Source organism: Bos grunniens, chromosome 16, assembly GCF_055505025.1.
Source record: "Bos grunniens cultivar Pamir isolate PY7600 chromosome 16, Bosgru_T2T1.0, whole genome shotgun sequence".
Taxonomy (NCBI): Eukaryota; Metazoa; Chordata; class Mammalia; order Artiodactyla; family Bovidae; genus Bos; species Bos grunniens.
In genome coordinates, this window is record NC_141180.1 from 66,991,506 (window position 1) to 67,821,919 (window position 830,414).

At 37.3% G+C, this 830,414-nt stretch overlaps 2 long non-coding RNA genes and 1 pseudogene across 6 annotated transcripts; all 3 read right to left on the reverse strand.

Moving 5' to 3' along the window:
- Nucleotides 1-21,955: 21,955 nt before the first annotated feature.
- Nucleotides 21,956-807,296, reverse strand: LOC147356952 (uncharacterized). 5 transcript variants are annotated; one of them, XR_015143672.1, is made up of 6 exons: nt 806,806-807,296; nt 612,282-612,355; nt 319,311-319,472; nt 297,558-297,655; nt 87,119-87,201; nt 21,956-23,110 (listed from the first exon to the last, which is right to left on the reverse strand). It is a non-coding gene; the product is annotated as an uncharacterized LOC147356952 (long non-coding RNA). The 5 variants fall into 5 exon arrangements; XR_015143671.1 differs by lacking the exon at nt 21,956-23,110 and adding an exon at nt 35,685-36,548; XR_015143673.1 differs by lacking the exons at nt 21,956-23,110; nt 612,282-612,355 and adding an exon at nt 35,685-36,548.
- On the reverse strand, nt 393,167-394,688 carry LOC147356953 (uncharacterized). Its single transcript, XR_015143848.1, has 2 exons — nt 394,533-394,688; nt 393,167-393,725 (listed from the first exon to the last, which is right to left on the reverse strand). It is a non-coding gene; the product is annotated as an uncharacterized LOC147356953 (long non-coding RNA).
- On the reverse strand, nt 437,995-438,204 carry LOC147356954 (small nucleolar RNA SNORA70; annotated as a pseudogene).
- Nucleotides 807,297-830,414: the final 23,118 nt, after the last annotated feature.

The window sequence follows — 830,414 nt, forward strand, 5'->3', positions numbered from 1 at the left end:
GGCAAAGTAAATGCAAACATAACATAAAGTCTCAGGCTAGCTCCATTTACATTCATTGAAAATATGGCAAAATTGACTTTTGCAATTTGTTTTGATTTCTTAACTTCTGACATCCGTGTGATCTTAGAGGAATCTGTGTATTTATTGTGATAACAAAGATGCATAAATATGAGCAAAAGCAACATATTAAGGTGGAAAAATCATAATCAGAGTAAGAGCAAGAATGGGACAGAGAACTTGGGTTATCTGGGACCCAAAGTAATTCCAGTTGTGTGGTACCCAAAGGATTGAATAAATTATTAATTACTCATCTTCAAATTTACACTTATATTCTATGATAAAATGATTTATTTGTTTAAAGTGATTTATAATTTAATAGTCATAATTACGAATAGGTTTAAAAAGTGTGACATGGGGGAGGAGCTAAGATGGCGGAGGAGTAGAACGGGGAGAACACTTTCTCCCCCACAAATTCATCAAAAGAACATTTAAACGCCAAGTAAATTCCACAAAACAACTTCTGAATGCCAGCAGAGGACATCAGGCACCCAGAGAAGCAACCCAAGTCTTCGAGAGGAGGTAGGAAAAAATATAAAAGACAAAACAAGAGACAAAAGAGGGAGGGACGGAGCTCCGTCCCGGCAAGGGAGTCTTAAAAAGAGAGAAGTTTCCAAACACCAGGAAACCTTCTTACTGCTGAATCTGTGCTGAGCCTTGGAAGCACAGAGGGCAACATAACAGGGAGGAAAAATAAATAAACAATTAAAACCCTCAGATTGTTAGCCCTTCGGTAACTCCCCCAGCGGAGAAGCAGCGCAGACACCTGCACACGCCACTAGCAAGCGGGGGCTGGGCAGGGAGGCGCAGCACGGGCTGCATCGCTTAGAGTAAGGATCTGGCCTGAATACCCTGAGCGCTATCTGAGCAAAATAATTTGGACTAGCAAACCAGACTGTGGGATATCTACCATGCGAAAAGCCAGCCCTAACCTAAGACACCGCCAGGCCTGTGCACAGAATAAAGGACTGAAAAGAGATAGCCGGCTGCAGTCCATCCCCCTCCGGTGACAGGCAGCCAGAGCCAGAAGGGGACAATCGCAGCCCCAGAGAGACATTATCTATAAAACTGTAAGCAGGCTTCTTTGCTAACTAAAACTTCTTGGGGGTCTGGACAGTCAACATCTTCCTGAGAAGGTGTGCCAGTTGTACACCTAGATAACCGAACGGCGGGGAGGCCATAAGTCACAGTAATCGCGCTCGCCAAACACCTCATCACGTGAGCTGCTAGGACCTGGGAAGGGCACAAAACTCAGGCCCAACCGAGTCTGCGCCTCTGAGGACTACCCAAGTGCCTGAACCTGAGCGGCTTGGACCTGGGAGGTGCAAGCAGCCCAGGGCCAGCCACGGATGGTTCCAGGCAGAGCAACCTAGAGCCTGAGCAGTGTGGGCAGGGAGGCTACATGTGCCATGAGCGGGGGCAGACCCAGTGTGGCTGAGGCACTGTGAGCACACTCCAGTGTTATTTGTTTGCAGTGTCCCTCCCTCCCCACAGCGCGACTGAACAAGTGAGCCAAAAAAAAAAAAAAGTGTCCACCACCGTCCTCTTCATGTCAGGGCGGAAACCAGACACTGAAGAGACCAGCAAACAGAAGAAGCTATAACAGAGGGAACCACCTTGGAAGCTACAGGCAATAGATTAAAACCCTGTGGCTAGTACCGAATACATAGGAAGGGGCCTATAGATCTTGAGAAATAAAAGTCGCACCAAGGAACTAGCCAAAAATGAACTGACCCCACAACACCCACAACAAAACTAGAGAAAGTCCTAGATATATTTTTACTATTTTTACAATCATTCTTTCTTTCTTTCTTTTTTTTTAATCTAAAAAAAAAAAAATTTTAAGTCCTCTATTATTCCTTTAATTTTCACTTTTATAACCTACTATTACTTTGCAAAAAAAAAAAAGACCCTATTTTTTTTATAAAGCAAACTTCACATATATATTTTTTCTAATTTTTGTGACCTTGTTTTTTTTTCTTTTCTTCTTTTCTTTAACATTGTATTTTTGAAATTCCAATCTCTACTCTAGATTTATAATTTCAGTTTTTTGGTATTTGTTATCAATTTTGTACCTATATATTTTTTTATAATTTTTGTGACTTTTTTTTTCTCTCTCTTTCTTTCTCTTTTTCTTTTATATAACACTGAATATCTGAAATTCCAAACTCTACTCTAGATTTCTAATTTATGCTTTTGGATATTTGTTATCAATTTTGTACCTATATTTTCTTTATAATTTTTGCGACCTTGTTTTTGTTTGTTTGTGTTTTCTCTCTTTCTTTTTCTTCTTCTTTTTTTTTAATATTGTATTTTTGAAATTCCAAACTCTACTCTAGATTTTTAACTTTTACTTTTTGGTATTTGTTATCAATTTTGTACCTATATTTTCTTTATAATTTTTGTGACTTTGTTTTTGTTTGTTTGTTTGTTTTTTCTCTCTTTCTTTTCCTTCTTCTTTTCTTTAACATTGTATTTTTGAAAATCCAAACTCTACTCTAGATTTTTAATTTTTGCTTTTATGTATTTGTTACCAATTTTGTACCTTTAAGAACCCAATCTTCAGTACCCATTTTTCACTAGGGAGCGAGATTACTGGCTTGACTGCTCTCTCTCCCTTTGGACTCTCCTTTTTCTCCACCATATTGCCTGTGTCTCCTTCCTAACCCCTCTCTACTCTACCCAACTCTGTGAGTTTCTATGTGATTCAGACGGTGGAGAACACTTAGGGAACTGATTACTGGCTGAATCTGAATCCCTCCTTTTCATTCCCCCCTTTTATCCTCCTGGCCACCTCTGTCTCCTTCCTCCTTCTTCTCTTCTCTGTATAACTCCGTGAACATCTCTGAGCAGTCCAGTTGTGGAGTGCACATAAGGAAGTGATTACTGACTAGCCCACTCTCTCCTCTATTGATTCCACCTCATCTCATTCAGGTCACCTCTAACTCCCTCCTCCCTCTTCTCTTCTCCATGTAATGCTGTGAACCTCTCTGGGTGACCCTCATGGTGGAGAAACTTTTCATCTTTAACGTAGATGTTTTATCAGTGGTGCTGTATAGAATGAGAAGTTTTGAAACTACTGTAAAAATAAGACTGATAACTGGAAGCAGGAGGCTTAAGGCCAAACCCTGACTCCAGGGAACTCCTGACTCCAGGGAACATTAATTGACAGGAGCTCATCAAATGCCTCCATACCTACACTTAAACCAAGCACCACACAAGGGCCAACAAGTTCCGGGGCAAGACATACTAAGCAGATTCTCCAGCAACACAGGAACACAGCCCTGAGCTCCAAGATACAGGCTGCCCAAGTCACCCCAAAACCATAGACATCTCATAACTCATTACTGGACACTTCATTGCACTCCAGAGAGAAGAAATACAGCTCCACCCACCAGAACACCGACACAAGTTTCCCTAACCAAGAAACCTTGACAAGCCACCTGTACAAACCCATACACAGCGAGGAAATGCCACGATAAAGAGAACTACACAAACTGCCAGAATACAGAAAGGACACCCCAAACTCAGCAATTTTAACAAGATGAAGAGACAGAGGAATACCCAGAAAATAAGGGAACAGAATAAATGCCCACCAAACCGAACAAAAGAGGAAGAGATAGGGAATCTACCTGATAAAGAATTTTGAATAATAATAGTGAAATTGATCCAAAATCAAAATGGAATCACAGATAAATAGCCTGGAGACAAGGATTGAGAAGATGCAAGAAAGGCTTAACAAGGACCTAGAAGAAATAAAAAAGAGTCAATATATAGTGAATAATGCAATAAATGAAATCAAAAACACTCTGGAGGCAACAAATAGTAGAATAACAGAGGCAGAAGATAGGATTAGTGAATTAGAAGATAGAATGGTAGAAATAAATGAATCAGAGAGGAAAAAAGAAAAACGAATTAAATGAGGACAATCTCAGAGACCTCCAGGACGATATTAAATGCTACAACATTCGAATCATAGGGGTCCCAGAAGAAGAAGACAAAAAGAAAGACCATGAGTAAATACTTGAGGAGATAATAGTTGAAAACTTCCCTAAAATGGGGAAGGAAATAATCACCCAAGTCCAAGAAACCCAGAGAGTCCCAAACAGGATAAACCCAAGGCAAGACACCCCAAGACACATATTAATCAAATTAACAAAGATCAAACACAAAGAACAAATATTAAAAGCAGCAAGGGAAAAACAACAAGTAACACACAGGGAATTCCCATAGGATAACAACTGATCTTTCAATAGAAACTCTTCAAGCCAGGAGGGAATGGCAAGACATACTTAAAGTGATGAAAGAAAATAACCTACAGCCCAGATTATTGTACCCAGCAAGGATCTCATTCAAATATGAAGGAGAAATCAAAAGCTTTACAGACAAGCAAAAGCTGAGAGAATTCAGCACCACCAAACCAGCTCTCCAACAAATACCAAAGGATATTCTCTAGACAGGAAACACAAAAACAGTGTATAAATTCGAACCCAAAACAATAAAGTAAATGGCAACGGGATCATACTTATCAATAATTACCCTAACGTAAATGGGTTGAATGCCCCAACCAAAAGACAAAGACTGGCTGAATGGATACAAAAACAAGACCCCTACATATGCTGTCTAAAAGAGACCCACCTCAAAACAGGGGACACATACAGACTGAAAGTGAAGGGCTGGAGAAAGATTTTCCATGCAAATAGGGACCAAAAGAAAGCAGGAGTAGCAATACTCATATCAGGTAAAATAGACTTTAAAACAAAGGCTGTGAAAAGAGACAAAGACGGTCACTACATAATGATCAAAGGATCAATCCAAGAAGATATAACAATTATAAATATATATGCACCCAAAATGGGAGCACAACAATATGTAAGACAAATGCTAACAAGTATGAAAGGAGAAATTAACAATAACACAATAATAGTGGGAGACTTTAATACCCTACTCACACCTATGGATAGATCAACTAAACAGAAAATTAACAAGGAAACACAAACTTTAAATGATACAATAGACCAGTTAGACCTAACTGATATCTATAGGACATTTCATCTCAAAACAATGAGTTTCACCTTTTCCTCAAGTGCACATGGAACCTTCTCCAGGATAGATCACATCCTGGGCCATAAATCTAGCCTTGGTAAATTAAAAAAAAAAATTGAAATCATTCCAAGCATCTTTTCTGACCACAATGCAGTAAAAGTAGATCTCAATTACAGGAGAAAAACTATTAAAAATTCCAACATATGGAGGCTGAACAACACGCTGCTGAATAACCAACAAATCACAGAAGAAATCAAAAAAGAAATCAAAATTTGCATAGAAATGAATGAAAATGAAAACACAACAACCCAAAACCTGTGGGACACTTTAAAAGCAGTCTTAAGGGGAAAGTTCATAGCAATACAGGCATACCTCAAGAAACAAGAAAAAAGTCAAATAAATAACCTAACTCTACACCTAAAGCAACTAGAAAAGCAAGAAATGAAGAACCCCAGGGTTAGTAGAAGAAAAGAAATCTTAAAAATTAGGGCAGAAATAAATGCAAAAGAAACAACAGAGACCATAGCAAAAATCAACAAAGCCAAAAGCTGGTTCTTTGAAAGGATAAATAAAATTGACAAACCATTAGCCAGACTCACCAAGAAACAAAGGGAGAAAAATCAAATCAATAAAATTAGAAATGAAAATGGAGAGATCACAATAGACAACATAGAAATACAAAGGATCATAAGAGACTACTATCAGCAATTATATGCCAATAAAATGGACAACGTGGAAGAAATGGACAAATTCTTAGAAAAGTACAACTTCCGAAAACTGGACCAGGAAGAAATAGAAAATCTTAACAGACCCATCACAAGCACGGAAATTGAACTGTAATCAGAAATCTTCCAGCAAACAAAAGCCCAGGTCCAGATGGCTTCACAGCTGAATTCTACCAAAAATTTAGAGAAGAGCTAACACCTATCCTACTCAAACTCTTCCAGAAAATTGCAGAGGAAGGTAAACTTCCAAACTCATTCTATGAGGCCACCATCACCCTAATACCAAAACCTGACAAAGATTCCATAAAAAAAGAAAACTACAGGCCAATATCACGGATGAACATAGATGCAAAAATCCTTAACAAAATTCTAGCAATCAGAACCCAACAACATATTAAAAAGATCATACACCATGACCAAGTGGGCTTTATCCCAGGGATGCAAGGAATCTTCAATATCCGCAAATCAATCAATTTAATACACCACATTAACAAATTGAAAAATAGAAACCATATGATTATCTCAATAGATGCAGAGAAAGCCTTTGACAAAATTCAACAGCCATTTATGATAAAAACTCTCCAGAAAGCAGGAATAGAAGGAACATACCTCAACATAATAAAAGCTATATATGACAAACCCACAGCAATCATTATCCTCAATGGTGAAAAATTGAAAGCATTTCCTCTAACGTCAGGAACAAGACAAGGGTGCCCACTTTCACCATTACTATTCAACATAGTTTTGGAAGTTTTGGCCACAGAAATCAGAGCAGAAAAAGAAATAAAAGGAATCCAAATTGGAAAAGAAGAAGTAAAACTCTCACTGTTTGCACATGACATGATCCTCTACATAGAAAACCCTAAAGACTCCACCAGAAAATTACTAGAACTAATCAATGATTATAGTAAAATTGCAGGATATAAAATCAACACACAGAAATCCCTTGCATTCCTATACATTAATAATGAGAAAACAGAAAAAGAAATTAAGGAAACAATTCCATTCACCATTGCAATGGAAATAATAAAATACTTAGGAATATATCTACCTAAAGAAACTAAAGACCTATATATAGAAAACTATAAAACACTGGTGAAAGAAATCAAAGAGGACACTAATAGATGGAGAAATTTACCATGTTCATGGATTGGAAGAATCAATATAGTGAAAATGAACATACTACCCAAAGCAATTTATAGATTCAATGCAATCCCTATCAAGCTACCAACGGTATTCTTCACAGAGCTAGAACAAATAATTTCACAATTTGTATGGAAATACAAAAAACCTCAAATAGCCAAAGCTATCTTGAGAAAGAAGAATGGAACTGGAGGAATCAACCTACCTGACTTCAGGCTCTACTACAAAGCCACAGTCATCAAGACAGTATGGTACTGGCACAAAGACAGAAATATAGATCAATGAAACAAAATAGAAAACCCAGAGATAAATCCATGCATATATGGACACCTTATCTTTGACAAAGGAGTCAAGAATATACAATGGATTAAAAACAATCTCTTTAACAAGTGGTGCTGGGAAAACTGGTCAACCACTTGTAAAAGAATGAAACTAGAACACTTTCTAACACCATACACAAAAATAAACTCAAAATGGATTAAAGATCTAAACGTAAGACCAGAAACTATAAAACTCCTAGAGGAGAACATAGGCAAAACACTCTCCAGTATACATCACAGCAGGATCCTCTATGACCCACCTCCCAGAATATTGGAAATAAAAGCAAAAATAAACAAATGGGACCTAATTAAACTTAAAAGCTTCTGCACAGCAAAGGAAACTATAAGCAAGGTGAAAAGACAGCCTTCAGAATGGGAGAAAATAATAGCTAATGAAGCAACTGACAAACAACTAATCTCAAAAATATACAAGCAACTCCTACAGCTCAAGTCCAGAACAATAAATGACCCAATCAAAAAATGGGCCAAAGAACTAAATAGACATTTCTCCAAAGAAGACATACAGATGGCTAACAAACACATGAAAAGATGCTCAACATCACTCATTATCAGAGAAATACAAATCAAAACCACTATGAGGTACCATTTCACGCCAGTCAGAATGGCTGCAATCCAAAAGTCTACAAGCACTAAATGCTGGAGAGGGTGTGGAGAAAAGGGAACCCTCTTACACTGTTGGTGGGAATGCAAACTATTACAGCCACTGTGGAGAACAGTGTGGAGATTCCTTAAAATACTGGAAATAGAACTGCCTTATGATCCAGCAATCCCACTGCTGGGCATACACACTGAGGAAACCAGAAGGGAAAGAGACACGTGTACCCCAATGTTCATCACAACACTATTTATAATAGCCAGGACATGGAAGCAACCTAGATACCCATCAGCAGATGAATGGATAAGAAAGCAGTGGTACATATACACAATGGAGTATTACTCAGCCATTAAAAAGAATACATTTGAATCAGTTATAGTCAGGTGGATGAAACTGGAGCCTATTATACAGAGTGAAGTAAGCCAGAAAGAAAAACACCAATACAGTATACTAACACATATATATGGAATTTAGAAAGATGGTAACAATAACCCTGTGTACGAGACAGCAAAAGAGACACTGATGTATAGAACAGTCTTTTGGACTCTGTGGGAGAGGGAGAGGGTGGGATGATTTGGAAGAATGGCATTGAAATATGTATAATATCATATATGAAATGAGTTGCCAGTCCAGGTTCGATGCACAATACTGGATGCTTGGGGCTGGTGCACTGGGACGACCCAGAGGGATGGTATGGGGAGGGAGGAGGGAGGAGGGTTCAGGATGGGGAACACATGTATACCTGTGGCAGATTCATTTCATTATTTGGCAAAACCAGTACAATATTGTAAAGTTTAAAAATAAAATAAAATTTATTAATAGGGAAAAAAATAAATAAAAATAAAAGTGTGACATGATCACAAGTTCAGCAGATTGTGTGAAATAAACAGCTAGTGAAATATCTCATGCTCCTTACATTTTATGATTGATTTTAAAACCAACCAGCTGTTTTCATGAAGAAAAGCAGACACTATCAGATGATATTCAAGACTGTAAACAATAGAACCCATTGCAGTTAATCCAAGTAGAAAAATAATTTACTGGAGAGTGTTAGGAAACCCCAAGAATCTTCATGCAGGCCACATAGTGAACACTGTAAATGTTTACTTGATGACAGTGGCACTGAGCTAGTACAATTTACACCACTGATGCTGATACTCCAAGCTAAATGTCACCATCACCTCTTTCTCACAAAACAGACTCTGCCTGACATCTGCTCTCTCACATTGCTCATTTCTCAGGTGAAGCTTCACAAGTGTGTATCTGATGCAGAGACTTAGGTCACACACCTGCATCCTATTTTCTAAAGAGAAAGGAAAGCAAATTGCCATTCTATCCAAGGGAAGCAGCTGCTGCTACTGCTGCTAAGTCGCTTCAGTCGTGTCCAACTCTGTACGACCCCATAGACGGCAGCCTACCAGGCTCCCCCATCCCTGGGATTCTCCAGGCAAGAATATTGGAGTGGGTTGCCATTTCCTTCTCCAATGCATGAAAGTGAAAATGAAAGTGAAGTCGCTCAGTCATGTTCGACTCTTAGCTACCCCATGGACTGCAGCCTTCCAGGCTCCTCCATCCATGGGATTCTCCAGGCAAGAGTACTGGAGTGGGGTGCCATTGCCTTCTTCGAAGGGAAGCAGATTTCTAGTAAAATGGGAAAATTCCCCAAATAAGTGTATTCAAAAGATGTACAGAGAAAAAAAAAAAAAAAAAGATATATGATCGATCACTACTGTCTAGTCAGTGACTACTCAATTTCGTGCACACTGCTTTTACACACTTAATCTCCCTCCTCCCAAATAGCAAAACAATAAAGCCAACAGTGAAATTCTCACACCCTACAAAACACAATGCTTTAAGTAGTTTGGTATAGCTCCTGAAAACATGGAGTAGAAAATGAGATTGTCTTTAAAATATAAGAGATGTGTCTGAATAAATTGCTAACCTGCTGTACATCAGTTTCCTCACTGTGAAATTAAGTGTTAACAATGACCCCTTGTGTGGGTCTCATGATAGTTAAGTGGACCATTCTGTGTGGACATCACTTAGAACACATTGCAAAAGTGCTCCATGTACTCTAGGTCTTAGTATCATCTTCCATCCACATACAGATATAGCCTCAACTCATGACTGCAGAGAACACCTTTTTCAAGTGTCGTTAGACATAATGGTGCAAGGTCCCACTCTCAATTTCATATCCTATGTTAACAGTAATTGAAAGCTATGCCAACCACCTGGTCCCCAGACATATATATTCTCATCATAGGAAAAAGAGCGTTTTATATGGCTGATAATTCACCCCAACTTCACAAGGTTTTTAGCACAGCTAGTTTGGTTTCACCAACTTGATGGACATGAGTTTGAGTAAGCTCTGGGAGATGGTGATGGACAGGGAAGCCTGGTGTGCTACAGTCCATGGGGTCTCAAAGAGTCAGACACGACTGAGCGACTGAACTGAACTGAACAGAGTTTAATAAATCATTTAATGATTTTCAAATAACAGTTGCCTTTAGACAAAAGGGTATATGGTACCATCAGTTTATTTCATCAGCCCCCTAAAGTTGCCTTATGTCTGCTTATAAAAAAATGAAGGCAATAATTAGAAGCAAAATGTTGAGTGATATTGATAATATATGAACTAAATACTAAAAAGATATTAATGACAGAGGTATGACAGAAATGGAAAGCAAATTAAGACAATGTGATCTATGGTAATTTTTAAAAAGATCCTCCTCACTCCTATGTCTTGGGGATGTGTGTGTGTGTGTGTCTGTGTGTGTGCTCAGTCATGTCTGACTTTTTGCAATAAAAACTCTGTGTCAAATAGTTTCCAATTCTCTTCTAGTTCAAATGTTTGATACTGAACAGAATTTGTTAGAAATATAACTAAGGCTATCTATCTTTTTAGAGCAAAGGTGATGTGATACCAAAGAGTTGACTGCTGGGGATGGGGAGAAGGGTGGCGGAGTCCCTACCGTTTTTCCTTCTGACCTTCTGAGCCACTTATGGATCTATTGCAAAAGTCCTCTTGTGCCTGACATCAGAATTTTGTGCCAGTCTACCTGTATTTTTGACTTTTTCCTTCCAGGTGTTCTGGTCCTAGGGGAAATACTTGAAGCACCAGTGTGTGTGTTTGTGTGTATGTATATTATTTTGTCCCACATATATTTATATATTTTCTTTCTCTATGTGCTGAGAGTTAGAGTTAACAACTCTCTAGTAGCACTGAGTACATTAAGTCCCAAGATATTAGGATTTATATATTCTTGTAGTTTGGTATAGCGGCTAAACGCATGGGGTTTATCATGGGATTGTTTTAAAAATATAACAGCATTTGTTTAAGGAGGAATGTCAGTGGGGCAGGAGGTGGTACATTGACCATGTGGGCTGCTGACAAGCATTGAATATTTCTGGCTACTCTAGAATTATAACTTGATAAATTAATATCAATCTGTGACAGGTACTTTAGCTCACTTGGCCAATTAGTTTTCTACATTTGGGTTTATATTTTCATCAAGGGTATAGGAGCAAGCCAAGATCTATTCCTGAAGTGAAAAAGTTAATTTCTGAAAGAGAAAGTGCTCCAAAACCTTGGAACCATCAGATCTGATTCTCCTATAGAGGATTTCCACAATCACTATATATTCTGCTGATATCATAGCAGAGATTTTTTTTTTTTTTTGCACTGCTAGATAAAAGTCATAAGAGCCATCAGGAATATCCTCTTCCACCTTATCCCATACCAGCCAGGGGCTCCTCCTGTCCATCACATATAATATGCTTTAGTGATAAGAGTACAAGGTAGAGCAAACTTGGTTTATGCTTTGGAGAAGACAGCTGAAATAGCCCAAACCACGGCAACTTCAGAAAATCTTCTCTGTTATTAGAACCCTGAAATTGCATTGGTATTATTATTTTTTCTTATTTAGGAAGTGAGAGTGGCCGTTACTTTTCACTCCCTAGGTCCTAGCAGGATACTTCATCAGTATAGCAGATCAGTATACTGGAATTATAGGTTTTCCTGGTGGCTTAGATGTTAAAGAATCTTCCTGCAGTGCAGGAGACCCGGGCTTGATCCTTGGGTCAGGAAGATCTCCTGGAGAAGGGGATGGCAACCCACTCCAGTATTCCTGCCTGGAGAATTCCATGGACAGAGAAACCTGTTGGGCTATAGTCCACAGGGTCACAAAGAGTCAGACGTCACTGAGCGACTAACATTTTCATAGTGGAGCTCGGTAATGGTGATATGACCAAAGACCTTCTGGTAGCACAGACCTGCTGCTGCTGAAGCCGCTAAGTCGCTTCAGTCATGTCCGACTCTGTGCGACCCCATAGAGGGCAGCCCACCAGGCTCCCCGGTCCCTGGGATTCTCCAGGCAAGAACACTGGAGTGGGTTGCCATTTCCTTCTCCAATGCATGAAAGTGAAAAGTGAAAGTGAAGTCACTCAATCGTGTCTGACTCTTAGCGACCCCATGGACTATAGCCCGTCAGGCTCCTCTATCCATGGGATTTTCCAGGCAAGAGTACTGGAGTGGGGTGCCATTGCCTTCTCCGAGCACAGACCTAGGTTTCTACTAATATTTTATTGCAAGAATGCTCAGATGAGTTGCTCTCCCTGCTGTATAAATGTCACTTATTTTTGACAGAAGAAAAGCAAAATTCAGATCAATGACTGTCTACGGGTCTATGATACTGACTTCAATAAAGGGACCAAACACAGGGAGAGCAACTAAAGTCTCCACATGTAAAGGTTACAATAATGCACTAGCATTCTCCAAAGCATGTGTGTGCTCTCACAAGACAGGTAAGTAGCAAAGTAAACATGTCATTGATGGTCAATGAGATAATTCCGATTCACTCCGAAAAATGCAGCCATACCTCACTTTGCACTGTAGATAATTATTATTACTATTATTTTTTAATTGAAGGTCTGTGGCAACCCTGAGTGGAGCAAGTCTATTGGCACTCACGTTTCCAATGACGTTTGCTCATTTGTGTCTCTGTGTCACTTTTTGGTAAGCCTTATAATATTTTAAAGTTTTTCACTATTAGTATATTTGCTATGGTGATCTGTGATCAGTAATCTTTGATGTTACTACTGCTGCTCACTGAAGGCTCACCTGATAGCATTTCTTAGTAATACAATATTTTAATTATAAAGTATACAGTTTTTGAGATGCAATACTATTGCACACTTAATAGACTATGGTATAATGTAAACATAACTTTTATGCACACTAAGAAACCAAAGAATTTGGGCGACTCAATTTACTGTGATATTTGTGGTCTGGAATTGGACCTATAATATCTCCTATGTATTCCTCTAGTGGAATTTTTTAATATGGTGAAGAATAAAACACTACTAGTTTCCAATGGCTTTTACTACCATAATAAAATAACCTCTACAAGTGAAAATGCTAGCAAAAGTACTGTGAAAGTGGCTCATTAAATCTATTACAACTCTAGATTCCAAAGCTGGCAAATAACTTGCAGGATAGATTCACAGACCCCTTGGGCCTGTTGATTGACCCCCATGAAAACAAGCAAATTTAAGATTGTGGTTCAGTTTTATTGCTATTATCTAAGTGAGTTTTATATACATATTATAAAAAGGAAGTTATTTCCCCTTATCTCTTATTTTGAAAAACCCATCATTTTGCTATTAGCTTCACTGAATTAACTTAAGGCAATGTACCATTCCAGAATTGTCTATCCAATGACAATCAGAGTTTTCACATTGAATGACTTGAAGTTATCCTGTTTTCTCTGTTGTTTGATTCCCCACCTGACAAATGACAAGGAAACTGAACACTAGGAACTTTAATCAATATAATCAGGGTTAATGGGTGATATGTGAAAAGTTTTCAAAATTAAAGATATATTTTTCTTTCACATATATTATACTACACATATTAGCTTCCATTACCTACAATCAGTTCAAATGTCATTCCTAGAATATCTGGAAATAACTGTTTGCTATCTTGTCATTTCCTGTGACTTTCTTATATTTCATGGCTCTTTATATTAATGGCTCTTATATTTCAATATTGTTCCTCGAACTCCAGTAATTACAACTAGAATGCAGCCTTGAGAAAATAAGGAATTCTTGAATAACAATGGATTGATTCCATTTGAGGTGTCCCAGAAGTCACTGTATTTCTCCTTGTACCATCTAGAACTTAATTAGCTAGCTAAAAGGAATTTGTTCTCAGCTAAAAGTTTGCATTCTTTGGGATATAGATAGTGGTTTCTGCCATCTATTGTACTTAATTGGGTTACTTCTTTTCTAGTTTTCACCATTTTTGCATTTTTCCTTTCTAGGAGATTTTTTCCATTTCACTTTCCAACATTGCTATTGTTACTTTAATTCTATGCTTATATCTTTTCCCCTAAGCATTCTTTGTGATTTTTTTCCTGAATTTTAAATCTTTATAAAAAAATATTCTTCTTGTTTAATGGATGCAGTATTCTCCTATTCAGAATCATTGTATAAATCTAAGAAAGATTTCTTCTAATCACTTTGTTGTTGTTGTTGTTGTTTTTTTTTTTGCTATTTTTTTCTAAGTACTGTTTGTTTATTCTTATTTTTTGACTTTTCAGGTGGAAAGAAAAAAGTTTTATTTAAATGTCCACAAGATTTAAGTGGAAGAAATATGAAAGTAGAATAAAATTACATTTTCACAGGTGGGCCTTATTGACAAGTGAGCTAAACCTCAGAGAATCACTGGAAACGCTACCTTGGTTGGTAGGGGAGAGGGGCAGGTGGTCATTAACTGATAGTGTGAGATTATTTCTTTTTTCTGTTATTCCAAGGAGAAACCTTGGAATTCAATCAATTTTTGTTCAGGGTGGCCAAGTAGGAGTAGGAAGCTGGAATTGCATTGTTTAATTGTGTATATTTTTACTTAATATTTCAATAATAACTATAATATCATATCCTTCAGGTATCTTCCTACCGCTGTAAATTTGCAAAGTGATATCTTGAATTTCCTATCCGAGTAAAAGTAAGGAAGTCATATGGCCTTTGTGAAGCCAAAAAAAATTATCCTGAGGTCTCAAGTTTCCCTTTACATTCATTTAAATAATCTTTACTTAGTCCCAACTATATTCAGTTTCAGGGTACTGAGAGCCTCCAATACCCAACACTGTTCTGGATAACAGAGCTCAAATGGACCACTTGAAAAAATACTGTGAAAAAGAACATGGGCTTCAAAGAGAGAGGGCTTGAGCTTTCATGATGTTACACTTGCTCAGTCTTTCTTGTTTCTTATGAAATTGACAGTATTATGGAATATCTGCCAGATATCCTGCAGAGTATTGTTCAAACAAGAGTTGTCTAACACTGTTCTCAAAATTTTAATTTGATTTATCACTTTTTATAAATGTACCCAAGTATATTAAACTTAAGTTGGTATTGATAACCTTATTTATAAAAGTAAAGGTTTATTGCATTCTCTGTTTCTTCCTTTACTGAAATTTGTTTTCATTCCTCTTGAGATGTATAATCCCAAACTATAAAACTTAAAAAAGAACTTGAATTTATTCTATTATTATTCTACATTGTATACAATAATATTGAGGAAATAGGCACACTCCTGTTTATTAATTCAGTAAATGCTCATAACCAATCTATTAAAAGTTATAGAGTAGCAAAAATATTAAAATAATGGTGTTCTCTAATCTTATCATCCATCACTACACATATGTGCAAAAAAACACATATGTATGTATGTAGCATAGATATACCCATATTCACATACATGTGTGAGTGTATGCCTGTGTACTTATATTTAGAATATATGTATATAATAATACACAAATATACTCACTTAAAATTGGATTTACAAAACAGTATAAATAAAAGGTTTTATATGAATGTGTCTATTTCTACAAAGGATTAAAGCCTAAAAATAATTATAAAGGTCATAAAAAAGTTTTTTTCAAAGTAATACAAAAATAGGAACAACAAAATAAACAAATTTCTGTCCTAGGTCATGTTCTAAGTTCTTTATAAATGAAATTACATTCACTAATCCTTAATATTATATGTGATAAATATTACATTAAAGCAAAACATCAACTACTTAACAGAGTGAATTATATTGAAAGAATATATATGCATATAAGCATTTTAAAAATACCAAAACATCTAAGTTAGCAATTAGTAAATCTGAATATAGTTCTCAATAGAGAAAGATGAAAAAAGGAAACAGTTATAATGGATAACTGAGAGTATGCTTCAATTGAGCTCAGTTCAGTTGTTCAGTCATGTCCAACTCTTTGCGAGTCCATGGACTTCAGCACGCCAGGCCTCCCTGTCCATCACAAACTCCCAGAGTTTACTCAAACTCATTTCCACTGAGTCGCTAATGCCATCCAACCATTTCATCCTGTTTTTTCCTCTTCTCCTCCTGCCTTCAGTCATTCCCAGCAGCAGGGGCTTTGCAAATGAGCCAGTTTTTTTGCATCAGATGGCCAAACATTGGAGTTCCAGCTTCAGCATCAGTCTTTCCATTGAGTATTCAGGACTGTTTTCCTATAGGATGGACCACTTGGATCTCCTTACAGTCCAAGGGACTCTCAAGAGTCTTCCACACTACAGTCCAAAAGTGCTCAGCTTTCTTTATATTCCAGTTCTCACATCCATACATGACTATTGGAAAAACCACAGCTTTGATTAGACAGACCTTTGTCGACAGAGTAATGTTTCTGCTTTCTGATATGCTGTCTAGGTTGGTCATAGCTTGTCCTCCCAGGAGTAAACATATTTTATTTTCATGGCTGCAGTCACCATCTGCAGTGATTTTGGACCCCAAAAAGATAAACTCTGTCTCTGTTTCCATTGTTTCCCCATCTATTTCCCATGAAGTGATTGGGCCACTTGCAATGATCCTAGTTTTCTGAATGGTGAGTTTTGAGCCAACTTTTTCACTTTCCTCTTTCATATTTATCCAGAGGCTCTTTAGTTCTTCTTCGCTTTTTGCCATAAGGGTGGTGTCATCTGTATGTCTGAGGATATTGATATTTCTCCTGGAAATCTTGATTCCAGCTTGTGCTTCATCCAGCCCAGCATTTCTCATGATGTACTCGGCATATAAGTTAAATAAGCAGAATGACAATACACAGCCTAGACGTACTCCTTTCCCTATTTGGAACCAGTCTGTTGTTCCATGTCCAGTTCTAACTGTTGTTTCCTGACCTGCATACAGACTTCTCAAGAGCCAGGTCAGGTGGTCTGGCATTCCCATCTCTTTAAGAAGTTTCCACCAATTATTGTGATCCACACAGTCAAAGGCTTTGGCATAGTCAATAAAGCAGAAGTAGATAATTTTCTGGAACTCTTTTGCTTTTTCAAAAGAGATCCAAATGATGTTGGCAAATTGATCTCCAATTCCTCTGCCTTTTCTAAATCCAGCTTGAACATTTGGAAGTTAGTGGTTCATGTACTGGTGAAGCCTGGCTTGAAGAATTTTGAGCATTACTTTACTAACGTGTGAGATGACTGCAACTGTGCAATAGTTTGAGCATTCTTTGTCATTGCCTTTCTTTGGGATTGGAATAAAAACTGAACTTTTCCAGGCCTGAGGCCACTGCTGAGTTTTCCAAATTTGCTGCCATATTGTCTGCAGCACTTTCACAGCATCATCTTTTAGGATTTGAAATAGCTCAACTGGAATTTCATCACCTACTAGCTTTATTCACAGTGATACTTCCTAAGGCCCACTTGACTTCACATTCAGGATGTCTGGCTCTAGATAAGTGATCACACCATGTTCGTTATCTGGGTCATGAGATATTTTTTGTATAGCTATTTTGTGTATTCTTGCCACCTCTTCTTAATGTCTTTTGCTTCTGTTAGGTCCATACCATTTGTGTTATTTATTGTGCCCATATTTACATGAAATATTCCCTTGGTATCTCTAATTTTCTTTAAGAGATCTGTAGTCTTTCCCATTCTATTGCTTTCCTTTATTTCTTTACATTGATCATTGAGGAAAGCTTTCTTATCTCTCCTTGCTATTCTTTAGAACTCTGCATTTAAATGGGTATATCTTTCCTTTTCTCCTTTGCTTTTCACTCCCCTTCTTTTCACAGCTATTTATAAGGCCTCCTCAGACAACTATTTTGCCTTTTTGCATATCTTTTTCATTGGAATGATCTTGATCCCTGCCTCCTGTACAATGTCATGAACCTCCATCTTTAGTTCTTCAGGCACTCTACCAGATCTAGCCCCTTGAATCTATTTCTCACTTCCACTGTATAATTGTAAGGGATCTGATATAGGTCATAGTGGTTTTCCCTACTTTCTTCAATTTAAGTCTGAATTTGGCAATAAGGAGCTCATGATCTGAACCATAGTCACTTCATAGCCTTGTTATTCTGACTGTATAGAGCTTCTCCATCTTTGGCTGGCAAAGACTATAATCAATCTGATTTTGGTATTGACCATCTGGTGATGTCCACATGTAGAGTCTTCTCTTGTGTTGTTGTAAGAGGTTGTTTGCTATGACCAGTGCATTCTCTTGGCAAAACTCTATTAACCTTTGCCCTGTTTCATTCTGTACTCCAAGGCCAAATTTGCCTGTTACTCCAGGTGTTTCTTGACTTCCTACTTTTGCATTCCAGTCCCCTTTAATGAAAAGGACATCTTTTTTGGGTGTTCATTCTAAAAGGTCTTGTAGGTCTTCATAGAATTGTTCAACTTCAGCTTCTTCAGTATTACTGGTTGGGGCATAGACTTGGATTACTGTGATATTGAATGGTATGTCTCACAAATGAACAGAGATCATTCTGTCATTTTTGAGATTATGTCCAAGTACTGCATTTCAGACTCTTTTTTGACTATGAGGGCTACTCCATTTCTTCTAAGGGATTCTTTCCCACAGTAGTAGATACAATGGTCATCTGAGTTAATTTCACCTATTCCAGTCCATTTTAGTTTGCTGATTCCAAAAATGGAGATGTTCACTCTTGCTATCCCCTGTTTGATTATTTCATGTTTGCCTTGATTCATGGACTTGACATTCCAGGTTCCTATGCAATACTGCTCTTTACAGGATCAGACTTTACTTCTATTATCAGTCACATCCATAACTGGCTGTTATTTCTGCTTTGGCTCCATCTATTCATTCTTTCTGGAGTTATTTCTCCACTGATCTCCAGTAGCATATTGGGAATCTATCAACCTGGGGTGTCCATCTTTCAGTGTCCTAACTTTTTGCCTTTTCATGGTGTTTTCAAGGCAAGAATACTGAAGTGTCTTGGGTGACCCTAATGGCATGGCTCATAGTTTCACTGAGTTAGACAAGGCTGTGGTCCATGTGATCAGATTGTTTAGTTTTCTGTGATTGTGGTTTTCAATCTGTCTGCCCTCTGACGGATGTGGATAAGAGGCTTATGGAAGCTTCCTGATGGGAGAGACTGACTGAGGGTAAAACTGGGTCTTGTTCTGATGGGCAGGGCCATGCTAAGTAAATCTTTAACCCAATTTTCTGTTGATGGGTGGAGCTGTGTTCCCTCCCTGTTATTTACCTGGGGCCAAACAATGGTGGAGGTAATGAAGAGAATGTGCTTAGGGATATAAAATTAATACTAAAAATGATTCAGTGGGTAAAGAATCCACCTGCCAATGTAGGAGAAACATGAGAGGGAGGTTTGAATCCTGGGTCAGGAAGATCCCTTGGAGAAGGAAACGGCAGTCCACTCCAGTATTCTTGCCCAGAGAATCCCCATGCACAGAAGATTCTGGCATGATACAATCCATAGAGATCCAAAGAGCTGGACATGCCTGAAGCAGCTGAGCATGCAGCACACACATGATTCTTAATGCAGAAAGGATATTCTTTAAAAATTTACATTGTCATTAACTTCTGTTGTGAATAAAGAAAATAATAAATTTAGAGAGGTGATTATTATACTGAATCAAGAAATAAAAATTCTCAAGTGTTTTATTTAGTATGGAAGTTGAAGATCAGGTAAAAAACAGCAGTTGGTGATAATACAACATCTGGTTTTCACACATTAATAGAGAAATTCATGTTTCATTTTGAAAAGAGCAAAAGGGAAATTAATTTTAAAAATGAAACTGAACTCCCATACTAATAAAGGAATAATGTGAATAAATAGCAACCTGATGAAATTAGAAAAAAATATTGAGTAGTAGACTTAGAAAAGAAGAAACAGAGGAAAACAGTAGAATGGGAAATACCAGAGATCTCTTCAAGAAAATTAGAAATACCATGGGACCATTTCATGCAAAGATAGGCATAAAAAAGGATAGAAATGGTATGGACCTAAGAGAAGCAGAAGTTATTAAGAAGAGGTGGCAAGAATACACAGAACTATATAAAAAAGATTTTCAAGACCCAAATAGTCAAGATGGTGTGATCACTGACCTAGAGCCAGACATCCTGAATGTGAAGTCAAGTGGGCCTTAGAAAGCATCACTATGAACAAAGCTAGTGGAGGTGATGGAATTCCAGTTGAGCTATTTCAAATCCTGAAAGATGATACTGTGAAAGTGCTGCACTCAATATGTCAGCAAATTTGGAAAACTCAGCAGTGGCCACAGGACTGGAAAAGATCAGTTTTCATTCCAATCCCAAAGAAAGGCAATGCCAGAGAATGTTCCAAATACCGCACAATTGCACTCATCTCACATGCTAGTAAATTAATGCTCACAATTCTTCAAGCCAAGCTTCAACAGTGTGCAAATTGCGAACTTCCAGATGTTCAAACTGGATTTATAAAAGGCAGAGGAACCAGAGATCAATTTGCCAACATCCATTGGATCATAGGAAAAGAAAAGGAATTGCATAAAATTTTCTACTTCTGCTTTATCGACTATGCTAAAGCCTTTGACTGTGTAAATCACAACAAACTGTGGAAAATTCTTCAAGAGTCAGGAATAGCAGCCCACCTTACATGCCTCCTGAGAAACCTGTGTGAAGGTCAATATGCAAAGTTAGAACTGGACATGGAACAACAGACTGGTTCCAAATTGGGAAAGGAGCATGTCAAGGCTGTATATTGTCACCCTGCTTATTTAACTTATATGCAGAGTACATCATGAGAAACGCTGGGCTGTATGAAGCACAAGCTGGAATCAAGATTGCCAGGAGAAATATCAATAACCTCAGATACACAGATGACACCACCTTTATGGCAGAAAGTGAAGAGGAACTAAAGAGCCTTTTGATGAAAGTGAAAGAGGAGAGTGAAAAAGATGGCTTAAAACTCAACATTCAAAAAACTAAGATATGGCATCCGGTCTCATCACTTCATGGCAAATATATGGGGAACAAGTGGAAACAGTGACAGACTTTATATTCTTGGGCTCAAAAATCACTGCCAATTGTAAGTACAGCCATGAAATTTAAAGACACTTACTTGCTCCTTGAAAGAAAAGCTATGAAAAACTTAGGTAGCATACTAAAAAGCAGAGACATTACTTTGCCAACAAATATCTGTTTAGTCAAAGCTATGGTTTTTCCAGTAGTCATGTATGGATGTGAGAGGCTGGGCGGTGAACAATTTATGTTTTTGAACTTTGGTGTTGGAAAAGACTCTTGAGAGTCCCTTGTACGACAAGGAGATCAAACCAGTCAACCCTAAAGGAGATCAATGCTGAATATTCATTGAATGGACTGCTGCTGAAGCTGAAGCTTCAATACTTTGGCCACATAATGTGAAGAGCTGACTCATTTGAAAAGACCCTTATGCTGGGGAAGATTGAAGGAAGGAGGAGAAGGGGATGAGAGAATATGAGATGGTTTGATGGCATCACCAACTCGATGGACATGAGTTTGAGAGAGCTCCAGGAGTTGATTATGGACATGAAATTCTGGTGCTGCAGTCCATGGGGTTAAAAAGAGTAAACACGACTCAGCAACTGAACTGAACTTAAGACTTAGAAAGATAAGTCTCAATGTGAAACGAACAGTAAACACAAGTAAGATTTTAAAGAAATTTTATCCACTTTTATATTAAATGCAGTGAATTAAATACAGGTACACATTTGAATACTCCTCAGCCAAATAAAAGAATGAAATAACACCATTTTCAGCAGCATGGATGGACCTAGAGATTACCATACTAAGTGAAGTATGTCAGATGAAGACAAATATCATATATTACTTTTATGTAGAATCAAAAATATGATACAAATAAACCTATTTACAAAACGGAAACAGATTCACAAAGAGAAAACAAATTTATAGTTACCAAAGTGGAAAGAGATTGGGGGAGGGATAAAATAGGGGTTTGAGATTAGCAGATACAAATTCTTTTATGCATAATAACAAAATACAAGTTCCTATTGTAGAGCACAAGGGACTATATTCAAATGCTTAATAAATCATAATAGAATAGAATATGAAAATAAAACATATGAAAACACAAAACATTATTATGTGTATATAACTGAATCACTTTGCTCTATACCAGAAAGTAACACAATTTTTAAAATCAAATACAGTTCAATTTCTTTTAATAATCTATAATCATTAAGGTAAAAATAATAAACTCAAGAGGTATGTGGTCCTAAAAAATAAAAAGAATTTATTCTGGCACAAGTATCATCAAAGAAATATCATCAAAGATAATTAAAACCTGTTAACTGTCAGCATCAAAACAGACACACAAAGACTGAATCCATTCCTGATCTACTAAGGGAGAGATACAGTGGCCAAGGATAGTCTCTCTGAGATGGTAAGTCTGCTCATCTCACCTAAGGTATTTGTGAACTACTGAATTTAGAAATTGGTGGACATACAGAAGTGTAAATGGACTGATACCATCTATAGAAAAGTGACTACTCCTATGAGACCATCATTGATTAAGTGGCAGACAGAGGTGTGCTTTTGGAGTGAGTCTGTCTGTCCTCAATTGGTTGGCTTTTAGAAGCGAGAGAATGACATTAATCACTTGCAAAACTGAGTTCACTAAGGTGACTTTATCAATTGAACAAGTTTATAGCTTGATCTGGTGATTAATAGTTGTATTACCACACAACGAGTCCTTTGAATATCTTTGAATCTTTTTTGTACTTATTAATCAACAACATAGCAATGAACATCAAGGTTTATCCCAATCTTTACTACTGTAATTCAATTACTACTGTAATTCACTGAAAATAAGCTTTCATCTGAGGAGATGGAGTGTCCTGTTTTGCATATTGATCAGCATGGCTTCATCCTAAATCACCTATTGGAGACATAACCATGTTACAGCATTTGTGACTCTGGATAACAGAAATCAAATAATACCAAACCAAATTAGAATTACAAAATGGCTATATAATAAACTTACAAAATGGATAAAAACACTTTGAAACAAAGGTCCAAGTTTTCCCAGTTATAAACAATGAAACAAGTCCTATCACTTCCTGATTCTACTCGCTATATAGATGGATATTTCACTTACAGTATCAATCTAGGTGTGGCATGCACTCTTTACAATAGCAGAGATTCCTCCAAGGTTAACCAAAATAAAGTCCAAGCCTATTTCAGTTCAGTTCAGTCGCTCAGTCATGTCCGACTCTTTGCGACCCCATGAATCGCAGCATGCCAGGCCTCCCTGTCTATCACCAACTCCCGAAGTTCACTCAAACTCATGTCCATCTAGTCATTGATGCCATCCAGCCATCTCATCCTCTGCTGTCCCCTTCTCCTCCTGCCCCCAATCCCTCCCAGCATCAGAGTCTTTTCCAATGAGTCAACTCTTCTCATGAGGTGGCCAAAGTACTGGAGTTTCAGCTTTAGCATCAGTCCTTCCAATGAACACCCAGGACTAATCTCCTTTAGGATGGACTGGTTGGATCTCCTTGCAGTCCAAGGGACTCTCAAGAGTCTTCTCCAATACCACAGTTCAAGAGCATCAATTCTTCGGTGCTCAGCTTTCTTCACAGTCCAACTCTCACATCCATACATGACCACTGGAAAAACCATAGCCTTGACTAGATGGACCTTTGTTGTCAAAGTAATGTCTCTACTTTTGAATATGCTATCTAGGTTGGTCATAACTTTCCTTCCAAGGAGTAAGCGTCTTTTAATTTCATGGTTGCAATCACCATTTGCGGTGATTTTGGAGCCCCCCAAAATAAAGTCTGATACTGTTTCCACTGTTTCCCCATCTATTTCCCATGAAGTGTGGGACCAGATGCCATGATCTTAGTTTTCTGAATGTTGAACTTTATGCCAACCCTATTTAGTTTTCTCTAATTTAGGAGATAAAGAATATGCGAGCATTTTCCTTTTCTTTTTCTTCCAGTGCTTAATCTATACCACATCAGCCTGAAGGAATACACTGGTTGATAACCACCTCAAGTTGTTTAGTTTGGGTGAATTTGACCCTGTTGGACTCTAAGAAAAGAGCTTTGGTTAGTTGTCCCTTTGGAATAATCTCATGGAACAATTAATTAGGGCTAAGTCGAAGAGCCTGGTCTCCACAAAGGGAAAATATATAAAAATGTACAAAAGATCAATAAACCTTGGAGGAGCTGTAGATGTATGTCATAGTTAATGTTGTTTTATTTAATTTTAAAAATATTTTCTTCATTTATGTATTATATATAAAAGCATTATTTTTGATAAAGTTAGCGCACCATATCTTGATGAAACATTTTCAAATTAGCTATACTCATAAACTTGGGAGTACTGAATTACTGGGTTATATTGGGATCTCCACCCAGTAATTGCAGCCTTGTTGTTCAGTTGCTCAATTGTGTCCAACTCTGCAACCCCAAGGACTGCAGCACACCAGGTTTCCCTGTCCTTGACTGTCTCTTGGAGTTTGCTCAGACTCATGTCCACTGAGTCAATAATGCTATCTAATCATCTTATCTGCTGCCGCACTTTTCTTCTACCTAAACTTACACACACAAAAATGGTAAGTACTAAAGAGAATATGTAGAATAAGTCAGAGTACATAACCTTAAATTAGTGGAGAAAAAAATGTATGAATAAACAAGAGTGTATAAAAGATAGTTAACCACATTAGCTAATCTCCTAAGTTTTGGGAAGATTTCAATTTTGTGTAGTCATCTGTTTATTCTGAGGCTCTTAGGATAGCAATAAATTGCTATGGACCCTCTGCCTCTGTAGTTTCTCTAGAAAATCTCCATTTAAGAGAAATGCTCCAATTTTATTAAAATGCCTTTCATTATCCAGAGGATTGTAAATGATAAGACATGACTGAAGCAACATGACCAAAGTGACTGAGCAGGTAAGGACTCTATTTGGAGCAGCCAGTTTAGCATAACATAATAAAATAATTTTAAACTATTTTTATAATACTGTAGAGTAATTTCTATAATTTTACTATGGAGATCACTTTTTCTAGCAACCATTAGGGAATTCACATATGTTAGTTATATTTAAAATTATTAAGCAATCAATCTTTGCTTTTATAGTGATTGGAATAGATGAATTATTCATAAAGATGACATATGTATACAAATGTATTTTATATATTTATTTCTATAATATAGATACCATATACATTATATATTTTTCTTTTACATTTTGTTTTAGTAATTTTTCAATTTAGTATCATTCCCTAGAGAGTCATAGCCCAGTTATTTTAATAATTTGGATTTTTTTTTAAAGAAATTGAATATTTTAAAGAAAATATGTGCTACTTATTAAATATAATTCCTAACACTTTAAAATTATTATTTTTTTCTAATATGAAGTCCACCTATAATATTATGTTAACATTTAATATAAAGAGTTTTCTAAACAATTCAGAACAAAACAAGAACTCAATTTTGTTCAAGTGAATGAGCAAAAGCAAATTCAAAGCAAGCAGTTTATGGGAAAGACTGAAAGCAGGAGGAGAAGAGGATGACCGAGGGCGAGATAGTTGGATGGCATCACTGACTTGACACACTTGAGTTTGAGCAAGCTCTGGCAGGTGGTGAAGGACAGGGAAGCCTGGCATTCTGTAGTCCATGGGGTCACAAAGAATTGGCCACGACAGAGGAAAAACAATGGAAAACAAATTTAAAGACTTTATGAAGACTAACACTGGAAACTAAGAATACTCTAGGTTTTATTATCTTATATAAATCCCTATGTATAATGTCTTTAAAAGCTCAAAGAAAAATAATCTATTTGGTTACAAATTTGAGGATTAAGAAAGTAAATTCAGCAATCAGAATCAATCAAATTTTGATTGAGAGGTATGCTGGTCAGGCATAGTCTTTTCAAACAGAACAAACTGTAAATCTTTTAAACTATGGTGTCCAAAATGATAGCCACTAACAAATGTGGATGTGATAATTCAAATAAAAATCAGAATTAAATACAATTTAAAATGGCTATGCTACCCAAAGCAATCTACAGATTCAATGCAGTCCCTGTCAAATTACCAATAGTATTTTTCACAGAACTAGAACAACAACAAAAAATTTAATAGTCATATGAAAACACACAAGACCTGAAATAGCCAAAGCAATCCTGAGAAAGAAAAAAAATGGGCAGGAAAGAATCAGTCTCTGTGACTTTAGTCTATACTACAAAACTAAAGTAATCAAAAGAGTATGGTACTGGCACAAGAATAGAAATATAAATCAATGGAACAGGATCAGACCCAGAGATAAACCCACACACCTAAGAACAATTAATTAATCTTCAGTAAGTGGTGCTTGGAAAACTGGACAGTTTCATATAAAAGAATGAAATTAGAACATTCTCTAACATCATACACAAATATAAACTCAAAATGGATTAAACTTAAAGGCAAGGCCAGATACTATAAAACTTTGAGAGGAAAACATAGGCAGAACACTGTTTGACATAAATTGCAGCAATATCTTTTATGATCCACCTCTTAAAGTAATGAAAATTTTTTTTAAAAATGGGGCCTAATTAAAATTAAAAGCTTTTGCACAGCAAAGCTGTGCAAGGAGACTATAAACAAAATGAAAAGCCAACCCACAGAATGGGAGAAAATATTTGCAAATGAAGTGACTAATGAAGGATTAATCTCAAAAATATACAAGAAGCTCATGCTGCTCTATGTCAAAAAAAAAAAACAAACAATCCAATAAAAAATGGGCAGAAGACTCAAACAGACAGTTCTTCAAATAATACCAATAGACAAGTAACAAGAACATGAAAAATTTTCAGCATCACTGTTAGTAGAGCAATACAAATCAAAACTACAGTGAGATATCACTTCATACATGTCAGAATGGCCATCATTAAAAAGTCTACAAAGAAAAAATGCTGGAGAGGGTGTGGGGAAAAAGGAATTCTGTTATTCTGCTGATAGGAATGTGAATTGGTACAACTGATGTGGAGAACACTAGGAAGGTTCCTTAAAAAAAAAAAAAAAGAAAGAAACTAAAAATAGAATTAACATATCATCCAGGAATCCCACTCTGGGCATATATATGGAGAAAGCCATAATTCAAAAAGTTAAAGGCACCTCAATGTTAATGCAGACTTTTCTCAATAGCCAAGACCTGAAATCATTTAAATGCCCATCAACAGTTCAGTTGAGTTCAGTTGCTCAGTCGTGTCTGACTCTTTGCGACCCCATGAATCACAGCACGCCAGGCCTCCCTGTCCATTACCAACTCCCGGAGTTCACTCAGACTCACGGCCATAGAGTCAGTGATGCCATCCAGCCATCTCATCCTCTGTCGTCCTCTTCTCCTCCTGCCCCCAATCCCTCCCAGCATCAGAATCATGAGACAATTCTTCGCACGAGGTGGCCAAAGTACTGGAGTTTAAGCCTTAGCATTATTCCTTCCAAAGAAATCCCAGGGCTGATCTCCTTCAGAATGGACTGGTTGGATCTCCTTGCAGTCCAAGGACTCACAAGAGTCTTCTCCAACAACACAGTTCAAAAGCATCAATTCTTTAGCGTTCAGCTTTCTTCACAGTCCAGCTCTCACATCCATACATGACCACTGGAAAAACAATAGCCTTGACTAGACCAACCTTCGTTGGCAAAGTAATATCTCTGCTTTTGAATATGCTATCTAGGTTGGTCATAACTTTCCTTCCAAGGAGTAAGCGTCTTTTAATTTCATGGCTGCAATCACCATCTGCAGTGATTTTGGAGCTCAGAAAAATAAAGTCTGACACTGTTTCCACTGTTTCCCCATCTATTTACCATGAAGTGGTGGGACCAGATGCCATGATCTTTGTTTTCTGAATGTTGAGCTTTAAGCCAACTTTTTCACTCTCCTTTTTCACTTTCATCAAAAGGAATTTTAATTCCTCTTCAATTTCTTCCATAAGGGTGGTGTCATCTGCATATCTGAGGTTATTGATATTTCTCCTGGAAATCTTGATTCTAGCTTGTGTTTCTTCCAGCCCAGCATTTCTCATGATGTACTCTGCATATAAGTTAAATATGCAGGGTGACAATATACAGCCTTGACGTACTCTTTTTCCTATTTGGAACCAGTCTGTTGTTCCATGTTCAGTTCTAACTGTTGCTTCCTGACCTGCATACAGATTTCTCAAGAGGCAGGTCAGGTGGTCTGGTATTCCCATCTCTTTCAGAATTTTCCACAGTTTATTGTGAGGTACACAGTCAAAGGCTTTGGCATAGTCAATAAAGCAGAAATAGATGTTTTCTGGAACTCTCTTGCTTTTTCTATGATCCAGCAAATGTTGGCAAATTGATCTCTGGTTCCTCTGCCTTTTCTAAAACCAGCTTGGACATCTGGAAGTTCACAGTTCACGTATTGCTGAAGCCTGATTTGGAGAATTTTGAGCATTACTTCACTAGAGTGTGAGATGAGTGCAATTTTGCAGTATTTTGAGTATTCTTTGGCATTGTCTTTCTTTGAGATTTGAATGAAAACTGACCTTTTCCAGTCCTGCGGCCACTGCTTAGTTTCCTAAATTTGCTGGCATATTGACTGCAGCACTTGCACAGCATCATTCAGGATTTTAAATAGCCCAACTGGAAGTCCATCACCTCCACTAGCTTTGTTCGTAGTGATGCTTTCTAAGGCCCACTTCGCTTCACATTCCAGGATGTTTGGCTCTAGGTGAGTGATCACACCATCATGATTATCTGGGTCATGAAGATCTTTTTTTGTACTGTTCTTCTTTGTATTCTTACCACCTCTTCTTAATTTCTTCTGCTTATGTCAGGTCCATACCATTTCTGTCCTTTATTGAGCCCATCTTTGCATGAAATGTTTTTCTTGGTATCTCTAATTCTCCTGAAGAGATCTCTAGTCTTTCCCATTCTGTTGTTTTCCTCTATTTCTTTGCATTGATTGCTGAGTAAGGCTTTCTTATCTCTTCTTGCTATTCTTTGGAACTCCTCATTCAGATGCTTATCTCTTTCCTTTCCTCTTTTGTTTTCGCTTGTATACCCACATCAAAATGAGATGGGAAGAAAGCCCAATGGAAATCAGCCTTGAATATTCATTAGGACAGATGCTGAAGCTAAAGCTCCAATAAATTTGGCCACCTGATCTGAAGAGCTGACTCATTGGAAAAGACCCTGATACGGTGAAAGACTGAAGGCAGGAAGAGAAGGAGGTGATAGAGGATGAGACTGTTGGATGGGACCATCAACACAATGGACATAGGTTTGAGCAAACTCTGTGAGATAGTGAAGGACAGGCAAGTCTGATGTGCTGCAGTTCATAGGGTCACAAAAAGTCAGACATAATTTAGCATCTGAACATCAGCAACAAGTCAAGAACCATAAAGTACTATAAAAATGACTAAACACAAAAATTGTTATGGAAAATATACCTGGATTAGAAAAACCTGAATAAATATTTACAGTGCAGTTCCAAGAAGATGTTTGAGCACCCTTGAAAGACAAGTATGCCTAATCTCATTGAGAAAGTAGGAGGCAGCAATGCAGGCCAAGAGACTAAGGACTAAAGTGCAAATACTGAAAACCATGATATAATCCAGTGACCACACTCAATGTGACACTGTATATACATCATGGCTACAGTGAAGGGTGAGTTTGTAGGAATATTGAAATATGATATTGGAATGGGAATTCAGTTAATATAATGGTGATGAGAAAAATATACTATTATTCACGAGCGTACTACTTTTCATGAGCCGTCCTGCTTGTTACATAAGACTGGCTAAATATGGCATTGATAAGTCAGCTTATCACTAGGAACCAACTTGACAGAATATCTCAATTTCTCCTTCATGGTGTCTTTCAATAAATATATTACTGTAAACTCCTAAGAAAAAAAAAATTAGTTCTTAATTCACACTTAATTTTTAAAATATACGGTAAGCTATTCTAGGAAAAACAGTCTTCTTAATATGAAGTATCAGCAGCGTTGCTTTGTAAATGATGGCTCAGAAATAATATATAACCACATTCATTTTGAGTTTGTTGTTATTGTTCTTAATGTGCATTAATTAAGTCATAATTTGATTTTCTGAAAACTAATCTTTTGATGAAAAATGCCATTAGCAGAGGCTAATGATGAATTCACATATGAAGTGAACCATTGCATAGCTCATTAAAAATAAATAGTATGGAGTTATATGAATTGATGAAGAAAATTAATGAACATAAAGTAAGTTTTAATTCTCAAGTTATAGTTTTTAATTTTTAAGTTCCTCTTTTAAAAATTATGTTATTTAGAGTTTTTTAAGTTTTGAAATATTTGACAAACTTTTCAATTTCTCCATGGTGTACAGACATTTTTGAACAATTTATTTTGACTATTCTTACTGAAAGAGAAATAGTTACTCTTTCGTACTTTCTAACTTTTCCGATTTTTTCAGTGGTGCTTAATACTAATCAGCGAGTCAAAAAATATCTATCAAGCCTCTTCTATGATTTCTACTTGTTCAACTCCTGTTACATTTAACTGTTTCATCTATTTAAATTAAATGCTAGATAAAAGTCAAAGGTTCTATTATCACATAAGAGGTGGAAATCAAATATTTGAAACCAAGTTCAACAGTTTCTACCACTGAGTTTTCACAAACTGCCATTTTGCCCTCAAATTAACAACACATACCAGGTTTAGTGTGCCTGCCGAAAGTTAAGAAAACCCCAAAGACCACTGTGCAATCCTTTTTCAGTGTCTATTGTCTTACATCTTTCAAGCTGCTATAACAAAATACCACTGACTAACCCTTTATGATGCAGTGGTCCCCAACATTTTTGGCACCAGGGACTGGTTTTATGGAAGACAGATTTTCCATGGACCAGGGTGGGGTGGCAGGGAATTGTTTCAGAATGATCAAGTGCATTACATTTATCATGCACTTACTTCTATTGTTATTACATCATCTCTACCTCAGATCATCAAGCATTAGATCCTGGAGCCTGGGGACCAATGCTTTATAGGGTATCTTATTAAAACAAAACAAAACAAAACTTTCCTGGTGACTCAGACAGTAAAGAATCCACCTGCAATGCAGGAGACCTGGGTTCAATCCCTGGGTTGGGAAGATCCCCTAGAGGACAGCATGGCAATCCACTCCAGTATTCTTGCCAGGAGAATCCCCATGGACAGACGAGCATGGTGGGCTACAGTCCATGGGGTTGCAAAAAGTTGGACATGACTGAGTGACTAAGCACAGCACATAAACAATAGAAACCTATTTTTCACACTTCTGAAGCCTAGACAACTGAGCTCAGGGTGCTTGCACGGTCTAGGTAGGGGCTTCCTCTGGGTTGCAGACTTCTTCCTGTGTCCTCACAAGGCAGAAGGCACTAGGGAGCTCTCTGGGGCTTTATCCATGAAGAAACTAATTTTGGTCATGAGGGTGGAGCCCTGTGACCTAATCACTTCCTAAGGCCCCATCTCCTAATACCATCACCTTGAGAGGTAGGATTTCAACATATGAGTCCAGGGAACACAAACATGCAATCCATGGCATGTATATCTTCTCATTGTTTATCTATCAAAGAATGGAAATGAATTACTACAAAGGTTTTGTTTTTAAAAGCTCAAAATTGCAGAAGTATAATTTTTTAATAATTCAGGTTATATATAAACAACTAAAATGATCACATTTGACTCCTAATTCTAATGAAGAAAAGTCACATACTTTGTATTTAGTAGTTGTTATTCTCACTATTTACAAATGTTTAATGCCAACTGAAAAATCATACTTTTTAACATTGCTGTCTTTAAAACACAGAAGTAAAGATGGTTGTAAGTCTTTTCCTTATTGTTTATAAAATCGAGTCCTTTCATTATGAAACATTTCTCTATTGACCACCTAAATTTTTCTTTGCCTCATTATCATATATATTTATTTATTGCTTGTCACTTTCTCTCCTCAACTTCTGCTTCACAAAATGATCACTAAGGCTTAAGCAGGGGTCTTAAATGTCAAGGAAGCAATAATCAATAAGTGAAGGCCAAACTTGTTTGATTGGTCAGTTGTTTAATGAATTACCCAATAAATTTTCTATTCATCAAACATTTATTAAGTTCTTCCTTTGATCCAGATGCTCTTGGAGATTCTTGGGATATATCAATAAACAAAACAAAGGTCTTTACTCCATAGTTTCCACATTCACAGGGAAAGACAATAATAGATGTAATGAATAATTGCAAGTTTAGAAGGTGAAATTATCTACCTGAAGGATGACAGGAGCCGCATAAAAAGTGCCAGAACTGAGCTTTTACTTCTGGCATTTCAACTGATTGATATCCTAGTAAGTGGGAGGCTAGTTTCTGTTTTTTAAAGCAGCTACAAAAGATGATTTTGATGTGAAATCTCCCTTTTTATACTCAACATTTAATAGCCTGGTTACACACTGTTCAGATCATATAAAACATATTCATGTGTCTCATTTGGCCCACAAGGCTAGGTCTAGAAACCTGGCGCCAACTACATTATTTCACATGAAGATTCAACATTATTGGGATTTTTACACTTAAATCTTCTTGTCAAGAACTATCCCATCACTTGGTTCAATTTCTGTGTTTCTTACATCACATCTTCATTCTGGCTGAAAAAACTATTAAGGGTATTTCTGATCATTTCAATGGTTTCTCAGATAAATTGCATAATATTGGTCTGTATTTGCATTAAAAAGCATGCTTCCACACCTTTTTTTTAATATTGAAAGTTATGAGTCTATTTTTTAGTAAGTCTATGAAAATTTTAGAAAGCACCAATCAATCAGATGTTATTTCTATGAATATGAAAACTGCTTTGACTTAAGGAGACGACTAAGTGTTAGTATAAGGTAGACTCTGCCAACATATACATCATGTGAAAACCTAGGTTTATAGTTTATGCCACTTTTGTATTTAGTTATAGCTAAAAAATCCCAAGGATATTGTCTAATAATTTTAAGTGCTGAATAAAAATCCACCAAAAATAAGGATTATGAATTCACTACACACTTGTAAACTCCCTTAATCAATGTTGAATAAGCTCTATTTTTTTCATGGCACAAGGTTATGTGATCTTTATTTTGCTAAAGTTACCTTAGGAAATATACTTTCTTGTGTATAAAGCAATTACTGGAATCATTTATTTTCATCGCCAAATTCCCACTGTGAAGCAATTGTCCATGTAAATAGTTTTCTCTTTACAGATTGCTATATTTCAGCAGAAATCTACGTTATTTTGGAATGGTCCTGCTGAAAACAATTTAGTGAAATTTTTGCTTTTTATTTATGTCCTGAAACTTTACCACAAGATTTGATTCATTGATATGTAACAGACTGATGAGTTTTGATCATGTTTTTTACTTAAAAGCATTTTCCAGCATCAGTTCAATACAAAGGACAAGGAATTGAAACAATTATCATATGTAAATTAAGAGAAAAAATATCCCACCAAAAAGGCTTATGGAGTTATTTAAAATACAGTTGGCTGCCCCTGAAAATTGTTTATTTTGATGTACTCAAAACTGTCAAGTTATTTCAACTTTAAACCACCCCCCCCCCCCCCGCCACACACACTTACACACACAAAGGGAACATCTGATTTGCTGGCAATACTACCCCTTATCAGTGCATGAAGGGTATAAAATATCTTCCAAGATAATTTGTAGACCTTACTGCTCACAACAAATACTTAGCATTTGGGTCATGTATGTCTAGGATTAGGAATATTCTTGATGCTATGTAAACTTTTCTAGGAAGTAGAAAAATTAGGTAAATCATTTTGTAGATGTGAGAACGTAAACATATTGGTCACACCAGCGATAGAATTTTGTGACTGGGTATTCTGAAGAACTCCGGGTTTGTGTTGTTTAAAAAATGGTATGGCTCTGGGGTAAAGAATCCACCTACCACTTCAGGAGATATGGGAGAGGTGGGTTTGACCTAAGGGTAGGAAGTTCCCCTGGAGAAGGAAATAGCAACTTGCTCCAGTATTCTTTCTTGCGAAATCTCATGGACAGAGGAGCCTGGCAGGCTACAGTTCGTGGGGTCGCAAAGAGTCGGACTAAGCACAGCATAGCGCAGTACAGAGATATTTAAGAAGGTCCCACTTCACTGACTAGTGTTTTCTCTCTTACTCATCTCATGGTCTCTAACCCAATGCTTTTCTCAAGTGCATTCTCAGATAAGTATGTGGGTAAAATATTCTTTGAAGATATATACGTATATCTATTATACAGCCATAAGAAATAAGGAAACCCTGCTATTTGCAACGACATGGATAGACCTTGAGGATATTATGCTAAGTGAGATAAGTCACGCAGAGAAACACAAATACTATATGACATGACATATGTAGAATCTTACAAGGTAAACTCACAAAACAGAGAGCAAATGGTTACTAGAGGGTGGGTACAGAGACTGGAGAGGGTACAAACTAAGTAAGCCCTAGAGGTCTAACACACAGTACAGTGTGTATAGACAAAGTGTATATACACAGTAAAGTGTATATAGACAACAATATTATAATCATCAAGTTTGTTAAGAGTATAGATCTTAACTATTCCAGGCACAAAAAAAGAAATGATACACTATACAGGATGTGATAGATGTGCCATCTCTACACCTCTCTCCTCCCACGTCCCAGCCCTGCTACCACCCTCTTCCCTTGAAACCTCTGAAAGGCTGTCTTGTGTTCCATTCCCATGCCCCCTAACTGCGTGATCCAGACTGCTGTGATTCTAGCTCTGACTTGGATTCCTGCAAAAATAATCCCTCCTCTTACAGAAAGTCTTTACACAGTCTGATGTATTTTCATGAGTATTAGGAGTAATGGAAGCTGGGTGTGTGGATGTCACCAATTAAGAAAGGAATCAATAAATTTGGTTAAAAATGTTGAGTTTAATTATGTGGTACAACTTAGGTTATAGTGGATTAGTTTGTAAGAAAAAAAAATTTTATGATTTATGCTTAAAACATCCTTGACCTAGTATAGTTTTTTCCTTAAAGGTCTGTACACATCAGTCGGTGACTAATGCATTAATTGTTACCCAACTAGCTCCCCTAATTCCCAGACATAATTACACTGACACCTGCAAAAGTTTGCATCTCTGGTGGCAGAAAAAATCCTGATCCCTCATCCCTTAAATCTACACATTACTCTTAACCACCTGCCAACATGAGAAGAGCAATATTTTAATTAAAAATTTGACAAAATCTCTCTCATCAAAAGCATACACCCTCAATACCACTGGTATTGAATACACTGATGTTCAAATCCCACAAGATATGAAAACCTTAATAGGTTAAAAAAATGTTAAAGCTTAAGTTTCTGTTTCTATGAATGTATCTATAAAATAAAAAATGTAGGACAGTTAAATTGATGTGGTAAGGAATAAACCACCACTATTAAGTTTGTGAAGAAGAATAATAAAATAAAATTATTAAGCTCAATCATCTTTATTATGAATTTGACAAGTGCTAAGGGGTCTAAAATGTAGGCACAATGAGCCAAGAAAAAGTTAATTCCAATAATAAAACAAATTCAAACAGATATTTTTAAAAAACAAAGAATACAATGATGAATTGCATTATAAATATTGCTTGAAAAGACACGCTTTTCCCAGAATAAAAAGCATCAGGTATGGATAAGTACATTGTACATATGATAAATACAAAAGAAAATTCTAGAAACATTGGAGAAATAATTGAACAAATAAAGCTAAAAAATCCAAGTCATTCAGATAAAATAGACAGTCTCTCTGTTACTCACCATCCCTGTTATCAGAGTATTGGAATGTCTTGCACTTGGAAAAAATCCAAACTTAACACTTATAGCCAGCCTTAGAGGGGCACATAGAGTACTTTATTCATTTATTTTATATTTTCCTAGAGAATAGTATGGTAAAGTATTGATCATAAGTGTTTAGTTATATAACATTAATATGGCTGATACTCATGTGAAATCACACTTAATCCTGCTGGTGACCAGAAAAATAAAACTGAGACTAAAAATAGGTACCAATTTGTATCCATTAAATGGGAAAATTTTAAAGTCTAGTTATAACAACTTCTGCTAAAAAAAGTGAATCCTTAGTGTCTATAAACATATCAATAAAAACTGTTAAACATATCTTGGGAAACATTTTGGTGTTTTCTTATTAAACTGAATATACTCCTTCCATACAATGTAGTGATTTCTCTTGCAGCTATAAACTAAAAAGAAACGCATACATGCACACCAGGAAACATGCACAGAAATGTACACACAGCAGCACTCTCGTTCTTTACGTTAGCAAAAGCCTGAACGAACCCAAGTATCTGTGAACAGAAAAGTGCATTAAATGATATTAAACAATGGAATACTATACAAAATTAATAATGAATAAGTTACAGCAGCATGTGATCATATGAATGAATTTTAGCATTATAATAGCAAGGAGAAAAATAAGTCGTAAATCTTACATACATCATCACATTATAAGTCTTCAAGGGAATTTAACTGGAATCATTGCATCTTAATTGTTATTTTTTCTTTCACTCTGTGAAAATGGCTAGGGTGACTTAAATAGCTATGAAGGAGGCACCTACATTGCCCATAGTTTTGTGTCTTTAAGTTCTGAGTACTAGCTAAAGGGGGATAATAAGAAAAAGTTCCAGCTAGCTGCTTTTAGCCAACCACACACAATAACTGCCACTTGAACACGTATTTTCTACCATTTAAACACTGTAAAATCCCAGTTAAGCACAGGGACCTGCCCAACTTAAAATGATAAATGAGCATCAAAACCACAAAGGAAACTGGAACAAGCCACCATCCCTGGACATTGAACTTCAGAATCACTCTTATATATACTTTAAGAGCAGTTAAAGCTCTTCAAAGATTACTAGATGGATGTGATGGTAGGTGGGAAGGAAGTACAAGAAGGAGGGGATAGATACACCTGATTCACTTCTGTACAGCAGAAGCTACCACAGCGTCGTAAAGCAACTATACCCCAACGGGGAATAAAAGAAAACAACCACAATCTACTCTTTCTGTAGTCTTTAAGTAAATGTGATTTTCGGGGGAAGAATATAATCAAAAAAGAAAAGTGAAAATTGACTAATATACTTTCTTCATGAATTAATCAGCTCATTCATTATTGTAAAACCTAGATACCAATTTTTCATACTCATTCAAAAAATTTCCCATTAATATATGACATAATTATTATATGATGTACATTTTAAACTAGCTTTTGTTATGGGAATTTCAATAATAAAACAACAGAGAAGTACTTATTACCTTTAGTGAAGTGAATGAAAGTCGATCAGTTGTGTCTGACTCTTTGCAACCCCATGGACTTAGTCCATGGAATTCTCCAGGCCAGAATACTGGAGTGCGTAGCCTTATTACCTTTAGGGACTCTTCAAAACCAACAATTCTTACAGAGATAACTCTATTATCTCTGGGTAGATTTTACTTTTTTTTTGGTTGCCTAAAGTCTACTAGGTTAATTTTTGCCCTTTTTTTGGTATTTAAACACTAACCACTTTATATTTTATAATAAAAATTTTTATAAAACAGAATTTGAAGAGGAAATTTTATACTTTTATTCTTTTTAAAACTGCTAAGCAATACAATGTCTTATGAGGCAGCCTAAGATTTTTCAGGTAATTTTTTGTGACAGATGAAATGAATTTGTCTCTCTTGGTCACCACTGAGACATTAGTTTGCCAGCTCTCCTCACATCATCACTTTTAATATTTGTCAATCCCCTGTAACTTAAGTCTCAACCCAGATTGATGCTCAAAGTTGTACAGGGATAATTTATGTGAAAGAGATGTCTACAAACAATGCATATTCTCAGGAGAACCACAAAGCTCAATCTCCCTTAAGGTTTTCAATTTTTACTCTAATACAGTTCATAAGATTTCCATTACAAAAGATTTCTTAAAAAAAAAAAAAAAGAACAAAATCTTGTATGAATGTATTGATTGGGAAAAGACGATCTAAAAGAATCTGAACTTTCTCAGAAAACTAAATTTAAAAAATTCACAAGTGTTCTGTAGTACATGTTTATATTCCTGCAATTAGTTTTTCAACTGAAGTTATCAGTAAAATGACATCCTTTTTGCAAAGCAGATGCTAGGTTCATCATAAAGCAATTAACACAACCCATTTAAAGGCTGAACATTGTTAAAAAAAAAAAATCTGTTCCATATTGATGTAATGTCCTGTCAAATCTATATCATCAGAGACAAAGAATTGCTCATTATTAATAAATAGAATGGCAGAATAAAAGGTAATAACAATAAATTCCACAATGTATATTTAATATCTAGGACAGTTGGCTTTGGGGCAGTGGATGAAGAGTCAATATAAAAGAGTAACTGAAATAAAAGTGCCACATTTTGTAATAAAATACAAAGTGATTCATGCCATTGGCTAAGATTTTATTTTCAAATGTAGCAAAATGGCTAAAACTTTATAATCATTAGGTACAATTTCTGATATTTTTCTAGGTCTCTAACAGCAATCTGAATATTTTCATATCATGTTTATTTCGACATTACAGAAGAGGGTAACAGAGATGAGACGATAGGGTGGCATCACCGACTCAATGGACACGAGTTCGAGAAAACTCCAGGAGATGGTGAAGGACAGGGAAAGCTGGGGTGCTGCAGTCCATGGGGTCACAAAGAGTCAGACACAGCAAATGAACGACAACAACAGAAAATTCTGACTAATTGATAATAAGAAAAAAGATCAGGGGATCTCTTGGTCGGGTGAAAAGTAGAATCTGAAAGGATGAAAGGAAACTTCTGGTGTGAAGAATATATTCACTGTTTCAGAGTATGTATGTGTGTGTGTACGTAAACTTATCAAAATGTAGCCTTCAACAATGTGCAGATTATGATTCATGCAGTCTATTTTGTGTCACTACAACTGTTAAATTAAGGAAACAGAAACATAAGAAAAAGTAATCTTCAAAAAAAAGTATAATGCTTAATATATTTATTGTAAGGGTCTGTGCATTAATAAGCTTTTAAATATATTTAGGACTATCATATATAATATAGAAAAAAGAAAGATAGCGCTAAGTTGTGTCTGACTCTTGCAATCCCATGAACTGTAGCCTGCCAGGTTCCTATGTCCATGGGATTCTCCAGGCAAGAATTCTGGAGTGATTTGCCATTTCATTCTCCAGGATATTTTTTATTAAATATGTCTGTATATTTTCCAAGTTACTATTTGATAATAGTGCTTTTCCAAGATGTCAAACTGCTGGGTTTTTAATTAAATCTATTCTAAGTCAAGTCTTAACTAACAGTGTGCAACACAGACTTAATATGTTTTTAGCACTTAGAATCCAATCTATGTAAGACTAGACAATAGATCAATATACTGCATTGTTAAAGATAAATAAGTTAGTGGTGAACAAAAGAAATCCATTCACCCAATTAACATTCCATCAGAAAGGATGATAGGAATTATCACCAAAACAGAGTAATATGACAACAAGGATTCAACCATGAAATTTTGTGGAATTTGTTTTGTGGTTTGTTACTTCTACAGGATTTCATTCTTGGTCCTGTTGCAAATAGCTCAAAATGTGTTATGTGAGATTTAAATGCAAGCCAGGAAAGTACATACAGTTTGATATTTTTTCTTGCAAATACCTATGCACTTGAATGAAGTGAAAATGTGAAATTTCTTTGATCACAAATCAATTTCACATGGTCTTTCTACCACAAATGTTTGACTTATAATAACTGAAGAGCCCCCACTTACATATTGAGCAGTCAGATAAAAATAGCAACCTCTCACTGAATAACTGATACTAATGAGAGAGGCCAATAGGTAAGCAAAAGTTGGCAATATAATGTAGTGAGCACACTATAAGGGGTATGGAAAAAATGCATTGGAATGGCAAAAAATATATATAATGGAAAAAATAATTAGACATGGAAATAAAATCTAGATTTTAATCATGTCTCTGTAACAAAATTATAATAATATGCAAAAAATATAATTTCCCTTAACTTTCGTTTCCCTACTTGTAAGTTAGGGAAAATGGTTTATTTCAAATAACTATAAGCCCTAAATTAGACAACCCACTCCAGTACTCTTGCCTGGAAAATCCCATGGATGGAGGAGCCTGGTAGGCTGCAGTCCATAGGGTCGCTAAGACTGGGACACGACTGAGTGACTTCACTTTCACTTTTCACTTTCATGCATTGGAGAAGGAAATGACAACCCACTCCAGTGTTCTTGCCTGGAGAATCCCAGGGACGGCAGGGCCTGGTGGGCTGCTGTCTATGGGGTCGCACAGAGTCGGACACGACTGAAGCGACTTAGCAGCAGCAGCAGCTATACCTGGCACAAAAGCAGACACAATTCAAGTGTAAACACTAACCACAAAGTTGATTTTGAACTTGAATCTAAATAGCAATACAACAAAAAAATGTTGGACTATAAAGAAAGCTGAGTGCTGAAGAATTGATCCTTTTGAACTGTGATGTTGAGAAGACTCTTGAGAGTCTCTTGGACTGCAAGGAGATCTAACCAGTCCATCCTAGAAGAAATCAGTTCTGAATGTTCATTGGAAGGACTGATGGCTGAGGCTGAAACTCCAATACTTTGGCTTCCTGATAGGAAGAGCTGACTCACTTGAAAAAACCCTGATGCTGGGAAAGATTTAAGGCAGGAGGAGAAGGCGATGACAGAGGATGAGATGGTTGGATGGTATCAACGACTGAATAGACATAAGTTTGAGTAAACTCCAGGAGTTAGTAATGGACAGGGAGGGCTGGCATGCTTCAGTCCATGGGATTGCAAAGAGTCAGACACAACAGAGTGACTGAACTGATGCAAAAGTAGGAAGTCAAGAGATACCTGGAGTAACAGGCAAGTTTGGCACTGGAGTAAAATTGAAAAAGGCCAAAGGCTAAGAGAATTTGCCAAGAGAATGCACTAGTCATGGAAAACAGCCTCTTCCAAAAACACAAAAGGCCGCTCTACACAGATATCACCAAATGTTCAATACTGAAATCAGACTGAATACTTTCTTTGATCTGAAGATGAAGAAGCTCTTTATAGTCAGCAAAAACAAGACCTGGAGCTGACTGTGGCTCAGATCATCAGCTCCTTATGCAAAATTCAGACTTAAATGGAAGGAAGTAGGGAAAACAACTAGGTCATTCAGGTATGACCTAACTCAAATTGCTTTATTATATAGTGGAAGTGACAAACAGATTCAAGGGATTAGATCTGATAGACACAGTCCCAGAACTATGGATGGAGATTTGTAACATTGTACAGGAGGCAGTGACCAAAAATGTTGAAAAGAAAAAGAAATGTAAGAAGGAAAATTGTTCTCTGAGGAGGCCTTACAAATAGCTGAGAAAAAAAGAGAAGAAAAACTCAAGGGGAAAAGTAAAGATAAACCCATCTGAACGCAGTGTTCCAAAGAACATCAATGAGAGATTAGAAAGACTTCCTAAAGGATCTATGCAAAGAAATAGAGGAAAACAGTAGAATGGCAAGGACTGAGATCTCTACAAGAAAATTAGAGATACCTAGGGAACATTTCACATAAAGATGGACACAATAAAGGACAGAAATGGCAAGGACCTAACAGAACCAGAAGATATTAAGAACTTAAAAACCTTAATGATCTGGACAATCATGAGGTGGGGTCACTCACCTTGAGCCAGACATCATGGAATGCAAAGTCAAGTAGGCCTTAGGAAGCATCACTATGGACAAAGCTAGTGGAGGTGATGCAATTCCAGTTGAGCTATTTCAAACCCTAAACAATGATGCTGTGAGAGTGCTGCACTCAATATGCCAGCAAATTTGGAAAACTCAGCAGGGGCCACCAGACTGGAAAAGGTCAGTTTTCATTCCAATCCCAAAGAAAGGCAATGCCAAAGAATGCTCAAACTACCACACAATTGCACTCATCTCACAGGCAAATTTGGCTATGGAATACAGAACGAAGCAGGGCAAAGGCTAATAGAATTCTGCCAAGGGAACACACTGGTCATAGCAAACACCTTCTTCCAACAACACAAGAGAAGACTATACACATGGACATCACCAGATGGTCAACACCGAAATCAGATTGATTATATTCTTTGCAGCCAAAGATGAAGAAGCTCTATACAGTCAGCATAAATAAGACTGGGAGCTGACTGTGTCTCAGATCATGAACTCTTTATTGCCAAATTCAGACTTAAATTGAAGAAAGTGGGGAAAACCACTAGACAATTCTGGTTTGACCTAAATCAAATTCCTTATGACTATGTAGTGGAAGTGAGAAATAGATTTAAGGGACTAAATCTGGTAGACAGAGTGTCTGATGAACTATGCACAGAGATTTGTGACATTGTACAGGAGACAAGAATCAAGATCATCCCCAAGAAAAAGAAATGTAAAAAAAGCAAAATGGCTATTTGAGGAGTCCTTACAAATAGTTGTAAAAAGAAGAGAAGTAGAAAGCAAAGGAGAAAAGGAAAGATATTCCCATTTGAATGCAGAGTTCCAGAGAATAGCAAGGAGAGATAAGAAAGCCTTCCTCAGTGATCAATGCAAAGAAATAGAGGAAAACAATAGAAGGAAAGACTAGAGATCTCTTCAAGAAAATTAGAGATACCAAGGGAACATTCCATGCAAAGATGGACTCAATAAAGGACACAAATGGTATGGACCTAACAGAAGAGGAAGATATCAAGAAGAGGTGGCAAGATTACACAGAAGAACTGTACAGAAAAGATATTCAAGACCCAGATAATCACAATGGTGTGATCACTCACCTAGAGCCAGACATCCTGGAATGTGAAGCCAAGTGGACCACAGGAAGCATCACTATGAACAAAGCTAGTGGAGGTGATGGAATTCCAGTTGAGCTATTTCAAATCTGAAAGATGATGTTGTGAAAGTGCTGCACACAATATACCAGCAAATTTGGAAAACTCAGGAGTGGCCACAGGACTGGAAAAGGTCAGTTTTCATTTCAATCCCAAAGAAAGGCAATCCCAAAGAATGCTCAAACTACCACACAATTGCCCTCATCTCACATGCTAGTAAAGTAATGCTCAAAATAGCCAGGCTTCAGGAGTACATGAACTGCAAACTTCCAGATGTTCAAGCTGGTTTTAGAAAAGACAGAGGAACCAAAGATAAAATTACCAATATCCGCTGGATCATGGAAAAAGCAAGAGAGTTCCAGAAAAAACATCTATTTCTGTTTTATTGACTATGACAAAGCGTTTGACTGTGTGGATCACAATAAATGGTGGAAAATTCTTTAAAAGATGGGAATACCAGACCACCTGACCTGCCTCTTGAGAAATCTGTATGCATATCAGGAAAAAACAGTTAGAACTGGACATGGAACAACAGACTGGTTCCAAATAGGTAAAGGAGTACCTCAAGGCTGTATATTGTTACCCTGCTTATTTAACTTATATGCAGAATACATCATAAGAAATGCTGGTCTGGAGGAAGCACAAGCTTGAATCAAGATTGCTGGGAGAAATATCAATAACCTTAGATATGCAGATGACACCACCCTTATGGCAGAATGTGAAGAAGTAAAGAGCCTCTTGATGAAAGTGAAAGAGGGGAGTGAAAATGTTGGCTTAAAGCTCAAGACTCAAAAAACTAAGATCATGGCATCTGGTCCCATCACTTCATGGGAAATTGATGGGGAAACAGTAGAAACAGTGGCTGCCTTTATTTTTATGGGCTCCAAAATCACTGCAGGTGGTGATTGCAGCCATGACATTAAAAGATGCTTACTCTTTGGAAGGAAAGTTATGACCAACCTAAACAGCATATTAGAAAGCAGAGACATTACTTTGCCAACAAAGGTCTGTCTAGTCAAGGCTATGATTTTTCCTGTGGTCACATATGGATGTGAGAGTTGGACTATAAAGAAAGCTGAGTGCTGAAGAATTGATACTTTTCAACTGTGGTGTTGGAGAAGACTCTTGAGAGTCCCTTGGACTGCAAGGAGATCCAACCAGTACATCCAAAGAGTTGTTCATTGGAAGGACTGATGTTGAAGTTGAAACTCCAATACTTTGGCTACTTGATGCAAAAAGCTGACTCATTGGAAAAGACCCTCATGCTGGGAATATGAGGGCAGGAGGAGAAAGGGATTACAGAGGATGAGATGGTTGGATGGCATCACAGACTCAATGGACATGAGTTTGTGGGAACCCTGGGAATTGATAATGGACAAGGAGGTCTGTCATGCTGCGGTTCATGGGTTTGCAGATTTGGACATGCCTGAGCGACTGAACTGAACTGAACAATATATACAACTTGTAAAAAGTTTCTCTTCTTTGGAACCACCACTTAGAATATGCAAAGACATTTCAAAGACTGTGAGTAACTGTTCACAGAACATATACCACACAAAAGGCTTGCAAACAGAATTTATAATAAACTCCTAGAAATAAATGATAATAAAACAAACAATCCAGACAAAAGATTTGAACAAACATTGTATAAATATGTGAATGCCCAGTAAACATACAGAAATCTCTGTATCATTACTCTGCTGCTGCTAAGTCACTTCAGTCGTGTCCAACTCTGTGCGACCCCATAGACTGCAGCCTACCAGGCTCCTCTGTCCCTGAGATTCTCCAGGCAAGAACACTGGAGTGGGTTTCCATTGCCTTCTCCAATGCATGAAAGTGAAAAGTGAGAGTGAAGTGGCTCAGTCGTGTTCAACTCTTAGCGACTCCATGGACTGCAACCCACCAGGCTCCTCCATCCATGGGATTTTCCAGGCAAGAGTACTGGAGTGGGGTGCCATTGCCTTCTCCATATCATTACTCAGGGAACTGGAAATTAACACTGCAGTATTAAGACACATATGCAAAAATGATAGCATTAAAAACACTAATAATATCAGGTTTTGTGAGGACAAAAAGTTACTAGAACACATATGGACTGCTTGTCTAGGTGCAAAATAATAAAATTGTTTTGAAAAAATCTTATGAATTTATAATTGATCTATGAATTTCATTCCTGGTTATTTACACACAAAAAAATAAAAACCTGTGAACACATTAGAACTTACACACAAAAGTTTTTATAATAGTTTTAATAACAGTAGCCCAAGTCTGGAAACAATCCAAATGTGCATTAACCAGTGAATGGCTAAACAATTTATGGTTTATCTATTCAAGGGAAGGCTTTTCTGGTGGCTCAGTGTTAAAGAACCTGCCTGCAATGTAGGAGACATAGGTTCAATCCCTGGGTCTGGAAGATCCCCTGGAGAAGGAAATGGCAAACCATTTATTATTCTTGCCATAGACAGAGGAGCCTGGCAGGCTACAGTCCATGGGGTCACAAAAGAGTCAGACAGGACTTAATGACTAAACAACTATTCCAAGAATACTATGTAGCAATTGAAAGCAAAGAACTACTGATCAATTAAACAACAGTAAGGAAACAAGTTACACTAAGTACAGATATCCTTTGTATACATTGTTCTATTTTTGTACAGCTGTAGAAAATGAACAATGTGTCTGTGGTCACAGAATGGCATTGGTGGTGATTTAGTCTCTAGGTTGAGTCTGACCCTGTGACCCTGTGGACTGTAGCCTGCCAGGCTCCTCTGTCCATGGGATTTCCCAGGCAAGAATACTGGACTGGGTTGCCATTTCCTTCTTAGGGTAGTTTCCTGACCCAGGGATGGAACCCAGGTCTCCTATATTGCAGGCAGATTCTTTACCACTGAGCCAACAGGGACTTTCCTATAGAAAACATGAAAGTAAGAATGGTATTCGTTCACTCATGTCTGACTCTGTGACTCCATGGACTGTAGCCCACCCAGCTCCTCTGTCCATGGGATTCTCCAGGCAAGAATCCTGGAGTGGGTATCCATTTGCTTCTCTAGGGTATCTTTCCAAATCAGGGATCAAAACCAGATCTCCTGCATTGCAGGCAGATTCTTAAACATCTGAGTCACCGGGGAAGCTACAGAATGCATATTAATTGCCTAAAGTCATATGTGGAGATGGTGTGAACAGAATTTGACTACAACATGACAAGTAGGAACTTTCTGTATTCATCCATGACAAGTTCTTCCCACCACATTCTGTTTCATTCTGCTAGTTACACAATGGTGAGCTTGCATATGTGACAACCCTGCAACTATTTACAGAATGAAATGGTTTTCCTTTTCAAAGACATTCTCAATCTCCACTAATAATGTATTATTTTAGAATCCTTCCCACTTGTTTAAGCACATCCACCCCCTTTTTCTCTCACATGAGGTAAAGATGTAACTTTTCACTATGAGAACTTTAAAACCTAGAAATCAAATAAATACCTCTTCTAGTTTCCTAGTTTTTCTTTCTTTCTTTCTTTTTTTAACATTAACTGGAAATATATGGCAATGGTAACTAGATAAGTTCTGTTACTTGCAAGAAAAGTCTGGTAAAGTTATAATGGCTTACTGGTATTAATTTTCAGATGATACTATTCATCTTATTTTCTTTTTTGAGAATTTCAGTTGTCTTTCGTAGCAGTGGGGAGAATCTCTTTCAAACACTGCTATATTACTTGATTTTTGTTCCTGTATTTGTTCTTAACCTTTAAAATTTAAATATTATAGAAAAAGCTCATACGCAAAGTTCAAATAGATAAGAATTTTGCAAAAGGCAAAAATATTTGACTTTTAATTTTCAAAAACATTTTTACTGGAAGTAGGATGTCTAACAGTGACTACTATTAATAAAATTATTCTGATCACTTTGCTGTACACCTCAACCAAACACAACATTGTAAATCGACTGTGCTTCAATATAAAGTAAAAATTAAAGTTTAAAACTGCAAAAAATCATATTGGTAAATGATATAAAAGCATCAAGTGATTATTTAAAGTGTATTGCTTGCAGCAATTCTTAAAAAGTAATTTTACAGAGTTTGCTGAGAATCTTAAAGCACACAGAAACTCTAATATGTATAGTTTTTTTTTTTTTTTTTTACATATAAAGTCAATAGATTTACCCATCTCCTGAAATCCTTTGAATCATGGATACCTGATAAAAGCTTTGACCTAAAAACTATGCCTGAATCAAAACTAAAACACAAACATAGTAAATAACTTCAAACCACAAAACATTGGGAATAGTCCTATACTGTACCCTTCCTTGAAGGTCATTATTATATAAGGATTATTCCTCTTACATTATAAGATTTTCATATTTTAACCTTCTTTCTAGCTTCTATATTCAATTCATAGAAATTAGATTATAAAACAAGATACAAGCATAGTTGAAGTTTCAGTTATGAGTACCATGTAAATTTAAGTAATTCTTCAAAGAATACTACTTGATAAATCACATTTATTTTTATTATTTCTGAAATCCTATAATACATAATTTTAATTGGGCCAATCTTTTGTCCAAGTGGACAAACAAAATATGCAGCAATTCATGTTTTTGAAAATTTGGAGGTGAATCTTAGTTTTTTCTCTAAGTTTTAAACATATATAAAAATTCATTCCTTGTTACTGAGGAAAAAATAAATTGATGGTACCGGAATTTAGATCTGTGAAAACTTCATGAGCTTTTAAGTGTACATTTGAGTCACAATATTTATGAGGCTTTCCAGAAAATTTCAAACATCAATACATTAGGCTCTCTTGACATGTTATCATCCTATTATAAAAATGTTATACACTTATGTCACACACAGAAATAATTTGGTTAGAAAATATATAGGATATTATGATTTCAATCCAAAAATGAGATACTATATTAGAAAGTATTTATGTGAACTGACACAAGGGCTTTATTATAGATGATCTAAAGCAAGGAAAGTAAACATCAGCTATGTATGTCTTTCCTGTAATCACCTAAATTCCAGAGAAAACGGTTTGTGTTTTATGTTAACTCATTAAGTTGTGCATGTCAGGAAAGGAGCCCATCCATGAATGCAGCCCCCATTACTAGATGCTTCATCAAACCTAATAGAGTACTTACATCTCCAGTAAGATGAGGAAGGAAGGAGAAAAGGAGACTTACATTTATCAAACATCTTTTAATGTCAGTTTCTGCACTTAATGCTTTTATGTAGGAGTAAATAGAATGAACTCAGTGACCTTGTGTAATTGAGAAGTCCTTGTGTAAAAATCCTGTGGTCAACATAAATAGTAAATCAATTCTCTACTGAAACACATAAAATGGTAGCAAAAAGAATGGGATAAAGTATAAAAATACAGAATCAAAATGAAGGAAAAGTGGACAACTATAAAGAGTGTTAGTAAAAAACGTTTGGAAGACAGGAAAGTAAATTAGCTGTAAGTGATTTCGCTGAGTGACTAAAATCAATGGGCATGCAATGGAGGGAAACAAAACGTAAGAAGCAAACTTATTAGTGCCAGAGTAATGGTTAGAAACATCTAAAACTCCATATTACAGAGCTAGTAGTTTAAACAAACAGAAGAGAGTTAAAAGTGATTGTGTGTCTAAAATAAGGTTTGAAACTGGGAAGAGTTGGGGCAAGTAAGTGCATGTACTTTGAGGTATTATTTACATCTAATTCACATGCATGTATAAAAATGTAAAAACCCCGAAGAGAGAAAAGGAGGCTTCTTTCTTAGTTAAAAGTGTATAGTTTAAGTTAATAGTGGCCAGCTCAAAGTAACACTGGTAACTTCTGCTGGAAACAGAGACCTGAGGAATGTGTTTGTTCGAATGTCACACAGTAATAGATAGATGTCAGTTACAACCCCCAGCTAGCTTCACTTTATGGTGAGTGTTTTGCTGCTTGCAACATACTAACTATTGTTCATTGAGAAACAAAGGAAATATAAAGAGGTATAAGGCCTTCTCTCATAGCTCAGTCAATAAAGAGTCTGCCTGGGTTTGATACCTGCGTCAGGAAGATCCCCTGAAAAAGGAAATGGCAACTCACTCTAGTATTGCCTGGAGAATTCCATGGACAGAGGAGCCTGGCAGGCTACAGTCTATGGAGTTGCAAGAGTCAGACACAACTGAGCAACTAAGCACACACCACACACAAATAGGCATAAAGACAGAACAGGTATCTGTCTTTCCCCCCCAAAAGAACAAAATATTTGTCATTGAAAAATTACTTTGAATTGATGACCACAAATCAGATTCTATATGACAAAATAAAAAAGCAGTATCTAAATTGTACAACTCTCTGCAACCCCATGGACTGTAGCATATCAGGCCTCCGTGTCCATCACAAACTCCTGGAGTTTACTCAAACTTGTGTCCATTGAGTCAGTGATGCCATCCAACCATCTCATTCTCTGTCATCCCCTTCTCCTCCCACCTTCAGTCTTTCCCAGCATCAGGGTTTTTTCAAATCAGTCAGTTCTTCAAATCAGGTGGCCAAAGTATTGGAGTTTCAGCTTCAACATCAGTCTTTCCAATGAATATTCAGGACTGTTTTCCTTTAGGATGGACTGGTTGGATCTCCTGGCAGTCCAAGGGAATATCAAGAGTCTTCCCATACACCACAGTTCAAAAGCATCAATTCTTCGGTGCTCAGCTTTCCTTATAGTCCAACTCTAACATCCATACATGACTACTGGAAAAACCATAGCCTTGACTAGATGGACCTTTGTTGACAAAGTAATGTCTCTGCTTTTTAATATGTTGTCTAGGTTGGCCATAACTTTCCTTCCAAGGAGTAAGCATCTTTTAATTTCATGGCTGCGGTCACCATCTGCAGTGATTTTGGAGCCCCCCAAAATAAAGTCAGCCACTATTTCCCCATCTATTTGCCATGAAGTGACGGAACCAGTTGCCATGATCTTTGTTTTCTGAATGTTGAGCTTTAAGCCAACTTTTTCACTCTCCTCTTTCACTTTCATCAAGAGGCTCTTTAGTTCTTCTTCACTTTCTGCCATAAGGGTGGTATCATCTGCATATCAGAGGTTATTGATATTTCTTCTGGCAATCTTGATTCCAGCTTGTGCTTCATCCAACCCAGCATTTCTCATGATGTACTCTGCATATAAGTTAAATAAGCAGGGTGACGATGTGCACAGGTATAACACAGTAATGAAACAAGAGGGAAGGGGGTAGGGCACACCTTTAAAATAATGACATAACCTGAGACATGGCATAAACTGATTGGAATCAAGTATAGTAGATCCAAGATGGGACAAGTTGACTTCCACCAGACCTTGAGCCTCAGTATACATTCATTGCAACATATTAGCAAGCTAAACGACACACCCACAGTGCCATGAAAATTCCAAGGCCAACCATAAAGGTCAAAAAATGGATGGTGGGTGGCCCAATTCCTGGAAATACCAACTTCCCCAAAATAGCTAGAATACTCCTCCCACTCATTAGCCTATGAAATCACCCACCCATTTAAAAACTGACAACTCCATATCCTGGAGTCTCTCTTGCCTTCAAAGATGGCCCACACTCATTCTGTGGAGTGTTTCTCTATAAATTAATCCACTTCTTACCTATCACTTTGTCTCTCACTGAATTCCTTCAGTGATGAGATATCAAGAACCTGAGCCAAGTGTGTGATCACACCAAGTTTGTGATCTCAGTTAAAAGACCGTGGGTTTAAGTCCCAATCTGAATTACACAATCTCAGCCTCATTAAATGATTAAACCATTCAAATGATTCATGGCAAATAGATGGGGACAAAATGGAAACAGTGACAGACTTTATTTTTGTGGACTCCAAAATCACTGCAGATGGCAACTGCAGCCATGAGATTAAAAGATGCTTGCTCTTTGGAAGAAAAACTGACAAACCTAGACAGCACGTTAAAAAGCAGAGACATTACTTTGCCAACAAAGGTCCATTTAGTCAAAGCTATGGCAGTTCCGATAGTCATGTATGGATGTAAGAGTTGTACCATAAAGAAGGCTGAGGGTCGAAGAATTGATGCTTTGACTGTGTTGTTGGAGAAGACTCTGAAGAGTCCCTTGAACTATATGGAGATCAAATCAGTAAATCCTAAAGGAAATCTATCCTGAATATTCATTGGAAGGACTGACGCTGAAGATGAAGCTCCAATATTTTGGCCACCTGATGTGAAGAGCCAACTCCTTAGAAAAGACCCTGACGCTGGGAAAGATTGAAGGCAGGAGGAGAAGGTGATAACAGAGGATGAGATGGTTGGATGGCATCACTGACTTAATGGACATGAGCTTGAGCCAGCTCTGGGAGTTAGTGATGGACAGGGAAGCCTGGAGTGCTGCAGTTCATGGAGTCTCAAAGAGTTGGATATGACTGAGAAATTGAACAACAACAAATTCAAGTAATTACATTGAAAGGATTATTTACCACCAATAAAGTTGCCCAGGATTGCAATCCTCAAACTGGGACACACACATGTTCCAGATACCTGAAGATTTTGTAAGGGTAAATAAGTAAGGCTGTTCAAAAAGATTTATTTTTCATATCTCAAATTTTATAAATACTAAATATGTCCTGCCTAGAAAAAAGTCTTTTGTTGAGGTACTGTGTCAAGTCTTCTATTTTGCCTTCCTTGTTTAAATTATCCTTCTCCAACATTCAAAAATCATGGCATATTTCTCATTTAATTCATTTTCACAACTGAGTATTTCTCCAATGGCCAAGACAAATTATGATATTAAGGAGATGGAAACTTATAAAAGATAAGGAGCCTGCTTTAAGGAAACACATAATTATAAATATAAAGTTAGGCATGGAAGTAAATATTTATTTACAATAAGAAAGGAGGTCATAAATAATTACTGGAACATTGGAGTTCAAGGTCCATTTCTTGTGAAATTGCTTTAGGCAGTTTACCAGAACTGCTTACATAGAAACGCTTCTTGCTTGCAATCTGTCTTCATTTCCTCTCCTAGAAGAGTCTACAACTAACAGTAACTCCAAGCAATCATAGGAATTTCAAGGGAGGGGCTCTGAAACTTGAAGTTCATTATTTCAAGGCCTCCTGCTCCTGCTTTCAGGACTTTAGACAAATATAAAAATTGAAATGTGAATAGCAGTGAAGCCTTTCTTAAACAATTAAGTCACCATAAACCCATCAGAGAAGCATGGTGCTTCATTTGCCTTAGATATGTTTGTGTTGAGAATAAATTGTATAGATAGAAATATTTTGGCCCACATTTTGAATTCAGAGTAGGACAGAAAGAATGATAACTATATGAATTTAAAAACCATGTCATTATCTCTAAACTTTCTCCTCTGGTCATAAAGAATAAAGATATAAGATGAGTCCTTCCACTCTAAAAATTAATAAATCTGAACAATACACATAGCAACTGTTTTGGTGCAGTGGACAAAAGCAACACAAGACTGCAATCAAAAACATTTATAAAATGAAATTTTAAAGTTACCATTTACAATAGAATTTTAAAAACACTAAGCACCGTATTAAACAAGTGAAAGGACAATCCACAGAAGGAAACTAATATTTGCAAATTATATGCCAGATGGGGATTATTATCTTCTTTTAAAAGAATTCACACAACTTAGCAAAAACAATAAAAATGACAACTTGATTAAAACATGAACAAAGGATATGAACAAACATTTCTGCAAATAGGATATTCAAAGGGTCAATAAGCAAATAGAAGAAGAGCAACATCACAAATAATTAGGGAAATGCAAATCACAACCACAATAAGACACCACATCATGATTTTGTTAAGTTGCTTTGGTTGTGTCTGATTCTTGCGACCCCATGGACTGTAGCCTGTCAGACTTCCCTGTCCATGGGATTTCCCAGGCAAGAAAACTGGAGTGAGTCCAGGGGATCTTCTTAACCCAGGGATCAAACCCAAGTCTCTTGTATTGCAGGCAGATTCTTTACCAGCTAAGCCAACAGGGAAGTATTTAGGATAGCTATTACCAAATAAATAAATAATACAAATGTTGGTTAGAATGTAAAGAAATTGGAATCATTGTACACTGATGGTGGGGATGGGAAATGATACAACTGCTGTGGAAAACAACAGAGCAGTTCCACAAAATATTATACACTTACTTATGATACTCGCTATATACACAAAAGAACTGAAAACAGGAATAGATTAGATACATCTACACCAATGATCACAACATTATTGGCAATAGCCAAAAGGTCGAAACAACTCAAATGTTCATTGACAAATGAATAAAGGTGATGTATACATGCAATAGGATATTATTCAGCTTTAAATAAAAAGAAATTCTCATATACACTACAATAAGGTTGAAACTTGAAGGCATTTTATAAGTGAAAGTATTGACATAAAGAAGGACAAATATTGAAATATTATATGATACCACTTACATGAGTTACCTGGAATAGAAGAGTCATGTTGATGGATAGGAGAAAAGTGATTCTCAGGGGGTAAGGACAAGATGAAATAGAGAATTATTGTTAGTGGATGCAGTTTCATCTTGGGTTGATGAAATGTGTTAGAAATGGATAATAAGGATGGTTGAACAATGCAAATGTATTAAATGATACTAAATTGTATATTTGAAGATGGTTAAAGATGTTCACTGGATGGCATCACTGACTCGATGGACGTGAGTCTGAGTGAACTCCGGGAGTTGGTGATGGACAGGGAGGCCTGGCATGCTGCGATTCATGGGGTCGCAAAGAGTCGGACACGACTGAGTGACTGATCTGATCTGATCTGATCTGAAAGATGTTCAAGCTGGTTTTAGAAAAGGCTAAGGAACAGAGATCAAATTGCCAACATCTGCTGTATCATGGAGAAAGCAAGAGAGTTCCAGAAAAACATCTATTTCTGCTTTATTGACTATGCCAAAGCCTTTGACTGTGTGGATAACAATAAACTGTGGAAAATTCTGAAAGAGCTGGGAATACCAGACCACCTGACCTGCCTCTTGAGACACCTGTATGTAGGTCAGGAAGCAACAGTTAGAACTGGACATGGAACAACAGACTGGCTCCAAATAGGAAAAGGAGTACGTCAAGGCTGTATATTGTTACCCTGCTTGTTTAACTTCTATGCAGAGTACATCATGAGAAACGCTGGGCTGGAAGAAGCACAAGCTGGAATCAAGATTGCTGGGAGAAATATCAATAATCTCAGATATGCAGATGACACCACCCTTATGGCAGAAAGTGAAGAGGAACTCAAAAGCCTCTTGATGAAAGTGAAAGTGGAGAGTGAAAATTTTACTTAAAGCTCAACATTCAGAAACTAAGATCATGGCATCTGGTCCCACCACTTCATGGGAAGTAGATGGGGAAACAGTGGAAACAGTGTCAGACTTTATTTTTGGGGGCTCCAAAATCACTACAGATGGTGATTGCAGCCATGAAATTAAAGGACGCTTACTCCTTGGAAGGAAAGTTATGACCAACCTAGATAGCATATTCAAAATCAGAGACATTACTTTACCAACAAAGGTCCGTCTAGTCAAGGCTATGGTTTTCCCAGTGGTCATGTATGGATGTGAGAGTTGGACTGTGAAGAAGGCTGAGCACTGAAGAATTGATGCTTTTGAACTGTGGTGTTGGAGAAGACTCTTGAGAGTCCCTTGGACTGCAAGGAGATCCAACCAGTCCATTCTGAAGGAGATCAACCCTAGGATTTCTTTGGAAGGCATGATGCTAAAGCTGAAACTCCAGTACTTTGGCCACCTCGTGCAAAGAGTTGACTCATTGGAAAAGACTCTGATGCTGGGAGGGATTGGAGGCAGGAGGAGATGGGGACGACAGAGGATGAGATGGCTTGGTGGCATCAGCAACTCAATGGACATGAGTTCGGGTGAACTCTGGGAGTTGGTGATGAACAGGGAGGCCTGTCGTTCTGCATTTCATGGAGTCGCAATGAGTCAGACACGACTGAGCGACTGAACTGAAAGAAAAAGTTGAGAACAACTTATAAATAGAAAAATAGTGCATTAACTATTTTTCAAGATATATACTCTGATGTTTATCAAAACTAGTAAAATAAATGAGAAAAGAGTTTATAAAAATAAAGATACAATATGTTATTGACTGGAAGAGTCAAGATTATAGAGAAGTTCATTGTTCCTAAACTGATTTATAGATTTTAGGAATTCTAATAAAAATACCCATGGGTGATTTTAGATTGTTTTCTTTTGTTTTTGCAAAAATTGAGAGATCAGCTCTACAATTTATATGGAAATGTAGAGGACTCAGAGTAGCCAAAACAATTTATTTAAAAATGAAAACAAAGTTCAAGAATATATACTACTTGATTTTATAAGTTAATATAAAAACCACAGTAAATAATATAATTTGGGTAGTATGAATTATTGGCATTGAAATTAATAAAATAAAAGAGAGTCCAATATTTGACCTATACATACATCATTATTTGATTTTGAAAAAAAATCCACCACAATAATTCAAGATGAAATGATAGTGTTTCAACAATTGATTCTAAGACAATTATATATTTGAGTGGAAAAAATATTAAACCAATTCCTAAGTGATAATGATATTTAATTTATACTTTGTAGATCTAATTGTAAAAGCTGAAATGAAAAACTTCTAGGAGTAAACATTTAGAGAGGGAAAGATGTTTGTAGAGGGAGTAAACCGAGGTGAAATAAAATAATGATACCATGTCTTCAAACTGATAAAACCACTCCAAAGAAGTTCTCAAGAAAAAAAAAAAAAAAAAAACTGTGAGAAAATGTTTCCAACATACAAATGACTTGTATTCAAGATTGTATAAAGAACTCTTACACAGGATAATAAGACAAAAATGACCAATATTGCATTGACAAGAGATTGCAAAAACAAAAATCAGAATAAAAGATATATGGATGGCAAACAAGCACATGAAAAATTGTTCAGTATGATTAGTCAATGAGGTACCACCTCACAAGCACTACCAAATCTAAAATTCAAATCAAGGCAACACCAGTGTTAATGAACATATGGACCGACTACTAATAGAAACATTATACACTTCTGGTTATAATGATGTCTCTTTGGAAAACATGTTCTAAGTCTTAAAATGTTAATTACACAGTTATCATATGATTCAGAAATCCCAGTCCTATATATTCACCAAAGGACAATGAAAATGCATGTTTATATGAAGATTTGTACATCAATGCTCATAGCAGTTATTGAAAAAAATCCTATCTAAGAACAAAAACAACACAAGGCTAGATCAGCAGGTGAAATGAGCAAGTCACGGCATATGGACACAAAGGCATACGGACACAGTGTATCCCACTGATACAATGGAACAGCGCTCAACAATACAGATAACACTACAGATTCATTCAGTCTACCAAGAAATTGGTCCTAAAAATAATAGAGCACAACAGAATGTTGGGAATCAATTCCTCATGGGTTTCTTGGTTTCTTGCTGTGAAGAGATACACTTTTGTTCAGAACTATTCGTTAAGAATGTTTATAGAGCAAATAATCTTGAAAGTTAGTCTTCCTTTCAGACAGGAAGGTAGATTTGTTTTCTGATCGAAATAATGAAGAAGCATCTCCCTCTAAGTCAAAGTTTGGGAAGATTTACCATTGGCCCCATGTTAGATTCAAAGTTTCCCAGGCTCTGGGTTCCTGGGCTGTGACACCACCTACAGAGCACTCAGCATGGTCCTCTGTCGCTCTGCACTTTTCATGGCGGGTTCAGCAGGGTACTTAGCTTGTTCTTTGGCTTTGTCTCAGTGACTACTCCACCCTCTACTTCAAATCGTCCCATTTCAACTGAATCTCAGAAAGGGCCTTTTTTTTTTTTTTTAATTGAAGGATAATTGCTTTACAGGATTGTGTTTTTTTCTGCCATTAACATGAATCAGCCGTAAGTATACATATGTCTCCTCCCTCTTGAGCCTCCCTCCCATTTCCCTCCCCATGCTACCCCTCTGGGTTGTTTCAGAGCCCCAGGTTGAGTTCCCTGAGTCATACAGCAAATTCCCATCGGCTATCTATTTTCCATATGATAATGTACATTTCCATGTTATTCTCTCCATATATCCCACTTTCCACTTTCCCCCACCCCACCCCATGTCCATATGTCTGTTCCAGAGAGGCCTATTGCTACAGGCTTGCATGTGCTCAGTTGTGTCTGACTCTTTGCGACCTCATGGACTATAGCCAGCCAGGTTCCTCTGTTCATGAAATTTTCCAGGAAGAATATTGGAGTGGGTTGCCATTTCCTCCTCAGGGATTCTTCCCAACCCAGAGATCTAACCCGTATCTTGTGCCTCCTATATTGGCCAGCAGGTTCTTTACCACCGAGCCAACTGGGAAACCTGTAGAGAGATGCTCTTATTTGTTGCCTGTGACTTGACCATTATTGGTCTTTTGGTTTAAGGTCAGCAGATGGTTGGATTGTTCTCTGCTGTTTGCTGTTCTATTGATCCTCTTAGGCACTGTGTCCCTGAATATGTGACCAATGAGGATTTAGCAATGCTGCCTCCTCCAGGGGCCAGGGACATATTTTTGCCCCTCTCCTGCAGATGTAAAGATTTCTCCACATCTCCCTCCCCATCTCCACACAGAGCAGGAATGTAACTTTACCTGAACCCAAGGTAACAGGCTACAGGTCATGCTGTATGCTGCCTTTCTCTGAATGCCCTAAGGCTGTTGTTTCTTGGGGAAATATGGGGGTGGGAAGGATACATAGGGGTGGAACTGTGTACCATTCTCTCAGCAGCCTCTGCTCCGTACCCCAGGAAGACTTTCTCAGGACTTTTGTCCCAAGCCAAACTTTACTCCAAATGACTCAGTGAGATCAGTGGAAAAAAGACTTGACTTTTAGCAATTGATACTTTCAACTAAAGTCTTTGTACAATCTCCATGACATTTGTCTTCTTCCTTGGTGAATAGCACTGCTTCTCATCTCTCTTGGCCACTGTCATTCCTCAGATTTTGGATAATTTGGTTGCCCTGCAACATCAGCTCTGATGGGCCCAAGAGAAGTTATAATTTTGCAATTCATTTGTCTCTTTGTATTCTTGTAAGGCTGGAAAAGAATTTCTTTCCAGCTTTCAACACCCTAAGTGGAAGCTGGAAGCCTAAGTCATGTCATTCAACATGTTAAAAGGATCTAGAAAATGAAAACAGGTCTCAATACCTGATTTATTCCACATGCAATCTGTGCAGCTGTCACTATCTTAAATGGCATTGTTTCCAATAATATGGTGAGATTTTTCTTCTAGTTTCATCAAATTTTAACTCATTAAACAAAGTGAAATGAAATTATTACAGGAATAACTACATCATTTGATGTCATGATAAATAGGTGGTTTCCGATTCATTGTTTTCAAAGAAGTTAAAAAGAAATGTACAGTTTGACAGCAGACCAATTACTAAATTTAATTTTTATTTTATAAAAATGCTTGATCTTGACATATAACAAGAAAAGATCAAAATACTGATGACATTGTTATAATAAAACTTGCTTTATTCCTACCTGTTTATATAAAAAAATACTTCTCAATATAAAGGAAGATAAGAAATGCTGAAAATTCTCTTTGGTAATATGTAATTTTTATTTATGAATTCCTGAAATATTTGGAAATATAAACCTCATCTATGGTATTAAGAAATAAATTTCCAATAAATTGGCTAATATGTTCTCCTAAAACTTTTCATGCTCTCTCAATGCAAGAACAAAAAAAAAAAAAGAAAGAAAGAAAAACAGAATCCTCAGGGGAAAAAAAGGGTCCACAGAAAAATTTTTTAAATGATAAATTTAGATTATCTGTTGTTCCCTCTAGGAAGCATAAGATAAGTAAATTTTCATCATGTAAATATATTACATGAGGATAAAATATTGGGACTTAAGGAAAGATAAAAAAATATAAATTCAAGATAAAAAATAATCAAAATTTTAATAATATGTAAATTTTTTAATTAATGAATTTTTGTCAAAATGAATTTCATATATGTTCCATTGGGTCCATTAAGAAGTATATCATAGCAAATTTATTTTTAAATGTCAAATATTTACAATATATTGGGAATCCATACTTTGCAAACATTTAAAAATACTTTAACAGTTTCCAATGACAAACTAAAATTGTAATAAAGGCACAGAGATTATAAGTTATTTTAGAAATATATTTATATGACTAAAACTTTTAAAGAGCCTTAAGGTAAGACATGACATCCTTCCTATCATCATTCCCCTTGCTATCTTAAGAAAAGGAAATAGGAGGGATACACTTCAGATTTTTTTGTTGATTGATGTATTATTAGCCCTAAGCAGAAGCCCCAAAACAATTAGAAAGGAGGGAGGGCTTTAACTGTGAATAAACAAATTATTTTTGCCTGCTGACTGAGAGTTTATCCATACCTTTTATTTTACTAAACTACTGCTGCTGTTTCTTGTAAGTGCAGTCAGGAACACTGTTATCTGGCTTTCTCTGAGCAATTCCCTGAAAGGACTGGCTCAAGGATTAGAAACCATGGAATTCATCCTCCTCCTCTTTGCTAACTCAGTAGATATCATTCAGATATCAGCTACCTGCCTTTTAAATACAAGTATGTCTTTGGAATCATGAGAGATATAACTTAAAATTTAGAAAATGCTGGAGGAAATCTAGTAATTGACTACTTTAGAATCGCCAATAATGCATTGCACTCATTCGTCCAGAGTACCCCATTATTTTACCGAGGAATGTAGTTTATCAAGAGTTCTCAACATCTGGACTCAGGATACCATGTGCCTTCTCCTAGATTTATTCAGTTCAGTTCAGTTCAGTTCAGTTGCTCAGTCGTGTCCGACTCTTTGCGACCCCATGAATCGCAGCACGCCAGGCCTCCCTGTCCATCACCATCTCTGGGAGTTCACTGAGACTCACTTCCATCGAGTCAGTGATGCCATCCAGCCATCTCATCCTCTGTCGTCCCCTTCTCCTCCTGCCCCCAATCCCTCCCAGCATCAGAGTCTTTTCCAATGAGTCAACTCTTCGCATGAGGTGGCCAAAGTACTGGAGTTTCAGTTTGAGCATCATTCCTTCCAAAGAAATCCCAGGGCTGATCTCCTTCAGAATGGACTGGTTGGATCTCCTTGCAGTCCAAGGGACTCTCAAGAGTCTTCTCCAACACCACAGTTCAAAAGCATCAATTCTTCAGTGCTCAGCCTTCTTGATAGTCCAACTCTCACATCCATACATGACCACAGGAAAAACCATAGCCTTGACTAGATGGACATTTGTTGGCAAAGTAATGTCTCTGCTTTTGAATAAGCTATCTAGGTTGGTCATAACTTTCCTTCCAAGGAGTAAGCGTCTTTTAATTTCATGGCTGCAGTCACCATCTGCAGTGATTTTGGAGCCCCCAAAAATAAAGTCTGACACTGTTTCCACTGTTTCCCCATCTATTTTCCATGAAGTGATGGCACCGGATGCCATGATCTTCGTTTTCTGAATGTTGAGCTTTAAGCCAACTTTTTCACTTTCCACTTTCACTTTCATCAAGAGGCTTTTGAGTTCCTCTTCACTTTTTGCCATAAGGGTGGTGTCATCTGCATATGTGAGGTTATTGATATTTCTCCTGGCAATCTTGATTCCAGCTTGTGTTTCTTCCAGTCCAGCATTTCTCATGATGTACTCCGCATATAAGTTAAATAAGCAGGGTGACAATATACAGCCTTGACATACTCCTTTTCCTATTTGGAGCCAGTCTGTTGTTCCATGTCCAGTACTAACTGTTGCTTCCTGACCTGCATACAGATTTCTCAAGAGGCAGGTCAGGTGGTCTGGTATTCCCATCTCTTTCAGAATTTTCCACAGTTTATTGTGATCCGCACAGTTAAAGGCTTTGGCATAGTCAATAAAGCAGAAATAGATGCTTTTCTGGAACTCTCTTGCTTTTTCCATGATCCAGCAGATGTTGGCAATTTGATCTCTGGTTCCTCTGCCTTTTCTAAAACCAGCTTGAACATCAGGAATTTCATGGTTCACATATTTCTTAAGCCTGGCTTGGAGAATTTTGAGCATTACTTTACTAGCATCTGAGATGAGTGCAGCTGTGTGGTAGTTTGAGCATTCTTTGGCATTGCCTTTCTTTGGGATTGGAATGAAAACTGACCTTTTCCAGTCCTGTGGCCACTGCTGAGTTTTCCAAATTTGCTGGCATATTGAGTGCAGCACTTTCACAGCATCATCTTTCAGGATTTGAAATAGCTCAACTGGAATTCCATCACCTCCACTAGCTTTGTTCATTCGTAGTGATGCTTTCTAAGGCCCACTTCATTTCACATTCCAGGATATCTGGTTCTAGGTCAGTGATCACACCATTGTGATTATCTGGGTCGTGAAGATCTTTTTTGTGCAGTTCTTCTGTGTATGCTTACTATCTCTTTTTGATATCTTCTGCTTCTGTTAGGTCCATACCATTTCTGTCCTTATCGAGGCCATTTTTGCATTTAATGTTCCCTTGGTATCTCTAATTTTCTTGAAGATATCTCTAGTCTTTCCCATTCTGTTGTTTTCCTCTATTTCTTTGCATTGATCACTAAAGAAAGCTTTCTTATCTCTTCTTGCTATTCTTTGGAACTCTGCATTCAGATGCTTATATTTTTCCTTTTCTCCTTTGCTTTTCACTTCTCTTCTTTTCACAGCTATTTGTAAGGCCTCCCCAGACAGCCATTTTGCTTTTTTGCATTTCTTTTCCATGGGGATGGTCTTAATCCCTGTCTCCTGTACGATATCATGAACCTCATTCATCAGTTCATCAGGCACTCTATCTATCAGATCTAGGTCCTTAAATCTATTTCTCACTTCCACTGTATAATCATAAGGGATTTGATTTAGGTCGTACCTGAATGGTCTAGTGGTTTTCCCTACTTTCTTCAATTTCAGTCTGAATTTGGCAATAAGGAGTTCATGATCTGAGCCACAGTCAGCTCCTGGTCTTCTTTTTGTTAACGTATAGAGCTTCTCCATCTTTGGCTGCAAAGAATATAATCAATCTGATTTCTTATTTCACAATAAAAGATGAATGTATCATTTAACACTTGACTAATGATTCACTCGTTGATTTTATTGTTGTTGAATGTAGCATCATTCTTTCCATTATGTGTGGGTTTCCCTGGTGGCTCAGATGGTAAAGAATCTGCCTGCAATGCAGGAGAATCAGGTTCAGTCCCTGGGTCAGGCAGATCCCCTGGAGAAGGAAATGGCAACCCACCTCAGTATTCTTGCCTGGAGAATCCCGTGGATGGAGGAACCTGGCAGGCTACAGTTCATGGGGTCACAAAGACTAACATTCCCCATTGTGTTTATTACTGGTGGGCTGAATTCCACTTTCTCCTGTTACAGGAAAGGAAACTCCCTCTTCATCCAAACCTTGGTAGCCAGAATGCAGGCATGCAACCTACAGTTATTCAATCTGATGCTCCATCGGGGACATATTTGCTTGAGCATGTGACATAAGAAGCAGAGACACTTAGAATACTGGACATCATGGAGATATGGATAATAGTGGCATTGAGAGTAGAAGTGGAAGGGTCCTAGCTAGACCATTCCTGCTGAACTATGTTCATGACTCTTGTTCTTGCTAATGAGAGCTTTGGACATCTGCACAGGTCTTTTCTTTCCAAGCCTGATATCTAACCCTCTAACTAAGCCTATGTACAGCTCAGCTACCTAAACTGATTCAAATAAGACAGCAACATCCAGTGCTTCACAGCTAAGTATAGGTTTCCAAAGACATAAGCATATTATTTCCACAGCCTGGCCTGTGATTTGTTAGTAATTATTTAAAGGGTATATCCTGGTACAAAATTGACTATCACAATCACTCTTAAATGCTTATAAATAATCTTATTAGAAATCAATATCTTATCTTAATAAATGTAATCCCATATACTATCCCCCATTGTTGTTTTGATTCAGCTTCAGATAAAGTTTATGTCTAGAACATGTATTATATGAAAAATCTCTATGTCTAAACATGATAGAAATGCTCAATAAAAGACACGTTCATACAAGGGGCACACAACAACTGATTTCTTCATGAAACAATAAACTCTCAACCCCCATGTCATTTTCACCCTCTCTGTGAATGGTGAGCAAATGTATCCTATTTAGTTGTTTTGCTTTCTCACTCTGCTACTAAATTTGCCCTTGACCTGTCTCTTCTTGTGTAAAGCATGATCTTCTTATGATTAAGAAATGCAATTTGTACGAACTGCAATAAGCAGGGAGAAAAGAAGCTCTGTACAAGTGTACTGGAGAGCTCAAAGTCATAATATATTTCCTAAAATAAGCTATTTCATGCATATTTTTTGATTATTCACATCTGGAACTTCTGTTCAATTAGTCATATGGCATTTCAAGCTTCTTTCCAATCCTTGTTCTTGTCATTTGATACTATCTGTGCAAGTTCATCACCATACAGTTTCATTTTGCACTTGGTTAATTTGATCTCTCCTCTAATAGATTATTCTGTTTTATACGGTTTCTCAGAATCTTTGGTACATGGCTTAGCAATTTCTTAATTATTAATACCCATCTTCTTACAATTTCTACTCTTAGTCCAGATTCTGTGCAGTAGTCAAAATAAGTGTATTTTCTTTTTCATTTGGGATACCATCACATATTTGAACATAACTTAAGGATACAAATTTCCCCATTTCAGAGTTAAATTGCTTAACATCCTTCAGAGAATATTGTTGCACATTATTCATTACTTTGTGTATTATTCACTTTGTTAAAATTCTCATAATTGCTTTTCTTTTCCCAGAAAAGAAAATGGTGTCTAATTACAGATGGAAAAACTTACCATAGATTGTGTTCTGAACAGTATGATTGCCATGATTTACTTCTTAGTACAACAATCATGTTATTTTAAAATCTTCTCCCCTCAAATGCTCACTTAGTAACACGTTATAGCCTATAGGTCCTCAAGGAATAATCAAGAATTGTTGATGTTATGCCCTGATTTTACCTCTTTTCCTTGTTTGAATTTTAATATAAATTGTGGATTCACATTTATTTCTGTGAAAGTTAATCCTAGTGGGTTCAAGTTTTAGTCTTATCTTACTGACAGACCATAGACAAATGTATTAATCACCTGGGCCTTCACTCTTTCACTAATATATGATGATCTTGCCTCAGTCCCTTCATTTGAAATGTAAATTATGTACTTCAAATCCTTCTGCCATGAATCAATGAAATTATGATAATCAGTGCTTGTGATGTTGTTTCATATATATTTGTTATTGTATAAAAAACACATTAAAAATCTGTTCAAATTTTTAATTAGACAAAATTTTTTCCAGACAGTGCTCTACTTTTCCATGTCTGCATTTTGCCATGTAAAATTTGGCTTCCTGTACTCTGTTAGTTTCCTGTGGTTGTTGTAATAAATTACTACCAAGTATGGCTTCCCGAGGTGGCACTAGTGGTAAGAACTCTGCTTGCCAATGCAGGAGCTATAAGAGACTTGGTTCAATCTCTGGGTTGGGAAGATCCCTGGAGTAGAAAAAGGCAACCTGCTCCTGCATTCTTGCCTGGGAAACCCAATGGACAGAGGAACCTGGCAGGCAACAATCCATAGGAGCATAAAGAGTCGGACATGACCGAGTGCACATGTGCACACACACACACATGTTAAAACAGTAGAAATGTGTTCTCTTGCAATTCTAAGGACAGAAATTTCAAAACAAAATGTTGGCAGGGCTGCACTTCCTCTGGGGGCACTAGAGTAAAACTTTTCCTTTGCCTCTTCAAGCTCTGGAAGGATACTGGCTTTCTATGACTTGTGACCTCATCACTCCTATCTCCACTTCTATGGTCACATTGTCTCTGATTTTGTGAAATCTCCCTTTGCCTCACACTTGTTATTGGATTTAGTGGCCTCACGGACAAGACAGAAGAAATGTCTCCTCTCAAAATCTTTAACATGATCACATTGTTGGCCATGTAAGGTATTATTTATGCTTTACCAATCATTTTATATATAAATAATCAGAGTTCCTCAGATTAAAATTTGTAATACATCATTAGGTTACTCTTATTAAGTCTATTGTGCACATCAATGACACCACTATTCAAATCACAGACACAAAAACATTTATCAGAAGGGAGTCTAGGAAAGACTATGGAAATCTATAATCTGGAGGAAATCTTGGCCAATATACATGTGATTGCAAGCACAATGAAGTTAATACTACCTAGTATCTGGTATAGAAGAAGGCAATGGCACCCCACTCCAGTACTCTTGCCTGGAAAATCCCATGGACCGAGGAGCCTGCTGGGCTTCAGTCTATGGGGTCACTCAGAGTTGGACATGACTGAGCAACTTCACTTTCACTTTTCACTTGCATGCATTGGGGAAGGAAATGGCAACCCACTCCAGTGTTCTTGCCTGGAGAATCCCAGGGATGGCGGAGCCTGGTGGGCTGCCGTCTATGGGGTCACACAGAGTTGGACACAACTGATGTGACTTAGCAGTAGCAGTATCTGGTATACCATGTGGGATAATGGGGAGCTTACTGAGGTTTTTAGTTACCACATGAAGTTGGGCAAGTGACTTCAACTCCCTGAATCTTCAGTTTTATATTAGGGACTTTTCCTTGATCATTCTTAAATTTTTAGCAATAATTTCATATTTGCATAATTTATTAAGAAAGATATATAAAAATTACCTCATATTTTTCTTCCCAAGATATAAATTAAATTTCAAAATCTAATAGATACTTTTGTGAACATATATATGCCACCATCTGGTGGCACAGATGGTAAAGAATCTGCCTGCAATGTGGGAGACCTGGGTTTGATCCCTGGGTTGGGAAGATCCCTGGAGAAGGGGATGGCTACCCACTCCAGTACTCATGCCTGGAGAATTCCATGGACAGAGGCTACAGTCCATGGTGTTGCAAAGAGTCAACCATGACTGAGAGACTAACACTTTCACTTTTTTTTCCCCCATGAGTAAAATAAAAACTATATGGGATTTGTAATAATCAGTAATTGCCTTAAAAATTCCAGAAATTTATTGACCATTTTTAATTCAGGTGATCAGAGAAGGCTTCACAGAGATTGTCTAGGAGGAATCAGGCAGAGACAAAGTGAGACAGAAGAAAGGAGACAGGGATAGATTTGCCAAAGTGCTGCTAATCAAAAAACTCCCCCCACCCTGTTCTCACACACTAGATGGGCATTTATTAAGTACCTTTGGGAACTACGTACTGTGCTGTTAAAATGATTAATTGGACTTTGACAAACTTTGAAGAAAAAAGCTAAAGTTTATATATTATTGCTAAAAACGGATGTATTGTAAAGCCAATGGATGTGCTATAAATTTCAAAAATTTAATGAAATTGAAAGTGCTACTTTATCTTTCTGTATAGTAACACTGCATAGTCATGAGAATTAATTCTGTATTAAGCCATGAGACATAAATTCTATATATGGATTAATCAAGGTATAAAATACAGAACTTTCATATATTTATTTCCATTTGTCACATCTTATATATGATATACAATCCAATCCAAATATATATTCATTGTCTATTATAACCTCATCACTAAGTAAGTTCTACAAAACATTTTATATCTTCAAGAAGCCTACAGTTAGGTAAATATAATGTATCATGTTACCAAAAAATAGATTGATATGGAAATATTTTTGAATGCATAAATATATCAGATAGTAGAACAGATATTTGGGACTAGAAGATAACTTTACTATACAGACTATTTTGGTTGCCATGAGATTCTTTATCTAGACGATTTTATGTAAGTGTATATGTAGCTAAGTCATTTATTTTCCCTTTGTTTGGAACATTCAATCAAAGCCATTGGGAGAATTAGAGTGATGCTAACCAAGTTAAGAATGTTTTAAAATGAGATGACTTCTGAACTGTACAACCTTATTTATAGAAGTATCTTACTTTTTCATTCTACATCAAGTTACACACACTTACTAAGCAATGGTCACTATTAACTGTTATGGCAGAAATACCTTTCCTAAGTAAGATTTTTTTTTCCCTTGTCACAAATAACCCTTGAATACAATGTATAAATTCCCACTCTTATTTTGCATCTTAAGTTTAGAAAATGTATGCCCCAGTGACAGAGGCACATGAGAGAAGTATGAAATACCTAAGAATAAACTCTTAGTTTTATTTTCTTACCCTTCTGTCTATGCAAATTTCACCTCAATGAGCTGTCACTATAATTATCTGTGTGGGATGCTTTTCCTACAAATGCAGCAGGAGCAGAGTCATCATTGCATGTATAGGAGGCTGGGGACATTGTTTTCACAAATACTGAGGGAAAGAAAAGACAAAAAACAAGTCTCCTGTTGTAGCTACATATTCCGGGAGACAAACTCACTCAGAAGAACAATGCAGATAATGGAGTGCAGTTTATTACACCAGTGGGCCCAGTGTAGAGGCTCCTCTTAGCCAAGGACCCTGACCAGTTTTTGTGAAAACCTTATATACCCTAAGTATATGTGCCCAAATCCACCTCCCCAAATACCCTGAAACTTGTCTGAACAAAGGAAAAGAAAGATACAATCAAAGTTAACTTGTGATTCATATGCCTTAAGCCTAGGTAGTTAACAGTGGACAATTATCAATAGGCCTTTTTTGTGTTTATTTTTGTGTACGGTGTTAGAAAGTGCTCTAGTTTCATTCTTTTACAAGTGGTTGACCAGTTTTCCCAGCACCACTTGTTAAAGAGATTGTCTTTAATCCATTGTATATTCTTGCCTCCTTTGTCAAAGATAAGGTGTCCATATGTGTGTGGATTTATCTCTGGGCTTTCTATTTTGTTCCATTGATCTATATTTCTGTCTTTGTGCCAGTACCATACTGTCTTGATGACTGTGGCTTTGTAGTAGAGCCTGAGGTCAGGTAGGTTGATTCCTCCAGTACCATTCTTCTTTCTCAAGATCGCTTTGGCTATTCGAGGTTTTTTGTATTTCCATACAAATTGTGAAATTATTTGTTCTAGCTCTGTGAAGAATACTGTTGGTAGCTTGATAGGGATTGCATTGAATCTATAAATTGCTTTGGGTAGTATACTCATTTTCACTATATTGATTCTTCCAATCCATGAACATGGTATATTTCTCCATCTATTAGTGTCCTCTTTGATTTCTTTCACCAGTGTTTTATAGTTTTCTATATATAGGTCTTTAGTTTCTTTAGGTAGATATATTCCTAAGTATTTTATTCTTTCCATTGCAATGGTGACACCGTATACAAAAATAAACTCAAAATGGATTAAAGATCTAAATGTAAGACCAGAAACTATAAAACTCCTAGAGGAGAACATAGGCAAAACACTCTCCGACATACATCACAGCAGGATCCTCTATGACCCACCTCCCAGAATATTGGAAACAAAAGCAAAAATAAACAAATGGGACCTAATTAAACTTAAAAGCTTCTGCACAACAAAGGAAACTATAAGCAAGGTGAAAAGGCAGCCTTCAGAATGGGAGAAAATAATAGCAAATGAAGCAACTGACAAACAACTAATCTCAAAAATATATAAGCAACTCCTACAGCTCAACTCCAGAAAAATAAATGACCCAATCAAAAAATGGGCCAAAGAACTAAACAGACATTTCTCCAAAGAAGACATACAGATGGCTAACAAACACATGAAAAGATGCTCAACATCACTCATTATCAGAGAAATGCAAATCAAAACCACTATGAGGTACCATTTCACACCAGTCAGAATGGCTGTGATCCAAAAGTCTACAAGCACTAAACGCTGGAGAGGGTGTGGAGAAAAGGGAACCCTCTTACACTGTTGGTGGGAATGCAAACTAGTACAGCCACTATGGAGAACAGTGTGGAGATTCCTTAAAAAACTGGAAATAGAACTGCCTTATGACCCAGCAATCCTACTGCTGGGCATACATACTGAGAAAACCAGAATTGAAAGAGACACGTGTACCCCAATGTTCATCGCAGCACTGTTTATAATAGCCAGGACATGGAAGCAACCTAGATGTCCATCAACAGATGAATGGATAAGAAAGCTGTGGTACATATACACAATGGAGTATTACTCAGCCATTAAAAAGAATACATTTGAATCAGTTCTAATGAGGTGGATGAAACTGGAGCCTATTATACAGAGTGAAGTCAGCCAGAAAGAAAAACACCAATACAGTATACTAACACATATATATGGAATTTAAAAAGATGATAACAATAACCCTGTGTACAAGACAGCAAAAGAGACACTGATGTATAGAACAGTCTTTTGGACTCTGTGGGGGAGGGAGAGGGTGGGATGATTTGGGAGAATGGCATTGAAATACGTATAATATCATATATGGAACGAGTCGCCAGTCCAGGTTTGATGAATGATACTGGATGCTTGGGGCTGGTGCACTGGGACGACCCAGAGGGATGGTATGGGGAGGGAGGAGGGAGGAGGGTTCAGAATGGGGAACACATGTATACCTGTAGCGGATTTATTTCGATATTTGGCAAAACCAATACAATATTGTAAAGTTTAAAAATAAAATAAAATTAAAAAAAAAGAAATTTCAACAACAACAACAAAAAAAGAAATTTATTACTTAAAAAAAAAAATTATCAATAGGCCTGTGGTCATACCCCAATAAGCATAATAGAATTTATGATTCTATTCAGTTACACAGATAATTAGGGTATTCTTTTAGGTGAAGGAGGGTCTAGGTACGAGCCCTGAGAATCTTCCTTCTGGGGGGTCTGGTTTTCCAGTTGGTATGTCATTTCCATAGATACTGGGCATATAGCTCAAAGTTCATGGTCCAGCCCAAGATGGATCCCTGCTTTCAAGGTGGAGCCTGTTTTGTCTGTTTCCTCCTTCACTATCTCTCCAAAATCTGGTGAGCTCCCATTTGAAACCTCCTCTAAGAAAGCAAGTCAATGATTTCCCTTTATTTCTCAATAGAGTGAGCAACAGGAAATCAAATGTCTTCCTTGTCATTCTGCATTGATAATGTAATAGTTTCTGTGGATGTGTTAAGAAAAGGAAATATTTTAGCTCCTTAAAAACTAGAGAGAGAGAGAGAGAGAATAATGAAATGTACACTATAACATACAAGGAAGAAATTATCTTCCAAGAGAAAACAGTGCAAAGATACAATTACACCTGGCAGCATAAGACATGACAATGCCTTGTTTCTCAGCTGGCAGGTAATTAAAAAAAAAAAAAAAAACTGATTGTAAGAATGAAAGGAAAAAGAACAGAAAATTACAGATTCACCAAATAAGCACAAATAATATAGGACTACTAAACTGCTTGGTTTTTTTTTTTTTTTTTTTGGCTAGTAATGTTGAGGAAGGTATATCTTTTCTAATATTAAGCACAGTAAAACATTTAAGTGTATAAATATTTCTCAGATCATAAAACCAAATCATTTACAGTGAGATTAGCTGGGGGTGGGTGGGGGGACACCCTTTCCCAGAGGATCCAACTAAAGAGAGTGCCGTTGAATTTATAGAAAGCAGCTAGGGACTCAAATAGTTCAGTAGGAAAAAAAAAAAAAAATACATACACATCCTGCAGTCAGCTACACTGAGGGCTAGAGAGGATATTATCTGATTTTGAGTATATTTTATATGTAAAATGGAACAAAAGTGTTAAGTGCATACATTAAAATTATGAAACTATACCTAATACATGTGCATTATTTCCTTAGTGTATTATTCTTTCTCAAAATTTGTAGAAATATTGGTTAGTTTAATTTACCTCCATTTACAAAGTATCAACAGAACAGAAATTCCAAGGAAAAACATTGAATCTAATGGTTGTAACCTCAAGACAGATTTATATAGTAATAAACTATTTTTCAGACTCCAAAGTTAGCTACAAATTGTTGTTTGGATAAAATTAAATGAAATTGCACTAACTTTCTACACATATTTATCAGTGTAATTGGGCATATGTAGAAGTTTCTGACTGTTGTTTTTCTGTTTGTGAAGGACTGTGCTGATGATGCATTTATACAAACAACTGGAGCATTGATGCATAATTACCTGCCACATAATTTTAATTGCTCTTCAAAAGCTGTAAACTATGTGTTCAAATGTAACTAGTTGGTGATACCATATAGAGAAATTATACTTTCAGCTACTGCAAGAGAATATGAATGAATAACATTACTGACTATCCATCTTTAATAAGCAAAAGAGTGTCAATTTGTTTATGAATAAAATGACATTTAGATAAGACTAGAAATGCATCAAAAATTGGATTTTTGCCTACATAGTACCAAAATATAATTTCCTTACAAGTGATCTATTGTTGTAGAATATTAAGAAATTTTGATGATGCCATACACCTTAGAATGATGGGTCGGATCTGTGACCCAGTTCAAAGGTGAAAATTGAAATTCTCATTGCCCAAGCCAAGGTTATTCTGTGAAATTTGGTGGTTCTCTCTTATTAATGCCATCAATGTGGCATGATTAGCTTTACTAAAACTGAGACTTTTGTGCCTGTGGGCCAGCTTCCTTATTTTCATCATACAGTTATGCCCCCTGGCATTTTTATTTCTTCTTAATGGTGCAGCAGAAGAGGCTGGCTTTCATTATCAGTCTAGATGACCTTTGTTGCTTTCCTAGTTTCCTAGAATCTCTCCTTCTCCTCCAATCATTCCTCACTTTCTCTTCACCAGTTACCAAAGTCATACCAATGTGTGAATGCTTTTAACAATAATGTAAAAATCCAATTTTAAAAGTCATCTTCCATTTCTTCACTACAAAGATCCTGAGGCAAGGCAATCTGAAGCAGAACAAAGTATTTAGGTGCCAGAGATATGATATTAAGATTTCTGGCATGAAAGTAAATGACACACATTTGTATCTCAATAAAATGTGAGGCTAGCTGAAGGAATTTTGTGAAAGGCATCCTGCTTGCTCTCAAAAACAAATAACAGAAAGTTTGCATTTCTGCTTCTGGACACAATGGTATCTGGTTATCATCCCTGGGAATGCTATGGCTATCTTGCTATCTCCTTCAAAATAGAGACATGTGTAAAGAATGGCTCCAATTTACAGAGAACCAGGGCCCAAATACAGGTCAAGCAGCAACAGTTATAACTGGACATGGAAAAATGGACTGGTTCAAAATTGGGAAAGGAGTATATCAAAGTTGTATATTGTCACCCTGCTTATTTAAATTAAATGCAGAGTACATCATGCAAAATTCCAGAATGGATGAAACACAAGCTGGAATCAAGACTGCCAGGAGAAATATCAATGACCTCATATATGCAGATGACACCACCCTTAGGGCAGAAAGCGAAAAAAAACTAAAGAGCCTTTTGAAGAAGGTGAAAGAGGAGAAAGAAAGCTGGCTTAAAACTCAGCATTCAAAAAACTAACATCTTGGCATCCAGTCACATCACTTCATGGCAAATAGATGGGGAAACAGTGGCAGACTTTATTTTGGGGGGCTCTAAAATCACTGCAGATGGTGACTGTAGCCATGAAATTAAAAGACACTTTCTCCTTGGAAGTAAAGCTATGACCAACCTAGACAACATATTAAACAGCAGAGACATCACTTTGCCAAAAAAGGTCCATATAGTCAAAGCTATGTCTCTTCCAGTAGTCATGTACTGATGCAAGAGTTGGATGATAAAGGATACTGAGCTCCCAAAACTGATTGCTTTTGAACTATGGTGTTGGAGAAGACTCTTGAGAGTCTTTCGGACTGCAAGAAGATCAAACCAGTCAATCTGAAAGGAAATCAATCCTGAATATTCATTGAAAGGACTGATGCTGAGGCTGAAGCTCCAGTACTTTGGCCACCTGATGTGAATAACTGACTCACTGGAAAAGACCCTGATGCTGGGAAAGATTGAAGGCAGGAGGAGAAGGGAACAACAGAGGATGAGATGGTTGGATGGCATCACGAACTCAATGGACATGAGTTTGAGCAAATTCTGACAGAACAACAATGCCCCAAATACATTGTTGCTAGGAGCTTTTAATTCATGGGCAGTTTTATTATGCGAAGCAATACTACTCTCTGTATTTCAGCAAACTAAGTGTTTTGTTTAACATATGAAATTATTTTAATTGATCATTTGATGACAAGAATTGAGAAAAAAGTTTTACTTTAAAAACTTTAAAGGTTTCATGAGGAATCACAGCATTATAGCAAATGTTCACTTAGCTAAAAAATTAGTTTCAGTTCAGTTCAGTTCAGTCGCTCAGTCGTGTCCGACTCTTTGCAACCCCATGAATCGCAGCATGCCAGGCCTCCCTGTCCATCACCAACTCCAGGAGTTCACTCAAACTCACGTCCATCGAGTTGGTGATGCCATCCAGCCATCTCAAAAAAAAATTAGTTTAGCAAACTCCATTCCAACTTTTTCCACATTCTTTTGAAAAATGTTTACTACTTTTCCTATCTAAATGAAAAGTCACAATTGGAGGATAAAAATGCTATGCTTGTTGATATGCCAGATGTGCTTAATCACTCAGTCACATCTGACTCTTTGTGTCTTCATGGACTGTAGCTAAACAGTCTCCTATGTCCATGGAAATCTCCAAGCAAGAATACTGTAGTGGGTTGCCATTCCCTTCTCCAGGGGATCTTTCCAATTCACCATTTGAACCTCGATTTCCCTCACTGGAGGCAGATTTTTTACCCTCTGAGCCACCAGGAAAGCCATATTTTTTGGACTATTTAAACTTTTGTCATAAATTGGCCAAAAAGGAAAAAAGTACACTTGAGGACCATAGGTCCACACGCCCAGGAGGCACCCATACCAGACCCACTATAGTTGGTGAACAGAGTGTCAGAACTGGAGGAGCAGGAGGAGCATCACAGTCACAAAATTAACCCCACAACTTGGCAACCATGCTACAGGGCTCGATGGGGACATTTGAGGAAAAAATCAAGTCAAGCCAAATACCAACGAATATCTGTTCCAAGATCTGAGCAATCACTGTGTGAGTGGCATCAGTGTCCTGGATGTTGAGCTTGCTTTTGAGAAATTGTAAGTAAGCTCCTGTTTTTTTATCCTCAATGTATGTTGAGTTTTGGAGAGAGATTTTTATAAACTATTTCTGCCATTGCAGACACATCTCACCTCCACACTTAACCACACTTAACCACTGATGACCACTGTCGGAGGCTACAGTCACACCTGTCTGTGCTTTTCAGGGTAATTTTGGCATTTTCTGTTCCGCTCTGCTTCCAGGAATGGTGGCAGAGGTTTGATGGAGCTTCAATACAGAGCAGCCTATACGAGGTTTAGGTTGTGTGGCTTGCAATGACCATTCATCCCCCAGCCACATTCCTCTGTGACTCCACAGTGTCTGAGATTCTAGTGAGTTCATATTTTTACTTTTAGTTTCCTGAGTTCTTCCTTTTGTGTCCTTATGAACCCACTCTGGTTCAGTTTTCTCAAAACCATTCACTTGCACAAGAACTTTTGGGAAGCACTTCATAACTCAACAAGCCAGTCCTCTGATCAAACAGAGGATATTTATTTTTTTATGGCTATAAAGGAAGTCTGGACCTCAGATACAATGGCCTGGATATTTTCTAGGTAGGGGAGAAAATAATTCATTCCTTCCTTTTTATAGTTATGAAATACTAACCACAAACTAATTTCTCAGGAGACTTTCTGGTTGTATTTCAAATAAATTACCCTCTTATACTTCTATTGTCTTTATACTTTTGCATGATATCCATAACATTACCAGTATGACTTTTTGTATTATATGCAGGTAAGATTAAATATTAATATAAAGATTACATTTTCCCATGTAACATATTGATTAATTTTATTTTAACAAGTTTTTGGTTACTTGTTAACACTTCTCTCTTGATCTGGGTCTGCTCTGGTATGGTAAATCAAGAATCGATTGTACGTGTTTTAACACAAGTAAACTGAATTGCACTGCATCCCAGAGAGCTTTCTCTCTGATCTTACATCATGAAGGGATAGAGCCACACATACAGAAGCGATGATATAAATCTATGAGCATAGCAAACGTAATGTGTTTGGACATGCTAAAGCAAAGATTATTAATTTGCTCTACCTTTGTTTTCCCAACACTATATTAACTAGACTTTTCAGTATACAAAGATGCTAACACTGAGGCTAAGCTACCCGTGTGGGTATTTTCATATTTATTTTATTTTCAGAATAAAATGGGAAATTAGGAAAATAGATTTATAGCATACTTGAAACATAATTTTTAAACACATAACAACACTCATGTAAAACCATCAGTTTTAACAAAATATTAGATGTACATTGGGAGAGACAGTCAGCCTTGCACAACTTCATAAGAGTAAGCTTTGGATCAAGAACATTTTCCTACCTGGGGATAAAGAGTCTTCACAGCCTGTGCTGGGCAGGTCAGCTTCTTTGAGAACACCTTTCCCTATCTAGACCTGAAGTGTTCTTCCTCATTCTGCTCAATCCTTCTACATTATATGGTACAAACCTACAAGTTCATCTGTTTGAGTAGGGTGGGAACCGGGTCCTTCTCTTGCAGCATAGAAGGTGCTGGTCACTCCCTGCATCAGCTTCCAGCAAGACCCCATGGTTCAGGGCTGACTTTGCCCTGTCTTCCCTATGTGAGTAAAATATTGTACCATCCAGTGGCTGTGGGGACCGTGTCTTTCTTGTTGATCCCCCTTACCTACAAACCACCCAGTGGGGCAACTTCCTGGGACTGCGGCTTCTGATGGCTGACATTGTCTTGTTTTTAGCTGTAGAGAAATGGAATATTTCCTGTCATATTAGTATACAATGATGTCATAGTTATCAGTGATTTTAGTCCTCAAATGTGAGTTCCTGAGTCCTTAGGGCACTCCGGAAGGAGAAGAATACCTGTGATCTAACAGTCATCAGACAGTAGTCACTCCATGTGGTGAGCCCAAGGGAGCTCTGGATGTGAAAACACAGGATACTGGCCCCAGAATAGCTGAGATGCGTATGAAAAGAATAATTTCAGTGATCCCAGACTCTCATATCATCCCATACTTTGAAAAGCACTAAATTCCTTAACTTTGGATATCTTTTATTTTTAATTAACAATAATCTTTGGATGTTCAGACTATCTATCTTTTGTTGTAAAACTTCTGTATAATCTGGCTCCTCCCTTTGCCTCCTGGGAATAGTTCTCTCAGGGTTATTTGAGATGCTGTCTCAAAGTCCTAAAAATTCCCACCAAATGAAACATAATTCTCAACTTCTAGGTTGAGACTATTTTTAAGTCAACACTATCTATCCTCCATGCATGGGACTCTTTCATTGGAGGTTTGAATGGTGTCACTGCTTGACAATGGATATTTTCAATCTATTATAAATCATTAGGAAAAATCATTTGCACATCATTAAAAGATTGCATTCAAATATACTACATTATTTAGGAAATTTGAGAGTGCAATCATATTATCTGATCTGTAAAGTGTGCAGCATTGAAAAAAATTAAGAAAAATTCCTGTAGTAACACATATTTATCATGGTCCTGAAAATAACACATAGCCTATGATGTTCTTCCTAACGACAAAGCCTATGATGCTCTTTCTAAGCAACTCTGACAGTTGTGTTGGTTAACAGCTGACATAATCTGGCTCAATACAAATTTTCTCCTTAAAAAAGAAAAATCCAATGAGGGTATAGGGTTAAAAGCAGTAGACTAAATTGGTAGAGATGACTGGAGAACTAGAACTTGAAAATTTAAGGAATGAGATCTTTCTTTTGAGGCATCCATGATGGCAAAATGTGGAGATAAATAGAGATAAGAGCCAGAAAAAAGATATTATGATACAAGTAGAGATTGTGTGGCATCAGAGAAGCAAAGGATAATGACTTCTAACAGCTTTGTTCTAACAGCATTCCAGTAACTATTTTCAACTATGGCAGGCCAACCTGCATTTTCTGACCCTGTGCCCCATGTGATAGCTTGTTACTGCTTCCCTGGTGGCTCAGATGGTAAAGAATCTGCCTGCATTGTGAGAGACCTGGGTTCAATCCCTGGGTCAGGAAGATCCCCCCGGAGAAGGAAATGGCTACCCAGTCCAGTATTCTTGCCTAGAGAATCCCATGGACAGAGGAGCCTGGGGGCTACTGTCCATGTGATGGCAAAGAATCAGACATGACTGAGCAACTAACTCTATTCCCAGTAGTAGTAATAATAAAATTATTTGGGGAAAATTTTAATAAGTATCCAGGAAAATCTTCCCAGGGCTTTCTGGTATTCACCTAAGTTTGAAAATCATCCACATAGAAATGCTTTAGGTTCTAAAATGATTTAGAAATTAAATCATTCCTCAATACAAACTTCTTATAGGAAAGCAGATTTTTATATTAGAAAACTTTCTTTGAAAAGACAAGGTGTTAGTTATCCACATTTCATAGTATTACAGTAGGCTTCCAGAGGGCTGACATAAGCTTTCTATAATCCCACTCATGTTTGGAGCACTTCTGGGACCAGTCAACCAGAGTTTAAGTTTTTACCGTTTCTGAAGACCTGTAACAGGACAGAAGACACACTACAGGAAGAGAGAGGAGACATGAACAGTCTAGAGCTAGAAGTAGTTGGTCAGTCACAGAGTAAAAGGATTATTTTAAATACAGGAAGATAAAAAGGCTGCTAATTTCCTTCTCTAATACCTCTCCATAAGACAGAGGTATTAAAAATTAACAACCAAAACTGTTACAACAGACTAGGAGCACCAAACAGCACTTTAGTTTTTTCTACACATGGGAAACAATACAAATAGATGTGAAAAGTTAGAGACTTTATTTGCACATTGGAAGATCCAATGGAGAGATGATAAAAGTAGATATTTCAAAGTTTCACAGTGTTATGCAAGAGGAATGGTAGAGATGGTACCAAAAAGCCCTAGAAAGGACAGGAAGGCAATTATCCATTCCATTGGTAGTCAAGCAGTTAGGAGCACACATGAAACACTTTTAGATAATCTACGTATTGATCATGAGTAATTATAAAGGAAATAGATTATTTAAAATCCCTTCTTGTTCATGGAGCCAGATGGAATGTCTCTCACTGCTTACCACAAACATGAACTACTTGAGAGAATTTGCTTTAAAGTTCATTAACAGAGTTGTACTTTCAGCTTCATAATACCTACATGAAATCAGAGGCACTGATGGAATGATGGCTTTTGATGGTTTTACAAAGGACATGTAAAATTATTATAGCACATAGAGTACTCTAAGGAGGGTGAGAAATGTGAGTCTCAGGAGAGAATTCAGTGGACGCCTATGGGTTAGTGAGTGTAAGAGGAAACTGGGAGAGGAGTAGGTTGAGAGTTCCTGTCCTCTGAAATTTCTATCAAAACTAGTCAGTTTCTTATATTTTCAGTCAGTCCCACATTTGGTTTCATCTGAAGTGGATCTTCCCCTCTTTACAGAAAACACATAAACACACACATATATATATATGTGTGTTTAAGTGTCTGTGTTCAGTCACTTGGTCATGTCTGACTGTTTGCAATCCCATTGACTGTAACCCTCCAAGCTCCTCTGTCTGTGGGATTTTTCAGGCAAGAATACTGGAGTGCATTGCCATTTCCTGTCCCAGGGGATCTTTCTGACCCAGGGATCAAATATGCATCATCTGTGTCTCCTGCACTGCAGATGGATTCTTTACACAAATGCATATATTTAAAAACCAGTATTTTCATAGATACATATAATTTTCATATATTAGTAATGAAGTAGTTCATGTTTCCTCAACATTTGCTTAGATCTTAATTTAAATAAAATTATATATCAAGGTACTCCTCACAATAAATGTTGATGAGTTTTATGTTTATTCATATTTAAAAGATTCTACAATGTATAGATATATATTATTGCTAAAGGAAGATTAAGAAATATCCAAGTTACTCTGTATTATTTAATACAATTTTATTTAAACAGACCATCAGAGGATGGATACAAATAAATATTAGTTATTTACAAAGCTATCACAATCTAAATTCTTTTACACAAAATTAGAAGAAGAAAAAAAAAGAGCATTGCACTCTGAACAAACTTCTCTCTTAAAAAATAAATCTTTTTGTCTAACTGGTAGTTCGAAAAGCACATTACAAATAGAACAGCTACTTAGTTTCTCATGAAAGTAAGCCATGAGTATAATTTCAATTATACTCGGAATTAAGTTAGATAGCTTTTAAATGTTGCAGGGGAAGCTATAAAGCAGTATAAAAATACTTCTGTAATTTAAGTTCAGCAGTAGCTCAAAGTATTGTAGAATGAAAAATGAATTTTTGATATCATCCAATCTTCAAATTCTACTTTATTTTACCCAAACAAAACAAAACATTTAAGCTTCATAGCACTAATGCTACTCAACTGAATCAATATGAGCGCTCTATCCGACTCCAGAAAGCCAGGAGTGCTGTTAAGTCCAAGTCCAAAGTCTGAGAAGCAGGGTAGCTGACGTTCTAAGGCCCAGCCCTGGAACAGAAGACTGATCCCAGCTCTACAGTCAGCCAGAGAGGATTCGTTTTCCCTTCCCCTGCCTTGTTGTTCTATTTGGATATTTAATTGATTGGATGATGCTTCTCTAGTCTGTGGAGAAACATCTGTTTCACTCTGTCCAGTTCATTGATTCAAATATTAATCTCTTTCCCTTATACCTCAAAGATACACCCAGAAATAATGCTTAACCAGCAAACTGGACATCCTGTAGCTCAATCAAGTTGACACATAAAATTAACCATCAGAGCCATGGTAACATCTCCCCCAAACATTCTTCCTATTGTTTAACTTTTCCCATGCCTAGGAAATTGTACACACAAATTGTTTTTATTACAACTTAAGCCACTGCTTTCTCTTGTTAAATTGTTACTGAATTGAGGAGCACCAACTTTCCATCTTGTGTGTAAGTAATCTTCATATATTCACAGACCAGCATGTCTCTTGGAATCTTTCTTGTTATGTATCAGAAGAGAGTTTGGGAAAGATGTTACTTGTAGTAATGTGAAAAATAAGAAACAAAAATAAGGAACTCAATACTCTAGCTAAAAATATTTCCCTAGAGAAAATGAAAAAGCAAAAAACAACATCTGGCCTCTTCTTAATGAGAAGAATCTGAGAAGAGAGAAAATCTGAAGATAAATCTGAGAGGAGAAAAATAGCTAAAGAACAAACTATTAAATATAATGGGGTGGATTTTGGTGTGATAAATTTAAAATAAAATTGTTTCTCAACTGATGGCTACTGTCAATTGTTAGACATACAAAGATAGACTTCAAAGATATTGTTGATTCAGACCCAGAGCATCACAATAAAGTGAATATTGCATTAAAGAGTGCATTAAAGTGAATCACATTTTTTTTTGGTTTTCCAGTGCATATAAAAGTTATTCTTATGCTATACTATAATCTTTTAAGTGTGCAAGAGGATTATTCTTTAAATATAATGTATATACCTTAAATAAAAATACTTCATTGCTAAAACTACTAACCTTCATCAGAACCTTTAGCGAATATTTTTTTTTTATATTAGTAACAGCAAAGATCACTGGCCACAGATCACCATAAAAAACATAATAATAATTAAAAAGTTTGAAGTATCATGAGAATTACCAAAACATGACACAGAAAAGCAAAGTGAACAAATGCTGTTAGATAAATGCCACCAATAGAGTAGCTTAATGTGGAGTTACTACAAATCTCAATTTGTAAAAAATGTAGTACCTGCAAAGTGCAATAAAGTGAAGTGAAATAGAGGTGTACCTGTAATTAAAGACAGATTCAGAAGATTTTGCTCCAGCATCAAATTTTTCAGAGATGTCCTCAAATGTTGTGGAACTTAGAAAAGGTATTTTTCCTGTCCTTTTTGTAATTGCTATCCTAAAAAATCTAAATTATGGGATACAATTTTAATAACAATGTTTTAAAGAAAAAATTTAATGTTTTAATGAAAACATCAGTGCTTCTCAAAATTATATATAGATTTCCTGTTGATCTCATTAAAATACAGATTCTGATTTAGAACATGTGGGCCAGGTCCTAAGATTCTGATTTATTATCATCGTCTGACGATACACATGTTGCTGGTTCCACCCTGATACACATTGTGTAAGAGAGTTACAAATTTCTCACTAAGATTTATACAATAGAATTAGACCCTTGAAAAGAGAGTAAATGTGACTCTCCTCAATTCTCCCAAAGAAATTTAGCATCATCATCCTAGAAGCAAGGGAGACATAATTCAATTTACATGTATCTTATGAAGAAACAGAAGATGATAAAATTGATTATGCTCCATGTGGTCAGATTAAATAAAAGCTGGAGTTGAAATGCTATGTTCACTCTGGAGTAGTCAACTGAAAAGTGAAAGTAAAAGTCATTTAGTCGTGTCTAACTCTGCCATCCCATGGACTATACAGTCCATGGAATTCTCCAGGCCAGAATACTGGAGTGGGTAGCTGCTTCCTTCTCCAGGCGATCTTCCCAACCCAGGGATCAAAACCAGGTCTCCCTCATTGCAGGCAGATTCTTTACCAGCTGAGCCACCAGGGAAGCCCAAGAATATTGGAGCCTATTCCTTCTCCAGGGGATCTTCCCAATCCAGGTATTGAATTGGTATCTCCTGCACTGCAGGCAGATTCTTACCAACTAGGCTATCAGGGAAGCCCAGGAGCAGTCAACTACTTAACTAAAATAATACATTCCTGTGAATATATTCTAGAGTGTCAGTCACCTTCATATGGTATAAGTGTCTCTCTTAAAGAAAAAAATTAAATATCTTCTATTTTAATAGCATATAGAAGCTAAATCAGATCCTCCAAAAATGAAATAGTCCTTCCAGTGGCTCAGTGGTAAAGAAGCTGCCTGCAATGCAGGAGATGCAGGAGAATGCAGGCTTGATCCCTGGTTTGGGAAGATCCTCAGAGGAGGAAATGGCAACTAACTCTAGTATTCTTGCCTGGGAAATCCCATGGACCGAGGAGCCTGTGGGTCACAGAGTTGGACATGACTGGGTGACTGAGCACACACGCCTGCAAGTTGTACTTAAAGTGCTGTTTAGAAAACATGGAATTTGAAGTTAAAAATGAAGTATCTAAACAAGATTTCTGGATAACAAAAGAAACAAAAAGGAGCTAGTCAACACTTAGGCAGACGCAGGGTTACAAGATTTTTCAGTTACCTCTGGCAATGATTTTAAAAGCAGGCAACCAGCAGTGCTGATTAACTTAATTTGGCTATAATGTAAGGACATTTTCTTTAAAGAGCTACCCTGATGAAACATCTTACACTTCTTTTCGCTGCCTTGCTTTTCCTAAAGATTTGACTATAGAGGTGAAGAAAAGTACATAAAACATAAATGGGTTCTCACAGTCACATCTGCTATTTTTTAAAATATGCAAAATAAATATACAATAGATCTAAAGAGCTTAGTGTGCTTTTTCATTTCATCACACTGTGACACCACAGAGTAAGGAAAAGTTCCATTGGTGTTATCCTGGCAATGCATATTTTTCAATCTGATAAACTCTATGGATCAAATGGAAAATAATATTTTACATAGCTAATGCTCAAAGAAGCCAGTGAAAAAGTTTACGCACCTTGAAATTTCAATTAACAGACACACTATGGCTTCCCCATTAAAATAGTATTGCAATTCACTTATTTCATTTTATAACAATTGGATTTAAATAGAATCTTTGAGAGGGAAGGGTAGAGGAGAATGATCAAGTCAACTGTGTACTATCACTAATCAAACACTGCAGGAAACTTGTCTTCCTTTTAGTATAAATCTTTAGTCAACCTAAGGGCTTCCATTGTGGCTCAGATGATAAACTATCCACCTGCAGTGCAGGAGACACAGATTCAATCCCTGAATTGGGAAGATCCCCTGCAGAAGAGAATGGCAACCCATTCCAGTATTCTTGCCTGGAGAATACCATGGACAGAGGAGCCTGGCAGTCTACAGTCCATGGGGTCGTAAAGAGTCAGACATGTTTGAGTGACTAACACACTTAGTCAACCTAAAAATTCAAGCGATCTAATTTTACTTTCCATCTTTGAAACAAATAAGTGGGTATTTCAAGCTGTTTGGAAAGAAAATAGAAAGATGAATTATGTAATACCTCATGAATCAATAAATACATATAAATATCCTCATGAAATGCACTATATTTTTCTATTTAACATATTGATTTTTATTCATTAATATATGTACTCATGGGACAAATATTTCTTGGGAAGCTATTATTTGTCAACCACTTCACATGCCTATTTTTACCAAGGAACAAACTACATATGATGCATGTCTTTATGGAATAAAATAAACAAAATACAAATACATAATAAATAGTAACTAGAGCTATAATGAAAAAAAACTGAGATCAACTGGGAAAAAATCATCTTATTTTGGTTAATGAGGGAAAATCTTTCTTAATAGGTCGTATTATCACGGAGACCTAAATGATGAGAAGGACTCAGTCATCAGGAGGAGATATTTAAGCAGAAATAATTATACAAAAAAGAGCTAAAGAACTGTGTGTTTGTGAAAAAGTAACCAAAGATCAAACTATATTGTGTAGCAAAGACCAAACTATACCAGGTCTTTGTCTATTACAGAGCATAGAATTTCATTCTGGTGAAGTTTGGACTCTGCTAAGCAGAGGAGTGCAAAAATCTGACATATATATTTTTTTATATGGTTCAACCTTCTTTGCTGAGAGTGCTCTGAAGTTGGCATGTAAAAGGCAGAGACCAGGGAGAGATGAATCTAGTAGCCACTTTAAGACTACAGGGTTTTTTAGACAGGATCCTAACAATGGGGGAAAAATGCAGATGAACATATTTTTGTTTGGACAAATTTTAATCTAGGTATTTATTATAAAAGTTGGGACACATCACTTATGCTAAATGAAAATGTTGTTAGAATGCAAGAGAATGAGAGAAATTTGTTTCAAGCTTGGTTGACTATTTCCTTTCTGCATCCAAAGACAAGAAACCACAGTGAGATGGTAGGAGGGTCACATCATGATAAAGTCCATACCAGCTGGGTGGGTGACTCACAGACTGCAGAACAATAATACCAAGAAGTTCTTGTACCATTGTGAAGGTACTGAACTGCAGGTCAGGCTTCCCAGCCTGGGGATCCAACAATGGGCCTGGGAATACCCAGGCAATCTGACCTTGAGGGCCAGTGGGATTTGATTACAGGCCTTTCAGAGGACTGGGGGAAACAGAGGCTCCAGTCTTAAGAAGGCACAAACAAAATTTTGCATGCACCAAGACCCAGAGGAAAGGAGTAACAACCCCACAGGAGACTGAACCAAAACTACCCGCTAGTGTTGCAGGGCCCCCTGTGGAGGCATGGGCTGGCAGGGACTTACCACTGGAGCACTGGAAGGTCCCCCTTGGCATAAACTCTCTTGGAGTTCACCCTACCATTAATGACCCCATGGCTGGGTTGCCTCAGGCCAACTACCAGAGAGGGAGTACAACTCCACCCATCAGCATGTAGCTGGATTAAAGCTTTACTGAACAAGGTCCTACCCACCAGAGCAAGACCCAGTTTTTCCCATGCCTCCCATCAAGAAGCTCACACAGGTCTCTTAGCCTTATTCATCAGAGGGCAGACAGAAGAGGTAATAAGCACAGTTTCACAGTGGCTAAAACAAATGTCAGTTTATAGAAACTTAATCATGATGAAAAGCAGAAAGTTATGCTCCAGATGAAGGGACAAGATAAAATACCATAAAAGCAACTAAATGAATTGGAGACAGGTACTCTTCCAGAAAAAGAATTCAGAATAATGATAGTGAAGATGATCCAGGATCTCAGGAAAAGAATGGAGGCAAAGATTGAGAAGATGCAAGAAATGCTTACCAAAGACTAACAAGAGCCAAAGGACAAACAAATAAAGATGAATAATACACTAGTAGGAATCAATAGCAGAATAACTGAGGCAGAAGAATGGATAAATTACCTAGAGGACAGAATGGTGGAAACCACTGCTGCAGAACAGAATATAGAAAAAAAGAATGAAAAGAAAAGAAGACAGCCTAAGAGATCTCTAGGACAACATTAAATGCACCAATACTCTCATAATAGGGGTCCCATAAGGAGAAGAGAGAGAGAAAGGACCTGAGAAAATATTTAAAGAGATAATAGATGAAAACTTCCCAAATATGGGAAAGGAAGTAGTCAACTAAGTCCAGGAAGCACAGAGAGTCCCAGGAAGGATAAATCCGAGGAATACACTAAGCCACATGGTAATCAAACTGACAAAAATTAAAGACAAAGATAAAATATTAAAAGCAACAAGGGAAAAATAACAAATAGCATACAAGGGAACTCCCATCAGGCTATCAGTTGATTTCTCAGCAGAAACTCTACAAGACAGAAGGGAATGGCATGATATGTTTAAAGTGATGAAAGGGAAGAAACTACAACCTAGAATACTCTACCCAGCAAGACTCTCCTTCAGAATTGATGGAGAAATCAAAAGTTCAGACTAGCAAAAGTTAAAAGAATTCAGCACCACCAAACCAGCTTTACAACAAATGCTAAAGGAACTTCTTTTGTCAGGAAACACAAGACAAGGAAAATTCCTACAGAAAATAAACCAAAATAATTAGCAAAATGGTGATTGGATCATACATAATTACTTTAAATGTAAATGGATTAAATGTAAATAGACTGGGTGGATGGATGAAAACATGTGCATGTAGGCACTACCACTTACCATATCACTTTGCTTATCACACCCAAATTGCATGTAATTATTTTATATTGTTCAGAGAAGGTGATGGCACCCCACTCCAGTACTCTTGCCTGGAAAATCCCATGGACGGAGGCGCCTGGTTGGCTGCCATCTATGGGGTCACACAGAGTCGGACAGGACTGAAGTGATTTAGCAGACTTAGCAGATTTTATGTTGTTAAGTAAATCATGTTCCCATTATGGTTTGCAACTGTAATTATCTTTTATTTTTAGTCTGGTTATTGATACTTTGAACTGATAAACATCTTTTACTATTATGATTATATAACTATTACTCACTTAATACCATTGTATCATGATGAGTCAACAGAAAAATAATAGAACTCTATATCACCAAAACTAGGATTTAATAGAAAAACGTGTAATCATTTTTTAAAATCCAGGTGCATATCAGAACAATCTTGAAATTTTTTGAAAAATAAAAATGCTCAGGTATTGGTTTTGCCTCCAGAGCTCCAGATATATTTCTAATGAACAGTCATGTTTGAAAAGGACTGGACTATATGATTACTTTTTACTTTGACCTAGGTTGTTTCACTTTTTATATTTTATATTCAGTGCTCCCATTTCATTTAGTTTATGTTCTCCAATTTCTCCATCTTTTCTCTTTTTTTTTAATGTTCTTTCTCAAGCCTTTATCAAATGTAGTAGAAAAGCTTTTGTATATGTATATATAAATATGTGCAATATATATATTTTAGAAAACTTATGAATTTTTGCCTAACTAAAGAAATTATGACAGTTTTATTCCACTTGTTTGACTTAGTATGAATAGAATTCTAGATTTCTAATTAAAAAATATATATGTGACAAGCAACAAATGTTTACTGTATAGAATAGGAAACTATAGTCAATATCTTGTAATATGGAAAATATTGGATGGAAAATAATTTCAAAAATAAAATATGTGTATTTATAACTGAATGACCTTGCTGTGCATCTGAAACATTGTAGGTCAACTATACTTCAATAAAATATACATATTTTAAAAAAAAATAGACAATATTAAACTCAAAGCTAAAAAGTACATTATTTTTATTTAAAATTCATAGGAATAACCCAAAAAGCTTCCCCAAATGTAGATTCCCAGCTCCCTACTGGGAATTTTATATATTTCCTGCCCTGTTAGTTTAGAGCCCTAGTAGGAACAGCACTTCATGAGCAAAGGCATACATATTCTGTGCAGATCTTTTCTTTTTTTTTTTAAGCATTATCTAATAAAAAGAAACAGGGTACCTTGGAGAAGATGATTCTAGGACTGAGCAGGAAACTTCTAAGATGAGCATGGAACATCTTTTAGTGAAGGAAATTAAGGGAATCTGAAAATACAAACAGATAAGAAACACAAGTAAATAATAAAAGAAACCATAATTATGGGGTATATCAAAGGATATATCTAATGAAAGAGTTCCCAATAGCAAAAGCTGGAACAATTTGAGCAACAAAATAAATAAAACAGTCCTGGATTATAAATGTATGTATATATATACATATATATGTATGTATGTGTATATATATATATATATATATATATATATATATATATCCAAGTGTCCACACTGGTGCAAATAAATCATTAAATAAATAAATGAACAAAGGGGAGAAGACAAAACTTCTGGGGGGAATTCCAGATAGTTTATATACATATTCTTCCATCGAAGTCAAACATGTTAAATCACCATCGTTTGGAAAGTCTTATTAAATGTACTAACCCTAGATTAGTACATTTGTACAAGTTACATTTGAACAACCTTGTGCACACCAGGACCCAGGGACCCCACAGAGACTGAAACAGAACTGTGTTTGAATGTCTCCTGAGGAGGTATGGGTCAGCAGTGGACTGGCACAGGGACAGGAGCTCTGGGTGCAGCAGACCTGGTTATGGCACAAGCCCTCTCAGAGGAGGTCGCCACTAATCCCACCTTAGAGCTTGCCAGAATTTACACAGGACTGGGGAAATAGACTCTTAGAGGGCACAAACAGAAACTGGTGTGCACCAGGACCCAGGAGAAAGGAGCAGTGACCCCAAAAGAGACTGACCCAGACTTTCTCGGGAGTGTCCAGGAGTCTCCAGCAGATGCATGGGTCACTGGTGGCCTGCTGCAGGGTTAGGGCAGTGAGTGTAGCAGTACATGCATGGGATCTTTTGAAGGAGGTAGCCATTATCTTCATTACCTCCACCATAGTTTAGCCCCAGGTAAATAGCAGGGGTTATTGTCACCCTGCTTATGAGAAATGCTGGACTGAATGAAGCAGAGGCTAGAATCAAGATTGTCTGGAGAAATATCATTAACCTCAGATACGCAGATGACACCACTCTTACGTCAGAAAGCGAAGAAGAACTAAAGAGCCTCTTGATGAAAGTGAAAGAAGAGAGTGAAAAAGTTGGCTTAAAGCTCAACATTCAGAAAACTAAGATCATGGCATCTAGTCCCATCACTTCATGGCAAATAGATGGGGAAACAGTGACAGACTTTACTTTTGGGGGCTCCAAAATCACTGCAGATGGTGGCTGCAGCCATGAAATTAAAAGACGCTTACTCTTTGGAAGAAAAGTTATGACCAACCTAGACAGCATATTAAAAAGCAGAGAGAGACATTACTTTGTCAACAAAGATCTCTCTAGTCAAGGCAATGGTTTTTCCAGTAGTCATGTGAAAATTAGATTATAAAGAAAGGTCAGTGCCAAAGAATCTATGCTTTTGAACTGTGGTGTTGGAGAAGACTCTTGAGAGTCCCTTGGACTGCAAGGAGATCCACCCAGTCCATCCTAAGGGAAATCAGTCCTGAATATTCATTGGAAGGACTGATGCTGAAGCTGAAACTCCAATATTTTGACCACCTGATGCAAAGAGCTGACACATTTGAAAAGACCCTGATGCTGGGAAAGATTGAAGGTGGGAGGAGAAGGGGATGACAGAGGATGAGATGGTTGGATAGCATCACTGACTCAATGGACATGAGTTTGAGTAAACGCCAGGAGTTGTTGATGGACAGGGAGGTCTGGCTTGCTGCAGTCCTTGTGGTCTCAAAGAGTCGGACACGACTGAGTGACTGAACTGAACTGAACCTTAGGTTTCTAAGCTCTATTAGTGTTTTTGAGTCACCTGACCTTAGGGTAATCAATGATGTTACTGTGCCCTTCCTCTCACATTAATGCTGCAAAACATTTATAATTTTTACTACTTCCCATTCATCATCAACATTCTTTAAAACTGAAAAACCAGTATTTGATTTGTTCACTAAATATTTAGCTCTGTTTCATTATTTTAACATGATTTATTACAAAATGAAAAAGCAAATTATCAAGCAATAACATAAAAAATAAATTTTTTCAGCTGTTAAAAAGAATGCATTTGAATCAGTTCTAATGATGTAGATAAAGCTGGAGCCTATTATACAGAGTGAAGTAAGTCAGAAAGAAAAACACTAATACAGTATATTAATGCATATAATATATGGAATTTAGAAAGATGGTAACGATGACCCTATATGTGAGACAGCAAAAGAGACACAGAGATAAAGAACAGACTTTTGGACTCTGTGGGAGAAGGCGAGGGTGGGATGATTTGAGAGAACAGCATTGAAACACGTATATTACCATATGTGAAATAGATCGCCAGTCCAGGTTCAATCCATGAGACAGGGTGCTCAGGGCCAGTGCACTGGGATGACCCTGAGGGATGGGATGGGGAGGGAGGTGGGAGGGAGTTCAGGATGGGGGAAACGGCTGATTCATGTCAATGTATGACAAAAATCACTACAATATTGTAAAGTAATTAGCCTACAATTAAAATAATTAATTTAAAAAATTTTAAATGTGCAGTGTACAATAAATGGTACTGCCCCTGACAAGAGAGTTCCTGTTATGTGCAATACATTCAGTGGCTGGGTGCTTATTTTCTATTTCAAGCATATGTCATTTCACACAGATATAACCAACTGAGTACAATCTGCTGTTTCATCAAAAGGCTATCAGACACAATATTATCAAATACACCTATCAGAAAACAGAATAAATTGTCTCCCTGATCACTCACATCCCAATAACTTTTCAATATTTTAGTGAATGCCCTGCTTTTATTGAATGGAAAATGTAATTGCATTGAGTATGGAAAGGATAAGTGAAGACAAATATGTGTCTAACATATTTAGTCAAATATGATTCTTAGTATACACCAGTCACTGCAAATGCATTTCGTTTACAATTGGAATTGACAATAGAAAAAGAAAAAAGCACAAAATGATAGTCTCCCCAAGTTATCCTGGGTTTTTTAGTACAACAATTAATTAGAAGATAAATGAGAGTCCACTAAGAATAAACTTTCAAGGACAAACAATAAAACAGGAAGCATGCCAGAAGAGGTAAATCATTACAATTCTTGGAAAAAGAAAATGTAATTTTCATCATATATATATGCTTTCTTTATTATTATTTTGTTTCTGTTTTTCTAGATAAATTAATATAACATTATATTTTACCTGTTTTAAAATATATGTAGAATGCATTTTATTTGTGTGATTTTATTTTTAAGTATATCGTTTTTTTAAATTTTATTTTATTTTTAAACTTTACAATATTGTATTAGTTTTGCCAAATATCGAAATGAATCTGCCACAGGTATACCCGTGTTCCCCATCCTGAACCCTCCTCCCTCCTCCCCCCTACCCTCCCTCTGGGTCGTCCCAGTGCACCAGCCCCAAGCATCCAATACCGTGCATCGAACCTGGACTGGCGACTCGTTTCATACATGATATTATACATGTTTCAATGCTATTCTCCCAAATCTCCCCACCCTCTCCCTCTCCCACAGAGTCCGTAAGACTGTTCTATACATCAGTGTCTCTTTTGCTGTCTCATACACAGGGTTATTGTTAGCATCTTTCTAAATTCCATAAGTATATCGTTTTAAATACTGAAATTACCAGATTATCCTTACCAAATTTTTATTAAAATACATTGGATTTTATTTCCATAAATATAAATTCACTTTATTTATGAATATCCTAGGATCATAATTTTAAAGTTTTTCAAAAATAGTCAAACACGATTTTATGAGGAATATGCATATCTACATAAAAAATAGATTAAACAAATAATGTTGAGACAGTTTTAAATCCAAATTGAAAAAGTATATTAAACATTACCCCAAAGGATATGCGACAGTTCAATCTAGAGTAATCATTTATCCTAAAATCCATCTTGTCTCTTTAGTTAACTGTTTAAAATACTCACAACCCTTCTCCCAGTAAATAATATAAATTGTTCAATTTTCTGAGCGCTATTGCAAAAAATGAAGAATTAAAAATCATCAACTGTTAAAATTACTTGCTTCATTGGGAGCAGTTCTGTAAAAGAAGGTCTTCTTCTCTGTCACATCTGAGTTCCTGTTACTTGCCAGATTTATTGAAATGTTCTATAGTCAATTAAGCTGACGGTGTTTTTCAGTGACATACAATTGAACTTAGGTTCCAACTATATAATTAACACTGAGAGGACTCACTCTCATCAGAAAAGGGTAACAGAAAATAAGTCCTTTTTTTTTCCTTCCCTTCTTATGTTTTTTAAGAAACCAGGAAGAATTGGTGATAAGCAGTTTATTGCCTGTCACTAGATGTGAATGAATATTTGACGGATTCCTTCAGTTACTTTAAATTCTAGAGCTGCTAGAATAGAAAGTAAATTATAAAATTTCAAGACAGCAGTGAAAGAAATTGGTGATTGGTCTTAAAATGAGAAAAGCAGAAATGAGTTCATTGATACCTATTACTTACTGCAAGTCAAAAAACTGAAGTAGAAGGAAAATACTACTTACATGTACAGAATAAAAAGTTTGATAACTAGATAAGGAAAAGAACCATGCACGGGCAATTTTAAATAAATATAATACTGTTGAAGTAAATTATTGAGATTATAAAAATATTAATTTTAAAAGATGATTTTATAATGTGACAAATTGATGTAATTTTTTATATCATCCTAATGAAAAACACTGCATGCTTGCTTTATGCTTCCTGAACTACCTTTCTCTCTTTATAAAATGTTCCCTTAGTGGTCTATGTGGATTTTGGATACTGGCAATTTAGGGTGGAAAGAAGGACTCTGTCACTCAGTAGCTGAAAATGCCTAGCCAAGTTATTTCCCCATTCTAAGCCTAGTTTTATATGTGAATAAGAAAATAGCATTTGCCACATAGAACTTATGCATTGATGGCATGGAATTTTATATGAAAATGTTTAAAATATTAAAATTGTGGATAGAGTTAGAAAAGATGTGATGTGATAGAAATAGTAGTAGCACATTGTTTTCTTATCAGATTAAAAAAAAATAGCCAAGTGTAAAATGACTTGCCTTTTAGTTTGTGTGACTGCCTTCTATGGGCTGATCTGTGTTTTCACAAGACTTATATGTAAAGTGCTCATGCCCAATACTTACCACAGGGCAGGATCTTATCTGGGACTGGGGTTGTTGTAGCTCTCTTTAGTTAAGATTTCATTATACTGAAGTAGGGTAGCCCCTAATCTGACATGACTGATGGCCTAGTAAAGAGGGGGAATGAGGACACAGACACACACACGGGAAGAACAGTATGTGCAGGTGAAGGCAGAGACCTGCGAGGTTTCTACAAGCCAGTAAACTTCCAGAACCTAGGAGACAGGCATCAAAAAGATTCTCCCTAAGAGCCCTCACAATGAACTAACCTTGCTGACTAACCTCAAAATGACACTTTATTCTTAAACTTCTAGCCTCCAGAACTGAGAAGCGAAGTCTGTGCTAGTTTGCGGTACTTTGTTCTGACCCTTCTAAAGACCTGATACAGGTTCTATTTAGAGTGCAAGGTTTGCTAGAGTTGGGCTATCCTTATTTTCTATATACTGCTAAAGCTTACCTAATCCATCCTGTAACAATTTAATTTATCACTGACTCACTTATTTTCTCAAACTTTTTTTTTATACTTTATGTCTAAAATATTTGGGTATCAATAAAACTCTATTACTCCTACTACAAAGTTATCTTTCTTATAACTTAATTATTAGGATAAAGCTCATCTTTAGAACATTATTCACTGGCATGTAATTTCTTTTTCAAAGATCCTCTTCAATCATCCACTCTTTTGGGATATATATAAATATATATATATATATATATATATAAACAAATTCCATTAATTTTACCATTTTAAGTAACAATCTTTTGCAGCTACAACCATTCTTTTAAAACCATTTTTCCAAGAGGTCCTTTTTTGAAAACCATACTTAGACTCTCAGTCACACAATGATCTATCAGGCTTTATTTCTTCCACACATAGGATTATTTCATGTTTAGATGATCCATTTTTTAATCTCATTCCACTAAAATAAAGCTGTAAGAGGAAAAAGACAAGGATTTTTGTTTGTTCAGTTGGATCAACAGCATCTACAGAAATGATCATGTGTGTTTTCCTTCAACATTACATCCTTCGCCCACATGCATCTGTAACCACAAAAGTGTTTAGTAAAATAGCAAATAATAAGTGCCTGAACAATTGAAAATATTCATTGAATACTAGGCATCATGCAAATGCAATGCATATGTCAAGGAAAGAAACATGGTCTCGATTTGTGGGAGCCTATAATTTCAAAATAAATACATGAAATTGTAATTCATAATAATGCCACACAAGAGATTTAAATGTTTATGTGAGAGGTTAAAATTGGTGATTTGATCTCATCAGAGAGGTTAGGAAAGGCTTTTCTGAGGAAAAGAATTTTAGGCTGAATTGTATCCGGGCCATTTAAATAAAAGAAAAGAGGTAATTATGCTTCAAGATACAGGAAAATCATATGCAATCACCCATGATAGAGGACTGGAAAAGGTCAGAATGGCTAAAATAGAAAGATTAAAAGTATCTAGCAATATGAAATGAACATTCTTATGAGAAATTTATAAGACCTGTTGTGGAAAATTCATTTTTATCCTAAGAACAATGAGACTCTTCTGAGATAGTTAAAGTTTTAGAAGACTTTATACCTTATACATCCACCAGATATATGGTGGAGGGGATAAAAACAAGACCCCTGTATCTGCAATGTCAAGAGCAGATGGCAGAATGAAACACTTGGAAAGATATTATAAAAGTCCCAATGGGAGGTGTTGTGAGTTTGAAATGTTGACAGAGAGGGAGAAGAGTGGATTGGAACTTAGAAATGTTGAGGATGAAAAAATGATATATTAACTACAGTGAGTGAGGCAACTGGGCATACGTTTGATTGCTAGTTCTGTGACCTGCGAAAAATCGATTGAGCCTCATCCCTTACTGAAATAAATAAAATTTAAAAGATCTACCATTTATGGCTTTAAGAAAGGGGAATGATTGACATTCCTTTCACATATGTACAATTTCAATTAGGATACTAGGTAAATGGTTAGCATTCAATGGGAAAATTACAAGTTAAAGTTATTATATACACTACTGACATACTTCAATAGAAGTATAATTTCATTTTTGTGAATGGATACAATTATTCAGAGAAAAACTGTAGCTTAAGAAGGGCTTCTCTGTGGCTTAGGGGTAAAGACCCTGTCTGCCAGTGCAGGAAATGCAGGTTCAATCCCTGGGTTGAGAAAGCAATAGCAACCCACTCCAGCATTTTTGCCTGGGAAAATACTGAACAGGCTACAGTTCATGGAGTCACAAAAGAGCTGGACACAACTTAGTTACTAAACAACAAAAACATAGTTTAAGAAACAACTAAATAGACAGCCACTAAAAGTAGCATGGAAATAAATATGAGTGTGTCTTTTTCAATAAGATTCTTGGCAGGCTTATGGTTGCTACAAGTTTAAATAAATTATGTACTACCGATGTCTGCTTAATTTTTCCCATGAAGGAAAATAGTGATATTAACTGTGTGTGTGTGTGTGTGTGTGTGAAGTTTAGGGAATTGCTAATTTAAAAAATAATTATATGAACCAGATATAACTCAAGCACTCTATCTGATCTCCATATGGTATCTATAAATCTCTCATTTTGTATTCATTTCTCTTACAAATTAAAGGTTAAACTCTATGATAAACATTATTTTCTGGAAAAAAATAGCATCTTGTTTTAGTTTTCTAATCATGCATGCTTTATCTACATTATGAATTCTAAGGGGAAATAATGATATTTGTGTTTTAAATAAGACAATTCCTATAGAAAACATTGTATATGTTTCTATGTGTACTTAAAGTATCCACTAAACAGAAATTTTGGAACAGAAGCATCTGTGTAGTAGCTATGGTTTAATCAAAAATATATAGTTTCAAATACAAAGACTCTGTTAATTATTTAGGATTCCTTCTTATTTCTTCAATCATTACTTTTAAAAAAATATATCATTAGAATCCAAGCTATATAATTCCTTATTTTTTCCACAGTTAAGAATTATGGAGAAATGACTTATTCTAACTTTACAGTAGCATTTTTTCCTAATGTTTTAATAAAAATTATCAGATTGTTTTTTTGGTGGTGTTCTTTTGAGAAATTCACTTTTAGTCTTCTTTCTAAAATCTATACTTTTTTCTTAATATTATAATGATTCATGAAGTAGTAGATTCAAAGAAGTAGTTGTGAGTATTCAATTATGTACTTCGTGTAGTTAAGATTTAACAAATACATTGTTAGTGTATTAGATTCTTGGGACTGCCCTAACAAAGTATTGCAAACTGGGTGAATTAAAACAGCAGGAGTGTATTTTCTTACAGGTCTGGAAGCTAAAACTCTAAAATCAAACTATCAGCAAAACAAACTCCAAACAAAACCTGCAGAGGAACACTTCTTACATCTTACTAGCTTCTGGGATTTTGATGGCCATCTTAGGCAGTCCCTGACTTGCAGCTGCATAACCCACTCTCTCATTCAAGGTCATATGGTGCTCTCTTCATGGTGTTCTTTGGCTTCATATGACTTCCTTCTTATAAGAACATAAGTCATATTAGAGTCGGGCTTCACTCTACCCCGGTATGACTTCATCTTAACTATTTACATCTTCCTTGACTCTCTGTCCAAATCAGGTCACACATTCTAATGTATAGAGAGTTAGGACTTCAATGTAAATTTTTGCAAAACAAAGTTCAATTCATAAAAGGCAGGCACCCATATAAAACCACCAGTAGTATAAGATTATCTTTGTCTTCAATCCAGGAGAGATTATTTTTGTCACTTCATGACACAAAATAAATGACTACCCATGGATATTGATGGCACTCAGTTTAATATTTAGCAAGGCCATATGGTAGACACATAAATACAGTAGCTAAGAATGCGTGTTCTGCACCTACATTCCTAGGTCTAAATCCAAGATCCTGAGTTCTAGTTCTAGGATGCTGGAAATATTATTTTGCTTCTGACTCAGTTTCCTTATTCTTAAAAGAACTATAATAATAGTATTGAAGAAACTGTGCCATTTACAGAGACAAGGATGGACCCAGAGACTGTCATATAGAATGAAGTCAGAAAGAGAAAAACAAATACTGTATATTAATGCATTGATGTGGAATCTAGAAAAAATGGTACAGATGAACCTATTTGCAAAGTAGAAACAGAGACGCAGACACAGAGAGCAAACATATGGACACAAGTGGGGAAAGAAGGGATATCATGAAATGGGAGGTTGGGATTGACATATATACTACTATATATATAATAGATAACTATACTATTTATAAATATATATAGTATAATATATATAAATAATATATAAAATAGATAACTGTTGAGAACATGTTGTACAGCACAAGGAACTCTACCCAATGCTCTGAGGTGACAAAGAGGGGGTATAAGTATACATGTGGCTGATTCACTTTGTTATACAGCAGAAACTAACATAACTTTGTAAAAAAACTAAACTCCAATAAAAGAAAAAAAAAAAAAAAAGGCCCCGTCTTTATAAAGGTAAAATGAATTTATCTTTAAAGAGTTTGTAAGAGGGTTTGACATAGGAAAAGAATCCTGTATCAGCTGCTATTATAATACATATGAAAGATACTCAAAATACAATTACAAAAGAAAAATACTGAAAAGCTACCAAGGACTTTTGGTGCTGCCCACAATAGAAATCAGTTCAGTTCAGTTCAGTCACTCAGTTGTGTCTGACTCTTTGTGACCCCATGAATCGCAGCACGCCAGGCCTCCCTGTCCACCACCAACTCCCGGAGTTCACTCAGACTCACGTCCATCGAGTCAGTGATGCCATCCGGCTATCTCATAGAAATAACTTGTAGCAAATAATCCTCTTTCTAGAAAGGCTTAGAGTGCTGTCATTTCAGTCAGCACTTGGGGCTCCATTTCCCTACAGAATGGAGGAAAATATGAAATAATTATTATGTTCAACAGGCTTGTATGTTCCCCCAAAAGTTAATTTCTAATATTCAGTTATATAAATGGCTCTTCAGCAGGGAAGGGAATAAACTTTGAGTTTAAAATCCTGCTAAGCTAGAAGACCTTTGATCAATTCATTTCAGAGTCCAGAAAAAATGAGATTAAGGTATATACTCAAGGCATCAGGGTACACACAAGGATTAAGAACTATGTCCTAGGAGTGAGGACAAAACAGAAATAAAGAAGACCTAAACAAATAAAAATACAACCTTTCAGAAAAGTAAGCTGTGCATATTCCAAAAGGAAATGCGAACTGAAAGATATGACTTACCTACATGATATTTCCCAACAAACACTGATATATTATTCTCAAATGTGCATGGACTTTTCCATAATAGGTTACAACCAGAGTCATAAAGCAAGTCCTGATATTTCAAATGAAAAAAAGTTAGTAAATTCTGAAAACAAGGAAATATAAAACTATATAAAATACTTTAAGATAATCCATAGGCATGAAACATAAATTGGAAAATATTTTTAAGAAAGCAAAAATGCAACATATCAATTTTGTGATGCAACTAAACCAGGAATTGAAATAAAATTATACCTTGGAATGAGTATATTAGAGAAGACAGATTAAAGATCACTAATCAATTTCTAAGTCCAGAAGTTAGAAAAATAAGTGAAATGAAAATAGCTCAGTCTGACTCTTTGTGACCCCATGGACTGTAGCCCACTAGAGTTCTCTGTCCATGGAATTCTCCAGGCAAGAATATTGGAGTGGGTAGCCATTCCCTTTTCAAGAGGATTTTAGTGACCCAGCAATTGAACCTGGGTTTCCTGCATTGTAGGCAGATTCTTTACCATTTGAGAAGTTAGAAAAATAATGACAAAAAAAAAAAAAAAGGAAAAAAAAAAGTAATGACAAATAAAAATATTCTCAACGGTGAGATAAATTTCTAGACAGCAGAGCATAAAGACAAATTGAAAAAAATATAAATATGAGGTAGGAACAGAGACATTTACTATGGTATTATCATTATCTAAGCCATGCAGGAATTTCAAAATTAATTTTACAGATTAATTATAAAATAAATTCAAACTGTCCATATATAGCTGCATCAATCATAAAAAGAATCCTAAAAAGAATAGAATCCTTTTCTCACGAGGAAACAAAAGCTACTGGCAAACACACAATCTGACATCAGATTGACATAAGCAATATAGGAAGGTATATTCACAAAATTATAATGTGGCAATTCCCTCAAAATGAGAAACTATTCTGAATCTAGAACTTATATATGGCAGTATTCTCAATGCGTATCTGAGAGCAGATTAAGTACTTACGAAAAAAATCAAGAATTCAAAACTTATATACCTCTTATACCCTTCTAAAGAAAACAATACTAAGAATATTGTTAAGGGATCAATACTTTAGCTTCACCTAAAGGACTACAAGAAAGACAGAAAATGGACTGTAATGAACTGAGATCTACATAATGCCAACATAAGGAATATTAGAATATAGGAATTCTGGAAAACCAGAGAAAAATGTCCCAAAGCAAAACACTTTCATCAACAGTATAAAGAATCCGGAAACTTTATTGATATAGTCAAAGCATATATGCTTCTCAGTGTACAAGGTAAAAAGGAATCTTCAGAAGGGAGATTCTAGCAGCAGAGCTATTCAGATATCCACTCTGACCCTCTGACCAAAAATTGAACCAAATGAACTACCAAAAATATCCTCAAAAATATCAAAGTTCTTGACAGACAGTAGGAAAATATCAAGTTAAAATTTCAATGAAAGAGTAACACAGAGAAGCAGATATTATTTTGATGATATTTACCAAGTCTTATAAAAACTGAACTTTAGCTTTCTTGGGTTTGTCTAAAATGAGAGACTTAGATATAAGTCCTGTACCATGACAAGGTGGATGACCCCTCCAAATAAAGGAGACACATCAAAAGGAAACACTTTTGATGCTTGATGAAACATATTTTCTTGAGCCCCTACTCAAAGAGAACTGATATTAAAGTTAGCATAGTAGTCAACAAAGTTAGAAGGCAAAATGAGCATCTGAGAAGTTAAAGTAAAAAACTCATCTTCACCTGCACTTGCAGATCAAATTTACACAACCCAGGTGTTAAAAATACAAATTCTGAGTTAAGTATAAATTACTTGAAAGGTAATACTCCCTGGTGTCTGGCATATCAAAGAGTAATCCTTTATGGTGGAAATTATCTTAAAACTAAAACCCGAAGACTCTTCAAAATAATTTCCCAGGAGAGTGTGCACAGCTTAAAATTAAAAAAAAAAAAATTACAAGGCAACAAAATAACACATGCAATTATCTACAGAGAAACAGACATATGAATATTTATAAACTGGAATAATCAGACATAGGAGGAAAACAAAATCTATGTTTACTATACTTAGACACACACACACACGCATGCACCTTACAATAAAGTTTAAAAGGATTTTCATGGAAGTTACTGGTTTTGCACACAGCTTGGAAGTTATTCCTCTTTCCTAACTTCAAATAAAAAGATGACCAGCCTGATAAATCAACTGTACTTGGACCTGTTTATAATCGAGGACTCAAAGGAAACCACAGCCTCCTAGACTGTAGAGACAAACAGTTGACAGCTTACAGGAGCAGACACTCATGAAGAGAGACTGCCATGGGAACCAGTGCCAAGAAAGGAAAAACTGAATCATATGTGATGAATTCCTGGAGGATCAGTGTGTATAGACTGAGTTACAAATTATATTTGTTGCTGTTTAGTCCCTGAGTCATGTCCGACTCTTTGCAACCACATGGACTGCAGTCCACCAGGCTCCTTTGTCCATGGGATTCTCCAGGCAAGAATACTGGAGTGGGTTGCCATTTCCCTCTCCAGGAGATCTACCTGACTCAGGGATTGAACCTGGTTCTCCTACATAGACAGGTGGATTCTTTACCACTGAGTCACCAAATTATACAGGGACCTAATAATCAGTGGTCCCCATAAATTTGTGAGTTTTGCCTCCAGAAGCTTGACAATGTTCTCACAATAACTTTGGAGAACCTTGTCAGAGAAATTGGAGAAAAGTCCCCTCATACTTCACATCATGGGAAGGGAAAAGGTACCATTTTGAAATACATCAGAGCATTCTGTTCTCAACAAGGTCTCCATCAAGAAATACTCTAACCAGAACACAACAAGGGATTTTATCAGTCTAATTGGCTTGGGTGCCAGTGCCAGCTTCCTGCATAGAAGGGAAATCCGTAACTCCAAACCACTCTAACCCCTCTGTCCCTCCTAAGGGGAATGGAATTGGAAAGAAACAGGGAAGCATGTGCTCAATTCACAGAGCAGAGGCATAGGAGCACAAAAAGACCAATCTAAAGACTAGAGATTCACGTCCACCATCACAATATTAAAGGCCTGTTTACAGCAGTATCTTTTTCTTCTATCAAGAAAATATTAGTAGGCATACTGAAACCCAAATAACAACTTGACGAGACAGAGCAAGTATCAAAACTAGACTTGGCATCGTCAGACTGGGAGTTTAAACATCAATGATTACTATTCTAAGGGCCTTAATGGATAAAGCAGACATATAAGAACAGTGGCACAATGTAATCAGGAAGATAGAAATCCTAAAAACCAAGGAGAAATGCTAGAGATCAAAAACACTGAAACAGAAATGAATGTCTTTGATGGGATTATTAGCAGACTGGAAACAGTTGGAGGAGGCATCTATGAGCTTGATGGTACATCAAAAGAAACCTTCGAAGCAGAAAAGCAGAGGGAAAAAATAAAACATGGAAAAACAGAACAGAATGTCCAAGGAGTATGGAGCAACTACAAAAATTGTAAGATGCACATAATGGCAATAACAGGAGAAGAAAGAGAAAAGTACAGAAGAAATATTTGAAACAACAGTAATTGAGAATTCCCCCCAATTAATCTCAAACAACAAATCATAGCTTCAATAAGCATAGATAATGCCAAGCAGGATAAATGCAAAGAAAAAAAATCATTTTATCTATAAAGGAACAATAATAATACTGATTTCTCTGCAGAAATCATGTAGGCAAGAAAAAATATTCTGAAATATTTAAAGTACTGAGAGGAAGAAACTCCAACATCTTATTCTATGGCCTGTAAAATTATCCTTCAAAAATGAAGAAGAAATAAAGACTTTTTCAGACAAACAAAAAAATGAGTAAATTTGTTTCCAGAAGACCTGCCTTGCAAAAAAATGTTACATGAAGCTCTTTAGTGAGAAGGAAAATACAGATCCTATAGACACTATAAAGATAATAAAAGGATATTATGAATAAGTCTATGCCCCCAATTTTGGTAGACTCGATGAACTGGACCAATTACTTGAAAGATACAATCTGTCAAAATTCACACAAGAAAAAGCAACCCATGTGAATGGCCCTTTACCTTTTAAAGAAATTAAATCAATAATTAATTACCTTCCAAAACAGAAAGCATCAGATCCAGGTGAGTTCACTGGCAAATTCTACCAAATATTTAAGGAAGAAATTATTTAAATCCTCTACAATCTCTTTCAGAGGACAAGAGGGAATACTTCCTAATTCTATGAGGTTAACATTAACCTAATATCAAAGCCAGAAAAAAACAAATCACAAGAAAAGGAAAATACAGACTAGTATCTGTCATGAACATAGATGCAAAAGTCCTTTAAAAAGTATTAGCAATGCAATCTAATATATAATGTATAAAAAGAATTATACATAAAGATCAAGTGGGTTTTACACAGAAGTATGTTAAACATATCCAGCAATTTCACTTCTAGGTATTTGTACTCCAGTGAAATGAAAATATATACTTTTTCAAAGACTTGTACATGGGTGTTTATAGATATTTTGTTTGTAAATGCCCACATTCAAATATCCTTTACTGAGGTAATTAATAAAACTGATGTACATCCACACAAGAAAATAATACCTAGCAATTTAAAAGAATGATTTATTGCTAAACATGAATCACAGATAAATAATACTAAGTGAAGATGGTCAGAATGAAAAACCCATGTACCTTATGATTCCATTTATGTGTCACCAAGAAAAGGAAAATTCATACAGACAGAAAATAAATCTACACTTGGGACTGTGGAGGAGATAGTTGAATAAACCTGAGATGGGCAGTTTTTTTCCTTTTATGGTGTTGGAGCTCTGCCATAATCTTGATTGTGATAATGTTCACATGATTGTATAACTTTGTCAAAACTCTCAGAAATATAAACTACAAAAGGAGAATTTTACTAAACGTAAATAATCTTAATTCATAAAAACGAAAACAAAATACCAGTAATTTTTTTTCCTTCCCGGTTAACCTGAATATTCATATATGATTGAAATTCTGTATTAAAAATGCCAAAATCCTGCACTATTTCATTTACATGATATTTTAACTAATTTGAAAAAAGACTTTGAAAACAAAAGCTGTCTTACAGGAACAATGTACAATAAGGCATGAGTTTGTATTACTGATTACAGAGAACAAATCAACTTGACACACTTTTTAACTCATGTTAATGTGTGGCAGGGGCCACCACAGTATTGTGAAATGATTGCTCTCCAATAAATAAACAAACTTTAAAAAAGTATTCTTTGACCAAGGCTTCCAGTCTAGTCAAACTACAGCAGAATTTCAATATTCACAGATTCATCTGCTGCCTTAAAGTTGTTCAGTTCAGTTCAGTTCAGTTGCTCAGTCGTGTCCAACTCTTTGCGATCCCATGAATCGCAGCACGCCAGGCCTCCTTGTCCATCACCAACTCCCGGAGTTCATCCAAACTCATGTCCATCAAGTCGGTGATGCCATCCAGCCATCTCATCCTCTGTCGTCCCCTTCTCCTTCTGCCACCAATCCCTCCCATCATCAGAGTTTTTTGCAGTGAGTCAACTCTTCGCATTAGGTGGCCAAAGTATTGGAGTTTCAGCTTCAGCATCAATCCTTCCAAAGAACATCCAGGACTGATCTCCTTTAGAATGGACTGGTTGGATCTCCTTGCAGTCCAAAGGACTTTCAAGGGTCTTCTCCAACACCACAGTTCAAAAGCATCAATTCTTCAGTGCTCAGCTTTCTTCAGTACAACTCTCACATCTATACATGACCACTGGAAAAACCATAGCCTGGACTAGACGGACCTTTGTTGGCAAAGTAATGTCTCTGCTTTTTAATATGCTATCTAGGTTGGTCATAACTTTCCTTCCAAGGAGTAAGTGTCCTTTAATTTCATGGCTGCAATCAACATCTGCAGTGATTTTGGAGCCCCAAAAAATAAAGTCTGACACTGTTTCCACTGTTTCCCCATCTATTTCCCATGAAGTGATGGGACCGGATGCCATGATCTTCGTTTTCTGAATGTTGAGCTTTAAGCCAACTTTTCCACTCTCCTCTTTCACTTTCATCAAGAGGCTTTTGAGTTCCTCTTCACTTTCTTCCATAAGGGCGGTGTCATCTGCATATCTGAGGTTATTGATATTTCTCCCGTCCATCTTGACTCCAGCTTGTGCTTCTTCCAGCCCAGCGTTTCTCATGATGTACTCTGCATAGAAGTTAAATAAGCAGAGTGACAATATACAGCCTTGACATACTCCTTTTCCTATTTGGAACCAGTCTGTTGTTCCATGTCCAGTTGTAAGTGTTGCTTCCTGACCTGCATATAGTTAAGTCAAGACAATTACTGCCAGGCTTTTGTGGTCATTTGCAGACATATGCAGAGTAGCAAAATATGTGAGTTGTGATCCACAGCTTCACAGCTGAAGTCCAACAAAGCAACACTATGCCTGATCATTTCCATTTCATATTGTAAAGAAGTGTCCTATTTTCAGTCTATTTACTGATGTTTCACACACGTTTGTGGGGCTTCTTAGATGATTTCTATGTTTAAAATAGTCCCCAAATATAGTAATGAAGTGTTCTCTAGTGTTGCAAAGAGCAGGATGGCTTAGGAGGAAAAGAAAATGTGAGTTAGATAAGTTTCTTTCAAGTATACTGTTGACTGTGAGTTCAATGTTAATGAATCAAAAATACTACACTTTCAGATAAAAGAGTAGGAAATTTGCTCTTAAGTACATGAGGCAACTCTGTATGATACTAAGTAACATCTAAAGTATTTGATAAACTATGGAAAAGCGGCAGTATTATTTGTTACGTGAAATGGTGACTAATTCAAAGCATAATAGACAGCATTGTTGTGAAGTGGAAAGTCAAAGAAATTTATTTTTACATTACTCAAGATGAGGAAAATGTTAAGTCCTTCCTAGCTAGTACTGACACGTTCCAAAATGTGATCACCTTTTCTTTTCCTTTCTTTGTGTCACAATTAATTATGCTGTATAACATCCTTACATACGTACCAACATAGCTGACCATAGAATAAATCAAGAGTTTGAGTGAACTTTGTAAGTTCAGACTAAATTGAAAAACAATAGCCAAATGATAAAAAATTACATTGGATGTTATAACTTGAAGAAAAAAACAATTCCCTGTCAATAAACTTATCATCTCCCAACATTTGATTATGTCAGATACCAGGCATAGTTAGAGGAAAAATAAATAAGATAGACTCAACCATCATTATCATCAGTAGGGAAAAATTTCTAAAATTTTATCATGATCATTAAAGGTAAACAATAATAACAATAATCATAATGAATAAACATCTAAATGTGGAAGGGCTTGATACACTGTGAATCATTATCATTTATTTTAGTCATCATATAATGATGCTGCTACTGCTGCTGCTAAGTCGCTTCAGTCGTGTCCGACTCTGTGCAACCCCATAGAGGGCAGCCCACCAGGCTCCCCCATCCCTGGAATTCTCCAGGCAAGAGCACTGGAGAGGGTTGCGGTTTCCTTCTCCAATGCATGAAAGGAAAAGTGAAAGTGAAGTCGCTTAGTCATGTCTGAACTCTTAGCGACCCCATGGACTGCAGCCTACCAGGCTCCTTCAGCCATGGGATTTTCCAGGTGAGAGTACTCGCGTGGATACTATAGTATAAATACACTTAATGCTCTTGACTGATTCATATGTTTCTCCTGTCATAAAGAGCAATGTAAATGAATCTAGAACATTTAAACTGCATAGATAGTCTAAAGAAATTAAACCTGTACACTGGTTTTAGGTTATTGGGGACATTAACAATTATTCCTTCCTCAATAAATTTACTAAAACCTAGTATATATGTTATCTTAATATAAAATAATTGTCTATATTGATGCCTCTGCCAGATCATTGTCTTTAAATCTGGACATCTTTTTGTGTTTATGCTTTCAGATCAGATCAGATCAGTCGCTCAGTCGTGTCCGACTCTTTGCAACCCCATGAATCACAGCACGCCAGGCCTCCCTGTCCATCACCAATTCCTGGAGTTCACTCAGACTCACATCCATTGAGTCAGTGATGCCATCCAACCATCTCATCCTCTGTTGTCCCCTTCTCCTCTTGCCCCCAATCCCTCCCAGCATCAGAGTCTTTTCCAATGAGTCAACTCTTCGCATGAGGTAGCCAAATTACTGGAGTTTCAGCTTTAGCATCATTCCTTCCAAATAAATCCCAGGGCTGATCTCCTTCAGAATGGATTGGTTGGATCTTCTTGCGGTCCAAGGGACTCTCAAGAGTGTTCTCCAATCAAATCAATAAAATTAGAAATGAAACTGGAGAGATCACAACAGACAACACAGAAATACAAAGGATCATAAGAGACTACTATCAACAATTAAAGCCAATAAAATGGACAACGTGGAAGAAATGGACAAATTCTTAGAAAAGTACAACTTTCCAAAACTGGACCAGGAAGAAATAGAAAATCTTAACAGACCCATCACAAGCATGGAAATTGAAACTGTAATCAAAAATCTTCCAGCAAACAAAAGCCCAGGTCCAGACGGCTTCACAGCTGAATTCTACCAAAAATTTAGAGAGGAGCCAACACCTATCCTACTCAAACTCTTCCAGAAAATTGCAGAGGAAGGTAAACTTCCAAATTCATTCTATGAGGCCACCATCACCCTAATACCAAAACCTGACATGATCCCACAAAAAAAGAAAACTACAGGCCAATATCACTGATGAACACAGATGCTAAAATCCTTAACAAAATTCTAGCAATCAGAATCCAACAACACATTAAAAAGATCATACACCATGACCAAGTGGGCTTTATCCCAGGGATGCAAGGATTCTTCAATATCCGCAAATCAATCAATGTAATACACCACATTAACAAATTGAAAAATAAAAACCATATGATTATCTCAATAGAAGCAGAGAAAGCCTTTGACAAAATTCAACATCCATTTATGATAAGAACTCTCCAGAAAGCAGAAATAGAAGGAACATACCTCAAGATAATAAAAGCTATATATGACAAACCCACAGCAATCATTATCCTCAATGGTGAAAAATTGAAAGCATTCCCTCTAAAGTCAGGAACAAGACAAGGGTGCCCACTTTCACCATTACTATTCAACATAGTTTTGGAAGTTTTGGCCACAGCAATCAGAGCAGAAAAAGAAATAAAAGGAATCCAAATTGGAAAAGAAGAAGTAAAACTCTCACTGTTTGCACATGACATGATCCTCTACATAGAAAACCCTAAAGACTCCACCAGAAAATTACTAGAACTAATCAATGATTATAGTAAAGTTGCAGGATATAAAATCAACACACAGAAATCCCTTGCATTCCTATACACTAATAATGAGAAAACTGAAAGAGAAATTAAGGAAACAATTCCATTCACCATTGCAACAGAAAGAATAAAATACTTAGGAATATATCTACCTAAAGAAACTAAAGACCTATACATAGAAAACTATAAAACACTGGTGAAAGAAATCAAAGAGGACACTAATAGATGGAGAAATATACCATGTTCATGGATTGGAAGAATCAATATAATGAAAATGAGTATACTACCCAAAGCAATTTATAGATTCAATGCAATCCCTATCAAGCTACCAATGGTATTCTTCACAGAGCTAGAACAAATAATTTCACAATTTGTATGGAAATACAAAAAACCTTGAATAGCCAAAGCGATCTTGAGAAAGAAAAATGGAACTGGAGGAATCACCTACCTGACTTCAGGCTCTACTGCAAAGCCACAGTTATCAAGACAGTATGGTACTGGCACAAAGACAGAAATATAGATCAATGGAACAAAATAGAAAGCCCAGAGATAAATCCACGCACATTTGGAAACCTTATCTTTGACAAAGGAGGCAAGAATATACAATGGATTAAAGACAATCTCTTTAACAAGTGGTGTGGGGAAATCTGGTCAACCACTTGTAAAAGAATGAAACTAGAACACTTTCTAACACCATACACAAAAATAAACTCAAAATGGATTAAAGATCTAAACGTAAGACCAGAAACTATAAAACTCCTAGAGGAGAACATAGGCAAAACACTCTCCGACATACATCACAGCAGGATCCTCTATGACCCACCTCCCAGAATATTGGAAATAAAAGCAAAAATAAACAAATGGGACCTAATTAAACTTAAAAGCTTCTGCACATCAAAGGAAACTATTAGCAAGGTGAAAAGGCAGCCTTCAGAATGGGAGAAAATAATAGCAAATGAAGCAACTGACAAACAACTAATCTCAAAAATGTACAAGCAACTCCTACAGCTCAACTCCAGAAAAATAAATGACCCAATCAAAAAATGGGCCAAAGAACTAAATAGACATTTCTCCAAAGAAGACATACAGATGGCTAACAAACACATGAAAAGATGCTCAACATCACTCATTATCAGAGAAATGCAAATCAAAACCACTATGAGGTAATATTTCAGACCAGTCAGAATGGCTGCGATCCAAAAGTCTACAAGCAATAAATGCTGGAGAGGGTGGAGAAAAGGGAACCCTCTTACATTGTTGGTGGGAATGCAAACTAGTACAGCCACTATGGAAAAGAGTGTGCCCAGAAAAATAAAGTCTGACACTGTTTCTACTGTTTCCCTGTCTATTTCCCATGAAGTGATGGGACAGGATGCCATGATCTTCGTTTTCTGACTGTTGAGCTTTAAGCCAACTTTTTCAGTCTCCACTTTCACTTTCATCAAGAGGCTTTTTAGTTCCTCTTCACTTTCTGCCATAAGGGTGGTGTTATCTGCATATCTGAGGTTAGTTGCTTTTAACTTTTTCCTATGTTAATTTGACGCCATGCTTTAAATTTTCCTGGGCTTCCCTTGTGGCTCAGCTGGTAAGGAATCCGCTTGCATGTGAGAGACCTGAGTTCAATCCCTGGGTTGGGAAGAACCCTGGAGAAGGGAAAGTCTACCCACTTCAGTGTTCCGGCCTGGAGAATTTCATGGATTGATAGTCCATGGTGTCCCAAACAGTCAGACACAACTGAGTGACTTTCACTTTAATTGCTCCTACATGTATGTACAGATATATATATATATAATAACCTTGATTATGATTTGCATTTAAAGCAGTCATTTAAAACTTTGAATTAGGAAATTAAATTTTTTCAACAAAAGAAAGCAGAAAAATGTTAAAAATAAACAGTGCTTTAAAAAATGTTTAATTGCAATTCTGTACATTTTTTTAAACTTTTATTTTATTTTTAAACTTTACAATATTGTATTAGTTTTGTACATTTTCTTAGTATGCTTTTGTTTTTCTTTTGTTTAAGAATTCTACTAGGTCATAGTAAACCACTTCTGCATTGGAAGTGAGTTTTGAGAGGATGTTTGCCCTTAAAAACAAGTGCACAATAGCATAATACAGATAAACATTTAAATACTGAGATCAGACTAGGTGAGGTAGAGAAAATGATTGTAAGGAGTGAGGGCTAGAGAGGAATAGAAAATGTACAAAGACATTGCTATCCTTACTGTAATAAGTTCATTTCTCTATTTTTAGTCAGAAAATCTTTGCCACATTATTCTGACTAAATTATCATATTATCATCTTTACCAAGAAATTGCTTAACACTCTGTGGCACAATTCTTTTCTCCAAATGTTTCATATATATATATATATATGGATGAGCTTGAAAATCTTTATCATTTTATAATCATTGTATAATCATTATATTGCATGATCATTGTATGATCATTGTATATTCATTGTACAATTATCATTGTATAATCATTTTAACTTTGCAATTAATAAAGCTAAATGTCACAGAATTCTCCATACCGGTTTTTTTCTGAGAATTAAAAAAAAAAATGTGATATCAGCTAAATTCAATTAACGAGATTTTTATTTAGTGAAATAAATTTGATAAATTTGAAATCTCTTTGGAAAACATTTATAAGGAAATCCTAAATTCTCACTCTGTTAATAGTGTAACAGTTATCTGAGCAAAGCATCTTCTTTCCAAGTAATCTGCTCATTTCCTCAACCATTGTATTTCTATGAAGTATAAATGTTCTACTGCATTTGATTACTCAGGCAATTTGCAAAATGCAATCTTCAGACTTCTTTTGCAGGGTCCCTTATTTTGTTTTTGACATCAGTTAATGCTCTGGTTTTTCTGAATACCTGTCATTAGTAAACCAATGTGTTTTATTTATGCTGCTGCCTCTGCTGCTAAGTCGCTTCAGTCGTATCCGACTCTGTGCGACCCCATAGACGGAAGCACTCCAAGTTAATTTCATGGATAGAAAAACACCAAGGTTAGTTAAGAATCCATAATGTTCAGCTTCTTTCTCATTGTATCTGTGTGAAATTTTTCATTATTTCCAATAAATAGTAACCACTATGTTACCCACCAGTGGTTTCCATCTATTGAATCCTATTTATTGAAGAAAAATGTCTACTTTGTTTTATTTATTTAAGTAAGAAGGACAAACAATACATTGTCAAAAGGCTAGGGAACAGCGATGCTGACCATGTTTCACACTCACTAATGGGGACACGGTGGGATGCATCAGGGATTGAAAGCCAAGGGTAAGAATGAAGCTTGCAGGTGAGCTGGCTCCTCTGTTGCTCTATTTTCTGGAGTGACTATCACTCAATATTCCCAGTCTCAGGCTTAAGCAGAAATAAACATTTCACAATTGTAGTATATGTTGGGTATAAGCCTGTTAATACTCTTGCTCTTTTCTCACTATTTCCAGAAGACAGGGAGGGCAACCTGAGGTTATCAGGCGCTCATCAAGAAAAAGTCCTTAATGTGATAGACCAGGGCCAGAAAAGAGCAGTACTCAAATCCCATGACATCATATGTAATGAGCTTAGTCTACAAGCGGATGTTAAGCAAGAGTTTTTAAAGTATCATGTTTCATCAGGGTTTCAAAGAGTAATTAAAAGACAGTTAATGTATTGCCATTTTTCCTTTTTCAGGAGATACACAGAGAAATCTAAAAACTGAGTTGTAAAAGATTTTTTTTCTTAGTTAAGTTTAAACTACATAAGTCAAAGACTGAATGTGCAATTCCTAAGCTTTCTCACTAGCACATGATGGCGGCACTAGCACTCGAAAATATTATATGTTACTAATTTCCTAAAGAGTCACAATTTATTTAATTCTGACTTTGGACCAAAATGATTATAATAGTGCAGCAAATAGTCAAAGTATCATTTATTAACTTAACATAGCATGAGAAAAACATATGGACAAAAAAAATTATCCTTCGAGTCTTTCTCTTCTACCTGTTAAAAAAATAAAAAAAAGAAAGTTGCATATGATCAGAATTATATCTTAACAAGGACAAAAATTCTCAGGTCTGCTAGGAATGTTCTCAACTGGAAGAACAGAATAACCGTGTCATAGAGGATTTTGCTACCTAATCTCAAAGTAATGCTCACAAAAATGACATCACTTCCTCCTCCTCACCAGAGAATAAATCCACTACCTAAGAACCCATGTGTTCTTCAAGAGCACAATCAGCACAAAATTGGTCCTCTGGTGTCAAGTGTATTCTGAGTGCACAATTAATATTGTTTTATTTCAATTTCTGGTTTGCCATTTGACTCACAGTTTAGATAAAAGCCCTGTTAATTATTTACTCCCTTCAACTCATAGACACTAATCAACTATTATTATTCCTTGTGTTGACATGAGGAAATCCCAGTTTTACATTTCAGTGGGAACTTCAGTTTTAGAGGGTTTCTGTCATATGATGAATATTAAGCATCTCTACTGAAGGGAAAATACATGACTTGTGACTCACTATTGTGAAGCAGAATCAAAGCCTGTCTCTTAGTTCAATTTCTTTCAGTGATATGCTTACAGTAACATGAAATTAATTTCAGAAAACATTTTATAAAACTTTAGCAAAACAGTTCTTCTATTTAAAAGGTATAATATTTAAAGTATTGAAAATAGAATTGATGCTTTTGAACTGTGGTAATGGAGAAGACTCTTGAGAATCCCTTGGACTGCAAGGAGATCCAACCAGTCCATTCTAAAGGAGATCAGTGCTGGGTGTGCATTGGAAGGACTGATGCTGAAGCTGAAACTCCAATATTCTGGCCACCTGATGCAAAGCGCTGGCTCATTGGAAAAGACCTGGATGCTGGGAAAGACTAAACGTGGGAGGAGAAGGGGACAACAGAGGATGAGATGGTTGGATGGCATCACCGACTCGATGGACATAAGTTTGAGTAAGCTCCAGGAGTTGGTGACAGACAGCTAAGCCTGGCATGCTGCAGTCCATGGGGTTGCAAAGAGTTGGACACAGCTGAGTGACTGAAGTGAACTGATGATAAATATAAATGTCACTGAGCATAAGCAAAAAGAGAATAGATACAGTGATTTTGAAAAACAGTTAACTTGCTTATCTGTTTTCATATAGTCAGACAATCTCTTGATTGAAAGAAATGTTAAAGAGTATCTAATTTTCTATTTGAGTATCTCATCAAATATTTGAATCTCCTCTTAAAATTCTTTCTGAAATTACTTCAGATTCTGCTTAAACAACTTTAATGGCAGAACAGTAATTACATTTTTAGAGAAACTTTTCAGTATCTTCTTCATTATTATAATCCCAAACCCCTGTTCTGCCTGGCAGATCTTCAAATACTTATCTCTTATTTAGGCAAAAATCCACATTTCCTCTAAAATTCTGTACATAATATGAATTATTTTCTAGCTTTCTCTTCATCCAAATGAAACTCCTATGTAGACAGTATTAATCAACCATGGATTTCTTAAAGTAAGTATTATATAATTAAGGACAATTATTTTGGTGTTTCTAATCAATGCACAATTGCACTCATCTCACACCCTAGTAAAATAATGCTCCAAATTCTCCAAGCCAGGTTTCAGCAATACGTGAGCCATGAACTTTCAGATATTCAAGCTGGTTTTAGAAAAGGCAAAAGAAGCAGAGACCAAATTGCCAACATCTGTTGGATCATCGAAAAATCAAGAGAGTTCCAGAAAAACATCTATTTCTGCTTTATTGACTATGCCAAAGCCTTTTACTGTGTGGATCACAATAAACTGTAGAAAATTCTGAAAGAGACGGCAATACCAGACCACCTGACCTGCCTCTTGAGACACCTATATGCAGGTCAGGAAGCAACAGTTAGAACTGGACATGGAACAACAGAGTGGTTCCAAACATGAAAAGGAGTACATCAAGGCTGTATATTGTCACCCTGCTTATTTAACTTCTATGCAGAATACATCATGAGAAACGCTGGGCTGGAAGAAGTACAAGCTGGAATCAAGATGTCTGGGAGAAATGTCAATAACCTCAGATATTGATGAGGTTATAAAATGCAGATGACACCACCCTTATGGCAGAAAGTGAAGAGGAACTCAAAAGCCTCTTGATGAAAATGAAAGAGGAAAGTGAAAAGGTTGGCTTCAAGCCTAACATTCAGAAAAATAAGATCATGGCATCTGGTCCCATCACTTCATGGGAAATAGATGGAGAAACAGTGGAAACAGTGTCAGACTTTATTTTTGGGGGCTCCAAAATCACTGCAGATGGTGACTGCAGCCATGAAAATAAAATATGCTTACTCCTTGGAAGAAAAGTTATGACCAACCTAGATAGCATATTCAAAAGCAGAGACATTACTTTGCCAACAAAGGTCCATCTAGTCAAGGCTATGGTTTTTCCAGTAGTCATGTATGGATGTGAGAGTTGGACTGTGAAGAAAGCTGAGCACCGAAGAATTGATGCTTTTGAACTGTGGTGTTGGAGAAGACTCTTGAGAGTCCCTTGGACTGCATGGAGATCCAACCAGTCCATTCTGAAGGAGATCAGCCCTGGGATTTCTTTGGAAGGAATGATGCTAAAGCTGAAATTCCAGTACTTTGGCCACCTCATGCGAAAAGTTGACTCACTGGAAAAATCTCTGATGCTGGGAGGGATTGTGGGCAGGAGGAGAAGGGGATTACAGGGGATGAGATGGCTGGCTGGCATCACTGACTCAACGGACGTGAGTCTAAGTGAACTCCAGGAGTTGGTGATGGACAGGGAGGTCTGGCGTGCTGTGATTCATGGGGTTACAAAGAGTCAGACAGGACTGAGCAACTGAACTGAATGAAGACAAATTAACACACAATTGAGGAAATGAAACCTAATTCAGGATAAAAAAAATCCAGAATGAGAAGATAAGTAAAAAGGTGGAAAATTAGAAGGAAGCAAAATTAATAAAGGACAACTTGCTGAAATCAAAGAAAATCAAACAATGGAAGAGAAGCAACATTTTAATATATAAGAGCTAAAATGTATTCAGAAGTTATGAAAGTTCTTCCTACAGATGCAAAAATCACCATGAACACCAAGCAGAAAAAATAAAGATGAAATATGTTTTCTTGAGCTCAAAATCACAGCAGATGGTGACTACAGCCATGAAATTAAAAGATGCTTGCTCCTTGGAAAGAAAGCAATGACAAACCCAGACAGCTTATTAAAAATCAGAGATATTACATTGCAGACAAAGGTACCTGTAATCAAAGCTGTTTTTTCCAGGAGTCATGTATGGATAAAGAAGACTGAGCGATGAGGAAATGATGCTTTTGAACAGTGGTGCTGGAGAAGACTCTTGAGAGTCCCGTGGACAGCAGGGAGATTAAACCAGTCAATCCTAAAGGAAATCAACACTGAATATTCATTGGAAGGACCGATGCTGAAGCTGAAGCTCCAGTATTTTGGCCACTTATGCAAACAGCCAACTCATTAGAAAAAGACCCTGTTGCTGGTAAAGACTGAAGGCAAAGGAGAAGAGGGCTGCAGAGGATAAGATGGTTAGATAGCATTACCAACCCAATGGACATTAATTGGAGCAAACTCTAGGAGATAGTGAACACTAAATTTATGTTACATTAAGAACATTTTATATTTTCATAACTATATTTCTAGCTATTTAATTCATTCAGCTAACTTTTCTTAACTAACCAATCTAGTCATATGAACAACAGCCTTGTCTAACTCAATGAAACTATGAGCCATGCCATGTTAGGGCCACCCAAAATGGATGGATCATAGAGGATAGTTCTGACAAAATGTGGCCCGCTGGAGAAGGGCAAGGCAAGTCACTTCTGTATTCTTGTGTTGAGAACCCCATTAACAGTACGAAAAGGCAAAAAGATAGGAAACTGAAAGATGAACTCCCCAGGTTGGTCAGTGCCCAATATGCTACTGGAGATCAGTGGAGAATGAAGAGATGGAGCCAAAGTAAAAACAACAGTTGTGGATGTGACTGGTGATGGAAGCAAGGTCCAATGTTGTAAAGAGCAACATTACATAGGAATCTGGAATGTTAGGTCTATGAATCAAAGCAAATGGGAAGTGGTCAAACAGGAGATGGCAAGAGTGAACATCTACATTTTAGGAATCAGTGAACTAAAATGGAACGGAATGGGTGAATTTAACTCAGATGACCATTACATCTACTACTCTGGGCAAGAATCCCTTAGAAGAAATGGAATAACCATCATAGTCAACAGAAGAATTGGAAATGCAGTACTTGGATGCAATCTCAAAAATGACAGAATGATCTCTGTTCGTTTCAAGGCATACCATTCAGTATCACAGTAATACAAGTTTCTGCCCCGACCAGTAATACTGAAGAAGCTGAAGTGGAACAGTTCTATGAAGACCTACCAGACCTTCTAGAACTAACACCCAGAAAAGATGTCCTTTTCATTATAGGGGACTGGAATGCAAAATTAGGAAGTCAAGAAACACCTGGAGTATCAGACACATTTGGCCTTGGAGTACAGAATGAAGCAGGGCAGAGGCTAATAGAGTTCTTCAAGACAATGCATTGGTCATAGCAAACACCCTCTTCCAACAATACAGGAGAAGACTCTACACATGGACATCACCAGATGGTCAATATTGAAATCAGATTGATTTTATTCTTTGAAGCCAAAGAAGGAGAAACTCTATATAGTCAGCAAAACCAAGACAGGGAGCTGACTGTGTCTCAGATCATGAACTCCTGATTGCCACATTCAGACTGAAATTGAAGAAGAAGGGGAAACGAATAGACCATTTAGGTATGACCTAAACCAAATCCCTTACGATTATACAGTGGAAGTGAGAAATAGTTTTAAGGGATTAGATCTGATAGACAGACTGCCTGAAGAACTATGGACAGAGGTCTGTAACATTGGACAAAAGACACGAATTAAGACGATACCCCCAAAAAAAGAAATGAAAAAAATCAAAACGGCTGTCTGAGGAAGCCTTACAAATAGCTGTGAAAAGAAGAGAAGTGAAAAGCAAAGGAGAAAAGGAAAGATATACCCATTTGAATGCAGAGTCCCAAAGAATAGCAAGGAGAGATAAAAAACCTTCCTCAGTGATCAGTGCAAAGAAATAGAGGAAAACAATACAATGGGAAAGTCTACAGATACCAAGGGAATACTTTATGCAAAGATGGGCTAAATAAAGGACAGAAATGGTATGGACCTAACAGAAGCAGAAGATATTAAGAAGAGGTGGCAAGAATGCACAGAAGAGCTATACAAAAAAGATCTTCATGTACCAGATAAACACAATGGTTGATCACTCACCTAGAGCCAGACATCCTGGAATGTAAAGTCAAGTGGGGCTTAGGAAGCATCACTACAAACAAAGCTAATGGAGATGATGGAATTCCACATGAGCTATTTTAAATCCTAAAAGATGATGCTGTGAAAGTGCTGCACTCAATATGCCAGCAAATTTGGAAAACTCAGCAGTGGCCACAGGACTGGAAAAGGTCAGTTTTCCTTCCAATCCCAAAGAAAGGTAATGCCAAAGAATGCTCAAACTACCACACAATTGCACTCATCTCACACCCTAGTAAAGTAACACTTAAAATTCTCCAAACCAGGCTTCAGCAATATGTGAACCCTGAACTTCCAGATGTTCAAGCTGATTTAAGAAAAGGCAAAAGAAGCAGAGATCAAATTGCCAACATCTGCTGGATCATTGAAAAAGCAAGAGAGTTCCAGAAAAACATCTATTTCTGCTTTATTCACTATGCCAAAGCCTTTGACTATATGGACCACAATAAACTGTGGAAAATTCTGAAAGAGATGGGAAACCAGACCACCTGACTTGCCTCTTGAGAAACCTATATGCATGTCAGGAAGCTACAACTAGAACTTGGCATGGAACAACAGACTGGCTCCAAATAGGAAAAGGAGTATGTCAAGGTTGTATATTGTCACCCTGCTTAACTTATATGCAAAGTATATCATGAGAAACGGTGGGTTGGATGAAGCATAAGCTGGAATCAAGATTTCCGGGAGAAATATCAATAACCTCAGATACGCAGATGACACCATCCTTATGGCAGAAAGTGAAGAAGAACTAAAGAGCCTCTTGATGAAACTGAACGAAGGGAGTGAAAAAGTTGGCTTAAAGCTCAACATTCAGAAAAATAAGATCATGACATCTAGTCCCATCACTTCATGGCAGATAGATGGGGAAACAGTCTAAACAGTGGCAAACTTTATTTTGGGGGGGCTCCAAAATTACTGAAGATGGTGATTGTAGCCATGAAATTAAAAGATGCTTAATCTTTGAAAGGACATTTATGACCAACGTAGACAGCATATTAAAAAGCAGACATTACTTTGTCAACAAAGGTCCATCTAGTCAAGGCTATGGTTTTTCCAGTGGTCATGTATGGATTTGAGAGTTGGACTATATGGAAAACTGAGCACCAAAGAACTGATGCTTTTGAACTATGGTGTAGGAGCAGGCTATTGATATTCCCTTGGACTTCCACGAGATCCAACCAGTGCATCCTAAAGGAGTACAATCCTGAGTGTTCATTGGGAGGACTGATGTTTAATCTGAACTTCCAATACTTTGGTCACCTGAGGGGAAGACCTTTTGAAAAGACCCTGATGCAGGGAAAGATTGAAGGCAGGCGGAGAAGGGCACAACATAGGATTAATTGGTTGGATGGCATCACCAACTCAATGGACATGAGTTTGGGTAAACTCTGGGAGTTGGTGATCGATAGGGTGCTGCAGTCCCTGAGATCACAAAGAGTAGGACACTGAGTGACTGAACTGAACTGAACTGATGAATAAGTGAGGGCTTCCCTGGTGGCTTAGATGGTAAAAAATCTGCCTGCAGTACTGGAGACCTATGTTCAACCCCTGGGTCTGCAATGAATGAAAAGGTAAATCTGTAAATTAGACAGTAATCAAAACAGATGATTCAAACAGAAACACTCAATTGAGAACTGACTTCAAAAAAAAATTGGAAATAGAACGGAACTTTCAATATCAAGAACAAATACAATTCCTTAATAGAGATTCCAATGGCATCCAAAGATAATAATGTTACCATTTTGCACAACTATGCCAAAGTATTTGAAAACAGATAAAATTGGAAAATATCAAAAAAGACAAAAATTACCAAAGTTTATACAAAAAGAAATAGAAAACTCTTATCAGTCTTATGTCTACTGCCAAAATTCTTATCATAATGTGAAGCCATTATGCAGAAATGTACAAAAAGGGTCTTAATGACCTGCATTAAGGTCATTAACCACTTGAATGACCACTATGGTGTGATCACTCACCTACAGCCAGACATCCTGGAGTGTGAAGTCAAGTGAGCCTTAGGAAGCATTACTATGAACAAAGCTAGTGGAAGTGATAGAATTCCAGCTGAATTATTTCAAATCCTAAAAGATGATGCCTTTAAAGTGTTGCACTCAATATGCCAGCAAATTTGGAAAACTCAGCAGTGGCCATAATACTGGAAAAAGTCAGCTTTCATTCCAATTCCATAGAAATTCAATGCCAAAGAATCTTCAAACTATGCACAGTTGCACTCATTTCACATGCTACCAAGTGAAGTGAAGTGAAAATCATTCAGTTGTGTCTGACTCTTTGTGACCCCATGGACTCACCTAGAACCAGACATCCTGGAGTGTGAAGTCAAGTGGGTCTTAGGAAGAATTACTATGAACAAAGTTAGTGAAGGTGATGCAATTCCAGCTGAGTTATATTCAAATCCATGGAATTCTCCAGGCCAGAATACTGGAGTGGGTAGCCTTTCCCTTCTCCAGGGGATCTTTGCAACCCAGGGGTCAAACCAGGTCGAACCATAGAAGCAGATTCTTTACCAGCTGAGCCACAAGGGAAGCCCAAAAATACTGGAATGGGTAGCCTATCCCTTCTCCAGAGGAGCTTTCTGACCCAGGAATGGAACTGGGGTCTCCTGCATTGCAGGCTGATTCTTTACCAACTGAGCTATCAGGGAAGCCCTCACATGCTACCAAGGTATTGCTCAAAATCCTTCAAGCCAGGCTTCAAATGAATGTGAACTGAGAACTTCCAGATGTACAAGCTGGATTTAGGAAAAGCAGAGGAAACAGAGATCAAATTGCCAACATCCATTGAATCATAGAAAAAGCAAGAGACTTCCAGAAAAGCATCTACTTCTGCTTCATTGACTACACTAAAGCCTTTTACTGTGTGGATCACAACAAACTGTGGAAAACTGTTAAAGAGACGGGATTGCCAAAGCACCCTACCTACCTCCTGAGAAACCTGTATGCAGTTCATGAAGCAACAGTTAGAATCAGATATGGAACAATGGACTGGTTCAAATATGGGAAAGGAGTATGTCAAGGCTGTATATTTAATAGATGCATAAATGGCATTTGGAAATTCACCATCTGTTTATGATAAAAAAAAAAAAACTCTCAGAAAATAGTTGGTAAAAGGGAACTTCTTAAACAATAAAGGCATAAAAAAAAAAAAAAAAAAAACCCTACAGGTATCACCAAACATGAAAACCAATTTCCTCCCAATCAAATATGTGGCTCAAGACAAGAATGGCCAATATTCCCACTTTATATGACATTGTAAAGGAGGTGTTAGTCATTTCAATAATTCTAAAAGCACATAAAATTCACTTTTATTAGGAAAAATGTTAAAACTGTCATTATTTGAACAGTCAGATTTTTTAGTAGACTATTTTAAGAAATCTTTGAAAAAGCTTTCTAAAACATGCATTCAAAGTTTTAAAACACAGTTTTATTTTTATATAGTTAAACAATTGAAATATAAAACAATAATTCAGTTTCCAATGATGGAATAATAATTCCATTTACAAAATATGTGTAAGATGTCTACACTGAAAACTTTAGAGCATCACAGAGAAATTAAGACCCAAATAAATACTCAAATATACCGTGTTTGTGTGTTGAAAGATATACAGTGTTGTAGCATGCTAATTTTCTTTGAATTTATTGAAAACAACAGAATAACATTCAAAATTTCATTAGGTTGTTGGCAGATTTTGATAAGCTGAGTCTAAAATTTAAATGCAAATGCCAGGAACAGAATAGTCAAAGTAGCAGCAAAAAATTATAAGATTTACCCTACCACTTCCAAAAGTTAAAACAGAGACTGGAGTCCTGGATTCCCCTTGTCTCAAGAGGCTTTTAGACTTTGTGTAAAATTGTTAATTTTCTTCCACAGAGATCAGATACAAATAATAGTAAAGTTTTACTGATCACTTACTATACACAGATCTTGTTTGAAGCCTGTCCCATGGATTATCTTGTTTGTAAAAGAAACCCTTAAGTTATGGGTTGAATTATCCTGTTTCACCAAACCACAGTAAGGTTAAATAACTTTCCCAAGGCCCCATGGCACATATTCAACCATACACAAACTTTACTTCTACAAAAAAAAAAAAATCCATCCTTAAACCACAAAAGCGGGTTTTTCTTATACCTTTTTCCCAAGAGAAAGTTTGCTTCTTGTGGAGACAGTTCCACCTTTTCAGTGTCCATACCCATTTACTCTGCTCTTACAGCTCCTCCCCTCAAAAGTCATAGAATACCTTCAGGACCCTTGGGTCCATTTGTCTGTGTGACATGATTGGCCAATACAATGCTAGCAGGTGTGAAATGAGCGGAGATGTGAAAACGCATCTGTGCTGTGTTGTATACCCTTTTGCATTCCAGCCGCTGCTACAAGGACTAACTCATGCTGGCCAGCTGGTCCCAGAGAAGGTTGAGACATGATGAGAACACAGCTTTCCTGGCAAAGAAGTGCCAGTCAAGCAGAGCCCCAGGCCTTGCGTGTGAAAGCCACTCTGAAAGCTGCTATCCTTAGCCTGGGGAAGCTGCCCAGAGCACCCGGCTGCCCACCCAGCTGCCCACAGAGTCATGAGACATGGGGAGCGGTTGATGACTTAATCTACTCCATTACAGAGCCAAGGATAACTGATGAACTTTTTTTTTTCCCTAATGGAACTTGGAAAGGCCATTCCATAGATTTTTTAAAAAAGTGATTAGCCTCTAATTAAATAAATTTAAATTAAAAAATAAAAAATAAATAAAAAGGGAAAAAAACATGAAGTGAAAATAAAGTGTTGTTTGCTCAAAAAAAAAAAAAAAAATCCACATTCCTGTGTGTACCTAGATTCTGATAGCAAGCTATTAGCAAATACAGATTGGTATTTTTTCTCATTAAAATTTTATATAACCCAGTTTATGCTTGGGCTATATAAAATTATTGTCAAAATTAGCATATTTAAAATGATTAATGCTATTATAATATATAACATAATAAATTTTAAAGGTTGTATTTTACTCCCTACTAGATATGCCAAGAGGTTACGTATGTTATCCATTATTTACCTCTCAAATTCCCATAAGAAAACTTTAAGGTAAGCTTTATCATCCCTGATATAAAAGTGAGGAATTGAGACATTGAAGGGTTATGTTTCAAGTTCACAGTCAATAACTAGTCAGTGATAAAACCAGGATTTAAGCTAGGACAGCTGGAATCAAAGATTAGATTATATTACTATTTAAAGAAAGCAAGAGGTTTTTAATTCACAGGATCTGGGTTTGGAATTCTAGATCCTGGACTTTCGTAGGTGATAAAGCTATTTTCCCTCTTGAAATCCCATTTGCTTCTGTGTAGCATGGCTGTGTTAAAGATGAGATGATAAGATAGGGAGATGTTTTGCAAGTCTCTATTTCTAAGAATTGGAAAGAGGTCCTGACAATTATTGAGAGAGCTTTCAGCTATATTTTCCTAACTTCTTAAGACTTTTATATGAGCAGGCATGCTTTTATTTTCTACACCAGTTAGCTACTCTGATGGAGTTGCATTAATTTCTATGTCATCCTATATTTTCCAGAGAATAATCAAAATTAAAATTCACTTCTTGTTGATCATGGATAGTGCTGATTCAGGGACAGAGCCTCAGCACGGAGATACCTGTTCAAACCCCGCCTCCTCACATGGTCCTATTATATTCTCCATTATTTTCTTTAAGACAGTTAATTATGTCTGGACCTTGTCTATTCATGGATAATTCCCTTTGTTAGGATAAAAGTTCCTTGAGACCATAAGTTATACTAGGGTTCATATGCTAAGGTTCACATTGTTTCTAGCTTAGAGAAGACACTGATTAAACATTTACTGATTAACTGATGACAACTTTTGCAAGGAATACACACGCACACGTATAAATACATATACACACACACACTTTATTATTGTTATTGTTATCATCACAGGTGAATTCTCTACTGCTGAGTCTCCAAGCCAATACACACACACACACATATATATGTGTGTGTGTGTATATATATATATATATATATATATATGTGTGTGTATATATATATACATATGCAATATATTCATTTATATGCATATTTATTTAAACACACAAATTTTCCTTTCTCCTGCTCTTTCTTTTTTCCTCTAATTCATCCTTGTATAATATGAGCAAAGAACATGAGATGCAACTGGGGGAAATTTATTTCCCCTTTGGAGTTTGAAGAACACTTTGTTTTGCATGTATAGAGCCAAGATGTGTAGAAATTGTTACTAATTATGAGCAAAGTGTATTAGATTTCACAGAGACATGCTAGCTCACTGTTTGATCTCCTCGACCACGAGAGTAAGGCTCTTCTATCACTGCAATAATGGAAACTGCTAGAAGATTGACAGAACAATCCCTATGTGAGTCTCAGAACACCTTCAGCATGGAACCAAACAATAAAGTCATATTACCCAAGTTTCTGAGATTATGTCCATTATCCCTGGCATCTCATCAACACCAAAGTTAATATTGCTCAGTGCATACTATCAATTTCCTGCTTTTATTTCTCTATTCATGTTGCTTGAGGTTAAATTGGCACGTTGCGATAAGCATTTCAGATTTCAGCTGCCTTTTTGACTGAAGACTCCTGACACTTCTGCATAATAAACTTAATTGGTCACAGTTCTTTGAATAAAAGCAACAAAATTAGTTAATTAAAGCATAGAAATATATTAATGGATTGGTGTCATTACATAAATATTCACTTTTATCTAACAAAACTGAAACTATGTTGTTATAATTTAGGCCATTTTTGCAACAATCACTAAACCAAATCAGAACATAATAATAGAATGCTAAGAAAGCCAGATTGAGAAAAAAATGAAACCACAAAAAAAGTTTTTTATAAAAGCCTTTGCTAAATTCAATCTGCTCTGAAATTGTGTTTAACATTATATTTCTTGCACCAGTAAGAAGAGGCATGATATCTAGGTCTATGCTTTGTAAGCAACTCCTTTACCCCTTTTCTGTTTGTCCCTCCCTGTTTTCTTTAACCTTAATTATAAAAATGAGATCATCAAGCAACCTTTACCTTAGCTCCTAATTTCTGGTTTTCTGAATATACACAACACCTTATCTAACATGCTGATTCCTTTCCTAGATTAGAAGCAATGAAGAATTAAACAGTTAAGGAATGACTGACTGTCTACCCCTAGCTTCTCCTTAGTAAACGTACAGGTGTACCCACGGGTGCAGGTGAACTATGGTGGTGAGAGAACATGCAACTGTAGGCAGACCACACAAGCAAGCCAGGGTCCCAGAGAAGATCTAGAGGAGGCAACAGGCCTGCAGACACAATGGAAAAGTGACAAAGAATCTGACCTGCATGAGTGATGAGTAGCAGAACCTACATTCAGTCATGTTTTAACTAGTAACTTAAGATGTTTTGAATTGCAATATAAAAATGTGAAATTATAGATATGAGAGTTATCATTCTGATAGTGTTAACTGTATGAAGACTTTATGTTAGAAGTATTCAAATTATAGTCACATTTTAAATGCTAAATTCTGTGTAGAAGAGACTGGCCATATTCTCTTCTCATTTTGTGGACAGCTGGACTTCATTTTCCAACCTTACCACAGTTAGCTGTGGCTAAATCACCAAGCCCTTGAGAATAGGGATTAAGTAGTTGTAAATGTGAACTGAAACCAGATCTGTCAAGAAATATCACCACCACCCAATACAGACTCTTGACCATATCTTTTTCCTCTCTTATTGACTAATGGGGTCAGTAAGATTCCATCTCTGTTTTTTCTGGCTCCATAAGATGATAAGACCAAGGATCTACGAATCACTGCATTCCCTACCCATTAGGAACACCTATATTTTTACTTTATGTGAGTCAGAATTAAGCTACTTATGTATAGACGTGTTACACAATTTGTATTTTCCTTGAATGCTAAACTTGACTCCTTAATTTGTACATTAGCTATCATTAAACTATATGTCTTTAAAACTGTATTTTCTTTAAAACTTTCATAGAGAAATATGAAGTAGAACAAATTAAAATAAATTTGCCTTTACTGCTTATTTTAACACTCAATTTTAATATTGATTCCCTTCCCACATCTAGGAGCTGCAGATTAAAATCAGTTCTAGTTCTTCCAATGTCTCCATTGTGATAGGGAGAGGGTGAGGGGACTGCTAGGGTTTTGTAGACATAGGTAATAAAATAACTTAGTAACTGTCACGTGAAGCTTTCTATGTAAAATAGTTCAAGGATGTTAACTTTGTAAACTCAGTCATTTTGTATTGTTACAAATACAATCCTTTTTTGCTGGTGAAAATAAAGATTATAGTAAATGTCCTTTCCTGCTTTCTAAAGAAACATACCAAAAACTAAAACTAAGATTGGTGCTTCAGAAAAGAGAATGCATAGGGCAGCGCATGAACTTGGTATTTCTTTCACAGACTAATGGTGATTTTCTCTCTCTTTCAAAGCTTTAGACAAAACTCAAAATACTAGCTTCGAAATAAATATCTCTTATAACAGAGGCACAGATAAGTGACTACCCAAGATGATGACTTGGGAAATAAATAAAAGCACAGATCCACTGATGACAGGGAAATACCATCTTATATTATAAAAATATTAAGTATAAGGCATTCCAGTGAGTACATAATACCACATATTACTTTACTATTGACATTTACTATTTTTGCTATTTATAAAATAGCATACTTTTCTGCTATCACCTTTAGAAATATTTTGTGGCAAATATTTATTTGATTTTTAAATTGAAGTAAAGGTTTGATCAGCTGAAATTATAATCTCAAAACACAGTTAAGTTTTTTTCTTCTCCTTTATTTTTCTTTGCCATTATTCTGTTTGGACTGATCCACAAATTGCTCAACCAACGACCTGTATGCATTCTGTAAATGTTTGTGCATTTTGAATCAGAAAATGTTAGTAGTTTATATACCCTTGAAAGAGAACTTTAGCCTACAGAGCTTGGGAAAAATAACTTTGTAGGGAAAAATAACTTTGTAAGGTAAAAAAATAAGGATATAAATCCATTCCTATATCATTTGCTTGGTTTGTTAAGCATTCATTGTAACATTCAGTTCAGTTCAGCTCACTCACTCAGTCGTGTCTGACTCTTTGCGACCCCATGAATTGCAGCACGCCAGGCCTCCCTGTCCGTCACCAGCTCCCAGAGTTCACTCAAACTCACATCCATCGAGTTGGTGATGCCAACTAACCATCTCATCCTCTGTCATCCCCTTCTCCTTCTGCCCTCAATCCCTCCCAGCATCAGTCTTTTCCAAGGAGTCAACTCTTCGCATCAGGTGGCCAAAATATTGGAATTTCAGCTTTAGTATCAGTCCTTCAAAAGAACACCCAGGACTGATCTCCTTTAGAATGGACTGGTTGGATCTCCTTGCAGTCCAAGGGACCCTCAAGAGTCTTCTCCAACACGACAGTTCAAAAGCATCAATTATTCAGCGCTTAGCTTTAAAGGAGTAAGCGTCTTTTAATTTCATGGCTGCAATCACCATCTGCAGTGATTTTGGAGCCCCCAAAAATAACATCTGACACTGTTTTCACTGTTTCCCCATCTATTTCCCATAAAGTGAAGGGACCAGATGCCATGATCTTAGTTTTCTGAATGTTGAGCTTTAAGCCAACTTTTTCACTCTCCTCTTTCACTTTCATCAAGCGGCTCTTTAGTTCTTCTTCACTTTCTGCCATAAGGGTGGTGTCATCTGCATATCTGAGGTTATTGATATTTCTCTTGGCAATCTTGATTCCAGCTCTTGCTTCTTCCAGCCCAGCATTTCTCATGATGGACTCTGCGTAGAAGTTAAATAAGCAGGGCGATAATATACAGCCTTGACATACTCCTTTTCCTATTTGGAACAAGTCTGTCTTTCCATGTCCAGTTCTAAATGTTGCTTCCTGACCCGCATATAAGTTTCTCAAGAGGCAGGTCTGGTATTCCCATCTCTTTCAGAATTTTCCAGTTTATTGTGAGCCACACAGTCAAAGGCTTTGGCATAGTGAATAAAGCAGAAATAGATGTTTTTCTGGAAGTCTCTTCCTTTTTCCATGATCCAGCGGATTATGGCAATTTGATCTCTGGGTCCTCTGCCTTTTCTAAAACCAGCTTGAACATCTTGAAGTTTACAGTTCACGTATTGCTGAAGCCTGGCTTGGAGACAGGGATCAAGACCATCCCCATTTTAACATTACATTCCACACACGTCAATCTAAAATGACATATTTTAATAACATATCAATTCTTATTTGAAATTATTAATGATTTATTTCAACAGATATAAAAGAGAAACTCATTTAATATATAGTAACCAGAGCCTCGATAGGCTATTTATTCCAGTATTTAACATTAAATTTAAGTAAAAATAAAAGTATTTGATCTTATTTTGAAATAAATAAGTTTTATAAAACTGATGAGAAAACAAAAAATTCCCAGTAACATCAAGAACTAAAGCCATTGAATTACTATTGTGTATATATATATATAAAGGAAAAATAAAACCTGTAACATCGCAAACTGAAATAATTTTTCTTAGCATTTGGTGAACATCACTTCAGGCATATACAGACACAGCTTGTTTTACTTCACTTCCCAGATATTTTGCTTGTTTTTTAACAAATTGAAGTTTTGCGCCAACCTTGTATCCACCAAGTATACTGGCACTGCTTCCCAACAGTATTTGTTCACCTTGTATCTCTGCCACATTTTGTTAATTGTCACAATATTTTAAACTTTTTCATTATTATACTTGCCATGATGATCTGTGATCAATGATTTTTGAGCTTTTACTATTGCAAAAAAATTATAGTTTGCTAAAGTCCCAGATGATGGTTGACATTTTTTTTAACAATGTGTTTTTAAAATTAATTTTCATTGCTCTTTTAGACATAATGCTATTGTACCCTTGATAGACTACATATAGTATACATATAACTTTTAAATATACTGAGAAATCAAAAATTCATGTGACTTGCTTTACTACAATACTCAATGTATTGCAGTGATCTGAACTGAAATTGCAATTATCTGAGGCATGCCTGTAATCATTACATATACTATTGGTCTCTATGTATAAATTTCAAATATAAAGACATTTTTAATTGAAATGGAGGCTTAGGACTTCCCTGCTAGGCCAGTGGCTAGGACTCCCACTCCCAATGCAGGGGGCCAGGGTTCAATCCCTGGTCAGGGAACTAGATCCCACATGCCACAACTAAGACCCGGCACAGCCAAATAAATGAATAATGTTTTAATAAAAAGAAAAAAAAAGAGAAATGGAGGCTTAGATTTCCCTTCAGCTTAGTAAAATCACCCACTGTTATAGCTTGTAGGATTTTTTGCTACCTAGTTTGCTTTATGCTCTACTTCAAAGATCAGAAAAGTATGGTTCATGGACTAAAGCCTGCTAACCACTTACTTATATAAATTAAGTATAATTGGAACAAAGTCACATGTACTCATTTATCTGTTGGTGTTTTCTCACTGCAAGGGAAAACTTCAGTATTTGTGACCAGAGACCATTTGTTCAACAGAACATAATATATTTCCCAACCAGCCCTTAATGGAAAAACTGCTGATGCTTCTCTACTCCATACTGTACCAAAAATATTACTTATTTTCATCTTTCTAATTGCTTTTCTTTTATCTTATATGCTAATAATGTAGCAAACTGCATAGGGAAGTTAATGTGATTTTTATACATTTACTTGAAAAATATGTTATATACGTGTGTGTAGGTGTGTGTGTGTATTTGTTGTTGTTCAGTCACTAAGCCATGCCTGACTCTCTGCAACCCCATGAACTGCAGCACACCAGGCTTCCCTGTCCTTCACTGTCTCTCAGAGTTTGCTCAGATTCAAGTCCATTGAGCCAGTGATGCTATCTAATCATCTCATCCTCTGCCGCCTTCTTCTCCTGCTGCCTTCCATTTTTCCCAGCATCAGGGTCTTTTCCATTGAGTTGGTTCTTTGCATCAGGTGGCCAAATTATTGGAGGTTCAGCTCCAGCATCAGTCCTTCCAAAGGGTATTCAAGATTGATTTACTTTAACCTTGACTGGTTTGATCTCCTTGCTTTCAAAGGGACTTTCAAGAGTCTTCTCCAGCACTACAGTTCAAAAGCATCAATTCTTTGGCACTCTGCCTTCTTTATTATCCAGCTCTCACATCAGTACATGACTCCTGGAAAGACCATATCCTTGACTATATGGACCCCTGTCAGCAAAGTAGTGTCTGCTTTTTAACACACTGTCTAGGTTTGTCATTGATTTCCTGCTAAGAAGAAATTGTCTTCTAATTTCATGGCTGCAGTCATCATCTGCAGTGATTTTAGAGCCCAAGACGAGGAAATTTGTCACTGCTTCCACATAGTCATCTTCTACTTGCCATAAAGTGATGAGACTGGATGCCATGATGTTAGTTTATTTTTTAATATTGAGTTTTAAGCTAGCATTTTCACTCTCATCTTTCACCCCATCAAGAGGTTCTTTAGTTCCTCTTTGCTTTCTGCCATTACAGTGGTATCATCTGTATATCTGAGGTTGTTGATATTTCTCCCAGCAATCTTGATTCCAGCTTGTAATTCATCCAGCCTGACATTTTGCATGGTGTGCTCACCATATGGGTTAAATAAATAGGATGTCAATAAACAGTCTTGTTGAACTCCTTCTCAAACCTGAACCAGTCAGTTATTTCATAGAGAGTTCCAACTATTGCTTCTTGACCAGCATACAGGTTTCCTAGGAGACAGGTAAGATGGTCTGGTATTCCCCTCTCTTTAAGAGCTTTCCACAGTTTGTTATGATCCACACAGTGAAAGGCTTTAGCTTCGACAATGAAACAGAGGTAGATTTTTTTTTTTTTTTCCTGAAATTTGCTTGCTTTCTCTATGATCCAGAGAATGTTGGAAATTTGGTCTCTGGTTCCTGTCTTTTATAAACCTAGTTTGGAAGTCTGGAAGTTCTCAGTTCATGTAATTCTGTAATCTAGCTTGGAGGATTTTGAGCATAACCTTAGTAGCATGGGAGATGAGTGCAACTGTCCGGTGGTTTGAACATTCTTTAGTACTGTCCTTCTCAGGAACTGGGATGAGGACTGGTTTTCTCTTAAGAGGACCAGAAACTAACACATCTACCTGTTCTTCCTTATCTGGCAACTTCAATCATTCCACAGAAGGTGGCCTAGGAGTCTTCCTATCCCATGAACATTCATACCATTTCTTTCATGCTTTACCTCAAGCTATGAATTCCTTATTAAATGAATTGAATTTGTCCTTACTCTTTATGTGATTTTGCTTAATTTCTACACATTCTTCTGATATTTTAGAATAGTTCATTAATTTGTTCTGTATTCTTGGACTTACCATAGAAGAGAGACTCAAGGCCATGGACAGCCTTGGAATCTTAATTTAGAATCTGAAGTTAAGTAATGAGATGTTTTGACATATATCAATGTGTAATATTTGGTGTTTTTTCTCCCTTTTAATCTCAATAAATATAGACCTTTAATCACTTCTGGTTCTTCCAGATAGGTTATTTCTTGGTTGGTATAATTTCAGAGAAAATATTATTCTTGCATTTTTTCTATAAATAATTCAATACTATCTTTCCTACATACAGTCTAGGGCTTTAACTACAAATAATTCACTTTTTAACTTCCATATGTTAGAATTAATATGTGCCATATGTTTTAACCTGTTCTGCCTAAAGTTCTTATTTTACCTGCAAATACTGGATCTATTTTTAGTGAACATGTTTTAATTTATTTTTAAGTAAACAGTAAAATTGCAGTTTACTCTAAATATTCACTGCAACTTTTGGCTTACCTGAGTGTATAAAAACTTAAAAGGTTGTTTACACAAAGTATTGTAAACCAGATAAGTTTGTAAATAAAGTACTTCCAGAAAATGCAAAAAAAAAATTAGTAAAACATTAAAGGACCAAGGCATTTATTCAGAGAAGTTGAGTAATGATATGAACTAACCATTATTATTATAGTTTCTCGGCAAACACTGACTAGTTAGAATGAACTATATGCCTTCTGTAAAACAAAATTTCATTCATGTAACTTTCCAGGATTTTTTTGAAAAAGTTAATATGAAAAATATAATGTTCTTATCTTTTGAAAGTCCTTTTTAAAGTTTAGCATAGAAATCTTTTTTGTTCTCTGCACTTTAATGAAAGTTAAAAGAATTGTAATTATAACATAATAGACCTAGAAATAAAGAACACTATCATTAATTTTCCATGCAGTTTACAGTCCTTATGTGTGATATACATTCTCTATACTGTTAAATTATAGTGTTTGAGGTCTAGATAAGAAAATAATTATAAATCCTATGATTTAAATAGCTAAATAACACTCACTATAATTGATTTATTACTTCCATTTTTCAATGATTTCTTCACATAATAATACATACTTTCAAAAAATGCTTCTGCTGTAAAAATACATTTACCACTCTTATTCAAATTTGAAATAGAGTGCCAGATTCTTGTTAATGTCCAACTTTGATATGTCAGCATTCTTTTCCTCTGCTTCCAATATATTTGCTCTATTTTTATTGAATAGCTATTCTTATTCTTTTATCTCCAAATTCTACAAGATTAACTGTGTTCTATGAGAGCAAGTTATTAAATAAAATCCTATGACAAAAATCTAGTTTTATTAAAATATAGAAATCAAGACACAGGTATTACAAAATGAACTAAGAAAGCTGTCAGCCCTCTAAAAATATTTTAAAAGGACATCCACACATTTGAAAATCAATGTGTGAGAGCACCTTGGCTCTCAAATGACCCTTTTCATGAAGCTCTGTTCCAAAGAAATTCGATGTTAAAGACATCTATGCTTGTACATTCCTCAAAATTCATTCTTCATTTTCTTACAAATAAAAATAAAGAGACTTCAAGTTCTGACCAAGATATCCTATTAAACTTTCCCTCCCAAATCAAAATAAACAAAAACAAAAAAATCTAAGAAAGCTGGAAATGTTTAAAAACACAAAAACATCTGATAACATGCAACAGCAAGTACAACAGGCAGGACTTGCATGGTTACCATCTATGAAATACTAAAATATTGTAGTATACGCACTTTCTTCACCATTGGCTATGCTAGAGGATTTTGACAAACTCTTTGCACACAGTCCAAAGAGAATTGACATTCACATGGGCTGAGGAGGCAGAATTTATATTTAGGGGTGACATAGCATATGGTACTGGAGGACAAAATTCCAGGAATGAGGAAGCCTCAGTCAGTGAGCATATTCTGTGAACAGTTTTACCTTGAGGCTGTAAAGGTCTACAGGTTTAAAAAAGTGTCTTTCATGCTACCAAAAAATTTTAAATGGTATTAAATAGAAGTAAATTCCCAAAGACAGCAATAAAACATAAAATGCAAAGAGAGCCATAGGGATGGACTGTAAAACTATTAGCATTAATGTATATCAGAAAATATTGGAAAAGACAGAAATTTTCCTCCCAAAAGAAGCAGATACAAAAGAATCAAATGCATCTAAAATGCATTTTAGAGCTAAAAATATTTTTTTAAGCAACAGTTAACTCTTGAAAAATACAGGTTTGAATTGCATGGGTCCAATTATTTGCAGATTTTCTTCAATAATTTACTGAAAATATTTTTTGAGATTTATGACAATTTGAAAAGACTTGCAAGCAGGTAAACCATATAACTTAAATTTAAATGTTTAAGGAAAAGTTACGTGTCTCATGAATATATAAAATGAGTGTGTGTGTGTGTGTGTGTGTGTGTGTGTGTGTGTGTGTGTATCATACAAAATATCTGTTAGTGACCAGTATATGTTATAAGTAAGGCCTCTGGCCAAAAAGAGGCTACTAGTAGTTCAGTTTGGTGGGAGTCAAAATTATACACAACTTTTGCAAGGAGAGATATGAAAGCCATCCTCAGTGATCAATGCAAAGAAATAGAGGAAAACAATAGAATGGGAAAGACGAGATCTCTCAAGAATTTAGAGATACCAAGGGAACATTTCACGCAAAGATGGGCACAATAAAGGACAGAAATAGTATGGACCTAACAGAAGCAGAAGATATTAAGAAGAGGTGGCAAGAATAACAGAGGAACTGTACAAAAAAGATCTTCATGACCCAGATAATCAAGAAGGTGTGATCACTCACACTCACCTAAAGCCGGACATCCTGGAATGGGAAGTCAGGTGGGCCTTAGGAAGCATGACTACGAATAATGCTAGTGGAGGTGATGGAATTCCAGTTGAGCTATTTCAAATCCTGAAAGATGATGCTGTGAAAGTGCTATACATAATATACCAGAAAATTTGGAAAACTCAGCAGTGGCCACAGGACTGGAAAAGGTCAGTTTTCATTCCAATCCCAAAGAAAGGCAATGTCAAAGAATGCTCAAACTACCACACAATTGCACTAATCTCACACACTAGTAAAGTAATGCTCAAAATTATTGAAGCCAGACTTCAAAAATATGTGAACTGTGAACTTCCAGATGTTCAAGCTGGTTTTAGAAAAGGCATAAGAACCAGAAATCAAATTGCCAACATCCGCTGGGTCATGGAAAAAGCAAAAGAGTTCCAGAAAAACATCTATTTCTGCTTTATTGACTATGCCAAAGCCTTTGACTGTGTGGATCACAATAAACTGTGGAAAATTCTGAAAGAGATGGGCATACCAGACTACCTGACCTGACTCTTGAGAAACCCGTATACAAGTCAGGAAGCAACAGTTAGAACTGGACATGGAACAACAGACTGGTTCCAAATAGGAAAAGGAGTACGTTAAGGCTGTATATTGTCACCCTGGTTATTTAACTTATATGCAGAGTACATCATGAGAAATGACAAGCTGGAAACAAGATTGTTGGGAAAAATATCAATAATCTCAGATATGCAGATGACACCACCCTTATGGCAGAAAGTGAAGAAGATCTAAAGAGCCTCTTGATGAAAGTGAAAGAGGAGAGTGAAAAAGTTGGCTTAAAGCTCAACATTCAGAAAACTAAGATTATGGCATCTGGTCCCATCACTTCATGGCAAATAAATAGGGAAACAGTGGAAACAGTGGCTGACTACTTTTATTGGCTCCAAAATCACTGCAGATGGTGATTGCAGCAATGACATTAAAAGATGCTTGCTCCTTGGAAGGAAAGTTATGACCAACTTAGAGAGCATATTCAAAAGCAGAGACATTAGTTTGCCAACAAAGGTCCTTCTAGTCAAGGCTATGATTTTTCCAGGAGTCATGTATGGATGTGAGAGTTGGACTATAAGGAAAGCTGAGCGCCAAAGAATTGATGCTTTTGAACTGTGGTGTTGGAGAAGACTCTTGAGAGTCCCTTGGACTGCAAGGAGATCCAACCAGTCCATCCTAAAGGAGAAGCTGAAACTCCAATACTTTGGCCACCTAATGCGAAGAGCTGACTCATTTGAATAGACCCCAGTGCTGGGAAAGATTGAGGGCAGGAGGAGAAGGGGACGACAGTAGATGAGATGGTTGGAAGTCATCACCAACTCAATGGAGATGAGTTTGGGTAAACTCTGGGACTCGGTGAAGGACAGGGAGGCCTGGCGTGCTGTGATTCATGGGGTCACAAAAAGTTGGACAGGACTGCGTGATTGAACTGAACTGAACTTTGGAGCAAATGAGGAGGCAATGTCCTAATCCCCACACTTTTCAAGGGTCATCTGTATAAGTTAAATATGAACTTAAGTACAGAAGAACCAACTAGCAAATTGAGACTGGGATACATAAAATTACACAGATTGAAATGCAGCACTGTTTATAGTAGCCAGGACATGGAAGCAACCTAGATGCCCATCAGCAGATGAATGGATAAGAAAGCTGTGGTACATATACACAATGGAATATTACTCAGCCATTAAAAAGAATACATTTGAATCAGTTCTAATGAGATGGATGAAACTGGAACCTATTATACAGAGTGAAGTAAGCCAGAAAGAAAAACACCAATACAGTATACTAATGCATATATATGGAATTTAGAAAGATGGTAACAATAACCCGGTGTACGAGACAGCAAGAGAGACACTGATGTATAGATCAGTCTTATGGACTCTGTGGGAGAGGAAGAGGGTGGGGAGATTTGGGAGAATGGCATTGAAACATGTATAATATCATGTATGAAACGAGTCGTCAGTCCAGGTTCGATGCACGATACTGGATGCTTGGGGCTGGTGCACTGGGATGACCCAGAGAGGGGGTATGGGGAGGGTGGAGGGAGGAGGGTTCAGAATGGGGAACACAGGCGTACCTGTGGCGGATTCATTTCGATATTTGGCAAAACTAATACAATATTGTAAAGTTTAAAAATAAAATAAAAATTTTAAAAAATAAAAAAAAGAAACACAAAGAGAAAGAATGAGAAAATATAAACAGAGTATGAAGGATATATGGGATGCTATGACATTGTAAAAAGCTCTAACATGTATGTAATTGGTCTCCCAAAAAGGACATGAGGAAGTAGAACTATTTGAAGGAATTAAATAACTAATACTTTTCTAAAACTAATGAGAGACATCAAAATACACATTTAAGAACGATCCAAAATTCTATGGCGATGCAGCAAACCCTATTCTAGCAGGGACATTTATAGCAACATAAGCATACTTTAGGAAACAACACTTTTAACAAAACTGAATTTAAAAAATAGAAAAAAAATCAATTTAACTAAGAGCTGGTTCTTTGAAAAAATAAACAAGGTTGATAAAACTGTAGCCAGGCTCATCAAGAAACAAAGACAGAGAGCGCAAATAAATAAAATCAGAAATGAAACTGGAAAAGTTAGAAACAATACCACAGAAATACAAAGTATCATAACAAATGACTATGAATGATTATAACCTAATAAAAAGGACCACCAAGAAAAAATGGACAAATTCATAGAAATGTAGATACAGCAAGATTGAATCAGGAAGAGACAGAAAATATGAACAAACCGTTTACAAGGAATTAAATTGAATCAGCAATTTATAAACTTTCAACAAACAAAAGTTCAGGAGCAGATAGTTTCACAGGTGAATTCTACCAAATATTTAAAAAGCAGTTGGTACTTAATTACTCAAACTATTCTACAAAACTTAAGAGAATGGAAAGCTCCTGAATTCATTCACTGAAATACTAAAACCAGACACTACAAAACTAAAATTACAGGCCAATTTCACTGATAAAAATAGATAAAATAAGGTTCAACAAAAATACCACATTTGAGTATTTTTTAAAAGAAAGCTGTGGTACATATACACAATGGAGTATTACTCAGCCATTAAAAAGAATACATTTGAATCAGTTCTAATGAGATGGATGAAACTGGAGCCAATTATACAGAGTGAAGTAAGCCAGAAAGAAAAACACCAATACAGTATACTAACGCATACATATGAAATTTAGAAAGATGGTAACAATAACCCGGTATACGAGACAGCAAAAGAGACACTGATATATAGAACAGTCTTTTGGACTCTGTGGGAGAGGGAGAGGGTGGGATGACCTGGGAGAATGGCATTGAAACATGTATAATATCATATATGAAACGAGTCACCAGTCCAGGTTCGATGAATGATACTGGATGCTTGGGGCTGGTGCACTGGGACGACCCAGAGAGATGGTATGGGGAGGGAGGAGGGAGGGGAGTTCAGGATGGGGAACACGTGTATACCTGTGGCAGATTCATGTTGATATATGGCAAAACCAATACAATATTGTAAAGTTAAAAAATAAAATAAAATTTAAAAAATAAAATAAATAAATAAAAGAAAGCAAAAGCACTAATTCAAATTCAAAAAGATATATTCACCCCTTTGTTCATTGCAGCACTGTTTACGATAGCCAAATTGTGGAAGCAACCTCAGTGTCCCCCGATATGTGAGTGGATAAAGAATATGTGGAGGATATGCACACACCCACAAAACACAGGTATATTACTCAGGAATAAGAAAGAATGAAATCTTGCCATTTGTGACAAAATAGGAGGATCTAGAGGATATTATGCTAAGTGAAGTAAGTCTCACAAAAAAGACAAATACTGTATGACTTCATTTATATGTGAAATTAAAAAAAAAAATCACATAGACACAGAGAACAGACTGGTAGTTGCTGGGGTGGAGGGAGTCAGAGGATGAGTGAGAGAGGTAGGGGAGATTAAGAGTTACAAACATACAGTTACAAAATAAATGAGTCATTTGGATGAAATACACAGCATAGAAAATATGGCCAATTATACTGTATTATCTGTGGTATGGTGGCAGATGGTAACTGGACATATGGTGATCATTTTGTAATGAATAGAGAAATATTGAATCACTATGTTGTGTACCTGAAACTAACATAGTGTTGTAGGTCAATTATACTTCCATTTTTTTTTAAATGTACGCAGTGCGAGGAAATGCATCAAAGTATTAATAGAGTGGAAAAGCTATTGGTTTCTGGGGATATGAGTAAAATACAAACATTTTTGAAGATTCTGTAGGGAGGAGGTTTTAATTAATTACCAAAGCTTGTGATTTACTTTAAAGCTTTAATTTATAATGGACAAGTAAAATGTTTCTATCTTCCTAGGATAGTATATTACAATAATACTTTAGGAATTAAAATTTTTTTAATTCATTATGTTAGGAACTATAGAAATAAAATGTCAAAATAATATGTTTATGTAAATGGAAATTTTGTTGTGTTAGCCAAATTTTTTATATATATTAAATTATTATAATGCTAGGAAATTAGAGTTAGGCACATTGCACAGCATTCAAAATTTGGAAATATGTAATTTGGAGCAATATGCTTTTAGAGTTTTTGCATAGTGGAAGATGCTGATTTTCTCTTTTTTATATATGACTGAAATGGTGATTGACTTTTTCCAACTATGAAACGCAAAATAAAATATCTAACGAAAGAGTCCAGTCTCCTTTCTAAACAGTGACCATCTCTTTGGAGCACAGAAAATGCAGTAGACTCAAGCTTTGTGTATGGTTATTGTGAACTGACCGACTTAGATAGAGGAGATGCAGGCAAATTGCTGGGTTTGTATCCTGACTACTACTAAGTGGTAAAGAAAATGACCTGAAATATGTTTTATGTACCATTTGCTGTACTTTCTGAAAATAATACTATAAATAATTCTTTCAGTTCGGTCGCTCAGTCATGTCCAACTCTTTGTGACTCCATGAACCATAGCATGCCAGGCCTACCTGTCCATCACTGACTCCCAGAGTTCACCCAAACCCATGTCCATCAAGTCAGTGATACCATCCACCATTTCATCCTCTGTTGTCCCCTTCTCCTCCTGCCCTCAATCTTTCTCAGCATCAGGGTCCTTTAAAATGAGTCAGATCTTCGTATCAGGTGGCCAAAGTATTGGAGTTTCAGCTTCAATGTCATTCCTTCCAATGGACACCCAGGACTGATCTCCTTTAGGAGAGACTGGATGGATCTCCTTACAGTCCAAGGGAGTCTGAAAAGTCTTCAACACCACAGTTCAAAAGCATCAATTCTTTGGCGCTCAGCTTTCTTCACAGTCCAACTCTCACATCCATACATGACCACTAGAAAAACCATAGCCTTGACTAGACAGACCTTTGTTGTCAAAGTAATGTCTCTGCTTTTGAATATGCTATCTAGGTTAGTTATAACTTTTCTTTCAAAGAGTAAGCGTCTTTTAACTTCATGGCTACAATCACCATCTGCAGTGATTTTGGAGCCCAAAAATAAAGTCTGACACTGTTTCCACTGTTTCCCCATCTATTTGCCATGAAGTGATGGAACGAAATGCCATGACCTTAGTTTTCTGAATGTTGAGCTTGAAGCCAACTATTTGGAGCCAGTCTGTTATTCCATGTTCAGTTCTATCTGTTGCTTCCTGACTTGCACACAGGTTTCTCAAGAGGCAGGTCAAGTGGTCTGGTATGCCCATCTCTTTCATAATTTTTCACAGTTTATTGGGATCCACACACTCAAAGGCTTTGGCATAGTTGATTAGGCAGAAATAGATGTTTTTCTGGAACTCTCTTACTTTTTTGATGATCCAGCGGATGTTGGCAATTCGATTTCTGGTTCCTCTGCCTTTTCTAAAATCAGCTTGAACATCTGGAAGTTCACAGTTCACGTATTGCTGAAGCCTGGTTTGGAGAATTTTGAGCATTACTTTATAGTATGTGAGATGTGCAATTGTGTGGTAGTCTGAGCATTCTTTGGCATTGCCTCTCTTTGGGATTGGGATGAAAACTGACATTTTCCAGTCCTGTGGCCACTGCTGAGGTTTCCAAATTTGTTGACATATTGAATGTAGCACTTTCACAGTGTCATCTTTCAGAATTTGAAATAGCTCAACTGGAATTACAATCACTTCCACTAGCTTTGTTTGTAGTGTTGCTTCCTAAGTCCCACTTGACTTCACATTACAGGATGTCTGCCTCTAGCTGAGTGATCACACCTTCTTGATTATCTGGGTCATGAAGATCTTTTTTGTACAGTTCTTCTGTGTATTCTTGCCACCTCTTCTTAATATCCTGTGCTTCTGTTAGGTCCATACCATTTCTGTCCTTTCAGAGGTGTTTCCAAATCATGAATATTATAGGATGTTCCAGTTCTGTGAATTGCTTATGGGAATTTTTTTTAACATAATTTAACTTATTTTTATTTATATTGGTTCAGAGTATTACTTTAAACATTCTGTTTGTTCTCTATCACTCTCAAAATTTAGGATTTTCCCTCTAAGGTGTATGTTGAAAGTTAAGTTGCTCAGTTGTGTCCAACTCTTTGCAACCCCGTGGACTGTAGCCCACCAGGCTCCTCCGTCCATGGGATTCTCCAGGCAAGAATACTGGGGTGGGTTGTCATTTCTTTCTCCAGAGGATCTTCCTGACCCAGGGATTGAACCCAGGTCTCCCTCATTAGAGGCAGACGCTTTAACCTCTGAGCCACCAGGGAAGCCTTCCAAGGTGTATAATTATTTGTAAATACAGTTTTTACAAAATTCTGTCTTGACCCAGTATTGTAGACTCTGGCTAGAGATCTGTCCCAGGCTTTCCTGGTGGCACAGTGGTAAAAGAATCCACCTACCAAAGCAGGAAATGCAGGAGACACAGGATAAATCCCTGGGTCGAGAAGATCCCCTGGAGAAAGAAATGGCAACCCACTCCAGTATTCTTGCCTGAAAAATTCCACTGACAGAGGAGCCTGATGGGCTGTAGTCTGTGGGGTCACAGAGTGGGACACTACTGGGTGACTGAGCATGCGTGTGAGAGACCTGTTAGTTTTCCTTTTTGAGCAACAGATTAAGTCCACAATCCAACCTCTTCCCTTGTAGAGCTCTCACTCTCCAGGCCACTGTGCACCCACCCTAATAACCTCAGGGGAAGGAAACAGACAACTAGGGACAGCCCCTTGTCCTAGAACCTGTGAAATTTCTCAAATTAGCCAATCCACAGGGAGCAAAATCTAGCTACCCTCCCATACTTGAATACCATGCACAGGCGGCCCTGCTAGACTTGTGAGGCAGTCTCCAGGTGCAACCCCTCCTGTGGCTATGCTAACAGTCTTCCCTCCCTTAGAAGGATAAGTAACAAAGGATTCTGCCTTTCCTTTACCCAACTCTCAGTGTGCTGTATGTCCTATGATCAAAGAACCATTAAATCTTGTAAAACATTATTCCATAAATATATAACAGTATAGGCCAGAATCATAAGAGGCAAAGATTACTGACTTTCTGAAGCATACATCATTTTGTCTATCACCTATCTATATTTCTATCATCCATTATCAATCATCTAACATACATATAAACCATTACATATAAAACATTAATTTTTAAATAAAATTCATGTTTTTTTGGTATCTTACTTAAGAAACATTTGCCTACCTCAAAGTTGTAAAATATTTCTTCTCTATTTTTCTAGGTATATCAAAGTTTCATGGTTTATATTTCAGTCTGTGACTCATTTAAAGTGAACTTTTGTATATAAAGATGGATCATGTTTATTTTTATCCTTATTTATCTTATTTATATACAGTTGTTCTTCTACCATTTGTCAAAAAGTCTTTCATTTCTCTCACTAAACTGCCATCTTAACTTTTTTAAAAATCAATTTACTATACATACTTGAGCCTGTTTGTGTACTTTCAACTTTGTTCAGTGATCTTTATGTCTGTCCTTTCATGGATACCGAACTGACTTGATGAACACTGGCTTAAATTAGGCCATCTATAGTGTGAGCCTTCATTTTTTTCTTTTCCATTAAAAAAATAAAAACAAGAAGGAAAAAAAAAACCTCCTTTCGGTATTCTAGGTTGCTAGCTTTTCTATATAAATTATAGAATTATTCATTATTAAATAAATGTAAATCTAAATCACAATGAAGTATCACCTCACCAGTCAGAATAGCCATTATCAAAAAATCTACAAACAATGAATGGTGGAGAGGGTGTGAAGGAAAGGGGAACCCTCCTACACTGTTGGTGGGAATGTAAACTGGTACAGCCACTGTGGAGAACATTTGAAGAGTCTTCAAAAAACTAAAAATAGAGCTACCACATGATCCAACAACCCCACTACTGGGCATTAATCCCAGATAAAACCACAATTCGAAAGACATGCACTCTGATACTCATTGCAATACTGTTTACAATAGCCAGGAACGGAAGCAACCTAAATGTTCATCAACAGAGGACTAGATAAATAAGATGTGGTAAATATATAATACAATGGAATATTACTCAGCTATAAAAAGAAATAGTGTCATTTTCAGAGACATGGATGGACCTAGAGATTGTCAGAGAGAGTGAAATAAGTCAAAAGAGAAGAAAAAATATTGCATAATCTTGCTTGTATGGGGAATCTAGTAAAAAAGGTACAGAGGAATTTATTGGAAAAGCATAAACAGAGTCACAGATGTAGAGAATAAACTTATGGTTACCAAATGGGGAAGGGAGGGAGGGAAAAATTGGGAGACTAGATAGAATTGACATATATACACTGCTATGTATAAAATAGATAATTAATAAAAGCCTACTGTTCAGCATGGGGAACCCTATTCAATGACCTGTGGTGACCTTTATGAGAAGGAAATCTTAAAAAAAGAATGTGTCCAGGTTCGATGCATGATACTGGATGCTTGGGGCTGGTGCAATGGGACGACCCAGAGCGATGGTACAGGGAGGGAGGAGGGAGGAGGGTTCAGGATGGGGAACACATGTATACCTGTGGCGGATTCATTTTGATATATGGCAAAACCAATACAATATTGTAAAGTTAAATAAAATTAAATTAAAAAAACAGAATGTGTGTATATATACATATACATGGATATTGAGCTGACTTGATGAACACTGGCTTAAATTAGGTCTTAGCATCTACTGTGTGATCCTTCATTTTTTTCTCTTCTATTAAAAAACAAAAAGAAGAAAAAAAACTCATTTGGGTATTCTAGGTTGCTAGCTTTTCTATACAAATTATAGAATTATTCATTATTAAAGAAATGTGAACCTGGGATGTTAGGTCCATGAATCAAGGTAAATTGGGTGGTTAAACAGGAGATGGGAAGAGTGAACACTGACACTGGAGAAATCAGTGAACTAAAATAGACGGGAATAGGCGAATTTAATTCAATGACCATTTTATTTACTACTGTAGGAAAAAATCCTTTAGAGAAATGGAGTAGCTTTATTGTCAACAAGAGTCCAAAATGCAGTACTTGTGTGTAATGTCAAAAATGACAGCATGATCTTGATTCCTTTCTAAATTAAACAATCCAACATCACAGTCTATGCCCCAACCACTAATACTGGAAAAGCTGGAGTCAGTCTCCGAAGACCTACAAGACCTTCCGGAGCTAACAGAAAAAAGATATCCTTTTCATCACAGGGATTGGGATGCAAAAGTAGGAAGTCAAGAGATAACTGGAGTAACAGGCAACTTTGGCCTTGGAGTACAAAATGTAGAAGGACAAAGGCTAACAACATTTTGCCAAGAGAATGCACTGGTCATAGCAAACACCCTCTTCCAACAACACAAGAGGAGACTATACACATGGACATCACCAAATGGTCAATACCCAAATCAGATTGATTATATTCTTTGCAATTGAAGATGGAGAAGCTCTACAGAGTCAGCAAAACTAGACTTGCAGCTGACCGTGGCTCAGATCATGAGCTCCTTATTACACAATTAAGATTTAAACCAACAAAAGTAGAGAAAACCACTAGGCCATTCATGTGTGCTAGCTAAATCAAATCTCTTATGATTATACAGTGGAAGTGACAAACAGATTCAAGGGATTAGATCTGACAGAGTGGAAGAACTGTGGGTGGAGGTTTGTAACACTGTACAGGAGGCAGTGACCAAAACCATCCAAAGAAAAAGAACCCCAAGAAGGCAAAATGGCTGTCTGAGGAGACCTTACAAATAGCTGAGGAAAGAAGAGAAACCAAAGGCAAAGGAGAAAGGGAAAGATACACCCAACTGAATGTACACTGAGTCAGAGAAGGCAATGGCACCCCACTCCAGTACTCTTGCTTGGAAAATCCCATAGACGGAGGAGCCTGTTAGGCTGCAGTCCATGGGGTTGCTAAGAGTCAGACACGACTGAGCGACTTCTCTTTCACTTTTCACTTTCATGCATTGGAGAAGGAAATGGCAGCCCACTCCAGTGTTCTTGCCTGGAGAATCCCAGGGACGGGGGAGCCTGGTGGGCTGCCGTCTATGGGGTCGCACAGAGTCGGACACGACTGAAGTGACTTAGCATAGCAAAGAATAGTTAGGAGAAACAAAGAGGTCTTCCTCAATGAACAATTCAAAGAAATAGAGGGAAACAATAGAATGGGAAATACTAGAAATCTTTTCAAGAAAATTGGAGATACCAAGGAAATATTTCATGCATATATGGGAATAATAAAGGACAGAAAATGCAAGGACCTAACCAAAGCTGAAGAGATTAAGAAGAGGTGGCAAGAATACACAGAAGAATTGTGCACAAAAGGTCTTAATAACCTGGATAACCACAATGGTGGTTCACTCACTAGAGCCAGATATCCTGGAATGTGAAGTAAAGTGAGTCCTGAGAGCATTCTTACAGACAAAGCTGGTGGAGGTAATGTGATTCTAGTTGAGCTATTTCAAATTCTAAAAGATGATTCTGCTTAAGTGCTGCACTCATTATGCCAGCAAATTTGGAAAATTCAGGAGTAGCCACAGGACTGGAAAAGGTCCATTTTCATTTCAATCCCAAAGAAGGGCAATGCCAAAGAATGTTCATGCTATCATACAATTGTGCTCCTTTCACATGCTAGCAAGGTAATGATCAAAAACCTTCAAGCATGGCTTCAACAGTAGATGAACCAAGCACTTGCAGATGTACAAGCTGTATTTAGAAAAGGCAGAGAAACCAGAGATCACATGGCCAACATCCTCTGGATCACAGAAAAAGCAAAAGAATTCCAGAAAAATATCTACTTATGTTTCATTGACTACACTAAGGATTTTGACTGTGTGGATCACAACAAACTGTGGAAAATTGTTAGGGAGATGGGAATACCAGACCACTTTACCTGTCTCCTGAGAAAACCTGTATGCAAGTCAAGAAACAACAATTAGAACAAGACATGAAACAAAGAACTGGTTCAAAAGTGGGAAAGGAGTACATCAAGGTTGTATATTGTCACCCTGCTTATTTAACTTGCATGCAGAACACATCATGCACAGTGTTGATCTGCATTAATCAGAAGCTGGAATCAAGACTGCCAGGAGAAACATAACAGCCTCAGATATGCAGATAATACCAACATAATGGCAGAGAGCAAAGAGGAACTAAAGAGCGTCTTGATGAGGGAGAAAGAGCTGTGTGAAAAACTGGCTTAAAACTCAGCATTCAAAAATGAAGATTATGGCGTCCAATGCCATCACTTCATGGCAAATAGATGGGGAAACAATGGAAACAGTGACAAACTTTATTTTCTTGGGCTCCAAATCAAGGCAGACAGTAGCTGCAGTAAGCAGCAGACTCATGCTGCTTAGAAGAAAAGCTATGAGAAACAGACAGCAAAAGAGAGATATTACTTTGCCAACAAAGGTTTATATAGTCAAAGTTATGGTTTGTCCACTAGTCATATATGGAAGTGAATTTTGGACCATAAAGAAGCCTGAGCAACAAAGAATTGGATGCGTCCAAACTGTAGTGATGGAGAAGACTCTTGAGAGTCCCTTGCAAGGGAATGAAACCAGTCCATCCTAAAGGAAATCAACCCTGAATGTTCATTGGAAGGACTGATGCTGAAACTGAAGCTCCAATATTTTGGCCACCTTCTGTGAAGAGCCGACTCATTTGAAAAGACCCTGATGCTGGTAAAAATTGAAGGCAGGAAGAGAGGGGATGACAGAGGATGAGAAGGTTGGATGGCATCAGGTCCTCAATGGACATGATTTTGAGCAAACTCTAGGAGATGGTGAAGGACAGGGAAGTCTGGCGTTCTTCAGTCCATGTGGTCACAAAGAAGTCAGACACGAATTAGCAACTGAAGTAAACCGATGATCATTGATGCCGAGGACTTTTCCATATACATTTCTATGATTATTTGTATGCCTTTTTTTGGAGGATGTCTATTCAATTCCTTTATGATTTCTTAGTCATATTTTAGTCTTTTTTATTAAGTTTACAAGTTCTTTATACATTTTGGTCTTTAAATACGTATCAGATATATTATTTGAAAAATCTTACTCCATTCCATAGATTCAGTCAGTTCAGTTCAGTTGCTCAGTCATGTCCAAATTTTTGCGACCCTATGAACCGCAGTACGCCAGGCTTCCCTGTCAATCAATAACTCCCAGAGCTTGTTCAAACTCATGTCCATTAAGTTGATGATGCCATCCAACCATCCCATCCTCTGTCGTACCCTTCTCCTCCTGCCTTCAATCTTTACCAGCATCAGGGTCTTTTCAAATGAGTCAGCTCTTTGCATCAGGTGGCCAAATTATTGGAGCTTCAGGTTCAGCATCAGTCCTTCCAATGAATATTCAGGACTGATTTCCTTTAGGATTGACTGGTTTCATTTCCTTGCAGTCCAAGGGACTCTCAAGAGACTTCTCCAACACCACAGTTCAAAAGCATCAATTCTTCAGCACTCAGTTTTCTTTATGGTCCAACTGTCATATCCATACATGCCTACTGGAAAAACTTTTCTTCCAAGAAGGAAGCATCTTTTAATTTCATGGCTGCAATCACCATCTGCAGTGATTTTGGAGCCCATTAAAATAAAGTGTGTCATTGTTTGTATTGTTTCCCCATCTATTTGCCATGAAGTGATGGGACTGGATGCCATGATGTTCATTTTTTGAATGTTAAGTTTTAAGCCTGCTTTTTCACTCTCCTCTTTTAATTTCAACAAGAGGCTCTTTAGTTCCTCTTTGCTTTCTGCTATAAGGGTGGTGTCATCTGCATATCTGAGGTTATTGACCTTTCTCCCAGGAATCTGATTCCAGCTTGTGCTTCATCCAGCGCAGCATTTTGCATGATGTACTGTGCATATAAGTTAAATAAGCAGGGTGACAATGTACAGCCTTGATGTACTCCTTTCCCAATTTGGAAACAGTCCTTTGTTCCATGACCGGTTGTTAACTGTTGTTTATAGACCTGCATATAGATTTTTCAGGAAGCAGGTAAGGTGGTCTCGTATTCCCATCTCTTTAAGAATTTTCCATAGATTACCTTTTCCATAGAATATTCCATAGATTATTCCAAAGGTAATTCATACAATATTCCATATATTACCTTTCATTTTGTTGACAGTTTCTTTTAAATGGAACTCTTTTTAGTCTGATATATTCTCACACATTTATTTTGGTTTTTGTTCCATTGGCATCAAATTCAATAAATCATTGTCAAGATTACCGATATTTTTTTCTTCTAAGAATTGTGTGGCTTTGGGGCTTCTGTTCAAGTCTTCAATCCATTTTGATTTTTGTGAATTTTCTAAGATTGGTTCCAGTTGTTCATTCACTGATACCACATTTTCATTTTAAGTTTTATACAAATGTATAATAGCTACTTTAAAATATTTGCTGAATTTACCATCTCTGCCCACTTGGACTTTTCTTTATTTTAAACTAGGCCACAATTTCCTATATTTGTGGATCTTTCTCATTTTCTTCCTTTTTTTTTTTTTTTTTGCATGTCTGCTTATTTTTGTTTGAAAATTGGGCACTGCTGAGATTAGATTGCAGCTGTTCTATATTCTGTTGTATTCCTTTCAAAATACTTTCTTGCTGATGTTGTTGCAGTTGCAGTAAGCAATCAACTTGCCTAGAGGCAAACTGCACATATTGTGTGCCTTCTGATATGCAGCTGCTGTTCTCTCTCCTCTATTACTATGATTTCCTTCTGCTGTCTTTCAATCAGGCCCCCAGTGACTCTCCATTGATTATACATAATTTGGCTTTCAGCCCAAGATTTTTTGAGAGAAGTGGCTCTCTCTCTCTCTCTCTCTGGTTTTCTTGAATGCATAGATTCTGCACTTATTTATAGCTGCTTTCCTGGCCTCATATATTCTTTCCTCTGATGCATCAATCCAAGAAAGTGTTAACTTTAACCACTTGTACTTCTCACGCTAAGGAACAGACTCAGCTGAAAATATAAATAATGGCAATAGCAAAAAAAAAAAAAAGGCAAGGAAACACATCTAGCCTTACTGAGATCTAAGTTTCAAAAGCATATCCTCTCTTGCCTCTGCTTGCATTAACATGGGTCCTCTTACACATATATCAATATCTTGTGTCTGTGTGTTTGCTTAAATTTGTATTACAATAAAATATGAAAAATTTATTTTCTCTTGATTTTCATATTTAAATGAACACATATTTCAAATATTTATCCCTATTTATCTACATGCCATAGGAATTTTTAAAAATACATAAATATGGGAAAGATGGATGTTTAGCTAGAAGGGTGATGGTGATGTCAGCTCTTCAGATGAGGACACTTGGTAGCAAGAACAGGTTCCAACACTGTATTTTAAGATATCTACAGTGAATCAGAGAGGCAATATCACCTAAGCTGTTAAGTACATAGTCTTGGAGCTCAGGGGTGAGATTTGTGTTAGAAAATAAGTCTGTAACTGATGCAGGCTATAGACAGCTCACCCATGCCTGGGCAACCTCATTGGCTATTCATCTGCTGTCTGCTCTGCTTGGCAGTATCCAAAACATTAGACTTGTTTCTGCAAAGGTGTGAGAGAGCAGAGGTTTCCTTTTCTCTTTCACTATATCTCTTTCTCTTTCCCTCTCTTACCCTCTCCTCTCACATCCCTCATCCCAAAATCTGCTTCATTTCACTTTGAGCAGTCCTCCAAGCCCCTCTTCCTCACTTTTTCTGTATCTTCTTTTCTCTCCTTTTTACTTTCTTTTTTTCTTAATTCTATGGTAAGCCAGCATTTTCTACTTCTTTCTATTGATTTTGCTTAAGATTTTATGTCCAGCTGTCATATTCTTTTATCTGTCACATACTTCTTTTTTTTCTCCCCTTTCTCCTACAAGCATCTATTTTTTACTTCCTTTTTCCACAGCAGACTGTGTCTATTCTTTTCTCTCTCAAAAAACAAACAAACAAAAAAAATCTTTAACTTTCTTCAGTCTTAAATATACTATATTTTACTTTTCTAATCCTAATTTTTAAAAGCAGATGAGTTGAATGTTTACAGTTCCTCCAAGGAAAAGTTAACACCATTCTGCCTTGGGAGTTTTCCTGTGGTCTATGAATGATGATTAAAGTCATCAGGAAGAAACCTTCAACTGGTATCCTTGGGTGTTAATTTCACCATTGCTTATTTTATTCCAGTCTGTTGTCCCACACATTTTCCCATTGGTTATGTTACTTGTCTCCTTTTTACCTCCTTTGGAGGTTTTCAGATTACATGCAAAGGCAGGTCTAAAGCATTTCACAGTGCTGCTTTGATTAAAATGTGAAAACCCTACAGAGAAAAAATAATTGACTGCTAAGTTCCTGAGTCACTGACACAGTTGATGGTTACTTCCTTAAATTAAATCTTCTCGGTTCTGTAATAACAAATGTAAATACCTATCTTCTGTCTTATAATTTTTTTTTTTTTAACTAAATGACAGGCACTTTCCACTTAGTGGACATATAGCAAATGAATGTGATGTGCAAGACAACCAGTATGTTGCTACTACAAAGATAAATAGATCATGGTCCTGTCCTTAAAATGCACCTAGTCTTTGAAGATGGAGAAGGAAATGGCAACCCACTCCAGTGTTCTTGCCTGGAGAATCCCAGGGACGGGTAGCCTGGTGGGCTGCCATCTATGGGGTCGCACAGAGTCGGACACGACTGAAGCGAATTAGCAGCAGCAGCAGCAGCAGCAGCAGTCTTTGAAGAATCTTGTAATAGGAGTATAGACATGACTTATATAGTCAACAAACAACAACTGCAATACATCCTATCTTAAATAAAGTCTTGGTTACATTTCAGGAAATATGAGCAGTATTTTAGAGCTCAGGGGAATAAACTTGGTTACCATCTCTACACAAACAATGTCATACATACCCTTATCCACAGAATCATTTATAGATCATTCAGTTAAACAATACCATTAAGAGTTGGGATATAATCATTATTTACTTGACAGTTAACATATATTATTTTATACAACATCTATTATTTTATACAACATCTACTATTTTATACATCTAAATTTATGCCAAACAAAGGACAGACTATTTCTCAAAGAAATCTATGAGTATAAAATAAAGAGCAAAAAAATGCCTGAGCATTTGGGAGATTAATTCTTGTACATATTTTTGTTTGTGTTGTTATTTTGTAAAGAGTGCTTCTAGAGGCCATGATGTCTTACAATAATTACTACATCATTTATGTTGAATAAAAATAATTCTAGAAAACTGATTTGGAGTTTACATATACTTTTATTTTTTTATTATTTTTTTGTATTCTTTTTTTTAAACTTTACAATATTGTATTGATTTTGCCATATATCAAAATGAATCCACCACAGGTATACATGTGTTCCTTATCCTGAACCCCCGCTCCCTCCTCCCTCCCCGTACCATCCCTCTGGGTCGTCCCAGTGCACCAGCCCCAAGCATCCAGTATCGTGCATCGAACCTGGACTGGCAACTCGTTTCATATATGATATTATACTTTGTTTCAATGCCATTCTCCCAAATCTCCCCACCCTCTCCCTCTCCCACAGAGTCCAAAAGACTGTTCTATACATCAGTGTCTCTTTTGCTGTCTCGTATACAGACAAACAACTAATCTCAAAAATATACAAGTAACTCCTACAGCTCAATTCTAGAAAAATAAATGACCCAATCAAAAAATGGGCCAAAAAACTAAACAGACATTTCTCCAAAGAAGACATACAGATGGCTAACAAACACATGAAAAGATGCTCAACATCACTCATTATCAGAGAAATGCAAATCAAAACCACTATGAGGTACCATTTCATACCAGTCAGAATGGCTGCGATCCAAAAGTCTACAAGCAATAAATGCTGGAGAGGGTATGGAGAAAAGGGAACCCTCTTACGCTGTTGGTGGGAATGCAAACTGGTACAGCCACTATGGAGAACAGTGTGGAGATTCCTTAAAAAACTGGAAAATAGAACTGCCTTATGATCCAGCAATCCCACTGCTGGGCATACACACTGAGGAAACCAGAATTGAAAGAGATATGTGTACCCCAATGTTCATTGCAGCACTGTTTATAATAGCCAGGACATGGAAGCAACCTAGATATCCATCAGCAGAGGAATGGATAAGAAAGCTGCGGTACATATACACAATGGAGTATTACTTAGCCATTAAAAAGAATACATTTGAATCAGTTCTAATGAGGTGGATGAAACTGGAGCTGATTATACAGAGTGAAGTAAGCCAGAAAGAAAAACACCAATACAGTATACTAACACATATATATGGAATTTAGAAATATGATAACAATAACCCTGTATACATATACTTTTAAAATGAATGACGTACCCTGTCTTCTAAGACAAAAACAAACCAAACAAAAATCTCAAAATACACACAAAATGCTGTTAGATTTGTAATTAAAGGTTTTTTTCCTCACTGTTATGTGGGCAGTTTCATTCAAGAGGGAAGAAAAAAAAAAAGATCCATATTTTTTTTCCCCATATACTTCCATTCTGTTTCTCCTTTTGTTTGTTTGTACCTCCCAGGATGCTTACTGATGCAATTGTTTGCCTAAAGGTCTTACTTGTATCCAAGATTGAGTTAGGGCCTGAAATAAACACTGCATCAATTTTAGTGCTAGGAAACACATATTTTGTTGGAGGCGATGGATTCAATGTTTTATAAAATAGTATGTGACATGGCACATGGTTGCAAGGGATTTTGGTTTGTCAGTGTTGCTCAGTGGCATCCACTCTCTGTAACCCCATGGACAATAGCCTACCTGGCTTCTCTGGCCATGGGGTTCTCCAGGCAAAAATACTGCAGTAGGTAGCCATTTCCTTCTCCAGGGTATCTCCTGACCCAGGGATTGAACCTGGATCTCCTGCATTGCAGGTGGGTTTTTTTGTTTTTTTTGTTAACCATCTGAGCCACCAGGGAAGCCCAGGATTTTAAAATGCTATAACTCATTTACCTTTAAGACAACCCAAAGAATTAAGTTCAGAATAATCAGAGAATGCCTAGATTTGTTTTGCTTTTATTTCAAGTATTCTAACTTTATGGACTCTTTATACTGAAAATTAAAACCCATGTCTGTGTTGTTAATATTTTGAGCTTGTTTGGATATGACTTCAGCATGCATATACAGATATCTTTATCAACAAAAGAATAGTTGGAAGCTAGCAGAGCTCTTTAAGATTAGTCAATAGACATGTTAAACATGGAAGATAAGAATAAGTAGCAAGATTTCAATAGTTTAAGTCATTAAGACATTAAATAAAATAGTATTGTACTTACTTTAAAACTCTCTAAATAGCAGCATTAACTATATACCCATAAAATAATTCAGTAAATTACCACAAAGGCAAAACTCTGAGATTCTTGAGCTGACACATACGTATAGAAAATAGAAAAATCAAAGAGAACAAGAAATTGAATTTTAAAAATCCAGGTAAAACAATGTTTCCAAAACATAGTTGGGAGTAGTCTAAAAATAATCAATTCCAGAGGGGAGAGGCATCAGGTGAATGGGAGATTATTTAGAAAGCTGTATTCCAGTAGGACTAAGGAGGAAAATAAAATAAATGGAAAAGGAAGTCATCAAGTCTCTAATAGCTGGGAAAACTAATAACCCAGGATGCCCCTGTGACTCATTAGAGTAACTAGAGGAAATGAAAACCTGTGTAGAGATAGTCCAGTCAACATTTTTAATCCATGGAAATTAAAGCTGGAGAGAATATTGCTAAATAAATTCACTGAAAATCCTGACTTACCACTTTAGATTTTAATATCTTCAATTTTATTACACCTGTTTCCCCATTATCTAACACTTACATAAAGAAGGAAAGCAAGAAAAAACTATGAAACTAACATTTATAGACCAAATAATCTTACAATGTATATTTTGCTGGAAGCCTTAAGTTTTTTCAACACTTCTAGTCATTTTATATATTCATCTAATGGCCACTATTCCTAAATCAAAGCTATTTCAAGTCACCATGTATCATCAGACCTGTTGTGATTGTGTTAATGACAAAAACCTTCAGTGAAATATCCTTAGTTTTAAATAAATAATTGGTATCTCATTTTTTCCCCATTTCTAAAATCAATTATTTATACATTTCTTTCAATTTCTTCAAAATATGTAAGATACCTATCATCCTCTGGTCTATTTTTTTTTTTTCCTTTGCCCTTAGCCTAACTATCCTATGTTTTGATTTTAATTTGCATGAGTTCCAAGTACATTTTGATATATCAAGAGTGCCAAAAGTATGTTTGATTTAATGGTGTATGAACTGGATTATAAGCCACATAATAGTTAATTTCATATGAATAAAAATCTTACTCTGATATATCTCCATAATGCTTAGCCTTGTTTATCTTTTATAATCATTTAAAATTGAATGAATTAATACGGAAAATGTGATTTTACTGACTAAATACATGTATTGCATATATTTAAATGTACTCAGTTTCAAGAGTTTGCATATTTACAGATGTATGTCTGTATAGGATAAATACATTTAGAAAAACATTAAAAAAAAAAAAGAAGAGCCACCAAGAAAGCAAATGCATCACAGAACTTTTAAAATTAGTCTAAAGCTTGAACAAATTCATTTTACTGAAATTACTAGGTTAGGCCAACACTTTCCAACCCAAACCCCCACGCCCAACCTCTTATTTCCAATTGCTTCCTCTGCCTGAGTCAAGAGCTTTGATTCTTACTCATCTCTTGATAATTTCATTTGGATTTCTTACAACTGACCTAGTTTGTTTTCTTCTATTCTACCTCCTTCACAGCTCCTATATATCATACTTTCCCCTATAATTCCATTACTAATTTGAAAGTATTTTTGAATATTTATTAGACTTCGCACTACTGTGAGAAAAATAATATCAAAAACAAATTAAAACTTCAAAACTATGTTGAATAGTAATGGTGAAAGTGGGCACCCTTGTCTTGTTCCTGACTTTAGAGGAAACGCTTTCAATTTTTCACCATTTAGGATAATGTTTGCTGTGGGTTTGTCATATATAGCTTTTATTATCTTGAGGTATGTTCCTTCTACTTCTGCTTTCTGGAGAGTTTTTATCATAAATGGATGCTGAATTTTGTCAAAGGCTTTCTCTGCATCTATTGAGATAATCATATGGTTTTTATTTTTCAATTTGTTAATGTGGTGTATTACATTGATTGATTTGTGGATATTGAAGAATCCTTGCATCCCTGGGATAAAGCCCACTTGGTCATGGTGTATGATCTTTTTAATGTGTTGTTGGATTCTGATTGCTAGAATTTTGTTAAGGATTTTTGCATCTATGTTCATCAGTAATATTGGCCTGTAGTTTTCTTTTTTTGTGGGATCTTTGTCAGGTTTTGGTATTAGGGTGATGGTGGCCTCATAGAATGAGTTTGGAAGTTTACCTTCCTCTGCAATTTTCTGGAAGAGTTTGAGTAGGATAGGTGTTAGCTCTTCTCTAAATTTTTGGTAGAATTCAGCTGTGAAGCCGTCTGGACCTGGGCTTTTGTTTGCTGGAAGATTTTTGATTACAGTTTCAATTTCCGTGCTTGTGATGGGTCTGTTAAGATTTTCTATTTCTTCCTGGTCCAGTTTTGGAAAGTTGTACTTTTCTAAGAATTTGTCCATTTCTTCCACGTTGTCCATTTCATTGGCATATAATTGTTGATAGTAGTCTCTTAGCCAGGACATGGAAGCAACCTAGATGTCCATCAGCAGATGAATGGATAAGAAAGCTGTGGTACATATACACAATGGAGTATTACTCAGCCATTAAAAAGAATACATTTGAATCAGTTCTAATGAGGTGGATGAAACTGGAGCCTATTATACAGAGTGAAGTAAGCCAGAAAGAAAAACACCAATACAGTATACTAACACATATATATGGAATTTAGAAAGATGGTAACAATAACCCTGTATACGAGACAGCAAAAGAGACACTGATGTATAGAACAGTCTTATGAACTCTGTGGGAGAGGGAGAGGGTAGGAAGATTTGGGAGAATGGCATTGAAACATGTATAATATCATGTATGAAATGAGTCGCCAGTCCAGGTTCAATTCACGATACTGGATGCTTGGGGCTGGAGCACTGGGATGACCCAGAGGGATGGTATGGGGAGGGAGGAGGGAGGAGGGTTCAGGATAGGGACCACATGTATACCTGTGGCAGATTCATTTCGATATTTGGCAAAACCAATACAATATTGTAAAGTTTAAAAGTAAAATAAAATTTTAAAAAAAAGAAAATACAATGCAAAAAAAAAAACAAATTAAATGACAAATAGCTTGGAAATGTGTAAACAAATGTATTTACAGTGAAATAAATTATATAATTGTGAATATAGTTTCCCACAGAAACACATCAGTAGATGGGAGCAATTAACATGTGTTTCATCACCAACACAGCCAGCTTTCTGCAGTGATAGCAAAAGCTTCTCTTTGACTCTGTTACTGGACTTGTTAGACAATAGAAAATGGTACCACAGATGGGATTTCTTTTCCCTCACAGGATATGTGATTTTGATGAGACTTGAAAATTGTCAACTTTTTAGGTGAATGTAATTATAATTTTTCTTATTTATTCACTTATATTCAACTCTGATTCAGATAATTTCTCTTGTCCTTCTGATACTTTTCTTGATGATACATTATGGTCATACTATATATTTAAAACATTTCTTAACCTGTATTCTTGTTTTCTTTTCCTAAAACATTTAAATAAATATATTATAATAAGATTTTGAACCATTATGATATTAAGCAATTTGCTGAAATATAATCTTATATTTAGTAAGTTATGAACAACACTCAGATGTTCCCATTTTTTGATTTGGGACCTTTAATATAATGCATTGTTTTTCTCATTAAAACATTTCAGATTGCTCTTCTATTGATTTTTGTGAAGATCTCCTGGAGGAGGGCATGGAAACAAACTCCAGTATTCTTGCCTAGAGAATCCCATGGGCAGAGGAGCCTGGCATCTACAGTCATGGGGTCACAAAGAGTCAGACAGGACCGAGGGACTAACACTTTCACTTTTCACTATATTGATTACTGCAACTTAAATATTGGCTTGTTCCTCATTTTGTTTCCTTTACTGAATTACAGCTGGGTTCTTCATATAATGTTTTTTGTTCAATAATTATGGCTGGGCCTAAAAGAGAGAGAAATTAATGTATACCAGAAGAGCAAATGTGATCTTGTTGCCTTGGTAGGCTAACATGAAATAGAATGTTTTAAATAACAGGATTATATAATTTATTAATTTGAGATTTTCATACTTTGCATGCAGAATGCATTACTCTGTCATCTTGGCATTCATGTATATTTTGTGCTTTTCTGTTTCTTTTCTTTCTAGAGGAGTTCCTGGCACATAGCTGGAACACAATAAATATTTGCTGTACACCCATGGCTGATTCATGTGAATGTATGGCAAAAAAAAACACAACAATATTGTAAAGTAATTAGCCTCCAAGTAAAAGAAATAAATAAATGAATAAACATATGATAAAAACAGAAATCTGCTTCTATTTCTCTTGCAATGGAACTTAAAAATAAATTAATATTTCTAAAGCCATCTGATTTAAAAATTCTTAGATTCTTGGTTTGTTTTTATGAGTTCTATTTCTAATCAGAAATGAGCAGCAAGATGATATTTATAAACATCCTATGAATTCAGTTAGGAATCCAGCTGATATTCCTCTGATACCTACTTTGAAAAGAAAAGTGGAAGATTATCAATAGCCTATTAAACTGGCTCAAACAAATGTTCCTTTTCAATGGATTTATACGAACAAAACACTTTTGTTCAAAATCATAATATTACAACCCAGTAATCAATATTTCATTCTCTGTATTGGAACTCAAAAAGAATACACTCCTTTGGAATATATTTTTTAAAAAGTAACAAACTATTTTGTAAGGAAATATACACCATTCACCACTAACAGAAAAATGTTCATTCTCAGGGTTCACATTGCTTCACAAGGATAAAGGAAAGAAGGTAAAAAATGGTATTAATAAGTCGCTTGAAATATATTTTATAGGCAACTTTATTTCCTAATTTACATAACATTCAGAGACTTTGTAAATGGTAACATTTCAGAAAAATATAACATATAGAAAAGATAATATTTTCCTCTATAAAAATATTGATTACAGAGAAAATAAACATTTTGCAGAAAGGTAGGTATGTAATTCTTGAAATCATTTGGTGGGGGAGAGAGTTTCTTCAAATCACCAGATATGAGATTGATAACTCTATGGGTATCATTTTGGCTCAACCATGTTGAATTTTGGTAAATCACAATGAATTGGTTAAGAAGATCATTGTATTATGCTTAGTACAATTTCAATAATGTTAAATTAAAAATGGTCTCCTGAATAAAATACCATCTTAATGGTACATATTTTAGAGACTTCAGATATACAGATGACACCATCCTTATGGCAGAAAGCGAAGAGGAACTAAAGAGCCTCTTGACGAAAGAGAAAGAGAGTGAAAAATCTGGCTTAAAACTCAACATTCAAAAAACACAGATCAAGGTATTCTGTACCCATCACTTCATGGCAAATAGATGGGGAAACAATGGAAACGGTAACAGATTTTATTTGCTTGGGCTTCAAAATCAGTGCAGATTGACTAATTGGCTGCAGGTGACTGCAGCCATGAAATTAAAAGACACTTGCTCCTTGGATGAAAAGCTATGATAAAGAAGACAGACTATTTAAAAAGCAGAGACATTACTTTGCTGAAAAAGATCCAGCTAGTCACAGCTATGGTTTGTCTAGTAGTCGTGTATATGGATGTGAGAGTAGGACCATAAAGAAAGCTGAGCACGGAAGAACTGATGCTTTTGAACTGTGGTGTTGGAGAAGACTCTTGAGAGTCCCTTGGACTGCAGGGAGATCCAACCAGTCCATCCTAAAGGAAATCAGTCCTGAATATTCATTGAAAGGACTGATGCTGAAGCTGAAGCTCCAATACTTTGTCCACCTGATGTGAACTGACTCCTTAGAAAAGACCCTGATGCTGGGAAAGATTGAGGGCAGGAGGAGAAGGGGATGACAGAGGATGAGATGTTTGGGTGGTATCACTGATTTGATGGACATGAGTTTGAGCAAACTCCGGGAGATGGTGATGCACAGGAAAGCTTGGCATGCTGCAGTCCATGGGGTCACAAAGAGTTGGATGCAACTGAACAACTGAATTGAACTGATTCTAGAGACCATAATGTTTGGAGAGAATATTTATAACTCTCTGAGGACAGAGACTCTATCTTTTTACCTGTGAATTCTCATTACCTACAAGAGTACTTGACAAATATAATTATATTAAACTCTCAAAAATATAAAATGAAGGGTTTTTAAATGAGCTTCCTATCAGAAGGCAACACTCAATAGCAAATAATTATTTGGAAAGTTAACTGAATTGAATGTGCTTTGCTCTGCTTAGTCACTCAGTCACATCTGACTGCAACCCCATGGACTGTAGCCTATGAGGCTCTTCTGTCCATAGGATTTTCCAGGCAAGAGTACTGGAGTGGGTTGTCATTTCCTTCTCCAGGGCATCTTCCCGACCCAGGGATTGAACCCGGGTCTCCAGAATTACAGACAGACACTTTACTGTCAGAGTCACCAGGGAAACATTTATTATAAAATATTCATATAAAAAATGTATAAAATAATTATGACTTTTTTAATAATGTGAATACTCAAAACTCTCATTTTAATAAAGATATAAAGCATTAAGACAAAATGACTCTTCATATGGTTCTCAGCAAAAGCCTTCTCACTAAAGCTACTATGATTTTGATTTATTGATACACTGACTGTGTTTTGCATTTTCATTTTAGAGCTTAGTCATTTCAGTATATATCATTAATTACTAGAGTTTAGTTTGGTCTGTCTGAACTTAGTGTGAATGTACTTATATTGTATCAGATAAGATCAGTCACTCAGACGTGTCTGATTCTCTGCGACCCCATGAATCGCAGCAGGCCAGGCCTCCCTGTCCATCACCAACCCCCAGACTTCACTCAGACTCACGTCCAGTGATGCCATCCAGCCATCTCATCCTCTGTCGCACTCTTCTCCTCTTGCCCCCAATCCCTCCCAGCATCAGAGTCTTTTACAATGAGTCCACTCTTCGCATGAGGTGGCCAAAGTACTGGAGTTTCAGCTTTAGCATCATTCCTTCCAAAAAATTCCAGGGCTGATCTCCTTCAGAATGGACTGCTTGGATCTCCTTGCAGTCCAAGGGACTCTCAAGAGTCTTCTCCAACACCACAGTTCAAAAGCATCAATTATTCGGCACTCAGCCTTCTTCACAGTCCATCTCTCACATCCATACATGACCACAGGAAAAACCATAGCCTTGACTAGACGAAACTTTGTTGGCAAAGTAATGTCTCTGCTTTTGAATATGCTGTCTAGGTTGGTCATAACTTTCCTTCCAAGGAGTAAGCATCTTTTCATTTCAGGGCTGCAGTCACCATCTGCAGTGATTTTGGAGCCCCCAAAAATAAAGTCTGACACTGTCTCCACTGTTTCACCATCTATTTCTAATGAAGTGATGGGAAAAAATGCCATGATCTTCGTTTTCTGAATGTTGAGCTTTAAGCCAACTTTTTCACTCTCCACTTTCACTTTCATCAAGTGGCTTTTGAGTTCCTCTTCACTTTCTGCCATAAGGGTGGTGTCATCTGCATATCTGAGGTTATTGATATATCTCCCTGCAATCTTGATTCCAGCTTGTGTTTCTTCCAGTCCAGCATTTCTCATGATGTACTCTGCATATAAGGTAAATAAACAGGGTGACAATATACAGCCTTGACGAACTCCTTTTCCTATTTGGAATCAGTCTGTTGTTCCATGTCCAGTTCTAACTGTTGCTTCCTGACCTGCATACAAATTTCTCAAGAGGCAGATCAGGTGGTCTGGTATTCCCATCTCTTTCAGAATTTTCCACAGTTTATTGTGATCCATACAGTCAAAGGCTTTGGCATAGTCAATAAAGCAGAAATGGATGCTTTTCTGGAACTCTCTTGCTTTTTCCATGATCCAGCAGATGTTGGCAATTTGATCTCTGGTTCCTCTGCCTTTTCTAAAACCAGCTTGAACATCAGGAAGTTCACGGTTGACATATTGCTGAAGCCTGGCTTGGAGAATTTTGAGCATTACTTTAGTAGCATGTGAGATGAGTGCAATTGTGCCGTAGTTTGAGCATTCTTTGCCATTGCCTTTCTTTGGGATTGGAATGAAAACTGACCTTTTCCAGTCCTGTGGCACTGCTGAGTTTTCCAAATTTGCGGGCATATTGAGTGCAGCACTTTCACAGCATCATCTTTCAGGATTTGGAATAGCTCAACTGGAATTCCATCACCTCAACTAGCTTTGTTTGTAGTTATGCTTTCTAAGGCCCACTTGACTTCACATTACAGGATGTCTGGCTCTAGGTCAATCATCGTGATTATCTGGGTTGTGAAGATCTTTTTTGTACAGTTCTTCTGTGTATTCTTGCCACCTCTTCTTAAGATCTTCTGCTTCTGTTAGGTCCATATCATTTCTGTCCTTTATCAAGCCCATCTTTGCATGAAATGTTTCTTTGGTAGCTCTGATTTTCCTGAAGAGATCCCTAGTCTTTCTCATTCTGTTGTTTTCCTCTATTTCTTTGCATTGATTGCTGAAGAAGGCTTTCTTATCTCTTCTTGCTATTCTTTGGAATCTTTCCTTTTCTCCTTTGCTTTTTGCTTCTCTTCTTTTCACAGCTATTTGTAAGGCTTCCCCAGACAGCCATTTTGCTTTTTTGCATTTCTTTTCCATGGGGATGGTCTTGATCCTTGTCTCCTGTACAATGTCATGAACTTCATTCCATAGTTCATCAGGCACTCTATCAGATCTAGGCCCTTAAATCTATTTCTCACTTCCACTGTATAATCATAAGGGATTTGATTTAGGTCATACCTGAATGGTCTAGTGGTTTTCCCTACTTTCTTCAATTTAAGTCTGAATTTGGCAATAAGGAGTTCATGGTCTGAGCCACAGTCAGCTCCTGGTCTTGTTTTTGCTGACTGTATAGAGCTTCTCCATCTTTGGCTGCAAAGAATATAATCAGTCTGATTTTGGTGTTGACCATCTGGTGATGTCCATGTATAGAGCCTTCTCTTGTGTTGTTGAAAGAGGGTGTTTGTTATGACCAGTGCATTTTCTTGGCAAAACTCTATTAGTCTTTGCCCTGCTTCATTCCATATTCCTAGGCCAAATTTGCCTGTTACTCCAGGTGTTTCTTGACTTCCTACTTTTGCATTCCAGTCCACTATAATGAAAAGGACATCTTTTTTGGGTGTTAGTTCTAAAAGGTCTTGTAGGTCTTCATAGAACCGTTCAACTTCAGCTTCTTCAGCATTACTGGTTGGGGCATAGACTTGGATTACTGTGATATTGAATGGTTTGCCTTGGAAATGAGCAGAGATCATTCTGTCATTTTTGAGATTGCATCCAAGTACTGCATTTCAGACTCTTTTGTTGACCATGATGGCTACTCCATTTCTTCTGAGGGATTCCTGCCCGCAGTAGTAGATATAATGTTCATCTGAGTTAAATTCACTCATTCCAGTCCATTTCAGTTCGCTGATTCCTAGAATGTCAACATTCACTCTTGCCATCTCTTGTTTGACCACTTCCAATTTGCCTTGATTCATGGACCTGACATTCCAGGTTCCTATGCAATATTGCTCTTTACAGCATTGGACCTTGCTTCTATCACCAGTCACATCCACAGCTGGGTATTCTTTTTGCTTTGGCTCCATCCCTTCATTCTTTCTGGAGTTACTTCTCCACTGATCTCCAGTAGCTTATTGGGCACATACTGACCTGGGGAGTTCCTCTTTCAGTATCCTATCATTTTGCTTTTTCATACTGTTCATGGGGTTCTCAGGGCAAGAATATGAAAGTGGTTTGCCAGTCCCTTCTCCAGTAGACCACATTCTGTCAGATCTCGCCACCATGACCCACCCATCTTGGGTTGCCCCATGGGCATGGCTTAGTTTCATTGAGTTAGACAAGGCTGTGGTCCTAGTGTGATTACATTGACTAGTTTTCTGTGAGTATGGTTTCAGTGTGTTTGCCCTCTGATGCCCTCTTGCAACACCTTCCATCTTACTTGGGTTTCTTTTACCTTGGGCGTGGGGTATCTCTTCACGGCTGCTCCAGCAAAGCGCAGCCATTGCTCCTTACCTTGGACGAGGTGTATCTCCTCACCGCTGCCCTTCCTTACCTTTAATGTGGGATAGCTCCTCTAGGCCGTCCTGTGCCCGTGCAGCCTATTGTATAGCTATCATATTGCATTTCTATCTTTGTATTAAGATTGTGCCTCATCCAGGTTATTGTATTTAGCTACATAATTCATTGATTTTCTAGGATATATTGTATGTCACTATACAAATTAATACAATTTATTTCTCTGTTGTTATACCTTGTTCTTACCAGTTTGCAGCTCTTTTTAATAATGCATACTCTTGGCACTATCTTCTGTATATGTGCATTCAGTTCAGTTCAGTTGCTCAGTCGTGTCCAACTATTTGTGACCCCATGAATCTCAGCACACCAGGACTCCCTGTCCATCACCAGCTCCCAGAGTTTACCCAAACTCATGTCCATCAAGTCGGTGATGCCATCCAGCCATCTTATCCTCTGTCGTCCCCTTCTCCTCCTGCCCCCAATCCCTCCCAGCATCAGGGTCTTTTCAAATGAGTCAACCCTTAACATGAGTGGGACAAAGTTTTGGGAGTTTCAGCTTCAACATCAGTCCTTCCAATGAACATCCAGGACTGATGTCCTTTAGAATGGACTGGTTGGATCTCCTTGCAGTGCAAGGGACTCTCAAGAGTCTTCTCCAACACCACACCTCAAAAGCATCAGTTCTTTGGTGCTCAGCTTTCTTCACAGTCCAACTTTCACATCCATACATGACCCCTGGAAAAACCATAGCCTTGAGTCGACAGACCTTTGTTGGCAAAGTAATGTCTCTGCTTTTGAATATGCTGTCTAGGTTCGTCTTAACTTTCCAAGGAGTAAGTGTCTTTTAATTTCATGGCTGCAATCACCATCTGCAGTGATTTTGGAGCCCCAAAAATAAAGTCCGACACTGTTTCCACTGTTTCCCCATCTATTTCCCATGAAGGGATGGGACCGGATGCCATGATCTTAGTTTTCTGAATGTTGAGCTTTAAGCCAACTTTTTCACTCTCCTCTTTCACTTTCTTCAAGAGGCTCTTCAGTTCCTCTTCACTTTCTGCCATAAGGGTGGTGTCATCTGCATTTCTGAGGTTATTGATATTCTTCCCGGCAATCTTAATTCCAGCTTGTGCTTCTTCCAGCCCAGTGTTTCTCATGATGTATTCTGCATAGAAGTTAAATAAGCAGGGTGACAATATATAGCCTTGACATACTCCTTTTCCTGTTTGGAACCAGTCTGTTGTTCCATGTCCATTTCTAACTGTTGCTTCCTAACCTGCATATAGGTTTCTCAAGAGGCAGGTCAGGTGGTCTGGTATTCCCATCTCTCTCAGAATTTTTCCCAGTTTATTGTGATCCACACAGTCAAAGGCTTTGGCATAGTGAATAAAGCAGAAATAGATGTTTTTCTGGAACTCTCTGGCTTTTTTAATGATCCAGCAGATGTTGGCAATTAGGTATATTAGCTTGCTTTTATTTAAAATGTTTGTAAAATGTAAAATATTTTCAGTGTAGTTTCTCAAATTTTGACAAATGCTTTCTTGTTGAAAATAGCTTGAGGCAGCTTCTATTTCATTTTTGCTTTAAGAAGTCTCCTTTTCATATGATTTATTTAATTAAAATTATATGAAACAGATGCAGTATACTGCACAAGAAGATATTGTTTTAAGCATTTGTTTATTAAAATAAATGTCTTAATATTAGCAAAACAAGCTACCATTGTATGAGAGTTTGGAAACCATTCAAACATTACCTAATAAATCATTAAAAAAACAGATATAGTGTCACATTAGCATTCTGTATACCAGTCAATATTAAGTCTATGTTTTAAACAGTATTTTGAGAAAAAGACATTTTTGAAGTTTTTTTTGTGACATTGTTAATATTCCATTGCAATCCTTGTATTGTTTAATTTATTAACAAATGTCACTATGTGATTTTTCAAATCCTCATCTACTGAGATGCAAATTAATAAAAATTGGTAATTCATTTATTTCAAAGTAGTAATAATCCTAATGGATTTGATTGAATAGTATTTTAATTCTAAATAAAATATATATCTTGGCTTCTAATGATCAGATTCAAAGTTGCCTTTTACATCATAAATTGATTATATATATTATTTGTGGGTATGTGAGGTTTAAATTCATATAGCTTAACTTAGTTTGATATGTTAATATTGTCTCTTGAATTTCAATTGCATTCTTGACTCATTCTTTGATATCAATAAATGGGAATAGGTTATATAAAGCATTTGATAAAGCATCCAGAGAACAATTTATTTAAATATTAGTTTTGTAATATAAACATTTCTACTTTCATTAACAAAATAGCAGTGAATATAGATTTTGCCAATACTTTCAGGTAGTGTTTTATTACAAATTAGAACTCATTAAATATTTTTTATCAATATTTTTAGAAATGAGTTTGTTTATTTAGATTTATGGCAAAAGACCCAAAATACAGAAATTAACATGTATTTGCAAATATTATCTGCAATTTGTATTTGATCTATAAATAAGGTAACTTTTATCTGCTCATATATGTACATAAAACTTTTTTTCCTCTTCTTTTTTACTTTAATATTATCCCAAAGGAAATAAATGAGAAAAATGAGAACTATGTTTATTGAACTATTTACAAGGGCTTCTGCTAGACACAGAAGTAAGTTAATTTGCCTAAGTTCACAAAAGTAGCAAGTAACATAATTAATCAGATTCACAAGGGTATGAACTAAGTTCTGTTTCACTGTAATAATTATTATTATTATTTTTTTTTGGTGATTTCAAGTGATTTTTTTTTTTTTTTTTTTTGGTTTCATTCACTTCAAGTGATTTTTAACTTTACTATCTGCTGCTGCTGCTAAGTCACTTCAGTCATGTCCAAACTCCAGAGTGCGACCCCAGAGATGGCAGCCCAACAGGCTCCCCCATCCCTCGGATTCTCCAGGCAAGAACACTGGAGTGGGTTGCCATTTCCTTCTCCAATGCATGAAAGTGGAAAGTGAAGTCGCTTAGTCATGTCCAACTCTTAGCGACCCCATGGACTGCAGCCTACCAGGCTCCTCCATCCATGGGATTTTCCAGGCAAGAGTACTGGAGTGGGGTGCCATTGCCTTCTCCGAACTTTACTATCTAGACTCTAGTATTTGAAGACCCTTTTGAAAATAATCACAGCCTGATCCAAGTTCATACCTTATAATTCATGTATAGCTCAGTAATCTTCTAAAACTATTCTAATCCCAGTTTTATAAATCTTCTAAAAATGCTAATTTGTTGCTTATCCTGTCACCAATGCAGGAGACTCTGGTTGGATCTCTGGGTCAGGAAGATCCACTAGAGAAGGGAATTTAAAAACACTCCAGTATTCTTGCCTGCAGAATTCCATAGACAGAGGAGCCTGGCAGTCCATGGGGTTGCAGAGTCAGACACCACTGAGCAACTAATACTTTCACTCATTTTTTCACAAGTTTCTGGCACTTTAGACTATTTGTTACTACTTTCCACCCAAATATAACCCTCTTCAAGTTCATGTTTAGTATAAAATATTTATAATCATTTTTCCTTAAGTATATCCATATTGATTTCATATTATGAACTTCAATTGGTATTTTGAATGTTGCTTTAATATTTATATTTAGTACTGGCTATATTAGGTTAATAGGTTTTATAAATTTTCTCTGGTTCATTTTCTAGTATCTACCAGTAAACAATAAGATTACATAAAAAGAACAAGTATATGTTGTCATGTGTATAAATAATTTTAAGGTAATTTGTGTTTAGATGAAACATTTATAGATTAGTTTGTGTGTTCTTGGTGGTGTTTAGTTGCAAAGTTGTGTCCATCTCTTTGCAACCCCATGGACTGTAACCCACCAGACTCCTCTCTCCATGGGATTAGCCAGACAAGAATACTTCAATGAGTTGTCATTTCCTTCTCCAAAGGATCTGCTCAACCCAGGAACTGAACCCATGGCTCCTATATTGCAGCAAGATATTTTACCACTGAGCCACTAGGGGAGCTCATTTTGTATGTTGCTGCTAAGTCACTTCAGTCGTGTCCGACTCTGTGCGACCCCATAGATGGCAGCCCACCAGGCTCCCATGTCCCTGGGATTCTCCAGGCAAGAACAATGGAGTAGGTTGCCATTTCCTTCCCCAATGCATGAAAGTGAAAAGTGAAAGTGAAGTCACTCGGTCGTGTCTGACTCAGCGACCCCATGGACTGCAGCCTACCAGGCTCCTCTGTCCATGGGGTTTTCCAGGCAAGAGTACTGGAGTGAGGTGCCATTGCCTTCTCTATTTTTTATGTTAGTGCATTTTAAATAATTTTAAAAGTTAAAAATGACATATTTGAGGTAAAGAACCTACCTGCAAATGCAAGAGACATAGGATATGTGGTTTCGATCTTTGGGTTGGGAAGATCCTCCAGAAGGAGGGCATGACAACCCACTCCAGTATTCTTGCCTGGAGAATCCCATGGACAGAGGAGCCTGATGGCTGCAGTCCAATGGATTGCAAAGAGTAGGACACAACTGAAGCAACTGAACATGCCCTTATGTACAATCTTCTGAATTTATTGGTATGTAACTGAACTACTGCCAAGAGAAATAAAAATAGTAAGTCCTCTCCTCTGGTTAGAAGTATTGTATGTAAAAATATTGAATACGACATGAATAAGATATTATATGCATCTGTTAAATATTATATTATTGGCTTATAAGGATTAAATATCAGTTAGACAATTACATGCTTTATTTTGCTGAATGGAAATGATTTTCATATAAAAAATAATTCAAATATTATAATAATTACAATAGTAATGACTGGTAAGCTGTACAGAGAAATTAAAATGAGAAAAATGCATGAGAGAAATGAGTATACATTTGCAATAAATCTCAGCCAGACACTTCAAACAGAGATAGAGTCTTATTTTAGAGGGTGCAGCCAGTGCATAGAACTTTTGCCAATATGCAAGATAGATCAAGTCAACCTTCATAATTCATTTTTTTGATGAACCCCTCATAAATATGTTATGCTTTGCAGGTACAGATAAAATTTTAGTGAGGTCATTATTTGAGCTAACTATGAAGAGTAGATTTTTTTCTTTTTTATCTGAAAACATAAAATATTTTCTGCAGGTTTCGCTGAAATAAAGCAAGTTGTTATTTATAGTAAGACTTAAATGTCTCATTTTAGAAAGCCTGCCCACAGCAACTAAGACCCAGCACAGCCAAAAATAAAATAAAAAAAAATCTTAGAAGAAGTCTCATTTTATTTTATATATATATATGTATATATATATATATATATATATATATATATTCCTATATGTATATACATAGATAAACATCAATTTATTATCAAACCCTTTATTTCTTTAAGATGTTCGGATTTGGAAGACCAGTCTTGTTTTATATTTTAGGAATTCCTGTGGTGTTTTTAATATGTAAGATAATCTACATTCAAGTTTTTAATTTTATGTTCTTTCTAAACAGGGCAATTAATATTAAACTACTCTTGCTTTTTTGGAAATATATTCGCTATAATATAGTATGAGCCTAGAGCAACAATATTGTTCAGTGAATACAAAAAAAAAAAAAAGAAAATGTGGAGACTATTAAAGTAATTTAACTGGAGTTAGAATTAGTTTAGGCCATTTATATTTTTAAAGATTATTGCACTGTGTTAAATTTTCTTATTCAATTCTACCTTGAAATAAGTTCTTCCATACTAAGAACTTGAAATGGTCTTAAATTATCCAGAATTGAATACAGAATCTGGGACAGAGAAAACACTTAATAACTTTTTGATTGAATGAATTAATGATCCGCTTTTTCCAAAGTAAATTGCCAAAGTACGTTGGATCATAGAAAAAGCAAGACAGAGGATGAGATGGTTGGATGACATCAGTGAGTCAGTGGACTTGAGTTTGAGCAAACTCCGAGATGGTGACGGTGAAGTCCTGGCATGCTGCAGTCCATGGGTTTGCAAAGAGTCAGACAGGACTTTGCAACTGAACAGCACCACCTGGATTTCTAGGCCAAGGCTGGCTGTCACTGAGTAGGGAATTTGATCAAGAGTGACCTGTTCAACCACTGTAAGCTCAGATGACAGCAATTGGCTCAGAGGTGGGCAGTTATGGAGACCCAGAAAATAACCTTGCAAAATACATATTCTCTGCAATCATGACAATTATCTTTTAAATCCAATTATAATTTAAAATGAAAATCATCCTGTAATTGACACCTACAGAAATTATCATTCTAAATGCAGTTTGTTCTTTGAAATGAATAAGTAATACGAAGCTGAATGTTGATATTAGAAAAAGACCAAGAGAGTTATCTGTAAAAGTTTCAAATATAATGGCATTTAACTGTTAGTCTGGGAGCTTCCCTGGTGACTCTCAGTGCTAAAGAATCCTCCTGCCATTGCAGGAGATATCAGTTCGATCCCTGGTCTTGGGAAGATCCCACATGCTATGGGGCAGCTAAACCCATGCACCACAGCTCCTGAGCCTATGCTCTAGAGCCCATGAGCCACAAATACTGAGCCCACGTGCCGCAACTGTTAAAGCCTGAAGAGAAGCCACTACAGTGAGAAGCCTGCACAGTGCAACCAAGAGTAGCCCCCACTCATGCAACTAGAAGAAAGTCGGTGCAGCAATGAGGTTCCAGCACTGCCAATAAATAAATAAATGAAATTATTAATTTAAAAAATGCCTGCAAACCTATGATAATCTGATTTATCTACATAAATTGTGGAAATGACACAATTTAAAAAAAGAAAAAAGAGAAAACCTAAACCTTGTCAATCACCTGGAAACATTTAAAATTGACTTTGGGATGTTTTATTTAGTACACAAATTGCATATATTCCATCCATTGTATCAGTTAGTGTTTAATCAGAGAAACTGAACTAGTAAGATAACATATTGAAGGGTGTTTCACAGGGAGTTGGCTTACATAGGGGTGGAGACCATTAAACAAATCCAGATTCTGAAAAGCAGGCCATTAGGAAGGAAAAATCACAAGCAAATTGGAGCCTCACAGGATGGCTGAAGCTGTTGCTACAGTAGTCAAGATGGGAAGATCTGGAACCAGCAGGAATTCAACAAACAAGGGGCAGAGCTGTCATCCACAGGCTGAATTCTTCAGCTTTGTTTAAAACCTTCTAACTAATTAAGTTAGGCACACAGAAGCATATCACTAAAATTCCACTAATGGGGGAATCTCATTTCATCTGTAACACCCCTTCATAGGATCACTAGATTAGTGATATTGAGCAACAGGGGACAAAAATCTAGCCAAAATGACATATCAAAAAGCCATCACATCTATCCATTACTTATATTGAATGCTCAGTTGCTCCATCATGTCTGACTCTTTGTGGCCATGACTATAGCCCACTAGGCTCCTCTGTCCTTGGAAATTTTCCAGCAATAATACTTGAGTGGGTTGCCATTTCCTACTTATAATTATTATTCATATTGTTTTTATTGTCCTATGCCCAATAGTGTCCAACTCTTTGTGACCCCATGGTCTGCAGCACGCCAGGCCTCCCTGTCCCTCACCATCTCTTGAAAGTTTGCCCTAGTTCATGTCCATTGCAGTGGTGATCCCATCCAGACATTTCATTCTCTGATGTCCTCTGCCCTCAATATTTCCCAGCATCAGGAATTTTCTCAATGAGTTGGCTGTTTTCATCGGTGGCAAAAATACTGGAGTTTCAGCTTCAGCATCAGTCCTTCCAATGAATATTCAGGGATGATTTACCTTAAGATTGACTGGTTTTATCTCTTTGCTGTCCAAGGGACTCTCAGGAACCTTTTCTAGCACCACAGTTCGAAGGTATCAATTCTTTGGCTCTCTGCCTTCTTTGCGGTCCAACTTTCACAACCACAAGTGACCACTGGGAAGATCATAGCCTTAACTATATGAACCTTTGTTGGCAGAGTAACATCTCTGCTTTTCAACACACTGTCTAGGTTTGTCATAGCTTTCCTGCCAAGAAGCAATCATCTTCTGATTCCATTGCTGCGGTCAGCATCTGCAGTGAGTTTAGAACCCAAGAAGTGGAAATCTGTCATTACTTCCACATTTTCCCCTTCTATTTGCCATGAAATAAAGGGGCCAGACACCATGATCTTAATTTTTTTAATATTCAGTTTTAAGCTGGCTCTCTCACTCAACTCCTTTACCCTCATCAAGAGACTCTTTAGTTCCTCTTTGCTTTCTGCCATTAGAGTCATATCATTCACATGTCTGAGGTTGTTGATGTTTCTCCCACCTACCTTGATTCCAACTTGTAACTCATCCAGCTGGGCATTTCTCATGATAATGCTCAGCATATAGGTGCCCCTTTCTCAATCCTGAGCCAATCAGTTGTTCCATACAGGGTTCTAACAGAAGCTTCTTGACTCACATATAGACTTCTCAGGAGACAGGTAAGCTGGTCTGGTATTCCATTTCTTTAAGAGCTTTCCACAGTTTATTATGATCCACACAGCCAAAGGCTTTAGCATAGTTAATGAAACAGAGGTAGATGTTTTTCTGTTGCTTGCTTTCTCTATGATCCAGCAAATAGTTAGCAGTTTGACCTCTGGTTCCTCTGCCTTTTCTCAACCCAGTTTGTATGTCTGGAAGTTCTTGGTTCACATAATGTTGAAGCCTAGCATGCAAGATTTGCACAGGACCTTACTAGCATGGGAGATGAGTACAATTGTCCGATGATTTGAACATTCTTTAGTACTACCCTTCCTGAGAATTGAAATAAGGAATTATCTTTCCACTCCTGTGGCTGCTGCTGGGTCTTCCAACTTTGCTGACATATTGAGTGCAACACTTTGATAACATCATCCTTTAGGGTTTTGAATAGCTGTACTGGAACTCCAATGCCTCCACTAGCTTTATTGACAGCAGTGCTTTCTAAGGTCCACTTGACTTCACATTCCAGAATGTAGATATCTGTTGCAGTTATCTGGTTCATTAAGACCTTTTTTTGTATAGTTCTTCAATATATTTTTTCCATCTCATTTTGATCTCTTCTGCATCTCCTAGGTCTCTACTGTTTTCTGTCCTTTATTGTGCCTGTCTTTGGACAAAATGTTCCCTTACTTATATTTTTGCAATCCTAAAAAATATAAAATCCTATCCTGATTTTAGATGGCTTATTCATGGCAACATTTTTCAACATAAAATTATTTATAATGTCTCAAGAATACCAATGGATATACTGTTACTTTACTAACAATTTTCTTCATACTGAGCATAAGTAGCTTTTAACTTTTCCTTATCATAAGCAATACCATTCTGAATATAACTGCATGAAAACCTTATCAACTTTCTCATTCTCCAATAAAATAGGAAAGTGTTACTGGTGCAGAGATTATGGTCACTAGAGTTTAACCTTCAGTATTGTTTTAATTAATTATAAATTACATATTACATAGTCTGTGAACATACAGACTTTCTCTTCTCTACATCTCCCTCTCTGTACTTAATCAAGCAAGTCCCACATTAAAGTTCATAGTTAAGTGCTCTTTGGGCTTATGGTATTAATGAGTATAATTTTCATTCAGTTCAGTTCAGTTCAGTCGCTCAGTCGTGTCCGACTCTTTTTTTGGGAAAGTCTAAATGGATACAAATTATTTATTATATATACTATTAGTGAATGTGTTCCTCTCCTGTGATCTCTGTTTGAAGTGCTCGTGTAGCTTTATATTTCTCTTTTTCCTCCTGAAACTACATGCAACCAAGTCAACTACTGTAGAAAGTTATGTGTAGGCATCTGATAGGAGAATGTCTGAGCCCTTGGAAAGCTCCTTTTTTGGTCATTGTTATTATTTTCATTTTTTCTATGTTTTAAAATTTTTATTGCAGTATAGTTGCTTCACAATGCTGTGTTATCTTCTGTCGTACAAAGTGAATCAGCTGCATGTATACATATATCCCTTCTTTTTGGGATTTCCTTCCCATTTAGGTCATCACAGAGCATTGAGTGGAGTTCCTTGTGCTATACAGTAGGTTCTCATTAGTTATTTTTTATACAGAGTAGCAATAGTGCATATATGTCAATCCCAATCTCCCAATTCATCCCACCCCACTATCCCCCTAGCATCCATATGTTTGTTCTCTGTCTATCTATTTCCGTTTTATAAATAAGATCATCTATACCAATGTTTTCAGGTTCTACATATATGCAGTATTATACAATATTTGTTTTTCTCTTTATGACTTAACTTCACTCTGTAGGACAGTCTCTAGGTCCATTCACATCTCTCCAAATGATCCAATTTCATTCCTTTATATGGCTGAATAATATCCCATTGTATATATGTACCACATCTTCTTGAAAGTTGCTTAGAATGCCAAGAGGGATCAGTTTGATTTCTAAGAAGTGGTCCTTAAGGTTAAAATAGTCCTACTTTTGCTCTTATAAGGAACTACTTTGTCCTGGGCAAGATTTACATATTTTCTTCTAACATTAGAATGTAAAGAATTCAAGAGCCAAGATTTAATCTAGGTTTTTAAATCAAAGTGAAAAAGAGAGCCATTAAGGTAAGAGAACTAGTCCCCATGGCTCATAAAGACCCAAACATCTTTCAAGTAATGAGTTTACATAATAACGAGAACTAAAAAATTGGATGAAATAAAGAACCTGTATAACTACAGCATGGTGGTCATACATCTGACAGGATTCTAAATGTTCATGGCTGTTAAATGCCTGAATACTTAGGAATCTAGGAGCCTGATTGACACATGAAAAATCTTACTCTAGTTTGGATTACTGACAGTTTTATGCACTGGAGTCCATAGAGGATCACTCAAATCTTTAAATTAAAGGCAATGATAAATGTCTTAAATAAAAATCTCCTATAAAGGGTTATGTGCATCAGAAGTGAGGTCCAGCCAAAATATATGTTTTTCTTGCAAACTTCAAATGTGTGTATCTTACTCAGATTTCAACTGGGACACTTGTAATAATCAAGTAAAAACTATAATTAAAAAATTATATTCCCCTATATGGAGATGCCATGTTGGACATGTGTGTGGATGGATTTTTTGATGGTTAATAGGTGGATGTAAAGATAAATATAGTCATCTAGCTTACATACTATTATATGTATTATATTATATTATATCATTCTATAATATATTTTCTATGGGCTTCCATGGTGGCTCAGGGAAGAATTCGACTGCAATGAGGGAGACCTGAGTTCTATCTCTGAGTTGGGAAAATTTCCTGGAGGAGGGCATGGCAACCCACTCCTGTATTCTTGCCTGGAGAATCCCCATGCACAGAGGAGCCTGGCAGGCTACAGTCCATGGGGTCACAAAGAATCTGACACGACTGAGCAACTAAGCACACACGCAAAATATTAAACATACATGTCTATAATCCAGTGATTTCATTCTTAATTTACTGAAACCCATGCATATATATCACTCACCTAGAGCCAGACATCCTGGAATGTGAAGTCAAGCGGGCCTTAGGAAGTATTACTATGAAGAAAGCTAGTGGAGGTGATGGAACTCCAGTTGAGCTATTTCAAATCCTGAAAGATGATGCTATGAAAGTGCTGCACTCAATATGCCAGCAATTTTGGAAAACTCAGCAGTGGCCACAGGACTGGAAAAGGTCAGTATCCATTCCAATCCCAAAGAAAGGCAATGCCAAAGAATGCTCAAACTACCGCACAGTTGCACTAATCTCACACACTAGTAAAGTAATGCTCAAAATTATCCAAGCCAGACTTAAACAATATGTGAACTATGAACTTCCAGATGTTCAAGCTGGTTTTAGAAAAGGCAGAAGAACCAGAGATTAAATTGCTAACATCCACTGGATCATGGAAAAAGCAAGAGAGTTCCAGAAAAACATCTACTTCTGCTTTATTGACTATGCCAAAGCCTTTGACTGTGTGGATCACAATAAACTGTGGAAAATTCTGAAAGAGATGGGCATACCAGACCATCTGACCTGCCTCTTCAGAAACCTATATGCAGGTCAGGAAACAACAGTCAGACCTAGACATGGAGCAACAGACGGGTTCCAAATAGGAAAAGGAGTGCGTCAAGGCTGTATATTGTCACCCTGCTTATTTAACTTCTATGCAGAGTACTTCATGAGAAACGCTGGGCTGGAAGAAGCACAAGCTGGAATCAAAATTGCCATGAGAAATATCAATAACCTCAGATATTCAGAAGACACCAACTTTATAGCAGAAAGTGAAGAGGAACTGAAGAGCCTCTTGATGAAAGTGAAAGAGGAGAGTGAAAAATTTATATTAAAAAAAAAAAAAGTTGGCTTAAAGCTCAACACTCAGAAAACTAAGATCATGGCATGCGGTCCCATCAGAAATGGGAAATGGATGTCCCATGGGAAATGGATGGGGAAACAGTGGAAACAGTGTCAGACTTTATTTTTCTGGGCTCCAAAATCACTGCAAATGGTGATTGCACCCATGAAATTAAAAGATGCTTGCTCCTTGGAAGGAAAGTTATGACCAACCTAGATAGCATATTAAAAAGCAGAGACATTACTTTGACAACAAAGGTCCGTCTAGGCAAAGCTATGATTTTTCCAGTGGTCATGTATGCATGTGAGAGTTGGACTATAAAGAAAACTCAGTGCTGAAGAATTGATGCTTTTGAGCTGTGGTGTTGGAGAAGACTCTTGAGAGTCCCTTGGACTGCAAGGAGATTCAACCAGTCCATTCTAAAGGAGATCAGTCCTGGGTGTTCATTGGAAGGACTGATGCTGAAGCTGAAACTCCAATACTTTGGCCACCTCATGCAAAAACTTGACTCATTGGAAAAGACCCTGATGCTGGGCGGGATTGGGGGCAGGAGGAGAAGGGGACGACAGAGGATGAGATGGCTGGATGGCATCACCAAATTGATGGATATGAGTTTGAGTATTTGGGAGTGATGTTAAACAGGGAGGCCTGGCATGCTGCGACTCATGGGGTCTTGTAAGTTGGACATGACTGAGCGACTCAACTGAACTGAACTGAATATACCTAAACAACTTTGCTAATTTTTTTAATGTGAAATCTACAGTTTTTAATATCAATGTTTGCTCATCTATTGCTATGATTGAATAAATCTATATTTTTAAAATTGCTCTTCTAATAACTATTCATCTACAAATATGTTATTTTATTAATAAATATCCATCTTCTGTTAATGCATTTCTAACAGAGAAAGAATAACATACATGTGGCAGGAATCAATTCTTACAAAATAGATTGTTGCAGATCCTGTTATTCATTCATTCACTGAAAACACAGCTATTAATACTAAGCATGTACTAAGTGCATTTCTTGGTGCCAATTAAAGATTGATTAGTAAAAGTGGAAAGAAAACAAAAACTATCCCAGTGTACATTCTAGGTTTGTCTTAGATGAAGAAATCCTCTCTCGTTCTACTTTTTTTTTTTTTTTTTTTAACCAAGAGACTGACAGTTCCATTCAGGATTCAATGAGGCTTTCCCTGGGGAGTGAATCATGCTTGACCTAATGATCTCTCCTTTCATGCTCATTTCCCAGCCTCCCCTGCAATGAACAGTTGTGTTCAATGGGACTTGAAGGGGAGCCAAGTAGGGAACTTCTGGCAAAATCTTTCCTTGCTGATAAAGAAAGCTCTATTATTCTTTCCTGCTGCTGGTTCTCTTATTTGAAATATATTGGAGCTTCAACAGCTAAATTTAAACCATAAGAAGAAAGACAAGAAAATGTCATTGAGTTCAGCTAAGACCTTCACTGATTGAGGGACTGAACTAACTATAGAGCCACATATTGAAATATTTGTTTATATAAGTAAAACAATCTGTTCACTGTTAAGTAACTATTAGCCTAGTATTCTATTGTATCCAATCAAATAAATTCTTATTGCTGCAGTGGTAAAATACTAGATTTATCATTAATTTGTTTTAGCTTTTGGATAAAGCAATGTAGTAAAATGCAGATTTAAAATAGGTGAATCTATCATAAAAATGTCATTATTTTCAAAATAATTTGTTGTACTAGTGTATTATAAAATAACTACTAGTTATTTTATACTTAATGATGGATGTTATACAGAAAAATCTACAGATTTGTTGAGGCTCTGTGCATGTGTTTTCTCTAGAAGAATTCTAACTTGTTTCTGAAAGGCAATGAGCCTGGATATATAAATGCTCAGATTAGATTTGATCTGAGTTTTAGCCCTTATGAGAGTTGAACTTTATTCTGTTAACCAGTGGCATATCATTTTCAAGTTTCATACCAAAGGCTTGCCAAGCTATCAAACTTGTACCTAACTTTCAGAGTGGTCTTAAATTATAATTTTTCCTCCTCTGATCCATGATTCAGGTGAGTTTTGTCCTGCAGCTCAGCTGTGCCCTCAAATCATCAAATCTACAGTGAGGAAAAGAAATCTGAAATTTTGGGCCAACTTCTCTCAGCTTCTTTCTTTTCCTATTCTATTTGCACAATTTATCACTGACTTGTCAAATGTCAGCTTAATTTTAATATTTGTTCAGGTTTATTAGTCATGGAGAAGGAAATGGCAACCCACTCCAGCGTTCTTGCCTGGAGAATCCCAGGGACGGGAAGCCTGGTTGGCTGCCATCTATGGGGTCACGCAGAGTCGGACACGACTGAAGCGACTTAGCAGCAGCAGCAGCAGCAGCAGAAGATAATTATTCTAAAACACCAATTTATTATGCCAAAGAAAAGCTACCCTGAATTAACATTAAATAATGTGGCAGAGGGAAATATATGTAGAAATTTGACCTAAGCACGTAGATTTGAACTAAAAAAATTGAAAAGCTGAAAAGAAACCTTGTGGTATTCTTCATGCAGAATTTCCCTTATTCCTTATCTAAACTTTGATTACTTTTCTAAGCATAGTACATTAAATAGATAATTTGTAATCATATTTCTATCCAAGTGTATAATAATTACATATCTTGAAACAAAACTTTGCTTAGAATCAAGTTTTCATGCTTGTTATTTCAATAAAATGGATTTGGGCCAAATAACTCCTGTAGATCAATAAGATGTTTTTAGGTCTTATATTTTAGGTCTATTTTTAGATCAACAGCATCATTTTAATATCCCATATCAGCATTATGTATTCACACACAGAGTCTTTATATTACTTCAAGTTTTAATTCATAGGGTAAAAAATATTTTCTCCTTTTATATAAACAGCATAGTATTCTGGAAAGATTCAATTTAAATTACTCTATTTTAGTGTCAGGACCATTCAATAGAGACTGTGTAACTTGTAAAAATCATCATAACCATTTTGCATTTTAAAAAGAAAGCTTATATTTTGCTATCCTCATAGTTTGCTATTAAAATGACACATTGTTTGTGCACAATAAAACATTAATTATAGTAAGTATTAGAAAATAAGATTGATAGTAATAATTATAATGATACTCAACTTTTGTTTATTTTTAAACTTATTTATTTTGGCCACACCACATGGCTTGTGAAATCTTAGTTCCCCAACCAGGCCCTCAGCAATGAGAGGGTGGAGTCCAAACTCCTAGACCTCCAGGGAATTCCCATCACTTTGTATATTTTAAAACAAATAATGTTCAAGTATGTGTCCATAGTATGAAACTAGACTATACATATGGATGTGTATATATGTGTATATACACATATATATTATGGATATTTCTTTAAACTTACTACTATCAATAGAGATCACAGTTTGGGGGTGAGGAGGGAAGGTGGGCTCAATAATGACCCCTAAGAATATTCAGATCTCAATCCTGGACCTATGAATGTGACCATACATGGCAAAATTCAGAATCTAGAGATGGGGAGATTATTCTAAGCATCTGGATGCATTCCAAATATAATCACAGGTATCTTTATGAGAGGGAGACAGAGAGAAAAGGAGAAAGCAACTTGAGGACAAAGGCAGAGATAGGAGTTAGGGGTCACAACTGAGAGAGGCATGGAATGAATTCTTCTCTGGAGCCTCCAAAGAAACAGCCCTCTGACACTCTGACTGTAGCTTCCTAAGTCTTGTTTCACACTTCCGGCTTCTAGAATTTTAAGACAAAATTTTTCTTGTGTTCTGACCTACAATGTTTGCTGTAATTTTTCACAATGGCAATAGAAAACTGATACAGGTGGTGTCTTCGTGCAAGAACAATTTAACTTTTGAGTTAGGCTCCAGAGGACAGGTAAGATAATCAAATTCAGATAACAGAGTATAACACATGATAGACTGGAATATATAACTAATAGCATTAAAACTTGTGTATTAGTCAGGGTTAGTCAGAGAAACAGAAACAATATGATGTGTACATAGAAAGTGAAAGTCACTCAGTCCTGTCCAACTCTTTGCAACCCCATGGACTATACAGTCCATGGAATTCTCCAGGTCAGAATACTGGAGTGGGTAGCCTTTCCCTTCTCCAGGGGATCTTCCTAACCCAGAGATTGAACCCAGATCTCCCATTTCAGGCAGATTATTTACCAGCTGAGCCACAAGGGAAGCCCAAGAATACTGGAGTGGGTAGCCTATCCCTTCTCCAGTGGATCTTCCTGACCCAATCAAACCGGGGTCTCCTGCATTGTAGGTGGATTCATTACCAACTGAGTGATCAGGGAAACCTTACATACATAGAAAGGGATCTATTTTAAGGAATTGGCCCATGCAATTATGGAAGCTGGCAAGTCTACTATCCACAGGGTGGACCAGCAGGCTGGAGGCCTATAGAAGAGCTAATGTTGTAGTTCTTGACCAAAAACCATCTGTTGGAAAATTCCCTTCTGTTCTGGATAAGTAAGTCTTTTGTGCTATTTAAACCTTCAACTGATTGTGTGAGGCCCACCTACACCATGGGAAGCAATTTGCTTTACTCAAAGTCTACCTATTTTAATTTAATCTTGTTCAAAAATGTCATCAGAGAAACATCCAGAATAATGTTTAGCTCAAGATCTGGAAACTGTGGCCCAGGCAAAACTCAGGCACTTATATTTTCTTTGTACTACAGAGATAGAACTTGACAAGTTTCACATACAATTATTGCTCTACATCTTAGCCTTAGCCTCTGAGATGTGACTCCATTAATAGCAAAAAATCATATTTCTTGGCATCCCCTGTGGAACTTGGTCTGTTAACTCAAATAGTATATACGCATGCAAATAATATCTTCATTATGACCCTTAAATTCATCACTTATCAAGTATATGACCCTTGTTAATCCATGTAGATTACCTGAAATTCAGTATCATATTCTAATAAGAGGATAATAGCCACCTGAATTAGTTACAGATTTTTAGCTTGTAACAGAGCACATCTGGCCTATAAGGGGTAGAAAAGTGTTGGAAGATTTGTTGGACAGTTTCATGTATTCAGGACTCAAGAAACATACTGAACAATTAAGCTTCATAAAAGGTCATGTAGTACAGATTAAACAGGAAAAATTAATGGTCATCCCCTGTAAAATGCCTACAATAAAATGCTTAAATAATTTTCAATTTAGGAGTACAAAGTATCTTCCTCAAGATGATGAAGAGCATCTACATAAAAACCTACAGCTTGTGAAAGATAGCATGTCACTGGAATGTGCTTGGCACTTCCTTTTGGTCACTAGTTTCTATATTTTTTACTGCATTTAATTTACATAAAAATAATGAGCATTATTGAAACCATTGGTTACATGTGAAAATGTAATTTTAACATGTTCACAATAAACAAAATGAAACGAAAACCTGTCTTCCACAGGAGCAAGGAAAAGACATGAAAAGATAAATGCTCTGTGAGTTCTCAAGACCACTCTGAGATACAATTAAATTCCTAGAAGGACTCAGAATTCAGAAAACATGTCAACCTGTGCTTAAAGTCAACTATTGTGAAAGGACTAAAATCAAGAATAAGAAAGAATACAGGGGTCAAGATCCAAAAGCAATGAGGCACAAGAGCTCAATTGTCTTTTAATTCTCCTAGCAGTAAAGTGTGACAACATGATGGAGCGCTGCCAACCAAGGGAAGCTCATGGGAGTCTTGGTGTCCAGGAATAAGTTGGGGGTCAGTTACCCTGACATAGCTACCCAGTCATGTGGCTTTCCATCTCCAGCTTCTTCCAAGGTCAAATTGGACCCAAGGTCCCAACCCCAGATCATACTGCTAAGCATAATTTATCCAGTATGACCCAAGAATCCCCTCCATAAATCATATTCTTAGCTTAAAATATCTGGTGTGGTCCATGGCCTCAGGTAAACAAAGACACTATTAATTGGAAATAATCAAAGGCTTAAAGGTTATATCTCAGGATATGAAAAAATAACAAAACTTTTTTTGGAATGTGCAGAGTTAGGGAAACTCAAACCTGCTGAGATAACTCTTTGTTGCACAAGAGAAAACCCCAAATAGCATGAACTATTTATAGTATCCAGGAGGTCTAACACAGTCTAATAGCTAAAAAAAAGAAAAACAAATATTAGTGATAATTCCCTTCTCCTTTTCTGGGAAATAAGCTTATTTATAAATTAAACTACTCTGTTGAGCCAAACAATGGCAGTTTGACCTTGGTTGCCACACTAATGGCCATGAGATATCTTGAGACTCATTAGCATTATCTTACCTTTCCAGACCATCTGGCATTTGATAGAACAAGGTTCAAAAAGAACAACCAAAATGATTTTTCTGTACTATGAGGTCACTCTGGCATGAAAGTCTACTCTATTTTCATGTTTCTGCACACATACTAAATACAGATATCTATGACAAAATTTATTCTTATAATGATGAGAAATAAGTTGCTCACTGATACAGTAAGACCAGGAGGTGTAGGGAAAGTCTTTAGGGTGGCAGTGAAAATTCATCAAACTGTCAATCATCAGTGATGTTACACTTTTTGTTTAACAAAAATGTTAAAGGGTAAAAAGTTAACAAAGGTCACCTTGAAAAACTATTTAATGTTTCAAAAATCATACATGATGTCTTTTCTTTCTCCAATTTACATATAGGAAAGCATACACATTAATATATTAGAAAAATACATTCAACAGCTATTTGTGAAATTTTAGAATAAACCAGCTAGTTGTCAAGAAGCTCTAGAGGCTAGTATTACTATGAGAAATGCTGTGTTTTTCCATTATATTTGAGTGTCCTGAAATGTAATTTCATCAAGGGAGAGCATGTTTTCCAATTTTACTGAGACACTAATTTATACAAATTACAGTACATTGGTATTCCCATCCAGAGAGTCTGTTTTCCTTTCAGGATAACCAGTGTTTTCATGGGTACTTTGTACTTAAAGCTCTGACTGGCTAAATAGAGATTCTGGTTTACAGTCATTCTGACACTGGGAAAGATTGAAGGCAGGAGGAGAAGGGGACGATAGAGGATGAGATGGTTGGATGGATGGCATTGCTGATTCGATGGACATGGGTTTGGGTGGACTCCAGGAGTTAGTGTTGGACAGGGAGGCCTGGTTTGCTGCGGTTCATGGGGTCGCAAAGAGTCAGACATGACTGAGCGATGAACTGAACTGAACTGAAATATTTAGAGTCACTGGTAGCAGGAACTCATTATGGGCATTAATATGAAACACAAGGGTCCATAGACCCCTAGCCCCATAAGCCCATTGATTCACATTTCTCTCAAATACCTGTGTTCCATTACTTTCAGTGTTGCTCATTCCACATTTCTGACAACTATTCAAGACACTTTTCACTACTCAATAGTCCCCATACATCCCTACCTCTTACTACCTCTCCATATCCACAAGCGCATTATTTAGAGTGTACTGCTTTTAGCTCTGCTACTAAAAATACTTTTCTTCATAATTGTCTTTCAGGGTCATGTGAAAGTGGAGATATATCAGATAAAATGTATTCACAGTCTATTTTCGTCTCTGCTAACAGTCTGTCTGGAAAATTGACCCAAATACCTTCCTTTCTTTTAGTTATTCATAGAAAAACCCCTACCATTCATATGATTAGGAGGAGATTTACTACTCTATATAGGAAGTAGATGGAATTGGAGCCTTGGTCATTATGTAATTTACTTGATCTTCTGGACTGGGGTTCCATCCCTGGCTTGGGAAGATCCCCTGGAGAAGGGAATGGCTATCCACTCCAGTATTCTTGCCTGGAGAATTCCATGGATAGAAGAGCCTGGTGGGCTGCAGTCCATGGGGTTGCTAAGAGTTATATGCAATTGAGTGACTAACACTTTCTCTGGCTTCTCTTGTGTCTCAGATGGTAAAGAAACTGCGTTCAGTGCAGGAGACCCAGGTTTGATCCCTGAGTTGGAAAGATCCCTTGGAGAAGGAAACGGCAACCCACTCCAGTACTCCTGCCTGGAGAATTCCACAGACAGAAAGTGAAAATGAAAGTGAAAGTTGCTCAGTCATGTCCAGTGCTTTACTACCCCCTTGGACTATATAGTCCATGGAATTCTCCAGGCCAGAATACTGGAGTGCGGAGCCATTCCCTTCTCCAGGAGATCTTCCCAACCCAGGAATCAAACCCAGGTCTCCCGCATTGCAGGCAGATTCTTTACCAATTGAGCCACCAGGGAAGTCCTCCATAGACAGAGGAGCCTATCACTCACTCACACTCTAGATGTTACTAAATTTTATCCTGGAACAACTTTGTCATAATTGTATTAATAAGTTACTGTTTAATCACAAATTCCTTACATAAATTTATGACTTAAGAGAACAATCATTTATTTTACTCATGCACCTGTGAGTAGTTGAAGGTCTGATGGGGTTTAGCTTTGAGTTCAAGTTCCAGATTGGGTCTATGTGTCCTCTGTCCTCCTTGAATCAGTGAACTAGCTGTAGCAGGTCATTATGGGGCTGCGTGTATTTGGCACTTTTCAATTGATAGGTGTAGTCTGTGTTTACTTCCCTTAAACCTTGGCTGGTCTGTGACTACTTGGATTATTAAAACACAGAGGTGCCCCTGGGCCTTACTCAAGCCTACTCTTTCAAACAACTAGCAGATTTTAACTTAGGCTCTTAGAGAGCTGAGCCACTTTGTAAAAGATTCAACCACCTTCCATGAGAGACTATATGAAAAGACTCTGAGATCAGGTGGAGAGAGAAAGAGGCTTGGGTGACAGCAACCTATAGTTCTCTGCATAACAGCATCATGCATGTGAATCAAGCCTTCTTTTTCTTCTCAAACCAGACCTGCACAGCACAGATGCCAGGTGAATCTCACCAGGTAACCCTAGTCATGGCACACTGAGCAGAAGACCCTCCCATCCAAGTCCTCCCCAAATTTCTGAACCACAAAGTATGAGATATAATGAAATGGTTATTGTTTTAAGTTACTCTGAGAGGGTAAGGGAGAGAGGTAGGTAGTTTTAGGAGTTCTATTCCACAGGTCAGAGAACCAAGACTTGTGCCAATCGCTAAGTATTTTTTCTCCTAGTTACATACTTGATGACTGGACAATTATCCCCAGGGCCCACTATGAATTATGCTTTAGACCAAAGCTCCAATTATAATCTAACTTCCCTAGGCACAACTATAGAAGACTTCTTGAATTTTGTATTAGAGTCAACTTAGTAACATTGTCTAAATTTCTTCAAAATGTTAGTGTATTCCTCTCTCTCCAGTGTACTGTGACAAGATAAAATTGTTTATAAGGCTTTTTGAGAAAAATCAAAATTATATCTGTTGTCTATTTTCACAATAGCATTTCAAGCTCCTTCCTCTAGAGAAAGATCCTCCTCTGAAATCAGTAGCTCTGGGAATTTTGTGTTTTACAGTCAGAAAGGTGGTAGTAATTAGCATTACCATTCTGCTCACCATTTCTTATGGTTATTTTTGTGATGACATCAAAGTCAGCAACATTCTGGTGTCTGTCCCACTTTGTAACTCCTAAAATTTTATGATATGTTAGATACTGTAGCAGACCCCTATAGGTCTAGGCATCCTGAATTTCAGTCTCCCATTGCTGCACAATATGGTGATTTTTCTGCTTCCTATCTCTGATGTATATAATTGATGCCACCAGGCTTCCACTGAACTGGAATCACATTATCCTCAACCATACTAAAGAGCCTGGTTCCATGGAAGCATTTTTACATCATTAAATGTAGTTGTGGTGCTGGTTAAAACTCTTGAGAGTCCCTTGGACTCAAGGAGATCAAATCAGTCAATACTAACAAATGAACCCTGAATATTCATTGAAAAGACTGATGCTGAAGCTGAATACTCTAATGATACTCAGACTGATGCTGAAGCTCTAATACTTTGGCCACCTGATGCAAGAGCCAACTCACTGTATGTAATAAAGAATCCTGATGCTGGCAAGATTGAGGGCAGGAGAAGAAGATGGTGGCATAGGAAGAGGTGGTTGGATGGCATCACAGACTCAATGGACAAACTCCAGGAGATAGTGAAGGACAGGGAAGCCTGGCATGCTGTAGTCCATGGGGTCACAAAGAGTCAGACATGACTTAGTGAGTGAACAACAACAACAGCCCTCACTGAGCCACGAAGATGCCTGAGTGGCCTTCATCAGGGCAGTAATGACTGACTAGATGAAGGAACATAGTCAAGTGGTGGATATTTAAATCTTGCAAACTAAATTAAATTTAACATCTCTGTTTCCTTGAGCTTTTTGATCTTTTCTCAATATTACAATAGAATGTTCCATCATTACTACCTCATATACTAAGGCTATTATCCTGTTCAACCTTTAATGAATTATCTCAGCAAACTCTTGGGACTGAGACCCAGAATCCCAAGCTGAGACTGAGTTCACCCATATCAATCAATTATTTTCCTACAGCCTCATACTTCTGGCACTCCCAGCCTAAGATCCTTAAGATATACACATGTATCTGGAATCAGATTACCTATGTGTTTGCAAAATGGCTTCAATCTCTACCATTTATGTGGATTTCAGTAACTCGATTAGCATGTGCCCCATTTTAGTGACATGTAAAAGCATAATTATGAAGAAGTTCATAACACATAGTGATAGAAATAAGAAAATTAACTAAGAAAAGAAAGCACAAGTAAAGGGCTTAAAACATGGCTTTCAAACAGTGAACAACTGTTGGGTTGAATTGTGATACCCAAAAAGATATATTGAAGTCCTAACCCCTATAACTGGGAATGGGGCCTTATTTGGGAATAAGAAGCCTCTGTAGATGTAATCGGGTCAGGTCCTAAAACAGTGACTAGTGTCCTTATTAGAAGAAGAATCTGGATAGAGAAGCAGAGATGCACTGAGAAGAGAATATTATGTAAAGACACAGAGGAGGTAGCCATGAGACAATGGAGGCAGAATGATACATCAACAAGCCTGGGAGTACCAAGTACTCTTGGCAACCATCAGGAGCCAAGTGAGGACCACTCTCAAAACTTCAGAGAGAGCATGGAAGTGTCAACCCCTTGACTGCAGACTTCTGGCTTCCAAGTCTGGGAAAGAATAAATTTTTGTTGTTTTAAGGTACCTCGTTTGTTTTACTTTGTTATGGCAACCCTCAGAAACTAAGATAATATCCAAAGGTTAATCACTAAATTTTTGTGAATAAAGAAAGCATATTTAAGGATTTGGGGTAAATTATTTGTCCTTATCAAGCCATTATATATTGCAATACAATTAGTCTATAATAATATCCTTAAGGGATTTTTTTTTCATATTGCTAAACCTAAACCCCAAATATGTGCTATGTAATAACAACATATTAAACTATAGTTGACTTTCATTAAATGGTATTCCATGCTCTGTACTATACTGAGTAGTCTACATATATTACATGACTGTTTCTTACAACTCATAAAGATGTCCCTGATTTAAAAATGAGAAAACTTTGGGTCAAAGAGGATATTCAGATTATCACATTATGGAAGTAACAGAAATGTTTCCTGGAATTCTGCCTCACTCTTTTAGCCAAAACTTTCTATAATAGCAAGGAAATCTCCTGAAGTATCAAGGAAGATACAAAACTTAATAATGGTGTATTACATGCCAGGCACTGAAGATATGCTTCTCAAAAGTATCATTGCAATTTATACCCATTACTCACCCCTTGCAAAAACAAAAACAAACAAGAAAAAGCTTGAGAAAGGTTAGAAAACTAGTATCACTTCAAATATACAGATTAGAAAATGAAGTTAATTGGATGTTAATTTCAAGAAAATGTGATTAATAGGTGATTCAGCAAAATAGATATTTAAAAAGAAAATGAGATAAGAAGTACAGGAAATGGTACAGCTTTCCTTATGAGATCCTTTGTATTGGTCCCATGATATTAATTACTATTTTCCTAATGTTCATTGTATGAGCTTTCCTGGTGGCTCACTGATGAAGAATCCACCTGCTAATATAGGAGACACAGCTTTGATCCCTGGGTCAGAAAGGTCTTCTGGAAAAGGAAACAGCAACTCACTCCAATATTCCTTCCTGGAAAATCCCATGGACTGAGGAGCCTGATGGGCTACAGTCCACTGGGTCACAAAAGAGTTGGACATGATTTAGAGAGTAAACAGCAACAAAAGTGCCCATTATACTTCAACATGTTTGTGCAATTTAAATGGAACATTCCATGAAGGTAAATAACACATCTCTGTGGTCCAGCAGCGCATCTGTGCCTCTACCCTGCTCTGATACTGACACTCAAAACAAGTTGCTTCATTCAAATATGCTGAATGTTTTAGGAATTTGACTCAACTGAAATATATGGCAATTAGGATTTTATAATAAAAGTAATATTAAATGTATTTGTCTACAAAGAGCAAACAAAGTCTTTGTCGTTATTGTTTTAGTTTGTAATTTTTTAATTAATTAATTTATTTTACTTTACAATATTGTATTGGTTTTGCCATACCATACATTGACTAGGATTCACCATGAGTGTACACGTGTTCCCCAACCTGAACCCCCCTCCCACCCCCCTCCCCATACCATCCCTCTGGGTCATCCCAGTGCACCAGCCCCGAGCACCCTGTATCATGCATCAAACCTGGACTAGCGATCCATTTCACATATGATAATATACATGTTTCAATGCCATTCTTCCATATCATCCCACCCTCGCCCTCTCCCACAGCATCCAAAAGACTGTTCTATAATCTATGTCTGTTTTGCTGTCTCACATACAGGGTTACCATTACCTTCTTTCTAAATGCCATATATATGCATTAGTATACTGTATTGGTGTTTTTCTTTCTGGTTTACTTGACTCTGTATAATAGACTCCAGTTTCATCTACCTCATTAGAACTGATTCAGATGTATTCTTTTTAATGGCTGAGTAATACTCCATTATGTATATGTACCACAGCTTTCTTATCCATTCATCTGCTGATGGACATCTAGGTTGCTTCCATGTCCTGGCTATTATAAACAGTGCTGCGATGAACATTGGGGTACACGTGTCTCTTTCAATTCTGGTTTCCTCAGTGTGTATGCCCAGCAGTGGGATTGCTGGATCATAAGGCAGTTCTATTTCCAGTTTTTTAAGGAATCTCCACACTGTTCTCCATAGTGGCTGTACTAGTTTGCATTCCCACCAACAGTGTAAGAGGGTTCCCTTTTCTCCACACCCTCTCCAGCATTTATTGCTTGTAAACTTTTGGATCGCAGCCATTCTGACTGGTGTGAAATAATACCTCATTATGGTTTTGATTTGCATTTCTCTGATAATGAGTGATGTGGAGCATCTTTTCATGTGTTTGTTAGCCATCTGTATGTCTTCTTTGGAGAAATGTCTGTTTAGTTCTTTGGCCCACTTTTTGATTGCATCTTTTATTTTTCTGGAATTGAGCTGCAGGAGTTGCTTGTATATTTTTGAGATTAATTCTTTGTCATTTGCTTTATTTGCTATTATTTTCTCTCATTCTGAAGGCTGTCTTTTCACCTTGATTATAGTTTCCTTTGTTGTGCAGAAGCTTTTAATTTTAATTAGGTCCCATTTGTTTATTTTTGCTTTTATTTCCAATATTCTGGGAGGTGGGTTATAGAGGATCCTGCTGTGATTTATGTTGGAGAGTGTTCTGCCAATGTTTTCCTCTAAGAGTTTTATAGTTTCTGGTCTTACATTTAGATCTTTAATCCATTTTGAGTTTCTTTTTGTGTATGGTGTTAGAAAGTGTTCTAGTTTCATTCTTCTACAAGTGGTTGACCAGTTTTCCTAGCACCACTTGTTAAAGAGATTGTCTTTTCTCCATTGTATATTCTTGCCACCACCACCACCAATTGGTTGGAATATCATTGTTTGACATTTGACACTGCCTCACACAATACAGATTTTCCACTTTTCTGGCATTCATCTTCTACTTTTCAGTAGTAATACTCAGTTGTTAACAATCAGAAACACCCCCACCAATTTCCAAATATCATTCAAGGAGGCAGTATCATCCCTAGCTGAAAATCACTGAGACAGAATATGAAAAAATAGGTTGATGATGGATTATGAAGTTGTATGTAGCTAAATGCTACAGTCAACATTGTAGCATGGATACCCAGGGCCAACCGTGAGTCCTCAGTAACCACTACTTTCTTGATTAAAGAGAATGCACAAAAAAAAAAAAAAAAAGAGGAAAAAAAATATAGGAAAATGGACAGCCAAACAAATGAAATTTCCTTTCAGCTAAGGGCAAGCATGTGACCCAAATCTGCCAATAAAGGTACATGCAGATGTCCCTGAAGCATTCTTCCCTTCAAGAAACAAAAAAACTAAACCCTCATAAGGAAAAGGATACTTTCAACTTCTTGCTATGATAGTACAAAGATCAAGGTACAGCAGATATCTGATGTGATTATAATCATGAAGTTGACCTGCTAAATATGCAGAAACATAGACACAAGAAATCTGGCTTTCTGATAACATCAAACTCATTTACTACTCTTTCAGTTTCTTCTGGTTAAAGTCATTTGAATAGAGTTTTCTTACAATCAGAGCTATATGATTTTATCAGATATATAGTTAAATAACCTATATATAGTTTTTATGATCTATGTGAAGTTATGTCACAAATAGGAGACACTGTAATCAATAACATAGATGGTTAAGCTATATATTAGAATGTAGAAAACATATCATTTCCATTTGAGAATAGGGAAACAGAGATAATAATTAGTAGGCTGACTAAGAGAAGTAAAGAAGTAATTTATTGGAGCTTATGGAATGATTTCTGTAAGAGATAGGTTGAATTGAATTTTTAGAATAAGGTGCAAAGGTAGAAGGAATTGGGCTGTGAATAAAAAGAGGGTGATTAGTATAGAAATATTTTTAGGGGAAAATAAAACCTCTTAGCTACTGATGAAGAAGGGTAGTTTTAGTTGGGGTTAGTATATTTAACATGTAGACAGAGAGAAATAGGTGATCAATGAGATATTTCTTAAATGAAATTTTAGAGATATTAAATATGGGAGAATTTGAATGATTAAGAATTTATTTGATTTTATAAATAATTGTAACAAATTTGTGCATAAAGATATACATGTTTAAGACCCTCATCTTATGATTAAATTATAAACTTTTCAGTTTTTCTTCTGCTGCAGTGAGTAATTAGTATAACAACTTTAAAATCTCTATATTATATATTTAAAATATTTTTATCTCAACATGGCAAATCAGTAGCACTGATTTTAGATAAAAATTAAAAATACAAAAAAATTTTATTTTCTAAGGAAATGTGGAAGGATGGAAGTGAGTAGGAGCCAAATACAAACCCAAGAAAGCAGACAGGTTCCCATGAGCATAAGGTACCCCATTATCAATTTGCTATTGTCAAAATGCACTTTTATTGCATCTCATTTTCATCTTTACACTTACTTTAAATTGTCAATAAGAATGAGAAATTTGACCTTAAAGAGAAAAATAAAGCATCACTAGTATAAAAGGAGACAGGAAAAACAAACGTGACTCTACAGTGTTCTTTAAAATTGGTAGTTTTTCTGCAAATATTTCATATAGTTAGTGTATCTCATGGAAAATCCTGTGATTATTTTTTTAAAAGTCTTCCAAGCTAATCTAATAGAAATTGTTAAACTAATAATATCAATTTAATTTAATAATATCAATTTAATTCATTTAAATAACTTTAATTTGTAAAATAATAAATCTAGGAGAGAAAATTCTGTGTCAAATTTATGAGATTTTGACTGTGTTACTTACAATGCATTAGATCCCTGAGTTTTACATATGCAACTTTAACTATTCTATACTTCTTGGGAATGTACTGATGAAGTGGAAGAAGATTTATTCAAAATAAAAGAATAAATTAAATATATTTTCAGAAAAAATAGAAGATATCTGTAAATTATAACATCTATAGACAGCTATGTTTGCAACATCCCTTTCACCATGCCATGATATTTACTAACCATGCTTCTGCTATTTGTTCTTATTACAAACCCAGGTGGCCCAGGTTGATCTTTAATCTTCTAGGCTCAAAATAAAATATTTTCCTCTCCAGAGATTAACAAAGGTTGCCCAACTTTATGGCTTAAGACACTCCAAATAAATCTGTTTCACACTGCAATTTAGCCAAAGGCTGGATATAAAGATTAGAATTTTCTCCTGGGTCTTCCAAGCTGCTCAGATTTAAATACCCACATTCTTGGACCACCCTCTTTTACTTTCTATAGGGTCTTCTAGCTTGAGCCACTAAGGTAATACATGTATATTTATCTCTCTGCTTAATATTTTCTTGTAGGATAGTCATATCCCTGATGGAGTGCTTTTAATGGGACTGTGGACTGCATACACATTCTGGAATAATAATAATAATAATAATAATGCTTCCTCTTTTTTCCTTCCACAGTACTGATTCACCTAATGCACTGCTTCCACTTGGTTTCTATTTCTATTTGCTTCTACTGCATTTAAATGTGATTCTAGATTCAATTTTAAAAATAGTGTCTGGTAGAGGCTTAACAGCCATATGGTAAACTACAATCTTGGTTCCAACTATTTGGTGCTATATAACAAATTTTCTTTGAAATAACAAAATTCAGATCAATTCAGTCACACAGTTGTGTCCGACTTTTTACAAACCCATGGACTGCAGCATGACAGGGTTCCTTGCACAAAATCATGTCCATCAAGTTGGTGATGCTCTCCAACCATTTCATCCTCTGTTATCCCCTTCTCCCCCTGCTTTCAATCTTTCACAGTATCAGGTTCTTTTCCAATGAATCAGTTCTTTGGATCAAGTGGCCAAAAGATTGGAGCTTCAGCATCAGTTGTTCCAATGAATATTTAGGACTGATTTCCTTTATGATGGACTAGTTTGATCTCCATGTTGTCAAAAGGACTCTCAAGAGTCTTCTCCAACACCACAGTTCAAAAACATCAATTTTTTGGTGCTCAGCTTTCTTTATGATTCAACTCTCATATCCATACATGACTACTGGAAAAACCATAGCTTTGACTAAATGGACCTTTGTTGGGAAGGTAGTGTCTCTACTGTTTAATATGCTGTCTAGATTTGTCATATCTTTCTTTATAAAGAGTAAGTTTCTTTTAATTTCATGGCTGTACTCATCATCTGCAGTGATTTTGGAGCCCAAGAAAATAAAGTCTCTCACAGTCTCCATTGTTACCCCATCTATTTGCGATGAAGGACTAGATGTCATGATCTTTGTTTTTTGAATGTTGAGTATTAAGGCAGATTTTTTTCACTTTCATCAAGAAACTCTTTAATTCCTCTTTGCTTTATGCCATAAGGGGGGTGTCAAGTGCAATCGGAGGTTATTGATATTTCTCCCAGCAATCTTGATTCCAGCTTGTACTTCATCCAGCCCAGCATTTTGCATGATGTACGCTGCATAGAAATGAAATAAGCAGGGTAACAAAATATAGCCTTGATATACTCCTTTCCCAGTTTGGAACCAGTCCATTATTCCATGTCTGGTTCTAACTGTTACTTCTTAATCTGCATCAGGTTTCACAGGAGGCAGGTAAGGTGGTCTGATACTCCCATCTCTTTAAGAATTTTCCACAGTTGTGATCGACACAGTCAAAGGTCTTGGAGTAGTCAACAGGCAGAAGTATATGCTTTTCTGGAACTCCCTTGCTTTCTCTATGATCCAACAGATGTTGGCAATTTGATCTCTAGTTTATCTGCCTTTTCTAAATCCAGGTTGAACATCTGGAAGTTCTTGGGTCATGTACTATTGAAGCCTGGCTTGGAGAATTTTGAGCATTACTTTACTAGCTTGTGAGATGAGTACAATTGTGCAGTAGTTTGAGCATTCTTTGGCATTGCCTTTCTTTGGGATTGGAATGAAAACTGACCTTTTCCAGTCCTGTAACAACTGCTGAGTTTTCCAACTTTGCTGGCATACTGAGTGCAGCACTTTAACAGCATCATCTTTTAGGATTTGAAATAGCTCAACTGGAATTCTATCACCTCCACTACCTTTGTTCATAGTGATGCTTTCTAAGGCCCACTTGACTTCACATTCCAGGATGTCTGGCTCTAGGTGAGTGATCACACCATCGTAGTTATCTGGGTCATTAAGATTTTTTAAAAAATAGTTCTTCTGTGTATTCCTGCCACCTCTTCTTAGTATTTTCTGCCTCTGCTAGGTTCATACCATTCCTGTCCTTTATTGAGCCCATCCTTTCATGAAATGTTCGCTTGGTATCTCTAATTTTCTTGAAGAGATCTCTAGTCTTTCCCATTCCATTGTTTCTCTATTTCTTTGCATTGATCACTGAGGAAGGCTTCCTTATGTCTCCTTGCTATTCTTTGGTACTCTGCATTCAGATGGGTATATCATTCCTTTTCTGCTTTGCGTTTAGATTCTCTGCTTTTCTCAACTATATGTAAAACCTCCTCAGGGCTTCCTTGGTAGCTCAAGACCTCCTCAGACAACCATTTTGCATTTGTGCATTTCTTTTTCTTGGGAATGGTCTTGATCACCGCTTCCTGTACAATGTCTTGAACCTCCATCCATAGTTCTTCAGGCACTCTATCAGATCTAATCCCTTGAATCTATTTGTCACTTCCACTGTATAATCATAAGGGATTTGCTTTAGGTCATACCTAAATGGTCTAGTAGTTTCCCTACTTTCTTCAATTTAAATCTGAATTTTGCAAAAAGGAGTTCATGATCTGAGCCACAGTCAAATCCCAGTCTTGTTTTTGCTCACTGTATAGAATTTCTCCATCTTTGGCTGCAAAGAATATAATCAGTCTGATTTCAGTATTGATGACCTGGTCGTGTCCATATATAGCGTCGTCTCTTGCATTGTTGGAAGAAGGTGTTTGCTATGACCAGTGCATTCTCTTGGCATAACTCTGTTAGCCTTCACCCTGCTTCATCTTATACTCCAAGGCCAAACTTACCTGTTATTCCAGGCATCTCTTGACTTCCTACATTTGCATTCCAGTCCCCTATGATGAAAAGGACATCTTTTTATTAGTGTTAGTACTAGAAGGTCTTGGAGGTCATCATAGAACCTTTCAACTTCAGCATCTTCGGCATTACCGATTGAGGCATAGACTTGGATTACTGTGATACTGAATTGGTTCCCTTGGAAACAAACATAGATCATTCTGTCATTTTTGAGATCGCACCCAAGTGCTGCATTTTGGACTCTTTGTTGACTATGATGGCTGCTCCATTACTTCTAAGGGATTCTTGCCCACAGTAGTAAATATAATGGTTATCTGAATTAAATTCACTCATTCTAGTCCATTTTAGTTCACTGATTCTTAAAATGGACATTCACTCTTGTCATTTCCTGTTTGAACACTTCCAATTTACCTTGATTCATGGACCTAACATTCCTGGTCCTTTGCAATATTGTTCTTTACAGCATTGGACTTCCATTACCAGTCCCATCCACAACTGGGTGTTGTTTTTGCTTTGGATCCATCTATTCATTCTTTAGGAGAAGGCAATGGCACCCCACTCCAGTACTCTTGCTTGGAAAATCCCATGGACGGAGGGGTCTGTTAGGCTGCTATCCATGGGGTTGCTAAGAGTTGGACACGACTGAGTGACTTCACTTTCACTTTTCACTTTTGTGCATTGGAGAAGGAAATGGCAATCCACTCCAGTGTTCTTGCCTGGAGAATCCCAGGGATGGTGGAGCCTGGTGGGCTGCCGTCTATGGGGTCGCACAGAGTCAGACACGACTGAAGTGACTTAGCATAGCATTCATTCTTCCTGGAGTTATTTCTCCACTGATCTCCAGTAGCATATTGGGCACCTATCAACCTGAGGAGTTCATCTTCCGGTGTCATATATTTTTGCCTTTTCATACTGTTCATGGGCTTCTCAAGGCAAGACTAATGAAGTGGTTTGCCATTCCCTTCTTCAGTGGACCACATTTTGTCAGAACTCTCCACCATGGCCCATCTTTCTTGGGTGGCCCTACATGGCATGGCTTATAGTTTCACTGAGTTAGACAATGCTGTGAGCCACATGATCAGTTTGGTTATCAAATAACAGACTTATTTTATGAATAATTTTTTTAATTTTATTTAATTTTTAAACTTTACATAATTGTATTAGTTTTGCCAAATATCAAAATGAATCCACCACAGGTATACATGTGTTCCTCATCCTGAACCCTCCTCCCTCCTCCCTCCCCATACCATCCCACTGGGTCGTCCCAGTGCACCAGCCCCAAGCATCCAGTATCGTGCATCAAACCTGGACTGGCATCTCATTTCATACATGATATTTTACATGTTTCAATGCCATTCTCTCAAATCTTCCCACCCTCTCCCTCTCCCACAGAGTCCATAAGACTCTTCTATACATAATTTTAAAAATATTAAGCAAATAGAATTCCTGATTTATAGATAGCTCTGTTGTTTGGGGTATTATTTTAGTAATGTTCTGAACTGTACTTAATTGTACATGTGTGATGGCATTACACTGATTTATTCAAAAAATTTTGTTAAAGTTTTGTCATGTTTAGGTGCCATGTGAAATATGAAGAACAAACAATGAGCAATGCTGAAATATTCAAATGAAAATAACAATATCAATATATATTACTTAATAAATAGGCTGGTAAGAGAATAAATGGCCAGCTGAATTCAAAATTATTGTACAAATGAATAAAACAAAACAGAGGACCAGGGGATTGAGAAAAGTCACACAGAGAACAGAGAATAACTCATATTGTTGATATCCAAAATTACTTTTTCCTTTTTACTTAAGCAAATGAACCTATGCTTTTTGATGATATATTATTTCAAGTTTTATCTAATTCATATTCAGCATGGAGAAATTCCTTGAAGAAAATTTTTATTCCTTTAATATTTCTTTCAGTGTGAACAAGCCATTTTAATTAGCTATTAATGGACAAATGTATGCAAAGAACTCTTGGGACTAGAGAAAAATTAGCAGCTGAGGAAATAATGTGCATGAAAAACCTAATGTCAGACAAAGAGTAAGTTCACAGTAGAAGTTTACAGGAATTGTCTTCCTTCTCTAGAGCTCCTACTTCCCACATCACTGCTTTTACCATTAAAATGATAACATAGTCTGCTGTAGTTTCTAACTCCATATATTTTGCTTATAAATTTGTAATTTCCATTAGGATTAATGTTATCTATTTAGTATAATGCATTCATACTTTTTTTCAGAGGTTGATTTTTATAAGCCTATCACTTATGACCAATAATTGCATATACTTTGCACTGCACTCACAATAGAGACAAAATGCCTATCTAACTCAACAAACTCATCACTTTGTCTATACCATGCAGTTGTAAACAAGAAAATTAAGAACATAAGAAAACTGGGGGGGGGGGGGGGGGGGACAAAAGATTACAAGAAATTTTAAACTTTCTAATAAATATCTCTATTGGAAATTGACTTGCATTTACGGATTTGTTCATAATGGTTTTTTATGAGAAAGTACAACAATAGCTGTCATGCCCACCAGGACTACAACAAAAGCTCTTCCACATACATGTGCCATAGTGTATCATGCTGACAAGTTTTATATGGTGTGACCTATCAAAAATATGGTTTATAACTGATGATGCTAAATTTTATACATTATAAAATTTTTATTTTTACATGCTAAAATATGTAAAAACCAAAAGATATTTATCAAAAGGTAGTATGAAAAAAAAATTTTTTTAACTAATAAAAGTTTTAAGGGAAAGCAGAAGGTGAGATTAAAAGTAAAAATTGAGATACAAATAAGGAAGTAAGAGTGACAATCAGCTTTTGCCTCAGTATTTAACCAAAATTTAGCCTTCAGTTTCTTTTTCAAATTTAACCTTGGACACTGAAAGAATAAACAGCTAAACAAAGTCTGTTGCTGTTGTGACGCTAAGTCATGCCTGACTCTTTGCAACCCCATGTATTGCAGCATACCAGGCTCCCCTATCCTTCACTATCTCCCAGAGTTTGCTCTGATTCATATTCATTTAGTTGATAAAGTATCTAACCATTTCATCCTTTGCCCCCCTCTTCTTTTGCCCTCAATCTTTCCCAACATCAGGGTCTTTTCTAGAGCCGATGCATTGCTCAGGTGTTCTAAATATTGGAGCTTCAGCTTCAGCATCAGTCCTTGCAATGAGTATTCCTTGCGAGGAAATCTTGATTTCCTTCAAGATTGACTGGTTTGATCTCCTTTCAGCCCAAGGGACTCTCAAGAGTCTTCTCCAGTGCCACAGTTCTAAAGCATCAATTCTTCGGTGCTCATTCTTCTTTATGGTTCAACTCTCACATTCATACATGACTATTGGAAAAATCACAGCTTGGACTGTATGGAACTGTGTTGGAAAAGTGATGTCATCAAATTCCACTTTGATATTATTTTTTGTAATCTCAAATATTTGCATAATCAAGTAATTTATCATAAAATTGTCATATGGCAGTAGTACAAGCAAGATATTTTATCTGGATGTATTTAAAATATGTGAATAATCACTTTCAAATATTCTTGAGCATTCAAGATGTGCTTAGAGCTACATGATGAAATAGCCAACAATGACATTTTACAGGATGCAAAAAAATACCATTTCATTGTATTTTTCAAATACCAATACCAATATATGAGCATTTACTAATGGTTGATTGCAGAGAAAAGAGTTCCTCTGTTGGCTGCTGAATAAGGGATCACACTAATGTTCCATGAGGCTGTAAGGATTTCTTTAATGATGCTGTTACTAAATACATATAACAATGCTAAATATATACTTACTTAGTATTTTGTTTGTGATTTATAGGACCTGGAGGAGCCACTGAACATTCGAGAAAGCTAAAAATCATTGCTTTTGAATTACAATGCAAATTCTGGGAAGCTGAGAATTAAACTATATAACAATACAAGTGTAATAAAAGTAATTCTGAAATTTAAGAATCAAATTTGGTTTGATTTACTTTTATATTATAGTTTACTTTACACTGTATTTGATTTTAGCCCTGACTTTATTTCAGATTGCATCCACTTGCCCTAGAAAACAGTAGAGTAAGAGAGCCAGATAGTTCAGAAGAGCAGAAGCTGTGAAAGAAGATATAAGAAGAAACAGAGTAAATCTAATATATACTGACAGGGATGATGAAAGATCCAAGTTAAAAAGTTGCACTGAATTCTGAAACATCTGGATTATTGTCCCATCCCCATGACGCATAACTACAGATGTGATGCTGGGTTTGACTGCACAAGCTTTGCCCTCTGAACTCCATAGATTCCCTTTTAGAGACACAACAAAATCAATGTCGGATTGTTTTTTGCTAAGAGACACTTACTTTTCTACTGTTTTGGTGTCAAAAAAAGGCCACTTATAAAATTTGTTGGAGAGTATAACTCCTAGGATATTGTATGTATTTCACAAGATATTTTCCACTACTTCAAGTTCAGACTGCATTTCAGTCTTTCTTAATCCAAGCTCAAATTTCCTTTACACATAAAAATCCTTCCAACTATTAGAAAGTGTTTGACCTGTTTTCTCTTATTTAGTTTCATTGGTCACTGACTATAGTCAAAGTTCTTTAGTAAACATAAATCTCATAAATCCTTAATTTTTTGCTTCCCACATCCATATAATATTCTGCCCCTCAAATTAATGGCAGCCCCACAAAAGGCAATTGAAACTAAGAAGTGTCAATGGCTTTGTCGCATAAAGCACTTTTACACTCTTAAGTTCTGAAACCAGTTCTAAATTCTGCAATGTCCCTTTTCACTTCTGCTTCTAAACTAGACTTCTCCTATCCTTACCCCAGGTCATCTCTTTGTTGTTCTACAAATTAATATACTGAATCTTCCCAAACAACTCCAAGAAGTTATAGGTTCTTACTTGCCACATATGATAATATTGCCAAATGTTTGTCAGTGGATAACACTGATTTCTATCTTTCCAATATCCATTGTCTATTTTTTCATCACCAATCTACAAAGTCACTGAGGTATGTTTTTGTCAAAAACTCATCTCTATGTTCACATTTTTACAGCATTTAGCATATCTAAAATAAGAAGTTATCAAGATATTTACAGGCTTTTCTCAACATGATAATAATTTCCTTCTCTTGCAGCAACACTGGGCAGGTGAAAAGGTTGGGGGAGCATCCTTGTATGTTTAATCATTCAGGGATACAGGCTGACCAGGGCTCTGCCACTGCCCTCAACACACAGCTTCAAGTCTTTGCTAGAATAATGTGCATTACAGTTACCCAGAAGAAGAAATAACATAATGGAACATATGTGGGACTTGTTAGGAGGTGGACTGGAAAGAATTCACATGACATCAGTGTACATGCCCCATTGGCTAGAACTCAGCACCATGGCTATTCTTAATTACACAACAGACTGGGAAATGCTAGTTCTAGGCAGAAAGAAGAAGAGAAATTAGGTTGTGGGAAAATTTTAACACTGAAGAACATTAAGAAAACTTTTTTACTGTAAGAGGTAGATGCTACACAGATTTCAGAAAAGCATTACAAAGTTTTGCCATTTTCATAACGAGCAAACATCTTTAGACTCCTGGAAATGATGCAATGCACTTTTAAAAACTTTTGAGAAGAATAACAAAAGGTTAATAGACTGTCTAGTCAAGGCTATGGTTTTTCCAGTAGTCATGCATGGATGTGAGAGTTGGACTGTGAAGAAATTTGAGTACCAAATAATTGATGCTTTTGAACTGTGGTGTTGGAGAAGACTCTTGAGAGTCCCTTGGACTGCAAGGAGATCCAACCAGTCCATCCTAAAGAAGATCAGTCCTGGGTGTTCTTTGGAAGGACTGATGCTAAAGCTTAAACTCTAGTACTTTGGCCACCTCATTCGAAGAGTTGACTTGTTGGAAAAGACTCTGATGCTGGGAGGGATTGGGGGCAGGAGGAGAAGGGGACGACAGAGGATGAGATGGTTGGATGGCATCACTGACTCAATGTACGTGAGTTTGAGTGAACTCCGGGAGTTGGTGATGGACAGGGAGGCCTGGTGTGCTGCAATTCATGGGGTCACAAAGAGTCGGACATGACTAAGTGACTCAACTGAACTGAACTGAATATTAAACAATAGGAATAAGATAAAATGTAGGCAAATGACACACTCAGATAGCCTCCAAATTTAAATGTTCATTCATAGTCATTCAAATGCTGACAAATACAGGCTTTGTCATCCTCAACTTGATACAATGTGGTTTCATTTAGTTGATGAAATTGTAAAGAATTTTGATGAATTCCTGTCTTGATAGACACAAATCTTCCTTTGCTTCTTAAAGCATGTCATGCAATATCTAATTCTGGGTACTACTATATATCCATTTTGAGATGAGCATTTTCTGTCATGAAAATAAATCATACAAATTGAGTAAAGACCCAGATTATATGCAAATTGCTAAAGCAGATATCTCTTCAAATTTCAAGCTATTACTAAAACTAATCTTAGTTTTGCTGTTAAAAATTACTTTTTAGTAAATTTAAGGCATCTTTTAGAAATTCTATTTGTGACCTTTATATGTATTGCATGTTTTTCAGAAATAGTTATTGATTTTTGCATATAAATATAATGAAAGACACTGCATATTTATTTTATAGTCATTCTCTGTGAAATATAAATTCCAAGACAATAAAGTAAACCAAAATATTTGGCACATGTTAAAAATATTTTTTTCCTTTTTTCTGGAGAGAACATTGTACCTTTCAGTATATTTTCAAAAGTATTCAAGAAGCCAAAATAGCTAAATAACACTGATTAATATGTTTGACAGGATTTGGTTTTTTAGTTCAGTTCACTGGGTCAGTAATGTACTACTCTTTGTGATCCGATGGACTGCAGCACGCCTGACTTCCCTGTCCATCACCAACTCCTGGAGCTTGCTCAAACTCATATCCATTGAGTCAGTGATACCATCCAACTATCTCATCCTCTGTCATCCCCTTCTCCTGCCTTCAATTGTTCCCAGCATCAGGGTCTTTTTCAATGAGTTAGCTCTTCACATCCAATACTCTTCACAAAGTTTTGGAGCTTCATCTTCAGCACCAGTCCTTCCAATTAATATTCAGGGCTGATTTCTTTTAGGATTGAGTGGTTTGATCTCCTTGCAGTTCAAGGGACTCTCAAGAATCTTCTCCAATAACATAGTTCAAAAGCATCAATTCTTTGGTGTTCAGCTTTCTTTATGTTCAACTCGCACATTTATACATGACTACTAGAAAAACCATAGCTTTGACTACACAGACATTTGTTGGCAAAGTAATGTCTCTGCTTTTTAATATGCTGTCTAGGCTGGACATAGCTTTTCTTCCAAGGAGCAAGAGTCTTTTAATTTCATGGCTGCAGTCACCATCTGCAGTGATTTTGAAGCCCAAGAAAATAAAGCCTCTCACTGTTTCCATTGTTTCCCATCTATTTGTCATGAAATTATGGGACCAGATGCCATGATCTTTGTCTTTTGAATGTTGAGTTTTAAGCCAGCTTTTTCGCTCTCCTCTTTCACTTTCATCAAGAGTTATTTAGTTCCTCTTTGCTTTCTGCCATAAGTGTGGTGTCATCTGCATATCTGAGGTTTTTGATATTTCTCCTGGCAATCTAGATTCCAGCTTGTGTTTCATCCAGTCTGAAATTTCACATGATGTACTCTACATATAAGTTAAATAAACAAAATGACAATATACAGCCTTGATGTACTCCTTTCTCAATTTTGTTTTTAACTAAATTTTATTTAAAAAATTATTTTCAAGGAAAAATTTACCTATGCACAACTGTATCATTTTCTATACATATAAAGCAGATGGATTGAATTTAAGATGGCAAATATTATATATATTTAATTTCTATGAATTTCAGTGCTTTGTCTTCCTAGATCATATCCTGTTATCACAGATAGCCCAAATTTTAACTCAGGTAAGTTTTCTTGATCTCATGTCTACTTCTGCATCCTTCTATCCTCTCTTATCATTTTGCATTTTCTCAGGGTTTGACAATTGCAGGATCTTTTGACCTTTAATAACCCCTCTTAAAAAATTCCTCCCATTCTTAGTCATGTTCCTGCATTCCTTCTTATAAGTGCCATTCTCTTCTATGTGTCAGGGCACATTCTTTTTTCTGCTCTGCAATTTGCTTTCAATGGGTGTCTTGTCAAGTCCTCTAAGGTTTCTTACCAAAAGCCCTTTATACCGTGTGTTCTTCCCGAGTGGCTGTCCAATCCCCTTCTGCTCCTTCTTTGCATTCCTGCTGTCCCCTCACTTTCTAGAGCTGCCCTATTTCTCCTTCTGAGATTTTTAGGATCTTCACTAGAAGGTGCACCCTGATATCTGATCTGGCACTGGATCCCTTCTCCTAATACTTGGAAAGTATATCTCAGAATCTATGCCTTTGAGGAGAAAGACGATATTCCTAGAAAACACATAAAATGTAGAACCAAAGGTAAAAACATTGGCTTTCAGATCAGATCAGTCACTCAGTCGTGTCCGACTCTTTGCGACCCCATGAATCGCAGCACACCAGGCCTCCCTGTCCATCACCAACTCCCAGAGTTCACCCAGACCCACGTCCATCGAGTCAGTGCTGCCATCCAGCCATCTCATCCTCTGTCGTCCCCTTCTCCTCCTGCCCCCAATCCCTCCCAGCATCAGAGTCTTTTCCAATGAGTCAACTCTTGGCAAGAGGTGGCCAAAGTACTGGAGTTTCAGCTTCAGCATCATTCCTTCCAAAGAAATCCCAGGGGTGATCTCCTTCAGAATGGACTGGTTGGATCTCCTTGCAATCCAAGGGACTCTCAAGAGTCTTCTCCAACACCACAGTTCAAAAGCATCAATTCTTCGCTGCTCAGCCTTCACAGTTCAACTCTCACATCCATACATGACCACTGGAAAAACCATAGCCTGGACTAGATGAACCTTTGTTGGCAAAGTAATGTCTCTGCTTTTGAATATGCTATCTAGGTTGGTCATAACTTTCCTTCCAAGGAGTAAGCGTCTTCTAATTTCATGGCTGCAGTCACCATCTGTAGTGATTTTGGAGCCCAGAAAAATAAAGTCTGACACTGTTTCCACTGTTTCCCCATCTATTTCCCATGAAGTGATGGGACTGGATGCCATGATCTTCGTTTTCTGAATGTTGAGCTTTAAGCCAACTTTTTCACTCTCCACTTTCACTTTCATCAAGAGGCTTTTGAGTTTCTCTTCACTTTCTGCCATAAGGGTGGTGTCATCTGCATATCGGAAGTTATTGATATTTCTCCTGGCAATCTTGATTCCAGTTTGTGTTTCTTCCAGTCCAGCATTTCTCATGATGTACTCTGCATATAAGTTAAATAAGCAGGGTGACAATATAAAGCCTTGATGAACTCCTTTTCCTATTTGGAACCAGTCTGTTGTTCCATGTCCAGTTCTAACTGTTGCTTCCTGACCTGCATACAAATTTCTCAAGAGGCAGATCAGGTGGTCTGGTATTCCCATCTCTTTCAGAATTTTCCACAGTTTATTGTGATCCACACAGTCAAAGGCTTTGGCATAGTCAATAAAGCAGAAATAGATGTTTTTCTGGAACTCTCTTGCTTTTTCTATGATCCAGCGGATGTTGGCAATTTGATCTCTGGTTCCTCTGCCTTTTCTAAAACCAGCTTGAACATCAGGAAGTTCACAGTTCACATATTGCTGAAGCCTGGCTTGGAGAATTTTGAGCATTACTTTACTAGTGTGTGAGATGAGTGCAATTATGTAGTAGTTTGAGCATTCTTTGGCATTGCCTTTCTTTGGGATTGGAATGAAAACTGACCTTTTCCAGTGCTGTGGCCACTGCTGAGTTTTCCAAATTTGCTGGCATATTGAGTGCAGCACTTTCACAGCATCATCTTTCAGGATTTGGAATAGCTCAACTGGAATTCCATCACCTCCACTAGCTTTGTTCATAGTGATGCTTTCTAAGGCCTGCTTGACTTCACATTCCAAAACATTGGCTTTAATAAACTGTAATTGATATCTTCCTAAGTTAAAAACAACATTGTCCTTAATACACTTAAATATCACTGCAAACATGTTCTTTGAAGGTATGGAGTTAAAATTAGAAAAGAGCTCTGGGCTTTCATTAATTTCCCACTCATTGTGTTGAGAAGGGAATGGCTACCTACTTCAGTATTCTGACCTGGAGAATAATTAAATATAAGTAGTTTCTGAGATCCTGCTACTAAAACAAATAAGAATTTAAGATATTTTCACATATTTTTTAATTTGAAAGCTATTGAATCATGTACATATTCATTGATTACCAGGACAAACATACTCGAACACTATAAATTTCTGTAATTTTTAAACTTAAAATTCAAGGAATAATAAGATATGATAAAAATAAACAGTATTTATGTGGAGTGAAAATAACATTAATAGATATTACTGTTCATATACTTAATAAATGTTTACTGGATTATTATGAAGAATTTAGCAACTGACAGCATTAGTTAAATGGACTATTTATATTCAAATATATTGTTATATAACTATAGTAATAATATAAAACTTAAAAATCTTTATTTTAATAATAATATGTTATTTTTCCATACTATTTTTCAAATACACAAGTGATTCTTTCTTATAGCACTGTGCTATAACTATCTTAAGGTAATATCATTTAAGGTCATTTTTCAAAAACATTGATTTTATATTATGGCATGTAAATATTTCTGCATAGTAATTTTGCAATTATTTTTAGAATTTTCCATTGCAAAGAGGTCATAATATTTCTGATATGATAGCATAGAAGTGGCGGCTTCCCTGGTGGCTCAGATAGTAAAGAATCTGCCTGTAAGGCAGGAGACTTGTGTTCGATCCTTGGGTAGGGAAGATCCCCTGGAGAAGGGATCTTCCACTTCCATCCACTCTAGTATTCTTGCCTGGAAAATCCCATGGACAGAGGAGCCCGGGTGGCTACATAGATGGGGTTGCAAAGAGTTGGACCTGACTGAGCAATTAACACAACAACTCAACTCATAAAAGTAGTTGGTAGCAACTTTGTAAAACTTTTATTAGGGCTATGGTATATATTTAATGACTATAAGCTATTTAACTTCTAAATCTTAATTGTGTATTTATGCACATTGTCAGTATGAATATATAGTTAAAAACCCCAAATTCCTTTTTTTTCTTTATATATAAGCAATATGTATTCATTATGGGCTATTACAAAATTTAAGCATAAAGGGAAAAATAATTCATGTTATTGCCAACCCTTAATAATCACTATTTATTATTGTGGTAGACTGAATTGTGTCATCAAAAAAAATAGGCCAAAATCTAAACACCTGGACCCTTTGAATGTGACCTCATTTGGAATAAGGGTTTTTGAAGATACAATTTAGAAATGTCATGATTAAATCATGCTGGAGAAAGGTGACCAGTAAATTTATCACCAGTATCCTTATAAGAAACAGAAGAGTACAAAGACACAGACACACACAGAAAAAGAAGCCATGTGAAGATGGAGGAAGAGGTCTGAATTATGTTGATACAAACCTCGGAACACCAGGAGCCACCAGAGGGTGGAGCAAGGAAGGATTCTCCCCTAGGGCCTCCAGAAGGAATCTGGCCTCACCAACACTGTGCTTTTGAATATTGGTCTTTAGAACTGCAAGAAAATTTGTCTTGTTTTAAACAGCCTGTTTATGCCATACACTATGGGGGCTTCAGAGTACCAGTACATTCAGTATTTTAGAATATCACATATTTGAATTATAGTATATCGTTCAAATTTTGTAGAGCTAGGACCTTGTTGGTGTCTTTGAATTTGAAATGTCATTTCCATTCTAGAAACATTCTTGTGTATGCTTTTATTTAATTATTTTCTCCATTTTTTTCTTTCCTTTTTCTCTATGTAGTTGATACAAAAATAATTTCTTGGACCTTATCATTCTTTTCAGATTTTAGCATCTAACATGCAAATGTATCTTATAATCAACATTCTGTGATAATTCACCTGCTAACATTTTAAATGTTTTCTTAATACAACAGTGCGTTTTCCAACCAGTGGAGTCTTAGATTAAATGTATTATGGCATATAGATTAGCAACCTTTAGATTTGACTAAGTTTTTAAAAAATTATTTTAATTTTCCATAATATTTTCCTTACTCTCTGAAGAATTCAAATTTCTTCTTTCTATTTATGCTTTAAATTTTACCTATGTTTACTTTCTGCTCTTTTGCCTTCTGAATTTTTTATTTGTTCTTTTAATGGTGGTCTGCTCTTATAATGCATGTTATATATTTTCTGTTTCTTTGTTTGTTTTTAAATATTTATTTTGTAATCTTACATTAGAAGTTGGAGAAAGATCTCATCTTCAGTATGAAACATTTAGCTTGGCTGTAAATTGATATTAACCTCAAATGGAATTTCTGTGTACTTCACTGAAACTTACCACAAGAAGATTCTCGAGTAAGGAGAGGGAGGTGATGGCTGATTTTATGTATTTTCTCTTTGTCTGATTAAATAACCCCCAGAGAATCTTTTTCCCCCTGACCTAGAGGTTTAAGAGGCATCCCAGGCGGTGCTAGTAAAGTATTTGTGTGCCAGTACAGGAGACATAAAACATGCAGGTTCAATCCCTGGGTCATAAAGATTCCCTGGAGGAGGGCATGGCAACTCACTCCAGTATTCTTGCCTGGAAAATTCCATGGACAGAGGAGCCTGGCATGCTACATTCTATAGCATCACACAGAGTCGAATACGACTGAAGTGACTTAGCATGCATGAACGCAGGGATTTAAAGCTGTTTGCCAGGATTTTGGCAACTGAGCCAGCAACGTACTAGCTTTCACTACTTCTTATTTATTGCTTACAACTCCTTTTCAGAAAAGTCTTCATTCTTTCCTGCAGATGTGATCAGTAGCCCTAAATCCAATAATACTGTCGTTTTACCTTTCTGATTAATAAACCTCTAATCGTCTAAGTGAAATGTTATTATGAAGACTTGTTATCTGTTGGGGTTTAATGATTTCTTACTCACTGACTTATTTTGTTTTCAAGATTTCCTTACCATACAAATGAATTCAACCATATATTGTACCAGAGATTGGTAATGTTCTTCTGGTACATTTCAGCAGACTTGCTTTTAATTTATGACCCCCCTTGCTTTCAGTTTCCTAGAACTACTTTGTAATTCATCATTTGTTTATTTATTTTCTTGTACTGTCATGGGTGCTTATGTGCTGTACTTACATCTCAAACTTTAGTCTGGATTCATACTCAGTTGCTCAGTCATGTCAGACTCTCTGTGACCCCATGGAGGGGTCAGGCTGACAGGCTCCTCTGTTCATGGGATTCTCCAGGCAAGAATACTGGAGTGGGTTGCTATTTCCTTCTCCAGGGAATCTTTCTGATCAAGGGATCGAATCTGCATCTCCTATATCACAAGTGGATTTTTTTTTTTTTTTACCACTGAGCCATTGAGATAATTTTTAATCAAGTTGTAGAAAGATTACATTTTCTATTCTGAACAAAAACAATATGAATGCAGAGTGAAGCAGAGATTATTGTAAAGTAAAATGTCAACATGAAGTAGATATAAATGATTTTTTATACGTAGAAGGCCAATTTTCTTACCATTCCATTATCAAGTATATAATTTTACTTAATATCAAAAAAGTTGATAATTTACCCATTAGGAGAACCTTTTGCCCATCAAATAAATGTGTGCATCTGTGTGTGTTTGGACCGATAAGGCTAGTAGAGTTAGTAGTATTAAATTACAAAGTATTCTAAAAACATTAACTAAATGGTTTCTGTTCTGGATAATTTAAAATGTTTAAAGTAAAAACATATATAATATTAAAACATTGGTTATATTTTATTTTCTTTATATTTTTTACTAAAAACTCCAGTGTAAGGAATCTGGGATAGAATTATTAAGGAATATATTTTTGAATGGCTTTAAAAGGAGTAGATGGCTCTTATTTCACTTGTATTTTTAAACCATTATAATACAAACATTTTAACAAACTTTTATATTTAAAATTCATATTTTCAATGTCACATTTTTCCAAAAATTTGAACAAGTTTTGAACAAATTTGTATGAACAAATGAAGTCAATAACTGTAATGCTCTGTGTTATAATATTCTGCAGCAATGCTTCATAAAAAACTAAAATAATATATGCATAATATAAGAAGATGTTAATAATAGGGAACAAAATTTCAGAGCACTTTTTGTAAGTGCATTTTTTTCTTTCCTTTTTCTTAATGTAATCAATATAAAAATGTTTTCTTGGGCCTTATTCTTCTGCACAACAAAATATCAAATCAGGAGCAATTTAACAAAATGTTTGAGAATAATATTGCTAATAATAATGGAAAATGGAGGGAAATACATTACCAAAAAATGTTAATTATTTCTGTAATTCCAAATAACTTCTTGCTTTGTTTTTGTTTTTAGAGGGAGAAGGAGTATTTTTTTTTCAGTGACATGTTGCTTTTTCCCCACTATATATGAAAAGAAGTAAACCTGCCTTATTTGAGTATCAAATCATAGAGGAAGGACTTTTAAATGAAAAGGACTCATATATATGATACCTTTATATATAAAGTACATACACACATACACATTTCAGCAATATGCAGTGCACCCTGTGTGTGTGTGTGTGTGTGTGTGTGTGTGTGTGTGTGTGCAAGTGAAAGTATTAGTCTCTCAGTAGTGGACTGCAGCTCACCAGGCTCCTCTGTCCATGGAACTGTCCAGGCAAGAACAGTGGAGTGGGTAGCCATTCCCTTCTCCAGGGGATCTTCCCAACCTCGAATCCAAGTCTCCTGCATTGCAGGCAGATTCTTTATCATCTGAACCACCAGGGAAGCCCATATATATATACACACACACATACAGAAAGAAACACCAAGAAACAGAGACAAAGAGCCTATAGTATCATGCATTTTAATCGTCCCTTTGGTTTTTTCTGATTATTAATCCCACTGTTTTTAAGTGTAGTGGATTTGGAGTATGATTGTGCTTAAATCTTAGACCTACAAATTACTAACTATATGAATATAAGTAACTTTATTAACTTTATTTGTGCTTCCGTATCTATGTACAAAACAAAATAATTACACCTGTTCATGGTTTGTTGTGACAAATAAAAAGACGATTATTTAAGGCACTTAGAATGTGTCTGTCGCAATATATACTCCATAGCTCATAGCTATTAATAAATCCTAACTCTTTGGCTGTTGATTATAATTTAAACACAATAGGATTTATTCGTAGAAAACTTTGCCACTCCCATTGTTGACATTCTAATCAGTTTTGAACCTACATGAATTGCCTTGCCAGTTTACTCAATACTCCTTAGCCAGGTTATGAGGCTATAAAAATTACTAAAATTAAGTGTTTACATTCCATATGTCTTAAAGGCTTTGAAAAAGCTAAGTTTGGTTTCTGTGTTAGTACAAGAGTACAAGGAGGAGATTAATTTAAGTATTAAAAAGTAATATTTGTATTTAAACAAAAACAAATTATGAGGAGTAAAGTATGTAACAATAATATTCTGGTTGCCTTAATTTGTTTTGTTCAATGTATAACAGTTTGAGAAATGATTAAATTATATTTAATGTAACTTATAGAGGATAGTAACAGTGAAACTACAGCTGACTACTTTTGGTTACATTTTTTCTTTTGAACAATCTGCTCAGTCTACTCTTTTTAAAGTAAACTATATTCTTGAGTAAGACATGAATAAGGATATTCTTCACCATTGGAAAGTGTGCTAGTTTACTTAAGGCAACTCATTCACAGTCATGGAAAGATAAAAGAGTAAAGATGGAATGAATTTGCCTAGAGATGAAAAAAATGTATATAATACTTTTATTTTGTGCCAAAATTTGTAGTCAGTGCTCAGCATATGTTGCCTACTTTCTGACCATTTAAAATGTAAAACTTGATATATTTCACACATATTAAACAAATTATGTGATTTGTTTATGGTTCACAAATATTTTGTGAATTCACATATTTTGTGAATATGGTTCACAGATGTTTATGGTTCAGAAACTATGGTTCACAAATATTTCATCATATTTGCATAAAGGCCATGATAATTCCTTTTCTACTTGGCCAATTGTAGAATACATGTTGCCAAAGAAAACAATTAGGTATTTTTAAATGTTTTTTCAACATAACATTATATCAATAAATATTTAATACCATTAAATATTATTTAAAGATGATTATTAATAATTTCTGTTTCTTTTGTATTAATTTACCCTTCATTTACCATTTTTTTATCCAACCTGTTGAGAATATTTTCTTAATTCCTTGTAAACTAAATCTGCAATTTACTAATTTTGTTTGTTTAAAGAATATGAAAAGCAGCTAATGTGAGAAATAGATGATACAGTAAATCTCATGGTGAGACAATCTGTCAATATTTCAAAAGAAATGTAAAGCCTAGTTATTTTCAAAAGAACTGCATATTATTTCCTCATATCCTTCTATTAAGGGAAAAAGTCTATAAGATATGTAGAGCTAGGTTATGACTGTTTTCTTATCTTTTCTGGCTAAAACATTAACAACGATGATAATACATGAAAATTACCTTCCATTTCTAAAGCTTCATAGACTCATGGTAATTACTTTGAGTTATTCAAACCAGCCAACCAACCAATGCCCCTTCTATGTTATGTGACATAACACTAGAAGAAAAAAAAATAACTCTAGAGAATCAGTAGTATAGTCTCAAGTTCTAGTCAAAACTTTGGCTTCTTTAGTTTTAAAGATTTGGGGGTTGTCAGCATGTACTATATTTAAGTCCGAGGGATTAGATGAAATTGATTCATAGCCCTGTTTATCTAGATAGAGCACAGGCCTAACTGGCCTTGAGACTGTAATATAGAGGGATGAGAAAGGAAACCAGGAAGGGGGTCAGAGAAGTGGGAGAGAAAGTAGGAGATCAGCTGTAACAGAAGCCAAGAGAAGAGTCCTTCAAGACAATGGTCAATTTCTTTGAATGTTACTTACATGCCAAATAGAATAAAACACAAAAGTAACCATCCTTAATTTGAACAACATTAAAATCACTGGTGTTCCTGATATATTATTTAATTACTATTTTAATGTTATTAATTACAATAAGTGTTTCAGCATGGTGGATACAGTCTTCATTTGTTGCTGCGGAGTTGATGGATAGCAATAATGGGCCTGGCCTTCCAACTTGCTAAGCATTTAATGATGCTATTCTGGTGGTATTGTCTTTTACTGTGTCTCATAAAAGTTATTAATATTATTAAAACATCCAGATGAATACAACCAAGAACTACTCCTAAAAGCCTTCATGTGGTTGCTGGCTTAACAGACCTTCCAATTTTTATCAGAGGCAGGTGGGAGTGGAATCTGGCTGTGTGATGTAATTGCTTTAGAGGACAAGCTTGAAAGTATTTCCAGAAGCATTCTAAAGTCCAGTTTAATCCTCTCCCTTACCATCCATTACTCTCCCTTCTGTTCCCTTACATTCAGTTGCCTTCTTTTCTCTTCTATTCCTCTCCCATTTTCCCTCTGCTTTCTGCCTTCTTGGGGCTCCCCTATCCTGTTCTTCTCTCATTACCTCTGTACACTATGCAGCCCCCTTTGTTAAGCAGAATAAAATGTTAAAGAGTCACTCTCTCCCTTAAGCTTAAAATATCCCTGTGTTCTTCTTATTGGCTACTTCTGTCTTCCCAACTAACAGAAGGAGAAGATATTAAGAAGATGTGGAAAGAATACACAGAAGAATTGTACAAAAAAGATCTTCATGACCAAAATAATCATGATGGTGTGATCACTCACCCAGAGCCAGACATCCTGGAATGTGAAGTCAAGTGAGCCTTAGGAAGCATCACTACAAAAAAGCTAGTGGAGGTGATAGAATTCCAATTGAGCTATTTTAAATACTAAAAGATGATGCTGTGAAAGTGCTGCACTCAATATGCCAGCAAATTTGGAAAACTCAGCAGTGGCCACAGGACTGGTAAAGGCCAGTTTTCATTCCAATCCCAAAGAAAGATTCAAATGTATTCTTTTTAATGGCTGAGTAATACGCCATATGAGGTGGATGAAACTGGAGCCCATTATACAGAGTGAAGTAAGCCAGAAAGAAAAACACCAATACAGTATACTAACGCATATATATGGAATTTAGAAAGATGGTAACAATAACCCTGTGTACAAGACAGCAAGAGAGACACTGATGTATAGAACAGTCTTATGGACTCTGTTGGAGAGGGAGAGGGTGGGAAGATTTGGGAGAATGGCATTGAAACATGTAAAATATCATGTATGAAACGAGTTGCCAGTCCAGGTTCGATGCACGATACTGGATGCTTAGGGCTGGTGCACTGGGACGACCCAGAGGGATGGTATGGGGAGGGAGGAGGGAGGAGGGTTCAGGATGGGGAACACATATATACCTGTGGTGGATTCATTTCGATATTTGGCAAAACTAATACAATATCGTAAAGTTTAAAATTAAAATAAAATTTAAAAAATAAAAATAAATAAAAAAATAAAACAAATTAATTTATGTTAAAATAAATAAATAAATAAAATAAAAGGCCAAAGAAAGGCAATGCCAAAGAATGCTCAAACTACTTCACAATTGCACTCATTTCACACACTAGTAAAGTAATGCTCAAAATTCTCCAAGCCAGGCTTCAGCAATATGTGAACCGTGAATTTCCAGTTGTTCAAGGTGGTTTTAGAAAAGGCATAGGAACCAGAGATCAAGTTGCCAACATCTTCTGAATCACCAAAAAAGCAAGAGAGTTTCAAAAAAAAATCTATTTCTGCTTTATTGACTATGCCAAAGCCTTTGACTGTGTGGATCACAATAAACTGTGGGAAATTCTTAAAGGGATTGAAATACCAGACCACCTGACCTGCCTCTTGAGAAATCTGTATGCAGGTCAGGAAGCAACAGTTAGAACTAGACATGGAACAACAGACTGTTTCCAAACAGGAAAAGGAATATGTCAAGTCTGTATATTGTCACCCTGCTTATTTAACTTATATACAGAGTACATCATAAGAAACGCTGGGCTGCAGGAAGCACAAGCTGGAATCAAGACTGCAGGAGAAATATCAATAACCTCAGATATGCAGATGACACCACCCCTATGGCATAAAGCAAAGAAGAACGAAAGAGCCTCTTGATGAAAGTGAGAGGAGAGTGAAAAGGTTGGCCTAAAGCTCAACATTCAGAAAATGAAGATCATGGCATCCAGTCCCATCACTTCATGGCAAATAGATGGGGAAAGAGTGGAAACAGTGGCAGACTTTAGTTTTTGGGGCTCCAAAATCACTGCAGATGATGACTGCAACCATGAAATTAAAAGATATTTACTCCTTGGAAGGGAAGTTATGACCAACCTAGATAGCATATTCAAAAGCAGAGACATCACTTTGCCAACAAAGGTCCATCTAGTCAAGGCTATGATTTTTCCAGTAGTCATGTATGGATGTGAGATTTGGGCTATAAAGGAAGCTGAGTGCCTAAGAATCTATGCTTTTGAACTGTAGTGTTGGAAAAGACTCTTGAGAGTCCCTTGGATGGCAAGGAGATCCAACCAGTCCATCCTAAAGGAGATCAGTCCTGAATATGCATTTGAAGGACAGATGTTGAAATTAAAACTCCAATACTTTGACTACCTGATGCGAAGAGCTGATTCATTTGAAAAGACCCTGATGCTGGGAAAGATTGAGGGCTGAGGAGAAGGGGATGACAGAGGATGAGATTGTTGGATGGCATTACCAACTTAATGCACTTGAGTTTGAGTAAACTCCAGGCGTTTGTGATGGACAGGGAGGCCAGCATGCTGCGGTCCATGGGATTGCAATGAATCAAACTGAATTAAACTGTCCTTCTTACAGTTTGTCTAAGCATGTGCACAAATGAATATGATCTAAATTTCCCCAATATATTCCTGATGATGAAGCTGAAGCTCTGATACTTTGGCCACCTGATGTGAAGAGCTGACTCACTGGAAAAGACCCTGAAGCTGGGAAACACTGAGGGCAAGAAGAGAAGCAGGTGACAGGGTGAGTTGGTTGGATGGCATCATTGACACAATAGACATGCTTTTGAGCAGACTCTGGGAGATAGTGAAGAAAAAGGAAGCCTGGGGTGCTGTAGTCCATATCGTCACAAACAGTTGGACACAACTTAGTGACTGAACAACAACAAAGATTGTCAAGGACATTTTGTTTCCATGGAACAAAGGAAAATATTTATTTTCCTTCCTTCTACCATGAACACTTTGCACAAATACACTGGGGACTTCCAAGATCAGAAGTTTAAAGGCACAGGGTGAGTCAGGAGATTAGAGTAGCTTCTCCACAGCAAATGTAAGAATAATGCCATTTCTCTTTAGGTACCAGAAGGCTCCTTCCTTCTATACCTCCAGCTGAGCACCTGTACACCCTTGCACACACACAGAGAGACACACATACACACACAACTATTCCTTCCTGGAAATGAGAGTTGAAGTAATAAAAAAAATGAAAATAATTTTTATTTTGTAATACACAGTGCTTTAATAAACCTGAAGGACTTTCCACTATTAGAGTTAAGTCTTTGCTAGCCTTCATGTGTTGTAAATGGCTTGTGTTAGTATATTTCAGTACTACTGAAATAAGGTAAAGAAGAGAAGGTCTGAAAGTGGAAAGGAAATGAGTTGTATTTATCCTTGAGATAACCTAGACTTCAATTTCATTTTCTATTTATAGTATAATTATGAAAATGTAAGATTATATAAGTAGTTATAAACACAAAAGTAGCCACAAGGATTAGTATAAGGATCTACTTATGGGTGATTCTACAACATTTGAATTTTGGTCTTCCACCTGAGATTCAACGAGTTGATTTCACATTTGCATGGGGAAATATAATGCAGATTCTTAGATCTCTGAATTCTAGAACTTCAGCAGGTATGTTGTGCCAACAATATAGTCTATTAATGAAAGTTACAGTTGCTTACTCCTTCTTGATACCACTATTTGAGTCACACATAGAAGTAACTGCTTCATATCCCAGTGTGCATAACTTTAACATGGAAAATCAGAGTTGGACTAAAAATGTTGAACAAGATTCTGAGTCACTTTACCTGTCAAACTTTAGAATTATATTTTCAAGGGTAAAAAAACCAGCCAGCATCCATGGGATCATAGAGAAAGCAAAGGAATTCCAGAAAAACACATACTTCGGCTATGCAAAGGGCTTTAACTGGGTGCATGACAATAAACTGGAAAATTCTTAAAGATATGGGAATACCAGACCACCTTACCTATATCCTGCAAAACCTGTATGTGGGTCAAGAAGCTACTCTTAAAACCTTTCATGGAATAACTGACTGGTTCAAAATGGGGTAAGGATTATGACAAGTTTGTATTTTGTCATCCTGTTTATTTAATTTATATGCAAAGTATATCATGCAAAATGCTGGGCTGGATGACTCACAAGATGGAATCAGGAATACCAGAAGAAATATCAACAACCACAGATATGTGGATGATACCATATGTTGATGATGCCATTAGGACAGAAAGTGAAGAGAAATTAAAGAGCCTCTTGATAAGGATGAAAAAGGAGAGTGAAAAAGCTGGCTTAAATCTCAACACTCAAAAAACTAAGATCATGGCAACCAGTCCCATCACTTTATGACAAATAGAAGGGGAAAAAGTGGAAGCACTGACAGATTTTACTTTCTTGGGCTCCAAAATCACTGTGGGCAGTGACTGCAGCCAGGAAATTAAAAGATGCTTCCTCCTTGGAAGGAAAGCTATGACCAACCTAGACAGTGTATTAAAAAGCAAAGATATCACTTTGCCAACAAAGGTCCATCTAGTCAAAGCTATGGTTTTTCTAGTAGTTGTACAGATGTGAGAGATGGACCATTAAGAAGGCTGAGAACTGAAGAAATGATGCTTTTGAACTGTGGTGCTGGAGAAGACTCTTGAGAGTTCCTTGGACAGCAAGCAAATCAAACCAATCAATCCTAAAGGAAATCAACCCTGAATATTCATTGGAAGGACTGATGTTGAAGCTGAAGCTCTAATACTTTGGCCACCCGATGTGTAGAACCAACTCACCAGAAAAGACCCTGATACTGGGAAAGATTGAGGGCAGGAGGAGAAGGGGACAACAGAGGATGAGATGGTTGTACAGCATCACCGAATCACTGGACATGAGTGTAACTAATCTCTCAGAGAGAGTGAAGGAAGCCTGGTATTCTACAGTCCATGGGGATGCAAGGATTTGGACACAACTTAGTGACTGCATACATACACAATCACTGCTAAACTCAAAGACATAATAACAGATACAATTTTGTATCTATAACTCTATAACATTGTGCAATAACTCTTGCAAAGATGGGACAGGCCAGGAAATGGCTATCTCATTTTTTTTTAAATGAACATAATACTAAATTTTATATAGGAATTTATTTCTAGGAATATGAATGTACTTTTTGAATAAAATATTTTTCATATTTTGAAAAAATTCCTAGACTTAAAGTAGAGTAACATTTTTAATCTGTATTTTTATATTAATATAACCATCTAAATACATGTCTTCTTTCAAGTTTTCTTACAACCTATTATGAGACGATCTAATGGATATGAGATGTTAATTATAATAAAGATGTTAGTGGTTCACATGATGGCATTTATGTTCAATTTTTTATCATGATTTAGAGACAATTCAAAGGGGAACCAATGGACAAGATCAATTAGAAATCTTTTTTGATCGCAATCTTTCTGAACACATAAAAACAAGTAGAATAATGTACATTTATTCATTCCTTCAGCAGTTGTTCTTGAGGACATCCTATACATGAGTCAATTCTCAAGGGCCATATATAAGATTTACCACTCAACAGAAAAAACACCAGTTCTCATAAAATTTACATTCTAGATGGAGGAAATAAAGATGTAAGAACAATATCACAAGTGACTATAATTCTAAAGGAAACTGAAGTGATGAGATGACAAAAGTTTACGGTGGGTAAATATTGAGTGTTGCTGAAGATGACGAGCAATAGAATCCCCTCTCAGTGCTGATGGGAGTGCAAATTAGTAAAACTGTTCAGCATTCTCTACAGAATCTGAGCATGTGCAAATCCTATGACCCAGAATATTCCATTCTTATGTTTTCCAAACAGAAATGTGTTTATATATTTACCAAAAGCTACAGTAAAATCTTCACTGCATGTATTAGACTTTTAAAGGGAACTATCAAATGCCATCAACAGTATAACAGATAAACTGTAGTTATTTACATCATTGAATATTATACAGTGATAAGAATGAATAACCAGCAATTACATGAGCAAATAAAAACATAATGGAAGATTTTATTTATGTAAGGACTAAAGCAGATTGTAGTCATCCGTGTTGTTGAATGACAGGACCAGATAATATAACTTTATAGGTGGTGAATGCTTGAAGGAGTGTGCTACAAGTAGTGGAGTGTTGGACTGAGGATAATGATTAGTTTCTTCATTTGGATGCTGGTTTCCTGATTGGGTGATTTATGGCTCAGATGATGACATCGTCTAAAGTTGATATTCTGCATCCCTCCACGCTAGATCTGTCAATATTTCCCTTTCTCTAGTAGTGTAGTAGTACACAATGAAATGTCTCTTCTTTATAAAATATTCGGAGGTGAATTAGTCTCATTAATTCATACAACGGGGATTATGTAGAAAGTGCTATTTAATAAAACTGAGCTGACATTCAATGAGATTACAGCCTTAAAACATGACCTGGTAACATAAACAAACAAACAAACAAAAAAAATCTTGCCTTGTTGCTACTGAATACCACCCCATGATTTTTAAAATCTTCTGATTTATGAAAGAGTATTCACCTACTATTGACATTCAGTTCAGTTCAGTTCAGTCGTTCAGTCATGTCCAACTCTTTGCAACCCCATGAATTGCAGCACACCAGGCTTCCCTGTCCATCACCAACTTCCGGAGTTGATGCAAACTCACATCCATCGAGTCAGTGATGCCATCCAGCCATCTCATCCTCTGTCGTCCCCTTCTCCTCCTGCCCCCAATCCCTCCCAGCATCAGAGTCTTTTCCAATGAGTCAAGTCTTTGCATGAGGTGGCCAAAGTACTGGAGTTTCAGCTTGAGCATCATTCCTTCCAAAGAAATCCCAGGGCTGATCTCCTTCAGAATGGATTGGTTGGATCTCCTTGCAGTCCAAGGGACTCTCAAGAAGAGACTTAGTGACCCTCAACACTTTACTCTGAATCTAACAAGTTATATTTGAAAAATAAATCTTTTCTAAATATAATAATTTAAATATCAATAAATCTACTGTATTTAGACTGAGATCAAAACTAGCTACTAAAAGCTATTAGAACAAGTATCTTTGAATCTTACCAACCAAAATTACACCTGACTTTTTTTTTCATATTTATCATCTTTTATTTTGTGTTAAAAATATATATGCCAAGATAAGTTTCTGCTTGATTAAAAGATTTATTTTTAAATTAAAAATAAAAAACTTTTTAATTAAAAAATTAATTCTTACAACTAAAAATATTTGATATTATGAAATCTTAGTGAAATAAAATAAATGTGAAGGTATCAAAGATTGGAGAAAATACCAAAATTAAAATAAATTATAATTCTGCAAAATAATTGAATTCATGCCAGCCCTTATAAAGGCTAATTAAAAGCCATTTATATATAATGTTGAGATCAAATTATACATGAAGGGCATTTCTACAAGTATGAAAAAAAACTAAACTAATCTTAAATATGTTTATCATGATAATTTAGTAGTCAATACTATGTAGGCAGGGTTCGATGCTGTAAACAACAATATTGCATAGGAACCTGGGATGTTAGGTCCATGAATCAAGGCAAATTGGAAGTGGTCAAACAGGAGATGACAAGAGTGAACATTGGCAGTCTAGGAATCAGTGAACTAAGATGGACTGGAATGGTTGAATTTAACTCAGATGATCATTATATTTACTACTGTGGGCAGGGATCCCTTAGAAGAAATGGAGTATCCATTATAGCCAACAAAAGAGTCTGAAATGCAGTACTTGGATGCAATCTCAACAACAACAGAATTATCTCTGTTCATTTCCAAGGCAAAACATTCAACATCATGGTAATCCAAGACTATACCCTGACCAGTAATGCTGAAGAAGCCAAAGTTGAACAGTTCTATGAAGACTTACAAGACCTTCTAGAACTAACACCCAAAAAAGATGTCCTTTTCATTATAGGGGACTGGAATACAAAACTAGGAGTCAAGAAACACCTGTACTAACAGGCATATTTGGCTTTGGAGTACAGAATGAAACAGGGGAAAAGCTAATAGAGTTCTGCCACGAAAATGCACTGGTAATAGTAAACACCCTCTTCCAACAACACAAGAGAAGACTCTACACATGGACATTACCAGATGGTTAACACCGAAATCAGACTGATTATATTATTTGCAGCCAAACATGGAGAAGCTCTCTACAGTTAGCAAAAACAAGACCAGGAGATGACTGTGGCTCAGATCAAGAACACCTTATTGCCAAATTCAGACGGAAAATGAAGAAAGTGGAGAAAACCACTAGACCATTCAGGTATGACCTAAATCAAATCCCTTATGACTATACAGTGGAAGTGAGAAATAGATTTAAGGGACTAGATCTGACTGACAGAGTGCCTGATGAACTATGGATGGAGGTTCGTGATATTGTACAGGAGACAGGAATCAAGATCATCCCCATGGAAAAGAAATGAAAAAATGCAAAATGGCTGTCTGAGGAGTCTTTACAAATAGCTCTGAAAAGAAGACAAGAGAAAAGCAAAGGAGAAAAGGAAAGATATAAACATCTGAATGCAGAGTTCCAAAGAATAGCAAGGAGAGATAAGAAAGCCTTCTTCAGTGATCAATGCAAAGAAATAGAGGAAAACAACAGAATGGGAAAGACTAGAGATATATTCAAGAAAATTAGAGATACCAGGGAAATATTTCATGTAAAGATGGGCTTAATAAAGGACAGAAATGGTATGGACCTAACAGAAGCAGAAGATCTTAAGAAAAGGTGGCAAGAATACACAGAAGAATTGTACAAAAAAGATCTTCACGACCCAGATAATCACGATGGTGTGATCACTGACCTAGAGCCAGATATCCCGGAATGTGAAGTCAAGTGGGCCTTAGAAAGCATCACTACAAACAAAGCTAGTGGAGGTGATGGAATTCCAGTTGAGCTATTCCAAATCCTGAAAGATGATGCTGTGAAAGTGCTGCACTCAATACGCCAGCCAATTTGGAAAACTCAGCAGTGGCCACAGACTGGAAAAGGTCAGTTTTCATTCCAATCCCAAAGAAAGGCAATGCCAAAGAATGCTGAAACTACCACATAATTGCACTCATCTCACACGCTAGTAAAGTAATGCTCAAAATTCTCCAAGCCAGGCTTCAGCAATATGTGAACCATGAAATTCCTGATGTTCAAGCTGGTTTTAGAAAAGGCAGAGGAGCCAGAGATCAAATTGCCAACATCTGCTGGATCATGGAAAAAGCAAGAGAGTTCCAGAAAAACATCTATTTCTGCTTTATTGACTATGCCAAAGCCTTTGACTGTGTGGATCACAATAAACTGTGGAAAATTCTGAAAGAGATGGGAATACCTGACCACCTGACCTGCCTCTTGAGAAATTTGTATGCAGGTCAGGAAGCAACAGTTAGATCTGGACATGGAACAACAGACTGGTTCCAAATAGGAAAAGGAGTACGTCAAGGTGTATATTGTCACCCTGGTTATTTAACTTATATGCAGAGTACATCATGAGAAACACTAGGCTGCAGGAAGCACAAGCTAGAATCAAGATTTCCAGGAGGAATATCAATAACCTCAGATATGCAGATGACACCATCCTTATGGAAGAAAGTGAAGAAGTAAGGAGCCTCTTGATGAAAGTGAAAGAGGAGAGTGAAAAAGTTGGCTTAAAGCTCAACATTCAGAAAACGAAGATCATGGCATCTGTCCCATCACTTCATGGGACTCTCAAGAGTCTTCCCCAACACCACAGTTCAAAAGCATCAATTCTTCCGCGCTCAGCCTTCTTCACGGTCCAACTCTCACATCCATACATGACCACTGGAAAAACCACAGCCTTGACTAGATGGACCCTTGTTGGCAAAGTAATGTCTCTGCTTTTGAATATGCTATCTAGGTTGGTCATAACTTTCCTTCCAAGGAGTAAGCATCTTTTAATTTCATGGCTGCAGTCACCATCTGTACTGATTTTGGAGCCCAAAAAAATAAAGTCTGACACTGTTTCCACTGTTTCCCCAACTATTTCCCATGAAGTGATGGGACCAGATGCCATGATCTTCGTTTTCTGAATATTGAGCTTTAAGCCAACTGTTTTACTCTCCACTTTCACTTTCATCAAGAAGTTTTATAGTTCCTCTTCACTTTCTTCCATAAGGGTGGTGTCATCGGCATATCTGAGGTTATTGATATTTCTCCCGGTGCCGAAGAATTAATGCTTTTGAACTGTGGTGTTGGAAAAGACTCTTGAAAGTCCCTTGAACTGCAAGGAGATCCAACCAGTCCATCCTAAAGGTGATCAGTCCTGGGTGTTCATTGGAAGAACTGATGTTAAAGTTGAAACTCCAACACTTTGGCCTCCTGAAGCAAAGAGCTGACTCATTTGAAAAGACCCTGATTCTGGGAAAAATTGAGGGCAGGAGGTGAAGGGGACGACAGAGGATGAGATGGTTGGATGGCATCACCAACTCGATGGACATGGGTTTGGGTGAACTCTGGGAGTTGGTGATGGACAGGGAGGCCTGGCGTGCTGAGGTTCATGGGATCACAAGGAGTCGGACACAACTGAGCACCTGTACTGACTGACTGACTGGCTTTGTAGGTTCCTTAATATTTCTAAACACATGGAAAATACTACTTTTATAAGTATTTAAGTAATGATTTATCATAATATGTCATAACCAATTTTTTGTATGAAACGTATATTTTAAATTTTGTATTTTAGTAGCCCTTTAACTTTGTGCAGTGTAGAATTATTGAGAAAGTATCAAGTAGTATTGCTATTAACTATACACATATCTGGATTTTCAGGTGGCTCAGTGGGTAAAAAATCTGCTTGCAATGCTGGAGACACAGGAGATATTGGTTCAGCTTCTGGTTCCAGATGATCTCTTGGAGGATGGCATGGCAAACCACTCCAGTACTCTGGCCTTGAGAATCTTATGGCTAGCCACAGTCTATGTGGTCACAAAAGAGTTGAACATAACTGAAGCAACTGAACACAAGTATGCATGCACATTTCTAACCCCTAAGTTATGAGCACTGTGACAGTCAGTCCTACATTTAATTTAGTTCATTTCTATAAGACCTATAACACTTTATAACCACAATGTGTAATTAACTAATATTTGGTGAATAAATATCAAATAAATGCATGCCTTTGAATGAGTAAACATGCACACGTACAATAGGATGATTCTGAATGAAGATTTGTATCAAGTTAACTGGCCCCTCTATGATTTTGCAAATAGTGGGATGTTGCATGATATCACAAGGATGTGATATGCCTTGCCATCATTGTCCTAAAAAACCACAAACCAGAGAATCAGACCCTCCTCCCATTACATCATAAACCATAATAATTTTCCAGCTGGATTAAATATTTAAAGATGCAAAAGTATACCAAACAAAATATATATTATGGATAACTACCTGATTTAGAACTGAGAGAGAATTAAAACTAAAATAATGAATAACAAGGAAATGGCAACCCACTCCAGTACTCTTGCTCGTAGAATCCCATGGACGGAGGAGCCTGGTAGGCTACAGTCCATGGGGTCACAGAGAGTCGGACATGACTGAGTGACTTCACTCATCATTAATCATCCACAGAAATAGGTTGATTATCTTAATTACATTTACGTGAAAGGAACCTTACATTTTTCCACACTGTCAAATTTTATAAATGAATTAGCAAATATCACTAGGAACATAGAGAGTAAGTATTACTGTCCTTAGGAAATACTATTACAAATTAACATGTGAAAAACTTGCCATTATTGGAAGGATTGGTGAGGGGCATGCATTAATAGGATGAAAAATTATGTAAATAATAAGATCAAATCTCTCTAAATTGAAAAGGCAACTTATGTATGTATATATTCCTGTCTGTACATCTTTTTTCCCATGTGCCTATATTAAGCATATGTGTTAATCACAAATTTTTGCTATATTGTATCTTTAGTTGACTATTTGTAAAATTTTAATGTTTGGGGGATATACTGAAAAACAGTAATTCATTGTTACTATAAATGTTTGGCTAACTGTGGTGGCAAGCCTGACAAGAACTGTTGGAAGAAGACAATTGTGAGGAAGAGAATTAATGGAAAGTTTTAGAGCACAGACATCATCTTCTGTGAGAATCCTGAAAGGATCCTTTAGGAATATTGGAGGATAAATATTAGGCTTCTTTGTCTCAGGTGTGTTTTGCAAAGGGGTTGGTATCAACCACAAGCAAGTAGAAACTGGTCTGTAGGTGGTGAAAAAATCTTAGGCATTGCAGTGGTTTGTGGTCCTCCATAGGATCACATGCTTTTGAACTATGGCGTTGAAGACTCTTGAGAGTCTCTTGAACTGCAAGGAGATACAACCAGTCCATTCTGAAGGAGATCAGCCCTGGGATTTCTTTGGAGGGAATGATGCTGAAGCTGAAACTCCTGTACTTCGGTCACCTCATGTGAAGAGTTGACTCATTGGAAAAGACTCTGATGCTCGGACGGATTGGGGACAGGAGGAGAAGGGGACGACAGAGGATGAGACGGATGGATGGCATCACTCACTCGATGAACGTGAGTCTGAGTGAACTCCGGGAGTTGGTGATGGACAGGGAGGCCTGGCATGCTACAATTCATGGGGTCACAGAGTCAGACACGACTGAGCGACTGGACTGAACTGAACTGAACAGAACTGATAGGATCACAGCTTATAAACAGCATGCACAAGCAGGGCTGGGGGTATGATGAGAAAAAGTATCTTAAGATACTGCTTCATAGAGTGATAATGAAAAAAGATTGAGAGACACAGCATCGAAAAATGGTACGTATCTTTTAAAAGAAAGTTGAATCAAATTAAAATTTAACTTCTTACTACCTTAAAAACTTTATTCTATTTTGCACACTACAATATACTGCAATGAACTTAAATTCTAAAAACAACAAAATGTTATATTGAAAAATCAAAGAAATAATGAAAAATTTAAGATAAATTGTATAATATAGAGAAACAACAGCAATATTTAATCATTTATACAGATAAATATATGTACACATGCAAAATTGTAAGAGCAATCATCAACTAGATAAATCTGCAAAATCTACTGCATAAATTTATGTAACACAAATGAGTAAATGTTACTGCCTCTTCAAGAGTGACAAGATAGTTTTAGAATCTATTTGAATCCCTAACATTTTGGAAATCATCAACTTTACTCAGTGTAAAGCAGCAGATAAAACAATAGTCAGTGCAAAGAAACAAACAGATCTGAGAAAAGGGAACTATTGCCTTAGCACGTCACAAAGAACTACATTTCCAGAGGGAAATCTAAAGTGGTCTATTTACAGTAGTCTATTTACTTGTGTGTTTGAGGTAACATTGTCAAAAAGGAAACAAATGTAGGCTTGACAGTTTTGTGACTTTTCCTATGAGACTAGAAAATGCATTTAGATGGATTGTTACACAGCATCTGGCGTATCAAAAACATTCTCTGGAAGGAAACTGTAGCTGTGAATATGGTTACAAACATCTAGCAACTGACGGCCAGCGATTATCACAGATACTGCAAACACAGTAGTTAGGCATCTGCACTGTAACATACGAAAATCAAATTTCTGGTACCATTTCGTGAAACAAATTACAATAAAGCAAAGTTTTAACAAGTAAAACAAGGCAGAAAACTCAAGTGTAGAAAATATTATAGCAACTATAGTTAAACATATGAAATATGTGACAGGTGATAAACCTAACACATTTACAAAAAGTAACAATTAGAAAAAAAAGCAAATAATATTTAAGTGAAAAATATTATCAACTGAATTATCTCAACAATGCATTTATATTTTTCTTTGCTGTACTATCAGAAACAGCATAATTTCCCTGTCTTTTAATATTTCTGCAAGAATTTAAAAAATCAGATTAAGCATACAGTCCATGGTTATGTCTTTACAATAATCAATTATTAATGCTTCTTAAGCTAATATATTCATCAATAAATATTAAGTGCTACAGTATAGCTAGTATTCATAAAATATGATTTCATATATAGGGTTGACATTCAAGTGGATTTATTTACTTTAAAATAGAACACTTTGGGATTGCTCTGGCAGTCCAGTGGTTAGGACTCTGTACTCTTATTGCTGATTGCCCGGGTTCAGTCCCTGGTTTGGGACCTAAGATCCCACAAGCCACATGGCACAGCATGCATAAATGAATGGGTGAGTGAATGAATGAATGAATAAAATAGAACACTTTGGTTATGATGCTGGCCTGGAAAGAAATTCCTGATTTAAAAAAGAAAAAAACTTATTCAACACTTGCATATTGTACCACCAGTAAAATTAGATGGGCTACTGGTGGGAGAACAAAAGACATTTGAGGTTGTGAGCTTTACAGAAAAGAGATTTCACAGAGAAATCCGTGCGCTTTTAATGATGTTGAGGAGAATCCATTTGGAGAGAAAAAGACTGTCTTGCTGGAAGAAGCTAGGAGAAGACCACTCACTCCACAGCTGCCTGCACGCACAAGTCGCTGTCTTTAGTATTCCAAGGAGAAAAATTCCCCTGTCCTTAACTGCTTGACCACAAATACCTCCTGAGAAAGTGGCAACCACAACAGATTCCCTACAGAATGGGTTGAGGCCACGCTGACTGGTGTAAGAGCACTTTTTCTATACCTGTCAGTGTGTGCCTGCATGCTAGTCGTGATTAGTCATGCTAATCACCAGTTGCCGCTGATTCTTAGCGACCATCCAGGCTGTAACCTGCCAGGCTCTTCTATCCATGGGATTTTCCAGGCAGAAATACAGAGTAGGTTACCATCCCCTCCACAGCCCTGTCCACCACTTACTAAAAATTAAAAGCAACAAAAGTACTTGGCAAGTAAGTTTCATCAAATAAGGAATTTGTTCACTATCTCGCCATGGAAATGTAGGATTTTACTATATTGTCTACCTATGGGGTTGCACAGAGTCGGACACGACTGAAGCGACTTAGCAGCAGCAACAGCAGCTACCTCTTTCCAGTTAAGAATTCCAGACACCTCCTAATAGAATGGCACATTTAAGGACACAGGGAAACAGCAAATAAAGAGGTATGTGACATGAGTGCCCTAAGAAGACAAACATATTAAATGAATAGAATAATGTAATGTAAGGATAATACACAGCTGAATCAATAGTACAGGTTGTCCACATTAAAGTGAAACAAATGGAGATGAGAAAAGAAACTAATGAGAACTCCCCAAAAAATAAAACATAAATAAGATTTTCCTTCAATAAAAATATTGTTAAATTCAATGGAAGAACATAAAATCTCATCATCTCTGCTGAGAACAAAATTAGTGTTCAGAAAGATGAAATGAAAGGCATTGCTCAAAATTCAGGACAAAACCACAAAGGAAACAACATAATAATAAAGTAAGATATATTTCTGAATAACAGGGATTCTAGAAAATAAAACAAAATAAAAAGACATTTGTTAGGGAAAGAATAATATAAAAATCATTAAAATAAAACACTGAAGAATTTCTTACTAGGTTTTATCTATTTTTCTCCGATTTTTAAACTGTCCCGGCCTTCTGATTTACTTTGGCATGTGAGAGAGTAGCAAACATGACATAGAAAGAAAGTTCAAAAGTCCCTCTTTCCTGACTCATTAAACTTCTGCCATCACGTGAATCAGTCAATCCTAAAGGAAATCAACCCTGAATATTCATTGGAAGCACTGATGTTGAAGCTGAAGCTCCAAAACTTTGACCACCTGATGCAAAGAGCTGCATCACTGGAAGAGAATGATGCTGGAAAAGATTGAAGTTAGGAAAATAAAGGGGCGACAGAAGATGAGATAGTTGGATAGTATGACCAAATCAATAGACATGAGTCTGAGCAAACTCTGGGAGAAAATGAAGGACAGGGGAGCCTGACATGCAGCAGTCCATGGGGTCTCAAAGAGTTGGACACGACTTAATGACTGAACAATGACAATCATTGTGACCAACTCCAGGTTATCAGGCTAGAAATGAGAGAACACACCAGGCAGAAAACACCAAGCTGGGACCCATGCAGATTAAGCTTGTTTTCAAATGAACTGGAATCTGATTGTAACTACAAGAATAAACTGATCTAAAAGCAGCAGCAGAACTGCCCAACTGAAAACAAATAAAACTGTTGAGCTAAGTCAAAAGAAAGAAAAAAACTGCTCATTTGAGTTACTAAATTTCTGCAAAGTCTAACTGATATGTCTCTTCATTTATTATATAACATGCTTTCTTCTCTTTTAACCTAATAAAAGTAGATCATGTATAGTCTGTCTCTGCAAAGTTCAGAGTGTCTTATCTAAATTCTTTTTCATTAGAATCCATTGTTCTGTTTTGTTTTTCTGGCTGGTTCTCACTTAGGATACTGTGATCAGTTTGTGTTTCATTGTCTCTATCTTTCTGTGAAATTCTATGTTTTCTTCTTAACTGTGAGCCCATGTTTCTTGGGTTTTATTTATGAATGCTATGAACCCTGCATTGAAAAGCCATTGCTTTTAAGAGGATTTGTGTCTCTTCTTCCAGTTGAAAAACATCTGGAACAGATAATTTAAATGAAATTTGAATTTTTTAAGAATCACAAGATAGTGCAAGAATCACATGTATCCTCTGAGGAGATATGACTTTTGTTTTTATCTTTGCTTCTTCTCCCAGCATTAAAATTAAGATAGCCACTATTCCATTGCAAATTGTATTCACTTCTCTGTCACAATTGCACTGATCATGTCATATTTGAGGAAATCATATTTATGTGGGGGATCTACTATTAGATTTCTCACTTTGAGCAGGCCCAGGCTTTATCTCTTATCATCTATAAATTCATTCAATCATGGAAACAGGATTTCATTGTTTCCGGGTGCTAGGGACTGAATGTTTGTATTCCCAAAAATTCATTTGTTAAAACCTAAAACACACTGCAGTTGTATTTGGAGGCAGGGCCTTGGAGAGGTAATAAAGGTCATGAGATTGGAGCCGCCATGAATGGAATTAGTGTCCATATAAGAACAGACAAGACTGATGCTCTTTCTCTTGGCCTTGTGAGAATACAGCAAGTTGGCAGCAGTCTATACGTCTGAACATAGGCCCTCTCTAGATACTGGTCTGCTGGCATCTTAATCTTGAACTTTTCAGCCTCTAAAATTATGAGAAAGAAATATCATTTAAGCTTCTCAGGCTATAGTGTTTTTGGTACAGCATCCCAAATTGTTTAAGACACCAAGTTAGTAGAAAATCTCTGGTTAAAAAAATAATTATAATAAAAATCTTGGTGCTTGATTATATCCCATAGTGCCAACTTTTGCCTTCAAAAATTCCTTCTTATGAAAATAGTAAACTGATTTCAATTTTCTCACAGAAGGGTTGTTCATGCTTTATTTTCCATCATATTGCCAGAGATCTCTCTCATATAATCTACTTGGCTTCTTCATGTATGATGGAAACCATTGATTTCTTCCATCACATTTGCTTTCTCACACATTTATATGTGGATCAGGTTTTGTCTTGACTCAGATTGTTAGCATACTTAGTTCACTTAGGTTATTAATATGCAGTCCATGGAAGTCTCTAAGCCAGAATACTGAAGTGGCTAGCCTTTCCCTCCTCCAGGGGATCTTCCTAACCCAGGGATTGAACCTAGGTCTCCTGCTTTGCAGGCGGATTCTTTGCCAGCTGAGCCACAAAGGAAGCCCAGGTTATCATATATCTGTGGCCAAACATCAAAACATCAGACAGCAGTCTTATGGAAGGTTCAGCTGTCACAAATTCTCAGGCTGTTAACTTGCAATGATGCTCAAAAAGCCAACACTTCTAATCAATCATTTAATGACATTTATGTGAGATTCTTCCTAAATATGAGCGAAGAGCAATGAACAGGGAGAAACTGGAGACACACATTAATTTGCTTAACTATTTTGCCTAGGGCTGGCCCTACATATAACAGTGTATATTTTTCATTAAATAGAATAATAAAAAATCAAATGCAATTAACTGAACTAATATGAAGGGACAAGATAAATGCTATATCCTAATAGAATTCCAATGCTAACAACTTCAAGCCATAGCTGCCTTATTTGTGGACTAGAGCAAATAACATTAAGCTAAAGAACCAACTAATGGATGATTAATGTTCCTTATTAAATTAGATGAAGGAAAATAACAATGTTAGTTGTTAGCAAGTCACCAGAGTGGGGAGAAAAAAAAAGAAACTTTGACAAGGATAATTTTTCTGAAGTTTTATTTTATAAAGATGGTGAATATAATTACATAGAGAAATGGGAATTTTGTTCTGTTATTGACTGTAAATTTTCTTTCTAATTTTATCTGAAAATAAACTTTATGATTTATGGTTGCTTTTTCAAGTGGATAGCAGGCTGCACCTAGGCTATGACTTGTGTGTACATAGTTTATGTCATATTTATGATATTTTTTCATGATCTCATAGGAAAGCCTTCATAGGTAACTTTGATTAAACACAGATTTGTGGAATAATCATACCCGAAGATTATTTTTCATTCTATTTAATGTTACCTTTCATATTATTTTTATATAATTCTATTTTTTTGATGTCACACATGGAAAATCAAATTTTCCTTAATACTGCATCTGAGAATCCACATTTGTGCATTAATTATATGATTAAGCAAAGCATCAAGAGACTGTCCCAGAAGGAGGCTAAAAATTCCTTCATGCCAGAATAATCTCCAGGTTTACAGTACATAAAAGACTGTACAATCTACATTAAATAAAATTAAATGCTATGTGGGCAAGAACTTGGATGTACTCCTGTATTTTATTCTTCCTCACCAGTCTACTAATAAACTGAAGATTATTAGAAAATGGTACATGGGAAAGGGGATTATCTTTTCTCTATTTAATAAGAATGTTTATTGACTGAAACCTTTTTATATTAATATACATGTATGCATATATATACTGAACTTATGTGTGTATATATATACATATACACACACATATATATATCCCAACTCTTCAACACCAACCATAAACTGAGTGCTGAAGAATTGATGTTTGTGAACTGTGGTGCTGGAGAAGATTCTTGAGAGTCACTTCAACAGCAAGGAGAGCAAACTAGTCAATCCTAAAGGAAATCAACCCTGAATACTCATTGGATGTACCAATACCGAAGCTGAAGCTTCAATACTTCGGCCTTGTGATGTGAAGAGCCAACTCACTGGAAAAGCCCTGATACTGGGAAAGACTGAGAGTAAGAAAAGAAGAAGGCAATAGAGGATGAAATGTTTGGATGGCGTGATTGACTCAATGGACATGAGTTTGAGCAAACTCTAGGAGACACTGAAAGACAGGAAAGCCTGGTGTGCTGCAGTCCATGGGGTGGCAAAGAGTTGAACATGACTTAGCAACTGAACAAAACAAAATAAATATATATACAAGTATATGCCAAAGCATAATTACCTTTATTAGCTTAAACAGTTTTAAGAGCAATTTAAAGATATACTTTTATATTCCAGATATATACATATATAGAGAGAAATGTATGTGTATGTATACATATATGCATGCACACATGCAAACATACATAATCTTCAAAGCTTCATTTATTCCATTCCAAATGTTCTTCATTTCTTAGTGTAGGCCCATGTTTCTAATATTACAAAAATCCATTTTGGAATTCCAATTACACATATGTTATACAATTTTACAGTGTCCCACATCCCTAAGATGATATATTCTTTTCTTACTTTTACTCTCCCTATCCCTTTTCAAATAGCTGTGAAAAGAAGAGAAGCAAAAAGCAAAGGAGAAAAGGAAAGATATACCCATTTGAATGTAGAGTTCCAAAGAATAACAAGGACAGATAAGAAAGCCTTCCTCAGTGATCAGTGCAAAGAAATCAAGGAAAACAATAGAATGGGAAAGACTAAAGATCTCTTCAAGAAAATTAGAGATACCAAGGGAACATTTCATGCAAAGATGGACTTGATAAAGGACAGAAATGGTACGGACCTAATAGAAGCAGAAGATATTAAGAGGTGGCAAGAATACACAGAAGAACTATACAAAAAAGATCTTCATGACCCAGATAATCATGATGGTGTGATCACTCACCTAGAGCTGGGAATGTTAAGTCAAGTGGGCCTTAGGAAGCATCACTATGAACAAAGCTAGTGGAGGTAGAATTCCAGTTGAGCTATTTCGAATCCTGAAAGATGATGCTGTGAAAGTGCTGCACTCAATATGTCAGCAAATTTGGAAAACTCAGCAGTGGTCACAGGACTGAAAAAGGTCAGTTTTCATTCCAATCCCAAAGACAGGCAATGCCAAAGAATGCTCAAACTACTGCACAATTGCACTCATGTCACAGGCTAGTAAATAAATCAATGCTCAAAATTCTGTTTATTCTTTCATATAGTTCCCATCTATTTGCTAAAATTTTATCTATTTGATCTCACATGCTGTCTACCTTTACAATTAGTCTTTAACACATTAAGTTTAGTTATTTAAAATTTTCAGTCTTATCATTTAAGATCTGTATGATAACCAAATCTGGTTGTAATAGCTTTGTCTTTTCAGACTCAGACTCAGTGTGAGTTTTATTTAACCTTGCCTTTTCATGTGTTGTAAATATTTGTTGAAAGTCTTCCATGATGTATAAGACAATAATAGTGAGGTAAGTAAAATATCAAGCAGAAACTCTAAAGTAAAAGATGAAATTAAGAACAAAATATATGGTAACTTTGAGTAAATCCTATGGCTATTGACTACATGAAAAGCAAAGATAATTTATTTTTGAGTAAAAAAGTAAAATTTTTACTTACTGAATAAAATTCTATAAGATTAGTAAAAAAGAGTAAAGTATTCTAAAGGATTGGTGTTTGGGGGAGGACATGAAGAGATATTTATCCATTTAAGACCTTGGTCGGAGAAGGCAATGGCATCCCACTCCAGTACTCTTGCCTGGAAAACCCCATGGATGCAGGAGCCCCATCCATGGGGTCATGAAGAGTCGGACACGACTAAGCAACTTCACTTTCACTTTTCACTTTCATGCATTGGAGAAGGAAATGGAAACCCACTCCAGTGTTCTTGCCTGGAGAATCCCAGGGACGGGGGAGCCTCATGGGCTGCCGTCTATGTGGTCGCACAGAGTTGGACACGACTGAAGCGACTTAGCAGCAGCAGCAAGGCCTTGGTATCTGGAGAAGGAAATAGAATTCCATAGACAGAGGAGCCTGGTGGGCTACAGTCCATGGGGTTGCAAGAGTTGGACACGACTGAGTGACTAACACACACACACGTTAAGTAAGCATGCTGTAATTTCAGTTGTAACCTCTAGAAAAGGTACTGATAATGACAATTCCAAACTGATAAATGAAAAAAACAAGAAGGGAAAAAAGACTATCTGATCTCAAAAAGAGGCAAGAAAACTGAGTTATAAATATAGAACATGTGAGACACATGAAAAGTCAAAAACAATTTGGTAGATATGAGTACCAAATATTTGTGTGTTGGAGGAGTGGGGTGCTCAGTCCCTCAGTCATGTCTGACTCTCTGTGGTTCCATGGACTGTAACCTGTCAGGCTTTTGTGCCTATGGAATTTTCCAGGCAAGAGTACTGGAGTGGATTGCCTTTTCCTACCCCAGGGAATCTTCTTGACCCAGGGATCAAACTCAATTCTCCTGTGTTTCCTGCATTGGCAGGTGGATTCTTTACCACTAGCGCCACCTGGGAAGCCTCATCAAATATCTACTTACATTAAATATAGGTATACTAAAACTCCAGTTTTAGTGAAGTTTATTTTAAAATGTTAATCCAACTAAATTCTTTATATAAAGCACCTCTAATTCTTAAGGAGAGAGAAAAGTTGAGAGTAAAAGTGAAATATGACATAATATGAAAGCATTAACTGAAAGAAAATTGGCATAACTCTATTAATAGCAAATAAATCAAATTTTATACAAAAAGTACTAGTTAAAGCAAGAATTTATTTCACAAACTAATTATTCCAAATGGATAATAAATACATGCAAAAAACCCACATTAAAATATATGAGTAATCAGAAAAAGGAAAACTGCAACTAGAAACCATTTCCTGCTAATTTAGTAGCAAAATTATATATTCTGAAAATGTCAGTAAGGGTGTAAAGAAATGGGAAATCTCTTATCCTGCTGGTAGGAGTGTAAACTGATACAACCTTGTCAGAAAATAATTTTTCTATCTTGAAAAGTTGAAGGGTAATTTTATTACAACTGTATGATCTAGCAATTCATGCCTAGTATATATTGGAGAAAACTGCTTGAAATATACCACTAAAGTTGAATTATTTATATGAACAGAAATTAAAAACAAGCCAAATATACACCCATGGTGGAATAGACAGAAAATTGGTAATTTACACTTCTAATAAAATACTATAGAGAAATAAAAATGGACAAGTAATGACTATACTCTAAAAATGACACTTCTCAATTTCTGGTCTTCCAACCTCTGAGGGTTCTTGAGATCCTTTTAGGGTGTCCACAAGAAAGAAGAAAATTAGTCTTTTTAGTAATACTAAGAATAATTTAGCCTTTTCCCACTCTTGTCTTCTGGTGAGTATACAGTAGACTTTTTAAAATATGACACATGGTTATATCATTTATTTGAGATCTAATAGTATGTGTGCTTGTTCATTTATGTGTTCTCAGTTTTTATTTTCAATATGATAAGCTGTCAAGGAAAAAAATACTGATACCTAAGAATTTTATATCTAAATTATGTTCATTCCACTGACTACCAAGGAACCTCTGAATGATGTGTGCACTGCTTGCGACATAAAGATTCCCTCTTAAAATGAGAAAAGTCAAATCAGCAAAATGTAACACTTTATATATCAAGTTGATCATTAGCTTAGCTCAACCAAACTACTCAAATACAAAGAACTGGGAAGAATAAGTTAAATCAATTTTCTCTAAAAGTGTTTCTTTCCAGTGACTAAAACATTGTTAACTTACAGAACCCAAGAAGAATCAAATTTTTCAAATAACATGAATACGGCTGAGTTCATCAAAAGGTACGTTTCATGAATGTGTTCTCAATGTCTGTGTCTCCACTGCTGCTCTGCAAATAGGTTCATCGGTAGCATCTTTCTAGGTTCCATATATATTCATTGTGCTGTGATTTGTTGCCCAGTCGCATCCGAATCTTTGCGACCTCATGGATTGTAGCCCACCAGACCACATCCCCCCACCATGGGGATTCTTCAGGCAAGAATACTAGAGTGAGTTGCCATGCCCTCCTCCAGGAGATCTTCCCAACCCCAGGGATAGAACTCAAGTTTCCAGCATTGCAGGTAGATTCTTTATCATCTGAACCATAGTACGTGATAATAGTTTTTCTTACTTTACTCTGTATAGTAGGCTCTAGGTTCACCACCTCATTAGGACTGACTCACATGCATTTCTTTTTATGACTAAGTATCACAATAAACTGGAAAATTCTGAAAGAGATGGGAACACCAGACCACCTGATCTGCCTCTTGAGAAATTTGTATGCAGGTCAGGAAGCAACAGTTAGAGCTGGACATAGAACAAAAGACTGGTTCCAAATAGGAAAAGGAGTTCATCAAGGCTGTATATTGTCACCCTGTTTATTGAACTTCTATGCAGAGTACATCATGAGAAACGCTGGACTGGAAGAAACACAAGCTGGAATCAAGATTTCTAGGAGAAATATCAATAACCTCAGATATGCAGATGACACTACCCTTATGGCAGAAAGTGAAGAGGAACTACAAAACCTCTTGATGAAAGTGAAAGTAGAAAGGGAAAAAGTTGGCTCAAAGCTCAACAGAAAACGAAGATCATGGCATCCGGTCCCACCACTTTATGGGAAATAGATGGGGAAACAGTGGAAACAGTGGCAGACTTTATTTTTCTGGGCTCCAAAATCACTACAGATGGTGACTGCAGCCATGAAATTAAAAGACACTTACTCCTTGGAAGGAAAGTTATGACCAACCTAGATAGCATATTCAAAAGCAGAGACATTACTTGGCCAACAAAGGTCTGTCTAGTCAAGGCTATGGTTTTTCCTGTGGTCATGTATGGACGTGAGAGTTGGACTGTGAAGAAGGCTGAGCGCCGAAGAATTGATGCTTTTGAGCTGTGGTGTTGGAGAAGACTCTTGAGAGTCCCTTGGATTGCAAGAAGATCCAACCAGTCCATTCTGAAGGAGATCAGCCCTGGGATTCCTTTGGAAGGAATGATGCTAAAGCTGAAACTCCAGTACTTTGGCTACCTCATGTGAAGAATTGACTCATTGGAAAAGACTCTGATGCTGGGAGGGTTTGGGGGCAAGAGGAGAAGGGGATGACAGAGGATGAGATGGCTGGATGGCATCACTGACTCAATGGACTTGAGTCTCAGTGAACTCTGGGAGTTGGTGATGGACAGGGAGGCCTGGCGTGCTGCAATTCATGGGGTCGCAAAGAGTCGGACACGACTGAGCGACTGATCTGATCTGACCTGATATTAACTAAAGCTTCTTTATCCAGTCATCTGTTTATGGATATCTAGATTGCTGGGCTTCCCTGGTGGCTCAGAGGTTAAAGCGTCTGCCTGCAATGAGGGAGACCTGGGTTTGATCCCTGGATCAGGAAAATCCCCTGGAGAAGGAAATGGCAACCCACTCCAGTATTAGTGCCTGGAGAATCCCATGGGAGGAGGAGACTGGTGGGCTACAGTCCACGGGTGGCAAAGAGTCGGACATGGCTGAGTGACTTCACTTTCATTTTCTTCCAGGTTGCTTCCTAGCACCCTTCCTGGGATGGAAGAAGCACAAGCTGGAATCAAGATTGCCTCGAGAGATATCAATAACCCCAGATGAGCAGATGACACCACCCTTACGGCAGAAAGTGAAGAGGAACTAAAGAGCCTCTTGATGAAAGTGAAAGAGGAGAGTGAAAAAGTTGGCTTAAAGCTCAACATTCAGAAAACGAAGATCATGGCATCTGGTCCCATCACTTCATGGGAAAAAGATGGGGAAACAGTGGAAACAGTGTCAGACTTTATTTTTGGGGGCTCCAAAATCACTGCAGATGGTGACTGCATCCATGAAATTAAAAGATGCTTACTCTTTGGAAGGAAAGTTGTGACTAACCTAGATAGTATATTCAAAAGCAGAGACATTAATTGCCAACAAAGGTCCATCTAGTCAAGGCTATGGTTTTTCCAGTGGTCATGTATGGATGTGAGAGTTGGACTGTGAAGAGAGCTGAGTGACGAAGAATTGATGCTTTTGAATTGTGGTGTTGGAGAAGACTCTTGAGAGTCCCTTGGACTGCAAGGAGATCCAACCAGTCCATTGTAAAGGAGATCAGTCCTGGGTGTTCATTAGAAGGACTGATGCTGAAGCTGAAACTCCAATACTTTGGTCACCTCAGGTGAAGAGTTGACTCATTGGAAAAGACTCTGATGCTGGGAGGGATTAGGGGCAGGAGAAGAAGGGGATGACAGAGGATGAGATGGCTAGATGGCATCACCGACTCGATGGACATGAGTTTGGGTAAACTCCGGGAGTTGGTGATGGACAGGGAGGCTTGGCACGCTGCAGTTCATGGGGTCACAAAGAGTCGGACACAACTGAGCGACTGAACTGACTGAGGTTGCTTCTATTGTAAATAGAGCTGCAGTGAACACTGGGTTATATGTGTCTTTTTAAGTTTTGGTTACCTTGGGGTGTATGCCTAGTAGTGGGATTGCTGGGTCATATGGTGATTTTATTCCTACTTTTCTAAGGAATATTCTTACTATTGTCCATAGTGGCTGTATCAATTTGCATTCCCACCAATAGTGCAAGAAGTTCCCTTTCTCCACACCTTCTCCAGCACTGACTGGTTGTAGATTTTTTGATGATGGCCATTCTGGCTAGTGTGAGGTGATATCTCATTATAATTTTGATTTGCATTTCTCTGATAATGAGCAATGTTGAACACCTTTTCATGTGTTTATTAGCCATCTGTATGTCCTCTTTGGAGAAATGTCTGTTTAGGTCTTTTGCCCATTTTTTGATTGGGCTGTTTGTTTTTCTGGTATTGACTTGCATGATCTGCTCATATATTTTTGAAATTAATCCTTTGTTAGTTGTTTCATGTGCTATTATTTTTTCCCCATTCTAAGAGTGGTTTTCTCATGTTGTTTATAGTTTCCTTTTCTGTGCAAAAGCTTTAAGTTTAATTAGGTCCCACTATTTATTTTTGTTTTTATTTTCATTACTCTAGGCAGTGTGTCATAGAGGATCTTGCTGTGATTTATGTCACAGAGTGTTCTGCCTATGTTTTCCTCTAAGAGTGTTATAGCTTCTTGTCTTACATTTAGGTGTTTAATCCATTCTGAGTTGTTTATCTTTGTGTATGGTGTTAGGAAGTGTTTTATTCAAATTGCATTCTTTCTATGGACAAGGCAGTGGTGGGAGGAGAATGACGGTGGGAGGTATAGACAGAATAGCATGAAAACATGAATTACCATATGTAAAATAGATAGCCAATGGGAATTTCCTGTATGATTCAGGGAACTCAAACCAGGGCTCATTAACAACCTAGAGGGTTGGGACAGGGAGGGAGGTGGGAGAGATATTCAAGTGGGAGGGGACATGGGTAAACCAATGGCTGATTCATGTTGATGTTTGGTAGAACCCAATTGAATGCAATAGGTAAAGTAATTATCCTTCAGTTAAAAATAAATTTTTTAAAAGGGTATGTTTCAGTCTGTGATTATTGTTAGGGCCCCAACTTAATAATACATTCAAGTTAAATTTCAGTGAACTCTACAAGTTTGAAAATTAACAAATTCGTTTTTTCATATACTTGCTCACTCTTCCCTCTTCTGGTGGTTCAGTCTATGAGCCCATGATATTTCTTAGTTAAAATATTTCTGGAAAATTCTTATAGAGTTTTGGTTTTATTCTAGATAGAAAAAGAGAAAGAAACCTCTGGTGTGTTGCTCAGTTGAAGGCTGCTACACACCAGAGGTTTCTTTCTCCCTTTTTATCTAGAATAAAACCAAAACTCCATAAGCATGCCAGAAATATTTTAACTAAGAAATGTCATGGGCTCATAGACTGAACAGATAGATATGGCTTCCCTGGTGGTGCTAGTGGTAAAGAAACCTGCTTGCCAATGCAGGAGACACAGGAGATGCAGGTTCAATTCCTAGGGTGGGAAGATCCCCTGGAGGAGGGTATGGCAACCCACTCCAGTATTCTTGCCTGGAGAATCCCATGGGCATGGAGCTTGGCGGGCTATAATCTATAGGGTCACAAAGAGTCAGATGCAACTGAAGTGACTTACCATGCATGCACAGATATATCAATAATACATTTTTAAAATGTAGACATTTCTTATACCTCATTATAAATGGTCAATTAATATACAATATGTTGTTAGTGCTGAAGGACTATTGTCATTCTTTATATTTATGACTAAACAAATATTTATTAATCAGAATATCTAAAGTCCTGAAGAAAATCAATAAAAAAAAGTGAAAGAGAAATAACTTAAAAAAATATTTCATTTTACTTTAACTCTTTACCCATTTTATTCTACTTTAACTTTGGTATGGTGGCTAAATTTTAATTATGTATAAATAAAACCTTATGATAAAAAGTGATATTTAATTTTCCTGTGTACTTAGAATTTCATTAACTTGCTTTTTATTATTTCAATATACTTCTTTAACCTTCTCTGTATTTTATTTTTTGTAATGTGCTTTTTGGTACTTACCTATCACAACAGCATTGGGGGTGTTTTAATCCCAATTAGTGTGATTCTATCTGTTATTTTCCACAGGGCATAACACTGTATTCTCCTGAGACAAATTCTCCGAGTATATCTTTTATCTCTTACACCTGTGGGGACTTTGTGGGAGGTTGTTTAAATCTGTCATTCCCATAAAATCACAGGGCTTCCATCCCTTAGGTTAAATATCAAGTAAATCATTAAAAGGATAAAGACAAAGAGCTCAGGCTTGCTAGAGCCAATGCATAAATAAACATGAAGAACTTAAATGAAAAACCCCTCAGGTACTTGGGATATTAGGAAGTATTTAACAGTTAAAACCTATTAGCAACATAGAAAAGTTCTTTAGAACAGCAGGATGGCCAATTTTAGTCACTCAACTAAAAATTGTTCTCTACCAGCCAAAGCCAAAGTAATCTACAAAAACTTCCCACAACCAGTTCGGTACTTTAGGAAATAAGAGAGGAGGCAGAGAAAGGAATGATTATTCTTAAAGCATTGCAACAGATATTTTACAAGTTATGGCTTGGAAATGTCAACATTTATGTGAATTTGTGCACTAGTAGTAGACACAGAAATAAATATAGTAATGCTGCCGCTGCTGCTGTGTCGCTTCAGTCGTGTCCGACTCTGTGCGACCCCATAGACAGCAGCCAACCAGGCTTCCCGTCCCTGGGATTCTCCAGGCAAGAACACTGGAGTGGGGTGCCATTGCCTTCTCCAATGCATGAAAGCGAAAAGTGAAAGTGAAAGTGAAGTCGGACACGATGATGGACAGGAAGGCCTGGCGTGCTGTGATTCATGGGGTCGCTGAGGGTCGGACACGACTGAGCGACTTCACTTTCATTTTTCACTTTCATGAAGCGTTAAGTCCCATTCCTTAGGTCACACAGTGAGAAGTAGAAGAAAGATATTTAGAATGTCCACATATTAAAAAATGATGTAGATTCTGGACAAAGTATATTTTAAGTATGATGCCATAGTAACATATTTTGGATCACAATGTAACAAGAAAGAATTAATTAAAAATAACTCAAATAGCCATTTAAAAATCCAGCAAAGAATCCATTCAACAATAACAACCTAATAAAATGAGGAGAAACTAGAGCTGGTAGCAATGTGAAATAAGGAGACATTAAAAGCAGAATTTCCACTAAAACAAAAGCCGGTATCAAATATCCTCAAAACGTTTCTTTTAAAAATTTATACTTTCAGAAATATATTACTTATAAGTGGAAGTTCACAAATCATCAACATTTCAAGGTATGGAAAAGATGTACTAGGTAAATAACATTCAAACAAATCTGTGGAGCAACATTAATCAGAATCAACCCTGTAATACTGCATCTTTAAGGTGATGGCATCACTGACTCAATGGACGTGAGTCTGAGTGAACTCCGGGAGTTGGTGATGGACAGGGAGGCCTGGCGTGCTGCAATTCATGGGGTCACAAAGAGTCGGACACGACTGAGCGACTGAACTGAACTGAACTGAATGAAGGTACATATTACTTTAATATACAGTATTATGTATTATAAAATATATTGCTTTAATATGAATAACAAAGGTTCAAAATTATATATCCTAATTTAAGATAAGATGAAATGATGCAGTGAAATGCTGACTTTTTCTGAGATTTTTTTTTCAGATTTTTTTTTTTTTCAGGCTGTGTCCTCCATTCGTTTTAATAATATCATAGCAGGCAATCAATGTGTTGTCTCCATGTTACTGGACATAAAACTTGTCCCACTTCTAGAATGCATGCATAACGCTTTATGACCTGGAATTTATTGAGAAAATTGCAGTAAAATATTGATGTTCCCATTGGTTTGGGTCTAAGTCTATAATTAATAGCTTGTTTCCTTTCACTTCAATGGAGACAATCAAATTCTAAGCTTATTAAGTAGATTTATGCCACAAATTACTCTTCAACAAGAGAAAGTCTGTTTTTGAAACAAAAAGCATTCAGAAGTTTTGAAAAGAAAATATATTCACAATATCTGATTTGATATTTGGAGATGTTTCTCTCAAAATGTGAAATACACTGTTTACTTTCTGAAACTAACTTATACACTAGAAACCATAGTTCATCTTCAGTCAAATCAGACATTCATTAGCTGACACATTCTTTAGCTTATCAAAACCAGTAGCTTTGAAGGTATTTTCACTACAGATAATTGAAACTAAAACATGGCTGAGAAAACCTATTGTTTTGTTATAAAGTCATGTCTACTGTGATGATAATCGATAAGAGGCTTGATAATGATACATAATTTTCACTGCTTTATTTAGTTTGCTGTCTTGTTTTTATATTTCTACCTAAACTTATAAAAATAATTTATTTTAATTAATAAAAACATTAACAATTAAACTACCTGTATTATTCCAGCTTTTAAATGCTCTAGAGCCTCAATTTGTTTCATTTTAAAGTAGCAGCTTCCATTTCCCCCCAACAAAACAAAGGTGAGTGATTATACCACCCTAACACACAAAAGGTAGTTTGGCTATAACAGTCCACTTAAATAAATAAAAATATTTGAGGCAATGTGTATCAAGTGCTACTTAATATCCACCACCCACAATCTAGGCTGACCTTAACTCTACCAGCAAGATTTATTCCTTTAAAGAATAATAAATAAAAATCAGGAAGTTGTACAAATCTTTATAAAACACATACTTTCTTGAAAGTTCTTGCTTGTTATTGTCAGAGATCTTAAACTATTGATTGTACACACACACACACACACACACACACACATATATCCTACATACTACAAGTGTCTTAGGAGCAATCCATTTTCCAGATGAGTTCTTGTTAGCACCATCTTTCACTATGGAACTTGTGCCAGGACAGATAGTAAAGTATCTGTTATTAGCTTGAGTCTATGCACGTCACTACGAACAAAGCTAGTGGAGGTGATGGAATTCCAGTTGAGCTATTTCAAATCCTGAAAGATGATGCTGTGAAAGTGCTGCACTCAATATGCCAGCAAATTTGGAAAACTCAGCAGTGGCCACAGGACTGGAAAATGTCAGTTTTCATTCCAATCCCAAAGAAAGCCAATGCCAAAGAATGCTCAAACTACCACACAATTGCACTCATTTCACATGCTAGTAAAGTAATGCTCAAAATTCTCCAAGCCAAGCTTCAGCAATACGTGAACCGTGAACTTCCAGATGTTCAAGCTGGTTTTAGAAAAGGCAGAGGAACCAGAGATCAAATTGCCAACACACACTGGATCATCGAAAAAGCAAGAGAATCCCAGAAAAAACATCTATTTCTGCTTTATTGACTATGCCAAAGCCTTTGACTGTGTGGATCACAATAAACTGTGGAAAATTCTGAAAGAGATGGGAATACCAGACCACCCGACCTGCCTCTTGAGAAATTCGTATGCAGGTCAGGAAGCAACAGTTAGAACTGGACATGGAACAACAGACTGGTTCCAAATAGGAAAAAAGTACATCAAGGCTGTATATTGTCACCCTGCTTATTTAACTTATATGCAGAGTACATCATGAGAAACGCTGGGCTGGAAGAAGCACAAGCTGGAATCAAGATTGCTAGGAGCAATATCAATAACCTCAGATATGCAGATGACATCACCCTTATGGCAGAAAGTGAAGAGGAACTACAAAACCTCTTGATAAAAGTGAAAGTGGAGAGTGAAAAAGTTGGCTTAAAGCTCAACATTCAGAAAACGAATACCATGGCATCCGGTCCCATCACTTCATGGGAAATAGATGGGGAGACAGTGGAAACAGTGTCAGACTTTATTTTTGGGGGCTCCAAAATCACTGCAGATGGTGACTGCAGCCATGAAATTAAAAGATGCTTGCTCCTTGGAAGAAAAGTTATGACCAACCTAGATAGCATATTCAAAAGCAGAGACATAACTTTGCCAACAAAGGTCCATCTAGTCAAGGCTATGGTTTTTCCTGTGGTCATGTATGGATGTGAGAGTTGGACTGTGAAGAAGGCTGAGCGCTGAAGAACTGATCCTTTTGAACTGTGGTATTGAAGAAGACTCTTGAGAGTCCCTTGGACTGCAAGGAGATCCAACCAGTCCATTCTGAAAGAGATCAGCCCTGGGACTTCTTTGGAAGGAATGATGCTAAAGCTGAAACTCCAGTACTTTGGCCACCTCATGTGAAGAGTTGACTCATTGCAAAAGACTCTGATGCTGGGAGGGATTGGGGGCAGGAGGAGAAGGGGACAACAGAGGATGAGATGGCTGGATGGCATCACCGACTCGAAGGACATGAGTCTAAGTGAACTCTGGGAGTTGGTGATGGACAGGGAGGCCTGGCATGCTGTAGTCCATGGGGTGGCAAAGAGTCAGACACGACTGAGTGACTGAACTGAACTGATGCACAACTTCAGGTTTCTGTCTACCTCTTCTGTTTTGAAAGTCCTGGAGGATGAAGCAAAATTGGCAAACGCTATCTCACAGAAAACTATCTTACCGTCACCTATGCTTTTCTTTCCTTGAGTTGTCATTCTCTGTGTTGCCCTTGACCATTTTGCTCTATTGTCTCTAGAGATGCATGTTATCTCACCTGTACCCAGGAACACACTCCTAAGTCTAGATCAGCAGACCATATGGGCTTGCAGATCATCATGATCCTGATGTTTGTAGGTTTATCCTCCTAATACATCTTCTACCACAGGCCCTTAGATCACTGCTCTACTCAAGAATCATGTGGACCTAATTTACCTGCTTTCAGATTATCAGGGTTCAACTTCTTTCTATTCTTAAGAAAACATCTCTTCTATGCTTTGGGTTTTTGTAGTGGGTCCCAATGCAATTCTAGCACTAATTGCTAATCTGGTTGCTCTCTGGATTTTATAAAGGAAACCATCAGAGATTATAAAGATGTTCACAGAAGGCTCAGTTCAAGCACAGGTTAATGTCACTTCCTGAGTTATTGCTTCTTGTCAGCATACAAACTCAGTTGATGAGTCTTCTTGTAGGTCCAAACTACTTTCTTTATAGTAATTTTAAAGTTTTAAACAGAGCCCTTTTAGTTTATCCTGAATTGTATATTTCTTTGATATCATTTTAAGTTTAGTAGAAAATCATATGTGCAAAGTTTGTATTTATTATTCTCTTTTATGAGATTATTGGCCCCAATGATATTTAAGAAGGTAAGATGAATGTTTCAAGTAACATCGAAAGTGTGCTACATTGATTTGTTTGTGTTTATTCTATATTGTTATTCTAGTTTCTCAACTTAGTCCATAAGAAAAAAAGAAAAAGAACAGGACTATAAGTACCTGTCTGGCATCTGCTGAATGTATCTATGATTATTTAAATACACATAGCTTCAAACACAGGTCACACCCAAGTACTGGATTTAAGACGCCTTTATGGTTATGAGGTCTACTCCATTTCTTCTATGGGATTCTTGCCCACAGTAGTAGATGTAATGGTTATCTGAATTAAATTCACCAATCCCCATCCATTTTAGCTCACTGATTCTTAAGATGTTGATATTTACTCTTGCCATATCCTGCTTTTTTAGAAGAAAGTGAAAGTAGCTCAGTTGTGTCTGACTCTTTTTAGACTATACAAGACTCATGGACTATACAGCCCATAGAATTCTCTAGGCCAGAATACTGGAGTGGGTAGCCTTTCCCTTCTCCAGGGAACCTTCCCAATCCAGGGATTGAACCCAGGTCTCACACATTGCAGGCAGATTCTTTACCAGCTGAGCCGCAAAGGAAGACCTGCTTGACCACATCCAAATTATCTTGATTCATGGACCTAAAATTCCATTCAACATCTATGCCCCAACCACTGATCCCAAAGAAACTGAAGCTGGTCAGTTCTATGAAGACCTAGAAGACCTCTTAGAACTAACACCAAAAAGGATGTCCTTTTCATCATAGGGAATTGGAAGTGATGAGATTCCTGGAGTAACAGGCAAGCTTGACCTTGAGAGTACAACATGAAGCAGGGCAAAGGCTAACTGAGTTTTGCCAAGAGAACGCACTGGTCATAGCAAACACCCTTTTTCAACAAAACAAGAGATGACTTTACACATAGACATCAACAAATGGTCAATACTGAAATCAGATTGATTATATTCTTTCTAGCCAAAGATGGAGAAGCCCTATACAATCAGAAAAAAACAGGACCTGGAGCTGACTGTGGCTCAGATCATCAGCTTCTCATAGCAAAATTCAGGTTCAAACTAAAGAAAGTGGGGAAAACCACTAGGCCAGCCAGGTACAACTTAAATCAAATCCCCTGTGAATATATAGTAGAGGTGATGAATAGAGTCGAAGAATTATATCTAGTAAACAAAGTTCCTGAAGAACTATGGACAGAGGTCTGTGATACTGTAGAGGAGATCCCAAAGAAAAAGAAAAACAAGAAGGCAAAGTGGATGTTTGTGGAGGCTTTACAAATAGCTGAAGAAAGAGAAGTGAAAAGCAAGGGAGAAAGGGAAAGACACACCCAACTAAATGCAGTGTTCCAGAGAATATCAAGGAGAGACAAGAAGGCCTTCTTGTATGAATAATGCAAAGAAATAGAGGAAAACAACAGAAGAAGAAAGACTAGAGATCTCTTCAAGAGAACTGGGAACAGCAAAGGAACATTTCATCCAAAGATGGGCACAATAAAGGACAGGAATGATAAAGACCTAATAGAAGCAGAGTGATCAAGAAGAGATGGAAAGAATACACAGAAGAACTGTGCAAAAAAAGGTCTCAGTGACCCAAATAACCACAATGGTGTGGTCACTCACCCAGAGCCAGGCATTTTGGAGTGTAACATCAAGTGGACCTTGGGAAACACTGTTGTCAAGAAAGCTAGTGGAGTTGATGGAATTCCACCAGAACTATTTAAAATCCTAAAAGATGATACACTCAATATGTCAGTAAATCTGAAAAACCCAGCAGTGGCCACAGGACTGAAAAATGTCAGTCTTCATCCCAGTTCCTAAGAAGGGCAATACTAAAGAGTGTTCAAACCATTGCACAATTTCACTCATCTCCCAAGCTAGTACAGTAATGCTCAAAATCCTGCATGCTAGGTTTCAGCATTATGTGAACTAAGAACTTCTAGATGACCAAGCTGGGTTTAGAAAAGGCAAAGGAACCAGAGATGAAATTGCCAACATTAGCTGGATCATAGAGAAAGCAAGGGGATTCCAGAAAAGCATCTACCTCTGTTTCATTGACTATGCTAAAGCCTTTGATTGTGAGCATCTAATAAACTGTGGAAAACTCTTAGAGAGATGAGAATACCAAACCATCTTACCTGCCTCCTGAGAAACCCACATGCCAGTCAAGAAACAACAGCTAGAACCTAGTATGGAACAACTGACTGGATCAGAATTGAGAAAAGAAAACAACAAGGCTGTTTATTGTCACCCTGTTTATTTAACTTATATGCAGAGCCCATCATGAGCAATTCTGGGCTGGAAGAGGTACAAGCTGGAATCAAGATTGCTGGGAGAAATATCAACAACCTCAGATATGAGGATGATACCACTCTAATGGCAGAAAGAAGAAAAACTAAAGAATCACCTGATGAGGGTGATGGAGGAAAGTGGAAAAGCCAGCTTAAAAGCCAATATTACAAAACTAAGATCATGACATCTGATCCCATCACTTCATAGCAAGTAGAAAGTGAAAAGGTGGAAGTAGATTTCCACCCCTTGGGCTCTCAAATCATCATGGATGATGACTGCAGCCACAGAAGACAATTAGTTCTTGGCAAAAAGCCTATGACAAACTAAGACAGTGTGTTAAAAACAAGGACATCACAAAGATCCATACAGTCAAGTATATAGTCTTTCCAGTAGTCATGTGTGGTTGTGAGAGCTGAACCATAAAGAAGGCAGAGCACTGTAAAATTGATGCTTTCAAACTGTGGTGCAGGAGAAGACTCTTGAGAGTCCCTTGGATAGCAAGCAGATCAAACCAGTCAATCCTAAAGGAAATCAACCCTGAACACTCATTGTAAGGATTGATGCTAAAGCTCCAATACTTTGGATGCCTGATGCAAAGAGCTGACTCATTGGAGAAAGACCTGATGCTGGTAAAGATTAAAGGCAGAAGGAGAAGAGGGTGACAGAGGATGAGATGTTTGGATGGCATCACTGATGCAATGCGCACGAACTTGGGCAAACTCCAGGAGATGATGAGGCACAGGGAAGCCTGGAGTGCTGCAGTCCATGGGGTCAAGAAGAGTCAGACTTGATTTGGAAACTGATCAAGAACACCTTCAAATACACACAGAGACACCATAATCATGCTTTCTATTGACTAAGCCTGAAGGTTGTGCTAGAGATATAGAGTTCTTCTGAACGTCTCAACAGTATAACTATGCCATTTTTGGAATATCTACCTAGCAAATGTAAATACAGGCACTGCCATAAGTAGCCTGATTTCACTTGTCAACATTATAATAATCATATAGGTTAGTGAGAGATGAAGCAATAAAGTTAGGGAGTTTGAATTTGGACTTTACTTGGGGCTATGACCAACCTATACAGCATACTAAAAAGCAAAGACATTACTTTGCCAACAAAGGTATGTCTAGTCAAAGCTATGGTTTTTCCAGTAGTCATGTATGGATGTGAGAGTTGGACTATAAAGAAAGCTGAGTGCCGATGAATTGATGCTTTTGAACTATGGTGTTGGAGAAGACTCTTGAGAGTCCCTTGGACTGCAAGGAGATCCAACCAGTCCATCCTAAAAGAAATCAGTCCTGAATATTCATTGGAAGGACTGATGCTGAAGCTGAAACTCCAATACTTTGGCCACCTGATGCTAAGGACCAACTACTTGGAAAGTACCTGGATCCTGGGAAAGATTGAAAGCAGGAAGAGAAGGGGTTGACAGAGGACGAGAGGGTTAAATGGCATCACTGACTCAGTGGAGATGATATTGACTAAACTCCGGGAGTTGCTAATGGACAGGGAAGGCTGGCATGCTTCAGTCCATGGGGAAGCAAAGAGTTGGACATGACTGAGTGGCTGAACTATACCAAGGCATTAAACATCCACAAAATTGTATATTTGATGTGATCTGGTTATAAATTTGTTACATTAACCAACAGAATTTATTTGCATGCTAGTTTGACTGAGTAGGTATACTTTCCTCCTTTGCTTCACTACATAGTTACTATTTAATATAAAAGCTCCATTTTTATCTCAATTTGCAATATTTTCCATTTAAAGAATATGTCTTTGCTGAAGTTATCCCCCTCACAAACACACAAACACTCTCACACACACAGACACACTTATATATTTGTTGTTTTTCAGATGGCCAGCCTGATTTTATATATTATACTAATCTTAATAAATTACAGAAGCATAAATTAAATTCTGAACTCTAATTTTTCCTTGTTATGTAGTTAGAAATACTTTGTTAATTTGAAGGGAAAATGATATGATAGGAAAGAGGCTGAGAATTAAATCAAGGTCTTAGACTACATGGCTTGTACTTTTAAACTGGATGCTTTACATAAATTTACCATTGTCTTATGGAATGCCATTCATTTTACTTTTCCAATCCATGCAATTTTAAAAATTGTTTTAATTTTTCTTAAAATAGGAAATATTTATTTTCATAGACAAGTCCATGGTTAGAATCACGTTGAGTTTCTGAACTGTCATTTTAAACAACTAAGAAAAATTTTATTCATCTGATACTCTGTAAGCCATTTTAAAATATACTTAAACTACTTCTGATCATTTTCTGCCATACTGGTTGTTAACCATAATCGTCTGTATGCTGCTGCTACTGCTAAGTCACTTCAGTGGTGTCTGACTCTGTGCGAACCCATAGACGGCAGCCCACCAGGCTCCCCCATCCCTGGGATTCTCCAGGCAAGAACACTGGAGTGGGTTGCCATTTCCTTCTCCAACGCCGGAAAGTGAAAAGGGAAAGTGAAGTCGCTCAGTCGTGTCTGACTCTTCGCGACCCCATGGACTGCAGCCTAACAGGCTCCTGTGCCCATGGGATTTTCCAGGCAAGAGTACTGGAGTGGGGTACCATTGCCTTCTCCAATCGTCTGTATAGATATTGCCAATTGCCTGAACCTAATGGAGCAGGCAATCCTACCCAAGGTTTTGTTGCTGTCATTTATATTTTTGTTCTCTATACAAAGCTTTCATGTTACTTTTTTATGTTATCTGAGTAAACAAACTACATATTTTTTTTCAATGACCTTAAACTTAGTGACAAACCACAACTTTAGAACACTTACCCTCAACATGAAAATTCCTAGGCAATAGTCAATTGGTTTTCATTAGATTTAAAATGTGTAAGATTTTCTCCAATTTACTTTTCTGTCCCCTTGAGAACTAGAATGGAACTTTCTTAAAAAGATATCCTGGAGCTGAGACATGATTTTCAGACCTCTCTGTACAAACCAAAAAGTCCTTCATAGACAAATGTCATTCTTTTTATTGTTTTTCCATTTTGGGCATATAGCAAATTAAATATGTGTCCAAAAATGACTACTGCCCTTTGCTTTCCTACTGCTTTTGATGCGGTGGTTTTCTCTTTGGCTCTCTTTCTATCTGGACATGCTTTTCTAACTTACTCAACCTGTCAGCATGTGAGCTTTTATCTCTAAGTGGTTACAATATAGACCAAGTGTTACAAAGTAAAATAACTATAGGTCCCAGATATTAACAAAATATGTAATATAAAGTGGGCATATATAGGAAAAGTTTACTGTTAAAAAGAGAATGCAATTTTATTATTTTTATTAAACTTTATTATAACATTTAATATAATAAAATCTTAGATCAGTTCAGCTCATTTCTGATTCTTTGTGACCCCATGGACTGCAGCATGCCAGGCTTCCCTGTTTAGCACCAACTCCTGGAGCTTGCTCAAACTTATGTCCATCAAGTCAGTGATACCATCCAACCATTTCATCCGCTGTTGTCCTCTTCTCCTGCCTTCAATCTTCTCCAGCATCAGGGTCTTTTCTAAGGAGTTGGCTCTTTGCATCAGGTGGCCAAAGTATTGGAGCTTCAGCTTCAGTACCAGTCTTTCCAATGAATATTCAGGATTGATTTCATTTAGGATTGACTGGTTTCATCTCCTTGCAATCTAAAGGACTCTGAAGAGTCTTCTCCAACACCACAGTTTAAAAGCATCAATTCTTCAGTGCTAAACCTTCTTTATGGTCCAACTCTCACATCTCACATCACATGACTACTGGAAAAACCATAGCTTTGACTAGACGGACCTTTGTCTGTAAAGTAGCTTTTTAATATGCTGTCTAGGTTTTTCTAGATTTTCCAAGGAGCAAATATCTTTTAATTTCATGGCTGTAGTCACCATCTGCAGTGATTTTGGAGCCCAAGAAAATAAAGTCTGTCACTGTTTCCATTGTTTCCCCATCTATTTGTCATATGTGATACTGGATAAAAATAGCTATTTGTAAATTTCTAATTTTAATATATTTTTTTTCTTTTTGTATACATTTTTGGTAAAATTCTCACATTTATGAGAATATATTAAGATGTTCAACTTCTTTTTGTCCTTATATGTATCATTTATTTTATATGTCTGTTTTATTCTAAATGGAATGTATTAATATTTACTCTCTTGCTATAACTGTATTTATAAATATGCACTTGCTAAGTTGCTTCAGCTGTGTCTGACTCTGTGACCCTATGGACTGTAGCCTGCCTGTCCATGGGCTTCTCCAGGCAAGAATACTGGAGTGGGTTGCCGTGCCCTCCTCCAGGAGACCTTCCCCACCCAAGGATCAAACCCATATCTCTTATGTCTCCTGCATTGGCAGGCAAATTCTTTACTACTAGTACAACCTGAGATTTATTTGCATTTCTAGAATAAATAAGTGCATAGAGATTCATAGAGGTCCATGTCCATTTTTTAAAATACCACTTATAATAGCATTAAAATATGAAATATTTAAGGAAAATTTGACAAAAGATGCACAAATTTTGCATACTAAACTGCAAAACATGACTGATAGAAATAAAAGAATACCTAAACAAAAAGTTAAGTATATTTCGCTTATGCATTGGAACACTATTTTTAATTCATCATTTTCCAAACAATCACAATATAGATTAATCATTGTATTAATCTTAAAAAAGAATAATGTCATAAGATTTGAAATATATGATTTCAAGGTAATCAAGACAGAGTGATATTATTGTCAAGGCAGATAAATCAATCAGTGGAACAGAGAAGAGAGTGCATAAGTAGATCCCCATTAAAATGGTCAATTCATTCTTATCTTTTCATCAAATAGTGCTGGGAAAGTAGACAGAAAAATGCAAAATGAGTTTTATTTATTTAATTTATATATTTATAAATAAAACTCAGTACTTAGCACATGCTATACAGAAAAATTCACACAAAATGGTCACAGACCTACGGGTTTTACCTATGTATAGCTAAAACAATAAAATATCTGGATGGAAAATAGGAAAAGAAAATCTTAGTGTTCTTTGATTTGACAAAGAGTTATTAATACTAAACAAAATTTTTAAAAGTAAAAAAAATCATAAATTGAACTTCCTCAAAAAAAAAGTGTTCATCAAAAAGCAGTGTTGAATAGAAAGGTGATCCACAAGTTATATATAGATATAAATATATTTTTAGTAAATGTGTGTGTGCTCTGTCACTCAGTTGTGTCCAACTCTTTAAGACCCTGTATCTAGTAGTCCATCAGGCTCCTCAGTCCATGGAATTTTCCAGGCAAGAATACTGGAGTGGGTTGCCATTTCCTATCCCAGGGGATTCAAACCCTGGCCCAGGATTCAAACCCACGTCTCTTGTCTCCTGCATTGACAGGTGGATTCTTTATTACTGCACCATATGGGAAGCTTTTTAATAAACATATATAAAATACACAAAATTTTGTAAACATATATATGTATTTGCATTTATGTTTACATAGATGGCATTCCTTAAAGGGGGGGGGGGACTTTAAAAATTGGAAATCATTTGAACAAAACCAAAGGAAACATTTGGATAGCAAAATATCACAAGAACAGGTTCTCAATTTCAGCTATTTAGAAAACAGAAAATGCAAATTAAGACCATAGTGAAATTTCATGATGAAACAATTAGAGAAGCTAAAATTAAAATCATACTGTTGGCAGGGAGTGGAGCAACTGTAGCATCCATAAACTGTAAGGCACTGTAAAATGATACAACTACTTTTGAGAAAAAGAGTTTGGCAATTTGTTTGAAAAATTAAAGATATATCAATGTAGGATCCAGACACACTCCTACTATGTATTTATAAAAGATAAATAAAATATACACCTATGCAAAAACTTGTACACAAGCTTTAATACCAGTAGTGTTTGTAACAACCAAAACCTGGAAACAATCCCAATGTTCAACAGTAGGTGAAAGCATACAAAAATTGTGGTAGATTCTTATAATGAATTTTTTTTTTTTTAGAAAAACAGAATGTACTGCTGATATATACAACATAGATTGAGCTAAAAAGAATTATGTTGAGTGAATAAAGCCAGACTTCCATCTCATCTTACAAAAAAAAAAAGCCAACTACATAGTACATTATATAAAGTACATATTCATTACATAAAGTCTGTTAAAAAATCTAGTCTATAGTGATAGAAATTTGATGTTTTGCCTGGGACAGGGAGAGTCAGGAGGGAGAAGTTACAAAAGATCAGGAAGAAACTCTGGGTGATGACGGCACTCACTTCCTTGATGAAGTTATGGTCTTGGGACTATACAAGTATGTCAGAACTTATCAAATAGTGTACTTTAATTATATACAGTATAATTAATGTCAGTTATACTTGAAAGGTATAAAAATATATATTTACAGTTCAATATTAGCAGTTATGTCTTTGCCCTACTTTGATATTTCTGGATTTTATTAATTTTTTAAAGAAAACTATCTAATATTAGATGGTTTTCCTTAAAAATTAGTGTTTCTATTAATTAATAAACATATTGTTAGTCTTGGTACCTCTATATTTTATCCTAGATAACACATATTTGATGAAAAGAAAAACTTTTAATAAATTTAAATATTTTTAGGAGTTTTTTATAATAGTTATAGTAAGGTAATAAGAGAATTCTAATTAGACTTCTTTATTTATTTATTAAAAATGTATACAATGGAACTAATATAAACATTATTATGTAAAAACCTATCTGTAACTAAAGCATAATTTAATTTTTCTGAAAGCACAACAATGAAAAGATAAATTTTAAAGTCAAGCATGTTTTTCTCAAATGATTTGGGCAAAATCTTTGATTTACCAAAGAAAAATATTTAGGAATGCCAACCAAATATCACATTATCAAAATATTTTAAGATGCTATGTTAATAATCTTCAAGTTTCAGAAATTAGTTTTTCAAAGAAAAGTAGACCTAAATTAACGAGATGTCACTCGTTCCTACCAAACAGTTTATCAGTTCCACTGGCAGTAGACAGTTTTATTTGAAGACTCTAGCTTTGAAATCAAGCAAATATTTATATTCTAGTAAGTTAGTTAATCATCTTGATTTTTTTCCTTCAATAATAAAGGGAATTTATCGTGATGATGTTAGTGAATATTAAACTGAAGTGTCTATCAAGTGCATAAAATTCAAAGAGCCAGCTAATAATATTAAAACATTTTAAATACATATTTTAAAAATACTAAATGGTCTGTTAGTAAAAAATTTGTGAAAAGGCAAAGTTTGTCTTTAGTGTTTCTTAAAACTACCATTTGTTTTAATTTCATTACCCTGATTATTGATCTTTTCATATCGTTATGGCCCATCTCATGTGAATCAAACACAACTTTCTTAAACTCTTCAAAGTGTATTAACTCAGTGTCTCAATTTTATGGTCAGAGTATGTATATATTTCTGTTTGCAAGTTAACCTTCAAAGGTAGAACATATGCTTTTTATTACCTATTTGCTGTAAAATGATGACTTATGCTTAAGGGGTGGTTTTGTCAGAAAAGATAAGGAATTTAGGCCAAAAATTGTGATAGGTATTTTTAAACAAATTAATCTCTTGCATATCTTACATTATATGGTGTATAAACAAATCCATCAGATAAAAAAATCCAGTCTCTGCAGAAAACAGATATATCTAAGGAGTGGTACATGCCACAAAAGTAAAATAAAAAACAAAACTATGAATATATAATATTCACATTACAAATGCAATTTTATTTCTGAAATGCCTTCTTGGTAAATTTTATTATATAATTCTAGATTGAAATTAAGACTCTCAAAGAACATAAAAGCAACAGAAACAACAAAGTAACCGCATCCTAAATTGCTAGATTATGTAGGTATACTAACTGGGAAACTGAGATATAGGAACACAGGGAAATAAGAGGAAAAGCAAGATCTGCATTTGAATGGGGAAGATACCATTTGTGTAATTTAATCCAATATATCACTTTGCTGTATATTAAAATGAATAAACACATACTGTAAAACTAGAGCTTCCCTTGTGGCTCAGTGGTAAAGTATCTGCAGGGGATTCAAGAGACCCAGGTTCGATCCCTGGGTCAGGAAAATCCCCTGGTGAAGGAAATGCCAACCCACTCCAGTATTCTTGCCTAGGAAATCCCATGAGAGAGCAGCCTGGCAGACTACAGTCCATGGGGTCACAAAAGAGTCAGACATGATTTAAAAATCTAGGTAAATATAACATTTTTTTTTAATGGCTGACTTTAGCTTATGGAAATAAATGTACTTCTCACTGTTATGAGGCATATATGGAAGTACTAATTTAGAATTCTACTATTCACAATATAGCTTATTATATATTATGCTCAGTTAACCATAAATTTTAATTTTACTGACATATGGAACTCATGCATTGAATAGAAGGTATTTTTATTATAATTTAATCATCTTTCTTTAATCAAAGAAAAGTCACAGTGTCCAGATTGTTGTCTTCTTCATCTACAAAAGCTTAAACTGCATATTTAGAGCTCTGATACTACAATGATTTCCTATTAAGATTTTGTTAAGAGTTTAAAAATTATTTATTAGAAAACTTGTAACTCTTCAAAAAATTCCACTATACTCTGAAGCAGTCATTATTAACAATTCATCTTGTTCATATAAATACACACCAAACCTATACACATATATTTTTTTAATTAAAAATATGGCATGTCTATTTTCCAGACCATTTATTTCATTAGATTCAATAACCTCAACAGTATTAGTATATAATTTATTTAAGGATATGATCTTGTGTCCAGAGTTTTGCCATCACCTACATTACGTTGCCAACAAAGGTCGGCCTAGTCAAGGCTATGGTTTTTCCTGTGGTCATGTATGGATGTGAGAGTTGGACTGTGAAGAAGGCTGAGCACCGAAGAATTGATGCTTTTGAACTGTGGTGTTGGAGAAGACTTTTTTTTTTTAAACTTTACATAATTGTATTAGTTTTGCCAAATATCAAAATGAATCCGCCACAGGTATACATGTGTTCCCCATCCTGAACCCTCTTCCCTCCTCCCTCCCCATACCATCCCTCTGGGTCATCCCAGTGCTCTAGCCCCAAGCATCCAGTATCGTGCATCGAACCTAGACTGGCATCTCGTTTCATACATGATATTTTACATGTTTCAATGCCATTCTCCCAAATCTTCCCACCCTGTCCCTCTCCCACAGAGTCCATAAGACTGTTCTATACATCAGTGTCTCTTTTGCTGTCTCGAACACAGGGTTATTGTTACCATCTTTCTAAATTCCATATATATGCGTTAGTATACTGTATTGGCGTTTTTCCTTCTGGCTTACTTCACTCTGTATAATAGGCTCCAGTTTCATCCACCTCATTAGAACTGATTCAAATGTATTCTTTTTAATGGCTAAGTAATACTCCATTGTGTATATGTACCACAGCTTTCTTATCCATTCATCTGCTGATGGGCATCTAGGTTGCTTCCATGTCCTGGCTATTATAAACAGTGCTGAGATGAACATTGGGGTACACATGTCTCTTTCCCTTCTGGTTTCCTCAGTGTGTATGCCCAGCAATGGGATTGCTGAATCATAAGGCAGTTCTATTCCCAGTTTTTTAAGGAATCTCCACACTGTTCTCCATAGTGGCTGTACTAGTTTGCATTCCCACCAACAGTGTAAGAGGGTTCCCTTTTCTCCACACCCTCTCCAGCATTTATTATTTGTAGACTTTTGGATCGCAGCCATTCTGACTGGTGTGAAATGGTACCTCATAGTGGTTTTGATTTGCATTTCTCTGATAATGAGTGATGTTGAGCATCTTTTCATGTGTTTGTTAGCCATCTGTATGTCTTCTCTGGAGAAATATCTATTTAGGTCTTTGGCCCATTTTTTGATTGGGTCATTTTTTTTTCTGGAGTTGAGCTGTAGGAGTTGCTTGTATATTTTTGAGATTAGTTGTCTGTCAGTTGCTTCATTTGCTATTATTTTCTCCCATTCTGAAGGCTGTCTTTTCACCTTGCTAATAGTTTCCTTTGATGTGCAGAAACTTTTACAGTTAATTAGGTCCCATTTGTTTATTTTTGCTTTCATTTCCAATATTCTGGGAGGTGGGTCATAAAGGATCCTGCTGTGATGTATGTCAGAGAGTGTTTTGCCCATGTTCTCCTCTAGGAGTTTTATAGTTTCTGGTCTTACGTTGAGATCTTTAATCCATTTTGAGTTTATTTTTGTGTATGGTGTTAGAAAGTGGTCTAGTTTCATTCTTTTACAAGTGGTTGACCAGATTTCCCAGCACCACTTGTTAAAGAGATTGTCTTTAATCCATTGTATATTCTTGCCTCCTTTGTCAAAGATAAGGTGTCCATATGCGCGTGGATTTATCTCTGGGCTTTCTATTTTGTTCCATTGATCTATATTTCTGTCTTTGTGCCAGTACCATACTGTCTTGATAACTGTGGCTTTGTAGTAGAGCCTGAAGTCAGGTAGGTTGATTCCTCCAGTTCCATTCTTCTTTCTCAAGATCGCTTTGGCTATTCAAGGTTTTTTGTATTTCCATACAAATTGTGAAATTATTTGTTCTAGCTCTGTGAAGAATATGGTTGGTAGCTTGATAGGGATTGCATTGAATCTATAAATTGCTTTGGGTAGTATACTCATTTTCTGGAGAAGACTCTTGAGAGTCTCTTGGACTGCAAGGAGATCCAACCAGTCCATTTTGAAGGAGATCCGCCCTGGGATTTCTTTGGAAGGAATGATGCTAAAGCTGAAACTCCAGTACTTTGGCCACCTCATGCGAAGAGTTGACTCATTGGAAAAGACTCTGATGCTGGGAGGGATTGGGGGCAGGAGGAGAAGGGGACGACAGAGGATGAGATGGCTGGATGGCATCACTGACTCAATGGACATGAGTCTGAGTGAACTCTGGGAGTTGGTGATGGACAGAGAGGCCTGGCGTGCTGCAATTCATGGGGTCGCAAAGAGTCGGACACGATTGAGCGACTGAACTGAACTGAACAATATTGATTATCACATTCTTTTGGACACATGTTTACATATTTGTTTTGTTTGCTCCTTTTTGTTTGTTTGTTTTCTAAGACCAATTGGTTAGGGTAGAGCTCTAATAAGTTGCTATAATAAAAGCGCTATGGTATATTAGTGGCTTAAACCAAATTTTAATTTCTCACTCATCCAATGGTAATGGGTTGGTGAACAAAACAGAGACCAACCTCCACCCTCAGAGACCCAGGATGACTAAGTCATTTTCTACATATGTATTCCAGCTGCCCTGAAAATATCCTCTATTACAAGCCAGCTATAGGGATGTGGCTGTATGGGCGTAGGAGGGCCTAGAGGAGCTCTCCCATGTTGAAGGTCAGGAAGGGCGGCAGTGAGGAGATACCCCTCGTCCAAGGTAAGGAGCAGCGGCTGTGCTTTGCTGGAGCAGCCATGAAGAGATATCCCACGCCCAAGGTAAGAGAAACCCAAGTAGGATGGTAGGTATTGCAAGAGGGTATCAGAGGGCAGACAGACTGAAACCATGCTCACAGAAAACTAGTCAATCTAATCACACTAGGACCACAGCCTTGTCTAACTCAATGAAATTAAGCCATGCCTGTGGGGCAACCCAAGACGGGTGGGTCATGGTGGAGAGATCTGACAGAATGTGATCCACTGGAGAAGGGAATAGCAAACCACTTCAGTATTCTTGCCTTGAGAACCCCATGAACAGTATGAAAAGGCAAAATGATAGGATACTGAAAGAGGAACTCCCCAGGTCAGTAGGTGCCCAATATGCTACTGGAGATCAGTGGAGAAATAACTCCAGAAAGAATGAAGGGATGGAGCCAAAGCAAAAAGAATACCCAGCTGTGGATGTGACTGGTGATAGAAGCAAGGTCCGATGCTGTCAGGAGCAATATTGCATAGGAACCTGGAATGTCAGGTCCATGAATCAAGGCAAATTGGAAGTGGTTAAACAAGAGATGGCAAGAGTTAATGTTGACATTCTAGGAATCAGCGAACTGAAATGGACTGGAATGAGTGAATTTAACTCAGATGACCATTATATCTACTACTGCAGACAGGAATCCCTCAGAAGAAATGGAGTAGCCATCATGGTCAACAAAAGAGTCCAAAATGCAGTTCCTGGATGGAATCTCAAAAACGACAGAATGATCTCTGTTCGTTTCCAAGGCAAACCATTCAATATCACAGTAATCCAAGTCTATGCCCCAACTAGTAACGCTGAAGAAGCTGAAGTTGAATGGTTCTATGAAGACCTACAAGACCTTTTAGAACCAACACCCAAAAAAGATGTCCTTTTCATTATAGTGGACTGGAATGCAAAAGTAGGAAGTCAAGAAACACTTGGAGTAACAGGCAAATTTGGCTCTGGAATGCAGAATTAAGCAGGGCAAAGACTAATAGAGTTTGGCCAAGAAAACGCACTGGTCAAAACAAATACCCTCTTCCAACAACACAAGAGAAGACTCTATTCATGGACATCACCAGATGGTCAACACCGAAAATAGATTGATTATATTCTTTGCAGCCATAGATGGAGAAGCTCTATACAGTCAGTAAACACAAGACTGAGACCTGATTGTGGCTCAGATCATGAACTCCTTATTGCCAAATTCAGACTTAAATTGAAGAAAGTAGGGAAAACCACTAGACCATTCAGGTATGACATAAATCAAATCCCTTATGATTATACAGTGGAAGTGAGAAATAGATTTAAGGGCCTAGATCTGATAGATAGAGTGCCTGATAAACTATTGACTGAGGTTCGTGACATTATACAAGAGACAGGGATCAAGACCATCCCCATGGAAAAGAAATGCAAAAAAGCAAAATGGCTGTCTGAGGAGGCCTTACAAGTAGCTGTGAAAAGAAGAGAAGTGAAAAGCAAAGGAGAATAGGAAAGACATTAAGCATCTGAATGCAGAGTTCCAAAGAATAGCAAGAAGAGATAAGAAAGCCTTCTTCAGCGATCAATGCAAAGAAATAGAGGAAAACAACAGAATGGGAAAGACTAGAGACCTCTTCAAGAAAATTAGAGATACCAAGGGAACATTTCATGCAAAGATGGGCTCGATAAAGGACAGAAATGGTATGGACTTAACAGAAGCAGAAGATTTTAAAAAGAGATGGCAAGAATACACAGAAGAACTGTACAAAAAAGATATTCACGACCCAGATCATCACGATGGTGTGATCACTGACCTAGAGCCAGACATCCTGGAATGTGAAGTCAAGTGGGCCTTAGAAAGCATCACTATGAACAAAGCTAGTGGAGGCGATGGAATGCCAGTTGAGCCATTCCAAATCCTGAAAGATGATGCTGTGAAAGTGTTGCACTCAATATGCCAGCAAATTTGCAAAACTCAGCAGTGGCCACAGGACTGGAAAAGGTCAGTTTTCATTCCAATCCCAAAGAAAGGCAATGCCAAAGAATGCTTAAACTACCGCACAATTGCACTCATTTCACATGCTGCTGCTACTGCTGCTGCTAAGTCGCTTCAGTTGTGTCCGACTCTGTGCCACCCCATAGATGGCAGCCCACCAGGCTCCCCTGTCCCTGGGATTCTCCAGGCAAGAACATTGGAGTGGGTTGCCATTTCCTTCTCCAATGCAAGAAAGTGAAAGTTAAAGTGAAATCGCTCAGTCGTGTCCGACTCTTAGTGACCCCAGGGACTGCAGCCTACCAGGGTCCTCTATCAATGGGATTCTCCAGGCAAGAGTACTGGAGTGGGGTGCCATTGCCTTCTCCTCTCACACGCTAGTAAAGTAATACTCAAAATTCTCCAAGCCAGGCTTCAGCAATATGTGAACCGCGAACTTCCTGATGTTCAAGCTGGTTTTAGAAAAGTCAGAGGAACCAGAGATCAAATTGCCAACATCCACTGGATCATGGAAAAAGCAAGAGAGTTCCAGAAAAACATCTATTTCTGCTTTATTGACTATGCCAAAGCCTTTGACTGTGTGGATCACAATAAACTGTGGGAAATTCTTAGAGATGGAAATACCAGACCACCTGATCTGCCTCTTGAGAAACCTGTATGCAGGTCAGGAAGCAGCAGTTAGAACTGGACATGGAACAACAGACTGGTTCCAAATAGGAAAAGGAGTACATCAAGACTGTATATTGTCACTTTGTTTATTTAGCTTATATGTAGAGTACATCATGAGAAATGCTGGACTGGAAGAAGCACAAGCTGGAATCATCAATAAACTTAGATATGCAGACAACACAATCCTTATGGCAGAAATTGAAGAGGAACTAAGAAGCCTCTTGATGAAAGTGAAGGAGGAGAGTGAAAAAGTTGGCTTAAAGCTCAACATTCAGAAAATGAAGATCATGGCATCCGGTCCGGTCCCATCACTTCATGGGAAATAGATGGGGAAACAGTGGAAACAGTGTCAGACTTTAATTTTGGGGGGCTCCAAAATCACTGCAGATGGTGACTGCAGCGATTTAATTAAAAGACACTTACTCCTTGGAAGGAAGTTATGACCAACCTAGATAGCATATTCAAAAGCAGAGACATTACTTTGCCAACAAAGTTTCGTCTAGTCAAGGCTATGGTTTTTCCTGTGGTCATGTATGGATGTGAGAGTTGGACTGTGAAGAAGGCTGAGCACTGAAGAATTGATGCTTTTGAACTGTGGTGTTGGAGAAGACTCTTGAGAGTCCCTTGGACTGCAAGGAGATCCAACCAGTCCATTCTGAAGGAGATCAGCCTTGGGATTTCTTTGGAAGGAATGATGCTAAAGCTGAAACTCCAGTACTTTGGCTACCTCATGCGAAGAGTTGACTCATTGGAAAAGCCTCTGATGCTGGTAGGGATTGGGGGCAGGAGGAGAAGGGGACGGCAGAGGATGAGATGGCTGGATGGCATCACTGACTCAATGGACGTGAGTTTCAGTGAATTCTGGGAGTTGGTGATGGACAGGGAGGCCTGGTGTGCTGGGATTCATGGGGTCGCAAAAAGTCGGACAAGACTGAGTGACTGAACTGAACTGAATAATGTAAAAAGGAATAAGGGATCCCTATAGGAGATACATATTTACAATTTTGACCTGAACTAACACACACAGTGGTTCAGAACAGGCTTCCTAAAAATGTATCACTTTTACATGAGGATTATTTGAGCTAAAGGCAATCAATACTGCAGATTCAAGTGATACTACTGCCCTTCCCTTAACTACCTAGAAGATTTTTAACTGGGACTTTTCCCAGAAAAGAGTTATTGCCAGAGATAAATTTTATCTAATTAGCCCCATCTATCTGGCAGGCATGTGTGCTCAGTCACTTCAGTCATGTCCGATTGTTTTGCAACCCCTGGATTGCAGCCCACCAGGCTCCTCTGTCCATGAGATTCTCCAGGCAAGAATCCTGGAGTGGGTTGCCATGCCCTTCTCCAGGGAATCTTTCTGACTCAGGAATTGAACCCACGTCTCCTGCATCTCCTGGCATTGCAGGTGAATTCTCTACTGCTGAGCCACTGGGGAAGCCCTCCTACCTGGCAGGGCACATACCTAATTCCTGAACATCTGCTCTTCTTAATGTCTTGTGAACGACTCTCTTGTCCTTGAAAGGCATAGCGGCCTATCCTATTCCTTAGGTCAGGTGGTAAAATGGCATTCATTTTACCATTCTGTCTTTGAATTCCCATATATTTGGAGTATCTGACCCTCTCGTGTAAGTGGGATTTAAAATTAAACTTGATTTTTCTTTATTAATTTGTCTCATGTCAATTTAATTCTCAGGCCAGTCAGAAGAACCTAGAAGGGTTAAAGAAAGTCTTCTTCCCCCTCAACACACACATCCTTCTATATCTAGAAGGAATACCTCTGAAACAGAGCAGGACCCTATCATCCTGCCCTGCCATATCCTACACCTGCCTTTTGTCTGTAGAAAATATTTAGCTAAAGAATAAATTTGATCAGAGAAGTTAGAAAATACAGAAACAAAGGAAAACCACAAAACAGGACAAAAAATAATAGTTTAGTCAATAAACAAAATCAAGGACATTTAGTTCCTTCTCAAGGGCTACAAACAATATTATGAGCCATAGTCTGTGAACTGTCTTATAGATACTGAAATCATGACCAGGTGGAAGAATGTTAACTACATGATGACCATGACATAAGCTACCACAGTTCTGAGAATTGGACTCAAGGAAATGGGAACAAACTGATTCTGGAACTGAAGATTAACTCTTCTTAAAACAATCAAGATAACACTGATCAGACCACAGCATAACTAATTTCATGATGATGGTCAGAGCTAACTCTGCTGTTTCTGCACATAGCCCCCTTCCTCCATCTATAAAAGCTATTGAACAGTTTTTTGGACTCTGTGGAGAGGATGAGGGTGGGATAATATGGGAGAATGTCTTGAAACATGTAAAATATCATATGTGAAATGAATCACCAGTCCAGGTTTGATGCATGATACAGGGTGCTCGGGCTGGTGCACTGGGATGACCCAGAGGGATCTGATGGGGAGGGAGGTGGGAGGGGGGTTCAGGATGGGGAACACATGTACATTCATGGTGGATTCAATTCAATGTATGGCAAAACCAATACAATATTGTAAAGTAAAATAAATAAATTAATTAAATTAAAAGAATAAAAATAGAGCTGCAAATAAATAAATAAATAAAAACAATTTTTAAAAAAAGCTCTTGTCCATTGAATGTCTGGGGATGGAGAGTGGGGAGAAGGACTCTTTCAGACAGGAGTCCACCCTCTACTAGCAAGGAGACAGGGGCACAGTCTTTGTCAGCAACTCTGAACAAGTTTAAAATATGGAACAAAAAATATAAATTTTTGTGGACTATTTTATACAAAATTTAACAGATAATCAGAGTAGGAAATGGCAACCCACTCCAAAATTCTGGCTGGAAAATTCCATGGACAGAACCTGGCTGGTTACAGTCCATGGGGTCGCAAAGAGTTGGACATGACTGAGCACATATGCCTTAATTGATAATAGTCAATATAGTTTGAAATATATCCCATTCCACCAGATAAAAGTGCCTTTCTGCTTATGTTTTCATTAATACTGATACTGTCAACAGTTTAAATTTTCATCAAGAACCTTACTTGGGTAAAGGTGTTATATTTTTGTTTTATTTTACATTTTTGGTGTTCTAGTAAGTTTGTGTGTATCTCATTTTTAAAGGACATTTATACTGCTTACTCTAAAATTCATTTTCATACTCTTTGCCTAATTTTCTAATCTTTATATTTGTATTTTTTTCTCAATTTTGTGCTTGAAAAAAGTTACAAATTGGGAACACTCATCCATTTCCAGTCACATAGGATACAAATACTTGAAGTGTATTGTTGACATTACTTCATTTCATTTTAGAGATTCCATATTTCTGAAATAGTAATAAAATAAATTTATCAAGTTGAAAATAATCATTGAAAATGCAATGCCAATTGAATTATTAATTCACTGCACTAACATGTCCTCCTGGTAGGAACTTCTGTCAGGAGATGTTTGTTCCTCCAAGTTCAGGGCTTTTTGAGCAAAGAGCTCTGATACAAAGATGATTAAATGGTAGCTTGCCTGTGAAGTTAGAGATAGTGAATTTCCCCAGAGCCATATGCTCCCATTCAAATCGTGATCAAGTTTAGACACATTTTTCTAATCTCCCCGGTGGCAATTGCTTACATTTCAGGGTAGAGAACTTCCTCTCCTTCCCCAAGAGAGTGTTCACAGTCCAGAATGAAAAAGAAAGCGAGATTTCTCTATCTTCAGAGGAGAGGATGGGTATCTATGCTATCTGTCTCTCTAAGAATGCTGAGTTTCAAAATCTGAGAGCCCCTCTTCTCTGGTATAGACCACCTGTGTCTGCAGAGGTCATTGGGTGCTCAACATTCTCAGAGCAATCTCTGTGGGGACACAGATTTGGGGACAGATGTGGGAAGAGAGGTTTGGGGACTGCCTCGGGCTTCTCTGTAAATAAGAGGTCTTCTCTCTGATCTAGACATGTGTGTGTGTGTGTGTGTGTGTGTGTGTGCGCGCGCGCGCGCGTGCGCGCACTCACTTTGTTGCTCAGTCGTGTCTGACTTTCTGCGACCCTTTGGACTGTAGCTCACCAGACTCATCTGTCGGGTGGATTCTTTACCTGCTGAGCCACCAGGGAAGACCAATCTCATATGTGATAGCCCTTTATGTTTATACTTCTAGGAGTGTATATACTATATATACTACACACTATACAAATTAGAGTATACTGTATATACTATTTATACTATGTACACCCAAAGAATTTTAAAAATTTTTATATAAATATAAAATAAAATTATATATATATATATATAATTTTAACTATAACTTAAAAGAAAAATATTAAATATAACTTAAAAATAGAAGATTTTTATCTGGAAAAGGGCATGATAAGTTGGAAAAAATGAACATGGATACAAGAGCTTAAGGATTCTCATGACTTTGGACTTCAGTAAAACTTTTTTTTTTTTTTTTTTTGCTGTTTCCACTTTCTTTGAAAGACATCTTTTGCACTTCTAAGAGGTTAATATTATGTTTTATATACAAAACAAATCCATTTGCAATTTTCTTCTTGTATTGCCTTTAAAAATATTATTTCATTGTATATTCAGAAACTGACTCATAACTATGGTTAAATCTGCACCTGTAACACCTGTACAAAAACATAGTATGTAGACTTTGGACCAAAACAAGGTATTTATATCTCCAACGAAAACTTTAAAGACCAAACTAGTCTGGCTATCTAAACTAGGCTTCATTCCTTTGCAAACAACAAGAAATCATCAAATACTTCCAGGGTCTTTAAAATGAGGTCAAATAGGTCTAAGCAATCAATTGAGTATCTATTAAAGAACTTTCTTTGAACAGACTTAATTGTCATATGGTATCATATTCCTGCTGATAGCTAGGTTGTGTGTGTTTATATTTAAACTGTATCTCTTCAGAGAACTCATCAAAATAACCAAGAATAGTATGATGAGCTTTAGATCTTAGTTGGTGCATCCCTCAGTCTATTTGTGACCCCATGAACTGTAGCTCGCCAGGCTCCTCTGGCCATGGGATTTCCCAGGCAAGAATACTGAAATGGGTTGACATTTTCTCCTCCAAGGGATCTTCTTGACCAAGGGATCGAATCCAGGTCTCCATGTCTCCTGCATTGGCAGGCAAATTCTTTATCACTGAGCCACCTGGGAAGTCATTAGATCCCAGAGTACAACAGAAAGACACATTGTTTTGAGTAGCAAAGAGATAAAAGTGACATTGCTCCTAATCAAACCTGTGAAACCCTTAGACATAGCAAAGTGTCTCTACCACATACTTCAGACTCAGTCCCAGGGTGTGGAATATCACTGGAACACTCATTTTTCAACAGGTCAGGTCAGTTCAGTTCAGTCACTCAGTCATGTCCGACTCTTTGCGAACCCATGAATCGCAGTATGCCAGGCCTCCCTGTCCATCACCAACTCCCAGAGTTCACCCAGACCCACATCCATCAAGTCAGTGATGCCATCCAGCCATCTCATCCTCTGTCGTCCCCTTCTCCTCCTGCCCCCAATCCCTCCCAGCATCAGAGTCTTTCCCAATGAGTCAACTCTTCGCATGAGGTAGCCAAAGTACTGGAGTTTCAGCTTCAGCATCATTCCCTCCAAAGAAATCCCAAGGTTGATCTCCTTCAGAATGGACTGGTTGGATCTCCTTGCAATCCAAGGGACTCTCAAGAGTCTTCTCCAACACCACAGTTCAAAAGCATCAGTTCTTTGGCACTCAGACTTCTTCACAGTCCAACTCTCACATCCATACATGACCACTGGAAAAACCATAGCCTTGACTAGACGAACCTTTGTTGGCAAAGTAATGTCTCTGCTTTTGAATATGCTATCTAGGTTGGTCATAACTTCCTTCCAAGGAGTAAGCGTCTTCTAATTTCATGGCTGCAGTCACCATCTACAGTGATTTTGGAGGTCAAACAGGGCCAAAACTGCCTTGTTGTACATATTTCCACTATATGTTGGTTAGAGAAGTTACATACAGTACTGTGTATTTTGTATCTCATAATGCTTAAGTCTTAATTACATAGTTTAAAAGAACACACTGAAACCAGGGCCAGTTTCACAATTAAAATCACGACTTCAGGTTATTCTATTTAAGTTAATGTGCCTATGTTTGCCTTGGAAGGTATTTTTAAAGTGGTAAGAAGTAATTTTCTATGCTATATTTGTGTTTGTATGTGTATATTTACCAGCTTAGAAATGCTTTTTGTTTGCTTGTGTGTGTGTGTGTGTTTAAGTTGAATGTCTCCAATACCCAACGTTTCTACTGGTAAATGAACAGTAACTAAATATGTATGCTTTTTCTCAATCACCAAAAAATGTATCTCACTTGCCATTCTCTATCTTCCATTCTCCCAAGCATTCAAATGTCAAAGTTCAGCTAGATAGATTGAAGGTATTTGTATAACATAAGTTCTTAGCATGCTAGAAACATGGACTACAAAGTATACTGCCAGTGTTCTTTTCCCCCCTCAAGGAATGTGTGTTTCAAAACTCTGATGAATAATTTATCTTTAATAGAAACTTTGCATCAATGATACAATGATTTCCTTTTCTATGATCACTGAGATTTTAGGTCCATATGACATATGTAATGTGTGATTGTTTTCATGCATAATGTTTTCTACCAGATACACAGAGGGTTTTTTAGGATTTTAAGGCAGGAATGATGAAAGAAAGCAAATGTTTTTTGGACATTTGCTATGTGCTAAACACTATGCAAAGGGTGTGACATAGAACATGGTAACACTTCTTTGTATTATTATACACCATCTTTTTAAAAAAGTGATTTATTTTTAATTGAAGGATAACTGCTTTACAGTATTGTGTTGGTTTCTACTAAACATCAACATGAATCAGCCATAGGTTTAACTATGCCCCCTCCCACTTGAACATCTCTCCCACGTCCCTCCCATCTCACCCCTCTAGGTTGTTAAGGAGCCCTGGTTTGAGTTCCCTGAGTCATATAACAAATTTCCATTGACTATCTATTTTATATATGGTAATGTACGTTTCCATGTTACTGTGTCCATACATCCCAGCCTCTTCTTTCTCCCCTACCAGACGATACACCATCTTTTTAGATGAGGAAAAGGAGGATTAAAATTGTCACTTATCCAAGGATATATTATTAAGAAATGGTCAAGTTGGAATAAAACTTTGGAAGCTTGACTCCAAAAGCTCTTTCTGTCATCCTTTCATAATTTATACAGAATCAGTATAAATTCTGAGTTTATGGACATTTCTAGTGATAATTTCATAGTATTTTCACCATGCTATATACTGACTTTCTTACCTTAGCATATTGAAATATTTAGGAAATATAAGGCTATTTTTTCCTTGTTCAACATGTAATAGATTAAGACAATTTCTAGACTATTGATAAAATTACTTCAAGCCTAAATTCTTAGCAATTGATTATTATGACATAAATGTTCTCTTGTACTTAGAATAAATTTGAATGATGAGCTGGTAGAATTATAAGTGAAACAACTGAGCACAGCTGATGACGAGTGACAAGGATCATAGCTATAGTTATCTTATAAAAAGTCAAAATACTACCACTTTTCTCTGTATATCTGAAGCCCACAGAAGAAGAGGGTGGCATGGCTTTTCTGGAACAGACACTGAGGCAAGCCATGTTGTTTTATGGAACAGACACAGGCAAAGAGAGTGGCATGGTACTTTCTAGAACAGACACTAAGCCAAGCTTCTACTGTTCTCTCTATGAGACAGTGAGGCTGAGGCTCCCTCCAAGTAGGAAACATTGACCCTCCCTGCTTCACCTTGGACTAACACAGTATGCCCATCTTGGTAGGAGCAATACAATCACCTGAAAATGTACTCATAATACATTTCTTGTTTTAAAAAAATGAAAAAAAGTCATAAACAGATCACTTTCAGGTCTATTATTAGAAAGGGCATTCATAGGAAACACAGATGTATTGCCATCAAGCTTTTATCATGTTTAGGTGTTCCTTAAGACTTATTATTCATTTGGAGAATGAGAAGTATTTTAACCCCTTGTTTTGACATCATGGCTTTTGGAAAAATTGTTATGTTTGAGGGACATCTTACCAAGTGTGACTTATAAATAGCTATTTTGTGATTTGATTTGGTGCACTAGGTTCTAGGAAACGTTTGAGTCCTTTTGACCAGCTTATCAGAGGGCAATTAAAAATGTAAGTGATGGGTAGTAGGAGATGCTATTACATTTGATAAAACCGTGTTGCATAAAATAATTGCTGGACCGAGGATGCTATTGTACCTCAGAGTTTAAATCAATAATATCTAAGCATCTTGAAGTTATGTGCTGTCACCTGTATAATAAATTATACAGCAAAAAGATTATGAAATGTTAAAGTATTATAAGAATTTACTCTACTTATTGTTAATAAAGTCCATGATATTTGATTTAGATGATAAGTTATTGCTTTCACGGTATCTGAGTTAGGTGCTATAAATATTTAGGAGATAATAGGCCTTCTGTCAAAACTCATCAGATATTCTTTGAACCTATGAATTTCCAATTCATATCACCTCCTCCTGGGCTGATTAATTGAAAAGCATTGAGCCGAAATATTGTTGCTTTTTCTCACTGCACCACTGTTTTATACACATGATTTGATCTGCATAAGAGAAAAAAAATCTACCATAGATACTACTTCAAAAGTGGAGCATATAAATAAAATAAGCCCATATAGTGAAGATCTAATTAATCAACTAACTAATCCTAAGTAGACTTAGTAAACAAATAAAAGAGATTTTCCTGTGTTTCTTTTTATTTATTTTTTTCCTGTGTTTCTTTTTAATATTCTCTCAAGATTTATATTTATGCATTGTCTGATCTAATGGCTTCTAGAATGCATTGAACTTCTGCAGATCAATACAACAATTTACACATCTGTCTCACTATATGAAAGGAAAATCATTTAAATGACTGCAATCACTTTTATAGGAAGCACTTTCAAATATAAATAATAGATTCCTATCAAAAGAAAGTTTTGTTAAATGAATTTTCTAAACATTTAATGACCATTTCTTATGAATTATGGCACAAAGTAGAAAGCTCATTCATTTAATGAAAGCAATATTTACATAAAAGTATTTCAGGTTTAATTAATGTTATATATTTGATGCACTTTTAAGGTTTCTAGAGCTCTTTCATATAAAAGCCAACAAGGATATCTAAACCCCATTTTATAAATAATTAATACAAGTTTCTGAGGGTTATAATAACTTGCCCAAATTCACAGGATCATACATAAGCCAGATTAAACCCTGATATTCAGGGTTTCTCATTCTATGTTCAATGATCTTTTGTCATACCATATTAAATACTTCTACCACATTATACCTCAGCTACATTAAACACAGTGGGTGCTGGTCATCTTGAATACTTGAACATGAAATTGATGTACCCTCAAAAGGAATGCAAAACCATAACATGTAGAATTCACAAAATAAGTAGGAGAGCAATGTCTAGTAAGTGTGGCTGAGTAAAAACAATAGAAGAAATAGTAACAGGGAAACTCCAGAAAATAAAGAAAAGTGAATAAAAGAAAGAAATCTAAGGGAATCCAGTAGGTTATAGTCATTTGTTATTCTAGTTATTCACTTTGCACAATATCTAAGAAGTCCAACATTTTATACTTGGTATAATTGCTCTGAATACACAAGTCTATAATTACTATCTTTGTACAACAATATTAAACGTATAGATATAAATTTTATTGCTAAGCTTTTTCTAGAATAAATTGCCTTATTTTCAAAGATAAAAAGCCATCTGAATTTATTTCTTTTTAAATTGTATTTGTAATTGGAGGATAATTGCTTTACAATGTTGTGTTGGTTTCTGCTGTGAATCAGCCATAATTTTATATATATAATTATATATATATACACATAATACATATATATACACATAATTATATATATATATATATAAAGAGGCTCCCTCTTGAGCCTCCCTCCCCTCTCCCATCCCACTCCTCTAAGTCATCTCAGTCATCACAGAATGCCAGGCTGGGCTCCCTGTGTTATATAGCAGCTTCCCAGTAGATATTTATTTTACACATGATAGTGTATAAATGTTAATGCTCTTTTCTCAAGTGGTCATTCCCTCTCCTTCTCTGGCTGTGTCTACAAGCCCTTTTCACTCCCAAGAATCTGCCCAGGTGTAACTAATGGAGCGAAACCAAGAGTAGGTGCAGGGAGTGAGCAAGGGTGGGGTAGGGGAGCAGAGAAGCTGAGAAGACAGAAAAAGGAAGAGGAGAGGGAGAGGGGGAGGGTGGAAAGAGCAATCAAATCTTCAATTCAGTTAGTTCAGTTGCTCATTCGTGTCCGATTCTTTGCGACCCCATGGACGGCAGCACGCCAGACTTCCCTGTCCAATCAAAACTTGGAGAACTCAATAATACATTAACATTTTCCACCTCTACCTGAGGAAGATTTTAGAAGATAGGTGGTTGATGAAAAAGAACAGATGAATCTCTACAATACTATGAAGACACTACATTAGGGAGAACTTGAACCATCAGCAAAATTCCTGAGACTCAAGACTCACAAGCACTAGGTAATGGGGAGTAGAGAAAGATGCAGGTTTGTAAAAAACAAAAAAAGTTTTCAGTGAAAGTACAGAAATAGATTTATATATCAAACCCTTCAAACTATCCACATCAGCCATGCATTACCAACAAAAGTGTTAGAAAGAAGAGAGTAGTCATCTTAAAAGAAAGAAGGGATGACTAGGAAAGGGAAAATGCAAGATGAATTCATGCTGCAACAGTCATTAGATTTTAAAAGTGATCACCAAGAACAGAGGGCAAAATTTTTGTAAAATATATCTACACATTTTCAAACACTGAAATTTCCTAACACCAATGATGTTAAATATCTAAAAAATTCCAGATGCCTCTAAAAATTTCAGAGAATAAAATACATTACCTGCACAAGACCAAGACTGCATGAGAGTTCTCATCAGCAAAACGAGACAACTGAACAATGCCTTCACATGTCTCAATGTGAGTGACTAACATTATACAACATGTGCACACACACACACACACACCATTCCACACATGAGGAAATGTAATCTTTGGCTGTGGGCACTATTAACATAAAGGGATTTATATTTGAGCTATAGACCAGGAGTTCTTAACCCCTCTTCAAAGCAGTTAAGTTAGACTGCCTGGTATTAGGGATAGGCATGAACCTGTTTGCAAAAGGGCTTCATATTTGTTGATAATGTAGTTAAGGAACACTCAAAATAAAATCTAAAATACAAATAAAACACATATATCAACCTTATAATTTCAGAAGAGCTCAAATTAATTTTTTAAATGATACAGAGAAAAATGGAAATGATGGAGGCTGGGAATTCAAAAGTGAGGGGCTGTGAAAAGGGTAAGTGTAGAAGAGAGGGCCACCATGGGGCTGCTCACTGCCTGGGTCTCTCCTGACTGGACAGGAGTTCAGAGTCCATTCTAATTAGCTTCTCTCCAGTAAAAGTTTTAAATATTTTGAATACTAATCTTTGAGCATTAATATCCTCCCCTGACAAAATAATGGATTAAAATATTCAATTTAAGGTTGATGAAACAAAACAAAATGAACAGATGAAAGAACTAAAATTAGTAATAACAACATTGGAAATATGTGGAAAGAGTAAGAAAGGAGAAGTTTAAGCAGATGAATAGACACAGTCTAAAACAATTAAATAAACCATTCTAGTAATGAAAGTATTACTGACTTAGATTTTAGAACTAGTTAGGGTTTAAAAACACTTGCCTTTAAAAAGGAATCAGGGGTTGCAATGTGGGCTGTTGCCTTTCATCATATGTCTGCACTGTTATATTTTTAATTACGTACACATATTAATTGGGCTTCCCTTGTGGCTCAGCTGGTAAAGAACCTGCCAGCAATGTGGGAGACCTGGGTTCGATCCCTGGGTTGGGAAGATCCGCTGGAGAAGGAAAAGGCTACCTACTCTAGTATTCTGGCCTCAAGAATTCCATGGACTGTATAGTCCGTGGGGTCGCAAAGAGTCAGACACGACTGACCGACTTTCAATTCACTTCACACATATTAATTAGATGAAACATAAATTAAATATAGGTTAAATAATATGTTGAACTCAATTTGAAGATTAAAAATTATGAAATAATTTAAATGTAGTTACCTATTGGATAAGGAGTCTGAATGTGAATTTCATGCAGCAAGGTTGCAGCAGATGTGGGAAGAAGCAGATAGAAGCAGTTCTGATCCACATAGCATGTGCAAAAACTCATCATTCTCCCTGAGCGCACAGCCATTTTTTGTGAGTGATTTCTCTGCATGGCCATTACTAGCACATGATAAAATATGCTTCCTCTGCTGGGAGAATTCAACTCCAAGAATTACAAAAGGTTTATGGTTTCTTTGTGTTACTGGTATCCTTCAGCATCCTGGTTTGTTCACCAAGGAGAAATATTTCGTGAAAAGCAAAAGATCTCTTCTACAGGGCTGTGTAATGATCTCTCTCATTTTCTTCTCAGTTGTGATTTCCATTAAACCCAAGATGAATAAGACTGGATTGTTTCTTTTCTGCTGATGGTTGCTTTGGTACAGACATCGCTAATGTCTTGGTTACTTGAAAAAATATTATGACTTCTAATATACTATAATTACTTTTACGGGTAACAAGACTGAAATGCAGAAAGGCTATTAAATAAGGACAGAGGCTTGGAAGACTAGATTTTCAAAAGTTAGCTAAATGAAAAATACACCCAGTTCTACTAAGAAGTAAATTTCTGGCCAAATAATGTAAGTTCATGTACCAAAAAAAAAAAAAAAAAGAAAAAAAAGGATGAAATAAGCTTGCTATCATCAGAAGAGAAATTGAAGTCCCACTGAGGCCAATACTTGTAAGAACGGGAAAGAAATTCCTGTTCTCATACTGTTTTCTCTTGCCAAGGAAAACACACATTCAACTGATTCAACTTATATTCTCAGATTTGGGGGACAATTCAGTCTTTTTTTTTTTTTTACCTCTTCCTAATTCTCTTTTTGATGATGGCAACACTGATGCCTGTGTTCCATACTTTCTTTTTGTTATCACACACTGGTTTCCCCCTAGTGAACTAATCCAGAATTCCATTGAATATTGCTGACTCTCAAGAGCATTTCTCAGAATTCCCTTAAAAGTTCTAGGCTCATATATCCTTCAGTTTGCATGTCTTATAGGTACATCAAATTTCTTATCTAAAAATTAAATTCTTTACAGTCTGTAATCAACAAAACCAAGTTTTATTGATTACATCTACTATTTCACAATTCTATTTCCTTCTTTGCATTTACTATTGCCACTAACTTGCTCCAGCCATTTTTACCTTTCATCTGAACCAAAGTAAGAACTTTCTGCATGGTCTTTTTGAAGACATTCTTGTGGAGGACTTGCCCAGTCATCCCCCATTTTCAGTCAAAATACAACTATGACTTCATGCATATTCATATATATATATATATATATCTACATTGTTAAAATTTATATATTATACACATAAAATCTTCTTTTCCAGTATAATATCAGAACACACACAATCTCCCTTTACAATGCAAGAATGCAATGGAACAGAGTGGAGAATTTTTTTCACCAAAGAGAAAATAATAATTCTGTCTTCCACCAAAGCAAAGACAAAAATAAACCAGTGGAGAGAACAAGGTGGTGGAGGAGTAGGTGGACATGGATCCATATATCTCTCCATGGATTCATCAGGAATATACCTTCAGACACAGAAGTGCATACAGAATACCAGCTGAGAGTAGACAGGTGTACCTGACCAGCAGAAAAAAAAAATATAGAACCACACAAAACTCAGTAGATTGAGGGAACTAGGGGGGAAACAGGAGCGTTTGTAGGACTGGACCTGCCCTCAGTGGGTGAGGGAACTGAAGCAGCTGTTCGATCCCCACATTGGGGCAACTGTCTGAGTCAGATGAGAAACATTTAAGGCAGGTAGTGACATAGCTGATCTGTGGCTGCCTAAATGGAATGAGAATCAGACAGTCCTTGCTGCAACCATAAATACCCCAGACAGGGACACAGGTTCCCTAGAAGGTGCAGTGGATGGGAGCCAGAGTTTAGGGATCATGGAGCAATTTCAGAGTGATGGTTGCTGTTGACTGAGGAAAGCCATATTTAGGGGATGTGATTGTGGTGGGAAATACCTGTGGAGGAAATTCGGGCAGCCATAGAAACAAGGCGATACTGCTGAATCATGTGAGCGGGTGGGGCCGTCACCACAGCCTCTCTCTGCCCACACACCAGCATTGGCAGCTGAACAATAGAGGGGTTGGCCCATTAAAGGCCTGACACACTGAACTACAGAGTAAGACTACACCCAGGGTGTTCCTCTAAGCGATTGATGCCCCAATCTACAGTAGGACCCCAGCCAGGGGGTCCCCTCTGTGTGCCTGATATGTGGAACAACAGAGAAGGACCCCAGACAAGGGAATCCTCTAAATGCCTGAATGGGCGGAGCTACAGAGAAAGACTGGCCAAGAGGCCTTCTGATTGCCAGCTACAAGAGGCTTGAAAAAAGACTCTGATAGGGCCATAACTCCTGGGTGGAGGCAGTCTGTGTCCATGCACACTTTGTACTGCCAAGGTCCCCGCAAACCAAGCTGCTGCATCACCTTCACACTCAACTCTCACTGCTGTCACGCACAAAAAAAAAAAAAGAAAGAAAGAAAAAGAAAAAATCTTGCATCTATGCATGCAGGGTCGCTTTGGTCGTGTCCAATTCTTTGCAGCCCTGTAGACTGTGGCCTGCCAGGCCTGTCTGTCAGGGGGTTCTCCAAACAAGAATACTGGAGCGTATTGCTCAATACTGGTTGCCATACCCTTCTAGAGCACTATATTTCCTGCTGCCCTAGCCACCAACTCTCCTGAGCACCTGGTGCTGCCAGAACCCCTGTGACCCAAGCAGCTGCACCACCTCCACATCTGGCCCTCACAGGGGCAAACCCAAGCCCTCCAGGGCAGCCTCAGGACCAAATGCCAGCGGATGACCCACATGCAGAGGTGGAAATAAAGCCACAGTTGAAACCCAGGGGCAGTGTGGCTAAGGAAGAAGACCCTAAACCTTCCCACCAGCTGTATAAGTTGCAGATTAAATCCACACAATTAACTAGGCAGACTCTGCGTCTAGGGAATATATAAAAGGACATTGAAAGGTCCCACAAAAGAAAATGCACCAGCTCTGATAGCTATGGACATTAGAGGCAAGAACACACAGAAGTAGGACCAGATTAGAATCTGAGCTGCCACCACAGCAGGTCCAGAGATCAGCAGTGTTGGAGGGCATCCTAGGGAGGTGAGGTGGACTTTGACTCCCAGGGAGGGGAAGGATTCTGACAGCAGTGACTCAAGAAAAATATTTATTATTCTATGTTTTGACTTGTTCTGTAGATTATTGTGGATTTGTTTTTCTCCGCCCCCCACCCCGTAATAGTTGTCAATTTTATTGGCACTATGAAATCTAATTAAGCTTTTGAGCTTTTTTTCCCCTCAGTCACATTTTTTTATTGTTGTTATAAACCTCTGATTCTGTGCTGGGCTTTTGCATTTCTGTGGAGTTTTCCTTTTTTCCTTTCTTTTCTCTTTTTTAATTTTAATTTTCTAAATTTATTATTTTTTCTACATTTATTTATTTGTTGGTTTTTCCTACTGTTCTTTCCCCCTTGAAATTAAACTTTAATGCATATAAATCTTCTTCATCTACCTCTATTTAACTTTGCATATCTATTCTTTCTTTCCCTCTCTCTCAACATATTTGTTAGTTTTATTTTCATTGCACTATTCCCCAGTTGGCACCCTGCTTTAGTTTTTCCTTTTTTTTTTTTTGGTGTGTTTTTTTACAGTTTGTGTTTTAGTTAGTTTTGTTCCTAACTGATAGATACAATTTTTGGTTTCCTTTCTTTACTGGGTCAATCTATTGTACTTTATTATTCTTGGACTGTTTTGATTTTGCTTATGGGTATATATGTATATTCAGTCACAATTTTTATTGTTGTTAGAAACCTCTGCTTCTATGTTGGGCTTTTGCAGTTCTGTGGAGTTTTCCTTTCTTTATTCCTGCTTCCATTTATTTTTCTCTTCTCTTTTTTATAATTTTAATTTTTTAACTCAGAAGGCTGAGCACCGAAGAACTGATCCTTTTGAAGGATTTAACATTTAACATATCTAACAAATTTTTTAACATTTAATTTTTTAACATAATTATACTTTTTCTACATTTATTCCTTTGTTTGCCTTTCCTACTGTTCTTTTCCTCTTGCAGTTAAGCTCCAGTGTATATAATTCTTCTTCATCTACTTATATGTAACTTTGCATATCTATTCTTTCTTTCTTCTCTTTCTTTCCTTCCCTCTCAACATATGTTAGTTATGTTTTCATTGTTTTATTCTCCACTTAGCATCTTGCTTTAGTTTGTTTTCCAGTTTGTTCTTTAGTTAGTTTTGTTCTTAACAGGTAAATATAATTTTTGATTTCCTTTGTCCACTGGGTCAATCTACTATACTACTCCAATTTCTGTTGGACTGTTTTGACTTTGCAAAAAACATCTATTTCTGCTTTATTGACTATGCCAAAGCCTTTGACTGTGTGGATGACAATAAACTGTGGAAAATTCTGAAAGAGATGGGAATACCAGACCACCTGATCTGCCTCTTGAGAAATTTGTATGCAGGTCAGGAAGCAACAGTTAGAACTGGACATGGAACAACAGACTGGTTCCAAATAGGAAAAGGGGTTTGTCAAGGCTTTATATTGTCATCCTGTTTATTTAACTTATATGCAGAGTATATCATGAGAAATGCTGGACTGGAAGAAACACAAGCTGGAATCAAGATTGCTGGGAGAAATATCAATAACCTCAGATATGCAGATGATACCACCCTTATGGCAGAAAGTGAAGAGGAACTCAAAAGCCTCTTGATGAAAGTGAAAGTGGAGAGTGAAAAAGTTAGCTTAAAGCTCAACATTCAGAAAACGAATACCATGGCATCCGGTCCCATCACTTCATGGGAAATAGATAGGGAAACAGTGGAAACAGTGTCAGACTTTATTTTTCTGGGCTCCAAAATCACTGCAGATAGTGACTGCAGCCATGAAATTAAAAGACGCTTACTCCTTGGAAGGAAATTTATGATCAACCTAGATAGCATATTCAAAAGCAGAGACATTACTTTGCCGAAAAGGTTCGTCTAGTCAAGGCTATGGTTTTTCCTGTGGTCATGTATGGATGTGAGAGTTGGACTGTGAAGAAGGCTGAGCGCCAAAGAACTGATGCTTTTGAAGTGTGGTATTGGAGAAGACTCTTGAGAGTCCCTTGGACTGCAAGGAGATCCAACCAGTCCATTCTGAAAAAGAAGAATTAAAAAAAATTACTAGAAGAAAAGAAATCATAAATATATGAGCAGAAATAAATGAAAAATAAATGAAAGAAATAATAGTAAAGATTAATAAAACTAAAAGCTGGTTCTTTGAGAAGATAAAATTGACAAACCTTTGGCCAGACTCACCAAGGAAGAAAGAGAGAAATCAAATTAACAAAATTAGAAATGAAAAAGAAGAGGTTACAACAGACAATGAAGAAATACAAAGGATTATGAGAATATTATGAACAACTATATGGCAATAAAATGGATAACCTGGAAGAAATGAACAGATTCTTAGAAAAGTTCAATCTTCCATGACTGAACCAGGGAGAAATAGAAATTATGAACAACCCAATTACAAGCACTGAAACTGAAACAGTGATCAAAAATCTCCCAAAAAACAAAAGCCCAGGACCAGATAACTTCACAGGGTAATTCTATCAAACATTTATAGAAGAGCTAATGCCTACCCTTCTAAAACTCTTTCAAAAAATTGCAGAGGAAGGAACACTACAAACTCATTCTACAAGGCCACCATCAACCTGATATCAAAACCAGACAAAGATAACACAAAAAAAGAATATTATAGGCCAATATCACTGATGAAGATAGATGCAAAAATCCTCAACAAAATTTTAGCAAACAGAATCAGCAACACATCAAAAAGCTCATATGCCATGATCAAGTTGGATTTATTCCAGGAATGCAAGGATTCTTCAATATATGCAAATCAATCAGTGTGATATACCATATTAACAAATTGAAAGATAAAAACCATATGATAATCTCAATAGATGTAGAAAAAGCCTTGACAAAATTCAGCACCCATTTATGATTAAAACTCTTCAAAAAATGGGCAGAGAAGCAACCTATCTTGACATAGTAAAGGCTGTATATGATAAGCCTACAGCAGAAATTATTTTCAATGGTGAAAAATTGAAAGCATTCCCCTAAGATCAGGAACAAGAGAAGCGTGTCCACTTTCCCCACTATTATTCAACATAGTTCTGGAAGTCCTAGCCACAGCAATCAGAGAAGAAAAGGAAATAGAAGGAATCCAGAACAGAAAAGAAGAAGTAAAGCTTTCACTGTTAACAGATGACATGATACTATATATAGAAAACCTTAAAAATAGTATCAGAAAATTACTAGAGTTAATCAGTGAATTTAGCAAAGTTGTAGGATACAAAATCCATACTCAGAAATCACTTGCATTTCTCTATACTAACAATGAAAAATAAGAAAGAGAAATTAAGGAATCAATCCCATTCACACTGCAACCAAAAGAATTAAATATCTAGGAATAAAAGTACCTAAGGAGACAAAAGAACTGTACACAGAAAATTATAAGACACTAATGAAAGAAATCAAAGACAACCTAAACAAATGGAGAGATATTCTTTGTTCTTAGTGGGGAAGAAACAATATTGTGAAAATGACTATATTATCAAATGCAATTTACAGACTCAATGTGATCCCTATCAAATTACCAATGACATTTTTCTGGAACAAAAAATTTCACAATTCACATGGAAACAAAAAAGACCCTGAATAGTCAAAGCCATCTTGAGAAAGAATGGAGTTGGAGGAATCAACCTTCCTGACTTCACATTGTACTACAAAGCTATAGTCATCAAGACAGTATGGTACTGGCACAAAAACAGAAATATAGACCAATGGAACAAGATAGAAAGCCCAGAAATAAGCCTATCCATCTATGGGTACCTTATTTTTGACAAAGCAAGCAAGAATATACAATGGGGCAAAGACAGCCTCTTCAATAAATAGTACTGGGAAAACCAGACAGTTACATGTAAAAGAATGAAATTAGAACATTTCCTAACCCCATACACAAAGATAAAAAAATGGATTAAAGACCTAAATGTAAGACCAGAAACCATTAAAAAAAAAAAAAAATCTCTTAGAGGAAAACATAGGCACAACACTCAAAGACATAAATCAAAGCAAGATCCTCTATGACCCACTTCCTAGAGTAATGGAAATAAAAACAAAAGTAAACAAGTGGGACCTGATTAAACTTAAAAGTTTTTCCACAGCAAACAAAAATATAAGCAAGGTGAAAAGTCAACCCTCAGAATTGGAGAAAATGATACCAAATGAAACAACTGACAAAAGATTGATTTCCAAAATATACAAGCAGCTCATACAATACAATACCAGAAAAACAAACAACCCAATCAAAAATTAGGAAAAAGACCTAAACAGACTTTTCTCCAAAGACATACAGATGGCTAACAAATGAAAAGATGTTCAACATTACTAATTATTCAGTTCAGTTCAGTTCAGTTGCTCAGTCATGTCCGACTCTTTGGGACACCATGAATCGCAGCACTCCAGGCCTCCCTGACCATCACCAACTCCCAGAGTTCACTCAGACTCACGTCCATCAAGTCAGTGATGCCATCCAGCCATCTCATCCTCTGTCGTCCCCTTCTCCTCCTGCCCCCAATCCCTTCCAGCATCAGAGTCTTTTCCAATGAGTCAACTCTTCACATGAGGTAGCCAAAGTACTGGAGTTTCAGCTTGAGCATCATTCCTTCCAAAGAAATCCCAGGGCTGATCTCCTTCAGAATGGACTGGTTGGATCTCCTTAAAGTCCAAGGGACTCTCAAGAGTCTTCTCCAACACCACAGTTCAAAAGCATCAATTCTTTGGCACTCAGCCTTCTTCACAATCCAACTCTCACATCCATACATGACCACAGGAAAAACCATAGCCTTGACTAGATGGAACTTTGTTGGCAAAGTAATGTCTCTGCTTTTGAATATGCTATCTAGGTTGGTCATAACTTTCCTTCCAAGGAGTAAGCATCTTTTAATTTCATGGCTGCAGTCACCATCTGCAGTGATTTTGGAGCCCAAACAAATAAAGTCTGACACTGTTTCCACTTTTTCCCCATCTATTTCCCATGAAGTGATGGGACCAGATGCCATGATCTTCGTTTTCTGAATGTTGAGCTTTAAGCCAACTTTTTCACTCTCCACTTTCACTTTCATCAAGAGGCTTTTTAGTTCCTCTTCACTTTCTGCCATAGAGAAATGCAAATCAAAACTATCATGAGATATCATTTCCCACCAGTCAGAATGGCCATCTTTAAGAAGTCTACAAACAATAAATGCTGGAGAGGGTGTGGAGAGAAGGGAATGCTCTTGCACTGTTGGTGGGAATGTAAATTGATACAGCCACTATGGAAGATGGTATGGAAACTCCTTAAAAAACTAGGAAGAAAACCACCACATGACCCAGAAATCCCACTCCTAGGCATATACCCTGAGGAAACCAAAACTGAAAAAGACACATGTATCCCATTGTTCATTGCAGCAGTATTTACAATAGTTAGAACATGAAAGCAATCTAGATGTCCATTGACAGATGACTGGATATAGAAGTCATGGTACATACACACAATGGAATATTACTCAGCCATAAAAAGGAACACATTTGAGTCAGTTCTGATGAGGTGGATGAACCTAGAACCTATTATACAGAGTGAAGTAAGTCAGAAAGAGAAAGATAAATATCATATTCTAATGCATATATACAGAATCTAGAAAAATGGTACTGAAGCATTTACTTACAGGGCGGCAATGGAGAAACAGGCATAGAGCATAGACTTATGGACATGGGGAGAGGGGAGGAGAGGGTGAGATGTATGGAAAGAATAACATGGAAACTTACATTACCATATGTAGAGTAGATAGCCAATGGGAATTTGCTCTATAGCTCAGGAAACTCAAACAGGGGCTCTGTATCAACCTAGAGGGGTGGGATGGGGTGGGAGATGAGAGGGAGGTTCAAAAGGAAGGGGAAATATGTATACCTATGGCTGATTCATGTTGAAGTTTGACAGAAAACAACAAAATTATGTAAAGCAGGTATCCTTCAATTAAAAAAAAAAAAAAAACACCAGTGGAGGTAAAGTAAAAGAAGGAAGATCAATAAACAGAATATTGAAATCATTAGGTTGGAATTAGCAATAGTTTCAGTCTAGACAAGAAGAGAGAAGTAGGAGACATTTTGATTCATAAATGAAAAATTGATGACATAAAACTTGGCTGCTTGAGGAGAAATAGTTGAATATAACAAAAATTTATCACTAGAAAGATCATGTCTATTGCATTCTTGTGCTCAGTAACAGACTGAAAGCATGGATAGGTATAATTATGTTGTCTTCAACCACGTTTATTTGAGCCATCTCTGATAAATATAAATATATATATATATCTCATGTGCAGTATGAAATTTGAGTTTGAAACAGAGAATAATTAGGTCTAAAATTATACATTTGACAGCTAGTATAATTTTGGCAATAGGTAAAGTCATGAGAATTTCCTCCAGTAGGAGCATGTGACAAGGGAAAACTGAAATTACAATCTTGAGGAATACCAATCAAATAAAGAGTAGGTGGAAGAAACGTGTAAAAAGAGGAGCCTGAGAACTGAGAAAATAAGGGGGGAAATGGCAACCCACTTCAGTATTCTTGCCTGAAAGTCCCATGGACAGAAAAGCCTGGCGGGCTAGAGTCCCTAGGTTCACACAGAGTCGGACATGAAGTAGTGACTGAGCATGAGCAAAACAGTATTAGAAAAATAATGCCATCTTCTTCTATGAGTTTAATGAAAGTGAAACAAATTCATTTTTCTTTCATTTTTTAATTTTACACTTTTTTTTTTAGCATACTAGGTAGAAAATTCAGCTTATTTGGGAGAGGATAAGAATTTAAAATGCAGGGTATACCCTCTGAGTTTAATGATGACAAAGAGCAACTGACTTAGTAAGTGGCTGCATATAGTTTTTCTTTCCCTGAAAGTTGATTGCAGGTTCTCATGATTAGAGTCCCACAGCTGGCTACCTGTTGGATATGCTCCATTTTTGACACCCACCCACAGTCAGACCTACACTTGCTCATCTAGAGAATTTTTCTATTTTCATGGCTTTTGCAGAAAATCAGCAATCAGGATTTGATACCAAATCACTTTTGAGAAATATAAAACGTGCTGTTTCTAATGTGATAGCTTAAATTAAAAATCCTGAATTTTGGAACACTTGATCCTACTTGCCCTATGATCCACTTCACTGAATTAGGGCTTTAATCGTACACTTTGTTAACTAAATCAGTTTCAAATGGTGTTTGTTTTCTAACATTTCCATCAGTGAAAGAAAGAATTCTAGTAAATACATTTTGTGCCATTTTTTTCCTTCACAAGAGTTAGAGATTTCTATGAGAAAATACATTAGGCTGAATTCAAATTTCCAAAGATAAAGCTGCATTTAATTCTCATTGCTTTATCTATTTTTGAGAATACAACCCAATGTTATCTTTAACAACAGAACAACATGAATACTTTGTTAGATCCTACAGTTTCTATCCTTCTCTATTCCAAAAAGTCAGAAATTTAAGAAAATACAATGTGTTAAAATATTTCAGCAGTGGACAATGGACAAAAAATAAACATTATTTCATTTTAAAAAATCCTTAAAAACAAGCAATATGAAATATTGATAGCACAGAGATTACAGGAAATAACCTAGTTGCCATGTCATATTGTCTGGTGCCAAAACAATATGTCAAATCCTATTCTATTACTTAACTTACTGGATTTTTCACAGTTTGTTGTGATCCATACAGTCAAAGGCTTTAGTGTAATCAATGAAGCAGAAGTAGATGTTTTTCCTGGAACTCTCTTGCTTTCTCCATGATCCAGTGAATGTTGACAATTTGATCTCTGCTTCCTCTGCCTTTTCTAAATGCAGCTTGTACATCTGGAATTTCTCAGTTCACATACTGCTGAAGCCTAACTTGACGGATTTTTATCATTACCTTGCTAGCATGTGAAATGAGCACAACTGTAAGGTAGTTTGAACATTCTTTGGCATCGCCCTTCTTTGGGATTGGAAGGAAAACTGACCTTGTGCAGTAAGCCACTGCAGAAGCTGATTAAAAGAACAAACAACGGGAAAGTAAAATGGGCTTCAGTCTGATCAAGTGGTTGCTTGAGGCGATGGATAATAGGAAATTTAAATGTGAAAAAAAAAAAAACAAGTTTACAAAGCATGTGTCTTAGCAAAGCTCTGGAAGTTTTTAAAAGAGTGTTTTGGAAGGTATTTGATCATATGTATCCTAATGATATTGAAAAAAGAAACTGTCATCCCACCGTTGGTCTTTTTTTCCTCATCTTTTCAAGCATAGTTTAAGAAACAACTGAAGAAGAGCCTGCTGCTCTTGGGAGTAACTGCTGCTGCTGCTAAGTTGCTTCAGTCGTGTCCGACTCTGTGTGGCCCCATAGACGGCAGCCCACCAGGCTCCTCCATCCCTGGGATTCTCCAGGCAAGAATACTGGAGTGGGTTACCATTTCCATCTCCAATGCGTGAAAGTGAAAAGTGAAAGTGAAGCCATTAAGTCGTGTCCGAGTCCTCGCGACCCCATGGACTGCAGCCTACCAGGCTCTGCCATCCACGGGATTTTGTCAAGAGTACTGGAGTCAAGTGGCATTGCCTTCTCCAGTGGGAGTAACTGCTGTCATCTAAATCTTTCTCAAGGGGAAATTGGATGTAGATGCTTAAAAAATTCCTCCCTTCTCCCTATGTGGGAAAGAAACCATCCTCCTCAACAGTATTTAAGGGAAAGAAGGAGATAAGTGAGCACATCGTCATGAATGCCACAATCTCAGTTCTCCTTTCAAAGGACCACCAACAGGATGAGGTCTGCTGTCTCGTCCAGAAAGCCATTCATACAGAGATGCTGAAATGAGACATCGTGTCCTACTGTTAGAATTATTCATATTGACTGTGGTTAAAGCAGTAGTAGAAAGACAAGTATATGCAGGAACGAGAGTTCTTTACACTTTCAGGCTAGGTGTGACACAGGTACACAAAACCAGACATGCTGCCTCTGTTCTGTTAAACCCACCCAGGATCCCTTCTCATCAACGTCCTAACAAAGGTCTTAGAGGGATGTTGCTCTTCTGTTCCAGATGAGATCTGTTCTTAGTTACTCTTCTTTCTATTGTCATGTTGCTATAACATGGGGCAAGTCTAGGACAACTTCTTTTGACTAATGTGGAGTCTTTCTTCTAAAACAATGGTATCATACGTGCTTTACATGATCACAAGAGCCTCATGTTCTCTTTTTTAATATAACATCTCTTGCTTTAAGCTGATCTCTTTCTCTATTTTTATTCACTCCCAGTCCTTTTACTCTTAGTTCTTAGTTTGGAAAGAGCATTTTTAAACTTAATCTTTGCTTATTTACAGAAACTTCTAAATTAATATTAATCCTATATTGTTTTACTCCTCATCTGCCAGTAATATTTTTTTAAGACCTCTGATATTATTTTGTGGTGTTTATTCTTTTTTTTTAACTGGAAGATAATTACTCTACACTGTTGTGGTGGTCTCTGACCTCAATGCGAATCAGTGATAATTATATATCTATCTATGAGTCAGTGAGTGAATGAAGTCGCTCAGTCATGTCGGACTCTTTGCGACCCCATGGACTGTAGCTCACCAGGCTCCTCTGTCCGTGGGATTTTCCAGGCAAGAGTACTGGAGTGGGTTGCCATTTCCTTCTTCAGGGGATCTTCACAACCCAGGGATCGAAACCAGGTCTCCTGCATTGCAGGCAGATGCTTTACCATCTGAGCCACCAGGGAAGAGCAATTATATATCTATACCTTACCTATATACCTAAAATATCTGCCAGTATTTTAATGACACTCAATAGCATCCCAAGCACATATTCCCTAAAAATACCTTGGTAACCTGAACAGCTGCTTCTACAGAGCTGCAACAGAGTTTAAACTAGCTTTGCTTCCCTTCTTATCTAAATTTTTAAATCAATATCATTTATAATAGAGATATCAGTATTACTGTATTTTGCAAAGAAGGAAGTCATTCAAATTTCTGTATTTTAGTTTGTTTTTTAGTTCAGTTGCTTTACAATGCTGTGTTAGATTCTGCTATATACATCAAAGTGAATCAGCTCTATGTACATATATATATTGTCTCTTTGTCACCAAAGAGCATTGAGTAGAGTTCCTTGGGCTATATAGTAGGTACTCACTAGTCATCTACTTTAGACATAGTAGTGTTTAAAAGCATTTTTTTCAAATATCTTGATATTCTTGTGCATTTCCCCTACTTTAGTTCCGACTGTGAAACAACTTTAAGGTGACCTCATCTGTGTTCTTCTGTGAACTATGCCTTTAATATTACAGATATATGTGAGCACTGGTGGTACTCTTGACATCAGATCTTTGGGGTTCAAATTCTGGCTAGTAATGCGTATCAATAAATTGGTAAATTACTTAATTTCTTTAGGTATCAGTTTTTGAGAGACTAATATCATTTGTCTTATGAAGTTTAGAAATATTTGATAATTCACAAAATTTGCTTAACATCTGGCAAATAATAAAACTCTTAATGTAGTCTTTGTTTTGTATTATTTATTATAATGTTAATGACTTTGTTTTAAAACGTATCACTTTGTGTTGAAAGAATATGTCTGTGTCACTGGATTTTAATCTCCTAGAAGGTGGGGACCTGGTAGATCTTTGTACTATCAGTATCAGAATAGGCACCTGTGTTTGATGTATGTGCTCTTATTTCCTGGTATAAAGCTCAGAAAATGTATCTAATATTTAAGAAGTGACTGAATGCTCTATAAATGAAGTTTTTTTCTAACTAAGTAAAATTGGAAAGTGTTTCTTGTACCTCGGATTGTTTTGTATCCATTTAGAAACTGACTACTTAGAAGAATCAGTATAGCATTCATACACATACACATTTTTTAAAATAAACATTAACATGTGCAAAAACTTTAATGTGATAATACAGTATATAATTTCCTTAAGTTTCCACTTAGTTGAAATGAACATTGTAAAAAAAAATCTAAATAATAACTATATATCTTTGAAAACCACAACATTTGTCATAGAAAATCTCATGAGCATTTAATATGTATTCATGGACAATGACTTGACAGATATGAAAAATAATTTTTATAAGATGGTTTATTACAACCCTTTTAAATATGTGGCTTCTTAAGGAAAATGGTTTTCCATAATGGTGATAATTTATGTAATTAGTTGTTTTCTTATACCAGGTCATGAAATTAATTTTCATCTTAATTAGTGCCCACAGCAATGATTACATTAATAATCCATTTAGCTAATCACATTTTGTTAAGTTAGTTGTGTTGCATTTGAGACATTGCTAATATGCCAAGGTCAACACATCTCCTCATCAGTATCCAATAACCAATGTAAAGTAATAACAAATAATATAGCTTATATTTGCAAGTTGTAGATTATTTGCATATACAGATTTCCTTTGGTGGCATATATCTTTGTCCTTAAAGGTCTTAGAGTCAGTTACCTTAATTTCAAGTCTTCTTTTTCCATGATTAAAATGTTTATTAACAATCTACCATAGGCTTACCAAATTCACAGAACACTGATTTGTTAAACAGAATGTCAATATATTCATTTACCATGGGAATTATAATTACCAAGATAACCTTCCTCTTGTTTTCTATCAATGTATTCCTTTCCCATTAGAAGAAACCTATTTACAAAGCCAAGTTAAGGTCATGGAATTATCTTGAAGAACATAAAGTCAAAATGAATGTGATGGGAGAGAGTTAAGTCAGCTTCACAGAACTATAATTCTTGAAGAGCCATAAATAGATTAGGTCCCATTTTCCTCTTTAGAAAAAACTATATAATACATACAAATCTTTTAAAAGATCACAATCTCTATTCTCCTTGAATATTTGTAGGAATCAAAGCACTGTCCTTTAATCTACTATACTGTTTCATTGCTTTGTAATCTCAGGTCCAAGTTACAAATGCTCACTTTCAAACAAAAGAATTAAAATCTTTTCATCTTTCCCCACAATCTATACTGCTCATCTCTTTAATTATTTTGGTCAATTCTCTTCACAATCTAGTAAATATGTCTTTCTACCATATTTTTTGTACACAGGGTCAAAGAAGTGTCCAGCACACAGTGGGCTTTGGTCTGACATGCTTGCAGAGGGATTCCTGAACCTGTGCACTTCCAAACTGTGCAGGTGACTGCTTACATTGTCTTTAATGCCAATGATTGTCAAATTTGCACTTTATTACAGTTTCTAGGAGTAGAAAAAGATGGGAATGGGATATCTGTGGATGATTCATGTCGATGCATGGCAAAAACCACCACAATATTGTAAAGTAATTATCCTCTAATTAAAATAAATTAATTAATTTTAAAAAAAGATGAAACAGGATGGTTGATTCAGAGGAATTAAAAGAAAGACAAGTTATTTTAAAGTGTAGGAGAAGAGTTGGCAAAAATGATGTGATATTTTCCAAGAAAATGGCAAATTCATATTTTTGTGGGAGTGGAGGGACTTTATATTTTCTTAAATCTTGTTTACCTGAAGAATATATATTAGTTATTTATTTTGTAGGGATACAGAAAAATTATTTTAAAAATTAAGACATGATTTTTAGACTTCAAGTTTCTGCTTGGAAACCATCACTCCCAACCTTAAATTGAGAAAAAACTTAACAAACTGAATATCAAAATGTGTCCTAAATCATCAGAGAACTAAGGTCACAGGCAAAGTGTTACCTCAAAACTACAACCCAAACCAGGGAGAAAGTACATCCAGAGAGTCACAGCTAAGATCTGCTTACCCAGAGCAGAAGCGAATGGAGCCATAAACTGCTAGGAACACATAAATGGTGATTTTGATTAATTGCTGGAGGTTGCATGTACACTGATATAAGATCAAGAATTGCTTTAAAGCTGTAGTACTAGAGAGACCCACGCTTGAGTGCTTTACTTTCAGGAACCCAGTCAGATAGTATAATGTGAGAAACAAACTTCTTGTTGATAGCAAGGGAAGGGTAAGAGTAGTCACTGTGAAATTCTCCTAGAGATGTTTTCATAACAAAAGGCTACTCTCCATGGGTGAGCTTCCTGGTGGTTCAGATGGTAAAGCGTATGCCTACAATGCAGGAGACTGAGACTGGGGTTTGGGGTTTGATCCCTGGGTCAGGAAGATTTTCCCTGGAGAAGAAAATAGCAACCCACTCCAGTACTCTTGCCTGGAAAATCCCATGGACGGAAGAGCCTGGTAGGTTGCAGTCCGTGGGGTTGCAAAAAGTCAGACGTGACTGAGAAACTTCACTTTCTTTCTTTCTTTCTTTCACTCTCCATGGAGAAAGACTTCCTTCTCAGGAGCAAAGCCTTATCTCAGCTGGTAAAAGGACACTGCTCCCTTTCCAGCTCCCTTAGTCCTCTGGCCCCAATTAAAGGGGAGAAAAATGCATAGGTATCAAGGAAATAGACTTGATGCAGCCAGGGAAGGGAGTAAGAAACTGGAAGTGAGGGAAGATGGGTGTTTTCACAGCAGAAACACTTGTGAAAGTCCCAGCCTAATTGGTTGACTGAAAGATGAGGCTTATTATAAGATTAAAGAATGTCCTGCTTTGTCTTCAAAACTCAACACCACACTAGCAGGTCTCTAGTATCGTAGCAATGGGTTACAACTGAAAGCTGTAACGTGCAGCATCCTTCTAAGAAAGAGTACTTAGGAAAGCACAAAGTTAATATGAAGACAAAAACAAGGACACTAAATGCTTGTGATATCTCTGGCACCTGTAGCTACAGGCAAATATTAAACACAACTCAGTTCCTAGCTGGCTTAACATATATCTTCACACTGAAATCCTATTTTACACATTTTCCATTACCTGCTATGCCAGGGTCCAGCCCCGGCTGATCCAGGGAGTTCGAAGTGGGGACGGCGTCGGCGAGGATCAGGATACAATAGCTTCAATTAGATATTAATTAGAGATATAAAGAGTAATAGAATGAGGATAGCTCAGTAGGAAAGTTCAGTGGAGAAAAGAGGCTGAGTAGCTTGGTTTATGTGGGAGACCAATAAAACTTCAAGACAAGAAGTTTGCACCACTTACGTAGGCCGCAGGCATCCTTCCGTTCTCCCGAAGGAGAGGAGACACTGAGGCCTCCCCGGTCGGATCTTAGAAGCCCAGGCATAATTAGTAAGCATGGTGGGTTCTGCACTCCAGATGGAGACTCAGCCAGAGTTTGAGAGAGAGAGACACATGGGGAGACCAGTCTTTCGAGGAACTGATCCCAATTCTTTATTTTCCAGAGTCTGTTTTTATACACTGAGATGTTATACAAAAGTCACGTGGGGACAGCAGTCCTGACTTTTATTAAAGTCAGGTGCTTCACACAAATGTATACAGAGGTCTTAGGGGTGTTACATCATCTTCTGGCCAGGGGGGCCTGCTGACAATTTATGACCCTCTCCTTGTGACAGCGGTCAGTCAACACTTATTTCTCCAGGGGTGATTATTCTTAAAACAGACGCCACCCAAATAAAGTTACATTCCTATACGGTGAGGGTGTAGTGGGTTTTAGTTAAGGAAAGAATTTACTTGGCCTAAGGTCTAACGTGATTTATATCAAAAGTTAATACTTATTTCTTCTATATATTCATTAATGTGTATAAGGACAGGGGATGTGGAGACTTAGCAGTAAACATTGGCTCAACAAATGAAAAACCCTTCACCAATACAATTTCTAATCAGCCCACTATACTTATACTAATAATTTTCTAACTTCTCTTAAGAACCTCTTTTTAGAAGGTTTAAAGCATCTCATGCCTTAAGGTTTAAAGCATCTCACAGCCTCACGGTTGGGAGGCTGTGAGCAATCACATGTGGCTGGACGAGCCTGTCAGGCAGGCTAGAGAACCTTCAGAGGAGTTTGTAGGTTGAAATACTCCTGTCATGCCCAGGAATTATTATTAACTGGAGCTCTAAGTTAACTCCTTCTCCAAAAGAGGTGGTAGGGGACAGCCCCCTGTAAAGTCAGAGGTGTAGGTGAGAGGACAAAGTAGTAAAGTAGGCAGGCTCTGGTTATGGGGGTAGATGCTCGAGGATTTCCAGGGGGACTCCTGAGGCTCAATCTCGCCTTTGCGTATGTTGGGCCTCCTTCCTCATGACCTTTGCCATGGGTGGAGTGCCTCCCACCAGCTCCCCGCACTGCTACATGCCTGACTTTCATCAAAAATAACAAGGCAAGTGAAAAGAAAAAGAAAGTCCTTTGAAGAAGCAAAGTAACCATCAGAATCAGATTCATATATGAGAAAGATGTTGGAATAATAATGGAAAATTTAACTGGGCATAATTAATATGCTAAGAGCTCTAAGATAAAAAAATAAACTTACAAGAACAGATAAGTAATGTCAGCAGAAAGATGAAAACTTAAGAATCTAAAGGCAATGTTATAAATCAAAACAGCATAACAGAAATAAAGATTAACAAGATCACCAGTAGACTTGATATGAACCAGGAATCATAAGCTTGAATACAATTCAACAGGAACATCCAAAATTGATGTTCTAAGAAGAAAATTCATGATAAAACACAGACATGGAGAACAGAACACCAAATAATTGTAGGAGAGTTTTAAAGAATATTATAAAATCATAATTGGAAAACAGAATGATGAGAAAAAAATTGAATATTTGAAGTAGTAATGTGAGAACTGCTTACAAATAATGACACCATAGGACATATCCAGAAAACTAAGACAACAACAAGCAGGGCTGAAAAACAAACAAACAACAAATAAGAAACTATCCTACCTGGGGGATATTACATTAAAACTCCAGGAAATCACAGGCAAAGAAATAATTCCTGAAATTAAAAAAAGTAAAAAAGTATGAAGGTACAAGGATAAGTATTACAGCAGACTTCTCATTGGAGACCATGCAAGAAAAAAAGGGAATGAGGTAAGATATCTAAAATAGACAATTGAGAGTCCACATGACTTTGGGTCAGGTAACTTCACATTATTGGGAATTATCCTTTGGTGTCCTTACACTGGTTCCCAAAGCCCCATGGCACTGCAAGACTCCATGTGCCTATGAAGGATCAACTGTCAGTCCTCCTGTCCACATCATCTGCATGGTAACCATGCTGTGATCAGTAGGGAAATGTGTATCTTTCTTTTCAAAAATCTCTTATGTTGCAACTTCTCAGTCCCTAAATGTGCTGTGCCAGGAAAGGAAGTGAGCTGTGGCTCTGATATTTTTTACAGTGTTTCTTATACTCAGAAGTGTTTCTGCCCAGAGTCCCTGCCCCTCATCTTATTTTACATTCAAGGCCAAATCCTAAGTGGACGTGGGATGTTGTAACCAAAATTTCTTTAATAGTAGAAGAAGACACATGCCTCTTGGGGTAGAGACAAAGGGGTTTATTACTCACAGAATAACAAGTGGTATGAACTTCATTTTCACACTGACTCCCCTGCTGCCCTAAGTCTCCTGGAGGCAGTGCCCAGGGATCAGGGAGAATGCCAAAGTTTAGGAAACCCCAGTCTTGTATACTGGTTGGAAAGCTAACCATCCTAATTTTGCCCCAGCTGAAGACATTATCTTTATTGTACTGGACAGTAAGCCAACTGCTATAAAAAATCCTAAGAATTGTAGTCCAGGACAAAGGCCATCAGGGCTTCTGATTAAAAAACACCAGGAACTCCAGAGACCCATGGCACACCATTATGGCAAAGGACATGTGTTTAAATTGAGGAAGATTGTTAATCTGAGTTGCTGAGCTTACAACGAATGCAGTCAGGTTGCTCTTCGAGTAAGAATGTACTATTGACTGCAGACCGCTTAACTCAGCAATTGCTGACAGAACTAAGCCAGAGTTTATAACATCCCATAAATATCCCCTAGTACAATGGCAGTCATAGTGTCAGCCTCTCTCAGATTACCTTGACATGCCTGACAACAGGCTATACTATTGCAGAATTTGGGAGGGGGGGTGTTTATAACAAACATTTAGAATGCCCCACTGGCAGGGTTCCTTTAGCTTTTCTAAGGGTGGTAGGAAGTGGCACGTCTTACAAGATTATGAGCAAGAAAACTCATATTGTGTTAAACGTATTCTCAGATTGTGTGATAAACAACCACCATCGTTCATATTAAAAATTAAGCCTCCTGTCATGTTATCTATTATCCTAAAATAGGTAGTTTCTCAGTTTTTGCCATCTGGTTTCTCACTGCTATTGCATCAAAAATAAAATACACCAAAACCACACAGGAAAGTTTCTATAAGCCTAGATGGGACGACTTTTATCCTGAAAATCCTAATTAAATGAGCACTGCAGTATTTCAACCAACTGCTCCCTATTTTTATGAGAGCGCTTTCTCAGTGTATTATGGCCACTCTATCTATGAATATTAGGAGATATTTTTTAAGATAGGAGTCTCATTGCTCAATAACAACAATTTTCTCAAGTGATTCTAATATGTGGGGTCTCTTGGTGAGGGTCACAAGCTGGGATGGTATGTGGGTCTCTTGCTCATTTTAAAAGGATTATTGGTGGGAGGTTGGTGTGTAACAGAAAATGAGACAAAAAGCAGAGGAGAAAAGACAAAAGAAATGAGATTGAAAACTCATCCATAAGTCCAACTAGTGTCTGCTTCCACATATTACACTTAGGTTGAACTGTATAAAATCTATTTCTGCATGTCTCCTGTGACTTTCTAAATTATTATAAATCTGAAGTTTCATCTCAGTAAGAATATGTTGAGTTATGCTAACTGATGCTGCAATTTCAGATCCAGATCTCTAAGTGCCTTGAATGCTGACTACTCCTTAAAGAAGAGGCAGTTTGCTTTAAGGCAGCAGTCCCCAAGCTTTTTGGCACCAAGGACCAGTGGAGGACAGTTTTTCCACTGACTGAGGGCAGGGGTTGTTCAGGCAGCAATGTGAGTGATGGGGAGCAGTAATGAACCCTTGCCCCCTTGCCCACTGATCACCTCCTGCTAGGAGGCCCCGTTGCTAACAGGCCACAGACTGGTCTGCAGCCTAGGGGTTGGGGAGCTCTGCTTTAAGAGACTCTTTAGAGAAGTACAACACCAAGGATGATTTACATGGAATAGTGTGAACTAGAAGGGAGACAGGTTGAAATTCAGGAGGTAGATTCTGGACCTGGATTAGAGATGTTGCTTGAATCACGAGGAGAATTAGACTACTCAGAATTTGAGTGGTTTATGTTCCTGGCATTTACAATATCTCACTCCAGATTTCCCTAGTAGGATTTAGAGTGGCATGTTAGAAATACAAATGAATGTTAATATCAATAAACAGACAAAAATGAGGCCAACTGTATATGTCAAGATTCTGAAAAAGGACAAATACAAAGACTGGAGCAATTCAAAGTTAAATGTGATAGTACTCAAGATGTGAGGTTAAAAAGCATGGGGTTAAAAAAAGGTGTGAAACCTCTGGGAAACTAAGACAAGCATATAAGCTTGGATAAAGACTGAAAAAAATCTCAAAAGTAAATGACACAAATTTTAGGACAGTGAAAATATTTTTCATGATACTATCAAGGCAGTTATCTGTCATTATAGATTTGTCCAAACCTATATAATATCACAACTACAAGAATGAACTCTAATCTAAACTATGGACTTTGGGTGATAATGATGTTTCCAGTGTAGGATCATCAATTGTATTAATAACAAATGTACTATTCTTGTTGGGGATGTTAATAATAGGGGAGGCTATTCTTGCCCTTTGCAAGAAAAGTTATGACAAACCTAGACAGCATATTAAAAAGCACATACATCTCTTTGTCAACAAAGGTCTATATAGTCAAAGCTATGGTTTTTCCAGTAGTCATGTACGGATGTGAGAGTTGGACCCTAAAGAAAGTTGAACTCCAAAGAATTGAAGCTTTTGAACTGTGGTATTGGAGAAGACTCTTGAGAGTCTCTTGGACAGCAAGGAAATCAAACCAGTCAATCCTAAACAAAATCAGTCCTAAATATTCATTGGAAGGACTGATGCTGAAGCTGAAACTCCAATACTTTCGCCACCTGATGTGAAGAGCAGATTCACTGGAAAAGACCCTGATGCTGGGAAAGACTTGAAGGCAGGAGGAGAAGGCGGTGGCACAGGATGAGATGGCTGGATGGCATCACTGATTCAATGGACATGAGTTTGTGCAAACTCTGGAAGATGGTGAAAGACAGGGAAGCCTCCCACGTTGCAGTCCATGGAGTCACAAAGAGTCAGACACAGCTGAGCGACTAAACAACAACAGTGCATGGTGGGAGCAGGTGGTATATGGGAAATCTCTATACCTTCTTCGCAATTTTGCTATGAATCTAAATCTGTTCTGAAAAAATAAAGCATATATCAGATCAGATCAGATCAGTCGCTCAGTCGTGTCCGACTCTTTGCGACCCCATGAATCGCAGCATGCCAGGTTTCCCTGTCCATCACTAACTCCCGGAGTTCACTCAGACTCACGTCCATCGAGTCAGTGATGCCATCCAGCCATCTCATCCTCTGTCATCCCCTTCTCCTCCTGCCCCCAATCCCAGGGTTTTAGAAGTTGTAAAGCCATGATTTTTCCTAGAGAGATAACCTGCTCTTAACCAAAAAAAAAAAAAAAAAAAAAACCTCCATTTTTATGGATCTGAAACCAGCAGAGTATCACTTCTGCATATTCTAATGGTCACAGGTCACAGCTTCAGGGGATAGACATATATCTCGCCTCTCAGTGGCAGGGGTGAAAAAGAACTTGTGGCCTTAGTAAAACTGCCACAGGATTGATAATATTTTTGTTTTCTGTTGGATCATTTTCTACATCCTAGTTTAGAAATTGGGCTTCCCTGGTGGCCAGAGGTAAAGAGTCTCCCTGCCAATGCAGGAGATGCAAGAGACATGGGTTAGATCCCTATGCTGGGAAGAACCCCAGAAGAAGGAAATGGGACTCCACTCTAGTATTCTTGCCTGAGAAATCCTATGGACAGAAGAGCCTGGTGGTCTAGAGTCCATGGGGTCACAAAGAGACAGATGTAACTGAACACACACACACACACACACATTTTTTAAATCAGATAAAGAGGACACAGAGAAGGAGATTCAGTTAGAACACAGGAAAATATTTATGAATGTATTATTATAGTCCATGACAATGGGGATGAAGAGAAATTGGAAATCTCATGGATAATCAGGAGGTGCAGCCAGAGAATTCAGTAACTTACTTATTTTACAATGAGGGGTGGGGGGAGTAGTTATTGAGAGATTAATAGACAGGCTATGCGGGATGAGGTACCACTTGGGGGGAGTGAAAAGCTGGATAACAAAGCAGAATAAATTGTTTGGTTTGAAGTAGCTTTGGTAAATCTAGATAAAGATGCATAATGGAAAATTGGAAAAAATAAATGTAGAACTCAATAATTAAGTATTTACATTTCATCATCAGGGTTTAGATTTTAGAGGAACTCATGCATATAAGATTTCTCATGATGAGGATATATTATGGGGAAAAATAATAAGACTGTGACTAGGAGACTGGAAGCACCACTATTTAAAAGTGTGACACGAAAAAAGAAATCACTGATGGAGACTGAGAAGAAATGAAGCAAAAAAGGAAATGAATGTCCTAACAGCCAGACTTAGAAGAAGAGACAACTGGCTATTTGTAATCAATCTGTTAATTTGGAGAGGGTAAGGAATTTGGCTAGCACCCTTAAGACTTTCATACCATGCTCCTTAAAGTTGTAAGGAGTAAATAATAAGAAATATAAGAAATGGATCTTAGCATTCCTTTCTTATTCTGTAAGGCACCTTTCTTGCTACTATTTAAACTGGATTAAGAGAGCGTTTCCTCCCTGTAAGTAATATACTCCAAGTACACAAATAGGGTACTTTTCTTGATGCATTCCAGCACAGTTGAGATTTTCTAAACATTACTAAAGTTTGTGGATCAGGAAAAGGTAAATAAGCACAGCCAACAATAAGCAACTCCTTAACGTGACTTTTAGTTTGTGACCTACAACATGGAGACCTCCCTGTCTAAATCTCTATCTGCTTCTGTTTGGCAGAAAACATATTTACCCCCAAATAAAAACAATCTCATGTGTATTCTTATTCTCAGAGCAACAGAGGTCTTTTACTCCTGTCTAAGGTTCGTCTTCCAGACAAGAGTTCCTAAATGGGGAGTCCCCTACTGATTGACAGGGATGATCTTTCCTTTAGAGGATCTCCAGTAACAATACTGCTCAAAATAGCATTATCTTAACCTATAGCCTTGGCACTCAGCTTCAACAAAATCTCTTATAATAACAAGTACTCCATACAACTCTATGCATTCATAAAATTGTATTAAAGATGGTATGACTTACACAACCACCATTAAAATTAATATAATCATATAAATACTATTATGAAATCAAAAAGTATTTTATAATAAAATAATACATATTTCACTAAATAAATGCTTAAGGTGGATTAATCAGAATATATAATAAAGTAGCCAGTTGTTTGCACCTCAATGTAGAATCACCATACGTGTGACAAGTACAAATTCAGATTGGTTTGAATGGGTTCTCCTAATAACTTTTCCAAACATGTTTCATCAGTGACAGGTCTGATAATAATTCCATAAGTAACATGGAGATGACTGGAAAAAAAAAATTACAAATAGTTCCTTAGGAAATGCAAAAGCTGAGTACAGAGTCAATCATGATATAAAGTAATTAGTAGATGTAGAGTCAATATTCATTCTTTCTTTCTGTCAAATGGTATATCCATTTCTTACTGCTTTATACTCACCCCAGGACCACCATGGGCCTGAAAACACTGCATTCTGTCCTGCCTCCTGTCTTTGCACACAGGGTTCCATCAGGCCTTCCTCCCTTCCTACCTGAAACCATCAGGTCTCAGCCAAAGGCTAACCTCCACTGCCTTCATCCGGCCTTCTGACACGTCTACCACGACTGCCTTCATCCGGCCTTCTGACACGTCTACCATGACTTGACCCTCCCCTCTGCAATCCCTGCAGGGATCCCACAGTTCTCTGTGTGTATGCCATCCTAGCACTTCCCCTTGTTTGTCTCCCATACTTGACAATGAGCACCTTGAGGACAGGGACAATTTTTGATTCCTAATTATATCCTCAGTAAAAGTTGAACTAAACAACTATTAGGGGGAAAAAAAAAAAAAGCCCCTAACACAACAAATCTCAATCCTAGACATTCCCTCAAGGTAGGAGACTGAAAGCACCCCCTTCCACCCCAAAGGTAGAAAAAGCCTGAGCTGCTTCCCCAGAGGCAGAATTAGTATAATCTTTGGAAATTCAGTGTATCCTGAAACATTATTTGTGCTTATGTGGTAAAAGAGTGAGCTTCTAGGTTCATGATTTGAAGAGGGTTTTGTTTGTTTTTCACAAATCCCTGCACATGAATGTCCAGTAGGGTATTTAAACTTAGTTTATAACAACTGAAAGAAGTGAAGCATTATCCTGTGCTCTACAATGCCCTGGGCACCCTTCCACTCCTGGCCAACGGTACTCCCCAAGCACTGTAATGACAATAATACCTTCTAAATTACCAAAGTGCTCTTTAGAGAGTTGTACAATACCACGGAAAATCTATGCCTTCGAGCTTCAACCTGTCAGAAACACAACGTCTATTAAAACGAGAAACTCATCCTTAATTCACAGCCTCTGTATAACAGCTGCGTCATAATACAGCCAAGTGAGTCTAAGATTTATTCGAGAGATGAACAAATACAGTATATGATAAAAAGGTTTCTTTATTGAGGGCACAAATGATGTTAGCAAGAGTACTTTCAACAGAATGGAGGGAGTAAAAGACAGCAGCTGGTGAAGTCACTTTTCAAGAGACTGAGTAATTTAAGCTAGTAAGAGTGTATTCAACTCATGCATATTGGTTAGTTGCTAAGGAAAGAGAAAGTCAAAATAATAATGTAAAAATATCTAGGAAAATGTGTATTCAACACAATTTTGAACTTCATTTTTAAAACTTTTTTTTGGAAAAAGAAAAAAAATGTTAACTCACATTTTTCCTCTTCTACCTATCTTTGTCTTTCATTCCATTCTTTCGTGCTTTTGTCTGGCTAATATTCCCGTAATATATGTTCATTCTGCTTTCTGGTCCTAAAATAAATAAATAAATGAAGTCAGCATGAATGTATTATTTATTTAAGCTTTTGGAAAAGAATACTCATTTACAATTTTTCAAATTCATTTAAAATCACACTTCGCACTTTCAGAGTCATTAACAACCTTGCCTAATTTAGTATCATCTGCAAAACTGATGAGCAGATTTTCAATTGCTTGGCTAAGGTTATTAATAAGTATAAAACTCCAAGAATAGATTAATCATCAGGATTTATTCTTCTGTAATTTGAGTCACTAAGGATAAAACTTTCACAACTCTTTTGAGTTCACCCTCACTTCAGTTGTTCATCTTCGTAAGTTGAAAAGAGAAAGTCAGATTCATTAGGTAAATAACGTCATATAATTATGATGAAAGGGCAAGCAGTCCATTCACTCTGTTGGGTCTACTTTAATAGAGTTGCCTTAAAATCTGAAAAAAAAAAAAAAAAAACTGACCTCGTGTATATTCATTGCTTATCTAGTATTATAGGGATATTATTTAACTTGAATTATCTCATTTATTCTCTGTAACAACCCTATAAGCTAGGTGCCTCTATTACCTCTTAAGTAAGATTTGAAACTAGAACTCAAAAAAAGTGAATTCTGAATCCAAATTACTGCAAATTATGCTTTAACTCTTCCTTGGTAGCTCAGTGGTAAGGAGCCCTCCTGCAATGCAGGAGACACGGGTTTGATCCCTAGGTTGGAAAATCCCCTGCGGGAAGGCAGGGAAACCCACTTCAGTATTCCTGCCTGGGAAATCTTATGGGCAGAGGAGTTTGGGCAGGCTATAGTCCATGAGATGGCAAACCGTTGGACATAACTAAAGTAACTGAACATGAGTATGTATGAATATGCTTTAGATACCACTTAAAATTCTTTTAGGTTCTTCAAATCTCATCTTTTTCATGTTCCGAAGTTTTATAAATTTGAAAAGTTAAAGAAATAGAGCAAAAAGGAAAGAAGCTAAAATTAGTAAGTACCTAAGTTGTTCCAAGTATTTTAAATAGCTGTTCATTCATTTTTAGTTCCCTCATTCTTTTCTGGGAAACATGTCTTAAATGATTGTTTTATGTTCAATTTGTGCTTTACTCTAGCTCTTTATTATTGAGCAACAACAGTCTTTCCAAGGTGTTTAGCGTCTAATGAAATGTTGACAAATGAGTTCTTAAATTTGCTGTTAGAAATATTATGACAGAATAAGAATGTCTCATATAATATGGAAGCATAGAAGAGAGGGCCTTGCCAGATCTAAGGGCCAAGAGACAAGCCCTGGAGGAAAGAGTGTTTAGACACTGACTTGATGCATGGACTGGAGTCAATCAAGATGTGAAGTACTGTGCTATTTGGTTGACTAAGCAAACTTTCTCTATGTGTCATCCAATGGCCATCTCCATGAACAGGTTAGCTATTTACCAGCCCCCACCCCTGAAGTTAGGAGTGCCCACGAGATCCTGTTCTGGTCAAAGAGCTATTAGATCAAGTTGGGGGAGGGTTGCTTTTGGAAAATATTTCTCTTCACTTTTAAAAACAAACTTCACAGAAAAATTATTTTCCATACTTTTTTTTTTCCCAGTGAATAATAAATGTATTTTTCTTTCTGTTTATTTGAAAAGTCTTCTGAAAGTGTTTTAATCTACCGTTTTTTTTTTTTCCTTTACATGGAAATGAGTCTCTAAAGAGATATCAGATCAGATCAGTCACTCAGTCGTGTCCGACTCTTTGTGACCCCATGAATTGCAGCATGCCAGGCCTCCCTGTCCATCACCAACTCCCAGAGTTCACTCAGACTCACGTCCATCGAGTCAGTGATGCCATCCAGCCATCTCATCCTCTGTCGTCCCCTTCTCCTCCTGCCCCCAATCCCTCCCAGCATCAGAGTCTTTTCCAATGAGTCAACTCTTCGCATGAGGTGGCCAAAGTACTGGAGTTTTAGCTTTAGCATCATTCCTTCCAAAGAAATCCCAGGGCTGATCTCCTTCAGAATGGACTGGTTGGATCTCCTTGCAGTCCAAGGGACTCTCAAGAGTCTTTTCCAACACCACAGTTCAAAAGCATCAATTCTTCGGCACTCAGCCTTCTTCACAGTCCAACTCTCACATCCATACATGACCACGGGAAAAACCATAGCCTTGACTAGACGAACCTTTGTTGGCAAAGTAATGTCTCTGCTTTTGAACATGCTATCAAGGTTGGTCATAACTTTCCTTCCAAGGAGTAAGCGTCTTTTAATTTCATGGCTGCAGTCACCATCTAAAGAGATATAGAATAAGACAATTTGCCCAATAACGGAACTGGAAATTAAGAGAATGATTTCCCTAATCATATTTTCCTTTCATTGTATATTATACAATTGGTGGGGGTATGATGAAGCTGTGTACAGTATAGGGATATACTGCAAATCCTAGCACCTCTCTTTCTGTAAAATAGAGAACAATAGAAGGTGGGTGTCTATACATTGCAAATTTCTCTTACGAACATAGTAATTCTTGAGTAGAAGATTATAAATTCAAATAAACTCTGTTTTAGTAATAACTCCCAAGCATCATGCCGCAATAAGAAGAGAGAAGCAGTGAGATTAAACACATTAGATAAATGAAAAATGCAGGAAGTATTTTATCCCATCTTCTGTGGAAATGGGATAAAAAGTAAATAAAAAGGCATCTGTTATTTGCAAGTTGCTTAAAATGCATCTATTTGTTTATATCCTAACATTATTTTTACATTCTTACATATGAACATGTGAATTATTTTAAAAACTTAATAATGTTACCTTCAGTAACATATCAGTTCAGTTCAGTCGCTCAGTTGTGTCTGACTCTTTGCGACCCCATGAACTGCAGCATGCCAGGCCTCCCTGTCCATCACCAACTCCTGGAGTCCAACCAAAACCATGTCCATTATGTCCACAAAAATATTAATCACTGTACAGACTTTTTACAATACTTCTTTGTATCTCATTTAAGATTAGAGGATACATTGTAGTATATGATAGTCCTTTATTTTGTTTCATGAGTTCTGAAAATTTGCTTACCACAAAAAGAATCTGAATTGAATGTTAACACACCTCCATTTTTAAAGCTTATATAACTGTCTAAGCTCAATATTGCTGAAAATATCACAGAATATTAGAAATTGTTAACATCGTTCTAGAATCTATCTAAAGTATTTTGAACTAGATGCATGAAAAAGGGTCTAGACATAAGGCTGAATAATGTATCATCAGATCAGATCAGTCGCTCAGTCGTGTCCGACTCTTTGCGACCCCATGAATTGCAGCACGCCAGGCCTCCCTGTCCATCACCAACTCCCGGAGTTCACTCAGACTCACGTCCATCGAGTCAGTGATGCCATCCAGCCATCTCATCCTCTGTCATCCCCTTTTTTTCCTGCCTTCAATCTTTCCCTAATTTCAATCATTCCCAGCATCAGGGAAAGATTTGCTAAGGAGTCAGTTCCCTTTCATCAGGTGACCAAAGTATTAGAGCTTCAGCTTTAGCATCAGTCTTTCCAATATTCATTGGAAATATTCAGGACTGATTTCTTTTACAATTGACTGGTTTGATTTCCTTGTTGTCCAAGGGACTCTCAAGAGACTTCTCCAACACCACAGTTCAAAAGCTTCAATTTTTCGGTGCTCAGCCTTCTTCACAGTCCAACTCTCACATCCATACATGACCACAGGAAAAACCATAGCCTGGACTAGACGAACCTTTGTTGGCAAAGTAATGTCTCTGCTTTTGAATATGCTATCTAGGTTGGTCATAACTTTCCTTCCAAGGAGCAAGCATCTTTTCATTTCATGGCTGCAGTCACCATCTGTAGTGATTTTGGAGCCCAGAAAAATAAACTCTGACACTGTTTCCACTGTTTTCCCATCTATTTCCCATGAAGTGATGGGACCAGATGCCATGATCTTCATTTTCTGAATGTTGAGCTTTAAGCCAACTTTTTCACTCTCCACTTTCACTTTCATCAAGAGGCTTTTTAGTTCCTCTTCACTTTCTGCCATAAGGGTGGTGTCATCTGCATATCTGAGGTTATTGATATTTCTCCCGGCAATCTTGATTCCAGCTTGTGTTTCTTCCAGTCCAGCATTTCTCATGATGTACTCTGCATAGAAGTTAAATAAGCAGGGTGACAATATACAGCCTTGACGTACTCCTTTTCCTATTTGGAACCAGCCTGTTGTTCCATTTCCAGTTCTAACTGTTGCTTCCTGACCTGCATACAGATTTCTCAAGAGGCAGGTCAGGTGGTCTGGTATTCCCATCTCTTTCAGAATTTTCCACAGTTTATTGTGATCCACACAGTCAAAGGCTTTGGCATAGTCAATAAAGCAGAAATAGATATTTTTCTGGAACTCTCTTGCTTTTTCCATGATCCAGCAGATGTTGGCGATTTGATCTCTGGTTCCTCTGCCTTTTCTAAAACCATCTTGAATATCAGGAAGTTCACGGTTCACATATTGCTGAAGCCTGGCTTGGAAAATTTTGAGCATTACTTTACTAGCATGTGAGATGAGTGCAATTGTGTGGTAGTTTGAGCATTCTTTGGCATTGCCTTTCTTTGGCATTGGAATGAAAACTGACCTTTTCCAGTCCTGTGGCCACTGCTGAGTTTTCCAAATTTGCTGGCATGTTGAGTGCAGCACTTTCATAGCATCATCTTTCAGGATCTGGAATAGCTAACTGGAATTCAATCACCTCCTCTAGCTTTGTTCATAGTGATGCTTTTTAAGGCCCACTTGACTTCACATTCCAGGATGTCTGGCTCTAGGTCAGTGATCACACCATCATGATTATCTGGGTCATGAAGATCTTTTTTGTACAGTTCTTCTATGTATTCTTGCCATCTCTTTTTAATATCTTCTGCTTCTGTTAGCTCCATACCATTTCTGTCCTTTATTGAGCCCATTTTTGCATGAAATGTTCCTTTGATATCTCTGATTTTTCTTGAAGAGATCTCTAGTCTTTCCCATTCTGTTGTTTTCCTCTATTTCTTTGCATTGATCGATGAAGAAGGCTTTCTTATCTCTTCTTGCTATTCTTTGGAACTCTGCATTCAGATGCATATATCTTTCCTTTTCTCCTTTGCTTTTCGCCTCTCTTCTTTTCACAGATATGTTCAGTTTATGTTTTGTTTCTGAAAGTTCTTTGTACACATAATAAACACATTTTAGATACAAAAAACTCATTTTGATAGCTAACGTAGAAAAAGCATTAATTATTTTTGGTTCGCTATATGATTTAGTGAGCCATTTCTCAATTCATTTAGTCATAAAAGTTCACCAATGAACTAACTGCAATATGTTGAACTATACATACAATTACTTTAAAAGTGATTCCATTTGAGATGTAAGTTTTAACTAAACTTATGGTAATCATTTTCAATTTATACATATACTAAATTTATACATATACATATACTGTATACCTTAAGGTCATATATATTACATGACAGTAATATCTCAAAGAAAAAAAATAATTAAAAATAAATTTTGGTCCTGGGCCACATTTATGCATAATTGTAACAATTTATAGCAATGTTACTGAATTTCAAATATCCTTTCAAACAATAATTACAGTATATTTTATCTCACCACTAAATATAGTACTTTTACATGATTTTAATAGAGCTATCTACTCCAACTTTAAAATAAATATAATATTTATATTACATTCAAGCATATGTCTCTGAACGTTTACAGGTACACATTCTATTCATTCATTCAACATTTCCTTAATAGATATGTGGAATATCCATCTTAAAATATACTTACTTTGGAAATACTGTTTAGCCTATGAACAGACCAAGTACACATTCTATGTGTGCTGTCATATTTAATATGATATAGCATTATGTACATTAATATTTGAACTCAGTGTCTCAGGACTCTAATAAAATCATACTTTAGGATAGTAAATTTACTTGATGTATAATCAACAAATCTGCATTTTCCATTAAAATTCATTTCATTTTACTGACAATACTGACTTACACACTAAATATGTTTGCTAACACATAGACTGAAGTTGCAGGCGCTAATATTCTGAACATTTACTTTACCTAAGAGTAGCCTCAGATTTTGGAGAAGGCAATGGCATCCCACTCCGGTACTCTTGCCTGGAAAATCCCATGGATGGAGGAGCCTGGTAGGCTGCAGTCCATGGGGTTGCTAAGAGTCGGACACAACTGAGTGACTTCACTTTCACTTTCATGCATTGGAGAAGGAAATGGCAACCCACCCCAGTGTTCTTGGCTGGAGAATCCCGGGGATGGGGGAGCCTGGTGGGAGGCCATCTATGGGGTTGCACAGAGTCGGACATGACTGAAGCTACTTAGCAGCAGCAGCAGCAGCCTCAGATTTTAATAGTATAATTAACTGAAGTCATGTATATGATCATTGGTTGCTCCATATGTGAAGATGTATTTTTCTCTAAATGATACATTTTTATAAAGGATTTAACACAATTTTACAGTCTTTTTAGTAAAAATGGGGTTTTATTCTTTTTCAAAAATCTAATTTCTATCACTTAAATCTCTGCTTTTCTTGAGGTCATAGTTAATTATTTTAGTACAAGTGGTGTAAAACCAGCTCAAAGGCTACATGGCAGCTCTTTATAAAAGACCTTTGGCTTTATTCTGCAACTCTATTTAGGGAAAAAGGAAAAACTAACGAGCTTGTAGAAGGAAGAAGTAGCTCGTAAAGAATTAGTGCCATGTAACTAACCTACATGTAATGATTTCCTACAAAGAAAAACACTTGCATGAAAGAGATTCATGACAAGATTTAAGATGACAAATGTTTATGAATAACATTCTAAATGGCTGAAGTCAACTGTGCTATAAACCATCTGGCAGATTTAAGTCCTAACTGAAATGCATATGAATTATTGTCATTTAATGGACTATTTAATGGACCTATGAAAAAATTATTTGGCAAAACAACAGGTTTTCAGTTAAAAGAATCAATCTTCTTGAGGGCCAAACCTAGGGAATATTTCCCCATCCAAATATGAATAATATACAGGATCAAATGACATATTCTTTGAATTTCAGAAAATAAGACATATTTATAATGTGTAAATAAAAGATAAACATGCCAGTGTCAAAGATAACATTTAGCAGTGTGACAGAGAGACATCCAAATCCACAGTCATCGATCACCAAGATGAATAGTCTTTCTGAAGAAAAGTAAAATTATACCTGCATAAAATTTTAGAAACAGCAGATACTGAAGCATGAATTTTCAATGTATATAGGTTAACTTGTTCAATTTTATCAATCATCTTACTCAATGATAACATTTGATGAATATTTCAATCAAATTTCAACATTTCAATATAATTCAAAGGTAATCAGAAATAAATTCAAAACTGTTGTTTTCTGGAGTTTTCAATTACTATGTTTTCTGCATTATTTTTATATACTCAAGCAGAAGATAGAAATTATGTTACAGCAGCTTTGTGTTTCTTGAGTCGCTGGTATAGCATTGTTATTTAATGAGGTGAAATAATTTCCCCAATTATTTCATAGTGTTCTGTGACATTATTAGGTTTATTTCTTTTTTAAACATGAAGCCGTGTAGAGGGAGACAAACAAATTAATACACAGTAATTACTATGTAAAGAAAAAATTGTGTAGGCTGAGGGTATGGCATGCTGTTGATATTCTAGTTCTTATTCTATTGAAGCTGTGATTTTAAACCATAATCTATACATAATTTTAAATAATTCTTCTAAACTATAATATTTGCAATAAAATATATTTTAAAACTTCCCTGGTAGCTAGGATAAGAGCATATGGAAGAGAAATAAGGACAAATGTAGGTTGTTTAATTGTTGTTTAGAGAAGATTAACTTATTAAGTGTTTTACTTATGAAAACAAGTATCATATTCCTTTTGATTCACCAATGTAGTTCATAAAACAAGCCACCTAAACCTAAAATACTGTATATATTTGGCTACTTGATATAGAGCAAAAGAAAAATGGGACAAAATTTGACTCATCACATACACATTTATCACAGCTACTGGCACATCTGAAGATGATCCCATACTCATGGCTTATACACAAATATTAGGGCCTTATTTCTATATGCTACAATAGAGTTTGGTGAACTATAGCCTGCTGTCTGTTTTTGTACAAGTTTTATTGGAATACAAACATGTTACAATGGTAATTTTGAATAGTTGTAACATAATCCACAGAGCTCTCAAAGTCCCAGATATATATTATTTATTTTGTTCTTCACAGGAAAAATTTCCCAAACTATGGGAACACATCTAACTTTATTATGGGTCCACTTCTCTTTTTAGCAACTAAATTGAAAATCCACTCCTTTATGCAACAAGTATGCACTGGTCACTACCATTAAGTCAAGTTCTTAGGCATCTAAATACCAGTAATACTAAGAAAAGAAAGACAAGCAAGGTTCTGATGGCATGTGCCCTACCTTCTCATATGGGGAAGTAACAATAATAGAAAAGAGACATCATTTAAACAACATGTATTTCAGGCTGCGATCTGTAGGATGAAGACATTTGCAAAAGGACCAATTGAAAGAATGTTTATGGGTAAGACTGGAGAGATTCCATTAAACTGAATCACCAAGGAAAACTTTGGGGGAGAGGTTCTGTTTGAGCTGCAACCTGAACAGTCCCTATCCTCACAGACACTGGGGAAAGAGCGTCTGGAGAGAGAGAGCAGTATGGGCAAAGGTCCTCAGGAAGCAATTCGCTTGGGTATTTTTTTTTTTAGAAAAGCAGTGCTGCTGAAGAATAAAAAGTGAGAGAGTAGAGGTATTTAAAGAGACGTAGGTGAGATGTATCAGGCGTTTCCTCACTAGGTTATTTCAAGCATTCAATGAAAATCAATTACAGAGTATGAAGTAATATTACAACATTAGCAAGAGAAAACCATTTCATGCCCGGATATCTCACTTTCTAAGCTTCAGGAAATGATAATACGATCATCTCTGTCTTTCTTTGGATCCTTTAAACCAGGCCAGGGTTACTATCTTGGGGGAAGACATCAAGAAAGGGAAAGGAGAGGCAGGAATGGATTCTCCAAAGGCGACTGTATGTATTTGAGGTCCTGTCTTTCCCTAAGCCGTCCTCAGCTCTACACTTCTCATGGAGAATGTCAAAGCCAGTACTGACCTTCACCCCCAAAGTGTTCAACTCAGTATCACATAAGATGAACTCCACCCTATGGAGTGTTCCTGCCCATGTGGTGAAGGTCTTTTGTGTCTGCTCTGTGTGTTCTCTTTAAAGTGTTCCTCATTAACTCAGATTTATGTTTACAAAGGCACGCTATTAATTTCCAAAAGGAATTATCAGATATCCTAAACGAAATATATTTAAAAGCAATAAGGTCTTTATCTAAAGACCCTCCATGCGTGCATGCTCACTCAGTCACTCAGTCGTGTCTGACTTTTTGTGACCGAAACACTGTAGCCCGCCAGGCTCCTCCTCTGTCCATGGGATTCCACAGGCAAGAATACTGGAGTAGGTTTCCATTTCCTCCTCCAGGGGCTCTTCTTGACTCAGGGATTGAACTCACATCTCCTGTGTCTCCTGCAATGCAGGGAGATTACCCACGGAGCCACCTGGGAAGCCCAGGAAACTCTGTCTCCTCTATATTTTCTGTAAGCTTTGTATCCCAGCTTTAAGATGTCTTCTTTGGTAAAAACAGAGCTAGAAATTAGAGAGAACTGGTGATGAAATCATTCATATTTACATAATAATTTACACCTAATAAAGTGTCATTTTTCAATACTATCAATATTATGGCAGAATCTAAGAGGGACCAGCCCTGTAAATTAGGAGGATCTGACTTTGGGGATTTTTCTGCTGACTCACCTTGTCAATTTGGATAAGGACTTAATGTTTCCAAGACTCATTTATATATAATAAAAATAATATTTACTTTGCAGGGTGTTACTGGAGGTTAGAATTAATGATAGTAAAATGTCTAATGAGGTACTTAGTAAATCATACAGATAAAAACAATAGCCACTACCATTTATTAATTGTCTGCATTCTGTAAGCAGTTCAATTAATACTTTATATACATTGTATATTATGGGCTTCCCAGGTGGCACCAGTGGTAAAGAACCCACCAGCCAATGCAGGAGACATGAGATGTGGATTCGATCCCTGGGTTGGGAAGAACCCCTGGAGAAAGGAATGGCTTCTTTTCTGGAGAATCCCATGGACAGAGGAGCCTGGAGGGCTACAGTCCATATAGTGGCAAAGAGTTGGACAAGACTGAAGAGACTTAGTGTGAATGCATACATGATTTAATTATTAAAGCAGTAGTCTAAAATAGGTATCAGGCGGTAAAGTGTCTGTCTACAATGCAGGAGACCTGGGTTCAATCCCTGGGTCGGGAAGATCCCCTGGAGAAGGAAATGGCAATCTACTCCAGTACTCTTGCCTGGAAAATCCCATGGACAGAGGAGCCTGGTAGGCTACAGTCCATGGGGTCGCAGAGTCGGACACGACTGAGCAACTTCACTTCACTTCACTTCAAAATAGGTATTATTGAATTCAAATTACTGTGAGGATCCTAAATTTTAGAAACATTTAAAAGAAGCTGATAAGCCCTTGGTTAAGCTTATATCCATGACTTTTATCAGTTTGTAATAACAGAGTTCCATTAGCTGTTTTCATGATTAGCATTACTCCTTTGCTTCATTCCTCTGATCTGGGACAGATATTTCTTTTACATAATGTAGACTGATTTCTAAATTGAAAGTTCCAAGAAGATAAGACCCCAAGTGCAGTTATTTATTAAGCCTGGCTTAAGCCAGTCTTAACACTGGCTCATCTCCACTCAGGAAGGATTTGACCTTTGAGGAAGATTTGACCTCTCTTCCCCACAAACACAGCATCTGCAAGCTTGGCTCCTACCTGATATAGCCCATGGGTACTTGATATGATGCATCTGGATATTCTTTAATGGAAATGTCATGTATCTCACATTGTCTTCCATTATCAAACGTTGATGTGTCTTTCTCTTATATGACACAGAAGCTGGGCATCTCCAACATTTTCAAAACTAGACTGATCTTCCTTGTCACTTTCAGTTTATTCCACATAATCTCTTTTTTATTCAGACAAAGTTTCTCACACTTCCCCAAACATGAAAAACAATCATGTTACCACATTGTTTCCCATCACTTTCCTGCACTATCCTGATATTATTCCTTCTATACTCACAAAAAGCTAGCTCTTCCTCAAGACACAGAAAAAGAAAGAAAATATTTCCATCACCCCAAACCCTAGATTGAGACTGTGACTCCATTTTCAGATTTCTCCAAACACTTCTGCTTCTATTACAGCACTTCTCGGAAAGTACCTGTCTCATTTGTGGCACTGCAAAGTACTTGAACACATGAATTTAACCTTTTTTCTTTTCATATCCCATGTAAATCAGAGTTATTGGCACTCATAAAAAGTTGCAGTATAAAGACATCATGTCATTTAAACATTTTTTTTTTTCAACTCCCACATCAATGATCCACAGTGAATAATGCCCTCCATCTACAGTCCTTCCTGCACTGCTTCTGGGCTTGGTTGCACAATTTTCTTTGACCAAGGTTATTGTCAGATATGGTGTTAACAGAGGCTTAATAGACACTTGCACTTTGGGTCTTATCTTCTTGGAATGTTCCATTTAGAAAGCAGTCTACATTATGTAATAAACACAAGTTAGACTACCAAAGTGTGAGAGACCATGGAGGACAAGATGCCACTGTGTACATTCCAGCTTCAGCTGAGCTCAGAGTTGATAAAACCACATGAGCAACTTTAACTCTACTATGTGGAGCAAAAGAACTGCCCAGGTGACCAGTCAACTCACAGAATCATGACAAATAAAAATTACTGTTTTAAGCTACCACCTGTAAGATAATTTGCTGCATAAGTAGAGATATCTGAAGTCAAGAACTGAAGTGAAGTTGCTCAGCCATGTCTGACTCTGGGACCCCATGGACTGTAGCCCAACAGGCTCTTCTATCCATGGGATTTCCCAGGCAAGAATAGTGGAGTGGGTAGCCATTTCCTTCTCCAATGATAACTGAAACAGTCCTGAAAATCCTGTGTGATAAATATAAAATTTCTTATATATTTTTGATTCTGTCTTTGCTTTTGAAATTTAGTTAGGGAGCACACATATTTCCACAACTTGGGGACTTTCCTACCACACTGAACAGAATAAGCATCTAATGTGGCCCCAGTCCCAGCTATTTCAGTCCAACGTGTTCCAGAAAGTATCTTCCACTTAAAGGGAAGAAAAGAACTCAAATGAAACAAATGATTTCATCAGCAACAACAGTCACAATAAAACTGAAGAAGCAAGATTTTCTGGGGTTCACTCTATACATCTGCATTTTCCCCAAGAAAACATAATTGTTTCTGACATGTCTTTCTCTTCTCTGTTTCTTAAATGTATCTCCTCTATTCCTTGTCATTATTTCTAACCATGCTGGATATTTCACACTTGCCCTTTAGTCTAGACCCAAATTTCCACTTTTCTTTATCCTGCTCTATGATCAATACAGATTGGGACACTGATCAATACAGACTATGCAAATAAGCCTTCCTGCTCTCTCTCAGGAAGGAGAACATAGCAGGAAATTGGAGTAAAGCATAGAATGAGGCTGGTGATTTACATCCCTGTACTCATTTTCCTCCTTCAAGCTTTGTATGAGCATCACTTGAAAAGGAGTCACAGTGCTTCTCAAGGAGCCCTCTCTCCATGCTTTGGTAATGGTTTCCACAACTTGCTCCTTTGAACTAAAGGTACTAACGGTGCATTACTATTACAAGCCCCCCAAAATAGCACAATCCCTTAGGTTTCACTAGAGTCTGTTCACATTTTGTCTTACTAAATGCCTCCCAACTTGCCCAAATTTCAATATGCATTGTTTTCTTCCAGGATTCTCATTTACTGCTTAAATAGATTTTCCTGAAGGACATTTATACAAATGACTCAGCTCACTTAAAATCGAGCCATTCCTAAGCAGACAAGACCACTGAGGTTCCAAGTAATACTCAACTAGTGGTACCATGGTTTCTCTCTTCCCTGAATCAACACTATGAATGCCACTGATATCCTGTTAGTATGGAGATCTTCATCCTTTTACATATAATCTGGATTTATAAATTCACGTCCACTCATGAAAAGAACAGAAAATAACAGGAATGTTGCAAAGGTGATTAAAAGAATAATAAAAGAAACTGTTCAAAATAAAAGTGTCGTTTTCTTTCTTAGGCTTTCTTTCTCTGTTCCTGTATTTTCTTCTCTTTCTTATTTGGAGAAAAGTACAGGACAGTTGACTCAGATGTCTCTGAAATCATTTTTATGTCTTTGAGAGCTTTTTTAGAAGGCTTTTTGAATCTGCCAGAATGCCTTTAAATGAACAATGCTTTATGCAGTCATAGCTACTGCCTATTTGACACGCTTTTCTTTCCTTTTGACTGTTTGTCTTTGAAAGGATTTCTTATCAGATGAAGTTTATATTCCTTCACACTTATAAAAAAATTGTGTTGTGTAGAATGAGGACTCTACAATGAATCTATAACCTATGTATGTCTTATCAAGGGCATAAGAGGAGCCAGTCAAAATCAAAGCTTCAGAGAATCTGAAAGTTTTAAGGGAGTACACAGAGGCTTCTAGAATTGTCATTATGAGGTGCCTCCGAACTCTTGTCTGTTCATTATTCCAATGCTATGTTACTGCATAAACATTTAAGAATACATTACTAAATCTAAAACAGTAACTTTATATTTCTTCTCTTCTCTACAGCTCTAGGCAATTAGGTCGTGTCTATGAATCAGATCAGATCAGTCGCTCAGTCACGTCCGACTCTTTGCAACCCCATGAATCGCAGCACGCCAGGCTTCCCTATCCATCACCAACTTCCAGAGTTCACTCAGACTCACGTCCATTGAGTCAGTGATGCCATCCAGCCATCTCATCCTCTGTTGTCCCCTTCTCCTCCTGCTCCCAATCCCTCCCAGCATCAGAGTCTTTTCCAATGAGTCAGCGCTTCACATGAGGTGGCCAAAGTACTGGAGTTTCAGATTCAGCATCATTCCTTCCAAAGAAATCCCAGGGCTGATCTCCTTCAGAATGGACTGGTTGGATCTCCTTGCAGTCCAAGGGACTCTCAAGAGTCTTCTCCAACACCACAGTTCAAAAGCATCAATTCTTCTGCGCTCAGCTTTCTTCACAGTCCAACTCTCACATCCATACATGACCACAGGAAAAACCATAGCCTTGACTAGCCGGACCTTTATTGGCAAAGTAATGTCTATGCTTTTGAATATGCTATCTAGGTTGGTCATAACTTTCCTCCCAAGGAGTAAGCGTCTTTTAATTTCATGGCTGCAGTCACCATCTGTAGTGATTTTGGAGCCCAGAAAAATAAACTCTGACACTGTTTCCACTGTTTCCCCATCTATTTCCCATGAAGTGATGGGACCGGATGCCATGATCTTTGTTTTCTGAATGTTGAGCTTCAAGCTAACTTTTTCACTCTCCACTTTCACTTTCATCAAGAGGCTTTTTAGTTCCTCTTCACTTTCTGCCATAAGGGTGGTGTCATCTGCATATCTGAGGTTATTGATATTTCTCCCGGCAATCTTGATTCCAGCTTGTGTTTCTTCCAGTCCAGCATTTCTCATGATGTACTCTGCATATAAGTTAAATAAACAGGGTGACAATATTCAGCCTTGACGAACTCCTTTTCCCATTTGGAACCAGTCTGTTGTTCCATGTCTATGTGTCTATGTCCACATCCATGTGTCTATGAATAGGAACTTTGAAAAAAAAATACAGTAGTATATGCCACTATTTAGTAATATTTAGTGAAAATTCTCTGTGATTTTACGAAGCCACTATCAGTTAAGTCCCTATAAGAGAAATAAAAATAAAAGTCAATGTTGAATTTCCCTGAGATTTTTATTTCTTTATAAAATTTTTATTTGGTTTAATTTTTATTACATAGTGTGTGTGTGTGCATGTGTGTAGTTATAGGAAAAGTAAGGTTTAGTTTAAAGTGTTTTTTGCCATTTTTGAGTTAAATTCATATGAAATATCTCTATTATAGTAATCTATTCGATTTGTTAATCTAAGCCCACATTTTGACTCTCTTGAGTGATGCACATATAAATTTGAAAATAAAAATCTCGGGGAAATTCTACATTGGCTTTTGTTTTTATTTCTCTTGTGTGTGCTTAGTTGCTCAGTCACGTTCAGCTCTTTGTGACACCATGGACTGTAGCTCATTAGGCTCCTGTGTCCATGGGGATTCTCCAGGCAAGAATACTGGAGTGGGTCACCATGCCCTACTCTAAGGGATCTTCCCAATCCATGGATCAAACCTGGGTCACCTGCATTGCAAGCACATTCTTTACCATCTGAGCCACCAGGGAACCCCTATATTTCTCTTATAGGAACCTAATTGATATATATATATATATATATATATATATATATATATTTAGGCTTCTGTAGTGGCTCAGATGGTAAAAAATTGGCTTGCAATATGGGAGACCTGGGTTCTATCCCTGGCTTGGGAGAACCCCCTGGAGGAGGGCATAGCAACCCACTCCAGTATTCTTGCCTAGAGAATCCCCATGGTCAGAGGAGCCAGGCAGGCTATAGTCCATGGGGTCACAAAGAGTGGGACATGACTGAGCAACTAAGAGCATATAAATATATATAGTTTTTATTTTTTTAGAATGTTATTGATTAAAGTTATTGAATAATGACTTTGTGTGTGCATTTTCCATTGTAAAAGCCAACGTTAATCAAAAGAAAATACTCTCCATGTTTATTTATATAAGTCATTAACACTGAAAGAAATTTGAAAAATTATGCTAATTGGATTGCATTCTATGCCCTTGATGTTGATGTTTATGTTTATGCAGCCATTAAGTAATTTCTGTTAAGAAATTCTAACCCATAACTGACAGTGAGTTGGTCCTCCATGTAAACAGATCAAATGTATTGAAAAACCTGAAGAATTCAAATTCCCTACAGCTTTTTACAACTCAGGATTAAGGGGAAGCATTTTGACAAATCCTCCACAGAGTATTAAGAAAACTCAGTAAAGCTATTTGTTGTTTTTAGCCTTTAATATAGTTGGTATACTTCCTTAAATACCAAGGATAATTATATTTGGTTCTCTTGGGTAACAAATTTGCCCTTAACATCATTTCTATGATGCTTTCTGGCTCTAGGTTGACAAACAAAAGAAATCAAACAATGTATTATCTGGGTTAGACATTTAATATATTGAATCATTTCAAAACACTTCACTGTGCGTGTGCGTATTTCTTAACAATTTTCCAAAATCACATAGGTTTGGAATCTTAAGTTATAGAAACTCAGCTGAGTATACCCTATGAATAAATCCTGTCTGGGGTACCAGGAATCATTAAGAAAGGATGAAAAAAAAATGAGCCTTTCCTGAAAGAGGTCATGGTAGGCAAAGTGCAAAAACATTGGTGAGGAAAACTTATAATCAGGGACTTAATACATGATGTGATTGCTTTGATTATTCTCTAGCCTGCCTTAGTAACCTCTTGGGGAGAGAAAGAAAATAAAGTAGTGAAAAATAAAGCAGTTTTGCCAAAATCTCTTTAAGACACTGAGATCCCAAGGCAGCCCTTATGGATAGCCTAACATGCAGAGAACCCCAAGGCCCAGTGTGTTAGTCTGAGTGCGGTCAAGAGAGAGGAATGCCATGGTGATGTGAACAAGGAAAGCTTTATTTTAAAGACACAACAGAAGCCAGGTACAAACATTATTTCATAAACTATGAGGACAAGCAGATAACAAATACAGATTACCTTTGGCCTGACTCACACCCTAGCCAGACTGTGGTAATAAGTGCTTAATACGTTACATTCAGGTTTGGCTGTAGGAGTCTATGAAGACTCACACTAGGATTGCAACTGATTCTCAGAGAATCCTTCATTTTCACATCTCCACATCTTCTAGATTATCTTTCAAAGCAAAAATCAACATTGACACCAGGCTGCTCAAAAGCCAGCACTTCATCTTATTCAGCATGCAAACTGCAGTAACTGTAGGAGCTCAGAAATCAAATGCTCCAGATCCAGCCACAACCACCATTTGACCCTGTGGCTCCCTTCAACCATGGAAGACTCTGCTCCCTACAGTTACACATGCTTTTTTTTTTCGCCCCAAATATTCCCAAGAATGCTCTCAAATTAGGAATTTTGAGATTTCTCTTCCGATACCACTATTTCCCAATACGTCTTAAGTCCTATTCAATGTCATTATAATAAAAGAGACTTTCCTGACAAAGTTACATGAAGTGACAACCGCCAGTGCTCTTGTTTTAAGGCACCCAACATTATTATGGTCCCCAGTGCTTCAACAGGAAGACTTTGGTTTATTTACTCCTACATCTGCCTATGCCTTATAACAGAGAAGGCACTTGATAGGCTATTCTTACGAGTACATCACAGAATCAACAGACATGAGTTTGAGCCAACTCCAGGAAATAGTGAAGGACAGGGAAGCCTGCCATGCTGCAGTCCGTAGTCACAAATTGTTGGTCACAACTTAGTACTTAACAACAAGAAGCAGTAAAAGCTGGAATGTCCTAGGGCTTGGTCTAGAAGAACCTTTTTCTCCTAATACATAGCACCTAGCCCATTACATGCTCTCAATAAATATCTGAAATAGCACTGTTGTTGAATAAATGAATGAAAGAGTTAAAGTGGCATCCATTGCTCCCTTGTAATGAATCAGGATTTTTGTTGCTGCTGATACAAAATAGAAGCATAGCCCCACCCTTCATGAAAACGAGGTTTATTTGTTTGAGCCAACCACCATGAAAAAAGGGTAGTTGAAACAACATGCCTGATGTGGAAGAAAATACAACTGAAGAATGTGTTGTATTCTGGAGGACTTTATGAAGCCTTCCTGGAAGAACGGACTTAGTTCTGAATAAACAGAATTATCAAGGGAAAATGGAGTGCTAAAATAACCCAGCCAGAGAGAAGAGCACAACTATGATAATGAAACATTGAAATATGTTTTGGGAGAATGGGCGAAACTAGGATATATTTTATATTCTGTAGATCATGGAAGAATGCCAACTTTTCTTTCACTTTATAACTCTCTTCAGAAAGAAAAGTGAACACTTATAGATACAGATCAGTTCACACATTCAGGTTATTTTAGGCACTAGTAGAAAGTATCATAGTTGACCTTATTATCAAGCTTAATTAAGTTCTCCTATTCTTGTTTATTACATTTCTTACTTCTTTATCTTGACACTAAAATACAAAAATCCTTTGCTGGGTTTCTAATCCTTTATTTCTCAGTCTCTCAGCTTTATGATGCCTCATGTCTGAAGTCTTGAATTGACTAGAATGACAATAAAAAGAAGATTAAACAAAATGGAAGTTCTCTTCCTTTTTGGCTGAATTCTTATATTTGGAAATATCATTTTCATGCACTGTGGTGGTGGTGGTTTAGTCACTAAATCAAGTCTGACTCTTGCAACCCCATGGACTGTAGCCTGCCAGACTCCTCCATCCATGGGATTCTCCAGGCAAGAATACTATAGTGGGTTGCCATTTCCTTCTCCAAGGGATCTTCCCAACCCAGGGATTGAACCCAGGTCTCCTTCATTGCAGGCAGATTCTTTACCAACTGAGCTACAAGGTATGGTGAGCAGGTATCAAAACAGCAATATTCCTTTACTGTTTAATACACATTGCCAAAAGTATAGAGAATTCTGGAATGAAGATAAATATATTGGAGACATCTTCTTAAAGGAATACTTGCATTATTAAGCTCACAAGTTTTTGAGGAAAATGAATTTAATATACATTCCAAGATTTAGCATATATTATTAGCACTAGTCATATGTGCCTAATTAAGGATAAGATGATGTGGAGACGGGGAGATACAAAGTACCGGGAAATCAAAGTGATCACAAGATGAGAGAAGTAAAGTTTGAATTTTTAACACCCTTGTGCAACAATACCAGAAACCAGATTACTTTTCATGATCAAAAATTAATGCCTTTTAAGCAGCTGACTCATGTTATAAATCAAAAAAATAGTTCTTTCATTACATTACATACTTTCCTTAGATCAGATTGGAAAACTGTGTATTGCCTAGAATTTATGTAGGTTGATTTAGAGAAGCTTTCAAATAGGAGATGATCAATATTTAATTATTTATCTTCAAATTTATAATTGAGATTTTTTCAAATATGTTTATCTTTAATTTTCAGTAAGACCTTAGCAAACATATGAATATCATTAATCTATCAGAATATTTAAAATGCATCATAAATACAACCACAACTCTACATGTTCTTGATACTCCATGTAATTTTTTTATTTTCTTTTTTTACAATTTTCCAGTTAATTTATTATCAAGTTTCTGAGAACTGTGAAATGTACTTGTATCCTTGGAATTCAGTGTACTATAGCTATAGAATGCTCTCTTACTGCCAACTGAATATGAGTAGAGTGTAATTACACTTCAGATGTGAATTGAATAATATTTTGTCCTTATTTGCTGATCCTGGCCCCCTTATTTTCTATTTTAAAGGCATCATAACATGGAGTTCTTTCTCACTTATTTAATATTTATTTGGAGGCTTAATGGGTCCTACTTACACTGAGTTGTGCATATAATTTGTAAAATGTAGAAAGTTGTTCTATTGTATTTTCTGACTACATTCTCTACTTTGACCATAATATTGACAGTACTAATTTTCTTCTGATTCATGAGTACCTCTATTTAGAACTACAGGCCTCATTCAGATTGGACATCCATTCAGCCATCTCATTTTCATGTTCATCTTTTTGAAAAATAGTAAAATCTGTTAAATTATGATATTCTTTGTAGTGGATAAAAGAATTATATAAGATTAATGAAAATACAATGACATTTTTTTGAAAAAAATCCTTAATTTTGGATTTTAAATATGTGATACTAAAAAAATTAAAAAAAAAAAAAATCTTAGTAAGAAGTGATGCTTTAATTGATGTCTCTCATCCGAGGTCTGGGGCAGCGGCTGAGAGGAGCTACCCATCTATTGTTTTCCTCTATATCTTTGCATTGATCGCTGAGGAAGGCTTTCGTATCTCTCCTTGCTATTCTTTGGAACTCTGCATTCAAATGTGTATATCTTTCCTTCTCCCTTTGCTTTTTGCTTCCCTTTGTTTCACAGCTATTTGAAAGGCCTCCTCAGACAGCCATCTTGCTTTTTTGCATTTCTTTTTCTTGGAGGTGGTCTTGGTTCCTGACTCCTTGTACAATGTCATGAACCTCTGTCCATAGTTCATCAGGCACTCTATCAGTTCTCGTCCCTTAAATCTATTTCTCATTTCCACTGTATAATCATAAGGGATTTGATTTATGTCATACCTGAATGGTCTAGTGGTTTTCTCCACTTTCTTCAATTTCAGTCTGAATTTGGCAATAAGGAGTTCATGATCTGAGCCACAGTCAGCTACTGGTCTTTTTTATGCTGACTGTAAAGAGCTTCTCCATCTTTGGCTGCAAAGAATAGAATCAATCTGATTTCGGTGTTGACCATCTGGTGATGTCCATGTGTAGAGTCTTCTCTTGTGTTGTTGGAAGAGGGTGTTTGCCATGACCATTCTGTTCTCTTGGCAAAACTGTTAGCCTTTGCCCTGCTTCTTTCTATACTCCAAGGCCAAATGTGCCTGCTACTCTTGACTCCAGGCGTTTCTTGACTTCCTACTTTTGCATTTCCATCCCCTATAATGAAAAGGACATCTTTTTTGGGTGTTAGTTCTAGAAAGTCTTGTAGGTCTTCATAGAACTGCTCAACTTCAGTGTTTTTGGTCAGGGCATAGACTTGGATTACTGTGATATTGAATGGTTTGCCTTGGAAACGAACAGAGATCAGTCTGAAGTTTTTGAGATTGCATACAAGTACTGCATTTTGGACTCTTTTGTTGACTAAGATGGCTACTCCATTTCTTCTAAGGGATTCCTGCCCACAGTAGTAGACATAATGGTCATCTGAATTAAATTCACCCATCCCAGTCCATTTTAGTTCACTGATTCCTAGAATGTCAATGTTCACTCTTGCCATCTCCTGTTTGACCACTTCCAATTTGCCTTGATTCATGGACCTAACATTCCAGGTCCTATGCAATATTGCTCTTTATAGCATCAGATCTTGCTTCTATCACCAGTCCCATCCACAACTGGGCATTGTTTTTGCTTTGGCTCCGTCCCTTCATTCTTTCTGGAGTTATTCTCCACTGATCTCCAGTAGCATATTGGGCACCTGCTGACCTGTGGAGTTCATCTTTCAGTGTCCTACCTTTTTGCCTTTTCATACTGTTCATGGGGTTCTCAAGGCAAGAATACTGAAGTGGTTTGCTATTCCCTTCTCCAGTGAACCACATTCTGTCAGACCTCTCCACCATGACCCGTCCGTCTTGGGTGGCCCCACATGGCATGGTTTAGTTCCATTGAGTTAGACAAGGCTGTGGTCCATGTGATCAGATTGGCTAGTTGTCTGTGATTGTGGTTTCAGTCTGTCTGCCCTCTGATGCCCTCTCACAGTGCCTACTGTCTTACTTGGTTTTCTCTTACCTTGGATGTGGGGTATCTCTTCATGGCTGCTCCAGCAAAGTGCAGCTGCTGTTCTTTACCTTGGATGTGGGGTAGCTCCTCCCAGTCTCAGCCCCTGACCTCAGGCATGGGGTAGCTCCTCCAGGCCTCCGCCTCTTACCTCCAGCGTGTGGTAGCTCCTCCCTGTGATGTGATTATAAACATTTAAATATGTGTGTTTGTATATATTTTCGTGGGTAAATTTTTAATTTTATATTTAAATGGTTTCCATGGAAGCAGAGATACATTGACCTAGGGTGACGGTGATGTACAAAGACTGACTACAAAAAAAAATAAGAGTAGATTAGTATCTCAGCCTTTTTGAGTGTAGACTAATTCTTTAACTTATAAATTAACCTAAAAACAAAGAGAGCCTTTCTAGGGACCATGAATTTTTAGATAGCTGAAAGTTTTAGGATTTGTGTATTTTTCATTTTTTCCAATACATAACTGGCATTTGGGCAGGAATAAGTTGCCAGATTCATCAAAAATATGAAATACAAAGTTAAATTTGAATCTAAGATAATGAATGATATGTAGTGGCTCAGACAGTACAGAATCTGCCTGCAACACAGGAGACCTAGATTTGATCCCTGGGTCAGGAAGATTCCCAGGCCAAGGGAATGGCTACCCATTGCAGTATTCTTGCCTGGAGAATCCCATGGACAGAGGAGGGTGGCGGGCTACAGTTCATGGGGTCACAAAGAGTCAGACACTACTGAGCTGTTAACACTTTCACTTTTACTTATATGCCCCAGATCATATTGTTGATCTGAAATCAAAATTAACTGAGTGACCTATATTTTAGTTGACAACTGTATACTCTTGTTTTATGAACTTCTTAAAATAAATTTATTCATTTATCTATCCTGGGTCTTAATTGCAGCAAGTAGGATCATGGATCTTCCTTGAAGCACACAAACTCTTAGTTGCAGCACATGGGATCTAGTTCCCTGACCAGGGATCGAACCATGGCCCCCTGCATTGAGAAAGTGTAGTCATAGCCACTGGCACTAGGGAAGTCCCTGAAATTCTTAATCTGTGCATTTCACTTTCTAAATGCATGTATGCTACACCATGAACTCCCAGTAAAATATCTGCTACATATGTACTTCCTTTCCTTGCCCCAAAACTGTAGTCTTGCTCCTTGCTTTAGTTCTGAGAGCTGGTTTTAGCCCCAGGGATTGACAGCCCTCACCTTGGACCCAGGCAGTTTTCAGTCAAGGTTAATCAACTTTTCAAAATTATTATCACTAATTACAGAAACTGTTTAAACATAATTAAGTTTACTAATCATTCTCCCAACTTCCACAACCTTTTGACACTGCACTTTTACTATATACCTATCTACCATGACCTTTTGCTGCTAAGTCACTTCAGTCGTGTCTGACTCTGTGCGACCCCAGAGATGGCAGCCCACCAGGCTCCCCCGTCCCTGGGATTCTCCAGGCAAGAACACTGGAGTGGGTTGCCATTTCCTTCTCCAATTCATGAAAGTGAAAAGTGAAAGTGAAGTCGCTCAATCATGTCTGACTCTGTGCAACCCCATGGACTGCAGCCCACCAGGCTCCTCCATCCATGGGATTTTCCAGGCAAAAGTACTGGAGTGGGGTGCCATTGCCTTTTCCAACCATGACCTTTTGGAAGACCACACACTTTGTAATATATAAGATATGTTTGTCAACCTCAAACCAATTATGACTCCCTTGGGGCAATACTTGCCCCATTAAGAATGGATGCATTAATCCCTAAAAATCACTATGTTCTATTAGGTGATCTGTCTCAACATCAAATATTTCATATTTCTATTCCAGAAAAAAAAATCATATATCACTCTATTGCATAAAAAGGCATAATATTGTACTTTAAATTTCTGGAGCAAATTTCTATACATGCTAAACACTCAGGTCCTTCATAAGAGGTCATTTTTGAAGGAGGCAAAGACCCATCAAAGGAAGATGACCTACTGATAACATGATTCAAAATATGTTTATCTGACTATCCTAATATTTTAAATTACACACTTCTTTGGAAATCTTTTAAAATTCAAGTTTTTTTTTTTAATTTATTGAAGAATAAATTTGGAAAGAGACACTTGAATTTCTAAGATAAACGGTTTACATGGATAATATTTTTGCACAGTTCATTATTACTAGTGACACTTGTATTAATCAGTGTGCCATATGTTGGCACAGCTGTGGTGGATTTGTCCAAATCTCTACAGATTTTTCTTTTTCTGCTCAGAGATATTTTTCAACATGGGGGCAGAGTGCCTTTGTGTTCTATGTTAGGACTTATTGTAAAGTCAGCATATGTTCTCCAATACTTCTTGGCAAGACTGACAGCACTTATTTATTTATGAGTTTTCTCCCCAAATAATTGTCCTTTTTTGGATGGAAGGGAGGTTGTGGTAGGTTTAATTGGCCTTTCAAAAACAAACAAGGCAAATATTTCATTTATTTCTTTTTTATTTTTTACATTTGGGGATCAAATTTAAAAGCATGATTTTTCCTTCTTGCAGACACATATGATATTCTTCTTGCTGACCTCTTGCCTACTTACAATCAATTCTTTATTTCAACTAAGGCTTTTATTTTTATTTACTTACTTTTGATAGTCAAAAAACCTGTACATATTTAATGAACACAATTTTGTGAATTTGGACAAATATATTTGGACAAATATATATACCTATGAAACATTCTCAACAATCAAGGTAACAGACCAATTACCTCCTAAAGTCTCCTTGTGTCCTTTCTGTGTGTGTGTGTGTGTGTGTGTGTGTGTTCTAGGAACACTTAACAAGGGATCTACTCTCCTAACAACTTTTGAGTGGATAGTATAGTATTACTATATACAGAATACTCAATGTACCAGCAAATTTGGAAAACTCATCGGTGGCCACAGGACTGGAAAAGGTCAGTTTTCATTCCAATCCCAAAGAAAGCCAATGCCAAAGAATGCTCAAACTACCACACAATTGCACTCATCTCACACGCTAGTAAAGTAATGCTCAAAATTCTCCAAGCCAGGCTTCAGCAATACGTGAACCATGAACTTCCAGATGTTCAAGCTGGTTTTAGAGAAGGCAGAGGAACCAGAGATCAAATTGCCAACATCCGCTGGATCATGGAAAAAGCAAGAGAGTTCCAGAAAAACATCTATTTCTGCTTTATTGACTATGCCAAAGCCTTTGACTGTGTGGATCACAATAAACTGTGGAAAATTCTGAAAGAAATGGGAATACCAGACCACTTGATCTGCCTCTCGAGGAACTTATATGCAGAACAGGAAGCAACAGTTAGAACTGGACATGGAACAACAGACTGGTTCCAAATAGGAAAAGGAGTACATCAAGGCTGTATATTGTCACCCTGCTATTTAACTTCTATGCAGAGTACATCATGAGAAATGCTGGGCTGGAAGAGGCACAAGCTGGAATCAAGATTGCCAGGAGAAATATCAATAACCTCAGATATGCAGATGACACCACCCTTGTGGCAGAAAGTGAAGAGGAACTACAAAGCCTCTTGATGAAAGTGAAAGTGGAGAGTGAAAAAGTTGGCTTAAAGCTCAACTTTCAGAAAACTAAGATCATGGCATCCGGTCCCATCACTTCATGGGAAATAGATGGGGAAACAGTGGAAACAATGTCAGACTTTATTTTTGTGGGTTTCCAAAATCACTGCAGATGGTGACTGCAGCCATGAAATTAAAAGATGCTTACTTCTTGGAAGGAAAGTTATGACCAACCTAGATAGCATATTCAAAAGCAGAGACATTACTTTGCCAACAAAGGTCCGTCTAGTCAAGGCTATGGTTTTTCCTGTGGTCATGTATGGATGTGAGAGTTGAACTGTGAAGAAAGCTGAGTGCCAAAGAATTGATGCTTTTGAACTGTGGTGTTGGAGAAGACTCTTGAGAGTCCCTTGACTGCAAGGAGATTCAACTAGTCCATTCTGAAGGAGATCAGCCCTGGATATTCTTTGGAAGGAATGATGCTAAAGCTGAAATTCCAGTACTTTGGCCACCTCATGAGATGAGTGGACTCATTGAAAAGATTCTGATGCTGGGAGGGATTGGGGGCAGGAGGAAAAGTGGACAACAGAGGATAAGATGGCTGGATGGCATCACTGACTCGATGGACTTGAGTTTGAGTGAACTTCAGGAGATGGTGATGGACAGAGAGGCCTGGTGTACTGTGATTCATGGGGTTGCAAAGAGTCAGACACGACTGAGCGACTGAACTGACCTGATAGGCACTATGCTACACAGCAGATCTGTAAAGGAAACTCATCCTGCATAATCGAAACATTATACACCTTGAGTAATAACTTCATGTTGTTACTTTCCATTTTCTCTGGTAACCAACATTCTATTCACTGCTTCTGTGAATTTGACTGTCATCAGTTCAGGCCACCATCAGAGGTGGCCAAAGTACTGGAGTTTCAGATTCAGCATCATTCCCTCCAAAGAAATCCCAGGGCTGATCTCCTTCAGAATGGACTGGTTGGATCTCCTTGCAGTCCAAGGGACTCTCAAGAGTCTTCTCCAACACCACAGTTCAAAAGCATCAAGCATCAATTCTTCAGCGCTCAGCCTTCTTCACAGTCCAACTCTCACATCCATACATGACCACAGGAAAAACCATAGCCTTAACTAGACGAAACTTTGTTGGCAAAGTAATGTCTCTGCTTTTGAATATCCTATCTAGGTTGATCATAGCTTTCCTTCCAAGGAGTAAGCGTCTTTATATTTCACGGCTGCAATCACCATCTGCAGTGAATTTGGAGCCCCAAAAAATAAAGTCCGACACTGTTTCCACTGTTTCCCCATCTATTTCCCATGAAGTGATGGGACCAGATGCCATGATCTTAGTTTTCTGAATGTTGAGCTTTAAGCCAACTTTTTCACTCTCCTATTTCACTTTCATCAAGAGGCTTTGTAGTTCCTCTTCACTTTCTGCCACAAGGGTGGATTCGTCTGCATTATCTGAGGTTATTTATATTTCTCCTGGCAATCTTGATTCCAGCTTGTGCCTCTCCAGCCCAGCATTTCTCATGATGTACTCTGCATAGAAGTTAAATAGCAGGGTGACAATATACAGCCTTGATGTACTCCTTTTCCTATTTGGAACCAGTCTGTTGTTCCATGTTTAGTTCTAACTGTTGCTTCCTGACCTGCATACAAATTTCTCAAGAGGTAGATCAGGTGGTCTGGTATTCCCGTCTCTTTCAGAATTTTCCACCGTTTATTGTCATCCACACAGTCGAAGGCTTTGGCATAGTCAATAAAGCAGAAATAGATGTTTTTCTGGAACTCTCTTGCTTTTTCCATGATCCAGTGGATGTTGGCAATTTGATCTCTGGTTCCTCTGCCTTTTCTAAAACCAGCTTGAACATCAGAAGTTCATGGTTCACGTATTGCTGAAGCCTGGCTTGGAGAATTTTGAGCATTACTTTACTAGTGTGTGAGATGAGTGCAATTGTGTGGTAGTTTGAGCATTCTTTGGCATTGCCTTTCTTTGGGATTGGAACGAAAACTGACCTTTTCCAGTCCTGTGGCCACTGCTGAGTTTTCCAAATTTGCTGGCATATTGAGTGCAGCACTTTCACAGCATCATCTTTCAGGATTTGGAATAGCTCAACTGGAATTCCATCACCTCCACTAGCTTTGTTCGTAGTGATGTTTTCTAAGGCCCACTTGACTTCACATTCCAGGATGTCTGGCTCTAGGTCATAGGTTCCTCATTTAAATGCAATCATAGCATTTGTTCCTCTGCAACTGGCTTTTTCATTTGGCATAATGCCATTAAGGTTCATCCAAATTGTTTGCAAACAGCCTGATTTCTTTAAGGCTGAATAATTAATAACACTCCATTATATGCATATACCCCATTTTATTAACCCATTCATTTGTTCAGGAACATTTCAGTTGTTTTCATGACTCAGCTGTTATGAATAATGCCATCATGAAAACGAGAGTACAGATTGTCTTTCAGATCTCGATTTCAATTCTTTTGGGTATATACCCAGAAATGGTATTGTTGGTAGTTTATTTTTAATTTTTTGAAGAATTTACTTACTATTTTCCATTGCAGCTGCAGCATTTTACATTGCCAGCAGTGAAGAAAAGTTCCAATTTACTCACATACTCACCAATCCTAGCTTTTTTGCTTATTTTTGTAGTAGCCACCCTAACTAATATGAGATATTACCTCACTGTAGTTTTACTTTTCCTTTCCCTGATGATTAACGATGTTGAGTGTCTTTCAATATGTTCTTCAGTCGCTAAGTCACATCCGACACTTTGTGACCCCATGGACTGCAGCACACTGTGCTTCCCGGTCCTCCACTATCTCCCGAAGTTTGCTAAAGTCCACTGAGTTGGGAATGCTATGCAACCATCTCATACTCTGCCACTCTTTTCCTTTTGCCTTCAATCTTTCCCAGCATCAGAGTCTTTTCCAATGAGTCAGCTCTTGCATCAGGTGTCCAGAGTATTAGAGCTTCTGCTTTAGCATCAGTCCTTTCAGTAAATATTCAGGGTTGTTTTCCTTTAGGATTGATTAGTTTGATCTCCTTGCTATCCAAAGGACTCTCAAGAGTCTTCTCCAGCACCAAAGTTTGAAAGCATCATTTATTCAGCACTCAGCCATTTTTAATAGTAAAACGACATAAGGGGAAAGACTAGAGATTTCTTCAGGAAAATTGGAAACATCAAGGGAGTATTCTGCCCAAAGACAGACACAATAAAGGGTAAAAATGGTAGCGACCTAGTAGACCGAAGAAAACAACATGAGATGGAAAGAATACATGGAAGAGCTATATTAAAAAGGTCTTAATGAACTGGATTACTACAGGGGTGTGGTTAGTCACCCAGAGCAGACATTCTGGAGTGTGAAGTCAAGTGGGCCTTGAGCAGCACTGCTGTTAATAAAGCTAGTGAATGTGATGAAATTCCAGCAGAAGTATTCAAATCCCTAAAGGATGATGCCGTCAAGATTTTGCATTCATTATGCCAGCAAATGGAAGACCCAGCAGTGCTCACAGGACTGGTAAAAGTCAATCTTCATCCTAGTTCCCAAGAAAGATAGTACCAAAGAATGTACTAATCATTGGACAACTGCACTCATCTCCCATGCTAGTAAGGTCAAGGTTAAAGCCTTGCAGGCTAGGCTTCAGCATTATGCAAACCAAGAAATTCCAGATATCCAAGCAAGGTTTAGAAAAGGAAAAGGAACTAGAGATCAAATGCCAATATTTGCAGGATTATAGAGAAAGCAAGGGAATTTCAGAAAAACATCTATCTCTGTTTCACTGACTATGCTAAAACCTTTGACTGTGTGGATCATGACAAACTTTGGAAAGTTCTTAGAGAGATGGGGATATCAGGCCATATTACCTGTCTCCTGAGAAACTCTATATGGGTGAAGAAGCAACAGTTTGAATGCTGTATCAAAGAGATGATTGGTTCAAGATCCAGAAAGAAGTACCACAGGGCTGTCTGCTGCCACCTTGTTGGTTTAACCTACACTCTGAGCACATCATGAGAAATGCTGGACTGAGCAAGTTACAAGCTGGAATCAAGAAAGGTGGGAGAAACATCAACAACCTCAGATGTGTGGACGATACCACTCTAATGGCAGAAAGCAAAGAGGAACTAAAGGGCCTCTTGATGAGGGTGAAGGAGAAGAGTGAAAGAGCCAGATTAAGAATAAATATTAAAAAAAAAAAAAAAACCTAATATGGCATCTGGCCCCATTACTACATGGAAAATATAAGGGGAAAACATGAAAGTAGTCACGTATTTCCTCTTCTTGGGCTCCAAAATCGCTGCAGATGGTGACTGCAGCCACAGTATCAGAAGATGCTTGCTTCTTGGCAGGAAAGTGATGACAAACCTAGACCATGTGTTGAAAAACAGAGACATTATTCGGCCAACAAAGGTCTGTATAGTCAAGGCTATGTATGGTCTTCCCAGTGGGCATGTATGGTTGCGACAGCTGGACCGTGAAGAAGGCAGAACACCAAAGAATTGATGCCTTAGAACTGTGGTGCTGGAGAAGACTCGTGAAACTCCCTTGGGCAGCAAGGGGATCAAACCAGTCAATCTTAAAGGAGATAAACCCTGAATATGCACTGGAAGGACTGATCCTGAAGCTGAAGCTCCAGTATTTTGGTCATCTGATGTGAACAGATGACTCATTGAAAAAAGTCCCTGATGCTGGGAAAGATTGAGGGCACACAGAGAAGAGGGCCTCTTAGGATGAGATGGCTGGACAGTATCACTGATGCAATAAACATGAACTTGGGCAAACTCCAGGAGATGTGTGGGTCAGGGAGGCCTGGACTGCTACAGTCCTTGGGGTCTCAAATAGTCAAACACGAATGGGTGACTGAACAACAACGGCAACAACTCACATCCATACATGAAAATTTGTGTGTCTTCTTTTGGAGATATTTGAAGACTTTTGCCTACTTTTTGTTTGACTTATTGATTTATTTATCTGCTATTGAAGCATAGGAGTTCTTACACATTTTGGACTTTGGATCAGGTCCTTACCAGATACGTGGTCTGGAAATATTTTTCATTCAAAATGTTTTACAAGGTACATTAATTAAAACAGTATTACACTAGCATAAAGACAGACTTATATACCAGTGGAAAAAATAGACAGCCTAGAATTAAACCCACACATTTACAGTAAACTGATCTTCAACACATGCCAAGAATACACAATGTGAAATAGTCTCTTCAACAGATGGCATTGGGAAACTTGATATCCAATCCAAAAGAATGAAATTTGAACCAAAATCTTATGTCATACATGAAATAAACTCAAAACAGAGTAAAGACTTAACTATAAGATCTGAAGATGTAAACCTCCTAGAAAACACAACAAAAAGCTTCTTGACATTAGCCTTGGCAATGAGTTCTTGGCTATGACACCAAGGGGAGCAAAAGCAAATACACAAGTTGGACTACATGAAACTGAAAAGCTTACGATCACTTCTTTACTATTTCCTTTATCCCGAAACTGAAATCCTTTCACCCTGTCTCCTGTGTGCTTACTTCAACTTGACATAATCTATAAGAAATTTGCCAGTTCTCCAGCTTCAGTCAGATGGGTAGTGTCAGGAATTACTTGATCATATAACTGGAAACAGCAGGGAATGAGAACAAGTCAAGTAACTCTGGGGCAATAACAAAGGTGCCAGCTTGGTCTCCCTTTTGTAGACCCTGATGGCTGTTCTGCAGAAGAGCAAAGGTGAGCTGGTGAAGACTCAGCAGGGTGGCAAAAAGTGTGTCTTGGCTGCTAAACTGCTTTTCAATGAAAAATAAAGATCAAACCATTGGGAGAAAACCTGCATTTTCTTTTTCAGTGTTCATTGTAACATTGTGCTTTTTCTTGTGTTAACACTGGGACAAACTAGAAAGGATTTTTTTTTTTTAAGTTTTATTTTAAATTTTTCTTCTTTTGGATTGGATGGTAAATGATTAATCACTCTAAGATATGTCTGAAAATAGCAACAGAACAGACTCTTAGAAAAACATAAAAGGCCATGAGGAAGAAGAGGAGGCAAGTAGGCAGGTATGCAATGATATACTGAACATAGAGAACAGCCAGGATCCCATTCACACCATATTAGAGAGGACCAACTTCAAGTATTAAATCAGATTAAATTTATTAACAGATTTCAGACCTCTTTGAGCTTCCCTTCTGACTTAGTGGCAAGGAATCTGCCTGCAATGCAGGAGGCACAGGAGACACAGGTTAAATCCCTAGGTTGGGAAGATTTGCTGGAGAAGGAAATGGCAACCCACTTCAGTATTCTTGCCTAGGAAATCCCATGGACAGAGCAACCTGGTGGACTACAGTCCATGGAGTCACAAAGAGTCGGACACGACTCAGTGACTAAATCACCACCAGACCTCTTAATGTTTGATTTAGGAATCCATTTATTGAGAACTGGTTGCCAGAAGGCTTGCAAGACTTAGACTAGAACTTAGAGCATCTAATTTGGAGCAATTCATTCATTAATTTATTAATTCAGCAAATATTTTTGAATGGTATTATGTGCCAGGAGCTGGGTTAGTTGTTTTGGACATGAATTTGTTTATGACTGATCTTGACTGCATGGAACTTACAAGAAAGAGTCTTCAGAGAAGTGTAGAATCTGAGAAATAAAAGATCTAGTTATTTAAATGCTGACAGTGAAAGGAAGCATAACTTTTGCTAAATCATTTAAATACAATTTGGAGTTCACAAGGTTGCTGCTTTTACAAAGAACTTGACTCTTCCGATTATGGAGAAGGGTATTAATTATTTCCCATCTTCACAGCCCCATATAAAAATAAGGAACTGGCCAAATGCTGACAGTTGTATACTACTGATGGACTGTTAAAACAAAATATATCAAAACCAGATTTACAGGCTTTGCAAATATTGGTTTAACTATTTCTACCACAGTCTCTTTTAAAATAGCAATGCTGCTGGAGAAAGTCCTGAAATAATAGGAGTCAGTTCTCAGAAATCTATACAACCATGTTCCAGCACATTACTGAACACTGACCTCTTAACATCTGCCTGCTTTCTCTGCTATTAAAAGAATTTCCCAAATCTTTAGAATTAACACTTGGAAAAATATGTATTAAAATCTTAATTTTCTGTGGATATTTCTTATTATTCTAGCTGTCTATTTCTAGAGAAAAGAAAGAGGGAGAAACATCTTTGCATTTATCTTATTTACTTTCTTTAAACCTGTTAGCCTTGCTTTAGGTTTTATCCTAGAGTTGGAGTTGGGGTTTCACAATCAAACAGAAAGAAGAAAAATACTTGGGGCACATGCTCAGACATGTCCAAATTTAGTGCCACCTGTAAAAAGATAAGTTTATCTATACATAATGAAAGTGTCTAGAATTGACATGATCATACCTCTGAATACTTAATTAGTCCATATTATTCTATATCACAAATGTAGAGTGGACTCATTGGAATATGACCTTTAATATTTCATATTTCCATGTCTTTGGTGGGATACAGAAATTTCATGTAAGGTTTTACAAATTCACATACTGTTTAACAAATATAAGAGGTAGACAAACTTACGCTTGTCATAGATTTTAGCTTACTTTATTATTTATTCAAAATAGAAGGTGAAAGAATGTGGAGGGCAGCTTAAGGTTGCAAGTGGAGAAACAAAACTACTGGTTTTCAAAAATATGGGGAAAATAGATTTTGTTTATGTCTACTACTCATGTCCCTATTACAATGTATAATCAAGAGTTGACTACATTGTAATTAGAACTGAAGTTGAAGAACCCATCAAACAATTCACAATTTATATTATAATATAGCTCATCAACCCACTAAATGTATATTAATAGGGCATTCAAAACCATGCATTTGGCATTTCAAAGACATCTTCCCACATCTGGAGTGATTTGGGATAAATTATTTAGTGCCCTCTCTGTCTTTCAACTATTTTTGGTGAGTTCCATTTTGCATAATATTGCAATCAGCCTTTGAGTAGAAAATGCTAATGTAGTGGAGGGGGGTAATCTTTATCTCTGGACAATTCCAAAGAAAATAATACAATCAAGAAAAGAGGAGAGACACCAATTTTGAGGTAATTAGTCAGAAGAATAAATGAATGTTGATAAATGTTGAGATTATTCAAAAATTATAGGTTTTAAAATAACATTTGATTTTTGAAATTTTTACTTTTAAAAAGTCGAATTTCACTGAATTTATTTCATAAAATTTTATTTGGTTTTAAAATACTTCTCTCATAGTATTACAATAACAATACATCAATATAATAGTAAATATTTTAATCTGTATGTTTTTTGATACTGAAAAATATTCTGATTCATCTGAATTTGGGAGTAATATTAATCATCTTATAGAAACTTGAGACTATGTCTATGTGTCCCAATTTTATAAAGCAGTAAATGAGGTAAACCTGTATGCTTGATACTAAATTTCAGCAACATATGTAAATGTATTATTAGATTTGAAGGCACTTAGAAGGAAAGACACAGTTAAAAGTTACTGTTAAAAATACTGTTGCTTTTGATCAGTTGCTGAGTCATCTCTGACTCTGTGACCCCATGGATTGCAGTGGGCCAGCCCTTCCTTTCCTTCATTCTCTCCCTGAGTTTGCTCCAACTCATGTTCATTGAGTCAATGATGCCATCCAATCATGTCATTCTCTGTCAACCTCTTCTCCTGCCCTCAATCTTTCCCGGCGTCAAGGTCTTTTCCAATGAGTTGGTTCTCCACATCAGGTGGCCAAAGTATTGTAGCTTCAGGTGCAGCATCAGTCCTTCCAATGAATACTCAGGGATTGATTTCCTTTAGAATTGACTGGTTTGATCTCCTTGCTGTCCTAGGGACTCTCAAGAATCTCCTCCAGCAACACAGTTTGAAAGCATCAGTTCTTCAGTGTTCAGCCTTCTTTATGGTCCAACTCTGACATCGATACATGACTATTGGAAAAACCATAGCTTTGACTATATGAATCTTTGTTAGCAAAGTGCTGTTTCTGGTTTTTAATATGCTATCTAGGCTTGCCATAGCTTTTTTTCTAAGGAGAAACTGTCTGTAGTCATTGTCCACAGTGGTTTCGGAGCCTAAGAGAATAAAATCTGTCACTGCTTCTGCTTTTTCCAATGTTTGCCAAGAAGTGATGGGACTGTGATCTTAGTTTTTTTAAGGTTGATTTTCAAGCCAGCTTTTTCACTTTCCTCTTTCACTCTCATCAAAAGACTAACCTGTGACTCTTACACTGGCAGAAAGATTCTTTACCACTGAGTCATCATGGAAGCCCTAAGAACTATTAGCTAATGACTATTAGCTAATTAAATAATTAGCTAATTAATAACTATTAGCTAATTAAATAATGAAAAACTTAATTTCTTGTTATGCTGCTAGAATAATCAAATGAATTTGATAATTAAATAATGACAGATGATAGCTAAATAATCTAAATTGACAGATTATTCAATGTTAAAAATCTGGATTTTTACTTTCTATGTTACCCCAAATATTTTTTATAAATATTACTGAAAGAAATGTGAACTCAACTGCAGTTTTAATCAGAGAAGCTAACATTTATGAATCTCATATTCTGTGCCAAGGATTGTTTTGGTTCTCTTAATACCACTTAATCCAAACAGCATCCCTAGGATGTAGAGTGTTGTAATTTATTCTCATTTTAAAGATAGGAATCTTAATTTTAGAACTAGAAAGTAACCCAGGAAAAGCCAATTAGGTGTCAAATGAAGAAACTTGGTTTAACACCCAACAGGTCTGATGCCAGAAGCTGTACAGTTGCCTGGAAGGCTTTTTATTCTGGTCATAGAAAGACTAAACTGAGAACAGCCACTTACACGTCTTTGAAAGGCTAGCTAAAAGAAGTGGAGAAAAGATCACACATTTTTTACTTCAGAAATCACACCAAAAAAAGAATATGCAAAAATAGCAAGCACATAAAGCAAATTTGTCTAAAGTATGAAGTATTTTTTTCCCCTGTTAGAAATATCCAACAATGAAATGAGTTGCCTCAAAAAGTACTGAACTCCTTGTCCTTGGAATTATTCAGAAGGACACTGTTGACTGTAAGAAAGATTGTGGAAAACATTCTGCCTTGGGAGGAACACTCATTTTTTTTCTTTGGAAAAAAAAAATTATTCATGTGAGGACCTAAATTTTTTAAAACTACTGATGATAAGACAATGAAAATTATTTTCATTTTTCCCAAGAGCCTACAACAGTAATCAAACCCAAAAGTGAAGACATCTCTACCTATAAAGCAGATAATGACAGGTTTACTAATAAGTACTTGAATTGCAGAATTCTTGGACTGCAAGGAGATCCAACCTGTCCATCCTAAAGGAGATCAGTCCTGGTTGTTCATTGGAAGGACTGATGCTGAGGCTGAAACTCCAGTACTTTGGCCACCTCATGCGAAGAGTTGACTCATTGGAAAAGACTCTGATGCTGGGAGGGATTGGGGGCAGGAGGAGAAGGGGACGACAGAGGATGAGATGGCTGGATGGCATCACCAACTTGATGCACATGAGTTTGGGTGGACTCCAGGAGTTGGTGATGGACAGGGAGGCCTGGTGTGCTGCAATTCATGGGGTCGCAGAGAGTCAGACATAACTGAGTGACTGAACTGAACTGAAGTGAGAGATAGCAACCAATTTTTCTTTCCTGCAGCATGTTTTAGTCTTAAAAACAGCAATAGTTACTTATTCTACTGAGGTTATTGGTTTTTGAATCATTTCATTTATCACTGAATCTATATATACATCACAATTTATCTCTATTTCATGATAAACTATGGATAGATGGGTGAATGATGTAATCCAGAAGATAAAAAGGATGCAGAGTGTGTAAATTACTACAAAACATCATAAAAGGTATTTTGAATCATTTTGCTTTCACTTAGGGTAATCTCTGTTTCAAAGATTCGTATGTAAATCTCTAGCCACTTAAACATGTCTCTATGAATATAGTATCATTTGATAAACTGGGATGGTTTTATTTCTTAATCTCACTAGAGAATTCTACTATTGATATGATTTTATCTGTCACTATACTTACATGTTATTATATCTCACTGTTTACAAAAGTTAACAATTCAAAGTGTATGTTTCTCTATGTTTGATTCCTAAATATTTTAAATTTATAGACTTTTTTATTTCTGTTTCCCATAAGGATTTTTTAAAGTTCTATCATAATTTTTCAAGAGAATAATTCTGAGTCTTATTTTAAGTAAGAGACTAGCTATCAAGTGTGTTCTACTAAGAGTACATAGGCCGTGAAGCTCTCTCTGTAGGTATTGATGCTATAAACAAATAAAACAACAATAATGAGAGCAAACAAGATAATGTGTTATGCAAAAATGAAAGTGGGAAGCATTGGAAATGACAGATTCCAGTGACCTATAAAAGCATATTCTTATAACTTATAATTAAATATATCTAATGCTAAATACAATTAGAAATACAAGCATACATATGTCATTTGCTAATATTTTTACCTTTTGCTCTAGCAAAGCCATACCTTTTTCTCATAAATATACCAAGCTCCTGTATGTTTCCTGGCAACAGTAAGCTACAGCCACCGGGATTAATCTTATAAACATGAAAAAGTTTCTTTTAATTTACTTTTTTTTATGTTTATTTTTAATTTTTCTTGTTATTTCCCCTAGAGACTTTACTTTTCAGATCAGTAAAAGACCTGTAGCTGTATTTATCTTTTAGGAAATTTCAAATCATTTGTAATTTTTGAAAGCATGTCTCACACTAATTGTAACATAGTCATTCTGGATGCTGGTCAAAAAAACATAGATTTAGTTTATGTATCTATTTAATCTCTGTTGGGGCACCACAGAAAATAGTTTCATCAAGCATAAAAGTAATCTTTCTACATTATAAAATTCTGAACTCAGAATTCAAAGTTTTTAACAACTCATTCCAGTCTTACACACACATACTCCATGAAACTCTAATTCTAATTAAGCTTTCATCTCATTAACTGTCACTTTTTGCAAAATGTATATATTTCAAAATGTGTATATTTTGTACCTTGGAGACAGGTGTAACTATAAGCAGCTACAATGATCATTAGCTATCCTGGCTTCTCCTGTGAAAATTACTGTGCTTAGCCTGACTTTCAGTGTAATTTCTAAAATATTTTCTGCTGAGAAGGTATAAAAATCTCCTTAAGAAGGTTGGCATTTTTAAATATAGAAAACAGAAAAACAATTCCTGTTTATTAAAATTATTTGTTAATACCTGTCATTTATTTATATACCATGGAACATAATTGAATATAATTTTATATTAATACAAAAAAAGTAATATTTAAAAAACTAACTAAAAATGGCCACTGTATTTTACTGGATATCTCAGAAATGTACCTCAGAAAATACCAAAAATCCCCTTTCCTTTTTGTTCACCATTAGAAATGCATACTATATACTTGTTTAAATTGGCAATAATAAAAAATGTATTTTGTAAATTATAAGCCAGATATAATATATTGATTATGTCATGACTTTTCTATAGCCAATGTGTATTGCATTTATATAGTGGAGAAAGAAATATATATTAATATATACATGCACAGGTATGTACACATATTTCACATACATAGATATGTAAGTATGTATGAGTGTTTGTATATATATATTATAATACATGTAATATATAATAGGAAGAGAGAAGCATATAGAAACATATATAGTCATTTTCATTGTAATTAATATTGATAAGAATATATGAAAGGTATTATTTTAACAACAGAAAAAGGTTTTGCAAATTCACAAAATAAATGGAATTATAAGAGTCTGTTTCATAGTCCAAAGCATGAGTCAATCTCTTTATGATTATTTTTTGTGTGTGTAATTTCTTATTACATTTATTGGTAAGGTATTTTACTTCAGTTGCTTGCCCACTTTCTTATCCTTTTCTCATTCCATTAAAAGAAATGCCTGGAATGCATTTCAGTTGAAAAGTATGCATCTTAATCAGCATGAGTGGTTTATAAAATATACACACACAAGTTATGGAAAAAATATCGGCCTTTTAAAGTGGGTCATCCCAGAGGATTTAGAAACCATTTGTTTTTCCTTTCCAGCTCCATGTTTCCTCATGCCTCTCTTCTTATCTTCCTTACCCCTTCCACTTAATTTTTGCTATATGATAAAAATATTTGACCACTGTCTCTGATTCTCAGTAGGAAAACTCTAAATCCTAAGACCTTTCTAAGTATTATAATTGCTTTTGTTATTTATTAGCCTTTTGGACCACAGTGAGTGGGTGTGTGCGTACTCAGTCACTTCACTTATGTCTGACTCTATACAACCCCATGAACTATATAGCCCACCAGACTCCTCTGTCCACGGGACTCTCCAGGCAAGAATACTAGAGTGGGTTACCACACCAGGGGATCTTCCTGACCCAGGGACTGAACCCAGATCTCCTTCCTTGCAGGTGGTCTCTTTACCACTGAGAGACCAGGGAAGCCCTTGGATCACAGTGAGTTTAATCAGATGCCACAGGATGGTCGCTGGTCACCAGGGAGACCAAGCCCATGACTAGAGTTTTGGCACTCTAAACCAGTCCAGCCTCCAGTGACAGAGGGATGGAGATTAAGTTTAACCACATGGCCAATATTCCAATCAAGCCAGCCAATACAATAAGACTTCAATAAAAAGTCTGGATATTAGAACTCACTGGAGCCTCCTGGTTAGTGAACACGGAAAACCATAAGAGTTCTGTGTACTGATTCCATAGAAAGAGGTATAAGAACTCTGCATTTGAACCTCTCTCAAGTCTCTCTTTATTTAACTGGTCCTTATTTGTATCCTTTATAATAAAACTATAATCATAAATGCAGTGCTCTACGGAGCTCTGTGAGTCTTTCCAGAAAAGTTATAGAAACTAGAATTCATAGCCAGTTGATCAAAAGTGCAGGTGGCTTAAGGATTCCCAAAGTACAAGTGGCCCAAAGACTCCTAAAGTGCATCTTTGAAATTTGAAGTGAAGTCAGTCTCATTGAGGACTATGTGTTTAATAATGTGGGATCTGCACTAATTCATAATGGTAGTGTCAGAATTGTGTTCTAATCACTAGCCAGTGTCAGAATCAAGTTCTCTGGTTATCCTCTGTCTCTTAAAGGGAACACAACTTCATAGCCAGACGCCACTGCTCCCAGGTCTCTAAACAGATACACTTACAAATGCTTACTGATAAGAGACTGCAGAGAATGAGATTTGGATATAAGAATCATGGCCAGCTCAACAAAATTTGAAGCAGGAAGTAGAGAAAAATGATTTGACTTTACAAAAAGGAAAAAGTTTATTGCCTAATACAGGTTTGTTGTTGTGGCCTAGTTGGTAAGTTGTGTCTGACTCTTTGCAATCCCATGGACTGCAACATACCAGGCTTCTCTGTCCTTCACTATCTCCTGCTGCTGCTGCTGCTAAGTCGCTTCAGTCGTGTCCAACTCTGTGCGACCCCATAGACAGTAGCCCACCAGGCTCCCCCGTCCCTGGGATTCTCCAGGCAAGAACACTGGCGTGGGTTGCCATTTCCTTCTCCAACGAATGAAAGTGAAAAGTGAAAGTGAAGTCGCTCAGTCCTAGGGTTTGCTAAAACTCATGTCCATTGAATTGGTGATGTCATCCAACCATCCCAGCCTCTGTCACCCCCTTCTCCTCCTGCCTTTAATCTTTCCCAGTATCAGGATCTGTTCCAATGAGTTAGCTCTTCACATCAGATGGCCAAAGTATAGGAGCTTCAGCTTCAGCATCAGTGCTTCTAATGAATATTTACGGTTGATTTCCTTTAGGATTGACTGGTTTGATCTTCTTTCTGTCCAAGGGACTCTCAAGAGTCTTCTCCAGTACCACAATTTGAAATACAGGTTTAGATAGGAAACAAATGCAAAAAGAATGCAAATCAAGATTATTACTGCTCTCTTACCCATGACATCACATCGTGGCATCTGCAGATGAAGAGCAAAACGCCCTTTGGACATGTAATCTGTAAGGAATGAGCCAAGTATATACCCCACATGTCATTTTGTTGGAAAAAAAATTACACTATAAACAGGTGGAGGAAAGAAAATATTCAAGTCATTGTCAATTGGATCAACACATATACTGCTAGAGAAAAGAAATACTGCAAAAATCATACCCACTGTGTACAACTTGACTTTATTTAATAAAATGTGCTATGGTCTGGTCTCCCTAATTTTTCAAGCCTACCTATTAATGCATATAATCAACTATAGAATTGCCATTCTCAAAATTAAAAGCATATTTAATGCTTTTTTTAATGCTGGTATAATTTTTTAGTATGTTGAGACATTTGTACACTGCTAAACATACTTTTGACAGTCCCTTGGACTGCAAGGAGATCCAACCAGTCCATTCTAAAGGAGATCAGCTCTGGGTGTTCTTTGGAAGGAATAATGCTAAAGCTGAAACTCCAGTACTTTGGCCACCTCATGCTAAGAGTTGACTCATTAGAAAAGACTGATGCTGGGAGGGATTGGGGGCAGGAGGAGAAGGGGACGACAGAGGATGAGATGGCTGGGTAGCATCACCGACTTGATGGATGTGAGTTTGAGTGAACTCCGGGAGATGGTGATGGACAGGGAGGCCTGGCGTGCTGCAATTCATGGGGTCACAAAGAATCAGACACGACTGAGCAACTGAACTGAACTGAACTGAACCATAAAAATATTCATGCTTACTAACATATGCATAGCCTCTAAAAGTGTACTGGTACAACAAAATTAAAACTGAAATTGTTAATTTACTGCAAAGAAACCTTAACCCATTTCAACATATGGGAGAGAAAATTTTATATATATATATATATATATATATATATACACATACACACACATATACATATTTTATATGAATTTTATATGTGTATGTATATATCAGTACATTCACGTAACAACAATATAACAATGCTGCATTTTCTCTTTAAAAATCACAGTATAACTTATGGCTTGAGCTACCCCGTGTGGGAAAACAGCTGTGGTTATTGCTCTCGGCTACTTCCAAAGAGTTTTATTCTTCTTTACCCAACTGTCAACCCACTAGTGTATTTTCCGTGTGGAATACTAGTGTATCTACCATCTCAAGACCTGAAAGCTTTATGCCTAAAAGAATCGTAACTACATGTCTGCTGTTGAACTACTTGAGGGCAGTGAGCTATTCTCTCTTGATAAGGTGAAACCTTTAGCAAAATCTTGTCTTTTTGTCCATATTAGAAAATGAAAGGTTCAAAAATCTTCTTGTAACACCACTAATAGCAATGGCTTCTGAAAAAGCAATCTGAGCATTGAAATTGGTTATTTTAAAAACATTCCAGCCAGAGATGGATACAGGATCAAGATTTAACCAAATGTGCTATTAATTATGATTGTAAGAAAATTGTGCTTTTCAGCTTGTCTCTTTAAAGTCTTTATTCCTACCTGATTTTAATTATTGCTTATCACTTTGTACAAGTGTTCTTTCTCCCTTAGATGACAAGCTCCACCAGAGAGCATCTTATATGAATTAGTAACCACCCTTGTACACAGTAACTTTTTCACTCAAAATACTTTAAAAATTCCCAACTATTAATTAAGGAGAAAAACTTTTCCCCATGAACCCTCACCTCATCCTTCTCCACACATTTCCTCTTTCTGGCTGCTAAATGCTAAGCATTCCAAGGGTTTCTCTTATCATCATCTCCCCAGCCTACTGGCTCTGAATAACATTTATACTCAAGTGAGTTTTCTGGTCCAGCTCTGACTTCACTTAAGTTCAATCTTATGAAGCCAGCTGTTTACCTGACATCTTTTCTAGGATATTCAATTAGAGTCTCCAACTAAAATCTATTTTCTTTTTACAAAGAATGAGGGAAAAATAGAACTTCTAAAATCTATATTACTTATTTAAGCATTTTAATAGCCTTACTTTTCTTTTCTTGTAACTAACCACATATATTTGTACCAATTAATATTAAATACAAGTTCAGGTAGAAAAAAGAATCAACTTTATTGTGAGCCAAATTACAGTTCATGAAGGGTAGACTTGAATTTTTCTTTGAAAACACACAGAAATATATCAACTGGAATAACACACTTAACCATTGTGCCATATTCTGCATAGATTAGGAATTATAACAATAATTTTGATCAGAATAATTCCAGTATGTGTTTCTAGAATTTCACATTTAATTTTAATTAAATTTTTAAAATTCATTATCAAATTATGAACATTGTTAAATGCAATTTAATTGTTCTTAAAATTTATGAATAAATTATAATTATGTTAAATATCAGATTTTGGAAATTTAACAAATATTAACATATATATTAAATTGTTATATTAGAACATTTATGTGGAAATCTCTACATAATAATTATACTACAAATATGGTATATGTCTTGTCCACTCAACAAAAAGCTTTGACACCAAAATGAAATCTCTCTTTAACACAGCCCAAGATAAATCTCAACCGTGCCACTTATTGGTTATGAGGTACTGAACAAGCAACATAGCTTCCCTTACTTTTCTCTTTTTTAAAATGAGAATAATCATAGTATTAACTTCCTCAGGATGCTATAAGAATGGAAAAAATATTTTAAAAATAAAGTTCTCACAGGCATTCCTAAACATCAAATGAAAATGTAGAAAAAGGAAGGTTAGTTCAGGAGAATATTATAATAACCCAGCCAAAAAATTAAAACGTAGTGGTTTTGATGAGGGCAGGTACAGTGGTACTATCGAGAAATGTGAAGATTGTGAAAATATTATGATACATTTTTTCTGATGCACATTCAGTCAAATGGATGAGAGGTGTGAGATACAGAAGAGTCAAAAGTGATATCAAGACTTTTGGACTGATCAGCTAGATTACTTGCTATTAAATGAGATGATAAATGGTTTTGGAGTTAAATTTTGAACATATTAGTTAAACATGAGATATATTGATTTTTAAATAATTAAAACATCTAAATAGAATATAAGGGAGACAACTGGGCTATAGATAAAAATTAGGAGTCATCAGTACGTGCTGTTGTTTAGTTGCTAAATCGTGTATACTTTGCCGTAGCCAGCCAGGCTCCTCTGTCCATGGGATTTCCCATGGAGTAGATCTGTGTCTCCTGCATTGTCAAGAGGGTTCCCTACCACTGAGCCACCGGGGAAAGGTGATATTTAAAGCCCTTGGAGTTGGATAAGGTCACAAAGAGAGAATAATATGCAAGTAAGATTCGCAAAGAGAGAATAACATGCAGTTTAAAGACTAAGCTTTAACATTCTAACATCAACATATTAGCAATTGGAGAGATAACAAAATAAAGAAAAGAAGATGGAAAAGCCAGTGAAGTAAGCCAAGTGAAGGAAGTATTTCCAGGAGGAGAGTGTGGTCAAGTCTGTCAAGGAGGATAAGGACTGATCACTGACCCTTAGATCAACATGTCCTACTTAATCAGTAATAACACCTTTGTATCCAAATAGTCTAATATGACCGAATTTAGCAACCACTGATTGCGTTAATTGTTTGCACTCCACTTCTTTCCTAGATCCACAGTCTTTTTGTGGAAAAGAAAAAGCAATAATCACTGTTTCAACTTTACATCAGTAATTTATTATAATACAAGGCTGTGCTTTGTACTGCAGCCTAAGTAGGTATGTGAAAATGGGAGTTTAACTTTCTAATTATGTATCATTTCAATTAAATACATCAATTTTTTTATTTTATTAATTGCATACTAGTATTCCATGCTCAAAGAAAAATGTGTTATGTTTCATTCCTTCTATTATATCCCAAAGTTTCCAAAATATTATAAATATATTTGGCTCTAAGCCTCAAGTTACTTGGCCTAACGATGCAATTTGTCACTTTTCCGTGAAACTTCTAAATGATTTCAATGTGTTTTATTCATGTAGAAAGTGCAGTACATGTCCCCAAAGACTGTGAGAACAATTTTTGAATTACATGACAAAATTTTATTCCTGAAATACTGACTTATCTACTTAAGAAACAATATTGAATTCTCTGTGGATATGATACATAAAATGAATATCTGAGGCTCGCTGAATTAGAGCTAACTGCTTTATCCACAGGAGGCAATCAGAAGAGTGATCTGGATTCTTTGTTTCCATATAATACTTATTACATGCCGAGTGCTTTTGTACAATAATGTAAGCAGTTTAAATTATTCCCTTAATCAATAAATCCTTGATCAATCACCAAGTCAATGAAGAACTTTTTATGAAGCATATGCTGTTTATATTTAGATATATGCTATAGATGATATGAAAGAAAATTTTATTTTATTCCCTTTTCTTAAGACACCTTAATTGCAAAGCATGGCTAAGGCATGCAAAAAAAAAAAAAAAAAGAGAGAGAGAGAGAGAGAAAACATAACAGTTTTTAAGTTCTAAATTCCAAGCATATCCTTACAAACAAGAATTCTAGCAGAGGGAAAAATCAGTGTTATTCAGGGTATTTAAGAAAGAAATAAAGAAAAAAAATGTCCTTGAGCTTTCACTTTTTCTTCTTCATGGACATGGAAAATCCAGTTTAGAAGAAAGATGATCAATACTTCATTTTTACACTCCATGTCTTAACCTAACAGTCTTTAATTGTGAAGCTTGTATAAAAATTAATTATCTCACAGTTGTGTGGCAAGGGGTGACCTTTGCAACTTAAGAGCATATTATACAATTTCTTTGCTATCAGTTCAGTTTGTCACTCAGTCATGCAACCCTATGAACCACAGCACAACAGGTCCTCCTGTCCACCACCAACTCCCGGAGTCTACCCAAACCATGTCCATTGAGCTGGTGATGCCATCCAACCATCTCATCCTGTGTTGTCCCCTTCTCCTCTTGCCCTCAATCTTTCCCAGCATCAGGGTCTTTTCAAATGAGTCAGCTCTTCGCATCAAGTGGCCAAAGTATTGGAGTTTCAGCTTCAACCTCAGTCCTTCCAGTGAACACCCAGGCCTGATCTGCTTTAGGATGGACTAGTTGGATCTCCTTGCAGTCCAAGGTACTCTGAAGAGTCTTCTCCAACACCGCAGTTCAAAAGCATCAATTCTTCTATGCTCAGCTTTCTTTATAGTCCAACTCACATCCATACATGACCACTAGAGAAACCATAGCCTTGACTAGATGGACCCTTGTTGATCTCTGATAATGTCTCTAATCTTTAATATGCTGTCTAGGTTGGTCATAACTTTCCTTCCAAGGAGTAAGCGTCTTTTAATTTCATGGCTACAATCACCATCTGCAGTGATCTTGGAGCCCAGAAAAATAAAGTCAACCACTGTTTCCACTGTTACCTGTCTACTTGCCATGAAGTGATGAGACTGGATGCCATGATCTTAGTTTTCTAAATGTTGAGCTTTAAGCCAACTTTTTCACTCTCCTTTTCACTTTCATCAAGAGGCTCTTTAGTTCTTCACTTTCTGCCATAAGGGTGGTGTCATCTGCTTATCTGAGGTTATTGATATTTCTCCCGGCAATCTTGATTCCAGCTTGTGCTTCCTCCAGCCCAGCATTACTCATGACGTACTCTGCATAGAAGTTAAATAAGCAGAGTGACAATATACAGCCTTGACATACTCCTTTTCCTATTTGGAACCAGTCTGTTGTTCCATGTCCAGTTCTAACTGTTGTTTCCTGACCTGCATGCATACAGGTTTCTCAAGAGGCAGGTCAGGTGGTCTGGTATTCCCATCTCTTTCAGAATTTTCCACAGTTGATTGTGATCCACAGTCAAAGGCTTTGGCATAGTCAATAAAGCAGAAATAGATGTTTTTCTGGAACTCTCTTGCTTTTTCCATGATCCAGTGGATGTTAGCAATTTGGTCTCTGGTTCCTCCTCCTTTTCTAAAACCAGCTTGAACATCTGGAAGTTCACAGTTCACATATTGCTGAAGCCTGGCTTGGAGAATTTTGAGCATTACTTTACTAGCGTGTGAGATGAGTGCAACTGTGTAGTAGTTTGAGCATTCTTTGGCATTGACTTTCTTTGGGATTGGAATGAAAACTAACCTTTCCATTCCTGTGGCCACTGCTGAATTTTCCTAATTTGCCGGCATACTGAGTGCAGCACTTTCACAGCATCATCTTTCAGGATTTGAAATAGCTCAACTGGAATTCCATCACCTCCACTAGCTTTGTTGATAGTGATGATTCCTAAGGCCCACCTGACTTCACATTCCAGGATGTGAAGCTTTGCTATAGCTTAATGCAGGCTGGTGAACCATGTCTATATGAGTATCATTTGTCTTTCCAGAAATATATAGAATGCCTACCACATAAGGCATGATAATAATTTTCTGGTTGCCTAAATGAGGAATAAAACAATGATTAAATAAAGGTCCTGATCTTTGAGACTAAGTTAGTTGACATTATTCCAAATTCCACCAGGTGATGGGGCTCCTTCTAGTCTAGTTCTGGATCCAAGCAATGAAGCTGCACTAAATTTTTCACACACTCACCAAAATCTAAGTTCCAAACAGACAGTAAGTACTTGTTCTTTCTTGCTTTAGGTGGCTTTCGTAACAGAGACTGTGTCAAAATGACAAAGTTTTGCTGGGGAAAGATAAGACTGTAAAACAATATGTCCTTTCACGATTTGCTTCCAAAAATTCCTAAATATCAATTTACTAAAGACAAGAAACTTCTCTACAGACCAACCATCACTTCTCAAGTACAGTTACATATTTTAACACTGTCCTCTCCTTGTGTCCCAATGAATTTAGCTAAACCCTAGTCATTTGCCCACCTTGAATGATCCACCCTGAAAGACTTGAGGTCAAACTTTTAACAGTCTCTTCTGAAACCATTCTCCCTTTAGAATTACTTCTAAGACTCATTTATTCTACACTTAGCTCATATGCATTTATCTTTGTAAATGATAAATGAATTATATGCATATTTTAAAACTATATTGTCTATCAGTGGTCTGATAATTCAACACCTTTTTTAAACATGCATTTCAACTCTTTAGTCTTGCCTGAATTGCGAGTTCTTATTCCTTGCCATCATGTTTGTTATGTTACTATTCATAACAAGAGAGGAGGTACTGGTGTCAGTATAATTGCCTTTAAACTCAGAATTGTACAGCACAAACTACTGAACAAACTGCTGTGATTAGAGATAACGTCATCCAAGAGGCCTCTCAAACAAGAAAAATTACACATTAATATACAGGACTGTAAAGTATATGTGGATTTTAATGTGGAAAAGATCAAATTCTAAATGATGTACGACATGCATATTAAACAGAGAGAAGCCAAGCAACTAAACTATTATTAGTTATCATAAATAATTCACCAACTAAAGCATCATCAACAGCAGCAAGAACTAAACATGTGATTTTAATTAATGTTTAACAAATGAGAACTCTTCAGCCTTATAGAACATGATAAATGACTATGATAAAAACTTAAATACTATTATTACAAATCAAGTTCTTAAAGAGCTTTTAGAAACTTCTTATTCAACGCATTATTTGCAAAATTCAGATAAGCAAAGTAAATTCTAGCATTTTCTTAAACTCTACTACTCAAATATCATTTTTGGAACATCATATATTTCATAGCATCCATCTTTAATTCAATACAGTATGAAAATTAAGTGTAGCATAATAGTCCCCATACTATTAAATAAGTTGCAAAGTTAAAGTTTGTTATATAATTTTTTAAAATGAGAAGAGTGCTCAACTAGTTTATGCCCTCTCACCGATATGTCATTTTCTAAAGTAGGAATTAAATTTCAAGTCAAGTTTGACCTATGAAAATTGAAATCATCTTCAGCCAGAGACACACTCTCTACAGTAACATGACTTTGCCAGCCCAAGAAACAAATGGCTGGCAAGGAAGTGAGAATGCACTTAGCATTATTGTTTACTTTAGAAACTTTCTGAAAATATATTTGTTGTAAAATAGACTACTGAGCTTGTTGTTATCAGGGGAAAATTCCTTCCCAGAGCAAAGAGCTCACTCACCTAGATTCACCTAACTGTTGCCAACTTTGTAATCATCTGCTTTACACACTTTGCCTGGCTATATCCACCAAACCTAACCAATTCTGCATAAGCCTGATCACCACCTCTGGTGTTAAAAAACCACCTTAAACTGAATGCTGAAACCACACAAATACTCTGCTGGTGAGCTCTCCTTTCATGGACATCAAAAGTGCAGTGGCCTTCCTTTCTACAGTCATAAATTTGCTCTCATTCAACAGATCATACCGGTAGTTCTTTGGTAAGCAAACACTTGATACCTGACATATGATAAAATCCAGAATTCATCAAATAGGAGAGGGTCAGGAAGTTAGTTTTAGTATTAAACCATATTCTAAATAAGCAGAGATATCACTTTGCCAACAAAGTCCATAGAGCCAAAGGAGAGTGGAGGACAGAGGAGCTTGGAGTGCTACAGTTCATGGGGTTGCAAAGAGTTGGACGTGACTTAGTGACTGAACAACAGCAACAACAGCCTATTCTACAGATGTAGACATTTGAATCAGGAATATGGTCTACAATAACAAACAATGTGAAATATGCCACTGACTCTGGATTGCACAATGGAGAGCAAGAAGACCGTTTTGGAGGCTGGAGCAATGTCAATCCATGTAATACTTGGTGAAATATCGTAAAATACTACAAATAATAAGTCAGGCTCTATATAATCAACCTACTGGGTTTCTCACTTTTGAAAAGAAGAATAATGAATGTTAGTAGCATGAGTTGATTACTTATTGGTAACATTTGAAAAGTTACTCTACAGTTCCATTAGAAGCACAGAAAAGTACTAAGCAGTTTGCAAGTAAGAAATAAAGGGAATAAGGAGATTGAAGAAATTTGAGAACCCTCACAATGGAAGGTTTGACAGATCCTCATTGTGAACATCATGGTGATAAAAGTAAGATCTTTAAATGGCAAGCACTAATTAGAGCTCAGCTTCTGTTAAGGATCATCATTAAACCTCTTCTTAAAAAACTACCAAATAAAATCAAGGTGGCACCCAATACATCCTAGCAGTTGACCAAAACTGCTCAGAAAGAAGAGACCAAGGGTGAGTTTTTAACAAAGATGGTTGAAAAGTTTTATCAAGAGTAAAGAGAGGAAATTGTGTCTTGAAACAGATTAAAATTATTAATGATAATTTTGTCAGCCTATTGGCAAAGGATAAGTCTGGAAAGAGCTAAACATGAAACCAATTAAATTTTGAGTCATATTATCAAAAGATTCACCAACTTAAAGAAAAAATAAAAAGAGTAACTTGGAATGTTTGAACTCAAAACAACCCTTTTGATGTCAAGCTCCTATGAATAGGAGAGCAGTTCATTTGTTTTTTCATATATAAAAGTGACCACAGATACTTTGACACTTTCCTTATTATGAAGTGGAGTCCATTTTCTTACTACTTGACTCTTAGTCAATCTTTTGACTTGCTTTTACCAACAGAATTTAGTGTAAATGTAGCTGACTTCCAAATGAGGAAAACAGCTTTTTCTCTTGTCTTCTTAAAGTTCTGTGATTACTACATAAAGATGTCCAGTTGTTATTTTAAGCCATTCGGTCTTGCAGTAGTTATAGAGAAATAGATAATAATACAAAAAAGTAACCAAGATATGGAAACAACTTAAGGGTCCTTTACAACAACATGTATGAAATTTGAGGGCATTATGCTATGTTAAATGTCAGAGGGAGAAAAGCAAGTCCAGCATGGTACCACTTACATGTGGAATCTAACAAAACTGAATTCAAAGAAATAGAAAGTAGATCATGACTGCCGGGATCTGGGGAATGGGAGGAAAGGGAGACATTAGTCAAAGGGTACAAACTTCCAGTTACAAAATGAATAATTTCTGAAGGTCTAGTATACAAGATATGACTCTAGTTAACAATACTGTATTATATTCTGGAATGTTTCTTAGAGAGTAGATTTTAAATGTTCTCATCACAAATAAGAAATGGTAATTATGTAGGTGATATAACTACTATGGCAATTTTTTTTTCAATATGTGTGTGTACCTAGTCATCATGCTGTACACATTAAACTTACACATGTTATATGTCAATTATATCTAAATAAAGATGGAAAATATTTTTAAGTATAGGAGTATTTTATATTTCCATCCCCTAGGCAAGGTTATATGACTTGATATAAGCAAGAAAATTTGAAGGAAGTGACTGTTGATCCCACGCAGACACTGTAAGAGAAGGCATATGGTTCACAGCAAATTCGTTATTTGATTTTTCTTTTATGACGGCTTATGTCAAGGTGGAGATTCCATCAGCTAGTATATTTCAGTGAATTTGATGAGCATGTATCCCTTGATAATCTGTATAGGAGTCTAGCATAAGTGAAAAATTAAACATTTATATTTTATGCTGGTATAGTTTCAGGATTGTTTGCCACTACAACCTCACATATTTAAGCTGAGCATACAAAAAAGAAAAACAATCTTGAAAAATCTTTTTTTTTCCTAAATTGAAATGGACTATATTTGTTATCATGTACACTCAATCACTCTAAAAATCACTTGTTTTCAATGGTAAACTAATTTTTTCCAGAAAGCAAAATAATTGAGTGAACAATACTAATATGAAGAAAATTTTTTATGTAATTCAACTGATTATCTTTGGAATCATTTTGCAGAATTCTGTTATAACCCAGATTACTTATTTCTTCACTTAATTAGTATACCCTACCTCTCTTTATTGGCAGTTATTTTTCTAAGTATTATAATTAAAAACAGTCTGAAAAATTGCTCAACATCAGTGAACCTAAAGTTTAACAATTCAAAATAGCAATTAACTGGGAAGCATTGCTACAGTAATTAAATTTTCCATATGGACATTTCCGTGACTAAGCAGTAAAGGGTTAACTCAGCAGGACCGGGTTGCTCTGATTCTAAGCAAGTGTGTTCCTAAGTGTGTTCCTAAGAAAGGACTGCCTTTTGCCTGCTGCTGCTGCTGCTAGGTCGCTTCAGTAGTGTCCTACTCTGTGTGACCGCATAGACAGCAGCCCACCAGGCTCCCTTGTCCCTGGGATTCTCCAGGCAAGAATACTGGAGTGGGTTGCCATTTCCTTCTCCAATGCAGGAAAGTGAAAAGTGAAAGTGAAGTCACTCAGTCATGTCCGACTCCTAGCGACCCCATGGACTGCAGCCCACCAGGCCCCTCCGTCAATGGGATTTTCCATTTGCCTAGCTCCTGAAAGAATACTTCTGAGTCACTAGAATGTTATTCTAAGAAATTCATTTCTGTATGCCTGAGACCCTAAGCTACATTGTATCAGTTTGACTAGATTGTGTGGGCTAACAGGGTACTGTGAAGTGAAGTTGCTCAATCACGTCCTATTTGCGACCCCATGGACTGTAGCCCATCATACTTCTCCGTCCAAGGGATTCTCCAGGCAAGAGTACTGGAGTGAGTTGCCATTTCCTTCTCCAGGTAATCTTCCCGACTCAGGGATCGAACCCCGGTCTCCCTCATTGCAAGCCGACGCTTAACCCTCTGAGCCACCAGGAAAGCCCGCTAACAGGGTAACTTACAGGCTAAACAACCTTTTTTTTTTTTTTTTTTTTAATGTCTGAGGTCCTGGGCCATGCTGTATTAGTTTGACCTCTGGGGTTTAGAGACTAAGTAGTTAAGGTATTCATGTGCTACATGCTAACAGGATGGGCCCCCAATGAAACATCTTGACACCAAGACTTGGATGAGCTCCTCTGGCTGGCAGTCGTCTGTGTCTGTTGATACTTCTTGCTGGAAGAATTAAGCTCATCTCTGTCATTCCACTGGGAGGCAATACCTAGAACCTTCTATGTGTTTCCTCCAGAACATCACCTCAGGCATTTTTTCTCTTTATTGACTGTAATACGTATCCTTTTACTAAAGTAAACTATAATCATGAATATAACAGCTTTGGTGAGTTGTGTGTTTGCTTCCAGCAAATTATGTGGTGGACGTAAGGATTTCTGGATACAGTAACAAAAACAGGAATATCTTAATATATTCAATATTACTGCAATCACTAAATATGTTTATAAAAATTAAAAGTGATGACACTAAAAGCAAAGAAAACAAAAACAAAAAACAAGCAAGTGAAACTCTATCAAACTCAAAAGCTATGCATAGTGAAGGAAACAACAGAATGAAAATGCAACTTCCAAAAAGGAGAAAATATTTGCAAATCATATATCTTATAAGCAATTAATATCTAAAATATAAAAATAACTTACATAACTCAATGTCAAAAAAAAAAAAAAAACTGACTAAAAAATGGACAGAGGATCTGAATAGACATTTTTTTCCAAAGAAGACATATAGATGGCCAACAGGTACATGAAAAGCTGCTGAACATCACCATCATCAGGGAGATACAAATCAAACTTCAAGAAGGTATCACATCTGTTAGAATGGCTATTGTCACAAAGACAGAGGTAAACATTGATAAGGATGTGGAGAAAAGAGAACTCTATTGTACTATTGGTAGAGATGAAAACCGATGCAGGCAAATTATACAGAGGTGCCATATGACCCAGCAATCATCCAAATGAAATGAAAATACTAATTTAAAAGGATTATCTGTACCCTCATCATCATTGTAGCATTATTTAAAATAGCCAAAACATAGAAGCCACGTAAGTGTTCATCCATGTATGTATGGACAAAGAAAATGTAGTATCCATATCTACCTATCTATATATGATCTATATAGATGGATCACAACGAATTGTGGAATATTCTTAAAGAGATGGGAACACCAGGCCACCTTACCTGCCTCCTGAGAAATCTGTGTGCAAGTTACAGAGGCAACAGTTAGAAGTGAAATGAAACAACATGGTTCAAAATTGGGAAAGGAGTATGTCAAGGCTGTATATGTATATGCAGGATTTATCATGCAAAACTGCTGGATTAGATGAATCATAAGCTGGAATCAAGATTGCAGGGAGAAATAGTAGTAACCTCAGATATGCAGAGGATACCACCCTAGTGGCAAAAAGCAGAGAGGGACAAAAGAGACTCTTGATGAAGGTGAAAGAGGAGACTGAAAAAGCTGGCTTAAAATTCAACATTCAAAAAACTAAGATCATGGTGTCTAGTCCAATCAGTTCAATTAAGTTCAGTTGCTCTGTCATGTCCGACGCTTTGTGACCCCATGAACTGCAGCACACCAGGCCTCCTGGTGTGTCACCAGCTCCCGGGCATGACCCAAACCCATGTCCATTGAGTCAGTGATGCCATCCAACCATCTCATTCTCTGTCGTCCCCTTCTCCTCTTGCCCTCAAACTTTCCCAGCATAAGGGTCTTTTCAAATAAGTCAGCTCTTCACATCAGGTGGCCAAAATATTGGAATTTCAGCTTCAACATCAGTTCTTCCAATGAACACCCAGGACTAATCTCCTTTAGAATGGACTGGTTGGATCTCCTTACAGTCAAAGGGACTCTAAAGAGTCTTCTCCAACACCACAGTTCAAAAGCATCAAATCTTTGGTGCTCAGCTTTCTTTATAGTCCAACTCTCACATCCATACATAATCACCGGAAAAACAATAGCCTTGACAAGACAGAACTTTGTTGACAAAGTAATGTCTCTGCTTTGTAATATGCTGTCTATGTTGCTCATAACTTTCCTTCCAAGGAGTCTCTTTTCATTTCATGGCTGCATTCACCATCTTCAGTGATTTTGAAGCCCCCAAAAATAAAGTCTGACACTGTTTCCACTGTTTCCCCATCTATTTCCCATGAAGTGATGGGACCGGAAGCCATGATCTTAGTTTCTGAATGTTGAGCTTTAAGTAAAATTTTCCCTCTCCACTTTCACTTTCATCAAGAGGCTTTTGAGTTCCTCTTCACTTTCTGCCATAAGGGTGGTGTCATCTGCATATCTGAGGTTATTGATATTTCTCCCGGCAATCTTGATTCCAGCTTGTGTTTCTTCCAGCCCAGTGTTTCTCATGAGGTACTCTGCATATAAGTTTAAAAAGGAGGGTGACAATATACAGCCTTGACATACTCCTTTTCCTGTTGGGAACCAGTCTGCTGTTCCATGTCCAGTTCTAACTGTTGCTTCCTGACCTGCCTACAGATTTCTCAAGAGGCAGGTCAGGTGGTCTGGTATTCCCATCTCTTTCAGAATTTTCCACAATTTATTATGATCCACACAATCAAAGGCTTTGACATAGTCAATAAACCAGAAATAGATATTTTTCTGGAACTCTCTTCCTTTTTCCATGATCCAACATATGTTGGCAATATGATCTCTGGTTCCTCTGCCTTTTCCAAAACCAGCTTGAACATCTGGAAGTTCACAATTTATGTACTGCTGAAGCCTGGCTTGGAGAATTTTGAGTATTACTTTACTAGCGTGTGAGATGAGTGCAATTGTGTGGTAATTTGAGCACTCTTTGGCATTACCTTTCCTTGGGATTGGAATGAAAACTGACATTTTCCACCCATGTGGACATTGCTGAGTTTTCTAAATTTGCTGGCATATTGAGTACAGCACTTCCACAGCATCATCTTTTAGGATTTGAAATAGCTCAGTTGGAATTCCATCACCTCCACTAACTTTATTCATAGTGATGCCTCCTAAGGCCCACTTGACTTCACATTCCAGGATGTCTGGCTCCAGGTGAGTGATCACACTATCGTGATTATCTGGGTCATGAAGATCTTTTTTGTACAGTTCTTTTGTATATTCTTACCACCTCTTCTTAGTATCTTCTGCTTCTGTTAGGTCCATATCATTTCCGTCCTTTATTGAGCCCATCTTTGCATGAAATGTTCCCTTGGTATCTCTAATTTTCTTGAAGAGATCTCTAGTCTTTCCCATTCTATTGTTTTCCTCTATTTCTTTGCATTGATCGCTGAGGAAGGCTTTCTTATCTCTCCTTGCTATTCTTTGGAACTCTGCATTCAAATGGGTGTATCTTTCCTTTTCTCTTTGGCTTTTCTCTTCTCTTCTCACAGCTATTTGTAAGGCCTCCTCAGACAGCGATTTTGTTTTTTGCATTTCTTTTTCTTGGGAATGGTCCTGATTCCTGTCTCCTGTACAATGTCACGAACTTCCATTTAAAGTACATCAGGCACTCTGTCTATAAGATCTAGGCCCTTAAATCTATTTCTCACTTCCACTGTATAATCATGAGATTTGATTTAGGTCATACCTGAATGATCTAGTGGTTTTCCCTACTTTCTTCAATTTAAGGCTGAATTTGGCAATAAGAAGTTCATGATCTGAGCCACAGTCAGCTCCTGGTCTTGTTTTTGCTGACTGTGTAGAGCTTCTCCATCTTTGGCTGCAAAGAATATAATCAATCTGATTTTGGTGTTGACCATCTGGTGATGTCCATGTGAAGAGTCTTCTCTTGTGTTGTTGGAAGAGGGTGTTTGCTATGACCAGTGCATTCTCTGTGCAAAACTCTATTATTAGCTTTTGCCCTGTTTCATTCCGTATTCCAAGGCCAAATTTGTCTGCTACCCCAGGTGTTTCCTGACTACCTACTTTTGCATTCCAGTCCCCTATAATGACAAGGACATCTTTTTGGGGTGTTAGTTCTAAAAGGTCTTGTAGGTCTTCATAGAACTGTTCAAATTAATCTTCTTCAGCATTACTGGTTGGGGCATAGGCTTGGATCACTGTGGTATTGAGTGGTTTGCCTTGGAAACGAACAGAGATCATTCTGTCGTTTTTGAGATTGCATCCAAGTACTGCATTTTGGACTCTTTTGTTAACTATGATGGCCACTTCATTTCTTCTAAGGGATTCCTGCCCACAGTAGTAGATATAATGGTCATCTGAGTTAAATTCACCCATTCCAGTCCATCTTAGTTTGCTGATTCCTAGAATGTCGATTATCACTCTTGTCATCTCCTGTTTGACCATTTCCAATTTGCCTTGATTCATGGACCTAACATTCCAGGTTCCTATGCAATATTGCTCTTTACAGCATCGGACTTTGCTTCTATTACCAGTCACATTCACAACTGGGCATTGTTTTTGCTTTGGCTCTATCCCTTCATTCTTTCTGGAGTTATTTCTCCCATCACTTCATGGCAAATAGATAGGGAAAAAGTAGCAACAGTGATAGGCTTTATTTTCTCATGCTCCAAAATTACTGTGGATGGTGACTGCAGCCATGAAATTCAAAGATGCTTGTTTCTTGGAAGAAAGGCTATTACAAACCTAGATAGCACATTAAAAAGCAGAGACATCACTCAGTTGAAAAAAGTCCATATAGTCAAAGGTTTGTTTTTTCCAGTAGTTATCTACAGGTATAAGATCTGAACTGTAAAGAAGGCTGAGCACTGAAGAATTGACACTTTTGAACTGTGGTGTTGGGGAAGACTCTTGAGAGTCCCTTGGACAGCAAGGAGATCAAACCAGTCAATCCTAAGGAAAATCAACTCTGAATATTCATTGGAAGGACTGATACTGAAGCTCAAATACTTTGACCACCTGATGCAAAGAGCTGACTCATTGGAAAAGACCCTGATGCTGGGAAAATTTGACGGCAGGAGGAGAAGGGTGCAACAGAGGATGAGATAGTTGGATACTATCATCAACTCAATGAACATGAGTTTGAGGAAAATCTAGGAGATATTGAAGGACAGGAAAGGCTGGCATGCTTCTGTCCATGGGGTTGCAAAGAGTTAGATACAACTGAGCAACTGAACAACATACATATGTGATGGAATATTATTCAGCCATAAAGATGAAGGAAATTTTGCCATGCTTGACAACATGGATGGAATTTCATTGCATCATGCTAAGTGAAATAAGTCAGTGGAGAAAATACCATATGATCCTACTTATATGTTGAATATAGGAAAAAAAAATAAAATCAAATAGACAACATACTGATAGCTGCTAGAGGTTAAAGGGTGGGCAAAAGGGGTGAAGGGATTCAAAAGGTATAATCTTTCAGTAATAAATAAGTCCTGGGGAGGTAATATACAGCAAGAATGACTACATTTCAGCAGAGAAAGAGAACTGCTTTATCTAAGTAATCAACAAATCAGTTTACTTATAACTTTCTCAAAGTATGCTCCCAAATTTAAGGAGGATGTGTAGACTCCTCTACAAGCAGGATCAAATTTGTAAAATTTGAAACACCTTGTGATTATGAAAAATATTTTATTTATATTTTCATATAACCTGTGTCTTGATCAAAGTCTGACATTTTCGAAATGCTTATAATATAGTAACAGTAATTGATGAAAAAATAAACGATGCTTAACAAAGGTCCGTCTAGTCAAGGCTATGGTTTTTCCAGTGGTCATGTATGGATGTGAAAATTGGACTGTGAAGAAGGCTGAGTGCCAAAGAATTGATGCTTTTGAACTGTGGTGTTGGAGAAGACTCCAACCAGTCCATTCTAAAGGAGATCAGTCCTGGGTGTTCTTTGGAAGGACTGATGCTAAAGCTGAAACTCCAATACTTTGGCCACCTCATGCAAAGTATTGACTCGTTGGAAAAGACCCTGATGCTGGGAGGGATCGGGGACAGGAGGAGAAGGGGACGACAGAGGATGAGACAGCTGGATGGCATCACCAACTCAACGGACATGGGTTTGGGTGAACTCCAGGAGTTGGTGATGGACAGGGAGGCCTGGCGTGCTGCAATTCATGGGGTCGCAAAGAGTCAGACACGACTGAGCGATTGAACTGAACTGAATATCAATATTTCTTAAATTCACCTGATATTATCTGAAGTATGTTCATCGTATAACAGGAAGATTGTTTAAAAGTTATTATTATCAATATATAAGAATTTCTAATAGCATTTAACTTTAAAATACTTTATACTTTTAAAGCACATGGATATGGATAATTAATATAGGAAAGCATAAAAGCACACACCAGAAATGCATCATAGAAATGATTTCAGATATAGTACATTCACTTATTTTCAAAGTCATTAGAAAAAAATCTGTAAACTTGTGTTCTGGTCCCTTTGAATAACTTGCCTGCATTTTAGTCTTTGGTATTGATTTAGTTTTTCCCTGCTTTAGTAAAGGCTTCTGTAAGATTTGGACAAATAAATGCTTGTGTAAACAATTTGGTAACTATAAAATCTATACAAATGAAAAGTATTATTACTGCTATCAAGAAAGAGTTAATCATTCTTGGTTAACTCATCTAACCATTAAGTTTGGTTTTGTGCTTTCTGTAAATTATATTATTCTTGCTGTTTAGTAACATAGAAATTCAAGTCTATTAAAAGTAAATGAAAACATTCTGACTTGAATTCAAGAAAAACCTAACAAAACTGATATTCTTATTCAAATAACAAGGGTTTGTACCAACTACAATTCTGTAAATCGAACAAAACTCTAAGATATTTCAAACTAAAGTTGTTTTTTTTTTAATATAATTTAAATAAAAGAATCACTATATCATGTTACTCAGGCACTTCTGTAAAAATTTTTTTAAAAATATTTAAACTCTGCATTACTTCTCTTATTTACATTTCACATAATGTTGATTTTATATTCTAATTACAAAAAAAAAGGCTATTTGTTGTTAAAATAAGTCAAAAATCAGAAGTACATAAAATAGCAAGTATCCATGCAATTTTAATCCCAAGGACAATGACAAACACTTTCAATTAATATTTTCCCACTTTTTTCTTTGTGTATATATAAGCTAATATGGAGTACATTCATGCTAATAGCATTTTTTGCTTGTTTGTAAAACTCTTCCCCAAATCCAGGTTATACTAACAAACAATTTTTAATTTTACTATGTATTTGCATAACCCTTCCATTTCTGCATATTAAAAGTTATGACATTATTTAAGAAGTGCACAGTACTGTAGTCCGATGGATCTTTGTGTTATTTCTAACATGTGCTATTAAATGCAAAGAAGATGGTGACTGCATTTATGAAATTAAAATATGCTTGCTCCTTGGAAGAAAAACTAGGACTCACCTAGACAGCATATTAGAAAGCAGAGACATTACTTTACCAACAAAGGTCTGTCTAGTCAAGGCTATGGTTTTTCTAGTAGTCAGGTATACATGTGAGAGAGTTGGACTATAAAGAGAGCTGAGTGCTAAAGAACTGATGCTTTTGAATTGTGATGTTGGAGAAGACTCTTGAGAGTCCCTTGGACTGCAAGGAGATCAAACCAGTCAATCCTAATGGAAATCAACCCTGAATATTCACTGGAAGGACTGATGCTGATGCTGAAGCTCCAATACTTTGGCCACCTGATGCAAAGAACTGACCCCTTGGAAAAGACCCTGTTGCTGGGAAAGATTGAAGACAGGAGGAGAAGGGGACGACAGAGGATGAGATGGTTGAATGGCATCACCAACTCGAGGGAGTCACTTCGGGAGTTGGTGATGGACAGGGAAGTCTGGTGTGCTACAGCCCATGGGGGTCACAAAGAGTCAGACACGACTGAGCAACTGAACTGAACTGAACTCATGCTCCTTATTCTTGTGTATATAATTCTGAACACCCAGGTTCAATCCCTATGTCAGGAAGATCTCCTGGAGAAGGAAATGGAACCCACTTCATTATTCTTGCCTGGAAAATCCCATGGACAGAGGAACCTGGTAGGCTACAGTTCATGGGGTTGCAAAGAGTCAGATACAACTGAGCAACTTTAGATTCACTTTCTTTCACTTTAATGTGTTCTAGGATAATTACTAAAGATCATTAATGAACATCATATCTTTTATATTTAGTAAAATACATAATCATCATGCCTCTAAAATTTCAAATAATTAGTAAGTTTTAGAGAGGTTAGGGAACACGAAAAATGGTTTAGCTCCATTTAAATCATTTGTACTATTGACAGTCAGTTGCTGATAAACGAGGCAACTCAATGTTTAGATATCTACATAGGTTACAGAGTGACTTTCTTTTTTAATTTAGTGAAAACCAAGTTATTCTAATTTACAGTTTCCAGCGCATAGTCACAGAGAAAACAATAGTGCTTCAGCCTGAGGTCAAGATGTTTGCAAATTGTTTTCAATTGTTTTAAACTTGCATAACTCTGAGCTTGGCCTTCCCTGGTGGCTCAGACGGTAAAGCGTCTGCCTACAATGCAGGAGACCCTGGTTCGATCCCTGGGTTGGGAAGATCCCCTGGAGAAGGAAATGGCAACCCGCTCCAGTATTCTTGCCTGGAAAATCCCATGGATGGAGGAGCTTGGTTGGCTACTGTCCGTGGGGTTGCAAAGAGTCAGACACGACTGAGCAACTTCACTACCATTATCACTAACTCTGAGCTTGACACCTAACATTGTTCAACATTAATTATGGGTGATGATCTCAATTTTGGTATAAAAAATATGGATTTCACATTTTGCCAACACAACTGAAAATAATTCACCAAAGAAATGCAGAGGTGGTTCTTATTGTTTAAAATGGGCCAAAATGAGAAGGCTTGAGTCAAGAAACTCTAAACTTGATATATATTTGAATTTTTATGGTTGTGCTTATCCCCCCAAAATTATGGAGGTATAACTGACAAATTAAAATTATGTTAAGTTCAGTTCAGTCCCTCAGTTCTGTCTGACTCTTTGTGATCCCATGGACTACAGCAAGATGGGCTTCCCTGTCCATCACCAACTCCAGGAGGCTTACTCAAACTCATATCCATTGAGTTAGTGATGCCACCCAACCATCTCATCCTCTGCAGTCCCTTTCTCTTTCTGCCTTCAATCATTCCCAGCATCAGGGTTTTTTCCCCAAGGAGTCAATACTTCGTATCATGTGGCCAAAGTATTGCAGCTGCAGCTTTAGCATCAGTCCTTTCAATGTATATTCAGGACCAATTTCCTTTAGGATGGACTGGTTTGATCTCCTTGCAGTCCAAGGGACCCTCAAGAGTCTTCTCCAATACTACAGTTCAAAAACATCAATTCTATGGCATTCAGCTTTCTTCACAGTCCAACTCTCACATCCATACATGACTACTGGAAAAACCATAGCTTTGATTAGATGGACCTTTGTTGGCAAAGTGTCTGTTTTTTTAATATGCTGTCTAATTTGGTCACAGCTTTTATTCTGAGGAGCAAACATCTTTTAATTTCATGGCTGCAGTCACCATCTGCAGTGGTTTTGAAGCCCAAAAAATAGCCTCTCACTGTTTCCATTGTTTCCCCATATATTTGGCATGAAATGATGGGACCAGATGCCATGATCTTTGTTTTTTGAATGTTGAGTTTTAAGTCAAATTTTTAACTCTTCTCTTTCACTTGCATCAAGAGGCTTTTTAGTTCTATTTTGCTTTCTTCCATAAGGGTGGTTTCATCTGCATATCTGAGTTTATTGATATTTCTCCCAGCAATCTTGATTCCAGCTTGTGTTTCATTCAGCCTGGCATTTCGCATGATGTACTGTGCATGTAAATTAAATAATATTACTTACATAGCTATAATGTATACATCCCCCCTTCCAAAAGTGGTAATTGTGTGAGGTGATGGATGTGTCAGCTTAACTGTGGTCACCATTTCACATAATTACCACTTTCAGGAAGCAGGGTGAGAACACTCAAGATGTACTCCCTAAGCAAAGACCAGACTATTATGGCATCTATCAAAACTATTTTTCAAAAAAACAGTGTGTGTGTGTGTGTGTGTATACAGAGAAAGAGAGAGAGAGAGAGAAATTTTCCAAGCACAGATATATTAAGTAATGAGACTTTAAATCAAATTATCTTCTTTACTGGGAATTCTTGCTTATTCTCAAAACCCAAGCATTTCACTTTTTCTATAGTATCGCTGAAGGAATTAATCAACTCATCTCTCAAAGCATTCTCTAACATGGTGGTCTTCTATGAGGGTAAGCAATTGCTACTCCATGTAACCTCATTTCATTTAATTTTACTTCAACAGTAATCAATGGTAGTAATAAAAAGGTAAATACATATGGATCTCTGCTTTAAGGATCTGGTATTTTAGGTATTATATCCATATAATTGGAAACCAGAATTATATTTTGCTTAAGACATTAAATGAAGCATCTTGTATCTATGTAAAAAATAAAAGAGGGTACAAGTAGCAATATCTATTGTGCCATATTCAGTATCAGTTCAGTCGCTCAGTCATGTCCAACTCTTTAAGACGTCATGAACTGCAGCACACCAGGCTTCCCTACCCAGCACCAACTGCCGGAGTATACCCAAACCCATGTCCGTTGAGTCGGTGATGCCATAAAACCATCTCATCCTCTGTTGTCCCCTTCTCCTCCTGCTCTCAATCTTTCCCAGAATCAAGGTCTTTTCAAATGAGTTAGCTCTTCGCATCAGGTGGCCAAAGTATTGAAATTTCAGCTTCAACATCAGTCCTTCCAATGAAAACCCAGGACTGATCTCCTTTAGGATGGACTGGTTGGATCTCCTTGCAGTCCAAGGGACTCTCAAGAGTCTTCTCCAACACCACAGTTCAAAAGCATCAGTTCTTTGGCACTCAGCTTTCTTCACAGTCCAACTCTCACATCCATACATGACTACTGGAAAAACCATAGCCTTTACTAGATGGACCTTTGTTGACAAAGTAATGTCTCTTCTTTGTAATATTCTGTCTAGGTTGCTCATAACTTTCCTTCCAAGGAGTAAGCGTCTTTTCATTTCATGGCTGCAATCACCATCTGCAGTGATCTTGGAGCCCCCAGAAAATAAAGTCAGCCACTGTTTCCCCATCTATTTCCTGTGAAGTGATGGGACTAGATGCCATGATCTTAGTTTTCTAAATGTTGAGCTTTAAGCCAACTTTTTCACTCTCCTCTTTCACATTCATCAAGAGGCTCAGTAGTTCTTCACTTTCTGCCATAACGGGGGTGGTGTCATCTGCATATCTGAGGTTACTGATATTTCTCCTGGCAATCTTGATTCCAGCTTGTGCTTCTGCCAGCCCAGCATTTCTTATGATGTACCCTACATATAATTTAAATAATCAGGGTGACAATATATAGCCTTGACTAACTCCTTTTCCTATTTGGAACCAGTCTGTTGTGCCATGTCCAGTTCTAACTGTTGCTTCCTGACCTGCATACAAATTTCTCAAGAGGCCGGTCAGGTGGTCTAGTATTCCCTTCTCTTTCAGAACTTTCCACAGTTTACTGTGAACCACACAGTCAAAGACATTGGCATAGTCAATAAAGCAGAAATAGATGTTTTTCCTGAACTCTCTTGCTTTTTTGATGATCCAGCAGATGTTGGCAATTTGATCTCTGGTTCCTCTGCCTTTTCTAAAACCAGCCTGAACATCTGGAAGTTCACGATTCACATATTGTTGAATCCTGGCTTGGAGAATTTTGAGCATTACTTTCCTAGCATGTGAGATGAGTGCAGTTGTGCTATATTAGAAGCTCTACGATAATAAAACCTATTTTTTTTATTGTTGAGAATTCACTATTTTCAGAAAAGACATAAATTCCTACTATTATTATCACTACTACAAAATAATGTCTCTGTCATATCTGATAACCTCCAATATTGTAAAAGAGGAAACTGAAAATCAGAGATTTTAACTTTCCCTAAGACATAGTTCCATAGCTCTCATTAGAGCTATAGTGATTTAGTATGTACATGATATGGGGCACTGACTCGATGGATGTGAGTCTCAGTGAACTCCAGGAGTTGGTGATGGACAGGGAGGCCTGGCATGCTGCGATTCATGGGGTCACAAAGAGTCAGATACGACTGAGCGACTGATCTGATCTGATCTGATCTGATAGGCCCAGAAAAAGTTGATTTACTGCCACGATAATGAGGTCCTTGGGTTAGTGCAATCCATATGCCTATCAGCAGAAACTAGACAGTGGCATTGCTATTTAAAGGTATTATGAATTAAAATGAGTTTAGAATGATTGGGTAACAGTTTGAAAGCCATATGGCATTGATTGATCAGCTATATCTGCAATGGAAGCTAGAAAGATTTCCAAAGAAAAAAGAAAGGCACTCAGTTTTCTGGGCTCCAGGTCTACAGAATTGTGGAACCACTGGGTTTTTCTACACATAGTATTATGACTTGGACAGTTTCACAAACACAGCTTTTCTGATTAAGAAAAATGTTGTCTAAACTAGACACAATATGGGTTTTAAATGTTAGCAAAGGACTTTGAAATGGTTATTGTTAGCTATCTTGTTTATTTTAGTTCATTTAACGTATACAATGCCATGGATTAAAATAGGGTGGTGGCTCAGTTGTAAAGAATCTGCTGCAATGCAGGAGATCTGGCTTTGATCCCTGGGTGGGGAAGAGCCCCTGGACAAGGAAATGGCAACACACTCCAGTATTCTCTCCTGGGAAATCCCATGAACAGAGGAGCCTGGCAGGCTGCTGTCCACAGGGTCACAAGAGTCAGACATGACTTAACAACTAAACAGACGACAATGATAAGCCAGAGTAGTGTTTTTCCTTCAACAGAAAACCAGAACCTGTTATTTTTCCATGAATTTGGTTTGTTTTTTAACTAACACCGTATACATTTGGGATTAGCAGAGACAAACTATTTTACATATAGGATGGATGATCAATAAGGTCCTACTGTGTAACACAGGGAACCATTGATATATTCAATATTCTGTGACAAACCATAATGGAAAAGAACATGAAAAAGAATATGTATATACATATAACTGAGTCACTTTGCTGTATAGAAGAAATTAACACAGCATTGCAAATAAACTCTACTTCAATAAAGTTAAAAGCAAATAAAGAATATAAAATAATCTTATACAAAATGATCTAAATTGCTTTTGGAATAAATTCTCATTTGTATTGATTACATTTTTATTTAAAATGTCTCTAAAGAGCAAATTATAATTGACTCCTCTTTCAAGATTCAGGAATAATATTTTGGTTCTCATCCAGGAATCAACATGCGCCATTTTCTTTCCATAAATTTGTGAACCTCTCATAGAAAGACACTCTAAAGAAGAGCTTCAGCTTTTAATCAGGCAAGGTATCCTTGAATCAATCACATGAATCCTGAGCAGCTTCACCAATTATGCCATCACACAGATTAAAGCTAATGTGGTGCTATGGAGGACTGTCAGATTTCTAATGTATTTAATAATTTTTGTGCACAATTGTTAGTCTTCATTTTTGAATCTATGAAATATGAATTTGGGATTTATAAATCAATTTTAATAGAGTAGTGAAATTTTAGAGTGGTGTTGTTTTTTCTTAAATAACACTGTGGTTTTGTTTTGCAACAAATTTCTTTTAAAAAATGAGTAATAAAAATACCCAGAGTGATCTCTATATATTCATTTTATATGAGTACCATGTGGAGAGTACCCTGTAGGGGGGTGAAGAGAAAGAATAATGAGGAATGGTTAATTTTAGGTATATTTTAAGTATCAGATCAGATCGGATCAGTCGCACAGTCGTGTCCAACTCTTTGCGACCCCATATATCGCAGCACGCCAGGCCTGCCTGTGCATCACCAACTCCCAGAGTTCACTCAGACTCACGTCCATCGAGTCAGTGATGCCATCTAGCCATCTCATCCTCTGTCTTCCCCTTTTCCTTTTGCCCCCAATCCCTCCCAGCATCAGAGTCTTTTCCAATGAGTCAACTCTTTGCATGAGGTGGCCAAAGTACTGGAGTTTCAGCTTTAGCATCATTCCTTCCAAAGAAATCCCAGGGCTGATCTCCTTCAGAATGGACTGGTTGGATCTCCTTGCAGTCCACGGGACTCTCAAGAGTATTCTCCAACACCACAGTTCAAAAGCATCAATTCTTCGGTGCCCAGCCTTCTTCACAGTCCAACTCTCACATCCATACATGACCACAGGAAAAACCATAGCCTTGACTAGACGAACCTTTGTTGGCAAAGTAATGTCTCTACTTTTCAATATGCTATCTAGGTTGGTCATAACTTTCCTTCCAAGGAATAAGCGTCTTTTAATTCCATGGCTGCAGTCACCATCTGCAGTGATTTTGGAGCCAAAAAAATAAAGTCTGACACTGTTTCCATTGTTTTCCCATCTATTTCCCATGAAGTGATGGGACCAGATGCCATGATCTTCGTTTTCTGAATGTTGAGCTTTAAGCCAACTTTTTCACTCTCCACTTTCATTTTCATCAAGAGGCTTTTGAGTTCCTCTTCACTTTCTGCCAAAAGGGTGGTGTCATCTGCATATCTGAGGTTATTCATATTTCTCCCAGCAATCTTGATTCCAACTTGTGTTTCTTCCAGTCCAGCGTTTCTCATGATGTACTCTGCATAGAAGTTAAATAAGCAGGGTGACAATATACAGCCTTGACGTACTCCTTTTCCTATTTGGAACCAGTCTGTTGTTCCATGTCCAGTTCTAACTGTTGCTTCCTGACCTGCATACAAATTTCTCAAAAGGCAGATCAGGTGGTCTGGTATTCCCATCTCTTTCAGAATTTTCCAGTTGATTGTGATCCACACAGTCAAAGGCTTTGGGATTGTCAATAAAGCAGAAGTAGATGTTTTTCTGGAACTCTCTTGCTTTTTCCATGATCCAGCAGATGTTGGCAATTTGATCTCTGGTTCCTCTGCCTTTTCTAAAACCAGCTTGAATATCAGGAAGTTCACGGTTCACATATTGCTGAAGCCTGGCTTGGAGAATTTTGAGCATTACTTTCCTAGCATGTGAGATGAGTGCAATTGTGTGGTAGTTTGAGCATTCTTTGGCATTGGCTTTCTTTGGGATTGGAATGAAAACTGACCTTTTCCAGTCCTGTGGCCACTGCTGAGTTTTCCAAATTTGCTGGCATATTGAGTGCAGCACTTTCACAACATCGTCTTTCAGGATTTGGAATAGCTCAACTGGAATTCCATCACCTCCACTAGCTTTGTTCGTAGTGATGTTTTCTAAGGCCCACTTGACTTCACATTCCATGATGTCTGGCTCTAGGTCAGTGGTCACATCATCGTGATTATCTGGGTCGTGAAGATCTTTTTTGTACAGTTCTTCTGTGTATTATTGCCATCTCTTCTTAACATTTTCTACTTCTGTTAGGTCCATACCATTTCTGTCCTTTATCGAGCCCATCTTTGCATGAAATTTTCCTTTAGTATCTCTGATTTTCTTGAAGAGATCCCTAGTCTTTCCCATTCTATTGTTTTCCTCTATTTCTTTGCATTGATTGCTGAAGGAGGCTTTCTTATCTCTTCTTGCTATTCTTTGGAACTCTGCATTCAGATGTTTATATCTTTCCTTTTCTCCTTTGCTTTTCACTTCTTTTCTTTTCACAGCTATTTGTAAGACCTCCCCAAATAGGCATTTTGCTTTTTTTGCATTTCTTTTCCATGGGGATGGTCTTGATCCCTGTCTCCTGTACAATGTCACAAACCTCATTCCATAGTTCATCAGGCACTCTATCTATCAGATCTAGGCCCTTAAATCTATTTCTCAGTTTCACTGTATAATCATAAGGGATTTGATTTAGGTCATACCTGAATGGTCTAGTGGTTTTCCCTACTTTCTTCAATTTAAGTCTGAATTTGGCAATAAGGAGTTCATGGTCTGAGCCGCAGTCAGCTCCTGGTCTTGTTTTTGCTGACTGTATAGAGCTTCTCCATCTTTGGCTGCAAAGAATATAATCAATCTGATTTCAGTGTTGACCACCTGGTGATATCCATGTATAGAGTTTTCTCTTGTGTTGTTGGAAGAGGGTGTTTGTTATGACCAGTGCATTTTCTTGGCAAAACTCTATTAGTCTTTGCCCTGCTTGGCATCAAAAAGACAGGCTAATGGCCTGGATAGAGGATGTGATTACATAAGAATCCAGAATGCACTGTGTTTCAGTATACATTAACTCACTCTTTCTGTCATGATAATTAAAATTGATATTTTTTTCAAAAAATATTAATGAAAGAAATCTGTGCCATGTGAGATTGCAATAAACACACACACAAACACTCACCCACAAATGTTACTGCAATTTTACCTTAATAAAGACTAGAAATTGATTTAATTGTTTTGCATGTATTATCATATTTAAACTTCAGGTCATCCTATGAGGTAGAAAACTTTATTATCTCAACTGCAGATGAAGAAAATGAAACACAGGTCAGTTAATCAGCTTTCACAAGGTTGGTCATACAGCTGTTAATATTAAATGGCAGAGTTAGAAATTAATCCATGATACCTTTTCTACATCCAGGCACGTACCTACTGTTGTATAAGCTTCCCAAGTACGTCTTATTTATACAGGTATTTATCAGTTAAAGAGAAGAGGCATCATAAATTTCATCTTAAAAATAGCACACCTAGAGCCATATAAAAAAATAAATTAAACAAATTGAATTAACTAAGAATATAATTAAAGTTAAGGGATATTTTATGATTCATTTAAAACTCAGTGATTTTCTGATAGTCATAGGTTATTATTTAAAAAAATAGAAAATGTTGACATCTGTTCCTTAATTTTTACTTTGAGCTTATATTCAGTTTTGATGAAATCCATTGCTCTTTTAGTAGACATTTTTCCCCATGTATCATAAATTTCTCTATATACCTCTTATTCTGCTCTTACATTCATTTAAAAAAAATTCAAATTCATAGTAATAATTTATTTTCATCTATCTTAAAAACTTATTCTGCTCTTTTCTCTCCCACTCTGCTCTTTTTCCATTTTTTTTTCCTATGTGGAATAAAATGTTGTACCTGTAATTTAGATGTGAAGTATGAGAGGGTGATTTATAGGTGATACCAAGAAGACTCCACAAAAATACTTGGAATGGCATCCCACATTCAGGGACATGCCTAATACAGTGAGGCAAATTGGTAGTAAAATGTTTACCATTATTTTAAGTATGATTTGAATGGCCCCAAAAAACTGGTGTGGCTTTGGAAATCTTGACTTACACTCACATCTACTTTTAAACAAGATGATAGCCTTTCAATTTTAGTGTTACTATATTTCATCTTCTTCACATGTTCACATCTTAAGTGGTACAAATTAGATTTAAATTATCTACATTCAATTCAAATCACACATGAATAATCAATACTTGCATCATGCTCACTTTTTTACTTTCAGTTATCTCATCTACTAGACTCAGAAAAAGAAAAACAGGACCAACCTCAGAAGGTCATGAGGTTTAAGTGAGATGTTACTGTTCAGTCGCTCAGTCATGTCCGACCCTTTGTGACCCTATAAATGGCAGCACACAGCCTTCCCTGTCCTTCACCATCTACCGGAGCTTGGTCAGACTCATGTCCATTGAATCGATGATGGCATCCAACCGTCTCATCCTCTGTCGTCCCCTTCTCCTCCCACCTTCAATCTTTCCCAGCATCAGGGTCTTTTCAAATGAGTCAGTTCTTCACATCAAGTTGTCAAAGTATTGGAGTTTCAGCTTCAGTGCCAGTCCTTCCAATGAATATTTGGGGTTGGTTTCCTTTAGGATTGACTGGTTTGATCCCCTTGCAGTCCAAGGGACTCTCAGGAGTCTTCTCCAACACCACAGTTCAAAAACATCAGCTGTTCAGCACTCAGCTTTCTTTATGGTCCAACCCTCACATCTGTATATGACTACTGGAAAAACCATAGCTTTCACTAGATGAACCATCTTTGGCAAAGTAATGTCTCTGCTTTTAAATACATTGTCTAGGTTTGTCATAGCTTTTCTTCCAAGGAGCAAGGGAGATAGCAGTTATTCTACAAATTCATTCATCCACACCATAATGATTGTGTTGCTTCTTTTACTATGTATCTGTTAATATTATGGCTTGTTTGTTGCTATTTGTGTAGTCTAATTAAATAGACTATTACTTCCAGACCAATTATAATAATACATAATAATAATAGTAGTATATCTCTGTATTGTTCTTAACTTTAACAGTAATTTTTTATTGCTTCATCATAGTGTATTATTACACTTATTATATGATATAAATTATATTGTGTTGATTATACTATGTTAATTGTATCAATAATATTATATTAATTTCAGGAGAAGACTTATGAAATTCCCTTGGATAGCAAGGAGATCAAACCAGTCAATCTTAAGGGAGATGAAACCCGAATATTCACTGGAAGGACTGATGCTGAAACTGAAGCTCCAGTATTTTGGTCATCTGATGCCAACAGATGACTAGTTGGAAAAATTCCTGTTGCTAGGAAAGATCGAGGGCAGAAAGAGAAGAGGGCATCAGAGGATGAGATGGCTGGATGGCATCTCTGATGCAATGAACATGAACTTGGGCAAACTCTGGGAGATAGTGAGGGACAGGGAAACCTGGTATGTTGCAACCCATGAGGTCGCAAAGAGTTGGACATGACTGTCGACTGAATAACAATATCACATTATGTTATACAATGCTACAGGACTGTCCAATTATTTATATTTAATACAATTTAACTTTAAATGAAGGCTACATTTGGTCAAAGACTATGTTTATATGTAGAGTATCATGTTTTTAATCTCTGAACTAATATGAGTGAACTATAGTAATATATTACTTTTCTAAAGTTGGAATACGTTTCTACGGATGGTATCTGTTTGCACTATGCTTTTTTGAAGGGTTGCTGATTTTGATTTGGTAAAAGAGTGAGAAAAGGAAGTAGAGAGTGGTTGCAGATGAAGATACAGAGATAGACTGAGGCTGTATCAAATAGTAACTTGATTTTGGAATTTAAAATAAATTCAGAAGGGATTCAGCATGGACTTTATATTCTATTTTAAGTGCATATCATTTTACACCTTCTTTATTCTCTGATACATTATTCTTTCTCCTCTTTCTCAGATGATGAACTTGCTGGTTTGACTGAGAAATAAGAAGAAATCTGACGATGACTTCTTTATGATCCCCCTCTGAATCTACAAATTCTCTATATCTGTGTTCTAGTTTCTCTTACCTAAAAGTCTCTCTGCTCCTAAGGCAGCTAGAACACTCAAGAGAATATTTGTTGACCTATTTATTCAAGGAATCTATCACAATTCATTTCTTTATCTCTTACATCATCATTTTTTTTCTTTTTCAAAATTCTAGTTGAAAATTTCTATCAAGCTACGAATATACTGAAAGGTCTCCCATCTGAAGAAATACCAGCACCAGCAATAACAACAACAAAGCACAGAGTTGTGATTCAATTTTCCTTTCCAATACTACCCTATTCCTCTCCTTCCCTTTATAGCAAAACTTTTCCAAAAGTTGCTTATATTTACTATCTGCAATTCCTGATGCTCTAGTCTCTCCTAAACCCATCCCATTCACCTTATATTTCACCAATAGTACCCAAAATAAACCATTCCTTAAATCACCATTCCCCTGATATTGCCAGACCTGAAATTTTTAATTATCGTTTCCCGAAATCTCAGGAGCATTCAAAAGAATTGATTTTATTTTTATTTCTTGAACAATTTCTTCACTTGAATTCCAGGAAACCACATGCTCTTCTGCCTGCATCTACCATTATGTTCTCACTTTACCCTCATTTGACCTCTAAAAGTTGTAGTGCTCCTGAGTTCAACCTTGAGATGTCCTTTCTTCTTGAATTATACTCACTGCCTTCTTAGAGTTTTAAGCACAACCCAGTCATCAATGCCAGTTCATCAGTTCAACTGCCACCGTGGCATGTCCACTTGAATGTGAAGTATGGATTATAAATTCAACATACCCAATCCACTGCCTTGCCCCAGAAAACTAGCTCCTAACTTGGTCCATGCATCTCAATGAAGAGCAACAATTATCATTTAATTGTACTAGTCTAAAAGCTAAAGGGAATTTTTTTTTATTTCTCTCACTTTTCATGACCCATATTGAGTCCAATAGCCATTCTGTTGTTATCACTTATAGTTACAATATATCTAATCACTTCTCACTAGCACCAGGGCCACCATCCTGAAAGCCACCTCATCTGCTTCCTAAAACACTGCCACAAACTTTAAAGTGGAGCCCTTATTTCTATTTTTCATACGACCAGATATAGGATGCTCTCCACATAGTACTCATATAGCTTAAAACTTCATGTTAGTTTATTTTACTCCCCTGTTTCTCCCAATGGCTTCTAATCACTTTAAGAATAAAATTAAAAGTTCCTATTAACCTTGGACATGTGTTACATATTCTGATTCCTGGATACCTGAAAAGGTTCAGTTCAGTTCAGTCACTCAGTCGTGTCTGACTCTGCAACCCCATGATGCCAGGCCTCCCTGTCCATCACCAACTCCCGGAGTTCACTCAAACTCATGTCCATCGAGTTGGTGATGCCATCCAGCCATCTCATCCTCTGCCCCCAATCCCTCCCAGCATCAGGGTCTTTTCCAATGAGTCAACTCTTCACATGAGGTGGCCAAAGTATTGGAGTTTCAGCCTCAGCATCAGTCTTTCCAATGAACACCCAGGACTGATCTCCTTTAGGATGAACTGGTTGGATCTCCTTGCAGTCCAAGGGACTCTCAAGAGTCTTCTCTAACACCACAGTTCAAAAGCATCAATTCTTCAGTGCTCAGCTTTCTTTATAGCCCAACTCTCACATCCATACATGGAGAAAACATAGCCTTGACTAGATGGATCTTTGTTGACAAAGTAATGTCTCTGCTTTTAATACATTACCTAGGTTGGTCATAACTTTCCTTCCAAGGAGTAAGCGTCTTTTAATTTCATGGCTGTAGTCACCATCTGCAGTGATTTTGGAGCCCCCAGAAAATAAAGTCAGCCACTGTTTCCACTGTTTCCCCATCTATTTCCCATGAAGTGATGGGACCAGATGCCATGATCTTAGTTTTCTGAATGTTGAGCTTTAAGCCAACTTTTTCACTCTCCTCTTTCACTTTCATCAACAGGTTTTTCAGTTCTTCTTCACTTTCTGACTTAAGCATGGTATCATCTGCATATCTGAGGTTATTGATATTTCTCCTGGCAATCTTGATTCCAGCTTTTGCTTCCTCCAGCCCAGAATTACTCATGATGTACTCTGCACATAAGGTAAATAAGCAGGGTGACAATATACAGCCTTGACGTACTCCTTTTCCTATTTGGAACCAGTCTGTTGTTCCATTTCCAGTTCTAACTATTGCTTCCTGACCTGCATATAGGTTTCTCAAGAGGCAGGTCAGATGGTCTGGTATTCCCATCTCTTTCAGAATTTTCCACAGTTTCTTGTGATCCACACAGTCAAAGGCTTTGGCATAGTCAATAAAGCAGAAATAGATGTTTTTCTGGAACTCTCTTGCTTTTTCCATGATCCAGCGGATGTTGGCAATTTGATCTCTGGTTCCTCTGCCTTTTCTAAAACCAGCTTGAACATCTGAAAGTTCATGATTCACGTATTGCTGAAGCCTGGCTTGGAGAATTTTGAGCATTACTTTCCTAGCATGTGAGATGAGTGCAGTTGTGAAGTAGTTTGAGCATTCTTTGGGATTGGAATGAAAACTAACCTTTTCCAATCCTGTAGCCACTGTTGTCTTCAAAATTTGCTGGTATATTGAGTGCAGCACTTTCACAGCATCATCTTTCAGGATTTGAAATAGCTTAACTGGAATTCCATCACCTCCACTACTTTGTTCGTAGTGATGCTTTCTAAGGCCCACTTGACTTCACATTCCAGGATGTTTGTCTCTAGGTGAGTGATCACACTATCGTGATTATATGGGTCGTGAAGCTCTTTTTTGCACAGTTCTCCTGTGTATTCTTGCTACCTCTTCTTAATACCTTCTGCTCCTGTTAGGTCCATACTATTTCTGTCCTTTATCACACCCATACCTTTTAGAAATTTCCATTTCTAGCCACATTCACATTTTCTTTGTTAACTGAAGTATAGTTGATTTACAATGTTGTGTTAGTTTCTGCTATGTAGCAAAGTGTGACAGTTATATATACATATATATACCCACTTTTTAAAGATTCTATTCCCATATAGGTCATTGCTGCTGCTAAGTCACTTCAGTCACGTCCAACTCTGCGACCCCATAGACGGCAGCCCGCCAGGCTCTCCTGTCCCTGGGATTCTCAAGGCAAGAACACTGGAGTGGGTTGCCATTTTCTTCTGCAATATTAAATAGGGTTACCTATGCTGTTTACCAGGAGCACAGTAGTTTGCATATGTCAGTCCCAATTTCCCAGCTTATCCCCACCACTCCCCTTTTCTACATCTTTGTACCTATATATACAATGGAAAATTACTCAGCCACAAAAAGGAAGACATAGCGCCATTTGTAGTGACGTGAATGGACCTAGAAATTGCCATACTGAGTGAAGGAAGTCAGATAGTAAAGACGAGTATCATATGATATTGATTATACATGGAGTTTAAACAAATGTTATAAATGAACCTACAGAAGTTGAGTCACAGAAGTAGCTACAATCACACTTGATCAAGCTGTTAAGGCTGTAATCACCTCCTGTATATGCCTCAATACCCACACATTCTCTTATCTCAGGACCTTTCTACTTAGACCTCTGTTCTGTAGAAAATCTTCCTCGCTCTGAATGTTACACGATACTCTCTCTTTTCCTTAAAATATCTACAATATATCAGCAACAGAGAAGCCTTTCTTCACACTCTGTAAACTCTTCCCTACTTCATTTAAAAAAAAAAAAAAAACTCAATTCCTAGAATATGTGCTATTTCAAAAAGAAATAGTTTTGAAGGAATTAATACATATTTGAGACAAGACAGAATATACAAGGGCCAGTTTGGGAGGTTACTTAAATGTCTAGAGGCAGAATAATAAAGGAATGGAGAGAAATTAAAAGTGGTTTAAAAAAAAAATCCTTCTCTTAGAAACAAAGAATAGATAAGTATATTTCCATATCTGTACAAAGTATAAAAAATAACTTGGTCTGCTTAGTATTTTTGAGATCAAGTAATTCATGTGGTACACTTGAAAAATACTAAAGTACTATGCATAAATAAAAATTCACTTTACACAAAATTCAGTAAATCCTATTATGAAAATGAAATTTTTCCAAATTTAACAAAAATTCTAAGTAAATAGACAAGGAGTTGTTGACAAAACATGATCTAACTACTTAACTATGTTTTCAGAAAGTATAATTTTTACAGGAGGGAAAGTGCTGCATTTTCACAGTCCCCTAAAAAACTGGAAACTTGACTCACAGCATTTATTTGCACAGTGTTCAGCAAGAAAACATTGGTCTTTCCCCTTTAAAGATTTCATTTATTACTTGTCAAATAGGACAGAGTGCAATGCACAATTGTTTTCCCTCTGGAGCAGTTCCTTGGCTGAGAGAAGTAAGGATGTCAGGCAGAGCTGGACAGTTAAAGAATTAAAATGTCCTAAATAGCACAACAGCAGAAGATTGATATATGGCTCCTAGAGAATTTAAAGAGTATAAAAACCGACAGGCATTATTATTTTTAAAAATATTTAGCTGGTTTAGAGTAGGGATGACAGTGGGAGTATAATGGACACTGCTACAGGGAGGAAATAATTGGTGAATTCTCCCTTGAAGTTAAGGAGAGCTTAAGACATGGAAAGTTTGGAAAGCTGTGTGCCCAATTAGCTGTGTAAGTGTTAAGTCAGCTGGAGGAGGGACAGGGTGCTAGCAGTCAGGGGACGAACAAACATTTCTGTGACAAGCTCTGACAGGCTTCAAAAACCAGCTGCGTCAGCAAGGATCTTTGGAAACCTGAGGGAACCCCCTTTAATTATCTCAAATTCTTGTATGAAATTCCAGAGAAACATTATTAAGAAGCATAAGAAATGGAAAAACAAACAATAATCTTCTTTCTACAGTCTGCAAAATACTGACTGAACAAGGGGTTTGTTGTTTGTTTAGCCAGCTAAGCCATGAGAGGCAGTTGTAAGACTATGCCAGAATTTTGTCTCAGTAGCATTTGAGAAAGCGCTACACTGAAATTGACACTTGCACCGACTAACTTTAAATCCCCAAATTATTTCCCCTTTACTCAATATTAATAAAAATCGGTCTGATTGATTAATGGTAGGATTAACAACATCTTAATTATTTACTGAAGGACAGAGAAGCCTGGCATGCTTGCACTCCATGGGGTTGCAGAGAATCATACATGACTTATCGACTGAAAAGGACAACAGTCATTTACCTCATGTTTAGGAAGAAGGAAAATGATGAATCAATGTATGTCACTGATCTTTTGGATAGACCAAAAAGTTTATTAGGGTTTTTCTGTAAGATGTATGGCAAAACCAATACAATATTGTAAAGTAATTAGCCTCCAATTAAAATAAATAAATTTATAAAAAAATAAATAAAATAGTACCCAATATTAAAAAAAAAAAAAAGATACTATAGAAAAATCTAAACAAATTTTTTTGGCCAACCCAGTATTTTTTTTGCAGGAGGACATAGGTTAAATTTTTTATGCTTCTTACTATAACACTTTAAAGTAAAACTTTTTATGGATTATTAATAAACTTCTAACAATAGGAATGCTACAGAATATTCTTGGCATGGAAACAACAAATGTGATTACTTTATTTGTACAGAATCTGGGATTACTTTCTTCATTTGTTGATAATTTCTTGACCATAACCACATGGAAAATCTTTCCAAGTCCCTGAGCAGTCAGTTTCATTCTTCCTCATCTACAAAAATCCCCTGAGTGTAAACTCAGTCATCTGTTTCCATGGTCATGCCATAATTTCATCATCCCCAGCAGATGACTTATCAATAATATTGGCTTCACACATCTGTCTATCTAATACCATATTTAACAATTTACTTCTCTTCTTCAATTCCACTTCCTCATTTACATTATCTAATATCCTGACTCCAAAAATAAGACTCCCTCGTTAGCATAACCTCCTATCTGTTGGCACTACCATTCTTTACTCTCAATTATCCTCCTCACTTAGCATTTCTACCTACGCTAGATAACAAAGCTTATACTATTCTATTGATTTTCCTAATGTAGAATTTAGAGCTCAGAGGAGTTAAATATCTTTCACAAAACTTGGAATGTTTTTTTTCAACCATAAAATCTTGATTCTTTCTTTTTAACCATTCCAACACAGTTCAAGAATGACAAATACTACTGGGTGGGCCAAGATTCCATTCAGGTTTTCCATAACCTCTTACAGAAAAAAACCAAATAAACTTTTTGGCCAACCCAATATGTCCATGGTTGTCAAAGCAGGATGCATATTGAAATTACCCAGGGATTTTTAAAGTATGCCTTGCCTTATCCCTTTCCTCCTCCAGCTCACCTCTCTTCTAATCCCAACTTTAAATTTTTTTTTCTTTAATTTCTTTAAGTTTGCTGTTGTTTTCAGATCTCTTAGAAAATCAGATAAAGTCCCTAAGCCTTCTCAACAAAAGCTCACAGACACAAAGGGTCACCTACAACTTCAAAGGACTCCTAAGTCATCTGAAACCTATACACAAAACACAAGAACTCATGATTATTTCCAGGGAATAATCTAGGTCTTGTGAGCTCTCATGGAGCCCATATGAAGAAAGACATGCAGAATTAGAAGCCCTTCTTAATAAAAATGATTAAAAATGGCAAGCGTACAATTAATATCAATGCTTTGGAAGAGGACAGTATGAGAGACCCTTCAGAATAAGCTTTGTTAACTTCAATAGTTATTCCCCTTCTGATTGTACCATGTTACCTCCCAAGTCTGACCTTTAAAAAAAAAAAACCCTCAATGATTTGAGTAAACTAAACAATGAACTTGAGTCAATTAGCTAGGAAGGCACTATGACTCAGAATTTCTGGCAAGCTAAATTTGGGGAAAACTTCTAATTCTTATTCACATTGTAATTGGATTACCCAATGTCATATTTCTTTATGTACTAAAGATCTTTTAATTTTCTCTCTAAATAGTTCCAAGCAAAGGTAAACATATAATGGATAAATATACATAGTATTAATAGTAACATGACTAAAAACATGCCTAAATAGAGAAACATCTTTTTAGTATTTTCTTTCATGGAAGATGATTCAGGAATTACTGCCCATAAAGTGCTACCATCCTTGGCCCCCAGTGATCATGAGTGCAGTGTCAATTGCTAAATCCTATCAATGATGCAGCCATATATTTTGCACCTACCCCTCACAATTTATGTCAATACTGTTAATACTACTCTAGCTGTGGGAAACAAGCAATAACCCTATCACTACTCTCTCTGGCTCATTTTTTCTCTCAGTATTCTATTTTTCATCATTAAATGACTTATTCAAAACCTGCTTTCTTAGTTCAGAAGTACAGTTTTGATCTTACCATTAACCGTTTAGCAACTCCTTATTGTATTGTTAAAAAAAAAAAAAAAAAACTTGTCTATAATATGTATTAAATCTTTAGCATATACTTGATACTTGTATGCATTTTTCATTATTCATATCAAAATCAATTAGGAAATTACTTATTACCGTTATTTTACAGATGTGAAAACTGAATCTTAGAAGCAGTTTGATCACAACTTTGTGGCAGAAGTGAAATAGCCAGGAATTAAACAAGGACAGTCTGTTTTCCTTTCAAGACCTGTGCTTAACCATCATGTTACACATTGAAAACAGAATACCAAATACTTGCCTTCACTTTACTTTCCCAAATTTATTCCCACTGTACAACATCATAGTGCTTCCAGTGATGCCAAATTGAACTATTCTATGTTCACCATCCTTAACCTATTCTTCTCCATCTTTAGAACTTCATCCATCTTTGTCCTGGGATTTTTTTTTTTATTACCGTATTCAAACACTACATGAGAACCTACAACAAATTCCAGGTACTACATTTCCTATTTTACTTCTGAAAGTAAAGCCTCCTTCCTCTGAACTGCCTTAGTCTTTTTATCTAGTCTACATGCACAATCAATATCTATTTTTATCTGACACCTTAAAGTTGTCCTTGATTGTATATTACACTTCATTTGTCAATATCCTACGTGAGCTCCTAGAAGGCAGAATGTTCATCTGATTTATCTCTGTGTGCCTCAAAGCACACAGTATCTTCTCCCTAGTGAATGTTTAATAAATATTGTTGAAAGAATGGGCGCAGTATAGACAAATGTTTATTTTACTCTCTAAATCTTGTAATATTAACTCCCACTGGCAAAGATCCAAGATGTGTTCCATGTCTTCATGGGTTCTTACATCCAAATGCTATAATCAGCTAACTAGAGAGGTCATTATTCATAGTTCCACAGAACAATAACCATATTTCCTGTCTTTTACGAAAATTCTGGGGTACATCCTACTACCTGCTTTCATTGTCACTCACTTACCACTGAGGTACAAGATCAGAAAGCCAGGACTCAATGCAATATAGGTAATAATACTGGCATTTAGAGATTGTCTTCAGGTTATTATTCAACATTATAGGAAACTGTAGCCCTCCAGGGCTACAGTCCATGGGGTTGCAAAGTATCAGACACGACTGAGCAACTAACATAGGAAACAGAGGGGACACTGAGTATTTCAAGAACTGAGCTTAGATTCTCACTGGATTAGAGGAAGCAATTCAACACAATAAAAATAAAACAAAATAATAATGTGCAAAGACCTGTTACTGATAGGCAGGTGTATGACAATCCTGCTTTTTCTCCTGACTTCTGGCATTTGAACCTAAAACCATGAAATTTAATTTATGTATTTGGTGAGGAATGGGAGGTAAAATCCTTATTCTAATTGTATTTCAGCAATTACAATGGATTTTGAGTGGATTCTGAGTCACGTATGTGTTCTGAAAATTAGCAATGTGTTTCATTAGCTCTGGATCTAGTGTGATTTCCAAAGTTTCTATTATTTAGCCTTAATTTCTTATCTCAGAGCAGATTTTAGAGCTTGCCAGTTTAAAACAAAATTTTGCATGGGCATTTGAAAACTTCTTCATATGTTTTGTGCTTTAAATAATTATAAACTTCTAAAACTGCTCCAAAATCACAGTAGAAATTAAGTGCTTCATAAACCAAAGTTCTAACTAGGTTTTCAAGTCAATCCAGTGAACTCCATTGGAGGTTCTAAATGTAATTCGAACCAACCTGCATTCTGAGTTCACCGACTGACACAGAACATTCTCTTGTTTATCATTTATATATTATCATATAAACACTATAATTTGTAACATATTTTTCAAAATTATGTTAAGTCACAAAGCAAAATTGAATGCCATATGTAGTCTTAAATACTCATGATAATAGTTGTTATGCTGGTGCTAAGTCGCTTCAGTCATGTCCGACTCTGTGCGACCCCAAAGATGGCAGCCAACCAGGCTCCCCCATCCCTGGGATTCTCCAGGCAAGAACACTGGAGTGGGTTGCCATTTCCTTCTCCAAGTTGTTATAGTTACAACTATATAAATTGGTTAATATTAATGATTTCATTCTCTGATTATAAAACAAACATTTTCAAAATGTCATATTGTAGAACAAGAACAAGATGGTGGAGGAGTAGGTGGACGTGGAGTACATCTCTCTCCACGGATGCATCAGGAATATACCTTCAGACACAGAAGTGCATGCAGAACACCAGCTGAGAATGGACAAGAGTACCTGACCAGAGGAAAAGAATATATAGACCCACACAAAACTCAGTAGAGTGGAGGAACTAGGGGGGAAAACAGGAGTGTTAGTAGGATTGGCCCTGCCCTCAGAGGGTGGGGGAATTGAAGCAGAGGTCTGATCCCCACTTTGGGGCAACTGTCTGAGTCAGAGGAGAAACATTTAAGGCTGAGAGTGAAATAGCTGATCTGTGGCAGCCTAAATGGAATGAGAATCAGACAGTCCTTGCCATAGCCACACATGCCACAGACAGAGACGCAGGTCCCATGGAAGCCACAGAGGCTGGGAGCTGGAGTTTGGGGATTGTGGAGTGATCCCAGGGCGAGGACTGCAGGTGACTGCGGAGAGACCAATCAAGGGGATGTGAGGGAGGAGATTGTGGTGGGAAATGCCTGTGGAGGAAAGCCAGGCAGCTATGGAAGCAAGGTGATGCTGCTGAGTCACGTGTAGGGGGTGGAGCCATCACCATAGCCTCTCTCCTCCCACACACCAGCATCAGCAGCTGAACAATACAGAGGTCAGCCCATCAAATGCCTGATGCACTGAACTATAGAGTAGGACCACAACCCAGTGTGCCCCTTTAAGTGACTGATGGGCCTACCTACAGAATAGGACCCCACACAGGGTGCCCCTTTAAGTGCCTGATGTGCTGATCCACAGAGTAGGACCCCAGTCAGAGGGCCCTTCTATGTGCCAGAGGTGCCAAACAACAGAGAAGGACCCCAGGCAAGGGAGCACTCTAAGTGCCCGAATGGGCAGAGCTACGGAGAAAGACTTGTTAAAGATGCCTTCTGATTGCCAGCCACAAAAGGCTCAAAAAAAAAACTCTGATAGGGCCATAATTCCTGTGGTGGAGGTAGTCCATGTCCCAGCACACTTGGCACATCAGGGTCCTCACAGGTCAAGCAGTTACACCAACTTCACGCTCAACTCTCACTGGGGCAGAGCTGCCACAGGGAGAAAAAGTCTTGCATCTATGTGTGCAGGGTTACTTCGTTAGTGTCTGACTCTGCAACACTATAGACTGGCCCTGCCAGGCTTCTGTGTCAGGGAGGGGGATTCTCCAGGCAAGAACACCGGAGTGTATTGGCCAATACTGGTTGCCATACCCTTCTAGAGCACTATATTTCCTACTGCCGTAGCCGCCAACTCCCCTGAGTACCTTGTGCTGCCAGAACCCCTGTGACCCAAGCAGCTGCACCACGTCCATACCTGGCCCTCACTGGCGCAAACCCAAGCCCTCCAGGGCACACTCAGGAGCAAACCCAAGTGGACGACCCACATGCAGAGGTGGAAATAAAACCACAATTGAAAGCCAGGGGCAGTGTGGTTAAGGAAGAAGACCCAAAACCTTCCCACCAGCTGTACAAGTTGCAGATTAAATCCACACAATTAATTGGCAGACTTTGTCTAAGGAGTATATAAAAGGTCATTGAGAGCTCCCACAAAAGAATACACTCTAGTTCTGATAGCTGTCGACATTGGAGACAAGAACACACACGAGTAGGACCAGGTAAGAATCTGAGCTGCCTTCACAGCAGGTCCAGAGATCAGCACAGTGTTGGAGGGCGTCCTAGGGAGGTGAGGTGGACCGTGACTGCCAGTGAGGGAAAGGACTCTCACAGCAGTGACTCAAGAAAAACATCTATTATTCTTATGTTTTGACTTGCTCTGTAGATTATTTTGGATTTTTTTCTTCCCCACCCCGCCCCCTCAGTTGTAGTTGTTGACTTTAATGGCATTATGAAATCCAATTAAGCTTTTGAACTTTCTTTTTTTTCTCAGTCATTTTTTTTGTGTGTGTGTGTATAAACCTCTGTCTCTATATTAGGTTTTTGCATTTCTGTGGAGTTTTCCTTTTCTTTTCTTTTTTTCTCCTTTTTAATTTTTTAAACCTATTATTATTTTTTCTACATTTATTGCTTTGCTTGCTTTTCCTACAGTTGTTTTCCCCTTGCAGTTAATCATTAATGGATATAAATCTTCTTTATCTACCTTTATTTAAATTTGCATATCTAGTCTTTCTTCCTTTCTTTCCTTTCCTTTCAACACATTTGTTAGTTTTATTTTCATTGCTTTATTCCCCAATTGGCACCTTGCTTTAGTTTTGTTTTCCTGTTCATGCTTTAGTTAGTTTTATTCAGGTAGACATAAAATTTTATTTCCTTTGTTCCCCATCTCATTCTCTGTTGCCCCCTTCTCCTGCCCTCAATCTTTCCCAGCATCAGGGTCTTTTCAAATAAATCAGCTCTTCACATCAGGTGGCCAAAGCATTGGAGTTTCAGCTTCAACATCAGTCCTTCCAATGAACATTTTGGACTGATTTCCTTTAGGCTGGACTGGTTTGATCTCCTTACAGTCCAAGGGACTCTCAAGAGTCTTCTCCAACACCACAGTTCAAAAGCATCAATTCTTCAGTGCTCAGCTTTCTTTATAGTTCAATTCTCACATCGATACATGACTACTGGAAAAACCACGGCCTTGACTAGATGGACCTTTGTTGGCAAAGTAATGCCTCTGCTTTTTAACATGTTGTCTAGGTTGGTCATAACTTTTCCTCCAAGGAGTAAGTGTCTTTTAATTTCATTGCTGCAGTCACCATCTGCAGTGATTTTGGAAACCCCCCCCCCAAAAAAAAATAAATAAATAAATAAATAAATAAATAAATAAAGTCTGCCATTGTTTCCACTGTTTCCCCATCTATTTGCCATGAAGTGATGGGACCAGTGAGAAGTAAGAAATAGATTTAAGATACTAGATCTGATAACAGAGTGCCTAATGAACTATGGATGCAGATTCGTGACATTGTACTGGAGACAGGGGGTGAGATCATTCCCAAGAAAAAGAAATGTAAAAAAGCAAAATGGCTGTCTGAGGAGCCCTTACAAACAGCTGTGAAAAGAAAAGAAGCCAAAAGCAAAGGAGAAAAGGAAAAAAATACCCAACTGAATACAGAGTTCCAAAGAATAGCAAGGAGAGATAAGAAAGCCTTCCTCAGTGATCAGTGCAAAGAAATAGAGAAAAATAATAGAATGGGAAAGTCTAGAGATCTCTTCAAAAAAATTAGAGATACCAAGGGAACATTTCATGCAAAGATGGGCTCAATAAAGGACAGAAATTGTATGGAGCTAATAGAAGCAGAAGATATTAAGAAGAGGTGGCAAGAATACACAGAAGAACTATACAAAAAAGATCTTCATGACCCAGATAATCACGATGGTGTAACCACTCACCTAGAGCCAGACATCCTGGAATGTGTAGTCAAGTGGGCCTTAGGAAGCATCACTACGAATAAAGCTAGTGGAGTTGATGGAATTCCAGTTGAGCTATTTCAAATCCTGGAAGGATTCTTCAATATGTGCATATCAATCAATTTGATACACTATATTAACAAATTGAAAGATAAAAGTCATATGATAATTTCAATAGATGCAGAAAAAGCCCTTGACAAAATTCAGCACCCATTTATAATTAAAACTATTCAAAAAATGGGCACAGAAGGAATGTACCTCAACATAATAAAGGCCATATATGATAAGCCTAAAGCAGACATTATTCTCAATGGTGAAAAACTGAAAGCATTCACCTAAGATCAGGAACAAGACAAGGGTGTCCACTCGACCCTCTATTATTCAACATATTTCTGGAAGTCCTAGCTACAGCAATCAGAGAAGAAAAAGAAATAAAAGGAATCCAGATGAGAGAGGAAGAATTAAATCCCTCACTGTTTGCAGATGATATGATACTATACATAGAAAACCCTAAAGGTAATATTAGAAAATTACTACAGCTAATCAGTGAATTTAGCAAAGTTGCAGGATACAAAATCAATACACAGAAATCACTTACATTTCTATATACTAACAATGAAAAATCAGAAAGAGAAATTAAGGAATCAATCCCATTCACCACTACAACAAAAAGAATTAAATATCTAGTAATAAACTTACCTAAGGAGACAAAAGATCTGTACACAGAAAATTATAAGACACTAATGAAAGAAACCAAAGATGACCTAAACAGATGGAGAGATATTCCATGTTCCTAGGTAGGAAGAATCAATATTGTGAAAATAAATATACTACTAAATGAAATCTACAGAATCAATGTGATCCCTATCAAATTACCAATGAAATTTTTCACAAAACTAAAACAAAAAATTTCACAATTCATATGGAAACACAAAAGACCCCAAATAGCCAAAGCAGACTTGAGAAAGAAAAATGGAGCAGCAGAATCAGCTTTCGTGATTTCAGATTATGCTACAAAGCTACAGTCATCAAGACAGTATGGCACTGGCACAAAAAAAAAGGAAATATAGACCAATGGAACAAGACAAAGCCCAGAGATAAATCCATGCACCTATGGGAATCTTATTTTCTACAAAGCAGGCAAGATTATAAAGCAGGGTAAAGACAGGCTTTTCAATAAATGGTGCTGGGAAAACTGGACACATACATGTTAAAGAATAAAATTAGAACACTTCCTAACACCATCCACGAAGATAAACTCAAAATGGATTAAATATCTAAATATAAGACCAGAAACTGTAAAACTCTTAGAAGAAAACAGAGGCAGAACACTTGATGATATAAATCAAAGCAAGATCCTCCTAGAGCAATGGAAATAAAACCAACAGTAAACAAGTGGGACCTGACTAAACTTAAAAGCTTTGCATAGCAAAGGAAACTATAAGCAAGGTGAAATGACAACCCTCAGAATGGAAAAAAATAGTGGCAAGTGAAACAACTGACAAAGGATTAACTTACAAAATATATAAGCAGCTCACACAACTCAATGCCAGAAAAACAAACAACCCAATCAAAAAGCGGGGAAAAGACTTAGACATTTCTCTGAAGAAGACATACTGATGACTAACAAACACATGAAAAGATGCTCACAATCACTCATTATTAGATAAATGCAAATCAAAACTACAATGAGATATTACCTCACATCAGTCTGTATGGCCATCATCAAAAAGCCTACAGACAATAAATGCTGGAAAAGCTGCGGGGAAAAGGGAATGCTCTTGCACTACTGGTGGGAATGTAAATTGATACAGCCACTACGGAAGACAGTATGGAGATTCCTTAAAAACTAAGAATAAAACCACCATATGAACCAGCAATCCTGATGTTAGGAATATACCCTGAGGAAACCAAAACTGGAAAAGACACATATATCCCATTGTTCATTGCAGCCATATTTACAATAGCCCGAACATGGAAGCAACCTAGATGCCCATTGACAGATGAAAGGATAAAGAAACAGTGGTACATATACACAATGGAATATTACTCAGTCATAAAAATGAACACATTTGAGTCAGTTCTGATGAGGTGGATGAACCTAGAACCTATTATACAGAGTGAAGTAAGTCATAAAGAGAAAGATAAATATTGTATTCTAATGCATATAAACAGAATCTAGAAAAATGGTACTGAATAATTTATTTACAGGACAGTAATGGAGAAACAGACATGGAAAATAGACTTATGGACATGGGGAGAGAGGAGGAGAGGGTGAGATGTATGGAAAGAGTAACATGGAAATTTACATTACCATATGTAAAACAGATAACCAATGGGACTTTGCTCTATGGCTCAAGAAACTCAAACAGGAGCTTGGTATCAATCTAGAGGGGTGGGATGTGGTGGGCTATGGAAGGAGGTTCAAAAGAGAGGGGATATATATTGATTCATGTTGAGCTTTGATAGAAAACAACAAAATTCTGTAAAGCAATTATCTTTCAATAAAAAATTAAATTGAAAATAGTTGTATTATACAATTGATTACTTTTTCTTAGAATCTATAACTCTACAGTTGAAATTAATCTATTAGAGGTCTTTCAGTTCAGCCCCTCAGTCATGTTCAACTCTTTGTGACCCCATGGACTGCAGCATGCCAGGCCTCCTTGTCCACCACCAACTCCTGGAGTTTACTCAAACTCATGTCCATTGAGTCTGTGATGCCATTCAACCATCTCATCCAGTCGTCCCCTACTCCCACCTTCAATCTTTCCTAGCATCAGAATCTTTTCCAATGAGTCAGTTCTTTGCATCAGGTGGCCAAAGTATTGGAGTTTCAGCTTCAACATCAGTCCTTCCAATAAATATTCAGGACTGATTTCCTTTAGGATTGACGGATTGGATCTCCTTACAGTCCTTACACAAAGGGACTTGCGAGAGTCTTCTCCAACACCACAGTTCAAAAGCATCAATACTTTAGCACTCAGCTTTCTTTATAGTCCAACTCTCACATCCATACATGACCACTGGAAAAACCATAGCTTTGACTAGACGGACCTTTGTTGGCTAAGTAATGGCTCTATTTTTAATATGCTGTCTAGGTTGGTCACTCCAGTGTCCTTGCCTGGAGAATCCCAGGGACAGGGGAGACTGGTGGGCTGCCATCTATGGGGTCACACAGAGTCGGACACAACTGAAGTGACTTAGCAGCAGCAGCAGGTTGGTCACAACTTTTCCTTCAAGGAGTAAGTGTCTTTTAATTTAATGGCTGAAATCACCATCTGCAGTGATTTGGGAGCCTCCCAAAAATAAAGTCTCTCACTGTTTCCACTGTTTCCCCATCTATTTGCCATGAAGTGATAGGACCAGATGCCATGATCTTCGTTTTCTGAATGTTGAGTTTTAAACCAACTTTTTCACTTTTCTCTTTCACTTTCATCAAGAGACTTTTTAGTTCCTCTTAGCTTTCTGCCATAAAGGTGGTATCATCTGCATATCTGAGGTTATTGATATTTCTCCCGGCAATCTTGATTCCAGCTTGTGCTTCTTCCAGCCCAGCATTTCTCATGATGTACTACTCTGCATTGGAGAAGGCAATGGCACCCCACTCCAGTACTCTTGCCTGGAAAACCCCATGGACAGAGGAGCCTGGTAGGCTGCAGTCCATGAGGTCGCTAAGAGTCTGACATGACTGAGTGACTTCACTTTCACTTTTCACTTTCATGCATTGGAGAAGGAAATGGCAACCCACTCCAGTGTTTTTGCCTGGAGAATATCAGGGACAAGGGAGCCTGGTGGGCTGCCGTCTATAGGGTCAGACAGAGTCGGACACGACTGAAGTGAACTTAGCAGCAACTACTCTGCATATAAGTTAAATAAGCAGGGTGACAATATACAGCCTTGATGTATTTCTTCCCCAATTTGGAACCAGTCTGTTGCTCCATGTCCAGTTTTGTTACTTCTTGACCTACAAGCAGATTTCTCAGCAGGGAGGTCAGGTGGTCTGGTATTCCCATCTCTTGAAGAATCTGATCCACACAGTCAAAGGCTTTGGCATAATCAATAAAGCAGAAGTAGATGTTTTTCTGGAACTCTTGCTTTTGCGATGATCCAATGGATGTTGGCAATTTGATCTCTGGTTCCTCTGCCTTTTCTAAAACCAGCTTGAACATATGGAAGTTCATGGTTCATGTACTGCTGAAGTCTTGCTTGGAGAATTTTGAGCACTACTTTGCTAGTGTGTGAGATGCATGCAATTGTGTGGTAGTTTGAACATTCTTTGGCATTGCCTTTCCTTGGGATTGGAATGAAAACTGACCTTTTCCAGTCCTGTGGGCACTGCTTAGTCTTCCAAATTTTCTGGCATGTATAGAGGTCTATAACTAAATCCTTAATGTAAAATTTAGAAGACTCATTATACTGTTAAACATTATTCTCATATTAAAACCTGTCTAGTGTTTGACATTTTTAAATTGTAATAAACATTATGTAAATATTTACAACTTTCAAAAACAGAGTATATACTGTTTTATCTTAAATTCTGTGACCAGTAAAATATGCTGCAATGATCAAGTAATAATTTTATTACACAATGTCAACAATAGCATATAACATCCTGTCACCAATGAGAAAAAGTGATTTGTAAGGGTATAAGAATCTCATCATGAAGTACACTAAATGAGACTTGGTACCTGATTGTAACCACCACTGGATGTCATACTCACATGTTGACATTTTACTCTCAGGGCTACAGAGAATCTTGAAACTTAGTGAGCAGACATGAGATATGATCAGGACTATTCTTTAGGTTAATTATATTGGCCAAATTTTCAAGGGAGTCACTCTGGTAGGTCAAGATTGAAGCGAGGGCTTCCCTGCTGGCTCAGTGGTGAAAAATCTGCCTGCCAATGCAGGAGACATGGGTTCAATCCCTGATCCAGGAAGATCCCACATGCCCCAGTGCAACTTAGCCCATGGGCTGCAACTGTTGATCCTGTGTGTGCTCTGGAGCCCGGGAGCCACAAATACGGAGCCAATGTACTGCAACTACTGAAGCTCATGTGCCCTAGAGCCTGTGCTCTGCAGCTAGATAGTGGCCCCCGCTCGCCACAACTAGAAGAAAATCTCCATAGCAATGAAGACCCAACACAGTCAAAAATACATAAATATATTTTTTTAAAGAACTGAAGTTGGAAAGAATCATTAGGATGCTATTCAATGTATAAACAAAAGATATGAAGATCTGCTCTATACTAAATGTCTTATTGAAATAAAAAGAATCTCATTATTGCACTACCATGAACTGACAAATTTCCCCTCTCATTTGTAAAGTGCTTGCACATACAGGCAACATGACAAATATGACAACATTAGCTACAACTTTAATAATAATTCTTACACAGTGTTTTAATGCCTTTCATGTTAATTAATTTAACCCTCACCAACTCTACATAATTTTATCATAGTTCTCATTTTAAAGATGAGAAAATAAATGTAGAGTTAGATGAAGTTCAGTTCAGTTCAGTTGCTCAGTCATGTCCAACACTTTGCAACCCCATGGACTGCAGCATGCCAGTCCTCTCTGTCCATTGCCAACTCCCGAAGCTTACTCAAACTCATGTCCATTGAGTTGGTGATGCCATCCAACCATCTCATTCTCTGTCGTCTCCTTCTCCTCCCGCCTTCAATCTTTTCCAGCATCAGGGTCTTTTCAAATGAATCAGCTCTTCACAGCAGGTGGCCAAAGTATTGGAGTTTCAGCTTCAGCATCATTCCTTCCAATGAATATTCAGGACTGATTTCCTTTAGGATAGACTTGTTAGATCTCCTTGCAGTCCAAGGGACTCTCAAGAGTCTTCTTCAAGACCACATGTGGCATGCCCCAAATTTCACATGCCATTAGTGGCAGAACTGGTATGTAAACCCAGGCAATCTATTTTCAGAGACTGTCTAACCTCCACATCCCCAAGAGAAGGTTAATGGCCAAATGCCAAGGGAAGGTGGCTTCCTTCACCCAGAAGTAGTTGCAACTTCCAAAAGCCCCAAAGTCCCCAGGTCTTAGAGCTGAATTTCCCCACAATGGCTGTAAACAGTGGCTACTTAAGCTCAGACTCATCAATGCCCAAGCAATTGGCTTGTAAAACTGTTCCCATCCTGCCTAAAATAATGGGAGGACAGGGGAAAGAGAACAATTAGCACCCTTCCCTGGGAACACAGGGTGTCCATTTCCATGCTGGAGGACTTGGCAAAATGCCAAGACATCAGTACCTGTGCACCCACTGCCTTGTTTTTTCCTTCCTTTCTTCTTTTTCTTTTTTGACTGTGGTAAGAATATATGAGATGAGATCTGTTCAACAGCTGTTTAAGTGTATAATTCAGTGTTGTTAACTACAGGTACAGTACTGTACAACAGACTTGAGAACTTATGCATCTCACATAACTGAAGTGTTATAACCACTGAACACTCTCTGTGTCCTCTCATTACTCACATGTGAAATGCTAAGCCCCAGTGCCTAGGAGATGGGTGCTTAGAAGAGCATTAGGAGATGGGGCCTTGAGGAGGTGGCTGGGTCTTTAAGAGCCCTCATGTATAGGATTAGCGCCCTTAGGAAAACCACAGAGAGGATTTGCTGTCATGTGAGGACGTGGCAAGAAGACAGCCGCCATCCATGAGCCAAGTAAGTATGCCCTCATCAAATCTGCAGGCACCTTGGTCTTGAACTTACCAGCCTCCAAAAGTGTTTTTGCTGTTTATGAGCTACCCACTCCATGGTATTTCTGTTATATGGGCCCTAACAGACAAACACAAACACCACCTCATCATCTCCCCTGCTGCTTTTTTAGTCTGGGTGTTCCCAGCAGAAACAAAGGAGTGACTCTCACATTGCTCTGAGTCCTTAGCAAAGCTGTTCTCACCATTAGAGATTAGTTCATCAAACACTCTTGGGTGCAAAGGTAAAATGAGAAAAACATTACCTTGTTAAAACCATATCTGGCCATTCTTTCTAAGTTTTCTTCAGTCAGTAATTATTGTATTTTTTTCCTCAGCCATTAAATGTTCTGTTTCTTTGCCTCGGACTCAGCCCTTCTTCATGGATACTTGTTCCACAGCCAATGTTGTACACACCCCAGCTTTGATTCTGTCCATTGTTAGTAATTCTACCCCAATCTAAATCTAAAGCTCTAGATATATGACTCTCTGTGACCCCATGGACTATACAGTCCTTGGACTTCTCCAGACAGAATACTGGGGAGGATAGCTATTCCCTTCTCCAGGGAATCTTCCCAACCCAGGGATCAAACCCAGGTCTCCCACATTGCAGGTGGATTCTTTACCAGGTGAGCCACCAGGGAAATCCTTATATCTGTTAGATTGTACCATATAAGATCATTGATATTTTAACTTGTCCTACAAAATATCAACATTATATATGGTAAATGTTATATGACAAATCACTGCATGTTGTTACTTTGGACATCTCAAAATACTGAAAACTCACACTCATGCCAAAATTCCTAGTTTTCCTTCTCAAAACATCTTATCTTTCAGTGATTCATTTTTAATGAACATTAACCTTTATCCATCCAACTATGCAAACCAAAAACCTAAGTATTCTTCCAAGACTTCTATCTCAACATGCAGGTTCAAGCCATCAAAAACTCTCACCTATTTTATATCCTACAACTGTCATTCAAAATTCTCCATTCCTTGAAATATGTATTATCAATATCCTAGCACAGGTAAACTTCATTTTTTCTAGATTAAGAACAATAGCCTATTAGCCTAACTGACCTGACCCCAATCTTTCTCCCCATGGAATTCAGAGAGAGATTTCTACAATGCGAATTTAATCTTTTAACCACACAGCTCCCACTTCCAGCAGGGTTCTCTGTGTAGCCCACTTTGCCAGTCTCTCATCCTCCTCTATACTGGAGCGCCACTGTGCCTTCCTTCAGTTAACACATTTAAATCTTCCCATCTTCCGCAGGATCTTTGCAAATGCTGCTGTCTCTGTTTAGAACATAATCTCCTTAACTTCCTCTGTTTTCTTTTCATTGAGTTAACACCTGTTCATCTGTTAGGTCACATCCTAACTGCCCACCTCACTTCCTCCGAGTTTACCTCAGACAGCTTTGCTTACTGCTGTTACAGAACTATGTCACTCTCCCTAAGAGTATGTATATGAGAATACACTGAAATAGTCATTCAATCGTGAATTGTTTTTAGTTCATATCCTTTCTCACTAAGGTCCAAGAGCCATGGAAAAAAAAAAAAAAACCTAGGCTAATTTTTGGTTCCCATAGTGCCCCATGTGCTTAAGAATAAGGTTAGTGGCTGGTACAAAGTAGTTGTTCCACAGTATTTTTTTTGAAGGAGGAAATAACAAAAATACAAAAATAAGAACAAAGTTGACAGGCTTTTCTATACTTTAAAGTTCTACCCACAGCTCACTCAGACTGGCTTTAAACAGGACAATTCATAAAACAGATGACTGATTTATTTTCTAAAATTCTCAGGATATTATAACATCTAAAGGGCACGAGTTTAATTTTCATACGCTCAAAGATATACATTTTTTTGTTTTGTTTATGCTTTTGCTTTCCCTAACAATTCTCTCTCCAAACTCTAGCTATAAGAGGCCAAGTATGTTTCCCCTGTTAGGTTATAAGTCTTCTACTGCAGTAAATAAGACATTAAATTACTTTCTTTTTTATCACCAATCAGTTCAGTTCAGTTCAGTTGCTCAGTCGTGTCTGACTCTTTGCGACCCCATGGACTGCAGCATGCCAGGACTCCCTGTCCATCACCAACTCCCGCAGTTTACTCGAACTCATGTCCATTGAGTCGGTGACACCGTCCAACCATCCTATCCTCTGTTATCCCCTTCTCCTCCCACCCTCAATCTTTCCCAGAATCAGGGTCTTCAAATCAGTCAGCTCTTTGCATCAGGTGGCCAAAGTATTTATCACCAATATATTAAGCTAAATGAAAAGTATCAGACACATGACATCCATAATCCTATATGTGGTATCTTTAATATTAAGTTTAAATCCAGTTTAATTCCATTGAGATATTATATATTGAGTTAGCCAAAATGTGCGTTCATAACATCTTATGGAAAAACTCAAATATTTTGGCCAACCTAATGGCTCCAAAATCACTTCAGGTGATTGCAGCCATGAAATTAAAAGACACTTGCTCCTTGGAAGGAAAGTTATGACCAACCTAGATAGCATATTAAAAAGGAGAGACGTTACTTTGCCAAAAAAGGTCCTTCTAGTCAAGGCTATGGTTTTTCCAGTGGTCATGTATGGATGTGAGAGTTGGACTGTGAAGAAAGCTGAGCACAGAAGAATTGATGCTTTTGAACTGTGGTGTTGGAGAAGACTCTTGAGAGTCCCTTGGACTGCAAAGAGATCCAACCAGTCCATCCTAAAGAGATCAGTCCTGGGTGTTCTTTGGAAGGACTGATGCTGAGGCTGAAACTCCAATACTTTGGCCACCTCATGCAAAGAGTTGACTCATTGGGAAAGACTCTGATGCTGGGAGGGATTGGGGGCAGGAGGAGAAGGGGATGACAGAGGATGAGATGGTTGGATGGCATTAAAGACTTGATGGACATGAGTTTGAATGAACTCCGGAAGCTGTGATGGACAGGGAGGCCTGGCGTGCTGCAATTCATGGGGTCTCAAAGAGTCGGACACAACTGAGCGACTGAACTGAATAATATAGAATAAATAACTAAGACTATTAATACTGATTTTAATACATTATAATTATCACTGCTTCATACATTTATTTGTCCAAATCTGTTGTGACCCCATGAACTGTACCCCACCAGGCTCCTCTTGTCCATGGAATTCTCCAGGCAAGAATACTGGAGTGAGTAGCCATTTCCTTCTCCAGGGGATATTCCTGATCCAGGGATCAAACCCCAGTCTCCTCCACTCCAAGCAGATTCTTTACCATCTGAGCCACCAGGGAAGCCCGGCGCATACATTTTCATAAGTCTAAAGTATCAATATTTCCAGAGGAGATATAAAAGACTCATATGTTGGTTGTACTAAACCCACTAATGTATAGGAAGGGACTCTCTGAGAGGCAAGTTAAAGATATTTATAGCAGAGGAAAGGAAAGTAACCATTACATCACTTACTTTCTTTTCTCGCTAAAGCAGGATTGTTCCCCCTGGTATATATTCTAGTACTCTTTATTTCTGGTCCAGTTTCACATGATTTATGCAGTAAGGCTGGTGCAACTTCCCTAGATAGATAATTTCCTGCAGTTTAATATGTTTCTTTATTAGGATGCTTTTCTCTGGTGATCAGCCATTGTATATATTCATTAAATAATATGGTCATTATCTAAGAGTAAAATGTGCAACGTTCTAATTCATAATGTATAGGATTAAAAGTTATAAATTACTATTAGTAGTAAAAGTATTATCATTAGGAAATAATTTAAATGAATGCAATGGGCTTGAGTTTACATTAGTACTCTATACTATTTTACCTTCATAAATATATAGTTCTGGGAAAACATTAATATTATCACTCCAAAAATGACTGGATTTTCTTATAGAGTAAGGTTATGTAAGTTAAGTTGAATACCTCAAAGAAGAAGCAAAATGTTAGTGGATACAAATGAGTCAATAACATATGCTAAGGAAAAATCAGCTTAATTGAATATAGAGATATAATCCTTCATTTCATTTTATTAAAATAATAGTCCTTTCATGTTTCCTGACTAGTCAGTGTTCTTTTGAAATTTATTTGTTAACTGACTCCCTTGAACAGAACAGAATTAGAATTATGGATTTATGACACGGTGGTTAACCACAATCAAGGTATGACCACAAACCGGCAAGTTTTCCATTTACTGCACTGCATTTAAATATCAATCCAATAGAACATTGTGTGAAACACAAATAAGCATCTCTCTCTTGAGCAGAACATAAAGCTGATTATACAAAATGATTCTGGTCAGTAAAAGAGTGGAGTACTAGGTTAAGAAAGATGTTAGACAGCAGGAATACACGTGATTTATTATCAATGCAAGCACTTTCAGTAATGGGAAGTCTCACTACACAAGTGCTTTAGGGGCACTGCAATGTGATAAAAGCATATTAAGAATGCATATCCAAGCTGATGTAGAACCTCAGAGAAAATGGGATTTTTTTTTAACTGCACAACTTCTAATATAAAGTATATTGTGATACATATTATGTATCTGTGCCTTTTGTAAATATCTAAATATGTAAAATTATTGTATTCTCTTCATATAAAAATTCTATTTTATTTATCTTATATTAAGTCTCATATTAAGAGACATAATTTCTAAAACATTAGTTAATTTTACTAAGGCCTGTAGTATCAATAATTATAATTGCAATAGCTCTTTTTCATGGTTGGAAGACAGGTTCTGACAGTTTCTTAATCAACTTCGTAAACCTCTGCCACATACTTAGTAAGAAATTATCCTTTGAACTGTTTTATCCTAGGTCTGTGCTCCAAACTATAATTACTTTGATCAAAACTGTCCTTTAATTTGCAGCTGAATAGTAATTTTCATCTGGAGGGCCTATAGATAATACAACAGAAATGTGAATCTAAGTGTTCAGAAAATTTTATTAAAAAAATGAGTAAAAGAACAAGGTGTTCTTGTTTGAAGTAGGTAGTTGAGATTAACAACTTTGACCTCTCATCAAAATCTGACGAACAATTTCAAAATAGTATCAGTTCAGTTCAGTTCAGTCATTCAGTCATGTCTGACTCTTTGTGACCCCATGAATCGCAGCACGCCAGGCCTCCCAGTCCATCACCAACTCCCAGAGTTCACTCAAACTCATGTCCATCGAGTCAGTGATGCCATCCAGCCATCTCATCCTCTGTCGTCCCCTTCTTCTCCTGCCCCCAATATCTCCCAGCATCAGAGTCTTTTCCAATGAGTCAACTCTTTGCATGAGGTGGCCAAAGTATTGGAGTTTCAGCCTCAGCATCAGTCCTTCCAAAGAACACCCAGGACCGATCTCCTTTAGAATGGACTGGTTGAATCTCCTTGCAGTCCAAGGGACTGTCCAGAGTCTTCTCCAACACCACAGTTGAAAATCATCAATTCTTCTGTGCTCAGCTTTCTTCACAGTCCAACTCTCACATCCATACATGACCACTGGAAAAACCATAGCCTTAGTCAAGTAAAATTGCCAAGATGCTAAGCTTAATGCAAGCCTTTTAAATACATTTTTACCAAAGTTTCTGGGAAATAAACATTTCATAGTAAAAATCAAGAAAGCAAACTTCCAGTTTGGAAAACCAACTCAGTGAGGAATGTGCAGAGAAAAGAATGACAGGTCATCTCCAAGTGTAAGGCTCTCCAACTCCTTCAGTTACAGGTTATTCATGGATAGATTACCAAAGAAATTTTGTAGCTTTTTAGATACTAACTACTTAGTGACATTTCAAAACACATTGTTGTTGCTGTTCAGTCACTAAGTCATGTCCAACTCTTTGAGACTCTATGGACTTCAGCAAGCCAGGCTTCCCTGTCCTTCACTGTGTTCAGAGTTTGCTCAAATACATAACTATTGAGTCAGTGATGCTATCTAACCATCTAAACCTTTGCCACCCCTCTCTCCTTTTGCCTTTAATCTTTCCTAGCATCAGGGTATATTCCAATGAGTCTATTCCTCCACTCAGGTGGCCAAAGTATAACACTTCAGCTTCAGCATCAGTCCTTCCAATGAGCATTCAGGATTTATTTCTTTTAGGATTGACTAGTTTGATCTCTTTCAAACAGTATTCATAAACAAAATAATAATTTGTGGAGAGTCCCTGTCTTCACACATTTTACCTTTTAAGGGGTTGAATGTTACCCCAAACAACTTACTAGTGATGTTTTATCCTAAATGAGACACAAAATTAAATCCTGGGTGCTTTATCAAATGCTTTCACAAACATTACGTTGTTTGATTCTTACCACATTGTTCTGGAGTAGGTATTTTCAGAATTTAGCCAGTTTGTCAGCCAACGTGTATTTGCTGAACACTTATTCTTTGCCTGGTAATTCACTGGGTCTGGGGTATTCATTGATAAACAAAACAGATTCAGTCCCTGACTTCATGGAGTTTAAGGTCTATTGGAAAGATAAGTAAGAGAGAAATCATAATTGGTAATTAAATGATATCAAGTTTGTAAGTTGCTGCCAAAAAGAAGAAACACAGCAAAGAAAGGAAATAAAGCTCAACCATATTTCCTTATTTCCCCAAATGAATATATCCAAGAAAGTGTTGAACCAGAGCTAAAATGTAGAATACAGATTTAGTCTCCTATATATATAACATGACACCTAGAATCCCTGACACCATCTCCCAATGGCATGCCCACATACTAAAGCTGAAACTTCAACCAAACAGCAGATAAAGGGAAAATCACTCAGACACATTTTTCAGTGTCTTCCTACTACTGTCCCTATAACTGTACCACTTAGATAAAAAAGAATAAAACAAGTATATGCTGCTAATACATTATGATTTTACTTGGAAAAGAGTACCAATTTAATAACATATCTTGATGTATTCAAGAATTATGTAAAAGAAAAACTTTCCTGGGCCACAGACATTTAAATTTCAAGAAAACAAGTGCTATGCAATTTTTGCCTTTGTAGTTACTTTCAGTTCTTCAAAGAAGCATTTGATAATCTGTAGGCATTTCAATTCTTACAACTGAGTGAAGGAAAGAATAAATTAGAGTGCAATAAGGAAAAAAAATATATGATGAAAGATTGTATGCCAATTGAGAAGAAAGAAGAAAACGATTTGAGAAAAATGGTTATGCAAAACTCTGGGGACCTTCTTGGCCTTTTGGCTAAGATCAAGTGTAAATGGCAGAAAGTGAAAAAGAATTAAAGAGCCTCTTGATGAAGGTGAAAGAGAAGAATGAAAAAACTGGATTAAAACTCAATGTTTAAAAAACTAAGATCATGGCATCCAGACTGGGAAAAAATGGAAACAACAACAGACTTTATTTTCTTGGGCTCCAAAATCACTGTGGATGGTAACTGCAGCCATGAAATTAAAAGACACTTGCTTCTTGGAAGAAAAGCTATGACAAACCTAGACAGAGTATTAAAAAGCAGAGATGTCACTTTGCTCACAAAGGTCCATATTGTCAAAGCTATGGTTTTTCCAGTAGTTATGTATGAATGTGAGAGTTGCACCATAAAGAAGGCTGAGCACCGAAGAATTGATGCTTTCAAACTCTGATGCTGGAGAAGACTTTCCAGAGTCCCTTGGACAGCAAGGAGATCAAAACAGTCACTCCTAAAGGAGATCAACCCTGAATATTCATTGGAAGGACTGATGCTGAAGCTGAACCTCTAATACTTTGGTACCCAGGTGTAAAGAGTTGACTCAGTGGAAAAGACCCCGAGGCTGGGAAAGATTGAGGGCAGGAGGAGAAGGAGGTGACAGACAATGAGATGGTTGGATAGCATCACCAACTCAATGGACATGAGTTTGAGCAAGCTCCCGGAGATAGTGACGGACAGGGAAGGCTGGCATGCTACAGTCCACGGGTGTGCAAAGAATCTGGCACAACTGAGCAGTTGAACAAGTGTAAAATTCTGGTGACTCAATGTACTTTGATGTTGTTAAGGAGAAATATTTTGGTCTTTTCTTTATTCCATGTCAGAATAATCTGATATCTTAATATAGTCTTAAAATTGCTGCACGTTTAATCTATCTGCAGAGGCCATGTTACAACTAAATGGCAAGTAAGTTTAAACAGTCTGAGAGAGGCAGAATTTTGTTACAAGCAGGACTTTTTTACTCCAGTCACATCAAAGAGGAAAAGATAAAAATGAGGAGATGAAGAAATGAAGCATATGAAACCAATATATTTGAATAATTGAGGAGAATCTTTTAAGTTATACTTTACTAGGATTATTATTATTATTTATAATTAAAACCCATTAAGTGCCACTATTTATTACAATAGACAAGGCACTGCAAGAGCTCAAAGTGAATTTCATACTGATTCATACTGATGATTTGTGAAAATTACAGGACATTTTCTTTCCTAAAGGAGAGTGGTAAAATTTGCAGAAATGAAATACTGAGGAAATTTCTGAAAACATGATATGTTATTTGAAGAAAAATGAAAAGGACTCTGTTCAAAAAAAAAAAAATGAAACTGACAGTCTTAACAAATCTTAAGTCTGGTGAGCTATTCAATTTCCTACAAGATAGGATTTCACAAAGCTCTCACAAAGACTTCTTTACATGGGAATACTGAGTAATGTTAATACTAAAATTATTTCTGTGGGAGACAGAATTCAAAGAATGATTGCCAAAGACCCTTCCCCTTCCATCGTGTGTAGGTGGAATCTGTGAAGAATGATAGTATGTCCATGGTTATGTTATATTACATAGCAAAAGGGAGATAATCTGCATGGGCTCAATCTAATCACACAAGCACATAAATAGAAATTATCTCTGCCTGGTGGCAAAAGGAGAAGTTAGAGAAATCTGAAGCAACTGGAAGAATTTAACAGTTCCCTTTGGCCTTGAATTTTCAGGGGTCCACATATAAGAATCAGAAATGGGAAACAAGGACCTAATTCCCCACTGACAGCAACTGAAACAATGGGTTTCAGTCACATACCCATATGAACGTGGAATTTTCCAAGATAATTCAGCTCCAAATTTGAATCATACAAATAAGAGGTTTCTCCAGAGGTCTAGGAAATCTTATCTGGTATTAAATAAAAGTACTATAACATTTCAGTTAATTGTACTCTGGGAAGAAATGTTTAGAAGAATAAATAATGCCTACGTCTAATGTTCTTTACATATAGAATGTCTATTTGGGGCTTGCCTTGTGGCTCAGCTGGTAAAGAATCCACCTGCCAATGTAGGAGACCTGGGTTCGATCCCTGGGGTGGGAAGATCCCTTGGAGAAGGGAAAGGCTACCCACTTCAGTATTCTGGTCTGGAGAAGTCCATGGACTACAGTACATGGGGTCACAAAGAGTTGGACAAGACAGCAACTTTCACTTCACTTCAATCTGATATTTTACTGATCTCTCATTCTTTGTGTTTAAATGATAGACTCAGAAAATGAACACTCTAAGACAAGCAACAGGAATACTTATGTATATTTGTATTCCATCTTAGCATTTCTCAAGAACTCCACCCCAAATCCATTTTGCAGTTAAAGGGATATAATTAAATTAGCAAAACACTTATACAGACATTTCATTTATTACTGATACAGTCTTATGTAATAGGTTTTCAGTACTTTCATTTTGCAAAAGAAAACTGAAAAACACTGAAAACATAATTATTTTTATGAGTCACACATTAGAATATTGGAGAAATTAAATTAAGGCATAAAATATAACCACTACTCTGAAGTATAGCATAATTTAAAAGCTATCAAGTTGTTGGCAAGGTGGTCTAGCCATATGCTTCCACCTGCTAATCCTCCAACAACTGAAATGAGAAACATTGTCTTTCTCTAATTGAGTACTGTTTTTAAGTAAAATTTTTTTTTTTAAACCTGCTTTTTGATGGTGTCTTTAATATTTCTGGCTGGTTGGGCTTCCCTGGTGTTTCAAATAGTAAAGAATCCACCTGCAATGCTGAAGACCTGGATTTGATCCCTGATTTGGGAAGATGCCCTGGAGGAGGGCATGGCAATCCATTCCAGTATTCTTGCCTGGAAAACTCCCATGAACAGAGGAGCCTGGTGGGCTATAGTCCATGGGGTCGCAGATACTTGAACATGACTGAGCGACTAAGCACAGTATTATGAATAATTTACAAAGCCTTATATCCTACAATTGGTTGCATTGACAAAGAATATAATAGATGTGGTCATATGATTTAATTGTTAATATTTTATGGGTATGTATTAATATAATTGTGGTATTCTCATATTTTGGTATAAACGATATTACATGTGATTATATGTTTATATGTAACATATACTTAATTATTACTCAGTCGTTGAACTGTAAAACTAATTCCTAAACTTTATTCCATTTTTTCATTATTTCAAGGTGAGAAATAGTTAATATCTATAATACTTCCCTGATACCACACACTCAGACTCTAAAATTCTACTCTGGTCTTTGAAGTTTAATAAATGTGTGAACATATGGGCAAAATGGAAATAATAACAGTAATAACAGTACCTACTACAAATCCTTAGTTACATTGATTCAAAATGATGGTCCTAAAAAAGTGTTTGGCACATTATAAAAGTGTAATTAATATTAGTTTTACTCTGATTATTATATTGGTATGGGGGGGGTTCTTATAAATTCCATCTGTGCCTGTCTTGTCAAATATTTTTAGTTCATAATTTTTATACTTAGGTAAAATTTTTAAAACCATGTGACAAAATACAAGCTAATTTTATCAGAGTGCTATGGTTTTTCCAGTGGTCATGTATGGATGTGAGAGTTGGACTGTGAAGAAAGCTGAGTGCTGAAGAATTGATGCTTTTGAACTGTGGTGTTGGAGAAGACTCTTGAGAGTCCCTTGGAATGCAAGAAGATCCAACCAGTCCATTCTGAAGGAGATCAGCCCTGGGATTTCTTTGGAAGGAATGATGCTAAAGCTGAAACTCCAGTACTTTGGCCACCTCATGCGAAGAGTTGACTCATTGGAAAAGACTCTGATGCTGGGAGGGATTGGGGGCAGGAGGAGAAGGGGACGACAGAGGATGAGATGGCTGGATAGCATCACCGACTTGATGGACATGAGTCTGGGTGAATTCCGGGAGTTGGTAATGGACAGGGAGGCCTGGCGTGCTGTGATTCATGGGGTCGCAGAGTCGGACACGACTGAGCAACTGAACTGAATCACAAAAAAACAAACCACCAGTGTGCATGTAAACACACACACAGGCACATACACATTGCTTACAGAGATTTGTCTTTTTGCAACTGTGGGAACTTGAAAGCAGTTTATGTAATGCTGTTGTCTGTGAATCTGAAGCTGGAGGCTGAAGGCCACTGAGCGGGCCATTTTTAAAAGTATAGGTGGGTGTGAAGTAGGTGAGAACAGGGACAACATGGACTCCAGCAGTATGAGTTAGAACCTAAAATTAGGACAGATTGAAGCCTTTGTCAATTCTAGTGTTCCCTCTCCTTAATATATGTGTGTTTGTAAAAGAAAACAAATGCAAAAAAGCAAAAACAAAAACCAACGGGCACCTTTCATTAGCGAGTAAAAGACGCACTGTAGAGGAATGCAAGAAACTCCAAAACAGGGTGACCCAGCAGATAAGTAACAAGTTATGAGCCACAAAGTGACTACTGCTTCTCCTCTATCCCAGAATGTCACAAAAAATATTGTCCTAACTCACCAAACCAAGTCAAATTGACACATTTCAAAGCCATCACACTAGTAAAGAGTTAAGTGAAAATAAATAGGTAAAAACATAGTGATACGCTTTGCTGTACAGCAAAAACTAACACGACATTGTAAATAAAGTCCAACAAAAATTAATTTTAAAAAAGCAGTGATAAAACGATGACTCTATTTAATATGCATTTATCCAAATCCATAGAATGTACAACAGCAAGACTATGAACTGTGATTATGGTATATCAGTGTAAGTTCATTCTTGGCTAAAAATGTACCATTCTGGGGCACAGTGTTGATAAACGGGGAAGCTATGCCAGTACAAGGACAGGGAAGTATGAGAAACCTCTGTATCTCTCTATTGATTCCCTTTCCCAAAAGCTGAAAATCACATTGACTTACAGAATGTGGGTGAAGCAGAACGGATCGATTAGTTCTATGTATCACCCAGATCAGCTCATATGTGTTTGCTTGTTCCCCCCTCCCCGGCCCCACAGAAGTGAGATGAAATGGGAAAAGCAAAAGAATGTCAAATTTTCAGAGTACAATTTTGAGGCCCTTACGTTTCATATTTTTAAAGGTTATGTTAAAGTAATTCTATTACCATAAAATTCATGCACAGGCAGCAGTCTGACAAAGTTCTTTAAGAATCCCAACTAAAGATTTTATTGGATGCATAACATTGCAATAATGAGTATATTAAAATTTAATTTAAATCAGATAAGTTGAGTCAACAATTATGTCTTATTTTCCAAATCACATTTGTTTTTATCCTTAATATTATACTTTTATTATCATAAAATCTAAAGTATATATAACATGTGGAATACTATTGGTGTTTAATTTTGGAAATAAACTATTCTTGAGACTAAGCAATTAAAGAAAATTCTTCTCCCTTTCCTTGTAATTTCTAATAGAATCCTATTTAATCTGACTCAACAGATTGGCAAAAAGCATTAAGCAGACACATTCTTAAGAATATTCAGCACAAACCATGTTTTTTAACTGAGATAATTACTGCTGAGTATATCTATAGAATGGATAGCTTGAGGCTTTAGCGACTAAACTGACTCATATTCTTCTTTCCTTGTAATAACATTGTTATTTGATTCCTTCACTAATAACAAACAATAGTATTTATCTCTTGATGTGTTTATCTTCAAGATCAAACTTGCCGTTAGAAAACATATCCTGATATTATAAAAAAGATTATGATTACAGGAAATAGTCAAAGCTTAAAGTAGAAAGGACAAGCAGAGACTCTGCCATTTTTCCCCAGAGGGATTGAAAACTGCTTTTATCGAACATGAAATCATCTTACACATCAGACCATGCTGAAATTCACCACTGGTATGTGAATAAAGCTTTGGATTTACCTCACTAGAGCTTTAATTAATATAAGGACTGGGATACAAGAGAATTAGGAAGTAAAAGTCTCAAAGGCCGACATTAAATCATGAACTTGCTACTTGAAAATTTAAGAATTAGTTGCTTCAAGGATGATCTGTTAGGAAATGGTTTGGGTACTAGAGAAGAACCCCCATAAACCATCAGAATGAATTACTCCACTTTTTTTTTTTTTCCACTTCAAGTTCCTGTCATCATTAAAGCTGCTGCTGCTGCTGCTAAGTTGCCTCAGTCGTGTCCGACTCTGTGCGATCCCATAGACGGCAGCCCACCAGGCTCTCCCATCCCTGGGATTCTCCAGGCAAGAACACGGGAGTGGGTTGCCATTTCCTTCTCCAATGCATGAAAATGAAAAGTGAAAGTGAAGTTGCTCAGTCGTGCTGACTCTTAGCGACCCCAAGGACTGCAGCCTACCAGGCTCCTCCATCCATGGGATTTTTCCAGCCAAGAGTACTGGAGTGGGGTGCCATTACCTTCTCCGGTCATTAAAGCTAGCTAGTACAAAAGGAACCATCAAAGCAGTCAGTGTTCTTGAATTTTATAATTTGTAGTTTCCTAGTGACATTGGGTTTTACTTCTGTTACTTATAACGCATTGGTATGATTCTGAAACTAAGAAGTGTACTTTATAGAACACTTTTAGCACATGAAGATACTGCTTTAAAGGTATACTTTAATCCAGTGCAAACTAATTATCTATAATAAAATCAGTTTCTTTAATAGTGGAACCTAAATCTACTGAATTCCATCTATTACAACTGATACAAAGACCGACTTTGTGGGCAACAAGGATTTCCATAATTTTGTTTATGAGGAATTAGGATGGTTTTTATTTTTTTACCATGAAAATGCTTTTTTAATTCCTCATATCCCTAATATCTTCCCTGGTGGCTCAAATGGTAAAGCGTCTGCCTACAATGCGGGAGACCCGGGTTCGATCCCTGGGTTGGGAAGATCCTCTGGAGAAGTAAATGGCAACCCACTCTTGTACTCTTGCCTGGAAAATCCCATGGACAGAGGAGCGTGGTAGGCTACAGTCCACCAGGTCGCAAAGAGTCGAACACGACTGAGCGACTTCACTTTCACTTTCATCCCTAATAAAACATGTGCTTATTTAAATAATAGAATTATGCCTATAAGAAAAGCAGCCCATTTGGTTAATTCAAAAGTGTTTTTATATTGTTACGTTCATATAATTAATTGAACTATTGTTAATTCAAAGACAGTTGATACTTTTTCTTGGTTATGAGCTACTTGAAAACCAGGGAAGAGAAAGATGCCACAGTGGTTTCAGGGAAATACACAACATGCTTAAAGTAAACGAGGTAATTCTCAAAGGCAGAATTTTGAGGACAAAAAGAAAGTTTTAAAATAATAAATGTGGGTGGTATCTTTTACATGAAGCTTAAACTCATGCAAGAGACCATATATTGTTTATACAAATAATTCTAGTGACCTGGGGTTATAAATACAAAATTAGGAGAGAAGGAATGAAATGAATTTGGAGAAAAGTAATCGGAGGCTTCAGCATTATTTGATGATATATCTGTTTTTATTATATGCTATATAGTATCTTTTTCATATTTAGAATTTTTATAGTAAATTTTGTTGTTTTATAGGTGTCTGTAAAATTCCTCCAGCTGTACAGTTTAGGAAGGCACAATATCACCCTCACTTCTGACATTAACTTCAAGTTTGGAGTTCCCCAAACTACCCTCAGGTTTGATCTTTCACTAGCAGGACTCACAGAACTCACTGAGAGCTGTTATATTAAAAGTGGCCAGGGGAAGAAGGGCAAAAGGCAGAGTTTAGGGGAAGTTCTAAATGTGGAGCTTCTGCTATCCTTTTCCATGAAGCCATAGACAGCAGCACTCTGAGAGCATCAGTGTGTGACAACATGCTGGAGTCTTGACAACCAGGGAAGTCCACTTGAGTCTTGGTACCCAGATTCCTAATCAGGGCTCTATCACAGAGGCATAACTGGATGCTCAACTGACATATCTGTCAGCTCCTCAGGAGATGTAACTGATACCACATACCCCAATGACCCCCCATGGGTCACATTGTTACTATCTGGATGGCCCAAGGTCCCAGGCAAACAAAACTACTCCTACCAAATATAACATTCAAGGGATACAGAGATTATCTTCAGAAGAACAAGGCGAACACTAGACCCCTCTGTGGTGAAGGTTAAATTACTTACTACACAACATCTTACACACAAAAATAAATGCATAAATTATCTAGGAGGTAGAATATTTAAGAACTTAACTGTCTGTCATATTTTAAAGGATAATTAACATATTTTCTTTCATAATAAAGAAAAAAGCCCCTTTAACATTAATTTGAAAAGGTATGTGCACCCTAATGTTCATAGCAGCACTATTTACAATAATCAAGATATGAAAGCAACCTAAGAGCCTAAGTACCCATCAACAGATGAATAGGTAAAGATGATATGGTATAAATACACACAGGCACACTCAGCCATAAAAAGTAACTAAATTCTGCCATTTGCAACACCATGTATGACTCAGAGAGCATCGTGCTTAGTGAAATAAGTCAGAAAGAGAAAGACAAATGCTCTATCTTATCACTCATAGGTGGAATGTAAAAAATAAAGCAAATTAAAGTATAGAACCACAACGAAAGATCCCTTAAAAAAGAGAATCTTACATAATTATGACATCTCTCATTGGTTGATCATTGTTGAGAAACATTGTTCTGAGGGTTTTTGGCCCAGTGGTAAATAAACAAAAACATCACTTTAAAAATCTTATTTATTTATTTATTTATTTTACTTTACAATATTGTATTGGTTTTGCCATACATCAACATGAATCCGCCACGGGTGTACACGTGTTCCCAATCCTGAACCCCCCTCCCACCTCCCTCCCCATACCATCCCTCTGGGTCATCCCAGTGCACCAGCTCCAAGCATCCTGTATCCTGCATCGAACCTGGACTGGCGACCCGCCTCTTATATGATCTACAAGCAACACTTCTAGAATTAACTCTTTTAACAGTCACTTCATGATTTAGATAAGGACTTTACCTTTATAGATGAATATATCTATTTGAGAGGAAACAAAAATTGGATTTGAGAAACCATGCATAACCATCACTTTTTTTAAATCAATCATATTATCACTGAATAATTTTAATCAGGTGCTTCAAAGGAGAGGAGCTGTTTCCCCATCTGATTTTTGCCTCCTCTTATTTTTCTAACTCCTCTCCCCCTCTTTCTGTTTCTAATCACATACATTATTCTTTGTGGCATAGAAGGTCACATCTCAAGGACTGATGTGTTGCTCCATTCAAAAGAGATCCAATTCTCAGTTAGAAAATGCATCCATTGATCCATTTGTCTTCTGCACCAAAGAAGACAACAGAAAAAAAGAGAACTGGAAAAATAAAAATAATGTGTAAAGATTGAGAGATATGTAGCCCAAAATATGAAAAATCATATCAACTGGTATTTTCATAGGGTCAAATACTTGAGGCCCAGAAAGAAATGGAAAATATATGGCACATTTTTTTTTGTTTGTTTGTTTGAAGTGAATCTAGTGAAATATATTAGCATAGTGAAAAGTGAAGTCACTCAGTCGTGTACATGAGACTCCATGGACTGTAGCCTATGAGGCTCCTCTGGCCATGGAATTTTCCAGACAAGAGTATTAGCATAGTGGGAAATTATTTATTGTCATCTCCAATGAGATATTATCTACTATTGCTTATTAGGTTTCTTTGTATGTGAATAAAAGGACAATAATCATGTTTTCCCTTTCCCATATGCTAAGAAAAACAACCACCACCAACAAAGCAGGTTTCAGCTGCAGCTTGAATCACGCAGCCTCAGTAAGTATGTTAAATATTGAACAGAGATGTGAGAATTTCTTACTCTTGAGCATTTAAAAACTCATGATAAATTTAAATGATTTGAAAGATTAGTAAGTCTCTAAGAATGAGAGAAGGACTACAGACCTCTTGAGGTATCTTCTGCAATCTCCTACCTTTGGAGAATCTATGATATACTGGGAAAACCAAAGTAGTGAATAAGATTGATAGAGAACAAGAGTACTGATTTTAAACTAGTAGACTTCAACAGGCAATTCAACACTGTGCTGATAAATTCTTATCAGTATTTGCAAGTCATCGGGAAATTTACAAGAAAAGAACCTTGGTATGTTCTTTGACGGCTTCAAATAAATCTCTTGGATTTGGGGATCCAGGATAAAAAGGACACTAAATACTTTCACTTCGAACCTAGATCTTCTTCCCAAAGAAATAAAAACACTCGTGTAGAAACTATTATCTCCTAAGCACTGTTCAGTAAATATCGGTAAAATAGAATAGAACTGTAACTTATGAAGTCATTTAAATAGAAGTGTATCTAGGAATAAGTAAAATCATCCCTTTGCAACTTGTTTAATATCACTTGCAGTTTCTACAAAGTGTGAAATATGATACAAATAAGAGGTACTGCTAAGTATTTTTAATAACAACACTGCTAAGTATTGATTTAATAACTTCCATTAAATCCCTGGTGACTCAGATGAAAAAGAATCTGTCTGCAATGCAGGAGACCCTGGTTTGATTCCTAGGTAGCAAAGATCCTCTGGAGAAAAGATAAGCTACCCACTCTAGTATTCTTGGGCTTCCCTGGTGGCTCAGATGGTAAAGAATCCACCTGAGTGTGGGAGACCAAGGTTCAATACCTGGGTTGGGAAGATCCCCTGGAGGAGGGCATGGCAACCCACTCCAGTATTCTTGCCTGGAGAATCCATGGACAGAGGAGCATGGCAGGCTACAGCGCATGGGGTCACAAAGAGTTGGGCATGACTGAGTGACTAAGCACAGCACAGCACATTAAATCAGTAAAAGTGTACACAGAGAAAAATATAAAACAATATAAATCTAGTAAATGTAGCTTTAGATATTTCACAAATCTGAAAATATCAAAAGTAAAACTTGCAAGCTCATCTATTTGGCCCTTAGATGCTCCTTCCAAGTGACTACATACAGCTACTATTAACATTTTATTCTTGAATTCAATGTCTGTTAAAATTCATCTCATATTTGGAAGGAATCAGAGACTAAAATGACAGTAAATTTTATGAACAAAAATATTTTAATTGACACAATTAATTTTAAAGAAAATTTAAAATAAGGACACATTATATAATTTGTTAAAGATTTCAGCACAATTAGTTTTAATGAAAGTAAACTTAATTAAAATGAAATAATCCAATACTGTCTAGCTCTCAAAAGGAGGAGAAAAATACTGAAGCTCCCACCATCCTACAGTAAGATTATTGATTCCTCGCCAAGGACAGAAATGTCCCAAGCTCTGAACTACACTCATAAGGAAACATGATGCTAGAAGTTGAAGGGCACTTCATTACATTTCTCATCAACACCGGGGCATTACATTCTACTTTTAACACCACCTCATTTACTGTCTCCCTTCCTTGAAATCACAACATTTTAGCAGCGAAGGATTTTTGTATTTTAGCTCATGATTTGCCTCTTTTTCAGCCTCTTAACATTTCTTTTTTTAAAAAAATGTCTATTTTTAATTGGAGAACAGTTGTTTACAATATTGTGTTGGTTTCTGCGATCATTAATATGAATCAACATATTCATCAACGTGAATCAGCCACTGATATACATATGTCCATTCCCTCTTGAACTTCCTTCCCCACTCCCACCCCATCCCACCCCTCTAGGTTATCACAGAGCACTGGTTTAAGCTCCCTGCATCATACAGCAAATTCCCACTTGCTATCTACTTTACATACGGAAAGATATATAGTTCCATGCTACTCTCTCAATTAGTCCCACCCTTTCCTTCCCCCTAACATTATGGGATCTGTTAACACTCAGCACATCTTCATTCTCAGATATTCTATCACTGGAGATCTATAAGGAATCTCATCATGAACTAGAGTATCAAAATTCATTGTGGTCCCCAAAGGATTCCTTCTACACATTCCCAGCTCCTCCCAATAGGTACATATCTCTAATAGGTACACACTCAAACCTGCGTGTTTTCTAATCAGTTTAAAGGTTTTCCCAGCTGAAACACCTCAGCCATGTTGTTGCCAAAATTTTCCTAGAAATAATCCTATCTACCTTTTCTACTGACAAAGGGTCAGATATCACCAGCACATTAAACAGGAAATTGAAGAGGATGCATGCATTAGTCAAAATTCCACCGCCCTCACCAACCTCAGTCATCAGGCACCAGAGAAAGCAAAACCATCGAACTGTTTGAAGAATTAAACTTATCATGGTCACAAGTACTATGACTTTAAGATCCTGACTCCTACCTTCTCATAAACTGTCCCCATTTGAAATCATTGCCGAAAGACCTATGAGAATGCTTTACTCACTCTGGCTAATAGAGGACCCCAATCTAACTAACTCCTACATGCACAACCAGGTATTAGTTAAGCTTACACAGTCAGTCAATTAGATGTTACATTTGCCTTTCCTGTCAAACTCTCTGATTTACAAGTAGGAGATCTGTTATTTTGGAAATGCCACCACTGGAAAACTAACCTTGAGCCCAGATAGAAAGAACCGTATACTTGTTTTACTCATTGCTAACACTGCTATCACATGATAGGGTGTTCAGCTAAAGAAATACAAGAACTATTTAGGTGGAAGAACACTCCAACTGGGGACCTCAAAGTGAGCCTCATATCATGAGCTTCCAGAAGCCAACTACAGCCAGAGGCAGATGGGCATCCAAAGAATTAGAGAATAAGTGGATGATGTTGCAAAGGCAGCTTCTACCCAAGTTCACAGCAGTAGGTCACCTTGGGTTCCCCTTCTTCAGCCCTTGTCTTTTTATCACTGTCCTCTAAATAATCGAACCCAGGTCTCCTGCACTGCAGGCAGACTCTTTTCTATCTGAGCCACCAGGGAAGCCCTCTAAATAAACATCTTCATACTACTCTGTTTCCAGCACAACATTCTGTCTCCATTTCCATGACTCCTTCTTCTGATCCTAAATATACCCCAGTCCTCCACCATGATCCCCATCTGTTCCCTCCTTATCTCATTCTGATTTGGGTTTTCCCATGGAGATAACAATAGCTTCCTTCTTTTAGTCTATGAGGAATCCAATGAGGCAGAACAAAGTAATTGTGGGTTTGCTCTTACCCCTAAAATTAGCATCTCCATAATAAATACCCCACTTATAATGCTTTTATATGTAACTCTTTCAGGAAATGTACACACCCAACCAGATATATCTTCCTTTTTAAATGATACTAAACTATGACTTAAAGTCTCTCAAGACTGAGATTACAGTGTGGCCTCTTTAACCCAAAAAATGTGATGTATTACCAGAAATTATCCTAATGAATATAGCTACCATGCGAGACATAGGAAATGCCTTATACCAACATGCGTTCTATTTTCATGAAACTGGTACTTGTTGTAAAGGCCAAACTCCTATTAGGAACACCCTTCTCCTTCAATTGCCCTTGTGACACCAACATCATTTATTTAATACAAGATACAGATGAAATAAATTACTAATTAAATGGAACCAAAATACTCAACCAGTCAGACATGATGGTACAACCCATCCTTTGAAGCCTACTCCCAATTAGCTCTTCAAAATTCTGCTACAACCAATAGAAGTAGTAACCAGTCCTACTCTGCCCTTGAGAAATGTTATTTTATGCAATCATAAACTATACAAAGTACTTTCAGCCTGCCAGACAGGCCTCTGTCATATGGCTTATTTTGTTGCTCTTTAGTGACTAAATTGTGTCCAGCTCTTTACGACTCCATGGACTGTAGCCCACCAGGCTCCTCTGTCCATGGCATTTCCCAGGTAAGAATACTAGAGTGGGTTGCCATTTCCTTCTCCAGGGGCTCTTCCAGACCCAGGGATCAAACCTGGTCTCCTGCATTGGCAGGCAAGTTCTTTACCACTAGCGCCACTCGGGAAGCCCTATACAGCTTATGCTGTCCCTCAAATGGCTATCTAAGATAAACCTCTCAAAGGACACATCAGCAACATGAGACATCATGCTGTCTCTAGTCCTTACACTCCTAAACAAATAGTCTTAAACAGTCCTAGAGAAAGCCAGTCACTCAGGCCAACCTTACAGGACATTGTATTCTTGGTATCTTATCCCCTGCCATCAGTTTAGTCTTCTCCTGTGCTATGAGATATATTACTCGCATTGGTCATGCCTCTGTTATATGCCTCTGTGTATAGGGGCAATGGGCTTCCCTGGTGGCTCAGACAGTAAAGAATCTACCTGCAATGTGGGAGACCCAGGATCCATCCCTGGGTTGGGAAGATCCCCTGGAGAAGGGAATGGCAATGCATTCCAGTAATCTTGCCTAAGAATTGCATGGACTAAGGAGCCTGGTGGGCTGCAGTCCATGGGGTCACAAAGAGTCAGACACAACTGAGTGACTAACACATAGGAACACTAACACAAAAGGAACAGTTGTGCCACCTCTTATATTGCTGTCTCCATAGTTGCCTCATCCAGCATTTTGACCCCTCCTGAACCTGAAAACCGGAGAAGGCAATGGCACCCCACTCCAGTACTCTTGCCTGGAAAATCCCATGGACGGAGGAGCCTGGTAGGCTGCAGTCCATGGGGTCGCTAAGAGTCAGAAACGACTGAACGACTTTACTTTCACTTTTCACTTTCATGCATTGGAGAAGGAAATGGCAACCCACTCCAGTGTTCTTGCCTGGAGAATCCCGGGGATGGCAGAGCCTGGTGGGCTCCCGTTTATGGGGTCGCACAGAGTCGGACATGACTGAAGTGACTTAGCAGCAGAACCTGAAAACAATGTCTGGACCCTTATCAAGAATCTCAAAATGATGATTAATCATTGTTCTACAAATAAGAGATCCACTCTTTTTCTTGAGCAAAAAGAGGGATCGAGAACCATAAACTCTTAGAACAAATGACCCCACCTAACACATCTCTTCACACAGGCACAAAAACAGACAAAACCAAACTTAAGCATGACTACACTCAACTCAAGGCCTTGAGGACGATGCCATTCTTGTAAAATGCCTGCCTAAGAAAGTACATCACTTTGAAAGAATTTAACATTTATTCCTTGCAAAACCAGATGATAGACTCTTAACCTCACTTTTCCTAGAGCATTTATTTTAGAAAAGTTGCAGCTGCAGATTCTTTTTCTGCCCTATTGAAATGCAAATCTTCCACAACCCAAAAATGCCTTTCTCTGGGACCCAGGAGCCATCACTTTCAAATGTAATCATCAAGAAAGGATAGGACCCCTATGTCCCAGTCTCTGTAGGAGAGTAGGACCTTCACTTCATTAAGTGTCAATTAGTAAACACAGATGGCATAATCACAGTGGCCAACCACATCCTTTACCCCCACCCTTCTCCCCCACCCATAGCCCTTCAATACTGCTCCTTTAGCACACCCCAACATTTAAAAAGCATCACACCTTTTCTTTCTTTTCTTTTCTTAGTTTATACTAGTATCTCTAACTCTACTGCAGTAGTCAGAAAAAAATCTGTCTTGTCACTTTAAACAGATGTCTGGCTCTGTTTCTTTCTAACACATTTCATAGGAGCAAGTAGACATTAACCAAATAAACAAACACATAATGCAATGACTACAAGCGGTAAGTAATGTTAACTGTGAAAATAATAAGATGCTATGGTAGAGAGGAAAAGCAGTGTTTTTCTTGTGCTGGGCTGACTGAAGAGGTGAAACATGAGTTAAAACATTAAAAATGAGAAAAATTCTGATAAAGGGATAGATGAATATTTTTTCCAGGCAGAAAAACATAAATTGAAAAACACAAGGGCTAAGAAAGAGGCTGGAATATGGTAGAAATAGCAGATAATCTACACATCGAGTATAGTCAGAAAAGAGGCAGAATGAAGCTGGACAGGTACAGCGGGGAGCAGGGTATGCAACACTTTATAGTTACTGAAAGAGTTTGTAATTTATGACAAATGCTTTGGAAACTATTAAAGGAAAGAAGTGAATAGATAATAAATTATTTTACTTTCAAATTTCACAGAAAGATCTGTGTGCAAAAGAGATGGGAGGAGAGAAAATACATAACTAAGATGAGCTGCTTGCTTGGTTAATGAGACTGTCTAAGTGAGCAGAAAAGTGGTAGTTAAGAATAACTAGTTTTAAGATATATTTTTGGCCAACAACCAGTGATCATATATTAGGGATGAGAAAATGACATTTAAAGTATTTCTAAAGTTTCTAACTTTAATAACTGGGAAACTGTTATTCCAGTTCTTGAGACCTAGAAAAATATTAGACTTTAAAGGACAAAAAAAAAAAAGAATATTTTGATTTTGTATGGGCTAAGTTTAGAAGTCTATGAGCTATCCAAGTGGAAATATCAAAATCTCAGTGAAAATATCTTGGCTGTAGCTCTGCATGTGAAAATCTATGAATGGTATTTAAGTGAATGAGATCATCGTCAAGTGATGACAGAAGAAAAAATAGCGAATAAAATAAAGAATACCTATAATCTGAGAATCTGTGTTAGTTAGAGAAAGGAGATACCAGGAAAGTCTACAAATGGTGGTCAGTAAAGCAGGACAAAAATCTGAAGAGAAAAGACTACTAAAATGGAAAACTCACCACAAATATCTAACAGAAGCAGAAGATATTAAGAAGAGGTAGCAAGACTATACAAAAGAACTACACAGAAAAGACTTTATTTACCAGGATAACCACAAAGGTGTGATCACTCACCTAGAGCCAGACAACCTGGAGTGCAAAGTCAAGTGGGCCTTAGTAAGCACTACAATGAACAAAGCTAGTGGAGGTGATGGAGTTCCAGATGAACTATTTCTAATCCTAAAAGATGATGCTGTTAAAGTGCTGCACTCTATATGCCAGCAAATTTGGAAAACTCAGCAGTGGCCACAGCACTGGAAAAGATGAGTTTTCATTAGAATCCCAAGGAAGGCAATGCCAAAGAATGCTCAAACTACCACACAATTGCTTTCATTTCAATGCCAGCAAGGTAATGCTCAAAATCCTTCAAGCTAGGCTTCCGTTGTACACCAACTGAGAACTTCCAGATGTACAAGCTGGTTTTAGAAAAGACAGAAGAACCAGAGATCAAATTACCAGCATCTGTTGGATCATAGAGAAAGTAAGAGAATTTCAGAGAAATATCTACTCCTGCTTCATTGACTATGCTGAAGTCTTTGAATGTGTGGGTCACAACAAACTGTGGAAAATTCTTAAGGAGATGGGAATACCAGACCACCTCACCTGCTTCCTGAGAAACCTGTATGCAGGTCAAAAGCAACGACTAGAATGGGATGTGGAACAATAAACTGGTTCAAAATTGGGGAAGGAGTACATTAAGGCTGTATATTGTCATCCTGTTTATTTAACTTATATGTAGAGTGCATTATGGGAAATGCTGGGGTGGATGAAGCTCAAGCTGGAATCAAGATTGCCAGGAGAAATATCAACAGCCTCAGATATGCAGATGATACCACTCTAATGGCAGAAAGTGAAGAGGAAGTATAAAGCCTCTTGATGAAGATGAAAGAGGAGAGTGAAAAAGCTGGCTTAAAACTCAACATTCAAAAATCCAAGATTATGACATCTGATCCCATCACTTCATGGCAAATCAATGGGGAAACAATGAAAACAGTGACAGATTTTGTTTTCTTGGGCTCCAAAATCACTGCAGATGGTGACTGCAGCCATGAAATTAAAAGCCACTTGCTCCTTGGAAGAAAAACTATGACAAGGTTAGCATATTAAAAATCAGATACCCTCCCATATCTTAATCCCACTCACTACTCATTATTATGCTCTTTCTTTCTAAAACCAAATCTGCCAGGTTCCCACTTCTGCTCAAAACATCCAGTGGAACATCATCAAGTTCAGGTTAAAAGAGTAACTTCCTCATGAAGCGGCTCTTGCCCTACCCTGCCAGGTTCAATTTCCTTAATTTCTTCATAGCCTCCTAACCAGGCACAGCAAACCTTGTCAGTATCAGAAGCCACTGAATGTCACTGATTTGGTTACCACCTGCTCTAAGTTCGTCTTTTAATGTTTCTTGTCAACTAGTCCCTATGAAAATCAATCTAATCTCTTCATAATTCATAATTAAACTCAAATTTCCTCCTTTTAAAATATTTTTTGACTTTGCTTCCTCTCTCTTGCAGGCAGAAACTCTGTCTCTATTCTTCTATAATGCCTTGAGTCCCTTTAGTGTAGGCACTCTAATCACACACTTAGAAATGTTAAATTACCCAAGTAGACTATTAACTCCTTCCATGTAGGTCATGTTGCTTTGGGCACATGCTCAATAAATGTTAAATGAATTAACCAATAATCACTCAAAGAATCTATTGTCTGTTAAAACTGTTTTCTAAAATCTTGACTTTTAAAAATGTTCAGCGTTCATTCATTTCCTACATTTACATGGCAAATTTATCTCCCAGTTAAAATCATTTTTTTAAATTTATTCTTGAGTCTTTATTTATTTCTATCCTTCAATGCATTCTTCTTTCTTATAACATTTTAATTTTTGCAAATTATATCATTTTGAAACCTCTGGTTGCAGTTAAAGGAAACTCATATTAACAAGTTTTAAACATAAGGAAAGTTAATGGACAGAATTGGAATTCTGAGAAGGAACACGCACTAGCATTGTTGGGATCTAATTATTCGGCAATGGCAATAATTACTCCCCTGGAGAGGGGAATGCAACCCACTCTAGTATTCTTTCCTGCATAATTCCATGAACAGAAGAGCTTGGTGGGCTACAGTCCATGGGGTCACAAAGAGTCAGACACGACTGAATGATGAACACATTGTCTCTCTTATGGAGGGATCATATTAATATGGGTTGGGTCATATGTCAATTCCTGTTGCCAGAGGCATACAATGCAACAGTTGGCTTAGGCGTGGTTTTTAAACTATGCGCTTAGTAGGGAGACTGGCTTTGAATCATGAGGGGCCAACCAAAGCTCTGATCAGTTGTAGTTCTAAGTTTGTGCCTTTATTCTAAGTCAGTGAGAGGGACTGGGGGTGTAGTTAAAGAGGAAGCACAATATTTAATATATTTATATATATGACTCATACATGACTAAATACTTATATATGTGCACATGTATTTGGATTTTTTGACACATATTTAAAATTCAGAGACTAATGTGTGCCTAGGTTGTTAAAAACAGAGCAGTTTCTAAACACAATTGATGCTTTTTTTTTATGTTATTCTCAAATAGGTGATTACTTTGGAATCATTATTTTCATAATTTTGATTATGTATTGCATATGGCGTGCATACAAAGGAAGGCAAGGAAAAGATAGGTTAAATATTTTTCTTTTGTTTCTCATTTTTTTCTCTCTTGATGAAATTCCTTCTCATACTTAATCTGAAGATGAAAGATTGTTAAGGATTCAAAAGTCAAGCAGTATAAGACAAGGATGACATCAATCAACTACATTAAATTGGAAATGTTTTCATTTGAGATATTTTAGTAATTTGTCTCTACCAGGTAAGCATGTTTATGTTAGTAGCAAAGGTAGGTTATTGTAAAATAGTTATTAAAGTAGGAATAAAGTTTTCCAATAAACTCCAAGTAGAAAAATATCAATCTGTGCTATACAGACTATTATCATATTTTATAGTGATGTATAATTCACAAAGCACATCCACAGTGTTTCATTTATTTCCTATAAAAGCCCAGTAAAAGAGGCATTATTTTCCCTATTTATGAATGAAAAAATGGAGAATCAGAGAGATTAAATTATGTGTAAGAAAAAAACAATAGAAATCAAAGATAGAACTTAATTTAAGACTCTTAATTCTCCATCGAGGGCTCCTTCCTGGAATATCAAATCTTTTCATACCTACAATTAACAGGTTTGAAGAGGATTTATTATTCTTTCACATATGAGATTATAAGATAAATTTGGGGCAACACTAATATAAATATGATACTAGAGTTCTTAATGGCAATGCAGGGGAGGATTAGAGAAAAAAAGTGTACACAAAATATTGTAGGTATGAAGAAAATCAAATAATGATTATTGCAGATGAATGTAGGGGGTACCAAGCAATGAAGTCAATAACTCCCACCTGCTTAATTATAAATTCTGAAACCAGAGAGCTGGTTCACCAGAAAACAAAACGGTGATTCTACATTTATGCAACTTCCCTATAACATGGCTTTCCACTAGCTCTGAGTTTTATGAAGGACAGGGGCTTTTACCAATCAATGTGAAAATATTGTGATTTCAGACATGAAAGGGTTAAAAGGGAACCCATCCAAAGCACATATCGCCAGAGTAGAATGTTCACTGTTTTTACACCTTTCCTTGTTATATGGGTCTTCTTAATGAGGAAGTGGCCCTTTCTTCTAAAGGGAGTAAAAGATAAACAATACCATAGATATGGCATTAAATCGAAATATGACCCTGGCAGAATATATACATACTAAAGCAGTGAAGAGAGGTTTAAACATGAAATTACAGATAGAAATTTCTTCAGTGTAAAAAGGAAGCAAAAGCAGGCATTTTGCTTCTCCTTGTTGTGAATAACTGATCATAGGATACCTAGGATGAAAATTAAGAGGCAGCTGAGTAAGTCTCCACTAGGACTGTGTAAAGGGAACACATCCAGGTCTAATGAGCAGGGCCATGACTCCAGCAAACATTACAGAATTACTCATCAATATCCAACTCCCAGGTCAGTTCACATACCTGTGCCTTCTATTTCATAAGCTGGGCACTCATTAAGAAGTTTACAGTTACTTCACAAGTAGTCTCTGTGAATCTTCCTCCTAGAATTCTTTAAATAGATCTCAACTTGTTTAAGGTAACAAACTGGCAAAATGGCATACCATAGAATTTGTAGAGTACTTAGCATTGGTTATGATCAAATTAATTCCTAGATCTCTACAACATCACTGGTCAGGGTTAAGACTTATAGATGCCCCACGACTGTAGCATTTTGATGTAAATCTACTTCATGTTAAGCTCAGGAGGAATCTGAATTTACCAGGTTGTTACTCCCTGAGGTCCTGATTATGCAGAAGCAAATTTGTTTAGCTTTCTTTATGATCATCACAATGATTTCATAAGTTATGAGGTCAGTGTTCTAACTGAAGAGAGGACAAACTGACACTTATGACTGTCTCTAAATAGTGAATCACGGAGAAGGCAATGGCACCCCACTCCAGTACTCTTGCCTGGAAAATCCCATGGATGGAGGAGCCTGGTAGGCTGTAGTCCATGGGGTCACTAAGAGTCGGACACAACTGAGTGACTTCCCTTTCCCTTTTCACTTTCATGCATTGGAGAAGGAAGTGGCAACCCACTCCAGTGTTCTTGCCTGGAGAATCCCAGGGATGGGGGAAGCCTGGTGGGCTTCCGTCTATGGGGTCGCACAGAGTCTGACATGACTGAAGCAACTTAGCAGCAATAGCAGCAGCAAATAGCGAATCAAATTAACAAATTATCATGATCCTGGAAGACTGTATTGACTGGTGTCACTATCAAACAAATGAGAGATACAGGGGTGTATCTTTACTTTCATTTAACTTCCTTGACTGTATTCCTAAAAGACAGGTAGTTCTTGGGGGGAAGGGAGAATTTAAGTTTAATGAATTAGTGTCTCCAATTACATACGTTATTCCATATAAGGTCCTCTTACTGGAGCAATTTAATATAGAGATTTTTATATACTCTGCAACATAGTGATCTGCAGGACTAGTTCCTGTTCCTGTAAATAGATGTTTACTTTTACCTGGCAAGAAGAGCAGTATACCTTCCGGGTCATGACTCTTGAACACATCAGTTCATATTCAGACTAAAGGATCTACAAAGCATTTTTTTTTAACCAACTACATTGATGATTTCATATTCATGTGTTCTAAAGTTTAAGAAGTACAGGCATCCAAGCCTGATGATATAAATATGCATGTAGAAGGTAAATTAAATTATCAGGAAGTAAAAGGTCATTTAGGTAATTCATCAGCTGCACTGAAAAATGCTAGGATATTTCCTCCAAGGAAAACAACAAATTATTTTCTCCTACACCTAAAAAAGTTTGTATCATTAGACTTTGGAGAAAATATATATATGTCTGTGTTTGCACTTCAACTGAATGACCAAGTGAACTCACAAGTTCCCCTACTTTGAGTGAAGCACAAAGAAAGGGAAATCTTACTTGTTAATTCAGATTAAGTGTTGTATTTCCTTTGTTTCAATGGAGTTGATTTTTTTATATAAATTTGTTTATTTTAATTGCAGGCTAATTACTTTACAAGATTGTATTGGTTTTGCCATACATCAACATGAATCTGCCACGGTTGTACACATGTTCCCCATCCTGAATCCCCCTCCCACCTCCCTCCCCATACCATCCCTCTGGGTCATCCCAGTGCACCAGCTCCAAGCATCCTGTATCATGCATTGAACCTGGACTGGTGATTTTTTTCATATATGATATTATACATGTTTCAGTGCCATTCTCGCAAATCATCCCACCCTCTCCTTCTCGCACAGAGTCCAAAAGACTGTTCTATACATCTGTGTCTCTTTTGCTGTCCCACATTCAGGGTTATTGTTACCATCTTTCTAAATTCCATATATATGTGTTAGTATACTGTATTGGTGTTTTTCTTTCTGGCTTACTTCACTCTGTATAATAGGCTCCAGTTTCATCCACCTCATTAGAACTGATTCAAAGGCATTCTTTTTAATGGCTGAGTAATATTCCATTGTGTATATGTACCACACCTTTCTTATCCATTCATCTGCTGATGGACATCTAGGTTGCTTCCATGTCCTGGCTATTATAAACAGTGCTGCGATGAACATTGGGGTACACATGTCTCTTTCAGTTCTGGTTTCCTCGGTGTGTATGCCCAGCAGTGGGATTGCTGGGTCATAAGGCAGTTCTATTTCCAGTTTTTTAAGGAATCTCCACACTGTTCTCCATAGTGGTTGTACTAGTTTGCATTCCCACCAACAGGAGTTGAATTAAAGACTCAACATCATGTACCTCTCCTTCATCACACTTCTCACTGTTGTAAGTTTTATTTTTTTAATGACCGCTGTAGTTCACTGGACTGTAAGTTTCAGAAGGATGGAGACTGTCTTTTGTTTTCACTATAGTACCCCAGAATGTATTACAATGTTTTCTTCAGAGAACATTCAAAAAATTCTTGAAAAAATAAATTTTGACATAATAAATGGGATATACATATATATATATACATATACATATACATTTCTTTTTAGTCTACTTTTCTGATAAGATATATCTTGTTATCTCAAAATATTAGTTTCATTTACTCTCAATGAATGTCTTTGCTGCAACTATAAAATTTAGAGTTAGAGATTTTCTGTGCTGTGATTCATGGGGTCGCAAAGAGTCAGACACGACTGAGCGACTGAACTGAATTTAGGCAATGAGACCTTACAATTCTCTCAAAGTCAATAACAACTAAGTTGGTAGAAAAATAATTGAAGAGGAATAATCATAAAAATGCTTAATTCTAGAGGAAGCTTACCTCTGTCCTACCCTTCCTATTTCATCAGGATGAAAAGCAGCAATGATGAGATCATAGGGACTCTACTGAGTCCTTAGACTCTACTGAGATTCTCTCAACCAGTCTCTGTGGGCCTCTGGATATGAGGACCTCTTCTGGTTCCTTTTTCCATGTGGGCTCTTCTTTCTTTCCCTGTAACCTCTCAGAAAGCCCAGTGGGTAAAAGATAGACACAGTTTCCTTTAGGAAGAAAGAATCTCTCCTTTCCTCCCTTGGAAAACCATTCCTACGTCAGCTAGGCCTAAAAAGTTAAAGAGAGGTAATTGGTATACTTACTTTAGTCCTGTTTACAGATTAAGCAGACAGGAACACTGTGCTTAATTATGAATCAAAATAGCCCACCAGGGAAGAGGACTGGGCAGAGTTCAAAGGTCCCTGGTGAAAGTGAAGCACATTAATTTCCCGGTATGGCCTTCCCCCTGGGAATTTTCAGTGAGTTTAGGCAGTCTATATGCATTTAGGAATGCTCTCCGAGGTCAGGGGCAGAGGCCGGGAGGACCCCATGCCCGAAGGGGGGCGGCCAAGAGGAGTTACCCCACATCTGAGGTCAGGGGCAACGGCCAAGAGTACCAGACTGCGACCGCACAGGAACAGCCGAGAGGAGCTACCCCGCATCTGAGGTCAGGGTGGGCGGCCGAGAGGAGATACCCAGCGTCTGAGGTCAGGGGCGGCGATGAGAGGAGTTACCCTACATCCGAGGTCGGGGGGGGCAGCCAAGAGGAGATACCCCACGCCCCTAAGCCCGAGGCCAGGGGCGATGGGTGGGAGGAGCTACCCCATGCCCCCATGCCCGAGGCCAGGGGAGGTGGCCAGGAGGACCAACCCCACGTCCAAGGAAGGTCAGGAAGGGCGGCGGTGAGTAGATATCCCTCGTACAAGGTAAGGAGCAATGGCTGCGCTTTGCTGGAGCAGCCGTGAAGAGATACCCCAAGCCCAAGGTAAGAGAAATCCTAGTAAGACAGTAGGTGTTGCAAGAGGGCATCAGAGGGCAAACACACTAAAACCATACTCACAGAAAACTAGTCAATCTAATCACACTAGGACCACAGCCTTGTCTAACTCAATGAAACTAAGCCATGCCCATGGGGCAACCCAAGACGAGTGGGTGATAGTGGAGAGATTTGACAGAATGTGGTCCACTGGAGAAGGGAATGGCAAACCACTTCAGTATTCTTGCCTGGAGAACCCCATGAACAGTATGAAAAGGCAAAATGATAGGATACTAAAAGACAAATTCCCCAGGTCAGTAGGTGCCCAATATGCTACTGGAGATCAGTGGAGAAATAACTCCAGAAAGAATGAAGGGATGGAGCCAAAGCAAAAAGAATACCCAGCTGTGGATGTGACTGGTGATAGAAGCAAGGTCTGATGCTGTAAAGAGCAATATTGCATAGGAACCTGGAACGTCAGGTCCATGAATCAAGGCAAAGTGAAAGTGGTCAAACAAGAGATGGCAAGGGTGAATGTCGACATTCTAGGAATCAGCAAACTGAAATGGACTGGAATGGGTGAATTTAACTCAGATGACCATTATATCTACTACTGTGGGCAGGAATACCTCGGAAGAAATGGAGTGGCCATCATGATCAACAAAAGAGTCCGAAATGCAATACTTGGATACAATCTCAAAAACGACAGAATGATCTCTGTTTGTTTCCAAGGCAAACCATTCAATATCACAGTAATCCAACTCTGCCCCAACCAGTAACACTGAAGAAACTGAAGTTGAATGGTTCTATGAGGACCTACAAGACCTTTTAGAACTAACACCCCAAAAAGATGTCCTTTTCATTATAGGAGACTGGAATGCAAAAGTAGGAAGTCAAGAAACACCTGGAGTAACAGGCAAATTTGGCCTTGGAATACAGAATGAAGCAGGGCAAAGACTGATAGAGTTTTGCCAAGAAAATGCACTGATCATAACAAACACCCTCTTCCAACAACACAAGAGAAAACTCTATACATGGACATCACCAGATGGTCAACACCGAAATCAGATTGATTATATTCTTTGCAGCCAAAGATGGAGAAGCTCTATACAGTCAGCAAAAACAAGACCAGGAGCTGACTGTAGCTCAGACAATGAACTCCTTATTGCCAAATTCAGACTTAAATTGAAGAAAGTAGGGAAAACCACTAGACCATTCAGGTATGAACTAAATCAAATCCCTTGTGATTATACAGTGGAAGTGAGAAATAGATTTAAGGGCCTAGATCTGATTGACAGACAGAACTATGGAATGAGGTTCGTGACATTGTACAGGAGACAGGGATCAAGACCATTCTCATAGAAAAGAAATGCAAAAAAGCAAAATGGCTGTCTGGGGAGGCCTTACAAATAGCTGTGAAAAGAAGAGAAGCCAATAGCAAAGGAGAAAAGGAAAGATATAAACATCTGAATGCAGAAGAGATAAGACAGACTTCTTCAGCGATCATTGCAAAGAAATAGAGGAAGACAACAGAATGGGAAAGACTAGGGATCTCTTCAAGAAAATCAGAGATACCAAAGGAGCATTTCATGCAAAGATGAGCTCGACAAAGGACAGAAATGGTACGGACCTAACAGAAGCAGAAGATATTAAGAAGAGATGGCAAGAATACACAGAAGAACTGTACAAAACAGATCCTCAAGACCCAGATAATCACGATGGTGTGATCACTGACCTAGAGCCAGACATCCTGGAATGTGAAGTCAAGTGGGCCTTAGAAAGCATCATTACAAACAAAGCTAGTGGAGGTGATGGAATTCCAGTTGAGCTATTCCAAATCCTGAAAGATGATGCTGTGAAACTGCTACACTCAATATGCCAGCAAATTTGGAAAACTCAGCAGTGGCCACAGGACTGGAAAAGGTCAGTTTTCATTCCAATGCCAAAGAAAGGCAATGCCAAACAATGCTCAAACTACCGCACAATTGCACTCATCTCACACACTAGTAAAGTAATGCTCAAAATTCTCCAAGCCAGGCTTCAGCAATATGTGAACCATGAACTTCCTGATGTTCAAGCTGGTTTTAGAAAAGGCAGAGGAACCAGAGATCAAATTGCCAACATTCACTGGATCATGGAAAAAGCAAGAGAGTTCCAGAAAAGCATCTATTTCTGCTTTATTGACTATGCCAAAGCCTTTGACTGTTTGGATCACAATAAACTGTGGAAAATTCTGAAAGAGATGGGAATACCAGACCATCTGATCTGCCTCTTGAGAAATTTGTATGCAGGTCAGGAAACAACAGTTAGAACTGGACATGGAACAACAGACTGGTTCCAAATAGGAAGAGTTCATCAAGGCTGTATATTGTCACCCTGTTTATTTAACTTCTATGCACAGTACATCATGAGAAATGCTGGACTGGAAGAAACACAAACTGGAATCAAGATTTCCAGGAGAAATATCAAGAACCTCAGATATGCAGATGACACCACCCTTATGGCAGAAAGTGAAGAGGAACTAAAAAACCTCTTGATCAAGGTGAAAGTAGAGAGTGAAAAAGTTGGCTTAAAGCTCAACATTCAGAAAATGAAGATCATGACATCCGGTCCCACCACTTCATGGGAAATAGATGGGGAAACAGTGGAAACAGTGTCAGACTTTATTTTGGGGGGCTCCAAAATCACTGCAGATGATGACTGCAGCCATGAAATTAAAAGACGCTTACTCCTTGGAAGGAAAGTTATGACCAACCTAGATAGCATATTCAAAAGCAGAGACATTACTTTGCCAATAAATGTTCATCTAGTCAAGGCTATGGTTTTTCCTGTGGTCATGTATGGATGTGAAAGTTGGACTGTGAAGAAGGCTGAGCGCTGAAGAATCGATGCTTTTGAACTGTGGTGTTGGAGAAGACTCTTGAGAGTCCCTTGTACTGCAAGGAGATCCAACCAGTCCATTCTGAAGGAGATCAGCCCTGGGATTTCTTTGGAAGGAATGATGCTAAAGCTGAAACTCCAGTACTTTGGCCACCTCATGCGCAGAGTTGACTCATTGGAAAAAACTCTGATGCTGGGAGGGATTGGGGGCAGGAGGAGAAGGGGACGACAGAGGATGAGATGGCTGGATGGCACCGCTGACTCAAAGGACATGAGTCTCAGTGAACTCCGGGAGTTGGTGATGGACAGGGAGGCCTGGTGTGCTGCGATTCATGGGGTCGCAAAGAGTCGGACACGACTGAGCACCTGATCTGATCTGAAGTATCTATCATACATACTTCAGTGGTGCATGATACAGAAGGTGTATTGTGAAGGCATACTTTTTCTTCCATATAATACTTCTGATAGTTGTTGAAAATTACAAAAACAAACACGACTGCAGTAAGCTAAATGTATAAAGAGCCCTTGGAAAACAATGAAATAATCAAGCAAAGAAAATTAAAAGAATGCAGCATTAACCCAACTTTTCTACCAGAACCAGATTAGATCCATTTAAGGTATGAGGCTAAAACTAGTGGGTTTTGTTGTTGTTTGCTATCCTAATTACTTAATTATTCCTCTGATACAATCTAGATAGTATTTATTTTTCAATGTCTCCAAGGTAATTAAATAAGTACATTAAGGAATAAGAAGATCAAAGGGAGAGAAAACAGAGCACTGACAATGGAAATATGAACAATAATTTTAAAAAGACAATATCTGTTTATAAAAGTGAAAAGTGAAAGTGTTAGTTGATCAGTCCTCTCTGACTCTTCGCAGTTCTGTGGACAACAGTCAACCAGGTAACTCAGTTCATGGAATTCTCCAGGCAAGAATACTGGAGAGGATAATCATTCCCTTTTCCAGGGGATCTCCCCAACCTCAAAATCAGGTCTCCTGCACTGCAGGCAGATTCTTTACCATCTGAGTCACCAGTATCTCTTACCATATTTTGTTGTCTATAGCTTTTTTTTTTTTTTTTTAAACAATAAACAAGAACTTGCCATTTTAATTGATTTAGCACCAACTATTTTTTGGCCACCTTATGCGAAGAGTTGACTCATTGGAAAAGACTCATGCTGGGAGGGATTGGGGGCAAGAGGAGAAGGGGACGACAGAGGATGAGATGGCTGGATGGCATCACTGACTCGATGGACGTGGGTCTCAGTGAACTCTGGGAGTTGATGAAGGACAGGGAGGCCCGGTGTGCTGTGATTTATGGGGTCGAAAAGAGTCAGACACGACTGAGCAACTGATCTGATCTGATCTGATCTGATTTATTGTCTTTCCAACCCAATTATAGACATGCTATCCATTTATTTTAACTCATTTAAATAGTTTTAAAATACTTTAATCCCTAATCCCAACAACCTGTTTTTAAAAATGTTTTCCTCTGCATTGCTTTTTTCTTTTTCTCCCTTAAGATTTTCCTCCCCTAGTTCCCTCTTCTCACTTGTCAAGACATTCACTTCCCTCTCTTCCTACCATCTGCAGTTTCTCCCTGTGTCTGCCTCTGGAAACATGCATCGCTTCTTCCACCTCCTTCCCTTTCTTCTCTCACTCTCACATTCTTACTCCTTCACAATTTCTTTATTCCCTTCTTAACTACTTTTTTTAAAGTTACATTTTCTTTTTCTCTTCTTCAGGGGAGGAAGAGTCTGAGCTATTTGTGCGCAGAGAACTAAGGAGTAAACCTTTAACCTCTCCTCACCTGAAAATAATTGAAAATCTTCAAGAAATGACAGTATTTGAATTGTATTCTATATTGAGGTTTATGTTAAGGTCAGAAAGCTTGGCTGAAATCTTTCCTGCTTAAAGCAGGAGAATGGAAATGCCAATCTGTCACATGGCTTTGCTTTGAATGTAATTGCCACTTACCTGCTTTAGGGATATTCAAATTGTCTAATGTATTTCTCTAATTAAACTGTTCCAAGTGTGATGCATTTTTGATTATGGACAATTATCTCCATTTCCTGGCATTAAATGTTTAAAAAGATCTCTGCTTATAAGTGTCATTCCTTACCTTTCTACAACAGACAACATATTTGACTGTCATCGAGGGGGCAGTTTCCCTAATGTGAAACCTAGAAATAAAAGTTGTCCTCATCATCTACAGTGTTGCATTTAAAAAAGAAGCCTTTTCAGGTTGTTGCTGAAAGAATATAAATTTGAAAAAAGTATATCTTAGATCAACTGCATTCCAATGTTATGATTACTGCTTTTATCTACAAGTGATAGAAAAAATTCACATAAATGTAAGAGCATTAATAATGCCAACTTTTGTCATAGAGTGAAGGTTTAAATACCATTAAAACATACTGTTTTATGATGCTCATTACTCTCTAGAGAAAATAAAAAATGGACACAAAATCTAGCTTTGTTCTGACTGTAAAATGACATATTCTAAGAAATACATTCCTCTGTGAATATAATAAGCTTTCATATTTATCACATTTATCAGCTTTCCTAATCAGCTTTCTCATTAGTGCCTTCTCTTTTTAGCAAAATCATGTTCCTACAGAAAAAAAGAAAAGCTGTTAGATGTTTACTGAATTACAGAGAAACCTATAGCATATAGGCATAGATAGTACCTCAGCTCCTGAAATGGGTCCAGAATTTCTGAGACATTTTGTCTCTTAGATAAGCTGGTCAGAATCAGGATAGTCTCTAAAACTTTCTTCAGGGATACAGATCACAGTAGTATAGGATTCTGGGAAATTTTATATAGTGCACTTAACTAAAAGAGTAAACTGAACATTAAACAGTTCACCTCAGGTTATTATATATTCCGGGCATAAGGAATTACAGTGAATAAAGTAATGAACAAAAAAAAAATAAAAGAACATAGCTAATGTTAAATAAAAATAAATTAAAATTAAATACAAATTTAAAACTAAAATAGAGCATAATAAATGGTGATGAACACTATGGAGAAAGAAAAAAAAAAAACAAACAAGAACAGGGCATATGGTAGTGAGAGAGCCAATTCCTAGGTAGGTTGATAAGAAGTCCAGAGTCCCTGAGGAGAGGAAAGGGGTCTGAGTTTGGGGTTCCCGAGGAGGAGAGAAGTGTCACAGGCTCACAAGGAGAAAAGGACAAGCATTTTTTTTTTTTCTACATCACTTTGTCTTAGTCAATATAACAATGTATCTTGCTGGAGGATATGTTTCTCCTTAACAAGAACCTTCTGACTAATCTTGTTATCTTAAAACTTGTATACTGTGGGAGTGGGTTTGGTAAGATCTTTCTATTGTTAATTCTAATCTTAGTAATCTAAAATGTAAATTGTAGGAGTGGGTCTGGTACAACATTGAGACATCCTGACTAGTGTGGGGGCACTCTCTGTCCCCCTTCTGATGTTTGTGTCAGAAGCTTTCCCTGTTCCTTTCATACTTTAATGAAACTCTGCTATACAAAAGCTCTTGAGTGATAAAGCCTGATTCCTGGTCCCAAAACTAAATCTTCTTCAGAGATCAGGAATCCGACACCTTTCACTATAAGCTATCATCTTGAGGGCTTACCCAGGATCTTCAGGACAAGATAACAACACTCAGAGCTTCAGCCTCCCTGCTTTCTCAGTATACACATTTTCTACTTTACTTTACTAACTCTATGGTGTGCCGGTCTGTGTGAATGTAGAATGAAAGAGATGTACCAAAATGAGTACGAAATGAGCCTTGAGCTCTGCTTTGTGGTTTCCTGGTGCCTCGTGATGACTGCAGGCAGCCCCAAAAAGGGGAGCCTTGGCAGGGGTTTATACCGACCTGCCAATGCCAAGAGACATCCAAGGTCCCTGCGAGGGAAGCGGCCAGAAATGGGCGTAGCATGTGGACCAAACTTTTCTTTCTTAGTCACCTTTTCCTGGTCTCTTTGACCATTTCATAATCGTGTAGGGAATTAGAACTACTAACCTACTCTGTCGGATCATAGACTTCCAAGGGAATTGTGATCCATGCCATTACTGTGTACTTTTACTTAGACCCCAAGTATGGAAGCCCGTAGCCTTGCTAGGAGCCAAAAGTTACAAGAACATGTTTGGGAGCAAGGCAGAGCTCTAGCTCCAGGAACATCTCTCAGGCTAGAGGTCACTCTTTTGGCTGCTGTGTCAGGGACCTTTGACCTGAAAGTGAGTCCTTGTCATGGCTGTGCCTCTGATCTATGTGGACAGAAGTACTGCTGGTGATCATGAGGTTTTTGAGGACACAGATCAGGAATTGCAGGATCTGCTCAGACTGGAAGTGGAATGGGCTTCTTGTTTTGTAATGCTAGCTCTTAGAAAGCCAGAGAAGGCCCTCTGATGGCTTTTGTCTCAACTCCCTAGATATTCCTTTTGTGGAATCTGTGGAAATGAACTGGAAGGAATGGCCCTAGCAGCTTGAGGACAAAAAAATCACTTTTTCCTCGCTGGCCAACCTTCCACCACCTCTTTTGCTCTACTGGCATGGTGACACTCAGAAGGGACATCTTGGTTGTTGTTTATCCCTTTATGACCCACCATTTCTACTGCAGTCAGGATTGTACTCGGAATGTGCATAGGCACACAGAACACAGACACGTCCCGTAGTAGTCCTAGCTTGGGAAACACCCCAGAAAACTACTCTGTTCCACTCCGGGTGGCATCAGAGGAAAGGGGCAAATCAAATCCAAGGTTTTGGTGGTAAGGAACTAAAAATCAATCTGGGATGCCATCAGGTTTACCCATAGTGCATCTCCACTCCTCCTTGGGGGAGGGATGAATAAGGAGCCTTGTCGGTAAAGGACAGACTAAGTCCAACCAGGGAAGGAAAGCTCGGGTGGAAAGTCTGTCTACACCCTCATCAAGAGCAGGGAGTAATGCCTCCCGTGGAAAGAAGCCACAGCTGTGGATGCTGCTTTTTTCTGTTATACATGGTAGCTAATAGTTATAGAACCACTCCTTTAAAATGTATTTTTAAAAACTGGGACAAGTTTGAGCCCCAGGGTTTAAAAAAAATACACCTGATCTTCTGTGATACTGAATGACTGCAGTACCCTTTGGAAGATGGGGAACACTGGCCAGGTGAAGGGTCTCCTAATTATGATACTGTTTTACAATTAGATCAGTTCTGTAGAAAATAAGAAAAATGGGTAGAAGTGCCATATATGTTGCTGTTTATCTCTCTGCAAGAGATGCCAGAATTATGTCCTAAGGGTACAGATTAGGATGTGAAACCTTCAGCTCCCTCCTGTCCTCTTACTTACAGGAGCCCTTGTATCCAGGACTCCCAAATGAACAGGCTGAGAATCAGGGCACCCTTCTAGAAGGGGTTGCCTCAACCTCAGTAGAGATTCAAACAGTACCAATTGTGGTCAAGACTACCCAGAGGATCCAAAAAACTACATAGAAGTCTTTACAGGATTAGCTTTACTTTATGAGCTTACTTGGAGAGATGTAATGTATGTCTTGGGACAGACACTGACTCCTGACTTGAAAAGTTGAATTCTTGGGGAAGCTACTGCCTTTAGAGATGAATGGCTTGAGCATGAGGCAGGGGAAAGAGGGAACACAAAATAACCCTCCTTCCTACTGGGAGCCAAGCAGCTCCCATAACAGAGCCACTTTGTCAGATGTATTCTTGAAGGACTCAAGAGAGTGCATGCTAAGACTTTAAACTGCTAAATTGGCTGACAATGAACAGGGATAGAGGGAAACTCCTGGTAAATTCCTAGATAGACCATGGGAGGCTCTCTGCAAGCTTACTGACATTGATCCTGAAAATACAGAGAAAAATGGTCTTAGATAGATTTCTCAGTCAGCTCCAGATAACTGGCCTAAGCTACAAAAACTGGCATTTGGACTAAATCAATCTTTAAAAAACTATTTCGGCTGACTCAGACAGTATATTATGGTAGAGACTATGAGGAGGAAAATAGGAGGAAAAAAAGAACCAGGCCAAAGACTGAAGCCCCAACAATGGCTGTTAGGTCTGCTCTGAAACAGCCTGAGGAAAAACGCCCAGAGGAACCCAAGTGAAAAAGGATGGACTTGTTATTACTGTGGAAAGGAGGGGCATCTCAAGAGAAGTTGCTCTCAGGTGTCTAAGCCACCCCTGGCTCTCCATCAGGTCTGAAAAGGATCACACTGGAGGAGAGACTGTCCCCAGAGGTGTAGGCCCCAGGGGTCAGACTCTCAGGACAATCAGGACTGAAGGTGCCTGGGGGTCCCCACACAAGCTCCTGTCCTAGTAACACCTAAGGAATCCTGGGTATTAATAACTGTGGGGGGGGGGTGTCAATCAGTCGATTTTCTTTTGGACACTGGGGCAACTGTCTCTGCTCACTGAAGCCCCTTGTCCACGTTCCTCCTGATCCACTATTGTCATGGGTCTGTCTGGGTGAGCCAAATGCTATTATTTCAGTCACCCTCTAAGCTACAACTGGGACTCTGTGCTGTTTTCTTGAGTTTCTGATCGTGCCAGAGTCTCCCTCACCCTTCTTGGGAGGGATATAGTGAGCAAGGTCCAGGCCTCTGTTTTCATGAATCTGGAGCCTGCTCTTTCTCTCTCACTAACTGAACAAAATGTAAATCCTGAAGTGTGGGCTGATGGAAAAACTGTGGGTCCAGCACAAAATACTGTTCCTGTTGTTATCAAGCTCAAAGACCCTCACCTATTTCCACATCAAAAGCACTACCCACCAAAGCCCACGGTTAAGGAAGGGTTAAAACCCATCCTTGAAAATTTAAAGGAACAAGGGCTATTAATTCCCTGTAATAGTCCTTATAACACTCCTATTTTGGATATAAAAAAAGTCAAAAGAGAAATGGAGACTTATTCAATATATACAAATAATAAGTACCTAATCCTTATACTTTATTATCTGAAATTCTTGCATGGGCCAAATATTTCTCAGTAATTGATTTAAAGGGTGTCTTCTGTTCTGTATCATTGGTGGATAAAAGTCAATATCTTTTTTTTTTTTTTTAAACTTCACAATATTGTATTAGTTTTGCCAAATATCGAAATGAATCCGCCACAGGTATACCCGCGTTCCCCATCCTCAACCCTCCTCCCTCCTCCCTCCCCTATCCTCCCTCTGGGTCGTCCCAGTGCACCAGCCCCAAGCATCCAGTATTGTGCATCAAACCTGGACTGGCGACTCGTTTCATACATGATATTATACATGTTTCAATGCTATTCTCCCAAATCTCCCCACCCTCTCCCTCTCCCACAGAGTCCATAAGACTGATCTATACATCGGTGTCTCTTTTGCTGTCTCGTACACAGGGTTATTGTTACCATCTTTCTAAATTCCATATATATGCTGTATACTGTATTGGTGTTTTTCTTTCTGGCTTACTTCACTCTGTATAATAGGTTCCAGTTTCACCCATCTCATTAGAACTGATTCAAATGTATTCTTTTTAATGGCTGAGTAATACTCCATTGTGTATATGTACCACAGCTTTCTTATCCATTCGTCTGTTGATGGACATCTAGGTTGCTTCCATGCCCTGGCTATTATAAACAGTGCTGTGATGAACATTGGGGTACACGTGTCTCTTTCCCTTCTGGTTTCCTCAGTGTGTATGCCCAGCAGTGGGATTGCTGGATCATAAGGCAGTTCTATTTCCAGTTTTTTAAGGAATCTCCACACTGTTCTCCATAGTGGCTGTACTAGTTTGCATTCCCACCAACAGTGTAAGAGGGTTCCCTTTTCTCCACACCCTCTCCAGCATTTATTGCTTGTAGACTTATGGATTGCAGCCATTCTGACTGGTGTGAAATGATACCTCATAGTGGCAGCCTTCAGAATGGGAGAAAATAATAGCAAATGAAGCAACGGACAAACAACTAATCCCAAAAATATACAAGCAACTCCTACAGCTCAACTCCAGAAAAATAAATGACCCAATCAAAAAATGGGCCAAAGAACTAAATAGACATTTCTCCAAAGAAGACATACAGATGGCTAACAAACACATGAAAAGTCAATTTCTATTTGCCTTTGAAGACCCTACTCAGCCAGCTTCTCAGTTAACGTGGACAGTTTTGCTCCAGGAATTTCCTGATAGCCACCACCTATTTGGGCAGTTTTTCACAGGATCTACAAAACTTTAATAGCTCCGAGGCAGTTGGTGCTACAGTATGTGTAGATGATATTCTGCTCTGTGCTGAGACAGAGGACGCTTGCTCACAAGCCTCGGAAGACTTCCTAAACTTTTTGGCTGGCTGTGGTTATAAGGCATCAAGGGAAAACGCTCAGCTTTGTCAACAATTTGTTAAATATCTGGGCCTAATCATATCAGACGGAGAAGGCAATGGCACCCCACTCCAGTACTCTTGCCTGGAAAATCCCAAGGACCGAGGAGCCTGGTAGGTGGCAGTCCATGGGGTCGCTAAGAGTCGGACACGACTGAGCGACTTCACTTTCACTTTTCACTTTCACTTTTCACTTTCATGCATTGGAGAAGGAAATGGCAATCCACTCCCGTGTTCTTGCCTGGAGAATCCCAGGGACGGGGAAGCCTGGTGGGCTGCTGTCTATGGGGTCGCACAGAGTTGGACATGACTGAAGTGACTTAGCAATCATATCAGAAGGGGCTAGGGTCATAGGCCCCGAGATAATTAAACCTACACTAAATCATTCCTTACCTATGACTTAAGACAATTGAGAGGATTCTTGGGCATTACAGGCTATTGCCACATTTGGATTCCAGGTTATGGGGAACTTGCCCAGCCTTTAATGAGGGTTCAAACTGCCCCTTAAAAGAAGGGACTGTTTCTATGGCAGAGTGTTTTAGTGCACAGATATTGTCGTAGATCCTGAAGCCTTAGAATTAACTATGTGACTCAGTTTTTAGCTTTTCAATGGACATTATGAGAACTCTGGGAGGAGATCCCTGACCTAGCCTTCACAATTGGTCTAACTGCTGGATCTACAAAGTGCTCCCCCTACTCATCAATTGAAGACTTCCCATGGTAGGTTTCTCCAGTTCAAGGAAAGGACTTTTCTTCAACTCTTCAAATACCTTCTCCAGCAACAATTGTATGTGACACCTCTTCTTGATCTGATGACATCTAACAATCATAAACTGGACTGATGCAATTTTGGACATAATGTAACTATTAATTTTGATTATGTTTTAACTTTGTTTAATGACTATTTTGCCTTACATTTGTAACTGTATAACAGGGTTTGTTTCTAATGGTCTAAAAACTTTTAAGTTACAAATGGTTGTCCAGGCTCCTACAAGTGCTATAGCCTCCTCCAACTATTACCTGGGGCCCCTGGATCAGATACCCTCAGTATGAGGGTTAGGAGAATATGTTACCTCAACAGCAGGAAGTAGTTATAGAATGAAAACAATGCCCCTTTCCCTTGGCAACATAATTCTCCTAAAAGAAAAGGGGGGATTGAGAGAGTCAATTCCTAGGTAGGTTGATAAGAAGTCCAGAGTCCCTGAGGAAAGGAAAGGGGTCTGGGGCTCTCAAGGAGGAGACAAGGACAAGCATTATTTTTTTCTACATTGCTTTGTCTTAGTCAATATAACAATGTATCTTGCTGGAGGATATGTTTCTCCTTTAACAAGAACCTTCTAACTAATCTTGCTATCTTAAAACTTGTATACTGTGGGAGTGGGTTTGGTAAGACCTTTCTATTGTTAGTTCTAATCTTGCTAATTTAAAATGTAAATTGTGGGAGTGGGCCTGGTACAACATTGAGACATTCTTTTGATTTATTGTAATAACTAATTTTTAAAAAGTATATAGCTCCCTTGCTAAGACTAATGAGGGGGAACTCTCTGTCCTCCTTCTGATGTCTGTGTCAGATTTCTTTGTCCCTTTTCATACTTTACTAAAACTCTGCTACACAAAACCTCTTGAGTGATCAAGCCTGGTCCCTGGTCCTGAAGCTAAATCTTTTTCTTTGGATATCACGAATCCTACACTGCTCATCATAAGGTATCAGTAGTGAAGAGTTGATTCTCAATTTGCTGATGGTTAAGACTCAGAGCAAGGTGATACTTGAGTTAAGACCCAGTAGAGGTAAGAAATTGAGCCATGAAGATAAGGTGGGGAAGGCTTAAGTTTAGTCAATACCAAGAGTAAAGGCTGTTAGGTAGGAGTGAGCTTGGAGAATTTAAGAAATAACAAGGAGAGCTGTGTAACTGGCGTGAAGTGAATGTTAGTAGTAAGAGGCACTCACAAGATGATAGACAGTTGCATCTTTTGAAATATACACATAAACAGCTCAAGCATATAAAACTGTTAAGCAGTTTCGGTGTTCAACTGCAAACAGCACAGAGAATAGTATATTTGTTCACTCGGGACCACTTTAAAATCACTCACCAGCATTAGTTATGTACGGTACCTCTGAAAGTCTTGGTTTCTCTTGCATATATCTTTGTACAAAATACCTAACTATATTTCCAAACACATAGTCCAAAATAACATAATTCCCAATATACTTCCTACGCATATCCCTTGAAACTACCACATACTGGCCCTGAGAGCACACTCAACACAACCCGCATGAAGTTCATTATCTTCCTTCCTAGCCTATCCTCTTAGTTACTCAAATGAACGTTGAAATAGAAAATCCTATTTAGATAGTTGAGTCTCCTGTCCTCTTCAATATCAGACCCAGAATTTAGCAGCGCTCATCTTACTACTATAAAAGTCTACATTTTCTTAGCTTCTATTTTCAGCCAGTTTGACAATATGACTAAATTTGGGTAAATTAGATGTGACTGTTAGGTAGGTAGAATAGGGAAAAGGAGTCCAAAATGGCGGTGGCTAAAAGACAAGGAAGGTCAAAGGAAGGTCCGAGGACCAGAGTGAAAACTTCAGGCAGAACAAACAGCACTCCTGGCTAAGCCCAGTTTGCATAGGGCAGGCCCAGGTGGAGGAAAAAACATATAAAAGGAGGAGCCAAAGCACTTTCTCATGGACTCTATCTCCTGCGTGCGTGCGCGTGCACGCTCTCTCTCTCCCCCCCCCCTCCCCCTCCCCCTCCCTCTCCCTCCCCACGCACTCCTCCACTCTCTTCTCTTCGAGTCTTGGATTCTCCTGCTATCTTCTAAATAAAATAGAGCTGTAACACTGATTTGCTTAAGAGCTGTAGCACGGTTTGTCCAAGACCTAAGAGCTGTGACGCGCTGAGGGCTTTAATGTCTGTCGCTCCAAATCTTTGTTGTGACAAGACAAAGAACCGAGGAACATACACTCGTGGGACATGACCATAAGTGCTGTTTGGGTCTGACTGTTTGAGAACCAACTCAGTTTACATTCCTACTAGTACTTCATCTTCTTGTAGTGGGAGATAAATGAAGTTCTTGGACCATGGTTGTAAGGTATCTGATGGAAACATGAAGATGGGAGCTTTGTACAAGGATGGTGAAATAAAAAGACAAAAAGTGTGGTTCACTGATGATACTATAGAACTATGATACTGTTCTGGAGTTCCTACCTCCTAATTTTTCTATGTAAGTTTAAACAATACCTGCGTTTCATCTAGCAACTCTTATTCTGAATTGTTATGTTCATCTGAACTGAATCCAATTAACAGATACAACCATTCTTTTATTGGTCCATATTTAGAACCATCTTTCACTCTGCTTTAATTTGTTCTATCTGGTACTAGTAGTTAGCTGTAACATTCTACTTAGTTACCATTCGATATCTAAACAATCTCTTGTCTAATTAACTGCCTTTCTCTCATGACTTACAATATAGAGGATTGAAGGCATTTTCTTAAGGGTGTCTATAGTCAGATGGAAAAATAATTATCCTCACATATAGATCTATTCCTTCCTCTTTCGTGTTCAATTTCTGCTGGTCATTTAATTTTATTATAATTTTCAAAGCTGCTCCAGTACTTGTGTTTCCATAAACAACATACTTGGCAGTATCACACTCCATTTGTCTCCATTCTCACTTATGAATCAATCATAGAGATACTTTTCATATCAGAAGCTGTCAGACACACATCTATATCTACTCTTTTCAATGCCTAAGTTGCCCTTATTTTTTTAGCAAAATATTAGCAAGATGGGATAATAGAAATTCACATGGGTGTAAAATAAAGCACACACAATTTGAAATCTTCAGTTAAGGACTTCTCAGTGGCTTAAACTTCAGAAATTTTCTTACTCTTTCTGAATATGAACTTTATACTCAGTAAATTGTCAATAAATAACATCTTGCCAGTATTGGTTAAAGGGTAAATTAAAAATAATAGCCTAGGGTTATAGAATCCTTGATGGAGCAAGAGGAAAAAATTCTATCCCTCCACCTTAAAAATATGTAGTACATGTAATACATATGGACACATGTAATTATTGCTTTAGATATTGGTCAATAGGCAATTGTCTGCTATGAAGGGAAGTTGTCTTCTCAGAAGGGAAAAAAAAAATTTCACTGACGCTCGCTTCCAGGCACATTTCAGACAACTTGGCAAATAAAGAGGACCAGGGAGTTCATCAACATCTTTTTCAGTTCAGACAGTATCTAAGATCAGGAAATCTGAGGTGGCTGGAAATTTCCAGGCCTGCAAAAAGGCAAGAGGATATAAACAGTAAAGGAGGCCCAGAAATCAACAGTATTGGACTACTCAGATCTCAGCCGAATACTAAAACATAGATTTGTGAGATGAAATTCCACAATATCAAGCACAGAGGAAAAAAGGAGCTGTAAACTTTATAGTTCATACAACTTTACACAGGACTGGGAGGCTTTAAGTTCCTGCCAGCCATAGTGTTACTCTGCCTTGATCACTTAAAGCATTTTGTATAAAAGTCAAAAGGAAAGACTTCAGTTGTAAGGCTAAGTAATTGCTAGGGTAAAAGCTACTCTAGACCTATATAAAGAAAGCTGATGAAACAGACTTGAAAGTACCAAAGTGAACCATATGTAACTTAACAAATACGGTTGGAAGAAAAGGATACCCTTTATAGAAAGAAAGAAACTTCAGCCAACTTTGGGTTGGGAAGATCCCCTGGATCAGGGAAAGGCTACCCACTCCAGTATTCTGGCCTGGACAATTCCATGGACTATAGAGTTCATGGGGTCGCAAAGAGTCAGACACAACTGAGCAGCTTTCACTTTCATAGAACTATCAGTTCAGTTCAGCTCAGTCATGTCCAACTCTTTGCGACCCCATGAATCGCAGCATGCCAGGCCTCCCTGTCCACCACCAACTCCTGGAGTCCACCCAAACCCATGTCCATTGAGTCGGTGTTGCCGTCCAACCATCTCATCCTCTGTCGTCCCCTTCTCCTCCTGTTCTCAATCTTGCCCAGCATCAGGGTCTTTCAAATGAGTCAGCTCTTCGCATCAGGTGGCCAACGTATTGGAGTTTCAGAACTAACTGTATTTAAGCATTAAAACTGTGAAAATATAGAAGCAGAAATAATACAATACAGGAGAAAAATTCTGCACAATTGGAGTGGGCCAAGATTTCTTAGTTTACAGTAAAAAGAAAAGTGGAAAAAAAAATTGTTAAAGTGGCTTTATCAAAATTAAAACTTCCTAAAATTTTGCCATTAAGAAAATGAAAAAGCAAGCTATAGGATGCAAGAAAAAAATATTTCTTTCTTCCTTTTTTTTTCTGCAGTACCACTATATCTTGAAAATTATCTTATTGATTGCATTACAATCAACATTGTTTTATTTTAGTTTTTAAAAATCAGTATACTGAAGACTATCATGGTGACTATTTCACTAGGGATAAATAAGTTATCAATTGCGATGATATAAAACTAACTCTTTTTTAGGGCAAAATTGCATGCATTTGTTTTAATGAAGATATTTATATTCCAAATAGTTGGCCATTTGCATGGAAATTAGAATATGGTGGTTACAATGACTTATTAAATTGGCTACCAGACCACAATGAAGAAAAAAATCAATTAAAAAGCATATATAACCTATAGCATTTATTTGTATTATACCATTAACATATTTTCCTAGATTTAGCATTAATAATATTCTGTTTTCTGTAGAGAGTCTATCCAAGTGAAATGAAAGGCTTTGAGTACATTTTATGCCATGCACAAAATATCTGTGCTTATTTCTACTATGTAGCTGATGGACCATAAAGCATGATGCCAGATATAAAACAGAGCTGTTAAAATGTACCACATCATTTTATAGATTAGGAAAGTGCTAAAATGATATGATATTTCAAAGATGTCACAAAAATTAAGCAAAATGACCCCACCAAGCCTTTTTTAGTTTTAACAATGCAGCCCCTCATAATTTAAACCACTCCTTTGATATTTAACGCAAAACCCATAGAAAATCCTCATTTTTATGAAAGAAGAAACATAACTAAAGTGCACCTTCCTTTTTTGCTTCAAAAATATCTGGTGAAGGAGAAATAGTACAGTCTTGGAAGTTCAACAAACCTAGTTTTAAATTTTTGAATTGCCCTGAACTGACTATGGAGGTCAATAATTTCTCTGGACAACAGCAAGAGTTGATATATCAATCCCAATAGGGTTGATCTGAGGATTTAAGATATGAGCCAGACATATGATAAATATTTTCTCCAACTCTCCAAGACTGAAATATAGGAATTGAATATTCCAGTAGACACAATTAAGGGTGGTAGCATGGCAAGCTACATGTGAAAGTGTGGGTTCTGTTTTCCCAGAAATAATTATGCCAATTTTGGCCTATTTTTATTTTGACATATGTTCATTTTTAGGCATTAAAGTAAAACTGAATGTGCTTGTCATCAAATAATGAATTGAAAGAAGATATTTGAGATAAAACAATAACTATTAGTTTTTTTTGACAGGAAAGTAGGATTGATTGGTGGGCATAATTAAGGAGTGAACAGCACCAATGCTCTCATGAGTGCAAGGCCAGCCATTTGTCCAGGAGACCACAATTAGGGATGCATCAGATGAGCTGCTTTTCTGCCACCATGTTTTCAAATTCATCTGCATTAAACTTAGTAAATCTCCACTTATTGGAGATATGGACTTTCGGCTCCAAAGGAACTTGAACTTGGCCCTGCAGACTGTCTCAATCACGTGTTCCTTGCTCTACAGCTTGGTGCAGATATAGACTTATGACTTGTCCAATGTGGACCCTGGCCAGTGTGCCCTGAGGCTTTCCAAAGGCAGTGCACATGTCTGTCTGGAGCCTAGACAGGGAACGGCATGCCAGTCTTGGGTGTCCACTGAAAAGAGTTGTCTCCAAGGTCCCTTATGGCTACCTGTACAGGCAACAGGCTGCATACACTACCAAGGACTAAGCTATGAGGCAGGCATATGATAAATATTTTATCTAACTCTCCAAGATTGAAATATAGGAATTAAATATTCCAGTAGCTGTCTGCAGCTACTGCACACTGGGCCCTCATGGGGAAAAGAGCACAGTTGGCTTAACTGGCTGCAAAAATAGCTATCATTAATAAAATTATACTCTCATTGCATTTTAAAAACTTATGAATAGAAGAAAGGAAGACACATAGCTTCACTTGCATAATATTTCATATCTTATAGATCAATTGCATATATTGTTTTATATACAGCTCTTGATATATCTCATATTATCCCTACTTGCTTTATTCTGTTTTCCAGATCCTATCTTCATTCTGAGAGAGGCACAATACAGGAATAATAGACTCAATATTCTTCTCCCATATCCATAGTCACTGTATTAGTTTCTCACAGCTCCTATAACAAATTACCAAAATAAGAGTGGTTTAAAACAACAGAACTTTTCTCTCGCACTTCTGGATGCCAGAAATTCAAAAGCCAATATATGGTTGAATTACACTACCTCTGTGGTACGTAGAGATTCCCTCTTGCCTATTTCCAGCTTCTAGTGGTTCAAGATTTCCTGGGTTTGTGGATGCATAACTCCAAAATCTGCCTCTGTCTCCATGAAATCTTACATTGTTACATTTTTCTTACAAGGATACCTGCCACTGGATTTAGAGCCCACCTGGATAAATGCGGATGATTTCATCCTGAAATTTTTAATTAACATCTGCAAAGACCCGTTTCCAAATAAAATGACACATCCTTAAGTTACTGAGGTCAGGATATTGGTTTTTGTTTTTGGAGGAGCTTCTATTCTAGGCATTACTCTTACCTTTTCAGTTTTTCATTCAGCCATAGCATTTCTTTTTATTTTTTTTTAATTTTTAAAATTAATTTTATTTTAATTAAAGGCTAATTACTTTACAATATTGTGGTGGTGTTTGCCATACACTGACAAGAATTAGCCACAGGTGTACCTGTGTCCCTCCATCCCTAAACCCCTTCCCTCCCCATCCCATCCCTCTGGATTGTTCCAGTGCACCAGCTTTGAGTGTCCTATTTCATGCATTGCATTTGAACTGGTCATCCATTTCATTTATAGTAATATACGTTTCAATGCTATTCTCTCAAATCGTCCCTCCTTCACCATCACCCACAGAGCCCAAAAGTCTCTTCTTTATATCTGTGTCTCTTTTGTTGTCTTGCAAATAGGGTCATCATTACCATCTTTCTAAATTCCATATATATGCATTAATATACTGTATTGATGTTTTTCTTTCTGACTTACTTCACTCTGTATAATACGCTGCAGTTTCATCCACCTCATTAGAACTGACTAAAATGTGTGTTTTTTTAAATAATGAGTAATATTCCATTGTGTATATGTACCACAACTTTCTTATCCATTCATCTGCCAATGGACATCTAGCTTGCTTCCATGTCCTAGCTATTGTAAACATTGCTGCAATGAACATTGAGGTATACATCTGTCTTTTAATTATGGGTTCCTCTGTGTGTATGCCCAGCAGTGGGATTGCTGAGTTGTACAGGCAGTTCTATTTCCAGTTTTTTAAGGAATCTCCACACTATTCTCTATAGTGGTGCTACTAATCTGTAATTCCACCAACAGTGTAAGAGGGTTGCCTTTTCTCCGCACCCTCCCCAGCATTTACTGTTTGTAGACATTTTGATAGCAGCCATTCTGACTGGCGTATGATGGTACCTCACTGTGGTTTTGATTTGCATTTCTCTGATGAGTGATGTTGAGCATCTTTTCATGTGTTTGTTAGCCATCTGTATGTCTTCTTTGGAGAAATGTTTGTTTAGTTCTTTGGCCCATTTTTTGATTGGGTCCTTTATATTTCTGGTATTGAGCTGCATGAGTTGTGTGTATATTTTGGAGATTAATTCATCAGTTGCTTTGTTTGCTACTATTTTCTCCAATTCTGAAAGCTGTCTTTTCACCTTGCTTATAGTTTCCTTCATTGTGAAAAAGCTTTTAAGTTTAATTAGGTCCCATTTGTTTATTTTTGCTTTTATGTCCATTACTCTGGGAGGTAGGTCATAGAAGATTTCGCTGTGATTTATGTCAGAGAGTGTTCTGCCTGTTTTCCTCTAGGAGTTTTATAGTTTCTGGTCTTACATTTAGATCTTTAATCCATGTTGAGTTTACTTTTGTGTATGGTCTTAAAAAGTGTTCTAGTTTCATTCTTTTACAGGTGATTGACCAGTATCCCCAGCACCACTTGTTGAAGAGATTGTCTTTTTTCCATTGCATATTTTTGCCTTTTTTGTCAAAAATAAGGTGTCCATAGGTGCATGGATCTATCTCTGGGCTTTCTATTTTGTTCCATTGATCTATATTTCTATTTTTGTGCCAGTACCATACTATCTTGATGACTGTAGCTCTGTAGTATAGTCTGAAATCAGGCAGGTTTATTCCTCCAGTTCCACTCTTCTTTCTCAAGATTGCTTTGGCTATTTGAGTTTTTGTGTGTGTGTGTGTGTATTTCCATACAAATTGTGAAATTATTTGTCTAGTTCTGTGAAAAATACCATTGGTAGCTTGACAGGGGATCTATAGATTGCTTTGTGTAGGATACTCATTTTTAGTATATTGATTCTTCCAATCCATGAGCATGGTATATTTCTCCATCTATTTGTGTCCTCTTTGATTTCTTTCATCAGTGTTTATAGTTTCCTATATATAGATCTTTTGTTTCTTTAGATAAATTTATTCCTAAGTAAAAATGTTTTCTTTTGTTGCAATGGTGAATGGGATTGTTTTCCTAATTTCTCTTTTTGTTTTCTTATTGTTAGTATAAGGAATGCAAGGAATTTGTGTATTTATTTTATATCCTGCAACTTTACTATATTCATTGATTAGCTCTAGTAATTTTCTGGTAGTGTCTTTAGGGTTTTCTGTGTAGAAGATCATGTCATCTGCAAACAATGAGAGTTTTACTTCTTCTTTTCTAATCTGGATTCCTTTTATTTCTTTTTCTTCTCTAATTTCTGTGCCTAGGGCTTCCAAAACTATGTTGAATAGTAGTGGTGGGAGTGGGCACCCTTGTCTTGTTCCTGATTTTAGAGGAAATGCTTTCATTTTTTGCCATTGAGGATGATGTTTGCTGTGTGTTTATCGAATATGGCTTTAATTCTGTTGAGATATGTTCCTTCCATGCCTGCTTTCTGGAGACTTTTTAATCATAAATGGGTATTGAATTCTGTCAAAGGCTTTCTCTGTATCCATTGAGATAATCATATTTTTTTTTATCTTTCAATTTGTTAATATGGTGTTGCACATTGATTTATTTCCAAATATTGACGAATCCTTGCCTCTCTGGGATAAAGCCCACTTATTCATGATGTATAATCTTTTTAATATGTCAATGGATTATATTTGTTAGAATTTTGTTGAGGATTTTTGCATCTATGTTCATCAGTGATATTGGCCTGTAGTTTTCTTTTTTGCGGCATCTTTATCTGGTTTTGGTATTAGGGTGATGGTGGCCTCATGGAATGAGTGGGAGATTACCTTCCTCTGCAATGTTCTGGAAGAGTTTGAGTAGGACAGGTGTTAGCTCCTCTAAATTTTGGTAGAATTCATCAGTGAAGATGTCTGGCCCTGGGCTCTTGTTTATTGGAAGAATTTTGAGTACAGTTTTGATTTTCATGCTTGTAATGGGTCTGTTAAGATTTTCTATTTCTTCTTTGTTCAGTTTTGGAAAGTTATACTTTTCTAAGAATTTGTCCATTTCTTCCCAGTTGTCTATTTTGTTGGCATATAGTTGTTGATAGTAGTCTCTAATGATCCTTTGTATTTCTGTGTTGTCTGTTGTGATTTTTCCAATTTCATTTCTAATTTTGTTGATTTGATCCTTCTCTCTTTTTTTCTTGATGAATCTGGCTAATGGTTTGCCTATTTATCTTCTCAAAGAACCAGCTTTTATTTTTGTTGATTTTTGCTATAGTCTCCTTCATTTCTTTTTCACTTATTTCTGCTTTGATTTTTATGATTCCTTTCCTTCTACTCACTTTGGGGTTCTTCATTTCTTCGTTTTCTAGTAGCTTTAGGTGTGAAGTTAGATTATTTATTTGAATTTTCTCTTGTTTCTTAAGGTAAGCTTGTATTGCTATGAACCTTCCTTTTAGCACCACCTTTACTGAATCCTGTAGGTTTGGGTTGTAGTGTTTTCATTTTCATTTATTTCCATGCATATTTTGATTTCCTTTTTTTATTTCTTCCGTGATTTGTTGGTTATTTAGAAGTGTGTTGTTTAGCCTCCGTATGTTTGTATTTTTAATAGTTTTTTTTTTTTTTTCCCCTGTAGTTGACATCTAATCTTTCCTGTAGTTGGCATTGTGATCAAAAAAGATGCTTGAAATTCTTTCAATTTTTTGAATTTACCAAGGCTAGATTTATGGCCTAGATTCTGATCTATCCTAGAGAATGTCCTGTGTGCACTTGAGAAAAAAGGTGAAATGCATTGTTTTGGGGTGAAATGTCTTATAGTTATCAAAGAGATCTAACTAGTCCATTGTATCATTTAAAGTTTGTATTTCCTTGCTAATTCTCTGTTTGGTTGATCTATCCATAGATGTGAGTGGGGTATTAAATTCTCTCACTGTTATTGTGTTACTATTAATTTCCCCTTTCATACTTGTTAGCCTTTGCCTTAGATATTAAGGTGCTCCTATGTTGGGTGCATATATATTTATAATTGTTATATCTTCTTCTTGGATTGATCCTTTGATCATTATGTAGTGTCCTTCTTTGTCTCTTTTCATGGTCTTCATTTCAAAGTCTATTTTATCTGATATGAGTATTGCTACTCCTGCTTTCTTTTGGTCTCCATTTTGCATGAAATGGCTTTTTCCATCCCTTCACTCTCAGATTGTATGTGTCCCTTGGTTTGAGGTGGGGTCTCTTGTAGGGGTTTTGTTTTTGTATCTGTTCAGCCAGTCTTTGTCTTTTGGTTGGGGCATTCAATCCATTTACATTTAAGGTATTTATTGTTAAGTATGATCCCATTGCCATTTACTTTGTTGTTCTGGGTTCGATTTTATAAACCTTTTCTGTGTTTCCTGTCTAGAGAAAACCCTTCAGCATTTGTTGAACGGCTGGTTTTGTGGTGCTGAATTCTCTCAGCTTTTGCTTGTCTGTAAGCTTTTGATTTTGCCTTCATATTTGAATGAGATCCTTGCTGGGTATAGTAATCTGGGTTGTAGGTTTTTCTCTTTTGTCACTTTTAGTATGTCCTGCCATTCCCTTCTGGCCTGAAGAGTTTCTATTGAAAGATCAGCTGTTATCCTTATAGGGATCCCCTGTGTGTTATTTGTTGCTTTTCCCTTGTTGCTTTTAATATTTGCTATTTGTGTTTGATCTTTGTTCATTGATTAATATACGTCTTGTGTGTTTTGGCTTGGGTTTATCCTGTTTGGGACTCTCTGGGTTTCTTGGACTTGGATGCCTATTTCCTTCCTCATAATAGGGGAGCTTTCAACTATTACCTCCTTAAGTATTTTCTCATGCCCTTTCTTTTTGTCTTCTTCTGGGACACCTATGATTTGAGTGTTGGGGCATTTAACATTATCCCAGAGGTCTCTGATGTTGTCCTCCTTACTTTTAATTCTTTTTTCCTCTCTGCTTCATTTATTTCCACCATTCTATCTTCTGCCTCCCTTATCCTCCCTTCTGTCTCAGTTATTCTATGGTTGATTCCCTCCAGAGTGGTTTTGATCTCAGTTATTGCATTATTCATTATTGATTGACTGTTCTTTATTTCTTCTAGGTCCTTGTTAAACATTTCTTGCATCTTCTCAATCCTTGTCTCTATTTATTTATAACTCCATTTTGTTTTCAAGATTTTGGATCATCTTTCTATCGTTATTTTGAATTATTTTTCAGGTAGACTCCCTATCTCCTCCTCTTTGGTTTGGTTTGGTGGGTATTTATCATGTTCCTTTACCTGATGAATATATCTCTGCCTTTTCATTTTGTTTAGATTGCTGTGTTTGGGGTGCCCGTTCTGTAGACTGGAAGTTCATGGTTCCTCTTTATTGTGGAGCCTGCTCCCTGTGGGTGGGGTTGAACTAGTAGTGTGTCAAGGTTTCCTGGTTGGGAAAGCTTATGTCTGTGTTCTGGTGGGTGGAACTGGATCTTTTCTCTCTGGAGTGAAGTGTCCAGTAGTGCACTTTTGGGTGTCTATGGGTTTGGCATGGCTTTGGGAAGCCTGTCTTTTAATGCTCAGACCTGTGTCCCTGCTTTGCTGGAGAATTAACATGGTATGTTTTGCACTGGAACTTTTTGGCTCTTGGATGGAGCTTGGTTTTAGTGTAGGTATGGAGACTTTTGGGTGAACTTTTGTCTATTGATGTTCCCTTGAATCAGCAGTTCTCTGATGTTCTCAAGTTTTGAAGTTAAGCCTCCTGCCTTTGGCTTCTAGTCTTTCTCTTACAGTAGCCTCAAGGCTTCTCCATCCATACAGTATAGATGATAAAAAGTCTAGGTTAATGGTAAAAAATTCTCCACAATGAGGGACACCCAGAGAGATTCACAGAGTTACATAGAGAACAGGGAGGAGGGAGATAGGGGTGACCAGGAGGAGAAGAGGGGGAGTCAAAGGGGAGAGGCCAATCTAGCCAGTAACCAGTTCCCTAAGTGTTCTCCACAGCCCAGAACACTCAGAGAAATTCACAAATTAGAGAAGAGAAGGGGGAGGGAGGAGACATAGGTTAACTGAGGGAGAAAATGGACAGTCAAAAGGGGAGGGAGTAATCAAGCCAGTAATTACATCCCTAAGTGAAAATGGATACTGAAGATTAGATTCTTAAAGGTACAAAATTAATAACAAATATCAAAAAGTAAAGATTAAAAATCTAGAATAGAGGTTAGACCCCAAAAACTACAATATAAAAAATACAAAACAAAATCAATCACAAAATTGAAATATATATATATATATATATATATATATATATGAAATTTCCTTTAAAAATAGGTCTTTTTTCCCAAGGTAATAGTAGGTTATAAAAATGAAAATTAAAAGAGTAATAAAGGACTTAAAAATTAAAAAGTGATAATAATAAAAATATATCTAGGAATTTCTCTGGAGCTGTTGTGGGCAGTGTGGGGTCATTTCAGTGTCAGATAGTTCCTTGTTCCCACTTGTACTTATTTTCAAGGTCCATAGACCCCCCTCCTGTGCCCAGTCAATGTTAACTACAGGGTTTTAATCTGTTCCATCTGTTACTTCCAGAGCGGTTCCCTCTTCTTTATTTTGACTTCCTTTGTTTGCAAGTCTCCTCATTATCTAATTTCCACCCTAACGCAAGAGGATGAACGTGGTCACTTACTTAGGCTCACTAGTTCTGTTGTGTTGTGCAGAGGGAGGGACACTGCAAACAAATATCAATGGCATGTGTGGGGAGTGCTCACAGTGTATGGAGCATTCTGGGTTTGCCCCAGCTCATGGCAGTACATGCTTCCCATGTCTACACTTCTCAGGCTCCAGGGTGCTCTGCAAGGGCACTGTCCGGAGTGGGCCTTGCGTTTTGTGCCCTTCCCAGGTCTGAGCAACTTAGGCGACCAGGTGATTGGTGAGTGCACTTTCCAGGTGGGCCGTGCATCTTAATCATCTCCCTGGTCCCAGCTGCTTGGTTTTCCAGGTGTGCTGTGAGAGCACCATCTCAGGTGTGCCATTTGTCTCCTCTGGGGAGCTGATTTCAGGCTGTGACCCTCTTGGTGGATGTCAATCATTCAAGATCTCAAGAAGACGTGGTTAGCATCTGGGAGCCTGCTCACAGTTTGGTGGAAGATGCCATCTCTGGGGCCAAGACAGGAGCAGCCCCTTGCCTTTGGCTCTGGCTGTCACACACCTGCCTCTCTACCTCAGTGTGGGGGTAGGGGGTACGGGAAGGGGCCTGTAAGCAGCCAGCTAGCTCTCCTTTGGTATTCGCTCAATCCTTTGTTCCATGAGCAGGCCAGGCTGTGCACTAGTTTAGCGCCTTTCACGGCAAAGTTCTTTTTTCTCTCTCTCTCTCTGGCAATCCCACAGTTTGGTTTACTATCTCGTGTTAGTTCCCTCAGATTGTCCTCGGGGCATTCAGGCCCAGTCCTTACCCTAAGCACTGATGATACAGCCCGCACCTCACTGCCCAGCCCTTGCTCACTGGTGGCAGATGCGAGCATCTGGGCTACTTCTCTGCTGGCAGTTGCAGTTAGGCATGTATTCTGTGTTTTTGTTTTTTTTTTTTTTTTCTCTTTCTCCTGGTTATGCTGCCCTCTGAGGTTCCAAAACTCCCCACAGATCCACCTCTGAGAGGGCTTCCTACTGTATGGAAACTTCTCTTTCATGACTCCCTCCCCAGGTCTCTAACTCTTTTGTCTCTTTTTGTCTTTTATATTTTGTCCTACCTCCTTCTGAAGCAAATAGACTGCCTTTCTGGGTGCCTGGTGTCCTCTACCAGTATTCAGAAGTTGTTTTGTGGAAGTTGCTCAGCATCCAAATGATCTTTTGATGAATTTGTGGGGAAGAAAGTGGTCTCCCCATCCTATTTCTCTGCCATCTTGGGACTGCTCACAGCCTTTCTTGTAGTTTTTTTTGTAATTTATTCTAGTCTTCCTCATAGAAACATCACTTTTTCTATATGTTCCTGCAAAACTGTAAGACCCTTCCTTGATCCATTTTCATTCCTAGAAATGCCCATAAATTGTTTTCTTATAAATGTCCTGACACACACAGAGAACTACTTTCTTATAAATTCACAGTATCACATGAAGCCAGGCTACAAGTACTCATTGGCAATCTATTTAGATTTTTCTAATTAGATCTCTCAATCTAAACAGATTGTTTTAGCCTTTCTTTTTTCAAATGTCTTATTCTGAAGTTTCCTCATTCCCTTTCATCAAATAGCTAGTCAAAACAAATACCCTCAGCTTTCTTTAATAAAATTCATCCTCCTGACCCTCTCCTTGTTCACCACTCACAGTGGAACAGGCAACTTCACCTTCTACCACAACCTGTGCCTCCCATCTCATGGTGTATCAGGGCTCCCTTAGACCACCCCAAGTTTCAACAGTTCATGAGATGGGCTCACAAGACTCAGAATATAATTGTGCTCAGGTTATGATTTATTACAGAGGAAAGTATACAGGGCAAAATTAGCAAAGGGAAAAAGTAAACAAGGTGAAGTCCAGAGAAACCAGACACAAGTGCTGAGAGTCCTCTCAGAGGAGTTACACAGTGCATCTGAATCCCTTTAATGAGCAGTGGGGACATGTGTGCCATGTGATCTAACAGGATCTCAATACCAACGGGTTTACTGGGGGCCATCACTCAGGCAGGCACATTCTGCCTAGCACACACCAAGACCCAAGATTCCCAGAAGGATGGCAGATGTTCTGCACAAAACATACTTTTTTTTGCACTGAGAGTTTAGTCACAGTGAGCCCCTCTGTGCATAAATTTGAAAAATCTGATCCACACTCTTGGATGCCAACCACGGACCACCCTCGAAAGCAGACCTTTGTAAAGATTACATTCTCATGCCTTCCTCTCCTCAGGAGCCTTGCCCTTCATATATTATTCCCTTTCCTATCTGTACACCTTGGTCCTCTCTTTTTGCACATTCTTATCACCATTTAAATAATCTCACATCTTCAAGAATAAATATCCTCCCAACTCACATTTTCCTCCAGCCACCTCACTATCATTCTTTATCACTACCTTCACCTTCATATGTATTCAGTAACAATCTTGAAAGAATTCTGAACCCTACATTTTTCATTTCCTCAGTTAATTCTCATTCACCTAGCCACTCTCTAACTCTATCCAGAAGTGCTTCACTATAACTGCTGTAGTATAAATCACCCACTGATATTCTGGTTGCTAGATAAACCCAATGTTCTTACAGTTGTAAGCTGTCAGCAGCAAGGTAACTATTGGCATTGCATTCCTTTAGGGATGTTGCTCTTTTGTGACCTCTGGCCACTTCTCAGCCTTCTTTCCCTCTGTCCACCCTCTACTAGTTGATTTGGCATAGGGATTTTCCCAAACCTGCTTTTCCACCTCATATAACTGACTGGCCAACCTTCACTGGCCATGCATAAGTTGTCACATTCCCATTCACCTTTCCATTGTGGGTGAACACAATCCCTGGATTGATTTTAAAAAATAAGATAAGGAATCTAAAATTTCTCAAGTGATAAAAATATTTATTAAAAATCTACTAAAAACATGTGGTAAAGGGGTATACCCTTATGAAAGAAAATCTTAAGATCACATATTCCTCAGCCAAACTCATTAAGCAACTGACATAGGAATTGGTCCCTGTCATTTCTGGGATCTCATCCAGCCATCCAATTAAACAGGCTCTATGTGCCAGGGTTTGTATTAGCCACTGAAGGCAAACACATTTAATTGCTCAAACAGTATTTTATCCTTTCCCTTTACCTCTTACTAACAGTAGGGATTTCTAAGTTATTATGCAATTTCTTTGCCACAGAATTCCAAGGGGCATCATCTGCAAAAAGCGGACACTGAAACAAGATCCTTACTCTGTTTAAGGTAGCAATAAACCTAGCTCGAGACTTAATTAAGTGAACCCTGGAATCAGCATTTTAAAGCTCTCCTGATGATTCTAATGTCTTGCCAAAGTTGGAAGCACTGTTAAAGCTAGTCACCATAACAGCTTTCCTGTTTTCTAGATTTCTATATAGTGAAATGTGTCCAATTTGGACTAAGTCAGTTATAAGATGTCTGGATAGTGTTCTAAGAAAATGCTTGCTTTCCTGATAAGAACAGAATGAAAGCTGTTATATGATCCTTCCCATTCATCCCTCTGACTTATTTGAAAGCCGATAACACATTTGAAACTAGAGTAGCCATCAGGCAACAATATAATGACTAAAGCCAACAAGAAAGGCAATGCCAAAGAATGCTCAAACTACCGCACAATTGCACTCATCTTACACGCTAGTAAAGTAATGCTCAAAATTCTCCAAGCCAGGCTTCAGCAATACATGAACCATGAACTTCCAGATGTTCAAGCTGGTTTTAGAAAAGGCAGAGGAATCAGAGATCAAATTACCAACATCAGCTGGATCATGGAAAAAGCAAGAGTTCCAGAAAAACATCTACTTCTGCTTTATTGACTATGCCAAAGCCTTTGACTGTGTGGATCACAATAAACTGTGGAAAATTCTGAAAGAGATGGGAATACCAGACCACCTGACTTGCCTCTTGAGAAACCTATATGCAGGTCAGGAAGCAACAGTCAGAACTGGACATGGAACAACAGACTGGTTCCAAATAGGAAAAGGAGTACATCAAGGCTGTATATTTAACTTAGATGCAGAGTACACCATGAGAAATGCTGGGCTGGAAGAAACACAAGCTGGAATAAGATTGCTGGGAGAAATATCAATAACCTCAGAAATGCAGATGACACCACCCTTATGGCATAAAGAGAAGAGGAACTAAAAAGCCTCTTGATAAAAGTGAAAGAGGAGAGTGAAAAAGTTGGCTTAAAGCTCAACATTCAGAACACTAAGATCATGGCATCTGGTCCCATCACTTCATGGGAAATAGAGAGGGAAACAGTGGAAACAGTGTCAGACTTTATTTTTCTAGGCTCCAAAATCACTGCGGATGGTGATTGCAGCCATGAAATTAAAAGATGCTTGCTCCTTGGAAGGAAAGTTATGACCAACCTAGATAGCAATATTCAAAAGCAGAGACATTACTTTGCCAACAAATGTCCGTCTAGTCAAGGCTATGGTTTTTCCTGTGGTCATGGATGGATGTGAGAGTTGGACTGTGAAGAAAGCTGAGCGCCGAAGAATTGATGCTTTTGAACTGTGGTGTTGGAGAAGACTCTTGAGAGTCCCTTGGACTGCAAGGAGATCCAACCAGTCCATTCTGAAGGAGATCAGCCCTGGGATTTCTTTGGAAGGAATGATGCTAAAGCTGAAACTCCAGTACTCTGGCCACCTCATGCGAAGAGTTGACTCATTGGAAAAGACTCTGATGCTGGGAGGGATTGGGGGCAGGAGGAGAAGGGGACGACAGAGGATGAGATGGCTGGATGACATCACCAACTCGATAGACATGAGTTTGAGTGAACTCCGGGAATTGGTGATGGACAGGGAGGCCTGGTGTGCTGCGATTCATGGGGTCCCAAAGAATTGGACACGACTGAGTGACTGAACTGAACTGAAAGCCAACAAGCTAATGATGGTACAGCAGAAAGGCCAAGAATCTGTACAAGGTTGTATTGCTAAACAACTAAATTAACTCCTACCTATAAAATTGTGTGAAAAATAGCAACTCTTTTATTTAAGCTACCATTAATTATTAGTTGCATTATCTGTAGCCCTGAAGTACCACTATTTGGTTTTACTTCAAGTTTCTTTTTCAGGTACACAAGGGTAAAGTAGAAAAATCCCTTAGTGATTGAGATTCATTGCTAACAATGCTGCAGTCAGGTATTAACAATCAATTGTGATCAGGTTACATAAGCAGGGCTATTTTGAAAACATGCATGGCACTCAATTATCCTTCACAGGAAAAGAAGTAGTCTCCCTACTGCTAATCTATACTGCAAACAGTGACTCTTAGAAATAGTAGAATGAATAACAATAATAATAATATACAGCATTTACATGTACCAATTATGTCTTAAACACCCAACAGGCATCATTTCAATCTAATTCTGAAAACCACCCATTTTGATATTACTCCACTGTACATATGAAGAAAAAAAGGCTTAGAAAGATAAAATTAATTTACACATTGCTTGACACCTGTTAAGTGCTCTAGTCAAAATTTGAACTCAGACAGTCTTGATTCATAGGCTACTAATATGAAACCTTATCTAGTCCAAAGATTTACTGCAAATTCCAGAACAGTACATAACCATGACCTAGATACCATCAATAAAAATCTCACAGACAACAAAGGATTAACACACAACTCTAAATCTGAGCTTTCTCTTTTTTTGAAAAGAAAAAAAAAAGTTTCTATCATCTATAGAGGTATCTCAGGAAAGTTTTCTCTCACCCTGTATTTCTGCTTATCAAATCATCATATCCAGTCAACCACGAAATCACATAGGTTGATGATTTAAAAAATATATATATATGACCACATATTGGGTCACACAATTGAGTGGATAATTATCAGTATTTTAAAGATAAAACAGACATAACAGCTGAAAAAATCATATGATCAATAACTGTAATAAGTGCAGAATTCTACACACATTCATGATAAAAAAAAAAAACCTCTCATTTAAACTAGGAATAGAGGGAAACTTCTTCAACTTGATAAAGGATGTCTACAAAAACCTGCAGCTAACATCATAGTTAATGGTGAGAAACTTGAAACATTCCCACTAAGAACAGGTATAAAGCAAGGGTGACTTCTCTCACCATTCCTTTCTGACAGTATCCTGGGAATTTTAGCTCATGCAATAAGATAAGGCAAGGATGTAAGAAAGGAGCTAAGAATCTCAGATGACATGACTGTCTATGCAGAAAGTCTAAAAGAGTCTGGTAAAAAAAAAAAAAAAAGTCTGTAATTGCTTGCTGAAAAGCAATTACAGCAAGGATGCAGAATACAAGGTTAATATACAAAAGTCAATTGCTTATCTATATACCATCAATGAACAAAAGGAATTTGAAATTAAAGACACAATGCCATTTACACGTGCATCCACAAAAATAAAACATGCATGTATAAATCTGTCTAAATATAAATGTTTTACATGAGAAAAATTATAAAACTAATGAATGAAATAAAAATGAACCCAAAAAATGGAGAGAGGTTTCATTCTCATGGACAGCAGGATTCAGTGTTTTCAGGATGTCACTTCTTTCTAACTTGATCCATACATTCAATGTAATCTCAATCAAACTCCAAGCAAGTTATTTTGTGGATAGCAACAAAATGATTCTGAAGTTTATATGGAAAAGCAAAATAGCCAGAATAACCAGCACAGTATTGAAAAATAAAACAAAGTTGGAAGACTAACACTATCCAACTTTCAGACTTATCATAGAGCTATAGTAATCAAGAGAGTGATATTGGCCAAAAGTTAGACAAATTGATCAAAGGAACAGAATAGAGAACCCAGAAATGGACATCCGTGTATACAGTCAACTGATCTTTGACAAATGAATAAAGACAGGACAAAGCCTTTGTGGAGCAAAGACAGTTTTTCTATCACTTGAAAATGGTGATACGCATATGACTATACACACACACATATGAACTTAGACACAGACTTACAGGCTTCACAAAGATTCACAATGAATCACAGACTTAAATGTGAAACATAAAACTATAAAACCTTTATATGATAACAAAGGAGAAAATCTAGATGACCACAGATTTTTGTGATAAATATTTAGATACAACATAGTAGCCATGATTCATGGAAGAAGTAATTAATTAGTTGAACTTCATTAAAATTAGGAACTTCTGCTTTCAAAAGACAATTTCAAGGGAATGAGAAGACAAGTCACAGACTGGAAGAGATATTTACAAGAGATACATCTGACACAGGATCATTCTCCAAAATATATAAAGAAGTCTTAAACTTGAAAATAAGGAGATAAAAAACCCACTTTTCAATGCATGATACTGGATGCTTGGGGCTAGTGCACTGGGATGACCCAGAGGGATGGTATGGGGAGGGAGGAGGGAGGAGGGTTCAGGATGGGGAACACATGTATACCTGTGGCAGATTCATTTTGATATTTGGCAAAACTAATACAACTATGTAAAGTTTAAAAATAAAATTAAAAAAAAAAAACAAATAAAATGCCATATAGAATGAATAAAAAAAAATTGGCTGAAGACTTGGACACCTTAAAAAAAGATATACAGATTGCAAATAAAAATATGAAAAGATGCTCTATATTGTATGTCATCAGGGAAATGCAAATTAAAACAACAACAAAATACCACTGTACATGTTTGAGAATGGCTAAAAATCAAAAACACTGACACAACAAAATGCTGGTAAGGGTGTAAAGCAAGGTTGGAATGCAAAATGGTACAGCGACTTTGGAAGACAGTTTTGAGGTTTCTTACAAAATTATACATGCTCTTGCGATATACCCTACATATCACATTTCCTTTGTAGTGACCCAAAGGAGTTAAAATGTATGTCCACAAAAACTCCTGCATGCATATGTTTATAGCAGGTTTCTTCATAATTGCCAAAACTTAGAAACAACCACAAGGTCCTTCAGTAGGTGAATAGAAAAGTAAACTGTGATAAAGTCAGGCAGTGGAATATTATGAAGAGATCAAGAGAGGAAGAAAGGAAGAGGAAAAAATGAGTTATACAGCAATAAAAAGACATGAAGGAACTCTAAGTGAAGGAAGTCACATTTGAAAAGACTATTGTATGATTCCAACTATACGACATTCTAGAAAAGGCAACAAATGTGTGTCTAAGCTATGTTTTTTCCAGTAGTCATATATGGATGTGAGAGTTGGATTATGAAGAAAGCTGAGTGCCAAAGAATTGATGCTTTTGAACTGTAGGGTTGGAGAAGACTCTTGAGAGTCCTTTGGACTGCAAGGAGATCCAACCAGTCAATCCTGAAGGAAGTCAGTCCTGAATATTCATTGGAAGGACTGATGCTGAAGCTCCAATACTTTGGCCACCTGATGTGAAGAACTGCCTCACTGGAAAAGACCCTGATACTGGGAAAGACTGAAGGCAGGAAGAAAAAGGGATGACAGAGGATGAGATGGTTGGATGGTATTGCTGATTCAATGGACATGAGTTTGAGCAAGCTCCAGCCATTGGTGAAGGACAGGGAAGCCTGGTGTGTTGCAGTTCATGGGGTCGCAAAGAGTCGGACATTACAGAGCAATTGAATTGAACTGTAAAACGGCAAGACTATGGACACAGTAAAAAGATCAGTAGTTGCCAGAAGATGTGAGGTATGGTAGAAGAGTGGATAAGCAGGTGGAGCACAGAGGATTTTTTAGGGCAGTGCAAACATTCTGTATGATACTGTAATGGTAGATACATGTCATTCTACATTTGTCCATCAAATGTTAACCCATCAAATGTACTACACCAAGACTGAACCATAATGTAAACTAAGGACTCTGGGTGATTATGATGTGTAGCCAGAGGTTCATCTACTATAGCAAATGTAGCAACTGTTGGGGGTGTTGATAATGAGGGAGACTATGCATGTGTGGGGGTAGGGGGCTTTATGGGAAATCTCTGCAACTTCCTCTCAAGTTTGCTGTGAACCTAAAACTGTCCTAAAAACCTAAAATCTTTGTTTAAAAAATCTTATGCTAAAAATAAAATCAGTTAATAAATATAAGATACTGATATAGATATATGCACATACGATATATGGATATATGTACAATTTGCATTTATATAATTGATACATGTGATTATATTGGATATATCACACACAGATACCTATAGGTAGTTGACAAGTAGGATGACAAATGAGCCAATCAATAATTTTGACATCTCTGCTTAGTGACCTTCTCTGTGCTACATGACCTGAAGGATAACTACAAAGGACTAAGTGTCTACAATTAGTTTGTAAGAAAGAAAAGAGGTTGAATAGAACTTTGTGGGAACAACTAAGGGCTCTGGCCTTAAAGTTCATAGGGCACTACTAGGGACACTCCTCTTGTTTTCAAGTCATCTCCTCTAGTGGCCTTTCATGGCATGTTCCCCCCCTGTTTTATCATTTGAGAATCCCTCTCTTTAGTGCTACTATTTCAGTTTACATTAACAAAAATGAAACCATCCCCAAAACCCTCTCTACTCCACTGTTTTCAGCCTTTTAAAACCAATTTTCCCTTGGCCAACACAGACCATGCCCTAATTTAATGTTGCTTAACATTAAAAAAGATTGATCTTGTTAATCAATAAAATAATGTGTTTCTTGTTTATTTATTTTAATTGAAGGATAGTTGTTTTCCAATACTGTGTTGGTTTCTGCCATTCATCAACATAAAATAATGTTTTTAATAAAAAATAAAACAGAAAATGTCAGAACCAATAGTGCATAGTATTCTCTGAAACAAACATTTTTCAGATATATGTGTGTGGGTGTGTGGGTGTAATGACAAGTGACACTAAACATATTTTCTATTTTAGCCAGTGGTCAAAATGTTTTAAAAGCTTTTTGTCAATTGTATCTCCTAAATAACTCTTGAATCCACCCATTCCCTCTCTTTCATTTAAATTTCTACTCTATTTCAGCATCATGAATTTTTCACAAACTTCCTAATTGTTCTCTTTGCCTCAGGTTTTTCCAATTAAAATCCATTTTCTGCACTGCAGCCCTGATGAGTTTTCAAAAGAAAAAACTCCAACAATGTTGTACCTTTGAATATTCAGTTTTTTGTGCTTTTTGTTTTGGATTTTTGTTTTGCATTTTGGAATGAACTTTAAGTCTGAACTACTTAACATGGAATATAATGCATTAAGTTCTAGAAGCTTCTTACCTCTCACCTCCTCTCTCTCATTATACATGGTCTATTTTCTGTCAACTGAACATGATCTTCCAATCTCTCTGCTGCTTCAAGACAATCCAGCTAAGTGGTGGGAAACAGGTGATGGACTTTATTTGCCGTATTATTACTGCATCTGCTTGGAATATCTTTCTTTTTGTTCATCTCTTCGTTCTTTGATTACTACTCATGCTTCACATTCAAAGGGTTTGTTAATGGTTCTTGTATGCTTTTCCTGTGTATATTTTTTATTTGTATCCTTTCTAGGATGTGATGGCCTCCAGAACTCCATATAAGCTCATATGATATGTTTGTGAGATGTTATAACCATGTCTCCTACATATTCACACTCTTTTGGGCATGTGACTTGGGCAATGGACAGCATCCTTAAGCCGTGAGTATACTTTACAATCTCCCTCCCTCTCTCTCTCACTCACTCACTCACACACACACACCCCTAATGGTAGATGATCTCAACTGAAAACCTTACCATTAGGGCTACCAATTGGTTGTTTATTTGTTTGTCTACCTGACTAGAGGTAAAATCCTTGAGGGAAAGGTTTTATTAGCCCTGTTCATTATTATATCACCACTGACTACCTAATTTCCTGACACAATGTAGATACGCGTCCCTTCATTCAATGAACAAAAAGTGAGCATATTCTGTATGCTAACCAGTGTTCCAAGGACTGGGGGTATAAGAGTGAAGAAAATAATTGAAATGCCTACTTTTAGTGTACTTTCTCATGGAAGGTGTCAAGAAGAAAGATATCTTCTGTTGCTCAAATTGAGCTTAATGGGTAATTGACCTGATGTACATCAAAAAGCAGGAAAAGACCAGGTAATTTCCTGAGGCAAAGCATGTTTGAAGTTTTATTGGGCAAGAAAGTGAGAATATGTTTCATTATGGTTTGAAGCAGGCTGCAGTGTCCCTTGTCTGTAAGTGCTGGAAATGTTCAGATTGCTTTGTGCCCTGTGCATGCCTGGGATTATTGGTGCCATCCGGAAACAGTTCCTTTGAGAGCTGTTTTTATAAGCCTTGAAGTTTGTCTTTTTCTCAAGGTTCAGGGAGGGACAGGTAGCAAAACACCAGACAAACAAAAACAGGGCTTGGGTTGTGGAAAAAGGGGAGGGTCACACCTCTATTATGTCTGCTTTAATTCTTTTACAAAAGATAATATAGCTAACATATTTCCTGGGTGCTTTACAAATCCATATTTTCATGATAAATGTCCTATAAAATCTTCTTGTTCATTTAATACAACTGCCCCAAGAGGAGGGTTCGAGATGAGAAGACCGAGTCACACAAAGCTTAAATACTTATCCAGCGTTATGTGTCTAGAAAGCTGCAGAAGAGGTTTTGAGAGAATCTCTGTTCCAACTCACTATGATTAACTGCTTCTGAATAAATAATCCTGAATAAATGAACAAGGAACATTTTTTTTTTTCCTTAGAAGGCAGAGAAACAAACTCACCTAAAAACCCACAATGCTAATCAGGTATTTTACTGCCAAGCCAGTTTTAAGCAGCTGATGTGAGCACTCCTGCACTGACTCTACTTGGTATTCAAGATCTGAGGACTGATTCCAATCTCCCTAGGACTCCTCTCTTATAAGACTATCTGAGGAATACTAATATAAATGAGAATTATTTTATATCTTACAGCTTAAAATGGAAAGCATAATACTATATAAATAAAATATTATAGATAGTACTTATTAAACATAAAAGCAATTGTTCTTTTTTATTATATCATTAATAGACATTTAAATTTCCTGCCTGAAGAGAAAATGTTAAATGAATTAGTGACATTTGAGTTTAATTGTAATGCAAAATATGCTTCCACATCAGTAAAACATGAGTTAATGGGCCTAGTTCTTTCCTTCCTACTATTAGGGTGTCTTTCTTGAGATGTTTGGGGTTCCTTCTAAGGTTAAGAAGGAGAATGAAATCACATCTGATATTTGGAGTCTGTGGCACTTGTCACACAGTACTGTAGAAAATGAAAAAGAATAATAATCTGGAAGCCTAAATCTAGTTTTTTACTTCTGCTATTTGCTTAATCACTTAGGCAAGACTCTTGACTTTACTTACCTCTCCTAATAATGAGGAAAATAATAAGTTTAGTTGTTATCTCAGGATGTTAAAAAATCTTTTATAAGATATAAATGAGTCTTATATACTCTAATAAGCAATAAAATTAGAGACACATAAAATTATACATATACATGTACAATTAAAAAATTGCACCTGTCTTTACTGTAGGTGCACAGTTTCAGGAATGCCTCCTAACAGCTCAGTATCTAGTTTTCTCATTTATAAAATAAATGTATCATCTAGTTACCACTAGGGTTATTTTGAACTCTGACTTTCCAGGTGTACAAATAAGAGGACCATATAACTTTGAGAAGCAATATTAGGACAAGAAAGTGGTTGAGCTCACTGGGCATCTATAAGCTTCCACCTGTTGGTCCCCCTGTCCCCATCAGGCTCCATGGCAACTTGTATATTAATATTTTCTCATTTCAGTAATTCTCCTTATCAACATCACAGTCATTCAAAAAGGTGAATCTGACATCAGTTCTGTTAAGTTCTTTTATGACTAAATTTTTAACCACAAGATAAAAGCTCAAGGCATCAAGGACCCCTCATATGATGCCTACATTTCCAGCATCATCTTCTATAATCTTGTCATTTCGGTGTTTAAAGTGAAACTTTGTAGGACCTTATAGGCAACAGTGAAAAGATTTCGTTTTAATGATAAGGTAAGTGGAAAACAATGGAAGGGTTTTACCTCTAGAAGTAAAATCATCCTGTTTAATCTTTAAAATCTCTTTGTGACAACTGGATTGAAGAACAAATAAGGGGAAAAAAAAGAAAAATGCAAAAAATTTAATAATTGGGATGAGAGCTTTTTAATTTGCAGTAAGAATGGTGGGTTTCCCTGGTGGCTCAGATCATAAAGTATCTGCCTGCAATGCAGGAGATCCCCAGTTCAATCCCGGGTTGAGAAGATCCCCTGGAGAAGGGACTGGCCACCCACTCCAGTATTCCTACCAGGAGAATCCCATGGACAGAGGAGACAGACAGGCTGCAGTCCATGGTGCTGCAAAGAGTCCGACACAACTGAGCAACTAACACTCAACTGGTGGTAGAAAAAGTGGAGAATGTAGACAGATTTGAATATATTTTGGTAGGATACTTGATTTCAGATTGCATGTAGGATAATAACTAGAGAACTGCCATGAGTATGTGGAAAGATGTTAGTGCCATTTGCAAGGAGAGAGAAAATTAAGCTATTTTCATATTGGCCATGGGGACTTTTATGGGCATATTGGACATACAACCTTTAAGTAATCAGTTTGAGTTCAGTCTCAAGAGTAAATGAGAGTTTGCTGACGGAGAGTCATCCACATGTAGAATGTATTTAAAGTCATGGAAACACTATACAGCACAAGCTGCAATCAAGATTGCTGGGAGACATATCAATAACCTCAGTTATGCAGACACCACCCTTATGGCAGCAAGTGAAGAGGAACTAAAGAGCATCTTGGTGAAAGTGAAAGAGGAGGGGTGGGGGGGTGGGGGGAAACTGGCTTAAAACTCAACATTCAAAAAACTAAGATCATGGCATTTGGTCCCACCACTTCAAGGCAAATAGGCAAATAGATGGGGAAACAATGGATATAGTGACAGACTTTATTTCCTTGGGCTCCTAAATCACTGCAGAAGGTGACTGCAGCCATGAAATTAAAAGATGATTGCTCCTTGGAAGAAAAGCTACAGTCAACCTAGACAGCATATTAAAATGCAGATATATTACATTGCCAACAAAGGTCCATCTAGTCAAAGCTATGGCTTTTCCAGTAGTCAAGCATGGATGTGAAAGTTGGACTATAAAGAAAGCTGAGCACTGAGGAATTGATGTTTTTGAAATGTGGTGTTGGAGAAGACTCTTGAGAGTCCCTTGGACTGCAAGGAGATCCAACCAGTCCGTCCTGAAGGAGATCAGCCCTGGGTGTTCTTTGGAATGGATGATGCTAAACCTGAAAATCCAGTACTTTGGCCACCTCATGAGAAGAGTTGACTCATTGGAAAAGACTCTGATGCTGGGAGGGATTGGGGACAGGAGGAGAAGGGGATGACAGAGGATGAGATGGCTGGATGGCATCTCTGACTCTATAGACATGAGTTTGAGTGAACTCCGGGAGTTGGTGATGGACAGGGAGGACTGGTGTGCTCTCATTCATGGGGTCACAAAGTGTCAGACACAACTGAGCAACTGAACTGAACTGAACTAGTGCCTTAAAGTCACACAAATTAATTCTTTTACATTTCCGGAGATGATGAATCTCACATGGGTGAGCAGAGCTGGAAAGTTCTTTCCCCTGCTTGCTTGTTGTCTTAACTTCTATTTGTCTACAAAATCAGTCCAAACATCACCTCTCCTGAAAAACCTGTGTGGGCCTCCTGCCCCCTTCTGATTTACATGACCTCTTCTGTGTTTCCATAAGAGCCTGTGCTTTCCTCTGTCCTGGCTGTACTGTAACCCTAATTTGCCTGTTTGTCAACCTACGTAAGCTGTGACACCTCTAGGGTAGGGTCCATACCATTTATCTATTTCAGATTTACAGGCACCATGCTCAGCACACAATAAGTGTAAACTGAATGAAAACAAAATTAAATGGGTGGCAAGGGCTGCTTTCTAGGTAAGAAGTTATTTCCTTTTCTATCTTCAAGAGGCTTCCTATATCATTGACTCATGTCTGCAGTCACTGTCACCTCTGCTTCTCTGGTCACATCTGCTGTGACTCTCCTGAAAATCTCTTACAAGGACATTTATGTTTACATCAGTTTTACTTAGATAATACAAGAGCATTTCCCCATTGCAAGATCCTTATGCTAATCACATTAGCAATGTCATATTTACTGTGTGATTTAACATATTCATAAACACTGGGATTGAGATATATGTATCTTTGGATGGGACTATTATTGAGTCTACCATAGTAGTAAAGAGATTCAAGTATATCATAAAGAGAGAATGTGATCAGTGATGTTAAATATTGTGGAGATATTAAATGAAGTGAAGACAGAAAAGCGGCTCTTGGATTTGCCACTTTATAGGTCATTGTTAACTTTAACCATCACCCTTTCATCATTAGGTTGGAATAGGGTAAAGAGTAACTGATAAATGAGAAAGTGAAGACAGTGAGTGTAAAAAATTATTTTGAGATTTGCTTAGGAAAGGGAATAGAGGAATAATAGTTGGGAGAAAAGGTGGAGTTAAAAGAAAGACTGTTTAAAAGATGAAAGTTACTTTATGCAAATATGCATGATCTAATGAAGATGAACAAAATTTGCTATGTGAAAGAATAATAATAAATGCAAATCTGACATTCATAAGGAAAGAGAAGAGGGGATAATTGGAGAGGTTAACTTCACTTTTTTTCATCTATAAAAACAGGAGAGAAGACAAAACCTTTACAGATGCAGAAAAAAGAATTTGATGGTTGAAAGATGAGTGTGTCCCATTTATATTCATCCTCTTCATCTATTTGAAGATGACTGTCTTCAGCTGGGGTTTTCAAGGGGGGGGGTTCATTCTAGGGAAGAAGTATAGATAATAGAATAGCATTTTCAGAGATTAAATGAGACATTACGTACTGTTACTGACCTGCATTGAGTGCTCATGGGTATGTGATCATTTCTTTCAAGTCAAGAGTCATCAGAGCTATATGGTTTTTCTGCTCTGATACTTAGTTGTCTTTATGAAGGCACTGACACATTTGATTACTGAATTCAACCAAAGTTGGCTTTTGAGCTGGAGGATTTTATGGAGAAAAAAATAAGTTGAACAATCTTTGTAGATAAATTTTGCCCGTATCCACTCATTGATCATGCCTCACATCTTATATACAGTGAAGCTCCATCACTGTATCCCAAATAAAACTCAACTTTATGTTCTTCTATCTGCCTCTACCACCATTTAGCCCAACCTAGAATTCATTCTCCCTTGGATTGTTTCCATAGCAACTTAATCTGATTTTTCTCTAGTCCATTTTCCACTGTAAACAAAACAGAAATACATGAATAAATTCATGCAGCCCTCTGTCCATGTCCACCATAAAATGCATCAAGTTATCCTTCATTGTGATTATGATAAAGATAAAAAATGCACATATCCTTTTAATGTCCTCCACAGTTTTATCCCTTCATATGAATGGCATTTTATTGCTCTCTTCCTCTTATGTCAGCATTCCAGCCACTCTGAAATTCCTTTCCATCCATCCTAAGTCACTTCAGTCATATCCACCCTACGGATAATAGCCCACAAGACTCCTCTGTCCATGGGATTCTCCAGGCAAGAGTACTGGAGTGGGTCACCATTTCCTTCTCAGGGGATCTTCCTGACCCAGGGATTTAACCCACATCTCTTAGGTCTCCTGCATTGGCAGGTGGGTTCTTTACCACAAAATATTGCAAGTGCCAAGGCCTTAATTATATTGTCTCATTCATTAGAAATAAAATTCATTTTTCTCTTTGTCTAATCAACTCTTATTCAGTTATCTGATCTCACCTGTACCTTGACTGCATCACAGATTCCATCTTTGATCTCATACATAAATTCAGAACCATGGTAATTTATTTAATAGCACATATAAAGGCATCAATATACATGTTTTATGGAATTATACATTAATGGCTATCCCACCATTACTTTATAAATTACTTAAGGAGAGGACCAATTTTTCAAATAACATACATGTAAATTATCACCATATTTATATAATATATAATGCATGTTTATATTATATATTATATATGTGAATTATATAGTTTCATATATTATATTGTTATAGATCATATACATATGTCTGTATTTTTTCTATTTCCTGATTCTTACAGATCTGTTAAAAGAATATACACTAAAGCTGAATAGAAAAAAATAGGGAATTATGGAGGTCAGAAAGGAGGCCAAAGCTAAATTTAAACTGTCACTTTATTTTTTAAGTTAATTGGTAATATTATAACATTATCACACTTTTTGTATTTATAATAGTTCAGAAACATATGACAGTATTCTCAACCAGGAGAAGAATTCTGTCACTTTTGTTTGTACAGGAATAGTTTCTGAATCTAAGTGCCAGGTTAAATAGTACACAATGATACTTCTGAACTACAGAATATCTAAAAAATATTAAGAATAGATGTTGTTTAAAATTTAAGAAAAAAGTAATTTTGATTTCATACCTAAATTGATGAGATTCACAAACTTTTTTTTTTTTTTTACCACTATGCTGCTGCTGCTAAGTCACTTCAGTCATGTCCAACTCTATGTGACCCCATAGACGGCAGCCCACCAGGCTCCCATCCCTGGGATTCTCCAGGCAAGAACACTGGAGTGGGTTGCCATTTCCTTCTCCAATGCATGAAAGTGAAAAGTGAAAGTGAAGTCACTCGGTCATGTCCAACTCTTCTCGACCCCATGGACTGCAGCCCACCAGGCTCCTCCATCCTTGGGATTTTCCAGGCAAGAGTACTGGATGGGGTGCCATTGCCTTCTCCTTTTACCATTATAAACAATTTTTAAAAAAATTAATGGAAAAAGGATAAATCTTAATGACCTGTATTTTATGTTGTCAGTATCTAACATAGGTGGTGGTGGTGGTTTAGCTCCTAAGTCGTGACCAACTCCTGAGATCCTATGGACTGTAGCCTACCAGTCTCCTCTCTCTATTGGATTTCCAGTCAAGAATACTGGAGTGGGTTGTCTTTTCTTTCTCCAGGGGATCTTCCTGACCCAAGAATCGAACCAGTATCTTTGGCACTGCAGGCAGATTCTTTACCCGTGAGACACCAGGGAAGTCCTAAATATAGATAGGCACGTATAACATATATTTGCATGCATGTACATGTGTGTGAGTGTGTGTGTATATATATACAGATATAGACACACACATTGGTTTCTCTGGTGGCTCAGTGGTAAACATCCCACCTACTGATGCAGGTGATGCGTGGGTTCGGTCCCTGGGTTGGGAAGATCCCCTGGAGGAGGAAATGGCACCCCACTCCAGTATTCCTGCCTGGGAAATCCCATGGACAGAGGAGACATGTGGGCTATAGTCCATGGGGTCACAAGGAGTCAGACACTACTGAGCAACTAAACAACGTGCCTATATACATATGCAAGGATACTGGAGTGGGTTGCCATTCCCTTCTCTAGGTGATCTTCTCTACCTAGAGATCAGTCCCAAGTCTCCAAGTCTCCAGCATTGGCAGACTCCTTACCTGCTGGATTCTGAGCCACCGGGGAAGCATATAATTGTGTGTGTTCATGTGTGGGTGTGTGTGTCTGTGTGTGTGTGTAACTGGCAGATATTTAGAGGTATACTTACGGTGAGTTATTTATTCTTAATAACCAATGCTTTATGATTTATTTTTGAAGAAACTTTGACAGTGAGAAGATTCTTGTGAATCAGTTCAGTTGCCCACTCATGTCCTACTCTCTGTGACCCCATGAATCGCAGCACGCCAGGCCTCCCTGTCCATCACCAACTCCCGGAGTTCACTCAAACTAACATCCATCGATGTGGTGATGCCATCCAGCCATCTCATCCTCTGTCGTCCCCTTCTCCTCCTGCCCCCAATCCGTCCCAGCATCAGAATCTTTTCCAATGAGTCAATTCTTCCCATGAGGTGGCCAAAGTACTGGAGCTTCAGCTTTAGTATCAGTCCTTCCAGTGAATACTCAGAGTTGATTTCCTTTAGCATTGACTGGTTTAATCTCCTTGCAGTCCAAGGGACTCTCAAGAGTCTTCTCCAACACCACATTCAAAAGCATTAATTTTTCAGCACTCAGCTTTCTTCACATTCGAACTCTCACATCCATACCTGACTATGGGAAAAACCATAGCCTTGACTAGACAGACCTTTGTTGGCAAAGTAATGTCTCTGCTTTTGAATATGCTATCTAGGTTGGTCATAACTTTTCTTAGAAGGAGTAAGCGTCTTTTAATTTCATGGCTGCAATCACCATCCGCAGTGATTTTGGAGCCCCCCAAAATAAAGTCTGACACTGCTTCCACTGTTTCCCCATCTATTTCCCATGAAGTGATGGGACCAGAAGCCATGATTTTCGTTTTCTGAATGTTGAGCTTTAAGCCAACTTTTTCACTCTCCTCTTTCACTTTCATCAAGAGGCTTTGTAGTTCCTCTTCACTTTCTGCCTTATATCTGAGGTTATTGATATTTCTCCTGGCAATCTTGGTTCCAGCTTGTGCTTCTTCCAGCCCAGTGTTTCTCATGATGTACTCCGCATATAAGTTAAATAAGCAGGGTGACAATATACAGCCTTGATGCACACCTTTTCCTATTTGGAACCAGTCTGTTGTTCCATGTCCAGTTCTAACTCTTGCTTCCTGACCTGCATATAGGTTTCTCAAGAGCTGCCTTATTTCCATCTCTTTCAGAATTTTCCACAGTTTATTATGATCCATGCAGTCAAAGGCTTTGGCATAGTCAATAAAGCAGTAGGTGTTTTTCTGTAACTCTCTTGCTTTTTCCATGATCCAGCGGATGTTGGCAATTTGGTGTCTGCTTCCCCTGCCTTTTGTAAAACAAGCTTGAACATCTGTAATTCACGGTTCACATATTGATGAAGCCTGGCTTGCAGAATTTTGAGCATTACTTTACTAGCATGTGAGATGAGAGCAATTGTGCGGTAGTTTAAGCATTCTTTGACACTGACTTTCTTTGGGATTGGAATGAAAACTGACCTTTTCCAGTCCTATGGCCACTGCTGAGTTTTCTAAATCTGCTACCATATTGAGTGCAGCACTTTCTCAGCATCATCTTTCAGGATTTGAAATAGCTCACCTGGAATTCCATCACCTCCACTAGCTTTGTTCGTAGTGATGCTTTCTAAAGCCCACTTGACTTCACATTCCAGGGTGTCTGGCTCTAGGTCAGTGATCACACCATCATGATTATCTGGGTCGTGAAGATCTTTTTTGTACAGTTCTTCTGTGTATTCTTGCCATCTCTTTTTAATATCTTCTGCTTCTGTTAGGTCCATACCATTTCTGTCCTTTATCAAGCCCATCTTTGCATGAAATGTTCCCTGGGTATCTCTAATTTTCTTGAAGAGGTCTCTAGTCTTACGCATTCTGTTGTTTTCCTCTATTTCTTTACATTGATAGCTGAGGAAGGCTTTCTTATCTCTTCTTGCTATTCTTTGGAACTCTGCATTCAGATGGTTATATCTTTCCTTTTCTCCTTTGCTTTTCACTTCTCTTCTTTTTCACAGCTATTTGTAAGGCCTCCCAAGACAGCCATTTTGCTTTTTTGCATTTCTTTTCCATGGGGATGGTCTTGATCCCTGTCTCCTGTACAATGTCATGAACCTCCGTCCATAGATCATCACACACTCTATGTATCAGATCTAGTCCCTTAGATCTATTTCTCACTTCCACTGTATAATCATAAGGGATTTGATTTAGGTCATACCTGAATGGTCTAGTGGTTTTCTCTACTTTCTTCAATTTCAGTCTGAATTTGGCAATAAGGAGTTCATGATCTGAGCCACAGTCAGCTCCCAGGCTTCTTTTTGCTGACTGTATAGAGCTTCTCCATCTTTGGCTGCAAAGAATATAATCAACCTGATTTCAGTGTTGACCATCTGGTGATGTCCATGTGTAAAGTCTTCTCTTGTGTTGTTGGAAGAGGGTGTTTGCTATGACCAGTGCATTGTCTTGACAAAACTCTATTAGCCTTTTCCCTGCTTCATTCCGTATTCCAAGGCCAAATTTGCCTGTTACTCCAGGTGTTTCTTGACTTCCTACTTTTGCATTCCAGTCCCCTATAATGAAAAGGACATCTTTTTGGGGTGTTAGTTCTAAAAGGTCTTGTAGGTCTTCATAGAACCATTCAACTTCAGCTTCTTTAGCATTACTGGTTGGGGCAAAGACTTGGATTACTGTGATACTGAATGGTTTGCCTTGGAAACAAACAGAGATCATTCTGTCGTTTTTGAGATTGCATCCAAGTACTGCATTTTGGACTCTTTTGTTGACCATGATGGCTACTCTATTTCTTATAAGGGATTTCTGCCCACAGTAGTAGATATAATGGCCATCTGAGTTAAATTCACCCATTCCAGTCCATTTTAGTTCGCTAATTCCTATAATGTCGATGTTCACTCTTGCCATCTTTTGTTTGACCACTTTCAATTTGCCTTCATTCGTGGACCTAACATTCCATGTTCCTATGCAATATTGCTCTTTACAGCATTGGACCTTGCTTCTATCACCAGTCACAGCCACAACTGGGTATTGTTTTTGCTTTGGCTCCATCCCTTCATTCTTTCTGAAGTTATTTCTCCACTGATCTCCAGTAGCATACTGGGCGCCTACTGACCTGGGGAGTTCCTATTTCAGTATCCTATCATTTTGCCTTTTCATACTGTTCATGAGGTTCTCAAGGCAAGAATACTGAAGTGGTTTGCCATTCCATTTTCCAATGGACCACATTCTGTCAGATCTCTCCACCATTACCCACCCATATTAGTTTCATTGAGTTAGACAAGACTGTGGTCTGTGTGATTAGATTGACTAGTTTTCTGTGATTATGGTTTCAGTGTGTCTGCTCTCTGATTCCCTCTCGCAACACCTACCGTCTTATTTGAGTATCTCTTCACGGCAAATATTCTTGTGAATATTTATGCTAATTATGCTCCTAAAGAAGTCCATTTATTATATGCAATATCAGATCTCTGACTTATTGAGAAGATAACCTTCCAGCACCTCTTTGAGGTACTACAGTGCCACCCTGCATCACATTCTCAGTCCATTTTCTTTTTGCCTCATGGATTCTAAGCAACTTTGCCAAGTCAACTGCAGCAACCTGGAGCTCCTAGTCAGCTCATCAGTCCATAGATACACACCTGCAACAGACTTCAGGTCACATCACCAGACATGCCTGAAATAACTAGGGCAAATGAAATATGAGTAAACAGCTGTTCAATTAAAAGAACATTATCTCTCTTTTTGTTGTTGTTCAGTTGCTTAGTCATGTCTGACTGTTTGTGACGTCATTGACTGCAGCACACAAGGCTTCCATGTCCTTTATCATCTCCCGGAGTTTGTTCAAGCTCATGTCCATTGAGTCAATGATGGTATCTAAGCATTTTGTCCTCTGCTGTCCCCTTCTCCTCCTGCCTTCAGTCTTTCCCAGCATCAGGGTATTTTCCAGTGAGTTGGGTCTTCGCATCAGGTGATCAAAGGACTGGAGCTTCAGCTTCAGCATCAGTCCTTCCAATGAATATTCAGGGTTGATTTCCTTTAGAATTGACTGATTTGATCGCCATGCTGTCCAAAGTACTCTTATTTACTTAAGTCTCATTGCTGCAATTTTAATAAAATCTAATATGAAATCAGCATATGCTTAGTCACTGAGTCATATCGGACCTTTGTGACCCCATGAACTGTAGCCTGATAGGCGCCTCTCTCCCTGGGAATTCTCCAGACAATAAAACTGAAGTGGCTTGTCATGCCCTCCTGCAGGGGATCTTCCCAACCCAGAGATTGAATCAGGTCTCCCACATTGCAGGTAGATTCTTTACCATCTGAGCCACCTGGGAATATTTCTTTAAAAATAAAGTTCTCATAGCATTTATTTTTTATTTAGCTTAAGTCAATTTCATTTAATGATGTTTGGTTTAGTCAGTTTTCTAATGAATATATTATTGCCTGATAGTAAGCATGCCTCAGTGTCACTGTTGAGTAAAATGTTGAGATTTTATCAGAAGTTAGGTGTAGGGATGCTACTGAAAGGTTTACTTTATACTTGATTCAGAGAGCAAAAATACAGGGGAGAAAAGAGGTATGGAATGAAGAACAGATGAAAGGATGGGAGAGAAGGAGGAAGGGAAAATGGAAAGGAATTAATAGGCATGCATATCGAGACTATAATTTACAAAGACGTTAACTGTGGCTTTTATATTTTAGTCTTTAACTCACTAGCATTTTGCCAAGAACTGATAGTCACACACACACACACACACACACACACACACATACACACACACACACACACATACATACACAGAAAGACTATTTAACAGGACAGATAGTCCTGGGTGTTAAAAGAAATCTATATTATCCTTGATATCATCAAGGGAGTTTTGTTTTTCCCAGTATCCATTCCCCATTTTATCAATGATGCATTCCAACAGCGTGACTTCAATTTCTGTGTAACAGATTATTCCAAAATTTCTGGAAGACAACAAATACTTATTATCTCACACTTTCCAAGGGTCAGGAAACCTGGGGTGGCTTAGGGGCTCTCCTAAGGTTGCAGTCAAGCTGATGACCAGCACTGAGGTTCTCTGAAGCTTGTCTGGGCCTGGAGGATCTGCTTCCAGCCCCACATCTGCCATTAGTTGCAGGAGGGTTCCCTTCTCTCTATGTGTATATTTCCATGGTTCTAAATGTTTTCTCCACAAAACTAATCACATGCTTGATTATTAAAATAATGTCTTGATCTCACCTACAGCATTGATATAGTCACCAAGAGCTATGTTAGAAAAGATAATGTGTTTAAACTAGGTATAGTTAGGGGTACTGTCATGTTCTCAAAGCAATCCATAATAAAGAACTCTTTTAATGCTAATTCTGAAAACAGGTGATTTTTCTGAAGCTTGAACCCTTATGAAACCATTCACCCACTGCCATAATTAGTGTCAGAGAATGACCTACTTTCTTCTTGGTGCTCTAATCTTATTATTACATGATTTTCTTTTTCCAAGTTGATTAACTGAAGAATAAAATGATGTCTCAAAGCTTGACTCCTGCTTTATTAAATTCTAGAAGAAAGCAATCAGGAATTTTTCAGTTAAGTTGTGCTATGGTCGGGGGTGTTTGCGGGTGGGTGGGTGGGTCATCATAGGGTTGTGTGTACACATGCTACTCACAGAAATGAAGAAGAAAGACAAAGATCTAAAACACAAACAATGGGAAAAAACTACTCAAATGCAAGTTCCTGTAATATCATAGAGGAGAAGGCAATGGCACCCCACTCCAGTACTCCTGCCTGGAAAATCCCACAGATGGAGGAGCCTGGTAGGCTGCAGTCCACGGGGTCGCTAAGAGTCGGACATGACTGAGCGACTTCACTTTCACTTTTCACTTTCATGCATTGGAGAAGGAAATGGCAACTCACTCCAGTGTTCTTGCCTGGAGAATCCCAGGGACAGGGAAGCCTGGTGGGCTGCCATCTATGGGGTAGCACAGAGTCAGACACGACTGAAGCAACTTAGCAGCAGTAGCAGCATAATATCATAGATACCAAAGATTTGGCAATAATATGTCATAGAATTAAATTAAATTAGGTTTTTAATATTATACAATCACCTTTTCATTTTGCTTTCTTTTTAACATTACTCAAAGTTTCCTACTTCCTTTATTCCAATTTTGAAATTTCTAGTGTTTTATTTGCCCTTCAATAATTTATTTCTCTCTTTAGATATATAGATAATCTACCATATCCCATGGATATACATCATAGAAAGATTATATATATATATATATATATATGAATAATATGAGAAATTATAATGTAACTGTATAATTACAATAGATTAAAATGGAATGATTTAATAAGAAAACTTGTGAAGTGGCTACAGCAATAGAATATAGGATAAAGGTGGCAGATCAATTGTCTAAGCTCATTAATTTTTCTAATTCTTCATATCAGGAGACAATAGGATGCTCTTTCTTTTCTATCAGTAATTATTTTAAAATGTGTTAAATACCAGATGGCTTTACAGTTGAATTCTACCAAAAATTTAGAGAAGAGTTAACACCTATCCTACTCAAACTCTTCCAGAATATTGGAGAGGAAGGTAAACTTCCAAACTAATTCTATGAGGCCACCATCACCTTAATACCAAAACCTGAAAAAGATGTCACAAAAAAAGAAAACTACAGGCCAATATCACTGATAAACATAGATGCAAAAATCCTTAACAAAATTCTAGCAAACAGAATCCAACAACATATTTACAAAATCATGCATCATGACCAAGTGGGCTTTATGCCAGGGATGCAAGGACTCTTCAATATCCACAGAACAATCAACATAATACACCACATTAACAAATTCAAAGATAAAAACCATATGATTATCTCAATAGATGCAGAGAAAGCCTTTGAAAAAATTCAACATCCATTTATGATAAAAACCCTCCAGAAATAGAAGGAATAGAAGGAATATACCTCAACATAATAAAAGCTATATATGACAAATCCACAGCAAACATTATCCTCAATGGTAAAAAATTGAAAGCATTTCCCCTAAAGTCAGGAACAAGACAAGGGTACCCACTCTCACTACTACTATTCAACATAGTTTTGGAAATTTTGGCCACAGCAATCAGAGCAGAAAAAGAAATAAAAGGAATCCAGATTGGAAAAGAAGAAGTAAAATTCTCATGGTTTGCAGATGACATGATCCTCTACATAGAAAACCCTAAACTCCACCAGAAAATTACTAGAGCTAATCAATGAATATGGTAAAGTTTCAGTATATAATTAACACAGAGAAATCCTTTGCATTCCTATACACTAACAATGAGAAAACAGAAAGAGAAATTAAGGAAACAATTCCATCACCATTGCAACAAAAAGAATTAAATACTTAGGAATATATCTACCTAAAGAAACAACAGACCTATATGTAGAAAACTATAAAACACTCATGAAAGAAATCAAAGAGGACACAAATAGATGGAGAAATATACCATGTTCATGGATTGGAAGAATGAATATAGTGAAAATGAGTATGCTACCCAAAGCAATCTACAGATTCAATGCAATCCTTATCAAGCTACCAATGGTATTTTTCACAGAACTAGAACAAATAATTTCACAATTTGTATGGAAATACAAAGAACTTCGAATAGCCAAAGCAATCTTGAGAAAGAAGAATGGAACTGGAGGAATCAACCTGCCTGACTTCAGGCTCTACTACATAGCTACAGTCATCAAGACAGTATGGTACTGGCACAAAGACAGAAATATAGATTAATGGAACAAAATAGAAAGTCCAAAGATAAATCCATGCACCTATAGACACCTTATCTTCAACAAAGGAGGCAAGAATATACAATGGAGAAAAGACAATCTCTTTAACAAGTGGTGCTGGGAAAATTGGTCAACCACTTGTAAAAGAATGAAACTAGAACACTTTCTAACACCATACACAAAAATAAACTCAAAATGTATTAAAGATCTAAATGTAAGATCAGAAACTATAAAAGTCCTAGAGGAAAACATAGGCAAAACACTCTCTGACATAAATCACAGCAGGATCCTCTATGACCCATCTCCTAGAGTAATAAAAGCAAAAATAAACAAATGGGACCTAATTAAACTTAAAAGCTTTTGCACAACACAGGAAACTATAAGCAAGGTGAAAAGACAGCCTTCAGAATGGGAGAAAATAATAGCAAATGAAGCAACTGACAAAGAATTAATCTCAAAAATATACAAGCAACTCCTGCAGCTCAATTCCAGAAAAATAAAAGACCCAATAAAAAAATGGGACAAAAACTAAACAGATATTTCTCCAAAGAAGACATACAGATAACTAACAAACACATGAAAAGATGCTCAACATCACTCATTATCAGAGAAATGCAAATCAACACCACAATGAGGTACCATTTCATGCCCGTCAGAATGGCTGCTTTTCAAAAGTCTACAAGCAATAAATGCTGGAGAGGGTGTAGAGAAAAGGGAACCCTCTTCCACTGTTAGTGGGAATGCAAACTAGTATAGCCACTATGGAGAACAGTGTGGAAATTCCTTTAAAAACTGGAAATAAGACTGCCATATGACCCAGCAATCCCACTGCTAGGCATACATACCAAGGAAACCAGAATTGAAAGAGACACATGTACCCCAATGTTTATCACAGCACTGTTTATAATAGCCAGGACATGGAAGCAACCTGGATGCTCATCAGCAGATGAATGGATAAGAAAGCTGTAGTACATACACACAATGGAATATTACTTAGCCACTAAAAAGAATACATTTGAATCAGTTCTAACGATGTGGATGAAACTGGAGCCTATTATACAGAGTGAAGTAAGCCTGAAAGAAAAACACCAATATAGTATACGAATGCATATATGTGGAATTTAGAAAGATGATAATGATAACCCTATATGTGAGACAGCAAAAGAGACACAGATGTATAGAACAGTCTTTTGCACTCTGTGGGAGGGCTGAGGGTGGGATGATCTGGGAGAATGGCATTGAAACATGTATATTATCACATGTGAAATGGATCACCAGTCCAGGTTCGATGCATGAGACAGGGTGCTCGGGGCTAGTGCACTGGTATGACCCAGAGGGATGGTGTAGGGAGGGAGGTGGGAGGGGGGTTCAGGATGGGGAGCACATGTACATTCGTGGTGGATTCATGTCAATGTATGGGAAACCACTGCAATATTGTGAAGTAATTAGCCTCCAATTAAAATAAATAAATTTATATTAAAAGATCATAAAAAAAATAAAAGGTGCTAAATATGTTTAAAAGTAAAGAACATAGCCACCTGAAGGATTAAAACAACCTATATTCATTCAAAGGAACAGAAGAAGGAAAACAAGAACTTAGCATGTCAATTAAAGAAAATAATGAAATAAGATGACAGAGTCAAGTTATATAACTTCCAGTTATGTAACAGAAATGTGAAAATCAAAGTTACATAATTAGCTTGCAAGCAAAAACATGGGTACAGAACACACTAAAACTCATTCAAAATATAAACAAAATTAGGATATTAATATTAGGCAAAATGAAATAAAAACTAATAAGCACTAAAATAACTGATGAAGTTAATAAATGATAAAGGTTTTAAAAAATGATAAAAGGAACAATTTCAGTAAATAAGATACCTTCACGTTAAAATATACAAATATTTCGCACCAACATTTGTAAACTGCAGATATATATAAGATGGATTTCCTAAAAATAATAGATGAAAATGTAAACAACATTATTTTTGCTTACAATGTAACATAATTTTAAAGCACAACTCTTAAGACCAGAAGACTACAGAATATGTTTAATCTAACCATGAAAGAATAAGTCATTGAATTTTTTTTTGAGGACAATTGTTTAATTTTGCTTAGCAACTTTACTTCTTGAAATTCATCCTACAGCTATACACACCTATGGCAAACTCAATAATGAACCCTCAAATCTCAAATTCCCTATCCCTAAAACCTGTGAAGTCAACCTACATGAAAAAGGGGCCTCTATAGATGCAATATATCAAAGGATCTCAAGATGGGAGACTTTCCCAGATAGGTCCTAAATTAAATCAAAAGTGTAATTATAACAGGGAGGCATAGGGAGATATGCCAGAAAATTTGGAAAATTCAGGAATGGCTACAAGACTGGAAAGGGTCAGTTTTCATTCTAATCCCAAAGAAGGGCAATGTCAAGGAATGTTCAAACTACTGCACATTTGTCCTCATTTCACATGCTAGAAAGGTAATGCTAAAATCCTTCAAGATAGGCTTCAACAGTATGTGAAGCGAGAACTTTGAGATGTAAAAGCTGGATTTAGAAAAAAACAGAGGAATCAGACATCAAGTTGCCAACATCTGCTGGATCATAGAAAAAGCAAGAGAATTCCAGAAAAACATCTACTTCATTGACTACACTAATTACTTTGACTGTGTGCATCACAACAAACTATGGAAAATTCTTAAAGAGATAAGAATACCAGACTATCTTACCTCCCTCCTGAGAAACCTGTATGAAGACCAAGAAACAATAGTTAGAACTGGACATTGAAGAATGGACTGGTTTAAAATAGGAAAAGGGGTATGTCAAGGCTACATATTATCACCCTGCCTATTTAACTTATATGCAGTGTACACTATGCAAAAATGCAAGGCTGTATGAAACACAAGCTGGAATCAAGATTGGCAAGAGAAATATCAACAACCTCATATATGCAGATGATACCATTCTAATGGCAGAAATCAAAGAGGAACTTAAGAGCCTCTTGATGAAGGTGAAAGAGGAGGGTGAAAAAGCTGGCTTAAAACTCAACATTCAAAAAACTAATATCATGGCAACCAGTCCTATCATTTAATGGCAAAAAGATGGGGGAAAAATGGAAACGATGGCAGATTTTATTTTCTTGGGCTCCAAAATCACTAAGGATGGTGACTGCAATCATGAAATTAAAAGACACTTGCTCCTTGGAAGAAAAGCGATGACAAATCTAGACAGCACATTAAAAAGCAGAGACGTCACTTTGCTTACAAAAGTCTATATAGTGAAAGCTAGGGTTTTTCCAGTAGTCATATACGGATATGACAGTTGGACCATAAAGAAGGCCGAGTGCCGAAGAACTGATGTTTTTGAACTGTGGTGCTGAAGATGACTCTTGAGAGTCCCTTGGACAGCAAGGAGATCAAACCAGTCAATCCTAAAGGAAATCAGTCCTGAATATTCATTGGATGGACTGATGCTGAAGCTGAAGCTCCATTACTTTGGCCACCTGATGTGAAGAGCCAATTCATTGGAAAAGATCCTGATGCTGGGAAAGATTGAGCAAAGGAGCAGAGGTAGGCAACAGAGGATGAGTTTATTGGATGGCATCACTGACTCAGTGGACATGTGTTTGAGCAAACTCAGGGAGGTAGTGAAGGGCAGAGAAACCTGTCATGCTGTAGTCCATGGGGTCGCAAAGAGTTGGAGATGACCTAGCAACTGAACAACAACAAAGGGAGACATGGCTGAAGAAGAGATGGTGAATATGGAGGCAGAGACTGGAGTGATGAGACCAAACATGGAAGGAGGCAAGCAGCCACCAAAGCTGGAAAAGGCAAAGAACTAATTCTTTTTCAGTGCCCCGTCTCTGTTGATAGTTTTACCCCATAACACTTGGTTCCAGCTTCTTGCCGCCAGAACCATAAGATAATAAATTCCTGTTCTTCTATACTGCTAGATGTGTGGTAATTTGTTATGGCAGCAATAGTAACTGCATATATGCAAGCAAAATTCCTTTTGCTATTGAAATATATTTTTTTTTAATTTCCAAAACAATGTATCAATTAAGAGAAAAGAAATGGGAAACAAACAAAAATACAGAAAATCAGTGAAATAAAATGCTGACTTCTTTAGAAGAACAGAATTCATAAGATTCTAGCCAGACTGATCGGAAAAAAAAGTTATATGACATTATACAAACTATCAATATTAGAAATGAGAGGGGTAATATTACTATAAAATAGACTGATATTAAATGAATAATAAAAGAATAGTATGAAAAAATCTGTCACAGTAAATTAAAAAATATCATCAAAGCTTGTGCAAAAAGAAATAGATTCCTTGAATAGCACCACATCCATTAAAGTAATTGAAATCCTAGTAAACAACAAAAACCTTCCCTAAAAGGAAACACTAGGCACAGATCACAGATGGTTCCACTGGAGAGTTTTTTCCCAAACACTTAAGGAAAGTATAATACCAAATCTATACAAACTCTTGCAAAAAACTAAAAAAGACCTTTCTGAGTATTATACCTGATGCCCCAGGTATTTAGACATCTCTTCCCTCTGGCTGATGAAAATGTAATCTCTTGCAGGCCATATGTGAGCTTTGGGAATTGTCTGCCCTGCTGGATTTTGATGATACTTTCCTGAGCCGGTGGAGTTTCCGATCACAGATGTGCTGATGAGCATTTAGCCAGAAATTTGAAAGATACCCCTGACATTCTCCAAAGTCTCTCACTTTGCAGCTCCCTCTTCCCCCAACCAGCCACCTGGCCTCTCTGAACTTCAGTCTCTGTTACTCCTCAGGACCCCTGGACTTCTGTTTGAATTCTTCCTCTCTGCACTGTTACCTGAAATTACCTCCAGCCAGTTTGTGAGGGCAATCATAGGCCTAACCTAGCTTGCTCCCCTTCTCTCACAGATCACCGCCATATTGAGTCCATTACTCAATGTCTGAAAAAGTTGTTAATTTATTTTTCTACTTTCCTAGTTGTCTATAACAGGAATTCAATTATCATAGCAGTTAATCGTTCATGGTTAAAAGCAGAAATCTTAAGTTTTAAGAACATTTTAAAAGCCATGATAAAAGGTACATGACATTTTAATTTCTGTGAGTGTGGCTTTTAGAGCATAACTTTGTCAGAGGATCTAGTCTCAGCATACCAGAGAGTGAGTATCTTTGGTAAGATGAAAAGACCACAGTAAAGCCACACTTAATGTGTAAGGCTCTGTTGATGCTTACCCGAATGTCTTTGCTAGGTTACAGACAATCTGAGTTTATTATGGAAATCTATAATTAGGAACTTATTATAAAGCAGGACAAATGAATATTGTACCAAAACAATACCTATCTGTGTTATATTAATGTTTCCTATTCAAAAATACTTTTCAGTTCTAATGAGGTGGATGAAACTGGAGCCTATTATACAGAGTGAAGTAAGCCAGAAAGATAAACACCAATACAGTATACTAATGCATATATATGGAATTTAGAAAGATGGCAACAATAACCGTGTATACGAGACAGCAAAAGAGACACTGATGTATAGAACAGTCTTTTGGACTCTGTGGGAGAGGGAGAGGGTGGGATGATTTGGGAGAATGGCATTGAAATCCGTATAATAGCATATATGGAACGAGTCGCCAGTCCAGGTTCGATGCACAGTACTGGATGCTTGGGGCTGGTGCACTGGGATGACCCAGAGGAATGGTATGGGGAGGGAGGAGGGAGGAGGGTTCAAGATGGGGAACACATGTATACCTGTGGTGGATTCATTTCGATATTTGGCAAAACCAATACAATATTGTAAAGTTTAAAAATAAAATAAAATTAAAAAATAAATTAAAAAAAATTATATATTGAACAAGAGTTTGATTAAAAGAATAAACATAACAAGTACTTTCAGATCTTATTTTATGGTTGGAGGCATAACACAGTTGATTTTAACCTGGATTACAATTTCTTATAATGTAAAGGAGAAAAAATGTTTTTTAAGAGTGATGTTCTCACAGCATGATTTTTTTAAAGCATTTTGTATCTATTAAACTGACTAAATGGGTTGTACTGTTTCAGTATTCAAATCTATAAGTTATATTCTACTTATAATCCTAAGAATATTCTTATGCTAAATATCTTTTACATATGACCCTAAATTAGAAACAGTAGTTATAAATATAACAGTATCAAAGAACACAATGAGCCTTCATTTCTACAAGAATGTATCTTGGGACAACTTGGTATTAGAAACACAATTTTTATATGACATTTAGAGGTACTTATGACATTTAGAGGTACTTAGCAACTTGAAGGGAGAAGGCAATGGCACCCCACTCCAGCAGTCTTGCCTGGAAAATCCCATGGATGAAGGAGCCTGGTGGGCTACAGTCCATGAGGTCTCAAAGAGTCAGACATGACTGAGCAACTTCACTTTCACTTTTCACTTTCATGCACTGGAGAAGGAAATTGCAACCCACTCCAGCGTTCTTGCTTGGAGAATCCCAGGGATGGGGGAGCCTGGTGGGCTGCCGTCTATGGGATCTCACAGAGTCGGACAGGACTGAAGCAACTTAGCAGCAGCAGCAGCAACCTGACATTCTTTTCTATGTATCCACCTATACACCCAAGTATGTATGTGCATAAGTATCTGTGTACTTGTCTAATTGATTATTGTATCTATATACATCATCTTTTTCTGAAGTATTTAAAAACATATCTTGTATATACCATCCCATTTTACCTATAAACATTCAGTGTGCATTTCTAGCAGGTACTTTTTAAAATATAAATCAGTATTATTTTCATACCTAGCAAAATTTAACAATAATCCCTTCATAAATTTGATAATATAAATATGTATCCCTAATTTTTAATTAAATGCTTTTTTCAGCTTTTTGTTTGTTTAAAACAAAAAGGTCTGCTTATGGCATTTGTTGATGTTTCTTCAAAACTCAATCTCTAACAGCTTCCTCTTTTAAAGATGTTTACTTTTCTTTGAAGAAACTGCTCTACGGATGTTCCCTTATTCTGGATTTGGCTGCCTACATCCTCAGGGTGTTTAACAGGTTCTTCTAGCTACAACATTTCCCCTAAACTGCTATGACTCCCAACTAAAGACTTGATGAGATTCAGATTAATATTTGAACAATGTAACAAGCTTTTAAAAATCCCTTTCAAATCATGATTCTAAAAGATAATCAATATATGCCAATGACAAAGCACTGAGTAAAAGAGACAATGCTTGGTTGATAGGTTCACTGGATCATCCAATGTAGCAAATATTGATAAAAATAATCACCAGTGCAATAAGCACAATTTCATTTATCACAAATTCCTTAATTTGTAGCACAGCTCCAACATTTAAGTGAAATATATATATATATATATAAAGTTTGTGTGCTTCAGCTAGTACCTAACATTAAATAAAATACTCAAGATCTCATTAGTGTCTCTATACTCAAATAACACTCATTTTGTCTGTTAGCATGATACTTTGATCATAATCATCAGTATAGTTAATGAATGTATAATTTTATAATACATGTTATAAGAAGAATGCTCAATGTTAGTTGGATGATCAGGCTAGAGTGAGGAGGTATTCGTGGGAATATAGGAATATTACTAGTTCATTATAAAGGAAATAAAGGAAGGGAGTAAAGATAAAAGGAAGAATAAAATGCAAAGACGTAACCTAAACACATTATGACAGCTCTGATGGGAACATCATTTGCAAATTTTCTCTCCACACATAAGTATATTGGAGAGTAGTCACTCTTATGCATTCTGAAGATAAATCTTAACATATTAATCTTAGTCTTTTTGTATTCACTTGTAGTTAGCCTTGCTAGAGTAGAAATTTAATAAAAAAGAAAAGGAAATATTCTCCTTTGAATTTCCAAAATAGGTCCTCAAATCCTACATCAGAAAGGAAAATTGTATAAGTCATTTTTGTTCTGTTTTGTTCTGCAAAAGCAAAATATGGTTGAGAGAATACCTTCCTTTAAAGAAGGGTAGTGCATGAACCTTTAGCAAAATACTGCAGAGACTATTGGAAAATCCAAGCTGACCCACCCTCTTCAGACACCAAATAAATTTTATGTAAGCAGGAGGAAAATAAAACAGGTGAGATGTGACTATACAAAAGCCAGCAGGGGCCTAGGCAAGGAACTACAACAGGGCAATCTTAGTGGGTAAGATTGGAGAAAACTAACAGGGAAAATCATGGACAACAGAACTCTTACACCCATAAACAGTGTCCCTGTATTCAAATCAGGATCAAGGCATGGCCTAGAATCATATAGACCAACATCCGGAACCTAAAGCAATATAAATAATGTAAATGTCCATCAACAGATGAATGGATAAAAAACTAATGTAATATCCACAGACACACACACAATGGGATATTCAGACATAAAAAAGAATGTCATAATGCAATTTGTAGCAACATGGATGGACCTAGAGATTATCATACCAAGTGAAGGAAGTCCGACAGAGAAAGAAAAGTAGCATATGATATCATTTACATGTGGAACCTAAAATATAATACAAATTGTCTTCTTTACAAAACAGAAAATGCACTTTTAGTTACCAAAGGGAAAGGGGGTAGGATGGGATGATAAATTAGGAATTTTGGATTAACATATACCACAAAGAAAAAAGAATATTAAAAAGTATATATACACACACACACACACACACACACACATACATATATATAACTGAATCACTTTGTTACACATCAGAAACTAACACATTATAAATCAACTATACTTCAATTAAAAAAAAAAAAATAGAGACAATCCAATGCTGGCAGAGTTGCTATCCCCATTCAAGTGACTACCTCCACAGAGCACTTGTATTGACATTAACTATTCTCATTATTATCTGGTGTTTTTTTTTTTTTTTTTACACTATTTTCTGAGTATCACAGTTGCTGATCCTGCAAGTGAAATCTGCTCAAGGGAGGAGGCTTTGCTGAAATTAAGTGAACTGCTCCAAGTGGAAATTCCCTTTCAGTGGTCCTACAGCCTCAGAAACATGTTCCATGAGTCTCTAAGATGTTGTGGGCGTATGGTGAGGAAAGGTCCCCAGAAGTCCCTGGATTAGTTATGGCTAGGGAGTATTGTCAGAGAAGGTGATGGCACCCCACTCCAGTACTCTTGCCTGGAAAATCCCATGGACGGAGGAGCCTGGTAGGCTGCAGTCCGTGGGATCGCAAAGTGTCAGACACAACTCAGCGACTTCACTTTCACTTTTCACTTTCATGCATTGGAGAAGGAAATGGCAACCCACTCCAGTGTTCTTGCCTGGAGAATCCCAGGGACGGAGGAGCCTGGTGGGCTGCCTTCTATGGGGTTGCACAGAGCCGGACACTACTGAAGCAACTTAGCAACAGTAGCAGCAGCAGCAGGGAATATTGTAAAGTGGTGAAACTCACTCCAGTTACAACTGCAAATCAGTTGCAAATCAGACCAGCCTGTCACTCCCCACTGGCCTCTACAGCTCCGCATTCAACTCTTCTATTCCACTGGCTACAAACCAAGGCATAATTCTCTTCAGCTTTAGGTACAGAAAGGTACTGCTTCTGATAAAATGGCAACCTGAGAAACACTAGTGTCACCTCTGATGGTGAGAACCCCACCCATAGTCACTTGATTATCCCATGCCTTTACAGTTTGACCATCACAGGGACAGTACAAAATAATGTAATTAATGATAGTTCTGAGACTATTAACTGGTGACTGATAGAAATAATGACATACAATCACAGGTCCAAAATCAAGTAGGTTAGAGTTATCGTTCTATCACTGTTATTATTTCTAATTGTTATTGCATATGAATAGACTGGTTGATAATATTATTTCAGACTATAAATTAAGGTGCAGGCTTTTTATATAATTCAATTTTGCACTCTCTGTGAGAGCACACCTGGTGAACTGGAGAGATAAAGCATCACCATCGAGATGATTTTCATCCCAGGAGTTTGCTGTGCAGCACAGAACATTAATTATAGCTACTAAGGAGGGAAAGACAAGTGTCCATCAAACTCTCAGGCTGGGGATAATTACCAGGATTGGCAGGTAAGGTCTCATGGGGAAAGGTTACTGGTTCCTAGAATATATATATTTTTTTCCCCTTCTGAACATAAAATGGAGCCAGAGAATATCTGGTCCTGCAATTATACCTGGAATTTCTGTAACAACCTCAATGCCTACATATGTACTTATGTTAATACAATTGTGTTAAGTATTTAGGAATACAGAATATGGAGCTTGACAAACCAAAGCTTGAAGTGGCTCTGTCAGTTACTAACTTAAAGCAATGGAGTAGCCTTCTGTCTGCCTACTGAACAAACACCTCTCTTTCCTTGGTAGTCGTCATTCAGTTACTGTCATGTCCGATTCCTTGCAACTCCATGGACTGCAACACAACAGGCACCAGGCACTTGAGGCAGAGCCTGAGATAAAGATTAAACTGTGATGACTGGAGAGATGCTCATTAGGGGTGTAAGCATGAGGACAAGACAGGAAGTGAGACAAGTAAAAGATAAAAAGCTATTTAATATTGTGCCAGTGGTGATGGCCGTGTCTCGGGAAGCTACGAAGGAACCATAAGGTGGTTGTTCAGCAAGTGCTTTGATTGCATTTCAATTCCTTGGCAAAGGGAAATCTCCAAGCAGTTCAATGAAGACAGAAGGAGGGAGACTTGACTGCCTGATCTCTCCTAATCTCCTGATCTCTCCTTAGCTTCCCTCATTTCTAACTGACTGAAGTTTATCTAATGAAGGGTTACAACCTCCATGCTTTTGCATTTTGTCTGGGGCTTCTCAGCAGCTGCTCTGGAAGCCAGACTCCATGTTTGCTGATAACCTGGAAGTAAAGAAATGACAAAAAAGGAACAGAATACTGACCAAGTAATGAAAAGAAATCCAGTAAAATACATAGGATTTTGTTTAATACTCTGACATGGTGCCAAGACCCAGTAAATGATTCATGGATAAATTAGGGTTGAGTAAAGTCATCCCTAATCATTCTCTTTACATTTACTAATGATTGATCTAGGAGTGGGCATGTCTTTTGCACTGAACTCTTAAGATGTCGTGGAAGACATTTTCCTTTCCAGTTTCTAAAGAGATGAGAGGAAGGAGGCCCAAGAGGAACATGATATATGTAGAACTATGGCTGATCTGTGTTGTTATATGGGAGAGACCAACGCAAGGTTGTAAAGCATTCTTTCTCCATTTAAACAATACATTCTACAGGCCAATATCACTGATGAACATAGATGCAAAAATCCTTAACAAAATTCTAGCAATCATAATCCAACAACATATTAAAAAGATCATACACCATGACCAAGTGGGCTTTATCCCAGGGATGCAAGGATTCTTCAATATCTGCAAATCAATCAATGTAATACACCACATTAACAAATTGAAAAATAAAAACCATATGATTATCTCAATAGATGCAGAGAAAGCCTTTGACAAAATTCAACACCCATTTATGATAAAAACTCTCCAGAAAGCAGGAATAGAAGGAACATACCTCAACGTAATAAAAGCTATATATGACAAACCCACAGCAAACATTATCCTCAATGGGGAAAAATTGAAAGCATTTCCTCTAAAGTCAGGAACAAGACAAGGGTGCCCACTTTCACCATTACTATTCAACATAGTTTTGGAAGTTTTGGCCACAGCAATCAGAGCAGAAAAAGAAAAAAAGGAATCCAAATTGGAAAAGAAGAAGTAAAACTCTCACTATTTGCAGATGACATGATCCTCTACATAGAAAACCCTAAAGACTCCACCAGAAAATTACTAGAGCTAATCAATGACTATAGTAAAGTTGCAGGATATAAAATCAACACACAGAAATCCCTTGCATTCCTATATACTAATAATGAGAAAACAGAAAGAGAAATTAAGGAAACAATTCCATTCACCATTGCAACAGAAAGAATAAAATACTTAGGAATATATCTACCTAAATAAACTAAAGACCTATATATAGAAAACTATAAAACACTGGTGAAAGAAATCAAAGAGGACACTAATAGATGGAGAAATATACCATGTTCATGGATTGGAAGAATCAATATAGTGAAAATGAGTATACTACCCAAAGCAATCTATAGATTCAATGCAATCCCTATCAAGCTACCAACAGTATTCTTCACAGAGCTAGAACAAATAATTTCACAATTTGTATGGAAATACAAAAAACCTCGAATAGCCAAAGCGATCTTGAGAAAGAAGAATGGAACTGGAGGAATCAACCTACCTGACTTCAGGCTCTACTACAAAGCCACAGTTATCAAGACAGTATGGTACTGGCACAAAGACAGAAATATTGATCAATGGAACAAAATAGAAAGCCCAGAGATAAATCCACGCACATATGGACACCTTATCTTTGACAAAGGAGGCAAGAATATACAATGGATTAAAGACAATCTCTTTAACAAGTGGTGCTGGGAAATCTGGTCAACCACTTGTAAAAGAATGAAACTAGAACACTTTCTAACACCATACACAAAAATAAACTCAAAATGGATTAAAGATCTCAACGTAAGACCAGAAACTATAAAACTCCTAGAGGAGAACATAGGCAAAACACTCTGTGACATACATCACAGCAGGATCCTCTATGACCCACCTCCCAGAATATTGGAAATAAAAGCAAAAATAAACAAATGGGACCTAATTAACCTTAAAAGCTTCTGCACATCAAAGGAAACTATTAGCAAGGTGAAAAGACAGCCTTCAGAATGGGAGAAAATAATAGCAAATGAAGCAACTGACAAACAACTAATCTCAAAAATATACAAGCAACTCCTACAGCTCAACTCCAGAAAAATAAATGACCCAATCAAAAAATGGGCCAAAGAACTAAATAGACATTTCTCCAAAGACATACAGATGGCTAACACATGAACACATGAACACATGAAACACATGAAAAGATGCTCAACATCACTCATTATCAGAGAAATGCAAATCAAAACCACTATGAGGTACCATTTCACACCAGTCAGAATGGCTGCGATCTAAAAGTCTATAAATAATAATGCTGGAGAGGGTGTGGAGAAAAGGGAACTCTCTTACACTGTTGGTGGGAATGCAAACTAGTACAGCCACTATGGAGAACAGTGTGGAGATTCCTTAAAAAACTGGAAATAGAACTGCCTTATGATCCAGCAATCCCACTGCTGGGCATACACACTGAGGAAACCAGAAGGGAAAGAGACACGTGTACCCCAATGTTCATCGCAGCACTGTTTATCATAGCCAGGACATGGAAGCAACCTAGATGTCCATCAGCAGATGAATGGATAAGAAAGGAGTGGTTCATATACACAATGGAGTATTACTCAGCCATTAAAAAGAATATATTTGAATCAGTTCTAATGAGGTGGATGAAACTGGAGCCTATTATACAGAGTGAAGTAAGCCAGAAGGAAAAACACCAATACAGTATACTAACACATATATATGGAATTTAGAAAGATGGTAACAATAACCCTGTGTACGAGACAGCAAAAGAGACACTGATGTATAGAACAGTCTTATGGACTCTGTGGGAGAGGGAGAGGGTGGGAAGATTTGGGAGAATGGCATTGAAACATGTAAAATATCATGTATGAAACGAGATGTCAGTCCAGGTTCGATGCACAATACTGGATGCTTGGGGCTAGAGCACTGGGACGACCCATAGGGATGGTATGGGGAGGGAGGAGGGAGGAGGGTTCAGGATGGGGAACACATGTATACCCGTGGTGGATTCATTTTGATATTTGGCAAAACTAATACAATTATGTAAAGTTTAAAAATAAAATAAAATTAGAAATTAAAAAAAAATAAACAATATATTCAAAAATAAATAAATAAAAGAGATAAGAGCCAGAGAATCCACATTTTTCTGTCCTTGTCTTGAATGCCCTTGTTTGACCAAGTCTAGAACACATAAAGAGGCAGAGAGTCATCATCATTATGGACATGAAATCTGGACATTCAGTTCAGATTCTGCCTTTCTCAGGTACTATGACTTGGGAAAGTTGCTAGACTTTCTATCTGCACCTCACTTTCCTCATCTGTAAAATAACAGTGACAATAATAGCCATCTCATAATATTATCATGAGGACTCAAGAGTTAAAATATGAAACTATCTTAGAATGCAGTAGGTGAGCAGCAAGAATTATCTATTGTATTAGACAGATATGCTGTCAGTAATTCTAATGTTTACAAGTGTCACTTGTATCCCTGATTACTGTGTCAATTATGTCAGTTACTCACTTTGGACAATCTCGGTTGCTCAGTGTACAGGGTACTAATAAGTGACATGCTCTCAAATACTTGGGAAATACTAATATACTTCTAAAAGTAAGCACCTTAAAACCTAAAGAGAGGAGCAGCAATATATAAAGCATTTTGAATCCCTCAGAATAAAAAGCCCTTATAAATATAAGTTTTTATCTTTTCCTACTTCTTTTACTGAGTTATTAGTTGATTTGAAGCTATTTGAAAAGTAATCTGATCCTCTCTGAACTCACATTTTTCAGTAAAATTCATATCCTAATGAAAACTGTTGCTAACTGTTACCTCTCTGAATCACTTCATCATGTTAGTGTCCTACTTATTCATATTAGACACTTCAGTATTTCAACTGATTTATGTCTTGGCTAAGGTTCTTAGGAAATAAGTTCTTTTATTCATCTATTTTTTTTTCTCACTCTAGCTTTTTGCCTTTTGTTCTCTGTTGTTTCAATGTTATCAACAATATAGCTTATTCATTTTTCAGCATTTTCATTTAAACTCTTATATTCAAGTTCATTTCATATTATAAAAGTGGAATTCAATAGTTTCTTCTATATACTTTGTTCTTCAGTAAAAAAAAAAAAAAACTCACACATCCTCTTTTAAGGACACAGATGAATATCAGTCTACCCACCTCTGTCTACTTTCATTATCTTTTAATACTAGGAGAAATGTACTCTGATAGCAACTATCATTGTCACCATTTTTTTAAAGAAGTCTCTATTTATCCTGAGAGGATTGTTTCTTAAAAGAATGCCTTGAATATTGCTTATTACCAAGACAGTTTGAGGACCACATACTTCAACTTAATGGATTTTCTATTCTGATAAAATTATTTCAAGAGGCTACTTCAATCTTCTAATAAAGGAAAAACTTCATCTGCAGAGTCAGATGTTTAAGCTAGTGGTAACACTATCATTTCATGATGATCAAGGTGATTAATTATACGTTGTACCTTTTAAGAAGAAAACTGGGTCTTGAAGGTACAGTTGACATTTTGTTTCACCTTAATAAAGAACTATGATTGTTTAGATTTCAAGAAAAGATATACAAGATTTACTTGATTGCCTTTTTCATAAAAGACCAAGCATTTACTTCTGCGCATTGTAACTCTGAGCTCTTGAGCCTCATTATGAAACATGAGCAACCAATGAGAATGCTGAATGGACTTCAGGGAAATTTTGAGTAGGCACTGCAAAGTGCATTACTCCATTAAAGTAATAATGTAGCAGAGGGAGTAAGGAGGGCTTAAGAGGAATATTTGGATTATATCACTGAGCTTTTTGTTTGTTACATTTTCTTCTATTTCTCCAGATTTTGTAGTCTACTTTGAGGCTTTGCAGGACATTTTTTCTGGTCCTGTCAACTTACTTATTCTATTAATTTCTGATAATTCTTTTGAGAGCAATTAATTATTCTCTTTGATAATTAATCTTTCCAGTTGCTGTAGGTTTCCACAAAAGCTGTATTTTGCCCCACAGACTTTTGAAAAACCTTTATTCTAGCAGGCATTACATTTTTCTTTGTTTAAAAATCTGCCTTTCTTACTTTTCCAAAGCAAGAACACTGTGTTCATTTTTATAGCACTAGTTCATATATGTGATATTGTCAAACATTTTTTAAAATGGCAGAACCCCAGAGCAAAATTAATTAAACAAAGTAAGAATTGTATTTATTTTCATAAGTGAAAATTCCAGGAGTGTGTCTGATTTGAGATAAAGTTGGATCCTGGCGTCAAATGATTTTATTAGGGTATTATTTTATCCCCCACCCTGTCTTATCTCATTCTTAAGCAGAGATGACCCCCAGGATGACATAATCCAGGTTTAGTCCCAACTTGTGCAGGCTAACCAGAGGCAATGAAAATCTCATGTCTTGGTTATTCAAGCAAAATTCTTAGAATTGAATTCATTGCCCCTAATGAGGTGAAATCTTACTATGTCCACTGATGCCAAGGGCAAGAAATACACTGATTAGTTTTAGCACAAGTCCACCACCCTTTCTTAGAACAACTAGTCGAGTCACTTTATCTCTTGACAGAGTTCTTAACTGAAGGAAAAATATGCACTCATGTTGGGTTAAACAGATTTTTTTTTTTTTTTTGTATTAGTAAGAAGATAAAAATTTGACCAACTCAAGCTGAGCTTTGGAGAAGGAAATGGCAACCCACTCCAGTATTCTCACCTGGAGAATTCTGTGGACAGAGGAGCCTGGTGGGCTGCTGTCCATGGGGTTGCAGAGAGTCAGACACGACTGAATCGACTTAGCATACATGCATGCATTAGAGAAGGAAATGGCAACCCACTCCAGTATTCTTTCCTGGAGAATCCCAGGAACAGAGGAGCCTGGTGGGCTGCCATCAATGGGGTCTCACAGAGCAACTTAGCAGCAGCAGCAAGCTGAGCTTCCAGAAATTACTTTAAGAATTACAATTCAAAATTACTCTAGGATGACTACTGACACTCCTGGTAATACTGAAAACTCAGCTCCCTTTGCCTCAGTCAAGAGGTGCTACCAGCCCATCCAGACCTGCACATGTGCTGCGACCTGCCTTGCAATGGCTTCCATGCACACTGCCCTCTCCACAAATATCAGTGTCCGTCTCAAGCAGGTACATGTGACTGAGAGCAATGAAGTTACATTCCTGCGTATTAGGATGCAGGAGTCATGATAAAAATAGATGTTTGCTTCTAAATGAGGAAATAAGAGTGAATACTGTGAAGAAATATCAAGATGTTCAGAGGATGTTAAGAGATATAGGACACTGAAAGTTGTACACATACATCTCCATTCAAATATATGGATTGATATTGCAGAATATTTATACCCTATAGAAAATTCATATTATTTTTCTTCCTTTGTTTTGTAACCAGTGCATGAATGGCAACAAAAATTATAAACAATAATAATAATAAAGGTACACTTCATTATCTTAATATGTGACAAGAAGTAAATAAACAATACAGTATTAGTTGAATGAATGAGTAAATGAATGAATCATTCTTAAAATAAAATTGCACTTAGTATATTTGTAAAACACCACCACCAGATGTTGTCACATCTGGATTTATAGCACGAGAAAAAAGAAACAAGGCAATGACATTATCAACATAAATCTGACAATATTAACATTGCATGGAAATAGACATTTTAAAGCTATTATCAGCATATTTAAATATGAAGGGCTTTATGGTATATCAAAATCAATAGATACTTATAATAATCTCAAAATGACAAATTTTAATATGAAATTTACAGGGTCATCTAACTGAGACAATGGCCTACTTTATAGATTTAGAGGAGTCAGTAAACATATTTAATACAGATAATTGAAATTATAGACAAGACACCTAATTTTGTATGAAGTGTCAGTCTTTCAGTTGTGTCCAACTCTTTGTGACCCCACGGTCTGTAACCCACCAGGCTCCTCTGTCTATGGAATTCTCCAAGGAAGGCTACTGGAATGGGTCGCCATTCTGTTCTCTAAGGCATTGTTCTGACCCAGGGATTGAACCCAGGTCTCCTGCATTTCAGGCAGATTCTTTATTGTCTGAGCCATTAATGAAGCCCATTGTTGTATAATCATCTATTAATGATTTGCTCTAAAGTAGAGAGCTGAAATCTCGGTCATATTCTGACTTCTTTTCTTCTAAAATCACAGTGGATTTCAAGTCTTAGCCTTTCAATTTACCCACAGGAAGCAGAAGAACTAATAAGGCTAGGGACAAAAATGACATCCTCACAAATAAAGTTTAGCAAAAAACTGGCACTTTATTCTCATGCCATGAGAATTTTCTCTTTTTTTGGAGTACGTCACAATAGTAACATCATGGGGCCCATGGGAAAGGAGTCATTGATGAAGGAATCTAAGAAGACACAAATGAAAGACATCCTGCATTTATGGATTGGAAGAATTAATATTGTTAAAGCTGGGGCTTCCTAGGTGGTGCTAGTGGTAAAGATCCCACCTGTCAGTGCAAGAGATATGAGTTGGAGGTTCGATCCCTGGGTTGGGAAGATCCCCTGCAGGAGGACATGGCAACCCACTCCAGTATTCTTGCCTAGAGAATCCATGAACAGAGGCTCCTGGTGGGCTATGGTCCATGGGGTCGCAGAGAGTCATACATAACTGAAGTGACTTAGTATGCATGCATGCAAACTGTCTATACTACACAAAATGATCTATAGATTAAATGCAATCCCAATTAAAATCTTAATTTCATTCTTTAAAGAAATAGAGAAATGAAAAACACTAAAACTCTTACGGAACTACAAAAGCTTTTAAATAGCCAATAGCCAGTCAATCCTGAGCAAGAAGAACAAACCTAAAGATATCATACTCTCTATTTCAAAACCCACTACAAAGGTAGAGTAATCAAAACAACATGATCTTGGCACAGAAACAGACATATGGACCAATGGAAAAGCATAGACATGCTGAAATAAATCTATGCATTTACAGTTAACTAATCCTTGACATAAGGAGAAGGCAATGGCACCCCACTCCAGTACTCTTGCCTGGAAAATCCCATGGATGGAGGAGCCTGATAGGCTGCAGTCCCTGAGGTCACTAAGAGTTGGACACGACTGAGCAACTTCACTTTCACTTTTCACTTTCATGCATTGGAGAAGAAAATGGCAACCCACTCCAGTGTTCTTGCCTGGAGAATCCCAGGGACAGAGGAGCCTGGTAGGAGGCTGTCTATGGGGTCGCACAGAGTCGGACACGACTGAAGTGACTTAGCAGCAGCAGCAGCAATCCTTGACACAAGGGCTTCCCTTGTGGCTCAGCTGGTAAACAATCCACCTGCAATGTGGGAGACCTGAATTTGATCCCTAGGTTTGGAAGATCCCCTGGAGAAGGGAAAGGTTACCCACTCCAGTATTCTGTCCTAGAGAATTCCATGGACTGTATAGTCTGCTGCTGCTGCTGCTGCTGCTAAGTCACTTCAGTCGTATTCGACTCCCTGCGACCCCATAGATGGCAGCCCACCAGGCTCCGCCATCCCTAGGATTCTCCAGGCAAGAACACTGGAGTGGGTTGCCATCTCCTTCTCCAATGCATGAAAGTGAAAAGTGAAAGTGAAGTCGCTCAGTTGTGTCCGACTCTTCGCAACCCCATGGACTGCAGCCTATCGGGCTCCTCTGTCCATGGGATTTTCCAGGCAAGACTACTGGAGTAGGTTGCCTTTGCCTTCTCCGACTGTACAGTCTATGGGGTCGCAAAGAGTCGGACACGACTGAGCGACTTTCACTTTCACTTTCAAATCCTTGACAAAGGTGCCAGGAGTGGAGAATGGACAGTCTCTTCAACAAATGGTGTTGGAAAAACTGAATGAAAGAAGAATGCAGAGGAATGAAATTGAACCCTAATCTCACATCAAATAGAAAATCAATTCAAAATGGATTCAGTTCAGTTCAGTTCAATCGCTCAGTCATGTCTGACTCTTTGCTACCCCATGAACCGCAGCACACCAGGCCTCCCTGTCCATCACCAACTCCCAGAGTCCACTCAAACCCATGTCCATCGAGTCAATGATGCCATCTAACCATGTCATCCTCTGTCATCCCCTTCTCCTCCTGCCCTCGGCCTTTCCCAGCATCAGGGTCTTTTCAAATGAGTCAGCTCTTTGCATCAGGTGGCCAAAGTATTGAAGTTTCATCAGTCTTTCCAATGAACACCCAGGACTGATCTCCTGGATGATCCAGGATGGACTGGTTGGATCTCCTTGCAGTCCAAGGGACTCTCAAGAGTCTTCAGTCCCTTGGACTGCAAGGAGATCCAACCAGTCCATTCTGAAGGAGATCAGCCCTGGGATTTCTTTGGAAGGAATGATGCTAAGCCTGAAACTCCAGTACTTTGGCCACCTCATGCGAAGAGTTGACTCATTGGAAAAGACTCTGATGCTGGGAGGGATTGGGGGCAGGAGGAGAAGGGGACGACAGAGGACGAGATGGCTGGATGGCATCACTGACTCGACGGACATGAGTCTGAGTGAACTCCGGGAGTTGGTGATGGACAGGGAGGCCTGGCGTGCTGCGATTCATGGGGTTGCAAAGAGTCGGACACGACTGAGCAACTGAACTGAACTGAACTGTAACATTTAAGTTTAGTGTTTATGGCTATATTTAAGTAAGTCAATACTCCAGTTTATATTGTTTTTAGAAGTTTCTCATGCAATTAAATTTTTTTCATATAAATATACAAGTTAATTATTTAAGCTAGATTCAGTAAAATAAGTTTTAAATTCTAAAAAAAGACACATTTATCTAAATTCATTAAGGCCTAAACATTGATATATATTAATGAAACTATTATAAAACAAAAGACATTTTTCTTCAGAAATCAACCGTTGTATTTAGATGAAGCTTTATACTTCAGTTACTTTCAACTTAAAACAAAGCTCTCATGTAATGCTTAAATGTACTATTTTTCTTCCTCTGTATAGTGACATTTTGATATCATTTTTATTATGAAATTGTGAATGTTCTTTCAAGGATGCAGAAAATAAAGCAGAAACAAGACTGATTTCTTTAATAAAAAAAAAGAAAAAAAAGAGTCTTGTCCAACACCACAGTTCAAAAGCACATTTAAATTTAAAATCTGAAACCATAAAACAACCATACGAAAACACAGGGCTAGGGCTTAATGATATTGGTCTGAAAAATGATTTTTTTAGATGTGACACCAAAAACACAGGCAACAAAGCAAAAATAGACAAATCCAATTGCATCAAGCTAACAAGCTTCTGCACAGCAAAGGGAAAGACAAACAAAGTAAAAAGGCAACTTATGGAATAGAAGAGACTAATTTCAAACTATGTACCTGATGAGGTATCAATATCTAAAATATATAAGGGGGTCATACAACCCAAGAGAAAAGAAAAATCTGATTTTAAAATGGAAAAAGGACCTGAATAAACAGTTCTTAAAAGAACATACACAAATAGCCAACAGGTAAATGAAGAAGTATGCAGTTTCACTAAGCAGTAAAATGCAAATTAAAATCACAATGAGATATCATGTCACACCTGTTAGAATGATAATCATCAAAAAAGACAAGAGAAAACAAGTTTGGTAAGGGTTGGGAAAAAAAAAAAAAAGAAACCTGTACACTGTTGATGAGAGTATAAACTGAAAGTAACATGAGTGCTCCAAAATAAATTGAAAATGGAAGCACTACATCATCTAACAATTCTATTTTGGAGTATGTAGTCAAAGGAAACAAAAAGATATCTGCACTCCAAGGTTCATTCCAGCATTATTCACAATAGCCAAGATATGGAAACAGCCTAAAGATCCATTAATGGATGAGTGGGTAAACAAAATGTACTATATACATGTAATGGAATATTATTCAATCTTAAAAAAAAAAAAAAAAGAATGTTGTCATTTGAGATCTCATGGATTAACCTGGATTCTGCTATGCTTAGTGAAATAAGCCAGATGCAGAAAAACAAATACTGTATGACCTTAATTATATGTGGACCTTAACACAGTTAAACTCATAGAAACAGTAAAAAGGTGGTTATCAAGACTTGAGGGAGGTGGAAATGGGGAGACACTGGTCAAAGGGTAGAAAGTTTCATTTATGCAAAATGAGTAAGTTGTGGAAAACTGGTGAACTGTAGTTAACAACATTGTATTGTATACTTGAAATCTGCTAAAAGGGTAGATTTGGGGTAGATTTATTCCCACTGAGGTGAATAAAAGGAGGAGGGGGAGAAGTGAGGAAAGAGGAAAGAGGTAACGGACATGTATACTGGCTTGGTTATGGTGAATATATAGGTATCAGATCACCAGTTTATAAACCTTAAATATACACAATTTTTCAGTCAACTATCCCTCAAAGTTGGGGAAAAAATAAAGGGGCTAATGGAAAATTTTTCCTTGCTTGGATCTTGGTGCTTTAAGAGAAAACACTTTCTTCTCACATTGATCACATAGCAGAACATCCTGCCTAAGAGATATTTCTAACCCTAATAGGCAAACGACATCTGGTGGAGACCAAGTAGGGTCAGTTCTCTGGTGGTGAATGGAGGTGAGAATAGTTCATTCATGGTGTTTTTCCTTTAGGTGATAGGGAAAAAAATAAAAATTTTCTTTCTATTTCTTTGTCTTCAGTTCAGTTCAGTTCAGTCGCTCAATCGTGTCTGACTCTTTGCAACCCCATGAATCGCAGCACGCCAGGCCTCCCTGTCCATCACCAACTCCCAGAGTTCACTCAGACTCACGTCCATCGAGTCAGTGATGCCATCCAGCCATCTCATCCTCTGTCGCCCACTTCTCCTCCTGCCCCCAGTCCCTCCCAGCATCAGAGTCTTTTCCAATGAGTCAACTCTTTGCATGAGGTGGTCAAAGTACTGGAGTTTCAGCTTTAGCATCATTCCTTCCAAAGAAATCCCAGGGCTGATCTCCTTCAGAATGGACTGATTGGATCTCCTTGCAGTCCAAGGGACTCTCAAGAGTCTTCTCCACCACCACAGTTCAAAAGCATCAATTCTTCGGTGCTCAGCTTTCTTCACAGTCCAAATCTCACATCCATACATGACCACTGGAAAAACGATAGCCTTGACTAGACGGACCTTTGTTACCAAAGTAATGTCTCTACTTTTCAATATGCTATCTAGGTTGGTCATAACTTTCCTTCCAAGGAGTAAGCGTCTTTTTGTCTTAAGCTATTGTTTTTTTCTTGTCCATTTAACAAACAAGATGCTAATTTTGAAACTACAGTGAACAAAACTGAAAAAAGCATGTATTTTTTTAGGGGGAAAAAAAAGGAAAGTTTCAGCAGTTATCTGAATAAATATTTGGGTACTAATCCTGGATGGAAGATTTGGATGAAGATCACATAAAATATCTTTAAAAATTTACATTTTAAAAAAATTGTTTATTTTCCTCTAAGCAAGAAATGCAGTAGGTGATGAGTTTGAGTCAGAAAGAAAAGTGATACTTATTCATTTCATAACTAATTGAAGAATCCCTTTTATTTTACTTTCAATTAATAAGTTGTCAATATTTCTCAAAGAGAATTTCACACCAAGATTATAAAATGCTCTGCAAATAAAGCATTCTATGGTCAACTAGAAATGAGGAAAAAACATATAATATAATCTTGCTGCACAGACACAAAATAATTCACACATTAAATTCTATATGAATTTCTGATAATAAAGTACTACATTTAGACAAATTATGTGATTTTATTTATTTCACATAAAAGCTGAATGAATCTCTTCCTGTTCATCTAGCTTTACAAAATTAATTTATTCAACATAATTTATTTTGAGGCTAATGTGAAAGCTCAGTGAAACAGTTAATGATAAAAAAGCAATGATTCTCTATATTTATTATGCACATTTAGAAGAAATGCTACCTATAGCTAAAATACATTAAAATCCTATTAGCTCCTTCATATCTAAACATTGCTTCTATATTTTGCTATATAAAATTTTTTGTACAAAGAAATTCTTTTTAAGCCTTGTTTCTCAGTGAAAGTCACTAGTAATGGGAAATTGTTAGGATTTCATAACTTGAATTCTCATAACTTTTAGTTTTGTTCTCAGGATAGTAGTCTTTGATGTAATCACATACAGAGAGTCACATTTTCCTTAAAAAAATTTTTTTTAAGTATTTCTACTTGACAAAACAAATTTTACTAGGAAGAAATCAATTAGCCAAAACATTTTTCTTTACTCTTTAAAAAATATATTTTTTTCATTGAGTGACTTCAATCAAAATATTAAATACTCTGGTGGATATAGAACAGTGATAGTATATACTAGCATTTTTAAAAAATTATATATAGAATGCTGCTGCTGCTGCTGAAGATTTAAATTAAAGTTTCTAATGATGCATTTAATTTAGCTTTAATAAGATTTTGGCAATGTTACATAACAGCCACTGAATTCCCAAAATCATATTTTAAGATACAATGATAGGTGTGAATAGGTATTAGTCAAATTCATTCAAAATTCTTAATGATGGTTAAAAAAAAAATCAAAATTTGAGTATTGTAGTCAGTGTGATGTAGTACAAAGAACACAGGAATGAGACTAAAGGTGACTGGCTTGCAGCTGATGACTAGATCAGATGTCATTCTATTTATCTATTCAAATAAATCCCAAATTTCAGAATTAAAAAAAAAATAACAACACTGGCACATTTAAATACAAATAATGAAAATATATACTGGTTTCTGCTGACCATGGAACTTTTAAAATTCACTTTCATTCCTGTCAAGATATTCTCTAAACTCCATTACATAGCAAACCAGAGAAACTTAAGACTGGGGTCCTCTTTCTTTCCTTGGCCTGACTGGGCTATATATGTTTTGTAGCATCAAATGTGTTTCAACTTTTCAAACATGCTCCAACCATGCATATAGCAAAGTAAATTGAATTAGAAACGCTCAATGTCACAAATGATTCAGTTAATTTGGTTCCGCTAGAAAATACACTATATGCTAAATGACAATTTTTATATCCCTATTGAATCGTAAACGTAACAGTTTAATTTTCAGGAAGCCCTATATGACCATATGCTATGCTATGCTAAGTCACTTCAGTCGTGTCCAACTCCGTGTGACCCCATAGATGGCAACCCGCCAGGCTCCTCCTTCCCTGGGATTCTCCAGGCAAAAAGACTGGAGTGGGTTGCATTTCCTTCTCCAATGCATGAAAGTGAAAAGTGAAAGTGAAGTTGCTCAGTCGTGTCCGACTCCCAGCGACCCCATGGACTGCAGCCTAACAGGCTCCTCCGTCCATGGGATTTTCCAAGCAAGAGTACTGGAGTGGGGTGCAATTGTAGGAAGCACCAAATTGATTCACTTATTTGGTGTTAAGTGAAAACTGAAAGTTGCTCAGTTCAACTCTTTGTGACTCCATGGATTATACAGTCCATGGAATTCTCCAGGGCAGAATACTGGAGTAGGTAGCCCTTCCCTTCTCCAGGGGATCTTCCCAGGAATCAAACCCAGGTCTCCCACATTGCAGGCAGATTCTTTACCAACTGAGCCACCAGGGAAGCCCAAGAATACTGGAGTGAATAGCTATCCCTTCTCCAGGAGATCTTCCTGACCCAGGAGTCAAACTGGGGTCTCCCGTATTGCAGGCAAATTCTTTACCAACTGAGATATCTGCTAACAGGGAAGACCCAAAAAGCCTATAGCACCCTGTATTCCCAGGCGGTCTCCCATCCAAGTACTAACCAGGCCTGACCTTGCTTTACTTTCAAGATCAGACAAGATCGGGTGCATTCAAGGTGGTATGGAAGTAACCTAGAATTGGTAATGTGATAAAAATCATGATTCTTATTCCCAACAGACTTACATCTGCATAAAATTCAAATAACCCGTACACCCTACCCCTGCTCATGAACAGTTTACCAAGACACCAATGATGGAATAAGACCATTCATGGAGATCCAGGCTTACTAAACTTCCTTAAACTCCTCCAGGAAGAAATGTTTTCCTACCTCATGCTTTTTAAGAATTCTCTATTGGGCACATTTTCTTCAACTCTTATTATTCTAAAAATCCCCAAATAGGCCAATTTCCATTTAAAGCTTCCAGGTTGATTATTGCAGTTTCCAGAAATCCTAGGACTCTCACACAGTACTAGGCAATCCCTTTGCCTAGCAGTTACTCCTTTACACTTTAATATCCTGCTTTCTGTTTCATGTCTGACTACTGTGTCCCAGATGCTAGGTTGAAGCCATAGAAAGGCTGGAATCTTGAGTTGTGTGTTCATGGTGTTATCAACAACACTTAACTCCTGCCAAATGAATGAACACATGATCAATGTAATAGACTAAAAAGTCTAGGACTGAAACCACAGAAGCACAATGGTGAGTTAGACCAAGGTCTGTGTAATGCTTTCAGCTAAAAAGTTAAGACTTTATATAAGGCATATAAAATGTTTTTGTAATTTAGTATAATCTTGATACTTTTAAAAGGTTTATTAACTTTTGCATACAAAGAGACTCTGGATTACTCAGATTTTATAAGGTAAGAAAAATTCACCTATTAAAGGGTAATAGGTACCACTATACGCACGATAATGAAAATTTATGTGCATCATTTCCTCAGCAGGCCACCAAAAGGTCAAGTGTTTACCAAAAGTGAGTCATTTTTTTAAAAAAATAGTCTAGGAGAACTGCAAATCTACTTAAAACAAATGAAAATACACAGATTGTTGGTACACACCCGTGTGTGTGTGTGTGTGTGTGTGTGTGTATACACACATATATATGGGGCTTCCCTGGTGGCTCAGTCAGTGAAGAATCTACCTGCAATTCAGGAGACCTGGTTTCAGTCTCTGAGCTGGGAAGATCCCCTAGAGAAGGGAATGGCTATCCACTCCACTATTCTTGCCTGGAGAATCCATCCCATGGACAGAGGAATCTGGCGGGCTACAGTGCATGGGGTCACAAAGAGTCAGACACGACTGAGAGACTAAGCACACACACAAATGATGTATATATATATATATATGTGTGTGTGTATATATTATGTGGAAATATTAAGTTGTGCCCAATTAGAGCTACTGTTTGAAAACTAATCCTGAGTGATTGAAGGGTTGATGTAGATACTTTTAGCTCTTTTTTGAAGTGTACCAACCATTGTTCTAGGGCTTCCCTGATAGCACAGTTGGTAAAGAGTCTGCCTGCAATGCAGGAGACCCAGGTTCAATTCCTGAGTTGGGAAGATCCCCTGGAGGAAAAAATGACAACTCACTCCAGCATACTTGCCTAGAGAATCTCCTGACAAAGGAACCTGGCAGGCTACAGTTTATGGGTTCACAAGAGTTGGACAGGACTGAGTGACAGCACACACCATCATTGTTCTACATATAATTTTATAATAAAGTTTGCTCTGTTTGATTAATTATTAAAGTGTAGAAATCTACTAATTCTACATGCTGTCCACCACTCTGCATATTGCTAGTAAGCTTAACTTTATTTTTGACCACTAAAGACTTGGAATAACCAAAGCAACATCGAGAAAAAAAGAACAAAGATGGACATATCATGCTCCCTGACTTCAGACTACACTACAATATGCATTTGATTTCTCTGGACATTTTAAAAGCTATGGGTTCACTTTGGTTAAACACTATTAACTCATTTTAATCAGTATCTTAGGGCAGCTGACCTGCTTTCCATCTCTGTTCCTCTATCTCAGTTGTGACTAGCTGAGTTCAATTGGCTATGGGACATTCAGCCTAACATCAGACATTAAAAAAAAAACAAATTTTTTAAAGAAATTCTATAACACAGCTGACTGTGTCCCTTTATAATGCTTATGATTTCAAATTTTCTATTTTAAGATACAAATATTAAACAAGATAGGATATAATTTAATGCAGAGGTGGCTGCAGAAGGATTGCTTGGTTTTTATTGTTTGGGAAAAAAAAAAAGAGAGAGATGGATGAGAGGAATAACAGAAGAAAGCTTAAAATATCTATAACACTTTTAGATTATAGATGTCCCCAATTACAGTTATATAGAATCCAATTTAAAACACTTGCTGATAGAGCAGTTGAAGATAACAAGCTTCCTAAAATTTCTTGAAGGATGTGAAATCTGGAAACAGATCTCTCATTCCTTACTTTTTTCTACAGTAATATCACAAGCAACAGGTAAAATATTCTAACCACTCAGAAGAGATTTCTGTTGTATAACATCAACTTAGAGTTTTATGGAAGGTAAAATTAAATTAAATTTTACAGTATTAAGATCACTAAGTAGAAATATAAAGAAACTATAAAGAAATATAATATCCCATGCCCAGAGGCCTTCTGAAATAAAAGAGTGTATTAAAAAGACAAATCCTTTCAACATTATATCAGAAAGTAAGGTATTCTATTTTTCTAGGTCCTCAAGGCTAAAATTTAAACATCTGTCATTTACAGAAGGCCCTGTCAAGAAATGCAGAGAAACTAGACAATAACCAAAAAAAAAAAAAAAAAAACCAAAACCCTGCTTGCTTGCTTTCCTGGGCAACTAGAAAATATACACAAAATTATTTTTAAGAGATAATTGTTTAATACCTCTATTCAATAACAATCAAATTAATTTAGTATCTAATATATGCCAGGGATTGTGCCTAAACCCCGCAGAGTCAGAAACGAACATGACACTCAAAGAATTTGAAAAGAATTGGAAAGAGAGACAAATTATAAATGCAGTAACAGAAAAAAACCTTTCGGATAATGAAAAAACACACACACACATGGAATCTAAACTGGATTGCAAGGGAAGAAGGAACAGTGAATAAATGCAAAAATCTTGAGGAAAAAAATGGTTCCTTTCAGAAACTGAAATATGGTGAATATGATTGAAATTTCTAGAAAATGGAAAAAAAAAACTAAAAAAAAGTTTCAGAATTACAGAGCAGTTATATCATGTATTATTCACTCAAGTTTGGTGGGAAATTTTGTCTGGTTTTTATTCTAAAGTTAATGACAATTCACTGAAGAGCATTTCAGTAGAGGATGACCACAAGATTTATACTGAATCTCTGGCTCACAGTGAGATTGGGGTAAAAGAGAATGACCAAAGACCAGCTAGTACACACTTGCTGCTGCTGCTGCTAAGTCACAGCAGTCGTGTGCGACTCTGTGCGACCCCATAGACGGCAGCCCACCAGGCTCCGCCATCCCTGGGATTCTCCAGGCAAGAACACTGGAGTGGGTTGCCATTTCCTTCTCCAATGCACAAAAGTGAAAAGTGAAAGTGAAGTCGCTCAGTCATGTCCGACTCCTAGGGACCCCATGGACTGCAGCCCACCAGGCTCCTCTGTCCATGGGATTTTCCAGGCGAGAGTACTGGAGTGGGGTGCCATTGCCTTCTTAGTTTACAGTAATATAGGGAAAAACTGGGTAGCAGTAGAGTGTCAGAAACACTGGTGTAGAATTGGTAGGAATTAGGATTTTGATTGGATACAGAGGATGTGTTTGAAAGAGGTTTTCAAGATGACTCACAACTTTCTGACAAGAGAAATTGGGGGTAATTAATAATTGTACTGCAGGAGAAGATGAGGATATGATAAAATCTAATTGTCTGCTTATCTTTATTCACAAAATAGGTACTACAGATTCCTCCCAACCCATAAGGATAAGAGATTAGCCCCTCATAAACATAACTATTCAAGAATCAACAAAATAGTATTTGCTTATTATCTGTAGTTACAACTGCAAGATCATTTGCAATTGTAGATTACATATAAGGAAATTTTAAAAAGTCTACAATTATACCCCTTTTGTCACCAGCAAAGGCAATTAACAATTCCTAGGAAACAAAAATAGAAACTTGGTAATAAAGAGTAACCTTTTTATTTTCCTTTGTGCCTAGTCTAGTTTCAGCTGCTCAATGGAGGCTGTGCAGAGGCCTCACATCTAGCCTTTCAGAGTTCCTGGTGCTAAACTGCTGTTTCAGCACCTGTGCTCAGGACTGTGTACTATGCTGAGTGTGACACTCTATCCAAGATGGCGGCAGTGGCTGTGTGCGGAGACAATGCTCTATATGGGCTGCTGCTGCTGCTGCTAAGTCACAGCAGTCGTGTCCGACTCTGTGCGACCCCATAGCCAGCAGCCCAACAGGCTCCCCCGTCCCTGTGATTCTCCAGGCAAGAACACTGGAGTGGGTTGCCATTTCCTTCTCCAATGCATGAAAGTGAAAAGTGAAAGTAAAGTCGCTCAGTCATGTACGACTCTTCTCGACCCCATGGACTATAGCCTACCAGGCTCCTCCGTCCATGGGATTTTCCAGGCAAGAGTACTGGAGTGGGGTGCCATTGCCTTCTCCCTCTATATGGGCTGGGAGCAGGGCAACTGTGCCAGCCCCAAGAGAAACCACCCCTCATCTTCTGAGAGATCCCTAGAAGGTAGCCCCACTCACAGCCTGTCCAGAGAGCTTGTGCTCTAGAACGGAGCTCACACCAGTTCATTCTCTGATCAAAGAATAAACCTTCCTTTGCTTCTGAACCCAACTTGGTCTTATTCTGTGGCTTCAGACTGAATGACACCCCACAAGAGGCACAGAAGGATCAGTTGTTTTTGTTGTTTAGTCACTAAGTCATGTCCAACTCTTTTCTGACCCTGTGGACTGTAGCCCACCAGGCTCCTCTGTCCATGGGGTTTCCCAGGCAAGAGTACTGAAGTGGGTTGCCATTTCCTTCTCCATAGGATCCTTTCGACCCAGGGATGGAACCCATGTCTCCTGCATTGGCAGGTCAATTCTTTACCACTGAGTCTCTTGGGAAGCCAAAAGGGTTAGTAACACTTTCTATATCTACAGCCTTTTTCAGTGTAACTTTTGCAGCTTTTCCCACCTAAGATGAATTCTTTCCCTCATTTCTCAAACCTAGACTCAGTCTGTGAGTTGGCTTTGACTAACAGAATGAAGGGAAAACATCACCATACAATTCTGTGTCCAGCCGTCAACAGACCTTGCTTGTTTCATTCCTTCTCTTCTGCTTTCACAACAGGAACAAGTCAAACCAACAAATACCCTCAAATCTGAGAGTGCCTGGGCTGGAACAAATGCCATAAATGTATGTTTATGTGGACGGTACATGTGAGTCACCACCTAGGTGACATGGAAACTTATGACAAATCAATAAGCGTTGCTCTAAAATTTGGTAAATGATACAATCATGTAAATACATTGAGTCTGAATCAGATGAGGGATAAAATCGACCATTTACATTGCATTCTTTATCATTTTGGAGTTAATGCTTATTTTATTATGGTAGTATACACAGATGTCAGCAATAGTTTGGGGAGAAAATGAAGGTTCGGGAAATGGATAGAGGCAGAACCAGGGCTTCTAGAACATTCTTCAGAGAACAAAGTTCAATCACTGGAGACTTGGGAAGGATTTCCCCAAAATACTGAGTGCTCTCCAAGCTATCTGTAACAACTCTACGATTGCCCCAACTGATGGGATGGAAATGACAAACATGATTTTATTTGGCTAAACAACAAAAATGCAACCTGCAAAGACAAGAGGAAAAAAGGGTTTAGTCTTAGACAGTGAGAGACAAATACTGTGTGATTTCACTTCTATGTGGAATCTAAAAGAAAAGAAATGAGCAAACGTAAATAGAAATAAAGTTTTAAGTACAGAGAACAAACAGGTGGTTGACAGAGGGGAGAAGGAATGAAAGGGAAAGAACTGGTGTGAGAGATTAAAAAGTACAGACTTGTAGTTGCAAAACAAATGAGTCATGAAATGTACAGTGTGGGGAATATAGTCAGTAACTATGTAATATCTAATATCTTTGCATGGTGATTTATTTTAACTTATTTTGCTGATCAGTTTGAAATGTATACAAATATCAAATCATTATGCTGTGTAACAAGAATTAACATAATGCTGTAGGTCAACTATGCTTCAAAAGCCAACAGACTCATAGGACAGAGATAAGGTTTGCGGTCACCAGAGGTTGGGGATGTCAGGAGAAGGGGAATAGGGTGCAAGCAGTCAAAACGTACAACCTTCCAGTTATAAGATGAATAAATACTAGAGATGTAACGTACAACTTGATGAATGTAATTAAAACTGCTGTATGTTACATATGAATGTCAAGAGTAAATCCCAAGAGTTCTCATCAAAAGAAGACTTTTTTTTTCTTTTTCTTTATATTTATGTCCATGTGGGATTATGGATGTTCTTTAAACTTGTGATAATCACTTCATGATACATTAAAATTAAAACCATTATGCTACACACTTTAAACTTATCTAGTACCGCATGCTACTTAAATCTCAATAAAACTGGAAGGGAGAGAAAAAAAAAAAGGAAGAAACTGTACCCTGCCAAGGCCAGATGATAACTTATTAATAATGAATAGATTCATAAGGGAGAACGAAGCCTATACAAAGGAAGCAAATTGGATGACTGGGAATATTAATATAGTTAATAATAATTGAAAAACAAAATAATGGTCCCGATCAAAATACATGGCTCCCAAAATAAATCAGTTCACAAAAATTCTTGTGAAAATATTCTACATCAGGTATTCACACAATTCCCTTTACCAGGTGAGGAAACTAGGGAATAGTAATGTCATTTATCTTTCCAAAGTTTATACAACTAAGAAAAAATTAGGATTATATCTCTTAAAGTTGTTTTACTGAAAATTCACTAACAAGTTTGGAACTCTACCTTCTGTTCATCCAAGGATCATATCAAAATCAATGGATGCTTGTCCTGAAAAGATGTTTAATAGAACTAAGGAGCTACAAAATTGAGTTCACCAATCAGTGTTTCTTTCTTGAACCTTTTTTTCTATTATAAGAAACACTTGCAAGTACATTCCCATACTTTTAACTAGGATTAGGAATGAAAATCATTAATGAGAACTGTACTGAATTTTATTGTGTTCTTAATAGTAATGCCATTTATGTTCAATGGTAATATGGTTATTAACATTAAATTCCAATTCAGTTTGAAACTGAATTTCTTTGTTTGACAAAGGAGTTTCAACTTACAAAAACCCTAGTCTATTAAATTTTTGAATATATATATATTTTTACTTATTTTAATTGGAGGCTAATTACTTTACAATATTGTAGTGGTTTTTGCCATACACTGACATATATTAAAAATGCTTTTGTTTCCTCTTCTTCATTAGAAATTTCAGCACTTTTCTTATGCAGAGAAAACTACAACACTGCAAGAGACTCTCACCCATATTAGACATTAGGTGACACTTATGATTAGGGAAGATGGGGTACTCATGTTCTCTTTCTATTTGTATTTGATACAGAAAACCTCAGGAGAGAGAAAAGACACTCTGATTCAGGAAAGTGTTCAGACTGATTGAACTGTTTGACTTACTTTGTTCAACACATCCTCCAGAGACATAAGCTATGTCATGAATCTAATCCATAGTGACAAAGGGTACTCATTAAAACCCTCTAACTTTCAAGCTCAATAGTTGTTAAATTTAATAATGAGCCAAAATAAGGCTGTGTTTTAGGGAACATAATATATCACCCACTCCTCAAATGTGACTCTGTAAGGGAAAATGGGTGTAGAATTGACAATCTTGTCCTAATGGGCAAACAGAATGAAACTGATTTACAGGCAAAATAGTTTGAGGCAAAGGTAAGGTAAGAATATCTCATAGCAAACACAAATAGTAAATGATTAAACAAAAATGATTCAAAGAGAAATTAAAGTGCATATATTATAAAGTCTTCAGTCCATGTATAATTATTAGATTCTTCTGCATGCATTAATAACTTTTATGTGCAGTTCAATCGCTCAGTAATGTATGATTCTTTGCAACCCCCTGGACTGCAGCATGCCAGGCTTCCCCGTCCATCACCAACTCCCAGAGCTTACTCAAACTCATGTTCACTGAACTGGTGATGCAATCCAACCATCTCATCCTCTGTCATCCCTTTCTCCCCCCCACCTTCAATCTTTCCCAGCATCAGGGACATTCCCAATAAGTCAGTTCTTTGCATCAGGTGGCTAAAGTATTGGAGTTTCAGCTTCACCATCAGTCCTTCCAATGAACACTAGGACTAATCTCATTTAGGGTGGACTGGTTGGGCCTCCTTGCAGTCCAAGGGACTCTCAAGAGTCTTCTCCAACACCACAGTTCAAAAGCATCAATTCTTCAGTGCTCAGCTTTCTTTTTAGTCCAATTCTCACATCCATACATGACTACTGGAAAAACCATAGTTTTGACTAGATGGACCTTTGTCGGCAAAGTAATGTCTCTGCTTTTTAATATGCTGTCTAGGTTGGCCATAGCTTTTCTTCCAAGGAGCAAGCATCTTTTAATTTCATGGCTACAGTCACCATCTGCAGTGATTTTGGAGCCCCAGAAAATAAAGTCTCTCACTGTTTCCCCATCTATTTGCCATGAAGTGACAGGACTGGATGCCATGATCTTAGTTTTCTGAAAGTTGAGTTTTAAGCCAAATTTTTCACTCTCCTCTTTCACTTTCATCAAAAGGCTCTTTAGCTCTTCTTCACTTTCTGCCATAAGGGTGGTGTCGCCTGCATATATGAGGTTATTGATATTTCTCCTGGCAATCTTAATTCCAGCTTGGGCTTCACCCAGCCTGGCATTTCGCAGAATGTACTCTGCATCTAAGTTAAATAAGCAGGGTGACAATATACAGCCTTGATGTACTCCTTTCCTGATTTGAAACCAGTCTGTTGTTCTATGTTCAGTTCTAACTGTTGCTTCTTGACCTGCATACAGATTTCTCAGGAGGCAGATAAGGTAGTCTGGTATTCCCATCTCTTGAAGAATTTTCCAAAGTTTGTTGTGATCCACACAGTCAAAGATGTTGGCATAGTCAATTCAGCAGAAGTAGATATTTTTCAGGAACTCTCTGGCTTTTTCAATGATCCAACAGATGTTGGCAATTTGACCTCTGGTTCCTTTGCCTTTTCTAAATCCAGTTGAACATCTGGAAGTTCACGGTTCACCTACTGTTTAGTTTTATATATATATATATATATATATATATATATATATATATAATATATATATATATTATATATATAATATATTTTTTTAAACTTTTTTTTTTAGAAATTTCAGGAAAAACTGTCTTCTATATGAAACACTTCCCTAGTGGGTGATGCTTCTCAAAACCATCAGTACTTCCTAATTTTTAAATAATATATTTAATGTCTGATACTTTCATACAATTCTCTTGCTGCCAATTAACAAAATTTTGTCTCAGAGATTCAATACCTTCAATCTCACAGACATATATAATTGATAATAGATTACAGGCAGTTTTTTTTTTTTTAATTTTAGGTATTTTTAGAAACTATTAGTAGATGTTCTATGATAAATACACACAATTTATGTGTATGCTACACTGACATCCATGAGATATAATGCATAATAGCTCTGAGAATTATTTCATTAAATAAAGGCATTTTGTTATTTAATGTGCTTAACCAACTTTTTCAAATTATTTAATAATGAAATATTACATCCCTCCCCACTCCTTGCTGCCAGAAGTTATCAATTAACATCTTGCTGAAAGCTATTTGTCAGTATATTATTGTGGGAAATCCTAAAATATCCTCAGTCCTAGAAATAATAGCTTTAAATGGACAAAACCCTTCCAAGTTCAGTAAAAAAAGAGTGAATTTATATTTACGAGCCCTTGCCATGTTCCAGATGTTATGATGAGCACATTTTATGCTACAGGAGAATGGTGCCTTAAACATTTTAACTTTGGCTTGGCAATATAGCATGCAGGAAAGGGGTGGGTGTTTTCACATTTATAACAAGAGAAAACCTGGAGAAACTAAAACAAGTTCTCTTAAACTCATCAGAGAACTGAGGTCACAGGTAAACCACTGACTCAAAATAGGTAGTGAAGCACTCACCTCCAAGGAGAAACAGGACAAGGGCATTTACTTGCCTGGAAAAGAAAGATATCAGGAACACCATGAAAGCCAGTGAGAGTTGTCAAAGGTTCACCAGGGGCTAATGTAAGACAAGAAAGCATCCGGGGTTAGAGGAGGGTGTTTCACGCTGTCTGCAAGGTTTCCCACAGGAGTTCTACTAGGTGCTCACATGGAAGATGAGCGAGCTCACTGAAAATGCTTGCTCATGGTGCTGACTGCAGGAGAAGAACAAAAACCACTGCCAAAACTCTCCTAGGCCCATCTCTATGATCCCCTGTATAGCACAGAAGCCTTAATCTGAAGGGGGAAGGATAATAAAAACCATGCCAAAGAGTTGGACACGACTCAGTGACTGAACAGCAACAATAACTGGAGAACTCCAATAGAAACTCACTGAATATAGGAGGAAAAAGAGAACTTGAGTCATTCAATCAATCAACTGTTCGCTGTTCTCTGAGAGAAGCAGAATCCCTAATTCTTCGGGAAGGGCCAACGTTCCATCTGGAAAAGTATAACACCTGGAAGGCCACACCCCTGAGATGGAGGCTCACATCTGGAAAAAGACTAAGGTTTTATCAAATCATCAGAGAAACCCCTACCTCCTCTAGCACCAAACTAACAAGCGTCAAGGAAGACAACAACGGAGTACCACTGGAGGGCTACAAAAGACACACTATCCTAGGAAGCAGTGCAAATGTAAGACCAAAAGCCAAGGTGGGGAGACTCAAAGCCAACAGGGACTAGAACCTGCAAACCCCTGAGCAATTAGCCCTCCATGTAAACCCAAGGTGTAACTAGGGGTATCTGAAGTTTCTTAGGCACTGACAATAGCCAGAGTTATAATATAACTTGAAAGCCAGAAAAATTTCTGACTAGTTTAACACAACAACCCACATAAAAGGCCTTGCAGAAGGAAAAGAATCAGTGAACTTGCAGATAGGCCCATAGAAATGTGGTGAACCTGAAATGCAAATAGAAAAAGGAAAACACTCATACACATACACAAAAATACCATTATTTATATAGTATCTTTACCAACTTGATTTTAATACCGAAACTCTTAGACAAATTTGAACCTGAAGTATTCTAAAGGAAAATTAATTTAGATTCCTGCAAAATGTCAAAATCATGAAAAGAAAACAAAAAAGGTCAGGGGACCATTCTAGATGAATACATTTAATGACAAAAGATAATAAATAAATGTTGATTAGATCCTGGAAGAAAGATGAGAAATACTATAAAAAGGCAGGGAAAGAGGAAGAACAGGAAGATGATGAGGAAAGAAAGAAGAAGAAAAAGAAGAGATACTGCCAACACAGTGAAATTAACCAAGTGCCAAATATCATATGGATGTTTATCATATTACTCCAACTTTTCTGTAGCATGGAATTTTTTAAGATAAATGGAAAAAATAAATATGATAGCTGTTTCTTTTGCCTGATCTTCACTCTATTTAACTTCTAGCACTATGTCAGTTTCCTCAATTCAGTTCAGTTCAGTTGCTCAGTCGTGTCTGACTCTTTGTGACCCCATGGAATGCAGCATGCCAGGCTTCCCAGCCCATCACAAACTCCTGGAGCCTACTCAAACTCATGTTCATGGAGTTGGTGATGCCATACAACCAGCATCTCATTCTCTGTCATCCCCTTCTCCTCCCACCTTCAACCTTTCCCAGCATCAGGGTCTTTTCTAATCCGTCAGTTCTTTGCATGAGGTGGCCAAAGTATTGGAGCTTCAGTTTCAGCATCAGTACTCCCAGTGAATATTCAGGACTGATTTTCATTAGGATTGACTGATTTAATATTCTTGAAGTCCAAGGGACGCTCAAGAGTCTTCTCCAGCACCACCATTCAAAAGGATCAATTCTTCAGTGCTCAGCTTTCTTTATACTCCAACTTTCACATCCATACATGACTATGGGAAAAGCTGTAGCTTTGACTAGATGGACCTTTGTTGGCAAAGTAATGTCTCTGCTTTTCAATATGCTGTCTAGGTTGGTCATAGCTTTTCTTCCAAAGAGCAAGCATCTTTTAATTTCATGGCTGCAGTCACCATTTGTGGTGATTTTGGAGCCCCAAAAAATAAAGTCTGACACTGTTTCCATTATTTCCCCATCTATTTGCTATGAAGTGAGAGGACTGGATGCCATGATCTTAGTTTTCTGAAAGTTGAGTTTTAAGCCAAATGTTTTACTCTCCTCTTTCACTTTCATCAAGAGGCTCTTTAGCTCTTCTTCACATTCTGCTGTAAGGGTGGTGTTGTCTGCATATATGAGGTTCTTGATATTTCTCCCAGCAATCTTGATTCCAGCTTGGGCTTCATCCAGCCTGGCATTTCGCAGGATGTACTCTGCATCTAAGTTAAATAAGCAGGGTGACAATATACAGCCTTGACGTACTCCTTTCCCTATTTGGAACCGGTCTGTTGTCCAGTTCTAACTGTTGCTACTTGGCTTGCATACAGATTTCTCAGGAGGCAGGTAAGGTGGTCTGGTATTCCCAGATCTAAGAATTTTCCACAGTTTGTTGTGATCCACACAGTCAAAGACTTTGACGTACTCAATAAAGCAGAAGTTGATGTTTTTTCTAACTCTCTTGCTTTTTCTATGATCCAACAGATGTTGGCAATTTGATCTCTGGTTTTCTGCCTTTTCTAAATCCCACTTGAACATCTGGAAATTGATGGTTCATGTACTGTTAAAGCCTGGCTTGGTAAATTTTGAGTATTACTTTGCTAGCATGTGATATGAGTGCAATGGTGCGGCAGTTTGAGAGTTCTCTGGCACTGCCTTTTTTTTGGGATTTGAATGAAAACTTATCTTTTCCAGTCCTGTGGCCACTGCTGAGTTTCCCAAATATTATGGCATATTGAGTGCAGCACTTTCACAGCATCATCTTTTAGGATTTGAAATAGCTCAACTGGAATTTCATCACCTCCACTAGCTTTGTTCATAGTGATGCTTCCTAAGGACAACTTGAATTCACATTCTAGGATGTCTAGCTCTAGGTGAGTGATCACACCATCAAGGTTATCTGGGTCGTAAAATCTTTTTTGCATAATTCTTTTGTGTATTCTTGCCACCTCTTCTTAATATTTTCTGCTTCCATTAGGTTCATACGACTTCTGTCTTTTATTCCAGATAACTGCTGAATAATTAACTGAAAGTGTGAATAAATATCATAAAAACAGTTTTCTTCTGGGCTCCGGAGCTAAAGTAGAAAATGCTATAGTGAATCAGCATTTTTCTATAGTATTAAAAAATAGAAACATTTTTTGAGAACACACTTTTATTGTATGCACAGATCTCTCAAAATTTTAAAAATCCTATCATCTCAAAGGACATAGACCTATACTTTATGAGTTTTAAGTTCAGTAACCATTATTAACTTCTACTTTGCATTTCAAGTTTTCAGTAAGAGTAGACATATATTAAATAATAATAGTAATCAGGATAGTTTCATACACATAAACTGCAGGAAATGTGAATCACTTGGAAGTAAACAACTGAAAGAAATCCAGACTAAAACTGAGGTTACATGTTCAGTAAAATGTACACATAAAAACAAAAAAGTATTTGGAGACAGTTTCATAAATTCATTCTGTGGAAATGTATCTAGTACTTTAGAAGAACCTGGATACTTTTAGTTATTGATTGGAAATAAGCACAAACCAGAAGTCAAGAGGGAGGGAGGACAAATCTGACAATATTGAGTAGGAGGTAAAACAGAGTGGGAGAAACCTGAAAGTGAGAACAAGAAAGTACTGTCAAACAGGAAAACAGATTTGCATCCCTGGAATATTCTTGTTCAGAGAAAACCTGAAACATAATTACATTACTAAGATGGTTACTACTTTCTAGAAAGTTACAAGAATTTTCAAAACAGTTAAGTAACTTCACTGTAAGAGATGAAACAATTTCAAGAGACTTAGATTCTACTCATTACTTGTAAATTGTGCAAAGTTCAGCAACTCACATATGGTTCATATGATTTCATACACAACAAAAATGCTCCAGTATTTGTTATCCATTTTAAGTGTGACTTTTTATTCCTTTCTTTTTTTGTAAAGCCTTCTTCAATTAACACTATTTTTTTGTTTGATTGGGGGTTGGGGAAGTTTATTTTTATTTGGGTGTTGGTTTTCTTTTGTTTGATGTTGTAATTCATTATCTCTCATATCAATCAATGATTTATGTAATTCTGTGTTGTTTCATATTTTATATATATATATATATATATACATATACATATATATATAAGTGAAGTGTTAGGATGTTAGGACAAACTATTTCAATATGCTGAAATGAAATAGCCTATAATCTGTGTATATACATATTCATTCTGAAGGATTATTCTAATTAACTATCATTCATTTTTGAAATGATATATTTTATTAGTATCAATATCAACACAATGTGTTTATTTTTCTGTTTTTTTCCCCATATTTGGAAGCAATTGATTTTGAGTCATCATTTGTGCCAACATTCTCATAACACTTTATAAATACACATGCTCTACCTGCAGCTTTTAATGAGGAATGATTCTGTTCATAGCAGCTTCCTCAGAACATCAGTCCAAGGGATTGTGTTTGGCACACCAAGCTGTTAAACTTTCTATCATCTATGTGTATTTTTTTAAGCATTGCCTGTGGCTTTACTGTTCATTATTAAAAGAAAAACATGCTCAGAATTTCAATTCATTTCTCCTGCCTGAATACCAATTAAAACCTGTTTATTACAACATTGGAAATGCTCTCTAATTCATCACTTCATAACAGAATTTCTTGGTTCTAATAAGCTTGCTTTTATACACTAAAATATATATTAGAGTATTTCTCAATTTTTAGAATTATACCTGATTAGGAAGAAAAAAGTCAAGCTATAGGATTTATTTGTTTAACCAGGAAAGAAGGAGGCTGGCATTAAGTCCAGACTTTGACTTAATTATTAATAGAATTGTAAGAGGTAGCAGTGGTTATGAACTTGACTCTAAATTTACTGGGAAAAGGTATTCATGTATGATTCTACATTGAATAAAGGAGATAACAGAAGAGACCTTGATAACAGAATTCCATAAGAACACATAAAATGTGGCAATAAAAATACAAAATAATAAAATAGCAATTAAATGATTTCAGAAAATGCTATTATCTTGCCTTTGAAGGTAGATCAAGATACTTTTAGTACAACTTAAAAAATTATGTCTGGTTTGTAATAGGATAACTCAATAAATTACTGAAGATCTTACATGCTAGTTGATGCAATAAGAAAAGTGAGAAGTTTATCAATGTATAATATAACCTTAAGGGTGATATACTGATATTCATGAATGATATAAAAACAATTTTAAATGCCTGGAGGAAATTTAAAAACTCTTTTTAAATCATTGAAAACAATAATGCATAGCACCTTCTATTTAAATTTTTCTGGACTCATAAAAACACAAAAATCAGTCCATATAAAATTACCTAAAATGATTTTGTAATTCATATGGAAATGAGCATAACTTGCTAAACAGTAAATTCCATAAATTTTTAAACAAAAACATTTATTCTGCAAATATAACTACTGGCTATTTAGAGATAAATACACTATCATATTACATGTGTATATAATCTGGAGAAGGCAATGGCAACCCACTCCAGTACTCTTGCCTGGAAAATCCCATGGACGGAGGAGCCTGGTAGGCTGCAGACCATGGGGTCGCTAAGAGTCAGGCACGACTGAATTGACTTAGCAGCAGCAGCAGCAGCATATATATAATCTGCAATTATTTTTAACTGGGGAAAAAATCTTTTAAACACTAACATATCTGTATTTTGATTTGAGCAATCAGGAGTACTGTTAGCTGAGAAAGAACACCTCAGGGAGAAATCGGATTACAAGCAGTCTTAAAGGGAATGAATACTTTGTTTTAGCGATGTTACATTTGATTATTCTTTAAACACAGATGTTCAGTAGGTCACTGGATAAGATGTAGAGCTCTGGGAAGTGGTCAGCATTGAAGACGGCTGTGTGGAACATGTGAATAGGTATCCGGAACTGAAGACTCTGAGACTGGACAAGGTCTCCTCAGAGGTAGAGTAAGAGAACGGATAGAAATGAGATGATGGAATCAGCTCAGTGCTATTCTATCACGTGCTTGGAAACAGAGGAAGAGCCAGCTGAGGAAAGAGAATGAAAGTAGGAAATGGGGAGCATCAAAAGCAAAGCAAAACAGAATAAAGTTTTAAGGAAAGGAGAAAGGTCCACTGACAGGTGAATAAATAAAGAAGATGTGGTACACACATACAATGAAATACTATTTAGCCATAAATCAACAATGAAACAATGCCATTTGCAGCCACATGGATGGACCTAGAGATGATCATACTAAGTGAAGTAAGTTAGAAAGGAAAAGACCAATACCATATGATATCACTTTTTGTGACACAAATGAGCTTATCTATGAAATAGAAACAGAACCACAGACATAGAGAATAGACTTGCAGTTCCCAAGGGGAAAGGGGTGGGGGAGGGATGGACTGGGGGTTTGGAATTAGCAGATGCAAACTACCATATATAGAATGGATAAACAACAAGGTCCTACTGTAGTGCAGAAAACTGTATCCAATATCCTGTGATAAGCCATAATGGAAAACAACACCAAAAAAGCTATATACATGCACAACTGAATCACTTTGCTTTAGAGTGGAAAATTAACACACCACTGGAAATCAACTCATACTTCAATTAAACAAATATTAAGAAAAGAAAGAAGAAAGGGTTAAATCTGTTAAATGCTGTTAAGACTGGTAGGTGAGGACAAATCATAGGACACGGGATCTGGCAGTATGAAGTGGCAATGAGTTGACAGGAAGAGACTGCAGAGTTAGGAGTACTGAAGCCAAATTGGAATATGACATAGAGAGAGAATGATGGGTGAGAAGATGCAGACTGTGGACACAGAAAATTCATATGAATCATTCACTTTGAGTAACAGTAGAAAAATAAAAGGACAATGTATCTGGAGGGTAATAGAAGATACAGTGAGGACTACTTAAGAGATGAGATATTAGGATTGATTTCTATGCTAACAAGAATGGCCCACGTCCAAAAGGCACAAATTATGATATAAGAGAGAATGGGGGAATTCATAAAAGCAGAAACAAAACTGCTCATTAGAAAATATTCAGAACCACGTAAACATAAGTGATATTTTGCAAAAATGACTCTTAACAATTAAGCTATTAGGGTACAGAGGCAAATTCTGACAATCCACTTGTAGTGAATAGCCTGCAACTAGCATTAGTTTTAACCTGTGAAAAGAAAATGATGATTTAGTATGGTCAAGATGGATCACACTCTAGCTACTCCTGGCTAACAGTTTGATCTAAACCTTGGGGAGAATTTGTAACAAACTATATGCTTTGCACTGTAGTTTGCATTATTTTTATGCTACTTGTAAAGTTGATGTATTCAACCTGGAGTATATGTTCATGGTGGATGTCAGTACATATCCTCTACTGCCTTTTTAAATGAACCACAATAAAGGAATTTTAAAGGAGAGATACATCAAATGGTAGTTACAATATTTCTTCTTTTTTTTTTTTTTTTGGTCATTTGCTTTTTCTTCCTATTTTTCCTGGTTTCTGGAGTCCAGAGTACATTTGTTACCCTCATTAGAAGTTTCCTCTTCAATTTCTCAGTTAAATTTCTTAGAGTTTCTGAGTTAAAATAAGATCACAATGCAAGCAGAGTCCAGTACTTCCTTTGAAAAGCATTTGGAACACACTCCTACCACAGCCAGAAATGAGACAGAAAATGTGCCTCAACACTTCAGTGCTGACACAGGCGTCACTTCAGACACCTGCCCCATCTTCACTCACCTGTCCCTCTTTATTCCACAGTATTTATCTTCTACACCTAACCTCATTGCCTCATCGTCTACCACATAGCAACATGAATCCAGACACCTTTCTCATGATTAACAAGTGACTTCCCTGCGAAATTAAAAGGGGATAATCTTGTTGTGAATGAGCAGGAAAAAAACAAAAACAGCAGCATAATAAACTAACAAATTTTATTTTCTCCTCAATGGATCTTGCTCTTCTGCCCTTTTTTTGATATTTTGCAAAGATACCATGACTTTTCAAGTCACCTTGAAATATTAATAAGCATTTTTATTTTTCAAGGATTAAATATTCATATCTAGCTTAATAAAAATTCAAGCCTTATTGAAAACATCAAATTCTGGCAAAGATGTGAATTAATAGGAACTCTCATATTGCTGCTGAGAATACAAAATGGTACACTTTGTAAGATGTTTTGACAGTTTCTTACCACACACACAAAAATGCTTCCTACTGTATAACACGGCAATCATCTTCCTTGGTATTCACCCAAATGAAGTGACATCATGTGTCCGCAAAAAAACTCCAATCCACATTTTTTGCAGCTTTATTCATAGTTGCCATGGCTTGGAGGCAGCCAGGATAATCTCTGGTAAATGGACAGATGATTAAACTGTGATACATCCAGACAATAAAATATCATTCAGCAGTAAAAAAGAAATGAGCCATTAAAGCCACGGAGGAAACTTGAGTACACATTACTAAATGAAAGAAACCAGTATGAAAGTTTTACCTACTGTTTGATTCCAGTTATATGACACTGAGAAAAGCAAAACTATGGAGTCAGTAAAAGCATCAGACCAGGGGTTAGCAGGGAGGGTGGGATGATTTGACAGAGCACAGAGGATTATTAGGACAGTGAGATATCTACTATCATGTGGGATATGTGTCATTATACATTTGTCATTATTTGATCCCTGGGACAAGAAGATCCTGGGGCCATCCCTGGTGGCTCAGTTCAGTTCAGTCGCTCAGTCGTGTCCGACTCTTTGTAACTCCATGAACTGCAACACGCCAGGCCTCCCTGTCCATCACCAACTCCCAGAGTTCACCCAAACCCATGTGCATTGAGTTGGTGATGCCATCCAACCATCTCATCCTCTGTCATCCCCTTCTCCTCCTGCCCTCAATCTTTCCCAGCATCAGGGTCCTTTCAAATGAGTCAGCTCTTCACATCATGTGGCCAAAGCATTGGAGTTTCAGTTAAACAGACCTTTGTTGGCAAAGTAATGTCTCTGCTTTTCAATATGCTGTCTAGGTTGGTCATAACTTTCCTTTCAAGGAGTAAGCGTCTTTTAATTTCATGGCTGCAGTCACCATCCGCGGTGATTTTGGAGCCCAGAAAAATAAAATCAGCCACTGTTTCTACTGTCTCCCCATCTATTTCCCATGAAGTGATGGGACCAGATGCCATGATCTTAGTTTTCTGAATGTTGAGCTTTAAGTCAACTTTTTCACTCTCCTCTTTCACTTTCATCAAGAGGCTCTTTGGTTCTTCATTTTCTGCCATAAGGTTGGTGTCATCTGCATATCTGAGGTTATTGATATTTCTCCCGGCAATCTTGATTCCAGCTTGTGCTTCTTCCAGCCCAGTGTTTCTCATGATGTACTCTGTTAAATAAGCAGGGTGACAATATACAGCCTTGATGGACTCTTTTTCCTTTTTTTTTTTTTTTTTTAATTTATTTTTTTGTTTTTTATTTTATTTTTTTAACTTTACAATATTGTATCAGTTTTGCCATATATCAACATGAATCCACCACAGGTATACACGTGTTCCCCATCCTGAACCCTCCTCCCACCTCCCTCCCCATATCATCCCTCTGGATTGTCCCAGTGCACCAGCCCCAAGCATCCAGTATCATGCATCAAACGTGGACTGGCGACTTGTTTCATATATGATATTATACATGTTTCAATGCCATTCTCCCAAATCATCCCACCTATTTGGAACCAGTCTGTTGTTCCATGTCCAATTCTAACTGCTACTTCCTGACCTGCATATAGGTTTCTCAAGAGGCAGGTCAGGTGGTCTGGTATACACAACTCTTTCAGAATTTTCCACAGTTTATTGTGATCTACATAGTCAAAGACTTTGGCATAGGCAATAAAGCAGAAATATATGTTTTTCTGGAACTCTCTTGCTTTTTCCATTATCCATGGGATGTTGGCAATGCTCAGCAGTAAAGAATCTGCTTTCAATGCAGGAGACATAGAGATGTACATTTAATCCCTGGGCCAGGAAGATCCCCTAGAGGAGGAGTTGGAAACCCACTCCTATATTCTCGCCTGGAGAATCCCACGGACAGAAGAGCCTGGCAGGCTACAGTCCACAGGGTTGCAAACAGTCAGACATGACTGAGCGACTTCAGGAAGACCTCCTGGAAGAAGAAATGGAAATCCACTCCAGTATTCTTGCCTGAGAAATCCCAAGGACAGAGGAGTCTGGTGGGCTACAGTCTAGGGGGTCACAAAGAGCTGGGCATGACTGAGCAACTAAACAACAACAATAAACAACAACAGAATATGTAACACCAAGAGTGAACCTTCGTGTGAGCTATGGACTTTGAGTGATTATAGTGTGTCAGTGTAGGTTCATCAATTATAGCAAGTCTGGCAGGTCATGTTGATAGTAGGGGAAATCATGTATATCAAGGGACAAAGGTATATAGGAACTTGCTGTATCTTCTGCTCAGTTTTTCTATGAACCTAAAACTGCTCTAAAAATAATCTATTTTTTTTATTTTATTTTATTTTTAAACTTTACAATATTGTATTGGTTTTGCAAATTTTGAAATGAATCCGCCACAGGTATGCATGTGTTCCCCATCCTGAACCCTCCTCCCTCCTCCCTCCCCATACCATCCCTCTGGGTCATCCCAGTGCACCGGCCCCAAGCATCCAGTATCATACATCAAACCTGGACTGGCGACTCGTTCCATATATGATATTATATGTATTTCAATGCCATTCTCCCAAATCATCCCACCCTCTCCCTTTCCCAGAGTCCAAAAGACTTCTACACATCAGTGTCTCTTTTGCTGTCTCATTTACACGGTTATTGTAACCATCTTTCTAAATTCCATATATATGCGTTAGTATACTGTTTTGGTGTTTTTCTTTCTGGCTTACTTCACTCTGTATAATAGGATCCAGTTTCATCCATCTCATTAGAACTGATTCAAATGCATTCTTTTTAATGGCTGAGTAATACTCCATTGTGTATATGTACCACTGCTTTCTTATCCATTCATCTGCTGATGGACATCTAGGTTGCTTCCATGTCCTGGCTATTATAAACAGTGCTGCGATGAACATTGGGGTACACGTGTCTCTTTCCCTTCTGGTTTCCTCAGTGTGTATGCCCAGCAGTGGGATTGCTGGATCATAAGGCAGTTCTATTTCCAGTTTTTTAAGGAATCTCCACACTGTTCTCCATAGTGGCTGTACTAGTTTGCATTCCCACCAACAGTGTAAGAGGGTTCCCTTTTCTCCACACCCTCTCCAGCATTTAGTGCTTGTAGACTTTGGATTGCAGCCATTTTGAGTGGCGTGAAATGGTACCTCATAGTGGTTTTGATTTGCATTTCTCTGATAATGAGTGATGTTGATTATCTTTTCATGTGTTTGTTAGCCTTCTGTATGTATTCTTTGGAGTAATGTCTATTTAGTTCTATGGCCCATTTTTTGATTGGGTCATTTATTTTTCTGGAGTTGAGCTGTAGGAGTTGCTTGTATATTTTTGAGATTAGTTGTTTGTCAGTTGCTTCATTTGCTATTATTTTCTCCCATTCTGAAGGCTGTCTTTTCACCTTGCTTGTAGTTTCCTTTGTTGTGCAGAAGCTTTTAAGTTTAATTAGGTGCCATTTGTTTATTTTTGCTTTTATTGCCAATATTCTAGGAGGTGGGTCATAGAGGATCCTGCTGTGATGTATGTCAGAGAGTGTTTTGCCTATGTTCTCCTCTAGGAGTTTTATAGTTTCTGGTCTTACATTTAGATCTTTAATCCATTTTGAGTTTATTTTTGTGTATGGTGTTAGAAAGTGCTCTAGTTTCATTCTTTTACAAGTGGTTGACCAGTTTTCCCAGCATCACTTGTTAAAGAGATTATCTTTAATCCATTGTATATTCTTGCCTCCTTTGTCAAAGATAAGGTGCCCATATGTGCTTGGATTTATCTCTGGGCTTTCTATTTTGTTCCATTGATCTATATTTCTGTCTTTGTGCCAGTACCATACTGTCTTGATGATTGTGGCTTTGTGAAGAACCCCAGGGTTTGTAGAAGGAAAGAAATCTTAAAAATTAGGGCAGAAATAAATGCAAAAGAAACAAAAGAGACCATAGCAAAAAATCAACAAAGCCAAAAGCTGGTTCTTTGAAAGGATAAATAAAATTGACAAACCATTAGCCAGACTCATCAAGAAACAAAGGGAGAAAAATCAAATCAATAAAATTAGAAATGAAAATGGAGAGATCACAACAGACAACACAGAAATACAAAGGATCATAATTATGAGACTACTATCAACAATTATATGCCAATAAAATGGACAACGTGGAAGAAATGGACAAATTCTTAGAAAAGTACAACTTTCCAAAACTCGACCAGGAAGAAATAGAAAATCTTAACAGACCCATCACAAGCATGGAAATTGAAACTGTAATCAAAAATCTTCCAGCAAACAAAAGCCCAGGTCCAGACGGCTTCACAGCTGAATTCTACCAAAAATTTAGAGAAGAGCTAACACCTATCTTACTCAAACTCTTCTAGAAAATTGCAGAGGAAGGTAAACTTCCAAACTCATTCTATGAGGCCACCATCACCCTAATACCAAAACCTGACAAAGGTCCCACAAAAAAAGAAAACTACAGGCCAATATCACTGATGAACATAGATGCAAAAATCCTTAACAAAATTTTAGCAAACAGAATCCAACAACACATTAAAAAGATCATACACCATGACCAAGTGGGCTTTATCCCAGGGATGCAAGGATTCTTCAATATCCATAAATCAATCAATGTAATACACCACATTAACAAATTGAAAAATAAAAACCATATGATTATCTCAGTAGATGCAGAGAAAGCCTTTAACAAAATTCAACATCCATTTATGGTAAGAACTCTCCAGAAAGCAGGAATAGAAGGAACATACCACAACATAATAAAAGCTATATATGACAAACCCTCAGCAAACATTACCCTCAATGGGGAAAAATTGAAAGCATTTCCTCTAAAGTCAGGAACAAGACAAGGGTGCCCACTTTCACCATTACTATTCAACATAGTTTTGGAAGTTTTGGCCACAGCAATCAGAGCAGAAAAAGAAATAAAAGGAATCCAAATTGGAAAAGAAGAAGTAAAACTCTCACTGTTTGCAGATGACATGATCCTCTACATAGAAAACCCTAAAGACTCCACCAGAAAATTACTAGAGCTAATCAATGACTATAGTAAAGTTGCAGGATATAAAATCAACACACAGAAATCCCTTGCATTCCTATACACTAATAATGAGAAAATAGAAAGAGAAATTAAGGAAACAATTCCATTCACCATTGCAATGGAAAGAATAAAATACTTAGGAATATATCTACCTAAAGAAACTAAAGACCTATATATAGAAAACTATAAAACACTGGTGAAAGAAATCAAAGAGGACACTAATAGATGGAGAAATATACCATGTTCATGGATTGGAAGAATCAATATAGTGAAAATGAGTATACTACCCAAAGCAATTTATAGATTCAATGCAATCCCTATCAAGCTACCAATGGTATTCTTCACAGAGCTAGAACAAATAACTTCACAATTTGTATGGAAATACAAAAAAACCTCGAATAGCCAAAGCTATCTTGAGAAAGGAGAATGGAACTGGAGGAATCAACCTACCTGACTTCAGGCTCTACTACAAAGCCACAGTCATCAAGACAGTATGGTACTGGCATAAAAAATAATCTATTTAAATATGACTTTTAGTCAAGGCTACCTGGGCAACTGGCCAAGCACGCTGTGTCCGAGGGCACTAAGGATGTCACCAAGTATACCAGCTCCACGCAAATATGCCTAGCTGCTGTTAACGGAGAAGGCAATGGCACTCCACTCCAGTACTCGTGCCTGGAAAATTCCATGGATGGAGGGCCTGGTGGGCTATAGCCCATGGGGTCGCTAAGAGTCGGACATGACTGAGCGACTTCACTTCACTTTCACTATGGTTTTTCCAGTGGTCATGTATGGATGTGAGAGTTGGACTGTGAAGAAAGCTGAGCACCGAAGAATTGATGCTTTTGAACTGTGGTGTTGGAGAAGACTCTTGAGAGTCCCTTGGACTGCAAGGAGATCCAACTAGTCCATCCTATAGGAGATCAGTCCTGGGTGTTCTTTGGAAGGAATGATGCTAAAGCTGAAACTCCAGTACTTTGGCCACCTCATGCGAAGAGTTGACTCATTGGAAAAGACTGTGATGCTGGGAGGGATTGGGGGCAGGAAAAGGGGACAACAGAGGATGAGATGGCTGGATGACATCACCGACTCGATGGGTTGAGTTTGAGTGAGCTCTGGGAGTTGATGATGGACAGGGAGGCCTGGTGTGCTGCAATTCATGGGGTTGCAAAGAATCGGACATGACTGAGAGACTGAACTAAACTGAACTGATACACCAGAAAATAATTTCAAGGTATTAATCCTGGTTATGTGAAAAACAGTTTTTTAATGTAACTGTTACAATAATAGTAAAGTCATGTGAATATGTAAGAAATAATAGAGAAAAATTCCATGTATCCCATACCCAGTTTTCCCCAAGGTAATATGTTGCATAAACAGGACATGGGTACAGGTAGGATAAATACACAAAACTTTTCTATCACCACAAAGATCCCTTGCATGCTGTTAAACATGAGGAACTCTGCTCTTAGTTTAGATTTGATGGACGTTCTTCCCACACTGTTTTTAAATATATACCAAATGACCTTTTAGAGTTACTCCCACTCTCATCCCTTCTTTAGGCCCTGGCAACTACTAAGTTCTTATCTCTATATATAGTTTTTTTCATTTCAAGAAAGGCATATAGATGGATTCATAAGTATGTATCCTTATTAGTTAATTTGTTTCTCTTACTCCTTGAGTCTAGCCACACTGTTGTGTGTATCTATCATCTGCTTCTTCATAACACTGAGCAGTATTCCATGGTATGGATGCTGAAGGACATCTTGGTTGTTTCCCGTTTGGGACTACAAATAAGGCTGCTATAAATTTTTTTTTTTTTAATCAAGTTTTTATGGGAGCTACAGATTGGTGTCTTACAACTCAGGCTTGACTCAGTGCAAGAAACCTCACTGGGCAGAGTGTGATGTCAATTTCTACTCACTTACTAGCTTTACTTGCTCTGCCATTTAGTAGTATGGTTCCTGGGTCAGAGGACTTGGAAAGGAGGTGACAGAGGATTTAGGACATATTGTCACAGGCCATGTGTCCCTGTAATCTGGTTTTGTGTATTCTGTGTGGCAGATGCTAGATTTCTTCAGTGTCGGGGGACCTCTTGGAGAATCACCTCTTTGAGATCCACATTCTCAGGGGCTGGTGCCTCATAATTAGTATCCTTTGCAGTTGATTCAAGCCCAGCTAAATTATCTGATACTTGCTGTGGAATATAGGAATATATACCTTTTCCTTCAGGAAATTGGTAATAAAGGTTCACTGCATGTGAAGCCTCTCTCTTTCCTCTGTTAAAGAAAAGAAGCAACTACAACCAGTCTGACATTAAAATGTGTGTGACAGAAAGATGTCACAAAACAATGACACCATCAAGTCCAGGGACGCACATCAAGTTCTTTAAGTTTCCTAGTCTTCTGATCATCACTCAGTCCGACTGGGCAGAAGAATCACTAACTTAGGGAGACAAAGCATTTTAATGACTGCTTCAAAGGAATTATCCTTCAAAGATTTATTCTTTTGCTCTCTTTCTTATTTCATTCATAGGATGATTTGAGTGACAGGTTGGTTTTGGCAGAAATAATTTGGGATAACCAATTTATAATTTAAAAATACAATAAAAAACAAAATTAAGTAATTGAATACATTTTATCAAACTTTGCACAAACTGTATGGATTTGTTATGAAAATGACAATTTCCACATACAAAAAGATGAAATGAACACAACTAATATTTATAAATGTATTTATATGTTTTGATATATTTATATGGTCAAAGAGTATATGTGTGTACACAAAGAACTGCATTCAATTTTTTTAACTTTTGAATTATTTTGTGATGATATCACATTTGAAAATATAAAATACTAAGTAAGCTACTGCCTGTACTTACCACCTTAAAATGTTAGCTATTTTGATCAAACTAGTGGGATTCATAATAACCTGAAATACTATGTGAGATATAAAAATTTAGAAAAAGTTACTGAAATCTCAGTAGATGAGATGCCAAGTGTCTTTATAAAGATAGAGATTTTCTGAATGGAATGAAATATCAAATGTAGTGCAGTACTTTCTTTTCTGAGGACCATTTCACAAACAGTTTTTTGGGTAAGGAGGTAAACAGAATTTGACCATTGCCTCCAACCATATGTACTAATACTAAGCTGGTTAAAAATGAGAAATAAAAATTTTAGCCTATTAAAAGTTATTTTATAAGAAAAAGTGTCTATTTTTGCAAATGTAGGTACATTTGTTCACATCATGAATAACCTCAACTTGAAGACAGAGTAACAGTTTCCTTTGATATCATGCTGTCATATGATATTTGTCTAATCATTTGTGTTGAAAGTGATCCAGAAAACAGAGGGCATTAAGTTACAATTTTATTGTTATGCTTACTAGAGTTGAAAAATGAGCACTCTATATTGTGCTTGTTCTTTTCTTATAAAAGTCTTATACTGACAGAGATGCTCCTTGCGTTGTTCACTTGATTTGAAAACCTCTTCATCCTGTCTCGTTTGTTTAATGGCTCAGTGCTTGAAAACAGCTGAAGACTGATAATCTTGAACTACGTGTGGGTGCTGCACACATACTGTACAAGACTGTTTCACCATAATAGGCAGAAGTATTGGACATATAATGGCCATCTAGTCCTGAAAAAACAGGACTTTTCTATTTAGCAATTAAATAGATCTATTTACCATTTCAATCATTAAACCAAATTGTATTTCCAGAAATATTTGGGGAAAACACAGTTAATTCTTTTTGTATTCATAACTACATCTCACAAACTTTTTACAATGGTGATATAAATCAATATATAGTTTTTAAAGGGCTTCCCAGGTGGTACTACAGGTAGAGAAACCACCTGTCAATGCAGGAAACATAAGAGACTTATGTTTGATTCCTGGGTCAGGAAGATCCCGTGGAGGAGAGTACAACATCCCTCTCCAGTATTCTTGCCTGGACAGGGGGGCCTGGCAGGCTACAGTCCATAGCACCACAGAGTCGGACATGACATATTTCAATCACTAAATAAATTTGTATTTCCAGAAATATTTCAGGAAAACACAGTAAATTCTTTTGTATTCATAACTACATCTCACAAACTTTTTACAATGGCAATATAAATCAATATATAGTTTTTAAAAGTCCTAATTAGGGATATACAAATATACACACATGACTCTAAATTTTTGACATTTACAGTAATGGTAGAAATTTCTGTACTGATTTAAATAATAAATCCAACAGTGGATGAGTTTTATCAAGTCACAAATATGTTATCATAAATAAATATTATGTAGTCACATAGTCTGCCTAAATTGTAAATTAATAATGAAAGCAAAATTAACTAGGTAATAGAATTTCCAAGCAAACAATTAAGACTCAAAATTTGAAGAGAAAGTGTCACAAAAGTAAAAGAGGGTCATTTCATAAGGATAAAAAGTCAAATCATCATTAAGATGCTACTGGGGCCCAGGGTAGACCACTCCAAAATGTGCCTCCATGGCATATTGATTATTTTGATTAAAGTGACTAAGAAATAGCCAGTGCAAGAGGGTCAGTCTGACTCCGTCTGCCTGAGAGCAGGAAATAAATCCCTCCTGTAAGAGGCGCACTCCCTGTGTCTGAAGGTAGAAGGACTCCCTTATAACCAGAGATGGGGACTCAGGGCTGAGAAGCCTATAACTTCAAAGCTTGTAAATTCTTTAATTTACTTCCCCAGCCCAAACTCTGTTTAGATTCTTCACTAATTGAGCACACAAAGCCCAAGTTCCTTTATCCTCTCAATTCCTCATAAGCATATTGTTTCTTTCTCCAAAAAGTATAAAAGCTGCCTGCTTTGGCCACTCCTTAGGTCCCATTTCTGTTAGACCTCCATATTCAAGAATTAAAATTTGCTTATTTTTCTCCTGTTAATCTGTCTTGTGTCAATTTTCTTATTAGCCCAGCTAATAAGAAACTCAAAAGTGGTATAGGGGGAAGTTTTAGGTGAAAAAGACAAAGCCACAATCATGGTAAGAAATATTAACACAATAAATAATAGATTAAAAATAACAAGTAAACATATAGATTTAAGCAGTATAGTCAATAAGCTTTGTGTGTGTGGATCAGGCTTAGATAACTGCAACAAAAGTATCAAAGCACAGCTACTTCTCAAGCACATATAGAAAGTTTATTTTAAAATGAATTCTGTAATTAGACAAATAATTTAATAAGACATCTTTGCTTCCTGATAAAATATAATAAACAGGATTCTTAGTGGTAAGTATTCCATATTAAAAAAGGAATAAAATTAATGGAGCTCTTAGCTAGCAGAGAAAGACAAGTTATTAAAAAAATAAGTATTGAGAAAAATATAATTATTCACATATGATCATTTTCTGTGGCTTACAAAAAGTCCATAAATAATTAAAATATATAAGCTTTGCAAAGCTGATAATTGTAAAATCAATACATGGAAATAAAATATTTCCATTTTGCAACCAAAAAAATTTAAAAATTAGGATTTTTAAAAGATAGAATTTATAGGTCATCAAAAAATGTAAAGTGTCTATGATTAAATGCAAGAAAAATGCTAAAAATCCTGAAAAGAGAAAAAAAAGTAGTTTTCAAGGATATTAATGAAGAAAACATAAAAGAAGAAATGTGGAGTTTTCATGGTTCAGAAGACTAAAAGTTATAAATAAATATTCCCCAAATTGATCAAAAAGCTGTATGATTCCATTCAAATTTCCACTAGTTATTTATTGCCTTCTTTTATTTGTTTTTGTTTGGAAACTTGACACAGTTATCATTAACTGTATACTGTAAAAAAGTACAAAAGTTCAAGAGCAGACCTGATGCACTTGAAGACAGGAAGGGAGAACTGTTATCTCATGTAAAAAGACAGCAAAATTAGAGAATTTAATATAGTGTGAAATTACCAACAACGTAACTACAATAAGGGAACGGACTGGAGAGCACCCATGCAGCCATGAATATATCAACACTAATATAAATGAAAACTCTTACAGGCCACTGTTGAAAGATTTCAGGACAGCATGACAGCTGGTTTCTATATTTTTTAAAAAATCTACATTTTTGCTTACTTTTCCATTTATAGCCTCATAATAGTTCTCTCTTCTTCTCTAAACTTTCTGTTTCCTGAGGAAGCTGACTTTACATATTGCATGACATCGGAAGGAAAGGGGGCAGGACACAGCCTTAAAAGAATGACATATCCACAGGATATGAGGATAACTGGTTAGAGCCAACTAGGTCCAAGATGATGGAAGATTGAATTTCCAGTGGACCTTGAACCTTATCATATGCTTACTGTAATACACCCAGTTCAGTTCGGTCCAGTCGCTCAGTCATGTCCGACTCTTGTGACCCCATGGACTGAAGCATGCCAGGCTTCCCTGTTCATCACCAGCTCCCGGAGCTTGCTCAAACTCACATCCATGAGTTGGTGATGCTATCCAACCATTCTCATCCTCTGTCATCCCCTTCTCCTCCTGCCTTCAATCTTTCCCAGCATCAGGGTCTTTTCAAATGAGTCAGTTCTTCTCATCAGGTGGTCAAAGTATTGGAGTTTCAGCTTCAGCATCAGTCCTTCCAATGAATATTTAGGGCTGATTTCCTGTAGGATTAATTGGTTTGATTTCCATGCAGTCCAAGGGACTCTCAACAGTATTCTCCAACATCACAGATCAAAAGCATCAATTCTTCAGTGCTCAGCTTTCTTTGTAGTCCAACTCCCACATCCATACATGACTACTGGAAAAACCATAGCTTTGACTAGATGGACCTGTGTTGTCAAAGTAATGTCTCTGATTTTTAATATTCTATTTAGGTTGGTCATAGCTTTCCTTCCAAGGAACAAGTGTATTTTAATTTCATGGCTGCAGTCACCATCTGCATTGATTTTGGAGCCCAAGAAAATAAAGTCTGTCATTGTTTCCATTGTTTCCCCATCTATTTGCCATGAAGTGATGGGACCAGATTCCATGATCTTTGCTTTTTGAATGTTGAGTTTTAAGCCAACTCTTTCACTCTCCTCTTTCATTTTCATCAAGAAGTTCTTTAGTTCTTCTTCACTTTCTGTCATCTGAGTATCTGAGGTTATTGATATTTCTCCCTGAAATCTTGATTCCAGCTTGTGCTTCATCCAGCATGGCATTGAGCATGATGTACTCTGCATATCAGTTAAATAAGCAGGGTGACAATATACAGCCTTGATGTACTCCTTTCCCAATTTGGAACTAGTCCCTTGTCTATGTATGGTTCTAACTGTTCCTTCTGGACCTGTATACAGATTTTTCAGGAGGCAGGTAAGGTGGTCTGGTGTTTCCATCTCTTGAAAATCTCCCACAGTTTGTTGTAATTCACAGTTAAAGGCTTTAGCAGTCAATGAAGCAGAAGTAGGTGTTTTTTCTGGAATTCTCTTGCTTTTCCTATGATCCCATGGATGTTGGCACTTTGATCTCCTGTTCCCCTCCCATTTTGAAGTCCAGCTTGAACATCTGGAATGTCTCAGTTCACTTACTGTTGAAGCCTAGCTTGGAGAATTTTGAGTATCACTTTATACATTTTGAGCACTGTAATAATTAGCATAAGCTAAGTGACACACCAACCAGTGCCATGACAATTCCCAGATCAACCATCAAAGACCAAAAAGTAGGCGGTGGCCCAATTCCTAGAAATCCCCACCCCTACCCATCAAAGAATTGGAATAATCCCCCAGTCATTAGCCTATAAAATTACCCAGCCCATAAAAGCTAACCACGCCATATTTCAGAGCCTTTGCCTTCTGAGGTGGCCTACACTCTGTGTTTCTCTTTAAATAAATCCACTTCTTGCCTATCAGTTTGTCTGTCACTGAATTGTTTCTGTGCTGAGACACAAGGAACGGGCCTCAGTAAGTCCAGATACCAGATGCATGATTCTAATTAAAAGTCCATGGGTTCAAGTCCCAACCTGGCTTTTGGCTGGGTTCAAGTCCCATTACACAGTTTCTGCATAAGCTTCCTTTCCCTCTGGCTTCTGGCTGAATTTAATCAATGGGAGCAAAAGGTAATAGGAGAGAGAGAGAGAGAGAGAGACATCTTTTTCTTCCTCTGTGGCCTTACTGCCTCAGTTCTGGCTGGATCTCCATAAAACCACAGCCCGTTCTGGGTGGCCCATTTCTATTTACTCCCGTCAAAGCCAGACTCCTTCAAACATGGGGTGACAACGAATATACCAAAGGCTAAAACTTGCATGCCTAATCATTTCTTATTTGTTTATTTAACTCTGTTAGCACCTCTGTAACAAAGCTTTTAGTTAATCTCTTTGCAAATCCAATCTGACTCTACCTTTTGTCCATATCCAGTTCCCTGATTGATAAAGAACTAGAATATACCATCTGACTCCATTTTTGATATCTGACTGCTGACAGCTTTTAAGCCTCATTTCACCTTTTCCTTGAGATCCACTTCTAGAAAAGCTGGTAAGAAGCATGTTCCCTCCTTTTATGCTGGAAGAAACAATCCATGTGAGTCAGCCCCATCCTCTAACCACAGTAAAATCTCCAAGCCAGTCAGTCTCCTTTCCTTACTTTCTCAAGGCATTTCAGACTTGCTTGAGAGACACACCATGATCTTCAGACAAACCTCAATACTGAAAGCAATAAACGTGTCATGCCCTCTATGTGGCATCATCAACCTCAACATCTAAAGGGAATTCAGAGTGGGACTCTTCCAGACTCTGCAGGGTAGTCCCAACAGTTGGTGGATAAGCAGGATGACTACACAATGGTCACTCCCACCCACCTGGGGTCTTCAATTTCTTGCTTTGCTAACTAGCTCTATTGCCGGGGTCTTCAATTTCTTGCTTTGCTAACTAGCTCTATTGCCTGAAGGCAAGAACGTACTTGTGGCTGTGGATTGCTGACTAGCTCAATCTTCCAGCTGTGCCCCTTGTGTTGCATTGGAGAGTTCCTCTGAGTCTCTGGTATAGAGTGAACTGACCTAAGTCAGAAATTTCTATGTTTGGCATTTAGGGACAGGAGAATAAGATCAGAGCCCTCCCTAAAGTGACTTTGGGTCATGTGTCTTAGCCCAGGCCAATCTCTGTGTCTAAAAATGCATCTGTGAGACTTCTCTGGTGGTCCAGTGAAATTAAGATTTCACTTTCCAATGCAGGAGTTGTGGGCTTGGTCCTTGGTCAAGATCCCATATGCTTCATGGCCGAAAAAACGGAACATAAAAAAGAGAAGCAACATTGTAACAAATTCAATAAAGACTAAAAATGGTCCACATTAAAAAAAAAAATTCTTTAAGAAACAAAGCCTCTGTGACTGATACCACATACGGGAAAAAACTATATCCTGTGATACCATGGATTGTGTGTCTCAAACAAGCACTGACCTTCTTCTATGTCACACTGAGAAGGATGACTCCCTGTGAGAGATACAGATCCATCGAGTCTTCACTTACGAAAGAGAAGTTAAAAAAGAGGGAGGAGGGGGGAAAGAGAAAAGAGGAAAATAGAGGAGTAGTTATGGAATGTGCTGAGATCCACACTCCTAAGAGCAGATGGCTCACTAAGATCTGTAAATATCTCTGCTGCTGCTGCTGCTGTTGCTGCAATGCCTCTGTTTCAAGAAAGATGCTGATTCTCTGTTACAGGAAAACTATCCACAAGTATGCCTTCTCTGAACTACAGCCTTGCCTACATTCCCCATATTAATACCATCCACTGCCCTTAAATACCCCATACTTGGCATGAACACTCTGATCCAATAAGTAATAAAGTAAAATTAAATAAAGCTTTTGGTTCTTCCAAGTTGGTATGACAAAAATGGAACCCAAGGACCATTCTCAGATTAAAATAGTCAATATGGCCTAACAAGCCTTTCAAGATTGAAAAAGATATTTCAAGGATCAAATGTTAACATACCAGGTCTAGACAGAGGAGTGATTATCTCTCCACTTAATAATATAATTGGCCTTTTCTTAAATATGGAAATAATCAATGTGTGCCTCCCTCATGGTAGATTACTGGAGTCTTAATGTCATGTTTTTATTTATTAAGGTCTCATATACAATATTATTGGAATTACTGAATTATCCACTCAGTAAATATTCTATTTTAATTTGACTTACATGTTTTATTGCATGTCTATTTCAACAGTCTCTCATTCTCACATTCTTTCACCTTCAAAGGGCACGATAACCCTTAACCCATGGTGTACTTAATAGCTTTTCCACTGCACACAGCCTTTGCAAGCAAGATCTTATGTGCATTTGTTTTCTCTGGAAGCACAGGTATTACATTACATTAATGATACCTTCCTCCAAGGACCTTCATTTGGCACAGATTCAGGACAAACCTACACAGGAGCTCTACAAAGGGGATGGGCCATTGCCTCATGCATAGTGCAATGCCCTCCACCTCGATTAAATCTCTGACACTTACTTGGTGATGTGAAGGCTGCTCCATACTGACAGTGTCAAAAAATAGCTGTTGATCAACTAAGTACCCGTGATATTAAAACCAGCCCCCAAGTTTTAGGTCTTTCTGGGTTTTGGAGGCAACATAGTTCTCATTTACACTGTTTTTTGCAAATTGGTTAACCTTGAATGGGACACCCTCTGACAAATGACTCTAGAATTTATCCCAATTTCAATGTGACAAATCATACCACTAGTGCTCTTCAGAGACTCCTTCACTTCAGAAGCACAACAACTTGATGTCTTATCTCTTGGAGACCCTGGACACCCACATCATGGTCATAATTGACCATAAATTTCTGATGCAAGAAACTTCCCTCACCAGACCCACATTACACCCCAATAGAATGGCAATTGCTGGCCACACAATGAGCTCTTCTGAATAAAAGGATATCACAGGTTCAGATACCTCAATCCCTACATGTACACAGTTACCCATTGTACTTTGGGTCATGGAAGCAATACCCTACAAGTTCAACATGGTTACTGAAGTCTTCTTGCTATAGATGCAGCCAATCCTGAGCCCTCTGGCCTATTTCACACATAACAGGAGGTGGCCTCCCCTATTCTCAGTTCCCTCAGTTCAGATCAGTTCGGTCACTCAGTCTTGTCTGACTGTTTGCAACCTCATGGAATGCAGCACACCAGGCCTCCCTGTCCACCACCAACTCCCAGAGCTTGCTCACACTCATGTCTATCAAGTCGGGCTTCCTTGATAGCTCAGTTGGTAAAGAATCCACCTGCAATGTGGGAAACCCTGGTTTGATTCCTGGATCGGGAAGATCCCCTGGAGAAGGGATAGACTACCTGCTCCAGTGTTCTTGGGCTTCCCCATGGCTCAGCTGGTAAAGAATCTGCCTGCAATGCAAGAGACCCTGATTCAATTCCTCGGTTGGGAAGATCCCATGGAGAAGGGAAAGGCTACCCACTCCAGTATTCTGGCCTGGAGAACTCCATGGAGAAGTCCATGGGGTCTCAGCAAGTTGGACACAACTGAACAACTTTCACATCACATCTTTGGAATAGAGAATTCTGGGAATCCCTTGCATCACTCCTACTTAAGAGATATTCAAGTAATGCATCTCTACACACTAATAACATAAATCAAGGCCTCATCAGAACATTCCCTGTATGGTTCCCAACATTATTGATAGTGATCAAATCACTCATTTTACATCCCAGAATACACAGTGCTGGAATGAGGCATACAGTGTAATGTTTATCTTCCTCTCTAGCCTCAGGCTAAAGCCTCAGAAAGCAACATATTGGCATATTTAAATATGTTTGAGGTCAATTAAATAAAACATGGCATATTTCAGCCATCGATTAAACGTCAGGAGAGAATTTTCATAAAGAATTCGACTCCATCTCTTGGTATCTGACACTGATATCCTTTAGCCTCACTCTTCTTTCCCCTTTGTTTCCCAGATTCCCTTGGAAGCGTGATTGTGTAGTGGAGTTGCAGCCAACAGAACTAGAGTCAATTAAAGTGCACCATTTTCCACTAGTGGCCCTTAAAAAATCCCATATTTGATTTTCCATGATCTTTCCATTTCCTTGCTTTGATGCAAATTAACATGCTTACATTGAAAATAAATCTTTGAAGAGAGTAGAGTCATAAAATAGAAAGATCTGGAGTTCATGAGTAATTGCTGAGAGGAGATTCAGCATCAACCAGAAATAGTTGGAACCCATAAGAAACTAATCCCTATAGTTTTGATCTACTCAATATTTCAGAGTTTGCTGGTTATAGAAGATACCATTGTTTTTAAAATGTACGGCTAAATTCCATTTCTAGAAAGTATAAAAAAAAAAAAAGCAAATCTAATATACTGCTTTTGCAATAAATATAAAGGAGATAAACTACGAAGAAATCCAAGGCCTGACTGAGACAAATATCAGGAGTGTTGTTACCTATGCTACAGAGGAAGAGGGATGTGATTAAATAAATACACACAGACAGTTCATTTCATTTGTACTTAAACTTCATATACTTTATAGCTGGGCTTCCCAGGTGGCACTAGTGGTAAAGATCCTGCCAGTCAATGCAGGAGACATAAGAGATGTGGGTCCGATCCCTGGGTAGATTGTCCAGATTCCCTGGAGGTGAGCATGGCAACCCACTTGGAGAATCTTGCCTGGAGACTCCCAAGGACAGAGGAGCCTTGCAGGCTACAGTACATAGGATTGCAAAGAGTCAGACACAACTGAAGCAACTTAGCACACGTGCACATACTTCATAGGTACAGTTGACCTTTGAACAACACGGGTTTGAACTGTGCAGTTTACTTATATGTGGGTTTTTTCAACAGTATATACTACAGTGCCATTCGATCCATGGTTGGTTGAATGCACAGATGTGGAACCACAGATATAGAGGAACACTGTATATATTATACAAAAGGCTGACTGTGTGGATTTTCAACTGTGCAGAGAGTGCATTCCTAATCCAGCACTGTTCAAGGGTCAACTGTACTCTTATTGGTATGCTACAGTTCACGGTATGCATTTTTAATGAATTGTCTTTGGCAACGGTGTGTGATATATATGAAAGAAAATACTTGGAAAATTAAAACAAACAGTATTAAGAACTTGATATTCAGGATATAATCTCTGAATGGAAAAGCACTGTAGTACAGTGGGAAGAATAGGCTCTGAAGGCAGACTATTTCACACCTGGAGATACCAGCCATATATCAGTCATATATTGACTGACTTAAAAGGCTGATGGCACTCAGTGAGACCTGAAGTGGTGCAGGATTCCACAACACACACTGGCTTCGGCACTTGGACCACAAAGCATAAGACACCTGGTCATAAAGGGTGTCTGTGGAAAAGAAGTTGCTATGCACAGTTACGGCAGTGCCAAATGAGAGAAGCACAATGTGGGTGTTTAGGATCCCTGACCATGCTATTTCCAGTACACAATTATACATTTTTAAAGAATACCTCCTGGTGTGCTATGGGTGCCTGATAGAGATGCAATATCCAGAGATAAAACCTCAAGAAACTATGCAGTCAAAACTGTTATGAGATGGTTTGAGCAAAAATAACCCAAGGGTGAGTTGTGTGAACGCTATGGTGCTTAGCAAAACCCATACCTCTCCCTGACTCTCCAGCTCCTGGGTGCAGGACTGGCATCCATAGCTGAGACTGGGCCCCAGAGCATGCACAGAACCACCTCACATAGTGTCAAATCCCATTCTCAGGAGCAGCTGCCATCCACTGACTGTCAATGAGAAGTTTCCAGTCCAAGCAAGTTGATCAAATCTGGGTCAACACTGTTGGTCTATTTCGCTCCAAAATTTTCCATTAGATTGGCTGGGGTCTTTGTCCTACTGCACCACAACCTCCTATTTTCGCCGATCTAATTTCGATCATTTCTTTCTACACAAGTGTGTATCCACAACATCAGTCCTGTACACTCCATCCTGCCTCAGACTCTGCTTTACAGGAAATCAGCCTAGGATAGTTGTCAGGCCTCTGTAAATTATACCTTACCATGAGATTTTGATTAAATTAACATGGAATTGATTAAAATAAATATCCCAAATAGCAACTGAAAAACTAAAAAGTGTTAAACAATATTGCTTTCTTCCAGACATTAAAGAAGAAAACCATGTAGAAACTCCTTTAAAGTTTTGATATTACTTATTACAAATACCAAGTATTACAAACTTGAGAGTAAAAGGTCTATTTCAGTGAGATACTTCAAATGGACAGGCAGTCCAGTATTTGGAAAATAAAAGCTTAAATACCAGATTTTCTGCTACCTGAAAAAACTCTCCTAGTGCAGAGTTATTATTACCTCTTGAGTACTAAAGTGAAGTTGCTCAGTCATGTCCGACTCTTTGCAACCACATGGACAGTAGCCTACTAGGTTCTGCCTAGTAAATCTCATAGGATTTTCCAGGGAAGAATACTGGAGTGGGCTGCCATTTCCTTCTCCAGGGGATCTTCCCAACCCAGGGATCGAACCCGGGTCTCCTGCATTGCAGGCAGACGCTTTACCGTCTGAGCCACCAGGGAAGCCCTCTTGAGTACCAGTAAATGCCTATTAACCATTTGTGCCTAGGTTGTTGCTTTTTATATGGCTCTGCAGGCTGCTTATGAAAGACTTTAGAAAAAAGGTAACATTTAATTGAAATATATATATTTAAGTAGCAGGTGGCATTTTTTCAAACATACATGATCCACCATAGAGAGTATTTTAGAGCATTTTGCTTTTGCTTTCAAGTTCTCAGAACAGTCGACATCATTTTAAAATTTAAAATTTTCAAATGTCTTTCCTACTTTTATAGAACTAAACTATCATAAAGTCCACCTGAGAAATTCACTTGCTTAAAATGCACCAGAAGGTATTGCAACCAAAGAGTAAGTAAACGAGACAGGATGAAATAAGACAACGAATCTGCTGAGAAGTATTACTGTCAAGTAAAATTGCATTTTATCTTCCTACCAGGACCAAATGTGAGAGAATGCCCAAGTTTCCCCCCCCCCCCCCCCAGCTCTCCCAGATGAGGGGCAGGGGAAAAGAAGAATAGGGGCTTAAAATCTACCAGTAGTCAGACATCAAAAATCGAATCATGCACTTAATACTCCTCTCCACCAGATAAAAGTCTTTATCATGATAATCTTGCTTGAGTCTTTTGAGCATGCCCTACCTTTACCAGCATAATGTACTTTTTAAGTTTTTTACACTTTCAAATTAAAACCAATCCTTCCAACCATACCAGACTTTCTTTAAACCTTGACTTTGCCTCAAATCAATTTCATTCTTTTTTAATGAAAAAATACCCTGTTCTATGCTTTTCTTAGCAGCAGCCATATTAGTCCAAAAAATACACACTTAACATTCAACTTCTGAGAAAAACTCTATAGGGCAATGCATGCATAGATTTGTCTAGGGAGATAACATTCTGATGGAAAAAAAAAAATAAGGCTAAAAAATGAAATTTGAAGCACTACCCTAAATCCAATAGTTCAAAATAAATAACCTAAAGATTTATCTGATTTCAGTACATTCATTAAAGAGAATGTCAGGGAATATCAGATTCAAATAAGGTATATATTTGGTTATTGATAAAGGATGATGAGTTTACTTTCAAGATTTTCATTCTGTTCTGTGAATCTATACAAATGGCCCAAACTCAATCTAGAGTTCTATGCACACAGCATGCAGTTACCTTGTGAGCATAATACTCCAAGTAACTTTTGAATTTCATACCTGTCAGCACGCTTACTTGGTATATTATGAGATACAGTATGATTTCACACTGGAGAAGTTATTCTTGTAAGTGATTCTGAAGATCCTTTTATCTTGTAGGAAAAAAATGCAGAAAAACACCCTATTTAGATTTTTTAAGGAAATTCTTGGCTTAGAAGAGAGGTTGCTGCCGCTGCTGCTGCTAAGTCGCTTCAGTCGTGTCCGACTCTGTGCAACCCCACAGACGGAAGCCCATCAGGCTCCCCCGTCCCTGCGATTCTCCAGGCAAGAACACTGGAGTGGGTTGCCATTTCCTTCTCCAATGCATGAAAGTGAAAAGTGAAAGTGAAGTCACTCAGTTGGGTCCGTCTCCCAGCGACCCCATGGACTGCAGCCCACCAGGCTCCTCAGTCCACGGGATTTTCCAGGCAAGAGCACTGGAGTGGGGTGCCATTGCCTTCTCCTGTTTAACTGCTAGTTTGAAATTATTCCTTCAATTCAATTAACACTATATGAGTTACAATACTGTCAATAAAATAAAATTTAACTATTCATTTTTATGTATGAATTAAGGATAATATTTCTTATATAAATGATGACCTAATATCTATATTTATTAGTGAAATGATATAATCCATTTAAGCTAAGTGATTGATTCAAATATGGTTTATTTGAAGGAAGCCAATGAAATGGACTGTAAGCAAGCATATTACCTGCTCCATAAGCATGTAAACTCCACAAGAAAATATCTTTTGTCCTATTTTCCTTCTATTCCTCAGCACCTAGATAGAGTACTACCTTGAACATGGTGTTCTATAAATATTTATTGAATGATTAATGAGGAATGGATGTTTCAAAACTGAAATAATAGTCCCGATGAGGAGGGCATCAAAATAGCTTCCCATGCATTTACCTGCTGAGTGGTGCTCACACAGATGTCTTCACTATGTGACTATCATTTGAGCAGTGTATTTACATTCAAGCTACTTCTTTTGTGTATCTTATATATATTTGAAGTTTTAAAGTATACAATGTTTCATTATGATTCTGAGTGTTTAATATCTCCAGTAATACAGAAAAAAAGGGAAAAAAAGACCACGCTATTCAGGCAAAAGGCAAATATACGGAGAAAGTGAAATAGTAAGTGATGAAAGTTATATTTTGTGAAAAGAAACAGTTAGAAATACATAATAAATAAAGAAGAAGAGATTCGCAGTGGCTACAAAAGAGGAACATCCAGAGTGAGGTAAGAAGTGACAATTTCAGAAACAATTATCTATGCTGGAAATGGGGACATAGTGATTTAGAGTGGAAAGAAACAGAGGAAGAATCAAAGTCAAGTGACTGTTTACATCTACCCAAATATTTCACATGGAGATTTTACAGTTTATTTTGCATAATTATATAAGGAACACAAAAATCCAATAAAAATAGCATTTTAAGTTATAGTAACACTTATTTTTTTTAAAAAAAGACCAAAATTGGTACAATTTAGGCACGTTGATCTGAGAAAAATAAACAAGTTTAAATAATCTAGATGAATATTTACTAAACAGCATTTAAAAATCATAACATTTTGGTTGAGTAGATGTATTTTAATACAATACTGTAATGGTAATGTTGATGAAATATTACCTTATGCTTAGCCTACTATTGGTCAAATTGATGTAGGTATAGGAAATGGAATAAAAGCGGGCCAGGAACACATTCTTACATTCTTTGACATAATTTCTAACAGATACTTCTCACAAAATCCTAGCAGTTGGAGGACAACTTTTAGTGAGAAAACTAAACTCACTTTTTATCTTTTACTTTGAAACTGTGTTTTACTACAGCCCAGAGTGACTGTGAATTTGAGAAAATAAGAAACAGAAAACTGCTGAATGAATGAATAACCTAATGTCACGTGTACAAGCTGGGTTTAGAAAAGGCAGAGGAACCAGAAATCAAATTGCCAACATTCATTGGATCATTGAGAAAGCAAGGGAATTCCAGAAAAACATCTACTTATATTTCAATAACTACACTAAAACCTTTCACTGTGAAAAATTCTTAAAGAAATGGGAATACCAGACCACCTTACCTGCCTCCTGAGAAACCCGTATGTAGGTCAAGAAGCAACAGAACTGGACATGAAACAATGGACTGGTTCAAAATTGGGAAAGAAGCACAACAAGCCTATATATTGTCATTCTGCTTATTTAACTTCTATGCAGAGTATCATGCAATATTTCAAGCTGGAATCAAGGTTGCCAGAACTAATATCAACAACCTCAGATGTGCAGATGATACCACTCTAATGGCAGAAAGTGAAGAGGAACTAAAAAGTCTCTTGATGAAGATGATAGAGGAGAGTGGAAATGCTGGCTTAAAATTCAACATTCAAATAACCAAGATCATGACATCTGGTCCCATCAGTTCAGTTCAGTTACTCAGTTGTGTCCGACTCTTTGTGACCCCATGGACTGTAGCACACCAGGTTTCCCTGTCCATTATCAACTCCCTGAGCTTACTAAAATTCATGTAAACTGAGTCAGTGATGCCATCAAACCATCTCATCCTCTGTCATCCCCTTCTTCTCCCATCTTCAATCTTTCCCACCATCAGGGTCTTTTCTAATGAGTCAGTTCTTTGCATAAGGTGGTCAAAGCATTGGAGTTTAACTTCAGCCTCAGTCCTTCCAATGAATATTCAGGACTGATTTCCTTTAGGATTGACTGGCTGTATCTCCTTGCAGTCCAAGGGACTCTCAAGAGTCTTCTACAACATCGTAGTTCAAAAGCATCAATTCTTCAGCATTCAGCTTTCTTTATAGTCCAGCTCTCATATGCATACATTTACTGGAAAAAAACATAGCTTTGATTAGATAGACTTTGTTGACAAAGTAATGTCTCTACTTTTTAATATACTATTTAGGTTGGTCATAGCTTCTCTTCCAAGGGGCAAGTGTCTTTTAATTTCATGGCTGCAGTCACCATCTGCAGTGATTTTGGAAAATAAATCAAGTCCCTCACTGTTTCCATTGTTTCCTCATCTATTTGCCATGAAGTGATGGGACCGGATACCATGATCTTCAGTTTTTGAATGTTGAGTTTTAAACCAGATTTTTCACTCTCCTCTTTCACTTTCATCAAGAGGCTCTTTAGTTCTTCTTCACTTTCTGCCATAAGGGTGGTGTCATCTGCATAGCTGAGGTTATTGATATTTCTCCTGGTAATCTTGATTCCAGCTTGGGCTTCATTCAGCCCGGTATTTTGCATGATGTACTCTGCATATAAGTTAAATAAGCAGGGTGGCAATATACAGCCTTGATGTACTGCTTTTTCTACTTGGAACCAGTCTGTTGTTCCATGTCCAATTCTAACTGTTGCTTCTTGAACTGCATACAGATTTCTCAGGAGGCAGGTAAGGTGGTCTGGTATTCCCATCTCTTTCAGAATTTTCCACAGTTGTTGTGATCCACACAGTCAAAGGCTTTGGCATAGTCAATAAAGCAGAAGTAGATGTTTTTATGGAACTCTCTTGTTTTTTCGATGATCCAACAGATCTTGGCAATTTGATCTCTGGTTCCTCTGCCTTTTCTGAATCTAGCTTGAACACCTGGAACTTCACAGTTCATGTACTATTGAATCCTGGCTTGGAGAATTTTGAGTATTACTTTGCTAGTGTGTGAGATGAATGCAATCGTGCAGTAGTTTGAACATTCTTTGGCATTCCCTTTCTTTGGGATTGGAATGAAAACTGACCTTTTCCAGTCCTGTGGCCATTGCTGAGTTTTCCAAATTTGCTGGCATACTGAGTGCAGCACTTTCACAGCATCATATTTTAGGATTTGAAATAGCTCAATTGGAATTTCATCACCTTCCCTAGCTTTGTTCATAGTGATGCTTCCTCGGGCCCACTTGACTTTGCATTGCATTCCAGGAAGTCTGGCTCTAGGTGAGTGATCACTTCATAGCAAATAGATGTGGAAAATCTGAAAACAGTGACCAATTTTATTTTCTTGGGTTCCACATTACTGTGGTTGGTGACTGCAGTCATGAAATTAAAAGATGCTTGCTCCTTGGAAGAAAATTGACAAACCTAGACAGCATATTAAAAAGCAGAAACATCACTTTGCCAACAGAGGTCTCTATAATGCTATAGTTTTTCCAGTAGGCATGTACAGGTGTGATAGTTTGACCATAAAGAAGGCTGAACACCAAAGCATTAATGCCTTTGAAGTGTGGTGCTGGAGATAAATCTTGAGAGTCCCTTGGATAGCAAGGAAAACAAACCAGTCAATCCAAAAAGAAATCAACCCTGACTATTCATCAGAAGGATGGATGCTGAAGCTGAAGGTCCAATCTTTGGCCATCTGATGCAAAGAGCAGACTCATTGGAAAAGACTGATGCTGGGAAATATAGAGGCAGGAGTAGAAGCGAGCAGCAGAGATAAGATGGTTATATAGCATCTCTGACTTAACTCACTTGAATTTGAGTAATCTCCAGGAGATAGAGGAGGATAAAGGAGCATGGCATGCTGTAGTCCATGGGGTCATGAAGAATCAGACATGACTCAGTGGCTGAACAACAGCGATTTGCTCTAATGGGAAAAACTTTTGGAGATAAAGATGTTTTTTATTCCAAAGGCCTTGTTGTGGACCCACACTTGACTTGTCATGGGCCCATACTTGACTCGCCTAGTCACTGAAAGTATGTAAACTCTAATCTCATGAACAACTACAACATAGATTTCAGCAGAGAGAATAACCTCACGAATCATTCAAGTAAGAAGTTAGAAAACAGTCATGATAGGATCACAAGTCCTCAATTTTTTCTGAAATATCTCATCCCACATCTCCCATTAGCAATAAAGTCAGTAAAGAAAGGCTATTAAATGGTCCAGTCAGGCTCTTTATTCTCTCATGGGTGAACTAGTAGAGAAATCAAACTGAAGTTGGGAGGTTCATAAAGTGCTGGGGAAAGGATATGGGAATAGTTATTTGTCCCACATTTGGAAGAGTTATTCCTTTAAGAATCATTTAGTCTATAATTGCAACCGCATTCAGCTAAACATCTTCAGAGCAGTCACTGAACACTGGGAGAAGTCAGCACTTCTGGAGGGGCATTAACTCTTTGGCATTACAGCTATTTAATGCAGGAATATTGACAGTTCACTACATAGGACCTGATTGTACTAAAAGGACAACATGGAATGCACTGGAAGGAAAGAGTTAGTTATAAATAACTTCCTTTATTTAAAAAAAAAAATATGCTTGTCATTTTGTGAAGTGTCTCTAAAGAAAACAAATTCAGTTAGGAATGGCATATTAATTGTCACCTTTATATGAACATATGTTCCTCATTCTTACAAATCATTTTAAGCACAATTTTAAAATAAAATTTTTCTTTGCTTTATTCAAATAAAGCTGCACTAAATTTGAACACAAATTTATACCTAAAATGTCAAACCACACAGACTCTGCACTGATTAATGAACAGGTTGTCTGGAATACGTGATAACCAAATGCGCCATAGATTTACACAATTCCACACTTTACTTGGAAGCCTTAGGGTGTGAGAGAATTCTGGGTAAGTAGATACAGCAGGCTTTCCAGTATCAGTGTTTCTTTTTTACCTTTCTTCGCTTTCCATTGAAGAATCCTATCCTGAGGATTTTGTCGTATGAACTTTTAACTCACTGAGGACAATGAGCATGATTTGTGAGTTATCCGCTGTTGTTAAGTTACTAAGTCGTGTCCCAGGCAAGAATACTAGAGTGGGTATTGCCGTTTCCTTCTCCAGGGGATTTTTCTGACCCAGGGATTGAATCCACATTCCGGTACTAGCAGGTAGATTCTTTACCACTAAGCCACCTGGGAAGTCCTGTGGGTTATTAACTTCTGGTTTTTGTCTCTATCTTAGTTTACCCACTTTTACATTTTGAACTGCTGTCTGTGGTTTATATTTCTGCTGAGTTGATAACATTTTAATTATTCTACAGTATTATTTTTTCTTAAACCATGCTTTTTTTAGCCTTCCTTATTTCTTAAAAGTATTTTTGATTTTGTGTTTTTGTCTTATAATTATTAAACTTTTAACATTTGAATTCTTCCATAATTATCTTCATTTTTGTGTTTTTTTTTTTAATTGACTTTTGGTCTTAGTTGATCTTAAATTAGGAACAAAATGTCTGGTGACTTATTTAACGTTATTTACACCTTCTACATGTACTGCTGAATAGAATTCACTCTTCCCTTCCAGATTTTGAGTGTATTTAGCATTCTTTTCCTTTTTTAAAGGACTTGGTTTACAGTAACTCTGTTTTCCTGAAATATATTAATTTATTCAGCATCTTTCTCTTCTGAACCAATTTCATTTATCTTGTGTTTTAAATACACATTTGATTCACTGCAAAAAGTTTTTTTTTTTTAATTTTATTTTCCCTTATGATTACACTAATATACAGACATTTAAGAACAGGTACAATAGCAGTTCATTTCCAAGCCTAGGAAGAAAGCTTGTTCTTCATTTATTTCACTCTGTATAGGATTTTCATTGCTACAATCCCATGGCACCAAAATCTTTATTTGAGATAATATAATAAATTAAAAGGGCACTATTTCTTTACAAGTATTCTCCAGGGATATTTTTAGCTTGAAATTCTGGGATTTTTTTTCCCATGATAAATTAATTTTTGGACTCCAAAATCCATCATTACTTCTTAATGCAATTATACAATTAAATAAATCATATAAATGACAGTTTATGAAAGAAGAGTGAGAATTGGTAGGAAGATATCTCTCAGAGGAAAGACCTCAGTTCAATTCCCTATGATTAATCTTAATGAAAAAGTAAGACAGAAGGAATTTGTGGTCAGCACATCATTCATTAAAGAAATGTTAAAAAAATTTTCTTCTGAATTGTTATGAAACAAAAAGACAACTGCTTGTAATAACAATGTATTAGTTGATTAGAGAATATAGACGAGTAAAATGAATGTCATGTCAAAAGGGGAGGGAGCAAGGTCCTGGGAAACTTATTAGTTACCCATACTACAGTTGAAGAAAAACAGCTTATTTGAAGGTGCATTATTATTAGATATATATATATATATATTTGCAAACTCTAGGACAACTTCTACCAAACTGACCTAGACAGAATATTAAAAAGCAGAGACGTTACTTTGTCAACAAAGGTCCATCTAGTCAAGGCTGTTGTTTTTCCAGTGGTCATGTCTGGATGTGAGAGTTGGACTGTAAAGAAAACTGAGCACTGAAGAATTGATGCTTTTGAACTGTGGTACTGGAGAAGACTCTTGAGAGTCCCTTGGACTGCAAGGAGATCTAACCAGTCCATCCTAAAGGAGATCAGTCCTGGGTGTTCATTGGAAGGACTGATGTTGAAGCTGAAACTCCAATATTTTGGCCACCTGATGCAAAGAGTTGACTCATTTGAAAAGACCCTGATGCTGGGAAAGATTGAGGGCAGGAGGAGAAGGGCACAACAGCAGATAAGATGGTTAGATGGCATCACCAACTCAATGGACATGAGTTTGCATAAGCTCCAGGAGTTGGTGATGGACAGGCAGGCCTGTCGTGCTGCGGTTCATGGGGTCACAAAGAATCAGACATGACTGAGCAACTGAACTGAACTGATACTATGTTGACACTAATCAAAAGAAACTGGAGTAGCTATATTAAATTTAGAGAAAGCACATTTTAGAAAATGTGCGAGGCAAAAACAACAGGACTGCAAGGAGAGACAGATAAATCCACTGTTACTGTTGGAAATTTCAGTACTCCTCTTACAACAGTTGACAGATCAAGCAGTCAGAAAACCAATAAGGATACAACCGACTGAATAGCACTATTAATCAAAAAATATAATTGACATTTATAGAATACTTTAATCCAACAACAGCACATTACAACACATTCTTCTCAAGGTCAGACAAGGCCATCAAACACACCCAAACAAAATGTAAGATTGGAAATTACACAAAGTTTCCAAACCACAACAGAATTAAACTAGTTATAAATAACAGAAAGATAGCTGGAAATTCCCCCAATACTTGGAGTTTAAATAGCATAGTCCTTAGATAACATATGGACTAAAAAGAATTCAAAACATATTAAAAGATATTAAATTGGTGAAAATGAAAATTCAGCTCATGAAAATGTGTGGGGCCCAGTGAAAACACTGCCTAGAGGCAATGTATAACATGGAATGCATGCCATTGAAAAAATATTTAAATTACTAAGTTATTAATAAAACTTTAGGAAACTAGAAAAAGAATTTGGGCCCAAAGCAAATGAAAAATATTAAAGCAGAAACCAACATATTAAAGATAATACTACAGAAAAAATAAAGAGAAATGACAGTTAGTTCCATAAAAAGGATTAATAAAATTGATAGCACTCCGCCCAGGCAACTGGGGAAGGAAATGGCAACACACTCCAGTATTCTTGCCTAGAGACTCCTGTGGACAGAGGAGTCTGGTGGACTGCTGTCCAAAGGGTCACAGAGAATTGGACACGACTAAAGCGACTTAGGATGGGAGGATAGGATATCCAGGCACGTCAAAAAAAAAAAAAAAAGAGAGAGAGGAGATACAAATGATTCATGTCAGAAACAAAAAAGAAGTCATCATGTCTGGTGCCACAAACATCTAAAGGATAAATGAACAATATTTTGATAACTCTGTCATATGTGGTGGCTCAGTGGTAAAGAATCCATCTGTTGGACACAAATGAGCATTCAAGTGAAAAAAAGAAAAAGATTACTCTATGCCCACAAATGGTAACAAATGAAATGGTCCAATTCCTTGAAAGAACCAAACTAAACACATGTGCTTAAGGAAAAATAATCTAAGTAGGATTTTTGTATTAAAGAAATTGAATCAGTAATTAATAAGCTTCCAGAAAAAAAAGTAATAGGCCCATATGGTTACCTACAAATTCGACCAAACATTTAAGGAGTAAATGATAACTATCTATGATAGTCGTTCAGAAAATAAAAATAGAACGAATTATTTTCTCACTTATTCTATGAGGCCAACATTATCTTATACCAAAACTAGATAAAGAAAAGAAACTAGACACTAATATCCTCATGAACCTAGACACTGTTTTTTGTTGTTCAGTTGCTAAGTCGTGTCCATTTCCTTGCGACCTCATGGACTATAGCCTTCCAGGCTCCTCTGTCCATGGGATTCTCCAGGCCAGATTACTGGAGTGGGTAGCAGTTCCCTTCTCCAGAGGATCTTCCCAACCCAGGGATTGAACCCAGGTCTCCCATGTTGCAGGCAAATTCTTTACCAGCTGAGCCACCAGGGAAGCCCAAGGATACTGGAGTGGGTAGCCTATATCTTCTCCAGCAGATCTTAAAGTCAGTGGCTTAAAATAACTTACATTTATTTCCCCACATTTTGATAGATCAGGGGATCTGCGCAAGCCTAGCGGAGTCCTCTGCTAAGTGTCTCACAGGATTGCAACCAAGATGTTAGCTAAGACTGGATCTTATCTGAAATTTAAAGTTCTCATGCAAACTTCTGTGGTTTGGGTAGATTTATTCCCTTGAAGTTGTAGAATATACAATGACTCATTTCTTCAAGGGTAAACTAAAAGAGATTTTTCTCACCTCTAGAATTTTGTTGAAGAGCTCACTTCATCAGCATGCCCATTAGGATAATTTTTTGTTTATTAACAAAATCAACTGATTAGGGAGTTTACTTACATCTGCAAAGAACTCATCTGTGTGATATACTAGTTAGAAGATAGGTACTGGTTCTACCCACACTTCTTGGACGAGGATTATAAAATAGTGTGGGTCATGGATGATTTTCTTAGAATTCTAACATACTCAAAAAACAAAAACAAACAAAACAAAAAAACAAACACTGTGCAAGACAACTGGGCATTCAAATTAGTTTACGAAAGATAAATGTATGAAATCATAATGTCAGACACAGTCTATTTCAAGCCTAATTCTCAAAAAAAGTAACATCCTTGCAAAAATGATCAACAGTCTTGATGGTACACATTTACTCAGATAACCAAATCTTAACTGACTGTTTAAAATAAAGGACAGAGAGCTGTTCTTTCTTCTACCTTTAAAAGAAATTAATGACACCTCTCCCAAAAACTCACCTTGTAAAAAATCTTGCTTCTGATATAATTTAGGAATTCTCACATTTTTTAGAATGATTCACAGCTTTTCAGAATGATTGTCTCCACACAGTTTCAGAGTATAGCATTTTGAAAGCATGAAAGGACACAGGATTCTCAATTAACAAATAAAAGTGCTATCTGTTTTCAGGAGAAATGAAAAAATGATGAATCCAGAACTATTATCTTAGTAGACAAGTAGTGAATTAGTTAACTTGATTTTAAATACATGAATGCAAGAAAAAACTATACAGGATTAAGAAATGAGAAATTCACTGAGTACACTGTTAATAATATAGATAAATTCAAGAAATGAACATACACAATTTTTCTGATTTTGTTTGGTTTTGAGATTCTTTCTAATATTCCATACTTTATAGTGATATGAGGCAAAATGAATGCTTATTAATAGCATAAAATTTAAAAAAAAGGAAATGTTCCAGTGTTTCAGATAAATAATTATTACAAATATAATGATGCTTAGTAGAATTAATTTTTGATACAATTTTTTGCCAAAAACCTACTGTCACAAATTAATTTGGCAATACTATCATAAAATCTTTAAAATGAACATTCATCACTAATATTTACACAAAAAGTTTGTGAAATAAAATGCCGTAAGTCATTTGAATAGGAAAAACAAAATTTGCTTTTAAACATATTTTTAAAAATAGGGAAGTAATGATATGCTACAAAATTTATAAACCGGCAAATTAAAAATATTACCATATTAGCAAGAATGGTGATGGTAGTTGGAGGAATTTTACGTAGTAATTCAGGAAATATAACTGTAGATAACTTCAAAATGGTCAAAAAATAGGAATTAAATGTTTTTTAAAAGTTAAGATGTATGACAAATGGCATTTGTAATTACTTTTTCCCATTTACTATTTTAGTTGCAAAATGCTCTAGAAAGAATCAGAGGTCTGAAACAGAGGATAAATAATAAGCCCAGCAGAACATAATTAGTTCCACGAGGACAAGGGCATCTGTTGTGTTCACTGATGTATCCCATGGGCTGGAACTATGGTTCTTACATTTTGTTTTAATCTCAGGCCTACTGATTATAACTCTCAAATTATATTGAGGAGCTCACAATGCTTCTGTTTTGGCAGATTACACACACGCACACACAGAGGTATTTACGGTAATTAAAATAGACATTTTTAAAAGACCTATTTAGGGAATTCCCTCGTGGTCTGGTGGTTAAGGCTCCATGCTCCCACTGTGATGGGGAGGGGTGGAGGTGAGGGGCGTGTGGTTCTTGCTTGGGTTTGACCCCTGGTGGGGGAAGTAAGATCCCACCTGCCATGGGGCATGGCCAAATAGATAAATAAGAAATCTATTTATTATTTCATTCAAAATAACAATAAATCTACCTCTTGCTAAATACAAATAAATTTTTATGAAAGATACTTTATCTTGCAAAGTCAAGAGGGGTAGCATTTTTTACATTTTGCAAATATCTTAATGTGAGGCTAAATAAACAATAGCTGTTTTCACATATCTGCTTCAGTTCAATCTGCTGTTTCTCATTACTTTGTTTGGAGTATGTACAGAGAATCTGAACTCATATGGATATATGAGAAAAGGTAAGAGTCTCTAACAGACTTTACAGATAATTATCAGTATTCTTTGAATCACAGCTAAACTCAGTAAGTAGTAATAGTAGTTCTTAAAAGTTAGTTGCAATGTATAACTCTGTGCATTGATCTTTCAGAAATTATTGATAGACAGAATTATGAAAGTACCCACTTGGCTGAAATAGTTTATCATTATACAATATGAAAAAAAATTGCCTTTGCTAATTCCAACCTCAATTTTATCAGAAAAATCTTTAAATATTAGGAAGCTGTCAAGGTCACTAAACAGATCAAGATTTTCCCAATTTTCAGTTTTGTCCTAAAATGCAAATTTGATCATTGGCAACATGTACTTTCCCCGCCCCCACCTTGAAGTCATAGGATCATAGTGTTCATTTTGAGAAAATGTCTTCCAAAGAGGCAACTTTCAACAACCGTTAAGTTTTTGACACTGTTCTTTAAATGAGGAATGCTTTTCATGGATCAAGTCATTAGCACTTCTCCAAACAAAATAATGGCACCCCACTCCAGTACTCTTGCCTGGAAAATCCCATGGACGGAGGAGCCTGGTAGGCTGCAGTCCATGGGGTCACTAAGAGTCAGACACGACTGAGCAACTTCCCTTTCACTTTTCACTTTCACGCATTGGAGAGGGAAATGGCAACCCACTCCAGTGTTCTTGTCTGGAGAATCCCAGGGATGGGGGAGCCTGGTGGGTTTCCATCTATGGGGTCGCACAGGGTCGGACACGACTGAAGTGACTTAGCAGTAGCAGTAAATAAAATAATCACACAAAAACCCTTCCTTAAGATAGCCAACCTGCTTTGGTGTGCTGCAAAAGTTCATTATGTTTATATCCTATTTTATCACCCCAAATATAAAGATACGTATTCATGGGTCAAGATTTAGTAATAATATTTATGATTCATCAAACATTTTGGTAAAAAAACAGCTTTCTCCATTTTTCTCTTATTTTACTTTCTATTTTCTTTTTTGTTTTGTTTTCTATACGTTCATATAAGAAATGCATTGGCATCTAGTAGAGTTTGGACCTAAACCATGACTCATGCCCAACTTCCAGCAGTTTTACTCACCATTAATTTTGCATCAACAATACAAATTCAACACAGTTGTTCCAGGATAACCTACATGATGCGATAAACTCAAAAGTTTCATTTGCCTTTATTTCAAAGAATTCTTTTTCGATGTATATTTTTTTCATGTATTAATTGGTGTTAATATTAAATGAGTGGACACAAAGCAGCAAGTCCTTCCTTGTTTGCAGATTTCTCCCTTCATAAGACAAAGGTATAAATCTGCAGATTGGCTCTAACCTGACTCTTTGCATTTGCAGTAGAGTTAAATTCTATGAGTTACAATGTCATTAGAAACTAGAAGAGTCACGACTTTGTTTATTGACTTTTCATCCAGCAGGCATTCGGCAGTGTCGTCTGTGCAAGGCAACATTTAATTCTATGTGCTTCTCCAGACAACACAAGGTAATTTGTCATGTAAGAAGCTGCAGCGGCTTTTTTATTTTGTTTGAAAAACTGTTTTCAAACAAATTTATTGTTAAGTAGGTTCATCATGTTTACATTTAAAGTATTAAATTTATTTTTATGTAAGCACTGAATAGATTTATCGCAAAATAATCCAGAAATTAAAGTGTCAATATATTATTCAACCATGTTGTTTTCCATAATACACACTAAGTTATTAACTAATTAAAGCTGAGAAGTAACTTTCCTCACAGTTTATTTCCTTATCTAAAATTGCATCATGTCTTCAGAATTGATTACAAAGAATGGATTGTCTTTATATTAAAGAATATTCCAACAAGTCAGTTCCTTCTTTTCTCAGCATCTTTAGTAACAGTGTTGCTGTGCATTGAAGAAGTCAAGTCTTCTAATCTGTATGTTTAGCCACCAATCAATTGTGAAGTACATAAAATAATTACAAATAAAATTTTAAAGTAATAAGACATTAAACTCCAAAGATAATATGTGTAAACAAAATTTAAAAACTTGTCTGTTTTTTAATAAATAATTTTGAAAAATTAAACCAATAAAATTTACTTCATGTTTTTGTATGTAGGCAGAAAGACAACTTAGAAATGTCACAGTAATTTACTGGAATATAATGAGATGATTGGAGAAGGCAATGGCACCCCACTCCAGTACTCTTGCCTGGAAAATCCTATGGACAGAAGAGCCTGGTAGGCTGCAGTCCATGGGGTCGCTAGGGGTCGGACACGACTGAGCGACTTCACTTTCACTTTTCATTTTCACGCATTGGAGAAGGAAATGGCAACCCACTCCAGTGTTCTTGCCTGGAGAATCCCAGGGACAGGGGAGCCTGGTGGGCTGCCGTCTGTGGGGTCGCACAGAGTCGGACACAACTGATGTGACAGCAGCAATGAGATGATAAAGATGATCAAAGTTATTTTGATGTTGCAAATTTCCTAAATAGTTTGGGAACCTGCAAACATCGCTGGATAACATGTGGAAAACCACTGGCCTAAAGATTTGCTAGATCTTTATATACTGTCAGTAAATAATCATAATAATAAATGATAAAACAAATATTTCCTACCAATTATATATTTATTATAAATTATATATAAATTTAATACACACAATTAAATGCAGAGTTCCAAAAAATAGGTAGAAGAGATGAAGGAGGACTTCTTCAATGAACCATGCTTAATAATAGAAGAAAACAACAAAAGGGGAAACACTAGAAATCTCTTCAGATTTCTAGATTTTTTCAGATTTCAGATGTTTCCCTTGATGGAAACATCAAGGGAGCATTGAGCCCACACAATAAAGGATAAAAATGGTAGAGACCTAGTAGATGCTGAAAAGATCAAGAAGAGGTGGAAAGAATACATGGAAGAACTATATAAAAAAGATCTTAATGAACCAGATAACTACAATGGTGTGGTTAATCAGACATTCTGGAGTGCGAAGTCAAGTGAACCTTGAGAAGTACTGCTGTAAATAAACCTAGTGGATGTGATGAAATTCCAACTGCTGCTGCTGCTAAGTCACTTCAGTCGTGTCCAACTCTGTGAGACCCCATAGAAGGCAGCCCACCGGGCTCCCCCATCCCTGGGATTCTCCAGGCAAGAACACTGGAGTGGGTTGCCATTTCCTTCTCCAATGCATGAAAGTGAAAAGTGAAAGTGAAGTTGCTCAGTCATGTCCAATTCTTAGTGACCCCATGGACTGCAGCCTACCAGGCTCCTCCACCCATGGGATTTTCCAGGTAAGAGTACTGGAGTGGGTTGCCACTGCCTTCTCTGGAAATTCCAGAACTATTCAAATCCCTAAAGGATGATGCCATCAAGGTTCTGCATTTATTATGTCAGCAAATCTGGAAGACTCAGCAGTGGCCACAGGACTGGAAAAGATCAATCCTCATCCCAATCCCCAAGAAGGGTAGTACCTAAGAATGTGCTAACCATCAGACAATTTCACTCATCACCCGTGCTAGTAAGTTCAGGCTTAAAATCTTGCATGCTAGGCTTCAGCATTATGTCAACAAAGAACTTCTAAATGTCCAAGCTGGGTTTAGAAAAGCAAGAGAAACTAGAGAGCAAATTGCCAACATTCACTAGATTATAGAGAAAGCAGGGAATTTCAGAAAAACATCTCTCTCTGTTTCACTGACTGTGCTAAAGCCTTTGACTGGGTGGATCATGACATACTGTGGAAAGCTCTTAGAGAGATGCGAATACCAGACCATCTTACCTGTCTCCTGAGAAACCTGTAGGTGGGTCAAGAAGGAAGAGTTAGAACCTTATATGGAACAACTGTTTGGTTCAAAATGGAGAAAGGGGTACGACAGGGCTGTCTGCTGTCACGCTGTTTGTTTAACCTACATGCTGAGCACATCGTGAGAAATGCTGGGCTGAATGAGTTACAAGCTGGAATCAAGATAGGTGGAAGAAACATCACAACCTCAGATATGTGGATGATACCACACTAATGGCAGAAAGCGAAGAGGAACTAAACAGCCTCTTGATGAGGGTGAAGAAGGAGAGTGAAAGAGCCGGTTTAAAACTGATTATTAAAAATCAAAGATCTGGCCCCATTACTGCATGGAAAATAGAAGGGGAAAAGGCAGAAATAATGACAGATTTCCTCTTCTTGGGCTCCAAAATCAGTGTGGACAGTGACTGCAGCCACAAAATCAGAAGACAATTGTTTCTTGTCCAGGATAACAATGAAAAACCCAGAAAGTGTGTTGAAAAACAGAGACATTACTCTGTTGACAAAGGTTCATAGAGTCAAGGCTATGGTCTTCCCAGGGGTCATATATGGTTGTGAGAGCTGGGCTGTAAAGAAGGCAGAACACCAAAGAATTGATGCCTTCAAACTATGATGTAGGAGAAGACTCCTCAAAGTCACCTGGATAGCAAGGAAATCAAACCAGTCAAGGGAAATCAACATGGAATATTCATTCTGTGGAATGACTGATGCTGAAGCTGAAGCTCCAGGATTTTGATCTTCTGATGTGAACTAGACAACTTATTGGAAAAGTCCCTGATGCTGGGAAAGACTGAGAGCAGAAGGATAAGAGGGTGTCAGAGGATGAGATGACTGGACAGCATCACGGAAACAATGAATATGAACTTGGGCAAACTCCAGGAGATGGTGAGGGACAGGGAGGCCTGGCGAGCTGCAGTCCGTGGAGTCACAGAGTGGGACATGACTGGGTGACTGAACAACAACAATATAAAATTTATATATTTATATACATATAAATCATGTTTTTTATTGAGAATATATATTTAAAATGTTTTATAAACCTTAATCTGCATTTTATATTCATTTAAAATTTAATGCACTGATTCTAAATATTATATACTTCTGTATATTTATTCTATATGGAAAACATAATAGATCTTCTTTTGTAGACAATAAAGCAGTTATCAGGATACAGATTCATTACTTTAAAGTCAAAAGATAAAAGTAAAACAGATGCTGGTGTTAAGTATTTAAATGCATTACTTTCTCCCTCTCTATTATTTTACAGTAATGAGTAATTTACATCTTTAGATTTCAGAACCATTTGCACAAATCTCATAAATGTGGTCATAAGATCTAATGTAGGTAAGCTATTTATTTGGTGATTTAGTGTTGTTGACTCCTCAAAAGATGCTTCAGATTCTGATTTATCCTTCTAGGAAAAGATGTCTACATAATCAAGGTTTGACTTTCTCGACCACAGTGAGAGGTGTCTTCCAGCAATGAAATTAATGAGGCCAAAACCTTTTCTACCTAATTCCTACTGTTCTCTGACTGACCGAGCAGATTTGCCAGATATTTAGGCATCCACAATCAGTAATATTTTAAAATAAATAAAGTTTTACATTCATTAAACTGAAAAGTAGTTGTTTTTTTCATAGGATAAGCTAAAGCAAGGTAAAGTTTTCCTTTATGCCCAAATCTTCTGAAATACTCTGCTTGAGTTTTAGAAAACACTTGATAAAAGAAGGCGATGGATCAACTATGGGCAATTTTTTCATTCAGTGAATGTATTTAAACCAACATGGTCTATAGCCAGCAGATCTCAACCACTGTGGCACCAGGGACCAGTTTTGTGCAAGGCAACTTTTCCATGGAGCAGGGTTGGGGGGCATGTTTTGGGGATGATTCAAGTGCATTACATTTATTGCATACTTTATTTCTATTCATATTACATCATCTCCACCTCAGAGCATCAAGCATTAGATCCTGGAGGTTGGGGACCCATGATCTACACCATTGTCACTGTGGAACACAAAAGAATGCATATTTCGAAAAATGCAATTTTTTTAAAAGTAGGAGAAAAAAATCACATTGTATTAAAACTGAAAATCTATAATGCAATCAATTACATAGACAGAAAACTTTCATTTACTTAATCGTCTTTTGTTTATAGAAAACTAATGATAGACTCTAAAGTAGGAGAAAGTGACTCAGGTATTGAGTTAGTTAAATTTAATATTTGACTTAAAATAACGGAAGTAGCATCAGCCAGATAGTAAATTAGATGTCTATGATCCAGAGAATCTTGGGTTATCTTTCTGAGTATCAGTAACTATCTCTCTGCCCTTGGGCATGTTATTCGCCACAGGTAATCTTCTGATCAATAACATTTTTGGCAGAGAGATAAAAAATATTTGTTCCTCCTCTACACAGATAATTGGATTTTACTTAATGAGATTGCACAGCTCCTGAAATATCAGATAAATAGGCAGCAGACAGGGATTTAACTTCTGAGAGTACTATTTTAATTGTTTATTAAATGAGAACAAAATTACTTACTGCTTTTGAAGATTTCTCATGATACTTAAAATTGGTTTATAATAGCTCAATTACACTTAAAAATTCTAATATCACATGGATTATCCAAAATATATACATATAATTCTAACATCACATGAATTACTCAGAAGATACATAGAGAACTATGTCATGTTCACACAAATGACCAAACTCCTGACTGAATGCAAAATACTTCAGATCCTAAATATCAGTTTATCTATTTGTTTGAATGAAATAATCATTTGAAATAAAATAATTGATGATTTCACATTTATATAAAAAGTTGAATATAAAAAAAGTGAAATTATTACCCAGTAGCCACATGTGTCAGTTGCTCAGTCATGTCTAACTCTTTGCACCCCATGGACTGTAACCTGCTGCCTCCTCCACCCATGGGATTTTCCAGGTAAGAATACTGGAATGGGTTTCCATTTCCTTCTCCAGGGGATCTTCCTGACCCAGAGATCGAACTCAGGTCCCCTGCATTGAAGGCAGACTCTTAACCATCTGAGCCACCAGGGAAGCCTGAGTAGACAACTACTTAGAAACAAAGCACTTATATTTGAAATGACATACTAAGACATATATAGATTTTTTTAAAAAAGCAAAAACCTAGAAACAAAGGAAAGAAGTAGTGTTCAGGAGGCAATAGATTTTGCTAAACAGAGGCAAGCTGCAATAACCACAAAGAACATCCCCCACAGCATATTTGACCTTTAATATTGTTCATAATATTCAAGTTACATTATAAAGATATTTATCTATACAAAAATCTCTGCAGCTTATGACCTACACAGAATAATACTTGAATGCTTTCCAAAGTAGGATGTCAAATAGGAAAGTCAAAAGCAAATTACCCAGTGTAATTGGCAGTCTCTATTAACAATGAAACAATAGTTTCCTTTGCCTAGAATATTCTTGCAAGTCCAAAAAGTGTATAGAACTCTTTCCCTTCTCTTTTTTATATTCAATGAAAAAGTAGAGCAATTTCTGCCTAATGCATGACATTAAGAAACTATCTAAACAATAAAGTTGTTCAGTCACTAAATCGTGTCCAACTCTTTTGAGACTCCATGGACTGCAGCTCGCCAGGCTTCCCTGTCCTTCAGTGTCTCCTGGAGTTTGTTCAAATTCATGTCCATTGAGTCTCTGATGCTATATAACCATCACATCCTGTTTTAGTCATGTCCTACACTCTTTGTGACCTTATGGACTGTAGCCCACCAAGCTCCTCTGGCCATGGGATTCTCCAGGCAAGAACACTGGAGTAGGTTGCCATGCCCTCCTCCAGGGGTTCTTCACCATCCAGGGACTGAACCCACCTCTCTTATGTCTCCTACACTGTTAGTTGGGTTCTCTACCACTAGCACCACCTGAGAAGCCCAAACAATAAGGTAAACATTACATTTGAATTTGCATTTTGAGCACACACACACAAAATATAACTGCAAAAGATATACCCCCAATCTGTAGAGATTATTCAAGATATAATTACCAAAATGTGGCGAAAATGATCACTATTATTTGCAATAGATGCCAAAAGTTTCAAGAAAAACATTGTCAAATATTCTCCATATACTAGCTAACACTTAATGATTGCTGATCATCTTAATTTTAGTCACTCTAGTTGGTGTTAGTAGTACTATCTTATTGTGAATTAAATTTGTATTTCTCTACTGAATAAAATTATGCACATCCTTTTATATGTCTACTAGATTTCTATATAGCTCATTTATTGAAATATGTGTTCAAACATTACACTGATTTATTATTGTGATGCTGGCCTATTACTATGGACACAAGTCCTTTGTTAAACATGTTTCAGGTATGTGTGTTTTGCCTTATTCTATTTTTATTGGTGACTCTAGAAGAGAAGTCTTAATTTTAATGAATTCTAAATTGTTATGATTCACGCTTTTGTGTCCCATCTAAGAATCTTTGCCTGACAAAACGTCATAAAGATACGGCAAAGTGATTGTTATACAGCAGTTTAGTTCAGTTGCTCAGTCATGTCCAACTCTGCAACTCCATGGACTGCAGCACACCAGGCTTCCCTGGATGATAAAGGAGCAGGGCCAGCTTCAGTTCCACAGGCCCCACGCCTTGAAAGCCCTTGAACTTTGTTTAATGCTTTGATATTTCTGCCTTGTAAGTCTTTATTTTGGGACAAGGGGCCCCTTATTTCATTTAGCACTGACCTGTGTAAGTCATGTGGCTGGTCCTACAAGTGAATATGTTTGATGGTGGTGGAGGGGCAATTTCTTGTTTGGCCAGTTCAGTTTAGTCGCTCAGTCATGTCTGACTCTTTGTGACCCCATGGACTACAGGACACCAGACCTCCCTATCCATCACCAACTCCCAGAGTTTACTCAAACTCATGTCCATTGAGTCGGTGATGTCATCCAACCACCTCATCCTCTGTTGCCCCCTTCTCTTCCTGCCTTCAATCTTTCCCAGCATCAGGGTCTTTTCAAATGAGTCAGTTTTTCACATCAGGTGGCCAAACATTGGAATTTCAGCTTCAGCATCAGTCCTTCCAATGAACATTCACGACTGATTTCCTTTAGGACGGACTGGTTGTATCTCCTTGCAATCCAAGGGACTCTCAAGAATCTTCTCCAACGCTATAGTTCAAAAGCATCGATTCTTCAGCGCTCTACATTCTTTTTCAGATTCTTTTGTATTACAGGTTATTATAAGATATTGAATACAGTTCCCTGTGTTATATAGAAGTGGCTGTTGTTTATCTATTTTATACATAGTAATTTGTATCTTTTAATCTCAAACTCCTAATTTATACCTCCCCCTACCCTTATCCCCTTTGGTAATCATAAGTTTATCTTCTATGTCTGTGAGTCTGCTTCTGTGTGGTAAATAAATTCATGTCATATTTTAGATTATACATAAAAATGATATATATTTGTATTTCTCTATCTGACTACTTATATAGGTATGATAATTTCTAGATCCATCCATGTTGCAGCAAATGGCATTATTTCATTCTTCTTATGGCTGAGTAGTATTCCACTGTGTATATATGTGTGTGTATTTTATGCATTTATATGCCACATCTTCTTATTCATTTGTTGATGGCCAATTAGGCTGCTTCATTTTGGCTATTGTAAATAGTGCTGCTATGAATACTGGGGTACATTCATCTTTTTGAATTAGTGTCTTCTCTGGATATATGCCCAGGAGTGGGATTGCTGGATCATATGCTAACTATACTTTTATTTAAGGAACCTCCATACTGTCCTCCCATAGAGATGAAATATTTTTACATATAAAACTATTTTTCAATTTACTGAGAATTTATATATGGTCTATCCTGATGAATGTTTTATGAGCACTTGAAAAGAATGAGTAATCTTGTGTTATTGACAATGTCCTATAATTGATAATTAGATGATGTTTTTGATAGTGTTGTTCAAATATCTATCTTTTTTAAGAAAGAGTATCTAAAATTGCAACTGTAATTTTAGATTTAGCCACGTCTCTTTTCAGTTATATCACATTTACTTCATGTAAAGCCATTTATCTTTAGCAGATCTCCTATATGTTGAATATCAAAATCCATGGCTTTTATTAACTCCCTTATTTCTGGCTCTCCTATTAAATATTATTTAAATCTTTAAACCATTTTTCCTATTTAAAAAATTTGTCCTTCATCTTCAAACTCCTTTGTCACTTTTTCACTATATTTGTCATTCTTCAGTTCTTTTAATTCATAATGCAGGTTTTTGCTGCATTCAGTGTGATGTTTAACATATGGAGCTTTTAACTTCCATAGTTATATATTTTATCCCTTCTAATAAATAATATGCTATTTTCAGAGCTGCTCATTACTGTTGTGTTCTTTTTAGAGATTTAACCTGTATTTGAACACTTAATCCATTTAAAAATATTTACTTTTTATCCGGTATCCAAATACATAAGGGTGTATTCCCAATGTTTTTGTTATTTACTAAGTTTCACTCATAAAATATATTTTTCTAGTGAATTTTGCTATATTTTGTTTTTTCATTTTGACATTGCCTCAAGGAGAGTTTTGTGTGTTGGTGAACCTTGTGCCTACCCACTCTCAAGTATTAACTCAAGGATTTGTTTTACAATGATTTGCCTAAGGCAATTCCAAGCAGAAAACCTAAGACCAATTTTATGATAATTTATTGACAAGGTAGTTTCTATTTTACACACTATGACAAGAATGTGATTTTTTTTTAATTTTGCTTTTCCATCCAAAATTATAGGAGCTTTATCCTGTCTCATTGGCCAACGACTGGATTTATCGGTCCACCTTACCCTGGAATTGCGTTTTTAAAGTGTCCTGCATTTATAAAGATTTATTACTCTTCACTTCCCACCTTGTTTTGGCCTGAGGTGTCTTATCTGCTCTGGGATGAAACCCAAGCCGCTGGCAGTTACGCCAATACAGTCAGGTGCTGCCATGAGGGGAGACTCTATGGATGTTGTCTCTCAAGGAAACTGGTTATCCGTTTTCTTCTGTGTTCCTTAAGCTTTTAAAACAATTTTGTTCCAATTTATATAACATTTCTCTGTAGTGGGAATATTTCATATTAATAAAAAACAAATTTTCAGGAAGCTTTGCATTTAAAATTTCCTTCATGGACACAGATATAACACTGGAGTAGGTTTTAACACACTGAATACAGTTTTAAAAAGTAGAGACAAAGAAAGGACATTTCAAGTTTCAGTTCAGTTCAGTCGCTCAGTCGTATCCGACTCTTTGCAACCCCATGAATCGCAGCATGCCAGGCCTCCCTGTCGATCACCAACTCCAAATTTAAATATGCCTACAGTGAAGTATAGTGTGTTTTCAGTACACAGACACATTTGGTGGAGAATTACTTAGAGATATTTTGATGGTGAAATATGAAATTAGAAATTTAGATAAGCCAAATTTGATACATGTATAATATCATGTATGAAACGAGTCGCCAGTCCAGGTTCGATGCACGGTACTGGAAGCTTGGGGCTGGTGCACTGGGACGACCCAGAGGGAGGGTAGGGGAGGGAGAAGGGAGGAGGGTTCAGGATGGGGAACGCGGGTATACCTGTGGTGGATTCATTTCGATATTTGGCAAAACTAATACAATATTGTAAAGTTTAAAAATAAAATAAAATTTAAAAAAATATCTTTCAAACAATAAGAAAAAATTAACATTTTGTTCAGGTTTTTTGTTGCATTATTGTTGATGGTAGTGTTTTTCCAATAGGGAAATATGATTATTCAATTTGTAACAAAATCAAATCTAAAATCAAGTCAATAAATCACTTTTTAGCAGTGTGCATCATGAGTGGATAGCTGGGTGTGGGGGGAGGTGAATCTAGTGAGGCTGTTTACTGCATACTTTGAAGATTCTCAATACATTTGAAGGAAATAATGGCACCTTCTCTATAACCTTACAATAATATAATTTGGTTTTACTAATTTGTTTTTTATTTCAAGATGTGAAATGGTACTTAAAATGTTTACAACATATATCTTTATTTCAGTCTTGAACCCTCCCAAAAGTATTTCATTACACAGTATAATAACATAAATAATGCAGTTTTAAGAAGTAGATATATACTTAGTTGAGAATTTACTTATATAAATGCAAAAATCACAAATAAGTCTACTGCCCTATTTATGATAAACCACACTATCTTCCCAGGGAAACCTGGGCAGCATAATTCAAGTTGAAAATCAAGTGATAATTTTGCTTTTAGGCATGTATGTGTATTTCTACTTGTCACTCGAGTGTAGGTTCCTCAGTTCTTTGTCTCATCACAACAAAGATTTGGAATGACGGACATTAAAGCCCCCTCGGCGTGTCACAGCTCTCAGGTCTTGGATAGACCATGTTATAGCTCTCAGGTCTCGAATGGACCATGTTATAGCTCTTAGACAAATCAGTGTTACAGCTCAGTGTTACAGCTGTATTTTATTTAGAAGATAGCAAGAAAATCCATCTTCGAGGCATGAGGGCACGTCGATCCAAAGATACAAGGAGAAGAGCACCCCAGAGCACGGGGGAGAGAGAGAGAGAGCGCTAGCTTTGGTGTCTCTTTTTATATGTTTATCTCTCCCTGGGCCTGTCCTATGTAAATTGGGCCAGCCAGGAGTGTTGTTTGTTTTACCTGAGGTTCTCATTCCGGTCCTCAAACCTTCCTTTGTTCTATTTTTGCGGGCTTTTCCCCTTCCTTGTCGTTTAGCCACCGCCATTTTGGACTCCTTTTCCGTATTCTACCTACCTAACATACTCGTATACACGGACCTTCTAACATTTAGAAAACTGGGACACATTTTCACCAGTTAATTTGAGGCTTAAACTTTATCACCATGCTAAAATTGTCACAAACCATTATTCTGAGGTCAGCTCTATCTGTAGAGCTAGAGATCATAATGGTTTGTATTTACAAAACTGTCTGAGACAGAAAGTTCACAAAGAAAACAACAATCACAGAAAAAAATGCCTTTAAGTCCTATGTATGTAAGGTCAGTTTTCATTCCGACCCCAAAGAAAGGCAATGCCAAAGAATGCTCAAACTACCGCACAATTGCACTCGTCTCACATGCTAGTAAAGTAATGCTCAAAATTCTCCAATCTAGGCTTCAGCAATATGTGAACCGTGAACTTACTGATGTTCAAGCTGGTTTGAAAAGGCAGAGGAACCAGAGATCAAATTGCCAACATCTGCTGGATCGTGGAAAAAGCAAGAGAGTTCCAGAAAAACATCTATTTCTGCTTCATTGACTATGCCAAAGCCTTTGACTGTGTGGATCACAATAAACTGTGGGAAATTCTGAAAGAGATGGGAATACCAGACCACCTGACCTGCCTCTTGAGAAACCTGTATGCAGGTCAGGAAGCAACAGTTAGAACTGGACATGGAACAACAGACTGGTTCCAAATAGGAAAAGGAGTACGTCAAGGCTGTATATTGTCACCCTGCTTATTTAACTTGTATGCAGAGTACATCATGAGAAATGCTGGACTGGAAGAAACACAAGCTGGAATCAAGATTGCCGGGAGAAATATCAATCACCTCAGATATGCAGATGACCCCACTCTTATGGCAGAAAGTGAAGAGGAACTAAAAAGCCTCTTGATGAAAGTGAAAGTGGAGAGTGAAAAAGTTGGCTTAAAGCTCAACATTCAGAGAACGAAGATCATAGCATCCGGTCCCATCACTTCATGGGAAATAGATGGGGAAACAGTGGAAATAGTGTCAGACTTTATTTTTCTGGGCTCCAAAATCACTGCAGATGGTGACTGTAGCCATGAAATTAAAAGACGCTTACTCCTTGGAAGGAAAGTTATGTCCAACCTAGATAGCATATTGAAAAGCAGAGACATTACTTTGCCAACAAAGGTCTGTGTATTCAAGGCTATTGTTTTTCCAGTGGTCATGTATGGATGTGAGAGTTGGACCATGAAGAAGGCTAAGCGCTGAAGAATTGATGCTTTTGAACTGTGATGTTGGAGAAGACTCTTGAGAGTCCCTTGGACTGCAAGGAGATCCAACCAGTCCATTCTAAAGGAGATCAGCTCTGGGATTTCTTTGGAAGGAATGATGCTAAAGCTGAAACTCCAGTACTTTGGCCACCTCATGTGAAGAGTTGACTCATTGGAAAAGACTCTGATGCTGGGAGGGATTGGGGGCAGGAGGAGAAGGGGAAAACAGAGGATGAGATGGCTGGATGGCATCAATGACTCAATGGATGTGAGTCTGAGTGAACTCTGGGAGCTGGTGATGGACAGGGAGGCCTGGTGTGCTGCTATTCATGGGGTCGCAAAGAATCAAACACGACTGAGCGACTGAATTGAACTGAACTGATGTATTTGATGGTAACTTTGTATATCTTTTAATCAAAAATTTCTGTGTCAACCTTCATACATTCATTAAGCAAAGTCTGTCTGTTGCTTGGAAGTTTACAAAGACCGAGAGCTGAGAATGACTATCAGTAATCATTCCTCACCCTGACCTTTAGACTTACTGGAACTCTAACAGCATAACTGTTTCTCATTTCCCAAATTTTAAGATTCTTTATGAGTTTGACTTAAAAAAAAAAAAAAAAGTGTTCTATGCTACGTGACTTTCAGTATCTTAGTTCTCCAATCATTGACAGATGAATGTATAAACATGTGGTACACATATACAATAGAATAATGTGTTTGTATATATATAATATATATATATATACACACATATATTAGCCATAAAAAGGGACAAAGCTGGATCATTTGTAGAAACATGAATGGGCCTATAAACTATCATACAGAGTGAAGTCAGAAAGAGAAAACAAGTATCATATATTAACACATATATATGGAATCTACAAAATTGGTACATATGAACCTAATTGCAGGGCAAGAATAGAGACATAGAGAATGGCCCTGTAAACAAAAGGGAGAAGAGGGGGTGGGATGAATTAGGAGAATAGGATTGACATATTCACTATTATGTGTAAAATAGCTAGTGGGAACCTGCAGGGAATTTGGCTCTGTGCTCTGTGATGACCTAAGAGTGGGAAGAGGTGAGGTGATGAGACGGAGGTCCAAGAGGGTGGGGATAACTATACATTATAGCTGGTTCATTTTGTTGTACAGCAGAAAATAGCACAACATTGTAAAGCAACTGTACTTCGATTAAAAAAAAAAAGACATTACCTAATCACAGGTAATAAAGATTTTTTTCCTACTATTTATTCTAAAAGTTTGATACCATTTGGTTTTACATTTAGATCTATAATCTATGTCAGTTGATTTTTGTATACGGTGTGAGGTTAGAGTCAAATTTTGTTATTTTACATATGATATCTAGTAATTCTTGAATCATTTGTTGAGGAAACTAGTTTTTCTCCTTTAAATTGTCTTTGAACTTCTGTCAAGAATCAACTGATTTTGTCAGTTTCCTGGTTTTCACAAGGTACTATGGTTATGCAAAACACTATCAATGGGAGATCTTGAGGGAAGCTGGGTAAAAGGTATAAATTAAATCTCTCTACTGCTGTGTCCAACTTTTTGTGATTCTTAAAATATTTTATTTTTATTTTTTATTTTTTTTAAATATTTTAAAATAGAGTCTTTTTTAAAAAAAATCAGTTGTTCACATTTGTTTGATCTATTATTGGATTTTCTATTATGTCCCACTGGTCTTATATATCTTGATTATCATAACTTCATGATAATTCATGAAGTCAGGTAGTATTATTCCTACACCTTTACTCTTCTTTGGCTATTCTAGTTCTGCTGCTTTCCATTTGAATTTTAGATTCAGCTTGTCTATATTCATAAAAATTCCTGCTGGAATTTTGACTGAAGTTGTAACATTGTTTTATCAATTCAATTAGACATTATTTTTTGACCCACAATATAGTCTGTCGGTCAGTGTGTCCCGTGTGCTTTTGTAAAGAAAGTATATTTTAAACAAGTTATGACACAAATCAGCCTATCTGCAGAACAGAAACAGACTTAAAAACAGAGAACAGACTGGCGGTGCAAAGGGAGAAGAGGTTGGGGCAGGATGGAGTGGCAAGTTGGCCTTAATAGATGCAAGATATTATATATAGAATGGATAAACAACAAGTCCTACTGTACAGAACAGAGAACTATATTCAATAACCTGTGATGAAACATAATGGAAAAGAATATAATGAAGAAAGCATATATATTTATGTATAACTGAATCACTTTGCTGTACAGCAGAAATTAACAGCACTATAAATCAAATATACTTCAATAAAAACAAACAATAAAAACAAAGACTTACTGTATAGCACAGGGAACTATATTCTATGTCTTGTAATAACCTATAATGGAAAAGAATCTGAAAAGCCCATATATATATATATATATATATATATATATATATATATCTGAGTCACTTTGCTGTGCACCTGAAGCTACTACAACATTGTGAATTAAAAATACTTCAGTATTTTTAAATGGCTAAGAAAATATACACAATAGGAATAAAAAAAATGTAAAAAAAAAAAGAGCTGAGGTTATACTTGAATATACTATTTACTTAGCTATTTCATCTCAGCTATGCATTTTTCTATTATCTTTGTTGTTGTTCAGTTGCTAAGTCATGCCCAACTCTGCAACCTCATAGACTGCAGCTTGCTAGGCTCCTCTGTCCTCCACTGTGTCCCAGAGTTTGCTCCCATTCATGTTCATTGAATCGGTGATGCTGTCTAACCATCTCATCCTCTGTCATCCACTTCTCCTTTTGTCTTCAATCTATCTTACAAAGACAAGTACTGTACGATATAATTCATATGAGGAATTTTTTTTAAAGGCAAATCAGTTTAAAAAAAAAACAGTAAAATGGCATTTTTCAGGGCATTGGTGAGATGTGGGGATAAGACTGATGAAATTTAAGGTACAAACTTATGCATGCATAATAAGTCACTTCAGTTGTGTCTGGCTCTGTGCGACCCTATGGACAGCAGCCCACAAGGCTCCTCTTTTCATGGAATTCTCCAGCAGGAATACTGGATGCCTTCCTCCAGGGGATCTTCCTGACCCAGGGATTGAACCTGCATCTCCAGAGTCTCCTGCGTTGGCAGGTGGGTTCTTTGTCATTAGCACCACTGGGGAAGCCCATTTAACAAGTAACAAATGAACTACAGAGACCTAATGCACAGCATAATGAGTATAGACAAGAATACTGTGCTATTCAGTAGTCTCCCTCTTATCAGAAGCTTCACTTTCCCCAGTTTCACTTACCCATAGTTAATGGCAATCCAAAAATTATAATGGAAAATTTCAGATATAAACAATTTGTAAGCTTTAAACTGTGCACCATTCTGAGTAGCATGATGAAATCTCACTCCATCCTGCTGTCTGCCTAGGATCCCCATCATCAACATTATCATTGCTCAGTGATCCAGAATCACCCAATGCAGGTGATCCTCCTTCTATACATCATCATCAGGTCTGCAGTAGCCTAACCCAATGTTAGAAAGTCTCCATCTCTCACCTCATCACACAGGCATTTTATCAATTCAATCACAGCAAGAAGGGCGAGTATAGTACAAGAAGATACTTTGAGAGAGAGACCAGTTTTACATAACTTTTACTGCAGTATGTTTTTATAATTGTTCTATTCTTAATTATTGTTAATATTTTATTGTGCCTAATTTATGAATTCGACAATGGCACCCCACTCCAGTACTCCTGCCTGGAAAATCCCATGGATGGAGGAGCCTGGTAGGCTGCAGTCCATGGGTCGCTGAGGGTCGGACACGACTGAGCGACTTCACTTTCACTTTTCACTTTTATGCATTGGAGAAGGAAATGGCAACCCACTCCAGTGTTCTTGCCTGGAGAATCCCAGGGACAGGGGAGCCTGGTGGGCTTCCGTCTATGGGGTCGCACAGAGTCGGACACGACTGAAGTGACTTAGCAGCAGCAGCATGCATAGGAAAAGGGCTACCCTGGTGGCTCAGAGGTTAAAGCATCTGCCTGGAATGCAGGAGAGCCGGGTTCGATCCCTGGGTCGGGAAGATCCCCTGGAGAAGAAAATGGCAACCACTCTAGTACTCTTCCCCGGAGAATCCCATGGAGGAAGGAGCCTGGTAGGCTACAGTGCATGGGGTCACAAAGAGTCGGACACGACTGAGCGACTTCACTTTCACTTCACTTATGCATAGGAAAAAATACAGTATAGATACGGCTCAGTATTCTTCACAGTTTTGGGTATATCCACTGGGTTCTTGTAACATGTAGATAAGGTTACAAGACTTAACTTAAAAGGTTGGGAGGAGTACTGTAATTTATAATATCAGTAAACTTTGCTACACCAGCAATCATATTATAATACATAAATGTACCAAAGTAACACTCTATATACCTTAAACGTTCACAATGTTACATGTCAAATCTATTCAATAAAAAACAAAATGACACAATAACAATAAACAGTGCCTGATAACTGCTCCTGTGCATCAAACACAGTTCTAGACACTTTAAATGCTGCAGCTCACTCAATTCATAAACTCAGTGGGAGATGACTTTTTCCATTTTGTTAATGAAGATCCTGAACCACAGAGCAATTAAGAAACTCTTTCAAAATTACCTGACTAGTAAGTGCCATGCTTAAGATTTCAACCCAGACAGCTTGGTCCCCTAGTTGGCCACCTCCCCACTCTGCTATAGACTTCCCAGGTGATGCAGTGGTAAAGAATCTACCTGCCAGTGCAAGAGACATGGGTTTGATCCATGGGTTTGATCCATGGCTCAGGAAGATTCTCTGGAGAAGGAAATGGCAACCAACTCCAGTATTCTTGCCTGCGAAATTCCATGGTCTACCATGGAGCCTCGCAGGCTGCAGTCCATGGGGTCACAACTTAGTGACTGAACAACAACAACAATCAGAAACAATAGTAAAACCTTTGCCAACAACTGTAGCAAATCTATGTAATATATTCATTAATACCTGTGAATCAGTACAAATATTTTTATATCATCTATCAGTTTGGTCTATCACTTAAGCATAGTACTGGTCACACAGGTGACACTGAATAAACATGTATTGACTTTATTGCCCAAAATGTTTGTGTGCATTATAGAGGCAACACAAGTCCTGGTGGTTCTGATCACAACCCAGGATCTGGGTTACCTGGGCTTACGTCCAGCTCTATTACTATCTCTATGAACTTGGGCAAGTTACCCATCTTTTCAATGCTTCAAATTATTACCTGTATAATGGGGACAAACACTATCTGCCTTAGTTATTTGTTATCAGTATTAAGTGGTAAATGCATAAAAAGTACTGGTTTCACTAGTGGGCAGAGACAAACAGTAGAGAGAGAGAAAAAGAGAGAGAGAAGAGAAAAGCTAGAAACTCTTTAAGTCTTCAGATAACCCCATTTAACAACTCTCTAGAAAACTGTTTTATACTAAGTGATAATTCTAGCATCGGATAGTCAATAAGGAAAGTAAAAGATGATCTGATTTTATATAATTATTGAAAATATTTTATTCTTAGTGCCTAAATTTACATATTGCATATGTTTATGGTGAGTTCACAATGGCAAGGTACTAATTAAAATATTTTTGTTAGAGATTTATGTTTTTAACATACTCTGAAATAATATAATATTAGGGCAGAAAGCTCACATTCTGGACTGGTAGTTTAATACCTATAGTCTTGCCCTAATGTAGAAGTAGAAAAAAATTTTTTCCTTTAAAAATAAGGTCTTAAAAAACCTATTTAAATAAAGTTAAAGTATAAATATATAACATAGAATAAAAACCGATTTCTTTCAAAAATAGATAATCTGTACCTTTAAATAAATCTCAGTTTCTAAGACATCTGTATTTTAGACAACTAAGCAAAATAAAAAGCTATTTAGCCACAATTAATATATTTAATTTGAACACAGGAAAAAAAAACTGTAAAAAAGAAAAACAAAACCATGCTCAGCTATTGCTTATACTTGTTAACAAGAAAAGCAAAAGAAAAAAAATGAGAAGAAATGAAAACTCAGTATATACTTTTACCTGCATGATGTATGCACTGTATATGTGCTAAAAGAACAATAATGTATCCCTTTATTTCTGGAAGCAGACCAGTGTTACATCTTTAGAAATGAAAATCATAAAATAACTCAATAGATTATGAACAAATAATTGATTAAGAGTCTGACCTCTTGGCCCTAAAATATTGATATACAGCTTAGAAGCATCAGATAGCAACTCAGTTCCTAGACAAGGTCCATGTTTTCACTTAATTTATCCTGAAGGAGGATAACTAGCTGACTAGTATTTCAAGATTAGGTAATATTATATACTTTAAAATTTGTCAGTAAATATTCTGGCTACTATTTTGTCTCAGAAATGTTGAATATATTTAAACAGGATAGCAAATGAATGACTAAGACCAAAAGAAATTCTAGAAACTATTGGCATTATGTGTGGTAGCATGAATGAGAATGAAGGACCTTAGGATGACCCAAATTTCTTCGGGAGGGAAATACTGATATCCCACTTTGTGGTGGTGGTTGTTGTTGTAAAGGTAAAATTATGTTAGAGAGAAACGGAGAGAGAACATAACTTCCTACTCTTTAAGTGTAGGCTACACATAATAACTTCCTTTCATAGCATATAGTATGGAACTGTGTAAAAAGGTGTATGTTTGCGGTAGAGAAATCTGAACACCAGCACCTCAGCCAGGAGACCAAGTCCAATGTCAGCAGCTATAAGTTCTGCAGATGGCATATACCGTGCATATGTGGTGGTGATAAAAATGGCACGTTACCCCTGTGCTCTTCTTCCCATAAACCCAGCCTAATTACAAGAAAAAAGGCAGATAAATCCTAGTGGAATAACATTCTCCAAAATGTCTGGCAAATTTCCTCAAAATGGTTAAGTTCATCAGATACAAAGAAAGTCTAAGAAACTGTCCCAGTCAGAAGGAGTCTAAGAAGACAGAATGTCACATATAACCCTGGATAGAATCCCAGAACAGAAAAAAATAAAAGGGGGGGGGGTGGGTGGGATAAGGTAAATCAGAGATATAAATAATGTGAAAGGATCAGATAATAATGATGTATTAATGCTGGTTCATTAATACTGTGCACATGTATCCTATTCATTTAAGATATTAATATTAGAGGAAAATGGATTTGGGAAATAAGGTATGACTCTACTGGTTTTGGAATTTTTTATAAATATAGAACTTTTCTCAAACAAAACTTTATGAAGATATATATATATATATAGAGAGAGAGAGAGAGAGAGAGAGAGCGCGCATGCGCAAAATACAAAGGTAAGTTGTTTGTGCTGTGCTTAGTCACTCAGTTGTGTCTGACACTTTCTGACCCCATGGACTATAGCTCACCAGGCTCCCCTGTCCATGGGGATTCTCCAGGCAAGAATACTGAAGTGGATTGCCATGCGCTTCCCCAGGAAGTAAGCTGTTAAAAAACACTAAATATTTCAGTAATCTAACAAATATGAATAAACTGCATATTCCAATTTAAAAGAGATTTTCAAGTTGACTTAAAATAATTGAGGAATATTCTAAGATGCACACATTAGACAAAAATAAGAAGTCTACAGGTAAAATGACAGAGGAACTGTATCTCACCAATTCTAAGTGAAAGAAAGATAGCTTGGCTAAATTAATAGCAGATAAATAGACTGTATTACAGTGAACATTTTTATGAATGAATCAAATCATACCAAAGTGTTAACAAATTTCTTTTACCAAAAGGAATTAGCTATTGTGACCATGTATGCATCAAGAAGATGTGAAGAAAAGTACTCATAGGTGGCTTACTATGAGAAAATAACAAATCACTATCAGTATGATACCTTAACAGTTCTTTCAAACATTGAGAACAGTATCAGACAAAAATGTTACAAAGGTAGAGAAGGTTTGAATGTCAAAACCAAAAAGTTTAACCAAATGAATGGACATATAGGGAATTTTGTATGCCTCTAACACTTAGGGAATCAATTAAAAATGAAAATATTGCACTGGGAATCATTATGCAATTATAAATGTACAACACGTTGTACACCTTAAACTTTGGAAAGGAGATTTAAAATGGAACATTTATAAAAACTCTCATATAATGTCTGTAAGCAAATCATCCCAGTTTTGTGGAATAGATCTCATAGAGCATACAGAGTTAGGAATTAATAAGAAATGCAGATGGTGGCTACAGCCATGAAATTAAAAGACACTTACTCCTCGGAAGCAAAGTTAAGACCAACCTAGACAGCATATTAAAAAGCAGAGACATTACTTTGCCAGCAAAGGTCCATCTAGTCAACACTATGGTTTTTCCAGTAGTCATGTATGAATGTGAGAGTTGGACTATAAAGAAAGCTAAGGGTTGAAGAATTGATGCTTTTGAACTGTAGTGTTGGAGAAGACTCTTGAGAGCCCCATGGACTGCAAGGAGATCCAACCAGTCCATCCTAAAGGAGATAAGTCCTGAGTGTTCATTGGAAGGTCGGATGCTGAAGCTGAAACTCCAATACTTTGGCCAACTGATGTGAAAAACTGACTTACTGGAAAAGACCCTGATTCTGGGAAAGATTGAGGGCAGGAGGAGAAGGAGACAACAGAGGATGAGATGGTTGGATGGCATCACCGACTCAATGGACATGAGTTTGGGTAAACTCCAGGAGTTGGTGATGGACAGGGAGGCCTGGCATGCTGCGGTCCATGGGGTCACAAAGAGTCGGACATGACTGAGAGACTGAACTGACTGACTGACCTGAAGATAGATTTAATTTTAAAGAATAGAATGTTAAAGATTAAATATCATAAAAATGTGCCAACTTAGAAGTTGATAGGAAAATTATAGCTATAAGAATAGTCATATTATTGGAAATTTTAAGATATGTTTCTAAGGAATATATTGCTCAAAGAAAAATCATAGATGATTTTTTTTAATACTTAGTACTGAAAAATTTTAAAGGCAAATGAAAACTATGTAGATAACCTTGTACAGTGAAGCTACTAGGATTCTTCCCATTAAATTTTAGACCTGTATACTTACACCTGAAAATATGAAAGGTTAAAAATAAATTAGTGTGAGAGAGAAAAAAAAAATAGAAAACAAAGGGAGAATGAAGGATATAATAAATAGAAGATTCAAGTCAATGAAACAGAAAACAGAGTTAGGAGTTAGTTTTTCAAGCAATGAGAGATTCTAACAATGAAGGCTTTGCTGGATTGACCCTCTGCAGAAAACAGGTATAAAACCTGTGTATAATGGCACCCTACTCCAGTACTCTTGCCTGGAAAATCCCATGGATGGAGGAGCCTGGTGGGCTGCAGTCCATGGGGTCGCTAAGAGTCAGACACGACTGAGCGACTTCACTTTCACTTTCACTTTTGACTTTCATGCATTGGAGAAGGAAATGGTAACCCACTCCAGTGTTCTTGCCTGGAGAATCCCAGGGACGGGGCAGCCTAGCGGGCTGCTGTCTATGGGGTCGCACAGAGTCGGACACGACTGAAGCACTTAGCAGCAGCAGCAGCATTATGCCCAAAGAAGTCAGCAGATGAAGGCACTACAGAGTGAACAGAAGCAGAGAGTCTAGTGGAGGATGTATGTTCAGAAGAGAAAATAAGGACTTCCTGTTTGTTTATTTTGCAGCTTTTAGTCTGAGGCTACAGACTGTCAAATGCCAGATGGCAGCAGTGGTGTCAGTGGAAAAAACAATCTTTCTGGCTTGGGGGAACTAGAAATGCCTAAATAATCCTACAAGAAATGAAACAACACATCTGCTTCCCAGTGGCACAATGGTAAAGAATGCAGGCAACACAAGAGACAGGTGTTCAACGCATGGGTCCAGAAGATCCCCTGGAGTAGGGAATGGCAACCTACTCCAGTATTCTCACCTAGAAAAATCCATGGGCGGAGGAGTCTTGCAGACTACAGTTCACGGGCCCATGAAAAGTCAGATACAACCGAGTGATTGAGCGCACACACACACAAAACAACAAATATACCAAAGAATTTTAAATATTCCCACAAAGATAGTTACTAGCTTCAAGCAACAAATCATTTCAGTCTTTAATTAAACTCTTCTGGACAATAAGAAAAAAAAAATTCCTACTTCCCAGAACACCTTATATGATGTCAGCATTGCTTTGATAAGGGTAACACCAGAGGAAGAAAATTTATGAATCCATTTACAAGTATTTTAAAATACTCAACAATAGTAAATAAAATGCAACTTTACAAAATATAATTAAAGATAAATTAGACAACTTATTGAGAATGAAATAACACCTAATGCCTATTTATAACAATAAAATGTTAAAATGTAAATTAATTTGAGCCCCTCAATAGATGTAGAAAAACTGTATAGAACTCATTATGGATTTATAATAAAAACTAAGTAAATTGGGAATAAAAGATAGCTATCTTAACTTAAAAAATTATATTATAAAACAGTCTATGTACCATCCCAGTTGTGTAAAAAGCATTCCTTAAAATCTAAAACAAAACAAACAAAACAATATCCAAAAAAGACTGGGATACTGCAGCAAGCATTTACCACTGTTTGAAGCAAGTCTGGTAAAATAAGAATGAAAAATTAAATAATTTCTAATTGAAAAGCAGAAAAAAATCTGCAATATTAATCTGCAAACATCAATTGAATTTTAATAAAATAGCAAATCATTAGAAAATGTAATTAATAAAAAGATACAATTGGTAATAGCAGAAAAAGGCAAGTGACTAGGAATAAATCTGATAAGAAATGTTTAATGAATTCTTCTGTGTGTATGATTATAAAGCTTGATTGTGAGATACTAGGGGAAAAAGATCAAACACAAATATCCAATATTATAGACATAATAAAATATACTTTGTAGACATAATAAAATACACTTTGATGCCACATTGTAAGTACAGAACATAAATTTTCTGAAGGTCTAAAATGTGAGATTTTCTTAATTTTTCTAAGTTTTCCTTTTGTTTGGTATGTATAAAACCCATCTTTTGGATTCCTGAGATGATAAAACAATGGTAAAACAAAGTTCATATTTCTTGAAATACTGTAAATTCTTAATTATTCAAACAAACTCTTCAACCATTACTAATATTAAAAAGAAAAATTAAGAAGTTTGGGAAATAACATGAAAACCATTTATGAAAAAAAAAAATTACAAGAAAATGAGTTTTCTGGAACACCCAAAAGCTGAGGGTCAAAGATATTTTTGAAAGATTCTTGGCCACTGATTTGACCTTGAGTTTCTAATTCAAAGTGAAGAAATCTTTGCCAAAGTTGGATTGTTTTAGGAAACAGGAGAACTAAGTGACTGAGGAATTTCCTTAATAGAAGTATATAGATTTTGGATCATGATGATAGCACAGTGAAAACCAAGCTTCCCATAGCCAGCAAGTCACTTCCTTGATCAGCATCACAGTAGCAGTGTGCCAGCAACTGGAACTCTGGAGGTGTGGGAACCCACAACATGCCAAGTCTCATTTCACTCAGTGTGGCCACCTTAATTCCACTAAGTTTTCAAGTGAGTGAAAGTCGCTCAGTCATGTCTGACTCTTTGCAACCCCATGGACTATACAGTCCATGGAATTCTCCAGGCCAGAATACTGGAGTGAGTAGCCTTTCCCTTCTCCAGGGTATCTTCCCAACCCAGGGATTGAACCCAGGTCTCCCGCATTGCGGGCGGATTCTTTACCAACTGAGCTATTGAGGAAGCCCGGTTTTCAAATTCTTGGCTAAAATGTCAGTGACTTGATCTTATCTTAAAGTAGGTGTGTTACCAAGTCCAAGTTCGCCCTGCTCACTGCATGACAGGCCAATAAATTTGAGACACAGAGACAAACTGTTGAGACAAGCAATATAATTTTATTCCGAAAGATGACTGATAGAGAGGATGGCAGACTAATGCCTCAAAATAACCACTTTGTTAGCGTCTGGATGCCAGATTCTTTAATAGACCAGAGAAGGGGAGGAGTTGAGGAAGTAAGACCATTACCTTGCAAATAGCTCCTGGAATGGCCAACCTCATGGAGAGGATGTGCTAATCTCTTTAGGCAGAGGGGCAGGGCTCTCCAAGGCAGGGCATTATGCATGACTGGTGCTAGTGATGAAGAACCTGCCTGTCAATGCAGGAGACATGAGAGATGTAGGTTCAATCCCTGGGCTGGGAAGATGGCCTGCAGGAGAGCATGACAACCCACTCCAGTATTGTTGCCTGGAGAATGCCACAGACAGAGGAGCCTTGGCAAGTTACAATCCACAGGGTCACAAAGAATCAGACAGGACTGAACTGATTTAGCACACATGCAAAATAACAAAGGCAATAGAAAACAAGTGTAAGTCAAAGAAACAGACACATCATGAAGTCACAATCGGTGCTTCCCTCCAACAGGTGTGCATGTGTGCCATGTGTCACTACAATACGACATTTCAAATATTAAGTGATGTTGATGGACTATGACATAGTGCTTGCAAAATGAGTGCAAATTACACACTGAGAATACTTAAAAACTTAAAACAAATGTGCTCTCTTGGTGGTTCTATCAGTTATGCCATTATGATATGTAATAATTAAGTCAACTAAATTTTAATAAAAATAAAAATGATACATTCATTTGAAAATATTCCTTCAAAATGTTTTCAAATTCCTTGAAAATGTTCCTTCAGAAGGGAATCCCTAATATACTGGGCTTCCCAGGTGGCACTAGTGGTAAAGAACCCACCTTCCAACACAGGAGATGCAAGTTCAATCCCTGGGTTGGGAAGACCCCCTGGAGAAGGGCATAACAACCTGTCCAGTATTCTTGCCTGGAGAATCCAATGGACAGAGGAGTCTGGCGGGTCACAAAGAGTTGGACACAACTGAAATGACTTAGTACGCAAAGAATATATTAGGTAAAGACTCTTAAAACAATAGAAGCGATGTGTGCAATGTATTCTTCCCTGCTCTTTCCTGACCAATCAGAGAGCAAACTACCCCTGCCAGTCAGCTGCTGATTTTCATGCAAGAGCACCATGTCATGACAGAGCTGTGGTTCTCTACAACTGCTATAAAGACCAATGACCACAAAAGTACTACTAACTGAAAAGGCTTATTAAGCAAATTTTGGACCAGAAAATGTAAAACAACATGATGACCTTAAGAAAGAAAACCATGTATATTGTCTGCAAGAACAAGAATTAACCTTTCACTTTCATGTATCTTTTGAAAAAAGACACAACAAAGAATTTTAGTTATTCAGTCTAGGGCATTTTCACTTTGTCAGTTACATTGGAGCTGAGTATATAATCAGATGGTAGTGATCAACTCAGTGATTAATCTTGTATCTCAGACCAGTAGTCATGCCTTTGAGAAAAAGAAGACAAACTGTTACTAGCAATCTTCATGGATGTTAAATCAAAGGAAATTGTCCCACTCGTATTGGTTTTGCTAAAGTTATATAAAGACACTAGAAAGATGAATGAAAAGGCTATTAAAACTCCAAATGTGTTTTGTGCATCAGCATGGAACTTAAAAATGGCTGAGTGTAAATGTTTAGTTATATAATAAAATCATTATGAAGATCAAGGTAAAAGTATTCTATCTGAATTGTGCACCCCTCTGCCTCCAGCCATTCAACCTAAGTCTGGAAGTGGTCCAAGACTTATATAATTGTCTAATGCCTTAACAGCTCAGAAATAAGTGGTGAAATAAGATGTTTGTGCTTTTGATAGCACCCTTCAATGGATCATGTAATGTGACACTAAATTTAAATATGTTCTACTCTTTCAGGACATGGTTTTCATTAGATTTCCATTGTATTAGTTGATACAGAACATCTTAAGTTCATATTTTTCAAAACAAAACAAAATCAAATAAACTGCAGATGAAAATATTTCCATATAAAGTTTATATTGTCCTTTAAAAATATTAGATTGAAGACTGGATTGAGATGAAGGAATAGAAGGATGTGGAGCTCACCTCCTGCCACAAGTACATCAAAATACATCTACACAAGGGAAAACTCTGACAGAATACCTGCTGAATGCTGACAAAATGTCTCATAAAACCAAAACTGCAAGAAATACTGCCATATAACCAGGCAGGATGAAAGGGGCGGGGGAGGAATCCTGAGGAGACCTGCAACCCTGGGAGGGAGCTGTGCAACAGGAAAGGTTCCCTCACCCTGAGAAGCCCTTTCCCTGGCTAGAGGGTCAGCCAGCACCGAAAAGGAGCTTCATAGGCTCAGAGGAGAATGCTGCTGCTGCAGGCAGAACAGAGAGAGACCTGCTCAGAAGGTCCTGACCATCCCGCAGCGGTCCTCAGTCTGAGACATGTACCTGCTGGTGCCCACAGGGGCAAGGTGCTGTGTGCAAGGTAACTCAGGCTTCAGGGGACAGAACTGGGGAGAGGACTGAGACTGGCTGCATAGAGACAGCTGTGAAAGGCTGGAGGGTGGGTCAAGTCAACACAAGGGATGGGCACAGGAAGGAGCCCACATCATCCACTGAGGCCCCAAGGTTAACATCCACACTCGAAGGGAGGGGCAGGGCCCACCTGGGCAGCCACATTCTCCCTGTGCTCCCAGGGGGCACCCACACACTCCTCCCCAACTCCACCCAGAGACTGCCCACATCGGGAAGCGGGGCTGAAATCCAAGCCAGTCCCCAGGGGCTGAGCAGCTTCTCATGCAGGACTGAAACCTGAGTTTCCCAGCAGCTATGTGATCCGTGGATTTGAACATCATAGACTTCGTAAACTTGGAGCTTTGGGACACCAAGAGGGTGACTGGTGCTCCCCTGGCTGGGGCAGGGTGGTGACAGTGACTGTGGTCTTGGCACACACATGCGCACAGACACAAGGGTGGATCTGGGCTGACTCAGTAGCTCTAGGGTGGTCCAGATGCATGACTGTGGCAGACCTGGTGCCTGACCTCAGAGGTTCTGTGCCAACAGACCTAGGCTACTGGCTCCATGAGCAGAGTGCCTAAAGGACATCAGGGCCAACTGCCTGCATCGACACAACTGAAGCAGGGCTGGGGCAGTGCCAACAACAGTGTGCTTTGTGAGCCCACATGATGGTGACAGGCGACTCCATGGAGAGCACTCCCAAGTGGACAGCTCCCAAGCGGGAGCACTTAGGGGTTCATCTTCCAGCAGGGGTGCTCCAGTCCCCCCAACTCACAGCTCAGTTCAAAAGCAGAACTGGGTCATATCCTGCAACAACTGGCCTTCCCTGGTGGCTTAGATGGTAAAGAATCTGCGTACAATGTAGGAGACCCAGGTTCAATCCTTGGGTCAGGAAGATCCCCTGGAGAAGGGAATGGTTACCCACTCCAGTATTCTTGCCTGGAGAATCCCATGGACAGAGGGGCTTGGTAGGCTACAGTCCACGTGTCTCAGTTGGACACAACTGATCAACTCACACACACACACACTCACACATTCACACACTCCAACAACTAGGGAGCAGACCCTACCCCTGACTGGGCTTTGATGCCCTTAGAGCAAGAGGAGGCCCTGTTCAGTACCATCAGTGCAGGCTCTGGTCACAAAAAAAACAACTATACCCCATCAATGGGACAGGGGCCAGCACCCCAGGCTGGGTGCTCCACCCTGAGGAGCCTGTAGCTGGGGACTCAGGCCCCCTCAGCGTTCCCTGCTCTGATGGATATCTGTATTCCCAGTCAAAGCGCCTCCAACCAGAAGTCTCTTTTCTTTTCTTTTTTTTTTTTTTTTTTATAAGTATACTTTAACTGACTTTTATTTTTTTTATTTAATTTTTTTAATTTTTTAATTTTTTTTTTTTAATTTCAGGTATACACGTGCTCCCCATCCTGAACCCTCCTCCCTCCCCCCTCCCCATACCATCCCCCTGGGCCGTCCCAGTGCACCGGCCCCAAGCATCCAGCATTGTGCACTGAACCTGGACTGGCATCTCGTTTCATACATGATATTTCACATGTTTCAATGCCATTCTCCCAAATCTTCCCACCCTCTCCCTCTCCCACAGAGTCCATAAGACTGTTCTATACATCAGTGTCTCTTTTGCTGTCTCGTATACAGGGTTATCGTTACCATCTTTCTAAATTCCATATATATGCGTTAGTATACTGTATTTATGTTTTTCCTTCTGGCTTACTTCACTCTGTATAATAGGCTCCAGTTTCATCTTTATCATGGGCCCTTGGCCTAGCCATGCCTGCCCCAACTTCTGCTGAGACCTCCTTACTGGAGGCAGGAAGGACAGGCATCTAGAGCCACTTGTCTCCTCTCTCAAGCCGCTCCTCTCCTCGCATCCCTTTTCTCCTGCAGGACCCACATCCCGCACCCCCCCCAAAGCCACCCACCCAGTCAATGATAAGACCTTTGTCCCGTGCTCCCTCAACAATGAGACAACCCTCCTATTTGTTCTAACACATCTGAACCTCACTAGGTGCATTCCGTGGGTGGGGCAGGGATGAATCACTGAAGGACCTGGTGCTTTCTTCTTTGCCTTATATTATCTCAGGAAGTGACTGAACTCTCCAGATTTACTCTTATTTTGTCTTGTTGTCTCAGTGAACAACTGCAACTTCTGACAGCACCTCTCTCTCTAGGTCAGCCCAGCTCTTGACACAGAGCATGGATTTATGAGTCATCACTTCACTCCTGTAAGTGGGTTCTGGCAAAAGTCTCAAAAACCCTTCCCAGCAGCTTCTTAGTCTGGCAATATCAACTGTTTTAGGGTGGATGCACAAGTTAAAATCTATGCATTCTGGATACATAGAGTTAAAAGGAAAGCAAGAATAGAGTCCATGAGCACACTAAATATCTTGGAACAGAAGAATAGGCAGTGGAAAATGCCATCTTGTTTGATGACTATAAATCTGCTGGCAAAGTAACTCTGTGGTCATTAGAAAACCTCAATTAATTAATGTCAATGCTAATGACTAAATACATGGAGGGCCTATTTCTTACAAAGCACTTTCCAGTCATTATCCTTATAGACAGAGAAGACTGAGTATAATTCCTAGGGTGAGACGAAGACTGTCAAATGAATGGCCTTTTTGAGATTAATAGACACAAATAGCATCATTTAGGTTATTCTATAATATTCTGTCTTTCCTTTAATATTTTAACTATTCAAGGCAAATTCTACTGTCAGATCAGATCAGTCACTCAGTTGTGTCTGACTCTTTGTGACCCCCATGAATCGCAGCACGCCAGGCCTCCCTGTCCATCACCAACTCCTGGAGTTCACTCAGACTCACGTGCATCGAGTCAGTGATGCCATTCAGCCATTTCATCCTCTGTCGTCCCCTTCTCCTCCTGCCCCCAATCCCTCCCAGCATCAGAGTCTTTTCCAATGAGTCAACTCTTCGCATGAGGTGGCCAAAGTACTGGAGTTTCAGCTTTAGCATCATTCCTTCCAAAGAAATCCCAGGGCTGATCTCCTTCAGAATGGACTGCTTGGATCTCCTTGCAGTCCAAGGGACTCTCAAGAGTCTTCTCCAACACCACTGTTCAAAAGCATCAATTCTTCATGCTCAGCCTTCTTCACAGTCCAACTCTCACATCCATACATGACCACAGGAAAAACCATAGCCTTGACTAGACGAATCTTTGTTGGCAAAGTAATGTCTCTGCTTTTGAATATGCTGTCTAGGTTGGTCATAACTTTGCTTCCAAGGAGTAAGCGTCTTTTAATTTCATGGCTGCAGTCACCATCTGTTGTGATTTTGGAGCCCAGGAAAATAAACTCTGACACTGTTTCCACTGTTTCCCCATCTATTTCCCATGAAGTGATGGGACCGGATGCCATGATCTTCGTTTTCTGAATGTTGAGCTTTAAGCCAACTTTTTCACTCTCCTCTTTCACTTTCATCAAGAGGCTTTTGAGTTCCTCTTCACTTTCTGCCATAAGGGTGGTGTCATCTACATATCTGAGGTCATTGATATTTCTCCCAGCAATCTTGATTCCAGCTTGTGTTTCTTGTCCAGCATTTCTCATGATGTACTCCGCATAGAAGTTAAATAAACAGGGTGACAATATACAGCCTTGACCAACTCCTTTTCCTATTTGGAACCAGTCTGTAGTTCCATTCTACTGTAGTGGTCCTTAATAGCAACAATTTAATTATGAAATATTAGATTTATAATTTATAAAATGTAACAAGCTAGAGTTTCACTAATTCAAAAATTCAAGCCACAGGGGTTTGTGTGAGTCTCTAGAATAATTAAATGGATATTTTAAGTAAGAATAGAAATCATAAATGGATATAGGCTATTTTAATTACAAATGTGAGTAACTGTTCACCCAAGAGATGAATAACTTAAACTGAGTTTTAAAGGCAGTTGTATTGATTAAATTATATACTTTCTAAAGCTAAATGTGCATCTATATATGTGTGTGTTTGTATATGTATATATATATATATGTATATATATATACACACATATGCAAATATATATTATACTTATGTAGTGGAGGAAGTTTTATTTTCATTTATAAAATGAGGACAATAACTTATTAATAGGAAAATGCAAAGAAAAATAGCAATGTAAAGTACTCAAAACAGAGCCAGGTGTCCATCATCAATAGATAAAATTGCTGTTGTTGTTTACTCACCAAGTCGCTAATTAATGTTAGAGACTTTTGTGACCCCATGGACTATATACCTCACCAGGTTCCTCTTGTTCATGGGATTTCCCAGGCAAGAGATAAAATAGATACATGTGTATAGGTATACATGTGTATAGATATATGTATGGGTAAATGTAAATATCTATAATACATGCTTATTTTCTTAGGGTTGAAGAATACAATAGACTCGAGCAACACAAAATTGTATGTCTGCATATTAAGAGAAAGAGATACGAGAGATAGAGAGAGATCATATTTAGTTAAAAGATTTGGAATAGTTTCATAAAAAAGGATATTTTAAGATAAGCTTTGAAGGAGACCTATCAAAATACTAGGAAGATGCTGATATATAAGGCAATAGCACGGGCAGAGGTAGAAATGCCTCTCCATAGTAGAAAAATATCAACGTTATACTATTATTTTTTAAGGTTTTTTTGGTACCATTTTAAAATTCTTTTATTGAATTTGTTACAATATTATTTCTGTCTTATGGTTTTGTTTTGTTTTTTTTTTGGCCCCAAGGCATGTGAAACCTTAGCTGTCCAACCAGGGATGGGACCTGTACCCTGTGCATTGGAAGGCAAAATCTTAACCGCTGGGCCACCAAGGAAGTCCTCCATTACTTTGTTTTAAGAGTTTTTAAAAAGTTATTATTAAGTGATTTAACTGCACTATGAAAACCACTACCTAAATAAATTCATATAAATAAGTAAATAAAGTTGAACAATAAACTAGATATGATCTAACTCATCTATTCAATAAGTTGGATAAAGTGGTAATATAGAAGACACAATCAAAGTGTTACTATAATTTGCTTGCTTCCATATCTGAAATTTAATTTCAGAAAAATATGTTTTCTCTAAAAGATAATTTTGAAAAATGAAGAATTCGGAGATGGATGTCAATAGTATTTTAGGAATAAGGGTATGAACATTCATCATACAAATAATTCTTAGACACCCATTTGTTTCCATGCAACACCTGTTCCTTGTGTACTTGCTTTTTATTATTATTTTTACTTTCTGTTACCAATGGTGATTTATCATCTCATTTATTTTAGGTCTTTGGTAACAACATATTAAAATGAAATAGAAAAGTATTTTTTTTGTAAATAAGAAACACATTTCTATTCATCCATTTTGGGAAAATCACAGTTACGTGTAAAATATTGATTTGTTGCTAGATTGTTTATTTTTAAAACATCATTTCATGCCTAGAAGTAATAGCTTTCATTAGCATATACTTTATGCTGCAGCACACAATTTCAATATTGTAGACAAATTATATGGTAACAAAATTGGCTGAGTTTCCTGTTTGAAAAAATGAACCATAGTACATTGCCTTCAAAAATCATTACTTTTTAGATGGGCTTCTGCCTTAAATGCATTAACAATAATCTCAGGGCACAATGTGTGGCAAAGCACGTGGTTAAGCATTAGCTTTCTATTCCGAAAAAAATAAAACAAAAACACCTGCATTTCCCAGATCCGTGTCATATATCTTAGGGTGGGACCACCAGGTAGAAATAAAATGATGACAAATAAGCTATAGAACCAACACTTTCTTTTTACTCCCAACTTTAAGCAAGGTCGTGCCCAGTGAGTTATGGGACTCACAGCCATCCTTAGGGATAGCCAGAGTAACACACTTTTCACATCAAAAATCAAATAAATATCCATTTCTGGAGCCGTCTTAGCAGAAAAAAAAGACAGCCATGATTATGAGACAATAGATAAAGCATTAAATAAATTAGGGATGTATATTAAGGAGTTGATTATAGGATTTTGTAAAGGTAATTAAAATATTTTAAATTTTTTTCCAGAGATGTGCATGTATGTGGTGTGTGTGTGTGTGTGTGTGTGTGTGAAATGAAGCTAGACTCACTCTGAATGACTACCTGCCTCCTACACCCCCAACTCTCTTTCCAGGCAATACTGTTGGCTTCAGTAGCACAATACCCTTTAGCTCACTTTCCAGTTTATCAGTTTAATTCCGAGAACTCTTAATGTCTCCCTTGAAGGGAGGTAGAGACAGTGTTAATTTTCCTCTCTTCTTATTTTACCTTGACACCTACTGATTACTTTTCTAAGCAAGCTGTTCTGGTGACATCCGTATAGGGCAAATGCCCTCACCAGCATAAAACAAACAAATTACCGCTTTGGTAAGGTTTCTGAGGTCTGCGTGCCTTATTAGAACATCCAGTGTTCTCGGGATGTCAGATCAGCTGCACTTTGCCTCAGCCGAGGCATTCGGCATCTCCTTCCTGGCAGCCTGCCACAACCGAGTTGCTTTTCATTCATCAAACGCCGCAGCACAGCACTCTAACTAGGCAACTGCTCCCCGTTTCTGCCCAAATCTCTTTATCATGAAATTGGGTTCATTTCAAAAAGTTTATCATGTTGAAAAGGGCCTGCAATGCAAAAAACAATGCCATTTATCAGCGAAGGCAAGGAGACTGCTAGAAAATGATGAATTTTCCATATGTGGCTGTAGTTTATCACCAGTTTATTTTAACTTCCCCTTGCACTTGCTGGATATGTTTGCATGACAGGTAAACTTTAAGTGCCTGAGGCCCCTCTCCCCTGATGAATGTGCTTAATAATGCAGATGTACATTTATAAAGTTGTCTCCTACCAGAGAGTGTACAAGAAAGGCAAACTGTAAGAGCCATAAACTATTTCGAAAGTATCTGCATGATCTTAGGACTCATTTAGCTCATGCCAGAACAAAAGGCAAAAAATAACATCAAAGAATTGCTTTTAAAAAATAGTTTTACACAGCTACATGTACTGAACTGTTAGAAACTGTTAAGTGTTAGTGGTATACACAGGTGATATTTAGGGCTATCGATGAACTAGTATTTGATTGCAAACAACCCCACTGTCTTACTGAGAAAGATGCCCTAAGGGTTATTAGGAAGCTCCCAGGAATCCCAGCAGGGCTGAAGAGTTGGGCTACTGTACCAGAATCAAGTCCATTTCAGGAGTGGTCCTCGATGAGACATCACTGACACCCCTACTAGGCACTGTCTTCCCCTGCCTGCCTCTGAAAACCAGATTCTCCTGACAGCGGGGTCCCTCCAGGAGGGGCTCGGCACCCTGCCTTCTTTATCCTGTATGGCCTGCTTCTGTATGGCACCTTTGGGGTAGTTTACCTGGTTGGTGGAACCTAGGCTATCTATCCTGGCTGAGAGACAGTAGGATTGGGAGGGAGCTTCCGGATTCTATTTTAGCATACATGGAGATTCACATGATGAAAAAATCCCTACAACTAAACAGCTGTTGTTTAAAGGCTTGTGGAGGAACAACAGCAACAACAGTGCATCCTCATTGTGTGTCTTTGGCAAAAACTGATATGTGTTTGTAACCGTTTATCTGAGCATTGGCAACTCAGTTGAAGACAGCTAAACCACTTTATTTTCTGTTTCAGCTAACCCAGATACTATCAGATTATTAAAAAATTCAACAGAAAAGGACCAGAATCTATTTCTATTTTATGCCATTAGCCACTTTATTCTACTTTAAGACATTGGTCCTCATGATGCCAACTCTGAATGAACTACCATCTTAACAGAGAGGCTTGATTTATAATGAGGTTGTACAATTCATTTCAGAACTGATTCCTGACAATAAGTCAAAGTTCAGTGAAAGCTCAAAATAAACGTATCTCATAATAGAGTTCTCTACAGAACTGCTGTTTCTAACTGCTCTTAGAATTTTGCTTGATAACCTTTGCAATCTATCAAGCAATTAAACGGTATAAAGTGTTTTACATAAAAGCTGGTGTGTAAATATGTCTGAAAAGAACAAAAAGCTATTCTCTTTTAAAAACAGGACAAAAAGCTCTTTTTAACTTGTTACAGACAATGCTATGACTCAGAGCAGTTCACTTTTCAGTTTGAATTTTCACTAAAACTAAAACCTAGGGTATTTTTGGTCTTGTGGCAGGAGGGAAACAAGAAAGGAGCCCTAACAGGCTGTGTGGCTGAAGTGGCACACTCTTTTTTTAAACTGTTACCTGAGATAACTTGGAAGGCAAACTAAATCCCTTCTGGAAATTTACATCCAGGTGCAGAGGTGGGAAACAGAACATTATTGGGATATTTTCTCTATGATTTCCTGTATTGGTAAGATATTTATAAGAACAAAATGGTGATCAGCAAACAGAAATGGAAGAGAATAGAAAGATTCTGGAAATCTGGGTGCTTGGCAGTTGGAAATACTTGCTTCTCAAGACTAATTGAGGGGCCTGAAAAAGATTGAATGAAAAATATCCAGCAAGAGCTTTAATCAAACAAAAATCCCTGATAAAATTTAAATTACCTATTTTTTTCATGTAATGCTTATAGATGTCTTAAATATTGTTGAGAGGAGGAAATGAGGGAAGAATAAGAGGGGTAAGATGGGAAGAGGAAAGAGAGAGGCATGGCATGTGAAAATAATAGGTCAGAAATTTGTCCAGAAAAACTTTGGATTTGGTAAGTTAGCACATGGAAGTGACCAAAAGTCAATAGATAGTCAACTAATACTAAGAAAATTATATTTCCAAATATGTCACAAACCTGGATATAAATAATGAGCTACTGACTTGGAGTTCAAAATTAAAAGCTCCATCTCTTTTAAAAACACTATTAAGAAATGAAAAGACAAGCCACAACTGGGAGAAAATACTTGCAATTCATATATCCAATGAGGGAATAATAACCATAATATAAAAATCTCACAACTCAGCAAAAAGAAAATTCTACACCCTAATGGACAGGAGACTTGATCAAAAACTTCAAAATGTATGCTTCCATTTATAGTGAATTTCTGAATTATTAGTATTTCAAAACAGAAAGTCTACCAGGGACTATAAATAACTGAATCACTTTACTGTACAGTAGAAATTAACATAATACTGTAAATAAATTATACTTCAGTATTTTTTTAAAGAATAAAAATTAAAATAATTAATCCCACTATGCAAAAAAAAAAAGTCTTAATTATCCATGGAGTCAAGGGGGTTTTAGCTGCAAAATAAAAAAATTATAAGGAAATTTGTGGGAGTGAAGAGACTATTCTATATCTGGAGTATGATGTTTATCATACAGGTCAACATCTGATAAAATTCATCAAACTACTTTAAAATTAATACATTTTATCTTTAAATTGTATTCATAACATTTTTTATAAAGCATTGCATATTTTGGACATTAAACCATCCTCCAAACTTAAGCTGGAAGCATGCTGTAATAATTTACTACCCCTGAAGCCAAGGCAAGTTTCTAAGAAGAGAATCTCCCAGGGAATATAACCAGGTACCAAGAGGGGAAAAAAAAGGACAGCAGTTCCTGGAGACCAGAATCTGGGCCTACTCAAAGAACCTCTGCTCCTTCAAAGTGAGGACCTTCACGTGATGTGCCCAATGAGATTTCACAAGGGTTTTGGATAAACAACTCTTCTGCATCTTCCATTCTTTCAGTTTTGAAGTGTTACACTCTTGTTTACTGTGTGAGTACATGTGTAGAGGGTTGGGGTGTGGTAAAGATAACTTGCTACAAGCTCATCAACACAAGATTTACCCCTAATGTAGGTGAAAACACAGTGGCCAGAGCTCTTGGCCTTTGAGCAAAATGGAGGAACTGGATGGGTCTTTGGTTGCCTCCTGTGATGAAGGAAGAAGATACTGTATTTGAGAAGGAGAACAGATGAATATAAGAAAGGAGCCTGGTCAGTGGCAAAGAATAACGCTCACCATCCTCTGCCTATGTTCTTTCTCTTTCACTGACCCAGAGAAAACATATATTCCTTAGTCTACTGTTATAAGTGGGGCCATTACACTGAGTTCTGGTCAATGAAACGTTGGTAGAAGGCATATAAGCAAATTCCAGGTCTAATTTCAAAAATGGCTCATTCAGTTGTCTGTGAATCCTCTTGACTCCTATCTGTTAACTTGATGACAACCCCAAGATGACCTTGGGAGTCACGTATTGAAGAAAGAAGAGCCAGAGTTGAAAAGTCAATGTCCCTGATTGATCTGCATGCAATAGAAATCTGCATTGGACATATGGATGAGAAAAAAAACCTTTATTTTGTTGGGTAATGGAAATTTTTCTTAGGTATAGCACTTAGCATTACTCATTCTGACAATTTCAGTGCTAAATCACACAGAGTTATACCAAGAAAGTTTATAAAAATTGTAAAACACTGCAACATTTGAAACCTACCATTCAAAATCCTTGAGATGCTTTAAGGACAAAATAATATTTAATTTTTTATCTTTTGAGCAAATTGTATTACATGAGAGAAAATTTCCTGGAACTGCTCAAAAAACACTTGAAGTACAATTAACCTTGGGTTGTAAAGATGAGAAAGATAAGTATTATTGAAAATCTGAATTATTGTGAAGGCATTCACTGCTTTCATGCTCGAAAATGTTGGTTTTAGAATCTTTTCTTACTATGGCTCTATTAACCAAATTCGTCACACTAGAGAAGGGATTCAGTTTTAATCTATTCAAAATTTTGAAGCAAAGAAGCATTTTAGAGTAAGATTCAGTAACAACATACTGACTGCCTTTTCTGATTTTTGTTTTTCATGCTTTCAGACTAACATTTGCAGTGTTTGTGTGTTTTACTGCCTGAATATACTTCAAACCAGACCTTTCCTCACATCACATGTTCAGAGGCAGAAGATGGATAAAATAGATTTTTCAAGTGTGAACGGTCCAAGAGAGGAGGAACTCTCCCTTAACACTCTTAAGGTAGATTAAAAATAACAAAAACAAAATCCTCAATAGAAAATTTGTTTTAAAGTGCCTTACTTTACATTAGGCATAATTTTCCACTTCAATCAGGAAGAAAGAATGCTTAGCTATACCCTAAGAGTTAAAATAAAGCAGTATTATCAATTTACAACAAGAATATCCATCATAAGAATGGTAATAGGCATACAGAATCAAATAATAGAATTCATATATAATATAGCTCTCTGTTGAGCTGTCTATTAGAGAATCCAGTGCTGATAAGAGAATTTCACTCTGAGTTTTGGGAAAACAGGGGCGAGTCATTTTGACCAAGTTATCTCTTTTATCAACATGCTATCTGCAATTAAGGAATAATAGTAGTGCTCACCTCATAGGAGTATTGTGAAATTAATATGTATTAATTACTAGGTTAATATGTATGAAATATTGAAAAAGTGACTTCTATTAGATCATATGCTCAACAAAATACAATTTATTTATATACTTATTTATTCTGTCATTTATTTGATGAATACTCATTGAGCACTTGCTTTTTCTGGTACTGGTCTACGTGCTCAAAATATAACTGTGATCCCCACACACATAAATATATGTTCTCATTCGTATTATATTTTACTGAGAGACAAACAATAAAATAAACATGAAGTATATCATAAAATGATGAATACTACAGACTGAAATAAAGAAGCAAAATCAGGAGGTGATATAGAAATTAAAATCTTAAGTGAAGTAAGAGAATATGTAATATAACTCAGGCTTCCACAGCAAAATATCATAGACTGGGTGGCCTAAACAACAGAAATATATTTTCTCACAGTTCTGGAGCTAGAAGTTTGAGATCACGGTATCAGCACAGTCAGGTCATGGTGAGTGCTCTCTTGCTGACTTGCAAATGGCTGCCTTCTTTCTGTGGCCTCATAATGTAGAGAGAACTCTGGTGCTTCTATATCTACTTATAAGGGACCAGTTTTGCCAAATCAAGGCAACATTCTTATCATTTCATTTAACCTTAATCATCTCCTTGGAGGACCTAGCTCCAAAACAGTCATGTCAAGAATTTAGGGCTTCAACATGTATATGAGTTTTTAAGGGGACCCAATTCAGTCCACAGCAGGGAGTTAGGACATTCCTCCCTGAAAAGATAGCATTTAAGGGCATACCTTGCACCCCACTCCAATATCCTTGCCTGGAAAATCCCATGGATGGAGGAGCCTGGAAGGCTGCAGTCCATGGGTCGCTGAGGTCGGACACGACTGAGCAACTTCATTTTCACTTTTCACTTTCATGCATTGGGGAAGGAAATGGCAACCCACTCCAGTGTTCTTGCCTGGAGAATCCCAGGGACGGGGGAGCCTGGTGGGCTGCCGAATATGGGGTCGCACAGAGTCGGACACGACTGAAGCGACTTAGCAGCAGCAAGGGCATACCTTAAGTAAGTAGTAGAATGATCCAGGGATTGTGTGGGAAAGGCTAATTTATCGAAGAAGAAAGGTAAGAGCAAGTCCCTGAGCCTGCTGTGTGGCTATAATGGATGACAGGCAAGGTCAGATTGTATTCAGCTGTTAGGCCATTATAAACACTCTATTATGAGTGAGATGGGAAGCCATGGTAGCAAATAAGTGACCAGGTGTGACAAAATTTTAATAATATGACCCTGATTATTATATTAAGAATATATACAAAGGAGAGAATTGGTAAATAGGAATATTAGATACAAAGAGTAAAAGAGTCCCAGATTACAATGAATTGAACAAAAATAATAGCAACAACAACAAAAAAATGAGCAACTGTTAGCATCCACAACTTTTTAAAGTAAAAATGTAAAGATCTTTTGGTGGATGATATGTAGACTGTGAGAAAATAAGACAAAGCCATCAAAGAGGGCTCCAACATTTTGGAATAAGCAACAGGATAAAGGAATAGTCATTTAGTATTCACGGAAATGTAGGAGAACAAGTTTAAAATAAAAATCAGGCTCCCACATTTGGATATGTAAAGTCTGAGATGCCCATCAACTACCCAAACGATGAGAGTTGTATGTACACTGAGAGTTCAGGAGAGGAGCCTGGTTATTTTGAGCATCCAGACTCATCAGCATGACTCTGAATAAGTTCAGTAAAAGAGTAAATGTGGGTCTAAAAAGAAGCCTAGATCCAAGGACTGATATGATACTGTAACTTCAGGGAGTAAGATGAAGGGTGCTCGCAAAAGAGACCGATGAAGAGACAGGAAGGAATTTAGAGGGATCTAGTGTTCTGGAAGTCAATTTAAAAATAAGGGGGTGGGGTTTCCAAAGGGAGGCACTAGTCACTTTCATTAAATACTGCAGAGAAGTAAAGTAAAAAGAACCAAGAAATGGCCATTGGGTTTTGCAACCTAGAGGTCATTGTAGACATGAGCAAAGAGTTACAGTGCAATGGTGGGATCAAACACCTGATTTGAGCGAGTTTAATACAGAATATGTGTAAATATACACAAATATTTCAAGGTATTTTATTATAAAGAGGGGGGATAAAGTGAGGCAGTAGTTCCAGGGGTAAGTGAACATTTTATATATATATATTTAAATTTTTTTAATAGGAGGAATAATATATGTTTGTCTACTGATAGGAAAGACCCAAAATATCTCATGATTGAGATAAAAGTTTCATGGGATTATATTTCAGTTATAATGTATTATTTTAATTAGCAAAAATGTCACAATTATAAAATATGTAAAACCTTTTTAACTTTTTTAAAGAATATATATCATTGCCTTTCATCAACCCACATAGACACTAAAAGAGCCTCACACATAAAGCTGTGGGTTCTTAAAATACTGTCCAATCCATAAGCTTGAAATCTTTATTTACTCTTTTTCATGAATCTGGGAATTTTTAGTAGGTAAAGTCAGCCTGGTTTGTCATTTGATTATTGTTTGATTGTTGAAATTTTAGCAGCTTAAAAAATATATTCATTCTCTCCCAATCTCCATGGATTAGGACTACAGGTAGTAATCACTGGTGTTCCACATGGAATCTCACAAGGGTAAAATCAATGTGTTGGTCACACTGAATCCCCTTCTAGAGATTGAGGTATTGCTCCAACTCAAGCAAAATTCAGTTTCTTGTAGCTGTAGGTCTAAGGACCTGAGTTCTTAGTAGTTGCCCCATCTTCCCTGTTATGGAAGCATCTCCACAACGGGATAGTTTGTGTCTTCAACGTCCACAGATGATCATCTGATGCCTATTGTCTCCTACCTCCTGACTGTGTTATAAAGGTCAGGCATGCTTAGGGTGATCTCTCTTTTGATTAATTCCAAGTCAATGGACTGATGACATTAACCACATCTGGAAACTCCCTGCCCTTTGCTGTATGAAATCCATCACATTCATGTAAGGGCTACCCCACTAAAAGTAAAGGGATTATATAGGGCCTGCTTACCAGGGAGCAGAAATTCTGCCTACCATTCTAAAAAAAAAAAAAGGGGGATATTAAGAATGTCCTTGTGTTCTTTCATATGAACTTCAACTCTGAGATGAAATCCACAGTGTGGATACAGTCTTCTTAATTAAACTAGGGATATATGAGTAAGAGAATTGGTATGGTATGGTCTCTCACATAGACCATTTAAAAGTTAAACTGGGTATAAAATAATGTCCCCTACTTTCCTTTCCCTATACACACACACACACACACACACACACACACACACACACACACATGGGTTTTCAAAGTAAACATAGGAAGAGCTCCCAAAAAACAAAAACCACTGAGGAAGAATGTAAGGAAAGCTTCTAAATTAATGTAGCTTATTATCAATATAAATTTAGGCTGTTTAGAAATAAATAATATAGTAATATATAATATCACTATAATAATCAGTTATAGATATAGATATTAGAATATAATAGATACTAGATACTATAATAGGTACATATAATAGATACTACTTCCCTGGTGGCTCAGATGGTAAAGCGTCTGTCTACAATGCGAGAGACCCAGTTTTGATCCTTGGGTTGGGAAGATACCCTGGAGAAGGAAATGGCAATCCACTCTAGTTCTAATGCCTGGAAAATCCCATGGACAGAGGAGACTGGTAGGCTACAGTCCATGGGGTCGCAAAGAGTCGGATATGACTGAGGGATTTCACTTTCACTTTTCTTTCATAATAGATACTAGACTATCATTAATAAATTTCAATAGAAAATAGATTATCAAATTATAGCAACTTTTTGATTTATAATAGATGTCTATATGAATATAAAATTATATAAGCAAATCACATTGTAAACATATACTCATTTATATAACATTACTCTTTCTGGTATTGGTATTCTGCTAGATGTCTTTATTCTAATATCGGTTCCTGTATTGACTTAACAGAAGGAAAAATCCCTTCAACTGTATCAGAGTAGTTTCAAGGTGGTAAGGCAAGGGGTGAAGGCCTCTATCACACTTCCTTTCCCTTAGTCTAGCAAATATATAGTTTTGTAATCACAGGCAACACGTTCCATTGATGAAAATTAAACTAGGTAACTGCCTTGCACAAGCATGCATTAATTTACAATCTGGTTTAACATTGCCCTTAAGAACTGCAGTGTAAGACACTTTTAATAGCATACACAAGATTAAAAAAAAAAAATCATGAGGCCCTGTGAAATTCGTATTATGCTTTTGACCAAGCTAAAATCATGACATGTTGAAAATCTCACAGAATTTACAATGGCTTACCAGTGTTTGAACTTGTGTATAAACTAAATTTTCTTCTTTTATTTGTTATCTATATTTTACCAATAAAGTGTATAATGATAAAGAATTAAAAATAGCAAAATAGTTTATATTGAATTTTTTTGAATATTCATTTTAAAATGTTCTATCTAGATTTTAATCACCATATAAATAATGTGACAGAATCTTAGTCCCTGATATGAAAGATAGGATTTATGAAATTTCAATAGAACAAAATATTAACACTTCAAAACACGCAGACTAGAATAGTGTTTCTAAGAATAACAAGACATAAATTGAAAAGGGCTGTAGCTTCCTTGTAAACTATTTCAGCTAATATTTCTTTAGCACTTAAAGGAGTAACTGGCACTCTGGTGCTTTACACTTCACCATCTGAGCCACTAGGGAAGCCCATTAGCAAGTGATAATTAGGAGATTTCAATCTATTCTCTTTGATTCTAAAGCCTGAACCATAAACCATTGCATAATATTACTTCAATTTATTTTTATTATGTTTGGTGTTGTATGTGAAGAAAGCTGAGTGCCGAAGAATTGATGCTTTTGAACTGTGGTGTTGGAGAAGACTCTTGAGAGTTCCTTCAACTGCAAGGAGATCCAACCAGTCCATTCTAAAGGAGATCGGTCCTGGGTGTTCTTTGCAAGGACTGAATGCTAAAGCAGAAACCAATACTTTGGCCACCTCATGCAAAGAGTTGACTCATTGGAAAAGACTCTGATGCTGGGAGGGATTGAGGGCAGGAGGAGAAGGGGATGACAGACGATGAGATGGCTAGATGGCATCACCAACTCAATGGACCTGAGTTTGAGTGAACTCTGGGAGTTGGTGATGGACAGGGAGGCCTGGTGTGCTGCAATTCATGGGGTCGCAAAGAGTCAGACATGACTGAGCGACTGAACTCAACTGAATGTTACAATCCCCCAAATTCTAAAATCTGTAATTAGCCTGTTGTAGAGAAGGCAATGGCAACCCACTCCAGTCCTCTTGCCTGGAAATTCCCATGGATGGAGGAGCCTGGTAGGCTGCAGTCCATGGGGTTGTGAAGAGTCGGACACAACTGAGAGACTTCACATTCTCTTTTCACTTTCATGCATTGGAGAAGGAAATGGCAACCCACTCCAGTGTTCTTGTCTGGAGAATCCCAGGGACAGAAGAGCCTGGTAGGCTGCCGTCTATGGGGTAGCACAGAGTCGGATACAACTGAAGCGGCTTAGCAGCAGCAGCAGCAACAGAGGCAGTTTATATGTGACTTTAACCATTCCAACTTATTTTTATGTTTAATCACATTTGAGTGTGTGTGTGTGTGGTTTGTTTTTTTTTTTTTAATGCTTTACATTGTTTTAACTGTTGGGCTTCTCTGGTGGCTCAGATGGTAAAGAAACTGCCTGCAAGGCAGATTCCCTTAGTCAGGAAGATCCCCTGGAGAAAGAAATGGCAACTCACTCTAGTATTCTTGTCTGGGAAATTCCGTGGAGAGAGGAATATGGAGGGCTACAGTCCATGGGGTTGCAATGAGTCAGAGATGACTTAGAGACTAAACAACAACATAAATCATAGCTGCAACCAGACTTCTAGACAGTAAGATATGAGGAAGAATTGACTCATCTGACCCAATGTCTTTGTAAGCTTTCCCTTCTTCTCTATTCCATGCAAGGACCTCCCCAGCTCATGTGCTTATTTGAGAAGCAGTTCCTTCCAGGTAGGAGAGGAATATCCTTCAAACAAGGACACCTGATTACATTATCCATGCCTTGTTTCTATTTACATTTTCCCAATCTCAAAGAGGAGGCAGATCTTTGGCAGATCTTTAAATAACAACTGGGAATCTATGCTGATCCTAAACATAATGCCCAGTCCTCATTAAACTTAATTTATGAGCTGTATTTTCATAGCTGATCACTGTCTACACAGGATTATTTTGTCTCCTTGTCTGAGGACCCTACTTCTGTTCAGAGTGCTCACCTATCTTTGTCCCTTCCTTCATCATCCCCCTTGTTAGTTCCCCTCCAAACATTTTTTGACTGATCCAAGGCTTCAGCCCTTGTACATCTTCCTTTTCCTATTTATATTCACTGGCTACATCAGTTCATTTACCATCATTACAGTAAATGCCTTGAATTTGCTGATGAATCAAATTTGTGTATCTATTCTCGACTCCTTTGAAACCCTGATTCCTATATTCCAGGACTACTACAATGTATAGCTGGCATCTCAAATCTAATGCTGTCACCAGAGGATGAGGGGAGAAAAACAAAAACAATAGTCTGATCCTCTCACAATTACCCTATTTCCATTAATAGGAATCCTACCAGTCCCTTAGAAGAAAAACCTTGACGTCATCATCGCCTTTCCTCTTTCACATCTCACAGTGACTCCTTCCAGTAATCCTGTTGGTTCAATCTTGAAAACATACCCCAGATGAGAATAGTTCTCGTTTCTTTCACTGCTACCATTCTGCATCAAGTCACCAGGATATCACACAGGTTGTGACAACAGCCACCTCTTGGTCATGCTACTTTTGCTCATATAACCTTTTATTCTGTCCATTCACTTGCTAAAATTGTGAAGATGTACACTTGAGTCACCCCTCTAGCTCCAAACATTTCATTGGCTTCTCATTTCATGAACAGTAAAAGAAAAATTCTAATAGTAGCTTAATCATCTTAACAATTCTTTACTCAATGTCTAATTTCTCCAGTGGAGCATCTCTGACCTCATCTCCTTTCTCTTCAGATTAAGCCATTCAGGCCGCCACGCTCTTCCTCCTGCCTAAGGGTTTGTCCCTCATTTGTCTTTTCTCTCTTTACATAAAATACGCTTCTCATATCTTTCTCCCTGACTTCATTCAAGTCTGCATTCTTTATAATGTCTTCCCAGACTACTTTTAAAAATTTTGCTGTCTCCACTAACACTTGTTAACTTTTGACTTTTCTCTATAACACACATCAACAACTAATTAAGCAGAATGTGTTTATTTATCCTGTTTATTCTGTCTCTACCTATTAGAAAGCAATCTTCTTTGACACAGATATGCTTTTTTTTCCCCTTGTTTAATCACATTAAATGAAATATTAAGGTTTAATAAATAAAGTGTTTATTGAAGAAAACAAAAAGATAACAATGGAAATAAAGAACATCTTTCTTATGCTTTAGATTTTCATATATATATATATTCATTAACAAATATTTATTGAACACCTACACTATAATAAATATAGCTCAGTGTGGAGAAGATAAAGTTATGTGGGCGCTAACAAAGTCTATACCTCTTGGTGAGCTTACAATCTATGAGGAAAAGCATAAAAAAAACTAACAAGCAAGTAATCTTTTAAAATATGTTCAAATGATACCAATCACTGTGAAAAAATCAAAACATTAATTAGAATGCTGTGCTGGTATGTTCCTGGGCTATAGGAAGCTGGGTTAGCAAGCAAGGTGAAGGACAGCCTCATTACAATCCTAGGATATGATACTTAAACTGAGACTTTGAAGATGTAAATCAGACTGCCAAATGAAGATATTTGAGGATGTCACTTTGTATCTAGGGTAAATCAAAAACAAGACAGAACTTCAGGCCAGGGCAACACAGAACGTCTAGGAACCAAAGGAGCTCATAGTGGAATGACCATGATGAGTGAAGAAAAGCAATAAATGGGTTTATGCAGGAAAGGGACAGAAATGGATTAATATTTTTAAACGTTCAATTTGTGTGTTCCATAAAGAATGAATTCTAGTGGAACAAAAGTGGGAGTTAGAAGGTAACCAGGAGGCAACTATCTGATTCAAGGCTATGCATACTAACTTTGAGGATTAACGTAGTGGTAGTGGAAAGTTGGAAAAATGGATAAATTTGAGGTACATTTTGGGAGTAAAGTCCACAGTACCTACTGATGGATTTTATGGGAATAAAGAAAGGAGGGAAATACATAATCAGTGCTCAACTTTCAGGCTGGAACAACTTTCTGAATTTTAGTATTTCCTTTGAGGAAAACAAAGAATCACGTTCAGTATGCATTATGTTTGAGATATCTATTAAACATGCTGGTAGAGCTGTAAGTGAGCAATTACAGGCATTTGGAAGTAAGATGAATGTGGAACTGTACCTGCTGGCGATCTTATTTGTCACTTGTCACCACAGACAAGATCCATGACTTGCATGTGACTGAAGACCAAAAAATCAGTGTTGAATCAGATTGTTCCTCAGTTCTCCAAATGTACATGTGGAAAACTGTATCTTTGTTTATAAACCTAATATTCAAAATACTTAAGAGATTTCTAGTGTTTCTAATGTTTTTCTTTACTATTGGTAATAAAGTAATTAAAATCTAAGTCATTAGTTCTCATCATTTTGTTTTTGTGTGTGAACTGAAAATGTATTTTTCCAAACACATGACAAAATTATGCTAATGCATGCCTAAACTGCTCTTTTTTTGAAAGCAGGCTACTTGCAAGCTTTAAAACAATGTTAATGAATGCATATTCCAAATCTTTAAAAATCAAATACCTCCTTTGAGAATTTTCTTTCCAGACAAATATTTATGTTTTTTTCTCTTAGAGTTTTTCTTTTTTTTTTTTTTTTTTGCTAGAGGTTTTACTTTTTTAAATATGATAAAAGCTCAGTATAAATGACAACAACACAACACAAAACTTCTATTCTGCTTCAGGGTCCAAAAATCCAATTATATTTTATTGTAAGAGTTAGAATAAAGTAAAAGAAAAAAGTGGGAAACACCAATACATCTTATAAGCAAAGTGAAGCAATTTCCCTAGAGACAAGAATTAGATGTATCTTCCAACTTCATCCATCTTAGTATTCAGAGTACTGTTTACTATAGAGAATTTAAATATAGCCAATATGTTCATCTGCATCTTAATGCCCTTAACTAAGGCAAAATGACCACTTTATACAAATGACAAATATACAAAATATACAAATGACCACTTGCCCCCACTTTGGATTAGACAGTTATTCAAAACTGTTGAATAAGCAAATAATTTTGTTTTCAAGGTACTATTTATTAGCTTAAGTCCTAGTGAACTATGTAATTTCAATTGTGCACATCTTTTGAGAAGGGCTTGTCTAACTGCAACAAGCATTATCACATATCCCCATGGTTAGAACATCAAAGAAATGAGACAAAAATCAAAGGGAACTGGAGAAATAGGACCTACATGATTAATTATATGCACATACCTGTTATGAGTGTGATTTCTATACTGTTACTGGAAATAACATACCACTATTTTGAAGTATTTTGACTGTTCTAGACACTGACTTTTTAGAAATCTTAATAAGCTAGTGACAGAGGCAGCCTCATGATATTACATTATCTACTTTTACCTGATTTTGATGAAAAAAAGCCAGTCTGATATTGTTTATTATATCATATATGCAAGCCTTCACTCTAATTTACAGTGAGAAACAAGGAAGAGAGTATGTTCCTGGAACATTATAAAAGCAAAACTATATAATTAGAAAAAAATCATGTGGTTGGATACAACAGAAAACTAAATCTAATCAAAAACATATCAGATTGCACAAGAAATTATTTAACCATTATGTTTCTGTTTTTTTTTTAATGCATGTATCCATGCTCACTCAGTCATGTCTCACTCTTTGCAACCCTAAGGACCATAGGAATTTTCCAGGCAAGAATACTGGAGTAGGTTGCCATTTCCCACTCCACGGGATCTTCCTGACCCATGGATCAAACTCCTGTTTTATTTGAACATAATTATCAGTTTGTGTTTACAATAGACATTGAAATGTTTCAAAAATCATCTGAAATGTTTAGTGTTTCTCTCTCTATCCTACCCTTCACTCTCTTTCTAGTGCACAGGGGCTCTGGCTTCCCCTCTTCCCTTCTTATTTCAATCCCATCTGCCCTTTGGGCAAGGAGAAGTCCCCTTGGTTCTGTAATGTCTATTTACTATTGACTTTCCTATATTCTATAGCACCTTATTTTTTCTCTATACTATATTCCCAAAGATCCAGGAATAAGGAAAGACATTTTCTTATTGAGTTCATTCCTCACCTGCTGCATGCATTCACTGTCCTCCATAACATCACTAATCAATATGCCCATGGATACTCATCACATGAACTACGATTCATATGATTCATGATGCATCTCATTCATTCAGCTATTTAAAGGGTTCCCCCATTTTTTCACTTAGTCAAACTCTACTTCCTAGGTGCCAAATGCATTTCTCTTCACTCTTCAATAGTCTATAAACTTCCAGATGTGAGGAACACAATATAATTTGAACAGTGCCTGTGCAAAATGGAATAAGTAGGTATTTGTCCACCTGTGTGTCAAAGAAAAGCTTCCAATCACCTACTCAATAGTTTAGATGATGTATGAGCAGCACATATGGAAAAAAAATATATACGTGTGTGTGTACATATATATATGTATATATATATATATATATATATATATCTCACTAGCTTTGTGATGATAAAGGGCCAACAGTTATACCAGATGTTTTGGCAAACCAAAATAAATTGTATTCAAATTTTCAGTTCAGCTCAGTCGCTCAGTTGTGTTCGACTCTTTGCAACACCACAGACTGCAGCAATGCCAGGCCTCCCTGTCCATCACTAGCTCTTGGATCTTGCTCAAACTCATGTCCATTGAGTTGGTGATGCCATCCAACCATCTCATCCTCTGTCATACCCTTCTCCTCCTGCCTTCAATCTCTGCCAGAATCAGGGTCTTTTCCAGTGAGTCCTTTCTTTGCATCAGGTGGCCAAATTATTGGAGCTTCAGCATCAGTCCTTCCAATGAACATTCAGGACTGATTTCCTTTAGGATGGACTGGTTGGATCTCCTTGCAGTCCAAAGGACTCTCAAGAGTCTTCTCCAACATCACAGTTCAAAAACATCAATTCTTTGGCACTCAGTTTTCTTTATGGTCCAATCCTCACATCCATACATGACTATTGTCAAAACCATAGCTTTGACTAGATGGACCTTTGTTGGCAAAGTAATGTCTCTGCTCTTAAACTGAACTTTTAGTCAGCTAAAAATCTCAAAATTTTCCTACTATCTTGTGATGTTTAGCCCTCATCGTTCAGTCCAAGTTATCTTAAGCACAGAATTAACATTTCCCCTTTACACAATGCTTGATATACAGCAGAAATCCCATATTTTTTACAGAATGAAAAACATTAGAATAAAGCCATTTATAAACACATTTTTTTTTATCTTAGGAGTAAATGAAGTTTTTTTAGAGATGCAAGCTATGAAAAGACTACAACCAGCCTATTTTTGACTTTGGACTTTCTCATAACTTCTCTTTTTCATCTACCATGCCCTACACTTCATTTATAAATGAAAGCTAAAAATGTAGGAAAATAATAAAAGAAATCTCATGTGCACTCTGTAAAAGGAATATATAAAACATTTCCAATAAAAATCTTCAATATAAACACACAATCCCAGTCACAGAGAAATATCACCACAACCTTAAGAGCTTAAAAATATAGAAAACTAAAGAAATAGAAACTCAGATCTTATTCAAGGAAACTATAAAAGTCAGCCTCTGGTGAAGGTCAAGGTTAATAACCCTTGAAGGGGACTCTCAGAGAAAGCAGAGGAACATAAGATTTCTACTAATTGTGGTGTCACACAAATCTATCAGTCATCAAAATCGGATCTTTCTCCAGCCTCAGAAATTTGCCTCTTGTGTTCTGTTTTTAAAACCCCACATAATCCTTAAAGTTAATTCCCTAAATTATAGTTTCCCACTTGATATTTTTTGTTTTCTTTTCTTTTTTAAAGCCTAACTGTTCTTTCACATATCAATTTTCTTTTTAATACAGAAAAAGAAGTATTGTATTCGTGAGCCATTGAGATCATCTCAGAACTTAACTGGGCCTTCTGAAAAGTTTTTAACCCCTCCAAGTAATTTGATGAGCATTTCAACCTTGTTACTCTTTAAAGCCATTTTTTAAAAAATAGTTAATTACTAAGGAAGCTAGTAACATATTGGTAGAGGTCTTTTACCAGAATGACACACATAGACTAAATCACATATTTGGGGAGTAACAATTCAGTTATAAAAGCAACTAACTCCATTATGATCCTGTCTTTTCTCCAAAGAAATCAGAAAGGACTATTAAATACCTTCCCAAAATTTCAGCTCAGTTGTATCCATCCAATTTCCTGATTTACTAGGATAATTACAGCATCTGAAGTTGTTTACCGAATTAGAGAGTAAGTTGAGGACTATTTTGAGGACTACAGTCAATCTCTAAATTACTTTGGGGATAGAGGTATTGATAGCATAGTGTATTAGTCACTCAGTCATGTCCAACTCTTTGTGACCCCATGGACTGTAGCCCGCCAGGCTCCTCTGTCCATGGAACTCTCCAAGCAAGAATACTGGAGTGGGTTGCCATTTCCTTCTCTAATTGATAGCATAAACAGGACTAAATGCAGCAAGAATAAAAGGATTTAATACACACCTGGCTCTCTGTCCCTGAAGAACAGACACCTTGACCTTAGGAGTTCATCACAACAATTTGGGTCCAGGGCAGAGATAATATGGGGGATCATTCCATTCTAGCCCATTGAAAAATATTGCAACGGGTATTGACTATTCAGATACCAATGAGTTCAGTTCTCTAAATGCATCTGAAACGCACAAGGATGTATGAGTGGAGAACAGATATATATTAGATCAAATATTTTTTCATGGCTGCACTCCTAAGATTTATCAAGAAGGTAATATTCATGAAAAACTTATCAGTTCAGTTCAGTTCAGTCGCTCAGTTGGTCCAACTCTTTGCAACCCCATGAATCACAGCACACCAGGCCTCCCTGTCCATCACCAACTCCCAGAGTTCACTCAAACTCACGTCCATCGAGTCAGTGATGCCATCCAGCCATCTCATCCTCTGTCGTCCCCTTCTCCTCCTGCTCCCAAATCCCTCCCAGCATCAGAGTCTTTTCCAATGAGTCAACTCTTCACATGAGGTGGCCAAAGTACTGGAGTTTCAGCTTTAGCATCATTCCTTCCAAAGAACACCCAGGACGGATCTCCTTTAGAATGGACTGTTTGGATCTCCTTGCAGTTCAAGGGACTCTCAATAGGGAGATGCAAAAACGAACATGGGAGCAAAATTATTGCTAAGTGCATTTTTTTCATTCATTTTATCCAAATTTGCATTTATTATAATTATGCAATTGCCAAGCTCTCATTTCTGATATTGTTGCTGAGATGAAAAAGATTTATAGTGAGGGTTTGAGGGTTATAGTATCCTTATTTTATTTCTTCATGATGCTTTCATTTATGATCCATTAATATCAAAGATCTGGTTTCCTACCTACCAAAGTAAATCCATTCATAGGACTTGATCTGAGCATCTTAATTATTTCCTCTGTTTGTGACCTTTCAAGAGAAATAATGTCTTCTGTTACTGGAAAAAAAATTAAACTTAGACATGCAATTTATCACACTAGAACAAGCTCTTTATAGTTATTTTCTTAAGACAGTTACTAAGTATAATTTTTTAAGATTTTTTTTTCCATCTTAGAAAAGTGTGAACTGCAAGACAGTATTTTTTGTTCTTTATTTTGTTCAGGGATAAGAGATGCCTGGCAGTAAACAAGCAGCTTTGGGGGGAAATTAATTCCTTTAAATCAATGCTAGTTTGTAACATTTTAGTTTATAAATCATAACTTACAAACCACAGAGGAAGTAAATCTCTCTCAAAGAGTATATATCCTTGAGAATGACCTGTGGACTGCCAAATTTTGAGTCACTGTCTTCCCGTATGAAACTTTCCTTTGAAAGATTTATTACCCAAATTATTGGCTATTAACTAAGAATAATTTAGTGGTGGGTAAATGATATAATTCAGAAAGGTCACTGAAATCTAATGCCTAGTCCTACAAAACACATACTATCAATCAACGAATCAGAAGTTTTTAAAATTTCTGCATCAAATTCACTATGACTTAACTGATACCAATCTGAAATTGATGTTGACTCAGAAAGTGATAGCAACTTTTGAGGAGGAACAGAGTACAAAAAATGGTTATGAATAAGTCAGTTAAGGCCAATTGCAAATATCAGTTTTAAAGATACTAGTCTGTGCTAAACTTTTCCTTGTTTCCTTTTTTTTTTTTTTTTGGAAAGAGCAGTAGGTCATTGGTATCCATTTAAATTATGTGTATGAATAAATAAAATATTTTCCAAACCTAGACATTAAGTGCTTAGATACCCAATTATTCAGAATTATGTATAAAACTTAGACATAATTTATCACAAAATTTAAAACCTGCATTTGGATTAATAAAAAAATAAAAATGATGTTTTACAAAATAATACCAAGTAGTTTTAAAAACTATAATCATTTTACACAAGTGACTGTCAAGTTATTGATTGAAGGATCCATGTAAATTCCTGGAGCTAACATGTGTTTATCTTTTTGGTTGGGCAAGTGGAATTAAAGGAATTTTAAAAATGCTTTAAAACACTCTCACAATTTAAACTCTTTCAGCTATAATCAAATTAAAGCAAAGATTAGATTTAACCAAAATCTCTTATCTGCCATTAGGGGAAAAGGAGATAACTGCAGATACAAAATAGCCAAACAGTCTTCCACACTGGATGAAGATTTCCTACCAAATTTACATTTTATCTCAGAACACAGACTGTCATTAAAGAATCCCCTGCAAAATGATAGGGCTGACCAGGAAATGCTAGACTTTTGATTCTAGTGTATTTGGATACTGTGAGCACTGTGTGGTGGGGTCTGGAAGAGGGTAAAGTGATGTCGCTCAGTTGTGTCCAACTCTTTGCGACCCCATGGACTATAGCCTACCAGGCTTCTCTGTCCATGGGATTTTCCAGGCAAGAGTACTGGAGTGGGTTGCCATTTCTAAATGCATTTGAGTGTCCAACAAGATGGGGGAAACTACTTATGGGTTGTGAATTCAGAGTCACAGTGATTAGTGACAAGTAAGTAATTATTGGGGCTTCCCTGGTAGACGAGCAGTGAAGCATCTGTCTGCAGTGAAGGCTACATGGGTTCAATTCCTGGGTCAAGAACATCCCTGGAAGAGGGCATGACAACCCACTCCAGTATTCCTGCCTGGAGAATCCCATGGACAGAGGAGCCTGGTGGGCTACAGTCCATGGGGTCACAAAGAGTTGGACATGACTGAAGTGACTGAGTATGCATACATGCACAAGTAATTATTATGAAGGCCCAGAAATAATTAACCAGGATTTACAACATAACAGAGCCAAAGAATTGCAAACCTGGGTGTAGCAAAATATAAAGAAAGAAACCCACATTAGACATTAGTGAAATGTACATCCTGAAAAGTCAAGGACCAAGCAAAGGGAAGTTTGAAAACTACATTTACTCTCTTGGGTAATTTATTTAGTGATAAGGAATATACATATCCATCCTAAAAAATTAAGCCACATTGCTAAGAGCATCTGTTTTATGCTAGATAGTTGTGCTCTAAGAAGCAGTGGATCATTGGGAATAACAAAAGCAAACAGACCTATGGGATCTTGTGAACTAAAGTGATAATCCAAAAAGGTACTCAGGCATCAGAAAATAAAACTGGAAGAGAAATGTGAGATAAACTCTAGGAATAAAATTTTAAGAGCCTGTATCTAGAAGAAGGACTGGAAGGCAGAGTAAATTAACAGCAGAACTGATTCCTGGTACAAATTAACTTATTTACAAAACAGAAAAAGTCAAAGATGTATAAAACAATCTTATGGTTACCAGGGGGGATGTGGGAGGGAGGGATAAATTTGGAGATTGGAATTGACACATGCACACTACTACATATAAAATAGATAACTAATAAGGACCTACCCTACAGCACAGAGAACTTTACTCAATACTCTGTTATAACCTATATGGAAAAAGAATTTTAAAAAGAGTGGATATATGTATATGTATAACTGAACTGCTTTGCTGTACAACAAAAACTAACACAACATTGCAAATGAACTATAACCCAATAAAGATTTTTAAAAATAAAATAAAAATGGTCCCTTGTAAGGTCTAGATTGTTCTCGAATCCAGTCATCAGACCTAGCTTGGTCAGAAGATATGAATAAATTATGTGACCAAGGCCTTAAGAAGGGATCAATGAAGGTAGGAAATCAGATGGATTATTATATGTAAAGTGGATATTACCATGTATTATCCCAACATACCTTTTTGGCCCATTAAAAACTGCCATCCTTCATAGATAGTAAAGCAATACAAAGCCAACATCCTTCTGTACCTTCAAGTTTCTGACATTAAGCTACAGAGGATGGGAGACTGGTCTCCATTTGAATGGTGTCTGAGAAACTCACATAGGATGGGAGTCTAACTATCTCTTGTTTTGGTATTTTTGTACTTTAGTGTGCAAATTGGATTGAGGATAGAGGAGTAAAAGAAGAGACAAAGAGATACTGAAAATGCCCATCTTTCACACAAATTCAAGCAGGAGCTACAAGCATATTTTATCACATTGGTTGATAGCTGCAAAATCACACCAAGTTCACCACAATGATTATTGATTGTGTGTCTACTGCTATAAGGACATTATGAAATAATGAGAGAAAGACAAAGACAAATTCCCCTAATATCATTTTGCATATATCCAGAGGATAACTTTGACATAGTTATTAATCATTATCATACAAACAAAAGTTATAAATGTTAAAAGAGAAATACACATGTGGGATGAAATGGGTACACAGAGGAAGGAATGAGCAAATTTCATAATTGTGTTGGTCTCTTACTTATGAAGAAAGGATAATATATCAATTAATGTAGACAGAAGCAAAATACAGAAAGAAAACAATAAGGCACTGTTCCCCTTCATGGATCAAAGCCTTGTCATGGAGAGAGGACTTGCAGAACTCAATGAAGCTATAAGCCATGCCATTCAGGACCACCCAAGAGAGATGGGTTATAATGAAGAGCTCAGATATAACGTGACCTATGGGAGGAGGAAATGGCAACCCACTCCAGTATTCCTGTCATGAGAACTCCATGAACAGTATGAAAAGGCAGAAAGATATGACAAGGGAAGATGAGACTCCAAGGTCAGAAGGTGTCCAATATGCTACTGGGGAACAGCAGAGGGCACTTACTAATAGCTCGAGAAAGAATAAAGCAGCTGGGCCATACGGGAAAGGACAATCAGTTGTGGATATATCCAGTAGTGAAAGTAAAGTCCAATGCTGTAAAGCAAAGGACAGGAGTTTTAGCAAACTCTGGGACATAGTAAAGGACAGGGGAGCCTGGCATGCTGCAGTCATTGGGGTTGTAAAGAGTCAGAAGTGACTTAGCGTTTGAACAATAACAACGCACGGTTACAAGAAGACAGGTTAAATAAACCATGATTACTCTGGTTATCTGTGTTGCAGAGATCAATAAATAGCAGGGCATACAACTTTGGAAGTATTAAGAGACCTAATGTTTTGAATGTCCTTATAGGAGTAAGAGAATTGGATAGAGGAAATATGTGAAAAGACAAATGCTGAAAAACACTTTGAGAACTGCTGAATCCATAGATCCATGAAGCTCAAAAGATCACTAGCAAGGCAAAAACAATAGAAGAAGAAGAAAAAAAAGACAGACTTATTAAAGACTTCTAGATAAGTCACAGTGAAACTGTCCTACACCAAAAGGAAAGAGGAAATCTTAAAATCAACTAAAAGGAAAAATAAAGGATTATCTTAAATATTGGTCATAGCAAACAACTTCTACAACAATATAAGAGATGACCCTATACATGGACATCATCAGATGGTCAATATGAAATCAGATTGATTATATTCTTTGCAGCCAAAGATGGAGAAGCTCTGTACAGTCAGCAAAAACAGGAATGAAAGCTGACTGTGGCTCAAATCACAAACTCCTTATTGCCAAATTCAGACTTAAATTGAAGAAAGTAGAGAAACCACTAGGTCATTCAGGTATGACCTCAATCAAATTCCTTATGATTATACAATGGAAGTGAGGGACAAATAGATTCAAGGGATTAGATCTGATAGACAGAGTGCCTGAAGAACTATGGACAGAGGTTTGCAACACTGTACAGCAAGCTGTGATTAAAACCAACCCCAAGAAAAAGAAATGCAAAAAGGCAAAATGGTTGTCTGAGGAGGCCTTACAAATAGCTGAGAAAAGAAGAGAAGTGAAAGGCAAAGGAGAAAAGGAAAGCAGAGAAGCAGAGTTCCAAAGAACAGCAAGGAGAGATAAAAAAGCCTTCCTCAGTGATCAATGGAAAGAAATAGAGGAAAACAATAGAATGGGAAAGACTAGAGATCTCTTCAAGAAAATTAGAGATAGCAAGAGAACATTTCTTGCAAAGATGGGCTCAATAAAGGACAGAAATGGTATGGACTTAACAGAAACAAAAGATATTAAGAAGAGGTGGCAGGAATACACAGAAGAACTATAAAAAAAAAAAAATCTTAATGACCCAGATAACTACAATGGTGTGATCACTCACCTAGAGCCAGATATCCTGGAATGCAAAGTCAAGTGGGCCTTAGGAAGCATCACTATGAACAAAGCTAGTGGAGGTGATGGAATTCCAGCTGAGCTATTTCAAATCCTAAAAGATGATGCTGTGAAAGTGCTGCACTCAATATACCAGAAAATTTGAAAGCTCAGCAGTGGCCACAGAACTGGAAAAGGTCAGATTCATTCCAATCCCAAAGAAAGGCACTGCCAAAGAATGTTCAAACTACTGCACAAGTGCACTCATTTCACATGCTAGTAAAGTATGGGCTTCCCCCACAGCTCAATTGGTAAAGAATCTGCCTGCAATGCAGGTTCAATGCAGGAACCAATGCTGGTTCAACAGACCCAGGTTCAATCCCTAGGTCATGAAGATTCCCTGGAGAAGGGCACAGCAACCCACTCCAGTATTCTTGCCTGGAGAATTCCATGGACAGAGGAAGCTGATGGGCTACAGTCCATGAGGCCATAAAGAGTCTGACCCAACTGAGTGACTAACGCACACACAGCAAAGTAATGCTCAAAATTCTCCAAGTGAGGTTTCAATGGTACATAAACCGAGAACTTCCAGATGTTCAAGCTGGTTTTAGAAAAGGCAGAGGAACCAGAGATCAAATTGCCAACATCTTCTGGATCATAAAAAAAGCAAGAGACTTCCAGAAAAAAACATCTATTTCTTCTTCACTGACTATGCTAAAGCCTTTGACTGTGTGGATAACAACAAACTGTGGAAAATTCTTCAAGAGATGGGAATACTAGACAGCCTTACCTATCTCCTGAAAACCTGTATGCAGGCAAGAAGCAGTAGTTAGGACCAGACACAGAACAACGGAATGGTTGCAAATTGGGAAAGGAGTACACCAAGGCTGTATATTGTCACCCTGCTTATTTAATATCTATGCAGTGTGCATCAGGCAAAATTTTGAGCTGGATGAAGTACAATCTGGAATCAAGAGTGCCAGTAGAAATATCAATAACCTCATATATGCAGATGACACCAACCTTATGGCAGAAAGCAAAGAGGAACTAAAGAGCCTCTTGATGAAAGTGAAAGAGGAAGATGAAAAATCTGGCTTAAAACTCAACATTCAAGAAACTAAGATCATGACATCTGGTCCCATCACTTCATGGCAAATAGATGGAGTAACAATGGAAACAGTGACAGACTTTATTTTGCTGGGCTCCAAAATTACTGTAGATTGTGACTACAGTCATGAAATTAAAAGATGCTTGCTCCTTGGAAGAAAAGTGATGAAAAAACCCAGGCAGCACATTAAAAAGCAGAGACATTACTTTGCCAACAAAGGTCTGTCTAGTCAAGGCTATGGTTTTTTCCAGTGGTCATGTATAGTGTGAGAGTTGGACTATAAAGAAAGTTGAGCACTGAAGAATTGATGCTTTTGAACTGTGGTGTTGGAGAAGACTCTTGAGAGTCCCTTGGACTGGAAGGAGATCAAACCATTCAATCCTAAAGGAAATCAATCCTGAATATTCATTGGGAGGACTGATCCTAAAGCTGAAGCTCCAATACTTTGGCCACCTGATGCAAAGAGCCTACTCATTTGAAAAGACTCTGGGATGCTGGGAAAAATTGAAAGCAGGAGGAAAAGGGGAAGACAGAAGACGAGATGGTTGGATGGCATCACCCACATACTGGACATGAGTTTGAGCAAGTTCCAGGAGATGGTGAAGGACAGGGAAGTCTGGAGTGCTACAGTCTATGCGGTCACAAAGAGTTGGGCATGACTGAGGGACTGAACAACAACAGTATTCAAATCAGGTTACCTTCAAAGGGCTAACTTCAAAAGGGGCTTAACTAATTTAACAATGGATTCTCTATCTCAACACGGAAAACAATAAGCAAGTAGGATAGCTTTAATACGCTGATAGAAAATAACTATGAACCCAGCATTGTATAATGAGTGCAGTATCTTTTAAGATAACTATCAGATTAGATCAGTTGCTCAGTCATGTCCAACTCATTGCGACCCCATGAATCGCAGCATGCCAGGCCTCCCTGTCCAAAATTCAGGAATTTCATCACTAGATTTACTTTACACTAGAATTATAAAGAATATATTAAGTTGAAAGAAATTGGTCTTCCATTGTAAACTATGATAAAACAGATTTTTAAAATTTTAGAAGGTAATAAATGTGGGACAAATTCACAAATTAACACTGCCTATATAGAGCAAGAATATCTGTTGGTGTTGAAATAATCAAAATACATGAAAACCATATTATAATTTAGAAATAGTATATGAGATTAAATTTTCAAAGGCAAAATCTTGAGAGTGTTAAGCACTGTTTAACTTTGAACAATAATTTTCAAAAATTGCCTACCTGTAATAGTTGAAAGTTGTCTTTGAAAGAAAGAAAAACAGAATAGATATCTTATCAGCTGGTGTCATTTCCCCCCACAAATCAACATTTCTGTTCCCACTTGTAGTTTCTTACTTCAAATCTCAGCCTGAGGCTTTTTCTGACTAAAGAGTCTGGCTCACCTATCAATGGCAAATAAAATAGTCAACAAATAAACTAGTTTTCTTCCTTTGGGGAGCCAATACCACACGACATTTTCTACAGCATTTCCAAGAGGTCCCCACGACTGAGCCCCAGTTGCCCTCAGTAGTATCATGCTCAGTAGTAACTGAATTATGTGAACTTTCTTCTCTTCCTGTGTCACATCTGTACTATCTACTGGTTTTCCTGTACTATCTCTAACTTAAACTACTAACAAATATTACTCTCAGGGCATGCTTCTGAGATAACCCAATCTATGACAACATTAATCAAGTAGAGGGAATAATGGGATAAGAAATACTCAAACACCAAAACGTGGTAAGTAAGAGAGAACAAGGTACATAAACCTGGTGGGAAAAAAGGTTTGAGAGTAACATGGTAGACTTTATTCAAATATATTAATTAAACAGATAAAAACTGACTGAAAACTACAATCTAAAGAAAAAGGTTACCAGATACGTAGACAAATCAACAGATACAAAGAAAATCTAAAGAACACTATCAAACAACATGTGCTAATTAATATTTATAGAACACTATACAGAGGAGTCTGGCAGGCCTGGAAGGCTACAGTTCATGGGATTGCAAGGAGTTGGACATGAATGGCTAACACTTGCACTTTTTCACTTTCATACCCCAGAATAGGTGATTGGTGGTATCATGGGCCATAAAATACATTGTCTTGATAATCTGAAAAGATTAAATATTCCAAAGTATATTCTGTGACTCAAATGTAATTAATTAGAAATTAGTAGCAATGACATCTGGTAAAATCTCAAGTATTTGGAATGAAACAACACACATTTATATAAACTATAGGTAAAAGAAGAGGTACCAAAAGGAGTTAAAAAAATATTTTGAAAAGAATAGTAATAAAAATACATCAATTACTTTAGACACCTACTTGATAAGAGAAGAAATATTTTAAAAGAATGATCGAGTATCTAACCTAGGAAGTTAAGGAAAAAAGGAAATTAAACCCAAAAGTGAAGTGGGAGATTAAGAAAGATAAGAAAGAGAATCAATGAAATAATAAAAATAAATCCATGGATAAATGTAATGAAGCTAAAAGCTGATTAAAATTAACAATGAGCTCAAGAGGGAAAGCGAGAGTGAATGAACACAAATCACACATATCAGGGATGATGGATACTTCCACAAATTCTATGAATACTGAAGTATAATGAAGGAATATTAAAAACCAATTCATGCTAGTAATGTTGACAATTTAGAAGAAGCAAACCCCATAAACAACATAATTTACTATATATGAATTGAAATCATAGATCATATATAAATAGCAGTATCTCCATTAAATTCTTAACTAAAATCACTTCCAGAAGGAAAACTCAAAGTTCAGACTGCTTCACTGATGAATTCTATCAAAAATTTAGGTAAGAAATAATACTAAAATTACAAAAATTCTTGCTGAGGAATTCCTCTGAAAGAAAACTTTCCAACTCACTTTAAGAGAACCATGTAACATAGATCCCAAAAGCTAACAAAGACACAATTAAGAAAATTATATTATAAACCAATACAGCTCTTAAAATTAGAAATATAAACCTTTCATAATAATAGCAAAACAAATCTAGCAATATATTAAAAGTATAATATATATAGCCAAGTGGGGGTAATCCCAGGAATACAGTTAGTATAACAAGCATCAATCAATATAATTTAGCAATTAGTATAATTGAATTAAAGAGAAAAAAGTGTATGATTGTTTTAATAGAGTCAAAAAGTGACAAAACTCAGTAACTATTTATAACCATTATACGCAGAGTACATCAAGAGAAACTCTGGGCTGGAAGAAGCACAAGCTGGAATCAAGATTGCCGGGAGAAATATCAATAACCTCAGAAATGCAGATGACATCACCCTTATGGCAGAAAGTGAAGAGGAACTAAAAAGCCTCTTGAGGAAAGTGAAAGAGGAGAGTGAAAAAGTTAGCTTAAAGCTCAACATTCAGAAAACTAAGATCATGGCATCTGGTCCCATCATGTCATGGGAAATAGATGGGGAAACAGTGGAATCAGTGGCTGACTTTATTTTGGGGGGCTCCAAAATCACTGCAGATGGTGACTGCAGCCATGAAATTAAAAGACGCTTACTCCTTGGAAGGAAAGTTATGACCAACCTAGATAGCATATTCAAGAGCAGAGACATTACTTTGCCAACAAAGGGCTGTCTAATCAAGGCTATGGTTTTTCCAGTGGTCATGTATGGATGTGAGAGTTGGACATATCCATGTGAAGAAAGCTGAGAGCTGAAGAATTGATGCTTTTGAACTGTGGTGTTGGAGAAGACTCTTGAGAGGCCCTTGGACTGCAAGGAGATTCAACCAGTCCATCCTAAATGAGATCAGTCTTGGGTGTTCATTGGAAGGACTGATGCTGAGGCTGAAACTCCATTACTTTGGCCACCTCATGCGAAGAGTTGACTCATTGGAAAAGACTCTGATGCTGGGAGGGATTGGGGGCAGGAGGAAAAGGGGATGACAGAGGGTGAGATGGCTGGATGGCATCACCAACTCAATGGACATGACTTTGAGTGAACTCAGGGAGTTTGTGATGGACAGGGAGGCCCGGCATGCTGCGATTCATGGGGTCACAAAGTGTCGGACATGACTGAGTGACTGAACTGAACTGAACTGATGTTAAAAATAATAATTATGCTCCAATTAGATAGAAAGAGGAACTTCATTAATCTAATCAATTGCACCTGTAAAAACCTAGAATTAATATCATATAAAGATGATACAGTAAATGTTCATGCTTTCAGATAAGAAAGCAAGAAAGTTCTCATTCAGCATTTACATTCATAATCATTTACATTCACAATCATAATCATAATCAAATCTCAGCAAAGGAACAAGGCAGGAAAATAAAATAAAAAGAAAAATATCAGAAAGAAAGATGACAAGCTGTCAATATTCATACCAGACATTAATGTCTATAAAGAAAATCCTAATAAGTGAATTTAGAAAGAATTACAGAATACAAGTTCAATACACTGTATGAGTTCAGAACAGGCCTGTACCCAAGATGTGTCACTTTGGCTAGTGAATAATTTTGAGCTAAAGGCAGCTGAGTTCCTGAAGACTCAAGAGATTTTACTGTCCCTCACTTAACTATCTAGAATTTAAACTAGGGACTTTTTCCAAAGAGTTACTGCCACAGATAAATTTTAACTAAGAAGTGCAAACTCCTCATTACTCACCAAATGTTCTTCTTACTGTCCTGTGAATTACCCTTCTGTCCCAAAGAGCTTCAGGTGCCTCTCCTGATCAAGATCTGTAGAATACATTATTGGGTAGAGAAATAGACCCAACTGATTTTTGACAAAGTGATAAGAGTATTTATTAGTGGATATAAAATGCTGTTCTATTTTTTTCAATAAATAGTGGTAATAATACAGGATAAGCACATGAGAAAAGTACCTTTGAGCTCATATCACTAGGGTAATGGAAGAACCTAAACATAAAAATTAAATATATAAGTTATAGTTTTACTTTGGGTTATGCAGCACTTTCTTCAAGAAAAAAAATAAAAATGAAAAAAATTGATCATTTTTATTTCACAAAAATTAAATATTTCTGGTTGTCACAACATCAGAAAGAAAATGAAAACAAAATAAATCAGAAACATTGTGAAAATGTTTTCTCCATCAACTATTTATATATTATTAATATCTGACACTAGATAGCATATTAAAAAGCAACAAAGGTCCGTCTAGTCAAGGCTATGGTTTTTCCACTGGTCATTTATGGATGTGAGATTTGGACTATAAAGAAATCTGAGCACTGAAAAATTGATGCTTTTGAACTGTGGTGTTGGAGAAGACTCTTGAGAGTCCCTTGGGCTACAAGGAGATCCAACCAGTCCATCCTAAAGGAGATCAATCTTGGGTGTTCATTGGTAGGACTGATGTTGAAGCTGAAACTGAATACTTTGGCCACCTGATGTGAAGAGCCGACTCATTTGAAAAGACCCTGATGCTGGGAAAGATTGAGGACAGGAGGATAAGGGGGTGACAGAGGATGAGATGGTTGGATGGCATCATGGACTCAATGGACATGATGAGTTTGAGTAAACTCCGGGAGTTGGTGATGGACAGGGAGGCCTGGCATTTTGGGGTTTATGGTGTTGCAAAGAGTTGGACACGACTGAGCGATTGAACTGAACTGAATATCTGACAATGACTTGTGTCTAGAATACATGGATAATTTCTACATATCAATAACCACCTAATAAAAATTAGGAAATAGTCTTAAAAAACATTCTTAACAATAGTAAAGATATACAAATTGCCTATACACACACACACACACACACACGCAAATTGCCAATAAACTCATGAAAAGATGATAACACAGTTCCTAATCAGGTAAATGCACGTCAAATCACAGTGTGGAAGCATTTAATGTCATAATATGCAAGTTAAAGTGAGTTCAGCATTAAATATTGGCAAGAGTATAGGAATGTAAAACAGTACAACTATCTACAAACTCTTACTGATTTCTTATATAGTTAATATGCAACATCCCCATGACTCATCAATTCCACTCCCAGGTACTTACTCAATAAAAATGAAACACTTCTTCACAAAAGTAATTGTTCAAGAATACTTGTAGCAACATTATTTTTAATAGTCTCAACCAGAAACAACTCAAATTTCTGAAAGGAGAATGCATTGCAAATTATGGTGTATCTATACAGCAGGTGTTGGAGAAGACTCTGGAGAGTCCCTTGGACTGCAAGGAGATCCAACCAGTCCATTCTGAAGGAGATCACCCCTGGGATTTCTTTGGAAGGAATGATGCTAAGCCTGAAACTCCAGTACTTTGGCCACCTCATGTGAAGAGTTGACTCATTGGAAAAGACTCTGATGCTGAGAGGGATTGGGGGGCAGGAGGAGAAGGGGACGACAGAGGATGAGATGGCTGGATGACATCACTGACTCGATGGACGTGAGTCTGAGTGAACTCTAGGAGTTGGTGCTGGACAGGGAGACCTGGCGTGCTGCGATTCATGGGGTCACAAAGAGTCAGACATGACCGAGTGACTGAACTGAACTGAACTGATACAGCAGGAGATTCCCTGTGGGTCAGATGGTGAAGAATCTTCCTGCAATGCAGGAGACCCAGGTTCCATCCCTGAGTTGGGAAGATCCCATTGAGGAGGGAATGGCAACCCACTCAGGTATTCTTGGATGGACAGTTTCATGGACAGAGGACTCTGGCAGGCTACAGCCCATGGGGCCTCAAAGACTGGGACACTACTGAGTGACTAACACTTTCACTTCTCATACAGCAGGGTACAACTGAGCCAGAATTATGAATAACAAACCAACCACTATGCAACAATATGAATGAATCTGTAAAACATTATTTTAAATGAAAGAAGTCAGATATAAAAAGTATATACTGCATTATTCTATTATATAAAGTTCAGAAATAGAAAAGACTCATCTATGGCTACAGAGATAAGAAAGTGGTTGCCTATGACATATGGATATAGTCTGGAAGGTGTTTTTGTATACTATGTGAGATGGCAAAAATATAATGTATCTTGAAGTGTTGATTAAATGGATGTATGATTAGTCAATACTCATTGAATGTTATCTTGATATGTGAATATTTTTTGAAATTTTACCTCAATTTTAAAAATATTTTGTATTAAGATTGATGATTATTGATTTCATATTGTTACCTATCAGTGAGTAGTAGAAATTTTGAGTAAAGAATGTCTTTCCCATACCCAACATGAAACATTTCCAGCCTTAATTTATGACATAAATCCAGTTATTTTATAGTCTTTGAGAAAATGTAACAAGTACCTTCTTTAAAAAAAAAAAAATTGTTGTTAAATAAGTGTGTGTTCTGGTTGGGATTCAAAGAGCTGCCCAATTTTCTTTTCATCTTCTTAAGAGTTTAAGTTTAAACACTGGTATGTATCCCAGTGTCTGAAAATACTAGGCATTCAACAGTAAATAGAAATAATCAACAGTATTTTGCACAGAACTAGATCAAAAGAAAATTAAATGCCGAAGAATTGATGTTTTTGAACTGTGGTGTTGGAGAAGACTCTTGAGAGTCCCTTGCACTGCAAGGCGATCAAACCATTCCATCCTAAAGGACATCAGTCCTGAATATTCATTGCAAGGACTGATGCTGAAGCTGAAACTCCAATACTTTGGCTACCTGATGCAAAGAGCTGACCCGTTTGAAAAGACCCTGATGCTGGGAAAGATTGAGGGCAGGAGGAGAAGGGGATGACAGAGGATGAGATGGTTGGATGGCATCACCAACTCAATGGACATGGGTTTGGGTGGACTCTGGGAGTTGGTGATGGACAGGGAGGCCTGGCATGCTGCAGTTCATGGGGTTACAAAGAGTAGGACACGACTGAGTGACTGAACTAATACTGATACTGATACTGATGGAAACAGAAAACCCCAAATACCTAAAGTAATCTTGAGAAAGAAAAATGGAACTGGAAGAGTCAGGCTTCATGACCTCAGACTATATATACTACCTAGCTACAGTTACTTAAAGAGTATGGTATGGCATAAAAAAAAAAAAAAAGATGCAGATGAAACAAGATTAAAGATTCAACCAAAGAAAATGAAACAAGATTTAAATCCAGAAATAAACCCATGCATCTCTGGTAAACTAAGCAAAGAATAAAAGAGGCAAGAATATACAATGGACACATACAGACTGATAGTGAAGGGCTGGAAAAAGATATTTCATGCAAATTTAGACCAAAAGAAAGCAGGAGTAGCAATACTCCTATCAGATAAAATAGACTTTAAAATAAAGACTGTGATAAGAGACAAAGAAGTACACTACATAATAATCAAAGGGCCAATCCAATAAGAAGATAAATCAATTAGAAATATTTATGCACCCCAACATAGGCACATCTCAATATGTAAGGCAAATGCTAACGAGTATGAAAGGGAAAATTAACACTAACACAATAATAATGGTGGACTTTATTACCCTACTCACACCTATGGATAGATCAGCCAAACAGAAAATTAGTAAGAAGACAACCTCTAAATGATACAATGGGCCAGTTAGACCTAATTGATATCTACAGGCCATTTCACCCCAAAACAACGGAATTCACCTTTTTTCCAAATGCACACAGAACATTCTCCTGGGCCATAAATCTAGCCTTGTTAAATTCAAAAAATTTGAAACCATTTCAAGCATCTTTTCCAGTCACAATGCAGTAAGATTAGATGTCAACTACAGATGGAGGAGTCTGGTAGGCTGCAGTCCATGGGTCACTAAGAGTCAGACACGACTGAGCGACTTCACTTTCACTTTTTCACTTTCATGCATTGGAGAAGGAAATGGCATCCCACTCCAGTGTTCTTGCCTGGAGAATCCCAGGGGCAGGAGAGCCTGGTGGGCCGATGTCTATGGGGTCACACAGAGCTGGACACGACTAAAGTGACTTAGCAGTAGTAGCAGTACAGAAAGAAAAAGAAGAAAAAAAAAAAAACTGTTAAAAATACAAACATATGAAGGCTAAGCAACAGATCATGGAAGAAATCAAAAAGGAAATCAAAATATTCATAGAAACAAAGGAAAATGAAAACAGGACAATCCAAAAACTATAGGATTCAGTAAAAGCAGTTAAGAGGGATATTCATACCAATACAAGACTACCTCAAGAAGCAAGAGAAACTTCAAACAAACAACCTAACTTTATATTTAAAGCAACTAGAAAGAGAAGAAAAGAGAACCCCAAAGTTAGTAGAAGAAAAGAAATAATAAAAATCAGAACAGAAATAAGTGAAAAAGAAATGAAGGAGACAATAGCAAAAAACAAAACTAAAAGCTGGATCTTTGAGAAGATAAATAAAATAGACAAACCATTAGCCAGATTCATCAAGAAAAAAGGGAGAAAAATAAAATCAACAAAATTAGAAATGAAAATGGACAAATCACAACAGACCACACAGAAATACAAAAGATTGTTAGAGACAACTATGAGCAATTATATGCCAATAAAATGGACACCTTGGAAGAAATGGACAATTCTTAGAACAGTATAACTTTCCAAAACTGAATCAGGAAGAAATAGAAAATCTTAACAGACCCATCACAAGCATGGAAATTGAAGCTGTTATCAAAAATCTTCCAACAAACAAAAGCCCAGGACCAGATGGCTTCACAGGCAAATTTTACCAAAAATTTAGAGAGGAACTAACACCTATCCTACTCAAACTCTTTCAGAGAATTGCAGAGGAAGATAAACTACCAAACTCATTCTATGAGGCCAGCATCACCCTAATACTGAAACCAAAGATGCCACAAAAAACAAACAAACTGCAGGCCAATATCACTAATGAACACACATGCAAAAATGGTTCACAAAATCCTAGCAAACAGAATCCAGCAACATATTAAAAAGATCACACGTCACGAACAAGTGGGCTTTATCCTAGGATGCAAGGGTTCTTCAATATTCATAAATTAAGCAATGTGTAACAACATAAAACAAATTAAAGATAAAAAGTATATGATTATCTCAATGGATGCAGAGAAAGTCTTTGACAGAATTCAACACCCATTTATGATAAGAACTGTCCAGAAAGTAGACACAGATGGAACATACGTCAACAGTGTAAAAGCCATATCTGATAAACCCACAGCAAACATCATCCTCAATGGCAAAAAAATTGAAAGCATTAACTATTGGTACCCACTCTCACCACTACTATTCAACATAGTTTTGGAAGTCCTAGCCACAGCAATCAGAGAAGAAAAAGAAATAAAAGGAATCCAGGTGGGAAAAGAAGAAGCAAAACTCTCAGTTTGCAGATGACATGACCCTCTACATAGAAAACTCTAAAAACACAGAAAATTACTAGAGCTAATCAGTGAATATAGAAAAGTAGCAGGACATAAAATAAATATACAAATCTCTTGCATTCCTATACACTAACAATGAGAAAACAGAAAAACTAAGGAAACAATCCCATTCACCATTGAAACAAAAAGAATAAAATACTTAAGAATAAATTTACCTAAAGAACCAAAAGACCTATATACAGGAAACTATAAAGCACTAATGAAAGAAATCAAAGGTGACACAAATAGATGGAGAAATATACCATGTTAAGGAATTGGAAGAATCAATATAGTGAAAATGAGTATACTACCAAAGCAATCTATAGATTCAGCGCAATCCCTATCAAGCTACCAACAGTATTTTTCACAGAACTAGAACACACAATTTCACAATTTGTATGGAAATACACACAAAAAAACTCAAATAGCCAAAGCAATCTTGAGAAAGAAGAATGGAACTGGAGGAATCAACTGCCTGATTTCAGACTATACTAAAAAGCTACAGTCATCAAGACAGTATGGTACTGGTACGAAGACAGAAATATAGATCAATGAAACAAAATTGAAAGCCCAGAGATAAATCCATGCACCTATGGACACCTTATCTTTGACAAAGGAGGCAATAATATACAATGGAGATAAGACAATCTCTTTAACAAATGGTGCTTGGAAAACTGGTCAACCACCTGTAAAAAAATGAAACTAGAACAGTTTCTAACACCTACACAAAAATAAACTCAAAACGGATTAAAGATCTAAATGTCAAACCAGAAACTATATTAATTTTAAAGGAAAACATAGGCAGAACACTCTCTGACATAAATCACCAAAAGATCCTCTATGATCCACCTCCCAGAGAAATGGAAATAAAAACAAAAATAAACAAATGGGACCTAATTAAACTTAAAAGCTTTTGCACAACAAAGAAAACTACAAGCAGGGTGAAAAGGCAGCCTTCAGAATGGGAGAAAATAACACCAAACAAAGCAACTGACAAAGAATTAATCTCCAAATACACAGCTCATGCAGCTCAAAACTAGAAAAATAAACAACCTAATCAAAAAATGGGCCAAAGACTTAAACAGACATTTCTTGAAAGAAGACATACAGATGGCTAACAAACACATGAAAAGATGCTCAACATCACTCACTATCAGAGACACACAAATCAAAACCACAATGAGGTACCCTCTCACGCAGGTCAGAATAGCTGCCATCAAAAGTCTACAAACAACAAATGCTTGAGAGGGTGTGGAGAAAAGGGAACCCTCTTACACTGTTGGTGGAAATGCAAACTAGTATATCCACTCTGGAAAACAGTGTAGAGACTCCTTAAAAAACTGTAAATAGAACTGCCATAGTGAGCCAAGCCAAGTGAAGTCACTCAGTCATGTCCGACTCTTTGTGACCCTATGGACTGTAACCTACCAGGCTCCTCTGTCCATGGGATTTTCCAGGCAATAGTACTGGAGTGGATTGACATTTCCTTCTCCAGGGGATCTTCCCAACCCAGGGATCGAACTCGGGTCTCTCACATTGTAGACAGACGTTTTACCATCTGAGCCACCAGGGAAGTCAGAACTGCCATATGACTCAGCAATCTCACTGCTGTTCATACACACCAAGGAAAATAGAATTAAAAGAGACACATGTACCCCAGTGTTCATTGCAGCACTGTTTACAATAGCTAGGACATGGAAGCAACCTAGCTATCCATCAGCAGATGAATGGATAAGGAAGTTGTGGTACATATACATGATGGAATATTACTCAGCTATAAAAAAGAACACATTTGAGTCAGTTCTAATGAGGTGGATGAAACTGGAGCCTATTATAGTGAGTGAAATAAGCCAGAAAGAGAAACACCAATATAGTACATTAACATATATATACATATGGAATTTAGAAAGATGGTAATGATGACCCTATATGCTGCTGCTGTTGCTGTTAACTCGCTTCAGTTGTGTCTGACTCTGTGTGACCCCATAGACAGCAGCCCACCAGGCTCCCCAGTCCCTGGGATTCTCCAGGCAAGAACACTGGAGTGGGTTGCCATTTTCTTCTCCAATGCATGAAAGTGAAAAGGGAAAATGAAGTTGCTCAGTAGTGTCCGACTCTTTGCAACCCCATGGACTGCAGCCTACCAGGCTCCTCCACCCATGGGATTTTCCAGGCAAGAGTACTAGAGTGGGGTGCCATTGCCTTCTCCAGTGACCCTATATGCAAGATAGCAAAAGAGACACAGATGTAAAGAACAGACTTTTGGACTGTGTGGGAGAAGGCAAGGGTGGGATAATATGAGAGAATAGCACTGAAACATGTATATTACCATTTGTAAAATAGATGACCAGAGCAAGTTCAATGCATGAAGCTTGAAGGGCAATCAAAGCTGGTGCTCTGGGACAACCCTGAGGGATTGGGTGGGGTGGGAGGGGGATTCAGGATGTTGGGATACAACATGGGATTTTATGGGACAGATGGGAACAGCCATCACCCATGGCTGATCCAAATTGATGTATGGCAAAAACCACCACAATACTGTAAAGTAATTAGCCTCCAATTAAAATAAATTAATTTTTTTAAAAAAGAATATACAATGGAAAAGGACAGTCTCTTCAGTAAGTGGTGCTGGGAAAATTGGATAGCTACATGTAAAAGAATGAAATTAGAACCGTCTCTGACACCATACCAAAAAAAAAAGGCTAATCATGGATTAAAAACCTAAATGTAAGACCAGATACTATAAAATTCCTAGAGGAAAACATAGGCAAAAGACTCTTTGACATAAATCCTAGTAGTATCTTTTTGGATCCATCTCCTAGAGTACTGGAAATAAAAACAAAAGTAAATAAAAAAGATCTGATTAAACTTAGAAGCTATTGCACAACAAAGGAAACCATAAACAAAATGAAAAACAACCTACAGATTGAGACAAAACAATTTTAAACAATGTGACCACCAAGGGATTAATTTCCAAAGTATATAAAATATGCAAAAACAGCTCATACAGATCAATATAAAAAATTACCCAGTCCAAAACAGAAGAGAAGATTTAAATAGATATTTCTCCAAAGAAGACATACAGATAACCAACAGGCACATGAAAAAAAGGCTCAACATTATTAGAGAAATGCAAATTAAACCTACAATGAGGCATCAATTCACACCAATGAGAATGGCCATCATGAAAAAGTCTAAAAACAATAAATGCTAGAGAGGGTGTGGAGAAAAAGAAATGTTTCTACATGGTTGGCCAGAATGTTTTCCATAGTGGTGGTGAAGCCACTTTGGAAAACAGGATGGAGGTTCCCCAAAGCACTAAAAAATAGACTTGCCATAGATCCAGAAATCCCACTCTTAGGCATATATCCAGAGAAAACTATAATTCAAAAAGATATATGAACTCCAATCTTCCTAGAAGCACTATTTTCAACAGTCAAGACGTGGAAGCAACCTAAATATCCACCAACAGATGAATGGAAAAAGAAAACATGACATATATATGTGTGTATATGTGTGTGTGTACATATGTGTGTGCATATATACATATATTCATATATATATATATATTTATATATATATTTAAAACATTACTCAGGTATAGAAAATAAAGAATGTCATTTGTAGCAATATGGATGGACCTGGAGATTATCATACTAAATAAGCTAGACAGAGAAAGTAAATATATATCACTTATATGTGCAATCTTTAAAAAAAGAGAGACAAACAAACTTACATATAAAACAAAAAGACCCACAGACACTGAAAACAAACTTATGGTTACCAAAGGGGAAAGGAGAGGGGAGTGATAAATCAAATTTTTAAATTAACATACACACAATACATAAAATAGATAACCAATAAGGACCTACTGCATAACAGAGAACTATACTCAATATATTGTAATAACCTATAAAGAAAAAGAATCTGAAAAAGATGATGTACATAAGAAACTGAATCACTTTTCTGTACACCTGAAATTAATAAAACACTGTACATCAAACACTGTTGTTCAGTTGCTCAGTTGTTTCCAACTCTTAAATACCCCATGGACTGCAACACCCCAGGCTTCCCTCTCCTTCACCATCTCCCAGAGTCTGCTCAAATTCATGTCCATTGAGTAGGTGATGCAATTCAACCATCTCCTTCTCTGTCATCCCCATCTCCTCCTGCCTTCAATCTTTTCCAGCATCAGGGACTTTAATGAGTTAGTTCTTCACCTCAGGTAGCCAAAGTATTGGAGCTACAGCTTCAGCATCAGTCCTTCCAATGAACATTAAGGACTGATTTCCTTTAAAATGGACTGGTTTGATTTTGCAGTCCAAGGGACTCTCAGGTGTATTCTCCAACACTACAGGTCAAAAGCATCAATTCTTTGGCGCTCAGCCTTCTTTATGGTCCAACTCTCACATCCATACATGACTACTGGAAAAACCATAGCTTTGACTAGACGGATCTTTTTTTCAACAAAGTAATGTCTCTGCTTTTTAATATACTGTCTAGCACTGTCATAGCTTTTCTTCCAAGAAGCAAGCATCTTGTAACTTCATGGCTGCAGTCACCATCTGCAGTGATTTGGGGGCCAAAGGAAAAAAAAAAAAAAAGGCTGTCACTCTTCCCATTGTCACTCTTCCCCATCTGTTTGCCATGAAGTGATGGGACCAGATGCCATGATCTTAGTTTTCTGAATGGTGAGTTTCAAGCCAGATTTTTCACTCCTCTTTCACTTTCATCAATCAGTCCTTTACTTCCTCTTCATTCTCTGGCATAAGGGTGGTATCATCTGCATAGCTGAGATGATTGATATTTCTCCCAAAAATCTTGATTCCAGCTTGGGCTTCATCCAGCCTGGCATTTGCTTGATGTACTCGGCATAAAAGTTAAATAATCAGGGCAACAATATGCAACCTTGGTGTACTCCTTTCCCAATTTTGAACCAGTCAGTGTTCCATGTCCAACTATTGCTTCTCAGCCTGCAAACAGGTTTCTTAGGAGGCAGTTCATGTGGTCTGGTATTCCCATCTCTTGAAGAATTTTCCACAATTTTTTGGGATCCACACACTCAAAGGCTTTAGCATAGTCAATAAAGCAGAAGTAGATGTTTTTCTGGAACTCTCTTGCTTTCTCTATGATCCAATGGGTGTTGGCAATTTGATCTCTGGTTCCTCTGCTTTTCTAAATCCAATTTGTACATCTGGAAGTTCTTGGTTCACATACTGTTGAAGCCTAACTTGAAGGATTTTGAGCATTACCTTGCTACCATGTGAAATGAGTGCAACTATGTGGTAGTTTCAACATTCTTTGGCATTACCCTTCTTGAGATTGTAATGAAAACTGACCTTTTCCAGTCCTGTGGCCACTGCTGAATTTTCCAAATTTGCTGGCATATTGAGTGCAGCACTTCTATAGTATCATCTTTTAGGATTTGAAATAGCTCAACTAGTATTTCATCACCATAAATCTCAATAAAAAATAAGATTTTTATTTTTATAAAAATTTATAAATTTTTTATTTATAGCTCATCTGGAATTCCATCACCGTATTTTATTTCAATAAATTTTTATTGAAATCAACTATACTTCAACAAATTTTTTTAAATAGTTTGGCAACATGTTATGAAATATTCTACACTTGAACATTGAAAAAAAAATAATCTGCAAAAATTACCAAAAAAGTTAACATCAATAATTACAAAAAAATACAAATTAGATATTTGCTATGCCCAGAACTTTAGGACTATTTTATATAGTTAGAATTACTTGAACCTCTACATCTAAACACATTTCACCCTATATATTCTGCCAAGATAAGAAAATGTGTAAAATTTTAAAATCTGACTCAGGGAAGTTTTGGTTTAAATTAAGTTCTATGCCACTGTTACATGCAGTTATGACTTTAATATTACTAATCTTCTGTTCCACTGAGGTTATATTTTTATTTTGAAGAGATATGGCAATGGGCAAAAAAGTGTGGAAGGGTAATATTAGTAAACGCCATTGAGAGCTCCATGAACAATTATCATAAACTAGAAGAGTTGTAAGTTATTATTTTCCCTTGCATTTATCAGATGTTATTAAAAAATACTTATTAATTAGAAATAAGGCCTAGTTTGGTAGCTTATTCTTTCCTTGTCTCATGAGTTCGGTTCAGTTCAGTTGTTCAGTCGTGTCCGACTCTTTGCGACCCCATGAATCACAGCAGGCCAGGCTTCTCTGTCCATCACCAACTCCCGGAGTTCACTCAAACTCACGTCCATCGAGTCAGTGATGCCATCCAGCCATCTCATCCTCTGTAGTCCCCTTCTCCTCCTGCCACCAATCCTTCCCAGCATCAGAGTCTTTTCCAATGAGTCAACTCTTCGCATTAGGTGGCCAAAGTACTGGAGTTTCAGCTTTAGCATCATTCCTTCCAAAGAACACCCAGGGCTGATCTCCTTTAGTTACTGTTTCGGAAACACACACAAAACGTCTTGTGTAGTAACATGTACTTGTGTTCTATTTATTATTAAGAGTACAGAATCTATAAAGCTGCATCTTAACACATATATTTCTACATGTATAATATATATTTCAGGCTATGTCTAAAACGTGGAATTCAGCCACCAGCTCTGCTGTTTTTTTTTAACCTCATCTTATTCATTTAGAAGGGAGCACAGACAGGAGCATGAGCAGATACGGTGCCCCAAAAGACCCTCTCTTCCCTTCCTCTCCTCCTTTTTCTTTCCCTCAGAGATGAATTGAATAACTCAGCCCCTTTTTCTTAGGCTAAATGATGGACTCTATGGAAACTTAAAAATAACATTTTTGCATTGCAGTTCTTTTAAAAACTTACCTTGTATCCCTTGACGGGAAGAGGGGCAGTGATTTTGAATTTCCAGTTACAGTTCATTTACAAGTTCGTCTCTCCCCTGCCCCAATCCCGCCCTGGCTCAAATTCTGTTCTCATTGTAAGCCCTCTAAAGGCAAGAACAATGGTTTATTTGTTTAGATCTAGATCTAGGTAGTGAGCTATTTCACATAATGGGTTAATAATAACACCGAGAATAATTTTTCAGATAAATTTATGACAATAGTGAGAAATTAAATAATTTTTTAAAATATCATTTTGTCAACGTGTTGTTGAGCTGGTATTTGAACTAAGGCAAGGTGATTCCGGAGCCTGTTCTTATGTTCTTTATGCCCATTGCCTCCAGTTAATAATGGTTGAATTAAAAAAAAAAAAATTCCATCCTAAAAAATATCTTTTCCTTTTCTCTCAACCCAGCCAAATCCTATCTCTCTTGAAATCTTCATTCCAGTGTTTTCCTGCATTCTCTCCCTCCCTTGCTGACCTCCCATATTTACTGCTCCTAAACACAGTTCTATCATTTCTATTGCCACATACATTTGGCCTCTATTGATTCTTAAAGACTATAAAACATGTTTACACGGTACTTAGGAAATTTTCTAATATCTATGCACACAATTACACTTATATTCCAGCTATATTATAATATTATATATATATATAGTTGTTTGTATCCTGAAGCATATAGCAGGATTGAGATACATAGAAATGACTAAATATTTCTATAGTATAATATGAAAAGCTGTCAAAAATTACTTCAAAAATGATTTATTTAAACAAATAATGTATGATATAAAATATGTAAATTTTTTACTTCCAACTTTACATAAACAACAAATGTTTAAAATTAGGCATATTGCCAACACTTACTACTTTAGAATTTACAGTTATAATAAATCTCAGAGCAAAATACTTTTTGGTTACAAGAGCAAGCATATCAACTCATGCCATTTTTCTTCATTCCATCTATGTGCTTTGCTGTATAAGCAAAAAATGCTCTATTTGGATGTCAAAGAGACCATGAATAAAAAGGCATTAGCTACTCCATGTGTATAATAAGCTGAGCTTATGAAACCAACAGAACATCTGTTTTTCCTGTGAGGTAGTGACAACTTAAACTCTAGTTGCAGTGGTCTGCTATTAGCTATCATTAAAGCTGGTACTGACTGCACATGTCGTCTCTCATTATGAAACTGCATTAACTCATCATTTAATTCCATGCCCTTTTCAAATCATACTCTTTAATGTTAACTTCACAAAATCGTTCTACCACTTTTAAAATACTGTAAATCCTCTACATTTATCATGTAATGATGAGATGTATTAATTTGAGGGGAAATAAAAGTATCTTTATATATGGAATAAATGTAGCTTCTCTATTGACTCTCCCTTTCCCTCTTGTCTTCTCCCACCTTCACCAGAAGATGGAAAGATATTGACTTACTTTAAGAAGCTAATCACAAAATTATTTACATGCTCACTCCTAAGAGAAGTGCATTACTTCCCAATCTATACAATGTTGATTATGCCCTGTGCACATTAGCTTCCTCTCTTCCTTCCTCTTACATATTGTTACACTTATCATGACACATCCTATTGACTTATGCAGCTATAATACCATTCCTATTAGTGTAGATGTTCGTAATTCCAAATTTTGTTTCCATTTGAAAACATATGCCACTTGAAGTCAGTGGCCATCTTTCCATGAGTCGAACATACTGTCTTGTTCTGAGTATATGCTGAATATGGTAAAAGAGCGATTTACAGAAAAATCAATTGATCCTAGGCATATGTAATAGAGCAATTGTAAAAATACATGATTTGACTGGATATAGATGTATCTTAGAAAACTTATACTTTATAGAATCTTCTACGATGTAAAGATGAACAGCATAGCAGTTTATAAGAACACAGGTTTTCTGTATAACATTTCATAGTGGAATTCTCCCTCTGAATTATTTTTTCAAGTAAACTCTGTTCTAACAATATTGTGAGTTTCTAGATTCATTTTTATGATACCCGAACGTGCTCTCAAAATGGCAAGCATGCCAATGAAAGACCGAATGGATGTCACTTGATATTTTCACCTTAAACTTACTGTAAACTTCACTGCTTTAGTGATGTTTAGAATTAACATAACAGTGTATAGAATTAACACCTATATTTAAGTCACTATAACCTACTATGTTGTACACTAAAAAGTAGCTGGGAGGTAAATTTATGTTGTTTTCACAACATGCCAGATACAAATGTTTATAGCACTGTATTCATGAAATTACATACATAATGCATAAAGAAATTCAACAAAGAAAACACGTGAAATAGTTGACATTCCTGAAAGCTAGTGATTTCACATGATTTATCATATGTCACCTCATGAGTTAAATAATGGCATTTTTAGCTCATTTTTCCTGTGGTCATGTATGGATGTGAAAGTTGGACTGTGAAGAAGGCGGAGCGCTGAAGAATTGATGCTTATGAACTGTGGTGTTGGAGAAGACTCTTGAGAGTCCCTTGGACTGCAAGGAGATCCAACCAGTCCATTCTGAAGGAGATCAGCCCTGGGATTTCTTTGGAAGGAATGATGCTAAGCCTGAAACTCCAGTACTTTGGCCACCTCATGCGAAGAGTTGACTCATTGGAAAAGACTCTGATGCTGGGAGGGATTGGGGGCAGGAGGAGAAGGGGACGACAGAGGATGAGATGGCTGGATGGCATCACTGACTCGATGGACGTGAGTCTGAGTGAACTCCGGGAGTTGGTGATGGACAGGGAGGCCTGGTGTGCTGCGATTCATGGGGTCACAAAGAGTCAGACACGACTGAGTGACTGAACTGAACTGAAGTATAGCTCTCTCCTGAAGGGAATAGTTTATATTTTTACAATTATACAACCCTCATCTTAATCATTTAAACAACTATCAAGCTAATATTTTAAGTAATTATACATTTAAATGTTCTGTTAAAAATTTTCTGCTTTATATTATTTCTATTAATTAACCATTTTTAATTTGTTAATCAAATCAATGAAGCATTGGACATCAATTCATAATGTCAAAAATAATGCTTTAACAGAATTTTTAAAAGATATTAAAATAAGCACATAATTTCTCTTAATGTACCATGCTATTAAAATTTGTATATTATTAATATTTTTGAAAACATCTACATACAGAGTTATAAAGATCTTAAATCTGTTATCACAAGTGGCAAGCCATTAACTAAAGAATTGAGTTGATGATGTATTTCTGGAGATTTTAAAAAACTAATGGCATATTTTTAAACAATAAGATAATTTGCACAGGTATTGGCATTTCATGGTCTCTTAACTTAAATATTAATAAAAACAATACTCAATTTACTTGGTTTTAAGATTCCTGGAAGTCACTCTGGTTTTCTATATTTAAATTACATTAATATAAGACAATAGATAAACAGAACACAGTCAAATGATGTGGATATTATGTCTAACTTATATTAGTAATTACTTATAAAAATGACTCTGAGAATTTAGGATTAGATATGAATTCTTCTTTCATAATTTACCAACTTCTTTACAACTCATCTTTCCTATGTGTGAGCTTGATTTATTCCTCAATTATTTCATCTTTATTAGTTAATAAATATTTAATTTCACTCTCATTTCCAGGCTGACATCTCTGTGTCTTCCTGACTTTTTGGCTCTAAATAAAAATAAAAGCAAACAAACAGCCTCCTCTCCCAGCCCCATATACACAAAGCCAAGGCCTGACATGATGTGTATGTAAAGCAAACTGTGAAGAACACATTGCATGACAGCTTTCAGAATATTGTATACTGCTATTTCAAATATAAAACATGTATAAATTGAGAAAGATATTATTTAAAAACATCTGCACTTTTCTTAACCCACTCCAGTGTTCTTGCCTGGAGAATCCCAGGGACGGGGGAGCCTGGTGGGCTGCCGTCTCTGGGGTCACACAGAGTTGGACACGACTGAAGCGACTTAGCAGCAGCAGCAGCAGCACTTTTATTAATGTCTTACATGTAAATAGAAATATACAATAAACTGAAAGTTGTCATGCAATGTCACTTTTATGCACAAAATCTTAATTTCCACATAAGGATACTTTGCTTCATCACCACATAACTTGGGTAGATTTGGTTACTTGCTTTAGAAACAAAAAGCTAAATAAGACTGTTCAGTAACTAAATAAAAAACAAATCCACCTTTTAAGATAAACAGCTTTTCTACCCTAGCTATGCATTTCACGTTTTCAAGAACAATTTCTAAAAACTGGATTTTTCATTAACATTTATTCACTTATTTTTCTTTTTGTTCTTAGAGAACCTATATGTTTCTCATTATGAAAGTATATATTGTGTATATGTACATATATACCCATAATATTTAATTTTATTGATATTTTCCCTTTTTATTATTATACATACATAATCTGGGTTTTAAAAATCCTCATATAATAAAGGAAATATATTTATTAAAAATCATATTATTGCTTTTTAACTTTACTGTTAACCCAATAATATAATTCATGTAATCTTTCAGCATATAGGAATTGTAAATTATAGTCAATATATTAGTATAATAAAATGCACATAAAACTTTACAAAAACCTTATAAATAATGATCATGTAGCTTTTTTTTTTTAAATAAAAGAATCTCAAAAATATACACACTAATTACTGTTTGTCTAAAACCTTTATTGAACTAAATACATCAGTGAATACTGGAAGGATTGGATAAACTGAAGTCTTATGTTCCTTCTGTAAACTAAAAAGGATCATTTGCAACATGCCATTTAAAACAATTTTAATATATGGTATACTTAGACCCTAATAATATATTTATCCTTCTAGATTTACAAAATATGATTTAATTCCATCTTTCCAATTCAGAAGAAATAATTACTACAAGACTGTATATTGTCAGCTTGTTTATTTAACGTATATGCAGAACACATCAAGCAAAATGCCAGGCTGGATGAATCACAAGCTGGAAATCACGATTGCTTGGAGAAATATAACAGCAAATTCAGATGTGTAGATGGCACCACTCTAATGACAGAAAGTGAAGGGCAACTAAAGAGCCTCTTGATGAGGGTGAAAGAGGAGAGAGAAAAAGAGAGCTTAAAATCCGCCTGATTTCCAGTTTTTTAAGGAATCTCCACACTGCTCTCCATAGTGGCTGTACTAGTTTGCATTCCCACCAAGAGTGTGCTGCTGCTGCTGCTGCTGCTGCTAAGTTGCTTCAGTCGTGTCCAACTCTGTGCGACCCCATAGACAGCAGCCCACCAGGCTCCCCCGTCCCTGGGATTCTCCAGGCAAGAGTATTGGAGTGGGGTGCCATCGCCTTCTCCGCACCAAGAGTGTAAGACTCAGCAGTCTCCCACTGCTGGGTATACACATTGAGGAAACCAGAATTGAAAGAGATACGTGTGCCCCGATGTTCATCGCAGCACTGTTTATAATAGCCAGGACATGGAAGCAACCTAGATGTCCATCAGCAGATGAATGGATAAGAAAGCTGTGGTACATATACACAATGGAATATTACTCAGCCATTAAAAACAATACATTTGAATCAGTTTTAATGAGGTGGATGAAACTTGAGCCTATTATACAGAGTGAAGTAAGCCAGAAAGAAAGACACCAATACAGTATACTAATGCATATATATTGAATTTAGAAAGATGGAAACGATAACCCTGTATGCGAGACAGCAAAAGAGACACAGATGTATAGAACAGTCTTTTGGACTCTGTGGGAGAGAGAGTAGGGGTGATGATTTGGGACAATGGCATTGAAACATGTACAATATCATATAAGAAGTAAATCACCAGTCCAGGTTCGATGCAGGATACAGGATGCTTGGGGCTGGTGCACTGGGATGACCCAGAGGGATGGTATGGGGAGGGAGGAGAAAGGGGGGTTCAGGATTGGGAACACGTGTACACCCATGGCAGATTCATGATGATGTATGGCAAAATCAATACAATATTGTAAAGTAATTAGCTTCTAATTAACATAAATAAATTATAAATTAAAAAAAAAAATCCACTTAATGCAAAGAGCTGACTCTTAAAAAAGACCCTGATGCTGGGAAAAGAAGGCAAAAGAAGGGGCAGCAGAGGATGAGATGGTTAGACAGCATCACTGACTCAATGGACATGAATTTGTGCTAACTTCAAGAGATAGAGAAGGACAGAAGAGCTTGGCATGCTGCAGTCTATGAGGCTGCAAAGAGTCAGACATGACTTAATGACTCTACAACAAAGTACTTTAGAATTTATTCTGTCATCTTCATTTGCCATAATGAAACAACTGATTATTGATCATTTTTTTAATGTGCAAATAAAACAGTATGGAACTGTATGACACAGATTAGTTACCAGAGATCAGAACTGGTATGGTTAAGTCAGGCATTTTCTATCTTCCTTCCCATAAATGATTTTAGATAACACCTGCTATACAAACAAAGCTAGTGGAAGTGATGGAATTCCAGCTGAGCTATTTCAAATCCTAAAAGATGATGCTGTAAAAGTGCTATACTCAGTATGCCAGCATATTTGGAAAACTTAGCAGTGGCCACTGCCGGGAGCCGGCGAGAGACATTCCACTCGTGACAAAGGTCATGAGGAAGGAGGCTCGGCATACACAAAGGCAGGATCGAGCCTCAAGAGTCCCCCCGGATATTCTCGAGCATCTATCCCCCCAAAAAACAGAGTCTGCCTACTTTATTGCTTTGTGCTCTCACCTCTGACTTTACTGGGGGCTGTCCCCCACCACCATCTCGCTCTCTCTGTCAAAGAGTTAACTTACAGCTCCAATTAATAAAAGTTCCTGGGCAATTAGGAGTGTTTAAATCCAGACCCCTCAGATGGCTCTCTAACTCGCCTGACAAATTTACCCGGACTCCTACAGCTATGCATACGATTGTTTACAGTCTCCCAGCCTCGAGAGGCACGGGAAGCTGAAGATATTCAAATAGCTTAAAACCTCTCAGAGAGTTAGAAACTGTCAGAATAAAACTAGTAAAGGATTTCATTGATGAGCCAATGCTTGTTGCCAAGTTTTCACATCCCCTGTATTGTATCCTTGAATGTGTATTAATTAATATAGTTGGTATGTAGAAAAAATAAGTAGTGGCCTTGGTGTTAGTAACTTTAGACCCTTAAGGTAATAAATTCTTTCCTTTGTTGTAAACCCATTACACATCTGCCCTATAGGAATGCAATTTTATCTTCGGAAGATGGCGCCAAACCTTAAAATAATTACACTTAGAGAAAATAAGTCTTTGTTGCTAAGTCCTTGTCAAGAGTCATAAAATGTTAATAGGCCTTCTGGCCAGAAGATGATGTAAATCACCTAAACCATTTGTATACGATAGATTTGCAGAAAAGAAACCCTGGTTTTTGATAAGGATCAAAAACTGACTTTGCATCCCCTATTATCCTCTATGTGTAACTTAGGGTATATAAGCCCCTGTTAAAAATATAGCTATGGGCCTTGCTCACCAACGCTTGGTCTCCCCATGTCATTGTTTTCATATTCTGGCTGAAGTCTCTATCTGGAGTGCGGAGGTCCTCTGCGACCATTTATTTGCCTGGGTTTCTAAAACCCACTCGAGCCGAGAGGGCGCCTGCGGCCTCCGTGGTCAGAGCTAACCTGGTGTCACGGGTTATATTGATTTTCCGCGTAAACCAAGCTACTCAGCTTCTTTTCTCCACTGAATTTTCCTACTGAGCTATCATTCTATTACTCTTTATATCTCTAATTAACACTTGAATAGGTCGCTTAAGCCCTCTGTCCTTCGAATACCCTGGATCAGCCGGGGCTGGCCCCCGGCAGGCCACAAGACTGGAAAACGTCAGTTCTCATTTCAATCCCAAAAAAAGACAATGCCAAAGGATGTTCAAACTACTCCACGACTGCACTCAGCTCACATACTAGTAAACTAAATGCTCAAAATTCTCCAAGCTAGGCTTCAACGGTACATGAACTGAGAACTTCGAGATGTTCAAGCTGGATTTAGAAAAGGCAGAGGAACTAGAGATCAGATTGCCAACACCTGTTGGATCATAGAAAAAGCAAGAGAGTTCTGGAAAAAAACTTCTATTTATGCTTTATTAACTATGCTAAAGCCTTTGATTATGTGGATCACAAAAAACTGGAAAATTCTTCAAGACATAGGAATACCAGACCACCTGACCTGCCTCCTGAGAAACCTGTATGCAGGTCAAGAAGCAACAGTTAGAACTAGACATGGAACAACAGACTGGTTCCAAATTGGGAAAGGAATACGTCAAGGCTGCATATTGTCACCCTGCTTATTTAACTTATATGCAGAGTACATCATGTGAAATGCCAGAATGGATGAAGCACAAGCTGGAATCAAGATTGCCAGGAGAAATATCAATAACCTCAGATATGCAGATGACACCACCCTTATGGCAGAAAGTGAAGAGGAACTGAAGAGCCTCCTGATGAAAGTAAAAGAGGAGAGTGAAATAGCTGGCTTAAAACTCAACATTCAAAAAACAAAGATCATGACATCCAGTCCCTTCATTTCTTGGCAAATAGATAGGGAAACAATGGAAAGAATGACAGACTTTATTTTTGGGGGCTCCAAAATTATGGCAAATGGTTGACTGCAGACATGAAACTAAAAGATGCTTGCTCCTTGGAAGAAAATCTATGACAAATCTAGACAGCATATTAAAAAGCAGAGGTGTTATTTTGCTGACAAAGGTCCGTCTAGTCAAAGCTATGCTTTTTCCAGTAGTCATGTATGGATGTGAGAGTTGGACCATAAAGAAAGCTGAGCACCGAAGAATTGATGCTTTTGAACTGTGGTGTTGAAAAAGACTCTGGAGAGTCCCTTGGAGTGCAAGGATACCAGACAAGTCAATCTTAAAGGAAATCAGTCCCAAATTTTCATGAAGGACTGATGCTGAAGCTGAAACACCAATACTTTGGCCACCTGATGTGAAGAACTGACTCACTAAAAAAGACCCTGATGCAAGGAAAGAAGAAGGCAGGAGGAGAAGGGGATGACAAAGGGTGAGATGGTTGGATGGCATCATGGACTTGATGGACATGACTTTTCCAAGCTCCAGGAGTTGGTGATGGTCAGGGAAGTCTGGCATGCTGCAGTCCATGGGGTTGCAAAGAGTCGGACATGACTGAGAGACTGAACTGAACTGAACTTTCTGATTCAGTTCCCAAGTAGTATATAGGGGGAAAAGTGAATTTCTAGAATTACAAATTAAGATAAAAATAATTTTATAATCAAATATTTTTATTTGAAGCTCACTTGTATATGATATTAAATTACAACTGAGTTCAACTTCAGTTCAACACCCAACTTCAGGGGGAAAATATGGCTTATATTTTACCTCATAAAGGAAATTTCATTTGTGAACTATTCAACATCATACCTAAAATATTGCTCCAATTGTTTGATAATTAATATTAAAAATTCATACCTCTGTAATTACTTTCAGCCTGGCAATTGCTAAGATCAGATCAGATCAGTCGCTCAGTCGTGTCCGACTCTTTGCGACCCCATGAATTGCAGCATGCCAGGCCTCCCTGTCCATCACCAACTCCCGGAGTTCACTCAGACTTACATCCATCGAGTCAGTGATGCCATCCAGCCATTTCATCCTCTGTCGTCCCCTTCTCCTCCTGCCCCCAATCCCTCTCAGCATCAGAGTCTTTTCCAATGAGTCAACTCTTTGCATGAGATAGTCTGATATCAGAGGTAGAATTTGCCCTGCAGGCATTTGGGAGAACGCCAAGTGACTAGACTGGAGGGTTACTTAACTGTTCCTGAAATTAAAGACGAACAAGTTCTAAATGTATGTCTTACCTTTGTTACTGTATTTCTTGGTAACCTTCCCCATCAGTATGTTAAGAGAAAACGTCACTCACCATGTGGTTCGTAAATTATTCTTTGGGCAACTCTATTCAGATTTGCTAACTTTCTGAGAGTGACAAAATTAAAAAGATTCAAAGAAAAAAATAATATAAGCAAGGCTTGTTGAAAATAAAGTAATGCCTTCTCAAGTTGTTGTTGCTATTCAGTCACTAAGTTTATATGTTTCAAAAACATAGCTCAAGTATATATAACAAAAAGATACATTCCAAAAGATCCATTCTAAAGAGAAAGGCAGACAATGTGTTATTGTTCAGTCGCTAAGTCATGTCTGATTCTTTGCAACCTCATGGACTGTGTAGCACACCAATCTTCCTAATCCTTTATTATCTCCCAGAATTTGCTCAAACCCATGTCCACTGAGTTGGTGATGCCATCCAACCATCTCATCCTCTGCCATCCCCTTCTCCTGTCCTCAATTTTTCTCAGTATCAGGGTCTTTTACAATGAGTCGGCGCTTCACATCAGACTACCAAAGTATTAGAGCTTCAGCTTCAGCATCAGTCAATCCAATGAATATTCAGGGTTGATTTCCTTAGGATTGAGTGGTTTGATCTAAGTCCTATTGAACATATTATTTAGCATAAATTAAATGCCAACAAAACTAATCTTTCTTTTAGAAATGTGTGTATATTAAATTCAGTCATCAGATTTCAATGAGACGTGTGTGTTTTCCCTTGCCATCATTTTATATAAGATAATATGGAGAGCACACAGGACATTAGAGGTAATTCTAAACACTCACCTTATTGTGCTATTTACTTTTCATTAGCCAAGTGGATTTCTCAGATATGAATCATCTGGTGAATATGTGCTATTCATTCTTGAGCACACATAATAATGAGTAGTGATAAAAGGAAAACAGAAACTGATAAATATGCTAACATTTATTGAATATTTTCCATTTGACATGCAATGCACAAGACAATTTTATACATTGTCTTGTATAATTTTTCTGCCCAGTAAATAATAAAAACTAATATGAATTTTTTATATTGACACAATTTCATCCATAAAACCATATATTTAGACAGCAACAAAATGGCAAATCACATTCAGGAAGTATTAGCTTGCTAGTGCTGTTTAACAATATGACTACAACATGACCATCTTCAGTTCAGTTCTGTTCAGTTGCTCAGTCATGTCCAACTCTTTGCAACCCCATGGACTGCAGCACACCAGGCCTCCCTGTCCATTACCAACTCCCAGAGTGTACCCAAACCCATATCCATTGAGTCGGTGATGCCATCCAATCATCTCATCCTCTATCATCCCCTTCTCCTCCTGCCCTCAATCTTTCCCCGTATCAGGGTCTTTTCAAAGAGTCAGCTCTTTGCATCAGATGGCCAAAGTATTAGAGTTTCAGCTTTAGCATCATTCCTTCCAAAGAAATTCCAGGGCTGATCTCCTTCAGAATGGACTGGTTGGATCTCCTTACAGTTCAAAGGGACTCTCAAGAGTCTTCTCCAACACCACAGTTCAAAAGTATCTTAAAACAAAGCATATTTATTATTTCACAGTTGTGCTGGGTCAAGAGTAGGTGTACCAAGTGGTAACCAAGGTGCTGATTGGATTTCTGTTCTCATCTGAGGCTTCACTGGAAAGGAATTGTCTTCCAACCTCATGTGGTTGCAGGCAGAACTAGCTTCCTCGCAGGCTGCACTTGGTAGCTGCTGATCTCAGACCTTATGTGTGGCAGCACCCCACATGGCAACTTGCTTCTTTAAAGACCAAAAGAGTCTTTAAGCAGAAAGGAATTTACTTGCACCCCTGGGTTGCAACCATATATAGCATAATTACATACAGATAATTATCTTTGCTATATTCTATTAATTAGAAGCAAATCATAGGTTCTACTGATATTCACAGGGAAGATTGACACAAGCACATTGAGCACCAGAAGGTGGACATCCTGGAGGCCACTCTGTACACCACACAGGCCTGGGGGCGGGGGTGGGGAGGGTGGTTTAGTCGCTAAGTCATGTCCGACTCTTGCGAGCCTGTGGACTGTAACCAACTAGGTTCCTCTGTCCATGGAATTTTTCCAGACAAGAATACTGGAATGGGTTGCCATTTTCTTCTTCACCACTGACCTATTTAGCTCCAAATTTTGCAGTATCTGCCTAATATAAATATATGTCACTTAACTGAGAGAATGCTATCCTTTAATGACACAAAGGTCAAAGAGCCAGACTATTAGGGAAGATTTGAAATGATAGGAATCCTTTTGAGGGAATGTGTTTTGTAAAGCACAGACAAACAATTTTCTTTTTGAATCAACACAAATCTATAAAGTAGGCAAATCTCTAGGAAATAAATTCACCATAAAATTAATATACAGTGATTGAAGAGAGAAGAAAAACAAAGTTAAGATAATCAGAAAATTCAGTGAAGGATATAATTAGTGCAATTTTGTTTTGGACATGAGCAATGCTTTACTTCAAGAAAAAATCCAAACTCCCATAGATAGAAACAATGAATTAAAAAGTATTTATAAAAAGGGAGTAATGAAAAGTGAGAGTGATGAGAATTAATGAAAAAGCCAAATCTAAAAACATTTTTTAAGGAAGAAAGTTAAATTCTGATTTACCAAAAAAATCTGTGTGTGTGTTGTTCTTTAGTACACACACACAAAAAAAGATTCATTGAAAGGCTATTTTGATCTTTATTGGGGTGGTGAGCTCTATCACACACACACCAAAGTGTATAGTGTTAAAAAGAGGAGGGAGGAAAGCTAGAAATCATCAAGTTGTATCACATATAAAAGCCCCCTGTTATACATAGTATAACAACAGACAACAAAATTGATGTCAATTCCAGGCTTCAATATACTAAGAAGGCTAAATTACCCAGGAGAACCAACTACAGGGGGGAAAAAAAGTAATAAATTCGAAAGTATTTTGAAGAGAGAATTTATTTTATTCAATAAGTTTTGTCTTATGAAATCCTAGGCTCAAAAACAGGAGTTTATTTTTGTGATTATTGCATGTTAGAGACTACAGAGTGCCTGAAAAATCATAAATATCCAAAAGATAATTTTTCAATCTATATGGAGACTTGTCTTCATCAAAGTTCCTGATTCTAGAACAGTTTGGGAATAAATAGGCATTATGGTTCACAAGATATAGTCTCCCAGTTTCAACATTTGGTTTATGCCTTTAGGAGCCCAAACGTTACAAAATACATATGGTATATAATATGTATATACACTTAAGCATGTGTCCTTTGTAACAAAAGAGGTAATATACACACATTAAAGACACAATAAGTCAATCAGAAAAATTTTCTAACCTGAATTTGCATTATTTTGCCTTGAATTTAACATATATTTCTCCTGCTTTTTCCCTCTACTCTGTATTATTAATATTTCTTTTCTTTTTTTTTTTTTTGAGAGCATTTGCTTGCAGGAATGACATAGTTGAAATGATTCTTGGAAAACACAGAAATAAAGTGCTATGGAAGCTAAAAAAGGATTTTCAGTGTGTTCTATTTTGTTTTTGTTGCTGTTGCTGAGTACCTCTTACTTTTTTGTACTGATAATTCTTAGTTTCTGAATGAAACCCAAGATTATCAACAACTGAGCCCCCATTTTTCTGAACTCAAGAAAAAGGACCAGGTAGGAAATAACTCTGCTCTAGATTAGAAATTAGAGAGCTCTTAACAAAAAGAATAATGTGAAGACTTGAGAGGAAACTTCATAAATATCAATTCCCCTGGGTTAAAATGACTGCTTCAGAACTGCTTTAAATAATGTTTATATTACCAGGATGTGGCAAATATTTATTCAGTGTTAACAAAGCTTTTGTGATGCAGAACTGTTGATTCTAGGAAAAACAAAGGCTAGATCTCTCAAAGACTTTGAAAGTAAGCTATTCAAATAGATCCCTCAGTCAGTAGTTCCAAAAGTACATAAACACATTACATTAATTCATGATTCAAAAGTCTTCTGATTGTATACACTTTGAGTATTTAATATAGGTTTTATGTTGGTGCAAAATTGGAAGTAACTTGTATGCTAATAGGTAGGTTCTAATTTCAGGATACAGTCTTTAACAGTTGTTATTATTAAATGCAAACATCATAATTTTATTGACAAAAATTTCTTTAGAATTTAGTTAGGATAATTTAGGTAGAATTACTAGTTTCATGGAACTGATTCTTCCTTATATGTGGTCAACTGCCACACAATGAAGTCTCCAATGTTTTTAGTAAAGCTTCCTAATATCTCTACAAATATCTTCAACATGTTTTAAGTCATTTATATTGCAAAACATTTCTCTGACTGTTACTTATGCCTAAACAAATATAAAAAGAACAGTCTTTTCAATAAGCAGGGCTGGGAAGATTGGGTATTGACATGCAAAAAATAAATAAACAAACTTGAACTTCTATTTCACACTACATATAAAAATTAACTCAAAATGGACTGATGATCTGAATGCATGTATAAAACGAAAGAAAAATAAGTGTAAATCATTGTGCCTTTGTCTTAGACCATAGTGACTTAACACTGTACCAAAAGTGCAAGCAAGAACAAAAGATAAACAGGACATTATCACAATTAAAACTAGGTATTGTGTGCTAAAAGACACCATGAAGATAGTGAAAATATAATGCATAGAATGGGAGAATATTGTTGTAAACCAAGTATCTGATGAGGGACTTGTATCTAGGATATATGAAGAGCCATTATAACGTAATTTAAAAAATTAAAATTGTCAAAGGATCTAAATAGGTGTTTATACAAAGCAGATGTACAAATTATAAGTACATGAAAAGTTCAGTTATTTTGGTGAAGAGTATAAAAATTTCTCAAATGCTTGAACACAGAGCTTGCCACGTAACACAGCAATCACACATGTAGGTTTATACCCAAGTGAGATGAAAACATTCTTACACAAAAATTTGCATACAAATGTTCACATCAACAAATTCATAATAACCAAACTGGAGAAAGAACCCAAATATCCATCAACTTATGAATGGTTAAATAATATGTTTCATAACTATATAATGAATTGTTACATGGTAGTACAACCCACTCCAGTGTTCTTGCCTGGAGAATTCCAGGGACGGAGGAGCCTGGTGGGCTGCTGTCTGTGGGGTCGCACAGAGTCGGACACGAATGAAGGAACTTAGCAGCAGCAGTAATAAAGGAGGGGCTTCCCTGGTGGCTCAGAGGGTAAAGCATCTGTCTGCAACGCAGGAGACCCGGGTTCAATCCCTGAGTTGGGAAGATCCCCTGGAGAAGAAAATGGCAGCTCACTCCAGTACTCTTGCCTGGAAAATCCCATGGAGGGAGGAGCCTGGTAGGCTATAGTCCATGGGGTCGCAAAGAGTTGGACACGACTGAGCGACTTCACTTTCACTTTCGGTAATAAAGGAATATAATACTGATGGTATTATAATGGAAATGAACCTAGAAACCATTATGCTGAGAAAAAGAAACCATTAGTAGCTGCAGTGTAGCATTAGTTTCACAGTCATGCCCGACTCTTTGCAACACCATGAACTGTAGCCCATCAGGCTTCTCCAGGAAAGAATATAGGAATGGATAACTTCTTTGGGAGATCTTCCCGACCTAGGCAATCTACATTGCAGGCAGATTCTTTACCATCTGAGCCACCAGGAAAGCCCCAAAGAAGCCATTTCATTGTAACTTTTAAATGAGTTGATGGTATGATCTTTAAAGTATCTCTCAATGTTGTTCAGTCTCTAAGTCATGTCCCACTCTTTGTGACCCTATGGATTGCATCACACCACGTTTCACACCTGGTTTCACACCTTCACTGTCTCCCAGAGTTTGCTCAAATGCACATCCATTGAATCAGTGATGCTATGTAACCAACCCATCCTCTGCCACTCTCTTCTACAACCTCAATCTTTCCCGGCATCAGGGTCCTTTCCAACGACTCAGCTTTTCGCATCAGATGGCCAAAGTATTGGAGATTCAGCTCCATGAAGAGATGGGACCAAATGCCATGATCTCAGTTCTTTGAATGTTGAGTTTTAAACCAGCTTTTTCACTCACCTCTTTCACCCTCATCAAGAGGCTCTTTAGTTCTTCTTCACTTTCTGCCATTAGAGTGGTATTATCTGCATATCTGAGGTTGTTGATATTTCTTCTGGCAATCTTGATTCCAGCTTGTGACTCATCCAGCCCAGCATTTCACATGATATACTCTGCATATAAGTTAATTAAGCAGGGTGACAATATATACAGCTTTATCTTACTTCCTTCCCAATTTTGAACCAGTTCTTTCATGTAAGGTTCTAACTATTGCTTCTTGACCCACATACAGGTTTCTCAGGAGACAGGTAAAGTGGGCTGGTATTCCCATCTCTTCCACAGTTTGTTCTGTTCCACAGTCAAAGGTTTTATTGTAGTCAATGAAGCAGAAGTCAATGCTTTTATGGAATTCCCTTGCTTTTGCTATGATCCAACAAATGTTGGCAATTTGATCTCTGGTACCTCTGCCTTTTCTAAATCAGCTTGTACATCTGGAAGTTCTCAGTTCACATACTGCTGAAGCCTAGCTTGAAGGGTTTTGAACATGGCCTCACTAGCAGGCAAAATGAGTGCAACTGTGTGGTAGTGGGAACATTCTTTGGCATTGCCCTTCTTTGGGATTAGAATGAAAGCTGATATTTTCCAATCCAGTGACCACTGCTGAGCTTTCCAAATTATTGATATACTGAGTGAAACACTTGAACAGCATTATCTTTTAGGATTTTAAATTGCTCAGTTAGAATTCCATCACCTACACTAGCTTTGTTTGTAGTAATGCTTTCTAAGGTCCACTTGACTTCATACTTCAGGATGTCTGGCTCTAGGTGAGTGACCATACTATTGTGGTGTTCTGGGTGTTTTAAAATGTTTGTGTAGTTCTTATGTGTATTCTTGCTTCCTCTTCTTAATCTCTTCCACATCTCTTATGTCCTTACCATTTCTCTTTTAGCTTGCCCATGCTTGCATGAAATTTCTCTGTATATCTCCAGTTTTCTTGAAGAGATCTCTCATCTTCCCCATTCTATCATTTTCCTCTACTTCTTTGTATTGTTCATTGAAGAAGGTTTTCTTATCTCCTTGCTATTCTCTGGAACTCTGCATTCAGTTGGGTACATCTTGCCCTTTCTCCCTTGCTTTTCACTTCTCTTCTAATCTCAGCTATATGTAAAGCCTCCTCAGACAACCACTTTGCCTTCTTTCATGTCTTTTTCTTTGGGATGGTTCTGGTCACTGTCTCCTGTACAATGTTACAAATCTCAGTCCATAGTTCTTCAGGCACTCTGTCTACCAGATCTAATCCCTTGAATCTATTTGTCACTTTCTCTGTATAACCTTAAGAGATTTGATTTAGGTCATACATAAATGGCCTAGGGGTTTTCCCTACTTTCTTCAATTTAAGCCTGAATTTTGCAATAGGAACTCAATAGTCAGCTCTAGGTCTTGCTTTTGGTGACTGCATAGAGTTTTCCAAGCTTCAGCTGCAAAAGATTATAATCAATCTGATTTTACTATTGACCATTGGTGATGTTCACGTATAGAGTTGTCTCTTGTTTTTTGGAAGCAGGTGTTTGCTATGACCAGTGTGGTCCCTTGACAAAACTCTGTTAGCCTTTGCCCTGCTTCATTTTGCACTCCAAGTCCAAACTTTCCTGTTACTCCAGGTATCTCTTGACTTCCTACTTTTGCATTCCAACCCTCTATGATGAAAAAGACATCTCTTTCTGGTGTTCTAGAAAGTGTTATTTCTAGAGAGTTTACTATGTCTCAATAAACCTATGTAAAATATATTCATATATACTTCATATTTGTGTTTCTATTTTAAACAGCACTTCATTTTGAATTATGTCTGTGCTCATTCATAAAATGCATGTGTGTATTTTGTATATTGATTATATCCAGATTGATTCATGGAATTTGAATTTTTATTTTAATGGTAAATTTAGTGACTAATTCTGGAGGAAGAGATAGCTTTTACAATAGATAAATATGTGTTCATTTGTATTCTTTGAATCAAAGAAAACATTTAAGTTCAAACTGCTTACAGGAAAATTCCTCTTCACTACAGACAACTATTAAAAGGAGGCCCTTGAAATCCTTTCTTCCTGTCCTCTAATATTTTACTACCTCTCCATCATGTGTCTCAAATTCCCAAAATACATTTCACAGTTGCCTGTCATGCTGTAAATGGTGGTCACTCCAAAAGGCCACTAACTCTGTAGCTATACTTCTTCAGCAGTCCCTCCCCATGGAGTTTATACTCCTAATTGTATCTCTTTACCTCACTAGTTTCCAGATCCAGAAAACACTCACGGTTATCTACTGCAAAACATCACAATCTCTACTCTCAGTTTCCCCTTCCTAGTATATTTCCAAACCAAGTCTCCTCTAATCTTTTGTTTTATTCCAATGCAGTACAGGTGGAGGCAGAAAAGCACCATCCCCCTACAGTACAGTCCTTTATAGACCCACACGTCACCCCTCTCACATACCTGGAAAGTTTTATCTCCTGGGTTACTGCCACTCTATCATTAATCACACTTTAATTTTTGGTCATTAAAATATTCTCCACATGATCCTTCCAATATTCTTGCCTCTCAAGCTTTTGAAACCCATTCCTCCAATAATCTTTTCTTTCTCTTTGCCTCAACTACACATGCTTCTACTCAGTCCCTGTGTCTTATAAATGCAAACCTTCCTATAACACAATTGCAAGCAACTATGCTGAGCACCATCTCCCATCCTTCAAGCTAATCCCCTTTAGTTCTCCATCTCCATCAACCCCTCTACCTTGACATAACTTCCAACCAATTTAACTTAAATCTCCCTCACTCTCCTCTGGATTTTATTCCACTGTGGTCAATTGTCCTTTTGTGTATATTTTGACACCTTGCCTTCCTTTTTTTTAAATCTTACTTCCTTGACTAGGCTTCTTTAACTTAAAAACAGAACCCCTGACAGAAACATTTTCTACTTAAAGAAATTCTTTCGGCTACTGTATCCAGATATCAAATAACTTCAAAGAACCTTCAGAGATTTGTAGAATGTCTCCCCAATCTGACGGCACACTTTCTAAAGATAAGGGCATTCATAAGTCACTTCCTTCCCCACATCTTGACTTTTGCCTAAACTGTTTTTGGTGTACTGAATTCCAAGTGAGTCTAGCAATGTCTAATTTGTATTCATTCAAATAATACATATTGCTGCCTTTCATTTAACCACGTCCTCATTTAGGTACTAAAAATACAACCATATACAAAATCAGCAAGATTCAACGTCTCTTGAAGTTTAAATCCTACTGCAAGAAGAAGGGCTTCTCAGGTGGCGCCAGTGGTAAAGAATCCCCCTGCCAATGCAGGAGACATAGGTTCGATCCTGGGTCAGGAAGATACCCTGGAGGAGGAAATGGCAACCCACTCCAATATTCTTGCCTGAAAAAATCCATGGATAGAAGAGTCTGGCGGACTACAGTCCATGGGGCTGCAAAGAGCTGGGCACAACTGAGTAAGTGAGCATGCATACAAGAAGAAAACTTAAATTAATAAAGTATTAATAGTAAAATACTTTAGTGTCAGTCACTCAGTTGCGTCCGATTCTTTGCAACCCCATCAACTGTGGCCTGCCAGGCTCCTCTGTCCATGGGATTCTCCAGGCAAGAATACTGGAGTGGATTGCCACTCCCTTCTCCAAAGAAATACTTAAAAGGATAAAAAATATTAAGACAATGTTCTGAGCCATCAGGGAAGCCCACAACTGAGAAAACATACTGGTAATTGTAGCAGACAGAAGAGTCAAGAAAAACATTTCTGAGCAGTTCAGATTTTAGCTGATACCCAAAAGAGGTGAGGCAGCTAGACACACAGGTTTTGCCAGGAGTGCTCCTGGGTAAGGGAGCAGGCATAGCTGATGTACTAGAATAGCAGAAAAATTCACATGCTCCAGTGACAAAGAAGACCAGTCTGACCACAGCATGATAAAACCGGAGGAAAATGATAATTGTTATAAGCCTGGATGTCATCATTGTTACTATGTGGGTGAGATCAAGTCAGAGAGAAAGATACTTCTCAAGATATATACACTTAGGATTTTCTTTCTTTTCAAATGAAATTTACCTTTCTATTCAAAACTGAGCTATAATTGTTTCCACTGAGAAAACTAATAAAATATCTAATTCCAAAAAGCTCTTTGCCTGGTTTTCAAGTTCCTACAGGACTTCTATTATTCTCCAGAGATTACATATGGGTTATTCTCAGATATTGACAATGTTCATTCAACTTATTTTCCTTTGATTAAACTTTCTCTTTACACTTCTAATTGAGTTCTACCACTTCAAATATTGAATCTTTCTAACAAGCTTAATCTTTTACTACCTTTTCCTAGGAAATACCATAGAATTCATATTTTTTCATGGCAGTTTATTTGGAAGTACTGGCTCAAAGATGATGAAAACTATCATTTCATCTGTCTTGTAAATCCAGGAATTTATTTTCTCAGTATTTTATTCTTGAAACTCATCTTTTTTCTTGATTATACAAGTGAACTATTACAGCATAAAAAGAAGTTCAAGCAATACAGAGAGATATAACAAAGAAAGAAAACATCATCCTAAATCACATTAAAATGTAGTAACACAATTCTCACTGGGCATGTGTACTTGCAAAATGAGAACATACTTCATATGAGGTAATTTCATTCAACATATATAGCAGGCATCTTTCCAAAACATTAAATACAGAGTGCCATAACCATTTTAACAGTTATAAACCATAATTGGGAAAACTCCATGTATGATATATATATATATATATATATTGTGTTGCTGTTCAGTTGCTTAGTCATGTCCAACTCTTTGCGATCCCATGGACTACAGTACTCCAGGCTTCCCTGTCCTTCACTATCTCCTGGAGTTTGCTCAAACTCATGTCCATCCAGTCGGTGATGCCATCCAACCATCTTGTCCTCTGTTGTCCCCTTCTCTTCCTGCCTTCAAATTTCCCATTATCAGGGTCTTTTCCAACGAGTCAGCTCTTCACCTCAGGTGGCCAAAGTATTGGAACTTCAGCATCAGTCCTTTCAATGAGTATTTGGGGTTGATTTCCTTTAGGACTGACGGTTTGATCTCCTTGATGTTCATTATTATAAGTTCCTAGAAATTTTTTGGTTTTGTCAAAAATAACTACTTATACTTAAGATACACTACATATTTACCTATAATGAATACTGGGATACTTGGACTAATTTGCACCTCCAGCAACAGTACCTAGAGTATATCTGAACTCTCTTTTCAAAATCTGGCTACTAAAATGTCTTAAATACTTGTATTACTTGTCAATTTATAGCATACAAACCATGTGTTAATTTTGTCAGGCATGCTTTTGATTATTAGCAAAGTTGAATAACTTTTCATGAATTTATCATATATATATATATTTAATATAAATGCTTGATGTCTTTCTTCAGTTTTAATATTTTTATATATTCTTTTATATTGAGAGTATGCTTTTTCTCATACGTGAGGCAAGTGTTCTGCTAGTTTTTGATGTGCCTTATAGATTTTTATTAATCTTCTATGTTTCACAATTTCAGTATTTGTGTTCAATCAGAATTAATTTAATAATATATATTGCTATAGAATTGTGACATATAGAAAAAATTACTTTACCAACATTTTGTATAATAAATTGTTTTACCTTTTACACCCACAAAGTAAAATGAACTAAGACTTATTTTAACAATAAATAAATAAATAAATAAAGCAGAGATGTATGTTACACCTAGAAGTAGAAGAGACTACACACAAAGTTTCTAAGAAAATGTGAGCCTTTCCCATGCTTTAGCAATTCAAGTTTTGTTCTCTATTTCAAGTTGTTTGAGTTCGACTCGATTGTGCAGAAGACAGAAGGATGCCTGCAAATGTTCTTTTACAAAATCATCTGTCTTAATATTCCTTATGCACAGGATGATCTATCACGTTCTTCACAGTTTTTAGTAAACTGTAATAAATCAATACAGATGCAGGCTGACCTAGAGGAAATGTCCTGGAGAACCGTTGCTGGCAAAGTTCTCAGCTCTTTAGTGTTTGATGCTGGAGAACTCACAGGGAAAACTGCATGCTATGCTAAGTCACTTCAGTCGTGTCCGACTCTGTGTGACCCCATAGACGGCAGCCCACCAGGCTCCCCCGTCCCTGGGATTCTCCAGGCAAGAACACTGGAGTGGGTTGCCATTTCCTTCTCCAATGCATGAAAGTGAAAAGTGAAAGTGAAGTCGCTCAGTTGTGTCCGACTCTTAGCAACCCCATGGATTGCAGCCTAACAGGCTCCTCCGTCCATGGGATTTTCCAAGTGAGAGTACTGGAGTGGGGTGCCATTGCCTTCTCCAGAAAACTGCATGACTAGGGTCCAAAGTGTGGCAGAGGGGAGCGCTCAGGGGTCATTATGAGACATATCGATATTTTAAGAAACACTAAGGATATCATACAGAAACATACCTTCTGAATAACAACTCCACAGAGATATGACACTGAAGTACTATATTTTGTTTAAATTCAATACATAAACCTCATTTTCATATCACATACACAATTCATGCTTTACTATTTTTGGTTAAATAATGACTACCTGATGTATATATTTTTAAGAATATTAAGTAATCAGCTCAAAGTGTTTAACTTACCATTTAGGAAAATGAAGAGATTTACTAAGATCTTTTTATTTTTCCCACATGAAAATATTAGTAACTTCTATAAAAGAAAATCAGGCTATAATCCCTAGTAAGCAAACCACTGAATTTGGTTAGATAACACATGATTTAATTTTTAAAATGCTCAGCACTAATATTCAGGTATGTAAATCACAATAATCTAATTAGTTTCAAAGATTATGTGAAATAATCAATAATAAGTATAGAATTTTGACTTAGTATTTTGTGTGACTGATATATTTAGATATATATTATGACTTAATTAGGGCTTCCCAGCTGGCGCTAGTGGTAAAGAACCCACCTGCCATTGCAGGAGATAGAAGAGATGAGGGTTTGATCCTTGGGTTTGGAAGATCCTCTGGAAGAGGGCATGGCAACCCACTCCAGTATTCTTGCCTAGAGTATCCTTATGGACAGAAGAGCTTGGCAGGGTGTACTCTCATAGAGTCACAGAGTCAGACAAGACAGAACCAACTTAGCACAGCACAGGACTTAATTAAATTAATGATCATTAAGTGAATCTAATATAGGTGGCCTATTGTATAATCAGGAATATATAGCATTTGTCTCAATGACAAACCCAAACATACAGAAATATTTTATTTCAATTGAATTATTTCTAATTATTGGGGGGTTCAACAAAAAGTTCACCTTTTTTAAATTCAAACTTTTGTCTGTCCCTTACAATAATTTTTTCTTAAAAATATATTTGTGCTAATACCCAAAATTTAAAAATTTATTATTTTTCAAGTAATTACAGTTCTCTTTGTATTTTTTTCATCTAAATCCCTCTTTAAAAAAAGCTGGTCTTCAAAACAACCCTCCTGGGTAAGTAGGACAGTTTTATTATCACCAGTTTTACAGTCAAAAGCATCTCCTAACATCAGACCTGGAAAGGGATAGATGAAAAGCTGAATCAGTGTTTCCATCTTCTTTTCTTGTGTTCTGTTAAATTCTCCTTTTATTTCAAGATATGCCTCATCTAAATAGTAAATGTGGAAATCTTCAGTTTTTAAGTGAAATTCATTTTTAGTATCTAATTCTGACTTTTTCCTTCAAATCTATAATTATAATATAATTATAATATAATATAATATAATATAATATAAATAATCTATAATTAAGTCTGATATTCAGCTACCTATAGGTCTGACTGTTTGCAACCCTGTGGACTGTAGCCCACCAGGCTCCTCTGTCCATGGGATTCTCCAGGCAGGAATACTGGAGTGGGTTGCCATTTCCTTCTCCGATTATGGGTTCAAGTAAGGCTAAATAACCTTTATAAGCTTCACTCTATTGATTTTTTAAAATAATTATTATCATCTTATATCACTAACTGGTTACTTAATTGTGTAAGTTTACCTTATTAAACTTATGCAAAGTCTTTAAACTAGGACTAAATCCCATGGACAGTGGAGCCTGGAGGGATACAGTTCAAAAGGTCACAAAGAGTCAGACATGACTGAGCAACCAAGCACACACACACTAGTGCAAATTAATTGATGTAACTTCAAAATAAGTGGTTTGAGTAAGAACAGCCTTCAAAACAAGAATTATGTAAGACTCTGTTGATCACAGAGGTAAAATATTCTTACATCTGGCAGGTACCTGTCACATCTGTCAGATATAACACCTGCTCAATTTTCTATTACATAGGTACCACTTTAAATTCAATTTGAAACCACCGGGTCAGTTTTTCAACTTTTAAATCCCAAACTTAGATGGCCACTTGTCTTCAGAAAAAAAAAAAAAAATTACACAGGTTCACTGAATGTGAGGCAGCCTGTAAACGAGTTAGAACTATTCCATATAACTTTCTTTGATTTGATTTCATTTGTCAACTTTTCCCTCTTATCCTCCTCCTGGTGTTCACATTAGTAGTCCAGACCAGTGATTTCTACTCTTAAATCTTTGCTGTCAACTTTTGACATAGCAAATAGTTTAATTAGGAAAATAAAAGGTATAAATATATCTAGAGCTTGCAACAAATATGGTTAATACCTAAAGGGTTGGGTCTGCTCCTTTCAAAAACAGAGCGATTTATTTCAGTAGCCTTAACAAAATTCATGTCCTAATGTCCTATCTATGATTAAAGTATGATAATTATCTACAATGCTTATGAATTTGGATTTAGCATAGTATTAGCTAAAATAAAAGACTTTCTTGCATACCTGAGATATTTGTGATGATCTCACTCAGTTGGCAGACAACCATGAAAAACCGGTAAGTGGACTTCAATACCTGTGACCTCTATGATTGCCTACAAGCCTGCTGAAGCCAGACTGGAGGTGAGGTAAGACATACTCCACAGATATCCAGATATGTAACTACAGAAACTGCAGCGAGGCACCTCCTCCAAAAACAGAAAGTCTTAAACAGACAACAGCAAGGGTGACAGCACAATAAAACAAAGTGTCATTTGGCTGCCAGCCACTAAACATTGAGCAAAACCCATTAAGAAAGTAACTACACGGATCATTCCTAATTCCTCCCACCCAGAATGTGAACAGTCCCAGCTATTTGCCTGAACTCTATGGTTCATTTCTTCTCCTCTGTGATCTGTTTTATTTTAGGGAGGCTGCTATCACCAAACCATACTTTCAAAGCTCTCTTGCCAGCAATCATTTTGCTGTGAATGGACAGAGGAGAAAGAGGGGCTATGGTCCATAGGGTCACAAAGAGTTGGACACAACTGAGTGACTAACACACAATGCATGAAGAGGCGCTGGCGGAAGCAAAAGCAGAGAGAAGTGACTGTTCTGCTGCTGCTGGTGGCTTCTCCTAACTGGATGTGGACTTTCCGAGGGACAGGGCTTTCCCTCCATTTAACACATTCAATTTCTTCTCTCTTGTCTTCTGGCCCCCTCCTTCTGTGCTGAGAAGCTACCCACTTACTATTATCACTGTTTTAGGGTATATGTGTGCCTGCTTTCTTCTGGATACTTTTAATGTTTTATGTTTTGCTTCAGCTGTTTAAACATGATGTGTTCAGATTTTTTTTTCTTCCTTTATCCTGTTTCAGGTTCTTTTCAGTTTTTTCGATGAGTAAATTGAAAGGTTTATCAGTTTTCAAAAATTCTCAGCCAGTGTCATTTCAGATATTCTTTTCCTACTTCACTGTCTCCTCTCCTTTTGGGACTCCAATTATTCTTATTAACACAGGTCAGAGAAAGAAAATCAGATATCATATATTAAGGCATGTATGTGCAATCTAGAAAAATGATATGGATGATCCTATTTGCAAAGTAGAAATGGAGACACAGATGTAAGATCAAAGGTATAGATACCAAGGGGGAGAGGGAGGGGATTGGATGAAGTGGGAGATTGCGATTGACAAGTATAGACTGCTACGTATAAAATAGATAATTAAAGAGAAACAACAACATACATTGTAAATCAACTATAAGTTCAGTTCAGTCGCTCAGTCATGTCCAACTCTTTGCGACACCATGGACTGCAGCACGCCAGGCTTCCCTGTCCATCACTAACTCCCAGAGCTTGCTCAAACTCATGATCATCGATGCCATCCAACCATCTCATCCTCTGTCATCCCTTTCTCCTCCTGCCTTCAATCTTTCCCAACATCAGGGTCTTTTCCAAGGAGTCAGTTCTTCCCATCAGTTGGCCAGAGTATTGGAGTTTCAGCTTCAGCATCAGTCTTTCCAATGAATATCCAGGACTGATTTCCTTTAGGATAGACTGGTTTGATCTCCTTGCAGTTCAAGGGACTCTCCAGAGTCTTCAACACCACAGTTCAAAAGCATAATTCTTTGGTGCTCAGCTTTCTTTATGGTCCAACTCTCACATCCATACGTAACTACTAGAAAAACCATAGATTTGACCAGATGGACCTTTGTCAGCAAAGTAATGTCTCTGCTTTTTAATATGCTGTCTAGGTTGGTCATATAGTCCAATAAAAATTAATAAAAAATATTATGGGGAGGGAGGAGGGAGGAGGGTTCGGGATGGGGAACACATGTATACCTGTGGCGGATTCATTTTGATATTTGGCAAAACTAATACAATTATGTAAAGTTTAAAAATAAAATAAAATTAGAAAAAAAATTAATAAAAAATAAAATCTATTTCTTTAGACAACAGGAAAAAAAAAAAGACTAGTTGATGTTATCATACAGATATACTGATGCCAAATGTGCTCTCATTTCGTTTATTTTTTCCTATTTGTGATTCAATTTGGATCCTTCCTACTGACCTTTCATCAAATTCATTGATTCTTTTGAGACTGCTTTTAGTGCATCTAATGAATTCATTTCTGATACTGTACTTTTCATGTTTAGCATTTCCTTTTTTTTTTTTTTTGCCATTTCCATCTCTCTCTAACGAATATGTGCTAATGGCTGTTCACTTTTACAACTACAGCAGAGTTATTTTCAGGTCTTTGCCTCAGAGAAGGAGAAAGAAAGAAAGAAATAGCACCTTCTGGACCTTGGTCTCCTAATACACTTTTATTTATCGTTTCCCATCTTTATCAAATGTCATACTTTATTGATTCCCAGCATATCCTGTAATATTTTAAAATTTTATACCAGACATAATATTTAAAAACAGTAAATACCAGTGGTTGGGAAACTTTTTCTGTGAAGCATCAAATAGTAAATAGTTTGAGCTTTACAGGTCATGTGATTTCTACATTACTGCTGAACTTGCTATTATAGTACAAAAGCAGTCAGAGATAATATGCAAATGAATCAGTGACTAAACATGAATAAATCCTTATAGACACTGAGATCTGAATTTTATTCTTTGTATCTAATAAAACATTTTTATTATAAAATTATGTAAAACACTTCTTAGCCAATAGGTGATACTAAAACTGTCCAGAAACCCTAATTTGTTGATCCCTGGTATAGACCAATAATAATAATATTTACCCACACAGGAAGACATACTCTTTCTTACCTCAGGCTGCTCATTTGGGAGCTGACTCAATCTAGTATTGGAAGTGGATCCTGGCTTTGCTACAACTTTTGTAAAATTACAAAGGTACTAAATGTTTCAGATATTGGGTTCCATAACACCTCATGGAAAAACCCAAACAAACTTTTTGGCCAATCGAATACTTTGAAGATGGGGTCAGGATTTTTCCTTAAGGAATCTGGAATTCTAATATTAGTAACACTTCAAAAATTCCTTGTTTTTCAGTCTAACTGTAACTTTCCAATTTGTGGGATATCTTTTATTTCTCTTTGTAGTGTGACTACAGGCCTTTGGTTGTTGGGTATTTCTCTGTGTTCCCCATTTCCTGTACACTAAGTCTGCTACATATGATCCTTCAAGTTACAAACTTTCAAAGCTGTGAATGTGCATTTGCATGCTCAGTCATGTAAGTTAGTTCATGTGTCTGGGTGTACATTGTCACGTGTGTGCCTCCTCCACAAGTAGTTATGCTTTTGTGTGCTTTACTGGACAGTACTGTATGGAGTACAGTAGTGCAGTATCTTTATTTCAAGTCCAGGATGTCTGGAAGTAAGAGTAAAAGCAGCAGTGTATAGTCAACTGTGTTAGTTGGGTACTGAGGCTAACTTCATTGGACTTACAAATTGCACTTATGAACGTGCTCTCATAAGTCATCTATATGTAGGGGACATGCTGTACTACAACCCTACTTGTAGATTATGGAGGGCCACTGCAGTGCATGAGCTTAAGGCCCAGAGTACTTCAAAGGGGGATCTTTCATTTATTCTGCTTCTGGCTTTACCATCCCTCTCCACTCTTGTGGGAAAGGGGTGATGGCAAGGACTGCAGACTGACTCTGAGGCTGGAGGTCTATGGTGTTCTAACGCATCATGCAAGGCCATGTGCATCCAAAGAAATTTGTTAAAGTTACTGTTAGTTTCTGCTTAACTCCATCTAGGGTGTTTAATTCCTAATCTCCCATTCTGCCAGGATGAAAGCCGTTGCAGATCTATTTTCTTCTGAGAAGTCTTATTAATACTAGAATTTTGTTATTTTATGTTTCTAAATATAACATGTTTTTTAAAAGTATGATTTTTCATTTCTACCTTTTACTCAGCTTCTCTTGTACATAATGGGCATGATAACTTTTTACATATCAACAATAAGCAGAAGTTCACATTTAGTGGTTTTAATCAGAGTGTAAAATCAGTTACATTTTTAGTCAATAATGGTTGAAGTATGAGCTAATGAGTAAGGGGGCATTGGATTTAACAGTGAACACGAAGATATGGTGCAAAGTTGTGGCAGGAGGGGTAAAGAAAAGTCGATAGATCAAAGAAATAATTCCTCAATTCCTGTTATCCAAAACATCATGTTCCTTTTCAACAAAAATTAAATTAAAAAGCATGTGAGAAAGAAGGGGGAAAAAATGCCATTTTTTTTGAGACAAAGGAAGCATCAGAACCAGATTCACAAAAGACGTAGACTTTGGAATTACCAGACAGGGAATTTTACATTACTACGATTAAAATGTTAAAGAGTCTAAAGAAAAAATAAGATGATATGCAAGAAAAGACAGTTAATATAAGTGAAAGATGGGAACTCTAAGAAGGAATCAAAGGAAATATTAGAAATCAAAACACTGTAACATAAATGAAGAATGCCTTGATTTGGCTCATCAATAGATTGGAAATGGCTGAGAAAAGAATCACAGCTTAGAAATGCATCTATAAAACTTCCAAAACTGAAATGCAAAGGGAAGAAGGAATGAAAAAATGGAAAAGGATATCAAAAACTGGGAGGCAATTACAGAAGGTATAACATATGCGTAGTGCAAATATCAAAAGGAAAAAAAAAGGAAAGGAGCAGAAGAAATATTTGAAGCAATAATAGCCAAGAATTAAAAATAATAACAACGATAATAACAATAACCAAGCCACAGACCTAAAAAAACTCAGGGAACACCTAGCAGGATAAACACCAAAAAACTACAGGAGGAGTATTGTATTTAAATCAAGAAAATTAAAAACAAAGACAAACCTGAAAGAAGCCAGAGGGGTGGAGTGAGGCGGAGCATGTTACTGAGGAAAACACAGGGAAACAAAATTAGAAATTACATTAGACTTCTCATCAGAAACCATGCAAGCAGGAATAAAGTGGCATGAAATATTTGCTGTTAAATGAAAAAAATCTCACCAACCTAGAACCTGTAGTAGTAGTAACCTACTACTACAACACCTACTACAACCTGTAGTAGTAGTAACCTTCAAAAATGAAGAAATACAAAATTTATCAGACAAACAAAAGCTCTAGATATTTCTCACCAGTAGCCCTGCCTTACATGAAATGTTAAAAGTTCTTCAAATAAAAGGAAAATGATAAGGTTCAGAAATTCAGATAATTCATTCATATGTAATTCTGGAAAAGGCAATATATTAGGAAAAGAGAATAAATCAGTGATTTCCAGTAGTTGAAGGTCAAGAAGTTAAGAGGGGATTTATTACAAAGGAGCCTTAGGGAACTTGTTGGGGAGATTATCCTGTGTGTTGACTATTGTTATGGTTACATGAGAGCACACATTTATCAGTGTGTGTATAATGTGTAAAAAAGGTTGAATATCTCATCTCTGTAAATATAATCTAAATAAATCTATTTTAACATGGATCTTTTACTCTGATACTAAACTTGTACAAGCTCTACTATTAAGAAAAATATTAATTATCTAAATAATAGGTAGTAGAATAACTCCAAAATAAAAAATATTGTCTTATTTTCTTGGGCTCCAAAATCACTACAGATGATGACTGCAGCCATGAAATTAAAAGCTACTTGCTCCATGGAAGGAAAGCTATGACAAATCTAGGCAACATATTAAAAAGCCTTTGCCAACAAAGATCTATATGGTCAAAGCTATGGTTTTTCCAGTAGTCATGTACAGATGTGAGAGTTGGACCATAAAAAAGGCTGAGCACCAAAGAATCGATGCTTTTGAACTGTGGTGTTGGAGAAGACTCCTGAGAGTCCCTTGGACTGCAAGGAGATCAAACCCTTGGATCCTAAAGGAAATCAATCCTGAATATTCATTGGAAGGAATGATGCTGAAGCTGAAGCTCCAATACTTTGGCCACCTGATGCAAAGAGCCGACTCACTAGAAAGGCCTTGATGCTCAGAAAGATTGACGGCAAAAGCAGAAGATGGCAGCAGAGGATAAAACGGTTGTATAGGAGGAAGAAGAAGATGGTGCAGGAGTAAGATGGGGAGATCACCAGCCTCCCCACAAATACATCTGAAACTCATCAAGATATGGAACAACTCCTACAAAGCAACCTCTAGGCGACAGCAGAAGACCCCAGGACTCCAGGGGGACAGGCTAAGCTCCCTGAAATGAGGTAGGAGAGAGGATTGAGACATAAAAAGGGAAAAGATGGAGAATTTCTGGGCAGGAGCTTGTGCCAGGAGGGAGGGAGTCCTGAAACAGGAGCTCCCCTGTACAGGGAAATTCCTTCGCAGCCGGGCCTAAGGGGGAGCTGCAGAGTCTTGAAAAACCAGGCAAAGCAGGGACTTAGAGGGCAGGAAACAGAGAAAGCTGCACTTCTAAGCCTGTTAACAGCTCACAAACTGTGGCCCCAACCAGATGGTGGTCTCGGGAAACTGGGACTGAGGAGGCATACTAACCCAACCAGCACACACAACCCTTGCAGCACAGAGGGCAGGCCCAGGTAGCCTAGTGTGGCATGGCATACAAACCCCGGGAGTGCACACAACCCTCATAGCACAAAGAGTGGGACTGGAGTGCCAAAGAGAAGGCATACAAACTTGGGCAACACAGACAACCCTCGCAGCACAGCCAAAAGAAGAACCCTGCGACAAAGAGGCCAGGCAGTGAGATGAAACAAGTGCACACAAACCCTGCAACACAGAGGGCAGGCCTTGGGAACTGAGACAAGTGCACACAAGCTCTGCAACGCAAAGGGCACAAGGCAAGACCCACACAAGCATCAACCTAGCAAGCTTCAGCCAGCAGTGCAGGGCAGGACAGGGGAGTACAAGCACTGGCAATGATCCCAGGGACAAGTAGGGTGCTGACGGCAGGGAAGATATGCTGAGATAGCCACTTTCAAGCGGCTGTGGAAATTGACACGTCTAACACAGCCAAAGCCAGAAGGACTCCCCAAAGGTATGCTGGACCCATAGACACCCCAAAACCTATTACTGTACACTGCACACTGCCCTTAGGAGAGACAAGATCCAGCTCCATCAGCCAGAATACAGGCACAAGCTCCCCCAGCCAAAGAAACATCACAGGATGCTAACCCAACCCCATCCACAGGGGCAGGCTCTACAACCAAGAACTATGACCTTGAGGTCCTTTTTTTTTTTTTTTTTTCTTATAAATCACACTGTCTACTCCCCCTACATATTTCCACCTTCATATTAGCCTTTTGTGGTGTTGTGAAGTTTTTCTCTTTGCATTTCTTGTCAACAACAACAACAAAAATTCCTTTTAAGACTTTTTTCTCTTTTTCACCCTTTTTTTAATGAGTGTTTTTTTTTTTTTTTATAGTCAACTTTTTTTCCTATAGTTTTTTTACTGGCTATAGCTATTCCTGAATATATATAAATCTTTTTCACATATGTCTATTCATCTTTGCTTTACTATTTTCTCTTTTCTCTCTCTCTTTTTATCCTCTTTTCCATGCCCCCCTTTTCTCTTCTCCTTCCCTTCTCTTTTTTCTTTGTTTCTTCTCCCTTTTTCCTCCACTTTCTTGTTTTTCATCAAGTGAGTTAAATTTTTGAGCTCACTTTGCTATATCCCCAGTTAGCCCTCTGCACATGCTTAATTTTCCAGATTGAGCATTAGCTACCTCTGCTTTTAATTGGCTGATATCACTTCTGGTTTTCCTTGTTCACCAGGTCAATCTCCTGTACTCTTTTCTTTAGAACACTTTGGTTATAACTGTATGTGAGGAAGTGTGTGTATATGTCCCATTATTTCTGTAATTACCTGCTTGATCTCCTCCCACTAGAACACAGGCACAAGTCACCCCTAACAAGAAAGCAACACAAACCACCCAACCAACATTTCCCTCCAAGGGTGAAAAGCAAAAGGAAAATATAATACAACCTTAATGCCTGGGAAAAGGAGAATTCAAGTGGAGCAAGTTATGAAAAAAAAAAAACTGATGAAAAGACAGAGAAATACAGTACAAATGAAAGAGAGGCAAAAACTCACAGGACCAAATAAATGAAGAAGAACTAAGCAATCTCCCTGAAAGAGAATTCAGATGTATTAAATATGTTCCAAGACTTTAAAACAGAATGGAGAAAATGTAAGGAACATTTAACATAGTTAATACAATCACTAAGGACATAGAAGAAATAAAGAATAAGCAAACAGAGATGACTAACACAATTACTGAAATTAAAAATACTCTAGAAATAGAACCAATAGCAGAATAACTGAGGCAGAGGAAGAAATACATGAGCTGGAGGATAGAATGGTAGAAAATATTGCTGAAGAGTAGAATAAAGGGAAAGGAATGAAAAGATCTGAGGATAGTCTCAGAGACCTTTGGGACAATATTAAACACACCAACACTCAGGTTATAGGGGTCCCAGAGGAAGAATAAAAAAACAAAGGCACTTTCAAAAAATTCTGCGAAAGTATAGTTGAAAACTTCCCCAACATGGGAAAGGAAATAGTCAATCAAGTCCAAGAAGTACAGAAAGTCCCTTACAGGATAAACCCAAGGAGAAACACATTGAGATCATATTAATCAAGCCAATAGAGATTAAGCACAAAGAAATAATATTAAAAGCAGCAAAGGAAAAGCAACAAGTAACATACAAGGGAAAACCCATATGATTAAAGTGGATCTTTTGTCAGAAATTCTGCATGCCAGAAGGGAATTGCAGGATATATTTAAAGTACTGGAAGAGAAAAACCTACAACCAAGATTACTATATGTAGCAAAGATCTCACTCAAATTTGATGGAGAAATAAAAAGCCTTATAGACAAGCAGAAGTTAAGAGAATTCAGCACCGCCAAACCAGCCTTGCAACAAATACTAATGGATTTATATAGCCAATAAACACAAGAGAAAGGAAACACCTACAAAAACAAACCCAAAACAATCAAGAAAATGCCAATAGGCAGATATGTGTCAGTAATTACCTTAAATGTAAATGGACTAATTGCACCAACCAAAAGATACAGAATGACTGAATGGACACAAAAACACAACCCATATATATGCTGCCTACAGGAGACCCATTTCAGACCTAAAGACACATACAGACTGAAAGTAAAAGGATGAGAAAAGATATTCCATGCAAATGGAAACCAAAAGAAAGCCAGAGTGGCTATCCTTATTTCAGACAAAATAGACTTTAAAATAAAGAATATTATAAGAGACAAAGAAGGACACTACATAATAATCACAGGATCAATCCAAGAAGAATTTGTAACAAATTTATAATATTTATGCACCCAACATAGGAGCACCTCAATACATAAGGGAAATACTAACAGACATATGAGGATAAACTGATAGCAATACAATAATAGTTGACGACTTAATACCCCTCTTACACCAATAGATACATCATCAAAACAGAGAATCAATAAAGACACACAAATCTTTTTTTTTTTTTTTTTTTGGTGGAAAGGAAAGTTGCTTTATTTTGGTTGCCAGGAACTGGGCTGGGGGAGGAAGTCTGTCCAAAAGCTAGTTCCCTGCCCACGACAGTGAGGGGGAAAGAGGTTTTACATAGACAGAGGGGCTACATGCAGAAGCAGGATGGTCAGCTCTGATAGTCGTCTTCAGATCGGTCACTGGTGGTCTGATCAGCGTCATCTTTAGGTACAGTTAATCTTCAGTTTCAGAGTCAGTTAGTTTCCATCTTTGAGGCCAATTCTCAGAATTGTGGCAGCTTATGCCGTGCCTATGGCACCCACTCCAGTACTCTTGCCTGAAAATCCCATGGATGGAGGAGCCTGGTAGGCTGCAGTCCATGGGGTCGCTAAGAGTCAGACACAACTGAGCAACTTCACTTTCACATTTCACTTTCATGCATTGGAGAAGGAAATGGCAACCCACTCCAGTGTTCTTGCCTGGAGAATCCCAGGGACAGGGGAGCCTGGTGGGCTGCCGTCTATGGGGTCGCACAGAGTCTGGACACGACTGAAGCGACTTAGCAGCAGTAGCAGTAGCATGTCGTGGCTACATTCTGATCATCATGGAGTTATCTTTTCCAGCTGGTGAGGTTTCAGTTATCTATAAGACAGCTCACAGGATATGGCTCAGAATACATCTGTAGCCTTTGAGGAAGAACTAAATGTCCTTGACTTTGCTTCGTGGTTGCATTATCATCATTTGGTCACCTTTGACTGTTTTGCTTTGTTTTTGTACATTCTCACATCTTTCTCTGATTAAACTTATTCTTTGGCTAAAGTTTTTCCACAGCTAAAAGACAAGCCGAGGACATGGGGTGGCAAGGATGATAGGGTCCTTCTCTGTTTCACACAGCTGAGGATGGAAGTAGGTGATCAGTCCAACTTGAAATCATGGATGAAGAGTTAAAAGGGGATTGTTTCATAATTTCACTCGAGTCACTCAGCTCCAAAGTGGCATGTGGATGAATGCTTGCTTTTATACTCAGCCTATAAAAACTTGGAGTTTTCTAAAAGGCAAGCATGCATGCCCCACTTCTGCAATTAAAGACTTATTATTAAGGACTTCAAACATTAGTGAAACAAGGACATTATTCAATTCAGTGAGGCATTTAAAGTTTTCACTGAACAAAATATATAATATATAGCCTCTCCCTAATTTGGCAGGTAGATATATGTCATTAAATAAAAATGAAAAATAAGAGCAATTTTTGAATTTAACATAGTCAGATGTAATATATAGGATGTCTGGGCAAAACTAAATTACTTAATGTAGTAAGGGAACTATTTAATTTCAAGATTATTTTTGTTGTTTCTTTAATGTTTTAAATTCTTATTTTACATGATTTCCAGTACTTTCCTGACTTCTTCCATTCACTTCTCCCTAATAGCTTTTCTATTCTTTAATGTAAAAAGTAACATCTGTGGGATTCTTATAGTTTAGAATTCTAGAGATAAATGAATTTTATTGACTAGGACAAAAATTAAGGTATATTTTTAATGACTAACTTATAGCATATTCAGGTAGAAATAAATCAAAATTCACTGGTAGACCTGCTGCTTTCTTTCAGATGAGACAATACCATGGGAATAGTGGGATCTTGATGGCTTTTAACCTACCTGCTCACCCAGAACCACATCCACCTAAGTGTCTGCTAAGTCTATCTGGAGACTAGAGTGTCCTACCTGTGCTTATAAGCAAGCTGGATTCTGGGGTTTCTACTGCTACTGCACTTTCCTTGCTGAGCTACTCCATCTTTGGATGCATCAGATTGTACTGCAGGTTAATTGAGCAGTCCCCACTGTTCACTCAGCCTCACCATCTCCCCAAGGCTCCATGTCAGCTTTGCCTGGCACCTCCACCACCAAATCAAGATGGTTCCTTGCAGAAGACACACAAATCTTTTTTTTTTTTTTAAACTTTACATAATTGTATTAGTTTTGCCAAATATCAAAATGAATCCACCACAGGTATACATGTGTTCCCCATCCTGAACCCTCCTCCCTCCTCCCTCCCCATACCATCCCTCTGGGTCGTCCCAGTGCACTAGCCCCAAGCATCCAGTATCGTGCATCGAACCTGGACTGGCAACTCGTTTCATACATGATATTTTACATGTTTCAATGCCATTCTCCCAAATCTTGCCACCCTCTCCCTCTCCCATAGAGTCCATAAGACTGTTCTATACATCAGTGTCTCTTTTGCTGTCTCGTACACAGGGTTATTGTTACCATCTTTCTAAATTCCATATATATGCGTTATTATACTGTATTGGTGTTTTTCTTTCTGGCTTACTTCACTCTGTATAATAGGCTCCAGTTTCACCCACCTCATTAGAACTGATTCAAATGTATTCTTTTTAATGGCTGAGTAATACTCCATTGTGTATATGTACCACTGCTTTCTTATCCATTCATCTGCTGATGGACATCTAGGTTGCTTCCATGTCCTGGCTATTATAAACAGTGCTGTGATGAACATTGGGGTACACGTGTCTCTTTCCCTTCTGGTTTCCTCAGTGTGTATGCCCAGCAGTGGGATTGCTGGATCATAAGGCAGTTCTACTTCCAGTTTTTTAAGGAATCTCCACACTGTTCTCCATAGTGGCTGTACTAGTTTGCATTCCCACCAACAGTGTAAGAGGGTTCCCTTTTCTCCACACCCTCTCCAGCATTTATTATTTGTAGACTTTTAGACTGTACACAAATCTTAAATGAAACATTAAACCAAATGGACCTTGATATCTTCAGGACTTTCCATCCAAATGCAGAAGAATACATTTTCTTCTCAAGTGCACATGGAACATTTTCCAGGACAGACCACATCTTGGTCCACAGATCACGCCTCAGTAAATTTAGGAAAACTGAAATTGTATCAAGTATCTTATCTGACCACAATAATATGAGACTAGTTATCAACTACAGAAAAAAAAAAAAAACCTGAAAAAACACACAAACTCATGAAGATTAAAAAATACATTGCTAAATAACAAAAAGGTTACTGAAGAAAAAAGAAAGGTAATCAAAATATTCCTAGAAATAAATGACAATGAAAGCATGATGACCCAAAACCTAAGGGATTCAGCAAAAGCAGTTCTAAGAGGGAAGTTTATAGTACCCTTTTATAAGTTTATACACTTTTCTTGTTTCATACCTCAAGAAACAAGAAAAGCATTGAATAGACAACATAACTCTACATCTGAAGCAGCTGGAAAAAGAAGAAGAAGAACAACAACAACAACAACAATAAAACCAAAGTCAGAAGAAGGAAAGAAATCATAAAATCAGAGCAGAAATAAATGAAAAAAAATTAAGGCAATAGTAGCAAAGATTAATAAAACTAAAAGCTGGTTCTTTGAGAAGATAAACAAAATTGACAAACCACTGGCCAGACTCATCAAGAAAAATGGAGAAAAATCAAATCAACAAAATTAGAAATGGAAAAGGAGAGACACCACACAAATACAAAGGATCATGAGAGAATATTATGAGCAACTATATGCTAATAAAATGGACAACCTAGAGGAAATGGACAGATTCTTAGAAAAGTCCAACCTCCCAAGACTGAAACAAAAAGAAACAGAAATTATGAACAACCCAATTACAAACACTGAAATCAAAACAGTGATCAAAAATTTCCCCCAAAACAAAAGCCCAGGGCCAGATGGCTTCACAGAGGAATTCTAGCAAACATTTAGAGAAGAACTAATGCCTATTTTTCTGAAACTCTTCCAAAAAATTGTAGAAGAACAAGCACTTCCAAACTCACTCTATGAGGCCACCATCACCCTGATACCAAAACCAGGCAAAGACAACATGAAAAAAGAAAATTATAGGCCAATATCACCGAAGAACATAGATGCAAAAATCCTCAACAAAATTCTGGCAAACAGAACTCAACAACACATTAAAAAGCTCATACACCATGATCAAGTTGGGATTGATCAAGGGGGATGCAGGGATTTTTGGGATGCAAGGATTCTTCAAGACACACAAATCAATCAGTGTGATACAACATATTAACAAATTGAAAGATAAAAACTAATGATCATCTCAATAGATGCAGAGAAAGCTTTTGACAAAATTCAGCATGCATTTATGATAAAAACGCTTCAAAAAATGGGCACAGAAGAAACCTAACTCAACATAGGAAAGGCCATATATGAAAAGCCCACAGCAAACGTTATTCTCAGTGGTGAAACATTAAAAGCATTTCCTCTAAGATCAGGAACAAGACGCAGGTGTCCATTCTCACTACTATTGTTCAAAGTAGTTTTGGATGTCCTAACTATGGCAATTAGAGAATAAAAAGAAATGAAAGGAATCTAGATCAAAAAGAAGAAGTAAAACTCTCACTGTTATCAGATGACATGATACTATATATAAAAACTCAAAAGAAACTACCAGAAAACTACTATAGCTAATCAGTGGATTCAGCAAAGTCTTGGGATACAAGATCAATACACAGAAATTACTTGCATTCCTATATACTAACAATGAAAAATCAGAAAGAGAAATTAAGGAATCAATCCCATTCACAATTGCACCAAAGATAAATAAGTAAATAAAATATCTTGGAATAAACCTACCTAAGGAGAAAAAAGACCTGTATATAGAGAATTATAAGACAGTGATGAAAGAAATCAAAGGTGACATAAACAGTTGAAGAGATATTCCCTGTTCCTGGATAGGAAGAATCAATATTGTGTAAATGACTATACTACCAAATGCAATCAACAGATTCAATGTGATCCCTATCAAATTACCAATGGCATTTCTCACAGAAGTAGAACAAAAAAGTTCACAATTTATAGGGAAAGACAAAAGGCCCCAAATAGCCAAAGCAGTCTTGAGAAAGAATGGATCTGGAGGAATCAACCTTCCTGACTTCAGACTATAGTACAAAGATACAGCCATCAAGACAGTATTGTACTGGAACAAAAACAGAGCTATAGACCAATGGAACAAGATAGAGAACCCACAGATAAACCCATGCACCTATGGGTACCTTATTTTTGACAAAGGAAGCAAGAATACACAATGGGCAAAGAGCCTCTTCAATAAGTGGTGCTGGGAAAACTAGATAGCTACATGTAAAAAAATGAAATTAGAAAACTTCCTAATACCATGCTGCTGCTGAGTCACTTCAGTCGTGTTTGACTTTGTGTGACCCCATAGATGGCAGCCCACCAGGATGCCCCAGCCCTGGGATTCTACAGGCAAGAACACTGGAGTGGGTTGCCATTTCCTTCTCCAATGCGTGAAAGTGAAAAGTGAAAGTGAAGTTGCTCAGTCGTGTCCGACCCTCAGCGAACCCATGGACAGCAGCCTTCCAGGCTCCTCCATCCATGGGATTTTCCAGGCAAGAGTACTGGAGAGGGTGCCATTGCCTTCTCCGTTCTAACACCATACATAAATATAAACTCAAAATAGATTAAAGACCTAAATATAAGAACAGAAACTATAAAACTTTTGGAGGAAAACATAGGACACTCGATCACATAAGTCAAAGCAAGATCTTCTATGACCCACCTCCTAGAGTAATGGAAATAAAAACAAAATAAACAAGTGGAACCTGGTTAAATTTAAAAGCTTTTGCACAGCAAAATCAGATCAGATCAGTCGCTCAGTCGTGTCCAACTCTTTGCGACCCCATGAATCGCAGCACGCCAGGCCTCCCTGTCCATCACCAACTCCTGGAGTTCACTCAGACTCACATCCATTGTGTCAGTGATGCCATCCAGCCATCTCATCCTCTGTCATCCCCTTCTCCTCCTGCCCCCAATCCCTCCCAGCATCAGAGTCTTTTCCGATGAGTCAACTCTTCGCATGAGGTGGCCAAAGTACTGGAGTTTCAGCTTTAGCATCATTCCTTCCAAAGAAATCCCAGGGCTGATCTCCTTCAGAATGGACTGGTTGGATCTCCTTGCAGTCCACGGGACTCTCAAGATTCTTCTCCAACACCACAGTTCCAAAGCATCAATTCTTTGGCGCTCAGCCTTCTTCACAGTCCAACTCTCACATCCATACATGACCACAGGAAAAACCATAGCCTTGACTAGACAAACCTTTGTTAGCAAAGTAATGTCTCTGCTTTTGAATATGCTATCTAGGTTGGTCATAACTTTCCTTCCAAGGAGTAAGCGTCTTTTCATTTCATGGCTGCAGTCACCATCTGCAGTGATTTTGGAGCCCAGAAAAATAAAGTCTGACACTGTTTCCACTGTTTCCCCATCTATTTCCCATGAAGTGGTGGGACCGGATGCCATGATCTTCATTTTCTGAATGTTGAGCTTTAAGCCAACTTTTTCACTCTCCACTTTCACTTTCATCAAGAGGCTTTTGAGTTCCTCTTCACTTTCTGCCATAAGGGTGGTGTCATCTGCATATCTGAGGTTATTGATATTGCTCCCGGCAATCTTAATTCCAGCTTGTGTTTCTTCCAGTCCAGCATTTCTTGTCATGTACTCTGCATATAAGTTAAATAAACAGGGTGACAATATACAGCCTTGACAAACTCCTTTTCCTATTTGGAACCAGTGTGTTGTTCCATGTCCAGTTCTAACTGTTGCTTCCTGACCTGCATACAAATTTCTCAAGAGGCAGATCAGGTGGTCTGGTATTCCCATCTCTTTCAGAATTTCCCACAGTTTATTGTGATCCACACAGTCAAAGGCTTTGGCATAGTCAATAAAGCAGAAATAGATGTTTTTCTGGAACTCTCTTGCTTTTTCTATGATCCAGCGGATGTTGGCAATTTAATCTCTGGTTCCTCTGCCTTTTCTAAAACCAGCTTGAACATCAGGAAGTTCACGGTTCACATATTGCTGAAGCCTGGCTTTGAGAATTTTGAGCATTACTTTACTAGCGTGAGATGAGTGCAATTGTGTGGTAGTTTGAGCATTATTTGGCATTGCCTTTATTTGGGATTGGAATGAAAACTGACCTTTTCCAGTCCTGTGGCCACTGCTGAGTTTTCCAAATTTGCTGGCATATTGAGTGCAGCACTTTCACAGCATCATCTTTCAGGATTTGGAATGGCTCAACTGGAATTCCATCACCTTCACTAGCTTTGTTCATAGTGATGCTTTCTAAGGCCCACTTGACTTCACATTCCAGGATGTCTGGCTCTAGGTCAGTGATCACACCATCGTGATTATCTGGGTCGTGAAGATCTTTTTTGTACAGTTCTTCTGTGTATTCTTGCCATCTCTTCTTAATATCTTCTGCTTCTGTTAGGTCCATACTATTCCTGTCCTTTATCGAGCTCATCTTGGCATGAAATGTTCCTTTGGTATCTGATTTTCTTAAAGAGATCCCTAGTCTTTCCCATTCTGTTGTTTTCCTCTATTTCTTTGCATTGATCGCTGAAGAAGGCTTTCTTATTTCTTCTTGCTATTCTTTGGAACTCTGCATTCAGATGTTTATATCTTTCCTTTTCTCCTTTGCATTTCACTTCTCTTCTTTTCACAGCTATTTGTAAGGCCTCCCCTGACAGCCATTTTGCTTTTTTGCATTTCTTTTCTATGGGGATGGTCTTGATCCCTGTCTCCTGTACAATGTCACGAACCTCATTCCATAGTTCATCAGGCATTCTATCTATCAGATCTAGGCCCTTAAATCTATTTCTCACTTCCACTGTATAATCATAAGGGATTTGATTTAGGTCATACCTGAATGGTCTAGTGGTTTTCCCTGCTTTCTTCAATTTCAGTCTGAATTTGGCAATAAAGAGTTCATGGTCTGAGCCACAGTCAGCTCCTGGTCTTGTTTTTTCTGACTGTATAGAGCTTCTCCATCTTTGGCTGCAAAGAATATAATCAGTCTGATTTCGGTGTTGACCATCTGGTGATGTCCACGTATAGAGTCTTCTCTTGTGTTGTTGGAAGAGGGTGTTTGCTATGACCAGTGCATTTTCTTGGCAAAACTCTATTAGTCTTTGCCCTGCTTCATTCCGTATTCCAAGGCCAAATTTGCCTGTTACTCCAGGTGTTTCTTGACTTCCTACTTTTGCATTCCAGTCCCCTATAATGAAAAGGACATCTTTTTTGGGTGTTAGTTCTAAAAGGTCTTGTAGGTCTTCATAGAACCGTTCAACTTCAGCTTCTTCAGCATTACTGGTTGGGGCATAGACTTGGATTACTGTGATATTGAATGGTTTGCCTTGGAAACGAACAGAGATCATTTTGTCATTTTTGAGATTGCATCCAAGTACTGCATTTCAGACTCTTTTATTGACCATGATGGCCATTCCATTTCTTCTGAGGGATTCCTGTCCGCAGTAGTAGATATAATGGTCATCTGAGTTAAATTCACCCATTCCAGTCCATTTCATTTCACTGATTCCTAGAATGTCGACATTCACTCTTGCCATCTCTTGTTTGACCACTTCCAGTTTGCCTTGATTCATGGACCTGACATTTCAGGTTCCTATGCAATATTGCTCTTGACAGCATCGGACCTTGCTTCTATCACCAGTCACATCCACAGCTGGGTATTGTTTTTGCTTTGGCTCCATCCCTTCATTCTTTCTGGAGTTATTTCTCCACTGATCTCCAGTAGCATATTGGGCACCTACTGACCTGGGGAGTTTCTCTTTCTGTATCCTATCATTTTGCCTTTTCATACCTGTTCATGGGGTTCTCAAGGCAAGAATACTGAAGTGGTTTGCCATTCCCTTCTCCAGTGGACCACATTCTGTCAAATCTCTCCACCATGACCCACCCGTCTTGGGTTGCCCCACGGGCATGGCTTAGTTTCATTGAGTTAGACAAGGCTGTGGTCCTAGTGTGATTAGATTGACTAGTTTTCTGTGAGTATGGTTTCAGTGTTTTTGCCCTCTGATGCCCTCCTGCAATACCTACCATCTTACTTGGGTTTCTCTTACCTTGGGCATGGGGTATCTCTTCATGGCTGCTCCAGCAGTGCAGCCAGGTGAATAGACAACCCTCAGAATGGGAGAAAAGAATAACCAAGGAAACAACTGACAATAAATTAATTTCCAAAATATACAAGCAGCTCATACAACTCAATATCATAAAAGCAAACAACCCAACAATAAAGTGGGAAAGGAACCTGAAGAGACATTTCTCCAAAATGGCTAACAAGCACATGAAAAGATGCTCAACATCACATTATTAGAGAAATGCAAATCAAAACTACAATGAGATACCAACTCACACCAGGCAGAATGGCTACCATCAAAAAGTCTACAACAATAGATGCTGGAGAGGCTGTGGAGAAAAGGGAACACTCTTGCATTGCTGGTGGGAATGTAAACTGATACAGCCACTATGGAAGATGGTAAGGAGATTCCTTAAAAAGCTAGGAATAAATCCACCATATGACCCAGCAATCTCACTCCTAGGAATATACCGTGAAGAAACCAAAATTTTAAAAAGCACACGTACCCCAGTGTTCATTGCAGCACAATTTACAATAGCTAGAAAATGAAAGCAACCTAGATGTCCATCAACAGATGAATGGATAAAGAAACTGTGGTACATATATATTCCACTATATATATGTACAGTGGAATACTACTCAGCCATAAAAGGAACACATTTGAATGTGTTCTAATGAGGTGGATGAACCTAGAGCCTATTATACAAAGTGAAGTCATAAAGAGAAAAATTAATATCAGATACTGACACAAATATATGGAGTCTAAAAAGATAACACTGATGAATTTATTTTCAGGGCAGCAATGGAGAAAGAGACATAGAGAACAGACCCATGGACATGGCGGGAGGCGGGGAGGGAGAAGGGAGATGTATGGAGAAAGTAACATGGACATTTACAATACCATATGTAAAATAGATAGCTAATGATAATTTGCTGTATGCCTCAGGGAACTCAAAACAGGGGCTCTATGACAGACTGAAGGGTGGAGTGGGGAGGGAGGTTCAGAAAGGAGAGGACATGGGTATACCTATGGCTGATTCTTGTTGATGTATGACAGAAAACCACAAAGTTCTATAAAGCAATTATCCTTCAACTAAATTTTAAAAAAATGGTTAGCATCAGTGACTCAATGGATGTGAATTTGAGCCAACTCTGGGAGATAGTGAAGGACAGGGAAGCCTTGCATGCTGTCGTCCATGGGGTCACAAAGAGTTGGACACAACTTAGCAACTGAACTACAAATTAAACTGAAATGATTCTTGTAATGGGAGAGAGGGAATTTATGTTTCTTACTTCAAACATTATATACTTAATATTAAACCAAATACTTGGTCCAATATCTTTAGTCATGAATTCCAAATTGCTCAACAAATTAATGACATTAAACACTAAAGAAAAATATCAGTTATATTTTCTCCTAAATACAAGTGTTTATGCTATGTATTATTGAAGATTTTAGTTAATTTAGCTTTTAAATACCTGCCACATGACGGTCAACATTATAATTAAAAACTGTTCTATAACATTTTCTTAGCAGTTATTCAGAAAAACTCTAAAGCAAATCAATCTTAACCACTCCATTTTATAGATTAGGAAATTTACCAAAAGCTGAAAAAATGCCTCAAGTTGAATATTGATTCAATGGTAAAATAAACTACTAAACTCAAGCCCTCAGGCTTTATTTCATTATGCAACAAACTCTCTACTTGCTTATATTTTGCATGGAATAAATTTAGATAATGAATCCTGCTAGATATATTTATTAGTTTAAGGGAATATTCATTGTCAGAATAAACACTAATCAGTTTAAAAAATGAACAAATAAATATCTATGTTAAAATAGTTTATCAGTGAGTGTTGTTGATGGCGGAGGAGTAGGACAGGGAGAACACTTTCTCCCCCACAAATTCATCAAAAGAGCATTTAAACGTCGAGTAAATTCCACAAAACAACTTCTGAATGCCGGCAGAGGACATCAGGCACCCAGAAAAGCAATCCAACTCTTCGAAAGGAGGTAGGAAAAAATATAAAAGACAAAAAAAGAGACAAAAGAGGGAGGGATGGAGCTCCGTCCCCGGAAGGGAGTCTTAAAAAGAGAGAAGTTTCCAAACACCAGGAAACCTTCTCACTGCCGAATCTGTGCCGAGCTTTGGAAGCACAGAGGGCAACATAACAGGAAGAAAAAATAAATAAACAATTAAAACTCGAAGATTGCGAGTCCTACGGTAACTCCCCCAGTGGAGAAGCAGCGCAGACGCCTGCAGGCGCCATTAACAAGCGGGGGCTGGGCAGGGAGGGGCAGCGCGGGCTGCATCGCTTAGAGTAAGAATCTGGCCTGAATACCCTGAGCACTATCTGAGCGAAATAATTTGGGCTAACAAACCAGACTGTGGGATATCTACTACGCGAAAAGCCAGCCCCAACCTAAGACCGCCAGGCCCGTGCACGGAACAAAGAATTGAACAGAGATAGCCGGCTGCAGACCTTCCCCCTCCGGTGATAGGCAGCCAGAGCCGGAAGGGGGCAATCGCAGCCCCAGAGAGACATTATCTATAAAACTGTAAGCAGGCTTCTTTGCTAACTAAAACTTCTTGGGGGTCTGGACGGTTAACATCTGCCTAAGAAGGTGCGCCGGTTTTGCGCCCAGATAACCGAGTGGTGGGGAGGCGATAAGTCGCAGCATTGGCGCTCGCCAAACACCTCATCACTTGAGCTGCTCGGACCTGGGAAGAGCACAATACTCAGGCCCAACTGAGTCTGCGCCTCTGAGGACTATCCGAGTGCCTGAACCTGAGCGGCTTGGACCTGGGAGGTACATGCAACCCAGGGCCAGCCTTGGACTGTTCCCGGCAGAACAACCTAGAGCCCGAGCAGTGTGGGCAGGGAGGCTACACGCGCAGTGAGCGGGGGCAGACCCAGTGTGGCTGAGGCACTGCGAGTGCACGCCAGTGTTATTTGCTTGCAGCATCCCTCCCTCCCTCCCCACAGCGCGACTGAACAAAGAGAAGAAATACAGTTCCACCCATCAGAACACTGACACAAGCTTCCCTAACCAGGAAACCTTGACAAGCCACCTGTACAAACCCACACACAGTGAGGAATAGCCACAATAAAGAGAACTCCACAAACTGCCAGAATACAGAAAGGACACCCCATACTCAGCAATTTAAACAAGATGAAGAGACAGAGGAATAGCCAGCAGATAAAGGAACAGGATAAATGCCCACCAAACCAAACAAAAGAGGAAGAGATAGGGAATCTACCTGATAAAGAATTCCGAATAATGATAGTGAAATTGATCCAAAATCTAGAAATTAAAATGGAATCACAGATAAATAGCTTGGAGACAAGGATTGAGAAGATGCAAGAAAGGTTTAACAAGGACCTAGAAGAAATAAAAAAGAGTCAATATACAATGAATAATGCAATAAATGAAATTAAAAACACTCTGGAGGCAACAAATAGTAGAATAACAGAGGCAGAAGATAGGATTAGTGAATTAGAAGATAGAATGGTAGAAATAAATGAATCAGAGAGAATAAAAGAAAAACGAATTAAAAGAAATGAGGACAATCTCAGAGACCTCCAGGATAATATTAAACGCTACAACATTCGAATCATAGGGGTACCAGAAGAAGAAGATAAAAAGAAAGACCATGAGAAAATACTTGAGGAGATAATAGTTGAAAACTTCCCTAAACTGGGGAAGGAAATAATCACCCAAGTCCAAGAAACCCAGAGAATCCCAAACAGGATAAACCCAAGGCGAAACACCCCAAGACACATATTACTCAAATTAACAAAGATCAAACACAAAGAACAAATATTAAAAGCAGCAAGGGAAAAACAACAAATAACACACAAGGGAATTCCCATAAGGATAACAGCTGATCTTTCAATAGAAACTCTTCAAGCCAGGAGGGAATGGCAAGACATACTTAAAATGATGAAAGAAAATAACCTACAGCCCAGATTATTGTACCCAGCAAGGATTTCATTCAAGTATGAAGGAGAAATCAAAAGCTTCTCAGATAAGCAAAAGCTGAGAGAATTCTGCACCACCAAACCAGCTCTACAACAAATACTAAAGGATATTCTCTAGACAGGAAACACAAAAATGGTGTATAAATTCGAACCCCAAACAATAAAGTAAATGGCAACGGGATCATACTTATCAGTAATTACCTTAAACGTAAATGGGTTGAATGCCCCAACCAAAAGACAAAGACTGGCTGAATGGATACAAAAACAAGACCCCTACATATGTTGTCTACAGGAGACCCACCTCAAAACAGGGGACACATACTGACTGAAAGTGAAGGGCTGGAAAAAGATTTTCCATGCAAATAGGGACCAAAAGAAAGCAGGAGTAGCAATACTCATATCAGATAAAATAGACTTTAAAACAAAGGCTGTGAAAAGAGACAAAGAAGGTCACTACATAATGATCAAAGGATCAATCCAAGAAGAAGATATAACAATTATAAATATATATGCACCCAACACGGGAGCACCACAGTATGTAAGACAAATGCTAACAAGTATGAAAGGAGAAATTAACAATAACACAATAATAGTGGGAGACTTTAATACCCCACTCACACCTATGGATAGATCAACTAAACAGAAAATTAACAAGGAAACACAAACTTTAAACGATACAATAGACCAGTTAGACCTAATTGATATCTATAGGACATTTCATCCCAAAACAATGAATTTCACCTTTTTCTCAAGCGCACATGGAACCTTCTCCAGGATAGATCACATCCTGGGCCATAAAGCTAGCCTTGGTAAATTCAAAAAAATAGAAATCATTCCAAGCATCTTTTCTGACCACAATGCAGTAAGATTAGATCTCAATTACAGGAGAAAAACTATTAAAAATTCCAACATATGGAGGCTGAACAACACCCTGCTGAATAACCAACAAATCACAGAAGAAATCAAAAAAGAAATCAAAATTTGCATAGAAACGAATGAAAATGAAAACACAACAACCCAAAACCTGTGGGACACAGTAAAAGCAGTCCTAAGGGGAAAGTTCATAGCAATACAGGCACACCTCAAGAAACAAGAAAAAAGTCAAATAAATAACCTAACTCTACACCTCAAACAACTAGAAAAGGAAGAAATGAAGAACCCCAGGGTTAGTAGAAGGAAAGAAATCTTAAAAATTAGAGCAGAAATAAATGCAAAAGAAACAAAAGAGACCATAGCAAAAATCAACAAAGCCAAAAGCTGGTTCTTTGAAAGGATAAATAAAATTGACAAACCATTAGCCAGACTCACCAAGAAACAAAGGGAGAAAAATCAAATCAATAAAATTAGAAATGACAGTGGAGAGATCACAACAGACAATATAGAAATACAAAGGATCATAAGAGACTATTATCAACAATTATATGCCAATAAAATGGACAACGAGGAAGAAATGGACAAATTCTTAGAAAAGTACAACTTTCCAAAACTCGACCAGGAAGAAATAGAAAACCTTAGCAGACCCATCACAAGCATGGAAATTGAAACTGTAATCAAAAATCTTCCAGCAAACAAAAGCCCAGGTCCAGACGGCTTCACAGCTGAATTCTACCAAAAATTTAGAGAAGAGCTAACACCTATCCTGCTCAAACTCTTCCAGAAAATTGCAGAGGAAGATAAACTTCCAAACTCATTCTATGAGGCCACCATCACCCTAATACCAAAACCTGACAAAGATGCCACAAAAAAAGAAAACTATAGGCCAATATCACTGATGAACATAGATGCAAAAATCCTAAACAAAATTCTAGCAATCAGAATCCAACAACACATTAAAAAGATCATACACCATGACCAAGTGGGCTTTATCCCAGGGATGCAAGGATTCTTCAATATCCGCAAATCAATCAATGTAATACACCACATTAACAAATTGAAAAACAAAAACCATATGATTATCTCAATAGATGCAGAGAAAGCCTTTGACAAAATTCAACACCCATTTATGATAAAAACTCTCCAGAAAGCAGGAATAGAAGGAACATACCTCAACATAATAAAAGCTATATATGACAAACCCACAGCAAACATTATCCTTAATGGTGAAAAATTGAAAGCATTTCCTCTAAAGTCAGGAACAAAACAAGGGTGCCCACTTTCACCATTACTATTCAACATAGTTTTGGAAGTTTTGGCTACAGCAATCAGAGCAGAAAAAGAAATAAAAGGAATCCAAATTGGAAAAGAAGAAGTAAAACTCTCACTATTTGCAGATGACATGATCCTCTACATAGAAAACCCTAAAGACTCCACCAGAAAATTACTAGAACTAATCAATGATTATAGTAAAGTTGCAGGATATAAAATCAACACACAGAAATCCCTTGCATTCCTATACACTAATAATGAGAAAATAGAAAGAGAAATTAAGGAAACAATTCCATTCACCATTGCAACGAAGAGAATAAAATACTTAGGAATATATCTACCTAAAGAAACTAAAGACCTATATATAGAAAACTATAAAACACTGGTGAAAGAAATCAAAGAGGACACTAATAGATGGAGAAATATACCATGTTCATGGATTGGAAGAATCAATATAGTGAAAATGAGTATACTACCCAAAGCAATTTATAGATTCAATGCAATCCCTATCAAGCTACCAACAGTATTCTTCACAGAGCTAGAACAAATAATTTCACAATTTGTATGGAAATACAAAAAACCTCGAATAGCCAAAGCGATCTTGAGAAAGAAAAATGGAACTGGAGGAATCAACCTACCTGACTTCAGGCTCTACTACAAAGCCACAGTTATCAAGACAGTATGGTACTGGCACAAAGACAGAAATATAGATCAATGGAACAAAATAGAAAGCCCAGAGATAAATCCACGTACATATGGACACCTTATCTTTGACAAAGGAGGCAAGAATATACAGTGGATTAAAGACAATCTCTTTAACAAGTGGTGCTGGGAAATCTGGTCAACCACTTGTAAAAGAATGAAACTAGAACACTTTCTAACACCATATACAAAAATAAACTCAAAATGGATTAAAGATCTCAATATAAGACCAGAAACTATAAAACTCCTAGAGGAGAACATAGGCAAAACACTCTCTGACATACATCACAGCAGGATCCTCTATGACCCACCTCCCAGAATATTGGAAATAAAAGCAAAAATAAACAAATGGGACCTAATTAAACTTAAAAGCTTCTGCACATCAAAGGAAACTATTAGCAAGGTGAAAAGACAGCCTTCAGAATGGGAGAAAATAATAGCAAATGAAGCAACCGACAAACAACTAATCTCAAAAATATACAAGCAACTCCTACAGCTCAACTCCAGAAAAATAAATGACCCAATCAAAAAATGGGCCAAAGATCTAAATAGACATTTCTCCAAAGAAGACATACAGATGGCTAACAAACACTTGAAAAGATGTTCAACATCACTCTTTATCAGAGAAATGCAAATCAAAACCACTATGAGGTACCATTTCACACCAGTCAGAATGGCTGCAATCCAAAAGTCTACAAATAATAAATGCTGGAGAGGGTGTGGAGAAAAGGGAACCCTCTTGCACTGTTGGTGGGAATGCAAATTAGTACAGCCACTATGGAGAACAGTGTGGAGATTCCTTAAAAAACTGGAAATAGAACTGCCTTATGATCCAGCAATCCCACTGCTGGGCATACACACTGAGGAAACCAGAAGGGAAAGAGACACGTGTACCCCAATGTTCATCGCAGCACTGTTTATAATAGCTAGGACATGGAAGCAACCTAGATGTCCATCAGCAGATGAATGGATAAGAAAGCTGTGGTACATATACACAATGGAGTATTACTCAGCCATTAAAAAGAATACATTTGAATCAGTTCTAATGAGGTGGATGAAACTGGAGACTATTATACAGAGTGAAGTAAGCCAGAAGGAAAAACATAAATACAGTATACTAACGCATGTATATGGAATTTAGAAAGATGGTAACGATAACCCTGTGTACGAGACAGCAAAAGAGACACTGATGTATAGAACAGTCTTATGGACTCTGTGGGAGAGGGTGGGAAGATTTGGGAGAATGTCATTGAAACATGTGAAATGTCATGTATGAAACGAGATGCCAGTCCAGGTTCAGTGCACGATGCTGGATGCTTGGGGCTGGTGCGCTGGGAAGGCCCAGGGGGATGGTATGGGGAGGTTGGGAGGGAGGAGGGTTCAGGATGGGGAGCATGTGATTTTTTTTTAAAAAATAAAATTAAAAAAAAAAAAAATAGTTTATCAAGTGAGAGATCTGTATATGCGTGAAAGTTGCTCAGTTGTGTTTGACTCTTTGCAACCCCATGGACTGTAGCCTGCCAGGCTCCTCTGTCCATGGAATTCTCCAGGCCAGAATACTGGAGTGGATAGCCATTCCCGTCTCCATGGGATCTTCCCAATCCAGGGATTAAACTCAGGTCTCCCAGACCTCAGGTGGATTCTTTACCATTTATCAAGTGAGAGAGCCCTATAGGACTTGAGAAATTTTACAGTTTATTTTTCTTAATTTTAAAAGGGAGGGAAGCTATGTTACTCTAAAAGAAAACACAGAAACAAAACAAACAAAAAAAACCCTAGTAAATAGCAATAACCAGTCTGAAGTCCCAAGAGAAGCTCTGATATAGCAGTTAATATAATCTGTTTTAAGAACTACTATCTGGATTTTTTGATAGATAAAAGTAATTTAATATTTAAAATTATAGGGAAAGATAGGTATAACATTTATCTATAATCTTTCATGCACACGGTGAAAATATTTCAAAATTCATTTTTTACATACATACTTTTAAATGAATTGAAAATCTATAAGTTATACAAAAGAAATCCAGATATCAGATCTTAAAGCTTGTCTTTATTCATGTACTGTTAGATGTCTATAAAGTTATAGAAAGACACAGGATTATGTGTGCTGGGGCCAAAACCAAGTCTGTTTGTAACCTTTGAAAGTTCTCAAAATTCTTGAGGCAATCTGGATAATTGTCTTTAGTATCTTCTTGTCAATTCTCTGCAGTCTCTTTAAAATTCTTCTCCATCATTCCTCAAGCCAAACCCTCTCTCTTACCTCACACAGAAGATGAGAATATCCACCAGATCTTCCTACTTGCCCAGACCAGAAAACCTAAGTATTAGTCATCCAAGCCTATAGTTATCTCATGTTCTCTAGTCTAAAACGTCCATGCTACAAATCCTTCTCTACTTAAGGCTTAATTCTTCTACCAATGCTTTCCAGAGACTCCACTGCATCTTCACAGGGAGTATAATTCATCACTATTCTCTGTTTTATGAGAACACAATTTATATTAGTAGCTAAAAACAAAAAATAAATTGTTTCACCATTCTTCTCAGTATATCATCGTCATCTCTCTTATCCTTAAACTTCCTGTAACAGTTGTTTCAAAGGTCAGAGTTTCGGCATGCAAGCAATAGAGATAATTTTGCATAAAATAGCTGGAATTTAAGAAGTCCTGGGAAAAAATAGGGAGCTTTCAGAACTGAGAAAAGGCAGAGGCCCTGTAAAATAAATAGCAGACATAATTTGTCCAGCACATCAGCTATGCTCTTCATGACCACCCTGACTAGACTGCTCTCTTGGCCAAAGTTGAATGCTTTATTTCTCTTGGTGAAATGCATTTTTAAACATCCTTTCTTTGGTGTCATTTGCATCAGTTCCCTGAACCTGGACCATGGCCTGAGTGTTGGCTGCCTTCAGGTACTAAGAAAACAAATCTCTTCTATTAAGATACTGTGATTACAGCTGTGGCCCCAAATGAGCCTCCCTAACATTGCAGATAAAAGTGGATTTCACAATAGGGAGAGGTAGACAAAAGATTACTATCCAGCCTTTTATCACCAAATCTGTCCAGATTCCACACTTTCTTCATTTCTCAGTGCAGCGCCATGTTGTTCCACACTACAAGCTTGCTCAAGCTTTTTCTCTCAGTGCTGCTAATTGCCTTAGAGTTTGTGAATAAAAGTTGGCCCAAAATTCATTCTGTTTTTTTCCTTAACATCTTATGGAAACTCAGAATGAACTTTTTGGCCAACACAATAAATGACCACGTCTCAGTCTTTATAAAATGTTGATCTTTCAGCACTATTTGTTAGACTTGACTGAAAAACATCTGCTTGCAACATATTTCCTCTGGCTGGAATGTTCTCACTGATTCCTCTTTCTTTTCCTACTTTATGAATATTGCTTCAAGTTCTATTTTTCTCCACATTCTTCAGTGCCCTGGTTCCTCGATACTATGCCTTTGCCCTCTGTCCTCCTTACTTTGTATCTTATATACTTTACATTCTTGGGTTTCTTCATTCTCATTTTATTAGTGTAGAAGGATTTTAAGAATATATATATATATATATACACACACACACATAAGTTTTATATATATATATATATATATATACACACACAATAAACAATCCCATATTCCCAAATCTTTCTTCTTTCTTTATTCAATGACATGACCCTCATTCTTATATTTCAGTCCTCATCTTAAATTTTATATCCTCAAAGAAACATTTCCTTATGTCCTCATTATTTTCTGTTACTGAGTTTCACATTTACTTTAAAGCCTTTATCCCAATTTATTACATTTCTGTTCCATCATCATATATGTGTTCAGGAAAAATATTTTATTTGAAATAAAACCACACCTGGAAAATCATGAGAAAAAACATGCAAATTTGTAATCAGAGCACTAAAAACAATCAAAAACCAGTAGTAAATTTAAATCTCTACTGGTGTATAGAGCCAGCTTTATACTTGACTCTTTATAGCCTTAACCCTTTTGGCCTGAGTTTTTCTCCTTTGAAATAGGTACTTGATGGCTTTTGTACTCAAAACACATCGCTTTTATAAAAATTTAATTCAGGATATATACATCTTAATTATTTTTAATACAGAGGAATTTGTCTTAGAGCTTCTTCATCTATATTCTAATTGATAACTATATAAAACACTATTTGCATTCACGTAAGGAAATTCTAAATCCTAAAGGAGATCAGTCCTGGGTGTTCATTGGAAGGATGCAGAAGCTGAAACTCCAATACTTTGACCACCTGATATGAAGAGCTGACTCATTGGAAAAGACCCTGATGCTGGGAAAGATTGAGAGCAGGAAGAGAAGGGGATGACAGAGGATGAGATGGTTGGATGGCATCACCGACTCAGTGGACATGAGGCTGAGTGAACTCCAGGAGTTGGTGATGGACAGGAAGGCCTGGCATGCTGCAGTTCTTGGGGTTGCAAACAGTCGGACACGACTGAGCAACTGAACTAAACTGAAGGAAATTCTATATGATTTTAAGCTTTTTTTCTTCAGACTTCCCTTTAAATTTTGACAAAGCTCACCTTTGGTCTCTTCAAAAACTTAACATGTTGTGTGTAGGGGAATATGTGTGAGCCAACAAGACTTTGCATTATATTAATACCTTTCAGATGTATATCAATCACACATGAACTAAAGCATTAAAGGAACACATTTCCTACAGAGGAGCTTATGTTGTCATCTGTCCCATATTTTTCATCTCCACACAAGCAGGAAATCTGTCTCCTTTATTTCCCATCATCTACTCAGCAGCTGAATTACTGTGAGAAACCACTGGATTAAATACTGAAAGGAAAACTCAAAGTGTTAGTTGCTCAATCATGTCCAACTCTTTGAGAGCCCATGGACTGTAGCCCACCAGGCTTCTCTGTCCTTGGGATTCTGCAGGCAAGAATACTAGTATGGTTGCTATTCCCTTCTCCAGGGGGTTTTTCCCAATCCAGAGATTGAACCTGGGTACATGAATTAAATGAGTAAATAGGCCATATATTTTCTTGAACATAATGATTTCTTTCTTTCTGGCTCTTCTCCAGACACACAAATGAATGTCCTCAACTTTGTGCCTACAGTCCCACATTTTGTCACTAATCCCTTTGATTCCAATTTGGTTCTTTTAAAATCATATTCCATTTTGTGGCCAGTATTCCTTTAAAACTGCAGATTATATGGAGTTATGGTGTCCAAAACTTCTTAGAGGATTCTTTCTGCAATAAGGGTAATGACATCTGCATATCTGAGATGTCATTAATATTTCTCCTGACAATCTTGATTCTAACTTGTGCTTCATCCACCCCGGCATTACATAGTATGTACTCTACATATAAGTTAAAAGAGCAGGGAAATGATATACAGCCTTGACGTGCTCATTTCCCAATTTGGAAGCCATCCATCATTCCATGTCCAGTTCTAACTGTTGCTTCTTGGCCTGCATACAGATTTCTCAGGAGGCAGATAAAGTGGTCTGGTATTCCTGCCTTTTTAAGAATTTTCCACAGTTTGTTGTGATCCGCACAGTCAAAGGCTTTGGCATAGTCAATAAAGCAAAAGTAGATATTTTTCTGGAACTCTTGCTTTTTCTATGATCCAACGGATGTTGGCAATTTGATCTCTGGTTCCTCTGTCTTTTCCAAATTCAGCTTGAACATCTGGAACGTCTTTGTTCACATACTACTGAAGCTTCTTCGTTTGAGGAATTTAAACACTAATTAGCTGTTGTATGAGATAAGTGCAATCGTGCAGTAGTTTGAACATTCTTTGGGATTGGAATGAAAACAGCTTTTCCAGTCCTGTGGCCACTGCTGAGTTTTCCAAATCTGCTGGCATATTGAGTGCAGCACTTTCACAGCATTATATTTTAGGATTTGAAATAGCTCAGTTGGAATTCCATCACCTCCACTAGCTTTGTTTGTAATGATGCTTCCTAAGGCCCACTTGACTTCACATTCCAGGATGTCTGGTCTAGATGAGTGATCACACCACTGTGGTTATCTGGGTCATTAAGATCTCTTTTTGTATAGTTTTCATGTGTATTCTTGCCACCTCTTCTTAATATCTTCTGCTTCTGTTAGGTCCATACCATTTCTGTCCTTTATTGTGCCCATATTTGCATGAAATATTCCCTTGGTATCTCTAATTTTCTTGAAGACATCTCTAGTCTTTCCCATTCTGTTGTTTTCCTCTATTTCTTTGCATTGATCACTGAGGAAGGCTTTCTCATCTCCCCTTGCTATTCTTTGGAACTCTGCTTTCGAATGGGTATATCTTACCTTTTCTCCTTTGCCTTCAGCTTTTCTTTTTTCCTTAGCTATTTGTAAGGCCTCCTCAGACAACCATTTTGCCTTTTTGCATTTCTTGTTTTGGGGAATGGTCCTGATCACTGCATCCTCAACAATGTCCCAAACCTCCATCCATTTTTCTTCAGGCACTCTATCACATCTAGTCCCTTGAATCTGTTTGTCACTTCCACTGTATAATTGTAAAGGATTTGATTTAGGTCATACCTGAATGGTCTAGTGGTTTTCCCTACTTCAAATTAAGTCTGAACTTTGCAATAAGGAATTCATGATCTGAACCACAGTCAGCTCCCAGTCTGGATTTGCTGACAGTTTAGAGCTTCTCCACCTTTGGCTGCAAAGAATATCATCAATCTGATTTCAGTATTGACCATCTGGTGATGTCCCTGTGTAGAGGCATCTCTTGTGTTGTTGGAATAAGAAATAAAAACTCTCTATTTTCTTGGGCTCCAAAATCACTGCAGATGTTGACCACAGCCATGAAATTAAAAGAAATTTTCTCCTTAGAAGAAAAGCTATGACAAACCTAGACAGCATATTAAAAAGTACAGATGTTACTTTTGCTGACAAAGGTCATCTTGTCAAGGCTATGGTCTTTCCAGTAGTCACATATGGATGTGAGAGTTGAGCCATAAAGAAAGCTGAACACTGAAAAATTGATACTTTTGAACTGTGCTGTTGGAGAAGACTCTTGAGAGTCCCTTGGACTGCAAGGTGATCCAACCAGTCAGTCCTAAAGGAAATCAGTCCTGAATATTCATTGGAGGGACTGATGCAGAAGCTGAAACTTCAATACTTTGGCCGCCTTATGTGAAGAACTGATTCATTGGAAAAGATCTTGATGCTGGGAAAGATTGAAGGCAGGAGGAGAAAGGGACAACAGAGGATGAGATGGTTGGATGGCATCACCGGCCAACTCGATGGACATGAGTTTGAATAAGCTCTGGGAGTTGGTGATGGACAGGGAAGCCTAGCATGCTGCAGTCTTTGTGCTCCCAAAGAGTCAGACATTACTGGGTGACTGAACTGAACTGAGAGGATCCTTATTGACCTGCAGGTTGGATTAGCTATTTTCTTAATACAAGGATACCCATCATCAAGGTATCATCTATTCTATGAAGCATCACTTCATGCCACTCTCTGTTTTATAGTTAACCCTCTGGTAAAAATTAAATTGAAATTAGCCTTGTGCAGACATCCTTACATTCTCCTCTTATCTCATAGACTCCATCAACTCCACTTCTCCTTTAAAACCTTAACCAGGAAGCCTCCCTCATCCATGTCTGTCCAAGTCAGTATTCTATAATTGTCTCAAAATGCCTTGTGCATATACCTATCATCATGATTTTTACTCTGCATTATAGATAATAACATTTACCAATTTGGATTCACCCATTAGCAGAGTATCATTCCTATTTTGTATTCTCACATATAAATTGATGAATCTCATATAGTCACTTAACAGTGTTTAACAACTAACATTAATTAACAATATACTTTTTAGGGCACCCTGATGCTAAATCTACATATTAACCTTTATTTATCCTTGTCAAGTTCCAAGTTCATGTTTTTGGTTGCCTTAAATTAATATTTACAGTAATTCTCACCTAAAGGCCTGTGGTCTTATCATCATTAACATCATAGCATGTTTTCCCAGGTACCCATAAAATGTCTTTGCTCCTTTCCAACTCTACTCAAAATTTTTTCAGCACAGTGGCCTTCTTTGAATCTCTACATACAACAGTATTATTCGCCTCTTTCTATCCCTTTTAACTGGCCATATTTTCTTCATAATAATTATCACCATTATTTTTTGTTTGCTTATTATCTCTCTTCTCACCAGAGTATAAGTTCCATGTAAATAAGAATTCATTTCTGTGGAAGGGGAATGTCATATCCTCAGCTTTGTAACCACGTTTGTGAAATCATACCCAAATATTAAAAGAAAAGAGTAGAAAGTGACAAGCCTTCCCTAATTTTCTTTTATGCTGGACCCTATATATCACTTTCCATCAGGAGTTTGAAATGAGATGTCTAATACCCAGTCCTTACTGAATGCATCCATCAGTGTGCCAAAGAGATTTCTAACATACGCAGGTATGAAGTTTAATTACATTCGCTCTCTCCTCACTTTCAAATGAACCCCCCACCTTTCTCACCATCCTTCTCTCTAATGGTTACATTACTCTCCAAGGAACCCAGATGGAAACCTTGGACGACACCCATGCTGCATGTTCTGATCACCACAGATGGGCATTGTCTCTCCTCAATAAAGCAATGCCAGCCTCGAGTGCTATGTGGCTGAAAGATGTTCTTCATGATCTTTTTGCCAAACAGGTTACTATGCTTTCACAAGTGTGAGAAGAGAAAGGGCCTGTATCCCTGTAAATAATGCAGCTTTAGTTCTCTTTTAATTCATTGGTCTTAATAGTTAAGCTTCAGGTCATCTGATACAATGATCCTCTTAAGAGGAAGATACTGAAAGGTGACCCAAGTAGTCACCATGTGCCTGCTTTAAAAAATGACTTTTAAAACTATCATTGTCCCTTTATTTTTTTCTCCTGGGAGCAGTGAGGACTGGTGTTCTGTTTTAGCTTTCATAAGTCTCTGAAATATTAATGAATATTTCATTAGTCTCAGGATATTAATGAACTTTAAGGTCATAATGCAACATAGACCAAGAAAGAAAATATCTTCTGTTCTCTGCCAGATTATCTAAAAACATTCATCAGAATGTACACAATGAATTCAAACTAAACCAGAAAGGATGGCCCTGATTTAAACATAAACGCTTTCCCATGATTATATCCCCCAATGGAATTAATATTTAAAAATCCAAATATATGCTCCTCTAAGATCTTATTCAATTAACCCATAGTTAAATGATTCCCAATCAGATGTCTGGCAAAGAGGAAGATTTTTTTCAGCAAAAAAAAAAAGGGTTTAGAACAGAAGCCAGCACATAGTAAATATGCACTCATTTTTTAAGTAGTCATGTACAAATGTGAGAGTCGGATCATTAAGAAGGCTGAACAACGAAGAATTGATGCTTTCAAATTGTGGCACTGGAGAAGACTCTTGAGAGTCCCTTGGACAGCAAAGAGATTAGACCAGTCAATCCTAAAGGAAATCAACCCTGAATATTCATTGGAAAGACTGATGCTGAAGCTCTAATACTTTGGTCACATGACGTGAAAAGCCAATTCATTGGAAAAGACCTTAATACTGGAAAAGACTGAAGTCAAAAGAAGTAGGGGGTGGCAGAGGATGAGACAGTTAGATAGCATCACTGACTCGATAGACATGAACCTGAGCACACTCCAGGAAATCACAGTGAAGGACAGAGGAGTCTGAAGTGCTGCAGTCCATGGTGTCACAAGAGTTGGACATGATTTAGTGCCTGGGCAACAACAACAACACACCATATAAATAGTAGAAATTTTCCTTTTGCAAAGTTCTTAAAGTCACTAAGGAACATAACAGAGTGCCATGATTATATCAGTCAGAATGGATGGGGTTAGACTGCAGTGATTAACAACCCTGGCATCTCAGTGGATGATACAAAGTTTTATGTCATTACATGTCCAAGCCCTACAGTTCTTCCCCATGTTGTCTTTGTTGTCTTTGCATAGAAAGAGTGAATTATTATATATAGCAATCTATCATAGCTCTAATCATGAAAATTAGAAAATTCAAAAATTCACTTATTTATTAAAAAAAAAAGGGAAAGAAACATGTTGTCATGAACCAGGTTCAGTGCTAGGTATGGTATATTTTCATTTTTAATTTTCACATTGTGGAGTAGCTAATATTTATCCCCATCTTACAGACAAGAACACTTAAGTCAAGAGCACACCTCTTGTGTGCTCTTGTGTGGGCTCCACAGGTGGTTCAGAGGTAGGGAATCCACCTGCAAGGCAGGAGACGTGGGTTCGATCCCTGAGTCAGGAAGATCCCCTGGAGGAGGGCATGGCAACCCATTCCAATATTCCTCCTGGGAAAATCCCATGGACAGAGGACTTAAGTCAAATAATAGATTTTAGATAGTTTTACAACCTTAAGTAGTATAAGTTATTCAAACTGAATCTTAGTTGGCAAAATGGTACCAAGTAAGTAAGTACTGGTACCATTTCAAACACACCTATAAAATCATAAATATCTACAGATTCATATTTGATCTACCAACATCCTAAGGTACAATAAACTCAATATTTAAGAATTTTAATGAGACATTTTACATTTTTGAAAAATCTAGTTATATTATCAGAGAAGGCAATGGCACCCCACTCCAGTACTTTTGCCTGGAAAATCCCATGGGCGAAGGAGCCTGGTAGGCTGCAGTCCATGGGGTTTCAAAGAGTCAGACACGACTGAGTGACTTCACTTTCACTGTTCACTTTCATGCACTGGAGAAGGAAATGGCAACCCACTCCAGTTTTCTTGCCTGGAGAACCTCAGGGACGGGGGAGCCTGGTGGGCTGCCATCTATGGGGTCGCACAGAGTCAGACACGACTGAAGCGACTTAGCAGCAGCAACAGCAGAAGCAGTTATATTCTATTTCTCTTTTTCTCCTGTACCACTGCCTCCTCCTTTTGTTTCTCTTCATAACACACTGAACTAAATCCAAAGACTAGCAGAAACAAATAACTTCTCCTTATTAGCTGATGTGCAGCAGATAAGAAAGTCTGAGGAAGCATTCAGTAGGGGACTGGTTTTCTAGGGTTTTAGGGCATAGAGCTACTCTGAGAATAGGGAGCAAAGACTTCAGGACTGGAAACCACAAGTTCCAGCCATTCTGCACACAAGTTTAAACAAAAAAGAATACTCGTTGGAAACAGCCACAAGAGAAAGGCCCTCAACAATCTCCTAGGAAAGATTTAGTTGCTACTCGGTAGGTTAGCTTTAAATTTGGGGTTATTGGAGTTAGGTGGGATTTTCCAGCAAAATTACACAAGGTCTGAAAAATCCTTCAATAAGGACTCTTCCCTGAATTCTTCCACATCTGACTTTATGGTCTTCAAATATTTTCCTTAGAATTATAAAAAAAATTATTAAAAGCTATTTGTTAAAAATATGTATTTTTTAAAAACATGTATTTCAAAGAAAATGTTAGTTTTATTAGATCCTTATGCATGGAGAAGGCAATGGGACCCCTCTCCAGTACTCTTGCCTGGAAAATCCCATGGACGGAGGAGCCTGGTGGGCTGCTGTCTATGAGGTCACACAGAGTCAGACACAACTGAGAAAGTTCACTTTCACTTTTCACTTTCATGCATTGGAGAAGGAAATGGCAACCCACTCCAGTGTTCTCGCCTGGAGAATCCCAGGGACGGGGGAGCCTGGTGGGCTGCCATCTATGGGGTCACACAGAGTCGGACACGACTGAAGCGACTTAGCAGCAGCAGCAGCATGCATTCTATGTACTTTGCCAAAGACTGTTCATCCAATGTGTGTAAATAGGAAAATTATCAAAGTCATAGTAATAGTGAAAGAAAAATGAAGGTCAAGGTTACTGCTTAGAACTTAAGTCTATTTGATGCCCAGTTCACTTCCCTTTCTGATGTAGCCATTGAATTTTTTGAATTGGTTAAAAATCTAAACAGGGTCGACCTAGAGACTGTCATACTTAGTTAAGTATATCAGAGAATGACAAATACTGTATGACATCATTTATATACAGAATCTAAAAAGAAATTATACAAATAAACTTATTTACAAAACAGAAACAGACTTAAAGAGTGAACTTATGGTTTGAGGGGCAGGGAGCAGGGTAGGAGGAGGGATAGTTAAGGAGTTTGAAATTGACATGTACACACTGCTATATTAAAAATGGATAAACACCAAAGACCCACTGTACAGCACAGGGAACTCTGCTCAATGTTATGTGGCAGTCTGGATGGGAGGGGAGTCTGGGAGAGAATGGGTACATGTATATGCACGGCTGAGTCCCTTTACTGTCCACCTGAAACTAACAACATTCCCAATCAGCTATGCTCCAACATAAAATAAGTTTAAAAATAACCAAAATAGCTGATTATTATCTAAAGTTAAATATATGCTTTCATGTTTTATGAAGCTTCTAAAAGATCATTATCAATTGACCATTTACTATTTTAATAAATGTCTATTGATTTCAAGGCTATGAATTTAGCCTAAGATTTCCAAAATATACAATTTTATAGTATAATTTTTCATGATATTGCATATTATACTTTGCTCTCTACAATTTAATTGGGTTGACAGAATCATGTTCTGAGAGAATTTAAATATCAGAGGACCAAAATCTGTTCATTGGTTACTTGGTTCTACACAAGTGTTTGTTTGTTTTCTCCTATATTCCATTATGGATTTGCTTTTATTTCCTTAAAAGAGCAACTTTTCTGTGTGTACTTGTTCTTGCTCTTTATATTTTTATTTTTGATGCCAAAGGTTTACCTTTTTTACCAGGTTCCGTAAAAGAATCACTTTCATTTTTATAAAGAGTTTGCTTTATTCCATAAACATTGTGAGGATGTTTTTGTTGCCTTCAATTCCATGGACTTTGCGTAGTACATCTACTTTCATGCCATAAATCCTAAGACTAAATCACAATTTCCTCCCAAGTGAGATGAAATGGATCTGAATTGGATACCGGAAAAGAAAACTGCTGTGCTATTTGTTACAGCTGGCCAACTTTGCTCAATTGAAGCGACAGGGATGTGTTGAAAAGCAGGCTGTTTCCATAAGGTCATTATGAAACTCACTCATGGAATTGGCAGCAGAAAATTTCAAAGAATCCTCCCTTGGAGTGTAGCTGTTTCAGTACAACTAAAGTAGCAATCATCTTTACATCCACAGCTAAGCACAGCAAAATTGGTAATTTTAAAGAAACTTCCAGGATTTTGATGTGTTATGTTGATTATAAATTTTGGATAGTTTTCTTTTAATTCTATTGCTTACAGTTGGAGTAATACAGACAGAACTTTATTTTGTAAAAAACATATAAAGAGGCAAATTTGTCTGTAGACAGTTATTTTTGACAATCATTTGGAAGAGGGAAGAAAGAGATATAAGTCACAACAAAAAGAATTAGTTATTTAAAAATTCTTCTTGGAAATCTTTCTTACTGTGGCACCAAAAAATTACCATGTTCTCCTTACTCACTGATACCCATTTTATCCCAAGGACAAAAGTAACCAAAATGTAAGTTCACTATAAAAGCAAATGTATGGGAATTTATAGTAAAATCATGGGCTGCTCATTTGGATGTGTGAATTCATACATCCATTGTATTTCACTGGGGAGACTTGAAAGTCCATTCACAGTAACATTCACTTAAATGCCTTTATCTTTGACTGTTGTAGCTATTTTCAAAGTTAGGCACCATGAAGACCTACAAACCCTTGATCAAAAGGTCACATTTGAGAAATAAAGTCAACAGGTGAATGCTTCAGAAAGTTATGTCTATTAAACAAGCACTCTTTTATAAAGCTGCAACTGCAAAAATAAAAGCAAAGTTTTCTATGTTGCATCTACTTCACTGCTTTTTTTGTACATCCCCTCCTAGCATATCACTTTGTGCCTTTTCATTGCCTTTTAGGTCACTGTTTCTAGTAACCAAGCAAGTAGAAAAAAATGGCAGCTAGCACAGTGAGCAGATGGCTAACACAGTCCCCTCCATGAGACTCCTGCTAACATAGAAGTCTGCTCACGACTACATGGTAAATAGTGTTTATCATAGGTGGGATCATTAGCCCTTTAGCCCCCTTCATTAGCTCTTTGACCCCTACAGTTCAGCATTAATGGAACCATAACTTCCCATTCCTGAGGCCTCTGTACTATTCCAGCAGTTTCCTAGTAATGGTGTATGTGTTTACTGCTGCTACATTACAGAGTTTTGTACGGCATGCCCCTAGCGCCAGCCCCACACAGTTGTGGGTCTTTGACACACACTGGTAAAGTTCTGCAATGAACTGTGCTTATTACAGCCCACCAGGAAGGCAAGCTTCTTAGAATAATTAGCTCCCCTGAGAACAATGGCTGCCTTCACAGCTGGAAAGCTAGAAGAAATTTATTCTCAAGTATGAGAAGCACTGAAAAGGCACCTGTAATTAAATTTCTCTTTCTTTTTCTCTTTCATTTATATTTATATTTTAGCTTTTTTGTTGTTTTTTACATCTTCATCCTGATTAGCAGGGAAAAACTAAAAAATCTAGCAATTACTACCATGCTGAAGGTCATGTTTTTAAGGGCTATATGACTTTAACATTGCTTTTCCCTTTTAGGGTAAGTTCAGTAGATATATATTGTACAAACACAAATACACAAGCCTTGTGGAAAAAAAACAGTTGCTTAGAGTCTTCACTATGTAGACAAAATGCTTGAAAGGACTCTGATTTTCACATTGAACAACTCTCCAATTTCCACTGAAGCATGGTCTTAAATTTAGGATGAGGCCATTCTCCTATTCTCCTTTCCCTCTGCTATTTTCCTATTCTTCTCCTGTTTTTCTTCCCCCTTCCATTATCCCACTTCAGCCGTCCTGTTGATAGCATCCTGTTGACTTTTGTTATGAATATACCAATTATTGTTTTAATGGTTTCCAACTTCTCTCAAGTGGAGTGGGAAGCTGTGTAAGTAACACAAAGCAGCTGGCAGCAACAGCATATTACTACAGATGTGAATAGCCATGACTCAGCTGACATGATGGCCTCAGATTACATCTCACATTCATATGGGAGAATAAGGTAGGGTCTTACACCACCCATAAATATCTTTAAAAGAGCAAATAGTTATCTAATAAATGGCTATCTCTTGAGGCATACATAGTAATATATGCCTCAAGAGATATATATTTATATATATTCAATATATTTATTATTGAATATTATTATAATATTATTCAATATTCAATATATATATATTTATATATATATATATATATATATATATATATATATATATATATATATATAAACTGGGATTGTAATGAAGACCTAAGCAGTCGTTAATTCTAACTTCCACACTTGGGAAAAGCAAGTCTTGAAGGTCTCTGGGGAACAGAAATGCTAACAACTATGGTAATTAAAATTGTCTTGCAATTTCCACAGTACTTTTATAAACATCTTACTGAATCAACTATGAAAACAATACAAGACAGTCTGTTCAAAGAGCTGACACTGTAGCCTCAGAATCTCTGAATCTGGGATTTTTAAAAAGTCTACAATAAAGTCAAGATTTTTTTCTCCTTGATTTTCCTTCTCTGAGGCTATATTTGCACAACACAATCAACCCTGCTGTTTCAATCAAGTCAGTGAGAAAAAAGTCAGGAGAACCAGATGTTTGGTATTTTGTATATGAAACAGCTGGTTGATTGTCTGAATTTTTCATTTTCGAACTAATCTTGCTGTCATGATATAGAAACATCCTGAAAACTGATTTCTTTGCTTGTGAAATGCAAATAGCTTTCTCTGGAAGCATATTGTCAGTTTAGCTACCTTAGAATTAATAGGAAATGGTTTAGATTGGGTCAAGTTGCAAGTTAGGTAGTGGGGAAGAGAACACGAATAGCATTCAAGGAAGATTAAATTGCCAAAATTTATGGCAGTGCTATTGAAGCTTATCTTAAATTCTGTTCAGCTGGAGCACCACTACTGCAATAGATAAACAATCAACTACTAATTGCTTTGATTTTCAAAAAGAGTTTTTATAAGATCTTACCACTTATGGAATTAACCATTATTTGAACCTGTAATTTTGCCACATTAAAATGTGTGTTAAACTTTTTAAGTATCTTTTTACTATGACAATTTTCTATGAACATGGAATTTTATATTTCTCAAGGAAAAGAATTTTTTAAAGCACTGCACGTTTACCCTCCTAAATAAAACAAACTCACTACAGAGGAACTCTTAAATTGGCAAATTTCAATGCTATAAAAACACATATGTACAGGACAAAGACACAATAAGGGTAAGTAAATGTTATCACCAGTTTTTCTAACAGTCTTTTGTTGGTCTATAAATACACAATGCACTCTAATTTCTGAGTCTTTAATTATTAGTTTTATATTTACCCATCCAGTATGTACATGTAACAAGTGATATAGTGAAGTGAAACAATTATCTAGATATTTCAATGCAGTATTTTGCCTTCATCATGCAGTGATTCGTCAATAAAATATTTCTTGAAAAATAGTTATACAAAAGGTATTATGCCCAGCACTTTTAGAATGCAGAAGTGTAGGTATAATAACACCTATTTGAGTAATACCAGTATAAACCATTAAATGCTTAAAATTAACAATGGAAATAACACTTGTAATTTTTACAGAATGATTATTTTATGTAGAAGCAACTAGGAAAATGTATACTGAAACAGTTAGGTATCAGCATGGAGTATAATTCTAAAAAGAGTCAGACACTACTTAGTGACTGAAAAACAAGAAAAAACAATTCTAAAAGGGGATGATGACAAGATGACATTCCAGGCAGACTGAACAAGAACAAAAGCACAGTGAAGAATCAGCTATATGTATAAATGTAAAACAACTATACACCAATAAACAGACACACACACACATAATATAATACACTGGAGACAGCAAGCATTGTCAGAGGCAGATGTTAGATATATGTGTACATGGCACCACCAGCAGCAATGATATATATATATATATATATATATATATATATAGACTATAAGCTATTAATGAATTTTGTGTTACAGAATACATTAGTAAGCAGACAGAATTTGGTGCAAAATATAATTGATTCAGAATAAAGGAAGTAATACAGTCAACCCTTGAAAAATTATGAGTTGTAAAGTAGAAACTAGTTATATATATATATATATATATATATATATATATATATATATATATATATGCAGTACTTGGATGCAATCTCAAAAACGACAAAATGATCTCTGTTCGTTTTCAAGGCAAACCATTCAATATCACAGTAATCCAAATCTATGCCCCAACCAGTAACGCTGAAGAAGCTGAAGTTGAAAGGTTCTATGAAGACCTCCAAGACCTTTTAGAACTAACACCCAAAAAAGATGTCCTTTTCATTATAGGGGACTGGAATGCAAAAGTAGGAAGTCAAGAAACACCTGGAGTAACAGGCAAATTTGGCCTTGGAATACGGAATGAAGTAGGGCAAAGACTAATAGAGTTTTGCCAAGAAAATGCACTGGTCATAGCAAACACCCTCTTCCAACAACACAAGAGAAGACTCTATACATGGACATCACCAGATGGTCAACACCAAAATCAGATTCATTATATTCTTTGCAGCCAAAGATAGAGAAGCTCTATACAGTCAGAAAAAACAAGACCAGGAGCTGACTGTGGCTCAGACCATGAACTCTTTATTGCCAAATTCAGACTGAAATTGAAGAAAGCAGGGAAAACCACTAGACCATTCAGGTATGACCTAAATTGAATCCCTTATGATTATACAGTGGAAGTGAGAAATAGATTTAAGGGCCTAGATCTGATAGATAGAGTGCCTGATGAACTATGGAATGAGGTTCGTGACATTGTACAGTAGACAGGGATCAAGACCATCCCCACGGAAAAGAAATGCAAAAAAGCAAAATGGCTGTCTGGGGAGGCCTTACAAATAGCTGTGAAAAGAAGAGAAGTGAAAAGCAAAGGAGAAAAGGAAAGATATAAACATCTGAATGCAGAGTTCCAAAGAATAGCAAGAAGAGATAAGAAAGCCTTCTTCAGTGATCAATGCAAAAAAATAGAGGAAAACAACAGAATGCGAAAGACTAGGGATCTCTTCAAGAAAATCAGAGATACCAAAGGAACATTTCATGCAAAGATGAGCTCGATAAAGGACAGAAATGGTATGGATCTAACAGAAGCAGAAGATATTAAGAAGAGGTGGCAAGAATACACAGAAGAACTGTACAAAAAAGATCTTCATGACCCAGATAACCATGATGGTGTGATCACTGACCTAGAGCCAGACATCCTGGAATGTGAAGTCAAGTGGGCCTTAGAAACCATCACTACGAACAAAGCTAGTGGAGGTGATGGAATTCCAGTTGAGCTATTCCAAATCCTGAAAGATGATGCTGTGAAAGTGCTGCACTCAATATGCCAGCAAATTTGGAAAACTCAGCAGTGGCCACAGGACTGGAAAAGGTCAGTTTTTATTCCAATCCCAAAGAAAGGCAATGCCAAAGAATGCTCAAACTATTGCACAATTGCGCTCATCTCACATGCTAGTAAAGTAATGCTCAAAATTCTCCAAGCCAGGCTTCAGCAATATGTGAACCGTGAACTTCCTGATGTTCAAGCTGCTTTTAGAAAAGGCAGAGGAGCCAGAGATCAAATTGCCAACATCTGCTGGATCATGGAAAAAGCAAGAGAGTTCCAGAAAAACATCTACTTCTGCTTTATTGACTATGCCAAAGCCTTTGACTGTGTGGATCACAATAAACTGTGGAAAATTCTGAAAGAGATGGGAATACCAGACCACCTGATCTGCCTCTTGAGAAATTTGTATGCAGGTCAGGAGGCAACAGTTAGAACTGGACATGAAACAACACACTGGTTCCAAATAGGAAAAGGAGTTCATCAAAGCTGTATATTGTCACCCTATTTATTTAACTTCTATGCAGAGTACATCATGAGAAACGCTGGACTGGAAGAAGCACAAGCTGGAATCAAGATTGCCAGGAGAAATATCAATAACCTCAGATATGCAGATGACACCACCCTTATGGCAGAAAGTGAAGAGGAACTTGATGAGGCTTGATCAAAAGCCTCTTGATGAAAGTGAAAGTGGAGAGTGAAAAACTTGGCTTAAAGCTCAACATTCAGAAAACGAAGATCATGGCATCCAGTCCCATCACTTCATGGGAAATAGATGGGGAAACAGTGGAAACAGTGTCAGACTGTATTTTTCTGGGCTCCAAAATCACTACAGATGGTGACTGCAGCCATGAAATTAAAAGACGCTTACTCCTTGGAAGGAAAGTTATGACCAACCTAGATAGCATATTCAAATCAGAAACATTACTTTGCCAACAAAGGTTCGTCTAGTCAAGGCTATGGTTTTTCCTGTGGTCATGTATGGATGTGAGAGTTGGACTGTGAAGAAGGCTGAGCACCAAAGAATTGATGCTTTGGAACTGTGGTGTTGGAGAAGACTCTTGAGAGTCCCTTGGACTGCAAGGAGATCCAACCAGTCCATTCTGAAGGAGATCAGCCCTGGGATTTCTTTGGAAGGAATGATGCTAAAGCTGAAACTCCAGTACTTTGGCCACCTCATGCGAAGAGTTGACTCATTGGAGAAGACTCTGATGCTGGGAGGGATTAAGGGCAAGAGGAGAAGGGGGTGAGAGAGGATGAGATGGCTGGATGGCATCACTGACTCGATGGACGTGAGTCTGAGTGAACTCCGAGAGTTGGTGATGGACAGGGAGGCCTGGTGTGCTGCAATTCATGGGGTCACCAAGAGTCGGACATGACTGAGCAACTCATCTGATCTGATCTGATATATATATCCTATAGGCCATCCCTCCATATCTGTGGGTCTTCCCTCAGGTCATGTACTACTGTGGTACATATGTATTGAAAAAAGTTTATATAAGTGGGCCCATACAATTCGGACCTATGAGGTTCAAACTGTGTTGTTCAAGGGTCAACCATATGCATAAAGATACCAATGTTTTCTCCTCAGACTCTAATGGATCACCTTTAAAATAGATCAATTCAAAACTGCATCTCCAAAGAAGACACACAGATGGTCAACAGGTACATGAAAAGCAGCTCAACCTTGTTATTCAGAGAAATGCAAATTAAAACCAGAATGAGGTATTACCTCATAGCTGTCAATGGCTACCATCAAAAAGAGCACAAACAACAAATGCCGGTGAGGATGCGGAAAAAAGGGGAACCTAGCTACACTTTTGGTGGGAAGATAAATTGGTCCAGCCACTATGGAAAACATTTTGGAGATTTCCTAAAACACTAAAAACGGAACTACCATATGACACAGCAATTCCACTCCTAGCTACAGACCTTAAAAAAAGGAAAACACTAGTTTGAAAAGATACATGCTCCCCTATGTTCATAGCAGCATTATTTACAACTTCCAAGATACAGAAGCAATCTAAGTGCCATGAAAAGATGATTAGAAAGGATGGTATGTACACACACACATATATACACAATGCAATACTCCTCCTCCTAAGTCGCTTCAGTCTTGTCCGACTCTGTGCGACCCCATAGACGGCAGCCCACCAGGCTCCCCCATCCCTGGGATTCTCCAGGCAAGAACACTGGAGTGGGTTGCCATTTCCTTCTCCAATGCATGAAAGTGAAAAGTCAAAGTGAAGTCGCTCAATCGTGTCTGACTCTTAGCGACCCCATGGACTGCAGCCTACCAGGCTCCTCCGTCCATAGGATTTTCCAGGCAAGAGTACTGGAGTGGGGTGCCATTGCCTTCTCCTAATGTAATACTGCTACCTGCCTGCTAAGTCGCTTCAGTTGTGTCCGACTCTGTGCGACCCCCATAGACGGCAGCCCACCAGGCTCCCCCGTCCCTGGGATTCTCCAGGCAAGAACACTGGAGTGGGTTGCCATCTCCTTCTCCAATGCATGAAAGGTGAAAGTGAAGTAGCCCAGTCGTGTCCGACTCTTCGTGACCCCATGGACTGCAGCCCATCAGGCTCCTCTGTCCATAGGATTTTCCAGGCAAGAGTACTAGAGTGGGGTGCCATTAGTCAGCCATAAAAAATAATGAAATTTTGCCACTTGCAGCAACATGGATGAATTTGGAGGGTATCATACTAAGTGGAATAAGTCAGAAAGACAAATACTCTATGATATCACTTACATATGAAATCTAAAAATAAAAACAAACTAGTGACTTTAACAAAAAGCTTCATTCACAGATAGAGATAACAAATAGCTTTCTATATATAATGGTTACCAATGGAGAGAGAGACAGGGGTGGGTTCAAGATAGCATTAGCGGATTAAAAGGTACAAACTACTATATATAAAATAAATAAGCTACAAGGATATATTATGCAACACAAGGAATACAGAAAATATTTTATAATAGTTGTAAATGGAGTAAACTTTGAAAATTGTGAATTGCTACATTGTACACCTGAAACTTATACAATATTGTATGTCAACTTTACTTCAATAAAAAAAAAATCATACTTCTAGACCAAGTACTGGCAAATATTCAAGCCATGGGCCAATACACAATATTTTAAACTTAGTAGTCCACATACTATTTCTGCTATATATTCGTTAAAAAATTTTCAACAAGCCATTCAAAATGTAAACAACACTATTAGGTCTTGTCAGGACCCATATTGGGACTCTGATTTATAGTAGTTTGGCAACCCCTGCCTTTGATGATGACCACTTTGAGCTTGGGGAAATGATCTTATTTCTCAGGTGGGACACACACCCATGGCACCTAGCATAGTTAATGGTACATTTTAAGCCTTAAAGAAATGACTGTGTAACACTGATTAATATAACAAATAAAAAGATACACTTAAAATAGGCAGCATTTCATCCACTAACTGAAAGTATTGTTTCAATGCATCGGCAGGCATCTCTTACTTCCAACTATACTCTGAATACCTAGAGAAAGACTGTCTAATGTGGCATTGCCTCATCTGTTTCAGATTTGACTTACTTCTGCTAACCTTCCTGTTACAGTGTGATGATCTGGACATATCTCTGAAAGACGACCTTCATTATTTTTGCAGAACATAGTTCTTCAAGCTTCTGTTCACAGAAGCTTATTACATCTGTTTGCTACTTTCAATTAATGACTATTTATGTTAAAATCCATGAAACAGTGTGTTGCCAGTAGGATAATTTTAATTGAAATTAACCTTCACAACAACAGCAGCTTTCTTGCTTAAGACAGTGCTCTGTCTGCTTCTCTACACTGACTGTATCCTGCCCACTACCTTCCATTATTCCCCCAGCAATCAGATGCCCATTTTATGATCAAGTTATTTATTTGGACCAGTACATTCTAGACAAGGGTGAATTATATACAGCTGCATTATTGCCCAGAAATATGGAAACTGTGACACCTTTTCTCTCTGAAGAAACTCAGTGTTACTCCTTTATTACATAGGGAATAGAAAACATTGTTCTACGTGAATAAACAAGCACTGTTTTTTCTTTCAAGGACATCAGGATGTAACAATGGACAACCCACTACTTATTCCTCTTACTGCATCTCCCAGTCTCCAGAGACTTCTGTTGTTAATTTCTGTGTGATTTATATGGGCATGCATGCTCCATATTCACATGCTTTCTATACTTATTTGCTATTTCAATACCTAGGATATCTGATAGACTATTAGAAAAGGGAGTGGTTTTTGACAGAGTGGTATTTTAAATAAATACCAAAAAATAGGTACAGACATACAAGTGAAAATCACTGTGAGCTAGAGTTATGAATAGAATTGCTTGATAGTCAGTTGAACCTACAACTGTTAAGCTATCCTGTTATAGAACTATCCTATTATAGTGCTATAAACTGTAGCACTTATTGCTACATTTCCCACTTAAAATATGAACCAAATCTGGTTTTCTAACTATATGAAATTATTCAGATGCATGGTTACATATACACATACATCTACTTAATTTTCATGATCTTTAATTGCCTTTCTGTGATCCCTATATGTGTTTCTCTAGTACAGTGGTTCCCAGACAGCACTCCCTGGACCAAGAGCATCAGCACCTCTTGAAAACATGCTGCAAATGAAAATTTGGGGCTCAACCTCAAATCTGGGCTTCCCTGGTGGCTCAGTGGTAAAGAATCTGCCTGGCAATGCAGGAGATGCAGGTTCGATCTCTGGGTTGAGAAGATCCCCTGGAGGAGGGCATGGCAACGCACTCCAGTACTCTTGCCTGGAGAATCCCCATGGACAGAGGAGTCTGGTGGCCTATAGTCCATGGAGTCGCAAAGAGTAAAACATGACTGAGCGTTTAAACAACGACCCCCTCAAATCTACTGAACCAGAAATCTGAGGATGGAACCAACAGTGTTTGCACCAGTAAGGCTTTCCTGTGATTCTTAGGAATGCTCAAGTTTGAGAACAACTTCTCTAGCATAGGTATAGAAGACATGACCTCTATTAATTGCAGCTGCTGCTGACTTCCTTTTCTGCTAACTCCAGGATTAAAATAGAAGCATTGTCCACAATCCTGTGACAAACGACTTCTGTTTCTAAGGATCCCTCTGCATTACACTGAAGATCCTGTAAGAGACTATTAGGGTACACTGTTCCCTTGCTATCATTTTCAACAGCCTAGAATTCTAGTATTAAAAAAGGTTCTGGGATGTAAGATACATTTTTCAGCCACTGAATTATATGCCACATCGCTTGTTTGCTTAATGAGAAACAGGTGGCTCATTTTCAATTGCTACCATTTATTCCTTTGACATAAGCTTGTTTTCCTTACTTTTTCATGGCTCTTTAATTTGCTTGTTATGATATTACTCTCTCTGAAAGTAAAACTAGAAATTTCAGAATGGTTGGTGTGCTTTGCCTTGTTATACATCTGTAATCAAGTGCTCTCAATGCCACAGAAAGTCTCATAAGGAGAAATGGAAATGGGCAGGTAAAGTGCAACACTAAATTTCTAAGATAGATACCAGAGTAAACCTGAGCAGAGAACACTAATTTCCCTTATTTATTTCCATCTGAAAAGTAGAAAATAATGTAATTTAGAATTTAATCTTGGCTCAATTTGTCACAAACAAATTGATATGAATGGCATTATGCTAACATTTTTATAAGCACATCCAGGACATTAAAACACAGAGTGCCCATACAAAGACAAACTCAACTTTAAAAATATTCACCTAACATAATCACTAGCAATTTCAGGGTAGAATTTATCTTAATATATGCAATATGTCCATAAATAAATCAATCATGAAGCCTTTCAAAAGAATAAGTAAAATAAAGCACATTAACTGTAGATGTTGTTTTACTGATCATGTTAACACGACATGCAAATTCAGACAAGGTCAGGAGTCATATGACAGGAAACTAATTGCTTACACTGAAAGATTTATTTTTATCAATAAGCTCATATGTCCCTTGAGAATAAGGCCAGTATCTTACCTACATTGGCATTGTAAATACCTTTCATTCCTCCACAAAAATCTTTTACCAAAATCCTCCTAAGTGCTGGGTATACAGACACAAAAACAGTGTCTGCCAATGAAGGCCTCACATTGTTCACACAAGAAATTCACAATTTTTAAAATACACTTATTGCTAACTGTGATGGCCTCAACTTCTTTGAAAATGCATAATTAACAGATTTTAGACTAAAATTTACCCACTAAGAAGAAATTGATACTTATTGCAGATTCTCCATAATTGTTTCAAAAATAGCTTTTAGCAATGAAAGGAACATGAACTTCGGAACAAGGTTTGCCTTGTTTTTAATTATAGTTTTCTTCTTTTAACCTCTATCATTCTCAACTACCTATACAATTTTTAGTCTCAGTTTTCTCTTCTGAAAAGGAGAGTGATAACTATTTGAGGGTTGTGATTAAGGATCTAGATGAAATCCAGGAGAATTGCACTTCACTAGACGTTACGTTCTATACTAGTCTTAAGAAATTTGAAGTAGAGTCTTTAATAAAACCTACCTTTGTATGAAAAAGGAAAACTTAAATTGCCTATAAACTAAAATATACAAGGCAGCAGATATATAATCATTATGGTGGTTCAGTCATTAAGTCACATCCGACTCTTGCGAGCCCATGGACTGTAGCCCACCAGATTCCTCTGTCCATGGGATTTTCCAGGCAAGAATACTGGAGTGGGTTGCCATTTCCTTCTCCAGGGGATTTTCCAGACTCAGGAATCAAACCCAGGTCTCCTGCATTGCAGGCGGATTCTTTACCAACTGAGTTATGAGAGAAGCCCAGAAATACAATCCCATTTGTAACATTTTAGAGCAAAACATGTTTCTGAATTGAGTAGTTTTTCTTTTAGACGGTTAGTAAGTGCATATACCTTCTGAAGTAATACTAGAGTTCGTCTCTCCCAGAACCAATTGATCAGGCATATTAGTATATCTGCAATGTAACCATGTACAGTGATCATGGAGGGCCATCAAGTAGAGGGATCAGCAAGTGTAAAGGCCCTGAGTTGGAAACATTTGTTGTTCAAGGAAGAAACAGGCAGGTGTGCCCAATGCAAATCAAATTGACATCATTGATTTACATTCTAAAAGAGTAACTATGGTTTCTGTACCAAGAATAGACTGGCATATGGGTGGCAATAATAGAAGCAAGGAGGTCATTTATAGGTGATAAAATTTTACAAAACTCCAGCTGAGAAGTTACAGTTGCTTGGATTAGGTCAGTGACTGGGGAGTTTGCAGTGCAGGGGGGAATGGGCAGCTAAGGTAAAACTGGTAGAATTTGCTGATTAGTTGGATGTGGACTGTGAAGAGAAAAAAAAAAGTTTCACTAAGGATCTTTAGCCTGAACAACTCAAAGGATAGGCTTGCCATTTACTGAGATCAGTAAATATTATGAGATCCATTGATTTTAATATAAAAAAGTCAGGACTTTGTTTTTTTCTGTTTAGTTCTTGTGTCTAATATTACATATATAAGTGGAACTATTAAATAGGCTTCTGAGTCTAGAGATCAACACAATTCTAGGCTGGGGAAATACATTTGACAGTCTTAAGCGGGGGTAACTGTATATAAAATCTTGAGACTGATGCTATACAGAGAATAGATAATGACTTTATAAAGAGAAAAGAGATCACTAGGTTCGATCACTCAGTCTGGGTTGAAATTTTGGAAATGTGAGACCATCATGATCCAGCAAAGAGAACTGAGAGAGAATAAAGAATAAAGCAAGATAGAAAAGGGCCCTGCTGCTGCTGTTACTGCTAAGTCGCTTCAGTCATGTCCGACTCTGTGCAACCCCATAGACGGCAGCTCACCAGGCTCCGTTGTCCCTGGGATTCTCCAGGCAAGAACACTGGAGTGGGTTACCATTTCCTTCTCCAATGCATGAAAGTGAAAAGTGAAAGTGAAGTCGCTCAATTGTGTCCGACTCTTAGCAACCGCCTGGTCTGCAGCCTACCAGGCTCCTCAGTCCATGGGATTTTCCAGGCAAGAGTTCTGGAGTGGGGTGCCATTGCCTTCTCCGAGGAAAGGGCCCTAGGACCAAGTAAAGAAAGCATTTCCAAGAAGAGGGAACTGTGTGAGAAATAATTGTGCATATAACTGTGTGAGAAATCAAGTAAGATGACAGACAATTGACCACTGGATAAAGCAACATGGCAGTCACTGATAACCATCATAAATTATTATATTTCATTGGTAAGTGAAAAAAGTCAAAGCCTGAGTTAAAAGATATGAGGATATAAAAACTGGAGAATACAAGTCTAGACAAAACTTTAAAGCTAATTTGTTGTAAGGTGGATAGAGTAACCAGATGGTAGTTAGAGGAACATAGATTTAAAGGAGAATGGTTTCTTCTCTAATGTAAAAGCTAAAACAGCCCATAAGTGAGTATGACGGTTATGGGAATGATTCAGCAGAGAAAGCAGCTTATGATACAGCACAGAGATGGGAAAACTGTAGGATCAATTCCCTAACACAGGTGGGAAGTTATAAGGTCTCGTGTACAAGTAGAGGAACTGATTTTGCAGGGAATATACACAGCTCATCTCCGGTAACACAGGGCAACACAAAGTGTATGATGACAGATGCAGATAGCTGGAGAGAGAGCAAGATGGCAGCTTATGGAATATGAAACAATTTTCTCAGTGGATTGAAAGGAAGATGGTTGCTTCAGAGGACTGGTTGTGGGAGGATTTTGAAAGCTCATAGAAAGAGGAGAAGGCAGGAGTCACCTGGCAGAATGGAGGGTGCCTGATTCTGGAATGTGTAGTAGAGCTGAGACTAGTAGCATTTCTCCAGCAAGTTCAGGTGCCCAAGGCTATACATAGAATAGTGTGAAAGTTTAATTTAGCATTTAATTTTAAATGGGATAATTAAAGAGAAAGACAGAAAGGGTTGACTGTGTATAATAGGGGATGTAAAATGCCAGGCTCCATAAATCACAAGCTGGAATGAAGACTGCCAGGAAAAATATCAAGAACCTCAGATATGAAGATGATAACACTTTAACAGCAGAAACTGAAGAGGAACTAAAGAGCCTCTCGATGAAGGTGAAAGAGGAAAGTGAAAAACCTGGCTTAAAACTCAGCATTTAAAAAACAAAGATCATGGGATCTAGTCCTTCACTTCATAGCAAATATATGGGGAAAACATGAAAACAGCAGATTTCCTTTTCTTAGGCTCCAAAATCAATGTGGACGGTGACTGCAGTCAAGAAATTAAAAGACGCTTGATCCTTGGAAGAACAGCTATGACAAAACTAGACAATGTACTAAAAAGCAAAGACATCATTTTGTGGACAAAGGTCTGTACAGTCAAAGCTATGGTTTTTCGAGTAGTCATGTACAGATGTGAGAGCAGACAATAAAAAAAGCTGAGCACTGAAGAATTGATGCCTTCAAACAGTGGTGCTGGACACCAGTCCCTTGGACTGCAAGGAGATCAAACCAATCAATCTGAAGGGAAATCAACCCTGAATACTCATCAGAAGGACTGGTGCTGAAGCTGAAGGTCCAAGACTTTGGTCACCTGATGCAAAGAGCTGACTCACTGGAGAAGACCCTGATGCTGGGGAAGATTGAGGGCAAGAGGAGAAGGGGGCAACAGAGGATGAGGTGGTTGGATGGCACCACTGACTCAACGAACATGAGTTTGAGTAAACTCAGGGAGATGGTGAAAGACAGAGAAGGACAGAGAAGCCTGCGGCATGTCAAGGGGTTGCAGAGTCAGACACAACTGAGCAACTGAACAACAAAAAGAAAATGATTATACACTGGGCCTTTAAATCAAACATGTATAAAGAATGTTTTAAAAGACAAGGAAAGAGCCGTGTAAAAGTGATATGCTTAATGGACTGGCAAAATTGAAGTGGGTAGAAAATTATGGAGTCACTGAACTAATAGGAATGGTCCTAAGACAAGAGGTATTGCTGGGAAGTACATACTTGAAAGCACACTTATGAAGGACAGTTATCACTGGAAATAAAAAATGCCCAATCTATGCATAGACTGCTGAGTAATAATAGAGAAAATATATTTAGAGGGGAGGAGCTGCCTCTAACCCTCTTTCTCTATGTAACAAAATTATTTTAAGTAATAACCATGGAATGAGAGAAATAAAGAACAGGCAAAAAAAAAAAAATACAGTCACTTACACTTTTCTTTCACTGAACTTTCATACACAATTATTTGAATTATTTGACTATTTGAACACTGGTAGCTGTACTACCTGGAGAAGGCAATGGCCACCCACTCCGGTACTCTTGCCTAGAAAATCCCATGGATGGAGGAGCCTGGTGGGCTGCAGTTCATGGGGTCGCTAAGAGTTGGACACAACTGAGCGACTTCACTTTGACTTTTCACTTTCATTCATTGGAGAAGGAAATGGCAACCCACTCCAGTGTTCTTGCCTGGAGAATCGCAGGGACGGGGGAGCCTGGTGGGCTGCCGTCTATGGGATTGCACAGAGTCGGGCACGACTGAAGTGACTTAGCAGCAGCAGCAGCAGCTGTACTACCAAGGAGAACACACACACTAACAACTCCCACCAAATGCAAACCATTAAGAATTTTCTCTTAAAATGTGTACATGTAGGCATGTCTTTATGTAGACAGGAGTAGCTTAGAGGAGAGTTAGGAGTTCTAATTAGCTTCCTATGGATTAAATTGTTTATTAAAGAAAATTAATATAATTGTGCTAACTGAAACTAAATATAGATTCTATTTTAGATCTCATATAACTACAGTTGATTAGCACACAGACCATTAAAAGATTTTTTTTTGACATAGTAATATATTATCCCTGGCATTGTCTAGAAATGCTCTTTAGAAATGCTCCCACATAAGAACAAGAAGACCACCAAATTTTCTATTTTATTATTTTAAAATCCTCCACAGCTAATTCAACCTTTATTCGCTGTACCTGAAAGAATGCCCACATTCTTCTACTCTCAGTATGACAAAAAAATAAGCCTTATCCTGAATAATTAAATCATTCAGAAAGAGGACTCAGTTCAGTTCAGTTCAGTCGCTCAGTCGTGTCCGATTCTTTTGGAACCCATGAATCACAGCACGCCAGGCCTCCCTGTCCATCACCAACTCCCAGAGTTTACTCAAACTCATGTCCATCAAGTCAGTGATGCTATGCAGCCATCTCATCCTCTGTCGTTCCCTTCTCCTCCTGCCCCCAATCCCTCCAAGCATCAGAGTCTTTCCAATGAATCAACTCTTCGTATGAGGTGGCCAAAGTATTGGAGTTTCAGCCTCAGCATCAGTCTTCCAATAACACCCAGGACTGATCTCCTTTAGGATGGATTGGTTAGACCTCCTTGCAGTCCAAGGGACTCTCAAGAGTCTTATCCAGCACCACAGTTCAAAAGCATCAATTCTTCAGTGCTCAGCTTTCTTCACAGTCCAACCCTCACATCCATACATGACCACAGGAAAAACCATAGCCTTGACTAGATGCATCTTTGTTGGCAAAGTAATACCTCTGCTTTTCAATATGCTATCTAGGTTAGTCATAACTTTTCTTCGAAGGAGTAAGGGTCTTTTAATTTCATGGCTGGAATCACCATCTGCAAAGATATTGGAGCCCAAAAAAATAAAGTCTGACACTGTTTCCACTGTTTCTCCATCTATTTCCCATGAAGTGATGGGACCAGATGCCATGATCTTCATTTTCTGAATGTTGAGCTTTAAGCCAACTTTTTCACTCTCCTCCTTCACTTTCATCACGAGGCTTTTTAGTTCTTCTTCATTTCCTGCCATAAGGGTGGTATCATTTGCATATCTGAGGTTATTGATATTTCTGCTGACAATCTTGATTCCAGCTTGTGTTTCTTCCAGTCCAGCATTTCTCATGATGTACTCTGCATAAAAATTAAATAAGCAGGGTGACAATATACAGCCTTGACATACTCCTTTTCCTATTTGGAACCAGTCTGTTGTTCCATGTCCAGTTCTAACTGTTGTTCCTGACCTGAATATAGGTTTCTCAAAAGGCAGGTCAGGTGGTCTGGTGTTTCCATCTCTTTCAGAATTTTCCAGTTTATTGTGATCCACACAGTCAAAGGCCTTGACATAATCAATAAAGCAGAAATAGATATTTTTCTGGAAGTCTCTTGCTTTTTCCATGATCCAGGGGATGTTGGCAATTTGATCTCTGGTTCTTCTGCCTTTTCTAAAACCAGCTTGAACATCTGGAAGTTCACGGTTCACATATTGCTGAAGCCTGGCTTGGAGAATTTTGAGCATTGTGTTACTAGCATGTGAGATGAATGCAATTGTGCAGTAGTTGGACCATTCTTTGGCATTACCTCTCTTTGGGATTGGAGTTAAAAATGACCTTTTTCACTCCTGTGTCCACTGGTGAGTTTTCCAAATTTGCTGGCATATTGAGTGCAGCACTTTCACAGCATCATCTTTCAGGATTTGAAATAGCACACCTGGAATTCCATCACCTCCACTAGCTTTGTTCATAATGATGCTTCCTAAGGCCACCTGACTTCACATTCCAGGATGTCTGGCTCTAGGTGAGTGATCACACCATCATGGTTATCTGGGTTGTGAAGATCTTTTTTGTACAGTTCTTCTGTGTATTCTTGCCACTTCTTCTTAATATCTTATGCTTCTGTTAGGTCCATACCATTGCTGTTCTTTATCAAGCCCATCTTTGCATGAAATGTTCCCTTGGTATCTCTAATTTTTTGAATAGATCTCTAGCCTTTCCCATTCTGTTGTTTTCCTCTATTTCTTTGCATTGATCACTGAGGAAGGCTTTATTATCTCTCCTTGTTATTCTTTGGAACTCTGCATTCAAATGGGGATATCTTTCCATTTCTCCTTTGCTTTTCGCTTCTCTTCTTTTCACAGCTATTTGTAAGGCCTCCACAGATAGCCATTTTGTGTTTTTGCATTTCTTTACAGGGGGATTTTGATCTCTGTCTCCTGTACAATGTCCTCTGTTCATAGTTCATCAGGCACTCTATCTATCAGTTCTAGTCCCTTAAATCTATTTCTCACTCCCACTATATAATCATAAAGGATTTGATTTAGGCCATACCTGAATGGTCTAGTGGTTTTCCCTACTTTCTTCAATTTAAGTCTAAATTTGGCAATAAGGAGTTCATGATCTGAGCCACAGTCAGCTCCCAGTCTTGTTTTTGCTGACTGTATAGCACTTCTCTATCTTTGGCTGCAAAGAATATAATCAATCTATTTCGGTGTTGACCATATGGTGATGTCCATGTGTAGAGTCTTCTCTTGTGTTGTTGAAACAGGGTGTTTGCTATGACCAGTGTGTTCTCTTGGCAAAACTCTATTAGTTTTTGCCCTGCTTCATTCCATACTCCAAGGCCAAATTTGCCTGTTACTCCAGGTGTTTCTTGACTTCCTACTTTTGCATTCCAGTCCCCTATAATGTAAAGGACATCTTTTTTGGGTGTTAGTTCTAAAAGGTCTTGTAGGCCTTCATAGAGCCATTCAACTTCAGCTTCTTCAGTGTTACTGGTTGGGGCATAGGCTTGGATCACTGTGATATTGAATGGTTTGCCTTGGAAACAAAAGATGATTATTGTTGAGGAAGATAACTGAATTGGGTTTGAAATCCAGGATAGAGGGGGTATCACTCATGTGTCCACAGAGCTACTTGTGCTAAGGGTAAGTGGGTGGCATAACATGGTGGGATGAGCTTCTATGCTGTACAGTTTAAGAGAAAGAGAGTGCCCTCTCTGGACACAGGAGTGAAAAGCAAGGTTGACTCTGGCTCGACTGTAAGCCCAGTGGATTGGGACTAGTGAGTGATACAGAAGAGAAGCTCATTGCCCTTGGTGGGGGTTACAGAGTAGTAGCATCACAACAGAGCTGGCATCTGGCCTTGTAGACATACAGGATGGTGCTTACCTCTATTTATTGGGTTGTAGAGAAAAGGCATAATACAGAATAAATCAGGAGATGAGCCTCTGACCTAACACTGTCACCTATATCTCATTCCATATGCAATTTTTAAACATCCCCAACCCAAACAAGAAATAAGTACTATGTCTGTGTGTGTGTGTGTGTGTGTGTGTGTACATCAGGTGGGTGGAATTTATTTCTAAGATTTGTATAAGGAGCCATTTATGTAGGAGCCAAATAAGAAAGTAATAATTACTGTCTACTATCTATCAACTGATATGTGCTTATACCCACTGTAGTCAATAAACAAAATACAGTTTAAATCTAGTGTTTTTTACTCAAGAATCACACTGCACTAGTTTCCTCTTAGATACAAGATATAATATCCAAAATTCTGAGAAAACATTGCCTTCTTGACTAGTAGTCTTGCTTTAAGTGCTTCCAAGGGCAAACACACTTTTGCGTTTCCTTATTTGTCAGGTAAACATCTAGATATACAGGGATGGGTGGCAAACAAGACCCTCCTTTTGGAATATCAGAGTTTTGTTTTACTGGATAATATTTCAATATTTTGAGTTTATTATATTCAGGGTTCTACGCCAAGTGGTTGAAATTAATGATCTGCTGTCCACCTTAAAACAGTCCACTGAGGAAAGTATAATCATTAAACTCAATTTGCAGACAAGCAAAATAAGTCTTGGAAATGTCAAGTCAACTGCCCAAGTTCACAGGACTGGATAAATAACAGAGCTGGTATTCAAATTTGTGTTATTTTACCTTGATTGGCAAAAGGAAAGTAAGATTATTATACTAGTTTTTATTACTGCTAAATATTAGATGTTGAGTTCTACACCAGCAACATTCTGAGTATCTGCAAATTGCTCCATTCTACACAAGAATGCCCTGAGAGAAAAGGGTGAGCAGAGTCATTCCTAAGCCCTACTTTAATAAGCCAAAGCAAACAGTAACCAAAAGATCAATAAACATACAGATTCTTCTTTAGACCTCAGACTATCAAAATAGTAAAGATTTTTTTTCTTAAAAATATTGTATAACTCCAAGATAAATCTCTTGGAATATTGTGGAGAAAAAAAAATACCATTTGCTCATTCCATATTTAAAACACTGCCTCTTTCTTATCATTCCACCGAAGACTGAGGTCTCAGTAAGTATGGGCTCTGACAAAACTGTCCCTGATCCCTACTCTTTCTCAGTCAGGAATGGGTAATTACAAAAGAGCTATATTTAGATACAATTTTAATTTTATTTAAAAAAAAAACAGTGCTGAGTTAAAATTTTTCAAATAATATTAGTGCAATAAAGTGAATCAAGAGACTAAATCTCAGTACTCCTTTTGTCCATATTATTAAAAGAGCTTATTGTATTTCTCCTTACTTTACTAAATGTACTGCAATACACAATGAATTGATTTCTGTGTGTGATGGGTATGTATACATTTGTCTCTCATAATGTACTATTAATATTTAGGGTACAGACTATTTAAAGTTCTACATTTTATTCATATTTAAATGAAGATCTAGTACAATAATATATAGCTGCTTAGTCATATTCTAAAATTTTGGCCAAATGCTTATCTGCTATGATGTAATTCTATTCTGACTTCTGTTTTATATGTGGTAATATATGAGAAAAAAAGGATAATACATGCACTCATACAGAATTAGTTTAAAAGGGTATAATATCCCCAGGTAAAAACTTGTATATAAACATTCAAAGTGGCATTATTCATAACAAGCAAAAAGTATGAACAATCCAAATGTCCAAACAATAAATTGATTGATAAAATGTAGTCTGTCCAGACAATGGACTATCATTTGCCCATACAAAGTACTCAAAGTACTCAAACATGCAGCAACATGGATGAATCTTGAAAATACTATGCTAAGTTAAAGAAGCTAGTCGCAAAAGACCACATATTACATGACTGCATTTATATGAAATGGCCAGAACAGGCAAATATATAGAGAAAGAAAGTAAATTAGCTGTTGCCCAAAATCAAAGGTGGACTTCCCTGGAGGCTTCCCTGGTAAACAATCCACCTGCCAATGCAGGAGATTCAGGTTTGATCCCTGGGTCAGAAAGACGCCCTAGAGAAGGAAATGGCAACCCATTCCAGTATTCTTGCCTGGGAAATCCCATAGACAAAGGATCCTATACAGCCAATGGGGTTGCAAAGACTTGGATATGACTTAGCAACTAAACAACAACAAAATCAGGAGAGAAAGAGGAAATGCACATGTAATGGGTGTCAAGTTTTCAGTGAAGATGATTATTCTAAAATTGTTTGGGGTGATGGTTGCAAAATTCTGTGAATGCACTGAAGTCACTTAATTGTAGAATGCTGCTGCTGCTGCTGCTAAGTTGCTTCAGTGGTGTCCGACTCTGTGCGACCCCATAGACAGCAGCCCACCAGGCCCCACCGTCCCTGGGATTCTCCAGGCAAGAACACTGGAGTGGGTTGCCATTTCGTCCTCCAATGCATGAAAGTGAAAGTGAAGTCACCCAGTCGTGTCCGACTCTTAGTGACCCCATGGACTGCTGCCTACCAGGCCCCTCCATCCATGGGATTTTCCAGGCAGAGAACTGGAGTAGGGTGTCATTGCCTTCTCCGAATTGTAGAATACGTGAACTATATCTTAAAACTGTTAGATGAAAAATTTTAAATAAAATGGCAAAACATATAATTTCTTATATTTCAGATTTACTTTTTTACTGGCTGATAGCAAGACACTCTTCTAAGATCTAGAGTTTCAACTGTCATTAAAACAGACAATGAACCTCTGTCATTAACTTTGGGAATTCCTGCAGTAAGGAATTCACGTGCCAATGCAGGAGATGTGGGTTCAGTCCGAGTCAGGAAGATCCCCTGGAGAAGGAAATGGCAACCCACTCCAGAATTCTTGCCTGGGATATCCCATGGATTGAGGAGCCTGGCAGGCTGCAGTCCAAGGGGTCATAAAGAGACGGACTGGACTTAGCAACTAAACAAACAACAACATTAACTTTACATTCTATAGAGATTAAGTGTCAGGGCAAAGCATTGTTGTTGATAAAGCATAAACAAGGAAAAAGTATAGAGGGTGCTTGAAGGTGAGAGACGAAAGAGCTGCCATTTTGACTTGGTCATCATGGGAGACTCCACTGACATGCGGTAGAGGGAGCTGAAAAATACTGTTGAAGTACAGCAACCAGACCACCTGTGATGAATAGAGGTCACTAGAGCCTGACACTTTGTTTTTTTTTTTTTTTTTAAGTGAAGAAGGTCAAAATAAAATTAGTTACAAAAATGAGGTTTCTGAAATTACAATATAAATCATAATAAATTAGACATTTTAAAATAGTGACTAACACAAACACTACAAAGTACAGAAACCTCAATATATTTTATGAATTAACTGACATACTTGTGTGTTAAATTTTCCACATATTGTTTTCCATCCTGTTGCAAATCTCTATGTTAATAATTTTCTAATAAGAAAATGAAAGGATAATTCATTCTTCTCTTTAGATAGTTGGTTAAAAATTGTCTTCCTTTATGCTGGGTTAGAAAAAACTTCCTTCTTTTTTTAAAGCAAGTACAATCAATATCATGTGAATTTTTAGGATTATTGTCAAACTTTTGTCATCTTTACAGAATTTATTTTCATATATAAACTATAAACCTCAGGGCACTTTAATTTTTCTTATAATTGTAAAAAATTCTTTGAATTGATAACAATAATTAGTTTTAGATGTAGACTCACTATAGTGTTACTTACTAGTTTTATGTAATCTTTGTTACTACCATTATTTCCTGTTAAATCAGCAGGAAATTAGAATGTGGAAAAATGTAAACTATTCTCCTCTTTTCATTAACTGAATTCTCAAACAACTTAAGATTCTATTCATTACTTTTCAAAATGTATCTCTTTCAGTGAATTACTGCTTTAGTGGGATATGACTTTTTTCTTCATTTTGCTTCTTGTTATCAAAATCATTTCAGTTGATTTCATCACTCATTTCTATCCCTTTCCTTTCAGAGACTGATATTTTACCTCAACTTTTTGTGTTTGTTTTAATGAAATGTTTCTAAACATCAATTATTTTTAAATTTTTTTAAATTTGTGTTTGCATTTGTAAAGTATCATTGTTCTCACATGGCAAAGATGACTGATTTATAGTTCCATATTCTTGGAATCTGGCTATATTTAGAAAAAATAATATATATACACACACAGCTTTTTCAAAGTTATTTCCATGTGTAGCCAAGTTACTGCTTACTGTTTTTCTGCAGAAAGGCACTACCTGGAACCTTCCTATTGGAGACTAACTAAACTGACATTGCTGGCATCTTTAATGATAGTAAAGAAAAAAAGTTTTATATGAATATGTTCTGAGGCCTCACTTCTATTACCCGGCAGAAGCAGATAGGTGAAAAGGTAAGAAGGTATTAAAGAAGGCAACAACCTTAACCAACTGTGGTTATAAAGTAGCTGCTTTTTAATCAAATTGGCTTAACATGAGGGTCCTACCCAGATCCTCACTAAGCATTTGTGGGAGTGAAACTTGTTTCATTATCTGTACAGTGATTCTAACATTAGAGGTCAGTGAAACTGGAGCAAAGATATGAAGATGGATTTGGAGGGAGAATCAGAAGAGGTAAGATCTTGTAGAACCTGCTAAAGATTTTCGATTTTATACTAGGTCATCAATTGGACAGAGAAGGCAATGGCACCCACTCCAGTACTCTTGCCTGGAAAATCCCATGGACTGAGAAGCCTGGTAGGCTGCAGTCCATGGGCTCGAGAAGAGTCAGACACCACTGAGTGACTTCACTTTCACTTTTCACTTTCATGCACTGGAGAAGGAAATGGCAACCCACTCCAGTGTTCTTGCCTGGAGAATCCCAGGGACTGGGGACCCTGGTTGGTTGCCATCTATGGGGTTGCACAGAGTCAGACACGACTGAAGCGACTTAGCAGCAGCAGCAGCAGCATCGATTGGAGGGTTCATAGAAAGAAGTAACCTCATCTGATTACCTATTAACAGTTGCTTTGGCTGTTTACTGGAAAATAACCTTGTAAGTGAAGTCTTGCGGGGCCCATTTATGAAGCAGTTTTAGTAGTTCAGGTGTAAGATGATGGTGGCTTAAACTAAGGTATTACCTGTAAAAATCAGAAGCAAAATGTGCTTAAACTAAGCCAATATTTTGAGGTAGTATTCAAAGTATTGATGAGTGGTGTCAATGAAAGAAGTTAAGTCTGAAGGATATCGACATCTTTGTTCTGAGGGAATGCATGTGCAATTTCCAAGATTGCTAAGAATGAGGAAAGGTATTGGCCACATACATTTTGGGATGCCTGTTGAACATATAAGCAATACTCATTTTTCAATCCATGGGCACAGTACATCTTTCCATTAGTTTGTGTTATTTTCAATTTCTTTCATCAGAGTTTTACAGATTTCAGAGTACAAATCTTTCACCTCCTTAGGTTTATTCCTAAGTAGTTTATTCTTTTTGATGCAACTGCAAATGCTATTGTTTTCTTGACTTCTAGTTCTGCCACTTTGTAGTTATAGTAATGCAACAGACTTCTGTATATTAATTTTGTTTTCTGCAATTTATTGAATTTATTACCTCTAAATAGGTTTCTTCGGAGGGGGGGAGGTGGCTCCTTTAGAATTTTCTATATATATATGATTGTGTCATCTGCAAAAGTGAAGAGCTTTACTTCTTCATTTCCAATTCAGATTCCTTTCATTTCTTCTTCTTGCCTAATAGCTGTGGCTAGAATTTTCAATAGTATGCTGAATGAAAGTGGCAAGAGTAGGTATCCTTGTCTTGTTCCTTATTTTAGTAAATTTTTTTCAACTTTTCACTTTTGAGTTATGTTGGGTTTGTCTGTTTGTCATATGTAGCCTTTATTATGTTGATGCAGGTTCCCCTCTTTACCTCCTTTTGTTGACATTTTTTTAATCAGTAAATGGATGTTGAATATTATCAAAAGCTTTTTCTACATCTATTGAACTGCTGCTGCTGCTACTGCTGCTAAGTCACTTCAGTGGTGTCTGACTCTGTGCGACCCCATAGACGGCAGCCCACCAGGCTCCTCTGTCCCTGGGATTCTCCAGGCAAGAACACTGGAGTGGGTTGCCATTTTCTTCTCCAATGCATGAAAGTAAAAAGTCAAAGTGAAGTCGTTCAGTCATGTCCGACTCCTAGCAACCCCATGCACTGCAGCCTACCAGGCTCCTCCATCCATGGGATTTTCCAGGCAAGAGTACTGGAGTGGGGTACCATTGCCTTCTCCAACTGTATTGAACTAATGATTTTTTAAGTATTCAATTTGTTCACTGACTAACTTGCAGGTACTTAACCATCCTTGCATCTTTGAGATAAATCCTATTTGATCATGGTATCATGGTATATGATCCATTTAATGTATTGTTGAATTCAATTTGCTATTTTGTTGATGGTTTTTGCATCTATGTTCATCAGGGATGTTACTGCTTAACTTTTGTGTGTCTGTGTGAAGTCTTTGCATCGTTTTGGTAACAAGGTGTTGCTAGTAACTCATAGAATAAGTTCAGAAGCATCTCTCCCTTTCGATTTTCTAGAATAGTTTTGAAAAAGATAGATATTTTTTAATGTTTGGTAAAACTGCTTTGTGAAAGCTTTGCTAGTGGCTCAGTGGTAAAGAATCTGCCTGCAGGAGAAAGGAGTTCCATTCCTCATCCAGGAAGAATCCACATCCCACAGAGCAACTAAGCCTGTGCGCCACAACTACTGAGCCTGTGCTCTAGAGCCCAGGAGCTGCAACTGCTGAAGCCTGTGCACCCTAGGGCCCACGCTCCGCAACAAGAGAAGCCGCCACAATGAGAAGTCTGCACACCCCAACTACAGAGTAACCCCCACTCTCTCCAGCTAGAGAAAAGCCCATGTAGCAACAAAGACCCACAACCAAAAATAAACAGAGAGATAAAATTAATAAAATTGAAAATTCCCCTGTGAAACTACCTGGTCCAGGACTTTTGTTTGTTGAGAACTTTTTTTTATTACTAATTCAATTTCATTACTGGTAATCTATCTGTTCATATTTTCTACTTCTTCCTGGTCCAGTCTTGAGGGATTGTATATTTCTGGGAATTCACCCATTTAACCATCTTCAAGGCTGTCCCATCTTAGGTTGTTCATAGTAGTTTCTTATGATCCTTTGTATTTGTGTGGTGTCAGTTGTAACTTCTTTTTCATTTCTGATTTGGGTTCTTTTCTTCTGGATGTGTCTGGCTAAGGGTTTCTCAATTTTGTTCATCTCTTCGAAGACCAAACTCTTAATTTCATTGATATTTTGGCTATTGTTCAGTTTGTTTATTTCTGCTGTCATCTTTATTATTTCTTTCCTTCTACTGATATTGTGGGGATGGATCTTTCTACTTCCTTTAGGTATAAGGTTAGGTTGAGATTTTTCTTTTTCCTGAGGTAGACTTGAACCACTCTAAGTGTGGTTCCAGGTCCAGGTCACTCCCCCAGGTGACTTACTGGGTGACCTGGGGGAGCTGGTGGTTTGCTGGTGGGTAGGGTTGGGAACCCATGACACCAGTCTGAACCATGCACAGTCTAAAGGGTCCCAGGCTGGTACCAACCAGTTTTGGGTGGGGCCAAGGCCACCCACTAGATGTTTAAAGGGAGGATTCTACAATGTTAGTTTTCAGCCACAGTGTCCTCAAAGCAGAAAAGCTTTCCCAAAATTGCAGCTGCTGGCCTCTATATCCCCAGAGTGAGTCCCAAGAGTTGGCATCCTGTCTCTCTGGAAGGCTCTCTGAGATCAGCAAGTGGATCTGACCCAGGATCCTTTCAAGTTACTGCCTCTGCACTGGGTCTCAGCATGAGATTTTGTGTGTACCCTTTAAGAGCAGAGCATCTCTTTCCTACAGCTCTCTGAGCTCTCCCGTACCTACTGGATTTGAGTCTGATATTATTGGGGCTCATGTTCCTGGTGAAGGAAAACCATGTTAGAGAGCCTAGTGTGGGGTTTGGATTCTTCAATCACTGGGGTGAACTTCTGCAATTTTAAATATCCTCCTTTTTATGGGTCACACCCAGCCAGGGGTATAAACCATGATTTTGCTCCTCTCAGTCATCTAAATGTGGTTCCTTCTTTATATTTTTAGTTGTGGAAAATCCTTTTTGCTAGTCTTCAGGTCATTCTCATCAATAGTTGCTCTGTAAACTGTTGTGATTTGGGTGTATCTGTGACAAGAAGTGTCAGTGTCTTCTTACTCTAGCATCTTGGTCAATCCCCAGTATGTACTGGGTATTTGAAGTCTCCTAATAGAGTAGGAAATGGCAACCCATTCCAGTACTCTTGTCTGGAAAATCCCATGGACGGAGGGGCCTGGTAGGCTACAGTCCATAGGGTCTCAAAGAGTCAGACACGATGGAGTGACTTTACTTTACTTTAATAAAGTAGATCTGAAGTTTTCTCACCTCACAAAAAAGACTAACTATGTGAAGTGATGTGTTTAGTTGCTCAGTCATGTCCAAATCTTTGTAACCCCATGAACTGTAGCCCACCAGGCTTCTCTGTCCATGGGATTCCCCAGGCAAGAATACTGGTGTGGGTTGCCATGCCCTCCTCCAAGGGATCTTCCCAACCCAGGGATCAAACCCAGGTCTCCCACATTGCAGGTGATTCTTTACTATCTGAGCCACCAGGAAAACCCATGTGAAGTGACAGCATATGTTAATTAACTTGATTATGGTAATCATATATTACATGACATCATATACCTTTAAAAACCTAGCATTGTACAACCTAAACATATACAATCTTTATGCATCAATCATACCTCAATAAATTTGGAAAAAAAATAATGTCATGAGAAAATGGAAAGATAGGGCAATCCAAAAGTTCATTTTGCTTCAGGCCTTCCTTACTTATGATTAGATCAAAAGTACAGATCATTGGTAGAATGCATATTAAGAAGTAAAATAAAAAGTTTATTTATATCAATATTTTTCAATGATTCTACTCTTAGAATCACAAAATATGGAAATACAAAAAACCTTGAATAGCCAAAGCTATCTTGAGAAAGAAGAATGGAACTGGAGGAATCAACCTGACTTCAGGCTCTACTACAAAGCCACAGTTATCAAGATAGTATGGTACTGGCACAAAGACAGAAATATAGATCAATGGAACAAAATAGAAAGCCCAGAGATAAATCCATGCACAAATGGACACCTTATCTTTGACAAAGGTGGCAAGAATATACAATGGAGAAAAGACAATCTCTTTAACAAGTGGTGCTGGGAAATCTGGTCAACCACTTGTAAAAGAATGAAACTAGAACACTTTCTAACACCATACCAAAAATAAACTCAAAATGGATTAAAGATCTAAACATAAAACCAGAAACTATAAAACTCCTAGAGGAGAACATAGGCAAAACACTCTCTGACATACATCACAGCAGGATCCTCTATGACCCACCTCCCAGAATATTGGAAATAAAAGCAAAAATAAACAAATGGGACCTAATTAACCTTAAAAGCTTCTGCACATCAAAGGAAACTATCAGCGAGGTGAAAAGACAGCCTTCAGAACGGGAGAAAATAATAGCAAATGAAGCAACTGACAAACAACTAATCTCAAAAATATACAAGCAACTCCTACAGCTCAACTCCAGAAAAATAAATGACCCAATCAAAAAATGGGCCATAGAACTAAATAGACATTACTCCAAAGAAGACATACAGATGGCTAACAAACACATGAAAAGATGCTCAACATCACTCATAATCAGAGAAATGCAAATCAAAACCATTATGAGGTACCATTTCACGCCAGTCAGAATGGCTGCGATCCAAAAGTCTACAAGCAATAAATGCTGGAGAGGGCGTGGAGAAAAGGGAACCCTCTTACACTGTTGGTGGGAATGCAAACTAATACAACCACTATGGAGAACAGTGTGGAGATTCCTTAAAAAACTGGAAATAGAACTGCCTTATGATCCAGCAATCCCACTGCTGGGCATACACACTGAGGAAACCAGAAGGGAAAGAGACACGTGTACCCCAATGTTCATCGCAGCACTGTTTATAATAGCCAGGACATGGAAGCAACCTAGATGTCCATCAGCAGATGAATGGATAAGAAAGCAGTGGTACATATACACAATGGAGTATTACTCAGCCATTAAAAAGAATACATTTGAATCAGTTCTAATGAGGTGGATGAAACTGGAGCCTATTATACAGAGTGAAGTAAGCCAGAAAGAAAAACACCAATACAGTATACTAACACATATATATGGAATTTAGAAAGATGGTAACAATAACCCTGTGTATGAGACAGCAAAAGAGACACTGATGTATAGAACAGTCTTATGGAATCTATGGGAGAGGGAGAGGGTGGGAAGATTTGGGAGAATGGCATTGAAACATGTATAATATCATGTATGAAACGAGTCGCCAGTCCAGGTTCGATGCACAATACTGGATGCTTGGGGCTGGTGCACTGGGACGACCCAGAGGGATGGTATGGGGAGGGAGGAGGGAGGAGGGTTCAGGATGGGGAGCACATGTATACCTGTGGCGGATTCATTTTGATATTTGGCAAAACTAATACAATATTGTAAAGTTTAAAAATAAAATAAAAAAATTTAAAAATTAAAAAAAAAGAATCACAAAATATATATGCATGCATAAGCAACAAAATATAAACTGAATGAATTAAATGATTCTACATAAAAAGTGTGGCCTCCCCAGGTAGTACTAGTGGTAAAGAACCCACCTGCCAATACAGGAGACATAAGAGACAGAGGTTTGATCCCTGGGTCAGGAAGATCCCCTGGAGGAGGGCATGGCAAAGAATCACAAAGAGTCAGACATGACTGAAATGACTTAGCATGCACGCATATATGTAAAGTAAATTTCTTATTTGTTTTTAAAACTGTAAGAAATGAATAAAGAGAAATCTCAACGAAGTAGTCAGGAGGCCCAAAGGGAAAGCTTTCATGTTCTTTGATGACAGCAGAGTACAAGAGAAGGAAGACAGACTTCCTCTTCCTCCCAGCAAGAACTCAGCCAATGAAAGATGATCACAATTCAGCAAATGAAGAACCACTACACTTCAGACTCCATTCTTCCAATCAATGCTTTGTTTTCTATAGGCCTCAGAACTTTTGTTTCCCTTATAGAAAAAGAGTTCTCTCCATTTTTGTCAGAGAATTGCACTTGGCTTGCCATAGCTACAGACCTCAAATGTCAATTTGTTGTTGTTGACCCCAGGTAAACCCATTTTTACTGGAGAAATAACTGGCAGTCTATTTATTTAGGGTCAATGAAATCGTCTTTGAATAATATGAAGATAAGTGAAAAAATTCATTCAAGAATTTGTTTTTAATATTTTACTTGAAATAAGGATGAAATAGAAAACAAGACTATGACACCTGTTAAGAGAGAAGCTAAATGAACAGATAAATGTTCATATTTTAGTCCCTTTAAAAGGACTTCATACCTGCATTTTACACAAGTCCCCCATTTTTCACTTTTCACAGGCATTTACAAAGTATATAGCCAGCCCTAAAACTCTGTCAAACGTTGCTGAAAGGTCATTGTGAGAAAAGAAGGGAGAATTGAAAGATGTGTCTCGTCTCTACGTATGACAGAGAAAGCCATAGGTATTTCGATATGAAGGTATTTGTTCACCTCGGTGTTTCAAGTGCCTGTAACAATTTCAGCAAGAGAGGATACATGATACATTTTTGAGAGAATAAGCCAGTGAATGAATGAGTGAACAAATTTCTGTTTAAACAAAACAGTCTGGGAATGTCATAAGAACAGTTAAAATCTCTATCAACAACTGTACAACTCTCTGCATTAGGTAGATACAAGAGTAGTATCTAGGATTTAATTTCAGGAAAAGTTTCTTTTTAAATTTGAACTAGTCATAATTAATATTTACTTTGACAAAATATCTAAATGGATAAAAATTCATGGGTATTTTTTTAATCTGCTGTCAGTTATGTGAGAGCAGGATGGACAAGGAAATAACAAGCATCTTTAACTGCCACCTTGTTATTTGGACACCAGTGAATTCAGAATCACAGCTGAGACAAGCTTCATTGGAGTACAGCTGCGGGAGCCAAAAACTAGTTGAAACTTGTTCTGTGCAGGTCTCAGACTATTAACAGTAATGATGTGCTAGAAATGCCTGGAGGCTCTCACGTGGATCCAGGTGAGCTTCCCAGGACAGCTACTCTTCCCAAACCAAAGTTCCGACCTACTCTTACTGTTCTTATTATGATTGCAAGATGCCCTTCAGCAATAATCATTAGGAAGATTTGAAGAAAAAGAGTTGGTTACTTCCAAGCCCTAGAGCATACAAAACACAGCAGAGGGCACACAGCAAGGTCCTAGGTAGAGAGAGGAGTGAGCATAGGCCTGGAGTTCTGCTTTTATGTAGTCAAGGGTGGAGGTCATGAGTTTCATGGACTCACTACTGGCAAACAAGGGAATTTTAAGCACAGGAAGAGAGAATAAAGAAAAATAAAATAAGCAGCCCAAAAGGCCAGTAATCAAAGTAAACCACGATTTCTAAAACAAAGGAGTCTCACGGCCTGGGATGAGAGAAGGATGTCCTGGATCTTTATCCACTTCAGTGGCTGGCAGTTTGCTTACAGGAGACAGCCTTCCTTCAAGTGGATGCCTCACAATCAAAGCTTAAGTCAGGCAGTTGCATTGCAAGCAGAAAAGTCTACTGTCAAGGCTCACGCTACAGAATACTTAAATGGACAGAATACCTAAATGGTAGTTTTGACAAAATGCTGGCCGGCTGAGTGTGAACAAGCTTGAGTACAGAATGTATGGGGTCATGGTCATAGAAAGGCCACCTTTCTATGGGTTAGACTTTCAGGAATCCCACAGGTTTCTCCGCATGAAGATCAAGGAGCCTCTCATATTTCTGGCAGGGGAAGGGAAATAAATCATTGTGAAATACAACAGCATGTCTAAAAACAAAGACCCACTCTCCTGGGCCAGGGAAGTGATCGGTGTTATTATCTTAATTTGGGAGAGAACATTCCTTTAGTATTTTTGTCTCAGCTGAGATGGAAAAACCTTGTCTTACTGGAGAAAAACTTGTGAAGGTCACTTTCCAGAGTCATAGGTCCACTGAAACACAGAGATCTGCTCCTACGATTACTGAGCACTTCCCTATCCCCTATGCCTGAACACCACACCAACAGAACTCCAACAGAGTAGGAACGGTTTACAGCGAAAACAGACACAGGGTGCAGCCTGTCTCTGAGGATGAGTTTTTATGATCAAACAATAATTGGTATGAAGGTTGCAAAGAAAAAAGAGCTTTATCTGAGGTCTTACAAATTGCAATCTGGGTAAAACCAAGAGTGTAAAGATCCTAACTAGAAAAGGGACATGCCCTTCATCTCCTCCACAGAGCCAGAGAACATGTCCAGCACCCTGGTTGTCCCACTGCTTGTCCTCTTGAGTGTGTAAACCTTCACTGGTCACTGGATGTTGGTCAATGGGCTACCCAGGGGCCTGGGCAGAGACCCTGCTGGAGTTGTTGGCTGACTGAAGCTGATTGAAATTGGAGGATGCTCAAGAGCAGAGGGCTCCCCCAGCTTCTCTGCTGTTGCTCAGAACTCTGTTTGGATGGGAAAACAATTGAAACAGTTACAGACTTTATTTTTGTGGGCTCCAAAATCCTGCAGATGGTGACTGCAGCCATGAAATTAAAAGACACTTGCCCCTTAGAAAAAAAAATTATGACCAATCTAGACAGCATATGAAAAAGGAGAGACATAACTTTGCTGACAAGGTCCATCTAGTCAAAGCTACGGTATTTCCAGTAGTCATATATGGATGTGAGAGTTAGACCATAAAGAAGGCTGAACACCAAAGAATTGATACTGTTGAACTGTGGTGTTGGAGAAGACTCTTGAGAGTCCCTTGGACTGCAAGGAGATCAAACCAGTCAATCCTAAAAGAAATCAATCCTAAAAATTTATTGGAAAGACTGACGCTGAAACTCCAATACTTTGGCCACCTGATGAGAAGAACTGATGCATTGGAAAAGACCCTGATACTGGGAAAGATTGAAGGCAATAGGAGAAGGGGGAGACAGAGGATGAGATGGTTGGATGGCATCATGGACTCAACAGAAATGAGTCTGAACAACTCCAGGAGGTAATAAAGGACAGGGAAGCCTGGCCTAGTGCAGTCCATGGGGTCTCAAAGAGTTGGACGTGACTGCAACTGAACAGCAACAACTGACAAGTCAGGAGATACTTGTCCTAAGGGAATCATAAGTTATTTTAGGGTAAAGATTCAGTACATGTATCTTGAGTTTCTGACAGATTTTCTGGATGCTTTCACTAGAGCAGCTAGTGGTCAAGAAGTGAGATCCCATCCAGGCTGAGACATGAATAACACATATCCTCAGTGAACCCCCAGGCTCCAGTTTAAACACCTCTTGAATCAAAATTGACTTGGTTTTGATTTTCCTTCTAAAATAACCAGGTAAAAGTAAAGTACAAAGTTAAGAAAGGAGACAAAACAAAGAAACTAGAGGAATTTGAATCTTCCAATACCTAGAGCTATAGCAAATAATCAACACAGCCCAAGTCCTAGTGAAATTAGCATTAAAACTTCACACTGCAGGTATATTTACCTCCGCCTCTATCACTTGATACAACATGCTGACTTTATTAAAAAAATCACAGTGCAAGAAAAAAACATGTTCTAAATAGACAAAGAACATATCAGAACCATATTCATGAATCAGATTTTGAAACTACCAGACACATAATTTAAATTAGCAATGATTACTATTTTAATGGCTCTAACAGAAAAAGTAGAGAACAAAAGGGTAATGTAAGCAGAAGATGGAAGCTTTAAGAAGAAATTAATAGGAAACACAGGGTGTCAGAAACAGGGTATCAGAAATGAATGATGTTAGCTAATGAAGACCTTCATAGCCAAGACCACTAAGCTTGATGACAAATTTATTGAAACGTCCTAATTTTTCAAAACTGAAATGCAAAGAAAAGAAAAGCAAAGATTAACAAGAAAAGAAGAAGAATAAGAACATCCAAGAACTGTGTGACAATATCTAAAAAATGTAATTGTAATTGTGATACCAGAAGGAAGATGAAGAGAATTAAGCTAAAGTATTTGAAGTTATTTGAAATGCCTGAGTCCTTTTCAAAATTAATAACATAACCCACCACAGATTCAAGAATCTCAGGGAACACCAAGAAGGATAAATACCACCTTCCCCAAAAATCTATACTTAAACATATTTTCAAACTACAAAAAGGCAAAGGCAAAGGCAAAGAGAAAATGTTCAAGAAGCTAGGGTGTAGGGAAGAAATACCTGACCCATACACAAACAAGGATGAGAATGACACTGGATTTTTCATTAAAACCCAAGGAAACACAGAGAGCAGTAAAATACTAGCATGTTGGGAAAAAAACAAAACAACCTAGAATTCTATGTCCAGTGAAACTAAAAAAGAAAACATACATTCTCAGATTTTAAGAAAACACAAAAACAGACAAAAAAATACATCTTCAGGATACCTATCCTCCAAGATAGGTCAAAAAAAATTTCTTCAGGGAGAATGAAATTACATAGATTAGAAACTTGGTCTACATAAAGAAGCTCATCAGAGAAAGAATAAATAAAAGTGAATGATACTGATATCATAGAAGATGGAAGGGAGGAACTGGGATTACAGGCATAACTTAGAGATGTTGTGGATTGGATTCCAGATCAGAACAATAAAGTAGCACATTAAAGTGAATCACACAATATTTTGGTTTCCAGTCATTATAAAAGCCATGGTCACACTACACTGTATTCTATTAATGTGAAAAAGCAGTATATTAAAAAAACAGGGTACACAGGGCCCTCAAAGAGGAGAAAGAGGTCCTGAGCCCTCAAGGAGAAGAAAGGGGTCTGGGTTCTCAAGGAGGAGAAAGGGACAATTTTTTTTTTTTTTCTTATATTGCTTTGTCTTAGTCACATAAGTTTTTCTTAAACTCTGAGCTGTTATGACAATAATCTTTAAGACTAACTTTCTTTAAGCCTAGAGCTAATGATTACACAACAAAACAACTCATCTTGCTCAAGGGTATGTTTTTCCTTAAGCTCTGTACCAATGATTATATAACAACAAGGTATCTGGCTGAAGGACATGTTTCTCCTTAGTAATAAGAACTTTCTAACTAATCTTGTTTCAGTGATTATGGTCCCTGTGATCAGATTGGCTAGTTTTCTGTGATTATGGTTTCAGTGTGTCTGCCCTCTGATGCCGTCTCGGAACACCTACCATCTTACTTGGGTTTCTCTTACCTTGGACTTGGGGTACCTCTTCACAGCTGCTCCAGCAAAGCACAGCTGCTGCTCCTTACCTTGGATGAGGGGTACCTCCTCATGGCCGCCCCTTCTGACCTTGAACGTGGAGTAGCTCCTAACCTCAGATATGCAGATGACATCACCCTTATGGCAGAAAGTGAAGAGCAACTAAAAAGCCCCTTGATGAAAGTGAAAGAGGAGAGTGAAAAAGTTGGCTTAAAGCTCGGCATTCGGAAAACTAAAATCATGGCATCCGGTCCCATCACTTCATGGCAGATAGATGGGGAAACAGTGGAAATAGTGTCAGACTTTATTTTTGGGGGCTCCAAAATCACTGCAGACGGTGACTGCAGCCATGAAATTAAAAGACGCTTACTCCTTGCAAGGAAAGTTATGACCAACCTAGATAGCATGTTGAAAAGCAGAGATATTACTTTGTCAACAAAGGTCCGTCTAGTCAAAGCTATGGTTTTTCCAGTGGTCATGTATGGATGTGAGGGTTGGATTATGAAGAAAGCTGAGCACCGAATAATTGATGCTTTTGAACTATGGTGTTGGAGAAGACTCTTTGAGAGTCCCTTGCACTGCAAGGAGATCCAACCAGTCCATCCTAAAGGAAATCAGTCCTGGGTGTTCATTGGAGGGATTGATGCTGAAGCTGAAACTCCAGTACTTTGGCCACCTGATGCAAAGAGTTGATTCATTGGAAAAGACCCTGATGCTGGGAGGAATTGGGGGTAGAAGGAGAAGGGGATGACAGGATGAGATGGCTGGATGGCATCACCAACTCGATGGACGCGAGTTTGAGTGAACTCTGAGAGTTGGTGATAGACAGGGAGGCCTGGCATGCTGTGACTCATGGGGTTGCAAAGGGTCAGAAACAACTGAGCGACTGAACTGAAATGAACTTAACTAATCTTGCTGTCATAAGACATATGTTGTGGAAGTGGGTCTGGTAAGAAATTTCTATTGTTAGTTATTAATATAAGATGTATGTTGTGGGAGTGGACCTGGTAAAAGTATATAAAGAAAATGAAGTCAGCTCACTCCTGTCCAACTCTTTGTGACCCCATGGACTATAGCCTACCAGGCTCCTCTGTCCATGGGATTTTACAGACAAGAATACTAGAGTGGGTTGCCATTTCCTTCTCCAGGAGATCTTCCCGACCCAGGGATTGAACCCAGGTCTCCCATATTGTAGGCAGACGCTTTACTGTCTGAGCCACCAGGAAGTCCTAAAAGTATATAATGCCTTGATAATACCAGCAAGTGGGGCACTCTCCCCATTCTGATGTCTATGTCAGATGCTTTCTTGGTGCTTTTTCACTGTAATAAAACTTCTGTCACACGAAGTTCTGAGTGTCTGAAGCCTAGTCCCTGGTCCTGAAGCTAATTCTTCTTCAGAGATCACAGAGCCAACATTGTTCACCATAAGCTATCTATACCTTAATGTGAAAACATTATACTGCTAAAAGATGCCAACCATGTGAAACAGTAAATCATAATAATATTTTGTAAGAGTAACATTGTAAGCAGCTCTTTACAAAAACCACCTTCAGTAGGAAGTCCCTGCTCCTGTCTCTTTAACAAAACTGCATTGTAAGTAACTTTTAAAGTAGGCACCCCATTCTTTACTCATCTCCAGCTCAAACACATCTTTCAAATGTTTTAATCACATAATGCCTTGCCTAATGTCAAAGTAGAGATGAAGAATAAATAATCAACAAAAAATGACCAGATCTCTTCTCCTTCAGTAATCTCCTGATCAAACTGTGTAATAAGATAACATCTAGAGGAAGAGTTGACAAACCTTCACAGAAGCCTGCACCCCATGGGGGATGGTGGTGACTGTGACCCCCATCTCCGTGATTAAATGATATGACTCTGTTTCTCTTTAAAAGTTTCGTAGTTGAGCAGAATCTTAGGAACTGGTGCTAGGTAGGCACTGAATCCACCATCTCCCCAGATTGCCGACATTCTGATTAAAAGCAACTTTCTTCTCTGTCATTTATGAGTATGTAACTGATTCTGTAAGCAGCAAACAGCAGGACCCTATATATTCAGGAACCAACATCACTCTTCACAGATCACCGTAACAAATATAACAAAAATTTTGCATGAAAATGTGGCACAGAGACACAAAGTGAGTAAATGCTGCTGGGAAAATTGTGTCCATAGACTTGCTTAACACAGGGAGGCCATGAAATTTCAATTTGTTTAAAAAAAAAAAAAAAAACATACTGAAGCCCAAGCTCATTAAGTGAAGCACAATAAAACAAGGCACATTTGTACTCTGTTATAAGAGACTTAAACACACACATGAAGCTGTATAGTGTTAATTCAAACTGGACTTTAAAAATGTATATTGGCAACTCTAGGACAATGTCAAAAATACTTTCTTAAATAATATGTAATTTATATGCTGAGAGGAGATAAAATGGAATTTTATAACATTCAATTTTAAAACAGAAGACAAAAAGGGGAAATAAAGTCAAATACAACTAGTAGAACATAGGTACAAATACTGTATTTATCCAATTACAAAAAAATTTGTGAATTACTCTGCTGCTACTCTGCTACTGCTAAGTCACTTCAGTCATGTCCGACTCTGTGCGACCCCATAGATGGCAGCCCACCAGGCTCCCCCATCCTTGGGATTCTCCAGGCAAGAACACTAGAGTGGGTTGCCATTTCCTTCTCCAATGCATGAAAGTGAAAAGTCAAAGTGAAGTCACTCAGTCGTGTCCAACTCTAGCGACCCCATGGACTGCAGCCTACCAGGCTCTTCCGTCCATGGGATTTTCCAAGCAAAAGTACTGGAGTGGGTGGCCATTGCCTTCTCTGGTGAATTATTCTAAGATACCAATTAAAGATAAATTGTCAAAGTGGAATAAAAGAAAGGACTCAACTATATACTGTCAACAAAAACTCACTTTAAGCAAAGATTCTGACATGATACAGTAAAAATAAAGTGATAGAAATATATGCCAAACAGTGGTTAGAGGAAAATTTACATCACTAGATGTCTATGTTAGAACAAAAGAAAGACCTAGAATCAATAATCTAAGCTTGTACTTTGGCAGTTAGAAAAGGAAAGCAGTTTAAGACTAAAGCAAGTAGAAAAGAAAATTAATAGAAAAACAAAATGAAAATAGAGAAAATTAATTGCATTAAAAGCTTGTTCTTCAAAAATTTCAATAAAATTATAAACCTCTACCAGATAACCCAATAAGAGAGAGAAGATACTTATTACCACTATCAAAAATTAAAAAGGGAGCATCAATACTGACCCCATAGACATAGGAAGTGAAAAAGGCTTGGAAACTCTATTCACAAATTTGATAATTTAGATGAAACAAAACAATTTCTTGAAAGACACAAACTACCAAATTTTACACAAAGAGAAAGCAATAATCTGTATAGACCCATAATTAAAGAAATTAAATCAATATTTAATAATGTTCCAAAAAGAAAGCATCAGGTCCAAATACTTTACTGGTGAATTCTAACATTTAAGAAAGAAAAAATACTAATTTTTCACAATCTTTTCAGACATTAAAACAGAGAGCAAACTTCTTAACTTATTCCCTGATGCCAGTCATTACCCTAATACCAACACCAGATAAAGACATTAGAAAGGGAAAACTGCACACCAGTATTTCTCATGAATATAGATGCAAAATTTCTCAACAAAATATTAGCAAGTAATATCCAACAATGTATAAGAAGTTACACAAAACAACTAAATGATATGTATCCTAGATATGCCAGCCTGGTCCACATTTTTCAGTCAATATTTGTAATCCTCTAAATCAAGGAGCTAAAGAGGAAAGTAACAGTCATACCAATAGATGCAGAAAAGCACTTAATAAAACCCAATTAAGCAAACTAGAAATGGCAGAAAACTACCACAATATGATGAAAAAAGACATGAAAACTCATCAGGTAATATCAGATTTATTGACGAGTAACAATGCCCTTAAATGTATACATATAGCTGATTCACTTTGTTGTACAGCAGAAACTGACAATATCGTAAAGCAATTATATTTCAATAATAAAATTTTAAAAATAAAATAATAAAATTTTAAGCTCATTTTCATCATAGGGGACTGGAAGGCAAAAGTAGGAAGTCAAGAGATAGTTGGAGTAACAGGCAAATTTGGTCCTGGAGTACAAAATGTAGCAGGGCAAAGGCTAACAGTTTTGCCAAGAGAATACACTGGTCATAGCAAATGCCCTCTTTCATCAACACAAAAGAAGACTCTACACATGGACATCAACAGATGCCCAATACAGAAATCAGACTGATTATATTCTTTGCAGCCAAAGAGGGAGAAGCTCTATACAGTCAGCAAAAAAAAAGACCAGGAGCTGTCTGTGGCTCAGATCATGAACTCCTTATTGCAAAATTCAGACTTAAATTGAAGCAAGTAGGGAAAACCACTAGACCATTCAGGTATGACCTAAATCCAATCCCTTATGATTATACAGTGGATGTGACAAATAGATTCAAGGGATTAGATCTGATAGATAGAGTGCCTGATGAACTATGGACGGAGGTTCATGACATTGTACAGGAGGCAGAGATCAAGATCATCCCCAATAAAAAGTAATGCAAAAAGGAAAAATGGTTGTCTGAGGAGGCCTTACAAATAGCTGTGAAAAGAAGAGAAGTGAAAAGCAAAGGAGAAAAGGAAAGATATACCCATCTGAAAGCAGAGTTCCAAAGAATAGCAAGGAAAGATAAGAAAGTCTTCCTCAGTGATCAATGCAAAGAAATAGAGGAAAACAATAGAATGGGAAAGACTAGAGATCTCTTCAAGAAAATTAGAGATACCAAGGGAACATTTCACACAAAGATGGGCTCAATCAAGGACAGAAATAGTATGGACCTGACAGAAGCAGAAGATATTAAGAAGAGGTGGCAAGAATACACAGAACTACACAAAAAAAGGTCTTCACAACCCAGTCACAATGGTGTGATCATGAACTTACAGCCAGACATCCTGAAGGGTGAAGTCAGGTGGGCATTAGGGAGCAATCACTATGAACAAAGCTAGTGGAGGTGATGGAATTTCAGTTGAACTACTTCAAATCCTAAAAGATGATGCTGTGAAAGTGCTGCACCCAATATGCCAGCAAATTTGGAAAATCATCAGTGGCCACAGGACTTGAAAAGGTCAGTTTTCATTCCAATCCCAAAGAAAGGCAATGCCAAAGAATGTCCAACTACTGCGCAATTGCACTCATCTCACATCCTAGCAAAGTAACGTTCAAAATTCTCCAAGCCAGGCTTCAACAGTACGTGAACTGTGAACTTCCGCATGTTCAACCTGGATTTAGAAAAGGTAGAGGAACTAGAGATCAAATTGCCAACATCTCTTGGATCATAGAAAAAGCAAGAGAATTCCAGAAAGACACTTACCTCAGCTTTATTGTTTATGCCAAAGCCTTTGACTGTGTAGGTCACAACAAACTGGAAAATTCTTCAAGAGATGGGAATATCAGACCACCTGACCTGCATCCCGATAAATCTGTATGCAGCTCAAGAAACAACAGCTAGAACTGAACATGGAACAAGAGACTAATTCCAAAATGGGAAAGGAGTACGTCAAGGCTGTATCTTGTCACCCTGCTTATTTAACTTATATGCAGAGTACATCATGTGAAATGCTGGGCTGGATGAAGCACAAGCTGGAATCAAGACTGCCAGGAGAAATATCAATAACCACAGATATGCAGATGACACCACTCTTATGGCAGAAATTGAAAAAGAACTAAAGAGCCTCTTGATGAAAGTGAAAGAGAATGAAAAAGTTGGCTTAAAGCTCAACATTCGGAAAACTAAGATCATGGTATCCAGTCGCATCACTTCATGGCAATTAGATAGGGAAACAATATAAAAAGTGACAGATTTTATTTTCTTGGGCTCCAAAATCACTGCAGATAGTGACTACAGGCATGAAATTAAAAGACGCTTGCTCCTTGAAAGAAAAGCTATAAGAAACTAGACAGCATATTAAAAAGCAAAGATACAACTTTGCTGACAAAGGTCCATCTAGTCAAAGCTATGGTTTTTCCATTAGTCATGGATGGATGTGAGAGTTGGACCATAAACAAGGCTGAGCACTGAAGAAATGATGTTTTTGATCAAACCAGTCAATCCTAAAGGAAATCAATCCTACTCATTGGAAGGACTGATGCTGAAGCTGAGGCTCCATACTTTGGCCACCTGATGCAAAGAGCCAACTCCTTAGAAAAGACCCTGATGCTGGGAAAGATTGAAGGCAGGAGGAGAAGGGGATGACACAGCATGAGATGCTTGGGTGGCATCACTGACTCAATGAACATGAGTTTGAACAAGCTCCAGGAGATGGTGATGGACAGTGAAGCCTGGCATGCTGTAGTCCATGGGGTCACAAAGAGTCAAACACAACTGAGTAACTGAATTGAACTGAACATTCATGGGATTTTGGAATAGAATAATGATCATTACATAATAATTAAGGAAATCTGATTAAACTATGGGCTTTCTTGGTAGTTCAGACAATAAAGAATCTGCCTACAATGCAGGAGACCCAGGTTTGATCTCTTGGTTTGGAAGATCCCCTACAGAAGAGAATGGCACCCACTCCAATATTCTTGTCTGGAGAATTCCATGGATAGGGGTGGGTAATAATGTAGTAATTATATTACTAATATTAATTTTGATAAATGTGTCATAATAGTGTAAATAATAAGAAAAACTTGGCATTGGGTCCTATATAAACTACTATACTTGCAATTTTCCTGTAGATCTCAAACTGTTATAAAATAACAGAGCAATAAAAGTAGTTTATGAAGAAAAGACATATAATCTAGTAAATTGAACTAACACAAAAATTTTCTTAGGTTATCATAGTAACTTCCTAAAGAAGCCTGTTAAATATATCAAATTCTTGAAGACAGTGGATAATTGGGTTATTTTAGGGGATGATTGTTAAGGCAATGTATACACACTTTCATACCGATTTCAGTGTCAGACACACACAGACTGAAGTTATGTGGAAAAATGAGTAATAGCTGCAATATCTGTGCAACTTTGCTATTTCAGTCAGGATTCTCAGTTGCAAACAATGGAATCCACTATGAAGTCTATAGGGAGAACCTCTGTTAGAGAACACCAGGCAGCTCTCAAAATCTTCAGTGAGATAAGGAAACCTAGTTAGAAGCTATGGACCCATAAACAATATGCAACTGCATTTTGAGATGGTGATTCCAAGAGAAAGCATCACCAGCCTGAGACTAAACTCCAGAGCCTCCATTACTGCTGCTCTTTAAGGATCTCAAACTCATATTTTCCCAAAGATAGACTTCATGCTCATCATCTTCCCCATACAGCCCCCTCTAAACAAAATCTCATAATGGTTTATCTGATTGAAGAAGCAAAGTTCTATCCTAATGGCAAGAGAGGATGAACTAAGGGAGTCTGACTTCTACTTTGGAAGGGAAATTTCACAAAGCAAAGATTTATTCAAAATCTTGAAGAGTGTTCAAAAGATAATAAACAATCATAAATGTGACCTAATCGAAGGCAATGGCACCCCACTCCAGTACTTTTGCCTAGAAAATCCCATGGACCGAGGAGCCTGGTAGGCTGCAGTCCATGGGGTCGCTAGAGTAGGACATGACTGAGCGACTTCACTTTCACTTTTCACTTTCATGCATTGGAGAAGGCAATGGCAATCCACTCCAGTGTTCTTGCCTGGAGAATCCCAGGGACGGGAAGCCTGGTGGGCTGCTGTCTATGGGGTCGCACAGAGTCGGACACGACTGAAGCGACGCAGCAGCAGCAGCAGCAGCAGCAGCAGCTACTATATTTGTTTAGTTACCTCCTTTTAGATACATTGATTTCACTTGATAATGCAGTTTTGTAAAATAACATCAGCTTAACATCATGGCTAGAATATATTACTCAAAATGTAGACATTATCATTGATGCAAAACTTATATTTGTAAAAGCTTTAAACATCTTTTGTATAAAGTACTATAAGCCAATTTCTGCTACCTCTGTCAATAAAATGATCACTGCTGGATACTTCAGTTCAGTTCAGTTCAGTCGCTCAGTCATGTCTGACTCTTTGCAACCCCATGAACTGCAGCACATCAGGCCTCCCTATCCATCACCAACTCCCGGAGTCCACCCAAACCCATGTCCATTGTGTCAGTGATGCCATCCAACCATCGCATCCTCTGTTGTCCCCTTCTCCTCCTGCCCTCAATCTTTCCCAGCATCAGGGTCTTTTCAAATGAGTCAGCTCTTCGCATCAGGTGGCCAAAGTATTGGAGTTTCAGCTTCAACATCAGTTCCTCCAATGAACACCAAGGACTGATCTCCTTCAGGATGGGCTGGTTGGATCTCCTTGCAGTCCAAGGGACTCTCAAGAGTCTTCTTCAACACCACAGTTCAAAAGCATCAATTCTTTAGTGCTCAGCTTTCTTCACAGTCCAACTCTCACATCCATACATGACCACTAGAAAAACCATAGCCTTGACTAGACGGACCTTTGTTGGCAAAGTAATGTCTCTGCTTTTGAATATGCTGTCTAGGCTAGTCATAACTTTCCTTCCAAGTAGTGTCTTTTAATTCATGGCTGCAGTCATGATCCACAGTGATTTTGGAGCCCAGAAAAATAAAGTCTGACACTGTTTGCACTGTTTCCCTGTCTATTTGCCATGAAGTCATGTGACCAGATGCCATGATCTTCATTTTCTGAATGTTGATCTTTAAGCCAACTTTTTTGCTGTCTTCTTTTACTTTCATCAAGAGGCTCTTTAGATCTTCTTCACTTTCTGACACAAGGGTGGTGTTATTTGCATATCTGAGGTTATTGATATTTCTCCCGGCAATCTTGATTCCAGCTTGTGCTTCCTCCAGCCCAGCATTTCTCATGATGTACTCTGCATAGACGTTAAATAAGCAGGGTGACAATATACAGCCTTGACGTACTCCTTTGCCTGTTTCAAAACAGTCTATTGTTCCATGTCCAGTTCTAACTATTGCTTCTTGACTTGTATACAGGTTTCTCAAGAGACAGGTCAGGTGGTCTGGTTTTCCCATCTCTTTCAGAATTTTCCACAGTTTATTGTGATCCACACAGTCAAAGGCTTTGACATAGTCAATAAAGCAGAAATAGATGTTTTTCTGGAACTCTCTTGCTTTTTTGATGATCCAGCAGATGCTGGCAATTTGATCTCTGGTTCCTCTGCCTTTTCTAAAACCAGCTTGAACATCTGGAAGTTCACAGTTCACATATTCCTGAAGCCTGGCTTGGAGAATTTTGAGTATTACTTTACTAGCATGTGAGATGAGTGCAATTGTGTGGTAGTTTGAGCATTCTTTTGCATTACCTTTCTTTGGGATTGGAATGAAAACTGACCTTTTCCAGTTGCCTGGAGAATCCCAGGGACGGGGGAGTCTGGTGGGCTGCCATCTCTGGGGTCGCACAGAGTCAGACACGACTGAAGCGACTTAGCAGCAGCAGCATGCTAATAAAAAATCAAACTATATAACTGGCATTCTTATTCCAATTATAACTGAACATGCCTTGAAGCTTACTAATAGGAATAAAAATTACCGGTCAAAGGATACAACTACTTGTTCAAATAAAAGAATGCCAATAATAAATTTTAATGTTATGAAGTTAAGTTTTAACAACAATTTCTGTGGGACTAGATATTATGAATCCTGTCTGGAGAAATTGAGCATATTTATCAACATACTAACAACCCAGTTTTCATTCAAGAAAAGGCTAAATACTAGATTTCAACTTGTAGTCAATAGAGAAATTCTCACTTTGAGGCCTACTGGCAGTTTTCCTTAGGCAGATCCTTTTACTGTAACTCATGGCATTTCCTGAGATTTCTACATTCAACAATGAAAATTCTAAAATTTGAAAATGGAATGTAACAGAAAACAGAGTCTTCCTTCCCCCAATTATTATTCAAATTATTGTTTGCTTTTCATCTCTAATGTACAGTTCATAGGCTTAAAAGAAAATCTTTGGAACTGTCAGTGACTATTTAAAGTAAGTAGCTTCCTAAATAAATGCCTTGTCAGTTTGTATTAGAATGCTTGCCTGATTAAAAAAGGAGAGAGTAATTAAGTGTTTGCTTGTTAATCTGTTATTTAGAAGTCATTAATGAAAATGGTTAATGGGTTCAAGAGGCATTCCATATTTAAATTAATTCTGTTGCTAAGAGCTAGACTCAATTTATAAAATATTCAAAACACCCTAGCAAGTGAGCTATTGAATTAGTGGAGGCATTGAATGAAGAGGGTACTTTTCAAAGTCAGTTTATATTTGTTTGCTGTCTTTTAATGTAATGCTACTAAACATGATTGGTAGTTTATTTTGTTTTTTAACAAATAAAATGAGAGATTATATTATTATGAAAAGTAAAGGAGAAATAATATGTCCCTGAGTTTGTCTTTGTATTCTCTAACTGCAATAAATTGCACTTATGTCTTCGCTAAAGAGAATTTTAAAATTCAGCATTGGAAGTAGTAGTTGCATGCACAGGATTCTGTTAAGAGAAAAGGTGTTTGGAAAATATTAGAATATTAGAATATTTCATGAAATTAAAATCTAAGTGGTATGAGACGAAGGTAAGTGTTCAACCAGGAGTCATTACCTCAAATGCAACTTAGAATACTTTCTCCTGACCTTAATCGATATTAATCTTACATTATCTGGTAACTACCTTCATTTTCCTTGTATATTATGTGAAATTTGTCATTATGTTTTTATGTTTTTCAACATGTATTTAATGTTCATTTTCCCATCCAGGCTATAAACCACATTAGGCTCTGGAATACGTCATGTTTTTCCGTAGCTCTAATTTTGTCTTAAGTACAGTATTTAGCTCTAGTCAATGCATCTTTTTTTGGTTTGCTGTACAGATGTGATGTTTCAATCGAAGGAAAAGTGTAGTAAAAATTAAAGGAGAAAAGGGTCAAATCAATATTAAATTTATTGGAATAGAGGATCCAGTTGATTTTCAATGACTAATATGCCTTTCTTAAGGAAAACAGGTAGAGGGAGGAGACAGAAAGATTGCCTTAAAAAAGGATTGTAGTGGGCTAGTAATCTAGAAATGGATTTAGTAACATCTATATCAATGGGGTTTTATTAAGCCTAAGTTCAGTCATTAATAAATGTGTGTGGTATAAGCCTAGTCTTATTAAGAAAACAACAAACATTTTTACCTGGAAAATAGTGAGATATTTATTGATCATGTAATACAATAAGGTCACTGGACTGTAATTCAAAAAAACATCAACCTTTTCAGCAAAGGGTTGCCATTCTGGTTGATAAATCTTTTCATATGGCATGGCAAACTTTCTGCATTATCTCAAATATACACTGATTGTGGCAAGAATTGGTTTTCTCTCAGAAACAGAAAATATTACAGGGTAAAATTGCATTCATTTCTCAACTTACCTAAAAAAAAAAAGAGCTGAAGTTGGTGACAGATTGTATAAGTAGATGCATTTATCTCATCACAGCTTCCTTTGGTCTTACCAAGTCTTCAATTCAATTCAGTTCAGTCACTCAGTCATGTTCAACTCTTTGCAACCCCATGGACTGCAGGATGATGGACCTCCCTGTCCATCACCAACTCCCAGTGTAACTCAAACTCATGTCCATTGTGTCAGTGATGCCATCCAACTATCTCATCCTCTGTCATTCCCTTCTTCTTCTGCCTTCAGTCTTTTCTAGCATTAGGGTCTTTTCCAATGAGTCAGCTCTTCACATCAGGTAGCCAAAGTATTGGAGTTTCAGCTGCATCATCAGTCCTTCCAATGAATATTCAGGACTGATTTCCTTTAGGATGGACTGGTTGGATCTCCTTGCAGTCCAAGGGACTCTCAAGAGTCTTCTCCAACACCACAGTTCAGAAACATCAATTCTTTGGCACTCAGCTTTCTTTAGAGTCCAACTCTTACATCCATACATGATCACTGGAAAAACCATAGCCTTGACTAGATGGATCTTTGTTGGCAAAGCAACATCTCTGCTTTTTAATATGCTGTCTAGGTTGGTTATAGCTTTTCTTCCAAGGAACAAGCATCTTTTAATTTCACGGCTGTAGTTATCATCTGAGGTGATGTTGGAAAACCCCTCCTCCAAAAAAATAAAGTATGCCACTGTTTCCATTGTTTTCCCATCTATTTGCCATGAAGTGACCAGATGGGGCCAGATGCCATGATCTTAGTTTTCTGAATGTTGAGTTTTAAGCCAACTTTTTCACTCTCCTCTTTTACTTTCATCAACAGGCTCTTTACTTCTTCTTTACTTTCTGCCATAAGGTTTGTGTCATCAGCATATCTGAGGTTATTGGTATTTCTCCTGGCAATCTTGATTCCAGCTTGTGCTTTATCCAGCCCAGCATTTCACATGATGTACTCTGCATCTAAGTTAAATAAGCAGGGTGACAATATATAGCCTTAATGTACTCCTTTCCCGATTTGGAACCAGTCTGCTGTTCCTTGTCCAGATCTAACTGCTGCTTCTTAACATGTATACAGATTTCTCAGGATGCAGGTCAGGTAGTCTCGTATTCCCATCTCTTTAAGTATTTTCCACACTTTGATGTGATCCACACAGTCAAAGGCTTTGGCATAATCAATAAAGCAGAGTAGATGTTTTTCTGGAATTCTCTTGTTTTTTTCCTATGATCCAGCACATGTTGGCAATTTTATCTCTGGTTCCTCTGCCTTTTCTAAATCCAGTTTGAACATCTAGAAGTTCAGGGTTAATGTAATGTAAGAACTGTATTCACAAACAATATTTCCACTTAAGGCAGTATCCCCATCATTGGGACCTCCTAGTTCCTGAACCAAAACCAGGGTCAGAATGGTACATGTTACCCTAGGGAAAAGGCCAAATCATGCATTTCTAATATTTCTATCTTCCTGGAGAGAAATGATATCCATTATTATTATTTTTTTAATCTGAATCCTGTTGTGAAGGTGAGGAAGTAAGGACTGACATCATATGTGATTCTCCACTTCTACTCCATCAATCCTTTCAAAAGAATGAGAAATAACATCAAAATATATTGCTTCTATGTGGAATTTTGTCTTTTAGCAAAACTGGCCTGTTATGTAAACTCTTTGAGGTTGGTTTTAATAGACATTTGACTAGCATATTCTTGCAATAAGGAATCATGTTAGAATGATATATACTTAAGATTTTAAGAAGTGGATCGATCTCCATTTGGAATCTAACAAAGTTGAATTAGAAATTTGTGCTCTCAGCTATTACTTATAAAGCTTGTTTACTGTAAGATGAGCAATCCTAATGATGGCTAAAAGAGGATAGAGAAATAGAATTCAGGTATTTAAAATTTCATGTGCAATGTTGAAACAATTTGGATTTCATTCTGAGAACAATGCAGACCCAACAAATTGTTGTAAACAGAGACCTTCCATGTTTATTGAGCTAAATAAATACCTTTCAACATGCAGTATGGAGAACAGATTACGGGCAAATTATACCAAAAGACAAGGTCATAAAAACATGTTGACATCATTTAAGTACAGTATAATGACAGCTTTAGCTATAGATAATGCAATGAATGAAGAGATACGGAAGGAGCCATGAAATATTTATAAGGTGGACTCCATACACATTATTATTTTGGAATTATGCTAAGATAGAAGAAATAAGAGACAAATAGATTTTAGGGTTAAAACTTGAGAAAGAAAAGGATAAAAGTTTTATTAACTGGGGTAATAGAAATGAGTTCACCTTTAGATATGTTTTATTAAAGATCTAAGTGAAATTGAGTGTAAATATATACAGGCAGCTGGTCATATAGGATTTAAAAATTATAAATGTTATCTCAGGTGAGTATGCTTACAAATGGTCTTTAATTTGTTCAACAAGTACCTACAGGGCACTTATGCACTAGACTACTATTGTGGCAAAGTAAGTACAGTGCTGAATGTGACTGATAAGATACTGAATGGCCCCTGTGAAGGAGAGATGGATAATACAAGTGAACAAAGTAATTACAGGTAATGGTTAGTGCTATGGAGAATCTACTAGGTTATACTGTTGACAGTGACTCAGAGAAGCTATATTCAGACTGAGTAGTCATTTCATGGAAGGCTTCTCTCTGAAGGAGACCTTGGAGGGAAGGGCTGAGTAACAAGAAGGGCCAGCGTGGTGACTGAGAATGTAGGAGCTGAGGTTCAAGAACTGAATTCATGCCTCAGCCTTGTTAACCATGTAAATTTTCCAAGCTATTTAAACTTTTCTTTTTTTTACTCTATAAGTCTGTGAGTTTGTTTTTGTTTTGTAAATAAGTTCATTTGTATCATTTCCTGATTCCACATATAAGTAATTTCATATATTTGTCATTGACTTCCTTCACTTAATATAATAATCTCTAGGTCCATCAATGTTGCTGAAAATGATATTATTTCATTTTTTTATGGATGAGTAATATTTCATTTGCATATTAAAAAGAAGAGACATTACTTTGCCAACAAAGGTCCATTTAGTCAAAGCTATGGTTTTTCCAGTAGTCGTGTATGGGTGTGAGAGTTGGACTATAAAGAAAGCTGAGTGCCAAAGAATTGATGCTTTTAAACTGTGGTGTTAGAGAAGACTCTTGAGAGTCCCTTGGACTGCAAGGAGACCCAACCAGCCCATCCTAAGGGAAATCAGTCCTGAATATTCATTGGAAGGACTGATGCTGAAGCTAAAACCCCAATACTTTGGCCACCTGATATGAAGAACTGACTCATTGGAAAAGCTCCTGATGCTGGGAAAGATTGAGGGCAGGAGGAGAAGGGGACGACAGAGAATGAGATGGTTGGATGGCATCTCCCGACTCGACGGACATGAGTTTGAGCAAACTCCAGGAATTGGCAATGGACAGGGAAGCCTGGCGTGCTACAATCCATGGGGTTGCAAAGAGTTGGACACAGCTGAGCAACTGAACTGAACTGAATATTCCATTGTATTTATGTGCCACATCTTCTCTATCCAGTTGACTGCTGAGGACATTTAGGCTGCTTCCATGTCTTGGCTATAGTAAATAGTGCTGCAATGAACACCGGGTTGCATGTATATTTTCGAATCATGTTCCCTCTGGATATATGCCCAGGAGTGGGATTGCTGGATCATAAGATTACTCTATTTTTAGTTTCTTAAGGAACTTCCATCCTGTTCTCCACAGTGACTGTATCAGTCTATACTTCCACAAAGAATGTAGGAGGGTTCCATTTTCTCCATGCCCTCTCCAGCATTGTTTGTAGATTTTTTGATGAAGGCCATTCTGATTGGTGTTTAAGTGTAAAACAGAGGTGATAAGAAATCTTATTGAGAAGTGATTAAGAGAAGTAGTCCATGTGAATCATTTAGCATAACTTCAATCATAAGGAAAATATTCTCTAAACACTGGAAATAATTTTAAAAAAAATAAGAATTACATTCTTATTTCATCCAGCTCAACATGGCAGGAAAACATTGTGGGTTTTCTCAGTCACTGGTTGAAACCAGGCATTTGCCTGTGTCCTCTCTGTTTCATTTGCAAATGTACTGCTACTGCTGCTGCTGCTAAGTCGCTTCAGTCGTGTCGGACTCTGTGCAACCCCACAGACGGCAGCCCACCAGGCTCCCCCATCCCTGGGATTCTCCAGACGAATGTAAAACAGAGGTAACACACTGGTTTAGAGTGTTGACTTCAGAAATAGCAAGTAGCAGACTAACCTTTAAAGCACACAAAGGGCATAAAGGATTTGGGACTCAGAGTCACATTGCATATTAACTGGAATCCCTCCTTATACATAAATCTACCCATTATTGTATTTTGCTGTTAAATAAGCCTGAGTAAACATTTTAATGTGTTTTCTAACGACTTCAGTGGCAATTAGGCTTGTTATTCATTGTTTCTAAAGACCTTTGTGGTCCAGGATAATATGAATTGCTTCCTTATTCAGCAGGTTGATAATGGCTTCATTTCTTTTAAAATATTTCATTTTAAAAATTATTTACTGTTCTCTGCTTATAAACAAAAGCATGAGCTTGGCTTTTATCCAAAGAGAGGAGCACAAGGATCTTTGATTATCTAGACATTGCTGTGTTTCAAATAGCAGGAAAGAAATGGAAGATGGTATATTTAAAGTAAAATATATTTAAGTGTAGCATCTTTAAAGTATGTGAGTGGGGTGTGTGCATGTATATTAACCTCTAAAAATGTATTTTCTATTTTTGGAAAATAAAATACACAAAGCAAAAGTGTCAAGTCATGTGAATAGCTTCCCCCTCCAAAATAAAATCACAGTTTACTGAAGTTGCATAGTAGGCAAAACTGAATATGATCATTGCAGTATGTAGCTAATCCCATAGTAATCAAAGTCACATTCAAGTGCAATAAAAAGCTTTTTCAGTGTAGTAATTTCTTCCATATTCTATGGTATCTAATCAATAGGCATGATTTAGACCATTTCATAAAGGGAAGCTTCAATTTTTTCCTTGCAAAGAATATATGTAAGTACTATACTCTAAGATTGGAGTAGGAAATGACAACCCATTCTAGTATTCTTGCCTGGAGAGTCCCATTGACAGAAGAGCCTCGTGGGCTACAGTCCATGGGGTCACAAAGAGTCAGACACGACTGAGCGACTGAACACATACACACACAGTCTAAGATATATTATTAATCTTTTTGAATCCCTGAGGTCCCTTCTTGATCAAATGAATCTGTGACCCACCATAAGTTACAATTACCCTGTCTTTAACATTTGCATTTTTTATAATTTTAAATGTACATGTTTGTATATATAAATGAGGCTTTCCTGATGGCTCAGCGGTAAAGAATCTGCCTGCAATGCAGGAGATACAGGAGACACAGGTTCAATCCCTGGGTCAGAAAGATCCTCTGTAGGAGGGAATGGCAACCAATTTCAGTATTTGTACCTGAAAAATTCCCTGGACCCAGGAGCCTGGCAGGCTACAGTCAAAAGGGTTGCAAAGAATCAGACAGGACTGAGCAACTGAGCACTCACATATACATAAATGTGTTTGTATATTTAAAACTATAAAGAAATGCAAACTGCAAATAAAAACATGGTGATATATACAAAGTATGTTTAATAATTTGTTTAGTTGTACACTTATTTCTTTTGAAATCCATATTATAATAAATCCTATAACTTGCTTCTTTGTGCTAACTTTATGAGATTCGACACTAAATTAAGTAGCTAGGGTTCAATCATCTTCGTTGCTGTATACCATCAATATAGCATGTGGATAACTATTATATATGCATGCATAAAATATATGTATGTATAAAACAGTATTTGTCATTAAAAGTTGATTCTGCGACTTTGCTTTGTTTGCTATTGCAAAAAATGTGGCCAGGAACATTCTTGTACAAGCCTCCTAGCATAGAATTCTAGGGGTGGAAATTCCAGAAGTGGCAACCCACTCCAGTGTTCTTGCCTGGAGAATCCCAGGGATGGGGGACCCTGGTGGGCTGCTGTCTATGGGGTCGCACAGAGTCGGACATGACTGAAGTGACCTAGTAGCAGCAGCAGCAGCAGAGTCTGTGAAACATCAACTTTAACAAGCAACTTTTTTGAAACAAAATTGAAACCATTTGCACTGCCAGCATTATGGCATCATGTCTCCCACTATATCTCATTGTAATGCCTTAAAATTGTTCCTCTTTGTGCCTCTCTGGGAAAACTTTCTCTTCTCTTTGAGGAAGGTTGCCTTCTTTCCTTACAAGCCAAAAATGCATTAATGAACACTAATTTAAAATACGTATTTATATAGCTTCCCAGGTGGCGCTAGTGATAAAGAAGCTGCCTGCCAATGCAGAAGACAAAGAGTCAGATGCTAACTGCATATTATAAATATATAACCTATTTTCTACAAAAAATGGATGACATGTTACAGCCATTTTATATGTAAAATATGCATTTGAGTGTTTTTATTTTTTAAGTGGGGATGTTGTGTTGTTTATCTGGTCTGCCAGAATGTTAAAAGTAGATGCACTGGATTTTTAACATGATATAATTTTTCCCAGTTTTCAAGGAAACCTCTCAATCTTATATTTATCATCTTCCAGGTATTGGCCTATTCTTTTCCTCTTTATGATAAGCAAATTCATAACAGGAATCTCTACATTTTTATCTCCAAGTCTTTGATGTTCTCAAGCTAGACACTGTTAACTATCAAATAATTAATGTGATGCTTATCAGTTCTCTTCGATGTCACATTCAATAACCATGACACAGCCCTCAAGTTTCTTAACCCTCAGGATGATATAGTTATATGGATGACACATTTAGTATTATGTTGCATTTGAAATACTCTTCTTAGCTTCTGTGAAACAGATTTTATGGGTTTTTTTTTTTCCTTACATCAGTGAGCACAATTTTTAATTGTTGGTTTATCTTAACCAAATATTAAATATTAGGTTTCTTCAAGGTAGAGATCAGATCTCTGCCTTCATGACCACTTTCAAGTAATTCCACCTGGGCACATAGCTTCACTTTCTTAGCCACAAGCACAAGACATGTACATTTATATCTCCCAACTTGTATCTCTAATTGCTTATGTAGCTTCTTGGAAATGATTCAACATATTCACTCAACATTCAACATGTATGAAATAAACCCACATTCTTTTGTAAAAGATTAATGAATTTTTTAAAAAAAAGAAGATTGTTTTATTCCACTGTTCACTATGCCAGGGCACAGCCGCAGTATCCATCCCATCACACAAGCCAGCTCAGGGATGGCCAGCTTTATAGCTTAATGTCACACCCATCTCTCCTCTCAACTGTTTAACTAGGAGCACTGGGATTTAGCCCCCTAACTTCTACTCACATGTATTCTATCATTGTTTCCTTTTTTAGGGGAAAAAAAAATAAAGCCAGAACCCTCTATTTAAAATAAAAAATCAAAATCCTCCTCCATCCATACTTTGAATTACTTCAATGGCATCCTATTCCTTTCAGAAAATATTTCAAAAACTTATAAAGAAGTCTGTAAGTTCTGCAGGGTCTGGACCTCACAGCTCATCTGTGATGTGCCTCGCTTCCTGTGATCTGGTCAGAGAGGTGGTCCTTTGAACCATCGACACCTCCACCAACCTCACAAGATTTAACATACTCTCACCTCTCCATGGACATACTTCCTTCATGTGTCTCATACTTAATGCCCACTTTGCAGATACTTGCTAAAACTGTCATTTTTTCAGGTATGCCTTTCTAAGTTCCACTAACAAGGTATCATCAGCCTATTTTATGCTCTAAGACATATACCATTCATATATACCATTAAAAGGGATTTTCTATTTTTCCTTCAAGTTTTTAATAATGTAACTTATGATTTCACCAATATACTAGGCATGCCAGGAAGTCAGGGACCTGACACACGTAGTCTAAGTAAGTGTCACGTGAATGAATTCCCATCACTGTGGCAACCAATTCTTTTCTCTTACACCCTCCTACTCCCCCCTTCTGTTTCTATTCACTGATGGTCAGTCACCTTTATAGATGAGGGGCACATCTAGTTAATTTTTCAGCAGAAGCTCCACATTCCTGATCAAATTTTCACATCAATGATATTAAGTCATTGCCTTCAATAACCAATTGGACATGTGGTAGAAATTTATTAGAGTGATATTTTTCTTCTTCCTTCTCTTCCTTCCACAGTTTCTGTCTGGCTTGTGTTGGAAGCAGACTAAATCAAAATTATTTAAAAATAAGTTACACAACACCCACAGGTGCAACTTTATCTTAAGCTCAAAATGCATGTTTGTTTGACCTAGTTCAAAAGAAACAGTGGGCTGCAGACTGAAGCCTGATCTAGGAACTACTTGCCAGCTATACAGATCTAGACTAATGTACCTTACTTTACTTGTCTTCCAATTCACAATTGTAAGTGTTAAGGCCACCAATGCTATGGCCAGTTTCTTTCTGATCATTAGAAGCAGTATATCTAGGGCTAAAATCATGGACTCTGGAGTCTAAGACCGGGGTTTCTGTCAAGGCCACTTGGCAGCTATACAGCCAGGGACTAGGAACCTGGTCTCTCTGTGCCTTCATTGCATTATCTGCATAATGGGACTGGCAGTCATTGTGGCTCTCACAGTTTAAACTTATAAATGTAACACACTTAGAACAGTGAGTAGCACACACAAGTATCATGGAAGTTTGAGCTAGGGTGTCCCAACTCTAGTTAGGTTGACTTTGTTTCCTATTTAACATTATTTATTAAGTTATAGTATCTACAAAGGGATTTTATTACAATGCTTTGAACTTCTTAAATATTTTTCAAAATTTGTCTCAAAAAGTCACTTCATTTGAGTCATTTGTTTTCATTTGTATCTTAAACGTTGATCAGTTTCTGCATACTTTATTAAATGGATATGAAGTTATAGTAATAGCTTTTAGATGTATTTCCTATTTGGCATTTCCTTTAATGCTGAAAACTTTAACCTCAAGTAAGACATTTTTAATTTTCATCTTTGACTTCTAAGTGAATTTGGGCCAGCAGGTAATTAAACTTGGTGGATGGCAAAGGATGACAATTTGAATTTTTTCTAATTATTTCTCAAACTAAAATCTAGGATAGCTAAGAAAAATCAATCAAAAGCACATAACACTCTGATAAGATGTTTTATAATCATGAAATAATAGTTACAGTTCTAACATTATTTCTTCATGTCCTGGCCTTTCTGTCTCTTTAATAAAATCAGCACTTTCGTTGGTATCTTTTAAGATTGAATTTCCATCCCTAAAGCAGGGATATCCATATTTCATGAATAATTTGACAGAAACTTTACATAATATTCTAGGTCAACCTGACAGGATGAATATGTATCGAGTAAATGGACTTGTGTGTGTTTTTAGCCTTTCCATAAGTACTTCCAATCTCCCTCCAGGGCAGACATTACATCTGCTATGTGCAGAAGGCTATTTTATTCAGTCCTTAGATGTACTGTGTTATATCATTTATATCAACAACTGCATTTGAAGTTTTATTCTTTATTCTATTTCATCTGTGTGCAAGTTTATTTCAGGAAACAACAAATGCAAACATCTGTCTTTGGTGTAGTCTGTATTACATTTCAAAGGTCCATTTTATATATTACTCTCAAAATTGAAGTAATTAAAATCAGTATTTTCATATTTAATGGTAATTATTTGTTCAGTTATATATTGGTATTACATGGTAAGTCATACATACTTAACCAAGCAGTTGTCCACTTCTGTCTGGAAAAATCTGCTCTCTTAATTCAAGGTTTTAAAGGACATGGGAAGTGGTGAAAAAGTGTATGGCTGACAAGTTCAACTGAATTTCAAGTATCACAGCCTTTTCCCACCTGTATTCAGTTTATTATTTTATTTTGAACATAAAATGGGAATACAACAATAATCTGAAAGGAATAAACTTTTGTTGGTATAAGTGTAGAATATAATTTTTTAAATTACACACTATTTCCTAAGTGTTAAAATACTTCAAAAATAAACAGTTTTCTTTAAGTCCAGAATAACTTTCAAGCCTCAGGACATTAGTAGATCCCATTTAAATCAGGTCCCAAGAGAAAGAAATTTGGGAGTAGCTTTAAATATAAAATAGGAATATGACTTCAGATAAGTTGCTAAAAATTATTCAATTTCCCCTTTCCCAAAATCCATTAGGTCAATAATCTGCTTAAGGTGAAACTATGAAAATAATAAAAAGCCCATTTCATATTAATGTTTTTTTCATGGAAGGATATTACAATATCAAAATTTACTAGCACACATAGTAGCAGATTCTTCCTGAAAGAGCCCTCATCTCAACTGTCAGAGATTTAATAAGCTTATTTTACAAGTTCAACTCAATTTAACTTTTTTTAAAAAAAGCATAATTTTACTTAAAATATATGCTGGGTTCAGGAGAGGGCAATGGCACCCCACTCCAGTACTCTTGCCTGGAAGATCCCATGGACGGAGGGGCCTGGAGGGCTGCAGTCCATGGGGTTGCTGACAGTCGGACATGACTGAGCGACTTCACTTTCACTTTTCACTTTCATGCATTGGAGAAGGAAATGGCAACCCACTCCAGTGTTCTTGCCTAGAGAATCCCAGAGACAGCGGAGCCTGGTGGGCTGCTGTCTATGGGATCACACACAGTCGGACACGACTGAAGTGACTTAGCAGCAGCAGTGCTAGATTCTAATGAAATAGAGACTCTGCCTTCAGATAGTGCATTCAAAGGACATCAGGCATAGGAAAATTAATTGTTCCAACTGTATAACAAAAGTTACTTTGGGAATACTCTTGAAGAGTTGTCTCACAATGTAACTTAGGAAGACCATTTAATAAGTAAAGTTTGCAATTAAGCAGAGTCACAGCCTAACTTCTGTGATATTTATACTCAAAATAACTACATCCTTAAATGAAAAATAGGTGGTTGATAAATCTAGGCTAAATCTATATTCTTTACAGTATTAATTACATTTTTGTATTTGTAGTATCGCGTGTTTTAAAGATGTGTGTGAAATATTTGGTGTGTGTTTTTCAAAAATGAACATAAGGTCTATTTTTTTTTCAAGTAAAATATGAGATGTTAAATTTTCAAATATGTCAAAGACAATGCTCCATTTGAAATGTAGATCAGATGAAGTCTATTATTTTTTCACTCACCTCCAAGCAGAGCTGTGAACTGTGCATTCTCATTTATGTGCAAAATAGGGGCATACAAAATTCACCTTAAAAGTGAAGCGACAACATGAAGATTGGGAGATGGAAAAGGGCAGTGCTCTTATCATGGCAACACCTTGAAACAGTGCACCTCAACTTGTACAGACAAGCTATTCTTGGAGAAACCCATGTAGGCAAATTTCCATAACTAAATATTTGAAAATCTGCACTTGTGTTTGATAACATGTGCTTTTGTGTTTAACTGCAGCGGAAAATGGTCATAGGAAAATAAATTCCAAAGGTTCCTTTGTACAATTTCTAGAATTTGACTTTTTAGCTAAAGTACTGTCACTTAAAGTACACAAGTACAGAACAATAGCCTCACACCCTACCACCTATTCTGTATGTAACAACTGAAATCCTAGGCCATAAGATATTTAACCAATTATATACTTCTGCTCTCCTACACTTATATAAAAAAATCTGACATAATGGCTATATGTATCTGTTAGTGCCAATATTAAAAGGTATTGTTTTGATACTGAAGATGTTTGAACAAAAACTGCCAAAAATATCTGTACTCGCCCCCCACCCATAATGCCAGAAATGCCCACCTTATTTACTGCAGTATTTCTTACGTGTGTGTGTATTAGTTGCTTAGTCGTGTCTGACTCTTTCGCTAAGAGTCGGACACGACTGAGCGACTTCACTTTCACTTTTCACTTTCATGCATTGGAGAAGGAAATGGCAACCCACTCCAGTGTTCTTGCCTGGAGAATCCCAGGGACGGGGGAGCCTGGTGGGCTGCCATCTGTGGGATCACACAGAGTTGGAAATGACTGAAGCGACTTAGCAGCAGCAGCAGCAGACTATAACCCACCAGGCCCCTCCATCCATGGGCTTCTCTGGGCAAGAACGCTGGAGTGGGTTGCCATTTCCTTCTCCAAAAGGAACCATAGAAAGAAAGAAACTGAAGTCACTCAGTCACGTCTGACTCTTTGTGACCCCATGGACTGTAACCTACCAGGCTCCTTCATCCTTGGAATTTTGCAGGCAAGAGTATTGGAGTGGGTTGCCATTTCCTTCTCCAACAGTATTTCTTAGAGTGTGGCTATTGGGCCAAGTACATTAAGTTGACATGGAAACATCTTTTCTTAAGCCACATCCAGGACCTATTGAGTCAAGTTATTTGATGAGGTGCTCTGGATTCTACATTTTACAAACATCTTCCCAACGATTTTTGTGTCATTTTTAAAACTTGATTAATACAAAAAGTTAGGGATAAAGTATTTCAATTTAATGTGAAGATCCTAATACTCTTTAGGAAAGAGCCATGAAGCCATAATTATGTCTGAAACCTGCATAAATTAATTTCTAATTTTCTAATTAGTCTCCTGAAGATATGGAAGCCTGGACTATGAGAAAGTTATTATGTGAGGCAAGAAAAGATGGTATTGACTTTAAGCTTTATCTAATTTGTATTTCTCATCTAAACCAGCTCTGAAAGAATCAGAAACAGATAATTTGGAACATTTCTCTTTGCCAAAACCACTGAACAAATGCATTTCAGCTATGTCCAAAAAATAGAAAACGCAAGGAAGAAGTAAGCATTTTATTAAAGTGACTTTTTGGATGAATACAGCTTTCCCATTAATGTAGGATGAGCTCTCCTGTTTGGTCTGAAAACACATAACTGACAATTTGAAGGGATCAATATTTTACTCTTCATAAAAAGGCATTAGAGTACTTGGCACTGTATGCCGTAAAGTAGTGATGTTTCAATTCATTTATGTGACATCCATTGTGTAATGTGAGCTGCATTTATAGAGGAAAATTAAACTTGGTAGTGACTCTTATTGCAAAGCCAACCACAGTTTTATTTTTTATTTGGTCCTCATCTTGGGACTCAGGTCTGTGAGCACACTGTACATACTTCAAGGCGTAATTAGCATATTAGAATATTTTCACATGGAGACTGACTTTTACTTTGCCTTTAGATATAGTTGTATTAGTTTTTTTCATTGGTAAGGTCTTGGGTGTTTTGTTTTGCTTTTTTTCCTTTAGAATTGAAAGGTGACTTACTATCATTTAAACGTTTTCTGCTAAAATAGAATTTTCAAATGTTCCCTACTAAATTCAACCTTTCAGTTCTCTATTTTCAATATAAACTTCCATTATTTTGAGAACAGCATTTCACAGGAGTAGTTTTAACAGCCTTTGAGTATAATACAACTAGTTTTTAGTATTTTCCAGGCTATTTCTCTTTACTAATAATACTTTGATAAATTTTGGATCTTAATTATTTGTAGAAGGAGCTTTATTATTTGCAATTTTCTTGTAACATTAGATCTGACGTAAGTAAAAATAAATGACCTTTTGTTTCCAGATTATAGCAAGCTGCCGAGTCTGGTGGTAGAAAGACCAGACTCTGGAGCCAAAGACTATGTGACTAGGTCTTGACTTTAGCACTTCTTAGCTGGGAAGAGATACTTGACCTGTATATACCGCCCCTCAGGTTCCCCATCTGTAAAATGGACATATAGCTTTCCATAGATATACTCACTAGTACCCAAATGTCACAGGATTATGAGCCAATACTTTAAGATAATAAAAAAACAGTGCCTGGCACACTAAGTGCTACATGTGTGCATGCCCAGTCACTCGTTTGTGTCCGACTCTTTGCGACCCCATGGACTGTAGCCTGCCAGGTTCCTCTGTCCATGGGATTTCCCAGGCAAGAATACTGGAGTCAGTTGCCATTTCCTTTTCCAGGGGATCTTCCCGACCCAGGGAATGAACCTGCATCTCTTGCATCTCCTGCATTGGCAGGGTGGTTCTTTATCACAGCGCCACCCTAATTGCTACATAGTGTTTATTCAACGAATCAAAATATTAGTTCCTGCAAAAGTGAAATCTGGAATATACTATAAAAACACCTGCAGGTAACTGTATTAAATAACACTGTGTCACAAAAACCTATGACTGACATAGTTTCATTTTGATTGTTGGTTAATTTGTATGGAAAAAAAAACAGTTCATATTTTCATAGAATTATACTGTCTCTCTACAAAAATGTGATGCAACAGTACAAAAGCATTCCTAAAATAGTAATGCTTACACAAGGACAAGTTAGCCAGGCAATACAGTGTATAGAGAACCACATGGGCAACACCTGACACATGCATGGATGTGCATATCCATCTTCACTGACATGTATAGAGTGCTACAGTCACACCAAGGTATGGGGTTATTGTAGGATGGATTCCTGCTCCTATGGAAGAAACTCAACCTCAGCACCATGAATTGAAAGCTAATGAAGAAGTCTATCACATATTCTCAACTTTTCTTTTCTAGCCTTGAGATATAATTGACATACACCATTGTGTAAGTTCTAAGTATATAATGTAATGATTTGATACATGCATTATTCAGAAATGACTATCACAAGTTTAGGTAATACTTAAAATACTTGACATAATTAAAATGTGTGTTTGTGTGTGGTAAAAATATTTAAAATGTACTCTTAGAAATGCTTCCCCTTCATGGATCACAGCCTTGTCATGGTGAAGGGGCTTGTATAACTCAATGAAGCTACGAACCATGCCTTGCAGGACCACCCAAGATGGATGGATCACAGTGGAGAGTTCTGACAAAATGCATTCCACTGGAGGAAGGAATGACAAGCCACTCCAGTATTCTTGCCTCAAGAACCCCATGAAGAGTATGAAAACATGAAAGGATATGACTGGAAGATAAGGTCCCCAGATCAGAAAGTGTCCAATATGCTACAAGGCAGGAGGGTGGGCAAATGGATGGGAGCCTGGCATGCCAGAGTCCATGGGGTTGCAGAGTCAGACATGACTTAACAACTGAATAACAAACAACTTAAAAACTCTTAAGTATATAATATAGCATTGTAAACTATAATCATCAGGTTATATATAAGCTCACCATCTAATTCAGTATTCATCTTATAACTGGAATTTTGAATCCTTTAAACAACATCTCCCTATTTCCAAAACATCTAGTCTCTTTGAACCACCATTTGACTCTTTCTGTGAATGAGGCTTTGCAAAGATTCTGTATGTGAGATATTACAGTATTTCTCTTTCTCTGACTTATTTTACTGACTACAATGCCTTCAAGACCCATCCATGTCCTAAATTAAAGGATTTCCTTCATCGTGATGGCTACATAATAATTGAACATACATACCTCTTAGTCTATCCAGCAGTCTATGGACACCAAAGTTTTTCCAGTCTTGGCTATTGTGAATAAATCTTCAATAAATTTTGGGGTACAGATATCTTTTTGATATAGTGTTTTCATTTCTTTCGATTATAGACTTACAAGTGGGTTTACTGAATCACATGATAGTCTATTTTTAATGATTTGAGGAACCTCTGTACTGTTTTCCAGAGTGATTGAATTTACATTCCACCAACAGTCAACAGGTTTTCCTTCTTTCCACACTCTCACCCTTGAATTTTTGAAAATTGTCATTTTAAGAAGAGATAACATTATGAGGTGGTACCTTATTGTGATTTTGATTTGCTTTTCCCTTTTTAGTGATGCTGAGCATCTTTTTATGTATCTGCTGGATATTTGGATTTCTTCTTTGGAAAAATGTCTATTCAGTGCCTTTGTCCATTTCTGATTGGACTGTTTTTTCTATTAATTTGTACGATTTCCTTATGTTTTTGAATGTTAATTAACCCCTTTATCAAGTATGATTTGCTAATATTTCCTTCCATTCCACAGATTGCCTCAGCATTTCCCTAATAGTTTCTCTTGTCATGCAGAACAAAAGTTTGCATGAACAAAAGTTTATTCATGTCATGCAGAACAAAAGTTTTAGTTTGACTGTAGTCTTACTTGTTAAAGTTTGCTTTTGTTGCTTTCGCTTTTTGGTGTCATATCTAAAAAACTGTTGTCAAGACCAATATTAGGGAGCTTTTGTGCTATGCTTCCTTCTAGAATTTTTTTTTTTAACTGTCAGAGCTTACATTAATGACTTAAATGTATTTTGCACAAATTTTTGTGAATGTAAGATGTAGGTTCATTTTTTAATATATGAATACCCAGTTTCCCCAACATCATTTATTTAAGAGCTTATCCTTTTTCCATTGGAGTATTCTTGGCTCCGTGTCAAATATTAGTTGGCCATACAAGCATGGATTTATTTCCAGGCAATCAATCCCATTCCATTGGTCTATCTATTTTTATGCCAATGTATTACTGTGGTGTCAGCTGTAATGTTTCCTCTTTTGAAACTTCTACTATTTTTCTCCCAACACTTATCTGTATGTATTACAGAGTGATCCTTATGTACATTTACCGAACTTACACTATTCATCATATTGAGAATATAGCACTCTTAAAGTTCTTTATATGTATTTTAAACACTTCTTAATGCATTACACAATGTCTATCACATTCATTCCCTGAAATAATATTTTCCTTTTTTTGAAAGTTGGAAAGATTTTATTTTTTTAAAACCTAAATTGTTTTCGTTGCTGAAATACTTTAAGAATTTGATGAATGATAAACAATTTTCTCATCTACTCACTTTGTGGTTTTTACAAGGAGCAATATTGCTTCTCATACTGATTTACGTATTTTTTAAAATTAACTAATACAATTAAAACTCCTGGGTGTTCCTTTTCTTTTTCTACCTTCCTGGAAACACCATTCTCTGATGTCAGTATTGTTCTCAATGGCTTTTTATTTTTACACTTTTTTTAAACTAAACAAAGCCTATAATGACATTTGTTATTTTACAATTTTGAGATATAACTGCCATAATGTTGTTTAAGGTGTATGTGTTGATCTGACACATTTATATTGAAATATGATTACCACCACAGCATTAGCATTCTAACTTGGGGAAAGGCAAAGATTTTATGGAGCTTTAGTAAGAGTTCAGATGAAATTAAGGTAGTGGGATAATTGGTCAGAAATAATTCTAGGAAAATGAAGGAATTATTCTCAAGTTTTCACAACTGTGGCTGGGCATTTCATTTAAAGGAATTGGAAGGCAGGGTTAAGGTTAAAGCCATATGCAAGAGGGCAGGGAGGAAGAGCTGTGGCTGCCAAGTACATGCAAGGCTTACCGGGGAGAAGTTCCACCTTTAGCATCTCTTACACATCTAACGTGGAGACGGACTATGTCAATAATCCATGGCTTCCCAAAGCAGTCTGCAAACATATTATTCCAACCTTTCAAACTAAAAACTGTGTTTATAATTTAAAGACAGACAGACAACTTTTTTGAACTCTTTTAGGAAAAAAATTAATGACTTTCAGAAAGGTGTATTTTCAGAAAGGTACATTTTACCCCAATTCCCACATTTGCTATAAAGATAGTGTTAATCAGTCACTCAGTCATATCCAATTCTTTGCAATCCCATGGACTGTAACCCACCAGGCTGAACTATCCATGGATTCTCCAAGCAAGAATACTAGAGTGGATTGCCATTCCCTTCTCCAGAGAATCTATCCTAACCCAGGGACTGAACCTGTGTCTCCTGCATTTCAGGCAGATTCTTTACCATTTGAGCCACCATATAAGCCTAAAAAAAAGGATAAAAATTATATTTTGGCATCCAAAGGGGATAACTAATATTTTCAGGCCGCTTCTATTTTTACTTGATCCTGTCCATTGCCAAAAGAATGACTAATTTACTTGGCTATATACTAAGTACTGAGTGAATATAGCCAAGCCCTGTATTGGCATTTACTCTCTCAGAGGAATGAATCAAAAGAATTCTTGAATCAACTCCAGTCTCACATGAACAGTAAGGTTTTCATTCCAAGTTATAGTCTAATAAGGGAAGTGGCCTGCAACCTTGCAGCTGCTAAGGGTTAAAAGTCAAGGGGGCATAATTCTGGCCTGAGGTCTAACTAAGCTGTGTTCTCCAATGCAGTTTCACCAATTACAAGACAGGTACTTTAGTCTGTATTTCACACTCATTCTAATCCTCAATTGTTTCAGAACCAGTAATGGCAGAAGTAGAAGTGGTTGACTGCCCACTCATTTATCACTTGAATTTTTTTAAACACAAAATTTTAATGAACCATCTCAGAGACTCTTGTTCCACGGAAACACATTAAGAAAGAATGATTTAGTCATTGTGGAGGAATACTGCATACATCAGTGACTTTTAAAATACTTCACAGAATTCTGGCTGCTATTAGGAGGTTGGAGACCTACTGGATGAGACGATAGGAGTCAGAATCAAAAGCCCTTGATTAGTAGGAGGCAATTGAGATAACAGTATATAACATGAGCTTTAGAGAATGCACACTAGATTCAAATTCTGGCCCTATGTTCATTACCTAAGAAGTTATAAAATTACTTTCAAGTAAGTTGTGTATAAAATTCAATTATATGTTTTGTAGAGTTGCTAACACCATACATATAGATGTTATTCAATAATGCTTTTTGTTGAACATCACTGAACAGAATGTGGACAATGTTTGACACAGTGTGGGAGCTGAATAGTAGTTCTTATCATGCTATTATTTTAGTTAAGAACATTAATATTAATGAATAAAAGTCTGGTGTGTTGCCTTTGGATCTTTATGGACCTACTGTTACCCAATAGTTCACCAATAATTTTTAGAGAACGTTGCTGGAAAATCCTAGGCAGTCAATAGGAAGTTGGTAGAAGTTAAGAGGGCATGAAGAATTTTTAATAACAGAATTAGGATTTAAACTCCAGTACTCTTGCCTGGAAAATCCCATGGATGGAGGAGCCTAGTGGGCTGCAGTCCATGGGGTCGCTAAGAGCCGGACACGACTGAGCGACTTCACTTTCACTTTTCACTTTCATGCACTGGAGAAGGAAATGGCAACCCACTCCAGTGTTCTTGCCTGGAGAACCCCAGGGACAGGGGACCCTGGTGGGCTGCCGTCTATGGGGTCACACAGTCTCAGACATGACTGAAGTGACTTAGCAGTAGCAGCAGGATTTAAACTAATTAAAAGCTGAAATAATTAACCAAAAATAACTAGATGAAACATATAAATTCACAGAAAGCAGCTGGTTTTCACAACACAGCAATAGTAAACATAAAATCATTGAATTTTCTGGTTAAATAAAAGCACAAGATGAGTACATGATGCCATATAACTACTTTATATTACATTAGTGGATGTAGTCTTCAACTATAGCTAAGCAAATGTCCTTAAGTTCTCTGTGCTATGCAGACCACACCTGGGTACAACAATAAGCAAGAATACCAAAGACTGTGGCCTTGTTTAAAGGAGATAGGCCAGGGGAATTAACCCAACAGATGAAGCTGGAATGAAATACACAGGTCCTGTTTATCAGCCAGGAAGGAGGATTAGTGACCTTGACAAGAACTTCCTAAATTCTTTAGCAACTGTTAAATATGAGAAGGGCACATTCATTTTATATGACTCCAGAAGCTGAGTGAAGTAAGTCAGACAAAAGAGGAGAAATATCATATGATATCCCTTTTATGTGGAATCTAAAAAGGACTGATATAAATGAACTTACTTACAAACCAGAAACACAGGCTTAGAGAATGAGCTTCTGGTTGCTGGGGGGAAGAACTGGAGGGAATGGATAGTTAGGGAGTTTGAGATTGACATGTACATGCTGCTATGTTTCAAATGGATAACCAACAAGGACCTACTGTTTAACACATGGAACTCTGCTCAATGTTATGTGGCAGCCTGGATGGGAGGGGAGTTCGGGCAAGAATGGGTACCCATATATGTATGGCTGAGTTCCTTCACTGTTCATCTACAACTATCACAGCATTGTTAATCAACTATACCCCAATACAAAATAAAAAGTTTAAAAAAATAAGCAGTATTAGGTAACTCATACACAGAAGGAAGATTCAGGTCAGTATTTTGAATACACATAGCCTGTAAAAAATCTGAGCAAGCTTCCTCCAGGGACTGCAGGCTGTAAACCTGAAGGCTCAATGCTGGGAAGCATTTACTTGCTAAACAGAATGTTATTAATAGGCTACTTCTCAGCATTCTCTACATCCCCAGGAATTTTTTTTTTTAATGACTTAATTATTTCAACATTAAATAATGGCAATGAAATGTTTAAGATCCTATCTCTAGTGTTAAAACTTGTAAAGTTTAAGGAAATATTTTCCAGAGAAATGTGGCTCAGATAGTAAAGAATCTACCTGCAATGTAGGAGACTCAGGTTCAACCCCTGGGTCAGGAAGATCTTTTGGAGAAGGGGATGGCAACCCACTCCAGTAGTCTTGCCTGGAAAGTCTCATGGACAAAGGAGCATGGTGGGGCTCCTTTGAGACAGTCCATGGGGTCTCAAAGAGTTGGACATGAATGAGCAACTAACACTTTACTTTTTCACTTTCAATCTAATTATTATTTAAGGGTTATTTGTGATGTCAGGATATCAGAAATTTAACATTTTGGACATGAGCTTTTCCCATTACAAGTATTTGGAAAGGTTAAAAAATTTAGCCCCTTTGCCACTTTAATAACCAAATTTAGTACTCTGATACATTGGTCTATTGACTATTTTTAAAAGTTACTTGAATGTATTATTTCTTAGACACTATTTCTGCCAATTAATTTCTCATTCTGTGTCACAGGTAAGAAACTGTCTAATGTGAGAAACTATTGTTTTAATTTCCTATCTGAACACCACCAAAAATTTGATGTATCCAAGTCTTGATTATAACTAATAAACTATAAAAGTCTATTACACAAACATAAATTACTTTTGTTTTTTCAGTTTTAGCTATGATACAAAGTTAGTACAGGATTTGTTTCTCTACCAGTAACTACTCTACAAGGAGGAGAAAACATTTGGAAAAACTGTCCACAGCACTGGAAACAAAATCAAGACAGGTCTATGATCCTGAGACTAGGAGAGTGTGAGAAATGAGCCCCATGTCACCCAGAATTTATCCCCGAAGGCCCTTTTCAATACACTTTCCAGGAATTCATAACACAGAGCTTTAACCTCTCATGGTTGAAGACACAGGAACACACACACAAGACTGGATTTGATGGTGAGTTACAAGAGGAGGGAATCACAGAAAAGTAACCCAAATACCTGGGCAGAGACTAGAGAGGCCACCCAGTGTGACAGAAGTTCAAGTTGAAGTCCAGCCAGAGTGAAGATACACCATAGCCTACACAATTCATAGGAGACCACAGAAAGGCCAGGTTCTCGGGGTAGGGATCATGTCATTGGAGTGATCGTCATGCTCTAAGAGCAAAAGGAAACCAAAACAGACCAGCCTTGACAAAGCATAATATTAGATATTAAGTGAAGTGAAGTTGCTCAGTCGTGTCCAACTCTTTGTGACTCCATGGACTGTAGCCCACCAGGCTCCTGTGTCCATGGGATTCTCCAGGCAAGAACACTGGAGTGGGTTGCCATTTCCTTCTCCAGGGGATCTTCCCGACTCAGGGATCGAACCAAGGTCTCCCGCATTTCAGGCAGACGCTTTAACCTCTGAGCCACCAGGGAAGCAATATTAGGTATTAGGTAACTAATATTGACAGGAACAAAGTAATCCATGGTAACTGAACCACCTACCAGGACAGAACTTAACCCTCTCAGAGAACACTAAGAGACAGTACAACTAAGAAATTAAAATAGGAGCAAAAACCCCCACAGTACTCAAAATAAGTGGTTAATTCAAAAGAAAACTGAAAAGGAGCAATGAAGAAACAATCAGCAAAAGGGACCAAGAGAAAACAAGTAGCATGATGGTAGCCCAACTCTTTCAGTAATTACATTAAGTATCAATTAAACGCTTCACTAGATGACAGACCTTGTCAGAATATTAAAAAAACAATATACGCTATTTGGACATGCACTCTATTAACCCTCCAATTCCACTGCTGGGTATATAACAAGAATAACAAAAGAACTCTTTTGTCCAAAGACTTTTACAAATATGCTCATCAGCTTTCTTAAGGTTTTCACTTAAAAATAAAACTTAAATAAAGTAGGATGGGTACTTAAATTGTAGTAGCATTTACCTAAGGGAATACTACAGTCAATAACAATAGACTATCGATACATTGAACAACATGGATGACTTCCACAGGCATAATATTGAAGAAAAAACTAAGACACAAAGGAGTACATATTGTAAAATGCTGTCTGCTTGGAGACAAAAGTCAGCTGTAACTTATATAATGATGGAAGTCTGAAGAGTGGCTAAATTTGGAGTTCTAGGAACATTCCATATTTTTATCTAGTGGTGGTGACATGAGTAGACCAATATAAAATTTATAATTAAGATTTATGCACTTAGCTGTCAGTTACCCTAATGAAAATAAAGGCCAGTGACTGTGCAGGGAAGCGTTCATGCAGCATGCAGGTCTAACTGCTATCTGTCAAAGGCATATGCGCAAGACTGGCCCTCAGCTGGCATCTTACAACTTGCGTTTTGGAAGTATTCTCATCATTCCCAGAAATGTTGAATGGCTCACTGTGTTAAACTCTTTTTACAAGCAGTACAGTTTATGCCGAACACCTGCTTTCCTTCTCAGAGACTAAGATTTGTGTACAAGCCACACAGAGGCTGCCTACATGGCCAGCCCCCAATAAACACCCTGGGTGCCGAGTGTGTACTGAGCTTTCCTGGCAGACAGTATTTCCCTGTAATAAATCATAGTCATAAATATAACTATGGTGAGTCTTGTGAGTCCTTCTAGTGAATTATTGACTCCGAGAATGGTTGGAAACTCCTGGAATAGGAATGAAAAGAAACAAGGTTTTTTGTTTTGTTTTTTTCCTTAATGTAGTTGGACTTTATATTTCTCTTTCTCTTCCTGTTCGAATTTCCCTTCCCTTGGGAAGTGAGAAGCTGCACTGGGTGAGAGGATGCCCCACATGAAGGTCATCCCTGGAGGGGATTTGGCAGCCCAAGTTGGGTGAGGAGGACCCACGCAAAGCTCAGCAAATGGTTTTGAACTTGAAAGGTATGAGGATGTCCAGATGGGGGCTTGACAGTGCACTCCCTATTTGAGAAGGGATTCTACACATGCAGGAGTTGGGAACAGGGGTTGGCGTCCCCATTACAGGGTTAAGATTTGTTCAATACAAAGGCCTCATCATGTAACAAGGTACATAAAGGATAAAGGGGTATAGATTTCTCACTATCAAAAAATAAGTTACAGTTGCTGAGAGAATCGGAGAAGGCAATGGCACCCCACTCCAGTACTCTTGCCTGGAAAATCCCATGGACAGAGGAGCCTGGTGTGCTGCAGTCCATGGGGTCGCTAAGAGTTGGACATGACTGAGCGACTTCCCTTTCACCTTTCACTTTCATGCATTGGAGAAGGAAATGGCAACCCACTCCAGTGTTCTTGCCTGGAGAATCCCAGGGACGGGGGAGCCTGGTGGGCTGCCGTCCATGGGGCTGCACAGAGTTGGACATGACTGAAGTGACTTAGCAGCAGCTGAGAGAATGTAGATCTTAAAAGTTACTGCACACAAAAAATCTGTAGCTATGCATTGTTGATAGATGTTAGTTTATTATAGTAATTGTTACAATATATACATATATCAAATCATTATGTTGTATACCTAAAATGAATAATGTTGTATGTAAATATTATCTCAATTTTTTTAAACTTGCAAAGAATAAAAATACAAGTTAAAAATACAGAAATGGCAAGAACCTAAATGCATCCTGTGTTATTGGATTGGAATTGGGAGATGATAGTGTGAAATTGTTATCTTCAATATAGATACATAGCTACAGAAATAAATGCAGCTCTACACACACACACACACACACACACACACACACACATTCTTTCTTAGGTGCTTACTGAATAGCCAGGAAAAGTGAGAAACCAATGTTTGTTGTTCCATTACTCTTATAGTTCCTAACTCTTCCACTTTGACTTTAGTACATTTGTCTGCAAAGTTTTTGTTTTTTCTTCTTCTGTAACTGACCAATCTTTTGCCTTCTTCCTGTTCTCCCCCCCTGCCTCCCTCCCACTTCTCCATTTGGTTTGTTAGAATGTGAAGAGGTTTTTAGACGAGCTATAATCTCATCACTAGCTTTGGGATTCCAATTTTTGAGACACTCTACCTGATTTATCTAACATTCCTATTCATACTGCATATTTAATAACTTTTTTTAGTGGGTCAGATTCTTGGTATAAAAGTAGTCATCTTAAGGCTTCCTAAGCTGCCCTAACTTATAAAGCTGGTGACAAATTAATAGAAGTTACCAGAGCATCAACTATTGGTTATGATCTTAAAATGCAATTTTTATATGGTATTTCTTTTATTTTTAATTGGAGGATAATTGCTTTAAAATGTTGTGTTGGTTTCTGCCATATCATCCATACAACAATTTACTAGGGGACTTTTCATTTTGATAGTTTTCAAAACCTCATGGAAAAATCAGAGCTGATTTAACAGAGGCTTCACAAGTGCCTAGTTAGACATGAGCGATTCATTTGCTGAAATTGAGAGGGTAACAGGTAGGAAGGCCAGAGGTCCCCGAGTGGCAGCAAGAAATAAACTGCCAGTGGCAGACATTTTTTTCCTTCTCTACACAAAATTAAGTGAAAGTGAAAGTCGCTCCATTGTGTCTGACTCTTTAAGAGGCTTCTTTAATTCTGTGTTGACACCTGGTTCAGCCTTAAGCTAACCAATGCATTTTTCTTATGGAAATATTTTTCTTAAGCTATATTAATGAAACTGTATTTGCTTTGGAATCTGCCTCTCTTCAAAATGGTTCCCCCTAATACTAACTATTTTTCTTTTCTCAAACCTTGGGCTGATAATGGTTCAACAAACCAGTATTCATGTCAATTGTTTCATGTTTGGGGATGACCTACCTTGTGCCATTCTATCTCAAAATGCATATTGTGAGAGAGGGGCCTGGTGAAACTCCCTCAGCCTTCAGGTGTTTCTTTTACCTGATTAGAAGCTCACTAACAGACATAAAGCACCTTGCTAGAAACTAGCAAGGGGACACTCTTTCTGTCCCCTTCTGATGTCTATGTCAGACATCAGAGATAGAGATAGCTTTCCCTATCTCTATTATACTTTAATAAAACTTTGCTACACAAAAAGCTCCAGTGGTCAAGCCTGATCTCTGGCTCCAGATCGAAATCCTCTCCTCCAGAGGTCACGCATCCCAGCATAGCACACAGCTCACAGCAGCAACTTTTCAAAATGAAGAGCTGAAAAATTCTTTATTAAAACCTGACAGACTCCAAATTTAGAAGCTCCCACTGCAATACAGTAAGTGTCCAATTTCAAAAATATACTTCATAACCAAAAAATAAACAAGCAGATTATGAAAAAGTTTGTCAGGGGGAGGATGTAATTTCCTTGGTTCTGTCTCTCTGCAGCAAAAAATTGAAGTGGCAGACGGATCGGTGTTACAGCTCAGTTTTATTTGGCAAGCAAAGGAAAATACATCCTTGAGGTGTGAGGGCAGGCCGACCCAAAAGACCCAAAAGAGGAGAGAGGCCAGCGGCTTAACGTTGGCTTCTCTTTTTATATGCTATTTCCCCTCCCTCTTACATAGAGCCTGTCCTATGTAAATCTGGCTAGCCAGGAGGGTTGATTGTTTCACCTGAGGTTCTCACTCCAGTCCTTGGACATTTCTTTGTTCTATTTTCCCTTCTTTGTCTTTTAGCCACCACCATTCTGGACTCCTTTTTCCTATTCTAATTACCTAACAGTTAAAAGAAATCTGGTGAGAATGTGGAATTGCCTAACAAAGTAGCTCCTATACAGCAGTCCCTATCTGCTTGGTTAGCATTTTTGAGCCATCAACAAAATCACTTAGTAAAAGAATGAGTTTAAAGACTCCACACTCTTACTACACCTACCAAAAAGATAGGATTGTTCTAAATGTAGCAAGGAGACCTGCTGTTTATTAGAAGTAGATAAAGGCTACTCCTATGATAAGCACAGAAAAGCCTCCTTGGCCAACTTTACCAGGAATCTGATGGTGGTTGGCTGTCATAAAACTAACGACCGTAAAAGGTAGGCGATTTTGTGTAGTCATGGTGTGTATAATGCCTGGATGACTGGAAGTCTGTCTTCAACAAAAGAAATCTGTTTAGATAGCAGTAAAGACTCTTAATAAACCTAATGCTTACTTTGGGGATACCAAAACACAATGACTCAAACAGAGGAAGACCTTTTATTTCTATTGTTGTTCAGGGAATATGCAGATATTTTCAAAGACCTGTAAGCTGTCATTGGTCTTCCCAGGTGGCTCAGTGGGTGAAGAATCCACCTGCAATGCAGGAGACTCAGGAGATGCAGGTTTGAACCCTGGGTTGGGAAGATCCCCTGGAGGAGGGCATGGCAACCCACTCCAGTAGTCTTGCCTGGAGAATCCCAAGGACAGAGGAGCCAGGTGAGCTACAGCCCATGGGTCGCAATGAGTTGGACGCAACTGAGCATATAAGTTGTCATAGGCATTATCACCTTCAGTCCTCTGGACAAGTAGAACAATTTAAACAACCACTAAAAACAAAATACCACATTGACTGATTTAGCAACCCACCAACACTGAAATGGCTTAAGAGCTTTATCACTGGTTTTGTTTTAAAAATAAATGGGAAGCACCTCTCTTGAATTTTGAACTGTTTTGCAGGTCTATGAATTATGGTCTTTAAAAACATCCTGTGATTAATTTAGCTGAATGCCCTCATAATCATGTTCAATACTTGAATTCTCTCCTCCTTGGAAACTCAGAGTCATAATGACCTGGAAAAACTCTCTGGAAGAAATCCTCCACCTCTATGAACGGGAGGTTTCATCTTTACAAAGATATTCTGCAGGAAAAATGGCTGTCATTATGCTGGGAGAGATCCTTTTACATGCTGCTGCTCACCCACATGTCTGTCAAAGTCACTGCTAAACCAACAGCTGGACCCATCTTTCCTAAGGTGGACTGGACTACGGTTCTGTATAACTTCAAATTTCAGGTTTCTTAGTAATTGATATTGGGGCTCAGCTGAACTGGAATGTGATATTCTAGCAAGCTTATTACCATTCTCATAGACTGTCTTGTTGTTCTATTCACAGCAGGGTCATTTCAACTACTTTAAGAATCACATTTGTGTTAGCAGGCAGTTTTTACCAGCTTAGCCACTGGGGAAGACCTTTTACTAGGAAACAAACAAGCAACTTGTTACATGACTCTTTCTTTCTGTACTCCAATTAATGGTCCCCATAATTCTGTTTTTGATCACCTCTAAATTCTACTCCAAGTATGAACAGATTCTGAACTTAAAAAACAGACATCTGATTATTGACAAAGTAAAATTTGGACCATCATCATTAGTAATTTTTGGTAAGAACAAAGTACAAATAATAAGCATTGAGGTACTTAGGCTCTAGATTTAATTTTTAAAAGTTCTGTTAAGTAGTTTGATTAGGAGAATAGTATAAATAAAAACAACATTTAAATAACAGATGCACAGAAATCTGGCATTTACAGAGAGAGACAGCAGTTAACAGGTCTAATGGCATTAAATTAGTTTTTGGATATGAGTCTTTGGCCAATCCCAATAAAGACAGATAAACCCATGGAGATTTAGTTGGCTGTTATAATAATATAGTTACTGATTTAGACCTGAGACAAAAAAAAAATACAAGGTTCATTGGGTGGATCTAATGTATATTAGATCCATATACATTAAACATTAGAATTTCAGTCTGTACCTCCAATGCATGTCATATTTTAAGACTGATACTAGTTGATAACCACGAGTATCTTTGCATCTCACATCTGGGAAAAATTTGTGAAGACAGAACAATTCCTAAATAGCCTAAGTTGTCACAGTCATGTGATGGTACTTATGTCATTGAATGAAAATCAGGAGAAATTTATTAGACCTTGCAAGGAAAGCTCTAAATTAAAAACTTAGAGTACTCAGACTCCATAGTTAAGATGCCCTATGGGCTGGGATTGGCTAAAACTTGATAAAGAACTAATCATAATGTTTAGTAAAGCATTGGAAAATGTGAACAATAAAGACATCACACCAATTTGTAAAATTCATGGATCACTAAGCAAAATTTTTGTGCACTGCCAATCATGAGTTTGATTTAACCATTCATCACAGGCATGATTTATTCAAAGGTCATTCCTCCAAGCAAATGACATACTGTCTTTTTAAAAACTTAGTAATTTTGTTTTTTGTCATAATTCTAACAATTGCTTTGCTTTGTATTTTACTATAAACTTTCTGGATATTTAGAAGGCTGCAACTTGCCCAGAGAAAGGTGAAAATGGCAATGGAGTTAATTGGAAATAGGTGATATCACTATTTTATTATAGTAACAACAGTGGATTGAAAGTGTAAACACAAATCTAAAAGAAAAAAAATGTCCCTGTTGAAAGTAAGTGAGATTTCTTCTACCTCCCTTTTCTTAGAGGATTTACTTGACCGAAATACATAATTCTTAGTTCTTTCTCTGTCTGTTTGAAATGTAAATCTTTACAAAAGCTAAATAAGCCTCTTGCCAGCTTCCCAGAGCCAGGAATATCTTTCTCACAAAATTTTTTTTTTTTTGGTGCTGTGTCATGTGGAATCCAGTTGGTGCCCATTGCAGAGGAAGCTCGGAGTCTTAACCACTGGATCACCAGTGGAGTCCAGGAATATCTTTCTCAAGGACCTGAAATATAACCATCAAAGAAGACAGCTATCTCCCAGTGTCTATGGGAAGGTGGCAACCAGACTTCTACACCAGCCTTGACTCAAGCTGCAAAACTACCATCTGTATAAAAGTGAGAAATTCATTTTCCTTTGGCTAAATCCTACTTAAGCAAATACAGATGATCATCCCAATAACCAAGTGAATCTGGGATGAACTGTGTGTGATAATGAGACTTCCCAGGGGGCTCAGATAGTAAAGAATCCACCTGCAATGTGGGAGACCTGGGCTCGATCCCTGGGTCAGGATGTTTCCCTGAAGAAGGGAATGGCAACCCACTCTAAGTATTCTTGCCTGGAGAATTCCATGGACAGAGGAGCCTGGCAGGCGACAGTCCATGGGGTCACAAGGAGTCAGACATGACTGAGTGACTAACACAAGTACAATTACATCTGTGACAAATGGTGTTGCCAAGTCTTCATACTTGAGAACTAGTTATTATTTACCATGAAAATATGTATTCGATGGATTATATCTGCTTGACTATGTCCAAGGGTGCAATTTCTGTCTTTGGTATCTCTTAGTGCACTGCCTGTGATACCCATCAAATTCTTGTTTGATGCTTATTCAGTAATAAAACCCAAACTTTTCTTTCTCTTCTAGGCTTGCAGACAGTTTTTTGTGGGTTGGGAGGAGATTTTTTTTAGTTGTACTTCCCCAACACATGCTGCAAATAACTTGCCTGTAATCATCAAAAGTATCAAGATGATGAAAGTAAAGGAAAGCTGAAGAAATCAATCTAGATTTAAGAAGACAGACACACAACAATTAAGTGTAATTTGAGTCTAGACTGGATTCTTTTGAGTCAAATCAAATAGGAGGAACTGTTAAAACTTCAGTGAGTTCTGAGGATTAGTATCAACCCACTGATGTTAATTTTCTTATTCTGGCGATTATAGTAAACAATGTGCTTGGATGCAATATTAAAGTATTATGGTAGATGCAGCATTATTTTCAAATGGTTTAGGAAAGAAAGAAGTTTCTTGAACTGGTTTTTTTCCCTTAAGTTTGAGACTGTTTCAAAGTTGGCTGGGGGCAGCAAGAGAGTCAGATAGACAGAGACAGCCACGTACTCATAAAAAAGGTAAGATTTGTTGAATTTCTCCTAGTTCTTTAAAAAAACATTCAGATACTTTTAAATCTCCATTCTGTGTTCCTTTTTCTCTTTAGAGATATCTACTCTGTAATGCATCTTTCCCACACAAGCTTATATAATACCTGCTGTTGTTCTGTATTTTAAACTATGTAAGTGGTATCATACATGTATGTACTTTTGTAACTTATTTTTAACTTTTATTTATAAATTTATATACTTTTTTACATCTTGCTAAATTTTATTTTTAACAGTAGTGTTGTATAAGCCCGAGTTTATCCATTCCCCTACTGAGAAACATGTTGCTTTGACTTTTCTATTATAAATATAATTGCAGCATTATATAAAGTTAAAAAAATCTTCTCCCAGAGTGTGGTTTGCAGTTTTCCTCTTACTAATTGATGTTTGACATACAGGAGGTTTCAGCTTTAATTCTGGCACAGTTATCAATACATTTTTAATGGTCTGTCCCATTGGGTTTTTAAGAAATTCTTTTTATAAAAGTTAATGCATTAGAGATATTTTTATAGGTACATCAGAAAAAAAAAAGTACAGTGATTTTTTTTTGAGAAAAGCCTATCTTGAAAAACAGAAGAATCTAAGTTAACTCGCTGAAGGTTTGTGTGTGTATATTCATTCATACAGATTGACAGCCTTAACCAACTCTAAATAAATACTAGTGTAACATTAAATGCTATCTATATAAAGAGAAGTTTGAAATTATTCATTTTCTGAGTGTGTTTGAGAAAACACTTAGGCAAGATAGTCAGGCTTTTATTATTTGTCTTTCAGCTAATTATATGGGAATATGTTTGAGAATATTATTAGCTGAATCTACTTCTAAAAATCATTTATTTATTCATTCACTTATCCATGCATTCAAGCAAGCAGTCATTCATTTATTCAACACATATTTGATCTGTAAATATTTATCCTAGTGCTTAGTATTTGCAATAGAGTATTAGAAGTAAAACTAAACCTCTGTCCTCAGGGATTTTGTATTGCAGTAAGGCAAAATAGGCAATAGATCAAAAAAAAAAAAAAAAATCAGTAACTACACAACATGCCAAGTGATACAGAGGTCAATATAGCAACAAGGATGAAGGTAAGGAAGCAGCTATTCTTTCTAGTAAGCTTTTCTAATACAGCCTTATCCTTCATGTGCACAAATATTAATAATGAGTAAGACTAAGACACTTTTTAGCAAGTTAAAGTAGGAGATGGAAAAATAGAGGAGTTGACACCAGGATGCCTACCTATTTATACTTCATATGAAGTGGCAAAACTTTGAGGCTAATTTTGGCAGCAAAGTTTACAAATGCAACAAGAAGGAAAGAGATTTAGGATCTGATAGGACTGGCTAGTTGTATTAATAAATCATCCAACTTAGGGAGTGAAAAATTCCCTTCCCTGTTTATTGTTACTGGTATTGATCAAAGAGACCTTAAAGGGAGAACATGGAAGCATGAGAAAAACTGAACAAAGTTATCCTGTCATTTGAAGTCATTCTACCTATACTATCTATAAAGGTATTATATTCATTCATAAAAGTAATATAATGAAGGCTACTGCTTACTAAAAGACTACAAAGATAGCTGCTAACCAAATCAAGTGACTACTAAATACTCAAAAGTTACATAAAGGAAAGGATTTAGACATGTTTAAGAGTAATTTCAGTAGACAACTGGTAAATCATAATTGAAACAGACTCTTAGATGTAATGATCAGAGGATTGACATGCGTTTTAGATACCACAAAATGCAGTGGCTACTTGTGTTGGCAACTACTCCATATGGCTTCAAATTTCTGTGAGCAGATGCTTCAGGTAGAATCCTGGAGAATTTGCTATAGTGAAAAAAGTCAAGTTTGTAGAATCTATTTTAAGAACTCTATCCTACACCTGCCTCACCCATTCTTCAGTGAGTATGTGATTAGAATACAAGTAACTTTAATGTAGCTTTATGAACACCAGCAAGAAACACTGAGTGTACTATCACTGACACAGAAATACTAGGTTTAATGATGTGAGTGGTCACACATCTTGTAAGCTTTAACTTAACCTCGGTCTTGAGAAGCCAAAAAGCAAGCAGGAGGCAGAAACTAATCTGTGTCTTAAACTATTAAGTTGGAAGCCCAGTATATTGTAATTTCTATAAAATGAGGTAAAGATTGAATTTTGAAAATCCTCTAAGGTGCATCTGTTTAAATACGGAGATTCTATGGTAGAGGGGGAAAAAGGGGTGGTATTAAAAATTGGAACTGTGTCTGAAGAGATTTTGTGGTCAAACAGCTTTTACTTGATTTTACAATTAGTACAGGTATTTTCACAGATATTATGTGTAACTAGGTCATGTTGCCTTTGCACCTTTCACAAACACATTGAGTTTCTCTTGTTTTAACTGGCTACGATAAACAGAAACAGCCCTCCTTATGTGAGACATTAAACAAAACTAAAGTCTAGAAGCTAACAAGAGATCATTACACTAATCAAGCAACTGGTTGACATGGAACTTTGGTTTCCCAAAACTTGCTTTTAAAAACCTGATATGATTATTAAGTGATGAAAAATGTTCCTAGAGGCCAAACGTTTTGGCTTCTGGGTTTTTGCTCTCTTAAATTTATTGACAGCCTCAAAGAACTTTTGCTTATGTGAATTACATTTACTAATATGTACCATATTATAAATTAAAACTGTTATATTTGAAAATATTAACTCATTAAAAATGTAACTATCCCAATATGTGGTTACATAAATAACTTTTCAGGAGTGATATCAACAAGATGGTAGTAAAGGAAGACCTGGACCTTCTCTCTTTCCACGAACACCAACTCAGCAACACATATGGACAAATCTATAATGGGAGTTGGTAAATCATTTTAATTCCAGTATAAAAGTTAAAAAAGAAGTATTAAAATAACTTAAAAATATATTAAAGCATACATGCTGCTGCTAAGTCGCTTCAGTCGTGTCCAACTCTGTGCAACCCCATGGACTGCAGCCTACCAGGCTTCTCCGTCCCTGGGATTCTCCAGGCAAGAACACTGGAGTGGGTTGCCATTTCCTTCTCCAATGCATGAAAGTGGAAAGTGAAAGTGAAATCGCTCAGTCGTGTCTGACTCTTAGCGACCCCATGGACTGCAGCCTACCAGGCTCCTCCATCCGTGGGATTTTCCGGGCAACAGTACTGGAGTGGGTGCCATTGCCTTCTCCCAAAGCATACATAAGTAGACCCAAATTGTGATAACAGTAACAGAAAAGGGAGAAGTTCAATTATTTATTAAACTTTGTATTTTTTACCAGCTTAAATCATGTTATAACTGTACATTATTGTAAGCTCAAAGTAACCACACCAAAAAAATCTAAAGATGTTATATAAACAGAAAACAACCAAGGCATATCAATAAATTTTTACAAATCAACAAAACATAAATGACAGCAGGAGAAAAGAGACAAAAGAATTATAATACTAACTGAAAAAGAAACAAATGGTATCAGTAAATACTTTCCTACCAATAATTATCTAAAATTTAAATAGATTAAACTCCTCAAAAGACAGTGTAACTGAATTGATAGAAAAAAAAAATAAAAAGACTGAACTACATGCTATCTAGAAAAACCTTTAGATTTAAGGACACACATAGTCTCAAAGTAAGAGAACAGAAAAACATTTCATGAAATAGTAAATAAAAGGTAGGATTGACTATACTTATATCTATACGACTAAGTAGAAATTAAAGGGACAAGTAAAATATTATGACAAATGTTCAACCTTACACAAAAATAAAATGTTTATAAATATATTCACCCAATAACAGACCACCTACATGTATAAAGTGAACACTGGCAGAACTGAAGGGAGAAACTGACATCAGGTCTACCATATTGAAGACTTCTTAAACCACATTCAATAATGGACAAAACATTCAGACAGAAGGTCAATAAGGATTTTTGTTGATCAGTCACTAAATCATGTCTGATTCTTTGTGACCCCATGGACTGCAACATGCCAGACATCACTGTCCTTCACTCTCTCCCAGAGTTTGCTCCAACCCATGTCCACTGAGTTGGTGATGCCATCCAACCATCTCATCCTCTGCAATCCCCCGCTCCTCCTGCCCTCGATATTTCCCAGCATCGGGGTCTTTTCCAATGAGTCAATTCTTCGCATCCGGTAGCCAAAGTATTGGAGTTTCAGTTTCAGAATCAGTCCTTTCAATGAACATTCAGGACCGATTTCCTTTAGGATGGACTGGTTGGATCTCCCTGCAGTCCAAGCGACTCTCAAGAGTCTTCTCCAATACCACAGTTCAAAAGCATCAATTCTTTGGCACTCAGGTATCTTGACAGTCCAACTCTCACATCCATACATGACCACAGGAAAAACCATAGATCAAATGTATGGAACAGACATAAGCAGAACATTACACAAATGGCAGAAGAATTCATTCTCATCCAGGGCAGAGAGATCTTTCTCCAGCACAGATCATATGTTATATCATAAACAAGTCTTAAAAATGTAAGATAATTGAAATCATACAAGTATCTTTTCCGACCACAATGGAATAAAACTAAAAACCAATAGCAGAGGAGAAGTGAGAAAATTGACAAATATATGGAAATTAAAACACACTTAAACTTTGGGTCAAAGAGAAATTAAAAGGTCTTTGGGTCAAAGGTCTTCTTTGGGTCAAAGAAGAAATTTTTAAAATATCTCCATACAAATAGCATGCTAAAACTTACAGGAGACCACAAAATCAGTACTAACAGAAAACTTCATAGTGACAAACATATACATTGAAAAAGAAGATTGAGCCACCTGCTAAATTCCTTGCATATTTACATACATTGCCTCATTTAATCCCCACAATGGTGTAAAGAAACTATTATCATCATTCTTATTTAACAAACGAGGTGATTAAAACCCAGAAAAGACTCCTCTCTTGACTAATGAGAATAACAGTAAATATCAAGGGCCAAAAATCAAATATAGGCTTCAGTTCAGTTCAGTTACTAAGTCGTGTCATGTCTGACTCTTTGCGACCCCATGTACCGCAGCAACCCAGGCCTCCCTGTCCATCACCAACTCCTGGGGCCCACCCAAACTCATGTCCATTGATGCCATTCAACCATCTCATCCTCCATTGTCTCCTCCTCCTCCTGTCCTCAATCTTTCCCAGTATCAGCGTCTTTTCAAGTGAGTCAGCTCTTCGCATCAGGTAGCCAAAGTATTGGAGTTTCAGCTTCAACATCAGTCCTTCCAATGAACACCCAGGACTGATCTCCTTTAGGATGGACTGGCTGGATCTCCTTGCAGTCCAAGGGACTCTCAAGAGTCTTCTCCAACACCACAGTTCAAAAGTATCAATTCTTCAGTGCTCAGCTTTCTCTACAGTCCAACTCTCTCATCTGTACATGACCACTGGAAAAACCATAGCCTTGACTAGATGGACCTTTGTTGGCAAAGTAAGGTCTCTGCTTTTTAATATGCTGTCTAGGTTGGTCATAACTTTCCTTCCAAGGAGTAAGCGTCTTTCAATTTCATGGCTTCAATCACCATCTGCAATGATTTTGGAGACCAAAAAGATAAAGTCAGCCACTGTTTCCATTGTTTTACCATCTATTTGCCATGAAGTGATGGGACCAGATGCCATGAACTTATTTTTCTGAATGTTGAGTTTTAAGCCAACTTTTTCACTTTCCTCTTTCACTTTCATGAAGAGGCTCTTTAGTTTTTAGCTTTCTGCCTTAAGGGTGGTGTTATCTGCATATCTGAGGTTATTGATATCTCTCCTGGCAATCTTGATTCCAGCTTCTGCTTCTTCCAGCCCAGCGTTTCTCATGATATACTCTGCATATAAGTTAAATAAGCAGGGTGACAATATACAGCCTTGATGTAGTCCTCTCCTGATTTGGAACCAGTCTGTTGCTCCATGTCCAGTTCTAACTGTTGCTTCTTGACCTGCATACGGATTTCTCGAGAGGTAGGTCAGATAGTCTGGTATTCCCATCTCTTTCAGAATTTCCCAGTTTATTGTGATCCACACAGTCAAAGGCTTTGGCATAGTCAATAAAACAGAAATAGATGTTTTTCTGGAAATCTCTTGCTTTTTTGATGATCCAGCAGATGTTGGCAATTTGATCTCTGGTTCCTCTGCCTTTTCTAAAACCAGCTTGAACATGTGGAAGTTCATGGTTCACGTATTATTGAAGTCTGCTTGGAGAATTTTAAGCATTACTTTACTAACATGTGAGATAAGTGTAATTGTGCAATAATTTGAGCATTCTTTGGCATTGTCTTTCTTTGGGATTGGAATGAAAACTGACCTTTTCCAGTCCTGTGGCCACTGCTGAGTTTTCCAAATTTGCTAACATATTGAGTACAGCAATCTCACAGCATCATCTTTCAGGATTTGAAATAGCTCAACTGGAATTCCATCACCTCCACTAGCTTTGTTCATAGTGATGCTTCCTAAGGCCCACTTGACTTCACAGTCCAGGATGTCTGGCTCTAGGTGAGTGATCACACCATCATGATCTTTTTTGTACAGTTCTTCTGTGTATTCTTGCCATCTTTTCTTAATATCGTCTGCTTCTCTCAGGTCCATACCATTTCTGTCCTTTATTGAGCCCATCTTTGCATGAAATGTTCCCTTTGTATCTCTAATTTTCTTGAAGAGATCTCTGGACTTTCCCATTCTATTGTTTTCCTCTGTTTCTTTGCACTGATCCCTGAGGAAGGCTTTCTTATCTCTCCTTGCTATTCTTTTGAACTCTGCATTCAGATGGGTATATCCTTCCTTTTCTCCTTTGCTTTTCACAGCTATTTGTAAGGCCTCCTCAGACAGCCATTTTGCTTTTTTGCATTTCTTTTTCTTGGGGATGGTTTTGATCCTTGTCTCCTGTACAATGTCATGAACCTCTGTCCATAGTTCATCAGGCACTCTATCAGATCTAGTCCCTTAAATCTATTTCTCACTTCCACTGTTTAATCATAAGGGATTTGATTTGGGTCATACCTGAATGGTTTAGTGGTTTTCCCCACTTTCTTCAATTGAGAGAAATATAGGCTTAACTAACATTAAAGCTTCAAACTCTGTCCAAGATGATGATGATATTCAGTAAAAAACTGAATGATTAAATAATTTAGGTATAAAACAACCTATTTTCACATGTAACAGAACTAGAAAAAGAAAAAAACTAAGCACAGAGTTAGCAGAAGAAAATATATTAAAGAATAAACTATAAAAAAAATTTTTAATTAATGAAACTAAGTTGATTTTTAGATAATATTGACAACACTTAGCTAAACCAAGGGGGTAAAAGACAAAATCAGAAATGAAAGTAGAGACACTATGACTGAGTCCACAGAAATAAGAAAGATAAGAGAATACTGCAAGCAAATTGCATGCTACAAACTGGGTAAACTAAAAGAAATGGACAGATTCATAGAAACCTACATCCTACAAAGAATAATCATGAAGAAATAGAGTCTAAATAGATCTGTAACTACCATGAAGAGTGAATCAGTAAAAAAAATATCTCCCAGCAAAGAAAAGTAGAGGACTACATGGCTTCATTGGTGAATTCTACCAAACATTTCAAGAAGAACTGACATAAGTCCTTCTCACATTCTTCTGAAAAAGAGAAGAGAATTCCCTAACTCATTTTAGAAGGCCTGAATTACCTAATACCAAAGCCAGTTGAAAAAAAAAAAAAAAAAGATATAAGAAAAAGAAATAGCAAGCCAGTAGCTCTGATGAATATAGAGTCAAAAATCCCCAACAGAATGCTGACAAACCAAGTTGAACAACACATTAAAAGGATCATATGCCACAACCACATGGGATTTATCTCCAGGGTGCAAGAATCAACATGCAAATCAGTAAATGTGATAAACTACATTAACAGAATAAAAGATAAAAAATTATGATCATCGTAATAGATCCAAAAAAGACTTCTGACAAAATTCAACAGAATTTAATGATAAAAACTCAAACTAGAAATATAAGTAAATTACCTCAATACAGCATATGAAAAGTCAATGATTAACACTCAATACTCAAAGAAAAATGATAGCTTTTCCTCTAAGATAAGTAATAAAGTAAGGATGTCCATTCTCACCAATTCTATTCAACATAGTTTAGTAAGTCCTGGCTAGTCCAATTAGGGAAGGAAAAAAAAGTAAAGAGTGAATGAAATCAGAAATAAAGAAGTAAAACTGTCCCTGTTTGCAAAAAAAATATGATCTTATATAAAGAAAACACTAAAGACTATTTAAAAAACTATTAATACTATAAAATGAGCTTGCAAGACAGAAAATTAATATTTGTAACTCAACTGAATTTCAGTCCACTAATGATGAACTTTATAAAAAGCATGTTAGAAAGATAGCTCTATTTATAATAGCACCAAAAGAACAAAATACTTAGAAATAAAGCTAATTGAGGTGAAAGATTTGCATACTGAAAATTATAAAACACTGATAAATTAAGCAAGACACAAACAAATGGAAAGACTTTCCACGTTCATGAATTGAAAATCCTAACTGTTGCTAAAAAGTCCCTCTTCCCCACAGCAATCTACAGACTCAAAAATCCCAAAGACATGTTTCATAGAAATAGAATTCTACAATACAAATAGCCAACTCAATCTTGAGAAAGGACAACAAAGCTGGAAGCACCACACTTCCTAACTTCAAACTACATTACAAAGCCACAGTAATAAAAATGATGTGGAATTAGCACAAAGAGATACCAAGTGATGGAGCAGGATAGAGCTCCCAGAAATAAATCCATGCCTATATGGTCAACTGATCCTCAACAAGGATGCCAAAAATATGCAGTGGCTAAATAATAGTCTCTTCAATAAATAATTCGAAAAATTGAATTTCAATAGTCAAAATCATGAAAACTGGACTCTTCTACCATACACAAAACTCTACTCAAAATGGATTAAAGACTTGGACCTGAAACTATAAAACTATTAGGAAAAAAACAAGGAGAACCTTGACATTGATCTTGGCAATGATTTTATGAATATGACACCAACAGTACAGGCAGCTGAGATTACAAACTCATCAAGTGAGACTACATCAAACTAAACAGCTTCTGTACAGAATACAATCAACTGGATAAATGACAATCTAAGGAATAGGAGGACATATTTACAAGCTATATTTATGATAAGAGATTAACATCAAAAATCTATAAAGAACCCCTACAACTAAATAGTGAAAACATTAATAATCCAGTTAAGAAATGGGCTAATGACTCAATAGATATTTCTCCAAAGTTGACAAATGGCCAACAGGTATGATAAAAAAGCTAATCAGCACTATCATTGGGGAAATGTCCATAAAAATTACAATGAACTCTCACCTCACATATTTCATGATGGCTATATTAAAAAAATGAAAAATGTTTTAGAAAAGTACAGGAAAAAAAGGAACCCTATCCTCTATCAGAGATGGCAATGGACCCCACTCCAGTACTCTTGCCTGGAAAATCCCGTGGATTGAGGAGCCTGGTAGGCTGCAGTCCATGGGGTCGTGAAGAGTCGGACATGACTGAGCAATGTCACTTTCATTTTTCACTTTCATGCATTGGAGAAGGAAATGGCAACCCACTCCAGTGTTCTTGCCTGGAGAATCCCAGGGACAGGGGAGCCTGGTGGGCTACCATCTATGGGGTAGCACAGAGTCAGACATGACTGAAGCGACTTAGCAGCAGCAGCACACTCTGTTGGAAATAATGTTAAATGAGTAAAGCCACTATGCATAACAATATGGAGGGTACTCATAGAATTAAAAGTAGAACTGCCATATAATCGAGGTCTCCCAGGTGGTAAGAACCCACCTGCCAATGCAGAAGACATAACAGATGTGGGTTCAATCCCTGGGTCGGAAGATTCCCTGGAGAAGGGCATGGCAACCGACTCCAGAATTCTTGCCTGGAGAATCTCCATAGACAGAGGAGCCTGAGGGGGCTACAGTCCATAGGGTCACACAGAGTCAGACATGACTGAAGTGACTTAGCAGCAAGTACATCATATAATCCAGCAATCCACTAGTAGATAATCAAAGGAATATATAATTACTATCGAAAAAGATATTATCATTCCCATATTTACTCACAACGGCCACAATGTGGAAGCAACCTAAGTTATTGTCAACAGATGACTGAATCTAGAACTGTGGAATATACATACAACTGAATATGATACAACCTTCAATAAAAGTAAAATCTGTAATAATGACAACAGGCACGTGTCTTGAGGACATTATTCTAAGTGAATCAAGCCAATTACAAAAATACAAACATTGCATGATTCCATTTTATAAGGTACCTTAAAATCAACTTCATAGAATCAAAGAGGGAAACAGTGATTGCCAGGAGATAAGGGAAGGGGAAAATGAGGAATGTTAATTCAGAGGCATGAAATTTCAGATAAGGTGATAAATAAGATCTTGAGATGTGCTGCACAACATTGTCAGTTCAGTTCAGTTCAGTCACTCAGTCCTGTCCGACTTTTTGTGACCCCATGAATCACAGCATGCCAAGCCTCCCTGTCCATCACCAACTCCTGGAGTTCACTCAGACTCACATCCATTGAGTCAGTGATGCCATCCAGCCATCTCATCCTCTGTCGTCCCCTTCTCCTCCTGCCCCTAATCCCTCCCAGCATCAGAGTCTTTTCCAATGAGTCAACTCTTCGCATGAGGTGGCCAAAGTACTGGAGTTTAAGCTTCAACGTCATTCCTTCCAAAGAAATCCCAGGGCTGATCTCCTTCAGAATGGACTGGTTGGATCTCTTTGCAGTCCAACGGACTCTCAAGAGTCTTCTCCAACACCACAGTTCAAAAGCATCAATTCTTTAGCACTCAGCCTTCTTCACAGTCCAACTCTCACATCCATACATGACCACAGGAAAAACCATAGCCTTGACTAGACAAACCTTTGTTGGCAAAGTAATGTCTCTGCTTTTCAATATGCTATCTAAGTTGGTCATAACTTTCCTTCCAAGGAGTAAGCGTCTTTTCATTTCATGGCTGCAGTCACCATCTGCAGTGATTTTGGAGCCCAGAAAAATAAAGTCTGACACTGTTTCCACTGTTTTCCCATCTATTTCCCATGAAGTGATGGGACCAGATGCCATGATCTTCGTTTTCTGAATGTTGAGCTTTAAGCCAACTTTTTCACTCTCCACTTTAACTTTCATCAAGAGGCTTTTGAGTTTCTCTTCACTTTCTGCCATAAGGGTGGTGTCGTCTGCATATCTGAGGTGCTTGATATTTCTCCCAGCAATCCTGATTCCAGCTTGTGTTTCTTCCAGTCCAGCGTTTCTCATGATGTACTCTGCATAGAAGTTAAATAAGCAGGGTGACAATATACAGCCTTGACATACTCCTTTTCCTATGTGGAACCAGTCTGTTGTTCCATGTCCAGTTCTAACTATTGCTTCCTGACCTGCATACAAATTTCTCAAGAGGCAGGTCAGGTGGTCAGGTATTCCCATCTCTTTCAGAATTTTCCACAGTTTATTGTGATCCACAAAGTCAAAGGCTTTGGGATAGTCAATAAAGCAAAAATAGATGTTTTTCTGGAATTCTCTTGATTTTTCAATGATCCAGCAGATGTTGGCAATTTGATCTCTGGTTCCTCTGCCTTTTCTAAAACCAGGTTGAACATCTGGAAGTTCACGGTTCACATATTGCTGAAACCTGGCTTGGAGAAGTTTAAGCATTACCTTACTAGCATGTGAGGTGAGTGCAATTGTGCGGTAGTTTGATCATTCTTTGGCATTGCCTTTCTTTGGGATTGGAATGAAAACTGACCTTTTCCAGTCCTGTGGCCACTGCTGAGTTTTCCAAATTTGCTGGCATATTGAGTGCAGCACTTTCACAGCATCATCTTTCAGGATTTGAAATAGCTCAACTGGAATTCCATCACCTCCACTAGCTTTGTTTGTAGTGATGCATTCTAAGGCCCACTTGACTTCACATTCTAGGATGTCTGGCTCTAGGTCAGTGATCACACCATTGTGATTATCTGGGTCGTGAAAATCTTTTTTGGATAGTTCTTCTGTGTATTCTTGCCACCTATTCTTAGTATCTTCTGCTCATGAAATGTTCCCTTGGTATCTCTAATTTTCTTGAAGAGATCTCTGGTCTTTCCCATTCTGTTGTTTTCCTCTATTTCTTTGCATTGATCGCTAAAGAAGGCTTTCTTATCTCTTCTTGCTATTGTTTGGAACTCTGCATTCAGATGCTTATATCTTTCCTTTTCTCCTTTGCTTTTCACTTCTCTTCTTTTCACAGCTATTTGTAAGGCCTCCCCAGACAGCCATTTTGCCTTTTTTTTTTTTTTTTTCTGACAGAATGTGGTCCACTGGAGAAGGGAATGGCAAACCACTTCAGTATTCTTGACTTGAGAACCCCATGAACAGTATGAAAAGGCAAAATGATAGGATACTGAAAGAGGAACTCCCCAGGTCAGTAGGTGCCCAATATACTAGTAGAGATCAGTGGAGAAATAACTCCAGAAAAAATGAAGGGATGGAGCCAAAGCAAAAACAATACCTAGTTGTGGATGTGACTGGTGGTAGAAACAAGGTCCGATGCTGTCAAGAGCAATATTGCATAGGACCCTGGAATGTCAGGTCCATGAATCAAGGCAAATTGGAAGTGGTCAAACAGGAAATGGCAAGACTGAACATCGACATTCTAGGAATCAGCGAACTGAAATGGACTGGAATGGGTGAATTTAACTCAGATGACCATTATATCTACTACTGCGAGCAGGAATCCCTCAGAAGAAATGGAGTAGCCATCATGGTCAACAAAAGAGTCCAAAATGCAGTACTTGGATGCAATCTCAAAAACGACAGAATGATCTCTGTTCATTTCCAAGGCAAACCACTCAGTATCACAGTAATCCAAGTTTATGCCCGAACCGGTAACGCTGAAGAAGCTGAAGTTGAACGGTTCTATGAAGACCTACAAGACCTTTTAGAACTAACACCCAAAAAAGATGTCCTTTTCATTCTAGGGGACTGGAATGCAAAAGTAGGAAGTCAAGAAACACCTGGAGTAACAGGCAAATTTGGCCTTGGAATATGGAATGATGCAGGGCAAAGACTAAGAGTTTTGCCAAGAAAATGCACTGGTCATAGCAAACACCCTCTTCCAACAACACAAGAGAAGACTCTACACATGGACATCACCAGATGGTCAACACCGAAATCAGACTGATTATATTCTTTGCAGCCAAAGATGGAGAAGATCTATACAGTCAACCAAAACAAGACCAGGAGCTGACTGTGGCTCAGATCATGAACTCCTTATTGCCAAATTCAGACTTAAATTGAAGAAAGTAGGGAAAACCACTAGACCATTCAGGTATGACCTAAATCAAATCCCTTATGATTATACAGTTGAAGTGAGAAATAGATTTAAGGGCCTAGATCTGATAAATAGAGTGCCTGATGAACTATGGAATGAGGTTCGTGACATTGTACAGAAGACAGGGATCAAGACCATCCCCATGGAAAAGAAATGCAACAAAAAAAAAAGCACAACATTGTACCTACTGCCAATAGCATATCACTCACTTAAAAGCTTAAGAGGGTAGATCTCACATTAAGCATTCTTTCAAAATAAAATAGAGTTCATAGTCCTGAACTAGCAGGAAAGTCAGGTTATTAATAACATTTTGTACAATGTAAACAATAATGGCATGTGCTGAATTTCTATGGTAGAAATGAAAATACAGGAACAGACTAAATTAAAAAAAAACAATTAAATAACATATTTAGTGAAAATAACTATTTTCAAGAATAAAATGGTTAAGAATTGTAGCATTACATTTCCTATTTGCAAATAACTTTAATTTTTGGCTTAATAGTAGGCTAGTTACTTCACATCTGATTATGAGTTCTGTCTATTGTGGTGTATTATTTCAGTTGAGATATAAAAATAAAATCATCTCAAACAGATGTGTTCTTGGAAAAGAGGATTTTTAATAGTTTCAGAAAACTGTATACTCCTTTATTCTCAGCACAACCAATAAGTAGCAGCTTCTAAAAATTTAGTTGAAATGCAGATTCTGAAACCACATCAATAAGCTTCTCATTCTCTTTTAAATTCACTAATTTTGCACTTTAAATGGCTTTTTGATCATAAATGATCTTGTAATAGTATACTTTGGTCATTTGAAAAATATTGGTTTACTCAAACATCACTTTAATATCGCCACTGATACCCACAATACATACCTGAATCAGGAAACTGTCCTACACCTGTTACAGCCCAGTTGAAAATCTTATCAGTGGCACATTAATGGATTTAGGTTGAAAATATCTCCACCACTATGGGGCACCATCCTATCATTCCGATGCCCAAGTTGCCAATTATGCTTTGGGTGATACCAGGAAGACATAGAGTGAGGAGCAGACAATATAGCAAAGTTTTCTAATAACAGATCATTAGAGCATGTAAGAAAACACTAAGGGGAGAAGCCCAAAGCAAGTGCACTGTATATATTAACAGTATAAGCTGTATACACAAGAATGTACTACTCTGTTCCCTACGGGGATGATGAGTGTTCTTTCCACCCAGGGCCACTGTATTCCAAGTATAATGATTCTTTCCCAGCTGAGTCAGAGCAGCACTCTGGTTCACTGGTGTTTGATCCCTGCTATCACAGATTGTTCTCTTCCAGCACAAAGTCTGTGGAAGCCCTCCGGTTCTCCTAGATCAAACTGTGTTTGGAGGTTTAATGTACCAGCTAGCAGTCTCATTTCTTGATTGAGCAAGATGGCAGAGGAATAGGACGGGGAGACCACCTTCACCCCCACAAATTCATCAAAAGATCATTTGAATGCTGAGCAACTTGCAGAAAACAACTTCTGAACAGTGGCAGATGATACCAGGCACCCAGAAAGACAGCCCATTCTCTTCGAAAGGAGGTAGGACAAAATATAAAAGACAAAAAGAGAGACAAAAAGTTAGGGATGGAGACCTGTCCTAGGGATGGAGTCGTGAAAGAGAAGAAGTTTCCACAGAGTAGGAAATCCTTTCACAGGCAGGTCTGTAGGGAGTTTTGGAATCTCAGAGGGCAACATAACCGGGAGGGAAAAAAATGAAACAGAACAAACAGAATACACACCTAACCGCAACTGTGGAAAAGAGAACTTTCCTGCGAAAGGCTTGAACCTAACAGGCAGCCTGGCCACTCACAGAACAAAGGATTGAGTGAATACCAAAGGAGAGCTAGCCACCGCTAATCTGTCACTCCCCACCTGGAGGCAGAAAGGCAGGCCTGCCACAGTCAGAACCAGAAGGCAAGGGGCTGCTGCATCTTCTGCCAAACTGTGCAGGCTCCCAGCTGCTAACCATATCTTCCCGAGATCCTGGATGGTTGACATCCACCAGGAGGGTCGCAGACAGAGATAAGCTCTCCATAGGAGACACACAGCACACCTGTGATGGTGCTCTCATGGTGCACCTGGGAAATCGAGCAGCGGGGACGGGAGGTGATTGAGATGCACTTGGCAAGTGCACGGGACAGTGCACTTGCCAAGCACCTGGTTGCCTAAGCTGCTCTGACCTAGGAAGGGCACAAAACACATGCCCAACCCACAAGCCTGAGCCAGAACTGTGTCTGAGTTTCTCCTCTGGAGGTACAGAGCAGCAGTGGCTTGCTGCAGGGACAGAGGCTCTGGGTCCAGCAGACCTGGGTATGGCATAAGCCCTCTTAGAGGAGATTGCCAATAACCCCACCAGAGAACCAACAGAACTTACACAGGACAGGAGAAACAGATTCTTGGAGGACACAAACAAAACTTGTGCACACCAGGAAACAGGAAAAGGAGTAGTAACCCCACAAGGAGTCAGGCCTCCCTAAGTCTGACTCCCTATAAGGAGACTGACCCAGACTTCCCATGAGTGTCCAGGAGTCACCGAAAGAGGCATGAGTGGGGAGTGGCCTGTTGCAAGGTCGGGGCCACTGAATGCAGCAGTGCCTCCATGGGACATTTTGAAGGTCTTCATTATCTTCATTTTTGGCCTCAGGTCAAGAAACAGGGAGGGAACACAGCCCCACCCATCAATAGAAAATTGGATTAAAGATTAACTGAACATGGCCCCACCCATCAGAACAGGACACAGTTTCCCACTCAGTCAGTCTCTCCCATCAGGAAGCTTCCATAAATCTCTTATCGTTATCCATCAGCAGGCAGATAGAATGAAAACAACAATCACAGAAAACTAACCAAATTGATCCCATGGACCACAGGCTTGTCTAGCTCAATGAAACTATGACCCATGCCTTGTAGGAACAACCAAGACAGATGGGTCATGGTGGAGAATTATGACAAAACATGGTCCACTGGAGAAGGGAATGGCAAACCACTTCAGTATTCTTGCCTTGAGAACCCCATGAAAAGTATGAAAAAAACAAAAAAAATAGGACACTGAAAGAGGAACTCCCCAGGTCAGTAGGTGCCCAGTATGTTACTAGAGATCAGTGGAGAAATAACTCCAGAAAGAATAAAGAGATGGAGCCAAAACAAAAACAACACCCAGTTGTGGATGGGACTGGGGATGGAAGTAAAGACTGATGCTGGATAAAACAATATTGCATAGGAACCTGGAATGTTAGGTCCATGAATCAAGGTAAATTGGAAGTGGTCAAACAGGAGATGGCAAGAGTGAACATTGACATTTTAGGAATCAGTGAACTAAAATGGACTGGAATGGGTGAATTTAACTCAGATGACCATTATATCTACTACTGTGGGCAAGAATCCATTAGAAGAAATGGAGTAGCCATCTCAGTCAACAAGAAAGTCCAAAATGCTGTACTTGGAAGCAGTCTCAAAAACGACAGAATGATCTCTGTTCATTTCCAAGGCAAACCATTCAATATCACAGTAATCCAAGTCTATACGCAAACCAATATTGCTGAAGCAGCTGAAGTCAAATGATTCTATGAAGACCTACAAAACCTTCTAGAACTAACACCCAGAAAAGATGTCCTCTTCATTATAGGGGACTGGAATGCAAAAGTAGAAAGTCAAGAAACACCTAGAATAACAGGCAAATTTGGCCTTAGAATACAAAATGAAACAGGTAAAAGGCTAACAGTTTTGCCAAGAGAACACACTGGTCACAGCAAACACCCTCTTCCAACAACACAAGAGAAGACTCTACACGTGGACATCACCAGACAGTCAATACTGGAACAAGATTGATTATTCTTTGCAGGCAAAGATGGAGAAGCTCTATACAGTCAGCAAAAACAAGCCCGGGAGCTGACTGTGGCTCAGATCATGAACTCCTTATTGCCAAATTCAGACTTAAATTGAACAAAGTAGGGAAAACCACCAGACTATTCAGGTATGACCTAAATTAATTCCCTTATGATCATACAGTGGAAGTGACAAGTAGATTCAAGGGAATAGATCTGATAGACAGAGTGCTTGAATAAAAATGGACAGAGGTTTGTGACACTGTACAGGAGCCAGGAATCAAGAACATCCCCAAGAAAAAGAAATTCAAAAAGGCAAAATGGTTGTCTGAGGAGGCCTTACAAATAGCTGAGAAAAGAAGAGACATGAAAGGCAAAGGAGAAAAGGAGAGACATACCCATTTGAATGCAGAGTTCCAAAGAATAGCAAGGAGAGATGAGAAAAACTTCCTCAGTGATCAATGCAAAGAAATAGAGGAAAACAATAGAATGGGAAAGACTAGAGATCTCTTCAAGAGAATTAGAGATACCAAGGGAACATTTCATGCAAAGATGGGCATAATAGAGGACAGAAATAGTATGGACCTAACAGAAGAAGAAAATATGAAGAAGAGCTGGCAAAAATACACAGAAAAACTGTACAAAAAAGATCTTCATGACCCAGATAATCACGATGGTGTGATCACTGACCTAGAGCCAGACATCCTGGAATGCAAAGTCAAGTGGGCCTTAGGAAGCATCACTACAAACAAAGCTAGTGGAGGTGATGGGATTCCAGTTGAGCTATTTCAAATCCTGAAAGATGATGCTGTGAAAGTGCTGCACTCAGTATGCCAGCAAATTTGGAACACTCAGCAGTGGCCACAGAACTGGAAAAGGTCAGTTTTCATTCCAGTCCCAAAGAATGCTCAAACTACTGCATGACTGCACTCATCTCACAGGCTAGTAAAGTAATGCTCAAAATTCTCCAAGCCAGGCTTCAACAGTACGTGAACAGTAAACTTCAAGATGTTTAAGCTGGATTTAGAAAAGGCAGAGGAACCAGAGATCAAATTGCCAACATCCGCTGGATCACAGAAAAGGCAAGAGAGTTCCAGAAAGTATCTACTACTGCTCTATTTACTATGCCAAAGTCTTTGTGTGGATCATGACAAACTGTGGAAAATTCTTAAAGAGATGGGAACACCTGACCTGCCTCCTGAGAAATCTGTATGCAGGTCAGGAAGCAACACTTAGAACTGGACATGGACAAAAGACTGTTTCCAAATTAAGAAAGAAGTACATCAAGGCTGTATACTGTCACCCTGTTTATTTAGCTTATATGCAGAGTATATCATGAGAAATGCCAGGATGGAAGAAGCACAAGCTGGAATCAAGATTGCCGGAAGAAATACCAATAACCTCAGTTATGCAGATAACACCACCCATATGGCAGAAAGTGAAGAACTAAAGGGCCTCTTGATGAAAGTGAAAGAGGAGAGTGAAAAAGTTGGCTTAAAACTCAGCAATCGGAAAACTAGGATCATGGCATCCAGTTCCATCACTTCATGGCAAATAGATGGGGAAACAATGGAAACAGTGACAGACTTTATTTGGGGGGGCTCCAAAAACCCTGCAAATGGTGACTGTAGCCATGAAATTAAAAGACGCTTGCTTCTTGGAAGGAAAGTTATGACCAACCTAGACAGCATATTAAAAAGCAGAGACGTTACTTTGGGGACAAAGATCTGTCTAGTCAAAGCTATGGTTTTTCCAGTAGTCATGTACGGATGTGAGAGTTGGACTGTTAAGAAAGTTGAATACTGAAGAGTTGATGCTTTTGAACTGTGGTGTTGGTGAAGACTCTGGAGAGTCCCTTGGGCTGCAAGAAGATCCAACCAGTCCATCCTAAGGGAAATCAGTCCTGAATATTCACTTCAAGGACTGATGCTGAAGCTGAAACTCCAATACTTTGGCCACCTAATGCAATGAACTGACTCATTGGAAAAGATCCTGATGTTGGAAAAGATTGCAGGAGGGAGGAGAAGGAGACAAGAAGATGAGATGGTTGGATGGCATCACTGATGTGACGGACATGAGTTTGAGTAAACTCTGGGAGTTGCCGATGCACAGGGAGTCCTGGCGTGCTGCAGTCCATGGGGTGCAAAGAGTCAGACACGACTGAGCAATGAACTGAACTGAGCAGACTCATGGAAAACTCAGTAATCCAGTTCACCTCTTACACTGTTGGTCATAATGTAAACTGGTGCAGTCACAATGGACAACAGCATGGAGGGTACTCAAAAAACTAGAGTTGCTAATGACCCAGCATCCCACTCCTGTCACATGCAATGAAATACTATTCAATCATCAAAAAAGAATGAAACAATGCCATCTGTAACAACACAGATGGACCCTGGGATTATCAAACTAAGTCAAGTAAGTTAGAAAGAGAAAGACAAAAAAAAAAAAAAGACAAAAAAACCCCCACACACACAAAAAAAAAAAAGAAAGAGAAATAATGTCATACAATATCACTTACACACGGAACCTAAAATATGATAAAAAAAAAAAACATTTATGAAATAGAAACAGACTCACAAATATAGAGAACATGCTTGTGGTTGCCAAGGGGGGAGGGCTAACAGGAGAGGAAAGGAATAGGATTTGCGGATTAGCAGAGGCAAATTTTTATATTAATATATAGGATGTATTAACAACAAAGTCCTATTATATAGCACAGGTAACTATATTCAGTTATGAAAAAGAATTGTGAAAAAGAATATACACATATATAACTGAGTTACTTTGCTGTACAAAAGAAATTAACACTGTAAATCAACTATACTCCTGCCAGGCTCCTCTGTCCATGGAATACTCCAGGCAAGAATACTAGAGAGGTTTGCCATTCCCTTCCTCAGGGGATCTTCCCAACCCAGGGATTGAACCCTCGTCTCCCCCACTGCAGGCAGATACTTTACTGTCTGAGCCATCTGGGAAGCCCTGTAAGTCCACTATACTTCAATAAGTTTAAAAAATACTTCAGGGTTCAGATAATTTTCCAAGCTTGTACATATTCTATCAATGTGTAGTGGGAACTATGTAAGTGATGGGTGATAAGCATGGCTCCTCTTTGGTAAACATGTTGTAGGTGTGATAGCAGGTTGGGGGTAACAGGGAACAAATATTCTTAGAGGCCTACCGTAATGAGGTAAAATATTTATGAACCCAAAAAGGGACATTAGAGGGAGCTATTTTCTGGAGACAAGCTGAACCTGCAAAGGATGCTAAGTTAAAGGAGAAATGAAATAATGCCACTATCAGAGAACCATATCCATCAGCGATGGTTCAACCAGGCTAGTAGTCTGGCCCAGAAAGGATTATTAGATATTTATTCACTATGAAATGAGTTTGTAAGGAAACAGTGGTAATCTTATACAATGGCAGGACATTACTGGACAATGTGTCCTTTATTGTCATCCATTAGTGACTAGTAACAGAGGCTTTAAAAAAAGTATCTGTATTGTGATGCAAAAAGTTAGAATTGTATAGAAAGAAAACAATATCATCCTTGGGAGGAAAAGAGGAGATAGATGGGTAGCGGCACTCAGTGGCACCTGGAAGCCAATGTATTCAAGTATTCTATAATACTGAAGATATTATTGTGCCCACAAAGCGATGAAATTCAAAGTTTACTGAAAAAAGACCTCCAGTTACTCCCTCAGTCTCTGGGAGTACATGGTATATGGAGAAATGTCACTTCTACTGGAAACAAAGAAAAGGACTGTAAATTTTAACTGAAGAATGTTGTATCAAACATTAATCTTTCCACCATAGCTATTTAGTGTAACAGAAGTTTTATAGGCTCATTGACAGAATTAAATAAAAAAAAAAACTAGGCTGTATAAATGATGATCTCCAAGAACAGAAAATAATTTGGGAATTTGAATTCAAGTTTAAAATTGTTAGGATACACATGGAAACCAAATTTTACTGAAAAAGTAAATTTAACTCTAGAAAAATTACTCCATGCCTTCAGTATACAAATAAATTCAAATAACCCTGGAACAAGAGTATATTTAAGGTAATAGAGGTGATTATCAAACATGAGAAGATCTGCACCCTATTTGACCGTGTTTACCAGTCTGATACTTGATTAAAAATGTTTACCAGTCTGATACTTGGTAAAAAAAAAAAAAAAGTATTGCAGGTAAACAAATGAACCTAAGGCAGAAAAATATTAAAAATTTTCACATGAAAGGAAACATGGGGAGAATGAGTTGAAAATTACTCGATTAAAGAAAAGGAAACTATAAACTGCATAAATGAAAAAAATTACATATATGTAATTGTATTTTTTCAGTACTTATCAAAATCTGAAACATTTTTAAAAACAATTCTATTAATTACCTTTTGACAATAAACAGGTACCTCTATTTATATAATCTACTTTGTACCAAATACCACATGGAGCTACTTAAATTTCATGGCACACAAACTTCTAAAAAACATGAAGTAAAACTGACATACTTAGGTGGCAAATATTTATAGATCCTTTTCAACATTTTTACAACATGATCATAACTTTTAAAAATCCCCAATATTTTTAGCCTACCCATATTGTTTAAACCACTAAGTCTCTCTATTACAAGTTGAACCTGATCATTTTCAATGAAAGAATGGTTTTGCTGACAAAGCCAGTTCTCTACTAGAGCTAAACCATCAAAAATAACAAGAGCAAATTTAATTAGACAAAAGTTAATTAAAATTACAAAGTAAATTTGGCAACAAAGTTCTTCAAATATATGCCACATTGGTGATTAAGCAATTTTAAACTAGGAATTAGTTTACAATAATTTAATCATAGAGTATAATAATGCTACTTCCAGAACATGAATGATTCTAATTTTTTAATGGTAAATGCATATAATGTTCAATGGCAGATGAATCTCATCTCATATAAGGTGTTTATATGAGGATAAATCAAGTTCATTTATTCTGGATAAGTATATTTTGAATATAGACATTATATTTTCTAATTCTTATTTTTAAACAAATTAAATACAAAGTTCTACAATAATAAGGAATACTTAATCTGGCTTTTTTCTTCTGAAAATTCAAATATATTCTATCACAAAATGGTTGTCAACAGCTATTCACATCCTTAAAAATTAGTAACACTCCTAAAAAAAACCCTCCTTAAAAACTAGAATAGTACTTTTGAGGAATTATTCTATTGTTTTGAAGCAAAACCTATTTAGAGCCCATCAATTGTTAACAGTATGATTTAAGAAAATTATGTCAATTTTCTGAGCATCAATTTCTTCCTAGTTAGAATAGGTGACACATGTCCTACTTGTTAATTTATAGTGTCAAACAGATAAAAAAAATAGGCACTCTATTTTTATCTGTTTACCTTAAGTTTGGAGAAGGCAATGGTACCCCACTCCAGTACTTTTGCCTGGAGAACCCCATGGATGGAGGAGCCTGGTAGGCTGAGTCCATGGGGTCGCTAAGAGTAGGACACGAATGAGCGACTTCACTTTCACTTTTCACTTTCACACATTGGAGAAGGAAATGGCAACCCACTCCAGTGTTCTTGCCTGGAGAATCCCAGGGACGGCGGAGCCTGGTGGGCTGCCGTCTACGGGGTCACACAGAGTTGGACACGACTGAAGCGACTTAGCAGCAGCAGCAGCAGCACCTTAAGTTTAATATGCTACATTATTTTGTAATTATAAATTAAATAAATTTAGCTGAATGTGATTCTATACATTTTTTAAAGCTTTCTGTCTTTTTATCACAACCACAGTTTGTGGCTGCCTCAATTGTGACTATATTACTGTGTTACAAAAGACTGGGTTACTATAGAGAAGGAAGTAGGTAAAGCTTCTGTATGGACAGCAAATTAACACGCTAACTCTCCTTTCATATATTTTGAAAGTAAGTATTTAGATTTTTCTGAGATATATTATTGTGAACACATTTATTCCTGGAATTTGTTGATGAAGTGAAGCGAAACAGAGGCCCAGGAGCTTTAACTGAGGCGAGTAGTTGGAGGCATAGTTACACCATGTAACAAAAATGTTGAGAGCCAGACTTCTAATCCTCACAGGCAATACTGAGGTAGGAAGCAGTGCTCCACTTCCATTGCCGGCTGTGCCTGGAGCCCAGAGTGAGCAAAACATCAATTCTTGAATCAGAATCTGAGAGAACAATCAAATCTTTGTGCTGTACCTAAACATAGTCACTATCAGCTAAAAAGAATTAGTATTATTGTGAATTTCACAAGTTAATATCCTCAATGTCCAAGATACAATAGTTAAAAAAAGAAAAAAAAACCTCATCATACCAAGAATCTAGACAACTGGAATGAGGAAAACACAAAAGGATGCCAGTACTGAAATAACTTCCATGGAATTTTCTGATAATTTTAAAACAAAGAGATACGAAAAAGAATCAAAGGGGATTTTTATAACTGAAAAATAAGATGAATGTATTTTTTTTTAAATCTCACTACTCTCAAAAGTAAAGCGCAGGGGACAAAGGAAAGAATTAGTAAATTTGAAAACAGACTGATAAAAAATCACCCAACCTGAAAAAAATAGAAAATTGCATAATAAAACAAGTAAGTAAGTAATCTATGGGCTAACAAGAAAAAAAAAGAAAAAAAAGAAAAAAACACCTAACATATATATTAGAGTTTCAGAAAGAAAGAAGAAAGAATTAAAGACTTAAATTATATTTTAATGAATACTGGCTAAATTTGACATTGTACTGTATTTATTTAAGATGTGAACCTTGGGGGTGAAAATACATAACTCTGTGTATTATTTTTGCAAATTTTACTGAGCATATAACTATCCCTAAACAAAAAGTTAAAAATATGTTTCAAACCCACAAAAATTACAGTACTATAGTACATATACAGGGAGAGACATACAATTATAAGAAAGAATATACTTATATATAGCATGGCACTTTTTTGTGTGCATTAAATATTTGCAAGGAATTTGTTAACTGACAAAAGGATCAAAGTCCTTAATATTGTGTTTTTTGAGTCTGTGGTCTGTGATAAACAATATTAGTAGTCATTTTTTTAAATTATTTTGTTGTTTCCTCCCAGAAGAAAATTATTATCTAAAATTCTACAAAATTTTTTTTTTCAGTGGAATAGAGTCTTCTAGGAGCACCCAGAAGCTTTTTTTTTTTTTTTAATTTTATTTTTAAACTTTACATAATTGTATTAGTTTTGCGAAATATCAAAATGAATTCATCACAGGTATACATGTGTTCCCCATCCTGAACCCTCCTCCCTCCTCCCTCCCCATACCAGCCCTCTGGGTCGTCCCAGTGCACCAGCCCCAAGCATCCAGTATCCTGCATCGAACCTGGACTGGCATCTCATTTCTTACATGATATTTTACATGTTTCAATGTCATTCTCCCAAATCTTCCCACCCTCTCCCTCTCCCACAGAGTCCATAAGACTGTTCTATACATCAGTGTCTCTTTTGCTGTCTCGTACACAGGGTTATTGTTACCATCTTTCTAAATTCCATATATATGTGTTAGTATACTGTATTGGTGTTTTTCTTTCTGGCTTACTTCACTCTGTATAATAGGCTCCAGTTTCATCCATCTCATTAGAACTGATTCAAATGAATTATTTTTAATGGCTGAGTAATACTCTATTGTGTATATGTACCACTGCTTTCTTATCCATTCATCTGCTGATGGACATCTAGGTTGCTTCCATGTCCTGGCTATTATAAACAGTGCTGTGATGAACATTGGGGTACACGTGTCTCTTTCCCTTCTGGTTTCTTCAGTGTGTATGCCCAGCAGTGGGATTGCTGGATCATAAGGCAGTTCTATTTCCAGTTATTTAAGGAATCTCCACACTGTTCTCCATAGTGGCTGTACTAGTTTGCATTCCCACCAACAGTGTAAGAGGGTTCCCTTTTCTCCACACCCTCTCCAGCATTTATTATTTGTAGACTTTTGGATCGCAGCCATTCTGACTGGTGTGAAGTGGTACCTCATAGTGGTCTTGATTTGCATTTCTCTGATAATGAGTGATGTTGAGCATCTTTTCATGTGTTTGTTAGCCATCTGTATGTCTTCTTTGGAGAAACGTCTATTTAGTTCTTTGGCCCATTTTTTGATTGGGTCATTTATTTTTCTAGAGTTGAGCTGTAGGAGTTGCTTGTATATTTTTGAGATTAGTTGTTTGTCAGTTGCTTCATTTGCTATTATTTTCTCCCATTCTGAAGGCTGTCTTTTCACCTTGCTGATAGTTTCCTTTGATGTGCAGAAGCTTTTAAGGTTAATTAGGTCCCATTTGTTTATTTTTGCTTTTATTTCCAATATTCTGGGAGGTGGGTCATAGAGAATCCTGCTGTGATGTATGTCAGAGAGTGTTTTGCCTATGTTCTCCTCTAGGAGTTTTATAGTTTCTGGTCTTATGTTTAGATCTTTAATCCATTTTGAGTTTATTTTTGTGTATGGTGTTAGAAGTGTTCTAGTTTCATTCTTTTACAAGTGGTTGACCAGATTTCCCAGCACCACTTGTTAAAGAGATTGTCTTTAATCCATTGTATATTCTTGCCTCCTTTGTCAAAGATAAGGTGTCCATATGTGTATGGATTTATCTCTGGGCTTTCTATTTTGTTCCATTGATCAATATTTCTGTCTTTGTGCCAGTACCATACTGTCTTGATAACTGTGGCTTTGTAGTAGGAGCACCCAGAAGCTTTTATTGGAACCAATTTTTCAAAAAATTTTTTGTAAATACCACCTTAATACATGAGTATTGAATAAAATTACAACAAAATTAAAAATAGGCAAATGTTGCAAAGAGAGAAGCAAAAAATATTTAGTAAAAGGTTTTTAAAAAAAATCTTAATTAATGGATAAAGGGTTGAATTAGAATAAATGGTAATGATTTTGAAATATTTTATCAAAATTAATTCTGAAAATATTCAGGAATAAAATTTAGAACATTAACAAAAATTATTCATAAAGTATATTTAATGTCATAAGTACAGAGCAAAACCCACTACAGAAATAAAATTACAACTCAATTCCACTAAAAAATGAGCAAAAATTAAGGGTCAGTGGGAAAAAAATGATAATGTTCCGCTTGAGTAAAATATGAAATACTGAAGCAAACTAGTTATAATATGGGTGGGAGGGCAGCATCCAGAATCATCTGAATCAAGTAATAAAAACAGCAAGAGTACACAAAAGAGTTATTACCCATGAGTCTTAACTTCACCATAAGAGAAACCAAACTCATTTGAAACGTATGGACTTCCTAAAAATGTTGCATGAGTCCACTGTGGCTTCAGAAGATTCATCTGACTTTATGAATTCAAGAAACATACCAGGTCATCTCTATTAAAACAGTGACCACACCACTCTTGAGGTTAAGAAAATTTTAGAGGTAAATACAGTGATACAATGATGCTGAAAAACTTCAAATGCAAGCAAATTATACCCATAGTATCAATTCTTAGTTAGAGTAAAAAAAAAATTTTGTGTAATTTTTAAGAATATTTGACACATTAGAGAATCTAAAAGAACAGTTTGTGAAGCCAATTTTAAATAGAGTAGGGCAAAATTTATCAATATCTCCAATTTCTTTTGCAATAAATTAGAATTAAGGGGACTGGTACATAAATAGCTGGTTATGCAAGTCCAGAAAAATGTTAATTGAATCTAGGAGAGAATATATAGTTTTTCACCATAAAGCTCTGGACATTTTGCTATGTATTAGAAAATTATCATAAAAATGCTTGAAGAAAGGAAAAAAAAGATAATAAGACTAAAATATGAAAGAATGCTATTAAAAATCTAGAGATAGACATTGTCACATATGGTAGCAACTAATAACATGTAGCTATTTAAATTAAATGAAATTAATACTTTATTTCCTCAGTCATCTAGCCCTGTCTCACACATATTCACATGTAGCTAGTGGCTACCATTGGAGAAGGCAATGGCACCCCACTCCAGTACTCTTGCCTGGAAAATCCCATGGATGGAGGAGCCTTGTAGGCTGCAGTCCATGAGGTCACTAGGAGTTGGACACGACTGAGCGACTTCACTTTCACTTTTCACTTTCATGCATTGGAGAAGAAAATGGCAACCCACTCCAGTGTTCTTACCTGGAGAATCCCAGGGACAGGGGAGCCTGGTGGGTTGCCATCTCTGGGGTCGCACAGAGTCGGACACGACTGAAGCGACTTAGCAGTAGCAGCAGCAGTGGCTACCATATTGGACAACACTGCTAGTTGTTGCTGTTGTTGTTCAGTTCCTCAGGTGGGTGTGTCTGACTCTTTGCAACCCCATGGACTGCAGCACACCAGGATTCCCTCTCTATTATCATCTCCCAAAGCTTGCCTAAACTCATGTCCATTGAGTCAGTGATGGGATCCAACCATCTCATCTGACATCCCCCTCTCCTATTGCCTTCAATGTTTCCAAGCATCAGGGTCATTTCCAATGAGTCTGCTCTTTCCATCAGATGGCCAAGGTATTGGTGCTTTATATCAGTTATTTTAATAAATATTCAGGGTCAATTTCCTCTAGGATTGATCGGTTTGATTTCCTTGCAGTCCAAAGGATTCTCAAGAATCTTCTCCAGCACCACAGTTCAAAAGCATCAATTCTTCAGTGCTCACCTTTCTTTATAAGTCCAACTCTCACATCCATACATGGCCAATGAAAAACCATAGCTTTGACTATCAAGACCTTTGTCAGCAAAGTAATGTTTTTGCTTTTTAATACACTGTATAGGTTTGTCATAGCTTTTCTTCCAAGGAGCTAGTGTCTTTTAATTTCATGGCTGCAGTCACCATCTGCAGTGATTTTGGAGCCAAGAAAATAAACCCTGTCACTGTTTCCATTGTTCCCCTGTCTATTTGCATGAAGTGATGAGAGCAGAGGCCATGATCTTCACTTTTTTGAATGTTGTGTTTTAAGCCAGATTTTTGACTATCCTCTTTCACTTTCATCAAGAGGCTCTTTAGTTCCTCTTCACTTTCTGCCATGAGGGTGGTGTCACCTGAGTATCTGAAGTTATTAATATTTCTCCCATCAATCTTGATTCCAGCTTGTGCTTCATCCAGCCTGGCATTTCTCACGATGTACTCTGCATATAAGTTAAATATGCAGGGTGACAACATACAGCCTTGATGTACTCCTTTCCCAATTTGGAACCAGTCTGTTGTTACATGTCCAATTCTAACTGTTGCTTCCTGACCTGCACACAGATTTCTCAGGAGGCAGCTAAGGTAGTCTGGTATTCCCATCTCTTTTTTTAAGAATTTTCCACAGTATGTTAGGATCCACACTGTCAAAGGCTTTAGTGTAGTCAATGAAGCAGAAGCAGATGTTTTTTCTGGAATTCTCTTGCTTTTTCTATGATCAATATGATCAATTTTATCTCTTGTTCCTCTGCCTTTCCTAAATACAGCTTGAACTTCTGGAATTTCTCAGTTCATGTACTGTTGAAGCCTAGCTTGGAGAATTTTGAGCATTACTTTGCTAGTGTGTGAAATCAGCATAGATGTATGGTAGACTGAAAATTCTTTGGCATTGGGATGAAAACTGACCATTTCCTGTCCTGTGGCTACTGCTGAGTTTTCCAAATTTACTGGCATATTGAGTTCAGCACTCTAACAGCATCATCTTTTAGAATTTGAAATAGCTCAGCTGAAATTCCATCACTTCTATTAGCTTTGGTCATACTGATGCTTCCTAAGGCCCACTTGACTTCACACTCCAAGATGTCTGGCTCTAGATGAGTGATCACACCATTGTGGTTATCTGGGTCATTAAGATCTTTTTCGTACAGTTCTTCTGTGTATTCTTGCCACCTCTTCTTAATATCTTCTATTAGGTCCATACCATTTCTGTCCTTTTTTGTGCCCATCTTTGCATGAAATGTTCTGTTGGTGTCTCTAAATTTCTTGAAGAGATGTCCAGTCCTTTCCATTCTATTGTTTTCCTCTATTTCTTTGCCTTGTTCACTTATGAAGGTGTTTTTGTCTCTCCTTGCTATTCTTTAGAACTCTGCAGTCAAATGGATGTATCTTTCCTTTTTTCCTTTGCTTTTCACTTCTTTTCTCAGCTATTTGTAAGACCTCCTCAGACAGCCATTTTTCTTTTTTGCATTTCTTTTTCTTGGGGATGGTTTTGATCACCACCTCTTATACAATGTCATGAACCTCTGTTCATAGTTCTTCAGGCACTCTATCAGATCTAATCCCTTGAATCTATCTGTCACTTCTACTGTGTAATCATAAGGGACGTGATTTAGGTCATACCTGAATGGTCTAGTGTTTTCCCCTACTTTCTTCAATTTATGTCTTAATATTGCAATAAGGAGTTCATGACCTGAGCCACAATCTGCACCCAATTTTGTTTCTGCTGACTGTACAGAGCTTCATCTTTGGATGCAAAGAATATAATCAATCTAATTTCAGTACTGACCATCTCTAAAACTGTGGAGTAGAAGGTCATACACTCATCTGCTGGGAGAACACCAAGATCACAACTAGCTGCTGAACAACCATGAACAAGAGAATGTTGGATCCTGGCAAAAAAAGATACTCCATGCCAAAGGGCAAAGGAGAATCTCCAACAAGATGGTAAGAGGGACACAATAGCATTTAAAATAAAATCTTAGACCAGACAGAGACACTCAGAGAGCACAAACAAAACCTTATGCACACCAGGACTGAGGGAAAAGAGCAGAAACTTCCACAAGAGACTGAACCAGACCTGCCCTTAAGCGTCTCCTGCAGAGGCATGGGTCAGCAGTGACCTTCCATGGGGACAGGGGCTCTGGCTGCAGCAGATGTGGGAGGCGCAGCATGTGGCATCAGTCCTTTTGGTGGGGGTCACCATAAGCGCCATATAGAGCCACTGAGCAGACAACCCATAAACTGGAGAACAATGACACCAAAGAAGTTCTCGCACTGTTGCAAAAGTTCTAGGCCTACAACTGATTTCCCAACCTGGGTATCTGACAAAAGGACTGAGAATCCCCAGGGAAACAGACTCTTGGAGTGCACACCACCACCTTGTGTGCACCAAGACCCAGGAGAAAGAAGCAGTGACCCCACAAGAGGCTGAGCCAGACTTGCCTGTGAGTGTCTGGCAGTCTCCGGCAGAGGTGTGGGTCAATAGTGGAGTGCCACAGGGTCAGGGGCATGACTACAACAGTCCTTGGATTCACAGTATGCTGGCATAAGTCCTTTTGAGGGAGGTTGCCATTAACCCTACCATAGTTTGGCCTGAGAGAACACAGACCCAACCATCAGCAGAAAACTGGATTAAACATTTATTGAGCATGGCCCTGCCCACCACAGCAAGACCCAGGCTTATCCACAGCCAGTCCCTCCTATGAGGAAGCTTCCACAAACCTCTTATCCTCATCCATCAGAGGGCAGACAGAATGAAAACCACAATCACAGAAAACTAACCCAACTGATCACATGGATCACAACCTTGTCTAACTCAATGAAACTATGAGCCTTATAGGGCCACCCAAGACAGATGGGTCATGTTGGCGACTTCTGATAAAATGTGGTTCAGTGGGAAAGGGAATGGCAAGCCACTTCAGCATTCTTGCCTTGAGAACCCCATGAACAATATGAAAGGGAAAAAAGATGCAACACTGAAAGATGAACTCCTCAGGTTGGTAGATGCCCAATATGCTACTGGAAAAGAGTACAGAAATAGCTCCAGAAGGAAAGAAGAGGCTGAGCCAAAGCAGAAACAACACCCAGTTGTGGATGTGCCTGGTGGTGAAACTAAAGTCCGATGCTGTAAAGAATATTGCAAAGGAACCTGGAATGTTAGGTCCATGAATCAAGGTAAATTGGATGTGGTCAAATAGGAAATGGTGAGAGTGAACATCGACATTTTAGGAATCGATGAACTAAAATGGACAGTAATGGATGAGTTTAATTCAGATGATCATTATGTCTCATACTGCAGGCAAGAATCCCTTAGAAGAAATGGAGTAGCCCTCAGAGTCAACAAAAGAGTCCAAAATGCAGTACTTGGGTGCAACATCAAAAATGACTCAATCTCATTTGGGTGATGAATGATCTCAGTTCATTTCTAAGGCAAACCATTCAACATCATAGTAATCAAAGTCTGTGCCCCAAACACTAACACTGAAGAGGCTCAAGTTGGATTTTTCTATGAAGAGCTGCAAGACCTTATAGAACACCAAAAAAAAAAAAAAAAAAAAAGTCCCTTTCTTGATAGGGGACTGGAATGCACAAGCTGGAAGTTAAGAAGATACCTGGAGTAGCAGGAAAGTTTTTCCCTGGAGTACAAAATAAAGCAGGGCAAAGGCTAACAGTTTTGCCAGAGAATGCACTGGTCATAGCAAACACCCTGTTCCAACATTGCTATGGACCCATATTAATGACAACCATGGCGACTATAGTTAATAACACCATATTTTATATTTGAAGGTTGCAAAAGGAGTAGATCTTTAAGGTTCTCATCTCCATACCCAAAAAGAAAATTTAACTATTTGAGGAAATGAATGCTAACTAAATGTGGTAATCATTTCACAATACATAAATGTCAAATCATTATGCTGTATACATTAATACTATGTTATATGTCAATTATACCTCAATAATTGAGGGATAGCCTGAGGGAAGCCTGGCGTGCTGTAGTCCACGGAGTCACAAAGAGTCAGACACTACTGAGTGACTGAACTGAACTTAATACCAGGGGAGGGCAGTCAACTCTAAAGTAAATTACTTCAAGAAAAATGTCCCCAGAAATGTCTGAAATCAAAGACAGATTGGTGAGAAAAGAATATTAAACATGTTGGTTGCAGTAAATAATTACTAAAAAATAGTAATAATCATAATTTAGAGGGTAAATAACAATTAGAATTAAAATATTGAACAAGATAATCTGTGATGAATTATGTGTTAAAGAATTTCAAATTTCATACATTATTAGAGAGTAAAAATTGACCCAAATGTAAAAGCTAAAATTTTTGCCTCAAATAAATAACTATAAAATTTATCTAAAAAATAGCAGCAAATTCTTGGAGAGGAAGACTCAATATTGTGAAAATGACTATAATATCCAAAGCAATCTACAGGTTCAATACAATACCTATCAAATTATCAATGCCATTTTTCACAAAATTAAAACAAAAAATTTACAATTTCTTTGCAAACACAAAAGATCACGAATAGCCAAAGCAATCCTGAGGAAGAAAAATGGGGCTGGAGGAATCAGGCTCCCTGACTTCAGACTATACTACAAAGCTACAGTCATCAAGACAGCATAGTAATATCACACAAACAGAAATATAGAATCAGTAGAACAGGACCAAAAGCCCAAAGATAAACTCACACACCTATAGTAACCTAATCTAGGACGAAGGAGACAAGAATATACAATGGAGATAAGATAGTCTCTTCAATAAGTGGTGCTGGGAAAACTGGACAGCTACATGCTAAAAAAAAAAAAAAAAAGGAAAAAAAAGGAAATTAGAACACTCCTTAACACCATACACAAAGATAAATTCAAAATGGATTAAAGACTTAAGTGTATTCTGGACATTATAAAACTATTAGAGGAATACATAAGCAGAACACTCTGACATAAATCAAGGCAAGATCTTTATTGAACCATCTCTAAGAGTAATGAGAATGAAAACAGAAATAAATGGGACCTAATTCAAAAGTTTTTGCACAGTAAAAGAAACCATAAACAAGATGAAAGGACAACCTTCAGGATAGGAGAAAATATTGGCAAACAAAGCAACTAACAATGGATTAATCTCCAAAACATACAAACAGCTCATGCAGCTCAATATAAAAAAAAAGAAAAGCAATCAAAAAATGGGTAGAAGACCTACATAGACATTTCTCCAAAGAATACATTCATATGACCAAAAACATGAAAAGATACTCAATATCACTAATTAGAGAAATGCAAATCAAATCCACAATGAGGCATAACTTCATAATGGTCAGAATGGTCATCAAAAAAAAAAAAAACCAACACCTATATACAAACAATAAATGCTGAAGAGGGTGTGGAGAAAAGGGAACCTCTTACACTGTATAAAACAACTATTTGCTGTGCTTAGTTGTTGAGTCATGTCCGACTCTTTGAGACCCCACGGACTGTAGCCACATACGGTCCTATGTCCACAGGGATTCTCCAGGCAAGAATGCTGAAGTGGGTTGCATTTTCTTCTCCAGGAGATCTTCCCAACCCAGGGATCAAACTCAGATCTCCCACATTGCAGGCATATTATTTACTGTATGAGTCACTAGGGAAGCCTAAGAATACTGGAGTGAGTAGCCCAGCCCTTCTCCAGGGAAAGCAACTACACTTCAACAACAATGAAAAAAGAAAAATCTGTTTTTTAAAGCAAAGATATAATCAATGAAATTTAAAAGACAAAATTATCATTTGTGTGGACATCTAAGATATCCATCATAATAACAAATATAAGAAGTTTCCACTTAAAAGACAAATATAATACCAGATGGGAAAGGGGGAAAAGTTGAGGGAAGGGAATAAGATGGAAAAATAAAATGAATTTAGAGTTTTGTTATATAAAGTGAGAATAAGAATGCATTTACCCTTGAAGACTGCAGAGCAAAGGAAAAAAGAAAAAGCTTTACTGACAGTAAAGAGAGCCAGTACATACTGTAAAGTAATTTACTAGAAAGCTGTAGGCATTCTATACGCACTCACCTAATAACATACACACACACACAGCAAATAACATACAGAACCAGGAAAGAGACGGAGGAAAACATGTCACATGGGACAGATTAATATATCCCTCTTTAAAAGATAGATGCATAATGCAAAACAAAACAAACAAAAAATCAAGAACAACATAAGTAACTTTACAACAAAATAAGCTGGATCTGATTTAGAGAACACTGCACTGTATAATTCGGAGAAGGCAATGGCAACCCACTCCAGTACTCTTGCCTGGAAAATCCCATGGACAGAGGAGCCTGGTGGGCTGCTGTCTATGGGGCCGCACAGAGTCGGACACGACTGAAGCAACTTAGCAGCAGCAGCAGCAGCACTGTATAATTGGAGAAGGCAATGGCACCCCACTCCAGTACTCTTGCCTGGAAAATCGCATGGATGGAGGAGCCTGGTGGGCTGCAGTCCATGGGGTCGTTAAGAGTCCGACATGACTGAGCGACTTCACTTTCACTTTTGACTTTCATGCATTGGAGAAGGAAATGGCAACCCACTCCAGTGTTCTTACCTGGAGAATCCCAGGGATGGGGGAGCCTGGTGGGCTGCTGTCTATAGGATCTCATAGAGTCGGACATGACTGAAGCGACTTAGCAGCACTGTATAATTAAAAGTCACTCACTGATGGACAGAGGTGATGGCTGTACAATATGAATTTGTTTAATAGAACTGAACTGTATACTTAAAAAATGGTTATGATGATAGTATTATGTAAAGTGTATTTCACCACCACCACAACAACAACAAAAAACTGAAAAGAGCAAAGTATCAAAACCAAAGACTACCCATTTGCTTCAATATCTTACACTTTCTCCACACATGCAAGAAAGAAAACCTAGGTAATTTTAATCATCTACAAAATATTTGGAGAAATAATTCCAAAATATCAAAAATTATTAGGAAAGGGGAATATACGGCAAATCGTTTTATGAAGTGAATATATCCTGAACTCTAACCACAGACAATAATCATAGAAAGAAAAAAACAGGGTCTGATCTCACATATTAGACAAGAAAAACTCAAAATATTAGTAAACTGAGTCCATCTGTATATACATTTTATTCAAAGAGTTCAAGAATTATTCAACATCAGAAAATCAAAATTTATCAGGTACCATCTTACAGGGAAATACCAATTATCTTAGTTGCATGGGGAAAAATTTAAATTCATCATATATGCATTAAAAAAACACTATCACAACAAGGGGAAAGAAAACACTGCTTATAATGAAAAGCATGTCTACATAAATTCATTCTAAATATTGTTCTAGATGCAGAAGATTGGAAGCATTCTGATTGCAATCAATCTCAAGCCCCAAATGCCAATTGTTATTATGGAAAAACTTGCCAGAGAAATAAGAACTTCTCCCCCCAAAACAGAATAGACTATTTACAAACATAAAGGTAAAAATGAAATTACTATTATTCATGTAAATACTTTAGAGTTACTGCTAAAAGTCTAAAGTATATAAGCAAAACTTAATAAAATTAATAAGGATTACCAAAGTTCTTGATTATGTATAATTAATTATAAACTATTTCTGCTTTATTGACTATGCTAAAGCCTTTGACTGTGTGGATAACAATAAACTGCAAAATTCTGAAAGGGATGGGAATACCAGACCACCTGACCTGCCTCGTGAGAAACCTGTATGCAGGTCAGGAACCAACAGTTAAAACTGGACATGGAACAACAGACTGGTTCCAAATAGGAAAAGGAGTATGTCAAGGCTGTCTATTGTCACCTGTTTATTTAACTTCTATGTAGAGTACATCATGAGAAATGCTGGGCTAGATGAAGCACAAGCTGGAAGCAAGACTGCCGGGAGAAATATCAATAACCTCAGATATGCAGATGACACCACCCTTACGACAGAAAGTGAAGAGGAACTAAAAAGCCTCCTGATAAAAGTGAAAGAGGAGAGTGAAAAAGTTGGCTTAAAGCTCAACATTCAGAAAATGAAGATCATGGCATCTGGTTCCATCACTTCATGGGAAATAGATGGGGAAACAGTGGCTGATTTTATTTTGGGGGGCTCCAAAATCACTGCAGATGGTGACTGCAGCCATGAAATTAAAAGATGCTTGCTCCTTGGAAGGAAAGCTATGACCAACCTAGACAGCATATTAAAAAAGCAGAGACATTACTTTGTCAACAAAGGTTCGTCTAGTCAAGGCTATGGTTTTTTCAGTGGTCATGTATGGATGTGAGAGTTGGACTGTGAAGAAAGCTGAGCACTGAAAAATTGATGCTTTTGAACTGTGGTGTTGGAGAAGACTCTTGAGAGTCCCTTGGACTGCAAGGAGATCCAACCAGTCCATCCTAAAGGAAATCAGTCCTGGGTATTCATTGGAGGGACTGATGCTGAAGCTGAAACTCCAATACTTTGGCCACCTGATGTGAAGAGCTGACTCATTTGAAAAGACTCTGACACTGGGAGGGATTGAGGGCAGGAGGAGAAGGGGATAACAGAGGATGAGATGGATGGATGGCATCACTGACTCAATGGACATGGGTTTGGGTGGACTCCAGGAGTTGGTGATGGACAGAGAGGCCTGGCGTGCTGCAGTTCATGAGGTCACGAAGAGTCGGACACGACTGAGCGACTGAATTGAACTGAATAATAAATTGTATTTCTAGATACTTGTTGCAGTAATTTAGTAATTTTTTTCCAAAAGATAAAAATGTATTTGTAGCTAACAAATATATAATAAAATAAACCTATGGCAGAAACATAAAACAAGACATTTTCTGTTTAATTGAAGAAAAGTTAACAAAAATTAAGAGATATTCCAGGTTCAAGACAGAATTCAAGGTAAAAATTTTCAAGTCTCTCCCAATTATTCCATTTATTCGATTTATTTCCAGTGTGTGAATGTGTGAGTGTGCAAGTGTAAACTGACAACCTAATTCTAATGCTACTTTTTAAGTGGATGGGCCGAAAACAAGAGCCAAGGCAATACATTTACCCTACCAGATATCAATGCTGTTATATAAAGTCCTCTTTTTAAAAACAGTTTAGAAGATGTTACAGGGATAAATGGACACCAGTGACACAGAACTGAAAGCCAAGAAAATGTGCAGAGCACATCTGTGATCTTGGAGGTCTTTACACATACCTGGTAAAAATCAAATACTCCAGAAATAATGCAGAAACAATTAGCTTCGTGGTCTATACGGCTTTTCACATAAAAAAATCAAATTGGGTCTATTTATCACAGCATATACCAAACATTTACTCTAGGATTAAGTTTGAAGATTTAAAACATTCCATTCAAATTTTTATGTGTGCAACAGGCCTAGCTTTAGACCTTAATTTGTATACCCTTCCTCCATCTTTAAAGCTAGATTAGTAGTTTTTTTTTTTTTTTTTCTCATCTCTGCTTTTATCCTTACATCTCCATTGTCTCTCTGCTTCCTGTGAGAAGCAATCATACTGCTTTCTGTGTCTGTGACCCTCTTGCCCACCTCTTTATAAGAGCCCTTGTGATTTTGTGTAGAGTCAACAGAGAAATCCAGACAATTTTTTTCATCACAAGATTCTTACTGTAATCACTACAAGGTCTATTAAACATGTAAAGTAATATTCACAGGTACTGGGGACCATAGTTAACCTACCATAGATACACTCCATAATGTACAAAAATGAAAAAGATAGTACATACGGCTTTATATCATGCAATTAGTGATACGAAAAAATAGTAGTACACATTTTCATACATTAAGAATGGGAATTCGAAACTGAATATGCTTCCTGGAGTTTAAGTTCACAGTATAGTTTGCACACTCTGCTGCTGCTGCTGCTAAGTAGTTTCAGTCGTGGGCAACTCTGTGCAACCCCATAGACGGCAGCCCACCAGGCTCCCCCGTTCCTGGGATTCTCCAGGCAAGAACACTGGAGTGGGTTGCCATTTCCTTCTCCAACGCAGGAATGTGAAAAGTGAAAGTGAAGTCTCTCAGTCGTGTCCAAACACTCTAAACTACCTTTAATCCAGCAATTCCCTTTGAATAAATGAAATATATTTCAGGAAGTTGTATATGATTTTAAGAGAAGTTTGTTTTTATTCCTTTTGTATTTTTTTTCATATTTTCTTTAATCACCTTTTTTGTAATTAGTAAAATTAGATTTTTACGAACAAAGTACATGTTTGAGGATGGCATACACTGCACCAGCTCTCTGCTGGTCTATGCACTGAAGCCATCAGGAGGAAAGATGATAGGAGGGCTAAAATGTCACTTAAATTCAAACATTCAGTTTGAATAAAGAAGTAGAAAACTAAATTAGAATAAGAAAAGATACAAAGACACAGAAACTGGATTCTGTGTTGGGGCCAAAAGGAAATAATACAAATTCTCTTCTCTAGGAATACACATCTTAAACCAGCAAGATGTTAAATGGATGGTCAGGTAGCAAGTTCAAAGCAGCTGCACAGTTGAGAGACGGACAGATGTGGATGTTGGGGATGGCTGTAGGGCCTTTTTGGTGGTATTTGATAAACACTTGTTAAAAGTTTTGGGGTGGATTTATGGGATTTGATACCATGAATACCAGTTTTAACCTGTAGATTTTAGATTCTTAAATATTATGAGTTCTTCAGTATTTAAAGTTCCTAAGTATTTTGATGAAGGAGATTTTTCTTAACACTGCTTTTTGTCACTTGGGTTGAGGAAGGATTGTCCTTAGGAATATATGTGCCTCTAAAGAACTAGTTTGATCAAGGTAGAGATATTAGAATAAGGAGACAGATATCTAGGATTTACTGACAGCAGTAAGGAGAGAAGGAAAAGTTCTACAGGTTTGGATCAGTTCATTAACACATATGCAAAATCTGATTTGGCCGTAGCATCCTTCCTATCCTACTAGGAAGTATGGAGCATCACAACATTCATGCAGATGAATGAGGAATTCTGTTGATTCACATAAACTGCCAACTATATCAGAAAACTAATTAATATATTACCCTTAATTCTACTTTACATTACTAAATATGCTCACCCTGTGGCATATTGTTGTTTTCTTCTTATATAAGCATTAGCTGAAAAATAATTCCAGCTGAAGTTTAATTTTTAATCATCTCCAGAGTGGCTGAAATACTAAAAATATTGTTAGTGATAGAATATCCACATTCTGCCAGCTGAATATTTGCATACTGCCTGGAGGGTAAGAGCTGAAGGATGAAGAAATAGCTTTTTAGATCTGATTGATTATATCTCAGTCTCTTTTAAACGGTAGTTTACGTTATTTAGAAGAAAACATACAGAATGATGTCAAATTCAACTCAGGTCACCGCATTGACAAAAAAGAAATTGACGCATTCATTTAGAAAACATTCTAACTACTGGCTAGATGAGTTCATTATATTGTTCCATAGATTTGATATTATCAATATAGATTGAATCAAGCCAACCCCAAAATGGAATTTTACTTTAAATGCTTTTTGATAAATACAGTCTGCAGAAAATGTCTTGTTAAACCAATATCTAGTGAATGCTACATGCAATTTCTACCACCACTTAAATATAGTGACATGCTTAGTAAAAATAAAACATTTATTTATTTTGGTTTCTCTGGAATTAGAAGGTACAGAGATGCAGCTCTCTATCTTTCACATTTTGCTTCTCCCAAATATTCTATCAAATAACCAAGGTTCCAAATTGTTACAAACAAAACTGATGTTTCAATGACATTTATATTAACTATCAATCTATCACCATGTTAATATTTACAGGAAGTCTGAGAATCTAAATTCATGCTTGAACTGGGAAAGATTTATATTTCCATTTTGCCAAAAAATTATCAGGTTTAAAAATACAGTGTATTCATGATCCTTTTTATACAAAACAGCATGCATTCCTAATTATAAAGGAAACCGGAAAATAATGTGTAGTTTATTTTACAAATCTAAGTATTTTTTTAAGTCTTTGCATCAGTTTGAATATGTGAACACTGAAGAACATAAACAAAATGAAAATCTACTGACAATTTATTAGTACAACTATATACAACTACAACAGTATATAAACCATTTTAATTTAGAAACATCATTTGTTTTTCTTTATCTTGTGTTAAACAGTATTATCTACACTCTTGACTTGCAGTATTGGCATCAATCATAAAGACAATTTTTGTGTCATTTAAGTTTTCAAAGTATACACTTTTCACTTTCAATTGCACTTAAAAATATACATATAGCTGTACTTCCTTATGATTCTTTCACAAGAAATTAAATCTTAACCCACATGTATCAATTCTAGTAACATCTAGATGTTTCCCAACCCTCCCAGTACTTACCCTGGCATATGTTTGGTACATGAACATCAGTTTGTTACTTTTAAAGGTGAAAGTTTAGAGACTTTTTTACAATCATATTGAGACAATTACCACTGTAAACTTCATGCCAAATGTTTTATATAGTTTCATAATGTTTCCAAGAGCCAAGTCTTCTAATCAGAAATATGTTGGGAAGTACTTAAAATGGGATTTGCAGTAATGGGAAGCTCAAATCCTGATTTGTACTATTTTCCAATTTTCATAATGTAAGAACTACTACTATGAAAAATAAGCTACCGACGTGAAATGAACTGTCTTGCAAACTTCCTGAAATATTAACAGTGGGCCCACATGAGCCAATCCGGCATACCAATTAAAAAACACAAACCTCTTTCTACTTACAGATCAAGATCTTAGCACTTAGCACTCCCAAGTGCTTGTCTTTAATACAGGCTACTCCACTATCTCCATCTTTACTGGCTTCTTCAATATAAACTCACTTATAGTTACTAAAATCTCAGTTCCAGCTTAGGCATCAAAAACAGTTTTCATAACATTGACATTGACAATATTCAACCTCATGCTAATTTCAAAGCTCAGTGAAAGCTTTGTTCAAATCATTTACATTGCTTTCCAGTGAAAAATTACTATGCCACTGCCAAATTTGAAGGATACTTTTCAGTTATCCCAATGCATTTAAAGGGACCAGTATTATCTTGACATCAAAGGCAGTACAAAATACCAAACAACACCGCTCCTCCAGCTTAAAAAAAAAAAAAAAAAAAACACTGTGCTAGGTTGATTTAACACTTGAAAATTGAATTAATCCACAATTCAAACATCCTAAAGAAAAGCACTTGAGAAAATTCAACACTAACAATAAAAACTCTCAGGAAATTAGGGAGGAATTACCTCAACGTGATAAAGAAAATCTACAAAACAGAAAAAAAAAGAAAAGAAAAGAAAAGAAAAACCGCTAAAACCAACATCCTGCTGAATGGCAAAAGCCGCAATGCTTTTCCTCTAAAAATGGACACAAGGCAAGGACGCTCTCTCCCCACCCTCATTCTACTCACTACTGGAAGTTCCAGCTACTTCACTTTGCAAGAAAAAGACATATGAGGCACAAAAAAAGTAAAGGAAAAAAATAAATCTCTCTTTACAGGTGTCTGTGATAATCTATGAAGACCAACCCAAGTTATCACCAAAAGAAAAATCAAAATCCTCCCAGAACAAGCAAGCAAACTCCAAGGTCACACAATACAAGATGAAACAAAAGAATCAGTTGCATCTCTACATATTAACACAAAACAGTGAAGAAAATAATGTTCTTATACTGTTGAGGTAATTACCGATGTATTTACCAGTACAACAACAATATCTGATATTCATTTCAAAATAACTTGGTGAGGAGGATGGAGCAGGGAAACATAAAAAGCAAGATTGGTTCTGGATTGCTGATAGCTGAAGCTGGATAATATAGAATATTTTATAAGCACTAACCTCTCTTGTTCCGCTTTCTGGAAGCGTGGTTCTTGCAGCCGCAGCACCATCCTCATTCCGAACTTGTTACAGGAGCAAATGCTCCGCCCCTAAATTAATTATTTCAAATCAGAGGCTCTGCGAGAGGCCCGTTACTCTGTGACTTAACAAAGCCTTCAGGCGATTCTGATCCAAACTAATGGTTCCAAACCCTGGCAAGTCAACTGTTCTCACCTGAAGGTCTTACTGGACCAAACTTGCCTCAGGCTTGCGTGCTCAGTAAAGCCTCTCTACTGAAAGAGGGTTGTAGTAAAGGAAAGTGCAGGGTTTATTGAGGTTCATCCAACAAGCAAGCCTGGGTCTTAAAAGACCCTAATTCCTGCAGTCTTTCAGGGAAAAATTTTTAAAGACTGGGTGAGGGAAGAGCGGTTGTGGGATATGTGATCAGCTGGTGGACATTTTTCTGATTGGCTGGTGGTAAGGTAATGGAGAATCAACATCACCAATCTTTTGGTTCCAACTGGCATGGGGTCTCCATGCTTATAAACAACATACAGTTAAATTCTTACACCTGGTGTGGGTTTTAGTCTCTGCAAAACAGCTCAAAGGATATGCCTAATATTTCCTTATTGCCTTTGAGGAGGAATTAAAGATCCTTGACTGTATTTAATGGCTAAAATATTATTATTTTGTCTTGCTTGACTATATTTCTTTTTTTTCATATTTTCTCACTTCTCTGATTAAATTTATTATTTGACTAAAGTTTCTTTTTGGGCCACCCAGGTGGTTCAGCAGTAAAGAATCTGCCTGCCAGTGCAGGAGATTCGGGTTCAAATCCTTGGTGGGGAAGATCCCCTGGAGAAGAAAATGGCAACCCATTCCAGTATTCTTGCCTGGGAAATCCCATGGACAGAGGAGCCTGGCGGGATACAGTCCATGGGATTGCAAACAATCAGACACACCGGAGTGATTTGTTGTTGTTGTTCAGTCACTCAGTTGTGCCTAACTCTTTGTGACCCCATGGAGTGCAGCACAGCCAGGCTTTCCTGTCCTTCACCATCTCCCAGAGCTTTCTCAAACTTATGTCCATTAAATTGATGATGCCATCCAACCACCTCATCCTCTGTCATCCCCTTCTCCTCCTGCCTTCAATTTTTCCCATCACCTAGATCTTTTCTAATGAGTCTGCTCTTCGCATCAGGTGGCCAAAGTATTGGAGTTTCAGCTTCAGCATCAGTCTTTCCAATGAATAGTCATGTCTGATTTCCTTTAGGATTGACTGGTTGGATCTTCTTGCAGTCCAAGGGACTCTCAAGTGTCTTCTCTAACACGTCAGTTCAAAAGCATCCATTTGTCAGTGCTCAGCCTTATTCATCGTCCAACTCTCACATCCATACCTGACTACTGGAAAAACCATAGCTTTGACTAGCTGGACCTTTGTCAACAAAGTAATGTCTCTGCTTTCTAATATACTGTCTAGGTTTGCCATAGCTTTTCTTTCAGGGAGCAAGTGTCTTTTAATTACTTAGCAACTAAATAACAACAAAAATATTTTTACGGACAAAATATAGGCAGAAGATATGGTGGGAAAGGACCAGCTCTATTTCAAAGACTGGTAATTTTTGAATGTTTTATATTAAAGATCCCCCGAAGGAGGGCATGGCAACCCACTCCAGTATTCTTGCCTGGAGAATTCCACAGACAGAGAAGCCTGGCAGGCTACAGTCCATGGGGTCACAGAGTCAGACCCGACTGAGGGACTAACACTTTAATTTTCAAATTATCCACAATACAATAGGGGGAAAATGAAAATGCCTATGCCAGATGTTTCACTAGCAAATCAGAATAAAATCCGAAAACATAAGATTCTAATATGAAACACTTTCAGAGGACAGAAGAATAAATCTTTTCCCTAACTCAATTTACGAGATTAGAAAAATATTAGCCCTGGAACTGAACTAAAAAGTATGAGAAAAAGAAATATCAAAATGAATCTCACTCATGTACACAAGATGCAACAATTTTAATCAGGAAATAAGGATACTGAATCCAGCAGCATATACAAAAACAAATAACAAAACCCCCACTGTAACTAAAATGCATTTATCATAGGAAAGCAAAGTTGGTGTAACATTAGAAAAACTATAAATAGAAGGGAGTATGAGAAATATGTTTATTTCTAATATGTTCTATTTCTTTTCCAAATATTGACTACCTAAGTATGCTTGATTTTGAAAATGTAGAAGTTATGACCAAACTAGACAGCATATTGAAAAGCAGAGATATTACTTTGCCAACAAAGGTCGTCTAGTCAAGGCTATGGTTTTTCCAGTGGTCATGTATGGATGTGAGAGTTGGACTGTGAAGAAAGCTGAGTGCCGAAGAATTGATGCTTTTGAACTGTGGTGTTGGAGAAGACTCTTGAGAGTTCCTTGGACTGCAGGGAGATCCAACCAGTCCATTCTAAAGGAGATCAGTCCTGGATGTTCATTGGAAGGACTGATGCTAAAGCTGAAACTCCAAAACTTTGGCCACCTCATGTGAAGAGTTGACTCATTGGAAAAGACCTGATGCTGGGAGGGATTGGGGGCAGGAGGAGAAGGAGACAACAGAGGATGAGATGGCTGGATGGCATCACCGACTCGATGGACGTGAGTCTGAGTGAACTCCGGGAGTTGGTGATGCACAGGGAGGCCTGGCGTGCAGTGATTCATGGGGTATGGTTATGATTGTTTTGTTTTTCTGATTGTAAGATGAATTTAAATGAAGATCTTGAAAAAATCTTTAAAAATTCTTGTTCATTATTATAATTGATAAAATTTAGGAACATAGGAAATATTATAATAATACATTGAGAAAAGTAAAATGACAGTAATTCTGCATATTTTGCTCCAGATAATTTTGAGATAGTTTTTCATCTCTTGAAACTTTGATTAAAAAAAAAAAAAAAAAACTTCAATGCTTTTTAATACTATAAGCAAATGTTTAAAAGAATAAATGTTATTTAGTTGCTAAATCATATCAGTTTCTTCTTGCAACCACATGGACTATAGCCCACCAGGTTCCTCTGACCCAGGAATTCCCAGGCAAGAATACTGGAGTGGGTTGCCATTTCCTTTTCCAGAGGATCTTCCCCACCTAGGGATCGAACTCATGTCTCCTGCTTTGGCAGACAGATTCTTTACCACTGAGCCACCTGGGAAACCTAAAAGATACAGTGATGATTAAAGCCAATTTGGCCTTTTAAATATTATATTAAATGTGACGATAAACTGGAACTCAGAATACAGAATATTAACATTAAACATTTGATTTTCAAATGAAAATGCAATTATGAATATTAGAGAATGAAATCAGTCTTTGATGTTTTAAACATCATTGGTTCACAGCTGAAGGAATTTCTGGGGTTACATCTGAAACTGGGCCCCTTACATAGAAGGCAAGAGGACTGAAGAAAACACAACCATTGTAGATTGGTAGGTGGCAGGTTTAATAAACAGGGAACTTACATTTGTGTCTGTGACAGGATTAGGTCTCTGCCATCTGCCCACCAGAATCTTAAAATCCGCTTTAACTGAGTTCAGTCACATCAACCGTCCAGATGGTCTCAACTCCATGTTGCTCTCTGAAGGCTGTGTCCTGGGAACAGCTCCTGGTGCGGGAATGGTGGGCAGAAGGCACATTTCAAGGACAAGGGAGGTTGAGGAGCCTCAGACTGCTCTGCACAGATCAAGGGTCAACCTGCAGTCTTGTCTTCTCGATGACCTCCTCAAACAAGCATAATAAAATTTCCTTCTCCCTGTCAATATCCCTTTGGTCTCAGGGTCAATGATGACAGAGAATTTATTACTCAGCCATTAAAAAGAATACATTTGAATCAATTCTAATGAAGTGGATGAAACTGGAGCCTATTATACAGAGTGAAGTAAGCCAGAAAGAAAAACACCAATACAGTATACTAACACATGTATATGGAATCTAGAAAGACAGTAACAATAACCCTGTATGCAAGAGAGCAAAGGAGACACAGGTGTATAGAACAGAGAGGGAGAGGGTGGGATGATTTGGGAGAATGGCACTGAAACATGTATAATATTATATGTGAAACAAATCGTCAGTCCAGGCTCGATGCAGGATACAGGATGCTTGGGGCTGGTGCACTGGGATGACCCAGAGGGACGGTACAGGGAGGGAGGTGGGAGGGGGGTTCAGGATGGGGAACACGTGTACACCCGTGGTGGATTCTTGTTGCTGTATGGCAAAACCAATACAATATTGTAAAGTAATTAGCCTCCAATTAAAATAAATTTGAAAAAATTTAAAAAGAGAATTTCAATAAAAAATTAATTTAGCAGCAAATTATGATTTTCTTAAACACTGAATTATCACTTACCAATGTTATTAAAGGAAAAAAATCAAACTTTGGTTTATATGACTAACAATTTATGGATTTCAAGCAATTGAATAAATTATATATAACTTAATAAAACAGTAATCTAAAATGAAAATGTTTTATGTTCAGAATAATGTATTTATAATATACCTAAAATAATTAAATTATTTTTAATATCTTTAGAAGATTGGTAGATTATATATTGCCATGGAAGATGCTGACATGCCAAAAGAATTGGAAAATCCTGATTTAGTCAATAGAAGCACATTAGTGCCTCAAAAATAAGAATCTTTGATATTTTTCAGAGATAAGAATATTTGTAATTGCTTGCATCTTCATAAAAAACATATTTTACTCAAAGATATTCTGAGCATTTCTTTGATCAAAATCATTATTAGTAGTAGTCAAAAGAAGAGAAAAATAAATTAACCCAGAAAGGTACTCAATGTATATATTTGATTTTTAAAATAATTTTATCAGCATTATACACACCTTTTATTCTACTTTAATGTTTGTTGATGAAACAATTTCAAGATTGTAATGATCAAAATAAATATAATAATGATTAGGAATAGTATAACACATCCCTTGGTGAACTGAATCATTATTTTTCCTTAAGTAGACAATACACAGGCATTTTACAAGGCTTTTAACTTCACTGGGCATATAGGTTTTGTGAGAAAAAATAAATTTATTATTGAAAAGCCTTAATTTCAACCCCTGACTTTTCATGCCGGCACTAATTCCGTGTCTGCTGCTGCTGTGTTGACATGTCTCATTATCCCAGCTTTCACTGGGTGACCTATTAATACTAGTGACAATCCCACAAAACAAAATACGGTTGTTTATTTGTCATCTAAAAATAATCATTCAGTTATTATAAAACTAAAGTATATATGTGTATGTTTCCCATTGAATTCTCATTTATATTTATACAAATATTACCTATGTCTATGTGTGTATATAACAGGTTTACAGAGATTGTCACTAGTAAAACTGCCATTTTTTTTTTTCTTCCTTCCATTGAGTTCAGTAGCTCAGTTGTGTCCAACTCTTTGTGACCCCATGGACTGCAGCATGAGAGGCCTCCCTGTCCATCACCAACTCCTGGAGTTTACTCAAACTCATGTCCATTAAGTCGGTGATGCCATCGAACCTTCTCATCCTCTGTCGCCCCCTTCTTCTCCCACTTTCTTTTTTGTTTGTTTGCGTTTGCTTTTTTTGTTTTTGTTTTTGTTTTTTAGTGATGGAGATTTATTGAAGCATTCACAGGGAAATAAGGAAGACAAAAACAGATACACAGGCATTCTTACAGAACAGAAACTTGAAAATGGTTTATGCCTCCCACTTTCAATCTTTCCCAGAATCAGGGTCTTTTCAGATGAGTCAGTTCTTTGCATCAGGTGGCCAAAGTATTGGAGTTTCAGCTTCAACATCAGTCCTTCCAATGAATAGTCAGGACTGATTCCCTTTAGGATGGACTGGTTGGATTTCCTTGCTGTCCAAGGGACTTCTCCAACACCACAGTTCAAAAGCATCAATTCTTCGGCGCTCAGTTTTCTTTGTAGTCCAACCCTCACATCCATACATGATTACTGGAAAAACCATAGCCTTGACTAGACAGACCTTTGTTGGCAAAGTAATGTCTCTGCTTTTTAATATGCTGTCTAGGTTGGTCATAACTTTTCTTCCAAGGAGTAAGCGTCTTTTAATTTCATGGCTGCAGTCACCATCTGCAGTGATTTTGGAGCCCCCAGAAATAAAGTCTGTCACTGTTTCCACTCTTTCCCCATCTATTTGCCATGAAGTGATGGGACCAGATGCCATGATCTTAGTTTCCTGAATGCTGAGTTTTAAGCCAACTTTTTCACTCTCCTTGTTCACTTTCATCAAGAGGTTCTTTAATTCTTCTTCCTTCTTTTCCTCTAAAACATCTTTGTGTGAAAGAAGTAATTTGTCTAAAAGTTGGATGATGCATATATTAGTGAATGTTCTTACAAACACAAAAAGAGACTTTTGTTTCTATTTGCATGTCAACAGGAAATAAAATTTAAGTATTCTTTATGCATATATCAAATAAATGGATTGCATGACAATTTCAAATCCCACACTTTCTGCACTCCTGAAGCCTACACTCACAGATCATTAAAACATTATCAACAAAGTAAGCATCCTTTAAAATTCTTTTATCTCTGAAAGGATAAAAATAATTTGGTTGCCTTTTGGAATAGAGACGGGGAAGCTAGGTATTTCCCCTTTTTAATCATTAATATTTTTTGAATGTTTTAAGATATAATTTTTCCCTAAAATTTATATTTTAGTAGGATTTTTAAAAATCTTTCATTGTAATTGAAAATTGGTTTAAATTAGAGCAAAGGGGATTATTTAGATGATTCATGAGAAAAACCTACTAATTAATGAAAATTTTAATGTATTAAGATATGATTTAGAGAAACTTTGAAAAAAATTATCCTAGCTATATGAGAGCACACCATTGCTGTATTCTTTAGACTAGGTGAGCATACATTTCTAATGTTCCTAATTCAACCATTCATATGGCTAGAAATATGCAAAGAAAAATCATTTTTAAAAGATGGCTCTTCTATTGATTACACAACGAACAGTTTTCCAGTGGTGTTTAAAGTCTTCTAATGTTACTATGGAGAAGGCAACGGCACCCCACTCCAGTACTTTTGCCTAAAAAATCCCATGGATGGAGGAGCCTGGTAGGCTGCAGTCCATGGGGTCTCTAGAGTCGGACACGACTGAGCGACTTCACTTTCACTTTTCACTTTCATGCATTGGAGAAGGAAATGGAAACCCACTCCAGTGTTCTTGCCTGGAGAATCCCAGGGACGGGGAAACCTGGTGGGCTGCGGTCTATGGGGTCGCACAGAGTCGGACACGACTGAAGCAACTTAGCAGCAGCAATGTTACTATGGGAGAAGGCAATGGCACCCCACTCCAGTACTGTTGCCCGGAAAATCTCATGGATGGAGGAGCCTGGTGGGCTGCAGTCCATGGGGTCGCTAAGAGTCGGACATGACTGAGTGACTTCACTTTAACTTTCCACTTTCATACATTGGAGAAGGAAATGGCAACCCACTCCAGTGTTCTTGCCTGGAGAATCCTATGGAGGGGTAAGCCTGGTAGGCTGCAGTCCATGGGGTCGCACAGAGTAGAACACGACTGAAGTGACTTAGAAGAAGAATGTTACTATATTATGCTATGTCCTAAAATTTGGCTATCAGTCCTAGATCTTAATTGTTGGTGACAAAGAAAGGCTTATGCCACTCCAGTTTCAGGTAATATGAACAGGGAATATAATTTTGAATGTACCAACAGCGTACCTTTCAGGCAGATAAGTTAGAGCCCTTCATATGTAAAACTCCTGAGACTCCTGAAGTTCATTTACAGCAATACTTCCTTTCCTTTATTTAATGTCTTCAAGTCATCAACTCATTCATTCACCTGATCACTTATTCATTGTTTAAAGAAGTAAAAATCGAGCACCAACCATGTGACAGAAAGACTGCCTGATGCTGGAAATGTCATCGAATGAAGCTAGATGTCTGCCATCATAACACTGGAAATTAAGAAAATGCAGAATAAATGTCATAAAATGTGAAAGACTACAAAATAAGTAAATGGGACTGTTTAGATGGAGAATAACATTAGAGAAATCTAATCTGAGTGTCAGGGGAAGTATTATGAAGAATGTAGTACTTGTGCTGACCTGATGGATGAGAAACCAGCCATGAGCAGAGCACAGGGTCCAAGATCACAGGTAGAGGGAAGATCATATATCAGTACAAAGACCTGAAGTTAGCAACCAGCTTGGGATTATTTTAGAATCTTAAAAAAAGTTGAAAGTCAGTGAGCCAAGGGATGTATGGCACAAAATTAAATCGAAGAAGTAATGCCAGACTGATATGATCAGGAGTATAGTGTGAATCTGCTCAGTAAGAAGGTACATAGTACGTACCAGCTTTTGGCAATGGAGAAACATGACCTGACTCACTTGTTTTTTCTTTATAAAATCACTTTTGCTCCAGTGTAGAATTAAAGCTGGACAAACAGGAAGTGTGACTTTGCTATATTAAGTGAAAGGTGATAGGCTTGAAATATTGTATGAAATAAAATTCATAAAGAAGGAGAAGTAATCAAGGACTAATCCCAGATTTGGGGCTTGAAAAGCTTCTTATGAACATATTAAAATAATCTCATACTAGAACATCAACTCATGTCCCTCTTAAATGCATGTCATACTTTTCTCTTTTCTACATAATCTTTTTGAAATAATTCTATATGCCTAATAGCATTACTTTCTCATATTTTAGTTATTTATTAATTTCATATACACCTGTTTTCCCCCTCCTCTACTAAACCTGATTTCTGTATTATTACTAATAGTATCCTCATTGATATACTTGAAGAGACTGCTTTTCTGTCCTACTATAGTAGAAATATTTACCTAAGACTTTTTTACACTGGATCATTTGATTTTTTAAGTTCTGCTAATTTCTGGCTTTTTGGAAATATTCCCTCCCCATCATGAAACTTGCCAGACTGTCCCAGTTTCCTGGCCACCACTGGTTTTGAAATGTGATCATAGCTATGGTAATTTATGTCTATATAGTTGGTCTCACCACTAGACTGTGACATCATGGATTCCTTTTATACTCAGTATTTAAGATGTCCCCTCATCAGACTGTCATGAGCTGAATCCCTATCAGACAATTCATATCTAGGTGACATCTGGAAAAATGTTTAAGATTCTCTAAACCTCAATTTCTTCATGTATAAAATGGAAATAATAAAAGTAGACACCTTATTGAATTGTTCTGCTATTAGAATGAGGTTAACTTTACTTCAGTTAGCATCTACACTTAGTAAATGTTATTTTTTCATCATCATAGTTATCATCACAATCATCCTTACGTTGATAATATGAGCAAATAACTTGGGTCCAGTTCTATTGTAGGTGTTTAATTAGCTCAAAGGAAAAGTGAATGAATATCCTTGGAGGATAATACTTGTGTTTCATATTAGTATCAATCACTTTTATGGACTATATAATTAATATATAGAATATTTATTAACACATAATATGGTTACAGGATATGTACTTAGATGCCTAGAACATAGTTGCCACTAAGAACATGTTTTCTAATAACTTGACAATTATCTGATGAATGTACTAATATTTTTGGAGAGCTGATATAAAAAATGTTCATAGACAAACTAATTTTCTGTTTTCCTATAAACATTTAAAAATAATTCTGTTGTATATAGCTGATTTACTTTGTTGTACAGCAGAAACTAATACACCATTGTAAAGCAACTATCCTCCAATTAAAAGGTAAAGAAAAGCTAAAAATAAATAACATTAAAATTAAAAGAATCCTTTGGGATGGCAACTGTCCTTATCAGTCACCCCGAACCTTCTGTAAAAAAACGTTATAATTTCAGAAACAGCTTTATATCATGTTATCTTAAATATGTTGGAGAAGGAAATGGCAATCCACTCTAGTATTCTTGCATGGTAAATCCCATGGGCAGAAGAGCCTGATTGATTACAGTCTGTGGTGTCTCAAAAGAGTCAAACATGACTTAGTGACTAAACAAAGCAATTTAAATATAAATCTAAGTTTACTTTTGCTATCATGTAATTTTACTTAAATTTGACTCTTTAATTTAGTGATACCAATGTGAAAATAATCTATTTAATTGGCAAGCTGCCTTCTAGTTTACCATTTTCTATTAAACATCATGCTAAATAATAATTTTTTTCCAGAGTACACTTTAACTTTCAAATCATAGATAAAGGTTTAATAACAATTGCATCATTCTAACTACCTTGATTGCTTACCAATATATTATACATGCATATGTATAATATTAAAATACACTAAGTATGTATGATTATCCTTTGTATCAACCCAAACTAGTAAATATGCATTTATTGATCATTACATATTAATAAATAAAATTAATGACCTGAGCACAAGAAATGGTTAGCAATCAATTTTTCATCTCTTGACATTGATTTAATATGTAGTCAAGTGCCAGGGATGATGTCAATTTCTTAAAGTTCTGCTTAATGGAAAATACAATTTTATTATCTAACATAGGATCTGTTAACAAAGTTCTTTTATCTGTAAATATTATAGTTATTAAATATTAAAAGAAAATTCAGAAATAATAATTTTATACACCAAATAAAAGTGAATGATGGCTTGAGAAACCATTTGGAAAACACAATGTTTCTCTAGCTAAAGCCAGCACTATGCCTCTGGTGCCCCCTTGGATGACACTCAACTAGATCACTGATTTTAAAAACAAACTGTAGTTTAGCAATAGGACACTTGTCAAAATGTTGGAAACTAGTATAAATGCAGATGTGGACCTGGCTAGCATAGGGGAAATAAAAGAAAAACCAAACAACACATTTGTTTTAAGCAAGTAAACTTAGCTCCATTTTTCATGAGGCTTTGATAAATAAATTACCTCTTAAAGAATGTAACAAAACTTAATGTGAACTTAACTGCAACCATAAATGGCAATAGGAAAGTGAGGAAGACATTTTGAAAATACTCATCTATCCTGGCACAATTAATCTTCAAAGGAAGTCATTAACATCAATCTCTTTAGCTAAATTCACCTGAGAATTAGATGCTAGTAACACACATTCTTTAACATTAGAGTTTTTCATCTCCAGACTAAAAAATAAGAACACAAAAGCAATTAAAACATACTCGTTGTTTAACAATTTCCTCTGTTAATTACCTTTACAAACCATCAGTCTTTCAAACTGACATGCATTGTATATAAATTAATCTTAAAGTTACAAGAAAGTATACAAGCCTAGTAAGAGGTATTTTATTTTTCCCCAAAAGAGCCATCAATCATAAATGAAAGCATTAGCCTCAAGGCTAACATTTTTCTTGGGTCCTATTTAGAAGCCAGAGGACATGGATTTATTTTGACTAAATATTAATCTTGTCATATTTTATAGATTTTTAGACAAAACACCCTTTCAGATGTAATTACCTCAATAAAATTAATATTTCAAAAGGTAAATTTTATATGTTAGAAAATGATATAAAATGTACTTGAATATGTATTTGCTATTATTTTTATTATTTCTATCTTACCCATTAAAATGCGTTTTACTTTTAATATTGCCATGTGTGTTTGCATGAACAATTTACCTAAACAGAAGAATCTGTAGTTGTTAGTAATTAAAAGTTAATCACCAGTTATGTTAGGTAAGGTACTAATAAATGTGCTGCTGTAACAAACTCCAGTTATAAAACTGTTCTCACTCAGTGCAAGATTTTCCAGCCATACAGTACCTGCTACTGATAAGCAGGCTTGCTTCTTCCAACTAGTATTTCAAGAACTCCAGTCTCGTTCAATCTCATGACTCGGTTGTTTTAACATGAAACATTCACTGGTGCTCATTTGGAAATGGAAGGATTGTATTTGGAAAACTCTAATTATTCAATACTCAGTGGATAGGTTTTTTGGCTTGCTTACACTGAGTAGATTTTTGATAGTAAGTCAGATATCCATTTTGTTGTCCAGGCTAAAACATGGAATTGGAGTGTGCAGAGATCTAAATCTCCTCAAGGCCAGTCTTTATGTGGATCAGAGTAATGTAAAAAACGTCATGATAAAGTACACGTGGGGGTAGGTATGCAGACTATCACTTACTCCACCACTTTCTTTAATCACTTTTCCTTAGCTCCTTTCTCTTTCTTCTTTTTAAAATACATACATTTAATAGATAATTTTGAAACTCTTACAGTATGTCAACCACTGTGCTAAGGGAGATAAATTTGTAAGAATGACACATTTCCCTCCCTTAGAAATACCATAATCCAGTAGAAGAAGCACACATTTTTTAAAAAAATTATGACATATCTAAAATGCCACAGTGAACAAATGCCTACAATATTACAGGAACCAAAAAGGGAATAATAAAATCTGCCCTGGTGAAAGGTAGAAGTTCTCCCCTGAGGGGTCAAACTGTATCAAAATATAATTTATTCCAATTCAATAAACATGGTAAACATATGCCAACACTAACCCTTAAAACATAAAATGAATAAGACTCGGCCCTTGTTCTCAAGGGCTCATAATCTGGCACAGAGGAAAGACACAATGAACCCACAAGTGAAATATAAGACTTGCATCTTTGATTCTCTCTCAGTGACAAAGCCTGAGGCTGACGTGAGTTTAGTGACCACCACACAAAGCCAGGTCCCCTTAATCGTCAATCAAACCCTCAGATCATTCAATGGGGAAATTAGAATCACTTCCAATCACTCCCATTCTACTCCCATAGATGTATGGTGAGAGAAATTCAGTGTCCATCTCTGGCTGTAGGAGGAATAGAAGAGGAAAATATGTGTCTTTTGAGAACTCTTTACAAACTCGTTTTAGTTTTGAATGGGAGCAGAAATCAACCTGTCCAAGTGGCCCATACCACTCAAAGTCAATGCTTTATTTTAAAGTGATCTCAAATTACAATTTCTCCTAGGCACCTGACATAATCAAAGAAAATCTGCTCTGATTCCAAGTCTCAAAGACTTTTCATTGATAATATGTCAGGGCACAAGGATTTGCAATTACAGATTACAATCAATAATTTTTGTCTGATTTGCTCTAGTAATTAGGAATGAGCTCTAGGGAATTGGCTATGGAGAACACAGAAATTTTGGTAAACAGTTTTTTTGAAAGTAAAAGTATGGATTTCTTGGTAAATATTGTGAGCCAATAATTCTTATGTAGAAAAAAATATATGTATAAGAAAATAAAAGAAAAAGGTCATATGCATGATGACCATAGTACAATCTGATATACTGGATTTTCAGAGGGAGAAACATTGACAAAATAGAAGAGAAAGATTCAGAAAAGGAATGGCTGAGATTTTTCCAAAACAAATGGAAAGTACCAATCTGGGCAGATGGAAAGGTTGAAATTCAATGTGGTGGTGGGAGCTCTAAAATCAGGATGACCCTTGACAGTTGTGCTGAACAGAGGAGGGGGCAGTGGGTCTTTGGGCTTCAACCTTGCTTATTCACTGGTTCTAGGCTGCCCTCAGGGAAGGGTGTGACCTAGGGTGGAGTACCTTCTTATGGCCTAAGGTGATGCCACAGAGAGATGTAAGCCCTCTACAGCCAGCTCTGCTGGTAGACACAGAAATGAGTGCTCTGGTTCTTAAGGGGAATCAGGGACATGCAACAGTAGCCACTGTAACTACACACACCCTAACGTAAATGCTCATGGAATATAGTTGGAAGTCCTAACAGAACTACTCAATAGCTGGAATTCCTTTGCCACACATAAACTTAGGCTGAGTTGTTATGCTACCTGCAGGGCTGTTCGTGTAACAGACACCATCTTAGGCCCAAACAGCTCCTCCTGTCTTTCTGCTGACCCTACCAAGGACTGTAAACTGTGTTGCAAAACACTTTTGTCATCAAGGGCTTTTGAGTGAATAGATACTTTTTAATTATCATTAGGGCTAGGTGACCTCCTTGCTCTATTAATATTATTACCCAAAACAATGATGAATATATTTGCTGATGTATTTCTGACACCCACAAACCAAGTCTGTACCCCCATACCCAAGGTTAACCAGAAAATTGTCCCAGTGGCCCCTTGGTGTGCAGTGCAGCTGTGAGTGCATCCAGTTCATTGTTCTGTCCAACTCCACCCTGTAAATTACCCTATAAGGAATGGATCCATCAGTTTTATGGAGTTGTCTTTCTCGGTTTTCATTCACAAGATAGCTTATTAGTTTCACGGACACCTCTCGTTTTCTCAGACCTCCAACATTGCTCAAAGTTCCCTCAGCATTTTAGAACAAAATACTTCTTTCAATCCTCATGGGCTGGAAACATCTAGATAAGAAAGTACTTTCTGGGCTCAGTGTTTTCTATCATGAAGTTTTAATGAACATGGTTGTAATAACATATGTGAAAAGGTAACAAATGTCATTCTCTTCTCTCATCCTCCACCTACCCCACTTGAGTGGGTTTGACTCCTGGTGTTTACTGAGCATTAGCTATGGTTGGAGAAGGAAATGGCAATCCACTCCAGTACTATTGCCTGGAAAATCCCATGGACAGAGGAGCCTGGTAGGCTACAGTCCATGGGGTCGCAAAGAGTCAGACACGACTGAGTGACTTCACGTCACGTGGCTATGGTCAATATGAGGACTAAAAGACTTACACTGTGTGGTTCCATACTGTGTACAGCCAACAAAACATGACTGGAGAGGGGACAGACAGAGAAGGAAACAGAAAGGAACCAATTGAAGGGCTATGACATCTTGTTTATAAATCATTTGGTTATCAGGTTTTAAATTTCTAGCATCCACGTCTCTTGAGTTGACAAATAAGGGGGAAGGAAGTTGGGAAGTCTATGCACAGGCAAGAAAAGTTTTGTTCTATATCCTGGTTGCAAGGCTCAGAGAAGTCATCATACCCATCCCTAATCTCCATCCATAGTCCTTTTTAATACTCTATTCATCCCAAGGCTAGAAAATATTTTTGCCCTAAAATATAAAATAGTTTTTCCTGTTCTAACAATAATGGAAGGAAGGAGAAAGGTCTTGGTTGCCTGAAGACTGAATGGGAAGGCAAGGAAAACAAACAAGTTAATGTTTTAAAATCATCATTATGACAGTATTTCTCACAATCTTACCCCATTAATCTATTGTATATAGAACCATTGATTTATCTTTCATGCCATGTGCTAAATCTCTTCAGTGGTGACCAATTCTTTGCAAGTCTATGGACTGTAGCCCACCAGCTCCTCTGTCCATGGGGCTCTCCAGGCAAGAATACTGGAGTGGATTGCTGCCGGGGACCAGCCCCGGCTGATCCAGGGTATTCGAAGGAGAGACGGCGTAGGCGAAGATCAGGAGACAATTGCTTAATTAAATGTTAATTAAGGATATAAAGAGTAATAGAATGAGGATAGCTCAGTGAGGAAATTTAGTGGAGAAAAGCGGTTGAAATAAGGATAGCTCAGTAGGAAAATTCAGTGAAGAAAAGAGACTGAATAAAATTCCAAAGCAGGGAATTAATGTCACCTACGAAGGCCGCAGGCATCCTCCCGTTCTCCCGAAGGAGAGGAGACACTAAGGCCTCCCCGGTCGGATCTTAGAAGCCCAGGCAAAATTAGTAGGCTTGACAAGCTTCCCTGCCTCAGAGGAAAAATTCAGCCAGAAGGTGAAAGAAAGAACGACATGGGGACACCAAATTCCGGTGAACAAAAGGAGATACTTTATTTTCCAAAGCAGTTTTATACCTTAAGTTGTGCATAGAGGATAATGGGGGAAGGGGTAGAGGCATGCAAAGACAGCAGTTCCTGATCCTTATCGAAGTCAGGCTTTCAAACTTATCATATGCAAAAGTTTAGGTGATTTACATCATCTTCTGGCCAGGAAGCCTGTTAACATTTTAAGAAACTTATTTTTCTCTAAAGGTGATTATTCTAAAGTCAGACGCCAGCCTCCAAAAAGCATTGGAGAAAGTTGCATTCCTATAGGGCAAAGGTGAGGTGGGCTCAATCAAGAAAAGAATTAACTCAAGGGTCCAAGATTACAAACATTGAGGCAACTGCTTACATTTCTATACACCCATTATATCAATCAATACACCGCCAAGGACACAGTAGGTAAGGGATATGGAGACTTAGCAGCAAACATTGGCCCAACAAGTGAAAATCCCTTCACCAATACAATTTCTAATCAATCTTTTAACTACTCAAAGGAATCCGTGTTTAGACAGTTTAGAACATTTCCTGCCTCTCACAGTTGGGAGGCTCTGAACAATCACATGTTGCCGGAAAAAACCTATTCAGGCAGGCTAGAGGACTTCCAAAGGAGTTTGTAGGTTGAAACACTGTCACACCCAAGAATTATTAACTGGAGCTGTAAGCTAACTCTTTTTTCAGAGAGAGGTAGTGGGGGACAGCCCCCCGTAAAGTCAGAGGTGTAGGTGACAGCACAAAGCAGAAAGTAGGCAGACTCTGGTTTTGGGGGTAGATTGCTCTAGAATTTCCAGGGAGACTCCTGAGGCTTGATCCCGCCTTTGCGTATGTCAAGCCTCCTTCCTCATGACCTTTGCCACGGGCGGAGCTGGCTCCCCACAGATTGCCGTGCCCTCCTCCAGAGGATCTTCCTGACCCAGGGATCAAACCTGTGTCTCCTGTGACTCCTGCATTGTAGGTGGATTCTTTCCTGCTAAGTTGCTTCAGTCATGTCTTACTGTGTGTGACCCTATGGTTGTTGCCTGTCAGGCTCCTCTGTCCATGGTATTCTCCAGGCAAGAACATTGGAGTGGGTTGCCATGCTCTCCTTCAGGAGATCTTGGGATCAAATGCACATCATTTACATCTCCTGCATTGGCAGGCAGGTTCTTTACCACTAATACCACCTGCTAAGTCGCTTCAGTCGTGTCCAACTCTGTGTGACCCCATAGACGGCAGCCCACCAGGCTCCGCCGTCCCTGGGAATCTCCAGGCAAGAAGACTGGAGTGGGTTGCCATTTCCTTCTCCAATGCATGAAAGTGAAAAGTGAAAGTGAAATCACTCAGTCATGTCCGACTCTCCGAGACCCCATGGACTGCAGCCTACCAGGCTCCTCCATCCATGGGATTTTCCAGGCAAGAGTACTGGAGTGGGGTGCCATTGCCTTCTCCGAATGCCACCTGAGAAGCCCCAATTTATCTTAGGCATTGAAACTAACGTAGCAATTTCAGCTATACTTTTCTGGGTAACAAGCAGTCTCAAACTCTGTGGCTTGAAAAAAGTCTTTATCATAGTTTTATACTTGGCTGAGATTTTTTGTTTGTTTGTTTCATCTGGGCTCCTTTACATGCTACATTCAGCTAAAGCCTCTCCTGGGTCAGCAGATCTCCAGAGTGGCCAAGTCTAGCAGTCGGTACTGATCAATTTTGCCAACAGAGGTCCCTAGAGTCAAAGCTATGGTTTTTCCAGTAGTCACGTATGGATATGTGAGTTGGACCATAAAGAAGGCTTAGTGCCAAATAACTGATGCTTTCAAACTGTGGTGTTGGAGAAGACTCTTGAGAGTCCCTTGGACAGCAAGATAAAACCAGTCAATTCTAAAGGAAATCAACCTTGAATACTCATTGGAAGTAGTGATGCAGAAGCTGAAGCTCCAATACTTTGGCCACCTGATGTGAAAAGCCAACTCATTGGAAGAGACCCTGATGCTGGGAAAGATTGAGGGCAGGAGGAGAAGGGGCGACAGAGGACGAGATGGTTGGATGACATCAGCATCTCGATGGACACGAGTTTGAGTGAACTCCAGGAGATGGTGAAGAACAGGGAAGCCTGGCATGCTGCAGTCCATAGTATTGCAAGAATCAGACATGACTAAGCGACTGAACAACAACTGGCCATCCAGCTACCTTGATTCTTTCCCATGGGGCCTGTCCTCCTTCATTCGACTAGATCAGCCTCCTCTCATAGCAGACCCAAACCAGAATCTATAAGATCTCTTAAAACCTAGTCCCCAGGACTTTGCTAGTGGTCCAGCAGCTAAGACTCCACACTCCTAACACAGGGGCTCAGGGTTCAATCCCTGGTCTGAAAACTAGATCCCACAGGTAACATTTAAGAGTTTGCATGCCACAAGTAAAGATTCCAAATGCCGTAACAAAGACTGAAGCTCCTACATGCCACACCTATGACCTGGTGCAGCCAAATAAACAAATATTAAAAAAAAAATCTATTCCCCAAATCAACGGTCACTTCTACTGAATTGTATTCACCAAACCCAGTTACAAGGCCAGGTTTAAGGAGAGGAAAATAGGCTCTACCTCTTATTGGATTAGAGACAAAGCCATATTGCAAAAGAACACTGGAGAAATTAATAAAGCTGTCTTGGAAAAAATCGATAGAGGTATAAAGTGTAAATAGGAGATAAGAGTGAATTTTCATTGTTCCCCAGCACAAACTGTTCAAAGCAAGCAGGCTGGTGAATATTGTTTTACAGTTCAAGTCTTGGGAACTTGACAGCAAAAAAAGAAATGAAAGTCATTTTGTAGGGTATATATATTATCTCTTCAGCCATTGTTCTCTTCAAAATCTTTCAGTTTACCAGACTGGCCTGACTGTAGGAAGTTCATTTTCCCTGGCATTCTACATTAACATCTTTAGCAGAGCTGAATCCTTGTAGCACCAGTTTTTGTGACCGGCACTGTGTAAAGTGATGTACTTCCTTAGCATTATAATAATGAGGGAGGAAAATGGAGGACAAATAAAAAATCTGCTTTATTTCCTCAGTGATTTTTTTTTTTCTTTTTAAGAATTATTGGTATGTTGAGGTTCTAAACTTTGAAATGGCAACATTTCTAAAGACTGAGTTTTGAATCAAAATATACGTAATAGTCTGAATTTCATTCCTGCTAAAAGCTAGTTATGCTATTTAAATTATCTTAGGCTGAATTTGCTTTTCTACCTAGTTTATAACAAGAGCTATATCAATATACAGTATGCCAAGGCTGTATATTGTCACTCTGCTTATTTAACTTATACACAGAGTACACTATATGAAATCCTCTCTGGATGACTCACAAGCTGGAATCAAGGTTGCTGGAGAAGTATCAACAACTTCAGATAAGTAGATACCACTTTAATGGAAGAAAGTGAAGAGGAACTAAAGAGCCTCTTGATGAAGATGAAAGAGGAGAGTGAAAAAGTGGGCTTAAAACTCAACATTAAAAAATGAAGATCATGGCATCTGGTCCTATCACTTTGCAGCAAACAGATGGGGAAAAAGTAGAAACAGTGTCAGATTTTATTTTCCTGGGCTCTAGAATCAATATGGATGGTGACTGGAACCATGAAACTAAAAGACACTTGCTCCTTGGAAGAATAACTATGACAAACCTAGGCAGCATATTAAAAAGCAGAGACATTATTTTGTTGACAAAGTCCTGGCTGGTCAAAGCTATGGTTTTTCCAGTAGTCATGTATGGATGTGAGAGTTGGACCATAAAGAAGGCTGAGCACCAAAGAACTAATACTTTTGAACTCTGGTGCTAAAGAAGACTCTTGAGAGTCCCTTGGAGAGCAAGGAGATCAAACTAGTCAATCCTAAAGGAAATCAACCCTGAATATTCATTGGAAGGACTGATGCTGAAGCTCCGATTCTTTGCCTACCTGATGTGAACCAGCAACTCATTGGAAAAGACCCTGATGCTGGGAAAGATTAAGGGCAAGAGGAGAAGGGGATGACAGGGGATGAAATGGTTGGATGGGAAACCTGGCATACTGCAGTTCATGGGGTCCCAAAGTGTTGGACATGACTTAGGGACTGAACAACAACATATCAATTGAGCAATGGTTGTTAAAAGCTAAGCACTCAATATAGATAATATATAGTGCCCCCTCTGAAAGGGCCACTTACGCAAAATAGGTTAACAGACAAGTCCATAGATAAATATATTTCAGTATTATGTGGATAAAAATGTAGGGGCCCCAAAGTGATAAGCAGTCACTTCCACCTGGGAACCAAGAGGGATTAAAAAATTCTTGACAAATATGGTTCTTAAACTCAACATTAAACTATAAATATGTATTCAGCTAGTGGTAGAGGGGAAAGAAGCCTAGTAAAAGCATAGGAATATAAACAATAGTGCATATTTAGGTGGTTTAGCATGGGTTGAGCTTAGGGTAAAGGGGAAAATAAATAGGGGCTGATGCCTGGAGAGAATAGAGAGGTTATACCATAAAAGATATTTTGGATGTCTTTCAAAATAAATGAAATGAGTTTCAAATGCATTCTCTAGCTTAAGGACACTTTTGGAAGTGTTTATCAGAAGAGTTAAATGATCAAATTTCAGTCTCTAAGCTCATTCTGGAGCAAATATGGGTGTGGGATTATAGGAGTGATCAGCCAGAGGTGGGAAACCAGTTACACGATTATTTCAGGCAAGATCAGAGCTAGAATTTAGAAGTAGAGGAAATAATGCTACAGGTGAAATAGCCATACAATATGATTATCTTCTTGTGAAACAAATTAACAAGTAAGTTTCCATATCCAAATATTAAGTATTAATATACATGACATTAAATGACTCTTCCAAAACTAATGGCTCCTTTTACTGAATTTTTGTTCCTGAAATGTCTAGTGCATGCTTTATATTCTCCCTGGAAAACAAGGAAATATTCAGTATTTGGTCATGAAAAATACACTCCAATCCTGGTCTATTTTATATATTATTTTTTTACACATTATTTTACAGCTTCACAGAACTTAAAACACCAAATGACAGTAAGATAAATTACTTTCCATGATTCAAAATCTACAGTTATACTTGCTGACAAACATTCAAACCTTTCTCATTCTTTTGGAGATATATGTAAAACTAAGCAGTATGTATTACTGGAAAATAACAGTATTCTCTGCTTATTTTTACTGTCTAAACATAAGTGAATTATCTCAACTGAATGGCTACCACTATGTGAATAACTAGCACCTGTCTTTGCTACTTCGTCTTGTCTGAAGCTGTTTTTCCACACAAGGGAACAAAAACGTGAATACGTAAAGCTACAGATGGAGTCCAAATGACTCAGTAGACAAGAAAAAATTTCCAATCCTCTTTCAACAAATTCTATTACAGTAAGTAGTACTATAAAATTTACATGTAATTGGATACACACATATACAAAGACCTGTGAATATTTTTCAGTATTTTAGCTTACTTTGATATAAAATCATGAAACACTGATTCAAAGCTTACATAGCAATACAAGCAAATACCACAAAGAAGTATATAAGTACATGTTATAGATTTAAGAAGATAAATACATTATGGTGACCTAAAATGATTATTCTAATGATTACATACCCTAAAATAAACATATTCTGTATACTCTACATATATCATATACATTAAATAATAAATAATTGTATGTAATAATATATAATTATATTAAAATGTTACAATTATTAAGCTTCTAAGAATAAAATTTTAAGAGAGGGTAAGATATAAATGGATCTGTAAAAGCCATAGAGGAATTGATCACAGAAGAAAACTGAGAAATAATTTATGGCAGAAAGAATAGTCTTAGCAAAAGGACTTTATGTAGGCTGGTGATAAATAAAATGTTCATTATGTAAATGTTGTTTTGCTTCTTCCCAGTGATACCAAAGCTAAAATCATTTTGATAAACTGTAGTAAAAACAATAAAATATGACACAGTTCATTTTATCAAGACGACTACTAGTACTGGATATGACATGGATGGCTAGAGAGTAATCCAAGAAGTATTAAGGGGTCTTGGCCTAAATATTGGAGAAGGCAATGGCAACCCACTCCAGTACTCTTGCCTGGAAAATCCCATGGACAGAGGGGCCTGGTGGGCTGCAGTAGGCTACAGTGGCTGCTTCTGTAAGTTCAGTGGTCACAAGAAATATGTCTATATAGGGATGCTTCATAATTGCATACAATTCCTATAATGGAAGTACTAAAGAAAATGTAAGTGACATCTGTAGCATGTTATTTCTGATTACATAAGTATGTCTAAGATACTACAATGCTATAGATATACTCAATGGTCTAGTGGTTTTCCCTACTTTATTCAATTTAAGTCTGAATTTGGCAATAAGGAGTTCATGATCTAAGCCACAGTCAGCTCCCACTCTTGTTTTTGCTGACTGTAAAGAGCTTCTCCATCTTTGGCTGCAAAGAATATAATCAGTCTGATTTCGGTGTTGACCATCTAGTGATGTCCATGTGGAGAGACTTCTATTGTGTTGTTGGAAGAGGGTGTTTGCTATGACCAGTGCGTTCTCTTGGCAAAACTCTATTAGCCTTTGCTCTGCTTCATTCCGCACTCCAAGGCCAAATTTGCCTGTTACTCCAGGTGTTTCTTGACTTCCTACTTTTGCATTCCAGTCCCCTATAATGAAAAGGACATCTTTTTTGGGTGTTAGTTCTAAAAGGTCTTGTAGGTCTTCATAGAACCGTTCAGCTTCAGCTTCTTCAGTGTTACTGGTTGGGGCATAGACTTGGATTACTGTGATACTGAATGATTTGCCTTGGAAACAAACAGGTCATTCTGTCGTTTTTGATACTGCATGCAAGTACTGTATTTTGGACTCTTTTTGTTGACTATGATGGCTACTCCATTTCCTCTAAGGGATTCCTGCCCACAGTAGTAGATATAATGGTCATCTGAGTTAAATGTCCATTTTAGTTTGCTGATTCCTAGAAGGTCGATGTTCACTCTTGCCATCACCTGTTTGACCACTTCCAATTTGCCTTGATTCATAGACCTAACATTCCAGGTTCCTATGCAATATTATTCTTTACAGCATCGGGCCTTGCTTCTATCACCAATAACATCCAGAACTGGGTGTTGTTTTTGCTTTGGCTCTATCCCTTCATTCTTTCTGGAGTTATTTCTGCACTGATCTCCAGTAGCATATCAGGAACTTACCCACCTGGGGAGTTCATCTTTCAGTGTCATACCTTTCACCTTTTCATACTGTTCATGGGTTCTCAAGGCAAGAATACTGAATTGGTTTGCCATTGCACTAATCTCATACGCTAGTGAAGTAATGCTCAAAATTCTTCAAGCCAGGCTTCAGCAATATGTGAACTGTGAACTTCCAGATGTTTAAGCTGGATTTAGAAAAGGAAGAGGAACCAGAAATCAAATTGCCAACATCTTCTGGATCATTGAAAAAGCAAGAGTGTTCCAGAAAAACATCTATTTATACTTTATTGACTATGTCAAAGCCTTTGACCGTGTGGATCACAATAAACTGTGGAAAATTTTTAAAGAGATGGGAATATCAGACCACCTGACCTGCCTCTTGAGAAACCTGTATGCAGGTCAGGAAGCAACAGTTAGAATTGGACATGGAACAACAGATTAGTTCCAAATAGGGAAAGGAGTACATCAAGGCTGTATATTGTCACCCTGCTTATTTAACTTATATGCAGAGTACATCATGAGAAACGCTGGGCTGGAAGAAGCACAAGCTGGAATCAAGATTGGTGAGAGAAACATCAATAACCTCAGATATGCAGATGACACCACCCTCATGGCAGAAAGTGAAGACGAACTAAAGAGCCTCTTGATGAAAGTGAAATTGGAGAGTGAAACGTTGGCTTAAAGCTCCACATTCAGAAAACTAAGATCATGGCATCCAGTCACATCACTTAATGGCAA